Here is a 1,153,433-nt window from a genome sequence, read left to right as displayed (position 1 = left end):
TTCTTTTACCTTGTTTCTTTTTTTTTAATTTTCTGATGTAATTTTTCTAGCATTTTGAATGTCGTTTGTGTCAATTTTCACAATGTTATCATCTTCGCTGTCTTCGTACTGTTCAGTATTGCTGCCATCTTCGATTGCGTTCCTTAGGTCATCTGCATCCTGAATATCATTTATGATTTTTTGAGGCTATGAGGAAGTGGATAGTCCTACTCTAGGTTCGATTCCGAATAATGCTTCGTTAGGTGATTGTTTTATGCCAGAGTGGTAAGCTCGATTTTTCATGAATTGGACAATCCTTAATCCTTCTGACCGCTTCATCGAATTGTCCTTTAACGAAGAACTTATATTTTCAATGTCTTGGTTGGCACGTTCAACAGAACCCTGACTTTGCTGTGCCTTGGTTTTCCATGCACAATATTTAGTTCTGACCAAAGCTTTGCGAGTTCACTTATAACATTATTGACAAATTCTCAGCCATTATCAGATTGAAGAATGCACGGTGTCCCTACAGTTAAGAATATGTCAAGCAAATGATAAGCCGCTTCTTCAGCCCTCTTTGATGTTAACGCACGAAGGAGAACAAATTTTGTGAGATTGTTTTGGTTAATTAGAATGAATTTTAAATTTCCGTCTGGTTGTGTTTGGAAATCAATCGAATCGACTTGCCATCTGCTGCTCATTTGCGAATGGAGAATTGGCTTTTAAACTCGCCCTCTTTTCTTTTTTGTCTTCTTTTGTTGACAAAAATTACACAGTGTTACATAGAGGCGTATGATTTCCTTTGTGTATTGGCATATTTTTTTGATGTCTCGGCTCGCATCCTATCATGACCACCATGACCCACAGCTACATCATCTGCGTCAATCTCATCATAAAGTTCATCAGCTGGAACAAAGTATTTTATATTCCCTTCACATTGTGCAATGAGTTTTTTCACATCACCAATTTTCAGAACAGCAAATACTTTCAATCTTCTTTTTTGTAATGGTGTTATTTTGTACAACTTTTCTGCATCTTCTATTTGTTTAACCAAATCCGCATATTCGTCTACTGATAACACATTATAATGACAAGACTTTTTGTTTTCACTCTACAAAATTTCCTCCAGAAACTTTTCTCTCCACAGCTTTGTCTACTACAAGAAGGCTCATCAATGACGAAACACCTCAAAATAATTATACTAGGATTATAATAAAATCTTTTAAACGCAACCAGCAACTTAACACGTGCACTCGTCGATGCAAAATACCACTCAAAACAAAGAACAGTGCGAGCGAAGAGCGGTTGAGAGGCGCGAGGGGTGCGCCAGAGATGATTTGGGGATTCCCCGTTCATACAGGCAGCCACATGCGTCCTGACGAGGCAATATTAGTTCAGACTAGGACGTACCAGTTTATCTTAAAGCATGTAAATTCTGACTAGGATCAACCGATTCGACCTAGGCTAAACTGTTTTATCCTATCAGTAACATGGTGAACGGGTTTGACGAAGGCGAAACTAATCCCAATGTCAGGTTTGGCCGGTAACATATACACGGGGATTCCAGTGCTTTGCTAACTTAGAATCATCTTAGTTATGAAACTGAAGGCTCGATTTTATGCCCAAGATTCGACAGGGGAATGGAGTACATTGCATAAATCTTCGTTTGTTTAGAGGAATGTGTCGAAACGGGATGGTCATGTTTCATCACACGTAAGATGGAAGTCCTGTGATGACCGTGAGGCTTGCTGTTAACGATACCAAGTAGACACTGCTCTAAGACACACACAAATCACTCAGATGTATACGAGAATAATGGGGCAACAAGGACATTGTGTCTCTCTGCATGGTTGCCAAATTTATTCAGGATGGCGGATCCAAGATGGCGGCGATGGATGTGGCAATGTCGCATTGTTGTCATGGTTGGAAGCTCAAGTTTTGGCAGGAAAATAGGTCAATTGAGCTACCTCCACTAACCAAAGAAAATGGTGAGTAAGAAGGTCACTTGGGCTACCTGCACAAACCTAAGTCATCCAGCCACCACCTCTTCCATGCAATTGGTGGGGAAACGACTCATCCTCTAGTGGGCTGCTGGATAGTATGGATGTAAGTGTTAATATTGCGTACAGTGTTTATTTAAACAATTTGAGATGTCATAGGCAGTAACTCCAGCTGGTGTGTTCACCATGAAGTCCGGAGTCCAATTGACCTAGTACACAGTACCACCACCAGAGGGCACAGTCATCCCTCCCACGATGTAATCCATGTATTGATCTGTATATGCTAAGTGCACATTGAACAAAGAAACACTAACAGTTAAGTCAGCAAAGAAACAAATTTCAAAAGGGGGGCAGTAGCTATAAAAGCTGACAAAAGTAATACTGCAGTGTTAATGGATAAACACAAATACACAAATAAAACAAAAGAACTATTACAAAAAGATAACACTGAAGAATCAAAACCTGATCCAAAAAGATGTTGAAATCATACACACACAAAAAAAACAGAGTGAAAACTTAGTACAAACCATATAGCAGCACCAATGCACAGAAGCCAGTCCATAATACATAAAGACAATATTCTCGTGAGACTACTTACTAATTTCAGAAGTACTCCCACACTGTGAAATCTGCACACAAATACTTAACAGAACATTTCAAACTAGAGTACAATTCATTAGGGTTAATCCCTGTTATCCTCTGATGTGAAAGGGATATAGAGTTCAACCCCACTTGATGACACCAAGCAAAACTAATTTCATTGTAACTGTTCATTTTACTTACAAAAGGATGGTTTGACCAACAGGAAGTCCAGTCTCATACACAATAGCAAATATCCTAATGGATCACACTGAAACTAAATTTTTACGGAAATAAGAGAAACAAAAAATATAAAGTATTATACTGGTACAAGTATGCAGACGACATCATGTGCCTCATAGGTGAATTGCAAGAATATAGAAACAGTTTACATAAACAGATAAATAACTTACACAACAACATTCAGTTGATCATGGAAAGAGAAACAGAAGAGGCAATATGATACATCGACCTCAAAATCATAAAATCTATCAATATATACTGCTTCAACATTTTCAGGAAAGAAGCAGCTGCAATCATGATAGTACTCCAGAGGTCAAACCACCCACATTCTAAAAAATAGCAACCAAGAGACTGGTGATATAAAGAGTGTGCAGAATATGTCTATGCAAAGAGAACAGTCAGGAAGAACTAAACATCATCATCAACACAGCATGTAACAATGGAACAGCTCCAACGTAGTACACAAACTACATGATGTCATTAAAAAGAAAATATAAACAGAAGACAGCAAAATTAGAAACAGTTCAGATACAACAACACATAACAATAACACACAATGCATACTCTCATGAATCAATACAGAAAGACACACCATAATATACCACAACCAACACACGAGAGTAGTAACGTGTTAAGGAAAGGCTCAAAATCATGAAAAGTTCAAATTTTACTTTTTTGCGTTTTCTGAATCTGCAGACTATTACCTTTTAATAGATATATAATTTATTCAATTCCGAAGACTACAACTATTTTTAAATTTTTTTTAAATGTGTTCTACATGGGCGTGACCCACTGTGGCGCTATTAAACTGCTGTCAAATGGTGTTATTATGCAATATTATGCAATAATGGAGGTGATAAAACCTATTTTCGGAGACTTAGCAGCACTGAACTGTTGAAAAAGTGTATTCACGGAAAAACTCAAAACCCCAATGAAAGTGTGTTGTTGTTGTGGTCTTCAGTCCTGAGACTGGTTTGATGCAGCTCTCCATGCCACCCTATCCTGTGCAAGCTTCTTCATCTCCCAGTACTTACTGCAACCTACATCCTTCTGAATCTGTTTAGTGTATTCATCTCTTGGTCTCCCTCTACGATTTTTACCCTCCACGCTGCCCTCCAATGCTAAATTTGTGATCCCTTGATGCCTCAAAACATGTCCTACCAACCGATCCCTTCTTTTAGTCAAGTTGTGCCACAAACTTCTCTTCTCCCCAATCCTATTCAATACCTCCTCATTAGTTACGTGATCTACCCACCTTATCTTCAGCATTCTTCTGTAGCACCACATTTCGAAAGCTTCTATTCTCTTCTTGTCCAAACTGGTTATCGTCCATGTTTCACTTCCATACATGGCTACACTCCATACAAATACTTTCAGAAACGACTTCCTGACACTTAAATCTACACTTGATGTTAACAAATTTCTCTTCTTCAGAAATGATTTCCTTGCCATTGCCAGTCTACATTTTATATCCTCTCTACTTCGACCATCATCAGTTATTTTACTCCCTAAATAGCAAAACTCCTTTACTACTTTAAGTGTCTCATTTCCTAATCTAATTCCCTCAGCATCACCCGATTTAATTTGACTACATTCCATTATCCTCGTTTTGCTTTTGTTGATGTTCATCTTATATCCTCCTTTCAAGACACTGTCCATTCCGTTCAACTGCTCTTCCAAGTCCTTTGCTGTCTCTGACAGAATTACAATGTCATCGGCGAACCTCAAAGTTTTTATTTCTTCTCCATGGATTTTAATACCTACTCCGAATTTTTCTTTTGTGTAAATAGTGTTATATGGTCGAGAATCCCCAAGACTGTATTTGTTGGAATAGAAACACTTCACTTTGGTGTGTATGATGCTGTTGCGACTTTCAATGATGGCAACATTGTAAGGTGCAAGGTATTTAGAAATATGGGAATGAAGATAGGTTCTAACATGGTACGAGCGATGCTTGCTTTAGACAAGGAACGCCTTCAGGCTGCAGACAGGGCTGTAAAGAGTCTAGAAATACAAGCAAGAGTAAACAGGAGGAGGAACAAGAGGAAGCTGGAGGAGGAGTTTGCAGAGGATGAAGATAATCCATCCTATGGACCTGGAATGCACTAAAAAGTTAATCCAATCTTTGTCGCTCGATTCCCAAAACTTTTATTTTCTCATACTAATTACATGTTTTCTAAGGATCTTCCAAACATATTTGTTTCAAACTTTCAGTAAATGTTACACAGTACCTTCTGCATAATTTAACACAGCCTTTTTCCAAAAAACTGTATATTTTTGAATATATAAATAAAAAATTGCAAAAAAAGTTGTGTATTTTCATTACAATTGAAAAAAAATCGTCTTTAATAACTGAACTAAAATTTTGTAAAATCCCTGTGTTAAGTTGTAGCCCATATTCCAATAAATAATCTGTAAAAAGTTCAACTTCCCACCTCAAATACTTTGTGAGGAAAGATGTAATTTATAAGCGTTATTTTAACATTGCAAGTATAGGGCGTTCCGGAGCCCCTTAAAAGAACATAAAATTAATGTGTGCATCAAGACAAGTAGTCCACTACAAAAGTAATAAAAACAGTCACAGAAGAAAAAGATATTACAACAGTTCTGGAAAATATGAATTAACATGTAATAGCTGCAGTTCTAAATGTGTTGTCATGACCACTTGAAATTTTAACACTGGGGACAAAGAACATATAAGAAAACAGAAGAATGAATGTACGCACTCCACGTATGTAGAACACCTGAAAAAAGAAAACCTCATCACACTGAGATAAAAAGACATCGCAGTCTTATGCTATAAGAACAAAGGAAAGGATATGCTCACTCTACAAGAAGAGTATCTCATTCAGAAGGCCATAAATAAAAATGAAAATATTTTCAATGACGAAAAGAACAACAACTGAAGATCAGTATTCAATCTAATTCACAGTTTACCACAAAATAAACACACACGAATGTGCGCGCACGCACACACACACACTGCTCCGTGACCCACCCTTCCCCCACCTTAGCATCCCACTCCACTCTCGCCTTGTACAGCTCCCATGATCCCTCAGTCAGTTCTAAAGCGTGTGCTACAGTATAGGTTACGTGCAAAGAAATGTTTATTGGAGGAAACCTACGTCATGTGTATTTAGCGCATATAGAGCAACAAATGTATGTGTAAATAGGACAAAAATGAATGTAAGTAAAACACACAATCATATAGTCGTAAACAGAAATGGCTCGATTTAAATAAGCTGCCAAAAATCACTACAAATTTGATACTACAGGGTGCTTGAGAATAACGTTTCAAAATTTTGGGACAGGTTCCTTGCACCAAAACAAGAAAAAAGTCTAGTAAACATGGTCTCTAAAACGCATATCTTAGACGATATGACCATTTGTTCATCTCCTGTGCTTTGAAACACATCTCTTCAACTGAACAGAAGCTCACAGCTTTTAATATACGTACTTTGGAGACCATGTTTGCCGGACATTTGTTTCTTATTTTGGTGTAAGAAACCTGTCCCCAAAATTTTAAGACGTCATTCTGAAGCGTCTTGTAGACCACTGAAGATGCCTAACATATATAGACTAAATATATTTGGTACAAACGAATAAATGCAATGGCAAAATACGGAATTTTTATGATCTCTGTTATAGAACATAGTTACAGATCTACATCCTTTGTATTACCCACCAGATGATGGTGTTTTCTCATTTAGCACGGAATATGTTCCAAGAAAGTCACGTACAAAGCACGTACAAATTTAATTCTAGTTACTAGAACAGGTGGACCTAACCTTTCTTATAAAAGTGAAGGAAGACTTCGACTTGACGTCTCGTTGACCATGAGGACATTAGAGACGGAATGCAAACTCAGATTGGACTTGATGCGTAAAAAACACTGGTGTGTCCTTTTCAATGGAACCAATCATTAGAGTTAAGGAACCCAACTAAAATAAAAACCTGGATGGCTGGAGGGCGATTTGAATCCCGATCCCACAAAAGCGAGTACGGTGTCTGAACCACTGTGACATCTCGCTTGTGCGGTCACTTGATTAAGAAGTAAATGTGCTGCTGTAATAAGCGTAGGTCGTATGATTTACCTATTAGTTTGACGTACTGCTTGTATCGTTCTCCCTGAAACTAATATGAAGAGATTAAGAAATAAGAAATCATTTGCGGTAACACTTTACACGTAACACGATTTTTGGAGAAAAGTTCGGGAGCTTCTCATGATGGCCCAGTATTTGGAGTGCGAGTTTCCCCTTGGTTCAGAAAAACTTAAATATAGTGCTGAACATATTTCAACGGCAGTCCAGATGCTCTTACGAAAGTGTGAGATTTGTTATTGTTATTATTATTATTAACTCCAGTATTTATTAAATCTATTCCCTTGTTGTCTACAGTGAGCAGTCTTCCACACAATGTGTTAGAAAAATGTATAACATGAAAGATGTTTAATTATTTGAATGAATTTACAGTGAATAGTACCCAAGAATAGAGATATGACAAAACAAATATAGATGCTAAAAATTATAACTAGACTTTACAAAACAAATATATTAGTTTATGAATAGAAAACAGAATGAGAAGAAGCTAATCTGCTGATATCCACCACTAATCCGCTAGTTATATGACTTTCTTGGAAAAAACTTCAGATTTGCTCACACGCCACACGTCCAGTGTTAGTAGCAGTGAGTGTAAATATTGTTCGTACAAATTGAGTCTACCGTTAAATTCCACTATTACGTCTACGGGCACTGTTACAATCCACTATTACGTACTATTACGTCTACAGAAACCGTTAAATTACAACAAGGCGGTGAAATTAGCGATGATTTCTGAAGGAAACTGTAGTCACGATCCTCAATTCGAAGAGCGGACTGATGCAGCTCTCCACACAAGACTGTCACATCTACATGACTACTGCATCCTGCGTCCATTTAGACTTGCTTGCTGTTTTTTTTTCTTTTCTAAAATCAAGAAACCGCACAACAGTTGCAGAGTCTACAATATTTTATTGCATACACTATCGGTTTCGGAATACTTTCAGTTCCATCATCTGGTGTAATAACGAAAATATTGTCTTACAAGGCAAAGGGAGGGGACCTCAAGTATAATAACGTCAGATAAGGAACCATGTAGCTAAAATTTCTAAAAAGAAAATAAATAATATGAAAAGAGAATAGGACGTTAAAAATAAAATCACTTAAGCATCTGAGGTTAACATCACCCACATGGAACAGAAGTTTCGTGTCAAGAAAAACTTTTCTTACTTGCTGTAATAAGATCTTTCTCTTTGTACAGTTTTTAGTCCCCCCTAACCCCTCGCCTTCTCTCATTATCAGATTCGAGATTTTTTGGTGCCTCATGGTCTGTCCTAATATTCGAATCCTTCTTTCAGTCAAACTATCCCATAAAGATCTTTTCTCTCCCGATTTAATTCAATGCCTTAGTTATTTGCTATACCCATTTTATCTTCAAGATTATTCAGTAACGCCATAGTTTCAAGAGGTTTTGTGTCTTCTCAGCTGTGCTGTCTGTCCATGTTTCACGTCTGTACAAGGTGACATATGCTTCTTCAGTGCTGCATATTTGTGTCATATCTTCACACCGAACGTTATTCAGTATATTGAAGTGAGTTGTATCGAAAGGCATATTCACACAAGAAAATATGAAGTTTTTCTTAGATGGTTCTTCTAGTGAGTAGAGTATTAACTGACGAAAAGGTTTGTGAAAGTCGGATTATTCTCGAGAAACTAAATGAAGTTAAGTATCTGAACTTTTAAACGTTTTTATTCTTCAACATTTCACATATTATGACGTCACGATTCGAACGAACAAAACAAAGAATACATCTGCTTTCTGCAGCCTCACAAAATGGCTTGACTTCCATTTACCTTCACTTCTCGTCACATTTCTACACTGTGAAGAAGTACAGAGGTACTACACAAAGCAAATAGTTTACATCTCTGTAGACAGAATCTCTGGTAGATGTTTAGTAGAATTAATAGAAATGAATTTGCACTATTTTATGTTCTAACTTCAACATTAATTTAAATACTAGGAATATAAACATTTAGGCGTAAAATAATTGGTTTTAAAGGACACCGTGTTTTGGATGAATTTTACTTTAAGTGAACGAAGATATCGGTACCATACGGAAATTGTATCATTCCTAATGTATCATAGGCTTTATTACGTTACAAAGGTTACATTCCCTACTGTTTTCATTTTCAAATTAGCACCACCTGATTTAAATCGATTACATTCCATTACCTGTGTTTCACTTTAGTAGATATGCAACTTAAAATTCTTTTCAAGACACTATCCATTCTATTCGACTGATCGTCCACATCCTTTCTCGTTACTGTCAGAATTATAGTGCCATCGGCAAACCATATACTTTTATTTTTTCGCCATCAACTTCAATCCGTTTTTCAAAATTTCTGCTTGGTTTCCTTTATTGTTTGGTCTACGTATAAGCTGAATCATATAGGGGACAGGCAGCAATCCCTGCTTCGTTCCCTTCCCAACTACTGCTCCCTTTCATGTCCTGCGCCTCTTATAAATCCGATTTGGCTTCTGCACATATTGTAGATAACGTTACTCTCTTTCCAAGCATTTAACCCGACTGGTGGAGGTCTGCTGTCATGGTTAACCGGATTTGGCGAATTTTAAGTGGTCGCCGGATGCCCTTCCTGTCGCCAGTTGTAGATAACTTAAGAACAATAATTTTACATACTCTACAGAACTTACATTTTTCTAAAGTAAACAACACCGCTGTAACACATTAAAAATACTACATTGAGCACCAAGCATTTAGCTGAACGGTCAGAGTTCATCCCCTACGCTGCTTGCTGCTGTTGACACCTCGGCTGACCACGAACCTGGCCCTAAGAAACCCCCACGACTATGTGGGTGACGTAAGCGAAAGTGACGCTACTATCCACAACAGTGCGTTGAATCTTCCAGTGTTGCAGCAAATATCACGTCACTACTTCCACAGTAATATAATGGTAAGGCAGAGATTTAGGAACCAGGTTTTAAGTTGTAAGACATTTCCAGGGGCAGATGTGGACTCTGACCACAGTCTATTGGTTATGAACTGTAGATTAAAACTGAAGAAACTGCAAAAAGGTGGGAATTTAAGGAGATGGGACCTGGATAAACTGACTAAACCAGAGGTTGTACAGAGTTTCAGGGAGAGCATAAGGGAACAATTGACAGGAATGGGGGAAAGAAATACAGTAGAAGAAGAGTGGGTAGCTCTGAGGGATGAAGTAGTGAAGGCAGCAGAGGATCAAGTAGGTAAAAAGACGAGGGCTAGTAGAAATCCTTGGGTAACAGAAGAAGTATTGAATTTAATTGATGAAAGGAGAAAATATAAAAATGCAGTAAATGAAGCAGGCAAAAAGGAATATAACCGTCTCAAAAATGAGATCGACAGGAAGTGCAAAATGGCTAAGCAGGGATGGCTAGAGGACAAATGTAAGGATGTAGAGGCTTATCTCACTTGTATGAATATCAAGAGCTCAGATGGAAACCCAGTTCTTAGCAAAGAAGGGAAAGCAGAAAGGTGGAAGGAGTATGTAGAGGGTCTATACAAGGGCGATGTACTGGGGGACAATATTATGGAAATGGAAGAGGATGTAGATGAAGATGAAATGGGAGATACGATATTGCGTGAAGAGTTTGACAGAGCACTGACAGACCTGAGTCGAAATAAGGCCCCGGGAGTAGACAACATTCCATTGGAACTACAGACGGCCTTGGGAGAGCCAGTCCTGACAAAACTCTATCATCTGGTGAGCAAGATGTATGAGACAGGCGAAATACCCCCAGACTTCAAGAAGAATATAATAATTCCAATCCCAAAGAAATCAGGTGTTCACAGATGTTAAAATTACCGAACTATGAGTTTAATAAGTCACAGCTGCAAAATACTAACGTGAATTCTTTACAGACGATTGGAAAAACTGGTAGAAGCCGACCTCAGGGAAGATCAGTTTGGATTCCGTAGAATTGTTGGAACATGTGAGGCAATATTGACCCTACGGCTTATCTTAGAAAATAGATTAAGGAAAGGCAAACCTACGTTTCTAGCATTTGTAGACTTAGAGAAAGCTTTTCACAATGTTGACTGGAATACTCTCTTTCAAATTCTGAAGGTGGCAGGGTTAAAATACAAGGAGCGAAAGGCTATTTACAATTTGTACAGAAACCAGATGGCAGTTATAAGAGTCGAGGGGCATGAAAGGGAAGCAGCGGTTGGGAACGGAGTGAGACAGGGTTATAGCCTGTCCCCGATGTTATTCAATCTGTATATTGAGCAAGCAGTAAAGGAAACAAAAGAAAAATGTGGAGTAGGTATTAAAATCCACGGAGAAGAAATAAAAACTTTGAGGTTCGCCGATCGTGTTATAATTTCATGTATTGACTCGTTCCATGACCATGGAGACTTGTCCTTAATTTGGTCCAACGGAACAATAAATAAATAAATGACATTGTAATTCTGTCAGAGACAGCAAAGGACTTGGAAGAGCAGTTGAACGGAATGAACAGTGTCTTGAAAGGAGGATATAAGACGAACATCAACAAAAGCAAAACGAGGATAATGGAATGTCGTCAAATTAAGTCGGGTGATGCTGAGGGAATTAGATTAGGAAATGAGACACTTAAAGTAGTAAAGGAGTTTTGCTATTTGGGGAGAAAAATAACTGATGATGGTCGAAGTAGGGAGGATATAAAATGTAGACTGGCAATGGCAAGGAAAGCGTTTCTGAAGAAGAGAAATTTGTTAACATCGAGTATAGATTTAAGTGTCAGGAAGTCGTTTCTGAAAGTATTTGTATGGAGTGTAGCCATGTATGGAAGTGAAACATGGACGATAAATAGTTTAGGCAAGAAGAGAATAGAAGCTTTCGAAATGTGGTGCTGCAGAAGAATGCTGAAGATTAGATGGGTAGATCACATAACTAATGAGGAGGTATTTAATAGGATTGGTGAGAAGAGGAGTTTGTGGCACAACTTGACAAGAAGAAGGGACCGGTTGGTAGGACATGTTCTGAGGCATCAAGGGATCACAAATTTAGCATTGGAGGGCAGCGTGGAGGGTAAAAATTGTAGAGGGCGACCAAGAGATGAATACACTAAACAGATTCAGAAGGATGTAGGTTGCAGTAAGTACTGGGAGATGAAGAAGCTTGCACAGGATAGAGTAGCATGGAGATCTGCATCAAACCAGTCTCAGGACTGAAGACCACAATAACAACAACAAGTTCCACAGCTACTCGCACCACTCACACTTTCACTTTTACCGACACATTGGACGTGTTGGATGCTCAGTACCCGTTTCACCGACTTCCCCGATGTCTTCAGAAGTATTCATTGTACAGCATGACTGATGGGCGTCTGCCTTGTTATTCAGACATTGCCAGGAATAATGCCGTCAGCGCCTTACGCACAACTTATTGCAAATTTCATAAGTGGTAAAAAAATGGCGCTTGTCGATTTCGCTCCTTTTGAGCCAGTAATATGTAGCCGTATGCCTGGCTCTATTATATGTTGGGAATAAGCTAAAATCACAGGCAAATGCTACAGACCGCCTTATGAATACACTCATCTGTCCCTGCCCCGCAAGATATTCCTTAGATTAGATTAGATTAGATTTACTTTCATTCCAGTTACATCGAGTAAGGGACATGTGACGCATCCACATTGGCCCTGAAGCTGACGATGATGGTAACCATAGCATAGCGCAAACCAGCCAACTGCTGTTGAACTTTTAGTATTGACCAAAAGGAAGATAAGGCGGAATTCGAGGTCTTTCCTAAATCGAGGTTATTAGAGGTAGATCACTAACTCGACTGCCAAGGACGACGAAGAAAATAGTCAGCGATCTTTTTTTCAGAAACAGTCTAACATTCATTTGAATGGTTTTCTGGGAATTAAAAAAGCCTCGATGTGGATGGCACCTTCCGAATTCAATTCTACTCTCGCGACCCAGGTACCTGCTAGTCCTCCGAAATGGCTAACAAGCTTCAAAGAGATCTAGCACTGCCATTTATTTAATCTTAGCACGCTACCTTCTTATGAATCCATTCTCATAGCCGATCACGTCGATCACCATATTGATGATATGTCTTATGTTTCAGCAGTAGACACCTAAGGTGGGGGAACGTAGAAATCCATGACATCTCCTCATTGTGGACAATCGACAGCGAAATGTATTTAACAACGCTACCGCCTGCTGCATTATGACCTGTCAGTTTCCACTGATTTTGTTATTTACTTTCAATGAGCACAATTCTTCTTGCTGGTAGGTGCTTATATTCGTCTTTTCTTGCCTTTCTGTTGCTATGCCAAAGGTCCATGTGCACGACATTATGTAATGTCTGGCAGATTTGGAACTTGGCATGTTTAACGTTCTAGTCGCGTAGGAGTGCAGTATTTTTGTCTAGCCTTCCCTGCGGCCGGTTTCGAGTGAATCCACCCTTTGTGTGTAAGTAGCGGACTGAACGTCTGAATGTCTGCTGAACTAACTGAAATGAAAGAAAATAACACACGCACAACCAACCGCAGATTGGTAACAAGACGTGTGTGTTAGATTTTCTTTTTAGCAAGTCCTTGCATTACCAGGTATCTTACAACGTGAGCGAATCAGTTCAGAATGTTCCTTGACGTAATAAACGTACGTCCAAATAAAATACGTTAGCTTTTTACTGTAGATTTGTTTGTTCGCTGTCTATTGTAATATTGTGATGGACTAGTCCAGTTTAGTTTTGTGTAGGCATTTGGATAGCAGCGGCGTACGGAACAGATTAGCCTACGAATTTATGCAGCGCTATATCGGTTGTTCAAAAAATGTTCAAATGTGTGTGAAATCTTATGGGACTTAACTGCTAAGGTCATCAGTCCCTAAGCTTACACACTACGTACCCTAAATTATCCTAAGGACAAACACACACAGCCATGCCCGAGGGAGGATTCGAACCTCCGCCGGGACCAGCCGCACAGTCCATGATTGCAGCGCCTTAGACCGGTCGGTATCGGTTGTTCTTCAGTTCGCAAATAACATTTAAAAAATCGTAACAGGACGTAACAGCCTCTGAAATGAGTGCCACAAGAAATACCATGGACAGCCGATCAGACGCGTTGCCATTGAAAAGCTCGGAACTGCAAGGATAAGAGAGGAAAATAAAACTGTTAATGAACAAAGGATATAATAAAATGGCGCAATACCGCGGATAGTCTTATTTCTTTTGTAAGTGGTCATGTGCGTTTTTGCTTTTCTGAGATATGGATCTTCTGACTGGTTTGCGGTGGCGTGCCACGAATTTCTCTCCTGTGTCGACCTCTTCATCTCAGAGTAACACTTGCGCCGTTGCACTATAAGTTCTCAATTGGTTGTTGAATGCATTGCAATTCTGTATTCCTCTTCAGTTTTTACCCACTTCAACTCCCTCTGTGCGTTATTCCCTGATGTCTTAACGCTTGTTCTATCATCCTGTCACTTCTTCTTGTCTATGTTTTCCGTCTGTTCCTTTCTTTGCCGATTCCACGGAGGACCTCCTCATTCCTTACATTATCACTCTAAGTAATTTTCAAAATTTTGGAAATTTGTGGTAAGGTCCTTGGGATCAAACTGCTAAGGTCCTCTGTCCCTAAGCTTACGTACTACTTAATCTAAATTACCCCAACTTACGCTAAGGAGAACACACACACCCATGCCCGAGGGAGGACCCCAACCTCCGAAGGGGGTAGCCGCGCTAACCGTGACAGACGTCGCTTTTTTTTTTTTTACTTTATTTTGTGCGGTATTGATCATTGGGCTTAATCCGGGTGGACGTCACAAGACATCCGTTCAAGTTGATCGTTGATTCCTTTACTCAGTTCTTTTATTACAGAGGGCAACCAGCCCTCTGACCGATCACGCTGAGCTACCGTGCCGGCTATCAGACGGGGCGACTACCCCGCGCGGCCACCTAATTTTCAACATTAGCATCCCATCTCCAATACTTCTATTCTCATTTTTCCTGGTTTTCCCACAGCCGACGATTCGCTGCCATACAATGCTGTGCTTCAAACGTACATTCTCAGGCATTTCTTCCTCAAATTAAAGCATAGTTTGATATTAGTAGATTTCTTTTAGCAAGAAATGGCCTCTTCGCTTGTGCTAGTCTGTACTCATTAGACTGTTCGTTCCATTGTTGTAATTCTTCTTCGCATTCACTTTGGATAGCAATGTTATTAGCGAATCTTATTATTGATATCATTTCACCCTTAATTTTCATACCACTCTTGAACCTTTCTTTTATTTCCGTCATTGCTTCCTCGGTGTAGAGACTGAACAGACTGCATCTCTCTCTTAGATCTTTTTTAATCTGATCACATCGTTCTTGGTCTTCTAACCTTATTGTTCCCACTTGGTTCTTGTAAATTTTGTATATTACCTGTCTTTCCCTTTAGCTTATTCGTATTTTTCACAGAGCACGTGGCTAATGTACATGATAATTCATGCAGTTCGTAATAAAACACACAATTACGTTTGTCATTTTCTGTTCTTGTACTCATGCAGTAGAAAACGTAACGTCTTTCCATGCAAGTAATGTAAGCTCGATGCTGTCGGAAAAGCAATTCTCAGGAAAGGTGGTGTTGGCAGGTCAGTTGACTCTGTGGATATATCGAGTAATTGATGGACGTACGCACTTGCTCAGACAATTGTAGCATTAACTAGCAGCTTTGGCCACTCGTTCTGACTAGCAGAGTGTGAAAATTTGCCAGGTGAACACGACGGTGCTCTAATCTGATATCGCCTTAACGCATCAGGATCAGGACAATAGGAAAAAGTGAAGACAAGTCTAGTAAGATTGGTGAACGGAAGAAAGATTCCCTGCCACTAAACACGAAAAGGGGCCTCGAAAATGAGTGAATTCATTCCTGGGGATTTCATTCTCACTAAAGGCAAGCCACAGGATTGAGTAAGGAGGTCTGCTTCCTGGAGTCTGTTGAGTGACACAATTATGACCACGAAACACATTCTTGTAGCTTCACGGTTGGACAAGGAGACTTGGAAGGTCACGTTCCGTCAGTCAGCTCTCTCTCGTGTCCGTCGGCATGTAAGCAGCAAGCGATTGAAATAAACAGTGTGATTCCGCCTTCTGCAAGTTGCTAGGTATTGGTACGTTTTGCCATTCGTTGGCTGCAGGCAGAAGAGGCAATGTCACTGAGATTGATTCATTGTCGATTGTGTCGTGGGTGTAGGAAGCGGTTGTGAGTGATGTTCTGAGGGCCGGTGCAGGAAATTCAAAGCTGGTCGCTCAAACGTGCGTAATGGAAGTGGTCGAGGGGACATTCACGAGTGACTGATGAACTTGCGCAACATGTGGACGAAATAGTGCCTGCGAGACGACGGTTGAGAACTTCCAAACTCTCTGAAGATCTGCTTCAGATTTCAAGAACAACCCTCATAACAATGTCACGGAGAGCATAGGTTACCATCCGCTTTATGCACTGTGGGTACCAAAACGTTTAACCGATGGTCATAAAACTAAAATAATGGTTTCGATCTTGACATTTCTTTAGCGCTGCTATTAATATGGCGAGGAGTTTCTAAACAGAATTGTGACTGGGGACGAGACATGGGCACAATACGTGAACTCTGAAACCGGGGAACAGTCCAAACAGCGAATGCACACTGAATCTCCCATTAAGCCCACAAAATTCCAGAAAACGCTGTTAAACAGCAAAATGATGGCTACAGGTTTTTGGGAATCGCAAAGGAATTTTGACAACAGATTTTATGATAATAGCGTGTGAGAATTCTGTGCCATTACAGGTTTATTGTGAGACTCTTACGAGACTCCAAAGTTCAGTCCAAAACAAAAGGTGCGGGATGGATACTGTAGAAATTATTCTCCTTCACGCAATGCGTGGCCCCATACTGTGAATCGAACTAAGGAAAAACTCAGCCTTTTTGGATCTGAGATTTTTCAACCTACTCTAATACTATTCGCAGTGACTGTTTTATGCTGTACTACGCGGTGTCCTTCAAGCACATATGCTTGTCTGAAGGAAGGGACACTGCTACTATCTGTAGCTATATGAGATGGAAGAAATATATTCGGAATTGCAAATACGACCAAAATTTGTGCTGTCAAACGAAGGCCGGCCGCTGTGGCCGTGCGGTTCTAGGCGCTACAGTCTGGAACCGCGTGACCGCTACGGTCGCAGGTTCGAATCCTGCCTCGGGCATGGATGTGTGTGATGTCCTTAGGTTAGTTAGGTTTAAGTAGTTCTAAGTTCTAGGGGACTGATGACCACAGATGTTAAGTCCCATAGCGCTCAGAGCCATTTTGTCAAACGAAAATTTATTGCGGATCAAGACTCTAACCCGGACTTGCCGCTTTACGCTAGCGATCACCTTAACCACTTTTTTTATCTCTTTATTTCTGTTTTGTTCATGACTGTTCGTTGCACTTTGTCTGGGCGGACGTCACTTGACACCCGCACTGATTCAGCGTTGATTCTTTTACTTAGTTTATTTTCTTTATTTTTTTATTACAGAGGGTAGGCAGCCCTCTGACCGAGCTCGCTGAGCATCCGTGGCGACAGCACTGCGGCTGTCTGAACGCGTCTCCAGGACCGACCGAAACTTCCACATATCAGTGAGTGTTCACATTCTGCACTCGCGCGATTGCTGTGAATCCCGCACACGAAAAAACTTCATTATTATTATCGCGACCTGTCTAGTCACGTAATACTAGGCTGCAACAATAATGCATTCATGTCTGAAGCGCACTTTTCTTTTGTGTGTCATCAGTCTTCTGACTGGTTTGATGCGGCCCGCCACCAATTCCTCTCCAGTGCCAGCCTAGTCATCTCAGACTAGTACTTGCAATTTACGTCGTTAATTATTTGCTGAATGTATTCCAATCTCTGTCTTTCTCTACAGTTTTTATATTCTACAGGTTCCTCTAGCACCATGGAAATTCTTCCGTGATGCCTTAACGGATGTTCCACCATCCTGTCCCTTCTTCTTGTCAATGTTTTCCATGTATTCTTTTCTCCGTCGATTCTCTGGTGAACTTCCTCATTTCTAACCTTATTATTCCACCGAATTTTCAACATTTTTCTGTAGCATCACATCTCAAATGCTTCGATTCTCTTCCATTCCTGTTTTCCCATAGTCTGCGTCTCACTGCCATACAATTCTATGCTTCAAACGTTCACTCTCAGAAATTTATTCCTCAAATTAAGACCTATGTTTGACACTAGTAGACTTCTCTTGGCGAGGGACGCCCTTTCTGCCAGTGCTTCTCTGTTTTTTATGACTTGCTTGCGTCATAGGTTATTTCGCTGCCTAGGAAGTAGAATTGCTTGACTTCATCTACTTTGTGATCACAAATTATGATAGGTTTGTGGCTGTTCTTATTTCTGCTACAGCTCATTAGTTTAATCTCTCTTCGATTTCCTCTCAGTCCACATTCTTTACTCATTAGACTGTTCATACCTTTCTATACATCCTGTAATTCTTCACTTCCACCGTGGATAGCAATTTCATCAGAGGATCTTACCGTTGATATCCTTTCACCTGGAATTTTAGTCCCACCCTTGAACCTTTCTTTTATTTCCATCATTGCTTCTTCCGCGTATAGATTGAACAGCAGGAGCGAAAGATTTCATTCCTGACTTACAACCTTTTTAGTCTGAGCACTTTGCATTTGCTCTTGCACTCTTACTGTTCCCTCTTGAGTCTTATACTTATTGTACATTATCTGTCTTTGCCTGTAGCTTATCCCAATTATTCTCAGATTCCGAATATCTTGCACCGTTTGACGACTTGGAACGCTTTTCCAGGTCGACAGATCCTATGGACGTATCTCGATATTTCTTTAATCTTGCTTCCATTAGCAAGCCTCTCTGGCGCCTTTACCTTTCCTTAGCTAAACTGATGGTCACCTAGCACTGCGAAGCAGATTGTAAAACACACACTTCATAGCACACTGTAAATCACACACTGGAAATAACGTTACATGCTTAGACAGGCCGCGACAATAACAATGAAGTCTCTCCCTGTGCGGAAATAACAGCAACTGTGCGAGTGCTGTACGTGTACACTCAGCAACAAATTGAAGTCTGGGTCGGACCTGGAGACGTGGATTGCCGAATTGGTTAATTCGACCGCTCGCGTAGCGCGGAAAATTGGGTTCGAGCCCTGGTCCGGCACAAATTCTCAGCCGGCCGCGGTGGTCTCGCGGTTCTAGGCGCGCAGTCCGGAACCGTGCGACTGCTACGGTCGCAGGTTCGAATCCTGCCTCGGGCATGGATGTGTGTGATGTCCTTAGGTTAAGTTAGGTTTAAGTAGTTCTAAGTTCTAGGGGACTGATGACCACAGCAGTTGAGTCCCATAGTGCTCAGAGCCAGAGCCGGCACAAATTCTCATTTGTGACGAATAAATTGTACAGCTGAAGTGTCATCGTATTCGCAATTGCAAATACATTTCATCAATCTTCCCTATAGTCTGGACTTGGCACCAAGCGAATTTCATTTGTTCTCCAAGATGTTACTTAGAATCTCACGACCAATTATGAGCACAAGGATGCTGTCAATAACTGACTGAAGCACCAAGAGGCACCCATCTTTGATGAAGGGATAAAGAAGCTAGTGTCACGGCATTTGAAATGTTTGAATTTGGATGGAGAAGTAATTACAGTATGTAGGTACAGATAGTATGTATACTGTTATATACAAGTTTTTAACTGACAATCGGAGGTTAATTCATGAATAGCCCTCATACGTATTTAATTCCTGTAGTCTCTTCTCTTGATAATAATGAGGAATAGGAATGATGTCCGCAGTGCCTTGTAAAATTATTAAGTATAACCTCTCTATAGGTAATAGCTTATTTTGTGTCATCTCTTCTCTTGAGCCGGCCGGTGTGGCCGTGCGGTTCTAGGCGCATCAGTCTGGAACCGCGCCACCGCTACGGTCGCAGGTTCGAATCCTGCCTCGGGCATGGATGTGTGTGATGTCCTTAGGTTAGTTAGGTTTAATTAGTTCTAAATTCTAGGCGACTGATGACCTCAGGAGTTAAGTCGCATAGTGCTCAGAGCCATTTGAACCATTTATGAACCTTCTCTTGAGAAATTTGGAGTCTTACGCCTTACAGCCCAGTAAAATTATATTTTATAATGTATCTATGACGTAACTGATAGTTGTTTTAATTTTGGAAGAAAAAATATTGTTTGATGTCAGCACTAACGTAAAAATTGCTATTAACTGCATTCTACGTGTCCAGAACCTCCAGCATAGTTTGACTGGAGCTTGTTCGTTTGGTTTTGTACTGATCAGTGCTTTATATCCGCTAGCGTATATAATTTTCTCTTACACAACTTAGGTGACGTCGTTGTTGTCAGCGGTTCGTGCATCCATAACGCTGAAACTGCACAATTAAATCGAGTGGTCCAGAATGTGTTACGACACTGCACACTCTGATTTACATTTTCAGCTTAATTTATGTCGGGTGGCGCGCATCGCCGGACACGCGAATATAATTTTCGCTTGAGTGGGCGGAGCGGTCAGCGCTGTCGTATGGAGCGCTTTGGCTAATGCGGCGGCTGTGTGGTAACACGGGGAGCGCGTGCCTGGCCTAGGCTAAGTGCGCCGATCGCCGACCGCCCACACCGCAGCGCGGCACACAGCGGCACACGTGGCGGAAACTGTGCCAAGGGCGGCCCGCCGCGGGGGGACACGCGCTGACTCTCCCATGGGAATCGCCACGCGACAGGTCGGGCCGTAATCACTCCGTGCCACCTGCGAAAGACCGCCCTCTGTCACAGTAGCAGAGGAGCGTCGCTTCCTCGTAAACTGGTGTCGTAGGTTCGATTTTCGCCTGGGTGCAATTTTAAAAATTATCATTCGAATATGTGTCATCTTGATAAACGTGAATGTGACTCACATAATACGTTATATTTATATTGTAGTTATACAGTTAGTTAGACCTCCCGTTGGCCGCCAATTCTGTACTAGTGGAATTAGGTTCAAACTTTGTTTGTAAGTATAACTACTGTTGATTTGCTTTATTGTAAGATAATAACGCTTGAGTGCGACGTTTACAGTCATTTTAATAAATGAAAGTGTCAGGTTCGTTATCTACAGGAATGTGAATACAATAACTTACAAGCGTTTTACTCGTTTGAGAGCTCTGTTTAGAGTCAGAGCTAGTTAATGTCTGTTATCCATTTCAAAACCTATAATTTCTTGAGAACGAAGTTTCTCACAATGCCTTCTTGTATGAAACATTCCCATATTCCCTGTCGTGTCAAATTCAAATGGCTCTGAGCACTATGGGACTTAACTTCTGAGGTCATCAGTCCCCTAGAACTTAGAACTACTTAAACCTAACTAACCTAAGGACATCACACACATCCATAGCCGAGGCAGGATTCGAACCTGCGACCGTAGCGGTCGTGCGGTTCCAGACTGTAGCGCTTAGAATCGCTCGGCCACCCCGGCCGACCCTGTCGTGTCAAATCTGGGTAAAATCTCAAGCTTTAGATAATTGCCACCAAGGTTTCCTTAGGATTCATTTGCTCCTGATAATGACCATGGTGGTAAAGATGAAAGCTTGAGGTTTTACCCAGATTTGAGACGACAAGGAATACGAGAATGTTTTATTCATTTAATAACGAAGGCCAGCTGAATGCCTCCGAATTTTTATGTGAAAATTCTTGAAGCTTTTTAATAAAACAAACGTTATTAACATTCAATGTCTTTATTCTTCATATCTACATATTTGCAGTCCATTGCTAGTAGAGGGCAACGAATAACAGCGTGTAACCTGTCAGTATGCAACGTAACTATGTCAGACTGTGAGAAACAGCGCGCTGTAGTACAGTTTCGAAATCGAAGAGTTCGTTGACATTTGGATCACCCTCTCCTTCACGTCGACGTCTGCAACAGTCCGACGCCATACGGTCCCGACTTGACCTCATCCGATTTTCATCTGTTTCGAAAACTTAAAGTACACCTTCAAGGACCTCACATTGATAGTGACGAAGCAGTGCAAGTAGAGTTGAGATTGTGACTCCGCCAATAAATGAAAACATTCTACAGTGACAGTTTCAATAAACTAGTTTCTTGTTGGGAGGAATGTGTTCGTCACCATAGTGACTAAGTTGAGAAATAAATATGTAGACCAGGAGGGATTACTTTCCAGTACGTCCTCGACTATTACTATCACTACAATTACAGTAAGTAAACAACCATATTCACGTTATGAGCTTGCCAATCAATGTGTAAAGTATACTCAATTGAAAAGAAGACTTTCACTGTTGTGGGTGAATGTGTTAGCCAGGAGATTGAACGATGATATTCTCAGTTGCAGGAGAGGAGTTATTGGCTCCGCAGCAATTTCTTCGTCTCTGGAGAGTTGTGTCTGCAGTTATTTGCATGGTGGAATTCATCCGATTAGTACAAAGAGTGGGTATGCAATTTCTTCTCAAAGAAGGAGAGCACGATTAAAAAATTCATCGCACGATGAAAGAGTTTTATGGAGAGCAGTGTCTCTCATCGTGCACAGCATTTCAGTGGTGTCAGTGTCAACATCAAGGACATGCCACGCCCTGTTTAGGCGCACCGCCAGTGCTCTTATTTCGGCTGTAGAGGAGCTCACATAGACGAATCGTCGGAACACCACACGTGACACACCTGTTGAACTGCCCATAAGCAGAGGAACTGTGCATCACTTAATACTCGAGAAGTTTTATTATGACAAAGTTTGTGCGAGGTGGTTACCGAAGTATATTCAAAGAATCAGAAGACGGGGCAACTGATGTTTGACTGACCCATTTGTTAACATACGCAGGCTAAGGAATACACGAGGTATCACCACTCAGACCCTGCCTCAAACGGATGAGCACAGAGTGGCGAAATCCCGGCTCCGCTTGTCCAGTAATTGCTACCATGGAGTGCAACAGTTAACGCTGAGCAGTACTACTACTCGTTGCTCACGCTCAAACAGTCCATCTGGAACAAGTGGAGGGAAAGGTGTCGAACGGGATAGTGATTCTCCAGGACAACGCTACGCCAAATGTGGCCCAGAAGACGCTCGAACTCCTTCAAAAAATTTTATGTGAGGTGTTGGGACATCCTCCTTACAGCTCGTGTCTCCCATGTGAATCACATATCTTTGAATCCTCAAAATAACCTCTAAAATGTAGGAAGTGCAGCTGTGATAAGGAAGTACAGGACACTGTGGAAAACTGAACCTGTTAGCAACCCGGGAGTTTTTACACTGAAGACACCCTGTCCCATCTATTAGCTGAGATTGGCGTATCAGTGTCAAAGGCAATTGTACAGTTTCGCATGAACTGTAACTGTTTTATTGTCACCACTACACTGAATCCCTTCAACACACTAGCACACTGAAAAAAAAAAGACGCAGTACGAAGGAATTATCCACAAGAGACGAAAATCGGTAGATAATTGGTAGATGTAATGTACATGTACAGACAAACAAATGATTATAATTTCAGAAAAATTGGATTATTTATTTAAAAAAAGAGGTTCACAAACAACAATTCAATAATTCGTTGTTCCACCTCTGGCCCTGAGGAATATCGTTTCAAATTCTGGCCAACTGGTGCGTTAGATCGTCAAAATACTGAACTGGTTGGAAATTTGTTTGCATATAACTGTAATCTCCTTTTCATTTGGGCATTGGGCATTAGTCACCTTTTTAGATGGTGTAGAACTGGTACCAGACGGATATGTGACCCTCCCTTTCTGCCATAAGTCATGGCAGTGAAGTGGTGTGTACACTCAAGGAAAATAAATAAATAAATAAAATAAAATAAAATAAAAAAAGAGCGTGTGTTGGTTCACCTCTGGCCCTTACTCAAGCAGTTATTCGGCTTCGCATTCATTGACAGAGTTATTGGATATCTTCCTGAGGGATATCATTTCAGATTCAGTCCAACTGGCGTGTTAAATCGTGGAAATACCAAGCTGGTTGGAGGGCCGTGCTCGTAATGCTTCAAAGGTTCTTAATTGGGGAGAGATTCGGCGATCTTGCTGGCCAAGCCAGAGTTTGGAAAGCACGAAGACAAGCATTAGAAACTCTCGTCATGTGCGGGTGGTAGGCATTATCTTGCTGAAATGTAAGCCCAGGACGGCTTGCCATGAAGGTAACAAAACGGAATGTAGAATATCAAGAATATCATCGACATACCCCTGTACTGTAAGGATGTAACAGAATGACAAGCAATCGGGTCCTGCTATGAAAAGAAATGGCACTCCAAGCCACTACTCCTGGTCGTCGGCCTGTATGGCTGGCGACATTCAGGTTGGAATCCCACCAATGTGCGGTGCATGGTTCAAAATGGCTCTGAGCACTATGGGACTTAACATCTGAGGTCATCAGTCCCCTAGAGCTTAGAAATACTTACACCTAACTGACTTAAGGCCATCACACACATCCATGCCCGAGGCAGGATTCGAACCTGCGACCGTAGCGGTCGCGTAGTTCCAGACTGAAGTGCCTAGAACCTCTCGGCCACACTGGACGGCCAGTGCGGTGCATGTTCAGACGCGTCTTCGCTCTGGAATCTAATTGACTGGAATAGAACTGTCTTCGTTTATGAGTCCCGCTTCTGACTGAGCCCCGATGATGAGCGAAGACGTATCTGGAGACGCCCAAGACGGTGGTGGGATACCAACCCTACTGTCGGCCGCCATGCGGCCCGACAACATGAAGTGATTGTCTGGGGTGCCATTTGATTTCGTAGTAGGGACCCTTTACTTGCTATCCGCGGCACCCTTATGGCACAGCGGTACGTCGGTGATATTCTACGCTCTGTTTTGTTTCCCTTCATGGCAAGCCATGCTGGGCTTACGTTTCAGCAAGATAACGCCCGTCTGCACTCGGCAAGAGTTTCTACTATACTTTTTCCTGCTAATAAAACATTACCTTCACCAGCAAAGTCGCTGGATCTGTCCTCAACTGAGAACGTTTGGAGAATTGTGGGCAAGGCCTTCCAGCCACTTCAGAATTTTGACGATCTAATGCACCAATTGGGCAGAATTTGTAACGATATCCCTCAGGGCCAGAGGAGGACCAGCGAGTTATTGAATTGCTGTTTGTGAATCTCTTTTTTTTAAAAAAAATAAATAATCAAATTTTTCTGAAATTGTAATCATTTGTTTGTCTGTACATGTACATTACATCTACCGATTTCCGTCTCTTGTGGATAGTTCCTTCGTACTGCGTCTTTTTTTGTCTTACAGTGTGCTAGTATGTTGAAGGGATTCAGTGTAGTGTAGCCGATACAGAGTTGGGTAAAGGAGCTATGATATTTGGACGTGCTGATGATCACATCGTGAATAAAGCTACCCGATTTCTTGATTTTTCAACAGACTGTCAAACGTGTCTACTAGGTGTGGCGTACCACTAACAGCTACGAAACACGATGTAGGAACAGAGTTCATAAAACGATCCTGACTGACAGGGATCTAGGTTAGTGCAAATGCAAATGGCTCTGTCCACTATGGGACTTAACTTCTGCCGGCCGTGGTGGCCGTGCGGTTCTAGGCACTTCAGTCCGGAACCGCGTGACTCCTAAGGTCGCAGATTTGAATCCTGCCTCGGGCATGGATGTGTGTGATGTCCTTGGGTTAGTTAGGTTTAAGTGGTTCTAAGTTCTATGGGACTGATGACCTCAGATGTTAGAGTCCCATAATGCTCAGAGCCATTTGAATCAACTTCTGAGGTCATCAGTCCCCTAGAACTTAGAACTACTTAAACCTAACTAACCTAAGGACATCACACACATCCATGCCCGAGGCAGGATTTAAACCTGCGACCGTAGCGGTCGCGCGGTTCCAGACTGTAACGCCTAGAACCGCTCGGCCACTCCGACCGGCTGGGTTAGTGTTACGCCTTGTTAATGACAACCGGTTTCAAACCTGACGGGAGCTGATTCAGTACTTTCTCATCTTATCTTCGGCATTCTTCTGAAGCGCCACGTTTCAAAAGCTTGTATGCTCTTATTGTCTTAACTGCACGTTTCACTTTCGTGAAAGGCTACTCGCCAAATGCTTCGGGAAAGAGTTCCTAACAGTTAAAATTATTGGATGTTAACAAATTCCTCTTCTTTAGAAATTATTTTCGTCTTATTGTCAATCTGCATTTTAGAAAACGTTTTCAATGGGCCAGACAACACAGAAACTGGACAATAGTTGATTAGAGGCGTATAGTGCGCTCCGGCTAGCCGCGATTTTACCTCTTTTCAATTGATGCAAGGCGTGTAGTGCAACGACCGTCCAAGGAGCAATTTAAACCGCAGTGTGCGGAGGCTGAGATGTTTTAGGGGTGTTTCTGGTACCATGACTTGCACCCACTCATTCTTGGTACAGTGCGCATGAAACAGGATGTTTCCAAATGTTGTCCTTTCTTCTGTGTCTTCATGATGAATCTGCTGAGGACACTCGCCAACAGCCATGGGGCTGCGCGAATACATTCCTGGGCTGACGAACGCTGCGCAACTCTGAAATCTGTTGCATGTCGACTGACCCGCTAAATCATTCGAAATTAAATCCTCATAAAACGTCTAGATTCTTAGACTATTCGGAAGGCTGGGCTCTACAGGAGCTAATCCTTGATGAGAGGCTTCTGCTGGAAGTGGCATGTCTGAAGAAACTTGTGGATTTTCTTCCTCGCCGAATTCAGGCTGTTTGAATACGCGAGGTGGTGATGCATGGTACTGGCATGATTTCCCGTGAGTCTGAAAATGCTTTGTCCCGTATACTTATTAAAGAGAAGCTTACACGGTCGAATTTCTTAGATTTTAGTTGTTGTCATCGTCCCCCCCCCCCAAAAAAAAAACCGGAACATTGGCAGTCGGACTATGACAGGAGCGTCTGAGTGCGTATTGTTTCTAGGTGCTGAGCAGGTTGCCTGCTGTGACCGCTGACTGCTCGGAGGAGTCGGTCGACGTCTCCACGGGCGTCTCTGTCGAGGAGCGTGTCTCGTCTCCGGCCAGAACTGGCGTAGACAGGCGGCCACCAGCTGCGCATCGCTGACAATCACGGTGCTTGGAACCAGAGTACTAAGCGACCAGCGAGCTGTAGCTTACACAATGAGATTTTCACTCTGTAGCGGAGTGTGCGCTGATATGAAACTTCCTGGCAGATTAAAACTGTGTACCGGACCGAAACTCGAACTCGGGACCTTTGCCTTTACCGGGCAAGTGCTCTACCAACTGAGCTACCCAAGCACGGCTCACAACCCGTCCTCACAACTTTAATTGCGCCAGTATCTCGTCTCCTACCTTCCAAACTTCACAGAAACTCTCCTGCATACCTTGAAGTGCTTTAGCTTACTTCAGACTCGGCTACAAAGTGTATTTACGATGTCCTTGGCCGCGCCGAGTGGCCGCGCGGTTTGAGGCGCCATGTCACGGATTGCGCGGCCCCTTCCTCCGGAGGTTCGAGTCATCCTTCCGGCATGGATGTGTGCGTGTTTATCTTAGCATAAGTTAGTTTCAGTAGAGTGTAAGTCTAGGGACCGATGACCTCAGAGTTTGGTCCTCGGCTTCGCTGTTGAGTGCTGCTGTCGGTAAAGGTTCGCCCGACGAATGCTGGAAACTGAACAGGATGAACCAGTCACATGGTTGTTCGTCTCAACGATTTACCAAACGCGATTTTGTACACCTCTCTGTGGCAACGCCCAGTGTTGTCGCAGCTCTACAGACGAGCATTGTTCTCGCCTGCATCTGTTTGCGCTTCGTAGCTGAAAGCAGGCAACAGCGGTGTCGGTTGTCAGGAATCACCTGTCGTCGACTGTATTATTGTTGGTATTTGGTTCTACTCACGGCATTTTAAGCTGAACTATTAGGTCCTACCTTAACCACCATCACGCAAATCGCTATATACAATATCTGATCAAAAGTTTCCGGACACCCCTGTAAAATGCGGAATTGACCACTAGATGTCATTAGAGGCCGACGTGCCGATATAAAAGAAGGTGGGAAGTATCATGTTGTCAGAAGAGAAAGCAGAATGGAATGGTAATGAGAGCTCACTGACTTCGAACGTGGACTAGTTGCTGGATGTCACCTGAGTAACAAATTCATCAAGGACAATTCAGCCCTTCTAAAGCTGCACATATCGACTGTTGGTGATGTGAATGTCAAGCTGAAACGCGAAGGCACAGTCACGGTTAAACCCAGACGTGGTGAACCTCGAGTACTCACAGACAGCGACTGTCGGGCATTGTGGAGTGTGGTTACAGAAAAGGCTTAAAATCAGCGTAAGGTATGACTCGTGAATTGCAAAATGGTAGTAGGTGCCTATCTAGCACGATGTGGCGACTTAAAAAGAATGAGCTGCAATGGTGGACCAGTCCCTCGTAAGTCAAGCATTTTTGTAGCCGCGATAAGCGAAGCTTGAAGTGGTGTGAAGAGCGTGCCATTGGATAGTGGGGGAACAGAGTGATTTAGGATGATGAATCTCTCTATACATTTTTCCATGCCGGTTGAAGGGTTTAGGGTTGGCGACTGCCTGGAGAACGTTACCTGTTATTTTCTGTTGTGCCAACAGTGAAGTACAGAAGAGCTAGTGGTCTGGTATAGGGATGTTTTTCCTGGTTATTGCCTGGTCTTCTTATTGCGCTTAAGAAAACACTGTATGAGGAAGGCTACGAATACATTTTACAGCACTGCGTGCTGCCTACATTGGAAGAACAGTTCTGTGGCGATGATAGTATCTGTGGTGTCACCGCTAGACACCACACTTACTAGGTGGTAACTTAAATCGGCCGCGGTCCTGTAGTACATGTCGGACCCGCGTGTCGCCACTGTGGGATCGCAAACCTAGCGCCACCACAAGGCACGTCTCGAGAGACTGAGGAGACCTCGTCCCCAGTAGTACGGACAACATAGCTAGCGATTGGACGTGCTAAGCCTTGCTCTCAATTGCCGAGAGATAGACAGTAGAATAGCCCTCTGCTAAGTTAAATGGCGACCACCTAGCAAGGCGCCATTTGTATCAATGCCTATAGCTTACTAATATTCAAGAGAGATGTATTCCAAGGACTAATTAAAAGTTAACTAACAAGCATCTACGTACTTTTCTTCTTATTCATTTATAAGTCTCATGTTCCAGACTTCACGCCCGTCTGCGTTAGCATTGCGTGCCCTATCGGCTACAGCATTGTGTCTAGGCTGTATGGTCTAGACACAACATTATTGGCGACGAGAAAAAGAGTTTGTATTAATTCGTTTGTGTCATGGCTTCGCCACAATCTCCGGATGTACTGTCCGAATTTTTTCGCTTGCAGAATCAGCAGTCGCAGGCGTTATTGGATGCCCTGGGACAGCTCGTCCAGGGTCAACGTGTGCTGCAACACGATGCGGCAGCCGCCGCTTCATCGCTACCGCTGCCACAAAACGCTGTTGCACCGCAATTTAGACCATTCGTGGCGGCCGATGAAACATGGCAAGAATGGTCCCGCCAGTTCCAGTTTCATCTAACAGCCTACAGAATTCAAGGTAACGAGCGGCAGCCGTTTTTGCTTTCTTGTGTCGGTGTGTCTACCTACCGTGTGATAGTGAAATTGTTTCCCCGACGCGACGTAGCAACTCTGACCTACGAAGAAATTTTGTCTGCTTTAGATGCCTATTTCAAAGAAACAGTGAATGTCGTTGCAAAACGGTATACGTTCTTTCGTACAAAACGTACGGCCGGTCAGACTAATAGGGAGTGGGTTGCAACTTTGCAAGGACTTACTAGGGAGTGTGCATTTGAATGTGACTGTGGACTTCCTTATTCAGACACTATGGTGCGTGATGCAATAGCACAGAACGTTTCTGATGTTCGCATACGGGAACAGATTTTGAAACTCGTTAATCCCTCCCTCCAACAAGTGATAGACATATTGGATAGGCAAGCCACACTTGACTTTGCTCAGGACTCATTTGAAACTTCGCCAGCAGTGTGTCACATTAACCGGCCCGCCGGGCCCGCTGCACGGGACGCTACGCGGCCCTCGCGCCCGTCACAGCAGCGGCAGCCTACCTTGCAAACACGTGCGCCGCGTAAGCAAGCAAATGCAGTGAAATCATGCCCACGGTGTGCAACTAGACATTCGCGTGAAAATTGCCCGTCACGCCAAGCTATTTGCTTTTACTGTCAAAAGAAAGGACATGTTCAAAGTGTTTGCCAGAAAAAGCTTAGATCAGACAATCACAATAATTCCAGGCCCTTTGCTTCGCGCCGGAATCGAACCCAGGACAATCAGGCTCGTGGACCTTCGCCCATGGACATTCATGTAGTTCATTCCCACCCGTCCAGTGACACTTTAGCTAACGGTGACTGTGTTCGTCCCACAAACAGTGTGCGTCGACGTCGCCGAAAATCCCGTGAAGTCGCAAGTGCTTCTGTACCTGTATCAGTTCAAATTGCACGTGACAGTCGCTCTTGTCGTCAGCAGGACAATAAACTTTTTGTGGACTTAGACTTTGAAGGCAAAGTGATACCATTCCAGCTCGATACCGGAGCTACAGTTTCATTGCTCAATCACGACGCGTACAAACAACTGGGCAAACCGCCATTGCGTGCCGCAAATGTTAAGTTACATAGTTACTCAGGACAGCATATCCCTGTGTTAGGACAGTGCAGCCTTCTTGCCACATACATGGGACAGACAAAACTTGTATCATTTTACGTTCTTCGTTCTACTTCTGCAGTGAACTTGTTTGGTTTAGATTTGTTTCAATTGTTTAATATGTCTATAGTAAATCAGGTCCTATCAGTGAATCAGACTGTGCCTTCCGCCAGTGTTTCTAGTCTTTGTGAAGAATTTGCAGACATTTTTGCACCGGGCCTTGGTTGCGCTAAGAACTATGAAGCGCATTTGGAACTGCAAGAAAACGCGCAACCGAAATTTTTCAGAGCGCGCAATGTTCCCCACGCATTGCGTGATGAGGTCGCCAGAACATTAGCCGATTTAGAATCTCAAGGTGTAATTGAACGTGTGCAGGCTTCTCTCTGGGCCTCACCCTTAGTAATTTTGCCAAAACCTTCCGGTAAACTGAGACTTTGTGTGGACTTCAAGGCAACAGTGAATCCACAACTTGTGACTGCCACTTTTCCTTTGCCCCGCCCGGAAGATCTTTTTGACAAACTGTGCCCGGGAAAATATTTTTCCAAATTGGACCTAGCAGATGCGTACTTGCAAATACCTGTGGACGAAGAATCCCAGCGCGTCTTAGTGGTTAACACGCATCTTGGCTTGTATCGCTTCAAAAGACTACCGTTCGGGTGTGCATCCGCCCCTGCTTTGTTTCAGCAATATTTACAAACTGTTTGTGCGTCGGTCCCTACTGCTGCGAACTATCTGGACGATATTGTGATCTCAGGAAAGACAGAAGCCGAACATTTGCAAAATCTCCGAACATTATTTCAGGTCTTGCGTCAGAATGGTCTTCGCTTGAGGAAGGACAAATGTGTTTTTTGCTAGGGACTTACCCTACCTGGGGCATGTCATAAATGCCCAAGGTATACATCCGAGTCCAGAGCACCTCCGTGCCATACAGGAGTTGCCTTCGCCACGGGATGTTAAACAACTATGGGGTGTGCTGGGTAAAATTAATTATTATGCAAAGTTTGTGCGCAATGCTTCTTCCATTTCCGCTCCGCTTCATCGCTTACGCCGTAAAGGTGTTCCGTTCGTCTGGACGACGGAATGCGAACGCGCCTTTCGCCGGTTGAAATCGGCGTTACTTTCAAATACGTGCCTTACGCCATTCGATCCCCAGAAACCCCTTTTGTTGATGGTAGATGCATCGGATTTCGGGATCGGTGCTGTGCTTGCGCACAAGGATGGCTCGCATGATCGCCCTATTGCCTTTGCGTCCAAATTGCTCTCATCTGCGCAAAGAAATTATTCACAGATAGCGAAAGAAGCTTTAGCTCTCGTGTTTGGTGTTACAAAGTTTCACGATTTCTTGTATGGTCGTCACTTTACCATCATCACGGACCACAAACCTTTGACATCGCTTTTTCATCCGGCCAAGCCTGTACCTCCACGTACAGCGCAGAAATTCATTCGCTGGTCACTTTTTCTCTCGCAGTACCGCTACGATATCTTGTATCGGTCCACTGCTAAGCACGGAAACGCTGATGCGTTGTCCCGTTTGCCTGTTGCTGAGGATAAAGCATTCGATTCTTCCGAACTTGCTTGCATGTTCATTGATTCGGAAACCGATGACGTGGTCGAATCGTTTCCGATTGATTTTCGTCGTGTAGCTGCAGCCACAGCTGCTGACCCTGTCCTTGCTACTGTTTTGCGTTTTGTTGCTACGCAATGGCCCTTGTCAAAGTCACGGATCGAGGATCCTTTGGTTCGTCGTTTTTTTGCTCACAAGGAGAGACTTTTTGTCCGACGTGGTGTTTTGTTGTTGCGTTCCGATAATGATCAGTCCCGAGTCGTGGTCCCACGTTCGTTACAGTCCTCTGTCTTAAAGCTTCTTCACCAAGGACATTGGGGTATAGTGCGTACGAAACAACTTGCTCGTCAGCACTGTACTTGGTTCGGAATCGATGCTGCGATTACGAATATGTGCTCCTCTTGCGTGGCGTGTGCCGAACAGCAATCCGCACCGCCGCGGCAATTCTTTGCATGGCCGAAAGCCACTTCCCCTTGGCAACGCTTGCACATCGATTTTGCTGGTCCATTTTGGAATGCTCGATGGTTGGTTGTGGTCGATGCTTTCAGTAATTTTCCTTTTGTTGTCCGGATGTCTTCCACGACGTCTTCTGCCACATCCAAGCCTTGTCTGCTATCTTTTGCATTGAAGGTCTTCCGCAGACTATTGTTTCCGACAATGGCCCACAATTCATGTCCGCAGAATTTCAGTCCTTCTGCGAGGCCAATGGTATTCAACATCTGACATCCGCGCCGTTTTCGCCTCAGTCAAACGGTGCCGCTGAACGATTGGTCCGGACTTTCAAGTCACAGATGTTGAAATTGAAAGAGTCGCATTCTCGGGAGGACGCTTTGTTGCTCTTTTTGTCTTTGTATCGCTCTCAGCCCCGCGATGGTCGCTCGCCGGCTGAATTGCTCCATGGTCGTTCTCATCGCACCTTGATGTCTTTGCTGCATCCGCCACATCAGGTTCCTGTGCAGCGGCAGACTCCTACTTTTGCTCCTGGCGACGTTGTCTATTATCGCACCTATCGCGGTTCACGGCGTTGGCTCGCAGGGCGCATTCTTCGCTGCCTCGGCCGCGCGATGTATTTGGTTTTGGGGGCCTCTGGTGAGGTGCGTCGGCATCTCAATCAGCTGCGCCTCTGTCGTCGCCTGGGTTCTGCCGCTCCCCGTCTGCTTTCAGCGACGGAGCCGTCCGGTCAGCGCCTTGGGGACCCATCTACTGGCTCGTCTCATCCCCAGGTGTTACCGACGCTGCCTTCCCTTTTGCCTCATGGCGTCGCGCCGCCGCCGCAGCCGCCGCCGGCGCCGCCCGCAGTGGACGCTTCGCTGCAACCGCCCGGCGCCTCCCAGGGTCACGCGCCGCCGCTCGCTTCCCGTGACCAGCCGTCCTCCGCCATGGACCTCTTGCCCGCTCCGGACCAGATGTCGTCATCGCGCGTCGGATTCCCCGACGCAATGGAGGTCGACCCTTCGGCCCCTCCTGTCTCATTACGTGCGCATACACCGCATGTTGACGTGCACCCTGGACTAGGTTTTCAGGCGTTTCCTAGCTCCCCTCGGACCGAATGGCCGGGTGCGGGTGGCACAGCCTCGCCTGTTGTTAGGCTCCCCACCTCATCGCATACGTCAACATGCGGTCCTCCCCACGGCGGGCGGAAGCCTTATCTCACGACCGTTCGCCGATTTGCGGGGGAGGAATGTGGTGTCACCGCTAGACACCACACTTACTAGGTGGTAACTTAAATCGGCCGCGGTCCTGTAGTACATGTCGGACCCGCGTGTCGCCACTGTGGGATCGCAAACCTAGCGCCACCACAAGGCAGGTCTCGAGAGACTGAGGAGACCTCGTCCCCAGTAGTACGGACAACATAGCTAGCGATTGGACGTGCTAAGCCTTGCTCTCAATTGCCGAGAGATAGACAGTAGAATAGCCCTCTGCTAAGTTAAATGGCGACCACCTAGCAAGGCGCCATTTGTATCAGTGCCTATAGCTTACTAATATTCAAGAGAGATGTATTCCAAGGACTAACTAAAAGTTAACTAACAAGCATCTACGTACTTTTCTTCTTATTCATTTATAAGTCTCATGTTCCAGACTTCACGCCCGTCTGCGTTAGCATTGCGTGCCCTATCGGCTACAGCATTGTGTCTAGGCTGTATGGTCTAGACACAACAGTATCAGCATGACAATTGACCCTGTCATAAAGGAGCATGTGTGAGGCAACGATTTGTGAAAACTGGCAGAAATTTAAGCTGCGCTCTCTGGTCCCAACCTAACTACAATCTCGTAAATCACGAAGTATTAAAAATAAATAAATGAATAAATAAATGTGGTAATCAACATTATAAGATATAGCTATTCCCATTGGCTTCCATTTACTGCCACCCGATTTGCCAACGATCAGTGATAAATTGCCAACAGCAGGATACAACGCCAGAGCCACGGACACCGTAGATATATTTTAGCCAAATCTTGCAGAGAGATGACCAACCCTAGTACGATCTCACCACAAGTTTTAAATGGGTGTGTCCACAAATCTCATTTGCCAGATCTTGTTCTAAGCCCCTCCAATAACTATTTGTTTACGCCGGCCGCGGTGGTCTCGCGGTTCTAGGCGCGCAGTCCGGAACCGTGCGACTGCTACTGTCGCAGGTTCGAATCCTGCCTCGGGCATGGATGTGTGTGATGTCCTTAGGTTAGTTAGGTTTAAGTAGTTCTAAGTTCTAGGGGACTAATGACCACAGCAGTTGAGTCCCATAGTGCTCAGAGCCATTTGAACCATTTTTGAACTATTTGTTTACAATCGTTGTCGTTGTTCTCGTCCCGTAAAACCGTCTTTTCCCAAGATAGAAGACTCACATGCTTGCTATGAAAATTCCTCGCTGAAAGTGTTCCTTCACTGAGTAACATTTTTGGTTCTTTGATAACTACAAGCTCTGTGTCTGGTCATGTGCTTTGTATTGAAGACGACTTCGACTGCTGCTGTAACGTATCTTTCCTGTAAGATCGTCTTCTTACTGTGTACGCCAGTCGGTTTACGGCCACTGGGCTTTATCCATTCTGGATATGTTGGGCCGGACTTTCCGTAACCCGAGGTTTGTGGTCGAAGGCTGCTGACTTCTCTGTGAAGGCAGGTGTTTTCCAGCACATGTAGGAGATCAAGTTCTGAAAGTCCTGGTAGGAAGCAGCGTTTTGGAGAGGAGAGTATGAGTGGGAGCAAGACATGGCCAATGGAAGTGCCTGCATTCTGCAATGGAAGCTGACTGGTTGAAAGGGCTGAATGTTAAATCGATTCCTTGGAGCTGCTTGGAGCTTGTGAAATCGAAAAGTCAGCCCTGCTTGTAATCCAGTAATCTACATCACTATTCCGCAAACCACGTCAAGATAAGCGGCGGAGACTACTTCTGGTACCACTAACTCATCCTCCCTTCCCTGTTCCATTCATTAATGGCACGCGGGGCGAATGATTACCTGTGTTAGCTCTAATATCTCGATTTTCTCGTTGTAGTCATTTCGCCTGGCGTGTATTGGAGGATGCACAATGCAGTGTCTCCCAATGGAGTTTGTTGAGCATCTTCGTAACGCTCTCTCGTCTGACTGAACGATCCCGTGAGGGAACGTGCCACTCTTCTTTGGATCTTGTTCATCACTGCTGTTAATCCAACCTGGTTAGGGTCGCAGACTGATGAACAATACTCGAGAATAGGTCCTACAAATGTTTTGTAAGCCACTTCTTACGTGGATGTATTACGAATACATTTCCCTAAGATTCTTCCTATGAATCTCAACCTAGCATCTACTATACCTCGTATTTGTTTTGTGTGCTTACTCGACTTTAGGTCGCTCCGGATAGTTATTCCTAGGTATTTTACGGTAGTAACTATTTCTAGCAATTAGTCACCAACAGTGGAGTTGTACAGTTCTGAATTTCTCCACCGATGTATACGCATTACATTGCATCCATTTATGTTCAGAGTCAACTGCCAGAACCTTCATCATTCATCAATCCTCTGGGTAATTCTGCAAATCGATAGTCCTCTGGTGTTGTTACTTTCTTATAGAAAACCGTATAATCTGCGAACAGTGTTAAATAGCTTCCGACGCTTTCTACTAGACCATTTACATAATTTACATTGTAAACTGTAACGGTCCTATTATCTTTACGTCTTCGATTTTGATCCGTTAAGAGGGACGTGTTGAGTTCTATCTAAGGAAATCTTCTATCCAGTCGCACATCTGGTCTGATGCTTGGTAAGCTCTTATTTTTTTTTTCATTGAACGCCAGCTCGGGACGGTGTCAAATGTCTTTCTGAAGTGAAGGAACATGACATCAACCCGAGCACCATTGTCTCCGACGCACTGGATCTCATCGACAAACAGAACGAGTCGAGTTTCGCAAGATCTCTTCGTAATCCATACTCATTTTGACAGATAAGATTTTCATTCCTCAAAAATCGCATAATACGTGAGCACAAAACATGTTCAATAATTCTACAACCGATTGACGTCAGCAATATAGGTCTCTATGTGCATCTGTCTTACGACTGTTCTTGAACGCGAGAATGACTTGCGCTTTTTTCCAGTCACTAGGTACCCTTCGTTGCTCCAGTGACCTTCGATGAACTGATGTTAGAAGGGGGGCAATTTCTTTCGCATAATCTTTGTGTAATCTTATAGGTGCCTCATCTGATCCAGATACCTTTCCATCACTAATTGTTTTGGTTTTCTATTCGGTGACCACTTATCTTAAGACCTGTCATTTTTGCGTTCGTGCGATAGTAGAAATGAGGGCTCGCATTACTATCTTCCGCGGTGAAGCAGTTTCGTAACACCGAATTTCGTATTTATGCCTTCCCTCTGTCATCTTCCTTTTCGGTGACAGTATAGTCAATGGGTGACTGAATGTATGGTTCCAAGCCCATTTTTGCCTTTTTTGTGTTGAGTCTGGCCATGGGCATACGATTTTAGACCGTTTTTTTTAGTGTGTTTCTGGGTGGTTAGCTTTTCCTTTTTTGTCTCTATGGTCAGCCAACCACTGTCACAATCTGTGTGATTCTAATCCCTTTTGTCTGGTCTCTGTCTAGGTGTTTCTTGTCCTGTGTCGTCTGTTGTGTCTCCATTGATCGTTTTTATTCTGTGTGGGTGTTTGAAATTTTGGAAAAAGGGACCGATTACTGTAGCAGTCTGGTCCCTTCAATCCCACAAACCAACCTACCAAACAAGCCCATTACTGATTTTACGTAACAGTAAAACATATTAGGGCTTTTAGTCAAATCGGTTGACCACATTTTACTTACAATGTCATTGAACGCTTTCTCGTTGATCTCCTTACGCTCATTTGCTCATTTTCGCTTCTTTCACTTTTGTTTGTTAGCTAGGTTTTGACTTCTCTTGAATTGTTTACGTAGTTGTTTTATAACACGGATATTAAACCATGGTGGGTCTTTTCCGCTCCTTGCTCCGAACATACGTGTGTAAGGCATATTCGACAGTGCTTTTGAATTTTATATTTTTGAAAACAGAACATTCAGTATTTTCACATATATATAATTTTTAATAGAAAGCTTAAACTTTCAATAAGCAATACTAGTTCTGGAACCTTATCATTGAGGTTCCTACAGATTACTAAGAACATACTTACCTGTTCTGTTAACACTGTGCGAGGACGAGCATTTGCTGTAAATAATGTGGCTGATCTATCTTAGATTTCATCGGGCTGTTTATCACTGTTCACAAGGGGGAAGGGGGGGGGGGTGATTCCACTAATCTAGAAAGTTTCTGTGGAAATGTGGTTTTTGGTGTAGCTTTTAACTCTTTACATCGAGCTATTATTGTGTTTTCTGTTTTGTTGAAATTATCGGTAGGGTAGGATTTGCTAGGCGGCTTATGAACTGTTAACAGTTTCATATCTAGTCCAACGCTCAAATCTCGGAATCTTTAAGATTTCAGTTAGGCAGCTACAGGGCATGAATCATTGATTTTAAGAGAAGTAACAGGTTTAATACTATATTGAGAGTTGAAGTCAGGCTAGCGACCCATACTTCCGCTCGTATCAACAGAGTATCAGAGACAGCCTTCTCGACTAATAGTCGTTCAGAAATATTACGTTTTTGATATTGTATTATGTTCTGACGTTCACGTACTTCCGGGAGAGTTGGACTGTTGGACCACTGAGTGAGACGGACCAGTGGCATATTTCACAAATGCGCCGCTGGAGCGCAGCTCCCGTTAACTTGCGAGGAAGCTTTTTTGGTGAACAAACGTGGTGCAAAAGTGTTGCTGTCATTTTCGTGTTCGATCTGGAGAAAAATTAGCTTCTCTGTTCTAGTAAATCGAAAAGTTTTAATCTAGATATATAATTTTAATATTAAGGCTTAGTTTGCACAAGAGTGATGAAAATGTGTAAGCATGAAGCTAATCTAAAATGGGCACCGAGTTCGCTACCTACAGTCCATCTCTCCAGGACAGTTGGGAGAAATGGATCAGAGTTACTTGGGAAAGATAGACGACTTGTTTTAATCTGAAAGAGATGGAGCTCAATTAAATGTAGCTTCAAGGCATGTGAAATAATCCAAAAATGGCTCTGAGCACTATGGGACTCAACTGCTGTGGTCATAAGTCCCCTAGAACTTAGAACTACTTAAACCTAACTAACCTAAGGACAGCACACAACACCCAGCCATCACGAGGCAGAGAAAATCCCTGACCCCGCCGGGAATCGAACCCGGGAACCCGGGCGTGGGAAGCGAGAACGCTACCGCACGACCACGAGATGCGGGCGTGAAATAATCCCACTGAATATGGCCGCAGTCCAAGAGTATGCTTATTTGTTGGAAGATACATCTGTGCAAACATATGGAAGACAGAATCTTAGACAGACGCCAACCAACCACTTCAAAACTTCAAAAAACATCAAAGAATAAATTAAACTACAGCTTACGACGTAACATGATGTCATTTCCACCAAGTGGACTGACTTGTAACGACAGAAAAAAGGCCACTGCGAGCTATGTCAGCAATTGCTTTTGCTCAACATGTTCTACCAAAGCTTCACTTCAATAAAATATGATGTATTGCATTTACAGGGTATGTGCAAATTCGATAATGTTACCGCCCGCGACCATCAGATTTTGCCCATTATCAACGCGCATGCGCATCCACTGTTGAACACTGAACCAGTATCGACTCACCACGGATCGAGGTTGCGTGCAAGTGTATTAGTCCCTGTAATTTCCTGTTTGCTTAATTGCCCAAAAACGACCGAACCGCAAAATTCGTACACTTGCTCGTGTACAGTGTTGGCCAAACTCCCCTGGGTGACATCACTCTGCCAGCAAAAAAGCCTCGTGGCTCTCGTCTAAACCGTAACTGTCCGTTAGAACCTCTGCTCCATGTTATTCAGGTTCAAAAAATGGCTCTGAGCACTATGAGACTTAACATCTATCGTCATCAGTCCCCTAGAACTTAGAACTACTTAAACCTAACTAATTAAGGACATCACACAACACCCAATCATCACGAGGCAGAGAAAATCCCTGACCCCGCCGGGAATCGAACACGGGAACCCGGGCGCGGGAAGCGAGAACGCTACCACACGACCACGAGCTGCGGACATTCAGGACAAAACACGATAGCGTGCTTGGAAAACCGGTGAAATATGTGAAATAAATGGCTATCGCTCCCCGAACGTATCTCTCCATAGGCGTCAATTTTAAGGAGAGAAAACTAATGCCAACATGTGAATGAACTGGGCATAATATTTAAAGTCAAGTTAGGGATGAAGCTAATTTAAGTTTGGGAATATATACAGTGACGTCATCAAAGCGATCACGCGCATGGATGTTTTCTGGAAAACCAAGTGTGTTTAGATTTGAGATCTGGTCAATGCTTACTTAGATCACCCATCGCACAAAAAATGTAATACAAAAACTCTGCTTTGTTATTTGGTCACGTATTAGCAAATGGGAACTATTAATTTAAAAAAACTCTTCAAATTTCGTGGATAATAATAAAGTTAAACATTACCATGATACTATCACGTTTTGGAAATATCAGAAGGACTGAATTAAGCAGATCGTACAAGAAAATTAGTCACCTGCAGGAAAGGTCACTCTAGTACCGTGTAAAACCGCCCCCATCATTGATAATGGTCCCAATTCGGAGAGGAAGATAGCTCACAAGTTTCTTCAGATAGGCCATATCTACGTGAAACAATTCATTGATGATTAGATCTAGTACCGCTGCAGAATTGCAGCTCTATTGATTCCTTCGTTTCCCATCTGCCCTAAATATTTCTAGACATTGTCCTCGGATGTGAACATTTTAGGTTAGGCTTTATCATGACTGTTATTGACATCGAATGAAACAACAAGTTTACTGTCAGAAGTGACTGTTTAGTTATCTCCATGACACGTTTCAAAAGTTTAGACCTCAATCACCTGGTGAATTTGTTAGTATGTCATATTTAAGTGTTGTGTTACGATTTTTGGAGGAACTTGTGGCTCTGTTGTAGGAAAGCAGCCTACTCACGCCTTATAAAATTCACATCAGTCTTTCCATTGTGTGCCAGCCAGTCCGCTGTAACTAGCTCTGACGTCATAAATGTTGCGCAGTACTTTAAAAATCAAGTAAATAACCTGAAACGTTTCTAGCATGTCAGGAGTAATACTAAATCAATATGTGTTGAATATCAGTTCAATAACTTTAACCATTTTCGAAATTTGGACATTTTTCTGCAAAAATCACTGGCGCAACAGGAAAGAGGTAAAAACTTAAAAATTTATATTTAGATTCCTTTTGCATAATAATTTAGTAGAAACAGTATTCTGGATCTCACAAATTAAAATTTTAGTTGAAATTCATGATTTTCTGGTTTTTGTCTTAGAAATTAAGGAAGCAAGATAGATTAAGTAGGCGAATAAATAAAGCTAGGATGTTTAAATTTAAGTAGATGGGGGATCCGCTATAATCATAAAGATGTGAGAAGTTTCAACTGAATAACTATAAAACTATAGCGATAGCGTATCTCCAAAGGGCAAGTTCAGAGCTCGTCTACTGCGTGTAGTGTAATTAAATTAATTCTCTCGCCCAAAATATTTGACTTAGCCACGTCAGACTTTTATTATGATTACTTACCTGTGTGCTGATTGCACATTTAAATTGAGAGCTTCATTGGCCATCAGCAAAGGAAGCAATGATTTATTCGATAACTTAAAGTGGTGCATTACTAGCCCAGCAGCTAGTCGGGAGAGCAGATTTGATCAGGCGTTCCCTTAGGCGTCCGCACCGCGGCTTTATATGTAAGAATGCTGAGCGAGAAAAAGGAAGGCCCCAGTTCTCTCCAGACGCTGATTAGCGCACCACCTGTGCCGGGAGTCGCGTCGCGTGGGTATCGCTGATATAAACAGTCTCGGATGCAGTAATAAGTTACTCGGGATACGCGTAACCATGAAATCGTTTTCGAGTGAAGTGTTAATTTTGGGATGACGTTAATGATCTATCTTTAGTTTGCGTATGTCATATTTTCACGTGCCGCCGCAGGACAGACATTCTACCATTATTTAGCGTGGCGTTTGATGAACATTATCATCAAATTATGGCGAGCATTCACTTGAACATTTAATTTGAACAGTTATAGTTGCATCAGTGCATTAAACTCTGAACTGTTCTGGTAGTTGGATTGTGTGGATTCTTTTTGGTCTGTGACTTTCAGAATATAGTGAACATTTTAGAGAGAATGGTTTTTGATTATGAATCCCAGACAATCTCCTAATTCCTCAGAGCTATAACCTGTAGCTATAAATGTATTTCTCAGGTGAAGTGGGCACTAGGAATTCTAATTACACGTTTTGCTAATTCACGTTTTGCTAATCACTTTCTGGTTGCCAATATTATAGTTAGAGAGCCAGTGTTGAGAACGGCAAACAGCATAAATACAAGGCATCTATTCTATTATACCACCCGCCGCCCCACGCTGTCTCCAGTGGTCAAAGGTTCGTGTGATATGTTACGACAGTGAAAGGAATCTGTGACCACTGGATAAAGTGCCATAATTTCCTCTAAAAATCGTAACACAACACGTGTGTCTTACTAACAAATGTAAATCCACTTGATGATAGAGGTTTAAATCTCTGAAACACGTCTTGGAGATAAATAAACAGTGCTTACTGACAGTAAACTTGTTGTTTCATTCGATTGTGGTTGAAATTAGGATCGGATGATTTAACAGACTGGTTGAAGTAAAATAGAGTGACTTAGTGCTCCTCACACCAGGAATGTATGCGTGGAGATCTGTGAACACAACTGCTGTCACCTTGGAAGACAGTATAAAGACAGAGATGTAAAAGAAAGCGCACCTATTGGTCACCTAAAATGTTGATACAAACATCCTGGTTCCTGCTCACGGTAAGTTGAATAAGTGGTGCGATGTACACCCCTGTGCTACTCCATTTACACGCTGCAGATGAAACGTCTCACTGAGCCGTCTGAGTACTCGACGCCTCGCCACATTTAAGGAGGTGAGATCGCGACTTGTCGGGCAGCAGTAGACAGGTCTACTGCGTATTCTGTGTTATCTGTCAGGCTGAAGATGTGCAGCGTCGTGAGCTGCTGTGAGCAATGACCTCTGGCGATGTATCCGACTCAAAATCTCTAATGGATGCAGTTTTAGCAGTGTTCGCTCGGGAATAGGTTGAGATGGGCCAGTATTTACTCTTAGCAGCAAATCCTCCCGGGTTTGAAACTAGTTGTCAGTGAGAAGACATGACAATCGATTCCAGTCCCTGCAGCTAATTATTTTTTACGATCACTGTTCTTGTGGCAGGGAGTAGTTCATCATGCCTTGTAGACTGCGTTGGTCTGTCCACATTCATATACCAACAAATCGGGCGACTTTATTCACGGTGTGGTCATCAGCACGTCTAAACACAGTAGCTCCTTTCAGCTGTTATGTCACACCTCCGCTTCGATCCATCGGTAGAGGCTCGCAAGAGCGCCTAGTGCCACTTATGCATCATTTACAGCACTCCAAAGACACCGCTACTTTAAGGAGATGACTAATATCTTGTCCCGTGGAGTTATAAGGGGCGATCACAAAGTTTCCGTTCGAAGTCCCTACAGTCTGTATGCCAACGAGGCAAAATCGCGGGACCGAGCGAGGTGGCGCAGTGGTTAGCACACTGGACTCGCATTTGGGAGGACGACGGTTCAATCCCGTCTCCGGCCATCCTGATTTAGGTTTTCCGTGATTTCCCTAAATCGCTTCAGGCAAATGCCGGGATGGTTCCTTTGAAAGGGCACGGCCGATTTCCTTCCCCATCCTTCCCTCATCCGAGCTTGCGCTCCGTCTCTAATGACCTCGTTGTCGACGGGACCTTAAACACTAATATCCTCCATCCAAAATCGCGGTGAGGCAACCATCTCACCGACGTTCAAGGTTGAAGATACCCGATTTGTAAAACATCATGTCCTGCTGCGCGTAGAAGTCTGTAACTGTCTGGTGCACATCCTGGTCCAACAGGAATCGTCGATACTTAAAAGCCTTTTTTAATGGACCGAAGGCGTGATAATCGCAAGGGGAGAGATCAGGACAATAGGGCAAGTGTTCGAGTGCCTCTCACTTGAATTGGCGTAACTTCTGCTTTACGTCATTTTTGATATGGTGACGTGTGTTATGCCCCATACATATTCTTCATTCTCCGGTGGATAGCTACCGGTGTTTGTCCTTCGGAAGCCAAGAAAAGAATAAAAGTACGTTGGTCTTGTTTGGGTGCTTTTAGTTTACATTTCCACATTTAAAGCACACACGTTGAAAAGACACGAATGCTACACTAATACCTTGACTGCATGTCGGTGCTCATATACTCGCATCGGAGTCGCGTCACGTTGCATATACGCTCTAGCAGTTGCCTCGGACGAAAGCTTTTTGATCGCCCCTCATGCACATAGTGTTACTTTAGATTGTTACTTGGTTGCGAAGTTACCTTCAGTGCATGAAGATTTATGTTACTGTCCCATCGACATACTGTTATTAGGGACGAAGAAAGAACGAAGGGAGACTCCGTTGAGATCGAGACCATCAGGGGTGACGTTTTAGATCGGGTTGGACACGCCAGGGTGAGAAACGGACACTGTCAAACGGTACAAGCAAACACAGTGTGTCTGCACTCGTGTCTAGTGGGTAGCATTGCTACCTGTGGATCACAGGGTCCCAGGTTCGATTCCCGGCCGGGTTGGGGATTTTTCCCTGCCCAGGGACTGGGTATTGTCTTTATCATTCCATCATCATTCATGAAAGTGGCTAAACTGGACTGTGTACAGAATGTAAATGCGTACGGGCGCTAATCATCGCCCCACAAATGTAGTGTGTAGTAATCACGCTTTTTGACTTACTCGGTTAACTGAGTGCACCAGGTCACTAATATGGGCGAAGCCACAAAGCATAATACACATGACATCAAAGTATTCATGTTTTAATTCAACTGTGGAGCTTTTTCACAGTTGATGATTTGCTGAACCGTCTTGCAGTAGCGGAAATCCATCAAGTTAAGTATGTTGAAAATTCTATATTTTAATTCTGGTGGAAGCATCTTCCGAAATTATCAGTGACCGTAAAGACATACGAAGATCACTTTGCTTGCAGAGCCTGTACTTTTTACACTAACTAAGATTCATAATTAAACAAAGATTTTTTTTATACATTTGGTATAGTGGCATCTAGAACTAAGAGAGGAATGTTCTGTCCACGATGAGGTACAGGTAACTTCGCTTGGGATGTTAAAATTAGCTACCATTCCTTTACATTACATTTAAGGTCAAGATATTTCTTTGACAGAGATGGCGAATACAGGTCTCACTCATGCTCGTAAGATATCGTAGTTTATATGCCTATGTTATCACTTGTAGATCATTCGTGCAAAAATGCTAGGCAACGGAACGTAAGAGATGTCATTCAGATATGGGGAGAACAACAAGAGGATTAAGAATGAACGCTGCGAGACTCCAGAAAGAACAGTTACGCGTCTTTTAACTTTCACAGGAAACACGCTAATATAAGGTTAACAGTAAATTGTTTTGTGGATTGGAAGAAGTGTCTATCTCGTATCATTGAGGTACTTCAGTTCGTCAGTTACTTTATGTACAGCAGCATGGGGTGGGCAGGCAGACCTAATAATATTTATCTTTAATGTTAGTAGAAAGGAAAATTAAGTTTTAGCGTCTCCAGGTTCGGCTGGAGGAGGGATGAGGAAGGAAACTGGCTGGGCACTTAGAAGGAAACCATCCTGATAGGCACCCTCAGCAGTTTAGGAAAATTACGGAAAAGTTAAATCTGGATGTCCGGACGGGGATTTGAACTGTTATCCATCCGAACATGGGTCCAGTGTCTTCCTACTGCACCAGTTCGCTCGGTATTGATGTTAGAGGGAGGCACTCAAACAGTTAGTCGATCCTTTTCATCAATCATGTTATAATGAGGCGGAGACTGTTTAAAAAATTCGAGTGGAGTAAGTTATTACAAGGATGAGGCTCAACAGACCTTACTGTGTGTTAAATATACCAAGTGTTTAGTTGGCACTAGCGACCACTGAAGCTGCTAACATTAATCAACTGACTGACCGGAAAGTATGATGGTACATAGCACTGGTAATTGTATTGGTTCCTAATTACGGGCTACAGGCACTCAGCTGTTGTCATGCAGGGAAGCGGCCACTCACAGCAGCAGGGGCAACTGTTTAAAGGTACGTTGTCCGAGGTGTGACAGCGGCTTGCGGCAGCGACAGAACCCCATGGTGAAAGGGGCTGTTTGCTTGCTCAGTTATATGGCGACGCGACCGATTTCGTGCGCAGTCGTTGCTGTTTCCCAATGCGCCGCCGAAGCACGACAGAACTGGATTTGACTTTGAGCTACTAAGATAGGGCCTATTTTACTACAAGATGTGAGAGGATGATGGCACGATAATATCATTGTGGCTTCTCAGCAAGAGGAAAAAGACGGGGGCTAATAGTATTTTTGCGGTACATGATGGTGAAGGTTGTTATATCATTTTGATTAACAGCCACCTTTTAAATAGAGAGACCAAATTCAGACTTTATTTTATGTTAGTTCGCGCATTTGTAACATACAAAAAGAAAAACTTGTAAGCTGTTCTAGAAACTAATCAGTACCACTGAAAAACTCGCAGTGACGCTAATTTTCTTCTCTAATCCACAATATTTTGGCTAAAGTTATTAAAATATTTTTTTCTCTTTGGCACAGTTGGAATGGTTTAAATTTTAATGTTTTTACGCATCACGGAACATTAATTAATCTGCAACAAACTATTTCCTGTTTTAGTTCGTAAGTGTAACAGTACAGCGCTTGCAGAAAGTTTAGAGAGACATCTAAATTTCTTTGTCTCCCACGTGTTACTTAAGTAACAACATTTCAGTCGATATTTTACATGATGTTATTAGATACCTGAATTACGTGTTTATAGTTAAAATTACACTGCTATGGCTCTAACACTTTTGAGGATTTAATGTTCTTCCGTTTTGTCAACAAAGTAACATACATCCAGTTTTCCCGACTAAAATGTTTTGTTTTTCTAAACCTGCTATCTCTACTGCTATGAAATTTTTTAATGCCGCTTCATTACACCAAACCAGTCACAATGACACAACGTGGGAGAAAGTTCGTTCGCATACAAACTTTTTTTTAGCTGGTGAATTCGGTGGCAAAATTGATCTGACTCGTTCCGCGATAACTACCGACTGCCAATACGTATAGCGGAGTTGTTCTTTTCCGTGCCTTGTTTGTGATGCAACAGCAGTCAAAACAGGTCTAAATGTTCTAATCGGTAGTAATCGTGGGCAGAAACTGACAAATTCTCCCATCGAATTTATCGAGGAAATATTTTGTTTGAGAGGGGACTAAATAGGAGGAACATTTTATCCCACGTTATATTAGTATTTGTACGATTCGTATACTGTAATAAAACAGCAGTAAAAATTTCATAGCTCTAGGAGTAGCAGTTTTCGAGAACGTAAACATCTTAGTCACAAAAACAGGTATTTTAGCTCTGTTTACAAAAAGGTAAAACATTCCATCTCCCAAGGTATTAGAGGTACAGCAGTGAAATTTTAAGGAGACCAAACAGCTAAGCTTATCAGTCACCCATTCACTCCCCCTCCCCCCTCTCCTCCCTCCCCCTCACAATCCAGGACAGGAGCAGTGTATCCAACCTGTCTGCATACAGGGTAAATTCTGTGTGCAAGATAGAGAAAGAGTTCTGAATATTTGCGTAGCGCGTACCTGCGGCGGAACGTGGGAATGAGCCCGACATTCACTTAGTGGGACGTGGGAAACCACCTAAAACACACATCCAGGGTGGCTAGCACACTGATCCCTTGTGGTTAATCAACCGTGCAGATTCAATCCGTGGCCGGCGTATCTCTCCGCCCCAGAAGCTGCCGTGTTAACAAGCTCGGCTACATTGGCGGGTGCATAGCGTTCGCTTATTTTTGTTGCTCCCGAGTAAAGTCTCATTGTCCATTCACACAGAACATCGGAGAAAATTACGGCCGTAAAATTCATGAATGTTTTGACTACTATTTACTTGAGCGAATCATGGGAAGCTCTAGAGAGACTTCCAAGTTTTTCAGAGAAAACTGATGTTCGTAATCTGCATATAGCTTTCAATAAAGTAAACACATCTTTATAGGCTTAATGAAGAGCAACTTGCTTTAAATGTAGAAAAATATGAGTTAGTGAAGATTGTAAGGGGTCCGCAGGCCCTTACTACTAAGTTTGCATCAGTACAGGTCGACAGGGCAACTATCGATAGTGTGTTGGGTCGCGAGAGCGAGAGTCAGTTGAGTTCAGTGTGTGTTGTGGGTTCCCGCGAGGCAGAGAGCTGTGCAGAAGCCAGCAGTTGAAATAATGAAAATTACCGACAAAGGGAGTGGCCATCGCCGCGGTTTAACCCCTTTGTGTTAGTATTATACGGGAAAGTGAGAAAGTATAATTAACAGAGTGATTCAGTGATATTTATGTGCCGCTTTTGAGATTCCGCGTCTACCGCGCCGGCATTATTTGGATTACAGTGTTGGATTACAGTGATTGTATTTTGCGTGTGACGATTGTGACTAGCGAGGAAGCCTGTGCTGAGATTAGCCGTTATTAACAGTGTATTGACGAAGGCAGTGGCTGTCTCCTTATTTTGGTGTTTTTGATAAGAATATAGGTCTTGATTAGCGAAGCTGTGTTGTTGTTCTCTTGCCACTAGACATTTCATTATTACAGCATTTGAGAAGGACAGAATGGAATGTAACATTCTCCGTAGCAGTCCAACCCGATTGCCAGCCCCATTAGGTACACGGTCATATTAATTAATACTTATGTGGGCTGCTATTCAGATCCGCGAACGAGCGGAAACACCAAATAATAAGGGAGTGTTACAAGATAGGAAAAACAGTGCTATAATGTTCGAAGATGGTATTAGTGGTGTGCTACTTGACACAGTCACGTCGATTAAATATCTAGACGTCACGTTTGCAAAGACAATGTGAAATGGATCAAGCAAGTAAGATCGGTTGTGGGGAGGGCGAATGATGGACATCGATTTATTGGGAGAATTCTAGGACAGTGTAGCTTATCTATAAAGGAGACCGCTTACAGAACACTAATATGACCAGTTCTTGAGTACTGTTCGAGTGTTTGGGATCATACCCACCTCGGATTAAAGCAAGACGTCGAAGCAATACAGAGGCGTGCTGCTATATTTGCTACCGGTAAGTTCTGTCAACACGCGAATATTGCGGAAATGTGCCGGGAACTCAACCGACAATCCTGCAAGGAAGAAGACGTACTTTTCGTGAAACAATGTTAAGATAGTTTAGGGAACTGGCATTGCGACAGACTGCAGAAAGATCCTTCTGTCACCAACGTACATCACGCGTAAGGACCGTGGGCACAAGATAAATCAGGGTTGGTACGGAAGCATATAGACAGTCGTTTTTCCCCTTCTAGATTTGGAGTGTAACAGGACAGGGAACGAATAGTTATGGTACAAGGTACTCTCCGCTATGCACTGCATCGTGGCTTGCGGAGTATACAGGGTGAGTCACCTAACATTACCGCTGGATATATTTCGTAAACCACATCAAATATTGACGAATCGATTCCACAGACCGAACGTGAGGAGAGGGGCTAGTGTAATTGGTTAATACAAACCATAAAAAAATGCCCGGAAGTATGTTTTTTAACACAAACCTACGTTTTTTTAATGGAACCCCGTTAGTTTTGTTAGCACATCTGAACATATAAACAAATACGTAATCAGTGCCGTTTGTTGCATAGTAAAATGTTAATTACATCCGGAGATATTGTAACCTAAAGTTGACGCTTGAGTACCACTCCTCCGCTGTTCGATCGTGTGTATCGGAGAGCACCGAATTACGTAGGGATCCAAAGGGAACGGTGATGGACCTTAGGTACAGAAGAGACTGGAACAGCACATTACGTCCACATGCTAACACCTTTTTATTGGTCTTTTTCACTGACGCATATGTACATTACCATGAGGGGTGAGGTACACGTACACACGTGGTTTCCGTTTTCAATTACGGAGTGGAATGGAGTGTGTCCCGACATGTCAGGCCAATAGATGTTCAATGTGGTGGCCATCATTTGCTGCACACAATTGCAATCTTTGGCGTAATGAATGTCGTACACGCCGCAGTACATCTGGTGTAACGTCGCCGCAGGCTGCCACAATACATTGTTTCATATCCTCTGGGGTTGTAGGCACATCACGGTACACATTCTCCTTTAACGTACCCCACAGAAAGAAGTCCAGAGGTGTAAGATCAGGAGAACGGCTGGCCAATTTATGCGTCCTCCACGTCCTATGAAACGCCCGTCGAACATCCTGTCAAGGGTCAGCCTAGTGTTAATTGCGGAATGTGCAGGTGCACCATCATGCTGATACCACTTACGTCGACGCGTTTCCAGTGGGACATTTTCGAGCAACGTTGGCAGATCATTCTGTAGAAACGCGATGTATGTTGCAGCTGTTTGGGCCCCTGCAATGAAGTGAGGACCAATGAGGTGGTCGCCAATGATTCCGCACCATACATTTACAGTCCACGGTCGCTGTCGCTCTACCTGTCTGAGCCAGCGAGGATTGTCCACGGACCAGTAATGCATGTTTCATAGATTCACAGCCCCGTGGTTTGTGAAACCCGCTTCATCGGTAAACAGGTAGAACTGCAACGCATTCTGTGTTAATGCCCATTGACAGAATTGCACTCGATGATTAAAGTCATCACCACGTAATTGCTGATGTAGCGACACATGAAACGGGTGAAAGCGGTGACGATGCAGTATGCGCATGACACTACTTTGACTCAGTCCACCGGTTCTCGCAATGTCCCGTGTACTCATGTGTGGGTTCATGGCAACAGCAGCTAACACACCAACTGCACCCGCTTCTCCTGTGACGGGCCTGTTACGGACCCGTTTGCGTGCTACGACCATACCTGTTGCATACAGTTGGCGGTAGATGTTTTGCAATGTGCGGCACGTTGGATGCTCTCTGTCCGGGTAGCGTTCTGCATACACCCTGAAGGCTTCAGCTGCATTTCGTCGACACTCACCATAGATGAGTATCATCTCCGCCTTTTCAGAGTTCGAATACACCATGGTCACAGTTCCTACAACACTACACTATCACAGACGTCTGGTAACACGGTGTACTACAGTTGGTCTGCGTGCGGAGACGAATGCAGAATAACAATAGCAGCAAGCGCTACATGCGGACACTGCGACAGCTAGACCAAACCACAACAGTGCACTACAGCCACACTCGTAAACACGGTCGTCATCGTAAACATGTCCCTGCAGATGCTGCTCACCGACCGTGGCCCGTGTTTGTTACAACACGCAACTGAACGTCGGAGGTTTCAAGCGTCAACTTTAGGTTAAAATATCTCCGGATGTATTTAACATTTTACAATGCAACAAACGGCACTGATTACGTATTTGTTTATATGTTCAGATGTGCTAACAAAACTAACATGGTTCCATTTAAAAAAAAAACGTAGGTTTGTATTAAAAAACATACTTCCGTGCATTTTTGTATGGCTTGTATTAAACAATTACATTAGCCCCTCTCCTCACGTTCGGTCTGTGGAATCGGTTCGTCAGTATTTGATGTGGTTTACGAAATATATCCAGCGGTAACGTTAGGTGACTCACCCTGTATATATAGATCTAGATGTGCATACTTATTCAGTTTCTTTACAGATTTTAGTAACACCCGTGAACTTGTTTAGCACTGCTCGTTAATAATTTACCATAGGAATAGCATCCACATACCAAAATCCTTCGTAATTTGTGCAAACTTTTGCAGTTTCTCATAACGCTGCTTATTAAAGAAAGTTTTTATCAACGTCAGTTCATTCTGTGTAATGTGCGTTGTTAACACTGGATCACGTCATTCATTCTTATTTTATATTTCGTAAGTAAATAATTACGGTACATTTTAGTATATTTCACTCTGGCGTCTGACTACGAAACATTTTTAACCTATCTGCCAGAACTATACATGTCAAGGGTTTCGAGGTCAGGAGCCAGACTTTATTTCTTACTGGTTAACTTACAGTTGGTCTTGTGATCTGGGCAAATTGCTTGTTCGTACTGGGAGCTGTCAGAGTTACAATTATGGAACATTCAGTGCTTATTGTCGTTTTTGTATTAACCAGTGCTACCTATCGCTTTCTATGAGAATATACATTTATCATAACCTTTGTTTACAGCTAATTGCTTCAATATGCTTTGCTTCTGTTTGCAGGTAACTTATAACCACTAATCTCTACTTTGACGATGGACTGGTCCTTCTGGTTTGGTTTACACCCCATAGAGCCTTCTTTACTGATATGAGCGAGACGTTGACAGGTTACAATGGGAAGTTGGAATAATTATGTAACGTCATTTGTGAGATAGAAGAGAAGATCAAAACGAAGTCAGTATGAACGTGAGGCTGTCACTTGGACGATTGAAACGTACTGAAGTTAAGCATTTGGTTAGGAAAGGAAATGAAGAAATACCACCAGACTTCCGTCCAAAACCACTTTTATCAGCATCCTCGAAAATTTTCACAGTCGTCTTCTTAACCATCTGACAACGATAAGTCAGAGTTCGGATTTCTAAATGATTCCGATACTGAGAAAGTTATCTACAGATACAGCAAGAAAGTACTTAATTCGTTACTGATTAGACAGCAAATTATAGGCTACTGGTATATTGTGTGATGTGTCAAAGGCATTTGACTGTGTAAATCAGCATATCCTATTAAGAATATTACAGTATAACATGAAATACTGCTAAAATGATTCAGTTCTCTGACAGGAACGTCTGCATCGGGCTACCAAAGTGCAGACAAAGTAATGCTGTTAGTAATTCGCATGCGAAATTAGAGTGCAATAAATGAGTCTTGCATCTCTAGAGTATCAGTGTAGGTGGCAGACTCAAATTCATAAACTTAGTGAAACTGAGGCTGGGATGAATTGTTTTTCACTTTTGCCTGTGGCATCCTTAAGAACGAGAACGATCAAGTTTTATCTTTCTTTATCAGAAACCACCTACTCTCGATGAATGTATCGGATGATGCATTTCGCTAAGTCTGTCAGCTGTGTGTAGTGTGAAGAACAATGGGACAGCAAATTCTATCGCTCAACGTCGCAGCTATGGAGTTCAGGACACGTGCGACAGGTGAGTAACAGCGACCTTGTTTCCATCTGTACTAAGTTTGCGTGGGTGGAAGAAGCCTGACGTATCAATTACCTCAGGTACGATAGGAGACTGGCTTTTGTCCAAACAGCTTCGTGCGCCAGGCAACCGCCATCACAATAGGCATGTCTTCATCACTAGCGCTGCCGTGTCGTAACCTACTGATAAATGGTGGGATATAAATCTGTCACTGAAGACACCGAGAACTCGCGCCGGTGAGGACCATATTCGTGCCTTTGGCAGTTTTCCCGTATGACAATGTAAGCCTTTCATCTGGAGGACCATCGCCATTAGGCATGACTTCAAGTCCTGTCAGAACGATATTCATAATGTGGCTATTTCTAGATAACCACTACCTACAGTGGAGCACTTTGATCATTTTCCTTAGCAGATCAGAGAATTATACAGGGTGGCGCAGATGGATCGGGTGGTTTTAAAATACTTGTCAAACTGTCAATTGTAAAGGTATTGGATTGAAATAAAGTGCAAAACGTGTAGTTACAATGGAAGTTTATTAACAAAAAAATAGTAATGTTAGTTTTTAAAAATTACATCCATCAAATGCCCTCCTTCTCGAGCGACGCATTCTTGGAGTCGGTCCTTAACGTTCCGCATTGCCCGCTCAAGCACATCACCAGGAATTGATGTGATTTCGGTGTGAATTGCTGCCTTCAACTCCTGAATGGTCCGGGGTTTGTTCATGTAGACCCTTGCTTTTAAATAGCCCCATAAGAAAAAGTCACATACCGTGAGGTCCGGCGAGCGAGGGGGCCAATGGACATCTCCATTACGGGAAATCAAACGGCCAGGGAACAGAGCGCGTACAGCTTGCATTGATATCCTAGCGGTATGTGCAGTTGCCCCGTCTTGTTGGAACCACATATTGCCCATGTCGTAATTGTTCTCTTCAAGTTGTGGGAGAAGAAAATCTTCAATCATGTTCACATAACGCTGCGAATTAACAGTAACCGCCTGCTCCCTTTCATTTTCAAAAAAGTAAGGACCAATTATCCCTACCTTAGAAACCCCACACCAAACCGTCACTTTGTCACTATGGAGAGGCCGTTGGTGTAGATCTCTTGGGTTAGTGTCGGCCCAGTAACGGCAATTTTGCTTGTTTACGTATCCGTTAATGTGAAAGTGAGCCTCGTCAGACATCATGATAATCAGGTTTACATCTTCCAATAACTCCAACATCTGTTGGCTAAACTGAAGCCTTTGAAGATGGTCTGTTGGGAGAATCTTCTGTACCAACAGGATTTTATAGGGGTGGAATTTCAGTTCTTCGTTAAGAATCCTTTGAAGGCTCCGACGTGACATTCCAAGAGCTTGAGCACGACGTCTCGTTGATCGACGTGGGCTCGCAGTGACATCGCGTCTCACACGCTCCACGTTCTCAGGCGTTGTTATTGTTGGCGGTCTAGGCGTCCATTTTGGAGCACATGAACCAGTAGTGCGGAAATTATGCACCCAACTCAATATCGTATCTCGCTTAGGAACACTACCGCGAGGTGGGATGTTGAAACGCCGGCGAAAGGCACGCGTCACAGCAACAATTGTTATTGCGTATGAACTCTTCCACTGCGAAAACACGATGCTCAACGGACCACGTAGCCATCGCGACTGACTGCCAGCCTGCAACTGAAACTTCCCGTCCCCCCCCACCACAGGACGAAGTCGCCGAACACCTGGCTCCCCCCCTCCAGACGTACAGTCCACTTCAAAACCACCCGATCCATCTGCGCCACCCTGTACATAATGACAGTAGACTACTTCTATAAACTCTTGATGGGCCACCCCAACCTCGTCCTTCGGTGTTGCCTAGAAGCAGTCGTTTCATCATTACTGCTTAACTTCGTCGATGTATCTATGGAATGTGTACTCAAATGGTTGTTTTTCATAAAATCTGCTTCTATTTGTGCACATCGCAAATCAAACTTACAGTGCATAGCGGAGTGCACTTCTCGTACCACTATCTTTTCCCCCACTTTCCTGTTGGGGTCGCCAGTGGTGTGTGGGAAGAATGATTGTCGGTAGGCTAAACTTTCGTATGAGCACTAATATCTCTGATTTTCTGGTCGTGGTCATTTCGTGAGACATATGTGGGAGAAAGTAATATATTGCCCCACTGTTCTTGGAATGCACGTTCTCAGAATTCCAAGAGTAAGCCTTTTGGTGATCTTGTAGCATTTGCCTCAGATGACAGACTAAAGGCCGAAATACTAAATGTCTTTTTCCAAAGCTGTTTCACAGAGGAAGACTGCACTGTAGTTCCTTCTCTAGATTGTCGCACGGATGACAAAATGGTAGATATCGAAATAGACGACAGAGGGATAGAGAAACAATTAAAATCGCTCAAAAGAGGAAAGGCCGCTGGACCTGATGGGATACCAGTTCGATTTTAGAGAGAGTACGCGAAGGAACTTGCCCCCCTTCTTGCAGCGGTGTACCGTAGGTCTCTAGAAGAGCGTAGTGTTCCAAAGGATTGGAAAAGGGCACAGGTCATCCCCGTTTTCAAGAACGGACGTCGAACAGATGTGCAGAACTATAGACCTATATCTCTAACGTCGATCAGGTGTAGAATTTTGGAACACGTATTATGTTCGAGTATAATGACTTTTCTGGAGACTAGAAGTCTACTCTGTAGGAATCAGCATGGGTTTCGAAAAAGACGGTCCTGTGAAACCCAGCTTGCGCTATTCGTCCATGAGACTCAGAGGGCCATAGACACGGGTTCACAGATAGATGCCGTGTTTCTTGACTTCCACAAGGCGTTCGATACAGTTCCCCACAGTCGTTTAATGAACAAAGTAAGAGCATATGGACTGTCAGACCAATTGTGTGATTGGATTGAAGAGTTCCTAGATAACAGAACGCAGCATGTCATTCTCAATGGAGAGAAGTCTTCCGAAGTAAGAGTGATTTCAGGTGTGCCACAGGGGAGTGTCATGGGACCGTTGCTGTTCACAATATACATAAATGACCTGGTGGATGACATAGGAAATTCACTGAGGCTTTTTGCAGATGATGCTGTGGTGTATCGAGAGGTTGTAACAATGGAAAATTGTACTTAAATCGAGGAGGATCTGCAGCGAATTGACGCATGGTGCAGGGAATGGCAATTGAATCTCAATGTAGACAAGTGTAATGTGCTGCGAATACATAGAAAGATAGATCCCTTATCATTTAGCTACAAAATAGCAGGTCAGCAACTGGAAGCAGTTAATTCCATAAATTATCTGGGAGTACGCATTAGGAGTGATTTAAAATGGAATGATCATATAAAGTTGATCGTCGGTAAAGCAGATGCCAGACTGAGATTCATTGGAAGAATCCTAAGGAAATGCAATCCGAAAACAAAGGAAGTAGGTTACAGTACGCTTGTTCGCCCACTGCTTGAGTACTGCTCAGCAGTGTGGGATCCGTACCAGATAGGGTTGATAGAAAAGATAGAGAAGATCCAACGGGGAGCAGCGCGCTTCGTTACAGGATCATTTAGTAATCGCGAAAGCGTTACGGAGATGATAGATAAGCTCCAGTGGAAGGCTCTGCAGGAGAGACGCTCAGTAGCTCGGTACGGGCTTTTGTTAAAGTTTCGAGAACATACCTTCACCGAAGAGTCAAGCAGTATATTGCTCCCTCCTACGTATATCTCGCGAAGAGACCATGAGGATAAAATCAGAGAGATTAGAGCCCACACAGAAGCATACCGACAATCCTTCTTTCCACGAACAATACGAGACAGGAATAGAAGGGAGTACCGATAGAGGTACTGGAGGTACCCTCCGCCACACACCGTCAGGTGGCTTGCGGAGTATGGATGTAGATGTAGATGTATCTTTGCAACAGTCTCTCGCTAACTGAACGACCCAGTGGCGAACCGCACCACTATTCCTTAGAAATTATCTACCTCTTCTAGTAATTCGACATGGTAAGAGTCCTAGACTGATGATCAGTACTCAGAAACAGGACGAACAAATACTAAGTTAGCCACTTCTTTCATGGATAGACTATATTTCCTCAAGATTCTCTGCAAGAATTTCAGTCTGACATCTGCCTCTACGGCAATCTGTTGTATGCGCTGACTTACAGTCGCACCAGACGTTGGTCATGCTTCCGATTATTTGCGCGAGACGTGTAACCGATGAGTAACGGATCTCTTAATCTTTCTTTTTATGCGCCATATGCAACTGCCAGGTCCTACACCAATCGTCAATCCCCCGCCAGTCTTCTAGAATTTCCCTGCAGGCAACAGTAATGTCCGTGAATAGACTCACGAAAACGTGGACTAGATCATTCATATACATTCAGTCAAACGAAAACGTGACAAAAGGAAAAAATAAATAAACTGTTTATTATTTCTACAGTAATCGCCGTAACTGTTAGTACATTCATCCCACTGCCAGACAGGTCGGTCAGTGTCTTCTTGCAACTGTGTTTGCGGTTGCCTACGGATCCGTGATTGTCCCCAGGTGTGCAACTCTTCATCCGAAGCAAATCTACGGCCACGAACGTCTTTCTTGAGGGCTCCAAACGTATGGAAATCGCATGGGGAGAGGTCGGGACTGTGTGGACGACGCGTAAGGGCTTCCCAGCGAAACTTCTGCTGCGTCGTCGACACAATCCTGAGAACTTGTGGGCGGGTATTATCCTGAAACCGAATGATGCCGACCGTAAACAATACCGGGCGTGTCGACTTGATGGTACACTTCAGTTTCTGAAAAGTGCCCACGTACTGCTGTGCGTTAATGAGGGTATTATGTTTCAAAAAGTCAATGAGCAGAGGGTCCTTGGAGTCAAAGAAAAACGTCATCATAATTTTCCCGGAGCTGGCTTGCCTGTTGTTTGGATTGTCACTGGGAAGCCCTTACACATCCTCCATACAGCCCGATCCCTCTCCATGCGATTTACATACGTTTGGAGTCCTCAAGAAAGACGTTCGTCAGCACCGAATCGTTTCGGACGGAGAGGCGTAAGCTTGGGTACAATCATGATTTCGTAGGCAATCGCAAAGAAATTTCCGTGAAGGCATTGACCTCCTTGCCTCACAGTGGGATAAACGTATTAACAGCTATGTCGGTTAATTCTGAAGCAATGAACAGTTTATTTACTTCTAGAATGAGATTTTCACTCTGCAGCGGAGTGTGCACTGAAATGAAACTGGAAACATCCCCCGGGCTGTGGCTAAGACATGTCTTCGTAATATCCTTTCTTCCGGAAGTGCTAGTTCTGTAAGGTTCGCAGAAGAGTTTCTGTGAAGTTTGGAAGGCGAGGGACGAGGTACTGACAGAACTGAAGCTGTGAGAGGGGGTCGTGAGTCGTGCCTCCGTACTCAGATGGTAGAGCACTTGCCTGCGAAAGGCAAAGATCCCGAGTTCGGGTCTCAGTCTAGCACACAGTTTTAATCTGCCACGAAGTTTCAGTTTACTTACTTGTTTTTGATCTATCTCGTTTACATTTGACTGCCACATGCACATAACGCTAGTTCACTTCACCGAAGAAATTCGAAGAGTGAGGACCACAGTCTAATGAGGAATCAGAACCATGTGTCGTCCTAGGGCCGTTGTTGAGAGGTGAAGGCCGGTCTTAAGGTCGACTGAAAATTACCGTGGCCGGCGACTTCTTTCTTTCTACATACGCGCTTTATCACTAAATCACCTGGCTCGACTAGCCGATAATGAAGTCATTAGATACCTAATATAAGAGTGGAATTGAATGGGGTTTGGAAAAGAATCGCCCATACCTACGTGTATTTCATGGAGACCATCCTGAAATTCGCATCAGACGACTGGGTGAAATAACAGAAAATCTAAATCTAGACAACCAGACGGGAATTCGAACTCCTGTCGTCCCGGATGTGACTAGCGTACCTTATTACTGCGCCACTTCACTCGGAAGCTCAGGATCACCTTATCTTTGCAGTGAGTAGCCGACGTGGTAAGCGTGGGAATTACTCAAGTGGAAATGCTGATGTCGATAAAGGCAGAAGTGACTCACAACGGAATATACAACGTGTCTTAGATACTTTGACTGTTGTTTGCGTCAGCGATATAATGAAATGAAAATTTATCAATCGAAGAAATATGTTACATGGAAAGCACTGATTTGTTCTCAAGTGTTAAGCTATAAGAGCCATTGCGGCAACTTATGAATTACGGAGGTTATCATATCGTGGAAATAATGAGAAAACTTAACAAAAATTGTGAATGACTAAGACAGCAGAGTTATGAATATATACAGTAGCCTGCCTTTGATCTTTGTCGGCACAGAGTTATTGGTAAAAGACCATCATAAAGCTGTCTTTGAGGAATTGCGGCGCATTTAATCAGTGTAAAGTGGTGATCCACATATAGTTTCTAGGTGCTTTGTCGACGTGAAATTTTTGTTATATAATTTCCATAGCATCTGACACGTCATTTCCACAGTACTCCATACATATCGCCGAACTGGCGAGTGTATGGTGCACATGTCGTTTTGACGTAGGATTTGGACTAAGTGAAGTTCCGGCTGAAGGTTGAACAGGTGTGAGCTTAATTTTCCAAGAATTTATTAATCATAAAATATTGTTTTTGCTACTAGAGAAATTATAACAAAACAGAACTTAATCATCAGCCCAGTACAGTTCTTGAAGGTAGGTCTCAACAAGGGAATAACAACATAAAATACTTTTAGCATAACGAAAACAAACTTCAGAAGAACTCGTCCCAGCAGATTGAATCGGGGCAACAACAATAATTATTTTCAATATCTGGCCCGTTTCAATAACCATAAAAAGACAATGAAATTAACTTCTACAATTAACCACAGAAAAACAAACCAAACTTCCTGATTAGGGCTACTTACATTAGCACTCAACTAAATGTAAATGTACGACCACTCCCATCGTTAAGTCACTGAAGAAAAGCTACTATCATCCGTCTATATGACTACCTAATTCATCAATATAATTCACTGCACAGTATGACGTGCAAAAAATAAGACAATTTTCTGCAAATGGCATAAGTAAAATCAGTCCACTCACTCCCTGATAATAACACGATTACCTTCTGTGCATAGCGCTTACAAGATCAACCACGCTCATGGTGTTATACCAACAAAGTCAATATGGTTTTCGTTTTCAAAGAAAACATCCGCACGCCTAGTGTGGCAACACACAACAACCATAACATGCTACATCCTACCCACGGACCTTCCATGTGTAATATTGTTGATAATCCAGTACACTGAATGAGACGTTTTCACTCTTCACAGTTCACCATGTTGAATCACTCGATAGACCAAAACTGCTGTCAGTCACTGAAGAATCCAATTACTGCTCCTCTTGTAATCTGGATGCCGCTGCACGTGCCTCTAGTGGAATCGCCGTCCTCTCACCCAGGAAAAAGACACCCACCGCCCTCCAGGGCTGTTTTTCTCTATACAGCGGTCACACTCCGCCCGCACTGGCCAATATCCTCTTCAGACCCATAGGAATACGAGCACTGACCTGAAAACGAAACACTGTTTTTTATTGCCTTAGAGGTACAAGAAATGATATACGATGTTCAAAGTAAGTTTCATTGTCATCAGAAGGGACTAAAAGTAAGTTCGTACGAGACTGTGATACTTCGGGTCTTAAAATATACAATTATCTTACATATGCTCTACAATTACGCTTGTGTATGAAATCTGTTGTAGCAATTTCTGTGATTTTTAAAACAAAGTAACATTTTACATGACATCATCTCACAAATGTCAATGAGCTGCAGTCTTAGAGTCGGCATTTTGATGTTTTTCCGCTTTTTTGACATATATCTTCAGGCAACCGCTTTATACAATATTTTCTCGCAGCTGTACGTGGTATTGGAGTCACATTCCTCCGTTCTGGCGTTTCTGCGGCTTCCGTTTCAACAGCTCTTCACCTGAATCACTCTCAACTAGTAGCCAAGTTCTGTGTATAGGAGATGTTCTGCCACATTCTCTTTGAATTGGTAGTAGTCCAGAACATCTTTCTTCTGGAGCCGATTGCTGGCATGTAAGGCATGTGTCGTGTATTGTAGCTAGGAAGCAGACAGACAGAAATCAAAGAAATGAATTGTTCTTATAGTCCACTTCCTTGTTTTTGTTCTGATCGCATGTTTATTTATTACTCGGTCTAACATATCGACACCTCCCATGTTAATGTTATATTCAGATATAATGGATGGATGGCCTATTTCCTTATATTTCTTTTCTTTTTTGCACCATCTTGTACAGTTACTTTTAGGTTAGAATCAAAATTTAATTGAAGCTAGAAATATCCCTCTATTATCAAGCCACTTAATTATGGAAATTTTTCGATCCCGACGAACCAACTGATTGTGGCTGCCTCTTCTAGCCCTCTTCATAGCAGAATCTGTCGAAAACCATACCGATTTTGGAATCCGATTATACATAATAGTAAATGTTGCCGTAACATTTCTGGGTAGTAATTAATGAAGTAACGGGATCGAGGTAAAATATCTGTCAATGGAGATACGTGATCCTGCAGGCACTGTGTCATATAGTTACAACACAGCCTTCCCTCCTAATGTCTGCGTTTATCGTAACAGAATTAACTGAACTCTCAAAAGGTTTACCCTTCCCCTGATAACTCAATAATGTTCAATGGAACACCATTCGAAAGTGCCATAAAAAGAGCTTTACTCCAACAGGTCTTAGTTTTCCTATGATATATTGTCTCATAGCGAAATGCCTATGAAAGAGCCTCATTTGTTCCTCAATGTGAATGTTTGTAGGTAGTGCGGGCATTCAAAGATTGCTCTCTGTCTTCCGCAAAGTTTATTCTCACTTGAGCCAATCCTGTAATTTTTCACTATGAACAAACCTTCAAAAATTTGGTGGGAGACCCCCACCCATGAAAAAGCTGATAGCCGATGCTTCCTCCCCTGCTAAACGTGGTGCTAGTTCGCCCACTCTGGCTAATTTTTTAGACACTATCCATTCAAACATATGCTTCGTTTTCCACGTGAAAGATCGGGTCAATAACCCCCTAGTGTTGGCGACGGTGTGGCATGGCGGTGAAACAGAGAAGTGGACCTAATGAGCGCTAGTCTGTGCTCCCGCGTCCTCCGCAACACCTTATCTGTAGCCCAACTGACGCCTAAATTCTCCAGATGTGTCTCCTTCCCTCGGCAAATTGGCGCCAAGTGTGATACGGTGAAATTCCAAAGCAGGCCTAATGTGCAGTCTTCCGTAAGATCACACCTGCAGCCCATATAACTGCCCAGATTGTCCGGAAAACGTACTCTCAGCTCGTCCACGCGCCACGATACGCGATAGCCGGCGAGCGGTCATCGGCCGTCGTGGGTGGCCTACAGGGGGACAGGTGAGGCCGGACCAAACTTGAGCTGGCAGCACGCCTGTCTGAAGATCCCAGGTAAAAGCTCCCCTGGACCTCTCTGCACAACAGAAAAAAGTCGGTCCCGATGGCTTGGCAAAGACTCAGCAAACACACCAGCCAGATACCACATGCGAACTTACGAAGGGCCTTCAACAAGTAATATAACACATTTTTTTATCGGACAATTTCGGTTGACGAAATGCAGAATTTGTTGTGGAACATGGTGGAAAATTCCCGCTTCAACTAGTGTCATGAAGTTCCTATGGGTGGCGGCGTAGCCTTCAAAATGGCGTCTTTAACGGAGGTGCTTTCCAAGCAGAGATCTGCCGTCCATTTTCTTTTTGCCGGAAGTCAGAGCACTGCCGACTATCATAGGTGCTTGTAGAACGTCTATGGAGACCTGGCAGTGAACAAAAGCACGGTGAGTCGTTGGACGAGGCGTCTGCCATCCCATAAAGTCGCACGAACCTGTCTGATCTACCGCATACCGGCCGGTCTCACACTGTGACTCCTGCAACGCTAGAACGTGCCGGCACTCTCATTCGAAGTGATCGACGAATCACAATCAGACACCTTTCTGCTCGATTAGACGCCTCTATTGGTAGTGCCGACACGCTCGTCACCCGTTGGAGACTCAAAGGTGTGTGCCAGTTGTGTAACAAAAGACCATAAAGAGCAACGAAGAACAATCTGTACGAAAGTGCTTGTGCGTTGCGAGGCTGATTGTGTCAATTTTTTGTCGAACATCTTCGCAGACGATGCAACATGGCTTCATCACCTCGAATGGAAACAAAATGGTAATCCAGAAAGTGGCACCACCCACCTCTCCTCCAAAGAAAAGGTTCAAAGCCGCACACTCAGCCGGTACAGTCATGGCGACGGCCTTCTGGGACTCTGAAGGGATTATTCTGTTTCATGTCCTCCGCCACGGTGCAACGATCAACGCTGAAGTGTATATTGCTACTCTCAGGAAATTTAAGAAATGACTCTATATCCAAGACAAAACAAGGCCTCACACAAGTCAGCGCACACGAGATTAGCTCACAAAAATTCATTGGACTGTTCTTCCTCATCCACCCAACAGCCCGGATTTTGCACCCTCTGACTTCCATCTTTCTGGCAAAATGAAGGACGCACTCTGCGGGAAGCAGTACATGGATGATGGGGAGGTTGCTGATGCAGCAAGACGCTGGCTCCGACATCGACCAGTAGAGCGGCACCATGTGGGCATAGAAGCCCTCCCACTGAGGCGATGTAAAACTATCGCAGTAATCGGGGATTATGTTGAAAAATAAGGTTTTGTAGCTAAAACAGTGGGCAATAATATGGCGTAATGGAATCCTGAATAAAACCAACCTACTTTCAAAAAAACACTGTGTTGCATTACGTATTGAACTCCTCTCGTAGTATGTGAGTTACCGTGACAGAGCTTGTTAGAGCGGAGTTGTAACCTCTGCAATTGTCACGGATGCATCATTTGAAGATGAAAACCAGCATTATAGGAATACGAAGAAAGAAAAAAATCTCTCCACCACTTGATTAAGTAAATAGTACATGTAATTAAAAATGAAACCGATAGAGTAACTCCAGCCTGACGCGTTTGAAACTATGTCTGACGCACTCCGTTATAGCTGCCATCAGTGTTGCCACCATACCATTACTCAAAAACCAAAATACAGTACACAACTGTACCTGTCCATCACTCAGTTGACATTTTCCCATACTCTGCCCTATTCTGCTCGTAATTGTCAATCTTCTGCTGAGGCAGCATCTTTTATAATGGTGGCTTGTAACGTCGTCTTTTGCAATGTGGAGTTCCGGTGAATGTCAGTTTTATGAAAGATTCTTTAGTCAAAATAAAAATCAATGCCCTCACAAATTTCCGACTATGTTCGCATTCAAAACATATTTATATAACAAACTGCTTGATCCGGGTTAAAATGGGAATAAAAGGGCTAAAGACATACAAAAACAAAAATAATTATGAAACTGACAAAATAAAAGTTCAACAGTCTTGTTTTCTATGTCAAATTAGAGTAGAGTAGTACAAATATCAAATTAAATTTTGTCAAGGAAAGTACACATACCAAAAAAAGTGTTGCAGCACCTCGGTTCCGAGAGTTCCGGAACCTGTACTGAAAATTGGAATAGAGATCAACATAAACATCATTTCCCCCCTCTTTATTGCTCATGAAAACCACACAGTGCATGTTGTACCACCATACAGCGAGACCTTTAGAGGTGCTGGTCCAGATTGCTGTACACAACGGTACCTCTAATGCCCACTAGCACGTCCTCTTGCATTGATGAATGCCTGTATTCGTCGTGGCATACTATCCAGAAGTTCGTCAAGGTATTGTTGGTCCAGATTGTCCCACTCCTCAACGACGATTCGGCGTAGATCCCTCAGAGTGATTGGTGGGTCACCTCGTCCATAAACAGCCCTTTTCAATTTATCCCAGGCATGTTCGATAGGGTTGATGTCTGCAGAACATGCTGGCCACTCTAGTCGAGCGATGTCGTAGTCCTGAAGGAAGTCATTCACAAGATGTTCACGAAAGGGGCGCGAATTGTGGCCCATAAAGACGAATGGCTCGCCAATATGCTGCCGATACCGTTGCCCTATCGGTTGGAGGATGGCATTCACGTATCGTACAGCCGTTACGGCACCTTCCATGAACCCCAGTGGCGTTCGTCGGCCCCACATAATGCCACGCCAAAACATCAGGGAACCTCCATCTTGCTGCACTCGCTGCGTTCAGCCTGACCAGGCTGCCTCCAAACACGTCTCCGACGATTGTCTGGTTGAAGGCATATGCGACACTCATCGGTAAAGAGAACGTGATGCCAATCCTCAGCGATCCATTCGGCATGTTGTTGGGTCCATCTGTACCGCGCTGCAAGGTGTCGAGGCTGCGAAGCTGGACCTCGCCATGGACGTCGGGAGTGACGTTGCGCAACATGCAGCCTATTGCGCACAGTTTGAGTCGTAACACGACGTTCTGTGGCTGCACGAAAAGCATTATTCAACATGGTGGCGTTGCTGTCAGGGTTCCTCCGAGCCATAGTCGGTAGGTAGCGGCCATCCACTGCAGTAGTAGCCCATGGGCGGCCTCAGCGAGGCATGTCATCGACAGTTCTTGTCTCTGTGTATCTCCTCCATGTCCGAGCAACATCACTTGGGTTCACTCCGAGACGCCTGGACACTTCCCTTGTTGAGAGCCCTCCCTGGCACAAAGTGGCCGGCCGGAGTGGCTGTGCGGTTCTGGGCGCTACAGTCTGGAACCGAGCGGCCACTACGGTCGCAGGTTCGAATCCTGCCTCGGGCATGGATGTGTGTGGTGTCCTTAGGTTGGTCAGGTTTAATTAGTTCTAAGTTCTAGGCGACTGATGACCTCAGAAGTTAAGTCGCATAGCGCTCAGAGCCATTTGAACCATTTGGCACAAAGTAATGATGCGGACGCGATCGAACCGCGGTATTGACCGTCTGGGCCTGGTTGAACTACAGACAACACGAGCCTTGTACCTCCTTCCTGGTGGAATCAGTGGAACTGATCGGCTGTCGGAACCCCTCCGTCTAATAGGCGCTGCTCATGCATGGTTCTTTACATCTTTGGGAGGGTTTAGTGACATCTCTGAACAGTCAAAGAGACTGTGTCTGTGTTACAATATCCACAGTCAACGTCTATCTTCAGGAGTTCTGGGAACTGAGTTATCGATGCTTAAATTAATTAATATTACTTACAATATCGTCTTGTAGGTGACACTAGTGTACTGAATTGAAGTATTCTGACCTCATACTTCGTCTGAGACACGTCACTTGTACACAGTGTTGTCTTTTGAAGTGTCAAAAAATAAGCTGAACAGTGCTCTCGTATCACTGTCACTATGAACAAGATGTGGTTCTGACTTTCAATAAATGTTGCTATTGTTTTACATAATTTCTAAAAAGTTAAAATATGATTCATACTGAAGCTGATAGAGTAAATATAACAAGAATTAAATGAGACGAATAAGTCCATGTGATTTTATGCTTTAGCCGTTAGTGACTATTATTTCACATAAGAATCAACTTTTATTACGTGAAATTTTAAGTAAACAACTAAGTTTATCTCTGAAGCAATCGAGCCTAAATTGAGAAAAAGAGCGGAGAATTCAGAAGAATTGTATCACAGTACTACTTTACACAAAGACTCTTGGCGCGGACTGAGGCCAATACACCACAAAAAATTGGTTGATATGCCGTTTCATAGTTACGAGAAAATAACTGCTATTATATCAGGTGCAGCAACTTAAGAGTTTATAGAATATCTCCGTGTAGACAGTAACGTTCATTTTGAGGTCCGTTATTTCATAATATGATTAAAATTTGGCGCTCTTAATAAATTGTACCTTTTTTACCATTTTCATGTAAATAATATGCAATAAGGCGTTTTTATTTGTTAATAGTAATTTGTAGGATCTGTGACTTTTTTGTTTTAAATTATATTTCCATCCCATTTACAGCTGGCAACGCTTTGAAACTGAAAACTCAGTTAGAATTAAAGCGCACGTTTGTATTTGACTCTGTAGTGTTTTCGTTTGTGGATCCGTTAACACCAGTGAGTAATAAGCGTAGAAGATTCTGATGGGCGACGATCGCACCGGGGACTGTTAAATCGGCAGGCTAATTAATGTCGGCACCAATTAAGCTTTAAATTAGTTTCGGGAGCAGACAGAGGAAGGAGAGAGCAGCGGCTCGCTGGCAGCAGCCGACAGTTTGACGTGGTGTGTGACGTCACGGCTCTGACGTCGATCCGGGAAATAACCGACAGCTGGCCATAAATACCAGCGCGCCGGGCCTGATGAAAGTCTTTTTTCGAGACGGCCTGCCCGGCGCGGGTATCGGCGCTTTTATAAGCTGACCGCAATACGGCCAGTCCGTAATGACGCCCTGATGGCATGCGGGCCTGACAAGATACAGAATTGAGTCTCTACACTCGCTAGAACGAAATATGCCCGAGTACTACAGAAATAGTCCTCTCTGTCTCAATAATTTTAATTGTACGCCAAATATTTCTATTGCTCTTACCAACGTCAGTGCGTAAAACACATTTAGAATTACACTTTTTTTTTCTACGGAAGTGTTCTGAGCGACGACAACCACACTGTCGTTTGGTGGATTAAAATACTCTTTAATTTTGATACCAAGTGTAACATAGATAAAAAATATGTAAAACATCCCTTAATTGTGTAGTCGAAATAATGAAAAATAAAATTAGTAACATGTCAAACACACTATTTGAGTTACAATCTAAACATTCGTCTGATCGTATATAGCTAATCTTTAGTGCGTTGATCAATTATGTAAAGAAATTAAATACAAATAATGTTAAAAAGTGGTGTGTATACAATAATGGAGAACGTTATGTAATGAAATATTTTACTACCTTATAAGATTATAAAATTAACAAAACGAAAGCAAGTATTTCCTGAACAGCAGTGACATAACATACCACTTGCAAGTAACGAGGCTTCCTGGGGTAGGTACATGTCGCGACCAATTGGGCAGAGATAAACCAAAGCAGCAAGATCTGCTTTACGTGTCCCAGATATGGTATTATAGAAATCTTTGTTCACCTACGTAACCGACATTGCGTTATGTGTTAATAGCAGGAATGGAAATAGAATCAGAATTTTCCTTATTCTGCGTACAGGGCCCATAGGAAGATCATATCTGCTTTTCTCTTAATATGCAGATTATTCGTACTATCGTAATTAAAGCTGTTACAATAACAATGAAATGTGATGACATTTTTGGGATACTTCTGTTTTACATAGCATACTATAACATATATAAGATGAACCCATCGTGAGAGATTTCCCACCGACCTCTAGAGGAATGACAGCAATGAAGGAACATCTGAACGAAATGACCAACAAAAATAATTTTCTAGTCTATTATTGTTTTATGTAGTGGACTCTAATAGATACAAAACAAGTCTGCATAACTAAAGGAACTACGAAAGACCCATCGTATAACAAACTGAAAAGATAAAAAAGTGGAAGATGGACTAACTGAAGAGAGCTGCCACTCTTGCCCTGAGAGGCTTCGTGATGGTTTTGCTCCCAGTTGCTATTGGCTAAGCGGTAAAGAGAACTGCGACTAAGTTCCACACATGTCTCATACGAAAATAGTGGAAATAAGTAAATCAGTACAAAGCCAGAGTTCCTAAGAAAGCAATAGTGCAATGTCTGAAGCGTACATGTGTCCAATTTGTTACGAAAATAGTAGATACATATAAGACATAAAGAATCATGACGGTATTACATAATTTCTTTCATAATACGAGTAACAAAATAAGGCATTTGCATTTCCTGGACAGAAATGGATATAAAGGCAGTCACTATCCTGTGGTGTTATTGCATTGTTAGTACTTTGTCCAACCTCCGTTCTTCCTAATTGCCTCAAAAATTGTCTTCGACATTGATTTTGTTTGGCTCTGTAGTTCTTGCAGTGAAATTGTAGTCTTAAGGGCTATGAGCACCCTGCATATGTGGACTTAAGGCAATAATATCGTGCCGATAAGTAAATAATTTTAGATTTTCTTCATGCAGCAAGCGCATTCATTTAAATAACAAAATTTATTACAATCAAATACCTGTATAAAATGTTTCAGTGACTCAACCGATTTCGTCTTGTCAATAATTTTCGTTACCTTATGGAATGATTCTTGGCCTCTCTGAGTCACAAGATATGCCAGTCTGCTGGCAGAAACGGTTGAAAGATTCGCGTCGGCCATCCCGAACTAGGTTTCCCATGCTGTCCTTCATCCATTTATGGCGATTGATACAGTGATTTCTTGAACAAGCCGCGGCAGCTTTCTTCTGCAATTGAGCTAGTGGTCCGTTACTGGTTTCTTCATAGAGCAAGGCGGTAAAACAGTGGTCTCACACTCTTTAGGACTGGGTTTTAATTCTCCATCTTCCCATATACATTTAGTTTTCGGTCAATGCGATAAACTGCTTAAAGTAAGTGACGAGATAATTCTCTTTAAAAAGACACAAACGATTTATTTAACTGTTCTTTGCTATGCAAGCGTGATCTCCGACCTCACCACTGACATAAACCCTTGTCTTCCTTCCTTACATTAATCTACCTACCTTCAGTACATTGAACTGTGATAGTCATTCCTTGCGACTGAAGAGTTCGAGATGGTGCACGATCTGTACGACACATCTCTCGACCGTACTGCGCACGTATTTTACGTGTGTTATCATACTTACAGGGGGTCGCGATTAAACTTCAGAATTCTATTAAAAACAATAATCACTGGAATTTATAATTAATTCAGAAATCTGGATGATGCATAGGTATATAGATATTTCTCCATGACTTTTATGAGTCGATATCGAGTTGCGAAAATGGCGATTTCCGTTAAAACCAAGTGTTTGTTTCGCCTACAAGGTGAAGCTGGTCATTAAAAGACGCCAGTGCCTAGCAACTTAACGTTCCAGAGTGGTCTTTCGAGAACTGTTATTGAAGACACAGTTATGATGGCCGTTAAAAGAAGTGCCACTTTGTTCTGTTGATTGTTTTTTTCTGGAGCTGAGGTTTTAAACAGCACCAAGTGAACAACGGCCCTAATTTGTAAGACCACCTTGGAGCAGCCAACGCGTTTTTCTGTGATTCGTACTACCCGTCTACGGGCTACATGGACAAACAGTTTAGGCGCCAAGTTGTATCAGTGTTCCTGAGTGCTGAATCTTCAGAAGTTTAAGAAGGACTGCTGGGTTTCGAAAAGAAAATCTTTGAAGCATACTGTTGCTCGCTCGTCGTGACAATACGATTAATAGATCATGATACCTCGAAAGTACTACCGTAGCCGAACTACAAAGTCATCCACTAAGGTAACGTAAACCGTTCACCAGCCGTCGAACCGTCATTCAATAGAATCTTTATCCCGAACGTTTAGTTTTTCATGTATTACAATACTTGTGCGTGATTTTCTCCTATTGACCGAGCAATGATTGCTGGTCCAAAAACTTAAAAATATTAATAGTTTAAGTTCACCTTGCCATTAATTGCAGTGCTTTCACGTTAAATAGTTACCATCTTGTAATTGTAGGCTTTACTCAATACATTTGTTTATTTGAAGCTTTGTAACTTGTCCACCTGTTCTTCATTTCTGCAGTATGTTGATCATAATCACAGCGATGAAGCGAGAACCGAAGTTAATTGTCCCTGAAAGTAAGGGAAGGTGATGGTTGGGTCAAAAGTCGGACAAAAAGCTGTAAGGCCCGGCACATTCTGGATGTACAGAGTCTATGTCCATCGCAAAGCACAAGATAGAGTTAGATTTAAATTCTGTGTCTTCCTCGGGATCCAGCTATCTACTTTTGTGGTACAGTACATATAAAAGCAGTGAAAGATCTCTGTTAAATAGTAAGTAAATTCAAAAGTGAAGAGAATGTGGGGAATACATGTTTTTTTACGTAAATTCACGATCGATCATATCCCGATATAGATGACAGTTCTGTGAGATTCACAAATGGTTCAAATGCCTCTGAGCACTATGGGACTTAACGTCTGAGGTCATCAGTCCCCTAGAACTTAGAATTACTTAAACCTAACTAACCTAAGGACATCACACACATTCATGCCCGAGGCAGGATTCGAACCTACGACCGCAGCGGTAGTGCGGTTCCAGACTGAAGCGCCTAGTACCGCTCTCCCACACCGGCCGGCCGAGATTCACACATTGATAGAGAAACCAGTAACCAACAACATGCTCGAGCCCATATCTAATAAAGAAAAGTTAGCAAAATTTTTAAGATATACGATTAAAACAAAATTAGTCACATTCTCAATATTTATGGCAATTTAGTGAAAGCATTTTCAGTTGTAAATTTAAGAAATAAAAGAAATAGTTCATATATCATACAGGGTGCATTACAATTAACGCTGTAAATGCATGCAGTTGAAAGCGCGCGGCATTAGAAGCAAGAAAGTCCTGGTAACCATACGAACGAACCGTTTGCGATGTGATTGCGACATAGTGGTTGCCATCCACCACAGACATGATTCTATGTAAACGTCAAAAACATTAGGAAAAGGTAACAATATTGTACAAAATTAGGAAACGTTGGTAGTGATACTTCGGTAGAGGCGCAGGTGTTTTGAATGAATACGACAATAGTTACATGACTGTACTCTTAGTTGAAGGAGCTATTCAAAGTGTCGTCTTTGTATGAGTATGTAGGCTTGTACCTGTCGTTTGCAACGGAGTCTGTACCCTTTAAAACACACCTGGATCATTTCGAAATCCTTGACAAGCAGTACAAAGTCTCTGCTCCAGTTCTTCAACCGTGTTAAGTAGAGTGGCCTACACTACACCTTTAAGGTGGCAACGAACTTAGAAATCCATGGGATTCAGGTCATTTGAGGCAGCGGTACATACATCTTTGGTCATGTCGGCCCGTTAGATGTCATTCCACCATATCAGCAAAATGTGACGGTGCTCCGTCATGCATGCATCACATCCTCTGGCGTTCCTTTAAAGGAAAATGTCAAGCAATTCTGCAAGATGATGCCATAGACAGCGAAGGTAGTTCCACCTATTGAGGTTGTTCGATAACATTTACAGCCCAATAAGACTATCATCTGGTACATCTAACATCACGTTCAGTGAGCAACGTCGCTGATGTGGTGACGCATGCACAGACTGTCGTTTGGAGCCTAGTTGATCCTAAACACGGGAATTGTGATGATTAAACACATCACGACGAGTGAACCCTGTTTTAAATAAAATGCTGTTGTCAAACGTAGGACTGGCTACATTTTGTTGTTGCATCTACTGATAGAACGTTAGTCTAGGACCAAAATCCGCCTCACTAAGATACTGAAATCTCCAGAGATGGTACGGACACATTGTATTGCAATTCTTTATTACTGTGGATTATTCCAGGAATTTGTTTCGCAGGGCTCTTTGACGAGATTGTTGGAGAGTGTTTGATTGTTGCCAGTGCCACATCTTCAAGCACAGGTGTAATACGTGCAGGCCCATCCACTCACGCAGCATGTGCAAAACTCCCAGTTTCTCGGAGGCGTTGCTGCAGGCTTGTAAACGTTGTACTCTGAGGGTGCCTTCGGGCAGGCTATGCTTCTTGCTACAACCGTACACCCGCCCGTGCACTACCGTACATGAAATGCATATCCGCATACTGATCGTTAATGGAATGTTCCGTGTAACCACCAACACTCGTACCACACGACTGACGCAGAGCAAGCAACTGACATGAGTGACGCTCTGGTTGTATACTGTACTGTCGTATCCAGACTGTTTACAACTCGATATCTCAAAAATGTAAACAATGGCCACACCACAGACCGACGTGTTGTGTTTAACCAGAATCACGTCAGCAGTGGCTTGTAACCCAAAGTCGCAATAATCTCGCAAACGGTCCGTTTGCGATCCTATGTTTACTGAGGCTTTTTTTGCTTCTAGCATCGTGTACTTTCAAATGTACGCGTTTATGCCACTAATTATAATACATCTTGCATATTTAATCATGAATCTGATACAGATGGTTCAAAATGAATATTCCTTTGTTTTTATTATTCATCATAAAGGCCACATGACTGATCTTGTAAAGCGCCACGTTATCTTGAACTAAATGACTTAGGTATTGTATAATTTAGTGACTTTTTATTTACACGATCTAACTGCGGCCACCTAAGTTCGACGTCAACGTGTACTAAGCACTCACAGTCGGTATGTGGCAAATGTGGAGATGGGGCGCTTTATCTGACCTCCAAAAGGGCATGATTCAAAATGGTTCAAATGGCTCTGCGCACTATGGGACTTACCATCTGAGGTCATCAGTCCCCTAGAGCTTAGAACTATTTAAACCTGACTAACCTAAGGACATCACACACATCCATGCCCGAGGCAGGATTCGAACCTGGGACCGTAGTGGTCGCGCGATTCCAGACTGTAGCGCCTAGAACCGCTCGGCCACCCCGGCCGGTGAACGGCTTGTGCTTGTGACTTTCGAGTGATTCACTCCACAAACTAAAAACTGAACCTAGACAGCGTCACTTGGTATTAGTAAACGGTAATTTCATTACACGACTGAATTGTTCCGTGGCAATACGTAAGTGGTGACTGTCGCCAAATGAAAATTCCCGAGGAGTAACCGGCCAAAAGCTAGTGGATTTTAAATCACTTGAGGCGGCTGCAAGCTCGAGAGAATTTTGTAAGTAACTTCATTTCTCCTGTTTGGTAGAACTATTTGAAAGCTTTTATCGATGTATCATTGCGCCTGTGACATATTGCGTCATGGCCTGACTTCATTGAGTAATTTTTCCAGTCTAGTACTGAGCTCATCGCTGCGTCCTTGTGCGGTACCTCATTAGAATCCGTAATTGTCTCTGCTGGGTACAATATGGACAGGACTTGAAGCGGCACCGCGGGATTAGCCGAGCGGTCTGATGCGCTGCAGTCATGGACTGTGTGGGTGGTCCCGGCGGAGGTTCGAGTCCTCCCTCGGGCATGGGTGTGTGTGTTTGTCCTTAGGATAATTTAGGTAAAGTAGTGTGTAAGCTTTGGGACTGATGACCTTAGCAGTTAAGTCCCATAAAATTTCACACACATTTGAACATTTTTTAACTTGAAGCGGGCCCTAGGCGTTCAAAATACATGGACCTACCTTTATACTGAATATCTGTAGGTTAATTTAAGAGATTGTGCAATAATATTGCGCTACCTGAGAAATACTTTGGCGTCTGTGCTCAGTATGGATTAAAATGACATGAAGAGAAAAACTGCTCAGTAAATACAAAGAGCAGTATCCTACAGTTGCAACAGAAGATTTTTTTTTAAAAAAGCATTTCTTTTAGAACAAACTTCAGGAACTTTTGACGGTCAATTTTTCGTCTACAATTTTTTTCTCCTGCTTGCAAGAAAAAAGTGCAATTATCACAGCAGTAGAGCACTACATTTATATCCTGACAAAATACTGCATAGCATTGTTTCATTTTTTTGTCGAGCAGTGTAGGGAGAATGTCAGTAAAATTGCACAGTATTTTTGAACAGCAATATTGAGCGTCTACGAACCGAAAGGTTCACGAAGGGATTAAAATTCGGGGTGAAAGGATATCAGTAAGAAGTCTAGTTGGTGACACTGTTTTCTTCAGTGAAAGTGAGAAAGCAGGACTTTTTGAATGATTTGAACACTCTTGAGCTTCAGTTGACGGAAGGCAGAAGTCGTCAGGTGTAGCAGAAATGACATTAGCGATAAACCTATCAAAGTTAAGGGCCACGAATTACACGAACTGAAGATATTCACGTGTGATGTAAGCTTTCAAGGTCGGTGTGTACAGTAGTTGAAAACTTTCGGGCTGAAAGACCGAGCCAGAGCTCCACAGACAAACTCTCAGATGTTGTTCAGATATATCCTCTGAGAAGTTTGGACCAGGTCGGTTGTAACACAGTAATAATGTAATTATGGTCTATTAGGTTTCTTAGAATGATCATCGTTGTTTCTGTCAAAATACCTCCACAAAAGCGAAAAAGCCTTTTATATATAATAACCAAAACGTAAAACACACAACAGAGAGTAATACGATAATCCTCAGGTGCAAAGGTACAGCGACATGGGGTTGCTGTAGCTGAGGTTAACTGCACAGCATAGAGTCGTTGTACCGTTCTTCCATTGGAGTTAGCGACTCCAAACACGAGATTCAAACCGATCAACTCTTAACCAATAAAGCTATCCATGCTGCTGCATGTCGCTGTTAACATACAACTAACATTGCCGGAGAAACAAATCCGAGACATATCAGAACAGCAACGAATGTAAGCTTAAAGACGAGGAGTAAAGTGTGCATTACTATTGGCAACAGCAAGAACAGTGAGTAAATGGAACAAGTTTGCATTCAAATAAGACACAAAGCGCATATCGTAGGTGTCTGCACTGTTATGCTCTATTTTCAGTGTGGTACAGATATAAAGATAATTGGGACAAAAAAACGAACGAAATTTAATAATTCCATAAAGAGCCGCCAGAGACCGTGTGTCTCTTGTACCAAAATTGTCGGAAGGTAGAACCACTGAAAGTTTGTCGATGGAATTCTGGTTCAGGATGGAATATAAAACTATTCCCTGGTTTCTCGCGTCCGATTACGGGGGACATGTACGGAGATAAAGCGGGAGCATTTATCACTAAGGAATATTCCTGTATATCGACGATTGCTTTTAACTGAAGTGAAGGTATTCTCTTACCTTGGTTATAAAATAACACATGACGGACGGAGTAATAATGACAGAAAAAGGAGACCACCAGAGGAAAAGAGAGCCTGAGAACACAGAAATTTATGGCAGTGAATAATGGGTTGTGGGAAAATCGAAGTGTTTAAGATGTGGCGCTCTAAAAGGATGTTGAGAATTAGGTGGACTGTAACATAAGAAACTAGGAGGTTCTCCGCAGCTTCGGTGAGGAGTGGAACATGTCGAAAACATTAACAAAAAGAAGGGGCAGGATTATTGGACATGTGTTAAAGATATAAAGAAAAAAAATTCAATCGTACTAGAGGGAACAGTAGTAGGTAACAGTTTAGAGGAAGACAGAGACTGGAATACACTCTAAGAAGAAAAGAAAAAAAAAAAGCAAGCACACTACGAAGGAATTAACCCAATGGGACGAAAATCGATAGATGTGACGTACTTGTACAGACAAGCCGGCAGTGATGGCCGAGCGGTTCTAGGCGCTACAGTCTGGAAACGCGCGACCGCTACGGCCGCAGGTTCGAATCCTGCCTCGGGCATGGATGTGTCTGATGTCCTTAGGTTAGTTAGGTTTAAGTAGTTCCAAGTTCTAGGGGACTGATGACCTCAGAAGTTAAGTCCCATATTGCTCAGAGCCATTTGGACCATTTCGTTGTACAGACAAATAAATGGTTACAATTTTAAAAAATGGATACAATATTCAAAAGAAAGAGATCCATAAAAGTCAATAACATCTTGGTCCACCTCTGGCCCTTATGCAAGCAGTTATTCGGCTTCGTATTCATTGGCAGAGTTATTGAGAGTTCTCCTGAGGGATATCCTACCAAATTATCTCCAATTTGCGCATTAAATCTATCATCAAAATCCCGAGCCGGTTGTAGGGCCTTGCCCATAACGATCCAAGCGTTCTCAATTGTGGAAGAGATGCGGCGACCTCACTGGCCAAGGTAGAGTTTGGCAAGGACCAAGACAAGCAATAGAAACTCTCACCGTGTGCGGACGGGCATTATCTTGCTGAAACGTAAGCCCAGGATGGCTTGCCATCACGGGCAACAAAACGGGGCGTAGAATATCATCGACGTACCGCTATGCTGTAACGCTGCCTCAGATGACAACCAAAGGGTCCTATCCTGAAATGAAAGGGCACCCCAGACCATCACTCCTGGTTCTCGGGCCATATGGCGGGCAACAGTCAGGTTGGTATCCACTGCTGTCGTCGGTGTCTCCAAACTCGCCTTCGCTGGACATTGGGGATCAATTCGAAGCGGGAAGACAATTATACCCAGTCATTGATATTTCAGGCGCAATGTGCCTAATACCAGTACAATGTTGTACAATGGTAGTCAGCGCAAAAGGTACCGTGAGCTCAATCCCCTCTTTGTGAGCTGCCTTTTAATGGTCCTTGTGATCGCTGAAGCACCAGATGCACCTCGGATCTATGATAATGATGAATACGGGGCTCTAAGTGCATCTCTGACGATTGCTCGGTCCTCACATTCTGTAGTCTCTCTAGGACGACCGATTCCTTTTTGATTCCTGTATTCGGTCATGCCAACATCGTCGAATAGTGACATCGTTCCTATTCAAATGTAGAGCGATTCGCCGATTACTCCAACAGACTTCTTTGAGACGAACTACACGTCCTTTGTCAGATGCGCCCATCTACGTCTATCTGTGAGGCATATTTACCGTTCAGCTGAGTGCACGGAACGAAATACGCTAAGACTTTACGCCCTGGTACGGACTTGTCCGCTGTTCACTATCCTTGTCAGCTACGAGATGAAATTACGCTGCAGCGTCATACAGTAATCCATCGGCCGCCAAAGTATACAATTTTACATTTTCCGTCAATACCAACGAGGTTCACTCCAAAAGAAATGCACACTATTTTTGTAAAAATACAGTTTTCATTCTGCATTTGTGAAAGTTTTGCAGTGTGTATCCTTCCCACTTGTTTTCAAACTTAGCTCAACCTGTTCCCGTGAGTGGCGCCGTCACAGCATGTCTTCAAGACGGGTGCTACACTTGACGTTCGTCAGAAGCAACGTGCTGTCATAGAATTCCTGTGCTGTGAAAACGAGACAGTGGGAAACATCCACAAAAGGTTGAAAAAGGTGTATGGAGATGCTGCTGTCGATCGCAGTACAGTTAGTCGGTGGGCAAGCAGGTTACGTGATGACAGCGGGCACGGCAATAGTCAGGATTGTCCTAGCAGCGGCAGGCCTCGTACTGCACACACTCCAGACAATGGGCAGAGAGTTAACGAATTGGTGACTGCTGACAGACGCATTACAGTGAACGAATTGTCACGCTACCTTGGGATAGGGGAAGGAAGTGTTTGCAGAGTACTGGAAGTGTTGGCGTTAAAAAAGTTTGGTGCCAGGTGAGTTCCCAGGGTGTTGACAGTGGCTCACAAAGAAACAAGAAAAACGGTATGCAGCGAACTTTTGGAACAGTACGAGAATGGTGGAGATGAATTTCTTGGAAGAATTGTGACAGGTGATGAAACATGACTCCATCATTTTTCACCAGAGACGAAGAGGCAATCAATGGAGTGGCATCATGCAAATTCACCCAAGAAAAAGAAAATTCAAAACCACACCTTCTGCTGGAAAAGTTATGGCTACGGTGTTTTTCGGTTCCGAAGGACTCTTGCTTGTGGACGTCATGCCAAGTGGAACCACCATAAATTCTGATGCCTATATGACGACACTGAAGAAACTCCAAGCTCGACTGTGTCGTGTTCGACCACATGGGCAAAAGCAGGATGTTTTGCTGTTGCACGACAATGCACGGCCACATGTCAGTCAAAAAACCATGGGAGCGATCACAAAACTCGGACGGACAATACTGAAACACCCGCCTTACAATCCTGACCTGGCTCCGTGTGGCTATCATCTCTTTGGGAAACTGAAAGACTCTCTTCGTGGAACAAGGTTCGAAGATGATGGCTCCCTTGTGCACGCTGCCAAACAATGGCTCCAACAGGTTGGTCCAGAATTTTACCGTGCGGGTATACAGGCGCTGGTTCCAAGATGGCGTAAGGCAGTTGAGAGGGATGGAAATTATGTGGAGAAACGAAAATATTGTTCCTAATGGATGTATTTACACACTGTAAGACTTTGAGACATGTAGAATAAAAGATGGATTAAAAAAAAATAGTGTGCATTTATTGTGGAGTGGCTCTCGTATGTGAATAGAAATTTGTGACCAATTCGCGTAACTCCTTCGTGGTGCATTGTTTTTTATTGTTTGTTTTAGGGTGTATATTCCACAAATAATTGAGGATGTCGAGTACAAGTGTTGCTCTGAGATGCAAAGGTTGGCACTAGAGAGGTTGGCCGAATCAAATCACTCAGAAGACTGAGAAGAAGAAAAGAAAGTAAATATGACGACGAGCCGGTTGAGGATGGTGCTGATTTTACCAAGGGCAACCAGGGCCAGACGGAATCACAAGTCGTCGAATTTGCAAGCCACTCCGTTTGATGAGTGCCACCAGCTCCCTGCCAAGGAGGTTCTGTGGGGGTACTCTGTAACACCATAGCTCTAATGCTGTACGGATTTATTTTGCCTTTTGCTTTGGTTTAATGTTATAACATTGAGTATCTGTAAATGTGTTTGAATCGATAACATAAAATTGTATACTCCTTTCTTTGTTAAAACTTTGATGTCGTGGTTTGATTCTATGCAATGTAGTATATCTGTCATTTAAATTCTTTGTCCCATTTGGAGGGAACAAAACTTACTATATAATTGTAATTTCTGCGTGAATAATTTTTTGTAGAAATGTTAATATGTGCAAATGTTCTGTGTTATTTAATGCGTTTGGTTGCTGTTATGTAAATTGCTGACCTCCACTTAGGATTCTTAGTTAGTTTGTATGTAAAAGGTGTAGTGGTTCCCCTCGGGAACGGAACTGTGTAGCGCGCGCAAATTGTGGCTGGCCTAGGTAGAAAAGGTGGAACTGAGAGTCGGTCGGGGACGAGCTACCAGATTGTGAACTGCCATGTAAAAGTTGCATATTGTGCTGGTTCCGAGAGAGGCTTTTTCTGCCACTTTCCAATGCCTCGGATTGATGGATAAGTAGCTGGAACGATTCTGGAATTGGTATCCATCATCGCCACCAAGAAGGGACAGAGTCCAGCAATTCTGCCTGCAAATCCACCTACCAACATGCAGTTGCCACCACATTGCGCAATCACTGTAACGGAATACTATAATAATGTACAGTGAAGGATCAGCTTATTGGATGTGTTAGTGTGCTCAAATATAAGGTAACTTATAAATGAATTTATGTACCTACCTTGATTTTTTGCCTGTCACAACACCTCTCAGGTTCCTCCCCATTTGAACTATGATTACCGAGTGTCCTAGTTTGTGGAAAAAATGAAAGCCTCAGAACATTAAATAATGTTTTTTGATCTTTGGTAAGAAGGGAGTATTCAGATTTACTGTGGATTTTGTGAAGTTGTGGGAGGTAGTAAATGTAGTTTTGTGAAGTTTCAAAGTCACCTATTTAATTATTTACTTGAAAGTAGAAGACTGTGGTAATAAAGACAATTTGCTGTTTCTTTTATAAATTCAAGTTCTTAAAATTGAGTCTTATAAAGTTTTGCTTAGTTTACGATCATAGTGCTACCTGTAGTAAATTTTAAAAGGTGAGTCAGTTTCTTGCAAATTTGTCAACATTGTGTTTCACTGTAGTAAAAGTGGAAAACTGCAATAGTAGAAAATTATATGTTCGTGATTGCTAAGTGTTTGTCTCTCTTGTGTATTGGAAGTGCATATTAATAGTATAACAGGATCCACAATTTGTCTTGTAACGTTTTAGCTTTTATTTGGTATGATGAAATCGGTGCTAATAGCCAATGAAAGCGGGTTGAAAGCTGTGATCTGTCTGGGGAAGTTAACCGTGGATTACTGGGCAACTGTTTGATCAGGTATCTAGTCCAAGTTTACCAAATTCCCAAGCAGACTAACATTAATGATAATCTTTTAATAGTGATACAACAACCGGTAATATATATATAAAAAGGAGAATTTAAATAAAAAGAAAGAAATCAGTTTATATTTGGAAATTTATTTTTAAGATTGATCATGAAATTTCAGCATATTAAATTCTATTCGTAACTAAGCTGGTGCCTTGTTTAAGGATTGTGAAAATCTTACGGAACACATCAAATATAGAGCCAAGATTGGGAGTCTGCATACAACACTGCATTCATAAAACAACACACAAAGAACGTTGAAACGCATGCAAGAGAAAGTTAACCACTACAAACAGATTCAAATTTTTTTACCCAAAGAAATTACGTTCGAAGCACAATCCTGTCCGTCATGTAATTACCACACACTGGTATACTAAATTCATATTAACTCTTTGTGAAATCTTCGCGAAAAGAATAGCTGAGGGCTACTTTGATGATTACACCACATGCTTCACGTGGTCAACTTGGTTTACACAAAGCGTGTAACTCCACAATAATTTCGATAATTAAAGTAAATTAGATCACAAAGCAATTTACAAAAGGAAAACCTCGAACTGGTTACTAACGTCTTACTGTTAACCTGACAGGTCAAACAGTTATATAAGCACGTGGTACTGGTCTCGCAAAGTACACCCCACGTGGGTTGAACATAAAGAAAAGTTGCTATATTGCAAAATATTGTCAAGACGAGACGTTATAATCACACAAGCATTTGCATTTAAGATTGATCTTAGTTAGAGTTACTGATCAACACGTGGTTCCACTTTAATCACAAAGTAGTAACAAAGCAACTCCCGGAAAATAATATGAACTTCACACGAGAATTACACTACGCTGCAATTTAAGATAACCTTAGATATCTTAGAGCTAACCCGAAATAAAGGTGATTAAATTCTCAGTTAGGCTGAACTTAACAAATCCATTGTCCTACGGACTTAGCAGACACGCGCTTAGCCGGAGATCTTACCATTTCAGACGCTCGCCACCGCCAGACTGCAACTCCCTACTACCGAGCGTGCTTCCAGAGGGTGGCTCACAAAGACAAACGGAAGGGGCCAGAGGGGCAGCTTCCTATACCAACATGACAACGGACGGACAGGACCATACAAGGATAGAAACGTCTCTGCTTTAAGAAAGCGTAGCTACCTGTTCCGACGTTGGTCCTACTGTTCTCTAGCAGACAGCCTTGTCTGCTACCCTCAAGCATGCAACTACAAACACATTTGATCATTCATCCTCTCACACAGAAGGGAAGGGGGATGACAGTATCTTATCATATACAGTATATAACAGAAAGTGGATGTAGGTTCCGTATGAGACTGTGTGACATGAATTACATATAAACTGTGTTTTAAAGTGTAGTAGTGTGACAGATCGTTCTTGTTTATGTGTACAAGTAACACGTTCCACTACTCAGTCTCCTCCCAGATAGTCAGAAACGCCACAGTAAATTTAGGAGAGGAATTTATTCCATAAATGACAACAGATTTAAGAAATCAAACATGAAAGGAATCCAACAGAGACCTTTCATAACCCCAACGCTCCGGGAAAAGACTGTGCAGGGAATTCTCTGGCCATGCTAGGACATTCCCAAGCAGGCTTGTCACACCCTACTTAAACCAAAAGTGTAAAGAAAAAGGCAAAAGGTCACCAGCTACTTGCTAAAACACAATAATTTCAAACATCTTTACAATCTACCAATTTCAAAGAGAAAAAAAAAGCACACAATCTGTGACACCTATTTAAAAGATAGTGTAGACCTAATTCGGTCAGCAAGTAAAAACAATGGTTCCTGTGTCATTAATATGAAAACAATTTCTGGTTGTTACTCTTATGGAGTTCACCAGTATTTGCTCATTGCAAGAGCCAACTGATCACAGGCAAATTTATGACTGTTTATTAACAAGCAAAATTTATGAAAATAGCAAAGGTGCCACAGCAATTAAAAAAGAACATGAAATAATATCAGGATGATAAAGCAGAACATTACAATGCACAATCCGCAAAAGCAAAAAAAATGATAAGAGAGAAAACATGTTTTACAAAGTGGTTATCGCAAAAAAATTCTATATCTTATAAAACTAATAATTTGTAGAATTAAAATAACTATGTGGCACTAATTTAATCACTCTACTATGTTTCAATTAGTTAGCAAACAACGAGCACTGTGTCATTATACTGAAAATACAATTAATTATGTGATTGTTACCCTTAAGGGGTTCCTCACTATAAATATGCCCCATGCAAAAGCTAATCGATCACAGTCCAATGAGAATGAATAGCAATCTGACTGATAAACGAAGCAATGCCATATGAATGAATTTACGAAACAAAATAACACAAATCTATTACATCACACAAGAACAAACATTGATCAATAAAACAGTACAATAGTCAACATCTAAAAAAAAAACACCAATAAATAAAACACCTGCAAAAAACAAGAGTCAAAGTCTAAAAAAAAAAAAAAATAGAACACCTGCAAAATACAAGAGTCAGAGTTTAATAAACACCAATAAATCGAGTCCCTGCAAAACACACGAGTCAAAGTTTCTGTGACAGAAACACACGTATATGCATTGAACTAAGAACCGTATAATCACTGTTCACTGATACACTCACTAGTTCTATTGTTCCGAGGCACAAAATAAGGGGTGGGGGAGGGGGGTTCGTCGCCGCAGCTGCCTGTAGGGATTTTTGTCCATCTGTTGCGTGCAATCCCGCCGTCTCTGCCCTCTCATGAAGTTTCTCTTGGTGGTCTGTGTCACGTACATCTCGATTTGGTTCCATGTTTGTGTTGTCAAATTCGTGCGGTATCCTCGATTGACACACCAGGTTGATATTCTTAGGCAAGGATGACACTTAATGGCTCTTCTTTTGTGCCACCCTTAGCGACCAGAGAACATCGAACCATGATTTACTGTCGCTTGACAGTGGGCATCTGTCAGGAGACGTTGATAGGCGTCGTTGACGTCTGCAAGTTTCTCTGGACAGTACCTGTCAAAAGGCTCCACACCCCTTGTGTTGTTTCTCCGTGGCCGTCTCGTCACGGTCGCGAGCGTGTGGTGCGTTGCCAGCAGATGGATTTCCGCGCGGTGGACCGCTCGCCCATCTCAGGTCAACGCCTTGAGGAAAGGTCGCACGGGGCGGCCGCCCATTAGCTCCAGGTACAAGGGAAGGTGTTTGCCGCGTACCCTTCTTTTGTTGTCGGCCGCGCTCCCGAAGTGGCCCGGTTGACAGCGTCCCCCGCTGGGAAACCCGCCAGTTTACAACTAGTCCGGCTGCTCCCGCTGTCTCGTAAGAGTTTAGCCGGTTCGGTTTCACGTTCTCAACTGCATTCACAGAAATTTTTTTATGATAGTTATGTGATTACACAATGTCATACATAATACCATTTAGTATTGTCTTTCACAATTTTTAAGAACAAACGTGAGACTTAATATTTCTTTTTTTTTTAAATAAAAAAATTAGATGAATCGACAATATAAAATAAAATTTAAATGACTTGACAATGTCAAAAAAAATAAAAGTGAAATGACTTGATAATGTAAAAATAAAAATTAAATGAACTGACAATATAATATTTAAATCCACATCACTAACGTGGTTCACTTACGTTCTAATAAATCAAATGCTATTTATTAATTCACTAAAATGAATAGGATTATGCCTTGTGCAAGTATAGGTCAGGACAGCATAGGGTTTACATGTTATTTACACACACACACATGCACACCTGTTGTCTATTCTACAAACTAACTACCCATAAACATGCATTACTCAAAATTCTACTTCTATCCACTACTAATTAATCCAACAAGCTACTTCAATGCTACTTCAGCAAAGTGTATATACCACTACAACATTGTTCTAATTCGTCCTCTTCTTGACGCTCGCTGCCTACGTCTTGTCACATGATAAATATGGAGAAACTTTCCTTAAACATACACAGTAAAAAGAACAATGGTTATTTACACGCCAAAACATTTATACCAGTTTACACACCTGAAAAGAGATTCGCAATTATACATTTATCATACTCATATATTCACACATAAAACAGTAAGAAAATTTCATCTAAAATTACGTTATCACAAGAATTAATCACACAGATGGCTCTGAGAACGGTAAAAATGTCTGCACTATACAGGTTATACTACATTTTCTTACCCATTTTGCTGCGATTTCGTTCCTTCTTTAAGTTACCTTTCGCTTCCAAATCAGTTATTTCGTCTGTTGTGGTTATTCTGGATTCATTTCTCATGAATGGCAAAATTGTGGTCACCTCTATTCTGTAAAACAGTATCATCTTAACATATTGAACTTACAACAGACACAAAAGATTCGAATCCTCCTGTAGTTTAAATGACAAATGTTTTGCTTCATCCTTATTACCTTAAACCAAGCTTTCCTTCGTTCCCATAATCAAATTTATTTAATCGTCCTCTACCTTCAAGAGGGAAATTTCCTCAGTACAAATCATATAGGCTGCAGTGCATCCCGCACCAGCGAAAACAGTAGGCTGTAATGCTCACAGCATCAGCAAAACACATAAACGTCGCTTTTCTAGGACAAGTAGTAACGCAGAATAATTTTTCAGGCTCTGGCTCAACATCAGTGAAGACTACAAAAAAGGATCCACATTTCCGTTCCATTCTCCATTTGCTGGAAAACTGCTCGTATTTGAGTACCACAATAATATTTCAGGGCCACGTAAATTACACAAACCACAATTCTTCTTTCACCTTGAAGGGAACCAATCTACTTACGAAATCCACAGGCAGCACTTTACGTACTCAGCTATAAAGAACAAAAAAAAAGACATATATCATCAATATTAACATATCATCGCATATTGGGAAGCCAATGGTTAAACAATCGTATTATCGCATCCTGTTTTCAAGATTGTAAACTTCCTCATTCCTTTCTCAGAGTTCTCCTATCTTAAAATATTCATACCGCACGCATACTATAGTAAGAGATCCTCATTTATACTGACAGATATAGAATAGTAATAGGTAGATAGTAGCACTGAAAGCAGAAAATCGGAAACAAGACTTCTAACAGCTGGGGACCTGGGTTTGCCAGACCCATAATACCCACAGATCGGATATTCCCCTGAGTTTTTGCACTAATTCAGCAACGATCTTGCTTCTCTCAGGAGCGACTCTTTTCAATTGACACAAAAAAAACATAAACAGCATTTTACTCGTTCACAAAGAAACCTTTTATCTTCACGTTTGAATCAAACTAAATCCTAATTGCACAAGGAAAGAAAAAAATTAAAACATCACTTCAATCAATCACATAGAAACATCTTTATCATTAATTTTTACCAACATATTATTCAAAATGCATATGTCACAAATTTAAACTAATCAATTCTTTCTCCTCACCGTCCTCTCTACCTCTCACTGTCCTTTCTACTCAATGTATGGTTTTACGTTTGACACATGGTGTAGCCCTTTTGATTTCTTCGATCGAAGAGTTTCCACTTCTGTGGCGTTTTCATGGGGAATCTTCCTTATCCGATACGGGCCGTTAAAGAGATTAAAAAATTTCTTGCAGACACCTGACCGTTTGTTAGACAGCTTGTGTGATCTGATAAGAACTTTTTGTCCTACATGAAACACTGTTTTTCTCACGTGTTTCTTATACGCCTTGACTCTGGCTTCTGCTGCACGCTTGATGTTGCGTAAAGATAAGTCAACAATTGCGTTCCGGCGTAGTCTCGGCTCTAGTGGCCAAGGCACCACCTCTTTGATTTTGCTTGGGGGCTCCTTGTTTTTTAGCACAGTGATTGGCGGAAGCTTTGTTGACGTATTAGGCAACTCATTAATTATATTTTGAAATCCTTTTAGGTGTATGTCCCACGATCGGTGATCACGACTGCAGTATAACCTACATAATTTTCCTAATTCACGCATAATACGCTCACTGGGGTTCGAGCTGGGGTGAAAGAGATATATATATATATATAGGTTTAATTCTTCTTCTTCGAAGCATCCGCTGCCAGTATTGCGATCTAAATTGTGGTCCATTATCCGAGATAACCCTTTTCACACTCCCAACTTCATGCAGAAACTGCTTTGCAAATGTAGTTGCCACTGCCCTTCCTGTGGCTCGCTTCAACGGAGTCAGACACACAAACTTGGAGGTTAGTTCTACCGCTACGAAAACATATGCAAAACCTGCTTTAGATCGTATTAGTGGCCCAAATAGATCCACGGCCGCGAGGTCACAAAGTTTGCTTGGTATTATCGGGTGCAATGATGCAGCATAAGTCACTGTGGCCGCCTTTGCTCGCTGACAAGGTCCGCACACTCTAAATACACCACGAATACGCCGTAGCATGTTATTAAAATAGCATGTCTCTTTCAGTTTTTCACAACATTTCTGTGCTCCGAAGTGACCATAACTCAAGTGTATGTACCATATAATTTTGTTTACGAGTTCCTCCGGAATCACCAACACCCATCTGGAGTCGTCCGGGGCTCGTTTCTTGAATAATATTCTATTGCGCACTAAGTAGTACTGGCGTATTCCTACATTCTCCTTGTCCTCCCACTTCTTCTTTATATCTTTCAATACTGCGTCCTTATCCTGTTCGTCCGCTATACTCCCTAAAGAGGTGGTAACAAAGTTCTCGAACGCTACATTCTGTAAGTATAGGATGCTAAAATTATTTTCACCGAGTTCCCTTTCTTCTGTGTGAACCAAACCTATAGGAATGCGCGATAAGGCGTCAGCAATTACATTTTTCTGTCCAGGAATGTATTCTACAGTGAAGTTATATTCCTGTAGGTATAGTGCCCAGCGTCCTAGTCTCCTATGCGTGATTTTTGTGCTCATCAGAAATTGGAGTGCACGATGGTCAGTGTACACCTTGGTGGTCCTCCCAAATAAAAAATACCTAAATTTTGAGAATGTCCAAACTATCGCGAGTGCTTCGAGTTCCGTCACGGAATAATTTTTTTCACATCGAGAGAGCACCCTGCTCCCAAACGAGATGGTTTTCCAAGTTGTAATATCATCATTTCCTTCCGTTTGAAACAGTACCGCACCTAATCCTGACAAGGAACTGTCCGTCATTAAACAGAATTCTTGTGTTAGGTCGGGATGCACGAGGATGGGAGCCTCTACCAATGCCTTTTTCAATTTATAAAATTCATCCTGTGCCTCTTGATCCCAGACCCACAAAGCGTTCTTCCCTGTTAGACCACATAGACGGGGTGTACCAAGTACACTAAAATTTATAAATCGCTTATAAAAATTACACAGGCCTAAGAATGCTCGCAACTGTTTTTTATGTGTCGGCATTGCACACTCCGCTATCGCCGCAATTTTCTCCGGGTCAGGTTGTATTCCATTTGCTGAGACAATATGGCCTAAGAATTTTATGTTCTCTCGTCCGAACTGTGACTTATCTAAGTTGACTGTTACACCTGCCTTCTCAAAAACATCCAGTAGTCTGTTCAGAACGTCATTATGGTCCTCCCACGACTTTTCCGCAATTAATATGTCATCCACGTGAATTGTCACTCGCTGTTTCAAATCATCAGATAAAATGCTATTTAATCCCCTTATAAAAGCAGCTGATGAGACGTTTAGTCCGAACGGGAGACGCCGGAATTGGAAACAATTTCCGTAACACAGGAACGCTGTATATAATCTGCAAGATGGGTGTAGCACGATTTGCCAAAAACTCGAACGGAGGTCGACAGATGATAGTACCTTTACCCTGTGGAAACGTTGTAAGAGTTCCTCAAGGCTCTCGGGCCTGTCCGTTTCCGACATAATAATTGTGTTTATCTGTCTAGAGTCTAGCACCAAACGAACTGAGTTGTCGCGTTTTGGCACGACAAGCAAAGGTGAGTTGTACGAGCTTACTGCCCGCTCAATTATTCCTTGTTCTAACATCTTGTTTATTTCCTTCTCCACCTGGGCTTTATACGCCACGGGAATAGGGTATGGTCTAACAGAAAACTTCTGATGGTCACGTACTCTGAATTGGTACGTAAAACCCTTAATAGCCCCCGGAGTCTCAGAAAATACCCGTTCATGATTCCTAAGTAGGCAATACAATTTCTCCTTTTCCCTGTCCGTGGTTCTGACACCCGCGATGCTCTTTCTCAGTGCATCAGCAAAAGCAACATCTTTCCCCTGCTCACCAGACGTAGAGCACGACTCACTTACATAGTTCACGAGTAGCTCCAGTCTGGGTTGCGACTCGGTTTGAGCTTGAAATTTTAGGCAACTAATTTCTGACTCGGCACGTAATATGCATTCATCAAATACTAAATTAATTGGCTGATCCCCAACTTGAACTGTCATTACTCCTCCACCCATGTCAATTACTGCATGGTGGGCATTCATGAAGTCATTTCCTAAAATCATTGCCACATTCAGAATTGGGAGCACAAAGAAGTTGTACTCAAACTCTCTTCCCTGGCAGGTAAAATTAAGCCGAGTTTGCCTTCGGATTTCTATGCTCTTACCGTAGATTGCGCCCTTCACCTTTATTCCTCGCACTTGAAAAACGGGCCAAGTCCCAGTCCCTTCGCATTTTTGAAATGCTGCCTCGCTCACTATCGAGAAAGGGCTTCCAGTGTCAATGACACACTTAAAACATATTTCGTTTACTGCAACTGTCACGACTGGATTTATTCCCGAAATTTTAGCACTCGTAGTTTCTTGCAACAAATCCTCTCTAATATCTTCCCTCTCTATATACCGTATGCACTCCTTTGCCATGTCGTTCATTGGTTCCGATTGGGCGCCTTCTGCGCTGATCGTTTGTCATTGCCGATTTTGTTCATTTCCATTTGCTGGATTATGTCTAGGGTTAGCTGGCCGAATTTCAACATCATGAGGTGCTCCGCCTATAGTCCTATTCCCACCGTGTTCACCGTAGTATCGATTCTGGTTGCAGTAACTGTTCCGTTCACGATTCTGTCCACGTCCTCGATCATTTCCGCTGTTCCACCTGTGTTCGCGACTGTTACCCCAGTTTCTATACGGCCTGTCCCGATTATTGTTCCGTTCGCGTTGCGACGAACAGTCACGCCGTTGATTAGTACGACGGCCACGACTGCGATCGCGCTGCTGTGCCCCGTAATAACTTTGTGCCTGATTAGGCGGGCATTCTGCTGTATTATATTCCAACTCTTGGAGAAGTGTTTTAAACGTTTCCACATCCTCTTTGCATCGTCCCGCAAGAATGACGTGCCGCAAGTGCATCGGCAATTTGGTGATGCATATCCTAATTAGTTCCGCAGGCCCGTATGGGTCGTATAAAAATTGATTTGCCTGCAGCATGTGGTCGAATAGGCGTGCAGGGCTGCCGAAACCAGACTGGTTCAAATTTGGCAGCATAATTATGCCATGTTTGACCCTATCTTGTGCCGCTTCCGACCAATAGGCGGACAGAAAGGCTTGTCGAAACTCCCGAGTGGAGTTGCAGTGACGCGCTGCCGACCTCATGCGACTCGCCGGTTCGCCTTCCAAATAGCCACACATATATTCTATCTTATGTGAACTTGCCCAGTCGGGAGGAAGACAGAACTCAAATTGCTCGAGCCATGCTCGTAGATGTATTCCTTTTTGCGAATTTCGGAATATCTCAAACTTTCTCACCGTAAGGAAATGTTTGAAATCAAATCCCCGCATTTCCTCCTGGCGAGGCCCTTGTATGTTTCTATTCGTCTCATGTCTGCCCCTCAAAATACATTCTTCCCTGTCGTCAAAATCTCCCTCGTGGCCGGAGTCCCTCTCTGCACTGTTCGTACGGCTATTTTTAGTGCTATTGGCGAGTTCGGAATCACACGCCATGCGGTTTTCCAGATGCGCCACACGTTCTTGTAATTCGCCTGTTACCGCTTTGTTTTGCCTGTTCACTTCGAACTGTCCCTTCTGAAATCTCAGAAGCGAACACACTTCTTCGGTCTCTGCGGCCGCTACCGGTGTAGTATTGTTCTCGCTTTCCGTCAGCTTCATTGTGCCTACAATGTCCGCTAATGCCGCAATCTTATCCTGTATTTGTCTCTTGTCCTCCGCCCCAGTCTGTTTCAATTGTTCAACTTGCTGTTCCAACTCGTGGATCGCTAAACTGTTGTCTGCTATTGTGTTCCTAACGGCCGTGGGACAATGCGTTTCTGGGTCTTGGACCCTCGAGAGTACCTGCTGGTGCTCCCTTTGGCATTCTTCTCTCAGCGCTTGGAAATTCCTAAGTAGCTGTTCTTCGCTCTCTTTCGATTCTGCATCGCGACTCCGCTTGCTCTGTTCTAAGGCTTGCAGACGACCATCGATTTGTTCAAATGTACTGCCTAATTCTTTCATAATATCACTTTTTATTTCACTTGCCAGATTGTTTATTCTTTGTGAGATATCATCGGACACTCTCTGCATCGACTTGTCGACTTTATTTGTCTGCTGGATTAGTTTTTCGTCTATTTGTTCGCCTAGCTCACGGATCGATTTTTCCGATTTCTGCGTCATTTGTTCGCCTAGCTCTCGGATCGATTTTTCGGATGATTCTTTTTGTTCTCTGAACGATTTTTCTGATTTCTGCGTCATTTGTTCGCCTAGCTCGCGGATCGATTTTTCATATTTCTCTGCATTTTCTTTATTTTGTTGCAATAAGGCTTTCATGAATTCTGCCAAATCAATTTGGTTAGTAGGAGGCAAACTAATTTCTGGCTCTGCTGTGAGCCCGTTCATGCTGTTTTGCATTTCGTCTGAAGTATTCTCCATTGCATTTTCGGAACCGCCCGACGCGTTAATATTGGAAATCAAATTATCCCCTTGGTCCATGTTGCTTAAGTTGTCGGACTGCTTACTTTTAGCTTGGTTACGTGTCTGCATTAGTGCACTTTATACCCAGTACGCAACACACTAATCACAATAAATGTATCCCACAAAAATTACGACAGTCACACGAAAGATACCCAACCTAGTACGCACTTTTTCACACGCAAAACAAATTTTTATCTTTGTTCGAAACAGTGGAATTTACAAGCGAGAAAAAAAACACACATATAAAACACACACATATAGAACACACAAATATAGAAAACAAAACAAGACAAACAACACAACGCCGCTCAACAACGCCTTGAATCTTTTGAAAGTCTGCTCAGAAACAACGCAGAAGTTGTTTGAGCGCTGTAGGGAAAAAAAAATTAAGATTATAACACGCTCGCAATCTAACGTTTCAGAGATTCCAGAGTCTAGCGGAATCACAGAACAGGGTCGCCATGTGTAACGTTTTAGCTTTTATTTGGTATGATGAAATCGGTGCTAATAGCCAATGAAAGCGGGTTGAAAGCTGTGATCTGTCTGGGGAAGTTAACCGTGGATTACTGGGCAACTGTTTGATCAGGTATCTAGTCCAAGTTTACCAAATTCCCAAGCAGACTAACATTAATGATAATCTTTTAATAGTGATACAACAACCGGTAATATATATATAAAAAGGAGAATTTAAATAAAAAGAAAGAAATCAGTTTATATTTGGAAATTTATTTTTAAGATTGATCATGAAATTTCAGCATATTAAATTCTATTCGTAACTAAGCTGGTGCCTTGTTTAAGGATTGTGAAAATCTTACGGAACACATCAAATATAGAGCCAAGATTGGGAGTCTGCATACAACACTGCATTCATAAAACAACACACAAAGAACGTTGAAACGCATGCAAGAGAAAGTTAACCACTACAAACAGATTCAAATTTTTTTACCCAAAGAAATTACGTTCGAAGCACAATCCTGTCCGTCATGTAATTACCACACACTGGTATACTAAATTCATATTAACTCTTTGTGAAATCTTCGCGAAAAGAATAGCTGAGGGCTACTTTGATGATTACACCACATGCTTCACGTGGTCAACTTGGTTTACACAAAGCGTGTAACTCCACAATAATTTCGATAATTAAAGTAAATTAGATCACAAAGCAATTTACAAAAGGAAAACCTCGAACTGGTTACTAACGTCTTACTGTTAACCTGACAGGTCAAACAGTTATATAAGCACGTGGTACTGGTCTCGCAAAGTACACCCCACGTGGGTTGAACATAAAGAAAAGTTGCTATATTGCAAAATATTGTCAAGACGAGACGTTATAATCACACAAGCATTTGCATTTAAGATTGATCTTAGTTAGAGTTACTGATCAACACGTGGTTCCACTTTAATCACAAAGTAGTAACAAAGCAACTCCCGGAAAATAATATGAACTTCACACGAGAATTACACTACGCTGCAATTTAAGATAACCTTAGATATCTTAGAGCTAACCCGAAATAAAGGTGATTAAATTCTCAGTTAGGCTGAACTTAACAAATCCATTGTCCTACGGACTTAGCAGACACGCGCTTAGCCGGAGATCTTACCATTTCAGACGCTCGCCACCGCCAGACTGCAACTCCCTACTACCGAGCGTGCTTCCAGAGGGTGGCTCACAAAGACAAACGGAAGGGGCCAGAGGGGCAGCTTCCTATACCAACATGACAACGGACGGACAGGACCATACAAGGATAGAAACGTCTCTGCTTTAAGAAAGCGTAGCTACCTGTTCCGACGTTGGTCCTACTGTTCTCTAGCAGACAGCCTTGTCTGCTACCCTCAAGCATGCAACTACAAACACATTTGATCATTCATCCTCTCACACAGAAGGGAAGGGGGATGACAGTATCTTATCATATACAGTATATAACAGAAAGCGGATGTAGGTTCCGTATGAGACTGTGTGACATGAATTACATATAAACTGTGTTTTAAAGTGTAGTAGTGTGACAGATCGTTCTTGTTTATGTGTAAAAGTAACACGTTCCACTACTCAGTCTCCTCCCAGATAGTCAGAAACGCCACAGTAAATTTAGGAGAGGAATTTATTCCATAAATGACAACAGATTTAAGAAATCAAACATGAAAGGAATCCATCAGAGACCTTTCAGTCTATTGTGCTTATGCTAGGTAAAAAGTAACGGGAGACAACTATTTATGAAAACCATAATTTATTTGTTCAAAAGATAGTGAGAAACAACCTGTTAGTGGATTCCTATTAACTTTCATTTTAAATAGTAAAGTATTTAACTGAGGGAGACTTAACCTATATCCAATTTATGATCCTGCAGTGAATGTTAATAGTAATGTTCTAAAGACCATTCGGTTTGAACAAGCCCTTAAGGTAATAGTGTGTTTCGGTATCTGTTATATTTTTGCAAATAGTTTGTGCTGCTCTAGCTGTTAGCTTCAATCTTACCGTAAACATATGTATGTGTCAGAGTTCATTCCACTCGCGTGTGACAAAGTATAGGTTGTGTTTATCCGTTAAAGTTACTAACAACTATTTTCATGAACAAGAATGTTAATCATTCTCTTGCCTAATAAGGCTGGCGACCGTTTTCTTTATCCCTTAAACAGTGCAGATAGGCAAAAATTTTGTTTGTTACTGTTCAAATATTTACGTAATTCTGACTTTCATTTCCGATAAGCCACCTCCGTTAGATACAACTCGGTCAACACAACAAAATTCCTCTCAGAGGGTAACACTGCACTGTTGCTTTATACCATAATTGTTTTAACTACATAGTTATATTTCACGACCTGCCTGCTACTTTAAGGTTATGGTATAGCAGTAGCGGACAGGAGTGTAATAACTCGTCCTTGCCGTTGCCGTGTCACGTGGAGAAAGACAGCTTGGTCACGCTGTGGGGCCGGCGTTTCAGCGCCTCGCGTACGCTGCCCAATGTTCCGTGCCTCTTCGGCTTCGGAGGTACACGCGACAGCGGGAAGGCAGGTTCCGCGCCTTGCCGGCGTGGGTCATTAGCGGAGGCGAGTGGCCCGCCAACGCGTGCGGCTACGTGCTGGCGCCGGCCGCAGGTGCTGCTATTCCAGGCGGCACCAGCCCCGGCGTGCCGTGCCGTGCATTACGCAAGCCGAGCCGCGGTGAGCGGGCGGCCGCTCTTCCGGACACCCCGCACCGTCTACGGCGGGCGGCTCCAGCCCGCGCACGTGCAGGCTGACGCACGCCTCACACACAGCCCGCGCAGCGCAGCACCGCCACACCGCGCACCGGCTCGTCTCTCCTACATCTACATCGACATGACCACTCTACAGTTCACACCTAAGTACCCGGAAGAGGGTCCCCGGCACGAACCAGCCCGGCGGATTTGTGTCGAGGTCCGATCGGCCGGCCAGTCTGTGGATGGTTTTTAGGCGGTTTTCCATCTGACATAGCAAATGTGGGCTGGTTCCCCTTATTCCACCTCAGCTACACTATGTCGGCGATTGCTGCGCAAACAAGTTCTCCACGTACGCGCACACCACCACTACTCTACCACGCAAACATAGGGGTTACACTCGTCTGATATGAGACGTTCCCTGGAGGGTCCACCGGGGGCCGAACCGCCCAATAATCCTGGGTTTGGTGTGGGGTGGCAGAGGGGTGAACTGGACTGCGATATTCGTCGTGGGGTTGCGGACCACTGCGGCTGCGTCGGGGACGGAGCCCCTCCGTCGTTTCTAGGTCCCCGGTTAACGTAACATAACCTGGTAGACGATTATTCAAACCTCTTTCAGGATATTTCTCCACCGTTTCACTCTCTATCAGAGCTTGGGAAAACGGAACACTTAATTATTTCTGTACGAACTCTGATTTCTCTTATTTTATTACCGTGATCATTTCTCCCTATGTAGTTTGCTGACAATACAATATTTTCACATTCAAAGGAGAAAGTTGGTGGCCGAAATTTCGTTAAATGATCTCGCCGCGACGAAAAACGTCGTTGTTTTAATATTGCCACATCAACTCACTTATCATATCCGCGACACTCTCTCCCCTGTTTCGCGAAAATAAGAGAGCTTGCTGAAAAGTAATGCCCCCGAATTTTATATGAGAAAACTCTTAAAGCTTTTTAAATAAAACAAACTTTATTAACATTCTACATCTTTATTCTTCGTGTCTACATACTTATTTCTCTACATAGTCACCCTGGCGACGAACACATTTCTCCCAACGTGAGACAAGATTGTTGATACCGTCATTGTAGAATGTTTGACTTTCTGACGGAGCCAAACCTCACCTCCGCCTACAATGCTTCATCGCTGTCAAAGTGAACTCCTGAAGATGGCCGGCCGAAGTGGCTGAGCGGTTCTAGGCGCTACAGTCTGGAACCGCGCGACCGCTACGGTCGCAGGTTCGAATCCTGCCTCGGGCATGGATGTGTGTGATGTCCTTAGGTTAGTTAGGTTTAAGTAGTTCTAAGTTCTAGGGGACTGATGACCTCAGAAGTTAAGTCCCATAGTGCTCAAAGCCATTTGAACCATCCTGAAGATGCTTTATAAGTTTTAGAAATCGGGTGGGGCCAATTACGAACTGCTTAGAGGATGAACGGTCACAGTGAATCCATTGGAAATGGGGTCTGTCGTGCGTGGTCTGTCATTGTCATGCTCATGGTGAGGGTGCTCCTTGAAGAACTCTTCGAATTCGAAACTCGATTACAGCATGCTGTTTCTCACGCACTGACATAGTTACGTTACACACCGCCATGTTACAAAATGGTTCAAATGACTCTGAGCACTATGGGACTTGACATCTGTCATCAGTCCCCTAGAACTTAGAACTACTTAAAGCTAACTAGCCTAAGGACATCACACACAGCCATGCCCTAGGCAAGATGCGAACCTCCGACCGTAGCGGTCGCGCGGTTCCAGACTGAAGCGCCTAGAACCGCTCGGCCACAGCGGCCGGCGCCGTGTTACACTCTACAATTTGGAGCCCTCTAGCGGCAGAGGGCTGCAGATATGAAGACGTGAAGAATAAAGATTAGCTTTATTAAAAAAACTTTGCGGGCAGGCTATTCACTAGACTTGTTGCATCTTCTGAGTCTTCTGACTATAGAACGCCAACAAGCCTCCATCTGATGCGTCTTCCTATCGCCCTATATGTCTCACCTCGGTGTTCAGCAAGCTCTTGGAATCCATCCTTACCCGGCGTATCCATCACCACCTCCACTGACACCACCTCCTCCCCAACACCCAATGTGGCTTTCGACCTTCCTTCTCTGCCGATGACCAACTCCTACGCATCACTCATCTCCTCTCCCTCCCGCTCAATTCCCGTCGCTCAAGCCGGCCGAAGTGGCCGTGCGGTTAAAGGCGCTGCAGTCTGGAACCGCAAGACCGCTACGGTCGCAGGTTCGAATCCTGCCTCGGGCATGGATGTTTGTGATGTCCTTAGGTTAGTTAGGTTTAACTAGTTCTAAGTTCTAGGGGACTAATGACCTCAGCAGTTGAGTCCCATAGTGCTCAGAGCCAATTCCCGTCGCTCCGCCATTTTTGTCTCCCTAGACCTCAAAAAGTCCTACGACTGTGTCTGGCATCCCAGTCTCCTGTTTAAACTCCAGACCTACGCCCTTCCTGTCAACTACATCCGTCTGATTGCCTCCTTCCTCTCCTGCCGCCTCTCCTATGCTACCATCCATAATGCTGATTCCAGCACCTTCTACCCCTCTGCAGGTGTGCCCCAGGACTCTGTTCTCTCCCCTCTCCTCTACCTACTGTACATGGCAGATATGCCCCGACCCCCTCCCCCTCACCAGTACATCTCGTGCAGTATGCCGATTTCACCACCTTCCTTGTCCTCACTTCTACCCTTCAACAGTTCCAACGCCTTCTCCAGAATCACCTTGACCTTTTGGCCACATGGTGTAACCAGTGGCTCCTGAAAATCAATCCTTTCAAGACCCAGACAATTATCATAGGTCATACCACTCACTCCTTCCGGCTCCTTGATTTCTCCCTTACTATCTGCTCCCTTCCTGTCCGACTTTCCCCCACTCTCACCTACCTCGGCCTCACCATTGACCATCACTTCACCTGGATCCCTCATCTCCACTCTATCCAATCCAAAGCCCACAACCGCTTCTGACGCCTCAAACTCCTCTCTGGATGGACATGGGGGTTGAACCCCTCTACCATCCTACACACCTACAAATCTATAATCCATCCCATCCTCTGTTATGCCAGTCTGGCCTTGATATCCACCCTGCCCCCCCCACCCCCCCCCCCCAAATTCTATAAGTCCCTCCAGATCCTCGAGCTCCATGTGCTCCGCCTCACCTTCCGTATAAGCTTCCCATCCCCCACATGGATCCTCTACGACCTGATTTCTTTCCCCCATCTGCTCCTATTCCTCGTACATATCTGCATCCTCTACACCTCCCGCTGGCTTGATCCTCCTCATCCCCTGGTTGCTCCTCTCCTCTCCAACCCCGCCCTTTGCTGCACCTTCACCGTTGTGTCTCCCTACCCTCCACCTCTACATTCTTCATCTCCTTTCCCATGGTGGCTTCTGTCGACTTCCCCTCCCAGATGATGCCCTCTCTCCCTCCATTTATCCCTCCTACCAACTCAGATCCTCATCTGCCCCTCCCTTCCTCTGTCCTTTTCCCAGGCTCCCTCTCCCCCTCAATCCTGTTTTTCCCCACCTACCCTCCCTCTGCCTCCCTTCTTCCCCCAAGTCCTTTTGCTCTCCCCTCCGCTGCCTTTCCCACTTCTTCTCATGTCCGCCCAGACCCCCCTTTTTTCTATGTTCCCTCCCTCCATCGGCTCCCTCCTTTCCTCTCCTCCCCCTTTTTTCCCTTCATCGGTTTGGGTGTCCCCCCCCCCCCCCCCCCCATGTCGCCACTACAGTGCTGGTTTAAGTGAGTGTTCAGTGTTGCGCATCTCCTCCTGTCAGTGTCGGGAACAGCCACCGTACTGTCGCTAGTTGTGTTTTTATCTCATGTGAACAGAAACCAGACTGTCGCCGTGTTTTTTAATTGTGCATGTCTCCTTCCTGTGTTTCTTCATCCGCGTCGTCAGTGCCGTGTTTTTGTATTTTACGTTCCGCTACTTTCCGCCATTTTATTGTTTTTAACGAAGTCAACCGTTTTATCACCTTTTTATATATTGTTTGTTCTCTCACCATTGATTGTTTAACTTTTCTCTCGGCTGTAGAGCAGTGTATTAAGCTGCTGTCAGCCCGCCCCTCCCCAGGTGGGGGGGGGGGGGGAATCGAAAATCAATAAAGGAAAAGAAAAAACAAATTTCTCTGCTTTGTCTAATTTAATTGGACTAAATGTTATTGTTCTTGATTTCCATTTGTTGATGTTCAACTTATAATCTCTTTTCAAGACATATTAAGTTCGTTTACCTGCCATCTCAGACAAAATTAAAATATCGTCTGGAAAATTCGAAGTTTCTGATTCTTGCCTGTGAATATTATTTTCCTTTTCAAATTTCTCCTTGGTTTCGTTTCCTGCTTCCTTAAAGTACAGACTGAATAACATGGGAATTTAATACAAATCTCTCTCAGTTGCTTCTCAACTACTGCTTCCATTTGCCGGCCGCGGTGGCCAAGATGTTCTAGGCGCTTCAGTCCGGAACCGCGCGACTGCTACGGTCGCAGGTTCGAATCCTGCCTCGGGCATGGATGTGTGTGATGTCCTTAGGTTAGTTAGGTTTAAGTAGTTCTAAGTTCTAGGGGACTGATGACCTCAGAAGTTAAGTCCCATAGTGCTCAGAGCCATTTGAACCATTTTTTTTGCTTCCATTTCATGTCCTTCAGCTCTTTTAATTGCGACTGGTTTTTGTATAAGTTGTAGGCAACATTTCGCTCCCTGCAATTTATCCTTGCTTATCCATAATTTCGAAGAGTGTATTCCATTTCATACTGTCGAAAGCTTTTCCGAAATCTACAAATACTATGAACGTAGGTTTGCTTTTATTTGGCCTATCTTCTAGCATACGGTGTAACGTCGGTGTTGCCTCACCTGCACCCACATTTCTCCGGGACCAAAACTGATCTTCCCCGAGGTCAGCTGCTTTCCAGTCTTCTGTAAATAACTGGTGTCAGTATTTTGTAACCGTCAATTACTAAACTGATAATTCTGTAAATTTATATATATCAGATTCTTGTCCTCTTTGATATTTAAATGAGTAGGCCCCTACATTGTTCTTTACGTCTGGGGGTATATCGCTGTCTCTTATATCTTGCATATGGAATACAATCATCTTCTTATGTTCTCTCAGAGATCTCAGTAATTTTGAGGGAATGTCGTTTGCTCCAGGTATCTTCTTTCGACGTGTGCCTTTCAGTATTTTCAGTACTTAAGTTGTTACAACCTTGAAGCTTTTTATTCGTTGAAAGCGAAGGAAAACATGAATAATATGCTTTTAGTGGAGTTTGTCGTGACCGAAGAGATCTCGTATTGCGTCACACAACTCTGCAGATAAGATGTACGCCGGATCGTAATCGAAGATATAAGTAGTCATCATCTGTATTAGCAACTGCACGTCCAGCCACTACACTTCACCACTTCTCCCTGTTTTATGCTTTTCTCTAGAGTTCCGCTTAGTTATGTCTTTTCTCTCTTACACTGGCCTTCTTCCTCTCTGTTACTTGTTAGCATCCCTTGAATTCCTAGGTGTTCTGAAGATATGGTCTAGCCAGATATTCTTCCTTCTCCTTACCATCCCTAACTGGTTTTTGTTCTCTCCAAACTCTTGTCAATTCCTCTCCGTATCTCACCATCTTTTCGCTACTCACATTCTTTAATTTCCACCATGTACACATTTCCAGAGCCCCCCGCCTTCTGTCCTCGTCTATTCGTAACGTCCATGTCTCTGCATCATATAAAGCTAAGCGACACAAATAAAATTGAGCCGATTTTTTTGACATTTTTATTCATTGGCTTTATGCCCGCACACCAACCTTCGTCGCGACTGCACAGATATCGCTCCTCTCGCTCCATCCATGGTCTCTTCTATTGTATCTTCCAGGTAGACAGGATTCACATAGGTGAAAGGCAAAAATTCTGCCTGATGCCCCTTCCTGCTTCCTCCGTTAGTTGTCCAGTAAATCTGACTCTGACAATTTGCTCTTGATATTGCTTCTTATTCAGTTTTCTACCTCTCCATTAGATGACTTGTTTTCCTAGGATGAGCGAGAGGTAATCCTACCTCACCCTGCCAAAAGCTGTTTCCATATAAATAAGAACAGAGTAAACGTTTTCATTCTTTTCAGTGTACGTCTCTCCCAGTTCTCGTAGTAGGCCTACAGCATCTCTCGTGCCTACTCCTCTTTTGAAAGCACTCTGTTATTTGCCCACGATGTGGCTGAGTTTGCTATATGTCTTTTTTTCAGCACCTTAGTCGCACTTCGTATCATAATGTTGTGTCACCAGACAAGTTTGGCGCCCAAGGTAAAGGCAGCAGGAAGCGAACACCAAGCACAAAATGTAGTTGCTGTGTTAAGGATGGGTGCTTGCATGGTGAAACCGTCTGGTCTCAGGGCTGTGTATAATTATAACATAAATAAGGTCGGCAAAACTAAGAGAAAAAAATTAATAATTATTTACTAAATTAAGGTGCACATTGATACTCAACTTTAGTGAGATGATGTGGCGTCGCACTGATCTAATAGTTCTCAACACTGGTCGAAACTAATTCAAAGAACTATGACTAACTAATCTGTAGCTCAGTCTGGACTGTTGTTGTTAACAGTAAATTAGTTCAGGTTCAGTCAAGAGATAAACACGGTGACAGTCGGCGAGGACTGCGGCAACCTGATGATACTTGTTGATAACTGCTGGTGACGCACTGATAACTGCAACTGGATCCATGACTGTGACAGCTGTAATTCGAACTGGCTGAAAGCTGCCGAGGGTAGCTCGAATGTCAGAATTAAACTAACGGAATACGGAGTACTCTACAGTTTAATTGAAATCCCTTCCTGGAAAGTTATTCTAGTGGATGCTGCAAGTACAATACTTTTTTGGAAATTTATTTGGGGTCTAAAATTTCCCTCTGTCTTTTCTTTTTATGCCTTTTATGAAAATATTAATAAATACTATATACTGAACATTATTTAGGTTTATTTTCATTGTAAGCAATGTAGAAATTGAAAATAAAAAGAAAAAAGCAGTCGACCCTACAACCCTCAGACTACCGTTCTGTACCCTTTCCACTGAGCCAATCACTTCCTGGAAACTACGTTAATGAATATGGATTCGCGCCTCGCAAACCCATACTAAAACTGCTATTTTTTCGAAGCTCTTGGCCATCTGGAGCTCCCATTTTTGTCACTTATATTTCTGGCCAAGCCCTGCATATCTGCATATACTATAAATTTGGAGGAAATCGGTGATGACGAGGAGGTGCGCACCCCTTCCTGTACGAGGGAAGTCTTGTCACGTTTCTGGCTGTGAATCTCTCTCTCTCTCTCTCTCTCTCTCTCTCTCTCTCTCTCTCTGTGTGTGTGTGTGTGTGTGTGTGTGTGTATGTGTGTGTGTGTGTGCCGGCCGGTGTGGCCGTGCGGTTCTAGGCGCTTCAGTCTGGAACCGCGTGACCGCTACGGTCGTAGGTTCGAATCCTGCCTCGGGCATGGATGTGTGTCATGTCCTTTAGTTAGTTAGGTTTAAGTAGTTCTAAGTTCTAGGGGACTGATGACCACAGATGTTAAGTCCCATAGTGCTCAGAGCCATTTGAACCATTTTGTGTGTGTGTGTGTGTGTGTGTGTGTGTCTGTTCGTCCTATTGTATTGTGGACACTAGATCCGGCTTCCAGTACGTGGGAGGAGTTGGGGGTGGGGGCAGCAGAGACTTTCGTTCAGGCAGCGCATGATGTGCTGGTCTTCCTAAAACTCCTCAGCATAAGTTGTGTTCACGTTCTCAAATGGTTCAAATGGCTCTGAGCACTATGGGACTCAACTGCTGTGGTTATCAGTCCCCTAGAACTTAGAACTACTTAAACCTAACTAACCTAAGGACATCACACACATCCATGCCCGAGGCAGGATTCGAACCTGCGACCGTAGCAGTCCCACGGTTCCGGACTGCGCGCCTAGAACCGCGAGACCACCACGGCCGGCCGTTCACGTTCTCCGAGGCTGGTTTAAGCGCTTGTCACCCGTATCACGGCAGGCGCTTTCCAGTGTCTGTAGGAAAGATACTCGTGACAGTCCTGCGAGGAACAAATACTGTACAGAGTAGAGCAAGAAGTGCCTGCAGGAGACTGGCAGAAAGGTCTGAATGGAGCTTCCGAAGTCAGTGAGTCGACTGGATGCATCGCGGGGTGTAGGACGGAGTGTAGGACGGAATTCTTGTGCCCTCTGGGCCTGAAGTGGCGTTTAGAGATCAACCAAGTTGTTTTTCACATATGGCAAGCCCGCAAGAAAAGGGAAATATGCTTCTGTGCGCGGAAATGGACTTCTAGTTGGGGGATTTCCGGTTTTCTGGGTGATGGTTGCGATTTAATGAGCGAGTACATGCTCCGTAAGCTGAGGACTTACATCATATCGTGGAGCCAGCAGCTGGCTGGAAGGTATTGGATAAAAGTGCCGGAACTGGCAAGATTTAACAGAAACCAGAAAATTCCGTTTGTTTTCATGAAAATTTGATGTATACTATTTGACCAATTGACTTTGAACTGTATTCCTATTTCGGTACTATGGAGATGATAGGCGTAGTTTGCTAGGAGCCAGTTAGAGGTGGTATATGAACTGCTAATGGTCTACGTTCTCCAATCTAATGTTAGAAATCTATCTGAAAGTAGCTAGACCGTTACACGGAATTTGTCAGTGGCGCAGGAGTACTGAAAATTGTAATCCAGTTTCGCGGGTCACAGCGAAACTTGCTGTCCTAATGATAATTTGAAAAGAAAATGTAGCATAATAAATCGTAGACTTACCTGTCTCGTGCCCCGAAAATTGCTTAGAGAGTGTGGGTGGGCTGCCCGTGGCCGTGATCATTGCGATTTGGTGCGACGCCACGGAAGCTCGTGGTTGGAAAGTGTTACTTAGTAACACCAAGGGCTTTATTATCATTGTTATCCATGTAATTGATGGAAAAATTCTGTTAGTAGTAACATAATTATTCGATAAGTATCAGGGCTATTTTAGACTTTTCACTTGTTACACTGTTCATAATTGTATCCGTGTGGGGTTAAAATTCATAAAACAATGAAAACAATAGCAAATTTCTGCCTCATACAGGACGCAATCTATTTTACTAACCTATATATTTTTCTGCTCTCCATATACTATCTTCAGAGGTTTTAATTTATTATTCTGCCTGAATAATAAACACTCCTGAAGGTTTTATAAATTCCACTTCGCTTTCTCTCTGCAGGGTGGTCAGAAACAGTCCGAAAAGCTTGTAAGGGTGTTGAAGGTTAGGCTGTCGTGAGAAATCGTTGTTAAGAAAAGAATTCGATACATTTCTCCGTTGATTAGCATTGAAATTACACTATGTGATCAAAAGTACCCGGACGCCCCCAAAAACATACGTTTTTCATATTAGGTGCATTGTGCTGCCACCTACTGCCAGGTGCTCCGTATCTGCCACCTCATTAGTCATTAGACATCGTGAGAGAGCAGAATGGGGAACTCTGCGGAACTCACGGACTTCGAACATTGTCAGCTGATTGGGTGTCACTTGTGTCATACGTCTATACGCGAGATTTCCACACTCCTAAACATCCCTGGGTCCACTGTTTCCGATGAGAGAGTGAAGTGGAAATGTAAAGGGACACGTACAGCACAAAAGCGTACAGGCCGACCTCGTCTGTTGACTGACACAAACCACCGACAGTAGAAGAGAAGAGTAATGTGTAATAGGCAGACCATCTATCCAGACCATCACACAGGAATTCCAAACTGCATCAAGATCCACTGCAAGTACTATGACAGTTGGACGGGAGATGAGAAAACTTGGATTCCATGGTCGAGCGACTGCTCATAAGCCACACATCACGCCGGTAAATACCAAACGACACCTCGCTTGTTGTAAGAAGCGTAAACATTGGGCGGTTGAACAGTGGAAAAATGTGTTGAGTGATGAATCACAGTACACAATGTGGCGATCCGATGGCAGAGTGTGGGTATTCCGAATGCCAGGTGAACGTCTTCTGCCAGCGTATGTAGTGAAAATAATAAAATTCGGAGGCGGTGGTGTTATGGTGTGGTCGTGTTTTTCATGGAGGGGACTTGCACCCCTTGTTGCTTTGCGTGGCACTATCACAGCACAGGCCTACATTGATGTTTTAAGCACTTTCTTGCTTCCCACTTTGAAGAGCAATTCGGGGACTGCGATTGCATCTTTCAACACGATCGAGCACCTGTTCATAATGCACGGACTCTGTCGGAGTGGTTACACGACAAATAACATCCCTGTAATGGACTGGCATGCACAGAGTCCTGACCTAAATCCGATACAACACCTTTGGGATATTTTGGAACGCCGACTTCGTGCCAGGCGTCACGATCGACATCGATACCTCTCCTGAGTACAGCACTCCGTGAAGAATGGGCTGGCATTCACCAAGAAACCTTCCAGCACCTGATTGAACGTATGCCTGCGAGAGTGTAAGCTGTCATTATGGCTAAGGGTGGGCCAACAACATATTGAATTCCAGCATTACCGATGGAGGGCGCCACGAACTTGTAAGTCATTTTCAGCGACGTGTCCGGATACTTTTGATCACATAGTGTAGCTACTCAGGCCGCTGCGTGCGTGAATTCAAGCGTCCCACCAAGTACAGCATATTAGTGTCTCTTTGTCTCATAGCGTACATGGTAGAGCATGAGACTGCTCAGCCACTGACGCGGGTTCGTTCCTTACTAAGGTCCAGTGTCCAATTTTTGTATCGCTTTCTTGTTTGGTTTAGGAAACCAAACGAAGGAACACGTATGGAGACACCGTCTGTGGTAGGCCGCTTGAATTTGCAAGCGCAACGACCTGATTGGCTAAGTTCAATGCTGATTATGTTCAAATGTGTGTGAAATCTTATGGGACTTAACTACTAAGGTCATCAGTCCCTAAGCTTACACACTACTTAACCTAAATTACCCTAAGGACAAACACACACACCCATGCCCGAGGGAGGACTCGAACCTCCGCCGGGATCAGACGCACAGTCCATGACTGCAGCACCCAAGACCGCTCGGCTAATCCCGCGCGGCAATGTTGATTATCTTGGAAACGGTGCAAAGTATCTTATTTTTTCTTAACAATTATTTCTCAACACAAGTTACCCTGCAACACCTTTACAAGCTTTTCAGACTATTTCTGAATACCCTATCTAAATAAGAGTGAGAACTGGACGCTAATTCATGTGATGAAAGGCTGTGACACACATTACGTAGTTACGTTATGAACTATGATAAGTCTGTGCTTACGCTGTGTAGAAAATTAGGTCTACAAAACTATTCGCATAGTAACGTAATTATATTGTTTTAAGTACCTTACACAATTGTAGTTGTTGTTGTGTGCTTGTAAAAGTCACTTTTTACAGCTTTTCATCTGCAAACAATGAAAGTTTTCCAATTTTACTTTTTATTTCAGGTAAAAAAACTACTGTGTCTCTTTATTAGAGTGTTAATTACGTTTTCTGATGCTGTCGTCTTCTTTATCGTTCTACTAACGTGTTAAAGAGCTTATTCACTACCTCTGTTTTTATCAATCAGGACCAGATATGCAGAGCAACGTACTTAAAAATGTTAGGTCACCACTACAATTTGCTGACCACGTAAGAACGCAAAACACAACAAACGTAGAAAATAATTTAGAAATCCTCGAAACACCCAAGATCTTCCATCAGTCATTAACAACGCAAGAAAATTATCAAAAAATGGTTCAAATGGCTCTGAGCACTATGGGACTCAACTGCTGTGGTCATCAGTCCCCTAGAACTTAGAACTACTTAAACCTAACTAACCTAAGGACATCACACACATCCATGCCCGAGGCAGGATTCGAACCTGCGACCGTAGCAGTCGAACGGTTCCTGACTGCGCGCCTAGAACCGCGAGACCACCGCGGCCGGCCAAGAAAATTATCACACACAAAAATCGGTAGCTCAGGAAAGCAAAGTACTAAATGAATATACATCACTCTGCAACAAAGCTCTGTTTGACACACTAGAAATACTGTACAAATAAACTATCAAAACCACAAAAGTAACTCGTCATTCGTTTGCACCATTAAGTGTCCCCTATTCACAACTACCTTGTCTCGCCTCACAGTCATAGTGTGATTGTCCATATCAAAGTCCACATTCTGTTTCTCTTTCCCTCTCTCTGTCACTGTGTGTGTGTGTTTGTGTGTGTGTGTGTGAGAGAGAGAGAGAGAGAGAGAGAGATAGAGAGACGGATAATCGCGCTTACTCTCTCCCTCACACACACGGACACACACACACACACACACACACACACACACACAATACACACACACATACTGGCTAAACGTTCCAAATGTCAATAACGTTTGAAAACGCTTGCCACTCTCTAATAAAACCACAAGGACGCTACAGATCACCATTTACCAGCAATAATACACAATCTAACGGCAAAGCTTGATGCTAAATAAGAATCGTAGCATTACCATGTCTGTATAATAGTAAACTAGCGCCAGTGAGTAAAATCTGTTGTTTAACATGTTAGTACGGTGATAAAAAAGACAACAGCACCAGACACTTTAAATAACATGCTAAAAACACGGTATAACGCTACAGTTTTTCAGTCTGAAGTGAAAGGGATAGCTACAAAAAAAAAAAAGTTTTCAGATGACAAAGCGTAAAAAGTATGTTTCACGTAAAGCTATCAGCACAAAACAACTTCTAGCGTTGCTTCAGCCTGAGGCAACTATAACAGTATAATTAGGTTACGTTTCAAAATAAATTTCCATGTCTAATTTTCAATAGAAAATAAATAACGGACTTTAATATCTCATACTTAAACAATGTAAAGTTTGTCACATCTGTATTTATGACTACAGTTTGTCAAAGGCAAGTTACCACTTGAATTCATAGGAGCCACCACAGATTATTATCATGTAATAAACAAAATTTCGGACAGAATACACTGATGCTCATAAATTAAGGATAATTGCAGAATGTGATGCCAAACAACATGGCACTACACAAAACTGGCGCTAATAGCATAGGCGCATAGGGAACACACACGACACAGATCTATAAGTCCACGGTATTGGTGATAAGTTGAGAAAACCGTCCCGAAACATATGTGTTACAAAACGGCACTTTTTCCTGCGCAAGTACCCCGACATCAATATGGGATATAATCACCATGCACACGTACACAGGCCGCACAACGGGTTCGCATCCTCTGGATCAGGTGGTCGAACAGCTGCTGGGGTATAGCCTCCCATTCTTGCACCAGTGCCTGTCGGAGCTCCTGAAGTGCTGTAGGGGTTTGAAGACGTGTAGCGATTGGTCGACCAAGAGCATCCCAAACGTGCTCGATGGGGTTTAGGTCTGGAGAGCAGTCAGGCCACTCCATTCGCCTGATATCTTCTGTTTCAAGGTACTCCTCCACGATGGCAGTTCGGTGGGGCCGTGCGTTATCATCCATCAGGAGGAAGGGGGGACCCACTGCACCCCTGAAAAGGCGGACGTACTGGTGCAAAATGACGTCCCGATACACAAGACCTGTTACAGTTCCTCTGTCAAAGACATGCAGGCGTGTACGTGCACCGATCATAATCCCACACCACACCATTAAACCACGACCTCCATACAGGTCGCTTTCAAGGACATTAAGGGGTTGGTATCTGGTTCCTCGTTCACACCAGATGAAAACCCGGCGAGAATCACTGTTCAGACTATACCTGGACTCGTCTGTGAACATAACCTGGGACCACTGTTCCAATGACCATGTACTGTGTTTTTGACACCAGGTTTACCGGCTCTCCTGTGACCAGGGGTCAGTGGAATGCACCTTGCAGGTCTCCAGGCGAATAAACCATATCTGTTCAGTCGTCTGTAGACTGTGTGTCTGGAGACAACTGTTCCAGTGGCTGCGATAAGGTCCAGAACAAGGCTACCTGCAGTACTCCGTGGCCGTCTGCGGGCACTGATGGTGAGATATCGGTCTTCTTGTGGTTTGTACACTGTGGACGTACCGTACTGTAGCACCTGGACACGTTTCCTGTCTGCTGGAATCATTGCCATAATCGTGTGATCACATTTTGTGGCACACGGAGGGCCCGTTCTACGACCTGCTGTGTTTGAACAGCCTCCAGTCGCCATAGTATTCTATCCCTCATAACTTCATCAATATGTGTTCTTTGAGTCAATTTCAACACACAGTCACCATTAGAACGTCTGAAAACATCTGCCCACTTGCTCGCTGCACCGTACTCTGACATGAACCAACACACCTCTGCGTATGTGGACTGCTGCCAGCGCCACCGTGCGATGACCGCAGGTCAAATGCAGCACATGGTCATACCCCGAAGTGATTAAAACCCGCAAACGCCCACCAGAGCGTTGTTTTACCATGTATCAGCATTATCCTTAATTTATGAGCATGAGTGTAGTAAAAGCATATAGGAAGTGCTGAAGCGCGAGATAAGCCATTGCAAACGTGAAACGTTGGTACGCTAACAATCGGTGTAATCTTCAGAATGTTGAATGGAACATGCAACTGTGCACTTGTTCGGTCAATACACGAGCGGTTAATGCTGTTTGTGGACGATACTGGAGTTGTCCGATTATCTCCCACATGTTCTCGACTGAAGACGGATCTGACGATCGAGCAGACCGACGCAACACGTTAACTCCCTGTGGAGCATGTTGGGCTACAGAAGCGGTATATACAGTGGCTACATTCCTACTAAGTCTTTGTGCAATATCGCAGAAGAAACATTCATGTTCTCGTAGCCCTAATACACGACCTCGTTCAAAGGGAGTGAGGTGCTGATAATGGCATCTTTGCCGTCTTAAAGACATTCTTGGCGAACATCAATTCACACATTCAACGTCAAAGGTAAATAACACTCACAAATGTTATAGCGTGTATTTGAAGCAAACGTGATTTGCATTGTCATAGTGGCGCTACCGGCACCATTCTTGTGCGACTGCCACGAAATTCGTATACACATCATCTTTAAGATGATGTACACACGCCTACCAACTTTATGCCCACAACTCCTTCTTGGTGTTGCGATTTTTTTCCATCACTGTATTTGGCCCTCTTTCCTGTAAAGTCACGAACCACGCTAATTAGCTAAATGTGTTACACTCTCTCAAGAATAGTTGCTCTTGAGCTCATAGCTAGGAGATTCGATATCTTTGTCGAATGCTAGGAGTGACAGGCCGTCTAACAAGAACGGAAGATACTGGCAGGCTGTGACTGGTTAGCGAAGAACTAAAAGCGTCGATGCGATTGTTAGTCCACAAAGGAGGCGCGATGACGCACTGCTGCCGTTTATGACAGCCGCCGAAACAGACTTCCTAAGCGTAGCTTCTCATCGTTCACTGCGCCCCAGCGGGCCAGTCTTTGGGAAATAAACACACGCTACAGCCTCACGAAAGAGTGCCGCAACGACAGAGCCCGAGCAGGCTCGACGTACACTCCGTTCGCGATGCACTGGACGTCCGCTTTCATCGAAATGCTGATTACAAAAATACTTTCCAGCTCATCAGAATGTTAATTTTGTCCTGGCTGCTTTGTCTTTAAGAATGTCTTATCATGCCTGAAACACGTACTATGTCAGTTCATGAAGATTGCTGGCTAGAGCGTGGCATGAAAGTACTCGTCTACCCGTCACATCCCAGACATGTTCTATTATAGACAAATCAAGGGCAAGGCAGATCAGTCATACGTGTTTCATCGTGAGCTACAGTGTGATGTCCTGCGTTTCAGTGCTGGAATATGCCACTTAGTACGCTGGCCGTCGAGACTGAGACAACAGGTGTTACCCTTCTTGCTACATGCTGGGAAGCGTTCAGTCTCCCTTCAACATTTACCATATCAGTCCTGTCGTCATAGCCAGTAACAAAACTGTCCAATTTCACTCTACAGACCGCTTCTCTTTATTTTTAAATAACCGGTTTCGGTATGAGGCGTCTTGTCACGGTCCGCGCGGCTTCCCCCGTCCGAGGTTCGAATCCTCCCTCGGGCATGGGTGTGTGTGTCGTCCTTAGCGTAAGTTAGTTTAAGTTATATTAAATAGTGTCGGAGCTTATGGACCGATGACCTCAGCAATTTGGTCTCATAAGACCTTACCACAAATTTTTAACCGGATTCGGGCCAGCTGGCCATCTTCACACCTGCTGGACAGAAATTAAATTACAATTGCTTGAAGACTTACGTTTAAAAAGCTTCTAAATTTTTTAAGATATGAGTCACAATACATAGCATTTGTTACAGGGACAGGGTAGAGGGATTTATACCAAATACATTAATGACGGACAGAACTGACCGCCCCATGGTACATAAAACAGGTCAGAACACTGTTGCAGAGCAACAAGAAGGACATGCCAAATTTAAAATAACGCGAAATCCCCAATACTGTCGAAGTTTTACAGAAGCTCGAATTTTATGGCGAACTTCAATGCAAAATGCTTTTAATATTTTCAACTATGAAACTCTGTCTCTAAATCTGGCAGAAAATCCAAAGAGATTCTGGTCGTATGTGAAGTACACTAGCAGCGAGACATAATCAATACTTCCACTGCATGATAGCGTAGATACGGTTACCGACGACAGTGCCACTAAAGCAGAATTACTAAATACAGTTAGCCACAATTCCTTTAGAAAAGAAGACGAAGTAAGTATTCCAGAACTCAAATCACTTAATACAGGCAAGGCCACCGGTCCAAATAGTATGCAAGAATAGATTCTTTTCAGAAGATGCTGATGTACTAGCTCCGAACTTAACATAACAGACAATCGCTCGCTCGACGAATGCTGCACAGGTTTCATCAATACTCAAGGAAGGAAGTAGGAGTAATCAATAATCCCAAGAATTACAGACTCATATCACTGACGTCGATTTGCGTTAGAATTTGGAACATACGCTGTTTTCGAACGTTATGAATTACCTCGAGGAAAGCAAGCTGTTGTCTGGAACCGCAAGACCGCTACGGTCGCAGGTTCGAATCCTGCCTCGGGCATGGATGTTTGTGATGTCCTTAGGTTAGTTAGGTTTAACTAGTTCTAAGTTCTAGGGGACTAATGACCTCAGCAGTTGAGTCCCATAGTGCTCAGAGCCATTTGAACCATTTGAACCAAAGCAAGCTGTTGACAGTCAGCACGGGTTTAGAAAGTGTCGTTCTTATGAAACACAACTAGATCTTAATTCTCTCGAAGTAATTAGTGATATAGACATGGAGATCTCAGACTGATTCCACGTTTTTAGATTTGCAGAAGGCTTTTGACGTCATTCATCACAGAAGACTTCTAATCAATTGCGTGCCTACCGAGTATCGTCTCCATTGTGCGACTGGATTTGTGATCTCGTGTCAGAAAGACACGAAAAGTGATCGAGTAAAACAGAAGGGATATCCGGCATTCTCCAGGAAGTTTTATAGGCTCTCTGCTATTCCTAATCTATGTAAACGATCTAGGATGCAATCTCAGCAGCTATCTTAGATTATTTTCAGATGATGCTGTCATTTACTGTCTAATAAAGCCATCAGAAGATCAAAACCAATTGCAAAATGACTTAAACATGATACCTATATGGTTCAAAAAGTGGCAATTGACCCTAAATAATGAAAAGTGTGAGATCATCCAGAGAAGGAATCCGTTAAATTTAAGCCATGATAAACCACACAGATGTAAAGGCTGTCAATTCGACTACATTCCTAGGAATTAGAATTACGAATACCTGAAATTAGAAATATCTCATAGATAACGTTGCAGAGAAGGGAAACCAAAGACTGCGTTTCATTGGCAGATCACTTAGAAGATGCAACAGGTCTATTAAAGAGACTGCATACACTAGCTTTTTCGCCCTCTGCTAGAGTACTGCTGTGCAGTATGGGATCCTTACCAGGACACCAAAAAAGTTCAAAGCAGGGCAGCTCCTTCACATTATCGCGAAATAGGGGAGAGAGTGTCACAGATATGATAAGCGAATTGGGATGGCAATCATTAAATAAACGGTGTTTTTCGTTGCAATGAGATCTTTTCACGAAATTTCAATCTCCAATGTTCTCATCCGAATGTGAATATATTTCGTTGACACCCACCTACATAAGGAGAATTGATCATCGTGATTAAATAGGAGAAATGTATTGAAATAATTCAGAGCTATAACTGTTGTTAGGCGCAACATATGAAGCTTAGCTCGCGGTCTGGGCGCCTTGTCAAGGTTCAAAATGGTTTTAATGGCTCTGAGCACTATGCGACTTAATTTCTGAGGTCATCAGTCGCCTAGAACTTGTAACTAATTAAACGTAACTAACCTAAGGGCATCACACACATCCATGCCCGAGGCAGGATTCGAACCTGCGACGTAGCGGTCGCTCGGTTCCAGACTGTAGCGCCTAGAACTGCACGGCCACTCCGGCCGGCTGTCAAGGTTCGTGCGGCTCCCCACGTCGGAGGTTGGAGCCCTCCCTCGGGCGTGTGTGTTGTCCTTAGCGTTAAGATAGTTTAAGTTAGAATAAGTAGTGTGTAAGCCCAGGGACCGATGACCTTAGCAGTTTGGTTCCACAGAACTCATCACAAATTTCCAAATTTTTACAGAGCTTAAAGAGGAATGTAATACCATCAAAAGCTTTAAAAGGACGTTAAAAGACCGTAAAAAGTGTTTTGTTTCTGTTTGGTGGTAGCAGAGGGAACTTCCAATGCGTCATACCAAAAATGTTTGCTAGAGCGTCCTACCCTATTATAAAGTAAAGCTATAACATTTCTTTACAACCATCATAATAATTACCATGCTTAAAATCACGTTGCTCTTTAAGCATTTTATCTGGGGTTTTTATCCAGTCGGCGTCAATTTTCCTTTTTCCATCTCATTCAGATAAAAACTTCTGGAGTTCTGTGGAGTACCTCAAATTGTTCAATTATTGTGCTAGCCTAATTAACTAAAATAAATTATGGCATTATCCAGACAGGTTAAGGTGTCTATATAACATAATGTTGTTCCTGTTTATTTTTTTGAATTACAGGTCTTCTTCATTTTTAATATTGTGATGGTCCCGTCACCTTTATGATGCCACTTCCCGCTTTTCCAGTTTAAACATTTCACCAGTCTTATGTCTGTTTCACACTGAGCCTGCGCTTTGGGTCGTGTGCGCCTCAGTACTTACGGTTAGTATTTACTGTTATATAGTTTTCCTCTTTGTGTTCCAGGTCGCGGAGCAAGGGGGAAAACATTTTGGAATTTATGTAAGTAATTCCACGCAACATGTGGCTTCTCTCCTCCCTCCCCCATTTTTATTGTATTCTACATGTTTTAATATTCTGGTAACTTTTGGTGTCCTGTTGTGATTTTCGTTTTTTCGGATTCTTTTTAGGCCCCTTTTATCCTTTTGACACGAAACCTTTGGTTAGATGGCTACATTGGGCTGAGAATGACCTCAGCAGGTTAATCGATTTTTCATTTATTTTAACTTAGAAATTTTAGGCGCATAGGTCCTCGTCTGATATTTCAGACTTGAGGATCCCACCCCTTTCTCGTGCAACACAATATTTTCAATATTACTGTTTGCACAAAATGATGGAATTTTAGTTGTGTTCCGAAACCAGTCGGGTACACAATGAAAGATTGTGAATTAAGCAACTGTTGTGCGGTTTCTTCATTTTACAAGATTACTTTACAATATTAAAAGGCTCGGAAAATTTCAAAGTCGATTTTCTGGATAACTTTTGAGAGTTGCATCGAACAGCCCAGGCCTTTTCCTATCTGGGTTCCAAAATCTGTGTATCATGAATATAAAAAAATCACAAAAATCCGATAGCCATGTGCTCTCTTTTTCAGAGGCGATTTATTTCTTCTCATTACTTAGTGTGTAGACCTTAAGAATAAAATATTAGCCGATTTAGCACATACCTGGAACTCTTTTGTGAATGATTTGGTTCAAATGGTGAAACGTCCCCTTTGAAAAATTATACATGACTGTGCTTAAACTGACACACAATATTTTTAGCGCAACGCAATCTGACTTTCAAAAATCCCTACAAAAGAATGGCCCTGACTAACATTAACCGATACCTTTCACAAATCACTTACCTCACCAAAAATCTTCGTTACTCGAACTACTGCAATACCGCGAGCGCCACTACTGCCAGCTAAATAAAAGATTCAGACTACGGAAGGCACTAACTACTGATAGGGTTAGTTAGAAAATGAAAGATTTTAATAGAGAACAAACAATGTATTTACCTTAATAGTCATCAAAAGTCATAATATATATAGCAGTTCATGACATCCAGTCTTACAAATTTGAAAACACCACCATCTCTCTCCCCACATCCACCACTGCTGGCGGCTCACCTCCAACTGCGCAACGCTACGCGCTGTTAACATCCAGCTGCCCAACACTACAATGGCAGACAACAATGCAAACTAGCCACAGACTGCACACAGCACAGCCAGTGATTTTCATACAGAGCGCTACGTGGCGTAACCAATATAAAAACCTAAACAGCCTACTTACATAGCCCCCATGCTCCCCACAAAAAAATTTTACAAATTGTTTTGGGCAGTGGCCAATACAGATATGAAAAAATTTTTCCTAATTACAATAACAAAGAAATCAAATGCACACACTTATTGATACAATGTTGGTCAAAACCTAAAATTTTCTCAAAGACCATAAAGACAGTCCTGATCGTTCATCACAGTAAAATTGCAGTGTTTTTCTCAAAGTCTGAGCAGTAAAAGAGAACGCACACGGAAGTAGTGGATTTCCATGCAGTCTTGAAGAAGTAGTGTTGTCCTTCCAACGGAAAGACAGTGCTTACTCTTGAAATGCATACAGGTAATGGGCCAACAGAGCTAACCCACAGCAGAGTCAGTCGAAGTTTTGAAGAATATTGGTAGGTAGGTCGTCACAGAGCAGACCCACTGTATTCCTGGTAGAGGTTACGGTATTGGTGGGCCACCAGAGGTGCAGACCCACTGTAGTCCTTGTAGAAATAATGGTATTGGTAGGCCATCAAAGATGCAGAGCCACTGCAGTCCTTGTAGAAATTGGTGGGCCATCAAAGATGCAGACCCACTGTAGTCCTGGTAGAGACGGCCAGCAGCCATCTGTTGCGACTGTGCAGTTGCACAATCACCATCGAAGAGTCTTATGGACAATATAGCAAGTCCATAAACCACAACTTGTGCACTCACAAATTTTTTGGCATATCCTTAGAACCAGCAGTGCTGTTAACCAGTCCCTTGCTGAATTATCAACACACGTGCAAACACTAACAGTCCCCTTTTTTTCTCACATATTCTGCGTGTACTATGACCAACAAAAACGTGTGCAGTGAAATGGAACTTACAAGTTAATAATATGATGAACTGGTGTCAATTACAATTTTATAACAAAAGAATACAATTACAAAGGTACAAAATACATCATTAAAGAACATAACAATACAGATAACATTTGTAGTACAGGCTTTACAAAAGAATAGAAATGAAGATATACATCAGTGTTACAGGAATTATGACATGAGTACATACATAAAAGATCAGAATAACTTTCGAAACATCAACTTCACACATGAGCATTAGAGCAGAATAAATAATGTCTAAACATCTTTACAAAGTAAATAACATAGTATTAGAAAAATTCTACAACATAGCTCTCATCAGCTAAACACATAAAGACAGGAACAACACAAATACACAAGGGTACACAAACACATAGAGGGATGACACAAAAGGAAAGGACAGGGTTTGTTTTACTGCAGTATTTTGCATGGAGATCTCCCTTCGTTCATCATTATTCCCAAAAGTCCTATCTAAGCCTGCTTTCTGTATTCTGTTCACATCCTCTTTCAAAAATAGTTTTTCTCCACTGTACACTACTTTTTTTTGGCCAAACCATTTTCTTATAGCTTCTCAATGCATTTCTTCCAATTCATCAAAGTTAGTTTTTTATATAGTCTACCCCATCTTAAGCTAACTTAAATCTACTGAGCTCAGATATGTATACCAATGGACGAGGCAATGCAGCAGCACATAACAAATTAACGATGTTGTTGTTGTTGTGGTCTTCAGTCCTGAGACTGGTTTGATGCAGCTCTCCATGCTACTCTATCCTGTGCAAACTTCTTCATCTCCCAGTACCTACTGCAACCTACATCCTTCTGAATCTGCTTAGTGCATTCATCTCATGGTCTCCCCCTACGATTTTTACCCTCCACGATGCCCTCCAATACTAAATTGGTGATCCCTTGATGTCTCAGAACATGTCCTACCAAACGATCCCTTCTTCTGGTCAAGTTATGCCACAAACTCCTCTTCTCCCCAATCCTATTCAGTACCTCCTCATTAGTTATATGATCTACCCATCTAATCTTCAGCATTCTTCTGTAGCACCACATTTCGAAAGCTTCTATTCTCTTCTTGTCCAAACTATTTACCGTCCATGTTTCACTTCCATACATGGCTACACTCCATACAAATACTTTCAGAAACGACTTCCTGACACTTAAATCTATATATTAACGATAAAAAATACAAATGGCAAAGCAAGCAGCATAAATTAGCAAAGCAAATGCAATATTACAACTAATATAAGGCAATGCGCAGCAAACAAGAAAAATAAATTCGTAGTAAAACTGGCTTAACAGAGTAATGTAAAGTGAAATTTAGTAGCAATATGCCTGGCAAACAGCAGCAGCAAATGCAATAACTTATATCTAAACATGTCATAGCTCAAGCAGAAAAAATAGTACACTAAAGACAACAATACAGATAAGGGAAATGTATATTCACATCTTAATATCTATGTCACCACAAAAACTAATTCTACAAAAAATTACTAAGTACTAGAAAAGAAAAATATATTTGCAGTTACTGTTATTAGTCCCTTCTTATTGTTCTTTCCATTCCAAGAGCTCCTTTTTCGAAGAATGTGCATCATAAAATAATTATTTAATAGATCTGTTGACAGAAAGTGTTCACATTAGCAAATGCATTTAATTTTATTTTATAAAACCAATGCTGCAACACAGCTGGAAACCAGATATCAAATGAAATAAGCAATTACGCAAACCAAAGCATAAAAATATCATTCAATAGTCATGTGACATTTCATAAGTTAGTAGAAATTCTCTCAACTCTCGTAGAAAGACGCTTGTCATAATCAGGTGTGCAGATGTAAGATTCTTTCCAAGTAATGAGCGTGTCATATTTGCGATGCTTTCTACAAAGGAATGTCAATAGCGAGGATAATGGCCTTTTTTTCTCTCCACCTAATGGCTTTCTTTTGTCAGACGACTACCTCTCAGCTGGGTACCCAAAACCATTACGTCAAGGTCACTTACCTTTCTTACTGAAATATTTACGACAGCAGTTTCCGCTACGGTGGCAGTCTCATATAAAAAATTTCACAGGTCAAGAATTTGCGTTACAAATCTGTAGAAACAAAATCCTATTGACATAACAGTGTCCAAAAAATTTTCATCGGCATTGTAATACATTCACGCATTTACATAAATTTCATAACTCTTGAAGTACGATTCTTGGTTTCCAACAACCTTTTTCACAAACCAGAGTCCCTAACCACTAGTCATTATTCCTTACCTTATTACACATATACATATTCATCGACACTTCTTCAATATTTCATCATAACAAATACGTAGCATAATCAAATTCCTCATATAGCATCAGCTTATTGATCATAAACATACCTCAGCAGCATAATACACATTGTCGTCATAAAAATAACATCATAACACCTCAGTCAAATCTCAAAAACGTTGTAGCTTTCTGCAATAATTTCAAAACCTAAAAAAAATTCTCTGCTCATTTCAATAGTGTCATCTACCTCAAACGTACTATAAAAAATCATGATCCCATACCAAATACATCATTCAAAGCTCTCATAGTATCACAATGGTTCTGAAAAAATATGAAGAGTTCACAAAGTACAGACAAAATACAATTTCGTAAGTGTGAAGTTATCCAACGGTGTAATTACGTAAACATGTGTCACTGATGTAGAAAAAAAAAGTTTATCTCTCAGTTAAATGATCAGATAGCTGTGTAATTTATGTGTTAGAGAAATATGGTACCGATGTGTAAAGTTGTATAAGCAAATACCATATTAGCTAGGGCTCCTTGTGCTTGCCAAACACATGGTACACAAAGTAAGCGTGTACTCCCCTGAGGATTAACGTAATTATACCCTCAGGTGTTACAGATTACAGCAATGGAATGAAATGTATCATGGAAAACTTTCTTTGTAATTCAAAAAGCTTGAAAAATAAATGGTTTAAGTACAAAATTAAGCACTCAAATACGTGTACTGTAGCGCTAAATGTGAGTCTTGCTGTAAGATAATTATGTGGAACTGTCGTAGTTATCGTCCTCTGTAAGCAAAGTTCTGCTGAAGTCAATGTACTTACCTCATCATAAACGAAAGTGAAATGCTTTGCTTATAGATATCGTAGTTATTACATACCTTACCGTGATCAAGGAAGTACTATGATGTAACGAATTGTTGTGCTACAAAAAAGGCTGTCTCATTGTAGCTATTCCACAAAAGTTACTACTGAAACCAGTTTTACTTTCCAGAATAATTCAGAAAAACTGTGCAGATATAAAACAGATACACTGCAAAAGCAACATTGTAAATTGTCACTCATTAGCAGTGTCGTGATAAAATCGTGTAGCTGTCACATAAACTAACCACTGTGTCATCTGGTATCTCACAGAAAGTACTTTAAATCCAGAATGTATTTTCAAGTAAACCAAAATGTTGCATTAAAATCTCATTAGCAGTAATGGTAAATGTTCTCAGTATGTGAGCCTTATAGTCGTTACGTAATCGTGCAACAAACAAGCAAGAATGTACAAATACAACAGTGTGTCGCCTGTTCACAATAACAATACATTCGTAATTTCTGTTTAAATAAGTTCTCTTGGATCTGGACTGGATATTGAACTTCAAACATTGTTGCATGTTAACAGTTTCTTAAGTCTGACAAAGCATACTAGGAATGCGAAGTGAAAAATTTTATGGCAAAGACTAAGTTAAAAAGCAGATTATCTTTCAATAAACGGTTTTACATGTGAAATGTGGTGCAATCCTTTACACTTCCTAGTACGCAGTTTCAACTTCAACGCAATTATCATGTGGTATACGTCGGTAAGGAATGCTAAAATTTTTCTCAAGGTTAGTGTCTACATTATTTTTCTCGGAGCCAGCCGGCGCACGTGTCTGCCTGCGGTGTGAGTCGTCTCTTTGTTGCCGCGCGTCGTTACTGGGATTTGGAGGTCTAACTTCTACGAATTCACTTTGACGAGAAGTCCCTGCCCTGTTTGAAGCTCGCCAGTTCTGATGGAATTCAGGTCTGTCGTTTTGTCGGTAGTTTACATAGTTTCTTGTTTGTCGGTCATGTGGTGGAGAATTTCTCCCGGAATCGTAACTGCGTGATGGACCGTTGCGTCTGAAGTTATTCTGTCTCCCTTGATAATAATTATTTTGGTTCCCATATTGTCTGTTTCTATGGTTGTCTCTGTCACATTCATTACTACAAAAATGCGATCTTTCTCTGTACCTATTACTCTGCCAGTGATTGTCATATGGGTGGTGTCTGTTTTGGTCACGATTTACGTTGTAAGAATAGGCTTGTCGTGTATTATTTCTGTCATCGCGGAATTGTGACAGATGTGACCTGTAATTGTTGTGCTCCTGTTTTCGCGTTCCGTTATTGTCAGTGTCAATTTCCAGTTCTTGTAGCAGTCCCTGAAAAGCTTCAATGTCATCTTTGCAACGTCCTGTTAAAATAATATGTCGTAAATGTTCAGGTAGTTTGATTAAGCAAATGCGGATGAGTTCTGAGGGGCTGTAGGGGTTTGACAGGTACTGATTCTTGTGAAACATGTCTTCAAAATATTTAATAAGACTGGAAAATTCACATTGTTCGAAATGTTTCATCATTATGATGCTATGTTTTACTCGGTCTTGTGTAGCTTGAGACCAATATGCTGAGAGGAAGGCATGATAAAATTCTCCTTCACTGTGACAATCGTGAATGACCGATCGCATTCTTACAGCTGGTTCATTCTCCAAGTAGCCACACATAAATTCGAACCTGTGCTCCAATGACCAGTTGGGAGGAAAACAGTGAGAGAATTGGTGAAGCCATGCTTGTGGATGAAAGTCGTTGTCAGAATTCTTAAATGTTTTGAATTTACATGTAGTAATGAACAGCTTATAGTCAAAATCATCGTGTCGGCGAGTCGCACATCGCTCATTGTTACTTCGTTTCGGCGGTTCCATCTCAAAATCCAAAGCGCCTTGCCAATTTCTCTCATAATTTCTGAAGTGTCCTGTGTTATTATTTTGTGGTTGTTCCGTATTTCTATGTCCCTCTTCCCATACTGGAGCGCTACTGTCCTCTGAAATATGTAATTCTTGTATTACTTGTGCCAACTGATCTTGTACTTCCCGGATTTCTCTTTTGTGTTGCGTATTAATTTGATTGTGATTTTGTTTTAATTTCTTAATTTGTTCATACTCTTCAGTGTCCGTGAAGGCTACAGGTCTTGTGTCGTTCAGATCATCATCTACCTTTGTAGATAAGTTAGTGAACTGATCTGAAAGTTCGGCTACTTTATCTGTTAGTGAAATTATTTCCTCTGTGTGTTTTTCTGAACCAAGTTTCAGAGTGTCCATTTGTGTTGAAATCGTATCTTCTGTGTCCTTTAAGTTTTCCTGAGTTTTGCAAGTTGCATAACCGAATCGATAGATGCAACTGAGTCAATTTTAGCTTGCAAGGTGTCGTGATTTTCATGAACAATAGTTTGCAGTTCTTTTATGGCTGCTTCGTGATTCTGTAATGCATTTTCATGGCGCGAAAAAATAGGTTGGAAATGCTCACAAATTTGTGTTTTTACGTCGTTACAGACTTTTTGACATTTCGATTCGATTTTATGTAACTCAGTAGTTAAATCTTCACGGGTTTGTTCAAGTGTGGTGTGAAGATTTTTTTTATGAAACGTCCCCTTAGAAAAATTTATGAATTACTGTGCTGATAAACCTCTTACATTATTTGCTTTTCAAACAGTTGAGCAAAACTGAACGTACTCAAACATTCACTAAAGTGACACACAATACTTTTAGCGCAACGCAATCTGACTTTCAAAAATCCCTACAAAGGAATGGCCCTGACTAACATTAACCAATACGTTTCACAAATCACTTACCTCACACAAATCTTCGTTACTCGAACTACTGGAATACTGCGAGCGCCACTACTCCCAGCTAAATAAAAGATTCAAACTACTGAAGGCACTAACTACTGATAGGCGTAGTTAGCAAATGAAAGATTTTGATAGAGAACAAACAATGTATTTACCTTAATAGTGTTCAAAAGTCATAATATATATAGCAGTTCATGACATCCAGTCTTACAAATTTGAAAACTCCGCCATTTCTCTCCCCACATCCACCACTGCTGGCGGCTCACCTCCAACTGCGCAACGCTATGCGCTGTTAACAGCCAGCTACCCAACACTACAATGGCAGACAACAATGCAAACTAGCCACAGACTGCACACAGCACAGCCAGTGATTTTCATACAGAGCGCTACGTAACGTTGCCAATAAGAAAACATAAACAGCCTACTTACATAGCCCCCATGCTCCCCACAAAAAAATTTTACAAATTGTTTTGGGCAGTGGCCAATAATGATTTGATAAAATTTTTTATAATTACAATAACAAAGATAATAAAATACAATGTTGGTCAAAAGCTAAAATTTTCTGACAGTCCATAAAGACAGTCCTGATCATTCATCACAGTAAAACTGCCGTTTCTTTTCTCAAAGTCTGAGCAGTAAAAGACAATGCACATGGAAGTAGTGGATTTCCATGCAGTCTAGAAGAAGTAGTGTTGTCCTTCCAACGGAAAGACAGTGCTTACTCTTGACATGCTGACAGGTAATGGGCCACAACAGAGCAAACCCACTGCGGAGTCAGTCGAAGTTTGGAAGAATATTGGTAGGTAGATCATCAAAGAGCAGACCCACTGTAGTTCTGGTAGAGAGTATGGTATTGGTGAGTCATCAAAGGTGCAGACCCACTGTAGCCGTGGTAGAGATTGTGGTATTGGTGGGCCACCAGAGGTACAGACCCACTGCAGTCCTTGTACAAATAATGGTATTGATGGATCATCAAAGGTGTAGACCCACTGTAGTCCTTGAAGAGATGGCCAGCAGCCATCTGCTGCGACTGTGCAGGTGCACAATCACCATCAAAGAGTCTTTCGGAGAATATAGCAAGTCCATAAACCACCACTTGTGCACTCACAAAGTTTTTGGAATTGTCCTTAGAACTAGCAATGCTGTTATCCAGTCCCTTGCTGAATTATTAACACACGTGCAAACACTAACAGTCCCTACGTCTCACATATTGTCCATATAGTATGACCAACAGAAATGTGTGTAGTGAAATGGAACTTACAAGTTAATAATATGATGAACTGGTGTAAATTACAATTTTATAACATAAGAAGACAATTACAAAGGTACAAAATACATCATTAAAGAACATAACAATACAGATAACATTTGTAGTACAGGCTTTACAAAAGAATCGAAATAACATATACATCAGTGTTACAGTTATTATGACATGAATATATACATAAAAGATCAGAATAACTTTCGAAGCATCAACTTCACACATGTGCATTAAAACAGAACAGAATAAATAATGTCTAAGCATATTTACAAGGTAAATAACATATTATTAATGCCAATTATATTTGAGGTGTCAGGAAGTCGTTTCTGAAAGTATTTGTATGGAGTGTAGCCATGTATGGAAGTGAGACATGGACGATAACTAGTTTGGACAAGAAGAGAATAGAAGCTTTCGAAATGTGGTGCTACAGAAGAATGCTGAAGATAAGGTGGGTAGATCACGTAACTAATGAGGAGGTATTGAATAGGATTGGAGAGAAGAGAAGTTTGTGGCACAACTTGACTAGAAGAAGGGATCGGTTGGTAGGACATGTTTTGAGGCATCAAGGGATCACAAATTTAGCATTGGAGGGCAGCGTGGAGGGTAAAAATCGTAGAGGGAGACCAAGAGATCAATACACTAAGCAGATTCAGAAGGATGTAGGTTGCAGTAGGTACTGGGAGATGAAGAAGCTTGCACAGGATAGAGTAGCATGGAGAGCTGCATCAAACCAGTCTCAGGACTGAAGACCACAACAACATATTTGAGGATAACAGTATTCCTCATCATAGTGAATGTAGCTTAGTATTAGAAGAAGAAAAAATTCTATGAAACTACACAGAGACAGGAAGAAAACAAATACACAAGGGTACACAAACACATAGTGGGATAACACAAAAGGAAAGGACAGGGTTTGTTTTCAGTGTAACATTTGGTACTGCAGTCCAACCCAAAACTTCTTTCCATAGATCTTTCGTCTTATTTCAACATTTGTTTCCACCAAAAAAATCCTATTCAAGCATGCTTTCTGTATTTATATGTTCACATATTTCTTACCTCATTATTTATTTTCCACTATATTACTTCATCATTTATTTCCAAGAAAATCCTACCTAAACCTGTTGTCCCTAAACCTTACTTTTTTGGTTCATATCCTCTTTCAAAATACTGTTTTGGCCAAACCATTTTCTTATAGCTTCTCAATGTATTTCTTCCAATTCATCACAACTTGTTCTCTTATATGGCCTACCCCATCTTAAGCTAACTTAAATCTACTGAGCTCAGATGCTAAACTAAGGGACGAGGCAATGCAGCAGTACAAAACAATTAACACAAACAGCAATGACAAAATATTCAAATTGGCCAAGCAAGCAGCAATATTACAACTAATATTACGCAATGAGCAGCAAACAAGAAAAATAAATCAGTAGTAAAACTGGCTTAACAGAGTAATGTAAAGTGAAATTTAGTAGTACTATGCCTGGCAAACAGCAGAAGCAAATGCAATAAATTATATCTAAACATGATAAAGCTCAAGCAGAAAAATATTACAGTAAAGACAACAACGCAGATAAGGGAAATGTCTTTCACATCTTAATATCTATGTCATTAAAGTGGTGCACCACAACTTATTCTACAAAATAAATTACCAAGTACTTGAAAATTATGAATGCAGTTCCTGTGAAGGTAAATGTATTTTTGTGCTCCCTCATGTTTTTGAAAAAAATTATTATTTACTCGATCTGTAGGCAGAAAATATTTATATTAGTACATATATAAATTTTATTTTAACCAATGCTGCAGCGCAGCTAGAAACTAGATATTAAACAAACTGAGTAAATAAATACATAAAGCAAGCCATATGGCATTTCTCTCAACTAGCAAGACAATAGCCGTGAAATGTTTCTCATCGTGACATTAGGCATTTTAGTAAATATCATAAATTAAGAACTCTACAGTGTAATCATGTTTTCAAGTTTGAGGGTGTCGTATTTACGATGCTTTCTACAAAGGAATGTCAATAGCGAGGATAATGGCCTCTTTTTTTTGTTTTTCTCCACCCGTGCCTCTGAAAGGCACACACTAATGGCTTTTTTTTCCGGGCGTCTGTCGCACAGCTGGGTGCCCACGACGCATTACGTGAAGGGGGTCACTTAACTTTCTTACCGAAATATTTACGACAGCAGTTTCCGCTACAGTGACAGTCTCATATAAAAATATTTCACAGGTCAAGAATTTGCGTTGCAAATCTGTAGAAACAAAATCCTATGAATATAACAGTGTCCAAAAAATTTTCAGTGGCATTGTGATACATTCACACATGTACACACATTTCATAACTCTTAAAATACGATTCTTGGTTTCCAACAACCTTTTTCACAAACCAGAGTCCCTAACCACTACTCATTATTCCTTACCTTATTCGTCGACACTTCTTCAATATTTCAACATAACAGATACGTAGCATACTCAAATAACTCATATAGCATCAGCTTATTGATCATAAACATACCGCAACAGCATAATACACATAGTCATCGTAATAATAACATCATAACACCTCAGTCAACTCTCAAAATCGTCGTAGCTTCCTCCAATAATTTAAAAACCTAAAAAAAAATTCTCTGCTCATTTCAATAGTGTCATCTACCTCAAACGTACTTTAAAATCATGCTTTGTTACCAAATACATCATTCAAAGCTCTCATAGTATCACAATGGTTCTGAAAAAGTATGAACAGTTCACAAAGTACAGACAAAATACAATTTCGTAAGTGTGAAGTTATCCAACGGTGTAATTACGTAAACATCTGTCACTGCCGTAGTAAAAAAAGTTTGTCTCTCTCAGTTAAATGATCAGATAGCTGTGTAATTCTGTGTTAGAGAAATATGGTACCGATGTGTAAAGTTGTATAAGCAAATACCATATTAGCTAGGGCTCCTTGTGCTTGCCAAACACATGGTACACAAAGTAGGCGTGTAACCCCCTGAGGATTAATGTAATTATACCCTCAGGTGTTACAGATTACAGCAGTGGAATGAAATGTATCACGGAAAACCTTTGTATCATTGTACTTCAAATATCTTTAAAAATAAATGATTTAAGTGCAAAATTAATCACTCAAATACGTGTCCTGTAGCGCTAAATGTGCATCTTGTTGCAACATAATCTCTGTGGAAGTGTCATAGTTATCGTCCTCCGAAAGCTAAGTTCTGCAGAAGTCAATGTACTTACCTCATGATAAACAAAAGTGAAATGCTTTGCGTATAGATATCTTAGTTATTACGCTTATTGCCATGATGAAGAAAGTACTGTGCTGTAACGTATTGTTGTGCTACGGAAAAGGCTGTCTCATTGTAGCTATACCACAAAAGTTACTACTAAAACATGTTTTACTTTCCAGAATAATTCAGAAAAACTGTGCAGATATAAAACAGAAACACCGCAAAAGCAACATTGTAAATTGTCACTCATTAGTAGTGTCGTGATAAAATCGTGTAGTTGTCACATAAACTAACCACTGTGTCATCTGGTATCTCACAGAAAGTACTTTAAATCCAGAATGTATTTTCAAGTAAACCAAAGTGTTACCTTAAAATCTCATTAGCAGTGCCAGTATATGTTCTAAGTATGTAAGCCTGATAGTCGTTACGTAATCGTACAACTAACAAGCAAGAATGTACAAATAACAACACTGTGTCGTCTGTTCACTATAACAATGCATTCGTAATTTCTGTTTAAAAATGTTCCTTAGGTTCTAGACTGGATAGTTAACTTCAAAACATTGTTGCACGTTAACAGTTTCTCAGTGTGACAAACTGTAGTAATGCCTGAAGTGAAAGTTTTATGGCAAAGACTGAGCTAACAAACAGATTATCTTTCAATAAACGGTTTTACGTGAGAAATGTGGTGGAAACCTTTCCTCTTCCTAGTACGCAAAGTTTCAACTGCAACGCAATTATCGTGCGGTTACGTCGGTAAAGAATATTGGAATTTTTCTCAAGGTTAGCGTCTATGTTATTCTTCTCTGAGCCAGCAGGCGCACGCGGCTGCCTGCGGTGCGAGTCATTGTCTGTCTCTTTGTTGGCGCGCGTCGTTATTGGGATTAGGAGGTCTAACTTCTACGAATTCACCTTGACGAGAAGGCTCTGGCCTGTTTGAAGCTCGCCAGTTCTGATGGAATTCAGGTCTGTCGTTTTGTCGGTAGTTTACATAGTTTCTTGTTTGTCGGTCATGTGGTGGAGAATTTCTCCCGGAATCGTAACTGCGTGATGGACCGTTGCATCTGAAGTTATTGTGTCTCCCTTGATAATAATTATTTTGGTTCCCATATTGTCTGTTTCTATGGTTGTCTCTGTCACATTCATTACTACGAAAATGCGATCTTTCTCTGTAACTATTACTCTGCCAGTGATTGTCATATGGGTGGTGTCTGTTTTGGTCACGATTTACGTTGTAAGAATAGCCTTGTCGTGTATTATTTCTGTCATCGCGGAATTGTGACAGATGTGACCTGTAATTGCTGTGATCCTGTTTTCGCGTTCCGCGATTGTCAGTGTCAATTTCCAGTTCTTGTAACAGTCCCTGAAAAGCTTCAATGTCGTCTTTGCAACGTCCTGCTAAAATAATATGTCGTATATGTTCAGGCAATTTGATTAAGCAAATGCGGATGAGTTCTGAGGGGCTGTATGGATTTGAAAGATACTGATTCTTATGCAACATGTCTTCAAAATATTTAATAAGACTGGAAAATTCACATTGTTCGAAACGTTTCATCATTATGATGCTATGTTTTACTCGGTCTTGTGTAGCTTGAGACCAATACGCTGAGAGGAAGGCATGATAAAATTCTCCTTCACTGTGACAATCGTGAATGACCGATCGCATTCTTACAGCTGGTTCATTCTCCAAGTAGCCACACATAAATTCTAATGTGTGCTGCAATGACCAGTTGTGAGGAAAACAATGAGAGAATTGATGAAGCCATGCTCGTGGATGAATTTCGTTGCCAGAATTCTTAAATGTTTTGAATTTACGTGTAGTAATGAACAGCTTATTGTCAAAATCATCGTGTCGGCGGGTCGCACATCGCTTATTGTTACTTCGTTTCGGCGGTTCCATCTCAAAATTCAATGCGCCTTGCCAGTTTCTTTCATAATTTCCGTAGTGTCCTGTGTTATTATTTTGTGGTTGTTCCGTATTTCTATGTCCCCCTTCCCGTACTGGAGCGTGAGTGTCCTCTGAAATATGTAATTCTTGTATTACTTGTGCCAACTGATCTTGTACTTCCCAGATTTCTCTTTTGTACTGTGTAATGATTTGATTTTGATTTTGTTTGAATTTTCTAATTTGTTCATACTCTTCAGTGTCAGTGAAGGCTACAGGTCTTGTGTCATTCAGATCATCATCTACCTTTGTAGATAAGTTAGTGAACTGATCTGAAAGTTCGGCTACTTTATGCGATAGTGAAATTATTTCCTCTGTGTGTTTTTCTGAACCAAGTTTCAGAGTGTCCATTTGTGTTGAAATCGTATCTACTGTGTCCTTTAAGTTTTCCTGAGTTTTTGCAAGTAGCGTAATCGAATCGGTAGATGCAACTGAGTCAACTTTAGTCCACAAGGTCTCATGAATTTCATGAACAATGGTTTGCAGTTCTTTTATGGCTGCTTCGTGATTCTGTAATGCATTTTCATGACGCGAAAAAATAGGTTGAAAATGCTCACAAATTTGTGTTTTTATGTCATTACAGACTTTTTGACATTTCGATTCGATTTTATGTAACTCAGTAGTTAAATCTTCACGTGCTTGTTCAGGCGTGGTGTCTAACTTTTGAAGATTTTGTTCCATTGCGTCTAAGTGTTGCTGTGTTTGTCTCTGGTGTTGTTCCATTGTGTCTAACTTTTGAAGATTTTGTTCCATTGTGACTAACGTTTGAAGCTTTTGTCCCATTTGTTGCATTAATTGTAATTACAATGCACTGGTGTCTGAAACATGTTCCTCAGTGCTATTCGGCAATGCATTTGAACCGCCAATATTCGCATTTTGAAAAGCAGAAAATGTGTCTTGACTTATTTGAGAAAACGGCGAAGACGCAAAACCTGAATCTACAGTATTTGCAAGATTGTGTCCTGTCATTTCGGATTCCTGAGGTAAGCTGTTGCCGACCGATCGATCGATAATGCTTCCCTGTTCACTAATTGTTTCACTGCCTACACCATTATTTGCAGCCCGCTCCATTTCCCTATGTACAATTACCAAATTACTACTTTGAACATTAGTTAATTCATTACACGGTGGCGCTAACACACTGCTTTCGTCTTCACTGTCATTTTTCAGTTTACTTTGGAGGCTAGTGTTACGTTTTTCACACGCCATTATTGTCACAATATTTCACACGATAACACAGAAAAGCACAATTTGAAGAGCAAAAATAAGAGAAAATAATATCTAGTTAATTGCACGCGCAGCTGAGAAATACTTGGTGCAAATCTACATGCATGCCACAACTGTTTTACCGTACCACAATGAAAACTACAACTAGAAAGGAAATTCTCTCTATGATTACGCGCTAGCAATAAACAATAGCTACACTAATTACACAAACTAAAAGAACAAAATCAGAAGATTCTAGCAAGGTATCCTCGGCTAAGGGTCGACATATGAAACGTCCCCTTTGAAAAATTATACATGACTGTGGTTAAACTGACACACAATATTTTTAGCGCAACGCAATCTGACTTTCAAAAATCCCTACAAAAGAATGGCCCTGACTAACATTAACCTATACCTTTCACAAATCACTTACCTCACCAAAAATCTTCGTTACTCGAACTACTGCAATACCGCGAGCGCCACTACTGCCAGCTAAATAAAAGATTCAAACTACGGAAGGCACTAACTACTGATAGGGTTAGTTAGAAAATGAAAGATTTTAATAGAGAACAAACAATGTATTTACCTTAATAGTCATCAAAACTCATAATATATATAGCAGTTCATGACATCCAATCTTACAAATTTTAAAACTCCGCCATTTCTCTCCCCACATCCACCACTGCTGGCGGCTCACCTCCAACTGCGGAACGCTACGCGCTGTTAACATCCAGCTGCCCAACACTACAATGGCAGACAACAATGCAAACTAGCCACAGACTGCACACAGCACAGCCAGTGATTTTCATACAGAGCGCTACGTGGCGTTACCAATATAAAAACCTAAACAGCCTACTTACAATGGCTCTGAGCACTATGGGACTTAACTGCTGAGGTCATCAGTTCCCTAGAACTTAGAACTACTTAAGCCTAACTAACCTAAGGACATCACAAACATCCATGCCCGAGGCAGGATTAGAACCTGCGACCGTAGCGGTCGCGTGGTTCCAGATTGTAGCGCCTAGAACCGCTCGGCCACCCGGTCGGCTGTGAATGATTTCTGACTAGATTAGTTGGAAGATAGAGGTCGCCAGCTCCAGGCGAAAATATCAAAGTGAGTGTGAGCAGACACGAACTCAACAGGATTCAATCTTCCTGGCAGATTAAAACTGTGTGCCGGACCGAAACTCGAACTCGGGACCTCTGCCTTTCGCGGGCAAGTGATCTACCATCTGAGCTACCCAAGCACGACTCACGGCCCGTCATACGGTCGCAGGTTCGAATCCTGCCTCGGGCATGGATGTGTGTGATGTCCTTAGGTTAGTTAGGCTTAAGTAGTTCTAAGTTTTAGGGGACTGATGACTTCAGATGTTAAGTCCTATAGTGCTCAGAGCCATTCTCACGGCCCGTCCTCACAGCTTTACTTCTGCCAGTATCTCGTCTCTTACCTTCCAAACTTTACAGAAGGTTCGCAGGAGAGGAGGGAGTGCCATGAACAACATATTAGAAATCGTGAGCAGCGGAAGCTAATTGTGGAAATGGGGGTGAGTCTGAAGGTCACTTTTGCACGATTTTCGTGAATAACTCGGAAACCGTGGCCTCCAGCGAAAACGTACATCGCAACAAAATTTAACTACACTAAATTTCTTATAAAAAGGTAGTGCTCATTTTTTTCTGTAGGACAAATACTTTGCGCCTGGCGAGTGAGATAATATGAAATTTTCGCACGCGATTCATGAAAGCCAGGTGTAACATTGACGGCTGCATAAATGACGTGGGTATTGGTACATGAATCATCCTGTATAAGACAAGTGGTAAGTCACTATATACTTAGCTTGGAATACAGTTTATGAAATGAAGTGTTTTTATGTGTAAAGGAGACAAGTGTTCTGGCGGTAACAAGGAACTTCTGAATGTTTCCACTGACGTGAGCCTTGTTCTACAGGGCTCCAAAATGTCGAGCACGAAATAGTGCTATCTCGGTTTCGCACGGTTGCTTGTTTCTAGATCCCTGATGGCTATCAGTCCAGCTGGAAAAAAAAGTGTAAAAAACAATAGACTGCAATGACCATGTCCTCAAGTTCACGTTCTTTAGAAGAGTAGCGAACAATGGCGGCGAAAATTGCCGTCATAATAGCTACTTTGGTGACGAACAATGCTGCTAACTTCGCTTCTTTCTGCATTTCACAACTACAATGGGCGGTAAGTGCTATTCAGAATCTGTGCCGTTCTTCTTATTGTCGTTAACGTTAAGCGTACCACTGACATCAGGTTTTAGCTGGATAGGATACTTCTACTTTTACACATACAGATTACTACAAAGTGCACGACAGAATTACTTTTTATCGCACTATTTATTTGGTAGGTTCCCATACTATTTGTTAGTGCAAAGCCGATGAATGCTTATACGCCTCCTGTAGGTGCTATAATTTAATTTCCTTCTTCACGTCAGCGATACGTAGGTAGACGAAGGACATGTGTACATTTCGCCCTCAAAAACGTTTTTCCCTAGTTTTTAAATGATATTCTCACGATTAATGGTTTGCTTTCGGATGTGCAGTCTTGTTGTTGATTCCGCTGTTCTGCACGGTAATCGATGCCGTCTTCTTCAGGTGCTGTGAGCTGTGTCGTAACTCGTACTCGCTGTTTGGACTCCAGCCAGTCTGTATGTTAGCGACAAGACGTTCTAATCGACTGTCACGTGGACGACTGCTATAGATCGGGCGTTCTTTTACAGAATGTACACGTGTGTATATATTCCTGACGTCAAATCAAATCCGCCTCTGGCTGCAATGGATTATTCAATACAGTGATGTGTAGATCGACAACAAATTGTTTGTTACGCCGAGGTCTTGGCTACAGTGGTGGTCGCTATAGAGGTGAATGCCGTCTATAGGTCCAATACGTAGGTCCATGCCGAAGAAATCCTGGTCAGTAGGAACAAATTGTGACCCCAAATGCTCTGAATTGTTGATACTCGTATACGTGACCACTCCGATAGATCTGTATTCCAGCTGGACAATGCTTTTTCAGGTACGTCATTTTCGACACTTCTTCTCTTACCCTCTGGACAAACCATCCACTGAAATGTCTCTCACATACTGAAGTGGTTACTGGTCTTTTGCCGCAGAAGGCTTCTTTAGCGAAGTCATCACAACAACATTGATGTAGTGCCCAGTTTTCACGGTACTTTGTCGGACAGCCTCTGGCTCCCAGAGCTTAATAATGTCATTATCTGCCCACATGACCTGCTGTGCACAGCGGACATTTAGAACTTGATTCTATTGTTCATCATCCACCTTCGTCTCAACCGATACTGAGAATGTCTTTCATTCATTAGCAAATCTTATGCAATGGAACTTCATTTACAAAATAATGCTGTAGTGTTCTTTGAGACACTTGTTCCTTTACCACTATTGTACAACCGCACTGTCAACTGCATCCCACATTGTGGTCTGTTCTACCCTACAGACGCCGGCCGCGGCGGTCTAGCGGTTCTAGGTGCTCAGTCCGGAACCGCGCGACTGCTACGGTCGCAGGTTCGAATCCTGCCTCGGGCATGGATGTGTGTGATATCCTTAGGTTAGTTAGGTTTAAGTAGTTCTAAGTTCTAGGGGACTGATGACCACAGATGTTAAGTCCCATAGTGCTCAGAGCCATTTGAACCATTTGAACCCTGCAGACGTCGCACTCGTGACCTCGAATGACGCATTGACATCTAATACCATACCGCCTGTCAGCGAATTCCCCATATTTTGTACAATAGTTTCATATGTCGACCTTTGTACTTTCCGTGACGTTAGTCTGTGACGCTGATCCATTATAATTTGAGCTTTGTCGTTCAAATCGGCAGCGCTACCACGCATGGGAGGTCGATTCAGTAATTGGCTTATAACGCCGTTACGAGCCACATGCGCGTTTTTTTCGTGTCAGGTGCCCTCCGTGGGACTTCACAGGACTGGTTCCTATAGAGGCCTCGACAAGATGCTCTGACTCACCAGTCCCTGTCAACCATTTGTCACGTGTCAGTCTAGTGTGCAACTTAGTCTAATATGGCACAGACATATTGCCCAAACAGTGCCTACTGCAGCAGATGAGGGTTTCTTAAACAGACCATGGTAAATGTCGTGACGCTTCCTTTGAAAAGGACACAGCTGAGTTCCATCTAGATTCTTGTCCAGTCCGAGCTTGTGCTACTTCTCTAATGACTTTGTCGTTGACGGGAAGTTCAACCTTAATTACCGTATTGCGAAGTAATGCAACCCATTTTTTTCTAGCCAAATTTTGGTTTAAAAAGTTCAGAATTTGGTGTGAGATATGTTGTATTATTTCCGCTTCAGCCCCTGTAGTTTCATGAAGTTCCGATAGGTGGCGGCGATGAAACATGGATTCATCACTTCGAACCGGAAACAAAACGGTAATCCATGGAGTGGCACCATACTACCTCTTCTCCGAAGGAAAAGTTTAAAGACGCGCCCTCAGCCAGTAAAGTCACGCCAATGGTTTTCCGGCACTCTGAAGGGGTTATTCTGTTTGATGTCCTCCCTCATAGTGCAACGATGAAGAGTATTGTGCCACCCTCAGGAAACTGAAGAACGACATCAGCGATTTTGTCGCCACAAAAAATGCAAACGAGCTTCTGCTTCTCCACGACAACACAAAACTGCACAGAAGTCTGCGCACCAGAGAAGATTTCAGTAAACCTCACTAGAATGTAAGAATGCGTGGGGTGTGTTCTTTCGGATGTATTCAAAAGAACAGATACCACGAATTCATGTAATCGATTCGCCTCGGTGGGCAATGAATCTACAACCTTCAGTGCCGATGCGCATTTCCATTCGACCTCCAGCGGGAATCTAAAAACTGGCGAGCAGGGAAGATACGGTTGAGGACTACGGATAGGACGCACTAGGTGGGAATGTGAGTCGACCGGAGAGCTTGCCGAGATAGAATACGCATTTGCGGTAATCCCTCTGTCAGACTGGCGTAGTGGTTTACAAAACCGCCAAGTAAGAAGGAGATCCCTGGTTCGAGTCTCAGTCCAGCACATATTTTCACTCGTCGCCGCTGATTCTGCATAAAGTCCTAATGCAGCTGATATCATTACTCTATTGGACTGTTCTCCCTCACCGACCCTACAGCCTGAGCAGCCTGAACTACATACCTTCCGACTTTCATCTGTTTGTCCCAATGGTGGGTGCACACTGTAGAGAGCAGTACATAGATAGTGGGAAGGTTATTGATGCAGCAAGACCTTGGCTCCGACGTCAACCAGTAAAGTCAAAAGAGTGGGGAATAACACGGTGTATTGAAATCCGAATAAAACCAACCTGCTTCCAGAACATCCTTCATAATTTTAGATAATGTAGAAACATGGAGTTCATGAAATTCACTATACTACATACTGTTTGTTATCAAAATCGTTGAACGATGAAACGTCCCCTTAGAAAAATTAATGAATTACTCTGCTGATAAACCTCTTCCATTATTTGATTTTCAAACAGCTGAGCAGAACTGAACGTACTCAGACATTTCGATCTTTACCTATTCTGATCAACACTAAACTGACACACAATATTTTTAGCGCAACGCAATCTGACTTTCAATAATCCCTACAAAAGAATGGCCCTGACTAACATTAAACTATAACTTTCACAAATCACTTACCTCACAAAAATCTTCGTTACTCGACTACTGCAATACAGCGAGCGCCACTACTGCCAGCTAAATAAAAGATTCAAACTACTGAAGGCACTAACTACTGATAGGCATAGTTAGCAAATGAAAGATTTTGATAGAGAACAAGCAATGTGTTTACCTTAATAGTGTTCAAAAGTCATTATATATATATATCAGTCCATGATATCCAATATTGCAAATTTACTGTCTCTGATGGACACACGTCCAGATCGTCCGCTCTCAAAATTCCACCATCTCTCTCCCCACATCCGCCACTGCTGGCTCCTCTCTCTCCCCACATCCACCACTGCTGGAGGCTCACCTCCAACTGCGCAACGCTACACGCTGTTAACATCCAGCTGCCCAACACTACAATAGCCAACAACAATGCAAACTAGCCACAGACTGCACACAGCACAGCCAGTGATTTTCATACAGAGCGCTGCGTGGCGTTACCAATAAAAAAACCTAAACAGCCTACTTACATAGCCCCCATGCTCCCCACAAAAAATTTTACAAATTGTTTTGGGCACTGGCCAATACATATTCCTGAAAATTTTGTCACAATTACAATAACAAAGAAATCAAATGCACACACTTATTGATACAATGTTGGTCAAAAGCTAAAATTTTCTCACAGTCCATAAAGACAGTCCTGACGATGTGATCGAACAAATGAGTGAATGCACTGATGAATGGTAGGATTGCTCTGCATTTCACGTGGCCATTTCTTGATGATTAATTTTTTTGATAACACATGTGTTCTTGATAATGAAGGAAAGAATGAAGGACAAATAACAATGTTCCGTCAATATCATGGTCATTCAATATGGACAATAACCTCGACTGGATTAGCATGCGGATGCCATTAGTTAGGGCCGGGCAGCAACATCCTGAAAAAGGTTCGAAATGGTCTACAAAAGTTGGGAAGAATCTTGCTTAATAGGACCAGAAATGAATCTGCAATCGCCTCCATCACACTCTAGCGTCTTAACAAGTGTGCGACATGGCTATCGCAGATGACAAGCTCTATCTCTGTAGCTTGGGGCCTATCCATCTCCGGTGTGTCCCGAGGGCAGATAACGACTAACTGGAGGATCGGCGCTGCGGTCCTGAGCCTCAGCGCTCCTTGAGAGAGTCTGGTGGGAGAACGGCGCCAGCCTGAGTGACGTTTCCCGGCGGCGGTGCTGTTGTCGCTTATCTGCCGCCTGTCTGCAGGCGCCGCCGCCCGAAGACAAAGCCGATGCGCGAAAAATGCCGTCACAACTCCGCCACTCCACTGTGCTGTGAGGCGCGGCGCGTCGCCACGTGTACAGGCGGACCGCTGTCGGAACGTCGTTAGGCTGCGCCGCGTGCAGCCCGCGCCTAGACAGCCTGTGTATGCTGTGTAGAGGCCCTCTAGCCGCGTCGGCGAGCCAGCGGTCTAATGCCCTAAGGATGAAGGAAAATATCAAAGGGGAGGAGGAGCTATAACACAAATACATAGCTAGTCTATCTCGAAAAATACACTAGAGTGCAGAACTTAAAGGACGGAAGTAACTTTCGCACTATTTGTCACTGCCAGGTAACGTAGCTAGAGGAAACTTGGACAACACATAGAACGAACTGCTGCCATACACTGTGGAGGTAACTGAAAGAAATAGGCAATGAGTTAAGGAGGAATGACACTTTTATTCAAAGACAATAATTACGTTGAAGTCACCGTCTAAACCATCGTGTTCGGCAGTGTTCTTGGATGCACTGCCTGTTCCTACCTTTCACTATGTGAGGGTACGTCCAGCATTGTTGGAAATGATCGCTTTGGTGGTGTAGGTGTCACGGTGGGAGAAGGCGCAATGTTGCATGGGCCTACAGACCTCCACGACTATGAGAGCGGTATGGTCATCGGTCAACGTTACTCTGACACTCTACGTCTTCCCCATTTGCGCCTTTCCATGGTGCAATTGGCGCTCACTTAGATGGTTGACAACGAGCGACCTCACCGAAAAGCACAGTTGGAGGAGCTCTTGGAACGAGAGGGCTGGACTGCCATTTCCTCGAATCAAATCCCATCTAACACGTGCTGGATGATTTGGGAGGACGTACTCTACATCTACATCCACATACATACTCCGCAAGCTACCGTAGTCATTTCCCTTTCTGCCCCACTGGCAAGGAGAACGAGTAAAGAACGACTGTATGTATGCCTCCGTACGAGCCCAAATATCCCTTACCTTATGTTCGTGGTCCTTACACGAATGTACGTTGGCAGAAATCGGATAGTTCTACAGTCAGCTTCAGATGCCGCTTGTCTAAATTTTCTCGATAGCATTCCTCGAAAAGAACGTCGTCTTCCCTCCAGGGATTCTCATTTATGTTTCCAAAGCATCTGCCCAATACGGTAACAAATCTAGCAGCTCGCCTCTTAACTGCTTCGATGTATTCCTTTAATCCAACCTGGTGGCGATCCCAAACACTCTAGCAGTACTTAAGAATGGATCGTACGAGAGTTCTATATGCGGTCCCTCTAAGATGAGACACACGTTCCTTGCACTCTCCCAATACACGGAAGTCGACAATTCGCCTTTACCCCTACAGTCCCTACATGCTCGTTTAATTTCATATCTCTTTGGAACGTTACGCATGTTGTCAACCACACTGATGGAGCAATGGAACACTGTGCCATATGAAATCCTCACCAATCTTGTGGCGACCATGTGAGCACGTTGCACAGCATGCATTTCCCTGCGTGCTGGTCACGTACCCTACTAAGTATTTGTTCCTCCTTTTGCAATGTCCAGGGGACCATCGGTAATCGTGGTGACTTTGAATAAAAGTGTCATTTCTGTTCGTCTCATTGCGTATTTTTTCATTTATCTTCTGTACAACACAGCTGCATTCCCTCTACGTATAGTCCAATTTTCATCGAGCTATGATAGTTAGCAGTGACAAATCATTTGAAAGTTACTTTCATTCTTAACTTTTGCACACCAATGTATTATATTATGCGGCAGGTTACCAACTGCGCATGGCGAGCACAGCCAAATGTGCCACACATTTGTGTTCTAGTCGAATATAGCGCAACATCTTACGTTACCAGCATGTACTGAAGGCTGTATCTACGCTTGGCTGTCAGTAAAGCTTTTTAGTATGCTCGTCGTTTTTGAGAAAGTGCCTTTGAGCGCTTTATGTTAGGCTATTAGACATTTTTGAATCATGAAACAGGCACATTTCTACGACTTTGTGGGAACTGATTACGAAGACATAACATATAATTTTCTGGTCGCCATTATGTACTCGCCTTGTTCGATGTTGTAGTGGCGTCGGCTGGTTTTCAGTTGCAGTGTGTAAGGATACACATATAGATCCTATACTTGATAGACCGAATCTACCCTTAAGCTTCTTTGCTTCAGCGCAGCGGAATCGCTGATGGAGATTCCCCATAGCTCTAGAAGGGACAGGTCGGCGACAGGAGATCGTCTGGTTCGATTGAGTGAGTCAGTCGTGACAGAGCCATCACGCGAGTGTCCGCTTACGTATGCGAGAAAAGCAATACTGGTTAAAGTGATTATTTTGAAGAACATGATTAATTTAGTAATGAGGGAGTTGTTAGGTTTTTAAAAGTCCAACATATTCTAAGGAATGGACAGTGGTAAACTCGTGCAAGCTCATGATAAATGAGTGACTGTAATTGTTAGAGTGAGTGCGACCAGAACAAGTGGGGACGTGATACTTGAAATTCAGTAGAATAAATTAACTGTGTTGCGCAAAAGTGTTCACATAATGCTACCTCCTCATCATTATTATTAGAATATCTTGGAAGGTACTGAGTTGTGGCACAGTGTGGGACAATAGATAGGGCATGCGTCGTAGGGATACCTCATAACTTTGGTTACTGGTGCATACACCTTGGGACTAAGCTCGGCCTTCAAAAACTGGCTACTTCTGAATGTCCATCGTCTAAATTTCCAACTGCCAGACTATACCAAGAAATAATCGAGCCTAAATCAACAAATAATACGAAGAGGCGCCTTACAGTTGGTGCCATGTGGCAACACCGAACTGTTCACATCTTGGGTCGTAGGCGTGGAGAGAAAAATAAGACGCCAAAGTACGTCTGACTCATGACAACACGAACCGCATAAATCTTCAGAGGCGATCGTATGAAAGGTGAATGAGTGCAAGAATAATTTTCAAACATTTGGATACGATGGAACAACTGCTACAAGAAAGAAATGGAGCCGGGCAACGGAACGACACAAAGGATCAAGCAGACGCCACATAACAACGAATAGCAGCCAGTAGTATGTTACGAAGCAGCAGCAGAAAATATAGAAGTGTCGCAAGCTGCTGTAGGCCATTAAACGAAACTATTGCTCTAGAAATAGCGTAATTAAGACTTCTTCCGACGGAAAGTGATCTTTAAAAATTTTAAATATTGATAGAAATTGTGTAATATTCAGGAAACATAATAATAAGCGCAAAATTGCAAAAACGGAGCCAAAATTGCTGATAGATAAGCTCAGAAACGAGTGTATCAGATGGGGACGATTATCAGTAGAATTTAAAGAAAGAAGAACAATTGTTATCAGAAAGCGAAATTAAACAAGAAAAATAGTATGATGGGGGTCAACGAAGTAAAAAAGGATTTAGAAAAAAACGATATAAAAATAGAAGATATGAACAACAGCGAAACCTTTCGGGAAAAAGTATGAAAGTGGAAGGATTGCAAGGCAGAGTAGCTAAAAAGACTGTATTAAAATGGTCTGAAGACAGGAAGAAGAAACATAGTGAACAGATGAAGGCATACTAGAAGAAAAGAACAAAGAACGAACAATTGAAACTGGAACATGGTCTTCAGATGGCCTATTCGCAATAAAAAAAATAATGGGGAGGAATATCTGAGAGCTGACCAGACTGAATTCTTCTTTGAGAATAGCATAGCATAGGAAAGCAGGGGATACTTAGCCACAAACCAATGCGGAGAGAACACAAGAAGATATTAAAGCACCTAAGAAAGTAACAAAGTCATCAGTAGCAGAGAGCAATGATAAAAAAAAAATTGGAGAAACAAGAGGAGAACTTCAAGCAAATATTTAAAACATGAGAGGAAAGAGTGGGTGAGAAAATAAAGAAAAGAAGGGAAAAACAAATGAAAATAAACGAAGCAGTAAAATCATAACTAGGAAAACAGTAATTAAGAAAGTAAAGGAACATCAAAGACACCAGCATGAGACCATAACGAGAGAAGAAGATTCTACAGCAATTCTGGCAAATATGACTGTCAACGGCCAGAGGAGGCCAGTAAAGGAGTAAATGAGATTAAGCAGAAAGTAAAAGTTGCCAAATAAGAATTTTCAAGCATTATTGCCAGAAAATGGGGATGAGAAGACAAACGCGGAACACCACCAGTATACCCGATTCTACATGATGAAAACAAAAATTGCTTACGTCGTAAATCGAATGGACGATGAAGCATATAACTGGGGTAGGCGCTAAGAAAAGGAACGCCTAAAGTACGCAGAATTTGAACATAAGGTACCTAAACAAATATTGGTCCAAGAGCAAACTGAACGATAGTCTAATTAGTATATGTTTTAACTTCGCAGTTTTGATATTTACGAACTTCAAATTGCGAGTGTTTTTATTTAAAAATGACATCCTTTTGTAAACAGTGTGCTTTATAACCGATGTGCGACAGAACACATTGATGAGTAAATAATGTAAACATTAACTTTTTTTTCATAACGGACAGTCGCTGCTATCTGACTGCGAGAGAGAGCTATGAGCTCTGTGACGTACAGCGCTTCTGCCTGGATTTTGCTAATGAACTACTAACAAGCTATGTGGAAGGACTCTGGTGCGAGTAATTCGATCGAGTAGACGTGTTACTGAGTCTTTGTCTGAGGCTAATTTGTTTCATTGTTACAGTCAGCCATCTTGAATACAGAGATTTAAGGATCTGCTGGAGTCACAATACTATAGATACAAGTAAGATTTCTTATTGTACAAAAAGAACACAAGAAAACACAGCATTCATTGACTGTGAAAATGTAAATTTGATTCCCACTCCAAGTGCGACTGTATAGGAGACCGCCCCCCTCCCCCAGTGATGCTCATCTGAATACACCTTTGGACGGATGGAAATTGCTAACAATGCTCCAGGAAGAATTTCATTCACTCTGTAAGTGTTCTCTTCTTTTGTAAGTTTTTTTCTAGGATGAAAAGTGCTTACCAGACTCCAGTCTCGATTCTTGTCACTGCACGGACAAATTCCGAAAATTCTATGAATTGTAGCCCCATGAACCGACCAGCGAGATGCTGGGGAGCAGAAGACCATCGTCGCCGAACAGCAGGATTCTTGATAGCAACTTTCAACACCTGTCAAAAGTGCCACTTCATAATCGAACTACTTCAGACAATAAATGTTACGTAAATGCATTTCTGATTTCTCAACGAGTAGTTAAAATATAATCAGAATCATTCATGAGATGACTAATTTTTTAATAATTCAGAATATTATTACTATTCGTATTTCACATCTTTAAAGTGAAGACTACAATGCAGTTTCACTCATATATATTTACAATATACAGTTATTATCTTTGATATTTCGAGACCAGTGGGCCATTTACCTCAAAAATCATAATAATTCCTTTTTAGTTAGGCAATATGCTCTTTCATATAACATGAGGATGGATGAAATGGTGAGGTCTTGGAAAAGGAAATAGAGAGAAATTAATAACTTTAATAGGAGATATGTGGAGCAGTGGGTGGTTCAAAGATTACCACATAAAGTACGTAGCCATTTAATAGGAACAATTTTTGACTCAGTGGAGCAGGCTAGGATCATATTTGCGCAATTAGAACGCGAGGGTAGGCAGCCAGAAGTGCGAAGTAATGCAGCACCACACCGAGAGATGCACCTTGAACCAGAGTGGAGAAACATACACAGACACATAAAAGGCCAAGGACGCGGCGGTTATACTTTCAGATACCACAAAGAGAGGGGGACAGGCAGACGAGAGGAAGAAGGACGCGGATCGTGCGAAAACAGATACGGAGGATGGAGGGCGAGAAATGGTGCGGAACCGACCGGAAATGAGAGAGCGGGGAAACATATAGAGGTTTCAGGATTGGCTCGGCCTGTAACATATATGGAGGGGTCTCAAACAACTAGGGAAGATTTACACAATAAGATCAGAAAAATTAAGTGACAAACAAGGAGACCTACTAGGAGATGATTTTTTATTGAAAGGTAAGGCAATCTTCCCCCATGAACCATGGACCTTGCCGTTGGTGGGGAGGCTTGCGATACAGATAGCTGTACGGTAGGTGCAACCACAACGGAGGGGTATCTGTTGAGAGGCCAGACAAACGCGTGGTTCCTGAAGAGGGGCAGCAGCCTTTTCAGTAGTTGCAGGGGCAACAGTCTGGATGATTGACTCATCTGGCCTTGTAACACTAACCAAAACGGCCTTGCTGTGCTGGTACTGCGAACGGTTGAAAGCAAGGGGAAACTACAGCCGTAATTTTTCCCGAGGGCATGCGGCTTTACTGTATGGTTAATGATGATGGCGTCCTCTTGGGTAAAATATTCCGGAGGTAAAATAGTCCCCCATTCGGATCTCCGGGCGGGGACTACTCAAGAGGACGTCGTTATCAGGAGAAAGAAAACTGGCGTTCTACGGATCGGAGCGTGGAATGTCAGATCCCTTAATCGGGCAGGTAGGTTAGAAAATTTAAAAATGGAAATGGATAGCTTAAAGTTAGATATAGTGGAAATTAATGAAGTTCGGTGTCAGGAGGAACAAGACTTTTGGTCAGGTGAATACAGGGTTATAAATACGAAGTCAAATAGGGGTAATGTAGGAGTAGGTTTAATAATGAATAAAAAATAGCAATGCGCGTAAGCTACTACAAACAGCATAGTGAACGCATTATTGTGGCCAAGATAGACACGAAACCCATGCCTACTACAGTAGTACAAGTTTATATGCCAACTAGCTCTGAAGATGACGAAGAAATTGAAGAAATGTATGATGAAATGAAGGAAATTATTCAGATAGTGAAGGGAGACGAAAATTTAATAGTCATGGGTGACTGGAAGTCGGTAGTAGGAAAAGGGAGACAAGGAAACATAGTAGGTGAATATGGATTGGGGGTGAGAAATGAAAGAGGAAGCCGCCTGGTAGAATTTTTGTGCAGACCATGACTTAATCATAGCTAACACTTGGTTCAAGAATCATGAAAGAAGGTTTTATACATGGAAGAACCCTGGAGATACTAAAAGGTATCAGATAGAGTATATAATGGTAAGACAGAGATTTAGGAACCAGGTTTTAAATTGTAACACATTTCCAGGGGCAGATGTGGACTCTGACCACAATCTATTGGCTATGAACTGTAGATTAAAACTGAAGAAACTGCAAAAAGGTGGGAATTTAAGGAGATGGGACCTGGATAAACTGAAAGAACCAGAGGTTGTACAGAGTTTCAGGGAGAGCGTAAGGGAACAAATGGCAGGAATGGGGGAAAGAAATACAGTAGAAGAAGAATGGGTAGCCCTCAGGGATGAAGTAGTCAAGGCAGCAGAGGATCAAGTAGGTAAAAAGACGAGGGCTAGTGGAAATCTTTGGGTAACAGAAGAAATATTGAATTTAATTGATGATAGGAGAAAATATAAAAATTCAGTAATGAAGCAGGCAAAAAGGAATACAAACGTCTCAAAAATGAGATCGACAGGAAGTGCAAAATGGCTAAGCAGGGATGGCTAGAGGACAAATGTAAGGATGTAGAGGCTTATCTCACTAGGGGTAAGATACGTACTGCCTACAGGTAAATTAAAGAGACCTTTGGAGAAAAGAGAACCACTTGCATGAATGTCAAGAGCTCAGATGGAAGCCCAGTTCCAAGCAAAGAAGGGAAAGCAGAAAGGTGGAAGGAGTATTAGAGGGTCTATACAAGGGCGATGTACTTGAGGACAATATTATGGAAATGGAAGAGGATGTAGATGAAGATGAAATGGGAGATATGATATTGCGTGAAGAGTTCGACAGAGCACTGAAAGACCTGAGTCGAAACAAGGCCCCGGGAGTAGACAACATTCCATTGGAACTACAGACGGCCTTGGGAGAGCCAGTCCTGACAAAACTCTATCATCTGGTGAGCAAGATGTATGAGACAGGCGAAATACCTTCAGACTTCAAGAAGAATATAATAATTCCAATCCAAAAGAAAGCAGTTGTTGACAGATGTGAAAATTACTGAACTATCAATTTAATAAGCCATAGCTGCAAAATACTAACGCGAATTCTTTACAGACGAATGGAAAAACTAGTAGAAGCCGACCTCGGGGAAGATCAGTTTGGATTCTGTAGAAATATTGGAACACGTGAGGCAATACTGACCCTACGACTTATCTTAGAAGGAAGATTAAGTAAAGGCAAACCCACGTTTCTAGCATTTGTAGACTTAGAGAAAGCTTTTGACAATGTTGATTGGAATACTCTCTTTCAAATTCTGAAGGTGGCAGGGGTAAAATACAGGGAGCGAAAGGCTATTTACAATTTGTACAGAAACCAGATGGCAGTTATAAGAGTCGAGGGACATGAAAGGGAAGCAGTGGTTGGGAAGGGAGTGAGACAGGATTGTAGCCTCTCCCCGACGTTATTCAATCTGTATATTGAGCAGGCAGTGAAGGAAACAAAAGAAAAATTCGCAGTAGGTATTAAAATCCATGGAGAAGAAATAAAAACTTTGAGGTTCGCCGATGACATTGTAATTCTGTCAGAGACAGCAAAGGACTTGGAAGAGCAGTTGAACGGAATGGATGGTGTCTTGAAGGGAGGATATAAGATGAACATCAACAAAAGCAAAACGAGGATAATGGAATGTAGTCATATTCAGTCTGGTGATGCTGAGGGAATTAGATTAGGAAATGAGACACTTAAAGTAGTAAAGGAATTTTGCTATTTGGGGAGCAAAATAACCGATGATGGTCGAAGTAGAGAGGATATAAAATGTAAACTGGCAATGGCAAGGAAAGCGTTTCTGAAGAAGAGAAATTTGTTAACATCGAGTATAGATTTAAGTTTCAGGAAGTCGTTTCTGAAAATATTTGTATGGAGTGTAGCCATGTATGGAAGTGAAACATGGACGATAAATAGTTTAGGCAAGAAGAGAATAGAAGCTTTTGAAATGTGGTGCTACAGAAGAATGCTGAAGATTAGATGGGTAGTTCACATAACTAATGAGGAGGTGTTGAATAGGATTGGGGAGAAGAGAAGTTTGTGGCACAACTTGACTAGAAGAAGGGATCGGTTGGTAGGACATGTTCTGAGGCATCAAGGGCTCACCAATTTAGTATTGGAGGGCAGCGTGGAGGGTAAAAATCGTAGAGGGAGATCAAGAGATGAATACACTAAGCAGATTCAGATGGATGTAGGTTGCAGTAGTTACTGGGAGATGAAGAAGCTTGCACAGGATAGAGTAGATGGAGAGCTGCATCAAACCAGTCTCAGGACTGAAGACCAAGACAACAACAACAACAACAATGATCGACCCTATAATCGAAGCTAAAATATGTGTGTGTCACTAAATCATTAGTCGACTCGGGAATTAAGCTGTGTGGAATAGCGGACAAAGTGTGTAATTAACTACTGAAATAAGGAGATTAAATACCGAGCTTACCGGCCATTGGATTCAAAATAAAAGGAGATGTACGTTAATATGGGGTAACAATTAACGGTCAGGTAATGTTGCAGTTTGAAACTCAAGGAGAAGCATATTGAATGGACACTGTAGTAATTCCTAATTCGTAAGACGAAATCGTCAAAGGCTCCGATTGGTTGATGGAGCATAATACAAAGATAGATTATGAGGAAAATAAAACGAGGTTTTATAATGGAGAAAATTAGAAGGGGAGGTGATTAGTGTTTAACGTCCCGTCGACAACGAGGTCATTAGAGACGGAGCCCTAGATCGGATTAGGGAAGGAGGATGGGGAAGAAAATCGGCCGTGCCATTTAGAAGGAACCATCCCAGTATTTGCCTGAAGCGATTTAAGGAAATCACGGAAAAACTAAAACAGGATGGTCGGACGCGGGTTTGAATCGTCGTCCTCCCGAAAGCGATCCACTGCGATAACCACGGCATCGCCTCGCTCGGTGAGAACATTAGAAAAAAATAAAATTTACTGAGAACACGGCAGTAGCTAGAATAGGACGCTTCCCCCACAGGAACACATAAGACATGAATAGCAGAAATATGTGCTCTTGCAGGCACAAGACTTAATTTTTAAAATTCGGAATTTAGAAGACATTATTGGCCCAGAAGGGATAAAAGTGACTCAGAAAAGTTGGCAGCAATAAAAGATTTTGCGATACCAAGAAATAGAAAGCAGTTAAAAGCTTTTTCTGTCTCTTTGGATTCCATCGTCGGTTCACCGATGACCAAACTTTAAATAGTAAAGGGCTGCATAGACTATTGAAAAGAAACAACGTATGGTGTTCGATTGTATACTGTGCAAAAGATTTTGAGAAAGTAAAACAAAAACTCTGTAATGCTCCAATAAGGAAGAAGGAGATGGACAGGAAGTGACAAAAAAAATTGCCTTCAGCAGTCAGATATTAAACGCCCACAAGCAACGGTACTCCATAACTGAAAAAAGAAGCATTGGTAGTAGTGTTCAGATTCACAAAGTTTAGGGGTATTATCTGTCGGGCAGAAAAACAACCGTTGTAACAGTTCATAAGGTCTGTTATTTATGTTAACGTATTGATTTCGGCACAGCAGACTGATGAGATGGATGCCTGCTCTTTGAGGATTTGATTTTGAAATTCGTTAATAAATAAATAAAACAAATAGTACCGGGTGCATTATCACGCTTGCCATTAGGCCTAGAGAACGAGCCAACACTGTCTCAGCGAAGGAAAAATATTGTGTGTCTTACTGAAGGTGTTACACATGAAGGAGCAGTACGAGGAATGATAAGGAACATCAGGAGAGAGTAAAACGAAGATGAGAAGCAAGTACTGATCAAGTGAGAACCTTAGCTGCGGGCATTTCGCCCAAAAGAAATGTATGGGAAAGCTTTGACGAAACTATTGCTTTTTAATATGGCTAGGCAAATTATGAAATTATTTAAGAATTGAGAGATACGTCAAAAAACAAAAATTACTACGGTACAACATCAAAAATTTATGCATGCTTTGCTGCCAAAAGAACCAAAAGATGCTGTCCCTGTGATCCTTGTAGTCCCTTTCCTAAATATAGCAGGGGAATAATTCACATATTGATGGCAACTAATTTGTTCTCACGTTATATATGATTATACGCACTAAGGAAAGTCACTGCAGAAAGATAGCAGGGAAGATGGCCAAAGACTACTTTAACATGGTATACTTGCCTAAGCGTAGAGATCAATTCATTAGTAAGACGTGGAACGATACATTTAGATAATGCAATATGGAACCTGTACGGCAGAGGCTCATGAAACTAAATACTATGAGATATCCTAAACCGTGTGCAAATATTGGTTTAACACAAACTTATGCTTTTTAGATGGACACCCTATATTATTCCATACGCAATCAATAATACGAGAAATTACAATAATAATGGCGTTGGTCGCATCGCAATACGTCAATTACATACCAAGAAATTGGAACCCGAAGTTGACACGTGAAATGAACGAAACGCGCCGCTATTGGAATTCGCCGGCCGGTGTGGCCGTGCGGTTCTAGGCGCATCAGTCTGGAACCGCGTGACCGCTACGGTCGCATGTTCGAATCCTGCCTCGGGCATGGATGTGTGTGATGTCCTTAGGTTAGTTAGGTTTAAGTAGTTCTAAGTTCTAGGGGACCGATGACCACAGGTGTTAAGTCCCATAGTGCTCAGAGCCGAGCTATTGGAATTCCCACGATGCAAGCGCGACTGCAATTTGCTCGTAATCGCGATGTCATTGACGTTCTGCAATGCGGCAAATGCTGTACTTACATATTACTACGTACACCGTTAGCATGTGGCCTGCGAAACATACGGACGTCCCGTCACCCACAGTGAAAACAAGGACACGATTTACAAGTACGTGCTTTATTGAACTTTTCGACAGTACTACAATGAACTGGTGGTGCATGTTGCGTAAGGTGACGTTCCCATGGTTTGTAAACGTGGCCACATCGATAAAGAGTACCCTACGCATAAAGTCATGGCCTTGCTGCAGAACCCACTGATAGTATTCCAGGCGATAGAGAGGCCTTGAAGGCCTTGATGTAGCGCCACGTGATATTGGCGGTATCTATGTTTGTGCAGAATACGCATCACGCTTGTTCGCGGGATTCCCATCTGTCTCTCCATTTCACGAATACTTGCATGAAAATTTATTGCAGAGGCCGCCAAAACAGATACCTCTGCTGCTTCATGTGTTACGCCTCTATTCCGCATCCGTACTCGTGGAGACAACGGCCAAGTCTCGTGAAGCCTTGTAACAATATTCATGAAGGTATGGCGGGTCAGATAACGTCTGTTTTTTTTATCTCATTTTGTTCAATATTGTTCGTTGAATTTGTTCGTGGCGGACGTCCGATGACATCCGTTCAGGTTGTTCATTGATTCGCTCACTCAGTTTTTTTATTGCAGAGGGTAGCTAACCCCTCTGACCAAACACACTGAGTTACCATGCTGGAAAGGGTACCACTGGGCATACACTTGTGCCGCAGCGTGTGACATTTTGGTGACTTTCTCAGTACAGTAATATCTTGACAACCATTTCCTCATTTGTGAATACCACGTCGAATGCCTAGAACGGTTGGGTAGGTGATATCAACTACAGTGTAGAGTACACTTGTGCCATGTAGTTGTACCTACTTCCACATGGAACAACCTGCTTCCTAGTGAGCCATTCCCACACACAGCGCCGATTGCGGCCCGTTTCTGTACACCTGCAGAGGCGAAGGGTTGACCTGAGCGATGCAACGGGGCGACGTACACAGGCCAGTACTATTCCATAATCTGTACGTAGATAAATACAACACGCCCTAGGGACGCCGTTATGTATACATCAGTGTTTGTGCCAGGAATTCCTATTATTACTTTCGGCCCCCGTGATCACAGTGAAAGTAAGAATGCGTATGTCAATCACATCGCCATTACGAGCGAAGTGCATTGCAGGAAGTGCAATAGCGGCGCGTTTCGTTCATTTTATGCGTTAACTTCACGTTCCAATTTCCTGGGATGTAGCGACGCATTGCGATAAAACCAGTGCCATTATTATTGTGATTTCTTATGTTATTGACTGCGTATGGAATAATATGTGGTATCTATTTAAAAACTGATTTAGGTTTGCCGTGATTTCCCTACATCGCTTCAGGCAAATGCCGGGATGGTTCCTTCTAAAGGACTCGGCCGATTTTCTTCCCCATACTCCTTCCCTAATCCGAGCTAGGGCTCCGTCTCTAATGACCTCGTTGTCGACGGGACGTAGGGAGATATTTCGGATATCTTCAGCGAGCTCAGTCAATGACCCCACCAGTTGATAACAGCACATGCGGGCCAGCTATCTGCAGCTCGTCTAGTCGTTGAGTATGTTATGCAGCTCTAAACCATGGAGGCGTGTGAGGGAAGTGAGTTTGCAGCACATCACAGTAATTAAGTGTGTGGGTTGTGTATGTGTGTGTATTTGTGTGTGTGTGTTTGCGGATCGTGTTTGATATCCTAGTAGCATCCCCCTGTGCATTTATCTGGGCATTGTAAAGAGGTGCTCATGAATGCACGAAACCATTTTTCCTTATTTTTGGTTCTCTTTTCTTGCAAGCTGAAATTTTCAATTTATGTTTTATTAACTGTGTCATTCATATTTATTAGATTAAAAAAGCATTAAGATAAGCGATGGTGACTTTAGGGCACAGGAAAGCGGACTTTGGAAAAAAAGAACAACTTTTATGACCTACGTGAATAATGTGGTAAAGTTTATTGATTTCTAGTTTGTTGTCATACAGAACGCCTTTTTTATCTCTTAGGTACTGATCTGATGTTGACTATTTGGTTAAAGTGAATTACAAAACGCGTGTGACGTGTGAAGAATTTTGAGAAATGTGTTTCTATCTATTTTTCTTTCAGCATGGACTTTTATATTTCTTGAATTTTTAAATGGAATGAAACGAAATGTCAGTGTAATCTCCAATTCGATCTTTTCCTTTTCTGAATAATTCTATACAACGTGAAATTGAATATTTCTTTATAAATGTCAAAATAATAAGGATAGATGGATGTGGTAAGCGTGAACTATAGCGGTCACCCACTTTCGGGCTGGAGGCCCTAGTGTTTCGTCAGAATGGAGACCGAGGAATCTGTGAGGCATCGTCAGGCATAATAAAATAAGATTAAATACTACTTCTCTTATTCCTCAGAGTACATCTTGTCCCTGTACCTTCCGTGGCGTCTGTGGTTTTATAAGCCGGAGCGAAGTCTGAGACACAGATGCAGGGATGCCGAAGATCGCTGCACCAGCCCCGGGTGCAGGCTGGTCAGTTGGAGTGTGGCGGGTTGCCCACCCGTAGGTTCAGAATGTGCTTCTCGTCGGCTGATATGCTACAAATGGATCCGTGACTGCAGCGCATGTGTGTTTGGCTCACATGCCATCCTGAGTATTGTATTGCTTTCAAGTCACTGCCCATGTTGTTCCATCAGATGGACCGTAACGCTGGATGCCATGATGTCAAGCTGAATGCTCATTCTGGCCTGCCAATTCGGAACACTGTTTGACCCGAAAGATGTTAAAGTTTCAGAGCAGCTGGTGTACTGAGCTGAGACGGTATTACTACATTCATGAACTGTACATCAGTGGTGGCTTCAATACTGGAGGCTGGTTCATAGCAATCTGTGGCTACTGATCAGTAGTTATATCAGGCAGCAAGAGCATGACCAATACTGGAACAATCCCACGTTGAGTGCAAATGACACGAACACCATCGATCTTACTGATCGACTGAGTCCAGGCTAGTGGCATGGAGTATTTATGACATCAAGGAGTGGATTTGCTGTACCATGTCATCTATAATGACCGAATTGGTCTCGATCATTACGAGTCACCAGCGGTCTTGAGTTTTGATGTATTGGCTTAATCATGTTGTTTCAGTGTCATAATTGCTTTGTCAAACATCTGATAGGTGTTGTTACATCCTACCTACCTAGTCTAACAATACCACCACTTGCAAAGTAGGTTAGAAATCGGATTAATAATGTTGCTCACGCAGCACATGTTCGCTTTATCGGGCAACAAGAAAGTTATTGACTGTGGATGGTATCATCAGAATGGAAATAATAAAGTCACTGTAAAAAAGTCATTAATTTTGGCACTTATCTTGAATGTATTCCCACGTAGATTTCGTCGAAGTTGTTATGGCTCATCTTGTTGATTCTAGGGTGATTCCACTTTGACTGCTAGAAGGTCCAGATCTGTATTTTAGCAATATTTGAAGACCTAACAAATGCATTTTTCAGGAAATTCTTAATGATCAAACAATCCTAGATGAGAACAATGGTATGGTAGAAATAATTTTTGACTTGGTGTTCAAGATCCACAATTTTATTAAACTTCTTGTAAATTCACAAATACTTCTTCTTAATGGTCACATCATCAAGAAAACAGTTTTGTATCAATCTTCTTATATTTAATTTCCCCTTTAACCAAACACAAGACTTGACTGTTCTTTTACAAAGCGAAATAACCACTTAACTTCTGCAAAGTGAAATAAAGACTGCTCTGTGCGCATTCGCGCTAAAACGGTTACAAGTAAGTCAAAGATTATGACAGTCTCACAGAAATGAACACACACAAGAACCATATCACTGTAATATATCGATACATCGGAGTACCTATACATTAATAAAACCAAATGTGAATATTGTCACAAAAATATGTCTGTTACTTCGCAGAAAAGTAGTACGATATTACTGGTATCGAGAACTGGGGTTGGAATGCCGTAATGGTCACGTAAATAAAGAAACATTACACTAGTTACTTAGTTAGTTTCGTGTTCCATGGATCATTTTGCACGATAAGTCGTAATCATGTGGAAATAATCATTTTACATTCACATCACAAATTACCTTCAAATTAATATGTTTTACATAATGTTACTAGAGTAGAAGAGGAAGGTTGGTTAGCAATTATCTTACACACAGAAGTGCTAATGTCTCACTCTTGGTGACCAACTAACGGTGCCGACGTGTTTACGCCTAGCGGCTAGTTCCTGTTAATACTTCCATGTGCTTGGGCAATGGCAAGCTGCAGGAACTCAGAAATATTCTCTCTCTCCCGTTCCCTTATTATCTTGGTGCGTAACACTCCCTCCACTTTAATTCGTCCCGATCTACTCTTTCCTTGTCCGTTCGTTAATTATCTTACATATTTACATTTACTCTGACTCTTTGGTTCATTTAATCACGACAGAAATCTTACCCTACATTAATACTGTGTTCCTAGGTTCCTAATTTACACATCATGTCCTCTAGACTCCTTTAATTGCTAGCACTAATCCGTTCCATGGGAATCTCATTAACGGCTGCTTCTTTTGCATCAGTCGTTTTCCGTCTCAGACAAAAGTAAACTGCACAAACAAATCGTAATATCCCGGTAACACTAGTGGTTGATACACCGATTGTAATGATATTCTGTTTACGTTTCTCTTGATATTGCCATTTAATCTACCGAACTTTGCCCATTCTCTGAAATGATTAATTCCTCTGTCGTTTGTGGTAAACTGGGATCCCAGGTACTGGTCAGGAAGGCTAGGTTCTGTATAGGCAACACATTTAGAAGTCTCTCCAGTCAATACAAAATCACTCGAGTTCCTGTAATTATCACGGTACCTGTAATTGTAGCAAGAAGGTGAAATTGTATTCTGGCTATGTAACACTTGCTTCCATTAATCAATAATTCACTCTTTTGAACGACCTCAACCTGAAGCTCATTTAATTTCAGTGCCCATCTTTTTATTCGACCGAAAGGGTCTTTTATTCCCAATAACCACTCCAGTGACATACAGGGTGGTCCATGGATCGTGCCCGGGCCAAACATCTCACTTAATTAGCGTCAAACGAAAAAACTACAAAGAACGAAACTTGTCTAGCTTGAAGGGGGAAACCAGATGGCGCTATGGTTAGCCCGCTAGATGGCGCTGCCATAGGTCCAACGGATATCAACTGCGTTTTTTTCTTAAATAGGAACCCCCAATTTGTTATTACATACTCGTGTAGTACATAAAGAAATATGAATGTTTTAGTTTGACCACTTTTTTCGCTTTGTGATAGATGGCGCTGTAATAGTCAGAAATCCTGAAGATGGACGTTGACTGTGGATATTGTATCATAAACACAGTCCCTTTGACTGTTCAGAGATGTCACTAAACCCGCCCAAAGACGTAAAACACCAAATTAGACCGAGGGGGTCCGACAGTCGATCAGTTCCAGGCATTTCACCAGGAAGCAGGTACACGACTCCGGTTGTCTGTAGTTCAAACATGCCAAGACGGACGATACCGCGGTTCGATCGCGTCCGCATTGTTACTTTGTGTCAGGAAAGTCTCTCAACAAGACAAGTGTCCAGGAGTCTCGGAATGAACGAAAACGATGTTGTTCGGACATGGAGGAGATACAGACAGACACGAACTGTCGACGACATGCCTCGCCCAGGCCGCCCAAGAGCTACTACTGCAGTGGATGACCGCTACCTACGGCTTATGGCTCAGAGGAACCCTGCAGCAACGCCACCATGTTGAACAATGCTTTTCGTGCAGCCACAGGACGTTGTGTTACGACTCAAACTGTGAGCAATAGGCTGCATGATGCGCAACTTCACTCCCGACGTCCATGGCGAGGTCCATCTTTGCAACCACGACACACTGCAGCACCTTACAGTTGGTCCAACAACAAGCCGAATGGGCCACACAGGACACCGATGAGTGTCGCATATACCTTCAACCAGACTATCGTCGGAGACGTGTTTGGAGGCAGCCCGGTCAGGCCGAACGCCTTAGACACACAGTCCAGCGAGTGCAGTAGCGGCTCCCAGCTGATTCGGGGTGGTATTATGTGGGGCCGACGTACGCCGCTGCTGCTCATGGAAGGCGCAATAACGGCTGTGCGATACGTGAATGCCACCCTCCGACCGATAGTGCAACCATATGGTTAGCATATTGGAGAGGCATACGTCTTCATGGACGACAATTCGCGTCCCGATCGTGCACATCTTGTGAATGACTTCTGTCAGGATAACGACATCGCTCGTCTAGAGTGTTCTCCAGAGATGAACCCTAGCCGCACGGAGTGGCCGCACGGTTACAGGCGTCATGTCACGGACTGCGCGGCCCCTCCCCTCGGAGGTTCGAGTCCTCCCTCGGGCATGGGTGTGTGTGTGTTGTTCTTAGCATAAGTTAGTTTAAGTAGTGTGTAATTCTAGGCACCGATGACCTCAGTAGTTTGGTCCCTTAGGAATTCACACACATTTTAACATCTGAACATGAACCCTATCGAACCTGCCTGGAAAAGATTGAAAAGGGAAGTTTATGGACGACGTGACTCACCACCGACTCTGAGGGATCTACGCCGAATCACCGTTGAGAAGTGTGACAACTTTTGGATAGTATGCCACGACTAATACAGGCGTGCATCAATGCAGGAGGGATCTACGCCGAATCACCGTTGAGAAGTGTGACAACTTTTGGATAGTATGCCACGACTAATACAGGCGTGCATCAATGCAGGAGGGCGTGATACTGGGTATTAGGGGTACCGGTGTGTACAGCAAGTTGGACCACCACCTCTGAAGGTCTCGCTGTATAGTGGTACAACATGCAATGTGTGGTTTTCATGAGCAATGAAAAGGGCGGAAATGATGCTTATGTTGATCTCTGTTCCAAATTTCTGTACAGGTTCCGGAACTCTCGGAACCGATGTGATGCAAACCTTTTTTTGATGTGTGTATGAAAAGTAGCGTCTCTTGTTGAACTGTGGTTGAATAGCTACACTCAGCCTTATTGTCTTACAATACAAATGTGTCACTGGACTCGCCTTTCCATATATATTTTGACTTAAAATGGCACCAAAACTAGCACTGCCTAGTCCAATAGTATGAGCTCTTTGGTGAAATCAGGAAAAAACTAATGCAGGATCTGACATCAATAGCTCCTTTATATTCTGAAATGTTGTTTGACATTCTGATGTCCAGCGAGATGTAACCCCCTCTACCCCTTTTTTTAGTAATGTAGTCAGTGGTTATAAACTTTGCTCAAATTATTTGTCGAATTTTCGATAGTAGTTTGCTAACCCAAGAAATGATTACAACTGTTTTACTTTTTATGCAACTGCAAGATTACGTGTAGCTGAGGTGAGATGAGGATCTCCCATCTTTGCATCTTGGCTAATAATATGTCCAAGGTAATTAATTCATGGATATGCAATGTGATTCTTACGCGCTTCACGTGTCCATTAAAAGTTTTTGAATAGACTATTATGTCTTCCTAATAGACCATGCAGTTTTTAAGTTTCAAGCGCCAACGGATCCCATCTAACAAGCGCTGGAATGTTGCAGACATGTTCTTTAAACCAAAAGGCATTCTGCAATATTGGTAGTAACCAGACGATGCTGTAAATGCTATCTTAGGCCTGCCTTCTGAACATACTTCAATTTGGTGACAACAATCTGTAATAACAACAGAATCGATATTTTTTCGTTCTGTCAGATGACGTTTTCGGTACAATTACTATACTTGCTGACAGACCTATCACTATGTTCTAATATGTCTTCTGCAAGTTGCTGTTCTATGAACTGTTCTATCAGCAGCTGGAGATGCTTCAGTAACTTATATTGCTTACAGTATACTGGTGCATGGTTGGCCATTGGAGCCCGCATCTCGCGGTCGTGCGGTAGCGTTCTCGCTTCCCACGCCCGGGTTCCCGGGTTCGATTCCCGGCGGGGTCAGGGATTTTCTCTGCCTCGTGATGGCTGGGTGTTGTGTGCTGTCCTTAGGTTAGTTAGGTTTAAGTAGTTCTAAGTTCTAGGGGACTGATGACCATAGATGTTAAGTCCCATAGTGCTCAGAGCCATTTGAACCATTTTTTGCCCATTGGAGACCGATACAATGTGACACAACCCATGACGACCGGTTATTATCTTTTAAATGACTAACTTCTCCAAGCAACGCAAATGTGCTGACGATTTGCTTGACATTATGCTCTATCATTATCCTACCGATGTCTTCTTCATTGAATACTGCTAATGTAGCTGTTACTAACTCTTTCAGAAGACTCACTTCGTCCATTCCGAAACCGCCCAGTGTTACTGGCACCATAACATGGCCGCCTACGTTCCTTTCATGTTCTATACTTCTTCGTGTACAACGATGCTGTTCATCTAAAATGTCATACTCGTCAGTGGTTCCTTCAAATATAAAGCTTGCTGTGGTACATCGAGGTCTACTGTAACCCAAATTAGCATCACTGTACCTGCCGATACTCTGTCATGCGAAACAGCTTTTAATGGACATATACACAGTTTATTTGGTACTACCTTAGCAATGGGCGTACCGCGTTGCACAGAAACATTTGCAACTGTAGTATCCATCGGAAACGAATCCCCACTGAGTTCAACAGTTTAGTGCCAAAGGTCGATTTTAGCATGAAGCTTAACCAGAAAGTCTAATCCATATGTTTCAGAAAATTCCTGTCTCATAGTCGGCAACACCTCAATTTACAAAAAACACGTGTTTCCTGCCTTAGACTCGAGCTGTGTTGTCCCTACTGAATCTATACTATTATCCCCTGTTGCGCACAATCTGTATGTCGGAGTTTTCAGTCTCCTCTTGTCAACGAGGTCCAGATTCACAACCGATACTTATGCCCCAGTAGCCACCGTACGAATTCCCAACGGAATAAACATTTCCAATGGCGTTTAACGGTTTCCTTTTCCCGCTGTATTTGCCCTACTTTATGGATCCACAATCCCGAGCCCGAACTGTTGGCAATTGGAACGTTATGGCTGAAGACACTGTGCCTTCAAATGCCCTTACTGACCACAAAGCTTAGTTCCTTACCAGACATAAATATCTTTCGCTCATAGCGCATTTTAGTTGACTATCTTTTTCTTGCAAATGTGTGGCAATGCGAAGTGCTACAGCTAAATCTTCAGGATTTTCCATTCGCACGAACCGTGAAAAATTTAGGACAATCCCTGTCAGGAAAACGCCTAATGCCCTATTCTCTGCTTCTTTAACCATCTCGTTTTTACGTAAACTCATAAGTCTATACATTCACTTTGCGTATACAGTCAGAAAACGACCCAACCATTTCACTGGCTTTTTGCGTCACGCTACTGAGTACTTCCCCCTGCACACTGTTTTGCTTTCTGTACTTCTGTCGGAAACACTCGCCCGTGATATGTAATGTGGCAATCCACAAGCAAGTTTGATTTTCCTGCTTCGTCCGAACAAGACACAGCCAGGGCAAAACCACCACAGGCGAGCTGAAGCCAGGGCCATAGAGACTCGCCACTTGCGCGAGTTCCACCAGCGCCATGTATGGCGCTGAGGATGAAGGTATCGACTTCGTCTCTATCAACTGCCGGCCGAGGTACAATCCGCCAATGACGGGACGACAACGGACAGGGGCCTACTCGGAAGATACAAGAGCAGCTCTCGCCCACTTGGTTATAGATCGTCGTCCGGGGATGACTTAGGGAACGTCGTTTGGCGAACTCCTAGAAGTGAACAGACTGTTGTTGTAAGTTGCATTTGCTATGTACTGTGTAGTTTACCTAGGGTTATTTGGACTTAACCATTAAGGGCCTTTTTTGTGTTATATCACAAGCAGTGTTGCACACTTCAATATTCAACTAGTCACAAAGCTAGGTAAACCTTTTTAACTTATTTGGGTGATTTTGTTACTAATTTGTTGAAGTGTTGTAGAACCTTCGTTCTCCTATCCTGTTATCTGACCGTGGGGCATAGCTGTGTAATAGTAGCAGGAAGAAACCGTCTTAGCGGTGTGCTGCACCATACGCCGTTTCACGAATTCACAAACTCTGCCTGTAGCAGTAGCGACGAGGTCTTTACAAAACTGGCGACGTGAGTTTACAAAACATCTGACCATCTACTTAACTCATCTGAAGCTAATACATCGTTTACAAATACAATAAAGTCCTCTGATGTTTTCTAGGAGAAGGGGGTTGTCAGATTCACGGCTGCAGCGTCATCTGGTAAGGAAGAAACATTTACTATGTTGTTAATTTCAGCCATATCCGATTGTGGCTGCTGTCCTGTCAGTAAAGCTTGCAACTGCTGATTTAGCTGTTCATTATGTGCTTTTTTCCGTTTACTGTCCTCTAACAATTTAGAAACTTCGCAATGTTTGCGCAGTTTACTTCCCCTTTTTCAAGAACAAACCTGTACTACTTCCAAACATCTAATTTTTACTCCTAGTCATAGTCGAAAAACACTCTGAGCAATCATCTGTTATATGCCCTTATCTTCCTAATTAGCAAATATTGCAGGTACGAACACAAGGTGTACTATGACCAGTTGAATTATAAATTTTACAACATGTCGGAACAAGGTACTCTTGATGACTATTACCATTAAGCTGAAATAAATCGACTGGCTCACTTGGCCTACTAAAAGTAACTTTCCAGCCTGTCAGTCCTAATCTGGACATGGCAAAACGTGCAATTTTCCTGATAGTAAGTACAATGTTCCTTTGCGACTCACTCTACATGTCTGTTGCAGACGTTGGTGCGCTGGTGAGGCACTGTAACCACAGCCATCAACTGTGATTGTTCTGTGGGCAAAGACAGAACTAGAAATGAAGATAAAAATTCACTACTTCAGTGAGAGGTAACTTATTCGAATTAAAGTTAGACATTCTAAAACTGCCTGTACGAAAGGTGATCTCAGTGTAAGAAACGTGGGCCAGCGATGCAAGTCTCTCTTGGTTAGCCACTTGACAAAGACTATTGTTACACAGAACTCGAGCTTGTCCCTAAACCAAACAGCCAATTGGAGACCAGATACATGGAACCTCTTATACGTATAGCACCGACACCTTCTCTTTACCATCACATCAGACATTTCTACCTGTAGTACAGTTACGTATACAAGATTAGCAACTCCGTGAAGCTCTTAACCAACTCAGCCATACGAATTCTTGAATGAATCCAAAAATAGCAATCGTGTAGAAGGGAAGTGATCATTGTTGAAGTGGAATGTCATCTGGAGAAACTTCCACGTTCCAAATCTGCCTATATCCGAAATATCACAGCGGCTTCTCATAGTAAATGACAAATTCCAGATAGCGATAAAGTGAACAAAATTCACCCGTGCCGCACATCAGCAAGCGAAATTTGTTGGCTGGTGGATTCATCAGTTCACAATTGTACGTACGTAAACTTCGTCACAATACCTACAGATCTGCGTATCAGACTAGCAATTATAGACCTAACAAATCCAAATTAAGGAAATGAAGGAACTTATTTATTCTGAGAAGCTGTGATAGCTGCACACTGAGAAATAATGCCGGAAGATGGGTTATAGGACCCACATTGACTTCTGCAATAACGAACCTCTAGGCCAACTTCGACTCCAACATACTGCAATATACGACCCTCATAAAATAAGAAATGAGGAAAAGTGGCATCAAACGTACCATAAGATACCACAAATTAAGATTAACCGGTAACGGTGCTACTATATTTAAAAAAGTATTTACAGCATCGTACATATTATAGCCAACATGCACTGTCAGGGTCGCATTAATGGTTTCATTGTCTCCACTCACAGGAGATGTCGTCAGCTGAATGTACAATGAACTCGTTGGAAGGCAAAACTGCCTATCTCTACCTACAAACTGTTGGTTCTAAATAAATCCAGAATTCTAAATTAATCCACAATCTTCTTCACTCTATGATGTGTAGTACAGAAACAGCTGTTACTGCGAATCTGGACTCACTTTGTTAATGAATAAGTTTATGCACTGCTGATACTGAACTCAAATATTTTTTATTATTTGTAATATGTATAATAAATTTTGTACATATGTACTGCCTGACAAAAGAAGTGAATCATCGAGAAGACATGGTTCGATATCAACGTAACCTCGGACATGTAAACGTCATCGAAGGGTATGTAAATGATTAGAGCTGCAATTCCCTAAGACAAGTAGAACAGCCACTAGAGTACATTAATGTTGTTACCAAGCCTGGTAGCGTTAGTATATTAGGGGCGTGACCAGTGTCATATGTTGACTAATCACTGTGAAGGACGCGGGGATGCCGTGTATTTGTCTGAGATAGAGATATCAGCACGGACAGAGTTTGAAAGAGGCGTCACCGTTTGGTCGGCTGGTCGATTTGTACAATATCCACATTTGTGGGACGCTCGTAAGTGGCAGTGGTCCTCTGTTGCACTGCATAGGGACGTGAGAACTGGCATACTCCTCGTCAAGCTTCCGGTCGGTCATGTCTGGCCACCACAGGATAGGATCGTTGTACTGTGCACCTCTTCATATCTGCGTGAGCCACCCGACAACAAGCAATGAACTCCCTGCATCAGTGTGTCATCCTGCACTATTGATCGGAGACTACTAGCAGCTGGAACAAGGAACTACCGTCCCACGCACGGCTTGTCATTAAAAAAAATGGTTCAAATGGCTCTGAGCACTATGGGACTTAACATCTAAGGTCATCAGTCCCCTAGAACTTAAAACGACTTAAACCTAACTAACATAAGGACATCACCCACGTCCATGGCAGAGCCAGGATTCGAACCTGCGACCGTAGCGGTCGCGCGGTTCCAGACTGAAGCGCCTAGAACCGCTCGGCCACAACGGCCGGCGCTTGTCATTAACAACAATACAAAACACTGCGTCTGAAGTGGCGTTGTGAGCGAAAAGCATTCACTGCTGAAGAATGGGGACGAATTGTGTTCAGCGAAGAATCACGGTTCTGCATTATCCCGGAATCCGGATCTCCGTCATCAGCAAGTACGGCGGAGAGCTTGAAAGAGATCTCAAAGATAAGGAATGAAAAGTCTGTGTTTTACGCCGCATCGACGAAAAGATCTCTAGCGACGGTAGACAGGTCCCATTGTTCCAATGTTTTGGAGGCACAGCGGTGTTACTCCTCGCGCTATGGCGTGGGGAATGATCGACTATGACATCAGGTGAAGGCTGGTGCTGATTGAGGGAACTCTGCTAGCACAATGGTTTGTCACAGATATTGTGCGTCCTCATTTAGTACATCTCTTGCATCAGTATCGTGGTACCAGTTTTCAACATGACAATGCTCTTCCACACATGGCACATGTCTCTGAGAATGCCCACGTGATGTCGAGGTACATCTATGGCCAGTAGGATCCTCCATATCTGTTCCCAGCAGCAGACGTGGGGACCATCTCGGGCGTCAACTCCGTCCCAGTGATCCCATCCAGGATATCAAGAGCCTGTTACAGCAGCTGTAGGCCAGCTCGCCTCAGAAGAAGAGTCAACGCTTTTATGGCATCCCTCCCAATCCAGACCATTGTGGTTGCAACGTCACACTGGTAAGCGCGATCATACTGACAAGTTCTTCATAATTTTGACTCGATTTTGTAATCATTGAAATAACATCATATACCCTCTCAACGCGCGTAGTATCGTTTCCTCCTCCCCTTCTGGGTGCTTTACCTTCTTAGGATTCAGTACCGTAGTCGGTAAAAACGGAGCCCTTATAGGATCACCGTTGTTTATCTGTGACTTTTTGTTGTCTAACTGTTGGAACTCTTTTTCTCAGGAATGGGTAAACGTATCAAGTTGAAATTTATATCACATCATAACGTCTATGGTCCCTTGGCGCTGTAAAAAATTTTAGCTTCTATGTTATTGCAATGAAAACATAGGGCCGTTGAGGTCACATACTTTGATTCTCATCAAACCGTATAGGGTACTCCCCATTGACCTAGAACCATGAAATTTGCCAAGAAACAAGGCTTTGCAGTACAAGTGAAGGAAAAAAATCCGAGAATTGTTAATTTGTACTCTTATCACTCGAAAAACATTTTTTGAATATTTTATTTGTTTCAGTTTTTGTCACAGTTACATTCAAAAATTTTCAATGTGTGGTCACTAGTTTCGAACTGCATTGTTCATTAGTTGTCCTTCGTTGTAAATGTTAACTTATATTTCCACCAGTGCACACATGTCCCAATGGAGTGCACTCAGAAACTAGCCGCAAGAAATAAAATTTTCTGAGCACAACTGTGACGGAAACTAAGGAACAAAGAGAATTTAGTAACTCAAGTTGCTGGTGCTCGCTCCTGCGTTGTGTTGGAACTACATTTTTTTTTTTTTTGGTCACGTTGTTCGTCTGTCTGCCTCTGTGTCTGTCCGTCTGTTAACACCCCCTTTTATTAGCAACGGGTAGCCGTATAAAGGTGAAATTTATGTTTATGGTCCCTTGGCGGTGTAAAAAAATTTAAACTTCTACGTCAATGCAGTCAAGAGATACGGCCATTTATGTCACACATTGTGATATTTTGCCACTATCGATATCGACAACAGGCAAAAATCGTCGAAACTATCGATACCCGGTACGGATAAACTGTCTATATACGTATTTCAGTTTGTACAGAACCTATGGTCCTACTCGCGGTTACCGGAATTTTTTTGTCATGTAGTATACATGAAATGTTTGCCTTTCACTGCCAGATGCCATAATGACTGAGCTATACAGGCACGACACGACGCTGGCCCCCGTTACGCCGCCCTTTCCCCCGCTCTTACCCTAGACGCCCTCACATTTCCACTTCAGCCAGAACCATTCCCTCCTATTTTCGCTAATATACACTGAAGAGCCAAAGAAACGGGTAAACCTGACTAATATCGTATATAGCCCCACGAGCGGGCAGAAATGCCGCACCACGACGTGGCATGGGATCGACTAATATCTGAAGCAGTGCTAGAGGGTATTGAGATCATGGATCCTGCAGGGCTGTCCATAAATCCGTAAGAACGCGAGGGGGTGAACAGCATGTTGCAAAGCATCGCAGATATGCTCAATAATGTTCATGTCTGGAGAGTTTGGCGGCCAGCGGAAGCGTTTAAACTCAGAAGAGTGTTCCTGGAGCCACTCTGTAGCAATTCTGGACGGGTGGGGTGTCGCCTTGTCCTGCAGTAGTTGCCCAAGTCTGTCGGAATGCACAATGGGCATGAATGGATACAGGTGTTCTGTCACACTGAACGATTCTCTTCAGTCGTCGTTGGTCCCGTTCTTGCAGGATCTTTTCCGGCCGCAGCGATGTCGAAGATTTGATGTTTTACAGGATTCCTGCTATTCACGGTACAGGAAAGTAAATAATAATGTTACCATATTTAACCAAAATATTTGTGGATTAAAGAAAAAAGTAGATTCTCACAAAAGTAAAGTAAAAAATAATGTTACCATTTTTCACCAAAATATTCCGGGATTGAAGAATAAAGTAGATGAGCTCCTGGTTTGTTTAGAGGACATTGAATCTGATAATGTAATAGATATACTATGCCTGTCTGAGCATCACATTGTGTCTGATATGGAAAAGGTAAATATCAGTGGTTATAAACTAGCTGCACATATGAGTAGAGAGAATAAGGTGGGAGGAGAAGTTGCCATATATGTCAAAAGTTATCACTGTGTAGAAAGCTTAGATACAAAAAAGTTTTGTCTAGAGCAACATATAGAAGCATGTGCCTGGCATCTTAAACTGAAGGAGGGCTCTTTTATAATTGTATCATTATATAGGTCCCCTTTAGGAAACTTTCATTTATTCCTGGAAAACTCGAATAATTGCTGGAGCTCATCCAAGATCATCATGCAGACACTTATTTAAAGAACTAGAAATCTTCACTGTAGTCTGACAATATACAGGGTGATTCAAAAAGAATACCACAACTTTGGGAATTTAAAACTCTGCAACGACAAAAGGCAGAGCTAAGCACTATCTGTCGGCGAATTAAGGGAGCTATAAAGTTTCATTTAGTTGTACATTTGTTCGCTTGAGGTGCTGTTGACTAGGCGTCAGCGTCAGTTGATGCTAAGATGGCGACCGCTCAACAGAAAGCTTTTTGTGTTATTGAGTACGGCAGAAGTGAATCGACGACAGTTGTTCAGCGTGCATTTCGAACGCAGTATGGTGTTAAACCTCCTGATAGGTGGTGTATTAAACGTTGGTATAAACAGTTTACAGAGAATGGGTGTTTGTGCAAAGGGAAAAGTTCTGGACGGCCGAGAACGAGTGATGAAAATGTAGCACGCATCCAGCAAGCATTTGTTCGCAGCCCAGGAAAATCGACTCGCAGAGCTAGCAGAGAGCTGCAAATTCCACAATCAACTGTATGGAGAGTCCTACGAAAAAGGTTAGTTATGAAACCTTATCGTCTGAAATTGGTTCAAGCACTGTCTGCAGCTGATAAGATTAAAAGAATCGATTTCTGAGATTTTATCCTTGCTCAAATGGAAACAGATGAATCTTTCGTTTCAAGGATTGTGTTTAGTGATGAAGCAACTTTCCACACTAACGGGAAAGTCAACCGTCACAATGTCTGTATATGGGGCACTGAGAATCCGCGGGAAACAACTCAGTATGAACGTGACTCGCCTAAGGTGAACGTTTTCTGTGCCATTTCAGCCAATAAAGTTTTTGGTCCCTTTTTCTTTGAAGGTGCTACTGTAACTGGACTACAGTATCTGGAGATGTTAGAGAATTGGCTGTTCCCTCAGCTCGAACAAGAAGCACAACAATTCATATTTCAGCAGGATGGAGCGCCACCACATTGCCACTTATCTGTCCGTAACTACCTGAACGTCAACTACCCGAGGCGACGGATCGGCCGCCAGGCAGCCCGTGACAGAGCACTTCATCACTGGCCTCCAAGAAGCCCTGATCTTACCCCCTGCGATTTTTTCTTATGGGGGTATGTTAAGGATATGGTGTTTCGGCCACCTCTCCCAGCCACCATTGATGATTTGAAACGAGAAATAACAGCAGCTATCCAAACTGTTACGCCTGATATGCTACAGAGAGTATGGAACGAGTTGGAGTATCGGGTTGATATTGCTCGAGTGTCTGGAGGGGGCCATATTGAACATCTCTGAACTTGTTTTTGAGTGAAAAAAAACCTTTATGCTACAGAGAGTGTGGAACGAGTTGGAGTATCGGGTTGATATTGCTCGAGTGTCTGGAGGGGGCCATATTGAACATCTCTGAACTTTTTTTTGAGTGAAAAAAAACCTTTTTAAATACTCTTTGTAATGATGTATAACAGAAGATTATATTATGTTTCTTTCAATAAATACACATTTTTAAAGTTGTGGTATTCTTTTTGAATCACCCTGTACATATTCACTTATGAAATTTGTTATTAACAATCCGAACGAATTCAAAAGTAATAGCAGTATACATGGCTACAACATTAGGAGAAAGGATGATCTTCACTACTCAAGATTAAATCTAACTTTGGCTCAGAAGGGGGTAAATTATGCTGCCACAAAAGTCTTTGGTCACTTACCTAATAGCATCAAAAGTCTGACAGATAGCCATATAGCATTTAAAAGGAAATTAAAAGAATTTCTTAATGGCAGCTCCTTCTACTCATTAGGTGAATTTTTGGATATAGTAAGTGGGTAATTTCCCAACCCCTACAAAAAACAAAAAACAAAAAAATTAAAAATATTGAGTGTCATGTAATATTTTGTCTAATGCAATTTCTTGTATAGACACCTTTTATTAACCTGACACGTTCCACATCATTGCGAAGTGTCGTATTCACGATCTATGAAACAAGTACTAATCTCCAGAATGAGATTTTCATTCTGCAGCGGAGTGTGCGCTGATATGAAACTTACTGGCAGATTAAAACTGTGTTCCCGACCGAGACTCGAACTCGGGACCATTGCCTTTCGCGAGCAAGTGCTCTACCAATCTCATTCTGGAAAGATCCCCCAGGCTGTGGCTAAGCCATGTCTCCGCAGTATCCTTTCTTTCAGGAGTGCTAGTTATGCAAGGTTCGCAGGAGAGCTTCTGTAAAGTTTGGAAGGTAGGAGATGAGATACTGCCAGAAGTAAAGCTGTGAGTACCGGGCGTGAGTCGTACTTCGGTAGCTCAGATGGTAGAGCACTTGCCCGCGAAAGGCAAAGGTCCCGAGTTCGAGTCTAGGTCGGGCACACAGTTTTAATCTGCCAGTAAGTTTCATATCAGCGCACACTCCGCTGCAGAGTGAAAATCTCATTCTGGAAACATCCCCCAGGCTGTGGCTAAGCCATGTCTCCGCAGTATCCTTCCTTTCAGGAGTGCTAGTTCTGCAAGGTTCGCAGGAGAGCTTCTGTAAAGTTTGGAAGGTAGGAGACGAGATACTGTCAGAAGTAAAGCTGTGAGTACCGGGCGTGAGTCGTGCTTCGGTAGCTCAGATGGTAGAACACTTGCCCGCGAAAGGCAAAGGTCCCGAGTTCGAGTCTCGGTCGGGCACACAGTTTTAATCTGCCTGTAAGTTTCAAGTACTAATCTAATCTAATGTAATCTAATCTAAGTCGTGAATTGGTCGTACCGGAAAATCTCCACTTCATCGTTACCTCGGAGATGCTGTGTCCCATCGCTCGTGCGCCGACTGTAACACCGCGTTCAAACCCACATAAATCTTGATGACCTACCATTGTAGCAGCAGTAACCGAACTTACAATTGTGCCAGCCACTTATTGTTTCATACAGGCGTTGCCGACCGCTGTATTCTGCTTGTTTACGTATCTCTGTAGTTGAATACCAGTTGCTTTGGTGCCTCTGTGTAGGATGTACTACGGACATTGTCTACGGATAAGTGGCACGCAGTCTGTATGTTGGGGCGAGTGTGGTTTTGCCAGTGAGCACGTGGAGTATGGGGCTGCGCAGGTGTGGCGTGTCGCGATACGAGCGAGAGACGTGCAGCAGGTGGATCCTGGCGCGTACGGTCGAGTGCGCCAGCGTCAGCAGTGCGTTTCACGCGTGCGCGCTCTGGGCGGGGGCGCGGGAGCGGAACAGCGAGGCGCGGCCAGGCGCGGCGGCCGAGCTTTGTTTGAGGCCGCCCCGTGGTCAGGGACGGCGCGGCTTTAAAGGGGGCGTCCCCACACCACGCGCCGTGTTTAACCACCTGTTACAACAACACTGCTACTGAGACCTACCTATTAGACAAACATTACGTCCCACGCAAGAATTCATCAACACAAAAACGAGAATCATCACTAACTTTGTTTTGGATAGCCGTGAGAAAACTATTCAGCTTTTACACGAACGCGTGATGTCTGTTCTCTAGGACACGGCCGAAAAAGGGGGGGGGGGGGAGGGAGGGAGAAAGGAAAGGAATTAATGATATCAGCATGGGTTTCGAAAAAGACGATCGTGTGAAACCGAGCTCGCGCTATTCGTCCACGAGACTCAGAGGGCCATAGACCCGGGTTCCAAGGCAGATGCCGTGTTTCTTGACTTCCGCAAGGCGTTAGATACAGTTCCCCACAGTCGTTTAATGAACAAAGTAAGAGCATATGGACTATCAGACCAATTGTGTGATTGGATTGAAGAGTTCCTAGATAACAGAACGCAGCATGTCATTCTCAATGGAGAGAAGTCTTCCGAAGTAAGAGTGATTTTAGGTGTGCTGCAGGGGAGTGTCGTAGGACCGTTGCTATTCACAATATACATAAATGACCTTGTGGATGACATCGGAAGTTCACTGAGGCTTTTTGCGGATGATGCTGTAGTACATCGAGAGGTTGTAACAATGGAAACGTGTACTGAAATGCAGGAGGATCTGCAGCGAATTGACGCATGGTGCAGGGAATGGCAATTGAATCTCAATGTAGACAAGTGTAATGTGCTGCGAATACGTAGAAAGAAAGATCCCTTATCATTTAGCTACAATATAGCAGGTCAGCAACTGGAAGCAGTTAATTCCATAAATTATCTGGGAGTACGCATTAGGAGTGATTTAAAATGGAATGATCATATAAAGTGGATCGTCGGTAAAGCAGATGCCAGACTGAGATTCATTGGAAGAATCCTAAGGAAATGCAATCCGAAAACAAAGGAAGTAGGTTACAGTACGCTTGTTCGCCCACTGCTTGAATACTGCTCAGCAGTGTGGGATCCGTACCAGATAGGGTTGATAGAAGAGATGGAGAAGATCCAACGGAGAGCAGCGCGCTTCGTTACAGGATCATTTAGTAATCGCGAAAGCGTTACGGAGATGATAGATAAACTCCAGTGGAAGACTCTGCTAGACAGACGCTCAGTCGCTCGGTACGGGCTTTTGTTGAAGTTTCTAGAACATACCTTCACCGAGGAGTCAAGTAGTATATTTCTCGCTCCTACGTATATCTCGCGAAGAGACTATGAGGATAAAATCAGAGAGATTAGAGCCCACACAGAGGCATACCGACAATCCTTCTTTCCGCGAACAATACGAGACTGGAATAGAAGGGAGAACCGATAGAGGTACTCAAGGCACCCTCCGCCACACACCGTCGAACGTAATACGTATCTGCATTGAAGGTTGTGGATTCATTGTCCATCAAGGCGAATCAGTTATACGTATGCTGGGGGTCTAATCTTTCGGACTTTTTTTTTTCTTTATTGTCATTTTACACTTTACACAAGGTGGGCTGGCAGCGGCAACTTTACGCCGCTCTTCAGCCACAGGCAGTGCAAAGACAGAAAAACAATGAAGACACAGAAGTAACATAACATAACTGTGGACAAAAAGCAGTAGACACAGTAATGAAAAAACACGAAGCCGTTCACACGCGAAGAAAAACAAAGAAACAGTCAGCACTGTACACGAACACTGATGATTGAGATGACACACGTGAACGATGGAGCGTGGGCGGCGAAAAACACTGAAGCACAAACACGACGGCACACACACAAAACCGATGGTGATGATCTCCGGCGCGCTAATGTTCATGTGACGTGTGTGAGTCCGGGGACCTGCCAAAAGGGGAAAAGGTAGGGGAGGAGGGAGAGGGGAGAGTGGAGATCCCAGTGGCAGAGGAGATGGGGGGAGGAAAGAAGGTATGGGAGAGTAGGGGAAGCCCGTGGGGTGGAGAGGGGAGGAAGGGAGGAGGGAGAGAAGGGAGAGTGGATGCCCTAAGGAAAAAACACAGGAAGTGGAAGAGGAGGATCAAAGTTGATAGGAGGGGTAGATGGAGGGGATGAGGGCATCATCAGGGAGGGGGACTTGGTGGAAGCCATCTTGGGAGAGGGTATTCTTTCGGACATGTAAGGATGCGCATTACATTCGATCTCCATTGGGAAAAATTAGCGAGTGTGAAGGATATGGATGGGGACTGTGATACTGTGTGGGAATGCGAATCGGCCGAAAGGCGTTCTGAGATAATTCACGCATTTGTAACGAACACTATGTCAGTGTGGCGTAGTGGTTAACACAAGGGCCTATAAGCAGTAGATCGTGGATTCGAGTCCTGGTCTGGCACACATTTTCACTCGTCGCTCCTGATTCAGCATGAAGTCCCGATATAATTAGTTCCTTTCCATGCCATTCCTTTCTCCCCCTCCACCTTCCATTTACATAATATTCAGCTTTTATTACAATGCTTTTCTTCTTGCTATTAAAATTTCAGTAGTTTTAAACAAAATACAGTATTTGTGCCTGGTCACAATAATAAGCAGCCTAGGTGCACTCTCGGCCAATGTGTTATATTACATCGCAGCCGTTCTGCGCTGCTTCCATCACACAGTCACAGAGGCAACGCCTGCAACGTCTTCGTTCCCTTACGTGGCTTCCCCCCGGGCAGGGCATTTACTCGTGGCTGGAACGCAGTCGTCCTTTCGGTATCGGTTAACAGGGCGGGTTGTCGAGAACAGAGTCGTTCCACTGCACAAGGCAGCGCCTTCGTTCCAAAACAGAAGCCATGACAATTTTTGACTAAAAGTGTTTTGTGCCTTCTTGACCTCAGTCCTGTACAGTTCTGTACTGTCCAATCACATTAATGCGACCATCTGCCAGCAACTTGAATAATCAACTTTTGCAGCACGGACCACTGTGCGACATGTAAGAAGAGAGTCAATGAGGCTCTTGGACGGTACCAACAAGGATGCAGAGCCGTGCCGACTCCAGTATGTTGCCAGCTGAGCTAGGTTTCTCGGTTGAGGCTCCATGATGCGAACAGCTGGATCGAAGTGGTTCCACAGATTCTCGATTGGGTTTCAATTCGGAGAGTCACTGTTGGTAGCCCCTTGCTTAATCTGGAAGGTCAGTTATTCAACAGTTGCACGTCTATTCGCCTCTATACATTTCCGCAGCCGCCGTTCACTCCTTTCGTTTATGGCCCGTGGTACACCATGCAGGTCAGATAAATCGCTGCGTCTACGACGAATTCAGTGTTGTCTATACCCCACACTCGTCGACACTCTGTATATCTCCTCCATGCTACTGCTGCCACCTGCCGTCTGTGAGTGATTATTGCACGTTGACGCCGAACATAGGCGGTGGTCACATTAATGTGGCTAGACTGTGTATTATCCAAGTGTGATATACTTTATTGGAAAGTGAAGTGTAGAAATTATGTATTCAATTTTGACTGTAGCTATGTGGAGTTGTCAAAAAAGAATAGAAGATGGAAATCTCCGTATTTGTAAAAATATATATTTTTTTAAGTGACGAAAGTAAGAAAATTGCATACTATGATACTTTTGCTCAAACACTGTGCTTCGGAAAATCTGTGCATAACCAGAGTAAATACCTGGAGCTAATGTATGCAACAATAAGTTTATCAATCCGCAGAAAAAGTACTGCAATAATGCAAACTACTTCGCTGTTTTCAGTGTACTTCATAGACTACATGGAACCTGCTCAACAGTTAATAGGTTTTCTGGAATCTGTTACCTGATGAATTGAACGTCGTCACCTATTACACTTAAGTAATAGTTTGCCCCATCCCTACTAGTAATGGTAAATGATCAATGGCTCTCTCTCTGTCCGTAGTCAAGTGTAAATACTGAGGCATGTCACAGAGGTTAAGATGCTGCGCTCGGCAAGCATGCCAACGAAAGTAAAAGCATGTAAAACTGAAAGTGTAGACCAGCGCATTATTAAATGTTACCCAGCATTCTATTTTAACTTTACACGTAGACTGGCAGAATGTGTAAATCTTTGAATGAAGATTTTTTTATTAATGTTTTGTTTTTAATTCACAGTACAGGTTCTTTAACTGCATTAGACTTATTTTTTGAATCCATACTCCTCTACAATCTAGGCCCCATAAGTTCAGGTGTATAGGCGGTGCAGAATTTTGTTTGTTCAGTTTGACTCAGAGGACGAATCGCTATCATACAGTTGTCGCGAATGCGAAAGCATCACAATGTCTCAGCCTACGAGTAACTTCAGACTTGGCTCTAACTCATTTCCATGTAAGCACTCCACACATCTTATAAAAGGAAAGAAAGGTGCATGTCATGTTTTTTTACCAGAAGTGGCGTTGCATCTTCGACAGGACAGGAATGTACGCCAAACGGCAAGGCCAACGATATGGTAAGGCAGCTTACGTGGAGTAGTTTTCCCACATCAGTTTTGTTTATGTGCTGAGTTGGGTCCTCTGTTTCGCTTCATACACACACTATGCAATCAAGGTAAAAGACACACACACTCACACACACACATACACACACACACACACACACACACACACACACACACACACACACACACACACAAACACGCCCACGCACGTAAACACACAGTGTAGCGTCCTGAACGCTAAGAATGCTCGTGAGTAAACGGCACTAGTGGAAGCATTGGTAGTAGCAGTATTGGTGGTAACAGTAGCACAGTAATAGTAGTAGTAGTAGTAATAGTAGTATGTTTACTTCTCTATGGGTAGTTTACTACAAAACAGTAACACGTCATATTATACAGAAATGTATATCTTGGCTCACAGCATAGAAGCCTAAGTTGTTTAGTGCTGCCCACACGTCAGTCTCCACCTCTCGCTGTCCTTCCAAGCGTTATCTTTTACACCTCTTCTCAGCATGGTAACTTCTGTAATTTTTTCCTTGTAGTTTTTCACTTTTATTTCTTCGTGTTTGAACATACTGTTGACCAGTCATCTTCGGAATTTGACATCTGGTTTAAATGGCTCTGAGCACTATGGGACTTACAGGGTGTTTCAAAAATGACCGGTATATTTGAAACGGCAATAAAAACTAAACGAGCAGCGATAGAAATACACCGTTTGTTGCAATATGCTTGGGACAATAGTACATTTTCAGGCGGACAAACTTTCGAAATTACAGTAGTTACAATTTTCAACAACAGATGGCGCTGCAAGTGATGTGAAAGATATAGAAGACAACGCAGTCTGTGGGTGCGCTGTTCTGTACGTCGTCTTTCTGCTGTAAGCGTGTGCTGTTCACAACGTGCAAGTGTGCTGTAGACAACATGGTTTATTCCTTAGAACAGAGGATTTTTCTGGTGTTGGAATTCCACCGCCTAGAACACAGTGTTGTTGCAACAAGACGAAGTTTTCAACGGAGGTTTAATGTAACCAAAGGACCGAAAAGCGATACAATACAGGATCTGTTTGAAAAATTTCAACGGACCGGGAACGTGACGGATGAACGTGCTGGAAAGGTAGGGCGACCGCGTACGGCAACCACAGAGGGCAACGTGCAGCTAGTGCAGCAGGTGATCCAACAGCGGCCTCGGGTTTCCGTTCGCCGTGTTGCAGCTGCGGTCCAAATGACGCCAACGTCCACGTATCGTCTCATGCGCCAGAGTTTACACCTCTATCCATACAAAATTCAAACGCGGCAACCCCTCAGCGCCGCTACCATTGCTGCACGAGACATTCGCTAACGATATAGTGCACAGGATTGATGACGGCGATATGCATGTGGGCAGCATTTGGTTTACTGACGAAGCTTATTTTTACCTGGACGGCTTCGTCAATAAACAGAACTGGCGCATATGGGGAACCGAAAAGCCCCTTGTTGCAGTCCCATCGTCCCTGCATCCTCAAAAAGTACTGGTCTGGGCCGCCATTTCTTCCAAAGGAATCATTGGCCCATTTTTCAGATCCGAAACGATTACTGCATCACGCTATCTGGACATTCTTCGTGAATTTGTGGCGGTACAAACTGCCTTAGACGACACTGCGAACACCTCGTGGTTTATGCAAGATGGTGCCCGGCCACATCGCACGGCCGACGTCTTTAATTTCCTGAATGAATATTTCGATGATCGTGTGATTGCTTTGGGCTATCCGAAACATACAGGAGGCGGCGTGGATTGGCCTCCCTATTTTTTGAAAGACCAGGTGTACCGCCAGAATCCAGAAACAATTGAACAGCTGAAGCAGTACATCGCATCTGCATGTGAAGCCATTCCGCCAGACACGTTGTCAAAGGTTTCGGGTAATTTCATTCAGAGACTACGCCATATTATTGCTACGCATGGTGGATATGTGGAAAATATCGTACTATAGAGTTTCCCAGACCGCAGCGCCATCTGTTGTTGAAAATTGTAACTACTGTAATTTCGAAAGTTTGTCTGCCTGAAAATTTACTGTTGTCCCAAGCATATTGCAACAAACGGTGTATTTCTATCGCTGCTCGTTTAGTTTTTATTGCCGTTTCAAATATACCGGTCATTTTTGAAACACCCTGTAACTGCTGTGGTCATCAGTCCCCTAGAACTTAGAACTACTTAAACCTAACTAACCTAAGGACATTACTCACATCCATGCCCGAGGCAGGATTCGTACCTGCGACCGTATTGGTCGCGCGGTTCCAGACTGTAGCGCCTAGAACCGCTCGGCCACTCCGGCCGGCTCTGGTTTAAGGCAATCCATTTACAATGCTTCTAGTATTTCTTTTCGCTGGTGTTTAGTCACCAACACACTAATCCCTAAGTACAAATTGTCTCTACAATTGATCTATACGTGTTGATTTTGTATTTATTTTTATTTTTCAAGAACAAAGCAATGAATTGAGAATTTTCATAGGTTCTATTTTTAAGGTCTCCGAATCGTATCGGATCGTATCGATTTCTCTTCCGGGCTACTTCCTCTGCTTGGTTTCTCCGCTAGTAGTCCGGTGGCGCTGGCGCTGGTCCGAATTTTCACGGAGCGCGAGTCTCGTTTGGACAGCGCTGGGAGGAAGTTGGGGCTCCGAGCTGAAGCCGTTGGGACGACGGTTGGCCGATTATGCCGGAAGTGACCAAAGACTCCGTTCCGCGAGAGGCTGATTGCTGATGGTTTTCCATCGGAAGTGTGTTGCCGCCACCGACTATTGTGCTGCCGTCTGTCGAAGTGACCTCTCTGTAACAAGCTGTCAGTTGGCGATTAACTTGCGACCTTTCTCGTTATTTTATCGGGAACGACCTTTGGTTGGTCATCCGGTCGGTTCAGCGGACGGCGTGCATTGGATCATTTGGCCGCTTCTGAGTTCTGTAGGCGCCTCATTACTTGTAAGTCGTTCCTGTTGCTGCTCAGTGACTGGTTTAATTATCGTTTGAATTGCCTCTGATATTGTTTTTTCGGAAGATCTGTGAAGGAGTCCAACTAATAGAATTCCTTCTGGGATAGACAGGGCAATTATTACGCCTAGTTGTTAAACTCTCTTTGTTTAATTGTGTTTTAGAATTTCATTGGTCTTCCAATGGAGTGACCGTTAGCCCCAGCTGCACAGGGAGACGGCTGTCATCTAGCGGATACAGCGGCCAGTTGATGAATACCATATACTGGAAAGCTGCAGTATTTGTATCTAGCGAAATTTTTGAATGATTGTCAGTCTTAAAGCTGTCCGAGTACTGGATTTGAGGAGGCAACTTGGATTAATCTTGTGTTTAAATATTACCCTCTTGCTTAAATGTTTGTCAGCGTATATAGATATTTTCAGAGTTACGGGGTCAAATAACAGTTTTATTGCAGTTATCTTTGATTATTTCTTGGGTTGAAGTGCTGTCATCTTATTCACCTGTTTGTCATTGAAGAAAAGAAAGAAAAGGGAACAAAGTTGCAAAAGAGACAAGTGATGAATTATTCACGTGCTTTAAATGGTTATTGTCTAAGTTGATGTAACACGAATATCAGGTTGTCAGATTTGCAGGAGGTGCTAGTTAGCCACATTGTACGTCGACTGAGCTCATTGTAACCTGATCGGCCAATAAATTGTTTCGGTGTGCCTCACCAGCCGGCCGACTTGACGGGAGAGAAAACGGACGCGATTGTAGGCGGAGGTCGGTAATATGACCACACTGGGACCGCTCTTCCGTGCCGACATGCGGTTGCGGGTCGTCGATCACTTAAGTTCTTGTGCTTACTGCGACGCTGTGTCCCGGGGGTCTTCTCAATATTCTATTCCTGGTTAAATTTTCCCTTGCCCTCCCGGAATCAAGCCTCAATATTGTGCAGATAAGAAGGTTTCAAATCATTAGACAGTTACTAAATTTCACCATGTTAAACTCTATAAACTCTATATAAATGTTCTAATTATTGCCAATTTACAAAACGTTTAAGCCCATATAGGCCTGTTTGCTGTCACTGTTTATACATTTGTTGTATTCCTGGTAGCCCCACCGTGTCCTAGTTGTTTTCAAGCGGGGCATTTAAACTGTTTCGGAAGAACTGTAAAATATCTTGATCTGTTTCTGTTAAACTGTTCTTTTTAATTTTTTCAAAAGGAAATATTTCTAAGCCTTCTGGGCTCTGTATTGATCTTGACCTTGTTGTAATACTTAAAAATTTCAAGGCAATTTCTAAGACTTTTGGTGCTTAGTGATTATTCATTTTGGTTTTGTCGTAAATTTTTTAAGAGAGGATTCTAAAGTAAATTCTAAGCCTTCTGGGGCTCTGTGCTTATTGAAGTTGATCTTATTGTAACTTTTGTCTTTTTAAAAGAGGGGTAAATTTTTAAGCCTTTCTGGAGCTATGTGGTTATTGGTTGTTGTTAACTGGCTTTTCGCTTCATTCCATTGTAAAGTAAGATTTTAAACGTTTTCCCGAAATAAATCTAGATGTTGTCAACCACAAGTGATGTTGAACTTGGGGCGGCGCCCTTCCATGACTTCCTACCGCTACCAATGGAAGACCATTTCAGCCTTCCCTGCTTCTTTGTCTTCTGATACAAAGCTTGTGTCCTGCCGGCGCTTCACGTGTGACCTGGAATGAGACTGTGGTCTCGTGTCGTCGAAGTCTTTTTGGCTCTGCCTAAGGAGTGACCACAAATCATTGCATTATTTTCCAGTCTTGGGAAAAGTTCAGTAACAATTCTAGAAAAGTGGGCGGATAATGTCAATAATTGTGGTCGAAGCTGAAAAATTTTCTCTATTAACGATTAGTTCTGTTTATTCACTGTCAGACTATAGCAATCAATAGAACCGGTGGCATGGAACGCAATAATAATCAAAGTCTGAAAGCTTGTAAGTGTATCTAAGCGCAGCGTTCTAGCGGACCGAATGACGAAAGAGTCAAAGCCTGTCTTTTTTTTTTCTTTATTGTGATTTTTAACACCTTGTACAAAGGTGGGCTGTCAGCAGCATAATACGCTGCTCTTCAGCCGAGAGTAATACAATATAAAACATAATGGAGGTACAGATAATACAAGACAAATGACGGGTAAAAAACTGTAGACACTGAAAACCAATATACACGAAGCCGTTCACATTGGACAAGAAAAAACACTAAAACCTGTGGACACGGCGCACAAAACATGGACGACTGTGAGGGCATAGGTGAACAGTGGTGGCGTGATGGCGAAAGAACACTAAACATAAAACGAAGGCTCACACACTAGACACTGATGGCGACGATCTCCGGCGCGCAAATGTCCACTGAGCGTGTGCGAGTCCATGGACCTGCCAAAAGAGGAGGAGGGGGGGATGGGAGAGGGAGAGAGGAGGGCAGAGATGCCACGGGCAGGGGAGATAGGGGGAAGGGAGGAAGGGAGGAAGGGGGAGGGGAAGTCCAGGGGAAGAGGGGTGGAGGAAGGGGGTTTGGGGGGAAAAGGAGAGAGAAGGGATGGAGGGTGCCCGGAGGAAAAGACATAGGAAGTGGGAGGGGAGGATCAAAGTTTATAGGAGGGGTAGATGGAGGGGAGGAGGACATCATCAGGGAGGGGGAGCTGGCGGAAGCCACCTTGGGAGAGGGTAAGGAGGGTGGAGAGATGGAGACCGGGTGGGACGTGGGAATACAGGCGCAGCAGCGGGTGGGGGTGGGAGAGGATGGGTGAGACAAGCGGGTGAGGAGGATCGAGTTTACGGGAGGTGTACAGGATCCATATCCTTTCAAGGAAAGGGAGGAGGTGGGGGAACGGAATGAGGTCGTACAGGATCTGCGTGGGGGAGGGGAGACGGATGCAACAGGCGAGGCGGAGAACATGGCGTTCAAGGATCTGAAGGGATTTATAAAAGGTAGGGGGGGGGGTGCAGATCCAGGCCAGATGGGCGTAACAAAGGATAGGGCGGATGAGGGATTTATAGGTGTGGAGTATGGTGTAGGGGTCCAGACCCCACATACGGCCAGAAAGGAGCTTGAGGAGATGGAGTCGGGAGCGTGCCTTGGCTTGGATTGTCTGGAGATGGGGGGTCCAGGAGAGGCGACGGTTGAGGGTGACGCTAAGGTACTTAAGGGGTCAGGGCGATAGGACGGCCATAGATGGTTAGATAGAAATCGAGGAGGCGGAAGGAAGGGGTGGTTTTGCCTACAATGATCGCCTGGATTTTGGAGGGATTGACCTTGAGCAACCACTGGTTGCACCAAGCGTTGAACCGGTCAAGATGGGATTGGAGAAGGTATTGGGAGCGCTGCAGGGTGGGGGCAAGGGCAAGGAAGGCGGTGTAATCGGCAAACTGGAGAAGGTGGACGGGGGGTGACGGCGGCAGCATGTCCGCCGTATACAAAAGGTACAGAAGGGGGGAGAGGACGGAGCCTTGGGGCACACCGGCGGAGCTAAAAAAGGTGTAGGAATCCGTGTTATGGATGTTGACGTAGGAAGGACGATGGGAGAGAAAGGAGCCGATCAGATGGACGTAGTTAATGGGAAGGGCGAAGGTTTGGAGCTTGAAGAGGAGACCGGGATGCCATACGCGGTAATAGGCGCGTTCGCGGTCCAGGGAGAGGAAGATTGCAGAGTGACGGGAATTAAGTTGGTCGGAAAGGAGATGAGTGAGGTGAAGGAGGACGGCCGAAAGCCACACTGGGTAACGGGAAGGAGACGGTGCTGGTGGAGATGCTGGTGGATGCGTCGGGTGAGGATGGATTCCAGGACCTTGCTGAAGACCGAGGTAAGGCTGATGGGACGGTAGGAGGAGACGGCAGTCGGTGGTTTACCATGTTTAAGGAACATCAGGATACGGGAGGTTTTCCACAGGTCGGGGTAGTAGCCGGTGGACAGGACTACATTGTAGAGCCTGGCCAGGGTGGAGAGGAAAGAGACAGGAGCTTCACGAATGTGACGGTAGATGACACGATCGTGACCAGGAGCGGTGTTGCGTTTTGTGCGGAGTGTAGCAATGAGATCCTGTGTAGTGATAGGGGCATTGAGTTCCGTGTGTGCAATGTTGTCCAAGTACTGGAAACCAGGTGCGAGGAGAGGGACAGAGGTGTCAGTTTGATCACGGACATCCGGGAAGAGGGAGTAATTGAACTGGGTATCATCGGGGATGGAAAAGATATAGGAGAGGTAGGAGGCAAAGTGATTGGCCTTTAAGGGTGTCAGGGAAGGGGTGATCATCATGGAGAAGAGGATAGTAGGGGGAGATTTTAGTTCTGGTAAGGCGATGGAAGGCTTACCAGAACTTGGACGTGTTTATAGGTAGGGTAGCATTTAAACGGGTGCATGTCTGTGGCCAGTCCCGGCGTTTCTTAGCTGCAAGCAAATTTCGAATGTGTCGCTGGAGTTGCCGGTGGCGTCGTAGTGTGTCCGGGTCACGCGTGTGGAGGAAGGCACGGTAGAGACGGCGGAATTCACGGAGGAGGAGGTTGGCCTGTGGGGGTAAGGTAGGATGGTGGGGGTTGATGGCGACAGTAGGGACGTGGGCCTCCACGGCCTCAGACAAGGTCTACTGGAGAAAGGAGGCGGCATGGGTAACATCGTCAGGGTTGTGGTAGGTGAAGGGGTGGCTATCGACCTGGGTGGAGAGGGTATCCCGGTAGGTATTCCAGTTGGCATGGGGATAGTCATGGACGTACTTTGGGAGAGGGTCATTACGAAGCTCGGGGCGGGGGCGACGACCGTCTGAAACGATGAGGAGGACAGGGAGATGGTCGCTACCAATAGGCTCCAGGAAATCCACCGTTATGCGGCCAAGGGGGTTAGGGGAAGAAAGGATAACATCGGGAGTGGAGTTGGATTCGGGACGGGTGTGCTGGGGAATGGGGATGAGGTCGCCTTGAAGGGAGGAGAGGAACCGATGCCACCACCGTAACTGGGCGGCGGAACGACTATGGATGTTGAGGTCGGCGACGATCACGGCCTGTCATTGCGAAACCGATGCTTTTATATGTGCATCAACTGCAGAGGTCAAAACGAATCTTGAAACGGATTCAAAGTTCTTCACGAAAGATCGTCAGAGTCAAAGTTTTTCACTGCAACTCACTGAATTTAATATAAACTACTGGCTATTAAAATTGCTACACCACGAAGACGACGTGCTACAGACGCGAAATTTAACGGACAGGAAGAGGATGCTGTGACACACAAATGATTAGCTTTTCAGAGCATTCGCACAAGGTTGGCGCCGGTAGCGACACCTACAACGTGCTGACATGAGGACAGTTTCCAACCGATGTCTCATACACAAACAGCAGTTGACCGGCGTTGCCTGGTGAAACGTTGTTGTGATGCCTCGTGTAAGGAGGAGAAATGCGTACCATCACGTTTCCAACTTTGATAAAGATCGGATTGTAGCCTATCGCGATTGCGGTTTATCGTATCGCGACATTGCTGCTCGCGTTGGTCGAGATCCAATGATTGTTAGCAGAATATGGAATCGGCGGGTTCAGGAGGGTAATACGGAACGCCGTGCTGGATCCCAACGGCCTCGTATCACTAGCCGTCGAGATGACAGGCATCTTATCCGCATGACTGTAACGGATCGTGCAGCCACGTCTCGATCCCTGAGTCAACAGATGGGGACGTTTGCAATACAACAACCATCTGCACGAACAGTTTGACGACGTTTGCAGCAGCATGGACTATCAGCTCGGAGACCATGGCTGCGGTTACCCTTGACGCTGCATCACAGACCGGAGCGCCTGCGATGGTGTACTCAACGACGAACCTGGGTGCACGAGAGGCAAAACGTCATTTTTTCGGATGAATCCAGGTTCTGTTTACAGCATCATGACGGTCGCATCCGTGTTTGGCGACATCGCGGTGAACGCTACACCAAGAAGAAATGCAGATGATAAACGGGTATTCATTGGACAAATATATTATAATAGAACTGACATGTGATTACATTTTCACGCAATTTGGCTGCATAGATCCTGAGAAATCAGTACCCAGAACAACCACCTCATGCCGTAATATGGCCTTGATACGCCTGGGCATTGACTCAAACAGAGCTTGGATGGCGTGTACAGGTACAGTTGCCCATGTAGCTTCAACATGATTACCACAGTTCATCAAGAGCAGTGACCGGCGTATTGTGACGAACCAGTTGCTCGGCCACCATTAACCAGACGTTTTCAATTGGTGAGAGAATGTGCTGGCCGGGGCAGCAGTCGAACATTTTCTGTATCGAGAGAGGCCCATACAGGACCTACAACATGCGGTCGTGCATTATCCTGCTGAAACGTAGGGTTTCACAGGGATCGAATGAAGGGTAGAGCTATGGGTCGTAACACATCTGAAATGTAATGTACACTGTTAAAGTGCCGTCAATGCGAACAAGAGGTGACCGAGACGTGTAACCAATGGAACCCCATACCATCACGCCGGGTGATACGGCATAATGGCGCTGACGAATACAAGCATCTGTATTTCTTCTTGGTGTAGCAATTTTAATGGCCAGTAGTGTATATATGCGTGAGGCAACATGCCTGCCAGACTATTACATAAACTAGAGTCAGACATAACCGACGAAACGAGCCTCTCTGTGCAGTGTCAGTACAAGAGTCTCTCTGCACTACCGAAACAAGTGTCGCAGGCTCCCACGCTTGGGGATTATATTATCACCATCCCCCGTCAAGACAGTAAAGGGTGTTTCGAGCACAAAATGCTTAACTTAAAATAATAGTTAAGATGTAACACACACACCAAAACTAAAACTACGACATGTTTATGACTGATCATTATTGATCCGTCTACTCTAACTCCACATTTTTTACTTGATTAGTTTTTCACTAATCGCGATATAAATATTCAAGAGCTTTCAGTCAGTGTCTACTTTGTATCTTCTCAACCACTGCACTTGTCATTACATGTTTGGTACCTTTTTAATGGGAATCGCTTGCTCTACGTGCTGATACCTATCAGAATATTCGTCGTCTCAATATGATTTGTTTACGAAAAAATGATTCTCTGATTTTAAGTGCATGTAACACAACGGGAAATGCAGATATCTACACAAAATAAACGCTATAATATGACTACATAGTATAAGTATCCTAAGCTGACTATTTTGCGTATGTGGGAAATGTGTAATTAGCTCTGATTACGTTTTGTTGACCACGGCTGGAAGCATAAATAAAAAAAAAATAATGCTCAGCTAGTCGCATCCAACGATATATCTCCGGGTGTTGTGCATTAATTATTTTAGGAGCTATTAATTTTGATAATTTTAGTTTGGATAAGAATAAATCCGTCTTTTACAACGTAATGTTTATTGTGGATTTAACAAAACATGTCGGCTATTCATACTAGGCATTATCATTAGTTTTTATTTTTCTTCTAGTTTCTTGTGTCCTTTAGTTCTTCTGTAGGCACTAAATGCAAACAGTACACGTTTCCAACTGATGATATGTCACATTTACACATTTCATACCTTTGTTAAGTTTACACCGTTTTGTGTGGTTACTGCCAATCTTCACGCAGCTTTATGTTATGTTATATAGGTTTATACTGGCGTGAGATTTGCTTTGTTTAAGATTTCGAATAATTCAGTGGCACAGTTTCACAGGCCTTTACTAGCTTTACAAAAAACGGATGTATTTCAACATTTTCTGCATATCGTTTCTCGGTAAGCTGTCTTGGAATTCAGGAGTGACCTTCTTCCCCGGAAACCTCTTTGTTTTCCAGTATCCTGTATATAGCTTCTGTTCCTTTTTTAATATGGAACATGTAGACTTCTTCTAGACCTAGATACCAACTCCTCCATAATTGGAACATTCCTTCTTCTTTTGCTTTTCGTGGATATAATTCATTTATGATAATTCCAGTGTTATAGAATTTAGTTTCATGAAAAAAAGTTGTTACAAAGTTCTGCCTTGCTCTCGTGTAAATGATTAAATGTTATTTGCTATGTATGATTAGCAAAAAGAGAGAAGACGGAATCTGTAATTGCCGGTTCGTTAGTAATATATTAATGAATGACTACTGAGAGAAATTTAAGTGTTTCAAAGCTAGTTTTAGCACAGTTGAGCAGCGTTCCTTAAAATCGGAATTCGAAAACCGATTTCTGCAAAAAACCGCAGGTTCTTTTACTGATCGTGCAGTATGCATTTATGGCTGCAGCAATCGTTGCCGATCAGTAGCATCACCGTATTAGTGACACCAACGTCGTTTCACCCCAAATCAGAGTCCTGTAAGATAGATTTAAAAACGTGCGAAGGGACAAGTGATGCAAGAAGGACGAGAGTACCAGATGTTTTAAGACAAAAACATAACGGAAAAATCACAGAGAAGGTAATCTCTATGGTATCTGAGATTTTGGAGACTGTGGATTCATTCTTCTTTATTTTTAATGCCTTGTTGCAGTAAGAACTAAAAACACTTGCTCTGTTCTTTACTAACTTTTGTGTAGTGGTTCTAATTCCAGCAACTTTCCTGTTTCCTGTTGTATGTCATATTTCTGGATGCCACGTCAGTCGCACATGTGGGGAGAAAACGGAAAGAAATTAAACTGTTTACTTACACGTTACGATCTTCACCAGAGTGATGACGGTAGATGTGTGGAATTCTGTGATAGTTATTCGTCGCTTGCTTCATTCGTTTTCTTTGACTGAAAATACTTGATTGCGAAATTGAACGTATACACTATTGCAGCTGGTCCACGTCTCGTGTGATATTCTTCCTCGTCTACGGTCACGCTCGCTGTTTCAAAGATTTGTTCCTCTAGTGTTACCTTGCTCCGTAACTTCATTGCATAGGCGTCGGTACTCGTACTCGCTTTGTAACAAGCTGGTAAAGAGATGGTGTAATAGTTGAGAAGTAATTCTGCAATTATCGGCGATGGAGTCCGTCGTGAACCACTCTGCCTATGAAGCTGTCTACATCAGACAGATTAATTCGTTCTCACAATTTTGAGCTATATTGCAGTCCCTTATATATTAATAATAATTCTAGATCGTTGGCTTGCACATCCTTACCAGAGAGCAACGGAATATGCAGAAGGCATCGAGACACTATTTACAATACGTCGAAGCTCCAGTTTGACATTTGGCACGTCAGTGAATACTTGTCCATTGTGGGATTTGGTAGGTCAGTGAATAGTTTTCCAACTGCACAGTGGGGCAGCTTTTTGTCGCTGGCGATAATTAGCGGTCACTTAGAGCGCGGTTCCAGAGAGACGGACCGCCAGCGAGCACAGGAAACAAGTCATTGTCCGCCACAGCTGACCCTGGACACGCAGCGCCGTAGCCCTCTCCTCGACGAACAATGTTTTCTATAACTGCAGAATGAAATATGTTAACCAAACGACACTTTGAACTTGATTATAAAGATTTCCTTTCCCATACTTCTTCGACATAAGGAAACCCAAGATACCAGGCTATGACGTAGACAGAAATATTTTTTTATTCGCTAGTGTCTTAATCGGATAGGATGGACGTGCAACAGTTCATTGGTTTCGACTGTTATGAGTACTCATTGGAACCAAAAAAATACAGGAAAGAGAACATGAAAAGTAAAAAAAAGTTCAAGGTAAAGAGAAAAATCAAAGCACATCAAATATCTTGTTACAAAAGCAACAGGTCGAACATTTACCTTAACCTTATCACTTAACATCAGCTGCCTTGCTTGCTTATGCAGAAATGGAACAATTATGTTCGAAGAGAGCGCATCAGATTTCTGAGTTTGTAAGTGCAGAACCTATAATTTAAATTTACATATTTAAAACTATATAACGTAATCATTTTCCATTTTTTGAAATACAATCAACTACAATTTTGAGTATGTGAAATAATCTCACGGGTGTCTGGGAAAATCTGTCACAGGGAAGAACACACCGTGACCGACGAGTTTTCTACCGCAGAAGATGAAGGGAACAAATAAGGTAGATCCCAGTGCCGAATTCAGATGTTTACGACGTTGCAAGATGTCTTCAAGGAGAAACAAAAGTACAATCTCAGAGAGTGAAATATCAGAGATGACCACAGAAATGGAAGAATGCTGGCGGAAGAGCAATGAACTTGGCGGCATGTGTAATCGTATCCCGCACACGACTGAAATAATAAAAACAAGGACTTAAACAAGACAATTAGAAAAAAATGAATCCATTAGTTGGGGGAAAAATCTTCGTAGCGATGTTAGCGATGCTACAATAATACAATACTTCACGAATTTCAGGTGAGTTCTGCGTGATCACATGAAATTAAGATACAATTTGTGTTTAGCAAGTTACAGTGTTTACTGGATGTTTCCACGATGTAGAAAGGCGAGAACTAGTCAGAGTATTTCATTTCTTATAAATAAATGAAGTTGTATTTGAGACATTGAAATAGAAAATTCGTCATCGGCAAGAGTGTGAGAAACCTCACAGACGGGCCTCGATATGGAATACTCTCATTCAACGGTGAAGAAAGCGGATGCTAGCACTCGATGACTATACGTATTACACTGAGTTGTTTAAGGGTGAGGACGTTTGTGAAAAATTTCACATGGCTCGTTTATTAAAAATATGGGGAAGGGGGAGAAAGGGGAGGAAGAGAGGCATCGATTACATTTTATTGAAGATGAAGGGAACAAATTAGGTAGATCCCAGTGCCGAATTCAGAAGTTTACGATGTACAGCTCTTGAGACCCATGATGGTCTCATCTTGATACATCGCTTTCTGGGGAGAAGACATTAATAGACTGTAGGCAGCGTGCTGAGGCAGCGTCCTATTAAACTATACTTGAATGCGTAGCGAGTCACTCAGGCTTATTGACTGGTAAGTGACAATATTGAATTGAGGACTCTGTCGGCGCGTGGTCAGCATGAAGATAGGTCGTACTGACCCAGGCTCTGACATTTATGAGGACTCGGGCTTGGATTGAGACTGCTGTAAAGATAGCTCTGTGGAGGTTTAGCGCTGTTCACATATCTTGCCACACTCTTCAGAGCCTAACAGACCAGTATTCCAATGATAGGGCAGCGGCAGGCGTTCGCTCCGTACGTAAAAAAAAAAGACCATTACATTGTGAAATAAAGATCCAAACAGTATTTCAGCCTAGCTCTTTACAACCGACCGTCCGACTACTATGCATCCGTCCATAAATGTCAGCGAACTGAATATTAAGGTATGGAATAACAAAGAATTTTACTCAACTAAAAGAAATAAAAATAGGTGAGCCATCGGGAATTACGAGAATGTTTAATCAACAGCCGGCGGCAGTGATAACATGGAGAAAGCATTTTGGCGTAAAAACAATATATTAATTTGAAAACTAACTTTGGTAACATGTCATGAACTGCAATTGAGAAAGATGGAATACGATGAAGAAGGGTCGAAGACAGACAAAGCGGTTCATGAACAAGTATATAAACTTTTTACTGAGAAGAAAGACTTTAATTTTCATAATTTACCAAAATAATATACAGAAAACTGTACAAGAGAATGTGTACTTCGCGTGCTGAGAGTTTTGGATCCGTATCCCAGCCCCTAGTAGCAGTAGTAGTAGTAGTAGTGTCAAAATGTACCATATTCTAACTTTTGTGCATTGCTTCACTTAAAGCACAGTTTCGATTTGTTGTATGAATATGTAAAACCGCCACGTGCGAGTTCATGGGTTATCTGTACTTAGATTCCAGGTAGAACAACATTGGTGAAAGTCAGGAAGCAGCTTTAGGCTATAAGACACTTCTACCTGCTTCTACGCCCTCACTTTCCTATCTTTGATAAACAATGACTTGGATCTTAGAAATGTAATTCTGTCTGCTACTTATCTAGGGACAATAAATAAAGTTCAGAATTTGAGTATATGTTAATGAAGCTAAGAATTAACATCAAATGGATATAGTATGGACATCAGAAGTTCGACCAGGAAATAAAAACCACAAGAAATAAAAATGTCGGCACAACACTGAAACTCGGCAGACAAGCTGGTACACACTCATAAACCGAAACAAACTGGCACACAGAATTGAGAACATCCTTCAGAAGCAAATAACAAAAATAACCTCCCAAAGCAATTATTGAATACAGAAATGTCTAAAAAAGGAGGATGACACTGACATATATCAAAACTCTGCCATTTGACAATTCAAGAGTAATAGTTGTGATGCTTTGTACTTAGGACAGGCCAACAGAACGTTTGAAATAAGACATAAAAAAACATAAAAGAGCGTGGAAATGTAGCACTAGCAATTCAACAATTGCAGAACATCTGCGACAAGAAAACCACCACCGCACGACAACAGAAACAGTCTTAAAGATAGTCAGATTCAGCAACAAGAAATATCTCCCAACACTGCAAGAGAACTTTCCGATCTAAAACGTAATATTGGAAAAAAATGTAATAAATGACCAGCCGTTCATCAGCAACCAAACTTTAGTTAAACTAATAAAACTTATAGTAAATAAAGAACAACTCACATAGATACCACAAAAATCACATAAACTACGCAATGTACACATTGCAATGTGCAGATTGTTCCATAGAGATGTTAGGACATTAACTCCCCTTACAAACCTGTACACACATACAAACGAGGACATATCATCCCACATACAACAAAAGACGATCCCACTACCAGCAAAACAAAACAAAAAACGAGCGCTTACTGCAATACAAAAAAAGAAAAAAAATGCTATGTGCAGAAGTCTAGCACATATGTGACGAAGAATGTTAAGAATGACGTAATAAACAAAAATAAAGAAAAAGAAACCGTTAATGATCACTGTAACTTAAACTGTTTATAGCAGTAAGTTAAATCATGTGAACTGTTCATAATCCTAGCAACCAAAATTGTAAGTGAAACCTTAATGTTCCTGTCTTAATAGCATTTCTGGTCTTAATAGCATTTCTATTGCAGCCGCAAAAGAGAGCATTCAGCCTATGTCACTATTATTAGTGATATAGAAGAAATGTCAAAAAGAATAGCTAGACTCGTTTGAAAAGTGAACTTAAGGTAATGTTTGTAAATCATTCAAGACTATTCAACAAGGAAATCATAGTCTGATAAACAGGTACAGAATTACAATAACTGACAAATGGCAGAAATCACACTAGCACTTATAACTGAAGATCTTAATGGAAAAGTAGGGCAAACACTATAGAACAGTTCTTCAGTGGGGAAGTTTGAACATGATAGTGGAACTGACTGACATTACATATTTGCAGAATTTGTTGAGAACAAGACACGGTCGTTCATCACATTTTATTTCTGAAGGAAGCAAGTAGGAAATGGTCTTGACAAGTGCCAAATGAAATTAAAAATGAAACTATGTTTCATCAAACAATAAGATGTTGCATACTATGTGATGACTTAAGAATTTCTAATGATCATAGATTAATAAGATCTAGTGTGTAAATAGGCCCAAAACCAGGAAGAAACAAGGCTAGCAAGAAGAAAAAGAAAATCTCAAATAGAACAAGGCAGTTATTAAAATGATGGTAAATGTTTCAAGGAAAGGATAACACTAATATGATAATATACGCTGCTATAAATAATTTTCAGAAATGTCTTACAGAGGCTGTGAGAAGGCTCGTTGAAAGTGTGGTAACACATGGAACTGAAAATAACAAGCACACGAATAAGATAGAACATAAAGTTATATTGGACAGACATCACAGTTCATCAGATGAGGTGGAAGATAGCATAGTAACTAACTACAATGACAAAATTGTACTAGCATTCAGGCTTTCTTCAGTTGTTCGTGTAATTCACGATATGACTTAGAAATTCAGGTAGTTAATATTGAAACTGACAACATTTCGGAACAATGACATATTATCTGAACAAAGCCATTCGAGACATTTAGAATGGGAAGGAGCCAGGAGACGACGGTGTTTCGATAGATTAGATGAAAGATGAAGGGAACTTTCACAACCGTTTACAGAACTTCTGCAAAGTACTGGAACGACGCTGTAATTGGCGAGTCATCAACAAATTATCAACCGTGAACTCATCAGCTGTATCCCCGAGACCCACAAGACTTTACGAAAACCATTAAAATTAATGTAGACCAAATATTGTATTTTAATAGAGTATAGGTTAACAGCAGCCCTTCGAAGAGTGCGTAGTGTATTAGATCCCTTCCAAGTCGAGAATGAAATTACAGAACGAAGTAATCAGTCTGAGTTACCACTTTACCTAGGATTCTTATATTTTGGGGAAAAATCAAAAAAGAAACCTCTTCCTAATTTTCTTCAGCTATTATTTATTTCATAAGAAATCGGATTTGGGTAAACGTTTAATAACCATTCAATAAAATATGTGCTCCAGAAATAAGACATTGATTCAAGTTTTTCACTATGCTGTAGAATATATACATACTTACTACAGATTCGTTTGACTTATTCAGGGTGATGGGAATTTCAAAACTGAAAGGTGGATGATGCAAGTAGATACCATTATCAATAAAGCTATCTCTGTGGGCTTAGAGGAAGTTTTCAGTTCCGTAAATTGGGAAAGCGAAGCAAGAATAAGTGTTTTAAAGGAAGGATGACCACTGCAAAATATGGGGAAAACAAAGCATTGGGCTAAAGACAGAGAAATGCTGAATGAAACGAGTTTGGCTGTAAGATGGGCGGCGTTTGAAACCTTTAGTGAACGCTTCAGCAGAATATTTTCAAAAGATCTTTCATAAAACTCAATGAAATTCTGGTCATAAGCAAGAACTGCCTGTGACACCAAACTTAGTGCTCAGACATTAATCGACGGCACAGAAACTGAAACTGGGGATAACGCAGGAAAAGCAGAAATGCTGCAATCCGTTTTCCAATGTTCCTTTACCAAGTGAGAGCTAGGAATCCTGTCCAAACTTAATTCTTGCAACATTGTTAAGATTAGTTTTACAGATATTAGTTTCATCGTTCAAATGGAACAGGCCCCAGGGTCCAATAGAGACATTGGCATATTGTATTCAGACGTGACAACTGAGCTTCTTTTTTAACTATAATATCCTGCAGACACATCCCCCCCCCCCCCCCAGAACCAAAAATTGTAGTTGAAAGGAAGCAAAGGTTACAAATGTGTATTAAAAGCTTAACCAAAGTGATCCAAAAAAACACTGTCCATATCATTGACATCAGTACGTTGTAGAAAGAACAGCTTCTGAATTCGATAATATTGAGGCATCTGGAACAGAATTATCTCCACCATGCTGCCCAGCATGGTCATGCGAAACTGAGCTTACACTTTTCTCACATGACAACCTGAAGCCACAGATCAAAGCATTAACGTGGATTCATTATTTCTTGACTTCCGAAAACATTTGACGTAGCTCAGCATCAACGGTTACTAAGAGAAAGCACGGTCATATAGAGTTTAAAACGAAGTCTGTGAGTGGCTAGAGAATTTTACGGTTGAGAAGACGCAGAATGTTATCTTCGGTGGGAAGTCTTCGACAGCTGTAGAAGTAATTTATGGCGTGCCCCCGAGAAGAGTGTAGGAACATTTTCTGTTCATGTTATATAATAATTGCCTGGCATATAATATTAATAACAACTGACTTTCTGCAAATGATGCAATTATCTTGAATAAGTGGACCACTGAGTTCTTGCTGGGTCAGATTTTTATTCAGTGTGAAGCTTTGGATGACTTCCTGTGTCGTTGTCGTCAGCAGCTTTTTGTAGGCCCGTTGATACTTCATTCAGTTGGCCGAATAATGTCATGAACACGTCTGGAAGTCAAGGAACCTAAGTATGCAACCAGAGTTTATGTCGATTTCTTTGGTGAAATAACATGGGTAGGGACATTTATTTCGTTAAAATGGTGGATGACGCAGCTTATTTCTCTGTTACCTTTCAGTATCAAGCGTCCGTTTCCACACACCCCTAAGGAAGAGCGTAGCCACTTCCCCGGTTAAAGTTGTCATTGCACATTCTGATCTCATCGACTTTTCTGAGGATAGAATCCCATGTTTGGGACAATGTCTAGGTTTCGTCGAACATAACCGTAAGTTTGGGGCTTTATACAGCATGAGCATAAACTGTATTCTGTCGAAATCGCAATATTCCAGCGCAGCGTTCTCAAATCGTTCTCATTAAGTGGCCAAAGTAAATGCTATCACATTTACAAAGAATTATATGAATTCCAGGAACATCGAGGACAAGGCTATTTTTTAGAAATATGCATTCAGATTTTGATAAAGTTACAAAGTGGGAAAAATTATATGAATTCCAGAAACATCGAGGGCAAGGCTATTTTTTAGAAATATGCATTCAGATTTGCTTGCGTGTTTCGAAATATAAAATAATGCATTAAAAAAACATGAAAATTAGTGTCCTATGATTAATATACAATGAATAATAACCGAAATTAGGCAACTCTTAAACATACCTGGCGGTAAAAATTTTGGGGGGGGGGGGTTATGAAATTGAATGATTACATAGGTTCAGTCGTAGATAACGCAGGGGGACTTCGGTTCATTGAAAAGATACTGTGTGCAAAGGAGACAGGTTACAAAACGTTCGTGTGAGCCATTCTAGAATATGTGTAAATTGCGTGGGACCCACTCCAAATACGAATATATTCAGAGAAGAGCAGGACGAATGGTCACAGGTTTGTGTGTCGCACGAGACAACGTCACGAAAATGCTGAAAAAGCTTAACTGCCATATGATCGATGGTAGTAGCAAATGTCCTTTGGAAGACTAGTTACAGCGTTTCAAAAAAAATGGTTCAAATGGCTCTGAGCACTATGGGACTCAACATATTAGGTCATAAGTCCCCTAGAACTTAGAACTACTTAAACCTAACTAACCTAAGGACATCACACACACCCATGCCCGAGGCAGGATTCGAACCTGCGACCGTAGCAGTCCCGCGGTTCCGCAGCGTTTCAAGAAACTGCATTAAAGTGCGGAATCGAGGAACATGCTACAGTCCCTTAAATGTCTTTACCGTTGGGATCCGAAGACAAAAGCCGGCCGCGGTGGTCGTGCGGTTCTAGGCGCTCCAGTCCGGAGCCGCGTTGCTGCTACGGTCGCAGGTTCGAATCCTGCCTCGGGCATGGATGTGTGTGATGTCCTTAGGTTAGTTAGGTTTAATTAGTTCTAAGTTCTAGGGGACTGATGACCACAGCAGTTGAGTCCCATAGTGCTCAGAGCCATTTTGAACCGAAGACAAAATGAGAGTAATTGCAGCGTACACAGAGGTATTTAAGTAGTCTCAGCGCTCCATACGCGAACGGAACGGAATGAAATTATAATACATGGTGTTATGAAAAGTAAGCTCTGTCGTACACTCCAGGGTGCTTTACAGAATGTGGTTGTATTTGTAGTCATGCAGAAATTAATCAATAATATGTTATTTTCTCCATGTTAAGGTTGTTCTCGATTTTACAATTGATGATATCTGCTAGTTTTGACTTGAAGTACTCCTAGAGCCAGGTTCAACAAAAATCTTCATTATCAAAGAATTTATTTCAAAGACTATTAGCCAGAGAATGGAAGATGTGGAAAACCGATGTGTCAAGTTTGGGAGAATATGGAAGCTGAAGCATCATCACCATACTCCTGAATTACTGCTCTCGCTACGTTGGCAGCAGGCGATCGTGCATTAACGTACTGCAACAGCGCTTCATTCAGTCTTCTGAATCGCTTTTCTTTAACAGCAGTCATAAGACGATAAATATCACCAAATATGGTAACAAATCTGGGAAACAAGGCCTCCTCTCTTTGGGAGGTGGTGACCGGACACGTAACACCCGTGTTGTCGCTGTTGTGGTCCTTAGTCCGAAGACTGGTTTGAAGCAGCTCTCCATGCTACTCTATCGTGTGCTAGCCTCTTCATCTCGAAACAGCTACTGCAACCTACGTTCTTCTGAATCTCTTTACAGTATTTATCTCTTGGTCTTTCTCTACGATTTTTACCCCCCTAACTTCCCTCCAACACTAAATTGATGATCCCTTCATATCTTAGAATGTGTCCTATCAACCGATCCTTCTTCTAGTTAAGTTGTGCAAAAATTTCTTCTTCCCCAGTACTATTCAGTATTTCCTCATGAGTTACGAGACGACCCATCTAATCTTCAGCATTCTTCACTAACACCACATTTCGAAAACTTCTGTTCTCTTTTATCTAAACTGTTTGTCATCCATGTTTCACTCCAGGCAAGTAACCTCAGAAAAAACTCGGTTACTACTTTAAGTGTCTCGTTACGTAATGTAATTCCCTTAGCCGTACCTAATTTAAATAATCTACATTCCATTACATTTGTTATCCTTCTATTGTCTCTTTCAAGACACTGTCAATTCCGTTCAACAGCTCTTCCAAGTCCTTTGCTGTCTCTGAGGGAATTACAATGTCGTCGGCAAACCTGAATTTATTTCTTCTTCCTGAACTTTCATTACTGCTCCTAATTATTCTTTTGTTTCCATTAATGCTTGTTCAATGTACAGATTGAACAACGTAGGGGACGGGCTACAACCCTGTCTCACTACCTTCTCAATCACTGCTCGTTTTATAACTGCCGTCTGGTTTCTGTACAACTTGTAAACAGCCTTTCACTATCTGTATTTTATCCCTACCCTCAGAATTTTAGAGAGAGTATTTTAGTCAACAATATCAAAAGATTTCTCTAAGTCTACAATGCTGCAAACGTAAGTTTGCCTTTCCAACCATTCTTCTGAGATAAGTCGCAGGGTCACTATTGCTTCGCATATTCCTACGTTTCTCCGGAATCCAAACTGATCTTCTCCTAGGTCGGCTTCTACCAGTTTTTTCACTCTTCTGTAAAGAATTCGTGTCAGTATTTTGTAACCGTGATTTATTAAACTAATAGATCGGTATTTTTGACACCTGTCAGCAACTGCTTTCTTTGGAATTGGAATTATTACATTCTTCTTGAGAGAATTTCGCCTGTCTCATACATCTTGCACACAAGATGGTAGAGTTTTGTCATGGCTGGCTCTCCCAAGGCTGTCAGTAGTTCTGACGGAATGTCGTCAACCTCCGGGGTCTCGTTCCCACTTATATCTTTCAGAGATCTGTCAAACTCTTCCCGCAGTATCATATTCCCATCTCATCTTTGTCTACGTCTACGTTTCTTGCTATAATACTTCAATTTCATCTCCCTTATGTAGACACTCTATGTACTCCTTCCACCATTCTGCTTTCCCTTCTTTACTTAGGACTGGTTTACCATCTGAACGCTTGATATTCATACAGCTGCTTCTCTTTCCCCAAAGACCTCTTGAATTTTCCTGTAGGCGTTATTTATCTATCCCCTAATGAAATATGCTTCTAAATCCTACATTTGTACTCTAACAATTCCTGCTCAGCAATTTTGCACTTTCTGTCAATCTCATTTTTTAAACGATTGTATTCCCCTTCGCCTGCTTTATTTCTACGTTTTTGTTTTCTCCTTTCGTCAGTTAAATTCAGTATCCCTTGTGTTATCCAAGGATTTCTGCTAGGCCTTGTCTTTTTATCTATTTGGTCCTCGGCTGCCTTCACTATCTCATCTCTTAAAGCTACCCATTCGTCTTCTACTGTTTTACTTTCCCCTGCTCGAGTCCACCGTTGCCTAATACTCCCTCTGAAAATCTCAACAACCACCGGTTCTTTCAACTTGTTCACGTCCCATCTCCTTAATTTTCTATCTTTTTGCAATTTCTTCAGTTTTAATCTATAATCCACAACCAATAAAATGTGGTCAGTGTCCACGCCCCAAGAAGTATTACAATTTAAAATCTGGTTACTAAAACTCTGTCTAACCTATATATAATCAGTCTTGAACGTTCTGGGGTCTCCAGGTCTCTTCCACAACTTCGTTTCGTGGTTTTAAACCAAATGTTACAGACGATTGAATTATGCTGCGTGCAAAATTCTACCAGGCGTGTATAGACATAATGTTTAACACTAGTATTATGTATACGTTAGAGCACAATCAGAACTTTCGTTTTGTTTATAAGTTACTATGAAAGAGTAACACCATGACACCAGTAAAATTCTTGGATACTAGCAGTCCATCGTGTTCACAACGCAATGCTTAACGAGGACACGGACATCCACAAAAATATCCATCAACTGATCTTTGTGTTTCTCCATAAAAGCGCGACGTACGCATATATCAGAATCTTTAACTTTGATTCGCAGGTAAGCCTGTTAGAATCCTGATGGTGGCGGAGGAAATCTTCACTGCCTTAATTTACCCGGAAAAAGGTCAAAAGGCGGTAGTGTACAGTTCCTGATTACCGTTCTACTCGCTAATATATTGGATTAGATTTCAAACCTCTCATGAAGTGGATACATGTGACACTATTGATTGCAATCCATCTGTCAGATGGTGACGTCAAACTCTCCGCCCCCCCCCCCCCCCCGCGCGGTGATATTCGAGAGGAGTAGGTTATGTTTCAACACTGGGTTGTATCCTCTCCCTTTTTGACATCACCATCATAGTACAATGGAAACATAACACTACATTATATGCGCATCTATTGGGCTCGTCTACATTTCACAAATGCACTTAACGACAAAGCCCTCACATATCCACAAGGAAAGGGGCGAATGTGCGCGAAAGAAAACATCCTTTTCACTAGGTAGTTGAACACGTACTGCACACTTCCCCCACCGCCACGCCACGCTGTCTGAGTGTGAGGAGGGAGAGACTGTGAATATGCCACATTTAAATAGCAATGCAGTCACACCACATATGACTGGGTTTTATTTTCCACATGTCTTAACAACACAGAAAACAAATAGAACAAATTTTCACTATCATTCAACTATTTTTGGCGTACTGGAGACACAATGTAGCTTTCATTTGGTATAAGCTATCAACATACGGACAGACGTGGACAGTTTCACAGATTTTTGAACTTAGGGTGCCACATAAGTGTGATTTATTTAGTTTCATGATAGAAAAAATCATTTCACACACAAACAAACATATGTTGATTGAAATGTTGTAGCACTTTTGTAATCACATTTTGGTGATACTGAAACTCAACTCAGGAAAACAGTGCATACATCCTGCCCAATTTTATACTAAAAGGATTTGTCTTTAAAACGGGTATTACATTGCAGGTTATTTACCACTGCACATGCACAGGAGTGCTTCCCACTGAAATGGCAGATGGTCTCAAAAACATCTCGAAAACAGATGTAAGACTGGGAGTGCCCTCGAAAGATCTAGAAAACTACGCTTGTAATTCTTTCGAAACCTCAATGAATTGTACAAACTTCGCGTTTTCTTAAACGCCAGTGAGCTGGAGGAAACTGACGGCATTTTTTGTCAGAATTTGTCCTTCCCACAAAGCGACTTCCTCTTTAAATGCATCCCTATCCGAAATTAGTTGTTTCTCTCTTTGCTATGTCTTACTTTGGAGTGGGCAAGCAACTCCCCTTAAAATGCGAGGTCTGCAATCCATTCTGGATGCTCTAATTTTCTAATTATCATTCCTGCACTTCTGCATAAACTCAGCAATGGCTATTTTCAGTCAAAATCGTTCTAGGCATGATCCTTGTCTTAAACAATGTTCTTTGCAGCTGTTGGCGGATATATATATATATATATATATATATATATATATATATATATATATATATATAGGGTGAGTCACCTAACATTACCGCTGGATATATTTCGTGAACCACATCAAATACTGACGAATCGATTCCACAGACCGAACGTGAGGAGAGGGGCTAGTGTAACTGGTTAATACAAACCATAAAAAAATGCACGGAAGTATGTTTTTTAATACAAACCTACGTTTTTTGAAATGGAACCCCGTTAGTTTTGTTAGCACATCTGAACATATAAACAAATACGTAATCAGTGCCGTTTATTGCATTGTAAAATGTTATTTACATCCGGAGATATTGTAACCTAAAGTTGACGCTTGAGTACCACTCCTCCGCTGTTCGATCGTGTGTATCGGAGAGCACCGAATTACGTAGGGATCCAAAAGGGCCAGTGATGGACCTTAGGTACAGAAGAGACTGGAACAGCACATTACGTCCACATGCTAACACCTTTTTATTGGTCTTTTTCACTGACGCACATGTACATTACCATGAGGGGTGAGGTACACGTACACACGTGGTTTTCGTTTTCAATTACGGAGTGGAATAGAGTGTGTCCCGACATGTCAGGCCAATAGATGTTCAATGTGGTGGCCATCATTTACTGCACACAATTTCAGTCTCTGGCGTAATGAATGTCGTACACGCCGCAGTACATCTGGTGTAACGTCGCCGCACGCTGCCACAATACGTTGTTTCATATCCTCTGGGGTTGTAGGCACATCACGGTACACATTCTCCTTTAACGTACCCCACAGAAAGAAGTCCAGAGGTGTAAGATCAGGAGAACGGGCTGGCAAATTTATGCGTCCTCCACGTCCTATGAAACACCCGTCGAACATCCTGTCAAGGGTCAGCCTAGTGTTAATTGCGGAATGTGTAGGTGCACCATCATGCTGATACCACATACGTCGACGCGTTTCCAGTGGGACATTTTCGAGCAACGTTGGCAGATCATTCTGTAGAAACGCGATGTATGTTGCAGCTGTTTGGGCCCCTGCAATGAAGTGAGGACCAATGAGGTGGTCGCCAATGATTCCGCACCATACATTTGCAGTCCACGGTCGCTGTCGCTCTACCTGTCTGAGCCAGCGAGGATTGTCCACGAACCAGTAATGCATGTTCCGTAGATTCACTGCCCCGGGGTTTGTGAAACCCGCTTCATCGGTAAACAGGTAGAACTGCAACGCATACTCTGTTAATGCCCATTGACTGAATTGCACTCGATGATTACAGTCATCACCATGTAAATGCTGATGTAGCGACACATGAAACGGGTGAAAGCGGTGACGATGCAGTATGCGCATGACACTACTTTGACTCAGTCCACCGGTTCTCGCAATGTCCCGTGTACTCATGTATGGGTTCATGGCAACAGCAGCTAACACACCAACTGCACCCGCTTCTCCTGTGACGGGCCTGTTACGGACCCGTTTGCGTGCTACGACCATACCTGTTGCATACAGTTGGCGGTAGATGTTTTGCAATGTGCGGCACGTTGGATGCTCTCTGTCCGGGTACCGTTCTGCATACACCCTGCAGGCTTCAGCTGCATTTCGTCGACACTCGCCATAGATGAGTATCATCTCCGCCTTTTCAGAGTTCGAATACACCATGGTCACGGTTCCTACAACACTACACTATCACAGACGTCTGGTAACACGGTGTACTACAGTTGGTCTGCGTGCGGAGACGAATGCAGAATAACAATAGCAGCAAGCGCTACCTGCGGACACTGCGACAGCTAGACCAAACCACAACAGTGCACTACAGCCACACTCGTAAACACGGTCGTCATCGTAAACATGTCCCTGCAGACGCTGCTCGCCGACCGTGGCCCGTGTTTGTTACAACACGCAACTGAACGTCGGAGGTTTCAAGCGTCAACTTTAGGTTACAATATCTCCGGATGTAATTAACATTTTACAATGCAACAAACGGCATGATTACGTATTTTTTTATATGTTCAGATGTGCTAACAAAACTAACGTGGTTCCATTTAAAAAAACGTAGGTTTGTGTTAAAAAAACATACTTCCGTGCATTTTTGTATGGTTTGTATTAAACAAATACACTACCCCTCTCCTCACGTTCGGTCTGCGGAATCGGTTCGTCAGTATTTGATATGGTTTACGAAATATATCCAGCGGTAACGTTAGGTGACTCACCCTGTATATAGGTCTGCAAATGCTTCGTTAGGGAGGTATGAGTATTGAAGGGAACTTAAATTCTGCAAAACTGATGTGTACAACGTGAACGTATGCGCAGTACAACTGGACCGTAACGTCAAAGAATGCACGGGTACATGCCATGTTTACGCTGTGCAATCTACCACGTATTATGGTCATGTGACGTACGTAGTACAGTCACCTGTTGTTTGAGCAGTAAGCCACATTGTGTAGTGTACCGGCGACGGATCGGTTAGCTGTGTAGTGTATGGTGTTAACTGTGTTCGTACAAGCGCTGCTAACAATGCCACACGTCTACAGTAATGAGGAATACGCAGACATGGTGTATGTTTATGGCTTCTGAGAGAGAGAATACCACAGGCGCTTTCCGACTCGACGATTACCTGATCTCAGGGTGTTTATCAGTGTTTGTCACTTTTCTTGCAACAGGCTCTCTTCCAGGTAGACATTTTTCGTCCGAGCGTGCACGTCAACAAATTTTGCAAGAACAGGAAGAAATTATCCCAAGTGCTGAGCGAAGTCCCGGTACGAGCATACGAAGTATATCCCTGCGTATGAAGGTCTCACAGACGCATGTATGGGAAACATTACATACGGAAAACCTGTATTCATTTCACATACAGCGTGTCCAAAATCTCCAAGTTGGCGACAATGCCCAACGACTTCAATTCTGTCACTGGGTAATTGAGAATAGTCGTTTTCTTCAATACATACTTCTCACTGACGAAGCCCAGTTTTCACAACATGGAATAAACAACACACACAATAATCATGGATGATCACGGGAGAATACACACGCTTCAGTGGATAGCAATGTCCAAGTTCGTTTTGTCGTAAATGTTTGTTGCGGCATGATCTATAACCTTTTGATGGGTCCATTTATTATCAATCAGCGATTGACGGGAGAGAGGTACCTGCATTTTTTGGAAAATTCATTTATGGAACTATTGGAAGACGTTCCTTTAGCCAAGCGAACTAGAATGTACTTTCAACATTACGGTGCCCCTCCACATGTTACCTTACAGGTGAGGGATCATGTCAACCGCACATACCCTAATCGCTGGATTGGCCGTGAAGGTGCTATTAACTAGCCTCCAAGATCAGCTGACCTTACAGCTTTAGATTTCTGTTTATGGGGTTCGATGAAATCAGAGTGCACAAGGTGAAGGTAAAAACACGAGATGAACTGCTTTGTCACATCATGGAAGCTTCTGAATTGATTAGGAACCAACCACAGGCAATTGAACAAGCAACACAACATGTTGTCGCTAGAGCGCTAAAGTGCATTGACGTTCATAATGGGATATTCAAACCCGTTCTGTGAAGTGTACAACATCTGTACGATAAGTGTTAAAGCCGTTTGTGAAAGACGTGGTACGTCTTTTTCAACGGAATACATGTAAGATGCATGTACTAAATGCATAGTAAATAAACATTATGTAAAAATGAGGAACATAACTGTACTTCTGTGTAACATTGTTTTCAAGAAAATCACGTTACGGTACAGTTGTACTGCGCATACGTTCACGTTGTGCACATCAGTTTTGCAGAATTTAAGTTCCTTTCAATACCCATACCTCCCTAACGAAGCATTTGCGGACCTATTTTCATATAACATTTTATACTATCACTGTGTAAAATATTGACCTTTCCTCCCCAGACACCCTGTATATATATTCAATTAAAAATTGTAGCAACTGACAGTGGAAAATGTATACAACTTCAGAAATTTTACTGTTCATGCCATCAATTTCGTTATGTGCTCCCTACCTGCGAATCTAGTACAAAGAGCTTCTTGATCTACAGAACAATGAATCCCTTCTAGTGCTCGGTGTAATTTTTTGCTCTTTCATTGTCAACTAAATCTTTAAATTCTTTCTGCATGGTGTTGTGACGTTGTTTCATAGCAAATTAGCAGAATCAGCTGATTATGCAGCTGCGAGATAGATAATAAGAATTCTCATCTTCTGTCATTCCCATTCAATTTTAGAGGATTTTGACGATAGACTGCTAGACTGCCACTTTTATGCAAACAGCCATTGGACCTGTGAACGTCCTTCATACCACGAACAAATAATGAAGGGTACATAGTGCCGATGTCACGATTCTGCTGAACTGAAAAGAGTTGTGCCGCCCTAAAAATACTTCCCTGCAGTACTACCTGAAATGCCGCACTGTACTGAGTACTTTCGAGAGGTATCGAGCAAATCCGAGAGAGGCCAAGCCTCGACCAACACCCGACCTGCACACTCGGCTCGCCAGCCTGTTGCACGCTCACGACGCATTTTTCTGCGCAACTGGCTCACTCAACAAAATTCAACATCTCTTCACTACCTCGCAACGGCTCAATTAATTTCCAATACTTCTGGCACAGCCCTACCTCACGACTGGCACAATTATTAGGGCGTCCTGAAAAGTACTGCTTTCGAGTGTTTTAGGCAAAACTCTTAGTAAAACAAATGTTCACATCTATAACTTTATTTCTATGTCTACATATTTTTTTCTCAACACAGTCGCCCTAGCCTTGAGGATATTTCTCCTAAGAAGCGACCAGTTTGTTGATACCAGCGCTGTAGAATATTTGACTTCGTTGATGGGGCCACGACCTCACCTCCGCTTGAATTCCTTCATCACTATCAAAGTGAAATTCTCGAAGGTGTTCTCCGAGTTTTGGAAACAAATGAAAATTGGGGGCGGCAGGTTGGGGGGTGGGGTGAGGGAATCGGACCTGTGTGGAGGATGATCAAAAATGGTTGAAATGGCTCTGAGCACTATGGGACTTAACTTCTGAGGTCATCAGTCCCCTAGAACTTAGAACTACTTAAACCTAACTAACCTAAGTACATCACACACATCAATGCCCGAGGCAGGATTCGAACCGGCGACAGTAGCGTTCGCGCGGTTCCGGACTGTAGCGCCTAGAACCGCTCGGCCACCCCGGCCGGCTGGAGGATGATCAGTGGCATTGAGCCAAAGACGTCGATTTGTTGCGGATATTGCAGCACTCGTGTGTGATCTGGAATTGCCATTCTACAGGAGCAGCTGCTTCACATGAGGACATCGTTACGTTTCACAGCCATCTTACACACAACAATTTGGAGCCTCTAGTGACAGAGGGCTGCAAATATATAGACACGAAGAATGAAGATGTGGAATGTTAAAAACGTTGGTTTTATGTACAGTATTTAAGAGTTTTCCCATAAAAAATTCAGAGGCATTACTTTTCAACATGCCCTCGCAATTCCCAATAGCTGTGGCAAGGCGCTACCTCGCAAATGAATTACTAAAAACATCCAATGATTTGTCAGATGCTTCTTCATTGCATCTCCCACAGAGTCTCCATGAATCCATCTGATAACAATTGGCATTATCCGATACTCAAAAATATTAAATATTATTCCGCGTTTCCACTTTGCATCGATCAAACTACCCCCTCTCCTGTTCAAAAATCTGCTCTTTCTTCTAATGGACACGAGACTGGCTGTACTGTTTCTGTATCTTATTACGAATTTTTTTACTCCTTAAATGAAATGTGAAAAATATGCTGTCTTTCTCTCAAACATTTCTAGTTTCTTAACATTGTCATGTACACTGAAGAGCCAAAGAAGTTGGTACACCGCGAGCACGCAGAACCGCCGCAACGCGACGTAGAATGGACTCGGATAATTTCTGAAATAGTGCTAGAGGGAAATGACACAATGAATCCTGCAGGGCTGTCCATAAATCCGTAAGAGTGCGAGGGGGTGGAGATCTCTTCTGAACGGCATGATGCAAGTCATCCCAGAAATGCTCAATAATGTTCATGTCTGGGGAGTTTGGTGGCCAGCGGAAGTGTTTAAACTCGGAAGTGTGTTCTTGGAGCCACTCTGTAGAAATTCTGGACGTGTTGGGTGTCACATTGCTCTACCGTAATTGCCCAAGTCCGTCAGAATGCACAATGGACATGAATGGAAGCAGATGACCAGACAGCAACAACATGCTTATGTACGTGTCACCTGTCAGCGTCGTATCTAGACGTATCAGGGTCCCATATCACTCCAACTGCAAGCGCCCCACACCATTACAGAGCCTCCACCAGCATGAACAGTTCCATGCTGGCGTACAGGGTCAACGGATTCATGAGGTTGTCTCCATACTTGTACACGTCCATCCCCTCGATACAATCCGTCCATCTCCTCGATAAAATTTGAAAAGAGACTTGTCCGACCAGGCCACATTTCCAGTCATCAACAGTTCAATGTCGGTGTTGACAGGCCCAGGCAAGGCGTAAAGCTTAGTCTCGTGCAGTCATCAATGATACACGAGTAGGCCTTCGGCTACGAAAGCCCATATCGATGATGTTTCGCTGAATGGTTCGCACGCTGACACTTGTTGATGGGCCAGCACTGAAATCTGCTGCAGTTTGCGGAAGGGTTGCACTTCTGTCACGTTGAACCATTCTCTTCAGTCGTCGTTGGTCCCGTTCTTTCAGGATGTTTTTTCCAACCTCAGCGATGTCGGATATTTGATGTTTTACCGGATTTCTGATATTCACGGTTCACTCGTGAAATGGTCGTACGCGAAAATCCCCATTTCATCGCCAACTTCTGTGTCCCATCGCTCAATGCGCCGACTGTAACACCACCCTCAAACTCACATAAATCTTGATAACCTGCCATTGTAGCAGTAGTGACCGATGTAACAACTGCGCCAGACACTCGTTGTGTCATTTAGGCGTTGCCGACTGCAGCGCCGCATTCTGCCTGTATTTGAATACGCGTGCCTGTACCAGTGCCTTTGGTGCTTCAGTGTATAATTCTTTGCACGAAGTTTGGTCTACAAAATGTATAAAAGATCTTTCTACAGATTTGATCTCCTTCCTGATTTCAACAATATTTCATCTGTTACAGCGAGATTAGTTTTTTGTATTGACGTCTTCTGATTTTCAAAACTCTACATACAATTCACATGCACGTTTTCCATCTCTTTGTCTTCAGACTCCCTGGTCCACATGTTTTCACATCGTTCCTCATTCTCACGTTGCTCATCACTATATGTCTCACTTCTTCCTATGATTGAATTTGGAACTGTGTCTTTTCCACTATCTGTCTCACTTCTTTCTATGATTGAATTTGGAATGTGTCTGTTCCACAGTTCTCCTCTTTCTGACTGGCCTCCTCACCACCCATGTCTCTCATTTGTCCCGTCTCGCTTCATAATGATATCTCTTCATTGTCCATGACAAGAAGGCTTAGTGCATCAAAAATTCATTCTTCTGGCTGTTCTGCATTATCCATGACCTTTAATTTAACCTTTTCATTATTCAGACACGCCATAGAAAACATTTCCTTCAAGTTCACAATATAGCAGTAATATTTTAAAAAGTCAAGTCTTAATATTACTTTCACTGTTAGGTTATGTATCACTAGAAAGTTCGCACTGAGTACTTCTGACTGGCACCCAAGTCAACTCTTACTTGTTCTTTCATATGTATGTACTTGCCGTTCACTGCGTCACGTACTTCCATGCCGTTTATTTTGAACATTGGCCATTTCTTCTCTGTCACCCATTTCATACACTTCTTGATCCATCACCAACATCTGACTTCCTGAGTCGAGCACAAATGGTACTACGTTGCTGCCCATATTTATGTCCATAATCGGGTACACAACATTCTCCGTCCAATTGTCAAATTTCTTTACTCCTCATGTGAAGGTTTTCTTTAGTTCATAACAGTTTACAAACCAGTTAGACTGATATCGTCTAATTGTGAAGTCAGAGCCTCACCCGCTAGTGAAATTCTCTGACATTTCCTTTCTTCGTATTTTGATTTCTCGTAGGGTTTGGATTGGAAATCTCTACTGTTTCGGTACTGGTCAACTCTTTCCCCAATTATTTGTGTGTGTGTGAAATCTTATGGGACTTAACTGCTAAGGTCATCGTCCCCCCATTATTTCTTCCTACATCTGGCCTATACCGCGTCTCACATTGTCCACGCTTATTCTTACTGATTTCTATTTCTTTGAGGTGGATGCCTTGCTCTGTAATTCTGATTGTCTTGTTCACGTCTTTCCGGTCTGAAGTGAGTCTGTACAATGTATACCAGACCTTTCGCTCCTGCACCATGGTCATATCTAAGCTCCTGTAAGAAATGCTGGTATGCTCTCAGGTCTTGCATATTTCAGTGTGTTATCATAATCTCTCTTTGTAGGTTATAGGGCATCTTCGTCAAAAAAATCCTAATCAGCTTCGTCGGTTCACATGGTGTGTCTAGAAATTAATTGTGGCTATGTCTTTAAAACAGTGATTTGTATCTGGCCATCTGGAATCTGCATATGGCTCCATCATGAGAATTCCTAACTTTACTTCATCTTGCTTAGCCTACAACCAGTACGCGTTCAAGAATGTGTACTTAAAATTTCTGTTTGTCTTACTATCTCCCGCGATTACTCACATTAGTGTGGCTGCCTCTTCACGAAAATGCACACGAAAAAAATTTATTTTATAGTGTGTGAGTGCCTCTTGAAATTGTTCTATCCAAATTTTGGGATGTAAACTATGTGAAGGATTCGGAAACTAAGAGTATTTTTGGATTTCATCCTCGTCAACATCTTGACATGCTGCACCTACGTTTCAGCTGAATTTATGGGGGGGGGGGGGGGAATGAATATGTAGGCACATATCTAGTATGAAAAATACTGTTTTTTAGCCATGATTCTTCTTCTTTTCGCCTTTATCCTGTTTCAATTATGATCGCATCACTATCTTTTCCATTGATTTCTGAGTTACTGGTCCTCTCTTTTTCTTTATGTAATGTAGCAAACACTTCCCTGTTCCACCGACTGATGTGACCCTGTGTTTCCTTAAACTACAATAAATCCTTGATATATCCACTATCGCGCAAGCGGTCAGAACGGCCCTATCAGACGACAGATTATAAATTACAAACAACTGTTCTACGGCTGTGGACAAAATTCCTACTCGCTCATCTGCCTTCTTTATTTCATCACTTTACCTCTTCTGTAACTTCTCCTTTCCATGTAGTAATGGTTTTGATAGTCTTCGTATTAATATCAACATCTTTTCGTAATTGATCAGTAGCTTCCTCAGTGTTTTGTGCCAGAGTTTCTAATGTGCTTTCAAAACCACAAGCATTTCGTTAACCTCCTGCATTAGCTGATCCTGCTACTGTTTTACTTGATCAATTTTCTTGTTTTATTTTTTAATTTGGTCGATACTCTCTTTTAGTTATTCTTCACTCCCCTTGCCTATGTTATCGATCGTCCTGTCTAGTTTCCCGAAATGCTGCACTAAAAATGTTTGCAAATCAAATGCTGCTGGAACTCGAGGGTTCGGTTCACGATTTACACCACTCTGCGCCGCTGTTTCGTGACTGGTGGCTTTGGATGCATGCTTCTCTCGCCTGTGAAATCGTCATATTGTCCTCGCCCATGGCTCCGTTTCCAACGTTTCCCGCTATTCTGGATGCTAATTTGTTCCTCTTCTATATTTTCTACACTGTGAGCTTTCTCTCTACTGTGTGGTAAAATCAACTTGCTGAATACTTTTCTATTGTATCTCTATGTCCAATCCACTATCTACTGTTTCTGAATTACCAGACCATTCTCTCCCAATTTCGCTTACCTTTGTTAGACTTCACGCTCGCGCATATATTACTTTCAGCATACTCTAATGAAACTAACCTTGCATATTCCTAACAGTTTGATACAACTTAGAAGATCTCGACCAAATTCGATTAACCTATGTACACAACACCATAAAACTCTGCAAAAATACATAATATACATAGATAGGCCCCTCAAAGAGTTTAACTATTATCTTCAAACTAGACAACGACTGACTGTTACAACCTATGTCTTCCTTCTGAAAAAAGTATATGGGTAAGTTACGCGTCAGAAAGTTAATAATACTCTCTCTAACTTCGTTAGTTCAATGATTATTAAGGTTGCAACAATGATTCTTGCTGTACAGCGCTGATTGTTACGGAAGAGGCAAAATTTGAACTGAAAGGAAAAGTTCTGACTACCAAATCATGGCAGGCGTTGTCAGTTTTCTACGTGAAGTTGCTGCTGAGCCATTGACAAATCCCTGTGGATATCAGAAATGGCTGTACCGGATGGCCTTACCGATAATCAGGTCACTCGCCATTGAATCACATGAATTTAACTACAGCTGTTGCACAATGGACAACTTAATGAATTTAATTTATTAAATAGAGAAGTCCCTAGCATACGTGAAACATTGCTGCAGTAACTCACAAGATGATAATATAGGTAGTTTTATCAAAGTACTGAATGAAACAATGGTCACCATAAGACCCTATTTTTACAATTTGCTGTGAACTTCAGGTTAGACACAAGTGCATAAGGATACGAACTCGTTACAGTCATTAAACATTAGTACAAGCTACAATGGAATTAAAATACCTGCGCCTCGACAAATGTTGGGCATTGAGGTCGAGGGGAACACATTAAAGTCAACAAAACATTTGGGGGGGCAAGGATTAAGTTCTCAGAGGTCGCACAATGATTGCGGAATGTTAATCAGATATGGGAAGAGAGAACTACAAAAAGAATCATACATGCATTTTGCTCCCTTTACTGGACAGTGAGTGAAAGGCTATTTACAATTTGTACAGAAACCAGATGGCAGTTTTAAGTCGTGATGACTGGGTGTTGTGTGCTGTCCTTAGGTTAGTTGGGTTTAAGTAGTTCTAAGTTCTAGGGGACTGATGACCATAGATGTTAAGTCCCATAGTGCTCAGAGCCAGCCAGCCAGCCGAGCAGTTTTAAGAGCTGAGGGACATGGAAGGGAAGCAGTGGTTGGGAAGGGAGTGAGACAGGGTTGTAGCCTCTCCCCGATGATATTCAATCTGTATATTGAGCAAGCAGTAAAGGAAACAAAAGAAAAGTTCGGAGTAGGTATTAAAAAGTTTACTTTCATATACATAGTCATTATTATTATTATTATTACTATTATTATTATTCTTGATTGTTATAATTAATTTTTGATTGTTATAATTATCATTGTACTACGTTTATAATCTCTATTTTTTTTCTTAACATTAATACTGTATAACATGTAATATGTCCTTAATGCTCTGTAGAAACTGAAATTTGTTGAATCTGAGTATGCCTGGTTAGGTGTAAGAGAGGGCCTGAAGGCCCTAATCTTGCCAGGTAAAATAAATGCATAAATAAATAAATAAATAAATAAATAAAATCCAGGGAGAAGATATAAAAACTTTGAGGTTCGCCGATGACATTGTAATTCTGTCAGAGACAGAAAAGGACTTGTAAGAGCAGTTGAACGGAATGGACAGTGTCTTGAAAGGAGGATATAAGATGAACACCAACAAAAACAAAACGAGGATAATGGAATGTAGTCCAATTAAGTCGGGTGATGCTGAGGGAGTTAGATTGGGAAATGAGACACTTAAAGTAGTAAAGGAGTTTTGCTATTTGGGGAGCAAAATAACTGATGATGGTCGAAGTAGAGAGGATATAAAATGTAGACTGGCAATGGGAAGGAAAGCGTTTCTGAAGAAGAGAAATTTGTTAACATCGAGTATAGATTTGAGTGTCAGGAAGTCGTTTCTGAAAGTATCTGTAAGGAGTGTAGCCATGTATGGAAGTGAAACATTGACGATAAATAGTTTGGACAAGAAGAGAATAGAAGCTTTCGAAATGTGGTGCTACAGAAGAATGTTGAAGATTAGCTGAGTAGATCACGTAACTAATGAGGAGGTATTGAATAGGATTGGGGAGAAGAGAAGTTTGTGGCACAACTTGACTAGAAGAAGGGATCGGTTGGTAGGGCATGTTCTGAGGCATCAAGGGATCACAAATTTAGCATTGGATGGCAGCGTGGAGGGTAAAAATCGTAGAGGGAGACCAAGAGATGAATACACTAAGCAGATTCAGAAGGATGTAGGTTGCAGTAGGTACTGGAAGATGAAGGAGCTTGCACAGGATAGAGTAGCATGGAGAGCTGCATCAAACCAGTATCAGGACTGAAGACCACAACAACAACTACAACTGGCCGCAAATTGAGTTCGAGATTGCTACTAAAAGCACTTGAATTGGAAACATAAAAGTCCCTCTGTCAATTTGAAAACTCTGTTTATGTCCTATCATCTGGTTTGCGAATGTTGCGGTGGCTCACCATATTTAGCGTTACCACTGCCTGCAAGTGATGGCTGTGACAGCTAAAAATTCAAAGTCATCATGCTTGCATCAGAGGCTGCTCGCCTTCAGAGCCCGGAAATGGATTTCCTCCCATGGCTGAAACCTCTCCTTGTGAGTTTCGAACAGAAGTAAGAGCCACAGAGCGCTCCCATCAGCAAGCAGAATTTTTACTTATGCCTGATTTTGGCATCAATGACAGTGATTCCTCCAAATGCCAACCAGCCCAGTTCATTCTATTAATGCAACAGTCTCCCTTCTATAATCTGTTTAAAGATAATTAACTAGTCATTTCGTTTTTTAGCGCTGGAGTTCAGAAACAAGCTGATCCGGACTCTCACCATATGTCCTATCCACGTACTGGCCCCGTCTTCTTAAAAATGACAGCGGATCGCGACGTGTTTCTTTGGCAGCAGTAGAGCACCCACACTAGAAACACGAAACAATTGCTTTCCGTCATTTAGGGACCAAAGCAGATGATGCCGCCTTTGTAGCGTTTAGCCTAAGCGTCATACACTGTTACGAACTTCTAGTTGCGCTCCTACTGCCCGTGCTGGTGTTTGTTCTTTGAAAAGGCCTATGGTCTCTCTTAATGGCCAAACGCTGGCTACTTCTCTGCGCGACTGACCTCTGTTCAGAATTTACTCCCAACTACATTTAGCCAGACCTCCAGAAGAAGAATTTACACGCTCCTGTCACATTAATTTGTTTACTGCCTATGTTCGACGTCACCGTGCGGTAACCGCTCACAGGCGGCAATATTAGTGGAGGAGGACGGGGAAAACATTGCCCTCATTGTTGTACTGTGAAAATGGAGCAATTTAGCTTATGCCCAAAGTGGAATGATCACTGGCTTTTGGGCCACGAGCGGAAGCGTTTCCGAAATTTTGTAAATATTTCGCGTGTCGCCATTTTTAAAGCATACCGTGCGTGGCAAAATGGCACTTTCCAAAACTGACGTCGAGGCAGCTGTGGTCCACTACGGCCCGTAGATGGCAGGGTTGAATGACGGAGATGTGTGTGGGCGAATAGACGTGCAACTGTTGAGCAATTTATCACCCAGTTGAACCAAGAGGCTACTAACAGTGTCTCCCCAACGACAGTTCAGCCAACGTTACTACGTATGGACTGGTGCATGTAGCCATACTGACTACTATTCATCGGGGACGATGGGTGGAATTTGCACTCCAATACCGCAAGTAGATGGCCTTTTCAGATGTATCAGGTTTTATGCTCCATTGGACTGAAAGCAACAATTGGAATGGTCCAGGGCGGAGGAGGGAGCATTATGGACCGAGGAATGATTTCGTGGCATTCCCTAGGTCATTCTGGAAGCCACAATGAATCGACACAAGTATGCATCTAACCTTGTAGAGTAGGTCCGACCCTAAACACACTTTGTTTCTCCTTAGCACATGGCATCTACCAGCACGACAATCCAACGTGTCACACAGATCGCATTGTACCTGCGTGGTTCGAAGGGCACCGTACTCTCCTGGCTACCAAACTCCCCGGATTCAAACCCAATCGAGAATCTGTGGGACAACTTTGATCGGGCTATTCGTGCCATGGATCCTCAACAGAGAAATCTAGAGCAGCGGGCCACCTCACTTCATTTCGCATGGCTGCATATCCCTTTTGGTATCTTCCAGACTCCCATTGCCTCTCTTATCGCATGTCTCTCAGCGGTCTGCGCCTCAAAATGTGGTTATTTGGGCTTTTAAAAGGTGGGAACATTAATGTGACTGGACGAAGTAGCACGCAAATATAGTAATTGTATATGGTAATCACTGAAATTACCTGAACTCTCGTTTCTAGCTTGCGGTTAACTTAGATTGGCTAGATTTATTAATTCAAATGGCTCAAATGGCTCTGAGCACTATGGGACTCAACTGCTGAGGTCATTAGTCCCCTAGAACTTAGAACTAGTTAAACCTAACTAACCTAAGGACATCACAAACATCCATGCCCGAGGCAGGATTCGAACCTGCGACCGTAGCGGTCTTGCGGTTCCAGACTGCAGCGCATTTAACCGCACGGCCACTTCGGCCGGCCATTTATTAATTTATTGGAGTTTATGATACATGAATGTTTTAACAAAAACATTAAGGTTGTAACCTCCCATCAGAAAAAATAAGTATAACATTTTTTTTAGTGTAACCTCCCAACAGATAAAATTCCGTAACCTCACAATAATAACGTGACTGACCTCCAAATAAAAAATGTGACTCATATATAACCTTTCATTAATTAACTGACTGTGAATCTAAACTGGTAAATTTGGACATCAGCAGTGCTGTGTCATGGCCCTGAAAGATCATTCTGAATAAATTGAAAATTCTTACCTCAATGAAGTCGCCGGATAACGCGTATATATCTGCTCCTATAAGAAATTTTTCTGGCACAGCCCAGTGCAATGGTTCAAATGGCTCTGAGCACTATGGGACTTAACTTCTGAGGTCATCAGTCCCCTAGAACTTAGAACTACTTAAACCTAACTAACCTAAGGACATCACACACATCCAAGCCCGAGGCAGGATTCGAACCTGCGACCGTAGTGGTCGCGCGGTTCCACACTGTAGCGCCTAGAACCGCTCGGCCTTTCCGGCCGGCCCCAGTGCAATGGTGGCCGCTAGATTTACCATGTATAAAAAGAAACAACTGATTTTTATTTACGCTAATCAGGATGACCATAGATTGCAGAAATTAGTAAATTCTTTAAATTCATATGAATGATTGTAAAAAATTTAGCTTTATAAAATAGATTATTATTAAAAGATTTTTTGAAACATTTACATGGGACTTGATATAACAATAGTACAAATTTTGTTGTAACAAACTACATATGCGCGTGGCTGCTTTTACATTATATTACATCGCTCCCCACGACCGGTCCAGCCAACTCCATACACCAGACTGCTAGCTACTACTTACTCCTACTGACACTGCTCTTAGTGCAGCCAAAACTGCTCTCTGGTATGAGATTCTCTTACAGCTTACATATCGCAGGCAGCGCGTGAGCAATCCATCGAAATTACATCTGCTCGAGTGCGCTAGCAATAAATTCCTTAGTCATGGACGTCTTACAAGGTAACAATCTCATTGTTCTTGTGATGAGTTGCACCATAAAGAATAAAAATCATCGGAAGTTATTCACTAGATGTGGAGTGCAGCAATTTGCTTGGGACGAAATTGTTCCCTTTCAAACGGCAGAAGTATTTTCTTCATTACTTTCCCCAATGGTTTTTTTCTGTTGACATCACAAAGGTTTGTTGCTGTTTTCGCTCCATTTGCTTCATTGTTGAACTCACCTACAGCTTTATACTATTTCTTTAGCTCGTAAGTACGAGGGCGCTCAGCAAGTAGAGCAACGCATTTTTCTGGACCAATTACAGTTGAAAATAAGCAGAATTTGTTGTGGGATGTCGTGGAATATTCCCCCTTCGGCCTCTATAGTTTAATTAAGTTCTGATTGATGGCGCCGCTATTCGTATCCTTCAAAACGGCGACAATGACGGAAGTACGTCCCAAGCAGAGAGCTGTCATTGAATTTCTTTTGGCGGAAAATCAGAGCATCACAGATATTCACAGGCGCTTGTAGAATGTCTACGGAGACCTGGCACTGAAGACAAGCACAGTGAGTTATTGGGCGAGGCGTCTGTCATCATCTCAACAAGGCTGCGCAAACTTGTCCGATCTCCCACGTGCCAACTGGCTGCACACAGCCGTAAAGAGCAACGAAGGGCCATCTGTGTGGAACTGCTTCCACGTGAAGAGGCTGATCGCGACAATTTTTTTGTCGAACATTGTCACGGGCAATGAAACATGCGTTCATCGTCTCGAACCGAAAACAAGACTCCAATCCGTGGAGTGGCGCCATACCACCTCTCCATCGAAGAATAAGTTCAAAGCCGCGCCCTCAGCCAGTCAGCCAGTAAAGTCATGTCGACGGTCTTCTGGGGCTGTGTAGGGGTTGTCCTGTTTGTTGTACTTCCTGATGGTGTAACGATGGTATTGTGATACATTCAGGAAATTTAAGAAAATACACTCCTGGAAATTGAAATAAGAACACCGTGAATTCATTGTCCCAGGAAGGGGAAACTTTATTGACACATTCCTGGGGTCAGATACATCACATGATCACACTGACAGAACCACAGGCTCATAGACACAGGCAACAGAGCATGCGCAATGTCGGCACTAGTACAGTGTATATCCACCTTTCGCAGCAATGCAGGCTGCTATTCTCCCATGGAGACGATCGTAGAGATGCTGGATGTAGTCCTGTGGAACGGCTTGCCATGCCATTTCCACCTGGCGCCTCAGTTGGACCAGCGTTCGTGCTGGACGTGCAGACCGCGTGAGACGACGCTTCATCCAGTCCCAAACATGCTCAATGGGGGACAGATCCGGAGATCTTGCTGGCCAGGGTAGTTGACTTACACCTTCTAGAGCACGTTGGGTGGCACGGGATACATGCGGACGTGCATTGTCCTGTTGGAACAGCAAGTTCCCATGCCGGTCTAGGAATGGTAGAACGATGGGTTCGATGACGGTTTGGATGTACCGTGCACTATTCAGTGTCCCCTCGACGATCACCAGTGGTGTACCGCCAGTGTAGGAGATCGCTCCCCACACCATGATGCCGGGTGTTGGCCCTGTGTGCCTTGGTCGTATGCAGTCCTGATTGTGGCGCTCACCTGCACGGCGCCAAACACGCATACGACCATCATTGGCACCAAGGCAGAAGCGACTCTCATCGCTGAAGACGACACGTCTCCAATCGTCCCTCCATTCACGCCTGTCGCGACACCACTGGAGGCGGGCTGCACGATGTTGGGGCGTGAGCGGAAGACGGCCTAACGGTGTGCGGGACCGTAGCCCAGCTTCATGGAGACGGTTGCGAATGGTCCTCGCCGATACCCCAGGAGCAACAGTGTCCCTAATTTGCTGGGAAGTGGCGGTGCGGTCCCCTACGGCACTGCGTAGGATCCTACGGTCTTGGCGTGCATCCGTGCGTCGCTGCGGTCCGGTCCCAGGTCGACGGGCACGTGCACCTTCCGCCGACCACTGGCGACAACATCGATGTACTGTGGAGACCTCACGCCCCACGTGTTGAGCAATTCGGCGGTACGTCCACCCGGCCTCCCGCATGCCCACTATACGCCCTCGCTCAAAGTCCGTCAACTGCACATACGGTTCACGTCCACGCTGTCGCGGCATGCTACCAGTGTTAAAGACTGCGATGGAGCTCCGTATGCCACGGCAAACTGGCTGACACTGACGGCGGCGGTGCACAAATGCTGCGCAGCTAGCGCCATTCGACGGCCAACACCGCGGTTCCTGGTGTGTCCGCTGTGCCGTGCGTGTGATCATTGCTTGTACAGCCCTCTCGCAGTGTCCGGAGCAAGTATGGTGGGTCTGACACACCGGTGTCAATGTGTTCTTTTTTCCATTTCCATGAGTGTACTTTAGCTTGTTTGTCACTATAAAAATACAAACCAACTTCTCCTTCTCCATGACAACGCCAGGCTTCAGACAAGTCTGCACGCTCGAGAGGAAATCGCAAAACTTCATTGGACTGTTCTTCCTCATCTACCTTACAGCCTGGATCTCGCACCTTCCGAGTTCCTCCTATTTGTCCCAATGAGGGACGCACTCCGAGGGAAGCAGTACGTGGATGCTAAGGAGGTTATTGATGCAACACGAAGTTGGCTCCAACTTCGATCACTACAGTGGTACCATGTAGGCATGCAGGCCCTCCCACTAAGTTGGCGTAAGGCCGTCGCACTGAACGCACATTGTGTTCAAAAATGCGATTTCATAGTCAAAAGACTGGAGAATAATATGGTGTATTGGAATCCCGAATAAAACCAACGTGCTTTTAGGAAACAATGTGTTGCATTTCTTGCTGAATTCCCCTCGTAACACCCACTTGTTCACTCTGTTCCGTTCTAAATGAATTTCCGAGCACAAAGCGTCGAAATATAAACAACGTTCAAGCAATGTAAAGTAGTCGTTAAGCATATTCTTTCACTAGTAGCCACATTCACTGTACTGCGTAGTTTTTCGAATCCTGGTAGTAGTATAAACTTGTAAAGCCAAAAATATGAGGTGGAAGATTGGCTGCAGAAGAAACTTTCATTACCGAAGTTTTGCCAGCAAGTGAAGGGCAGGAGACAGTGTGGAGCTCCCGATACACAGACTGTGTTTAATTATTCTACTTATTGATTTATTTATCCTGGCAAGTTTACTGCCACCACGTCCTCTATTACATCTAACCAGGCATTGTACATTTTTTTGCATAATATTCGTTACCATAAGCATGTTGTAAGTTCCATCTAGTACACAACATAAAACAAATGGAATTTAGTACTTACTACAGTGCAGAAAGAGAAAAGATAAACAGAGTTTGTTGTGACTTGGCAAGACAGCCAAGTCACAATGAGAGGAAGCCGAAAGGCACGCGTTAAGCTCACGCAGATTGACGTGAGGTCTGGAACAGTTAAAGGAATTAATAGTAGCAAATAAAGTACGTAGTTGATGTAATACTTAACTTTAATCCATAATTGTAGAACATCTCTCTTGACGGTACATGTTATAACCACAATATAAAATAATATCAAATGCTATGGCGCCTTGCTAGGTCGTAGCAAATGACGTAGCTGAAGGCTATGCTAACTATCGTCTCGGCAAATGAGAGCGTATTTGTCAGTGTGGCTTCGCTAGCAAAGTCAGCTGTACAACTGGGGCGAGTGCCAGGACGTCTCTCGAGACCTGCCGTGTGGTGGCGCTCGGTCTGCAATTACTGACAGTGGCGACACGCGGGTCCGACGTATACTAATGGACCGCGGCCGATTTAAAAGGCTACCACCTAGCAAGTGTGGTGTCTGGCGGTGACACCACAGAGTTTACATTCGTCCATGGGTAGAACAATAGAGAAAAGTTACAAGAGGCTAGTTTCAAACTGTGATGACTAGTAAAGAAAGCGGTGGAAGAGGCAGAGAAAAAAGAACATGGTAAAGCGCAATTAATGAAAAGAGGGGAAAAGAAAGTGACGGGACTGACTGAGAAATGAAAAGTGTAAGAAATGTAAATGGGAGAAGATGAGAGCATTTGCTTTACTGTTAGAGATAGGAAAACCTACCTATGTATATCAGTTTCTGGGGAAGCGTTATGGGGCAGAGAGAATGGATTACTTCAGCTCCATACTAAAAGCATCAGAGTATTTAACTGCAGGAATAGTGCAGGTTAGCTTGTTCCAGAGGCAGACGGTACAGACATAGAGTTTGAGAATGTTCTTGTTTTATGGGTGGGCACAGCTAGGATACTACACGCCGGCCGAAGTGGCCGTGCGGTTAAAGGCGCTGCAGTCTGGAACCGCAAGACCGCTACGGTCGCAGGTTCGAATCCTGCCTCGGGCATGGATGTTTGTGATGTCCTTAGGTTAGTTAGGTTTAACTAGTTCTAAGTTCTAGGGGACTAATGACCTCAGAAGTTGAGTCCCATAGTGCTCAGAGCCATTTTTTTAGGATACTACACAAGTGAGGCCATATGTTTGGATAATGATGGGATGGCGGGTACTTTATGTCGGCTGCAAGCTACTGGGGTAATCATACACTGAGGAGCCAATGAAGTAAACGTATCCTGGGGTAATCAGGTAACTTGTCTGGTTGCAGCCAACCTAACTGAGCATATGAACGTACGAGGTAAGCAGCTGTTTGCCGACGCCGCTGTGGCGTTTGGGAACGTGTCGCCGTTGAGTGATTGTAGTTGGGTACAAGCTGACTCAGATAGAGTTTCTAGTTGGTGTGATGAATGGCAACTTGCTCTAGATGTAGAAAATGTAACTTAATGCGAATGAGTAGGTAAAACAATCCTGTAACGTTTGAATTCAGCATTAGTAGTGTCCTGCTTGAAACAGTTACACCGATTAAATATCTAGGCGTAACGTCGCAAAGCGATATGAAATGGAGCGAGCACTTCAGACTGGTAGTACGGAGGACGGATGCTTCATTCCATTGGGAGGATTTTCGGAAAATGTAGCTCATCTTGTAACGCATATGCAACAAATATGTAACGTAGCTACAGCCAATATTGCCTATGTTCGTGCCGGCCGGAGTGGCCGAGCGGTTCTAGGCGCTACAGTCTTTGAAATGGAAATAATTTGTTAACCTGGCACTCAGTCATTATTTACACATTTGTCATTGACATTATTAATACTTGTTCATGATGATTCAGAAGTTTTAAATAGACTTAATTAATGAAATCCGTTCTCAAAAGTTATTTAGTAGTTAACAGGACCCAAGTAAACTCCTTTTTATGAAATTCATTCTTAGTAACAGTAAGATTTAGCTGCTATTGCTGCATGCTGCTGCGAATTGCTGTAAACCACATGGAAAAAGGCAGTTATCTAAAGAGGTGAGTGTAAAACTTACGGCCAAAACAGTAAATTCCGTTACACAAGTCAGATTCTGTATCACTTGGAAATTCTAGTTCAAAAGCAGTCAGATAGCTTATCCAAATGTTAGTTTTAAATTTTTCATGTAACGATCTGTTGAGGGCTTAAATGACAGTGAAACTGACGCTCATTCAATACGCACACAATGTTATGCAGGTTAAATTCCGTTCACTGATAGCTCAGGTTGCTTACTAAATCCAGTTTCACAGACGAACATAGGTTGCTTCAAATGGCTCTGAGCACTGTGGGACTTAATTTCTGAGATCATCAGTCCCCTAGAACTTAGAACTACTTAAACCTAACTAACCTAAGGACATCACACACACTCATGCCCGAGGCAGGATTCGAACCTGCGACCGTAGCGGTCGCGTGGTTCCAGACTGGAGCGCCTAGAACCGCTTGGCCACCCCGGCCGGCGACAAGCAAAACATGGGATTATTGGAAACTCGGACTAACAATCACGAGCCTAACACTGCAATTTGTTTTTACGCTATGCTTGCGAATTTTACCTTGAATCCCATCTTCAAGCGTAGTTAAGCCATCTAAATCTCTCCTGGCATTATGAATGAAATCAGGCCTTGAGTGTGGTAAGATCTGCCATCACAGACGTGAGGGTAGCGTGACACGTCTTCTGTCTCCGAGCTCTCGACCGAAACTACTCTTCCACACTCGCAGACAGCCCTCGTCTCACAACAATGCTTAGAATCGCGGCTCCATGTTTCTCCTTCATATTGTTAGTATCGATATGTGAGTGCTTACGCAATGCAAAGAATAGCGTTAAGCTGGATATATTGTTTTATGTAATGGGGAGTTCTGACACACTCCTCACAATCTATTAAGGAAACGGCGAGTAGGAAGCTAGTGCGATCCATTCTTCAGTACTTCTCGAGTGTTTGGGATCCCCACCAGATCAGATTAAAGGATGACTTCGAAGAAGTTTACAGGCGTAGTGGAAGATTCAATCAGCATGCAAGTGTTATGGAGATTCTTCGTGAACTCATCTGGGAATCCCTGGAGGGAAAACGTCGCGAGGCACTATTGCGGACTTTTAGAGGACCGGCATCTTGTTTCGACTGCGGTACAATTCTACTGCCGCCATCGTATATTTTCGCGGAAGGACCAGAAAGATAAGACGCAAGAAATTAGGACTCGTACGGAGTCTTATAGATGGCCGTTTTTCTCTCACTCTATTTGCGAGTGGAAAAAAATAAAATGGTCGTATGGCATTGTTGGCCGGAAGGTCTCATTCGGGGGAGTTCGGCCGCCCTATTGCAAGTACCTTTTAGGTGACGCCATAGAAAATGAAATGGCTAGTAGTGGTACAAGTTACCCGTCGCCATGAACCGTATGGTGACTTGCGAAGTACTTGTCTGTAAATGAAAGACTGACATGATCGAATGGACGGATGTTGCAGATGTAACGCACACAAGCACTCATGGTCAGTCCCAATCGTCTAATATTCTCAGCACTCTCGCCGTGTTGGATTGCATCGCAATAGTGAGGGTTCTGCAGAATGAGTGATGGCATATGTTTACGTTTCACATCCCGTGGAAATATGTTCCAAAACTTGGTGACGACATAGGGACAAGCGGAAATTTTCCTGCACGTGGTGATATCATTTTCTGCACAGCTGAGATGATCATGCAAGGTTCTTCAGCATTTTTCCATAACGTATAATACGACAGTGAAGAACAGGAGCAGTTGCTCGCGGAATTCATAACTTACTAATTTCTGATGGGGTTCTAAAATTACTGGGTACTCTCATTGAATTTAGAGTAAATCCCAGGTTTTGTACCCATCTTTCCAATGAAAACATATCACTAACTAAACAAATGCTATTTTTTGCCTAGCTTCAGAAATTTTATCATGGTTACTGCACGGCCTAGGTTTCGGATTATAAAAAGCCCATTTTAAAGTTCATAACTGTTTCCAAAGATGATAAAGCAAGGATAAACATGATAAGGCAATGATAAACATCTCAACTTCTTAATGTATCGATCCTTGGCTTAACATAAAATTACTACAATTGCCATTTTTTGGCAAATTACATAAGGAATTACACCTTTCAGCAATTACACTAATATGACTAAACATACCTAGGAATAAAGTTATGCATCTGCCTAGAACTTTTTATCTGCTCGTGAACTGAGGCCGAAAGTTTTACTTCTATCTAGGAGATGCGATATCATCTAAAAGAGGTGAATAATTGAACTGAGTTTGCTCATTTAATGCTACATGTAGCGACATACACATCTGTTTTTTAATTTCTAGAATTTCTAACTGGCTGAGTTTTGCCTATTTTCTTCTGTGTGTTCTACATCTATTACGTATTCGTGATTTTCGTTAAGACAATGTTCCTTGAAGGTTGAATCAGACTTCTTGAATCTCCAACTTCTATGATGTTCTGTATACCTTGTGCAGACTGACCTCACAGTCTGTCCAATGTAGCAAGATTGACACTCTCGGAGTAGGATCGTATAGACCCCAGTTTTTGAGGTGGCTGGTTGTTTGTCTTTTGCATTCAACAAGCAATTGCTTATTGTCTGAGGGACATAGAAAAGCAGAGAGAAATCCTTTGTCTTCTAAATGTTACTTATCCTGTTTGACGTAGTAAGCATAGTAAAATTTGTGAAATACGGCGAAAAATAGTGTTTCTTCAGTTAATTTAGAATGTTTCACCAAGAGCCCACAGTTGATTCAATTAAAACAGATCATCAGTGAATGACCGCGATTTTGACGTCTTCGCGTTTGACACTTAGGTAAAGGTGGTGGTCGTCGTCACAGGAATGATATTTGTAGGAGGAGATCATTGACATACAAGGAAAACAACAGAGGTCACAGTACTGACTCTGTGGCACTCCTGAGATAGAAAGGACACCACTTCATTCCCACAGACAACACGTAGTTGTCTGTTTTCAAGTGTCTTCCAAATAACTTCATCAACTATCCAAAAATTTTAGCAGCAGCATTTTTCTGAGCAGTGTCGGCCTCTGTGGCCGGGAGGTTCTAGGTGCTTCAGTGTGGCACCGCGCGACCGTTACGGTCGCAGGTTCGAATCCTGCCTCGGGCATGGATGTGTGTAATGTCCTTAGGTTAGTTAGATTTAAGTAGTTTTAAGTCTATGGGACTGATGACCTCAGATGTTAAGTCCCATTGTGCTCAGAGCCATTTGAACCGTTTTTCTGAGCAGTCTCTCGAAAGTTGCCGGTAGAAGTGTCAATATCGTGTTATATTCTAAACCTTTTCACTAATATGACATTGTTGAGCATGATCCACGTGTCGGATGACAGTGTGGACTAGGCGAAACTCTTGGTCCTGTTCCACAGGGATAGTTTCCCAGCTGTAAAAGCGCTCATTTCAGTCCTCCATAACGAAAACCTACACTTAAAAAACGATTTTCCCAACTGTACAAGAGTTCATTTCAATCTTCCATAACGGAAAGTTACAATTAAGAAACGATACTCTCGTGGGGCTAAGGAACTGACTTTTATGTAATGGCATCATACAGTGATCAGTTTCTGTAAAGAGAAGCGCAAGCATTGGTGGAGTTGAAATTCCCGCAGTGTAGGTGCGCTCGGCCTGTGAAGTGGTCGACATCTGCGCGCGAGTCCTGTGGTAGTTTTTGGCAACAGCTCTGGCGGTCTGCCAGCTCTGTGAATTTTCGTGTGTTGTTTCTTGGAAAACCGTCTCTTGTACAGACAGCAGAAGGTTAAGTGCTTGAAGATAGCGAACAATAACTGTTCTCTGTGCACTAAAAACACCAAGCGGTGCTTGACTAATATCTCATTTCATGACAAAGTGCAAGTTATGCGATATGATGTTTTTCCCGCGTATTTCTAATTTACAGAATTCTCGGATGTCCGACGGGGTCACGTCCTACCCTCCACAATATCACCAGGGACAACCTGAAGAGGGTAACGTGTCTGTTTGCCGAAATCTCGTGGAAGAATTACTACGTGAGCCGGTCGGACAGCCGAGAATTTTATAAAGTGCGCCTTATTCCAGTTACGTCAAATTGTTGTTCAAAGTACGATGTGGTCACAGTACTTCATTCATTACAAAATTTTTAACTTTTTTTTCCTGCTTCACACATTGTATCGAAACGACAACTTTAATTTACAAAATCTTCATACATGTTAGGTGATTTCCACAACAAAGAGAAAGAAGTACGCAGTATCCTATTACAGAACGAGCGGCAAATTTTCGGAGTTTGTTTCATCGTTTAAATATTTAGTGGTACCATTAAGAAGCGAGTTTAAATGAGGCCCACTTGTAAAACCAGAACGGATAAGATGAATGGAATACAGATTTGTTGGAAAAGTTCAGTACATCTTTAAGGAAAATAACATGCTAGATGCTAATGCGTGTAAGTCTTGAATACTGCTCCTAGGATTGTATAATGGGCTACAAAAACGTTTTTCGTTTGAGGACGTTGAGGCAGCGCATATACAACGTAGCGCGAACCCGGTGCGGATATATAAGCACTGACATATAGGCAGGGGATTAGTGTGGCAAACTGTGTCTTTCCGATGTGGGTGTGGTAAATGCGTAACGTGAACGATGGTTACGTTATTACCAAATGCATATCAAAAAAGACTAACGAGCTGTTTTCTTGGCTGCTGAGGTGTAAATGCTGGTAGACATAAAAAATGGTTCAAATGGCTCTGAGCACTATGGGACTTAACATCTGAGGTCATCAGTCCCCTAGAACTTAGAACCACTTAAACCTAACTAACCTAAGGACATCACACACATTCATGCCCGAGGCAGGATTCGAACCTGCGACCGTAACGGTCGCGCGGTTCCAGACTGAAGCGCCTAGAACAGCTCGGACACACGGGCCGGCTGGTAGACATCCACCAGAGAATGAAGAATGTGTATGGGACTGCAGACCTAATCTCCTAGATTTCGTTATGGGGACACTTGCAGGAATTGGTCTACGCCACGCCAGTCAATGACATGCGGTCACTACAGGGCTCGCAGTGAGGCGTGGCGCCTTATATCGCTCCTGTCTAGAGCCTGTGTATCGGCAGAATGATCCATGCGTGCGCAGTGACAGACGGTCTGAAGCGGTTTCAGTCGAGTACGTAGTTCTAATTTTCATCTGCTGGAGGACAGTAGCGGACAGAACTAAACAGAAAGGACTATAATGTAGATAAGAAATTTGACCACCAGATTCCAGTAGTGCACAGAGACATTCAAGAAACAGGTCAAGAGAATGTTTTTGCAAATTAGTCTGTTTATTTCTTGAAGGCTTTTTTGTTTATTTATGTTAGTACAGTTGTAACGTTCCCTTAGAAAAATTTAAAAATGACTGTGCTGGAAAACCTCTTACGTTATTTGTTTTTCAAACAGCTGAGCAAAACTCAACGTACTCAAACAGTTTTCTCTTTACTTATTCTGATCGTCATTAAACTCACACACAATATTTTTTAGCGCAAAACGCAATCTGACTTTCAAAAATCCCTACAAAAGAATGGCCCTGAATAACAATAACCTATACCTTTCATGAATCACTTACCTCACAAAAATCTTCGTTACTCGAACTACTGCAATACAGCGAGCCCCAATACTGCCAGCTAAATAAAAGATTCTGACTACTCAAAGCAAATGAAAGATTTTGATAGAGAACAAACAATGTATTTACCTTAATTCATGACATCCATCTTTACAAATTTCGTTTTTCTAGCGGACACACCTCTAGATCGTCCGCTTATAGCAGCCTCTCAAAACTCTGGCATCTCTCTCTCCACATCCACCACTGCTGGCGGCTCACCTCCAACTGAACAACGCTACGCGCTGTTCTCATCCAACCGCCCAACACTACACAAGCGAATATTCCAACAATACCAACCAGCCACAGACTGCGCACAGCACAGTCAGTGATTTTCATACAGATCGCTACGTGGCGTTACCAACATAAAAACCTAAATAGCCTACTTACAAGTTTTGTAAACGCTTTTAGTGGTGTGAATGATGCGTGAATGTGGTCTTGATTAATGTGTAGAGCATTGTTCTGGTATATACTCAAAACCATTTCTTGGATCCATTAGGATTTAGGAAAGCGCATATATTACACGCGCCAAGTTGACACTTTGCGCGGTGGCTAATGGGAGCGACCGTAAAGGCATTTCCCATTTACAGTCGCTCTCATCAGCCACCGCGCCTAGTGTCAACGTTGTTTACGCGAGTTATAAGTAAGGAAAAAAAAATGTTTCAAATGGCTTTGAGCCCTATGGGACTTAACTTCTGAGGTCATCAGTCCCCTAGAACTTATGACTACTTAAACCTAATTAACGTAAGGACATCACACACATCCATGCCCGAGGCAGGATTCGAAACTGCGACCGTAGCGGTCGCGCGGTTCCAGACTGTAGAGTCTAGAACCGCTCGGCCACTCCGGCCGGCAGTTATAAGTCCATCAGACATTTTCGACAGAAGTTCACATAGACAAATAATTAGCAATGTGGAATTATAAGACACTATTTTTCAAATTAAAACTATGACTTAAGATGACGAAAGTACCGCGGTCAGTTATATCTGAGATCGCAGCATGTCTCATGTAAGTAGCTATATGGAGAAAGCAGCCGCTTTACACGAAGTTACGGATGGCTGCGTCATGTACCATCACTATGAAAGTAACGTTACTGATGATATAAAGTAAAGCAAAAATAATCGCTATGATTATGTCGCCAATATGATATCACTGAAGTACTTTCATTTGCCAGTATTTTTCTAGGGACCTTATCTTACTGTCACTTGCCCCTTCCTTTTATCCTCTACAGGTGTTATTTAACACTCATAATAAAACAATACCCCTCTATACGGGATGAGTTGTACTGAATTTATTGCAAGTATTGCGATTTCCCCAAGACATAAAATCGAAGACACCTAGTTAACGTTCGAATTACGAAACACCGAGAAAATTAGAAGAGCAAGCCGTGTCGTGTATGAGAGCGGAAATTCCTCGCGCGCGTGCCGACGTTGGAGGGAGGCGAGATCTACTGGCACACACGCTGGAGTCACGTAGATAAACGTTATTTTTGATCGTTTGACACGTCTGCGCTCCGCCCATGTTTTCGACTGTGTTGCGTGGTTTATATGTTTACAGTTCAGTGATCGCTTGATGGGGCGACATCAGAAACAAAATATTGTGTCGACATCCAGGCTACGAAACGGCATCTCGGGGACAGTGAGCATGCAACAGTCCCGTTCGGCAGCTCTGAATGTAGAATTTGTCGATAAATTCTAAACATTGCAAAGTCTCTACCGATCGTCAGGTCTGCATTTGAAAAGAATTCTATGACAGCATTTGTAACAATTCTTTGGATTTACAAAGAACAAGTCCATAACGAATCTAGTAGCCGATTTTATTTACGTGTAATTAAAATATTTAATCTTCTAGAATGGGCAAATCGAAGTGATAGTGTTTTCAGACTGGGAAGTCGTCTATTATTGTACCAGTATTGTTAAGAATAAGCTGTTTTATCTTTATGTACTTTCTGGATTTCCACTTGAAACGATATTCTACAGTTCACACACGCGTAATCGCCCCTAGTTAGATAAAATTTACGTTTCACTTTCTTGAGTAGCGTATTTTTATTGACTGTCTACATCTAATGATGTCGATAATAAAATTTATAGTATTCCTTTACCGCATCAATTTGGAGTTCATCAAAGTAGTGAAATTGCTTTAATAACCTTGTTTTAGTATATTTATTTATGCTGTGTTACACTATTTATAGTGTGAAAGTTGGCCGGTCCATTACGTTTATCATAATACAGTTTCCTATTTTCTACGTTTCAATTATTTCGCTTATTAGTCTTTACAGTCTCACTGAAGAGGTGCTATTCTGTACCTACTATTAATTGCGAGTAGCTTGATTATTTGTAGGGTAAAAAAGTTATAGGTAGTATGCTTAGGGTTACCGTTGAACGGACCAATCAGATCAATACCTGCAACACTAGGAACGCTGGGCTTGAGTTTTGAGTGGTTAATGGTTGACGCCGCTGATTGCTGGACGCTGGTCAGCGGGCCAGTGAGATGTGGCTAGGCGGCTTGCAGGAAATGCGCACTTGCTACATGATCTTGCTAATCACTGACGACGGACGTGTAGTTCGTATTTAACTATTTTCGTGATTCACATCGCGAAGTTGGTGTAACTGTCGTGTGATGGACACGCGTCCCACATAGGGATATCGGTTCTTTGTGTCTTTATGAGACGAGTTCATTGCCAGGCTCGGTACAGGATCTGTTTGTTACCAATTTATCCGAACTGTAGGACAATCGGTTTAGTCATATTCCTTATCAACGAATCTTTGTTTGTTTGATGTTCTTATATACTGGATTTTTGTATGCCCAGTGTTAGTTATACAACGGTAGTACATGACATATTGCGGCTTACTTGCTTTTCTGAAGTTAATTATATGAGTTTACATTCAAATACTGTCTCAATTCAATTACCCTGGCCACTCGTTTTTCTGTTCAGACGAATTAGGGTGACTACTCTGCAGTCAGTATACGATCACACAATGCGAAACGCATCATTTGCCTCCAAAAATTAGTAACATTCTACAGGTATTTTCCTGAAATTAACATTACAGCTAGCTGTAAGGCTATTTTCTAATGTAACTCCACTGCGGCCTGTAACCCAGTTGTTACTAACATCCTTCTGATGAAGACGTTTTTATAAAGACTGAATGCTTGGTCAAGAGGTTTAAATAAACTTTTGATTGCCGGCCGGAGTGGCCGAGCGGTTAAAGGCGCTACAGTCTGGAACCGCACGACCGCTACGGTCGCAGGTTCGAATCCTGCCTCGGGCATGGATGTGTGTGATGTCCTTAGGTTAGTTAGGTTTAAGTAGTTCTAAGTTCTAGGGGACTTATGACCACAGCAGTTGAGTCCCATAGTGCTCAGAGCCGTTTGAACCATTTTTTGAACAGGAAATCCCAATATAAAAGACAACAGTTCGTGTGCCATTCTTTGCTATATTAAATTATTTATGTCAAGTTTATGTTAATGGTGTGGTCATAAGTCTGAAGAATGGTTTAATGCAACCCTCCATGCAAGTCTGTTCTATGGAAGACTCGAAGAACTCTGCGTAACTACTGCAACTTGCAATTTGAACATGGTTACTATGCTCAAGACTACAATCTTTACCTCCCCCACCCCCACCCCCACATTTCCATCCATTACCGAAGTGATTAGCCCTTTATACCTCAGGAAATGTCTTCTGAACCGGTCCCCTCTTCTACGCAAGCAGTGCCATAAATTTATCTTCACCCCGCTTCTATTGCTTCCTCGTTACTTATTCTATCTACCCACCTAAGCTTCAGAATTATTTTGCAGCACCACATCTCAAATGCTCGTCTCCTCTTCTTGCGTGTATTGTTTATCGTCCACTTTCCACTTCCGTACAGGAGTACACATTATGCAAATACCTTCTGAAACAGCTTCCTAACGTTTAAATTTATATGCGATGTTAGAAATTTCTCCTTCCAGAATACCTTTTCTTGCTATTGCTAATCTACACTTTATATCCTCTCTGCTTCTCATTGTTTCTAATGATAACAGCAGTGTTCTGTGTAGATCTATCCCGGATATCTTAATGGAGGGCCATTTTACCTCATAAATATGTTACCCAATAAGCCATACAGTAGAGATGCATGTCCTGGAAAAATATAACGGCTGTACTTCCGCCACGTTTTGAGCCGTTCGCAGCACCAAGCTAGTACGGTCGCGTTGCTTAGTATTATAAGATCAGATCAGTCACTTATGCCCACATCCTCTTGAGTAGTCCCCACCTGGAAATCCGAATGGAGGACTATTTTGCCTTCAGAATATTTTACCCAAGAAAATGCCATCGTTATGTAACCATACAATACAGTTGCATGCCATCGGGAAAAGTAATGGTTATAAAACTACCTGGCAGATTAAAACTGTGTGCCGGATCGAGACTCGAACTCGGGACCCTTGCCTTTCGCGGGCAAGTGCTCTGCCAACTGAGCTACCCAAGCACGACTCACGCCCCGTCCCCACAGCTTTAATTCCGGCAGTACCTCGTCTCCTACTTTCCAGACTCCTCAGAAGCTCTCCTGCGAACCTTGCAAAGGTCCCGAGTTCGAGTCTCGGTCCGGCACACATTTTTAATCTGCCAGGAAGTTTCATATCAGCGCACACTCCGCTGTAGAGTGAAAATTTCATTCTAATGGTTATAGTGCGCCATTACTTTCAGCCGTTCGCAGTACCATCACTGCAAGGTCATACTGGTTGATGTTACGAGGTCAGATCAGTGAATCATCCAGACTGTTTAGATAGATGTTTGTTTCGTCTCTCCACAGATACCCCACCAATGTGGTTACACTTATGTTATGGCTATCTGTATCACAGAGGTACGAAAGTCACCCCACCTCGCTATGGTTCATGGTTCGATTGCATTTATATGTGCCATTTACTTATATTATATCCTAAAATAGTTATATTTCAAATGTCAACCTACCAAATGTCTTTACGTGTAAAACATGGTTCTGAGCACTATGGGACTTAACTTCTGAGGTCATTAGTCCCCTAGAACTTAGAACTACTTAAACCTAACTAACCTAAGGACATCACACATACCCATGCCCGAGGCAGGATTCGAACCTGCGACCGTAGCGGTCTCGCGGTTCCAGACTGTGGCGCCTAGAACCGCTCGGCCACCTCGGCCGGCTTACGTGTAAAACATTCTAGATATTTCACCATCGTTTGTTCACTGAGAGCAATGTTGCTGAGCTAAATACCGGAACTGCCACCTGACGATAAAGCGAAGCATACAAAAGACATCTAAATAAAATCTTTAAGTTTAGCGAATGGTTATGTTCCAGTTTTATTTATATTTTTACAATATACTGCAAATTCAAAAGTGAATAAACACCTTACTTTCTCTTGTTATTACTTGTAACCATTCTCTATCACCTTACTCTTCGTACATGTTTCTGAAAGCAGTTTAAGTGGTTTTACATTTGGAGTTTGTGTGGCTGCCTTGACATAAAAGCTTTTATTTGCTATATATAAACATGTTTTAGCTATATTTTACCATTTTTGGTGAGATTTTCACTCTAAAGGAAGAAAATAACATAAAAAACAATAAGATATGCACTGCAATTGCCGCCACTTTTTCGATGTTGTTGGTTAGTAACTGGTCACTCTAGTCTTTCAGTGCATTGTTTTCCTTTTTCGGGGAAATATCTTTCTCACCTCAAAGCAGTGATTGAACAACAAAGTAGTTTATTAGGCTTGGTTCTATTGTAGTTGGCGTGCCTTTTGATTTGATTTACCCATCCAGTTATAATACGACCAACAGTTTAACGTGGGCGTCGTACTACTTGGCACTTTTGACATTACCGTATCATTGTAAAGAGGAGAAAGAAGAGAAAATTCGCAGTAAAGACCTCAGTATCGACAGGAGACCAAATCAGGGAACTACTGAGAATGAAATTTACTTTTGACGTTAACTTTAAAATACATTTTGTACATACCCGTATGACTGTAACGGGATGTTTAGATTATATGTACTATTCACATAGTTTGTCTCGAAACCAGTAAGCAGCTATACTACTATATCACAAAGATGGCCTCAAGCACTAGTGCTATTTTAGTCGTTCTCTTTCTGTTCTCATCGCTTGCATCTTTGTGGTCTTCTGTGTCACTTGTCTCTCGTTCTCACTTCGTGCCCATTGCTACCACAGCGCACAACTGCAACAAACTTTTTTCTGATTTAATTTTTACAATTACTACTATTTATTTTCTTAACAGTAGTATTAGAAGTCTTCTAAATACATTTGCCTCATAGTAACTCATTTGTTTAACCGATTACCAATCTCATGATAACAGTCAGGAAGTTGCCTGGTTAGGAAATACGAAAGGCCGCTACAGTTTTTATACTGTATGATAGTATAAACGCGTTGATTAAAATAAGTTCTTATTTAGTAATAACAAATAATAACTAATTTTAAGTACTTCAAGATTTCAGTTAATTATGTTCTATTGAGTTGTAGCAGATTTGTACGTTATCAGAATAGTAATTATGTAAAAATTCGTATATCATGCGTACATTGTTTCAAAATTTTTTTTCTAATTCAGTCTTTATTCGTCATTTATCGAAGCGGCTTACTTTCGCATCGTTTTAACTCACAATTCCTAGTCAGCCTGCAAATACTTGATGACCTTACAAAATGTTAATGTTCTCATAGTAGTAACGTCTTTTGAGGTTTCTATTATGGATAATTTAGTCAGCCTTCTTCTTTGTGAAATTAGACTTTTGAGTTGCTTAAAGCAGTGCGTAAGAATAAAATTAGATAACTTTAAATATCAGCATTTAAGGGAGTTACTTTCTGTATTACCGACCTTTACCCCAGCCACGATAAAAGCTAACAATTTTATTTGAATCCCCTAGGGGAAGAAACAGACCAACGAAGAGGACATCTTCTTCCGAGAATCTTATGGCACAAAGACCCCAAGGATGTGGCAGTATGAAATAGGAAGGGTTAAAGGCAAGATTATAGATCCATGAAGTTCATCGAACATTTGAGGACCGCATAGAAAGCCCATTCCCATTTCGTTTTGCTTTTAAAAATAGAAGGTAAGAACAAGTTTCGTGGTAATACAAGCAGGAAATAACAGTTACAAAAATTAGTGTAATGAAAATGAGGTTATGAATAAATTTACATTCATTATCTCATTTTCATAACACAGGATTTATGAAGGATTGGAATTCAGGAAGTAAAATATATGTTAACACACGTGAGACGGTTCACTAGTATGAACACTGGAGAAGTCAACGTAATATAGCCGGAACCTGGTGAAGACCAGAAAGGTCAACGTAATGTGCACTTTCTGTCAACAACAAAATGTACTTCATTCTGTCAGGGGGCAACTTTAAGTGATTCTGTTTCCTGTGAGGCCTGGACATACACAAATCTTACAGTTTCAGCTCCTAAATTGGCGAGTTCAATAAATAATGCACAACCGCAAGCTACGTGGTAGCAATTGTACGATCGCAAATTTTCTGCTTGAATTCAGTCGAATTGATCAACTCCAGTTACATACACTGCTTTCATCTGCTTAATAGCTTGTTTGTCAGTCTTTGACACGGAATACGTCACTGATTCTGCGTATCAGGGATCCGACAGTTTGTTGATAGGTTTGTGGAGGTATGTGATATTAAATGTCTACGCGCAAGTCACATAATTCGCGTAAATAACGGGCCGCTGATTTGCGCATGCGGTGATGGCGCCAGATAGCGACTCAGGTGGATTCCGTAGCATTTAAATCAGGCGAATTTGGTCGCCGAGGTATCAACGTGAGTTCACTATAATGCTCCTCAAACCGCATCACCACGGTTATGGCTCCGAGACACGGACAATTATGTTCCTGAGAGATATCGGGGACGACATCAAGCATGAAGGGATGCTCATGATTCCCAGGTGTCGGCGTGTCTTCGCTTACTACCACACGTCTTATCAAGTGCAGAAGAATGTCTACCTAATGTAGTAGAAATGTGATTCACCCGAAAAAACGACACGTTTCCATTGGTCGACGGTCGAATCCCTATGATCCCGCGCCCAAAGCAATCGTAATTGACGGCGTCGTTGGGTCAACATGTGAACACGTAGGGGTGGTCTGCTGCGGAGCTCCATGGTCAACAGGGTACAATGAACGGTGTGCTCCGAAACAGTCGTGCGTGCACCAGCATTGTGATCTGATAGGTCGCGCGGCTGGCGCCAGTACCTCTTTCTTGTAGTGTCATTTTTGCCATCGATTTCGCTTTGGCCTGTCGCCAGTCTGTTGTTCATCGCGGGTTCGGCTATCGAAGTCTGCGGCGTCGAGGCAGCAGATCTCACTGTGTGGTCTGTCGGTTGCGGTTGCAACACGGTCGGGAGGTTGGCCCTTATTTGGTGCACATGCGCATTGCGCGTGGTATTACTGGAGTGCTGCGGCCGGAGACGGCGGCAAGGTTTTGGGTTCCGGCACGAGGCATGGTGTTCGATACGTGAATGCTATCCTCCGACCAATAGTGCAACCATATCGGCAGCATATTGGCGAGGCATTCGTCTTTATGGACGACAATTCGCGCCCCCATCGTCACATCTTGTGAATGAATTGCCGGCTGCGGTGGTCTCGCGGTTCTAGGCGCGCAGTCCGGAACCGTGCGACTGCTACGGTCGCAGGTTCGAATCCTGCCTCGGGCATGGATGTGTGTGATGTCCTTAGGTTAGTTAGGTTTAAGTAGTTCTAAGCTCTAGGGGACTAATGACCACAGCAGTTGAGTCCCATAGTGCTCAGAGCCATTTGAACCATTTTTTTTTTTTTGAATGAATTCCTTCAGGATAACGACATCGCTCGACTATAGTGGCCAGCATATTCTGCAGACATCAACCCTATCGAACATGCCTGGAAAAGATTGAAAATGGCTGTTTATGAACGACGTGACCCACCAACCCCTCTGAGGGATCTACGTCGAATAGCCGTTGAGGAGTGGGACAATCAGGACCAACAGTGTTTTGATGAATTTTTGGATAGCATGCCACGACGAATACAGGCATGCGTCAACGCAAGAGGACGTGCTACTGGGTATTAGAGGTACCGGTGTGTACAGCAATCTGGACCACCACCTCTGAAGGTCTCGCTGCATGGTGGTACAACATGCTATGTGTGGTTTTCGTGAGCAATAAAAACGGCGGAAATGATGTTTATGTTGATCTCTATTCCAATTTTCTGTACAGTTTCCGGAACGATCGGAACCGAGGGGATGCAAAACTTTTTTTCATGTGTGTATAAATTTATGGTGGTTATACCAATGTCCAGGAAGTGCAAGTGAAATGCAGAATTCCGGCGGAAATCAAAATGGCTCTGAGCACTATGGGACTCAACTGCTGAGGTCATTAGTCCCCTAGAACTTAGAACTAGTTAAACCTAACTAACCTAAGGACATCACAAACATCCATGCCCGAGGCAGGATTCGAACCTGCGACCGTAGCGGTCTTGCGGTTCCAGACTGCAGCGCCTTTAACCGCACGGCCACTTCGGCCGGCCCGGCGGAAATCACATGTACGTTGACGTGCTAAGCCTAGTGAAAGTTGAAGTCCAAGTTGCAGTATAGCATTCGGATTCTAAGTCCAGAGCGCAGCCAAATCATTTCCGAGTTGTGGTGTAGACCATAGCAAATGGAATTGGCCTGTAGACGTCAGTAGCGGTGTTAAAAAGGCTCCATAGTTAACGGAGCCGCCGGCTGGGATCGCTGTATGTACTGAGCGGCCAATCACTGAGTGTTATGGAATGCCAATCGCTGTGGTTTGAAGCGCGAGCACACGAAGGCGATCTGCGGTGTTAGCAGTGGGTCGCACACGGAGAAGTGCGGCCAACGATGCGATTCTCGGCCGCGCGTTATGGAGCACGCCGCTGCTCGTTGCGGAGCTTTAATAGTGGTGGATACCACATGGAACATATGTACCTCTGCAACTAACTTTGAAACGTCCCCTTAGAAAAATTTTAAAATGACTGTGCTGGAAAACCTCTTACGTTATTTGATTTTCAAACAGCTGAGCAAAACTCAACGTACTCAAACAATTTTCTCTTTACTTATTCTGATCATCACTAAACTGGCACACAATATTTTAAGCGCAACGCAATCTGACTTTCAATAATCCCTACAAAAGAATGGCCCTGACTAACAACAACCTATACCTTTCATGGATCACTTACCTCACAAAAATCTTCGTTACTCGAACTACTGCAATACAGCGAGCCCCAATACTGCCAGCTAAATAAAAGATTCTAACTACTGAAGGCACTAACTTCTGATAGGCATAGTCAGCAAATGAAAGATTTTGATAGAGAATATATATCAATTCATGACATTCATCTTTACAAATTTCCTTTTTCTAGCGGACACACGTCCAGCTCGTCCGCTCTCAAAACTCTGCCATCTCTCTCCCCATATCCACCACTGCTGGCGGCTCACCTCCAAATGCACAACGCTACGTGCTGCTCACATCCCACTGCCCAACACTACAATAGCGAATATTCCAACAATGCCAACCAGCCACAGACTACACACAGCACAGTCAGTGATTTTCATACAGAGCGGTACGTGGCGTTACCAACATAAAAACCTAAACAGCCTACTTACGACTTGTACATAGAGTGTAACTAAATTCCCTTTATAGACGTTGAGGACATATAATGGGGCCAAGACGGTTACGTTTAGCATACTCTTGACCAGAAACGTACCGTTTTTCCTCTAAACACCAAATACCACAACACACTTTCAAATATCCGCATATTCGGCACATCATTCACTTATTACTTGATGTCCCGTACCCACTACAGACTTGTTTAAATGCCATTCAGCCCAGTTTGTGATCTACCCAGAAAGTTCTGTATTTGCAGTTGTGCTTGTGATGTTTCTTCATACTGTACTATTGTACAGTAGTAAACATTGACTACAATACAGAACGCAAGCTGTACGTATATTTTATTTTTAGTGTGTTGCTGTTGGCCACGCTGAACCACACATTTGCGGAATACTCTGGCGCGATGTCGTTGTGCGGCGAAGCTCGGTGGAATGGGAAGGCTGCTCGTCAGTTGTATGCGGTGCGTTTTCCCCACCGTCTAACACCTTCGCACTCCCTAACGTGTAGCAGCTGTCGTTGGAGACAGGTACATTCACCACTAGCAGGGCAGGTTGTGGTGTACCACGGTAGCGCCGCACACCCAAGTCTGAGGGGGTGTACTCCTTGCAGTGGAAGAGTATGCGGCGACGAGTAGCAGAAACATAGCAGGTAGACTGAATGTGGATCACCAAACTGTCTAGCGTGTTCTGCACGAGCAGCAGCTACACCCATACCATCCCAGAAGGATCAGTCGATGCAGCCACAGGATTTTGCGTTACGAGCCCATTTCTGTAAGTGGTTCTTACACCGTTGTGTGGACGAGACCAACTTCTTGTGGCGGATCCTTTTCGCGGATGAAACGAAGTTCACCACGGAAGGCATTCTCAGTTCCCACAAAAGTCATGTGTGGCCTGATGAAATCTTCATGCTAAGCGCCACACTGGATTTCACGAACGATACTGTCTGAACATTTGGGCATGGATCGCGGATGGACGTGTGACTGGGCCATACCTTCTTCCAACGCATCTCACGGGAACCGCGTGCTTCCGACTCCTTGACGGTGTGCTGCGTGGAGCCTTGGAACATGTGTCACTGCATATGCGTCAAAACGCTTGGTTGCAGCATGATGGCATACCACCTCATTTTTCACGTGCAGTCCGAGAACATCTGGACCAACGATTTGGACAACAGTGGATAATTCTTGGTGGCCCGATTGCTTGGGCTGTACGTTCCCTCGACATGAATTCTTGATTTACGAGACACCTGTGGCGTCCGAGGAAGAGCTACTGGAGCGTGTTTTAGCTGCGGCAGATGTTGGAGGACCGGGGGTTAGAGACCGCGTGTTCTCGAACATGGTACGGAAGTGCCGGAGCCTCGTAACGTCTACGGTCGTGATATCGAGCCCTATTTGTAAGTGCACCCAGATGACAAACGGCAGGAGTCAGGGAACAACTTACATTGTGTTAATTTTGAGTATAGAGGGAAAAGACACGTCTCTGGGTGTGAGTTCCTATGCTAAACTTAACCATCTTGGTTCTCACTACAAGTACTCAGGATCTGTGAAGGTTATTTACTTACACAACGTAATTCAATGTTCCTTACAACCAACGAGCTGTCTCATGTTGAAGAGCAAAATAGTGAAGAAATGAGCCCATATTGTCACCAGTGAGCCATTGCAAACAAGTCGCTGTAATGCCTATAAATGATTTTTCCGAGGCATTATTTCTATTTAGTTGGTTCAGTCATTCCAGTCTGTTAAGATATGTGTATATTCTGTAAGCTGTATGCTTTGACGCTGAATTTACCAAACCACTGGTCGTGAAATTTACTGATTTGACTTCTGGAAAATGCTCAAAAGAATTGAAAATTGTAGATTCCACAAAAAAATTTCTCTGATCATTTTTTTATGCAACATATCAGTAAAGTTTGACACTCCGTAATTTCTGTGTCCATGATACGACATATTGTTAAAGTCTTTGGAGAGGAAAACTGCTAATGGGTGATTCTGCTACCGTATTTCTGATTCTGTTCTCAGTGGGCCACTCGAGCGCTAGGAAACTCGCGGAATGTGTCGACTCAGTACGAAGAAGACGGAAGCCACAGAAGGCCTTTGTCTGGATTAATGTTTACGGGAAGGTGAACGGCGGCAAATATTTACGCGTGCCCTACAGGGCGCGGCAGATGTTCAAAGCAGTAGCCCGAGCCAGAGAATCGTTGCCTGCCAAGCAGCCAAACACAGCGGCCGGCGGATCACGGTTTCGCCTGTCACCCCAGCTGCTTTCCTTCCGGCACAGGCCGCGCCAGTCAAACGAACTTCCTTCGCTACGGTGGCCGCGTAAATAGATGTTCACTGTCACTCTTGTGATTACACAGCCTACAGCTTTACCAAACGCTGCTAACGGCAAATCTCTATTAGCAAGTGAGAAAGATTAGCAAGCGGAGGTGGAAGCGGTACACGGAAGAATGTACGTAACAATCTCAGTACAGATTTCAGCACTACATTCAAAAAAATGTTCATATATGTGTGAATTCCTAAGGGACCAAACTGTTTATGTCATCGGTCTCTAGACTTACACACTACTTAAACTAACTTATGCTAAGAACAACACACCCACCCATGTCCGAGGGAGGACTCTAACCTCCGGCGGGAGGGACCAGCGCTACATTAATTACAGCCAATGTTAACGAGAAGTAACTGTGCTTAAGCGAAATACTTTTAAGGAAATGGTGAACTACTCGTTAAAGCTCTAAGCCTACAAATGCCAACATTATCTTCAACTGATGTTGTTTCTTCGACAGACAAGAGGCTGATCAGTTATCAGTCATGGAGACGTTGCGATAAAATGCCGCACTCATAGTTCGAAGATAAAACAATTGTAGCGAACTGGGATAAGACACATCCGCAATATTCCTAAGGTGTCTTGATAAGAGCGAAAAAAGTCTTTGAAATCCGAATGTGCATTGAGAGAACGTATAAAATTGTCTCAGCCTAAAGTTAGGCTTCACTGGATGAAGGACAAGTGATGCTGCTAGGGCCAATAGAATTATTAACCAATCTAGATGACACACTTTGTAATTCTAAGTCAGAGAGAAGCTTTTTAAACGATTACCAAATGAAATTTCTGAAACACAATAATCATAGCTACATGGGCTGTCGTCATTTGGACTACAGTATCCTTTCATTATGTATTTTTCACTACTCACAGTTTCCTCTGTGTAGCCATTTTAAAGTGTCTAAAATACTGACCAGATGTAGCACTATTAAAGGGAATTATGAAACAACTATTGGTTGTTATATAACGAAATAAAAATGAAAAATTAAAATGAGTTGAAAAATAGACCTTACGTGATATAACCTGCAAACGAACATCTTTGGCTTACAGGAAAACTTACGTTGTTCTTTGTTAAATGCAGTAGAGTGGCCTAGTATGCAATAAAATACAAACAGAATTAAAAAGTGGTCGGTAACCGATAAGGGATAACATCAGTCAACGAAACATTCTATTATACCAGCCTTTCAAACAGATGACACCAAGACAATGCTGAGTATTATAGAGTAATACCATTAACATCGATCTGTAACAGGATTTTGGAACATAGCGTCTGTCCGAACACTGTGAAGTAGTTGGCAGAAAACTATCTATTGACACATAGCAAGCATGGATTCAGAAAATATCGCTCTTGTGGAACACAACTGGCTCTTTATCTGCATCAAGCAAAGAGCGTTACAGGCACAGGATCCCAAGTTGATTCCATATTTCTAGATGTCCAGAAAGCTTTTCATACAGGTCCTCACAAGCGAATATAATCAAATTTCGTGTCTACGTAGTATCCGTAGTACCGCCTCAGTTGTCAGACTGGATTTTATATTTCGTCTCAGAAAGATCACAGTTCGTAGTAATGAGGGGAAATCATCTAGTCAATGAAATATTATGAGTCCTCTGCTGTTCTTCATCTACATAAACGATTTATGTGTCGATCTGAGTAGCCCTTTTCGGTTATTTATAGATGATGCTGTCGTTCACAGCCTTGTAAAGTCAACAGAAGATCAAAACGCATTTCAAAACGGTTTAAACAAGATATGAGTGTGGTGCGAAAAGGCAATTGAATCGAATAGCGGCAAGTATCAGGTTAATCACTTGAGTAATAAAAGGAATCCGTTTAATTTTGGTTACACGATAAATCACAGAAACCTAAAGACTATTAATTCAACTAAATAAGTAGGAACTAGATTTTTATTCTACATATCAACATATTTGCAGCCCTCGGCCGCTAGAGGTCTCCGAATTATAGCGTTTAACATGGCGGTGTTTAAAGTAACGACGATAATACAGTGCCTGTGTTATTCCGAATTACGATGCAATGTTTCTTCGGACATGCATGTCGGAAGGAACATTGCATTGTAAATCGGAATAACACAGCTAATGCAAATCATATTTATCTTATTTATCTGCGGACACCGGGCAAGCGACTTTCATATAAAACGTCTCGCCTGTACGGAAATATACATAATGGATGTACGACTACAGGTTGTAGACAAATGGTTGACGACATATGGAAGTTTGGATATGGCCGTGAGGGTATGGCCGTGAGTCGTACAAGGGTAGCCTAAAGGCTAGCCGGCACGGTAGCTCAGCGTTTTAGGTCTGAGTGTTAGCTACCATCTGTGATTAAAAAAAAAAAACTGAGTAAACGGATCAACGAAGAACCTGAACGGGTGTCATCGGATGTCCGCCCCGAACAAATTCAACGAACAATATAGGACAAAATGAGATTAAAAAAAAGAAAGACAGCAATGGTTCGCGACAAGCGCGAAATCCGGGTTGGAGTGCAGGGCCAGCTAAAAATTTTATTGTCGTCATTCCATTATACAGCTGATGGTTGTTCATATTAGCAATTGCGAATACATTTTACGTAACATAACTATGTCGGTGCTTGAGAAACAGAGTGCTGTAATCGAGTTTCCAATTTGCAAAGTTTGTCCGCACATGAAGCTCCTCTCCTTTAGGATGACAGCTCTGGACCCCACACGGGCGCTGCGACTTCTGCAACAAGCAAAAGCCTTAGGTTCAGTGTTATCAATGTTCCTCCATGTAGTCCCGACTTGGCCCCATACGATTTTCATCTGCTTCTTTTAAAGAACACGTTCGAGAGCTTCACTTTTATGATGATGTTCAAAAATGTGTGTGAAATGTTATGGGATTTAACTGCGAAGGTCATCAGTCCCTAAGCTTTCACACTACTTAACCTAAATTATCCTAAAGACAAACACACACACACCCATGCCCGAGGGAGGACTCGAACCTCCGCCGGAACCAGCCACACAGTCCATGACTGCAGCGCAGCAGACCGCTCGGCTAATCCCGCGCTGCTTATAATGATGAAGCGGTACAAGCAGTGATGAGCTTGTGGTCCCGTCTAGAAAGTCAAACATTCTTCAGTGACGGTATCAACAAACTGGTCTCTCGTTGAGAAATAAATATGTAGAGATGAATAATAAAGATGTAGAATGTTAGTAACATTTAGTTCGTTTGAAAAGCTTTAAGAATTTTGACATAAAAAGTTAGGAGTCGTAACTTTTGACCACGCCCTCGCACTAGCACTGACCGAAGTTGCACTTGGCCCCACTCACTACACTGACTGCTTTCTTGATGTGTTACTACTAACTAAAGTGAGTTTAGTAATAAATAACTCTGTTTCCTAACAACAATGATTAGGCCTGTCCATTCACTCTTAAAAAAAAAAGTTACCGTGAAGGATATACGAGGGTAAGTCAATTACACTCCTGGAAATGGAAAAAAGAACACATTGACACCGGTGTGTCAGACCCACCATACTTGCTCCGGACACTGCGAGAGGGCTGTACAAGCAATGATCACACGCACGGCACAGCGGACACACCAGGAACCGCGGTGTTGGCCGTCGAATGGCGCTAGCTGCGCAGCATTTGTGCACCGCCGCCGTCAGTGTCAGCCAGTTTGCCGTCGCATACGGAGCTCCATTGCAGTCTTTAACACTGGTAGCATGCCGCGACAGCGTGGACGTGAACCGTATGTGCAGTTGACGGACTTTGAGCGAGGGCGTATAGTGGGCATGCGGGAGGCCGGGTGGACGTACCGCCGAATTGCTCAACACGTGGGGCGTGAGGTCTCCACAGTACATCGATGTTGTCGCCAGTGGTCGGCGGAAGGTGCACGTGCCCGTCGACCTGGGACCGGACCGCAGCGACGCACGGATGCACGCCAAGACCGTAGGATCCTACGCAGTGCCGTAGGGGACCGCACCGCCACTTCCCAGCAAATTAGGGACACTGTTGCTCCTGGGGTATCGGCGAGGACCATTCGCAACCGTCTCCATGAAGCTGGGCTACGGTCCCGCACACCGTTAGGCCGTCTTCCGCTCACGCCCCAACATCGTGCAGCCCGCCTCCAGTGGTGTCGCGACAGGCGTGAATGGAGGGACGAATGGAGACGTGTCGTCTTCAGCGATGAGAGTCGCTTCTGCCTTGGTGCCAATGATGGTCGTATGCGTGTTTGGCGCCGTGCAGGTGAGCGCCACAATCAGGACTGCATACGACCGAGGCACACAGGGCCAACACCCGGCATCATGGTGTGGGGAGCGATCTCCTACACTGGCCGTACACCACTGGTGATCGTCGAGGGGACACTGAATAGTGCACGGTACATCCAAACCGTCATCGAACCCATCGTTCTACCATTCCTAGACCGGCAAGGGAACTTGCTGTTCCAACAGGACAATGCACGTCCGCATGTATCCCGTGCCACCCAACGTGCTCTAGAAGGTGTAAGTCAACTACCCTGGCCAGCAAGATCTCCGGATCTGTCCCCCATTGAGCATGTTTGGGACTGGATGAAGCGTCGTCTCACGCGGTCTGCACGTCCAGCACGAACGCTGGTCCAACTGAGGCGCCAGGTGGAAATGGCATGGCAAGCCGTTCCACAGGACTACATCTAGCATCTCTACGATCGTCTCCATGGGAGAATAGCAGCCTGCATTGCTGCGAAAGGTGGATATACACTGTACTAGTGCCGACATTGTGCATGCTCTGTTGCCTGTGTCTATGTGCCTGTGGTTCTGTCAGTGTGATCATGTGATGTATCTGACCCCAGGAATGTGTCAATTAAAGTTTCCCCTTCCTGGGACAATGAATTCACGGTGTTCTTATTTCAATTTCCAGGAGTGTATTATCCGCAATTTAGTTATATTTTTGTTTATTTTGGTAGTGCCGTGTTTTACGTTGATGACGCATGATTTGTTTATTTGTTGTTATATCTTTGCAATTTTCAAGATGATAGGTTAGTTTCGTTATCGCTGCTGTGCTGTTAATCATAGCTGCTCCACTGTCTATTTGCACCAAAGAAGAGCAACGTTTAGTGATCCGTTTTTTGTGGTCGGAAGGCGTATCAGGGGCCGAAATTCATCGAAGGCTTTCGGTACAGTACGGGAACAGTGTTTTGTCACAACGGAGTGTCTGCGAATGGACTGAAAAATTCCGAAATGGTCGCACAAGTGTTACGCACGATGAAGGAGCCGGACGACCGTTTGCCGCCACAAATGAAGAAACCATTGAGCGTTCACGTGAATTGATTCTCTTAGACAGACTGTTAACTATTAATGAAGTGGCACATCGTCTGCAAATTAGTCACGGTTCTGCCTACAAAATCATACACAACAGACTTGGGTTTCATAAAGTTTGTGCAAAATGGGTCCCAAAACAACTCACACAGTTGCATAAACAAACGCTCTTGGACATCTGCAAAAAACATTTGGATCACTATGGTAACGAACGACAACTTCGTAAACAGGATCATTACTGGTGACGAAACAAGGATCCATCTTTACGAGCCGGAGAGTAAACGGTAGAGTATGGAATGAAAACAACTAAATTTGCCGTACAAGAAAAAGTTCAACACCCAACCGTCCGCAGGAAAACTGATTCTTACGGCTTTTTGGGACGCAGAAGGTCCAGTACTGGAACATTATGGAGAAAGGGGCACAACAATAAACAGTGAGATGCTTACTGCCAGGCTAAAGCAAATACCGAAGATTGCTGCCAAAAGGTGTTGTGTTGTTGCACGACAATGCCCGCCACATACTGCTGTCCACACAGCTGAAACGATCCAGAAACTCAAATTTGAAGTTCTGGATCATCCTCCATATAGCCCCCATCTTGCCCCTCCTGACTATCACTTGTTTGATCCACTCAAACGGGCATTAAGGGGTCGTCGATTTGCCTCGGACGAAGCAGTGAAAGAAGCTGTGCATTCTTGGCTCGCAGCTGAGCCGAGAACCTTCTTTTATGAGGGCATCAGGAATCTTGTACAACGATGAACCAAGTGCATTGAAAAGCAAGGATACTATGTCGAAAAATGATGTTCTTGTAAGCTTCCTATTTGATTACAATACAATTTTATAACTACTTTTCGGATACTAATTGACCTACTGTCGTAAATATCGTTAATCATAATTACTGACATTATTAAAGACACATACACATTGCAGTTAATATATAAATACAATTCGTCTACGCAGTATACTGTCATCTACATTTGCTGCTTTATGGTTAGCGCTTACTCTGCAATTTGCGCTTAAGTATGTGGCAGAGGATTCTCAGAGCCTCTGTCAGACTATTACTTCACGGTTTCACTCTCGAACAGCGAGTGGGAAAAATCAAAACTTAAATTTATATATAGGAGCTATGATTTCTATTGTTTATTATGAGAGTTTTTTCTCCCCATGCAAGTAGGAATTAAGAAATTCTTTCGCGTTCGGAGAAAGTAGGTGTAGACTGCAATTTCGTGAAAAAACCTAACTGCAAGGAAAAACGCCTTAGCTTTACTGCTTACCACCCAAACTCACTTATCATATCTGTGATACGTATGACGTTACTCTTCATTAATAGGGGTGTGGCTGGAAAGAGTGCCTGGCTAGTGGCTGCACCGTCCTCCAGTTCCTGAGCGCTTAGATTGGCTAATAGTTTAATTCTGGCTCTGCATCAACAATGATTTAAGTACATAAAATCCCCGAAATGGCTAACACACTAACACTAAACTGTCTAATTGTGATCTAAATATGCATCCGACTGTTTACTTAATAAAGCTCTTCATTATGTAAAAGTTGATAGTCGAAAGAATCTCTAGCTTTTGCAAGGAATAAGTGTCCTCTATTTTCACCCACTCTTCTTTACTTCAATAAAAATCCTGCACTTAATTTAATAAACTGAAAATCCACGCAGTCCCTCACACTCTATTAAAATATCAACGAAGACAAGGAAATACTGGTTTAACAAAATTCAACTTATATTATTGAAAATAAATGTTACAAGCTAACTCTTAGTTATAATTAAACTTTCCCTATTTAACACGTTACAAAACGGAAGTTAATTACTGTACGAGTACCAAACTTGGTATAATTAACGTCCAGAGTATGGGGTTCATGATTTCCATGCGTCACAGTGCCACCGTCCCATTTCAACTATGGCCACCAGATTCCGTGACCGAAGTGGCCGTGCGGTTCTAGGCGCTGCAGTCTGGAACCGCGAGACCGCTACGATCGCAGGTTCGAATCCTGCCTCGGGCATGGATGTGTGTGATGTCCTTAGGTTAGTTAGGTTTAACTAGTTCTAAGTTCTAGGGGACTAATGACCTGAGAAGTTGAGTGCCATAGTGCTCAGAGCCATTTGAACCATTCCGTGACCAATCTTCGTGATTCATTCTCTTACACACCTGACCAGTCGCAATGATCTTGTTGACGTGTCAACATGAGCTTGGATAAAAGGAGCAGAGCATTATTAGTGAAGCTCTATTATCAAAACACCGGTAATGCTGCAACTGCACTTCGAGAATATCGCCAGCTGAGAGGATTACGGAGGGATCCTTTCTCTCCACCTTCTGTGCGGAGCATGATGAAGTGGTTCGAATTAACTGGAGAACTGAGCATCGCTCCGTGAAGAGGCCGACGACTGGTTGCACCACATGTGGTCGGTGAATTTGCTGTTGCTACGGCAGACAACGCTGCGCGCAATTCACGACCGCCAGGCAGTGTGCGTGATGTGTCACGACAGTTGAACATCACCTGGTCCACTGTACGGAAGATGGTTCGAATCATTCTCAAATGGTCTCCATACAAGGTCCATCTTGCACAGCAGCTTGCACCACAGGATGCACAATGACGTGTTGAGTTCGCTCTCCACTTTCTCGCAAGGATTGAAGTTGACGAGGGCCGGCCCTGAACCATCCTATGGACGGTCGAAGCTCATTTTCCTCTGACTGGTGAGGTGAACACACAGAATTCCCGAGTGTGGTGATCTTCACCTCCAGTCACTGTGCATGAAGTTCCTGTGTATGGTGAACGTGTCACCGTATTGTTTGGCTTCTCGGCTACGTTCATCATTGGCCCATTCTTTTTTGAACAGGCTGGCGCTCAAGGATCAAAGACGAGCAGTGTGACTGGCCAGCGTACTGCGATATGCTTCGCCAGCATGTCATACAGGAGAGAGACGCATTGAACTCAAATAGTTTCCATGCAAGATGGCGCCCCACCGCTCATCTCTCGTGAAGTTCAACCGCTTCACGATCGAATTGTCCATGTTATACCAGCTTGCCGCCATGCTGTTCAGAAAGTTGTGAACCTCTTCTTTCACCTCGTCGTCGGAGCTGAATCGCTTCCCGGTCTTTAACCTACGGAACAGGTGATAGTCACTGGACGTCAAGTCAGGACTATAGGGTGGGTGGGTGATTGTGTTCCACTGAAACTGTTGCAGGAGAGCAACGGTTTGCCGAGCGATGCGTGGGCGAACGTTGTCATGGAGAATGTGTACACTCTTGCTCAACATTCCTCTTCTTCGTTTCTGAATTGCCCGTTTGAGTTTTTTCAGTCTCACAGTACCTGTCAGCGTTAATTGTGGTCCCAGCGATTCAGCTCCGACGACGAGGTGAAAGAAGAGGTTCATAACTTTCTGAACAGCATGGCGGCAAACTGGCATGACATGGGCGTACAAAAACTGCCACAGCGTCTACAAAAATGCATCGATAGAAATGGTGATTATGTCGCAAAAAAGCTAAATATTCAAACTGTAAACTGATGTAAACCATTGTAGAAATAAACAGATGTATGTACTTATAAAAAAATAGGAGACCTTACTTTTGGGATTACCCTCGTATTTTCCGTGTTATAACGTGTTAAATAGGGAAAGGTTAGTTATAACCACCCGGTATTTCAGTCAATATTAACAATAATTCTGTTGAAATAGATTGGCCTGACGCAGTCAGTATCATCACGTCAGTCCATACTTTATGCAATGACTGAACCATATATAGTTTAAATCAAATCTTCATAAAATTACGCTGGCTTCAGTGTGTTCTTTACCCGTAGATCGTTTATCACACTGCCGTTACCGCGCACACTTCTACGGCCAGGTGCTATCTTCCCCAGCGACTACAACTAGTGCGTGGCAGCGCGTTACTTCACGGATACTAAAAAAGTTTCCACACAAATTAATTCATGATTTATCCCCCATTTGCAGCTTAATTCTGTTGCTCAGCAACATTTTTCTCATATCTCCCTAGCCTTATTACTTAGTAGGAGGGAATAAAAATGGCTCATGAGTGGCCGATGTATTTTCCATATTTCGCTATAATACACAACGAACTGCCCTTTTCCGACGTCCTCCTTCAATCCCGTATGATAAGGATCCGTACCGTGAAACGTGATGATTCAAGGCCTGCAGAGCGATAGGCGGTATCGTTATAGAGGGTGTCATAAAATTCTCTACTCAAGCTACAAAGCAACGTTGTAAATTTCTAGTGGGAACATCGTTTATCTATTTGGGAAAAGAATATCGAGTTATCTGCAGGAATCACAGTTGTAACGTCCGTCACGGCGCACAAAAAACGCGAATGGCGCCGCTCTTCATTCGTTGTTCTCTTCATGACGTCCCATTCTAAGTCAATATCCAACACTTTTTTATTTGGAAATTTTATGTCATCAATGTACCCAGTTTAATGTTCTGTAGATTCTGTTTCAACACTTCGCTTGTGTTCTTCGCCCAGTGTACATACAAATCGATGCAATGCTGCGCCAATTAATTAATAATATGGAATATATATTTCAGCGGAACTAGATTAATTTTGTCCAGAAAATGAACACCAGCAGAATACAAATAAACAAAAGACTCGACCAACATTGCAGAAGTTGTCGGCCTTTTATATTTTCAGCTAGATGAGCTGGACTTTTAAATCTTTGATTTTATGAAACAAACAAACGAAAAGGTGACGACTAATACATTTCAAAATTATAGTTAAATTTAGAATACAGAATTATCGTTGGTGTCTCATACCTAAGTGTTGACGAAATATTTACACGACACACATGCGTATAATAGAACTTTTTGCTTGTTTACAATTGAACTACTAGAATATCTCGCACATCACCTGGCTGCGACATAATATAGTCAGTTTAATTTCATGGTTGTAGCGTTTGATTTTTTTTTTTTTTTTGTTCAGGCTGTTTTTGCTACTGATTACTCTCTCTCTGACCAGATATATCTGCAATGCCGATTTATTTTCATTTGTCAGTGACGGAAGAGGAAGAAATGTTATTCCATCTTCCGTTTCTGGTAGCGTTCAAAACAAATGGGCACAAGTCATGACAATGATTGAACTTCGTATATGATTTTGCTCAATATGGTGGTGAACTGCTAAAACCTTCGGTCTTTCCCACATTATTTCAAATATAAACCAAAACTGATGCTCTTATATATTCAAAACGACTGACAGCAACCAGAAAACAGAAAACTAAGAATTGGAAAGATTAAAACTTTGAGACTTCGCCAGAGTTCAGGTAGATGAGAAGTGGTCGCAATAGACAAGGTGATTATAATTAAAGTTAAACTTTCAAAACGCTGTAGAAATAATACTACTGGTCAGAATGACGACAAATTGCAACGGAATATTTCGGAGAAGGGGGAAAACATATGGCAGCAGAAAAAAATAGTGTGAAAATTGATCAATAGATGGCGCTATATGTGTTAGAATACGTAAATCAAATCACCCGTCATGCGCACGACCCATTGAAGTTGGTATAAACACGCCGGGTGCACGGCTTTCCGTCCTTTCGTGTCTGCGACGTTCGCCATGACTGTATCAATACAGGATCGCGCTCTGCTTGTAAAGCTGTATTACAAAAATGATGACTGCACACGTCGCTCTGTGGAAGTGCCGGACACTGAAGGGTTTGAAAAAATGCGTTGGTCCGATGACTGCCGTGGGTCCGGAGAATATGATTCGGAAATTCGAAAAGACATCTTCTTTTGGTGTGCAACCTAGTAGAGGGAGGAAACGAATTAATTCGCCGTCAGTGGCCACAGCAATGCAGGAGGAGACGAGTAGTGGCGTGCGAACGTGTAGTGCATGGAAAATTGCCCGAACATTTGACATACCCGTGCGTAAATCCTACGAAACATCCTTCTTTGCTATCCATTCAAAACTGCTCACGTGGACGAGTTGCTTCTTGTTGACCTGCCCTCAAGAGAGACCTTTGCTTTAGAATTTCTTGCTCACATGGAAGTGGACAATGATTGGCGGTGGACAGACGAAGCCCACTTCCATCTGACAGAATATGTCAATACACAGAAATGTCGAACATGGGCAACGGAAAATCCACACGCAAATCGACCAGTACTACTTCATGCTGAAAAGGTCACTGTGTGGTGCATATTTATGGCATAATTTACTATGGGGCCATATTTTTTCGAAGAGACAGCTGCTTCCGGTCCTGTTACCTGTACCGTCACTGGTAAGCGCTATGAGTGTCTTTTGCGCATCCACGTCATTCCAGCTCTCCAACAGCGTGGATGTGTGGATGGGGTCATTTTATGCAAGATGGCACACCTCCGCAGATTTCAAATCCACTTAAGCAGCTGCTGAAGCGCCATTTCGGAAATGCTAAAATTATCAGCCGCCATTCCCCTACAGACTGACCGTCCCGGTCACCTGATCATAATCCGTGTGACTTCTGGCTGTGGGGATACCTGAAAGATGTTGTGTTCAGTGTTCCGACTGGAAGCTTAGCTGCATTGAAGGCACGCATTGCGCAACACATTCTGAACGACTTCCTGACATTTAAATCTATACTCGATGTTAACAAATTTCTCCTCAGAACAAATTTCTCTTCAGAAACGCTTTCCTTGCCATTGCCAGTCTACATTTTATATCCTCTCTACTTCGACCATCATCTGTTATTTTGCTCCCCAAATAGCAAAAATCCTTTACTACATTAAGTGTCTCATTTCCTAATCTAATACCCTCAGCATCACCAGACTTAATTCGACTACATTCCATTATCCTCGTTTTGCTTTTGTTGATGTTCATCTTATATCCTCCTTTCAAGACACTGTCCATTCCGTTCAACTGCTCTTCCAAGTCCTTTGCTGTCTCTGACAGAATTACAATGTCATCGGCGTACCTCAAAGTTTTTATTTCTTCTCCATGGATTTTAATACCTACTCCGAACTTTTCTTTTGTTTCCTTTTGCTCAATATACAGATTGAATAACATCGGGGAGAGGCTACAACCCTGTCTCACTCCCTTCCCAACCACTGCTTCCCTTTCATGTCCCTCGACTCTTATAACTGCCATCTGGTTTCTGTACAAATTGTAAATAGCCTTTCGCTCCCTGTATTTTACCCCTGCCACCTTCAGAATTTGAAAGAGAGTATTCCAATCAACATTGTCAAAAGCTTTCTCTAAGTCTACAAATGCTAGAAACGTAGGTTTGCCTTTACTTAATCTTCCTTCTAAGATAAGTCGTAGGGTCAGTATTGCCTCACGTGTTCCAACATTTCTACGGAATCCAAACTGATCTTCCCCGAGGTCGGCTTCTATCAGTTTTTCCATTCGTCTGTAAAGAATTCGCGTTAGTATTTTGCAGCTCTGACTTATTAAACTGATAGTTCGGTAATTTTCACATCTGTCAACACCTGCTTTCTTTGGAATTGGAATTATTATATTCTTCTTATATATATATATATATATATATATATATATATATATATATATATATATATATATATATGGTGGTACTAAGTTTTATTCGGAGGGTGCAGAGGGCGCTGTAGTTCTAGCGCAAAGAGTTTCGGCACAAGTTCGAAATGACAGAACTATTCGCTAACACGGCTCAATTGGTATCGCAAGCTGTTCTCGCCCACAGCGCTGAAACGAGACCCTTGAGCGGGCTACGTGTGGGCGTCCAGCAATAACCATTACCGACGGTAGCCCCGCACACAGCGCAGCGCTTCGTTAGCAGCCGCGGCACGTCCCGCTAACGAGAAACCGCCCAGCGCGGGCAGATTACTGCGGGCTTAACAGCGCTCGCCGGCACTGATGGCTCTCTTCCCATCTGCTGACTCTAGGGTTCGACAGTAGCTGGCGAAGTGACGGACAAAACACACCCAGAAAGCTAGCAAAGACTCTTCAACAAATTAGCTATGCCGATTACAGAATTCCCTGTGTGATTTGACACTAAGATGGCAACAAAAACCCACCAAGCTGTTTCTTCAAATCAACGATTTATTTTACCATTATGTTTCGAAACTTAACTGATAGTCAGACCGTGATGCGCATTTATTGCACAAATTTCATCTCTTCAAAGCTTTTAAAATTTAGATTGTGAGATGCCAAGAACTATGCCCCTTACATGAAGTCATTAAAGATCACCTAACTCACGTTGAGCGAACAGTAAGGCTGAACAAAAATGACTGACAAGGCACAATGCATCTTGTAGAGGGTATAGTATGGACGTATTGGAATAATTAATGTCGGGTGATGGTTTTAAAGTAATTCACACGACATGAAAACTTTGTGGAAACGCGTCGATTTACTGGAGGCTAGTTTATCCCAGTGAAGTATTCAGAATTGACCAGGGCGCGCGGCCGGGGAGCGGCGAAGGGAAGCGACAGTAGGCAGCTTAGGGTGGCTCAGGCTCCGAGAAAGCGGTAACGGGGCGCGGCCTCCAGCTGCCTTAAGATCAGTGACAGTGAGTGGGTGGTTGACCCCATGCTGGTGTACCGGGAAGCAGACGGAGAACTTGTACGCCTGTTGATAAATGTCCGTCGTCCCGTTTTCAGTTAAACATGCGATTAAGCCACGCAAAGCTACAGTGGAGCAGTCAACAGAGGCCAAAATATGCGTATTCGTGACTATAGCAACTTCACGCTGAATTGACGGTCCGCAGAGTCTGAAGTAAATCAGGTGAAGAGCGACAGAATGAAATACGCCGGCCTCCGATGGGAACGTAGGACCGAGGAATTTGAAGTACTCTCCTGGGAGTCAGAATTCCGGAAAAATTGGAGTTTTGTGCAGACGCTAACCTTGATGGGCGGCCTGGGAGGAGCCAAATAGCAGAAGTTGAGAGGAAGGGAAATTCTGTGGGAATTTGTTCACTTCCCAGAGCAGGCATTGGTCAGCGCTGGGAAGTGGCGCATAATTAACGCGACTTGCGCTGCAATTGGCGTAAGTGATTTTGCTGGAGGGGAAACCGAGGCGAAGAGCGGACTGGGAGAAGTCCCCGTAGGGGTCTTCCGTCCTCAGCGTGCCTAGAGTGCGGACGTGGCGTTCATTACTCAGCATGCCTGAGAGAGAGTGAGCATCTCTGCAGTTTAGGACTTAGCAAACGGAACGATTGAGCTTGGAAATAGATAGTTTTCGTTCAACTATGTACTGAGCAAGATAGCTAGAAGTGAATAGACGAGCGCAGCCTTGCAGCACCACGAGACCAGCCGACGTCCGCACAACGATGCCGCCCCGCCATGCTGAATTCGGTGATAATGCGCCCACTCTGGCTTGAGTTAGGCCACGGATTAATTTGTTGGATCACGTCGGCAAGGATTAATTTGTTGGATCACGTCGGCAAAGTTTCCACTAGGGTTTCATGGGCCGTGTATTGTAGAATTCTTTTCGCACTTCGCATTACGCCTGGGTCAGTCGATAGGAATTACTTTTGATTTATCGCGCTTTACTCCACGCAAACGCAATTTATTACCACTGCCTGTTAGGAGACTCATCTAATGTGATGACTGAAGGTCGCGAGTTAAAATAAATCTGTGCTAATCGACTGCATCTGTTTTCAATCAAGTAGTTGAAATCCCAAGTCACTTCATTAATTAATTTTATGTTCAACATTTGCATCTGGTGTTCAATAGCTGAATATAACATCAATGAGCACCCCTTTTTAATTAAAAGGGATCAATTCTGAATCAATTAATGTCAACACTGCCACCGCAGTTCAATCAGGAGTCACAGAGCCTTATTACTTTCTTTGCATTATCCGGCATTGTGGCAGTTTTGCACTCTCTGTTGATCTGTTAGTCAATTACCTGGGGTGAACACACACCAAAACCAGATAAGTGACGGGTGGGGTGTCACAAGATCTTCAACTTTTCAAGTAGTTTAGGATAATTTCCACCTCTTCCAATGGTGTGCTCTTCGCTTTGTCTCTATTGTACTCCATCAAGTGTGGTGGTGCAGTGGTAAGATGCTGGACGGCGGTCTGATCATCGAGATTAACATTTTCCGCTGGTTAGAGAAACCACTCAGGACAAGCGTGGTGGTGGGCCCTTTGAGACGACACGCCTTACTATCTTCACCAATCCAAAGCTGTGATCCATCTTTAATGACCCTGTTGTAGATCGAACGTGGAACCCTCATCTTCCAATCTGTTGTAATCAACGTTCCTGATATTCTGTTTCAAGTATTTCACTTTTCTTCTGCCCTACAGTTTCCCCTTCTATACTCCCTATTACATTGACAGTTACGAGGGCTATTCCGAAAGTAACGTCCGATCGGTCACGAAATGGAAACGACTATGAAAATCCGATAAAGCTTTGCACAGATGTGTTGGGTAGTGTCTCTAGTATAACCCCAGTTAGCATCACGTCGCTCTCCTCATTTCTGAGCTCGCAGTGAGTGCGTAAAGATGTCTAGAAAATAGTGTCTGCCGCCATGTACGGGGGCCTGGTGAGAAATTTCCCCTGAAGCTATGCAGCTAACATTACATAACTGTCGTGCTGTTTCGTCTTCAAGACAATTCTCAGCCGCATTCTGCAGGGGCAATGAAGATGCTCCTGCATCGTTTTCAAATGGACATGTGAGATTACCCACACTACAGCCCGTAATTGTCTCCCTCTGAGTTTCAGCTCAGGTCACATGAACCGCTGGTTATGAAGACAACATTTCGGCACAAGACAACGAGCCGTAGGCCAGCGTAGAGAATTGGCGGAGAGCACTGGCGGCTGCCTTCTATAGCGAGGGTATGGGAAAGTTGGTACAACGCTACGATACACGTCTAAGTCGGGTCGGCGACTATGGAGATAAGTAGCTGCAAGGTGTATCTAACTGTTGCAAATAAAACATTTTTGATTTTTACCGTGGTTTCCATTTCGCGACCTATCGGACCTTACTTTCGGAATAGCCCTCGTATTTATTCTTCGATGAATTGTCACACAGCCTAGTAAACTGCCCCATCCTTTCGTAAAGATTTTCCACACACTTCTGTTTTCGCCTGCTCAGTCTAGTACTATTAATTTCTTACTTTATATGTCTACTTTTTTTTATTTTCGTATTGACCAAATAAGACCACGTAACAACCAATTACTGTTGTTTCCATGTTGTTTTCTACTTTTCCAGTACTCCATCTGCTCCCAATGTTTTCTTTTTCTTTTTTCTGTTCATGTTGTTCCAGATTTTTTTTTCTTCCGCTTGGAAAGCCTTTCAAATTTAATATTTTACTCTTAAAAAGATTTCTGTCCGGTATTTCAGATTCTTTGATATTGTTTCTTTCTAGATCTTTTCTTATTTCTGAAATCCATTCTATTATCGATTTATTCTTCCGGATATACAGGAATATTTGTTTCGTGAGCCTGTTCTTATTCATTCGACAGAGGTGCCCAAAAAGATTAATCATCTTTTAGCCATTACTTCTGATATTTTCTCTACATTTTTGTTGATCTCTTCATTACTTTTCATTTTCCAGCCACCTACTTTATATTTTACACATTTGTTTGCGTCGTTAGCAATGATATTGCTTTCTACTTAATTAATTTTTCTCGTGAATCATTGTTACATGCAATAGAAAGCAGTGCTGCATACTTTTACTTTACATACTTCTTCATTAATATATCTTCTATGGTAACGTTTTTTTGTATTTGTAAACAAACATAAATTCCCTTAGAATGTAGGACATTAGCACACCGAGCATTAGTGCGCATCCTGAAGTAATATGAAGTACGAGGCGCATTCAGGTTATAACACCTCCGATATTTTTACCCAGGGCTCGAAGCATGTAGTTTGTTTTAAAATGCGGATGCACTCGTTGTGAACGCATGATAGAGATGATAGCTATGTACGAAACGCGGAACTCTAGCGGCAGCGGCGATAGTGAAGACAGTTTTGATATTTAAAATAGCGACGCTTTACGTTACAAGAATAGCGTGTAATCATTCTTTTTCTCCATTTGCGTGGTGTGACTCGGTTGAAATACATCGCCAGTTGTGTGGGATATGTGATGTCATGGGCGTGTGTAATGTGCGTGCGTGGATGCGGCGTTTCAAATAATGCAGAATGTCGTGTGATAACAAACCAAGACATTCTCGGTCTCGCAGCAGCCGCTCTGATGACATGATTCAGAGAGTGGGAAAGTTACTTTGGATGATCGACGAAAGAGTGTGGAATACATTGCCTCCAACGATGGCATTCCCAGGGGATCTGTGGACGCAGTCCTCCATGAAGACCCGAAAGTGCGAAAAGCGTCCTACAGGTGGGTGCCACGTGCGCTGACAGCGGCAGCAAGGCTCAGCGCGTGGCTTATTGCCAGGCAATCTTGACGCGTGATTATGGCGTGAATGGGACTTTCTTTTCATCGATTGTGAGAATGGATGAGATATGGACGCCGTTTTTCAATCCTGGAACGAACCGCCAGTCAGCTCAACCAGTGCTGAAAAAATGATGGTGGTCATATTCTGGAACAGCGATAGCGTAATCCTTTCTGATTGTGTACCTAAGGGCACTACTGCGACAACCGTACCCTGCTAAGATGTTCTGAAGAACAGACTCCTTCCAGCATCGCGTAAAAACGTCCTGAAAAGGATACAATTGAGCTCTTTCACTAAGACAACACATCGCCACATCGGGCGATCACGACGTTGCAGTTTCTTCATGACATCTTTAAAGAGATTTCTCATGCTTCTTACTCCCCTGACCTGGTACTAGCGACTTTCGGCTGTTTCGTGATGCAAGACACTCTCTGGGTTGCACATTCATCAACTGTGCTGTTATTACATCAGCGGTTTCCCAATGGTCACATCAGATTCCTAAAGAAGCTTTGGCGTCGACGTCGTGAAAAATGTGTATGGCTGCAGGGCGATTACGTTGAGGAGTGACACAAGTTTCATAGTTTTCATGTGATTAGCTTGTGAGAAAAAAATCGGGGGTTTCATAATTTGAATACACCTCGTACAGTGCACATTAGCCGACAAATAGAAACTCGCGAAACAAACTGAGAAAATATGACAGGTACATTTCCATTAAAAAGTAAAGTTAGCTGTTTCGCTCATAAAGTGCTACTAAGAAGGCTACAATATTATATTTTGTTGGCCTCTATGCTAAACAGTGGGTCCTCCTATAACTGTGTGGAGAAGCCAGTTCAAAGATTGGATGCAGGCAACAGCAGACCACCTCCAATTGGACCATGCCTGGAGTTCAAACCAGCCTTCGAACTGATGACAGTTTCGTAGTGAGAATCAGCTGGAATACGGTGGGGAAGGCCTCTGTGAAGAAACTGTCATGGAATTTGTGCGAAGGATTTCGAAACAACAGATTATCTTATTTAATGATTGTTGCCAGTGAATTTGATCCGTACTTGTCTTTTTCCTCCTCCTTCGACGCGTTACTGGCAGTGTCCTGTCGACGTAATCTTGCCTCTGTTTTTGTGATCTGAAAGTTACCCAAGCAACAACCATGCTATTGGCTCTTATTGAATCCGGTAGTGAGAAAATAAATCTTTTGAGGCAAAAACAATAAATAAATCGAATTTAAAAAATGGTCTCTGTGTAACAATTCAAAGCTTTCTTTTTGATCATGGTTCAGAAATAGGACATACATTGTTTCATTTTTACTGTTTCGTCTTCCACTGCAGCACTGCCGTCTCGTGACATAAAAGTTTGATACCTTGTGGGAGCTATTCAACTAACTTGCAGAAAGGTGTCAGGGACTGTGGTACATTTCTAGCAAAGAGATAAGATTTTACATATTCGTATGGAGCGACAGAAGACCAGTGAGTATCAGCCTGTGGATTAAAGAGCTGTCGCCCGAGGCTTTCATCATCGGAACTCGTCGCAGGAAATGATTTGGTCTGCTCCAGGCTGCCGCACACGCCCCAATGCCATTAGCCCGGCAGACAGTCGAGTAACTAACCAGCAACCTCGCTTTGAATATGGCATTGTTGTTGCACGGCCATCATAGTCACTCGCTGATTTGGCTTTTCAAAGGTTTGTACCAAATGAATCCCAAGAAATTGCAGTAGCGGCCTTGAAAACGAAGTAAGGTCGTCTACAAAGTTTGTGATCTATTTCAGAACTGTGTCAGGCAATGGAACATGAATTAATGGCTTCGTACATATGCACTTGATTCAAATAATTGAACAATATTCTTTGAATAAAAGAGATTCTTTCGTTCACAAGTTCAGAAGACTGAAAATTCTGTTAGACGTAATTTCTTGTGGAAAGAAAAAATGTAAAAAATGTTTCAAATGGCTCTGAGCACTATGGGACTTAACAGCAATGGACATCAGTCCCCTAGAACTTAGAACAACTTGAACCTAACTAACCTAAGGACATCACACAACACCCAGCCATCACGAGGCAGAGAAAATCCCTGACCCCGCCGGGAATCGAACCCGGGAACCCGGGCGTGGGAAGCGAGAACGCTACCGCACGACCACGAGATGCGGGCGAAAAAATGTATTCAAGAAGTCTATTGCGTCACAATACTGTATTTTATTGGCACGTCATCTGTTTACGCATTATGCTCCTGATTTCAGAAAGCCTAGTCTTATAAAGCAGGCGTCGTTTTCTGAGCAGCGGTTTTCAATTTGCAGCCCACACAGCACTGCAGTCATTAACACTACTATCTCTTAGCCAGACTCTGACGTGGCCAGGAACAAACGCTTGGATATGATTGCAGCCTGCAACTGTTCCATGCACTGTGTTCGTTTCGGTAATTACTCCTGGAGATTTTCTCTGTCTAGGATACAGCGTACGCATCTGGGCATTGAAGTCAGTTCTTAGTCATCTTTTTGATTATTCTATGATCTCCAGCAGGATATCCGATTATTCTACCTCTACAATAGCCCTCACAACGGAACACTATAATTTAACACAAGCTGTTAAATATAATTGAGAAGTCAATCATAATTATAATATCAGAGAAAGCGTTAACGACGCATCTTCATTAGTGGCAAACTCGCGGTGGTACAGCTGGAGGCAGTCGATTCCAATTTAGCTGGAGGAGAGTACGTGCCTTGTTGGCAAGGCAGACTGTGTCCACTAACATTTCGTTTTATCTCTATCCCATATACGCACCATCACGTTCATTTTCCTCAGCTTCTCTCCCTTTCTACACAACTCTCTGTTCTCATAAATCTCTGTAATAGTTAAGTACTGCTACAGGATTTTGGACTTGTGTAGTAAACGATTTACGAAACAACAAAGAAGTCCTTAACGTCATAATAATAATAATAATAATAATAATGACAATAGTAGTGGTAGTAGTAGTAGTAGTAGTAGTAGTAGTTGTTGTTGTTGTTCAGACTGTCTTTCTAAGGCAATTAATGGTAGCTAGGAACAACGGTGGACTCCACATAGTAAACCTTGTGGTACAATAAATTTTATATGCTTCCAGTCAAAAGTTCTGTTTTAACATTATATTCGTGCTTGAGGGATGCCTTTAATGTAATTCCATTTTAGTTTGCAAAGATAAACTTCACGGTCTTCAGAGTTACAGGTCTTGACAAGATCACAAAATATAGTTAAAAGGATAGTTTTTCTTATTTGGCTCTACCCTATCACGCTTGTGGAGTCGTATGTTGTTCTTGCTGTGTGGAATTCTTAACAGAAACCAAACTCAAATACAGCAAACCGTTTTGGTCTGACAAGTAGGTAAATTTCGAAAATGCTTTTGATGCCGTTCTTCACAAGGCACTACTAATTAAATTGCGTGTCCATAGAGTAGAGTCTCAGTTTGCGACGAGATTCGCAAATTCCTGTCAGAAAGGTCACAGTTCATAGTAACTGATGGAAAGTCATCGAATCAAACATATCTGGCGTTCCCCAATGAAGTGTTGTAGGCCGTCTGTTGTTCCTCCTCTATATAACGATACAGGAGACAATCTGAGCAGCCCTCTTAGAATGTTTGCAGATGATACTGTCATTTACCGTCTTGTAAAGTCATCAGACGATAAAAGCCAATCGCAAAATGATTTCGACAAAAATCTATATATTGGGAAAAGTGGTAGTTGACTCTAAATAATAAAAAGTGTGAGGTCATCCAAATGAGTACTAAAAGGAATCCGTTAAATTTCGGTTGCACGATAAATCATACAAATCTAAAGATTGTCATTTCAACTACCTAGGAATTACTGTTATGAACAACTTAAATTGGAACGATCACATAGCTAATGTTGTGTGGAAAGTAAACCCAAGACTGAATTTTATTGGCTCAACACGTTGAAGATGCAACGGGTCTACGAAGAGACGGCTTACACTACGCTTGTCCGCCCTCTTCTGGAGTACCGCTGTGCAGCATTGGGTCCATACCAGATAGGGTTGGCGGAGGAATCGAAAGAGTCTAAAGAAGGGCAGCTATTTTGTATTGTGGTGATATAGGGCAGAGGGCGTCGCGGATATGATACGCGAGTTGGGGTGGCAATTATTAAAGCAAAGGCTTGTTTCGTTACTGTGAGAGGTTTTCAAGAAATTTCAATCTCCAAAGTTCTCCTCTGACTGCGAAAATATTTTGTCGATACCCACTTATACAGGGTGGTCCATTGAAAGTGACCGGGCCAAATATCTCACGAAATATGCATCAAACGAAAAAACTACAAATAACGAAACTTGTCTAGCTTGAAGGGGGAAACCAGATGGCGCAATGGTTGGCCCGCTAGATGGCGCTGCCATAGGTCAAACGGATATCAACTGCGGTTTTTTAAGTAGGAACCTCCATTTTTTATTACATATTTGTGTAGTACGTAAAGAAATCTGAATGTTTTAGTTGGACCACATTTTTCGCTTTGTCATAGATGGCGCTGGAATAGTCACAAACATATGGCTCACAATTTTAGACGAACAGTTGGTAACAGATAGGTTTCTTAAATTAAAATACAGAACGTAGATACGTTTGAACATTTTATTTCGGTTGTTCCAATGTGATACATGTACCTTTGTGAACTTATCATTACTGAGAACGCATGCTGTTACAGCGTGATTACCTGTAAATACCACATTAATGCAATAAGTGCTCAAAATGATGTCCGTCGTTTGGGCAATACGTGTAACGACATTCCTCTCAACAGCGAGTAGTTCGCCTTCCGTAATGTTCGCACATGCATTGACAATGCGCTGACGCATCTTGTCAGGCGTTGTCGGTGGATCACGATAGCAAATATCCTTCAACTTTCCCCACAGAAAGAAATCCGGGGACGTCAGATCCGGTGAACGTGCGGGCCATGGTATGGTGCTTCGACGACCACTCCACCTGTCATGAAAAATGCTATTCAATACGGCTTCAACGGCACTCGAGCTATGTGCCGGACATCCATCGTGTCGGAAGTACATCGCCATTCTGTGATGCAGTGAAACATCTTACAGTAACATCGGTAGAACATTACGTAGGAAATTAGCATACATTGCACCATTTAGATTGCCATCGATAAAATGGGGGCCAATTATCCTTCCTCCTATAATGCCGCACCATACATTAACCCGCCAAGGTCGCTGATGTTCCACTTGTCGCAGCCATCGTGGATTTTACGTTGCCCAACAGTGCATATTATGCCGGTTTACGGTACTGCTGTTGGTGAATGACGCTGCGTCGCTAAATGGAACGCGTGCAAAAAATTTGTCATTTTCCCGCCAAGTGTGCAGAACTGTACACGACGTTCAAAGTCGTCGCCATGCAATTCCTGGTGCATAGAAATATGGTACGGGTGCAATCGATGTTGATGTAGCGTTCTCAACACCGACGTTTTTGAGATTCCCGATTCTCGCGCAATTTGTCTGCTACTAATGTGCGGATTAGTCGCAACAGCAGCTAAAACACCTACTTGGGCATCATCATTTGTTGTAGGTCGTGGTTGACGTTTCACATGTGGCTGAACACTTCATGTTTCCTTAAATAACGTAACTATGCTGCGAACGGTCCTGACACTTGGTTGATGCCGTCCAGGATACCGAGCAGCATACATAGCACACGCCCGTTGGGCAAAGGGATCACAATAGCCATACATCAACAGGATATCGACCGTTTCCGCAATTGGTAAAAGGTCCATTTTAACACGGGTAACGTATCACGAAGCAAATACCGTACGCACTGGCGGAACGTTACGTGATACCACGTACTTATACGTTTGTGACTATTACAGCGCCATCTATCACAAAGCGAAAAAAGTGGTCCAAATAAAACATTCATATTTCTTTACGTACTACACGGATATGTAATAGAAATGAGGGTTCCTATTTTAAAAAACGCAGTTGATATCCGTTTGACCTAAGGCAGCGCCATCTAGCGGGCCAACCATAGCGCCCCCTTCAAGCTAGACGAGTTTTGTTCTTTGTAGTTTTCTCGTTTGATGCTTATTTCGTGAGATATTTGCCCTGGTCACTATCAATGGATCAACCTGTATAGTGAGAAAGGATCATTGTAATGAAATAAGAGAAATTAGAGCTCGCACTAGAGTGGACTGAATGAATGAGTCTTTAAATGGATGTGTTTTCTTATCTTTATTTTCATAGATAAATGTTACGACTGCATATATAACCATATAGGCTTCTCATTATCAGGAGAAAGAAAACTGGCATTCTACGGATCGGAGCGTGGAATGTCAGATCCCTTAATCGGGCAGGTAGGTTAGAAAATTTAAAAAGAGAAATGGATAGGTTAAAGTTCGATATGGTGGGAATTAGTGAATTTCGGTGGCAGGAGGAACAAGACTTCTGGTCAGGTGACTACAGGGTTATAAACACAAAATCAAATAGGGGTAATGCAGGAGTAGGTTTAATAATGAATAGGAAAATAGGAATGCGGGTAAGCTACTACAAACAGCATAGTGAACGCATTATTGTGGCCAACATAGATACGAAGCCCACGCCTACGACAGTAGTACAAGTTTATATGCCGACTAGCTCTGCAGATGACGAAGAAACTGAAGAAATGTATGATGAAATAAAAGAAATTATTCAGATAGTGAAGGGAGACGAAAATTTAATAGTCATGGGTGACTGGAATTCGTCAGTAGGAAAAGGGAGAGAAGGAAACGTAGTAGGTGAATATGGATTTTGGTGCTAAGAAATGAAAGAGGAAGCCGCCTGGTAGAATTTTGCACAGAGCATAACTTAATCATAGCTAACACTTGGTTCAAGAATAATGAAAAGAGGCTGTATACATGGACGAAGCCTGGAGATACTGACAGGCTTCAGATAGATTATATAATGGTAAGACAGAGATTTAGGAACCACGTTTTAAATTGTAAGACATTTCCAGGGGTAGATGTGGACTCTGACCACAATCTGTTGGTTATGAACTGTAGATTAAAACTGAAGAAACTACAAAAAGGTTGTAATTTAAGGAGATGGGACCTGGATAAACTGACTAAACCAGAGGTTGTACAGAGTTTCAGGGAGAGCACAAGGAGACAATTGACAAGAATGGGGGAAAGAAATACAGTAGAAGAAGATTGGGTGGCTTTGAGGGATGAAGTAGTGAAGGCAGCAGAGGATCAAGTAGGTAAAAAGACGAGGGCTAATAGAAATCCTTGGGTAACAGAAGAAATATTGAATTTAATTGATGAAAGGAGAAAATATAAAAACACAGTAAATGAAGCAGGCAAAAAGGAATACAAAAGTCCCAAAAATGAGATCGACAGGAAGTGCAAAATGACTAAACAGGGATGGCTAGAGGACAAATGTAAGGATGTTGAGGCTTATCTCACTAGGGGTAAGATAGATACTGCCTACAGGAAAATTAAAGAGACCTTTGGAGAAAAGAGAACCACTCGTTTGAATATCAAGAGCTCAGATGGAAACCCAGTTCTAAGCAAAGAAGGGAAAGCAGAAAGGTGGAAGGAGTGTATAGAGGGTCTATACAAGGGCGATGTACTTGAAGACAATATTATGGAAATGGAAGAGGATGTAGATGAAGATGAAATGGGAAAGAAGATACTGCGTGAAGAGTTTGACAGAGCACTGAAAGACCTGAGTCGAAACAAGGCCCCGGGAGTAGACAACATTCCATTAGAACTACTGACAGCCTTGAGAGAGCCAGTCCTGACAAAACTCTACCATCTAGTGAGTAAGATGTATGAGACAGGCGAAATACCCCCAGACTTCAAGAAGAATATAATAATTCCAATCCCAAAGAAAGCAGGTGTTGACAGATGTGAAAATTACCGAACTATCAGTTTAATAAGTCACGGCTGCAAAATACTAACGCGAATTCTTTACAGACGAATGGAAAAACTAGTAGAAGCCGACCTCGGGGAAGATCAGTTTGGATTCCGTAGAAATGTTGGAACACGTGAGGCAATACTGACCCTACGACTTATCTTAGAAGCTAGATTAAGGAAAGGCAAACCTACGTTTCTAGCATTTGTAGACTTAGAGATAGCTTTTGACAATGTTGACTGAAATACTCTCTTTCAAATTCTGAAGGTGGCAGGGGTAAAATACAGGGAGCGAAAGGCTATTTACAATTTGTAAAGAAACCAGATGGCAGTTATGAGAGTCGAGGGGCATGAAAGGGAAACAGTGGTTGGGAAGGGAGTGAGACAGGGTTGTAGCCTCTCCCCGATGTTATTCAATCTGTATATTGAGCAAGCAGTGATGGAATCAAAAGAAAAATTCGGAGTAGGTATTAAAATCCATGGAGAAGAAATGAAAACTTTGAGGTTCGTCGATGACATTGTAATTCTGTCAGAGACAGCAAAGGACTTGGAAGAGCAGCTGAACGGAATGGAGAGTGTCTTGAAAGGAGGGTATAAGATGAACATCAACAAAAGCAAAACGAGGATAATGGAATGTAGTCGAATTAAGTCTGGTGATGCTGAGGGAATTAGATTAGGAAATGAGACACTTAAAGTAGTAAAGGAGTTTTGCTATTTGGGGAGCAAAATAACTGATGATGGTCGAAGTAGAGAGGATATAAAATATAGACTGGCAATGGCAAGGAAAGCATTTCTGAAGAAGAGAAATTTGTTAACATCGAGTATAGATTTGAGTGTCAGGAAGTCGTTTCTGAAAGTAGTTGTATGGAGTGTAGCCATGTATGGAAGTGAAACATGGACGGTAAATAGTTTAGACAAGAAGAGAATAGAAGCTTTTGAAATGTTGTGCTACAGAAGAATCCTGAAGATTAGATTGGTAGATCACATAACTAATGAGGAAGTACTGAATATGATTGGGGAGAAGAGAAGTTTGTGGCACAACTTGACTAGAAGAAGGGATCGGTTGGTAGGACATGTTCTGAGGCGTCAAGGGATCACCAATTTGGTATTGCAGGGCAGCGTGCAGGGCAAAAATCGTAGAGGGAGACCAAGAGATGAATACACCAAACAGATTCAGGAGGATGTAGATTGCAGTAGGTACTGGGAGATGAAGAAGCTTGCACAGGATAGAGTAGCATGGAGAGCTGCATCAAACCAGTCGCAGGACTGAGGACCACAACACAACACAAACAAAAGGCTAAAGGTCTTGACTTCTTACAAATATAACTCGAGGACGCACTATGCAGCGTAGATACAGAGTTTTAATCAAGCAAGTAACAATTTTTTAGCGTTCTAATGATTTATGTATTCTTCATTCACAGCCTACCAAGTCCTCTTCATTCCTATAATCATTGAGTGACACATTTGTTGGACAAGACACTATTTTTCTCGATTGCTGTCGAAGTATGTGTTGCCTCAGTAATATAATCTTCACTTTGCTCAAAGCATTGAGTGTTTCTGCAATACTATGAACACTCTTGTAGTTCTTTTTGGACCGTTCTATAATTCCTCTGCAAAAACATCTGATAGGTGGCTACACTGAGCCACAGCGCCAGAGATCGCGCTAGAGAGTATTGTTCCGCCGCCTCCACTGGCAGTGATTATTGAGATGTCGTAGTGGGCAGTGGTTGTTGAGAACTCGTAGTAGTCAGTGCTTGTTAAGAACTCGTAGCAGAGGAGTGTTTGTTGAGATGAGCTAGTAGGCAGTGCTTGCTGAGATGTGATACTGAAAAGTTCTTGTTGAGATGTGATAGTAGCGAGTCGGTGTGGAGAGATTGTAATGTCTAGAGTGCTTTTCATCAATATAAATTAAGGTAACAAACTACTTTTCTTTTCTTTCTCATTATTTCAATGTCCTGAATAATGCGTCATTACAGGTTCAGTCAACAAAGCATCTGGCTTGTGTTCTGGGATTAGAGTGTAATTCTGGTTTTCTTGAGTAATTATGGTATTGAAATTTTAAATATCATTTATACTGAATTAATTAAAGAAAATAAAAATACCATAATTACTCAAGAAAACCAGAATTACACTCTAATCCCAGAACACAAGCCAGATGCTTTGTTGACTGAACCTGTAATGACGTATTATTCAGGACATTGAAATAATGAGAAAGAAAAGAAAAGTAGTTTGTTACCTTAATTTATATTGATGAAAAGCACTCTAGACATTACAATCTCTCCACACCGACTCGCTACTATCACATCTCAACAAGAATTTTTCAGTACCACATCTCAGCAAGCACTGCCTACTAGCTCATCTCAACAAACACTCCTCTGCTACGAGTTCTTAACAAGCACTGACTACTACGAGTTCTCAACAACCACTGCCCACTACGACATCTCAATAATCACTGCCAGTGGAGGCGGCGGAACAATACTCTCTAGCGCGATCTCTGGCGCTGTGGCTCAGTGTAGCCACCTTTCACATCTTGCTAATGATATCAGGAGAAGAAGAGTTGAAAGGTTTGTAAACGACTTCTTTCGAAGTCGACTTACATCTTCTAAATATGCTTCCCGTGAATCTAAGTCAGACATATGCTTTCCCAACAACTAAATTTATGTGGTCGCTTCATCATTAAGTCGTTCCGGCCCTAAATATCACGGCTGTGACTGAGTCTAATGACTTATCGCCAACGGTGTAAACAAACTTTACAGGAAACTTTGATGTTGGCTCGATCCCTATAACTTACACTGCCACTCCAAGTCTTGCCAGCCTTAATAACAAGTGCTGATTATCCACAATGCTTCCCGTATTTTGCAACAATTTTCAACTCTATGTAGAGTAACAGTGTCTACATCGTAACGCCGTGGCAGTTACCTCAGAAACTAACACTTCAGCAATAGCATTGGAAGGCAGCTGACGGGCGCTGACGTGCAGGCACGCCGATTGCAGCATCGGGGCTGTTTGTACAGCACGAGGTGGACCAGGTATCTGCAGCCACAGCGGCAAAACGGAACTCTTGCAGGGCGAGGCAAGCTGTTACCACACAACGAGGTCGGGGATTTGTCGTACCGAGAGCGGCTGGAAACAGAACATCGGCACAACAAGTGGGCCGGATATGTACAAATAATCATTAATTTGATAGCAGAGGCGAACCGTCTAGAAGCACCTAAAGGGACGAAAGAGCCACTCTAGACGCCAGAAGAACGACCAACGTTGAAGAGCTCTCAGCCGCTACGAGTCCGTGTATCGCAGCACCTTCTGGTAACGAATGCCAGGTCATCATTGGACCCCGGACTATTCTGCAGGCGAACTGCCTCCTAGCCCGCTCTGGCCGTTGCACATCATGTCTGTGCTGCAGAAGGACCTGTGGTTTTTGCCTTTATGCTTTCTGTCTCTGTTAGGTAGAGTTTACTGAAGCGTGGGAGTTTTTATTTGCCTATATATTTTTTGTGTTTTTTATGTGTTAGTGTGAATTAATAAGTGCAGTGTGTGGTTAGTGTATTTTTAGGATGCTTATACTTAACATGAAAAGGGTCAGATCCTAAGGAATAAATGAGATTGTATGCAAAATTTTCTGCATTTGAGTAGAATGACAGTTCGTTGTTTTATGATTGTGGTGACGGTTGGCATGTTTGAGTCTCTATGTATTAATGTGTTAGCGATGAACCAAGGAAAAAATGTGATTGTTCTAATGGCTTTTTTTGAATTGTTTGCACTTTTCTGAGATGAGTGTCTGCGGCTTCGGCTCTCAGCACTATGGGACTTAACTTCTGAGGTCATCAGTCCCCTAGAAATTAGAAGTACTTAAACCTAACCAACCTAAGGACGTCACACATATCCATGCCCGAGGCAGAATTCGAACCTGCGACCGTAGCGGTCTCGCGGTTCCAGACTGTAGTGCCTAGAACCGCTCGGCCACTCCAGCCTGCAGCAATGCCCCATATCCCACAACTGTACTGGGTGTTTCCGTAAGAGCGTGCAAAAATTTAACAGGACATAGAAGATGCTCCACTGAACAATCTGAGGCAGGGAACCTGGGGTTGGAGAAGTCAGCTTAAGGAGATAATAGGCATAAAATAGCATTCTCTGTATTTTTGTATTTAAATTATTTACAGTTAAATGCAGGTAGCATAACTGACACAACGAACGTACTGTATCTTACAAAATGTGCTTAAACTGACGGCCATTATCCTCAATGCAAGCATGACATAGGCGAATAAGATTCTGAAGCACCGTGACAAATATCGCTGGTGTGTTTCGTATCTCATCAACAGGTAGCAACAATTCTAGCAGTTCTTTGTTTCATTGCAGAAAACAAAGGATGTGCAGGTAAATAAACAGCGCAGTACGTGTAAACTGTACGCATGTTAGTTGTAAATCAGCTGGAAAACGGTAACGGTAGACAAAGCGGTAGACAAGTTTACTTCCATATCTCCTTAAGCTGTCTTCTCCGACCCAACGTTTCCTACCTGAAATTGTTCGTTGTGACCGAGCGGTTCTAGGCGCTTCAGACCGGAACCGCGCGACCGCTACGGTCGCAGGTTCGAATCCTGCCTCGGGCATGGCTGTGTGTGATGTCCTTGGGTTAGTTAGGTTTAAGTAGTTCTAAGTTCTAGGTGACTGATGACTTCAGATGTTAAGTCCCATACTGCTCAGAGCCATTTGAACCATTTTTGAAATTGTTCAGTGGAGCATTCTGTATGTCTTGTTCCATTTTCGCAAGCTCTTGCGGAAATGCCCTGTATAATATTGCAGGAAGGACCACCACCTTCCAGATACGTAATTTAGTTTCTATGGCCAGTCCACTGCCCTTGAGCTATACTTGAGCAGTGGTTATAATTGGTAGAGTCTAACTGAACCCTGAATATACGCATCGACTATGTATGACTTTCGTAGCAGTTTGCTATCGGTCTTGAGTACTAGATACCTTACCGTATCGAAGCATGGTCCCTTCCGTCTACAGATAGTTAGCTATTTGGGGGTCTCCTCCTGTGGTGAACACGATGGAATTGCATTGCTTCAGGTTTATTTTAATTTTCGAAATATTACACCAATGTGCAATTTGATTAAGGTGTCTTTGTGTGTCGAGCACAATGTAAGTGGGGTCTGGGTGACTAGCATAAATGGCAGTATTACCTGCAAATAGTGATAGAAGTCCCGCTTTGGCATGTCATTTGTGTACCTGATGATGGCAATGTCCGAAACGCGTAATATTGGAATAATAAAGTCAGCTTTCATCCAGTCAATGACTATTTTGCAGACTGCACATATTTTTCAACATGATCGCATACCTCGTTCATGACTTCATGTCGTCGTTTTATCCAGTGACCGACTGTGGTACTACACAGTCTTCAGCGACCTTTACGTGGTGAGCAGCTAGAACTTTCACTTTTCAGTTTGAGAATCATCGTATTCTGTGTCTTAGAGACCCCAACCACTCAGTTGGGTCAGATATATCTATTCCAGTATAGTTAAAACACTATATAAATGTTTAGTAATGCTTGCTACGTGTTCTGTACTAGGTGCAGGCAGTAAAAAAGGAAGGAATATTGGTTTTAACGTCACGTCGGCATCGAGGTCATTACAGACGGAGCACAAGCTCGGATCGTGTCATGGATGAGGAAGAAAATCGGCCATGACCTCTGAAAGGAACCATCTCGGCATTTGCCTGGAATGATTTAGGGAAATCACGAAAAATCTTAATCTGGATGACAGGACACGGGTTTGAAGGGTCTTTTAGAAGTAATAGGTGAGGGCCAGGCTTCGATTCCGGAAGTGGGAGGAGGAGGAGAGTCGTCCCGTTTGTTACTAAATCCGTCTCCCTCACCCTTCCCAAATATAAGTCGACATGCAGAATTTTGATAATAAGCATATATTATTACTATTACACATGTTTTCCTCCAGTACAGTGGTTAACTTGAATGCTACATGGTTATTTGGTTATTCATTTTTCTTGTTTCCTTCTTCTTTTTCTCTTCTCAAAACCTCTTCATTCTTTGTCTGTGTTGCTGTTTCCTTTGCTCTGCCGATAGTCTGCCTGTTTCCTTCCTTCCTTTTACTTCAAATTTCGCGTTCATCATTTTATTCTGAATTTGTGTCTTTCATGTATCATTTGAGTACTGTTCCCTGCTTGTTTGAGGTCTTCTTCTGTTTCTTGAAACTAACTGTTTTTTTTTTTTTGGTTGAACTGTTTACTACATCAAAAATCCTCTTTGTGAGTCTGTTGTTGTTCAGTCTATGTATGTTAGTCGGCGTTTCCTGATCATGTATGTGAGCCTGTCTGTGCGTTGATATAACTCTTTGGTTGGACTCTTCATCCATATACCATCTCTGTATACTGCTCCACATGTGTGTGAACGGGTTAAACCTCTGACCTAAATTGCAGATCTGAAGATGGTTCTAGAAGAACCGAAACCGGTCATGTGAATAAACATTTTTGCAATCAAGACGGATTATAAGTAACATTGTTTAACAAATGATTGCGGTATCCCATCAGACATTATGTCTGTCTTTGCAAAATTTGATTAATTTCTTCAATAATTTTGTCTTTGTTTATCTTCAAGTGTTATGGGTCTGGTCTTATAATGTTTTTCTATGTTTTCTTTCTGTTTCTTGGGACTGGCGTAATTTTTACATGTAGCAGGTGATGGTCGGAGGTGAAGACTCCCTTGCGTGTTCTCACAGTCAGAATTTTGCGTGTATGTCTGCTTGTTATGGCTACGTGACCTGCAAGAAATTCTTCCCATATGTTTTTGGGCGTATTCCATGTTGCGAGTTTTCGTTTTGGCTTTTGAAATTGATGAATGTTATACGAGGGCTATTCCGAAAGTAAGGTCCGATAGGTCGCGAAATGGAAACCACGGTAAAAATCAAAAATGTTTTATTTGCAACAGTTAGATACACCTTGCAGCTACTTATCTCCATAGTCGCCGACCCGACTTAGACGTGTATCGTAGCGTTGTACCAACTTTCCCATACCCTCGCTATAGAAGGCAGCCGCCAGTGCTCTCCGCCAATTCTCTACGCTGGCCTACGGCTCGTTGTCTTGTGCCGAAATGTTGTCTTCATAACCAGCGGTTCATGTGACCAGAGCTGAAACTCAGAGGGAGACAATTACGGGCTGTATTGTGGGTAATCTCACATTTCCATTTGAAAACGATGCAGGAGCATCTTCATTGCCCCTGCAGAATGCGGCTGAGAATTGTCTTGAAGACGAAACAGCACGACAGTTATGTAATGTTAGCTGCATAGCTTCAGGGGAAATTTCTCACCAGGCCCCCGTACTTGGCGGCAGACACTATTTTCTAGACATCTTTACGCACTCACTGCGAGCTCAGAAATGAGAAGAGCGACGTGATGCTAACTAGGGTTATACTAGAGACACTACCCAACACATCTGTGCAAAGCTTTATCGGATTTTCATAGTTGTTTCCATTTCGTGACCGATCGGACCTTACTTTCGGAATAGCCCTCGTATATGTCTGTTATAGCTAGTCGAGAAACCTGGCGTTTTTTGACTCATAAAGCCTCTTTATATACAACGTTTGAAGTAGTATGACTGGAGGCATGAACGAAGAGTTAGTCTGCATTGATAACACGGGAGAGAGCCATGAAGAGCTGGCCGTGCGAAAAGCAACTGACACTACTGTCCACGACCGCAGTGCATAGCGTCCGGCCTTGTGCCTTGTTTATGGTCGTGGCATAACATAAGCAAACCGGCAACTGCGCACCTATAGAGCGAAATGGTGAACTGTTAGGAATAAACAGTATTTGGGGATAAAACCTCACTCTCCTGCGCTACTTCTCATTAAAATGTCCGATTCCATTATGTTACATCGGAGAGAACTAACTTTAAGCCTGTTTGAAGGGTTCTGAGGAGAGAGGTATGGCACCATGTGCCAGAGTCACGCCGCACCTCGGTTTCGGAAGGAGTTTCCAAAGAGAGAATACAAGACTGATGTTCTCCAGCTGCAGCAAGTCTCACCTCACGATCTTTATTAGATTCTTGAGACTATATAGTCCTCAGTCTTTTAGCCGCTTGGTGTATTCAGAAAGACTCAATCGTTTTTTCGTCGTTTTTATTCATAAAGAAAGAAAATCAATGAGTGGACATCAATATCACAAAGCAAACTTGATACATTCGTACTTCGTAGCAAAGAATATAAATAAAAATTATCGAATGAAGCAAAGCAATGTCATTCAGTTTTTAATGGGCAAAGTGAAATCAGTAAATCCGTATGTTATAGCCAAGTAAATTCAATGTTAGTTTCTATTCGTAAAGATAAGACTGTGGCGCTTGATTCTTTTCAGTAATTTAAACTTCTGAAAAACTAACAGCGTGACTACTGGTTCTTTGAGAGAGCCATCTTCTTTTCGTTCTTTCGTATACTACGCCATGGTGATAAAACACCAGAACAACTAAGCTGAGCAGTCTATTTCAGATAAAATTTTAAATTATGATATCTTTTTCCTCTGCGATCCGATTTTGATGAAATAATGCGTATCGTTTCTCTAAGCTACGCTCAAGTTACCAGTGAAAATCCCATGAAAAGTTGCCCAGTAGTTCTGTTTCATTATTAGTATAGATAATAATTTTTTAAAATTACCATGAATTTACAACAGTGGATAAAGCATTACTCTAACATTCAAGAACTTTTAATTCAGAAATAAATGTACCTTTTGAAAAGCGTGCGTCCGACAGTTTGAGAAGTACTGTCATGCAATTAATTCAAGAAGTTTAACAGCAACAAGCAGTAACCTATCAAAAATTTGATGACGTCGTAATTTACACAATATAAAACTCAAGTATGCACTCAAATCTATGAGTATTTCACTAACCTGTACGATTCTGAACAATGATCTGTAATCTACGGCTATACAAGCGTGTAAGTGAGGGAACTGCAGTTTTCCAGTCGCACCCCCCTATATTTGGGAAAGGATCTTTCCCCTTTGTCTTAAATCACTTAACTTCTGTGTTCTGCCCGTTCTACCAGTAGATTCACGAAACGCGTAGGGTTTGTTGTTGACAGCCGGTACGGTCAGACTGTGACTGTGCACCTTCTGCTGTCTTCAGTGTTACTGGTCAGACGGCAAGCTCATCTACGTGAACACGCTCTCACGACAACGCGTGTAAAGTATCCTGTTTTAAACGTAACTGAGTTCCAGAGTTCCCAGCCGTTTACGAGACTCGAAGTTGTTACAATGAGATGACAAAAGTCATGGGATAGCAATATGCGCATTTACAGATGACGATAGTACCCGTACACAACGCATAAAAGGGCAGTGCATTGGTGGATCTGTCCTTTTTACTCCGGTGATTCATGTGAAAAGGTTTCCGACGTGATTATGGCCCCACGACGGGGATTAACAGGCTTTGAACGTGGAATAGTAGTTGGAAGTAGAAGCATGGGACATTCCACTTCGGGAATCGTTGTGAATTCAATATTACAAGACCCGTACTGTAAAGAGTGTGCCGAGAGTACCATATATGAGGCATTATATCTCACGATGGACAACGCAGTGGCTGACGGCCTTCACTTAACGACCGCGAGCAGTGGCGCTTCCGTAGAACTGTCCGTGCTAACAGACAAGGAACACTGCGTGAAATGATCGCCGCCATCAATGTGGAACGTACAACGACCGTATCCGCTAGTGCGGCGAAATTTGGCGTTAATGCGCTATGGCAGAAAATGATCGACGGGAGTGCCTTTGCTAACAGCAGGACATAAGAAAAAAGGTTCAAATGGCTGTAAGCACTAAGGGACTTAACATCTGAGATCATCAGTCCCCTAGACTTAGAACTACTTAAACTTAACCAACCTAAGGACATCACACACATCCATGCCCTATGCAGGATTGGAACCTGCGACCGTAGCAGCAGCGCGTTTCCGAACTGTAGCGCCGAGAACCGCTCGGCAGCAGGACATCGCTTGCAGCGCTTTTCTTGGTATCTTGATCTTATTGGTTGGACCCTAGACTACTGAAAAACAGATGAGTCCCGATTTCAGTTGATAAAAGCTGGTGGTAGGGTTCGAGTGTGGCGCAGACCCCAGGAAGCTAAGTTGGTGGTGGCTGCATAATACTGTAGGCTTGTTCACATGGAATGGACTGGGTCATCTGGTACAACTGAATAGACCATTGACTAGAACCGGTTATGTTCGGCTACTTGGAGACTACCTGCAGCCGTTCATGAACTTCATGTCCCCAACCATCGATGGAGTTTCTACGGTTGATGATGCGCCAGGTCAACGGGCCACAATTGTTCGCCATTCGTTTGAAGAACATTCTGGACAGTTCGAGCGAATGATTTGGCCACCTAGATCGCCAGACGTGAATCCCATCGAACATTTATGGGATGTAGTCAGAGGTCAGTTCGTGCAAAAAAATCCTGCATAGGCCACACTTCCGCAGTTATGCGCTGCTATAAAGGCAGCATGCCTCAGTATTTCTGCAGGGGGCTTCCAGCGACTTGTTGAGTCCATGCCATGTCGAGTAGCTGCACTACGCCGGGAGAAAGGAGGCCCGGCACTACATTAGGAGGTATCCCATGACTCGTCACCTCAGTGTGTGTTTGAGTATACTCTGAAAATCAGTTGTCACATTTGATAATTGATGTATGTGTAAAATCACTTCTACAACTTTTTTTTTAAACCCCATGCTTTACTCCCTCTGCTGCCACCTGTCTTCCCCTTCCCACCCCCCTCGATCCGCGCCTGAGGGGTAACGGTTCCTCCTGTTGTGTTGTAGTTTGTGGTGCCAGGCTCACGAGAACACTCGATACCGGTGTTATTTTATGCGTCTGATTAATTTCATGACGGAAACCGACCCGTTGTGTGGCGACTGTCAGAAGGAGACCCTCAGAGCACCTGGACAGGGACGCGAATAAAGGCAGCCTCCGAGGAAAATAAAAGAGAAATGTCTGTAAATTTAGCGTGTCGCGCAAGCCAAATTCTCGAGCGTTTGGGTCCATTAGTCGATGTCGACAGAGACAGGGACAATGGCGTCGCGTCGCGGCTGGGAATAGCGACAAGGGCGATCATAGAGCGGCACAGGGCGGCGCCTGTGGGCCCGCGGCCGCAGCTCGGCTGGAGGGCCGCCGCTATTTCAGGGCCCGCGGGCGGCGGGCAGTTAGTCATAGCGGCAGGCGAGCCGCCAGCAGCCGCCGCCACCGCGTATTGCTGGCCGCTGACTTCACCCCCCGACCTGTCTGCGTGGCTCGGCCAGCATTCCCCCTGCAACCTGCAGAGAAGATCCAGCAGAAACATTTTAGCAGCCCTTCGTAGCTGAGCGCTCAGTGCGGCTGCCTGCCAATCAGGCGCTCCAGGCCAATAATTCCGACGATTCCTCCTCGGTTGTAAGACTGAACATAAAATGTATTTTCAGTTGCTGGATATTGGAATGACGACATTGAAAATTCGTGTTGGGCCAACATTCGAACCCAGAATTTCCGCTTTACGCTAGCGGTCGCCTTAACCACTTCAGCTATGCAGGCACGAATCACGGCCAGACCTAGATGTCCATAATTATGTCACAATCGTAACTCGTACGTTACGTAATTTTCGTGCAGGGAGGACATGTTGATTAAAATTTGGGGGCCTGCTATTGGTGGATGCACACGAAGTACTATTTCGTATCTATCCGCCAATGCCAGGCCTCCGAATCTCAATAATTACGTCATTCTGGCACGAGAACATACGTAACGTACGAGTGCAGGTTGTGACATATGGAAATCGGGGTGTGGTCGTGATTCGTGCACGGATAGTCGAAACGGTTAAGGTGACCGCTCGCGTAAACCGGAAAATCCGGGTTCGAGTAATGACCCAGCACGAATTTTCAGTGTCGTCATTCCAAGATACAGCCGATGGTAGTTAATATTCGCAACTGCGAACACATGTCCTGTATTTCTTGACGACTGTAGTCGCTACAGTGCCTGTTCCTTTTGAAAAGCATGAATGTGTTAAGGAACATTCCACCGCAACTCATAATAACCCAGGCAAACTGACTGGAACTGAGTCCACTCTCTGCCTTACGTGGATGTCTGACAACACGTTCACTTTCGCTTAGAAACGCTACCTCACTTCTGCAGTCCAAAAAAAAAAAATGGTTCAAATGGCTCTGAGCACTATGGGACTCAACTTCTGAGGTCATCAGTCCCCTAGAACTTAGAACTACTTAAACCTAACTAACCTAAGGACATCACACACATCCATGCCCGAAGCAGGATTCGAACCTGCGACCGTAGCGGTCTCGCGGTTCCAGACTGTAGCGCCTAGAACCGCACGGCCACTCCGGCCGGCTCTGCAGTCCACCTTGATGACTGAGGCGCCACCGACGCCCGTTGATGTGTGTATACACTGGTGTGCAAAAAGCAAGGACGGTAGTAAGTTTCGTATTATGTCTCTTTGCCAGGTAACATAGCTCGATGAAATTTGGACCGAACATATAATGAACTGGTTCGGAATAGTACAGAAGGTAGAATTACGCAATGAGAAGAACTGAAATGATACTTTCATTCAAAGCCAATAATTACACTGAAGTCGTCGCCGTTCATGACGGTCCCCTGGACGCTACAGTAGGTGTGACACGGTTCTTAATAGAGAGTGCTATCACTAAGGACGGCGTTGCATGCTGTGCCACGTGGTCCCACGCTGGCTACGACGCTGGTGAGGAGTGCTTCTGGTAGGGCGTTTTATTCCTATACCAAAGCAGTTGACGACTGCTCAGCAGTCGTTGGGGCATTCCAATGGTTCAAATGGCTCTGAGCACTATGGGACTTAACTTCTGAGGTCACCAGTCCCCTAGAACTTAGAACTACTTAAACCTAACTAACCTAATCACATCACACACATCCATGCCCGAGGCAGGATTCGAACCTGCGACCGTAGCTGTCGCATGGTTCCAGACTGTAACGCGTAGAACTGCTCGGCCACACAACCCGGCGTTGGGGCATTCGACGCGCTGTAATACGAGTATGTCTCCCCAATGCATCCCACACGTGCTCGGTGGGAATTAAGTTGGGCAAATAGACAGGGGCAAGCCATTCATCGAATCTCCTCTGGCCGGCCACGGTGGACAAGCGGTTCTAGGCGCTTCAGCCCTGAACCGCACTGCTGCTGTGGTCGCAGGTTCGAATCCTGCCTAGGGCATGGATGTGTGTGATGTCCTTAGGTTAGTTAGGTTTAAGTAGTTCTAAGTTCTAGAGGACTGATGACCTCAGCTGTTAAGTCCCATAGTGCTCAGAGCCATTTGAACCATTTGAATATCCTCTCCGCTGTTCGATGCGGTCGCGCACTGTCATCCATAAAAGTGAAGTCAGGCCCGAATGCATCCCTGAATAGACGCAGACGGAGAAGGAGCAGTGTCACAATATGGTTGACTGGTGAGTGTACCGTATTCAAAATTTTTCAAATAACTATGCCTATGCGACATTATGCCTTCACATTCATAATACATGGCCCATCGTAACGATCACGTTCTACAGTGTTGGATTTATACTCATATGGCGAGAGGTGGGAACACGTGATGCACCCAGGAACGTTGTCGAACATCATCACTTTGGTGGCCAAGTTGTTGTGGCGTGGGGAGGCATAATATTGCGTGGGCGTACTGGCCTCCAAATCTTTGAACACGGTACACTCATCGCTCAGCTTTGTTGTGACACTGAGAACCTGCGTCTTTTCAGAGGTGTCTTCGGCCCTGCCTTTATTTTTACGAATGACAATGCGCGACCGCATCCAACAGTGGAAGCGGAGGAGCTCTAGGAACGAGAGGATATTCGGTGAATCGACTCGCCTGTCCGTTCCCCCCCAACCTAAATCTCAGCGAGCACCAGTGGCATGTACTGGCGGGACGTATTGGATAACCTCCACATACTCTGGCAACCATCGTGCAGTTGTCAACTGCACTGCTGGAGAAATGGAACGTCCTACCACAAGAACTCGTTACCAGCCTTGTGGCCAGCATGGGAGAACATTGCAGAGCACGCATTGCCGTCCATGGTGATCACGTACTCTATTAATAACCATGTTCCGCCTTTTGCAATGTCCAGGCGACCATCGTGAATCGCGATGACTTGAGTGTAATTATTGTCTTTGAATAAGAGTGACATCTCTATTCGCGTCGTTGCATATTTGTTTCAGTTATCTTATGTACTATACTAACTGTTGGTTCAAATGGCTCTGAGCACAATGGGTCATGGCATCTGAGGTCATAATTCCCCTAGACTTTGAACTACTTCTACGGTCGCAGGTTCGAATCCTGCCTCGGGCATGGATGTGTTTGATGTCCTTAGGTTAGTTAGGTTTAATTAGTGCTAAGTTCTAGGCGACTGATGACCTAAGAAGTTAAGTCGCATAGTGCTAAGAGCCATTTAAACCATTTTTTTGGAACTACTTAAACCTAACTAACCTAAGGACATCACACACATCCATGCCCGAGGCAGGCAGGATTCGAACCTGCGACCGTAGTAGCAGCGCGGTTCCAGACTGAAGCGCCTAGAACCGCTCGGCCACAACGGCCGGCTTTTTATTATACTGTATCAGTCATTTCTATGTATGTTACAAGTTTAATCGAGCTATGTTATAATACATTATACGAAATTTACTTTCGTCCTTAAGTTATGCAAATATTTATACAGGGTGTTACAAAAAGGTACGGCCAAACTTTCAGGAAACATTCCTTACACACAAATAAAGAAAAGATGTTATGTGGACATGTGTCCGGAAACGCTTAATTTCCATGTTAGAGCTCATTTTAGTTTCGTCAGTATGTACTTTACTTCCTCGATTCACCGCCAGTTGGCCCAATTGAAGGAAGGTAATGTTGACTTCGGTGCTTGTGTTGACATGCGACTCATTGCTCTACAGTACTAGCATCAAGCACATAAGTACGTAGCATCAGCGTGGTTTTGAAGTCAGTGCAATGTTTACAAATGCGGGGTTGGCAGAGGCCCATTTGATGTATGGATTAGCACGGGGCAATAGCCGTGGCGCGGTACGTTTGTATCGAGACAGATTTCCAGAACGAAGGTGTCCCGACAGGAAGACGTTCGAAGCAATTGATCGGCGTCTTAGGGAGCACGAAACATTCCAGCCTATGACTCGCGACTGGGGATGACCTAGAACGACGAGGACACCTGCAATGGACGAGGCAATTCTTCGTGCAGTTGACGATAACCCTAATGTCAGCGTCAGAGAAGTTGCTGCTGTACAAGGTAATATTGACCACGCCACTGTATGGAGAGTGCTACGGGAGAACCAGTTGTTTCCGTACCATGTACAGCGTGTGCAGGCACTATCAGCAGCTGATTGGCCTCCACGGGTACACTTCTGCGAATGGTTCATCCAACAATGTGTCAATCCTCATTTCAGTGTAAGTGTTCTCTTTACGGATGAGGCTTCATTCCAATGTGATCAAATTGTAAATTTTCACAATCATCATGTGTGGGCTGACGAGAATCCGCACGCAGTTGTGCAATCACGTCATCAACACAGATTTTTTGTGAACGTTTGGGCAGGCATTTTGTTGGTGATGTCTTGACTGGGCCCCATGTTCTTCCACCTACGCTCAATGGAGCACGTTATCATGATTTCGTACGGGACACTCTACCTGTGCTTGCTGCTAGAACATGTGCCTTTACAAGTACGACACAACATGTGGTTCATTCACGATGGAGCTCCTGCACATTTCAATCGAAGTGTTCGTACGCTTCTCAACAACAGATTCGGTGACCGATGGATTGGTAGAGACGGACCAATTCCATGGCCTCCACGCTCTCCTGACCTCAACCCTCTTGACTTTCATTTATGGGGGCATTTGAAAGCTCTTGTCTACGCAACCCCGGTACCAAATGTAGAGACTCTTCGTGCTCGTATTTTGGACGGCTGTGATACAATACGCCATTCTCCAGGGCTGCATCAGCGCATCAGGAATTCCGTGCGACGGAGGGTGGATGCATGTATCCTCGCTAACGGAGGACATTTTGAACATTTCCTGTAACAAAGTGTTTGAAGTCACGCTGGTACGTTCTGTTGCTGTGTGTTTCCATTCCATAATTAATGTGATTTGAAGAGAAGCAATAAAATGGGCTCTAACATGGAAAGTAAGCGTTTCCGGACACATGTGCACGTAACATATTTTCTTTCTTTGTGTGTGAGGAATGTTTCCTGAAAGTTTGGCAGTACCTTTTTGTAACACCCTGTATGAACTGTAATTAAATGACGCACACAATAATAAATTGTTCTTATTATTGGTTCTTTATTCCTTTTCGGGCATTTCGCTAAACAACCGTCTCCAATGTACACATTTGTGTGAAATACACTACGAATATCAATATTAATTAACGCGCTGCATAGATCATATAACAGCAATCAGTGTGTGGATTCAAGTTTACGACAGTAACAAAATAATTACTTCTATTATATCATAAATACTAGAATAATAATTTTTATTCATTAATGGTACATTTTTTCTTTGAATGTAGAGGTACGTTTGTTATTGTGAATAGGCATTACATTATAAATGATTTTTGTTTAGGTAGTCGTAGGTGGTAACTAATCCTCACCTCAAGAGTATAAAGTACACTACTGGCCATTAAAATTGATACACCACGAAGATGACGTGCTACAGACGTGAAATTTAACCGACAGGAAGAAGATGCTGTGATATTCAAATGATTAGCTTTTCAGAGGATTCACACATGGTTGGCGCCGGTGGCGACACCTACAACGTGCTGACATGAGGAAAGTTTCCAACCGATTCTCATACACAAACAGCAGTTGGCCGGCGTTGCCTGGTGAAACGTTGTTGTGATGCCTCGTGTAATGAGGAGAAATGCGTACCACCACGTTTCCGACTTTTATAAAGGTCGGATTGTAGCCTATCGCGATTGCGGTTTATCGTGTCGCGACATTGCTCCTCGCGTTGGTCGAGGTCCAATGACTGTTAGCAAAATATGGAATAGGTGGGTTCAGGAGGGTAATACGGAACGCCGTGTTGGATCCCAAGGGCCTCGTATCACTAGCAGTCGAGATGACAGGCATCTTATCTGCATGGCTGTAACGGATCGTGCAGCCACGTCTCGATCCCTGAGTCAACAGATGGGCACTTTTGCAAGACAACAACCATCTGCACGAACAGTTAGACGACGTTTGCAGCAGCATGGACTATCAACTCGGAGACCATGGCTGCTGTTACCCTTGACGCTGCATCACAGACAGGAGCGCCTGCGATGGCGAACTCAACGACGAACCTGGGTGCACGAATAGCAAAAGGTCGTTTTTTTTGGATGAATCCAGGTTCTGTTTACAGCATCATGATGGTCGCATCCGTGTTTGGCGACATCGCGGTGAACGCAATTGGAAGCGTGTATTCGTCATCGCCATACTGGTGTATCACCCGGCGTGATGGTATGGGGTGCCATTGGTTACACGTCACGGCCACCTCTTGTTCGTATTGACGGCACTTTGAACAGTGGACGTTACATTTCAGATGTGTTACGACCCGTGGCTCTACCCTACATTTGAGCAGGAGAATGCACGATCGCATGTTGCAGGTCCTGTAAGGGCCTTTCTGGATACAGAAAATGTTCGACTGCTGCCCTGGCCAGCACATTCTCCAGATCTCTCACCAATTGAAAACGTCTGGTCAATGGTGGCCGAGCAACTGGCTCGTCACAATACAACAGTCACTACTCTTGATGAACTGTGGTATCGTGTTGAAGCTACGTGGGCAGCAGTACCTATACACGCCATCCAAGCTCTGTTTGACTCAATGCCTAGGCCTATCAAGGCCGTTATTACGGTCAGAGGTGGCTGTTCTGGGTACTGATTTCTCAGGATCTATGAACCCAAATTGCGTGAAAATGTAATCACATATCAGTTCTAGTATAATATAACTGTCCAATGAATAACCGTTTATCATCTGCATTTCTTCTTGGTGTAGCAATAATAATGGCCAGTAGTGTACATTTTTCTACTCTAGATTCTTCATTATTTCTTCTTGCCATATCCATAGCAGGTTGTTAGCATCAGCAGCTGCTTCATTTCCGCACTGACAATGGGGTGTCGTACGATGAAGAAGGCGGTACAAATGGGTTCAATAGTTCCTGTGATTTAGTCTCATTCTTACTGAATTCGTTTTATGTAACCAAGTTTTCAACGAGAACTTATCTTCAACTGTTGCACAGTGCCCCCTTTAGTTGCCTTGCTGAAACTTAGTCTTTTTGCCAAAGGAAATTAGTGTTGAAGTTGATAATGTTTTAAAATTATGCATTTGCGCCAGAACTAGAGCATTTAATTTACAAAGTGGATTTATTCAAGCACCTAGAAAATACATTTAGCGAGTGATCATGCGGTGCTATACAGCAGGTTGTTCATACAGGAAAACTTGTAAATAGAAACTGAATTTATGCCAAAAATGTTAATACACCTTTCTTTTACAGTCAAAGACCATTATGATACGTCTAAGCATGGAAATGGCTCAAGAAGTCGTGAAATGGCGGTAAATACCGAGCTTTTCAGCTTTCGCTCTGTTCAAATCCCACAAAAAGCAATGACGGCTCGTAAAGTTCGTTTAGAGATGTTCCAGTTTTCAATTATAATGGTTTCATAGTTTTTTTCTTTGTTTTACCAGTTACGACAGAGTGAGCGCCCTTATTATAATCTGGTTCCAACTATAAATTTTTCCACATATCTTTTGTAAGCAATTTCTTGCTTTCCTCGACGATGATGTTTCTTTGCAAATACAGGTTCCTGATTCGTGCAGATGAAAGAATTTTCAGTGGCGTTGTTTCCCTCTGCGATATGCTGCCATGGTTGGCACATTCCTCGCACATGAAACTTAAAACTTGAACAGTTTCCTCCAAATGAGTGTTGACTCCAGTAAGATGGTGCTACGTCTCATTGTGCTCGAATTTCAGTGGCAGCAGTGCCCAGAGCGTTTGGTAACAGCATCGTTTCAAGGAATGGGACATTTTGGACCCTCCCAGATCTCCCGCCTTATCCATCTGTGATCACTTCCTTCGCGTGTTACTGAAACACAGGATTTATGCTAGATGTTTACACACAACTGGGGAAATGAAAGACTACAGATTGGTGCAGATATCAGAAACATTACTGTACATATGTCTGAACGTACTGTGAATGATTTACATCGCAGACTGTCTGACCGTCGTCTTAATAATGGTTTCCACCTACTAGACATCATTTTCAAAACATAATCAGTGCGTGAAACGGCAGTATCCAAGGGTTTCGTTGTTGTGATTGAAAGTGTTTTACAATATAATCCCCGATCTGTTTCGTCAATCCAAATAGGCGCGTTTTTTTTCTGCCACATACTGAATGTACAAAGAAGTGTTAATTAGACGCTAAATTTTAAGTTTATTTGCATAATTAAGTATAGACACATATTGCACAGTTGAATGATAAAATGTTATACATTCATGATGATCTGAAAATTTCAGAAACTAAAATGGCAGTACAGTTGCTTACATAATTCATATAGAGTTATCGACTGTTTTGTTTTGATAGTTTTACAGGATATTAAAAAAAGTGTTCTATATTTCAAGAGGTGATAGTATTAAAGCACTCCGTCATCAGGCCACAAGTGGCCCATCGGGACCATCCGACCGCCGTTGTCATCCTCAGATGAGGATGCGGATAGGAGGGGCGTGTGGTCAGCACACCGCTCTCCCGGTCGTTACAATGGTTTTCTTTGACTGGAGCCGCTACTATTCGGTCGAGTAGCTCCTCAATTAGCATCACGAGGCTGAGTGCACCCCGAAAAATGGCAACAGCACATGGCGGCCCGGATGGTGACCCATCCAAGTGCCGGCCACGCCCGACAGCGCTAAACTTCGGTGGTGATAGTATTAACCAACACAAAAAAACATGTCGAGTAAATATGGACTCTTAAATGCGTACCTTACGAGCAATGAGTACTTATTCATCTTCGCTACCGTGGAACGTCTTTTCTATTGTAATCTCTTTACGCACGATATCCAAAATGCAGTAAGTAAATAAGGACACATTCCTGTGTTATTGTCTACGGATACAGCATGCAATAAATATCCCTTAGTGTTGCTACTGTAAACCGTATTCACAGTTCTGTGAAAGTGCTGCGCATACATTAGTTTTAATGGATTCCGCTTGTGTTTTGATAAGTATGTGAAAGGCTGGTGAGTACAAAGACAAAACCACAATTTAAAAGCATTATTTGTTTTAAACCTGAGGTAGAATGATCATCATCGAAAGCATGTTGGATTATTGGATTATACACGCAAATGCTGGGGTGATGTTTCATTGCCTGATGACACAGTAGATGAAAACTGGCAGCACAGTAAAGACATTCATTCAACAGTTGTCCACCTCTTTTCCAATATGACTTACGAAAAATTTGAACAATCGTTTGTTTTAAATGCCACTTTTTATTCTTGGTATAAGGCCAGTACGAAATACAAGACACAGCTCCACTTGCTGCTGCTGTACTCCCCAAGCCCGCCTCGCCACTTCCGCAGTCCTCTCTAGCTATGTAGGAATTTTTCATTTCCGCTTGCCGCATCACACTTTACAAGTAGTCTAGGTGAACTCGCAGATAGTTGTTAACAGTAAGACGAGTACGTCCTAATTTTTGCTGGAAAGACCTTACTTCGAAATCGAAACCACTCACCCAAATTACAGCTCGTGAGATATCTTACTGTCTCCTTTTTATTTCAAAACGCATTCTTTGAGATTCCCCCCCCCCCCTCCCCCATCTGCGGCACATCATGCAAATTCAAGGAATGGTGTAATGTGCAACGGCACGTGCTGAAGTGCTCACAGACAAAAGGCACTGTTCCAGGCCGTCCCGTGTTCTATTACTACGTTCGGATCCAGCTCTTTACAAGAGGATGCACCAGTACGTCTTTACGTTGATCTCCCACTTTTATGAGCAATCAGCTAAAATCATAAAACGATGGCACAGGCTGCGGCAGTGACATATATTGACATCTGTTATCTTATTTTTTATTATGATCGTGAAGATGCTTAAAAGACGATGAACACTCGATCACCAGTTCCTTTGTCCGTCACAGACTACGGATGTTCTACAAAAAATGTGAATTATCTATAAGAAATAAGAAATTCCTGCCATACTTGTTACGCAAAGACACAAGGTTTTTCGAGATTTCTTTACACCTTTTTCGCAACGCGATATATACCCTGATATACATTCCACATATTTGAACAATAATCCGACATAGAGTATTCATTTATTTCCAGGCAAATTTCTTTACTTGATAAACTGAAGCTTCTCGCTACCCATCAAAAAATCGCAACCTAGAATTTACCTTAACTAAAACTAAGTCAATATGGCTTTTATACTTCATATTCTCATGCATTGTTACTATGCAATGATTGCTATGAGTTGCTAGTTCATTTTCACTCATTACTCATATCCTAAAAGTGTCAAATACTTTTATCTTTTGTGGAGTGCACAGTTTTTTTCCGAAACGAGAGGTAATTTCCAGTCTTTTCACATGGCTTTAAGTTTGTCGAATCTAACTGACTATAACTAGGTTTTTTAATCGACAATCCTTCCTCATACCTAACCCCATCATGACTAATCACCTGAGACTGTAACCGTCATTTCGTGATTAACATGGAACGTAAATAATAATGGTACTCTCGGACATCCTGGGTTAAAACTCGAAATTACTGATAACTCTCCGTCAATGATAAGTTGTTGCGTTATGCCTGGAAACGATTTTCGGATTAATGACGTCGCATTAATTCGGCCGGTATCCACACTAATTTGTCTTTGATCGTAGCCTTGCATCTGAGCCTGTAAAATTTTTGAAGTCGCGATACTTCCCACATAACTTTGACTAAGGGGACTGTGTTCGTCCACAGTTCTTATGATAACAAAGCTGTTGGTGATCAACGAAGCCTCGACCTGACATCGGGTAGTTGCAACGGTTACAGTTTTTTACTCGTAAGTTAAGACAGAAATTTCATTTGAAGGAAGGTGTTAGGGAAAGAACAAGAGAGATAAGAGTTAAATCAGATGACAGCAATAGCCATTTGCGAACCAAACAACTCAAATTCTTTATTTGCAATGCCGATGTTGTCAGACATAAGTGATATAAGAATAAAGAACTGACATCTTCACTTGCTCCCTTTTCATAACGTCATAAGGGGTAATTTTGGGTTATTTCATCAACCAAGATAAATTTTTCTGAGCCCAGAAGCGGTAAAGGTTTAACCACTAATAAAGTTGTATTTAAGGGGATCCTATTCCTGGTTCGTGGCCTATTCCTTCTAATCCATTGTCGATTTTCTTAGTAGAACCTCATGGACTGTGCGGCTGGTCCCGGCAGAGGTTCGAGTCCTCCCTCGGGCATGGGTGTGTGTGTTTGTCCTTAGGATAATTTAGGTTAAGTAGTGCGTAAGCTTAGGGACTGATGACCTTAGCAGATAAGTCCCATAAGATTTCACACACATTTGAACATTTTCTTAGTGGAACCAACTGATGTATACATATTATTAATAATATAAAGTAAAGTGAGCACTATGTAAAATCTGACTTCTGCACATCTACAGTATAGTAATGTCACCAATGTAAACTGATTTCCTGGTCTGATGACGCGTGGCTTGAATAGCCTAAGAACCGTCATATCCGTCTTAGTGTACTGTACATTTACGTGTTTTGTGAGAAGGTTCCTTTTAACTCTTAAATGAAAATATGTTTAAAGTTATTTGCTCGCTCTGCTTCCACGAGGACTTAGCATATGTGGAAGGGCAATAAGCATATGTCTTTTTCTTTATATGTTACTTGTTCTGTTTCATGGCATGTACTATGTATACCCGTGAAGACCTCCTCATTATGGATACATGGAACAAAGCCTATATCTAAAATAATCTTATCTATCATCAGCTATCTATGTCCGCAGCTCGTGGTCTCGCGGTAGCGTTCTCGCTTCCCGAGCTCGGGGTCGCGCTTTCGATTCCCGCTCGGAGGAAGGCAGCGGCAAACCACCTTCATTAGGCCCTTGTCTAGTACGGCGGTGCGGCTCTCCCGAATCGTTTCCCTATGCTCTGTCAAGAAGCATGGGACTTCATTTCCATCGTTGATTTACGTAACTTTATTAGTTTTAGATAGCTCGAGATAGGTAATTTCGATCTGTGTTCAGGCACAGAGAAGAACATAATAACTTTCGACCACTTTTTCATGCTTAAATGCCCATGTAACTGTCTGCAAATTGAAGAGCGAATAGCGCTTGTGGTAGAAGAATTGGCCTTTCCCGGAATAACACTGCAACGGACGTAGATCATGATTAAGAAGCCATTTCCCGGCGAACAATGTAGTGCAGCGTGCTGTGACTTGTGTAGATCCTGTTCAAGTACGTTTCTTGCGTTAGGTATATTAGTTACTAATTTCTGTGTTCCATACAGTGTCAAGGCACTTAGTGGAACATAAATATTGCCTGGGCAGGTCTGCGCACCTCGTCGCTACTGATTCAAAAGGAATCCTGCGGAAGTGTCGACATATGCTTGTGGACAGCCAGTAGGTGCCCTTCGTGAGGGATATGCGTAGAGAGTGTACTTGTACAGACGACTAATACAAGTGCTCCACAGCTTGTGTGAGAATAACGCTATGCAAACGAACACAAGGGTACAGTCGATCGACGGAGAATCGAAATACAATTCTCTCTACCAAAGTGACTGTGGCTGCTCGCCCAAGTCCATCCTCAAAAGCGAAAGGGCCGATTATGCCCATTGAACAGACAGTTCACCTCACTGTGACCTTCAGTCTGTGTAAGGGACGTTGTTAGTGTTCGTGAGGATTATCCTTGCAACAGTAACGGCAGTTTGTTTGTTGACATAAAAAACAGTGAGATGAAAATATGCCTCATCAGTTACTCATACCAAATTTAAGAAGCCTTCATTTTCGCTAATTTTAGTCTACAGTTCAACAGAGTCATCCATTTTCGTAATCACTTTCATTTAACTGTTGCACAACCTGTATCTTGTACGGTTGCAGCTTTCAGTCGTTCCGTATAATTCTGTGCACACTACGACTGGACATTCCCACTACTGGCGCAGTTTGGCTCAACGTTTTGCACTGTTGGTTATAACACTTTGCACCTCCTCTATCCGTTCCTGTGAGCGACAACTTCTGGTCCTTCTTGGCGATTTCAGTTTAAGTGCACTTTCTGTTGCTTCGTAGTTCTTCAAGCAGCAACAATACAGTCACCGTTTTTGTATAAGGCCTTCAAGGCCACGACACGTTCACGCTCTCTCCAGCGCTCTGGCTCAGCAATTGGCGTGCCTTCCTGAAACATATTACAAATATTCAGTGTTACCAACAATACCATTCCAATTTTAGAGACTAATTGAAACAGCCCGTTTGTCTGCAACAGCTTGTAGAAATAGCATCAGAACAAGATTCGCTTAATGTTCACAAACAGGATATTATGATGTCATATTAGTTTTAAGATAGAGTAATAAACAAAAATCGATTGAAGATAGTACAGAAAGTGTTGAAACATGTTTGGGTAAAGTAAAACAGTAAACTAACGATAAGGCAGGATTTCCCTCGAGGAGAGCGGTAAGCAAGTAGGGCTGCAACATCGGAAAGGCAATTATTCCTCTGAAATGCTCCCTCTCGTCCTTGAACTACGTCCTCCCTGACCCACCAGATTGCATGTTAAGTCTGTACTTTGTTGGGCCAGCTGGCTGCATTGTCCAAACCTAGTATGCGCAGACGCCGCTGACGGCAGCACTGTTGCGTGGGCACGTCTCGCTACGCATGCCGTGGCGTCACACTTCAGCGACTTGGTTAGTTGCCGGTTGCGGCAACATCACTATATTACGGCTGCGTCTCGTGTCGTAAAGTAATGACGAGACACTTCTTTTAGAAGTGAGAGGTATTTGCTAAAAATGTGAGCAGCAACAGGCTAAACAGAAGTACAGCTACTCATCATGGGACGAGTTGCTACACAATAGGGCAAATGACAACAAAAATCAAAACACACACACACATACAACATTCAAAAAAGGGATTTATGATAAATAAATAACAGCTTACAGTGTAAGGCTGTAAACTACTCTGACGAAACTCTATAGAGTCTTAAAACAGTAGCCGGCCACTATGACCGAGCGGTTCTAAGCGCTTCAGTCCGGTACCGCGCTGCCGCTACGGTTGCAGGTTCGAATCCTGCCTCGCGTATGGATGTGTGTGATGTCCTTAGGTTAGTTAGGTTTAATTAGTGTAGGGGACTGATGACCTCAGATGTTAAGTCTCATAGTGCTTAGAGCCATTTGAACCTAAAACACTATGCCACGAGGAAGCCTTCCAACTTAGATTTCAAGATCTAAGTTTTATCCTAGTAATGTCTGTTGAAATGATTTTGTAAAACAGGACTTGTGGATCTTCCTGTGTACTGTTCACTGGCTGAATCCCTTAGTTCCTTAAAGTGAGCTCATATTGTCAAGCATAAATACCACGAGGGGATGGAGAATAGTGGATTAAAAATTCACGTGCTTCTGTTGGTAAGTAATTGGAAGTGCCAGGATGGTAAAAAAATTTATCCTTTTTATGGGGGTTGCTGTTACGTCTGTATCTTCCATTGGAATAATAAAGAAATGGGTGTAAATAATGTAGCTCGTTGTGGCTCAGTTGGTAGATGCAATCATATAGCTTGTATATCTCATTTACTATGATATGTATTTTATCGTCTGGAACCGCGTGACCGCTACGGTCGTAGGTTCGAATCCTGCCTCGGGCATGAATGTGTGTGAAATCCTTAGGTTAGTTAGGTTTAAGTAGTTCTAAGTTCTAGGGGACTGATGACCACAGCAGTTAAGTCCCATAGTGCTCAGAGCCATTTGAACCATTTTTTTGTATTCTATCCCTCGTATTCGTGGATATAAATGTAATGACATTAAACGAAGGTGGCAAAACCGGCGTAACTAATAGTGGTTGTTAGACCTTGAGCTCGGCCCAGTTTGTGAATACTGCAATGAGTCAGGTTTAGTTTTGCTAGACTGTGGGTTCTTAAGCACTAACTACTTCCACAAGATCCTGAACAAGTAAAAAAGGCACGTCCTGGTAGGTGGAACCAAACATAACACTCACAGACATTATTGCCATGTTTTTTAGTAATGGCACCATTTTGTGTAAATGTTATAGAAGATGCATAATAGTCTGTTCTCACATTAATCCATAACTTTAAATGTTTTAAATTAATACTCACAATGACATAGAAATTAGATTACTAACTTATCAAGGAATAGACAGTCAGAGATAAATTATGACAAAATTGACTATTGCAGTAACAAATAGCGTATTTAAAATAACAAGTAACTGAAGAACATAATTTCATTTCAATTGACATTGAACCAAATGTTCTCTTTAGGTCATTTTAAGGAAGACCAGAAATAAATTAAACTTCAGTGTATGTTAGAGAATGATCATTGTCGGATGCAGCTAGAATTAGGGCTGTTCGACCTTTGATAAACGTGAATTTATTGAGCCGAATGGTAGTGCCCAAAACATAGCTCTCGTGATCCGTGAAATGTAAAAACTTTATCAGAATAAACACGCTCAAATACATAACAGCTCCTCGCAATGAACAGGTTAGGAAACATTATACGTGAAAGTAGAATCATCCCTGAATATTAAGCATCAGCTCGTAACGGGGAGACTTTGCAACTACGAACACGTTACAGTGCAAGAAGTACGTAACGCAAAAAGTCAAAGAATAAACTGTAACTGCTGCTGCTGCTGCTGCAGCATGCGGCGTCGCTGGATGGAGCGTAATTAGATCTGACAGCCGCGACAGTGACACACAACAAACGTAGCAGACGACAGCGATCTGACGCTACACCATAGAGAGTTACAGAGACAAAAAATTGCCAGGTGATTGAACTGTGGGTCTGTTTTCGCAATTAATAAAATTGCCAACAGCGATACACAGCCTTCAGGTATTCCTCGGAATTAACGCAGACTTCGGTAATTGCGACATCAATATACTCGCGTTTGTGGTCGAGATATACTATCTTACATTCTGAAAATGTCAGATTCATTATGAAGCTGACGGACTTTCTCACAAGCTCTTCAGTACTTTTTTAGATATTTCAGTACCTTAGAACCGACTCCCAGAAAAGCTACCAAGTCAACAACATCACATGCCGGGATGACAGACAAAAAAAAAAAATTAATCTCAGAACAGAGAGTATTACGTTCCTACAGGCCATAGCTGACGGACCTATTTCCGCATTTACGTTTTGATATTTCACTTTTCAAATCAACAAAATTTTGATAAATTATCGGCGGCATGCATCGTTCAAAAATATCATGCCAGGTTGCTGGACGTAATAGCCTGTGACACGTTTACTTGTACATCAGCTTCACAAGATTATTTAACCTTTACTCTCGGGTTTCTCACAAACAACGACATGTAGATGTCTAAGCTTTCGGCCGTTACCGATGTCACGGATCACTGTCAGCTGTTAAGATGAAATCTTCTTTTGGTGTTGTGCCTTCGGCTTCCACCCACAGCTTTGATTGTGTGTGTGTTTTTTTTGTTTCTGACCTGAAGTGGGGGTCATATTGTAGCTCAGTAACAAATTGACATGAAAATTTTGTGAGGTTCTTTTCAAAACCGTTCGAACATACCTGAGTTTTTCATTTTAGTTTTTGTTTCGGGTAGCATTTAGAAATGTCACACCCGTTCCATACAGTGCTTTTGGAAATTTGATCCTTCATACACAGTACGTCGCTGTCTTGCCCATGATTCGTATTCCTTCATTCGTTCAATAGCGAATCATCGAGATATATTGCGTGTCAATCTTCCCAGTATTTTATATGGTGGCTGCAGTTTTGGACGTCCTTCATGTGGATAGTACTTGAGAACCACAGCCGTGTAAGAATTCACGGGTGAATTTGAAAATGGAGCAGACTTTTTCATCAAATTTGAAAGAATTTTTATTTGCGATAAACCTTTAAAAATTGTGGTGCATGGTATTCAGCTTTATCCATTTGAATTAAACACACACAATACTAGTATAGTAATTTTAAATACCGTTACAAATGAAACTTTCAAAATGGCTCTGAGCACTATGGGACTTAACTTCTAAGGTCATCAGTCCCCTAGAACTTAGAACTACTTAAACCTAACTAACCTAAGGACATCACAAACATCCATGCTAGAGGCAGGATTCGAACCTGCGACCGTAGCGGTCGCGCGGTTCCAGACTGTAGCGCCATTAACCGCTTGGCCACCACGGCCGGCAAAAATGAAACTTTTCCTCAGCTAAAGTTTACACCTGACTTGCTTTATTACACATCGTCTATCAACGCTAGAAAACATGGAAATAAATGCCGTTTTTATTTCGCGCCAATATCTTTTCCATTTGTCCCGCACTTTTTGTATTTACTTCGATATACACTCCTGGAAATGGAAAAAAGAACACATTGACACCGGTGTGTCAGACCCACCATACTTGCTCCGGACACTGCGAGAGGGCTGTACAAGCAATGATCACACGCACGGCACAGCGGACACACCAGGAACCGCGGTGTTGGCCGTCGAATGGCGCTAGCTGCGCAGCATTTGTGCACCGCCGCCGTCAGTGTCAGCCAGTTTGCCGTGGCATACGGAGCTCCATCGCAGTCTTTAACACTGGTAGCATGCCGCGACAGCGTGAACGTGAACCGTATGTGCAATTGACGGACTTTGAGCGAGGGCGTATAGTGGGCATGCGGGAGGCCGGGTGGACGTACCGCCGAATTGCTCAACACGTGGGACGTGAGGTCTCCACAGTACATCGATGTTGTCGCCAGTGGTCGGCGGAAGGTGCACGTGCCCGTCGACCTGGGACCGGACCGCAGCGACGCACGGATGCACGCCAAGACCGTAGGATCCTACGCAGTGCCGTAGGGGACCGCACCGCCACTTCCCAGCAAATTAGGGACACTGTTGCTCCTGGGGTATCGGCGAGGACCATTCGCAACCGTCTCCATGAAGCTGGGCTACGGTCCCGCACACCGTTAGGCCGTCTTCCGCTCACGCCCCAACATCGTGCAGCCCGCCTCCAGTGGTGTCGCGACAGGCGTGAATGGACGGACGAATGGAGACGTGTCGTCTTCAGCGATGAGAGTCGCTTCTGCCTTGGTGCCAATGATGGTCGTATGCGTGTTTGGCGCCGTGCAGGTGAGCGCCACAATCAGGACTGCATACGACCGAGGCACACAGGGCCAACACCCGGCATCATGGTGTGGGGAGCGATCTCCTACACTGGCCGTACACCACTGGTGATCGAGGGGACACTGAATAGTGCACGGTACATCCAAACCGTCATCGAACCCATCGTTCTACCATTCCTAGACCGGCAAGGGAACTTGCTGTTCCAACAGGACAATGCACGTCCGCATGTATCCCGTACCACCCAACGTGCTTTAGAAGGTGTAAGTCATCTACCCTGGCCAGCAAGATCTCCGGATCTGTCCCCCATTGAGCATGTTTGGGACTGGATGAAGCGTCGTCTCACGCGGTCTGCACGTCCAGCACGAACGCTGGTCCAACTGAGGCGCCAGGTGGAAATGGCATGGCAAGCCGTTCCACAGGACTACATCCAGCATCTCTACGATCGTCTCCATGGGAGAATAGCAGCCTGCATTGCTGCGAAAGGTGGATATACACTGTACTAGTGCCGACATTGTGCATGCTCTGTTGCCTGTGTCTATGTGCCTGTGGTTCTGTCAGTGTGATCATGTGATGTATCTGACCCCAGGAATGTGTCAATAAAGTTTCCCCTTCCTGGGACAATGAATTCACGGTGTTCTTATTTCAATTTCCAGGAGTGTATATTGGGAACTGTTTCATGTACGTATTATTCTCCTAATGCGAGAAGAATATTTAAACAATCGTTGTTTGGCAAGTAAATAAATTATTCAGAAGTCAAATGAATACTTACTAAGATGCATTCTGTTGTTTCACCATTTAGTTTCAGTCATTATTCATTGTTTCCTGTAGTGCAAACAACCTGCTTCCCAAGTATATATTTTGCCTCAGGAACGTTACAAATGAGTAATACGATTCGTAAAAATTCTTCATAGCTGTTAGTATACGGCACAAGGAGACAGTGAAGGTCTATGATAAATGAGAACAGAATGAGAATATCATTACGGAAGCAAACTGGAAAAACTAATATGGTGGTTGTTGTTCCTTTGATTTGAGATTTTCGTAGCAGAGATTTTTTATTCAGTGTGTATCTGTTAGCTGCTTATATAATCTTATTCACATAGTGTTTCATACTCTACTTCATCTGCTACTCAATAAGTTGCTTTCCGCTCGTTCGTTCTTGCTTCCATTCTTAATACAAAGATAGGACTTTCGTTACATTTAATTCTCTACGTAAAAAATCTGTACGAGACGTTGAGAAATTAAGTTTTGTTACCGATAAATTACCAGCGAGCTGGCAGTGAATCAAAGAGGCTCCTTATTGGGCATTACTTTGGGGGATATGCTTTTGGAGGACAGCAAAAATATGCGTGCGTAGTGTGTAAATGTATTTCTGTTACTACGCATAAGAGGGTACACTTAAAAGTTCGTGGCGCCCTCTATCGGAAATGCTGGAATTCAATATAGTGTTGTCCCGCCCTAGGCCTTGATGACAGCTTCCGCTCTCGTAGTCATACGTTCAATCAGTTGCTGGAAGGTTTCTTGGGGAATTAGAGCCCATTCTTCACGGAGTAGATGCACGGAGGAGAGGTATCAATGTCGGCCGGTGAGGCCTGGCACAAAGTCGGCGTTCCAAACATCCCAAAGGTGTTCTGTAGGATTCAGGTCAGGACTCTATGCAGGTCAGTCCATTAGAGGGATGTTATTGTCGTGTAACCACTCTACCACAGGCCATGCATTATGGACAGGTGCTCGACTGTGTTGAAAGATGCAATCGCCATCCCCGAATTGCTCTTTAAGTGTGGGAAGCAAGAAATTGCTTAGAACATCAATATAGGCCTGTTCTGTGATAGTTCCACGCAAAACAACAAGGGGTGCAAGCCCCCTCCTAGAAAAACACGAGCACACCATAACACCACCGCCTCCGAATTTTACTGTTGGCACTACACACGCTAGCAGATGACGTTCACCGGGCATTCGCCATCCCACACCCTGCCATCGGATCGCCACATTGTGTACCGTGATTCGTCACTCCACACAACGTTTTTCCACTTTTCAGTCGTCCAGTGGTTACGCTCCTTACACCAAGCGAGACGTCGTTCGGCATTTACTGGCGTGATGTGTGGCTTATGAGCTGCCGCTCGACCATTAAATCCACGTTTTCTCACCTCCCGCCTAACTGCCGTAGTACTTACAGTGGATCCTCATGCAGTTTGGAATTCCTGTGCGATGGTATGGATAGATGATGCCTGTTACGCATTCTGACACTCTTCAACTGTCAGCCGTCTCTGTCAGTTTACAGACGAGGTAGGCCTGTACACTTTTGTGCTGTACGTTTCCTTCACGTTTCCACTTCCTTATCACATCGGAAACAGTGGACCTAGGGATATTTAGGAGTGTGTAAATCCTTCATACAGACATATGACACAAGTGACACCCAATCATCTGACCACGTTCGAAGTCCGTGAGTTCTGCGGAGCGCCCCATTCTGCTCTCTCACGATGTCTAATGACTACTGAGGTCGTTGATATGGAGCACCTGGCAGTAGATGGCAGTACAATGCACCTAATATGAAAAACGTATGTCTTTGGGGGTATCCGTATACTTTTGATCACATAGTGTAAGTCGATGACTTGCTCGACGTATGCAGTACGTGTTCAAAAAAATGGTTCAAATGGCTCTGAGCACTATGGGACTTAACATCTGAGGTCATCAGTGCCCTAGAACTTAGAACTACTTAAACCTAACTAACCTAAGGACATCACACACATCCATGCCCGAGGCAGGATTCGAAACTGCGACCGTAGGAATCGCGCGGTTCCAAACTGAAGCGCCAGGAAACGCTCGGCCACACCGGCCGGCAGTACGTGTTCGTAACTGACATTGTCTGAATATAACTGTCAACAATCGCGCTCCTCGACGAGCAGCTACTGTGATTTCCATGTAGATGACAATAGTCAGCCATGTGACTATGCTATTGGTTCAAATGGCTCTGAGCACTATGAGACTTAACTTCTAAGGTCATCAGGCCCCTAGAACTTAGAACTACTTAAACCTAACTAACCTAAGGACATCACACACATCCATGCCCGAGGCAGGATTCGAACCTGCGACCGTAGCGGTCGCGCGGTTCCAGACTGTAGCGCCTAGAACCGCTCGGCCACCATGGCCGGCGACTATGCTATTCTCGAATGCGTTTCACACGTAATGAATTAATTCCTTCTAATACTCCCAAATCCAAATAATTTGCGATGGACAATCTTTCAATCTCCGTCCCTGTGTTAAACGTATTAAAGCTAAGACATCCTCTAAAAAAATAAAAATAAAAGAAAATGGGCGCTATTGGTGACCGCACTTCCTTGCGTACTTCGATATATATTTGCATCTCTCTACATTAATTGCAACACGGTGTTGCGCACTACTGTTACCGTTAGTTGATTGCAACGTCTTTGTAGCACTGCTGTTTGCTTCACGTTCACGCTGTGGAATACGAAGTCTGTCATTCTTTAAGGCTGGGAGAATTGAGAGACACCTACAATCGCTGGACGCCGACTGTTACTCATCCCTTCTAGACAGAGCCACCTAAGTTTCTGCGGTCGCTTTGAAGTATCATTATTACGTTGGATAACGCTTGATAAACAGACAGTTCGTACGTGAAGAGATCTCACTATCTCCAGTGCCTTATCTGTTTGGTATTTCCTTGTAAGTTGTAGCGACAATGTCTTCCATGTAGCTACTCGTAAAACCGCTGCGGAAATGACTGAAACGAATGTTATACAGGCAACTCATAGCTAACTGTTGAACATAGTCTTGCAACAGACGGGAATAGCCCATTGCAGATTATAATCGAAACAAAAATATATCGAACATGCCATAACAGACTGTCGGAGATCGACATTGGCGCGAAACGTTAATGACTATCTGCTCCCTGTGAGTGGCGTTGAAGTATGACAAACCGGAATATTCAGAAGAAGGCCATCGATACCATATTTTATATCAAAAGCGGTTGCGGAAAAGGAACGAACTGTCTTAGCAGGAAGACCTGCAAAGGATCGACGCTTGATGCAGGGAGCGGCAACATAAACAAATGTAACCTATTGCTAGAACACAGACAGGAAGATCCTTTATTGTATGATTACACGATTGCTCAACAATCTCTGGAAGCAACTACTTCCGTAAAGTTTCTAGGAATGGCGTACGCAGCGAAGGACCACATACTACTATAATTATTAATTGCAAGTTAGACAGTTAAGGGATTCTGCTACCTCGGCAGCAAAGTAACCTATGATGGACAGAACAAGGAGGACATAAAAAGCAGACTGACCCTGGCAAAGAGGCATTCCTGGCAAAGAGAAGTCTACTAGTATCAAACATAGGCCTTAACTTGAGGAAGAAATTTTGGTAAATGTACGTTTGAAGTACAGCATTATATGATAGTGAAACATGAACTGTGGGAAAACCGGGACAGAAGAGAATCGAAGCATATGAGATGTGGTGCTGCAGACAAATGGGACTGATAAAGTAAGGCATGAGGAGGTTCTTCGCAAAATCGGCGAGGAAAGGAATATATGGAATCCTCTAACAACAAGAAGGGACAGAATGACAGGGTATCTGTTAAGATATCAGGGAATAATGTCCATGGTGCTCGAGTGGCCGAGTGGTTCTAGGCGCTACAGTCTGGAACCGCGCGACCGCTACGGTCGCAGGTTCGAATTTTGCCTCGGGCATGGATGTGTGTGATGTCCTTAGGTTAGTTAGGTTTAAGTAGTTCTAAGTTCTAGGGGACTGATGACCTTAGAAGTTAAGTCCCATAGTGCTCAGAGCCATTTGAACCAACCTTCATCTGAAAAACCCAATGCAGATTTATTTCCCTCCATTACTGCACACGTGAGTTAGTTTTCCGCCTGTGGTGACTTCGATGTGGACGGGACGCTCCCCAACGAGGTGGCACAGTAAGAAGGCTCTGGACTCTCATTCGGGAAGATGATGGTACAAATCCCCGTCTGGGCCGGCCGCTGAGGCCTGCCTCGGGCATGAATGTGTGTGATGTCCTTAGGTTTGTTAGGTTTAAGTAGTTCTAAGTTTTAGGGAACTGATGACCTCAGATGTTTAAGTCCTATAGTGCTCAGAGCCATTTGAACCATTCTCGTCTGGCATCTTATCTTTTCCGAGGTTTTCCTGATTCGTTCAGGTAAATGCTGAGATAGTTCCTTTGAAAAGGATACGGCCAATGTCCTTCCCTATCCTTCCTCAATCTGAAACTGTGCTCCATCTCTGATTCTCTAAGCGTTGATGGGTTAAAAAGTCGTCATCTTGAAATGGACAGGATGGTAAACTCTAACTTCCATGTCTTACATGAAAAACGACCTTAAACAACTACTGAAAGTTTGTTAATAAATTTTACACCCCATGAGTGTTTTCAGAAATGTACAACGCACAATTCTTCTAATCTTTCCGTAAAAGTGACGATATAAATTGAAACAGAACATATTCCGTACTATCGAGCAATCTACCCGTTACAAAATATTTGTTAATCGTTACTAATGATGTCTATACACCGACACGCTGTTACCGGCGTAATGTGATTGAGTGAAGGGTAAAAGATGGAGTACGCCACATTTGATTTCATAGTCCTTAAGGTAAACTCTCGCATTTGGTGGTTTTTGTATTAAAGATAGCGCGCAGCGAAAATTCGGTTTGCAACAACTGACGCATGAAAGACTGGCCGAAAACGCTTGGTTTTTATAAGATTTATTAAAATAAAATGAAAATAGTTTATAAAACATTAGTATTTGCCAGATTGCACCAAGGATGCACTTGAATTTCATGGTATAGGAAATATTCTATGCTGCGTAGCTGGGATTCGTTCAACAGTTATATCGAAGATTATTTTCTGTTTGTTTGTTTTTTTTTGTTTTTGGTTTTAGGGCGCAAAACTGCTATGGTCATTAGCGTTATTTTCTGTAATTACTGCTATCAACTCTTTCAATGCTTAGAGGATAGATTTAACCTTTTTAGGTAGTAATTCTCAGAAATTAATACAGACTAAATAAGAAATAGGAAAAGACGGACCGCTAAAGAATTAAGGAATTATGGGGTGTGATGCACATGCAGGAAAAGCCAACTATTGCAATGTCAGTAGAAAGAGCTTCACAAATTGAGCAAGTCAATAGTCCAGCTCTTGCCCTTATGCAGCGGTTTTTCGACTTTACGTTGATTGACAGATTTATTGGATGTTCTTCTGAAAGATATCAAGCGAAATTCTGTCCAGTTGCTTCATTAGATCGTCAAAATACCGAACTGGTTGGAGAATCCTGCCCATAACGCTCCAATAGTTTCCAATTGGGGAGAGATCCGTTGGTCATTGGGGCTGAATTCGAAGCGTGACTCATGACTGAAGACAGTTCTATTTCAGCCCATAAGACTATGGGACAAAGATGTGTCTGGAAGCATCCTGGCGAGAGGTGGGATACCAAACTGATTGGCGCCCGCTTGCTGCCCGACCGTCAGGAGTGATGGTTTAGGGTGACATTTCTTCTCATAGCAGGACTCCTGTAATTGTCACCCGCGGACCTTTACAGCACAGCTGTACGTCGACGATATTCTACGCCCCGTTTTGTTGCCTTTCATGGGAAGCCATCCTGGGATTACATTTCAGCAATATAATGGCCACCTGCATATGGCGAGAGTTTCTACTGCTTGTCTTCGTGCTTGCCAAACCCTTTCTTGGACATCAAGGTCGTGGAATCTCTCTCAAAGGGAGAACGTTTGGAGCATTATAGGCAGGGCCTTCCAACCATCTCGTGATTTTGACGATCTAACGCATCAGTTGGACATAATCTGGCCAAATCAATCACGAGGACATCCACTAAATATGTCAATCGGTGCCAAGGATAAATGTTTGCATAAGGATCAGAGATGCACCAACGCGTAATTGGGTTAGATTGAAGGTCCTGCAAGAGATTGCCGAGTGAAGTCTTAGTAAAACACTGTCGCATTCAAAGCATCATTCGTGTTGACGATTGCTTAGCTTAAGCGATCCCACATGGGACACAGTGCCTCAGTAATAATGTCATGAAGCACTTAGGTATTGAATTGCAGTGATGTGGATACATTCAGCAGCGATCATAGCTTGCAAATAGTGAGCGGGAAACGGCGGAGGCGATGTAACGCCGCGAACAATTAATGTACCGCCGCGGAGCAGCGTCTATTTCGGCTGTGCCGGTGCTGGTGCCGCTTCTGCTTCTGGCTGGGACGGGCAGGTGCCGGGCGACACAAAGGCCTGCACCACGCTTCGTCTGCTCTAATTTTACAGCGCGCCAAGGCCGATATATTTTAGGGGGAATAAGAAATAAAAATGCGTGACCGCAAGTAAATATAGGTCAGTGTGTGTTGGCAGCGGTCGTCTGGCCGGCCCAGTCGTGCGCCCTCGCCGGGGACTCCGGCGAACTAAAGAGCTGGCCAGCTGAACGCTCACATATTCCTCTGCATTCACTTTGCAAGAGGCTGTGAAGCACTGGTAAAGGTTGTCGGGTTCTATCTACTTTCTGCGCTTCGAAAGCCAGTACGCTATGACGGCTAATGTCTGTGGGTTTGCTTCTATGAGCAGAAGTATGAGGCACGTACAAAAATAACGGAAATATTCGTTATTTCGATAGAATTTTATTCATTCGTCCACAACCATATTATCTCCTTAAAAAACCGGAATTTTTGTTTCATGGATAGAATTATGACGTTGTAGGAGAACAAAAATCCCCTCTATATAAATGAACATGGATTCCGCAAACAGAAGTCTTGTGGAACTCAGCTCGCTCTGTTCCTCCCTGAGATCCGTAGCCCTGTAGATAGTGGCGCTCGGGTTGGTGCCGGGTTGCTTGACGTCAGGAAGGCATCTGGCACCGTGCCGCGCCGACGATTAGTGATTAAAAAAATTGCTTATGCGGCATCGGACCAGACTTGCAACTAGATTCAAGACTTTCCTGTAGATATAATTCAACACGTCGTTCTTAACGCAAAGATGTAAAGATGTAAAGGTAATTTCCGGAGTACCCCAAGGAAGTGTGATAGGACCGTTACTATTTGCAATGTGTGTCAATAATCTAGTACAAAGAATCGGAAGCTCTTTAAGACTCTTCGGAGATGATGCGATTGTCCATAAGAATGTAGTCCATAAGAATGTAGCAACACCAGAAGCCATTATCGATATGAAGAGTGACCTTAAGAGGTTTGATGAACTGTGCAGGCCCAGGCATTTGAAATGGCTCTGAGCACTATGCGACTTAACTTCTGAGGTCATCAGTCGCTTAGAACTTAGAACTAATTAAACCTAACTAACCTAAGGACATCACACACATCCACGCCCGAGGCAGGATTCGAACCTGCGACCGTAGCGGTCGCTCGGCTCCAGACTGTAGCGCCCAGGCAGTTGACACTGAACGTAAAGAACTGTAATATATTGCATATACATAATAAAATAAGTCTACTACTGCACAACTGCACCATTAGTGAAAAACTGCTGGAAATAGGATCTACCGTAAAATATCTAGGAGTAACTATCCAGAATGATCGTAAGTGGAATGACCACATAAAAGAAATGTAGTAAAAGCACGGGCTAGATTGAGAGTCATAAGAAGAATCGTAAGGAAATGTAATTCATACACGAAGGAAGTGGGTTGTAAGGCACTTCTTCGACCGTTTCTTCAGTATTGTTCATCAACATGGGATCCTTACCTGGTAGGACTGATATAAGACATAGAAAAGATTCAACCAAGAGCCGCGCGTTTCGTCACGGCATCGTTCACTCGGTGCACGACAGTTGGAGAAATGTTCAACAAACTTCAGTATCAGACGTTACAAGAGAGGCGTAGTGCATCACGGAGAGGTTTACTGTAGAAATTTCAAGTCATGCTTTCTGGGAAGAATCGAAGAACATAATCTTTCTGGGAAGAATCGAACAACATAATATTTCCTCCCACAAACTTCTCACGAAATGACCACGACGAGAAAATTCGGGAAATTAGAGCTAATGCACAGGCTTACCGACAACCACTCTTCCCACGCGCCATTCGCGAGGGAAACCGGGTGGATACCAGTTAGTGGTACCAAAAATACCCTCCGCCACTCATCGTTGCTCTGGGCGCGAGGGAAACCGGGTGGACACCAGTTAGTGGTACCAAAAATACCCTCCGCCACTCATCTTTGCTCTGCTTGCGGAGTATTTTGTAGGTAGAGATTATTTTTTTAAATCCTCTACATAAATGTTATTGTCCGCCTACTTAGCTGGGTGGTAACGTGCTCGACTCACATGCAAGCGGGTGCGGGTTCCATTCCCGGCCGGGTTGGAGAATTTTTCCGCGCGAGTACTGGGTGTTGTTTTGTCCTCATCATCATTTCATCCTCGTCACCGGCGCGCAAGCCGCCCAATGTAGCGCCGACTGAAATAAGACTTGCACTTGGCGGCCGAACTTCCCCGGATGAGGCCTCCCGGCCAACCATGCCATACGCTCAATTCCATTTTTTCCGATTTTATCTCCTTCCAAAACGAGAATTTTTGTTTTATTGGACAGAATTCTATCAATTCGTCTACATCAGTGGTTCCCAACCTTTCTTAGAACATTATCCATGAGTGCAATTAGACAGTAGCTAATATACCCTCCCTCCCCTCTCCCTGCCGTCTGTTAGCCCCCCCTCCCCCTTCCCTTGCCCAACACTACCGCCAACTCTAGCACCTAACTAAACTGTAGACTATTCTTGGAACACTTTTTAAATGATGAAAGGTGAATGATATTTAGTTTGTGTGTGTGTGTGTGTGTGTGTGTGTGTGTGTTTGTGTGTTTGTTTATATGAGGAATGAATTCGTAGTGTATCGCAAGTGCTACCCACAACTAGCTCTCCTCATTGATTGTAGACACTTGTCACAAAACATACTTCCCCTGCATTACTCCTCTCCATTGTGGCACTTGCTTAATCTGCACACTGCAACCCCATTTAAAATCAACCAAGTTAATATGTGTGCACTATACTTAATGTTCGTAAATCACCTGATTGCTGCACTCCTTACTTCTGAACTGCAGAAATTGGAAGACTTCGGGCTGTCAATGTTTTGGGTTTGACCACAGTCACTAATAGTGTAAGTAGGCTGTATAGGTTTTTTTTATTGGTAACGCCACGTAGTGCTCCGTATGAAAATCACTGGCTGTACTGCGTGCAGTCTGTGGCTGGTTTGCATTGTTGTTGGCTATTGTAGTGTTGGGCAGTTGGCTGTTAACAGCGCGTAGCGTTGCGCAGTTGGAGGTGAGCCGCCAGCAGTGGTGAATGTGGGGAGAGAGATGGCGGAGTTTTGAGAGCGGATGATCTGTACGTGTGTCCATCAGAGACAGTAAATTTGTAAGACTGGATGTCATGAACTGATATATATTATGACTTTTGAACACTGTTAAGGTAAAAACATTGTTTGTTCTTTATCAAAATCTTTCATTTGGTAACTATACCTATCAGTAGTTAGTGCCTTCAGTAGTTAGAATCTTTTATTTAGGTGGCAGCATTGGCGATCGCTGTATTGCAGTAGTTTGAGTAACGAAGATTTTTGTGAGGTAAGTGATTCATGAAAGGTATAGGTTGTTGTTAGTCAGGGCCATTCTTTTGCAGGGATTATTAAGAGTCAGATTGCGTTGCACTAAAAATATTGTGTGTCAGTTTAAGCACAGTCATTTATAATTTTTCTAAGGGGACGTTTCAATAGTAATAATAATAATACTGTGTACGGCGCGATAATAGCCCTTATGTAGTTACTGCTGTTTCGTCCTGTCAAATAATTCAATTATCTATTTAGAAGCGAGTAATGAAGCAATTTCTGGCCACTACGGGTACTATCTACGACTTGGAGAAAACGTTTCTTGAGATATTTAGCATTTGTTACGTATATGTCTCACTGTTATATCGGCGATGAACACGATAAATCACAACACATGTGTGTAGTGTGTGGACTATGTTAGAAACCTGTAGCCTCTACTGCATTAATGCTACTAACTGAGGGAAAGTAATTACTGATGACTTAAATAATGAATATTAGAGTCTTACTAAATTATGATAATAGTAATGATCTTTTGGAAATAATTTAGTTTCATGACTAAAATAGAGTCAAATCGTTCAACCTCAGGGCTGGAAGCCACTGCTCTAGATCAATGTTGTCCTCTTCCAAACAAATCCCATTAGATATTATATATGCTTATGGCAGCGCTTTCTCCAACCCCAGAAAAGCTTATGGAACTAGATCTTTGAGACAGTTTTTAGCGCTCTCACAGACGTGATTTTAATCTCGTCTACACTTGAAAAACGATGGTTCTTCAACGTTTTCTTGATTTTTGGAAAGACAAAAATATTGCATAAGGTTGTGTCTAACTTTGACGAAAAAGTCACCAACCAGCAGCGGAATATGAACAGCTGCTTTATCGTTGGGCAAAAGCCACGGTTTATTTCACTATAAATCTGGGCGTTTTTTCGGATTACTATCCGCTAACGGCGTTGAACCTGTACGTGGTACTCCTTGTTGATTGTTCACACTTGTAGCTTGAACTCATTATGCTGTTAAAATCGAAGAACACAATGAGCATAACCTTCATATTTTACCGCATTTATAGAGGTTTTTTCACTCTTGTCGCCCCATAATACTCTTCTAAGACGATTGAGCACTATCTTCGAGGTCACATCCATAATGCTCACGTTTAGTCACCTGTTATGCCACGTTTCAGGTGTTCTACATCGTTGTTAAATACATCTAGCAGCTGCTGAACAACTTGCATTCACTTCTTATTTTGTCCTGATTTCAACACTTTGGGAACACATTTTGGTGTCACACGGTCCGACCCAAAACTTTCGAAAACATTTCATGGTACAACTCAATTAGTATGCCAAAACCATCAGCGACTTCTCTGATTGTGATTCGGCAATCGTTAATAATCATTCCTTTCACATTTCCCACAACTCCATCGTTGATAATGTGCTAGAACGTGTAGGGGGTTTGTCATTTTCAACATCGTCACTGCCCTCATCGAGACACTTACATCACTTGTAAATCCTGGTTTCTCTCACAGCTGCCTCACCAAAAGCAATATTTAACGTTTTTACAACTTTGTTGCACTTTATTCCATTCGTACAGCCAAATATAATACAAAATCTGCGATAAATTTTATACAAAAATTTATATAAAATATAATATATAAATAATAAATAATAATAAATAATAATAATAATAAATAATAAATAAATAAATAATAAATAAATAAATAATAATAAATAATATATAAAATATAAAATAGCCGATATTAGCCAAATGTATGTGACATTTCGACAGCTGACAACAGACTAAATATCCGATATGACTGATAAATTTCCCATTTCTTTTTGAACACATTTCGTCAGCATGTAGCAAAACACAGCTACTTTGTGAATTAACAGACATAAGGTAAGGGACCTCTGTGTTCCATATTACTTATTTTGTGTTCTGGATTTCTTGGTAAGCGCAGTAGGCAGTGCGGGCCACATATTTACAGGCGTGCACGGATTAGAATATAGCTGGCTCACAACAATATTATTACTCAGAAAGTTAAACTAGCGATCTAGAACTTCACTTTTACGTCACGCAAGCTCGTTGCTCTAAACCCACCAGAATCTGTAAATAAAGCATATGACAGAATTATGAAGAAGTTAACATTTGTATTACGAACAGTAAAACTAATTTTGCTATTAGAGCTTTTTAACTTGAGAGATACCTGGTTGGGAACTTTTTAAATTGCAGTTCCTCTAATTACAAACTGAGCATTTAATTAGAGCTTTTAGTTCTTTTCTCTCGCATTTTTAAAATGTTAATTCGTCCGCATTTTTTAAATACAATAGCGACACATTTTCTTTCAGACAAAATGCATAATTTACTGTAAATTTACCTAGACTTATGCCGTAGTGTTCTGGATCCTAAAGTTGAAATAAAATTTCGTTTCACATTACCTGCAGCCTTTAGCTCGACGATTCCCTACAAATGGCTCAAATGTCTCCAAGCACTATGGGACTTAACATCTGAGGTCATCAGTCCCCTAGAACTTAGAACTACTTAAACCTAACTAACCTAAGGACATCACACTCATCCATGCCCGATACAGGATTCGAACCTGTGACCGCAGCAGCCGCGTGGTTCCGGACCAAAGCGCCTAGAACTGCTCGACCACCCTACAAATGAATACAAAAAAATGTTTTCTATTCGAAAGCTCTACTTTCGTTACATCAACAAAAATCACATCTAATTGTCAATATCAATCAAATTCTCCAACAGTCCTGTAACTGAGATGTTATTTTATTTCATTTTAACTACTACCAGTTTCGGCATTCCACTACGCTATTTTCAGGCCCTATATGCATCTCTCCAAATAACCGGTGTCATATAGTGCCATACACCCCTGAATGTCGTGAAACCAAGACGTTTCACAAGTGATTCATTCGAATACTTGATAGAAACTATCCTATCAAGTTTTCGCAAGAAGCACTTGTGAAACGGTTTGAATTCACGACATCCAGGGATATATGGTATTGAATGACATTATCGTTTATTTGGAGAGCTGCATATCGGGCCTGAAGATTGCATAGTGGGGTGCTGAAACTGCTAGTCGTGAAAATAAAATAAAATAACCTCTCAGTTACAATGCTGTTGGAGAATTTAATTGATATTGACAATTACTTAACCACTTGATGTCCCCTGTCCATGATGAATCAACAGAGACTGAAATCACATCTGATCTGTTTCAGAGACGATCGGGCTACTGCATTCTAATACCAAAGGTACACAACTCTTCTGACTTCACCTTGACTTTTAATAACATACATTAATGTGCCGTAATGCCAGTAAAAGGCAGCTTGTCTCTGAACATTCATCCAGTCTGGACGATGGGTAAACGTGACTCCTAGTTTCGTTAAAAAAGAAGAGAACAACGCTATTTTTTCCCTTTAAAACTATATCTGACATTGTTGCATTTGCACTTACAGTTATGGTATTACCACGGTTCTCTGGAGCTCGCAGTAACTGTGACGCATCGTTCCGGGGGTCGCGCCCGTGATATCCATTGCTGTACGTGGGTCCAGAGACGCCACAGCACTCGCAGCTCTGTTCACGAGTTATTCAACCCAATGTAATTAAAGAATTACATATGTGTATCCGGTCAACATCACCCAAACTGCGGCCGGAGTGGCCGAGCGGTTCTAGGCGCTACAGTCTGGAACCGCGCGTCCGCTACGGTCTCAGGTTCGAATCCTGCCTCAGGCATGGATGTGTGATGTCCTTAGGTTAGTTAGGTTTAAGTAGTTTTAAGTTATAGGGGACTGATGACCTCAGAAGTTAAGTCCCATAGTGCTCAGAGCCATTTGAACCATCACCCAAATTTTATGCATTGTCTTTTCGAAGCTGACTTTCGCAGGAGTAAACAAAATATTGAAAGTGGCATATCAAAACCTACAAAATGAAAATGGGCAGTTGCTAGGTAGATAAAGTGGATACCGGCTAGTACATCGTTTTCTGTTTCACTCTGAGTGGAGGCCGAGTAATCATCCAGAAACGTTCGCACGCGTCCTCGTCTTCCCATTTTGTCCACTGAGTGGAAGGAGGAAAAGTTCGGATAGAACCTCTCGGTGACGTCGAAGTCGAACTCATCTGGGATGGAGCACTGGTTGAAACGAATAAGGAAAGTCCACTAGTCAAGGGCGGCTGTCCTAATGGCCCTTATGTCAAATGCATGATGGATTTGATAGAATAGTTTCACGATATGTACGTCAAATATTGCATCCCTAAATTTAGCCAATCAAATTTGTAACTGAGATCACTATTTTATCCCGTTTATGACGTCCAATGTACTATTTACATTAGCCCTTGGTAGCAACACCTACACTCAATGATAGAGAAAGCAGAGTGTACTAGAGATGTTGTGATTTATCAGTACTTCATCATTCTCCCTGCCGCAGATACCACACACCACTAAAGTAATACTCTTACTGAAAACCATCAAACTTAGCTGGTTTAATAAAAATGTAGCTGTTCGTAGATTGGTATTGGGATGTTACATTAGGCGTCTTTTGCTCAAAAAAAAAAAAAAAAAAAAACAACTAATCCTCTTACGCCTAATTAGGTCAAGTGCCGCACAATACTGTGGTTCTCACGATCCATAATTATCATCATCTTCCTTTCAAGGATTAGGATGTTGCCTATTCCGAACACACAGTCAAAATCATTCTCATCTTTTCCGAGATCTTCCAGTATCTCTTTTCCCATTCGGCTCTTAGTTCAGGATCATCCACAACATGATCACTGTAAGTAAGAGTGATAAACATATGGTTCAAATGGCTCTGAGCACTATGCGATTTAACATCTAAGGTCATCAGTCCCCTAGAACTTAGAACTACTTAAACCTAACTAACCTAAGGACATCACACACATCCATGCCCGAGGTAGGATTCGAACCTGGGACCGTAGCAGTCGCGCGGCTCCGGACTGAAGAGCCTAGAACCGCGTTGTTACAGTAGGCTATGAATTATGCACTTCATTGTACTATACATGTGCATGTTTTATGACAAGTTTTTTGTTACTTCTTAAATGAAAGTGTGGTTAGTTTTCTTGATGTATTCCCATGAGAAGCGCCGGCCGCCGTGGCCGAGCGGTTGTTCTAGGCGCTTCAGTCTGGAACCACTCGACTGCTACAGTTGCAGGTTCGAATCCTGCCTCGGGCATGGATGTGTGTGATGTCCTTAGGTTAGTTAGGTTTAAATAGTTCTAAGTTCTAGGGGACTGATGACCTCCGGTGTTAAGTCCCATAGTGCTCAGAGTCATTTGAACCATTTTGAACCCATGAGGATCAGTACTCTGATCATCGGTGGAATGAATGCGTCAGTATATCTCCTTTTATGTAAATGTCTACCATGCGGTTTTGTCTTTCATGACATGTTTCGCAAGCTTGGAGGTCTCCTCACTGCAAGCCTATGGAACAATAAGTATACGTAATTTAAAATCTAATCCAGTATTACGTAAACAAAGTTCACACTCTGAAACGGTTCTACGTGAACCTGTTCGGGTAAAACGTAATATTCAGTAATATGCGATTAAAAATACTACAGAGTCATCGTATTTCTTCATTTTATTTTAAGTTGTACTATGTGACTGGAAGAGAAGTCAATATCTAGATTCACTGAGCTAGTCTCGTCCAACTTAAATACTGGAACATAAATACACTGGGGTGACAAAAGTAATGGAAACCTCCTAATATCGTGGTGGACACCCTTTTGCCCGACGTCGTCGAGCAACTTGACGTGGCATGGACTCAACAAGTCGTTGGAAGTGTCCTGCAGGAACGTTGGGTCATGCTGGCTCTACATCTACACATAATTGCGAATGTGTCACTGATGAAAGATTTAGTGCACGGACTGTCCTCTGGATTATGTCCCATAAATGTTTAATTGGATTTATGTCGGACGGTCTGGGTGGCTAATCATTCCCTCGAATATTCTTCAAACCAATCGCGAACAACTACGGCCCGATGACATGGCGCATTGTCATTCGTAAAAATTCCGTCGTCGTTTGGGAACATGATGTCCATGAATGGCTGAAGATGGTCACTTCCATTCAATGACCGAGTCGGTTGGACAAGTGGACTAAGTCCACTCCCTATGACCACAGTCCAAACCATTATGGTGCCACCACCAGCTTGCACAGTGCGTTGTTGACAAGTTGAGTCCATCGTTTCGTAGGATTTGCGCCACACTCGAATCCTAGGATCATTTCATACCAGCTGAGATCAGGAGTCATCTGGCCAGGCCACGGTGTTACAGTCGTCTAGGGTCCAACCGATATTGTCGCGAGCCCAGTAGAGGCACTACAGGCGATGTCGAGCAAAGCCACTCGCGAGGTTCGTCTGCTGCCGTATCCCGTTAAACCAAATTTCGCCGCACTGTCCAAACGCATACGTTCGTTGTACGTCCGGCATGTATTTCTGCGGTTATTTTACGCAGTGTTGCTTGTCTGTTAGCACTGTCAACTATATGCAAACACTTCTTCTCTAAGTCGTTAAGTGAAGGCCGTCGGCCACTGTGTTGTCCGTGTTTAGGAATAACGCCGGAAATTTGGCTTTTTCGGCACACTCTTGACGCTGTGGATCTTGTAATATTGAATTCCCTAACGATTTACGAAATGGACTGTCCTATGAGTCTAGCTCTCGCGTCGTGTGGCCATAACCATGTCGGAAATCTTTTCACATGAATCTCCTGAGTACAGATGACAGATCCGCCATGCACTAGCCTTTTGTACCTTGTGCACATGATTCTACCTCCAACTGTATATACCGAGCGAGGTGGCGCAGTGGTTAGCACACTGGACTCGCATTCGGGAGGACGACGGTTCAATCCCGTCTCCGGCCATCCTGATTTAGGTTTTCCGTGATTTCCCTAAATCGTTTCAGGCAAATGCCGGGATGGTTCCTTTGAAAGGGCACGGCCGATTTCCTTCCCAATCCTTCCCTAACCCGAGCTTGCGCTCCGTCTCTAATGACCTCGTTGTCGACGGGACGTTAGACACTAACCACCACCACCTCCAACTGTATAGTTGCATATCGCAGTCCATTGACTTTTGTCACCTCAGCGTATGTCCACATAACTTCTGCAGTACAGTAATTACCAAAGACTACTACGTTTCTGAACGGATTTCATAGTTCCGTTGAGAAATCAAGACTCTCCATTCGCAACACACAAAATGAGTAAGAGAGGCTTTGGAAGCGCAGACCGTCCCGCAATTCTTCTTCCTCGGAATTTTAACCGTAAATCTCCCCGTGGCTCTGTGCGTCGCTATTGTAGCGTCTGCCACTGGAGGTGGATCATTGTTTCCATTGTAACCTCCCCACAAAAATATTTAAATGAACCAGATGTAACCTCTGCACACAAATATTTAAATTAAAATATGAACCATGTGTAAACTCCCCACGAAAATAATAATTAAATGAATTGTTTAATATTGTTACTTCTGAACAAAATTGGTTCCCATTTATAGTCTCCGTGCAGAAATGCATTCACATTTAATGTAACCACAAAATTCTTTTCTCATTTAATGTTAAGTTCGAAACAGAAAAATTCCGAAACCCAAAATAATAAAACAAATTCAGTAACCTGGTAAATTTTATGACGACAGCAGCGCTGCGCCACGGCCCTGTATTCTGAATAAAAAAAGCAAAAATTCTTACCTCAATAAAAACTGCAAATATATCTGCTCTTACATAAAAAATTTTCGGCACAGCTCCATGCAATGCTGGCCTATGCTTTGTGATTCATGAAAGGAAAGATAATCCATTGAATAAAATCTTTAAATTGAAATGAATGCTTTTTTTTAAAAAAAAAATTACTTTATATTATAAAAATTACTATTGGGGCATTTCTTAAAAGAAATTGAATGACAGTTGACATACGTTATTAGATATGTGCAAGGCTGCTTGTTTACCTTCTATAATAATACTCATCCTCCAGAGTCCCGACGAGAGCAGACTGCAGACAAGCGCAGACACGCGCCGACTCCTGCCGACTACTCAAGACTACTCCAGACTAGCACAGAAGACTAATGCCGACTAGCGACAAGCAACAACTAACTACATATTGCTCTCTGGTCAGAGACTCTCCTAAGTCTTGCCTGTTGCAGGCAGCGCATACATCGCATACCTCTTACATAACCCTCCACTGTGGGGGGGGGGGGGGGGGGGGGCAAAAATTTGGCAGCGATGGTGAGTCAATTGGACTTGCCATGAGCAACAAATTTTTCCTAATTAACTAAGTTTACAATCACAGAATATATACATATATATATATATATAAGTGCAGAACATGAAATAAAATATAGTGCACATGCACTGAGTACAGAACATATCAAGCAATGACAAAATGTATACACATTGAGTATAAAACATATTAACAAATGGCAAAAGTGCACACGCACTGTAGTACAGAACATATCAGGAAATCACAAAATGTATAGGCAATGAGTACAAATCATATTAACAAATGACATAAAGTGCACACGCACTGTAGTTCAGAATATATCAGCAAATCACAAAATGTATACGCAATGAGTACAAATCATATTAACAAATGACAAAAGTGCACATGCACTGTAGTACAGAACATATCAGCAAATCACAAAATGTATATGCAATGGATACAAATCATATTAACAAATGACATAAGTGCACACGCACTGTAGTTCAGAATATATCAGCAAATCACAAAATTTTTTTTTTACAAGAACTAGGATAGGAAAGGGAAGGATTGCATCATGGTTGTAGCACATTAGGTTGCACGCAGCTGCACTGAAACTCCATATCTCTCTACAGAAGCACAACACCAAGTGAGACAATCTGAAGTTCTTTTCCCTGAAGTATTAATCAGTGTAGCCAAGACACTGAAATGTCGTAGTAATATTCCATGTTATCATTTTGGTAGTACATTAGGTACACCAAACAGTGGGACCATAATAACATCTCCATCGCTCAAGGTGGTGGACAGCATGTCGTGTCAACACCACGTTCTTTTAAGGTACACCAACGTAGAATTAGTGCAAAAACCAAATATAGTGCTCCATGATCATGAGGATAGACAGGACAAACGGATATTGCAGTAATTTCTGGTAATTAGGTCAGAAGGTGAAGGACATTAAGTCTTATGCCAGCCATCATTGAGAATTACACCAGTCTAACAACTGATTTGAGGAATTCGTGGCACTCATTGCCAGTTACTGAACATTTCTGTACCATGGATGAACTATTACAGAATAATGTTCATAAGTAATCTGTTTACAGAGAACATTGGCACTCATTGACCAGTTACAAACCATCAGAAGTCATCATTCAAAACAGGAGCTAATGAGTGTAGCATCAAGCTACTGGTATTCATATATATAGCATGAAAGTGACGTAATATAAATTTAAAGTATAAGAAACAGTGGCATTCATTGGTCACCAAGTACTGAATATTACAAAACATTTTTCATCATTCAAGTGATATGTGACATATTTAAAAATAATTATTGGCACTCATTGGCCAGTTACAAACCATCAGAAGTCATCATTCAAAACAGGAGCTAATGAGTGTAGCATCAAGCTACTAGTATTCATATATATAGCATAAAAGTGACATAATACAAATTTAAAATATAAGAAACAGTGGCATTCGTTGGCCAGCAAGTATTGAGTATTACAAAACATTTTTCATCATTCAAGTGACATATGACATATTTAAAAATAATTATTGGCACTCATTGGCCAGTTACAAAACATCAGACGTCATCATTCAAAACAGGAGCTAATGAGTGTAAAGCATGCATGCATTATTACAAAATATCATTCATTATTACTCAGAACTCATCATTCAAGTGACATAAGACATAATTAAAATGTAACATACCGTAACTATTACTCAAAGTCTGTGATTAGAAAACATCATTCAGTATTACTCATAACTCACTTAAATTGGTATTATTATTTGGGACTGGTAATACATATTTTTTTGTGCTAGCAATGCATTGCGTTGGGATCGATAATTGATTGCTGGGGCATAACAATATTTGCTTTTGACGTATTGCTGCAAATGAAGATGGGTAACGTCATTCGTCATGAGTCAGCTGTAGCAAGGTTATGAAACAAATAGAGTATATGTGATCACATTCATGAATGACACAGGTTTAATGACCAACTGCTTATAGTACATTAATTTCATGAATAATTTCCCTTGCAAAAAATACAAAATTGATTATTAAGCTGAATGAAGAAACGCATATTGTGCTGAAAAGTAATAAACCTCGAATTAACAGGTAATGAAATGTGTATTAAATATATATGTTCTGTAGCTGTCCTTTCCAAAACCTTCAGTCATCATACCATGCGACATAAGACATACTGTCAAAACGAACTGCAACAAATACTTAAATAACTACATAGCAAAAATACATAAACTTCAACATTATCCTCATCTGTAAAGAAAAACTTCATTATCATCATTATCATCACCTACAAAGAAAAACATATCAACATAATTCCATTATTATCATCAACTGTAAAGAAAAACTTCATTATCCATATTAGCATATTCTGCATCACTATTCATCATCATTATCATCTGCAAAAAAGTCACTTCATTATTCATTATACAACTATTCATAGTATAGAGTTCCTTATTTCTAGCATATTTCATCACTAAAACTAGGATGATTAGTTCTGTCTGACAGTCTGCATCAATCGCCTCGTATTCTGAAAGAAAAAATTAGTTAAGAGTGCTATCATACGATGTGTATAGTATGTTCTTGTTAATGCTTGTTAATTCTGATCCATTTACTCTTCGTGACGAGGTATTGCATCTTCTTTCGTTCATTGCGAAAGTGAAATTCCCGTAATTTATTTCTTTTACACATTGTTTCTTTCTGAAAATGAAGAACAATGATTAATGTCTTGCATTTAAATCATATACCCCTTAAATAAAAACTGGTTTCTAGTGATATAATTAAGCATACAGCACAGCATGACAGAAAACGTAATATGTCAAAAATATAGACAGTGGTCAGATGCAAAAATGTACACAGAGTATCACAATGTAGCAGCAAAAAAAAAAAAAAAAAAAAAAAAAAAAAAAAAAAAATTGTAAAAATAGTCACGATGTTGAGATATCATAAGGCAAAATGTCAAAGTCAACTGGTGTTTGTTATATCTTAAATATTTCATAGTGCATACAAACAAAACAGGAAAACAACCATATATACATGAAGAATGGAAAAGGTGCACGGTCTGATGTGTAACGACAAGAAAAGCGACCTGCTAACCTTACCTTGCCGGGAATTTGCCAAGAAAAAAATACGATAATCATAAGTAACTAGTCACATAAATATAATTGCATAAGTGGTCATAAAATGTGTAAGTTCATCTGGAAAAATGTGCACGGTCTGTTGTGTAACGACAAGAAGAGCGACCTGCTAACCTTACCTTGCCGGGCACTTGCCAAGAAAAAATACGATAATCATCAGTAAGTGTTCATGTGAATATAATTGCATAAGTGGTCATAAAAAAAAATCAGGAAATGGCATTACAGTGTGATAAATCATAAAGTATGTTCATTCAATAAAGGGTTTGATGTTGGAAACATGGTGATTCCCTTTGGTTTTTCTGGTTCTCAAAGTTTCGACGTGTACTACATTGGGGTGAGGAATGCTGCGAATTCGATATGGACCTGCATATAGAAGCTCAAATTTACTACATCTACTTTTTCCTCTATTAGATAAATAATGTGTGCGTACTAATATCTTCTGTCCAATGTGAAAGTCACGGCGTGTACAAACCTGTTTTTGCTGTCTTCTACGGCGCTCTGCGGCACGTTTGATGTTGTTCAGCGCAATGTCAATTATTTCATGGTGTCGTAGTCGACGAGATGTAGGAAAGGTTACTAATTCTTTAATTTTGTTAGGTGGTTCAACATTTTTCAGTATAACAGACGGAGATAGCATAGTAGATTCATTTGGTATGGAATTAATTACATCCTGGAATGAGATATGTGTGTGTCCCAATCAATATGTTTTTTATGTCATTATATTCTACACAGTTTACTAAATTCTTTCATTAATCGTTCACAAGGGTTTGAAGAAGCATGGTACCTGGATATATAGATCGGAGAAATGTTTCTAGCTCGTAACATACGTGTCCATATAGCAGATCGAAACTGTGATCCATTGTCGGAAATTACTTTCAATACATGCCCTACATGAAATAGAAAATGTCTTACAAATGCTTTCGAAACAGTTTTAGCAGTAGCTTTGCGTAACGGAGTGAAGGTAACAAATTTCGAAGTGAGTTCAACAGCGACAAAGATGTAGCAAAAACCTCTATTAGTTCTGGGAATCTGACCAAAAATGTCTACAGCGGCCATGTGTCTCAATTTAACAGGTACAATGGGATGTAATGGAGGAATATGTGAAATCGTATCCGACTTAGCTTTCTGGCAGATTTTACATGACGCTAAAACGAATACGTTTCTCCATGTTGGTAAAATAACAGTTCTGTCTCAGTATAAGAAAACATTTTCTGGCTTCGTAATGTGCGAAACGTAAATGAGTATACCAGATTAATTTGTTAACAAGCTCGTCAGGAATGCATAATAACCAATTGTTGCTGTCAGGGTGAGAGCGGCGAAACAGAATGTTATTGCGTACAATGGAATGGTTTCTAATCGTAACACTATTCCTATCTTGCCAAAGGTGTTTAATTTCTTTCCATACGTTGTCTTTACTCTGCTCTTGTGCTATGTCTTGTAATGACGACGAAATGAAATTCTCAAATGCAACTTGTGTAATGTACATGACGCTGAAATTTGCTTTGCAGAAGTTGGTTGCGATGTCTTGCTGATTGTTGCTGAGAGAACGGGATAGTCCGTCTGCTACAATATTTTGTGTACCGGGAATGTGAACAATTGTAAAATTAAATTCCTGCAAATAAAGTTTCCATCTGCTTAATCTGTCGTGTGTAAATTTAGCGGAAAGTAAAAACTGTATCGCTCTATGGTCTGTGTAAACGGTCGTATGTCTTCCATAAAGAAAATGCCGAAATCTCGTATACGCCCATACAACACATAATGTTTCAAGTTCTGTAACAGAATAATTGCGTTCAGCAGGTGACAGAATGCGACTCGCAAAGGCTATGTTTTTAATTACTGTAGTGCCATCTTCTTCAATTTCCTGAAAAATGTGTACGCCTAAAGTGGTGTTAGAACTGTCGGTGGCAATTGAAAAATTTCTAGTAAGATCTGGGTGCGATAAAAGTGGTGCATTCAACAAAGCATGTTTCAGGTTCATAAATTCAGAATGTGCTTGCTTATACCAGGACCAAATAGTGTTTTTACCTGTCAATTGACATAATCTAGGGGTGTCTAAAGCAGAGTAATGAATAAATTTACGAAGAAAGTTAATTAAACCCAAAAAGGCATGTAGTTGTTTCTTCGTCGTAGGAACAGTAACGTCACGTAAAGCTTGAAGTTTTTCCGGGTCAGGCGCAATGCCTTCTGCTGAAATTACATGTCCAAGAAATTTTATAGAAGTTTTGCCAAAGTGCGATTTACTGAGATTAACTGTGAGTCCTTGTGCACGAAAAGTTCGTAACAGTTGTTCAAGAATTTGATTGAGTTCTGTCGTAAGTATTGTATTCAAACCGCGAATAAATGCTGCTGAAGAAATAGTTAAACCGAACGGTAATTTACAAAATTGATAACAGTCACCAAAACAAAGAAAAGCCGTGTACTTTCTGCAGTCCGGATGGAGTTGAATTTGCCAAAATCCCGATTTCAAATCTAATGTGGAATAAATAGCAGTACCATGAAATTTCTGTAGAAGTTCTTCTAGTGTCTGTGGGCGATCCGTTTCATTAATAATAATGTCGTTGATGTGACGCGAATCAAGTACGAGGCGAAGTGAACCATCCTTTTTCTTAACAATATGGAGCGGGTTTATGTACGGACTAACTGCCGGTTCAATAATTCCTTGGTCAAGCATAGCTTGCAATTCTTTCTTAACTTGTTCTCTGTGAATATACGGAATGGGGTAATGTTTGGCTTTAAATGTGACGTGCTGTTTAACTTGAAATTCATACATAAAACCGGACATAGTACCAGGAACGTTGTCAAAAACTGGAGCTTGCTGTAAAAGAATTTTGCGTAGTTGTATGCGTTCGTCGTCTGTATTTACACTGCTCTGTTTAACTTTATCAGAAATCATCTGTATAACGTCATAGTCGGCTTCGTCTGGAGTATTATAGTTGTGTACGTACGTATATGTTAACAATGTGGAATGACAGTCTATGTTACGTGATGCGGAAATGACCTCTGTACGATTAATTGTTTGTTCTTCTGCAGATAAAGAGTGCTGAAATTCTAAAGCCAGTTGTACATTTTCATCCTTTAACATTAAATAGGAGTTTTCAAAGTCAATAATTGCGTCGTGTTGTACCAGAAAATTCGTACCTAAAATAACGTCTGTCGTCAATAAGGGAACAATCCAAAAATTTGAGTGAAATGTATGACCTGCAATACAAAATGATAAATGTGTCTGTAATTTAACATCTACTCCTTTACCAGATACTGCTCCTTTTACTTTCGTTTTGCCTAATGGTAACGTAGGATAGGTATTCTCTTTGTTACATTCGTTGAAAGTTTCTTCACTTATGACTGACATAGGAGATCCAGAATCGATTACTGCTGAAAATTTTGATGATCCAATTTTAACTTCGATGACAGGGTGTGAAATGGTTTTTTGAATAACTGGTCTTTCCTGCAAAAGAGTGTCTCTGATGTCGTCAAAAGTAATAACATTTTCGTGAACAAGATTCTGCGTGTCAAAAGTATCGCTTACGTTGCTGGAAGATGCAACCTGTACAGTATCTAGTCAAATTCTATCTGACGTGCTATTATTTGCGGGAGGATGCTGTGGCATTTCAACTATTTGTACTGTTCTGTTATTTCTTCCTGACGTATTACGTTCGGGATGATATCTACTGTCTGGTTCATTCATGATAATTTGTTGTTGCGGATGATTTTGCTGTTGGTAAGACCGACTGTTATTAAACGTACGCTGAAAATTGTGCTCATTACTTTTACTTCTGTCATGATAGTCATTTCTATACGGTGCATTGCGATAGGAATTGAAATGGTGTGTTTTCTGTACGTAGTTATTTCTTTGTTGCTGTGCGCTACTATTTGTTGGAGCTGACGCTACACGTGTAGGCGGCGAAACATTAAAGCTTGGTTGACCTTGTACATTACATTGTTAGTTGGGTATGCTAACCGGCTGGTTTTGTTGCTGTTGCGGAGAAAAATCTCTATTGTTACCAAAATGTGGTTCCTGTTGTTGATAATTTTGACGATACTGATAATTAAAATTTTGTCTGTTATTAAAGTTCTGGTGGTTGTCGTTCCTGAAGCGTGTATTACCTTTGCTATTGAAATTGCGTGGCTGATCGTAATTGCTATATGTTTGTTGACCTTGGTTATTATATGAAAAATTTTTGTTTATAAAAGAATAATCCGATTGTTGCACTTCCAAAAGCTGTAACAGATCTCTGAATACCGAAATATTTTCTTTCTGCTGACCCGTTAAAAGTGACACTCTTAATGATCGTGGTAATTTAGAAATGCATAATTGAATAAGTGCAGATTCACTGTATTGTTCACTTAAGTACTGGTTTCGTTGGACCATGTGTTCAAAAAATTGCGTGACAGTGGAAAAATTTGAGTTCTCATAATTTGGTAAACTAATTAATTGATCCTTGATTCCGCGCTGTGTCGTCTTCGACCAATACGCTGACAGAAAAGCATTCTGAAATTCTTCTACCGAGTAGCATTGTCTCGCGATCGGTCTCATACGAGTTGCCGGTTCACCTTCCAAAAAACTGCAAATAAATTCAAGTTTATGTGTTACGGGCCAAGTCGGTGGAAAAGCAAAGCTAAATTGTTGTATCCAATCCAATGGGTGAATCTGTGTTCTGTCATTTTTAAATACTTTAAATTTTCTCACAGATAGAAAATGCTTGTAATCCAAATTATCGTCTCTGTACGTCTGAACAGGTTCAGGATTGTATGAGAATCTATTTGTCTGTGATTGTTCGGAATCTAAGTCACGTACTCTCTGTAAATTACCTAAATTATACAGGCTGTGTGAGTGTGACAAATGTTCGGAATGTGCCGTATGCTGTGACGTGTTATTGACTGATATATTTTTTATCTCTGTCACTTCTTGCTGTAAAGTTGACAATTTTCTACGTAATGTATTATTGGACGAATCTATCTCACTGATCCTCTGCTGTAAATTTTGGAATTCAGGTGTTTGATTAAACGAAATCGGTAAAATATCGTCTGATTTGCTGTCATTATTACTTTCAATAACGTCAATACGACTGGCCAATTCATCATATTTTTCAGTCAGTATTTTTACCTGATCATCGTTTTTAGTGTCACAAGCATTAATTTATTTTTGTATTTTACGTGTGGTTTCGTTCAATTTTTTAACGTCTGCTTTGATGACATCGGGATCCTGTATTAATTCTAATTGTTCAAGTCTGTCGGTCGCTGTCTGAAAGTCTACTGTGTGTGTATCTGTTTTTGATTTAAGATCGGAAATTTCATTACGCAATTCGGTGTTCAACTGTTTGATAGTATTAATTTCGTCTGATACTGTAGCAATATTACGTTTATCTTCCTGTCTCTGTGCGGTAATTGTTTCCATGACTTGTCGCTTTACTTTATTCTGTTCCTGTATGAATTTACGGTAACGCGTTTCACTGTTTTGTAGGTGGTGATTAAAACGTTCGTCAATTTGACTGTTCTGTTGGTCAAATTTCGCGTCTACTTTCGCATGCAGTGTGCGCGAAAGTTCTGCTGACATTAATTTCAACTCGTCGCGGAACTATTGCGTTTTCAGAACATTGTTTAGCGACTGCACTAATTTCGTCTCTAAGTGATTCTGCTGCAGCTGTTTGTGTATTCCTTAATTATTGAGCAACAGATCTAATTTCTTCCCTACTTTTCCTAGCACAAGCCTTAATTTCCTCACGTAATTGTTCTTTAGTATCATGACATTGCGCGGCAATGGCTGTAATCTGTTCACTAAGCTGTTTGGAATTGTTATCTAATTGGAAATACAGAAGCGTCCGATCTTACCCGTCGGCTTTGACCCATGACGTCACAAATACCGCGGAAACGACCATAAACAACAATTCCAATATGGCGGATATAAAAACATCGAATACGTATTGTAAACACTGAAATACACAAGTTTCACAAAAAGCCTAATGACTGTAACGGGACAAGCGTGGGAAATTGGGGGTTTTTGGGTGGGGAGAAACTAAATATGTCGTTATGCGGTGGGGGGAGTCTGCAGTGCCCCCCCATCCCCCCACAGGCTTCATTAGTGTCAAATCAATATTTTCGAATCATAGGCGGCCGCTGCCGCGGCCGCATTCCAAAAAAAAAAAACTCCCAACCTAACCTCAAGTGGGCTACGCTACAGATCAATATGTTCATCAAATCGCTTCATGTTACGTATACATGTTCTTTAAACAAGAGTACATCAAACCATGTATTAGGTTTTCCGCGCCGTAATGACGTCACACACCACAACATGCTTACGTCACGGGTCAAAGCCGACGAGTAAGATCGGACGCTTCTGTTGACCCATCTAATTTTTCATTAAGTTGTTTGTTCTGTTCACTAAGTTGTTTGAAATTTTCATTAAGGTTGTCTTGTTTTTCATTACGTTTTTTGTAATTGCTATCTTGCTTATCATTCGACTGTTTGGAATTGCTGTCTATTTTTTCATTCATTTGTCGTAATAATGCCATAACTTGATCCCAGCCAAAATTATCGGCTCTATTCTCTGTGCTATTTGATGGCGTACCTGCAATTGTCACGTTTTGTGTAACCATTTGGTCATTCTGTGATTCTCGAAAAGGTTTGCCAATCGAATGTGCACTGTTGGTCACTAAATCGGAATCAAATAAATCTGTCGTACTTTGAGTACACTGTTCATTTTCATTAGAAAAATTTATCTGTTCATTACGTAAATTTAGCAAACCGGGTGTGTTAAACTGGGCAGCGTTCATTGTAACAGAACGTGCCGCGTCATCAATTGTCGTTAAATTAACAGAGGACACAATTGAATTTGTTTGTCCATCACTAGGATCAAAATCAATATTAGTGGTCGGTACGCACTGATTGTCTGTAAATGGAGGAATATCATCATTACACTGAGTGTCGCAAATATTAGCGGTTAAGCTATTCGAGTCGGCTATTTCACTCATTGTACATCGCGATGTACTGTTAACAGTTTTTCGCGGCATTTTCACTAATCAAAATTAAGCACAAATGAAACAAGGACAATGCAAAAAATGCAACAAACACTATTACAACAAAGAGCAAAAATTGCCGACGATCTGTGAAAGAAATAGTGACAAATTAGTAAATTCGTTGCGCCAGATACAAACTACATTTAAGTAAATAAGAGCAGATATATGACTACTTCTCAGAAGATTCACAAAGAAATACGATCCTGGCCGGATGTCGCCAAGTGTAACCTCCCCACAAAAATATTTAAATTAAAATATGAACCATGTGTAAACTCCCCACGAAAATAATAATTAAATGAATTGTTTAATATTGTTACTTCTGAACAAAATTGGTTCCCATTTATAGTCTCCGTGCAGAAATGCATTCACATTTAATGTAACCACAAAATTCTTTTCTCATTTAATGTTAAGTTCGAAACAGAAAAATTCCGAAACCCAAAATAATAAAACAAATTCAGTAACCTGGTAAATTTTATGACGACAGCAGCGCTGCGCCACGGCCCTGTATTCTGAATAAAAAAAAGCAAAAATTCTTACCTCAATAAAAACTGCAAATATATCTGCTCTTACATAAAAAATTTTCGGCACAGCTCCGTGCAGTGCTGGCCTATGCTTTGTGCTTCATGAAAGGAAAGATAATCCATTGAATAAAATCTTTAAATTGAATGCTCTTTTTTAAAAAAAATTACTTTATATTATAAAAATTATTATTGGGGCATTTCTTAAAAGAAATTGAATGACAGTTGACACGTTATTAGATATGCGCAAGGCTGCTTGTTTACCTTCTATAATACACTCCTGGAAATTGAAATAAGAACACCGTGAATTCATTGTCCCAGGAAGGGGAAACTTTATTGACACATTCCTGGGGTCAGATACATCACATGATCACACTGACAGAACCACAGGCACATAGACACAGGCAACAGAGCATGCACAATGTTGGCACTAGTACAGTGCATATCCACCTTTCGCAGCAATGCAGGCTGCTATTCTCCCATGGAGACGATCGTAGAGATGCTGGATGTAGTCCTGTGGAACGGCTTGCCATGCCATTTCCACCTGGCGCCTCAGTTGGACCAGCGTTCGTGCTGGACGTGCAGACCGCGTGAGACGACGCTTCATCCAGTCCCAAACATGCTCAATGGGGGACAGATCCGGAGATCTTGCTGGCCAGGGTAGTTGACTTACACCTTCTAGAGCACGTTGGGTGGCACGGGATACATGCGGACGTGCATTGTCCTGTTGGAACAGCAAGTTCCCTTGCCGGTCTAGGAATGGTAGAACGATGGGTTCGATGACGGTTTGGATGTACCGTGCACTATTCAGTGTCCCCTCGACGATCACCATTGGTGTACGGCCAGTGTAGGAGATCGCTCCCCACACCATGATGCCGGGTGTTGGCCCTGTGTGCCTCGGTCGTATGCAGTCCTGATTGTGGCGCTCACCTGCACGGCGCCAAACACGCATACGACCATCATTGGCACCAAGGCAGAAGCGACTCTCATCGCTGAAGACGACACGTCTCCATTCGTCCGTCCATTCACGCCTGTCGCGACACCACTGGAGGCGGGCTGCACGATGTTGGGGCGTGAGCGGAAGACGGCCTAACGGTGTGCGGGACCGTAGCCCAGCTTCATGGAGACGGTTGCGAATGGTCCTCGCCGATACCCCAGGAGCAACAGTGTCCCTAATTTGCTGGGAAGTGGCGGTGCGGTCCCCTACGGCACTGCATAGGATCCTACGGTCTTGGCGTGCATCCGTGCGTCGCTGCGGTCCGGTCCCAGGTCGACGGGCACGTGCACCTTCCGCCGACCACTGGCGACAACATCGATGTACTATGGAGACCTCACGCCCCACGTGTTGAGCAATTCGGCGGTACGTCCACCCGGCCTCCCGCATGCCCACTATACGCCCTCGCTCAAAGTCCGTCAACTGCACATACGGTTCACGTCCACGCTGTCGCGGCATGCTACCAGTGTTAAAGACTGCGATGGAGCTCCGTATGCCACGGCAAACTGGCTGACACTGACGGCAGCGGTGCACAAATGCTGCGCAGCTAGCGCCATTCGATGGCCAACACCGCGGTTCCTGGTGTGTCCGCTGTGCCGTGCGTGTGATCATTGCTTGTACAGCCCTCTCGCAGTGTCCGGAGCAAGTATGGTGGGTCTGACACACCGGTGTCAATGTGTTCTTTTTTCCATTTCCAGGAGTGTAATACTCATCCTCCAGAGTCCCGACGAGAGCAGACTGCAGACAAGCGCAGACACGCGCCGACTCCTGCCGACTACTCAAGACTACTCCAGACTAGCACAGAAGACTAATGCCGACTAGCGACAAGTAACAACTAAATACATACTGCTCTCTGGTCATAGACTCTCCTAAGTCTTGCCTGTTGCAGGCAGCGCATACATAGCATACCTCTTATACCATGACGCCATCGCTCTTACAAAACGAACTCCTGACGAAGCCTGTTGTTCCTCTTCGGATCTTCTCAATCATTGCTACACCTGATGAGGGTCCCACACGGACGACCAGTGGCCAAGAAGTCACAGCCACGTTTAATGTACATTTTAGACCAGAGGTCATTTTGGAGACGTTTCACAATAACGTGAAGCATTCTTAAAAATACTGCACTACAAATTAAACAATAAAATTAAACACGAAACAGAAATACGAGAAAGTACAATTAGATTTCATTGATCAGTACTTCAAGAAAAACTATAGCATAAAATATTATTCATTATTAAAGTAGAAATTAAGGAAATTTTAGCCACACAGTATTTGTTTTATGAATTAAGAAATTAACCTTGGAGTGAACAGAAGGGACAACTGCAAGGTTTTTACCAAATATTTTGATTAATTACTAAAATGTGAAGAGTCACAAGAAAAATTAAAACTAGGCGCACCTAAAGTAATTCAAGAAACAACCTCCAAAATTTAATGGGCTTAAGAAGACACATGCGAATCCAGGAGAAATACGCGAATCCCCGCCGTAACGTAGTAAGCCGCTAGACCATCAAATCAGAATGGTGCACCCATTGACAGAGTGGAGTATCAAGCGGTAATTGGTTTTCGGTAGCAACGAAAATGCTGCAGCTGTGTGAGACCAAAGCAGTTACTCTGATAGTTGACATTTTATTAGTAACTTTCGTAATCGTAAGTCTCACAAAAACTCATGGTACATTTCACACTGTCTCATAAAAAGCGTGTAGCACGCAAAAAATCCCATAGAACGTAGAACTACTTAAACCTAACTAACCTAAGGACATCACTGAAAGCTCACTTATCAGCATGCTGTCGCACCCGCTCTGGCCCGGATGTATGCACTGATTCGGTTGAGAAGAGTTTCATAAGGCCGTTGTATCCTCTTCTGACGCTATCTGTCCCACAACTGTTGTAACTAAGATACTGCAGTGCCTATATTGTCCAGAAGCACGATGCAATGTCTTCCCTGTAATGGAATATACCAAGGTTGGAACTTTAGTAGTGGCAACTATTTATTTACAGCTCGTACAAAATAGATACGTGTTTCAAAGTTTTACTGGCATTCAAAGTAGTCACCAGTGTGGTGTATAACCCGTTGCCAGTGATGTGGAAGTCGTAGGATACTCTTAGCAGTGCAAGTTGTGTTGACAGTTCGAGCGGCGCCTTCTATTGCCCGACGAATTTGTAGCAGTTCTGAAGCAAATGCCGTGAAGTGTTTCCTTCAGTTTAGAAATCGAGTTCAACTCACGAGGGCTTCAGTCAGGGGAGTGCAGTAGGTGGTATAGCACTTAGCTGGCAACGCGTTGTACACAATGCTGGTGACTGCTTTGAAGGTCAGTAAAACTTTGAAACACGTATCTGTTTTGTACGAGCTGTAAATAAATAGTTGCCCTTATTAAAGTTCCAACCCTCGTACATAATGAATGTAACAGCGCAGATTGCAGGCTCATGGTTGACGACATCTGTAAGTATGGGTATGGCCGTGAGTCGCGCTCATATAGGCTAATAGTAAGGCAAACACTCGCAGAAAGGGAGAATACGGGTTGATCCAGCACAAAATTTCACTCTCGTCAATCCATTATGCACCTGATGGTTGCCCATATTCGCAAATGCGAATACATATCATGCATCAATGTAACTGGTTGTTCAGATCCTGGACACTGGCAATGATGTCCGAGCTGATCGTACAGAAGTTCCATCGGGGATTGATCTTGCAGACATTTAACAGAGATACAAGCCTGTTTGATGAGTCGTGTTGAATAATGACATCACTATACTATCACAAGATAGGTAACACACGAGAACACAGTCTAACCGTGACGTATCAGAGTCCCCTGTATCACTACCAGCTGTGACCCGAAGTCGCATCCGACGGCTTGCCACAGCAAGACACCGCTGTACCTCTCCGAATGGAAGACGTCATATTCGCCGAAGATGGTTACACAGGTTACACAGAACCACCGTTGATCATTGAACACAATGCGACATCATTCAATAGGATTCCGTGCTTGCCGTTCACTGGATCACTCCAAACGCAGCCGTTTGTGTTGTGGCGAAAACGGCAACTTAGGCATGCGTCAGTAATTCCCTAGTCTAGCCGCAGCTAGTCTTTGACCAATGGTGCGAGATGACACAGAATGTTGCTCGAGTGGGGTGAACGATGTGTCTGGTGCACAATATTGTGATCCTTTCTTGTGGTGGTCAGACGTGATAGACCGATATCTTTACAACAAGTATGCCTGCTCTTACGTTGAATGCAACCAACATCGGGCCACATCATATCAGAATGCCCAACAAATCTGGATATTGAAGGATTCGACCAGCCAGCCAAATGGTGACCTAGAATGAGGCATCTTTCAAAATCTGTCAGGTGCTAATAATGCTGTCACAAATGTTTCGAAATTGTGAGTTTTTACATAAGAAAAAAAGTATTTCTCTGCATAAACTAAAAGTTCTCTACAGACCCTGAGGTGAATCCATAAAAATGAAATCTATATCAATGTACGATCTAAATTTTTACATTCAGTGTGAATGCAAAACACCCCTTGTTTTGGAATTATTAGCCAGACTCAGAAATTAATTAGGAGGCAGACACAGGTTTAAGATCGAAGCTGAATTACTGTGCGCAGATGGTTTAACGAGTGCAATGAAATGTCAAAGTCCTAGGTGTGGATGCTAAAGTGGAAATTTGCATAATATTGAAAACGTGATTAATTGAAGGTTTCAACAGAAACGAGTTTTAAACGAACACCCTAATTTATTCAGTTAAAACACAAACATGAAACGTATCTGAATATCTGACAATAGGAAGTTAATAATACAAAACTGGACTATATGGTTTATGCCAAGTGAACCCTATGGTTACCAGAGTTACTTAAAGGTTGAGAACATGCCTGCCGGCCGGTGTGGCCGTGCGGTTCTAGGCGCTTCAGTCTGGAACCGCGTGACCGTTACGGTCGCAGGTTCGAATCCTGCCACGGGCATGGATGTGTGTGATGTCCTTAGGTTGGTTAGGTTTAAGTAGTTCTAAGTTCTAGGGGACTGATTACCACAGATGTTAAGTCCCATAGTGCTCAGAGCCATTTGAACCAGAACATGCCCTATAGACGCAACTGGCGTTGAAATGAAACTACTAAACGAACACAGTTACTGTTTGCCCGCCTCTTACACTCAAGAAACGTGTGCATCTACCAATGCGCTAGTGAACTTGGGGCAGATACCTGCAATGATCTAAGTTCTGACCAAGGACTGTCATAAGGTGCCGGAGCTGCTTATACTGCTCACCATAAATTATCAATATGAGATGTACAAATCATTACCGCAATTGGACGTCCGCTGAGTGGCACAGGTGGCCTTCTCGGATGTATGACGGTCTGTGCTCCATCGGACAGATGGTCATTGGCGTGTACGGCATGAAACGTCTGAAACAATCGTCAGAAGAGTCCAGGTCAGAGGACATTCCCTGGATGATATCGTCATTCTGGAAGGCACAAGGGATCAGCACAAGTATGCATCTATCTTGACGGACCACTTCCACCCCTACGTGCAGCTTGTTTTTTTTTCCGGCGATGGCATCTACCAGCAGGATAATGCAACATGTAACACAGCTCGCAATATACGTGTGTGGTTGGAAGAGCACCAGAATGAGATGTGTTTACCTATCTCCTTGGCCACCAAACTCTTCAGACTTAAATCCAATCGAAAATCTGTGGGAAGACATCGACAGTGCTGTACGCACCATGAATCCTCAGCCGAGGAACCAAGCGCAGCTGGCCACAGCACTGGAGTCACAATGGCGCCGTGTCCCTGTTGGTAATTTCCAGAACCTCATTGGGTCCCTTTCTGCACGTCTCGCAGCGGTGCGCGCCGCAAAAGGAGGTTATTCAGTCTGTTGCCTCGTGGTCACATTAACATCATTGGACGGTGTATATTTGACTGAATACTAACGAAAAGTTGTATTGTTTGAAGTATGCGATTTGTGATTTTAGATATATTGTAATTAATATGAAACTTTTATTACAATGTTGTGGAAATTTAGGGGGGGGGGAGGAGAGGGGGGAGGGGAAAGTTTCTTCTGGCTTCTCAGAACTGTAGAATGGTAGCAGAGAAGCATTGGGTGCATATTAATATGTTAATAAGTTTTTGGGGAAGGGGGGGAGCAGTTACTCCTTGCTTGTAGAATGGTATTAGAGAAGCACTGGGTACGTTTTGATATGAAGGGCTTATTTCAATAGTGGTACAAGTCTATTTTTGTTTTTTTTTTTCAGATACAGAGTCCTAAAGTTAAATGAGCGATGAAAAATTTGCAGTTGAGATACTACAAATATTCAAGCATATGGCTTCTTGCTAGAGATGAACCTTTCTTTCTGTTTGTTTGGATCATTAATTTCAGAAGCATCACAGGCAGAAAAGTGGAGGTAATGGACTTGTACCGCTATTGAAATAAGCCCTTCATACATTCATAACTTCAGTTCCAATTAATGTAGTTTCGTTGGGTAAAAGAATACTGTGCTGGGGAAATATAGTGGTCATTAGCTTATCGTGAAGTAAGCTGCGTCTCAAAGGAACTTGAGATATGTAGCTCTTCAGGCTTGAGAAACGTTTAAGGGAAAGCTGTTTGGTCGGTAATTGTACCGATCGTTATCAGGAATTAGTAGGCGTAGCTATCCATAGGCAACATTACCGCTGAAGGTCAGCAGGTCAGATTTTACTTAAAGTTCCGTTATTTGATGTTATTAATAATATGTACATCAAATGGAACTACCAAGAAATGAATCAGAAGTAGCTAGTCAGCAAAATCCTTTCGGCACTTCTTAAACTGAATTTTATTAGTAGTTAAACTTTTTGTAGCTGTATGTAAGTTATTGAATACGAGTGTTCCTGAATAATGGATGCGTTTCTGTGACAAAGTAAGTGACTGGACTTGACCTTAAAACTTCGTGAAGATTATAACTATTTCTAGTAGTGATTCTATTAATTGAGCTGTTGGTCTGAAAAAGATATATTTTATTTACGAGTGATACATTTCATTAAGGAATCAGTACGTTGGCAAGTTAGTTGCTTGAATGAATTTCTTTTATTTGTGGCAATGATAACAAAACTTTTGGTCCTTAGACAACCAGAAACGACCATATTCAGATCGTCAGCAAAACATTGGAAAGTAAATATAACTGGTGAACAGATTACGTCTTAGAACAATAAAATATGCCATAACAAAAAATTATTACTTTCATGGACGTGGAAACATACACTTTATGGAGTGCATCACATATTTGCTCCATATTCTTACGTTTTTCGTTTGCGTTTGATTCTCCCTTTTCTGTTTATGTGATACATTTCATTAACAAGATAATCTTATTAAGTGATTGCTACAATATTTTATTATACTTTCCGTGGAGAAGCGTGTTCTTGTGTATGTTATTGTTTTGTTTGTAAAATGACCATAAGACCGTCTCAGAATAATATATTATTACTTAACCATTTCCTTCTAACAATTTAAATTTATTCGTGATTTTAATCATTACACTTTATCACTGTAATAACTTATGCATTTGGTAAGCCCACTACAGATTTACCTATTGCACTCTTCATTTATTGCGTGCTGTACAGTTTTATATTCGACGAATAAGTGTAGCATCTAACGACTGACATCTAACGAGCTTATGACACAAACATGTGTTGTAGCTACTGTACTGCAGTTCGTTATGAACAGTAACGCTGTTAGCAGTATGACACTGCCAGAACTATGGCCTAGTTTACACCATATTTTAAAGACGTACGACGAGCTAAGCTGATTTTGTGTATATTTTGAGACGATGCCACTATGGTTTTGTTATATTAGGACATGATATAAAACAGGTATGGCTCAAATGGTTCAAATGCCTCTGAGCACTATGGGACTTAACATCTTAGGTCATCAGTCCCCTAGAACTTAGAACTACTTAAACCTAACTGACGTAAGGACATCACACACATCCATGCCCGAGGCAGGTTTCGAACCTGCTACCGTAGCAGTCCCGCGGTTCCGGACTGAAGCGCCTAGAACCGCTTGGCCACAACGGCCGGCTATAAAACAGGTATGCCTCGTCATATATCAAGTGCATGTTTTCACATCCTTAAAAGTAATAATTTTTCGTTGCGGCATATTTTATTGTTCTAAGACGTAATCTGTTCATTAGTTGTATTTAATTTCCCATGTTCTGCAGATCTGAAGATGGTCATTGCTGACAGAAACTGGTAGTCTAAGGACCAAAAGTTCTGTGATCATTCGTGGAAATAAAAGAATTTTATTCTAAACTTGCTGAATCACTGTTTTAATCCGCGACAATAGCAACTTGTGAAATTAGTTGTTTGAACATATCTTTGAAGGACATTCTTCTGTTGTACCAGATATAATTCGTATGACACAGTTTTGGCCTGGGAAAACACTAGCTTGAGGAGTCATTCCATGGCGCGTAGGACGAAAGGAAGCAAAGTATGTATTTGGCGATGTTTCATCTCATTTCTGGTCTTCGTCAGCGCAGTTGCTATCAGATCAATAATTCCCCACACTAAAATTGCACAATAAAATTGAAATTATTGCACCACACTGTTAAAATCCAATTAATAAAGCTGTTCATATACCGTGACTGCTCATCTAGCACTATGTTCCCAATAGCGAGTAAGTAAAAGCAACTTATGTGGAAAGGATGACATGGATTCTGCTTTCATAGGTTTGCCTGTTCTTAGGAATTTAGCCAAAATTTTGATATGTTGAGACAACAAGACTAGGGGTTAGCGTCCCGTCAATGATGACGTCATTAGAGATGGAGCACGAACTTGGATTGGACAAAATGGAGCAGGAAAGTCGCCATGTACTTTTAAAAGTAATATTTCTGGCATTTAGCTATGCGGAAATTACAGAAATCGTAAAACTAGAACTACTCTTCTCCTGTCGCGTATCCATTTGATAAGATTCAAACGATTAGGACATGTTCCATTTATGAATCATTTAGCCGTAATTTCGAATTATGTAGGCAATAAGCGTTGAAAAATTATCCTCAGAGTTTGCCTTGGAAACTACGTACTAGATAGATCAAAATGAATGTCATAAACCTGGACATATTACAGCTGTTTACGGCTTTTTTGAGTTGTAATAGTACATATTTCAGTTTGAGCTAGTATGTATAATTTAACCATGAAGTCAATTTTTAGTAGCCATTTGTTTAAGACGGCGTTTATGTTTGCAGGGGTATCCCCGCAAAGGAATACGAAGACGTTCTACGTAGATTATGATAAGAGCCAGTGCATTAAAACATATGTCTTAGTATCTAACAATGTAAATTAAAGCGTCTAAAATTATCTGAATACAAACTGTATCAATATTATTTACGGGTTCATTTTTTGGACAATGTTCTATTGAAATATAATGTTCATGTAGCCGTATTCACTACCCACTGAAAACAATACGTACGATTGCCTTTGGTTTCTGCTTTATACATACCACCGTCTACGTGAATCTCTATTGTGTAATGTAAAATAAAGTGTATTCAGATAATGTGTCGGAAGACTTCAGTAAAAGTACTATTTGTATGTAAATACAAGCCACAAATTTGATTATGGAGTAAAAATGTTGACTATATGTGGGTTCTTACGACGCATCGGTCTATTTTGAGAGCAGACGAGTTGCAATGTATGCGCATCGGCTTAGGAAACGATGTTTGGGTCAGGACATGGAAGCAACAGAAATAAACTGGATGCCCTCAGGGCTGTGGAAACTAAATAATGGCCTTAAAGCAGGCCACAGCTGTGTTTTGATGTCTTCTTCTACGCAGGGGATGACAAACTAGCGAGAGCGGAATTGAAAACAAGGTCTCCGCCACTATAAATCAAGGATGGTATGTCAAACAGCGTTTTAAAAAGTTTCTACAGTATCGCCAAAAATTAATAATATCAGAAGGTAAAACGCTTTCTGCGTCAGTCTCTGCCACAGGCATCAGTTTATTCCTGAGGCTTTTCATTAAACACAGACAACACAAGGAGCCACTGGATGAGGTTAAATGTACTTTAGAATTTTCTAAACACGCCGCCATATCGGTTTGAGATCAACAGAGAAAATTATTGCTAATACGAACATGGCTCGCCACTCAACATTTCATTTCTAAAATAGTATACCTTTGTCAAATTTTTAGTTTTGTTTTGGATTCAGTAATGTTCCAGATTGTTTTTTGTTTAATCATTTTGTCCTCCTGCACTTGTGTTTTTAATTTTGCCAGCAGACTGCATTGTTTCGTATTATTTGCGACAGGGAAGGTCAACTCATAGCTACAGCTAGTTCCTCCAATCATCATCATCGTCATCATCATTGTTATTAGCGGCAGGAGCAGCAGCAGCAGCAGCAGCAGCCAGTCTGACCAAAGCAATATCCATCCCATACCAGCAATTTCCTACGTTTTCACTTGTTCTTCTGCGAGGTTTTCGAATATACAAATATTATAATCCAAAGTCGACCATTTGCCTTAACTACCGCAATCCTCGTATGCTCCTTCCGTTTCGTATTGCTTTGTGACATTATGCCCAGAATTATAGTGGTGGGGCAAAGATCATACTGCACATTTCGTATGTGTAGGTTGTACATGTTCAGGGGTAAGGAGACATTCAGGGGCAAACACATTATTGTGCTAAGAGGTTTTCATTCAACCCTCAACCCTCCTCGACCCAGGGGTCCTGCTAAGTGGTTTATGACCATGGATATTCCATCCTTGTGAGAAACCCCCACCATATCTCCCTCACCATCCTCCTCTCCCAACCCTTAGGAAATCTCCAATCCAGTCCCCTCCTCTGAGATGATACAAACACACTTGTGATATTAAATTAATTGATTAATTCGTTAAATTGATCAATGAATTAACCCCTCCCCTCCTGGGAAACCCACCACCCCTCTTCTGCCACACTCCCCCCTCCCCACCCCATCTGGAAACTAGTGGGAGAAAGACTCAGTCAGTGCTGGAGAGGGAGAATGTCATGACACGAAGCTCAGATCAATGTCAGTAATAATAATATACTGATGCATATTCTTTATTTAATCAATTTGCACGAGATAGTGCTCCTCAACTTGGGCAGAGCTCATATCTATCCACACTTCCCAACACATGATAACTATAAGCGCCCAGGAATGGGATGAAGCGCTACTACAGAGGTAAAAATGCCCCCCAGTGTCATAATTAGAGATCAAGACACCACATGACACCAACCACATAGCGAATTCTAGCCTCTTTTGAACTCTTGGCTCCAGACGAGGAATTGTGTTGATGAGGAAATTCCAGACTCACTCCCTGCCCCTGACTCTCTCAAGTGGGTACTTCCTGTTTGTGTGTGAACCAATCTATTCAAACATGCAGATGGAAGGTTTCATCCCTCCAAAGAATACTATGTTACTATTGGCTAACGGCTGAGGACAAAGGCAGAACAGGTCGAACTGCTACATAAAAATGACAGAAAATTGTCCATTTGCAGTAGCCTATCAAATTAATTGTTTAACAATTTACAGGAGTTAAATAGATCGCTTAAAACACTCACAACCTCGTTACGATGATTTCTCCTCATATATTTTTAACGATTGAGAATCACATGCAGATATTTTGCAAATCAAGTCATTAAATTTCAGCCACAAATAAATTGTTGCACTAAATATATCCGAGATCTAGTATGCATTAATGTGTGAGAACATATTCACCCTCCTCCACAACCACAACCCACATCCAGCGAAAAACACCTTCTGATCACGTTTCTTCATCTACTGCATGGCAGAACTGATGGGAACTGCAGCCACGCCGCCTGCCTTGGTTATATTCCTGCACAAGCAGGTCAGGAGAGAGACTACACACAGGGCCAGTTCGTGTGGCACGCAGCTCGGAAACCGCGCTAATTCCCATACAAACCATCAGGTAATGACAAGCTTTTGTGTGACTGTGCTGAGAGGTAAGAGATGGAGGGAGGCACTAGTTTTTGTCTGCCACAAAGCCCAGATGTGCTGCTCTGAGTACAGTGCTACAGATTGATGGTGGGAATGGAATATCACAAAAATCATCGCTGATACGGACCTGAGCATTCCACAAGTATTGCGAAAAACCTTACCTATCACATACACTGGAAATAGACTATGAAACACACAGCCGCTAACAGCTCTGCTCAGATGCACACTGCTAGAAAAATAACTCTCTTACTGCATATTGTTGGGACAGTCACGACGACACTTCTGTTTCCCACAGTGTCTGGAAGCCTTGTGCCGAAGCCTGTGCACAACTAACGAGCGATGCCAGCACCCCAAGGGAATCGGTGGTAACTGACTGGTGATGGCATCACAAAGAGGGCTGTGTTCGAACCCCTTGTGTATAGACAGATGAAAACAAGCAATTAAATATCAAAAACACTCATCATATATCAAGGCCCTTGAATGCAGATACATTTGAGAACGCAAGCACCTTCATCCACGCGTTGCCCATAACCCACACAATCACAAAATTCACCAAACACATACTGAGCAGTAGTTCGCTACTCATCCACCTAGAGGGCGACTTGAGCGTCGCCACCTACACAGTCCTGCGACCGTGGAGCAGAAGTCGGCGTCCTTTGATATTTGATACCTGGGAAAATAACTCTGCTCTCTCTCAAGTGGTTACTAATTCGCGGCTTCCAGTCGGCGGCTGGCTGCAGACAATACGAGACAAGCGGGTGTGGCTTGGACGTTTAGTTTTAACTGCAGTTCCACCCCTAACGTACACTCTCCCAATTTTAAAAAATCCATATTACCCAATATGAGACAGGGCTGTCGTTGTCCATACACCTGGATTTTCTCACACAAAGTGTGGATTCCTTCCTTTTACAAGAGTAATTTCCGAAGTGGGAGCATACATGCATTTTCACATCGCTAAAGTATCGTTACTTGTGAAAATCCTGTACAACAGTATGGCATAGGGTATATTTCCTCTTTCCCTCATCAGGTGAAAAAATATCTTTCTTATCAGCTTAATATCTGCTATGTCATGCATCACAGGACTACAATATTAAACTCATTTTTGTACAATAATGAAGGTGCTAAGAGCATGCTCTACCTCTGTCACAGGATGCCTGCTCACTATCGAACTCTCTTAATGTATCCAAACGCTTAGTCACCTACGAAACCTGTTAAGGTAGCAGCACGGAGGAACTGTAGTCCATCAAGGAAGGTGGGACTGCACCCAGACACGAAGTACTTGAATAAAGATAATAAAACCAGCGACTGTATTTGAATCTACGTCTTTTATTGTTTCCAGTACATGCTACCAGATTCGACAGCAAATGGTGTCATCTTAAGGTCCCAAGCGTAACCTGCCATCCACAGCCGTTTTCATGTGCAATGAACAGGGGGCTTGACGCTGGGCTTGTTATTGCCGTGGAAGGTATGGAATCCCGTTAGTTCTGGTCTGTTGCACCTGATTTCGTTCACTGCATATGAAAACGGTTGTGGCCTGAAGATGACACCATTTGGTGTCGAAACTGGTAACATGTGCCAAAAAGAATAAACGATATAGATTCAAATACAGCCACTGGCTTTGTTATCATATTCAATTACTTCGTAAATATCAGGTTTATACTACGTATCACTGTATAAATTTGGTAACATATCTGATTGTATTACGATGGTCATCTCTCCTTGTGTAGGTTGAAGGTTGAAATGTCGTGAAAAGATCTCGCAGCAACGACAAAACGCCTGATTACAGCTCCAACTCGCGAATCATATCCGTGGTGCTCTAGCCATCGCTTCCCCCCTCCCCTCCCCACAACCCGGCGGCACGTCATTTGTATGAAATAATTTGAATAATTATTTAAATTTATCATGAGAGTCACTTTGCATGGAGAGTAATTTTTTGCCTGGAGTCGGATTGGACTCGCCAGATAGCTCAAATTTGAATCACTGAAGGAAAGACGATGTTCTTTTTGAGGAATACTGAAAACCCACATTTGAAGCTGATTATAGAAGGTTTGTATTGCCACTAATATACAGTTCACATACGGTCTTCGAAGATAAGATACGAAAGATTAGCGCTTTTAGTGAGGCATATAGACAGTCTTTTTCCCACCGTGGGTGAAACAGGATAGTAGTGGTACAGTGTACACTCCGTCACACACAGTACGATGGTTGATGAAGTACGCACTGAGATGTAAATGTAAATGTAGTCTATCTATTAAGTTGTCATTCCCTCTATTTATAGGCACATGAAACCTACGGAAGGTTGTTGTCTCTTATTTATAGAGAAAACAAAAGACGGAACTTCCGCGGCCAATTGTATCTCGGTAAACATCTTCGTATTAGCCCCTAATTTTCTCACTGCGGTCGCTTCGCGAGATGTATGTGAGTGTTTGCAGTACGTTTGCCCACACCACTTAGCAAAGGCAGTATAGAACTCATCTCTCAACTAGTGTTTCGTCAGAATATCGCTTACTTGCCGTATCCTCACGAATTTTCCAGTTTTCGATACACAGCATTCGAATCCAGCTGATTTCGACGAGTAAGAAATGTTACCTACCAAGCCTCACACCCCTGCTAATTCTCTCGAGTAAGACTGTTGTTATTTTTTTAAAATATGGGGAATCCGTTATACCAGTACTTTAAAAATATCGATATTGACTCTCGTTACACGAGTTTCGATATACAGATAAAATATCGAAGTGCCTGCCTATTAAAATATCGGCTGACGTCGCACATATACTGTCAATTTTAGAGCTGTATATTTAAGTATTGATTTATTATTCTAAATTCTGTACATCAACAAGTTAATTGCTTACCTACCTACCTCCCATAGAACAACAATTGAATGGAAAACGATCCACGTTCACGTTTGGCGACAATAACTTTGCTAACAATGGTAACTGTATGTAAGCTGTACAATGAAAGGCGTCCGATGGGTCTGTCGTTCGATTTCGTCACATACAGAATTTGTATAGAACACTTCATATCGACTTCCCTGTTTTTCCATTTCCGCCAATGCCAGCGACCCGTCAGCTGTAGCGTCAAAATTGCGTCGTGAAACCAAACGTTGCAGTTTCTGTTGACAGCGCCAAGCGCCGATTACGTTAGCATTTCCCGTCGCACGTCTCCACCCACAGCAAAGACCAGTCTTATCATTTAGATTTTTGTTCATTATTGTCAGCAACAGCAAACCGCCACCCGCCAGTGCCATGAGACTTCCTCTTCTGTGCCACCTATACTCGCTTCTCACAGTCAAAGAGGACTGGACGTGCTGAAAGCTGAAAAAGTGGCAAGACTCCGTCACGCAGTGAAACTAAAAATATACTACAATTTGAAAAGAACAACTTCAAATATTTACCGTAAATCGTGAAAAAAATACAATATAAAATAAAAATATCAGCGCTTGAAATTGTCATTTTGATATCGATATATCGGGTGTGGAATTGTGTCGACGTACATGGATAATATTTGTAAAGAATATCAATACATCGATATTTCATCAACATACCTACTCTCGAGATTTCACCACGTTCCGACTACACTTTTCCATTATTTACTTGGCCGTCTAGTCATCCACTCGTCACTGACTAGAGAGAGAGCTATCACAACGAGAAAAATAGCACATTAGTGTACAGGAGAAAATTCACAACCATATAGAGTATACACGGACTGTACAAAGAAATTCAGAAGAAAAACACCTACAATTCATCGATACTGAATGTATATAAATAACCCCTGTACAAGCCCTAATCTCCTTCAACATATTCCTCCTATGATTACTACGCTAGAAATACGACAGTGTAATGGCGTCAGAGCTTCGTTTGTCAGCACAGCTCTCTCTCTCTCTCTCTCTCTCTCTCGTCGTTATTTTTGAAACAACTAAGGGAGAAAAACTATAAATTATAAAAGCTTCGCTAACGGCACCTGGCAGAGAACTCGATAAGATTTTACCGCATCTCACTCTTTCGATGCATTCAAAACAAATACCGTGAGCGAGTTGACATCGAGCAAATGCCGTGATCCCATTAAATAAACACGTATTTGTCCACTGCAACAGGCGACTAGCGCTGCTCCCACAACACTCAGAATGGGTGAAAAAAGAAAAAAAAAAAAACAGAGGCGGTGTTTCATATTGAAAAAAATGTGGAAGACATTGCAACGTATGGAAACACGTGTTATGCTCTTTCCGAAAGCAAAATATCGAAATTTATGGATCAAGTGGAACACAGCTTGCATTTTCTTTCATTACAAGTCAATTGTAGCGTGCACAGTGCCCTCCTACTTCTGGTCAGTTTCAAAATAAATCGGAGAAAATGTTGCAGGTTTACTTGGAGAACGAGAAAGAGTTAGAAGATGCATAGAGATATCGTCAAGAGTTTTACTCAGGATCCACGAATGCGAGAATACTTTGTGAGAGATGAATAATTGTAATGAAATCACACCGATTTTATAAAGTGTTTCGTCTAAGTAACGTAGTATTTGCACCTCCTCTCTGCTAATGGCGATTTTCCTGCATTAAGAAATGGTATTTGTGTTGTGTGATGCAGACATTGTAAAAGGGTTTGCGATACATCCACATGTATACAGCACTTGCAGAGTCATGGACGGAGTGGTTTAGCTATGATACATCAACTGAGAATCATGCTGCAATGTCATTCGCTAATACCATCACGCATCGAACTGCTTATTGTAGGACAATACAGGAATCCTCTCTGGTGACATAGTCTTTGCGATATGGTCTTTCTGTTGAGTACAGGCGAGTAAACTTTACACAGGCTTATGGAAGCGGCCTCAGTCACTTGCCACCTGCCCCAATGGACCAATACGTGTATATTTAATGGGATCATCGCATATGCTCTATGTCAGCTCGCAGACGATATGTGTCATTGATACATTGAAGCAGAGTTGCAGTAAAATCTTATGGCTTTCTCTACCAGAAGGCGTTATCGAAACTTTTATGGTTCGTAGCTTTACTCCGATGGATATTATGAAAATAATGATGAGAGACAGACAGAGAGGAACTGAAAGAGAGAGAGAGAGAGAAAGAGAGAGAGAGAGAGAGAGACTGTGCTGAGTAATCATTGGAATATGATAAAGGAGATTAGGACCTGTATAGGGGGATCTTTATAGACAAACATTCGTTGTTGGTGAATTGTAGGTGTTATGCCTCTGAATTAGACTATGCTGAGTAATCATTGGAATATGATAAAGGAGATTAAGACCTGTACAGGGGGATCTTTATAGACAAACATTCGTTGTTGGTGAATTGTAGGTGTTATGCCTCTGAATTTCTTTCTGCAGTCCACGTATACTCTGCATGCTTGTGAATTTCCTCCTTTACATTAGTGCGGTATTTTTCTCATCATGATAGCTCTCTAACTAGTCAGTGAGAATACTGTAGGTAAGTGATACTCTGACAGAAAGGTAGTTAAGAGATTAGCTCTATTATACTACTTCCTCTGCCCGCATCTCGTGGTCGTGCGGTAGCGTTCTCGCTTCCCACGCCCGGGTTCCCGGGTTCGATTCCCGGCGGGGTCAGGGATTTTCTCTGCCTCGTGATGGCTGGGTGTTGTGTGCTGTCCTTAGGTTAGTTAGGTTTAAGTAGTTCTAAGTTCTAGGGGACTGATGACCATAGATGTTAAGTCCCATAGTGCTCAGAGCCATTTGAACCATACTACTTCCTCTAACAAGGGAAACTCCCCGTTGCAACACCCCCCCCCTCCCCCTTCTCAGATTTAGTGGTAAAGATGTCCCAGTGGATAGCCCATCAAAAACTGAACACAGATCGAGTAGCATGAAAATAGGAAGAACGTGTACTGTACCGATAAAAATAAAGCTAAGTAATAAGAGTGAACGGTACAAGCTCAAAAAGTTCAATGTTAAGAGAAAATAAAGATCCGGAGCGTCGTAGTTAAGTGGTCACGCTGCTAGACTGTCAAGAAAACGAAGCATATTCAGAACTCCTTCGTGCTACTTACTTTAACTTTTTTTCACAACTTTATGAACTGTAGACCCGATCATTGAAATGTTTGTTCCCTTCTGTGGTCATGGCAGTTGTACTATACATTGGTTATATAATATGAATCGTGTGGTTAGAATACGTTACCGTCGCAAGAAACGTGATGTATAGTGAGAGCAGACGAGATATCAGATCTATCTGACAGAAATGGGAACAACAAATAAGGGGGTGAGGACTATGTTACAGCAAAGGAAGTCAAGAGTCAACACTTCCAAAACGGAACGCAACTTCAGAAACGTCAAACACATATGTTTTAGCAGAGCACGTAGCGTTCGTTTGTTGCAGCTTATGTGACAAACGATTATGTTTTCATCATTTCCTTGGAAGTGATCTCACTAACATTCATACGAAAACCTAAATTGGGCAAGGAGGCATATCTCACTCACACACCAGGCTACAAATTAAGTGCGTCGGTAAGAGATTCCATCATAAGACACACGTACTGTCACTAATGCCGTGTATGACACACCAGACGTGTTTTCCGGTGGAGGATTCGGTTGACTTTGCGCCTTGTATCAAACGTTTGTGGTTCCCATTCAAAAGGCACTTCCTTTCCGCTGCTAATACAGTAGTTGTGCAGAATTAACTGTAATTATACAGGGTGATTCAAAAAGAATACCACAACTTTAGGAATTTAAAACTCTGCAACGACAAAAGGCAGAGCTAAGCACTATCTGTCGGCGAATTAAGGGAGCTATAAAGTTTCATTTAGTTGTACATTTGTTCGCTTGAGGCGCTGTTGACTAGGCGTCAGCGTCAGTTGATGCTAAGATGGCTACCGCTCAACAGAAAGCTTTTTGTGTTATTGAGTACGGCAGAAGTGAATCGACGACAGTTGTTCAACATGCATTTCGAACGAAGTATGGTGTTAAACTTCCTGATAGGTGGTGTATTAAACGTTGGTATAAACAGTTTACAGAGGATGGGTGTTTGTGCAAAGGGAAAAGTTCTGGACGGCCGAGAACGAGTGATGAAAATGTAGCACGCATCCAGCAAGCATTTGTTCGCAGCCCAGGAAAATCGACTCGCAGAGCTAGCAGAGAGCTGCAAATTACACAATCAACTGTATGGAGAGTCCTACGAAAAAGGTTAGTTATGAAACCTTATCGTCTGAAATTGGTTCAAGCACTGTCTGCAGCTGATAAGATTAAAAGAATCGTCAACTACCCGAGGCGATGGATCGGCCACCAGGCAGCCCGTGAGAGAACACTTCATCACTGGCCTCCAAGAAGCCCTGATCTTACCCCCTGCGATTTTATCTTATGGGGGTATGTTAAAGATATTGTGTTTCGGCCACCTCTCCCAGCCACCATTGATGATTTGAAACGAGAAATAACAGCAGCTATCCAAACTGTTACGCCTGATATGCTACAGAGAGTGTGGAACGAGTTGGAGTATCGGGTTGATATTGCTCGAGTGTCTGGAGGGGGCCATATTGAACATCTCTGAACTTGTTTTGAGTGAAAAAAACCTTTTTAAATACTCTTTGTAATGATGTATAACAGAAGGTTATATTATGTTTCTTTCATGTGGAACGAGTTGGAGTATCGGGTTGATATTGCTCGAGTGTCTGGAGGGGGCCATATTGAACATCTCTGAACTTGTTTTGAGTGAAAAAAACCTTTTTAAATACTCTTTGTAATGATGTATAACAGAAGGTTATATTATGTTTCTTTCATTAAATACACATTTTTAAAGTTGTGGTATTCTTTTTGAATCACCCTGTATATCCCTTCCTTATACCTCGCTGTTGCAATCGGACGTTACACCAAGAGACAGACACAGATTTGAACGCAGCGAAAGGAAAAAAAAAAGTTAGGACGAGAGAGGTTCGAAAACAGCTCGCCCACGTATTAGACCAAAACCGTAACCACCTACCCACAATGCTTTTGCTCGCTTAGTGCGCTCTGTATTGCGCTTCCTGTCGTTGGACCGTTCACAATTTCTATTTTGCTTTTTTTCACAGTTCAGTACACCTTCTTCCCGGTTTCATGCTTGTTCTGTGTTCAGTATTTGACGGCCTGTCTCCTGGGCCCTCTTACCACTAAATCTGATGGGGATACGATGGGGAGATTCCCTTGTAAGTGTTGTGGGCAAACGTAATACAACTACTCACATACGTCTCGCGAAGCGACTGCAGTGAGAAAAGTATGGGCTGATACGAAGAAGTTTACTCAGAGACAATCGGCAACAGAAGTTCCGTCTTTTGTCTTCTCTATAAAAAAAAGAGGCCATAACCTTCCGTGAGTTTTTTGTGCCTATAAATGGATGGTGTGGTGTCACCGCCAGACACCACACTTGATAGGTGGTAGCTTTAAATCGGCCGCGGTCCATTTGTACATGTCGGACCCGCGTGTCGCCACTGGCAGTGATCGCAGACCGAGCGCCACCACACGGCAGGTCTCGAGAGACGGACTAGCACTCGCCTCAGTTGTACGGACGACTTTGCTAGCGACTACACTGACGAAGCCGCGCTCCTTTGCAGAGCCGATAGTTAGAATAGCCTTCAGCTAAGTCAATGGCTACGACCTAGCAAGGCGCCATTAGCATTACATAGCTTGTATCTAAAGAGTCTCACTTGTATCATCAAGAGCGATGTACCACAAAGAAGGATTAAAGTTAAGTATCCCAGGAGCTACGTACTTTTCTTTATAGCATTCATTACGTATCCTGTTTCAGACCTATCTACTAGCCTGTGTGAGTAAACGCGTGCCTTTCGGCTACTTCCAAGTGGCGTGGTTGTCTTACTACGCCACAACAGATGGAGTGACATCTTAATAGATAGATTAAATTTACATCTGTATTCATAATTAAGCAACCATTGTACTGTATGTGGCGGTGGGCACCCTGTACCACTACTAGTCATTTCCTATCGAATTCCACTCACGGGGGCAAAAGGTTGCTTTATGCCTCCATATGAGCGCTTGTATTTTATCGTTGTGGTCTTTATGCGAAACGATTGTTCGCAGCAATAGGTACCTTCTGCATTCAGCTTCAAATGTTAGTTCTAAACAGTGTTCCTCAAAAAGAACATCATCGTCCCTCCAGAGATTCGGATTTGAGCTACCTGACTGGTGTACACTGACTGCAGGAAAAAAAATTACCATTCAAAGTGACTCTCATGATAAGTTTAATTAATTAGTGAAACAAGTTGATACGAATGACGTGCCGCTGGGCGGGTGGATGCGAAGGCGAGAGTACCACTGATGGGATTTGCGAGTTGGAGCTGTAATCAGGGTTTTTTTGTTACTAACAGATCTTTTGAAGAAATGTCAACATCCCACCTACACAGGGAGAGATAACCATCTAATATGATTAGCTATATTACCGAATTTATAAAGTGAGCATAGTATAAACCTGATATTTAAACAGTACCTGAATAATGATAACAAAGCCAGCGGCTGTATTTGAATCTACATTGTTTATTCTTTTTAGCAGGTGCTACTAGTTTAGATACCATATGGTGTCATCTTCATGTCCCCAGTGTAACCTTCCATCCACAACCGTTATCATGTGCAATGAACAGAATCGTATGCAGTAGGCCAGAACTAACTGTATACCATACCTTCCATGGCAATAATAAGACCAGCAAGAAGCCACGGAAGGTACGGAAACCATTTAGTTTTGGCCTGCTGTTCATTGCACATGAAAAGGTTATGGATGTCAGGTTACGCTTGGGGTCTTAAGATGCTGTGGAAACTGGTAGCACGTCCCAAAATGAATAAAGGACATAGTTTCAAATACAGCTGCTGATTTCAATATTGTCATTCAAGTACATCGTGTCTAGCTGCAGTCTCACATTCCTTGATGGACTACCAGAGACTAATACTTACAGCTCCTTTGTGCTGCTACCTTAACATGTTTCGTAGGCGACTAAGCATTTGGTTACTTTAGGGCTGGAATTACTGTTAGAACTATACGTCCAAGCGGTACCTGCCTGTCTCATAGTGCCTGCAGCCAGTTGGTAGATTACTCTAGAGAGAGCAGAGCTGGTTTCCAAGGCCTCTACTCCGCAGTCTCGGGAGTGTGCAGGTGTAGACATTCAAGGCGCCCTCTAGGCGAATGACTAGTGAACTGTTGCTAAGTATGTATTTGGTTGACTTTGTGATTAAGCAGGTTATGGGCAATGTGTGGATGGGGGTACTTGTGTTCTCAAATGTATCTGTTTTCAAGTGCATTGATATATGATGAATGTTTCTGAAATTTTATTACTTGCTTTTGTCTGTCTATACATATGGGGGTTTCTCAGAAAGAGGGGTTATGTCCAGAGAGTCATAAATCAATCAGCACAACAGTTCTCATATTGCCGAGAGTGTGGTGGGGTTGCGGACTTGCCAAAGAGGTGGGGGAGGAAAAAGGGATTGGGATGGTGTGGAGTGTATCTCAGAAGGACAGATTATCTGTAGGAGGTCATAAACTACTTGTTGTTGTTGTTGTGGTCTTCAATGCAGCTCGCCATGATACTCTATCCTGTGGAAGCTTCTTCATCTCCCAGTACCTACTGCAACCTACATCCTTCTGAACCTGTTTAATGAATTCATCTCTTTGACTCCCTCTACGATTTTTACCCTCCACGCTGCCCTCCAATACTAAACTGGTAATCCCTTGATGCCTCAGAATATGTCATACCAACTGATCCCTTCTTCTAGTCAAGTTGTGCCACAAATTTCACTTCTCCCCAGTTCTATTCAATACCTCCTCATTAGTTATGTGACCTACCCATCTAATCTTCAGCATTCTTCTGTAGCACCACATTTCGAAAGCTTCTATTCTGCTTTTGTCTAAACTTTTTATCGTCCACATTTCACTTCCATACGTGGCTACACTCCATACAAATACTTTCAGAAAAGACTTCCTGACACTTAAATCTATAATCGATGTTAACAAATTTCTTCAGAAACATTTTCCTTGCCATTGCCAGTCCACATTTTATATCCTCTCTACTTCGACCATCATCAGTTATTTTGCTCCCCAAATAGCAAAACTCATTTACTACTTTAAGTGTCTCATTTCCTAATCTAATACCCTCAGCATCTTCCAGTTTAATTAGACTACATTTCTTTATCCTCGTTTTGCTTTTGTTGATGTTCATCTTATATCCTCCTTTCAAGACACTGTCCATTCCCTTCAGCTGCTCTTCCAGGTCCTTTGCTGTCACTGACAGAATTACAATGTCACCGGCGAACCTCAAAGTTTTTATTTCTTCTCCATAGAGTTTAGTTCCTACTCCGAATTTGTCTTTTGTTTCCTTTACTGCTTGCTCAAAATACAAATTGAATAACACTGGGGATATGCTACAACCCTGTCTCACTCCCTTCCCAACCACTGCTTCCCTTTCATGCCCCTCGATTCTTATAACTGTATAATTGTAAATAGCCTTTCGCTCCTTGTATTTTGCCTCTGCCACCTTCAGAATTTGAAAGAGAGTATTCCAGTCAACATTTTCAAAAGCTTTCTCTAAGTCTACAAATGCTAGAAACGTAGGTTTGACTTTCCTTAATCTATTTTCTAAGATAAGTTGTAGGGTCAGTATTGCCTCACATGTTTCAACATTTCTACAGAATCCAAGCTGATCTTCCACAAGGTCAGCTTCTACCAGTTTTTCCATTCGTCTGTAAACCACTTAGCAGAACAATAGTTTAGTGATCCTTGGGTCAAGGAAGGGTGGGGATTACATGAAAAACCACTTAGCAGAACAAGAGGTTTACCATTGATTGTATGCTTACCCCTGAATGTATGCAACCTGTCTAAACAAAATGTGCCAGAAAGAACTTTACCCTACTACTAACGATGTGACTGTGTCAAGACTGTGTGGATATTGTATCACAGACAGTCCCTTTGACTGTTCAGAGATGTCACTAAACCCACCCAAACATGTAAACAACCATGCATGCGCAGCACCTATTAGATGGAGGTGTCTGACAGCCGATCAGTTCCAGTCATTCCACCAGGAAGAAGGTACATGGCTCGTGTTGTCTGTAGTTCAAAAATGGCTCTGAGCACTACGGGACTTAACAGCTGTGGTCATCAGTCCCCTAGAACTTAGAACTACTTAAACCTAACTAACCTAAGGACATCACACACATCCATGCCCGAGGCAGGATACGAACCTGCGACCGTAGCAGTCGGGTGGTTCCAGACTGAGCGCCTGTCTGTAGTTCAACCATGCTTAGACGGTGAATAACGCGGTTCGATCGTGCCTGCATTGTTACTTTGTGCCAGGAAGGGCTCTCAACAAGGGAAGTGTCCAGGCGTCTCGGAGTGAACCACAGCGATGTTGCTCAGGCATGGAGGACATACAGAGAGACAGGGACTGTCGATGACATGCCTCGCTCAGGCCGCCTAAGGGCTACAACTGCAGTGGATGACTGCTACCTACGGATTATTACTCGGAGGAACCCTGACAGCAACGCCACCATGTTGAATAATGATTTTCGAGCAGCCACAGGACGTCGTGTTACAACTTAAACTATGCGCAATAGGCTGCATGATGTATAACTTCACTCCCAACGTCCATGGCGAGGTACATCTTTGCAAACAAAGACGCCATGCAGCGCTGTACAGATGGCCCAACAACATGCCGGATGGATCGCTCGGGAATGGCGTCACGTTCTCTTCACCGATGAGTATCGCATATGCCTTCAACCAGACAATCGTCAGAGACGTGTTTGGAAGTAACCCAGTCAGGTTTAAGGCCTTAGACACACTGTCCAGCGAATGCAACAAGGTGGAGGTTCCCTGCTGTATTGGGGTGGCATTATGTGGGGCCGACGTACGCCGCTGGTGGTCATAGAAGGCGCTATAATAGTGCACGATACGCGAATGTCATCCTTCGACTAATAGTGCAACCATATCGGCAGCATACTGACGAGGCATTCGTCTTCATGGACGACAATTCGCGCCTTTATCGTGCACATCTTGTGAATGACTTCCTTCAGGAAAACGACATCGCCTTGCTAGATTGGCTAGCATGTTCTCCAGAGATGAACCCTATCGAAGGTGCCTGGGATAGATTGAAAAGGGTTGTTTACGGACGACGTGACCCACCAACCACTCTGAGGGATCTACGCTGAATCGCCGTTGAGGAGTGGGACAATGTGGACCAATAGTGCCTTGATGAACTTGTGGATAGTATGCCACTACGAATACAGATATACATGAATGCAAGAGGACGTGCTACTGGGTATCAGAGGTACCGGTGTGTGCAGCAATCTGGACCACCACCTCCGAAGGTCTCGCTGTATGGTGGTACAACATGCAATGAATGGTTTTCATGAGCAACAAAAAGGGTGGAAATGATGTTTATGTTGATCTCTATTCCAATTTTCTGTACAGGTTCCGGAGCTATCGGAACCGAGGTGATGCAAAACTTTTTTTTGGTATGTGTATACAGAGAATAACAGCGCTCCTATAACCATACTCTTGTCTCTGATGGCCACTTGTCATCGAGGGCAACGTGCTAGTTTCATCCTTAGTTTGCAGTATATCATGTAAGAAAAGGGCTAGTTGAGTTTCGCAGGAGCGATGCTTTCTAAAACAGTGCCGTTTCATGGTCTTTGTGCCATTGCGGCTCTCTGGTTATCAATTCTTCGCCTAAGTACGTGGTTTATCAACAAGGGTGTGGTAGACGGCTGTTGGCACGCTCTGGAGGCGATTGGGAGGAAGTTAAAAGTTAGGCCCTATCGAGATGAGGACAAGAGTTGGCAGTCGGCACTAAGATGAAGCGAATCGCTCTGTGGTTGAAAAGGAGAGAGAGAAAGGGGAGCTGCTTGTTTGCCCTGAGTCCAGAAGGGTAGCTTGTGTGGTTGGCACCATACGTCACTCAAGGACTGCTGCTGATTTCAATAAGACTGCCACTTATGAAACCGAAGACTGCTGATTGCTTGTTCTCGCCCCCGTACTTACCACTGCAGTAGACTTGTCTCCAATATAATCGCAACATTCTGAATAGGCCGTTAGTTGTGCGCTGTGACGGGAAAAGGAAGTGATTGGTCAGTTAACCTGTTCCCGAGACCGAGAAGTGGCGTCAAGTGATTTGTCAAGCTATTAAATTTCTAGTAGTCATACGCTGCCATTTATATGTTATGTTTTACGAATTTCTTTGTTAAAGTGTTTTTTCTAATGTCTTGATTTAGTCTGTTGGAGGCTGTTTTGTGTACCAGGAAGCAGGTGATATATTTGTAAATCTGTTTGTCATGTTCAGAAGCTTAAAATATTTAACTATGGTCTCTCCCTTTGTGGACACTTATCGTGCGTAAGATTTAATACAACATGTTAAGTGCTGTATCATTCAATTACTTCAAGTTCATCAATATTGCAATTCCTGTGACTCTGATAATAATCAAATCTGGTTATTTAAGTATTTTTAAAGATTGTTTTTAAATTTATATATGTATTTTTAAATGACAGCTAATTTGTAGTATACTAGGTCAAGTACCCTCACCTGAGGTTATGTATAATATTTTATTTCGCTCGTCTTAGAGCGGAAATGATCTTGCTATTAATGATAATATGGTTCTTCTGTGTTCATGTGCAACCACATTTAGCTTCTCAGGTTTCGTTTTGAATTTGTGATCGGTTATATGTCAGGGTGGCCGAAATAGCTGAATCCTATGATAAATTGTATACCGCGTTCTTGTTTGCTACGTCTGATCCTAGTTTGCTGTCTTTAACCTTGTAATTTCAATGTACTGATCTGCAGTTTGTGTGCCAGGAAGCCGTCTCCCAATTGCATTAACCCTAGCCCGGATCCGTGGTTGCGCATCCCGTGACAAACTTTCGCTACGCATTTCCTTTTCTGTTTGGTCTTTCGTGATCGGCTGAACGGAATTTGACTACGACGCGGACGAATTGTGCCCGCGCTATAAGATCCGTGGTCCTGTGTTCGGTCGCGGAATTTGGGATTACGGCACTCTATGTCACCCGGCAGATGCGGTATAGAAGTTACGTTACTCACCGGATCTTTTTCAGATGTTTTGGCGTCAGCCGCTAGAGTCTAGCCCAAGCACCTCAAGAGTCCACTAATCCTCATGTATCAAGAGATCAATTAATAGCTTGGCCATTAGTTTGTGTACATTCATTGGGGCCACTACTTACCTTGTTCCCCCTGTATGTTAAAATTCCCTTTGTGGAAGCTGTATTGCCGATTTCATTATTCTATTCATTAATGCAATGTAATATTCACGTACTGCTGAATGTTTGTGTACTGCAAATTGTTCCGCGTTGCTGCTTATGCTATAGTAAGTTTAGAACTGTCAAAGGCTTGAAGCCTTAAGGTTTGTTTTTTATGATATAATTCTGTTCCAGATTCTTACCGAAAATTAAATTAATATTATAATTATAGTTAACTAATTGGTTTTGTTTTCATTGGGATTTAAGTGTTTCCATGTTAATTGATTGTTTCTTAACTACGGCAAGCAAATTCTCAGTTCGTATTTGTTAATATTGTAAAATTGTTTGGTGACAGGTTTTCCAAATATATTTCATCACTGAGTAAATTGTTAAATTTAATGGTCAATAGAATTTGTATTAAAAGGTGAATGAAGGTTTGTAAACGTCTAGTCCAGCTCTTCCCGAAATTCACCGTAGTCACCGTTCAAGCATAAGCTTCTTAGTCTCAAGAAAATTTATTGTATTCAAATTGAGAATATGTTCAAGGATTCTGCATCAAACCGATGTCAGGGATATTGGCTTTACTTATCGCTTATTACTGGAGATATTGCGGATAAACCCATCCGCACTATGTAGTAAATAACCACTGTTACTTAAAAATCCATCAACTTATATTATTACTGTTACTGTGGTTTTACTTTAGCTATATTATTGAAGTTACTGTGGTTTCACTTTCCTGTAATACGAGGGTTGATTGAAAAGTAACTCTTCAACAGTTGGCAGCATTGGTATGGGGCAAGTACTGGCTTATTCCGTAGCCTCTTCTCTACAGCTCCAGTTGGCGGGAAGCCTTAGCATTTAACGGTTGTGTTGTTACAGTGTAAAGTATGGTACCCTGCGCAGGTGGTCGGTCAATGAGATTTAAGCAACGCGCAGTCATTGAATTCTTGACAGTAGAAGGTGTCACCCCAAAGAAGATTCATCAGAGAATGAAAGCAGCTTATGGTGATTGTGTTGATGTGAGTACTGTGCGTCGTTGGGAGAGAAAGTTTAAAGATGTTGAGGCGGGAACATCTGACCTGCGTGACAAACAAAAACTTGGACGTCCTGTGACAGCAACCACCGAGTTTCAGAAGCAAAATGTTGACATATTGATTCAGGACGGTCGTCGTGTCACTCAGAGGGAAATTGCAAGCACAATCGGCATTTCACAAAAACATGTGGGTCACATTATTGCTTTGCTTGGCTATCGGAAGATCTGCGCACGATGGGTACCGCTGATGCTGACTCCTGAAATGAAAGCTCACAGACTTGAAATTTGCCAGGAACTCCTCTGGCGTTACGAGAATGAAGGTGACGCCTTTCTCCATTCAACTGTGACAGGAGACGAAATTTCGGTACACCATTACGACCCGGAGACGAAACGTCTGTCAATGGAATAGCGATTCAAAGACTCGCCCCAGAAAAAGGAATTCAAGAAGCAGCCCTCAGCTGGAAAAATCATGGTCGCAGTGTTCTGGGACGCAGAGGGTGTTATCCATGTTAATTTTCTTGATCGTGGAACAACAATAAATTCAGATCGTTACATCACAATGCTTTGAACTCTGAAACGATGGCTAACAAAAGTCCGAAAGGAAAAGGGAAATGTTTTCCTGTAGCATGACATGCCAAACCACACACTTCACGTGCCACCACAACAGAACTTCAGAGACTGAATCTCACCACAGTACGGCATCCTCCATACATGAAAGTCGATCTGCGGGGACATCATTATGCTTCTGATGAAGACGTTGAGAGAACTGCGAGACTGTGGTTGCGGAAACAGAGTGTCGACTTCTTCCGAGACTGCTTCGTCGTTGGCAGAAATGTATCCAATTGGCTGGTGATTATGTGGAAAAGTGAATATTTGTAGTTAAAGATCACATTCTAAGGATTATTTCCGCGTTTGATTTATTAAAGTATTCCCATCCAAACCCAATTAACGAAGGTGAAGGCATTACTGTTCATTCAACCCTCGTATTATTTTGTAAAATTACAATTTTTTCACTTACCACTTTGTCCTACATGTGTTTTACTTCTAATATTATTCTTGTTTAAGACAATACTATCTTGTTAGTCATAGACTAAAAATATGTCACCAGAGTTTACTATATTTTTCTTCAATTCATTTTTCTTCTTTGGACAGGTAATTTGTCATGTAATTCAGTGTGTTATATATTTTATCTAGGATGAATGTTTTTATGAAAATAGTTGTTCTCACTTTTTCTTATATCGAACATTAATTATTCTCATTATTGACAGACACTTTAAATGCTCACTTATGCTCCTAGTTTAAAGTCCATGATATCACAAAATTAATAGCCACTCATATTTATCTTTATAGCTGATGACGACCTAACAGCCAAAAACTGATTAATTAAATAATAAATATCGCAGAATTTACAGTAATTAATGGCTTTAATTCGCAGTGTGTAAAATAATCTTGTATGAACCAACGAAACAGCCAATTAAGGCAATTAGTAATTCATTAACACAGCTGACACAGCACAATCCGTTCACGAAGCCTGTGCTGTCCCTCCTGTTTAAATGCAATTAAAAGTGTACTTCACTTGGAGCAACATAAAGGAAGTGCAGCCTTTGCCGCTCTCCGAATTGCTGACCTCGATACCCCACCTCCACCCCAACCACTGCATGAGAGAGAGACGTACCTGGGCTTGCGGTTACATGCGCCCATATTGCGCCGTGGGCAGCTGGCTTCACCAGACCGCTGGCTGCATAGGCCTGGCGTGGCTGCAGCTTTGTGCTATGCAGAATTAAAACTCGGTCACTTTTGCAGCAACAGAGAAACGATTTTGAAAATTCCCGTTCAAACTGATCCACTATCCTAAATAGAGCGTGTTAACTACAGCTGTCTGGAAATAACGCAACTGCGAGAAGGCTTTGTTGTTTCTATATGTGGTGCCTCAAAAAATGAATGTTTCGGAAGAACCAAACCAATGTAAAGTTACTAAGAAGAATATGCAGTCATTAAGGCACCAGATTTTTATTTTCAACGAACGAGTTTCTCATGCTTATAGATTGCCTGAATAAGATTCTTTGAGTATACGATGCTATCGTATCGAAACTGAAAATAACAGAAAAGATTTATTTAATGGATGAGTAAATTTAGGAAACTACGTTGTAAGAATCGTAAAAGAACTACAGGTACCATGATAATTACATTTTGTTACCTTGTATTTCATGAAGCTTTTATAACGAAAGTGCATTGTAAAGTCGTATGAAGTTAGAAAGAAACAGTTCATCAAGCAATAAGTCAGAAATGGAAATTTGAGATTTCACTGTAGGTGCAACCACATCAGCGGGGTGCTGTGGAGACGCCAGATTAATCCGTGGTTTCTGAATAGAGCAATAGCCTTTTTAGTAGTTGCAGGTGCAATAGTCTCGATGATTGACTGAGCTGGTCTTGTAATATTAGCCAACATGATTTAGCTGTGCTAGTACAACGAACGGCTGAAAGCAAGGGAAAACTACAACCTTTACTTTTCCCGTGGGCATCCAGCTCTACTGTGTGGTTAAATGACGATGGTATCCTCTTGGGCAAAATATTCTGCAGTTAAAATACTCCCCATTCGGATCTACCGTTGGGCAACACAAGAGGATGTTGTTGTCAGGAATAATAAACTGGTCCTATACTTGTCGGAGCGTGGAATGTTAGATTCCTTAACCAGGTGGGTAGCTTATGGGATTTAAAAAGAATGACGCATTGGTTGAATTAGATATCATGGTGACTGGTGAAGCGTGGTCCCAGGAAGAACAGAAGTTCTGGACAGGCTAGTACAGGGTTATCAACACGAAATGAAGTAGCAGTAATGCAGGAGTGGATATAATCATGATTTAAAAACTAGGAATATTGGTGAGTTACTATGAACAGCGCAGTGAATGCATTGTTGCGCCCAATGTAGGTACAAAACCAACACCCAACGCGGTATTACTAGTCTATATGGTCATTGGCTATGTAGATAATGCTAATATTGAAACAATGTGCGACGAGATAAAGGAAATCATTCGGACAGATAACGGAGACAAAAATTAAACTGTAATGGGGGGCAGGAATGCACTAGTTGGAAAAGGACGAGAAGGAAATGTACTAGAGAATGGAATGGATGGAATGAGGGAAATGAATAATACAGGAAGGTGCTGGACAGAATTTCCTACACAGCCTAATTTAATCATTGCTGAAACTTAATTTAAGATCTATGAACGAAGACTGTATACGTGGAAGAGACTTGGGGGTCACTAGAAGGTCTTAGAATGTTTCTGTAATGATAATATAGCGATTTTGGAGCAGACTTTAAATTGTAAGACGGCTCCAAGGGCAGATGTGGAGTCTGACCACAATTTATTGGTTATGAACGCTTGATTAAAACTGAAGGACTGAAGAAACTGCGAAAAGAGAGGAAATTAATGGGATGGGACCTTGATAAACTAAACTAACCAAAAGTTATTGAAAGTCTCAAAGGTAGTATTAGACAACGATTGACTTGAACAGGGGAAAGGTATACGTCAGAAAAATGAGTAGGTAGTTTTGAGAGATGAAATGATGAAGGCAGCAGAGGATAAAATTGGTAAAAAGGTCCAGTAGAAATCTTTGGACAAAAAAAGACATACTGACTCTGATTGACAAAAAAGGAATAAAAACAACAAATAGACCAAATGAACCAAGCAAAGGAAAATATACACGTCTAAAAATTAAAGTGATGGAGAGTGCAAAATGACAGAGCAAAAATAGATAAACGAGAAATGCAAGGCTGTAAAAGCGTGCATACATAGGGAAAAGATAGAAGCCTAAAGGAAGATTGGAGGCAGTTTTGAAAAAAAAAGACGCACCTGTGTAAATATTAGTATAAATGTTAAGAGCTCAGACGGCAAGCCCGTGCTAAACAAATGGAAGGTTGAAAGGTGGAGGGAATGTGCAAGTGAATCAGAAATCTACTGAAAAACTTTCAGAAATGATAGTATGAGAAAAATGTTCAACGAGCATAGGCTCTAAAATTCATACCTTAAGAATTATAAACACTTGTTAGCTACTGTGAAACACATCTCTTCCTCTGAACAATTGCTCATAGCTTTTAAGGTACTCAATTTAGTCCATTTATACCAGACATCCTTTCCTTGCTTTAGTCCACACTACCAACGTATAAAGCTTGTCGATGGAATTATAGTTCACGTTGTTTCTCTACAAAGGAAAGGCTGGCTGCGGTGGTCTAGCGGTTCTAGGCGCTCAGTCCGGAACCGCGCGACTGCTACGGTCGCAGGTTCGAATCCTGCCTCGGGCATGGATGTGTGTGATGTCCTTAGGTTAGTTAGGTTTAAGTAGTTCTAAGTTCTAGGGGACTGATGACCACAGATGTTAAGTCCCATAGTGCTCAGAGCCATTTGAACCATCTACAAAGGAAAGAAACTTGTAGACAATATTATAGAAAGATGAGAAGAAGTAGGTCAAAATGAATTACGTGTAGCGGAGCGACGTACTGAGTTAATATTTGGGTGATCCATCACAACGAGTGTTAGAAAAAAATCAGTTTTCGACAGTAATTATCAGGCACCATGACGCAATTAAGTAGGAGAGTAATGTACTCTTTGGACCATGGGAGGAGAGCAATGTACTCCTTGAATAAAACTTGGCCTCTAACCGTCAGGTTGCCTACATGCAACGCCAAACACATGATATCCTGCCCCTTTTCTCTTACGAGACACGCTCCTTTCCTTAGCCACTCCTCTTCCCCCTGATTTTTCCCTCCAATTCCCCTTCTTATAAATAAGCTAATTAGAGAGCCAAGTCAGTTGCACAACAGTAAACACACATATCTGGCCCAGTCATAGCTCAATATTTTAATGCTGTAACAGATCATCCAATCACATTTTTCAACTCATTAAGCCATGCTCCTTCCATCTTCCTATGTTATTTCTTCGAGGGAGGGCAATAAGAGAGCGTCCTGTGGCAAAAATGGGCGAAGAACGTTATCATAATCCACTGGTGTTGGGAGTTGCATAATGTGTGCATAGCGTCTGATTATTCGCATCACCACCAACATTATCATACCCTAGACCCTAAAAAGATAAAACACTACACGAAGAACAGTCTGAGAGAATATTACCGGCTTTTTTCTGTATTTTCTATTTTCGATATATAAGTGAGCAATATGTTTCTAAGCGTATGTGTGTTGACCATGTTGACAGCTAGAAAAATAAGCCAATAATATCCTATTGTAAGTGATTACAACATAATCACACCTTTGTAGGCCTCAAATTCGAAATCACAAGTGGGGAATTACAACTCATATTTCCCAAAAACAACTCAATTACAGTTTTCTATTGCAGAACTTGATGTATTATCATATTCTCCCCTAAAATGGTGGTTGGTGAAGTGAATCATCACTGAAAAACTTTCAGGAAACAGATGATGAAATTTCGTTTTTGTGTCACCAGTGGAACACAACTAGGCATAAGTCGAAAGTAATAAAAAGCTATATTCACGAGTCAACAACGTCAGTTATATTTCTCTACTGTAGAACATTATGAATTACCATCTTCTCTCCTAAAACAGTGATTGCTGTAGTAATTGAGAACTAAAAAGTTAGGTGATTAAAGTTCAGTTTTCATATGCACCGTTCCTTCAACATTATTTGCAATAACAGATGTTATCTTACATCGCAAGCAACACTGTCATCAAATTTAGAGTGTTTCACTTGGGATATTGCTCAAAACAGTAGTAAATAGTAATAAATAAACCGTTTTGCATTTTACAAATACACAACTTTAAGACTAATTTAAAATACAGCAAAATAAATATAGGTTATCGATTTCACTCTGGAAATGGCAGTAACTTCAAATTTTTTCTCAAGAACCTTCAAAATATGATATAAGGCCCAATATTGTAATTGGCTTTATTTCATATTAGCGCATTACAGGTATGTTAGCAATTGTTTGTGACGCCTACAACGTCAACTCATGTGTTTAGTTACATATGGATCGCAATAGCTACATAAAAAACAGAAAATCTAGCAAAATAAGCTCCTAATATCCTCTGCAGTTGCTCATAGTATAAATGTTTCACCGTTTTAGGCTCCCAGGGTAAGGAAAATGAACTAACGTTGACCAAGGCGCGAATATGTTCTACGTCATATAGACGTTATGCAATTGCGGAGACAACCGGACGAGAATGATTTTGTGCCCCACCTATCCCTGTCGTAGTGAGCTCTCGGGTTGGCCATTTCCAGTAAATTAAATAAAAAAGAAGGTGGGGAGGATAGAGAAAGGGGAGGGGAGGAGACAGGAGGAAGTTCATGGCTAAGGTACGGGGCGTGCATAGGAGAGGCGAGGAGAGTGATGAAGTCTTGTGTTTGCTCCTGCATGTAGGAAACCCGATGGTTAAAGGTCAAATGTGATCCAAGGAGTGTATGGCTATGCTCTGCAGGCCCATAGAGTACATCAGTCTCCTAGTGAATTAAATACTCAATAAAATCGGCTGTCACGGCCAACCAATTCGTTCAGATATTTCTTCCAGTCACAAACGACGGATATTATAATGCTTGTCCAACTCACAAGCTGCCTTCAGCCTCTCCAGCCTGGTTAGAGAACTGCCCCAAAAACTCGTCACAAGCTACATTTCCAAACTGTGGTGTCACAGGAACTGCACGTGTCCTGCTGCTTTCGGACGCACCTGTTACATGGCTCGACCAAGTGACTCTACGCAGCTGCCGGGACACTCAAATTACATGCGGACGCTAAGGGAATGACGTTCTGTCCACCAGGCCGCATCCCTCCTCCGCTCCTTGAACGTCACAATGGGGGAAATTTCAGGGGTTTGGGAAGAGGGGGGGGGTGGAATCGCCGAGTTGGCCCTCATTTCTTATCTTCCTTTTCATACCGATTTCAAGTCAATATAAGAAGGATGAAGAAACCTTTAAAATAGAAAATCCAGTATAAGAAGAGGCTGTGAAGAGCTACTTTCTTCAGTATAAAAATTCTCTAACGAGTATCAGAAACTATCATACATTTCTTAAAAGAAAAAATTACTTATGTGAATAACACAAGGTGCAACGTACACCATATTTAGTGTAAACTATAATTTAAACCGGGAAAGCGCCAAAGATCCAGGTAAACAGTCCAGAACATTGTTACCATTAAGTAGAATCTACATCAGCCAGTAATTCAGTGTACAAGAGCAGGGTATCCGCACCATTATGAAGACAAAGGGCCCATTTTTCTCCGATCTCATGGAACTCCATCCCGCATCGCCCCACCCCCCCCCCCCTTCCCCAGGATGCGGCAAAGTCACGCACTTCAAACAACTGTGCCTGTTAAAAAAGATGGGAAAGTGATGGTCACCAGGTATACGAGGGCAGTTAACGTTTTAGGACGAGATCAAGGAGCCCAATAGGAATAAGGTTCCCCCTTCCCTCTCTTATTATAAAAACAATACTCATTCGAGTTCTCTACCCAACAGTGAGGGGATAGTGTTTGTTTGTGACTAGGGTGTAGGTATTGTTTTTATAAATAATAATAACAAACTAATATGAAAGGTTTTTTATTAAAATTAATTTTTTTCGCAATCCCTCCCGTCCTCCTTTAACTCTCTCTCAAGAGCAGTTGCATGAGGCTTATTGTCATTCATGCTCTGTTCTGTGTAATGAAAGGATCAGCGTCTTTGTATGTAAAAAGTAACTGGCATATGACAAATATCCGTTTTATTAAAAATAAAATTTAACAATACTTTTTTCAATGTTGTGGTTTACAATACTTTTTTTTTTGTTTTAATATAAGATTTGTATGCAAATATACAAACAGAAATACATTTAATGTACGAAGAGAGATATCATTAGCAAAGAAGAAAAATCTAAATACTACTACGTTTTCCATTTATTTTTCTGATTGGTCATTTACATAGATCCTGGTACAATCCAAGTTTCTTTTTACAACACTCAATCTTTTATACAGTAGATACAATACGAGACTATGTGGTAAGACTGCGTACCACGCAAGTAAATAGTATGAGAACAGCAGGGTGGAGGTTGGAGGTTTGCGTTTTAATCAATTGTCTTTCATATGTTCCATTTATTTCCACATGCGTTACTGGCACGCACTTTTGTTTTTGTATCGATAACACAATGATCGATTTCTGCATTTTCCCTGTTATGTCGCCTACACTTAAGTACTGTCGCCTTTGGACCGAGTTTTGGATCAGCCAAAGATCAGAGAGACCGTGGTCTCTTTACTTGAGCAGAATAGTTTCAAACGAGGAAGCGGCATTTGGAGAACAGTAGTTCGTTGGAGTGTAGCAATCAGTTGAAGTGTCTTTGGTGTTGTGGCTGCGGGCAGACAGAGAGTGTTGGCCAGGAACTGGCCGCTAGAAGATGTATGTGATGGTCAGACAGTTGTCTGATGTGTTCCGTTTTTGCACTGCTGTGAATAGAACGCCTGCCATTAGTATAAAGTGTAATGAGTGACGCTACAATACGGTGCACTGAAAAGGAGAGAGTTACGTTTAGTGCACCAATAAGTTCGTATAGAGAATGTGAGAACAACTATTTATCTGCTGAGCAGCACAAGTGGTACACACTGCTGGCATAAGGTTGCCTGAGTTTGGAAGGACTGGGCAAAATGAGGATTAACATCAGTCATATCAAGATTTAACACTTCTCAAGAAGAGTACCCTTAACAATTAAGTCAACAAGACTTTGACATTTTGAGACAAGACCATCCAATTAGATAAAACAATTTAAGAACAATACTGATAAACGATAAAACAATCTCTTCAAAGGTTCTTTTCCTTTGTTATAAGGATAAACAATTAAGTACAAAACTTAAGAATGCCCCAGATAACAATGTTTTATAACAAATATAACATGATACGAAGACAGTCTTCAAAACAGGCAGGTAATAAACATCTTTAGAGTATCTTTTACTAAAAGACAACAAATAATTCAGGTTTACCTAAAGGGATTTCATTAAAAGGGAACCACACAATTAAAGCTGCTTGATGTGAAACCACAACGCATCGCGCAACTTGGTCCGGACGAACGGCCCCGAAATTACTTAGGGCAGGCCCAATATTCTGCTCACCACACACCTTCTTTTCTAAGCAACCAGTGGGTACGAGCCCCAAGCCACGACAGACAATCACAGCCTGATAAACAGGGAAGTAACTTTTAAGTAAAACGAGTAACAACTTACGTCATCAGATTACATGCTGGCAGTGCAGACAAAACACTTGTGATAAATCGCTAAAAGATAATGACGTAACGTGCCAAGGCAACCAGCTCCACTTACACCCGATAGTAAAGAAGTTCAGTGGCCACCCCGAGATCCAGTTTAAAATCACACCATGAGGCGGAAATGGTAAATACTAAACCGCAGCGCGGGACAGAAAATGTAGGTGGAAGGAAGACGCAAATGGTTGGCTTGTGAACCTCACCTACGTTAAACCCTAAGATTTGACCCAGTAAGACGCGTAAGCTTGCGGACTCCAAATAACTAAAGTGACTTGGCAATTTCACGAACAACGTACCAGACAAAAAAATATTTTGTACGTCACGAATAATGACAAAAAAATGGCTCTAAGCACTAGGGGACTTAACATCTGAGGTCATCAGTTCCCTAGACTTAGAACTACGTAAACCTAACTAACCTAAGGACATCACACACATCCATGCCCGGGGCAGGATTCGTAACAGCGCGTGGTTCCGGACTGAAGCGCCTAGAACCGCTCGACCACAGCGGCCAGCGAATAATGACACACGGTACGTAAAAACAAATTACCTAGCCCCAAGCCGTCCAAAACTCCAGTAATTTAAAACAATCAAATCACAACTCTATGATAATTAACAAATTGAAGCTATTGTTTTTTCATACGAGAGACACACTCCTCAAATCGCCTGACCAGACACAGGAACAAGGAACAACAACAGGAGGCTGAACCAACTCTGATATAGAGGTCTGTATGAATGCCACGTGGTCTCGGCACCCAAGCAACGGGCTGAAAGTAGCTCACCGAGCATCCAAAGCCGCCGTGCAGTGAGAAGCAGCGGAAAAAGTCGGAGCCGGCAGGAGATACGTGGATGACGAAGACCCACCTTCAAATCCAGTCTGCCAAAGGAATAATGTGTCTGCTCCAGTTTCCGGTGGACATCCCTCACGTCCGGAAGATGCTTAGCCAGACAAACATGGAAGTCACGCAGGTGGCAGAACAAACGACCAGCCCGTTGCCACGCACGACTGCACTGTCCGTGCTGATTCACTCACTGCGCCTCAGCCGGCCGGTGTGGCCGAGCGGTTCTAGGCGCTACAGTCTGGAACCGCGCGGCTGCTACGGTCGCAGGTTCGAATCCTGCCTCGGGCATGGATGTGTGTGATGTCCTTAGGTTAGTTAGGTTTAAGTAGTTCTAAGTTCTAGGGGACTGATGACCTCAGAAGTTTAGTCCCATAGTGCTCAGAGCCTTTGCTGCGCGTCAACATCATTCGCGGCAAACGCACAAGGCCGGCTCCCTTCACGCCAAAGATCGTGTTCCAGGAGACGTGGAGCGAACTGTTATCGCTCAACTGTTCAACAAGGTACTGCGTACTTTTTCTTTACGACTTGTTATATTGCGATTGCTTGGGTATATAGCAGACTGGCACTGAGGGCTACGATCAATGTGTGGTCGATCTTGCTCTGTTTAAGAATTGAACTGTTGATCGGATCTAGTAAGTCACTCACGTGTATTAAGGAACGGGTCATGGTGTGACTATGCTGAGAACAGCAGATGTTTGAACGTAAATCAGTTGAATTGTGTAAGGCTTGTAACGTTCTTTACAAATATTTTTTTGAGATACTTAAGTGAGGGCCTGTGTAGATAAAAAATAAATTAAATTGTCTTACTTGATCTGTTTTGTGGTATATACAATGAATGCGTGTCTGAGAAATGGATACAAAACTCGAGTTATCGTGTATCGTGTTGTAACTGCAAGTGATGTACTTACTCTGTGTTATTGTTAGCAAAAACTTTATACGAACTGATTGGGAAATGCAATTCCCAAAATCAATAAAAAAATACAGTCACTGCAAAATACATTCAGCCCCTTAGGCACTGAATCCTCTGTCCCCGTTCAAAACTGATAACTTTGGTCCCTGAGCACATAGCAAATAAATTAAATTGTCTTACTTCTAAAGCATCAACGATGGAATGGGATATATTCCGGCCTCTCATGAAAAGAAATAAAATGTGCTAGCTACAGGCTCAGCGGTGTACAATGCTGGCCGCAATACTTTGTAATGTACATGAAATTGTTTTGACAGATAAACTGAAACCATTTCAGAAAAGCCCAACGTCTTTGAAAAACATATGACCTGGACAGAGAGGCGGTACAGATTGTAATTAATTACTAACACTGAGTTCTTAGTGAAATTGTATTCCAAGTTAAGTTTGGCCTTTCAAAACACCTGACAATTGAAATTACATTATTCAGAAAAATTACATCCTTTTTACTAATCGATTCACGAAGAATGAGATTTATCCAGCAAGTATTATCTCACCTCATTAAAAAAGCACAAATACAAATCATCAAATTACTTGTACTTGTTTTAACAAATCTTAGAACCATTACAAAAGGGAAATATCTGACGATCCTCTACATCAAATCAGTTTACATGCATTCTGGGGTTACTCTACAATTGACAATTATCATCCAACTCATCTATGCTAGCGCACTGGCAAAACGAGAGTTATAAATATTTAACATCTTTACCTTGCTTGCGTGAAAACTTCTGCTTCCACATTCATACCTCCAACAATACATGCATTCGTAATTCGTACATTATAATCCAACACTTAGTGTTTTCACAGGGCACACCACAAAAACTGCCCTCTCCATCCTCTTTCGGTCACAGACAGCTACCCACTACTGTGTTCCAAGCGCTCTCTTACTCCAACACCACAATCTCAGATCAGAAGCAGTATCTTTGGCTCTGCGGTTGGGCACAGTCAGCGATCCGCTTTGTAAAGCCTGTCAGAGACATACATCGTTTATAATATAATAGTTTCATTATAGTTTAGATTACTAATATTATCATATTTGGGTGCCACATACAAGTATACCCCAGAAGATTCCTTTCAGGCTTTTATAAAATCTGAAGCACAATAATAATTTCAAATCCTCACTTTTCGTAAGTTTAATTAACTGAAGCAGCAGTTTCATGAGACAGTAGAAGAGCATAAGCATGATGCATACCTCAGTGCCTACTTGGAAATACTTCAACTAAATTTCTCGCACTTATCCTAGGTCAATTTTTCCAATAAAAAATTTCTGCTCATAGTAAGTGCTCACAAAGAACAACGTTTTGGTTTAGAGAATTACTTTCAAATCATACGAGATAAGTCACTTTGAGACCTCCGAGAGTGCGAATACTCGACATCTCATTCGCTTTTTTTTTTTTTTTTTTTTTTTTTTTTTGAGGTGTTGTAGCATTTCGAAATCATTTTTATGAAATACGACAACCTTATGCTTGAAGGCATAAATTCGAGGTTCTGTCTTTCTAATCTAGGAGATATTAAATGAAACAAAATGTTGGGTTGCGGTATATAAGTGTGGAGACTGTAGAACCGCAGTGGAGAATGGATTACGTTTTGATAATTTGGGCTTTATTCATTTTTGAAGGTGTATGTATAAAAACAGACGCCATACAAGGGTGCCAGTACTTCCCTCACATATGAACCGTTTTTCATCGTTAAGTGACAGATGGCTTTTAGCTGCGACACGTTATGTACCACATGGTCTCACAATATAAATACTTGGAGCACCAAGTATGGACGTTGAGTCAGGGCGCCCCAAGCGCCATCGAACAGAGATTCCTTATGAGCTTCGATTGTCAGCACTATTGAGGTAGCACGATGTACTCTCTCATCTCGTCTTTAAGTGACATCTGTATCTATATGGTATGTATACATGTTCGATCTGAGCTCCAAAAACTCCACTATCTCCGACTCATTCGTTTCATCTTTCATCAACCTTTTTATTTTGAGATGTAATGCTGTAAGTATTATCAGCCGCATATTCAGACTTGTCGAATGCATCGGGATGGTACCTATTTCTTCATGTGGATTCCAGCCATTCACCTAATAGATGAAACTATCTGTATCCAAAAATCTAACTTTAGATCAGGGCCGGCCGGAGTGGCCGAGCGGTTCTGGCGCTACAGTCTGGAACCGCCCGACAACTACGGTCGCCGGTTCGAATCCTGCCTCGGGCATGGATGTGTGTGATGTCCTTAGGTTAGTTGGCTTTAAGTAGTTCTAAGTTCTAGGGGACTGATGACCTCAGAAGTTAAGTCCCATAGTGCTCAGAGCCATCTGAACCATTTTAGATCAGGGAGGTCTGGCTTTGCAAAATCACTGTGGAAGTGATACATGTGGAGTTAGGGAAGGTCTAATATGTATGTACTGTCATGGACAGGTTTCATGAACTCCACTGAAACCTTTGCCATCTCTAGAGTGCCTAGCCCTTGATTGAAAATAGCGACTCGCTTTAAATTGATGTAAATTCTTGTGACATAACGCCCATTCCAATGGTTGACAAAATGAATTTAGAGCGCTTTCTCCAATCTTCTGCATGGCATGCGCGTTTGTTTACATCCAAATATAGAATGTGACCGAAATTGTCAGATGGTTTGTACTACTACTCACTATTCGTGCATTATTCACCTTGACACCTTGATACACGTACGCATACACAGGCCAAGCCCCCTTGCGTACCACTTTCGAAAAAGACGAACATCTCAATATCGGTCAATAGTTTTGATCAGGGGTATACCAGTGTGCATTTATAGTTGAGCGTATTCCACTAAATTAGGAATTCCAAACTCTTACCAAATATTTCCAGCTTGACCGCATTCTGCATCCGTTATGGCAATGCTGTAAATGTTCAGGTGAATGGGGCTATGCTGGGCAATGTGGTTTCGTTGAGTCTCTCCTTTGAATCCAGGTATTTCTGAGTAAGACCCCTTCTTTGTCACATGTTAAAGCTTTGCGTCATGAAGACATGCAGCTGTAGTGATGTGCCTGTCCTGACAAATTATTTCAGCAAGTTTCTGAAGAGAGTCATGCGTAAGATGATGTGAATCTAGGACGCACAGTGTAATGTTTTTGGTTACTTGCTTGGAGAATTAGATGTATTTTTCAACGTTCAGGTAGGACACTACCTTTGTCACTTCTCAAACCGATTCATCCAGGTGTTTAACAAGGAATGGAACATCATACCCGCTCAAATTGTAAACATAATGGTTATCTGTCATGGCAGTTACTATGCAGCAAAGAGGTTGTGAGAAGATCAGTAGAGGTCAAAGACAGACACACAAGAAACGGGCCGCCAATGCGATCTCGGCCGCCTGGTGTTCAAGGAATTGAGCATCATACCCGCTCAAATTGTAAACATAATGGTTATCTGTCATGGCAGTTAGTATTTTAAGCTGCATGCATTGTGTGCTGTGCTATGAAACTTACCAACTAAATGACAGTGGAGTTCCTGCTTTTCTATCCAATGGCAGCCCACAGATATGATGATCACCTGCCTGCCTGTATAGGGCATCATTCTCCTGCAATTCAGTTATTGGAAATTTTTTGTGGTAAACCTGATCAACATGACATGAGAATTTTTCGAGTTTAGCGAACAACCATCTCAAAGGATTGCTCCCAACATATGATCTGAATTGGTTAAGACTTGAATCACACTGGCATACAACTTGATGCACAGTCACATATGGCCACGTGGGATTTGCTGAGAGGTATAAGGCGCTGCAGTCATGGACTGTGCAGCTGGTCCCGACGGAGGTTCGAGTCCTCCCCCGGGCATGGATGTGTGTGTTTGTTCTTAGGATAATTTAGGTTAAGTAGTGTGTAAGCATAGGGACTGATGATGTTAGCAATTAAGTCCCATAAGATTTCACACACATTTGAACATTTTGAACAGTCACGTATGGTATGTGTTTTTCTCAGAAGGTGTGCTGGCACAAGCTGTCGGTAGAACAACATGCAGTAAAGAGGTTGTGAGAAGGTCAGTAGAGGTCAAAGGCTCACAAGAAACGGGCTGCCAACGCCATCTCGGCCGCCAGTTTTTAGATCGCATCTGCAGACTGGAGGGCCCAGTCAGTGTCAGTCTGCCATCCAGTTAGTCATCAATCGCAGCCCAGTGGCAGTCACAGTGACAGTTAGCTCAGAATCAGTCTGTGCCCAGCGACCAGAGTAGTGTACATAGCGGACTTGTACCTCATCAGCAGTGAGGCTAATGTGGACTATTATGGAGAACTTGTACCACAACTGGACTTTCTTGAGTTATGTAATTTTCTGTTCTGATAAATAAAGAACCCAGTTAATACATGCATGCAGCTGTGTTACAGGAAGAGGATAATGGCCGCCAAACAAAATCTCTCCTTGCTTCCCATGGTGCAAGCCTACAGTGACAATGAGACGACACAAAAAACTGGCGACTAGTATAATTCAGTCCAGATTTTGCTTGCTTCTCTTGTATTTTAGCTTTCAGGGGTGATCGTTTTCAAGTGTGTGTTTGTTGTTGTGTTCTTGCATGTACTCGAGGAGGTGAGCCGCAGAACTAATCACATTTCTCTTTTCAGAGACTTTGCTTCCATTTTTGCTATCACATAATTGTGTAAACCATGGCTTCTCCACCCCATCCACTCCCCGCCCCCGCGCCTCAGCCGCAGATGGTCAATATGATGGATTTAACACAAGCTTTTCAGTTTCAGAACCAACAAATTGCTGCTTTGCTGACAACGGTACAAAAACTTTGGCTGCACAAGTCGCATCGGTCACACAACAACAACTGACCAACCGACTAGCCCAACAAGTGCCGCCGACCAACATACCAACGTTACGGCAATTTAACGATGCCAAAGAGGAATGGCTCCAATACCTGACACAGTTCCAAGTACGTTATGAACTTCATCGAGTTCAAGGTTCTGTAAAGCTACAATACTTTTTTAGATTGTGAGGTCCCCGGTGTTCAGGTTAATACAAAAACTATTCCCAAATACGTTTCCCGCCTAACTCACTGCATTAACCAAGTACTATGACCAGCAAGTCCAAGTAGTTGCAGCCAGATATCAGCTTTTCCGCTTACAGAAAAAAAAACACAACAGACGTACCGTCAGAGGTATACAGAATTAATGGGCGTGAGGGGTGGGAAGTGTAAATTTAAGTGTAGTTGTGGCAACGTTTATAGTGATTTAATGGTAAGCGATGCCATAAAATTCAATATCCCAGATAGTAGAATACGGGAACAGATCTTAAAGTACTCTGATCCATCATTTTCCCAAGTATTGCAAATCATAGAGCAATATGATTAGGGTGCCATAGCGGCCGATAAGTTTGACCAGGCCCCAATTTGTCGGATCGCGACTGCCCCAAGCAGCCACAACAATGAGCACGTACACAGCTGTGTGGACAGCCACATACGAGGTGTGACAATAAAGTAATGAGACTGAGATGTGGCAACCCTGCAGGCTTGCGTAGGCACAATATCTTTGACCTTGGTCTATAAGCTGCTTCTAGTCCAAGCAGCCCATCGATGCAACTGCTCAGTCGTGAGTTGTGCTGTAATTAGTTAACACGTGTTTGTGACTCTCGTCACGGAAATGAAACCGCATAATATTCCGCAACGGTATGCCATATCTTTTTGCGTTAAATTGGGTGAAAACCCGACGAAAACTTACGGTAAGCTTCAGAAGGCTTTTGGAGAGGAGGTTATATCAAGAGCTCAAGTTTTTCGTTGGCATAAAATGTTTAGTGAAGGTAGAACGAATGTTGAAGATGAAGACCGCAGTGGACGACCATCAACCTTACGGACGGATGTCAACATGGCCAGGTGCGTGAACTCGTATGATATGATCCAAGATTATACGTGAAAATGACTGCAGAAGAACTGAACATCAATAGAGAAACGGTTCGTCTAATAATAACTGAAGATCTTGGTATAAAAAAGATATGTGCAAAAATGGTCCCCAAAAATCTCACACCGCAACAGCGAGAAACACGGAAAAATGTGGCAGCCGATCAGTTAGAGCAAACGGAAATCAATCCAGAATTGTTGAGCCGTGTTATCGCTTGTGATGAAAGTTGGTTTATTTCTGTACGATCCAGACACAAAACGCCAAAGATCACGATGGTGCTCAGAGGGATCACCCAGACCAAAAAGCTCGCATGTCGAAGTCAAGAGTGAAATTCATGCTTGTGTGCTTCTTTGATTGCAAGGGAATTGTTCGTAAAGAGTGGGTGCCTCCTGAACAAACAGTTAACCAATATTACTACAAATAAATTTTAGAAAGACTTCGTAAAAGAGTTCTTCGTGTCCGTGCAAACATGGCTGGTAATTGGATTCTGCATCACGATAATGCGCCATCCCATACTGCTCTGTCGGTGCAGCAATTTTTAACCTCAAAATTTCAGTACTATCACAGCCACCTTATTCACCAGATATCGCTCCATACCACTTTTTTCTATTTCCAAGATTCAAAACGGCTGTCCAGGGACACCATTTTCAAACAATACAAGATGTCCAAAAAACTGTGACGAGGGTCTTGGAGGTTATTACAGAAGATGAATTCCAGAAATGTTACCTTCAATGGCAGAAGCGCTGGAAAAGTGTGTTCAATCAGAATGGAACTACTTTGAAGGAGACAACACTAAACTTGACTAAAACGGTTTTTCACATCAGTCTCATTACTTTATTGTCGCACCTCGTAGACAGTTAAACACCTGTGAATTTAGTGAAGTCTTGCCCTAAATGTTTTGCTCGCCATAAAAGGCAGGATTGCTCATCACGTAACGCAAGGTGTTGCGCATGTGGAAAAAAAGGCCATGTCCAAGCAGTTTGTTGCAAAGGCACAAATACACCAATTTTGCCTGCATACAGAAGAAACAGTCTCGTGCACATGAAGTGAACGTTGTGTCTTCCAAACCTACAACAGGTTTTGACGAAAGTGAGATTAAGGTTGTGCCTCATTCTCGCCCTAGTATTGTGCAACGACGTTCTAACAAACTATTTGTCTCATTAAGAATTGCTGGCCGTCGTGTGAACTTTCAGTTAGACTCAGGTGCCTCAGTAATCTTGTTTAATCGTGCCAAGAACGAACAGTTAGGCTCACCACGCCTTTCTAGATCTAGCAAGCACCTCACTGCTTACAACAGACAGGAAATTACAGTGCTTGGACAATGTACTTGCCTGCTACTTACAAATCTCACACTAGGACAATGAATTTTACTTTTCTGAAATCTAGAGGCAGTGAGAACATTTTCGGTTCAGATGCCTTGATTTGTTTGGCCTTAGTATCCACGACAACGTACTTTCCATATCGGCATATAATCCAGAAGTCAGTGCCGCCTGCTTGCTTAAAGAATTTCCTGAACTATTTTCAGAAGGAATCGGAAAAGCAAGTAACTTCGTAGCGCATGTTACTTTGAAAGACACTGCGCCGCCTAAGTTTTTTCAGGCCCGTCCCGTTACAATTGCTTTGAGAGACAAAGAAACTAGTGAATTGAAAGAATTGCAAGATAACGGTGTAATTGCTCCCATTCAAGCTAGTCAGTGGGCAAGTTCTCTCGTTTTGTTTCCAAAGCCTGCTGGTCGCATTCGCGTTTGTGTTAACTTCAAGTCTACAGTCAACCCACAGACAGTAGTTGACACTTATCCGTTACCTCGCCCTGAGTCCTCATGGACACGCTTGGTGCAGGATGTTACTTTCGTAAAATAGATTTGAGTGAAGCCTACTTGCAAATTCCATTGGATGAAGAATCAAAGAAAGAATTCGTTCTAAATGCACACTCAGGAGTGTTCAAATATTTGCGTTTACCCTTCAACAGTGCTTCCGCATCCGCCATTTTTCAAAGTTACTTGGAACAGCTGCCGGCAAAAATGAATTTTTTTCAAACTATCATTACGATATAGACATCTCATGTCGTACACCAGAGGAACACATCGCCAATTTGGGTGCTCTTTCTCGAGTGTTGTTTGAAGCAGGACTCAAGTGTCGTCTCGAAAAGTGGGACTTTTACAAACTGAATTACAGTAATTACGTCATGTGATAAACAGTCAGCGTCATTGCATCGTTTGCGTCGCAAAAATGAATCTTTTGTGTGACTGAAGACTGTCAAGAAGCATTTCAGAAACTCAAAAATGCTTTGCTTTGTGACGGATGTTTAGTGCATTTTGACACAGCCAAGCCTGTTGTTTTGCAAGTCGACGCTTCTTCCTACGCAATCGGTGCTGTGCTTTCGCACAGAATTGGTGCACAAGGCAGACCTATTGTCTTTGCCTCAGCGTTGTTAACTCTGTCATGTGTTTGTTGATTTCCATTATTTCCAGTGGGTCATCCTTCTGCTTTTCTAAACAGAATGTAAAATTTCGCATTCTACATCTTTCTTTGCTAAAAGATGATAAGAAAAGTTCGAATTTTTCTTCTTTAATCGCCAGCTTCTCTCATGTTCACGTATCTCTGCCTGACTGAGCAATATACACTTTTTTACAATGCTTGCAAGTGACAAGGGTTGTATTTTGTCTTTACTGCTGAATAAAAAATTTGATGTGTTATTCGTATTATAAAACGCAGGTCTGTAGTTATGAGACTAACTTTTTTTGCAAGATTGTTTGAACTGTTGCCAAAATATGGAATTTAGCACGAAGCCTTGAAACTATCGAGTGATTGCAGTTGGCCAGCGTATAGAAGTGGTGCAATTTTACTCATTTTCTTTTTTCGTAGAATATTGTCAATCAGAGCAGAGCTACACTCATTGCTGGAAGCAATTTGTTTGATGGTTTGTAGTTCTGTTTGAATGGCTGATTTGGACGATGGAACAGATAAGAGGCGATGCGTCACTAAATGGAAGTCTGCATGTTTGTGGCTGTGTGGATCCTGGGAGCTTGCAGGGATTACTGTATCAATAATTACATTTCTTCTGTAAATGTACGTGTTTTCTTGTATTAATATCTATTTTAAGGTCCACGAAATTTATAGAAAGTTTTAGTAATGTATCTAACTGGCTAGTGGTACAGATTCACAAAGACATCATTGACATATCTGAACCATTACTTAATTTTACAGTTCAGTGGCTCTTTCTGTAAGAAATTTTGTTGGAAATTGTCCACGAAAATTTCGGATATTATAGTACCGAGAGGTGCATTTACATTGGCACACAAGGGATTTTATAGAGAATTAAGAGCAGACATGTAGAACTTACTAGTTTTTATTTATTTACACTTCCATACAGCAGGGTAATATATGAACATAGTTAAACCAGAATGAAAGATGCATATATCATAGCACAACAAAGATGAATATGTGCTGGCAGAGTTAGGGACGTGAAAGAAGGGAACTGGCTTTTTGACTTACCTACTCAAAGACGTTTAGGTCAAAAGATCTTGTCATTTTCATACTTTTTTACTTCTTACTATTAGTAACTATGTAATGCAATGTAACGTATTGTGTTAAGTAAAGTTACGTAATACAAGATATCGTGTCGTATAACACGACGTATGCCTTCAGGTCATCCAAAACGGTATTTGTCATGACATGCAATATGACACGATATGTCATGAAGTTTATAATGCATGCATCCCCACTCAGTGATATTCCCCATTATGATGCATCCCCACCTCCCATACTGCTTATTATAGATACATCCCAGTCTCTGGAAGCACATAAGTTTGTATCTATTTATCCTTCCATCCCTCACCATAAATGTAACACGGGTCTGGAGGGGAAATGGTCCCCTCTGGGAAAAAGTCAGACACCCTGCCCAGTAACCAAAAAATTGTTTAGCATCCCCCCACGAACAAAATCACCTTCAGAAATTTTATCCTTACAGAAAAACTTTTTGATCTATCACATGTATGCTCTTCAGTCATGTGATACTACGAGAGGTGGAACTTTAATAGTGGCAACTATTTATTTACAGCTCGTACAAAACAAATACGTGTTTTAAAGTTTTACTGACCTTCAAAGTAGTCACCAGCATTGTACATAACCCGTTGCCAGCGATGTGGAAGTAGTAGGATACTCTTAGCAGTGTCAGTTGTATTGAGAGTTCGAGCGGCGCGGTCTATCGCCCAACGAATTTGCAGCAGTTCTGAAACGAATGCCATGAAGTTCTTCCTTCAGTTTAGAAATCGAGTTGAACCCACGACCTCTTAAGTCAGGGGAGTGCAGTAGGTGGTATAGCTCTTAGCAGCCCCATCAGTCAAACAAATCAGTAATAGCTCGCACTGTACGTGCTTGAGCATTGTCCTGCAAAATGATGGTCAAGTCCTGCAGAAAGTATCATCACTTCTGTCTGTATGCTGTTCATTTTTGGACCACAACCTAAGACCAGCTTAGAGACAGAAGTGATGACATTTTCTGCAGGAACTGACCACCATTCTGCAGGACAATGCTCAAGCGCGTACAGTGCAATCTGTTACTAATTTGTTTGACTGATGGGGCTGCTAAGTGCTATACCACCTACTACTCTCCCCTGACTTAAACCCTAGAAAGTTCAATTCGATTTCTAAACTGAAGGAAACACTTCACGACATTCGCTTCAGAACTGCTACAAATTCGACCGCGCCGCTCGAATTGGCACCGCTAAAAAATGGTTCAAATGGCTCTGAGCACTATGGGACTCAACATCTGTGGTCATCAGTCCCCTAGAACTTAGAACTACTTATACCTAACCAACCTAAGGACATCACACACATCCATGCCCGAGGCAGGATTCGAACCTGCGACCGTAGCAGTCGCGCGGTTCAGGACTGAGCGTCTACAACCGGTAGACCACCGCGGCCGGCGCACTGCTAAAAGTACGCCTTCCACATCACTGGCAACGGGTTATACACAATGCTGGTGACTACTTTGAGGGTCAGTAAAACTTTGAAACACGTATCTATTTTGTACGAGCTGTAAATAAATAGTTGCCACTACTAATGCTCCAACCCTCGTATATATTGTTTACTATGGCTGGAAGATCTTGTGGATTTTGAGCACAGAATCATAGACTTTAACCTATAAATTGCAAGCTGCAGGTGTGCCAACACATTGCAGCTGTTGTGGCACAAAATAGTAAGGAGTACAAATTAGAATAAAAAAATTATTAAAACTCATTCACGTTGCCACAGGAAAAGTCACGCTAGAGACAGAGGGAGAAGCAGGAAGCGAGTCAGCAAGTCGCAAGTGGACCAGGTCATTGACACATTACAACTCTGTCTATCGAGTGAGGATACGCATTCAGCAGAAATGAGACTGCAACAGAAAACCAAAGGAAGCGAGACAAGCAGATCTGTTCTCCCGTAAGACATTAAGCAAGGAATTCTATCTCTTTCGAAAGAGCACATAGCGAGGAAGTAACACAGCGTTCAACAGCCTGTTAAGTGAATATATCAGAATAAGGAGGATACACGTGGTCATTACATACAGAACCTTGTGTCAAAGTCTCACACTAGCTTCCTTAAAATACTAAAGCTCTCGTCATGAACTGGTCACTGGGATCGACGGCATTCATAGCGACAGCACTCGATTGCGTGATTACTGTACTGTATTGAACCTGTATCCTAGATGCTCCAGCACAATCTACGAACTAGCCAAAGACGTACTTGGGGTGAGAGTCTCCGTCTGACCTACTTGATGCTGCTCGCCGGCTACCACCTACTGATGGAGGAACTGACTGTCGTCAGACAACACTACACCACAGAGTGCTGCCAGCACTGAACTTCAAGAGGGCATCTTGGGGTCGACATTCCTGTTAAACTCTCAGGTGCCTCCGGATGTTGAAACCTACCGCGGGTATGGCAGAGATCAACAGACGACACGACAACCGATACCACGTACATTGTGGATGGATCATAAAGGGTCATTGTAGAATCCGGAGTGGGACCGAAGCAACTCCAGCAGGCAGTCTGGGATCACTACTTACTGGACAATCGCCGCTCCTGCACGTCAGTAATCTACCTTGGCGCCAAGGTTGCCGAAATCTTCCCCTGGGCGTGCAACTGCTTTCTGTGTTCACTCGAGAGATAGTATTGTTGACGCTTCACAGGTTCCCAACAGCCCGACTTCAGGCAGAGTTTCTCAGCTCATCCGTCTGTCTTCTCAGAGGTCACTGCACTGGGAAAGCAGAGTATAACTCGTAAATAAACTCGAATATGTCAAGATATTTTGATTTAATTGTCCTTGAAACTGCCAGATAAGTCGAGAAGCTATCCTCTTTGACATCCCTAACCCTACCCAGGACATGTTTGCCTTTTTTGTGCTATGATAGGAGCATTTTTCATTCTAATTCCCAACTTTTACTTTACATATTTTTGACATTAGACTGCCATAGCTTGGCAACCGATACACATTAATGTTGACTTGGGCCACAACTAATACGGTAGGTTTTTTTATTGTCTTTTGAAATATGTTGCTTGATTTTAGCATCGTTAGTCAGGCTCGTCTACAGTTGGCTGTCTGGTATTGTTAAAACTGTCCGTTATAGCCCACTGTGTCCTCAGATCGCACAAGGCTCACCACCACAGATGGATCACATGTCCGTGGGAGGTTTTTGTTCTAGTTTTTATTTGTTCATGTTTTTAATTTTAGTATTTCGTTTCACACTTCTTTATTTTTTAAAATTTTCTTCGCATTTTATTGTCTTCTTAATTCTTTTGTTTTATAGTATTATTCGTATATGCATGCGACTGTATACGCAAACTTACGAAAAATAACCATGAATACTTAATACAGTGGGCAAAATAACAGCAAACATAAATGAGGTACCGAATAAAACACTAAATACTGCGCGAAGTTTATGAGTATAATATATGTAAATGGTTTATATTACGTAGAGAAACTTACGATATGATGTGAATAAAAATGTAGAATGGTTCTACAAAAGCCGGCCGCGGTGTTCTAGCGGTTCTAGGTGCGCAGTCCGGAACCGCGCGACTGCTACGGTCGCAGGTTCGAATCATGCCTCGGGCATGGATGTGTGTGATGTCCTTAGGTTAGTTAGGTTTAAGAAGTTCTAAGTTCTAGGGGACTGATGACCACAGATGTTAAGTCCCATAGTGCCCAGAACTATTTGAACCATTTTTTGGTTCTACAAAAACAGACGTGGTCTTATAGTTCATGTGAAGTATTAGCTTAGAAAATTAAGAAGTTGTGTGTATCTTCCCGTGTCCACATACTGATGTTAAAAAAGGTTACTTGTCACATGGCGTCTGGACGGTAAAAGTTTTTCGGCTAATGTAACAGCAGCATGAGACTGCACATCATTGTGTCTCTTCAAAGTAGTTGTAAAGTGACCCACAAGAACCACATGAGCAACTACACAATTAAATAGTACCAAAAATACACTGAAGCAGTTACCATCGGCAATTATAAAATGTGTAGGTAACAATGTGCTAAGATAGCCCGACTCGTCGACGTCCAGTGATTTGACGACCAGTTGGAAGATGCAAAGAAAAGAAGCGGCTGACAATTTAATTAATTTGACTAAATGAGAGTTCAATAAAATTTTTGAAAACATTATCAGCAATCTTATATTAATATGATAATCCGTCAGAAAACTTGCGATCAAGACCGTTTCATTTAATTGTCAAATGACAGTTTATTTGGCAATTGAACTAACGGAGGATTTAATTAATTGACCAATTAACTGATGGACCGAAATGTACACAACGTATTGAGAACACTACCATCTGTGGCTAACTCTAACTTACATACCAGCCGAACGGCCATATCGGTTCGAAATATTTGCAAATTTTCCGAATGGCGTTGTAAATGAAATGTGGCAACTGAAACAAAACAATAAAATGGTGGGTGTGTAATGAATCATGCACTACATGGACGCTGAACGACGTGGAACAAATAATAAACTAATTAAAAGCATATATCCTGTTCTATCTCTTATCTTAAAATTCTCGTCAGTGTTTATTTAAAGTTTTTATTGGGCCATCAGTCTTGTGACTGGTTTGATGCGGGCCGCCACGAATTGTCTCCTGTGCCCGCTTCTTCATCTCAGAGTAGCACTTGTAGTCTACATCCTCAGTTATTTCAAAAAATGGCTCTGAGCACTATGGGACTTAACTTCTGAGGTCATCAGTCCCCTAGAACTTAGAACTACTTAAACCTAACCAACCTAAGGACATCACACACATCCATGCCCGAGGCAGGATTCGAATCTGCGACCGTAACGGTCGCACGGTTCCAGACTGGAGCGCCTAGAACCGCTCGGCCACCCCGGCCGGCCCTCAGTTATTTGCTGGCTGTATTCCAATCTCCGTCTTCCTCTACAGCTCCCTCTAGTACCATGGTAGTCATTCCCTAATGTCTTAACAGATGTCCTATCGTCGTGTCCCTTCTCCTTGTCAGTATATCTTATCAGTCCACGTAATTTTCAACATTAGTCTCTAGCGCCACATCTCAAATTATTCGATTCTGTTCTGTTCCGGTCTTCCCACAGTCTATGTTTCACTACCATACAATGCTGTACTCCAGACGTACATTCACAAAAATATCTTCCTCAAATTAAGGCCTATGTTTGATACTAGTATACTTCTCTTGGCCACGAATGCCCTTTTCTATCAGTGCTAGTCTGCTTTTGATGTCCTTCTTGCTCCGTCCGTCATTGTTTATTTTGCTGCCTAGATAGCAGAATTCCTTAACTTCATCTACTTCTTGACCATCAATCCTGGTGTTAGGTTTCTCGGTGTTCTCATTTCTGCTACTTCTCTTTACTTTCGTCTTTCTTTGCTTTCTTCTCAATCCGCATTCTGTTCTCATTAGACTGCTCATTCTATTCAGTAGCTCATGTAATTCTTCTCCACTTCAACTCAGCAATGTCATCAGCAAATCGTATACTTCATATCTTTTCACTTGATTCTAATTCCACTCCTGTACCTTCTTTTTATATCCATCATTGCTTCTTCGATGTACAGATTGAACAGTAAGGGCGAAAGACTACATCCCTGTCTTACACCCTTTTTAATCCGAGCACTTCGTTCTTGATCGTCCACTCTTATTATTCCCTCTTGGCTCTTGTACGTATTGTATATGACCCGTCTCTCCCTATAGCTTACCCCTACTTTTTTTCAGAATTTCGAACATCTTGCACCATTTTACATTGTCGAACGCTTTTTCCAGGTCGACACATTCTACGAACGTGTCTTAATTTTCTTTAGTCTTGCTTCCATTATCAACCGCAACGTCAGAATTGCCTCTCTGGTGCCTTTACCTTTCCTAAAGCCAAACTGATCCTTATCTAACGCATCCTCAATTTTCTTTTCCATTCTTCTGTATATTATTCTTGTCAGCGACTTGGATGCATGAACTGTTAAGCTGATTGTGCGGTAATTCTCGCAGTTGTCAACTCTTGCAGTCTTCGGAATTTTGTGGATGATATTCATCCGAAAGTCAGATGGTATGTCGCCAGACTCATACATTATACACACCAACGTGAATAGTCATTTTGTTGCCGCTTCCCCCAAAGATTTTAGAAATACTGATGGAATGTTATCTATCCCTTCTGCCTCATTTGATCTTAAGTCCTCCAAAGCTCTCTGAAATTCTGATTCTGATACTGGATCCCCTATCTCTTCTAAATCGACTCCTGTTTATTCTTCTGTGACATCAGACAAAATCTTACCCCCTCTCTCCTCTGCATTGAAAAGTGGAATTCCCGTTGCGCTCTTAATGTTACCACCCTTGCTTTTAATGTCACCGAAGGTTGTTTTGACTTTCCTGTGTAATGAGTCAGTCCTTCCGACAGTCATTTCTATTCCCATTCCTTCACATTTTTTATGCGGCCATCTTCTCGTAGCTTCCGTGTACTTCCTATTTACTTCATTCCTCAGTGACTTGTATTTCTGTATTCCTGAGTTCTCCGGAACATTTTTGTACTGCCTTCTTTCATCGATCAATTGAAGTATTTCTTCTGTTACGTATGGTTTTCTTGCAGTTACCTTCTTTATACATACGTTTTTCTTTCCAACTTCTGTGATGGCTCTTTTTAGAGATGTTAGAGATGTCCATTCCTCCTCAACTGTACTGCCTACTGAGTTATTGCTTATTGCTGTATCCACAGCCATAGAGAACTTCAAGCGTACCTCGTCATTCTTTAGTAATTCCGCATCCCACTTCTTTGCGTATTGATTCTTCCTAACTAATGTCAGCCTACTCTTCATCACTAATATATTGCGATATGAGTCTATGCCTGGTCCTGGGTACGCCTTTCAATCCAGTCTGACCATGATGTAATCTAACTGAAATTTTCCCGTGTCACGCGGCCTTTTCCAAATACACCTTCTCCTCTTGTGATTCTTGAACAAAGTATTGGCAAATACTAGCTGAAATTTATTACAGAACTCAATTAGCGTTTCTTCTCTCTCATTCCTTGTCCCAAGCCCATGCTGTCCAGTAATCTTTTCTTCTACTCCCTCCCTACAACTGCATTCCAGTCCCCCATGACTATTTGATTTTCATCTCCTTTTAGCTACTGTGTCACCCTTTCAATATCCTCAAATACTTTCTCTGTTTCTTCCTCTTCAGCTTGCAGCGTCGGCATGTATACCTGAACTATCATTGTCGGTGTCGATTGGCTGTCGATTCTGATAAGAAGAACCCTATCACTGAACTGTTCGCAGGAGCACTCTCTCTGCCCTATTTTCCTATTCATGACGAATTCTACTTCCGTTAATCCATTTTCTGCTGCTGTTGACATCACCCTATACTCATCTGACCAGAAATCCTTATCTTCTTTCCATATCACTTGACTGACCCTTACTATATCTAGTTGAGCCTATTGGTTTCTCTTTTCAGATTTTCTAGCTTGCCTACCGCATTCAAGCTTTGACATTCCACGCCCCGACTCGAAGAACGCTATCCTCTCGTTGGTTATTCAGTCTTTTTCTCATGGCCGCCTCCCCCTTGGTAGTCCTCTCCCGGAGATACGAATTGGGGGCTATTCTAGAATCTTTTGTCAATGGAGAACATGATGACACTTTTTCATTTACAGTCCACATGCCCTGAGGATACATGTTGCGTGTCTTTAATGCAGTGGTTTCCTTTGCCTTCTGTATCCTCATGCCGTTGATCATTGCTGATCCTTCCGCCTTTAGGGGCAGTTTTCTACCCCTGAGATAAGAGAGTGCCCTGAACCTCTGTCCGCTCCTCCGCCCTCTTTAACAATGCCGTTGGCAGGATGAGGGTGACTTCTTATGCATTAAGTCTTCGGCTGCCAGTGTTGATTATTAATCAAAATTTAAGCAGTGGCGGGTTTCGAATCCGGAACGTTTTGATTACTAATCAAAGACGCTACCCTATTTTAAGGATCCTGCCGTAGCCGAGCCTCCGAGTCGTCTTCTCGTCTGTTGGTAGGGGTTCCCCATATTCCGTACGTAGAGGATCAATATGCTCCTGGATTCTACTTCAGTGTCAGCGTCTCATACCTGGAATGCCCAAATGAGCAGTTGGGTCCGAAAATAGTGAACCTAAATAATTAGCGAAGTGGGTCCCGTACTTCGGGTGGCGGCTGAAAGGTGCATGTGTCGTCATCAGTAGGGACCAAAAGTCGAGGGGTATTGACAGGTTGCTACTATTGATAGAGGCGACAACAGTCTTTCGTGCTGGGCATCCGCGTCGTCGGAAGGTCTGATCGTAAGTAGCTGAGGTCAAAAAATGGATCTGAACACTATGGGACTTAACATCTGAGGTCATCAGTCCCCTAGAACTTAGAACCACTAAACCTAACTAACCTGAGGACATCACACGCATCCATTCCCGAGGCAGGATTCGAACCCGCGACCGTAGCAGTCGCACAGTTCGTGACTGAAGCGCCTAGAACCGCTCGGCCACCGCGGTCTGCTAGCTGAGATCAATCAAGAACTCTCTGGTGTGGGGCGAGTGCTGGTGAAATGTGTCCTACAGAAACCGGGGGATGCACAGAGTGTGGTGGCAGTTCAGCTATCAGAGTGCCCGTCAGATTGCGTCAACGTCCGACGCATAGTGTTGAGATAAAACGAGCCCCTAAGACCACGGGTGCAATCCGTATAAATTTCATAATAATAAAAATTGAAAATTAAGAAACCGCCAATAATAAAACTCTCAGGTGTAATTTTGACACCAAATGTTGCAACAATGAATCCGAATTAAGTGGGAGTATGATACGCTAAATAAGCAGAAGAACTGCGAAACACTGTATGTATGCCAAAATACTGTAAATTTTTCAATCCTGAGCGAAAAATGATGAACTTAGCCCTAAGCTTGTTTTGTACGAAAATGAATTTTGTGCAAGCTAGGAAAGTAGTTTATGGAGAAAACGCAGTGAAATATTTCCTGTTGGTTAGAAATTATGTGGCCATTTTTTGACAATTACTTTTATTGGTGGTCATCGATACAGCTGTAGATACTCGATCTAGCAGTATATCATTTTGTACAATGCTGAGACTAATCCTGGTTTGATACATGCATTGTATTGCACTTTTGACGATTTTTCCACGCTTTTAAGCCACTGGTGAATAAAAGTTTTAAGGTATAAACACCTAAATGATAACTGTAATAATTAATTTTTTAATTACAATATATCCAAACATAGCGCTTAAAATGCAACTAATTTCCACGAAACTTTGTTTCCGGTGTAAATGGGTGACTTTTCGCACGTAAAACCCGAATGATAAAGATTTTAGCTAACGCTTCTTATAATACAGTAAGATTATATTTTTTATTATCGTCACTCTAAATCTCTCAGCACGTGCGATTCACGTAAAACCGGATTTTACATGCATTTTATGTGCAATTTTAGACCTTTATACCGTGGTAACGGACAAAACTTTGAGAAAACAGCAGGATCTACTTTCTTACAAAATTTGAACTGACTCACACAAGTTTGAAACTTATAAGTTACGCGTTTAAATAACCTCACATAAAACGCGTCTTTTTCACGTAAATCTGAATGAAGTTATATTTTTGAAAGCAAATTTTCAATTTTATCGTAAGACTGCATTTTTTATTTATTTGATTCACTTTAAACTGTTTCTGCGCAGTCGATTCACCTAAGAATGAATTTTATGTGTTACATTCAGTTCGACTTTAAACAATGGTATCTCGACAACAGAAAAAAATTATGGGTTTGAAAAAATTCTTTATTCATCCATTTAGCTACCTTTGCGCAAAGTTCAAAATGGTTCGTACAAGAACACCGTGGCACGCTTTATAAAGCTCCCAGAGAAACGTGTTTTACCACATAAAATCCAAACGAAACAAGATTTCTTCAAACGGCTAAAACTTATCTTAGACCAAGGACCGAAACACCTGTGGACCAAACTTTAACCAACGGTCTCGTCCAGTTCGGTGTTATTTAAGGGTCACTGTTTTTGCACGTAAAATCTGAACGAGGGCAACAGCTTTTGCACGTGTAATCCGAACAGAGCACATGAAAATGGTGCCATTAGCTGAGCGTTAATTTCAGCCCAATTAAAATCTTTTGCAAAATGAGTTAGTCGATTCAAACAATTTGCTTGGGCGCCAGCTCCGATGCGTTTTTCAAACCTTGCTTAATTTACTGTAATATAGCTACAGTAAGACAGATCTTCGAATGGCTATACAAATGGCCACTAGTCGTGGAATAGGAACCGAACACCAAGATCCTCCTCGCACCCCCCCCGTTCCCCCCCCCCCCCCCCCGTCCCACAACCAAGAAAAAAAATCCCTATTCTCCATGCGGGTTTTACATACGTGTTATGTAAATTGAAGGTAGAAGAGGAAGAAAGAAAAGGAAAGGGAAGGAACTGATGATATCAGTTCGGCAGCGACGAGAGAAAGTTTGTGCTGCACCGCGAGTCGAAACTGGGGTCTCCTGCTTACTGGGCAGTTGCGTCAACCACGGCGCCATCCGAACCAAGTGTTTATCGCACATGCACGGACTATCTCGGCACGCTCGCTGGCCGACCCACATACCCACCTACCTAGCTATCCTAATTAGCGTACATGTCCTCCATGCGCGCTAATTTCAGAGTCTCGCCGGAGATCGAACAATGTTATGCATCCGCACTGAAAGTTGTAGATTCATTGCCCATCGAGATGAACAAATTATATGAATGTGTGGTGTCTGGTCAGTCGTGTCCAGATGGAGCAGTGATTAAAGTAACTGCCTCGTGAGCAGGAGATCTGGGGTTCGAGTCCCGGTTCAGAGCACATTTTCACTCATCGTCAACTATTCTGCATAAAGTTCAAATGCAGCTGACATCATCAGTTCCTTGCCTTCCCATTAGTTTCTCCCCTGTCCACCGTCAATTTACAGCTGCGGATTCCGAGACAGTCTAACATAAAAAGCCGCCCAGTCCATTTCACACAGCCGTGTAGCCACCTCCTGCGTGTTGTGGAGCCCTGACGTTTTAAGCGGCACCTGAAACCCCATCACCTTATAGGGCAAGTCGTGATGTCTGCAATCTGCACGGTCGCAGAACCGTCTGAGCCTCTTATTCAGACCCTCCACTTGTCTCTGTGTCAAGGGTTCATAGCCAGTCCTATCGACGATGCTGCAAATGGTGACCTCGGCTTTCATCTCGCAAGTAAGACTGCCAGTCTTTAGCACTTCAGCTAGCCGCCGGAAACTAGAGAGAATCTCTTCTGATCCAAAGCGACACGACCCACAGCCAGCAGCTGGGTGCACACTGAGCTCTTAACGGCATCCAGAAGCAGCCTTTCCACATCTGGAATGACTCTTCCCGGTATGCACGTAGAATACTCACTAGACTCTTTTTCCCATCTTCGCAACCATATTCCTAAGGACCAATAACGCACCTAACGTTGGAGCTACTAGCTACCAGTAATCTCCCCTCTATTGCCCAAGCGTTGCGAGCCGAGAGGCTCTCTCTGGAACAGGGCAATTGACTGCATTTGGCTCAGGGATTGTTAGACAAAGTAAGTGTCAGATCGACTAGCTAACATGAACTTTGTTTTTGGACCATGTTATATGACGATAATTGGATAAAGTAATCGCCGGCCGTTGTGGCCGAGCGGTTGTAGGTGCTTCGTTCTGGAACCGCGCTGCTGCTACGGTCGCAGATTCGAATCCTGCCTCGGGCATGGATGTGTGCGATGTCCTTAGGTTTGTTAGGTTTAAGTAGTTCTAAGTCTAGGGGACTCATGACCTCAGATGTTAATGATGATAATGTTGAGTTTGTGGGGCGCTCAACTGCGCGGTTATCAGCGCCCGTACAAATTCCCAACATTGACTCAATCCAATCTCCCCACTTTCATGAATGATGATGAAATGATGAGGACAGCACTAACATCCAGTCACCTCGAGGCAGATGAAAATCCCTGACACCGCCGGGAATCAGGGAGTTTCACCTCAGATGTTAAGCCCCAAAGTGCTTGGAGCCATTTTTTGATAAAGTAATCAGTATGGAACATCCTTTTATTGCACTTGTTAAGCGCTGAGAGTGACTTGGATTGCTTAATAGGTGAATTCATACTTTAAAATCAGTCTTGAACAGTGCAATCTGTCGATAATTTTGAAGTTTGATTTTTTTTTTTTTTTTTGTATTAGCACCAACAGTCCTTCAGTAAAATGAAAAGGAGGTTATCATCGGACATTATCTCCACGTAGATTCTGGTGAGTTGTAAGTGAAAATTTGATAGGTATTTCACACAAAGATTCTTTAACTATCGTTTGCAATTATAATGGCAATGTCCCTTCTAATACGAGTAGTACACTTAGGATGCGGCTACACATGTATCAGGTGCTGTGTGGAGTGAACTGGGGGGTTTTTAGGTTAGAGGGTCTCGGGAAATTATAGAAAGGGCTTCAGTCTCAAAGGGTGCAGGGCAAACACAGGATGATGGTAGAGCTAGCAATACACGATATTGTAATTTTAAATTGTTGTACTTGTGTTGGGAAAGGACCAGAGCTCCAAGTGCTAATAGAAAGCACTGAAGCTCAAATCGTTATAGCTACTGAAAAGCCGAAGACAAGTTCAACCGAAATTTTTACAAAGGACCTAACAGTGTTCAGAAAGGATTGATTAAATGCAGTTGGTGGATGAGTATTGCTGCTAGAAGTCGTCCCTTATAGTGAAATTGAACTAGATAGTACCTGTGAGTTAATGAGTATAGAGGTTATACCCGACAATAAGCCGAAGACAAGTTCAACCGAAATTTTTACAAAGGACCTAACAGTGTTCAGAAAGGATTGATTAAATGCAGTTGGTGGATGAGTATTGCTGCTAGAAGTCGTCCCTTATAGTGAAATTGAAATAGATAGTACCTGTGAGTTAGTGAGTATAGAGGTTATACTCGACAATCGTAATAAATTAATAATTAGTTACTTTGACTGATCCCCCAACTCAGACGGTACAGGTGTTGAACATTTGAAAAACTTGAGCGTCATTTGAAATAGGTATCCCACTCACACAATTATAGTTGATGGCGACTACAGTGCACTCTCGATATCGTTGCAAAGATATATTTTAAAGTGGACAGCAGACATAGCGTCGTCCGAAATCTTATTGAATGCTTTTTCCGAAAATTGTTTTGAACAGTTAGTTCAGGAACCCACTCGATGTGTAAGTGGTTCAAATAAATACTTGACTCTGTAGCAACAAATAATCCTGAGGAAATAGGGAGCAGCCGGCCGCGGTGGTCTCGCGGTTCTAGGCGCGCAGTCCGGAACCGTGCGACTGCTGCGGTCGCAGGTTCGAATCCTGCCTCGGGCATGGATGTGTGTGATGTCCTTAGGTTAGTTAGGTTTAAGTAGTTCTAAGTTCTAGGGGACTTATGACCACAGCAGTTGAGTCCCATAGTGCTCAGAGCCATTTGAAAAATTTTTTTGAAATAGGGAGCAACATTTCGGATACAGCGATTAGTGACCGCAAGATCGTTGTAGCGAGATTGAATACCGTAACATCCAAATCCACTAGATAAAAATTCACTTGACGCCTTCCTAAGAGACAGTCTCCACCCTTTACAAACTAACTATGTAAATGTAGATCGGATGTGGCGTAGATTCAAAGAAATAGTATAGACGTCTATTGGTAGACATATCTTTAAGAAATTAACAAGAGACGGTACTGGTTCCCGATGGTACACAAACCGGCTCAGAAGACTGTTGCAGAAGCTACGAAAAAAGCATTCCACATTTTAAAAAAACGCTACATCTGCAAGACTGAAGATGTTTTATTAAAGCTCCAAATTTAGTACAAACTTCACTGCGAGATGAGTTTAAGAGTTTTTGCAACGACACTATGTATCGAAATCTGGCAGAGAATTGGAAGACATTCTGGTCTTATGTAAAGTACACCAGTAGCATGGCACACTCGACTTTCTCATTGCGCATAGCAATGCTAATGTTACCGATGACAGTGCCACTAAAGCAGTGTTACTAAATGCGGTTTTCACCAAGAAGGCGAAGTAAATATCCTAAAATTTGAATCAAAAACATTACCAACATGAGTAACTTCCTCGGTGTAGCGAAGCAACTCGATCATTCAATAAAGGCAAGTCCTCCGGTCCAGACTGTATACCAGTTAGGCTCGTTTCAGACTATGCCGATACAATAGTTCCATACTTAGCAAGCCGGCCGAGGTGGCCGTGCTGTTCTAGGCACTTCAGTCCGGAACCGCGTGACCGCTACGGTCGCAGGTGTGTGATGTCCTTAGGTTGGTTAGGTTTAAGTAGTTCTAAGTTCTAGGGGACTGATGATCTCAGATGTTGAGTCCCATAGTGCTCAGAGCCATTTGGACCATACTTAGCAGTTATCTACATCTGCTCACTCGACGAAAGATTCATACCCAAAGACGAGACAGTTGCACAAGCCATACCAATACTCGAGAATGGAAACAGGAGAATCTGCTGAATTACAGACCCATATCACCGACATCTATTTGCTGTAGGATTTTAGAACATATAATGTGTTAGAACATTATGAATTAACTCGATGAAAGCTTTCTATTGACAAATAGCATGGATTCAGAAAATGTCATTCTTATGAAACTCCACGAACTCTTTACTCACATGAAGCAACGAGTGCTATCGAGGGTTTATCTGAAATTGATTCCATACGTCTAGATTTCCAGAAGGCTTTTAACTCCGTTCTTAACAAGCGACTTCTAATCAGACTGCATGCCTATGGGGCGTGTCTCAGTTGTGCGACTGGATTCCTGTCAGAAAGGTCACAGTTTGTAGTAACTGACGATCAGTCATCGAGTAGAACAAAAGTCACACCCGACGCCCCAAGGAAGGCTCTCTGTTTCTCCTTATCCATATAAATGATTTAGGAAACAATATGAGCAGCCCTTTTAGAATTTTGCAGGTGATGGCGTTATTTACGGTGTACTAAAGTCATCAGAAGATCAAACCCATTTGGAAAATGATTTAGAAAAGATATTTGTATGGTGCGAAAAGTGGAAATTGACCCTAAATAATGTAAAGTGTGAAGTCATCCATTTGAGTACGAAAAGGAATTCGCTAAATTTCGGTTACACGATAGCCCATACGAATCTAAAACTTCTTAATTCAACTCAATACCTTGGAATTCCAGCGTGTCATCAGTTGGGTGTATTTACTGGATAAGAATTTCGCATTATGTAAGACAACGTTTTGTAGGTTTGTTTTCACCCAGACAAGTTTCAGCACTTTTTGTACTTGTTCGGTGAGTTTATTTATTTTCTTTCTGTAAAACTGTAGATACAAATTAACATCTCGTGTGTTTTATACAATGAAGCGTCAAAGAAACTGGTATAGGCATCCGTATTCAGATACAGAGATATGTAAACAGGCAGAATACGGCAGTGCGGTCGACAACGCCTATATAAGACAAGTATCTGGCGCAGCTGTTAGATATGTTACTGCTGCTGCAATGGCAGGTTAACAAGATCTTAGTGAGTTTGAACGTGGTTTTATACTCGGCGCACGAGCCATGGGACACAGCATCTCCGAAGTAGGGATGAAGTGGTGATTTTTCCGTACCCATTTCACGAGTGTGCCGTGGATATCAGTAATCCAGTAAAACATCAAATTTCCAACGTCACTGCGTCCGGAAAAAGATCCTGCAAGAACGGGACCGACGACGACTCAAGAAAATCACGACAGAATTGCAAACCTTTCGCATACTGCTGCAGATTTCAATGCTGGGCCGTCAGCAAATTTCAGCGTGTGAACCATTCAACGAAACATCAACGATACGGGCTTTCAGAGCCGAAGGGCCACTCGTGTACCCCTGATGACTGCACGACACAAAGCTTTACGCCTCGCCTGGGCCCGTCAACACCGACATTAGACTGTTGATGACTGGAAATATGTCACCTGGTCGGACGTGTTATTTATTATTAAATTGTATATTATTAGTATATTTATTAAATTATGTATTATTAAATTATATCGAGCAGGTGGGCGTGTACGGGTATGGAGACACCCTCTTGAATCCATGGACCCTGCATGTCAGCAGGGGACTGTTCCAGCTGGCGGAGGCTCTCCAATGGTGTGGAGCATGTGCAGTTGGAGTGATATGAGACCCCTGATACGTCTAGATACAACTGTGACAGGTGACACGTACGTAAGCATCCTGTTTGATCACCTGTATCCATTCATGACCATTGTGTATTCCGACGGACTTGGGCAATTCGAGAAGGACAATGCAACACCCCACACGTCCAGAATTGCTACAGAGTGGCTTCAGTAACACTCTCCTGAGTTAAAACACTTCCGCTGGCCACCATACTACCGAGACATGAACATTATTGAGCATATCTGGGATGCCTCGCAACGTGCTGTTCAGATGAGATCTCTACCCTCTCGTACTCTTACAGATTTGTAGACAACCCTGTAGAATTCATAGTGTCAATTCGCTCCAGCCCTACTTCAAACATAAGTCGAGTTCATGCCACGTGTTGTTGCGGCACTTTTGTGTGCTCTCGGGGACCCTACACGATATTAGGCAGGTGTACCAGTTTCTTTGGCTCTTCAGTGTATGAATTTTTTGCATAAAACATTTAATTTGTAAAAGAAGCGATTACTAAATATTTTACATTAGTTTGCATACCGTACAGAGCTGATACATGTATCACTGAGTAGAGGTGTCCTATGTTGTTCATTTACGATATGTCTAAAAGTTTTAATTTTGTACCGTAGTAAATTTGGTTCGAATGGCTCTGACCACTATGGGACTTAACATCTCAGGTCATCAGTCCCCTAGAACTTAGAACTACTTAAACGTAACTAACCTAAGGACATCAGACACATCCATGCCCGAGGCAGGATTCGAACCTGCGACCGTAGTAAATTTGGAAATAGAGTGGATGTACATGCTTCTTTATATGCATAACACGAAGTTTCTGGTTGTTTACTCTGGTAGCTTTAAACCTACTATTGTTCGTCACATGTAAACAACAAAACCTTTGTTTTTCTGTTTGTTGTTAATTTTCGACTGAGAATCGCTGTACCGCACGCCGCGTTATTTTGCGTGCTAATTGCCGTTTTCGAAGTCGTTGTGTTTCTTCCCTTGTCTGTGGCGAAGTACCACGTTTATTTTTTTTTCGCTGTTGTTACAAATGCTTCTATAAGACAAAATGTGTTGAAACATGTCAGGGTGAGAAATCGAATAAGGCGGAGTTCCTCTCCAATTTTTCTTAGCAAGAATGGAAATAAAAAGAACTAAAACATTCACAAGATATGTGTATTACCAGAGGGTTAGTAGCTCTTTGTCGTTTGCCATATTTCTCTCCCTAGAAAAATTATCTGTTGTGTGCAGTATGCTGAGAGATCAGAGGAACTGATAGTAATATTCATCTGACTCACCGCCTCCCAAAGGCATTGGTAACATAGGTGAAAGTAGTGGTATTCGATAATTTAAATGCGTCCGCTAAATTGTGTAGTTTTAACAAAAAATAAAATTTGCGCTTTGATCGTAATGCTGTAAAGTACAATTGAAGTCCCTTCCTATTAAAAATTGTTTGTGATCTACGGGGCATACCAGCATTTTGGATTCTGTCTGTTAATCTTTCGAATAGTATACTGAAAATCTCGGCTCTAATCCGGCAAAAATAAGCGTCATATTATTTAATTCCCTAATCGAATATACAATATTTGCAGATCTCTCTGCTTGTTTCATTTCTGCTAGAAACCTTCCCTTTTCACACGGTTTCGCTATCTTCCAAGAAGTCATAATGAATTCCTCTAATATCAGTTTGTCTTAAACTGGTTTTCTCACATAACCAAATATCTGTTCCTGTATTCTCGGAACACGCGTAACGTATTCGAATGCCAATTTCACAGCAGACTTCCCTAGTGAGGATTCCATGTCTTGAATCTTATTTCGGCTCCGGCAGAATGTTTACGTTGTTTGCTACCTCGCAGGCGCCGCAGGAGACAGCGTAAACAGCCGTCCGCAGTCGGCCGCTGCCGCTGCCGCGACTGAACATAATAGAGCTGTCCCGACTCCGCTCACGGTCTGTCTTCACGGTTTCAAAACAGCGCACACTCAGCAGCAGAATGAAAAACGCATTCTGAAAAGGAGCCATCAAGCCGCGACTACAGCATTTCACCGCAGTATCCTTTCTGCCAGCAGTGCCTGTCCCGCAAGGTGCAATGTAGGAGACGAGGTACTGCCGGAAGAAGAGCTGTGAACCAGGGTCGTCGTCGTGCCTGGATACCTCATCTGGTAGGCAAAGGTTCCAAGTTCGAGTCTCGGTGTGGAATACAACTTCAGCCTCCCAGAAAGTTTCAGAACGACGCACATAATGCTCCAGAGTGAGATTAATTCATACTTGTTTGTTATTTAATTTAACTATGGGCTAGCTTAATTTGTTGTAGGCTGGTGGATCGCTACTGTTTTGAAGAGGTTACGTTGTATAATTTCTACCATTTATCCATTTCTGCTTTTATTGTACACACTAAGACAAGACAGAGAGAGAGATAGGGATAGTAACAGGACTCTAACCCACAATATGGCCCTACAACCAGGAGCGACTGTCTGGGGTGCCATTCCGTTTTATAGAAGGACCACTTTCATCGTCATCCTTTTCATCATTCCTGGGCTGATATTTCAGCGGGACAATGCCCGATTGCCCACGTCTTCTCTTCCTGCTTGCCGAACCCTACCTTGTCCAGCAAGTTCGCCGGATCTGCCCAACGATACCTTGTAACGGAACATATTAAAGGCTTAACTTTAATGAAGTATGCGATACCCTCCAAATTCAACCAGTTTAATGAGTATTTATGATTATAGAAAAGTTATTGTGTATGTTAACAATGATTGCACAACATGTCTCCATAAACAGTCAACCCATTAAATTATACTGAATAACTGACCCACACAAAAGTTAGTATCACTTGATCTCTGATACAGCAAATGTCATCATGTAAAAACGCTAAGTTCATCTTAAATAATTAATATGAAGTGCGAAAAATAGTGGCCAACTTAGATATTTTGGATCTCCTTAAATAAAAATCACCCAGTGAATCCTATTTGTTCACTAGGAGCGTTTTCACTCAGTATTCACGTAATCAATCCTATTTTAGACGAAAACCAATGTAATTCTTAATAATTCATGTTACTTACTTGTTTATGCAAATTAGAGAAGTCAATTGACAAACTTCTAAAAAACGGCCTTTTTGTAACAAAGAATTATTCTGTCAAGTCAACAAATCTGTCTGTCATTTTAATAACATGTTAAATTATGTCAATCGATGCAAATTAATAACTTATCTGCACAAATTATGATAACAGATGTACATGTGACTTATAAACTATATCTCTTTTTAGTAGTTCTTTGACAATGTTATAAATACAAGCAGCAATAAGGGTCGGGAGGCAGTCGGAATGTCACTTTGGTAAAGTGTGTTTCTGTGTTATTGTTTGAGGTGGATAAACAATGCAAAGAACATGTAAAGGAAGTACTACTTTGTGTTGTGTCATGGTCTTTGGTGGACGGTGGAATTAAGATGGCCACCAGAGTAATAAATATTTGGAGTTTACATATTTGTTGGTTTCGCTCGTTCTTTATCATCAAAAGCACATAAAAACACGGGACCTCATGTTTTTAACCCTAGACAACCAGATTTAGAGCCAGCATCAGCATCGAGACACAGCAACGATCCAGCAAGCAGCAGCGATTACTACAATGCATTTTAATGGTGCCAACCTAACATCAAGTGCTAACAAGCTCCGTAAATTGGAGTGAAATAGTGCGATTATAGCAATTAGCAATATCTACGACTAGGCGACCATTACAACCTCTATCGATCAATAACTGAATAACTGCTTGGGGCCCAAAGGTGGACCAATGCGTCAGTGACTTGCTCAAGTTGTGAAGCCCTTTCTCTTAAATAAATCATCCAATGTGTCTGGAATTCAAATCGTTCAAATGGCTCTGAGCACTATGGGACTCAACTTCTGAGGTCATCAGTCCCCTAGAACTTAGAACTACTTAAACCTAACTAACCTACGGACATCACACACATCCATGCCCGAGGCAGGATTCGAACCTGCGACCGTAGCGGTCTCGCGGCTCCAGACTGTAGCGCCTAGAACCGCACGGCCGGCCGGCTTTCTGGGATTGTGATCATTTATTGGTCTATACATCTAAATTGCATCTACCGATCTACCGACTTCCGTCCCATTCTGATAATTTCTTTGTAGCGAACTCTTTTTTTTGTTTTGTTTAGAATCTATAGACACGTATTATTACCGTTTTCTCCCATATAATGCTCCACTGGTTTTCATTTAAACTTTCTTCAATATATGTGTTTAATCCAGTAGCTACTGCGTAAGAGTTTTTTTCCCTCGTAACCTGTTTCTATAGTTGATCATGAGCCTAATCTTCATAATTACTACAATATAAAGCAAAAGAATATCCATCTGCAGAGATATTTTTCTTCGTCCGGAACTCTCGTCTCACAATGATGTATCTAGTTAACATCTTCCCATATCTCACGATCTTGTCGAAGAATGATTTGTTCTTGTACGATTTGATAAATGTGTTTCCTGTAACATAAATCTGTCGCAGATCCCCAAACTTTTTTTTCCTGTCTCATTCGTTTCAGATACTACGGCTGTTCCTTCTGGACCCTGACGCACAAAAATCCTACGTCATAAATTTTTATCCCCTTTCAGATACTTTCCCGCATCATTTTCATTACGTATTTCGCACATGTAAACAGTGAATCGCAACGAGCGCATATAGACCTACACAACGGCAGTTTATATTACGTCCGCTTCAATCATTTCTTACTCATCGGTCACTGTCTTCTACTGTTGTAAGTAACTAGGAATTATTTCGTAATTTTGAAGAGAACCTGGACAGGTATGTGGCCAGCGATATCAGGAACAAATGGTATTGGCATTTGAAAGAAATTGGAAGAAATGAAGGCTGGAGTTTTTAGCTGAAGTTGCGTCCTACTCCTGGAGCGGACAAAGTTTGTGCCCTGGCGAGGAAGACGCGAGGGAGGGCCGAGCGGGTTCGGAAGAGTCTAAAGGAAGTTCTGAGATCATCTGCCAAAAGCACATATTGGTGACACGGTGTCTTGCACTGTAACAGCGTTACCACTTTTCAGTGCACCCACAGGCAGGAACAGCAGCTGTTATTCATACACACAATTTAAATTAGTGATTCGGTGAAAAATGAATAATATCTGTGTCCACATTATTTAATTAATGTTTTGAAGTTTTTACGTATTTTTCCAGCATTAGTGTTACGTTGAGTTGCCTGTAGCGTAGTAATAACCAGATACAGTGTTACAGCAATACTCAGACGCATGTAGCGACAGCTTATGATGCTGTTATATGCTTTGTTCTGTAGATGAACGTACATTAAGGATGGCCCGGTGAGTATGGAAGCAGGTGAAATTAGCCACTGTCTAGAACCAGATACAAGCCATGTTGGCCACGGCCGATGAGCTCTAGGTTGAGGCACTTGAGGTGAAAGGTGTGACATCTCTGGTGCCTATAGCATTGCCTGGGATCGCTGATAACTGAGCGCCCTCTGATATGCTCGAGTTGGACGGTGCACATTCACCAGACTGTGAATAATGGACAGTGGCGAATCTCCAGATAGCACTTGAGAATGGGTGAGACTGTTCCCTTACACCATAAAAGTCTGAGTCATTGCCTACTGCGAAAACTACACCTGAACCAGCACGGGACGCCTCGCCTGTTGGACTGGAGCCGATCTTCGGTGAAGGTAAGCACAGAAAGTGGGTTCGCTTGTCACGGGATCTACATCGTTAGGCGAGTGATGGAGTCTTTTTGGGAAATATTAGTAAGTTCAGGAAGGAACCCAGTGTCCGTCTGCTCCCCAGGAGATTTTATGTAAAAAGTCTTCAAGTTTCTGAAAGAGAACGAACGTCTTTAACTTTCTACATTGTTATTCTTGATGCCTACATATTTATTTCTCAACATAGTCACCTTGGTGACGAACACATTTCTCTCAAAGAGAGACGTGTTTGTTGATACCGTCACTGTAGAATGTTTGATTTTGTTGATGGAGCCACAATCTTACCTCTGCTTGCACCGCTTCATCGCTATCAAAGTGAAGTCTACTAAGGTCTTCTAAGTTTTGGGTACAGTGTGGATGAAAATCGGATGAGGCCAAGTCAGGACGGTATTGAGGACGATCGATGACAGTGAATCAAATGCCTCGGATTGTTATAGATGTCGCAGCGCTCGTGTGTGGTCTAACATTGTCACGCTGAAGGAGAGAGTGCTCCGAGTGTGGACAAAGTCTTCGAATTTGAAATTTAATTACAACACTCTTTTTCTCGCGCACTGACATATTTACGTTACATAGCGCCATGTTAAATGCTACAATTCGGAGCCCCCTAGATGCAGAGGGTTGCAAATATGTAGACGTGGAGAATAAAGTTGTAGATTGTTAATAATATTTGTTTTACTTAAAAAGCTTTAAGAGTTTTCACATAGAAAATTCGGAGGCATTAATTTTCAACACGCCCTCGTACATCTGTCTATAACTCTCCACCCAAGACAAAATGCTTCGTTCGCCCCCACCAAAAAAATACAAATTTCGTCCGATACCCATACTCTCGTACTTTTCATAATAGAGCCCTGTATCGATTTCTGTCAAACTTGGCAAGATATTATCTGGAAAGAAATACTGTGGCGTTGAGATCCAGTAACTTCCTATTAGGGTGGGGATGAAAACGTGGCGAGAGAAGTAGGGAGGAATAGATTGACAGAGAGAGGAGAGTAAGAATGATTTCAGGTGTGCCGCAGGGGAGTGTCGTAGGACCGTTGCTATTCACAATATACATAAATGACCTTGTGGATGACATCGGAATTTCACTGAGGCTTTTTGCGGATGATGCTGTGGTATATCGAGAGGTTGTAACATTGGAAAATTGTACTGAAATGCAGGAGGATCTGCAGCGAATTGACGCATGGCGCAGGGAATGGCAATTGAATCTCAATGTAGACAAGTGTAATGTGCTGCGAATACATAGAAAGAAAGATCCCTTATCACTTAGCTACAATATAGCAGGTCAGCAACTGGAAGCAGTTAATTCCATAAATTATCTGGGAGTACGCATTAGGAGTGATTTAAAATGGAATGATCATATAAAGTTGATCGTTGGTAAAGCAGATGCCAGACTGAGATTCATTGGAAGAATCCTAAGGCAATGCAATCCGAAAACAAAGGAAGTAGGTTACAGTACGCTTGTTCGCCCACTGCTTGAATACTGCTCAGCAGTGTGGGGTCCGTACCAGATAGGGTTGATAGAAGAGATAGAGAAGATCCAACGGAGAGCAGCGCGCTTCGTTACAGGATCACTTAGTAATCGCGAAAGCGTTACGGAGATGACAGATAAACTCCAATGGAAGACTCTGCAGGAGAGACGCTCAGTAGCTCTGTACGGGCTTTTGTTGAAGTTTCGAGAACATACCTTCACCGAAGAGTCAAGCAGCATATTGCTCCCTCCTACGTATATCTCGCGAAGAGACCATGAGGATAAAATCAGAGAGATTAAAGCCCACACAGAAGCATACCGACAATCCTTCTTTCCACGAACAATACGAGACTGGAATAGAAGGGAGAACCGATAGAGGTACTCGAGGTACCCTCCGCCACACACCGTCATGTGGCTTGTGGAGTATGGATATAGATGTAGATGTAGATGACTTGGGCACAGATATGGGAAAGGCGGAGATGGACAGAGAGAGGAGGAGAACTAGATGAACAGAGAGAATGTCAGGAGGAGATGACCAGAGAGTTGAGGGAGAAGGAAGCTGACAGCACGAGGTGGGAGAACGGGATGGACAGAGAGGAGAGCGGAGAAGTTGGACAGTGAGGCGGGGACTAATAGAATTGAAGTAAATACATACCTGCCCAACACCGGTTATTCAGCTAGTTTGTTACAAATGCATTATTCGGAAATTACTTTGAGAAGTTAATCAGAGAAGCGACACTTGAAGTAAACCATTCTGGTAGGGATGGCGATTATCGCTGAAACAACCGGTTGTCGATTAAGACTGTTTTCACATCTTCAGTATAACTTGTCTGTTAAGACTGGCTAAAATAACTATTTCTGAAATAAACTTCTTTCGGCTTGTTATTGCTGTTGTTTCCACTAATACACGTAGAAGTCGACTTTCTCACAGTTTTGCATTATACATTTCAAGATCCCTAGAATCAAAATAGCAAATAAAATGGGTAAATGAAAAACACTTAGTCCACATACTTTTCGCTGCTTTGTTCGAGTGCTCGTTCCATAACGTGTTGATCTATAAGTCGACTCCTTTCATCAGAAGCAATATCATTCAAAGACTACACCTATCCTTCAGAAGCCACAGAATTTCCTGCCACCGACAAATGTTTTTGAGCCACAAATGATAATCCTGGCATACACCTTCTGCTGTGCCGCCACCCCGGCCCCCCGCCCCCACTCAAAAAAGAAATCGCTGCTTCTGAGTAGTGAAGGACAGCTGGTACATTATTGTCTCAGCACTGCTGTACCGATTCTTATATCCTGCGTTTGTTGCACGTTTCTTACTGTCGCTGTTGTTGTTAAAACATCCTAATAGCGTTTCCCATTTTTTCTAATAACCCAGAATTTCAAAGCAGTGGAAATATTACGAATAAACTTTACTCGTTTTTAAAACTGTTTTATTTAACCCTCAAAAATTTTAGCACCACTGCTAAGACAAATTAATACAGCAACTTTTTTACGCGGTTATTAGTAAAAAATAAAAAAAATCCTGTTATAATCGAGACCAAACCAATTACTGAAAAATACTGGTTATTCAGCAGTAAAATAGCGGTATCTGTTTTAACTGGTCGGTTTCTCTCATCCATCTCTCGTGGTAACTAACTGACCCGAACTTTCCGTGTCAGTTAACTGAGAACATGACTCAGTGATCATAAGGCCGGTTATAACATCATTGACTGCAGGTGTAAATAGAAATCTAAAGAGAGACAGGCCGATATTACCGCTTAGAAGAAATGGCAAGAAACAGCTTTCAGATTATGCGGGCCGTCACCATGAAACATTTATCTCTGTGACAGAAAATGTTGAATACAGAAGGATATAGTGCAAGAGAATTGTACAGTGCGCCGTAGACAGGTAAGTAGCGAACAAACTTGTGATGGATGGACAAGATGCTTCGTGGTTGGACAGCCTTTTTAGAAAGCTGCGCCCGAAAGCAAAGAGAACTTCACCGCGAATTTAAACGTAAACAAAAGTGAATGGAGCCAAAGTTAGCGTAAGAAGAGCCATTCACGAAATATTCAACAAACTGTAAAATAAAATTATATCAACCGATATGACAAAAAAATCCTAAGAAATTGTGGTCTAATGTTAAATTATTAAGAGGTTCAAAGTCATTTGTTCAGACACTCTGTGACTATAATAGCATCGAAATAACGGATGACCTAGGTAAGGGGAAAATGCTAAACGCCTTTTTCCAAATATATCTTATTGAGAAAGACCCTGCAGTGATTAATTTTAATTGTCACACGAATGTCAGAATGTCAGGGCAAAAGAGAAATGGTGAATGGACATGATGAGACACAAATACGAGTCTACATAGAGCATGCCAAAGTTGCTCCTCTTCTAGTGGCACTGTTTGCTAGAGGAACGAAGCGTTACCGGTGATTGGAAAAATATACAGGTCATTCTCGTTTCCTAAGAAGGGTTTCCTGAACCATTCTGAATAGTTAGAATGCACTTTATCATAAAAAATGGTTAAAATGGCTCTAAGCGCTATGGGACTTAACATCTGAGGTCATCAGTCCCCTAGACTTACAACTAGTTAAACCTAACTAACCTAAGGACATCACATACATCCATGCCCGAGGCAGGATTCAATCCTGCGACAGCAGCAGCAGCGCGTTTCCGGACTGAAGGGCCTAGAACCGCTCGGTCACAGCATTTATGATCTCTCGCTCTGCTGGTAACGCATAGATAGATGGAACAATGACATACTTCCGGGGTTCGAAGACGGCGGTGTTCACGAGGTGGACGCATAGCCACAAATAAGTTCATAGAATAGAGAAACTCTCTTAAGCGTATACGGACAGTCCAGGGATGAATCCGAATGAAAAATGTAATACGAGGGAGGTCTAAACCCTACTGATCAGTGGCGGGTACTTAAGGCTTCAGTGTACTACACAGGTGATGAAGAAAAAAGTGACACACTTGGCAGTCGGCATACGATTCTTTATCCCAGTTCAAGACAAAAGTGTATCTAGCAAACCCTAGTCCCGACAGTAGGTTTAGTGGAAATGAGATTTTAGAAAACGAGGCTCTGGGAAAGCTGTAACTGCATGCAGCGTGGCCAAAAACAGGCGGGATGAACCCTGCCCTCTCCTCGAGCTGTCCCATTAACTCAGTGAGACGAGGCAGTGCCATGGGGAGTGGATGTACAGACTCGCCGATGTAGGGGTAGCGTTCAAGCCAACACATTTTTTTTTCAATTAAAGCATCAAATTGTATCCAATTCGAACCTCCACAATGCTGTATCTTGTGTATTTATTTCTGTTACTGTTATCTTTCGACATTGAGACATAACATGAAATTATTACAGAGCTTAACGACCCAAATAAAGCCAATAAAAATAATAGTGAATAAATTAACATCGTCTGTATCCAACAAGGTACAAGAAACACAATAGGTAGGTACCGCAGATCGCACATTATGCTAAGCATAATAATTCCATTCTGTACGTTTTACGTCCAGGCTTATCTTCACGGAATCGATACGTTCACGTACGAGCAACGTTAGCTTTAGAGAAGATTTTCAAAGCGACCACCTTAGATTTGCAAACACTTCGCTAGTCTCTGGTTCATACTTTGCTGGACCGTACTTCCGCATTCACCATTGACGAAGCGGCAAGCAGGCGAGGTATTAGGTCAAGTACATCCATGGGTGCAGTACTATAAGCTTGTTCCTTTAAGTGCCTCCACAAAAAAATCTAATGGATTAAGGTCTGGGGAACGTGGAGGCCAGAACATTGGACCTCCACGACCAATCCATTATCCTGGAAACGATTCATGTAAATAGTTACGCACATTCGTTCTGAACGGTGGTAGTGCACCACCATGCTGAAACCACGGGTGTAGCCGAAAACCAAGTGGAACTTTTTCTGATGTGTGAAGCAAAGTATTGCAAGGAAACGTACGAAACAGGGGCGCAATCAACTTATTCTGCAATAGGTAAGGGTCCGAAATACTCCACCCACTGTTCCAGCCCACAGGTTAATGACTGAGACCTACGTTCACAGGTGACATGATTTGTGTTCTGACCAGTAATGGCTGTTGTGGAGGTTGAAAATACCTTCATGAGTAAAGCTAGTTTCGTCAGTCTGTACCACGTTATTTACAAATTGTTCGTTATATTCCACTTGGTGCGAAAGCCATTCACAAACTGTACTCGTCGAGTGCAACCTTCTTGCCGCTGGTGTTGAGTTAACGTGTAAGGATATGGATGCAGGTCTTCATCGCGAACACTTCAACAACCAGTCTTTGAGATATCTAGAACGGCCTTGCAATTTCACAGGTGTTTGGCCGGGGTGACAGGTGAGCTGTTTCAAGGATCACGTCCTCTGTGGTTTTCTCTCTCATCTATCGTCCGCATTGATATTCAGATTCGGCAGGGAACCCGAATCACTGTCAGATACCAAAAAGGGTCTTCGAATAGACGCAGCAGAACACAAAACCAAAGGCCTATATTAGTGGCACCAACGTGCTGAGCAAATTTTTGAATATGTTTTATACACACCTATTATAAAACTTCCAGAGCCTGAAAATCTCTTCGGTAGAGATCAACAAGGTTTCCACAAACAACAGTCATGGAAAACCCAGCTCGTTCTGCTTTTATACCTTGATACCATATTCCCTGGTTTCTGTAAAGTGTTCGATAAAGTGCTGCACTGTCGCCTTATGAACAAAATACGGGCGTAAGAAATATCAGAACAGCTTCGGAACTGGACTGAATACCTTTTAGCTCAACAGAACACGGCATGTTATTCGTCTTCAGACGTAAAATAGCTTCAGGCATACCCAAGATGAGTGTTATAGGACCACCACTTATTACAATCTGCTGTACTTTAGTCGGTTGGGAACGAGTGGGAAAGGCGTTCTCAAAAATATTTATTCCTAACCATATCTATATACACATTGTTGCAGTCAACTATCAGGGAATTCGTTGAGTCCAAGAAAACGTCTTTCCCACGTCTATTGTCTACAGCTACGCTAGAGCGACACTAGCGGCACAAGTGTTAACTCCATTTTCGTTGGAGGACGGAAACGTGATCACTACAGGGTTGGTTAATGCTTTTTGTGGATGTTGCTGGAGTTGCTAGCCGATGATGTACCAATATGTGTGATTTTAGTCAGATATGATGGTCGAGCAGGCCAAGGCAACATGTTGAAACTCTATAGGGAATGTTGGATTACAACAGCGATATGTGAGCGAGCGTTATCCTGTTAGATAACAAAGTCTGGAAAGTGGCTTACGAATGGCAGCACAAAAGATCAAATCAACAGACTGACGTACAGTTTTGTAGTCAAGAAGCATGAGATAACCAAGAGAGTGTTCCTGCTGTCATACGAAATCACACCTCGAACCAAAACAACAGGTGTAGGTGCAGTGTCTCTAGTACGAGATAGATTAGTTTTAGGTCCTCAACTGGCCTCGTTCTAGTCAACACACAACCATCACTAGCACCAAGGCAGAAGGAGATTTCATCAGGAAACATAACAGACTCCAGCCTACTCTCCGATGAGCTGTCGCTTGGCGGTACTGAAGTCCAAATGGCGGTGGTATGGGGTCAGTGGGATTCACGCTACAGCGCGGCTGGCTCGGAGATGTCCTTAAAGCAATCGATTTGTAACAGTTCACCGTGTCGCTGTGGTGCCAACAGCTGCTCAAATTGTTGTTATAGATGCGATACGATGCTCGAGAGCCATAGGCCGAATATGATGGTCTTCCCTCTCAGTAATGCCACGTTACCCTCCTGAACCCGGTCTTTTTGCTATTGTACATTCTCGTGACACCGCTGCCAGCAATCATGTACAGAGACAACATTCCTGCCAAGTCTTTCTGCAATATCGCGTGAGGAATATCCTGCTTCTGGTAGTCCTATTTCACGATCTCGTTCAACCTCAGTGAGGTGTTGATAACGATGTCTTTGTCGCCTTAAAGGCATTCTTGACTAACATTAACTCACCACGTCCAATCTCAAAGGTAAATAATAGCCACGACCGTTACAAAGTGGATTTAAAGGTGACTTGAATCCTCATACTAATAGCACCACTATTACAAAGACTGGCGCTAAATTTTAATATACATCGTCCTTCAGTTGTAGAAACAGACCTATCAACTTTCGTTCATGTAGCACAACTCCTCCTTGGTTTTGTGAGTTTTTTCCATCACACTATGAAAAGGACTACGGTAAATATGAATTTTGATAAATATTTTACTCCAATTAAAGCACTGACAATCTACAGGGTGTCCCAGAAATATTGCATCAAACTTCTAGGGGAAGTGGGGCACATGGTAAGGATTGAAAACTGCATATCAACCCATGGACGCAAACGCCATTCTACGCCGCTAGGTGGTGCTGTTCTCGAGAGTACTGGGGGGGGGGGGGGGGGACGTGAAGATTTCCTCATTCGAGAGCTATCCAGCAGAGGAAGCGCATGGAAAGATATACGAACGGTGAGCTTGCAGACATGCACTTAAAGTATGCACTTAAATCTCAGAGCAATGGTCGAGGCGCTGGGCGCATTAATCGAGAACGCTTCCCGTACAGACATCAACAGCACTACAGTTCTTTAGCAAGTTTGCATCGAAATTTATGCGAGTGCGATTCATGAAGAAGTGAGGGGGCTAGTGAGGGCAAGCCACGATCGGTGTACTCAGTCGTTAGGGAAGAAAGTGTGGTGGATAGCCTCGGACATAAAAATGTATCATAGCAGTGCCCAACGTGTTTTGAGCGCCGAGTCCTTACACGCCTTTCATCTCCAAATAGTGCAGTTATTGCACACCGATGTCCATTCCGCACAGTGGTTTCTGCAACGAAGTGTCCGAGAAATGCATTTCCCAGCTTATGTTTTGTTCACTGATGAGGTCACATTAACTAGAGATGGCATATTCAATCACCATATGCCGGCCGTTGTGGCCGTGCGGTTCTAGGCGCTGCAGTCCGGAACCGCGTGACCGCTACGGTCGCAGGTTCGAATCCTGCCTCGGGCATGGATGTGTGTGATGTCCTTAGGTTAGTTAGGTTTAAGTAGTTCTAAGGCTAGGGGACTGATGACCACAGCTGTTAAGTCCCATAGTGCTCAGAGCCATTTGAACCATTTTGAAATTAGGGGATACAAGGGCTTTATATTACCTGTAAAATTGCAACCGTATTTCACAATAAGTGTAATTCTCATATCAATTATTGTGGTTATAATTAAACTTTCTCTATTTAACACGTTGTAACACTGGAGCTATTTACTGCACGGGTACCAAACTTGGTAGCATTAATGTCCAGATTATAGAGTGCATGATTTCCATGCGTCACAGCGCCACCGTTCGGTTCTAACAATGGTCACCAGGTGCCGTGATCAGTCATCGTGATTGATAGTCTCACACACTTGACCAGTCGCAGTGCACTTATTGACGTGTCAACATGAGCTTGAACAAAAGGAGCAGGGCATTATTGGTGAAGCTTTATTATCACAAAAATAGGTAATGCTGCAGCTGCACTTCGAAAAAAAAAAATGGTTCTGAGCACTATGGGACTTAACACCTGAGGTCATCAGTCCCCTAGACTTAGAACTACTTAAACCTAACTAACCTAAGGACATCACACACATCCATGCCCGAGGCAGGATTCGAACCTGCGACCGTAGCAGTCGCGCGGTTCCGGACTGCAGCGCCTAGAACCGCTCGGCCACCGCAGCCGCCAGCTGCACTTCGAGAATATCGCCGGCTGAAAGAATTTCTCCACATGCTGTGGGGAGCATGATGAAGCAGTTCGAATCCACTGGAGAGCTGGGTGTCGCTCCGGGAAGAGGCCGACGTCCCGTTGCACAACAGATGGTTGATGAAATTGTTGTTGCTGTGGGAGATAAGGCTACACGCAATTCTCGATCGTCAGGCAGCACGCGTGCTGCGTCACGACAGTTGAACATCCCGTGGTCCTCTTTACGGAAAGTGCTTCGAACTATCCTCAAATGGTATCCGTACAAGATCCATATTGTACAGCAGCTTGCACCACAGGACGCCCAACGACGCGTTAACTTCGCTCTCCACTTTCTCGCAAGGATTGAAGTTTACTAGGGCTAGCGCTTGACCATCCTATGAACAGACGAAGCTCATATTTCTCTGATTGGTGAGGTGAACACACAGAATTACCGAGTGTGTGGATCTTCACCTCCAGTCACTCTGCATGAATTTCCTCTGTATGGTGACCCTGTCACCGTATAGTGTGGCTTCACGGCTACAATCATCATTGGCGCATTCCTTTTTGAACAGATTGGTGCTCAAGGACCAAAGACGTGCAGTGTGTCTGGCCAGCACTCCGATATGCTTCGCTAGCATGTCATATCGCCCTACTGGAGAGAGTCATATTGAACCCAACAGTTTTCAATATAGATGGAGCCCCACCGCACATCGCTCGTGAAGTTCATCTGCTTCTCCGAAACACATTTGGAAACGATCGAATTATCTGCTGATCGTTTCCAAATGCTTGGCCGTCACGATCACCTGATCTCACTTCCTGTGATTTCTGGTTGTGGGCGTACCTGAAGGACAGGGTTTATCAGGGGAACATTCACTCACGTGCTGATCTGAAGTGCAGGATTCCTAAGGACATGATTTGTTCTGTTGTGCAGAATGCAATCCTGCGCTTCCAGACTCTTCTGGACACTGATGGGCGCCACACTGAGACCCTTTTGCAGCAGTAATGGTATCGGTATGTAATGGTATGATGTACCGTAGCAGAACATTAAAATTCTTTCGATTGAATTGATTCTGCATTATTTCTCTTCCCCATGTCCTTGACATTAATGCTACCAAGTTTGGTACTCGTTCGGTAATTAGTTTCCGTGTTATAAGGTATTAAATAGCGAAAGTTTAATTATAACCAACCGGTATTTGATTCATAAGCTTATTCGTCAGGAAGATTTTGTGCATTCCCTTGGATGATATCGATCGCAGAAAACTTAAAACACAGATGTTGCGAACACCACAAGCATCACGAGAAGGCAGGTTTGCAACAGCGACGATTCTTTGTATGAATCTACTCGGGGCCGGCCGGAGTGGGCGAGCGGTTCTAGGTGCTTCAGTCCGGAACCGCGCGACCGCTACGGTCGCAGGTTCCAATCCTGCCTCGGGCATGGATGTGTGAGATGTCCTTAGGTTAGTTAGGTTTACGTAGTTCTAAGTTCTAGGGGACTGATGACCTCAGAAGTTAAGTCCCATAGTGCTCAGAGCCATTTTGAAAGAAACGTCGTTAACACTGCTGAATATTTCAAGTTTTGGCAATAATTTCGCGGCAAACCATATATAACGGTACACTTTTCCGAAAACTGGCAGTTGTTTATGAATCAAGATACACTACAGGAATGTTACGGAAAACAATTTTAAATAATTTTATCGTACTTTTAATTCGTTCATTTTACACACAATTAGTAGACAGATAAGGACAACGTTATATGAATATACGTTTGAAAATATTCGGGTAGAAATCTTCTGCAGCCATGGGTATATAAATGCAAAACAAAAATGAAAGTAATAATCGGGTTTCGAACACGGGGCGCAAAACTAGAAACCCGCGACGCTAATCACTGCGCCACCATTTCGTCTGAAAATATCGTCCCGTAGAATACGTAGTAAGTGCCTGGAAAGTATCTCGACAACTTTAACCGTCGTTTTCTCAGAAATTGTCGAGTATCTACGTTTTAGCCGAGACACGTGTTCGCTTATTTTAACCCCTCTTCCGCTGAGCGAACTTTCTGGGAAATCGGGCTATGACATTTTCTGTGTTCTCCTCTTGATTTCTTTCTGGGTGTAGCCGAGAAATCTCTTATGTCTCGCGATCCTGAGGAGTCAGAAATGGATCTCGTCGCAAGAATCGTCAGCTCAGCAGCTACAATTAGAGAAACGCGCGGTGTCTTCTAGCGTGTTCGGCAGTCACTGCTCCTTCTGAGACAGGGATGCGTGGCGTCTGCTGGTGCGAACTTCGAGCATCTATTGTGACATTAGAACTGTGATCATGTCGTACACCAAGTGAACTCATTATGGTCAGTAAATGTTTCAAACGAATCGCTCTCTTGTTTCCTTTCCAGACTTACACGTCTACTACCACTTACCGCTGACGTTTGCGACCATGGGTTGCTACGCAATTCTCAATCCTTATGATGTGCTCCATCTCCCCTAAAAGTTTGTTGCGACATTTATGAGACACCTGGTATATGTAAATGACGTAGTGGGTAACGTCAGCAGCTCCAAGAGGCAGTTTGCAGATGATGCTGTTGTATACAGAGAAGCTCCAAAGCTAGGAAATTGTAGCGAAATGCAGGAAGACCTGTAGCGGATCGGTGCTTGTTGCAGGTACCGACATAGACATATACGAGGGGCGTTCAGAAAGTAAGCTCCGATCGGTCGCGAAATGGAAAGGACTATGAAAATCCGATAAAGCTTTGCACAGATGTGTTGGGTAGTGTCTCTAGTATAACTCCAGTTAGCATCACGTCGCTCTTCTCATTTCTGAGCTCGCAGTGAGTGCGTAAAGATGTCTAGAAAATAGTGTCTGCCGCCAAGTACGAGGGCCTGGTGAGAAATTTCGCCTGAAGCTATGCAGCTAACATTACATAACTGTCGTGCTGTTTCTTCTTCAAGACAATTCTCAGCCGCATTCTGCAGGGGCAATGAAGATGCTCCTGCATCGTTTTCAAATGGAAATGTGAGATTACCCACAATACAGTCCGCAATTGTCTCCCCCTGAGTTTCATCTCTGGTCACATGAACCGCTGTCTTTGAAGACAACATTTTGACACAGACAACGAGGTGTAGGCCAGCGTGGAGAATTGGCGGAAAGCACTGGCGGCTGCCTTCTATGATGAGGCTATTGAAAAGTTGGTACAACGCTATGACAAAAGTCTAAGTCAAAACGGCGACTACGTAGAGAAGTAGCTGAAAGGTGTAGCTAATTGTTACAAGTAAAACATTTCTGATGTTCACTGTGGTTTCAATTTGGCAATCAATCGGAGCTTACTTTCTGAACAGGCCTCGTATGATGTACTGCACATGCAGAGGTGGAATGGTTTGTTATTGTATGAACACACGATTGAGGAACAGTCTCTGAAAGCAGGCATATCTATATTTGGGAATACTCGAAGAGAGGGATTTAAAGTGGCACTACCACATAAAAATAATCCTCTCAGTTGTGCGACAGGATTCGTAATTTCCTGTCAGGTAGGTCACACTTCATAGCAACTGACGAAAAGTCATCGAGTAAAACAGAAGTAATCTCTGACGTTCCCCAAGCTAACATTATAGGCTCTTAGCTGTTCCTGATCTATCTGTACGATTTAGGTGACAATCTGAGCAGCTCTCTTAGGTTGTTTGCAGATAATGCTGTCATTCACAGTCTTGCAAAGTCATCAGACGAAAAAAAATTGCAAAATGAGTTAGACAAGATATCAGTATAATGCGAAAAGAGGCAGTTGATTCTAAATAAAGAAAAGTGTGAATTCATCGCCATGAGTACTAAAAGGAATCTGTAAAATTTTGGTTACACGATATCACACAAATCTAAAGGCTGTGAATTCAACTAAGGGATTACAATTATGAGTAACATAAATTAGAACGAACACGTAGATAATGTTGTGGGAAAGCAGACCAAAGACTGTGATTTATTGGCACAACACTTAGAAAATGCAACAAGTCTGCCAAAGAGACTGCTTACACTACACTTTTCCACCCTGTTCTGGTGTATTGCTGTGTGGTGTGGAGTCCATGTCAGACGGGAATGACGGAGCACATCGAAGAAGTTCAAACAAGGGCAGCTCGTTTTGTATTAACGCGAAGAAGAGGAGAGACTGACACGGATACCATACAGGAATTGATGTGGCAATAGTTAAAACAAAGGTGTTTTTTACTGCAGCAGAATCTTCTCATGTAATTTGAATGACCAACTTTCTCCTAAGAGAGTGAAAATATTTTATTGGCGCCCATCTCCCTAGGGAGGAATGACGATCATAATAACAGAAATCAGAGATTGAAGTGTTCGTTTTTTCCGCGCGCTGCTCGAGAGTGTAACGATAGAGAAATAGCTTGAAGGTGGTTCGATGAACCCGTTGTCACGCACTTAACTGTGAATCATGCAGATGTAGATGTAGATATACGTTGCTCGTCATTGAAATTGCAACACCATGAAGGTGTCAGGCAAAAAAGAAAAAAAAAAAAAAAAAAACGCCAAACTAGCCGGCCGGAGTGGCCGAGCGGTTCTAGTCGCTACAGTCTGGAACCGTGCGACCTGCCTCGGGCATGAATGTGTGTGATGTCCTTAGGTTAGTTAGGTTTAAGTAGTTCTAAGTTCTAGGGGACTGATGACCTCAGAAGTTAAGTCCCATAGTGCTCAGAGCCATTTGAGCCATTTTTGAACCAACGCCAAACTGACATAAAGTGTACTATATGCTTGGCTACGAAATGGAGCAGAAGTGGAAATACGGAAACATTTATTTGCAAAATGTAGAAAACACATAATATACAGTTGTAAGTGAATTTCAAATAAAGCGCGTAAGGTTATACCACAAGGTGATTTTTTTATACCTTTAAAAATGTGTCCTGTTCGTTTATTTTACAAAAAAATGTTAAGCATTATGTATCTCGTTACGCCCCGAGTTCCCCTACTTAGGACGCGATATTTCTGAGGAATAGTCGGCGCGCAACGAATTATTATTTTAGTTGAATTCTCAGTATCCTACATGTTTTCAGAGGAAGCTACAACTAGTGGAGACATGACTCGGAGTCTAACGTGTCGAAACGTAACTACCGATTTGTACAGCACGGCACATGACGGCCATAAGGTTTCAGTGGCCTTCATTTTGTACCTAAAAGCAGTCTCCACGGCAGCCTCTTGGTTACACGGACTTTGAAAACGCATATAAAGCCACTAATCCGCGTGCTGTGTGCCTCGCCGGCCGGTCGTAGTAGCGCTCACAAAGCGCTGCGCGTCAATAACGAAGCCCAGTGTGAAAGGCTAAGCGAGGCAATGACAAAAAGGGCTCCGCCAGTGAGCGGCAGATAGCCTGCGGGAAAAAGCGCCGCACACACACACACACACACACACACACACACACACACATACCAACGGCGCAGATGCCTCATTACACGCAGAGATTGCCACGTAATCAAAAACTCGCGTCGCATGGGAGCTGACTCAGCCATTGCGCAAAACTAAACAAGTGTTTCGCGCGTGCAGTTGGCGTTTCGAAGTCAGCAGTTCCACCGAGAGACGGACAGTTGAGCCTAGTAGTGAATGCATAACTGCCCCATCAGATCGGATACGCCCAGCAGCATAGCTGTGCCTTGCAGTGTTTATCCAGCTCCTTTCCATTCCAGCCATACGTTTGTTGAACAAAAGCCCTGTATTTCAAGCGGATGTTATCCGGTGTTACCGCAATCCACTTAGCGGAACACAGGTTACTTAACGCTTAAAGTATGATGTGCTTAACATATTTGCTTTTCCTTGCACTTGCGCAATGGTTTCTTTAACTGGTTTACTGCTGCGCTGCATTCTAACATTCACCACTTTCGAGCAGAGCCGAGTTTTCGCTGTAACAAGGTAAGTCACGAAAGTTTGTTAGGGTCAGTTTAACATCACTGTTAAGGCACAGTAAGATTATTTACAGTCAATCATTGCATTCAAATTATCATCAAGGTCAGTTCAGACAGAATTTAGTGTAGACCTCATTTCTCTTGTCAGACATTCTTACTCTTACAATGCTGTGTTACATGTTCGAGTGTGTTTGTCATTCAGTGTTTTGAATTTTGGCGGCCGGAGTGACCGAGCGTGGCGCTACAGTCTGGAACCGCGCGACCGCTACTGTCGCAGGTTCGAATCCTGCCTCGGGCATGGACGTGTGTGATGTCCTTAGGTTACTTAGGTTTAAGTAGTTCTAAGTTCTAGGGGACTGATGACCTCAGCAGTTAAGTCCCATAGTGCTCAGAGCCATTTGAGCCATTTTTTTTTTAATTTTACTTAATCAGTTTGGGTACGTAAATTTGCAAAGCATTTTAACAGAAGCATTTTTGTCAATCATTCTTTCAAAGGTCAGTTTGTAATTGTATGCATGATTTTTACCCTGTTTTTGTGTGTTAGAATCGCAAGATAAGTATTGTGATGTCACGCATTGTACCGCTGTTCACTGCACTGCATAATACAGAGTTTCACACGATCGCCTCTTTATTACACAGTTTTAGGTTTTTAATTATTTTTAGTAAAAGTTGGAACACAGTTACACAATTTCAGATGAATTTGGCGAGTCCTCTTACCAGACAGCGCTTACTTAAGCACACCACTTGCATTGTTCTGTTGAAAGAACGTTCACATTACAATACATACACACACGAAAATTAAGAATAGGAGACCTCTACACAGAACAAAGCAAATAAAACAGTTACAATGTTCTCCTTGGCCCGTTCGTCATACATTATTTTGCTTCCAACGTTGCAGAACTGCTTCACTTCCTGTGCTATGTGGACTCCCAATTTTAATGTTAAGTTTGTCAGTAGTCTAATTGCAAGGTTTAGCTACAATCAAATACATCGCACCACTTTCTCATTCTGAGTTCCACTTTCTGGCCGTCGGCCAGTACTAGCACACCGTCTGAGTACATTATAATTACGCGTCCGGCCATCCTGATTTAGGTTTTCCGTGATTTCAGTAAATCGCTCCAGGCAAATGCTGGGATGGTTCCTTTCAAAGGGCACGGCCGACTTCCTTCCCCATCCTTCCCTAATCCGATGAGACCGATGACCTCGCTTTTTGGTCTCTTCCCCCAAAACAACCCATTATAATTATATGACATACCGAACTAGTCCGGATACCACGGCGGTGCTAGCGTCCGCTCTGCAAAACAGCAGTTATCTCTTATTGCTCAGCTGTTCATGTGTGAGTGTACCCTCCGCCACAGAGTAAAAGCCTTATTCTATGAACTGTATTCTTAACACTTCAGCTTCCGTGGCTTTACTTAAAACTTCCGGGCTAACAGGCCGTGGTCGATGTGTAAGACTTTCTCCTAACGTTTCCTCTTCGACTGTGGAAGACATCTTCAAAGGTTAAGTGTCTTGTTTTCAAGGCACCTACAGGTTCACTTCATTCTGGTGGTATCTGAATTTTCCAGGCGTTGGAGGGGCAAGGCTCTGAGGTTGGCAGTTCTGATATGAATGAGTTGGTCAGTTTCGAGATATGTCATCCCAGAGAACTGATGGTTATCCAGTCGCCGGCCGTTGTGGCCGAGCGGTTCTAGGCGCTTCAGTCCGGAACCACACGGCTGCTACGGTCGCAGGTTAGAATCCTGCCTCGAGAATGGATGTGTATGATGTCCTTAGGTTTGTTAGGTTTAAGTAGTTCTAAGTCTAGGGGACTGATAACCTCAGATGTTAAGTCCCATAGTGCTTAGAGCCATTTGAACCATTTGTTATCCAGTCAGTGTATGAATAAATACCCTGTACTACAGATTCCAGAGGGGAAGATGGGGCAAGAACCCTCTTGCGTACTCCATGACTCCGAACAGCGCGTAATACAATATACACTGACGGGAAAAAATCTCAACAAGAAATAATTAATGTAGAGTAATGACTTTCCTAAAATACATTTGTTTAGGTAACACATTTAAGTGATTAACATTGAAATATCATAAGCGCGTGATAAGCCATTGCAAATGTGAAATGCCGATACGTTAATAACGGGTGTAGCCGCCAGAATGTTGAATGCATGCACGCAGACGTGCATGCATTGTGTTGACGGTTTGTGGGATGAAGTTCCGTGCCTGTTGCATCTAGTCGGTCAATTCAGGGACGGTTAATGATGTCTGAGGATGTTGCTGGAGTTGTTGTTCGATGATGTCCTATATGTGCTCGATTGGAGACAGATCTGGTGATCGAGCAGACATTCTACAAAGCAAATGGGTTCAAATAGCGGTATGTGGGAGAGCATTATCCTGTGGAAAACTCCCTCTGGAATGCTGTTTATAAATGGCAGCACAACAGGACGAATCAGCAGACTGACGTACAAATTTGCAGTCAGGGTGCGTGGGATAATCACGAGAGTGCTACTGCTGCCATACGAAACCTCACCCAGACGGTAGCTCCAGGCGTAGGTCCAGTGTGTCTAGACCGCTGACAGGCTCTCGTCTGGTCTCCTTCTAATCAACACACGGCCATCACTGGCACAGAGGCAGAACCAGCTTTCATCAGAAAATACAACAGACCTCCAGCCTGCTCTCGCTTGACACAACTGAAGTCGCAAGTGGCGTTGATTTGGGGTCAGTGGATATGCGCTACAGGGCGTCTGGCTCGGAGATGTCCTTAAAATAAGCGATTTGCAACAGTTCGTTGTGTCACTGTGGTGTTAGCAGCTGCTCAAATTGCTGCTGTAGATGCAATAAGATGCGCCAGAGCCATAGTTCGAAAACGGTCGTTTTCGCTCTCAGTAGTGCCACATGACCTTCCAGCACCCGGTCTTCTTGCTACCGTACACTATCGTGACCACCGCTGCTTGCAGTCATTTTCATTGGCCACGTTGCTAAAGTATTTCTGCAACATGGAGCTTCTCGTAGCCCTGGTGCACGACCTCGTTCAAACTGAGTGAGGTGCTGATAGTGGCGTCATTGGCGCCTTAAAGATATTCTTGACTAACATCAGCTTACCATATCCAATCTCAAAGGTAACTGACGATCACGATCGTTACAGCATGTATTTAAAGCAAACCTAATTTGCATCCCCGTAATGGCGCTACCACCTCCACTCTTATGCGACTGGCGTGATATTTAAATAGACATCATCTTTTAGATGTAGAAACACGCCTGCCAAGTTTCGTTTATGTAACACAACTCCTCTGTGTTGCGATTTCTTTCCGTCGGTGTTCATGGGTAATCATCAGCACTTTACATTGTAATGATGCTGCAATCCCAGCAGTGGCCACATCTCAGACCAACTCCTGATATTATGTCAGAGCAGAAGTTTCATTGACCATTGTCATTTTCAGCGCAACGTTTTAGGTTGTGGTCATTTTTTTCTTAGACCAACATTTCGGCTTCTGTTGTGTTGCTGTGGTAAATTTACACACGTCTAAACAACATGCTGACGTGGTCACATAGCTGTAAAAGCTTTACTGAAAGTTTCATTAGCCGTTCCGAGTCATATGCATCTTCTTCAGTGCGTACCGTTTTGCGTTAGTGACTTCTGACTTGAATAGAATTTTAGTCTCCGGAAGCTCTAAAAATTTTGCTGGACACAAATTAACGATGAATTGCATCCTCGTGTACATAGAGTTGGAAGTGCTACTGTGCTCCACCTGCTGGTATATTCGGCCGTGATTTACATTGTAATGATGCTACAATCCGGGCAGTGGCCCTATCTCAGATCAACTCTTACAGTATCTGGCGAAGATGCTGCATTGTCAGTATACATTGTTAGCTGTCCCAAGCAGAAAATGCACTTTGTTGTGCTTCACAATTTACTTGTTTTTGTGAGACATACTAACTCTAGAGCATTCATCGGTGGCGGGGTCATGTAAAAGGTGTCGCAAAACCAAGCGTGCAGAATCAGTGCAATTAACGGGGGGTGAAGCTGATTACTGCACGTGGTGCCCCTGCATAAGTACTTGGAATCGATTTCCAATACTGAACTGAGCATCAGCATTCCAGAAACAAACATATAAACATACTCGTTTATTCTCTTATATTTACGCATGTAAGGTGATTTCCGTTATTTTCTTTCTTTCGAGTAAGATTACGTGTCAGATAATTTCAGCTTGGCAGCTTAGGTCTAAAAACTTCACATTAAAATTAAACGTACTTTTCGTGTTGATTGTACAAAAACTGTTGCATGTGTCGTGATATATTATGCGTTTCGTACGCCGAGTGCCATGAAAGACGTATTATGTGCTATACATCAGTTGTAAACAACGTTTGTGATTCATAGAATTTTAGTAGTAGTATCCTCGTTCAAAGAATTGTTCACCTCCAATTTCAGTATATGCCAACGTGAATACACGAATATTGTTGAGAGTTTTCGGAAGTTACGAGTGCTATGGATAATATACTTCTTGGTAAATCGGCGTTTGTGATCTACAGCTACTGTAGTATACTAATGCATCGAGTTACTCTTAGTTTTCCCATCCAACAGGAGTTAATATTTCTGTATTTACGGAAAACTGATCCCATATTCGACTTCGTTAGCGACTATAACCTAAAAAAATGTTCAGAAAATTAGTGACGTTTATCCGTGGTCGTTCTATTGCCTTAACAGAAATTTCGTTTTGCGCACTAACTGCTTCCGTTGTTAAAGGGCATTAGTAATAATTTTAGTTTAAAATATTCAGAAATTAGAAGAGAATTAGAATCACCAGCCATAATGCAGGCTAACTATGAATGCTATTCGCAAACACGGGGAGATTCAGTTTTTGTAAGCAGCTAGAAATCGCCCTGACAACTGCCAAACGATTGGAAGCAGCTGCGAATATGTGTGTTCGGATGGCTTATATAACTCGTGTACCAGGGTTATCAAATGTACCTCAAGTCATATGCTCTCCTATGCATCCTATCTCCTCTACAGGGAGTGTAGGATCTATCACTATTCATCCAGTTTACCGTGAGGGTTAGTTGCCATGTACTGGGGAGAAATGAACTAGGTAGAACTCATGTTATACTCATCTCCCTGACCGACGAGCTGTAGTTGCAGTCTTCCCATGAAACCTTAAATAAGTCAGCGAGCCTCACTTCATCTGTTGGGAAACCTATTATGTCAAGAAGAGGTAAACGAAAGAGGGTGAGGATCTCTGGCAGTTCAAACGCACGGCAAATAATGATATCCCTTAGGGAAATGTCAACAAAAGGAAGGAAGGAACATGAGGTGCACTTAATGTATATGACTGAGGGCCTCATTTAAACACTGAACAGGGTGCAACCAATGGCAGACTGTGGCGTCTGCTGGAACAAACGATGCCCGCCATCTGGGCTCTGAGATCATACTTCGATAACTCCAGCGAATGGCTGAGACGGTTGAGAAGGCCAGCTTTTTACACGCAGTTTCAGCAAAGCTGTTAATTCGCATCATTGATCATGGCCACGTTGTTCAGAGTAATACGGAAAGACTAGACCACAGATGTCGAAGATTCTGTGATAAGCTAGGATGGACTAGCGCCGTGGGGCTGAGAAGTATAGGATCCCTCTAAATGAGTCAGTTATGCACTACTGATCAGAGGCTGCTACACAGGTAATTGATTATGTACGGGGTGCACACAAGGTTTTCTTTTTAGATTAGGTAACTTTTCATCCGGTTCAGGTAACGAAATGTACAGGAGACCCTAAAGCGTCATTATAAGAACCAACAAAATGCCCTACAGAGACGAGAGTATTAAAATTTTAGGAATTAACTGCCGAAGAACTCGCAACAAAGTGCCAGAGTTTGAATCGCTTCTAAAAAGCTGTAGAGCTCACAGAATACTAAGTACTGAACGCCGTTTAAATGCGAAATTTATCACAGGGAGATTTTGGGGAAAAATCTAAACGTATATGGAAAGGATGGGCAAACAGTAAGTACAGATGGTGTACTTTTCGAAATAGAAAAGGAACTTAAATCCGTCGAGACAGGTATGATCAAAAACTTAAGAGAAAACCTAGCTCCCCAGACATACTGACATCATCAGGGGAGACTTTAGTCATTCAGCCATCAAATGGGAAAATTACAGTTTTGCAAAACAAAAGCACAAATGTCGAACTCAGTTTTCCGACGATTCTTAACAAAGGAAAATTCAGAAGGTATTGTCTCAATTTATTTCTCACACCACTGCAAGGAAGAGTGATATAGATATTAGTGTCATGATTTAAAAAACAGCTGAAATACCTAAAACTGAACAAAGCTCCATCTCCCGACAGAAGCAGATTTCTATATGAAATTTACGGCTGAGAGCACCTCTTTTAACCACAATATACGGTAAATCCCTCGAACAAAACACCGTGACCAATGATTGGAAGAAAGCATGGATCACATACGTCTACAAGAAGGACAGCAGAAGCTAAACACAAAATTGTCCACCAGTGTTCTTCGCGTCTATCAGCTGCAGGACACTAGAACGTATTCTGAGCTCAAACGTAATGTGGTATCTCAAACAAAATGACCTCTTCCATTTCAGTTAGCTAGGAATCCGAAAACATCTCTCATTTTCTCGTATGACAACCGGAAGTCCTGGGACATTGCAGGCAAATGCAGTATTTCTTTAACACAGTATCGCATCTACGATTACTATCGAAAGTACGGTGGTATGGGGTACCGACCAAAGTTTTTAACTGCACTGAGAGGACTCAGGATTTCAATTTTAATGGAAAATCATCGACAGATGTAGAAGTAACTTCAGGTGTGACCCAGGGAAGTGTGCCGTGACCCTTACTGTTGATGTTTTACATTAATGAGTTCGCAGAGAATGTTAAAAGTGACCTCAGAATTTTCGCAAGTGATGCGGTTATCTTCAACGAAGTACAGTCTCGAAATAGCTGCACAGATATTTAGTGGAGTACTGACAGGATTTCAAAGAAGTACAGAGAATGTGAACTTGGTATAAATGTTCAAAAACGTAAAATTGTGCACTTGACAACACGAAAACATAGTACCTAATGACTACAGTATCAACGACTTACAATTTGAATCAGTCAACTCATACAGATACCTACGTGTAACACTTTGTAGGGTGTAAGATGGAACGATCACATAGACTCAATATTAGGTGTAGTAGGTGATAGCTTTCACTTAATTGGTAGAATAACAGGGAAATAAAATCAGTCTACAATGCAAATTGCTCAAGTGGAACCCGTACCAGATAAGACTAAATGGGTTATTGAAAATTTGCAGAGAAAGGTAGCACAAACGGTCACAGCTTTGTTTGGACAGTGAGGAAAATGTCTCTTGCTCTGGTATTTTGTTAAAATACCTATTTTTGCTGCTATCGGACCCGAATCTGGTCGGTTTACTCAGAGAACACTCTTCGTTACTATACAACATGGCCTCGCGCCTAATGTGAACGTGTGTCTCTTATACTTTGCAAATCATAATTTCTTAATTATGAAATGGAAAATGTCACTTTAAAAAAACTAACAGTACAAATTAATATTACTTCTTTTTGTTATCCTTTGGTACGTAACACGCTCCCTTAAAATGAATAAACTCATCCACTCTTGTATGAACAATTAAGCTCATTGCACATTCATGTTGAAGTAATCATTGTGACGTCGCGTTTGCACGTTAATTTAAAAGGCAATCGCTGATCAAGAGCCCTCTTAGTATATGTTTGAATAAATAGCGGCATATTCCTATAACGGAGGTACTAATCAACAACCAGTATGCTGTTTCATCCACAACTTTCACTGAATAATGCCGCGCTACTTTCCGTGAATAAACCGAATCAATCAAATAATTTTACCCTACCAGCCTTGTGGCAAATGTTTCCGACTATTCATGTGTGTCTCCGCTGTGTGGCATTACTCCGCACGCAACCCCAACCACTATTCGATTGGACACTTATTCGTTGCGTGACCAATGACGGTGGCGCAACCCACATCAGTAATCTAGCTTCCTTCTTTTACTGTGTCTTTTAATGTGTCATGCACCTTTATCCCATTATCATTTTTCTTTTTGTTTTGTTTACATTTAAAACAAATTCTGGCCAAGCAGTTTCATCAATAATTTATGAGTCACTGATTTACATGGTTCTTGTGTCAAATCTCGATGAGAAGCAGTTTTTTGACGTTCTGTATCACAGCATCAGCTCTGGTAAACATCAACTTGTTTACCTGTAGCTGCGCATTGTTGATGAGACTTTACGCAATTCTCCTTGTTCACAAACCAAGTAAATATCTTGGTTACGTCATCCCCTAGACAGGCACAATGGACTGAAGTCCGCGATAAACAGTGCAGCGCACCGGCGGCCTTCATGTGGGAGCTCCCGGAGTTCAAGCAAAATATCGTAAACAAAGAAGCAGCTTGATGATCTTTCAAGCTTTGCTCACGTCATTTCTATTAGTCAGGTTCTGTGAGCATTAGCAAATGAGACATTAGCTTTCCTCTAAATACCTTACCGATTAAATCTTTTGAGACATTTCTGAATATTTTGCTTCTGTTCAAAAATGGTTCAAATGGCTCTGAGCACTACGGGACTCAACTGCTGAGGTCATTAGTCCCCTAGAACGTAGAATTAGTTAAACCTAACTAACCTAAGGACAAATGGTTCAAATGGCTCTGAGCACTATGGGACTTAACATCTTAGGTCATCAGTCCCCTAGAACTTAGAACTACTTAAACCTAACTAACCTAAGGACATCACACACATCCATGCCCGAGGCAGGATTCGAACCTGCGACCGTAGCAGTCCCACGGTTCCAGACTGCAGCGCCTTTAACCGCACGGCCACTTCGGCCGGCTTGCTTCTGTACGAAGTGATGCTCTCTACATATTGATACTGATGAGGCACAGAAGTAATTAGTCAATTTACGCATTAATTTTTATAGAGTAATATTTATATGCTCATAGTTATGACTGAGAATCTTTAGAAAGTTGTTTTTGCTCTTACAAGGGGACGCCGGCAATTGTGAAATTCAGATTCGATTCATACTGCGCATAATAAAAGCTCATGGCCAGAGGTGTAATGTGGCAAAGCACCAAGATGCACTTCTCAGCCGTTGTCGAGAAAATCGACAGTTAAAAGAAACCGTTGCGATGAAATACTCTCTACGACTAATAATTTTCCACAGCGTCGTGGCGCAGCGGCAAGCGCTCGGGATCGTAATCCGAAGGTCGCCGGATCGAATCTCGCGCCATGCAATTTTTTTATTATTACTTTTTTGTATTAATGAATTGCTTATGCATGTTGGTGAAGGCGGATCGCTCTCCAATTGTACCGCCTCCATTTTTCCGTTTTTTTAACAGGGTGTACCCAAGCTCTCCCGTCCGCACTGATTTTCGTCGATGTTGTAAGTTGCGCTGGGGACCGCATCTACCTTCTTTCAAAGTTAGCAGGCTACTACGCTGTTATGCGGCGGCTCGTTTCGGCCCATTCAACATCTGTCCTTCAAGTGTGACGAGTTTATATTTCATACCTGCCACAGCGAAATTGTGTTCATGGTGTCTCTACTCTAATTCGAACGTTTGACTTACGCTATACGTATTCGTTTCGGAATATCGTTTCTACGTCTTCCGTTAACTATGCGTGGTTAACATTATGAAGACAATTAATAACATTTGTGAAATACAACTTTGCGGAAAACAAAATGATGTTCGAAGTCGCCAGTTTTTCCACGACAAACGACTTTCAACAACTTATTATATGCATAATTGTTGCAACTGATTGCCGGGATATATATATATATATATATATATATATATATATATATATATATATATGTGTGTGTGTGTGTGTGTGTGTGTGTGTGTGTGTGTGTGTGTGTATGTGTGTGTGTATATGTACACATTTGAATTACAAAAAACAAATACTAAAAAAAAAGTTGCTTGGTGCGAGATTCGATCCGGCGACCTTCGGATTACAAACCCGAGCGCTTACCGCTGCTTCACGACGCTCAAGAAAGTTATTGGTCGTAGAGAGTATTTCACCGCAACGGTTTCTTTTAACTGTTGATTTTCTCGACAACGGCTGAGAAGTGCATCTTGGTGCTTTGCCACATTACACCTCTGGCCATGAGCTTTTATTATGCGCAGTATGAATCGAATCTGAATGTCACAATTGGCGGCCTCCCCTTGTTAGTGAGTCTGTATTGACTCATGTGGTAGCGACAATTCAGTGTCGTAACTTTTTTAATCAGTCATCTCCATAGTTTAAAGAATAGAATACAGTTCTTAAAACACACGATTAATTGTTATTATAATTATTCGCTTACACCGTCTATGAACCACGGATCTTGCCGTTGGTGGGTGGCTTGCGTGCATCAGCGATGCGGATAACTGCACCGCAGATACGACCACAACGGATGGGTAGCTGCTGAGAAACCAGACAAACGCGTGGCTCATGAAAAGGTGTAGCGAACTTTCCAGTAGTTTCAGGGGCAACACTCAGGATTATTGATTATTCTGGCCTTGTAACATCAACCATAACGGCCTTGCTGTGCTGGTACTTCGAACGGCTGAAAACAAGGGGAAGCTACTGCCATAATTATTCCCGAGGGCATGCATCTCTACTATATCGTTCAATGATGACAGAAGCCTCTTGGGTAAAATATTCCGGAGGTAAACTAGTCCCCCATGTGGATCTCCGGGCTGGGACTACTCAGGAGGATGTCGCCATCAGGAGAGACAAAACTGGCGTTCTACGGATCGCAGCTTGGAACGTTAGGTGCCTCAATCGCGCAGGTAGATTAGAAAATTTAAAAAGGCGAATATATAGGATGAAGTTAGATTTAGTCAGGAATAGTGAAGTCCTGTGGCAGGAGGAACAGGATTTCTGGTCAGATGAATACAGAGTTATAAATACAGTATCATGTAGGGGCAAATCCGGAATATATGTAGTAATTAATAAGAAAATAGGAATGTGGATAAGCTACTACGAACAGCGTAGTTAACACATTATCGTAGCCAATGTACACACAAAGCCAACACCCACTACAATAGTACGAATTATATGCCAACTAGCTCCGCAGATGATAAAAGCTCGAAGAAATGTGTGATGAGGTAAAATAAATTATTCAAGTAGTTAATGGGGAGGAGATTTTAATGATCATGGGGACTGTAATCAATAGTAGCAAAAGGAAAAGAAGGAAAAATTGTATGTGGATGTGGACTGGGAGAAAGGAATGAACGAGGAAGCCACCTGGTAGAATTTTGCACAGAGCGTAATTTAACCATCGCTAACACTTTGTTTAAGAAACCTGAAAGAAGGTTGCGTCCGTGGAAGAGAGCTGGATGTCCGGGAGGTGTCAGATTGATTACATAATGCTAAGACAAAGATTTAAGAACCACATTTTAAATTCTAAGACATTTCCAGGGGCAGATGTGGAGTCTGACCACAATTTACTGGTTCTGATCTGTAGATTAAAGGTAAAGCTATTGCGAAAAGGTAGAAAATTAAGGAGATGGGACCTGTATAGGTTGAAAGAACCAAAGGTTGAGGGGAGTTTCAGAGGGAACGTTATGCGACGACGACTGTAGCAGGGGAAAGGAATGCAGCAGCATACGAATGGGTAACTTTGAGAGATGATATAGTGAAGGAACCAGAGGATGGAACACACAAAAAGATAATACCCAATAAAATCCTTGGTTAATACACCAAATATTGAAATTAATCGGCGAAGCATATTTCACTAGGGGGAGGATAGATGGCGCCTACAGGAAAAGTAAAGAGGCCTTTGAGGAAAAGAGAAGCAATAGTATCAACTTCAAGAGCTCAGATGGAAAATCAGTCATAAGAACATGGATGAAGATGGTAAATATGACACTGCGGAAACAATCTGACAGGGCACTGAAAGACCTAAGTCGAAATAAGGCCCAAGAGTACATGGCATTCCGTCAGAACTACTGATAGCCTTGGGAAAACCAGCTATGACAAAAATCTTTCATCTGGTGTGCAAGATGTTTCAGACAGGCGAAGTAGCCTGAGACTTCAAGAAGAATGTAATAATTCCAATTACAAAGAAAGCAGTGCGGACAGGTGTGAATATTAGCAGATTGTCAGTTTAATAAGTCATTGTTTCAAAACACTAACACTAATTTTTCACAGCCGAATGAAAAAAGAAAAAAAAACTGTAGACTCCTACCTCAAGGAAGATCAGATTGAATTTCGGAGAGATGTAGGAACAAGCGAGGCAGTACTGACCCTACAAATTATTTACGATAGGTTAAGGAGAGGCAAAACTATGTTTATAGCATTTGTAGACTAGAAGAAAGCTTTTGACAATGTTGACTCGAATACTCTCTTTGAAATTATGAAGGTAGCAGGGTAAAATACAGGGTGCGAAAGGCTATTTGCAACTTGTACAGAAACCAAACGGCAGTTATAAAGAGTCAGGGACATGAAAGGGAAGCAGTGATTTAGAAGGCATTGAGACAGGGTTGTAGCCCATCAACGCTGTTATTCAATCTATATATTGAGCAAGCAGTAAAGGAAACAAAAGAAGAACTTTGAATAGGAATTATAATTCAGGGAGAAGTAATAAAAACTTTGAGGTTTGCCAATGACATTGTAATTCTGTCAGAGACAGTGAAGGACTTGGGAGAGCAGTTGAAAGGAATGTACAGTGTCTTGAAAGGATGGTATGTGATGAACATCGACAAAAGTAAAACATAGATCATGGAATTTAGTCGCATGAAATCAGGTGATGCTGAGGGAATTAGATTATGAAACGACGCCCTTAAAGTACTAGAGGGGTTTTGTTGTTTGGACAGTAAAATAACTGACGATGGCTGAAGTAGAGAAGATATTTTCTGAAAAAGAGAAATTTGTTAACATCTAACGTAGATTTAAGTGTTAGGAAGCCTTTTCTGAAAGCATTTGTATGGAGTGTAGTTGTGTATAGAAGTGAAACATGTGTGATAAACAGTTTAGACAATATCGGAATAGAAGCTTTAGAAATGTGCTGCTACAGAAAAATTCTGAAGATCAGGTGGGTAGATTACATAATCATTAATGAGGTACTGAATAGACCTGGGAAAAAAAGAAATTTGTGTCACAACCTGACTAGAAGAAGGGATCTGTTGATAGGACACATTCCGAAACATCAAGAGGTCACCAATTTAGTACTGGAGGGAAGTGTGGGCGAAGGGGGGGGGGGGGATAAAAATCCTAGAGGAAGATCAGGCAGACCAAGCAGATTAAGAAGGATGTCAGTTGCAGTAGTTACTCGGAGATGAAGAGGCTTGCACAGGATAGAGTAGCATGAAGAGCTGCATCCAACCGATCTTCGGACTGAAGGTCACAACACAACCCAATTAATTGCATAAAACATCTCTCTGTTTTCAGAGGATCCCATATAAAATTTTGTTATTGGAACAGACAGAGAATAAAAAGTGTGTCAGTGAAACTCGAAAATATAATTAGACCTTAACATGCAGAAGTTGCTGCTGAGTTTCTACGCTAGTACTTACAGAAATCTCTATGAAAAAGAAATACACTCCTGGAAATGGAAAAAAGAACACATTGACACCGGTGTGTCAGACCCACCATACTTGCTCCGGACACTGCGAGAGGGCTGTACAAGCAATGATCACACGCACGGCACAGCGGACACACCAGGACCCGCGGTGTTGGCCGTCGAATGGCGCTAGCTGCGCAGCATTTGTGCACCGCCGCCGTCAGTGTCAGCCAGTTTGCCGTGGCATACGGAGCTCCATCGCAGTCTTTAACACTGGTAGCATGCCGCGACAGCGTGGACGTGAACCGTATGTGCAGCTGACGGACTTTGAGCGAGGGCGTATAGTGGGCATGCGGGAGGCCGGGTGGACGTACCGCCGAATTGCTCAACACGTGGGGCGTGAGGTCTCCACAGTACATCGATGTTGTCGCCAGTGGTCGGCGGAAGGTGCACGTGCCCGTCGACCTGGGACCGGACCGCAGCGACGCACGGATGCACGCCAAGACCGTAGGATCCTACGCAGTGCCGTAGGGGACCGCACCGCCACTTCCCAGCAAATTAGGGACACTGTTGCTCCTGGGGTATCGGCGAGGACCATTCGCAACCGTCTCCATGAAGCTGGGCTACGGTCCCGCACACCGTTAGGCCGTCTTCCGCTCACGCCCCAACATCGTGCAGCCCGCCTCCAGTGGTGTCGCGACAGGCGTGAATGGAGGGACGAATGGAGACGTGTCGTCTTCAGCGATGAGAGTCGCTTATGCCTTGGTGCCAATGATGGTCGTATGCGTGTTTGGCGCCGTGCAGGTGAGCGCCACAATCAGGACTGCATACGACCGAGGCACACAGGGCCAACACCCGGCATCATGGTGTGGGGAGCGATCCCCTACACTGGCCGTACACCACTGGTGATCGTCGAGGGGACACTGAATAGTGCACGGTACATCCAAACCGTCATCGAACCCATCGTTCTACCATTCCTAGACCGGCAAGGGAACTTGCTGTTCCAACAGGACAATGCACGTCCGCATGTATCCCGTGCCACCCAACGTGCTCTAGAAGGTGTAAGTCAACTACCCTGGCCAGCAAGATCTCCGGATCTGTCCCCCATTGAGCATGTTTGGGACTGGATGAAGCGTCGTCTCACGCGGTCTGCACGTCCAGCACGAACGCTGGTCCAACTGAGGCGCCAGGTGGAAATGGCATGGCAAGCCGTTCCACAGGACTACATCCAGCATCTCTACGATCGTCTCCATGGGAGAATAGCAGCCTGCATTGCTGCGAAAGGTGGATATACACTGTACTAGTGCCGACATTGTGCATGCTCTGTTGCCTGTGTCTATGTGCCTGTGGTTCTGTCAGTGTGGTCATGTGATGTATCTGACCCCAGGAATGTGTCAATAAAGTTTCCCCTTCCTGGGACAATGAATTCACGGTGTTCTTATTTCAATTTCCAGGAGTGTATTATTGGGTGACTCACCAGAACTGTACTGAGACACAAAGACAGTAGGAAACACTTAAGTTTCTCTTTGTCGCAGGCTTGTGTAGGTACTATATTACATTGAAACAAAGCAGGTCAACAGTCATGGGAATCGGCGGTTTGGGGTTGTCTTATGTGGGGACATAGATCAGAGGCTCTACTAGAGTAAAGTTCACTTTTGGTTTAAGTAATAAATTGACTGTTACCAATAAAATAACACGAACCTACGCCCTGACATACGAAAAATTAAAAAAAAATGTTTCTAATTCTTTGTGATAATGTTCATACTGTAATATTACTGTATTTTGTACAATTTTCATATTTTACGGTTTCACATGTGTTACAACAGGAACAGTAGAAGTGGAGTAGAGCCGGTGCTACCTCAATGGGCCCGTTGGTCTCCTTATGTAAACAAACTGGCCACTTGGCGACATCTCCTTATGTAAACGAACTACTCATTTGCCTAATACCCTTATGTAAGCACTATGGGACTTAAAATCTGAGGTCATCAGTCCCCTAGACTTAGAAATACTTAAACCTAACTAACCTAAGGACATCACACACATCCATGTCCGAGGCAGGATTCGAACCTGCGACCGTAGCAGCCTTGTGGTTCCGGACTAAGCGTCTAGAACCGCTCGGTCATAGCGGGCGGCGTCTTCTTTCCATTCCACTTCACTGGCCACTACTACATCTAGATTTAGCCTTTGCACTTCCCTGTTCAAATTTTCTAGCTTCCCTACCACGCCAAGCTTCTGACATTCAATGCTCCGAATCGCAGAACGTTATCCTTTCGTTGGTTATTGAATCTTTTTCTCATTATCACCTCCCCCTTGGCAGTCCCCTCCCGGAGATCCGAATGGGGAACTATTCCGGAATCTTTTGCCAATGGAGAGATCACCATGACACTTTTTGAGTTACAGGCCACATGTTCTGTGGATACACGTTATATGTATTTAATGCAGTGGTTTCCATTTCCTTCTACACCCTCAGTCAGTCATTGCTGATTATTCCGCCTTTGGGAGCAGTTTCCCACCCAAAGGATAAGAGAGCGCCCTGAACCTCTGTCCGCTCCTGCGCCCCCTTTGAGAAGGCCGTTGGCAGAATGAGGGTGACTTCTTATGCTGGAAGCCTTCGGTCGCCAATGCTGATTATTAATCAAAATTTAAGCGGTGGCGGGTTTCGAACCCATTACCGATGGCGGTTTGACTGCTAATCAAAGACGCTACCCCCTTTCTTTTGTTATTTTTTGTGGGAACCTTCCTGGCGCCGAAAGCGGTGGGTCGTGGCAAAATGGGAACGGGTCGCAACCCAAGGCCTGGCCACCATGTCCTGTTCCCCCCTCTAGGAACCAAGGAAAGCGTAGGGAACAGGGAGAAGAGGTACAATGAACATCGTTTATTTATTTATCTGTTTAGTTAATTAATTATTTTTTATTTATTTATTTGTTTCAACATTAATTCTATCTATCGCTTGAGCCTTGTCCCGCAGTTACGCAGGGTCAGCCATCGTTAATCTGATTTGGCATGTTAATGTTTTAAGGAGTGGCCGGATGCCCTTCCTGCCGCCACCCCATACCCCCTGGGACAGAAGTAGTGTACCCCAACTGTCTGCGTCGAGTGTAATCCATGGAATAGTGCGAATGTGTTCAGATGTCTGCGAGCCGTATAACTGAGGCGGAACATGGAGACCAGCCCGGTATTCACCTATCGGGATGTGGAAAACCGCCTAAAAACCACATCCAGGCTGGCCTCTTTGAGAAGGCCGTTGGCAGAATGAGGGTGACTTCTTATGCTGGAAACCTTCGGTCGCCAATGCTGATTATTAATCAAAATTTAAGCGGTGGCGGGTTTCGAACCCAGGACCGATGGCCAGCACACCGAACCTCGTCGTTAATCCGCCGGGCGGATTCGATCCGTGGCCGGCGCGCCTACCCGAGTCCAGGAAGCAACGCGTTAGCGTCCTCGGCTACCCTGGCGAATTGTTTCAACATTAATACCACCGAGAATAGAAGGAAACCGGCGTCGCGAGGAGGAGTGCTCAGGAAGACGTCACACTCTTTGAGCCTATCGACGTACAGCTTTTCGGAGAAGAACATTCCGATGACCGGAGAATATATCTGTTCTGAGTGTTGAAGAGATAGGGATCAACTCTTCGTGACAGGAAGACCCCAGCTCGGGAGCGAGTTAAGGAAGGCACTGCAGAGGAAGTTGGAGAAAAATTGTCTGTACATTGGATTGCGAACAACTGCACAGTGGCGTTCATTAAGGAACTGCAAAAAGTCAAGGATACATTTTTCGCTATCAGCAAGCAAGTAGCGTGCAGCGTGTCCACAAATCCACCTCACAGAGTTCGTTTTTGCTTGCGGAAAGTAACCTGCGTCCGGAAAGAGGAGCAGTTAAGTAGGTATCTGATGAGGAGTCGTAGGTGTAATTAGCGACAACAACATCTGTCGCACCAAGAAGCAGATACCTCTTGCCGATCTTCACAACAGGCGGTGTTCGTCTGTGTCCAAAGCATCACAGGCGCCACACAAAGAGGTGTCTGAGAGACGAATCCTGTGAAGGCGCGACCAGCATATTTGCTTCCCATTGACAGTAAGGTACCATGCAGACTGGACGCCATTGGCAAGATAAACAGAGCCCACCGATCGCCAAACGGCACTCCAGTTGACTGGTGGATGCTACCACTCAACCACATTCGGTGAGCTGTGCTGCTGAAAGAAACCATAGATCGCCTTCGTGAATGTCAAGTTCGCCTGCAGTATCACGATACGAACGTAACTCAGTTCGAGGAAAAAGTGGCGGAAGTAAAGAAGGGCAGCGAGACTTCCGAAAGCTGGGTCGGTGCTGATAGAGAGTGTGATGCCGACAACCCGCCTGGACAGCATCATGGACTTCGTCCTCTGTTACCTTAGCAAGCAGATCCATCGTCGCAGACACGGGAACTGAGCCAAAGGAGAGTCTGGAGATAGCTGTAATGTTGGCAGGGTGGTGGTGATGTTCGGAGTACAGCATAACATAATGTGCAGGGAGAGCAGACCCGATATCCCGTTGGGTACAAAACGCTGCCAATCATCAGTTGTAAGAACACTCATCAATGTCCTCCGTCTGTGGCCTCATTCAGCTATGACATGATACATAGATGGAGGCTCTTGCACTAACCCGTCGTGTTTGCGCCCTGACCATAGCTCCTTCAAGGGTGGCGAGAGAGGGATGTCAGCTATGCCTTGGCGCGGTTGACCATCGCCAGGCGCTCTGGAGAATGCGGCATCACAGTACATTCCCGGAGAATGGTGAAATAAAATTCCTGAGCCCGTCGCCGCCACGCCGCAACATCCCTTCCGTAACGAATCAAGGTCTTGTGGAAGGCAGACTTTGCACAGAGCACCCACCAAGACAGGGCAGATTGATAGGAATCACGGCGTCGTCGACAAACTGTCCACATGGTCTCAATGACCTGCCGGCAGTCGGGTGAAGTAAGATGGACCGTGTTCAGATTCCATGGTCCACGGCCGCGCCACATCCTTGACGGCAGAGATATTCGTCGTGGTCAGGGAATGTAATGGGCCAGACTTCAGCAGCCCGCACCCCACTGACACAATATCGCGGGAGATGTAAACACGATCGGGTCGGCTGGAAGAATGGCTAGTGAAATGCATATACCTCACACGATCGCCATGAACACGCTCCCAAGAATCCACTAGGCTGAGGCGCTGGAGAATTTTCGCTAAAGCCACGCACGGAGAGTGGCGTGGTAGTTGGTATTTGGGTGCCTTGGTGGAGTTGAAATCGCTTCCCATTAGCACTTCATTCTGCCGGCCCAGGAAGAGAGGCTGACAGTCTCTGAGAAGAAGGTGGAAAGTTCACGGCACTGACCGGAACCAAGTGGCGCATAGACATTGACGATCCTGATGCCACTAAACTCCCTTTGCATCGGGGTGATAGGCAACTGCATCAACCGTCACATAAGAGGATCGCCACCCCACTACCAGTGGGGGAAGCATGAGAAACATGTGCTGTAAAACCATGGGGACCATAAAAAGTTGCAACGTGCACCTCCTGAAGAAGAGCAACGTCAACGTACATGGCATACAGCATGTAATGGAGTAAAGCCATTTTGTGGCGTACGCTAATTGTGTCGACATTGATTGTGGCTATGTAGTAGCTCTGGACAACGCCATCACCTGGAGGTCAGGCGATTCAAACATGCAGGAAGCACAGAAAACTCCCTGTTAGGCCCCTGTGTAATGGCACATCACTCTGATGGGGAGGGAGCCGATTCCACCAAGGGGGGATTCACCGCTCGCAACAGCTCCAGGGGACAGATTTTTCACCGTGTCAGTGCAATTGAACATTATCAGAAGTGCGCCCACAGTCAGCGTGAGAGACAGAAAGGGAGGCAACTGCATCAGACGCCGGCGAGGGAAGGTCGCTGTCCGGAGGTGGACGCTGACTGGACATGGAGGCGGGGAAGGACGTCGTATCGTCAGGTATCAAGTCGTCAGAGGACAGTGCACCATCAGTAGCAGGGTCGTCATCCTGTACAGATATCCGATGGAGGTAGTCATCAGAAGGGGTTCGGCGTTGTCTCTTTCGTTTCCTCGGCGACCGTTGCTTCCTAACATGCTGTTCCGTGACGGATGGCGGGCGGCTGTCGTCCGACAGTGACCATATGCCAGAAAAGCGGAGGTGTGACAGCTCCATGATCAACAACCATGGGATTGGGACAGACAGCTTGTGCCTGCCAACGGTCATCGTTCACTTGTATCGGTTCCAGTAGGAGTGTAGGAGAGACAGGCGAAAGTTCCATCGTGTCGTCGAGAGGAGCCAACACCGGTACCGACTGGTTCAGAGGGGCGTAGCTGGCAGCACCAACGCAGACGCGTAAGATAGAGGTAACACAGTAGGCACCGCAGGAAGAGCGACTTTTCCGTTGGGCGTCTAAACCAGTCTACATTTGAGACATTCTGAACGCACATGGCCTTCCCGGCCACAACCTGAACAGTTGCACGGCTGGCCATCAAATGGTTCAAATGGCTCTAAGCACAGTGGGACTTAACATCTGAGGTCATCAGTCCCCTAGACTTAGAACTACTTAAACCTAATTAACCTAAGGACATCACACACATCCATGCCCAAGGCAGGATTCGAACCTGTGACCGTAGCAGTCGTGTGGCTCCGGACTGAAGCGCCTAGAACCGCTCGGCCACAGCGGCTGGCGCTGGCATCGTACATGACGACAGCCCTGCAGCTGACGATAACCAAGTAAGAAGGCACGTGTTTCCGTAATACAATTTTTACCTGACGGACACCAATGTGGACATGGTATGTTTCGAACGTCACCCACGTTTCAGCCACGTGACTGACAACGTTGCCGTAAGGTTTAAAGGCGGCCACCACAACGTCCGACGGTACTTCAACCCGCAACGTTCGGAGGCCAAAACCAGCGTGTTCAACCACAACAGTCGCTATATGTCCGTGAGAGTATTGGAACTCGAGATCGTTAGAGTCGCACGACGTCGGCGCACAGCTCGTCATTCGCCAGCTGTATGTACACTGTAGTACTGAGGATCGAAAAATGTACTCCAAGAACATCTTGTGGCGCGAGACGCATTTCATCTCGCATAAAACGTTCTACTTCATACGCCTTCGGTCGTTCTTGATCCAAAGGAAATTGTGGCTTGGCTGTAAGGGAACGCCATGATGATCGATGAAGTCGGACTCTTTAGACAAGACGCTATGCGGATGTAAACAAACGCGCTCTCACTCGCAAGGAGCACAACAGGCAAGACGCAAACAAGGCGTGCGCGTCAACGGCCGACTGCCTCCGGACCACGGGGGAAGAATTAGAGATCTATAAATATCTTGAGCGCAAAAAATGTGAATTTACCAAACGACCAGGTGCAGCTCGCCTGCAGACAATTTTTAGATGGTTTCGAACCCACAGTTTTCGTAAAAAAATCTTCATACGACTGCCACTCTGCAAGTGGTTTATTTCCTAAAAATCCTATTATACAATTTTTGTGCTTAAAGTTTCTTTTTTCAGTTTATTTTGCAACACTTTTGTTATGTTTACCACTACTGAGAAACCTATGAATTTTTTCTCTTTATTGTCATTATGTTTAATTGCGTGCTGATGCACTGGCATTTTTATTTCTTGTACGATGCTGTACTGGAGGTGATATTAATTTTTTCTGTCATTATGCTTGTAATAACGTATTTATGCACAGACATCGCTATTTCCTCCGTACGATAATGTACTCATAATCCTGTAACAGTCTTAATTTATGCCAGTATATTTTATGTATTTCAAAATTGTTAAGGCTTTCGTGGCCACTTGTTGACAAACTGCCTATTGGCGTCTGTCTCGGGTTCTTCGGCCGACGTTCATCTAATGATTTTTCTGACGTTTCGGCAGCACGAGTGGCTGGCATTGTCAAAGCTTCACCCTCCATTGCCAGGGGTGAACTGGAGGCGAGCTCGCGGCCGCAGACTATATGTACCTGGCGCGCCAACGTCCGAGGGCTTCTCCGCGGTCATTTCCGGTGCGGTTCTCCACTTGCTACCTGCGACGGTCGTTCGCTGCAGTACGGGCAGCCAGGATTTGTCAAAAATGGTTCAAATGGCTCTGAGCACTATGGGACTCAACTGCTGAGGTCATTAGTCCCCTAGAACATAGAACTAGTTAAACCTAACTAACCTAAGGACATCACAAACATCCATGCCCGAGGCAGGATTCGAACCTGCGACCGTAGCGGTCTTGCGGTTCCAGACTGCAGCGCCTTTAACCGCACGGCCACTTCGGCCGGCGTATGTATTTGTCATTTTCAACATCACTTTCCATACTTGTTGATTCGCATGGTGTATTTCTGCTAGTAATTCCAATGTGCTTATGCTTATTGGCTGTTTGGACCGCCAAGCGTAAATGTTTATCGGCGCATGCGCCTCAGGAGTGGTTTTCCTGATATTTACGCTCTCCACTCTCCCCCAGTCGGCGGGACCTACTAACATGGTGTGTCATTTTGAGAGATTGGTTTTACAGACGTGACAAGTCCTTGAGTCTACGGGCCTTAATTTTTGCATATGGACATACAGATTGTTGCCGATACATGTCATGTACAGACAGCCTTACTGACTGATTACTAATGTGAAGTTTGTAAGTGCTACTTGTCCTATGTTGGTATATACCATGTTGTTTGTGGTATTCCTACACTTGCTGTAGAGAGTAGTTTCTGTTTCACATGTAATATTGGCCATGGCGTTTTCATTGTAAGTTATGTTATTGGCCGGCCCGGGTGGGTGAGCGGTTCTAGGCGCTACAGTCTGGAACCGCACGACCGCAACGGTCGCAGGTTCGAATCCTGCTGTCGGGCATGGATGTGTGTGACGTCCTTAGGTTAGTTAGGTTTAAGTAGTTCTAAGTTCTAGGGGACTGATGACCTCAGAAGTTAAGTCCCATAGTGCTCAGAGCCATTTGAACCATTTATGTTGTTCCATTGTATGCAGACTTGTCGTTCTGAGGAAACCTTGGTGAAGGTTATTTGAAAACCACTATTTATTGCAACTGGTTGTCTGTCATTATACCTGCTGTATACGTTTGTTGTATGTACCACATTTCTTTCTGAGGTTATTTATGCATTATTGCTTGTCTGTTAGCACTGACAACTCTACGTAAACGCCGTTGTTCTCTGTCGTTAAGTGAATGGCGTCGGTACTGCGTCGTCCGTGGTGAGACGTAATGCCTGAAATTTGGTATTTGAGGCACACTTTTGCCACTGTAGATCTGGTAATATTGAATTCCCTACCAGTTTCCGAAATGGAAGATCCCTTGTGCCTACCTCCAACCACTACTCCGTGTTCAAAGTCTTGTAATTTCCTTCGTGCGGTCATAATCACGTCCAGAATCTTCTCACGTTAATCACTTGAGTACAAATGACATCTCCGTCAATGCATCGGTTTTTTAAACCTTGTGTACGCGATACTATCGCCATCTTTATATGTCTATATCGCTATCCCGTCACTTTTACCTCCTCAGTGTGTAATTATACCGCATATTTTTCTAACTCTACTATATGATTTGCAACAGTGTGTTTCTAAACCAATGTAAACTGTGTAGAATATCCAAACGTCTACTTATCTTCTATCAATCGCACATTCGAAGTATCATGTAAACTAATGTAAAAGCAGTAAATCCAACTTTTTTCTGCAAGTACACGAACGAGTGAGTAATCTCAATTAGTATAATGCATGCAGACATATAACCGCCCGTATCGAGATTTTCTTCGTATACTGTGTAAAATAATTTGTAAGCCCTATATGCACACTGATAAAGGTCTTTTTTCGAGTAACAGTCTATAGCTGTTTTTTGTAGCAGCTCCTTTCATCAACTACAGGAATTGTTTTCGTTTTTCTGACCTAAGTCCACTCAGTTTTCGGTTTTTCCACAGTCTCTGCACCTAAAGGAGTAATTTCTTTAATAGGGATCAGACTCAGTCTGTTTGATACACTCCCTCTTTTTCTTACAACCTGTTGAACAACAGTACTTGTGGGAACAGTAACAGTTTGTGGTGCTTTTCTCTTATGAGCTATGGAATGGAAGTTCGTAAACAAATTTTTCATACATAGCTAATGTAGTAAGCACTCTCACTTCCATTATTTTTCTGCAAATATGCCAACATTTGACCATATAGATATACCATAACACACAGTAAATGAAGATATACCATATTCCTCATACGTATCTGTATTCTTTCAATTTTGTGTAAATGTATATACAATGATTAGTAACGATTTTTTTACAAGAAAGTATCTATTCTTACTGACCACGCCACCAGGCATGGATTGGTTTCGCTATTATGCAACAGTGATTCTTATTCCCAGCCAGAACATCTTCAAAGTGTTTGCAGGTGCATTTACTCTTCTTCCTCCAAATGTCTACGCTAAAGAACTTCTGTAGGCACACAATGCCAACTGCGAGAGCCTGCCTCTACGTATACAAAGACACATGAGCCATGGTGGAAGATAAGTGCAGTACAGTATTAATGAGCTACCTCAAATGCGCTATTGCGATATTTTGTGTGTATGCTGGTTTGTCAAGGGAAACATTCAAGGTCCAGGGTAATTCCAGCACAGCGTTTGGAGGTAGATGCACCACATTACACTGTTACGTCCAGAATAGTATCAAGAGATGAAAACACTGGCACTTGGTCCTGGGTTTGGTCCGGGGGACCTCGCAACAAACCGACACATACACAAAACAGCCCGCGCGGGATTAGCCGAGCGGTCTAGGGCGCTGTAGTAATGGACTGTGCGGCTGGTCCCAGCGGAGGTTCGAGTCCTCCCTCAGGCATGGGTGTGTGTGCTTGTCCTTAGCATAATTTAGGTTAAGTAGTGTGTAAGCTTAGGGACTGATGATCTTAGCAGTAAAGTCCCATAAGATTTCACACACATTTGAACATTTTTTTTGAACACAAAACAGCGTAATTGGGATAGGTTTTTACAACTGGATAAAGTCAACTCCTCGAACCTTAATTCCATCTGTAATATTCATCTTGAATCTTTAGAGTATATAGTAAACTTTGGAAGCAGCACTTGATCGGTATTCTATGTTATTAACAGAAGATATAGTGAGAACGGTTGTCGCTTCTGTTACGTGGTCATGGAACGAGACTTTGTATGAATCCGTATGAAAAAATCCATATTCAAAGGTACACTACATCCTAAAACTACATTTTTTTCAATTAAATTGTTATGGCTATTTAAAATCTTTGGAGTGTTTACTCTTAGATCACAAAAGGATTTGGCTGTATTTGAATTACAATTATATCGAAGAAATATTTGTAATTCGGTCTGCACAAGGGGCCGTGGTTCACTGACAGCTGCCGAAGTGATCAAGACAGAATCTATCAGATTGCGTCTGATGCAGGGCTGGCAAGAGGTGCTGACGGCAAGACACGAAATGCAAATGAAAGCTTGCACAGTGTCATTTGATAAAAGAGCCCCAAGAAAAAAAAAGGTATTTCTCTGTTCAGTCTGGGATGTTGGAAGACTGAAGAAAGCAGGAGACTCAGCACGCCATCACCCATCACGAAGAAGATCTGCTTATCTGATAGTCAACGACGGATCAAACAGTCCTCGAGATGCTGCACGAAGAACGAAAAAATAAACTAAAAGCCGACACTGGTCTTGAAATTACAAGAACAAGAAGCCGTACAGGAGCAGAAAGGGAAAACATATGGTGCTGGTGAATTTTAATGGATTCGTATCTTGTTTGTACTTGCATTCATCCTCTTATAAAATTTTAAAATCCATTTTCCCATAAGTTTGTTTTTCTATGTTCAATGCTAACTTTTTTATCCTAAATATTAAACAGTCTCAATAAAATTTATGCATGAAGTAGTCTTGAGGTATTTGCATACTTTTATACACTGATCCTTATGCACTGTAAATGTACAGTACATTAAACATTTTTTACGTCTTCTGAAATACCATTTTCGTCTTTGTTATAGTGTTTGAAAATGGGTCTCGGCCGGAAACTACTCATCGAATGAAAAATGAAATATTTGCAACTTGGACTGTCGTTCTATTTATTAACAGAAGTTGCTGACCCAAGCTACTCCATCATTCTGAAAGTTCGCATATACAAGCATCAGTCTGCATTACAGTTGCAGACAATCAATATGAGTCTGGACAAGCTTTACTAGTAAAGCTGTTCCATCAAAACAACATCAGTAGTGATGCTGGTCTTCGAGAATATCAACGCATTAAGGTAACACAGAGAGGCTTCTTCCGCACCGGGGTTGTAGAAAATGATTCGGAAGTTCGAAGTAACCGGCAATTTTCGAACTGCTCGTGGGACAGGTCGATGAACAATTGCACCACAAATTGTTTAAGAAGTTACTGTTGCCATGGCTGAGATTGGTGGACGCAATGTGCGATCTTCAAGCAGTTCACGAACAACTTCACGACAGCTGCCGATTCCATGGTCCAACTTTCGAAAAGTGCTGTGAACAATTATTGAATAGTAGGGCCTATATCTAATGCGGTTCCAGGGTGTAGTGGACACAATGAGCAATGTTTGTAGTCTAGAACTTAAACATAGTACGCAAGAACAAATATTACCCCTTCATGTGAAAAACAAGATGTGTCTCTTTCGATGGTTTACTCGTAATCTCTCTTCCGGATGTCATTACAAATGTTTCCACAAAGTTTCATTGTCATGCGATCTCTGTTCTTCATGAGGGCCCTCTTAGGTAGCGAAAGTTTAATTATAACCACCCTGTATACATTACTGCAATTACTACACACAAAGTACAAACAAGAAAGATAAACGTAGCTCTATAACCTTCGCTCCAAAACCTCTTCACGTGACACTAATGATCGCTGAACAAGCTAACTCTTGGAACAAAATTAGTAACACTATTAAAAAGATCCAAATAAACAGTTGCTGTTCACTATTTCTTTGACGGATGTAAGAAAACCAAACTATGTACACAAACTTGCTACTGCTGCTGCTTCTGTTTCTCCGTGTTTTATGACTAAAGCACTTTCATGCAATGTGATACCCATATTCGTGAAAAGTTCACGTACGTACATCAGAGCTTCAGAGCTAGCTCTCCGAATGTTGTCTCAACTACCTCGCGGCGTTCGTCTTTGTTGGCGACACGACTAGTACTGTAAACAAGAGACGATAGAAGAAAGAAGTTTCACAGTGCGATAATGCACATCATAGCTCCAGATTTTCCACGAAATGTAATTTGTATACACCGCATTAACACGAATGTAGTAATTGCCAAATTTATACAAGGTGATCAGAAACAATCTGAAAAGCTTGTAGGAGTGTTGAAGGGTAGGCTGGGCTGAGAAATAATTGTTAAGAAAACATTCGATACGTTGTGCCGTTTCCGAGTTAATTAGCACTGAAGTTAGCAAATCAGCCCGTTGCGTACGCAGATTCAAGCTGCTCGCCAGATACAATTAGTGTCAGTTGTTCTCATAGTGCAGATCAAAGCGAACGAGACTGCTCAGCCTTTGGCTCAGATTCGATCCTTAGTACCGTCCGCCGGCCGTTGTGGCCGAGGGGTTCTAGGTGCTTCAGTCTAGTACCGCGTGACCACTACGGTCGCGGGTTCGAATCCTGCCTCGGGCACGGATGTTTGTGATGTCCTAAGGTTAGTTAGGTTTAAGTAGTTCTAAGTTCTAGGGGGCTGATGACCACAGATGTTAAGTCCCATAGTGCTCGGAGCCATTTGAACCATTTACTTAGTATCGTCCCATGTACAATTTTTGTTCGGTTTTAGGAAACCAAACGCCTGGCGACACAGTTTCTGACAGACAGCTTGAATTTGCTAGCACAACGGCCCGCTTCGCTAACTTCAGTGCTAATTAACTCAGAAACGGCGCGACTTATCGAATTCTTTTCTTAACAGTTACTTCTCAGTATTACCTACCCGGCAGCACCCTTAAAAGCTTTCCAGACAGTTTCTGACCATCGTGCATATTGCTTGGGACCTAAACTAAAAATTAACATTTATTAAATTATGTCTCTAGGTGCAGTTTTATGAACCACGAACGAAAGTAAAAACAGAAGTGAGCTGTACAACATCAATAAAAACCACGAAGTTGTGATAGTTCTGCACTGAAAATGAGGTCTTTGTCTTTTATGTTATAAACGGCATCGTGCTTTAAGTGAGATAAGCAATGTAAACAGTAAACAGAAAAAAGGAGTAGGTTATGTGAAAGAGCCAAGATACGTTTCTGCTGTTGACAACACTTCGGAAGGCTCTTCTTCTATTCAGAACATCTCCATTCGGCCATGCGTGCTAGCTGACTTCCAGCACGGACTTTTTTTTTTTGCACTGTGAAAGATCTGGAACACCCCTCGGATGCCTTTGGAAGGCTGCTAGAGTTCCTCGCGCTATAAACATTGCAGCTGCGTCAAACAAGGGAAGCTATTAATGCGGACCGTGTCAGTTCTTCAGTTTCATTGAAATCTTAAAGAGTGAGGGCAGTTCTTCACCAAGGAATGTCCTTGCTCGCTAGCTGTACATGACCGGCAGTTACTAGCAGCTGATGAATTATATCGCCAAATAAAGAAATGTCTTCTGCCTCTGTATGATTATTGTCTTCAGGCCTATTTCCTTGTAACGACTTACGACGAATAGTGATTAAGAAGGAAAATCGGTGCAGTAGTTTTTCGAAGGCGTTGATGGAGCTTAGCACATGAGTCATTTCATAGTTATGGTGAGGACTGAATAGGAGTTGTCAGGGAGCTCCCAATTGGGCGGTGAAAAACTATTACTGAATTCCACTTTCACTGCGAAGAGCATCAGAAATGATTGACGATGGAGTGAATGGTGGCAGCAGACGTCATCCCACGCATTGTCGCTTCGTAACGTCGAGCAGAGCGCGCCGTAGTCCCGTGGGCCCGCACCGCAGCTCGCACACCTGTTCTCGTTTCCACGTCATGCGTCGATAACCACAAGCGTAGATAACAGTATAAGCTGTAATGATGCCCCTATGCTCCGTAAATGACATTAACATTCGCTATAGCATCATGCTGACGCGTATCGAACGCCCAACATTAGGTCCATTAGGTAATACTGTGAACGCCAACTAAACAGATTCCAAGTAAGAAGTCAACTTCTTCGCTACAACTAATTCCCAACTCAGCAAGATAACAGCTTCTTCTTCACATTATGCCCACAGATTTCTGACGCATTTAAAGGAAATACCACACCGCAGCAGATATTAAGTGGATTTGACTTCTGCATAACTGAACCTCACTGAAGTTCACTTTTAAAGCCAGCATAGAGCAACTTTGTAAACAATTACTACAAACAATTAAAACAAAGTTGTTTATGACAGACAATGTTTTAGAAAATCAATTGTTTTCCTTTGAAATAAACAGAAAGATTTTCATTCTAATCTATCCGAGTACAAAGTTTTCGCAATATTAGTTCAAATTTAATATTCGCTTCTATAATATTATTTCAAAGGAAAACAATTGATTTTCTAAAACATTGTCTGTCATAAACAACATGAAACAGGTCATGGCGACAAAATCATATGGCAGAACTGACAGCGACGTATATCGGAAGGCAGTAAGATCTCTTGCCATTTGGTTTGGCAGTACTCGATAGCCATTTCTAGGCGCAAGTAAATGACGAAATGCAGCGCGTTTTCGTTATCAAGTAACGTCTTCATCAATTACTTTAGTTTTAATGTAATCTACGAGTAATTGCTGATGTTTGATATTAACATGAAAAGGATTCCGTAGACAGGGAAAGAACCTGTTCTTGGGAAACTACTTCTATATTCACCAAAAGGCATTAAATGATCTTCAAGCACATGTGTTCCAGCAGCGGTATGAATAAAATGATAGTAGTAATGACGGTAATAATCGAATTATCCGGTAACTTCACACTTCACACTGGATTTTCTCGAACTAAGAAATTTGCTCAATTTGTGAAAATTCAAAATGGCTTTACTTCGAGCCTATGATGCCTAGAATAGTCTTTACATCCTGCTGACATGAGAATAGCATAATCTCCGCGTCAGAAGCTTGCTTCTACTTAACCATTTAATAAAAATGGCTCTGAGCACTATGGGACTCAACTGCTGTGGTCATCAGTCCCCTAGAACTTAGAACTACTTAAACCTAAGTAACCTAAGGACATCACACACATCCATGCCCGAGGCAGGATTCGAACCTGCGACCGTAGCAGTCGCACGGTTCCGGACTGCGCGCGGCCGGCTAACCATTTAATAGACTCGCATTTTTTTCCACCGTGACTAATTTTGTAAGCTAAGCACATCATCCGTTTCAGCACACTCTTGAGGCTGGGAAATGTGGCCATAATGGTCTGGTGGAACGAATTATCACAGGTGCACTGCGTGGGTTCAGGAATTTACTTTTAAGAGGCAGAAACGGATTTATTTTACCTCTGGTAACCTCAAGAGAAAGACGTTATAATCCATAATCCGCATTAAACATCACGTTCCTTCATTACTAATTGGCCAGAGCCGGGTTACGTTGGGAAATGACATAGCGGAAGTCATGGCAAACAGAAATACAGTCACCAGTAAACTTACTTACATTAGAAAATTTTATTTTATTTGATGAACCGATAGCCATTTGAAGGAACCGGTCTCTTATTTTACTTGTAGTTGATTGAACTAGAGACGTTGAAAAATTTGGTGCTGGACTGTGATTCGAGTTCGTATCTCCTCTTTCGAGGATCTGAATCTCTCAGAACAGTATAGTTCAATCATTTCGTTCCTTTTCCCAAGACTGCAATCATCTCTAGGTCTCCTCCAAAGGATCCAGTACAAAAATATTCATAATTTCATTTCAAGCCCTATCAAGTGCACACCCAGCTGCTAGTGAAAATTAAGGTGAATTTTTAATGTCTGTTCATGTGTTGCCAACAGTCGCAATAGGTGTCGTTATTTCTGGTCAAAGACGCACACATATTACTGTTGGTGAATAAGCAACTGATACTTAAGCTATATTCGTGGATGCACGGTAGGTGTGCAGCTCGATTCTAGCTTAGGCACAAAAGTTTGTATCCTTACTTTAGATTCAAACACCTAGCAGCTCGTAAGAAAAACCGATACGTAACATTTGATTTTTCTTAGTTAACAATCCGATTACGTGTTGGGTTCGTTTCCCCATCACAGAACTTCACATCTTGCACTTCATCTTTAAATGCATGCACACTTTGTTACTTCAGAATGGAGGTATATCAGACATCTTTCGTGATTAGCTAACAGGGACGAAAGGGTCTTGTTACGAGTCCCGGTTTATTACAAAAATTGTCGTCTTTTATTTTCAAGTTTAGATTTGGTTACTGGTATTTGCAATAATTTCGGTAATTCATGACTCTTCATGGCTAGTCATCAATATGATGTGGTTAGATTAGATTAGATTAATTCTTGTTCCATAGATCATGAATACGATATTTCGTAATGATGTGACGTGTCATTTTAAATGAAAGATTTCTTTACATACCATGATTCAATTTCTTTGCAACAATTTTATACACACACACTCTCTCTCCCTCATTCTTTTTTATTTCTCTCTCTCTGTCTCTCTCTCTCTCTCTGTCACATACACACCCCACACACACACACACACACAAACACACACACACACACACACACACACACACACACACATTCTTTTTTTATTTTTATTTATTTGTTGTTCTCGACCATCGGTTAGGCACGAAAACGCCTGTGAATGAGTTTTTTTATTTTTGAGTACACTTACGAAAGAAATATAAAAACAACTATGACAGTTACTGATTTATTATGCTTAGTTTGCAGTCAATTCTGAGTATTATTAGTAACTACGCTCCAGTCCCTAAACCTAGTTACGGAAATGCGAATCAGTCTCATTACGTATTCCAGGACGTAGCAGCTGCGACTTGGAGACACAAGCTATGGTCACTTCCCAGCCCGCTGTATGATCACATCGGTTCGTCTTCTTCCTGCTGGTACTGTAACTGAGATTTGGCAACAAGGCAACATATGTTTGGCAACTCTGTGATCGACGAGTTACTTCCTTGTGTGCACGGAATTAAGCCTCAAAGTTCACTTGATTTTACCTGTCATTTCCATTGAGTAATCTCAGTTATTATCGCTTGAGGTGTAACAAAAGATTGTAAACTTAAGGTTTTCAGCCCAGGAAAGTCGTTTCAGGAGGAAATCGCAACTATTATCGTCCTTTAAATAGCGGTTTATGAGTTCTAGCCACTATTGGCCTCGTAAGAGGAAGCTATGACACATACCTGTTCGCCAGCTCTGTGGTAGAGTGCTGACCTGTGAAAAGGCGTCTGCTGCGGTTCGCAGTTCCAGTCTCACTGCCGTCAACGTCTTTACCCCTTCTGTGAAAGAGCTACAAGCAGTCAGATCAAACATCAATAAGGGAATCGCAAGAAAATATTTTCAGCTCATACTGCAATGGTGAAAAACTTACAATGCTGCACAACAGGTAACGCCTCTTTCCGCAGCTGACAACCAAATTTTGGGTTTATAGAAATACATAACTATATTTATGATATGCCACATTTGCATACCTCTTGAGTATGACACAGCATACCAATTAAACACAGACCCAATCAAAATCTAAGTGAGTAGTATTTTACTAATTCGTGTCGATAGAGGCATGTTTGTGTACAAATGGTTCAAATGGCTCGGAGCACTATGGGACTCAACTGCTGAGGTCATTAGTCCCCTAGAACTTAGAACTAGTTAAACCTAACTAACCTAAGGACATCACAAACATCCATGCCCGAGGCAGGATTCGAACCTGCGACCGTAGCGGTCTTGCGGTTCCAGACTGCAGCGCCTTTAACCGCACGGCCACTTCGGCCGGCCCTTGTGTACAGATACTCAGTTTTATTAAAACATACTTTCGTCATAAGGTTATCGTCGGTAATTTTATTTCATTTCTTATAATACAGTGCACAATTTTCGTAAGGTTTTCTTTAGTGTTGTTGAAACAATAGTAAACATGAGAGCGAAATTAATCATCAACGATATATGCAAATTCTCTGATGTTATCTATAACAGTCTGACGATGCACATGCAGTTTATTGATTACATGCACGTAGAAAACTTGTTCTGAGTTAAAGCTGTCAAACAATGTTTGAAGAAGAATAAAATGCCTTTACCACACGACAGCTAATGCAGAAAATACTTTTCTGACGTATTTGGGCACGATGCGATCTCCCCATACATAATACAAAAGCTTCGAGATGCATCTGCTGCCTGGCTGTCTATTAAACCTGAAAAGAACAAAATGTCTCAAAAGGTAGCCCTTTTTCCACTTGCGACTATTTTGGGTTGAGAAGTGAAGGGAATTATGTTCAAAGTTTCATTAGATTGGTAACTTCAGCAGACAGCAGAATTGCGTTTTAAAAAAAATTAGCAGTAAATTTATTCGAACCCGCGACATCTTACCTATGGTGCACGACACTTAAAATTACGCTACTAGCTGACACATTGCTGCAACACCTTCACAGCTGAACAACAATTTCTCCAGAACTTCTGCATACCACAGCGCTGCGAGATAATGCAACTGGCCGGGTCTAGACGTCTGAGAGAAACAGTTAAAGCTTTTCTTTTGCGCTGCACGACGTTTTTTACAAACAGATAGCGCAATAGAATAGCTCAAGTGGAAAGGAACACTTCGTATTTAAATTTCTGCATCCTACACTGTTGGCAATTCTGTGTAGGTGACAGTTACGTGATTTTATTTCGGCGATTACAAAATAGAGCTGAATGTATACACTAGGTAGCCGAGGCAGTTAGTTCATGGTGATTCGGTCAACCAAGTAAATGAACATGCTGCAATTTACTACAGGGAGCCTGTGTGTCAAAATTCTCATCCAGTGTGGCGCAACGGCGTTACGATAGAAAAATAAATTACTGAAAAAGAGGGGTGGGTGGTCTGTTGGACTGATGGTAGGGTCTTATACCTATGGTCTGTCAATGATTTTATATAGGGAGAGAAAGATTCCATTCTCTTCTGACTACACCAAGTGAAGAAGATATAATGTCAGTGTGGTCTGAAATTCACTTTAAAGATGATATTCCTTCTCTGCCAAGTAGACGTTAGGTTGAACCACAATAAAGTCTGGAGTGGCGACATGTAGAAACTCTATCACCAGTAACCTTTCTTATACTAGTTATTTATTTCTAGTTACGAAACAAACGCTATGTAGGGTCACAGAACACTTATTCCATCGTTTATCTGAGCTTCTGTATGTCGATAAAATTGGTTCTGAACTTAGAATGCAACTCAGACCGCCCTTAACGCGGAATTTGGTCCCTTCGTGACAATACAGCCCGGCTACAATTTATTGTTTGTTCAAAACTGCAGATCCCTCAACATCTCCACATGTTACGCGTGAATGGGTTCGAATCCTGGCCTGGCACTAAAGTTTTCATTATGTCTTATCAAGCTCTAGCATGAGAACACCTATCTGCTGGTGGATAATAATTTTGATTTTTAATGTTTTTTCATTCGTTGTCAACACTAACGATATCTGACGTTTTTGACTCTCTGTGGGACACATAACTATCTGCGAGATCACTGTAAGTTCAAGATGTTATTCCGAGCTGCTGGTGGAGAAAAATTCGGTAGCTGACGTTCTTTGCGTGTAGTCAACAATGATATGTGTGCGGCTCTATTCCCAGTGAGCACTGAACTCTTCGTCATATTATTTCTAGTTCAAACATGCTCACATGTCGCTGCTGGTGCAACAAACCCATATTTAACGTTCGTTTTCTGTAGAATATAACAGCGAAAGGTGCCGGGTTGGAGACCGGGGAAGGAAAAAATTAATTTTTCGTCTCGTCATTTCGGTTAAAACATCTAGCTACTGCCAAGGAAATCCGATATGTCACGGTTGGGTTTCGATACCAATCCGATTAGGTTCTGGGTTCGAATCACTGTCCAACACAAAGCTTTACCTCACGGCATTTCAAGTAAGTTATTTGTGAAGAAGCAATATTTGACATCTCTCGTAGTTCGTTAACAGGGACAAGAGATGCTGGGGAGGAATTATCGTCCGTTAAAAATGTTTGCGTTATGTAATTTAAAGTTGATATTTGCTAACTGATACTGTTTAAAATCGAGGCATATCACTCTCTCTATGCCTAATCAGGAGTGACTGTTAGTTTGCGTCAGTCACTAAATCTTTGCTTAGTCTACCTGACCTGGGTTTGAATCCATATGCAGAACGAGACGGTTCGTCGTGTCATTTGAAGTTCATACATATTCTCAACTAGCTGCTCGTCAATAACTTAAATTTTAATGTCATTTTGTGTTAGATAATAAGTACTGTATGTTACTTTGAAGAGGAAATCATGAATACGACGAACTTACTACGTGCATTACCTATCTGACGTAATAATGAGAGTGGTAACATTTCAGGTATGTCATTTATTGTAATGAATGTGAGCTTACAAGCCTTAAGGATATTCTTATCTGTGATAAGGTGTTCCCTGATATTTGTAGCATCGTGGTATTACTTTACATCTTGAGTTACTGCGATACAGAGCAGTGTTTTCTAGTGGTGACTTGTTGGAGCCATTTTCAATAGTCAAACGACTGTACCAAGGAGCGATTAGAGGACCTGCTAGACAGCTGCGTTATGCCGGCTGCATGTGAACCAGGCGAAATGCAATTCAGGTCGTTCTGATACTTTTGAGTATGACTGTACATCAGGTGGTGTTGCTGTCACGCTACTGTATAAGTTTTCTCTATTGATTTTGGTGAGCTATAGTAGTTATTAAACTTTTTGCAGTTATTTTTTAAGCAGTCGAATTATGAAATATTACTACATTATGACGTTACTTGTCAGCTGTACTGGCAGTTGAGTCAGCGATGTGTTGTTACAGGCTGTGTGCTTCAGTGTTATTCTGTAAACCATATCTTTGTTCTTACAAGTTGTAGTGTATTGCTCATATGATTGTGATACACTGAAGCACGAAAGGAACTGCTATAGGCATGCGTATTGAAATACAGAGAAATGTAAACAGGCAGAATACAGCGCTGCGTTCGGCAACCCCTATACAAGACAACAAGCGTCTGGCGCGTTTGTTAGATCGGTTACTGCTGCTACAATGGCAGGTCATCAAGATTAAAATTAGTATGAGCGTGGTGTTATGGTCGGCGCACGAGCAATGGGACACAACATCTCCGAGGTAGTGATGAAGCGTACGACCATTTCACGTGTGTACCGTGAATATCAGAAATTAGGTAAAACATCAAATCTCCGACATCGCTGCCACCGGAAAAAGATTCTGTAAGAACGGGACCAACGACGACTGAAGAGAATCGTTCTGCGTGAAAGAAGTGCAACCATTCCGTAAACTGCTGCAGATTTCAATGCTGGGCCATCAAGTGTTAGCATGCGAACCATTCAACGAAATAACATCGATATAGACTTTCGGAACCGAAGGCCCACTCGTGTATCTTTGATGATTGCGCGACACAAAGCTTCACGCCTCGCCTGGGCCCGTCAACACCTACATTCGACTGTTGATGACTGGAAACATGTTGCCTGGTCGGACGAGTCTCATTTCCGATTGTATCGAGCGGATGGGCGTGTACGGGTATGGAGACAACATCATGAATCCATGTACCCTGCATGTCAGCAGGGGACTGTTCAAGCTAGTGGATTCTCTGTAATGGTGTGGGGCCTCTGCCATTGGAGTGATATGGGACCCCTGACACGTGTAGAAACGTCTCTGACAGATGACACGCACGTAAGCATCCTGTCTGATCACTTGCATCCTTTTATGTCCATTGTGCATTCCGAAGGACTTGGGAAATTCTAGCAGGACAATGCGACACCTCACAAGTCAGGAATTGCTACAGAGTGGCTCCAGAAACATTCTGAGTTTAATCACTTCCGCTGGCCACCAAACCCCCCAGACATGATCATTATTGAGTATATCTGGGATGCCTTGCAACGTGCTGTTCAGAAGTGATCTCCCCGGATTTACGGACAGCCGTGCAGGATTCACGGTGTCAATTCCCTCCAGCACTACTTTAGACATTAGTCGACTCCATGCCACATCGTATTGCGGCACTTCAGCGTGCTCGCGGGGACCCTACACGATATTAGGCAGGTGTTCCAGTTGCTTTGGCTCTTCAGTGTAAATTCTGTATAGGTCAGACTGGAAGGAATTTCAATATTCGATGCCGAGAACACATTAGAGATAGCGAAGGTACCCAATTAACTTTCTTCCATCACTTGAAGGTAAAACGACGTACAGCGGACGGTTCGGAACCGACTGTCGAGGTTTTAGGTATTGCACAAAAAGGAATAATAATGAATATTCTTGAAGAGATCTAAATACAGTAACAGACTCAAGAAATTTTAAGTGACCAGATCGATTTGAAACACAAATATTACATAGAAAATTTTATTGAAATTGTTCTTCCAAACACGAGATGAGTAGAAAAACAAAATCTACTAATCTACAAATGTATCAGATATCAACATGTTATAACGAAATTAAAAATAATCGCTCTAAAGCATACGGTTAAGAATAAAACATCAGGAAATCTCGCGCACCATGACACTACCTGGAATAACCAATTTTAAGAAAAGAACAAAAAAGGACTAAATTACATATGCGTCTAGAACCACATAAACACGCATCATATAGGCAATATAATATAGCTGGTAAGAGCAAAGATATGACTTACCGAATACCACTGAAGCAAACTGGGTGTAACCATATAACATCGCTGACTCAGCTATCAGTTCATCTGTCAAGTATTATTATGAAATAAACTTTCGTAATTCGACAACTTCACAGATAACGGCTCCGAGAAAATGTTTTAATACCTATTATAGATACACCAACATCAAAGGAGCAAACTTATATAGTAGTGTCACAGCAACTGAGAGAGCGATGTCATATGGATTTCAACACCATCTGATGTAAGTGGGAAACCATAATTCTATAGTACATTAAATTATATACTTCAAAATTTGAAATATTGTACCAAACTATGTACTTTCCACAGATTGGCTGAAGATGTCAATCACGTCGAAGTGGGCCTATAGTAATAACCAATGTAAACAAACACAGCAGCGTCTTGGCCTTATAGAAAATATATAATCACGTGAAACTTCCTGGCAGATTAAAACTGTGTGCCCGATCGAGACTCGAACTCGGGACCTTTGCCTTTCGCGGGCAAGTGCTCTACCATCTGAGTTACCGAAGCACGACTCACGCCCGGACCTCACAGCTTTACTTCTGCCAGTATCTCGTCTCCTACCTTCCAAACTTTACAGAAGCTCTCCTGCGAACCATGCAGAACTAGCACTCCTGAAAGAAAGGATATTGCGGAGACATGGCTTAGCCACAGCCTGGGGGATGTTTCCAGAATGAGATTTTCACTCTGATGGTAGAGCACTTGCCCGCGAAAGGCAAAGGTCCCGAGTTCGAGTCTCGGTCGGGCACACAGTTTTAATCTGCCAGGAAGTTTCATATCAGCGCACACTCCGCTGCAGAGTGAAAATCTCATTCTGGAAACATCCCCCAGGCTGTGGCTAAGCCATGTCTCCGCAATATCCTTTCTTTCAGGAGTGCTAGTTCTGCATGGTTCGCAGGAGCGCTTCTGTAAAGTTTGGAAGGTAGGAGACGAGATACTGGCAGAAGTAAAGCTGTGAGGTCCGGGCGTGAGTCGTGCTTCGGTAGCTCAGATGGTAGAGCACTTGCCCGCGAAAGGCAAAGGTCCCGAGTTCGAGTCTCGGTCGGGCACACAATTTTAATCTGCCAGGAAGTTTCATATCAGCGCACACTCCGCTGCAGAGTGAAAATCTCATTATATAATCACGTGTTTATTTCTGCGCTAGTACTTCGCGCCTACCTAATTTATTAATAAGTGCGTCGCCGTCCCGTTTACTGATATCACTGGCTCTCTTCTGTTAAGAATGGAAGCTCATGTGGGTTTTTCTCTTAGATAAAAAGGCGCGACTTGTCTGTCACCTTTTTTTTCTGTTACGAAACACTTCAAACCAACACCTACTGGGCTTGCTTCTAAATCAACAGACACCAACTGGAGGACATATAATATATTTTTAAAATTTTAGATTTGCTTTACTCTTTCCCTTACACGATTTGAAAGACGAATTGAGTCTGCGCCCGTAGCTGAGTCCCGCGTGAGAGTTAGATTCCCGGTACTGCCAGGAATTTTTACTTCTTGGGAAGAGTGGAACCAGGTCCGCTCAGCGTCGTGAAGCTAACTGAGAGGCTTCTTGATTGAGTAAGACTGGTACCATGTTTTCTGGCCCGACAACGGCCGTGACAGCGGTGTGCTGAACCCACGACCCTCTGTACTGCATCACAGGTAACTTAACAGGCCGAGGATAACCCTGCCCGATTGCCCAGTCTGTGGTCAGAACTGCCGGCCGCGGTGGTCTCGCGGTTCTAGGCGCGCAGTCCAGAACCGCGCGACTGCTACGGTCGCAGGTTCGAATCCTGCCTCGGGCATGGATGTGTGTGATGTCCTTAGGTTAGTTAGGTTTAAGTATTTCTAAGTTCTAGGGGACTGATGACCACAGATGTTAAGTCCCATAGTGCTCAGAGCCATTTTTTGTGGTCAGAACTGAGGTGTTGCTAAACAATTAGAAATGTGATTTTGTAGCGAAAACGTACTTGTACTCACTGGCAACGGTATCTTGAGAGTAACAATGGGTCTTCAGAAACGCACCGCTCTTGTATCCGCTGTAATAGTGCCGTACAGAAGCTGATCACCATAGGCTCTTCCCTTGCCAAAAGGTTTGTTGCTTATCTCATTGAAAGACTTCAGAATTGGCGCAAATGTTGCAAAAATAGGGGGAAAGTGTCGCAGCGGAACTACAAATATTTCATGAAACGGCTCCACATCCACAGTTAAATTTTTAAATGTAAATTATGTAATTTGTCAGTTCTTTCTGCATGACATGTGGAAGTATGACGACATAATTGTCCATGTGATAATGGTATTGTTGCTGTTTACGTATGTGCTTGAGTCTCTGTGAATGAAGTGGTAAAATAAATGATTCGTTTGGCACGGTATTCATTTGGGAGAGCAAATAGATTCAAATATGCCGACTGACAGCATGAGATGGTTTTTTAAAATTCCTTTAGGAAAGAAATAGGATTGAGTGGTATCACGAAATCTTAATTTCTTGATCGGTGTGCAAATGAGCCAATGCACGTTTAATATGAACTAGCTACCAGTCTCGGTTTCGCACGGGTAACACTATCTGCGTCCGGACGACTTGTCTGGAGCAGCGGTAATAGATTATACAGGTTGAACATTAATAAAACCGACAAGCTGCATGGACTGATTCGTAACCGTAAATGGAGGAAAAAAGCTCCTATAAACAAGTGTTCAGAAACGCATCATTGTCATCATTGCCACGACAGATGGCGCTGACGAATGACAGTTCCTCTCAGCAAGTGACGTGTGTTCCTTCTATGTTGCAGGGTGTGTCATTGCCGCAACATACTGTAAGCAGCAGAATGGTCCGGTATTCATGTCGGGAACAAGCCGAGATGGTGTTTGTATACGGCCAAGTAGATGGAAACGGTCGAGAGGCAGCACGGCTAAACCAAAACAAGTACCCTCACAGACACCAACCACATGACAAATTTCAAGCCCTTTTTGGGAGTTTGTGTAATCATGAGTCCTTTTACAAAGACGAACGTGCATAGAGGCGGCGGATTGTGCGTACACCAGATTTGGTGTACCGGATTCTACGGGATATTGAGACAAACCGTAGTACAACGTCCAGGCAAGTGGCCCGTGAACATGGCATAAGCCAAAGTACGTTTATGTGTAGCCTGCACGACAACCGGTACTGTCCCTACCACCTGCAATGCCATGGAGGCCACTATGAACATCTGCTGTGCGTGGAAGCGATGCAGCCCTGTACTGTGTTCCAGGACGATTTGTTGTCATTGCACGCACATCGTCCATTTCCGGACCCATGTTCATGGAACCTTTTTTCCTCCATTTCCAGTGAGGAGTCCATCCCTGCAGCTTGTCGGCTTTATTAATGTTCACACTGTATAAACAAAACTTAATCGTGAATTAGCTTATCACAGGAGACCATGTCAAAATACTTACAGGAGTTCCTAAGATTAGCATTCACATAAACACAGAAAAATGCGGAGTGGGACTCCAGTTTAGTAATATGTATAGACTTCCTGGCGACCCGGCCCGGCTCTGCGCGGGTAGCAGCAGGACACCAACCTACAGCCGGATGACTTGATTGGCGTAGTGGATTTTGTCCACGGGCCATTTGCAAAATTCAGAGAACTACGTTACGTAAGTGAATGCCATCACTTACGCGATGTAAGCTGCGCACGCCAGGAAAATTGTCTGGAGGCATGAATATTATGTGTTCCATACAAAATTGGCGTTTGGAGTGAATCTCATGGCAATGATCGTATCGCATAGTTATGTAAGTAATATGTGCGCAAGAAGTGTAAATATTAAACTTCCTGGCAGATTAAAACTGTGTGCCCGACCGAGACTCGAACTCGGGACCTTTGCCTTTCGCGGGCAAGTGCTCTACCAACTGAGCTACCGAAGCACGACTCAGGCCCGGTACTCACAGTTTTACTTCTGCCAGTACCTCGTCTCCTTCCTTCCAAACTTTACAGAAGATCTCCTGCGAACCATGCAGAACTAGCACTCCTGAAAGAAAGGATATTGCGGAGACATGGCTTAGCGACAGCCTGAGGGATGTTTCCAGAATGAGATTTTCACTCTGCAGCGGAGTGTGCGCTGATATGAAACTTCCTGGCAGATTAAAACTGAGAGCTTCTGTAAAGTTTGGAAGGTAGGAGACGAGGTACTGGCAGAAGTAAAGCTGTGAGTACCGGGCGTGAGTCGTGCTTCGGTAGCTCAGTTGGTAGAGCACTTGCCCGCGAAAGGCAAAGGTCCCGAGTTCGAGTCTCGGTCGGGCACACAGTTTTAATCTGCCAGGAAGTTTCATATCAGCGCACACTCCGCTGCAGAGTGAAAATCTCATTCAGTGTAAATATTGTATGCGAATCATGGGTGTATATGTATTTGAGTGATTAAATTGTATCGGAGGATGCCCAAGGTGGTACAAATAAAATAAAAAATAAGAAAAACCACAGGTGATGTGCATGATAAGATCGTGTTACAGCACACCTCTTGTGAAGAGTAAGCACTGTTATGCGTTGGTGAGGTCCATTGACGCAATTCTTTGTTGCGGACTCTGTGAGAGACTACTTCGCCGCGCCAAGCAAAGAATCGTGTCCACGTCTAGGTTTGATTCAAGGAAAGCAGAAATCTGAAAGTTCATTCATCTGCTGCGCTGCTGAAAGAACGTGCTGTATGTAAACGAAGAAAAGTTTCCGGAGTACTTTTTCGGAAAATGTTTTACTTCGAGCATAACAAGTAGAACACCAAATTTTTTGGACTCATGTCTTTTCGCTACGCAGTTGTTGTCAAACGATGGCGGCGAACTATTGGTTAAAATATTTGACAATTTAAAATTGTTTCACATCACAGCCTGATAATGTGATGGTCATCTTTTTGTTATTGATCATGTGTATTACGATACTTCAGATGTGAGTAACTCATTGTCCGTTGTTCGAAGAATCTGCAGTGAATAGAGTGCGAATCGCGACTGGTAATGTGAGGGAAGCAGAAATTGGCAGTCTGAAGGTGTCGTCATATTGCTAAATGCGATCTCAATCACATGTAGAAATGTCTCGAAATATCGTGTATTCGTCAGCAAGAAATTTCTGAATCCTTTTCAAGAAGATAGTGCCCTTATCTTTAAACGTTTGGAACTAAAATACTTAAAAATGCTGCACATAACATAGCCACATGTCTCACAACAACAAAATCATAGAAAATAATGGAAAATGTTTATGGAAGTCTCTAGTGCGCATTTTTTCTTGTGGTACTAACATTGGTCACTAGACTGAAATACAATCCAGCAAATATTGTGTGTTTTTAGGTACACTGACCTCAAGGTTCAACAATTTCTCCTATATAAAATCCTTTTGTATATATGCTCAAGTGTACAAAGGACCTAGGAAAGGAAGCATTAACACGCGACTTAAGAGATGCAAGACCATTTGTCATCTGTGATACCCGGATGAATCGGGAGTAGCAGATCATGCACTGGGGTCAGGGAACAACCAAATCCGTTTCTCCGATACCATGATCATATCAAGATCAAGTCATTATTATTCTAGGATATACAGAGAGACAGGAGAATTCAAATGTACAATATACTTTAACAGAAAATAGTAAGGACTGAAATTACACAGGTTGTCAGCCTTAATGCTAAATGAAGCAAACAGCGCCAACCCTTCAACCACTACATGCTTGTTAACACACGTTGGCGCGACTCCGCTACCTTAGGCAGCCGTCTGACGACGTCACGAACCGACCGTTGCATGGATACGTATAAACAGGTGAGTTTAACATGGTTGATACTGTCTTCTTAGTCTTTAAATTGTTTGATGGTGTCTGTAGTACCTAGAGACGAAGAATTGGGCAGAGGGATATGCCTCGTATCACGGTCTAAAGTGCATAAAAGAAGTATCGACAATAAAGTAACACAAACTGAAAGCCTGTGTTGCATGAATTCTTGGTACATGTTCCCCGCGCTGAGAGCGGATTTCTGACTTGCTACATAGCTCATATCATCAGTAACAGAATCACAAGTGTACCGTAGGAAACACACGGCGTCGTTTCCGTAAACAATTTCAGTGGTGACTAAGGAAAACGCGTCACATCATAAATGATTTCAGTACAGTTGTGTAAAGCGGCCCAGCGTGTCCTCGTGAAATATCACGACAGGAGATCACGATAAGCCGAATGCAGCATCCTCATTCCTAGGTGCGGTTATTGTGGTCGACTAATCATACCAAATACTGGTGCTACAATATCACTGTGACTTATCCAAATGTACACTTCAAAACATGCTCTTAGTTCTGAGATACATTCTTTGTCTATAAATATGCTTTCATGAAATGCACTCCCCATGTCCTATACGTATCACCACTTCCAAAAAGAACTTTCTGTTTTAACTTCGTTTTACTGTCTCTTTTTTTCTTCTCCCTGAGGAAACCAACGTACGCATATATACTTTTGTGAAAATTAGAACTACTACAAAGTGTAATTGCGTAGGCTTTCGCGGCCAGAGTCAGTCGTCATAAAAGTTTTCTGAGTATGGTACCGCCGGCCGGGGTGGCCGAGCGGTTCTAGGCGCTACAGTCTGGAACCGCACGACCGCTACGGTCGCAGGTTCGAATCCTGCCTCGGGCATGGATGTGTGTGATGTCCTTAGGTTAGTTAGGTTTAAGTAGTTCTAAGTTCTAGGGGGACTGATGACCTCAGAAGTTAAGTCCCATAGCGCTCAGAGCCATTTGAACCATTTTTTGAGTATGGTACCGCGTCATAATGTATGAAACTACTGCTGCTGGAGACCCAGAAGAAGGCCGCTGCAACCGTGGCCGAATCGTTGGTTTTTCTACAGCAGCAGTAATTTTATACATTATGACGCGATACCATACCCAGAAACCTTTCATCTCGTACTACAAAGTATATCGCTAATCATTCCAGCTCGAAGGCTCTCCAGAATATAGTTTAAACGATTAGTAGTTAACCCTGCAGAGATATTAAATTCACATAGACTCTTTCGCGGCATCTGTTCTGTTCTCTGAATAGAATGGTTAGCGTTATCTTAAGCTCACTCGATGGACACCTTCCAATTAAGTGGACATGTGGTCGCTAGTGTCGGCAAGGTCACATAAGGATAAATCGGCAGAACACCCTGACACGTCTTGTAATTTCATTCCTTCTAAGAAATGGCGCCACTGTGAACAGAGTATTAGTTGGCCCGAGTGGTACCACGCCGCGTGGAAAGTCATTGTTCATAGTTTGTGGAATATCGAAGACAAGCTGGTTTAGAGAGTAAACTGAGGCGGAAACAACTTCAAAACTGTATGAGGCTTGAATCAAATTTAATAGGTGGAACTGTAAAATGTCGATAGTAATGTATCATATTTAAGATCCGTATGCTCATTATTACCGGTCCAACATGTGTTCTGAGAATTATTTGGAGGTTAGAAATGACGGGAACTATTATAGAAACCGGAGCATGATTGTTGCCTGCTGGAAGAGCCACCTATTATGAACTGTTTTAAGTCAGGTAGGTTTTCTGGAGACTCCAACACTTGTCGAGGTCTTACACATCGTATCACGAATGGGTTGGGTTCGAACGACTGTGCGGTATTAGAGTTCTGTAAATGTTACACAAAATAAATCAGTCCAGGTACAAGAACACTTATTTATTTTATATCACAAATACCTTAACGTCCAGTTCTGCTTACACATTTAATCTGTACAGACTGAGAACTAAGTTCCGTAACTGATAGTCACGTTCAGTAGTGAACACACGTCCCTAGACTAAGTCCATAGCTACGTCGCTGCGCTATGGGCTGTTTACGGTACGGTGTGTTCCACATGGTTGTTTTTAACTCCAGATAAACTCTATCGAAGGACTACGTCGAAGACAACTGACTGTTCGTCTGAAGACTGCTCACCGAAGACTGACTTGCAGACTGCTGCACAGACTGCTACACCGAAACCACACGGTTGACTGCCACTGCTGGAGATCACGAACTCCTCGGCAGGTGGCTCTCCAAGCCGAATGTTGTCATTATTGTCTGGTTGGCGTCCTTGGTGGATGCGGCAAAGTAGTCCACCCACTGCGGGCGACCTCTGAACTATCACTGAAGCTCACACTGCTGCCTCCTCGCCTTGATGTATGCTACGCATATTGCTGATACGGTGGAGGGGAAGCCTACTCGGCAGGGGTAGTAGCGTGGGACGCAACAAGCAACGGTATTGTTCCTCAGAGGATTTTAATGTGACTATGACATAGTCAAATTTGTCAGTAATGAGCAATCTGTCATACTATTACCTATTTCGTTTCATTGGCGATAAGTGGAACGGTCACGTCATTATCTAGAATGTATACAGGGTGAATCACCTACAATTGCACTGCAAATATCGCGGAAATGGAAAGTGCTATTTATGTGCTGTTTTCAAACAATGGGTTGGTATTCAGGGGCTCGTATTGTTAGCCAGTCTACAGATTGTTGTAATACTTAGAAACTATTTCTTGGCCAAACATACACTTTTTTTGAAAAGTAACAATATCTGCTGACATTAAACTAAAAGTAGAGTAAATTAAAAACTCGGAAAATTTGGAAATTTGTGGTAAGGTCTCATGGGTCCAAACAGCTGAGGTCATCGGTCCCTAAGCTTACACACTACTAAATGTAACTTAAACTGACTTACACTATGGACAACACACACATCCATGCCCGAGGGAGGACTCGAATCTCCGACGGGAGGAGCCGAACGCACTGTGACAAGGCGCCCTCGACCGAGCGGCTACCCCGCGTGGCTAAATTAGAACTTCAGTGATGTTTGTTGCAGGACACTAGCGCGAGTCGTTTACGAGATATCGTAATTTGAGAAGCTTCCACAATCACACTTGTACAGCGCCTGTGGTAGCACACACCAAAGAACAACACAAATACATATACCAATTATATGAATTCTGACCACTAAGGAGACAGGTTGTGTTCAAAATGTCCACCAGCAGCGGTAATACACGCTTCCAGTCCAGTATGGAATGACTGCTGCACACGTGCTAGCATTTTAGCGGAGATGTCCGAGCAGGCTACAGTAATAGATCCTTGCATAACATCGGTGTAGTTGGTGTGTCCTTTTAGACACTGTCTTTCAGCTTTCCCCACAGGAGAAGTCTACAGGCGAGGTACAAGTCCTCTGCGTCCAGTTCAACGATTTGGAAACAATTCATGAAGACACGCTGTGTTACTTCGTGCAATATGGACTGGACAGTCATCGTGTCGGTGCCATAGGTTCCTTCTAGTCTGCAGAGGAACGTCTTGTAGCATCCGTGTAAGATGGTCTGTTAGAAAGCTGCGATATTTGTGCTCGTTCAGTGTTCCGTCTATGAAAAACGGGCCTATGAACTGATGGTTCTCTACCCCATACCACACGTTTACACTCCATGGATGCTGCCGTCCCACCTGACGAGGTTAACGGGGATTGCCAAAATATCGACAGTGCATGTTTCGGCGGTTCCTGGCCATATTCGGCAAATGTGGCTTCATCACTAAACAAGTTTCATGATACATCTGAAGTATCCCGTCTTAATGTCCACATACAGAAGTTAACACGATTCTCATAATCGTTTCCATCCAGCTCTTGATGGAGAGAAATGTGGCAGGGATGGAACCTATGTCGATGGAGAATGCGGTTCTCATAACCGTTCCCATGCAGCTGCTGATGGACAGAGATGTGGAAGGGATGGAACATATGTCGATGTAGAATGCATAGGAAATTTGTCTGACTCGTGCCTCTTCCTCGTGCAACTGCGCGGAAGTTAACGTGCGGATCAACTGCAACAGCAGCTAGAACATTAATTTCTCCTACTTCTGTCTTTACTTGTTTCCTTCTGTTACGCTGTCTAGGTGTTACACTATCACTTTCACGTAACTGGTTGAAGAGTCTGATAAATATTTGCTGAGATGGTTGAAGTCTGTTGGGATATCTTGCCGCATACACAGTACAAGAACGAACTGCGTTCTTCCTACATTCTGCACACACCGTGAGCCTGCCGGCTGTTTTTGCACTGGTCAATCTCGTCGTCCAGTCATGACCTACTGCTTGAACTGTCTACAAGTTACGTTAGACATCGTACGCTGGGTCCCGGACTAGACCAGTGCTCGAAGGCAGTTTAGTGTAAGAGTATTTTAAGCTACTGCCACGAATCATATTCATACTAAAGTAGTGTAATATTTATTTTAATAAATTATTTTAAAAAGTTCCTAATGCTGTGTTGCCCTACGTTATGCTTAGCTGTTGCCCAGCCCTGTGTGGAGGCTGTGCAGTGGCTGCGTGCAGGCAAGCCACCTCATAACAGCAACTACTTCCGGTGGAAGAGGTTCTTTTCCTGCCTATACATGAATGACACCAAGAGTATTTGGTGAATACAACAAATATATAGACAGCTGTAAAAGATCACATGAGGCGACGTGTGTTTAGAGCTGACACTGTGCGTTTGTTTCACAATAACCAGGTGAAATCACGATCTTCTCCGTTCTAAGAATGCCTGAAAAGATTAATTGTGTACTCTTACATTGCTTTGAAATATTGCTACACTCCTCATTAAAGCTGCTGGTTTGTACATAATTTCCATTTACTAGGATATATATGACCCAGCGAATTTCATAGAATATATCTCAAAGCTATCTTGAAATTTTATGTTGAATTTTTATGCGTAACGTTTCGTATTCTTAACTGCCACGCCAATAAACGTGTTTTGGTACTGATACCTTCTCCCATCTTTGCCGTTCTGAGAAAATTACTCTACAAACAAAATTTTAACTTTAAAAACTTTAGTTTCACATGAATACATGGGCCTAGGTAGGTTCGTGGAAGACGTCTGTCCCACATACCTGGTTTTCAAAATCGGTCAACTTAAAAAAAGTTTTAGGTAATGAAATGAATGAAACTGCTCTGTTTAACGTGTATTATACAATTAGATATCACCATATGTTATGGCGTAGTAAATTTTCACACCAGTGGATTAGGAGGTTGAAATTGTATATGGCAGTTCCACTGATAAATATTCTCATCATTAATCTATTTTACGACTTTTTTACAGTAACTGCATGACACAAGTCTGTGATCAGTGACTAACACAATTACATAAATAATTACAGTATATAAAAAAAGCTATTAAGTCATATGTCTCATAGTCCATGTTAGTTCTTTACATATACACACTGCTCTACAGAACAAACTTCACAGTTTTCGCATAGTACATTGTTCGGTTTTTGCTTTTCTACGGTGTTGCAGTAACCAAATCTGCGACATGCCGCTAAAATAGTTCTTTTTTCTATTCCTCCGTTGCTAGATGATCCACTTTTTTCGCAGAAAAGGCCCATTAGCTGGTTTACAGGTTCACTTTGAAAATTCAAGTGGGTAATGGGTTTCGGTTAACTATGTTTTACTGTGTGTGAGTGCAAAATATAACCGTTGACAACTGAAAATATCGTTCACATATCCACCATGACTTTGGACACATTGACGCAGACGATGGCTCCAGTTTTTAATCATTCTGTCCAACATTAGTGGCGTAATGTCTGCGATAGCCTGACGATTATTCGCCTCCAAAGATTCCAAAGTTTGTGGTTTATCAGTATAGCCGTGGGTTTTGGTGTAAACCTAAAAAAAAAAGTTCTTGGCTGTTAAATCACACGACCGTGGCGGCCACTTTATAGGCCCACTTCTTGGGATAAACCGGGCGCCAAACTTCTTCCTCAGAAAATCAATTGTGTGGCATGTGGCGCTAACCTGCTGGAACCATATGTTTTCAATATATATGGTTTCAATTTCTGGCACAGAAATTTGTGTAACATGGATCTATAGGGGCTGCCATCGATGGCAACGGTTCTACTCTCACCATTTCTAAGGAAATAAGCTCCAGTGACGCCGCCACACCATAAACGCCACAAACTGCACCGCACAGTGCGTTTTCTCAATGCAATGGCACCTCATGGTGTACAGTGAGTTTTTCTGAATGCAGTGGCACCTCATGGTCCACTTCGAGTTCTTATCGCTTCAATTACGACAATTCTGCGTATTGTCGAAGCCACTAAGGCAAAAATGACAAGATGATTTTTCCACTGAAATCCGGATCAGCTTCCCACTGCTGTACGGCCCAATCAGCGAACTCACGACCAAATCTGTGATCGTTGGACTTCAACTGTTGAGTCACTACAACTTTTTACGGATGCAGGCCAAAATTATTTTGCAATATTCGCCAAGGTGATGTCTCAGATAGCCGAAACCGTTGAGATCGTCTTGAAACGGACACACTGGTCTCTTTCTCAATACTGGCCGCTTCTGCTACGACATTGTTCTCATTCCGCGCTTTACGTTGTCTTCTTAGTGGCGTCTGGTCACGTAGAGTGAAATATCGTTAAAACCTTACCACAGTGCAGCTTAAATAGAGGCTCAATTATCTGGTGAACAGACGATGAGCACCAACAACTGAGCTGCCGCTTTGGGAACTTGAGCCGCTGCATGATGAAACTGCAAACTGTAGTGGATATTTTCAAATCTGGAAATATACAAGAAATGTATTAGAAACTGGAAATTACAAATTTGAAAAGTAGCTCTCTTAATGGTAGACCCTTTATCATAAGAGTTAACGCACAACTGATAAACGGTGATTGAATAGAAAGCAAGATGCAACGAGAAGATTCTCAAATATCCTTAGAGAAACTGTGTTACTTTTGCATAAAAGTTCAGAAACAAAGCGCCAGTCAATGGAATGGCACCCTGACAACATCCAACAAAACCGAAATAAAGCCAAAGAAATTCAAGCAGCGAAAACGTTCTCACCACAGTGTTTCGCAATCGAAAGGGAACCCTACTGATCGACGTTAGAGGAGAGACAGAAACTGCAACAGGCAACTTCAGATCCTTCACCGATTACGAAGCGCTGTCCGAAAGAAACCGGGTGGATGATTGTGCAGCGGTAGTGTGCTTCTTCACGATAAGTTTCGTCTCCATCTGCTACGTTAAAGTATTTGCATCCGCCTTATAACACGGAGTTGACCCCGAATGATTACCATATTTTTCCCAAATTCGGGGACTTGCTTGGCGGAAATCTCTACGAAACAGCCAGAGGTTGAAACTACCGCTACAGTTGTATGGCTCTTTTACTTAGAAGACGATCGGTTTCGGTCTCTTATACGCTCATCACCAGGTGTTATACTGAAAATAGCAAGAGACAGGATGTATTTCCAGTATAACATCTGATGATGGGCGTGTAAGAGACCGAAACCGGTAGTGTTCTAAATAAAAGAACCTTACAACTGTAGCGGCATTTTCATCCTCTGGTACAATGCTCAGTTGCGGATGTTCTTCTGAGAGGATTGTTTGTACTATGAAAAAGATAACGAACCAAAAACAGATGCTAGCAAATGGTTCAACAAATTGGCGGTACTTGAGTATGCGCCGGCCGAGGTGGTCTAGCGGTTCTAGGCGCTCAGTCCGGAACCGCGCAACTGCTACGGTCGCAGGTTCGAATCCTGCCTCGGGCATGGATGTGTGTGATGTCCTTAGGTTAGTTAGGTTTAAGTAGTTCTAAGTTCTAGGGCACTGATGATCAAGATGTTAAGTCCCATAGTGCTCAGAGCCATTTGAACCATTTTTTGAACTTGAGTATGCAAAAGATACAAGAAAACATGCGGAGCGCTGTGACAAATGTTTAAACTTCAATAGTGACTATGTAGAAAAATAGCTATCTAAAGACATTATAAAATAATTCTTTCACTATCTTGGATAAAAATATGTGGGGCGGTACGCTCAGCGTACACATACACAACAGCGCTGAAGCGGTGAGCGCAGTGCAGCAGACCGTTTCTCGCCCGGTGCAGGTAGCTGGCTGGGCAGGCGGCAGCTGAGTACACGGGCGATGCTATCTGGCGCTGCAGCGCTTGTTAGCCGCGCCGGCACTCGAACACGCGGCTCTCCATTACTGAGGCCACTCTGCGGGCGCCCTCTCGCCCCCCACCTCCCCCACCCTCCCTCCACCTCTTGCACGGCTCTGCTTCCACGCGGCTCTCTCGCCGTGCCGAGCCACTGCTGTGGCCTACCGCAACTTCAACCTCACGTGGTCTGCACATCATACGTGTAGATTTTATCGTCGTTTGGCTCAACAGTTACGTTATATTTAGACACACTACGTATATTGTTATTTCAGTCAGAAGAGAGGGGTTTGAATATGATAAATATTATTTAACTATCCGAGAATAAGTTTTACTCGACCTACATATGAGCTAATCTGTGCGGGCTTATATTCAAGAGGAGCAGGCGATGAAAGAACAAGATTTGTGACATGCATACATAGCCGCTAGCCACAAAACGGTGCATGGTGGATTGTACGCTGCCAGTCACTTTCCTCTTCCAATCGCAAATGAGTCGAGGAAAGAACGACTGTTTGTTTCTACATGAGCCCTGATTACTCTTATCTTCACAGTCCTCATGTTCGTGGCAGTAGAACCATTCTGCAGTCTGTCAGAAAAGTCGATTCTCTGAAAGTTCTCATAGTGTTTAGCGAAAAGAACTTTTTCTTCCCTCTGGGGATTCCCATTTAACTACACATAACACTTCCGTAATATTCACATGTTGATCGTACCTATAATAAATCTAGCAGCAGACCTGTGAATTCCTGCTATGTCCTCCCCCTGCTAGGGATCCCAAACACTCGATCAATATTCAACAATGGGTTGCACAAGTGGACGGTAACTGGTCTCCTTTATATGAGGGCAATTCGGAAAGTAAGGAAATGTAAACCACAATGAAAATCACAACTGTTTTATTTGCAACAGCTAGCCACACTTGCTGCTGGTTTTCTACATAGTGGCCGCTCCGACTTAGACATCTGTCGTAGCGTTGTACCAACTTTCCAACACCCTCCTTACAGAAGGCAGGCTCCTGTGCTTTCCAACAGGTTTCTACGCTGAACGGCTGCAAGTAGCCGAACATAATCTTTTCCAGTCAATGACCTGTTCAATTGGGCCAGAGGACCCAGTCCACTGCATGTAAACACAGCCCAGACCGTTACGGAGCCATCTCCAGCTTTCACAGTGCCTTGTTGACAAGTTGGGACCATGGCTTCGTGGGGCCTGCGCCACATTCGAACCCTACCATCAGCTCTTTCCAACTGAAATCGGGACTCATCTGACCAGACCGTGGTTTTCTAATCGTCTGGTGTTCAAGAGCCCACGAGAGGCGTTGCGGGCAATGTGCTGTTAGCTATGGCACTCGCGTCGGTCGTCTCCTGCCGTAGCACATTGACATCAAAATTCGCTTCGCTTTTCGAACAGATATGCTCGTCGTGCGTCCCTCATCGATTTCTGCGGTTTTTCAAGCAGGCTGTTTGTCTGTTAACACTGACAACTCCACGCAAACGCCACTGCACTTGTTCGTTAAGTGACAGCCGTCGGCCACTGCGTTGTTCGTGGTGAGAGCTAATGCCTGAAATTTGGTATTCTCGCACACTCTTGACGCTGTGCATCTTGGAGTATTGAATTTCCTAACGATTTCCGAAATGGAATGTCCCACGCATCTAGCTCCAACTACCATTCCGCGTTTAGAGTGTGTTAATTATTAATCACGACGGAAATCTTTTCGCATGAATCACGTGAGAACGAATGGCAGCTCGACCAATGCACTGCCCTTTTTAGCCTTGTGTACGCGATACTGTATACCTGCGTATCGCTATCCCATGAGTTTAGTCATTTCTGTGTACTATCGACGACGGCTTTGGCTTTATGTCTTGGCTATAATAATACGGTCACTGTTCTGTTCGAGGTAGCTTACCAGCATTCGTGTTTCTATTCTTCCTACCACTGAACTTTTTTAATTCTCGCTCTATCCAAGTCCAACCCAACCATTTCTAATTCTCTAGCCCAGCTGCCGAATTAAAGAATCTATCATTCCAAGCTCGATCCCGAAGACGCTACATTTTTTTCTGACGGTAATATTCTCCTAGGAACTTCTGGGGACCATTTTACTTCCAGAATGTATTTTTCAACAGGTTTCTAGCTACGTTAAGGCATACGGTGTTGGTGCATCACCTTAGTTTCAGAGGAGGAGGAGATTAGTGTTTAACGTCCGGTCGACAACGAGGTCATTAGAAGCGGAGCACAAACTCGGATGGAGTCGGAAACGGCATCGCCCTTTCGAAAGAACCAGCCCGGCATTTTCCTTAAGCTAGGGAAATCACGGAGGACCTAAATCAGGATGGCCGGAAGCGGGTTGAACAATTTTCCTCCCGAATGCGAGTCCACTGAGCTAACCACTATGCGGCCCCACTGGATGGGCTGTAGTTTCCCTTGCTTTCAGCTGCCTACAGTACCAATAGCAAATCTACACCCGCCCGTCACATTAATGCGACCTCCGCCTATATTCGACGTCAGCCTGTAATAACCACTCACAGACGACATGTGGCAGCACTGGCAATGAAGGTATATAAAGCGTGTTGGGGGGACGCGAAGAAAAGTGCATTCGTTATCATAATGCGGAAACGGAGCGATTTATCTGTCACTCAAAAGGGATAATCATTGTCTCTGACCTTCGGGCCAAGGGAAGTAACGGCTAAGTCTAAGTTGTCCACGTGTTGCCGTGGTTAAAGTACGCCATGCATGGCAATATTGTTTATCCATAACCGGAGCCAAGGCAACTGCAGTGCACCACGAGCCACAGATGACAGTCTTGAACTACGGATGCGGTGTTGTGTAGGGAAAATAGACGTGCAGCTGCTGAGTAACTGACTGGCCACGTGAACCAAGGGACTAGCAGCAGTATCTCCTCAATAACGTTGGTGAGTGTGGGCCTCCGCAGAAGGCGCCTGGTTCATGCCCCCATCGTTGTTCATCGATAATGAAGGCAGGAATTTCTATTCCAGTACCGCAACTCGATGTCCACTGAGTGGTGGCAGGTGGCCTTTACAGATGAATCACGTTTCATGTTCGGAACCGTCTGAAAGCAAACGACCTGAAACAATCGTCGGAAGGGTACAGGTCGCGGGAGGGAGCGTTATGTTCCCTGGGTTATTTTGTCGTTTTTGAAGGCACAGTGGACCATCACAAGTACGCATCTATCCTTAGGTATTACTTCCACCACTAAACTCAGATTGTTTTACGCCAGCGCGATGCCGTATACCCGGAGGACATTGCAATGTGACGCAGAGCTCGCAGTGTACGTGCGTTGTTCGAAGAGCACCACGACGGGTTTACCGTACCCCCGTGGCCACCAGACTCCTCAGATCTAAACCCAGTCGAGAATCTTAGGGATCTCCACCATCAGGTTGTTTGTACTATGAATGTTCATCTCTTCACCATCGTGATAACGCAGATGGTTATTTGTCACACAACTTTACTAAACGAAGAAATCGGTTGAAAGAACACATCTTAACGCAAGTAATCGTCAATCTGGTAATAGAGGGACGTGTAGGGGATAAAAATTGTATAGGGAAACCAAAAATAATTTCCATATTGATACTCTTCAGCCACGTGATGTTAAAAAGATATACACATTGATATCCATAGTTAAAGCGATTAAAATAAAGTATTACATATTTTTCCTTTTACTGTTGTGCACTGATTTTACTAGGTTGTTATTGACATTTGAAGATTCTAGTTCTGACAGTTTTCTACTTTCAAATTACCTTGCAATATACAGTAAATACACAGTTCTTTTTCATATAAAATTATAATATGAGTTTGATGGCTTACGTCTATTTTCGTAGATATTTATGTTTTATGGGTCACCATATAGTGTCCTGGAGTCTGTTTGGATTGTTTTATCAGTTTCTGTGCTGTTGAAGTTCATCAGAACTTTAAGTATTATGTGTACTTATTTGCTCTTATGTTAGTTTGAGAGTGCAATCCACTCCAGTGACACATACGTGTTTATAAAGAATTTACAATTCATATTCGAGGAATTTCAGTGATAATTGCTATGTGCAAAGATCGTGTTATTCTTTGCTTTCATTTACTGACAGAGATATAATGTTTGTTGAGTGTTCTACTGCTTTGAATTATTTCTTGGCGTCGTATGTTGCTGAAAATTATCCTTTCTCTTTGAGGAAATCAGTGATGTTTTCTTAATATTGCTAGTGCTTTTGTTGCGTGTCTTCTTTAAGAATTGTGTGAAGATGCATCTGTGTGGATGTAAATTTCGAGTTCTTTCAGATATTAATTATTTTTCCTTTGGGTACACGTTGTAGAATTTTCATTGAATTTTCTCTTTGTTCTGCTTTGTGTTTATGGTCTTATTATTGTATATACACTCCTGGAAATTGAAATAAGAACACCGTGAATTCATTGTCCCAGGAAGGGGAAACTTTATTGACACATTCCTGGGGTCAGATACATCACATGATCACACTGACAGAACCACAGGCACATAGACACAGGCAACAGAGCATGCACAATGTCGGCACTAGTACAGTGTATATCCACCTTTCGCAGCAATGCAGGCTGCTATTCTCCCATGGAGACGATCGTAGAGATGCTGGATGTAGTCCTGTGGAACGGCTTGCCATGCCATTTCCACCTGGCGCCTCAGTTGGACCAGCGTTCGTGCTGGACGTGCAGACCGCGTGAGACGACGCTTCATCCAGTCCCAAACATGCTCAATGGGGGACAGATCCGGAGATCTTGCTGGCCAGGTTAGTTGACTTACACCTTCTAGAGCACGTTGGTTGGCACGGGATACATGCGGACGTGCATTGTCCTGTTGGAACAGCAAGTTCCCTTGCCGGTCTAGGAATGGTAGAACGATGGGTTCGATGACGGTTTGGATGTACCGTGCACTATTCAGTGTCCCCTCGACGATCACCAGTGGTGTACGGCCAGTGTAGGAGATCGCTCCCCACACCATGATGCCGGGTGTTGGCCCTGTGTGCCTCGGTCGTATGCAGTCCTGATTGTGGCGCTCACCTGCACGGCGCCAAACACGCATACGACCATCATTGGCACCAAGGCAGAAGCGACTCTCATCGCTGAAGACGACACGTCTCCATTCGTCCCTCCATTCACGCCTGTCGCGACACCCCTGGAGGCGGGCTGCACGATGTTGGGGCGTGAGCGGAAGACGGCCTAACGGTGTGCGGGACCGTAGCCCAGCTCCATGGAGACGGAAGCGAATGGTCCTCGCCGATACCCCAGGAGCAACAGTGTCCCTAATTTGCAGGGAAGTGGCGGTGCGGTCCCCTACGGCACTGCGTAGGATCCTACGGTCTTGGCGTGCATCCGTGCGTCGCTGCGGTCCGGTCCCAGGTCGACGGGCACGTGCACCTTCCGCCGACCACTGGCGACAACATCGATGTACTGTGGAGACCTCACGCCCCACGTGTTGAGCAATTCGGCGGTACGTCCACCCGGCCTCCCGCATGCCAACTATACGCCCTCGCTCGAAGTCCGTCAACTGCACATACGGTTCACGTCCACGCTGTCGCGGCATGCTACCAGTGTTAAAGAGTGCGATGGAGCTCCGTATGCCACGGCAAACTGGCTGACACTGACGGCGGCGGTGCACAAATGCTGCGCAGCTAGCGCCATTCGACGGCCAACACCGCGGTTCCTGGTGTGTCCGCTGTGCCGTGCGTGTGATCATTGCTTGTACATCCCTCTCGCAGTGTCCGGAGCAAGTATGGTGGGTCTGACACACCGGTGTCAATGTGTTCTTTTTTCCATTTCCAGGAGTGTAGAATGTGGTTGTGAAGAGGATTGTGCTGTCAAAGCGCAAATAAAAAAAGGCACACAATACATAAAGTTCTGACAAACTACAACACAAAAAGTGAGAAACAATCCAAACAGACACGCCAAGACACTATATTGTGACACACAAAAAATAGCAACGAAAATAGATGTAAACCTTCAGTTTAGATTCTTATGCTTTTATACACAAAAAACTGTATTTTGTATGTTGTAGGATTACATTAAAATGGCAAATTGTTGAAACGGGACTCATTGTCAGTAAATAACGAACTAATAAAATGAGTGTGCAGCAGAAAAAGGGAAAATAATATTTCAGTAGTTGACCTAATGCCTACTGTGTACCCATCTGAAAAGAACCTTTGGGATTAAGCTAACAAAATGAATGTACAAAACAAATATTTAGGAATTATTTAAGGGTTAGGAAGAGGGAACCTGTTGAAGTTTTCTTGGGGCAGGATATGGCACGTTACGAAACGGACAAAGGGAAGAGGATGTTCGTATAGACGTGGCTTAGAGTTCATGGGATCTATAGGATTTACGAAGTCGTTAAAAGAAATCGAGGGTAGTGGGCGTTTTTATGAACGTAAAGGATGCTTGTAGGGAAGGGAATCAGGAAACAGAAGACGAGATGAAGTGTTTTGAGTTTTAGGACTTTCTAGAAGAGGGTATATTGTGCGGGTACGGAAAGCCAAGCTACTTTCGACTATGTAAGAGTTATATACGATAAGATATTGCAGTCCCGTGTTGATCAGAAGAACGATGCAACGTTCCCTCCGACAAGCATTCATGTACGAAGGAACAGACATTGCGGTAAATAAAGCCGTAAATGAAACACATGAAGTGTATTCGAATATTGTCGACCATCAGCTGTATAATGGATTGACGACAGTGAAAATTTGTGCCGGACCGGGACTCGAACCTGAATTTCCTGCTTATCGCGATCGGTCGCCTTACCATTCGACTATCCGAGCACACACCACGGCCAGATCCAAACTTCCACATTTGGTCAACCATGTGTCTACAACCTGCACTCATATATCAATTCCCCATACAGGGAGCAGTTTCATTGAAAGCCCCTTGTCCAGTTTCGGAGGCGTGTGGCTTGCATGGATAGGCCAATGGTGAGACGATCGCTGGTGATAAGGGGGAAATACGGTTTCAAGTCCCAGTCCGTCCCAAATTTTCATTGTCGTCATACAGCTGATGGTTGTCAATATTCTCACCTCCGAATACACTTCTCGTGTATTACGGCTATAGTTTTCCCAGTGCTTGTTCCTTCGGGCATTCTTGCATGTCCAGAGGAACTCTGCATCGTACTTCTGAACATCACAGGGACAACAGTATCGCATTTATCGGCCGAAACGGGCAAGCGACTTTCAACTAAAATGTCTCCCTTGTACAGGAATGTACGTAAACGATGTACGAGTGCAGGATGTAGGCACATAGTTGTTGACATTTGGTTGTTTATATCTGACCGTGGAGCGTGCCCGGATAGTCTAATGCTAAGGCGATCGCTCGCGATAAGCGGGAAATCCGGGCTGGAGTCCCGGTGCTGCACAAATTTTCCTTGTCGTCATTCCATTCTACAGATGATTGTTGTCAACATTCGCAACTGCGAATACATTTAAAGTGAATATAAGGGTTACTTCGATAGGGATTTTGTAGGTGAAGAGGGTGGCGCAATGATGTAATCTTCGTGTAGTTTTAGTTCTTTTAGTCTATTGTGGATTAATTCTTTTTGTCTGTTGTGGACTTTTTGTAGAACGATAAGTAGATAGGGAGGCAAAGTTAATTTGTGGTCGAAGATTATACTAAAATTTGTTACAGGAGAAGTTACTGATTTGGATCTGGAGGGTCAGCTAAAAATCTGGGAGGGGAAGGGGGTAGACAACGAAAGAAATACCGTTGACATACTGGACTAAATGTATGGAGGCAGTGGCTGGGAGAAGAGGTACAGAATCTTGAAACTTCGTGGCACATTAAAACTGTGTGCTGGACCGAGGCTCGAACTCGGGACCTTTGCCTTTCGCGGGCAAGTGCTCTACCAACTAAGCTACCCAAGCACGACTCACGCACCGTCCTCACAGCTTTACTTCTGCCAGTACCTCGTCTCCTACCTTCCAAACTTTACAGAAGCTCTCCTGCGAACCCTGCAGAACTAGCACTCCTGAAAGAAAGGATATTGCGGAGACGAAGGTAGGAGACGAGGTACTGGCAGAAGTAAAGCTGTGAGGACGGGGCGTGAGTTGTGCTTGGGTAGCTCAGTTGGTAGAGCACTTGCCCGCGAAAGGCAAAGGTCCCCAGTTCGAGTCTCGGTCCGGCACACAGTTTTAATCTGCCAGAAAGTTTCATATCAGCCCACACTCCGCTGCAGAGTGAAAATCTCATTCTGATACAGAATCTTCTTTTCGTTGATTTGGCGGACTCTGTAAAGCTACAAAGTAATTATGTTCAGCCAGAAAGCTACCTTTTACCTGAACTGATGCAACCAGCGCACCTCCTCTATGCTTCCGTGGCATGCAGGCGTCTCCTCTAGTTAATGGCCGTAGTAACTGCACACCTTGTCCCGTTCGAGTTCGGGCATGATGCCCTGAATACCGTCAGGAATACAGCTGAGAAAACGCTTGTTGAACTGCGTGCACCAGTATGACTGACCAAGGGCGAGGTCAGTGTTCACGATGGGCGACATTTATTCCGGAGATGAGAGCTCTAACAGCTTAGGACTTTCGCTTTTATTGCTAATGGCGGCCGGAGCGGCGCTGTGAGAGACAGCTTTACGGCGCGCTAACGACCAGACGGCGGCCACGGATGCTGTCTCCAGCCGGTATATCGGCCCATCCGCTTTAGGTGGCGCTAGATTAACGATTCCCGTAGATTATCCGCCGCGTCATTCGGCAGCGGCCAGCAGTGTGGCTGAGCCGAGGCCGGAATGGGAAATGTCACGGCGGCCGGCTCTGGCCGGCTAAGAGCCTGCTGCAGAGGACGAGTGCTTCCACTAGGCTGTGCCCCCATAGCTTGCTGACTGCCAGCCACAGCTTGTAATGGTTCTTTATTTACGTGACCATTACCCCAGTTCTCGATACCAGTACCATCGTACTACTTTTTTGCGAAGTAACAGACATATTTTTGTGACAATATTCACATTTGGTTTTATTAATGTATAGGTACTCCGATGTATCGATATATTACAGTGATATGGTTCTTGTGTGTATTCATTTCTATGAGACTGTCATAATCTCTAACTTACTTGTAACAGTTTTGGCGCGAATGCGCACAGAGCAGTCTTTGTTTCACTTTGCAGAATTTAAGTTGTTATTTCGCTTTGTAAAAGAACAGTCAAATCTTGTGTTTGGTTAAAGTGGAAATTAAACATATGAAGATTGATACAAAACTGTTTTCTTGATGATGTGACAATTAAGAAGAAGTATATGTGAATTTATAAGCAGTTTAATAAAAATGTGGATCGTGAACACCAAGTCAAAAATTATTTCTACCATACCATTGTTCTGATCTGGGATTGTTTGATAATTAAGAATTTCCTGAAAAACGCATTTGTTAGGTCTTCAAATATTGCTAAAATACAGATCTTGACCTTCTAGCAATCAAAGTGGAATCACCCTAGAATCAAACAAGATGAGCCATAACAACTTCGACGAAATCTACGTGGGAATCCATTCAAGATAAGTGCCAAAATTAATGACTTTTTTACAGTGTCTTCATTATTTCCATTCTGACGATACCATCCACTGTCAATAGCTTTGTTGTTGCCCGATAAAGCGAACATATGCCGTGTGAGCAACATTATTAATTTGATTTCTAACCTACTTTGCAAGTGGTGGTATTGTTAGAAGCTGCTATGAAAAACCTATATTATTCCTAACAACTTTGTCTGTCACAAGTTCTCAAACAGATCTTCGAGTATACTACATAGTATTCAGCCGTAAGTTTCTTCTTCTTCTACTTCTTCGTATTCTTCTACCGTGATTTACGTACACTGAGGTGACAAAAGTCAAGAATTGCACAGGATATCATGACGAACATCCTTTTTCCCGGCTTAGTGCAGCAACTTCACTTGGCATGGACTCAAGTCGGAAGTTCCCTGCAGAAATACTGAGCCATGCTGACCCTATAGCCGTCCATAATTGTGAAAGTGTTGCCAGTGCAAGATTTTGTCCACAACTGATATCTCGATTATCACCCATAAATGTTAAATGGCATTCGTGTCGGGCGATCTGGGACGCCAGATCATTCGCTCGAATTGTTCACAATGTTGGTCAAACCAGTCGTGAGTAACAGTGGTCCAGTGAGATGGCAATTCTCGTCCATAAAAATTGCGTCATTAGTTGGGAACTTGAAGTCCATGAAGGCTGCAAATGGTCTCGAGGTAGCTGAACATAAACATTTCCAGTCAAAGGTTGATTTAGTTGGACGAGACAACCCAGTTCGTTCCACGTAAACACAGCCCACACCATTACGGAGCCAACACCAGTTTTCACAGTGCGTTGTTGGATCCATCGCTTCGTGGGGTCGATGCCACACTCAAACCCTACCATCAGCTCTTCCCAACAGAAATGTGGATTCGTCTGACCAATACACGGTTTTCCAGTCGTCTGAGGTACAACAGATATAGTTATGCACCCAGGAGAGCCGCTGCAGGCGATGTGCTGTCAGCAACAACACTCGCGTCGTTCGTCTTCAGCCATAGCCCATTTAAGCGCTGTCCGTGCGAACACGTTCGTCATACATCCCACATTGATTTCTGCGGTTATTTCACACAGTGTTGCTTATCTGCTAACACTGACGACTCTCCGCAAACGCCGCTGCTGTCGGTCGTTACGTGGAGGCTGTCGGCCACTGCGTTGTGTGTGGTGAGAGGTAATGCCTGACGTTTGGCATTCTCGGCACAATCTTGACACAGTGGCTCTTATTTTCGGCACACTCTTCACACTGTGGTCCTCTAAATATTGAATTCCCAAACGGTTTCCAAACTGTAATGTCCCACCCGTCTAGCTCCAGCTACCATTCCGCGTTCAAAGTCTGCTAATTCACGTCGTGCGGCCATAATCATGCCGATAACCTTTTCACATGAATCACCTGAGTACAACTGACAGCTCCTCCAATGCACTGATGCCTCTATAGCTATCCATAACTGCGAAAGTGTTGCCGGTGCAGGATTTTGTGCACGAACTGATATCTCGATTATCTCCCATAAACGACCAGGCCATAAAGGTTTATAGCTTGTATATCCAATACTAATCACCATCTGTATAAGTGGGTATTACTACCCCATGACTTTAACCATCGGAATGTATTTCCCATGTCTCTTGTGATCGATTTTGTTATTCTTGTTGCGTCATACTAAACGTATCTGCTCGTTCCAGTGTGCAGTCCCATCTTTTTCAGGTAGACTTTCAGGATCCTAATCATAGTGCAAGGCCCCGGGAGTAGACAACATTCCATTAGAACTACTGACAGCCTTGGGAGAGCCAGTACTGACAAAACTCTACCATCTGGTCAGCAAGATGTATGAGACAGGCGAAATTCCCTCAGACTTCAAGAAGAATATAATAATTCCAATCCCAAAGAAAGCAGGTGTTGACAGATGTGAAAATTACCGAACTATCAGTTTAATAAGTCACAGCTGCAAAATACTAACGCGAATTATTTACAGACGAATGGAAAAACTGGTAAAAGGCGACCTCGGGGAAGATGAGTTTAGATTCCGTAGAAATGTTGGAACAGGTGAGGCAATACTGACCCTACGACTTATCTTAGAAAATAGATTAAGGAAAGGCAAACCTACGTTTCTAGCATTTGTAGACTTAGAGAAAGATTTTGACAATGTTGACTGGAATACTCTCTTTCAAATTCTGAAGGTGGCAGGGGTAAAATACAGGGAGCGAAAGGCTATTTACAATTTGTACAGAAACCAGATGGCAGTTATAAGAGTCGAGGGACATGAAAGGGAAGCAGTGGTTGGGAAGGGAGTGAGACAGGGTTGTAGCCTCTCCCCGATGTTATTCAATCTGTATATCGAGCAAGCAGTAAAGGAAACAGAAGAAAAGTTCGGAGTAAGTATATACATGGAGAAGAAATAAAAACTTTGAGGTTCGCCGATGACATTGTAATTCTGTCAGAGACAGCAAAGGACTTGGAAGAGCAGTTGAATGGAATGGACAGTGATTTGAAAGGAGGGTATAAGATGAACATCAACAAAAGCAAAACGAGGATAATGGAATGTAGTCGAATTAAGTAGGGTGATTCTGAGGGGATTAGATTAGGAAATGAGACACTTAAAGTAGTAAAGGAGTTTTGCCATTTGGGGAGCAAAATAACTGATGATGGTCGAAGTAGAGACGATATAAAATGTAGCCTGGCAATGGCAAGGAAAGCGTTTCTGAGGAAGAAAAATTTATTATCATCAAGTATATATTTAAATGTCAGGAAGTCGTTTCTGAAAGTATTTGTATGGAGTGTAGCCATGTATGGAAGTGAAACATGGACGATAAATAGTTTGGACAAGAAGAGAATAGAAGCTTTTGAAATGTGGTGCTACAGAAGAATGCTGAAGTTTAGATGGGTAGATCACATAACTAATGAGGAGGTATTGAAGAGAATTGGGGGGAAGAGGAGTTTGTGGCACAACTTGACTAGAAGAAGGGATCGGTTGGTAGGACATCTTCTGAGGCATCAAGGGATCACCAATTTAGTATTGGAGGGCAGCATGGAGGGTAAAAATCGTAGAGGGAGACCAAGAGATGAATACACTAAGCAGATTCAGAAGGAGGTCGGGTGCAGTAGGTGCCGGGAGACGAAGAAGCTTGCACAGGATAGAGTAGCATGGAGAGCTGCATCAAACCAGTCTCAGGACTGAAGACCACAACAACAACAAATCCTTGTGCAGCGTATGTTGTTGGGTGAATAGCTGTTCCTGTGACTGGAGTCTCTGTCATCTCCACCCCCCCCCCCTCAAGAATCTGAATTGACGCAGACTATAGAAAGATATAAGAAATAACTTTCGGAGATGTATCATCTACCGTTGTTGCCTAGCAGATCGCTCACCTGCTGATACTGTGTCCCAGGCGTCAGACTGTTTCTTACAGCTATTAAAGACTCGATTAAGAAAAAGGGAGAGCAGCTAATTTGCAAACCAATGGAAGTCAGGATAGTGTGGCAATGGATCTATCTGCAAGTGGACATGTAAACGAGAGGTAGCGCGAGCTATCACTCACAATAAAGCAGCCACTGGGCTAATAATGAACTTGCTGTAGGACAAGGCAAAAGAACAAAAATTCGCACAAACAATAACGCATTCAGAATAAAGACCAGTCCCTAGAGAGAGAGAGAGAGAGAGAGAGAGAGATAAAATGAATTATGATTCACTATAGTGAAAGAAGCTAGCCACGGGTCAAGAATGCGGTCACAGTTACAGGGTTGGACAACAGAGCTTATCACGATGCTTGTCGGTTTACAGCGCCGATATTTCGAGTGCGAACTTAGCGACAGCACAGTCGCAACCGTAATAGATGCAGCGCGCCTTGTAATTCTAAACATCAAAAGCAACTCGCGGATGGCTAGCACAAGGCTGCTCTCAACGTAATGGGAAACAACACTTGCAATAAAATGGCGATAACTGCTGCACATGTCGACACCTTTAGTAACTACCACATAAATGCTGAAGAACTGCTCTCCGGGCTACTTAAAGGCTCGGTCGATGAACTGCAGTGCACCTCCGCGGCATACGTAAAGGTCTTTGTAGCCACTAACAGGGGTTGACGGTGTAACCGTTTCTATTAATCTGGTCGAATGGAGCGACCAAGTTTCTGTCTCCAAGCTGGGTGTTCCAAACTGGAGTGGATCCCGAAAACGCGGGAGACTTTTTATGTCTCCGCAACTGCATGGATTCAACGAAGATTAAAAATAGCGAAAAAAAAAAATCAAGTTAGATGTCATTATCTTGGGCGTTTTGTATTCAAATAAAGGGGGAATGTCAAAATTTTCCTATCTTCTGCAGTCGACGGTCCTCTATGTAGACTATACGTCGATAGTGTCTGCACACCTGCGAAAATTAGTTTAATTGTATTAAATGTGTAATTAATATTCACGACTTGTCAATTAATTAACTGGAGAGTGTGGTATCAGTTTACTCGGAATTTTATAGGGAGTTCAGATCTGTGATCGTTATTTAAGCATTAATTTTATTACTCTCTCTTCCTTTGTGGTGGGGACTGCGCTGGACACATGCTGTATCCTCGACACGTGTATTACGTGATTGACAAAATCACTGCTTTACAAATGTATTCGGTTCTGTTACGTCAAGTACTGCTCTAGTGATACGGTTAGATTCACAGCGCAGGAGATGACCTCACTGTATCAGCGGAAAGTGATTCTCTTTAAGTTTTTCCGCTATGTTAGGTACTTTCAACTGCCCGGGATGTGGTCGACGTACTCTGTCTCTTAACGTCACTCCTCCAGACTAGCGTAGCATCCTAGTCTCTGCAAACCGAAGCTTCTTTTCGTCTGATGTGCGCGTGGTACATTCTGAACTGTACATTAGAGCTGGCCTTATCACTCGTTTGCATATATTTCCTTTCACTTCGTTTGATATTTTCGCAACACTGATCCTCCTCTTAGTTACGCCCACTTCAACCACGTACTTCTTACACAATTTTCAGTGTCCTTATCCTTGTGGACATTGGATGCTATTATCGAACCGAGGTGCTTGAATTGATCGGTCGGTGTTATACAGACAACTTTAGAAGTCGTGGATACGCATACTGCCTTATGGTGCTACTGAGAGTTATACGTTCTAGCGTAGTGCACAAAGCATTAAGGTCGTCCTGAATTTATGATAGAGATTCTGCTATTGGAACTATGTAGTCAGCGTATAAAAATGTCCATGGAGTTGGTTTCTGTATATGTTCTATGACAAAGTTCTTGACAAGGATGAATGGCAGTGGATTCAAAGCAGTTTCTTGTGTAAATAATTACAGGACGTTTACTACACATAATATAATGTCAAAAACGCAAACAAACCACCAGAAACTGCTACAAAAAACCTTAACATTCTCCACAGTTACATTTTACGTGTATTCGGGTTCTGACCACCTATTTGCGTGTTTATTACTGTGTTAAGCGTGGTAGACATCACGTATGTATTCGCAAAAATACTGTGATTTAACTTCCTCTGCCTGATAATTTGTGACAGTCGAAACAGCAAGCAGTAATATAGGTTTTCATGGCTGCTGGTAATGGTACAATATGATTATCGATAATGGAGAAATATAGTATTCAACTCCTCAAAATTTTGTACAATTGTAATACTTCTGATCTTCTCTTCACTACCACTCTATTTACGCTTGTTGTTAGTATGTTTGCTTCTAAAAGTTCTGTTTCGTATAGTGGAATTAATGACATGCTCTACACATGAGACGTGGCCATTATTTAAGTAACGACAGATGTGATGTTGTAGCTTAAACTGCTTTAACCCTAATCCGTGAAGATGGTCTGTGACCGAAACCAATAGATATTTTGGTCTAGAATAAAAGTAACTGATGGTCTGCATTTAATACAGAAATATTTTCACTACTTATAAATCTTGCTTAGATGTAAAGTAGAAATCGGCGGCAGATAAGGAATTTTAATTTGAGACTGAACGTCTTTTACTCTTCTTGATGCAATAATTTACCAAGAGCCGTTTGTATTGTAGAAATTTATTTTATTTTATGAACTTCTAATTGCTACCAGTTTCGGCATTACATTGATACCATCTTCAGGCCCCACTCGACATAGTCGTAAAATCGATATACACGGAAGGAGCCATATAACTGGATCCGTGAATCAATCGTCCTGCAACAGCTCTTGGTGGCCAGGCGACAGACTACAATACTTACGGCTGTTGGTAAATTATTGCATCAAGAAGTTCATGCCAGCTGTCGTCCCACGATCCATAATGGATTAACAAAGTTCTTTTACTCTTGGCTGGCTGTAGGCAGTGTTGACATCGAAAAATTGGAGCTGTGTACCAGGTCCGGCCTTGACGCCAAACGCGTGCTACCCGTGGGCGACGCTCTTCACACATTTGAGTTGTTACATATAATAATAGAGCGTTTACCTCTTCGAGAGAAAACAAGTATACTAAAAAAAAGAGTGGCTGTGAGCAGGACTCGTGCACTGACTGTTCGGTACAAACTTTAAAATGAAAACAGAACACCTTGAACAACAGGTAAGACGTTAATATTCACAGGGCATGTACATTGGTGTGTTCCGCAGAAGGGATTAGCATTTCAGTCACCTCGGTTCAGCTACCTGTTGCATTGTAGGCACAGGATTCGCCATGGGTCCTGATAACTTGTTCCATGCGTGATGGCATCGACGTGTATAAGGCGCGAAAGGCATCCTATGGTATAGCCAACCATGCTGCATTCATCTGGTTACAAAGTTCATCTGTGGTGGTTGGCACTGGGCCACAGCACTGCACCCATTGTTTTATCATATCCCACACATTTTCGATTGGCGACAAGTCTGCTGCTCACCTGACGTCCTGTGGCACCAAGAAGGCCTGTCGTCACGCAGCAACGTGTGTCCGTGCATTGTCTTGCTAAAAATGGTTACGGGTCACAGGATGTCATTCACATAGGTCGCACTGATCCCAGTGCCCTGGACACGCACAAACTGTGATTTGTGGTGGTACCGAATAGCACATCGCATCATAAGGCCTTCAATTGGCGCTGTCTCTCCTGTGCGAATGCAGTCGCCTATCTGCGGCGAACCAAAATGAGACCATCATTTTCAAACAGAAGCCGGATTCGTCTGAAAACGCTATCTGATGCCATTAACATCCCCAGTGACGTCGTTCCATACATCATTGCCGTCTAAAATGTTCCTGCACATTTGTCGAAGGTAGGCGGAGAAGTGGACGACGAGCACGTAACACATGCCGTAATAAACGTGGACGAACTGTCATCCTGATAGTGCACGATGTGTTACACTGGTCCACTGTTGCGCCAGAGCCGAGATCGACGCAGATCTGTAGTGCAATGCCACCCGGATGAAGTGTCGATCTTCTCGGAGGGTGATCTGGCTGGTGCGATCTGTCCCATCTCGTGTTCTACGGCCTTCCGTGAGCCATTCTGCGCACACTCGTTGCACTGCAGAAACACTTAGTTCCACAGGAGCAGCAGTTTTCCGGATGGATGCATGCGCCCTCTTTCAAATTCACTGATCTGACGGTATGGTTCGCGATGTCGATTTTGACCTCGAACCCGCTGGCCGATTTGGTTCAAATGTTAATAATTTCTGCAGAACACACTAATGTACGTGTCATGTGAATATGAACGACCTGCATCTAGTCGTTCAAGGTGTTCTGTTTCATCTCTCCTGGAAATCGAATATCTCACCGAATTCTGCCTGTTATCGATATCGATACTGACAAAATGTCAGACCTGGGAATTCCAAGAGCGTATCAAAATCTGTACAGTAATTCCCGAGGCCATCCCAGGAATGAAAAAAAAAACGAGCAGGAGAGATCAGTTTACGTATATAAAGAGAGCAAATTTAATAAAATATTTTATTTACTTCTTGAAACATGACTACAACTCATTTTATTTTTTCACGCTTTAACATTTTTCTGATATGCTTTTGATGGATGATGAATGCTATATAAGTTTTAATGGAAAAATTATTATTGTAAGTCATACAACTACAAGCTGACATATTTCGGAATTTTTTCCTTATTTATACTGTGAAATCCTGATTCTTAAATATCATGATTCTAGGTCCACGGAAGTACGCTATAGGTGTTGATGGGTGAGTTTGATAGTATCAAAATGCTTGACAAATGGCCGTAACTTTTAATTACATTGACTTCGAAGCTTACATTTTTTACATCGGCAACGGACAATAGATATTCGTACGTGACGAATTTGAACTTGATACGCCCACCCGTTCCTGAGCAAAAGGGTTCTTAACAGTCTGATAAAAAGTCGGACAGCTACAGTCAGACAAACAGACAGACAGATTGACAACAAGAAAACGATCCGACAAGGGTTCAGCTTTACCGATTGAAGTATGGAAACCTAAAAAGACCCTCATCGTTCTAGCGCTCCTTCTTTATTACAGATCTTTATTCGTAAAGTAATTTCCTTTGAGATGTTTCAAGAAACCTACCCTGTAGAGTTAAACCAATAGACGACAGCGTATTGGAAATGCGAAGGCGTACTGGAAAGTAAAGCGCTCCAATTTTTTATTATGTTCTCGATATTGATCGAGGTATTACACGTGATGCTTATTACTCGGTCGAATTTCCCGCTTCGCTGACGCACGTTTGAACCCTCTTCCATTAGAGGCCTTAGAAGTCCGACCAGGCAACATGTTTCCAGTCTTAACAGTCCAATGTGGGTGTTGACGGGCCCAGGCGAGGCGTAAAGCTTTGTGCCGTGCAATCATCAAGGGTACGCGAGTGGCCCTTCAGCTCTGAAAGCCCATATCGATGTTTCGTTGAATGGTTTACACGCTGGCATTTGCTGACGGCCCAGCATTGAAATATGCAGCAACTTACGGAATGTTTGCACTTCTGTCACGTTGAATGATTTTCTTCAGTCATCGTCGGTCCTGTTCTTGAAGGATCTTTTTCTGGCCGCAGTGATGTCGGAGATTTGATGTTTTACCGGATTACTGATATACACGGTACACTCGTGAAATGGGTACGGAAAAATCCCCACTTCATCCCTACTTCGGAGATGCTGTATTCCATGGCTCATGCGCCGACTATAACGCCACGTTCAAGCTCACTAAGATCTTGTTAACCTGCACTTGCAGCAGCGGTAACATATCTAACATCAGCGCCAGACACTTGTCTTATATAGGCATTGCCGACTGCAGCGCCGTATTCTGCCTTTTTATATATCTCTGTACTCGAATACGCATGCCTATATCAGTTTCTTTAGCGCTTCAGTGTGTAACGCTGCCCTTCATTCATAGTGAGTATTCCGTGGTCCTAGATTAAACATCAGCAACTCCTTACGAAAGACTCACCGAGACTTTCGCTACATCATTCACGTAAATCATACAGATTTGATGGAAGATGTCTCCTGCTGTCATGTCTCGCGTATTCAAATAACAAAACATTTCCTAAATCTTCGAGGTAGTGGCCGATTCGATTCTACACATCTTTATGCATATTCTTACCATCTATGTCAGTAGTTACCAGTGCGCCCTGCTCCTGCAGCCCGCGGTTCGAAGTTGTGTTTTATAATCATGTACTCCTAGCAACTAACAGACGATTACAGAAACGTCAACTAACGTTAAGAGCTTCTTAAGCGCGTAGTTTTCCCGCTGAGTAAGAAACAGAAATACGTGAAAACATAGCAGAGACAGCCAAAAATGAACAGCATGATTCACATTAATTAACATTTTTATTTTGGTATTTATGTTTGCCTTACGATAACAGTGAACAACACCGATATTCTAGAACAAACCGTAGCTATTTACACAGCCTTTAGTATGAAAAGAATATGGGAAATAAAGGGATTCTTGTCATTTTGAAAGTCTGACATCAATGGCCTATAGTTTATGTGCCAATTTCAATGACAACTTAAATGACAATGATACAACTGTAATGCGTTGCATTACAGTACTTTGAAATCAATTTCAAGGACAACAGACACTGATCCCAATCTCGTTTTTGATAAAGATTCAAAATGATCAAATTACTAATGAGTCCCGCGCCCGGGTTCCCGGGTTCGATTCCCGGCGGGGTCAGGGATTTTCTCTGCCTCGTGATGACTGGGTGTTGTGTGATGTCCTTAGGTTAGTTAGGTTTAAGTAGTTCTAAGTTCTAGGGGACTGATGACCATGGATGTTAAGTCCCATAGCGCTCAGAGCCATTTGAACCATTTGAACTAATGAGTCTCCCTTCCTTTCCGTCACCCTTCATACACTGAGGTGACGGAAGTCATCGGATAGCGATATCCACATATAAAGATCGTGGTAGTAATGCGTACATAAGGAACAAAATAGCAGTATATGGCGGAGCTGTCATTTGCACCCAGGTGATTCATGTGAAAAGGTTTCCAGCGTGATTATGGCCGCACAACGAGAATAAACAGACTTTTAAGATATCGCAGTGAATGTGTTATTCAAAAATACGATGCAAGCAATGATACTGCAATATAATATTTGCCGTTGATACAGGGCGAGCGCCTTAAGTAAAATTTCTCCCCTGTATGGGAATATACATAATGGATCTACGAGTACAGGATGTAGACACATGGTTGACGACACATGGAAGTTTGGGTCTGGCAATGGGTCGTGTTCCGGTAGCCAAATGGCAAGACGATCCCTCGCGATAAGCACGACATCCGCGTTCGAATCCCGGTCCGTCACAAATATTCATTGTCATTCCATACCACAGCTGATGGTTGTCCATACTCGTAACTGTGAATATATTTAACAGACTTTGAACACGGAAAGACAGTTGGAGCTAGACGAGTGGCACATTCCGTTTCGGAAATAATTAGGGAATTCGTTATTCAGAGATCCACAGTGTCAAGAATGTGCCGAGAATTTCAAATTTCAGGCATTACCTCTCACCACTGACAACGCATTGGTCAACGGCCTTCACTTAACGACTGACAGCAGCGGCATTTACGTAGTGTTATCAGTGCTAACAGACAAACAACACTGCGTGAAGGAATCGCAGGGATCGAAGTGGAACGTACGACGAACGTATCCGTTAGGACAGTGCGGCGACATTTGGCGTTAATGAGCGATGGCGGCAGATCACCGACGCCGCCCCTGGCCTCGTGACAATATCGGTTGGATCCTAGACGACTGGAAAACCGTGACCTGGTCGGATGAGTAGCGTTCGAGTGTGGTGCAGACCCCACGAAGCCATGGATCCAAGTTGTCAACTCCACAGCTCGTGGTCTAGTGACTGGCGTTGCTGCCTATGGATCACGGGGTCCCGGGTTCGATTCCCGGCCTGGTCGGGGATTTTCTCTGCCCTGGGACTGGGTGTTTCCGTTATCATTATTCCATCATCATCCGTGAAACTGGCGAGACTGGACAGTGAAAAGATTGGGAATCTGTACCCGCACTGATAGCCATGCCGTTGAGGGCTCCACACGCTAGATATAATAATAATAATCATGATCATAATCATCCAAGTTGTCAACAAGGCACTGTGCGAGCCGATGGTGGCTCCATAATGGAGTGGGCTATGTTTACATGGAATGGACTGGGTCCTCTGATCCAACTGAACCGATTATTGACTGGAAATGGTTATGTTGGCTACTTAGAGACTGTTTGCAGCCATTCATGGACTTCATGTTCCGAAAGAGAGATGGAATTTTTATGGATGGCAGTGCGCCATATCACGGCGTCCCAAATGTTCACGATTGGTTTGAAGTCAATTCTGGTTAATTCGAGCGAATAATCGCCTGACATGAGTTGCATCGAAAATTTATTGGACATAATGAAGAGGTCAATTCGTGCTGAAGATCCTGCACTGGCAACACTTTCGCATTTATGGATGGCTATAGACGCAGCAGGGTTCAGTATTTCTTTAGGGGGCTTCCAACGACAGGTTGAGCCCATGCTACGTCGAGCTGCTAGACTACGCCTGGCAAAATGAGGACCGACACGATATTAGGAGATATCTCATGACTCTTGTCACCTCAATGTATGCACCAGTCAGGTGACATGAACCAAGTTAGGTGATCTGGACTCAATTAGGCAGGTGCACTGCATTTTTCCTTTTAGTTTTTTGAAAACTGCTCAGCAGCACTTTGCCATTTTACGCACTCGAAAATTTGGTGGCAGTCTTTCTGTGAAATTCTATCAGTAGCGGCTCCCGTAATTGACTCATGCCACTATGATTATTCCAGTTAGCGCCAACTCTCGACTGCCGTGAATACAGACCTTGTTATCTACCAAACAGATGCACGACAATTTGAAATTCGTATTTCCTGCATTCGATTATTTTAATGTATCAGCAACTGCACAATAATTTTGTACGACGAAGCTACAGCTGACAGTTGCAAATGATAAGTATTTCTTCTATACCAGTTCAAATATGCATTTCCAATTGTAACAGGAGTTAACGTTTAAAAGCATCTGGAGAACGTATATATCTGAAGCAGGTAAAGAGTAAATACTTACATTAGCAACTGTTGGTTGTGCCTGACTCCTCCGTCGAATAAAAAATATGCAGTAGGAATTACAATAGGCAAGCGAAAAGTTGGCTGGTTACCTCAGAGGAGAAACTGGGTGCATGAGCAGCTAAATTTGTGTTCTGGGGCGACGCGGAATGTTCTCTTGTTTCTCTTCCAGTGCCGATAACTCGTGGGCGTTATGCCTCGTATCGATCAGCTACTACGTTATAAATTTCAAACGGAAGTGACGTGGAGTCGTAAATGCACATTATAGAGACGGTCATCTTCAAATGTGGTACATATATGTAGCGAAGATACGCGATTACATTAAGGTTTTTGTAATAAATGCAAAGACTAGAAGAGAAATGCGGTCTCGGAAACTGACATACTGCCGGGAGAGGGTTGTGCTGAACACATGCCCCTCCATATCCTCATCCAGCGACGCCAATGGACTGAAGTTGACACGGCGGCCGGTCGGTACCGTTGGGCCTCCATGGCCTGTTCGAGAATTAAGTTTTTTTAGAAGAGAAATAACATTTAGAGCATTTATATTTTTGACTAGTATTGTGTGATGCATTTAAATATAAGTACAACAATTCTATTAATAAGTTAATCGTCTCCTCACACAGACAGCAGAACAAAACTTTGTCAGGCAATTGCAGTGTCACAACTTTGGTGTCGCTGTGGGTGGCTGAAACCTGAAACATAACAGTCGACATGAAGACAAGTACTTAGGGACCGGCGGCCAACTTACCACCCCCTTTCTATAGATAGTCTGCAGGGGACTCGTAACTTACTAACTTACGTAGATTACCAATAATAAGATCGTAAATCTATTAAAAAAATATGGAGTGACGAACAGCGGACAGTCGAACTTTTGTCAAAAGTGCCACAATATATTCTAAAATGCATCAGAAAATGTAATGTTCACATTGCAACAGTATCTAAAAGTATAAATTTATTATGGCGGACGGACCAGAGAGATGATAATTATGAAACATATGGGAATAGTGTTCGCCAGCTACATCAGTGTGAAGAGATTCGCCTCTGTATTTCCAAGAAAGCATGTGTGCTCTCACACAAACACCAATTCAGCAAGTTCTTAGAGGAGACACTTTGCATTAAATTTTATGTTATGGGAAATTAATCTTAGTGAACCAGATAAAAACATTTACGCCAAAACATACACATTTACGTGCGGTGACACCAAGAATGGATGATGTGCTACTAATGTATGTGTGAAATAATGTTGCCCACCCTGTCATTCGTGATGCTTTGCTCAGAGCCTCTGTATGTAAAGGACAGTGTGAGCTTTGCCAGACGCTTGCACATCGAACAAGTAACAGTGTTAGCGCAGATCATAATTAATTGCCTCATACTATTGATTACACAGCATCAAGATAAATCTTACTTTGCGTCACATAGTTGTTTATTTAATTATGGAATGTATGGGTGGCCATCTCGGTTTCATCAGCACTAAAGCGGTCTTCATCAGAATAAAAACTACCTAGAAAATATAATGACAGTGCTCAAAAGTACAATATACTTAAGAGGATTATTCCATAAAATATACAAACAGTGCACTTACATGTAATCACACCTTGGGTGAAAAACATCTGAGCAAAAATGTTCTCATCAAATAGAAATTGTCACAAGAATAAAAATTAAACTGTAAAAATGTAACATGTTTGTCAACTGGAATAAAATGTTCCATCCCAATACAATGGCAGTCGCGAGTTCGCTTAGGGCCAAGAACTGCATCAAACAGCCGCTACCGTCACACTGGACGTCTAACAGGCCAAGGCAGCCACGAGTTGGACACGAAAACAGATTCGCGCCATCTAGCAAGAAGTTATCGAATTACAGACAAGAGCAAATGACGCGCTGCGTAGACAAATTTAAACATTACAGTGAACAACAGGAACCACTGCATGAAAGTTACAACAGCAATATAGTTCAAATAATGTACATAGTTGTTTATTAACAATTTTATACACATAGGGTGATAGCCATCATTGATCATTGAGCATTATTGATCGATGACCAGCAGTGATCACTGACCACCACTGATCACTGTCCATCACTGATCACTGACTGTCACTGGTCACTGACTATTGCTGATCACTGACTGTCGCTGATCACTGACCATCATTAACCACTGAGCATTTTCATCAGTGAGCACCATTCATCACGAGTACCATTCATCAGTGAGCACCATTCATCACGAGTACCATTCATCACTGAGTACCATTCATCACTGAACACCATTCAGCACTGAGCGCCATTCATCACGACAACCATTCATCACTGAACACCATTCAGCCGCGCGGGATTAGCCGATCGGTGTTAGGCGCTGCAGTCAGGGACTGTGCGACTGGTCCCGGTGGAGGTTCGAGTCCTCCCTCGGGCACGGGTGTGTGTGTTTGTCCTTAGGATAATTTAGGTTACGTAGTGTGTAAGCTTAGGGACTGATGACCTTAGCAGTTAAGTCCCATAAGATTTCACACACACACATTTTTTGAACACCATTCATGACTGGACGCCACTTGTTACTGAGCGCCATTCGTCACTGAACGCCATTTGCCATTGAGCACCATTGATAACTGAGCGTCATTGATCAGTGAGCATTATTGATTACTGATCATCATTGTCCATTGCCCATTGTCGACTCCATGGAATCAGTTTGTATGTTTAAGATGGGTTCCTAATGGACGGATGAGACTTTAAAATGCAAAACAAACTGTTGTGGAAGATTCATAGATTAGAGAGGTAGTTGAAAATTTTAAAATATCTTTTAGGGCACTACAAATCAGATTAAGGGATGGAAATGAATCAGAGCAGAAGGCAAGCACCCACTCTCTATCACACAGTCGTCGAATAATCCCGTAAACTTCTCTGTTTTTTAAGTTTCAGTTGGGTTCGAAACGAACTGAAGGTTTAATACGGCAAAACGAGCTGTTGTTTGTGGTTAATTGAATAGAAATACTGCTGAAAATTTTTAAATACCTTTTAGCAAGCTGCGAATCAGATTAAGAAGAGGAAATGAATCAGATCCCAACGTAGGTAGGACATGTGCACACCACATTAAAACACCTGGAGCTACAGTGTGTTTAAGGGATTAACTTCCCATTATATTAAACTAACAACATTCATGTATTTGCTTAGCATTACTGAACTGAGATATTAATGGGGTATTATTCTCAATTTCAGACCATAATCCAGCAGTGCCTTATAAGGTGACACACAGAAAATATCACCTATTACTCGTTGCTACTTGTAGAGACAAACTCCACAGAGTTTATTCTTCGCTGACAGGCAGAAAATTAAATATAATAACGGTTGTTGGATACTTATCGGGAGCTCGGTTGTCCTTGGAACTCGATCGTCCTCCTTCGAACGTGTACAAAATTCGCGGCGAATTATCACAGCAGCATCGAAGTTTCACTTTAGAGTGTCTTCGAGGCTCGACACTGGTACAGCTCCTAGCCGCATCCTGCACTGACCGTTTATATAGGATGTTCCAGGAGAAATGATCAATATTCAGGGATATGACAGGAATGAATAATCAAAATAAAAAAGTCTAGTAAACATAGGCTCTAAAATGCATACCTGAAGAGCTATCCAGACTACTTCATCTTCGAGAATGTGAAACAAATCTGTTCTACTTCAGGCTCCATATTTTGGAAGGAGATAACATTAATCAAAACAAGGAGAAAAATCAGTTAAATATGTGCTCTAAAGAGCTTATCTTAACCTACATCTTCGCTACAGTGAAACACAAATGGCTCTGAGCATATGGGACTTAACAGCTGTGGTCATCAGTCCCCTAGACGTAGAACTACTTAAACCTAACTAACCTAAGGACATCACACACATCCATGCCCGAGGCAGGATTCGAACCTGCGACCGTAGCAGTCGCGCGGTTCCGGACTGAGCGCCTAGAACCGCTAGACCACCGCGGCCGGCCACAGTGAAACACATCTCTTCTGCTGATCAAGTGCTTATAACTGTTACGTTAAGCATTTTTACAGGCCATATTTACTTGACAATCTTTTCTTGCTTTTGTCCATACTGAAGATGATGATGATGAGTCCCATACTTCTTTACAGAGCGTAGGGGAGCGACGCGGGAGACCTGCGCCGCCTTACTAGGCAGGGTCCTAGTGGAGGTGGTTTGCCATTGCCTTCCTCCGACCGCAATGTGGATGAATGATGATGATGAAGACGACACAACAACACCCAGTCATCTTGAGGCAGGAAAAATCCCTGACTCCGCCGGGAATCGAACCCGGGTCCCCGTGCTCGGGGAGCGAGAACGCTACCGCGAGACCACGAGCTGCGTACTCTAAAGGAAGACTGTTCGACGCAGAGAAAAACAACACACTTATGTGTGTACATATTGAGGTACTACATATAAAAATATCGGGACTTACACCCGTTACACCCTATAGAAGAAAGGCGAGAGAAATCATACATATAACTACAGGTGTGTAAATATTCTGATTAATGTTTGCAAAATCTACAGCAAAATATGGAAGGTAAAGAGCTTGCAGTAAAAGATATTTTTTTCACAGTATTGAAGATGAAGAAGTGCTCTCAGCACTTGAGGTACGCATTTTAGAGCACATGATTGCTACACTTCTTTGCTTCAAATGATCACTCCTGTCATATCCCTGAATACGAGTATTTCTATACCTCCTAGTATACTCTGTATTCTGTTTTTCCACAGGATTTCGTGCGGGTTTTCCACATAGAAATGTTTCCCTCTGACTCTTCTGACCGTCTTCGTAAAGGTCCTTGTAGAACTTTCTATAAGGTTCTCGAACATTCTGACTGTAACCCAGCGTCTGCTAGTCACCTTGGTGCCCGAGATGTTGTCCTCGCCTAGCCATTACAGCACCTCCCTTTCCTCAGCTGGCTGTCAGCAAGTCTGACTTCATATGGAGCGCTGGCCCAATTTCTGATATCTGCCCGATACCACGCCTTGTCCATTGTCTTCATACTAGTCTTAGTAAAGTTTCTCTCCTTTCCTCATGGCCATGTCGCTTCTTATACTAATAAAATTCGATAGCTATGACAGCTTGACCTTCTTGTTCACATTTCATTTTTGGACAATACTATACTCCAGACAAAAAAGCTTCCTAACAATTAAATTTATATTCGATGTTAACAAAGTTCTCCTCTTCAGAAACGGTTTTCTTGCCGGTTTACATTTTACGTCCTCTCTACTTTGAGCATCATCAGTTAATTTACTGACCAAATACTAGTATGATACTTATATTGTCTCATTTCCTCGTATCATTCCCTTAGTATCGACTGATTTATTTCTACTACATTTCCATTACCCTTGCTTTTCTTTTACAGAGTTTTGTCTTATATTCTTCTCTCAAGAGACTGTCAATTCCGTTTAACAGCGCTTCCAAGTTCTTTGCTCTCTCTGACACAATTACTACGTCATCGGCAAACAGCAAGGTTTCCATTTCTTCTCCCTGAACTCCTGGGACCATCTGATAATGGCTTCATGTTGGCTCTCCTCAGGTTGGCTCTCCTCATGTTGGCTCTTTGTTCCCTCGACTTGCCCTGCCATGTTCAAATATGAAAAGTGGTCTACAAGTAAATGCCTGAAGGTCTCAACTTTCAAACTTAAATGGCCGTGTCCATGAGGATAAGAATTTAAAATTTCAGTAGGGTATGTTATTTGAATCAAACTACTTGGTAACTAGCAGTTTAAAAGTTTCATTAAAAATAATAATTATTATGTTCTATGGTAATTAGATGTTTCGGGCAGAACCTATAGGAGGCTTCCCAGCCATAATATCATAAAACAATTAATTTTGTCGTTGAATATGTGGCACACAATTTTATCGCTCTAACTGGGACTCAGAATGACTCCAATAATGGTGAAATGTTTCCTTTAGCTACGTTGTTTCTCAACTGAGAACAGATGACTACCTAAGAAACTGGCCAACTAATGTTTGTAAAGGCGGCCTATTTGTGAATTCATATTCACCAGTTACGTTGTGCAGGATACATAAAAAAGGCGAAACGCATGATATATGTCCTTTCCAGCTTCGTGATAAGATTTGCAGGTAATATCCTCACGGACATTTCAACATGTTTGCTCCAGGCGTCCTGACGCATAAAATCTGTGTTTCCATTTACGAAGGACTGCCGATCAGATGTTTGTATTTTCCCAGCACTTAGGTTTCGAGTTTCTGAGAATACAACAGTAGCTTGAAACAAAATAAACGGAAGCACCTTTAAACGCTGGCGGGCTTTGAGCCCAGGCGTGGCTTATACAAACAACTGGAATGCGTCTCTCCTAGACGCTGGCTGCTCCGTCTGAGTTTCCTCTTTCGTGCTTTACGGCCCTTGCTCTGCTGCATGAAAGATAAGAGGAATATGCAGGCACCGGAAACACTTTTTTATAGGAACGCTTGTGGATAGTTGGCTTCCACCTGGAGATAAAGATTCTGAAGTAACGAGCCCCAGGATACGTTGTTGCTACAAGTAGACAGATAGCTATTAGCCTCACATGTAAGGTTCATATGGCTCTGAGCACTGTGGGACTTAACATCTGAGGTCATCAGTCCCCTAGAACTTAGAGCTACTTAAACCTAACTAACCTAAGGACATCACACACATCCACGCCCGGGGCAGGATTCGAACCTGCGACCGTAGCAGTCGCACGGTTCCTTACTGAAGCGCCTAGAAACGGTCGGCCACCGCGGCCGGCTGTAAGGTTCGATGTGCCTCGTGCAGAAATTCTCTGCTCTTAGAAACGCCATGCATGAATGCAAGAATGTGTTCATATTCTGGGGAGAAAACTGCTAACTGAAATTTCATGAGAAAATCGTGCCTCAGTGAAAAACGTTTATGTTTTAATAATTGTCACGCCAATTCACGTATCACATCCGTAGCAGTCTTTCCACTATTACACGAAAACACAAAACGACCTGCCCTTCTTTGAACTTTTCGATGTCGTCTGTCAATCCTATCAGATACGGATCTACACCGCACAGAAACATTCCAGGTGAGGGCAGATCAGCGTAGTGTAAGCAGTCTCTTTAGTAGTATTAAGCAAATAACTTACAGTCTTTGATTTATTTTCCACACAGCATTATCTATGAGATCGTTCTAATATAAGTTATTCGTAATTGCAATCCCTAAGTGTTAGTTGAATTTACAGTCTTTAGATTCTCTTGATTTATCGTGTAACAGAAATTTATCATATTCCTTTTCGTACTCATGTGGATGACTTCATACTTTTCATCATTTAAGATCAATTGCCACTTTTCGCACCATGCAGATATCTTGTCTAAATCATTTTCCAACTGGGTCTGATCATCTGATGTCTTTACAAGATGATAAATTACGACAATATCTGTAAACAATCTAAAAGGGCTGCTCGGTATGTCTCCTAAATCGTTTATGTAGCTCAGGAACAGCAGAAGGCTTGTAACACTTCCTTGGAGAAGTCAGATATTACTTCTATTTTACTCGACGACTTTCCGTCAGTTACTATGAGCTATGACCTTTCTGACAGGAAACCGCGGATCGAATAGCACAATTGAGACGATACCCCACTGGCACGCAATTTGATAAGTCACATGTCAGGAAAGGCGTCAAAAGTCTTCTGGAAATCTAAAATATGAAATCTATTTGAGATCATCTGTCGACAGCACTGATTACTTCATGCGAATAAATAACTAGTTGTGTTTCACAAGAACGATATTTTCTGAATCCGTGTTGGCTGTTTGTCAATAAATCGTTTTCTCCGTGGTAATTCACAATGCTCGCACTCAGTACATGTTGCAAAATCGTACTCTGCAAATCGATGAGCCATGTGCGGCTCGCGTTGGTGCCGTTGGTAGGTTAGCATTTTGTAATAGGGATAGTCGCATCGCGTTTTCTTCTTCTGTGCCGGCCGCCGTGGCCCAGCGGTTCTAGGCGCTTCAGTCTGGAACCACGCTGCTGCTACGGTCGCAGATTCGAATCCTGCCTCGGGCATGGATGTGTGTGATGTCCTTAGATTAGTTAGGTTTACGTAGTTCTAAGTCTAGGGGACTGATGACCTCAGATGTCAAGTCCCATAGTGCTTAGAGCCATTTGAACCATATTGATCTTCTGTTTACTGGCGCCACTACGTTTGCTAGCGTTGTACGTCCGCGAGTGGCAGCAGCAGCGTTTATCGATATCTAGTACTCGTACTATGTTTGGAAGAACGTGATGTGTTTTCCGGGTCGGGTGTGTCGGTAGTTCGGTTGGGACAAAGCAGCAGAGAGGTCCAGCAGCATGCGGACATGCGGGGATCACTGGCGGCACGCAGGTACTGCCGGATCGAGGGGCTGTAGCTGCGAGGCCCACAACCTCGTTGTCCACCGGACCCAGTAAATTGAGGTGAGTGAACATTAATCTAGTAGTGAAACCTCCATTTTGTGATCACGCCGTTCGTTCGTGCGTTACTGTTCGAGGATCGCTGTGAGACGAACAGTAGCAAGTGGAGCATGTCGAGTTGGTGGGATCAATTAGCCGTCTTCTACTGCCTGTTATTAGTTTTTGAATTTTGTCTTATTATTTGGTGAAGTCAACCAGCGGTTTTTTACTGCCTAGTGGCCGCTAACGCGCCAGTTATCTGCCCTGGAGGTTATCGTATTTTCCTCGTCTTGCCCATGCTGTCCGGCATGACGTGTAGTTCGAGAGCCTCCTTGATTGCGGTGTGGGTTGTGGTTTCTTTTGTCTTCCTTGGTTGTAGTGGTTCCTTCTGCCTTTCGATGTTTTAAACATCGGATTCTGGATGCAGTGCTGTCTGTCACTTCGCCCTCACTTGAATTATTCCATCGTTGTACTGGTTATCACACGTTAGGTGGATTTGGTAAGAGGATTGATCGGCTTTTAAACTGTCCCTAGTTTGAGTTGCCATTCTGTTCCGTGAGCACAACTCTCGGCTGCCTGTCTCACCGCTTATGCAACTGTAGGGACATTTCTCAGGTCGATACTTGGAGCACTGTCTGTGGATCACACTTTTTTTTATTTGGTCTGATTGTGTCAATTGTTTAAAAATAATATTTTGTTTAAATTATTCCTATTGCTTGTGGCCTTCAGCCGACAAATAATTTGAATTCTTCTTAATAAGGCCTTCAGCCGTCAGTGTAGCTTGTGTTACAGTCAATTTTTTGAAAAAAGATTGTTTAAAAAATTATTTTGATATTTTTAACGTGTAATTGTCTTAATCATTTTTGATTCAGGCCTTCAGCCGTTAATTGTTCTGAAGTATTGCTTGTGGCCTTCAGCCGACAAATAATTTTGAATTCTCTCTTAATAAGGCCTTCAGCCGTCAGTGTAGCTTGTGTTGTAGTCAATTTTTTTTAAATGATTGTTTTAAAAAAATATTTTCTTAAATAAAGTGTATGTGTTTACTGTGCAACCAACGGTAACTGATTAGGCCCCGTCCACACCTTTTCCTGCTTTCCCCAAGTCCCACGTTTCAATCGACATTAGCGATATGGATCTGTAATTCAGCGGATTACTCCTATTTCCTTTCTTGGGCATTGGTGTGACTTGTGCAACTTTCCAGTCTTTAGGTACGGAAGTTCCGACGAGCGAGGGTTTGTATATGACTGCTAAGTATGGAGCTATTGTATTAGCAGATTCTGAACCAAAACTACTATACGATCTGGAGCGGAGCCCTTGCTTTTGTTAAGTGATTTCAGCTTCTTCGCTGCACTGAGGATACCTACTTGTAAGTTACTCAAGTTGACAGTTGTTATTGATTAGAAGTCCCGAATATTTACACTATGTGATCAAAAGTATCCGGACACCCCCAAAAGCATACGTTTTTCATACTAGATGCATTCTGCTGCCACCTACTGCCAGGTACTCCATATCAGCGACCTCAGTGGTCATTAGACGTCGTGAGAGAGCAGAATGGGGCACTCCACGGAACTCACGGACTTCGAATGTGGTCAGGTGATTGGGTGTCACTTGTGTCATACGTCTGTACGCGAGATTTCTACACTCCAGTACATCCCTAGGTCCACTGTTACCGATGTGATTGTGAAGTGGAAACGTGAAGGGACACCTACAGCATAAAAGTGTACAAGTCGACCTCGACTGTTGACTGACAGAGACCGCCGACAGTTGAAGAGGATCGTAATGTGTAATAGGCAGACATCTATCCAGGCAATCCCACAGAAATTCCAAACTGCTTCAGGATCCACCCCAAGTACTATGACAGTTAGGCGGGAGGTGAGAAAAATTGAATTTCATGGTCAAGCGGCTCATAAGCCACACATTACGCCGGTAAATGTCAAACGACGCCTCGCTTGGTGTAAAGAGCGTAAACATTCGACGATTGAACAGTGGAAAAACGTTGTGTGGAGTGACTAATCACGGTACACAATGTGGCGATCCGATGGCAAGGCGTGGGTATGGTGAATGCCCAGTAAACATCATCTGCCAGCGTGTGTAGTGCCAACAGTAAAATTCGGAGGTGGTGGTGTTATGGTGTGGTCGTGTTTTTCATGGAGGGGGCTTGCAACACTTGTTTGGTGTGGTACTACCACAGCACAGGCCTACACTGATGTTTTAAGCACCTTCTTGCTTCCGACTGTTGAAGAGCAATTCAGGGATGGCGATTGCATCTTTCAACATGATCGAGCACCTTTTCGTATAGCACAGTCTGTGGCGGAGTGGCTACACGACAATAGCATCCCTGTAATGGATTGACCTGCAGAGAGGCCTTACCTGAATCCTATAGAATACCTTTGGGATGGTGTTGGAACGCCGACTTTGTGCCAGGCCTCACCGACCGACATCGATACCTCTCCTCAGTGGAGCATTCCGTGAAGAATGGACTGCCATTCCCCAGTAACATTCCAGCACCTGATTGAACGTATGCCTGCGAGCTTTCATCAAGGCTAAGGGGGGCCAACACCATATTGAATTCTAGCATTACCGATGGAGGGCACCACAAACTTGTAAGTCATTTGCAGCCAAGTGTCCGGATACTTTTAGTCACATAGTGTACATCGCCTTCTTTGTGAAGGAATTTCGGAGAACTGTCTTTAGTAAGTCTGCTTCAGTGGTATTGTCTTCAGTAACGTCACTGTTGGTATCGCGCAATGAAGAGATTGATTGCGTCTTGCTGCTGGTATGCCAGACCAGAATTTCTTTTGGTTTTCTGCCAGATTTCGAGACAGAGATACGCTGTGAAGACTACTGAAAGCATCTCACAGTCAATTTTGCACTGAATTTCGAGCGTTTGTAAAACTTCGTCAATCTTTGAGGTTTTGCGGTCTTTTAAATTTGGCATGCTTTTTTTTGTTGCTCCTGCAACAGCATTCTTACCTGTTTTGTGTGCCACGGGTGATCAGTACGATCTATTATTAATTTATTTGGCGTATATCTCTCAATTGCCGTTCTTTGAATTTGATACACATCTGGTCTCGTCGGAAAGCGTCACAATAATTTTGGTCGGCTTTTATAAACGTATTTTGTGCGTGTTTTTGGTGGCGTTGGATGTTACGGCGTTGCCTCGCTACAATAACCTTGTGGTCACTAATCACTGTATGTCATGACGTTCCTTACTCGCTCAAGATTATTTGTTGCTAGGTCACTGACACTCATACTGGGCTTCTGAATTAAGTGTTAAATAATTTCCGGAGAAAGCATTCAGTACAGTTTAGAACAACGTTTCTGCCTACCAACGAATTTAAACATGTATTTGGGCCAACATTCCGAGCACTGGTTGTACCCACCACCCATAACTGTCTGAAGGTGGTACTTGTTTGAAATGAGACTCGATTTCTTTGAATTGTTTAGTTACTGTATCATCTGAGTCGGGGGGAGGGGGGCGGGGTCTGTGAAACGAACGAATTATTAATTTATTACGGTTGTCGAGTACAACCTCTGCCCATATTAACTCACAGGAAGTATCAACTTAAATTTCACTACACTTTAAACCACGTCTGACAGCAATAAACACTCCAACAGCAACTGTATTTAATCTATTCGTCTTGAACACGGCTAGGTCCTTTGTAAAACTTGTAGCTGGTCTTATTACCAACTTCAGCCAGCTTACAGTACCTATAGCAATATGAGATTCAGTTGTTTGTTAGCGCTTGGAGCTCTGGATTTTTCCCAACGTAGCTACGACAATTTACGGCTACAGTAACAATATTTAATAGGTCTTGCTTCGTCCTGTGTTTGCCCTGCACCCTTTTGGACTGACGACCTTTCTGTAGTTTTCAGAGGTCTCTAACTTAAAATACCTTCCAGTACCCTGCCCTTGCTACCCGCATAGCCGCTTCCTGTATCTAATGGGCTCCCGATCTATTGAGTGGTACCATGGTACACACCACCCAAACATCTGAGCCTCCAATTACCTCCCTTCACTCGGTTCTCTACCGAAGAACGACAGTCAGTTCAGTTGCCGATGCTACTGATGGTGAGCCCCACAATCAACTCGCAAGGAAGACAAAGATCGCTAGTAACCGACACGAGCCACCACCACCTACAGCTGACTGCAACCTGTGGTCCAAATGGCATCCGGAAACAGCCTTTCCACATTTGGAATGACTCCTGATATGCAGAGAGTGCACACTAGGTTCCTTCCGCTCCTGGGCTGCTATAACTCTAAGAGACTCCATTACGCACCTAATGTTGGAGCTTCCACCTACTAGTAACCCCAACCTTTGTGGAAGCCCAGACATTGCAGGCCGAGGGGCCTCTTATGGAACAGAGCGAGCGACTCCATCTGCAACAGAGACTTCGTCAGCCACAAACGATCTCAACTCTACCATGGGTGAGATCATCCTCAGCGGGGGCAGAACCCGGGTCGGCCATAGTGGTGGACCAGTCAGGGGACACGTGGGACGTACCGGGTGTCCAGCAGATCCTCATGTTCGGTCACCCGCACTGACGCCCAATCGCAGCAGCCTCAAGCTATGTGAAGGAAGACAAGACCGCCTGGAGCTGTAAGCGAAGGGTCACCAACTCAGCTCTTATCAGGACATAGCAGTCACAGTCCCTATCCATATCAGAGATGGCAAAACTCTATAATACACAGTTACTAGAACGATAGATTCTGCAAGATACTAAAAAAAAGACCTAAACCAGTAACCACACAGATAACTTCAAATAAGTTGCTCCTGTTTGAAGCTTGTAAAACTGTGTAACAGACGAATGGTGTACTTGTCTTATCTGCTGCATGAATGTAAGATGCTGCCCCACTGACGGTATAACTGAGACATGTATCTGTATCTATGTCATTGTCCTTCATTAAAGCTTCTGTGTAAAGTCTCTGGTTTATCATGCGAAATTAATTGCTTGTTTTCTGGCGTCATGGCAATTTTGTTGTCAGTTTCTGCATACGTCAGTCAGTACTATAGCGTCGCGGAATAGTAAAGAATTGGAAATGTTGAATATTGTCAAAGTTTCGTTGCCTATGCCGAGAGCCAGAGGCAGTAGGTTAGCCAAGAGCTAAGAGGATTGCGCATGTATCGGAATGTGTCGTTACGCAGGGGCAATGGCCTGGTTACACGCAACAGGTGAGAGAGAATTGCTTAGCACGCGGGTTTGTGTTAGACGGAGACTTTCGTAGAGTGCATGACAGAGGTATAGCGTCAGCTGTACTGCATTTCACAACTTCGCGTAAGTCTGCCGTAACAACACGTAACTCTGTCACTAGAACACCTAAGGGACGAGTACGACAGATGAATCAGCGGTATAAGTGGAACGAATGTGTTCATTTCAAACGAGCATGACGTCAGGACGTCGCTCGTGCTTCCTTTAAATACGCCAGCTTTGATAGCAACAAGACACTCGCAGTTAGACTTGCAGTTAGATGTGTACTGGGTCGCTGCGTAGCGCTCAGCTCGGGGATCGACATGTTAATCTCTATTAAGGAGATGTTGCAGTAAGGGCGACCCATTCAGCAGCAGACGTGAGGGGACAGTAACAGCTCTGGTCATCTCTGCTGCCACTGTCAATCAGGACCTAGGATTAGCAGACATCGTGGTAGACTCGCTCGCCGCCAATGCTGACCACATCAGTAAGCCATCATCGAGGTCGTGCGGGGCCTAGGCCATGCATCCGCAGTCCCAACCAGGTGAGCTGGGAGGCTTCAGCCCGCTCCGCCCGTCCACCGCGAGCGAGCCACCAGGAGGAGCAGGGAAGAAGACGGGGTGGGACAGAGTACACCCCGCACTGCGAGAACGACTCTCGTGCCGACAGCGCCGGGACTCCGACCTGGAGCGTCCACGTGCAGGAGCTTGCTGTCCGCAGCCGAACCGGCCGCCCAGCAGGGCGCCGCCAGCCACGCGCGGCCGAAGTAAGGGCATTCCTCCGCTACGTCACAGCACGCGGCGCTGCGCTAGCAGGACTGGTGCGGCCCGGATCTGGTGTCATCGCTACGAGTCAGCGAGGACTCGGGGAAGGTCGTTGATACCACCAAGGCACATTGTACTCGGCAGGAATAAAGGTGTTATGAATTATGAATTCTGACGCGTCCACAGTCATTTCCTGGCATCCTGACAACTGGAGAGGTCACCGCTCGGCCATCCAGTCCACCGTAGGCGACCGGGACCACCGGGGCGCCTACAGTACTATCTAATCTGTCGCACTCGCACTTAAAACAGAGAGAAAGGAAACAGGGGATTTAAGCAAGGGCAAACAAAGACAAACACCAGTAGTCATAAGAAGTGCACATACAGGTTCTAATCACGGCTAATAAGCCACAAAGACCTCAAATCGAATGAGAAAGAAACTCAGTTATTACAAAATGGTACAAAACACGAAGAATGTTGGTATGACAGGATAATTAGTATGCAAAGAAATAAATAACATAATTTCTGCAATGAACAACTACAACTATAAAAAAATGACACCTAGAGAAATTAAATTTCAGGAAATGCTCGAAGAAAAACTGCAAGGAGAAAATATAATGGTGCCGCACAGGGTAGCTGTGCGGTCTGGGGCACCTTGCCACGGTTCACGCGGCTGCCCACGTCGGAGTTTCGAGTCCTCCCTTGGGCAATGGTGTGTGTGTGTGTGTTGCCCTTAGCGTAAGTTAAGTTAGATTAGGTAGTGTGTAAGCCTGGGGATCGATGCCCTCAGTAGTTTAGTAATAAAACCGGATTAAGGTAAGTCAGAATTGCTGACCAGATAAACAATGCATAGACAAAATTCAAGAAGTAATGACCCCGAGTAGAATGATCAAGCTGAAATAGTTAAACAAACTGTTTGCACACAAAGTGAAAAACTTTTGGGGAACATATCACGCTTGCTGGATGAGACAAAATTTCGTATTCATGTATAAAACCTAACACACCGTACCTCTGGAGTCAAAGCAAACGTCGTTAGTGTTCATGTTCATGAGTGGTAATGTTCCACGTTCTGGCCATAGACGGGCCAATCGAATCCGACGTACGGGCGTGTCATCCTCTACCAGTGGTGTCATCGGATACAATGTGGAGGGACGTGTGGTCAGCATGCTGCTGCGCCAGGCAGCTACTAATCGGTCGAATAGCTGCTTAGTTGGCCTTGCCCCCTCCCCCCCCCCCCCCCACCTCATACCAGTCCTTCCAATAAGGAAAAATCCATTATTGCCAGTCGGTTGTGCTGACCACTTAGCTATAGAGGTGGTCCCACCTATGAAAGAAAAAGGTACTAACACGCAGCCTTGCAAGACAATATTAAACTCGCTTACATATCATTGCAAAATACAAAGAACAGAACAGTCTAAAAACATTGCTCATACATTACTTGTGTGCCCTGTATACGGCTACGGTGTCGTCGTTTGAGTCAAGAAACAGTTGTTACACAATCAAGCTGATAGAATAAATTTCGACTCTTACAGCCAACTCATACGGGAATACCCTTAAGAAACTGATTCAAATTCACAAGAGAGTCTCAAGGACGGACACATTATATGGAATCAAGTTACAGCAGGGTCGTCAACAAGAACTGACACTTCATACTGAATGCACGTTCATTAAGCACACCCGAAAGTATGCACGGAACTAAACTGCTTCCATCAGAAGAAAGTGCCCCTATCTATACAAAGAATTTTCCAGTAACTTAGAATAATACGTAAATAAGTAAATCTCAGAACTTTCCGAAAATTAAAAACCGTAAATAACTGCAGAATGAGGGAATCGAGCCTGTGGCCCACTCAACGCCAAACAGCGACTGTAATTGCTACACCACTGTGCGCAACATGCAATACGGGCATTGCTGCAACTCCTCGCAAAATGGCCACCCACTGTTTCGGATTGGGCTATAATTTCCTGGAACTGGAGCTAGTCAGTGGTCCTTCGTATGGCGGCGCTGGGGGAACCTCGCATTCTGGTCATGTTATTATGTTCTCATGCTCACTGCGAAATTCACATGGTGTTCCTTCTTCGAAGCATCACGACCTTCGAGAATATCTTCACGTTCCTTGTAACAAAACCCTTTAGATGAAAGCACACTGTGGAGAAAGATGAAACGAAACAGTGGATGAACCTGCGAAGGAAGCAATATTAACAGAGATACATTTAAATATAGAAGTTGTCTCGCATACAGTTCCATAAAATCCCACAAATTCCTTTGCCAAGAAGACTGGAACTGATCAAGAGAACTAAAGGATGGACAATGTATAGCAGCCCAAGACAAGATACCATAGAAACAAAACCAACTACAGCAGACAAAGCTTCCCCGGCTTAACAAGGACGAGGCTAAGCTATGGGATTCTTCCTAGCCATTTGTATCACCCGAGACTTCGTGAGACACCCTGCTGTGAGTGCGGAAATGAAACATTTACCGACGTTAACCACATTATATTTACATGCCCGCTATTAAGGATTCAGTAACAAGGGCAAATGAGGAATCTAATAATGGAAACAATCTCTTGGCATCGAGAGTAGTTACTGTCTGTGTTCCAGCAATAAAATACCTTAAACAAGTAAATCATATATTTAGTGTGTGTTTACAATAAGTATAGCAACTGTATAAATAAGTACAAATTAATGTTAAATCTATGAATGAAAAATTGATTAACTGTTCATGATGTGATGTATGTCGTGTTGGAAATAATTATTCTTTTAATAAAATAATACAATAATAATACTGATAATAATAAAAACTGCATGAATTTCTCGTACATGAAATTTTAAGGTGTCATACGATACCCGCACAGAACAACTGACAAAAGAATTGAAGAATGGAAGAAAGAAGATTAAAATAGTTTGTGTAGCTACCTTTAGTGCGGGGTCGGTTTCCGGAACCTCCTCAGATTTGTTTCTAAGTTAGGGAGCCCGGTCAGCTTCATGAAAACAAATAAGTCTGTCTGATAAACATGCAGCGGCACCATCAGGATTCATCTGCTGGCAATAATAGTTGGAGGGGTTGGCAACGTGCTGATCACATGCCCCACGATAACAAATCGCTCCTCGTACTATCTTGAAGTCGTCAGTTGGCCAGTCGAAACATGCCGACGGCCTAATCCATGAGTGGTGTTTATGTTCTTTTTACTACTCCAAAACTTAAATTTAAGTAGTTATTTCTGATATATGAACTCTAGTTGTTGTCAAGGTGCATTTTCTGTTATGGTGTACATAGAATTGTTAAGAGATCGAAAAACAGCATGGAACCATTCAATCAATAAATTAGTCGTAAGGTAATTTGTCTTGGAAAGTGTAGTGGTGGTGTAAGAACTCACTCCTCCAGAGCCTTACTGGGTTTACATTTGAACTATACCTATTCAAAAGCGGTTGACAGCAGTGTATAGTTTCGTCTTAATATTCCCATCAGAAAGTGGTGAGACTGGGAGGAGATCACTGCCTCCATGAGGATACAGAAGGATTTATCTTGCTACTGAACCAGTGTAATGGCTGCTCTGCTGACAGTCTGCGCTGCTCAGAATGGTTCAAATGGCTCTAAACACCATGGGACTTAACATCTAAGGTCATCAGCCCCCTAGACTTAGAACTACCTAAACATAACTTAACCTAAGGACATCACACACATCCATGCCCGAGGCAGGGTTCGAACCTGCGACCGTAGCAGTCACGCGGTTCCGGACTGAAGTGCCTAAAACCGCTTGGAAACCGCGGTCGGCTTTTGTTGCTCCTGCAACAACGTTCTTACCTGTTTTGTGTGCCATGGGGGATCAGTACGTTGCCGAACGATCCTGCACAACCGAGGGAATAATGTGTCTGTCCCTCGGGTGCTACTCGAGCGGGACCGTTGACATCCTTCATGGCGTTGAGTGTGGCTCTCCTGAACCTGTCAACTCCATATTCGTATGGCAGTCATTGTGTCCCAAAACAATTGAGCAACAATATTGCAGACCAATTAACTGCAGCCTCAGTAGGCCACAAGTCTGTCTCTGTCGAATTGTGACAACAGCTGGTAGATGTTTCTCCTCCTTACATGAAGCATAATAATGTCTTCCCAAAAAACTACCAATATTTCAGATGCAATTTCTGAATGACAAACCAACAATCTAATCTTATATACAGAATGTAGATGGTGTTACTCCTCCCGATTTTTTGCGATTATGCTGAAATACTAATAATTCACTTTTATTGCGAATTGACACACATGCCTTGCCACCTTCACGGTACTGCAGTTTTATTGGCTAGCAATGTAAAGTTATGTTGTGGGAAGTCAGTAAATGGTAGCTTAGCTCGATTTTTCATCGATGGCACTGAGATGACCATCTTAGATTGGATCTACTGCCCCTACGGACATGTTCACAGGCATGAGTTATGGCTGTGCACCTCTATGGGGGATCGAGAACTCTTGTTGAACAGTTGTATAATGTGATAAGCCAAAAATTATGACCACCCGCTTAACAGTATGTTGTCCAATCTCTGGAACACAACACAGCTGCGATTCTGCGTAACATGAATCCGACAAGACCTTGGCAGGTTTCCACGGCAATGGGACGCCAGATGACTAGGCAACGGCCACGAATTTCCTGAAAATTGCGGGTAGGTGGTTAGCGAGCACGGAGCTTGGGGGGCCGATAGCCTCCCAGATAAGTTCTATGGTGTTCAGATCAGGCGAATTTGGTACCGAAGACATCAACCAGAGTTCACTATCATGTTCCCGAAATCAGTATAGTTTGATTCTATCCTTGCAATGCGGACATTTATCCTGCTGAAGTGCCATCAGTGTCGAAGAAGACGTGAAGAGGTGAAGGTCTCCCATAGTATAATAATGCCCACCTCAGTCTGCGTCCGTGGCGCGGTGCATATGTCAAGATGTCAAGCAGCCGTTTGCCTGGATGATCGCGTATCCACGCACGATCTTCGACTTGGCGTAGCAAAAAACTTCATTCATCCCACCTCATGATACGTCCCCATTGCTCCACAGTCATATATTGTTAATCTTGTGCCTACTGCACTCATAATTGAAGATATAATTGGGCCAACATGAGAATAAAAGAATTCATCTGCTACGGAGCCAGATGTTCAATATGTGCGCTGAACAATGTGCTCTGAAACACTTACACCTGTATCAGGACTGTACTCTGCCGTCAGATCTGTAACAGACCGGTTTCCATCCTATTTTACAGAGCGTACAAACCTCTGACCCCAATGTTGCGGTGAGGCGTGATGTTAACATATTGTAGTCTATTGGTGATTTCACCGTTCTTCAACTACTCTGCAGAGATGCTCATGACACTAGCATGCAAACAACCGAGATGTTCATTCTCAGGCGCTGGGCCATAACAATACTTGTATACCCTCTGTCAAAGTCGCTTTTGTCGGTGGTTTCCCTTCTGTGATCTCTATAGCCGTTAGAATGATTCCCTTTTGGTATCTAATCCGCTCATGTACTTTCCTTTCACGTTACATGTCCCCAACCTCACCAGGTGACGTTGAGTCTCGCGGTGGCTCATCAGGGTAGGCGATGGATGAGGAGGTTGAAAGAAAGCTCTGCCCTTAGTCTTGGCCTTCACGTTGAGGACATTTACCGCTGTTTCCGTAGAATGAATGAGTGCAAACATTGAAACATATCACATCAGTGCGGGAAGGAAACTCGAGTTAACGTTCAGTCGACTATGTGGTCACTGCAAATGGAGTTCAAGCTCCGATTGGAAAAGGGAAACTAAGAGCTATTGATATATCTGCCTCGAGCGAAATCACGGAAAAGCTAAACTTGGATGGCCAGATGAGGAATGACAATAAAATGCCCAATTTACTTCACAAAAGTCAATTTCAACAATGTGGCGTTCACAACTTCGAATCACGCCCCAAGCATCGCTGTAAAACTGGAATGCCCTTCAGTGTAGCTGTGGGATGTGGGTGCATGTGTGAAAATTGTAAGCTAAAGGGACTCAAACCTGGACTTCGTACAGCTATGTATCGTGAACAATGTGTTCCTTCAGACATGTGTGCAAATTTACAAGCCTGGATGAGTACACGACCACAACAACATTGATCTCGATTCCTCGTTGCTTTATTATCCCTGTTGCGGGAATCCAAGTAATGTTGCGAGCATTAGATGATAAATTTGGTGGACTGCGATATAAGGATGTAGACAGTATGACATATGGAAGTCTGGCTCTGTCTAGAGAGCATGTGCGTATATCCAAAGTGGTCAAGGCGACCGCTAACAATAAACGGTAAATGCGAGTTCGAGGTCCGTTTCTGCACGAAATTCCATTTGCCACTATTGGGCACATCTATGCATGATATAGCTGATGTCAATGAATCCGCATTCAGTGAATTAATTTCGAAAAATGCATAATATTTATGTGTGGTGCGTAAATACAAAAATTGTTGAGGCCACTGAGCGCACTACATAGTTAAGTATTAAAATACTAATGTACGTTAAAAATGAAAGGCGGGGAGAGAATAACGGTAGTTATTTTAACATACCGGTAAACTAGGCGATTAGAATTATCTGTGGTGTCAATTAAACAGCTCGCTGCAGGCCGTTATTCAATTGTCGTACATATTCCACATTCTTAATCATGGTTGTGGTTAATGGCATGCTTTCGTTCCAAAAGAACCACAGCATTCACTCAGTGAAGAGTGTAAAGAAAAATGATTCACTCGTTGATTACATTCTTTTAGCCGCTGTATATGAAAGTATACACAATGGTGCAGGTTCCGTTTTCAAGAGGTTTCCAATGCAACAGAACAGCGTAGCACACACGCTCTAGGCATATCCCTAATACGATCATTGTGGCAGTCTTGTAACGAAGTTCTTTTCTTGTGCCCTCCAGTCTCGGATCGCACAAATACTATCACAGTTGGTTTCGACTTCTTAGCAAAATATCAACAGATGATGTCTTCAAAAAGAAAGAAAGAGGGGAATAGCAAAATAGTGGGACACTCAATTACAAAATCAAATAACTGTAATTACGGCTTAAAAACTAATAGTTACGTGTATACAAGCAGTAAATAACATTCTTTATCTTTAACAGATGAAAAATAATAGCCCACTGAAGATGCCGCAACTGCAGTGAAACATGTTTGTGTTAAGAAACAAAATTGTGTTTTGCTAAAGGCGAACCATATCCAAAAATATACGTATCACTAAATTATGGTTATCGTTATTTGTTCTGTATCTGAGCACGATGATAACGTCTTCTTAAATGGTTCAACGGAAACTCAGAAAAAAGAATGCAGGTAATAATGAATACAGCCTGAGAAGGAAGTTCCTGAGTAAGTGGAGCAGTACTGGTACGCGTATGATCAAACAGCAGCTCCAGTTGAGTAAAGATTTGTTTATTGCGCTAATATTGTTATCAATTTGATAAAACAACAGCTGTAATTGTATTATAAATGCTTTCTTCCAAGCGCTGTAATGCAACTACAATTGTTATTTAATCAAACTGATAACAACGACTGATAAAAGAATTACTTTTTTACGAAGATGAAATGTGCAAGGGCTTGCTGATAAGTAATGCCTCCGAATATTTTATATGAAAACTTTTGAAGCTTTTTAAACAAAATAAATCCTATTAACATTTCTACATCTTTACTCTTCATGTCTACATATTTATTTCTCAGCATAGTCACCCTGGCTACGAACGCATTTCTCCCAATGAGTATACAGGTTGTTGATAGCGCGTCACTGTAGAATATTTGACTTTGTTGACGAAGCCGCAATATCGCCGCAGCTTGTGGAACCTCATCACTATCACAGCGAAGTCCTCGAAGGTGTTCTTTACGTTTTGAAAACGGATGAAAATCGGATAGCGACAAGTCGGGACTGTATGGAGGATAATCGATGACAGCGAACCCAGGGCTTCCCGTTGTTGTAGATGACGCAGTGCGCGTGTAGGGTCTTATATTTCTATGCTGAAGGAAACGGTGCTCAATGTGAGGATGAACCTTACGAATTCGGAACTCGATTACAGCTCGCTGTTTCTCATGCATCGACCGAGGCCCACGAGAGAGACCGACCGCGGCGAGTACCTCACGAGGGTAGGCCAGAGCTCATCTCGGCTGGGGAACTGCATTTCTAAACCTGATCACTCGTATTTGGGTATTTATGTACAAACGTGAGTTTCATTTTATACTGGAATGTGCTATTATGGAGTCTTAGTGATTAATACAGGTTTGCTACTAGTTTGTTACGACTGTAATGCGTACAAGAAAACTAAAATCATGCCAAAACGATTATCGGTTGCATGAGGCGCTACATTTTGTATGAAATGTGCAGTGTTTAGCAGGGGAGGCTGAATGATATGAGCAAGCCGTTATACCATTTATGTTGAGCGTAGATTTTAAATTACAGCATACTGCAACGCTGTGTGTTTCATTGTAGTACTACTAATCAGTAATACTCCCTAATAGCGGATTCTAGTAGAATATGCAATTGTCGTTTGTACGTAGATACTCAATAACGAGTTAACAGAACAGGCCTAGAAACACAGTTTGTCTGCTGAGCTGAGCGAACTAGCGAGCTCAGGCCTACCAAAGTGACGTACGCGCCGCAGTCTGTCTTTCTCGCTGGCATCGCGGGTCGGCATAGTATGTTATACGTCACAATGTTGCACTCTACAGTTCGGAGCCCTCTTGCAGCAGAGGGCTATAAATATTTAGACATGAAGAATAAAGAAGTAGAATATTAATAACGTTTGTTTTATTTAAAAAGCTTTGAGATTTTTCATAGGAAAATTTTGGAGGCCCTCGTTCATGAAATGATGGTATGGCTTTATTTTCGGGGAGACCCGGTCTAGTATAGTCCGGCCGCCTGCTGCAGTTCGTTCTATTTCATACGACGTGGACGACACGCGCATCGATTTGTGCAACTGCATCTGCTGTTACAGTCGCGCAAGAGAAGCTTATTGCGCAAGATGACGAAGTGGGCAGCTAGTTGCAGGGAGGCAACCCCCCTCCGGCTGCTGGCGGCGGCAGCTTCCGGGTGCAGCGGAGTGGGCCAGCCTCCAGCCTCCATCCAGCAGCCACCTGGCGTCCCGGTCCCGGGCGCAAGGCGAGGCCAGGCCCGGGTCAGCCGGGGGACGGAGCGGCAAGGCCGGCGGTGCTATCGTGAGCAGCGCGGGGGGCGAGGGGCGGAGGGCGCCGGTCGATAGCTGCGGTGGCGGAGGCGGGGAGCAAGAGTCCGGCTGGAGCGCCCACGGTTCGAGCCCCGCCGCCGCCCTCAGCGCGCCGCGCTCCGCCGAGACTCAAGACACTCGTCCATGCCATTCCGAAAGAAAAGCGTACCAGACACACAGCAAAAGAGCAAGGAACCACCTAAACACCTGTTGTTGTTGGTGGTCTTCAGTCCAGAGACTGGTTTGATGCAGCTCTCCATGCTACACTATCCTGTGCAAGCTTCTTCATCTCCTAGTACCTACTGCAACCTACATCCTTCTGAATCTGCTTAGTGTATTCATCTCTTGGTCTCCCTCTACGATTTTTACCCTCCACGCTGCCTCCAATACTAAATTGGTGATCCCTTGACGCCTCAGTCCATGTCCTACCAGCCGATCCCTTCTTAAAGTCAAGTTGTGCCACAAACTTCTCTTCTCCCCAATTCTATTCAATACTCCCCATCTAATCTCCAGCATTTTTCCGTAGCACCACATTTCGAAAGCTTCTGTTCTCTTCTTGTCCAAAGTATTTATCGTCCATGTTTCACTTCCATACATGGCCAAACTCCATACAAATACTTTCAGAAACGACTTCCTGACAGTTAAATCTATACTCGATGTTAACAAATTTCTCTTCTTCAGAAACGCTTTCCTTGCCATTGCCAGTCTACATTTTATATCCACTCTACTTCGACCATTCATCAGTTATTTTGGTCCCCAAATAGCAAAACTTATTTACTACGTGAAGCGTCTTATTTCCTAATCTAATATCCTCAGCATCACCCGATTTAATTCGACTACATTCCATTATCCTCGTTTTGCTTTTGTGATGTCCATCTTATATCCTCCTTTGAAGACACTGTCCATTCCGTTCAGGTGCTCTTCCAGGTCCTTTGATGTCTCTGACAGAATTACAATGTCACCGGCGAACCTCAAATTTTTATTTCTTCTCCATGGTTTTTATTCCTACTCCGAATTTTTCTTTTGTTTCGTTTACTGCTTGCTCAATATACAGATTGAATAACATCGGGAATACGCTACAACGCTGTCTCCCTCCCTTCCCAACCACTGCTTCCCTTTCATGCCCCTCCACTCTTACAACTGCCATCTGGTTTCCGTACAAGTTGTAAATACCCTTTCGCTCCCTGTATTTTACTCCAACAACCTTAAGAATTTGAAAAAGTGTATTCCAGTTAACATTGTTAAAAACTTTCTCTAAGTCTACAAATGCTAGAAACGTAGGTTTGTCTTTTCTTGCGCGTGGGATTAGCCGAGCGGTTTAAGGCACTGCAGTCATGGAATGTGCGGCTGGTCTTGGCGGAGGTTCGAATCCTCCCTCGGGCATGGGAGTGTGTGTTTGTCCTTAGGATAATTTAGGTTAAGTGGTGTGTAAGTTACGGACTGATGACCTTAGCAATTAAGTCCCATAAGATTTCACGCACATTTTTTGCCTTTCCTTAATCTATTTTCTAAGATAAGTCGTAGGGTCGGTATTGCCTCACCTGTTCCAACATTTCTACGGAATCCAAACTGATCTTCCCCGAGGTCCGCTTCTACCAGTTTTTCCATTCGTCTGTAAAGAATTCGTGTTAGTATTTTGCTGCCGTGGCTTATTGAACTGATAGTTCGGTAATTTTCACTTCTGTCAACACCTGCTTTCTTTGGGATTGGAACTATTATATTCTTCTTGAAGTCTGAGGGTATTTCCCTTCTCTCATACATCGTGCTCACCTAAACACCTACGAATTCTAAAACTACATATACAGGTTGAAACAGAACTCTAACGACAGAATTTCTGAGGTTGTTCAGAGCTTTTTTCTGAGTATTTAGGTATAATGATTCCGTTATCTCCGGTTGCTGGAATGTTCTATATCTGTACTAATAATAAAACAGTAAAACATCCGTGGCTCTCTGTTTGTCTGTGTGAACATTCTAGTCTCAAAAACTGCTAGACGAATTCTTATGGGGTTTTCACATGTAACTCCAGCGTAGCTTGAGGCAACATATAGAATTTACTTCATCAAAATCGGAAAAAGGAAAAAAAATACCGTAAATTATAATCTAAAATCGTCTGCTAACAACAGGACCCTACGAACTTTCCGATTTGATTCATATTGACGGAATGTGTAGGACACAACTAGAGTTTCAGCATACATAAACAAGAAGACGCAATCTCAATCGTTTTCAAGAAAATCGAGTTTGAAAATTTTAAGCATGCTTACACGCAATACTATGTATCGTCGCTATTAATCAAGCTCGCAAGCGAGCGAGTGAGCGCTTAGGTTCAGAAGCGCCGGATCTCTCGATCGATCCTCACTGCCAATAAATCTTTTCTTTTTTTCATTCCCACGTAATTCTAACAACAGACTTATTATGACACAGTAATTATTAATATTTAATGATTCATTTCTTGTCTTTGTCTTTATAATCTTGATCTTGAAAAAAAGAGATTCATTTTTTTTCGCAAGGAGACTGGGTATAAAAATCGGATACAGAAGAACTTTCAGTCAAATCAGTGTAACAGTTTTACTTATATTACTTTGTCTACATTTTTGGAATGTGTAATGTGTAACCTATGAAGTACTGTACTAAACAGGGTTATACTGATCATAGAAACATGGAAAACAATAATTTTTGCGACACATAGCACACATAATTGAAGCCGAATTTTGTTACGTGCATCGTTTACTAATATGTCTGTTGCGAAACGAACTTGGTTTACATTCATAAACGGTTCCCCGTCATCACATAATTTCGTCGCGTACCATACACATCTGTTCTTAGACTTATACGGAAAAAAGCAGCATATCGGAAGCGAAACTCAAGCCAGGGACCTGTCGATGGCGATTATGAAACGAGGAGCTTATTCGGCCGCCGACTCCTTGAATACTTCCGACCATCATACGAAATGTATAACCATGCCCAAATTGTTCAAACGTGATTTTCTCGGAAACAGTTGAGAATTGCGTCTCCCTGTTTACATGTCATGAAGTACTAGTCGTGGTCTATACACCTCATCGATATGAATCAAATTGTTGAGGGGAAGTTTGTATAATTCCCCTGTAATGTCAGTAGTTCGGATGTTTACCTCAGTGACACGATTATCACGGTGGAGAACACCAAAGAACCAATAGATGGCGCTGTTTTTTAGTTTCATAGTACACCAAAGCACCAATAGATGGCGCTGACATTTTATCTTACTTCAATTACGTAGACATTTTCGGAACTTTACGTCAGTAACAGGCTTATGCGTCCCAGTCTTCTGTAAGCTAAATTACTCACCTTGCGTCGTGATTTGGGTGCCTATACATTACCTTTAGGTTCCGCTTTGCTTACAAATAAAAATGCACGGAAAACAGTCGAGTCTTTGTGGATACAGCAAATACAGCAGAACGGCTAACAGATCGTGAGACGAGACTTGCTGTGGCTGGAGAACATCAGCCTTCAACTCGCTCTCTGAAAACTCATTCTGAAAACGAGGCGTAAAATAACTCTAATCAACAGCATCATGCGCTTTTTCGCTCCTCGATACATGTTATAAATAAGTTGTCTGGCCATACTTAATGGTACCCATACAAAGCCGGGACTGATTTCTAGTTACAGAACAAATTACATTTAGTTTGATTTCGTTTTCCTATTTCTCACAGTGAAACGAAATTATCATTTGACACTATGGACCAAGAGACCTTTGGTAGGGTAGTTCGGCCGTCTATTGCAAGTGTTTCTATATGATGCCGCTTTTTCAAATTACTCGTTGACAATGATGAGATGAAAAAATGAAAACACAAACACATAGTCACCGAGCAGAAATTGTTTCGGAGCTGGCTGGTAATTGTCCCCAGGGTCTAGAGGCAACAGTGCTAACCAACGGAACAAGAACACTTATTACGATATCTGACAGTGTCTGCACATGCCTTGTTTGGAAACTAACTTGTTCCATTTACTCAAGGTATTTGTTGTTGACAATTTTAATGCGCACGCAGCCTTTCAGTCAATACTACTGTCTGCAGCTCAGAACAATGCGCTCTGCGGGAATGTGACTGTGATGTAGTCTAGACAGGGTGGTACGCAATGTTCTGGAAACGTTGTAACTGTGACTTTAAGAGGTTTGTGAGATGTAAGTAAAGGAAGAAGTAATACTGTAGGTATGAATGTAATATGAACATCTGACTGGATAACACGTTATAAAGGACTATGGTACAATCACGAAATCAAAGAAGCAGATGATAAAGAACAACGACAAGGAAAGACTATAGATCTGTTGAAACTGCAGTCAGTTCTACAAAAAATGAAACAACCGAAAATCACCAGAACTAGAAAGAATAAATACCTAATTGATTAAACATGAAGAAATTTTCTTAGAATTAAGAATGCTAGGCCCATACCTCTTTAACGTGTGCTGGATAATATATGAAACACTGGAAGTATGGAAAGCAGCATAGATCATTTTAACACTTGGGGTTTAAGGGCATATGTGCAGATATTTCTATTAGTGACAGAGGACGCTATACTGAACAAAATTACATCATTATTTACGTCATTTGCAAATTACTAATTATAGTTATATCAGATGGTACGTCTTTAGGTTGGGTACTACCTTCAAGTACATGTGGCAAGAGAAAACCATTAACGCTTATACTCTCCTAAGCTGCAGTCAGCTACTGAAGTGGGTATGCATGGATGCAAAACGTTGAATCTATACTAACAGGCACAGTCCACTGACTGGTGTAATTACGACTGTGCCGAAAACATCAGGCGTAAAGTTTTTGGTGTTTCTAAAGGAAGACTGTTCGACGCAGAGAAAAAACAACGCACTTATGTGTGTACATATTGAGGTACCACATATAAAAATACCGGGACTTACACCCGTTACACTCTATAAAAGAAAGGCGAAAGAAATCATACATCTAACTACAGGGGTATAAATATTCTGATTAATGTTTGCAAAATCTACAGCAAAATAATTAATGTAAAGCTTCGCAATACCTCAGACGTAATTTTAATGGAGGAGTAAGTAAGTTGCCCGAAGGGAAGATCGTGCATAAACGATGTTTTCGCACTGAAACAAACTGTACAAAAGAGACGAGAATTTAATCTCGAAACTCGCCTACCGTTTGTAGATTATGTAAAAGCATTTCAAAGATTCACTGAGATATGTTATGCACAATAATAGACAAAATAGGAATCCCTAAACATCTGATCCAAGTCGATAAAGGCCTGTATATAAACCCAGAACTAATTCTACCTCTTTACCAGCTACACTGGTAAAGAGGTAACACTGGAAGCATACATACACTCCCGGAAATGGAAAAAAGAACACATTGACACCGGTGTGTCAGACCCACCATACTTGCTCCGGACACTGCGAGAGGGCTGTACAAGCAATGATCACACGCACGGCACAGCGGACACACCAGGAACCGCGGTGTTGGCCGTCGAATGGCGCTAGCTGCGCAGCATTTGTGCACCGCCGCCGTCAGTGTCAGCCAGTTTGCCGTGGCGTACGGAGCTCCATCGCAGTCTTTAACACTGGTAGCATGCCGCGACAGCGTGGACGTGAACCGTATGTGCAGTTGACGGACTTTGAGCGAGGGCGTATAGTGGGCATGCGGGAGGCCGGGTGGACGTACCGCCGAATTGCTCAACACGTGGGGCGTAAGGTCTCCACAGTACATCGATGTTGTCGCCAGTGGTCGGCGGAAGGTGCACGTGCCCGTCGACCTGGGACCGGACCGCAGCGACGCACGGATGCACGCCAAGACCGTAGGATCCTACGCAGTGCCGTAGGGGACCGCAACGCCACTTCCCAGCAAATTAGGGACACTGTTGCTCCTGGGGTATCGGCGAGGACCATTCGCAACCGTCTCCATGAAGCTGGGCTACGGTCCCGCACACCGTTAGGCCGTCTTCCGCTCACGCCCCAACATCGTGCAGCCCGCCTCCAGTGGTGTCGCGACAGGCGTGAATGGAGGGACGAATGGAGACGTGTCGTCTTCAGCGATGAGAGTCGCTTCTGCCTTGGTGCCAATGATGGTCGTATGCGTGTTTGGCGCCGTGCAGGTGAGCGCCACAGTCAGGACTGCATACGACCGAGGCACACAGGGCCAACACCCGGCATCATGGCGTGGGGAGCGATCTCCTACACTGGCCGTACACCACTGGTGATCGTCGAGGGGACACTGAATAGTGCACGGTACATCCAAACCGTCATCGAACCCATCGTTCTACCATTCCTAGACCGGCAAGGGAACTTGCTGTTCCAACAGGACAATGCACGTCCGCATGTATCCCGTGCCACCAAACGTGCTCTAGAAGGTGTAAGTCAACTACCCTGGCCAGCATGATCTCCGGATCTGTCCCCCATTGAGCATGTTTGGGACTGGATGAAGCGTCGTCTCACGCGGTCTGCACGTCCAGCACGAACGCTGGTCCAACTGAGGCGCCAGGTGGAAATGGCATGGCAAGCCGTTCCACAGGACTACATCCAGCATCTCTACGATCGTCTCCATGGGAGAATAGCAGCCTGCATTGCTGCGAAAGGTGGATATACACTGTACTAGTGCCGACATTGTGCATGCTCTGTTGCCTGTGTCTATGTGCCTGTGGTTCTGTCAGTGTGATCATGTGATGTATCTGACCCCAGGAATGTGTCAATATAGTTTCCCCTTCCTGGGACAATGAATTCACGGTGTTCTTATTTCAATTTCCAGGAGTGTATATAACAGTGAAGATAAATTACAAATGGCATTACAAAACTAAATGAAATAAGCAAAAGCTACGAACTGACTAGGTCAACAAACGAAACCAAATCCATGACCTTTTTAGATATTACCCAGTTTCACCCAGTACGAACAAAAATAATCCTTAATAATAAACGAATAGAACTGATAGCCCATAACCAACATTTAGGATGTGACACATCACTTAAGCCAGGTATGGACACGCAGAAGAAACCAATAATTAGCAGCGTATATGCAGCATAACAAGGAGAACACGTAGGGATAAAACAAGAAAACAGACACAAGTGAATTTTTATAAAGTCATGACAGTCCCCTCTATATTATATGGGTTGGAAAGATGGACGCTGATAAATGAAGATTCACGACATCTAGAACATCAATAATAAAATTTTATAGCTCAGCGAGAGGTTGCACAAGGGAAGATAAATAAGAAATGAAGTAATAAGGGAAGAATTAAGAATGCAACCAATAACCCAAAAGGCAATCCAATACAAAGGAAAATGGAGAGAGCAAATACTTCATATAACGTCAAAAAGATTTCCTAAGTCAGTAATTGAATATAAAGTGTAGAGCAAGAGAACTTTGGGTTAGCCGCCACATGCGGAAGACTTGCGTTTTTGTGCTCCACATACTCCGCTATTTTTGTGAGATATGCTGACACTGCAGTGTTCATCTTTGGCAACGCTGTGTAAAAGGAGGCACCAGCGTACCTAAGGTCAAAATTCGTATGATTCGCACGTTTATTTACTGAAATTTAGGTATACAAGCCGACATCCGGCATTTACATTGTGTCCGAGTAAAATCGTGTGTACAGATAAAATCGGCTCGAAAACTCAAGTTCAAAGCTTGCCGTAAAATGTAAACATGTTATTCGTGTTGACTGTATCAGCACTCGTACGTGTTGTTTGACTGTATCAAATCTCGTGTTTTTGTGTTGCGATACATTGTGTAGTACTAGCTCGTCAATTGCAAAATAAACTACGCGTCTTATAAACTTATAGCCACAATATCCTCGTTCAAAACCAATAGCTCCCTAATTTCATTATATATTTACGTGAAAAAAGGCATATTTCTGGAACGTTTGCAAAAGTATATTTTCGAAAATTACGAACCCTGGACGCAACCATTTCATATGAAATCGACGTTTGTACTGTACAATTACTGTAAATAACTAACGTATCATGTCACGTTAGTCTTCTCTTTTAACAGGAATGGATGTAGCCTGCATTTCTCCTAAATTAACGTCATTGTCGAATTTGTTAGTAACTATACGAGTAATCTAGGAAACGTTTCAGAGCAACCCCAATTTTATACCATGTTTTTGTGTTGTCCTAATAGATATCTTGTCTTGGCTGTAAATCGCTTCAGTTCAACGGCTACCGGTAAAATAATCGTAGCGTACCAAACCCTCTTATTAAAAAGTTCGTTTAAAGTTATTTAATCACGGTTGTGCCAAATGTTGTAGCATATAAAACCCACAGATTGAAAGAGAATCAACCATCTTAGTTTAAAGTTATTTATTTACTGTTCTGTGAAATATTGCACCAGCCACAACGGAGCTCAACTGCATTTGCTGTTGACGGGCACGAGATGAATTTGTTGCTGTTCATAAGCAGCTGGAAATATCCCTGACTACTGTCAAGACTTGAAGCTGCTACGAATGAATGTGCCGGAAGGGCTACCGAGAATCATGTCCCAAAGGAAAAGAAGATTAGGGTTCAACGTCCCGTCGACATCGAGGTCATTAAAGACGGGCGCAGGCTCGGACTGAGTCAGGAATGAGGAACGAAATATGTCGTGCCCTTTCAAAGGAACCTTCATGGTATTTGGTTTGACGGGAGTGACTTAGGGAAATCACGGAGGACCTGAACCTGGATGGCGGATTTGAACCATCGTCCCCCCGGATGCGAGTCCAGCGTGCTGACCACTACGGCATGTCGCTCGCTGTCGTGTGCCAGAGGTACCAAAGGCCATCGTCTTCTATCCTCTCATGAGAACACTGTCTCTTCTGCAGGAAATACAGGACCTATTACTACTCTTTCACTTGACTGTGGGTGGCGCTTTAGTGGTAGGTCTGGACGTCAGGGATCAGGGAGAGCTCAGGGTGTTATATCTATCCCCCTAACCAACAAGTTCGAAATGCTGTCTTCCATTGAAATTGAAACTAAGCCAGTGAAACTCACGTCACTTGTTGGTAAACGTGCTTTTTCCTGTGTCAAGGGGAGGCATACATAAAAGTGGTCAATTAATTGTTAGCAGTTCAATAATGCTACCCCTTGGAAAATGGCAGCAAGGGATGCGAAGGAGCAGAATGTGCACTCAGTGTGTATTCCTGGGGGTCTCATTTAATATGGTGAAGGGGCTATTCCGGCGGCCATTGAGGGAACTGGGCGCAGTCAACTTTAGCGTGTGCCGCTCTTTTGAGCAAATGATACCTGTCGTCTGGGTTCCGAAGTCCAAGTGCGTCATTCCAACGACTGGCAGAGAAGGTAGAAAAAATAAGCCTTGCTCATGGAGTTTCAATGAAGTTCACAATCTGCAGCATCGTTTCCAGAAAAGATCGTGGCGCCCTGGTTTTGAGTTGAATGAAAGTCTTGAACCTGAGACTGCGAACGTTCTGTGACAAGGTAGGCTCTGATTTTCTAGACCTGAACGGTATGATTGAGAACGGAAAGGTCCTCCTAAATGGGTCAAGTGTGCACTACACATAAGAGGCTGCTACACAGGTGTGGTGAGATGGACACAAGGGTTTTTTAGATTAGGTGACTCCCCAACCAATCCAGTTATAGGAGACCCAGAAATATCAGCGTATGATCCAAAGCAATAGCCCCCCCTCCGTTCCAAAGGTGAGAGTATTAAAATCTCAGCGGTTAACTGCCGAAGCATTTTGAAGAAAGTGTCAAAGTTTGAAGCGCTCCTAAGAAGCAGTGATGCTATCTTAATATTAGATACAGAAAGTTGGTTAAAGTCTAAAGTAGACAGCAGTGAGATCTTTGGGGAAAATTTAAGGTAATATGGAAAGCATAGGCTACTGCGAAACGGAGGTGATTCATCAGTAGCAGTACAAAAAAATTTCTAATCAAACAAGACATAAATTGAAACTGCATGCGATACTGTTTTGGTAAGACTCAGTATCGGGGTGATAATTAGATTCCTCTATCGACCATCAGACTCACTTTCTGATATAACTGAAAAGTTCAGAGAAACCCTCTGTGCACTTGTATGTAAGTTCTCCAATCATGCTGTAATCATCGGAGGTGAGTATAATTCTCCAACAATCAGCTGGGACAACTACAATTTTGTCAATGATGGGTGTGACAAGACACCCTGTGAAACATTATTAAATGTATCCTCTGGGAGCTACGCAGCATAAAGAGTTCGGCACCTCACTCACGGTGGAAATGTACGTATTAGACCCAATGGCAACAAATAGACGTAACATCTTTGAGGATGTCTCCATCGAAACTGATATCAATGAACAGGGGGCAGTTATAGCAATAATAATTATCAGTGTACGTACGGCAACTAAAACAAATAGAAACATTTATATGAAACTTCCTGGCAGATTAAAACTGTGTGCCCGACCGAGACTCGAACTCGGGACCTTTGCCTTTCGCGGGCAAGTGCTCTACCATCTTTTTTTTTTTTTTGCGGGCAAGTGCTCTACCAACTTTTTTTAACCGTTTTTTTAGCTTCTCCTTTTTTTCTGCTTTGTTTTAAACCTTTTAATAAAATGGAACTAAAAAAACAAGTGCCACCGCCACTTTTAATCCTATAACAAAAAAATCTGGGCCACTTCAGGCGTTGGCTCCTGACTAAACCTACCCCAGAGAGCTGCCTATATACCAGGGGAAATATGGGAAATCAAGGTTAGGGCTATCCTTACAAACAAAACAAAATCTTCCTTTTCCTGAATTTTATTTTAATTTTTCTTTGTGTTTTATATTTATTTATTTAATTTCTTTTTGTATTTTTTTTCTTTTTTTTGTGTGTAATTGATCAGAGGCCTTCTGCGCCCCGCTGGTAATATGTTGAGTCACGTCTTCTCGAAATTGATGTGTTCCGTTCAATTGTTCAGAAATGTTCATTGGTTCAAACAGGAAAGCTTCTTCTCTCTTGGCTTAACACATTCCAGCTGCGAGGCGGCTCGTGGAAAGCACTCCCAAGGAAGGTCGAGAAAAATTGTCTGTATTTTGGGTGACGGACAACGACATAATGACGGTCATTGAGGTATGTCCAAAAATCGAGTACAGAGTCTACAGTTTGTCCAAATAAGTAGTGAATGGCATGTCCGCGAATCCAATTCACAGCATTCGTCTTTGTCTGAGGAAAATATTCATGTTCCGGAAATAATAATGAAGGGGGAGTAATCCTATCCGGAATGTCCCGCGTTAGAAAAGCCACAATACGTCGAACCAAGTGCCAAACCTCCGCCGCCGGTCCGCAAACAAACCGATGTTCATCATTGTCTGGCACTCCACACGTGGAGCATAGAGGTGATTGGGCGAGGTGGATACGATGAAGGCGAAATTGGTTGATTTGCTTACCATTGACAGTTAGGTACCAGACAGATTGAACATTCGTGTCAAGGTAACAGGCGAACACCGCGCGCCATACATGACGCCAGTCAACCTGGGGGAACTTTTGTTCAATCGGGTTAGGTGGACGACCTAATTGGAGGACATTGTATACTGCCTTTGTCTTGAGTAAAAGCTATCTTGGTAAGGTGAGGCGTAGATAACTGAGTTCCAGAAAGAAGTACCGGATATAATGGAACTGGGCCGGAACATCCGAGATCATCACTGGGGCTGACAGTGAGACCGGCGAGTATGCCGACAGGAGGAGACCAGTGAGGCTCGTTGGGCAACGTGTCCATACCGTCATCTGGGAGCTGACAAATAGGGCGCGAGCTCTATCCGGCACGTGAAACAGACCTATCCCACCTCATTCACGGGGAAGAGTAAGGGTTGTATAGTTAACTTTGAACAACATCCCAGAGCTGACGAAAGATGCCATCGCTGCCAACATGCGACGTGCCACAGTAAGCGGGAAAGGTAGAACTTGCGCTACATGGGGAACTCGGGATGCGATATATGTATTGACATATCGAGCTCGTTGGAGAATATCGAGGGATCGAAGGCGATGGTCCATAAGACCTGCTCTGATCATTAAAAGGAGGCGTCGGCAGTTGATGGTGGCTGAACGCCGGAGATCAGATGAAAAATCTATTCCCAAACAACGAATGGTATCAACGATGGTGAGAGGTGTAACGCACTCCACGGGAAGTTCCGTGCCAATGAACATAACTTGTGACTTACGTACGTTTAAAGAGCTACCCGACGCCTCACCATAAGTCGCTACCCACGTCAAAACAGCTCGAACCTCGTCAGCATTACGTAAACAGATCTTCAGCATAGGCCGTGCAACAGAATCGGTAGCGATCTATGGACAACCCTACCAAACGTTGTCTTAGTCCATATAGCAAGGATTCCAAGGAAAAGGCGTACAAAATTGCTGATAGAGGGCAACCCTGACGTACAGATCGACCTATTATTATCGGTGGAGTGAGTCTGCCATTGTACATAATCCTGGATGAGGCACCCCGCAGAAGGCGCATCACTACCGTGATAACGGCGACTGGGAAACCCATATGGTGGAGAACGGCCGTAAGGAACGAATGGTCAACCCTATCAAAAGCTTGACTAAAGTCCAAAGACGCAAGTGCCCCAGAGAGGCGTTGTGCCTGGGTAACGGCGATCATATCCCTGTAGCGGCATAAAGCCGTGCGAATATTATTATCTCCTCCCAAAGATGCTTGGTCTGGCGACACAACATATCGGGCAACGTTTTTAAGTCGTGTTGCCAAAAGGCGAGTGAAGATTTTCATATCACTGTTAAGGAGGGTGAGGGGCCGATAATCACTGATATTGTTGCCACCGTGCGGTTTATGTACAGGAATAATAATTCCTTCCATGAAAGCGTCCGGCACGGGTACTTCCGGAGACATCAGTTCCCGACAGATGGAGGTGAAGGAGGACTCTAACAAATCACGGAAGGTGCGATAAAATTCGAGGGGAAGACCGTCGGGTCCTGGGGAGCGATTGATGGTTCCTGCCCGGATCGCATAGCGGACTTCCTCATCAGTCACCTCCGACATCAAGTCAATCGCCGCATCTCCTGGGATACCACCGAAGTTCAGCTGTGAGACTTCCTCGATCAACTCTGGGGAATGTGGAATTGCGGCGTATAGCTGCCGGTAGTGGGCGTGAAGCACATTCCCTATTGCAGATTGGGTTACGTAGCGACGCCCTTCTTGATCCGTTAGGACGTGAATCAATTTTCGGCGTCGATTTTGGCGTTCTTGGATGATATGGTACATCGACGGATGTTCATGAGGCATGCGATCAGCAGTACGAGATCGTACTATCGCTCCTTCCAAATGCCGTCGCATGAGATTGGAGATTTGGGCCTTAGCTTGGTTCATCCTTGTATGGCGCTCAGGGGAGGCTGGCATCGTGGAGCATTCTCGTAGGATCCTGTAGTAAAAGTCCATAGTGCTCTTCCTCCAGGCGACAACATCTTTTCCATACCGGATTAAAGTTTTTCGAAGAGCAGGTTTTGCACACTGGATCCACCAGGATATGGTAGACGGATACGTGGGTCGGCGTCTATTACATGTAATCCAAGTGTCTTCTATTAGAAGTCGACAGTCAGGTGAATTAAGAAGTGCCGTGTTCAGTTTCCATAAACCACGTCCGTGCCATACTGCCTGTCTTGTGAGAACAACATCACAGAAGTAAGCCTCATGGTCTGAGAAAGCAACAGGCCAGATTTCAGCCTGTCGAGTGTGTTGAATTAGGGATCGCGAGATGTAGATGCGATCCAGTCGGCTAGAGGAGTGCGCAGTGTAGTACGTAAAGCCCAAAAGATCACCGTGAACATGTCTCCACGTGTCGACAAATTGTAGCCGCGTGACGACTGTTTCCAGAGCTGCGCATGGTGAGTGACGCGGCAATTGATCCTGAGGTCGCTGGGTGCAGTTGAAGTCTCCACCCATGACCCAGTCATCGTGTGGTCCCATAAAAAGGGGTGTGACTTCATTCGCGAAGAAGGCATTGCGTTCACGACGGTAGCTGGAGCCCGACGGCGCATAAATGTTGACGATGCGTACACCAAAGAGAGTAAGGGCCATACCTCTGCCGCTGGGGAGGTATAGGACATCTTCGGCAGGAAGACCTTCGCGTAAGATGATGGCAACACCACTACCGGTGTCCGAAGCGGGAGAAATATGCACCGTGAAGCCATGTGGTGGTGAAAAATCGGCGACATGCACTTCCTGAAAAAGCGCAATATCTATGTCCGCATCATAAATCATATCGCGGAGCAGCGCTAGTTTGTGGGGCGCACGAATGGTCGCGAGGTTAATCGTTGCGACACGATAATGCTGGTGTTGGAGTCCCACAGGCACAGGTGGGGCTTCTTCTTCAGGAGCGAGAGGTCGTCGATCTTGCCGGTCCGCTGAAGAGGCTGCTATTGTGGAGAGTTTGCGGGCGCGGGCGCAACCGATGGGGGTGCCCCATCATCAGCAGCGTCCACCCCAGCCCCTTCGATCTCCACGTCGTCTGCCCAGGAGACTGATACTGCGGTAGGGCATCGGCTGTGCACGTCATCCACGTGGAGAGGAGACGTAGTTGTCGTCTCATCGGATAGGCTCTCTTCAACGTCGACCTGTGGGGGCGACGGCGTCAGTAAGGAGGGGTGTTCGTTGCCAGTGGTCGCCTGTGGCGGGTCTTTCGCATCAGACTTTTGGTCATCAAAGAGCGGTTTGTCGTCCATCTTCGGGTCTGCATCCCTGGTATCCATCCGTAGAATGGATTCATCAGGGGGTGTACGGCTACGTTTCTTTCTCTTTCGTGTCGACCCTTGTTTTCTAACAAGTCGTTCAGAGTCCGATGGCGGGTGGCTTTCATCTGACTCTGGACCAGTCTGAAGGAAAGCAGAAGTAGGTACCACTCCCGGATCAACGTCCATCTCAGTAGCATTTTCAGTCACAGTGCTGCGATGATTCGACAGGTTAGGATCTGGCGTCTGGGGCACCTCAGAAGGAATCTCAGGAGCGGTTGCAATTACCTGATCAGACGACGTCAACGGAGCAGGAAGACTCTGTGTAGACGTGCAACCTTCCTGGGCAACCTTAGCGTATGTGACAGGAATCTGAGTCATCACCGCTGGGGACACTTCCTCGCCGACCGGCGTCTGGATCAGGCGGCGTCGCATGCAGGCGGATCGGACGTGGCCTTCTTGTCCACAACCCGCACATGTTCGGGGTTGGCCGTCGTACATGACAATGGCTCGCACCCCGCCAATGGTCAGGTATGATGGAATATTTTTTTTCAGTTCAATTTTGACCTGACGCACACCATTAAGGACATGGTAGGTCGTGAAGGTTTGCCATTTTTCCTCTACGTAACCGATGACGTTACCGTATGGTTGTAACGCAGAGACAGCTTCGTCCTTCGGCACTTCAAAAGGTAGTTCAAACACCCTAATCGTGCGTTGACCGTACTCTGCGAGTTCAAGTGTTACAGCTCCGACGTGACCATCAGAGTATTTGAACTTAAGTCCATTGGCATGGCGGCGAATAACATCTTCACACACCTCGGTGTTTGTCATTTTAATATGAACGACACTACTCGTGATCGAAAAATGGATTCCGATAACGTGGTTAGGATCTAAACGAACTTCTTCACGTATGAACGTTTCAACTTCATGTGCACGAGGTCGCGCATGTTCAGCTGGGAAGGAAACTTTAAGGGTCGCACGGCGGTAAGCGCTCGACATGTTGTTCACGGTGGACGGACACAAGCCTGTAAGCTACGACGCGGAAGTAAACAACGCCTGCAGCGGAGCACTGGCCGGCGCGCGGGGCCGTCCGCACGCTGCCACGGCTGAGAGCCGACTGCCATCTGAGCCACCGAAGCACGACTCACGCCCGGTACTCACAGCTTTACTTCTGCCAGTATCTCGTCTCCTACCTTCCAAACTTTACAGAAGCTCTCCTGCGAACCTTGCAGAACTAGCACTCCTGAAAGAAAGGATATAGCGGAGACATGGCTTAGCCACGAGATACTGGCAGAAGTAAAGCTGTGAGTACCGGGCGAGAGTCGTGCTTCGGTAGCTCAGATGGTAGAGCACTTGCCCGCGAAAGGCAAAGGTCCCGAGTTCGAGTCTCGGTCGGGCACACAGTTTTAATCTGCCAGGAAGTTTCATATCAGCGCACACTCCGCTGCAGAGTGAAAATCTCATTCTAGAAACATTTATATGTTTGACAGTAGTGTCATATCTCAATGAGGAACTTGAAACGTTTAGCTCAGGAGAGGAACGCGTAGAGGAACTATGGCTAAAGTTTAAAAGAACAGTTGATCATTCTGCGCATAGATATGTACTATAGATAGATACCTATAAGAATAGTTCATGATCGGAGGGACCGTCCATGGTATACAGACATCGCAAAGAAACTTATAGAAACAGACTACTGCATAATAGGTGTTAACAAAGATAGAGAGATGCTGAATGCAACACATTTGGCTGTCAAGAGAGCTTGCGTGAAGCCTTCAATGATTATCGAAGCAGAATACTGTCGAAAGGCCTCTCGTAAAACCCAAAGAACTCTGGACGTATGTAAAGGCACGAAAGTTGGTTTCCAGTCACTCACGGTCGAGACAGGAACTGTAACGGAGAGTAGCATAGCAAAAGCAGAAATTCTTAACTCTGTTTTCAAATGTCCCTTTGCAAAGAAAACCCTGGAGTATTGCCCTAATTTAGTTCCAGTTCTACTGGAAAGATGAGTGAAATAAATATGTCAATGCCGTTGAGAAACAACTAAAACAGTTCAAATTGAGTAAGTTCCGAGACCCCAATGATATACCTATCACTTATATCGAATTTGCGGCCGAGTAAAGCCCCTCTTCTAACTGCAGCCTGTCGCAGATATCTTGAACAAAACACCGTGCGCAGTAGCTAGTAGAGCGTACAGGTCACAGGATTACAAGGAAGGGCAACAGAAGGGATCCAAAAAACTACCCTCCAACATCCTTGAGATCCATTTTTGCAATATCTTAGTACATATTTCGATTTAATGCGTAATGAGGTTCCTCGAATATAATGACCTCCTCCATGCCAACCAGCATGGATTCCGAGTACATCCATCACGTTAAACCGAATTCACACTTTTCTCACATGAAATGCTGAAAGCCATAGATCCTGACAGTCGGGTAGATGCAGTATTTCTCTAACTCCGGAAGGCATTTGTTTCTGCGACATATCTACGCTTCTTGTCAATAGTACGATCGTATTGGGTAGAAAGAGAAACTTGAGACTGGACTGAGGATTTTTTGACAGAGAGAAGCAATGTATATTGGAGAGTCATCGTCAGATGTAGAAGTAACTTCGGGAGTGCCCCAGGAAGAGTGTTTGGACCCTTGCTGATTATGTTGTATATTGATGACATTATGAATGAAAACACAACACTGATGTAATATTGTACAATATTTATCATTTATTTAACAGAATATTAAACCAGTGCTGTGTGTGTTTGATTCATAATATGTAAAATATTCTACTAAGAACCGACGGAACGGTCAATCAATGCTATATTAATAACCTTGCGGATAATAGTAACTTCTGGCTTTTCGAGAGGGTATTGCCTGAAAGAAGCTGCACAAATACTCAGATCTTCGTAAGGTTTCAAAATGGTGCAAAGACTGGCATGTTCAGAAATTAAAAATCGTGCACTTTACAAAACTAAAGAATTGTATTCTGTGATTGTAATGTCAACGAATCACAGTTGGAATCGGTCAATTCATACAAATACCTGTGTGTAACACTTTGTTGGAATGTGAAATAGAACGATCAAAATAGGCTCTATCGTAGGTAATGTTGGTGGGAAACTTAGGTTTACTGGTAGAATACTTGGAGATCGCTTTCATATCACTCCTTGGAACCATCCTGGAATATTGCTCAAGTGTGTGGAACCCGTACCAAATAGAACTGGTACAGACATTGAGCGTATATACAGAAGGCTAGCATGATTGCCACAGGTTTCTTTGATCCATGGGAGAGTGTCATGGAGATGTTGAAAGAACTGAACTGACAGTCTTGACGATGGACGTAAACTATCACGATAAAACCTACTTACAAACTTTCAAGACCCAGTTTTAAATGACGAGTGCTATAGGGATCGTGAAGATAAGATTAAATTAATTACATCGCGTGTAGGGATATTCAAACAATAATTCTTTCCGCGTTCTACTCGTAAATGGAACGGGAAAGAGCCCTAATAACTGAGACGTATCCCCACCGTGCACTTCACAGCTGTTTTCGAAGTGTCGATATGGCAGATGTAGATGGTGAGACTGGAAAACGCCCAAACGTAATACTGGAGTGGCAGAAGAAGAAGAAGAGCAAGCGAAAGAAATGTATTAAATCGTCGCAGATATCAGTGGACTGCTGTTTGAGAAATGCGGGTCGCACATATTACCCATTACTGTACTGCTCTGTACTGCTGTACTGATGTAGTAATAATAATTTATTAATACTGTTACTATGTTTACAGTTATTGGAATGCATTTTTTCGTTACGATACACGGTTCATACAATTCATTTAAAACGTCATCAGCGGTAGAATTTTATCGGCCGTTTCTTTCATTTAATGAGGATGTAATTACCTCATTTGTTGCTTTAGGTGTAAAATGTAATATTTCTCGTCCTTAAGAGAAGACGCAAAGATTATAAACTGGCCAAGATAAATAACTTTCTTCTTCCTCGTGGGTCACTCCGGCGCAGCTGACTGTATGCTTGCACAACGCTTTCCCTCCAAGCTTTCTGGTCAGTAGTTCTGTTTACTCATTTCTCTCATTGTCACATCTCCATTGTCTGCCAGCATCTTCTGTCCATCTTATTCGGGACAGCCCTCATCTCCAAAAAATGTGTGGTATGGTCTTATGGGACAAAACTTCTGAGGTCATCGGTCCCTAAGCTTACACACTATTTAATCTAACTTAAACTAACTTACGCTAAGGACGACACACACACCCATGCCCGAGGGAAGACTCGAACCTCCGACGGGGACAGCCGCGCGGATCGTCATAAGACGCCCTAGACAGCGCGGCTATCCCGCGCGGCGCCTCATCTCCCAGTTACATTTATTGCTCTCCTGGATATGATAGTGGCATTCCGTTATCTAACACCGTCGTTACATTTCCTCCGATATAAATTTTCTCTATTTGCTTTCATTTATACTGCTGGCCTATACAGATAAAGTGGACTGCAATGTGCAGATCACCTACCAAGTCTAGGGTGTATCGTGAATTTTTATTGTTATTTATCAGTTTTTTACCACAAATTTTAATTTTCGATGTTCGGGCACAATTAATTGCGGCCTGCGTGCCGAGCTGCTTAGCAGAGGCTAGAAATTTTGTGAGGTGACTGTTTACAGCTGTCAAATATTTAAAGAAAAGTATCTCTGAACCATTACCTGTACAAATTCACCTTTATTATCTACTGGTTTCAGTCAAATAAACGTCTTCACAGCTAACAACATAACACAGTGCATAACAGATTACAAATAAAAATGACTAAAGCAAAACTCTAAGAGAATGATAGCGGATAAGGGAAACTCATCTGTTATTATATATTCTAAAGACTATATCCAAAAAACAATTAATTTCTGCAATGAAAATAACATTATTTCATTAGTTAAGAATCCTATACCTAAATTTCAGGAAAATATCCGCTTGTTTGTGAAAAACTGTTCCTTTTTGTTCGATGAGTAGGAGAAAAAATGTTTGATTGTACTGAACCCAGTGGCCCCTAAATTAAGAGCTCAGCCTAAAATCCAAAGAAACAGACATTCCAGTTTGGCCAATTGTGAATTATGCAGATAGTCCTGCTGATCAGCTCAGTCATAAATTAGATTCCATTTTTAAAATGAAATGCTTTTTATTACTGATCATATGCTCAAAAATACATATGAATACATTGATAGTGGCCGGCCGCGGTGGCTTAGCTGTTCTAGACACTTCAGTCCGGAGCCGCACGACTGCTACGGTCGCAGGTTCGAATCCTGCCTCAGGCATGGATGTGTGTGTGTGATGTCCTTAGAGTAGTTAGGTTTAAGTAGTTCTAAGTTCTAAGGGACTGATGACCTCAGATGTTAAGTCCAATAGTGCTCAGAGCCAGCCACATTGATAGTCTAAAACACATGCTTGTTCCAGATAGTGCTAGACTCATTTCTGTTGATGTGACTAACCTTTACACTAATGTACCAGTCAGTGAATCTATAGAATTGGTTTGAAGGAATCTACTTTCTCATGAGATTTTGCTGTTCCTAGGATATATGAACTTATTGAAGGTCTTTAAATTATCCTATCAGAATCTTACTTATTTAATAAATCTTACTACAAGCAATTTGACGGACTAGTCATGGGTTGTTGTCTGGCTAGAACACTAGCTAATATTCTTACGGGTTCCACAGTTAGTAAATAATGGAAAGGGAATCAGAAGTCATTAAAAACAATGTGTTACAGAAGATATGTAGAAGATACAGTTATTTTCGTTAACGCTAATGAAGAGGAGATACATGAATTGTTTACTTTATTTAAAGATTGCACCCAAAATTAACATTCACTATGGAAATAGATAAAGATAGTAAGATTAATTTCTTGGACATGACATTGTACAAAGTAAATAACAATCATGTCCTCAGTATTTTCAGAAAGCCTAGAAACAGTGATTTGAGCAATCATGAGACATCTTGTTATCCCATCCAGTACAAATTATTTTCATGCAGTGATTGGAGTGACAGATATCCAGTTTAATACAGAGTTAAACATACTGAGGTACATAGGTATTGCTAATGGATATGATGTCAGACTTGTAGATAGGTTAATTAGGAAAAAAATTAAGATGAAACAGATTAAGAATGAGAGAGAGACCACTCTCTCAAGTATTAATGTGAAGAAGAATAATAAGTTTGTAATTTTTCCTTACATTGGAGAAATCTCTGACCACATATAACAGAGTTTCAGAAAGAGTAATACTCCAGTTATTTTTAAAACTGAGAATAATGTCAGAACTCTTCTGACAAACAAGTTTGATACGAAATCAATATCAGATTATGCAGGAGTTTATAAGGTACAGCGTGAACAATGTAACAAGTTTTATATTGGTCAGAGAGGTAGATAGATTAAGACTAGGTTCAAATGGCTCTGAGCACTATGGGACTCAACTGCTGAGGTCATTAGTCCCCTAGAACTTAGAACTAGTTAAACCTAACTAACCTAAGGACATCACAAACATCCATGCCCGAGGCAGGATTCGAACCTGCGACCGTAGCGGTCTTGCGGTTCCAGACTGCAGCGCCTTTAACCGCACGGCCACTTCGGCTGGCATTTAAGACTAGGTTCCAGGAACATTTTCATCAATCTGTTACCTCAACTTCATACGTGAATCTGAAGACTTGCAAACATGCAATATGCAACAATGATAAGAACTTTTAAGTACTACATAAATTAAATATAGGCTCCTACATGAACTTGTTAGAGAAAATAGAGATATTTGGCCATTTCAAAATATATTCAGATGACATTTTAAATGAACAGAAAGATATGCAACTAAAAATTTTTTTTGATGATCGTAATGAAATTTTACGACCTGGATATTAATGTTCCTCACTAAATAGATTTCACTGATAGTATTGTAGGCAGTTCGGTTACATAGACCTATAGCGATCATCACTAATTTTCAGTACAATTTGTTAAAATGACCGATTACTTTACTATTCATTTTAGTTAGTTTTTCTGAGTGAATCATATATACTGTTGTCATTGTCATGTATTTAGGATGATGGGGTATATGTGTACCCATTGTGTGAGTTGTATTTTAATTTTCTGGATAGATAACTTGTATTCTTGGCTAATTAGTTTGTGATATGCGTTCACTGACTGTTATAACTTGGTTTTCATCATACATTTCTTATTACTAGAGGTTGAAATTACTTATGGACTATTATATAACCTTTTAAACATAAAGGCTGTAGTACTTAGAATACTGAATCTGTGTTCTTATTTTGTATCATATTTATATACAGTGACAATAGGTTACATTATTAGCCTGTTTTTGGTGTATTTATATAGCATGTTTTATGGTTGTAGATTCTGATCTGAAAATTGCCACTAATTTAATTATTTTACTTTATACTTACAGTCATTTCACTGGTGGTTTATACATTATGTGCCTTAACCTCAGGTTTTCGACAGTTATTACCCAAGGTATAAGAGCTGTACTTTACAATATGGAATAACAAGGCTGACATTAACCCATGGTGAAGATGTTTGGTATATGTAATATATGATTAGGTCTCATTACCGTACTTTTAGACAGATTTGACAGTTAATATTTATTCTTATTGAAGTTCTTCTATCCACATATTGTCGTTAATGTTCTGTTGCCTGAAGTGTAGGTTTAGTGTGCCAGTCCAGTGTGTTGAACATTGTTTATTTGGCTCTTCTGACCACTGCTATGTCTTATTAATATTGCACCATATTTCACACTGTTCTATGTTGGCACGACCTATTTGTTTGAATATTCTTTTTCCTATTATAGTTTGTAATAAAGCTTCAGTTGTACAATACTGTAATTTATCATTTAATCATTGTCATCAAGGCTTTGCATTACAGTGTGGCATTATAACTGTTTACTTAATAAACATTCTGGTTTAATTTTACACACTGTTCTTCTATCCACACTGATAATGGCATTTACAACTGGGTGATGTAATTAATTGTGGTCTGTTATGTAGCTGTTTTGATATACAGAGGCTCTCATATAAATGTAATTACACCTTCAATACATTTATGAATCTTAGCTTCTTATTAAATGTCATGAATCTTCGACAATGCGAAGTACTCTACAGGTTTTGATGAGTGAGTGTACAAGTATCAAAATACATGACATAAATGGTCGCAACTACGTTGATCAGATATTTAGACTGACTTACGCAGACTATATCGCACAAAATGAATATTTCACACCATTTTTCAGAGCTATGAGCATGTTTTATCTCGGGTTGTTGTAAATGTTTGTTGCGTTTTCTCCATACGTTTAAAAAACACAACAGATACACAAAACAGAGACTTTAGTTATCAACAATATATTCTCCATCGCTAGTTACAACAGTCTTCCCGCGCTGGGGTAACTTATCGATTCCGCTACTGTAAAAATCACCTGCTTTTGAAGCGAACTCGTCGAGCTATATTCTGAACGTATTTTCATCCGGAGAAGAAGTTCTTTGAAGGTTGATCGATAGACAGCGGGAAAGATGAAAATCAGGGCGCTAAATCAGGTGAAAAAGGTGGGTGCGCAATGACTTCCCAACGCAACTCCTGTTTTTTGTCAGACTAGCAGAACGTGGGCGGGCGTTAGCGTGGAGTAACATCACTTCACGTAGTTTTCCTGGTCGTTGTTCTTGGATTACTTCTGCCAGACGTCTCAGTTGTTGACAATAAATGTCAGCGGAGATGGTTACGCCTCGGGGGAGCAATTCCTCGTACACCACACCGTCACTGTTCCACCAGATGCATAACATTATCTTCTGTGCACGCGCGCAGCTTTTTGTACGGGGAGTTACTGCTGGATTCAGTCATTCCTTTTGTTTCCTTATGTTAGCGTAATGACACCATTTCTTGTCACCAGTAATGATATATGAAAGGAATGATCTGTGTTTTTGACGAGCCAATTGATAACGAGCAAGCACGCACATATGGTCACCCGAAGGTTTTTGTGGTTTTGGCTTAGAGCATACGGTACCCGTACATCCAACTTTTGAACCTTCGCCATTTCATGCAAATGTCGCTCGATGGTGTAACGATCACAGTTAATCACATTTGCTACAATGAGTGGGTCATTGTGGATCAATGCATTTTAAGGCTTATCATCAAACCCCGAAAGTCTTCCTGAACGAGGAGAGTCACTAATGTTAAAAAGGATCCTCCTTTAAACGAGAAAACCATATTCTTGCCATGCTCTGTTTAATGGCATTATCCCCATACACGGCACGAATGTTTCTGCCTGTCTCTGCTGTTGTCATACATCTACTGAACTCAAACAGAAAAATATGTCGGAAATGTTCCGATTTCTCCACTTGGTGCTCAGTTTTCTGGCATCCACAGCTCCACTCACTATCTCTAAATGACAAACTTACAACATGTAAACTCAAATAGCAACAGTGAACTACAAGCAAAAAATGACAATTGGTAAATAAACCCATAGCAGCTGAATATCAAAATGCAACACAAAAACGCACCGAACTTATGCACCAACCTAATATTTTTAGGCCTAGTACAATCGAGAATCAAGCGACTAAGATCATAAAGACAGACGGCTGAGTTACGTGTCTTTCATGAGGAGAGTAACTAAAACGTTTTCGCGTATAAAATGTATCTTCCCGTGCTCGTGAGCACTTACCTGTGGGACGTGGAGTACGAGGTTGACGTTAGGACACTTACCCAGTGTTCCAGATTTTTTATTCGCACCTTACAATAATAACAGCAGAAGCAGGAGGCCAAATCCGGTACACTACTAGAAACGTTTGCACCTGGTTCATAATGGTTCAAATGACTCTGAGCACTATGCGACTTAACATCGGAGGTCATCAGTCCCCTAGAACGTAGAACCTAACTAACCTAAGGACATCACGTACATCCACGCCCGAAGCAGGATTCGAACCTGCGACCGTAGCAGTCACGCGGTTCAGGACTGCAGCGCCTAGAACTACTCGGCCACCGGGAACGGCAAACGTTTTCTCCTTTTAAAAAGATTCAACTATACATGTCAAATAATCAATACATTTTTTCCTTTAATTTCTTTAATTTTTTTTGTCATTTGCTATCTTATACTGACACCAAGCATACTACATGTAAAGCATTACTCAGTCTTGATATTGTTAAGCCAAGAAAGAGATTGCGCTTACGTTTACAAAAGCAACCTGACATTTGCCTGGGACGCTTCATACGAGCAGAGGAAATGTTTCTTCATTTGTACACCTTTATATTGTTTATGACCAAGCCTGGTCTGTTTTGTCCATCATCTGCTAAGCAAGTTTATGAGTGCCTAAAGCGTGACTGTGTCGTCGTCACGGCTGTTGCTGCTATTGTGGTCTTCAAACGGAGGAGTGATTGAGTGCAGCCCCCACGCTACCCAATTCTGTACAAGCCTTTTCACCTACGAATAACTACTGCAACCTACGATCATTTGAACTTGCCTACTGCATTCGTCTCTCGGTGTTCTCCAATTGTTAGTCCCCACAATTGCTCCAACGCTACACTGATGATTCCAGCCTCCAATACTAAATTGATTTGTCTTTGATGATTCAGAATGCGTTGTATCACCCAACCCTTCTTTTAGTCAAGTTTTGGTACAAATGTCTTTTCAACCAAGTTCTTCCTCTTTACTTACGCGAACTACCAACTCTAACTCCGCATTCTTCTGCAGCACGATGTTTGAAGGGCTTATTTTCTCTTCTTGTCTGAACTGTTATCGTTCACGTTGCAATCCGTACAAAGCTGCATTCCAAACACCTATAGAAAAGATTCCCGAATACTTAAAATTTATGTTCGATGTTAACAAATTTCTGTTCTTCAGAAACGCTTTTCTCACCATTGCCAATCTACACTTGTGTCCTCTACTTCAGCCATCATCAGTTATTTTGCTGCCCAAATAGCAGAGCTCATCTACTACTTTTAGTTTTTCATTTCCTTGTCTAACTCCCCCAGCACCACTTAATTCCACTAAATTCCATCAACTTTGTTTTGATTTTGATTATGTTCATCTTATTTCCTACATTCGCGACACAGCTCATTCCTTTCAATTGCTCTTCCAGGTTTTTCGTTAACTCTGTCAGAACTACCATGTCATCGGTAATCGTCAAGTTTCATTTCTCCTCCCTGAACTTAATTCCCTCTCCAGTTTTTGACTGCTTTTTCAATGTAAAGATTGAATAACATCGGGGGTAGATTGCAACCATGTCCCACTCCACTCTCAACCACTACTTAACATTTGTGACATGCGACTCATGTAACCGTCACCTGGTGTCTGTACAAATTGTGTATAACTTTTCACTCCCTGTGTTTCACCCCTGCCATCTTCAGAATTTCAAAGAGTGTATTGAAGCCAACATTGTCAAAAGATTTCTACAAGTTCATAATGCTATAAATGTACGTTTACATTTCTTTAACGTATCGACTAAGATAGGTCGAAGAATCAGTATCGCCTCGCCTGTTCCTACATTTCTCTGAAACCCAAACTGATCTTCCCTAAGGTCGGCTTTCATCAATTTTTCTATTCTTTTGTAAATAATTTGTGTCAGTACTTCTATTCTTCTGTAAATAATTTGTGTCAGTATTCTGCCCGGTTTACTAAACGGATAATATTCACACCTGTCAGCAACATTCGGTTTCTTTGTAATTGGCGTTATTACATTCTCCTTGAAGTCTGAGGATATTTACCTGTCACCTTATAATCCAGGTGAAATACAGTAGTTTTGTCGTGACAGGCTCTCCCAATGTTATCAGGGAATGTTGTCTACTCCAAGGTCCTTGTTTGTCGTGGGTCTTCCAGTGATCTGTCAAATTCTTTCCTCAGTATCATATCTCCCTTCTCATCTTCATGTATTTCCTCTTTCCTTCCCATAATACAGACCCTCTGTATACTCCTCCCACCTTTCAGCTTCCCTTCCTTTGCTTAGTACTGGTTTCCCATCTGAGTTTTTTGTACCCATATAAGCGCTTTTCTTTTCTCCAAGGGCCTATTTAATTTTTCTATTGAAGGTTACCACCTTTTCCTTAACTATACATGCTTCTACAGCCTTGCATATGTGCTCTAGCCATTCCTGCTTAGCCATTTTGCAGTTTCTATCAGTTTCATTTTTTAGGTGTCTATATTCCCTTTCACCCTTCATTTATTCAATTTTTGTTTTCTCCTTTCATCAATTAAGTCAATACATACTTTGATATCGAATGGTTTCTAATTGGTTTTGTCTGTTTACCTTTTTGATCCTCTGCAACTTCCACGAGTTCATCTCTCAAAGCTACCCATTCATCTATTGTATTCCTTTCCCCTGCTTCCGTCACTTGTTTACAAAGCCTCCTTTTGAAACTCACAACACCCTCTGACTCTCTCAACGTATTCAAGTCCCATTTCCTTACTGTCCTAGCTATTGCAACTCATAACCAGTAAATCATGGACAGAGTCCACCTCTGCTACTGGAAAAGTCTTACAGTTTAAAATCTGATTTAGAAATCTCTGTCATACATAATCAGTCCGAGACCTTCCCAGTCTCCTGATCTCTTCCACGACACACTTCTTTCATGATCATTAAACCAAGCCCCACGCTCTGGAAATGGCCGTCGTATTTATTGTTCTCGTGAGAAGTTCCTTGGTTTCATGACCTGTGACAGTCACGGCATATTGTTGTCTCCCTGCAATGATGTACTTGGTGTTTCAGCCTCATAGACTGACGTAAACCGTGTATTAATGTTCTGTCTACCGACTATTCCATGAAACACGACCCATAAAAACATTAGTTCGTTCCCTAGAAATAACTGAGATTTTAGAAAAAATTGTGAAGTGGAAAAGTAAGCAGACCATCAAAATGTTAATGTTTCTGAAAGGCAGATCAGTGACCAGGCTCTTGTTTATCTTTCGTAAAAACAAATCCTATATTAACTGTGAATACACAAAGAATTAATAGGGAGCTGCAACCCAGCACAGTCGTGAGCAACATCGCTACGATAAATGTACTTTGTTGCGCTTTATGAAACGAACAATATGTGGCATTAGGATCTCGTAAAAGATCTAGAAAGACAGAATATAGAATGAAAGATGATTAGGCTTCATTTTCCCGCCGACTACTAGGCCATTAGAGACAGAGCGTAAGTTCGGACTGGGAGAAGGATATGGGCCGCGTATTTGTCATACGAAAATCCTCACCTTAAAAGATTTATTGAAACCATGAAAAATTTAAACTAAAGACAGTAAGTCTGTCCACATGTCTCGAAGGTTCATTTCAAGCTTAGACAGCGTGCGCAGTGTCACTTTGCGGCAGTAAGTGTTGTCACTGTGGAAATTGTAATACGGTGTTTGAACGCAAAGAACGTTAAACCAGCTGAAATTCATTGTCTACTTGTAGAGATTTATTGTGAAAACCTAACGATTGATGGAATGTTGAGATAGTGAGCTGTTGTCAATTATGGTTTGGTTGAGATAGTGACGGTTGATAGCAAGATTCATTGAGATGAGTGATTACAAATTTTAAAAACTATTTTAAATTTTTACTCGCAAAATTACGAATCGGCTAGTGGACTTCCTGTGCACTGGAGACAAGTCGCGTCCTCTGGGACAGAGGTGATTATTTAGTGTTTCAACACATCTGTGATGTCTGAAGTTAGTGATTCACTGTGATAAATAAAATTACTTTTTGTTGAGTACAGAAAGCAAGATTTCGAAAATGCGTTCTCATATGTGGGTGTGAATGTCTTCTAAATCATTGTCTGGGAAGTAAAAACTTTGAGGTTCGCCGATGACATTGTAATTCTGTCAGAGACAGCAAAGGACTTGGAAGAGCAGTTGAACGGAATGGACAGTGTCTTGAAAGGAGGATATAAGATGAACATCAACAAAAGCAAAACGAGGATAATGGAATGTAGTCAAATTAAATCGGGTGATGCTGAGGGGATTAGATTAGGAAATGAGACACTTAAAGTAGTAAAGGAGTTTTGCTATTTAGGGAGTAAAATAACTGATGATGGTCGAAGTAGAGAGGATATAAAATGTAGACTGACAATGGCAAGGAAATCGTTTCTGAAGAAGAGAAATTTGTTAACATCGAGTATTGATTTAAGTGTCAGGAAGTCGTTTCTGAAAGTATTTGTATGGAGTGTAGCCATGTATGGAAGTGAAACATGGACGATAAATAGTTTGGACAAGAAGAGAATAGAAGCTTTCGAAATGAGGTGCTACAGAAGAATGCTGAAGATAAGGTGGGTAGATCACGTAACCAATGAGGAGGTATTGAATAGGATTGGGGAGAAGAGAAGTTTGTGGCACAACTTGACCAGAAGAAGGGATCGGTTGGTAGGACATGTTTTGAAGCATCAAGGGATCACAAATTTAGCATTGGAGGGCAGCGTGGAGGGTAAAAATCGTAGAGGGAGACCAAGAGATCAATACACTGAGCAGATTCAGAAGGATGTAGGTTGCAGTAGGTACTGGGAGATGAAGAGGCTTGCACAGGATAGAGTAGAATGGAGAGCTGCATCTAACCAGTCTCAGGACTGAAGACCACAACAACAACAACATGATTAAGTGAGCATGCACTACAGGGTGGTCCATTGATCGTGACCGGGCCAAATATCTCATGAAATAAGCGTCAAACTAAAAAACTACAAATAACGAAACTTGACTAGCTTGAAGGGGGAAACCAGATGGCGCTATGGTTGGCCCGCTAGATGGCGCTGCCATAGGTCAAACGGATATCAACTGCGTTTTTTAAAATAGGAACCCCCATTTTTTATTACATATTCGTGTAATACGTAAAGAAATATGAATGTTTTAGTTGGACCTATTATTTCTCTTTGTGATAGATGGCGCTGAATAGTCACAAACATATGGCTCACAATTTTAGACGAACAGTTGGTAACAGGTAGGTTTTTTAAACTAAAATACAGAACGTAGGTACGTTTGAACATTTTATTTCGGTTGTTCCAATGTGATACATGTACTTTTGTGAACTTATCATTTCTGAGAACGCATGCTGTTACAGCGTGATTACCTGTAAATACCACACTAATGCAATAAATGCTCAAAATGAGTCCGTCAACCTCAATGCATTTGGCAACACGTGTAATGAGATTCCTCTCAACAGCGAGTAGTTCATCTTCCGTAATGTTCGCTCATGCACTGACAATGCGCTGACACATGTTGTCAGGCGTTGTTGGTGGCTCACGATAGCAAATACCCTTCAACTTTCCCCTCGAAAGAAATAAAGGGACGTCAGATCCGGTGAACTTGCGACCATTGGTATGGTGCTCCGACGACCATTCCACCTGTCAAGAAACATGCTATTCAATACCGCTTCAACCGCACGCGAGCGCCGCGCGGGATTAGCCGAGCGGTCTTAGCGCTGCAGTCATCGACTGTGCGGCTGATCCTGGCGGAGGTTCGAGTCCTCCCTCGGGCATGGGTGTGTGTGTTTGTCCTTAGGATAATTTAGGTTAAATGGTGTGTAAGCTTAGGGATTGATGACCTTAGCAGTTAAGTCCCACAAGATTTCACACACATTTGAACATTTTCGCACGCGAGCTATGTGCCGGATATCCATCATGTTGGAAGTAAATCGCCATTCTGTCATGCAGTGAAACATCTTGTAGTAACACCGGTAGAACATTACGTAGGAAATCAGCATACATTGCACCATTTAGATTGCCATCTATAAAATGGGGGCCAATTGTCCTTACTCCCATAATGCCGCACCATACATTAACCCGCCAAGGTCGCTGATCTTCCACTTGTCGCAGCCATCGTGGATTTTCCGTTGCCCAATAGTGCATATTATGCCGGTTTACGTTACCGCTGTTGGTGAATGACGCTTCGTCGCTAAATAGAACGCGTGCAAAAAATCGTCTCGTAATTTCTCTTGTGCCCAGTAGCAGAACTGTACACGACGTTCAGAGTCGTCGCCATGCAATTCCTTCTGCATAGAAATATGGTACGGGTGCAATCGATGTTGATGTAGCATTCTCAGCACCGACGTTTTTGAGATTCCCGATTCTCGCGCAATTTGTCTGCTACTGATGTGAGGATTAGCAGCGATAGTAACTAAACACGTACTTGGGCATCATCATTTGTTGCAGGTCGTGGCTGACGTTTCACATGTGGCTGAACACTTCCTGTTTCCTTAAATAACATAACTATCGGGCAAACGGTCCGGCCACTTGGATGATGTCGTCCAGGATACCGAGCGGCATACATAGCACACGCCCGTTGGGCATTTTGATCACAACAGCCATACATCAACACAATATCGACCTTTTCCGCAATTGGTAAACGGTCCATTTTAACAAGGGTAATGTATCACGAAGCAAATACCATCCGCACTGGCGGAATGTTACGTGATACCACGTACTTATACGTTTGTGACTATTACAGCGCCATCTATCACAAAGCGAAAAAAGTGGTCCAACTAAAACATTCATATTTCTTTACGTACTACACGAATATGTAATAAAAATGGGGTTTCCTATTTAAAAAAACGCAGTTGATATCCGTTTGACCTATGGCAGCGCCATCTAGCGGGCCAATCATAGCGCCATCTGGTTTCCCCCTTCAAGTTAGACGAGTTTCGTTCATTGTAGTTTTTTCGTTTGATGCTTATTTCGTGAGATATTTGGCCCAGTCACTGTCAATGGGCCACTCTGTATACTAAGTAGGAAGATTCTTCGTGTCAGAGTGGGGACATTATCTAACTGTATGCTGTGGTTGATGAAAGAAACGTACTTCGTTAGGTCTAACTGAATCCAATAAATTACATTTTTATCCATGGAAATTCAAAAGCAGGTGTTATTGTGAGCATCCGACCTATTTACTATGTTTTGTTGTGTGTTTGGGAAGAATGTTGTCAGACATTCCTGGCCGCGAGCTGGAGGTGGTGTATAATGACTAATAACAGTAGATGTTCTGTAGTCCAACGAATGGCAGAATCTTGTTGCTAGATTTTAGACATTACAGCGCATTAATTATAGGTGTTGTAGTAGTGACAAGTTTTAGTCCAGTCTCGCTGGTCAAAGCGAGACTGACGACCCTTCTTTAAGTTGGTTTAAATATTTTCGGCCTGCCGAAAATTTATCTGGATCCGCCAGCAAATCTTCAGAGCAATAGATCGTGTAGTTCACCTCGTACGCTGTACTGCGCTTTTTTTAACGCCTTAACCACTTTTTTTGTTGTTTTTTTTACTTGTAAATATGGACATCCATCAGCTGTATAATGGAATCACGACTATGAACATTTTTGCCGGTCTGGGATGCGAACCCGGATTCCCGCTTATACCGAGTGGTCGCCTTACCATTGTTTTTTAATTTTTTTATTTTTTTCAGACAGCTTTTTTTTATTTTACCCGGGATCTCCTGCTTATAGGGCAGACGCTCTATCCGACTTTTTTTCTTTTGTATTTTTTGTATTTTTTTATTTTGTTAATTTTTTTATTTCTTTTTTCTGAAAATAAAAACGCGGTTCCTCCGCTTTATGGTCCAACAACGCGACCACTTTTTTTTTTTTTTTTTTGAACAGGCAGGATTAACAAACAATCTTTATTCGTACAATTGTGCTGTCCTAGGGATAAGAAAAGTATCGAGACAGCAAAAACAATTTGGAAACCATAAAATCAACGCAAAGGCTGCCCTCTTTTCTTTCTTTTTTTTTTTTTGTAACAGGAATAAAGTAAATGACAATCCTAGTCACGGGCGGGAGTGAAAATAAAATTATCATCTGCATCACAATCCCTGCAGCACGCGGTGTCGCATCATAAACCTGGCAGAAAGCCATATAACCTTGACCATTTCTGCCAGTGTGGGCGGTATGTATTTCCCCTGCGTCGACCATTCGAAGGACCATTATCTGAGGTGGTTTCGGTGTTTACCATCGTTGTGTGTGTGTGTATGTGTTTTTTTTTTTTCGTGTTAACATGATCCAGTCATAACTGGCGCCAACAGGTAGGGGCCAGTTTTCTTCTCAGTGTGCTATATGCCAATATAATTGAACAGCGCAGTACTGTCTCTAGTCGTTCTGCTGCAGGAGTCTTCTTAGTTCTGGGACACCCCAGCTGTCTGGCGGATTGTGAAAAACACTTCCTAAAAAATTGGAAAAGTAAGTCCTGTATTTCGTATGACTCCGTATGAGCTCATGTTGTTCTTGTAAACACATCCAATAATCCATCACGGACTTAATATCGTACGAATACAAATATTTCGTCGCATGTCCAGCGATCCAATTGACCGCGCTAAGAGTGAGTCGGTGTGACGATGGCCACACATGGGACTTCGAGCGAAACTACACAAGTAGATAGTGTCGGAAGTTCCATGCGGCTTTTCACGGATGATGCTATAATATACAGAGAAGTTGCAGCATTAGAAAATTGCAGCGAAATGCAGTAAGATCTGCAGCGGATAGGCACTTGGTGCAGGGAATGGCAACTGACCCTTAACATAGACAAATGTAATGTATTGCGAATACATAGAAAGAAGGATCCTTTGTTGTATGATTATATGATAGCGGAACAAACACTGGTAACAAAATGAATCTGAGCACTATGCGACTTAACTTCTGAGGTCATCAGTCGCCTAGAACTTAGAATTAATTAAACTTAACTAACCTAAGGACATCACACACATCCATTCCCGAGGCAGGATTTGAACCTGCGACTTTCGCGGTCGCTCGGCGCCTAGAACCGCACGGTCACTCCGGCCGACCACTGGTAGCAGTTACTTCTGTAAAATATCTGGGAGTACGCTTGCGGAATAATTTGAAGTGGAATGATTATATAAAATTAATTGTTGGTAAGGCGGGTGCCAGGTTGAGATTCATTGGGAGAGTACTTAGAAAATGTAGTTCATCAACAAAGGAGGTGGCTTACAAGACTCTCGTTCGACCTATACTTGAGTATTGCTCATCAGTGTGGGATCCGTACCAGGTCGGGTTGACAGAGGAGATAGAGAAGATCCAAAGAAGAGCGGCGCGTTTCGTCACAGGATTATTTGGTAATCGTGATAGCGTTACGGAGATGTTTAGCAAACTCAAGTGGCAGACTCTGCAAGAGAGGCGCTCTGCATCCCGGTGTAGCTTGCTGTCCAGTTTTCGAGAGGGTGCGTTTCTGGAAGAGGTATCGAATATATTGCTTCCCCCTACTTATACCTCCCGAGGAGACCACGAATGTAAAATTAGAGAGATTCGAGCGCGCACGGAGGCTTTCCGGCAGTCGTTCTTCCCGCGAACCATACGCGAGTGGAACAGGAAAGGGAGGTAATGACAGTGGCACGTAAAGTGCCCTCCACCACACACCGTTGGGTGTCTTGCGGAGTGAAATGTAGATGTAGAAGCCCTGAGGACTACACACAGGATCGATTGATATTGAGATCTAGACGATTTTATTTTACCGGAAATGTCTAAAAACTTCTCGCGGGATTTTCTAGCACACGTAGCGTGATTGTTTAGAACCTTCTAAATCATTCTGCGCTAACGGTAACATTAAGATGTTGCTTCCTTTCTGACATTTCCAAAAACACCATTAGAAACGTAAGGCAAGTACCTCAATAGGCACAGTATGCTAAAGACAAGATGTGGCGAGAGGTGTGTGAAGTTCCTATTTGATCTCGGCGACTGCGGCGTCGATAGGAATCTGAGCAGGAGCGGAGTGGGGCGGCGTGGCGGCGGCACGTGTTGGCGCGCTGCCGGGTGCGCCATTAGGAAGTTGCGTGGCGAGTTGCAGGCCGGCTGCAAGTTTCCGGAAGGCGGCGAGATAAGCGGCCAGCCCCAGCCCGGACTGCATCCTCGCCGCGGCCAGCTGTTCCCCTCTGACCCAGGTCAGACCGTCTGAACAGAGCGGTTCGCGAGCAGAGGTCAACCGTGCCGGAAATATCGGTGCAAGTACGCCATTTGGTATTCATGACTGGACGAGCCGGCCTGTGTGGCTGTGCGGTTCTAGGCGCTTCAGTCTGAAACCGCGTGACCGCTACGGTCGCGGGTTCGAATCCTGCCTCGGGCATGGATGTGTGTGATGTCCTTAGGTTAGTTAGGTTTAAGTAGTTCTAAGTTCTAGGGGACTGATGACCACAGATGTTAAGTCCCATAGTGCTCAGAGCCATTTGAACCTTTTTTTTTTGACTGCACGCACGTAGGATATTATATGGCTGTAGCTGTTACGGCGCCTCTACGACAGAACTCCGTTCACATCATTTACATCTACATCTAGATCCATACTCCGCAAGCCACCTGACAGTGTGTGGCGGAGGGTACTTTGAGTACCTCTATCGGTTCTCCCTTCTATTCCAGTCTCGTATTGTTCGTGGAAAGAAAGATTGTCGGTATGCCACTCTGTGGGCTCTAATCTCTCTGATTTTATCCTCATTGTCTCTTCGCGAGATATACGTAAGAGGGAGAAATATACTGCTTGACTCCTCCGTGAAGGTATGTTCTCGAAACTTCAACAAAAGCCCGTACCGAGCTACTGTATAGGCTCCTTGGAAAAAAAAAAAAAAATAATAATTTGTTTACTACTACTACTAGGCTAATTACTGTTTAGCTCTACAGGACCTTTATACTGAAATGTTTCCCACACCACCTTGTATTGTCTTTCTATGTGTGTGAGTAACCGTATGTTCACTAGAACTGAACGCTCCCGTCGGAACTGTTCTCTAGCTGGTATTTATTATTAAATCACAATAGAAGTATACGCTGGTTGTAGAATAACACGTAACTTCTTGAAATGAACAATATTTTATTGTTCTATTAACTGATTTCCTTCCATATACACATATATTTTACAATGTGAATCAAAATCTCGCAATGGCGTCAATTTTTACATCGCAAGAATGGCTCTCTTCTTGTAAAATTACTCTTAACAAGAACAAATGCTCTATATCCTAAGAATAATTATGTGAGCGCTGACCGCCACAGAGTAATAAACAATATCTTTCTTTCTCTCTCTCTCTCTCTCTCTCTCCACTGTCACAGCAAGTTACGCTGCATGATACATCATATACGCCCCTCTTGTGGACGAACATTTTTGGACAAAAACAAACACGAGCGTTCACACAACACTATATCAGCGATTGTTTATGACGCTGTATTAATGTCCATTAGAGTATTAATTTCCACTATATTTCTTATGATTTCTTGGTATTAGTGAATAACTATCAAAATGGAAATTATAGATTTGGATGCATATTTTGCTGACAAAGCCTGTGCTGCTTGAAAATTACTGATGCAGCTTATATGCTTAGTTGCTTGCTTTTATTCATTTGTCGAGGATGGCATGAGATGTGATCAGAAAACTTTTTCATCATCACTCAAAGCTTCTGTCACACGCCTTGGGATGTCTCAAACGGGTAATCTAGCCATTCGGCCAAGCCCCACATAGGAAAACCTCGGGGTAGATTTACCATTCTCGTGTTTTTCATTTGCAAAGAAAATTTACAATATGGATATTTTTTAATGAATTTAAACACTGTTCACAAAAGAAACACAACACTGTTTGTTCACAAAAGAAACACAACACTGTTAATCTTCTGTGTCTTGAGGTGAACCGTCGACGCGTTTGTTTACGTCCATCTACGTCTCTCTTGCAGAGTCTTCCACTGGAGTTTATCTATCATCTCCGTAACGCTTACGCGATTACTAAACGATACTGTAACGAAGGGCGCTGCTCTCCGTTGGATCTTCTCTATACCTTCTATCAAGCCTATCTGGTACGGATCCCACACCGGTGAGCAATATACAAGCAGTGGGAGAACAAGGGTACTGTAACCTACTTCCTTTGTTTTCGGATCGCATTTCCTTAGGATTCTTCCAATGAATCTCAGTCTGGCATCTGCTATATATGGTCATTCCATTTTAAATCACTCCTAATGCCTACTCCCAGATAATTTATGGAATTAACTGCTTCCAGTTGCTGACCTGCTATATTGTAGCTAAATGATAAAGGATCTTTCTTTCTATGTAATCGTAGCACATTACACTTGTCTACAATGAGATTCAATTGCCATTCCCTACACAATGCGTCAACTCGTTGCAGATCCTCGCCCGCATCTCGTGGTCGTGCGGTAGCGTTCTCGCTTCCCACGCCCGGGTTCCCGGGTTCGATTCCCGGCGGGGTCAGGGATTTTCTCTGCCTCGTGATGGCTGGGTGTTGTGTGCTGTCCTTAGGTTAGTTAGGTTTAAGTAGTTCTAAGTTCTAGGGGACTTATGACCACAGCAGTTGAGTCCCATAGTGCTCAGAGCCATTTGAACCATTTGAGCCATTTGCAGATCCTCCTGCATTTCAGTACAATTTTCCATTGTTACAACCTCACGATATACTACAGCATCATCCGCAAAAAGCCTCAGTGAAGTTCCGATGTTATCCACAAGGTCATTTATATATATTGTGAATAGCAACGGTCCTACGACACTCCTCTGCGGCACACCTGAAGTCACTCTTATTTCGGAAGACTTCTCTCCATTGAGAACGACATGCTGCGTTCTGTTACCTAGGAACTCTTCAATCCAATCACACAGTTGGTCTGATAGTCCATATGCTGTTACTTTGTTGATTAAACGACTGTGGGGAACTGTATCGAACGCCTTGCGGAAGTCAAGAAACACGGAATCTACCTGGGAACCCGTGTCTATGGCCCTCTGAGCCTCGTGGACGAATAGCGCGAGTTGAGTTTCACACGATCGTCTTCCTGGAAACCCATGCTGATTCCTACAGAGTAGATTTCTAATTTCCAGAAAAGTTATTATACTCGAACGTAACACGTGTTCCAAAATTCAACTGATCGACGTTAGAAATACAGGTCTATAGTTCTGCACATCTGTTCGACGTCCCTTGTTGAAAACGGGGATGACCTGTGCCCCTTTCCAATCTTTTGGAACGCTTCGCTCTTCTAGAGACCTACGGTATACCGCTGCAAGAAGGGGGGCAAGTTCCTCCGCGTACTCTGTGTAAAATCGAACTGGTATCCCATCAGGTTACTGTTCAAATTCTTCACGTCACGTTATGGATGTCCTGCTTCTCCTCCAACATAGTTCTGTACGTCTCCGTAAACGTATCAAGAGGTCTGGGCTGACTCTCAGTCGGTACCCTTGGTGGAACCTGTGCATGCTCAATGACAGTAAAATCTCGCCGCTAGACTTGCTATTTTCCCAAATACAGTATCCGCATAACCCTGCATTTAAGTGATAAACTATCAGCTGACTCTTTAGAATCAATTAATTGTGAAATGTAAATTCAGGACTTATGCTAAAATAATTGGTTTTCAGTATGTCTGTCAAATAAAATACAGAGAGTCTAGTTAAGAAACTCATTGAAAATATGTAATCAGTCAACATCTTCCGAGTGGAGAAAAGTCACTAATGTTTCGTTCATATCTATGTTCCATCGTTGATATTTGTGAATGATCTTCCGACACACGTTGAATAATCTGTCCTACGGTATAATATTCTATTATGGGTCTTCTTTGACTGAGGAAGCATTCTCAGCTCAGATATGTGTAACAAGCATTAAGTATGATGAATCGCCGTCCCCGCCGCAGATAACTTGACTTACTGACAGTAATCTGGTACAATGTTTATTTTCTAATGAAGTCTGTGGTCAATAGTCACAGATCAGAAACAGCAGTCATGCTCATAATAATTACAAGACAAAGAGAAATGATCCAGATTATACGCTCCTGGAAATGGAAAAAAGAACACATTGACACCGGTGTGTCAGACCCACCATACTTGCTCCGGACACTGCGAGAGGGCTGTACAAGCAATGATCACACGCACGGCACAGCGGACACACCAGGAACCGCGGTGTTGGCCGTCGAATGGCGCTAGCTGCGCAGCATTTGTGCACCGCCGCCGTCAGTGTCAGCCAGTTTGCCGTGGCATACGGAGCTCCATCGCAGTCTTTAACACTGGTAGCATGCCGCGACAGCGTGGACGTGAACCGTATGTGCAGTTGACGGACTTTGAGCGAGGGCGTATAGTGGGCATGCGGGAGGCCGGGTGGACGTACCGCCGAATTGCTCAACACGTGGGGCGTGAGGTCTCCACAGTACATCGATGTTGTCGCCAGTGGTCGGCGGAAGGTGCACGTGCCCGTCGACCTGGGACCGGACCGCAGCGACGCACGGATGCACGCCAAGACCGTAGGATCCTACGCAGTGCCGTAGGGGACCGCACCGCCACTTCCCAGCAAATTAGGGACACTGTTGCTCCTGGGGTATCGGCGAGGACCATTCGCAACCGTCTCCATGAAGCTGGGCTACGGTCCCGCACACCGTTAGGCCGTCTTCCGCTCACGCCCCAACATCGTGCAGCCCGCCTCCAGTGGTGTCGCGACAGGCGTGAATGGAGGGACGAATGGAGACGTGTCGTCTTCAGCGATGAGAGTCGCTTCTGCCTTGGTGCCAATGATGGTCGTATGCGTGTTTGGCGCCGTGCAGGTGAGCGCCACAATCAGGACTGCATACGACCGAGGCACACAGGGCCAACACCCGGCATCATGGCGTGGGGAGCGATCTCCTACACTGGCCGTACACCACTGGTGATCGTCGAGGGGACACTGAATAGTGCACGGTACATCCAAACCGTCATCGAACCCATCGTTCTACCATTCCTAGACCGGCAAGGGAACTTGCTGTTCCAACAGGACAATGCACGTCCGCATATATCCCGTGCCACCCAACGTGCTCTAGAAGGTGTAAGTCAACTACCCTGGCCAGCAAGATCTCCGGATCTGTCCCCCACTGAGCATGTTTGGGACTGGATGAAGCGTCGTCTCACGCGGTCTGCACGTCCAGCACGAACGCTGGTCCAACTGAGGCGCCAGGTGGAAATGGCATGGCAAGCTGTTCCACAGGACTACATCCAGCATCTCTACGATCGTCTCCATGGGAGAATAGCAGCCTGCATTGCTGCGAAAGGTGGATATACACTGTACTAGTGCCGACATTGTGCATGCTCTGTTGCCTGTGTCTATGTGCCTGTGGTTCTGTCAGTGTGATCATGTGATGTATCTGACCCCAGGAATGTGTCAATAAAGTTTCCCCTTCCTGGGACAATGAATTCACGGTGTTCTTATTTCAATTTCCAGGAGTGTATATTTCTCACTCGTAGTATATGCAGAAAGAAACAGCATAGCCAAAAAAGTACCTGACAAATCTATTACTTACCTGAAGGCTGTAACGTATTATAAAAATGTTTTTGAAAGCGATTCCTAATGCTGAAGGGAAGAATTTATTAACGATTGAGATTAAATGTAGGTGTGGATGTTTGCTTTTTCTGCACTGAGCCTAGAACTAATCTCAATAATTTATGTAAATGTAAAGGGAAATGTGATACACACTTCATAAAGTATTAAAAAATTCCAAAACTAAAAACAATGTTAACAGTAATTTGTTAACATTGGGATCCGCAGCAGCACGGATATGAGGCATCAGAATCAACGTAAAGGCCGGCAGATGTGATTCAAATATTCCCTCGTTTCCGATTAAGCGTTTATTTTTCAACTGTGTGCTGAAATCTTACCACTTGTGAAACTTTTCCTAATCGTTCACAGAGGTTGAAGCGAAGCGAAGATGAAGGCACCGCCCAGCACACAAATGGTTCAAATGGCTCTGAGCACCATGGGACTTAACATTTGAGGTCATCAGTCACCTAGAACTTAGAACTACTTAAACCTAACTAACCTAAGGACATCACACATATCCATGTCCGAGGCAGGATTCGAACCTGCGACTGTAGAGGTCGCGCGGTTCCAAACTGAAGAGCCTAGAACCGCTCGGCCGCAGCGGCCGGCGCCAAGCACACAGAATAGCGTGTAGTGACGAGACAAAACTTCGCGTACATTCTGCAGTTCTGCTTCTAACAAGTGCAATATGGCTCATACCGAACATCTATAAGAAACTGGAAGTAACACATGGCACCAACGAAAGATATAATGATCTGTGAAAAATTTTATCGGTTCGCTCCCCTTCTGTGACAGGTGCATCACGAAATCCGTTATTTACTCTATTGTCTACTGCAATGCTACATCAAATTTTGACAGTACATAAAACAGTGTACTAACGTTATGAGGTATACGTCAGGACAGGTTCGTCAGCGTTACGTTTTTTGTAAATCCTGTAAGTGGATCATCTCAGGATCGTTTCTACAAACAACGAGCAAAGTTTATCTCCCATCAATGCACCAACGTTACGTTACTTTGCGTTTTCAGGTACACTTGAATTTCTTATGACCCACTTTCTTTGTCAGCGTAGCTTATTAGTGCTCAACTCCGAGGTCATCAGTGTATTTTATTTGTCATGGACCGAAGGAAGAGTTCTGTACTGGACTGGTCACATAATCAGCAGATTTTGTTGTCCTCATAATTCTTGAGTGTCAACAGGTTTTAAGGGTACAAGATGTTTGTTGGAATGTGTCGAACGTTCCGCCGACTTGTCCGCCACGGGGGGCGCCAAGGACGCCCGTGGACGAAACCCACGTGCTCCTAGCGAAGAGCGGCGCACGAGACGCGCTATGTGGCGTATTGCACGACTGACTAGCGAGAAATCTCTTATCGGTAGACTCGAAAGAATTATCGGCTCTGCCTGCACTTTCGAGACGTCTTCGCAAGAGTGACCGGCTTGACTTTGATCAAGAGGCTGAGATAAAATTATCTCTATACCAATACAAATTATGAATATACTATAGCAGTCCAATTGCACTGACTAATATTACGAGATTCTGATACTGAACTGGGAAATGCCTACCTTAACTGTCAATTTATCACTTTCACTTGTCCCTTAAAAACTTTGACAAATGTCCCCACAAAAGCAAACGAGAGTAAAAGATAAGAACTATACCCTAAATAAAACGACTGAAGTTTCCACGAAAAACAAATGTAGTTTATTAGAGGTAATTAAACAACAGGCTGTCACTTCTATCAAACACCACCTCCAGTTACCTAAAAGCTCAACGATATAGTATGACGCAGTTACCTGTCCATCACCTTTTGCTCATTAAGCCGCATCACCGTCTACAAAGACCGGAAAAACTGATCGTAATGTCACGCCCACACTTGTTAACAAACCACGCAAATTCGTATAAGTTCACTGTTCTGTAACTGTAGGTTTGTCCACAACTGTAGATCCTTATTTCCCGACACCGGAAACCAGTAACGCTATTAAAGAACACCTACCGCCCCAGTGTGCCAGCCTTACCTCCAATCCATAGGAAAGCTTCCTTCCTACTCCAAGCTATTCCGACATTTTTTAAACATTCAGCCTTTTACTAATCATCCTCAGATGCAGTATGCAGGAAGTATCATCGATCACCCTTTTTCCCACTTTCAGCTCTTCCTCCTGCCAGGATTATCGCAATTTTGCTAGGGGAGAGCTTTAACTTTGCACACGACTTTTTGCCTCCAAAGAAATATATACGCTTGTATCTACGTCTACGTCTGTGCTCTGGGAATCATGCTAGCGTACTTGGTGGAGAATATTTTTTGCTGTGTCACTTATACCTTTCCGCTCATAGAAAAGAGCAATATTTTGTGTCCTCGCTCGCTATGGAAACGATATGTAGGAGTATAAAAGATCCCACCTAAAAACCATAAGATGCCTCTTTGTTTCTTGTCTCTCATTGAAACAGATTTCTCTTCAGTTTGTGAACCAACATGTTGAGGTGCAATTCAGCCCTGAATAACCTCCTTTTGAATTGTGGTTGGCTTCCTTCTCTCTCACATTTCTTGGTATCTGAGGTGAGTCCCCTGACAGTTGTGTGTTTCTAAACGCACTGGAATTGGCAGTCTTTCCCCTCTGGAGAAAATCTTGAAACTTGTACAGTTCATTCAAATGGAAAAACGTAATCTAGAAGATGACGAATACCTGTATTCTTTATTGGTTGGTTTGTTTGGGGGAAGAGACCAAACAGCGAGGTCATCGGTCTCATCGGATTAGGGAAGGAAGTCGGCCGTGCCCTTTCAAAGGAACCATCCCAGCATTTGCCTGGAGCGATTTAGGGAAATCACGGAAAACCTAAATCAGGATGGCCGGACGCGGGATTGAACCGTCGTCCTCCCGAATGCGAGTCCAGTGTGCTACCACTGCGCCACCTCGTTCGGTGTATTCTTTATTGTTGCATCTTTTCCAGTAGCTTTAGAGGCAGGTCCTAACGAAACTCTTTTCACTGTCTCGACTTCGCTCTCTTTTTTACTTACCGTTGTAACATATCAACTACAGTTTAATGTCAGTAAATAGTGCACTCTGGTCATGCTTTTTCTACCTGAGATTTATTTCTAGAGTAAATACAACTTTTTTGTTGTGCTATGATTGCGGATTAAAATATATGCGGTTAATCACAACTGCATTGAAGGAAAAGTGGTGGAAATTTCACTATTGTACGTGACGATTCTGCCTACAGAGTCCCCTCTCCCTTTCCTTGGAAAATCTAATTCTTGGGACTTGCCTCATTTCGTGAATCCCATGTTACTTCCTCGATAAGGTCTTAGTGAAAGTGATTTCTATTGCCTTCCTCTCCTTGAGATGCTTATGATGGGTGTCAGTGTGTAAGATATTGTAAATGAGTTCTTGTACAGCGTAGTTCTGGACAGCTATGGGTGTAAAAGCAATGTAAAGCATGAAACCCAGTGCTGGTCGCCATTCTGCTTCTTTTGAATAACGCTAACAAGGGAACCTCCCCATCGCATCCCCCTCACATTTAGTTATAAGTTGGCACAGTGGATAGGCCTTGAAAAACTGAACACACATCAATCGAGAAAACAGGAAGAAGTTGTGTGGAACTATGAAAAAAAGCAAAATATACAAACTGAGTAGTCCATGGGCAAGATAGGCAACATCAAGAATAGTGTGACCTCACGAGCGCTGTGGTCCCGTGGTTAGCGTGAGCAGCTGCGGAACGAGAGGTCCTTGGTTCAAGTCTTCCCTCAAGCGAACAATTTAATTTTTATTTTCAGACAATTATGAAAGTTCAGGCACTCACACATAATCAACTTCGCTCTCCAAAATTCCAGGACATGTTCAGATTTGCTTGGACATATGGAGGATTTGACGGTCTACACCGGAAAAATTTGAAAACGTTAAAAACATATGTTTTGACAGAGCACAGGGAAAATTGTGCGACTGTGAAACTATTGCATTCATTTGTTGCAGTTTATGTGACAAACTCTTATGCTTTCATCACTTTTTTGGGAGTGATTATCACATCCACAACAAAACCTAAATCGGGCAAGGTAGAATAATCTTTTTACCCATTCGCCAAGTGTACAAGATAGGTGGGTCTATAACATATTCCTGTCATGTGACGCACATGCCGTCACCAGTGTCGTATAGAATATATCAGACGTGTTTTCCTGTGGACGAATCGGTTGACCTACGACCATGCGACCAAATGTTTTCGGTTCCCATTGGAGAGGCACGTCCTTTCGTCTATTAATCGCACGGTTTTGCGGTGCGGTTGCAAAACACAGGCACTAAACTTATTACAGTGAACAGAGACGTCAATGAAGAACGGACAGATCATAACTTTGCGAAAATAAAGACAATAAATTTATCACGCGCGGGAAGATTTGAACCAAGGACCTCTCGCCCAGCATTTGCTCACGCTAACCACGGGACCACGGCGTTCCTAAGCTCGCAGTCTCCTTGATGTTGCCTATGTTGCGCATGGACTACTCAGTTTGTATATTTTGCTTATTTTTTTCATAGTTCCACACAACTTCTTCCTGTTTTCTCGATTGATCTGTGTTCAGTTTTTCAAGGCCTATCCACTGTGCCAAATTATAACTAAATCTGAGAGGGGCGCGATGGGGAGGTTCCCTTGTAAGGAACCATAAAGATTGCCGGCCGCTGTGGTCTAGCGGTTCTAGGCGCTCAGTCCGGAGCCGCGCGACCGCTACGGTTGCAGGTTCGAATCCTGCCTCGGGCACGGATGTGTGTGATGTCCTTAGGTTAGTTAGGTTTAAGTAGTTCTAAGTTCTAGGGGACTAATGACCACAGATGTTAAGTCCCATAGTGCTCAGAACCATTTGAACCATAAAGCTTAACATCTCCAACTGACAAACTGAGTATCAGAAATAGCGTCTGACTTTCTTGCTGTCGAAAAGCATGCAATTTAAACCAGAAAACTGTCCTTCAGACGGATGATTAGGAACTATAAGGTATTACCTCCTTTCAAATTCTGAAGATGATAATTGCTTCCATCACCAGGATTCAGTAAGTCCACCTCACGGACTGAATCGTCTCATGTTTTAGAGATTTTGCAACATCTTGCAAGAAACGCTTAAAAAAGAATTTAAAATCTCAAATCCTGCAAGGCTGAATGAAGTTGAGAACATCTCCACTGGAAAACAGCGTTCCGTGTAAACAGAGTGGTTACAATCTCGTTGCATAAGCAGTAGTTGGCATTCTCTTCTCTCTTCGTCTCCGCATTTGATCAGTGACGCGCGTAGCCAAAGGTTGTTGCCGTCTGACAATTTCCAGGCACTCTCACATCTCCCTCTGTTCTACCGGTGACTGTGTTCCACCTCTGAGCACAAATGAGAGATCGCAGCTTTAGCAGCAACAGTTGTTAGTGGAATTTTTTGATTTAGACGAAGCAATTTGCATGCCGTAATAGCATTGTTGCTTCGATGCAGGAAAAAAGGAAGGAAAACACTTTTCTATTTTCTTAGTATTCTTTTCAGTTAACTTTCTTTTGATTTAAATGATGCACAACCGGCGTCAATCATGATCAGCACAGAATCAAAGAACAAAACAGGAACAGGAACATAATATACTGAATACGTTTCTTTCAAAATTGTTTTACTGCGGAAGATCGTAACAAGGTTCCTCCTTTCAATCATCATGTTGAGATAATAGGTCGCAGATTAGAAAAGCAACTACAATCGTTTGGTAGTGGAAAGGCATCGGGACGAGATGAGATACCTGCTGCTTCCATTCTAGCAGCAGTTTGCCGTAGTCCGCTGGAGCAACAAAAAGTACCTAGCGACAGAAAAAAAGCCCAGGTCATTCCAGTTTTCAAGAAGATTCGTAGGTCATATGCACTTAATTAAGGGCCTATATCGTTGACGTCAGTCTGTTGTAGAATTATGGAACATGTTTCATGCTCAAGAATTATGAAGTTTTTGGAGAACGAAAATCTGCTCTATAAAAATCAGGGCGGATTTCGCAAACAGAGATTTTGCGAAACTCAGCTAGCTCTTCCTCCATGACAACCGTAGCGCTGTAGACGACGGTGCTCAGGTTTAAGCCGTGTTTCTTCACGAAGGCGTTTGACGTCATCCCGCACTGCCGCGAGATGGAAAAAAGTACGATGTTACCTAGTATCATACCAGAATTGTGACTGGATTCAAGACTTCTTTGCAGATAGAACTCAAAGCTGAGAGCTTCGGAAGCTCTTGAACGTTGTTCACAGATAATGAGACTGTTCGTAAGAAAGTAGCATCGGCAGAAGAGAGTATCGATTTGCAAAATGACCGAGAGAGGATTGATGAATGATGCAGGCACTGGCAATTGACACTGAAAGTAAATAAACGTATAAAAATGTAATTTACTCCTATTGCTACTAGGCTGTTGATGACAAATCGCTACTGTGCTACTAGACTGTTGATGACAAACTGTTCTAAACGGTATCTACTGTAAAATGTCTAGGAATAACTATCCACCTTAAGTGGAATGACCACATAAATTGTACGAAAATTAGGGGCCATATTGAGATTCAAAGGAAGAATCTTAAGGAAGTGTAACACGTCCATGAAGGACTTGGCTTAGAAGGCGCTTGTTCAATCGATTCTTGGGTATTGTTAATTAGTCTGGGATCCCTTTCCAGATAGAAGTGATTGAAGAGATATAGAAGATCCAGCGAAGAGCGACGTGTTTCCTCAGTGGATAATTCGCTCGACGCGAGAGCGTTACAGAAATGCCCAACAAACTCCTGCGACAGGCGCTACAAAGTAGGCGTCGTTTATGACTGAAAGCTTTACTACTGAAATTTCGAGGGGGCACTTTTCGGGAAAAGTCGGACAACATATTCTTTCCTTCCACATACATCTTGTGAAATGACCATTGTGAGAAAATTCGAGAAATTAGAGGTAATACAGAGGCCATTCGAGTATCTGAGTCTAAATGTTCCTGTCGCAGTAGAGTATATGAAAACAAACGAGCAAATGATAAAATTTTAAAAAGAACTGAACTGTTGTTTCTTTAGGAATTATTGTTTTGAGCTTAGATAAGTGCTAGACCTCTTTTTTCTCTTCCTATATGTTTTAAATGTGTGGCTTGATGACTGCGCCAGTTACAGACAAGAACTCAAGAAACATAGATTTCGATCACCTGATGCCAATAGACTAATAAATTTATATTCCAGTACTTTCCCCCCTGTGGGGTATGTTGATTAACATTGCATCCTACTTTTCAAACATTTTCAATACAGAAAAGCCATTCCTGAAGATGAAGCAGGGTGTGATTACATGACGGCCATTGGCTGTGCGTCACGTCGCTTTAACTTCTCAGGTCGATACTAACAACACAACAAAGAAAGATCGTATCATTGACTTGAGTACTATATGCTGACTGGACAAAAAATTGGTCACCCCTAGAGAAATCACTACAAGTATCATTCAGTACCTTGCAGATCCCCTCCTGGACTGTAACCCCTTGCATTCGGGTAGGGATTGAATCCACAAGGTGACGCAGATGCTTCGCATCCAGGTCAGGCTTCTCACTGAGGATTTGATCGCTCAATTCCACCAAACTGCAGGGAAGCCGATGTCGGCGCTTCATCCGCTGCCCCAATGTGTCTCAGAGATTTTCTGTGGGGTTCAAGTCAGGTGATCCCACAAGCTAATCGAGATGTAATGGAGTTGGGGAATGTTCAGAAAAACTATGCAGTAGTCGTCTTTATGTGCCTGTCTGAACAATGGCTTCTTGTCAGGTGACAGACTCCAAATGTTCATTGCATGCAGTTCCCGTCGTAATGTTCTGTCGCTAACAGGTGGGGATGAACCTTCATTCTGCCTATAGCAATTTCTGTCGGGTTTCGAAGCGATTATGATTCAGTAGCTGTGAAAAGCGTCCACAGTCCCACTCAGTCAGGGTCTTTTCTGACCACATTTCGGATATGTTTCATGGCCATGTGTAACACACGTGCCCACGAAACACATCAGAATTACTTGCAGGCACGTTGATCAGTCCGCCACAGAACATTGTCAAATCAAGCAACTTCACATACCTCATGGCCATAGGCCAAGGGTCTACCAATAGATTAAGTTTCACTGGGCCTGCACCTCAGTGGGTATGGGAAGGGGAGGCTGGCAAAGCTTATAGGTGACAGTGTAGCAGGTGGTGGTGGGATCACTCATTGGAAAATTCCTGTAGTAGCCGGTGTTGGAGTTGCTTCTTTTTTAGATTCAAGTCAGCTGATTGATATCCCTGCCTAAAGGAAGTCTCTATAACAAAGGAAGCACCTTTTAAGAAGGTCAGGTACCCGAGTAGTGAAGGTATTAGCATATTTCATAAAAATATAAGGGGCACTAGAGATAAAGTTGATGAATTGCTTATAGGTGACTGTGATTTTTGTGTGCGATTGCGAGCAGAGTTGGCGACACTTCGCTATCAGCTCCAGACTGTGATGTCTTCGATTACACAGTTTGAGGCTGCAGTAGATGGGCATCACTGTTCTGGGCCAGCCGTGGGGATCCAATGGACGTCCAGCACGCCAGAGTCCTCCATCGGTCCTTACAGGTGGCCAGCCCAGTTGACTCCGCACCTGTGGTCGAGTGAGAGGTCGCCCTGGTGCAACGCAGGAGGCGAAACACTCCCAGGGGCCACACGTATCTGCTACCTGGTACGTCGGACAAACAGGTTCCAGGTGCTGTCTGTGGCTGACATTGTCGCTGAGCCATATGCCAACGCCTGTTTCAGAGGCAACGTCTCAGCCTGCAAGACCGGGCAATCACAGAGGGTGGGATTATTGATAGTTGTGAGCTCCCACGTTAGGCGCATTATTAGGCCCCCTTCGCCACATGGCTGCTAAGAAGGGGAAGAAAGCCAATGTACAATCTGTGTGCATACCATTCAAGATGTGGAACAGGTCCTTCCAGATGCCATGAAGAGCACAGGGTGCAGCCAGCTGCAGGTGGTGGCTCTGTCAGTACCAATGATGTGTGTCACTTTATCAGAAGAGATTCTCTCTGGTTTCGAGCGGCTAGCAGAAGTGGTAAAGGCTGCCAGTCTTGCTTGCGACATGGAAGCAGAGCTGACCATTTGCAGCATAGTCGACAGGCCCGATTGCGGACCTCTGGTACGGAGCCGAGTGGAGGGTCTAAATCAGAGGCTCAGACGGTTCTGCGACCGTGTAGCCTGCAGATTCCCGGACTTGCGCCATAGGGTCATTGGGTTTCGGGTTCTGCTGAATAGGTCAGGAGTCCACTACACGCAGGAGGCGGCTACATGGATAGCAGGGGTTGTGTGGCGTGGACTGGGCGGTTCTTTAGGTTAGAGGGTCTTGGGAAAACACAAAAAGGGCTTCTGTCACAAAGGGTACCGGCCAAACACAGGAAGAACACAAATACAGGAACCATCCGTATAACAGTTGTAAATTATCGTAGCTCTATTGGGAAAGTACCAGAGTTCGAAACACTTAAAGAAAGCACTGATGCTCAAGTCGTTATAGGCACTGAAAGCTGGATAAAGCCTGAGATAAGCTCAACCGAAGTTTCTGCGAAGAACCTAACGGTGTTCGAAGCAATGGGCTGAACAAGGTTGGCGGGGGCGTGTTTGTTGCTGTTAGAAGCAGTTTATCTTGTCGCGAAATTTAATTACACATTTCCTCTGAGTTAGCAGGAGCAGAGGTCATTGTTGGCAACAGGAATAAAATAATAACTGGATCCTTTTACCGACGTTGCTAATTTAGTTGGTACAATTACTGAAAGGTTCAAAGAAAACTTGAGTTCAGTTTCAAACTCGAACCCGACTCACACAATTATAGGTGGTGGTGACTATAGTTTGCCCTCAATATGTTGGCGAAAATACATATTTAATTCCTGAGGTACGCATAAAACATCATCCGAAATTGTGCTAAATGCATTCTCTGAATATTATTTTGAGCAGTTAGTTCATGAGCCCACACGAATAGTAAACGGTTGTGAAAACACACTTGACCTCTTAGCAACCAATAATACTGAGTTAATAACGAGCGTCAAAACGGATACAGGGTTTAGTGAACACAGGGTTTTCGTAGCGAGACTGGATATTGTAACCCTCAAGTCCTCAAAAAATCGGAGTAGTGAAGCAACTTAAATCACTTAATAAAAGCAAGTCTTCTGCTCTAGACTGTATACCAGTTAGGTTCCTTTCAGACTGTGCTGATGCGAGAGCTTCATACTTACCAATCATATACAACTATTCGTTCGACAAAAGATCCGTACCCAAAGACTGGAAAGTTGCACAGGTCGCACCAATATTCAAGAAAGATAGTGGAAGTAATCCACTAAATTACGGGTCCATATCATTGACGTCGATATTCAACGGATTTTGGAACATACATTGTGTTCGAACATTATGAATTACCTCGAAGAAAACTCTCTATTCACACACAGTCAACACATATTTAGAAAACATCGTTCTTGAGAAACACTTCCAGCTCATTACTCGAATGAACTGTTGAGTGCTATTGATAAGGGATTTCAAATTGATTCCGTATTTTTGGATTTTGAGGCTTTTGACATTGTACCATACAAGCGGCTTGTAGTGAAACTGCGTGCTTATGGAATACCGTCTCAGTTATGTGACTGAATTCGTGATTTCCTGTCGTAGTAATTGACGGAAAGTCTTCGAGTAAGACAGAAGTGATTTCTTGCGTTCCCCAACGTGGTGTTATAGGCCCTTTGCTGTTTCTTATCTGTATAAACGATTTGGGAGACAATTTGAGCAGCCGTCTTAGGTTGTTTGCAGATGACGCTGTCGTTTATCGAGTAGTTAAGTTATCAGAAGAATGAAAGAATTGCAAAACTATTTAGGAAAGATATCTGTATGGTCCGAAAGTTGGCAATTGACCCTAAATAACGAAAAGTGTGAGGTCATCCACATGAGCCCTAAAAGGAATCCTTTAAACTTCTGTTACAAGATAAATTGTCAAATCTAAACGCCGTAAATTCAACTACATACCTAGGAACTGCAATTATGAACAACTTAAATTGGAAGGAACACATAGAAAATATTGAGGGGAAGGCTAGCCAAAGATTGCGTTTTATTGGCAGGACACTTAGAAAAGAAAATGTAACAGATATACTAAGGACACTGCCTACACTACGCTTGTCCGTTCTCTTTTAGAATACTGCTGCGCGGTGTGTTGCTCTTTCCAGATAGGACTGACGGAGTACATCGAAAAATTTCAAAGAAGGGCAGCAAGTTTTGTATTATCGCGAAATAGGGGAGAGAGTGTCACTGAAATGATATAGGATTTGGGATGGACATCAATAAAAGAAAGGCGTTTTTCGTTGCAGAGCAATCTTCTCATGAATTTCCAATTACCAACTTTCTCAAAAATGGTTCAAATGGCTCTGAGCACTATGGGACTTAACATCTGTGGTCATCAGTCCCCTAGAACTTAGAACTACTTAAACCTAACTAACCTAAGGACATCACACACATCCATGCCCGAGGCAGGATTCGAACCTGCGACCGTAGCAGTCGCGCGGTTCCGGACTGAGCGCCTAGAACCACTAGACCACCGCGGCCGGCCCAACTTTCTCCTCCGAATGCGAAAATATATTGTTAACACCGACCTACATAGGGAGAAACGATCACCATGATAAAATAAGGAAAATTAGAGCCCGTACGGGAAGATATAGGCGTTCGTTCTTTTCCGCGTGCTTCACGAGATTGGAATAATAGAGAATTGTGAAGGTAGTTCGATGAACCCTCTGCTAGTCACTCAAATGTGTCTTGCAGAGTACCCATGTAGATGTAGATGTAGATTTTTACTCTGATATTATATGTTTATCAGAGCATTACTTAAATAATGTGACAGTTCAGAGGCTTCCTTTACCAGAATACAGATTAGCTGGCTGTGTTTCAAGTAGTTCTTTGCGGTGTGGGTGAGTGGCCATATATGTGAAAAACAGTATTCCATTTGAGTCCGTAGATATATCAAAGCACTGCACTGAACAGGTATTCGAATGTTGTGCAGGGACAGTTGAATTTAGCGAAACTAAGCTTTTAGTTGTTGTTATTTATGGGTCCTCTGACTCTGACTTCAGAGCATTTCTGCTTAAGCTAGAGAGGGTTTGGTTCACATTATAGGAAGTACCAAAAATTGGTTGTATGTGGTGACTTCAGTATTAATTTTGTATGTGATGGTGCGAGAAAAGGGATGTTCAAAGATATAAATTCATACGATCTGATGCAGACTACATTTTTTTCAACTAGGATTCAGGTGGACAGAAGCATAACCATAGACAATGTTTTTATTAATTCTTCATTACCAGTTGGGCAGTCTTTTAGTAAAAGGTTGAATGACGTTTCAGACCATGATGCACAAATTTTAACACTAAAATGTTTTTGTACTCAAACGAATGTCATGTATAATTACAAACTATTTAGCAACGCTGATCCAATGGAAATAGAGAGTTTTTTAAATCTTGTTAAGGAGCAAGAGTGGCAGGAGGTTTGGTGTGCTGACAACATAGATGACAAATATAATATTATCCTTGACACATTTCTTTCCATTAGGATGTTCGAAACAGGATACAGGCAGCCTGAGTGGCTGACTAGTGAGATATCACGTGGAAAAAGTGGGAATTATAGCAAAATGTTAAAGTAGTCAAAATCGAGCTACAGTAGCCCATTACAAACTTTACTGTAAGGTGCTTATAATGTTATTAGGAAGGCAAAGAGTATGTGTTGCGCTATAGCTAATTCACAGGATACAATTAAAATCATATGGTCAGTCATCATGGAAGTGTCTGGTCAGTGGCGTGAGGTCGAGAATATAAAATCAGTACGCAGTAAAACTGTTTCTATTACTGATGAGTCAGCTATATGTACAGTACTTAACAGTCGCTTTTTGAAAATAGCTGGCGAATTAAATAAAAACTTAATTTGTACTGGGAATCACATAACTCTCTTGGAAAATAGCTTTCCAAGACTGATGTCTGAAATACTCTTCCATGATACTGGCAAGGGGGGGATTCAGTCAGTAATTAAATCACAGAGGCTAATGACTCGCACTGATATGATGGAGTATCTGGCGGGATATAAAGTACTGTGATGCACATGTTAGGCCTGTTCTTAGCCGTATTTAAATTTTTATTTAGGAATGGCCAGTCTCCTGTACGACTAAAGAACTCAGTGGGAAAGCCGCTTTATAAAAAGGGAGAAAGCTAAAATTCTCTACGTTATTCCTTTCTCCCTAGTTCTAGGCCACCAGTCTCCGCTAAAGTTATTGAAAATTCTGTGTATGTAAGGATAATTGATAATTTTATTTCACATAGTTTGCTGTCAAATACACAGTTTGGTTTTGGAACTGGTTTGACAACTGAAAATGCTATATTCTCTTTTGTATGTGAGGCACTGGATGGACAAAACAAACGGTTTCTAACACTAGTCATCTTATTTTTTAGTTAAGTAAGGCGTCTGATTGTGTTGATCACAAAATATTACTCTAGAAGTTGGACCATTTTGGAATGTGGGGAGTAACTCACAACTGGTTCACCTCTTACTTTAAGAACAGAGAGCAGAAGGTCATTCTCCACAGTAATGAGAATGGCATTGATGTGGGATCCGATTGGGGCACTGTTAAAAGTGGTGGGTTGTCCCAGGGATCAGTGCTGGGGCCACTCCTGTTCCTCATTTATGTGAATGATATGCCTTCTAGTATTTCAGGTGATTCTAAAGTATTTCTATTTGCTGATGATACTAGTTCGGTAGAAAATGATGTTGTGTACAGCACTGGCACTGTTTCAACTAGTGTAGTTGAAGACTGAAGTTCAAGGCTTGCAGAAAATAAGCTATCGATAAATCATACGAATAGTCTGTTTTTGCAGTTTCCAACACAGAATACAACAAAAACCGACGATGTAATTACACAGAATGGGTATATGACTAGTGAGACTGGACAGTTCAGATTTATAGGTGTTCAGATAGTAAACTGAAACGGAAAGTTCATATTCAGGATCTTGCTCAAAGACTTAATACTGCCGTTTTTACTATTGGACCAGTATCTGAAGTACGTGATAGTTCTACACGAAAAGTAGTCTGCTTTGCTTATTTTCATTCACTTATGACGTACGGTATTAAATTTTTGGGTAACTCTTCCCATTCTCAAAGGGTATTTTTGGCTAAGAAACTGTCGGCTCGGCCAACAAATTCACGAATCTCATGTCAACACTGTGGTGTCACAGCCAGACACCACACTTGCTAGGTGGTAGCTTAAATCGGCCGCGGTCCTGTAGTACAAGTCGGACCCGCGTGTCGCCACTGTTATCGCAGACCGAGCGCCACCACATGGCAGGTCTCGAGAGACTGACGTGAACTCAGCCCCAGTTGTACGGACGACCTAGCAAGGCGCAGTTATCCATATCTGGATAGAGTCTCAATTGTATTCACCATAGCGATGTACAAGAACAAATTAAAGTTAAGTATATGAGAAGCTCAGTTCTTTTCTTTATAGCTTTTACCACATATCCTGTTTCAGATTTAACGCAAGGCGGCGTGAGTTACGCGTGCCCTATCGGCTACCTTATTGTGGACTGGCTGCTCTTGACAGTTCACAACAAACACCTGTTCATTAATCTGGATATTCTGACATTGGCCTCTCAGTACATATATTCATTAATGTCTTTTCTTGTTAACAATATGAGGTTATTGTCAAGAAATAGCAGCTTTAACTCAGTTAATGCTAGACAGAAATCCAGTCTGCATTAGGATCGCACTTTCTTAGCTCTTATGCAGAAATGCGTGCAGTATTCTGCTGCATCCATTTTCAATAAGCTACCACAAGAACTGAAAAATCTTAGCAGGAATCCGAGCGCTTTCAAATCCAAACTGAAGAATTTCCTCATGGGTCACTCGAGGAATTCCTTGAAAAATTAAGTTAATTGCTATGCTACACTGTTGATTGCGTTTACATAAACTTATATGTTGTTGTCTTTTTAAGATTCATAAACATTTTAATTTATCTATTATTACTTTTCTGCTGTAATTTCATGTACTGGTACATACCTTGACCATGGAGATTTGGTCCTCAGTTTAGTCCTACGTAACTAGACAAATAAAACAAAAAAATAAATCACGAATGCCCCTGTTTTGCACTGTGTCATGTCCTTACATATACCGCTTGAAACGTAAATTTCTCACTGATCGCTACTGCCTTATGCTCACGTAGAGACATTGCGCATATCGGTTGAGCACGTGACTGGATCGCTGAGCCACCTGCAAAGGCTTAAAGATTCATCTGTGCACGCACACTGGGGTGACTAATTTATTTTGTGGCGAACTTAGAACCATACCAGCAGGTCGCGCAGGCTGTTGGCTGTAATACAAAAGGACTACACGACAAGGGTATTGTAGAATTGTTTGATTAATTCGGACGAATTGATTGATAACAGCTGAAATTCGGGCAGAGGGTACAGGCAGAGTGTCGCTACGATTCGGCAGAAGCAGACTACTGGAAGCTGGATTAAGGTGTCGGGTTGCCACATGACGTCTACCGCTGACTACAGGCCACTGTCATGCTACAGGTCACAGAGTGTTGTATAGTTCAGAGCTATAGTCAACGGGGACAATATGTGACATTTTGTGTGTTCATCGAAGCCTCGTTTCTGTTGGCAACGGTCAGAACTCCACGATCGTGTTCGTAAGCATATTTGTTGTCATGGTATGGTGAGATATTTGGTGTCAGAACAGTACTGGTTTGACAGTTCTTGAAGTGAATGCTCTCCAGTATGTAGCAAGAATGGTAAGTCATTTTATCATGGCCACGGCACGAAATGTCATATTTAAGCAGATTACCACAAGACTCCACATTGTAGTTCACACTGCAAATGCCACGGCGAGCGTACTGGTCGTCCACTGGCTTCCTCAGTCCCCTGATTTATCACTGATGATGCACGTCTGGGATGCCATGGGAAGACACGTACTTTCACATTAGGCTTCAGTCAGAAACCTACATGCACTGATACTGCATGTACACAGCTCTGCAGAACTTAAGGATTAGATAGATAAAGTAACATAACATATTAACTGCTTGGTGGGTATGAATGAAAGTGCGCAGCATGTTGCCTGAAATCTCCCAGTCTGAGGTCAAGCGTGAATATCGGGCAGTGTTGGGCACTTGAAAGAACGGTAAAGGCAGTATGTGTCAGTCAGCGAGCAGTTAAAGTGCACTGCGCATTGTTCTTCATTACAATATGACCCAGAGACAACATCTGGTTAACTTCACACAGCGAAGGATCATCCGGAAACAGGAGCAAGGGCGAAGTGTGACGAGTGTAAAACAGGAGTTCAGTGTGGCTCATAGCAGTGTTTCACGTACATGGGGAGGGTTCCGAACCACAGGCACTGCAGGGAAAAGAAGAGGAGATGGTCGACAACGCTCAACTACAACAGCAGATGATCGGTATATAGCTGGAAGAGAGCCACGTTAAATAACGTGTACAATTGCAACCACATGTAATCTTACGGCCCACAGTGGCACGGCCACTGCATCACGGTGGTCTCTGTGTCTGCAGACCAGTACGTTGTGTTCCATTGAAAGAGGTTCAAATACCCGTCAGACTATCCACATTTATCTTTTCCGTAGATTTTGTAAAACGCTTTCATGAAATATCGGATTGGTTACTTTGACAAAACGTACCTAACGTCTTTCCGCGTTCTTGTCCTACCTAAATTCCGCTGCGTCTCTGATTACATCCTTAACATCGGCGGCATCGTTTGCCATGGTGCCAGACTAGGACTGGATCAACGAGGAGTGGGATCGTGTACTCTTCTCGGAAGATAGGAGATTCAATGTGAATAGTGACACTAGACGTATCCTCACGTGGTGAGACGATGCAACGCGTAATGCACCCAGGAAAATTGTCGAAAATGACAGTTTTATGGTGCAGGTGTTACGGTGTGTGGAGGTATAAAAATTTGCTTGGGGGCGCTGACCCCAAAATCTTTAAACACGCTACACTCGCCGGTCACCATTATTGTGACACTATGCGAAGGCTCTAAAACAACAAGAAATCACACCAGACACATAAACTGTTGAAATAGCGGCCATACTCTAGACCATAACAGTACAAATAACTTTGTGTTAAACAAAGAATTTTATTCTCAACGTAAAGGACCGACAACGCGATCATCGATTAGGGTCGTCTTAGGAAAGATTCATAAACAACCTAGAAAAAGAGATCTGCAGACACGTAACAAAAACGAAAAAATACGAAGTTACATATTGGTTCTGTTATTTTGGCGACATGGTATGTCCGATCGACGAACCACATACACATATAAAACAGCTACACAATGAAATGCACCATTTATACCAAGAAATTAACTACACGTTTAAAACAGAAACAGACAAAACACTAAATTCTCACCACACAAAGAATAAACAAAGCTCATCATTTAACAGCATTCAGACCGAATAAGGTGGAGCGATGGTTAGCACATTTGACTCACATGCGGAAGGACTATGCTTCAAATCGGCGTCCAAAGATCCGGTTTTAGTTCTCGGTGATTTCCCTAAATCGCTTCAGGCAAATTCCACGATGGTTCCTTTGAAAGGGTAAAGCCGATTTCCTTCCCCATACTTGGAACATTCAGAACTTGTGCCCCGTCTCTAATTACGTTAAACACAAATCTTTCTTCCTTCCTTTTCACAATGTTCACTGTCAATCACAGTCTGTCAAAGCACCCACTGGCATACAAGCGACACACTTCGGAGTCATGATCCACAGATTTAACAGAACATCTTTAAGCAAAAGGGAGCACACATGGGAGCTAAACACAATAAAACAAACAGCAGTGGTAAATGGTTATCACACACTTCTGATAAAGAAAGTAAACCAACAAATACGTAAATTGAAAAGGAATGAACGGGCCACATACACAAATGCCACAACTCACCTACAATATTAAAATGGTTCTCAGGATAGGCAACATATTAAAGAAACAGGGACTTCAAATAAGAAAAAGGACAGACAACACAACTCAGTAAAAACTCAGAACACAGGAACACCCACAGATAAGTTCAACACGTCTGGCATATATAAAATCACATGACAAGCAAGCATGAACTGTAAAACAAGATATTCACAACACTACATAGCTCTAAAAAGTAACCGTCCCCATAGCAACGTTTGCTGACCATCTAATAGCCAACCAACCACCACCCAACTCAAATACAAACAGATTTAAAAATGCTAAAATCCGGCCGCAGTCTATACCATAAACTAATTGAAGAAATCTTCTACATACAGAAGGCGTTAGCGGAAGGAGAACAGATTATAAATGAATACACTACACTATGCAAAGGCACACTATTTAAAACATTAGAGAAATTTTGCAGAAAAGTCGCCACGAACAACTAAAACACGCACACACACACACACACACACACACACACACACACACATTTGAGAACAAGTGAATACCAACTGGGACTAGACATGCAATAACAACGTTTACACAGTGTTTTGGCAAAGTGGAAAGTTTTATTTAGAACCCTAATTGTACAAAATATGTGTAGTATTTGTGTGTGGTATCTAATAACTCATAAGAACGCCAACGAAAGAGGATTTGCCAAAGCAAAACGTAACTAACAGGCGTGAGAAAAAGCATTCGCTGAAATGTATAATGTGAGTGAAACATGAAATAGCTTGCCCTCCTTGATGGGTTCTCTAAAACATCTGATACCAACGCAACATGCCATGTATATCGCTTCTCCTCAGCCGCTTCTTGTGGCTCAAATTAACACAGTTTAGCCTTATTCACATTGCTCTCGAGCCCGTCAAGATCTCTTAGGATACTACAACCGATGGCGAGTGCTGAAGAAGCTTTGCTGATCCTAACACGATATCACTGTGTTGATGATTTACGGTCATGGTAGAGCGTTGATATTTTGTGATAATGACAGGATAGCTTTAAAATAAATCGGATTCTTACACAAGTGTCAAATCCCTTTTCTATGGTTGTTCAGTGTGACGGAATGGCGTCGGAGTGGCAGACAACAAAAATGAAAAGAAGTTCCCAGTGGAAGATTCCTTCGTTAGGGCAGAGTAGGAAGAAGACAAGTGCACTTTTCAGGCTGAATGAGGAAGTGCCGGAAGGGGAGGAAGTAAAGAACCGAGAGAGACAGCGAGAAAGGAAGGACACTTCTCTGACTCGCCTGACGCGTCGTTAAGCCATTTGTTTACAAGGAAGGAAGAGAAACCCGAAGATGGTGACGATGGATTTAAATTACAACCTTTCGTTATCTCATAAACACATGAAACTTCTATGTAATTTTATGCCGTACATAAAGCCTGTCTTATTGCAGCCCAAAGTAAAATATAAGTAAGTTTTCGGCAATAATGTAGTTCATCGGAATTAAGAATTATTCATTCCCTATATCAAAAATCATTTATTACGTAAATGTTATGCTTTCCTCATATTCTTTGCCATATTTCAGATTTTACTTCGCATTTTGCGTTAGTTCCTCCATAGCCAGAAAAAACAAATTTGGTATCTGAGAACAAATTAAAGACCTAAATTAATAATAATTTCTTTTTATTTTTCAGCTTACCAGAAATTTCAGTCATACAGGTACGTTAGTACGCATAAAAATTTTAGTGCTTTGAACAACAATGTAAGGCCCAAATGACTTAAGTCTCTAACAAGTAAGAGACACGCCGTTTCGTGGTGGCGCCTTCTCGATTTTATTTATTTGAAGTTTAAGAACTTTTCTCAACTCAAATGAGAACATGTACGTAAAATGTGTCTAGACTGCTATAATTATTGTGGAGATGCAGACATATAAAAATTTTTATGCACTCTACAGAGATCACATGCTCTTCAATTTCACCATGTTAAATTTCATGAGAACGTCGCTGGCCGGTGTGGCCGTGCGGTTCTAGGCTATTCAGTCTGGACCCGCGTGACCGCTACGGTCGTAGGTTCGAATCCTGCCTCGGGCATGGATGTGTGTGATGTCCTTAGGTTAGTTAGGTTTAAGTAGTTCTAAGTTCTAGGGGACTGATGACCACAGATGTCAAGTCCCATAGTGCTCAGAGCCATTTGAACCATGAGAACGTCATATCATCAGTTACTATTGTAAGAATTGAATTACACATTTATTATGATATCGCAACAAGTCTCGCATCTGAATCAAATATTCTTTGAATTATGACGACTGTGATCCGAATCGACGACTGTATTGATGAAGTGTGATAGCATCAGAGACTTTTGATCGACCTATATGACATCACTCTCGAAATAGTTGGATGATAAAATAAATAAATACAAAATGTGGGCAAAATTAGTAATTGGTTGGAGGCGGTCACGTCTCCACTTTTTCAAACTGCCCACATTCCGACCATGACGGTATTTCCACTTTGGTGGAGTTGCTCCTCGATATACTTGGATATGTTTTAGGGTCTGGTGTGCTTCTTAAGGGTAGATAGTCACTCTGACAAAGAACTGAGAGACAGTACGATACTAATATAAATTTGTGAGTGAAAACAACTGTAAATCCGTAGTGTGGACTCATAACAGTGTCGACATGTCACAGCGTCGACATATCACAACGTCGACGTATCACATCACCACCACCAGCAACCTGACATCCATTCCTAGATAAAAGGATCCTTTAACCTTTTCTATGCATTACGGTGTTCAGCGAAATGTAACAGAGGTCTATCCGAAAAAGAACTTCCTTGGTCCATCTTGTTCATCTACCATCCGCTTGGCTTTATGTCGCATTCACATACCTTTCATTGTCATCACAATCATAATTATGTTTTATTCGCCAATTGATTCCTTCAACCATTTGTTTGTTTTTACGTTTCTTCTAGGAACTCAATTGCAACCGAGTAACGCTGAGTTTTTAAATGATTTTCGCTTTTCAATTTCCTCTGTTAGTACTACAATGGAAAATTGGTGATACATGCCACTTACAAATAATCCTCTTCAGACACATGAGAAGCTTAGTCTTGAAGATTCTATTTAGATCACTGAAAGCACTTCGAGCCATTTTCTTCTTTTGTTATGGATCCAGCCATTGTTTTCAACAGCACTAAATACAAAACATCGTCTTATGACTGTATGTCTTCATTGTTAATTTGTACAGTTTTCTTCTCGATGCCTTGATTACGCACTATTTTAGACTCATTCCAATTGATTTTCGACTCTACTGTCAACATTTCTCTATTGAATGGTTGAAGTCGGACAAGGAGCAACTGAGTAGTGGCAATTCTCTTATCATTTCTTCAATTTAAGGATCTGTGTATTGCCTTTGTGACTGGAGAGAATAGTTTCGATGTTGTGGAATCTGCTTTTCTGGAATCTCTTTCCATCCTCAATTTCTCGCTAATGGGAAATATAACATAGATACGTCTATTCTTTAGAATACTAACAGGCCTTGAGTCAATGACTCATTTGTCAAGAGCTTGTAGTAGAGATTTTTCTGAGGCTGCAGGAAAAGACTTCTCAAAATTTGTGAATAAATACAAGTATGTAATACATACTCATTGCTCCGTTCTACAATTTAGTTAACAATTTGCAAATAATTAATAATATTATACCCAGTTATATGTTTTTTAATATCTGACCTTTGTCTATGCAGCTGGTGACAATTTAGTGAGTATCTAGCACAATAACGAAAGAAGGCTAGTAGGTCCGCTGTTTCTTGGGTATTGTGTGCTCCCTGTCTAATGACGGAAATTAATTACAGCGCTGTTCCAGTTTTGGAGTACTGTATTCTATCACAGGCACTCTGTAGGTAGTATTGCACGTTCCTTTTGCATTGCGTTCCCTTCAGCTTTATTCATTTCCAATGAAATATTTTGATAAACCATTCCTTCTGCGCAGGATGTCTGGAGGCGTCGTGAGTAGCGAAGGATATGGCAAAAATGATAATTCGAAACAAAGAATTCTGATAAACATTCCCATCTAAAATGAATACCTTAAGAGCTATGAGAACTACTCCATCTTCGATACTGTGAAACACATCTCGCCGAGTGCAAGGACTTCGCTTACCATATTTTGAGAGATGGTAGTATGGACCAAAATTAGAAACCAGTCTAGTAAAAGTAGGCTCCAAAGTGCATACATAAAAAGTTGCACTTGCTTGTCATCGCTACTGTGAAACACATCTCTTATAAGGAACAAATGTTCATACCTCTTACGATGTAAATTTTAGAGCTCATGTTTACCATTTTGGTAAGATCAATGTATATTTCTTTGTTTTTTTTTCAGTTTCACGGGAAATAAGGAAAGGTACTTTACTTCAATTGTCATAATAAAATGTAACATAACCAGATTCTTTAATATCTTTACAAACACCATCACCTTTAAACGTACAGCAACGGACTCCAACTCATTTATTTTACGATGCATTATAGATGAAAATACGACTGACCCACGTCGGCCCAATTTCGCTATCATAAAAAACGAGCTGCATTTCCTTGAACTTCTTCGATGTCCTCCATCAATCACATCTGGTAAGAAATCATACCGCACAGGAATACTCTGTCACCCCCTTCCTCAATCTGTTTTCCTTTGTAGCACATCAAAGTGCGTTTCAAACATTCGTGACACCCACCATGTGATTTTTTTCCTACATGCAAAGAAGCCAACACATAAAGTACACACAATATGTTTTTTACTGTGGGACGAATATGAGATACAAATTTTACAAATGTATTGCTCCAAGAAACGATATGTGATAATTTTTTTGTGGTCTGAATATTTTGTCTGCATAGGATTAGAAGGCATAAAAAAACTCGCGACGCATCAGTGAGTCAAGACATGGCTGTTGAGAAAAACTGCTCGAGCAGGGGACGGACAAGTGTAGTGTTGGCACGGTCTCTTTACTAGATTTGTTCTTAGTGGTCTCTGAATAAAACGAAGTTTCTGGTTTGCCTTCCCCACAACATTATCTATGTGATCTTTCCATTTTCTGACACACCACTCCTTTTCACTTTTGTCAGACATCAGCATAAACACCGTGTGAGTGCGTTAGCATCTGTAGAATAAATGACTGGCGTTAGGAGTGGACCTTTATTCTATGACAGAGCACAGCAGTGTTTAGCTGTATACAATTGTTTAATTTCAGACTTTTTGTTAAAGAAGTACACGAATTTACATATGTTGTGACATGACAACATTAGGACAGTTGGCAAGATAACGCATTATGTCCTGCTTAGCCGAAATTACATTATCAAATTTAAATAGAAGGTTCTCTATAAGTTGAAGTTGGCCAATACTGCGAAAAATCATCCGATTCCGGTTCTTAGTTTCTACATCTACATCGACGTGATTACTCTGCTATTCACAATAAAGTGCCTGGAAGAGGGTTCAATGAACGACCTTCAAGCTGTCTCTCTACCGTTCCACTCTCGAACGGCACGCGGGAAAAACGAGTACTCATATTTTTCTGTGCGAGACCTGATCTCTCTTATTTTATCGTGATGATCATTTCTCCCTATGTAGGTGGGTGCCAACAGGATGTTTTCGCAATCGGAGGAGAAAACTGATGACTGAAATTTCATGAGAAGATCCCGTCGCAACGAAAACCGCCTTTTTTAAAATGACTGCCACTCCAATTCACGTATCATGTCTGTGACACTATCTCCCCTATTTCACGATAATACAAAACGAGCTGCCCTTCTTTGCACTTTTTCGATGTCATCCGTCAGTCCCATCTGATGCGGATTCCACACCGCACAGCAATACTCCAGAATAGAGCGGACAAGCGTGGTTAAGCAGTCTCTTTAGTAGACCTGTTGCACCTTCTAAGTGTTCTGCCAATGAATCGCAGTCTTTGGTTTGCTCTACCCACAATATTATCTATGTGGTCGTTCCAGTTTAGCTTATTTGTAATTGTAATCCCTAAGTATTTAGTTGAATTTACAGCCTTCAGATTTGTGTGACTTATCGCGTAATCGAAATTTAGCTGATTTCTTTTAGTACTCATGTGAATAACTTCACACTTTTCCTTATTCAGGGTCAATTGCCACTTTTCGCAGCATACAGATATCTTATCTAAGTCATTTTGCGTGTAGTTTTGATCATCTGATGACTTTACAAGACGGTAAATGACAGCATCATCTGCAAACAATCTAAGACGGCTACTCAGATTGTCTCCTATGTCGTTAATATAGATCAGGAACAATAGAGGGCCTATAACACTTCCTTGGGGAACGCCGGATATTACTTCTGTTTTACTCGATGACCTTCCGTCTATTACTACGAACTGTGACCTTTCTGAAAGGAAACCACGAATCCAGTGGCACAACTGAGGCGACACTCCGTAGGCACGCAGTTTGGTTAGAAGACGCTTGTGAGGAACGGTGTCGAAAGCCTTCTGCAAATCTAAAAATATGGAATCAATTTGAGATCCCCTGTCAATAGCACTTATTACTTCATGAGTAGAAAGAGCTAGTTGTGTTTCACAAGAACGATATTTTCTGAAACCGTTCTAAATATGTAATAATAAATCGTTTTCTTCGAGGTACTTCATAATGTTCGAATACAGTATGTGTTCCAAAACCATACTGCAAATCGACGTTAGTGATATAGGCCAGTAATTCATCGGATTACGCCTACTTCCCTTTTTGGGTATTAGTGTGACTTGAGCAATTTTCCAGTCATTAGGTACGGATCTTTCTGTGAGCGAGTGGTTGTATATAATTGCTAAATATGGAGCTATTTTATCAGTATACTCTGAGAAGAACCTGACTGGTATACAATCTGGACCGGAGGCCTTGCCTTTATTAAGTGATTTAAGCTGCTTCGTTACACAGAGGATATCTACTTCTATGTTTCTCATCTTGGTAATTGCTCTTGATTGGAATTCAGGAACATTTACTTCGTCTTCTTTGGTGAAGGAGTTTCGGAAAACCGTGTCTAAAAACTCTGCTTTAGTGGCAGTGTCATCAGTGACTTCACCGTTGTTGTCGCGCAGTGAAAGTATTGATTGCGTCCTGCCACTGGTGTGCTTTATGTATGACCAGAATCTGTTTGGATTTTCTGCCAGATTTCGAGACAGAATTTCGTCGTGGAAATTGTTAAAAGCATCTCGCATTGAAGTACGCGCCAAATTTCGAACTTCTGTAAAACTTTGCCAATCTTGGGAATTTTGCGTTCTTTTAAATTTGGCATGCTTTTTTTCGTTGCTTCTGCAACAATGATCTGACCCGTTTTGTGTACCATGGGGGATCGGTACCATCACTTTTTAATTTATGTGGTATATATCTCTCAATTTCTGTCGATACTATCTCTTTGAAAACATTCCACAACTTTTCTACACTTACATGATCAGATCGGAAGGAGTGAAGACTGTCTCTTAAAAAGGCGTTAATAGCATTTTTATCAGCTTTTTTAAATAGATTGCGTTTCTTTTTGATGGTTGTAGGTGTTACGCAGCAACTGCCTTGTGGTCGCTAATCCCTGTATTCGTCACAAGACTCACTATTTGTCCAGGATTATTTGTTGCTAAAAGGTCAAGTATGCTTTCGCAAACATTTACGCTTCGAGTGGGCTCATGAACTAATTGTTCAAAATAATTTTCTGAGAAAGCATTCAGTACAATTTCGGATGACGTTTTATGCCTGTTGCCGGCTTTAAACGTATAATTGTTCCAGCATATCGAGGGTAGATTGAAGTCACCACCGACTATAATTGTATGAGCGGCGTACTTATTTGAAATGAAACTCAAGTTTTCTTTGAACCGTTCAGCAAGTATATCTTCTGAGTCGGGAGGCTGGTAAAACTATCCAATTAATAGTTTAGTCCGATTGTCAGGTATGACCTCTACCCACAGTATTTCATACGAACTATCTACTTCAATTTCGCTACAAGACAAACTACCTCTGACAGCAATAAATACTCCACCACCAACTGTATTTAATCTTCTTTTCTGAGCACCGTTAGATCGTTTGAAAAAAAATTTCGGCTGAACTTATTTCCGGCTTTAGCCAGCTCTCTGTACCTACAACTATTTGAGCTTCAGTGCTTTGTATTAGGGCTTGGAGCTCTGGTTCTTCCCCAACACAGCTACGACAATTTACAACTACAATACCAATCGTTTCTACAACTACTTTACTGTGTTTTACCTGCCCACTTTTAGGCGGACGCTCCTTCTGTGGTTCCCTGAGACCCTGTAACCTAAAAAACCGTCCAGTCCCTTCCACACAGCCCCCGCTACCCGTGTAGCCGCCTCCTGTGTGTAGTGGACTCCTGATATATTAAGCGGAACCCAGAAACCCACCACCCGATGGCGCAAGTCAAGGAATCTGCAGCCTACACGGTCACAGAACCGCCTGAGCCTATGATTCAGACCCTCCACTCGGCTCTGCACCAAAGGACCACAGTCGGTTCTGTCGACGATGCTTCAGATGTTGAGCTCCGCCTTAATCTCGGAAGCAAGACTGGCAGTCTTTACCATTTCCGCTAGCCGCCCGAAACCAGACAGAATCTGCTCCGATCCAAAGTGACACACGTCACTGGTACCGACATGAGCCACCACCTGCAGTTGGCTGCACCCTGAACTCTTCATGGCATCCGGAAGCACCCTTTCCATATCCGGAATGACTCCCCCCCCCCCCCCCCCGGAATGCACATGGAGTGCACATTGGCTTCCTTCCCCTCCTTGGCAGCCATGTTCCTAAGGGGCCCCATTACGCGCCTAACGTTGGAGCTCCCAACTACCAGCTAACCCACCATCTGTGAATGCCCAGACCTTGCGGGCCGAGAAGCTTCCTCTGGAACTGGGTTGACGACTGTATCCGGCTCAGAGACATCGTCAGCCACAGATAACGCTCGAAACCTGTTCGTCAAATGAACCGAGAAGGCCCTACGAGCGGCCCCTCAGAAAGTTTTTCACTGCCTGCCAAACTTTGGAATGATCTCCCACTCGACCACAGGTGAGGGGTCAACCTCAGTGCAGGCAGTACTTGGGGCGGCCACAGCAGTGGACCGATTGGAGAACACGTGGGACGTGCTCGACGTCCCTCGCATCCCCGTGTTTGATCCCCCACAGTGACGCCCCTTGGCAGCAGCCTCAAGCTATGTGACGGAAGCCAAAGCAGCTTGGAGCTGTGAATGAAGGGTCGCCAACTCAGCTCGCATCTGTACACAACAATCACAGTTCCTATCCATTACCGCAATTGCTGCTGCTTGAAGCTCGTAAAGATATGCAACAAACGAACGGTGTACTCGCTTTATTAGCAGCGGGAATTCGAAGTGCTCTCTCACTGGCAGTCTAACCGACACTGAGCTGTTCTAAAGAAACAAACAAAAGCCTGCACGATACGAGGGTCCATAGCAACGGCGGTACTTACACTACACTGTTATTCAAATAAAATGTTGTGCCTAGCAAGCACTCAAACACGCTAGAAATTCCAAAAATAAATTAGTAACTACCCAGATAACTGAAAATAAGTCGCTCCTGTTTGAAGCTCGTAAAAATATGTAACAAGCAAACGATGTACTCACCTTATTAGTAGCAGGAACTAGCAGTGCACACTCACTGACTGTCTAACCGACACTATTTGGTACTATTTAGGATGACAATGAAGTGTATGGAGGACGGTTGGCTTTTGTGACAAGATGAGCAAAAATAACTCAAGGATGCTCGAGTACACAGTGCACGCAAGCAGGTGAACCAACAAGTTTATGCCCCTGTTAGTGGCATTTACCTTAGCTGCGATGAGCTGTCGGCTGCAGGCCTGCTCTCGCCCTCTGAAAATCCTATAAAAAGCTAATCAAAATCTTTACCGATTTTATCAGCAGAAACTGTCCTATGTTTCTCGTAAGGCTAGAAAAAATGCACTCAGCCCTACTCTGGAAATATGGCGATTTACACGTGCATAGATGGAGCAGCATGTATACTACAATACCTTCTCAGTTCTCGCAAGAACAATTAACTGCATGGCTGTTTAGTTTCTCCGCTGTTGGAACTCAACAAAAAAAAAAAAAAAAAAAAAATGGTTCAAATGGCTCTGAGCACTATGGGACTTAACAGCTATGGTCATCAGTCCCATAGAACTTAGAACTACTTAAACCTAACTAACCTAAGGACATCACACAACACCCAGCCATCATGAGGCAGAGAAAATACCTGACCCCGCCGGGAATCGAACCCGGGAACCCGGGCGTGGGAAGCGAGAACGCTACCGCACGACCACGAGATGCGGGCTGGAACTCAACAACTCTTCAGATAATTTCCAGCTGAATGTCAGCCAAAGTGAATGCAGTGTTCACACAAAGTTCCTCTTTTGGTGTCAAACAGAACATGAAGCGCCCTGTTCTACACTTGACGCTGGTTCAGAGGAGAGTCCTCAAAGTTTTCGGTCTTGCGTCTCTTGTAGCAAACTGTTCCCCACCTGTGTCCTTTCGTGTTTCACATCACGGCTTCTGCCAATCACAAAGGGCCTACCTTCAAATGCGTCGAAATTTCGCCCCTTTCTACTCCTTCCAAGTTTATTCCAGCCAATCGGACATTTTGTGTCTGCTCCTGACGCCTAAAAGTTACACGCATACGTCACAAGCGCAACATGGGCATTTCATGTGATCAACTGCATTGCTGGTGTGTTTGTATCCATCTGGAAATTCCCCAATGCAGTTTTCTAAAGAATTTCTCCGTAACAAGCAGCGCTGGCCCACTAAGGTTCTCCAACCCCTTTTTAAAAGCATTCTGTTGTACTCGGGCCGTGATGGTGCAACTCGTGTCTGTCCCCAAACCAAAACATTTCCTCCAGCAGCTTTTTTCACCTTTTGCTCATTGACATGCAGGATTTGGGTACAGTGTGTTAATACTGTTGAATCGAATGTCATCCATTTGGATTACATACTGTACATTTTAATAGGCTAATCTGCTCATTGTTACTGAAGTATGTCAGGTGACATACTCATCTAGTTGTTATGACATATAAAATCTCTCATGTAAGGTGTGAAATTGACATTCATTCAATCTGCCATCTTACACGCTTAAGTTGTTCATAACTGTAATCCCTGGGAACTTAGTTGAACTGGCAGTATTGATTCATTATGCAACCGAAATTTAACGGATTCCTTTTGGTACTCATGAGGATGATCTTACTCTTTTCATTACTTAGAGTGAATTGCCTTTCTTGCACCATACAGATAATTTATCTAAATCATTTTGCAGTTGGTTTTGGTCTTGTGACGAATTTAGTAGAAGGTAAAAGACAACATCTAGAAACATTCTAAATTGGCTGTTCAGATTGTCTATTAATTTTTTTTAGGTTAATAATGGCAGAGGGCCATTAACACTTCCTTGGGGAACGCCAGATATCACTTCTGTTTTACTTTATAACTTTCCACCAATTACTACAAACTGTGACCTTTCTGAGAGGAAATCACGAAACCAGTCACACAACTGAGACTACAATGAATAGGGATGTAATTTCATTAGAAGGAATGGATTAAAAGCCGTCTGTAAATCTAGAGACATGGAATCAATTTCAGGTCCCTTGATGACAGCATTATCACTTTAGGATAGTAAAGAATTAGTTCTGTGCAAAAGGACAATATTTTATGATTATGTGCTGATTATGTGTCAAAAGGACGATTTCGTCGAGAGATTTCATAATGACACAGTATATGTTCCAAAATCCTACTGAAAATCGACGTGGGGATATAGGTTTGTAATTCTGCGGATTACTCCTATTTCTTTCCTTGTGTATATCTGCAAACTGTGAAACTTTCCATACCTCAGCTATGGATCTTTCGCCTATCGAACAGTTGTATATGATAGTTAATTTGGAGGTATTACATCAGTATATTGCGAGATGAACATAATTAGTACACCATCTGGTCTGGTAGGCTTTCATTAATTAACTGATCTAAGTTGCTTGCAACACCGAGAGCACTTACTTCTTGACAGCTGTTCTTGATTTTAATACTGGAATATCCGCCTCGTCATCTTACGTGAAGGAGATCAGGAAAATCGTGTTTAATAACTGTGGTTTAGTGGCACTATCATCGGTAACATTACCGCTGATATCGTGCAGTCTAGGTATTGACTGTGCCTTTCCAATGGACTATTTTACAAGCAACCAGAACTTCTTTGGACTTTCTGCCAGATTCTCAGACAGAGTTTAGTTATGGAAACTTTGAAAAGCATCTTGCATTTAAATCAGCGCTATATTTCACGCTTCTGTAAAACTTGGCCAAACTTGCAGATTTTGCGTTCTGTTAAATTTGGCTTGCCTTTTTCGTTGCTTCTGAAACAGTGTTCTGACCTGTTTTGGGGGATAAGTTTCGTCTGTTATTAATTTATTTGGTACAAGTTTCTCAAGTGCCGTCAATACTATTTCTTTCAATTGAAGCCATATCAGTTCTAGGCTTACACAGTTACAGAGTTTGGAAAAAAAAAATGGAAACACCCCGAGAAATGGATGCTTGGACATAAATTCAAATGGCAGCCATACCCGCAGGTTGCGTGTTGTATTTGATCGTGATCGGAACCTGTGAGTTGTCCTCAGTACGTTGCGAGTGTCAGTCGTGATCAGAACGATGTTACGTATAGTTTTAGTGCTTTATGTCGGAGCTAAGTAAATAAAAAAGTAGGCAAATAGTTGGTCCTCGGATGATGAATGCTTCCGAAACCAAGATAGCCGATGCGTTTGGCGTTTAAAGAAGCACGATGTCAAATATTTCTACCGCATACAGGGAAAGCGGAAAAACATAATCCGCTAAGTCACAATGCGGACAGAAGCGTCTGATCGTGACAGACGGTTATTGAAGAAAATGAACGAAAAAAGGAAGATTAGAGTTTAATGTCTCGTCAGCATAGATGTCATAATAGATGAAGCACATACTAAGAATGTTTTAGGAATGGAGAAGGAAATCCGACGTGCCCTTTCAACCAACCAGCGTTTACCAGGAGCGCGTTAGGGAAATCACGAGAAACCTGAATTTCCACGAACGTTCTCCGGAATGCGAGTCCACTGTGCTAACCTGTACGCCACTTCTCTCGGACTCATTGAAGAGGATTGCGACGAAAAATAGGACAACGACAGCTGCAAAAGCTACTGAAGAACTGCATGTCGTACTCGCGAACCCTACCACCATCAAAACAACACAAAGTGAACTCCACGAGCAGGGAATTGAAGGGCAGTCTTCAATTCTAAAACCACTCATCAGTAATGCAAATTCTTGTAACAGAAAAACGTAGGGCCGAAACCATAAAATTTGAACTGTGATGTAATAGAAAAAATCATTTGGTCGCATGAGTTCTGTTGCACACTATTTCCAAATTCTGGCTGATTTACGTCCCAAGAGTGAAACACTGCGGGCATTCGGTGATAATTTGGGCAGCCAGATCGTGGTATTCCGCAGGCGCCGTTGTTATTTTGCTAGGCCGCATTATTGCCAAGGATTTTGTGACCATTTTGGCTGATCAAGTCTTTCCCACGGCACAATGTTTGGAACCCAATAGTAATTCTGTTCTGGTAATGCTCGCATAATCCAGGACTGGTTTTGTGAGCACGAGGATGAATTGTCACATCTTGCCTGGCCACCACTGTCACCACATCTCCATGTTATTGAGCTTTTGTGGTCTACTTTGGAGCGAAGGGTGTGTGATCGCTATTCACTTCCATCATCGTTACCTGAATTTGTCACAAGTTTACAGGGAAATGGTACACGATTCCCTTGAAAACCATACAGGATCTGTATTTATCCAAGCGATAACTGGAAGCTGTTTTGAATCCCAACGGTTGTCCTACATTGTATTACGCATGCTAATGTGTTGTGTTTGTGATGTTTCAATATTTTTGTCCACCTCCTGTTGTTTGGAAGGAAAGGAGATTGTCTCTTAGGAAGGCTCTTTGAAGAAGTTATGGGTTTGGATAATACGGTATTCAGTCTCACTACAGAAACTTTGCGGTCACTAATCGCTGGATCTGTCTCATATTTGCTCGCTATTATTTGTTGCTAAGAGGTCAAGAACGATTTCAAACCATTTACACTTCGAGTGGCCTCCTGAACTGACTGTTCAAAGTATTAAGTACAATTTCGGATCATCTTTTATGTCCACCACAAGACTTGAACATGTATTTTCGTCAACATATCGAGGGCAGACTGAAGTCACCACCAACTATAACTTTATAACTGAGGTACACATTTGAGATGATACTCTTTTCTTTGAACATTTCAGAACTATATCATGTGAGTAAGGAGGCCAGTAAAAGTAACCAATTATTAGTTTACTCCGATTTTCAAGGATAGCCTCTACCACATTAAGTCACAGGAACTATCTGCTTAAATTTCAATGCAAGATAAACTATTTCTAACAGTGACAAGCACGCCAACCCCACCACTTGCGTTCTTTCTGAACAATTAAGACATCAGTAAAAAATATTGACTGAAGTTGTCTTTGGCCTTAGTCAGCTTTCAGTTTCTATAATGATTTGAGCTTCAGTGCTTTCTCTCAGAGTTTGCACTCTGTTGCTTTCTCAACACAGCTACGGCAATTAACGACAATAGTATCTAGCCTTGTCGTGTGTTTGACCTGCACACTTTGATAAATTAAACCATTTTTATTCTTACCCATCCAAAATTCATTTTGTTTCTTCACACTTTCTTCACTTTGAATTGTTTCTCTTACCAAATTCCCATTCTACTTCCTCACACTATCTCAAAGACATTTACTGATACTTCTGCTTCATTTATTATAGTGTTTTGAAGCAGCATAATTTATTATACTTGTTTGAATTAAAAAAAACATTTTCTATCAGGCGATGTCGGAAAAGAGCAGGCCTTCGCTGAACTAATGTGCCATTCGGTATATCAACAAGGGATACCGCCAATGGAACAGACGGCAGAATAGGACAAACACAATGTGTTGCCGTGCTACATTACAAGACCCGTGAGGTAACTTCACCACTCAAGCGCCACTAGAAAATCAAACGTACGTAGAACTGTGCTCGGTAACCAAGAATAGTGCTGACAGGTCTGATAAACGAGGGCAAATGCACTCATTTAGTGTATCTAGGATTGTAAAACAGTTAAGATCCTTAGACGCCAGAAAGTCATCTGTCCCAGACGGTATCCCCGTAAGATTTTATGTTGACTATGCTACAGATATAGCACCATTCTTATCCGTCATCTATCAGAGATCATTGGAACGGCGGAAAGTTCCACGGGACTGGAAGAAGGCCCAGGTCATAGCAATCTATAAAAAAGGGTAGAAAATCGGATGCACATAATTACCGGCCAATTTCACTGACATCGATTTGTTGTAGAATCATGGAACATATTTTGTGTTCAGACATAATGACCTTTCTAGGCTCTGAGAAGCTCATCTGCAGAAACCAGCACGGTTTTAGGAAACAGCGGTCATGCGAGACACAGCTGGCCCTCTTTGTGCAGGTTCTAGATACCGGCTCCCTGGTTGATGCCATATTTCTCGACTTTCGAAAGGCGTTCGACTCAATTCCGCACTGTCGCTTGCTACAAAAAGTGCGCGCTTACGGTCTATCCGATGACATGTGCGGTTGGATAGAAAGTTTTCTAACAGACAGGGAGCAGTATGTCGTCCTGAACGGAGTAACTTCAACAGAAACAAGAGTAACTTCAGGTGTGCCCCAGGGCAGCGTAATAGGTCCTCTGCTTTTTACGATTTACATAAACGATCCGGTTGATGGTATTGACAGAGGCTTTAGACTGTTAGCCGATGATGCTGTAGTCTACAGGAAAGGAGTATCACACGAAAGTTGTGAACAAACCAATGAGGATTTGCAGAAAATAAATGCGTGGTGTAATGACTGGCACTTATCTCTCAATATTAGTAAGCGTAATCTACGGCGTATAACAAGGCGAAAATACCCATTAATGTATGAGTACAAAATAAATGATCAGTCTTTGGAAGCGGTAACATCAGTCAAGTATCTGGGTGTGACTATTCGAAATGATCTCAAATGGAATGATCAGATTACGCAAGTAACGGATAAGGCGAACTCTAGATTGCGGTTTTCTGGTAGAATCCTGAAGCGATGCAGTCCTTCAACAAAGGAAATAGCTTACGTTAGTTCGTCCAGTCTTAGAGTATTGTTCATCTGTATGGGACCCTTACCAGTTGGGTATCATTCAAGAGATTGAGAAGGTCCAAAGAAGAGCGACAAGATTCGTGACTGGTACATTTAGCCATCGCGAGAGCGTTACAAATCTCATGGAAAGTTTTAAGAGGGACACACTTGCAGATAGACGACTCGCTAAACAGAAGGGGCTTCTCTCTAGATTCTGAAATCCAACCTTCACCGAGGATGTAGGGCATATATTATTACCACCAACTTTCAAATCGCATAATGATCGTCATTCAAAAATAAGGGAAATAAGAGCTCGTACTGAGGCGTTCAGACAGTCGTTTTTCCCTCGCGCAATCCGCCAGTCGAAAAGAGGGGAGGGGGGGGGGATGTAGATGTAGATGTAGAAACGCAGAGCTACCGCGTCACGGGCACAGGCTCGGTTCTTTAAATAACGAAGCTTTCGGAACTCAAAGAAACATTTTGTCTTGCTGTCATTCTGTCCGTGTCATTAGAACCAGAGAGAATGGCAGTCCGTTGAGTTTCAGTGAAACTACAACAAACTGGTCGGTGATGGCCAGCCTGGTAACTGCTTGCTGACTTCAACACTCAGATGCAGCCAACCTGATATACACTATAGCCTGGCCATTTCTGCCTACTGGGTTGCTGCAGATGAGAAGACTACTGTGCGGCCTGCCCATCTCCAATATCGGGTCATCGTGGACGATCTGCAAGCTGCCATCTCCATATCGAAGAGATGAGGCACGTGTGCGCAGTCTTCAAGAAGACTCGTGAGCATCTGGTACTGTCTTCGGCGATATGTGGCCGATGGCTAGGCCCTAGTCTTCACGACAACCATCCTGGATAACAGTCGGTTGTCCTCACATGAGTACACGATCGGCTGTCTTCGAGAGCACTGAGGTGAAAGCCGTACTACGAGGGTAATCCCAATAGTAAGGTCTCCAATTTTTTTATAAGTACAGAACTATGTTTGTGTGGCAGTTGGTCACACTGTTATGAAGAGTACTTCACGCGCTGTGTGTAAACATGCGCAAGCCGCGCTGAGGCGCTCAGTCTTGGCTTGGCAGCCGTTGAGAATGGAGCTCCCGTTGGATGTTACCACCAAGTGCGAATTGCGCGCAGTTATTCTGTTTTTGAACGCAAAGGGCACTGCGCCGATTGAAATCCATCGCCAATTGACGGAAGTGTATGGTGAGTCGAGCATGGATGTCAAAAATGTTCGTAAGTGGTGTAGAGAGTTTGCACCTGGTCAGAGAGGAATTCACGACGAACAAAGGAGCAGGAGACCGTCAATTTCTGAGGAGACACTGTTGAAGGTTGAGCAAAGCATACGTGAAGATCGTCGGATCACCCTGGATGATCTCTTCACGTTGGTTCCTGATGTTTCCCGAAGTACCACTCACAGAATTTTAACGGAAACATTGAACTACCGGAAGGTGTGCACAAGATGGATGCCGTGCATGCGGCAACGAGTTGATGATGCCCGCGCATTTCTTCACCGCCTTGCAGCCGAACAGGACAACTTTCTGGACTCAGTTGTCACGGGTGACCTGGTATGACCAAGTAACAATCACGCCAGTGGCGGCATCCTTCCTTGCCAAAGCCGTGGAAATTCAAACACAGTCTGCCGGTAAAGTCATGACAACCGGTTTTTCGGATCGGAAAGGGGTATTGTTGGTTGACTTTATGCCCACTAGGACCACAATTAACGCTGACAGGCACTGTGAGACCCTGAAAAAACTCAAAACGGGCAATTCAGGACCGGAGAAGAGGAATGTTGAGCAAGGGCGTACACATTCTCCATGATAACGCTCGCCCACACATTGCTCTCCTGCAACAGTTTCAGTGGAACATAATCATCCACCCACCCTATAGTCCTGACTTGGCGCCCAGTTACTATCACCTGTTCCGTAGGTTAAAAGAACATTTGGCCGGAAAGCGATTCAGCTCCGACGACGAGGTGAAAGAAGTGGTTCATAACTTTCCGAACAGCATGGCGGCGAGCTGGTATGACATGGGCATACAAAAAGTGCCACAGCGTCTACAAAAATGCGTCGACAGAAATGGTGATTATGTCGAAAAATAGCCAAATGTTCAATCTGTAAACTGATGTAAACCATTGTAGAAATAAACAGGTCTATGTACTTATAAAAAATAGGAGACTTACTTTTGGGATTACCCTCGTAACTCATCCCGCAACTCCCACCATCACAGCACACGGCAGTGGCACTGCCCCCTGGCACCAAGTCAAGCCTTCTTGAGAAGGCATCACCACTTCTTCGTGGCAGGTTGGTTTATGCCTGGCCGTCGACTGCCACTCTGGAGAAACTTATAACTCTGTACACTTCATACGACAAATAATGTTATTGTCAGAGGCGCCTCTGGGCATGAACTGGACTACTCACCCACGTTCCATGCTTGGCTTCGTATTGACAACGGTACACCAGCCTCGTGAGTGGCAATAATATTCTTATTCTTACTGCCTTTTGCCTGAAACTGTCACCTTCTCCGCTTTATCTTCAATACTTGCCTTCATCCATCGGAGATTTTCGTTTACATAATCAAGAACTTAGCACAACAGAACATTTAGTATCCTCCCTCAGAAACTCCTTGTCATTTTCCACTCTTTTAAAGACCTGTATAGAACTTTAATCTCCTTTAATATTGCAATGTGACAATGCTCACATCAATCGCCACGTTGCAGTTTTGAATAATTAATTAGGGCAGTAATGATAAATAGCAGCGTGGATGTGAACAAATTTGTGGTTCATTGCGCTATGCTAACAGAGATGGCTAATGGATTAGCAGTGATAATGTACTGCATTGCGTTAAGCGCAAATAATTTTTGCAGACATAATTTCAAGCGGGATCGTACTCAGAGTGCTGGTGGCGGGAAGCCAGCAGCGCGATAGTCCAGAGGTCGAATGTTACAACTTCCAGCACCACCAGGGCGGTCTCCAGCGGCAGGGCTTTGATGCCACCAGACAGGCAGGTGGCATTTATGGCAGAGCACTGCGAGGCAAGCAGAATGTTTCTCAAAATGAATAACGCAGGGAGGTGGTGTCTACCCCTCGACCATGTCGCCTCACAAAAGTGTCGTAGGGGACATAGCCAGCAAGGATATACCTCTGTGAATCCCCAAATCTATATTTTTTGAGCATGGGACAGAGGAGCGGAATGCGTCCGTTTAGCAGTTGCTTCCAAGGAATCGTCTAGAAAGATTTTAGGGCAAGCTGCGACTCCCACAGGTGACCACGATTGGCCAGATCGATGTGACGTAAGCAGTGTTTCCCGCACACTCACAGTCGCGCGGGAGTAGTGCTCATTGGTGAAAATTGGACAGCCACAGGAGCAGAACAACACACTGCACTTTATTTTTGGTATAAATGAGACACTTGGATTTTAGCATCCACCCGATAAGGATGCAGTACTCTGGAGTGGATGATGCAGAGTAATTGCGGAATAGCTCTGTTCCTTACCCAGAACTGCGGATAATTTCCGGGAATTGAGTCGTTACGCGCGCCACTGTGGTTGCACCGACATCACACCTGATCGTCATAACAGCGCTGCGAGAACAGACAGCTGGGGACCCTGTCATGGAGCAGAAGAGCAGAATAGGTAATACACGCAGTTCCGCACGTAGCAAGATCAGCCTTGTATTTTATAGAAGTTAAACGGATGGCCATTGACCCATTGAGCATCGCAGCACATTCTTGCATTATTTCAGTGATTAGATACTGATGGAAAGAACGTGACCTAGGATCTTGTGCTGTCATTCAGTTAGGGGGCAGTGCCAATCCGCATTGCTAGGTTTTATAGTTAAAGACTAGCGCTACTCTCCTTTCTCTTTATTAAGATATTAATCTGCCCACTCTCAAGAGGCATCACCTCATTAATTCAGTTTGTTAGTATAAGTATCTGTAAATTGGAATAAATCTGATTGGAAATTGGAAATTAGTGGTAAGGTCTTACGAGACCAAACTGCTGAGGTCATCGGTCCCCACCTAAGCTTACACACTACTTAATCTAACTTAAACTACCTTACGCTAAGGACGACACACACAGCCATGCCCGAGGGAGGACTCGAACCTCCGACGGGAGAAGCCGCGCGGACCGTGACAAGACGCTGTAGACCGCTCGGCTACCACGCGTGGCTAACTCTGATTATCTTTCCCGATATTTCAGACTACACAAATACTGAAACAACAACCCTTTCCTAAAAACATGTCATAAATTTAGGTGGGGTTACCTTGGTGTTAATAATTTACGTACATAACTACTTTCTATGAGGCAAGCGACCTCATCCAATCCGATCCTTCAACAGAGGTTGGGATTGCATAGTCAGATGTCATTATCAATAAGAATCGCATTGGGGGAATTTATAATAGAGTTCCGAGTTCAGCAAATATTCCATTTGCATATCACGTCACGTTAGCAAAGGAAACTCGGAGGTCGCTTCCCAGTATGAACATATGTCGTCGTTAGATGTCAGGATGCAACGAACCTGCTGTTAGTTTATGCTGCGGCTTTCGATAATGGCAACATGGCAGCATGCTGCATTGCCTTTTCTGAGTTCACTGGTGATGCAGAACCTGATTGGAAGGTAATTGTAACAGTATTTGTTGATAATTAAGATGCCAATGGATGTACATCATGTGGAAATCTTTATGACAAAGTTATGTCATTAGGTGCGTAACTTCGATTTCAATTACATATATTGCGATGTTCCCTGTGCTAATGCCGTAACCTAATACAGCTCTGACGAATAATGAGAAGCTCTCGTGTTGTGATAATTTGACATTAGGTAAGGCATCAAATGCTTCCAGGTAATACAGCTGCTCGAAAATGATGATTACTTTTTAATGTCCTGTCCACGAAGAGGTGATTCATGATACTGCGTTGGGGAAAATTTTACTTATCATTTTCAGAGGAACCATCTGGTACTCGCACTAAAAGATTGAATGAAATCACAAAAGAATCTAAAACAGGAGGACCGGACGTGAAATTCCCTTGATTATCAAGAATGCGAGTCCAGCGAGTTAGTAACAGCGCCATCTCGTTCGTCATAGTTTCTCGAGAGCCATCTACCAAAAGAACCTTCAACACTATGTTATGGTGCTGTGACTCACACATAAAGATAACGTAGTGTACCGCCCCATGGACAGAAAACACCAATTAACAAACTTTGTGGAAACTGAAAGTAGGGAAGTGAGTCATCTTGACAGTGACGGCAAGTATTGACGATAAAATCTTCACTGGTAATATTTTGATTAACACCTATATTATTCAAATACTGAGAATAGCATAGAAAAAGGGGAGATAAAAGGAAAGGATTATCATATATTCTTTATCAAACATCTATAGAATAAATTCAAAATCATATGAACGAAGGTTAAATCCGAGAAAGTAATTCAGTCAAAGGTAACATTTACCATGGAAGAGAGTTATCGCCGCATCGAAAAGGAAATTCAATGCGACTACAATGTAACTCGGAATGGAAATATTCAGTTAGTTAGTTGCTCTTGAGTCGCTCTAGAGTACTTCTGCGATAGTTGTCTGGACGCAAACGCTATTAGATTGTTTCAGTTTTGGAATGTAGTCGAATTAAGTCGGCTGATGCTGAGGGTATTAGATTAGGAAATGAGACACTTAAAGTAGTAAAGGAGTTTTGCTATTTGGGAAGCAAAATAACTGATGATGGTCGAAGTAGAGAGGATATAAAATGTAGACTGGCAATGGGAAAGAAAGCGTTTCTGAAGAAGAGAAATTTTTTAACATCGAGTATAGATTTAAGTGTCAGGAAGTCGTTTCTGAAAGTATTTGTATGGAGTGTAGCCATGTATGGAAGTGAAACATAGACGATAAATAGTTTAGACAAGAAGAGAATAGAAGCTTTCGAAATGTGGTGCTACAGAAGAATGCTGAAGATTAGATGGGTAGATCTCATAACTAATGAGGAGATGTTGAATAGGATTGGGGAGAAGAGAAGTTTGTGGCACAACTTGACTAGAAGACGGAATCGGTTGGTAGGACATGTTCTGAGGCATCAAGGGATCACCAATTTAGTATTGGAGGGCAGCGTAGAGGGTAAAAATCGTAGAGGGAGACCAAGAGATGAATACACCAAGCAGATTCAGAAGGATGTAGGTTGCAGTAGGTACTGGGAGATGAAGAAGCTTGCACAGGATAGAGTAGCATGGAGAGCTGCATCAAACCAGTCTCAGGACTGAAGACCACAACAACAACAACAAATTTTATTTCATATACTGAGCGGCCAGTACTGACTGTTGGCCGGTGGCTGAAAGGTTCACACGTGGAGTAACGGATTCCGGGACGTACCTTGTCTACTCTAGAGTTACAGCAAGGAGGCTTTGCTTAAGATGGGCAGTAATTCGGGGATGGTTTTCAGGGCCTGCTTGGCACATAATGAAGTTGCGGTTTCTGGGAGTTAATCCCTGATGCGCAGGCGCAACGGTGCCTTAGCCCTTAAGTTACCACTCGAGATGCAGCAGGTGTATGTCCACCATGGCTGTCACAAGAATCATACTTTTCCGATCCCATGAAACGTTAGAAATGTTGCTCCATCTCAGCAGTATTCCTGTTTGGCCACTACAGTTTATAGACACTGTGTATGCTAAAGCCTCCAACAGTAGAAGACTGTTCAAATTCGATACCAACCTAGTACTTCGTTTATGCGCATTTGTACGCCATATTACGAAAATTTTTGCTGCATTCCTCTCTAGTCTCATGCTTCGAGGCATATTTACGTTCATCACATTGGCCACAAGCATTGCTGTCGCCCTTCCAATGGAGTTTGGTTTGAGAACAGAGAAATTCTTACTCTTACCTTTTGTTTCCTGATAGTCGTCCCGCTCTTCAAAAATGGCTCTGAGCACTATGCAACTTAACTTCTGAAGTCATCAGTCCCCTAGAACGTAGAACCACTTAAACCTAACTAACATAAGGACATCACACATCCATGCCCGAGGCAGGATTCGAATCTGCGACTGTAGCGGTCGCGCGGTTCCAGACTGTAGCGCCTAGAACCGCTCGGCCTATACGGCCGGCCGTCCTACTCTGACTGTGCATTTTGAAGATATGTGTAGCTTTTTGCTATGGCGTAACGTGTCAGTTTCATACGTAAGATTCAATATTCTCAGCAGCCCCAATTTATCTGGTAGATTGTCCATTCTGGATGCAGTGTTCATTAGGCTCTTTCTGTTGTTACGAGGCCTGTTCAGAAAGTAATCTCCGATTGATTGCCAAATAGAAACCACAGTGAACATCAGAAATGTTTTACTTGTAACAATTAGCTACACCTTTCAGCTACTTCTCTACGTAGTCTCCGTTCTGACTTAGACTTTTGTCATAGCGTTGTACCATCTTTTCAATAGCCTCATCATAGAAGGCAGCCGCCAGTGCTTTCCGCCAATTCTCCACGCTGGCCTACACCTCGTTGTCTGTGTCAAAATGTTGTCTTCAAAGACAGCGGTTCATGTGACCAGAGATGAAACTCAGGGGGAGACAATTGTGGACTGTATTGTGTGTAATCTCACATTTCCCTTTGAAAACGATGCAGGATCATCTTCATTGCCCCTGCAGAATGCGGCTGAGAATTGTCTTGAAGAAGAAGCAGCACGACAGTTATGTAATGTTAGCTGCATAGCTTCAGGCGAAATTTCTCACCAGGCCCTCTTACTTGGCGGCAGACACTATTTTCTTGACATCTTTACGCACTCACTGCGAGCTCAGAAATGAGAAGAGCGACGTGATGCTAGCTGGGGTTATACTAGAGACACTACCCAACACATCTGTGCAAAGCTTTATCGGATTTTCATAGTCGTTTCCATTTCGCGACCGAACGGAGCTTACTTTCTGAACGCCCCTCGTAATTTGAAAACGTGTGTTACGTAGACAAGGAACTCTGATATCGTTCTTATTTCAATCTTGCTAATGATGTCAATTAAAGTGCGACATAATTAACTTAATCAACATCTGTATTTCATATTAATTTTCTGTGTTTTTTATGCCAATAGTCACTTTGCAATAAGATTCCATGAGAGTTTTGATTCTGAATCTTCTTTTTATCTTCTTTTTCTTGTGCCTCTGTCCTGCATTTCTCGCAGGTTTGGCATGGTTATTAACAGAATTGGCAGGATGACGTTCCTGTCACCACGCTGCTACCATCTGGGAAGTAATGTATACACCACAACTGCCTGCGTGTAGAGTGGTCCATTTGAAAGTGAGCGAAAGTTTTCTAAATGTTTATGAATCGTGTAACTGAAGCAGGACTTGGGTACCATCTAGTTAGATGTGGGGAAATATTGGTTTCGATTTTGATAACATGGTTAAAATTGTGGTATCGACTTCCATTTAGTAAAGATACTTCCTACAACTCCTCCCACGGTTAGGCTACCCTTTTTTTCACGAATACAATCAAGAATACAATAAGGTGTTGTTTCAATGTGATGGTGTCACCGCTATGAGCAGTAGCAAATTATTAATGGAATGTTGCATAATATTCAAAATTGGTTATTGTGGGGCTGATGGGTTTCACTCGCAGGTTTAATTCGGAGCTCAGTTACTAATCCAGATTGGTTTCAAAACACATTCTTTACAGATTCGATCTTGTAAGAAACGCTCCGGGCGCAGACCTGAAGGATGGTATTAGCTTCAAATTTTGGTCATATGGGAAGCTGAGTTGCAGTTCAATAATAACAGCTAGAACACTGGCTTCTGTAGCAGGGGACTACATTTGTTATTTTGATGTGCTGTAGTTTTTGATGATTAGTGTTATCCTGTCGTGATATACTATTGATGATTAGTGTTATGTTGTAGTAATAAACTTGATTTTCAATTATTTGTGTTACACTGTCTCGAAATTTTCCATCAACACAGTCGTTATGAGGGGGATAAAACTGAAAGATTTTGCTGTGCCAGGAAGAGTGATTGACGCCTCGATTGCAAAGAAAATTGTATACAACTTCTTGAACCATTACCAATTTGTGAGTGACTGAAGCATGTTGGCTGGAACTGTTACACACAGGTAGCTATTAGGCTGACTTACCTTTGAAAATGAAATCTAAACCATAGTATAATTTTTTTTCGCCAGTGTTGAGTTCTGACAAAAGTAAATGACATATTATGAGGAAAAGCAATGCTTTAATATGACGTGGGAATCAAACCATGAATCTTTCACTTTCTTTTCTTACCTGTCCACAGATTGCCATCAAACCACATACAGTAAAACGATTTCAGCGCGAGACGTTTGGAGTGTACGTGGACTGAAGATCGTATATTCTGGGCTCACATATCATTATTTTTGTTTATTGGAACATACGCTGCTGTCTTTCCTTCTAGAGCCACAAGTGATATCTTTTAGCAGAGTCAATGAATCCAAATTATCTGTAAACCGACAATTATGCATTTTGAAGACAACCTGGAAATGAAAAAAAAGAAAATACACGGAACTACACCAGACGCCTGGTTGTTGCGGTTGGTAGTGCCAAATTATTGTCGCCAGTAATACCTATACTTCATTCAGAAATAAAATGGATTAAACAGTGGGTGGAACAAGTGTGATTCTGTATTTTGGTGGTACCTCGGAGTAGCAGAAATGGAGACAGCCGCGTGCCAGAGTAGCGACCATGGTGCTGCTTTCAGGTAAGCTGTTGCAAGTCGTGCAGTTCGGAAAAGACCTAGTGTAGGGGTCCAAGGCCCGGAACGTCCTACTGTGACGTCCCTTCCTTCTTCCTTCACTCATTGGGAAGAGACGCGACTCGTAACGATGTTCGTCCCCGTCGGTGTAACGTGGAACAGCACCTGTAACTCTCGTAAGAACACAACTCCTCGCGTGGTTTAGAAATATTCTGTTATCTGTCCGCAACAGTCTTCTCACCTTGTGCGAACTGATAAACTGCAATCGTTTATTTTTATGTCCGGTTAGCTCTGTGATGAAATAAAATCTTGATTCTTGATTTCATCATTACGGTCGTATTTCACATCATACATACCGAGGATGAAATATTTCTGTCTACTACTCCGTTTCTAGGTCGTTGCTACGTCCAGGTATTAACAACGGTCCGACGTAACTCCAGAGATAACTTACGTTGGAGTAAATGTTTTTTTCTTTTTAATACGCCGTAATACTGGTTTAAACTACTCACTCTTCACTGTCCATTATTCATGTACTCACTTAGTCACTTAAAATGTTTAAAGAGTTAGGAGACACTTAAGATTTAAATTTTGATTCAGATTTTATTATTCTTTCGGTAATTAATTGTTTGTCCCTACAACACACGTACACCGGTATGTCATTCAAGATTAACTTCTGTTCAGTTCAGTAATCGTGACGCTGACAACTTCTGACGAATCGGCATACTTGCCTTTCATCGTGTCTTCGTTTTATTGTGTCCTACTCAAGACTACGAATTGTTTTTCTGTCGTTGATCCGTTGCTCTCAAAGTTTGTAACTGTTCATCAGTACGAAGGCTAAGTCCGATAAACCAATACCACTCGATCGAAGTCTAACACTAGTCTTACTATACCGTCGCGTTGAGAACGGTAAAGATTAATTTTCATCAGTCGAATGACTGAGCAATGCTTCTGTCTCTCCCAAGGCAGTCAGTAGTTCTAATGGAATGTTGTCTACTGCCAGGGCCTTGTTTCGACTCAGGTCTTTCAGTGCTCTGTCAAACTCTTCACGCAGTATCATATCTCCCATTTCATCTTCATCTACATCCTCTTCCATTTCCATAATATTGTCCTCAAGTACATCGCCCTTGTATAGACCCTCAATATACTCCGCCCACCATTCTGCTTTCCCTTCTTTGCTTAGAACTGGGTTTCCATCAGAGCTCTTAATATTCATACAAGTGGTTCTCTTTTCTCCAAAGGTCTCTTTAATTTTCCTGTACGCAGTATCTATCTTACCCCTAGTGAGATAAGCCTCTACATCCTTACATTTATCCTCTAGCCATCCATGCTTAGCCATTTTGCACTTCCTGTCGATCTCATTTTTGAGACGTTTGTATTCCTTTTTGCCTGCTTTATTTATTGCATTTTTATATTTTCTCCTTTCATCAATTAAATTCAATATTTCTTCTGTTACCCAAGGATTTCTACTAGCCCTCGTCTTTTTACCTACTTTGATCCTCTGCTGCCTTCACTATTTCATCCCTCAAAGCTACCCATTCTTCTTCTACTGTATTTCTTTCCACCATTCCTGCCATTTGTTCCCTTACGCTCTCCCTGAAACTCTGTGCAACCTCTGGTTTATTCAGTTTATCCAGGTCCCATCTCCTTAAATTCCCACCTATTTGCAATTTCTTCAGTTTTAATCTACAGTTCATAACCAATAGATTGTGGTCAGAGTCCACATCTGCCCCTGGAAATGTCTTACAATTTAAAACCTCGTTCCTAAATCTCTGTCTTACCATTATATAATCTATCTGATACCTTTTAGTATCTCCAGGGTTCTTCCATCTATACAACCTTATTGCATGATTCTTGAACCAAGTGTTAGCTATGATTAAGTTGTGCTCTGCGCAAAATTCTACCAGGCGGCTTCCTCTTTCATTTCTTACCCCAAATCCATATTCACCTCCTACGTTTCCTTCTCTCCCTTTCCCTACTACCGAATTCCAGTCACCCATGACTATTAAATGTTCGGCTCCCTTCACTATCTGAATATTTTTTTTTATTTCGTCATACATTTCTTCAATTTCTTCGTCATCTACAGATCTAGTTGGCATATAAACTTGTACTACTGTAGTACGCGTGGGCTTCGTGTCTATCTTGGCCACAATAATGCGTTCACTGTGCTGTTTGTAGTAGCTTACCCTACTCCTATTTTTTTTATTCATTATTAAACCTACTCCTGCATTACCCCTATTTGACTTTGTATTTATATCCCTGTATTCGCCTGACCAAAAGTCTTGTTCCTCCTGCCACCGAACTTCACTAATTCCCACTATACCTAACTTTAACCTATCCATTTCCCTTTTTAAATTTTCTAACCTACCTGCCCGATTAAGGGATCTGACATTCCACGCTCCGATCCGTAGAACGCCAGTTTTCTTTCTCCTGATAACGACGTCCTCCTGAGTAGTCCCCGCCCGGAGATCCTAATGGGGGACTATTTTACCTCCTGAATATTTTACCCAAGAGGACGCTATCATCATTAACCACACAGTAAAGTTGCATGCCCTCGGGATAAATTACGGCGTTAGTTTCCCCTTGCTTTCAACCGTTCGCAGTACCAGCACAGCGAGGCTGTTTTGGTTAGTGTTCCAAGGCCAGATCAGTCCATCATCCAGACTGTTGCCCCTGCAACTACTGAAAAGGCTGCTGCCCCTCTTCAGGAACCAAGCGTTTGTGTGGTCTCTCAACAGATACCCCTCCGTTGTGGTTGCACCTACGGTACGGCTATCTGTATCGCTGAGGCACGCAAGCCTCCCCATCAACGGCAAGGTCCATGATTCATTGGGGGGGGGGGGGGGGGGGGAAATAAAATTTAACTTAACTGATACGGGATCGAGGTGCGATCTTTACGAGGCGTGCTACAGTATTCACTTCCAGCAGCGGTTAAGGTAATTAGCAGAGGGACGCTAACTCAATTCACCAACGAAGGGTGCAGGTTTCGAGCGTAGTCTCTTTCGGCGAACTATACGAGCATTCACGTGAAGTGGGTTGGGACAACCAAGGAAAACAGAAATCAGGATTTCTAGACGAGAACATTAAAAATTACTTCCTTACGAATTTCCTGTGAAAGAATGACGATTTCCCTGTCTCTGCACCCCATCACTGGCAGTGATACATCTGCAGTCTCGTAACGGGTCCCCACACAGTTAAAACGCCTGTGTTTGATCCCCCTGTCCTTTTTGTAGGAGAGTCCAAAGTGCACTGTTACTCGTTAATGATACGTGAGGCCCATGAGACGATAGCATGGAATCTCCCCCTTGGGCCCCATTTATAGTGGATGCAGGTGGAGGGATTTCGCGCTTTACAGGATTTGCTGCAGGCACAGGTTAATTTTTTCTGCAGTCTTTTGTGTGTGTCTGCGTGAGGGCGGCCGAAGTGGCCGTGCGGTTAAAGGCGCTGCAGTCTGGAACCGCAAGACCGCTACGGTCGCAGGTTCGAATCCTGCCTCGGGCATGGATGTTTGTGATGTCCTTAGGTTAGTTAGGTTTAACTAGTTCTAAGTTCTAGGGGACTAATGACCTCAGAAGTTGAGTCCCATAGTGCTCAGAGCCATTTTTGAGCCTGCGTGAGGGTGTGTATGTTTGTGTGACAGAATGGAGTGGGTGAGACCAGCGGGAGGGGGGTAGGGCATAGGGGAGTGAACAATGGGGGCTAGGGGTGGGAGTGCGTGCAGGACGTGTCAGATCTTGGACAGTAGAAAAGAGGTGCGGGAGTGGGGTATCAGTACTTAAGGCACAAAACTATGAACAATTTTTCAAAAACTGAGTAAAAAATGAAACGTCTTTGTGTGTGTGTGTGTATTCGAATGACAAATTTTCTGAGGCTGTTCTGGGGTATCGGTTGAATGTTCTAGAAGAACTTTGCAATTTTGTGCCTATGTATCAAGTCTTGTGAAAAGCGATGTAAGTTCTAATATACTGTAAAGAATGATATACCAGCTACTGAACATAAAAGAACTAATATGTCCTGTAAAGAAATACAAATGTAGTTGAACTTACAATACGGAAAACAATTACCGTTGATTAGTGAATCTCCAGAGATAATAGTTTAGGTTTATCAAAGTCACACTCTGAAAATTAATGGATATAGTCCGCTTCCTACCTGGACATTTTCAACGCAAACAGCTGAAGTAATTTTTTTGAAGTGCAATACAGATTGATGATAATACAAAATTTTAAGAAAATTTTGTCATTGTTAGTATAATACAATGAAATTACTTTACAATAAGAATAAGTAGAACAAAAATGTGTTATTTTCTCTCAGGTTCATAGGGACCAGGTATCCAAAGTTGTTTGCTCCTAGAGCGAGTTACAACATAATTCACAAATGATAATAACTGAAATTTAAAAAAAAATTAAGCAATAACAGGTCACGAAAGCAAGATACCTGCAGTAGTTTATAAGGCCACATTACAGCGAAACGCCCTAAACTACTGCAAGAAAATCTTCTTTGGATAAAAAAACTGTTCCACAAAAGAAGCTTTTAGACTTAGATTAAAAATTTCGAGTTTACCACTCACATTTTTCTTTTCCTCAGGTAGCCTATCGAAAATCAACTGCGATGTAGTGCACACTTTTCCGAACAGTGGTTAACGATGTATTATCCAAATACAAAGATATATCTATCTAGTGTTCACGAAATGAGTAATACACTTCCTTTTGAATGAGTCCGTATCATTAACCATGAATTCCATGATGTGCTGTATGTCCAGGGATGAGAGAGTTAGTCTTTCAGAGATGCATTGACTGGTAACGAACGTAACGACAGACAATATCGACGAAGTAAGCTACCACGAAATCAGCTGTTGTCTCTTACATAGATACCGGATGAATTAGACTTTGGATATTACATTCGTGAATAATTGAGGTGAGATGAAAATCTGTTCTAGATTTATTCCACAAAAATTTCTGAGTCAGAAGACAAGATTGGATGGTATATACTGGAAATTTGATTGATACCTGCGCTTCACACCCATCGTTCCAGCAAATCATTATCGCAGGGGATGAGAATTCTTACTACCTGTTCGATCGCCGCTCCGGGACGTGAAGGGCTTCAGACACGAGCGGCACATTGCTGGTAATTTTGGCAATTTGCAGTATCTCCCGCAGTCGGTCGCTGTCTGCGACCCCGACACAAGAGAATAATTTACCAAGCTATTTCAAACAATATTACGAATGCTACTGTTTCGAAAAGTTCTGTAATGAGAAAAGAACTGCCTTATTTTACAATGGTGGTAGTTGTTCTGTGTAAGGGTAGTTGTCCTGCGTAAGTCGACTAACTCTCGCAAAAAGAAAAAAAAATCCAGGAGAAAAATTTATCAAACTTCTTTTGGAAAATTTTTCTTTGGAACTGTAGGGTAATCATCAAGGAAGTGTTCACCTTAATTACCCACCCACTACTCAAAAAAAATCGTGTGATGACTTTGTTTAATTTTATAATTCAGTTTATAATGTGACTCAACCCTGTCTTACCCAGCGAGGTGGCGCAGCGGTTAGCAGCCTGGACTCGCATTCGGGAGGAGGACGGTTCAAACCCGCACCCGGATATCCTCATTTGGGTTTTCCGTGATTTCCCTAAATCGCTTCAGGGAAACGCCGGGATGGTTCCTTTCAAAGGGCACTGCCGATTTCCTGCCCCATCCTTCCCTAAACCGTTGGGACCGATGACCTCGCTGTTTGGTCCCTTTCCCCAAATCAACCAAACAACCAACCCTCTCTTCTGTGTAACTTAAGGCTACACTTGGTTTGCAGGACATTCTGGTTATATTTGTAATTCAGGGCTTAGAACCGTTAATTATAGACACACATTCTAAACTTTTAGGACATCAGTTTTCAAAGTAGACTATCACTGCTACAGAAGAAATAACATTTTTCATATATACTATGGATACTCATCTTTTCGGCCTTTATTTCACAAATACGTCTTACAGTCTTCACTTCTTTCCTTCGTTTATTAATCATTTACTAATCCTTTTCCATTTCTTTTAGTTTATCTACAATAATTTCCGCTGCGGCTTGGAAATCGCAGGGCGCCTATAAATAAGTCAACAGCTGTGCTCTTAGTTTCCAGAACACTTGTGTCAAATTGTATGACAGGAAGTTGCTTATATGAAACGCCAATAGACTTAAGTATACCTTCAGAACCGGTATTCTTTAAAAATCGAATAATAATATTCACTTTGTTTTACGTCAGACTGGTTGGAAGTTAAATTTAAAAACATGTTGAGTTGTTTCATTAGTAACTCAAAATCACCTGGTGCAGACCTGCATAGTATGACTTGGTGTTAAAATACTCTCACTTCGAAATTCAAGAGTGTGCCTTGCACGCACGTTTTCTGACAAGGCGTCGGCAATCAATCGAACGGGTGCCGTTTCCTGATTTTGGACTGGGGCTTGTCGAGTTGAAAAGGCCGTGAGCTGCCGAAAATTCGGATATAGAGGTTCTCGTAGTGTGAGCACAGTTGAGTTACGTTAACGTCTGGAGACAATATGGAGGCCCATTTTAGTGTGTTGGGCATGGAGCGGTGCTGCTGATATAGGCCTAACAAAGTGGTGAGGAGACGGCAGATACGGGAATAAGTAGTTGTGCCGTGGCAGTCACCTTGGACAGCAGCTTGAAACTGCACAGACGGCGGCTAAGCGTTGATGTGCCGATCACGTTACGGACTGGACCTTATGACCTGCTTCCCAGCGTCTGGTGATTAAGGAGGTTTCCACAACTTTCTCTTCTCCCCAACTCTATTCAATACCTCCTCATTACTAATGTGATCTACACATCTAATCTTCAACATTCAGTAGCAGGTTAAAGAGTTGTTAAGTTCCTGCCCTGAAACAAAGCCTTAGGTATTAGATAACTTGGTGTTAAATTGTTCCTTTTGATTTTACAAATCGATCGATTTAAACCAGTTTGCGCTTCTACTTCTGTTTACGAAGAAGGCAGCCAGCCGGCTGAACTACTGTCAGCCTGTACTTTGAGCTACTGTAGAGACCCAGCGATCAAAATCAAGTTTTGACAAGTCGAGATTACAGCATGGAATCCGTGTGATTGTGGACAAGCAAAAGTTTGTTTTGTATTGTGCCTTGTCATTACTCACAATTAGAGCTCAGAAGTCAGTCGAGCTGAATAGTCTGCTGCACGCTCTCCTTTATATTGTTTTTGTGCAGGAAGTTAGGTTTTTGTATCGCTGCGTCACAGTCGAGTGAACACATATATTCCAGTGCTCCGTCAGGTAATCGTAAAAGAACGCATAAGGCTGAAAAAGATAATTATGTGAAAAAGTGGGAGACGTTGTTTCCGTTTGTGCCACTCGTTGAATCAGTAGTTTGGAGGGAGTCCGAAGGACATGGAGGTGGCGCTGGGGCTCCCTTAATTGAGCATGATCAGGATTGTCACAGACAGCTGGACAGTTTCACTTCCAACTGATTATGGTTCTTGGCGTTTAGATTCTTATTAATGACTCTGTCGTGCAAAAATTACTGTCATTTTTCAAAATTTTAAAACTTTATTTCGTTTCTGTTTAATTTTACATGAAGGGGACTCGGGCTGGAGGTAGTTCTGAAATTCTTGCCGCTCTCTACCTCCCGTCCACGCCACCCTCCTAACGCGGGCCCTCTTTGTGGGGCAATGGCTTGTGGACAATAACTTTCCTTAAACGACCTGAACCCAAGGGACCACCACTGGAATGAGAACATCGACCTCACTGCAGCTTTCAGCGTCTGATATCGCTATTTTCTCTGCTTTCGGCTGTCATTCTTCCTAAGTGCTCGCAGCAGAGTTCAAGCGGGCAGGAAGGCGAAGGGAAGACAATTGCTATATTAATGTCCAATAATACAGGGTTATTACAAATGATTGAAGCGATTTCACAGCTCTACAATAACTTTATTATTTGAGATATTTTCACAATGCTTTGCACACACAGACAAAAACTCAAAAAGTTTTTTTAGGCATTCACAAATGTTCGATATGTGCCCCTTTAGTGATTCGGCAGACATCAAGCCGATAATCAAGTTCCTCCCACACTCGGCGAAGCATGTCCCCATCAATGAGTTCGAAACGGTAAGGCTTCTGCTTTAGCCTTTTCCGTAAGATTTTCCAAACCGTCGGCTGTGGTACGTTTAGCTCCCTGCTTGCTTTATTCGTCGACTTCCGCGGGCTACGTGTGAAACTCGCCCGCACGCGTTCAACCGTTTCTTCGCTCACTGCAGGCCGACCCGTTGATTTCCCCTTACAAAGGCATCCAGAAACTTTAAACTGCGCATACCATCGCCGAATTGAGTTAGCAGTTGGTGGATCTTTGTTGAACTTCGTCCTGAAATGTCGTTGCACTGTTATGACTGACTGTTGTGAGTGCATTGCAAGCACGACATACGCTTTCTCGGCTCCTGTCGCCATTTTTGCCTCACTGCGCTCTCGAGCGCTCTGGCGGCAGAAACCTGAAGTGCGGCTTCAGCCGAACAAAACTTTATGAGTTTTTCTACGTATCTGTAGTGTGTCGTGACCATATGTCAATGAATGGAGCTACAGTGAATTTATGAAATCGCTTCAATCATTTGTAATAGCCCTGTACGTATCCGCGATCCTGAGATATATCTCAATCGGTAAGGGCATTGCCTGAGAAGGGCAAGGTGCCGAGTTCGAGACTTCGTCCGGGACACAGTTTTCATCTGCTAGGATGTTTCACAACAGCACTTAATAACTAGACAAAGTAATCGCATTATTGCCGTGAACGAGCGATTCATCGCCTGTGAGTGGTAGGATTACGTGGGAAGGCGACCCATGATTTGCGCTCACACGTGCGACCTGAGGGCTGTTCGCGCCGTCTTGTTTCGGTCTGTCTCTAGTGTGTGCAGCCCTTAAAGGACTGGAAACTGAAATCTGCCACAGGACGATGGCGGCTCGGACGCTGTGATCTTCGTGCGCCAAAAACTGTGTACAGATACTCTAGACTCCTAGATCTGGTGCCTGCAGATTCCCATTTTTTTCTTCGGCTGAAGGAGAGCCTGAATGCAGCACGATGCATCCACGAGTAGTTTACATCCGATTCATGAAATGTGAACAATACAGATATCGTTGAAGGCGAACGAAAGTGTTTTTCTTACATCTTATATTTTCTTTGTTTTATCACAGCATTCACCGAACATTAGCGACGTGCTTTGTACCTTCCGCTATACAATGGATAACGGTCCTAGAATGTAAAGAATTGTTGGGACAGTACGAGATGCGTATACGCCAAGTTCCTCAGACTCGGATACCTTTCTTTCGTCGGCTCCGCTCTGCCGATTGAGTCACAGAAGCACGCGTCAAATTTTTAATTCACACTTTTTCCATTACTACCGGACGTATTAGTTTCACAGCTTCCATGGTATTAGCCGTGGTATTAGGAAGGAATGTTAAGCTGTAGCATCGAATAGATCCACGTGATGTGCTCGTCTAGCTTAACTGTCACTGCACTACCCGCGAAACTTAATTCGGCTACCTGATAAGGCATACATTTTTAATTTTTCTTAAGTAATGAGCCCACCTGTTGTTATCAGATGCTAACATTGGGGCCTTCTCTGCGTACTCTTCACTGTGGACACGAAACTATCAGGATAACGATCTAAACTCAAATCCATTGCTTTGTTGCTGCAGTTATTAAAAACAGCGAATGTTAACAGTGTTACTCTTTCTGTGACAGAACACGGTGCATCTTCCGACAACATGAACCAGAAGTCCCACGTCACATCCTCCGCTCAACATTACTCTAAAATTTCCAGTACTGTCACACAACAGTCACCACTGACATGGCGATAGCGGCTGTTGTGAGTTCCTATGACAGCTGCCAGGATTAATTTCCTTCGCGCTACATTCCGCCAACATCGTGCTCGGCTAACAGTTATTTAAATTTTACAGCTCCCAAAATGAAAGCACTCTGTATTTCCGCGGTTAAACGCCACTGCGTAAAAATGTAACAAAATAAAAGTCTCACAAAAGACGCAGTAAGAATAGCATCCAGTGAAGTGCAGGAGGTATAACATCAAAAACGTACCACTTGCTTGCAACAACGTCTGACTGCTAATTCCCTAATGAGAATGTAACATTTTAACAACAAGATCCTAGCTCGCAGGACGGTTTTTCTGCGTGTGAAATGCAAGCGTCAAGAGAAGTAAAATGATGGAGTTATACGCAGAAACTCGTAACAGCATTAACAGAGCTCTAATTATAACGCGCAATGTACCTTAGTTTTAATGGAGGAACAGCATTGTGACTGTCGGCAGCCAGTGTAAATGTTCCAGAGAAATATGAAACACAACACAAAAATTTGTAACGCTTTCAGATTCACTGTTCAACTACTACACGTCAGTAGGCCGATGGTGGAACGATGCTATTGAAATGCTTATTTCGCCTGTGACCAATATTAAATGGAATTTCGGACGACTCGAATGGTGACGAAAGTTTATGCTCGGTTTATGTACTCGTAATATTCAGACGTCAAAGAAGCATGTAATTTATCTTTGTGCAATTAGGCAACTTAAGTCTCTAGTTTTCGTTAGTATGTTGTGGTGTGAAATGACAACTGCATGTGACTGAAGAAAAAAAAATAATTCGGCAGAACATGAGCAGATTTAAATCAGCGTTGTGGCATTTCGTAGGTCAACCACCGAAAAAAACGGATTATTATAATCAAAGTGCAGCTACTCGCTGGGGTCTAGGCTGGCCTGTAATTATCGTTAGGCGGCGAAACTTGGTATACATGCTAATATGCTAATACGAAACCGGTTTATGCTGGAAATTAGTTCCAGTTGTGGCCACCAAGTGAAAATCCGGCGCTGTACAGTGTTCGTACGACAGTATGACATCCATGCTGCCATTTGGGAAGACATAGCGTGAGCTCACGTTAGGACTGTTGAGAAGAAAGACCGTACGCTCTTAGTGAAGCTGTTTACTGTGAACAGCAGCAATGACAGTGCTTCACTGAGACCGTATCGCCGGCTGAAAGGTCTGAAGAGAGGCCCTATGTCATTAAATATTTAATTTTAATTTTAATGAATTTCGGAAACATGGGAATGCTTGGAGTGGCACCCCCCTTTAAAGTCTTGGCGAGGTTGCTGTTGTTATAACTGACCCCGCCTAGTATTAGTGCTCGTGCAGTATCACGAGAATCGTCCGTGCAATGGTCATCAGCACAGAAAGTTTTGCGGACTATTTTATACTACATCTACATCTACATGACTACTCTGCAATTCACATTTAAGTGCTTGGCAGAGGGTTCATCGAACCACAATCATACTATCTGTCTACCATTCCACTCCCGAACAGCGCGCGGGAAAAACGAACACCTAAACCTTTGTGTTCGAGCTCTGATTTCTCTTATTTTATTTTGATGATCATTCCTACCTATGTAGGTTGGGCTCAACAAAATATTTTCGCATTCGGAAGAGAAAGTTGGTGACTGAAATTTCGTAAATACACTCCTGTAAATTGAAATAAGAACACCGTGAATTCATTGTCCCAGGAAGGGGAAACTTTATTGACACATTCCTGGGGTCAGATACATCACAGGATCACACTGACAGAACCACAGGCACATAGACACAGGCAACAGAGCATGCACAATGTCGGCACTAGTACAGTGTATATCCACCTTTCGCAGCAATGCAGGCTGCTATTCTTCCATGGAGACGATCGTAGAGATGCTGGATGTAGTCCTGTGGAACGGCCTGCCATGCCATTTCCACCTGGCGCCTCAGTTGGACCAGCGTTCGTGCTGGACGTGCAGACCGCGTGATACGACGCTTCATCCAGTCCCAAACATGCTCAATGGGGGACATATCCGGAGATCTTGCTGGCCAGGGTAGTTGACTTACACCTTCTAGAGCACGTTGGGTGGCACGGGATACATGCGGACGTGCATTGTCCTGTTGGAACAGCAAGTTCCCTTGCCGGTCTAGGAATGGTAGAACGATGGGTTCGATGACGATTTGGATGTACCGTGCACTATTCAGTGTCCCCTCGACGATCACCAGTGGTGTACGGCCAGTGTAGGAGATCGCTCCCCACACCATGATGCCGGGTGTTGGCCCTGTGTGCCTCGGTCGTATGCAGTCCTGATTGTGGCGCTCACCTGCACGGCGCCAAACACGCATACGACCATCATTGGCACCAAGGCAGAAGCGACTCTCATCGCTGAAGACGACACGTCTCCATTCGTCCCTCCATTCACGCCTGTCGCGACACCACTGGAGGCGGGCTGCACGATGTTGGGGCGTGAGCGGAAGACGGCCTAACGGTGTGCGGGACCGTAGCCCAGCTTCATGGAGACGGTTGCGAATGGTCCTCGCCGATTCCCCAGGAGCAACAGTGTCCCTAATTTGCTGGGAAGTGGCGGTGCGGTCCCCTACGGCACTGCGTAGGATCCTACGGTCTTGGCGTGCATCCGTGCGTCGCTGCGGTCCGGTCCCAGGTCGACGGGCACGTGCACCTTCCGCCGACCACTGGCGACAACATCGATGTACTGTGGAGACCTCACGCCCCACGTGTTGAGCAATTCGGCGGTACGTCCACCCGGCCTCCCGCATGCCCACTATACGCCCTCGCTCAAAGTCCGTCAACTGCACATACGGTTCACGTCCACGCTGTCGCGGCATGCTACCAGTGTTAAAGACTGCGATGGAGCTCCGTATGCCACGGCAAACTGGCTGACACTGACGGCGGCGGTGCACAAATGCTGCGTAGCTAGCGCCATTCGACGGCCAACACCGCGGTTCCTGGTGTGTCCGCTGTGCCGTGCGTGTGATCATTGCTTGTACAGCCATCTCGCAGTGTCCGGAGCAAGTATGGTGGGTCTGACACACCGGTGTCAATGTGTTCTTTTTTCCATTTCCAGGAGTGTAGATCTCGCCGCGACGAAAAACGTCTTTGCTTTAATGACTTCCATCCCAACTCGCGTATCATATCTGTCACACTCTCTCCCCTATTACGTGATGATACAAAACGAGCTGCCCTTTTCTGCACCCTTTCCATGTCCTCCGTCAATCCCACCTGGTAAGGATCCCACACCGTGCAGCGATATTCTAACAGAGGACGAACGAGTGTAGTGTAAGCTGTCTCTTTAGTGGACTTGTTGCATCTTCTAAGTGTCCTTCCAATGAAACGCATTCTTTGGCTCGCCTTCCCCACAATATTATCTATGTGGTCTTTCCAACTGACGTTGTTCGTAATTTTAACACCCAGGTACTTAATTGAATTGACAGTCTTTAGAATTGTACTATTTATCGAGTAATCGAATTCCAACGGATTTCTTTTGGAATTCATGTGGATCACCTGACACTTTTCGTTATTTAGCGTCAACTGCCACCTGCCACACCATACAGCAATCTTTTCTAAATCGCTTTGCAACTGATACTGGTCTTCGGATGACCTTACTAGACGGTAAATTACAGCATTATCTGCGAACAACCTAAGAGAACTGCTCAGATTGTCACCCAGGTCATTTATATAGATCAGGAACAGCAGAGGTCCCAGGATGCTTCCCTGGGGAACACCTGATATCACTTCAGTTTTACTCGATGATTTGCCACCTATTACTACGAACTGCGGCCTTCCTGACAGGAAATCACGAATCCACAACTGAGACGATACCCCATAGGCCCGCAGCTTGATTAGAAGTCGCTTGTGAGGAACGTTGTCAAAAGCTTTCCGGAAATCTAGAAATACGGAATCAACTTGACATCCCCTGTCGATAGCGGCCATTACTTCGCGCGAATAAAGAGCTAGCTGCGTTGCACAAGAACGATGTTTTCTGAAACCATGCTGATTACGTATCATTAGATCGTTCCCTTCGAGGTGATTCATAATGTTTGAATACAGTATATGCTCCAAAACCCTACTGCAAACCGACGTCAATGATATAGGTCTGTAGTTCGATGGATTACTCCTACTACCCTTCTTAAACACTGGTGCGACCTGCGCAATTTTCCAATCTGTAGGTACAGATCTATCGGTGAGCAAGCGGTTGTATATGATTGCTAAGTAGGGAGCTATTGTATTAGCGTAATCTGAAAGGAACCTAATCGGTATACAATCTGGACCTGAAGACTTGCCGGTATCAAGCGATTTGAGTTGCTTCGCAACCCCTAAGGTATCTACTTCTAAGAAACTCATGCTAGCAGCTGTTCGTGTTTCAAATTCTGGAATATTCCATTCGTCTTCCCTGGTGAAGGAATTTCGGAAAACTGCGTTCAATAATTCCGCTTTAGCGGCATAGTCGTCGGTAACAGTACCATCGGCACTGCGCAGCGAAGGTATTGACTGCGTCTTGCCACTTGTGTACTTTACATACGACCAGAATTTCTTCGGATTTTCTACCAAATTTCGAGACAATGTTTCGTTGTGGAACCTATTAAAGGCATCTCGCATTGAAGTCCGTGCCAAATTTCGCGCGTCTGTAAATTTTAGCCAATCTTCGGGATTTCGCGATCTTCTGAACTTCGCATGCTTTTTCCGTTGCCTCTGCAACAGCGTTCTGACCTGTTTTGTGTACCATGGGGGATCAGTTCCATCTCTTATCAATTTATGAGGTATGAATCTCTCAATTGCTGTTGTTACTATATCTTTGAATTTGAGCCACATCTCGTCTACATGTGCATAGTCAGTTCGGAAGGAATGGAGACTGTCTCTTAGGAAGGCTTCTAGTGACACTTTATCCACCTTTTTTAAATAAAATTATTTTGCGTTTCTGGTGGATTTGGAAGAAACGGTATTGAGCCTAGCTACAACGACCTTGTGATCGCTAATCCCTGCATCAGTCATGATGCTCTCTATCAGCTCTGGATTGTTTGTGGCTAAGAGGTCAAGTGTATTTTCGCAACCATTTACAATTCGCGTGGGTTCGTGGACTAACTGCTCGAAATAATTTTCGGAGAAAGCATTTAGGACAATCTCGGAAGATGTTTTCTGCCTACCACCGGTTCTGAACAAGTATTTTTGCCAACATATCGAGGGAAGGTTGAACTCCCCACCAACTATAACCATATGAGTGGGTTATTTATTAGTTACGAGACTCGAATTTTCTCTGAACTGTTCAGCAACTATATCATCAGAGTCTGGGGGTCGGTAGAAGGAGCCAATTATTAACTTAGTTCGGCTGTTAAGTATAACCTCCACCCGTACCAATTCGCACAGAGTATCTACTTCGACTTCACTACAAGATAAACCACTACTGACAGACACAAACACTCCACCACCAATTCTGCCTAATCTATCTTTCCTGAACACCGTCTGAGACTTCGTAAAAATTTCTGCAGAACTTATTTCAGGCTTTAGCCAGCTTTCTGTATCTATAACGATTTCAGCATCTGTGCTTTCTATTAGCGCTTGAAGCTCAGGGACTTTCCCAGCACAACTACAACAATTTACAACTACAATTCCGACTGTTCCTTGATCCAAGCACGTCCTGTGTTTGCCATGCACCCTTTGAGATTGTAGCCCACCCCGTACTTTCCCGAGGCCTTCTAACCTAAAAAACCGCCCAGTCCATGCCACACAGCCTCCGCTACCCGTGTAGCCGCCAGCTGAGTGTAGTGAACTCCTGACCTATTGAGCGGAACCCGAAACCCCACCACCCTATGGCGCAAGTCAAGGAATCTGCAGCCTACATGGTCGCAACTAGTATCCGTATAAGATCCAGACGATGCAGCAACTGAAACCTCATGAACCGCAGTAGCATTCCGATTTTGTTCTTAGATTTCTGGCACGGATCGAAGTCGATGACATGTGGCCAGACAGTTTTCTGTGGAGTGACGAGGCACATTTTACAGTACAGCTTGTAGTGAATTTGGAGTACTGTTAAAACGAGTATTGTGCACAAAGAACCATTGCCCTCACCATATGTGACTGTGTGGTGTGGATTCACAAGTACATTTATTTTCGGCCCGTTCTTGTTTGAAGAGAAGTTACCCAGAAGATCTATCACATGTACCGTGAAGTCTGCACGATATCGAGACCTTCTGTACAACAAATGATTCCTGCTTTTGAAGAGCGCAACTGTGTGGAAACCACTGCTTTCATGGAAGTAGGGCAACACCTCATGTCGTTCGTCCGGTGAAAGATTTGCTTAATGCCACTTTTCCTGAACGTGTAAACTCCAGAGATTTTCCAGATGCATGGCCTGCAAGTTCACCTGATCTGAATCCATATGACTTTTGACTCTAAAAGAATATGTCTACCAGGGACGTGTTCGATCTCTACCTGATCTGAAGGCCAGTATAAAGGAACTCGTTGCTGGGTTGTACAGATTCCACCGGAACTGTTGGAGAAACTGTTGATCACGCCGTTTTACGGATGCAGCATCTCGTCGCCGGTGCTCATATTGAACAAAATGTGTAAGAGGCAGTTTATGATAAAGTCAACACTAAACCTTTCTGGCTTATTTGTCCGTTTCTGCCCGCGTATCGTTCCTAATCCACTTCATTGGGAAACATTTCTATTCATCCTCCTAACATTCGCAGCGCCAGGTTTGCTCCTCCAGGCATTAGAATATATTAGAATATCTGCCAAATATCGCTGCCATACGATAATTACAGCCCATACTGGAACTCTGTGAGTAGCTGCACTTTCATTATAACAAACAGGTATGTGAGAGACGAAAGTCTGTTAAGTTATAAAAGCATATTGCAAAACTAAATGGCTAATGGAAACTTAGGAAAATGCTGGATCATGGGGGTGGGTTGGGACGGGGGCAATGCAATCAATTAGTTTCTCGCAAGTTATTGAACAATCAGATTTAATAAATGATCATGTTAAATAGCAATAATACTCTGACACATAATTTATACTGTCTTCCACAAGTGTTCGGAGTCCATAAGAAATCTCGGAGAGTGTGAAGGAGTGGTCTCATCGTCCGAAGGTAGCGACTAAATCCGGTCCTCACAAGATCATCGTACAAGTAACAGCCTTTAACATCTCACAGCTTTACGGCAACTAACGTAATTTTTCTGGACGTACGAACCCTGAATCCCCCGTCCGCCACTTGACAGTGAAGTATAAAGAGTTTCATCTTTTTGTCACGACTGAAACGACGTAATGCAAAGTCATTTACGCCAGCTATAGCGATTACGTGCCAGTCTTACATTCTTGACCTGGACAAGTTACTGGTACATGTCGTTTGTGCTTTTAATAGTTTCCACAACGCAACTCTGTCTCAAAATCTGGCAATAAACTCGAAGAGATTCTGGTCATATCTAAAGTACACCAGCGGCAAGACACAATCTATACCTTCACTGTGCGATAACTATGGTGATTTTATTGATATCAACACCACTAAAGCGAAGGTATTAAACACGGTTCTCCGAAACTCCTTCAGCGAAGAAGACGAAGTAAATATTCCAGAATCCGAATTAAGAACACGAGTAACTTAGAAATAAATATCCTTGATGTAGCGAAGCAGCTTCAAACACTTAAGAAAAGCAAGGCTTCCGGTCCAGGTTGTATACCAGTTTGGATACTTTCAGAGTGTACTGATACAATATCTCCGCACATATGAATCATATACACTGCTGGCCACCGTAAATGCAACACCCTGAAGGAAGCATCCGAATCAAGTGAAATTTGCACCATGGGTTTGCAGCTGTGAGATATGCAACTGATTAGAATTTCAGCGCAGACGCATATCAAGCGCGCCTGTGGCGCCACCTCATAGCGCCATTTAAGGCTTGGCGATTTCGACGAGTGTACGTTCGGCACGTGTGTTTACCTTGTGATTGTTTCACAAGACGATCAGTTATGCCTCGTAGACAACAGCGAACATCGTTTGATCAAGTATCCGAGTTCGACAAAGGAAGGATAGTGGCTTACCGAGATTGTGGATTATCATACAGAGAAATCGCTAGTCGTGTTGGACGAAACCAAACAACTGTAATGCGGATATGTGACCGTTGGTTGCAGGAGGGTACGACGGACCGACGTGGTCGATCGCATTCACCTCGGTGCACCACTGCACGTGCTGATAGGCAAATTGTGCGCATGGCAGTGACGGATCGCTCAGTGACATCCCGAACCATAGCACAGCACATTGCGTCTGTAACGCATCATCCAGTGTCTGCGCGTACCATTCGACGCCTTTTACAGCAGAGTGGTCTGTCCGCAAGACGTCCATTGCTTCGTCTACCATTGACGCAGAACTACAGACGTCTCCGTCGCCAATGTTGTGATGACAGACGGATGTGGACGGCAGAATGGAATGACGTTGTCTTTACTGACGAGGCACGCTTCTGTCTGCAGCACCACGATGGTCGGATTCGAGTGTGGAGACACCGTGGAGAGAGGATGCTGGACAGCTGCATTATGCACCGCCACACTGGTCTTGTACCGGGTATTATGGTATGGGGCGGTATTGGATATTACTCTCGCACGCCTCTAGTACGCATTGCCGGTACTTTAAATAGCCGGCGCTACATATCCGAGGTGCTGGAGCCAGTTGTCCTTCCTTACCTTCAGGGCTCGGCCACAGCCAAATTTCAACAGGATAATGCGCGACCACACGTGGCACGCATTGTCCAAAGGTTCTTCGTCAATAACCAGATTGAAGTGCTTCCCTGGCCGACTCGCTCTCCGGATCTTTCGCCGATAGAAAACATGTGGTCCATGGTTGCTCAACGAGTGACTCAGATTACATCCCCAGCTGCCACACCAGATGATCTTTGGCAACGTGTGGAAGCTGCTTGGGCTGCTGTACCCCAGGAACACATCCAACGTCTCTTTGACTCAATGCCGAGACGTGTGGCAGGGGTGATCTCCAACAATGGCGGCTACTCTGGCTACTAATTCTGGCAGGAACCACATGTCACAGACGTCTGTAAACGTATTCATTTGATACTTGGTCAACATGTTATCTACAAAATAAATTTTGTTGTGCTACCTCTTGTCTTTCTTGGTGTTGCATTTACGGTGGCCAGCAGAGTATAACGGCTCGCCAATCGAAAGATTCGTACCTAAAGACAGGAAAGTTGTAGAAGTCACACTAATATCCAAGAGAGGAAATAGAAACAATAGCCTGAATTATGGACACGTATCACTAACGTAGATTCGCACTAGGATTTTGGAACGTACACTGTGTCCGAACATTATGAATCACCTCGAAGAAAACGATTTACTGACAACTAGTCAGCACGGATTTAGAAAATGTCGTTATTCTGGAACATAACTAGCTCTTTATTCTTACTAAGTATTGAGTGTTATCGACAGGGGATGCCAAATTGATTCTATATTTCTATATTTCCAGAAGACTACTGATACCGTTCTTCACAAGTATGCCTATGGCATATTTTCTCAGTTGTGCGAATGGATTCGTGATTTCCTGTCAGAAAGCGCAAATTTCATAGTATTTGACAGAGGGTCAACTAGTAAAACAGATGTGATATCTGGCGTTCCGCAAGAAAGTGTTATAGATCTCTGTTGTTCCTGATCCACATAAACGATGTAGGAGACAATCTGAGGAGCCCACTTAGATTGTTTGCAGATGATGTTGTCATTTACAATCAGGTAAGGTCATGAGATGATCAAAACGAATTTCAAAATGATTTAGACAAGACATTTGTTTGGTACAAGAAGTTGCAATTGATTCTAAATCATGAAACGTGTGAAGTCATCCACATGAGCACTAAAAGGAATCAGCTAAATTTAAGTTACACTATAAATCACACAAATCTAAAGACTGAAAACTCAACTAAACACTTAAGGGTTAGAACTACGAATAACTTAAATTGGAACGATCTCGTAGATAATGTTGTGGGGAAACCAAACCGAATACTGCGATTTTTTGGCAGAACGGTTAGAAAATTTAACAGTTCCAATAAGGAGACAGCCTACACTATGATTGTCCGCCTTGTTCTGGAGTATTTCCATGCGAAGGTGGATCCACATCAGATTGGATTGACGAAGAACATCGAAAAAATTCAAAGAATGGCAGCTCGTTTTGTATTATTGCGAAATAAGGAGAGAATGCCTGATATACGGATTGGGGTGGCAGTCATTAAAACAAAGGCCTTTTTTGCTGCGGTACGAATTTCTCATGAAATTCCAGTCACCAATTTTCTCGTCAGAGTGTGAAAAATTTTTGTTTGAGATCACCTACATATGGAGAAACTATCATCATAATAAAATAAGAGAAATCATAGCTCGCACGGAAAGATTTGAGTGTTCGTTTTTCCCGTGCGCTGATCGAGAGTGGAAAGGTAGAGAAGCATCTTGAAGTGGTTTGATGAACCCTCTGCCAGGAACTTAAATGTGAATTGCAGACTAATCATGTAGATATAGATGTTGATGTACCTGTTGCCTGCCTATTGTGACATATCGTTTGATTCAGTTTATGTGTAATACTGCGTTGTCGTGGTCGAGAATGGAAGTAAAAAAAAAGGAGGTCATCGATTATCTTAAGGAGAACTCGTTTGGCCAGCGTCCTCGGCGTGGCCGTGTCCGGCCAGGGCGTTCCCTGGCTTAGTGGTCGTCGCAGTCTGCCGACAGCATCTCAGCGTTTGTGACCCATAAGCTGGGCAGCCGTTATCTGGCCCTTCCGCCCGGCCGCCGCGAGCAGAGGCTCTGGAGACCACGCCTGGCTTCCTCCACGACGTCAGCAGTCTACCGGCTGCCCTCCCTGGAACACAAACAGCCGGTGCTCGCAAGACGCTCCTTCAAGTTACTTTTGAATGGGTGGCCCCATGTAAGCGACACTTTCAACTTTATGCTGCGAGGAGTAATAGAAAAAAGGGGCAAACCTAAATGAATTTGGGGGAAGCAATCTATATTAACAGACGCTTAAACCGGACACCCAATCTTAGTTGCAGGTTGTCTGTCTAACGGCTTCCAGTGGCGACAAAAATTTGATTTTCAGTATGTATATAAATAAAAATTAATTGCCACCTATATGAAAGATCATCACTTGAGAACGGCTTCTCCGGTTTGGTTGATTTTTTGTGTGTGTGTGGGTTCGTTATTGTTTGGAGAAGATTTGTATGAAAGAAATTTTTGGAAAATTGAACAGAAAAGTCGGGAATTAACATCAATTGCAGTGTTTATGAAAAATAGTAAATTAAGAACGGCTCGACCAATTTGGTTGTTTTTTTTTAAAAACAACTGACATTGGCGGCTGGATAGCGATCAATTAATTCAATGTAAAGAAACTTCTGGTGTGAAGCTTTTTATTACCTTGATCGAGTGTATGTACACTGGGTTACTAGTTTCGACAGGACTAAGCTGCCATGGTCAGATCCAAGCAGTACGGGCTATGACATCATGCTACATACACAGCCGGCACCTAACCTAGGCACATGGGGCACTTCTTGATGTGCCGTACGTCTATGACCCTGTCTTAACATGAAGACACAGCTATATCTTTAATTTTCTACTGTCTTTTTATTATGAGTCCGTTTCGATGGTACGAAAACAAACGTGTGGTGTATTTATTGCATTGCATGCAGCTTAGTCTTGCCGAAACTAATAACCCTGTTTACATACACACGATCAAGGCAATAAAAAATTTCATACCCGAAGTTTCCTTCACTTTTTTTGGTGTGTTCGTATTTGTGGATGGTTAGTGGTATTTTTGATAGGAAAAATAAAAAAAATAATTCTTTCAGTCTGGCTGTTCTGCTGACACACATTTCCATATGAAAAAATTCTTGGAGAGTTATGTAAATCAATATATAATATAGAAAGGAGAAACGTTGTTGCCAAAAACCCGAGAAGTTCTTGACCGATTTACTATCAATGTTTACACGAAACTCCAATGAACATCAGGTTGGACATAGGCTATATTTTCTAATATATTAGATGTATAAACGTATATGTTCTATATAAAGGGGAAACTTGCTTACTAAAAATCTCGAAAATATTTTGACGGATTTACTTCAAGTTTTCACACGTTGCTCTTCTGAACATTCAGACGGAAATTGATACAAAGAGTTAGGGAGGAGGATATGGACAGACAGAGAAGAGGGGAAGTTACAGAAAGATGGGGGGGGGGGGGGAGATGTGCGGCGAGAGAGGAGGGATGAAAGGATGGGCAGAGAGCGGGAGGCAAGGAATTTAGGACGTTTATGCATTTCCCATACATATTTAGTAATTGCGAAGCATTGCCAGGTTCGCTAGTTTCATACAATTACTAACTAATTTAAAAATTCAAAATGCTCTCATAAACTACTCATTAAGAGGAGCAATCTTGTGTTAAAGGATTAAGACAATATGTCAATTATTAAAGTGAGAAACTCTGTACGTGCCTTGAGGTAGTGCAACACACGGTATGTAATTTCTCAGAATATATTCATCTAGTATTTGAGAACGAGGGCACTTAGCGACTTTTAACAAACGTAACACATGATTCCAAGCGTTTCCGAAATTTTTTCTCTCTTACATGTCCACAATATAATGAAAGAAAATAGGTTGCAGCTTACTGCATTCACGCTGTTCATACAGTAAAACTTCAGCACAAGGCATAACGTTTTATTACTTCTTTACCACCAACATTATTCGCAACACATAAAGCAGATCATATGCCACTGAATGTATGTACTGCAAATTTATATCATTGTACGACACGTAGTTCAGGAGATATGACGTCATAAACATCAAGATGCGTGAGAAACGGAGCGCGAATTACCAGAAAATTTTTAGTTTTCAAACGTCCACTTTGTTCTTTTTCAGCATTTGTTAGTTTAGTTACATTACTCGTATAGCGCAGTTAAATCTATTTGTATTTTGTGACATACCCATCATGTAAATTACGCCGCGCGGGATTAGCCGAGCGGTCAGTCGGCTCTCAGCCGTGGCAGCGTGCGGACGGCCCCCCGCGCCGGCCAGTGCTCCGCTGCAGGCGTTGTTTACTTCCGCGTCGTAGTTTTAAGGCTTGTGTCCGTCCACCGTGAACAACAAAATGGTTCAAATGGCTCTGAGTACTATGGGACTCAACTGCTGTGGTCATCAGTCCCCTAGAACTTAGAACTACTTAAATCTAACCAACCTAAGGACATCACACACATCCATGCCCGAGGCAGGATTCGAACCTGCGACCGTAGCAGTCGCATGGTTCCGGACTGCGCGCCTAGAACCGCGAGACCACCGCGGCCGGCCGTGAACAACATGTCGAGCGCTTACCGCCGTGCGACCCTTAAAGTTTCCTTCCCAGCTGAACATGCGCGGCCTCGTGCACATGAAGTTGAAACGTTCGTACGTGAAGAAGTTCGTTTAGATCCTAACCACGTTACTCGATCACGAGTAGTGTCGTTCATATTAAAATGACAAACACCGAGGTGTGTGAAGATGTTATTCGCCGCCATGCCAATGGACTTAAGTTCAAATACTCTGATGGTCACGTCGGAACTGTAACACTTGAACTCGCAGAGTACGGTCAACGCACGATTTGGGTGTTTGAACTACCTTTTGAAGTGCCGAAGGACGAAGTTGTCTCTGCGTTACAACCACACGATAACGTCATCGGTTACGTAGAGGAAAAATGGCAAACCTTCACGACCTACCACGTCCTTAATTGTGTGCGTCAGGTCAAAATTGAACTGAAAAAACATATACCATCATACCTGACAATTGGCGGGTTGTGGACAAGGCCACGTCAGATCCGCCTGCATGCGACGCCGCCTGATCCAGACGCCGGTCGGCGAGGAAGCGTCCCCAGCGGTGATCACTCAGATTCCTGTCACATATGCCAAGGTTGCCCAGGAAGGTTGCACCTCTACACAGGGTATTCCTGCTCCGTTGACGTCGTCTAATCAGGTAGATGCAACCGCTCTTGAGATTCCTTCTGAGGTGACACAGACGCCAGATCCTGACCTGCCGAATCATCGCAGCACTGTGACTGAAAATGCTACTGAGATGGACGTTGATCCGGGAGTGGTACCTACTCCTGCTTTCCTTCAGACTGGTCCGGAGTCAGACGAAAGCCACCCGCAATCGGACTTTGAACGACCTGTTCGAAAACAAGGGTCGACACGAAAGAGAAAGAAACGTAGCCGTACACCCCCTGATGAATCCATTCTATGGATGGATACCAGGGATGCAGACCCGAAGATGGACGACAAACCGTTCTTTGACGACCAAAAGTCTGATGCGAAAGACCCGCCACAGGCGACCACTGGCAACGAACACCCCTCCTTACTGGCGCCGTCGCCCCCACAGGTCGACGTTGAAGAGAGCCTATCCGATGAGACGAAAACTACGTCTCCTCTCCACGTGGATGATGTGCACAGCCGATGCCCTGGGCAGACGACGTGGAGATCGAAGGGACGGGGTGGACGGTGCTGATGATGGGACACCCCCATCGGTTGCGCCCGCGCCCGCGCCCGCAAACTCTCCACAATAGCAGCCTCTCGCTCCTGAAGAAGAAGCCCCACCTGTGCCTGTGAGACTCCAACACCAGCATTATCGTGTCGCAACGATTAACCTCGCGACCATTCGTGCGCCCCACAAACTAGCGCTGCTCCGCGATATGATTTATGATGCGGACATAAATATTGCGCTTTTTCAGGAAGTGCATGTCGCCGATTTTTCACCACCACATGGCTTCACGGTGCATCTTTCTCCCGCTTCGGACACCGGTAGTGGTGTTGCCATCATCTTACGCGAAGGTCTTCCTGCCGAAGATGTCCTATACCTCCCCAACGGCAGAGGTATAGCCCTTACTCTCTTGGGTGTACGCATCGTCAACATTTATGCGCCGTCGGGCTCCAGCTACCGTCGTGAACGCAATGCCTTCTTCGCGAATGAAGTTACACCCCTTTTTATGGGACCACACGATGACTGGGTCATGGGTGGAGACTTCAACTGCACCCAGCGACCTCAGGATCAATTGCCGCGTCACTCATCATGCGCAGCTCTGGAAACAGTAGTCACGCGGCTACAATTTGTCGACACGTGGAGACATGTTCACGGTGATCTTTTGGGCTTTACGTACTACACTGCGCACTCCTCTAGGCGACTGGATCGCATCTGCATCTCGCCATCCCTAATTCAACACACTCGACAAGCTGAAATCTGGCCTGTTGCTTTCTCAGATCATGAGGCTTACTTCTGTGATGTTGCTCTCACAAGACAGGCAGTATGGCACGGACGTGGTTTATGGAAACTGAACGCGGAACTTCTTAATTCACCTGACTGTCGACTTCTAATAGAAGACACTTGGATCACGTGTAATAGACGCCGACCCACGTATCCGTCTACCATATCCTGGTGGATCCAGTGTGCAAAACATGCTCTTCGAAAACCTTTAATCCGGTATGGCAAAGATGTTGTCGCCTGGAGGAAGAGCATTATGGAATTTTACTACAGGGTCCTACGAGAATGCTCCACGATGCCAGCCTCCCCTGAGTGCCATACAAGGATGAACCATGCTAAGGCCCAAATCTCCAATCTCATTCGAAGGCCTTTGGAAGGAGCGATAGTACGATCTCGTACTGCTGATCGCATGCCTCATGAACATCCGTCGATGTACCATATCATCCAAGAACGCCAAAATCGACGTCGAAAATTGATTCACGTCCTAACAGATCAAGAAGGGCGTCGCTACGTAACCCAATCTGCAATAGGGAATGTGCTTCACGCCCACTACCAGCAGCTATACGCCGCAATTCCACATTCCCCAGAGTTGATCGAGGAAGTCACACAGCTCAACTTCGGTGTTATCCCAGGAGATGCGGCGATTGACTTGAAGTCAGAGGTGACTGATGAGGAAGTCCGCGATGCGATCCGGGCAGGAACCATCAATCGCTCCCCAGGACCCGACGGTCCTCTCCTCGAATTTTATCGCACCTTCCGTGATTTGTTAGAGTCCACCTTCACCTCCATCTGTCGGGAACTGATATCTCCGGAAGTATCTGTGCCGGACGCTTTCATGGAAGGAATTATCATTCCTGTACATAAACCGCATGGTGGCAACAATATCAGTGATTATCGGCCCATCACCCTACTTAACAGTGATATGAAAATCTTAACTCGCCTTTTGGCAGCACGACTTAAAAACGTTGCCCGATATGTTGTGTCGCCAGACCAAGCATCTTTGGGAGGAGATAATAATATCCACACAGGGATATGATCGCCGTTACCCAGGCACAACGCCTCTCTGGGGCACTTGCGTCTTTGGACTTTAGTCAAGCTTTTGATAGGATTGACCATTTGTTCCTTACGGCCGTTCTCCACCATATGGGTTTCCCAGCCGCCGTTATCACGGTAGTGATGAGCCTTCTGCGGGGTGCCTCATCCAGGATTATGTACAATGGCAGACTCACTCCACCGATAATAATAGGTCGATCCGTACGTCAAGGTTGCCCTCTATCAGCAATTTTGTACGCCTTTTCCTTGGAATCCTTGCTATGTGGACTAAGACAACGTTTGGTAGGGTTATCCATAGATCGCTACCGATTCTGTTGCACGGCCTATGCTGACGATATCGTCATCTATTTACGTAATGCCGACGAGGTTCGAGCTGTTTTGACGTGGGTAGCGACTTACGGTGAGGCGTCGGGTAGCTCTTTAAACGTACGTAAGTCACAAGTTATGTTCATTGGCATGGGACTTCCCGTGGAGTGCGTTACACCTCTCACCACCGTTGATACTATTCGTTGTTTGGGAATAGATTTTTCATCTCATCTCCGGCCACCATCAACTGCCGACGCCTCCTTTTAATGATCAGAGCAGGTCTTATGGACCATCGCCTTCGGTCCCTAGATATTCTCCAACGAGCTCGATATGTCAATATATATATCGTATCCCGAGTTCCCCGTGTAGCACAAGTTCTACTTTCCCGCTTACTGTGGCACGTCGCATGTTGGCAGCGATGGCATCTTTCGTCAGCTCTGGGCTGTTGTTCAAAGTTAACTATGCAACCCTTACTCTTCCCCGTGAACGAGGTGCGATAGGTCTGTTTCACGTGCCGGATAGCGCTCGCGCCCTATTTGTCAGCTCCCAGATGACGGTATGGACACGTTGCCCAACGAGCCTCACTGGTCTCCTCCTGTCGGCATATACGCCGGTCTCACTGTCAGCCCCAGTGATGATCTCGGATGTTCCGGCCCAGTTCCGTATATACGGTACTTATTCCTGGAACTCAGTTATCTACGCCTCACCCTACCAAGACAGCTTTTACTCAAGACAAAGGCAGTATACAATGTCCTACAATTAGGTCGTCCACCTAACCCGATTGAACAAAAGTTCCCCCAGGTTGACTGGCATCATGTATGGCGCGCGGTGTTCGCCTGTTACCTTGACACGAATCTTCAATCTGTCTGGTACCTAACTGTCAATGGTAAACAAATCAACCAATTTCGCCTTCATCGTATCCACCTCGCCCAATCACCTCTATGCTCCACGTGTGGAGTGCCAGACAATGATGAGCATCGGTTTGTTTGCGGACCGGCGGCGGAGGTTTGGCACTTGGTTCGATGTATTGTGGCTTTTCTAACGCGGGACATTCCGGATCGGATTACTCCCCTTTCATTATTATTTCCGGAACGTGACTATTTTCCTCGGACAAAGACCAATGCTGTGAATTGGATTCGCGGACATGCCATTCACTACTTATTTGGACAAACTGTAAACTCTGTACTCGATTTTTGGACATACCTCAATGACCGTCATTATGTCGTTGTCCGTCACCCAAAATACAGACAATTTTTCTCGAACTTCCTTGGGAGTGCTTTCCACGAGCCGCCTCGCAGCTGGAATGTGTTAAGCCAAGAGAGAAGTAGGTTTCCTGTTTGAACCAATGAACATTTCTGAACAATTGAACGGAACACATCAATTTCGAGAATACGTGACTCAACATATTATCAGCGGGGCGCAGAAGGCCTCTGATCAGTTACACAACAAAACTAAACAAAAGTAAATAAATAAATAAATAAAATAACATAAAAACAATAAAAATAAAATTCAGAAAAAGGAAGATTTTGTTTTGTTTGTAAGGATAGCCCTAACCTTGATTTCTCATATTTCCCCTGGTATATAGGGTAGGTTTAGTCAGGAGTCAACGCCTGAAGGGGACCAGATTTTTTTGTTATAGGACGAAAAGTGGCGGTGGCACTTGGTGTTTTTTTGTAGTTCCATTTTATTAAAGGGTTAAAAATATTTAAAAAAATATGGAAAAAATAAAAAACAAAAACAAAAAAAGCTGTCTGGGCGCTGCAGTCATGGATTGTCCGGCTGGTCCCGACGGAGGTTCGAGTCCTCCCTCGGGCATGGGTGTGTGTGTTTGTCCTTAGGATAATTTAGGTTAAGTAGTGTGTAAGCTTAGGGACTGATGACCTCAGCAGTTAAGTCCCATAAGATTTCACACACATTTGAACATTTTTTTTTGTAAATTACAAAATTAATACGGTAATATTTGCACGAAATTATATTTTTAAATTGCGATTTAATGACTTCGCTTTTATAAATTACTTTTGTTATAATGAAGCGTAAAACAAGCGGTTTGACACTATGCACTGTTTCCCAAAATCCTCTTACATGAATATGTTAGGGAGCTATGACTTTTTTGGCTTACCAATTTTGGTATGGAGTTTTTCATTAGGCTATTGGTGAATGATCGATAATTAATAAAATAAACATAAAACACACATTTTTTTAACATGCTTAACGCCACATTAACTCATTTGTAAAGTAATCAGACGTTTGAAATCCTTTTGTACATGGAAGGTCGAGTCTTTAAAGAATAAGTTTCGTGTGGGGGGGGGGGGCGGGGGCAAAATTACCCGAAGATATCTAGAAGATGACAGAATATACTGAAGAAAGACTACTCAAATAAAAATACCTGAACTTTAGTTTTCTTCCCCAAATCAAATTCACTCTTCTGGCACTATGTTTTGCAGCATTCTGCTTCATATTAGAGTTATACGTTTTGTATTTGTCTTGCATATAAGTTTAAGAAACTTGTTTTTGTTTCAAATTTCGTCCATTCATAGAATTCTTGTGTTTTCTCTTATTCAGTGCCAATTTCACTTCACCATATGTTTTAAATTGTCCTTCTACTATGGGTGCTACCTTCTTTTTTTCACAGACTGCTCTGACAGACCCTTCACTTACCAAAAAACTCTGCGAAAGTGAATTTTAGTCCACGGTTTGCAGAGAAAATCCTGAAAAATAAAACACACACACACACTGAAAACACTAGCGTCATCATAAACCACGGATGACCGACGTCAGGAGTTATCGATAGTGAAATTAATAATCAGTAGGTGAGGTACTGTCAAATCTATAGTAGCATCTATAGTAGCATCTACAGTAGCGGTTCTCGGCGCTACAGTCTGAAACCACGCGACCGCTACGGTCGCAGATTCGAATCCTGCCTCGGGCATGGATGTGTATGATGTCCTTAGGTTAGTTAGGTTTAAGTAGTTCTACGTTCTAGGGGACTGATGACCTCAGAAGTTAAGTCCCATAGTGCTCAGAGCCATTTTTTGTAGTAGCATTACTCTGTCCCTCTGTTTTTTGACTAGGGGGAGAGCAAGATTCCACCCAGATTTTAAACAAATGCCCCATCTATAATTATAAGTTACTCTTCAATTTAATTTCAACTGCTTCCTTGGTAACGCTATTCCAGTGACTGGAAGTGCATTTCATAGCGTCATAGGATGACATGTGCCAAGACATTGATGTGTCGTAGCGCAATGTCACTTATAACGGACGAAGAGGACTAGCTTCCCTGTGGACTTTAGAAAGGCAATATAACCTAGGTAGAACGGCATAATAAGAATTTAGTTTCTTGACAGTCCTGCGACAGTAAATATATTGAAGGGTATTATTCTTTGTCTCAACACTTTGGGGTCAGTACTGATCTTGCTATACGCTGGGTCAGACAGTAAACACTGCATCTTTTGGACATAATCCTGCTTGTCCAAAACAACGGTAGCATTGCCCTTGCCCGCAGGTAAAATAACATTCCGGATCAACTCTAAATGAACATAAAACAGCCCTCTCACCTGCTGTTATATCAATCTTGGGTGGACTAGCCCCACTCAACACGCGACACACCTGTTTCCTAGCCACCTCTTCAACATCAGGAGGTAATTTAAAAATGCGGAGCTAATAAACTGTACTGAGCAAAAGCGTCACACACTCCTACAACTACCGAGCAAATCCGCCAATGCAGAACACTGTCTTGGTACAGCTCATCCTACGGAATATACCAACACGAAGAATCTGGCATGCACTTGTTTGCGTTCACTTCAGATTTTCATTCTTCGTTGAAGAATGCTTTAAACATCCAATATCTTTTCCTCCTCTCTATTACTGTAGCCTACGTCTTGCTCATTTTTCTGCTGGGAATGGTAATGTCATTTACTGTTCTTTTAGTAGTTTTGTGGTCTAGTTTTGAAGTCCTTATGAATATATTCATATAGTTAAATGTTTTATTAGACAACGGTGAAAATTGTACTGCGGGAAATAAATTATTTTCATGCGTTGATGAAACAATATTGATCTTCAGAAACTGTATTTAAATTACATTTTATATTTACCATCTACACTGATCAGCCAGAACAGTATGACAACCTATCTAATAGCCTTCGTACATCCATAGTTGAAGACAGTGGGACGTCAGCTGCTATAAATTTATGTTAAAAATGAAGAAATTCCTGTAAATTCCAAGGAGGAGGGCAATGAGCTCTGACGCCACATTCTATCACATCCGAAATGTGTTCGACAGGGTTCAGATCTGGCATGCTGGGGATCCAGAACGTCAATCGGAACTCACCACTGTGTTTGTCGAACCACTCCATCACGCTCCTGGCCTTGTGACATTGCGCATTACCTTTCTGAAAAATGTCACTGCCGTCGGGGAAACATGATCGTCTTGAAGTGGTATACTTGGTCTGCAACCAGTGCACGGTACTCCTTGGCGGCCATGGTGCCTTGCACGAGCTCTACTGGATCCATGGATGTCCACTGAATGTTCCCCAGAGCATAATGGAGCCGCCACCATCTTTTCTCCGTCCCACAGTATAGGTGTCGAGACAGATTCGCGCCCTCCAATCAGCATGATGATGAAGGTATCGGGATTCATCAGACTATGCAAGACTCTGTCACTGCGCCAACGTCCGGTACCGGTGGTCACGTGCCCATTTCAGTCACAGCTGCCGATGTCGTGTGTTAATATAGGCACATGCATGGGTCGTCGGTTGCGAAGGCCCGTCTTTACGAGTGTTCGGTGCATTTTGTGTTCAGACACACTTGTACTCTGCTCAGCATTAGTTCCGCCGCAGTTCACCTCCTGTCTGTTTTACCAGTCTGCCCAGCCTACGACGTCAGACATCTGTAATGAGGGGTGGCCGCCCAATCCCACGACGTCTGAATGTGGTTTCACATTTGTTCCGCCACGTGTTGAAGACGCTCATCACAGCACTCCTCGAACACCTGATAAGTTTTGCAGTTTCCGAACTGTTCGTGCCGAGCCTCCGGGCCATCACAATCTGCCCTCGGTGAAACGCAGGCAGATCGCGCGCCTTCCCCATCCTACACACGCACAGCAGGCTCACTGATACTACATGCACCGTGCGTGTGTCTGGCTAGCAATCATTCCTCGCCAAGTGACGCTACTCTCACCTGTACGGGTTTATATCGATAGTCGGTTAGAGGTCATAATGTTCTGTTTGAGCAGTGATTGTTTTTGATTCTGGCATGGGACAAATTTCGATGTATGTTAAGTGCAAATGAAGTTGAATCGTTAGTGAAATTTGTAGGAGTCCTGATAAATAGAAAGTCAATATTTTAACATTTCAATTTACATTGTTTTTTGCTCAATGGCAAGCATTCGCTTCGGTGCACACACGAGACGTTTCCATCTCCCTGTAATTTGTAATTGTTTCTGTTTGAAGAAGAACGTGTAGGGTTTCGTAAAATGTGATAAACAGTTTAGTACCAACTTTAAGTCTTAACGTGAAAGCTTTTGCTCCTGGAAAGGAAGGAAGTTAAGGTTCAACGTCTCGACTTCAGGCCACTAGTTACCGAGTACAACTTGGGACTGGATCAGGATGAGGATTAAAATTGACCGTGTCCTTTTGACACTCACAATAACCTTAAGCTATTTAGGAAATTATGGAAAATTTAAATGTGAATGGCCCGAACGGGACGTGCATGTTGCTTCATCTGAAAGCAAGTCCACTACCTGTGACCGTTGCTTCACACGAAAGCAAGTACACTGCCTTGAAAGCTCTAGTATTCAGGTTGAATTTTGTTCGCGGAAATAAAATTGAAAAAATGTTGCTACCTAAGCGCATTCCGAATTGTTCTTGAGGGCTATAGCACAATGCAATTAGTTTAGTGTATAGACTGAATGAAGATATAAGATTAAGGGGAAGGAAGAGTTTCGAAATAAGCGAGACTATATTTATCGGCTTCGTTAATCATGTAGAAGATAAAATTTAGAGAATTTATTTCACGAGGAAAACCATGATACGAAAAGTCCTCATTTGCCTGTGTGTATTAATGTTTCATGCAGCAGTCTAAATACAAATTCACAGCAGAGAGAAACCACTAAAATCGTCAACACGTTAACATGGCAACTAACGCATAATATAATTACATTTTCAAAATCTGCGAATGATGAAACCAAAAATATAACAATGAAATCAATTAAAATTAACAACTGCAACAGGTCCAGAGATCCTCACCAGCGGTGAGTATCTGGGCAACTAAAGACGATCGTGAAAACAGTTGATGTTGCAGTGACGTCCGTTTAATGCACTGAAACACAGAATATACATTGCTGAAGGAATAGTTTTTCCTTTGCAAGTTGCTCAGCGAAGTGGCATTATACTGTCTGCATAGTAATCACAACGTAAGTACCAACTAATATGATTTCTATGAATCTAGCATAGAACTGTACAAAAGTTAATTTTTACTGCCGAATTGAAAGAGACTTTCTTTGCAAAGTCACTGACTCTTGGGCTAATTATAACAGTTACAGTTATGTTGCGCTGGCATAATTAGGACCTGATATTCAAGATAGAGTTACTTCAGTTAATTCGTATTGGTTTCTCGTTTTGTTAGAAATACATGACTTTTAACTAACGAATGTATCTAAATTACTGAAATTTCTTCGCAACCCAGTTGTACGTTGGTCGCTTGTATCCGATTGACAGTCTAAACACGAAAAGTGCTATTGAGAGCCTACCCATTGCGCGTATTATAAATTTGTTTTAAAAGAACAAAAAGTTCTAAACTATTGCCCAAAACGAAGTTCTAGTTATACAGTTACTCTGAACTTTCAATAATCGTTTCTGTATTAAGTATAGTAATGTACATTAGGATTGTGAGGGTTCCACCGTCTTGAAGAATGCTTTTAATTAATACCAAACGAAAACTTCACTTCTTCCAGCTGTTCCGCCCGTAAAGCTTCTTTTACTATGAAGAAGACCAGGCTATACTCTCTGGACACAATCTGGTGTATTCGCCAGATTACAACTCAAACTCAATTTACAGATTACAACTTAGTCGTTTCGGAAGAACATCTCATCTGACATATATTCGTCAGATTCTTCTCTTTCCTTCGTTCTACATATTTAGATCTGTGCTGACAAAAAACAATGGAACTTCGCCGGGCACGAGTTCCATGGCGCGATGCACAGCGCCGCAGACTCTTTGCGACTGCTTGCGAAGATTGAAACTCGTCAAAACGGTGTCTTTCACTCAGCACGATGCCCCATGAACACCTCAAGCATAAGTATCCAATCCTAACAAAAAAAATATGGTTCAAACGGCTCTGAGCACTATGGAACTTAACATCTGAGGTCATCAGTCCCCTAGAACTTAGAACTACTTAAACCTAACTAACCTAAGGACATCACACACATCCATGCCCGAGGCAGGATTCGAACCTGCGACCGCAGCAGTTGCGCGGTTCCGGACTGAAGCGCCTAGAACCGCTCGGCCACCGTGGCCGGCCCAATCCTAACAAACCCATAAACGTCTCAGTACCTTAACTAAATAACGATAATAATGCTGCTTGCTTGAAGGCCAGTTAAGAACGATTAGTCAATTACGCTAACTGTTAAAAGTACAGCTGTTTCACAAAATCCTTAAAATATTAACCAACGTATCTGCACCCTTGCAGCACATTGGTTTTGTAGCAGGTATGGACAATTTAAGCCTGTGGCTATGTTGCAGGAAAGACGAAACTGCCGGACAAGTGCTTTAATCGGATCTATATGTGTTAGCATACGGAGAAAGCGCATGCTTAGACAACTTGTGGAGTTTTTCTGGGATAATATTCCCGCCGAATTCCAGGAACTCTTCATATTGACTGTAACAAAAGAAAAAGATGTACAGCTAAGAAACAGGAGTCAATCATCACAGCAAGTCTGCTCCCATTCATTGGATGTTTCCTCATGAATATAGCGACTGGGACAAAAACTGTGCATCAGTTCATAATCCAACAAATGACGTGGAAGATATTTAAAGCTGTTAAATGTCCTCGTAATAGTTCATGCTCACTACGGACAATAAGATGGTACACTGTCGCCAAGAGAGATTATGGCTTGTAGTTGTCTAGCTGCAGGTCTTAACTACACTCATTGCTGGTCTGTTGAAATAAGTTCCAAACTGATTGTTTAAAATGTGAATCAACAAACCAAACAGAAGACGTCCCATTTTAGAAAGAGGTTTTGTAACCCGAAGTACCTGAGAACTATTTTGGTACTTGAGTATTCACAATATTAATTAAGTTCCCGATTTTTGTCCAGTGAAGTAAACAATTGTAATTATTTTTACGAAATTTGTAGCCAACATACAATATAGCTTTTGATTTAAATAATAAAAGCCTGCACCAGTTAAGTTCTTGTCCTCGCGTAGCACGACACGGTTCGAGAATATGATCGCGTTATCAAATGCGAATATCTACATTAATATTTTATGTGATATTTGCGTGTGTGTTGTTCTGCTTCTCGTGCCCTGCGGTTAACACACAAAATGAGGACTGAATGGCAAGAAAATCAGAATAATATACGAGCGAACATCACTTAAAATACCAACGTAAATGTTTGCACTTGGTAATGAAGTTAAACTCTCTAAACACGTAACGACATGCACGAAACAAAAACGTAATTGGTGCAGCGTTTTATTATTTAAATCATAAATGACACAGGTGCAGACTTTCCAAAAACAATTAAGACTTACGAAATTAAGCAATACCATTTGGCTAGTGCGATTTCGGATTCTCCACGATCTCTATTTCATGCACCATTTCCATTTAGATTCCTTTTACGGTTTACTTTTTTTTTTTTTAAATTAGAAGCAAGATAAATCGAAAAAGATGCAAACGTAAACTATAACATTGACATAGGTTCGAACGAGCGACCTATTATATGCAACAGAGCGATCAGGATTATACTTTTCACAGCGAGCATTTTGTAATAAAATGAAATATTGTTCGAGGGGGTAAAAGAAAAGTTTTTCATATATTCACTTGGCGCCATTCCTTACTTAGTTATTAAGACTTCTGATGCACTGGAAGTTTTCAAATGAGTGGAATTAAATAGAAGCGTGCACATAGTTCAGTTTTCATAGTTCACTGGGAGTTGATATTAAGATCCCAGTAATACAGGTTTCTACAGTCAATTTACTGCTTCTAGTGTTATGGGTTATTTTTTGTGGCTTATAGTTTATGATATGTGTATTTTCCTTGTGGATTCGTATACTCTGACTTACGTGTTATGTGACATGAAAATAACGTGAACAGTTTACTTTTGCTTCCCAGAGGCACATTTCGTCTTTAATAACCACAGAAACACAGTTTTATCTCATCAGCAGTAATTTTTGGTACATGATTTAATTTCGAAATATTGTATGTCTCACTTCCTGGGCTTTTTGTCCTGGCTTCGTAGCATTCGGTAGGACGTTTCCCGCTCTCCGTCTGCGGTTTCGTGTATCCACTACAGCTAAGAGCCATTCACGGAAGCCGTAGTCCTCTGGCGAGACCCTCTTCTGCCGACAGGACGCGAGTCCATCGACCGGCGTCCTCACCCCACGGCACTAGTGCTCTGGATGGAGGCAGCCTATGTGTGGAGGTCGGTGGGCCGCATTCCCTGCAGACACGCCGGACCAGTTTCCCAGTAGCTCCTCTCCTTCATTTGCTTTCATTCCCACTGTGCTTAGTGATGAAAGTCATTTGGCAGAATAAGCTGGTTCTGGCAATGCCAACTTTTTTAGTAATATTACGAACAAGGAGCTACTGATATACGGAGCATCCTACTCCATGCTGAACCAGTGCCTACTGTAAATCTGTGGGACAATATTCACTTTACAGCAGTCACTATCAGTCAATTCTGCCCTCTTCAGGAAATTCTCCATTTTATTCATTCTTCATTCATTTACTATAGATATTTCTGTCAGAATATGTAAATAATTCTACCTAGTATCACTAGTAACCCGTGCAATAGATGTCATTATTATTACTTTGAAATTTGATTGGGTCATTATTCCGAGCCCATCGCTTCACCTACATTTACATCTACATTGTTTTACTTCCACTGTAAATGGCAGTACGTGCATACTCCCAGATATGTAATGGATATTACTTGTTCCATTGCTTGTTAGACAAATGTGCAATCATACAATAAGGAGGCCAGAATGAGATTTTCACTCTGCAGCGGAGTGTGCGCTGATATGAAACTTCCTGGCAGATTAAAACTGTATGCCGGACCGAGACTAGAACTCGGGACCTTTGCCTTTCGTAGGCAGGTGCTCCACCATCTGGGCTATCCAAACACGACTCACTCCCCCTCCTCACAGCTTTACTTCCGCCAGTACCTCGTCTCCTACTTTCCAAACTTGCCCGCGAAAGGCAAAGGTCCCGAGTTTGAGTCTCGGTCCGGCACACAGTTTTAATCTTCCAGGAAGTTTCATATCAGCGCACATTCCGCTGTAGAGTGAAAATCTCATTCTGAAAACATCCCCCAGGCTGTGGCTAAGCCATGTCTCCACAAAATCTTTTCTTCCAGGAGTGCTAGTTCTGCAAAGTTCGCAGGAGAGCTTTTGTGAAGTTTGGAAAGTGGGAGACGAGGTACTGGCGGAAGTAAAGCTGCGAGGACGGGGCCTGAATCGTGCTTGGGTAGCTCAGATGGTAGAGCTGTTGCCCGCGAAAGGCAAAGGTCCCGAGTGCGAGTCTCGTTCCGGCACACAGTATTAATCTGCCAGGAAGTTTCATAAAATAAGGAATCTCCTTGGCTATTTACGCGCAACGCGCTACATTTGTTCATGTTGAGGACCAACTGCCTAGCCCTGCACCGATCGTCGATCCTCTGTAACCTTCTTGCATTCCCTTCGTTGTTCTAATGTTGCTTCTTCTCTGTATACTACGGCATGATCTGCAAACGGTCTCATGCACCTATCGATAATATCCCCTAAGTCATTTATATATATAGTGAACTAGGTCGCATTAACCAGTTACACATAAAGAAATCTTAATGCCGAAACTTCCTGTCCACGCTTATACGCGATCACGAAAGTTACCTCTATGAGGTAAAGAGGCGCGAACCACTTGCGGCCCAGCAAATGCCGCGACATAGGAAACGAAGAAACAAACATTACTAACATTCTACATCTTTGTTCTTTATATCTAAATATATCTAGACGTATCTACATATATGTAGACTGTAACTCGGCGTGTGTATCGTAACTGTCTGTGCGTGAGAGAGAGCGTGGTGAACTTCCACACATGGTGTACCCTGTCCTTCAGCGTGATAGTGCCATCCACGCACGAGTGCTGCAATATCTGCTACAATACGACGCCTTGGGTTTATTGTCATCGATCGTTCTCCATACAGTCCCGACCAACATCATTTTCAACTGTTTCCTAAACTTACAGAACGACTTCGACGACTTCAGTTTGATAGTGACGAAACGATTCAGCCAGAAGTGTGGTTGCGCCTCCGTCAACGATGTCATACATTTTACAGTGACGTTATCAATAAAATAGTCTCTCTTTGGGAAAAATTTGTTGGTCGCCAGGGTGACTATGTTGAGAAATAAATATTTAGAGATGAAGAATAACGATGTAAATTGTTGATAACGTCTGTTTTATTTACAAAGTTGTAAGAGTTTTCACATAAATTTAGAGTCATTACTTTTACGCACGCCCTCGTATATTCTTCCTCTTTGCAACTGACTCGACATTTCCATTGAGTTCTTCTGCTCATCCAACATCAGCATCACGTTCTAGAGTGTGCCTCAATTGTTCATTGTGTCATACACTTGTAACCTCCGCGGCACAGTACTCGTTAAAGCCTGTGCTATAGTAAGTGAGCGGGATTCACCTTATGAGAAAGGATTTTCGAATAGATATCGACCGCGTGTACCTGAATGGTGGCAAATCAGACTTACATCCACTCTGTAATGACAATGATCCGTCAAATAAGTTCGAAATGCAATTACACGTCAGGATGGACCAAACGCAACCCAGAAGATGCTACCAATTTGATAATAGCCGGCCGCGGTTGTCTCGCGGTTCTATTCGCGCAGTCCGGAACCGTGCGACTGCTACGGTCGCAGGTTCGAATCCTGCCTCGGGCATGGATGTGTGTGATGTCCTTAGGTTAGTTAGGTTTTTAAGTAGTTCTAAGTTCTAGGGGACTTATGACCTCAGCAGTTGAGTCCCATAGTGCTCAGAACCATTTGAACCATTTTAGCCGATTTGATAATAATACGGTCGCCAGCCTAATTAGGCATTAACTGAGTTTCTTCCCTGTAAAAATTGGTATATATTCATGCAAAACAACAAGTTGTAACACTGCATAATATAGTAGAATTTTGGAACCAGTAAATCTATTGAACTGATAGTTTCAAATTCTGTACTGATATGGAAAATCATGAATACATAATATTACACTATAATGTTTACTACAAAACTTTATACTGTCTATTAATCTAATTAACATCGGGCATAGGTTACGCTAGAAATTGTACTTTCGTGCCACACACAAAGTGTCAATTTTAGCCGGCCGAAGTGGCCGTGCGGTTAAAGGCGCTGCAGTCTGGAGCCGCAAGACCGCTACGGTCGCAGGTTCGAATCCTGCCTCGGGCATGGATGTTTGTGATGTCCTTAGGTTTCACTAGTTCTAAGTTCTAGGGGACTAATGACCTCAGCAGTTGAGTCCCATAGTGCTCAGAGCCTATTGAACCTATTGTCAATTTTAATAAAGATAAAACACTGATAAATTTTGACTTTTATATTGACTTTAACTTTTGCTAGTCAAACCAATTTAGAAAACTTCAGAATTCAAATGAATGTGGGGGGAGGGGGGCTGAAACTGTTATGATCAATGTATTTAAAAAAAAAATTGATTACTGAATTTATTATTCATTCAAGATTTCCAGCATATAAGTTACTACTCTTTTCATCTTATTTACTGCTCATTTAAATGCCTTTAAATGTGTCTCGAAATAATAAACTTCATTACTATGTCAATACTTAAGTTATCTTTCGACTTCGTTAGACCTTCGTTATTCATTTACTGGTTCATTAACAAAACATTTCTTTAAACATCATTCTAACATAGCTAGTTCTGCAAATAATTATTATTAACACAAATTTTAATTTTCATTTCGGGACACTCGGATTACACAACATCTGGAAAGGACCCTGTCTAGGTTAGTTGTGAGGATAATTAAATGATGGGAAAGTTCTCGTAAAAATTAGGTTATTATTGCACCAAACAAACACAGTTCACTCTCTGATCCACACGAATACAGTACTAAAAGTTTCAACCTGCTAGTACCGATGCGGCGGTTGGCAGGCGGCGAGATGGCTTGGCACAGAGCACACATACAAACACAGCTATGGCTCTTGACGTTTCGGCACTTTAATTCTTCTTAGCGTCGCAATACTTTTCCATTTAGTGCCTATGGAATTTTTCCATGCTGTGTGGGCGTTGGAACAGCATACCCGAGGCTCAGTGAAGCTATGTCTTCCAGGAGAGCCTCCTCGCTCCAGCAGGTGTTGCTCAAACCAATGCCAAACTCCGACGACTACTGTGCCCGTTGTGCCGTGCAGTGCCCGTGCACATTTTCCCGCGCTCGCCTGCCATCCAACTTTTACCGCTCCATTACAGACAGGGCATTCACCCGAGGTTTTGCATTCTACATATCCTAACACATTGCCTTTGTATGGACCAGACACACAGTTACAATTTTAAACCTCTTACAACAGTCTCAACATTTGTTACATTTCAATTCTATTACAATATTACTTGACATTTGACATCAACATTACTATTCACATTGAAACTTATTTACAGTTTTCTTAACACGATGGCGTGAAACAAAAAATTGAAATCAGAACATCAATTACACAAGTTTATCGAAAAATTAGATGGAAAAAATTACTTCTATGTACAATAGTACAGCGTCGTTGTTGTTACACACTGTACAGTGTATCTAAAGTTAAGCAACAGCACTGCGCTAGCCGTTCTCCTTCGAGCCAACTTTTTACGCGACCTAGTAGCGCTTTACGAAACGTGCCACGGAAGGGAGTAAATAGCTACAAGACTGTTTGCGATATGCCTAACAGGGAAATGATCATAATTTACTTCGTGTTTATGGAGAGCCAGAAGTCTACTGTAATACGTTCACTATCCCACGGGAACAGTGATTTTTTTATCGAAAAAGAAATGTAGCCAACGTTTTAATTCTGGGTGTACCCTATCTCAATCCTACATTAGTGTGAAGGAGTAGCAAACATACTAACTCGACAAAGAAAGAAAATAAGCACTTTCTAGCTCGATGCACCACAAAACTTATGAAACTTATGACATTTGTGCGTGCAACAACATCGTCTGCTCTCACGTGTGTGCTTGTCAACAGCGGATACGATCGCTTATCAGCTCAAATCCAGCCTCACTAAATGCCTACCTCGTTCTATATGTAAAGCCACGACATTTATCTGTCGTACAACACTTAAATTCCATTGTCGTTGTGGGTCTTCTGCCATCTCAGATGCTGTAGGCCTAAGATAAGCCTGACACTAGGCGGCTAAAATGCTACGGGCTTATATGGATATATGGATTAAATACTTTGAGGATTATATAAGCATTGTATTCCTTACGTTCAACTTTATTATGTAGGATATATTAAATAATAATGCTGGCCGCTGTGGACGAGCGGTTCTAGGCGCTTCAGTCCGGAACCGCGCTGCTGCTACCGTCGCAGGTTCGAATCCTGCCTCGGGCATGGATGTGTGTGATATCCTTAGGTTAGTTAGGTTTAAGTAGTTCTAAGTCTAGGGGTTGGTTCAAATGGCTCTGAGCACTATGGGACTTAACTTCTAAGGTCATCAGTCCCCTAGAACTTAGAACTACTTAAACCTAACTAACCTAAGGACATCACACACATCCATGCCCGAGGCAGGATTCGAACCTGCGACCGTAGCGGTCGCGCGGTTCCAGACTGTAGCGCCTTTAACCGCTTGGCCACCCCGGCCGGCTAGGTCTAGGGGATTGATGGCCTCAGATGTTGTCCCATAGTGCTTAGAGCCAATAAAAGCATTTTTACAAATACGATACAGTTCAAAACTTGAAAGAGTAAATAGCTTTCCCTAAGCGTTATTATTGTTACACATTTCGCGTCACGTTCTTCAAATCAATAAATAACTTGTACTACACGCTTTTACAAGTAGCCTGTGTGTTAATTCAGTGTATAAGCTAATTCCATTCCAAATTTCTCCCAAATCCGTGCAGCCATTTCAGCATGAAGGAATAACAAACACACAAACAAATTTTCGCTCTTATGATATACTACCTGGTTACCCGCAACTGCGCTCGCACATCAGTGAAATGAAATGTGCGTATGGTTTTATTGTCCAGGAGATCCCGTTCGGGATCTTCGGCCGCTGGATGCTGATATTGATTTGTCGGCAGTTCGGCAACTTGTGCGTCGATGATGATAAACACAACACACGCCCCCGGTCCCAAGCGGAGTACATCCGACGCGCTTTGGACTCCGTGATTGAGGTTCAGCAATACTATTCAAAAGACGCGTATCAGTAGTTTTGTTATTATGAGTCACGGTGACAGTACTAAAATAAAATGTAGACTCCCTAAAATTACGAAATAGCGTAAAACTGATCAACAAAGAAAATAAATAATTTGTAATTGTGTGCAGCACAAGTTTTACAACATTCGTACGGGAATAACGTCAGCAGCCGTCATGTTTCTGCCTGTTACCCGCGGCTGCCCTTGCGCGTCATAGTCAAATGCAGCCTCAATAAAAGTCTGCCGCGTCCTACAAGTAAAGGCACGACGTCTCTCTGTTTGTCGTACAGTATTTAAATGACACCGTTGTCGGGAGCCTACAAGCGTCTCAGAAGCTTTAAGTGCCGCTGGACGCTCAGCGGTTAAAATGCGACGTGCTTTTGACTGATATAAGTATGGATTAAACACGTTGAGGATGTTGTAACACTGTTCAAAAATGTTCAAATGTGTGTGAGATCTTATGGGACATAACTGCTAAGGTCATCAGTCCCTAAGCTTACACACTACTTAACCTAAATTATCCTAAGGACAAACACACACACCCATGCCCGAAGGAGGACTCGAACCTCCGCCGGGATCAGCCGTACTGTAACTACTGTATTCATTACATTGAATCATACTACATAGAACATTTCCAACAATAAAAGCATGTTCAGATGAGTGATAAAGTTCAAAAGTCAAAGAGTAAAATAGATTTTTCAAGGAGTAACTACTGTTCCATATTTGGCGTTATTTTCATCAGATCAATAATATCTTGTACTACACACTTTCTAAAGTAGCTTATGTTGTTCCTCAGCGTTCAAGCTATTTCACACCAAATCTGCAAAAAATCGGTGCAGCGGTTTAGTCGTGAAAGCGTAACAGACATACTTACTTTAATATTTGTAATATTAGTATGGATATGGGATATAATACACGCACGAAATTAATTTTAACTCTAAAGCTGGATCGAAGGAGAACGGTCAGCGCAACGCTGTTGCGTAACTTTTGACACTCACGTAATACAACGCGCAGTAGAATGAACAACTGAAGCATACTGTTGAATTCTCCACGCAAATAGACACAATGTGGAAGAAATTGCCGACCGCGGCTCGCAGCCAACCGCGCATCGGAAACCGGTATGTCCACATTCCTGCTCGGACTTGTATTGACGAACGCAAACCAGACATATTGTCGGATGAGGAGTGTGAGCTCAATAGAAATGCTGAGTCAGTCAGAATAAAGAAGAATATGCGAGGGCTTGCATAATAGTAAAGACTCCGAATTTGTGTGAAAACTCTTAAAGCTTTTTACATAAAATAGAAGTTATTCCCAATCTACAACGTTAGTCTATATCTCTACATATTTATTTCTCACCATAGTCACCCTGGCGACCAACACATTTCTCCTAACCAGAGGCGACTTTGTTGATACCGTCATTGTGGAATGTTTGACTTTGTTGAAGGAGCCACAACCAGACCTCTGGTTGAACCACTTCATCAATATCAAAGTGAAATCCTCGAAGATGTTCTGTAAATTTAGGAAACAGACGAAAATCAAATGGATCAGGACTGTATGGAGGAAGATCGATGACAGCGAACCCAAGGCGTCGGACTGTTGCAGACGTCGCAGCACTTGTGGGCAGTCTGGGAGTCTGGCATTATCACGCTGAAGGGTGCACCATGTGTGGACGTAAAAAAGAAGAAAAAAAAAAAAAAAAAAAAAAACGAGGTTCAAATGGCTCTAAGCACTATGGTACTTAACATCTGAGGTCATGTCCCCTAGAACTTAGAACTACCTAAACCTAGCTAACCTAAGGACATGACACACATCTATGCCAACAGCGCAGTTCCGGACTGAAGCGCCTAGAACCGCTCGGTCACAAGGCCGGCTGGACGTACAGCACGCTGTCTCTCACGCACAGACAGTTACATTATACACCGCCTTGTTACAATGTACGCTTCGGAGCCCTCTAGCGGCAGCGCGCTCCAAATATGTAGACGTGAAGAGTAAAGATGTATAATATTAATAACGTTTGTTTTATTTAAAAAAAACCGTACGAGTTGTCCGATAAAATTCGGAGGCCTTACTTTACGCCAGGCCGTCGTGTGCTCGTACTAGGCTCAACAATTCCTCCTCCTTGATTCCGTTCTCATACACGACAGAATAAAAGAGAGAATATAAATTCAAAACTGGTTTCAGAATTTCACTTAAGGCTGAAGAGCAGCGTACTATGCTGCTGCCAGCCCGCCTGTATAGGTGATTAAAATTACAATAAAGGAAAAAAAAATCAGAATTTCCCGACGTATCGTCCACGGTTCAATGGAAAGTAACTCCAAATCATACCACAGTAATCTCCGACGTTTCAAGTAAGTGAAAATGGTAAAATTTGTACTATTACTGTCTCGAGAAAACCGGGGTAAGACAAATCTACCATTGTAAAATAACATCCATTACTGTACGCTTGAGGTGAAAGATGTTCTTTGAGTCAGTCGTATTTGGCAGCCAGATCCTTTAAAATAAATATAAATTGAGTACTCCTTAATATTTTTAAAGTTCTTTCAAAGAAGTAGCAATGAAAAAGGTAGTGCTGGTAATGTCCACAGAAGGTATATACAACAAGGAGAGGAAAGAGAATGATCTGCATGACGTTTAGGTCTCGTCCCGAAATATCCTAGCTACCAGTTAACGAGGCGCCCTGAGAATTTCTACTTTGTCCCGCGCAGAGGAGTATATAAAGATCTTGGCACCAGCCATAAGGCGGCATCCATCGCGGTACCCCGTGTAGAATTCTCCACGCAAATAGACACAATGTGGAAGAAATTGCCGACCGCGGCTCGCAGCCAACCGCGCATCGGAAACCGGTATGTCCACACTCCTGCTCGGATTTGTATTGACGAACGCAAACCAGACATATTGCCTTTAAAGAGTACCGACTGCTGACACCAATGAGCTGAGTTGCAAACAAACGGGAGGGGAAGCTAGATGTAATGCTATGAACATCATCATCATCATCATTTAAGACTGATTATGCCTTTCAGCGTTCAGTCTGGAGCATAGCCCCCTTATAATATTCCTCCATGATCCCCTATTCAGTGCTAACATGGTACCTCTTCTGATGTTAAACATATTACTTCAAAATCATTCTTAACAGAATCCAGGTAGCTTCTCCTTGGTCTGCCCCGACTCCTCCTACCCTCTACTGCTGAACCCATGAGTCTCTTGGGTAACCTTGCTTCTCCCATGCGTGTAACATGACCCCACCATCTAAGCCTGTTCGCCCTGACTGCTACATCTATAGAGTTCATTCCCAGTTTTTCTTTGATTTCCTCATTGTGGACACCTTCCTGCCATTGTTCCCATCTACTAGTACTTGCAATCATCCTAGCTACTTTCATATCCGTAACCTCAATCTTGTTGATAAGGTAACCTGAATCCACCCGGCTTTCGCTCCCATACAACAAAGTTGGTCGAAAGATTGAACGGTGCACAGATAACTTGGTCTTGGTACTGACTTCCTTCTTGCAGAAGAGAGTAGATCGTAGCTGAGCGCTCACTGCATTAGCTTTGCTACACCTCGCTTCCAGTTCTTTCACTATGTTGCCATCCTGTGAGAATATGCATCCTAAGTACTTGAAACCGTCCACCTGTTCTAACTTTGTTCCTCCTATTTGGCACTCAATCCGTTTATATTTCTTTCCCACTGACATTACTTTCGTTTTGGAGATGCTAATCTTCATACCATAGTCCTTACATTTCTGATCTAGCTCTGAAATATTACTTTGCAAACTTTCAATCGAATCTGCCATCACAATTAAGTCATCCGCATATGCAAGACTGCTTATTTTGTGTCCACATATCTTAATCTCACCCAACCAGTCTATTGTTTTCAACATATGATCCACAAATAATATGAACAACAGTGGAGACAGGTTGCAGCCTTGTCTTACCCCTGAAACTACTCTGAACCATGAACTCAATTTACCGTCAACTCTAACTGCTGCCTGACTATCCATGTAAAGACCTTTAATTGCTTGCAAAAGTTTGCCTCCTATTCCATAATCTTGTAGAATAGACAATAACTTCCTCCTAGGAACCCGGTCATATGCCTTTTCTAGATCTATAAAGCATAGATACAATTCCCTGTTCCACTCATAACACTTCTCCATTATTTGCCGTAAGCTAAAGATCTGGTCCTGACAACATCTAAGAGGCCTAAACCCACACTGATTTTCATCCAATTGGTCCTCAACTAATACTCGCACTTTCCTTTCAACAATACCTGAGAAGATTTTACCCACAACGCTGATTAAAGAGATACCTCTGTAGTTGTTACAATCTTTTCTGTTTCCATGTTCAAAGATTGGTGTGATTACTGCTTTTGTCCAGTCTGATGGAACCTGTCCCGACTCCCAGGCCATTTTAATTATCCTCTGTAGCCATTTAAGACCTGACACTCCACTGTATTTGATGAGTTCCGACTTAATTTCATCCACCCCAGCTGCTTTATTGCACTGCAATCTAATGACCATTTTCTCCACTTCCTCAAATGTGATCCTATTTCCATCGTCATTCCTATCCCATTGTACCTCGAAATCTGAAACATTACTGATCGTATTTTCACCTACATTGAGCAACTCTCCAAAATATTCCCTCCATCTGCCCAAGGAATCCACAGGATTCACCAGCAGTTTTCCTGACCTGTTTAAAATACTTGTCATTTCCTTCTTACTTCCCTTTCGAAGACTGCTAATTACACTCCAGAATGGTTTTCCAGCAGCTTGACCCATAGTCTCCAACCTGTTTCCAAAGTCTTCCCAAGATTTCTTCTTGGATACTGCAATTATCTGTTTGGCTTTGTTTCTTTCTTCAACATAATTTTCTCTGTCTACCTGAGTTCTAGTATGTAGCCATTTTTGATACGCCTTCTTTTTCCTTTTACAGGCTGCCTTGACTGTGTCATTCCACCAAGCTGTTTGCTTCATCCTACTTTTACACACTACTGTTCCAAGACATTCTTTAGCCACTTCTAGTACTGTGTCCCTGTACCTTGTCCATTCCTTTTCCAATGACTGTAATTGACTACATTCAACTAACTGGTACCTTTCTGAGATCACTATTATGTACTTGTGCCTGATTTCCTTATCCTGAAGTTTCTCCACTCTTATCCTCCTACATATGGACCTGACCTCCTGCACTTTCGGCCTCACAATCCCAATTTCACTGCAGATCAAATAATGATCAGTGTCATCAAAGAATCCCCTGAATACACGTGTGTCCCTCACAGCCTTCCTGAATTCCTGATCTGTTATTATATAGTCAATGACAGATCTGGTTCCCCTGCCTTCCCAAGTATACCGGTGAATGTACTTATGTTTAAAAAAGGATTTTGTGATTACTAAGCCCATACTGGCACAGAAATCCAAGAGTTGTTTCCCGTTCCTGTTGGCCTCCATATCCTCTCCAAATTTACCCATAACCTTTTCATACCCTTCTATCCGATTTCCAATCCTGGCATTAAAATGACCCATGAGCAGAACACTGTCCTTGTCCTTTACTCTAACAACTACGTCACTGAGTGCCTCATAAAAACTATCCATCTTATCTTGATCTGTCCCTTCACAATGCGAATATACTGACACAATCCTAATTTTCTTTCCAGACACTGTCAAATCTATCCACATCATTCGTTCGTTTACATACCTTATTGCAACTACGCTGGGTTCCATTTCTTTCCTGATGTAAAGCCCTACACCCCATTGTGCTAGTCCTGCTTTGACTCCTGACAGGTAGACCTTGTATTCTCCCACTTCCTCTTCTTTCTCACCCCTTACCCGAATGTCACTAACAGCTAAAATGTCCAGCCCCAACTTACTTGCAGCCTCTGCCAGCTCTACCTTCTTCCCAGAGTAGCCGCCATTGATATTAATAGCTCCCCATCTCATTACCATTTGTATGCCAAGTCGTATCTTAGGAGTCCCTGGTTTGTCAATTAGAGGTGGGACTCCGTCACCTCCAAAGGTCCGAGGCATTTTGCTCTGATTGTTGCCAGCATCACATTTAAAGTACCAGGGAAGCAGGTTGCTAGCCTTACTTGCCCCGAGTCCCATTGAGTTTTACCCCTAACGGTTGAGGGACTAACCGGTGGATTTGGTAGTCTTTGCCGTATGAGCACAAAGGTTGTAAGTAGGCTGTTTAGGTTTTCTTCATTGGTAACGCCATGTAGCGCTCTGTATGAAAATCACTGGCTGTGCTGTGTGCAGTCTGTGGCTGGTTTGCATTGTTGTCTGCCATTGTAGTGTTGGGCAGTTGGCTGTTAACAGCGCGTAGCGTTGCGCAGTTGGAGGTGAGCCGCCAGCAGTGGTGGATGTGGGGAGAGAGATGGCGGAGTTTTGAAATTTGTAAGACTGGATGTCATGAACTGCTATATATATTATGACTATTAAGGTAAATACATTGTTTGTTCTCTATTAAAATCTTTCATTTGCTAACTATGCCTATCAGTAGTTAGTGCCTTCCGTAGTTTGAATCTTTTATTTAGCTGGCATTAGTGGCGCTCGCTGTATTGCAGTAGTTCGACTAACGAAGATTTTTGTGAGGTAAGTGATTTGTGAAAGAGTCCGCAGCTCGTGGTCGTGCGGTAGCGTTCTCGCTTCCCACGCCCGGGTTTCCGGGTTCGATTCCCGGCGGGGTCAGGGATTTTCTCTGCCTCGTGATGACTGGGTGTTGTGTGCTGTCCTTAGGTTAGTTAGGTTTAAGTAGTTCTAAGTTATAGGGGACTGATGACCATAGCTGTTAAGTCCCATAGTGCTCAGAACCATTTGAACCATTTTTTGATTTGTGAAAGGTATTGGTTAATGTTAGTCAGGGCCATTCTTTTGTAGGGATTATTGAAAGTCAGATTGCGTTGCGCTAAAAATATTGTGTGTCAGTTTAAGCACAGTCATGTATAAAGTTTTCTAAGGGGACGTTTCATATGTCGACCCTTAGCCGAGGATACTTCACTGGAATCTTCTGATTTTTTCTTGTAGTTTGTGTAATTAGTGTAGCTTTTGTTTATTGCTAGCGCGTAATTGTAGAGAGAATCTCCTTTGTAGTTGCAGTCTTTCATTGTTGTACAGTAAAACAGTTGTGGCATGCATGTAGATTTGCACCAAGTATTTCGCAGCTGCGCTTGCAATTAACTAGATATTATTTTCAGTGCTATGTTAATGTGTTCTCTTATTTTTGCTCTTCAAATTGTGTTTTTATGTGTTGTATGAAATATTGTGACAATAATGGCGTGTGAAAAACGTAATACTAGGCTCCAAAGTAAACTGAGAAATGACAGTGAAGACGAAAGCAGTGTGTTAGCGCCACCATGTAATGAATTAACTAATGTTCAAAGTAGTAATTTGGTAATTGTGCATAGGGAAATGAAGCGAGCTGCAAATAATGGTGTAGGCAGTGAAACAATTAGTGAACAACGAAGCATTATCGATCGATCGGTCGGCAACAGCTCGCCTCAGGATTCCGAAATGACAGGACACAATCTTGCAAAAACTGTAGATTCAGGTTTTGCGTCCTCACCGCTTTCTCAAATAAATCAAGACACATTTTCTGCTTTTCAAAATGCGAATATTGCCGGTTCAAATGCACTGCCGAATAGCACTGAGGAACATGTTTTAGACACCGGTGCACTGTTATTACAGTTAATGCAACAAATGGGACAAAGGCTGCAAAAGTTAGACACAACGCTTGAACAAAATCAGAAACAAATGGGACAAAATCTTCAAAAGTTAGACACAATGGAACAACACCAGAGACAAACACAGCAACAGTTAGACACAATGGAACAAAATCTTCAAAAGTTAGACACAATCGAACAAAATCTTCGGAAGTTAGACACCACACTTGAACAAACACGTGAAGATTTAACTACTGAGTTACATAACATTGAATCGAAATGTCAAAAAGTTTGTAATGACGTAAAAACACAAATTTGTGAGCATTTTCAACCTATTTTTTCGCGTCATGAAAATGCATCACAGAATCACGAAGCAGCCATAAAAGAACTGCAAACTGTTGTTCATGAAAATCACGACACCTTGAAAGCTAAAATTGACTCAGTTGCATCTACCGATTCGGTTACGCAACTTGCAAAAACTCAGGAAAACTTAAAGGACACAGTAGATACTCTGAAAATTGGTTCAGAAAGACACATGGAGGAAATTAGTTCATTATCAGGGAAAGTAGTTGAACTTTCGGATCAGCTAAATAATTTATCTACGAAGGTAGATGATAATCTGAATGACACAAAACCGGTAGTCTTTAATGACACAGAAGAGTGCGAACAAAATAGGAAATTCGAACAAAATCTGAATCAAATTAATACGCAACACCAAAGAGAAATCCGGGAAGTACAAGATCAGCTGACACAGGTAATACAAGAATTACGTATTTCAGAGGACACTCGCGCTCCAGTACGGGAAGAGGGACGTAGAAATACGGAACAGCCACAAAATAATAACACAGCGCATTTCGGAAATTATGAAAGAAATTGGCAAGGTGCACCGAATTTTGAAATGGAACCGCCGAAACGACGTAACAACGACCGATATGCGACTCGCCGACATGATGATTTTGACTATAAGCTGTTCATTACTACACATAAATTTAAAACATTTAAGAATTCTAGCAACGACATTCATCCACAAGCGTGGCTCCATCAATTCTCTCATTGTTTTCCTCCCAACTGGTCGTTAGAGCACAGATTAGAATTTATGAGTGGCTACTTAGAGAATGAACCAGCTGAAAGAATGTGATCGGTCATTCACGATTGTCACAGTGAAGGAGAATTTTACCATGCCTTCCTCTCAGCATATTGGTCTCAAGCTACACAAGACCGAGTAATACATAGCATCATGATGATGAAACACTTTGAACAATCTGAATTTTCCAGTCTTGTCAAATATTTTGAAGACATGTTGCATAAGAATCAATATCTTTCAAACCCATACAGCCCTTCAGACCTCATCCGCATTTGCTTAATGAAATTGCCTGAACATTTAAGAAATATTATTTTGGCAGGACGTTGGAAAGACGACATTGAAGCTTTTCAGGGACTCTTACAAGAATTAGAAATTGACACAGACAGTCGCGGGATGCGAAAACAGGAAAACAATCACTACAGGTCACATCCGTCACAATTCCGTGACGACAGAGACAATAACTGGACACGACAAGTCTATTCTTACAACGCAAATCGTGACCAAAACAGACACCACCCATATGACAACCACTGGCAGAGTAATAATAGTTACAGAGAAAGATCGCATTTCTGTAGTAATGAATATGACAGAGATTACCATAGAAACAGATAATATGGGAACCAAAATAATTATTATCAAGGGAGACAGAATAACTTCAGACGCAACGGTCCACCACGCAGTTACGATTCCGGGAGAAATTCTCCACCACATGACTGACAAACAAGAAACTATGTAAACTACCGACAAAACGACAGACCTGAATTCCATCAGAACTGGAGAGCTTCAAACAGGGCAGGGCCTTCTCGTCAAGGTGAATTTGTAGAAGTTAGGTCTCCTAATCCCAATAACGGCGCGCCCCAACAAAGAGACAGACAATGACTTGCCCCGCAGGCAGCCACGTGCGCCGGCTGGCTTAGAGAAAAAAAACATAGACGCTAACCTTGAGAAAAATTCCAGTATTCTTTATCGACGTATACCGCATGATAATTGCGTTCAGGTTGAAACTCTGTGTACTAGGAACAGTAAAGGTTTACACCACATTTCACATGTAAAACCGTTTATTGAAAGATAATCTGCTTTTTAAGTTTGTCTTTGCCATAAAACTTTTCACTTCACATTTCTAGTATGCATTGTCAGACTTAGAAACTGTTACCATGCAACAATGTTTGAAGTTAAATATCCAATCAAGAACCAAGAGAACTTATTTAAACAGAAATTACGAATGCATTGTTATAGTGAACAGACGTCACAGTGTTATTGTGTGTGTACATTCTTGCTTGTTAGTTGCACGATTACGTAATGACTATAAGGCTGACATACTTAGAACATATACTGGTACTGCTAATGAGATTTTAATGCAACATTTTGGTTTACTTGAAAATAAATTCTGGATTTAAAATACTTTCAGTGAGATACCAGATGACACAGTGGTTAGTTTGTGACAGCTACACGATTTTCACGACGCTACTAATGAGTGACAGTTTGCGATGTTGCTTTTGCAGTGTTTCTGTTTCATATCTGCACAGTTTTTCTGTATTATTCTGGAAAGTAAAACATGTTTTAGTAGTAACTTTTGTGGTATAGCCACAATGAGACTGCCTTTTCCGTAGCACAACAATACGTTAGAGCACACTACTTTCTTGATCACAGCAATAAGCGTAATAACTAAGATATCTTTACGCAAAGCATTCCACTTTTGTTTATCATAAGGTAAGTACATTGGCTTCTGCAGAACTTAGATTTCGGAGGACAATAACTACGACACTTATACAGAGATTGTCTTACAGCAAGACGCACATTTAGCGCTACAGGACACGTATTTGAGTGATTAATTTTGTACTTAAATCATTTATTTTTAAAGATATTTGAAGTACAATGATACAAAGGTTTTCCGTGATACATTTCATTCCATTGCTGTAATCTGTAACACCTGAGGGTACAATTACATTAATCCTCAGGGGGGTACACGCTTACTCTGTGTACCATGTGTGTGGCAAGCACAAGGAGCCCTAGCTAGTATGGTATTTGCTTATACAACTTTACACATCGGTACCATATTTCTCCAACACAGAATTACACAGCTATCTGATTATTTAACAGAGAAACAATTTTTTTATGTCAGTGACACATGTTTACGCAATTACACAGTTGGATAATTTCATACTTATGAAATTGGATTTTGTGTGTACCTTGTGAACTGTTCATATTTTTTCGGAACCATTGTGATGCTATGAGAGCTTTGAATGATGTATTTGGTATGGGATCATGATTTTTAAAGTACGTTTGAGGTAGATGACACTATTGAAATGAGCAGAGAATTTTTTTTAAGTTTTGAAATTATTGCAGAAAGCTTTAACGTTTTTGAGATTTGACTGAGGTGTTATGACATTATTACGACGACGATGTGTATTATGCTGTTGAGGTATGTTTATGATAAATAAGCTGATGCTATATGAGGAATTTGATTATGCTATGTATTTATTATGATGAAATATTGAAGTGTCGCCGCAAGATTGACGTGTCGACGAATATGTACATGTGTAATAAGGTAAGGAAAAGGAGTAGTGGTTAAGGACTCTGATTTATGAAAAGGATGTTGGAAACCAAGAATCGTACTTTAGAATTATGAAATGTGTGTACATGTGTGAAAGCATCACAATGCCACTGACAATATTTTGGACACTGTTATATTTATAGGATTTTATTTTCTACACATTTGTAACGCAAATTCTCAACCTGTGAAAATATTTTTATATGAGACTGTCACTGTAGCGGAAACTGCTGTCATAAATATTTCAGTAAGAAAGGTAAGTGACCTTGACGTAATGCGTTTTGGGCGCCCAACTGAGAGATAGTCGTCTGACAAAAGAAAGCCATTAGGTGAAGGAAAAAAAAAGGAGACCATTATCCTCGCTATTGACATTTCTTTGTCGAACGCATCGCAAATACGACACGCTCAAACTTGAAAACATATGATTACACTGTGGACCTCTTAATTTATGATATTTACTAAAATGACTAATGAAATGATGAGAAACATTTTACATCTATTGTCTTTGCAGTTGAGAGATTGCTCATTTTGTTTAATATCTAGTTTCTAGCTGCACTGCAGCATTGGTTAAAATAAAATTTTATAGATGTACTAATATAAATATTTTATGCCTACAGATCCAGTAAATAATAACTTCATAATCTACTTCAAAAAAACGAGGGAGCACAAAAAGACATTTCCCTTCACAGGAATTGTATACATAATTTTTGCCAATGACTGGGTAACTTATTTAGTAGTGTAAGTTAAGGTGATGCATCACTCTAGTGTTAAGATGTGACATAGGAATTAGACATGGCCATCTTTACTGTAATATTTTTTTGTGCTTGAGCTTTGTCATAATTAGATATAAGTTATTGCATTTGCTTCTGCTGCTTGCTTTGCCAATTTGCATTTCTTTGTCATTGCTGTTTATGAAACTTCCTGGCAGATTAAAACTGTGTGCCCGACCGAGACTCGAACTCGGGACCTTTGCCTTTCGCGGGCAAGTGCTCTACCAACTGAGCTACCGAAGCACGACTCACGCCCGGTACTCACAGCTTTACTTCTGCCAGTACCTCGTCTCCTACCTTCCAAACTTTATAGAAGCTCTCCTGCGAACCTAGCAGAACTAGCACTCCTGAAAGAAAGGATATTGCAGAGACATGGCTTAGCCACAGCCTGGGGGATGTTTCCAGAATGATTGCTGTTTATGTTAATTGTCTTGTGCTGCTGCATTGCCTCGTCCCTTAGTTTAGCATCTGAGCTCAGTAGATTTAAGTTAGCTTAAGAGGGGGTAGACTATATAAGAGAATGAGTTGTGATGAATTGGAAGAAATACATTGAGAAGCTATAAGAATATGGTTTGGCCAAAAAAGTATTTTGAAAGAGGATATGAACAAAAAAGTAGGGTTTAGAGACAACAGGTTTAGGTAGGATCTTCCTGGAAATAAATAATGAGGTAAGAAATATGTGAACAAATAAATACAGAAAGCATGCTTGGGTAGGATTTTTTTGGTGGAAACAAATGTTGAAATAAGACGAAAGATCTATGGAATGAAGTTTTGGGTTGGACTGCAGTAACAAATGTTACACTGAAAACAAAGCCTGTCCTGTATTTTTGTGTTATTACACTATGTGAATTTGTGTTTTTCCTGTCTGTATGTGTCTAGCTAATAAGATTTATGTTGTAGAATTTTTCTGATAATGTGTTATTTACCTTGTAAATATGCTTAGACAATATTTATTCTGTTCAGTTTTAATGCTCATGTGTGAAGTTGATGTTTCAAATGTTATTCTGATCTTTTATGTATGTACTCATGTCATAATTCCTGTAACACTGATGTATATGTTATTTCGATTCTTTTGTAAAGCCTGTATTACTACAAATGTTATCTGTATTATTATGTTTTTAATAATGTTTTGTGTATCCTTGTAATTGTATTCTCATGTTATAAAATTGTAATGGACACCAGTTCAGCAAATTAAGTAACTTGTAAGCATTCATTTCGGTGCACATGTTTCTGTTGGTCATAGTATATGCACAATATATGACTGGTTAACAGCACTGCTGGTTCTAAGGACAATTTCAAAAACTTTGTGAGTGCACAAGTGGTGGTTTATGGACTTGCTATATTGTCTGCAAGACTTCTAAGGACGATTCCAAAAACTTTGTCCATTCACAAGTGGTGGTTTATGGACTTGCTATATTCCCCGCAAGACTCTTTGATGGTGATTGTGCACCTGCACAGTCGCAACAGATGGCTGCTGGCCGTCTCTACAAGGACTACAGTGAGTCTGCTCTGTGATGACCTACCTCCCAATATTCCTCAAAACTTCGACTGACTCTGCTGTGGGTTTGCTCTGTTGTGGCCCATTACCTGTCTACATGTCAAGAGTCAGCACTATCTTTCCGTTGGAAGGACAACACTACTCCTTCAAGACTGCATGGAAATCCACTACTTCCGTGTGCATTTTCTTTTACTGCTCAGACTTTGAGGAAAAAAACTGCAATTTTACTATGATGGATGATCAGGACTGTCTTTATGGACTACGAGAAAATTTTAGCTTTTGACCAACATTGTATCAATAAGTGTGTGCATTTGATATCTTTGTTATTGTAATTATGAAAAATTTTATCAAATCATTATTGGCCACTGCCCAAAACAATTTGTAAAATTTTTTGTGGGGAGCATGGGGGCTATGTAAGTAGGCTGTGTAGGTTTTCTTCATTGGTAACGCCATGTAGCACTCTGTATGAAAATCACTGGCTGTGCTGTGTGCAGTCTGTGGCTGGTTTGCATTGTTGTCTGCCATTGTAGTGTTGGGCAGTTGGCTGTTAACAGCGCGTAGCGTTGCGCAGTTGGAGGTGAGCCGCCAACAGTGGTGGATGTGGGGAGAGAGATGGCGGAGTTTTGAAATTTGTAAGACTGGATGTCATGAACTGCTATATATATTATGACTATTAAGGTAAATACATTGTTTGTTCCCTATTAAAATCTTTCATTTGCTAACTATGCCTATCAGTAGTTAGTGCCTTCCGTAGTTTGAATCTTTTATTTAGCTGGCATTAGTGGCGCTCGCTGTATTGCAGTAGTTCGAGTAACGAAGATTTTTGTGAGGTAAGTGATTTGTGAAAGGTATAGGTTAATGTTAGTCAGGGCCATTCTTTTGTAGGGATTATTGAAAGTCAGATTGCGTTGCGCTAAAAATATTGTGTGTCAGTTTAAGGACAGTCATGTACAATTTTTCTAAGGGGACGTTTCAAGGTGACCACGACTCAGAATATGTCCGAGATGCCCAGCCTTATTCCAAAGTAACTGGTATCCCGACTGTAGGGACCACTTACTTGACCACTCATACGTTGCCCGTGGTTCGTGAACTAGGACATGACTACAGGAACTCACACCATGAACCACAATGCTATGAACAGTTTTATAAAATGCTTGTCCTTTTCTAGGCTGATATCCACGGCGTCGATTCATATAAAAACAGAAAAACACTGGAGCCATACCGCAAGGACGGCGGTCCTAATCTCCGCCCGGACAAACAAATTTAGGATTTCCAAGATTTCACTAATTCGCTTAAGGCAAATACCGGAAGGATTCCTTTGCAAGAGCAAGACCGATTTCCTTATCCATCCTTCCCAATCCGGTATTATGCTGCGTATGTACTGACATTGTCGCCAATGGGACGTTAAACGCTAGACTTCAATCTTCCTTCAAATAAAAATACTATTTTCCAAATCAGGATAAATTTGGACATATGCAACGTTTCGCTGATTCTCAATGTAACTTCTCTAAAACTTAAGCAGAGCGTGAAATCTTGTATAACGATTTGTCTCGTTATTTATTATAGCTCTTTATGATCACTCTAGGATCTGATAAAAATGTGTGTATTATTGGATCTAAAAAACGGCACCTTGGTTTTGTTCGATAAATAAAAAAGAAATATAGTTTAAGCCTTTTGACATGACGCTGCCTCGGATGCGTGAATATAATCTTTTTCTGATTGTATTTCCCGACGCGGTTTCTGAGAGTGAGTTGACGTTAATGCTTTATGAATACCAAAACTGAGATATTTTAGCAGATTATGGAAGCCGATACCTCCACGTCAGTGGCCAGCGACACTAACCATCATCACGTCGAGGCATATCCTTTATTTGTTTGTAACGAGAAGATAAATAACTGCTTGTCGCAAACCGCTAATATAAATCCTTTTAGGCGTGCGGTAGTTATAGACTATACTGATCTCGCTGCAACAGTCCCTCAAAATATCGTTCCATACATGTGATTTTGGTCCAACATCCGCAGCTTTAAGTGAAGAGAAATGTAATCATTCTTTGGTCCTAGGGAGTAGGTTGGCGGTACCCAGCCCACATTTTGTCCCCTGAAATAACTCTTGCATCGAAGCTATTACTTTTTCAATCAAAGCTGTAGAAATTATGAACTTTTTCTCCTTTTCCTCTTCAAAAATTACGTTTCTGGTAGTTCTACTGCTTAAACTTTCACTCACCGATATTAACCATGGGTACAATGCAGACTGGAACCACGAATAATATTTAAATTGTCTTGAATGGAAGGGAGGAGTATTTGAGTTTAATATCCAACCGATGTAAATTAACTTCAGTTTCAATGAATGACGTTCGGCACTTTATTCCTCATTGTGGAATTCAGCTACCACGTTCTCTGTTGTCACAAATCGATACGCCTGACACGAACTGTTTGTTGCCTCTGCTGCTGAAGTCATGTTATTTTCGAATTACAAGTTGTCAGTGAAGCTTGGTGCAGCTATGCATTGCAGTAGGTTATACATCTTCTTTGCACTCATGGATAACACAAATGGATAACAAATTTTGTCTTCCAGAATGAGATTTTCACTCTGCAGCGGAGTGTGCACTGATATGAAACTTCCTGGCAGATTGAAACTGTGTAGCGGACCGAGACTCGAACACGGCACCTCTGCCTTTCGTGGGCAAGTGCTCTACCAACTGAGCTACACAAGCACGACTCACGCCCAGTACTCACAGCTTTACTTCTGCCAGTACCTCGTCTCCTACCTTCCAAACTTAACAGAAGCTCTCCTGCAGACCTTGCAGAAGTAGTACTCCTGAAAGAAAGGATATTGCGTGGCCGAGCGGTTCTAGGCGCTTCAGTCTGGAACCGCACCACCGTTACGGTCGCAGGTTCGAATCCTGTCTCGGGCATGGATGTGTGTGATGTCCTTAGGTTGGTTAGGTTTAAGTAGTTCTAAGTTCTAGGGGACTGATGACCTGAGATGTTAAGTCCCATAGTGCTCAGAGCCATTTGAACCATTTTTGAAAGGATATTGCGGAGACATGGCTTAGCCACAGCCTGGGGGATGTTTCCAGAATGAGATTTTCACTCTGCAGCGGAGTGTGCACTGATATGAAATTTCCTGGCCGATTAAAACTGTGTGTCCTGAGTTCGAGTCTCGGTACAGCACACGGTTTTAATCTTCCAGGAAGTTTCACATTTTTTCTTATTTTTGTGCTACTCTCAAATAGAGGAGTCAGTGTTTATATTTACTGTCACTAGCAAATAAATACTTACGTAAAAAAGAACGTACTGAGACTTCTCATACACTCTGTCAAGCCACATTATCGCGGTCACCTGTCAAAAAGCTGAAAAACCACCTTTTGCAGCGCGGAACGCCGTGAAACATGCAGGAAGGGAGTCAGTGAGATTCTGGAAGGTACTGACGGGGATTTGGAGCCATGATGACGCCAGTGCCGTGGACAGCTGTGCCATATTTCTCCATTGAGAAAATGGTCTGGTGGCTAGCGTTGCTGCCTCTGGATCATGGGGTCCTGGGTTCGATTCCCGGCCGGGTTGAGGTCTTTCTGTGCACTGGGACTGGGTGTCTGTGTCGTCCTGATCATTTCATCATCATCATCTTCATCATTTGTGACAGCGTCTAGACCGGATTGTGAAAAAATTGGACTGTGTAAGAATCGGAACTTTGTATGGGCGCTGATGACAGCGCAGTTGAGCGCCCCACATACCAAACATCATCATCATCATCAATTGACAACCTATGGCGCAAACAGCCCGAGTGACGTGATTCATAGATTATCGTCTGGATATAAATCGACGGGATATGGTGGCGAGGGGAATACAGTAAGCTCATCTTGGAGCTTTTCCAACGGCGCAGGTACACTGTGGGTAGAGTGACACGTTGGACTGCCCTGTTGGTAGATGCCATCGTGCCGAGAAGAAACGAAGTGTATGTAGCGATGGACATGGTCCCCAAGGATACATGCATACTTCTGGTGATAACACTGTGCCTTCCAGAATCACGTGATCAACCAGTGAAGACCACGAAAACATTACCCAGATCAAAACACACCATCGCCGGCCGGTGTGGCCGAGCGGTTCTAGGCGCTTCAGTCTGGAACCGCGCTACCGCTACGGTCGCAGATTCGAATCCTGCCTCGGGCATGGATGTGTGTGATGTCCTTAGGTTAGTTAGGTTTAAGCAGTTCGAAGTGCTAGGGGACTGATGACCTCAGATGTTATGTCCCATAGTTCTCAGAGCCATTTGAACCTTTTATTTATTTATTTTTTTTAACACACCATCTCCCAACCTGGACCATTCCGACTATTACTGCATGGGCGTACACCTCAACGTCCATCAGTCCGACGGAGCATATAACGTGATTCATGTGAAAACCCCACCTGAAGCTAATCAGTGGCCGTCCACTTGCGGCACTGGCGTCCTGATTCCAGCCATGGTGCAAAGCTTTTAAAAAGTTTTATGCAGTAACTCTTCCCCCATGAACCATGGACCTTGCCGTTGGTGGGGAGGCTTGCGTGCCTCAGCGATACAGATGGCCGTACCGTAGGTGCAACCACAACGGAGGGGTATCTGTTGAGAGGCCAGACAAACATGTGGTTCCTGAAGAGGGGCAGCAGCCTTTTCAGTAGTTGCAGGGGCAACAGTCTGGATGATTGACTGATCTGGCCTTGTAACATTAACCAAAACGGCCTTGCTGTGCTGGTACTGCGAACGGCTGAAAGCAAGGGGAAACTACAGCCGTAATTTTTCCCGAGGACATGCAGCTTTACTGTATGATTAAATGATGATGGCGTCCTCTTGGGTAAAATATTCCGGAGGTAAAATTGTCCCCCATTCGGATCTCCGGGCGGGGACTAGACAAGAGGATGTCGTTATCAGGAGAAAGAAAACTGGCATTCTACGGATCGGAGCGTGGAATGTCAGATCCCTTAATCGGGCAGGTAGGTTAGAAAATTTAAAAAGGGAAATGGATAGGTTAAAGTTAGATATAGTGGGAATTAGTGAAGTTCGGTGGCAGGAGGAACAAGACTTTTGGTCAGGTGATTACAGGGTTATAAATACAAAATCAAATAGGGGTAATGCAGGAGTAGGTTTAATAATGAATAAAAAAATAGGAGTGCGGGTTAGCTACTACAAACAGCATAGTGAACGCATTATTGTGGCCAAGATAGACACAAAGCCCATGCCTACTACAGTAGTACAAGTTTATATGCCAACTAGCTCTGCAGATGATGAAGAAATTGATGAAATGTATGACGAGATAAAAGAAATTATTCAGGTAGTGAAGGGAGATGAAAATTTAATAGTCATGGGTGACTGGAATTCGTCAGTAGGAAAAGGGAGAGAAGGAAATATAGTAGGTGAATATGGATTGGGGGGAAGAAATGAAAGAGGAAGCCGCCTTGTAGAATTTTGCACAGAGCATAACTTAATCATAGCTAACACTTGGTTCAAGAATCATAAAAGAAGGTTGTATACCTGGAAGAATCCTGGAAATACTAATAGGTATCAGATAGATTATATAATGGTAAGACAGAGATTTAGGAACCAGGTTTTAAATTGTAAGACATTTCCAGGGGCAGATGTGGATTATGACCACAATCTATTGGTTATGAACTGCAAATTGAAACTGAAGAAACTGCAAAAAGGTGGGAATTTAAGGAGATGGGACCTGGATAAACTGAAAGAACCAGAGGTTGTACAGAGTTTCAGGGAGAGCATAAGGGAACAATTGACAGGAATGGGGGAAAGAAATACAGTAGAAGAAGAATGGGTAGCTCTGAGGGATGAAGTAGTGAAGGCAGCAGAGGATCAAGTAGGTAAAAAGACGAGGGCTAATAGAAATCCTTGGGTAACAGAAGAAATATTGAATTTAATTGATGAAAGGAGAAAATATAAAAATGCAGTAAATGAAGCAGGCCAAAGGGAATACAAACGTCTCAAAAATGAGATCGACAGAAAGTGCAAAATGGCTAAGCAGGGATGGCTAGAGGACAAATGTAAGGATGTAGAGGCTTGTCTCACTAGGGGTAAGATAGATACTGCCTACAGGAAAATTAAAGAGACCTTTGGAGAGAAGAGAACCACTTGTATGAATATCAAGAGCTCAGATGGCAACCCAGTTCTAAGCAAAGAAGGGAAGGTGGAAGGAGTATATAGGGGGTTTATACAAGGGCGATGTACTTGAGGACAGTATTATGGAAGTGGAAGAGGATGTAGATGAAGATGAAATGGGAGATAAGATACTGCGTGAAGAGTTTGACAGAGCACTGAAAGACCTGAGTCGAAACAAGGCCCCGGGAGTAGACAACATTCCATTAGAACTACTGATGGCCTTGGGAGAGCCAGTCATGACAAAACTCTACCGTCTGGTGAGCAAGATGTATGAGACAGGCGAAATACCCACAGACTTAAAGAAGAATATAATAATTCCAATACCAAAGAAAGCAGGTGTTGACAGATGTGAAAATTACCGAACTATCAGTTTAATAAGTCACAGCTGCAAAATACTAACGCGAATTCTTTACAGACGAATGGAAAAACTGGTAGAAGCGGACCTCGGGGAAGATCAGTTTGGATTCCGTAGAAATGTTGGAACACGTGAGGCAATACTGACCTTACGACTTATCTTAGAAGAAAGATTAAGAAAAGGCAAACCTACGTTTCTAGCATTTGTAGACTTAGAGAAAGCTTTTGACAACGTTAACTGGAATACTCTCTTTCAAATTCTGAAGGTAGCAGGGGTAAAATACAGGGAGCGAAAGGCTATTTACAATTTGTACAGAAACCAGATGGCAGTTATAAGAGTCGAGGGGCATGAAAGGGAAGCAGTGGTTGGGAAAGGAGTGAGACAGGGTTGTAGCGTCTCCCCGATGTTATTCAATCTGTATATTGAGCAAGCAGTAAAGGAAACAAAAGAAAAATTCGGAGTAGGTATTAAAATTCATGGAGAAGAAGTAAAAACTTTGAGGTTCGCCGATGACATTGTAATTCTGTCAGAGACAGCAAAGGACTTGGAAGAGCAGTTGAACGGAATGGACAGTGTCTTGAAAGGAGGATATAAGATGAACATCAACAAAAGCAAAACGAGGATAATGGAATGTAGTCAAATTAAATCGGGTGATGCTGAGGGCATTAGATTAGGAAATGAGACACTTAAAGTAGTAAAGGAGTTTTGCTATTTAGGGAGTAAAATAACTGATGATGGTCGAAGTAGAGAGGATATAAAATGTAGACTGGCAATGGCAAGGAAATCGTTTCTGAAGAAGAGAAATTTGTTAACATCGAGTATAGATTTAAGTGTCAGGAAGTCGTTTCTGAAAGTATTTGTATGGAGTGTAGCCATGGATGGAAGTGAAACATGGACGATAACCAGTTTGGACAAGAAGAGAATAGAAGCTTTCGAAATGTGGTGCTACAGAAGAATGCTGAAGATAAGGTGGGTAGATCACGTAACTAATGAGGAGGTATTGAATAGGATTGGGGAGAAGAGAAGTTTGTGGCACAACTTGACTAGAAGAAGGGATCGGTTGGTAGGACATGTTTTGAGGCATCAAGGGATCACAAATTTAGCATTGGAGGGCAGCGTGGAGGGTAAAAATCGTAGAGGGAGACCAAGAGATCAATACACTAAGCAGATTCAGAAGGATGTAGGTTGCAGTAGGTACCGGGAGATGAAGAAGCTTGCACAGGATAGAGTAGCATGGAGAGCTGCATCAAACCAGTCTCAGGACTGAAGACCACAACAACAACAACATGCAGTAACTGGTACGGTACGAAAACAGGAGGTCGAGGATAACTATTAAACACACTACAGCATATCAAGAATGAAATGCGAGTTTCCAGCGATACATATACCCTGTCAGTCCAAAAAGATCCGGGATTGGATTAATGAAAAATAGAGAAAGGTTAAAATAGTGGTTTTTGTGTTTTATGCTTGCCCCCACTTGCGTATAACGCGCAGAACGTTCACACAATCATGTGAAACTGTCAGAAAGGTCTTTCTTTTAGAATTAGTTCAACTCATGCTTACATTGGCTTAAAGATCGGTTATGTCGTCAAAACATTGGCCCTTCATGTGAATTTCTGCACTTTATCGTTTTGTAGTTGGTTGGTACAGATAACACCGAGTATAGCCTCCCGTGTTGAGCTTTTCCAGAATTGTCTGTGTTTTTCATTTCAATCGAGTCGCAGCAGGCGTCGACGCTTTGTTATTTTTGCGCGGTAGTCAAATGGTGCGGGACAAATATAGCACACACTTTTCTCTTCTTCAAAATTCTTTTCTCTTCTTTAAAATACTTGAACATTTAGTGTAGAGGTGTTGGTCCACTGGGATTTGTGGCACAACGATGTCGACAGGCTAGGGTCGCACGTACACTGTTTAACACAGCCTGCCCACAACTGACTTTTGGGATGCACTTTGCAATGTTTGTTTACAGTTGTCAGTTCAAGATGCCATCGTAGTTGATCGGCTGATGTCGCATATACGCCAGGAATAAAATTAGTTCGGTAATTTTTGAACGGACGGTGTGAATCTGACAACTGTAATAAATTTATCTTTTTCTCAATTCATGAATTACTGGATTTTTATAACTAAAGTAACTCTAAATACATCTAACGACAATTAATAGAACCATCAGATTCACTTCGGTCTTCGAATTGCGCGATAGTATAACCTATTGGTGTTACTTAGCAGTTGGGGTTACTATCCCCCCTTTTTTACTTCTATGTCGCTTTTGCAAGTGATTGTTCTCTTCAGTTCAGTCTTAACTTGGTGATGTTTTTTATCCATGCAATTTTAACCGATTCCTATGGGAACAAATTTAAGTCGGTCAAGGACAGGATTAGACACGGATTCAATTTATAATATTTCCTTCACATTAATTGGAAGAATTATTTGAACATCTGCCGTGTTTTTTGAAAACTGGCAATCTCTTATTTCGTGGACCTTTGTCTGATCTCATATCCTTATCACGATCGCCAAACAACGTGGAAAATAAAACGTAAGCACGGAAGACCGGATTCAGCAGCGTTCTCATATCAACAGACAGCGGCCAAAACAAAACTGATCCGGAATCGCGTCCAAATTTAACATAATGCAAAAGCTGTCCAACGGACTTTTGAGCATTGCGTGATGAATGATGACATGTATTCTGTGAGTTCGCATACCCATACGGGCTGGACCATGCCAACTGTCTCGACACTACTTCATTCAGAAACCATCGACAGAACTGAATAAGAGCTAGTTGGTCCGGTGACTTTAACCGGTACCTAATAGAAAATTTGTAAGTGTAACCTTGTATGTTGTGTTTGATAATATTGCGACACGTCTTTTTATAATTCCACCTTGCACCAATCCTCAGTACTGAGTTTTTATGGGAATTTTCTGCAGACTATAAGTGACGCAAAGTTTTCATGTGCTAGGATATTTTTTATAATGATCTCTTTTCTGTCTAGATTACGTTATTACGAAATGCCAAAAAAGATGGTCATTTAGTCTGGATCCTAGAAATACGTGAACGAAGGTTCGATTAAATTGGTAGCAAGATGCCAAGCTTCCGGTAATAATTGAAGTGGTGCTTGGTTTGTGAATACCGTTTTATAGACATTATATCCCCACACAATCCCAACATCTTTGCTAAAGAATTGGAAAGTGCTGATAACCTCATTGTCTGATATGATTGAACCTTTCATGTATCTATGGACTTACAGCGTTAAGTAATGGTTTCACAAGTAGCTTAATATAGGTAACTTCATTTCTAATGTAATTGTGCCATGCATAAAAATTAATTTATCTCAGGCCTTGAATTTTAGCTGCTTCTCGATTTTTCTTCTAATTTGCTCCAAGAATAGATGTTTCTCATACCTAAACAAACGTCTATTTCGTACATTTTACTGTCTTTTTACGTCGTGTGAAAGCTCTCAACTGGTTGATCGACTCTAAGGAACAACATCTGTTCCCTGCAATATGATCGGGTCGTCATCTACTAAAAGTTTTGAAAATATCGAAACTGTTTGTATATATTACCTTATAACGATTTAATTTACAAAGATGTGTAAATTCATCAAAACATTGATCTTCAATAAGTGTTTCGCAATATACTTTTGTTATCGCCTACAAAATAGACGAAAGGTAGTGGCTGTGATAATTCAATGAAAACAACTTCACATAGAACAGCAAAACAATTTTTTTATAAATTTAATTGATGTCTTTTTATCAGAGCCGATGACTTCGAAGAACTATTTCCATCAAAAACACCTTCGAAAGCTAACTTAAAGAAAGACAGGTTGAATGACTAGTTATAAAACGAAACATCAATGTTAATGTAATTGGAGACCTTTGAAATGGAAGAAGGAATGCATATTTAAAATTGAAACGACACCGTTCCGCGTTGGGCTGCTTCTGGGGTACAATGGACGGGAGGGAATTCTTCCTACCATATGTCGGGTTTTATTACTGGAAAGCTATTTGCACAAAAGCCTCGCTCTCAGCCTTTGAAAATGCGTGTGGCCTAAGAGTCAGAAAGAAAGAAATTTGAAAGAAAATTATGGGCAGCAATAAACCTGACAAACGCTTGTCTGAAAATAGATCAGCAGTCGTGTCTTTAGCTCAGGGTAACAGCTGCCGGGAGCGAACTCATCAGTTCAGTTTACGCTGAAGTGCGAGTTTACGCGCTCTTTGATGATTCAGTGGATTGTTTCATGGTGAATTGCCCTCTACTTCTCCCTGTCAACGACTTGAGTAAAGGAGGGGAAACACGTGGTTGTACCAAAGCAAGAGTCTAAAAGCGCCATTATGGTATATCGCCCAAATGTCTGCTGTTTGTATTCGCTTCAACTGTTCCTCATTAAAACTGCCCTAAACGTGCAGCAGTAACGCCATCAGGAACGGACTCGTGTACTATATGCAGGAATTCGACTCATCATTCCAGCCATTTGATGCTGTACTTCTTAAACACACAGTTTGCAGGATTAACAGCACGTTGCTACATAGTATAGTCAGTATACGGGTATTATATGTTGTCGACAACAGATAGAAGAATGGAGCTTAGATTTAGCTTCACGTCAACGTTGATATCGTGAGATACGTAGTACAAGTGAGGGTTGACGAGAATACGTATGGAAGTCGTACCTCGTTAAGAATTGTCATTACACTCGCATTCGGAGTAGTGGCGACACAGCTCATTTGTTCAGCCACCCACATTTAAGTATCCGTAGATTCCCTAAAAATGATGCGATGGTTCCTTTCAGTACTCGTCCGATTTCCTTTCTCATCCTTCTCCGTTCCGTACTTATTCTCTGTCTGTCTGTCTGTCGTTGACACTGCTCTAATCCTTAATCTCCCTTTCCTTTATTAAGGAAAAGTATCTGGCGTACATCCAAGAAATTTATGGAAAAATTTAAATGAGGTGGTCGGAGAGAGCTTTTAACTCCGGTTCTCTCGAATACGCTACGTCGTCTCGGTCGGCACTCACGCGTTCTGCAGATATTAAAACAGTAAAATAATCTACATTCGAAAATAACATACAGGGGAGAGTGTTGTACCGGGAGGATAGTATACCTAGGAATCCATGATGGTTCCTGATCGGTGTTTTAATCTAGTGACTGATTTTAAATCCACGTGAACGCAAGTGCACTAGAAACCGCTGTAAACAGTTCTCGGAATTTTCTACTGCTTTTATTGTTGTGAGACATGAGGTTGTGTTTTGTGCAGCTTTTGTAAATATTACGAGTTATACATATTTAAGTACTATATAATATATGAAAGGTATTTGGAGGATATTTTTAATTATTCAGTTGGAGAGTTTTGTGCTGAGTGAAATTCTATACATTTTTATAACTAGTTACGTAACGTGTGGACCTATAGCCATTCTTCGTCGGTCGCGCACCATCTTGTAAATGAAGTGGAAGAAGGTCTTCTACCTTGGAACAGGTGATATTTGCTAATGCATTTCTTAAAAAATGGTTCAAATGGCTCTGAGCAGTATGGGACTTAACATCTTAGGTCATCAGTCCCCTAGAACTTAGAACTACTTAAACCTAAGTAACCTAAGGACATCACACACATCCATGCCCGAGGCAGGATTCGAACCTGCGACCGTAGCAGTCTCACGGTTCCGGACTGCAGCGCCTAGAACCGCAAGACCACCGCGGCCGGCGATGCATTTCTTAATCTCTTAATAATTTTCCCTCTCCTGAAATGGAAATTTGTCTTGGTTGTCAATAGCTTCTACTTCAAAACGTTTTTAACTGTCAGCTTTCTCGATAATGCCTCTTAATTTAAATTCACTTACTGATTATTGAAGTTTTGTAGAGTTATAAGGTCATGTATAGACTACTGAATACAATACTGACAAGATTTTCTCTATTGAAACACTTTTAAATTTTGCTAGAATATTTGTGTGTAGTAAATGATCAGGTAACACATTGTAACAGTTTCTATCATTTGGAAAGACTTACTTTACCGGATTAGATTTGTAAGTTTTAGAAAAAGAGTGCAGTACTCACAAAGTGAATGACATAATCTCAAAATGGATTAAGAAATCATATGAAGCCTCTAAGACAAGCTAAAGCCAAATGTCACGGTACAGCAATCTTCCATACATACATACGTCGTCGAAAATGGAAAATATTTCGCCATGAAACGTCAGTCAGGTTTTATCAAATTTATCAGAGATGTTTATCAGATAATTGGTATTAAGTGATCAAAACTTCATTCCGTTCGGAACTGATACCCATCATCGACATGAATATGAACTGTAACCTCCACGAGCATGAATACACTCTTCTTCTCATTGTGGAATTGAGAGAAGCCACTCTCAGCACTGAATCCCACAGAATGTACACACAACATACTTCATCTTTACGAATGGCTTTCTCTGCACTGGAACCATGGTAGCATAATTATGGCATCCCACAAGTATGAAAACTCTGGAGTATCAGTTTGTTGCAGTTGGTCAGTGTTTGCGTGGTGTAAACACTTCCCATTTCAATCAGTGTACTTGTCAAGGATTTCACAAACCGACAAATAGACGACAGAATAACTGTAGGCGCATCTATTGTGTCATTTTTTATTTCAACTTTTTTTACAAACATCTTTTATGACAAAAAAATAGTGCAATACCTTGCAACTTCCTTTCTTTCAGGGGTGCTAGTTCTGCAAGATTCGCAGGAGAGCTACTGTAAAGTTTGGAAGGTAGGAGACGAGGTACTGGCAGAAGTAAAACTGTGAGGACGGGGCCTGACTCGTGCTTGGGTAGCTCAGTTGGTAGAGCACTTGCCCGTGAAAGGCAAAGGTCTCGAGTTGGAGTCTCGGTCCCGCACACAGTTTTAATCTGCCAGGAAGTTCCATATCAGCGCACACTCCGCTGCAGAGTGAAAATCTCATTCTAATGCAGTACCTTTTATGCAAGAAATTTCTCAATATAATGCATTTCAAAAATTTCAAAATGTAGAAAAAATGTGCAACTTCTTCAGAAAGTAACGCCTAACACAGATTAGCGCAAGATAATCATCTTTTTTATAACTTCAAAACTTGTAAAATATTTATTTCATACAACATTCAAACACATACACTCCTGGAAATGGAAAAAAGAACACATTGACACCGGTGTGTCAGACCCACCATACTTGCTCCGGACACTGCGAGAGGGCTGTACAAGCAATGATCACACGCACGGCACAGCGGACACACCAGGAACCGCGGTGTTGGCCGTCGAATGGCGCTAGCTGTGCAGCATTTGTGCACCGCCGCCGTCAGTGTCAGCCAGTTTGCCGTGGCATACGGAGCTCCATCGCAGTCTTTAACACTGGTAGCATGCCGCGACAGCGTGGACGTGAACCGTATGTGCAGTTGACGGACTTTGAGCGAGGGCGTATAGTGGGCATGCGGGAGGCCGGGTGGACGTACCGCCGAATTGCTGGACGTACCGCCGAATTGCTCAACACGTGGGGCGTGAGGTCTCCACAGTACATCGATGTTGTCGCCAGTGGTCGGCGGAAGGTGCACGTGCCCGTCGACCTGGGACCGGACCGCAGCGACGCACGGATGCACGCCAAGACCGTAGGATCCTACGCAGTGCCGTAGGGGACCGCACCGCCACTTCCCAGCAAATTAGGGACACTGTTGCTCCTGGGGTATCGGCGAGGACCATTCGCAACCGTCTCCATGAAGCTGGGCTACGGTCCCGCACACCGTTACGCCGTCTTCCGCTCACGCCCCAACATCGTGCAGCCCGCCTCCAGTGGTGTCGCGACAGGCGTGAATGGAGGGACGAATGGAGACGTGTCGTCTTCAGCGATGAGAGTCGCTTCTGCCTTGGTGCCAATGATGGTCGTATGCGTGTTTGGCGCCGTGCAGGTGAGCGCCACAATCAGGACTGCATACGACCGAGGCACACAGGGCCAACACCCGGCATCATGGTGTGGGGAGCGATCTCCTACACTGGCCGTACACCACTGGTGATCGTCGAGGGGACACTGAATAGTGCACGGTACATCCAAACCGTCATTGAACCGATCGTTCTACCATTCCTAGACCGGCAAGGGAACTTGCTGTTCCAACAGGACAATGCACGTCCGCATGTATCCCGTGCCACCCAACGTGCTCTAGAAGGTGTAAGTCAACTACCCTGGCCAGCAAGATCTCCGGATCTGTCCCCCATTGAGCATGTTTGGGACTGGATGAAGCGTCGTCTCACGCGGTCTGCACGTCCAGCACGAACGCTGGTCCAACTGAGGCGCCAGGTGGAAATGGCATGGCAAGCCGTTCCACAGGACTACATCCAGCATCTCTACGATCGTCTCCATGGGAGAATAGCAGCCTGCATTGCTGCGAAAGGTGGATATACACTGTACTAGTGCCGACATTGTGCATGCTCTGTTGCCTGTGTCTATGTGCCTGTGGTTCTGTCAGTGTGATCATGTGATGTATCTGACCCCAGGAATGTGTCAATAAAGTTTCCCCTTCCTGGGACAATGAATTCACGGTGTTCTTATTTCAATTTCCAGGAGTGTAGTTTGTATACCGTAATTCGTTCTTTCCAAGGAACTGAATGTGCCGCTAGGGTTCAGTGTAATGGAAAAGAAATAACAGCCAGAGTTCGCGTAAGGTAGGACATAGCTATAGCATGAGACACAGAGGGCATAGAAACAGAATAATCGATGTTAATGGTGCTCTAGTGAAACTATATATTAATTAAAAATAGAGACTTTTCATTTTCTTTTAATATCCGTCACACTTGCGATAGTAGTTATTGCTTTGTGATGACTAGTTTCGGACCATGCGGTCCTTTCTCAGACCACGGTCTTAGACATAAGTGTACAAACAGTCGCACCAAAGTACATGCAACCAAATATTCATTATTCCTCACTAGCATTCAGTACATAAACACAAAATGAAAAACTTTGCGTGAGTATAAAATGCCATTCTTTCCAATCAAAAGCAGCAAACTCTTTTTGGAAAGAAATAGCATTGTACACTCACGCTATTTCTTTCCAGTCGAACGCAGCAAACTGGCTTGGAAAGAAATAGCATTGTATACTCATGCGAAGTTTGTCATTTGGTTTTTATTTACTGATTACTAGTGAGGAATAACGAATGTTTGGTTACATGCACATCGGTGAGACTGTACGATTACACTTACGTCTGAGGTCATGTTTTGAAAATCGACCTGATGGCTAGAAATTAGTCACCGCAAAGAAATGACTATTATCGCAACTGTGACGGTGATTGGAACAAAATAAAAAAATTAATAACTGAGTTGCTGGTCGTGTCCTCCACCAGTATGTTCGAACTTCACAAATACGTAAGTTTCGTTGTAGAACTCAGAAGATCTCATGTATCGTGCAACTTGGATTACCTGTGAAGTTCCATTATTGTTGACGGTGGACGATATGTTTTTCTTTTCTGTCTTCTATTGCCACACCAGATTGGTTTACCCGTGATTCAACACAAGGATTCGACCCGTTTATTAATTTTCCGTAGGAATAGAATTTTCTAAGGTTCTCAGCAAGATCTTTCGCTAATGTATGACGGTAGAAGCTGTTGCATGCTTCACGCACCGATCTTTATAGGCGCACGAATTTTATTAACTTTTGCCTCCTGAAGTTTCTAATTTCTTATTGAACCGACAACACGACAATCTTTGTTTCCTCAATATTTTTTGAATTTTGTTCTTGCATCATGGTGGGTCGTTTCCGTCTTTAATCCACTTACTCGGCGTGTACCTCTCCAGAGAGCGATCTACAGTCAGTTTAAATGTCGTCCACTATACTGGAGCTCACATCCTTTCATTGTCTGATTTTCAGCAGGATGCTAACAACTGCTCATCTCCTCTTTCCAGTATAAAATCTCTTCTAGCCTTCCTGGTGCCTTTACTTATTTTAGTAAATTCCGTGTCTGTGGCGACGTCGAGATCGCTAGCTAATCCATGTCTGTACACCGACAGTTTAAATTAGGTTAGGTCTCTTCCTTGCTAAGAGGCCTGAAGAACCCAGTACGTGGTCCTCGACTGCGAGTGTTCATCATAGACAAGGGTATCGTAAGGAGTGCCCCGGGAAAGCGTGATAGGACCGATTTTATTCTCTACAGACGTAAAAGACCTAACGGACAGAATGCGCAGCAATTTGTAGCTTTTGGCTGATGACGCTGTGATGTACGGGGAAGTGTTGCAGTTGAGTGACTGTAGGAATATACAAGAGGACTTAGACAAAATTAATAGTTGGTGTGCTGAAATATAGAAAAATACAAGTCAATGTAGACGAGTAGGAAAAACAGCCTCATTATGTTCGAATACAGTTTAGTTGGGTGCAGAAATAGTCAATTCGTTTAAATATCTAAGCATAACATTGCAAAGCGGTATGAAATGATGTGAGCACGTCAGGCTGATAGCAAAGAAGGTGAATGCTTGACTTCGTTTTGTTGGGCGAATTTTGAGAAAGCGTAGCTCATGCGTAAAGGGGACGGCGTATAGAACACTAGAGAGACCCATTCTTGAGAATTGGTCGAGTGTTTGGGATCCCAACCGGGTCGGGTTGAAGGAAGACATTGAAGTAATTCAGCGTCGTGCTGCTAGATTTGTTGCCGGTACGTTCGATCAGCACGTAAGTATTACGAAGTGCTTCGTGAACTCAAATAAGAGTCCCTGGAAGGAATGATGCTCTTTCCTTAACGCACAGTTGCGATAATTTAGAGAACCGGCGTTTCTGGCCGCCTGCAGAATGGTTCTACTGCCGCCAAAGTATATTTCTCCTAAGGACCACGAAGATAAGATACGAGAAATTAGGTCTTGTACGGTGGCTTTTAGACACTCGTTTTCCCCTCGCTCCATCTGCGAGTGGAACAGGAAAACAGGAAAAGCAATGACTAGTAGTACTACAAGGTACCCTCCACCATGTACCGTACGATGGTTTGTGGAGCACTTAAGTTGATGTAAAGAAGTGTTATTGCGCGTGGGTTGTCGCACTGGTTGCTCAAAAGAGAGAGAGCGTTCAGAAATTCTTCGCAAGAATGCCTGCCCGTTGCATCTGCAACGAATTCATAAATATCACAGCCTGTACTTCGCAGGTTACAGTCGCCTCTAACTAATCTTGTATTATGAGGGTAATTCAGCATTACTAAGTGAAGACTGTCTTTGAATGATTCTACAACTGCTACATCGGAGTCGGGTAGACGGTAAAAATATCCGAAGGTTATTTTGTGCTCACTTAGGGCGGTTACTCACGACCACATAATTTATGTCAGACTCAATTTCGACTTCGGGAGATCCAATATTTTTGTCATTTGCAATGAGCACTCCCCCCCCCCCCCTTTGATATCTAAGCTATCTATTCGAAATGTTCAACACCTTACTAAAAATTTCGGAGCTTTCTACAACGGGTTTAATTAAACTCTCGGTCTCGAGTATAATAAGCTTTCCAGGACTGCAGCAAATCGAATCACTTTGTTATTAATGTTTCGGAAATTTTATGTTACAATCTTGACATCTAACGTGTCTCTACTTAACAAGCGATCATGTTTCGCTCTCTGCGTGTTCACAGGTGCGCATTCATCAGAAGACCTCACTATCGCTTCGCCAAAAGAACCACCATGTGCATCCCACATTGTACTCTCTAGGCAAGTAGCTGCTTCCTCTGAGTAATGCATCCCTGACCCGTTTAAGAGCATCCTGCAATCCCCCATCCAAAGACCAAGATCCAGAAATCTGCAGCTAAGACCGTCACAGAACTGCCTGAGTGTCTGGCTGAGACTTCACTCGTCTACAAACCAAAGGACATTCCAATATGCAGCCGCATTTCGTAGTCCTACACCTGAACTATGAACAGGTGCCAGTGTAAGCTTAAAACGCACTTTGAAAATATTTATTTTCCATTTTTGCCGTGCCGTCATTGAAGTCAAAGTGAAAGTAGGTAAAGAGTGCGCACTCCCAAGGAGAGCGCAGCTTGTGTTCGTGATAGTTAACTTAACTGATCAGCTCGCCACTGACGCAGTTTTGTTTAGAGTGGTATTAGAAACACCTCGTAGAAGTTGTGTGAAGAAATCCTGTGTTTCTGAAGTGCAACAGATAAGAATCACTTTTCAGCTCTCTTGATCTAGGTCTGGTAACCTGTTGCACATGTTGAACACAGAGTACATGAGCAATAGCCTTTAATTCTTGATTGCATTTCGAAAGACTGACTTGCAGCCTACCATACTGGACCCAGATGTTTTGCAAATTTGATGTGTGCTGTCATCTGTTGACTTCGCTTGGAATCATTGTTTCTGTACGTGTACGGAAGAGCGCTCATATAACGTCCCCAAAGAGTGCTTGCTTTCTCTTTAGAACACAACCACAAATCTGTACCTCTTGAGTGTGTTGTGGAATGTGTTCAACGCCCAATATACAAATCAAAGGCTACGTTCAATTAGCAAACTATGTCAGAGATCTTGATGCAGGATTCTACGGTGTGTACACTTTGAGCATGTTTCGCATGTTCTTAAGCGCAGGTGAGTGAAAGAGTACGCATGATACGTTTTTAGTATTTCTGAAAAGTTCTATAACAGTATTACCTCTCTGCTGCTGTAGTTTTCTGAACATGTAGATTTTGTGTTAGTAAACATGAACCTAAAATGATTTGTTTTCCTACTGATAATATACCAGATATTTAAGGTTATTCCTTAACTGGGCACTCTTAGGTACGATTCCCCTACCTATAACTGTAGCTCATCGACAAGTATCTAAATTAAATAGGTACATGACTCTTTATGTATGGACATTTTAACTGAATGTATAGTCTACCAATCATCCAGGATGAGAAGAATTTTCTTTGTTTCTAATCAAATGTTTGTAAGTAGTTAAAACTTCGTTTACATAGAGCTACCATCCTCTCACATTTATCATAATTTTTTTCATTCTGTTTTCTTAAGACAGATTTAGTGTGACGGATTGCCGTCCTACGGACCCGGATTCGATTCCCGGCTGGGTGGGAGATTTTCTCCGCTCAGGGACTGGGTGTTGTGTTGTTTTCAACATCATTTCATCCCCATCCGGCGCTCAGGGCGCCCAATGTGGCGGCGATTGTAATAAGACCTGCACCAAAGCGGCCAGACCTGCCCCGCAGAGGGGCCTCCCGGCCAATGACGTCAAACGCTCATTTTATTTCCAAGACAGAATTTATCTCCTGATAATTATCATCGGTAATCAGTTGTAATTATTGTGGAGATTATTTTTTGTATTACTTGGAAGTTGTGGAACATAAAGGCAATCTTTGAGGAAATGGCTATTTTAAGTAAATACTTCTCATTCTGATTATTTCCCACAGAAGATTTTACTTGACGGAAGCCTTTGTCCTCACAATTATGATCATTACGTTGACTAATGAAAGTCTTTTTCTGCATCAACGCTGCGTTAGCACATGCTGGTTGAAAAGTCAGTTGAATAAGGCGTTGGTGTTTATTGTAAAATGTGTTCCGTGCATATTCGCATTTACGTGTTACGACGGAGAATTGGATGTTGAACCAAACGATCATTATCTGAAGACTACTGAAGCTCAATGAAAACGGGTTAAACAATTTCGTTATACTTGAATGCAATCTACTAATGAACAGAAACTAATTGAACACGTATAATCAAGCATATATTTCTTGCATTTAGTTTGATGGTTGCTCTGTAACAGTGCTTCATTTGGATATTACCTTATCTTGGGCATGTTTTGACCTTTCTTATTCCAATAGGATATATTTGCAGATAATACAAATATTCACGGTAGAAAGTGACGTACAGTTTCAGAAAGCCCGTTAATGAAATTAACGTGCACGTTAATAAGTGATTCCTAGTCAGTTAATTATCATCAAACTTCAAAGATACAGAGTACGTTCATTTCAGAGTTTCTATGCTGTTTGAATTCAAGCTTCGTATAAAATAAGAAGACATGACGACAGCAAAGACTGACAGCGTTAAATGTTTGACATCACAGCTTTATTATAAATTTAACTGAGAAGCGTATAGCATAGAATCGCTGAAACGTCTAAACAAATCCTTATTCACAACATAAATGTTGTTAGATATAGAAAACGCAAAAACTAGAAGCTAGCATACTTTGCTTAGTTTCGCGGCACGTATAGCATCTAGCGCTTTTCAGTACATGATTTCCATAATAAATTCATTGTAAATAACGGATGCCTCAGAGCAATCAAAAGATCGTATTTTATCAGTTTAAACGAAAATTCTCTAAGGAGATCTGCAAGCATGATAAAACATTTGTCTCGTTCGTTAAAATGTATATGTACTACAGGCCTCTGAAGGCCCAAGGGCACCGACCGACCGCCGTATCATCCTCAGCCGATAGACGTCACTGGATGCGGATATGCAGGGGCATGTGGTCAGCACACCGCTCTTCCAGCCGTTATCAGCTTTCGTGACCAGAGCCGCTAGTTGTCGAACAAGTAACTACTCAACTGGCCTCACAAGGGCTGAGTGCACCCCGCTTGCCCAACAGCGTTCGACAGACCCGGGCGGTCACCCTTCCAAGTGCTAACCACGCCCGACGGTGCTTAACTTGGATAATGTGACGGGAAACACTACAGCAAAGCCGTCGGTTGTAACACTGAAGGACTACGTGACCTCGGAGGACTATTTATTTGGAGTCTGGGGAACTAAACCTCCTCACTCAACGAATTTCTTAGCAGATGTGTGCGTTACCAATAATTTCACGGGTAAGCTATATAATGTTCAACTGCTGTATATCTTCATCGCAGCAGTAAAATCAGTGAAAATAAAAATTGTAAATTCCTTTTATTTGTCGATTTTTGCTTACAACAGACTAGGAGTTACCCTATGCACTTTAGCATATCTATATTTACATTTCTATTACAAGTATTATTCCTATTTGTACAGAATTTTTAATGGTTGTTACGCACCTTTGAGGATGAGTTTATTTCTTATCTGTGGAATGAACATTAAAGCAATGCGTATTAATTATTGTGAATATTATATATTCTGCACTATAGTTTTCTGACATGTTTGAAATCCACGAGAACCTACTCAATATCGGTCATTGTATATATTTATGTCACTGTATGTGCTTAAAATAGAGTAACCTAATTTGTGCATTAGAAACCTGTGCATTGTAGAAAGTATATGCTACAAAGTGAAACGTTTTTAAAGTGATTCCGTAGCTTCATGCTGATTCCTCTCGTGCCTAACTATGTTACGATTACAATACATGAACTCAGAACTAGGCTTCACAGTACTGAAGGAGAAACACCCATACTTAAGCGCATTGCAACCTGGTGATAAATTTAGTCTCAAATATTACAGTAAATGGAAACGAAATTCTGCGCTCAGACATGTAGAGACGTCCATGAAGTGAGCTTTATCGTTTAAGGAACATTACTGACTTTGTGTGTAGTTACTGGTCGCCGCTACACGTACAGATACGTCTGCGTATGAGATATTTCATTACGAGTGGGAGTCCAGACGTTTATTTTGATACGGGCATTTTGTACCATCGGCTACTAAAAGATATTTTTCAATTCCATGTTCTCACTCAAATTTCTGAAAGAAATCACTACTTAGTTCACTTTCACGTGGGATGTCTATCTTCGGGTCTTTCACTATATTGTCCCAGAGGTTTTTAAAGTTGTGTAGCAATGATTCTTATCTCAAGAGTTAGAGATCAACAGTTATACCTAGCTTACCATTCCACGTCCAGTATATATACGTTAAAATCCTACAGAATAAAACGACAGAGCGCATAGGAGCAGGTATTCAGCCCTTGACTGAAAACGTATCATATCTGTCGTCTGACCTACTTCCACCGTACTAAGCCTATATTAAAGGCACTCCGCTCAAAGCATTTCCGAAACAAGATGGACATATCACCAGCATATTAAAACGAAATGCTTGCAAGCTATCAGCTGGCGTCCTCGTGCCTCATTTATTTCGGGGACACGGCGTCTGCCCCTGTTTTGTGTGTTTCAAGTTGGTCCGCTGCCAAATTACACTTCATTAATCCGGCTCCTCACAGCAGCTGTTTGTTAAACTTGTCACACAAGCTTTCAGTCTTAGAACACGATATCCTGCATGAATGTACAATAAGCTTTGATCATATTACCCCGGTTCGAAAGGTCGTAGACAATATAATGACGCAGTGGAACAACATTTGCAGTGCGTTGTGAGCTATCTTCGTCATCTTTGAATTAGTTGCTCGTGCCTGCCAAAAGAAGAGACATTAGATTCTTTATTTCTCCGTCCGTGATATGAATTTATTAAAATGAATGTTTAGGTAATCCTTGTAGAAAGGAACGGAAAAAAATAATTAGCCATCAGGAAGTTCAGTCACGAGCTGGAATTGGTGAGTGGCGGACACCGACTGCAAATGTCCTCGTAGCAGATCCACATTAAATCCCCTTACTGCTAAGTGTGTAGCTCTGCACCTGTAATCACACCAACATTCAAGACCGAAACTAAAGGACACAACAATACTACTATTAATGTTGCAACAGGGTCGCCACTAAAAAAAAAAAAAAAAAAAAAAAAAAGAAAAAAAAAAAAAAAGAAATTGGTCCGAAATGATAATATGTCACGCAGTTACATTTATCATTAACTTGCTTGCAGCAACACGATATACATTCTGTAGACAAAATTAACAGCTTCTTATCAACATTTGCTCGAACCTTCCATTATTACTAATACTGCCTTAGCTAGCCTTCACAAATTTAGTAGTTCCCGTAACGAATCGTTTCGTCACAGGGTTATTTGATAACCGTGATAGCGTTACGGAGATGTTTAGCAAACTCAAATGGCAGACTCTGCAAGAGAGGCGCTCTGCATCGCGGTGTAGCTTGCTCGCCAGGTTTCACGAGGGTGCGTTTCTGGATGAGGTATCGAATATATTGCTTCCCCCTACTTATACCTCCAGAGGAGATCACGAATGTAAAATTAGAGAGATTCAAGAGCGCACGGAGGCTTTCAGACAGTCGTTCTTCCCGCGAACCATACACGACTGGAACAGAAAAGGGAGGTATTGACAGTGGCACGTAAAGTTCCCTCCGCCACACACCGTTGGGTGGCTTGCGGAGTATAAATGTAGATGTAGATGCAGACGTAGACATGTGACGGTAGCGGTAAGCAGTGGCTCAGTGGGCCAGCACGACGCTCCGTTCCACACTGCAGTTCATTCTCTGTTATAGCATGTTGAAATCACTTAATAATAATTTATGTTAATTTCACTGTCGACATTTGGCGAAACAATTTTACAAGCACAATTTTCTGCCACTTGTTTCACTAAATAATTGTTTGTGTGACATAGGTTTAGGGTTAGTTAGATTTGGCAGGATCAAAACAACAGCTGAGACAATCATTACTATTTGATTCATATTGACAATATTCGCATGTAAAATACAAAGAAACAAGTTAAAATGCTAGAATATCCCAACAACAGTGCCCCACTGCATTACCATAAAACTATGTATATTACCATTTGTTGGTAGATTGTCTAACAGGATAGGCAATATTCTGAAGGAAACGAAATACACTAGTGGCCATTAAAATTGCTACACCACGAAGATGACGTGCTACAGACGCGACATTCAAACGACAGGAAGAAGATGCTGTGATATGCAAATGATTAGCTTTTCAGACCATTCGCACAAGGTTGGCGCCGGTGGCGACACCTACAACGTGCTGACATGAGGAAAGTTTCCAACCGATTTCTCATACACAAACCGCAGTTGACCGGCGTTGCCTGGTGAAACGTTGTTTTGATGCCTCGTGTAAGGAGGCGAAATGCGTACCATCACGTTTCCGACTTTGATAAAGGTCGGATTGTAGCCTACCGCGATTGCGATTTATCGTATCGCGGCATTGCTGCTCGCGTTGGTCGAGATCCAATGACTGTTAGCAGAATATGGAATCGGTGGGTTCGGGAGGGTAATATGGAACGCCGTGCTTGATCTCAACGGCCTCGTATCACTAGCAGTCGAGATGACAGGCATCTTATCCGCATGGCTGTAACGGATCGTGCAGCCACATCTCGATCCCTGAGTCAACAGATGGGGATGTTTGCAAGACAACAACCACCTGCACGAATAGTTCGACGATGTTTGCAGCAGCATGAACTATCAGCTCGGAGACCATGGCTGCGGTTACCCTTGACGCTGCATCACAGACAGGAGCACCTGTGATGGTGTACTCAACGACGAACCTGGGTGCACGAATGGCAAAACGTCATTTTTTCGGATGAATCCAGGTTCTGTTTACAGCATCATGATGGTCGCATCTGTGTTTGGCAACATCGCTGTGAACGCACATTGGAAGCGTGTATTCGTCATCATACTGGCGTATCACCCGGCGTGATGGTATAGGATGCCGTAGGGTACACGTCTCGGTCACCTCTTGTTCGCATTGACGGCACTTTGAACAGTGGACGTAACGTTTCAGATGTATTACAACCCGTGGCTCTACTCTTCATTCGATCCCTGCGAAACCCTACATTTCCGTAGGTTCATGCATGACCACATGTTTCAGGTCCTGTAGGGGCCTTTCTGGATACACAAAATGTTCGACTGCTGCCCTGGCCAGCACATTCTCCAGATCTCTCACCAATTGAAAACGTCTGGTCAATGGTGGCCGAGCAACTGGCACGTTACAATACGCCAGTCACTACTGTGGATGAACTGTGCTGAAACTGCATGGGCAGCTGTACCTGTACACGCCATCCAAGCTTTGTTTCACTCAATGCCCAGGCGTGTCAAGGCCGTTATTACAGCCAGAGGTGGTTGTTCTGGGTACTGATTTCTCAGGATCTATGCACCCAAATTGCATGAAAATGTAATCACGTGTCAGTTCTAGTGTAATATATTCGTCCAATGAATACCCGTTTATTATCTGCGTTTCTTCTTGGTGTAGCAATTTTAATGGTCAATAGTGTATTCAGTGACCTACTACACCACAGAGGTGGTAGACAAAAATGTCTAACCACGACGACAAGCAGCTCCCAATGAACAAAACTGGAGTGTATTAGATCAGGTGCAAGGAATGTGATCCATACTACGAGGCGTAATAGGTAGACAATATGCAGCAGAATTAAAGGAAACCACAGAAGAAGTGGCAGAATATCCTTGTACAGAACTGCCTTGAAGCCACACACAATTGTGTAGTAAATGTAGAAATACTGTACTTTGGTCACAATGGATAGCAACCGTCTCTGTCTAGAGTGTTGTAGATTAAGAGGCACTACAAGAACTACCCAGAATATCGCCGTATTGTGCACTAACAACATCGTAACCCCTTCGCATTTCAGGCCGCCATCCATGAATTAGTAGTGGACTCCCTACAACATTGTATTATTCCACACCACTGGTCGTCCACAAGCAGCAGCTGGACTGCGGAATTAGCGTCCCATATGTAGACAGCCGTTAGCAACACCATACTTAACGGCTACCTTCGGACGACAATATTTTGACTTACACCATCACGGATTAATATTATCTGAAATGAACTAAATTTAACCTTACGTAACGAATTTAAAACATTATTAGGACCAAAATCATTCAGTGTTTTCCCATTTACTTGTGATGTGATCGAAAAGCATGAGCCGCTGATGAATGGCGTCTTATTGTGTTCAGTGATATACGGAGGGCTCCAGGAAAATTTAGAAGCTCTTTGATGGTTAATATCTTTGGAACAAATTGACATATCGTTGCAATTTTGCGCGATAGCATGGGCCGTTGTTTTCTCAACAGATCTTGGCGCGCATTTTCCAGCAGACGACAGTGCAGCAATGATTGAAATAAGATTGTCCTTCGAGCAACGCAAACCGTATTGAAGTGGTACTGGAAGTGCGAAAACATGATGGAGGTACAACGGCAATGGCGTAATGCGTACGGAATTCAGCCGCCGACTCGTACAACAATTTATCGTATTCGGGATAAATTTGAAGCCGACGGTACTGTTCAGGATACGCATAAGGAAAGGTCTGGTTAGTCAAGAACATCAACAAGTCCAGCTCCCAGCGCTGCTATGTTGCAACATTTTACTAGATCACCTCAAAAGTCAGTGGAGCAGGGTGGCCATGAAAGCGGAGTAAGCCGATCAATATGAACGACGACGACCCATATCGAAGGATGGTGAGTGGTTCGAAGGCACGCTTCGTGAGGATGAACGGTTTCATGAATGGTTATCTAGTCTGAGGCGAATAGAAAGCCTTGACTTTATCAAGGTGTAGGGAGAGTTTAATTGGCGAAGGTCAATCCAGATAGAACGAGAATTATCTTATTTGTCAGCAGCGAGCGGCGCAGACAGCAGTCATCGCAGCTTACTGTATTGTGCGCTACAGCTGTTGCGAGCTCCATATTTCCTCCACAACAGTACACTTCACTGCATTTCACACGCGACAGCCTCGACCGTAGAAGCTCTTTGATGGTTAATATCTTTGGAACAAATTGACATATCGTTGCAATTTTGCGCGATAGCATGGGCCGTTGTTTTCTCAACAGATCTTGGCGCGCATTTTCCAGCAGACGACAGTGCAGCAATGATTGAAATAAGATTGTCATACCCAACAGCTCCCTACATCGTGACGCCAGGAATAACACCACTGTGCCTGCCCTACACACCTACACACCTACCGGGTGTTAATGTGTGGTGTGGACTGTCATAGCGCAGCTTGATTGTCCAGTCTTCTTCGAAGGTACCGTAGCTGGTGAAGTGTGTCATCATATGCTGCAAACATCGATTTTACCTGCTATTCAAGAGGTGTATGGAAATGAAAGATTTTACCGACAACAAGATGCCGCTCCACCTCACTACAACAGAAATGTTAGAGCCTACTTGGAAAAAATATACCTGGACAATGGATACGTCGGAATTGAGCTGTAGGGTATCCACCACGGTCTCCAGACCTTACACCTCTTGATTTCTATGAGGGATCTTGAAAGATGAAGCTTATCAACAGAAGCCAGCTGCGCTGAACTAGCTACGACAGACCAACGAGGAGTCTTGTGCGGCAACACTGACAGCCGTAGTTCGGTCAACAATTCAGCGGCATCGACGTTGTTTCGATGCTAATGGTGGTCACTCTGAACACATAAAGTAACCTTCCCCCCTGTGCAAGAATTGTAACGGTATATCATTTTGTTCCATTAATATTGACTATCAAAGTGTGCCTACACTTTTCTGGACCGCTCTGTATAGCGTTTCTGTATTGCACTGGATGAACTCGTATGGCGAGTGCGGGAGTGACCTGGAGAGAGGTCCCATTCTTCTAATTCTTTGGGCAGGGACTGTGGTGTTATTCCTGGCGTCACGATGTAGGGAGCTGTTGGGTATGACTTCAGATCACGGCTGCTAGTTTTAAAGGGTGTGGGCGTGGGGTTGATCTGCTATTCTGTTATTCTCTGCAACGGATTAATCTGAGATGTACCCTTTACCCTGTGGCTCCTGCAAGATGCAATTTCCACCCCCAAACTACTACAGGAGTCAGACAGACGCTACTAACGTTCTAAAGAGAAATGCCTGAAAAACTTTCAGCAATAAATATCTTCTGGAGTCGTCCGCTGTAAGGAAATGACACAAAAATTCACAAAATTTCTTACGTAACTAGTGGGATACTTGGGTACTGGAGTAGTGCTAGTTAGTGTAAGAAAAACATGAAACTAACGAAAATTATTATTTATTTTGCAAAAATTCTGAGAAATCACAATGGCACTTTTAGTTATGAATTGAACAAGTTATATCCTGGTTATTTTTGGAATGTGAAGTTACCTCTCAAGGATAGGATTCGCTAATGAAATTTCTATACAAAGTTTAAGATTGTTATTGACTTGGCAGAATGGCTGAGAGCAGTGCCTACTCAACTTGAATAATTATCCGTTAGAATGTTGCTAGGTACGGTCGAGGCTGTCGCGTGTGAAATGCAGTGAAGTGTACTGTTGTGGAGGAAATATGGAGCTCGCAACAGCTGTAGCGCACAATACAGTAAGCTGCGATGACTGCTGTCTGCGCCGCTCGCTGCTGACAAATAAGATAATTCTCGTTCTATCTGGATTGACCTTCGCCAATTAAACTCTCCCTACACCTTGATAAAGTCAAGGATTTCTATTCGCCCCTAGTTTAACTATTGGCGTGGTACACCAGTCAGAACCGAGCGAGGTGGCGCAGTGGTTAGCACACTGGACTCGCATTCGGGAGGACGACGGTTCAATCCCGTCTCCGGCCATCCTGATTTAGGTTTTCCGTGATTTCCCTAAATCGTTTCAGGCAAATGCCGGGATGGTTCCTTTGAAAGGGCACGGCCGATTTCCTTCCCAATCCTTCCCTAACCCGAGCTTGCGCTCCGTCTCTAATGACCTCGTTGTCGACGGGACGTTAAACACTAACCACCACCACTACCTACACCGGTCAGATAACCAGTCCACCGCGATGCCACTCAAAAATTCGCTGACAGGCCTTTAACTATAACTGTGTTCATTCACACCACACAATAAGTGTGTCGGCCAACACAGTGGACAACGCTTAATCACAAGGACTCAATATAGAGTCGCACTTCGATTCGCTCTCGACAGAGGTGCTGTCCCAGTGAAGACTGAGGAGAGACTTGTTCCTCGCTCCAAGAGCGACAACGGAACGGTGCCTCTCCACGCCAGACGTGAAGGGGTATATCTTTCGGTCTCTTCCATTACTCCTTCAGCTCGAGGCGTCAGAAATATCGTCTGCCAATCAGCATTGCTCTTCTAAAACGGGAGAATGACGTTTCATTTAAGGCGACCAATCCGGAAATCTGTAGTATCAGCGTTTGGCGTTTGCTGTCTCCCTGTGAAAATCTCTGAAACTGCGTGCTATGTGTAAAGATTGCGTAGGTTGGACGCTCCCACACAATGTAGCGGAATTTGCTTTTAAGCCGAACACGGGGTCGTTCCCCCTTTCACTCGGGCACACGCTGTCTGCTCCACGGGCGGCCGAGGTTGACTCGTCCTCTGAAGGGACCGGCCTCCCAGTGTGTGGTCTGCCTCTCTCGAACTAAAAGCTCCTGTGACCGTCGTGTCTGGAATGTATGTGTGTACGCCAGCCTCGAGTATTTCAACCCCGGAGTGCACTTGTTATTTGCATATCGTTTACATGAATTCATACAACATTGGCTTTATCTTATCGAGTTCGGGTTCGAATGAAGCGTCTTGATGTGCGGTGTATAATTGTGAGGGCGGAATATGTAAGCAATAAAGGTCAGGAGACCACAACGTCTAAGATTTATTCCTGGCGTCACGATGTAGGGAGCTGTTGGGTATGACTTCAGATCACGGCTGCTAGTGTTAGAGGGACTTCTGATGACACACCCCTACGTTAAGGACAAGCTACATCCTCATGTGACAGTGTCGTGGTACCACTTTTCAACAGGACAGTGCTTGTCCACTCATGCCATGTGTTTCTATGAACTGTCTATATGATGCTGAGATACTCTCACGGCCAACAAGATTCCCAGATCTGTCCCCGGTACAACTTGTGGGACCAGCTCGAATGTCAACTCTCCCCGGCGCCAGTATCATTAGTACCAGGAATCAGTGACTACAGTGTGTGTCAACTAGCATCAGGAGAAGATACAAGGGATTTTTGATTTATGACAATCTTCCAAACCGAATCAGTGCATGCATCCGGAACAGAGAGGGTGCAACTTCATACTGGGAAGTAGGTTCATACTTCCAAGTTCTTTGTAAATTTGACGCTATTTTGTAATCACTGAGATAACATCACATACCCTCTCAACCTAAGAGATTTCATTTCGTTTCCTCCTCTCCTCCTGGGTGCCTCACTTCGTTTTTCAATCAGTGTAATATTGGCTTAGTGATAATCAGACAGCGACATATTATGTATTAACTAATTATCTTTGGTCTAACATGCAATCGTAGCTCATCAACTGAACGAAGTTTCAACTCTACCATATAAGTATAAACACTCTATATATGTGCAATTTATTCATATTTATCTCGTTTCCAGTATCGAAATTTAAAATTATATCAAACGGCGAATTCCCATAGTTCTAAATTTCATGATTCGTCTGTATTGTTTCAGCTGGTTGGTATTATCTCTTCTTGGCTGATTTTATAAGGGTTGGGGTGGGGGGCGGTGTTGGGTTGTTTGGGGGAGGAGACCAGACAGCGAGGTCATCGGATTAGGGAAAGAAGTCGGCTGTGCCCTTTCAAAGGAACCATCCCGTTATTTGCCTGGAGCGATTTAGGGAAATCACGGAAAACCTAAATCAGGATGGCCGTACGCTGGATTGAACCATTGTCCTCCCGAATGCGAGTCCAGTGTGCTAGGCTGATTTCTACATCTACATTTACATTTATACTCCGCAAGCCACCCAACGGTGTGGCGGAGGGCATTTTACGTGCCACTGTCATTACCTCCCTTTCCTGTTCCAGTCGCGTATGGTTTGCGGGAAGAACGACTGCCGGAAAGCCTCCATGCGCGCTTAAATCTCTCTAATTTTACATTCGTGATCTCCTCGGGAGGTATAATTAGGGGGAAGCAATATATTCGATACCTCACCCAGAAACACACCCTCTCGAAACCTGGACAGCAAGCTACACCGCGATGCAGAGCGCCTCTCTTGCAGAGTCTACCACTTGAGTTTGCTAAACATCTCCGTAACGCTATCACGCTTACCAAATAACCCTGTGACGAAACGCGCCGTTCTTCGTAGGATCTTCTCTATCTCCTCTGACAACCTGACCTGGTACGGATCCCACACTGATGAGCAATACTCAAGTATAGGTCGAACGAGTGTTTTGTAAGCCACCTCCTTTGTTGATGGACTACATTTTCTAAGGACTCTCCCAATGAATCTCAACCTGGCACCCGCCTTACCAACAATTAATTATGCAATTAATTTTATGCTGCAGCCTTTACTATAGATTTTAGCATATATTATTTTTTAGAGAATTTTCAGATACTCATTTTAATTAACAATGCATGTAATTTTCAATATCTCACAGTCAGTTACATGCACTGGAAAATATATGGACAATGCATTCACTCTCTGATATTTTGAGTATTTGAAACTAAGGTATTTTTATGGTATCGATGTTGGTTATGCTGAGGGAAATGAGCATTATAAGGAAACGAAGGTATTTTTATGGTATGGATGTTGGTTATGCTGAGTGTAATGAGCATTATAAAGACTCGGCGACGGAGACAGGTGTAATCCATTAGGTATTGTAAATGAAACGAAGGAATGTAAGTATGCTGATCTATCTCAGCGTTTCTTATACTGTGTTACATGGAACCCTAGCGTTCCGTCGAGATTACTCAAACATCTCTTTAAACTTAGGAGCCTTTCTTTATAACTTTTCAGAAAACAACTTTAAAGGTAAAAATTATCACCTAAATTGAAGTAAATGGATAAAAAGTAACCCTAGCTTCCAGTTACCTATTTGAAAACTCGATAAGAATTCGACACCGCGGCGAATAAGACGTTATTTATCAGATACCAGGCGGCAAGCTTGTAGATGGAAATCTCAGCCTAGGGGAGCTCTTAAAGTTAAAAACGTTTGTGGTTAAATCAAGAAAAATGGTGAATTAGAAAGCAAGTGAAGCTTCTTATTTGGACAGATATCAACTAGCTTAAAGCGGTGAAGCTAATTCAAGAGCGGAAATTCTTACTAAACCTTCCTCTGTGAAGATAGTAAAATATATTTTAGGTGAAAAATCAGCAAAAGAAACAACTAAGATCTCACTTTCGAATAACTCAGTGCACGAGAGAATTAGTAGCCAATATAAAGAATGAACCTACTTTTCATCTCAAATCATGCAAATTTTCTTTGGGAATGGACGACTCCAACGATATAGCAGGATTCGCAGTATTAACTGTGGCCGTTATGAACCAGGAAACGTATTATTCAAGAATATTACTTATGCTTATAGAGATAAAACATTTGCTTTCCTAAAGTCTTTACTTGAAGACAGTAAAATATAATGGGGCAACTGTATTGATTTCTGCTATGAGTGACATAATTACGATCTGGCTGTAGTGCTTGTTAAAAATATCACCAAAACCTGTTCGAGTAACGATGATCCATAGGTAAGCACATGCAAAAAAGTTGCAAGACTGATCTTGATGAGTCCACCAAATTCATTATCTATGATGCCCATTAAACAATCGACTATTGAAAACACTGTGTGAGTACGTGGGAGGTGTGCGTACACCTCTTGTTTTGCTTGCTGTTGTCATATGATTATCACGAAGGAAACATACTGAACCAGATTTTGAGGTAAGGAACGACTTGTGCATTTTCTTCTTAAAACACAATTTAGAAATAAAAACGGGTTAATTTGACAGAATTTAGTTGCTCTGAATTGCGTATTTAAACGAAGTTTTTAGGAAGGTCAAGGTACTTTATTTTCCCTTCAAGGGAAGCAAGTAAATCATTTTACAGCTTTTGGAAACAATCTTGCTTTCAAGGAAAAGGCAGAGATTAGGACAAGTTTCATGACCTCCAGTCTGATTGCTTCTCAACAATATTACACTTTTTCGAAGAGAAAAGAAGACGTTTGTCAAAGGAGTTATGAATTTGTTGAATGAGCTGTGTAGTGCCTGAAAAGTTTCAATGAAGCTGGGAAAATACGTGACGGAAGTCGGTGGTGAGCGTAAAACATCGTCCGAAGTCGAATCAAATGCTTTCCCCGACAATTATTTTGAACAGTTAGTTCAGGAGCCAACTCGAAGTGTGAATGGTTGCGAAAACATATTTGGTATATTAGCAACAAATAATCCTGAGCGAATAGACAGCATCGTCACGGATAGAGGGATTAGTGACCACACGGTCGTTGTAGCAAGTCTATATCATCCAAATCCACAAAAAATAAACGCGTAATATATCTATTCAAAAAAAGACTAATAAAAATTCGCACCGCACTCCTACGAGATGATCTCCATTCCTTCCAAACTAAGTAAGCGTAGACCAGATGTGGTTAAAATTCAAAGAGATAGTGTCTGCGGCGATTGACATATTTGTACCAAATATATTAAAGATTGCACTGATCCCCAGGGTACACAAAACAGACCAGACTACAGTTGCAGATGCAACGAAGAAAACATGCCAAATTTAAAAGAACGCAAAATATGCAAGACTAGCAACGTTTAACATAAGCTCGAAATTTAGATACTTGTAACTGTTTCCACAACAAAATTTGGTCTCAAAACCTGGTAGAAAATCCAAAGAGATTCTGGTCATACGTAAAGTATACGCAATTTACACCTTCGCTACACGATACCAAAGCTAATATCACCGACGACAGTGCCACTAAAGCGGAATTACTACACACAGTTTTCTGAAATACCTTCACCAAATTTGACGAAGTAAATAATCCAAAATTCGATTCAGGAACTACTGCCAACATAAGTAACTTAGAAGTAGATATCCTCAGTGTAGCGAAATAGCTTAAATCACTTAATGAATCCTAGGCTTCCGTTCTAGATTGTATGTCAATTAGGCCTCTTTCAGAGTATGGTGACACAATAGCTCCATACTTAGCAATCACATACAGCCGCTCGCTCGACTAAATATTCGTACCAAACGAATGGCAAGTTACACAGATCACACCAATACCCAAGAAATGAATTATGAACAACCCGATGAATTACACACCCATATCGCTAACGTAGATTTGCAGTAGAATTTTGGAACGCATGCTGTGTTCGGAAGTTGTGAATTGCCTCGATGAAAATGGTCTAATCACACGCAGATTATGCTGTCATTTCCTCTCTGCTAAACTCATTGGAAGATCAATTCAACATGACTCAGACACGATACATGTATGGTGTAATAAGTGGCAATACTAAAAGAAATACGCTAAATTTCGGTTACACGATAAATCATACAAATCTAATAGTTGTCAGTTCAACAATACCTAGCAATTACAATTATGAAAAACTGATAAAAGAACGACTCCATAGATAATGTTGAGGGGAAGGCAAAACAAAGATTGCGTTATATTGCCAGAACACTTGGAAGATGCAACAAGTCTACTAAAGAGACTGTCTGTACTAGGCTTACGCATCCTCTGCTAGAGTATTGCTGCATAGTATGGGATCCTTACCAGAAACGATTGACGGACGATATCGGAAAAGTTCAAAGAATGGAAGCTCGTTTTTTATTATCGCTGAATGGGGGAGAGAGTATCATGGATACAATAAGGCAGATGGGGTGGCAATCATTAACACAAAGGCGTTTTTCGTTGCGGTGAGACCTTTCCGCGACATTTCAAGCACGAGCCTTCTCCTCTGAATGCAAAATTATTTTTCGAAAAAATTGGAAATTTGTGGTAACTTCTTATGGGACCAAATTACTGAGGTCATCGTTCCCTAAGCCTAAAAACTGCTTAATCTATCTTAAACAAACTTACTCTATGGACAACACACACATCCATGTCCGAAGGAGGACTCGAACCTCCGACGGGGGGGGTGCCACACGGACCGTGACAAGTCGCTGAGACAGCGCGGCTACCCCGCGCGGAGCAAAAATATTTTATTGACGCCACCTTACATGGACAGAAATGATCATTTTAATCAGTTAAGAGAAATCAAAGGTCGTATGGACGTATGGAAAGATATAAATGTTCGTTTTTCCCACGGGCTGTTCGAGAGTTGAACGGTAGGGAAATAGTCTGAAGGTTTTTCGAAGAATCCTCTGCCGGCCAGCTGTGGCAGCTATGTGTAAATTGCAGTGTAGTGATGTGGATGTAAGTATAATCACTATTTCCAAATGAACAGTACATCAGAATTGTGGATAAGAAACCCATTTATTGTCAATGCACAACCTTCAACTTTATCAGCCGACTAATAAGAAATTAGTATAAGATTCATCAATGGTATGCTTTTAATTCTGCAGCCGAAATGCTAATTCTGATTTTTGCACAGTATTTCGACGGCTGAAAGAGCATATTGGTTGAAATGGCTCTGAGCACTATGGTACTTAACTTCTAAGGTCATCTGTCCCCTATAACTTAGAACTACTTAAACCGAACTCACCTAAGGACATCACACACATCCATGCCCAAGGCAGGATACGAACCTGCGACCGTAGCGGTCGCGCGGCTCCAGACTGTAGCGCCTACAACCGTTTGGCCACCCCGGCCAGCTGAAAGAGCATATTAATCAATCACGTGGAGAAAACGAAAGAAATGACATCTGATTCATCGTCAGAAGAAAAATGTGTATTATTACCTCTATCGGAACTCTGACAGTCTTCAAAAGACGAATATTTTCAACTGTCACAAAAGGAGATGTTAATACTTTTACTATTTGCATATACATATATTTGGCAAAAAGGGTTCTCAGTTTTGTGTTAAAAAAAGACAGCAGCAGATTCGTTGCCAGACCTGTCATGGAAGTACAGCTTTCATAAAAAATACTAACTCAAGTATTTCAGTGAAAAAGGTGGCTGGTATCACTCAGGTCGCCAAAGTTAAAATGTCCTTTTAGATCATGTTATTTTAAATTTAAGTTACTTTAAAAACTTCTGGGTTATGTCGAGTCTACTTTTGTAGAAAATAAATATTATTTCAAATAATTGTCATTTTTATTACGAATAACTCCCACATGTTTCCAATGTTGTTTAGACTACGTCGCAGAATTTTTTTCTGGGCTCCTCTTACACTTTCTCCATGCATCTCCGATATAACCCCATGTGATTTCCATATTTATGGAGCACTCCATGCGATTTCCATATTTATGGAGCCCTGAAGAAAGACGTTCTTGGCCGTCGATTTGCTTCGGACGACAACCGTGAAAGCACTATCTTGTCTCACACTGCCATAAAAGTATTAAGTGTTCTGGAAATTACTGTGGAAATAAAAAACAGTTTACTTACTTATTTCCATCTGTCTCGTTTTCATTTGATCCCGTAGTTGGTCATATCAGCGCCAGAAACTTTTCACTCGCATCATAATAGTTTTCTCGTTGTACTTATGGAGTATCATACTGACCCAAAGTATGTGGTACCTTTTAAACTTCCTAGAGATTAATGTTCGTGTTAAAAGAGATTAATTGGAGTAGGAAACAAGGTTAACACAAATATTTTACATTTACGATAGTCCACGTGTTACACCGACGTTTTCACAAAAAAATCTGTAATTTTTAATAACTTATCTGACGAAGCAAACATGTAAAGGAGGCATAATATATTTACTTCACTCATTCATGTGGATAATCCGACTCAAAAGCTAACTGGCTAATATACTTATTTTGCTCATTTGAGAGTCATGCAACAATAATGAAAAATTGAACTGTGAGACTCTTCGCGAAGGGCGACATTTATCACGTGAAAGCTTGTTAATGCAAACATTTATTTTAATGTTAACTTTAAAAATTTCACTGATAGCTTTGGGCGTGTGCAACAAACATTCAAGGACCACTGTCACGTGACATAAAGATGAAGCTTTAAAGATTATTTACGCCACTGAAACGTTTCACCTTTCGCACCAACTTTGCATGGCTCTGGAGAGGTTTTGAGGCCTAACGCAGATTTGTAATAGTGCTCGTTTATGATCTCAACAGTTATCTGGACAGTACAAATGCCGAAAAGCTTATTTCGCATTTATATTAGCACTACACTACTCTTAATCTCTGGAAAGTTTATGGGGAGGTCAGCGTTTACGATCAGAATCTAGCATTGTTCTTTCTCTAAACATATTGTTCTATTTTCAAATTAATGTTGGTGGGGAGTGAATTTCAGTATATCAATGTATAGCACAGTCTGAACGTAACTGAAAATTTTCCACCAAGCAGAAAACTCGTTCCTATGTGATGATATTTTAGAATCGTGCATTTTAACTGTTCTCTGTATCAGTCATGTAGCAAATTAAGAATTACGTTCAATTTATGCTTTAATTTAGCAACGCAGTGCCAACCCTTACGTTTCCTTCCTCGTACAAAGATAAAAATGGAAGCTGTCTCACGATGAATCCCTTGACCAGATGTTACATCACGTACTCTCGCTTTCTAATGGCTGTCGGATAGATCGATTAAAAGTTCATGCTTCTGCGAATTTACACTACTGGCCATTAAAAATGCTACACCAAGAAGAAATGCAGATGACAAACGGGTATTCATTGGACAAATATATTATACTAGAAGTGGCATGTGTTTACATTTTCACGCAATTCAGGTGGATAGATCCTCAGAAATCAATACCCAGAACAAACCCCTCTGGCCGTAATAACGGCCTTGATACGCCTGGGCATTGAGTCAAACAGAGCTTGGATGGCGTGTACAGGTACAGCTGCCCATGCAGCTTCAACACGATACCACAGTTCATCAAGAGTAGTGACTGGCGTATTGTGACGAGCCAGAAGCTCGGCCAGCATTGATCAGACGTTTTCAATTGGTGAGAGATCTGGAGAATGTGCTGGCCAGGGCAGCAGTCGAACATTTTGTGTATCCAGAAAGGCCCGTACAGGACCTGCAACATGCGGTCGTCCATTATCCTGGTGAAATGTAGGGTTTCGCAGGGATCGAATGAAGGGTAGAGCCACGGGCCGTAACACATCTGAAATGTAACGTCCTCTGTTCAAAGTGCCATCGATGCGAACAAGAGGTGACCGAGACGTGTAACCAATGGCACCCCATACCATCTCGCCGGGTGATATGCCAGTATGGCGATCACGAATATACGCTTCCAATGTGCGTTCACCGCGATGTCACCAAACACGGATGCGACCATCATGATGCTGTAAACAGAACCTGTATTCATCCGAAAAAATGACGTTTTGCCATTCGTGCACCCAGGTTCGTCGTTGAGTACACCATCGCAGGCGCTCCTCTCTGTGATGCAGCGTCAAGGGTAACCGCAGCCATGGTCTCCGAGCTGATAGTCCATGCTGCTGCAAACGTCGTCGAACTGTACGTGCAGATGAACCCACCGATTCCATATTCTGCTAACAGTCATTGGATCTCGAGCAACGCGAGCAGCAATGTCGCGATACGATAAACTGTAATCGCGATAGGCTACAATCCGACCTTTATCAAAGTCGGAAACGTGATGGTACGCATTTCTCCTCCTTACACGAAGCATCACAACAACGTTTTCCCAGGCAGCGCCGGTCAACTGCTGTTTGTGTATGAGAAATCGGTTGGAAACTTTCCTCATGCCAGTACGTTGTAGGTGTCGCCACCGGCGCCAACCTCGTGTATTGCTCTGAAAAGCTAGTCATTTGCATATCACAGCATCTTCTTCCTGTCGGTTAAATTTCGCGTCTGTAGCACGTCATCTTCGTGGTGTATCAGTTTTAATGGCCAGTAGTGTACTTTCACTGCAGGAAAAATCCCATTCTCCCCAATGAAGAATGGCCTGAGTACGTGATGGCCTGTGGATGTGTCTAACGTTACTGGAAATTTTCAGGTGGAGGCCGCAACGCGACCTGTTTTGAGCATGTGCATGTGCAGTTTATCGTAGTCTTTCCTACTTTTAGAAACGTACAATGGGAGCATCATACGACAAATAACGTTGACGGTAGGCTGTAGTGCAATGACATCAGCACGTGTGGTGACGAGACGAAGTCAGGACAAGTGTGTGAACAGTAGTTGCGGGTCCTCCCAGAAGAACTACACGAGAAAATCATAGGCCTGTTCGACTGGCTCTGACGAATAGACAGATGACAACTACTGAAATCTGGGCTGAGATTACAACCCAGAACATTAGCCCAAAAAAACTACGGGAACTTCGAAGTTCCCATGCGTCATTTACCGCTTACAGCGTACCGCAGACAACATATACCCGCATGATGCAGAGCTAGAGCACACTGGGACACTGTGTGGTGTTTTCAGCGATGACTCTCGCCTTAGTTTGTGGCCATTAGATAGACTTCAACGTGCCCGTAGACGACTTGATGAAAGTTCGCAAGAAACAACGTTTCTCGAGGCTTACACCTCTCCAGCTTTTAGAATCATGCTGTGGAAAACTATTGGATAAGGGAACATGACCGTCTTGGTAACTGTTGAAATTCATAAGGCTATTTGCTTTCATGCCACAACGTGTAGTCGTGCCTTTGGCGGTCATACCTACACCGATGGACATCATTTCGGACGGGAATGAGTGTGGAATGACTCAATACCTGTAGGTGATGAACTTCTCTAAGTTTGATGAATGCAATACTTTCCATTTCCGTCAGTGTATTAAAAGCGGTTCACCGTTTAACTATAAGATGTGCTGTGTTCTCTTTTATTGCTTAGTTTGGTTGGGATGTCTATACAATAAAAATCTGCCTTCATTACAACAAGTAGATATCAAACAAAACAAACAAACAACGTCCAAATAGGACTTGACGGCCCAACGGTACCGACCGACCGCCGCGTCATCCTCAGCCCTTGGGCATCACCGGGCATGGATGCTGAGGGGTATGTGGTCAGGACGCTGCTCTTCCGGCCGTCGTCAGATTTCGTGTCTGGTGTAGTTACTTCTCAGTCAAGTAGCTCCTCAACTGGCCTCACAAGGGACAGCCAGCAACACTCGGCAGACCCGGAAGGCTACCCATACAATGACTAGCCCAGCTCGACAGCGCTTGACTTCGGTGATCTGACAGGAAAGGAATAAATTGTTTCTTGAAATATTTCATTCGATTTCCTCTGTTACGGTACAAGATTTGAGGAAGAAAGAATAATAACGATGTCTAACGTTTTTTTAATGGAATGAACTTACGTAATACTTCTGATGCAAGTAAACGTCCTTATAGAAGAGAGTAAACTTTTTGAGCACATGTAGTGGGCAACTGAAAGCTGCAGTGTGCGAGTGCCTTTGTATTCCGCCTCCAGAATATACAAGGGGACGCCTTTTAACCTTGCAGGAATAGTAACCCAGGAATAAAGGGCCACTCATAATGGTATCCCTCACGCTGAAACGCAATGTCAGATCTTCTAAGACAGATTTCTTGCCACGAGCACGGGAAAAACTTACATTCTTCGTACATCATATTTTATGACGTGGATGCATGTAACGAGACGGATCCCGTGCCTGAGTTCCGAAAATATTTTATTTCAGTACTACGCCATTACCATTTCGCAATTTGAGGAAACTGAAAACGGCAAACGAATGGAAACAGTAGGAGAAAAACATCATAATAGTAGTCGTTTGGAGAACGTACGGGAATTATATGCTGAAGTGCATAACAAATTTTCAATCTGATGCCGAAAGCCTATAATCACTTTGCACTATTATGATAATACTGACACAGATATTACATGAGAAAACCACGCAAAGCAAGTAAATTCTTCGTTGGATTCCTGAAACAGAGAAATACAAATGACACATAACTGATTGTGGATAGAAAATGACAGGAAATACTTCGGCGAGAATCTGTAGATAGTGAGTGAAGGCTAGGTAAGGTCTGTATTTTGCCGTGATGGAAAATATAAGGCGAGATTAAAAAGTTTTCCTTTCACGGCTTTACTGCAGCGTACATGCAACGTAGTGCCACTCCGACGGGATTATACAAGGGTCACTCCAAAAGAAGTGCACGCTATTTTTTCAAAAATCCATCTTTTATTCTACATGTTTGAAAGTTGTACAGTGAGTAGATACATCCTTTAGGAACAATATTTTCGTTTCTCCACATAATTTTCATCCCTCTTAACTGTTTTAAGCCATCTTGGAACCAGCGCCTGTATACCCGCACGGTAAAATTCTGGACCAACCTGTGGGAGCCACTGTTTGGCAGGGTGCACAAGGGAGTCATCATCTTCAAACCTTGTTCCACGAAGAGAGTCTTTCAGTTTCCCAAAGAGATGATAGTCACATGGAGCCAGGTCAGGACTGTAAGGCGGGTGTTTCAGTGTTGTCCTTCCGAGTTTTCTGATCGCTTCCATGGTTTTTTGACTGACATGTGGCTGTGCATTGTCGTGCAATAGCAAAGCATCCTGCTTTTGCCGATGTGGTCAAACACGACTCAGTCGAACTTGAAGTTTCTTCAGTGTCGTCACATATGCATCATAATTTATGCTGGTTCCACTTGGCATGATGTCCACAAGCAAGAGTCCTTCGGAATCGAAAAACACCGTAGCCATAACTTTTCCAGCAGAAGGTGTGGTTTTGAATTTTTTTTTTCCTTGGGTGAATTTGCATGATGCCACTCCATTGATTGCCTCTTCGTCTCTGGTGAAAAATGATGGAGCCATGTTTCATCACCTGTCACAATTCTTCCAAGACATTCATCTCCACCATTCTCGTACTGTTCCAAAAGTTCGCTGCATACAGTTTTTCTTGTTTCTTTGTGAGGCGCTTTCAACATCCTGGGAACCCACCTGGCACAAACCTTTTTTAACGCCAACACTTTCAGTATTCTGCAAACATTTCCTTCACCTATCCCAACGTAGCGTAACAATTCGTTCACTGTGATGCGTCTGTCAGCAGTCACCAATTCGTTAACTCTCTGCACGTTGTCTGGAGTGTGTACAGTACGAGGCCTGCCGCTGCGAGGACAATCCTCAATATCATCACGTAACCTGCTTGCCCACCAACTAACTGTACTGCTATCGACAGCAGCATCTCCATACACCTTTTTCAACCTCTTGTGGATATTTCCGACTGTTTCGTTTTCACAGCACAGGAATTCTATGACAGCACGTTGCTTCTGACGAACATCTAGTGTAGCAGCCATCTTGAAGACATGCTATGACGGCGCCAGTCACGGGAAGAGGTTGAACTAAGTTTGAAAACAAGCAGGAAGGATGTATCTACACACTGTAAAACTTTCACACATGCAGAATGAAAACTATATTTTTACAATAATAGTGTGCATTTCTTTTGGAGTGACCCTCGTATAAGCAGCGAAATGTAGGCAAGAGATTAATGTGGCATTCGTGTCTTTGCAATGTGTATACGGTAAATACGAAATTATGAACTGTGGCGACGTTATTAGCAAATGGTCCAAACAGGATCAAAATGGTTTAAATGGCTCTGAGCACTATGGGATTTAACTTCTGAAGTCATCAGTCCCCTAGAACTACTTAAACCTAACTAACCTAAGGACATCACTCACGTCCATGCCCGAGGCAGGATTCGAACCTGCGACCGTAGCGGTCGCGCGGTTCCATAGCGCCTAGAACCGCTCGGCCACCCCGGCCGGCCAAACAGGATCAAAGCGCTGTTATTCTTTTCTTGGCAGCACAAGGACAAACACCTTCAAACATTCATCGGAGAATGAAGAATGTGTATGGATCTGTCGAAGACCACACACGTCCGGGAAAAATACGACAGTTGGTGCTGCTGCTCCATGATAACGCACGTCTCCATATGGCAAACGTCGTAACGCAGAAGTTACGCCAACTCAAGTGGGGGACACTCTAGCAGTCACCCTGTAATCTTGATCTCTCCCCATGCGATCATCACGCCTTCGGTTCCTTAAAGGCCTTGAAAGGTCGAAGTTTCCTGTAGGACGAGGATGTGCAGGCAATTACGGACTTAACGCTGCAGGACACATTTAGCAAACGGGTGCTCGCTGCGATAATTGCCTCAATGTTCAAAGCAATTTTGCCTGATTGGAATAACGGCTCTGGACTCTACGACCTTCGAACGGGAACTTTTGATTGGTCCTTATATCTAATCACGGATATATGATGCACGAGAATGGAGCAAAGATACAGCTATGCGTACTGGCCATGATAGAACAGTCCAGTACTGACCGGCCGCCGTGTCATCCTCTGCTATACAACCTCATTCGGATGCAGACCGCTCTACCGCTCGTTGTCAGCTTTCCTGACCTTCGAGCTGCTACTTCTCACTCATGTAACAACCGGCATCACGAGGTACCCCGTTCCGTCTACTCATCGACGAAGAAAAACCAATAGTAACTGAAATTCAACCCGGGTAACCTACATAGAAGTCACATACGCTGACAATTCAGCAACAGAGACGGACTACGAGAGTAGATGAGAATTAATGATTGTTATTTTGTTACTGTAGCATACTAATGCGTCTCACTGCTCTTTAACTTCTTTAGTTGTCCTATATCGCTGAAGATTCTCTTTAATGGCTGGACATAAGAAGATTTGTTATTGAACGGATTGTCTGCCTGGCATTTGGCTCAATAAGGGGCCTTCATCTATAACTACGTGATTACTCTGCAGTTCATCATTAAGAGCCTGCAGAGAGTTCATCGAACCATCTTCAAGCTAGTTTTCCTAATTTCTCTTATTTTATTATGATGATCATATTTCTCTCTATGTAGGTGAGTGCCAACAAGATATTTTCTCATTCGGAGGAGAAAGTTGGTGATTGAAATTTCATGAGAAGATCCTCTACAACGAAAAACGCCTTTGTTTTAATGACTGGTCTCAGTTCGCGTTTCATATCCGTTCCATGTCCGGCTTTTTACGGTCGTGTCCGGCTAAACATATACAAGTCCAGACTGTCTGTAGAGAACGCACAACTAAGACCCGTTTCAAGCTAATGGTGCAAGCACAGGGAGTAGATGAAAGAGGAACGAAGAGGTGTACCATAACAATATGTAGAATACCAACCAATGCTGTTGTTTTACCTGTGCCCTATGTTTGTAGGCTGAACGAGCCTAATATACTATATCGCAACCACACTAACCACAGAGCGAGAGAAGCAAAGTAGAATGTGTCTATCATGCCGACGCCAAAGCAGGCAGACGATTTCAGAGCAAACATGAATAAGATGTACATAACAGCCATAGACTACTTAAAATCCTGGGCGTGTGAATTTATCACCCAATTAACTAAGCTAATGTCATCCCCTAAAGTTACGGGATGACATTAGCTTAGTGTATGTTCCAAACTGGAGAAAATAAAGATTTTTGTCTAGAAAAAATGTAAATTTCGGTAACAGTAAATAATTCGATCAGTAAAAAATTTCACGACATTCAGAAAACAACAAAAAAGACGACTCTGCTTTGAAGAATCTTTCGGCACACGGTCTTGTTTCAAATCAGAGCATAATAAATTTTATTCGAATTATTGAAATTTTTAGAATATTACTTTGCAATTCCAGCCCATAATGGTATTGTCTTTTACAAACGGTCAACGAAAAAAAGAACACAATAAATTGGAAACTGGCACAATCTCTAACACGATGATGATCTGTAATTTAAAATTATCCTATCAATATTTCTACGAAATGATTTCCAAGAAAAATAACTCTCTTGATAAAGCGAGCTTAAATGAGGAAGATTAATACTTAAGTAGAAATTTTTGTTATTTATGCAGAAGTCTAATTGAAATGACAAAAGTTATTCAATACCTTTTCGTTTTCCGTCTGAAAAGAATAATCATTATTTATTTTATTTAATGAATATTTACTTCGTTTTAACACCAGATTATCTCACGAAGAAGATTGGGCACAATTTTTATTAATTTTTTTTGAGCACGTTTAAGGTTGATATCACAGAAACTGATTATTAATAGCGTGTGACTAATTCTGCTCAAAATACGCGTAGGTAGTCCAGCCCTCTGGGCCAAATGTCCGCTAAATAATAACGCCGAGTCTAGCTTTTCTAGTCTTGTACCTGGGAACGCTGTATCCGAGCCACTCTCCTCTGTTTCGGTGTTATACAAAACGAGCAGCCCTTTGCAATGTTTCTTTTTAAACATAAGCTAAAATTTGACAAATAATTAGTTTTTTATGCGCTGTCCAAAGATGCAAAATCTCTGAATACTAATGTAAATTTTTCAACTTAGAAAGCTGAGAGGTTAGATATACACACGTTGTCTTGTTTTGTGAAACATTCACTATCATGAGTCTCTAAACAATGACGGCACACAACCGAAACATGTTGGCCTGAAAACAAGAACTTTCTTTTTTACATATGGTGATGAGAAAATTCTTTATGACGTCTCATTTTTTACAGATTTAGACAGGTGAAAGACATTAACGCCATGTTCAAACTGGAATTCAAATTCCATTGCTTTTGCAATGTGGATTTCTGACGCCACAGAATTAATCGCGCGAAACCGTGAATTTTGTGTTTTTCTTGAAGTCTCTGTCGAGAGGGCGCATTTCACCTTTTTTGTACTTTTCTGATGTCCTCTGTCAATCCTATCTGATACGGATACCACACCGAGCAGCGCTACTACAGAAGATCGCGTGTAAGCCTAGTGTGGACAGTCTCTTTAGTAGTCCTTAGTAGGCCTGTTACGTCTTCTAAGTTTTCTTCTAATAAATCGAAGGGTTAGTTCGCTTTCTCCACGATATTATCTATGTGATCGTAGCAATTTAAGTCAATTGCTAAGTATTCAGTTGAATTCACAGCCTTAACATTTGTGTGATTTATGGCGCAACTGAAATTTAGCGGATTCCTTTCAGTCTCACGGGAATTACTTCCCACTTCTGCGGGAACAGACTGCCGTGGGCAGCGTCGCAGCGGCCAAATATCAAAGCGCGGCCGACAGCGGCGAGGCGACAAACGACGCCGGCCGCCCATTATTGGCGCAAGGTGACTCGTAGGATGCGCAAGCTTTTAGAATTGGCCGGCTGCCAGCTGCCATGGTTAATAAAAGCTGCCCGCGGGCCTTTTCTCTCACCCGCCCGGAGGGACGGCTCTCGATTTCTGCGCCCCATCGTTATGCATCTCCGTTCGGTTCTACAGGTGTCCGCTGTGAAAGCTCAACATTGCCACTCATTTGTAAACCACTGTCGTGCTGATAAAGAACCTTGTGTTCTACAGAGCAGAACCTGTCTTTCGTCCTACAGTTCAACGTTCCGTCAACAGCTACACTAGCTGATCAAAATTATCCGGAGACACTTGCGTAGTAGGGAACTGATCCTTAGACTGAACTGCAGTGCTTGTATTGTGAAGAAGTACGATTCAACGCTCCTCCAGACATGCAAGGCTATACGAATGAACAGGCACTGCGGCGACATCAGCCGTCATGACAGACATGTAATATTTTCGCAATTGCTAATACACTACTGGCCATTAAAATTGCTACACCACAAAGATGGTGCTACAAACGCGAAATTTAGCCGACAGGAAGAAGATGCTGTGATATGCAAATGATTAGCTTTTCAGACCATTCACACAAGGTTGGCGCCGGTGGCGACACCTACAACGTGCTGACATGAGGAAAGTTTCCAACCGATTACTCATACACAAACAGCAGTTGACCGGCGTTGCCTGGTGAAACGTTGTTGTGATGCCTCGTGTAAGGAGGAGAAATGCGTGACATCACGTTCCCGACTTTGATAAAGGTCGGATTGTAGCCTATCGCGATCGCGGTTTATCGTATCGCGACATTGCTGCTCACGTTGGCCGAGATCCAATGACAGTTAGCAGAATATGGAATTGGTGGGTTCAGCAGGATAATACGAAACGCCGTGCTGGATCCCAGCGGCCTCGTATCACTAGCAGTCGAGATGACAGGCATCTTATCCGCATGGCTGTAACGAATCGTGCAGCCACGTCTCGATCCCTGAGTCAACAGATGGGGACGTTTGCAAGACAACAACCAACTGCACGAACAGTTCGACGACGTTTGGAGCAGCATGTACTATCGGCTCGGAGACCATGGCTGCGGTTACCCTTGACGCTGCATCACAGGCAGGAGCGCCTGCGATGGTGTACTCAACGACGAACCTGGGTGCACGAATGGCAAAACGTCATTTTTTCGGCTGAATACAGGTTATGTTTACAGCATCATGATGGTCGCATCCGTATTTGGCGACATCGTGGTGAACGCACATTGGAAGCGTGTATTCGTCTTCGCCATACTGGCGTATCACCCGGCGTGATGGTACGGTGTGCCTTTTGGTTACACGTCTCGGTCACCTCTTGTTCGCATTGACGGCACTTTGAACAGTGGACGTTACATTTAAGATGTGTTACGACCCGTAGCTCTACCCTTCATTCAATCCCTGCGAAACCCTACATTTCAGCAGGATAATGCACGACCGCATGTTACAGGTCCTGTACGGGCCTTACTGGATACAGAAAATGTTCGACTGCTCCCTGGCCAGCACATTCTCCAGATCTCTCACCAACTGAAAACGTCTGGTCAATGGTGGCTGAGCAACTGGCTCGTCACAATACGCCAGTCACTACCCTTGATGAACTGCGGTATCGTGTTGAAGCTGCATGGGCAGCTGTACCTGTACACGCCATCCAAGCTTGTTTGGCTCAATGCCCAGGCGTATCAAGGCCGTTATTACGGCCAGAGTTGGTTGTTCTGGGTACTGATTTCTCGGGATCTATGTACCCAAATTTCGTGAAAATGTAATCACATGTCAGTTCTAGTATAAAATATTTATCCAGTGAATACCCGTTTACCATTTGCATTTCTTCTTGCTGTAGCAATTTTAAGGGCCAGTAGTGTGTGAACAACCTCCAACCGTATAATGGAATGACGACAATGAATATCTGTGCCCGACGGGGACTCGAACCTGGATCTGAGCAAGACTCCCAAACTTCCATATGATATCAAATATGGCTCTGAGCACTATGGGACTTAACTTCTGAGGTCATCAGTCCCCTATAACTTAGAACTACTTAAATCTAACTAACCTAAGGACATCACACACATCCATGCCCGAGGCAGGATTCGAACCTGCGACTGTAGCGGTCGTGCGGTTCCAGACTGTAGTGCCTAGAACCGCTCGACCACTTCGGCCGGCCATATGATATCGTCCATATGTCATACCTGTGTTCATTCATCCCATTGGTGTAAGTCTCATACAGGCGAGACATTTTATTTGTAAGTCGCAGGCCCGGTATCGGCCGTTAAATACGAAATTGCAGTGCTTGTGTCGTGAAAAAGTTCGAGTACTGGTCCGGCATAAATTTTGATTGTCGGCATTCCATAATACAGCTGGAGAAGTTTCATATTCGCAACTGCGAATACATTTCACGCTTGGCCATTAGCTATCGCGAGAGACGGACCTACCAGTATAAAAGGAGGTAAAGAACATTGTGTTGCCAGTAGAGAAGCAGTAATAGCAGAATGGGTAGGTCAGAAAAGGTGAGTGACTTCGAACGTGGACAAGTCATTGGATGTCACCTGAGTAAGAGACCCACCAGGGGACGTTTCAACCGTTCTAAAAAAGTCGACTGATGGTGAAGTGATTGAAACGGAAACTTGAAGGAACAACCACAACTACACGAAGACCAGGCAAATGTCATCTACTGACCAGCAGGTACCGTCGAGCATTACAGAGGGTGGCCCTAAAAAATCACATGTAAACAGCTGAAGGGATCGCTCTAGAGTTTCAAAGTGCTATCAGCAGTCCAGCTACTAAAATGATTGCACATAGGGAGTTAAAAAGAACAGGGTACAATGATCGAGCAGCTCCTCATAAGCCACACATTTCTCTTGTCAATGTTATGCGACGCTTGACATGGTAAAGAGTGGTACCACTTGACAGAGGATGACAGGAAACGAGTAATTTGGAATGCTGAATCAGTCTATACCCTGTGGCGATCCGATGGAAGGGTTTGGGTTTGGCGAACGCCTGGAGAACGTTACCTGCCATGTGTGGAACGCAAAGTGAGGCACGGAAGATGTCGTGTTACGATACAGATGTGTTTATCGTGGTTAGGCAGTTGTTCCCTTATTGCGCTTAGGGATATGAACACAGCATTGGGCACTGCCTGCCGTGGAACAGCTCTGAGACGATGGTTATTTGCATCAGCATGACGGATCACCGTTCTATAAGGCAGCGTCATTAAGGCAATATTTTGTGGACAATGACATTCCTGAAATGGACTAGCGTGTCTAGAGTCCCGACCTGAATCCAATGGAACTCGTTTGGGATGTCGGAACTCCTTTTGCTCGGCATAGTGCAGCAACTCAAATGGTTCAAATGGCTCTGAGCACTATGGGACTCAACTGCTGTGGTCATAAGTCCCCTAGAACTTAGAACTACTTAAACCTAACTAACCTAAGGACAGCACACAACACCCAGCCATCACGAGGCAGAGAAAATCCCTGACCCCGCCGGGAATCGAACCCGGGAACCCGGGCGTGGGAAGCGAGAACGCTACCGCACGACCACGAGATGCGGGCTGCAGCAACTCGACGTGGCATGGAGTCAACAAGACGTTGGAAGCGCCCTGCAGAAATATTGAGCTATGCTGCCTCTATAGCTGTCCATAATTCAGAAAGTGGTGCTGGTGCAGGATTTGTGCACGAACTGACCTCTAGGTTATCTCCCATGAATGTTCGATAGGATTCGTGTCTGGAAATCTGGGTATGCAAATCATTCGAATTCTCCAGAATGTTCTTCAAACCAATTGTGAATGATTGTAGCTCAGTGACATGGCTCATTGTCATCCATAAAAATTCCATCGAATTTTGGGAACATGGCTGCAAATGGTCTCCAAGTACGCGAATATAACCATTTCCCCTCAATGATCGGTCCAATTGGATCAGAGGACCCAATCTATTCCACACAAACACAGCCCACACAGTTATGTAACCACCAGCCCCGGCTTGCAGAGTACCTTGTTGACAACTTGGCTTCGTGGGGTCTGCGCCAAACTCGAACCCTACCTTAAGCTCTTACTAACTCAAATCGGAACTCATCTGACCAGGTCACGTTTTTGCCGGCCGGAGTGGCCGTGCGGTTCTAGGCGCTACAGTCTGGAGCCCAGCGACCGCTACGGTCGCAGGTTCGAATCCTGCCACGGGCATGGATGTGTGTGATGTCCTTAGGTTAGTTAGGTTTAATTAGTTCTAAGTTCTAGGCGACTGATGACCTCAGAAGTCAAGTTGCATAGTGCTCAGAGCCATTTGAACCATTTTTTAGGTCACGTTTTTCCAGTCGTCTAGGGTCCAACCGACATGGTCACGAGCCCAGAAGAGCGCTGCTGGCGATGTCGTGCTGTTAGTAACGGCATTCGCTTCGGTCACCTGCTGACATAGCCCGTTAACGCCGAATTTCGCAGCACTGTTCTACCAATACGTTCGTCGTACGTTCCACATTTATTTCTCTGGTTATTTCAGGCAGTGTTGCTAGCCTGTTAGCACTGTCAATTCTACGCAAACGCCGCTGCTCTCGGTCACTGAATGAAGGCTGTCTGTGGCTCTCTGAATGTTGAATTCCCTGACGATTTCCGAAATGAAATGTCCCACGCGTCTAGCTTCAACTACCAATTCGCGTTCAGAGTCTTTTAATTCCCGTCGTGTGGCCATCACCCCGTCGCAGACATTTTGACATGAATCACCTGAGTACAAATGACTGCTCCGTCAATGCATTGCCCTTTTATATCTTGTGTGCGCGATACTACTTCTGTTGTGCGTGTGCACATCACTGTCTCTCTTGACGTTTGTCACCTCAGTGTCTATCGTCGAGCTTTTAGCTAATTGGAGGTAGTGTTTGATAGAAGCTACAACATTGGCGATAATAATAAACTACGAGGCCTGTTCAGAAAGTAAGCTCCGATTGATTTCCAAATTGAAACCACAGTGAACATCGGAAATGTTTTACTTGTAACAATTAGCTACACCTTTCAGCTACTTCTCTACGTAGTCGCCGTTCTGACGTAGACTTTTGTCATAGCGTTGTACCAACTTTTCAATAGCCTCATCATAGAAGGCAGCCGCCAGAGCTTTCCGCCAATTCTCCACGCTGGCCTACACCTCGTTGTCTGTGTCAAAATGTTGTCTTCAAAGACAGCGGTTCATGTGACCAGAGATGAAACTCAGGGGGAGACAATTGCGGACTGTATTGTGGGTAATCTAACATTTCCATTTGAAAACGATACAGGAGCATCTTCATTGCCCCTGCAGAATGCGGGTGAGAATTGTCTTGAAGAAGAAACAGCACGACAGTTATGTAATGTTAGCTGCATAGCTTCAGGCGAAATTTCTCACCAGGCCCTCGTACTTGGCGGCAGACACTATTTTCTAGACATCTTTACGCACTCACTGCGAGCTCAGAAATGAGAAGAGCGACGTGATGCTAACTGGGGTTATACTAGAGACACTACCCAACACATCTGTGCAAAGCTTTATCGGATTTTCATAGTCATTTCCATTTCGCGACCGATCGGAGCTTACTTTCTGAACGCCCCTCGTACATTTGTTTTCGTGGAAACTTAAAAGGTTTTATTTCGGCTATTGTTTTGATCTTTCACCCTGTTTTGCCTTTGTGGAGATGTTTGTGAAAGTTCTTAGGGACCAGTTGGAATTGTAAATTGACAGTCAACGTGGGCATTTTCCGGTTCATTACTAGAATCACGTAATCTTACTGAATGCAGTTGGATTGCTGCAGGGTGATTATAATTTGTGTTGGTTTAATAATAATTTTACCTCAGCCTCGTGATCAAGGTCAAGCTGGTGACTTTTATGATCACTGTTTTAAAAGCGTAGCACAGCCGATAGTTCTTCCGAGTGCATTGATAAGAGATTTCTCGCTAATCAGTTGTGCAATACGTCGCATAACTAGTCTCAAATGCCGCTCTCCTCTAGGGGTTTAATGTGACAACCACCTGCATCCATGACAGCCTGGAATCCCTCTAATGATACCTATGTTCAGCTGTCGCGACAAAGCTCGTACGCTGCTTGAAGATCGTACAGTGCGATCAGCATTCTCAGACATGGCAACAGTAATTTCAACAATTTGTGGCGCAATTGGCAGTGGTCCCTTCCAGGAACAATTCCCACATCACCAATTAATTCGAACTTCCAAATTTTGTTCTTCAACTCCAGTACGGAAAGTGGACCTCTCCGTATTTCTTTAACGCAGGGGTTCCCAATACGTTCCTCTGATCTTTCTGACAATCACGCTACTCTGATGGAACACCTCGTTTATTTAGAAGTTTAATAAAATTTTAAAATATGGGAGAAACTTATTTCATTCAGTGATTAATTCAATTACAAATCATAACGGGTACCGCGGAAATCATAATAAAAGTTTAAAAATATGATTAGTCTTGACAAAACGTCGGAAAAAGTGCGCCATTTTATAATACTTTCTCGTGGAGCACTTGCTCCCTTCCCGCGAAACACAACCGCTGCACAGAACCCATTTGGGGAATGCTGCTTTAATGCGTCGATACTCGTGAAGAGCAATAGCACTATTGCTATTGTTTTGAAGAAACAGCTTCACGAGTAAAGCCCTGCTCACCTTCTCTAGATCGATGTATAGCGTAACAGTTCCGCTATATGAAGACTTGTCGCGTCAGCTAAGGATGTTCGCAATGTTTAAGTAAAGTAGGATGGTCAAATACGGACAGACCTATTGTGCGTACCGTGTCTGTCCCTACAGAGAAGGCGTACGAGGAAAGACGTAGTCGCAGTGTGCCGAAGGCACAAGAATGCTGACTACTTGCTGGGCGTCTGGCATCCAGTCCATGCATCCAGAAGACGCGCACAGAGTAAACGGGATTATGACATTATTATGAAGTGTCTTAGTAGAAAAACAATTGATGGTTTTCAATGTGATGTAAGAAAGGCTTTGCTTTACTGTGAGCTCGGCTGCTCTCTTGTTTGAGTTCTCATAGAGAGAGGGTATAGTAGCGTCATGTTAGTGGACTGAACTGTAAATGCAGTTACGTAATAAACGTCTGGTAAAGGATGACTGAAAGTCAGAATAAGTGTTCAGTCGTCATTTGATAATTTGGTATAAGTCGTTAGTCGGAAAGCTTTAGCAACTTCCTGCAGCAGAGAAGACGCTTCGGAGAAGTCCGCAAAGGAGTGGCATAGCATAGCTGGTCCACAGAAGTCTACATGGCTATTGGAATTATATGCAAGCCAGATTCATCAAAAAAAGGTAATCCTTCAACAGAACATTGTGACGCACGGTACAGAACGCAAGTGAAATAGTACCGTGCGATACCAAACTAAACTAAACCAACCAACACAACCAAAACACAAATGTATATTTGTTCACTGTAACTGTCTACAACTGTGATGTGCATTGATGCTTGTGTTTCAGCCATACGTCGCCTACAATTATCGGCACCTAACGGCAAGTCATGACACTAACACTACTAACAACACAGATCCTGCAGCGCAGTCTGAACATCATTCCTATTAACTGAGTACTCACGCGGCAAATAGTTTTTCAACACTGCATCAAACAGCGAAAGTTTAATTATAACCTCTCTGTACTTTTAAAACAATTTATTGCTTGTTGCAGTTATCTATTTCGATGATTTTGTTCGTCTTCAGTTGCCTGCATTGCGTATAATAATGAGCTGTTGAATATTTGTAGTCCTATGATGTCCCACAGAGAAAAGAAATTGATTTCAGACATAATCGAAATTAAAATGAAAATCTACTTAAACTCCACGTTTTTCAGTATAATTACAAGTGTTTCAAGAGACAGGGTCTCGGTAAGCACTTTGACACTAGACAGCCTGATCTTAGGTTAACCGTGGATGTTTCAACAAGCACTGCTGGCATACGTAGAGTAAGAATATCTATGGTCTGATTATTCAGATGCGCAAAACAGTATTTTTGTCGTCAGTATACGCGGACTTCCAGGTCACTTGACTTCCGTACAGTGTAATATTTCTTTGTAGATTCAGAGTCTCTTTGCAACGCTAGTATAGAAAGATTTCATTCAAAATGGCCGTGATTTTTGTTCACGTACTTCATATACATCCTAACAAGCTGCATCGGATACCTACTATTTTGTGGAAATGTCTCTGGGAGGTTTTGCTGTTCCTGACAAGTTAGAAAATGAAGTAAATTGTCTTTTAGGTTCTATTTGACTGGTAATTTCAGCAGACAAACGAACTGTGGTTTTAAAAACAGTTAGGAATGAACTCGAATTCGGGACATTGCACAGGGCGCGACGTTTACCTCTACACCAGGACCAGACACATTACTACAACAGCTTGAGTGGAAGATAAAAATTCTTCCAGAAACTTCTGCAGCCTATAACTTTGCCGGATCACCTAGATGCCCAGAATTAAGTGTATGTGTATGATTCGGACTTAGTATCTGTACTGGCCAGCCGGCGGCCATGTTTTATGTGAAAAGATTTACATATTCAAATGCAGTAGTAGGACTCGTAATTTTTCTGTAAGTAGTTGCGTAGCTATGTTGTTGTTGTTGTGGTCTTCAGTCCTGAGACTGGTTTGATGCAGCTCTCCATGCTACTCTATCCTGTGCAAGCTTCTTCATCTCCCAGTACCTACTGCAACCTACATCCTTCTGAATCTGCTTAGTGTATTGATCTCTTGGTCTCCCTCTACGATTTTTACCCTCCACGCTGCCCTCCAATGCTAAATTTGTGATCCCTTGATGCCTCAAAACATGTCCTACCAACCGATCCCTTCTTCTAGTCAAGTTGTGCCACAAACTTCTCTTCTCTCCAATCCTATTCAATACCTCCTCATTAGTTACGTGATCTACCCACCTTATCTTCAGCATTCTTCTGTAGCACCACATTTCGAAAGCTTCTATTCTCTTCTTGTCCAAACTAGTTATCGTCCATGTCTCACTCCCATACATGGCCACACTCCATACAAATACTTTCAGAAACGACTTCCTGACACCTAAATCTATACTCGATGTTAACAAATTTCTCTTCTTGAGAAACGCTTTCCTTGCCATTGCCAGTCTACATTTTATATCCTCTCTACTTCGACCATCATCGGTTATTTTACTCCCTAAATAGCAAAACTCCTTTACTACTTTAAGTGTCTCATTTCCTAATCTAATTCCCTCAGCATCACCCGACTTAATTTGACTACATTCCATTATCCTCGTTTTGCTTTTGTTGATGTTCATCTTATATCCTCCTTTCAAGACACTGTCCATTCCGTTCAACTGCTCTTCCAAGTCCTTTGCTGTCCCTGACAGAATTACAATGTCATCGGCGAACCTCAAAGTTTTTACTTCTTCTCCATGAATTTTAATACCTACTCCGAATTTTTCTTTTGTTTCCTTTACTGCTTGCTCAATATACAGATTGAATAACATCGGGGAGAGGCTACAACCCTGTCTCACTCCTTTCCCAACCACTGCTTCCCTTTCATGCCCCTCGACTCTTATAACTGCCATCTGGTTTCTGTACAAATTGTAAATAGCCTTTCGCTCCCTGTATTTTACCCCTGCCACCTTCAGAATTTGAAAGAGAGTATTCCAGTCTATATGGCTTTTAATTATGGTTTTTGGGGAAATGAAAAGTGACAGTTATTTAGACTGATTTGACAAGTATAGCAGTGCGGTGAATTTATCCATGTCCCCATTAAACGTTTCGGATTAAATCTGTGGAGCAGTACATCATGCAATTTGCCTCCCTCGCCGCTCAGTGCTGAGAGTGTGTGTATTCCTGTCGAGGCCGTGAGTGTGACTTCGCAGGGCGACACAGAGTCTGCAAGAACGGACGAGAGACATCTCAGCACAGCACGTAAGATAGATTTGAACTGTGGCTGCAACAGAGTGTGGAATAATTTTGCTCCCATACTGATCATTTGAGTTCACGTTCCAAGACTAGGCATGGAAAAGCTGCTCGTTTGAATACAAAGAAATCGCTGGCGTAATATACGCGGACAAACTTGTCATTGGCGTATTGTAGAAAACATGTTTGATTGGTATTGGCGGTTATTGGTATTGGCGGTTATTGTAGACGATAGGGACCATACTATTGGACGTGGATAGTCTTCAGTGTGAATTATCGGGTTGACGTTCCCGTTAAAATTAATAAATCTCCTATCCCACTTGCGGAAAAGAAGCTCGAAATGTTCTCAAATTTCTGGTCTCTTTGCTAAACCGACTTATACCGACTTATATGCTATAGCGAGTCATTAACTGTCGACTGAAACTGCGTGTCTTCGATTCTGAATCCGATCATTTTAATTATTGAGCCTTGAGATTTTCCTTAATCACTCCAGTGTTCCCTTACAAAAGTTTTGTTTTATCACGATTTAAAAAAATGCTTAACTTGTGGTAGCATCTACGCTAAAGGTGTTATGAATATTAGCAATAAAGTGGTAAGGGATTAAAGGGGCCGGCCGAAGTGGCCGTGCGGTTAAAGGCGCTGCAGTCTGGAACCGCAAGACTGCTACGGTCGCAGGTTCGAATCCTGCCTCAGGCATGGATGTTTGTGATGTCCTTAGGTTAGTTAGGTTTAACTAGTTCTAAGTTCTAGGGGACTAATGACCTCAGCAGTTGAGTCCCATAGTGCTCAGAGCCATTTTTTTGGATTAAAGGGAGTTGGACGTCAAACGTGCCGACTTAGAGCAGGAGAGGCACCACAGGACATTTTAATTTCCACTGTCTACACTTTTACAAATAAATTCATAAAACGTTGTCAACATGAACAGGAAGATCACGATTCACACTCGTAGCAATAGAAGTTCAAAAACATATCAAAATAATCTTTTTTTACATGTGAAATTCCATCATTTTTTCACTTACTACTGGCTGCATTTGGTGCTATAGGTACGCTTTTCTTCATAAGTAAGAGAGATTCTTCTATGAATTTTGGACAGCAGGTGCATGAAACATTAAAATTTACTTAATTTAAGAAAAAATGAATGAGGTGTTACATTTTAAGCTAAATGTTTAGAAAAGACTCAAATTTTATAGTTAATTATCTCAATTTTTACCACAGTTTTTTATAGATTTGAAGAATTCTACAGTTTTGCATTGAGGAGTTTGTGTTTACTAAGCAATGCAAAATTCATCGAAGACTCTCTTTTACTTATGAAGAAAAGTGTACCAATGACAACAAATGCAGCCAATAGTAAGTGAAAAAGACGAAATATCACATGTAAAAAAATGATTTTGTTATGTTTTTGAACTTCCACTGTTGTGAGTGTGAATTCTAAATACTTCCTGGTCATGCTGACAAAGTTCTATCAATTTATTTGTAAAAGTATAGACAGTGGAAATTAAAATGTCCTCTGGTTCCTCTCCCGCTCCAAGTTAGCCCATTTGACGTCCCACCACCCTTAACTTATCAAATTGACGAAGTTATATTATCAGTGATGAATAATACGCATGTAGGCTAAAGTTTCGCTTTTACTATTATGTGTTAAAAGGGATACAGTGTACGCAGAGCACTGGAATGCTTACCTTTGGACTGAAGAGACACACCGTTGGACACCAGACGAATGTGTAGTAATATTCACCAAAATGCATCTATTCGACTACCATACTCTGCTTTTATTCTAAAGAACAGCATTCCTATTATGAGTCAATTGCCCTAGCCACTGCCCTACGTTGCTCTTTTATAGTTAGTAACAGTAAGTTTAGCAACTTGAAAGCATCATCTGTAGCCTTCCAACAACCACTTTACAGATACCGAAGAGGATGTCAGATTTGTTTCTTTTTTATTGGAGTAAAGTACATCGGTAGTCTGTTCAATTTCCGCCGTCCTGCCCTTCAACAAAAAGTAAGTACGAGCGAAAATCACTGCGTGTAAAGCTTTCCATTGCAATGTAAGACTAGGAGGAGATGTGTGCAATACATACACTATGTGATCATAAGTATACGGAAACCTGACTGAAAACGACTTACAAGTTCTTGGCGCCCTCCATCGGTAATGCTGGAATTCAATACAGTGTAGGCCCACCCTTAGCTTTGATGACAGCTTCCACTCTCGCAGGCATACGTTCAATCAGGTGCAGGAAGGTTTCTAGGGGAATGGCAACCGATTCTTCACGGAGTGCTGCACTGAGGAGAGGTATCGATGTCGGTCGGTAAGGCCTGGCACGAAGTCGGCATTCCAAAACATCCCAAAGGTGTTCTATATGATTCAGGTCAGGGCCCTGTGCAGGCAAGCCCATTACAGGCATGTAGGCCTGTGTTTTGATAGTGCCACGCAAAACAACAAGGGCTGCAAGCCCTCTCCATGAAAAACACGACCACACCAGAACACCACCGTCTCCGCATTTTACTGTTGGCACTACACATGCTGGCACATGACGTTCACCGGACGTTCGCCATACCCACACCCTGCAATCGGGTCGCCACATTGTGTACCGTGATTCGTCACTCCACACAATGTTTTTCCACTGTTCAATCGTCCAACGTTTACGCTCCTTACACCAAGTGAGGCGTCGTTTGGAGTTTACAGGCGTGATGCGTGCCTTGTGAGGAGCCGCTCGACCATGAAATCCAAGTTTTCTCACCGCGCCTAACTGTCATAGTGCTTGCAGTGTATCCTGATACAGTTTGGAATTCCTGTGTGATGGTCTGGATAGGTGTCTGCCTATTACACATTACGACCCCCTTCTACTGCCGGCGGTCTCTTATCAGTCAACAGACGAGGTCGGCCTGTACGCTTTTGTGCTGTACGTGTCCCTTCGCGTTCCCACTTCACAATCACATCGGAAACAGTGGACCTAGGGATGTTTAGGAGTGTGGAAATCTCGCGTACAGACGTATGACACAAGTGACACCCAATGACCTGACCACGTTCGAAGACCGTGAGTTCCGCGGAGAGCCCCATTCTGCTCTCTCACGATGTCTAACAAGTAAGACTAACGAGGTCGCTGATATGGAGTACCTGGCAGTAGGTGTCAGCTCAATGCACCTAATATGAAAAACGTATGTTTTTGGCGATGTTCGGATACTTGTGGGTGAGAAGTCACGTGTACAAGATTAAATAACGGTAAATAATTTAAATAAATATACACTTTAATATAACACGTTTTTAAAACACACAAATGGTTTCTTCAAGCTCTATACCGGTTCCTAACCCCATACAGGTTGCCCTGAAAATTTGTGCTTCCGAATTTTTAAGATTTATGACGGAAAACGTGGGGCGCATGCAATAGGTAATATATAGGTGAACTACTCATGCATCAATTCTGTATTGCATACGCCCCACGTGTTTCTTTATAATCTTACAGTTATTGTCATAGCTGTTAAAAATTCACAGGCAGAGACTTTCAGGACGATCTGTATGTTATTAGGAATCTGCTTGGGGCTAGGATGAATTATTTTACACTTCTGGTCCGACTTAAAAATACGTGGTATAAAAAATTTATTTTTGTTTAAGTAATTCTTTCCGGTAAATTTGTTTTGCCTTCATAATTTCTCTCGCGAGATCCTTGGACAGCCGACTATCTGACTGTGACCTAACTGAGCGAGCTGCACGGGGAGGGACGGAAGGTCGCCTGTGCTGGAGAAGGGCTGCAGCTGGGTCCTTGCCCGCGGCGGCGCCGTGCATTCATTCTCCCCTAGGGAGCCGTGAGCACTTGCAATCAAAACGAGCACATTTATCCGGCGTCTGGAGTCCGCAAATATGGGGAGTACTTGCAGAAATTGCGTTCCTTCTTCATCTATGCCTTACGTATTTTCTGACAAGTAGTATGAGGGCAGTTCAGTAAGTAATGCAACACATTTTTTTCTCGGCCAATTTTGGTTGAAAAAACCGGAAATTTCTTGTGGAATATTTTCAAACATTCCCGCTTCGTCTCGTATAGTTTCATTGACTTCCGACAGGTGGCAGCGCTGTACGGAGCTGTTAAAATGGCGTCTGTAACGGATGTGCGTTGCAAACAACGGGCAGTGATCGAGTTTCTTTTGGCGGAAAACCGGGGCATCTCAGATATTCATAGGCGCTTGCAGAATGTCTACGGTGATCTGGCAGTGGACAAAAGCACGGTGAGTCGTTCGGCAAAGCGTGTGTCATCATCGCCGCAAGGTCAAGCGAGACTGTCTGATCCCCCGCGTACGGGCTGGCCGTGCACAGCTGTGACTCCTGCAATGGCGGAGCGTGCGAACACACTCGTTCGAGATGATCGACGGATCACCATCAAACAACTCAGTGCTCAACTTGACATCTCTGTTGGTAGTGCTGTCACAATTGTTCACCAGTTGGGATATTCAAAGGTTTGTTCCCGCTGGGTCCCTCGTTGTCTAACCGAACACCATAAAGAGCAAAGCAGAACCATCTGTGCGGAATTGCTTGCTCGTCATGTGGCTGAGGATGACAATTTCTTGCCAAAGATTGTTACAGGCGATGAAACATGGGTTCATCACTTCGAACCTGAAACAAAACGGCAATCAATGGAGTGGCGCCACACCCACTCCCCTACCAAGAAAAAGTTTAAAGCCATACCCTCAGCCGGTAAAGTCATGGTTACAGTCTTCTGAGACGCTGAAGGGGTTATTCTGTTCGATGTCCTTCCCCATGGTCAAACGATCAACTCTGAAGTGTATTGTGCTACTCTTCAGAAATTGAATAAACGACTTCAGCGTGTTCGTAGGCACAAAAATCTGAACGAACTTCTCCTTCTTCATGACAACGCAAGACCTCACACAAGTCTTTGCACCCGAGAGGATCTCACAAAACTTCAGTGGACTGTTCTTCCTCATGCACCCTACAGCCCCGATCTCGCACCGTCGGATTTCCATATGTTTGGCCCAATGAAGGACGCAATCCGTGGGAGGCACTACGCGGATGATGAAGGAGTTATTGATGCAGTACGACGTTGGCTCCGACATCGACCAGTGGAATGGTACCGTGCAGGCATACAGGCCCTCATTTCAAGGTGGCGTAAGGCCGTAGCATTGAATGGAGATTACGTTGAAAAATAGTGTTGTGTAGCTAAAAGATTGGGGAATAATCTGGTGTATTTCAATGCTGAATAAAACAACTCCTGTTTCAGAAAAAAATGTGTTGCATTACTTATTGAACTGCCCTCGTATTTCTACATCTACATACATACTCCGCAGTCCACCACACGGTGCGTGGCGGAGGGTACCTCCTACCACAACTAGCATCTTCTCTCCCTGTTCCAATCCCAAACAGAACGAGGGAAAAATGACTGCCTATATGCCTCTGTACGAGCCCTAATCTCTCTTATCTTATCTTTGTGGTCTTTCCGCGAAATATAAGTTGGCGGCAGGAAAATTCAGTCAGCCTCAAATGCTGGTTCTCTAAATTTCCTCAGTAGCTATTCACGAAAAGAACGCCTCCTTTCCTCCAGAGATTCCCACCCGAGTTCCTGAAGCATTTCCGTAACACTCGCGTGATGATCAAACCTACCAGTAACAAATCTAGCAGCCCGCCTCTGAATTGCTTCTATGTCCTCCGTCAATCCGACCTGATAAGGATCCCAAACGGTCAAGCAGTACTCAAGAATAGGTCGTATTAGTGTTTTATAAGCGGTCTCCTTTACAGATGAACCACATCTTCCCAAAATTCTACCAATGAACCGAAGACGACTATCCGCCTTCCCCACAACTGCCATTACATGCTTGTCCCACTTCATATCGCTCTGCAATGTTACGCCCAAATATTTAATCGACGTGACTGTGTCAAGCGCTACACTACTAATGGAGTATTCAGACATTACGGGATTCTTTTTCCTATTCATCTGCATAAATTTACATTTATCTATATTTATAGTTAGCTGCTATTCTTTACACCAATCACAAATCCTGTCCAAGTCATCTTGTATCCTCCTACAGTCACTCAACGACGACACCTTCCCGTACACCACAGCATCATCAGCAAACAGCCGCACATTGCTATCCACCCTATTCAAAAGATCATTTATGTAGATAGAAAACAACAGCGGACCTACCACACTTCCCTGGGGCACTCCAGATGATACCCTCACCTCCGATGAACAGTCACCATCGAGGACAACGTACTGGGTTCTATTACTTAAGAAATTTCTTAAGTTTATTGCTTAAGAAGTTTATTACAGAAATACAGTTGTAACATGTATCAATGGAGAAAAGCCAAAAAGAGAAATTGTGGGTCGTCGATTGATTTTATTACTACAAACCTTAGTTGGTCAGCGTGAAACATTGGTGTGATGAAAAATTTCAGTTAAATACGTGGGAGTACTAATGTGGACACGAGGATTAGAATAAAAACTGATGATGCTGGTAGCACTGCATAAATTTCTGTAAATGGGATAGCTATGTGACTATTTGTGAGACTAACGAGATTAACGAAAGCTGCGAGACAATCTCAAAGGTAGAGTACAAGCGTTTGATAGTCTGGGGCCGTGCTGGAGTGGAGGGTGCAGCAGGGAGCAACGAAGCTGTGTCGATCGTGAATTACTAATGAAACATGAAGCCTGGACATTAAGAAGATAAAGTCAAATACATCAAAATATAGAAAAAAAAATTGGGTATGTAAAAGGAAACTGATTTTTTTACACATAAGAGGGAAGAATGGTAGCAGCCTGACAAAGCAGATCTTGAAGTGTCTCTGAGAAAAGAAATTAACGAAAAGCTGGACCCACAAAGTTAAAAAAAATATTTAGAATACTCAACATAAAAGAACGAGAAGGAGCACGAAGTGATATTTTTAGAAAAGAAGTGCTGAATTTAGAACGATTCGAAGGCAGAAACAATAAGAGAGCAGATGTCAGGCGATTTGAGGGCATAAAGAGATATGGTACAAAGCTGAAAGAACAAGAAGAGCTAGTGAAGAGAAACTGTCACGTGGTCCCTAGACTCCCAAAACAGAAATGAAAAAAACTGAGTGTTATTTGTATCTTCAGGGGTAATTAAGGGACAGGGGTCATGTAAAACTGAGAGTTTTGAACACTTGGAATAAAGCTGAGATTATGTGTTTCGCATAAGGAAGAAAGTGAGATAGTTCTCTCAAGAAAACATAACCAACTCGACCTCGTGTAATAAGGATAGAAAAGCGCACATACAAGATATCAGCCGCACAAATCGAACCAGCGGGAAAACTTGGGCCATAATTCTGACAATATGTAGTTATGACCTTCTGAATGTACACTTTTAAACTTTCGCGCGCATCATTTGTTTGTCACTCGCTTCGCCCCAAATGGTTCAAATGGCTCTGAGCACTATGGGACTTAACATCTGAGGTCATCAGTCCACTAGACTTACAACCACTTAAACCCGAATAACCTAAGGACTCACACACACCATTCCCGAGGCTGGATTCGAACATGCGACCGCAACAGCAGCGCTGTTCCGGACTGAAGCGCTTCGCCTCAATGCAGCCGCTTAACGCCCGAGCGTGAAGTACGGTACAGTGGATTAAGAGGTTTAGGGAATACTATTTTGATACTATTTCGTTCATTGCGTCAGACTGCGTGTTTGTGATCTGAGCTGGTACCAGAGATTTCTTTGTTTTGAACATTATGTTGTGATTCACAAATGCAGTGCAAATGGACGAAACGAATGGGTATGTCATTAAAGTACTAGCGTCGTTCTGATTAATTAATAACATCGCTTGTGTGTGTTATCTTATTTGGATTTTAAAACTGGCACATTTAATGTTATGTACATTTATAGGAGATGCGCTATTCTTCAATGTGACTGGCACGATTAAATTGAAATTGAAGATTATTAATTTCATTTCATAAAAATCCCTCAGTTGGTTACATTTCTTCCTTTTTAATTTTGAGGCATATATACACTGATCAGCCAGAAAATTATGATTGACCTACCTAATAACCGGTATGTCCACCTCTGGCATGGATAACAGCTGCTACGCATCGTGGCATGGAAGCAGCGAGACCTCGGTAGGTTGCTGGAGGGTGTTGACACCACATCTGCACACACAAGTACCCTAATTCCCGTAAATTCCAGAGAGGGGGCGTTGAGCTCTGATGCCATGTTCAATCACATACCGGATGCGTTCGATCGGTTTCAGATTTGGTGAGTTAGGGACTCAGCATATCAACTGAAACTCGCCACTGTGTTCGTCGAACCAATCCACCACTCCTAGCCTTGTGATATGGCGCATTATCTCGTTGAAACATGCCGTTGCCGTCGGGAAACATGATCGTCATGAAGGGCTGTACGTGGTCGGCAACCAGTGTACGATCCTCCTTTGCCGCCATGGTGCCTTGCACGGGTTCCACCGGACACATGGACGGCCATGTGAGTATTCCGCAGAGCATAATGGAGCCACCGCCAACTTGTCTCCGGCCCACAGTACAGGTCTCAAGGAGCTGTTCACCTGGAAGACGACGGATTTGCGCCATCCCATGAGACCATGTAACTCTTTGGCACTGCGCTAAAGTCCAGTGACAATGGTTACGTGTCCACTTAAGTCGTTATTGCCGATGTAATGGTGTTGACATTGGCACATGCACGGGTCGTCGGTTGCGGGGGCCCATCGTTAGGAGTGTTCGGTGCACTTTGTGTTCAGACACTGAAAAGTGGCTACACTGAGTCACAGCGCCAGAGATTGCGCCAAAGATTATTATTCCGCCGCCTCCACTAGTGCAGTAGTAGTTCAGAGGATGTCGAGGGCAGTTGTTGTTCTGTTGGGCGAAAGACTAGATGCTGTTCGGTTGGTGTAATGTATAGATGGAAGAAGTTGCAATTGTTAGAGTGTATTTGAGGAGATGGGCTTTTGATTTATAATGCTGGTATAATGGAAAATTTTCGTCAATATATAATGAGGTAAAAAGGTATTACAGTTTTCTTTAATGACAATTTTCTTGCTCACAGGTACAGTCAACAAGGCATCTGGCTCGTGTTCATTTATTAGACTTGTAATTCTGGTTTCTATGTGCAATTATAGTATTTCTGGTTTTTCAATTAGTTCATCGTAAATGGTATTTAAAATATTTTGTCGTATTGAGAAAGAACCGAGCCAGATACATGTACGTTGAGTCACACTACCACACACAGAACAGTTACACTTGTACTTTGTTGTTTCATAGCTTTTATAGTTGCAGGGGACTTAATTAATCAATTGTGTTAATGGAAGTTCCTTGTCATTCTTTATTTTTATTTTATGCAGTCAGATTGCGTGCTAATACTAGTCAGGGCCAACCGGTTACGAGACTTCGTAACTAGTCACACAGCTACTAAAATTATTGCATTTATTCATTGTTCTATTTAATTAAGCCCCATGCAACACACTTGTACGCTACCCAGTATTAATTTCTTATGTTAGTTCCTCCACTGTTCGCCGCCTGTCCTGTTTTACTAGTCTGCTCAACTACAATGTCCGACATTTGTAATGAGGGTTGGCCGCCCAACCTCACGACGTCTAGACGTGGTTTCACCTTGGTTTCGTCACATGTTGAAGAACCCTACCACGACACTACTCGAACACCCGACAAGTCGCGCAGTTGCCGAAATGCTCGTGCCAGTCCTCCGGACCATAGGAATCTGCCCTCAGTCAAACTCAGATTGATTGCGCGCCTTCCCCATTCTACGAAAGGACAGCACGGTTACTGATACTACATGCACGGTGGGTGTGTCTGACTAGCAGTCATTCCTCGCCAGATGGCGCTGCTATCGCCTGTTGGTATTTATATCAATAGTAGATCTGTGGTCATATTGTTCTGGCTGATCAGTGTATAGTTGCGCACTGTCAGTACGAGAATATTGCTAAAATAATATTTATTTTTCGATTTTTCGCGTAAAATAACATGTATTCTCGAAAAATATTTCAAAACATGTTGAGCAGATGTGTGCAATAGCCCCTCTGCCTTCCTATCCTACGAGATCCCGCGAATAGAAGAGACCTGGTTATCACTCTGCGGGACAGTACTTCTCGGTCGGACATTGGCGGCTGAAGTGGGGCGGAGCGACAGACAAACAAACGTTGCGCGCGAAAGTTTAAAATTGTGTTTTCAAAAGCTCATAACTGCGTATTGTCAGAATTATGGCCCGGATTTTCATGTAGGATCGACTACTGGAGCAGATATCTTTCAGGTGGCTTTTCTCTCCTTAAAATACGACGTCGAGTTGGTGATGTTTCCTTGTTAGACATGGCTGAAGAGTCAATGAGTTACATGTGCGAAGTTTTCATAATTGCAACTATAATACTACAGCCGATTTTTTGGCCTGTTTCTTACGTGACATGCCGTACTGACACCTCTTATACCTTCTTTCTACCTATCGCCCTGCTCTCCCCCTGAAAAAAATGATGCAGAGGATGGGTGGGAAATATACTTGTCTCTCCAGGATCTGATTCAACTACGTTCCACACTATACACTTTTCTGTGTGGAATCGCTAAAATGACAGCTTTGCCCAAGCATTTATGAGCGGTTAAAAATGTTTTAACAATAAACATAAACTGATACTGTGCTACCTTATAAAATAATTATTAATAGAGAAGATTATATTATTTCTTACGTTAGTGTCGAGTCCGCTGACTGTTACACTGGTGAATTTTCCATCATGCTGAAGTGCTGAAAGCCTGTCACTACTTAAGATTGTAACATGTGAGTTCATAGGACGCTATGACTCTCGGTTTTAATGCCCCAAAGCATTCCCCTTTATATGAAATCCGACTCATAAGTGAACAAAATGCAATCTGACTAATCTTATCGAATATTTCTTAGTGACATGGACTTTCTCACAGGTTAACGAAATAATTAAAGGCAAGTTTAACATCAGCAAAAATCGAGAAAAACAAACTATTATGCTTACAAAAGATCTCACGTAGCTATTTGCTGTTGTGCCACACAAATGTATATGCAATCTGTGTCCTAGAACAACTGACAAATTGAAAAGATCTGAGCTAGTGTGATACCGAAACGTCTCTGCAACTGCAGGTCTGGGCCTTATACTGCAACTCTAACTTACCTGGTTAGCTGTAAGTTTAGTATAAAAACAAAAAGATAGCGCAGTCATTGCTTAATGATGTTTATTCTCGTTTTCTTTCTGCTTTAAATACAAGGGAAGTGAAACGAAATTCGTTGAAGTACACATGTTAGAATTTGAATAACGATCAGAAGACTGTACAATAACTTCGTGAGAATCCCAAATTATATTAAAACTGAATGTACACTGACGGAAAATGTGGCAACACAAAAAATAATTTATGCAGAGTAATGAAACTTCGGAAATATATTTGTCTAGGTAAAATGTTTAGGTGATTAACATTGCAAGATCACAGGTTAATGCAAGCGCGAGATAAGCCTTTGCACACGTGAAATCATGGTACATTAATAACCTGTTGAACAACCAGAATGTTGAATGCAAGCATGCTTTGTGTTGTACAGGTGCCGGGTGTCAGTTTGTCGGATGGAGTTCCATACCTTTTCCACTTGGTCAGTCAATACAAGGACGGATAACGTCTCATCTGTGTTCGATTGAAGACAGAATTGGAGATCGAGCAAGCCAAGGCACGATGTCGATATTATGTAGAGCATGTTGGGCTACGACAGTGATATGTGGGCGAGCGTTATTCTGTTGGAAAACACTCCAAGGAATACTGTCCATGAATAGCAGCACAATAGGTCGAACCACCTGACTGACCTACAAACTGGGACTCAGGATGCGTGGGACAGCCATGAGAGTGCTCCTGCTGTCATACCAAATCGCACCCCAGATATAACTTGCAGGTGTAGGCCCAGTGTGTCTAGCGGGCAGACGGGTTGGTTGCAGGCGCTCAACTGGCCTCTTTCTAACCAACACATGGCCATCAATGATACCGAGGTAGAAACAGCTTTCGCCAGAAAGAAACAACAGATCTCCACTCTGGCCTCTAGTGAACTCTCGCTTGACACTGCAGAAGTCGCTAATGGTGGTGATTTGGTGTCAGTGGAATGCGAGCTACATGGCGTCTGGCTGGGAACAGTCCTTGAAGACACCGATTTGTAACAGTTCGTTGTGTTACTTTGGTGATAACTACTGCTCATATTGCTGGTACAGATGCAGTACGTTGCGACAGAGCCATACGCCGAACACGATGGTCTTACCTCTCGTTAGCGCCATGTGGCCATCCAGAGCCCTGTCTTCTTGCGACCGTTCATTCTCGCGATCACCGCTGCCAGCAGCCGTGTAAAGTGGCTAATTCCTGCCAAGTCTTTCCATAATTATCTCAGAAGGAACATTCAGTTTCTCATAGCCCTATTACACGACCACGTTCAAACTCAGTGAGACGTTGATTACGGCGTCTTCTAGCCTTAAAGGCATTCTTGATTAATATCAACTCACCACGTCCGATCTCAAAGGCAACCAACGCCCACGACCGTTATAGTGTGTATTTAAAACGAATCCGATTTGCATCCTCATAGTGGCGCTACTAGCGTCACTCTCATGCGACTGGCGTGAAATTTGAAATTTGAACAAACATCATCTTGGGATGTGGAAACATTTCTACAAACTTTTGATTATGTCGCACAATTCTTTCTTGGTGACGCCACTTTTTTCCGTCAATGTATGTATGTACATTGTACAGAAAATGAATGAAAAATATATTTTAGACAGAAGTGCGCTTTAACGGATCACCTGACTCTACTTGACCACGTATTTACAAAAGATAACAAAAGTAATGCCATGTTCACGTTAACGCCCAATGTTTTATTTGATGAGTAGAAAAAATGAGATAAACAACTTGCAGGATCGGACGACTGAACAGAAATTGAGTATTGACTCCCACGTCTTCTAACGAAAATGCAAACTCGAACATAGACCTACCTTACCCGACATGAAATGCAGTTAAAAAATACCTCGCATATGGAAATCTGGAGAAACCTAGTAATATACAGCTACCCAAAGGTAGCAGAAGCAAGCAACCGCCTCACCATAAGCGTGGGCGACGTAGCTTCCTCGTGCCAGTTTTTTCATCAGAAGGCAAAGCGCCCATACTAAATAGGCTGGTACGCCCATACAGCAGCAAATGGAAGAACAGAGTGTGTCGTTCTACCCACTGGCCATGCAGCACTTGCTTACGCAGTCTCCCCGCCAAGCAATACCATTAGCGGCTAACCTCAAAAGTTTAATCGACTTTCTTAAGACATGCCTTGCAATTCCGACCAAAGATACGTTAATGTAGCAGACTGCTATTAGTTAACGTTCTTTGAGATATAAAAGTGATTATTGGCGTATATGTGATTGTATAACACGAAAGCTATCAACAGCAAATGACTTTCAAAATATGTCTATCATCGTAAAAAACCAGTGTGTACACTGAATGCAGTGGGCCAAACCAGGTTTTAGAAAACAGCTTATGAATGCACAATTACACAAAACGCGAAGGTTATATTTTAATGTCCTTCTGAAGTGAAAGTCATTATATACGGAATTCCAGTTGAACAGTGGAAAGGATTCGGCCAGCATCGGTCGATTCTTTGTGGAAATAACCACACTCGCATTCATCAGGAGTGATTTATATAAAACGTGGTTAACTTGAATTAGTATTATTTTGCATATCGTTGAACACTTCTTTTTTCGCTTTGAAAGAAGAAAAATGAAGATTTCTGTTTAACGCCTGGTCGACGACGGAGCACGTGGTCGGATTATAAAGAAACGGAAAAGTGTCGGGTAGGAAACATTCTATTTTCAATACAGCGAAATCGTGAGCAACAGAAACCTGGATAGGGTGTCCTCCTAAACGTGATCCATTGTCTTACCACTTGGCCACCTTATTCAGAACATTATTTAAGGGTTTTGTGGTGGTATACTTTGAAGATCACAGAATTTTTCGACCGTCATCATATATTCTGCCTTTCCTAGCTAAATATCTGTTTCGAATAACTATTCAGTGTATGTGCCAACAGTTAAACTGAACAAGGATGTTATTCTCGTCAAGCTATTCATTCCAGCCACTAATTAAGAGATTAATTATTATGCCACCTTTGTACGGTCAAAATACCGCGGCTCTTTAAAAATCCGCCCAGGGGTGACTAACGAAAATTCCTCGTATAGAGCAAATTTGTTGATTTCTTTATTTTTTATTTCAGTATTCCCGTACGTACAAATTCAAGTCAACAAAATCGTAAAACAATTTGTTTGGAAATTAAAAAGGCAGTCGCATAGATTGCCACACAATTACCTTATGTAGATTAATACAGTATGCTGCTATCCTGGCGGCGAAGTTGAGGCGCTGCTGAGGTTGTATAAGTTATCGATTTACACAGCGAAGTCTGTAATAATTAAAACTTTGCAAAGTGCCACATAATAGCACTTGTGGTTGAAAGGATCAAGTCGCGTACAATGAGCCGCTACTCACCGCACCTGGTCGTTGTTAAGTTCTCTCTGCACTTCACTATTTTCGCTTCCTTCTCTTTGCAAAACAGCGGCAAAACTTAAACCTTCATTATGAAACTGCTGTCAAGTACAGGCTTATAAGGAAAACAAGACACCTCGTTAGAGTTTTCTTTCAGAGAAACAACAGAATTAGTAATTGATGTTTTATCAGCCTAAATCCAACAGCACCAATAATTTCGTAATGGTTCGATTCCGAATTAAAGTCGTTTAAAGAGCACAGAAAATACTATTAGTCCAAGGAAAGGAAGGGGAACCGTCTATTATTTTGAGTAGGAACTAATTTCTGGAAACGTTGAGACATAACAGCATCGACAAGGGATTTTATGCGACATCTTACATTAACACGTTGCAGGCACGTATTTAAACAGTTTCAAATGCTATAGGCATATTTGTAACACATCCACTACTCATTGACATCCACCATAGATTTATCACTACTAAGAACATAAACTGTAACTGTTAATACAGAAATCTGACAGGCGATGTCTTTATTGATCCTCAGAAATGTTTTCAGTTCATGAGGTGCTGTCGCAGAATACTGACAACTTACCAGCGACAAAAAAGTCCAATGAATGAACAAACAGCTCACTAAATAAAATGAAATATGTTGTTCTTGAGAACTCCTTTCACAGCTTAAACATTTTTAAGCGGTAATTATAATCACTCCAAGACCAAAAGAGTATCCTTACCCGAAAAACTGAAATCGGGATGAAGCGTTGGGAAAAAAAATAGATTAGATTCTGACATCCCGTTGACGCTGAGAGCATTAGATACGAATAATCAGTTCAAAGTATGCAGAGGAGATAACATATGTCACCAGCCTAAATCCAACAGCACCAGTTATTTCGTAATGGTTCTATTCCGAATTAAAGTCGTTAAAAAAGCACAGAAAATACTATTAGACCAAGGTAAGGAAGAGGAACCGACTGGCGAAGTAAGAGACTGCCGGGTACAATCGCTTATGACCACGCTGTCAGACATTGTCATGCACTTAGCACTTAGCACGCGTTAATTCAAAACCATTCCGTAGTCTTTTACGGACTTATGGGGGAGGGGATAAGAAATTCATGATTTCATGAGCGTCGACTGACTTATTAATTCTTTTTGAGCGGAGTAGGTTATGGGGCGCCAACTAGTTCCATCCGCCCCATTTCTTTCACTCCATTCATGTTAGTGTCAATTTGGGCTGGATAAGGTTTCAGACAGTCATTCAAATACTGCAGTTACACTACTGACAGATCATCTTCACCTCATAGGAAAGCGGTGGTGAACCAGATTCTCTGAAGATTTTACAAATAAGGCAACCTGAACACTATCAACACAAACATAAGTTCCCATATGTTTCTCCAGTGCAGATGGTTTATTCATGTTTTAAGGTCATGGGCTGAGAATAATTTCGATTTCATGGAATCTAATTGCTGAATCCTCTTTAAATACGAAATTTCGCGCTGTCCTATCCAATAAAATGGAGTTGTGTGGATAAATATATTCTTCAATGTACAAAAGTAGGTTGAATCAAATCTTTCTTTTTCTCTCAGGGGCATATGGAACTAAAAATGAAATTGATGATACACGAGTGGCGTTCAGTAAGTAAGGCAATATACTTCTTTTCTGAATGCAGGTTGGTTTTATTCAGGATTCCAGTACACTATGTTATTCACCACTATTTTGGTTACTGAATCCTATTTTTCAACATAATCTCCACTCAATGCTACGGTCTTACTCCACGTTACTGAGAAGGTCTGTATGGCCGCATGGTATCACTCTACTGGTCGACATCGGAACCAACGTGTTACTTCATCAATAACATTACCATCATCCATGTAACACATCCCACGGAGTGTATCCTTCATTGAGCCAAACAGATGGAAGATGGAAAGTGTGAGACCTGGGCTGTAGGATGGATGACGATGAACAGTTCAATGAAGTTTTGTCATTTCCTCTCGATTGCACAGACTTGTGTGAGGCCTTACGTTGTCGTGGAGAAGAAAAGAAGTTCCCATTTTTGTTGCGACGAACACACTTAAATCGTTTCTTCAATTTCCTGAGGGTAGTGCAGTTTACTTCAGAGTTGATCATTGCACCATTAGGGATGATGATGATCTTTTCAGTTCCAATCTCGCCACTTCCCGCATGATGATGAGACGATGAGATGATGAGAACAACACAAACACCCAGTCCCTGGGCAGAGAAAATCCCCGACGCGGCCGGGAATCGAACCCAGGACTCCGTGATCCAGAGGACATCAGACAGACTAACCCCTTCAGAGATCCAGAAGACAGTCGTCATGACTTTACTGGATGAAAGTGCGGCTTTGAACTTTTTCTTTGGATGAAAGGTGGTGTGGCGCCACAAGATAGATTGCCGGTTTGTTCCCGGTTCGAAATGGTGAACTCACATTTCATCGCCGTGACGATGTAGGACAAAACATTGCCACGATGAGCCTTATAACTCGCAAGCAATTTCGCGCAGATATTCCTTCGTTGCTCTTTATGGTTTTCTGTTGGGCGGCAAGGAAACCACTGGGTAAACATCTTTCAGTACCCCAACCGGTGGACAAGTGTGTCAGTGTCAGCACGTTTCAATTTTGCAGGAGTCACAGCTGTTTGTGGTCAGCCGAAGCGCTGGAGATCGGACAGGTTTGCGCAGACAGACGCCTCGCCCAATGGGCCATCGTTCTTTGTCTCCGTAGACATTCTGCAAGCGCCTATGAAAATTTGCGACGCGCTGTTTTCCGTCAAAAGAAACTCAATGACAGCTTTCTGTTTGGAAAGCACCTCCATTACAGACGCTGCTTTGAAGGCTACGTACAGCGCACCACTTATCGGAACTTCACGTAACTATAGGGGTTGAAGGGGGAATATTCCATGATGTGCCACAACAAATTACACATTTTTCAATCGAAACTGGCCTAGAAAAAAATGTGTTGCATTACTTATTGAACGTCCCTCGTTTTATCAAACAACAGAAGAATTTGGCAGAGTGTAATGGCTGTAAACCATTTTAGGATTTGAAGCAATCACAGAGATATAAGCCAAAAGTAAAAATTGATAAGTTGTTAGAAGAAATGATTTCATCAGGCACGAAATCAGAAACGACAATCCTAATAATTTATTTAAAAATAAGGAGTTACGCCAGACTTAATTAAGCAAAAGGGAAGCTTCTTAAACAAATGAAGATGATACTGACATAGACGAATGAAGCAACTCTCTGAAAGGCATATTCACACAAACAGGAATTTAAATTGGAAGTACGAAGAAGGTATATGAAGCAAAACATTCATTTTGAACAACTATCAAAAAGGAGAAAATAGTAACAGATACAGGACAGAATAATCTGAATGGAACAAAACAGTTCGAAATTAATAAATACCATATAGTAGTATTAGTGGTTATATTCGTTCTTAGAACACTTGTACAAGGATTCTGGACGTGTCGTTGTATCAGTTTAACAACAAAAATACCGCACTTCTTATATTCAGGCGATTACATACTTGCAGGTCTAGTTTGACAAGGATGGAACAGGCAGTTGACTATGGCCTTTTAAGTATGAGCCATCAGGCATTTGTCTAAATTAATTAACGGAAAACATGAAAAACCTAAATCAGAAAGGTCAGATGAAGATTAGAGCCTTCACCCTGCCAAATACAAGGACAGTCTGTTGATAACAGTGTTAGTTCATTTGGTTTATCCCTACTGTAAAATAACATTTTGCAAAGAAGTTATCTAATAATGTAAAAGGCTAGTGCACACTGTTCGTTTATTTCTCAGTCCTAGTCACTACACTCACTATACACACATTATTTTATAATGTAACACTATCAGCTGGCATCAGGACCATAGTGTCGATGTTTGATTTCTATTTTGTACACAAAATAGCTTCCCGTTTACTGAACTAAGTCAGCCTTCCTCTATAATGATTGAGACGATGAGCTCGGGAAGTTTTAGTAACATACAATGTATAGATTTGGGAGCTTGGCCTTTTTTTTTTTTAGAAAAAAAAGGAGAATCAAGAAAAAGGAACACAGTGTGAAGATGTTAGATATTTCATCATCATTATTATCTAATGTTGAATAACAAAGGAACTGTTTTTGTTCTACTGACTTTTGTTTATTTCTCACTAGTTTTCGGCTTTTTGGGGCATCTTCAAAAAACAACTAACTAGTGTCCGCAAGGAGCATTATTTCTTAGGTAACCAAACCTTTTAAGCAAAGATGCAATACACCTGCACAGAATTTTGTGCACCAAACGTGTTTTTTAACGTTGTAAGTTACACTTTCTGCATTGGACAATATTAAACACAATAAATAATTAAAATACACATTATTACAGTATTACAGGTTATGTGGTTATGATGCTATAGACTATTGAGAACTTTCTAGCTGAGCTCTTTTCGCTTATGTTGTGCAAAAAGCATTTGAATTTACAGTGTAAAACATGTTTGTTACACAACATAAGTGACTCACTGATACTTAAGTAGAATTATAATACGAGATGAATATTGTTGTTTCTGTGGTCTTCAGTCCGAAGACTGGTTTGATGTAGCTCTCCATGTTACTCTACCCTGTGCAAGCCTCTTTCTCTCTAAATAACTACTTAACTTACACCCTTTCGGACATACTTACTGTATTCATCTCTTGGTCTCCCACTACAACTTTTACACCTCACTTTTTCTTCCTGAACTAAATTGATGATCCCTTGATGTCTCAGAATGTATCCTATCAACCCATCGCTCCTTTGCAGACAATTTGTGTCACAAATTTCTTTTCTCTTCAGTTATATTTAGTATCTCATCAATAGTTATTTGATCTACCTATCTAATCTTCAACTTTATACTATAGCACTACATTTCAAAAGTTTCAGTTATCCTCTTGTCTGAACTGTTTATTCTCCATCTTTCACTTTCACACAAGGCTACACTCCAGACAAACATCTTCAGAAAAGATTTCCATACACTTAAATCTATATGCGATTTTAACAAAATGGTATTCTTCAGAAATGCTTTTCTTCCCATTGCCAGTCTACATTTTACATCCTTTCTACTTCACCCATCATCAGTTATTTTACTGCCCAAACCTTTACTTCCTTTAGTGTATGGTTTCCTAACCTAACTCCCTCAGCATGATCTGGTTAAATTCGACCACAGTCCATTTCCCTTGCTTTTCTTTCGTTGATATTCATCTTAAATTCTCTTTTCAAGACATTGTCCATTACGTTCAACTACTCTTCCAAGTTTTTTGTTGTCTTTGACACAATTACAATATCATCGGTAAACGAAGTTTTTATTTTTCCTCCCGGAACTTTAATCCCTTTTCCAAATTTTTGTTTGGTTTTCATTGCTGCTTGATTGGTTTATAGTTTAATATCCTTCGGGATAGGCTTCAACCGTGTCACACTTCCAACTCAATCATTGCTTCTCTTTCACGTTCTGGGTTCTGTACAAGTTGTATATAATCTTTCGCTCCCTCTATTTGGTATCTGCTACCTTCATGATTTCAAAGAGTACACTCCCATATTAGTTGCCAAAACGTTCTCTAACGCTAAAAATACTATAAACGTAGGTCTGTCTTTCCTTAACCTGTCTTCTAAAACAAGTAGTAGTGTCAGTGTTGCCTCACGTGTTGCAACATTTCACCAGAAACCAAACTGATCCTCCCCGAGTTCGGCTTCTACCAGTTTTTCCGTTCGTCTGTAAATTATTCGAGTTGGTATTTTGCAACCGTGACATTTTAAACTTGCAGTTCGGTTATTTTCGCACCTATCAGCACCTGCTTTCTTCGGGATTGAAATTGTTATATTCTTCTTGAAGTCTGAGGGTATTTCGCCTGTCTCATACATCTTGCTCACCAGATGGAATAGTTTTGTCATGGCTGGCGCTCCCAAGAATATTGGTAATTCTGACGGAATGTCGTCTGCTTCAGGTGCATTGTTTCGATATGGTTCTTTCAGTACTTTGTCAAATTCTTCTCTCAGTACAATACCTCCTCTCTCATGCTCTTATTTATAAAAAGTCTTGTCTTTGCATGTGCTCAATGCTTGTATTTATTATGAAAACGTTTGCCATGCACATTGATTCTTCTATCCGAGTAGATTGCTATTCCAGTGACTGTGTGTTCGATAACTTTAATGGCTGTCGACAGTTGCAACTTTTCAGGTTCTGCACTGAACAGACAGGCAATTCCCCGCAAAGGGCGGTATAGCCCCGCTGTTCCTGCCAGATGACCCACTTCTTGCGTCTCCTTGAAACTCGCCTGCCTCTGAAACAGTCGTAAATTCAATGAGTGAAGTTTGACGACTTTATGCAACGTTAGCAGAGTACATTATACCACAGTTACTATTATTTTCAAGATTAATAAAATGCAACTGTGACAAATTTAATGAAATACTTTATCTCTGGTTATTCCAGTAGAGTTTAATGTAAATTAATTCACGGTGATTGCACCAAAAGTTAACTATCAACCATTACAGAAAAATATCCCACACGTAAAAAAAAATACCATTGTCCCCAAAAGTTTTAAGCTAAACAGGTTATTATTGGTGCTCAACTGTAGGTCTGTCCATATAGTGATGAAAGTGATATGTGAGTTAACCACTACGTACAGAAGTGGTGGTGTAAATTGAAATTAACAACATTTACATCTCTTTTTAGACGTTTTTATTACCTTTTGCCTGCTTCATATGCAGTATTTTACATTTTATCCTTCCATCAGTAACTCCTGTAATATCGAATGATATTTATTAGCCTTGTTTTTTTAACTATTTGATCTTATGCTGCCTTCACTATTTCATCTCTCTAAGCAACCCATTTGTCTTCCACTGTATTTCTTTCCCCTGTTTCAGTCAACCGTTGCCTAATAGTCCTCTGAAACTGTCAACAACGTTTGCTGTTGCGGTTTTGTTTGTGCGCTGTTGACGATTCTTGGCTTTGACGTTTTGGATTACTCTCGGTTTAGGCTTTTAAATTTAAATTTTCCGTCGACACTTGTTCCTTTCGACACTTGCTTTTTTTAATGAAATTCTGACAGTTTAAAGTAATAACTGTATGCTTAAGACTTATCGCTCTTTGCTATTATTAAAAAGCAATTGTAAATGGCTGTATTGTGTCTAGAAAAAGTAAATAAACTTGCATAAAAAAGTTCGTTGGCCGTCTTGTGGTCTTATCATGTTTACCTGCCGTACGCGATTAGTAATCAAAGATGGAGACAAATTAAAGAAAAATAAAAGAAAATGTAAGGATGTGTTTTGTGTATTCAGACTCGAAATGCATTGAGGTACCCGAAATATTGTTGATCAGAGAAAAATAAACAGATATAGAACCAAATGAATGCATGTCTGTGTTAAAACATTAACATATATGGCTAGTAGAACCCAGGGAAAGTAACAGATGGTTGGTTTATAACCATGTTTAAATGAAACAAAACCAACGAACAAAATCAACGAATGAATAAACTTTTTTTCCACATTTGGAGATGTTGAATTGAAATGTAAAATGCAGATGTGGAGTTCTAAATACATGTTTGTCAAAGTGGACTCAAAGAGGGAATTAATTTCTTAGTCAAAGTTCTACATTAAACCTATCGTGGAGTCACCAATGCTATGTACTATAAATGCTGTGTGTTTGTGTGTGTGTTTTCCTGTGATTTGAAATATTAACTACAAGACAGTAAGCAAACAGATCAGATGTAATAATGAATTTTCAAAGATGATATATTAGCGACTTGTTTCTAACGTGATGATGCAGTACTTGAGATTACAATCGACGCGAATATTTGTGCATGATTTTATCGAATTTTGTGAGCAGTAAAATACATCGACTAGTAGTTTACTTTCTTAGGCCTTTCTATATTTTTCGAAAGATATCTCTAAAGTAGACCACTGTTCAGCAACTAAGTGAAACCATTCGGTATTACCTGGAGGACCACGTCGGCACTGTCTCACATATTGTTTGACGGTGGTCTGCTGACAGATAGCGCTTAAATAAGCACGATCGAGACCGTTTTTTTTTAATAATAAAGACTTAGCAATTAAAAAATAAGGACTTAGCAATTACTTTGCTTCCGAAGAAATTATTGTCTAAAATTATTAAACAGAGAATTCGTCAGTTAGTGTACCCTTGAATGCAGCAGAAGAGTTCCTGCACTACCTTTTTCCCAAGCTCATTGGTATAATATTCAGTCTCTCGAGAAGAAGCATTTATTGCTTTACCTCTGAACATGTCAGGACTCTTGATTATCGTTACTTCTTTTTATTTATAAAGCAGCTGTATAACAATTGGAAATGTTGCAAATATAATGGGCGTGTACACAAGGATCGTAGCTGAAGTTCGGTGTTCACAGACGCCGCACAAATAAAATTCTCACCAGTCTATTTGCTCGCTGGTATCATAAATCAGAATAGTGGGGGTTAGGACAAGACGTCTGTGAACCGGATTGCTGAGAGTTCCTGCGAAGGAGGTATTTCACATAACTTGCCATTGCATCGGGACCCCGAGACTTTTCATAGCTCCCGAAAGAACTGATAAGCCGCAACAATAACTAGACAAATACGTATCACAAATAGTCGAATTCTGTTGTTAATGCTATAAACTCGCTACAACCTCGGCCATATCCAAAGCGCTGAACTTCGATCCTGTTCCAATGACAATACCGCAACAGGACATTACTGGCAGTGTTCAAGAAGCAATCTGTGCCTTGATAGCATAAAAAGAGGAGGAAATTAGATGAGAAACGTTCAGATCATCAATAAAACCCGACTTCCGAAAGGTAATACTATGACAATTATAGAACGTAGAGCGCCAAGATTGCTAAGTTCTTGATCCTATAGCCACTATGAATCAAGTCACAAAGGAATTAAACGCATTAACTGCCAGTGGGCATTGATTTATATCAATGAGCAAAGTTGGAAATTTGTGCCAGACCTGGGTATGAACACTGGTCTCCCGCTTGCTGGGTAGATGCGCTGGTCACTACGCTTTCCGGACACAGTAATCACCACAGCTGCACGGACTACCCTAGCACGCCTCTCTTCAGCCCAAATTCTTAACTTACACTTCACACTACAGATGTAGTGCCTCTGCTTAGTAGCCTCATTATTCATGGCATCTTGCTGATTCACATAAGGGTTCGAGCTTGGTGTGCATCTGCACTGAAGGGATCATTGGCCGTCATCGCCTTAACTGTGGTGACCACTATGTCCGGATGGCGTACTGCTCAGGACATCCACCTAGTGAACAGGGGACCCAGGTTCGAATCCCGATCCGGTACAAATTATCAACTTGCCCCACTGATATAAATCAATGCCCACTAACACCTAATGGCTTAGTGTATTACTAAGAGAAGTTGAAGACACAATAGCTTTACATGCTGACAAAGTCTACTGTGTGCTGATGACCACCACCAGAAAATAAGCACTGAGCCACGGGTGAGCTTCGACGTAACACGTCTTTTCACACGAGTACCACGTATTGGTACGCTTAGCAGATAAATCTGAGCCACAAACAGCTTGAACATGTAATCGTCACAATCCACTTCAGATATGGTGGGGAGTTTAAAAAGAAAATGAACTGTACCAGTTATTATTTATCCTAGAACAGGGTTAGGGTGAACTTAACCTACCCTCTTATCTTTCTTGTACTTTCTAAGACCAGCTTTTAACACAGCAGTGACGAAATCAGTGAAATAATCTTAAATAGTAAGTCATAGCCTCAGATCAAAATATTCTCATATTTAGTATTTAACCATAAGGGTTGTTACCTGTTTTGCAATTTGACACCATCACACTAATGCAAACAGACTAGGAATGCAGAAGTTATATTTGTTTTTAGAGGATCTCCTAACCAGATCAGTTACAGGACAATAATTCTGTTCTGAGGTCCAAATCAAAGTTTATGTTTAATATATTATTTATTTACTTTAAAAACTCAACAAGTACGACAGTAAAACTACAGAGAATAAATTACCTACGAAATGAACCTTAAGTATTGCAAATGATTAATAAGAAATGGCGCCAACGAAACAATCACATAGCTCTCTAGAAACTCAATTTAAGAGTAAATGTCCCGCTATCATTATGGGGAGGTACCTCATCTTATTTTAAGACAATACAAGCCTTCCTAGTCTGTGCAGCTCGAAAATGTGAATCAAAAAACTCCAAGACGATATAACACAATTAATCAGGCAACACATGATAGCAAATTCCACACATTTTTACTCAGAAAATGGATAGCGCTAATGTGAAATGCACCACTTACTCAAAACCTGGCAAACGTGCATCTCAATTGGTGCCAGGACCAGTAGCATCTTTCCCTCTGCGGCAACACCGCATAACTCTCTCCCTCTGCGGTAGGATGGAAAGAGCCCAAATTCTCCTCTATCAGACCCCAACTCCGGACTTTTCCAAAAACTCTACATGAAGGGGAGGACATCACTCCATTGCTACAGTGACCGGCGATAATTAAGCTTTATTTACGTGAAATACAAGGGAACCCTGCAGAAACTCCCAATTCGTTGCTTACTGAACCTATCTTACCATACGAGAGGTTGGCGTCAACTGCTAGCCGTGTTCCACAAGTTGGTCGAGCTCTTCGTGCCTAAGTGCGGTAGCGGGCAAGACTCAGTTGATTGGCTAACAAGTTTTGGAGGAAAAGGCAAGAACTTTCTCTCGGTGGTCGAGTAATGCTGCAGTGGCCCATTCTTAGATCTGCACACAGGTAGTATATGCACTTGCAATGGTTTTGTGCAGAGAAGGGACAGCATTCGCCGCCAAAGCTTGTGGCATGGGCCCATCGCAATCGCTTCTACAAACTGTGGTGCTCTGATGACCCACTTCCCTTCCCTAGAGGCTCTGTGATTGACCTTCTGTGGTCGAGCCAGACAATAGGACGAACACCTGGGCCTGCGTGATTCTTAACAAGATAATTAGAAGCCTTCTTTCTGAGTTAGTAAGCCTTACATCCTCCTCAAAAATATCCAGGGAATTAGCAGAAAAATATCATATATCAGCGATATGTGACGGTCGCGGCACTTATTTTGAAAAGAATTAAACGCCCAATGTTGCAAAACTTGATAGTCACTTAGTATTGACATTTTGAGAAAATCACCTACTTCATACCAGCAAAGGAATTCAAAATATTAAAAGTATATGAATCTTCTAATAGTCTTCCAACAGATAAGAATAAAATAGCAAAGCATCATTACCTGTTTGATTAACATTGCCTGATTGAGGTAACATACACAAAAATAAAATCTCTAACACCAATATCGTGAGTTCGCTCCATGCCCAAATTGCTAAAGCTGGCGACTGTTAAATCATTACATCACATCCGCAAGTGCCCTGCTGTGATATTCGCAGCCGGCGGCAGGCCCAATCTCTAAAAAATATCTGAAGTGTGTGCTAGCACGAAGCAGAACATAAAAAGCAAGAATCCTCCTCACATCATTGACATTAAATCAACTCCCACGTCACAGACGCATAATACTACACGCTACTTAACTCTCACACAAGTGGTAGAGACAAAAGATTTCGCCCTAAAAACAACGAACCCGACATGTCACAACATAAAACACATGACTCATCATATATGGGCCAGACGACAATGAAAATATGAGGCATGGTAAGCACTAAAAAAACTCTGCATTCTATGAAGAACGACACGTTACGTTTTGGGTTACCTTATGTGGCCTTGTTGTCCCTACTGAAACAGAACTACAAAAACACGTCTCAACAGGATTCCTGTACACTTCTGGGTGGTTGCAGCTGAACAACTCTATCTAGAACATTCGTAAAACAGGTATTACTCATGCAATTAAAATTCGTGCCCCCATATGATTGTGAGCTGAAATATTGTATGCTCTTAGACCCACACACATCTCCAAATTATTGCGAGGAACATGATGTCAACAGCCAAAAGAGTCACTCATGTACAAAACATTAATGGCCGCAGTGCATTAAACACGCACCAAAAAATCATATAAAACTTATAGCTAAACACACATCAAAAATAAAGAAAAGCTCCCTATACAAAACCTCTCATTTTTGTCAGGCTTTTTGATTCCCGTACTTCTCAGTTCCGTTACCTCCATAGCTCCGTTTTCTTACCCTCATGGCTTCTCTGGTTCTCTGTTCCCCTACTGTGCTTCTTCCCCTATATGTCTGGCCCTTTGATTACGCTAGATTGTTCTCTGTTTCACAGACCAAATGCCATTACCACTTTCTCTTACATTTCCATTCGCGTGCTGATGTTCCCGTAATTTCGGCACCGTCTTCTTTCCCTGGAAACAGCTGCAGTTTCTTCTTCTTACACAAGCTCATCAGGATCAATAAAAATTAATTTGAATGCCTCCAGATCATACGCAAATGAGGGATGTCTTTTGCTTCGTCGGCATTGTGTTTATACACTGAAGAGCCAACTGAACTGGTACGCCTGCCTAATATCGTGTAGGGCCCCCGAGCGCGTAGAAGTGCCGCAGTACGACGTGGCATGGACTCGACAAATGTCGGAAGTAGTGCTGGAGGGATGCATGGCTGTCCATAAATCTCTAAGAGTACCGGGGGGTGGGGATCCCTTTTAACCAGCACGTTGCAAGGCAACCCAGATATGCTAAATAATTTCATGTCTGGGGAGTTTGGCGGCCAGCGGAAGAGTTTAAACTCAGAAGAGTGTTCCTGGAGCCACTCTGTAGCAGTATTGGACGTGTAGGGTGTCCCATTGTCCTACTGGAATTTCCCGTCGGAATGCACAATGGACATGAATGGATGCAGGTGATCAGACAGGATGCTTACGTACGTGTCACCTGTCGGAGTCGTATTTATATGTATTAGGGGTCCTATATCACTTCTACTAAACACGCCTCACACCATTACAGAGCGTCTACCAGCTTGAACAGTCCCTTGCTGACTTGCAGGGTCCATGGTTTGATGAGGTTGGCTCCATAGCCGTACACGTCCATCCGCTCGATACAATGTGAAACGAGAATCGTTCGACCAGGCAACATGTTTCTAGTCATCAACAGTGCGATGCGGGCCCGGGCTAGGTATAAAGCTTTGTGTCGTGCAGTCATCAAGGGTGTACGCGTGGGCATTCGGCTCCGAAAGCTCATATCGATGATGTTTCGTTGAATGGTTCGCACGCTGACTCTTGTTGGTGGCCCAGCATTGAAATCTGCAGCAATTTGCGGAAGGGCTGCATTTCTGTCACGTTGAACGATACTCTTCAGTCGTCGTTGGTCCCATTCTTGCAGGATCTTTTTCAGGCCGGAGCGATGTTGGAGTTTTGATGTTTTACCGGAGTCCTGATATCCACGGTACACTCGTGAAATGGTCGTACGGGAAAATCCCCGCTTCATCGTACCTCGGAGATGCTGTGTCCCATCGCTCGTGCGCCGTCTATAACACCACGTTCAGACTGTCATTGTAGCAGCAGTAACCGATCTAACACATGCACCAGACACGTGTTGTCTTATATAGGCGTTGCCGACTGCAGCCTTCGTATTCTGCCTGTTTACATATCTCTGTGTTTGAGCACGCATGCCTATATCAGTTTCTTTGGCGCTTCAGTGTAAGTAAGTGGATCAGCTCTCCTGTGTAGCCAACGTGCTGACTTCGTTTTAAAATCCTGTCGAAGTAAGTTGCATATGATTCAAAATCGCGTTGCTGCGAGTGTTGGAACCTTTACGGTACTCATGCAGACGATATTTTGCTCTAGAGGAGACTAATACAATTTCATGAATTCTGGCTCAAATTCTTTGAACACTGGACGTTTTCTTATCAGCGGAAACACCTTCGCAGTTACTTTACCACTCATGTGGCTACAAATGAATTGTTATTTCCTCTGGAATGACTAGGAGCTCAGTAAATTGTCGTTAAATTGCACCATCTCCACCTGCAGCACAGTAAGAAGTTTTCTCAACGATAGGAAGTGTCTGAATCAATGTTTTGTCTGTTACTAGACACAGATCCCATAGCCACACTTAAGTCTCTCGTAAGGACCCTACAAGGTATCGACAAAGGTATGCTATTTGATTGTGAACCCTCACAAATTGACGTCCATCATTCTACTCCCTGCTACTGATATTGGTGACACAATAGCTCGTGGTCGCTCAGTCTCCTTTCTTAAGGGTTCCACGTCGCATCTGAACGAGACAAACTCTTTGGTGTTTGCCAAATATACCGGTTCTGTCACCTCCGATACCATTCGCTAGTCCAGAGTTTGCATCTTTTGACATAACGACGTATTAGTATTTTCTACCATCTTCACCCTTTGTAAAAGTGAATTGTTAGTCCTCAGTCATTTCCAATCTAGATTCTGCCTGTAGCACAATGTTCACGCTGCTTTCCACATTTTTTGAAACTCTGACGATTCTTCCATTCATTAATTTAAATTGAGAATAAAATTTTTTGTCTAGCCCTGACATTTTTCCCATAATTGCGTTCTGTCCTCCTTTCCTTCTTTTCTGTCTGCTTTGGCTGTATTTCTAATAGCTTTGGTTCTATTTATATCTACTTCAGCTTTCCTATCTCTCTGCTTTGCTTCTTTCCTATCTGATTGGGCCCTTTCTAACATTTATTTATGCCAGAGTGGAATGTCCTCCTTAATTCCTGAACCTGAGCTACTCTGCGCGACGTTTGACTACGTTTCACAAGCAATACCGCTACGACTCTGCTCAGTTGTTGGTGCACTTTAGTGTAGCTAACGCAGACGGTGTTTCGGGTTTGCAGCTGCTCCTGATGCCTCTCCCTCAACAAGTTTCGAAATGAGCTCTAGCGGATCTGTTAAATCCGTATAGAAAATCCACTGTCCCTAGCCATTTCAAACAGTAGAATTATTAAGTCTACAACTTAACCAACAATTGCTAATACTGAAACGTCCCCTTTGAACAATTATACACGAGACTGTGCTTAAACTGATACACAATATTTTTTTAGCGCAACGCAATCTGACTTTCAAAAATCCCTACAAAAAAAAATGGCCCTGACTAACATTAACCTATGCGTTTCACAAATCGCTTACCTCACGAAAATCTTGGTTACTCGAACTACTGCAAATACAGCAAGCGCCACTACTGCCAGCTAAATAAAAGATTCAAACTATGGAAGGCACTAACTACTGATAGGGATAGTTAGCAAATGAAAGATATTAATAGAGAACAAACAATGTATTTACCTTAATATATATATATATATATATATATATATATATATATATATATATATATATATATATATATATATATATATCAGTTCATGACAAATTTCAAAACTCCGCCATTTCTCTCCCCACATCCACCACTGCTGGCGGCTCACCTCCAACTGCGCAACGCTACGCGCTGTTCACATCCAGCTGCCGCTGCCCAACACTACAATGGCAGACAACAATGCAAACTAGCCACAGACTGCACACAGCACAGCCAGTGATTTTCATACAGAGCGCTACGTAACGTTGCCAATAAGAAAACATAAACAGCCTACTTACATAGCCCCCATGCTCCCCACAAAAAATTTTACAAATTGTTTTGGGCACTGGCCAATAATGATTTGAAAAATTTTTTCATGATTACAATAACAAAGATATCAAATGCACACACTTATTGATACACTGTTGGTCAAAAGGTAAAATTTTCTCACAGTCCATAAAGACAGTCCTGATCATTCATCATAGTAAAATTGCAGTTTTTTTTTCAAAGTCTGAGCAGTAAAAGAAAATGCATACGGAAGTAGTGGATTTCCATGCTGTCTTGAAGAAGTAGTGTTGTCCTTCCAACGAAAAGACAGTGCTGACTCTTGACATGCAGACAGGTAATGGGCCACAACAGAGCAAACCCACCACAGAGTCAGTCGAAGTTTTGAAGAATATTGGTAGGTAGGTCATCACAGAGTAGACCCACTGTAGTCCTGGTAGAGATTACGGTATTGGTGGGCCACCAGAGGTGCAGACCCACTGTAGTCCTGGTAGAGATTGTGGTATTGGTGGGCCACCAGAGGTGCAGACCCACTGCAGTCCTAGTAGAAATAATGGTACTGGTGAGTCAGCAATGGTGTAGACCCACTGTAGTCCTTGTAGAGATAATGGTATTGGTGGGTCATCAAAGATGCAGACCCACTGTAGCCCTTGTAGAGACAGCCAACAGCCATGTTGCGACTGTGCAGGTGCCCAATCACCATCGAAGAGTCTTGCGGAGAATATAGCAAGTCCATGAACCACCACTTGTGCACTCACAAAAAATTTTTTTGAAATCTCCTTAAAACCAGCAATTCTCTTATCCAGTCCCTTGCTGAATTATTAACACACGTGCAAACACTATCAGTCCCTACTTCTCACATATTGTCCATATACTATGACCAACAAAAACGTGTGCAGTGAAATGTAACTTACAAGTTACTTAATTTGATGAACTGGTGTCAATTACAATTTTATAACATAAGAATACAATAACAATGGTACAAAATACATCATTAAAGAACATAACAATACAGATAACATTTGTAGTAAAACAGGCTTTACAAAAGAATCGAAATAAACATATACATCAGTGTTACAGGAATTATGACATGAGTACATACATAAAGATCAGAATAACTTTTGAAACATCACCTTCACATATGAGCAACAAAACAGAATAAATAATGTCTAAACATCTTTACAAAGTAAATAACATAGTATTAGAAAAATTCTACAACATAGCTCTCATCAGCTAAACACATAAAGCTGTACTTTTTTCGTTTAACTTCTCAATGCATTTCTTCCAATTCATCGCAACTCATTCTCTTATATAGTCTACCCCCTCTTAAGCTAACTTAAATCTACTGAGCTCATATGCTAAACTAAGGGACGAGGCAATGCAGCAGCACAAAACAAATAACACAAACAGCAATGACAAAAAAATGGACATTGGCAAATCAATTGCAATATTACGACTAATATAAGGCAATGAGCAGCAAACAAGAAAAATAAATCAGTAGTAAACTGTCTTAGCAGCGTAACACAAAGTCAAATTCGGTAACACTATGCCTGGCAAACAGCAGCAGCAATGCAAAAACTTATATCTAAACATGACATAGCTCAAGCAGAAAAAATATTACACTAAAAATGGCCATGTCTAATACCTATGTCACATCTTAACACTAGAGTGATGCATCACAAGAACTTACACTAGCAGATAAGTTACTAAATCGTAAAGAAATTATTTATGCAATTCCTGTGAAGGGAAATGTGTACTTATGCGCCCTCGTTTTCTTGGAAGTAGATCATAAATTTCTTATTGACTGAATCTGTAGGTAAAAAATAACTATATTAGTACATATATTAAATTTTATTTTAACCAATGCTGCAGTGCAGCAAGAAACTAGATATTAAAGAAAATGAGCAAATATGTACAAAGGACGGCATGAAACATCATTCATTAGCCATATGGCATTTCATAAGGCAGTAAAAATTCTCTCAGTTCTCGAGAAAGACGCTTGTCATAATCAGGTGTGCAGATGTAAGTATCTTTCCAAGTAATGAGCGTGTCGTATTTGCGGTGCTTTCTACAAAGGAATGTCAATAGTGAGGATAATGGCCTCCCTTTTTTTTCTCTCCACCTAATGGCTTTCTTTTGTCAGACGACTACCTCTCAGCTGGGCGCCCAAAACGCATTACGTCAAGGTCACTTACCTTTCTAACTGAAATATTTACAACAGCAGTTTCCGCTACAGTGACAGTCTCATATAAAAATATTTTCACAGGTTGAGAATTTGCGTTACAAATGTGTAGAAAATAAAATCCTTTAAATATAACAGTGTCCAAAAAATTTTCGCCGGCATTGTGATACATTCACGCATTTACACACATTTCATAACTCTTAAAGTACGATTCTTGGTTTCCAACATCCTTTTCATGAATCAGAGTCCCTAACCACTACTCATTATTCCTTACCTTGTTACACATATAAATATTCGTCGACACTTCTTCAGTATTTCATCATAATAAATACATATCATAATAAACATTCCTCATATAGCATCAGCTTATTGATCATACACATACCTCAACAGCATAATACACATCGTCGTCGTAAAAATAACACCATAACACGTCAGTCAAATCTCAAAATCGTCGTAGCTTCCTCCAATAATTTCAAAACCTAAAAAAAATTCTCTGCTCATGTCAAAAGTGTCATCTGCCTCAAACGTACTTTAAAAATCGTGATCCCATACAAAATATATCATTCAAAGCGCTCATAATATCACAATGGGTCTGAAAAAATATGAACAGTTCACAAAGTACAGACAAAAATGCAATTTCATTAGTGTGAAGTTACCCAACTGTGAAATTGCGTAAACATGTGTCACTGATGTGGTAAAAAAAAGTTTATCTCTTAGTTAAATGATCAGATAGCTGTGTAATTAGTGTGTTACAGAAATATGGTACCAATGTGTAAAGTTGTATAAGCAAATACCATATTAGCTAGGGCTCCTTGTGCTTGCCAAACACATGGTACACAAAGTAGGCGTGTACCCCCCTGAGGATTAATGTAATTATACCCTCAGGTGTTACAGATTACAGCAATTGAATGAAATATATCACGGAAAACCCTTGTATCATTGTACTTCAAATATCTTAAAAAAATAAATGTTTTAAGTGGGAATTAATCACTCAAATACGTGTACTGTAGCGCTAAACTGTGCGTCATGTTGTAAGATAATCTCTGTGGAAGTCTCGTAGTTATCGTCCTCCGAAAGCTACGTTCTGCAGAAGTCAATGTACTTACCTCGTAATAAACAACAGTGAAATGCTTTATGTATAGATATCGTAGTTATTACGCTTATTGTTGTGATGAAGAAAGTACTGTAGTGTAACATATTGTTGTGCTAGGGAAAAGGCTGTCTCATTGTAGCTATACCACAAAAGGTACTACTAAAACATGTTTTACTTTCCAGAATAATACAGAAAATCTGTGCAGATATAAAACAGAAACACTGAAAAAGCAAGATTGTAAATTGTCACTCATTAGTAGTGTCGTGATAAAATCGTGTAGCTGTCACATAAACTAACCACTGTGTCATCTGGTATTTCACAGAAAGTACTTTAAATCCAAAATGTATTTTCAAGTAAACCAAAATGTTGCATGTTAACAGTTTCTAAGTCTGACAAAGCATACTAGAAATGTGAAGTGAAAAGTTTTATGGCAAAGACTAAGTTAAAAAGCAGATAATCTCTCAATAAGCGGTTTTACATGTGTAGTGTGGTGAAATCCTTTACTCTTCATAGTACTCAGAGTTTCAACTTGAACGCAATTATCATGAGGTATACGTCGGTAAGGAATACTGGAATTTTTCTCAAGGTTAGCGTCTATGCTATTTTTCGCTGAGCCAGCCGGCGCACGCGGCTGCCTGCTGTGCGAGTCATTGTCTGTCTCTTTGTTGGCGCGCGCCGTTATTGGGATTAGGAGACCGAACTTCTACAAATTCGCCTTGCCGAGAGGGCCCAGCTCTGTTAGAATCCCGCCAGTTCTGATGAAATTCACGTCTGTCGTTACGAATATATCGTCTGTCGTCATGTCGGTAGTTCCTGTAGTTTCTTTCTTGTCGGTCATGTGGTGGAGAATTTCTCCCTGAATCGTAACTGCGCGCTGGACCGTTGCGTCTAAAGTTATTCTGTCTCCCTTGATAATAATTATTTTGTTTCCCATATTGCCTGTTTCTCTGATTGTCTCTGTGATAGTCATTACCGCGGAGAGGTGATCTTTCCCTGTAATTATTACTACTCTGCCAACGGTTGTCATACGGGTGGTGTCTGTTTCGGTCACGATTTACGTTGAAAGAATAGCCTTGTCGTATATTATTTCTGTCATCGCGGAATTGTGACGGATGTGATCTGTAATTGTTGTGCTCCTGTTTTCGCGTTCCCCGATTGTCAGTGTTAATTTCCAGTTCTTGTAACAGTCCCTGAAAAGCCTCAATGTCTTCTTTGCAACGTCCTGCTAAAATAATATGTCGTAAATGTTCAGGTAATTTGATTAAGCAAATGCGGATGAGTTCTGAGGGGCTGTATGGGTTTGACAGGTACTGATTCTTGTGCAACATGTCTTCAAAATATTTCACAAGACTGGAGAATTCAGATTGTTCGAAATGTTTCATCATTATGATGCCATGTTTTACTCGGTCTTGTGTGGCTTGAGACCAATATGCTGAGAGGAAGGCATGATAAAAATCTCCATCATTGTGACAATCGTGAATGACCGATCGCATTCTTACAGCTGGTTCATTCTCCAAGTAGCCACACATAAATTCTAACCTGTGCTCCAATGACCAGTTGGGAGGAAAACAATGAGAGAATTGATGGAGCCACGCTTGTGGATGAATGTCGTTGGCAGAATTCTTAAACGTTTTGAATTTACGTGTAGTAATGAACAGCTTGTAGTCAAAATCAACGTGTCGGCGAGTAGCATATCGGTCATTGTTACGTCGTGTCGGCAGTTCCATCTCAAAATTCGGTGCACCTTGCCAATTTCTTTCATAATTTCCGAAATGCCCTGTGTTATTATTTTGTGGCTTTTCCGTATTTCTAAGTTCCTCTTCCCGTGTTGGAGGGCGAGCGTCCTCTGAAATATGAAATTTTTGTATTACTTGTGCCAACTGATGTTGTACTTCCCGGATTTCTCTTTTGTATTGCGTATTAATTTGATTCTGATTTTGTTTGAATTTCTTAATTTGTTCATACTCTTCTGTGTCAGTGATGGCTACAGGTTTTGTGTCATTCAGATCATCATCTACCTTTGCAGATAAGTTAGTGAACTGATCAGAAAGTTCGGCTACTTTTCCGATTGTGTACTTATTTCCTCAGTGTGTTTTTCTGAACCAAGTTTCAGAGTATCTACTGTGTCCTTTAAGTTTTCTTGAGTTTTTGCAAGTTGCATAACCGAATCGGTAGATGCAACTGAGTCAATTTTAGCTTGCAGGGTCTCATGATTTTGATGAACAATAGTTTGCAGTTCTTTTATGGCTGCTTCGTGATTCTGTAATGCATTTTCATGCCGCGAAAAAATAGGTTGAAAATGCTCACAAATTTGTGTTTTTACGTCATTACAGACTTTTTGACATTTCGATTCAATGTTATGTAACTCTGTAGTTAAATCTTCACGTGTTTGTTCAAGTGTGGTGTCTAACTTTTGAAGATTTTGTTCCATTGTGTCTAACTTTATGAGATTTTGTTCCACTGTGTCTAACTGTTGCTGTGTTTGTCTCTGGTGTTGTTCCATTGTGTCTAACTTTTCAAGCTTTTGTCCCATTTGTTGCATTAATTGTAATAACAATGCACTGGTGTCTGAAACATGTTCCTCAGTGCTTTTCGGCAGTGAATTTGCACCGGCGAGATTCACATTTTGACAAGCGGAAAATGTGTCTTGACTCATTTGAAAAAACGGTGAGGACGCAAAACCTGAATCTACAGTATTTGCAAAATTGTGTCCTGTCATTTCGGATTCCTGAGGCGAGCTGTTGCCGAGCGATCGATCGATAATGCTTCCCTGTTCACTACCTGTTTCACTGTCTACGCCATTGTTTGCAGCCCGCTCAATTTCCCTATGCACAGTTACCAAATTACTACTTTGAACGTCTGTTAATTCATTACACAATGGTGCTGGCAAGCTACGCTCGTCGTCACTATTATTTTTCAGTTTACTTTGGAGCCTAGTGTTACGTTTATCACACGCCATTATTGTCACAATATTTCACACGATAACACAGAAAAGCACAATTTGAAGAGCAAAAATAAGAGAACACATTAACATAGCACTGAAAATAATATCTAGTTAATTGCAAGCGCAGCTGCGAAATACTTGGTGCAAATCTACATGCATGCCACAACTGTTTTACTGTACAACAATGAAAGGCTGCAACTATAAAGGAGATTCTCTCTACAATTACGCGCTAGCAATAAACAATAGCTACACTAATTACACAAACTACAAGAAAAAAATCAGAAGATTCCAGTGAGGTATCCTCGGCTAAGGGTCGACATATGAAACGTCCCCTTTGAACAATTATACACGAGACTGTGCTTAAACTGATACACAATATTTTTTTAGCGCAACGCAATCTGACTTTCAAAAATCCCTAGAAAAAAAATGGCCCTGACTAACATTAACCTATGCGTTTCACAAATCGCTTACCTCACAAAAATCTTGGTTACTCGAACTACTGCAATACAGCAAGCGCCACTACTGCCAGCTAAATAAAAGATTCAAACTATGGAAGGCACTAACTACTGATAGGGATAGTTAGCAAATGAAAGATATTAATAGAGAACAAACAATGTATTTACCTTAATATCATCATATATATATATATATATAGTAGTTCATGACAAATTTCAAAACTCCGCCATCTCTCTCCCCACATCCACCACTGCTGGCAGCTCACCTCCAACTGCGCAATGCTACGCGCTGTTCACATCCAGCTGCCGCTGCCCAACACTACAATGGCAGACAACAATGCAAACTAGCCACAGACTGCACACAGCACAGCCAGTGATTTTCATACAGAGCCCTACGTAACGTTGCCAATAAGAAAACATAAGCAGCCTACTTACAATACAAATAAACAAGGCCAAACACACGAAAAAAAAAATCTTCACGCGCGAGAAATACAAAACTTCGCCCGGAACATATCACCATCAAATCCCCCAAAATACGACCACATACAAGCAAATAAAATACGCTTCGCGCTACTAGCGCTGCAGCAGCTGAACAAGAGGGACACAACTGGTGCCACGAATGATCGCTCCAACTGATTTTGCATTCTAAGATAAGCCTCAACGTGCAATTCTGACCGAAAAATCAAACGGTCAAGAAGAAAAATCCTGACCAGTTGGCTATGAACCGTATCAGCTATAATTTGTTCTGGATAAAAGTCGGCGTGAACTAAACCTGCCCTCCTGTCTTTCTTAGTCTCTCTAAGACCATCCTAAATGCAGCAGTGATGAATTCAGTGCAATGCTCGTAAATCGCAAGTCATAATCACATATCGAAATACTCTCATCCGTAATACTTAAATAAAAGGATCGGCACCTGCTTTGCAATGGAACACTATCAAAGTGAGACAAACAAATCAGGAACGCAGGGGTTATCTTTGTTTTTACAGGTCGTCTAGACAAGATCATCTGCAGGACAGTAGTTTGGTTCTGTGATTCAAAATGAAATATCAGTTTATTAAATTATTTATTTACTCTAAAATCTCAACACATATCAACTAGAATGACAGAGAATAAGTTTCCTTCGAAATCAGCATAAAGTCTTGTAATGTTGAGTGAGGAATTTCTCCAACGTAACAAGCACAAAGTCACCTAAAATTCTGAAACACAAAGCTCTCTAGAAACTCAATTTAATTACGAATGCCTCGCTATCACTGTCGAGGGGTAACTTATCATCGTGGAAGACTATTTGGGAAATATTCGAAAATGCGAATCATACGACCCCAAGTCCCACAAACCAATACAATTAATCAGGCAACACAAGTTGTATAGCAGATCGGCAAACTGTGTGTTGCTCAAAAAGTGGATAGCGCTAATGTGAAATTCAACATTTACTCAAAACTCGGCAAACGTGCACTCACTTTGTGCCAGGACCCTTCCTTCTTCAGCAAGACCCCAAAACTTTCTCCCTCCGCGGCAGGATGGCAGAAAAACAAAATTTCCTCGAACAATCCCTACCCCATTGTACCCTAGTGGCAGTGGCTTATCGACAGCGGCCTTCAAGGGAGAAAACCACGTTCACCGCCAAACCGTGCATCAGGACTCAGAGCAACTGCTTTCACGCACTGCCCCGCCCTTGCCTACAGCCTCTGTGACTGACTTCCCAGGGCCAACACCTGGCCCCACTTCTTTCTTAACAAGGTAATGTGAAGCCTTTTTCACGAGTGAGCATGACTTAGCAAGGCTAGTACCCTCTTCTAAAATAGCCAAGAAATTAGTAGAATAATAATCAAATATCGCTCAGCGATATGTGACGACCACGTCTCATTAATTTGATACTATAGCCATGAGCTCACCACCTGACCCTGGCATTGTCAATCTCTGTATGGAGCACTTTGAGGAGACGGCACTGAAAATTGCACGGCTCAAACCTAAACTCTTCTTCCGTTACGTGGATAACACATTCTTTGTGTGGGAAAGTGGCAGGTATGCCCTGTGCGAGTTCCTGGACTACCTGAACACCGTCCATCAAAACTATGGTGCTAGAACAGAATGGATATATTCCATTTCTGGGCAGTCTAGTAATAAGAAAAGCGGATGCTACCATAAAATAAGGAGTCTATAGAAAGAAGACCTACAGATACCTCTACCTTCATGCAACGAGCTGTCTTCATCCAATGCAGCAGTACACTGTTCCAACGATTCTTAGCACACAGCGTACGCGAGAGAGATCACATACCAACTGCAGTGTATTAAAGCTTTGTTTCGCAAAATGTGTTTCTAAGAAAACTAATAATACAGTCATCGGCAAAGAAGAAGTAGAAAGAGAGAAGCTCGTCTTTATCCCTTGTATTCGACCTTCCTCAGCTAAAAGGGCGAAGGTACTCGGAAGAACCCACATCAAGGTCATATTTCCACCACTACGAAAAACGGAAGATATGTTTGGCTCGCTACAGAACAAACTGCAACTGCAAATACCACCAATACGTTCCTTGCAAAGTGGTCGCCAGTACATCAGGCAAACACGTTAGATGCGTATGTCTGATGTATAGATAAATCATCAGAGGCAGAACAAAGCCTCAACGAGAGGCACATACGTTAGAATTGAGAAAAAAATGTTGTGCCGAGCTAGTGCCTTTTGGGAAAGCATCATCAAAGAATCAATTGAGATAAGGCTCCACGAAAATCTTGCAATAACGACGAGGGCTACCAGCTAAGTTCGGAATGGAACTTGCACTACGCCAGGAAGACACCCAGCAGCTGATGCTTCTCGAGTCTGGGCAAGAATAAATGCAGCAAGAGTCGAACAGCGGTTCGCGTCCCCCACTGCAGGTCGCCGAATATCGTGCCTAGAGCAAGAGGTGGAGAGAGACGGCCCTTGCTCGGGTGTACATAGCTTGTCACGGGTATAAGTGCAGACATTTTTATACGTGTTACCTTAATATGTACAAACATCAGTGTGTCAGTTGCTTTTTTTCTCTGGTTTGAACAATCTTTCCACAAATATGTCACAAACTTTATGACCTGATGTTTTCTGCATCGCCATATCTAACTGCACCACTAAGTGGACTATGCCTGTCAGAAGGACTACCTATGTCAGTATAGACTAACCTTTTTGCGTCCACGCGACTACACTTCAACACCTGACCTGCTACTCGTGGGAAAATAAGCATTAGTGTCTTGTTCTTGCCACGTGTACTTGGAGGTACTGACCAACCTAAAAACATAAGACTTCTAATAGCTGTAATTATTAGTCTGCAAATGACGTAAATATTGATGTAGTATTGTTACGTAAACCGTCCTCAGCGACCAATAGAAATATCTGTCCTGATACCCGTTATATCCTGTGTATGGGACTCGAGCACTACCTCCACACGTCGCCAGAAGATGATGAGAGTGACACTCATCGAAATATTTCGGTATTTCAGCGTGCCATCCGGATAGAAGCCTGAGAAGATTTCATCAGCTGTATACGCCGGGAAAGTCTACATCCAGATATTAATGGTCTTATATTTTTCTTAGATCTTTCATCTGGCAAGACGTAATATGACCTACTAAATATTTTTAATTTATTTATGGATCAATTTTCCTTAGGTAATATCATTCGAAAACGCTTGAAACGTGTACTGAATTGACTCAGGTTTGTCAGTATTTGGAGCGAAACTTTTCACTTAAATTGTGGAGAGTTGGAAAAAATTTGAAGGCCTTTCACCGTCACTGGACAATATTACGAGCATTGCCCGTAGACTTCTCGTGACGTATTTTCAGATTCGATGCGTATTTAGATATCAGAAACATCCTGTTAATAATTAATGCGGCTGTAATCAAGATTCCGAGCGAAAAAGTACATGTTGGCCACCAAATTACTCCTCTGCAAACGAAGCTGCATGTGTGGGCGCTCTTTGATGGAGAAATGTGTAGCGCGCGTTCTCAGTGCATTCTCCCACATTAGATGAGAGGCCAGTAGCCAGAAAGGACTTGTCCCATTATGCCATGTCATTATCATATAGAAGAATAAATATCTGAAGCACTCTCCACCGAATGCTACTGACGGATCGGTAGCAATTACCTAAACTCTTCCGCTCCCATGGGAGCTCCAAATGGATGAGTGTGATTTATCCCTCAGTGTCGTTCAGTATACGGATAGGTCTGAATTTGCCGATGTGATGTGTGGATTTGAGTAACTGCTTTCATATTGTGAGTGAGGTATCATTGTGATAAAGAAACTACGATATATTGAGGTTGAGTGACAACCATTCAGCCAGCCTGAATTTTTTTTTCCGTAACTACTTCAAATCACATCGAGCTATTACTGGAATTGTGCTTCAGTACAGATAGATTTTCTTCCTTGTCCAAGTGAATTTACTAATCTGTTTTTTATTTTTATTTTTTGGAAGTGTTCGGTGATACTAACGATGAACAGACACTACTGACCTACAGGCCTACTTCTCAGTCTACTGGTAAAGCCCCAGGGTTTAAGGTCGTGGTCCACCAAACTCTTCTGTTCCTAACGTTTCGTCCAGAACTGCGCTGGTCATCTTTAATGGCGTTTATCTTCCGTTGAGTCCTGCCGACTGACGGGTCTGACTTCTGAGACCGACATATGTATTGCAGAAAAAGGGGACTTGCTGGAGTTACACCTGATAAGCAGAAATGATGCTTGTCAAAGATAAAACATAACTATCTATTGTCGTCTCGTAAAAGATAAAAGACTGTTTAGCGATTCTGCAGAGCTACTATCCATATGTCGCTAAGATCCATGGCTCTTCTTTCCTATTACAGTTATCCCTGTGTTTGTATATTTCAATGGCTTCTCTACACAGCCATGGATAACATTTCGTCATCGTAGATAAAATGTTTGTTTCAGAGTACATCATTTCGTGACTTCCTGACTGCTACGGCCGATTTGTCTATTTTCCCTAATCGACAGAGACATTTATGTTCCTTTAACCGTATATTCACGCTTCTCTTAGTTACCGCAACATAAACTTTACTACACATACACGGTACTTTACGTCTCCACATGCTGACAGAGGAGGGTGTTTATCCTCTACAGATCGGAGTCCTTGACCTATTTTATTTGTTGGTCTAAAGAACGGAAATTGGAAATTTGTGGTAAGTTCCTATGGGACCAAACTGCTGAGGTCATTGGTCCCTAGGCTTACACACTACTTAATCTAACTTAAACTAGCTTACGCTAAGAACAACACACAAACCCATGCCCGAGGGAGGACTCGAACCTCCTACGGGGGAAGCCGCGCGAATCATGGGAACGCGCCTGAGACCACGCGGCTATCCTGCGCGGCTACAGACAGGTCTAAGGGGTGTTTCTGTAAAATATTTCCTATCTGATCTGCACTCTTCCACCATTGTTTTTCACGATTGTCCTTCGACCTTCCGTTATTTGGTCGTAGAATTCTGTTTACTTCTTTCCCCTGTAGCTATTTTTCTCAAAAGTCTGCTGTAGATGTTTAAATTCGGCGTCCAGGTATTCTGGCGTGTAAATCCTTTTGGCTCTATCGAAACGACTTTTAATGGCACCTTTCTTTTGTTTTGGACGGTAATTAGATTTCTTAAGAAAATATCTGGTCGTGTAAGTTACTTTTTGAAAAACCTTATGTTCCAAACTTTCATCGGTCTGTCTCATAACTAAAATATACAAGAAAGATAATTTGTTGTCATTTTCTATTTCCATGGTGAACTGGAATTTTGGATTTATTTTATTTAGAAAACCAAAGAAGTCGTGCAAACTTTTTCACCATATGGCCAGACCACAAATGTGTCATCCACAAACCAATACCAGTGAGATGATTTCTTATTTTTCTAAAGATGACTGTTCGAATTTTTTCATACGGAAATTAGTTATTCCAGCACCTAATGGGTTACCCATTGCTATACTATCAAGTTGCTAATAAAATTCATCAGCCCACTGGAACTGACTGTGAATCATTTCCAGTGGGAAAATTGATAGCACTGATAATGGGTCTCAGAAGAAGATAAATTTTATGAATTTTATTTGGGCCATAAGGTCTAGGACAAAAAACTTCAGTCTTTAACAAAGCTCTTTTTTCTTATTTTTGAACAGAAGTAGATAACTTTAGTAGATTATTTGTTTTCCTCATTGTGCTGGCTGTAGGATTTCTTAAGTATGAAATAGCAAGACATCTGGCAACTCATGTAGACCCATATAGTGGGGAACTGACTCATATATAAAAGACTCCTGCCATTTTATAGAGAAGACTGAAGGTCAAGCCCTTCGATCTGTAAAGAATAAACACTTTTATGTCAGCATGTGGCATATATAAAATTCCGTGTCTGTGTGGTAAAGTTTATATTGGAGCAAGTAAGAGAAGAGTGAAAGCACGGCTAAAGGAACACAAAACTCTCTGTCGACTACGGAAAATAGACAAGCCAGCCGTAGCTCTCAAATCGGCCGTAGTAGAGCATGCTCATCAGTCAGGAAGTCACGAAATGAAGTTTTCTGTAACAATAATTTTATCTACGGTGACGAAATATTATCCATGTCTATGTGGAGAAGCCATTGAAATATATAAACATAGGGATCATTATAACAGGGAAGAAGGCACCACTAACCTTAGCGACATATGGACAGTAGCTCTGCAGAATCGCTAAACAGTCTTTTATCTTTGACGAGACGGCAATCGATAGTTAAGTTTTATCTCTGACAAGCATAATCTCTGCTGGTCGCGTGTAACTCGGGCCACGCCCCTTTATCTGCAATATATATGTCGGTCTCAGAAGTCCGACCCGTCACTCGGCAAGACTCATCGGGAGAGCAATGCCTCTGAAGATATCCAGCGCTGTTCTGGACGAAACATTAGGAACAGAAGAGTTTCGTGAATCATGACCTTATATCCCGAAAGGTTTACCTGCAACGATGCTATCCGGTCGTGAAAGCCATCGTTCTGTCTACTTGTAAATCGCTCGGCTAGATATTCTTCATGGGCCGAATGTTTGTTGTACACTGCTGGCCATTAAAACTGAAACAGTCAGGGAAGGTAGAAAATTACGGAATTTTACCATACACGCAAACGAGACATATCGTGTGCGACACCCATGTCATCAAGACAGGTGCTTGACCCAAATGACAACGTCGAATGCAATATGGCAGTATCCATTTTCCTCGGACTGTCCATACTGGAGTACGTCCGTGATGAGACTGTATGGACTACGAGGACCCTTGAAAATGACGGTGTCAGTGCGCCATTTCTCCACTGCTACTTCAAGGTCCTCTTGGGCGCTAACCACGTAGGATTTGTTGAGATCTTGCATGGCATAATCTATGGCTTCCTGAACTCAATCATTCAACTTTCGTATAACAGTCGTCGCGTTCCGACCATCGTGAGAAGTAACACTGCAAAACGATCAGCTTTAATCTCGATACAGCACGACCTTGCCATTATCGAATTCCGACTCTTAACTAGTAGATGCCTCTCCATCTTACACGAAGCATAACACGAGTTTTTTAAAAAAAACTATACTCAAATGCTTTCATTAAGCAAGAAAAGAAGATTTTCCTGGTGCAATTTGGAGGAGGAATTATGGAAAACCTAAATGAGGATGGTCGGACGCGTATTTGGACCGTCGTTCTCCCAAATGAGTGTGTGTGTGTGTGTGGGGGGGGGGGGGGGGTCGAGAGGGGAGGACAACTACCTCGTTCGGTGCGATTATGAAAGACTAACCTAGTATGCTATCTTTTCAAAGATTCAGAATGAGGATCGTGTTGTTGAGCCTACTGTGTGTGGTTGTCTTGAAAGTTTAATCATTTGAATATCCAAGTCTGTAGTACATTTCATACTAATTTTACCTTTGTTTCATGACACTGTTATGGTGCTGCAATTTTAATTGTTCACATAGTTCACTTGTTTGTGCATTTCACCATTGGGAGCTGGTAGGTTCCACACATCGGCCAATTCTGCTTTTTTGCCCTGTCTTGTAGTGTCTGCGGTCAGTCAGTAATAAAGGGACCTTGTCGTTCACGTTGATTCCGAGTGACGGAGCAATTTCGCATTTTCTCACTAACAACATAGTGTCACAGACGAAGAGGTATAAGTTCTAGGAAAATCGTAGAACCACCTGGAGATCGAACCACAGACCCGTGAATTTGTAGTCTATTACGTAGTCTGTTACACACTGAGCCACTGAGCCATTTGGAAAGAGTTCCATCTGCTGACCGCTGTTCCTCTTTTATATGCTCAGTAGTCTGTGCATCCCATGGAAGCTACGTGTGATAATGACGACACAAGCAAGCTACTTTCTAATCGTTTGTAAGGAGTAAGGAGAAACTGGGTAGGTTTTTGAATCTGTTGCTTGCTTCCGACGAAGACAATGGAGACAACAATCAAAGGCTGTTGGGTTTATTTACGCAGGAAACAGAAAGAGTACAGACAGCGTTTAAGTGTCAAAACTTGAAGCGGTAAGAGTAGAGAAGCAGAATAACGACGGGGACGTAAATGTGACGTTTTTAGTCAGCACGACAATCCTAAATTATGTTTCCTGCACTTCGTCTAAATTACGTGAGGCAAACGCGACGAGTGGGAACGAGCTAAGTATTTCTGGAACTGTCTGTTCCAAGCTAGTGTTCCGTTCGCAAAGTTGACGAGAAGCCAGACTCTAGTACAAGCCAAGTGAATGTAGGGCTGAGATCACCTATAGGCGGGTCTTTTGTAACAAGGGAGACATGAAATACTATTTGCACAACAGCAAATAATTCTTCCACAAGATAAAACTGACTTTAAAGAAGAAGATTTTTAAATACTGTATGTCTATTTATAGACACTGCAACACGTGGAAGTAGAGACGTTTGAAGTGATGGCGAGCAGAGGTCTCGGAATTCAGTGACACCTGCGTCCGTGGCGATAAAAGACCAGTATACGCTCGCAATCCTCAAATACTTTCAGAAATAAAGCTTTTTATTTGTTTTAATGTGGAATTTATACATGTAAATCATCAGTTTTTTTAGAGTATGTAATCTTGAAAAATAGATCCGATGCCAAAGAGTGACGAGCATGATTACTGTCTCTTGGTTGCGCTTAAGTGTCTGCGGCACCGCGTTGACATGGCCAAGGAGATGGACTATTAAAAGCGAGGACAAGTTGAAAAAGTTGCTAAGACGTATGAATACATATTGAAGTAAGTTACTGATGGCGGAAACACAATACGATGAGATACCTGGCGAAGTGTCCAAGTTGAATTAATCCTATAGATTTGCAGAAAAAAGGACTTTGAATAACAATGAATTTAGGACTTTGAATAACAATGAACTTAGACTATGAAACTTTTGCAGTTTAGATTGTGGTGAGGTGAAAGTATTGAAGTAGAAGAGGATAAAAAAAATCTTGCTCCCTTGTCAGGTTTTACGGTCCTGCTGACAGTGACGTCATTAGAGACAAAGTAGAAGAGTATTAATGCAATGTGATTCATCCCCGCAAGACGTGAATTACTAAACACTTGTGAGACCAATTTTTGAGAATTGCTAGTTATTTGTAACCCTTACCAAGTCGAGTTAATAGATGAAATAGATAAGATCTGATTAAGAGCGGAGCGTTTCGTCATGGGAACGTTACTGAGCGCGAGACATGGAGTTGCGCATAAAATTGCACAGGCAGGCGCTGCAGGAGAAGCGTTGCGTATCTCATAGAGGTTTGCTGCTGAAATTCTGAGAGTGCATGCCGCAAGAAGAGTTGTGCACTATATTGTAATAAAGCAAAGAGGGTAACGTCTGCCGCTCCGGCATTGTCAGGGCGTGCTGATCTCAATCACCACTTGCTCTCAGCTGTATCTATGTAGTGAAAATACAGTAGATTTGATCAATATAAGTCTGCTCAGCGTCAGATCAATTCAGATTGCGCTATCCACTTTTTTAGGGCCAGAGTACTTGACTCACTTTTGCCACACAGGATCATTGTCCATTGTAGTCTTAAACCAACTGTTAGTTGTTTACGGTATTCAATCAATAACTTGTTTAGCATAATTTATGTCTAGTTTAATAAAATAAATGTTGTTAGTAAATTTTACTTCATTCTCAATCATTTATATAGTCCCTACAGGATTACCTTTCAATATTCATTCCTCTCATATACGTCTCGCGAAATGACCACGACGAAAAGTTAGAGGTGATATCGAGGCTTATAGACAGTCGTTCTTCATAATAGAAAGACACCCGTAGTATGCACCATTCGCGAATGGAACAGGGAAGGCGTACTGATAGTGGTACCGTAACCACTGTCCATTACACACCGTAACGTACCTTATGGAGAATAAACATGTGTGTTCCAGGTCGTAATAATTAAAATGCAGCTACTCACGGAGGTTTAATGTGGGCCGTAACTATCGCATGGCGAAGAAACTTGGCAGATATCCTTATGCATTAAAGTGACACCGATCTACGCTGGAAAAAAAAAGTTTCATTTTCAGCCTCTACGTGCAAATCTGGCGCTATGCAGCGTCTCCTCAACTTCTCAAGTGCTCGTATTGAAAATTTGTCAGTGGCGGTTAATAATAAGATATACGTCGTTATGGCTTTCTCACTTGACTGATCTTTTCTCCCTACGTCCGGTTCCTAATCCATTACATAGGGAAATATTTCTATACGTCTTTCTTGAATTCACAGCTTCAGATTTGCATCTGGTGGCCGAAATTGGAACAATTTTTTTCCAACGGAAATCTGTTTCGAATCAGCACATTAGACAGTTTTGATACCATACAATAATTACAGCCCGCACTTGACCTCAGTGAGTCGCCGCGCTTTAATTATAACCACACGGTAGATATAGGTGTAGATAATTGGAGAATATCAAATCATCAAAATAATATTCACCGAATAGAAAGACTTCTGAGCATATTTGTCACCGGCAAATTACGTAACAAAAGCATCTTAGCTCTACGTTCCTCAGATTCGAATTCTGCTAGTAACGCAAATGTCTTTCTTAAAATAGCCCTATGTGGCTCATAGATATCTCCAGACTCTTGCAACAGCTTGCATTGCAGCTGAGTGAACCCAGTGAACGTTTGTTTAACTAAGATAGCCGACAGTGTAGTTTTTTCTGCATCATATGTAACATCGAATTCGCAGTGTTTCGTTAGTAAGTTCTGGGAAGTACAATAAGTTTATATCGTAAATGAAACATCCATAAAATACTTCACAAACACAAGAAAAAATCAGAAATCGTAAGAAACACACCAGTTACGGAAAAGACACCTAAACAATACTGTGATGACATAATATAGTGCCACGAAATTTGACATGCTTAAATTATGGAGCTCGCGACCCCAGTGATGGATAAAAGTTTTTATTATAATGACCAGATTGTTCCGCTTTCTTTATAATTATAAGGCGACCGACTTCAAGCGCTGTTCTCGCTGATCTTCAAGCCATGTAATCATTACAGCAGTAATTCGTCAGTTCACTTGAGAATAGCAGGTTGTGATTTACTGAGGTAACTACTGCATGGCCTGAAGAGGAATGAGAAGTGCGCTTGAAATATGTCGCGTTGTATTCTTGGTGGATATCCTCCCGTGAACCAAAAATCACTGTCAGTGTAGTTGTATAGATCCTGACAAAAGTCAGAAAGAATTAACGTACATCTTCAGGGAAAGTAATTACTAGTTTTGTGATTCGCACAGAGATCATCTACGGGTCGAGGCTCGTTATGAATATATGCAGCAGTCGAGCTTCCAGTGAATGTTGCTCCAAACAGTTCATCACCGCCCTTGTGTTTGGTGACACAAAGCCCAGTGCCTCCAAGTCCGGTGAGCGTCAACATCATCACTGTCTGGCAATACCTGAAAAAAGAAAATAAAGTCAATATAAAGTCTACGTCTTCACGTCTTCAGCCAGAACTTCTTGACTGTAGCATTTTTGCAATTAGCAACTCAAATTATTTCCAACAAAGTTGCTGATAATATAGCATGAGCGAAAAAGAGAGTAATTTTACAGATAATGTAGGAAGTTCCCAAAAGTACCCTCTTGAGAGAGGATTTCTGCGTGCCCAAATGATGTACTTTCTTTTCTCGCAATACACCACGCGAAGGAATTAGTACGTCTGGAAAGACGGCGTCGATTTTGACCCGATGATGGCTTATGCCACATGAGGGATAGTAGATGTGCTGATAATGATTTCAACGTAGTTCACCAACAGATGGAGCAGTGGCATCGCTATCAGAGAGCCATCAGCGTCTGTCCATTAATAGAGAATGCTCACAGGCAGAAAACTCAGTATGGTGCAAACGTATGAAACAAACAGGCAACCATGCCACGGAGACGAGCTCGTGCTTCTTACAACCAACTGAATGAGTTTGAAAGCCTCGAGAGTGGCGGGATGGTCCTCTCGGAGAATTGCCACTCGAGTTGGACGCGCTGCGTCAGTTGGGGACGATGCTGGTATCAGTGATCACGTGAACGTTCTCACACCCGTAGACGAGGTTCTGGACGCCCACGCAACGCAGAGTCCCGCCGGGATCGTCGTATTGTAAGGACAGCAATGTTAGATCGTACCGGTACTGCAGCGTAGATAAGAGGGCTTGTGAGCCCAACAGGTGTCGACACAGACTGTTGCCAACCGGTTATTAGCAGTGGGACTGTGGCCACGCACACCTCCAGCCCCTTTTCCACACACGCCACAGCATTGATGTGCGCTGATCGACCGGTGCCCTCAGAGGATCACTTCAGAGATGGAATGGCGCACCGTGGTCTTCACAGATGAAAACAGATTCTGCCTGCACGCAGGTTACGGTCGTTTGCGCGTACGACGTAGACCTGGTGAGCGATGGCTCGTAGACCACATTTGTCCAAGACACACTGGCACAACCCCAAGTCTTATGGTCTAGGGTGCGATAAGCTACGAGTGTCGATCAACTTTGATGTTTCCGGAGGGGACGCTAACTAGCGCTCGGTACGTGCAGAATGTTCTCAGACCCGTCCTTTTGCCGTTCTTGCAACGTGAAGGTGATGTTCCATGTGCATAATGTTCTCCCATACACTGTCCGTGAAACTCAACATGCTCTGCAAGATATGCAGCAACATCCCTGGCCATTACGACCTCCAGTCGAGCCCATGTGAGACGTGATGGGACGAGAAGTAACTTGAGCAACTCGTTGACCAACAACTCTTACAGAACTACGTGCACAGGTCGAGCGGACGTGGCGTAACGTATCCCAGGGCAGTATTCGCCATCTGCGCGATCGATTGTATTCCAGAGTCAACGCCTGTATTATCGCCCTCGGAGGCTACATCACGTACTAATATGGGTGTTTCAACATGGGTCATTTCTGGTTTCTCAGAAACGCTTGTGATACTCATCTGTAATCTGATTTGGCCCCCTGTGACTTTTTTCTTTTCCCTAAAGTCAAGTCAGCTTTGAAAGGAACTAGATTTGAGACTGTTGAAGCAGTAAAAGAAAAAGCGACGGAAGTAATGTATGGACTTACCGAAAATGATCTGCAGCATTGCTATGAACAGTGGAAAATTCGTATGGAGCGGTGTAGAGACCGAGGAGGAGAGTACATTGAAGGAGATAACATGAAATTGTAAATAATTGTAAATAAATTTTTTTTCCAGCATCAGTCCGGTTTTTTTCTAGCCGCACCTCGTATACACTGTTGCAGGAAGTTTAATAAATATTGAGTGAATTGGAAGGGTGTACTAATTTTTTTTCTTGCGCTGTATTTTGGTAACCCACTCCTTACTTTTACTATCATATGCATGATTGTCCCGTCTGATAGGCTCGCGCAATAATGGTTTGATACGAAAATGGCGACTGTGAAAGCCACGATCTGAAAGCTGGTTAACACTCCAAACCTCTATTCCTCCATTTTCTGCTGGGCGTAACGGTAGAGGGCTGCGTATCTCAGGATTCGGGGATGTTAGCTTGAACGGCTGGGTTACGAGGATAGAACAGACCCTCTCATCCTCAAGCTAAGCTAGGCGCTAATGGCGTGTATGCTATGGAATCGATAGCGGCCAGCCTCTGAGGCACCTGCTCCACGCCGCTTATATCAGGTTTATACAGGCAAAGAGATCTCTGCCTGAGCAGAGGCACGTCAGTCAAGATCCCAAAAATTGAAAGCAGTTTCTGTTGCAGATGTATTATTAATAAAACATTTCCAACAGAAACAGTTTTCTATTTTTTAAGCATTGAACTCCTGTTACTGCATCTGGCCAAAATGCAGTAGAGTAATGGTTACCGCCAAGAGCTGCTAATAAAATTTCTTTATTGAACAACCAGTTACAGTCCATAGACCATAATCAGGTTCGTATATACCAACGGAAAGAAATAAACAGCATTACATAGCTAAACTGTCACTATCTTTCTAACTGATGTACATTTTTACGAAAAAACTTACCTAATGAAACCTTACATATTCAAGTAAAAACAATTACAACATTGTACTAAACGATAAAATCAATTGCATAAAATAATAAAATCCATGAATTCGTCACTGGAAAGGAAATTATGACCAAGAGACTAACACGACAGATACTGTCAAAACAAAATTATCTCTATGAACGTAGGTACATCACATTTATACAGAGTTACATGTTGTCAAATAGCAAAAAATGACATCGTCAGTCAAAAAAATGTGACCATCAACGGATTCTTTCATATAATATTAACAGTCAAAATTAACATTACGAACGGAGGTACTCTACGTTCTGCTACAACGAAAGACGATCTAGAGGTCAACATACGTCGATGGTTCCCGTTTGATTCCAGTATTCCAAGTATGTTGTGTGTCATATGTTACTATGACTCAGTTTCATAACGTGACGATATTCTGTGGACAGAAACTGGTTGTTCAATAAAGAAATTTTGTCAGCAGCTCTTGGGGCTAAATCAGGACGTTTTTCAAATTTTTACGAGATATGGGACACCATCTTCTTAAAATATATTGTAGTGTCTTACCATAATTACTCGTGTAATCACTTATGAATCCAAAAATAAGAACAACAAATCTCAGTTTCTTGGGATGGTTGTCATAATAGGGGAGAGTCTTGCAGAGTGCTACATTTATCAAAAGATTATATAAAAATGAACGTATGTAATTAATTATTAATTTGCGTATTTTTATATACCTATATACCTGTTTTTTATGACCATGTACTCTGATTAATTTTGTAAATAGTATTCCATTTCTTGATACTGTTAGGAATTTTGGTTTTTTGGATAGCTAAACCATTTTCTATGTTTTCTATGAATTTTAATATGTTGTCAACCTGTTTTCTTTTGTGTAAGACGACAGAGTGGAATAAGATTAGGAATGTCTCCACTCAATTATTATGGTCTAAAAATTGGTTCATGGTTAATTAGCCTAATGCTAAATTTTCTTGATGTTTTGAGCATATGCATTTCCGCTGTATTTTTTTTCCTTTTTGGGACATTTTCTGAATTTGTTTAGGTTACACGAACATCCTCAGACAATGTGGGGCCAGAAATGCATATCCTCCTATTTCCATCTATTGAACTGCAAATTTTTTTCCTTATTTTGTTACCTGAAGATATAACATTACTGTGTCTTTGTATATTGTAATTGTTTTACTATTTGTATATATATACATTTATGTCGATGTATAATTGGTTTGTTTTGTGAATATTATCTGTGCTTATACGCTGGGTCTGGCCTAGGGAAAACTATGCTATCGAACGAATACATCGATAGGTCGTGTGGTGAACCAAAGTGTTTAGGATCTTTAGTAGTGTTACCTCTGTCGCGTGGAGTGCAGGCAGAGGGGAGACTGGCTGGAGTAGTGCAGTGGAGCAGGTGTGTTGTGTGACGCTCCCGCGAGTTGCCGCGCTTTCGGGGTTGGGCAGCATGTAATTTCGCTCGACTTGCTATGATAGTTTCTGACACGGTGTCGCGGACGGGAAGCATTAGCTGGCGCACATCAAGAGCCCGTTTCGCCTGGTGACCGTGTCGAGAAGAAGGCGCGCCAACATCCAGCTTCTGCAACAGCGACGGCCGACAATGAATGAGTGTCGTCACCTGCTCGACCGACGACTGCAAACATTCAATCAATCAACAAGGAAGACTGGAAGCACGTAAGGTTTTCGAACTGTATGGCAGACCTCAGCTTTTAAAATTGTTGCATCCCAAAATTACAGCAACTTAGCATGAACCTTTGTTGCTCATTGTCCCAATTGCATTACCAAGCAGGGCCCCTTCCTTTTCCGGAATGAACCCGAGTGTCGTTGAAATTCAAACGCCAGCATTAAAGTAATATTATTCCATTGCACTGCTTTAATTTCAAAGTTCAGTTAAAGTATTCATAGCTGGCTACAGTATTTAGATTACACAAGCACAAATTAAGAGTGCGAGTTTTAGCTTACCTGTGACTACAGCTCAGCTTGGTACGTACTAAATTTTACTATTGTTAATTGTTCAGAATCATTTAATTAAAGTTCAAAGTTAAATGTCTTATCTCTAAATTGCATAGATTCAAGTAGCTTTTGAAATGATTGTTGAGGTAGCCCAAGACTAACCGTATTTTACTGAATTTCGATGTGCTTCAGAAACAAAGCTCACTATTAATTTCAGTCACTAAATTAACTTTCAATTTTCCGGTTTTATTAATTCTTTTGCTAAATTAAGTCAGAGTGTAGCGAAATTTATTACTTCTGACAAACTTTCAGTTTTCACACTACACGTGTCAACCTTCAGTTGCCACGCTTCTGGTGCTAATTATATGTGTAATAACCTTTCTTTTTCAGTTACTATAGTAATTGTCCATAGGACTGGCGACCCTAATTTCCCCCAAATCTCAAATATCTAATTACCGCTAGTTAATTGTTAACGTAACGGCCGCACATTTACTTTCTTTATTAATTTTTCCGTTTTCTCAAAATTAATTTCCACCAATTCCATTTGCATTTTTCCTTTCATTTAGATGTAACCCTTTCCTCCCTCTTTACCGACAGATTAACTTCGGTGACGATTGCTTTTTCCCAAATTTCCATTAGGTACACGCGGTTTAATTTTTCACTGTCATTAAGGTCAATAAGTGAGGGGGAGATTACACGTGACGACCTGGTGACAGGACAATCTTCGAATTTGAGGTTGTACTGGACACGAATTTTGCATTGTGCAAATCTCGTAACAAAGTAGTGGTTACGAATAGGCCGTTACGTCAGCGAGAATAAGTAGTGGGAGTAATCCTAATTATATTTGAGATTTGGCATTTATATTGAAAATTATTAAAATGAGCGAAGGCAACAATTACCAAAATTTGTCAGACTTGGATACGGAACAATCGGTCGAACAGTGAGAAACGCGCGCCGCGGTCCCCTTTGTTAGGGGCAGGCGGCTAGCATGAAAGACGCGACCGCCGAAACGCAACAAAGAGCAGAAATGGAATTCCAAACTTTAGAAAATGTTTCGGAATCGGAAGTGAAAATCAAATCTGAACCCCTTGATGACGAATACGGGGGGACAATAAAAGAGGAAGCCGCTACGGTAGTAAAACCGGTAGTTTGCGGGAATTTAACTGATTTATTGAATGTTTTGATTAACGAAATCAAGAGTCAATCGGCATAAATTAAAGCTCAGGCTGCCAAGCAAGAAGCTCAGTCTGCCAAGCAAGAAGCTCAGTCTGAAAAAATTGAACGGATGCTAGACAATCAGAACAAAGCTATTAATGTTCTTAACAACAATGTTGGAGTTGTTAACACAAAAGTTGATAAAATCAAAGAAGATATTGTTGTGATTAATACCGAAATCGGTAATCTAAAACAGGGAATGATAGGCGTTCAGGCGGAAATTGCGAGCATAAATACTCGTTTTAATTCCGAAATTAGCAGAATGGAGAAAAGTGTAGGAGAAGCAGTTGCTCCGATCATCGTGAATAAGGTGACGGAACAAATTCAATTAATGAAAAAAGAGGATCAAAAGAAGGTGGAAACTTCAAAGGCTTTAGTATCCGAAGTCGATACCAAAGTGAGGAAGCAGGCTAATACCTGCGAAGAGAAAAAGAGGGAAGTGGAAACGCTTGCGACAACCACTTGCTAAGTAATTACGAGAGTTTCGGAATTAGAAAAGAAACTTGACGAAAAACAGAGCTGTGTGCCAATCTGTGCACACAGTTCGGAATTGTTGACGAAAGAGGAGCGATTCGACCCCTTGAAAAAAGGCGGTATACACGCGACAGATTTCATTAAAAATTGTGAAAGAGTTTTACCCAGATCATGGACTAATGAGAGAAAAATTAATGCGGTTATTGACGTGTTGACTGGCGATGCCAAGCGTTGGGGCTTAAACCTCAACATTACGAACCTGACTTTTGACGAGTTTAAAAATTTGTTTCTGGCTGAATACTGGTCAGAGAAAATACAACAAAGTGTCTGGCGCAAATTTGTGGTATCGAGGCCTTTCGATGCGAATTTTCGCGGCTCGATGAAGGAGTTTTGTGAGGGCTGGATCCGCAAGTTGGAATATTTGCGTGATCGCCGCACGTAATCCGAAATTGTCTGGGAACTCTACAGGAAGCTTCCAGATGATACAAAACGCTACGTAGGAATCAATTACAGGACAATCAATGATTTCCTGGAAAGAGTTGAGGACGAGGGCAATTGGCGCAATCATCGCGACAGTGGTAGAGGCCGTGGTAACAACAACGGGTACCACAGCAACCACAACAATGATAACTATGGGAATAATGCATACCGCAATCTTGGCAGCAATAACAATAGTGGTTCGGGCCGTAATGACAATCGGTACAATGCAAATAATAACAGGAATGACGGAAACCAGTATCATACTAGCGTGATACCGGCTTCGCAGAATATTAATAACGCCAGAGGGTGTGATCAGCCGCCTCAGCAGCATCCGGGGAGCGTATCTGCTGGGACGAGACAGGGAAACCATTAGCCGCGCCGGTGAGGGGCCGACCGGGCGTGGAGAAATTTTGGCGGCCCAATAACAGTAGAAAACCGAGGTGTCGTCGTTATGAAAATTCCGTATGGAATAATCAACGGCGGGAGAGTGTGCCAGTGTTAAGAGAAAGGAGTGCGCCCACAAGTAGTAGATCAGCTGTAGACACGGCAGTAGAAAATACATTCACTGTCAGTGAGAACAATGTAAGTAGTGTTCCGGAAATAGATTATAAAGTGGCAGCTGTAACATCCACAGCGGAACTGGAGATTGAGTTTAAGAATGATTCGCAATCGTTGAGAGAAGACCAGATGTCGGATAACACGTCCGTCATCGAGTGAAGGGATGCAGAGAGGGATGAGGTCTGGTTAAGGCAGTTCGGTCGCTTATACGATGAACTAAGAGATTATAGGGGCCTGTACGGGAGAAGTGTTTATGGGGAGCGCGGGCAGGATTTGCCGCGTCTCGTCCCGCAGGAAGATAGTGTTTGTGAAGTGATAGAAAGTTCTGGCCCTAACCGGCAGACTTTACCAGAAATAGTTGATGTTAATGGGGAGCACGAGCAAGATTCGTCGTGTTTCGTCCCTCAGGAGTTGGATGTTGAAGTAGTAACGGAAAGTTCTGGCTCTGACTGGCAGACTTTACCGAACGTTATAGTGTTAGAAGTGCCCGACCCATCCGACGCAAAACTCCAGTTTAAACATTGCGAAAGTATTGAGGGGAAAGATTACGAGAATTTTAGTGATAGACGGACACGACTGGTAGAAAAGCACGTAGATTGCAGTGTGTATGAGGTTAGAGCTGACGTTATACGGTCAGACGGTAGCAGTGTGGGTTGCGCAGATCCAGAGGAAGTAATTGCAGATACTACTGGGCACATTCCTCAAGGTAGATTGGCAGATGAGATCAATCTGACCAAAGAGGAATCAACGAAGGTGACAATTAGTGAATTGATAGCAAAGCAACACTCACTAGTTGACGAGTTACAGGAAAAGGTTTCGGTATTGGAGGCGGAGCTACAGACTATGCCTCAGGACAAACGTGTTGAAATTAAAACTGTATGTGAACAGAGGCTGAAAAAACTGCCAGATAAGCCGGATTTAGAATCAAAGCCGGATGTTTGTTTCTGGAATGACCTGGGTATAGACGAGGATTTAATGTGGGAAAATAAAGAAACAGTCGAGGACAAGTTTAGACAGATAGTAGTGTCTGTTAATATACACGACCTACAACTAAACGTGTTGATTGACACCGGTGCAGAATTGAGTGCTGTATCTGGGAAAATATTTGAGTTACTGAAAGACAGACCTGGCATCGTAGTTATGCCAGTAACAGGAGTGAAAATTATCGGTGCTACTGGGAAGGCCAGTAAACCGGTCACGAAACAGATTTTTGTCAACTTCGAGATGTGTGGGGCACGATTTGAACAAGAGTTTGTCGTCGTGCCAGACCTAACTACGGAAGTAATTATCGGGTTATATTGGCTGTTAAAGTACCGTGCAGTGATTAATTGCGAAAGCAAAACTTTGACATGTATGTCACAAGATAAAACAATAGGAGTTAGAGGCAGGAGACAGTGTGCATAGGCAATACCAGCCTATACACATTGTTAACTGGCTGGATGCCATTGACGTAGGCATTAATTTGAACTACTGTAATGTGAGGAATCTCGGCATTGACAATAGTGTAGAAAGTGAATTGGAAAGTATTGCAGACGGTGTGTCAAACGTAACACACGAACAAAGACGAGGCCGTCTTTCCCGTACCTATTGCCATCACAACCATAGGGCGTGGAGCAAATGTGTACCAGAATTTGAGAGAGTTATGAATACCTTGAGACATGAGTCTATGGGATTTTCTCCAGAGGAAATCCTGTTAGACGACAGAAGTAAAAGTTTAGTGGAAGAGATAATCAAATTCCCTCCACGGATTGACATTAGTATTGGTGTGAAAAAAGATCGTTTGCGAGAAATAATGAAGCTGAAAGCCGATGCTCGCATACGTTGTAATGACGCTAAACCGCGTTTTGCTAAGTTTGCAATCGGAGACTTAGTACTTGTAAAAGCTCATGAGAAATCAAGCGAGATAGACAATGAAATCTCTAAATTTAAGTTTGTTGATAATGGACCATATAAAGTCATTGGTATACCTCACACAAATGCTTATTGCTTAGAGTATCCAAGCTCTGGAAAGCTATTAGGTATACGGAACATTGTAGACCTGAAATTGTACCAACCAAGGATTGATTAATACCACAGAAAGGGTAATTTGTACAGTACGTAAATATAGAGTGTAAGATTTAAGGATGTGCCATGTTACGATGCTTTTGCCTGACCCAGAGGTCGTTAAACAAGTTGTCATTAATAAGTAATTAATTTTGATTAAATGATTTTAGAGTAACTGATTAGTAACCAATTGAAAAATCCAAGCTGGTAGTTTAAGTTTTCAGCTTAGTCACAGTAGATTAAGGAATGTAAATATGATTTTGTAACTAGCTGTAAGATTTCATAAACATGTGATTTACTAGTCATTGCTGATGTACTTAGACGCTGTTTTAAGTTTCAGGCTAGTACATGCGTGTGATGATGGATGATGAGTTAACCACTGTGATAGTGTTAATGGACTCCTTGAGATTACTCGGGAGTGAGTTTTTCCGAAAGAATTCAGTGAAACAAACGTTCTGGAAATGCCGTTACACACGCGAGTGAGATCAAGCGTGCCGCACAGGCGGGCGCAACAATACTGGCGAGGCGGAGCCGCTGTCGGCTCTTGTGCCGCTCTCGGCATTCTTTGTACTTACGAGTACGGAAGGCGGAGTTGTTTTTCTATCCGGACAGCTGATGTGAAAGAATTCTGCTGTCAATATTTATGTTTTTTTTCGATCTGCTGTATATTATTTTCTTGTTTAGCATTAAGTGGTCTCTCATGACAAGAATATTAATTATCAAAAGATTATATAAAAATGTGCATTCTATGTAATTAATTATTAATTTGCGTATTTTTATATACCTGTTTTTTAAGACCATGTACTCTGATTAATTTTGTAAATAGTATTCCATTTCTTGATACTGTTAGGAATTTTGATTTTTTGGATAGCTAAACCATTTTCTATGTTTTCTATGAATTTTAATATGTTGTCAACCTGTTTTCTTTTGTGTAAGACGACAGATTGGAATAAGATTAGGAGTGTCTCCACTCAATTATTATGGTCTAAAAATTGGTTTATGGTTAATTAGCCTAATGCTAAATTTTCTTGATGTTTTGAGCATATGCATTTCCGCTGTATTTTTTTTCCTTTTTGGGACAGTTTCTGAGTCTGTTTAGGTTACACGAACATCCTCATACAATGCGGGGCACGCGTAACGCCGGAAATGCATATCCTACTATTTCCATCTAATGCACTGCAAATTTTTTTCCTTATTTTGTTACCTGAAGATATAACATTTCTGTGTCTTTGTATATTGTAATTGTTTTACTATTTGTATATATATACATTTATGTCGATGTATAATTGGTTTGTTTTGTGAATATTATTTGTATTTATACGCTGGGTCTGGCCTAGGGAAAACTATGCTATCGAACGAATACATCGATAGGATGTGTGGAGAACCAAAGTGTTTAGAATCTTTAGTAGTGTTAACTCTGTCGCGTGGAACGCGGGCAGAGGGGAGTCTGGCTGGAGTAGTGCAGTGGAGCAGGTGTGTTGTGTGACGCTCCCGCGAGTTGCCGCGCTTTCGGGGTTGGGCAGCATGTAATTTCGCTCGACTTGCTATGATAGTTTCTGACAAGGTGTCGCGGACGGGAAGCATTAGCTGGCGCACATCAAAAGCCCGTTTCGCCTGGTGACCGTGTCGAGAAGAAGGCGCGCCAACATCCAGCTTCTGCAACAGCGACGGCCGACAATGAGTGATTGTCGTCACCTGCTCGACCGACGACTGCAAACCTTCAATCAACCAACAAGGAAGACTGGAAGCACGTAAGGTTTTCGAACTGTATGGTAGACCTCAGCTTTTAAAATTGTTGCATCCCAAAATTACAGCAACTTAGCATGAACCTTTGTTGCTCATTGTCCCAATTGCATTACCAAGCAGGGCCCCTTCCTTTTCCGGAATGAACCCGAGTGTCGTTGAAATTCAAACGCCAGCATTAAAGTAATATTATTCCATTGCACTGCTTTAATTTCAAAGTTCAGTTAAAGTATTCATAGCTGGCTACAGTATTTAGATTACACAAGCACAAATTAAGAGTGCGAGTTTTAGCTTACCTGTGACTACAGCTCAGCTTGGTACGTGCTAAATTTTACTATTGTTAATTGTTCAGAATCATTTAATTGAAGTTCAAAGTTAAATGTCTTATCTCAAAATTGCATAGATTCAAGTAGCTTTTGAAATGATTGTTGAGGTAGCCCAAGACTAACCGTATTTTACTGAATTTCGATGTGCTTCAGAAACAAAGCTCACTATTAACTTCAGTCACTAAATTAACTTTCAATTTTCCGGTTTTATTAATTCTTTTGCTAAATTAAGTCAGAGTGTAGCGAAATTTATTACTTCTGACAAACTTTCATTTTTCACACTACACGTGTCAACCTTCAGTTGCCACGCTGCTAGTGCTAATTATATGTGTAATAACCTTTCTTTTTCAGTTACTATAGTAATTGTCCATAGGATTGGCGACCGTAATTTCCCCCAAATCTCAAATATCTAATTACCGCTAGTTAATTGTTAACGTAACGGCCGCACATTTACTTTCTTTATTAATTTTACCCTTTTCTCAAAATTAAATTCCACCAATTTCATTTGCATTTTTCCTTTCATTTAGATGTAACCCCTTCCTCCCTCTTTACCGACAGATTAACTTCGGTGACGATTGCTTTTTCCCAAATTTCCATTAGGTACACGCGGTTTAATTTTTCACTGCCTTTAAGGACGGTAAGTGAGGGGAGGTTACAATGTATCTAGAATCAAATATTCTGCTGAAATTTAAAATCCTGTGGATGCTATATTTAATCGCCTATATGTTACATATACCGCAAAATAATTATCATAAAATTCTGTAACTGAAGAATTAACACTATTTTCCAAATAGCTATAAAATATTTTAAAGCAACTAAATGAGTAGAATAATTACAAATGTTGCAAAAAACACGAGCTCATGTCTAACAACCACAAAAACTGTTGAAAAAGTCAGAAAGTGCTTATGGCAGTCTCCAGAGCGCATTCCTTCGTGTGATTCTAAAATCAGTCACAGGACTGCAATACCGCTCCAAAAACATTCTGGTGTTCTTAGGTACACTATCGCGTAGCTACCACACTCTCGCATACCAACACCTATACAACAACGAGTACTTAACAGACCAATTCTTCTGTGTATGTGCAATGTAAATCATATGTTAAGCCGCAAAACAGTGCCACAAAGTCTTCGATAAAGAGAGGAGACTTTTATATACACTACTGGCCATTAAAATTGCTACACCAAGAAGAAATGCAGATGATAAACGGGAATTCATTGGACAAATATATTACACTAGAACTGACATGTGATTACATTTTCACGCAATTTGGGTGCATAGATCCTGAGAAATCAATACCCAGAACAATCACCTCTGGCCATAATAACGGCCTTGATACACCTGGGCATTGAGTCAAACAGAGCTTGGATGGCGTGTACAGGTACAGCTGCCCATGCAGCTTCAACATGATACCACAGTTCATCAAGAGTAGTGACTGGCGTATTCTGACGAGCCAGTTGCTCGACCACCATTGACCAGACGTTTTGAATTGGTGAGAGATCTGGAGAATGTGCTGGCCAGGGCAGCAGTCGAACATTTTCTGTATCCAGAAAGGCCCGTACAGGACCTGCAACATGAGGTCGGGCATTATCATGCTGAAATGTAGGGTTTCGCAGGGATCGAATGAAGTGTAGAGCCACGTGTCGTAACACATCTGAAATGTAACGTCCACTGTTCAAAGTGCCGTCAATGCGAACAAGAGGTGACCAAGACGTGTAACCAATGGCACCCCATGCCATCACGCCAGGTGATACGCCAGAATGGCGATGACGAATACACGCTTCCAATGTGCGTTCGCCGCGATGTCGCCAAACAAACACGGATGCGGCCATCATGATGCTGTAAACAGAACCTGGATTCATCCGAAATAATGACGTTTTTCCATTCGTGCACCCAGGTTCGTCGTTGAGTACGCCATCGCAGTCGCTCCTGTCGGTGATGCAGCACCAAGGGTAACCGCAGCCATGGTCTCCGAGCTGATAGTCCATGCTCCTGCAAACGTCGTCGAACTGTTCGTGCAGATGGTTGTTGTCTTGAAAAAAATGGTTCAAATGGCTCTTAACATCTATGGTCATCAGTCCCCTAGAACTTAGAACTACTTAAACCTAACTAACCTAAGGACAGCACACAACACCCAGCTGTTGTCTTGAAAACGTCCCCATTTGTTGACTCAGGGATCGAAACGTGGCTGCACGATCCGCTACAGCCATGCGGATAAGATGCCTGTCATCTCGACTGCTAGTGATACGAGGCTGTTGGGATCCAGCACGGCGTTCAGTATTACTCTCCTGAACCCACCGATTCCATAACCTGCTACCAGTAGTCGGATCTCAACCAACGCGAGCAGCAATGTCGCGATACGATAAACCGCAATCGCGATAGGCTACAATCCGACCTTTATCAAAGCCGTAAATGTGATGGTACGCATTTCTCCTCCTTACACGAGGCATCAAAACAACGAATCACCAGGGAACGCCGGTTAACTGTTGCTTTTGTATGAGAAATCGGTTGAAAATTTTTCTCATGTCAGCGCGTTGTCGATGTCGCCATCGGCGCTAACCTTGTGTGAATGCTCTGAAAAGCTAATCATTTGCATATCAGAGCATCTTCTTCCTGTCGGTTAAATTTCGCTTCTGTAGCACGTCAGCTTCGTGGTGTAGCAATTTTAATGACCAGTTGTGTATGTTTCGTCTACAAAATTAACAAAATTCTGGAAAATATCATTGGAAATTGAAATGTAGCAGAAGGGGCAGGGCAAAACTAATCTATTGATGCCTCTTTCAATCGGAGATTACGACAATCATACCGCGTATTTTATTTACTCAAAGGATATTACTTTTAGTTCATTGCACATACATATACTTAACAACAGAACTCATTTTACTCATACGAACTTGCATTAAAGTATTAAATAATGAAAATGATAAAATATTCACGGAAGTATCCAATTACAAAACTTTTTGTCATTGTCAGAATACACACAAACTACAGAATTAAGATATAACGACCTTTAGAAGTAAAAACGTTTGCTTCAGTAGAACGTACTTGATGTACAATAACAGAGAATACGTTAGCAATGTTTTATATACAGCAACATTACAGTAATTCGTATTTTTATAACTGTCATTGTTATTGTGATTAGCTTTATGTAACTGAGTATCGCGGCATCGATGGAACCCTACATTATTAAGCTGTTAAGAACTTTGCATATTGTCAACCATATTTTCTTCTCGAAATTCATTAATTAACTAAACTGTAATCGTAATTCCATGAAAAGTATAGAATCCAAAATTTAAACAAGAGCTCTGCATTATTTTAATACTATTTAAAAGGCGTGGATGAGACAACGGCAGCGGAAGTATTGATTCAGTTTTCAGAGGCGAAGTGTGTATTGTTTGACTCTGTAAACTGACTCGGGAAATGTAACTACTTTAAAAACTCTAAGACTTGTGTCAATTCTATTTTTTCTTAAGTTGTCACTGGTCTTGCAGCTAAATAAAGGATCCCAGGAAATCAAGATTTCTGCAGGGAAGTAAAGGAGTTACACTCACACAAGACGAGACCCAGTCACATGTCCTAACTGCGGTCGTGTTTTAAAATATACGTACTATTATCCAAAATAAGGTGATGTTGTTGGGAACTGCTAAATCCCACTAAGGCACAATAGTTTTGCACACTAACAATTTATATAAGTAAAACAGAAAACATACTAAAATTCAATAAGTGCATCGTATGCAGTATAGACGTAATGTACATGAACGCCAGTGAATGGGGAAATGAAGCTTATAACAAGAGTAAAAAAACAAAATAGGAGGTTTATGGTGAGCTGCAGAAAACTTCCACTTGCATTTTAACGCTCAGTCAGCCTCTTCTTCCTGAAGTCATGAAGTTGGATTCATTCGATTCAAGGTGATCGATAGCAGAGAACATATGTTTATGTAATTGCACGTCTAAAAGCGTCCATGGAATTAAGCTTTTACTTACTTTTCAAATAGTGGCAGCAGAAGTCACTAATAACCATGAGACAAGCCCTAGTCACAAAGCCTGAGGTACAATTTAGTACAAACATCCGAAAGTGTCTGAGTGTGACCGATAAAGGCAAAATCAACGATTCTAAAGAGGCAGATACGAAACAATCAGATACGAGAATGACAGTGTTATGTGACTAATATGACTTTGAAATGGAGCTGAGAAATTTGATTGGCGACTTGATAAGCAGTTCTATACCCAGCCAAATACGACGAAAAAATTCTTTAATCCTATTAAACAAATACCACTTGAATTGCAATGTAACGTGAACTTTTAAGAACACGTATGGGGAATCTTAACCTTCTGACACGGATAACTACAGGCTTGTGCATACAACAGACATATTTCAACTATCAGAAGATTCTGTATTTATAGATTACACCGTGTAGAGGAAGGTGATGTACTATCACGCTCAAAAATATCCGAACGACCTGAACTGCATCCGTCGGATTTGTATGCAGCCCACATAATGTAACTTTCTTGCAGATCCTGTAATCCCTTTTGGGTGTAGTCGTTTGACAACACAAACTCGCTACCAGAAGTGACCACAAGAGGACGTTGCTCTTTTGCCAATCAGTCCATGCGTAAATTACTGAAATACAACGATGCCGCAAACATCACGAAACACGTTATTATAGATGAAACAGTCCTTAACATTTCTAATTTCTAATTTATTACAATAAGTGACAATTCAATAATATTACAAGCCACAATGGCATCTTAAACACCTAATACCCATAACTCTCTCAAATAAATCGTACAGAAATCCTTAAACTAATTTTTTGTAATAAAAGATTTTGATAGAGTATCTGAACTCCCTTCTACAATAATTCGAAGTAGTCTTGCTTTCTCAGTCTGTGGCCATTATATCCAAAGGTTAAAGGCAGCAATTCTCAGTATCGTAGCTCGGTAGACCATCCAGTTTACTGTTGCTGTTGACATAATTTATAGCTTTTTTTGTGAAATTATGGGACTGAACAGTGTGTTAACTAGGTTTCTTTGTTTGCATACTACAATGTCTCGTGGTTGATAGTTCCGTAATTCTAGTTGAGTATGACGTAGGACTGCAGGAAGCTATTTCGAGGTCAATGGTTCGTGGTATCTTGCTAATTCGTGGCGATTTGGATATGCTCGTGCTATCCACACTTTATATTTGACCAGAATACACTTTCGTCATAACGTTATCACGATAAGTTGCAATTAATTTGTAGAGTGCATATTTTATAATTTCTGTTAGTTTATTCAAAAAAGATAAAAATAAGAGAGGAATAAATCATGAACAGTATATATCACATTACCGAAAAATAGTGTGACAATGCTCAAGAAATTTTTCGGTTCTACGCCTGTAGAAATCTACTTGTTCAGAATTAACGGTATCGTAGATCTAAACTTAAAATGCAATATCACGTTGCAGTCGAACAAGGAAATGAATGTCTTGAAAAGGCTGTAATTCTCTTCCAGAGAGTCAGCGTTCTCATCCAGTGCAGTACATCCTGCGTTATGATAAAATCATGAGCAATCGAAGTGTGGATTTTAGTGGTACTTTTATTTCTAAGGTCTGGATTCGGTTCACACTTCATGTGACAATTTTTAGCAGGCACAAAAAAATCTCTTCACATCTTGTAATACGATGTAAATAAATAAGTCTAGAAATCCACGTTCAACAAGATGTCTATTTGCTGCCAACTGTAACATAGTCGGTGTAGGATGAGTCACGATGGGGATGTACTGCGTCACCAGTAATCTTTCCTACACCATAAATTTTATTTTATTTATTGGATCAATCGTCATTACGGTCACAGGCTACTCATTACGTATTCTGTTTGGAACTGAGGTGTTAAAAATATTTTTGCTGGACTTGGGTTCGAGCTCGGATCTCCCCTTGCGCGCGATATGACGCCTTCGGGACGTTACAGCTCTGTCAGTTCGCTGTTTCCCCAATTCTCCAAACTCCTGAACGTCTCCACGAAAGGCACGGGTCTGAGTTCAAATCCTAGTGAGGCAAAACAGTTTTAGTCACGTCATTTCACATTCTAACATGTGTGCACCTAATTGTTGCTGAAAAATAATTTTTATTTTTAATCTCTCTTCATGTGTGTCAACAGTAACAATAGGTGCCGGCCTGGACACAGAATTTTACATCACATCGAGTAAACTTCGAGAATACGTCTCCCAGTTGTCAGTGAAAAAGAATTCGATATTTAACGTCTGTTTGTGTGTAGTGACTGGTGACGGTATAGGTGGGTTTCAATTCATAAAAAAAAACTGCGGTAGTTGGTAAGTTCATATCTTGGTAAGAAAATAACTCGCTACTGGGGAAAGAATTCGTTTTCCTAACAGTTGATTTTGCTTAGTTAACGATACGATTAGGTGCTCTGTTCGAATCCTCGTCCAACACTAAAATTTATGTGACATCACTTCAAGTTTAAAGACGTGACCATTTTGTTCTTTGTAAATGAAACTATCTTTAACATATTTCATGCATAGTTAACAGGGACAGTAGTTGTTGCATAGTATTCCCAGTCCAGTAGCAAAATTTCCGTCATGTAACTTCAAATTCGGACTAGCTGATACTGACCAAAAATTAGATGTGTGCAAATCTCTGTGTCCCTTGCCAACAATGACGATGGCTCAGACATGACAGGTATCTTTACTTAACATTGGGTATAGGTGTTGTGTTTGAATCCATATCCACAATAACAGAATCCATCAAGTCATTTAAAGTTCAGACATGTGCACCGCCAGCTGATTTTAGATAAAAAGGGCGTTAGGTGACTTCCGAATGGCACATAGATCCAAGTACCACGAAATTACCAAGTGCTATGAAATTACCATTGATACGTTGTTGATGTAGAGCGCTTGGCGTTGTTAAAAGCGATTTTATAATGGTTAGCTCATTAGCCAGTTTATTGAAAACCACTCGTTACTAGAACAATGGTTATTACAGTGTTGTAAAAGCTTTTACCAGTTAGTAGTTCTGCAGTATCGTAAGTTTTCATCCTATAGATCCACTGGTTATTAAACGAGAGAGCAAGAATACTTCGAATTAACATAGAAGGGTTTCAGATATTCTATCATATCTCTCATAAGAAAAAAAGACCAAAAGAAAGACAGTTTTGACCAAGGATATAAGTGTTATTTATGTGATAGAGGTATGGGTTTTAGTTGCTTCAGATATAAATGGGAGGGTAAAATTTTTGAAACGTCACATATAGTAAATAAATTTGATTTACAGGCATTAAGAGCTTGCTCATTTCTAACAACGTGTTTTCTAATGTTTAAACTATTGCGCCGTTCTCTAATGGCCACTTGTAGTGACTGTGTGTAGTAAAGGACTGCGTGGTAGAGAGATTAAAGGGCCTCCAAATAAATTACGTTATATGGTAACTACACTGTCAGTCGGATTGATATTCATATCTTGGGTCATGATCTCAGTGTCCCACAGTACTACATTTGGGATGTGTGGTTTTTGACCTTTTATATGAGGACGTTTTGGGTAGAATGTTCTTATAACTGGATGTGTATCCTGTAAAGGACTTGTGCCCGAGCGGCTGTAGAGGAGGTAGTGGAGTATAGGGACAGAGAGAGAGATGGATTGGGGGTCATAAATTCTGTGAGCAGCAACCAGACCGTGTGAGTGATTCTGGGAAGTGGAAATCAGTGGACCGTACATACAGAGGGACTTCTGGCTATAATACTCCCCTGTTTCTGCTTAGTGGCAGAGCAGGAGGGTGCCAGTTCGAAAAAAATTTTCATCGGCCAAGTGTCAGTCCATTGAAAAGGCAGCCAGTGGGCGGAAAGTGGATGGAAAAATGTTCAAATGTGTGAGAAAACTTATGGGACTTAACTGCTAAGGTCATCAGTCCCTAAGATTACACACTACTTAACTTAAATTATCATAAGGACAAACACACACACCCATGCCCGAGGGAGGACTCGAACCTCCGCCGGGACCAGCCGCACAGTCCATGACTGCAGCGCCCTAGACCCCTCGGCTAATCCCGCGCGGCGGAAGTGGGTGGAGGAAGCCGTTTAAGAGAGACTGCTGTAAACAGTCTTTCTACAAATGGTGGGAAGGTCATAAATCTCTGTGCTTTCTTATGTTATAAGCTGGAATGATACGGACAGAACGGTTGATACACATGACTAGTGGAGGCAAGACTGTAGCTCCACTGATGCCAGGAAGTCGCCAGGGTCTTTTAGCGAGCGGCAGACACGTATATATATATTTCATGGGCACGACTGTTTGGGAAGTTTAACAGCATTCTTTCAGAAATTGGAAATAGTCGGCGTGGAAAGACTACATCTCTTTATAAATGAGGGACTGTGGTCCCGTCTAGGTAGATACTTTCTTTTTCGACAATAACATGGGCATGCTTACCATGAGAGCTACGCCTTCCTAATCTAAAATCTCCTTTTTTCAGACAAAAGAGATTTGGAATCGCTGATTCGCTCTTCTCGTGATATGCAAAGCGGAGGCTTACTCCCCCACCTTGGGAACCCCGGCGCTGTTGCTGGATTCGCTACCAGGCCAACAGAACATTCAAGAGGGGAGATTCAATGGTAAGGATATATTGATTGGTTTGTAAAATGTGGGGGCAGTTTCGTTTTTGCTACTGTGGCTCACATACCGAGGCTTGATGGAAAGTGGTGGTGATTCTTTGCCACCTTCGTCTTTTCGTCCTCTGCTGATGGAGAACTTCAAGTCTTTCCCTAGTGGGTGAGACCTATGATTGTATCATACCGTATGTCACGATAGTGAACATATTCGCCCTGACTCTGTGAGGTTGTTAAATGAGATTCACAGATCCCTGTTCTCCAGTGAATCATACTTTGTGGTATACTTGGTCGTAGTTGATTCCATTTGAATAGAGTTGGGCCACACAATAGATTCATGTAAACAAAGTAAGACTGCATTGTAAAAGGCATTAATTCATGGGAGAATTTGTATAGTTTCCACCCCAATGAAAGCTTTGCCAATCAAGCACCATCCCTTTTCTGGTTTGTGTTTGTCATTTTTTTGTGTAAGATTTATCAGTTCGCTGTAGCTATAAAAGAAGTAATAAAACTTGTCATGATTTTTGTAAACTTAAATATGCCAAAGATCTCATTCATACTCCCTCAACTACTCACTGATTCTATTTTATTATGGTGGTACACGGGTACACCAGCAATTGAAGCTTCAATATTATTAAATTAATTAATTTGACTATTAATTTGAGTTCTGAAAGTGACAGCAGGCATAAGCTACAAAAGTGGCATGAGTAAATTCACTAATTTCATATATAAAGATTAAGGATGTATCTGACAATTTCACGGTTATTGAGAAGATAGTACTTTTTTACGTAAAGATAATAACAACATTTAGCATCACTCAGACATACGAGGGCTATTCCGAAAGTAAGGTCCGATAGGTCGCGAAATGGAAACCACGGTAAAAATCAAAAATGTTTTATTTGCAACAGTTAGATACACCTTGCAGCTACTTATCTCCATAGTCGCCGACCCGACTTAGACGTGTATCGTAGCGTTGTACCAACTTTCCCATACCCTCGCTATAGAAGGCAGCCGCCAGTGCTCTCCGCCAATTCTCTACGCTGGCCTACGGCTCGTTGTCTTGTGCCGAAATGTTGTCTTCATAACCAGCGGTTCATGTGACCTGAGCTGAAACTCAGAGGGAGACAATTACGGGCTGTAATGTGGGTAATCTCACATTTCCATTTGAAAACGATGCAGGAGGATCTTCATTGCCCCTGCAGAATGCGGCTGAGAATTGTCTTGAAGACGAAACAGCACGACAGTTATGTAATGTTAGCTGCATAGCTTCAGGGGAAATTTCTCACCAGGCCCCCGTACTTGGCGGCAGACACTATTTTCTAGACATCTTTACGCACTCACTGCGAGCTCAGAAATGAGAAGAGCGACGTGATGCTAACTGGGGTTATACTAGAGACACTACCCAACACATCTGTGCAAAGCTTTATCGGATTTTCATAGTCGTTTCCATTTCGTGACCGATCGGACCTTACTTTCGGAATAGCCCTCGTATATTTATGATTAAAAGCAAGCGAAGGCTTGCATGGTGTACATGCAATTCGGTTGGAACGCAATTAAGGTCGTTTGGATACTTTTGAGCATGATGATACTAAGTGAGAGAACTATTGATGAAATGACAATTTCGTCTTTGGTACATGCCATTCCCTTCAGTCTCCTAGACCAGTATCTATTCAAGTCTACACAACCATTACAAGCAATTGTGTGCTCCCTACGTCGGTCATCTTATGATCCTATACACACTGACTTTCTCAAGGGCCTCATGCACTGAAACCACATTGCCTTCCTTTCCTTGAAGATTTTACTTTAATTCAAATGTAATAGGGCTGTACACACATTATCCCAGAAGTCTAATAGTTAGGAGACCTCTCTTCTTGCATGATATCTTACTCCCAAACACAGGGGAAGCGTCACATTTCACCACTGCAACTGAATAAATCTTCAATACAGATCTCTCGGTTTCTTTTTCCCTAAAACTGGAAATGCATAACAGCAACAAAGAAAATGTTCGCGATTGCTTTGCTGCTCACTATAACAATTATTTTTCATAATCTGCTGAACAGAGCAATTCAGAGAATGTCTCTACATACTACATATGTCAACGATTCATCATCATATGACACAGTGGTTAGGTGGCGCAGACACTTATAGTCTAAATGTGAATGTATGCTTTCCCGGCGTATACAGCTGGCGAAGAGTTCTCGGGCTTCCAGCCGGGTGGCGGTGTCTTCAAACTGCGACGTTTCGACGAGTGACATACTGATCATCTTCTGGCGATGATGATGAGTATGTCACTCGTCGAAACGTCGCAGTTTGAAGACACCGCCACCCGGCTGGAAGCCCCAGAACTCTTCTCCACTTGTAGTCTAGTCAAACGAGTCTGAATAACGAAATGGCAGGTCATCCCTCTGTGGACAATCGGAAATCACATAACAAGTAGAGGGCCGGGTGTTCCCAGACTGACGAATCGAAATCGAGGCGATGGTGAAAAAAGTGAAAATTAGTCACATATGAGTCTAGCACAGCGGCGGCGAAGAATTCGGCTCGTAAGCTGTGCCCTGGCACGAATGCCATAGCGCTCAGCCTCGCTGCACATTTCCCCCCCCCCCCCCCCCCCCCCCCTGCCATGGCACGCTGTCTGAGCGTGAGGAGGACGAAACTGCGAACGCTCCACATCTAAATGGTAAGGCAGTCCCATTGCTTACGACTTGGTTTTATATTTCACATTTCTCAACATCACAGAGCGCACACAAATCAAATGTTCACCTTATTTAATTATTTTGGTGATCCGAAGACATAAAATAATTTTTGCCTGGTACAAACTACTGGCATACGGACAGACTTGCACAATTTCACAGATTTTCGCATTCAGTTTGCCACGTAATTCTGACTTATTTATTTTCATAGTCGAGAAAAGACCTTTCATACTCATACGTCAATCGAAATATTGTAGCACCTTCGTAACCCCATAATAGAGACGTGAAAGCTGTATCTGGACACGTCCCGGACAGTTTCAACGTAAATGAATTTTTCTTAAGAGACATCATAGTCGCCGTTGACTGTATGAAATATTTTTTTATTACGACTGCAATTTCGGCCTTAGGGCCATTTTCAAGTAACACTGCAAAATTTACATTCTGTCAGAATATAAGACTATCTGACATGAGTACATGTGGTCGTCAAAATGCAGCCTTTTCATTACCAGAATCCCACAAGATCCGATGAATACGACACTTATTACATCGTAAAATGTTGTTAAATATGTGCTTTATTGTCAATGTTACCATCGTTCTAATAATCTATCACAAATAAAAGCTTAAGTGCACTGACAGCATGTATGACTGTGAATCTCAACCATGAGAAGTTAAGTAAACGAATTTGTCTTTAAGACGGGAATTGCACTGTATATCGTTCAGTTAAATCTCCACCTCCAAAGGGGCATTTTCAGCTGAAACGGCAGACATTCTGGAAAACAGCTTGAAAACAGATGTAAGACTGGCAGTGTCCTCGGGACGTTTAGAAAACTATCCTTGCAATTCTTCAAGGGGCACAATCAATTCGTCAAACCTCGCGTTTTCTTTAACGCAACTAAGCTTTGGGAAATGGACTTTTTTTGTCAGCATTTGTTCCATAATGCGATTTCCTTTTTAGATGCATCGCATAAAATCAGAAATCAGTTCTCACTTTGCAATGTCTTATGGTGGGCAGTGGGCTGTCATGTCTACTTAAATCGTGAGGTCTAAGATCTATTCTGGATGTTCTAATTTTCGTTCCTGCACTCATTTTTCCTTCACAAATCCAACAATAGCAGGTTTTAAGTCGAAAACTCGTTCCAGTCATGCTGCCTTGTCTTAACCAACAGACTCTGTACTAATGTATAAAGTCTTCATGCTCTTCATTAAATTTCATAGAAAACTGTTGCAACTGACAGTCGAATAATACTTGCCACTTCAGAAATTTTACTATTCTTACCACTAAATTCTTCACGAGTTTCGTGCCTGCAAATTTAGCGCAAAGTACTTCTTGATGCTCAGAACAATGGGTCCCGTCTGTTGACTATTTCTGTGTGGTACTGTAATATCATTGCATAGAAAATTTGCAGTAGGCGTCAATTATGCGATTTCACAATAGATATTGAGAATATGACCACTCTTTTCTGTCATTCACATTCAGTTTTAAAGGCTTGTGACGGTGAATTGCAAGATAGCCTCCTTTTGTGCAAAGAGCCACTGGACCTTTTAAAGCCCTGCATACCACAAACAAACTGCGAAAGGCAAGCAGTGCTGACATACGATTCTGCCGAACTGAAGAGAGTTGTGCCTGCCGAAAAATGCCGCTGGGTTCGACGATTGCTCACACACATTCAAAAAGTGCGCAGAACCAATTTAATAGCGAAAATGTTGCAGCTTTGTCAGGCTAACTCATATATTACTATAATATGTGTGGCGTCTGTTTTTTCGGACATGTCCAAAAGAACAGACACCACACATGTAATAGCAGCAGGTACACCATGACGCCATTTCATGACGTCTTCAGTGTGGATGCACACTAGGTCCGAACTCTTGCGGGAATCATGCGAGATTATGCAATCAATGAGGGAAATGGACGGAGGGACATTACATCTACATCTAAATGGATACTCTGCAAATCACATTCAAGTGCTTGGCAGACGGTTCATCGAACCACCTTCACAATTCTCTATTATTCCAATCTCGTATAGCGCGCGGAAAGAGTGAACACCTATATCTTTCCGTACGAGCTCTGATTTTCCTTATTTTATCGTTCCTCCGTATGTAGGTTGGTGTCAATAAAATATTTTCGCATTCGGAGGAGAAAGTTGGTGATTGGAATTTCGCGAGAAGATTCCGTCGCAACGAAAAACGCCTTTCCTTTAATGATTTCCAGCCCGAATCCTGTATCATTTCTAAGACACTCTCTCCCATATTTCGCGATAATACAAAATGTGCTGCCTTTCTTTGAACTTTTTCGACGTACTCCGTCAGTCCTATCTGGTAAGGATCCCACACCGCGCAGCCGTATTCTAAAAAAGGACGGACAAGGGTAGTGTAGGCAGTCTCTTTAGTAGGTCTGTTACATTTTCTAAGTGTCCTGCCAATAAAACGCATTGGTTAGCCTTCCCCACCACATTTTCTATGTGTTCCTTCCAATTTAAGTTGTTCGTAATTGTAATATCTAGGTATTTAGTTGAATTTACGGCTTTTAGATTAGACTGATTTATCGTGTAACCGAAGTTTAACGAGTTCCTTTTAGCACTCATTTGGATTACCTCACACTTTTCGTTATTTAGGGTCAACTACCACTTTTCGCACCATTCAGATATCTTTTCTAAATCGTTTTGCAGTTTGTTTTGATCTTCTGATGACTTTATTAGTAGATAAACGACAGCGTCATCTGCAAACAACCGAAGAAGGATGCTCAGATTGTCTCCAAAATCGTTTATATAGATAAGGAACAGAGACAAGCTGGGAATTTGGATTGGGTGGGAAGCGTGCTCAGATAGCCGAAGCTGTTAAGTCGACCGCTCGCGTGAAGTGGAAACTGCGGGTTCGCGTACCAGCCCGTCACAAATTTTCACTTGTCACCATTAAGTTATTTCAGTGTCCTCATGCAGTATACGCCAGCATTTCTCTCTCATCATGTAATACGTATATGTTCTTTAGCTGCCTAAGCATCGTGAACGAGTGCTGGGCATATCACTGTGCTTCCCAAAGAAAACAGTGGAAACATGTGCATTCGCTACCGCCTAGAAATGCTAAAACCCATTTCTCATCCGTCAGATTTTCACCTGAGGGTTTTTTTTTTGGGACTGTAAAGATGCTAAAAGGTAATGTCCATAAGGGGAAAACCGTCGTACAAACATACTACTGAAATTCCCTGGCGAGCTTACTGGGGGCTGTCCAGATGACAGTTGCAGTAAGGAGTGGGAGGGATTGCTTTTGCTCTACATCAACGCTCGAAGTCTTTCTACAAGGACACAGCCACATATGCTGGTCTGTGGGCTATCAAATTTTTCCCAAGCCCTTTATTCTCCTGACATCGTGAACAGTGAATTCTTCCTCTTTTATCGAATGAAAAAATTATTGTGTGGCAGGCGTTTCCAGAATGACTTCGAGGTAAAACGTTTCCTGATCAGGTGAAAAGAAGACTTCCACAACTAAGATCTTCGTCAAGTCATCCATCGTCGGAAAAATGTGTCGCATCGAACGTATACATGAAGAGAAGGATTGGTACCGTTCACAAGTTTTATGGTCGCAGCTTGGTTTTTCAGTTACACAGTTATGGCTACACTCTTATTATGACACTGTAATGGGGGATACACCGTATAAAGGTCCGAGCCTGATTTTGTTCCTGCCATACAAACGATGTCGCTTGAACTAGAGACTGTAAACATCAGATGGGCATTCGACCAGTCAGTCGTGAGCGGGCAGTTGAAGAGTGTGGTTGCACTCGGTAGGGTGAGCGCTGGTGTCAACAGACCGGGAAGCTCAGAGGATACGCTGCTCGTCAAAAGAAGTGCTTTTATTCGACTTCATTTACACATTGCGTCGTTGTCTCTGCGGGCCAGACACGCCTCAGTTGACAATGGCTGGCACTGACTCCCCTCCCATCTGCGATACTCACATAGGAGCCCTGTGATGATGATGACAGGCCACAGGACGGCCAGCAGCCTCATTAGGACATGGCCGTGACGTCAGTGGCACTGCGTGTTGTCTTGCGATGGCGTTGCTCTGCTGCACAGCCTCTCCTTGCTACTCAGTCCCGCACACTTCTACCGTGACTGCTGTGCATGGGATGCGACCCGCTGCCCTCCAGCAGGAGTCGTATAGCAGGTCGTCAGCGCTGAGTCACCTAGTCTGGCAAGGAGCTCAGTTCTGCCCAAACCGGGCTGAACTAATGACTGCTGCTGGCGGCGATCAGTCGTCTCGTCTTCCGGCACGGCCCTGGCTCGCGATGCTGTTGCTGGACTCTGAAGTACCATGCCTCAAAATTCAGGACTACTTACACGGTCCTGGTGCACATTTGTTACATCAAAACTTGGCTCCCAGTCACGTTGCCTATAAGAAGAGTCTTGCCCTGGCGTGGTGATATCGGCCCGCCCACTGCAGCTATTACAGGTGTATGGTGTAGTTTCCCGCTGAGTGCGGTTAGCCCGTCTGGCAGTCCTTTTGCGTACATGTTATTCTGACCCATATATTGCCACACTATGGGTACCAGCCCAAGGCTGCTTTTGCAATACTTCACTGTGGCATTACTTCACTCTGGCTTTCTCAACACTACACAGTGTTAAGTAGTGTCTCAACGGTGTTGGTCACAAATCGCAAAGGAAAAAGGTCCCAAAATTAAGTGCTCAGTTCATTCTCCAGAATATTTTGAAGAAGAGAAAATCCTGTGTAAAGTTTTCCCGCTCACCTCGACTCCCAAACAAAAGCAAAAACGCATGGATACTTGCCCCGATTTGATTGAAATGCAACATGCGGAGAATTATTTTCTGTAAAAATCATCACAGGCAACGAGACTTGTTTAAAGAATGAAAACAGTCTTGATCGCAACTTCTTATTTTTATTTGAGTGGCCGGTTTCGATTCTATTTAAGAACCATCTTCAGGCTCCAGAACGGTGGGTGGACTCCGTAGAGCAAGTTTCGCCGACCGTCGACGCTGGAATAGCTGCTCAGCAGTCAGCGTCGACGTTGGAATAACTGCTCAGCAGTCAGCAGTCAGCGTCGACGCTGGAATAACTGCTCAGCAGTCAGCAGTCAGCGTCGAGGGTCGGTGCAACTTGCTCTACGGAGTCCACCCACCGTTCTGGAGTCTGAAGATGGTTCTTAAATAGAAGCGAAACCGGCCACTCCAATAAAAATAAAAAGTTGAGATCAAGACTGATTTTATTCTTTAAATTTTAATTTTAAAAGGTCGCTGATAATGTTTTCAAAAATTTAACGAGACTTGTTGTTATGAATACCAACCCATCACAAAACTACGAAGCGGAAAAATTCACATGAAGGCTCAAAATTTTGACGACGTAACCGACATACAAGCGAATAAGACACACGAGTTGATTTAGCATCCCAAAGAAGGACTTTTCCGACAATTTCAGATATTTATATGAACGTTATGTGCGTTGCACTGAAGTGGTGAGTGGGGGGAAAGACTGTGTACAAGGGGCGATGAGAAAGATTCCGTTCATAGGCCGCACAGTCCAGATCGATATGGCAACCAGGCAAAATCTCCGTGAGCATTGAGGCAACCATCACACCGATGCACTAGGCTGAAGATAGCCGTTTGGTAAAACACCGTGTCCTGCTGCGTGAAGATGTCCATATCTGCCTGCTGCACATCCTCGTTAGCCGACGATCGTCGGCCCTTTGTGGGCTACTTTAAGGGATCGAATGCGTGATAATCGCACGGGCAGAGATCAGGATTACATGGCGGGCTCTCGAGTGCCTCTCACTTGAGTTGGCGCAATTTCAGAGTTGCGACACTTGGGATACGGGGACGTGCGTTATCACGAAGCAACAGCATCCCTTGTAGCATATGGTTTTTGATAGACGTGTTGCCCCATACACATTCTTCCTTCTCTGATCGATATCTACCCGTGTTGGTCCTACGGGAGCCAAGACGCATTTGGTAATAACGTCGCCATTCTTCACGTTCCCACAAAAAAAAAAAAAAAAAATGGTTCAAATGGCTCTGAGCACTATGGGACTCAACATCTTAGGTTATAAGTCCCCTAGAACTTGGAACTAGTTAAACCTAACTAACCTAAGGACATCACACACACCCATGCCCGAGGCAGGATTCGAACCTGCGACCGTAGCAGTCCCGCGGTTCCGGACTGCAGCGCCAGAACCGCACGGCCACCGCGGCCGGCTCACGTTCCCACATTTACCGCTCAAATGTAAAAAAGGACACGAATGCCACACCGGTCCATTTCGTGCATGTCACTGATTATACAGGGTGCTCTAAAATTCCTCTTACAAACTACTAGTACTTGCAGAGTGAACGTACCGTTTCCATGTCACAATCCTTTGAAAACATGTTTTCAAGGTACGTAAGCAACAGGGTAGTCATAGTGAGAGGCGCTTACGTTGTGTCGGCTAATGTCATTTGACGTCTGTCCTACCTCTCTTATCTGGTTCGAGCCTCATTCATGTATGTGTGAGTGTTGGAGCAACATGGTTGAGTACACATTTGCAGAATATACCAACAAGATCCTTCTGTATGGCGAAGCTCACGATAATGGAAGAGATGCTCGTCGCTTTTATCTAGATCGTTTTCCATAACGTTCGTCGCGTCCCCTTTTTGCCACAACTACGCAACGGCTTCGAGAAAGGGGCACCTTTACCGTCAGCAGGCGTGACTGTGGTTCAAATGGTTCAAATGGCTCTGAGCACTATGGGACTTAACTTCTGAGGTCATCAATCCCCTAGAACTTAGAACTAGTTAAACCTAACTAACCTAAGGACATCACACACATCCATGCCCGAGGCAGGATTCGAACCTGCGACCGTAGCTGTCGCTTGGTTACAGACTGAAGCGTCTAGAACCTCTCGGCCACCCCGGCCGCCTGTAAAATAAGTGATGTACTGGGACATCCCTAGTAAATTACGTGTAAAAGTTATCGCGTTACCGACATGTTTCCAAATGATTGTAGCACGGAAAAGTGACAAGGGTTCCAGTTCAAAATATTATGTACTCAGTCACCTCGACAAGCTCTAGAAGTTGTTGAGGGAAATTTTTGAGCACCCAGTATACCCACATCGGAGTCGCTCTATGTTGCCTAGCCTATACGCTACGGGAAAGCCCTCTAACAGAAACTTTTTATTCGCTCCTTACAGAACGCCTGAAGCATTGAAACCACCACATGAACGCTTTGGAAATGTGATTTTTTTCCGTCGACGGAGGCTCATTGTCACCTCGACATATCTTCACAGCCCCAAACCAGTAGTTATAAATACTTGGGCATCCAAGCCTTTGAATTCAATCTTTACGTCGTAGTACACCGGCTATGAGGTGGAGCTTGTGATGTGCTGCTGCTGTTCGCCAAGATGACGTCCACCTTCGAGTATGCTACTTATCTGCCCTACCAGACTCAAATGCTGTAAACTGCCGACCACGCAACCACTGATGAGTAGGCTGGAAGACATCTACCTACTGCTTGCTGAGCCGAACTCACTGCACACCTGTCGCATTATTCAGGATGCATGCTAATTGTTGTCCAGTCTCGAAGTTCTTAGGACTGACGGGGTATATTGCAACATTATTGCTGTGTCCGGGAGTTTACGGCAGAGGCTCGCAGCCCGCCGGCACGGCAGCCCTCGCCAGCCGCAAGGTGAAGGCCGCGCGGCGCCGCTCTGCTATGCTCATTACGGCGCGCAGCGGCCGCGACGTGACGCGCGGAGCAACGAACCCGCCACGCCCACGCCCGCAGCTCAATGGGTCCCGGCCGCAGTGACGGCCAGCTAGCTCTTTCTTTTTCTGGCCGCCACCACACTGCGAGCGACGAGAAAAGCACTCCCGGCTAATGCTCTTGCTTCAAACACGAGCTCTAAATAGAACATGACCCGCGATACAGCTTTTCTTAAATTCCACTTTTATCTGAACCTCGTGTGGAACTCACAATTTCTTTAGTATTTATCCTGTCTCCGGACTAATTGCAGCTCGTGAGACTTCTTGTTATCGCTCGGCGTGTTCTGTTGTTAATTAGGTCCCTCACTTCTTCGTAGGCGTTTCACCTGTGTCGCTCTACTTCTATAAGGGACGATCAAAAAATTTCCGTTCGTATGCCATTAAGTTCAGAATCGGTATAGGACTCAGGCAACACCGCCCTGAGCATTGAGGCAACCATCCCAACGACCAGATTGAAGACATACGTGTCCTGCTGCGTGAAGAACTCCGTAAATGCATGATGCACATCTTCGTCCGACAGGAAACGTCATGCCTTCAAGGCCTTTCTTAAGGGACCGAAGGCGCGATAATCATGTGGGAAGAGATGATGACTGTGGGGCGGGTGATCGTGTGTCTCACCCAAAGTTGACCGTAATGGATGCGGCTGGTCTCTAAAATGGAAGGTGAAGGCCGAATCGTGACCAGCATGGAACTTGGCGCACCATTCCAAATGTCGGTTTTCTAAAGACATTTAATAATTTTTTTTCATAATGTGGGGCCACAGTCACAATATATTTCTTTAAAGTCAGTACTCCCTATAGACTTTTTTTCATTTGCAGTGTTACATTTACACGATCATGATTTCGGCTTTAAAGTGCCATTATCAATGTTTTAGTGTTATACAGTGCCTAAGATGGAATACTGCCGTATTTAAAATACACTATTAGACACATTGTCTAAGGGTCAATATTTCTGGTAAAAGCCTACTGCTTTGTTTTATCACTGAGTATGCCATCTTAGGCGCTGTATAACATTAAAAGACTCGATAATGGCACTTTAAAGCCGAAATCATGATCGTGAAAATATAACACTGCAAATAAAAAACAGTCGAATGGCGGTACTGACTTTAAAGAACTCTAAAGACATGTTGCTCCATGCACTTTCTTCATTCTTCGGTGGATACCTACTGATGTTTGTCCTTCGGCAGTCAACAAAAGAATAACAGCACGTTGGTCCTGTCTGAACGCGTTTGGTGACAACGTCGTCATAGTTCACGTTTCCGCATTTACTGCACGAAAGTACGTACGAATCCAATACTAGTAGCTTGCCACAATGTCTATGTTTATATACACGCTTCGGAGACGTGCTACGTTGCATACAGGATGTCCCAGAGAACACCAACAAGCTTTAGGGACAGATTCCTTACACCAAAACAAGAAAAAACAATGTCTAGGAAACATAGGCTCTAAAATGCATACCTTAACACCTACGAGCACTTGTTCATCTCCGATACTATGAAATACCGGGTGATCAAAAAGTGAGTATAAATTTGAAAACTGAATAAATCACGAAATAATGTAGATAGAGAGGTACAAATTGACACACATGCTTGGAATGACATGGGGTTTTACGGGAACCAAAAAAATACAAAAGTTCAAAAAATGTCCGACAGATGGCGCTTCACCTGATCAGAATAGCAATAATTAGCATAACAAAGTAAGACAAAGCAAAGATAATGTTCTTTACAGGAAATGCTCAATACGTCCACCATCATTCCTCAACAATAGCTGTAGTCGAGGAATAATGTTGTAAACAGCACTGTAAAGCATGTCCGGAGTTATGGTGAGGCATTGGCATCGGATGTTGTCTTTCGGCATCCCTAGAGATGTCGGTCAATCACGATACACTTGCGACATCAAGTAACCCCAAAGCCAATAATCGCACGGACTGAGGTCTGGGAATCTGGGAGGCCAAGAATGACGAAAGTGGCGGCTGAGCACACGGTCATCACCAAACGACGCGCTCAAGAGATCTTTCACTCGTCTAGCAATATGGGGTGGAGCGCCACCCTGCATAAACATCGTACGTTCCAGCAGGTATTTATCAGCCAGGCTGGGGATGATGCGATTCTGTAACATATCGGCGTACCTCTGACCCGTCACGGTAGCAGTTACAAAACCAGAATCACGCAATCCAACCCATACCGTGACGTTCTCGTCATGCAATGGAGTTTCCACGACAGTTCTAGGATTTTCGGTAGCCCAAATTCTGCAGTTGTGTGCGTCGGTCCACAACACGTTACTCAACCAATCGTCATCTTCCACCATCTTTTGAAACGCCCACACCGCTAATGCCCTCCGCTTCACTAAATCGCCAGGTAACAGTTCATGATACCGATGGATTTTGTACGGATAGCATCGAAGGGTACGCCTAAGTGCCAACCAAACAGTAGTGTATGGAATTCCGGTGCGACGGCCACTACGGGGTATATCGTCTAAACAACCCGTGGCTTCGAACTTCGAAATCATTCTCGCCACAGCTGCATTTGTTAACGGACCTTCACCCGTTCGAATCCCCTTCATATGGCGATAGGATCGTAACGCTGAACTAGCACATTCCCCATTCTGATAATACAGCTTCACTAAAAGCGCCTTTGCAGGTAACGTCAACATGCTGCGACTGCTGGCGCATCTGATTCTCTCTCTCATTACAGCTCCTTTTATACACGATTGTCATGCGCAGTCACTGACGTTTTCCTGTCCAGCGCCATCTGTCGGACATTTTGTGAACTTTGTTTTTTTTTGTTCTAATAAAACGCCATGTCATTCCAAGCATGTGTGTCAATTTTTACCCGTCTATTTACATTATTCCGTGGTTTATTAAGTTTTCAAATTTATACTGACTTTTTGATCACCCGATACATCTCTTCTAGTTCAGGCTCTTTGCTTTCCGTATTTTGAAAGGAATTAGTATGGACTAAACAAGAAAGTAAGCATAGGGTCTAAAATACATACTTTAAGACGTATGAATACTTGTTCGGTAGAAGAGAGATGTGTTCCACACTAGCGAAGATGAACAAGTGCTCAGAGCTCTGAAGGTGTACGTTTTAGAGCCCATGTTCGCTAGTCATTTTTCCCAGTTTTTATGTAAGAAACCAGTCCCTAAAGCTTGTATGTGTTTTTGCGGTACTATGCATACGCTGCAGCAACGTCCTCAAAGGGAAGCTTTTTCATGACCCCTTATAATAATCTATGCAATGCTGGCCACTGAAAAATGTAACATCACAAAAGCAGCAAGCAACAACGTCGAACTGGCGTGAAGTGCTTCGGCATGCCACTTTTAACACTCCAGTACAACCGCAAACAGTAGGTAGCACGATCACCATCTATATTCTTTACACAAGAAAAGATTACGCAGCGGTCTTCTCATTCAGCAGTCGTTTTTAAATGTTGTTTGGTGGTGGAAAGGTAATGATACGCTCGTGAAAAAAGGAAAAATGTCTACCAGCAAGTGTCGGAATTCGGCAGCAGCAGAATCGTAGCCTATTGACACTGCTATTTATTTGTTCCGCGATATTGCTGCTCGGATTGGTTAGGATCCCACGACCGTCATGCTAATGCGGAATAGATGCATTCACGATGGCCACACTCAATGCCATCCAAGATTTCAGCCGTCCAGCGCGACTAGCGGAGACAGACGTATGGTTCGCTTGTTAGAGCAGTATCGTACAACCAAGTCACGTACCACGAGTCAGGAAATGGGCTTGTTTGCAGCAAGACGAGTATCTTTACGGAAAGTGGTCCGCCGTCTGAAGCACATCGCACTGTCAGCTGGGAGACGATTCTTGCGGGTTCCCTTGACGCGGCTACAGAGGAGACGCAGTGACAATGCTCAGTCGAAAGACAACAATGGACGCACGAGTGGCCATACGTCGTCTTCTTAGACGAGTCCCCACCCTCGCCGGTCGGTGTGGCCGAGCGGTTCTAGGCGCTTCAGTCTGGAACCGCGCGACCGCTACGGTCGCAGGTTCGAATCCTGCGTCGGGCGTGGATGTGTGTGATGTCCTTAGGTTAGTTAGGTTTAAGTAGTTCTAAGTTCTAGGGGACTGATGACCTCAGATGTTAAGTCCCATAGTGCTCAGAGCCATTTGAACCATTTTGAATCCCCACCCTCCTGCAGCCTAACGATGAGCGCAACCATGCTTGGCGGCTCCATGTATAGCGAACATACCGTACTTGATTCGTCATAGGCTTTCACCTGATACGATGGTACGGACTGTCACTGGGCACATAACACATATAGCCATTAATTTGAGCAGTAGGCATTTTCAAAATGGTTCAAATGGCTCTGAGCACTAAGGGACTTATCATCTGAGGTCATCAGTCCCCTAGAACTTAGAACTACTTAAACCTATCTAACCTAAAGACATCACACACATCCATGCCCGAGGCAGGATTCGAACCTGCGACCGTAGCGGTCGCGCGTTTCCAGACTGAAGCGCCTAGAACCGCTCGGCCACACCGGCCGGCGGTAGGCATTTTATTTGTGATGTGTTATGCTCGGTGGCTGTGCCGTATCTACGAAGTCTTCGTAATATTATCTTTTAACAAGACAATTCATTGAAAACATCTGGTCATGGGGTGACAGACTGGTATTCCAACACTGTCCTACCGCTACTACTGATAAACTCTGGAGTAGAATCCAGGCAGTATGGAATGACGTAACCATATCTGTCATCTGAGCTCAGTTGCATTCGATGCCCATCCGGGTTAGAGTCATTGTTTCTGGCAGTGCTGTCAGCTCTGTGCACGAATTTCACACACTATGTAGTCCCAGATCACCTACAAATGAAATCCTGTATTCTTACTACTATAAGTAATATGCACAGTAAGCAAAATTTCGTTATTTACCATGCCTCGTTTTGCATCTTTAATGACCAGCGAGCTGGCGAAGTGGTTAACACACTGGACATTCTCTGTGGAGGATCTGGCTGCAAATCACTAAATTTGGGTTTCATTTGTTTAAAAGAATTTGAAGCCATTATGAATATAATTATTTAGCAACTTGTTTCGAGGATTATACCTCATCTTCAGGCTAAATGGCATTACGAAAACAACTCTACAATAAGGTCATGCTGATGTTACATAGTCTTTTCGTAAATGCTGTGGTCAACCTGTGGAAGAAAACTTTGTAAGAGGCGATGTCACTTTGGAAGCTGGACTAATGTTTGCACGAAAATGTTTTGTAACGGTCACTCACTTTGTTCTTATGGCATGGCAGTCTCGTTGTGATGCGTTGCGGTGTTTCCATTTCCGTGATTCTCTTGGTCACTGTTCGCAAATTGTCACTAACATAGCAGTAAACACGATCACAAACACTTCTGTAGTACAGTGGACAAGATGGCGGCCGAAGTACAGCTGGTTTCGATTTGACTATCGATTTGTCGATCCGTGTGGTGTCAGATGTTTACATGTCTTCTGCACGTCTTGTTATCGTATAACAGATGTAGGTTGACGAAATACATTACAAATTGAGCACCTGTTACAATATTATTGAACACATCATGATATAAACTATTTATTTTACATATTTCTATGCAATTTCTGGGGCTACAGTCATACGACTGTCATGTTGTATATCTTTTATTCTAGGTACTGTAGGAAATTGGATAAGAAATGTGAATTTTTGAAGTCTTTCATTTCGTTCAGGATCTCGTTATTCCCCATGTGGCCATGTATGAATATTTCCATTTCTTCCAAGATGTCCATTTTCCATCTCTTTTTTAAATTACGTAGAATAAGTCAGCTATAGAGAAACATAAATGAACCAGAACACAGCGTTACCGTAGACAACGATCTCAAAGTACTAAATAATGTAGAAAAGAGCTGTAAAATGGAACAAGTTCACAGCACCAGAGCTGTAAAACTTCTTTAGGATTTGGAAATCTTCATACTTTAGCCTGTAAACTATAAACGGAGTTATTCGCGGTAGGTTACAGCGATACAGCGAACAGAACATAACTGCAAAGCTATTTTGCGCTAGACGAGTGAGGATTTCTGAAGTTTAACATACTATTACACTGAAGAGCCAGAGAACCTTGTACACCTGCCTAACATCGTGTAGGGCCCCCGCGAGCACGCAGCAGAGCCGCAGCACGACGTGCCGTGGACTCCACTAATGTCTGAAGTAGTGCTGGAGTGAATTGACTTCCTGAATCCTGCAGGGCTCTCCATAAATCCGTAAGAGTACGATGGGGTGGCGATCTCTTCTGAACAGCACGTTGCAAGGCATCCCAGATTTACTCAATAATTTTCATGTCTGGAGAGTTTGGTGGCCAAAGGAAAGATTTAAACTCAGCAGAATGTTCCTGGAACCACTCTGTAGCAATTATGGACGGGTGGGGTGTCGCAATGTCCTTCTGGAATTGCAGGTGATGCAGGTGATCAGACAGTGCTTACGTACGTGTCAGGGGTCCCATATCGATCCAATTGCACACGCCCACACCATTAAAGAGCGTCCATCAGCTTGAACAGCCCCTGTTACCATGCAGGGTCCATGGATTCAAGAGGTTGTCTCCATACCCGTACACGTCATCTGTTCGGTACAACTTGAAACGAGGATCGTCCGACCAGGCAACATGTTTCTAGTCATCATCAGTCCAATGTCGGTGCTGACGGGCCCAGGCGAAGCGTAAAGCTTTGTGTCGTGCAGTCATCAAGGATACACGAATGAGCCTTCGCCTCCGAAAGCCCGTATCGATGAAGTTTCGGTGATTAGATCGCACGCTGACTCTTGTTGATGACCCAGCACTGAAATCTGCAGCAATCTGAGGAAGGGTTGCACTTTTGTCACGTTGAACGATTTTCCTCAGTCGTCATTGGTCCCATTCTTGCAGGATCTTTTTCCGGCAACAGCGATGTCGGAGTTTTGATGTTTTACCGGATTCTTGATATTCATGGTACACTCTTGAAATGGTCATACTGGAAATTCCACACTTCATCGCTACCTCGTTGATGCTGTGTTTCATCGCTCGTGCACCGACTATAACACCATGTTCAAACTCACTTAAATCTTGATAACCTGCCATTGTATCTAACAACTGTGCCAGACAGGCGTTGCCTACCCCACTGCCGTATTCTGTCTATTTACACATCTTTGTATTTGAATACGCATGCCTATACCAGTTTCTTTGGCGCTTCAGTGTATGAACAGGTAAGGACAGTTAAAACAACCCATCCACTGGTTGACATCGTCGTGATGTCCTTATGATGCCATTCCTCCATGATAAATCGTTTGCTGTTTCAGGATACGGCAGTAGCTGTATCCAGATGACATTATCTTAATAGGTTGTATTTTTCAAGGGTATTCTCCAGCGTACTTCGGGTTCAGCAGTGTTTTCCATTCTAACACAATTTCTTGATTATTACTACCCACAGGGAAAGGGGACGCCTTATAGCTGGATGCTTCGATCATTTCCTTGAAACGTTCAGGTGTTTTCATCGGTATCTTTGTGTTGCATAATCCAACATTTTTATCGACTTACGTGGTTCTTTCGTCTTACAACAAAACTTTGAATGCTAATGTCTCTATACTCGCTTATATTAGCTTTTTCCAATTTTAACCTCTCAAAATATGTATATCATCAGCCTCGATCGAGCTGTGGCAATGACTCAATTTTGATAAACCAAGTGATTTAACTGTTTTTCTCCCCCTGACGCTTCATTCACGCATCCTCACTAAGAATCCTTAAGACATATAAATGTAACTTAGTAAAGCTCTAAATCATCAGTCTAAATGTTGATGCCTCGAGGAGGAGATTAGTGTTTAACGTCCCATCGACAACGAGGTCATTAGAGACGGAGCACAAGCTCAGGTTAGGGAAGGATGGGGAAGGAAATCGGCCGTGCCCTTTCAAAGGAACCATCCCGGCATTTGCCTGAAGTGATATAGGGAAATCACGGAAAACCTAAATCAGGATGGCCGGAAGCGGGATTGAACCGTCGTCCTTCCGAATGCTTGATGCCTCGGTAACTGTTCATTCTGTATTGCAAACAGACGTTTAATCAATTTGCAATTTCGAGTATTAACTTCAAACACTTAAAGTAACGTAAAATTTCACTGGCAAAACTAATAACTAAAGATACAGTACAAATTAAGAGCGCGCAATTTCAAGTATCCTGTATTTAACTTAGCGAGTGACCTGCTGGTTTGTATATATTTTATTGTTGTTATATTAAAAGTAAAATCAGTTGCTCATTTGCTTAAGTAAATTCACTTCAATCTTTCAGTAATCAAAAGTAAATTGCTTGCGTTTTTCTAAATTTTGCATTACGTTACGCTGAGGTTACTAAAAATCATTTTTTTGCGAAACAAAGTTTCAGTTACAGTCAGTCATTTATTTAACCAGCAACTTCATTTACCTTTTCTTTCAAACCTTCTGTTGTCACGCATGTGATTATTTGCTTAATGTCTTGCCATTACCTTCCTTAAAATTCTGGATATTCATTGCCTCAGTGGGTTGTAGACCATGTAATTATCCCTCTTCTGATAATGAGTATTTTTTGTATTATCCGTACTTTTTGTATTACAATATTATGTGGTACCCTTTACCCTACGTGTGGTTCGTGAGCGATTGTAGTATATCCCACCCGTTTCAAAATTATTATCAGTATTTCGATTAGGTTTGGGACAGATTCTTCCTTCTGAAGGGTCTGTTGTACAATATCCTCCTGCTAACCGGTATTATTTTCCTTCGGTAACGATAAACTCACTGTAAATTTTCAAAAGGCATATGCGATCACGGTCAGTTATATCGGAATACAGTAGGCCGATAGGAAGGAGGAGGTTACAAGTCAACACAGATTTCGCAACAAAGGATGTTTTCTCTGTAAACCATCCCTTACCCACGTCCGATCGCACAAACTAAGCTGAAATGGAGCGTGAGCAAAATATATAGGGACTGTGTTGTTGCAATACTCAAGGCCGGCACCAGTCACCCAGATTTCAGGTTTCGTAAATGGAAAATACTAAAAACCATATTGTTCTCCGACTGGAAACACACGCAAACACACACACACACACACACACACACACACACACACACACACATATGTTGTTAGTAACACTATATCCAAGGTTGTTCCACATGACGTATTGTGTGGACGTTAGTGTACATTGTATTTTGAGAGGATAACGTTGGAACTGAATACAAATTGCAGGACTTCTAACATTCTGCGTGGTGTCTGTTTGTTCTAAGTCGTGTATCCCTACCACTTTCGCGCAACGACGCTATGAGCGTGTTTTTTAGGGAATTGACTAGTTTAAACCTGGGACCTGTTGCTGGTAAGGAGACGCCAGACCAAACATGAAATGTGGAGTTCAGAAGAGTTCAGTGAGACTAGCGATATAACCAAATACTTAATGATTTCAGCGTCAGCTCCACTGCACTCCCTGTAAAACAATCTTAATACTAACTAAATTTAGTGGAAGGGGTTCAAGGCTTTCCTATTTTTAGTTAGCTGGTAAAATAAAGTCGAAAAAGCAGTTAAGTTTACCATTGGAAATTTTATTCTACTCACAAAACATTGCTTATAAGTTGCACTATTGATAAAAGGAAATGTTTTAATACAGGATAATAAAAACCAACTGCGTTCAACAAAAATGTGAACGAATATTCCCTGAATGGGTTTCCAAGCTCTACAATGGATCGAAGGGTGACCTTTGCCATATCACATCTATAATCTAGGTTTAAATTAAGTTTCACAAAAGAGAAAACTACCAAAATGGTCTACAGTGACCCTCAATTATCTTTAATTACTTATCTAACTTGTCGTAAATTACAGTGGCTGATGTGACTTCTCAATAATTATATAACAGAAAAATCATCGCGTTTCAGATTTTTACTTCAAGTAGCAAATGTGAACACCATGAGATTTAATTGACGATCGACACTAGTATTACGTAAAAAGGGGGTGTAACAGATGAGACTTCTGCAGTTCTGAGTGAAGCTTTATGCACTGTTATGCGGCATCGCGTGCTTTCATTATCTTGTCGTTGGTTAGGCAGCATCAGGGGGCGGCGGGCGGCACAGCTCCATACAGCTCGCCATCTCGGAAGCAACTCTCTCCTAACTTCTCCTTACTACAATTTACCGAAGTTGGTTTTCGAAAACCTATCTGGCTGTCTTTTCAACTGACCAATCAGGGTCTCAATGTTAACCTTAAGCTCCGCCTACAAAATTCTGTCTATCCAATGAGAAACGTTATACTTTTCGTGGCGGGGCAATGTTTTTAACGTTTGCAACGTAACAGAGACGCATATAGTCTCACGCTAAAACTTGCAGCTGGTGTGGCCCTTTTAGTGTTATCGTAAGATCTATACTGTTCTTCTGGAGGGCTCTATCTTTTAACATGGGCTGGGGGTGGTCCTGGTGGTCGGCAGGCAACGTGGGTGTCCGTCCCTTATCGTAGGGCCTTCTAGTTTAACACGGTTCTGCTATCGGCTTCTGTTCTCGTTTCTTCCCTCGGAACTGCATCTGTTTCACGGTGGGAAGGTATGACATGCTTTTAGGCGTTCTTGTGTTAGTCTGTGGTATTCCATTTGCTCACTTGTTGATCGTATTACTTTGGTTAATTTAATGTCAGGATTTATTCGGAGCTATGTGATATACTGCTGGATTTGCTTATCATGTCAGGGTTTTCATGGAAGGTGTTGGATTTGCCTGACACCTTACAGACTGTAGTAAAAGCGGTGTGTTTATGCTGTTAGCGATGGCGTAGAAAGGGAGAATGTGGAAGCCACTATTGGATCATTGACTAGTACTTCCCTGTAGTGAAGCTATTCTGCACTGTGTTATCCTTAAAGCTTTCGTCACTAGTGTCACGTGCCTAACATCTTGACGCTAATGAGGTGTGGTGGGAGACTTGTACACAAGTTGTATGTCTCCAACTCTCCATCACTCTCCAGTCTGATGACTGAGTTCTCCCTTTACAAAATTCGTACTGCCCCTCTCTGTATCAAGGCCATTGCATTAGCATGCGCAAGAGACCTCGGGGAGGTAACAAATGTGTTGATTGACAACCGTGTTTGGCAGGCGAGCAGCGTCACCAGGCGTGGAGAGTGTCTATGCAACCCGGCGCACAGACGGAATATGGCCGGGGCCACTTTGCAGCGCTACTCACTGGTTCGCTGAGTTGAGTGTGAGTGGCACCCCAAACGCGCGTTAGTAGCGCAGAAAACGCACGTTAGTGGAGCTGCAATAAGTGGAGGATATTTCATTAAATGTTCAGCAAGATTTGGCAGGAATTATACTAGAAAATTGCTGTCTTCTGCATAACTTCGTCAGGAAAAGAGATGGTTGTAAATTTGAGGGCACATTTTGTGTTACTCGATTAGAGGATGAGATGCTGGCACACAACTCTCTACCTGGAAACACTATTAAATGCATCCGAACATTATCTGCTGATTACTTCTTGAATGAAGGGGCACTTTGACCAATGGTAATGATTTTGGAGCACAGAGTTGTACAGTTACTTCTTGAATGAAGGGGCACTTTGACCAATGGTAATGATTTTGGAGCACAGAGTTGTACAGTAGTGAAACATTAACTGTGGGAAAACCGGAACAGAAGAGAATCGAGGTATTCGAGACGTCGGTGCTACAGACGAATGCTTTAAAAATTAGGTGAACTGATGAGGTGAGTAATGAGGATGTTCTGCGCAGAATTGAAGAGGGAAGGACTATATGGAAAACACTGGCAAGAAGAAGGTACAGGACGATCGGACATCTGTTACGACATCAGGGTATAACTTCCATGGTACTAAGGAGAGGAATTCGTGGCGGACCGCATCAAAGCAGTCAGAAGACGGACGACAAAAAAAAGTACTGAATTTGTGAAGTATTTTAGCTACTACAGTATTTCCGGTATGACTGGTATTTTGCATAAATAAACACTACCTTACATACCGATTAAGTTGGATATGACGCACCTGTTGCATTCCGTTCAGTTAGTTCTCAATCAGAGAGGCCTGTAGCAGACTTGTCTCCAAAAATGGATTAAATCTTGCACAAAGTGACTGACAAAAACTACGGACCTTGCAAATCATCTGTCTGATTTTTGTACCTATCAGAATTAGGGAATTACAGTTTAATTTCGTCCAGATTTTTTCTCAAAAATGTACAGTATCAGTTTTTACGAAACATGAATGGCTATGTTGAATCGCGTTGAATATTATTTAACAGTCAGATATGCATCGGTTGAGAGTTCATGATTCTATTCTGAACTCTTCGTCACCAAATTTCGAAAAATCTAAGATTACAGTGACAGACATTCGCTGAAAATAACTGTTCACAGTAAGTCAAGTGAATTGTATTCTAAGATACTAGTAAAAGCTAACTGAAATGGCCGTAGTGCTGCTTGAAGAGCTAGTCTACGAATGTACCGAGCAGTGAAGATCCTCAGTATACTAAAGTAGCTATGAATATTGATTTTAATTGCTAAATCGTATGCGGTGAAGCAGTCTAGTAAGTTTAACTCTCGGCTTAGATTGTATGATGCAATCTGGAGAAGCTCTCAGTAAGCGAAAATGCTGTAATTAAACATCAGAAATGGGAAACGTCATAGATAGACATCATTCCAAAAAATCTGGTTTAATCATGAACTTAAAAAAATGTTGTTATTGACATCCACAGACAGTATTATCATCAAGAAAAATTGGACTAAAGTTGTGTCATCGTACATACTTCCGATTGGCGTGTACAGATCTTGTGCTTGAATTCAACGATTACTTACAATTTTTCTGCAATTGCTTCTTGTCCGAGATGCCTTAAAATTGCCAATCTGCTTTTTCTGCGTATTGTGTGTTTCTGCCGTGGCCAAGTTCAGCACAATTAGCTTGTTTTGAAGACACGTATTTCTGTTATCCATGTAAGCCTCTTCTTCGAGACAACCTAATGATTTCAACGATTCAATACTGGTACTTCCATATGAAGTCATATGAGGAAAATACTGCAGCGAAAACAATTGTTTACAAGATTACAAAAAGTAGTCTTGCCTCTGAGCACCGCCACCGGCATTTGTGTTGACCTACAGCCTTGCAACGCGAAGTGATGTCGTTTAACAAAACCTGTGCGCGGAGCACCTCAGATCTTAAAAAAGTAACTTCATACGGGAAAGCTAATGGAAACAGGCATAATGTGGCTACATAACTCGATCTATAACCGATGACCTCAGTGTATGTTTCTTCACAGAGTACTGCTAATGCACATAAACTTTCCCAAAAACGTGTGTTAATAGTGATAGCGAAGTTCACTAGCCATTGGACTCTGTTGTACAATCGGCATCAAATAAAATTCTTCTTATATTAGGAGGGTAATTAAAATACCTAATTCATGATCATATTTCAATCTAATGTGATGACGGAAGTAAATCATAGTAAGATTTTAAATACAATTATCGATATAGGCAGCAAAGTGATTACGATAGTGGAGCTTTATTTGACAGGAGCTAGCTTGAAATCTTAGGCAATCATGATGCAAGTTATTCATCATTTTTTTAAATAATTTTAAATCAATGCTGGGTTCCACTTTTATAGAAACTTGTCACTGACGATGCATTACACATTTTTCAACTGATATACCGTTTCGCCTCTGCTGATACATCGCAGAGACGTTAAATTATAACTTCCACCATATCTTCACACTGAGAACGCGGAACAGCGATTCTCTTATTTAATTTTCATTAAAGAAAATAAAATCATCATAAGTATTAATTTAATAAAGGCTCTGTGTAGCGTTTTAATGAACGATATAAGCAGCTGACTTCAACGATATGGGAATCGTTTTAGTATTTAACTAGTAGATATTTGCTACATTACACGCCTCCTACAATGTAATTTCTTTATCCGAGATAATTCCTGTCTCAGTGTCTTCCTGTTTCAATCAGCTCTCTGTGGAGTCGCGTGCCTCAGACACTGTTTCCACCAAATTTCTTTGTCTGACTTATGTACGAAACACCCATATTATCTGACCTCTGTCTACAGGTATTGAACTTACCGAGGTTGACACTTTTCAGAGGCCACTTCAAAACCTGGCTGAACTGTGCAGTTCAGGGAGGAAGTCTTCATGACAAATGGAGTGCGAGTTTTGTGAAACCGAATGAAGCCAAGTCAGCCATCTCCGGGTTGTTTCCAGATGGTCGTTTCAGCGCTGCTACTGAGCCGTCTCCAAATCTCTCCTAGCAAGCGCTGTTGGTGAAGGTTTATAATGTCATTTACATCGGAATGAGGCTTCCAAGTTCAGATGACAACGAGCACATCGCTGTTTCAAATCAAGTTACTCCCAGCTAGATAATTCAGTTTATGGAAGTTCTATTTACATGTCATGAGAAATTGAATTTAGGTGTCAACAAAGGCTTATAAATGATAGCATGAAAAACGTTCTGTCATTAATAGTGAAAATGAAGTGATAATCAAAGCTCTTTGAGCTGACTAATACTCCTTACCTCACTGCTGTTTCAATTCACAATTTTTTGCTTCCTTGTGGAAGTCTAACGCTGTCGTAGAATTGGCGTCTATATTCTTCAGTATACTAACAGAGGTCGCATCAATATCTTGTTTCTCAAAGACACAGTACGGAGTTTATTGAATGTGGCAGAAGAAACTGCAAAAAACTAGTGTAAAAATTTGTTCCGAAGTAACAAGGAAAATTCTGCAGAAGTTCGGGGTCTACTTTAATAGTCTGTTACACCACAAGTATCAGTCACTACGTGTACTATACGTGCTTAAACACTTTAAATGGTATCCTGAGTGTTGCCTTTTTCTATTATTATGCCTTACGAAACGTAAGAGTTAATTTCTGCAAGTAAAACATACACAGCTTTTTGCAGTTTCTGGATCTAGCGTCGAGGCTGTGCAGCGGAAAGGAACTGGAGTTGAAATTGGGAGGGCGGAAGTTGAAGCCAGAACACCCTGTTTTAGTGAAAGTTGACCCTCATATGGCTGTTCAAAATGTTTATTGCAGTTTCAGTTTCGAAATTTTGTCATTTTCGACCATTGTGAAGTGTTAAATTCCACACCAAAACTTTAAGCTGTTACTTGCTAGAACACTGTTCCCAACAGTCGGAATCCGAATACGTATGGTGGTATAAGTATACCAGTTTTTCCAAAAACCAAGTAACCACGAGCCATGTGGCAAGGAAAATAATAGCAAGCAGCTTGTACAAAAATAAAACTACGTCCACAGTATACAGTGCAGCCAACGTGGTGATTATATTACAACTGGATTGTTGGCTACATAAGCGATTCTATTTCGGTGTTATTGTACTTGCTGTGTGACTCGTGCTCACATGATGTATGGCCGAGCGGCAATATTTACACAACCATACTTATTTCTATCCAGAAAAAAAAATGGATTCTGATTTCTAGCCTCCCTTGTAACCCTTTGCACCACTATCCTCTCCGAAGGTTACTGTCCTCAATTATGGAAAATTTCCAAAACGCCTCTTCCCCTCAAACCACACAAACCTCTTACTGACATCTCCTCCTAGCGCCCCATCTGCCTCACCTCAGTATTCAGCAAGGTCTTCGAATACCGTCGTCTCCCGCTTCATCCACCAACAACTGAAACAACACAATCTTCTTACCAGCAATCAACATGGGTTCCGTACTAACTTCTGCTCTAATGACGAGCTCCTGCAGCTCTTATCCCACCAACGCAACTCCCGTAAATCCGCTATTTTTGTCTCCCTCGACCTAGAGGAAACATGCGAACGCATATGGCATTCAGGGCTCCTTTTCAAACTTCAGGCATTCCGCTTTATTGCATCTTTCCTATCTAATCGCCCATACTTTGTCATTATTAACAACACCAATACTCATACCTTCCATCCCACTGCAAAATTGCCCCAAGACTCCGTTCTCTCTCCTCTCCTTTATCTCCTCTGATATGCCCAAACGACCGCCGGCCGGAGTGGGCGAGCTGTTCTAGGCGCTTCAGTCTGGAGCCGCGCGACCGCTACGGGCATGGATGAGTGTGATGTCCGTAGGTTAGTTAGGTTTAAGTAGTTCTAAGTTCTAGGGGACTGATGACCTCAGAAGTTAAGTCCCATAGTGCTCAGAGCCATTTGAACCCAAACGACCCCCACCAGTCCATCTCCTTCAGTTTGTTGATCACATGCTTTCCTCGCCCTCTACTCTACACTGCTACACTGCAGAAATCCCAACTAATCCTCCAAATCCACCTCAATCGGTTTACCTTCTGGTGTAATCAGTGGCTCCTCAAAATCAACTCCGCCAAATCCAGACAACAGCTATAGGAAGAACCACCTGCAACTGCCATTTCCATGACTTCTACCTTACCATTTACGACCATCCTATACAGTTACTAAAACACTAATATATCTTGGACAAACCATCGACCGGCAACTAACGGGGAAATACATCCAGTTGTTTTGGTAGAAATGCAGATCTTTAAGCATCTGCAACATGTTAAAGACAATATCCTCAATGAGCAGCTCCTACTAAGAAATAGAAAATGTTTTGAAGGTTTCGCGCCTTTACTTTGTTCTTCATACTTGTAAATCTGATGATCTGGCGATTATCACATGCTCGCGCTGATTGGCGAGCGCGGTTGTTCAAGCTGTTCATCTTTTTTTTTTTTTTATCCACATTTTCCTTTTACGATGAAGGTTATTTTAGCCCGTTGAACACGTCACGTTCTATCCCTATACCTTTATTACCACGACGTCTTTAGATTACGTATCCTCAGCCCCCCCCCTCCCCCCTCCCAAGGCAAACTACTGGCTTTAGGTATAGTTTTTAAGAGTTCCTCCTGTTGTCATAGGTAGCTTCATATAAGTTTCTTTACTAGCATAAGCAACCGTGTGCGGTTATTTTTAGGTTTCATCTCCTATTTAACTCGTATCTTGTTCTATCCATATCATTTTTTGATATACGTTGATCCACGGTAGGGCTATTTAGCCCTGATCCATGTATAAACTTTCTCGTATTCGTATGCGCATGCGCATACAAGTAACTTCCCTTGTCTTGCGCTTGTGCATAGATAGCGTGTGAGGCATGTAAGTGAGCGACCGTTTGTAGCTGCAGTTTATGGCGGGTCATGGCCCATCGAACATAGGCCGGTGTGACGTGGAGCGTACACCATTAAGTTAAGTAGTGGTTTTGACTTTGTACATATGTACTGTTTGTGTTTCCCTTTTCTATTTCGTTTATAAACGTATAGCTATGGTGTTCTTTTAATCATTGACAAAGTTCTTCTTAGGCACTTGTGAGTTTTATTGTTGTTCTGAAGAAGGTGTAGTTATCTACGCCGAAACCCGGGTTAATACTTAACACTAGGTGCTTTTTTTCGCAATCGAGGCGGGTTTTTAGTTTTTTAATAAAGTAAGAGCATATGGACTATCAGACCAATTGTGTGATTGGATTGAAGAGTTCCTAGATAACAGAACGCAGCATGTCATTCTCAATGGAAAGAAGTCTTCCGAAGTAAGAGTGATTTCAGGTGTGCCGCAGGGGAGTGTTGTAGGACCGTTGCTATTCACAATATATGTAAATGACCTTGTGGATAACATCGGAAGTTCACTGAGGCTTTTTGCGGATGATGCTGTAGTATATCGAGAGGTTGTAACAATGCAAAATTGTACTAAAGTGTAGGAGGATTTGCATCGAATTGACGCATGGTGCAGGGAATGGCATTTGAATCTCAATGCAGACAAGTGTAATGTGCTGTGAATACATAGAAAGAAAGATCCTTTATCATTTAGCTACAATATAGCAGGTCAGCAACTGGAAGCAATTAATTCCATAAATTGTCTGGGAGTAGGCATTAGGAGTGATTTAAAATGGAATGATCATATAAACTTGATCGTCGGTAAAGCAGATGCCAGACTGAGATTCATTGGAAGAATCCTAAGGAAATTCAATCCGAAAACAAAGGAAGTAGGTTACAGTACACTTTTTCGCCCACTGCTTGAATATTGCTCACCAGTGTGGGACCGTACGAGATAGGGTTGATAGAAGAGATAGAGAAGATCCAACGGAGAGCAGCGCGCTTCGTTATGGGATCATTTAGTAATCGCGAAAGCGTTACAGAGATGCTACATAACCTACAGTGGAAGACTCTGCAAGAGAGACGCTCAGTAACCCGGTACGGGTTTTTGTTGAAGTTCCGAGAACAAACCTTCACCGAGGAGTCAAGCAGGATATTACTCCCTCCAACGTATATCTCGCGAAGCGACCGTGAGGATAAAATCAGAGAGATTAGAGCCCACGAACAATACAAGACCGATAGAAGTACTCAAGGTACCGTCCGCCACACACCGTCAGGTGGCTTCCGGAGTATGGATGTAGATGTAGATGTAGAAACACTTCCATCAATACTACACCTACACACACGCCATATCCTGTCCCAACGCAATTTCAACTGAATCTCTCTCCCAGACGCCGACCGTGGTGGCCGAGCGCTTCTAGGCGCTTCAGTCCGGAACCACGCGGCTGCTACGGTCGCAGGTTCGAATCCTGCCTCGGACATGGATGTGTGTGATGTCCTTAGGTTAGATAGGTTTAAGTAGTTCTATGTCTAGGGGACTGATGATCTCAGAAGTTAATTCCCATAGTGCTTAGAGCCATTTTGAACGATCTCTCCCAGACAATGAAATCCGATCAGATATTTATCGTTCCTACCAGCTATAGCTTTTCCCATCTATTTCTACTCCATATCAGAGCTCCCCATCTCTGCTCTCTCTCCATTTCACTACCTCCCTTCCTCTTCTGATACCACGGCCCTGCTCACCCACCGGACTCATCTTTCCTTTCAGTCTTTGCCAATACCCACGTTACTGACTACCGTCCTTCTACAGATACCACCCAATGGCTAATAAATTTTACACCCACCATCGTCCAAACGTTTCCCATAGCTCTATAGTGAAAGTACAGTGCTTCATTTTAACAGAAGTTGCCGTTTGATTTTCATTTTTATCTTTACCTGTCAGGTTTCTTATTTTTATTTTTACGCTTTAAATGAAGAAAATCACTCCGTATTTTTGTAGTTACCTCTACATTGTATTTTTAAATATTTTTAAAATTTTTGCATCGGTAAATGTTTTGCCATTCCTTCATTAATCTTTGTAAATGCTCCAAGCTGAAGAGCGGGATATTGTACGGCTGACAGCCCCACCCCCCTTTCCCCCACTCGCCCAGATGGAGCGAGTGGGATGAAATAACACTAAAGAAAAAAATTGGATTCAGATTACCAGGAACTACGTTCTAGCACGTCACAACTTGAAGTTGTACAGTGGGCTTTAACATACTACAATGCCTGTCAATGACGAAATGTCGAAATTGCAATCGCAATAACTATTTTTAACAGCCATCAGCGGATTGACTACTTTTAATGACCACATTAAGTTCCAATATACTGATGGAGAATAGGACCAGCAACTTGGTATTATATTTTTTAAAATTTTCTTCCAAAATCCGTCACCGTTGCGATAATAGTCATGTCTATATGCTAACCAATTTTGGTGCATGATAGTTTGCTGTGTTCTATTGGAAAGAAATAGCATTTATACTCATGTGAAGCTTTTCGTTCTGTATTTATGTAATGATTACTGGAGGGAAACAATGAATATTTGGTTATACGTACATTGGAGAGACGGTATGACTACACTTACGTCTAAGGCCATTGTTTCAAAATGGACGTGATGGTCAGAAACTAGTCACCACAAAGAAACGACTATTATCGTAGCTGAGACGGATATTGGAAGAAAATAATAAAGATACAAATAAAAAAATCACATTAAGACTTTGGACCCAGCCCTCATCAAAACCCTGTTTCAGGTTTCTCGTGACTTCCGTAAATCGTTTATGGCAAATTCCAGAATAATTCCTTGCAAAGGAGGGGATGACCAGTCAGAAGAACTGTGGCACGCTACTATAAGAGCTAGAACACAGCAGCATAGTCTACCGATAAAGCAGATTCTGCGGTGGCGTACATCTTTTCATAAGGAACGATCAAAAAGTTTCCGTTTGAGGGCATTGCTGCGGCGTATATGCAACGTACTGCAACTCCAATGAGGGTAAACAATATATGGAACGTCATGTAGGCAAGGTACTACTGTGGCATTCGTGTCCTTCCGACGCATTTGTGGTAAATACGGCAATGTGAATAAACTGTGGCGACGTTGTTGGTCCAAACAGGACCAACGTGCTGTTATTCTTTTCTCGGCTGCCGAAGGACAAACACCGGTAGACATCCATCGGAGAATGAAGACAGTTTATGGGTCAGCAAGTTTGTCGAAAAACACCGTTGTGGAATAGTGCCCTAAAGTCTGTGCTTGTCGCGATTCGACAGAAGAGGCTCCCATATCGCAAATATCTTAACGCAGAGGTTACTCCAACTCAAAGTGGGAGGCACTGGAGCACCTGACCTTTAGTCCTGATCTCTCCCCACGATAGTATCACGGCTTTAGTCCCTTAGAAAAGGCCTTGAAGGGTCGACGTTTCCTCTCGGACGAGGATATGCACAGGCACAGGCAGTTGCGGACTTCCTCACGCAGCGGGACCCGGTGTTCTACAAAGGGCTATCTTGAACCTGGTGTGTCGGAAGGGATGATCGCCTCAATGCTCATGGCGATTTTGTCTGAGTGGCATATCCATTCTAGAGTGTATGACCTTCGAATGGAAACTTTTTGATCGCCCTTACATGTCTTGTCTGTATAAATTCTTTTCAAGTAGAACGATTACAGAATTTTTCCATATTAGGGCACTTGTTATCCTTCACAGAACATGTAAAAATAATTATTTTTACGATTTTTTTGTAACTTTAAGTTTTTATTAAAATGCTGTAAACTCCGGCAACATTTCCTTGCTTCATGCCCCAAATGACTTTGTATACAAAGGCTGCCTATGACTAGAATATTGAAATTGGGTTCACCAATGCATAACTAGTGTTAAACCACGTAAATGACACGTTTCAAGAAGCAAGTTCTCAGCATTAGGTTACGAATCTTGATAATTAATAGTCAACAAGTGGTACACATTAAAAAGGTCTGACTAATGTGTCTCCTATACGTTAAAGTCAGTTCCGTTACATACCTTGAGTAAGAAAACTGACTTATTTGCAGCAAGGCGACTACCGGCACGACCAGTCGCGCGCGACATCTGGAGGTGTCTGTTGCAGGCCTTTGTTGCAGCGTATGTTGCTGCAGCCGCTGAATAAAGTGCGCCGACAGTGGTGCAGCCAATTTCAACATGGGCCAGTTGAGTGGCACGCCGCCGTCTTTTCAGACGGATCCCAGCTCACCGTAAAGCATGGCGATGTCGAGATTCTGAGAAAAACGAACGTTGCCAGATTACATTCGCCACCACCGTACGGGTCGAGCAGCTGTCTTGATGGTATAGGGTACCGTTGGGTATTTGTTAAGACCAGTATCTGTGCCCATCTTCGAGGTCTCAACAAGATAACGCCAGACTGGATATTACCCATGTCGTTCTGACACCTTGATAAAGAGGATATCCAACATTGTCCTGAGGAGCCCATTCGCCAAATCTCTCACCTGTTCCGAACACTGGTCATGCACTCCCTACAGACTGGCACACCACCACTCGCAAACTACTACAACTGATGAACCCTGGTTAGATTTGAATGGGGTGATGTACCCGTATCTAACATCCAAACTCTGTTCGACTCGATGCCCAGCTGTGTTAGACCAATTGTTGCAGCTTAAGGTGGCAGTGTTTTGTAATAAACTTCGCACCAACTCACGTACAGTTTCAATCATGTATTCTTTCTGCTGCATTGTATACACACAGTAAGTAAAGTATCGGTAAACGCTGTGCTTCCTGTTGCTGAAATTTTAATTGCCAGCAGTGCACTATCTGCTTCACGTCAACTCTTCACTACTATGCACAGTCGTCTGAGGTCCACATTCATGTTTGTCCCTTGATGGGCACCCATTGACAGTCAAGCACCACACTGTGTCTGCCTAATATCTTTGCGACGGCAGACTCCATCCAACGAGGTGGACAATGGAGGCCATCTGCACATCAGACAACGTGCTCAGATCGCTGCCGATCCAGAGTGACCGGAACGGTACGCTAGGTTTTTTTTCCTCTTTTTTTTCTCTCCACAAGGGCTGTCCGTTCCAAGCTCATGGGACATTTGTAAAGAATTAACACTGTTGCATTCAGGAACTCAGGTGGAGTAAACATTATTCTACAATAAATCGCCTACCTAATCCGAGTGCCTCTGGGATGAACTGGGCTATTACATAACTTAATAGGTTCATTCAAAATCCGAATTAACAATGCGTTTGCTTGTTCTAAGGTACGTGTTTCCCTCGTAGCTCTCTACCTTCACGGAATCTGTTCCCAACATAACACAACTATCAGCAAGCAGTCTTAGTCACTTGAACGGGTGAGAATGGGAGGGTAAGAACACCATTTCTTTTTCAGTGTGGGCTTCAGCAGACAGAAAAAAAAGGTGATCCTGCACTATCACTGAATACCGTAATGCGTGCAGTAACGTAGAAAAGATCTTTTTTTGGCGGCGGACTTACAGTGGCTGACGGTAACGCTGTTGGTATTGGTGACCAAGTACACTACAATCAAGGACTCATCAGCAGTGTCTGAGGGCCGAAAAAAGGATAACACAAGAAAAATAAAAAAACAAATCTGGAACATTATTATATAATAAAGAGTACTGATGACTGATGGGTAGACACAGTAATACAGACGTAGAACTGCTACATGATTGAGAAAATATAAGTTTCAGAAATTTTTGACCTTAGCTCCCTCATTTTCGGCTTGGTTCCGAAGTATTTTTAAAGTACAAGACCACTGATTCGGGCTGCTCGATAAGCTTCAGGTAGTCGGTATAGGAGCTCATAAATTGGTTCTAGTAAATATCATGAGCACTGTAAACAACTTCAACACAGCAAAAGAAAATCCTGTAAAGTTTTCCACGTAACCACTTCTAAGGAACAATTTGACTTCCTTTTTACTGTTCCTTGTCGCAGTAGATGGAGTAAACGCTGCGACCCATCCCATTTGCTGTCATGGAAAACTTGACTTGAAATAACACTCAAGATGGACCATATGTTGGTACATGGTGAGAATTTGAAAGGAGAAAGAGGAAGAACACTTGAACAGGACTGCATGATCTAGGATGCGACGTTTGCCCATCTATTCCAATTTGTTTAAACACGTAGTTGAGAATTGTAGGCCACTGAGAAAACTTGTTGCCGAATGCTCCCACCTAAGTAAACCAGCTGCGATATGCGAACTCGTAGACCTACTAGCACGATGCCCAAATGGCCAATGACAGACACGTTTGCTAAAATCGGAGCCTTAAATCCGTTTGCGCTTAACCTAAGAGACAAATATTGGCAGTACCTCAAAGTTTTAGTCCGTTAGGAAGGTTAATTTCAGTACACATCAGTCCCGGAGAATCAGTCTAGCAGTCCAGCCAGTGTATAGCGCGTCCCCGTCGGCAGTAAACACCAACACCTACCCTGCCGGCCGCTGTTACTCTCGCCCCCGCAGTCGTCGCGTTCTTTACGAGGTGACGCCTCGCCGACGGCGGGAGGCTGTATAAACGTTATTGCGCGGGGCATTAACCGCAGCAGTCACGCCTGTTTGCAACAGCGGTCCGGTTTAGAGCAGCTCTCAAGTCCCGCTCCGTCGCCAGGCCTTCGTTTTAACAGACGAAATTTCCGGTCTTGATGCATCTTTTATGAAGCGGAAAGCCGGAAACAGCAGACTGCTTTGCGCCGTTCCGTCATCAAGTCTTGAAAATATCCGTGCTCTTTATGCTGCTTCTATATTCAGCCGCATTTCAGTGAAGCAGCCTCATCTTCACGTGGCACATAAAGCTAACTTTAATCATTTCGAACTAGCGCGGTATAGAACAGCACACGTAAAGTAATTCCAATTTGTTACCTGAAGCAGGGATCACTGATCGAAACTTGCCAGGCAACCATATTACCATCCTGTACAGGAATATTATTACTGTGATCTGTAATACATTACTTTTATTACAATGTGATTAAGTATTAAAGTAATATCTGTAGTCTGAATGCTTGTAAAGTTTTCCTGCTAGGTATCGTTTTTTCATTTAACTAAAAATTTATTTCCACTACCTCATGTTGCTGCCATTAAAGAGAGTTATTAAATATATGAAAACAGCCATGTGAAGACAGAACGATCTTGTTTGCTACTTACCTCACAAACTTCCTACAACTGGATTAAAAACTAATTCTAACAATACTTACTGTCTCACTTCTATTTGGTGGAAATGTTTTGCCGGTAAGAATAAAGTTACTGCTACGAAAACGGTAAATATTGCTTGTAAACGCTATATCTCAACAGCCTTTCTACGGGGGGACGACTATGACTTAAATAATTGAGTCGGCATTGTAAATATCGACTATATCGTAACTTTTCGTGTCATCTGTTGCTCAGTACATTCATGCAAAGTTGTTTCATGTTCTTGCCAGTACTCATCCGAGCTAAGATCTCCAATTACACAGCTATGCAAGTCATGATACTAAAAAAGGAATGGTCCAGTCCGATATGTTACAAAGAATTACAAAGAAATGTACTGTCAATATTTTAGTTGTAGAAGTGCGTTGCAAGTATTTAGAAAAATTTAAAAATTACTCAGTTTTGCCGCGCGAAGAATCTGTACATCCCGTCCGACGAATAAGCGTCACAGTCGTGAAAGAGAACCTAGTGCCGCGTAGCGCGAAGTCAAAAGTTACATTCGCGAATGTTAAACGCTTAAACCATATCAAAAATGCCTCAAAGCGTTAAATTTTTGAATAATCTGCTGCTCATAATGACAGATAAACTATTACAGATGTAATTGTTACACAAGCGACTGACGGAGGGTACAAAATCAAGGCTGTGTATTAAGTTACATTACATACGACTTAAATAAATTGGGACCTTATTTCGTAGACATGAAATATTTCATAAAATCCCTAAAGCATAGTTCTTATGATAATTTTTGAGTAATGTACATTTCATTAACAGTGAAGCAGTTCCTTGTTCGGCCGGCCGGGGTGGCCGAGAGGTTCTAGGCGCTACAGTCTGGAACCGCGCGACCGCTACGGTCGCAGGTTCGAATCCTGCCTCGGGCATGGATGTGTGTGTGATGTCCTTAGGTTAGTTCTAGGGGACTGATGACCTCAGAAGTTAAGTCCCATAGTGCTCAGAGCCATTTTTGTTTGCCCGCTACAGTCCTCACAAAAATGCAAAGTCTGTATTGGACGACGAAAACAAACATTTTCCTTACACAAGGCACACCTGATAAAAGAAATATTAATGTATTTGCGCCCTTCGCGGTAATTACTAGTTTTATTTAGACAGAATTGGGATGCAGTAATAAATGGTCGTGGCCGTTGTTCTGCTTATTGTGCTGCGTACGAGGCATACGAGTATCAAATTCGTAAAACGCGATGATACAAACTGACAACGCTCAAGTGACTGAAGATTAAAGATACTGTTACGGTGCTAAAAATGAAACGCCAGAGTGCTATTTTATCCAAAAATTTTCTAAAAAGTGCTTTACACTGTCGGAACATTTCTTTATTGAAGGGCTAAATCACACTATTAATTCTGGGTGAGTCCTTCCTCCTCCTAAAGACAGAGGTGTTATGATCAGGCCAAGAGGGATAACAAGGAAGTATTTTCTGCAGCAGGTCAGAAGACGATTCGGATGTAGTATTGAAAATTATTCTCTCTCATTTTTCTAGATTTTGCTACATAGATTAGAAGAGTTTTGTAACTAAATTTAGTCCTTTCTTTATTTTTGGCCCTAATTTGCCTTGAGATTCCTTAGACAGATATGTATACTCCTAGCTGCAAAACAGTAATTCCACTGCTACTTATCACTGACGTTGTATACGAATTTATCACAGCATTCATCGAGTACAGAAGCGATTTCATCTTATTTCGCTCAAAACGATACAGTGTGGTTTGCGCACAGTTCTCGCGCCAAACCTGAACGTCTGGCTTTATACACAGCAATTTAGCCGCTAGCAAGAAGCTAAAAATTTATCTGTAATGCTACCTATCAATGACATCTCCTCTATAAGTTTACTTGAAAGAAACTTCATAATTTTGAGATTTCCATTTCCCCTTATAATTATTTGACTCTGTTTAACCACGTCGAAGAAGCCTGGAAATTAGCAATGTTCATCTCACCCGCGATTCAGAGGGTCTAGTCGCGTAGGTTTCTCTCGGTAATGGCGCACTGACTCTCACGAGCAGTTCTGAATCTTTCGGATAGTTTTTCTTTTACACTTTTGCGATTTATTTTGACGCATGGTTCGTACTGTGTTTAAATTTTCTTCCCTTTTGCACAATTCACGTTCAGACTTTACAAAACGAAACTAGCTTCGCAGCAGCTTAACGTTAAGTATTTTCTCCCTCCTTCATTTAACAAAAAAAAATTTTCAGCCTTTCTTTGTGACTGAAAGCTATTATTCTCCACGTTGTCTTTGGATAGAATGGCAGAGTGTTTTTCCTCCGGACTTTAACTATCACAGCAATTATCGATCAAACGAAATCGCCAGAGCTACTTCCCCTTTCTCCTAAAGTTTCCACAATTCCGAATGAAATGTCGACATCATTCGAATGAATGTCCAATAAACTAACTAATAAACAACACATACGTAGGTCTTCAGGAGGTGTAAGTGATTTCGATTGCATACCATATTCTTCTTACTGTATCTTCGCGAAGTTGAAAACTTTTTTTGGATACCGCATTGCTGTGATACTCTGGAATCTGCACAGGGACAGATGCTATTAGCAAGCACAGACGAAGAAAATACAAAGAAAATTAATTCAGTTGTACCTCCAATTTTAACATTTGGCTTTATTGCAGAGGGACATGCTAATTATTACAGATACTAAGTAAGTTGCAAATTGGAGCGAATAGTAACTGTAAACAATTGCGTCATTGAAGCTGTCGATGGAAACTAAAATTCGCTTTACAAATTACGATCGCGTTGTGACGTGTTATCTTTTAACGATATTCCTTGAATCAATGGTATGTGCCTGCCCTGTTGCACAGTAGCTGAAATTCTGACATTGTTTTTATTTCAGTGTATTCTTCCTGTATAAAAAAAATCGGGTTATGTTTCGACGTGTCAGTTTGGACCATTTTCTTGTAAGAATGCCGTAATCGGCATTTCCATTGTTACAACTGAGTCCTTTTGAAGGTGTGAAAATTTATTTCCGTGAAATCAGTAAGCTTATTCTCTTGTGCCAACACTGAAAAAATATCTATTTAGAAGTGCTTTCGACCCTACATTTGTTTGCTACTGGTAAATATCTCCCAAACGTCGGTAAGGCTTAAACCTAAATATAAGATCTCCTGCTACCTCTGTTGTGTGAAATGTGAGAAAGCTTTCTCCTCCTCTTTGTTCCACTTACTCACTCTGCCACTTTGCTCATCTCTCTCTCTCTCTCTCTCTCTCTCTCTCTCTCTCACACACACACACCTGCTCACACACGCACACACACACACACACACACACACACACAGACACACACACGTACGCAATTTCTCTCCCCTCCCTCCACCTTCCTTCCTACATACACCCAAGCAAATCATCTGTCTCTGTTTGAAGGAATCATCTACGCATTCGTCTTAAGCGATTTAGAAAACCATCTAAAACCTACATGTCTTTTCTTCTTCTTCTTCTTCTTCTTCTTCTTCTTCTGATACTGACTACGGTTGACCCTGTTTGTCTGCCTAATTCCTCTGATGTACCATACCAAGTGCTGTATCATCTCTCGACTGATCGTCCGGGTTTCCCTTGTGGTCGTCCATGTTTACAAGTTTTATCTAGCCTAATGGGACCCACCCATTCCACATGATTCTTCCAATTTCTTTTTCTTGTCTTTATTCATAAAATGGTTCAAATGGCTCTGAGCACTATGGGACTCAACTGCTGTGGTCATCAGTCCCCTAGAACTTAGAACTACTTAAACCTAACTAACCTAAGGACATCACACACATCCATGCCCGAGGCAGGATTCGAACCTGCGACCGTAGCAGCAGCGCGGCTCCGGACTGGAGCGCCTAGAACCGCACGACTACCGCGGCCAGCTTTATTCATACATTTGTAGTTTGTATACCACACTGTTTCCTTATCGACAAATTTGATCTTCTGTCCCACATGGTTACTCCTTGGATCTATCTAGTAGCTTCATTTCCTCTACAGTTAACTTTCGTGTTATCTATTTCGTTTCTACTTTAGTTGCTGCTGCAATGTCAAAGCAGGACGCACACTTGTTTCACACATATTTCCCGTCAACTGTTATAACTTTGTTTCTACACACAGTATTTTGCAGGCATCCAGCTACCCTTACTCCCTCGGTCACTTGATTTTTCACTCCCGTACTTAAGTCTTTATAGATAGTGATAACAGTCCCTAGATAATTAAAGCTCATCACGTCTTCAATTGACACGCCATATACTTCTAATAACGATTAAAATGTCCTGGAGCGCTCTTGGTGAACTCAACAGGATATTTGAAATTAAGCTAATCACTTGTACAATTAGCAAGCCGTCTACTTCTAATTTACATTGCAGAGGGGCTTTTAATATTACCGTACTCTTATATCCTTTATATGAGATTTCGGTCTTATATTGCTTAGCTGTCTTATTAAATTGATGATGCAACCTTTGTAAATTGTCCTCATTATTTGCTATTAGTACAGCATTATCAGCATAACATATAATATTTACCACTTTGGTTTTAATTTTATAGCCCTGTTCCTTTCTTACGCTATGATGTAGTCCATTATTAAGTTAAAGGGGAGTGGGCTTAATGATCTCTTTGTTTAATTCCTTTAACTAGTACAATTTCATCTGTGAACCATTCGTGTATTTTTCACTAGAGCCATTGGTACGCTCCTGTCGATTAAGATGCTTTTAACAAGTCAACGAAGTTCAGGTAGTTATTAAACTCTACGAATTTCTCCACGATCTGTCTTAAAGTGAAAATAGCATCTACTGAGCTCTTGCCTGTCAATGGCCGTATTGGTAGTTGAACTGCTTGTCTGGCTAAATGTTCCGCCTAACTTTGTCTTATTTTCGTTACAGTCATGCTTATGTCTTCCACTCCACTTTGGTCACGGATCAATTTGTTTATTTTTCCGTCTTCTCTATTAATTTCTAACATGCACCTCCACTCAATGTTTGAACTGTTTTCGCATTAAAAGTGCGTGTGTCGCTGACACAGTACAAAACCTATCAAACATTACAATTGTAAATTTCCTTTCATATACATAGGAAGCTTGGTTTCAAATATCCTGTCTAGTTTACTAAGAGCACTCCAGGACATTTTCATCGTTTTGCTTTTTCTCTTTGTCTTTCTGTTCAGCATTGTCTATAACTGCCCTAAATACAAAACCTTTTCCATTTTTGTGACTTCTTTGTTTGTACTTACGAAGTGATGGCTATATGTCATTTTCGTACAAGGCACTAGGCAGTGCTGCGTGTCACAGCATAAGAATGGCTTATGCATAGATTAGCTTCTTAATGGGAATTGGTCATTGGAGTAATATTGGTTACTGGCTCAAGAATAGGTAACGAGAAAAGAAATGTGTGTTAGTATATTACATCTGTGGTATTAAAGTATATTAACAATTAATACCTTGGTTTTTCAAAGGCTGTTCCACTAATTATTTTATCAATACTATGATACATAGAAGCTGTTGTTAACTATTACAACAGAAATACGTGTTGTTAGTAGAAACAGCTTATATTTTTTTACCATAACATCAACAGACATTTTTCTAGATTTCAGTAAGCTGAAACGTTTACCCCAAAACAGTGTGGAAGCCTGTAGGGATAATATACGCTCTGTATACAAGGTGAACCAAAATTCACGCACTGCGAACGCCTCACGGTTCCTCGAGTACTAATAGGCTTGTAAGAAAATTCAGTCACTTGCAATTCGACAACGCTGTAATCTTTTCTACCACAATATTCTATAAACGTGCTGCTCAGTTAGTGCAGAGGGTAGCCTTCCGTTCTAGAACCCGCGAGATCGAGAGTTCGATTCACGACCAACGTGTGATTTTCTTTTTTATTTTAGGCTCTTTTTATTGTATGTGGCAGCAACTAGAACTGGGCTTATGGAAAACCTGCTTAATTATTTAATACCAATACAGAAATCAGTGTAAAATAGCTTTCATTATTCCAGTTTTGAAGACGTATTTTGCCTCTAAACGTTTACTACACTCCTGGAAATTGAAATAAGAACACCGTGAATTCATTGTCCCAGGAAGGGGAAACTTTATTGACACATTCCTGGGGTCAGACACATCACATGATCACACTGACAGAACCACAGGCACATAGACACAGGCAACAGAGCATGCACAATGTCGGCACTAGTACAGTGTATATCCACCTTTCGCAGCAATGCAGGCTGCTATTCTCCCATGGAGACGATCGTAGAGATGCTGGATGTAGTCCTGTGGAACGGCTTGCCATGCCATTTCCACCTGGCGCCTCAGTTGGACCAGCGTTCGTGCTGGACGTGCAGACCGCGTGAGACGACGCTTCATCCAGTCCCAAACATGCTCAATGCGGGACAGATCCGGAGATCTTGCTGGCCAGGGTAGTTGACTTACACCTTCTAGAGCACGTTGGGTGGCACGGGATACATGCGGACGTGCATTGTCCTGTTGGAACAGCAAGTTCCCTTGCCGGTCTAGGAATGGTAGAACGATGGGTTCGATGACGGTTTGGATGTACCGTGCACTATTCAGTGTCCCCTCGACGATCACCAGTGGTGTACGACCAGTGTAGGAGATCGCTCCCCACACCATGATGCCGGGTGTTGGCCCTGTGTGCCTCGGTCGTATGCAGTCCTGATTGTGGCGCTCACCTGCACGGCGCCAAACACGCATACGACCATCATTGGCACCAAGGCAGAAGCGACTCTCATCGCTGAAGACGACACGTCTCCATTCGTCCCTCCATTCACGCCTGTCGCGACACCACTGGAGGCGGGCTGCACGATGTTGGGGCGTGAGCGGAAGACGGCCTAACGGTGTGCGGGACCGTAGCCCAGCTTCATGGAGACAGTTGCGAATGGTCCTCGCCGATACCCCAGGAGCAACAGTGTCCCTAATTTGCTGGGAAGTGGCGGTGCGGTCCCCTACGGCACTGCGTAGGATCCTACGGTCTTGGCGTGCATCCGTGCGTCGCTGCGGTCCGGTCCCAGGTCGACGGGCACGTGCACCTTCCGCCGACCACTGGCGACAACATCGATGTACTGTGGAGACCTCACGCCCCACGTGTTGAGCAATTCGGCGGTACGTCCACCCGGCCTCCCGCATGCCCACTATACGCCCTCGCTCAAAGTCCGTCAACTGCACATACGGTTCACGTCCACGCTGTCGCGGCATGCTACCAGTGTTAAAGACTGCGATGGAGCTCCGTATGCCACGGCAAACTGGCTGACACTGACGGTGGCGGTGCACAAATGGTGCGCAGCTAGCGCCATTCGACGGCCAACACCGCGGTTCCTGGTGTGTCCGCTGTGCCGTGCGTGTGATCATTGCTTGTACAGCCCTCTCGCAGTGTCCGGAGCAAGTATGGTGGGTCTGACACACCGGTGTCAATGTGTTCTTTTTTCCATTTCCAGGAGTGTATGTTCTCTTTCACACAGTACACCACTCCATGCTTTCCCGTAAATTGTGAGCACTACTTTTCTTCAGTTATACCCCTTCCCACAAAGTAAAACAAAATCAAATCTACCCCTCCTTTCTTGGCATATCGTCGTTTCTTTATCCGAGGTACTTAGTCACATGGTCTAAAGCGCACTGCTTCGCTTTACTTTATCAAGTACATTCGAGTCCCGCCATTTTTTCTGTCTGTTAGTATCATTTTAATGCTTACCACTTTGAGGGCCAATAAATTTCCTTGGGACATTATGTCACAAGTAGGTCTAGCAACATTCTTGACAGGTAATTACCAAACTCTTATGTTTATTCTACTCTGCAGACGAATGTGGAAGAACTGGTAGCGGGCTTCCATGGCGCCCTTGTGTGAATGAAGCTAAGCTACGAATAGTTCAGAGAAGTACACACATCAAAAAATGTTAAAATGTTTTGCATCGTCCCGGTTCCCAGAACTCCTGAAGATAGACGTTGACTATGGATATTGTATCACAGACACAGTCCCTTTGACTGTTCAGAGATGTCACTAAACCCACCCAAAGTCGTAAACAACCATGCATGATCAGCGTCTATTACGTGAAGGGCGTCCGACAGCCGACCAGTTTCAGTCTTTCTACCCGGAAGGAGGTACACGGCTCATGTTGTCTGTAGTTCAACCATACCTAGACGGTCAATATCGCGGTTCGAACGCGTCCGCAATGTTACTTTGTGCCAGAAGGAGCTCTCAACAAGGGAAATGTATAGGCGTCACGAAGTGAACCAGAGCAATGTTGTTAAGACATGGAGGAGATATAGACACACTGGAACAGTCGATGACATGCCTCGCTCAGGCCGCCCAAGGGCTACTACATCAGTGGATGACCGCTACCTACGGATTATGGCTCGGATGAACTCTGACAGCAACGCCACCATGTTGAATAATGCTTTTCCTGCAGCCATAGGACGTCGTGTTACGACTCAAACTGTGCGCAATAGGCTGCATCATGCGTAACTTCACTCCCGACGTCCATGGCAAGGTCCATCTTTACAACCACGACACCATGCAGTGCGGTGCAGATGGGCCCAACAACATGCCGAATGGACCGCTCAGGATTAGCATCACGTTCACCGATGAGTGTCGCATATGCCTTCAACCAGAGAATCGTCGGAGACGTGTTTGGAGGCAACCCGGTCAGGTTGAACGCCTTAGACAGACTGTCCAGCGAGTGCAGCAAGATAGAGGTTCCCTGCTGTTTTGGGGGTGGTATTATGTGGGGCCGATGTACGCCACTGGTGGTCATTGAAGGCACCGTAACGGCTGTACGATATGTGAATGCCATCATCCGACCGATAGTGCAATCATATCGGCAGCATGTTGGCAAGGCATTCGTCCTCATGGACGACAGTTCGCACCCCCATCGTGCACATCTTGTGAATGACGTCCTTCAGGATAACGACATCGCTAGACTAGAGTTGCCAGCATGTTATCGAGACATGAACCTTACCGAACATGCCTGCGATAGACTGAAAAGGGCTGTTTATGGACGACGTGACCCACCAACCATTCTGAGGGATCTACGCCGAATCGCCGTTGAGGAGTGGGACAATCTGGACCAACAGTGCCTTGTGAACTTGTGGATAATATGCCACGACGAATACAGGCATGCATCAATGCAAGAGGACATGCTACTGGGTATTAGTGGTACCGGTGTGTACAGCAATCCGGACCACCACCTCTGAAGGTCTCGCTGTATGGTGGTTCAACATGCAATGTATAGTTTTCATGAGCAATAAAAAGGGCGGAAATGATGTCTATGTTGATCTCTGTTCCAATTTTCTGTATATATTCCGAAATTCTCGGAATTGAGGTAATAAAAACCTTTTTTTGATGTGTTTAGTACCCAGCGAGTCGCAGGGAAGTCTGTTTGAGCGCGTACTATTAAGATTGCATACGTCCCTGAAGAATAAGCTGTCACTAATAATGCACTTGAAATATTACAAATGCCCACGCTTAGTGAATGTAGTTCATATCTATAACAGCTCCAAATTGATATTATCTTTAACTGATTATTGCTCTTTATGAATATTTCTGACATGTCTAATCAATAATTATTCAATTAAACGCTATAAAGGCTGTAGTTGTAGCATGTGTACCGTTGAAGAAACAGATTACCGGAAAGACCAAAATTAGAAAAATTAAAAAAGTTTCACCTATATCCGGAATAGACTTCTTGAACTCGAGCACCCTAACGCAAAATTCGGCTCACTGCACTAAATGGGCAACAGAGCTAGACAGTATTGAATCAAGATAGTCGTCGTAGATGTGACTTCAGTGTTATATATTGCGTTCGTTTCATGTCCGTATTATGGCGAATACATGCACGGGAAGGAATTTCGTTAGAGACCCTTTTGTACCTTTAGTATGCAAGGAATCGCGCTCTGGCGTCAGAGTGCTTGAATTTTTGTTCACCCTGTATACGCCACGCATTCCGTCAGGCTGTGAGAAGTACTCTGTGTATGAGTGGTGAACAGCTTTGATGTTATCGCAACACAGTTAAAAGCACGCACTCAATTGCGTGTAAACGAAGCGGTCCCTTCCTAAGACGCGAAGCAGTTTCTTCCCAAGACCAGGTGTCACGAATACGTCGCCACAACGGGCACCTCATTTGCACGTGTATTGTATAAAGTTAAAATGCAGCTTATCCTCGATAAGGAAGTGTTTCATCTATCATTGAAAGTGTACAGAATTTGGTCATAAGTGAGTTTGGGAAATTTCCCGTGTGCATTAAATATGGAAAAATTTCTGTATCAGAGTCGTCTTTGCATGGGCAAATCTGTGTTGAAGAAACTGTACTGTCAAATTTATTAATAGATGACAGGACGAAAATGAGCAAGTAGTCAGTGAATGCAAGATTTGTACGTGTAACATTCTTTAAATATATTCGATACTTTTCAATACTTCTTGGACGATGTACCGTGGACATAGACTGTTACCAAATATCGCGACATGTCAGCTGGTGTTGCTTGCCAAGGAGCTGCCTACACCATACGAAGTGCCAAGGTAGACACCAGAGTAGTCAACTTAGATGCACCTGCACGGCCATTCGGGGCAGAATACAAATAGGAAAAAATGTGTAAAATGAATGCTGAAAGTACACCGGCCAGAAATGAATACGAACAGTGCTTCACAAATTGTCAGTGTGACTTCTTGTTATATTACGGAACAGCTGAAAACGACTGAAAGGTTAACAGCTGTGGGTGAGCAGTGTAAAGGAAACAAACTGGCATTTGCCTTTTGAAGTTTACGGATATCATGGAAAAATTAAATCTGGTTGATCGGACTGAAATTTGGATTGCCACTCTGACTTAACCATTGGGCCACTTTGCTCGGGCAGAGCTGCTGCAGTCGGAAAAATATGGCGAGAAGATTCAACTTGACATGTAAACACGTGTTCTGTTGCACAAAGACTCCCAAAGAGAATTCGAATTGTAGTAATTCCGCACCTTAACGGCTTTCACCGACTGAAATAATGTGAGGTTCGTTCGCACACACTTTGTCTTCAGAAGATTAAATCAGACTAAACTACTGATTGCTACGTATGATTTGCTACAGTGTTTTGTTTTGGAAACGGACGCTTCACGGCTCCAGTTTTTATATTTATTTGTCCATCTCATCAAATAAAACAGAAGCAATGTAGGTGAAGAACTTCTGCTTCCAAAACAAATTATCGCCTACGCACCGTCCAATGTCTAACTGTCAGTCCAACAAAATTGAACAGTTGAACAGTTTAAGCACGCGTTGGCACTCACTTCGGGGCAGTCACATTAACTGAGGAAGTGAGCTGCCTGTATCTTTAGACTTTATCCAATGTATCTGTTTATTTAGGTCTGTCTAAGACTCTTGTATACGTGGTTTTCTAATGCCACCACCTCCCCTTAACTTCTGTTGGCAACTTGATCATAATCACAGTGATTGATGATGATGATGTCTGGTTTGTGGGGAGCTCAACTGCGCGGTTACCAGCGCCCGTACAAAGTCCCAACCTTTGGTCAGCCCAATCTCGCCACTTTCATGAATGATGATGAAATGATGTGGACAACACAAACACCCAGTCATCTTGAGGCAGGTGAAAATCCCTGACCCCGCCGGGAATCGAACCCGGGACCCCGTGCTCGGGAAGCGAGAACGCGACCGCGAGACCACGAGCTGCGGGCACACAGCGATTGAGACGTGTTGTTGTTGTTGTCTTCAGTCCAGAGACTGGTTTGATGCAGCTCTCCATGCTACTCTATCCTGTGCAAGCTTCTTCATCTCCCAGTACCTACTGCAACCTACATCCTTATGAACCTGCTTAGTTTATTCATCTCTTGGTCTCCCTCTACGATTTTTACCCTCCACACTGCCCTCCGATACTAAATTGGTGATCCCTTGATGCCTCAGAACATGTCCCTTCTTCTAGTCAAGTTGTGCCACAAGCTTCTCTTCTCCCCAATTCTGTTCAATACCTCCTCATTAGTTATGTGATCTACCCATCTAATCTACAGCATTCCTCTGTAGCACCACATTTCGAAAGCTTCTATTTTCTTCTTGTCCAAACTATTTATCGTCCATGTTTCACTTCCATACATGGCTACACTCCATACAAATACTTTCAGAAACGACTTCCTGTCATTTAAATATATACTCGATGTTAACAAATTTCTCTTCTTCAGAAACGCTTTCCTTGCCATTGCCAGTCTACATTTTATATCCTCTCTACTTGGACCATCATCAGTTATTTTGCTCCCCAAACAGCAAAACTCATTTACTACTTTAAGTGTCTCATTTCCTGATCTAATTCCCTCAGCATCACACGACTTAATTCGACTACATTCCATTGAGATGTACAGGGCAGAAAGGAGATGTCTGGATCCCTGTCAGGTCAGGTAAAAACAGAGAACACCAGCAGGAAATCATTTCTCATCAATGGCGTGGCACACAAAATGGAGCAACTGTGACATTTCGAAAAAAAGTGTCATTCGGAGTGATGACATAAACAATAAAAAGTCAACGTATTAGTGCGAGTGAAAGGAACATTTTCCAGCAAAGTATTTGACTCTCGTCAATAGTGAGCCCCGTATCTGAAAAAAAAACCTGCTGATAGAAACTGCTTGCTAGGGACACACTGATAAAAACAGTCATTAGTAATGCTACTCTCATTGAGAAGAAGACCAGTATCATCCGTAACACAGGTTTTAGGAAAACAAAGTCTGTTGTCGCAGTTCGGTTGCGTACCGTAGATTTTTCGTGAAACCGACGGAATAAAACCGTAACAAATGTTTCTTATTTATATGTAATTTAATTATCAGTGTTTATAATACAATGGTTGCACAGATATTATGATGGTTACAGAATAGATGAGTCACAAGTTTGGACTGTCGTTGGTCACTGTGCGCCCAATGGGCCAGCTACGTAATCGCTTTGCTCCGGTTTTTCATTTCTTTTCGACACTGCCATAGATCTCGCATTCACTCGTCACTGATCGTTTTGAGCTTTTTAGATTTCATTCGACGCAAGCTTTCCTATGACTTGTGACCATAATTACGAGTCATATGAGACGATATCTTTCATTATTCTGTAATTTTCAGTTTAATACCTTTTGCACTTATGTTATAGCGAATATTTTTTTATTATTTTTCTTTGGGGTCTAGAAGTGCTGTACAAACTCTTCACGATGACACTCCAATCAATGACCTAGCTAAACCCATTTCCACGCTACACCAATTTAAATCACGACACAAAGTTAATTCGTAACCATCACGTACACGCGCCACGTCACAGGCAAAGCAAATACTGCACGACAAACACATACAGACATTGTATACTTTCTTGCATTATTAGTTCAGTAATTATCAGCAATTAAGATCTGACGATGTTTTATCACAGAAACAAGTTCAAACAACGAGCGAATAAACGTTTTCACATAAAAAATTCTGTATAAATGTGGGAAACACGCTGCCATTAAGTGAACAGCAAAAAACAATACTATCTGAAGCAGGTACAATCTAGAATATGTTCCACAATGAATGAGAGGGAGGAAAACAACTTCGGCAGCTTGTTATAGATTAAGCTGCAGCAGCCGGCCGGGACAGAAGCGGCAACGGGGAAGTAATCGGATTTGTGACTTCTACGAATTCCTAACCAGGAACAAATTGTATAATTTCATTGTGTGCTTTGATAGTTTAGTTTGTTGAGTTTCTTAGAGTTAATTTTCTATCAAAGAGACACAGTTATCGCGTTTTCGTTTGCGTCGGAAAGTAAACCGATTTTGTTACGTATTACAAGTTCCTAATAAGGGGCGAATTATTTAGTCTCAACTGAGTGCTTCGGTAGTTTGTATTTTGAACCGCTACGTATTAATCTAATTTATTACACACAGTTCTTGCGTTTTCGTCAGTATCTACATTAGAGTTTCGCAGCACGTGTAGATAGTCCGTTTGCCTGGGTAGTGTAGTTTTCTACGGTTTTTAGTATGGATAGGGACTGTGATTGTAGTGTGCGGATTGAAACCTGATTGGTACGTAATCAGAGAGCGCACAGGATGAGTTTAAGGTTGTGGATGGGGCCGTAAGCAGTTACTGTGGGTTGCACAATAAAACACACAACTTTTTTTTAAGAACCATATATTTACACATTGGCTTAAAAAAGCACAACTAAACAATCCGGCTGAAGGCCTAGTTAAAGAAACATGAGATGCTTTCTGGGCTGAAGGCCCAAAACCACACCAAACACAAGAAAGGCTGAAGGTCTGGCTTAAAAATCAAAAGCAATTAATAATAGAAGGTAAATTTTAAAAAATGCAATACACAGAAATGGCGGCTGAAGGCCTACTCAACACGTCTGAAGGACAACTATAATTAAGGCACATTACTTAACAATTTTTCTAAGCAAGAAATTTCTTTTTAAACTTGCAACAGAAAGTCTGAAGCCTGATTAATTTATTGCACGGCTGAAAGCCACAAAAAATTTGAAACAACGGCTGAAGGCCGGAAGAACGAGTCAGATAAATAATTTAGAATAAACCCCTTGCTTCAAGGTAGAATTTTTTCTTTAGAGAATATACGCGGCTGAAGGCCTTATTAAGGGGTTCAGACTAATCCTTGGCTGAAGGCCGCACTTAACACATCGAACAACTAACGGCTTAGGGCCTGGATTACAAACAATTTGAGATAGAACAATTTTTAAGAATAAAATTTTTTTAAATCAATCAATGCTCAAAATTTTAATTTAACATGACTGAAGGCCTTTATGTAAAATTTAACAAGTGTTGAAGTTAGGTAATCGGATGGCAACCCAAACTAGGGATGGCCAAAGGACCGACCAACAGTTTAACCAATACCCTTATGTCCAACCAACGGCACAACGATAGAAAATATCGGCCGAGGACGAGAATACGAACAGCACTACACCTCCAGAAATTGGAGTCTAAAAACAGCCAGGGGAACAATAAACCACACTAAGCAAATACGAACCAAACAACTTAAAAGGCTGTCGAACTACACCCCATGCTGGACAGCAACAACACGAAAAGGAAAAGGCACCCTGCCTACAAACTACGCTAACGGCCAGGGCTGGTAACTGGAGCGTTAACGGCCGCAGGGCAGAAAATATTCCTGGTGGACTTCATTGATAAGTAACAGTGAATTTAATAATTAATCCCAACATAGGAAGACGGCTGCAAGATTTCGCCGACTCCAACACATCATACGATGCTGGTAGCCCGAACGACCAAGGGGGCAACAACCCACAAATGAACGAAGAGGTGTGACAATAGTTGAGGTTACATAACGGATTAACTGATCACTCAACTTCAGCGTCAAGGTTCGGTGGGTAACGAACTTGTCGCTCTCGCAGCTAGTGCCTCACTATCCAACGCCGGCCGGTGTGGCCGTGCGGTTAAAGGCGCTTCAGTCCGGAACCGCGCTGCTGCTACGGTCGCAGGTTCGAATCCTGCCTCGGGCATGGATGTGTGTGATGTCCTTAGTTAGGTTTAAGTAGTTCTAAGTTCTAGGGGGACTGATGACCACAGAAGTTAAGTCCCATAGTGCTCAGAGCCATTTGAACCATTTGAACCATCACTGTCCAACAGTGCGTGCACACCTCCAGTGGCACCGGCCTGGCCATGTGCCACGGAGACTTGCTCGCTGCTCGGTCCCAGCCGACTCGCTGCATCCAACACGCAGGCAGCGTTATAATAACTGGTCAGTCAAAACCACAAGCTACACGCAATTCCACGGAAACACTTCCAGAAACAATTCGAACGATACTACAACCAGTGACTGAGGAACAACAAGGTCGAATTACACAAACAGAGAACGCAGATGCCGTGGCGACCAAATGCACGTCGTCCGAAGAGAGGACCGACTGAACGACCAACCAACTTTCGTCGCCGCTCAAGTCTCCTTCCGTCGGACAGTGCACGTGTTGTGTCCCCAGCGGTCGGGCGAGTACTGTCCAGACCTCCCTGGAGCTCCATCGCGACTCACTCCCGACACACGACAACCTGGAAATCCTAGCGGTCGCTCCAAAGATAATACGACAGTGCTCTTATCGATAAGTGCTGCTGTTGCAACTCACGGCAGGCAAGCCAGCAACTTATTGAAGCCAGTAAACATAATAAGAAACGAGATGGCAGTACTGTAAAGACAAGATGATAAGGAATAAGCGGCATGAACACGAGCCGCGCACGGCTCACGGATGCGAGCCGCGTTGGTGTCACTTCACTCTAAGCTCACGTCTGTGATGACTTGAAGCTGCAGTGGATGGGCATCACTGTAATGGGCCGGCCGTTAGGATCCAACGGACATCCATCACGTCAGAGTCGTCTGATCGGTCCCCGCTGGTGACAGTCCAGTTACTGAAGTTGACCCCACACCCGTGGTCGAGTGGGAGGTCGCTTCGGGACGTGGCAGGCGGTGAAAGACTTCCCAGGGGGCCGCTCACAAGGCCTCCACGGTTACTCTGACAAACAGGTTCCTGGCTGACACTGACGCTTTAACCAAATGCAGTCGCCGATCTTGTTTCAGAGAAAACCTCTCAGCCTGAAAGATCCGAACAATCACGGAGGATAGGATTATTGATAGTTGGGAGCTCCAATGTTAGGCCCGTTATGGGGAAGAAGGGGAAGAAAGCCAATGTGGAGTCATTCCAGACGTGGAACAGGTCCTTCCGGATGCCAAGAACAGCACATGATGCAGCCAGCTGAAGGTGGTGGCTCACGTTGGTACCAGTGATGTGTGTCACTTCGGATCGGAGGGGATTCTCTTTGGCTTTGAGCGGCTAACAAAAGTGGTAAGGGCTACCATTCTTGCTCGCGAGATGAAAGCAGAGCTGATCATTTGCAGCGTAGTCGACAAGGCCGACTGCGGATCTTTGGTGCAGAGCCGAGTGGAGGGTCTGAATCAGAGGCTCAGATGGTTCTGCGACTGTGTAAGCTGCAGATTCCACGACTACAGTTATAGTCGGTGGTGACTTTAATTTACCTTCGGTATGTTGGCTAAAATACAAATTTAATTCCGGAGGTGCGCATAAAACATCATCCGAAAGTGTGCTAAATGCATTCTCTGAAAATTATTTCGAGCAGTTAGTCCGCGAGCCCACGCGAACACTCTTGACCTCTTAGCAACAAATGGTCCTGAGCTAATAACGAGCACCAAAACCTATTCAGGGATTAGTGAACACCGGGCTGTCGTAACGAGATTGATATTGTAACCCCCAAATCCTCCAAAAATAAACGAAAAATATACCTATTCAAAGAATCAGATAAAAATTCACTTGACGCCTTCCTGAAAGACAATCTCCATTCCTTTCAAATTTACAGTGTAATTGTAGACCGGATGTGGCTTGAACTCAAAGCAATGGTATCGGCAGCAATTTATACCGAATAAATTAACAAATTACGGAGCTTCTGCTCCTTGGTTCACAATAAGGGACAGAAAACTGTAGCGGAAACAACAAAAAAAGCGTGCCAAAGTTAAACGAACGTAAAATCTTCGAGATTGGCGACCTGTTACAGAAGCTCTAAATTTAGTGCGGACTTCAATGCGAGATGCTTAAAATAGTTTCCACAACGAAACTTTTTCTCGAAACCTGGCAGAAAATTCAAAGAGATTCTCGTCGTATGTGAAGTGTGCTAGCGGCAAGATAAATCAATGCCTTCTCTGCGTGATAGCAATGGAAATAGTGCCGACGAGAGTGCTGCCAACGCAGAGTTACTAAACACAGCCTTCCGAAATTCCTTCACCAAAGAAGGCGAAGTAAATATTCCAGAATTCGACTCGACAACAGCTGCCAACGTAAGTAACGTAGAAGTAGATATCTCGGAGTAGTGAAGCAGCTTAAATCACTTAACAAAAGCAAGTCTTCCGGCCCAGATTATATACCAGTTAGGTTGCTTTCAGAGTATGCTGATACAATATCTCCATACTTAACAATCATATACAACCGTTCGCTCGACAAAAGATCCGTACCTAAAGACTGGTCACACCAATATTCAATAAAGGCAGTAGGAGTAAACCACTAAATTACAGGCCCACATCATTAATGTCGATATGCAGCAGTATTTGGGAACATATATTGTGTTTGAACATTATGAATTACCTCGAATAAAACGGTCAATTGACACACAGTCAACAAATATTTAGAAAACACCGTTCTTGCGAAACACAACTAGCTCTTTACTCTCACGAAGTGTTGAGTACTACTGACAAGGGATTACAAATTGATTCCGTATTTTTAGATTTCCAGTAGGCTTTTGACCCTGTGTCTCACTAGTGAATTGTAGTGAAAGTGCTTGCTTATGGAATATAGTCTCAGTTATGTGACTGTACTCATGATTTTTTGTCAGAGGGGTCACAGTTCGTAGTAACTGATGGAAAGTCGTCGAGTAAAACATAAAAGATTTCAGGAGTTCCCCAAGGTAGTGTTATAGGCCCCTTGCTGTTCCTCATCTATGTAAACGATTTGGGAGACAATCTGAGCAGCCGTCCTAGGTCGTTTTCAGATGACGCTGTCGTTTACCGAGTAGTAAAGTCATCAGAAGATCAAAGCAAATTGCAAAACGATTTAGGAAAGATATCTGTATGGTGCAAAAATTGGCAAAGACCCAAAATAACAAAAGGTATTAGTCATCCATACGAGTGCTGAAAGAAATCCGTTAAACTTCGCTTACACGATAAATGAGTCAAACCTAAAGGTCGTTAATATAACTAAATACCTAGGAATTACAATTACGGACAACTTAAATTGGAAGGAACACAAAGAAAATGTTGTGGAAAAGGCTAACCAAAGACTGAGTTTTGTTGGGCAGGACACTTAGAAAATCTAACAAATCTACTGAAGAGACTGCCTACACTACGCTTGTCCGACCACTTTTTGAGTACTGCTGCGCTGTGTGGGATCGGTATCAGATAAGATTGACGGAGTACATCGAGAAAATGCAAAGAAGGGCAGCACGTTTTGTATTGTCGTGAAGTAGGGGAGACAGTGTCACTGAAATGATACAGCATTTGAAGTGGACGTCATTAAAACAAAGCCGTTTTTCGTTGCGGCGGGATCTTCTCACGAAATTTCCATCACCAACTTTCTCCTTCGAATGCGAAAATATTTTGTTGTCGCTGACCTGCACAGGGAGAAACTACCGCCATAATATAGGGTGCTAATTTTTTCCGCGCGCAGTACGAGATTGGAGTAATAGAGAATTATTGTGAAAGTGGTTCGATGTATCCTCTGCCATTCAGTTAAATGTTATTTGCAGAGTATCCATGTAGATGTAGATGAAGAAGCAAAGACCGGAGCTTTTAGATGTCACAGCAGGTGAACTCAGTGATGTCAGCTGTGGACTGTAACAGAGGTATCAGACAGTGGGAAATAGAGGAATTTTGGTTGAATAATTCAAGACACTGGGACTGAATAACCCTATTACTGACCAATTACCGGTTGTGCTGTTTATTTACTTTTAGTAGAGGTTTCTGAATCGGCATCTTATAGCAGTAGTGACCAGCCGGAGTGTGGTTCTCTTTATCGTCACACTGCCACATTCTCACGAATAACTGCTCATTCTTGCCCTTAAGTTCTTTGGTTCCATACAGTGAGTGGTTCCAACGCCCAGCGGACTCCCTCGGACTCAGCAACCCCACGACGGATTGTTCTCGACGTGGACCTCCTTCTACTTTCGGAACAGTCAATTGTCACAAGCCGCCAATGAACATCCCCAGGTTTATGACTCGAAAAGAACACCGAAGTGACAACTGCCTGTCGCCAGTGGGCTTGTGGATGCTTTCGGGTGAGTAAAGTGGGCAAAGAGCAGACCAGCTCTTTCCTGCGTACATTGTTTCGCACAGCACATACGCATCAACCGAAGGAAAACAGCTTCGTAGTTCAGAAATAGAATACGGTCTGTACAGAGAGGCCATATAGGCAGTTCAGTAAATAATTTTGCATGTTCTCATATTTCAAGAAGTTAGGTGAAGACACAGTGAACATGTTTTAGCAGTTCTTCCATACGATGCGACACTTGTTTCTGTGAGCTGCACCGGATTTTCCGCTCAACTTGGACGCTTTGGTACTTCATAAATAGGGTTTTTGGCTAGAGATTTTGAAGTGGGGGGGGGGGGGGGAGGTGACGTGATTTAGTTATTTTTTAAATTTTTATAAATAATTGTAAATCTTTGAAGATATGTGGGAATGGCGACAGACCGAACTGGTGTTATTGTTACATTCAACTGTAACACTACTAATTCTCATTAATGTCTTGTAAAGTAGTGTCTGTGGAAGTAATCGTTCTGCCTCTGTCTTTTTAGTAGTAGCAGCTCTTGAATCTTCTTCTGAGGCCTTCCTCTTGCTAGATAAATAAATTTCTGCCGACCATGTTGCGTCGATAAGGCGTCATCTTCGTGATATAAACTTTTCGTAATAGAAATCGTAACAGACGTAGCTTTTTCCTTCTAATAAATAAAAGCCCACTCCAGACATATAATAAACACTGTACTGAATACTTTTTGAGACAAATTTACACTATTTTCTTCACACAGAAGACGGTGCTTCTCCATAAACCATCCTACCATGGGCTCCGAAACAAGAGAAGCGATTAATAAAAAGAAACTGTTAACAAATGAACATTAAAAAATTGGAAGTACTGAGATAATATTGATTCTGTACCAATATAGCATAACCAAATGGTTCAAATGGCTCTGAGCACTATGGGACTTAACTTCTGAGGTCATCAGTCCCCTAGAACTTAGAACTACTTAAACCCAACCAACCTAAGGACATCACACACATCCATGCCCGAGGAAGGACTCGAACCAGCGACGGCAGCTGTCGCGTGGTTCCAGACTGCAGCGCCTAGAACCGCTCGGCCACTCCGGCCGGCGTAATATAATCTTGTTAGGTTTATCTTCCTAAAAGTCAAGAGAACGACAGAGACAAACAGTTAAAAAAAAGGTACAGCTTTCAGGTATCCCAATTTAGGTACGCCACAATTTTCGCTGTAGTGAACAACCTCATTTCAAAAATAAACGGAACTATGTATCCTTAATTATTGCAGGATAGCCATACAGTATAAATTTACTCAAAAGTATCCGGGAACTATGCTTGACGTCCATAGTAAAATAAATATCTTTCTCAGGCTATTGCCTGTCACAACATAAATTTGCCAGAGACGACAAATTAGGCATTATCACTAGTTTTTATCTGTATTTTTTTCCATACGACACAGAGTGTTCCTGCTATCATCAATTGGTCAAAGTAAGGGCATGCAAACGAAATTTAGAAACGTTATATTCTAACTCGAACTATTTCTTGTGACAGAAACACGACTTAATGGAATGTAATATGCAAATAGGGAAACGACAAGTTTAACGTCAGATACGGTGGTTACTCTCTAAAGCGGTGTGAACACTGGCTCAGAAGGGGAATGTAACGTTCAGGTATACACATGCAACTCAAACTCAAACACTCAAACCATCGAGGAGCCAGAATCAGTCTTTGTATGCGGCCCACGCTTTGCACAAAAAAGGTCTCAGTGCAAAAATGCTCTGAACCCACAAAGCATAGCCCTGCGTTTAGCTTGTGTATGTCCTATTTATTAAAACGTGTTCCCTTAAATCAGTAATGAAACATATTTGTTCAAGAGCCAATACTAAAATTACGCGTCGACACCTCGTGCCGCCTATGTAGCGATCTTACTCGTATTATCAACTGTTAACCCACATAAAATAGTATACACTAGCTATAGTAATGGCGTCGTAAATTCGCCCCCGGCTCCAAGTCAGTATCAAAAGTAGCAATAAATGCTCAAATATTCTTGTGCAGTGGCGCAGACAATATGCTGTTAACCAAAACATCCATGTAACGAAAAATGTTAGCCATCTGAAGGTGGGCTTGGTAGCCCGAAACCGGGTATGGCAGTAAAATAAAGCAATCTAAAAGTATTTATGGCTGATCGTGTCATTCACCAACTAATAAAAAGTTCCCCCTCACGCATCCTCTGACCCCACAGCGGCCACGTTGCTAAGCCCTCCGTCCCTGAGGTAAGCAGCTAGTTTTACTTGTTGCACAGCCGAACTCACCAACTTTTTTTTTAATAATTAGGAAAACTAACTCCTAAAAAGCTTTTAACGTTAGATGACGTCTTTGGATTCGGCTGCAGGTTTCCAGATACATATTATTATAAATACGGCTGAGAACCCCCGGCCGCACGAATGCTAGATCCAGATCACATGCGGCCCGCGGGCCTTAGTTTGACGACCGCTGTCTTAAATTAACACAAACAAGAAAAGCAAAGGCTGTCTCCGAGCAAGTCATCCTGAAAGGTTAATTGTCATTCTCAGAGCTGCAGTACATTACAAATTTCGTTGAAGGCAAAAATAACTGGGAAGGCTGACGACCATTTGTTACGCAAGTTGTCGGTAAATGGCCTTTGCTTCAACCGCCATCAAGTGGGCGAGAACTCGCGAGTACGGGGCATCAGGCGAACCGGCAAATGGTCCTGCCGCGCGCCTAAGGGAACGTGAACTAGCTTCGTCGCAACGTAGTGGTACTAATGGGCCCAGCAAGGGTTGCAATATATTTAGAATTGGAATTTCTGGAGACGAGAATGCTCTCACAAAATGTTCACGATAACTCGCAGCCGTCAGACATGTACAGGTTTGACTCTGATATTGCAGAAGATGTTGTGTACCGGTTACTTCGCTCAAGCTACATAAGCTTGCCCCATTCATGAACAGTTCGTGGTGTATTGACGAAATGTAAGAATGATACAGATAAATTTAATAAAAACAGTTTCAACTGACTCAACAGCGCTTATGCGGGGTTGAGAGAGCCGTGACGACCTAGGCAATTTATTAGTCTGTGCTGATATTTCAGATGCTTTATAGAGGTGGTGTCACTGCAACTGCATTTACGTAGCTTATACAATCAAATACCAAATTTGGTTTATTACGTACCATGCTCCAACAGAACAAATTGTCCTGTCACGGAAAAAAATGGTTCAAATGTCTCTGAGCACTATGGGACTTAACAAAAAATGGTTCAAATGGCTCTGAGCACTATGGGACTCAACATCTTAGGTCATAAGTCCCCTAGAACTTAGAACTACTTAAACCTAACTAACCTAAGGACATCACACACACCCATACCCGAGGCAGGATTCGAACCTGCGACCGTAGCAGTCCCGCGGTTCTGGACGGCAGCGCCAGAACCGCTAGACCACTGCGGCCGGCGGGACTTAACATCTAAGGTCATCAGTCCCCTAGAACTTAGAACTACTTAAACCTAACGAACCTAAGGACATCACACACATCCATACCCGAAGCAGGATTCGAACCTGCGACCGTAGTGGTCGCGCAGTTCCAGACTGTAGCGCCTAGAAAGGCTCGGCCACTCCTGCCGGCTGTCACGGAAAAGCCACGTATAACACTTCTGTCCGTTACTGCTATACCATAACCTTAACCGGAGGTGGCTTATCGGAAGTGAAAGTCAGAATTACGTAAATATTTAAACAGTAACAAACAATATTTTACCTATCTACACTGTTCAAAGAATAAGGAAAACGGCCGCCAGCGTAATAGGGCAAGAGAATGATTAATATTCTTGTTCAAGAAAATAGATATCAGTAACTTTAACGGACAAACACAACCTATACTTTGCCACACGCGAGTGCAGTGAACCCTGGCATCTGAATACAGTGTGTTCACGTTAAGGTTGGAGTTAACAGATCAGAACAAACTATTTGCATAAATATAACAGATAACAAAAAACACTATTACTTGGAGGACTTAGTCACACTGAATGGTCTCAATAATGCTACTAGCAATATCCACTGTAGAAACGTAAATTGGACATAGGTTTAGTATTACTTTTCACACATTTTCCTAGCTGACATAAAATTGTAAATGTAGTTCACTGCATCATTATGAACTGATCACAGGTTAAGTCTCTCCCAACTAAATACGAGGGCTATCCACAAAGTGCATTACGTTTTCGTTTGTGTCCGTTAGGGGCGGGGCTAGCGCGGCCATCTTGGTGTCATGGCATTCCGCCGCTCAGTCGGCATCCTGCCGTGCTAGTGAGAGGTTCGTGCTGTACTCCGTTGAGTTACGGTGACAGTTTGAAATGTCAGCGATAATTGAAAATGCCGCGAAGTGTGAAGTGCGTGCTGTAATAAGGTTTCTGACTGCAAAAAACTGTACACCGATAGAAATCTATCGGCAGCTTTGTGAAGTGTATAGGGACAACATAATCACTGAAGGTGGAGTGCATCAATGGGTCATAAAATTTAAAAATGGCCGAACTAACGTTCACGACGAAGAGCGAAGTGGAAGCCGAACTTGTCGAAAAAGTCGATGCCGCGGTCCGTGAAAACCGTAATTTCACAATAACGGAACTCTCTATGAGTTTTCCACAAATTTCACGAAGTTTGTTGCACGAAATCATTACCGAAAAGCTTGGTTACCACAAGTTTTGTACAAGATGCATACCAAAAATCTTGACAGAGATTCACAAAAATCAGCGAATGGCTGCAGCGTTAACGTTTTTGGACGCTTACGAGAAAGATGGCGACTCATTACTCGATCGCATCGTTACTGGTGACGAAACATGGATTAAGCATGTGAACTGCGAGACAAAATTGCAGTCAATGCAGTGGGGGCACACAAATTCCCCCCAAAAACCCAAGAAATGCATGCAGACAATGTCGGCAAGGAAGGTGATGGCGACTGTCTTTTGGGACAGAAAAGGTGTGATTTTTGTGGATTTCCTGGAAAGAGGCATTACAATAAACTCTAAAAGGTATTGCCAAACTCTGCAAAACCTCAGAAGAGCAATACAAAACAAGCGCAGGGGAAAGTTGGGCTCAAAGATCTTGCTGATTCACGACTACGCCCCGGCCCACACGGCAAATGCCACTCGTGAAGTTCTCGAATCTTTTAAGTAGGAGTTGTTTCCTCATCCGCCGTGCAGTCCCGACCTGGCACCGAGCGACTTCCGCTTATTCCCAGCAATGAAGAAGTGGTTGGCTATGTAGCGTTTTGATGACGACGCACAGCTTCAAGAAGAGGTAACCACGTGGTTGAAGGCGCAGGCGGCCGAATTTTACGACGAAGGAATTTCCAAGCTCGTCCATCGCTACGATAAGTGCCTTAATTTAAATGGCAATTATGTATAAAAGTAGTATTTAAGTGTGGCTTTCATCTGTATATAATAAAAAAATTCCAATACTTTATTTATTTTTAATTCCAAAACGTAATGTACTCTGTGGATAGCCCTCGTACTGTTCTATTTAGGAGGAACGTTAAATGGAATTCACTAACAGGTTACTTATCACTGTTTTTTGAATAAAGAAATTATTGCTTTCATAAATAGTGGTCTTTCTATTAATTGTTATTTATCACGAGCATAAAGGATAACCTGGTGGATCCTATTACACTATTAATATACACTTTCAATACCCAAAAGAAACAAGTGCTTAGCAAGCATGAGTATATAAAACTGCAGTTTTCCACTTTTACTACAGTCAGACACAAAATTAACGTATTTGTAAGATACTGACTCACCTTCTGCGATTTACAACAGGCGGCAATGTGATCATTTACTAAGCAAAACTTTATAAGCCTCAGTCTTAAGAACTTTTAATTTTGAAGTCGGCAACAACATATTAATAAGCAGTTTTAATAGAAAAATTATTTTCTGCAAGCAACTTTAGTTCACTCTCTTGCCACATAAACTTTGAAAGGTGGCTACCCTGAGTCACAGCGCCAGAGATTGCGCCAAAGAGTATTATTCAGCCGCCTCCACTGGCAGTGCTTGTTGAGATGTGGTAGTGGAGAGTGCTTGTCGAGAAGTCGTGGTGGAGAGTGCTTATTGAGAAGTGGGCAGTAGGAGTTCCGATGTAGCCCTGACTAGTTGTGAGCAAGTTGTATGCAGTTGTTCTGATGGGCTAGACAGCCGATGCTGTTCGATTGCGGATGTTGTAATGATCAGAGTGTATGTTTCGTCAATATATATGAAGGTAATAATTTTTTTTTATTTTTATTTCAAATGTCTTAAACAATAATGCCTCTTGGTCACAGGTTCAGTCAACAAAGCGTCTGGCTTGTGTTCATGTATTAGAGTGTAATTCTGGTTTCAATTTGCTAGTATTTCAGTTTTATTTAATTAATTCAGTGTAAATGGTTTTTAAAATATCTTGTCTTTTTGAGGAAGAACCGTGCCAGATGTGTACGTTGAATCACACTTCCACACACAGAACAGTTACACTTGTGTTTTGTTGTTTCGTAGGTTTTATAGTTGCTGGGGACTTAATTAATTAGTTGTGTTAACGGAAGTTTTCTTTCACTCTTTGTTGTTATTCTATGCAGTCAGATTGCGTACTAATACTAGTCAGGGCCAACCGGTTACGAGACTTCGTAATCGTACATTCAGCTACTAAAATCAAAATTATTTGCATTATATTTAATTAAGCCCCCATGCACGTGGCGACCGCTGCTTCGGATCGTCCCTTGGAATTCTTTTGATAGTAAAAATAGCAGACAGTAGTATTGTTGTAGTAATTTGTAGTTTAGTAATTGTAGTCTATATTGCATGTGTAGATTTGGTAATGAACATTTGTAGCTGTCTTGTCTTTCTTCTAATGGTATTTTTGCAGAATTTAATTTTTGATGTCTTGTATACGGGTTTGACAATTTTGTGCAATTATGAAGGTTTCAATTGTTCGTTAATCGTGTTTGTTGGGAAGCATTTCGTGTGAATGGTATTGTTGGAGATAAAGTGTCATTGTGTGTAATTTTCGTGTAGTGACGAGTTTTGTATGTTTTGTAAATGATTATGCGATTGATGAAAAAGGCAAAAATGATGAATAGTGAGAATGACGAAATTGTTAACATGGCGAACTCGCCAATACAGGAGAATAGTATGATGAGTAATGAAGCAGAAAGCAATTTAGTGAGTCGGGAAAATAGTCCGGAACCAGTTCAAAATTTTTCACAAACAAAAAATTTTCAGAATATGAGATTAACGACAGAAGATTCTGGAATAGTATCGAACACAGATAGCTTTACAGCTATATCGAAGGAAGTTAGTTTTACGGGAAATGTTAGGGGCAAAAAGAATTTCGAACAAGTTAACATGGAGCAGTTGATGAGTGCAATATTAAATGTGGGATCTCGGTTAGACTCACAAATAGGAACAATTAAAACTGATATGGGAACTTTGGCAACACGGTTAGACTCACAAATAGGAACAATTAAAACGGAGATGGAAACAATGGAAACACGGTTAGACTCACTGGGATCACAGTTAGGATCTGAATTAAAAACAGAGATGGGAACTTTGGCAACACGGTTAGAAACTGATATGGGAACAATGGAAACACGGTTAGACTCACGAATAGGGACATGTTTCAAAAACATGAAAGATGAATTAAAGAAAGAAATTAGAGAAGAAGTACAACCGATTTTGAACGCTCACAATAATAGATTAATTTCAACAGAAATCAGACAAAAGGAACAGGTTAGAGAACAGGAAGAAAGAGATCACGTGATAGTACAAAAATTTTCAGAGTTAAATTTACAACGTGCACACGATAAGGAAGAAATATTTGAGGGAATCGAGGAATCCGTACCAAATGACAGAATAAATAACCTAACACAACAATACGAACAGTTAACTACTAAATGTGTCAATACTGAAACCCGAGTCACGACACTTACGGAAGATGTAAATAAACAGAAAGAAAAAATAGGTGACTTATCGGAAAGAGTTGAGGAGATTTCAGATAAATTGACAAGTCTTAGTTTAAATGGGGACAGAGATTCAGATGATACAGCACCATTGCCATTTGTAGAAACCGAAGAGTACCAGAACATAAATAAGCATGTTGAAAATCAGGGAAAATTTAATGAACGCATCAAAAGGGAATTTGAGGCATTACGAAAGCAAGTCAAACAAATTGAAGGCGAAATCGTAGGAAAAGACAACAGAAGAAATTTAGAATCACAGATAGCAGAGGGGTTTGAAGAAAATAATTTGTTTCATTTACGAGATGCAACAAGAGAGCGCCAGGTGCGCGAACTTGACAATAATCGACATTCGGACTGGGACAGACGCGGTAGGTCTTTGTCGCCACGAGGAGAAAACTTTGACTATAAACACTTCTTAACTGTTCGGAAATTTAAGATCTTTCGCAATTCTAAGAACGACATACATCCATGTTCATGGTTAGATCAATTTATGTATGCACTTCCACCAAATTGGCCACTAAGTCACAAACTGGAATTTATGTGTGGATATTTAGAAAATGAACCGGCGACGCGGATGCGCGCACTTATTAGGGATTGTAATAATTTAAATGATTTTTATCATGCATTTCTATCGGCATATTGGTCCGAAAACACGCAAGACAGAGTCAAACATAGTCTTATTATGCAGCGTAATTTTAAACAGTCTGAGTTCCGCACGCCAGCAGAATACTTTGAAGACATGATTCGAAAGAATCAGTTCCTTTCCAATCCTTATAGCCCGACTGAATTAATTCGCATTTGTTTAACTAAGCTGCCACAATCCATAAGACAAATTGCTTTAGCCGGAAGATGTAAAGACGACATTGAGACTTTTAAGACTTTGCTACAAGAACTTGAGTATGACAACGACGACGGGACTTCTTGCAATTTTTTCAGTAACAGTAATTACAATAGATTTTCAGAGAAAAAGGATAATGATTGGAACGGACGTTATATGGGTAATTTTGAGAATGACAGGCGAAACAGACAGGACAATAGATACCAGCCTTATGACAATAACAGACAGTCTAACAGAAATTACATAGACAGTTATAATAACGGAATATACCGGAATGATCAATCATACGGAAACAGTAATCGGTATCATCAAGACAGAAATTATTCATACAATAATAGAAATTCTTACTACAGAAATAACCAGGGTAGTAGATATAACAATAGTTTCAGAAGTGACAGTCGAAATTACACAAGAAGTAGTCATGCAGATAGCCAGGAAAATAGAAATTTTAATAACAGATGCAACCAAGAATTTACATGTAACAGACAGGAGGGACCTAATTGGCATCCTCTGCGTGACAGAAATTCCGAGAGACAAGTGCAAATCGTAGAAATTGATCCGCGAAATGACGCGAATAATCAGAGTCCTCAGGGGATTCGCTACACTAAGTGAGTATGTGCCGTAGCGTGCACAGGGCCCCGAGCTGTAAAGGTGCTATTTCCCTTTTAGTTTTCTGCACCACTGCCTACTCTTTTACTATTCTTTGTATCTATCAAAACAACTCTTCAACTATCAATCTATTTAGAGAGTCGGTGAAGAATAACCGGATATGACTATTTTACCCAAAAGTGATTTCGGAAATTACCGTTTGGACTTACTATATTTTCAGCATCATTCATTCGTAGCTTAAACAAAATTTTACCTTTTTATCTTCGTAACAACATTACTTCATATGTTGACGATATTCTTATTGCTAAAAGTTCTTGGAGTGAGCATAACAAAATTTTGGATTCATTTTTACGTATTTTTGCAAGAGTTGGCAGTGAACTTGGAAAAATCTGAATTTGGTCGTTCTCAGGTGAAATTTCTTGGTCATATTATTTCTACAGAAGGTATTCTTCCTGATCCAGAGAAACTAGACGCTGTTGGTAATTATGCTGTTCCTACTACAAAACGTGATGTTCGTAGTTTGCTTGGTGTCTGTAATTTTCTTAGACGCTTTGTTAGATTGGACAATTTTGCCACACCTCGTTTATGTGAACTATCTGGAAAGAATTCTAATTGGTGTTGGGATGAGGTAGCTCAGTCATAATTTGAACAACTTCGCGAGGAGAAAGGAAAGCGTAGCGATTAGACAGTATTATTTAGTTCGCAATGATATTCTTTTTAAACGAAAATCGGTCGACAACTCTGTTTGGTTAGTTTGCATTCCTGATGAGTGGGTTAATAAATTGATTTGGTATATACATTTCAGTTATGCACACTTTGGTCCCAGAAAATGCTTTCATAAATTGCGAGAAAATTGCTACCTCAGTAATATGGAAAAACGTATTCGATCTGTTCTTGCCAAATGCAAATTATGTCAAAAGGTTAAGCCGCCAACTATTTCTCACAGAGCACCGTTGTTTCCTGTCATTCCAGCGAAATTAAAGGACATGGCTGCAGTCGATTTGTTCGGTCCAGTGGTTCGTTCTACTAATGGTTTTGCGTACATTTTGGTAGCAGTGGAATTGACATCAAAATATGTGTGTTTTACACCTTTACGCAAAGCAACAGCTCGGTCAGTATCTAACGCTTTCATCAAACATTTTCTTAAAGAAGTGGGTCATGTTGATAAGGTTATATCAGATAATGGATCACAGTTTCGCTCTAAAATTTGGCTTCGTACTCTACGGCGTCGTAAGATTAAACCAATTTTCATTTCACTTTTTCACCCTCAATCTAACGCTTCAGAGAGATGGATGAAGGAAATCAATAAATTGTGTCGACTTTATTGTCATCAGAATCACAGAACGTGGGATCAGTATCTTCATATTTTTCAAAACGTTCTGAATGAACTCCCTAATGATTCAACTTCTTTACCGCCTATATTGATATTAAAAAGTAAAGCACCGACAAATCGCATTTCTGAAATCGTTCCTTTTCCGCCTACACGGAAACTGCGGCATTCTGAAGTTGTGAACCTGGCTCTGCAAAATATTGCATCTGCGGCTACTAGAAGAGAGAAATCAGCTAAACGTCCTGGTCGTTTAAAAACCTTGTCAGTTGGTCAAAAGGTGTTAATTAAGTCTCACCGTTTGTCTCACAAAGGAAAGGGCTTGTGTCGCAAATTTTTTCTGCTTTATAACGGTCCATATAGAGTTCGCAAAATTATTCATGATAACACTGTCGAAGTAGAAACTCTTAAATCTCGGCGCTCTAAGGGAAATATCATATATCGAACGTTAAATTTTTTGTGGAATGACATACTTTAGAGAAACTAACAGTTATACGTAAACACACGGAGAGTATAAGGATACCGCGCCGTGTTCCGGCGGCGGTACATACTCAAAGCAACAGTCAAGTCTGCGCGGCGCACAAGGCAGTCGTTGACCGCAAACAATTACTTCCTACGTCACGCGTACCAACAGCTGATCGAGAGCTCAGTGCGAATGCACTGACAGCCGTAAACAAATACACAGTCTAATTTCTCTGATTAAATTCAGTATAAAGCTATAGTGACTTGATAAATTATGTTATTAACGTTCAGTATTTTTCAGGATACGGCTGTATAAAATATTTAAGAACTTCAGGTAAATTCTGTGTGTGTCCGACGTTAAGAGGACTTGCTATCGAGAAAATTTCAGGAAGAATGTAATTTCGAAGAAGAAACTAATAAACTAAAAAGGTAACTATTAATTGAGTTTATTTTTCAGGTAACATATTTCCACTTAGGTACGTACTTTAGACGTAATTTGCTGCTCGCGATTACGTGATTTATACTTTGTGTTATGTGATTTTGACAATGATTGATTAATGAACAGGGTTGTTACTTATGTATATTATGTATCTCTTGGCTGCTATGCTTTTTCACTGATGTCACATTTTTTATGTGCCTGCTGTGCTTATTTATTTGAATTGTAATTGTCACCTGATTAATTGTGCTGATATGGTTATGTATGTAAGTTATACTTTGTGATTTATCTGCTTGCGTCTTCATGTTTACTTATTAAGATTACGTATGAACATTTATTTGCTTATGCTGATATGATGCTAATGACCTGTTTATTGTGTAAGATATATATTTGCTGCTTTGCGTATGGATTGCATATTTACACATTTCTGTTTTGTTGTCATAACTACTCTTTAATTTGGTATATAGAAATGCTGATATACTGTGTACGAACATAGAGTTTAGGTTACACTATGGTATTACGAGGGCCGTTCAGAAAGTAACCTCCGGTTGATTAAAAAAAATACACCAAGTTAAATAAAAATATTTTAATATATACATCTTACAACTACATCTTTGCACTATTTTTCTACATAGTCTCCATAGCGATTGAGGCACTTATCGTATCTCTTCACAAGCTTTGAAATTCCTTCTGCATAAAAATCACCCGCTTGTGCCTGGAGCCAGCCTGTGACCGCATCTTTGAGCTCTTCGTCGTCATCAAACCGCTGTGACCCGAGCCATTTCTTCAAATGCATGAAGAGGTGATAATCACTTGGTGCCAGGTCTGGGCTGTAAGGTGGATGGTTGATAACGACCCACTTGAAGGACTCAAGAAGGGCCGTTGTTCTGCGAGCAGAGTGAGGACGGGCGTTATCGTGCAAAAAAACGATACCGGAAGTCAGCATACCACAGCGTTTGTTCTGTATAGCCCGTCGTAACTTTTTTATTGTTTCACAGTACACGTCTTGATTAATGGTCGTACCACGTTCCATGAATTCAACCAACAACACCCCTTTGGCATCCCAAAACACCGTTGCCATCAGTTTTCTGGCAGGAAAATCTTGCGAGGCTTTTCTTGGTTTGGTAGGCGAATTTGAATGTGCCCACATCTTTGATTGTTCTTTTGTCTCAGGGTTCACGTACTTAATCCAGGTTTCGTCACCGGTCACGATTCTGTTTAACAATGGTTCTCCTTCGTCCTCATAACGTGACAGAAAGTCTAATGCAGAGGCCATTCTTTGAGTTTTGTGGTGGTCGGTAAGAATTCTGGGCACCCATCGTGCACAGAACTTACGGTAACCCAATCTTGCTGTCACTATCTCGTACAAGAGAGTCTTAGAAATCTGTGGAAAACCAGTAGACAACTCTGACATTGAGAAACGTCGATTTTCACGAACTTTTGCATCAACTGTCTGAACGAGTTCGTCAGTCACCAATGATGGTCTACCACTCCTCTCTTCATCATGAACGTTTTCTCGTCCACTTTTAAATAAACGTACCCATTCACGGACAACTCCTTCACTCATAACTCTTGGTCCGTACACGGCACAAAGCTCACGATGAATAGCTGCTGCAGAATATCCTTTGGCTGTAAAAAACCTTATGACAGCACGCACTTCACATTTGGCGGGGTTTTCTATTGCAGCACACATTTCAAACTGCCACAAAAACTAAACTAGCGCAGGTACGACGTTCACTCGACCACGGCTTGATGCCGACTGACCTGTTGAGTGCGTGAACGCACAGATGGCGTCGCTACTCCCCCCACAACCCGCACTGTGACCAATCGGAGGTTACTTTCTGAACCGCCCTCGTAATTATAGATTGTTTGCTTGGCAGAGCCTTGTTGTAGGGATTGTGCTGCATCCACTTGTTAACATTCTGTTCTCTACTGGTATGTTTACTCGCTATTGCATGTTTTGCTTACGCTCAGTGCCTTATATTTTTGAGATAAGAAAATGAACTGCTATAATTCTACGAACGACATTAGTACAAGAAACTTAATTGAAGTCACATTAGCTGGAGGTTTTATGGAAGCTGTATAAATTTATGCTAATAGGAAGGAAGCTAACGACATGACATCCCAACACTAGGTTTAGGCCATTGAAAGTTATTACACTGCATTCTTTGTGAGCAATTAAAATAGCAAGTGACACTTGACACAAGAAATGCTCCACATGTTTGCTTCTGTTTTGCTATGATTCTTGAAGTGGTGTACACACGGTGAAATATTATGATAATTCACACTCCATACTCGTACTTACTTACTGAAAGTTATTCAAACTAAAGGCTGTTAGAGGTCATGTATGCATTTCTTTTATTTAATGATGGACAAGGTAACCAAAATGTATTTTAGAATTCATAATGAGTAGAAGATTTGGGTCAGATGGATTACACAGAGGTTGTGTGTGGACATTGTGTCTTCGGATTGTATGGGATGATGAATTGAAGTTTGCACTAGAATTTTATCTGTACTTGTTCGAGGAGACTGACTAGAGGAAAGAGTTGTTATGGAAGTGAAATGATATTGGTGATAAGGTTTATATGTATCGACGTATTGAAGAGGTATTATCGAGGTATTGAGATTGTGTGAAGTTGATGATTATTGGAGTGTTGGTGGACAAGAGGTAAGGTAAATGATATTGATGATAAGGTTTATATGTATAGATGTAAGAGGTATTATTGAAGTATTAAGATTATGTGATGCTGATGATTATTGGAGTTTTGGTGGATAAGAGGTAAAGTAAGTGAGGAGCATATCCTTTTTGTTGGTTTATATGGAACAAGGAGGATAAAGATGGCAGACTAGAACACTCAAGTAGAAGGAAGATTGTCTACACACACACTTTGTCAAATCACTAAGCAGTATATACTTTTTTTTGAGAGAGGAAGCATGTGCATATCTTGGCTCACTGACAGTTGTTCAGCAACCGTACATTTTGATCTGGCTTGGCAAACATTGGTCTAGACATGATGACTATGACGTTGACTTAACTATTATTGACTGTTATACATTGCTGCCACTACTACTTGATACACATGTCGAACATCAAATCTTTGCCAGAATTGCATTTACACAGTTGATACTATTCAATTACACAGTAGTACTTAATGTGGATGAAAGGTGAGTGAGTGTATTTTGTGTGTTTTCCTTTCCTAATCCCAAATAATTGGTACCGACCTACCTTCTAAATATTATTTTACTTGTTTGTTGTGGCTTGCACTGACACCCATAAATATTATAGGTTTACTGATATTTGTGTATTTGTAATATTTAATATGACAATTATCTGATATCATTTGTGTGTTTATTATAATTGGTATGTTTAGTGTAAGAGCATTGATAATAATTTTGTAAAATCAATTGTGTGTGCATTCAAACTATTGTTCGTGCTTGCACCTATTCAACATTGCTGGGTGCCACTTGGAAATGTTTAATTTCTGCTGATAAACTCTGATGAACTGTCTAATTAGTGACAGTGAATATTATGGACTGTTACCTGCACTTGTTCAACATGATGGGTGCCACTAGGAGATGTTTAATTTCTGCTGGTAACCTCTGATGAACTGTCTAATTAGTGATAGTGAATATTATGGACTGTTACGTGCACTTGTTCAACATGATGGGTGCCACTAGGAGATGTTTAATTTGTGCTAATGAACTCTGATGAACTGGCTAATTAGTGATAGTGAATATTATGGACTGTTACCTGCACCTGTTCAACATTACTGGGTGCCACTGATGGACTGTTTCTACTGACATAATGTCACTTGTTGGTGTCTGCACCTGCTCAACATTGCTGGGTGCCACTGGTGGAACTGCTTCTACTGAAATGATGTCACTTGTTGGTGTCTGCACCTGTTCCACAATGCTGCGTGCCACTGATGGACTGCTTCTACTGAAATGATGTCACTTGTTGGTGTCTGCACCTGCTCAACATTGCTGGGTGCCACTGATGGAACTGCTTCTACTGACATAATGTCACTTGTTGGTGTCTGCACCTGCTCAACATTGCTGGGTGCCACTGATGGAACTGCTACTATTGAAATGATGTCACTTGTTGGTGTCTGCACCATCTCGCCATTTCTGGGTGCCACTGTTGGAGCTGTTTAAATACTGCTGATGAAATGTTATGAGACTGCTATTTGCACCTGTTGACCATTGCTGGGTGCTACTGTTGGAACTGTGAACTACTCTGAGGAGTCCTACTTGTTTATTGAACTATTGAAAGGATTTTATGTGAATATTTGTATAAACTGATTTTTTGTGTATTTACTGTTTATGAAATGTTATGAGACTCTTACCTACACCTATTCGTCATTGCTGGTGCCATTGATTGAATTATACTTTTGTAAACTATTATGTAAAATCACATGTATGAAAGCATTTGTATTCCTTACTGTATTTTATATATTAGGATATTGAAGGGTCAGTGCAAAGCCAAAATTTATTTAGTTATGTGATATTTACTTATTAATATTACTTTTTATTTTTTGTCTGTATTTTTTGGACGAATTTGGTGGTATTTTCACCACCAATGCTGGCAAAAAAAACCATCAAATTCTAGCCCGTGGAGGAGGGGCATATGAAAGGTGGCTGCACTGAGTCACAGCGCCAGAGATTGCGCCAAAGAGTATTATTCAGCCGCCTCCACTGGCAGTGCTTGTTGAGATGTGGTAGTGGAGAGTGCTTGTCGAGAAGTCGTGGTGGAGAGTGCTTATTGAGAAGTGGGCAGTAGGAGTTCCGATGTAGCCGTGACTAGTTGTGAGCATGTTGTATGCAGTTGTTCTGATGGGCTAGACAGCCGATGCTGATCGATTGCAGATATTGTAATGATCAGAGTGTATGTTTCGTCAATATATATGAAGGTAATAAATTTTTTTATTTTTATTTCAAATGTCTTAAACAATAATGCCTCTTGGTCACAGATTCAGTCAACAAAGCGTCTGGCTTGTGTTCGTGTATTAGAGTGTAATTCTGGTTTCAATCTGCAAGTATAGTATTTCAGTTTTATTTAATTAATTCAGTGTAAATGGTATTTAAAATATCTTGTCTTTTTGAGGAAGAACCGTGCCAGATGTGTACGTTGAATCACACTTCCACACACAGAACAGTTACACTTGTGTTTTGTTGTTTCGTAGGTTTTATAGTTGCTGGGGACTTAATTAATTAGTTGTGTTAACGGAAGTTTTCTATCACTCTTTGTTGTTATTCTATGCAGTCAGATTGCGTACTAATACTAGTCAGGGCCAACCGGTTACGAGACTTCGTAATCGTACATTCAGCTACTAAAATCAAAATTATTTGCATTATATTTAATTAAGCCCCCATGCAACTTTAACTTTCTTTTTACTATGTTCAAGAGGCATTAATTAGTTAAAACACTAGGCTTTAATGTTTTTCAATAAGGGCACTCGGTAATCAATTTAGTTCAAATGGAGAGGAGCTTGAGAGGTGTTATGATAAGAAAAAAAAATGGTACGTACATAAATTCAGTTATAAATTACCTTATATTTGAGCACACTAACACATCCAATAAGCTGATCCTTCACTGTACATTACTATAATGTTCCATTACAGTGATTGCGCAATGTGGTGGCGATTGCATATTGGTAGGTGGATTTGCAGGTAGAATTGCCGGACTCGTTCATTTCTTGGTGGCGATGATTGACATCAATTCCAGAATAGCTCCAATTCTTTATCCATCCATCCTAGGCATTGGAAAGTGGCACGGAAAGACTCTCTCGGCACCAGCACAATATGTAGCTTTTACATGAGCAATTGACTGTTTGGTAGCTCGTCCCTGACTTACTCTTGGTTCCACCTTTCCTACCTAGGCCAACCACAATTTGCGCGCGCTACACAGTTCCATTCCCGAGGGGTACCACAGCACCTTTTACATACAAAATAACTAAGAACCCTAAGTGAAGGTCAGCAGTTTACATAACATCAAACAAACATTTTAAATAAAACAGAACATTTGCATATATTGGTAGTTCTACACAAAATTATGTAAATAAAATTATTAATCCTCAAAGATAACCAAAGACATTAAGTGAGAAAGACAAACATATCATTTGCTCAGAGATTACACTTCCTACACTCGAAAAGACATCAAAGTTTTTACAAAGAAAGGAGTATACAATTTTGTGTTATCGATTCAAACACATTTACAGAAGCTCAACGATGTAACATTAAATAAAACAAAAGGTAAAAAAAAATCAGTAGAGTATTAGAGCTATGGTGTTACACATTCTACGGTAGGACACAGATGAGGTATGTGTGGATATCAATAATGGTGTTGGAACAGTACAAAGAAGATCACGGTCCGCTGTTTTCCGCAAGTCACGGATTCCCCCTGAGCAAGCACAGTACGGTATTACGTACTTTACTATTGCACCACCCATTACCATCAAGTCTTCGTTTAACCCTTAACGAAAATAATTCATAGTATTGTGGAAAACGATACAGCAGATGCTGTTTCCTACTTAAACTAGCGCGACTAAAATAATTTATGGTATTTTGGAAAACGTTACAGCAAATACTGTTTCCTGTATAAACCAGCTACAAGATGCTACACTAGGTAAGCGAAATGTTAACGTAACATATTTGCGCGAGGAGTAGGATAGCACGTGGGAGGTGTGTGACAAAGTGTGAGAACAGGAGGTTGGGTCTAGGAGGTCGGAGGCCGGGAATGACGCACGCTTCTACTGCCGCGCGGCGTATCATTGTTTTGCGCGCGCAGATTTTTATTGCAGTCCTCAGCTGTTGGGTTTAGCTACCACACAGTGCTTGGCATCCGTCTCAAGGTCGCCTCCCGCGCGGTGGCGCTGCGCTGTGTGTTTACCGTAGCGAGCACCAGCGGCAGGCTGGGTGATTTAGTGCTGCGACGCGCCGGCGGGTAGTCGAAGCGCTGCAGTGGTTCAAATGGCTCTGAGCACTATGGGACTTAACATCTGAGTTCATCAGTCCCCTAGACTTAGAACTACTTAAACCTAACTAACCTAAGGACATCACACACATCCATGCCCGAGGCAGGATTCGAACCTGTGACGGTACAGTCGCACGGTTCTGAACTGAAGTGCCTAGAACCGCTCTCCTTAATTGCCTGTTTTCCACGTTTTTCTCTGCTGCATACTTTCTTCCCGGTTTTAAAATCGCTAGATTGCAGTATCATCAGGCAGCACTTGAGCAATAAGTAGTGTTTCTAACAGATCCATGATTTCGCTAGACTATACCTTTTACATGAATGAAGGCGGAAACATGGGGCTGGTTTTAACTTAACCATAGGGTTACGATACTTTTTAGTTACTTATTTTCATTTATTTATTTTTTAATTCGAAAGAACAATCAGATTTTATAGGGGTATAACTCTGAAGAGCATTCAAATACAGTCTTGGGGTATTTTTTTACAGTTACTTTTAAGTCCAAAATTTTTTCATTAATGTTCAGTACAAAATCCACTGCACGCACGACTGACATCAAGACGATATTCCCAATCGAACGTTTGCTTGCATGTCTGGAATTACTGCACTCACTGTTGTTGCTACGCTACATCACAGTTCGAACAAAGTTATTAGAAGACACCACATAAAAAGTTACACATCACGAGGCGTGGCGACACTGTAAGCGAATGGTGCTGAGCCGTGGGGAGCTGGCGCCAGTGTTATTTTGTTCATGTATCATTGAGATCGATTGTGGTTGAGTTATATCTTTGCTTATCACATGTCTTATCTTCCGGGTTGGCGGGCGAAGCGATTTGGTTGTGAGCCTTCTACGGGTAACCCTCGAGACCTCGTGACATTCCCGGGGAGACGAGTGTCAACGGCTGCCGAACGAGCGTGATCACCGTTACATGTTGTTGTGTGAAATTTGTTGGGCGTTTTGCCGACATGGGCAGCTTGGAGATACATGTTCTGTGACTTCGCTGGGAAAACAATTTGAAGGGAAGCGATGAAGCTGTGGAACCCGCTCCCTCGTATTGTGTTCCTGATATGAAGTAAGTCGTCGTAATGGCGTTTGTTCACCGACGCACTCAGAACCACTTAAACTTTATTATATGGTGAGACTTTCATAGTCGAACCTTAAGACGGTTGGAAGAGTTCAGTTGGCCTAGTTAAATGGTGGCCGTTATGTGAAAGTTTTCTCAGAAGTTTTGCAAGTGTTTTGTGTCTCTTGCAATCAAATGGGTTTGTGATGCCGTTTTTAAAGGTTACACTCTATTAATACAGTTGTCCATGCGTGAGTCAAAGGTTCTGCCGAGGGTTTCTATGTTTCAGAGTTACTGGAATGTATTTGTGATTCGGGCAGAAACTTTTGATTGTGCCAGCGCCTTGGTGGGGAGTGAAATGTCACCCGAGGTCTAGGCCTGGCAGTGTTTAGGAACCTGGCCACAACCGGGAGTTGTTCACATATCGCCTTCCAAAGTTTAGTATTTACCTACCTTCCACCTAGGCGGTTTAAGCCGGTGGATATATAAATAAATGTTGTACGTAACTTTTTCGTATATGAACTTGTTTCCTTAAATATTAGGGACTGGCAATTGGCTAAACTTTAAACTGCATAGCATCTGCTGAGTTCCTTGTGCATCCTTTTCTAGTAATTTGTTTTATTAACACGTCTGAGCACGTGAACGTTTATTTTTAAAGATCTATGTTTCTGCTGTAGTTTTTTTATTTAAGTTCAAATGGTTCAAATGGTTCTGAGCACTATGGGACTTAACATCTGTGGTCATCAGTCTCCTAGAACTCAGAACTACTTAAACCTAACTAACCTAAGGACATCACACACGTCCATGCCCGTGGCAGGATTCGAACCTGCGACCGTAGCAATCGCGCGGTTCCGGACTGCGCACCTAGAACCGCTAGACCACCGCGGCCGGCTTTTATTTAAGTGGTTCTATCATGTTATGTAATTGGATCTTAGCTTGGCACTAGTATTCAAGTATCATTGAGTCACCCTTTACTTGTAATTGTTTTATTATATGTATTTTCAGGGAATTCCTATATGGGAGTTTGAATTTCTGAAGTTTGTCAGTAATCCTGTTTTCTTACTAAGAGACTGTTGAGTACTGAGTACGTTGGGTTTCTAACTGTATTCTCGTCCACAATTTGTAATTCTCAAATTTTTTAAGGTGTAATGTCGACAAATTGTTTTAATTATAAAGTGTGACTACCAAGCATGATTCCATCCCGCTTCCTCTTTTATGGTATTTAAGATATGGTGTGTAAGTGTGGTACGATTAAGGAATCACGTATCAGGTGCAACACTGGTGCTGTCAGCACATGCCTTTGGCAGTAGGAACTGCAGTGTCGCACTTCGGCGAAAACCACTTCCTACTGTTGTAACTGAATTGCACCTTCTGAAATAGACAATACAACACACCTTTCGTTCCTATGTTATTACCATCTGTCTTCGACACACTGTGGATAATGAAAGAGTGAGCGAGCGGGCTAGTTGCACCACTGAGACCCCAACCGGCAACCACACGAAACGGCAGCTTAGGCCCTAGGCAAACTTTTAGTTTCCGTGTGTCAGTTAAAATTTACATTTTTATAATATGTGACCTTGTACAATTGGAAGAATATTTTTTTGAAACATCGTATGCACAGGGCAGGACAAAAATATGAAAATACAGGGAGAAATGCACGCTTGAAAATAAATGCTCGGTCGTTCTGTAGCATTTCGCTACGGACAGCATCTGTGCAGTGTCCACAATACGTTGTATCGGTCGTGGTCAGAGCAGCGTTCTGTGTAGTTGTGAGTGCGTTATGTCGGAGCTAAGTGAACTCCAATGTGGGCAAATTGTTGGCGCTCCTATATTCTCTTCTTCCGTAACCCTGGTAGCCGATGTGCTTGGTGTTTCGAGAGGCACGTGTCGGAGATATATACCGCATACACGAAAAGCGGAAAAACACCATACGATAAGTCACAACGCGGGCGAAAATGTACGTTGAGTGATCGCCATGGACGTTCATTGAAGAGATTTGTGATGAAAAACAAGATGACTACGCCTACAGAAGTCACTGCAGAACTGGATGTCGCACTCGCGAACAGTACCAGTGGAGCCCCATAAGCAGTGAAGTAGTGAAGTGCAGGGCGAGCTGGAATTACGAAACAATGTGTCCGTGATGTAGATGCTCGTAACAGGAATACGTGGTGCCGAATCCATAAGACCTGGACTATGGAGCAATGAAAGGATGAATTTTGTCTCACACTGTTTCAGGCTTCTGGCGGAGTTTACGTCCAAAGAGTAAAACACGATGGGATTACGTGATGATTAGGGCAGCCATTTGGTGATAATACATGGGACCCATGGTTACTCTGCAGGATGCATAATGAAAGGTGGCTACACTGAGCCACAGCGCCAGAGATCGCTAGAGAGCATTGTTCCGCCGCCTCCACTGGCAGTGATTATTGAGAACTCGTAGTGGGCAGTGCTTGTCCAGGACTCGTAGTAGTCAGTTCGTGTTCAGATGTGCTAGTAGGGAGTGCTTGCTGAGATGTGATACTGAAAAGTTCTTGTTGAGATGTGGTAATAGCGAGTCGGTGTGGAGATATATTGTAATGATTAGAGTGATTTTGGTCAATATATGAAGGTAACGAAACTTGATTTATTTTTCATTATTTCCATGTTTTAAATAATGCGTCATTACAGGTTCAGTCAACAAAGCATCTGGCTTGTGTTCTTGTATTAGAGTGTAATTCTGGTTTTCTTGAGTAATTATGGTATTTTTATTTTCTTTAATTAATTCAGTATAAATGATATTTAAAATTTCTTGTGTTATTGAAGAAGAACCGTGCCAGATGCGTACGTTGAGTCATACTTCCACACACAGAACAGTTACACTTGTGCTTTGGTTTCGTAGGTTTTTATAGTTGCTGGGGACTTAATTAATTAATTGTGTTAATGAAAATTTCCATTTCATTCTTTGTTATTGTTCTAAGCAGTCAGATTGCGTAATAATACTAGTCAGGGCCAACCGTTTACGAGACTTCGTAATCGGACAAACAGCTACTAAAGCAGAAATTAAAATTATTTTCATTTCATTTAATTAAGCCCCCATGCAATAACTGCCATGCATTTTGTGAGCATTTTGGCTGATCAGGTCCATCCCATGATACTATGCTTTCTCGACAATGGTGATGCTGTGTTCCCAGACGATATGGCCCCTGTTCAGACAGCTCGCATCGTCCAGGACTAGTGTTCTGAACACGAGGATGAACGGCCGCATTTCCGCTGGCCACCAGTCGTCAGATGTCAATATTATTGATCCTTCGTAGTCGCTATCCACCTCCATCATCCTTACCTGAAATTGCCAGTATTTTACAGGAACATTGGTTAAAGGGTGCCTCAAAATTATAGAGGGCCTGTATTTATCCATTCCGAATCGACTGGAAGCTGTTTTGAATGACACCGGTTTTCCCACACCATATCAGGCATGATTACGTTTGGTGTTTTGGTGATTCTGTATAAAAAAGACGCATCACGAAAGATTATACTAATGGTCAGATATTGGTAGCATATTGATATTCATACAAGTATCGACGGATGATGCAAAATTGTTAACTTTGACAGCTGATGGGTGAATATTTGACACTGCAATGCAATTTAACGGCGCAGATACCAAGGATAGTAAAAAGGGGAACAGGGGACATGTCGATACCAGTGCAACAAAACATAGCGAATTTTATTCCGTGTACTCAGTTGGACAGAAGCTATGCCTCACACACAGATACGTGAACAATATATGCAGATGTAAACATTTGAGAGAGGACGTGTAGCTCGACTCGAGGAAGCAGGTTGGAGTAACTGGCGAATTTATGGACATTTGAATAGGAGCGATGCCACTATTTGACGCTGTTGGAAGGAATAAGTGAACCATGGCCGTACACAGTGAAACGTCCCCTTAAATCTGTGAATTACTAAGCTGATAAACATCTTACATTATTTGATTTTCAAACAGCTGAGCAGAACTGAACGTACTCAGACATTTCGCTCTTTACCTATTTTGATCAACACTAAACTGACACACAATAATTTTAGCGCAACGCAATCTGACTTTCAATAATCCCTACAAAAGAATGGCCCTGACTAACATTAACGTATACCTTTCACAAATCACTTACCTCACAAAAATCTTCGTTACTCGAACTACTGCAATACAGCGAGCTCCACTACTGGCAGCTAAATAAAAGATTCAAACTACTTAAGGCACTAACTACTGATACGCATAGTTAGCAAATGAAAGATTTTGATAGAGAACAAACAATGTATTTACCTTAATAGTGTTCAAAAGTCATAATATATATAGCAGTTCATGACATCCAGTCTTACAAATTTACTGTCTCTGATGGTCAAACGTCCAGATCATCCGCTCTCAAAACTCCGCCATTTCTCTCCCCACATCCACCACTGCTGGCGGCGCACCTCCAACTACGCAATGCTACGCGCTGTTAACAGCCAACTGCCCAACACTACAATAGCAAATTACAACAATGCAAACCAGCCACAGACTGCACACAGCACAGCCAGTGATTTTCATACAGAGCGCTACGTGGCGTTACCAACATAAAAACCTAAACAGCCTACTTACAACAGGAGTCAAGAAGGAAGCGATCTAGAGAGAGACAGCAGAATGTGAGGACCAGGCAGTCGTCAGAAAGGCACTCAGATCCCAGGATTCATCATTATTATCCACCCGGTGTGCAACTGGTGCTTCAGTGACCACAAGGACCATTAAAAGGCGGCTCATACTAAGGGAGCTGAGTTCACGGCGGACCTTGAGCCGACTACCATTGACCTCTGTACATTAATAAGCCAGTTTGCAGTGGTGTCGCTCACATTCAGCATGGAATGTCATCGACTGGAGTAGAATTGTCTTCAGTGATGAGTCCCGCTTCGAACTGAGCTCCGATGACAAGCGGAGACGTGTCTGTAGACGCCCTCGATAGCGGTAGTTGAAGCATCCCCAACTCTCTTGTGGTTCCGTTTTTAGGTACTCCACGTCGACGTCTGCTCGTAGATACGTATCGTCGGTAGGTTTTCCGGCTTTACTTCCTGACGTGACAGCGACGACTCTCCGATGAGGTGCGGGCATTGTGTTTTGCTATTACTGCGAGTCTTGTAAATATCGCTTTTATTTAGTAATTTGCCCCGCTAAAACTCTCCCCTTTTATGATTAAGACAGTCTGCGCCACCTTTCGGAGGGAGTGGGGACGTCAAAGACTCACAAAAGTTCATATTAAGCAGTCCGCAAAACACGTAAACATTCACTTCAGTTAGCGTGTTAGTTAATGCCTACGCTTTCCGCTAGATGGTGCTGACTTACTGCTGAATAGCTTTGGTTCCATAAAACCTTCACTGATTAGTACTAGGTAAACGAAATAAGTACAACACTCTTGTATTTCACTTTCACTTTATATTCAAGGATTAAGATGGTGATGGATGACGGTCTATTTAAAAGGTTCCTAGCCTGGAGGATTCTAAACAGTCCGCAAATGCCGATATGCACGCGCTTTACGTCCAGATTCGCAACTAACGGCATACGACACTTTCAAAAGTCCACACGTTAATATCTGAATACCGGTGCCTCTGAATTCACTCGTATCAGCAGATAATTTGAGTTTCTGTCGTCTAGATGTCCGTAAAGTTCAAATCTAGCACTAAAGTCCTAAAATCCCCTTAATACTCCTTTGCTACCAACAGTCAGAGATCGTACACTACATCACTTTTAATCTCCGTAATATTCTAACAGTTTATCGTGAATCTTAACACGATAAAGTCCAATCTAATTATTGTCTCACTGACTGACACGGGTTCCCCGCCCTTTAACGAAACAATCAAGGAAACAAGGCGACAATAATTACGATCAGGCCTTTTTATAGGTTTTTCATTACAAGAGTTTAACGTCACTGCCTTCTCCATGACGGAGCTTCCGTGGCTGCAGTACTTAGACGTTAAACTACTTGCTGATATACTATAATTTTACCGAACTCTGATTCTACACTATTTTCCCCTCTAAAAATTCTATTCTTAATTTTAAATTATTCTTTCTACAGCTTTTATCACTGTAAACTGAACCCAGGTGTTACATAGTCTACCAACCACACTGTCGCCCGACATACGGCCCGACAACCAGCAGAGATGGGCTGGGGTCTCATTTCATTTCGTAGCAGGACCCCTTTAGTTGCATCAGCGACACACTTACAGCACAGCGTACGTCGACGATACTCTACGCCCCGTATTGCTGTCCTTCATGCCAGCCCATCTTGGGCTTTCATTTCAGCAAGATAACGCCCGCCAGCACACAGCGAGAGTTTCTACTGCTTGTGCTCGTGCTTGACAAACCCTACCTTGGCCAGTAAGGTCGCAGGATCTCTCCCCAATTGAGAATGTATGGAGTATTTGAGCATGGCCATCCAACAAGCTCGGAATTTTGACGATCTAACTTGCCAATTGGATAGAATTTGGCACAACATCCCTCAGGAGAACATCCAACAACTCTGTCAACCAAAGTCCCGCATAACTGCTCGCATAAAGGCAAGAGGTGGACCAAGGCATTATTGACTTGCTCAATTTTTGATGCTCTTTCTTTTGAATAAATCATCCAATTTTTCTAAAATTGTAATCATTTGTTTGTCTGTACTACATCACATGTACCAATGTTCATCCCATTTGGATACATTCCCCCGTGGTGCAGCTTCCTTTTTTCTTAGAGTGTATATGAACTAAACAAATTTCCCGGATCTTCACGGAAGTACAGTCAGGTTGAGCTCACGCAGAGCGAGAGGTGTAGCGTGTTGTGGTGTTTACGTTGGTGGCCGCGTTACACAACGCGCCGAGGGAGCGTGGCGCGGCAACGGTGGCCACGTGCCGCGTGTTTGCTGCCGGCTAATTTACGGCTCCCCTAAGTCTCATCGCGAGACACATTACGTGCGGCTGTAGCACAGACTGTACAAATACTGCGCGCTGCCTCACTGCTATCACTTCTCCGAAAAACTATGTCGCCCAGCAGTACTGCAACTTCCCATACCGACTCACCAACGCTGGAAGCCATAGAAGCTGGCTGTACCTCCGCGAAGTTTATAGGGCACCCGTCGGATTTTAGTATGTAAACACATTTTCTAGTAAGGAATATTTGCCATAGGTTAATCGGACAGACAAGGTCGCGTTACCACAAAATAATTTCAAGCACACGTAGTATAAGCACTGTACCTTCAAGTTTTCTAGATAAAAAAATGGCCAACTCAGAGCAGGGCTCGCGCACTGGGGATTACGTGCAAATATATATATACTTCATCCATCCTGGGAATCGAGAATCTCAACGATTTTTGCCTGTGTTTGGTATAGATATTGGCAAGATATCGGTCCCGGGCGTTCCAATACCGTACCGAAATCTCTGCACCAGTTCCTCAGATAAGCTCAGACATACAGAAAGAAATAAGCAGGGACTTCACTTTAAATAAAATATTTTTTATTTACTTACTACAACATAATTACAGCTTACATTTTACTTTTGCATGCAGTAGTGTTCGTCTATTATGCTTTTGGCCCACGATGAAAGCAATGTATGTTCTAATGGCAAAAGACATTTTATGCCATATAATTATTATTTAACAACTTTCAATTTTTTTTAGTTTACTTGTATTGCGAAACCTTGCTCCTTGCCAAATTTCATGACTACATCAACTACTATAATTTTTAATGGGTGAGTTTGCGAGTATCAAAATATGAGACATAAATGGCCGAATTTTATGACTGCATTGACTTAAAAGCTTAAATTTTTGTACGTCGTCAAGGGAACACAGACCTTAATGGTTCAAATGGCTCTGAGCACTATGGGACTTAACATCTATGGTCATCAGTCCCCTAGAACTTAGAACTACTTAAACCTAACTAACCTAAGGACATCACACAACACCCAGTCATCACGAGGCAGAGAAAATCCCTGACCCCGCCGGGAATCGAACCCGGGCACCCGGGCGTGGGAAGCGAGAACGCTACCGCACGACCACGAGCTGCGGACACAGACCTTAATATGTGACACAAATCTTACCTTGATACGTCTACATGTTCCTGAGTCAAAGGGTTCGTAATAGTCGAACAGACAAACAACAAAAAAATCACCGAAATCATATACTATAAAAGATTGACGAAGATGAGGTAAATTATTTATATTAAGATCTATCAGCACTACATTTTCGTAAGAAATAGCCCATCACAGCCACAGAAATGCACTGACATACACACTCATTCACGCTATGTTATTATTGAACATACACAAAACTCCTACCGCAAATTTTGAATTCAAGATGCTTTCGAAAATGCTGAGCAACTAGTAAAATACTGTGAAATGACTATGATGTTTATTCAGTAAGAGATGCTACAAAATTATTTCATGAACCGAAAATACTGAACTTTAAAACGAATTTTAATGACAAATAACATTATTTAACCTAAACTACGATAATCAAAATTTTAATTTCACGTCAGTACAATAGTTAATTATTTCAGTCACTCTATTAATATTTCACTGCGGGTTTAATTTTGCCTTGTTGGGTAAAATAATAACTAAATCTCAGCAGAGTTTATTTTGACAATTAAAATTCTACAAATGTCGAGAGCTGTACTTTAAAAAGTTTTATGCATTTATATGTGCAATTGGATGCAAGAAATGTCGAATTAGGTCTCTCTCTCGCAGTGCCTCCAATGTAATTTTGTAGCTTATATTCTATGGCATTACAATTTATTTTTGTTGATACACATTTCGTAATTAGAGAACTGACATCCAGAGACACTGCCTGCTGCTTATTCGCTATCTTTTACAGCTCTGTACCCAGTTTTAGCAAAATATTTACAAATAAGTACTATCTTTTATGCTATATATTCTAACTGTATATTACTTAAGTCTTTAACAAAACTGTTAATTACAATTTTGGGCCTACTGTACAAGAAAAAATTAAATATTCCCATGCGTCACTTGCAGGTGGCATTGTTTGTTACTTTTATAATACATTTACGCTTATACTGGGATGTTTTAAAATAAATGATATAATAAATTGAAAAATTTGTGATAGGAGAATTGTTTGCCAGTGCCTCGAATTTACAGCGTCGTTGTAAGTTTTAGCAAGCGATATGTAGTGCATATCAAAGGGCAAAGCTTGTAACGTTAATAAGTCTCTAACCGTTCGTGCCTACTCAGGTTTTAGACTGCTTCAGCTAGTCGATTTTCTGAGATAGTCTATTACCATGGGTTCCCTAAGGTAGATGAATGCAGAAATAGGACATTTTCTGCGGTGATGCAAACTTTCCATCTAACCAGAGTCAATCGATCAAGTTGCAGATGCAATACTTTTGTTTTACATCTGCCCATTATTTCTAATTTCAGTATTATAAATTCTAATTTACATATTATAACAGATATTTATTTTATACAGAAACCTTCTTGGTGGTACAGAATATTCTCTTGCATCCTATGATCAAATTCGGGAATTCTCTCATCCTCAAATGAAATTTAAAGAAGATGATATATGCTATTAAAAACAACGTACACATCATAGAAAAGAATATCACTGAAATACTTGATCAAAGGTTGTTAAGCGCATGAGTGAAAACTCCATATGATAAACGAGAGTAACAAACAAAGTACATAACGTACGATACTCCAAAATCGACCTCAACTGTATGCTTGTGTGTACAATAAAAAGTGCTGCCTCTATAAAGCAGGAGCGACATCCCTTGCAAGAGCACTTGATAAGCAACAGTTTTATTACCACGGCGATTAATGAATTACAACTTGGTTATGTAAACTACGAAAACCTATGCAAGATCTCTGGGGATACAGAAAGTGAGAGCTAGCATGATTTTATACAACGAACGGAATAACTAGACGATATATCGATAACGTGCTATATCCTAAACACAAAAAGGACAAAATGCAATTTAGAGGCTCATGTTGTCTCCATCAGTTTTGAAATCTCTTTGGACCGGATACATACGAAGAACTTCTTAAGCAATGTAATGCATATACAAAGCATCAGAAACTTCCACAAAACCGGAAAAATTTGAATAAATGTGGACGCACGCTACGGAACCTATTCTTCTGTACCGTAAATAAATATTCTCTCCCCTATGTACTCCGTTGTTGTATTTTAATAAAGTAGTACTGATAAGGACGGCAATTCTCAAGTGCGGGCGAAACTGGTGCAGCACTAACAATTAAAATGTTGAAAAGGTTGCAATTAATACTCAGAACAGGGTAATTGTTTTTCAAGGCTTAATTCTTTATTACTCTGGTAATGAAACAATTACAATAAATTAACGATTGCCGCAGTTCTTCTTTCTCTACCGACGATCAGACAAAAAGTGAGTGAAGTGTTCTGTCAGTTGTTTGTGCCTCCTCTTCCGTAACAACTGAATGGGCTGTCACAGAAAAGATAAGCTCACCGGATAAAAAATTAGACATCCCATTGCACATGCACAGGTGAACCGTTAAGCCTTTTTTAACCAGCAGCAATCGAGTCATGTGCTCAACTGCGCGCGCACTGCATCTACGTGGGCATAGGGCAGCAGTGCGATCAGTGATACAGTTATGTTTCAAGTGGACATTGTATATAAACATGGGTAAATGTAAGGACGCGATAGAGTGGCAAAAAGGAGCAAGCGTGTTTGGCTAATTCCATGACCGTACAGCGTGTAGAGTTGCTAAACTTGTCAGTATTTGGCGGCGGACTGCTCAAGCGGTGGTATAACACAAGTGGCCGCGAAACACTACGCCAGAACTGTTGTCGGAAAAAGATCATGGCAGAGAGACGGAAGGCGCTTTTTATAGCTCATGAATCAAAATCGCTTCCAAACCCGACAGGAATTGCTGCTGGCTGAATGATGGTCCATCCCAACCTGTGAGAGAGACAACATTACGACTGGAACTGCGTGCAATGAAGAGGCACATGCAAACGACAGCAGCATAGTCCATCGGGTTGGAAGAACATGTAACTAGTTTTCTGAACCTGCCTTGAAACCCATACAAGATTTATGGGGCATGGAACAGCAGGTGAAATGCCGACATCGGCATCCCCTCAATTTGGTGGAACCGGACGATCAAATCCTCAGCGAGTTGCTGAATATAGATCCGACGTATCTGCGTACCCTAGCCGAATCCAGGCGGTTATCAAGTCCTGGGGCGGAATTATATCGTATTAAACGATGCGTGTAATGATTTCTCTACTGGTGACTAATATTTAGTTCGGTGAGCTTATGAGACTCAAACAGACTCTCTGATTTAGTTCTGAATAAAACAAAAAACATAAAAACAAAAAATATATTTCAACCGAATGATCGCTGTCGATGTCGCGTGTGCAGCTGGTCACAATCAGGCACCGTAATTATGTCTTAAGTAACGGTTACAGCTATCGTCGACGTTATTTAACGTCTGCATTGACAGTTCTTACAAAGCAAATATTTCGAAGATACAAGGATTCGAAATAATTGATGAGTATAAACCCATCTCCACATTGAACATTTTTTCCGAAAACAAAGCACTGTGTTTGAAGGTTATTGTGTTATTAATTTCCGACTGCTGAAGATATGCAAAATCTGGATTCCATATGGTAAGATATGTTATGATAAAATGTCGACAAAAGGGATGACATGATTAAACTGTTACCATATCTTTTGCTACTAAGGTACGTAGCCCAAAAGAAGGAAGAAATTCTAAGCTACGTGCTAGTCATCTATCACTAAGGAGATCTTCGGTTACTTGTTCTGCTTCGTTAATAATCAGTTAAACTGTGCGTTTTTAATGTGTTTTACTTAATCATTTTCATCCATAAGAACTGTTTGAGACGGAGTTAACATTATTCTTTGTTTACTTAGTGACGCATATGAAAAAACTCCTACAGACAAATATCGTACTTTATACTTTTGGGAGGTTCGAAATTTGGGTGGGGGGGGGGGGATGGGGCACAAATTATAAGTCCGTAAACGTCAGTCTGAGTGATGGTTGAAACTTCCGTATCGGAAATATTGTGACGTGTCACAGACAGCAAAGGACTTAGAAGAGCAGTTGAACGGAATGGACAGTGTCTTGAAAGGAGGATATAAGATGAACATCAACAAAAGCAAAACGAGGATAATGGAATGTAGTCGAATTAAGTCGGTTGATGCTGAGGGAATTAGATTAGGAAATGAGACACTTAAAGTAGTAAAGGAGTTTTACTATTTGGGGAGCAAAATAACTGATGATAGTCGAAGTAGAGAGGATATAAAATGTAGACTGGCAATGGCAAGGAAATCGTTTCTGAAGAAGAGAAATTTGTTAACATCGAGTATAGATTTAAGTGTCAGGACGTCGTTTCTGAAAGTATTTGTATGGAGTGTAGCCATGTATGGAAGTGAAACATGGACGATAAATAGGTTGGACAAGAAGAAAATAGAAGCTTTCGAAATGTGGTGCTACAGAAGAATGCTGTAGATTAGAAGGGTAGATCACATAACTAATGAGGAGGTATAGAATAGATTTGGGGGAGAAGAGGAATTTGTGGCACAGCTTGACTAGAAGAAGGGATCGGTCGGTAGGACATGTTCTGAGGCATCAAGGGATCACCAATTTAGTACTGGAGGGCAGCGTGGAGGGTAAAAATCGTAGAGGGAGACCAAGAGATGAATACACTAAGCAGATTCAGAAAGATGTAGGCTGCAGTAGGTACTGGGAGATGAAGAGGCTTGCACAGGATAAAGTAGCATGGAGAGCTGCATCAAACCAGTCTCAGGACTGAAGACCACAACAACAACAACACGCAAGTCGCACAATGTCAACTACAGCGGTAATAAGTGTGTTAGTTCAGACCTGTCGGCAACTGCGGGTAGAGGAGGTCTATCGGGGCGCAGTTCGGCCATGTCTGGGGAGCAGGTAGTTACGGCGCTCCGGGAGCAGGTAAGCCGTGACACAGCGGGAACAGATATTGGGCGCAGATTTTACAGATTTCTGGTTGGGCGCAAATTTCACTGGGCGCAGTTTTCATGGGTTCGGCAGAAAATAGACTTGAAATAATGAGAAGGAGAAGAGGGAGACGATGCAGCTGGTGGCGGCGACTACTCGGTGCCGAGTACTATGAAGTTGGCAGGGCAGGGCCGCGGCGAGAGCTCTTGGCGAGCGCGCGCACTCGAAATAGCGGCTCGGCTGCACGGGCGGAGCCAGCGGCACCAGCCGTGGAACTTGCCGCCTGCCGCGAAGATTAATCGCGCCACGACTGCGGACAAGCATTGTTTCCCTCCTGCCTGCTGCCTACTGCTGGCTCTGAATATATCACTCCTGGCGCCCCGGAGGGGCGCGCCGCGTCCCCAGGTCCCAGCGACCGTCCAGCTCAGCTGCACTCGTAAACGCTCGCGTCACCGTCGTGACGTCGAAAGGTTAAAGCGGTCGCCACGGAGGCTATTTGGGCTGCAATTTCGGAGAGTCCGCCTAACAAAACTCGAGCAATATTACATATACTGTGCGCACAGCGGTCTGTTGTGATGGTGTCTCATTCCGAAACTAAATGGAATAAATTGATAGTGGTCCCCATAGCACCATAGAATTATTGCTATTATTACTTGGTTTGGCAACATTCTTACGATCGAATAGATTGAGCTGAAGGAGAATGTAATGAAGATCATTTGATTTCAATAGCTAGTAATGTAGACAACAGATAAAAGAAGGCGTCGATCCATCTAGCACTAACGAGGCTCACCAAACAAAGTGACGCACCCAGAAGCCGTGGTAGGATGTTAATGAAACTTCGTATATGTACACACCATCGGCGAGTAAGTAAATGATTACACTTGTAATTTTTTGTGACAGGTAGAACGGACACCAGAGTGTATTAGTGTTGGCCGTGTTTAGTGTTGTTACCAGGTTAGTTATGGCATAAGAGAGGTGTGATCATCATCAGGTGATCACTGGTAAAGACACGAAGATCCACGTAGTCGTATGAGACAGCGTTATAAGCATCCGACAGAGTTTGAAACGGGCCACATTGTGGGTCACTGACCAGTTGTCGAATAGTGCGGTAATTAGATGGTTCAAATGGTTCAAATGGCTCTAGGCACTACGGGACTTAACATCTGAGGTCATCAGCCCCTAGACTTAAAACTAATTAAACCTAACTAACCTATCACACGCATCCATGCCCGAGGCAGGATTCAAACCTACGACCGTAGCAGTAGCGCGGTTCCGGACTGAAGAGCCTAGAACCGCTCGGTCAGAGCGGCCGGCGGTAATTAGATTCGTGGGGCACTAACAAGTGACAGTGGCCCAATGTTGGACTGCTTGGGAACGTATACTCGTCTGGTCGACCCATTCTGACCACCACAACGGAAGATCGCCGCATTCTGCACCAAGCACATCGTAATCACTTCACATCTGCTCCTGCCATCTGAGAACAAGTAATTGGCTCCCAGCAACATTATGTGTCATCCTGTCCCATTGATTGGAGAGTAGCAGCAGCCAGACAAAGGATTTACCGCCACATCGACGCTGTCGTTAACACCATAACACAAACGGCCGAATTTGGAGTAGTGCCACGACCGCGAAGGATGGACTGCTGGTGTACGGCATCGTATTGTGTTCAGCAATGAATAACGGTTCTGCACACCCGGGTGAGTATAGAAGCGACCTGGGGAAAAGTCTGTCTTCCAATGTTTTAGAGTGTCACAGCGACGCCACTCCTTCGGCAGTGTATGGGGAACCATGGGGTATGGCTTCAAGTCACGGCTGGTAGTGACAGAGAACTCGACGGCATGACTGTACGTCACTTACGTATTCTCTCTCATGTGAAAATATGGTAGTACAATTTTCAACAGGGGTAATGCTCGTCCACTTATGGCAGGTGTCTCTATGAACAGATCTTCGACTTATCGTTTCAGATGTCTGTATCTTGTTATTTGATTCGGGTTCAGGTCTTCCTGCTGTGGAGAAGACCTGACTTCTGAAGAATGACAACACGAGGAGGAAAATGCACGTCAGCTTGTTAAATAGGACCATCGGATAAGAGCACATATTTGGAATGCAGGAACATGGGCTGCGTCTGTATGCAGTCTATTTGGCGCCTCTACACCGTCGAGCCACCCACTGGGTGACGACTACCAGTGTCGCGTCGTCTCTCTCTCTCCCCCCTGTGGGTTAATCCCGTGTGCCCCAGTGCGTTTCCTGCCGAGTTACCAAAGCAGGCTAACAGGCATAGACAAGGTTGCTACCTGCTACTCAGCTCCAGTAGCCACTACTGTTTTGCTTCAGCACTCTGGTGCTGTGATGTCGCAGCACGGTGCCATCAGCTGCCATCCGCCACGCACTGCCCACCTTCTGGCGGACAATTTCTGATGCCTGCCGTGACCGCCTACGTCACGGAACCAAATGACCGCGTCTCCAGTTCCGATTCCATCGCTGTAATTATTATGAATAAAAGACTTTCTCAACAAGGAAACAGTATCTTAAGGGTCGGCGCTCAACATCTGCCACCAACACCAACCACCACCACTGCAGAAATACCGCGACAGGGAAATGCACTACATCCTGACATAGCACCAGCCGAATTCACCCGCTATTGTTGGGGTCACGCTTCTCACCACTACGTAAAGAAATTCGCATAGTTTAATAAAATTTAATTTTAATTTCTTTCTTCACCTTTTCCTTTTTAAATTTCTGTTTACAGTGCCACACATCTATGTTGAAATTTTGCAAGCTGATTATCTATATATTGATTTTATGGAAAACTTAATTTCTTACATGGTTAAAAGTTTTGTTTATTCCTTTATTTTTTCCATAAATGATAATATTTTATCCTTTCTGTTTGACTCCTCTAAATGTCATTACTGTTTTCTTATCAATAGAGGCCTTCAAGTCAGATTTTTCGCACAGTAAGATCAGCTTGTCGGTATTGCAGCTTATCTACGTCGTAATATATATTTAACTGGTCATCAGCGATCAAAGAAATGTTTATTTATTTTGTGCGATATTTGTAAACTAGGGAGAAATAAAAATTTTCGCTTTCTCAATAGGTTAAACAGTGTGAACGAGGGACTATAAATTTTGTAGAACCCTCTGATTTACTTGGCTTCTATCGAATGTTTTTGAATCAGTTGTGACCTTTATTGTGCTATTTCCATGTATCATTCAGTGCCAAAAATTATATGCCTGTGACACACTCATTTCTCCATTATGCTCCAGATACGTTCGGTCAAACACATCCATATAATCCATAAATGTTATGTGCTTTTCGGTATCGTACTCCTTTCTTTTCTGTATCGTATGTTTTATGACGGACACCTCACCGGTGCAACAACTACCCATTCTACGACCAAACCGGTCCTCTGAAAAAAGAATTCTACCACGGAGATAAATATCGCATCCACAATGAGCGAGTATTATCCAATAGCTGTCGCGGGAAGATGCAACACGCCGCTATCAGACCTTCGCTCGGGTCCATTCTCGGGAGAGCGGTTGAAGATGAAACCACACAGGAGAAAGGCGACGTGTGAGAACGGCGCCCACTAGGTCGGAGCGTGCAGAGCGTATCAGTTTGGCGGCACGCGGCCAAGAGGAAGGCCGTACAAAGGCGATAGTCTCGCCAATAGGTTTATCTTTGTCGCGAGCGGCCGGCGGACTCGCGCACTATGAAGGCGAAACCTCAGCCCAGGCTGACACCATGTAATTCGACCTCGGGCAAGACACGACTCGTTTAGACGCCTCCCTCCGTGTGCCAAGAAAGCTGTCACAGCGCGGGGACGCTTCGGAGCGTTTCACTGGTACAAGCGTTCCGTTTTAAAAACACAGCGCCGACTTAAAGAAAGTCTGGATTCTCAGGATCCGCCAGCTGAACTCGTTTCCTACTGAAACTAAACTGATTTCCCTTACATAGCTGTGTGAGAAGTGTAGACGGATACATACTATCCAAGACGTCTAGTCATTTTACAACTTTCTTCTCTTAAAATTTGAATAATTAATTATTGTAATTATTAGTTGCGAGTAAGTCCATTTTTAATATCGAAAATGATCTATTCTAACACAGTATTGTAATGTCACAATTTAACGTGAACAGTTTTACTTTTGAAATGGCTGTTTGCACTGTGCGATATATTTAGTAATCAAAGATGATATAATCTTGCAGAGAGATATGAACAATAATATCAGCTCTGATTTATATATATATATATATATATATATATATATATATATATATATATATATATATATATATATATATATATATATATATATTATTTTCAGAAATGATAATTAATATTCCGACTGTTGTTATTTCATGTTAAGATTATCTTGAAACTACTACAGCTGTATAGATACACTGCATTGTATCAGAAGAAATAAAAGAGCTCATCTCAACTGATTAATAGGTGAGACTCGAAATTAATTCTTCTTCTACAATTACATTCTAATAAATATCTAGAGAGTTCCAGATATCAACGTTGATGTGCATGTGGAGAGATGCTGGAGACGTGGTGAACGAACCTGCACTCACACGGCTATTCTTTACAGACCCAAGTACCCGCAATTAAATAGCATTAACAGCGCTTTACCAAGGTTTAGTCACTCAACGTATCATGCAGACGACGAGTTTAGATAACAGTACATCTCTTGAAAGCCAACAGTACAAACCAAAATTTCGTCCAAATAATATTTCAAGAGAACATAAAACAACATGAAACACCACAACAAATAAAATAATAGTATACTGATATGTGTCTAACTTATTTTACGGAGTATAATAAGCTACGGTCTATAAGACGCACCTTAATCTTTAAGGATTTTTTTAAATGACATTGCTACCATTTTTATTATTAGATTGTAAAGCCAGAATAAAAAATTCTTGGTTTATAAAACCGAACTGGCCTTTAAAAACTCTGAAAATCGTCATCTGAACTTTCTTCTTCTTCTTCTTCTTCTTCTTCTTCTTAGTCATCATCGTTGTCCTCCTCATATAAGAGATGGTCTTCACTGCTGTCGAGAGCGTTACTTACGACGCACTTCTTGAAAGATTTAACAATAATGTCTTCTCTTACTCTAGACCATGAGAGTTTCATCCACTAAAACACTTGTTTGGTCATTTAAAAGCCCCCTTCGGCGTGAATTCTTAGTGGGTTTCACCCTTCATCCATTTGTTCCATTCCTATCTCATACACACTTTAAATGGTTTATTTAACGAGACATCAAGAGCTCGCATTTGTGAAGCAAGCCCTCCACGAATGACAGCTACCTGATAACTTCCCGCTCTCGATTTCTCTTGATCAGAATTTTTCAAACGGCCGCTAAGCTGATCTAGCACAAGAAGAAACCTCTTCTTCAATACACCATCTTTCCTTCTCTCCCACACTCTGTTGTTGTGGTCTTCAGTCCTGAGACTGGTTTGATGCAGCTCTCCATGCTACTATATCCTGTGCAAACTTCTTCACCTCCCAGTACCTACTGAAACCTACATCTTTCTGAATCTGCTTAGTGTATTCATCTCTTGGTCTCCCTCTACGATTTTTACTCTCCACGCTGCCCTCCAATACTAAATTGGTGATCCCTTGATGCCTCAGAACATGTCCTACCGACCGATCCCTACTTCTAGTCACACTGTGCCACAAACTCCTCTTCTCCCCAGTTCAATACCTTCTCATTAGTTACGTGATCTACTCATCTTCAGCATTCTTCTGTAGCACCACATTTCTAAACCTTCTATTCTCTTCTTGTCCAAACTATTTATCGTCCATGTTACACTTCCACACATGGCTACACTCTATACAAATACTTTCAGAAACGACTTCGTTACACTTAAATCTATACTCGATGTTAACAAATTTCTCTTCTTCAGAAACGATTTCCTTGCCATTGGAAGTCTACATTTTATATCCTCTATACTTCGACCATCATCAGTTACTTTGCTCCCCAAATAGCAAAGCTCCTTTACTACTCTAAGCGTCTCATTTCCTAATCTAATTCCCTCAGTATCACCCGACTTAATTCGACTACATTCCATTATCCTCGTTTTACTTTTGTTGACATTCATCTTATATCCTCCTTTCAAGACACTGTCCATTCCGTTCAACTGCTGTTCCAAGTCCTTTGCTGTCTCTGACAGAATTACAATGTCATCGGCAAACCTCAAAGTTTTTATTTCTTCTCCATGGATTTTAATACCTACTCCAAATTTTTCTTTTTTTTTCCTGTTCCGCTTGCTCCATATACAGATGAAATAACATCAGGGAGAGGCTACAATCCTGTCTCACTCCCTTCCCAACCACTGCTTCCCTTTCATGCCCCTCGACTCTTATAACTGCAATTGGTTTCTGTACAAACTGTAAATAGCCTCTCGCTCCCTGTATTTTACCCCTGCCAGAATTTGAACGAGAGTATTCCAGTCAACATTGTCAAATGCTTTCTCTAAGTCTACAAATGCTAGAAACGTAGGTTTGCCTTTCCTTAATCTTTCTTCTAAGATACGTCGTAGGGTCAGTATTGCCTCACGTGTTCCAATATTTCTACGGAATCCAAACTGATCTTCCCCGAGAGCGGCTTCTACCAGTTTTTCCATTCGCCTATAAATAATTCGCGTTAGTATTTTGCAGCCATGGCTTATTAGACTGATAGTTCGGTAATTTTCACATGTCAACACCTGCTTTCTTTGGGATTGGAATTATTATATTTTTCTTGAAGTCTGAGGGTATTTCGCCTGTCTCATACATCTTGCTCACCAGATGGTAGAGTTTTGTCAGGACTGGCTCTCCCAAGGCTGTCAGTAGTTCTAATGGAATGTTGTCTACTCACGGGGCCTTGTTTCGATTTAGGTCCTTCAGTGCTCTGTCAAACTCTTCACGCGGTATCACATCTCTCATTTCATCTTCATCTACATCCTCTTCCATTTCCATAATATTGTGCTCAAGAACATCGCCCTTATATAGACCCTCTATGTACTCCTTCCACCTTTCTGCTTTCCCTTCTTTGCTTAGAACTGGGTTTCCATCTGAGCTCTTGATATTCATACAAGTGGTTCTCTTTTCTCCAAAGGTCTCTTTAATTTTCCTATAGGCAGTATGTATCTTACCCCTAGTGAGATAAACCTCTAAATCCTTACATTTGTCCTCTAGCCTGCTTAGCCATTTTGCACTTCCTGTCGATCTCATTTTAGAGACGTTTGTATTCCTTTTTGCCTGCTTCATTTACTGCATTATTATATTTTCTCCTTTCATCAATTAAATTCAATATTTCTTGTGTTACCCAAGGATTTCTACTAGCCCTCGTCTTTTTACCTGCTTGATCCCCCGCTGCCTTCACTATTTCATCCCTCAAAGCTACCCATTCTTCTTTTAATGTATTTGTTTCCCCCATTCCTGTCAATTGTTCCCTTATGCTCTCCCTGAAACTCTGTACAACCTCTGGTTTAGTCAGTTTATCCAGATCCCATTTCTTTAAATTCCCACTTTTTTGCATTTTCTTCAGTTTTAATCTACAGTTCATAACCAATAGATTGTGGTCAGAGTCCACATCTGCTCCTGGAAATGTGTTACAATTTAAAACCTGGTTCCTAAATCTCTGTCTTACCATTGTATAATCTATCTGATACCTTCTAGTATCTCCAGGATTTTTCCATGTATACAACCTTCTCTCATGATTCTTGAACCAAGTGTTAGCTATGATTATGTTATACTCTGTGCAAAATTCTTCCAGGCGGCTTCCTCTTACCTCCAATCCATATTCACCTACTACGTTTCCTTCTCTTCCTTTCCCTACTATCGAATTCCAGTCACCCATGACTATGAAATTTTCGTCTCCTTTCACTATTTGAATAATTTCTTTTATCTCATCATACATTTCATCAATCACTTCGTCATCTGTAGAGCTAGTTGGCACATAAACTTGCACTACTGTAGTAGGCGTAGGTTTCGTGTCTATCTTGGCCACAATAATGCGTTCGCTATGCTGTTTGTATTAGCTTACCCGCACTCCTATTATTTTCTTCATTATTAAACCTACTCCTACATTACCCTATTTGATTTTGTATTTATAGCCCTGGATTCACCTGACCAAAAGTCTTGTTCCTCCTGCCACCGAACTTCACTAATTCCCACTATGTCTAAATTTAACCTATCCATTTCCCTTTTTAAATTTTCTAACCTACCTGCCCGAATAAGGGATCTGAAATTCCACGCTCCGATCCGTAGAACGCCAGTTTTCTTTCTCCTGATAACGACGTCCTCTTGCGTAGTCCCCGCCCGGAGATCCGAATGGGGGACTATTTCACCTCAGCAATATTTTACCCAAGGGGACGCCATAATCATTAAACCATACAGTAAAGCTGCATGCCATCGGGAAAAATTACGGCTGTAGTTTCCCCTTGCTTTCTTGCTTTCAGCCGTTCGCAGTACCAGCACAGCAAGGCCGTTTTGGTTGGTGTTACAAGGCCAGATCAGTCAATCATCCAGACTGTTGCCCCTGCAACTACTAAAAAGGCTGCTGCCCCTCACACGTTTGTCTGGCCTCTCAACAGATACCCCTCCGTTGTGGTTGCACCTACGGTACGGCTATCTGTATCGCTGAGGCACGCAAGTCTCCCCACCAACGACAGGGTCCATGGTTCATGGGAGGGGGGCTCCCACACTCTAGTAATCCATAATTTCATACCAACCACGTCCATCCAATCCTTGCCATGCACGTGAACAACACGTGGCGGTATATCAGAAGATTTTGGCATTGTTTTGCGCTTGAAAATGATCATTGGATTTAGTTCAGTACCGTCAGCACAACACGAAAGGACAAAAGTGTAGTGCATTTTTTCATGTCCCCTTCTTTTTATAGTTGCAGTTTTAGCATCTTTCGTGGCAACAGTTCTGTTACTCGGTGCATCAAATGTCAGAGGAATTTCGTCCATATTCGCTATTTGGCTTCGTTGACACTGGCTTTCTTTCAATGTTGAATAATAAAGGGAAGGAAAGATAACATTTCCTCTTCATGATCTTGTGGCGTTTTCTGAGATATTTTGGTTTTGGTTCGCATGCTAAGTCCATGACGCTTCGTAAATCTACAGCGCCAATCAACTCCACCTTTAAAGTCTGGTAAGTTCCACTTTAGCGCTAGCTTACGAGCGTGTATTTGAATCATTTTTTTATTAATTCCAATGCATTTTGACAGTCTCTTTCAACCCATTTCAATATGTCATTTTCTAGCTTTGGCCATTTTGCATTCAGTCCCCAAATTGCACTTTTAGCCTTCCTAATTTTTTTCACTTCTTCTTTACTAGCCTGCCAATCGCGAATGGCTTTTTCTGTTGGTGGAAGGCCGAAATGCCGCTCAGCTGCTCTGTTTCCGTGTTATTCTGCGTATGCTTTTATTTTCAGTTTATAGCCGGCATCATATGAATAGTTTTTATTTTTGTCCATTACGAAACCAGCTACTAACAAAAATATTGTAGTGTTACCGATAACACAAATCACTTTCATTTCAAGTTCGCTGGCGCCGTAGACTGCAATGACACATCATAGGCTAGACATTGTTCGGTTGTTGTAATGGCGTGGCGGAAGGGAGACAGTGCTAGCAAGTCTGTGAATTCCCACAATTCACGTTTGTCGCTTCGGTGCACTGCTGCTGCCAGTAGACTCCAATGTTGCCAGATAGAGATAAGTTTCCCGAGGCATAGAATATATGGTCATTTTGAAGACTGGTGTGAATTTTAAATTAAACACTGTAATTTTTTATATTAATTTCGAGCATAAGACGCACCTGAATTTTGCACGCAGTTTTTCTAAGAAAAAAGTGCGTCTTATAGTCCGTAAAATACCGTACTTGTTTTGGACGGATAGAATTATATCTACCCATGCTTTCACAATATCAGACACTGGACATCCATTGCGGGATAAAGATCTAATGGATGTGTGTTACCCCGTACAGCACTGAAAGGCAAAAAATGGTTCAAATGGCTCTGAGCACTATGGGACTTAACGTCTTAGGTCATCAGTCCCCTAGAACTTAGAACTACTTAAACCTAACTAACCTAAGGACACCACACACATCCATGCCCGAGGCAGGATTCGAACCTGCGACCGTAGCAGTCCCGCGGTTCCGGACTGAAGCGCCTAGAACCGCACGGCCACTGCGGCCGGCACTGAAAGGCATGGAGCAATTTCAGCCAAACCTGATACACTCATGGCTTACCATCTGGGAAAAAGGGCTGCGGGCAAAGATGTTAACGTCAGATATCCAGTTTTTGGGGTCGTTGCAACGATCGGTGACAGCCCCGATGACAATTAAGTCCCAGCTAAGTCAACTTTTCGGAAATTTTTAGAAAGCGGCAGAACTCTGTAGAATCCTGTAGACGTTACCAAATGTGCATGATTCGGTTCAATTTTCTTCACTTCGGTGTTTCAAGCGAGACGTTCTAGCAATTTCCTTCCTTTACAAAGACGCAAGGCTATGTGAAAACAAGATGCTCTGTAATCTCAACAAGAAAGACACAGGGTGGTTTGGTTCACCATCGGGATTGTGTTCATACTGAAGGATCACCCTTTCAGCTGTAAAAAATGTCAATTTCCAGTGAGACTTGCTTCATCGAAGGGGGTGTTTAATGTATAATACGAGCTGGACTTTCGGCGACTGTGTTTTTTCCACCCTTTACTTTGTACTGACTACTTTGTTATCTAATAGAAGATTCGTATAACTAAATAACTAAACAATTCGTATGATCTACTAGTAATAAATAATTAGAAGAAGTTTCCTTTTTTATTCATATGCAGATATGTTGCGGTACATTTCTCCCATTTGCGACACTGTTTACCTTTACTTCTGAAACACGTGTTTACACCTGATGCATAATGACACAAAACTATTGGGAGGAAAGCAACTTCGTGCCTAATTTTTTTAATTAGCAGACTATGAAAAGGAACACGGAACTAAATTCCATTGTATGAATTCTAATGCTTTCGTGATATTTCTTTATGAAAAACTGAGAAAACTAGAATGATCATTCAAATTTATTAGTATGAGCACAAATAATCTTGTGTGTGTGTGTGTGTGTGTGTGTGTGTGTTTAAGTTAAAGGATGTAGTGGGAGTGGGGGTCAACAGTAGCGAAACTGAACAGCGAGTGGGCAGAAAACGGTTTTACTATTACACGGCAGTAAAATCACTTTGCCCGTACTAATATTGCATCAGCGTCATTTCCTTGCACCTTATTTACAACTGTGTTCTCCGTCGCACTCTACTACTGTGGCACTTAAATCGAATATACCGGTTCACAGATGAAAAAGTGATAAAAATTTTATCAACAGTGTTTGGATGGTGGAGTGTGATGGTTTTGATGGATTGGGAGGTTAGGCTCGGCGTTTCTCTTAGGAGTAAGTCCCGGATTTGACTCATTCCATACTTTTAATTTCAAATTCAATCATAACATCACAGTTCACAAACACTCGCTAATCAGCCAAACAATACAGATGCAGACTTGCAAGGGAAACTCCCCATTGCATCCCCCTCAGATTTAGTCATAAGATGTCCCAGTAGAAAAAAAAAAGAAAACAGATTAAGCAAGAAAACAGGAAGGTGTACTAAACAATGAAAAAAGAAGCAAAATAGAAATGATTGGTCCAAGCTCAGGATGCGTAGCATTGAGCAAACTTCTGTACAAATGGCGTCATGGTTATGTGGCTACACTGTTAGACGGCAACGAGGGAGAGCCGTGTGCAAATCTCGCTCATGTCCTCATTTTTCTTTTTTTTTTCACAAAATTAGCGTGTCTGTTCGCTGTATTGAGATTTATGTGTCGTGGTGTAATGTCCGTTTGCAACATCGAGGTGTAAGAAAGGGACCTCCAGACGTACATACATCCTATTTGTTCTACACAAGTGCCATATGTTATGACTCTTGCGTTCCGTTTTGGAAGTTTTGACTTTTGAATTCCTTTATTGTAACATTGTTCACACCCGCTTATTTTTTGTTTTCATTTCCGTGAAAGGTCGATGCGGAATCTTGCCTGCTCTCACTCTTCACCACATTATAGGTCTCCTCGATGCTGCACAAGTTGAACTTGGAGAGTTCAGTGTTCCTATTTTGCTTCTTTTTTCACAGTTCAGAACACCTTCTTCCTGTGTCAATGTGCAGTTTTTGACGGGCCGTCCACTGAATCATCTTACAACTAAATCCGAGGGGGGGATGGGGTGTTTCCCTTGTTCGTAATATGTTAGGGGAAGGCATCGGCAAATTATCTCCACAAGTTCACAGCACAGGGATGCACAAGACCAACTTAATTTCACATCATCATTGTTTGATTTTGATACTGGCTTTGATTTACGATACCCCTTTGAAAACTATAAGTTTTGTTTCTCTGCAAAGACTGACTGCAGTGAACAATTGGAAGATAATGAAGAGGGATTATTTCGGTCGAAAAAACTACAATGTTCATTTCAGCAGACTGAGTCATTCGATAAGTGAAAAGTGAATTTAATTTTAACATACCAACATCTCGTAATGGCTTTATCTTTTCACAATCCATTTATATTGCGTCAATAATACAGAGTTATCATTTACTGATTTAGACGTATTTTAAATTTCGTAAGATTACTATTTGTCATGACAAAATTCACTTAACTAAAAAATGTCCTAAATCAGTAGTTAGGGAGAGTAAGCGCTCTGCAGAAATGCGGAATCCCCAAACTGTGAAGGACTGCTGCCACGCTAACAAAAAGCGCTCTTGGAGAAGTTTGTCGTATTCAACGTGTGGGCCCCATGTAAACGTACATTATGAACTCTTAGTATTTCCTTGAGTTGTAGTTATGTGGGGCTTGTTAACACTCATACTTATGAAACCATATTGCCTGAGGTAATCGTCCCAAGCACTGAGCTAAGTTTCTGGATTAATATAGCTCTTAAGCATACAAAATTTCGTAGCTACTTATCTCATTTCAGATTTCACTGCTATAATCATAGTAATAGGTAAGCAGAATTTTTCGATTGTAATAATGGTGATGGGATGTAAATGTTAAATGCAGTTACTCTTAATAAAAGAGCTGAAGACTCTATTCCATTACTGGGATTATCAGGATTTCAGCTCTTTTTACCATTTTCTGTAACTGGATTATGATAATATGTTCATTTAATACAACAGACAAGTAGAACAAAAATCCAAAAGGAGAATGCAGTTTGTCAAAAATATATTGATCGTTTACGAAAAAAATAACTGTTAGATAGGTGTACTCCCATTCTAATGAGTCATACATTTTAATAGAACGATGGCGATATCCCATTCCGCACAGAAAACTAGACTCACTTTGAGCTCATAATATGTGACAGCACTTGGACCACTGTTGCCTTGATAAGACATGGCTTAGTACACTGAATGACCAGAGACATTTAAAGGGTAATGTGAAACTGTTGCCACATATGTCTACCAGAGTTCTGTATGAACGATTGGTACCAAAGTACTATTATACGTCTAGAGCTATCATGCTATAAAATATAACTTTTAAAGTATAGAATGAGGAACAAAGAGGCGTTTCAAGTGTCTTAGATACTTTCTACAACTCTTGCATGCAGGTAACTTTGAAGCACACATGGCAAAGGAGATGAGTTTAATGGCAATCTCCTGTCGACCCCGAGGTTGCCGAACACTAGCTGATTTGGATACAGGTACTGAAAGTAATCAACACTTTGGTGTTATTAAAGACATTGTCTGATCATACAGCTGAATAATGTAAGAAATTGTGGACAAACTTGCTCCAGGACAGACACGGAGGTGCATGTGCTCTGACGGCAACAGGTATGACAGAGGTGCAGCCGAAAGAAGTAATATTTTCTAGACGTAGCGCCAAGAGTGATTTAACCTTGGTGTCTGTAACTTCTTTGAGGTAATGGCCACTGTTTGGAGCGCTGTCAATTCGTAACAGTCGTTTTGTCTGCTACGTCCCAAAACGAATGATGGAAGATGACTATTGTCTCTGATACCTCCGGTTGCAAATAGTAGATTTATAAATCAAATCAGTTCCTAGCTACGGGACATCGTATTTCCACATTGACTTCATTTACTTTGGATTAAACTGATCAATGCTAGGATAAATTAACTGATATCTTAATCCAATTATTGTTAAATATGAAGCTGCACAAATCGCAGGAATAATGGCCCAGAAGAAAGAAAGGAAGATTCGGGGTTAATGTCTCATCGATGACGAAGTCATTAAAACTGCAGCTCTAGCACAAGCTAGACTACTCTAGGAAAGTAAATCGACAAAGTCTTCTTCGAAGACACCGTTCCCGGAATTTGCGATGCATTTAGAGAAAACAGCATAAAATCCATACTTTGATGCGCGGGCAGCGTTTTGAACTTTGTTGTCCTGAGTGTGCCTGACATTCTTCCGCAATCCGAGCTTTTCCTCCATCTCTAACGACCTCCTCGTCGACGTCACATTAAATCCTAATCTTCCATCCGAATGCGAGACCAACGTGCCCCGTGCCTTGGGGAGATTTTCCTAACAAAACTTTGGTGATGTAATTTACCACTAGTCACACCCTGTATGTATTTCTCTGTGAAAGGTTGTCTTCTTCACAGCACAACATACGTCCCTTCTTGCATTGCCATCTGTTTGATTCAGACGGTGTTGATTAGAAATAAGCGGGACCAGCAAACTTTGGAACAAGATCGAGCAACCTAGAGTAATCAAACTCGAAGCATTGTACGCTTGAATCGGGACAACCTTAGCTACATTAAATGTCTCTCCATTTGACGCCCTGTCGTAAGGAACTCCTTATTGTTGGTGAGGGTAAGAGAAAAACGCTACTTCATGATACAAACTAGCCTACGTACAACTAAAACTGAAACTAAACTCCATCCGAACAGACCTTAGAAGGCCCAACGATACCGACCGGCCGCCGTGTCATCCTCAGCCCACAGGCATCATTGGATGCGGATACGAAGGGGCATGTGGTCAGCACACAGCTCTCCCGGCAGTATGTTTTACGAGACCGGAACCGCTACTTCACAATACAAAAATGAATTTTTAATTTGTATCGCCTTTAGTCACGTGTGGTGCACAGTTGAATATTTGTTGATTTCTCATTGGTCTTTCTCTTTATATCGAGTAGTGTTGTTTCTGTGTCCATGGAGAAAACTAAATAGGACTGAAACTTTTCCTACGTTAAAGAACAAAAAAAAACGGCTTATTCATTTTATTTCTAACCAGTTTTTACCCGCAGGTGCGCCTATGTATATCCCTCTATTTTCTACACCTGTTTCCAACATCTCCCCCTCCCTACCCTCTCTCTGTCCATCTCCTCTTCCCCCTCTCTAGGTCCTCTCCTTCAACTTCCTCCTGCACCTCTCTCTTTCCATCTCGTCCTACCCCTATCTGTCTGTCCATGTCGTCCTCCCTCTCTCTCTGTCCGTCTACTTTTGCTCCGTCTCTCCGTCCACCTCCTACGCTGCACCCCACTCCAATCGGAATTAGATTTTTCTTATCCCCAAAGTGCTTCTTTGAGACAAGTAGTTTTATGTGCATCAAGTTTGGTTAAAGTCGATCCAGTAGTTTAGGAGGAGATGTGGCACCTACACATGTACATCTATTTTTTATATTTTTATATACGTGTATAAGAATGCAGCCTACGTATGTTTGTCCTCGTGAAACTCGAAAAGTGGTTGGTCGCTCGACTTGAAATTTTGACGCAAGGTTACATTCAAATAAATGCGTTTATATATATATATATATATATATATATATATATATATAGAAGTAAATATTTCTTATATAAATGGGAAACGTTATGGGCAAAAAATTCAAAAACCTCTTGACCGATTGATATCAGATTTTTACACGAGTCTCTAACGAACATTCGGGTGTACATAGGCTACATTTTTAATGCAGATAACATGTTAATTTCAAACAGTGGAAAATCGAGGATGGAATAATGGTGATACTATGAATAGGATAAAATAATATTTCACCAGCTGTGACATAGTCGCGTATACGAACAGTGATCCAATACTGTCAAATGTATTTTATTCCAGTCTTTGATCACAATATCAATTCTTTTGACTATGACCGGTTTCAGTCCTTAATGACCATCCTCAGATCTTTTCTACATCATGTCCTAAAGTGATAAGGCCATAATGGCATCGTCAAAACATATATGTTTCATATATTTTGACGATGCCATTATGACCTTATCACTTTAGGACATGGTGTAGAAAAGATCTGAGGAGGATCATCACGGACTGAAACCGGTCATGCTCAAAGGAATTGATGTAGTCACCAAAGACTGGAATAAAAAACATTTAAAATAAAATTGGTAATACATTAACATGAATGTAATATATAAAGCGGAAACATTGTTACAATAAAGCTCGCAACGTTCTTGACAGATTTAAATAAAATTTTACATATACATACACGGAGGAAACATTATTGCCAAGAATCTCAAAAAGTAGCCGACCGATTTACTTAGAGTTTTTACACCTTAGTGTAATGAACGTTTGGACTCATAATATAGGCTATATATTTTTAATATTTACAGTATATAAATGTATATAAAAATATAACAATAAAACCTTGTTAGCACGCAGAAAAGTCAGCTAATGATAAGCATACTATTACAGAACTTGAATTTGCAATAAGAGAAACAAGGCTGCGTCAGAGAGAGGTTGGAAGAGGAGATGAATAAACGTACAGAATGGAAAGAGGGAGATGGACAAAGAGGAGGCAGGAGGGTACTAAGAGACTGAGGCGAAGAAGAGATGGGCAGAGAAAAGGGGGGCGGGGGAGGAGATGCTCAGAGACAGGGGGGACAAGGAGATTAGACGTATATCCACTACCCATATATATTTCGCAATTTTCCATTTAACTAAAGTGAGTCACAACAACGCGTGGCTGGGTACAACTAGTGTGTAATACACGATTGCCATTGTAAGATGCTAGCCAAGGTGAGAGGAAGTAAATTTCTTGTTTTAATTGAGGAGGTTAGGAGCGGGTGGCGACCGCGATCTGGGCCTAAGTCAACAAGAAGCAGGGACGCGTGGCCAGTGGTGTGCGGGGTGAAGGCGGGGGCAGGTGTGGGCGGGACCGGACGCGTCGCTCCAGCGCGGCGGCGGAAGCGGCGTCGGGTTGCGGCGGCGGCTGCGGCGGCGGCGTCCGGTGGGGTAGCGCAGAAGGGAAAGGTGCCGGCCACAGGCGTCCGCAGCTCCGTATAAATAGCGGCGCGGGCTGCCGCCAAATATAGCGGCTGTCCGCCAGCTGGTGGCCACTCGTATTTATAACGGCGCGACAGCCGCTGCCGCTGCCCAGGTGCCCAACGGGTCACCGCCGGGTCACCCGCTGACCACCAGTGTCACCTTCCAGCCCTCATTCCGCTCTGCCCGCCTCCAGGACCGCGGAGCGACAGCTGATTCGAATTCGAGTTGTGCGAGAAACGACCATCAGTGCGAAAGAGGGAAGGAAACCTATAGGTTAATGTTTTACGATACTCGACCTGTTCGGCATCATCCAATTTACAATACAAACTTCTCCGCAGCACATTATAGGGTGATGATATTATCCACTGGCGCAGTTGGTTCAGTACTACAACACAGTTTACTAACAAAATTAATGACAGAACTGAGGATTTCTTGGTACGCAGGATGTTGTGTCTTATCTTGGACTAGGGTCTCATAGAAAGATACAGAGACGGGATAAAGAGTACCCCACGGAAGTTTGTTGGTATACTTGAAGTTCATGTTGTGTGAATGAGCTATGTGAAAATGTTAGTAATAACCTCAGACTTTTCACAGACGAATCAGTTACATACACTGAAGTACTGCGTTAAAGAAGAATATTCAGTACGATTTTGTTGAGATTTCAAGGTTTTGCAAATATTGGCAGCTTGATTTAAATGTAAAACTATGCATTTCATAAAGCCAAAAAGAAAAGTTAGCATTCAATGACTACATTATTGATGCCTCGCAATTGGAATCAGTCAACTCATTTAAACACCTGAGTGAAACAATTTGAATGGTTATGAAATATAATGATCACATAGACTCAGTTATAGGTAAAGAAAGTGACATACTTCTGTTTATCGGTAGGCTAATGGGAACAGCAAGTGCAGAAAGCAGATGCCTTACAAAACATTCGTTTAATCCATCCTAGCATATTCCTCGAGTTTGAGGGATTCATAACAAATTGGCTTAACACGGGAATTTGAACGTATACAGAGAAGGACAGCGCGAATGGTTAAAAAATGGTTCTGTTTATCGGTAGGCTAATGGGAACAGCAAGTGCAGAAAGCAGATGCCTTACAAAACATTCGTTTAATCCATCCTAGCATATTCCTCGAGTTTGAGGGATTCATAACAAATTGGCTTAACACGGGATTTTGAACGTATACAGAGAAGGACAGCGCGAATGGTTCAAAAATGGTTCAAATGGATGTGAGCACTATGGGACTGGAACTTAGAACTACTTAAACCTAACTAACCTAAGGACATCACAAACGTCCACGCCCGAGGCAGGATTCGAACCTGCGACCGTAGCGGTCGCGCGGTTCCAGACTATAGCGCCTACAACCGCTCGGCCACTCCGGCCGGCAGCGCGAATGGTGACAGGTTCGTTTACTCCTCGGGACAGTGGCACGTATATACTTAAAAACCATGAATGGCTTGTGCTTGAAGGTATAGACCCACTGTCCCACGAAAGCCGATTTACAAAGTATAAAGAATCAGCTTCAAGCGAGGAATCTAGGAATATTCTACGACACCCTACCTATCGTTCCCCTCCCGACCTCGAAAACAAGATAAGATTAATTACAGAGCGAACACACGTTTATATCCAATGGTTCTTGCCGTGTTCCATACATCTACATCTACAGACCTATACTCTGCAAACCTCTGCATGGTGTACTGTTCAGGCGGGTAAACCAGAGTCCTATTTATATTTTAAGATGTTACAACAGAGTGAGTCACTATACAAGACCTCACATTTTGTTTAGCTAGCTTCCTGTTGCGCTACTACTCCGGTACACCTACCGTGCAGCACACCAGAAATATGCACAGCGATTATAATAGAAGAGTTCGTAAGTCGTTTCATCTGACTTTTCACATTAGGTTGCAGGTATGTTGAGAGTGCTAACAGTTTCTCAATGAAAGCTGAAAAGTGAGTAAAATCCTTCTACACAAACTCATTCTCTTTTAATGACTATAAATATTCTTTCTTGTAAGTCTTGTAAGGAAAAGAAACTTAGTTAGGCCAAAAAAAAAAAAATTAAACATGCTGTACTTTACAATACGCAACGCAGGCTTACAAAACTTCCGTCAGCAATTCAATTACCGGCCGGAGTGGCCGAGCGGTTCTAGGCGCTTCGCAGGTTCGAATCCTGCCTCGGGTATGGATGTGTGTGATGTCCTTAGGTTAGTTAGGTTTAAGTAGTTCTAAGTTCTAGGGGATTGATGACCTCAGAAGTTAAGTCCCATAGTGCTCAGAGCCATTTGAACAATTTTGAGCCAACATTTCAATTATCAATGGTCCTACGCATACTAATGAACAATTAATGAATCGGCTCAGCGCAGTATCAAGAGGCAACACTTTTATGGGCTAACATTTACTTACGAGCCAAAACTTTGAAAAAACTCTTCCTAAAGAAAAACGTGAAAATTGCTCTCTTTTGTTTATAGCGATAAATCCGGATAATGCCCTTTTCACAACAATTCCCGCAGAAGTGGCATCATTTTGACGTCACGTGCAATATCGACGACCGTATGATCGGCTGTCGACTTTGTGTCAAGGAAGAATATGAACATTATCGCTCGTCGATTCACATGCAGTAATCTAAGGTGTCTTCTTAGGTTCCTGCCTAACCACACGTTCGTAAGTCGCTACATATTCGGAAATAAACAAATATTTATGGCAAAAAAATACAAATTTTGTTGCACTTCGTTTTAGTCGCAGCATTTAAAGCTGTACTCTTAGGTTCCAGCCTAACCACACTCTCGGAAGTCGCTATATACTCGGAAATGAAGAGCCAAATATTTGTGAGAAGGCAGAATATCAATTTTATTCCTACTCATTTCAGTCCCAGCAATTAAAGCTGTACTCTTAGGTTCCTGCCTAACCACGCCCTCGGAAAACGCCACACATTCGTAAATAAATATCGAAATAGCCGTGACAAGGGAAAATATGAATGTTAATGCTCTTCGTTGCACGTGCAGCAATTTAAACTGTCCTCATAGGATCATGCCTAACCACATCTCGATAGGCGGCATTTATTCGGAAATAAAGAGCCAAATATTTGTGAGAAAGAAGAAAATTAATTTTATTATTGCTCGTTTCAGTCGCAGTAATTTAAGCTGTGTTCTTAGGTTCCTGTCTAACCACACACTCGTAAATCGCTAAATATCGAATGCACCCTTTGCTCCCATATCAGACTGAATGTTAATAACATCCAGTATTGCAGAACATGCTTGTATTATGGTTCAAATGGCTCTGAGCACTATGGGACTTAACTTCTGAGGTCATCAGTCCCCTAGAACTTAGAACTACTTAAACCTAACTAACCTAAGGACATCACATACATCTATGCCCGAGGCAGGATTCGAACCGGCGGCCGTAGCGGTTGCGCGGTTCCGGACTGTAGCGCCTAGACGCGCTCGGCCACACCGGCCGGCTGCTTGTATGACATTCACAAGAAATGGACAGAACGTGTTAACAACGCTAACATGAAAAAATGTATGTAATGGAATGGGTACCAACAGCTTTCGACTCTACAAACGACGACGTTATTTATTTTTTCTTTTCTTTTCTTTTTACTAGGAATGGACCGGTGAGGGCTCTGGAGGCGGAGAGGCCAGGGGTCGAAACCCAAGGCCTGGCCACGGTGTGCCCCTCCAGCGCCACCGAACTTGTGGAGCACGGGAAAGCGGGAGACACAGGAATCAACAGAAGAGGAAGGCTTGATGGTCATTTATTTTCATTTTTTGGTGTAATTTTCACTATTATTATTATTATTATTATTATTATTATTATGAAATTATGTGGAACATAGGTCGTCCATATAGAAAAAATAAAGACATGGTAAACGAAAAGAAAGAGGAAAAAAATGAACAAAATCCGCGCATTTACTGCTCGCTCTACCATCCGCGGAGGTCGGAAGTTAGTTCCATTATAGGCGGATTAGACTCAGACACCGCCGGCGGAATGGTAGGTGCCCTCAGCTCCCGGCACCCCCCCCCCCCAACTTAGTGGAAGTCTAAAAAAGACCCTACGAAGGTACTGGGCAAATAATGTTCGGTAAGGTGGCGTGTGTTCGAGCACTGCAAGGGCTATTCGTAAACAGGTCCATAAGTCGAGGCGGGATTTGGGTCCCTCACGGAATAGGCAACCGAACTCCCACCCCTTGTCCCACGTAATCGCATGATATTTGGTGGCGGGAAAATGTTTGTCCTCCGGGTATAGAAACATTCGCGATTGGATCGTGTTTGGTGGCACTTGAAGATAGCAGACAAGCTATCTCGTCATTTGCCCACTCCTATGACGTCATTCATTAGGCAGCACTTAACCACACGATGTTTGACTCCAGTCTTTGTTATCATATCCCACCTTGAATACTTGTACCGTTAGTGCATTATTTAGTTCAAATGGCTCTGAGCACTATGGGACTTAAGTTCTGAGGTCATCAGTCCCCTAGAACTTAGAACTACTTAAACCTAACCAACCTAAGGAAATCACACACATCCATGCCCGAGGCAGTATTCGAACTTGCGACCGTAGCGGTCGCGCGGTTCCAGACTGTAGCGCCTATAACCGCTCGGCCACTTTGGCCGGCCGTTATTAAGTGACATTGAATGATAATGGTGATGTGTTTGTGATAAATTTTCAATGCTTCTTAACACTGAAACGGAATGGTGCAGATTATAAAACAAGTGTGTTTCGTTCTTAGCCGGCCGGTGTGGCCTTGCGGTTCTAGGCGCTTGAGTCTGGAACCGCGTGACCGCTGCGGTCGCAGGTTCGAATCCTGCCTCGGGCATGGATGTGTGTGATGTCCTTAGGTTAGTTAGGTTTAAGTAGTTCTAAGTTCTAGGGGACTGATGACCACAGATGTTAAGTCCCATAGTGCTCAGAGACATTTTTTTGTTTCGTTCTTAATTTGTAAATTGTTGACGATAATAACTCACTCATGCGCGCGTGAAATATTACGATAGGCCCGTATCGAATGCTAACGAATATCGATAGCAGATGATGCGGTCGTCGATATTGCGTGTAACGTCAAAATTGTATCACGTTTGCGGGAACTGTTCTGAAACGAGCGTTACCGGAAATAAATTATATTTTTGAGCGTTTAGTCTGTAGTAATCCTTAACTATTAGAGTATTGGCGATTTAATTTGATGGGGATTAATTTTCTATTTATCTTAGTATGTAAAAACTATCTCTTTGTTTGTAAAACGATGTAACTAAAATCGTACAGAAATATTTTCTTCCATTACAAAAATTTCTCTCCTTAATTTGGAATATCTGTGAATTTTCAGTAACTACGGAAAAGGAATCACAGAAACAAATGTTTGCTTTCCAGACAAAAGTCAAATTCCAATTAAGAATGATTCAATTATTTCCGTTTAACTGCTTGGCTTTCTTAGGTAGTCGTTAATTACGTACTTATCTTTTCTTCCCTGCTTTAATTATCATAAAAGCAAACCTACGACCAACTGACTTTTCACCGACCAAAGCTACGAATACTCTTTACTTAGCATTAACCAGGTTTTCTCAACTGTTAAGGAAATTAACTCGTCAGTAATGGTGACCTTAGTTTTCTTTTTCGCTTAGCAAAATTAAGTTTACTTATTACGTAGTATCAAAATATTTCGATCAGAGACCAGAAGTATTACTGTAATCTGAAATGAACACTTAGCATAAATTCTTTATTTTAGTTATTCTTCTGCGACGCACCTAGCTTTCTTTACTTGAACTTCAGATGTTTCAATACAGTTAAATGTAGCTTGTGTGCAAATGCCAGCAACAAAACTAGTAATTCCCCCCGCGAAAGGTAATGAAACACACACACACACAAAAAAAAATCCTAGGTACCATCGCGTCTTTAGTCCCTGAAAATTATACAATTCAAAAGAGCTCTACCTCTTCATGAATTGGTGACTGCCGACCCACTACAGTTCCTAAAATTAAATTTGGCCCCTCGTCTTCAATAGTCAGTCAGCTCTCAGTTTTGCTATGTGTTGTTCGTCCGATGGTTCGTCTTTACTGAGTTTCAGTTGAAACAAAGTTCATGAGCACGATGAACTCACATTATTGTGGACAAAGTCAATATTAACAAGCCACGCAATGCCGGTCGTAATTTACTGGCGCCTACACATCCAATAATACGCACTGGAGTCAGTACCTCGCTCGAGGCATCACAAAACCACAGAATTCTCCACAAAATAAGAGAAATAACTCAGTTACCTCTGCGAGCGCTTTCCGCCAACTAGCAGGACGACACGGACCAAATTCGGATAACTTCAGATACTATCAGTTGCAACAATAACTACCTCCAAACGACGACATGGCTACTACAGTTCCCTCCACGTTAAACGTAAGCGATTAGACATTACTACCTCCCACAAAATACTATTAATCCACAATGGTCTCCATTGCCAGTACTAAACAATTCGTAGTAGTAAACACTACTAATCTAAGAAAGTCGGTCATAAATCGATCTTGGGAGAAAAAAATATCACAGGTACGTCAGTTCACGGTAATCTCTTCACGCCATTCAACTTATCGAACCGGTAAGTCTGCTTATCAAAAAGCCTAGCCCACAAGACCACAAATCAGAACTCACCCAAGACGGACTATGACCTGTTGTCCTTTGGCGAATTAACTCCTACGAAGCTCATACGTGGACTACCTATCCTTCTCAAGTAAAAGTCATTTGGAACCATCATTGCGAAGAAACACGTAACGCTAGTTCGACTTCTGAGAATGATTTCATTATTATCGTCGGCTTTCGGCGAGCTCGACCGGTGGCCAGCGACTCCGCATCGTCGTTACATCTTTGGTTTCTGTACCGATCAGTGGCTGCCTCGCTTGTACTTCGTGCGTGTCTCCTTTTGGCCCCAAATGAACCATGTATCCAGAATACTGCCACACCATACGTGCGCAGTACATAATTCACACATTTTTACGTTCACAGACCTTGTCTCGTATGCCGAACAAGAGTAAAGGCGAACTTACCTCGTGCCCATGACCAGCACAATAGCAGAGGGTGCTCCCACTGTACCAGTGTTTCCCCGTTGCTTTCACATATGGAACGCTTTTAAGATTTATTGTTTAAATGCCTCCGCGCGTGCTGTAATTAATCTTACGTGAATGAAACGGTAATAAGTACCAATAAAAGCACCATCCACACTGCACTCCGCAGTCATCAGCAGAATGAATAAGTAGATGTAGATGTAGAAGACGACGTGAGTCTCAGCGGCTCTGTTGTACCATTCACGAGCGGTGTGTTATGTGCTCGCTTCTGCTGCTAGAGCCACCATCCTTCAAAAATCAGCCATATAGTGGAAACATTAGTGTCCTCTTCACCAACCCTCCTCCGCACCAGTCTACCTAACACCAAAGTAAGCAGTCCTGAACGTATAAGCACCCAACCAAACACTCATCTTATTTTCTTCATCTGTTCTTTCGAATGTCACTTAATTTCGTACTTCAGCGTTAAAATTTTTCTTCTTTACAGTTTTCTCACTGATCATGTTTCAGTAGTGTACTATGCTCCAAACATGGATAAATTATGCTACACATTGGCTGCACATAAGTATACCGATCTCAAATAAGTTTTCGCAGTTTTTTCCAGCATTATTAGATTTTTCTGAGGCAGGAACATTTCTTTCCTTCTTAGTCTGCTATATTTACCTAATGGTCCAAATCAATCCATATTCTTGTGACGATGGTAGTATTCATAGTGCTTCATACTATCTGTAGATTAACCATTCCTTCCCAAATATTTTATATTACAAAGAGTCCACATGCAATTCGAAGGAAACGGAAAAAATAGATGTTTTATATTAATATAAAATGTGTCCTGATTGGCCTGGATTGGTTCAGGGTAAACAATGAAGAAAACATCAGGCTTAAAACAGAAAACATCTTTAACGCTATGGTACTCTTGGGCTTTAATCTCCCAATGAACTGGTTCTGCTCTGCTAATTCCTTTACCTATGACATTCATTAGAAAGATTTGTTTTTCTTGAAGGTGGGATAGAGCTGCTGGAGGGATGATGGATGTGTGGTCATCGTTAAATCTTTCTGGACAGTTTTGTAGCTTTTCCTTCTTCATTTAGCTTCACTTCCTTAAGAAATTGCGAAGATTCCTACTCGGCTTTTCCCCAAAGAGAATCTGTAATGTGTAGAGACAATAGAATCTGGGTTATTCATTCACAGTCTTAAACGTTGGTGCCCGGGTGGAGACAGTTGATGACAGAGAACATTAACACTAAAATAAGTGTCGATATACTATTCTAAACGCAGAATGTCACCATCTTAGCGGCTAAAACCTAATTGCTGCAGTCTGAAATAGAAACAATTCTGAATTATGCATTTTGGGGCCTGAAGTGTAATATAAGGTAAAGTTAAATAAAAAAATCCAGAAAAAATATGATTAGGAGGAATGAAAGTTGAACTGTTACATAAATAATTCTCAGTTTGCAACGAGCGCTTCCAATTTAAAAAAAAAATGGCTCTGAGCACTATGGGACTAAACATCTATGGTCATCAGTCCCCTAGAACTTAGAACTACTTAAACCTAACTAACCTAAGGACATCACACAACACCCAGCCATCACGAGGCAGAGAAAATCCCTGACCCCGCCGGGAATCGAACCCGGGAACCTGAGCGTGGGAAGGCTTCCAATTCATTCAAATAAATATTAAGAATCGAGTAAATCTAAGGGGCGAGGGAGAGATGACGGGACAGTGGAGTGTCCTGATTAGGAGTAAGAACAGCCTTCTCTGTAGCAGTAAGGAGACTGCTCAGTTTGGTCCACAGGGTGTTTCACACGTAAGAGTCACTACGAAAAGTTTTTAAAAAATGTCAATAGAAGTGGATATGACATCAAATATCTACATCACATATCTTATGAAGATACGTTACACTATGTGCTGGAAGTGACCTCTTCCCCATCTGTACACACAGTTCAACACAGCACTCCACGTTCATGGATGGCGCTGCCAAATGTTTTCCTCGACGGGGCAGCATCTGTGAAATGTGGCAACAGTGAGATTCCACAAGCTGTGTGGGTCTCGTGTTTCAGTGTAGAGTGGCTTACTTTTCGTGGTGTTGCGTGTAACTTGCTTCTTCCGGTGTTGTTTGATTCCAACAATGCATCGATATTCTGTGCAAGAGAACGTGTTCTTGTGAAACAGTATTAGATAAAGGTTACTTCAAGATACGTCAGCGACTGTTTTTAGAATATTTCGGTGGTCGACGTAAACCATCTAAACACTTCATTCAAGGCCTGGTAAACAAGCTGCAGACAAGGGGAACATTGTTTGCGCGGCGGGAGCACCTGCAGTTATCGGCAGAGAGCGTGGTCGACGCAAAGACACGATTGATGGTGCCGCCCACAAAGTCACTTCGCCGTTTATCGCAAGGATCTGGACCACCGCGCAGTATACGTCATAGAGCTGCTAAGAGGGCAGGCCTCTGTCCCTGCAAGTTTACAGTTGTTCGTGAACTGATCCAAACTGACCATGATAAAAGCCTAGCATAACACCAAATGTTTCAGCGATTTGTCGCAGAAAGGCCAGGAGTATTATAGTGCACCTGGTACAATGATGAAGCGTGGGTCTACTTGTCAGGATACTTCAACTCACAAAAAACAATAGTTGCAACAAGCATTCGGTCGTTGAGGAACCTCACAATTCACAGAAAGTAGGCGTGCTCTGTGCTTTATCACAATGGTGCATCATCAGGCCAATTTTTTTATATTTAATTTAATTTATTTCTTTTTCTATTTTTTGACACTACTGTGATCAGTGAAGTGCACCGGCTATTGTTTCATGAATTTGTGAACCACTTGGATGACAAGGAACTGGCACTTGGCTGGTACTAGCAAGATGGGGCAATATCCCATACGTCTAAAGCATGGGTGTGGTGGAATCATTTTTCCCTGACAGAGTGATTATGGTCCCCAGAGTCACCAGGCTTGACCATCTCCTTGATTTTTTTCTATGGGGTCACCTTAAAGGTAATGTGTACAAAAACAAATGAAGCACCATTGACGATTTACACGATCCAGTCACATTAATGTGACCACCGCCGATGTTCGACGTCAACGTGCAGCAACCAATCACAGACGGCCGATGACATCACAAACAGTGTAGGCTATATTAAGCGTGTTGGGGGACTCGGAAAGCAGCGCGGTCGTCGTCGCAATGCGGGAACGAAGCGATTTACATGACGTCCAGAAGGGCATGATCATTCGCTTTCAGGCCAAGGGTGGAAGCATTTCCGAAACGGCTAAGTTTGTAAACAGTTCGCGGGCCGCCGTGATTAAAGTATACCGTACATGACAAACCTTACTGTACATGACAAAACGGCGCTATCCCAAACAGGCGACGAGGCAACTGTGGCGCACCACAGGCAATAGATGACAGGGCTGAACGATGGCTATGGAGAAGTGTACCGGCGAATAGACGAGTTGAACAGCTGATAGTACAGATGAACCAAGGGACCACCAACAGTGTCGCGTGAACGACCGTTTAGTGAACGTTGCTGCGTATGAGTCTCCGCAGCAGGAGACTGGGTCATCCACCCATGCTCACCACTGTTCATCGGTGACGAAGACTTGAATTTGTACGCTAGTACCGCGACAGGCGGCATTCTCACCACATCAATCGGCCTGTTTGCGTCGTGCAGATGATGTTCAGATGTGCGTGCATTCCTAAGGGATCAGACTGCTGGGGGTCATCGGCCCCTAGAGTTACATACTTCTTAAACTTACGCTAAAGACAACACACACACACACCCATGCCCGAGTGAGGACTCGAACCTCTGGTGCGTCGTGCACCCTCATCCGAGAAACCCAACGCAACTGGCCGCGATACAGGATTCGACATCGCTCCACAACCTTGTCGGTACCTTCCAAAACTAGCAGACTGTCTTCCTGCACGTCTCGCAACGGTCCGCTCCGCAAAAGGTGGTCATTGGGACCTTTGACAATTGGTCACATTAATATGACTGGACAGCGGACTTGAGAACTGAGCCGTGCGTGGCTCGTGTACCCGCCATCATTTATGTTACACCCTGTTTTTAACGTACTTCCACCTCATTACGCTAATCTAAATTATTACTGTCACTGAGCGCTGCTTTGCCTGACCGTGAGCGGGGTTAGCAGCGCGTGTCGATATATCCCCTCTCGTAGTATCTTTGCTTGACTGCTATTACTTCCCGGTCGTTGTCTCTAGTAAGGGAGTTCTGATAGCGAGTTCGGGCTGACAGTCAGTTGGAACGTGTCTGGAGCGCAGTCCGGAGCTGCCAGTCGTGGAGCTGCAGTGCGGCACTAGTACAGTCGGGTTGGAGCAGTGAGCTCTGCGTCGACATGGCTCGCCCGACCATTGCCGCCACGCATCACTTGAGCCGGGCCACGGTCTCGGTGGATGGTCAGACAGTCGTCCTACCGGACGACGCGTTTTGGCTCGCCGATCGTTCATGAGTCGGCTGTCTGTTTGTGCATCGACTCCCGACTTGTCTTCGTGTGTGCTTAGTTACTGTTGGGTATCGTTCAGGTCTTCGTGCAAGTGTTTGTCAGGTTGTGTGTGGTTGGCGTTATTTCCACTGACGACTATTTTAAATGTCGGCATTCTGAGGCCAGTCGGTCAGTTGCTGCTGACCAGCGAAGTTATCTCCGCGCGGTGCAGTCGGCTGGGTCCGCTGGCGGTCCCTGCTTCGTGTCGGAGCGTGTGTGGAGCTGTCGGATCGCTACGAGCTTCGTGGTTCACCGACCCAGGACGTCAAAGTTGAGTAGTGGTTTCAACTACCCAAGCTACGTCCATTCTGTTGTGTGCTTCGTTTCGGTGGTTCACTGTTGGGAAGGTTTTCCTGTGAGCAACACCAAGTGTTTCTATTGTTGAAATTTAGCCGCCATGCGGTGTAGTTAACTACACTGGTTGACTACGAATCGAGTGCACCAGCGGAATTTTCTGCCTTGTGGCCGTTAGTGTTCTGGTTACCTGCCCTGGCCACTAACGTAATTTCTGGCAGCGTCCTTTCCTCACCTCTTGTCACTGTCCAACATGGTGTGTAGTTTTGACAGCTAATACATATTTCATTGTGGATAATCACGTTCGTAACCTTTTGTGTTTGAGTTCTCATGTACTGATTGGTGGCAAGCAAGTCGTTGTGTCAGTCGGTCTGTGGCTATCCCCTGGTTGGGTTCCGACGGATCAAGTGTAGGTGGGCTCACCACCTGTCTCACCTAAGTGAACGAGGGCAGACCGACCTCCATGGAGGCTTCTGAGTGCCGTTTCCTTTATTGTCCTTCTCAACGGTGTTTAACTGTCTGTTTATAATCTATTATGGCCAATGATTTAAAATTCTTATTTTTACTGGATTTTATGTATTTTTGAACTGTGGAAAATCAATTGTGGGCCTTAAGCTGCGTAAAACCTTATTCTTGAAATTACCCTTTAAGCCAAAACAATGCGGCCTTTTGCGTTAAAAGATTTTGGTAATATATATTTTTAAATTTTCAAATTTAATTCTGGCCCTCAGCCGCTTGTATTGCACCTTGCATATGTTTGTTCTATCTACTTTTGCCTTGAGGCTTTCCAGCCCAGCTGTGATATCATGTATATTTTAATTGTTTTATTTGCTATTTTAACTGCATTTTTATTTTGTTGACTTTTACGATTTTTTGTTTGGAGGCTCTCAGCCGTGAAATAATTGCCTTTTTGAAACTCGTAGTTCTAAATGTTCGGCTATGTACCGTTTTGGTTTAAAGGTATTATTAAATTACAATAAATTACAATTTTGAGTGCACCTGACCGACACCTTATCTGGCTCTTTCCACAACCCTAATCACGTGTTCTGTTTAGCGCGCGTCTCAAGAACATACGCTGTGAAATTCAGTAAGTTACGTTCAATTCTCAGGCTGCCATATTCACGAACATACAGCGCCGTATTGAACTGTGTGTACAGGTGGACGAGGCTACTTCCAGTACCTAGTGTAGCGTACGTAAGTTTATCTACCATAAAGGTGTATCATGTACAAAATTAGTTTCATATCCTCTTTCCCCGGGGCCACTTACGAGAAGGACACCCGACATCCACATCTACAGATAAGTACACACTCCGAAAGCCACCACACGGTGCATGGAAAGTGGTACTTTGTACCACTGCTATTCATTTATTTTTCTGCACTACTCACAAATGGAATGAGGGAGAAACGACTGTCCATATGTCGCCGTACGAGCCCTTACTTCTTTTATCTTGTCTTCGCGGTCCTTACACGAGACGTTCGTTGGGGGCTGTAGAATCATTCTGTAGGCAATCGCAAAATCCGGTTCTCTAAACTTTCTCGTGTTTCGCGGAAAGAACATCATCTTCCCTTGACGGATTCCCATTTGCGTTCACGGAGATTTTCGTAATACTGACATGTTGAACGAACCTATCGATAACAAACCTGGCAGCGTACCTCTGAATTTCTTCGATTTCTTCCTTCAGTCTAACCTGGTGGGATCTCAAACGCTCGGGCAGTACTCAAGAACAGGTCGCACTAGTGCCCTGTACATTTTCTCCTTTCTAGATGAGCTACACATTGCTACAGTCCTCCCAAAAAATACCTCGTAGTTGACCATTCGTCATTCCTTCAAACAATCTTATGTCCATGTGGCTGAGTCAAGCAACACACCACCAATACTGTATTCTAACATTACAGGATTCGCCTCCCTAATCTTCTCCATTAACGTTTTTCAATATTTAGAGCAAGCTGCCGTTCATCGCTCGAGAATAAATTCTAAGTCACCCTTTATCCTCCGACAGTCACTTCACTCGACGACGACACTTTCCCACATACTACAGCGTCATAAGTAAGCAGTTGCATATTGCTGATCACCCTATTTGTCACATCGTTTATGTATACGGAGAACAAGACCGGCCGTGTCACATTTCCCTGCGGGACACATTTCGACTCTTGTCTCTGATGAACACTCGACGTGTAGGACAACGTACTGGAGTCTATTACTTAAAAACTTTTGAGCCACTCACATATGTGATAAGTTATTCCGTAGTCTGCGGTGGGACACTGTGTGAAAAGCTTTCAGAAAATCTAGGAATAGTGAATCTGCCTGTTGTCCTTCATCCATGTTTCACTGTATATCGTGCACGAAAAGTGCAAACTGAGTTTCGCGCTACTGATACTTTCTAAATCCGTCCTGGTTTGTGGACAGAATGCTTTCTGTCTCAAGGAAATTTATTATTTTCGAACTCAGAATGTGTTCAAAGATATTGGTCTGTAATTTTTCGCCTCCGTTCTTTTATCCTTGTTACGTACATGAGTCACCTGTTATTTCTTCGCTGGGCTAGAGATTCGCGTTAAATGCAAGCTAAGTAAGGGTCGACTTGTTTGTTGCCAGCTCTTCCTGTTGCTCCCCGTCGCCAAAGATACCTACTTATATGTCCTCGAAATAGGAGACTCTGCGATGGTCAACTAGAAGTATGTCTGCACGGTTCTCCTGCGTTAATCATTTTTTAAACGCGGAATTTAAAATCAGACTTTCTTTTAGTATCTTCTAATAGACACACCAGACTGCTCGATAACCGACTGTAGAAGTATTCGACCCTCTATTGAATTTTTCTCGAGTTCTCGGTAAAATCCTTCGCTAACGTATGATTTGGCAACTTTTGGGTGGAGAAGAGTATATGACTGAACACGGTAGAGTATTGCTAACCTCTGGACTATAGAGTATGTACTGTGTGTATTAATCCTGCAATAAAGTAGGGCGTCAAAAATTTGAACCCAGTTTGTAATCCACTACATGACGTTGACTCTTGCTGATCTAGTTTAAAAAATTTGAATACACGTCAGTCATCATATTGGAATTGCCATTTTCGACATCACGCGGCAATCAACCAATGAATGTCTTGAAACTTCCTTGCGGATTAAAATCGTGAGCCGGACTGAGACTCCAACACGGGATCTTTGCCTTTCGCTAGCAACTGCTCAACCGACTGAGCTATCAAAGCACGACTCACAACCTCTCTTCATAGCTTCGCTTTCGGCAGTGACTCATCTCATGAATCGTGCTTGCTTAGCTCTGCCGGTTGAGCACTTTGCCCGAAAGGTAAAGATCCCGCGTTGGTGTCCCGGTCTGGTACACGATTTGAATCCCCAAGGCAGTTTCATATCAGACCACGCTTCGCTGGAGAGCGAAAAATTCACTTTGGAATAAATTTCTTAATAAGGTTTCCATCTTGAAAACATGTATTGTACTCGCTAAAACTCAATGTCCTTTAGGTTGTTCTGATGCATTCTGTGTGTCATATCAAAGCTCCTGAGTAGATCCTTGCGTAGGTCAGAATGTTTGCTATATACAGGGTCCGGCAAAAATACATCCCGCATTTGGTAAAGCTGCTGTGAAGTTGTGGTGGGGATACTGATGTGGGATATTGATCGATAGGATTGTACGTGTCATTTTCACAATGGCCTAGCTAGGTGAACATCGTACGTTTGTTGTGTAAGAGTATACACGTAATGCTGATTCTGCAATTACTTGGCCGACATGTTTCTGTTGCTGATAGGAAAACAATTTGAATTTCGCTATCAAACTTTATAGCATCGGATTCTGTGCTGAAAAGAAAATCTACTGGCCGACATCGGACTGCAACAATGTCAGCGTTTGAGAGCGTCCGTCCAGCAATGTCTAAAGCGTTCAGCACTTAAACACACAGATGCCCTGGGATTGTCTGATAGGAGCGTAAAAAGCATTCTTCACAGAGACCTTCCCATGCACCAATACAAAATGATGGTTAAGCAAGAATTAAGTGAAAGGGATTTGAAAATTCTCAGAGCTATGTGTGAGGAAAATCTTCAGAACATTCCTCCTGTGCTGTTTTGATTTCCTCTCGTGAGACCCACTTCTACTTGTCAGGTACTCTAAAAAAATAAAATTCCCGGTACTGGGCAGCAGAAAACCCTCAGAAACTTCACCAACTATTGCTAAATGCGGTATGTGGTGTGCTTTTTTTCTTTCGAAGAATGGCTTGAAGTTAATAGTTAATTCAAATTGCTGCTGCCACGTGATATTCCTCCCATCTAAGGTAACAGGTTTGTTGGGGACTATGTAAAGGGAGAAGACTTCCCAAGAAGACAGAGCTACAGTTCACACTTCTCGGATTTCTCAAGAAATTTTTAGAATATTGTTTCCTGCACATGTCTCTTCGAGAGAAGACATTGCCTTTACACCAAAGCCGCCCAATTCATTATTTTGCGATTTGTTTTTCTTTGGGGCACTTACAGGCTCAAGAGTACAAACATGGTTCCACAACCCTGAAAGCTTAAGGAGACAATCACCTAGGAAGTCGCTGCCATTCCACGAAGGAAATGACGAAGAACTATGCACAACTTCCTGTAAGGGCTTAGTGAATGTGTCAACAATGGAGAACGCCATTTACCAGGTATAATTTTTAAAACCAACTAGAGAGGACTTAAAATGTAAACTGGCAGTGACAAGAAAAGTTTTCTGTAGAAGAGAAATTTGTTAACATACAATATAGGCTTATGTTCAAAAGTGTGTGAAATCTTATGGGACTTAGCTGCTAAGGTCATCAGTCCTTAAGCTTACACGATACTTAACCTAAATTATCCTAAGGACAAACAGACACACCCATGCCCGAGGGAGGACTCGAACCTCCGCCGGGACCAGCCGCACAGTCCATGACTGCAGCGCCTTAGACCGCTCGGCTAATCCCGCGCGGTTAGGCTTAAGTATTAGGAAGAATATTCCGAAAGTATTTCTATCGAGTGTAGCCTTGTATGGAAGTGAAACATCGACGATAATCAGTGTGGACAAGAAGAGAATAGAAGCTTTTGGAATTTGGTGCTACAGGAGAATGCTGAAGATTAGATGGGCAGATCATATAACTAATTAAGAAGTACTGTACAGAATTGGGAAGACAAGAAATATATGGCTCGACTTGACTAGAAAATGGGATAGGTTGCAGGAGACATTCTGAGGCATCAAGGGATCGCCAATTTAGTAATGGAGGGAAGTGCGAGGGGTAAAAATCGTAGAGGGAGACCAAGAGATGAATGCAGTAAGCAGAGTAGGCAGATTCAGAAGAATGTAAGTTGCAGCAATTATTCGGAGATGAAGAGGCTTGCATAGGATAGAGTAGCATAGAGAGCTGCGTCAAACCAGTCTTCGGACTGAACACTGCATTGTCTCAAAATTATCTCTTAAGAATTAATGTTTTATATGAATGTGTGGTATCTGCTCTTTCGGACATGTCGCTTCGATGGGCAATAAATCTACATTCTACAGTGTGGATGCACATTTACGTTCGACTTCCTGCTGGAATCTGAAAGTAGCGAGCATGGAGGACATGGCTGGGACTGCAGATAGGTGGAGCTAGGTGGGAATATGGGTCGGCTGAGAGGCGGGCACTCGCGACCGCTTTGGTCGCAGGTTCGAATCCTGCCTCGGGCATGGATGTGTGTGATGTCCTTAGGTTAGTTAGGTTTAAGTAGTTCTAAGTTCTAGGGGACTGATGACCTCAGATGTTAAGTCCCATAGTGCTCAGAGCCATTTGAGCCATTTGAGAGGCGGGCCGAGATAGTCCGTGCAAGTGCGATAAACGCTGAGCCTAGGTACCGCAGAGGTTAACGAAACTGCCTAGTAAGCAGCACATCCCAGGGTCAACTCCTGGTCCAGCGCACATTTTCATTTGTCGCCGCTGATTCCGCATAAACTCACGTTGCAGCTGATATCAACAGTTCCTTCCCTTTCCTTTCCTTTCTCCCCCCTCCACCTCAAATTTACATAATAATTAGTGAAATCTCAAAAAGAAATTGGAAAAAGATTTAGGGAAGTGTTTGGGACTGGAAACTGTGACGTCTTAGAACAGGTAATTAATATTGAGCTTACAGTGTAGCTACGTCATAAGGTGCTGCTACTCAGTGTACGGTGCACGCCACAGCACTGTGAGGTATTAGGGGCCGGCAAGTTCATTGCCTTCATTAGATCGTGCCACTGACTCACCTCTTGCCCACCGGTTGCTTGCGCTTGGCCTCAAATGAGTTGCTATCGGGCAGAGAACGCCAAAGTAAGCATTACTCTAAAGTAAGCACGCTGCGTGGCGCAACCGCTTCCCCTTGACTCGGCGTGGCGCCGCGCCAGCCGGGCTGCCACTCAAAACCCACAAAGTCAGCCGCCTGCCACAGTGGCGCCACCCATAGGCCCATTCACAGCTCTGAGCCGAGGGTGCTGTGTCAAGAATAAAGTTTCTCTAAAGTCTTCCACTGGTTTAGATTTTCGCCGAGAAGTAAAACAATATCGTTAAAAATCCAGCTACTAAACCTAAATGCAATGAACTCTGCAGACGGCTAAAAACACATAGGAATGAAATCTTGTGGGGCAGCAAAATCCACGGGGCTATCTATAAATAATTCAGAATAATATGAAGGGGCTGCACACCGACTCTTCTTCACTGGTAAGAAATGGTCTTCGATCAACGACTTTACTTATAAGCGAACGTTTTTATGAAGTAATACATACTGCAACAGTCACTTGCTACTAATATTTTATTTGCATGACGCTTTTCGGCAACATGCTGGCATAATCAGGTGCATTGACAATTACTTTTACACTGTAATTAATATGAAGTGAGGTTAGTTTCCTTTGCTTAGTGTGGCAGTGAGATTATGTGTCGAAAAAGACGCATGTTCAGGAAGATAAATCCATTATAGTGTTTACTTTATGTGATGAGCGTGATTGGTCGTCTTGTAAGTGCATTTAATTACATTTTTATTGGTAATTTCGTTGTCTGGCACACAGAGCACAGTAACAAGTACAACAAGGCTTAACACATTCACAATCATTTATTTACGTCAATCCAACGAGCCTTAAAAGCCGAGGTAAACGAGTTTCTATTGCTAAAACTGTAGTGTACCGCGAAGATCAAACATTTATGTCTAGATTTATTTATGTCATGGTAAATATTAGGTGAGTAGTTACTGAAAACATTTTTTTCAACACATAGCCTCACCGGCCCACACAGCAAAGGAAACTAATCTCAGCTCATATTAATTACAATGTAAAAGTAACTGTAAATGCATCTGATGCTGCCAAAACGCGTCGTGCTAATAAAATATTAGTAACAAGTGACTGTTGCAGTATATGATATTTCATAAAAATCTTAAATCTTACAATCCAGTCGCAGCCCTCAAATAATATCCATATAACACGATAAATTTAAGTGTAGGGAACAGTCGTTTCCGGCATATCGAAACCGGTCCTGATTATATATATATATATATATATATATATATATATATATATATATATATATATATATATATATACGAAAGAAACACTACGTCACAATTTTAGCTGTCGAGACACATTTCAAGTTTTTTTTTTTTTTAATGTTGAAAATTGCCAAATTCGTTACCCAGCTGGAGAAATAAACAGCCCTACCATAGTTGTAGCACACAGCGCATGTGCAACCTGGTAGGTGCTTAGCCTTGATTGAATGCGCATGGGTGAACAGATAACACAGTACAACGTTAAAGCGAATTTCGTTTTCCGTTGATAGTTTCACTGACATAGTTGTTTACAGTTACTATTCCCTCGAATTTGCAACTCGTTTAATATCCGTAATAATTAGCAGTCGCCTTTGCGATATCGCTAAGTGTTAAGAATGGAGATAAAACTGGATTCATTTTCTTTGTGTTCTCCTCGTATATGCTTGCTAATAGCATCTGTCCTTGTGCCCGTTCCAGAGTTCAACAGTAATGTGGAATCCAATCAATGTTTCCAACCTTGTAAAAATGAAATATGAAGAACGTGGGCCGGCCAGGGTGGCCGAACGGTTCTAAGCGCTACAGTCTGGAACCGCGCGACTGCTACGGTCGCAGGTTCAAATCCTGCCTCGGGCATGGATGAGTGTGATGTCCTTAGGTTAGTTAGGTTTAAGTAGTTCTAAGTTCTAGGGGACTGATGACCTAAGAAGTTAAGTCCCATAGTGCTCAGAGCCATTTTTGAAGAACGTGATAAGCAATAAAAATCACCTATTTCTCCTGAAAACTTACCTGTGTGCAATTTCTTAGTTCTTATCTTGGACATTCCGCTAGAAACTAACATTAGAAGATACAAGAAATAACTCTAACGATTCCGTGAAATGTGGTTCGAACTATGATTGGTATGCTAATGAAGACAGAACGAAAATACAGTATCCTCCTAGCCCAAAGAAAACATTATATTACTAGCTTTCAGTAACAAAGAAAGACTGTAAATTTTTTGGTTAAATGAAGGAGGGAGAAAATACTTGAAGATAAGAACTGTATAAAGCCATTTTAGTTTCGTAAATGATGAACTTGAAATGTATAAATGGAAGAAAGATTTACAAAAACTAAGAAAAATACGCCAAAATGAAACTCGCAAAAATGTGAAAGAAAAACTATTCTAAATTTTTATTACCGCTTGTAACAGTCAGTGCACCGTTATCGAGGTACATCTACAAGACAACGCGCTCTGAATTGCAAATGAGATAAACATTACTGATTTACAGGCTTCTTCGACCTAATCAAACAGATTTAGAAAATTGCCTGGATAAGAAAGTCGCAAAATCACGATGTTTACTTCAAGTAAACATGTAGAGAACATGTTATTAATAGGTAAGACTGCAGAGAAACTCGTATCTGACGTGAAGAGGAAAATTCGTAACTGACGTGAAGACAAAGTTTCTCGTTATCTTGAAAATTGCTGTGCGTAAAGCCAATCAGGCCGGTTTCGTGCAACAACTGCGTGCAAACCGAACTTTTTCATGCCGAGTGCAAAAAGACAGAGTGGTTTTGCAGTCGATGAATGCTATGACATAGTACTATTTAGTAACATGGCCACAGATAGGCATCAATGGATATATGTTTCCGCAGCTTTATATCTGTCTTCAGGAACCTCAAGGTAGTTAGGACCAAATATTTATTAAAAAAGAAAACATTGTTTATTTGCCAAAATGTTGCAAGCTGGAAAAAATGGGAGAAAATAAGTTGCAGTATTACATTCGAAACGTCTTTTTACCAGTCGTAAAAAATAATTCCTTGCTTTTTTAGGTCTCTTGGCATAGACATAACAACACCTGTATCTTTAGGAGGACAAGAAGAATACTGTTTGTATAATTCGGATTCCACCCAGAAATAATAGTGTGATTGACCCTCTCGAGAAAGAAATTTTTCAGCAGTATAAAGAATTTTTCAATAAATTGTTGGCCAATATAATTTCCGATAGTTCTTTGCATTTCAGGTTCATCAGCAGTACAGGATTGTTAAACTTCAGTTATTTGTACATTGTCAGTTTGCATTAGCGCGTTTTACGAATGTGATGAAATATTTCTGGTGGGACAATAAGACAGAACAACAGCCATGAATATTTCTTACTCCATACCAACTAATGAGGAGGAACTGAATAAAATTGGGGAGAAGAGGAATTTGTGGCACAACTTGACTAGAAGATGGGGTGGGTTGGGAGGACATGTTGTGAGGCATCAAGGGATGACCAAGTTAGTATTGCAGGGCAGTGTGGAGAGTAAAAATCGTAGAGGGAGACCAAGCGATGACTACACTGAGCAGATTCAGAAGGATGTTGGGTGCAGCAGTTACTTGGAGATGAAGAAGCTTCCACAGGATAGAGTAGCATCGAGAGCTGCATCAAACCAGTCTCTGAACTGAAGACCGCAACAACAACAACCAATTTTGTCTAAATGAAACTAGTAACTACTTGGAAATGTCTGAATGCCTTAATTTTTCTTTTATCAGGTGCGCCTGGTGCAAGGAAAATTTTTGTTTTCCTCATCCCATGGATACTTTGCATTTCGTGACAGTTACAAGGAATAAAACAAGGAAGAGTTTCATTGTTAGAAAATATGCGTTATTGAAAAATAATGATGAGATCTGTGCTAGAGGAATGGCTGCAAAATATTTCCTGGCAACAAATTAAAGTCCCACACACTACCTTATTTTTGTTTTCTGTACTAGCCACTTGTGTAACCATTACATCTGAAACAGTTTTTCTGTCGATATGAGCAGCAATTTAATCCAAAACTAATGATTTGAGATATTTTTGTATGGTTTAAGTGCTTAAAATTCGCGTGTGTGCAGTTTGGATCTCGCGTTGCTCGGTTCTACGTTCTTTTGGTCCCATAGGAACTTCCTACCACCACCGCTACGTCCTCTTATCACGGCTGCATCTGCTTATTCGTCGCTTTGCGTACTAGACAGAAAGGGCTGTAAAAACTATTGTTGTAAGCGGCTTCTCGCGCAGTAAAAATGAGTATCTTTAGCATTTCTTATAAAATACTTCCAATGTGCCATAGCAGTTATAGTTTTGGCAGTGCATTTCTTTCAGTGTATTCTTCCTATGTGAAAAATTTCAGAGTAGGTTTCGACATGTCGGACTGGACCATTCCCTTGTTAGATCTATGTGATTTACCAGTTGTACATATAAACATGTCTAACATCAAGATATGCTTATAACAGTATTTGTGAATGCGAAGTTTGGCAAGGATTCGGAGCAGTACTCGTCTGCAGATTGTATGATTCAACCTGATGTTTGACTTCCTGCACGTGGCTTCACCTTTGTAGACTCTCAGAACCCAGAAATGTGTTGATGTACTTTCACTGTTGAGAGAACATTACTACCCGCTTATGTTTAAGAGTGACAAATGCTAGTGGTTCATTTGTAGGAAAAGCAGATGCCAGGCTTAGAATTATACGAAGAATCTTAAGGAAATGTAATTCATCCACGAAAGAAGTGTCTTACAATAGACTTAACTGACTAGTTTTTGAGTATTATTCGTTAGTCTGGGATTCTTTCCAGGTCTGATTAATAGAAGAGATAAAGACTAACGAAGAGCAGCACATTTCCCTAAGCGACAATTTAGTCGCTGAGGGAACATTACGGAAATGCTCAACGAACTCCAGTGGCAGACGCTACAAGAGAGGCGTTGTGCACCGCGGAGATTTACTGCTGAAATTCCGGGAAGCGTCGGCCGACGTATTACTTTCTCCCAGCTACGTCTCATACGAAGTGATTACAATGAGAAAAATCCAAATACGGAGATTTACCGACAACCGTTCTTCCCATGCTCCATTCGCGAATGGAAGGGGGCAACATGTGTTGTTACCAGAACTACGCTCCGCCACAAACCATAAGGTGGCTTTCGGAGTATAGATGTTGATGTAGATACTTGAGAAGATTACAACTAGTCTGTTAACAAACCCTATGCCAGAGTAGAACTTCATTCAGCGCAGCTGCAACAGCCTCCTTCCTTCCAAAACGGGAGAATTAAACGAAGCACTGTATTTTGAACAGTACTTGTTTCATCAGGCATAAAAACAAAAAGTAATGTAACCATTGGGTAATCTTTGAAATGACTTGGAGACGTATCTCGGTAGACAAACTGCATGTTCCACTGAAAATATGTGGTATTGAATACACAGTACATTAGTCGGCGATAGTGAAGACATCTCCAAATTATTGGCTCTCTGCGCAGTAATGTGTTATGACTTAAAACAGAAAATATAGTATTTGCCTACTAGAATATTTTTACAACTGCATGTTGAAAGCGATTCTGATAAAATGTCAGGCAGCCTCTTTTACTTACCCCTTCCTACTTCACTTGAATGTACGGAGCCAGTAGTTTCTGAAGATAACGAGACCACGTAGCCAACTACGTTTACGGCACTGAGCATTCCAGCACTATTGGTCTAAAAAATTTCTGCTCTAGTATTTGGTAGACAAATGGAGATATGGTTGCCACTTGCAGTTCTTAATCATCGAGTTTCCCGGGAGAGTTCAGTACTAAATGCGTAAACAATAGTTGAACCCTCAAAGGATAGATCACGTCTGCACATGGTTGCCACGCAGCATTTGTTCTGCCTCTACCGTCATCGTGGTAGAGTAGGTGCTTGCGCGGGATTGTTACCAATCAGCTTCGTGTAAAGTTAAAAGAACTGACGTAGCGTGGCAACCGTTTAACCTTGACATTGAGTCAGCTGTAATTGTGAAGAGCTCGCGGAGCACTACTAGGCCCCAAAATGAAACAACAAAAATATTCGCCGGAATAAGAGTGAAAATTAGTAATAAATTGAAAACTACAAGTCATGTGACTCGCAAATATGCTCGGAATTAAACAAGCTTCGCCGCAATGTTACACAGTGCGGGGCCGTGAGTGTGTGTTTATGATAACCCGCTCGTCGGATGGCTACGTTGAATTCTGTGTTGTTATTTCATTTCCGCAATCAGCCTTACTGACAGTGTACTCCACAAGCATTCTTCAGCATCAGCCACGCGGCACCGTTATTCACCTGAGACAATACATTGGAGAAAGAAGAGGGAACTTGCCCAACGAGCATACACAAATTCACAACTTCAGCTAATGAGAAGGCAGGCAAACAGGCTTTTTGTGTAATCACACATCACCAAATACACAAAAATCACAAGCAATTTTACACGGACGAGCTACTGAATTAGAAACAATATTCCACTTTAGTGTGTAATTCTCCTCTGCAAAGACTATTGCAACGTCCCATCGCGACACGGATTTCAGAAAGCACCGACAGCATGGCAGAGCTGTTGTGATCCATGATCGCTCGAAAGTCACTGAACGCACACTTTGATTTACTGGAGCAACATCTTTAGCACTCACACGACTCTTTATAGCAGCCCAGATAAAGGACGTACCAGCAGGAACTGTCAAATTTCGGGGATCTGATAGGAGTGATCATTTGAAGCAGAATACTTCATGTGGACGCATACCCTACTCTGAATGGTGCCGAGTTAGAACACATTTAATGCACTTTACATTGCTATTTATTTTCTCAATGACTGTCAAGTTTACAGATTTACACAATTAGTGAATATTGCAACATGCGCTTTACAAAATATAAATTGGAATACACATATTTTTGTCATATTCACCTCTAAGCATTATCGTACACGTCACGTCACAGCTTTTTCGTACAGCTCACGATAAATGTTCGAATACTCCACCATCAACTTCAGTGCATCTGTGCACTCTTGGGTGAACATGTTGCACTGTTGTCTGAGAGCCTCTGCACGTTCCGTAACGGGCACAGCTGTGTCCACGATACAATCAAGTAGCCCACCTCGCATATTTGTCTTTCATTTGTACACCTCATATTTAATTCGAACCCATTAACAAATATTTATTTGCGTAAGCTCTGGCGATCTTGGTGACCAGTTAACTGCTTGATTGTATCGTGGACCATTCCAGCAATTAGAATAAGCACGGCTGAGATGTTCCGTCACACGTCCGGCAAAATGTGGAGGAGCTCCGTCACGCGTAGGCACAGGAACATCCTCAGGGTGTTCAATAAACGAATTTTCCAGAAAATGCAAGTAATTTTGCCCAACATTCGTCCTTCCAAATTGCCTAGAGCAATTGTCGTGTTACTGAACATGCCGCATGAAACGTTGATCGAAAAACGAGCTTCGAAATTGGTGGCCTGTGGGTTTACCCCTAACCATCGATCATTACTATGTGTAGTGTTGATTCTATTCCATATAAACGTGGTTTCATCATAGATAGTATTGATAGAAGTAAATAACGATTGTCAATTAACCAGTGACAAAATTCATGTCGTTTGGAATTGTCACCAACGTGAAGATTTTGGACACGTTCTCTCTGAAATGGGGTACAAGTATTTTAGGTGGAATGTTCGCCATACGTGTGATCGTTGCATACTGATACATGCAGGAAGTCGCCGTGTGCTGGTATCGGGACTACACTGCACCATTCCAACAATGTGTTGGCGTTCCTGCACTGTTTCTTGAACTTCAAGTACAGAAAAAAATAGGCACTTGGTAGAATTTCACGCAATGTGCTGAAAACTCTGGTAGATACTCTACCACCAGGAGTTCGACACATCGAAAAGCTCCGACGACATTATTCGATAGCAGGAGCAAACATACACATCTGCAAATTCTTCATTGTTGTTGAGGTATATCTTAGCCACCGGTATGCAAACACAGTTAACCGATGTTTCACCTTGTAACACTCTCAATCCCTAACGCTACTTCACGCGTAACATACCACGCACATAGGTGCGTTCAACGTGCTAGTTTGATGGTGGAAAGACCTCTCGAGGGAAGAGGTTGAAAGGAACGAAATAGGTTGAGCTACGATAAAACGTCAAAGAGGTTGTGTAGGTAAGACATACACGTGTGCGTCACTAGCGCCAAAATAAATGTACGTAAAATGTATTCAGTCACGAAAACCATTCGGCATAGTTCATATGTCCATATGAAGTTTTCTGCTTAAAGTGATTGTTCCTGTCATATCCCTCAGTATTGACCCTTTACGCTCGGTACAAAATGAAGTCAGGCAACCAACGGAAGCGCTCAAAGACCTTGATGTTATCGGAACGTAATTCAGTTAGATCCATTTCGCGGACGAGGGGGAGATCCATTGTCTTCATGACCGTACATTCTCCGTCAGCCTACGGTAGGTGGAGGAACGGGGCCACATAATCCACCAGTAACTGACACCTATGAGATTTAGTGACGGCCTTGTGTGGCTTAAATTTTTTAAAAATATTACGTGTGCGCGAGAGTAGCAGTATAGAAGTGAACTATACTGTGCTGTTAAATGAGATACAAATCTATCAGAAACGCTCGTACAAATATCGGTGCAGAATAATCAGTCCAAGTGCTTTCCTTCTCTCCATAAGGCAGAAGCTCTGGTATGTGACGGCGGGTTCTGCACTGCCCGGCATGCGTTTTTATCAGCGTGCTTATCATGTAACAATGAACTGGTGAATGATCTGCTGTTGTGATTCGTCCATCCGTTGTTGCAGTCACAGCCGACAGTGATCAGTTGTGAGGAGACGCTAACAATCGCCGGCCGTTGTGGCCGAGCGGTTCTAGGCGCTTCAGTCTGGAACCGCGCGACCGCTACGGTCGCAGGTTCGAATCCTGCCTCGGGCATGGATGTGTGTGATGTCCTTAGTTTAACTAGGTTTAAGTAGTTCTAAGTTCTAGGGGACTGATGCTCCGAGCCATTTGAACCATTTTTGAACACAAACAATCTCCTTGGATAAAACAGCGTAGCGATAGTTTAAATTAAAATGGAAATTATTTGTTAGACCAGGTATGAAAAAAAAGCTGTGTGCGCATGTGGTCGGGATGAAATGATAACAATTGTTTCGTATTAATATTTAACTAGTAGTTTCTGGTTTCTTTAGACTTGAGAGGGATCGAAACAAAGGAAAGAAATGAGTTCTGCCTGTCACCGTCTTTCCTAACATCAGATTGGAAGAACCTCACCTGCTCTCCGTACTTCTCATGCTGTAGGGACTTCTATTACTGATTGAAATTTATTGGACAATGAAGAGAAATGGGGAGAGTACAGACCAGAAACAGACAACTAAAAGAAAAGCAGATGTACTCTAGTATACACACTGAAATGAGAGGCAGTCTCGATACAAGTAGTGGTAACTAGCCAGTCCACAATTTCGGACTACACAGGCGATCCTCAGGCTTCCTGTCGGCCAAACCAAAACTACATGGAAGGACACAAAATATCATCAAAGATAATGACAATCATCCCAGTCGACAGAAGTTATGCTGAAAGACCAACATGTTGCGAGCAGACTGACAGGACCAGCACGACAAAGACTACCGAATGAACTATAGCGATAGCAATGGAGATACTATCGAAGACGTGGCTACCAAAGCAGAGGTACTAAACACAGCCTTCCGAAATGCCTTCACAAAAGAAGACGAAGTAAATATCCCAGAATTCGAATCGTTAACAGCTGCCAACATGAGTAACGTAGAAGTAAATATCTTCGGAGTAGTGAAGCAACTTAAATCACTTAATAAAAGCAATTCTTCTGGTCCAGACTGTACACCAATTAGGCTCATTTCGGAGTATGCTAATCCATTAGCTCCATACTTAACAATCATATACAACTGTTCACTCGACGAAATATCCGTACCCAAAGACTGGAAAGTTGCACAGGTCACAGCAATATTCAAGGAAGGTAGTAGGGGTAATCCACTAAATTACAGGCCCATATCGTTAACGTCGATATCCAGCAGGATTTTGGAACATATATTGTGTTCGAACATTATGAATTACCTCGAAGGAAACGGTCCATTGACACACAGACAACATGCGTTTAGAAATCATCGTTCCTGTGAAACACAACTAACTCTTTATTCACATGAAGCGTTGAGTGCTATTGACTAGGGATTTGAGATCGATTCCGTATTTCTGGATTTACGGAAGGCTTTTGATACTGTACCACACAAGCGGTTCGTAGTGAAATTGTCTACTTATAGAATATCATCTCAGTTATGTGACTGGATTTGTGATTTCCTGTCAGAGAGGTCATAGTTCGCAGTAAGTGATAGAAAGTCATGCAGTAAAACAGAAGTGATTTCTGGCGATCGCCAAGGTAGTGTCATAGGCCTTTTGCTGCTCCTTATCTATATAAACGATTTGGGACACAATCTGAGCAGCCGTCTTCGGTTGGTTGCAGATGACGCTGTCGTTTGTCGACCAATAAAGTCATCAGAAGATCAAAACAAACTGCAAAAAGACTTTGAAAAGATATCTGAATGGTGCGAAAAGTGGCAGTTGACCCTAAATAACGAAAAGTTTGAGGCCATCCACATGAGTGCTGAAAGGAACTCGTTAATCTTCGGTTATACGATAAATCAGTCTAATCTAAAAGCCGTAAATTCAACTAAATACCTAGGTATTACAATTACGAAAAACTTAAATTGGAAGGAACACATAGAAAATGTTGTGGGGAAGGGTAACCAAAGACTGCGTTTTACTAGCAGGACACTTAGAAAATGTAACAGACCTACTAAGGAGACTGCCTACACGTTTTGTACTATCGCGAAATATGGGAGAGAGAGTCACAGAAATGAAACAGCATTTGGGCTGGACAACATTAAAAGAAAGTCGTTTCTCGTTGCGACGGAATCTTCTCACGAAATTCCAATCGCCAACTTTATCCTCCGAATGCGAAAATATTTTGTTGACACCGACCTCCATAGGGAGGAACGATCACCACGATAAAATAAAGGAAATCAGAGCTCGTACGGAAAGATATAGGTTGTTCATTCCTTCCGCGCGTTATACGAGATTGGAATAATAGAGAATTATGAAGGTGGTTCGATGAACCCTCTGGCAGGCACTTAAATGTGATTTGCAGAGTATCCATGTAGATGTAGATGTAGATGCAAAACATTGATAAAATACTGAGGCTGATCTCTGGCGTTGCGAACCGAACATTTGCAGCTTAAACACGGGCAACTTTGCTATTAGCGTTATATGGCGGTGGACTTGACAAATCTGAGCGTGACAGCGTCTGGGTGCTTTCACCATGGCTGTGGAAAAGAACACATTAACCGCAAACTGGCGGATACTACCGTGCGACTGTTAGTCACGAAATAAAGCCTACAAAGTGCTGCCACGAAATGACCCGACCAAGCACTGTCACGACCTGAGCCGAGAGCATGACTCTCAGCAGTTTTGTAACCTCGAGTCCTCGCTTCCTTCGGTAGTAAAAGATCCCTTCTGCCGACATGAGCGGAGGCCGGAATGCTGACGGTCGCCTAGACACTCAGCCGAGGGCTAGTTCGACCCGCCGACGCACAGGTTGGCGCTACTGGGGTGGCGTCAGGCGTCTGGCCATCGGGGAGGCCGGTGTGCCCCCGCGCAGCCGTCACCTTGCCGCGGATTTTTTAAACCAACCGTCACTGGATCTTCTGCAGTACCAAGCCACTTCGATGAATTTATGAATTTAATGTTAGGTGAACGCCGGCCGCGGTGGCCGTGCGGTTCTGGCGCTGCAGTCCGGAACCGCGGGGCTGCTACGGTCGCAGATTCGAATCCTGCCTCGGGCATGGGTGTGTGTGATGTCCTTAGGTTAGTTAGGTTTAAGTAGTTCTAAGTTCTAGGGGACTTATGACCTAAGATGTTGAGTCCCATAGTGCTCAGAGCCATTTGAACCATTTTGTTAGGTGAACGCAGAAATTTCTCCGTCCTCAACATGTGGTAGTCCTGTCTGTACCCATGTAACCTATCAGTGATTACAGATGCCTCTTCATGCGTAATTGGGTGAAAATAAATTGATCGTCTTTTTAATAAAGGGTGTACCGCACCGTGCCTACTACCACTGCACCCGATATTGTATTAGCAGCCTCAATCTGTGATCGGAACAGCAGCTTCATGCTATCTTTCCTCTTCTCTGGACCGCTATAGAGACTTCCACACGTGATCTAAACGCCTTTAGAACGTCTCTGTACTACCAATTTAATTATTAGTGTCTTTAATACTATTGTTACACAGAGTAGCATACTGGTTACAGAATAGATAAATCCTAAATTTTGACTGTCACTGGCCTTTATATAGCCGACGGGCCAGCTACGTCATCACTTTCGCTATTTTTTTCATTTTCTTTTCGACGCTGCCATGTCATCACTTTGTAATTTTCGATTTGTTACCCATCTTCACTCTTACTCCGGCGAATGTTTTTGGCCGGCCGGAGTAGCCGAGCGGTTCTAGACGCTTCAGTCTGGAACCGCGCGATCGCTACGGTCGCAGGTTCGAATCCTGCCTCGGGCATGGATGTGTGTGATGTCCTTAGGTTAGTTACGTTTAAGTAATTCTAAGTGCTAGGGGACTGATGACCTCAGATGTTAAGTCCTATAGAGCTCAGAGCCATTTGAACCATTTGAATATTTTTGTTGCCTCACTTCGTGTCCTAGTAGTACTCCGCGAGCACGTCTCAATGATACCCAAAGCAAAGTCATAGCTAAAGGCGTTCCACGCTACACCAATTTTTTAACTTTAAACGAAGCTACACTAGCACGATGATGTCACAGGCAAAACAAATACTGCGTGACAAATATGTGCAGACATGATCTATCTGTTCTGGACTTAACCGTTGTTTCGGCCTTATTAGTCTCGTAGTTGCTAGCGATTCAAATCTGACGGTATTTTGTCACAGACGGGAGAATAGATATTTTCATCTCAAAAGTGCAAATATTTAACGACTGAGTTTTGTGAATGAGTGTGACGAGCTCTTTGCCATTGACCACTGACTAAGACAGACGTTTGCCGTCCGCGTCTCGTATTTTCCTCTCATAAAAATGTTAATTATATTTATCTGCTTTGTAGCGCTTTAATAATAGATGTGGCTCTGATACTGAAAATGAACACTGAACGTCAGTTGATGGTTCAAATGGTTCTGAGCACTATGGGACTTAACTACTGAGGTCATCAGTCCCGTAGAACTTAGAACTACTTAAACCTAATTAACCTAAGGACATCACACACATCCATGCCCGAGGCAGGATTCGAACCTGCGACCGTAGCGGTCACGCGGTTCCAGACTGTAGCGCCTAGAACCGCTCGACCACACCGGCCGGCCGTCAATTGACGAGTAGCAACTCCAGTTCCTAAAAAGTTCTTTATTTCACTCCAGACAGGTTCCACCTTTTATATTCAAGCCATTTACAAGTAGAATCTGAAATTAACATTGTAAATGTAACCTAACGTAGTACATAATGGAAGTAAAAGTCTAGCAGACCTACACGTGATGTGCCTATATCAGGGAAAGCGGGCGTGTCATGAGTGTAAAAGCTGTGCATTTTGATAAATTAAAAGTATTGGGATGATTTAATATTTACCAATGAAGAGATGAAGATAGTTATTAAGATTTAATGAAATTCGAAAAAAAAGCTGAAGTGGGCGGCAAGCGTAAAGATATGTCCTCTACCGTGAGCGGGTGAACGGGCAAAACTTCAAACGCATGTAACTGTTGATGTCACTGCTATGTCATGGAAGCATCGTGGACTGTTTACAAATTAAGGACATGTTTACTAATACCTAAATGCAGCTACGGGATTCCGGAGTGCCTTTTAAGGAAGCTATCAATAACGTTGCGGAATATATCCAAGAAAACTGTGTTTCTTAGTGTGATCTGCTTGTTGAATGTATTTTTTCCTGGGGTTTTGCAGATTAACAGACCAATTATTCTAATTAATGAAAAGTCCTCAAATTTCCGGCAAGGAAATACTGTAAAGAATATGAAATTCAAATTTAATGTATACATTTAGATTTTTTTTTCGGAAGAACATAGTCACCAAAAAATACGCATCGAGGACACTACACATGATTTAAACGATTTTTTTATTTTAGCGAAAAGAAGTTTTTTTCGAATGTGTTTCTAAATATCTGAAAAAATTATGAAAAGGGTAAGGTATTAACTGTTAAATTATTCATTCGCTGATTTTATCTGAGAAAACAAACAAACGTCCATATTCTAGAATGAGATTTTGACTCTGCAGCGGAGTGTGCGCTGATATGAAACGTCCTGGCAGATTAAAACTGTGTGCCGGACCGAGACTCGAACTCGGGACCTTTGCCTTTCGCGGGCAAGTGGTCTCCCATCTGAGCTATCCAAGCACGACTCACGACCCTTCGCCACAGTGTTGGGAGGTAGGAGACGAGGTGCTGGGAGAACTGAAGCTTCGGCGACGAGTCGTGAGTCGCGCTTGGGTAGCTCAGATGATAGAGCACTTGCCCGCGAAAGGCAAAGGTACCGAATTCGAGTCTTGGTTGGCAAACAGTTTTAATCTGCCAGGAAGTTTCATATCAGCGCACACTCCGCCGCAGAGTGGAAATCTCAATCTGGTAATATCCCCCAGGCTGTGGCTAAGCCATGTCTCCGCAATAACCTTTCTTCCAGGAGTGCTAGTTCTGCAAGGTTCGCAAAAGAGCTCCTGTGAAATTTGGAAGGTAGGAGACGAAGAACTGGCAGAATTGAAGCTGTGGCAGGGGGTTGTGATTCGTGCTTAGGAAGCTCAGATGTAGAGCACTTGCCCGTGAAAGGCAAAGGCCCCGAGTTCGAGCTTCGGTCCGGCACACAGTTTTAATCTGCCAGAAAGTTTCAAACGTCCATATTCATTGGAATTTACTTTCATCGTTTTTAAAGTTCGTGGAACACAATTTTTTTTCACGTGTACAGTTTGCAACAGAGAATTTCGTTGAATGGAAAATAATTGTGATTAATATCAACTTCAAGTTTCGTAAATTTGAAAATAATTCAGTTATAATTCAGCATAGGATTTTGTAATCAGCATAAGCAATATGTTTCTTACTGCTGTATGTAAACTGGATGTGTCAATGGACGCAAACTGTGATCTTCCTGAGATATTTACTTTCTTTGTTAACTCTGCTAAGGTGACGTTTTAATTGGAAATTAGTTTTTTTAATGTTTAGTTTGGCTTTTTGGATAGCGTAGCTATTAATATGGCTGTAGGAACATTAGATTCTGCCGTCTTGTGTCAAAGCAAGCATTATCAAGCTACCTTTTTGGTGTGGATGTTCTATCTCACTCCAGAAAAGAAATTGATTTTTTTTGTTTTTGTTGAAAATAACAATGTATGGTTTGCTGGAAACACGAATTTCTTCCTTTGACACTCGAATCCTTTTATTTACAGCAAATCTATTATTTCATTCTCCAGCTCTGTTCTTCATGCTGAACAATTTAGTTCTGTGTACATGTGAGTGTGTGCGTGTGTGTGTGTGTGTGTGTGTGAGTGTGTGTGTGTGTGTGTGTGTGTGTGTGTGTGTATGTGTGTGTGTGTGTGTGTGTGTGTATTGTCAAGAAGACTGTTTTCTTATTATCATCGAAGCAAAATGTTCAATTGTTCTGTCCTGCGGTATGTAGAATGCTATACATTACTTACAGTGTTTGGTTTGTGATGCACTGAAGTAATCGTGTGTGTAAAAAAATGATACAGGTAGAGTACACGGTAATACGTTTTTTTTCCAAATTTTATACTTCACCGCGCTTACAATGGTCATTCCACGGTGGATTAATATGTTTTCACGTCGTAGAATTCACTTGTGATTTGCAGATATGTCGTCTTACACAATAACGTGGGACTCGAAAAGCATTGTATTATAGTGAAAACCACGTGCAGCGCTCTATGGCGTCACAGAGAAAATGTGCAAACTGGCTAAACTACTAGTAACCTTCTTGGTTGCAACATCGTTGTTTGCTAAGTAAACGACACATGCGCAAGGCACAAGTAAATTAAGCGGTATCAAAACATTTTGATCAACTTGAACAATTAGTTATTGTTTCCTTTTAGAACATCATCATATCTTAATAAGGTAGATACTTAATAAAAGTTAGAAGTCACTGATGGTGGCATAGTAGAGCAGTATCATGTTTCGGTATAGAATTACAAAACACTGTGTGCTTCGTAAAAACAGATGTACTCCATTGTTGTCATTATAGTGTGTCATTTAAATACCTATATGTTTATTAATGAACTGTTCTGGGAAGTGAAAGAGACACTTACATTACATGATACTACTGGTATTACCACATGTCTCAGGATTGTCAGGAGATCGAGAGCAGCTTTGTTACTGTCATATAGCTTTGTTACTGTCATATAGACAGACACGGTCATATAGAAGGAATAAGTAGACCAAACTAAGGCTAGGAAATATCTTGATAACAAGTAATTCTTAACAGTTGTACGTTAGGGTAGATATTTCTGTCAGTTCGCAATGAATGACTGAAGAAAGGAAAGGAAGGAAGGAAATTAGAGCTTAACGCCCAGCCGACAAAGGAATTTTCTGAGAGAGAGAGAGAGAGAAAGAACACAGAATTGGACAGGACAAAGTGTTGAATGAAACCGACATTCATGTTCATCAGTTTAAGAAAACACAGAAAACCTTGATCTGAAAACCCAATTGTCGTCACAGTGCTATGTCTTCCTTTCTCACGAACTGCCATCGTCGTCAGAATCGTACGCAAAATTGACTGGAATCTTACTTCATTCAAACTCGCAAACATCACTCACATATTAAAGCACTTCAATGCTATGTTTAGCATCACACATGCACACAGCTACGTCTCGTGAGTAAGTATTGCCGCAATCTGAACGTCTGGTGTGTATAGTGTAGCAGACGAATTGCTCGATATCTCTAACAAAAGGTGAGCACCTAGTGTGTATAGTGTGCATAATAGAGCAATATCGAAGACATGCTCGAAGTGTGTAAGACTAAACCTGTTGGCGACCCTGTTCACCAGAGGCAAGGCAGATTGTAAGGTCGTATGAAGGTGTCTTCATCGTCGTTGTGCTGTTTCGGGAAGTATTTCCACAGGTTGTGAAATTTATACTTGTTCAATCGCTTGGTCTACTGAACCTGCACTACTGCGATGTAATCCAGACGGCAAGTATACTGCAAACCCTACGTGGGTAAAGTTAGCCGTGAGTACAGTTAAGATGGTTCAGCCAAACAAAAAATGGTTCAAATGGCTCTGAGTACTATTGGACTTAACATCTATGGTCATCAGTCCCCTAGAACTTAGAACTACTTAAACCTAACTAACCTAAGGACATCACACAACACCCAGCCATCACGAGGCAGAGAAAATCCCTGACCCCGCCGGGAATCGAACCCGGGAACCCGGGCGTGGGAAGCGAGAACGCTACCGCACGACCACGAGATGCGGGCCTCAGCTAAACAAGTTTCGCAACTGCCATACGCCGTATCTGCTCAATCGGCTCCTCAGTGCGCATGTACCCCAGTAGATCGCATTAGAGATTAAGTACCTGGCACCTCGTCACAATTTCAAGACAAGGTCTCACTTATCTAGCGTCTTTACTGTGCATTATCGCAAAACAAAAACTTTCGCAAAGCCCTCTGCTCCTGCTGTCCACATCTGGAATAAGCTACGCTGCACTCAGCGCACATGCCAATGCCCCGTTGCCGTAAAGAAATATCTGAAGCACTTCTTTTTGTCAACGTCATGGCTTTTTACTAAAAAAATAAACATGTGTGACCATTTTCATCTGCCACGCAGTTAAACGAGCGCTCCTATCACCTCCCGTTTACGCTTCTTTCTGCTGTCCCCTCTCAGTCAGTGAATCCTCTTTCTTCCCCTCTCTCTTCTCTTATTGTGTCGTATCACGTTCGTCTTTGTCTCACCTCCTCCCGAATGCGAGTATTGTGTCTCAGTAACTGCGCCATACCATGAAAAAAGCTAACAAACGGAAGTATCCACAAAATTTCACCCTTGGACGACTGAAAACTGTTTATAATGCCTGCCAGTAATTGGTAAAGTCAGCCATAATGTCAGGATCACATACAGTACAATTGTGTGTTGAGGTCTCTTTTGTTCTCTTTTTGTACAATTAAGCTGCAGCGCTGAAGAGGTAAATGAGAGGAAAACACAGTGCGCTCAGTGAAAGGCACATTATTTAGCTCGGAGCATGTAGTTACTGTCCTGCTGTTTTACTCAAAGGGTTAATTGTAGAGTTAACTGGTATAATCTTCACTTGCTTGGATGACAGGTTAATTTTCTTGTTTCGCTGTGCTGAAAATTCATTAGTGGGTTCAAATATGACGTTTTCCTGTAGAGCAGCCTTTACAAAACTAACGTGAGTGGTCGTCTGAAGTACAGTACATACCGTAGCCTCTGTTATTTGGAAACAAGACTTGTAGGAGTGAGATGGGCGAGCTTCTCCAGATTATTGACTTTTCTACAGTTTTAGAAATCGGAGTCTCTCCTACAAGTTTCACAAACTTTTGAAAATGACAAGCTCTGTAGCGCAAGACCTTGTTGCAGCTTGTCGACAAAAATGAGTCATTTGAAATATTTATGTATTATCGCTATCCAGCATAATTAATTCAGATTTCTTTCTTACTTACTTTCAAAAATTGTGTATCATTAAATCTCAATAAATATGCTTTGAAGAATTAACATACATAGTTAACAATACGATAAGTACACAAAGAATTCTTGCTATTAAAATGCTGTTAACTGTAAACAGTCTGACTTCAGCTGATTACGTGTTTGTTGTTTGTTATCTCTGTAAATAAGGAACATCAGATGGCATAGAAAACAATTTTGTGGCTGCTTATGGCATTTGATACCATTAGCTGATGTAAGCTCCACATCACTCTTTAGTCATTAGTCTTCTGACTATTTTGATGCAGTCCGCCAAGAATTTCTCTCCTGTGTCAGCATCTCAACGTAGCAATTGCAAGCTATGTCCTCATTTATTTGCTGGAGGTATTCCTTTCTCCTCGCCTCAGTTTTTACTCTTCCTCTACTGTTCTTACGCACTACAGTTTCCTCTACTACCACGTAAGCTGTTCCCTTATATCTTAACAAATGACATATCAAATTGTCCCTTCTTGTCAGTATTTTTTATATTTTCCTTTTCTCACCGATCCCGCGGAAATCCTCCTCATTCCTTACTTTATCAGTCACTAATTATCAGCATCCGTCTGTAACACAACATCTCAAATGCTTTGATTGTCTTCTGTTCCGATTTTTCCACAGCTCGTCTCTCGCTACCATACAATGCTGTGTTCCAAACTTTCATTCATAGGAATTTCTACTTCAGATGAAGGCCTGTGTTTGATACTAGCAGACTTCTCTTTGTCAGGAATCCTTTTTTTCCAGTGCTAGACTGTTTTTATGTCCTGCTTGCTCCGCTCATCATGGGATTAATTTCGTCTACTTTGTGGCCCCCAAATCTGACGTTAAGTCTCCCGCTTTCCTCGTCTCTGCTACTTCTCATTACTTTCGTTCTTCTTCAATTTACTCTTAGTCCATATTGTAGCAGCACCATCGTTTAGGATAGAGAAAGTTAGTTTTGTGCAATATTCAGAGCACAAGTTACAGCCAGGTGCGGGCCAGATTGCAGGTGAGTTATGCATGTTATGCATACCAACAGCTGCGAAGTAGAATAGAGGCCACAGGGCCGTCAAATTGTTGAAAGAGTATACGTAGCGGTTTTGCACGTCGCAAATCACAGACAAAAGGGACCCACTGGCCAACCTAGCGTGTTATGAGTACATGACGCGAAGCGACGCATAGGGCAAAACAGAGGCGCACAGCCGCGTATAAATAGACGTTGGTATCTAACGGAAGTGTGGCAGCTCTCCTGGATGGGTGGGTGTGTCACACCACCAGCTACATGCAGCAGCAGATGAGGCACCAGCATTCCAGTCCTTGGTGGGTCGCTGGTTCAACCCTCTGAGACTGATGTGGGGTCTGGAGCCAGCCAGTGGCGGGCCACTCCACGGCTTGCTACTGCGGGCAGTCGTCCTGGTTTCCAACACACACCGGAGGCATCCCAAGGCGAGGGCCATAGATTCGGACTCCAGATCGCAGACGCTTGTTGTCGCCGTGACCTTAGCCACGCTGGTGAGAAGCGTGCTGCTGGCCACCTGACGAGTCTTAATATGATGCCTTCTACCTCTTCCCGCTACCTTTGGTGTTGCTGTTACATTCGGTGGCAGAAGTTGCACTACAATAGGTACAAAAAGTTTAAGATTTTCTTGGACACAAGGGCACAAATGTCACTGCCTACTAGGAATATAATGGTGTAACGCCGGAAATGCATATCCTCCTATTTCCATCTATTGCACTGCAAATTTTTTTCCTTATTTTGTTACCTGAATATATGACGTTTCTGTGTCTTTGTATATTGTAATTGTTTTACTGTTTGTATATATATATATATATATATATATATATATATATATATATATATATATATATATATATATGCATTTATGTCGATGTATAATTGGTTTGTTTTGTGAATATTATTTGTATTTATACGCTGGGTCTGCCCTAGGGAAAACTATACTATCGAACGAATACATCGATAGGTCGTGTGGAGAACGAAAGTGTTTAGGATCTTTGGGAGTGTTGACTCTGTCGCGTGGAGCGCGGGCAGAGGGGAGTCTGGCTGGAGTAGTGCGGTGGAGCAGGTGTGTTGTGTGACGCTCCCGCGAGCTGCCGCGCTTTCGGGGTTGGGCAGCATGTAATTGCGCTCGACTTGCTATGATAGTTTCTGACACGGTGTCGCGGACGGGAAGCATTAGCTGGCACACATCAAGAGCCCGTTTCGCCTGGTGACCGTGTCGAGAAGAAGGCGCGCCAACATCCAGCTTCTGCAACAGCGGCGGCCGACAATGAGTGACTGTCGCCACCTCCTCGATCGACGGCTTCAAACCTTCAATCAACCAACAAGGAAGACTGGAAGCACGTAAAGTTTTAGAACTGTATGGCAGGCCTCAGCTTTTCAAACTGTTCCATTTTCATAACTAAATTACAGCAACGTAGCATGAACCTTTGTTGCTCATTGTCCCAATTTCATTACCAAGCAGGGTCCCTTCCTTTTCCGGAATGAACCCGAGTGTCGTTGAAATTCAAACGCCAGCATCATTCGATCTCACTGCTTTAATTTCGAAGTTCAGTTAAGGTATTCATAGCTGGCTACAATATTTAGATTACACAAGCACAAATTAAGAGTGCGAGTTTTGTTACCGTATTTTAGCTTACCTGTGACTGCAGCTCAGCTTGGTACATACTAAATTTTACTATTGTTAATTGTTCAGAATCATTTAATTTAAGTTCAAAGTTAAATGTCTTGTTTCTAAATTGCGTAGATTCAAGTAGCTTTTGAAATGATTGTTGAGGTAGTCCAAGACTAACCGTATTTTACTGAATTTCGATGTGCTTCAGAAACAAAGCTCACTATTAACTTCAGTCACTAAATTAACTTTCGATTTTCCGGTTTTATTAATTCTTTTGCTAAATTAAATCAGAGTGTAGCGAAATTTATTACTTCTGACAAACTTTCAGTTTACACACTACACGTGTCAACCTTCAGTTGCCACGCTTCTAGTGCTAATTATATGTATAATAACCTTTCTTTTTCAGTTGTTATAGTAGTTATCCTTAGGACTGGCGACCGTAATTTTCCCAAATCTCAAATATCAAATTAACGCCAATTAATTGTTAACGTGGCGACCGCACATTTACTTTCTTTATTAACTTTTCAAAATTAATTTCCACCAATTTCATTTGCATTTTTCCTTTCATTTATATGTAACCCTTTCCTCCCTCTTTACCGACAGATTAACTTCAGTGACGATTGCTTTTCCCAAATTCCCATTAGGTACACGCGGTTTAATTTTTCACTGTCATTAAGGTCGATAAGTGAGGGGGAGGTTACAATGGGACAAAGGAAGCTAGACCCTCCACGTTATAGGTTACGGGGAATGTGGGATAAGGAGATCACACCTTTGGGGTCGGTGACAGTTGACTTCCGAATAGAGAAAGTCCGATTTAATGCATGCATGGAGGTAGTACCATGGGTAAGCGGAAGCTACGACATGATCCTAGACTAGGTTTCTTGCATCAACATCATACCGAAATTGACCTTTGACAACGAACTGTGAAACTTGGTGGAATGTTATTTGAGCCAGGGGAAATTGTTGTCAATGTAGAACTGCCACGAGGGGCATTCAACATAATGAACAAACCATCTGAGCTGCGTACATTAGCATTAAGGCTTAATTCGCATGAATTTGTGTCTAGTTGCACCGGGAAGTCGCTTTGGGTAAATGTGGAGTCAAATCTGCCTATAGGTACAGTAAGTGTTATTGGACGGTTGGAGGATAATGAAGTTTTGGGTCCATTGGGTTGTTTTGCGAAACATAGTGTTGTACGCGTAAAGGAGGGGAATGATGGGCGAGTAGTCCCCGTGAACGTGGATAATTTTAGTGCTGTAGACACGAATTTGAGGAAAGGGGTTTTAGTAGCAAACCTGGATTTGCCATATGACAAACACTGGTGTTTGAGGTAGGTGAAGCGATCAACCACTAACTGCCGATAGAACTGCATTGCATTTGAACGGAGGAGAAAGAGACCATATGGAAGAATCATTGTGGGGATTTAAGGATTCGTTTTTTCCTCAAGAGCTGTTACCAGCAATTCCATTAGTTCAACATAGGATACCAACAGGGAATGAAGCTCCTGTTTACCATAAACCATACAGAATACCGAGGTATTTGAAATTGATTGTGGAGGATTTCATTGATCAGCAGCTTGTGGACACTATTACAGAGCATAGTAATGGTTGCTGGGGAGCGGGCATTGTCGTTGTGCCTAAAACATCTATTGATGTAACTAAGAAATACAGGTTCTGTTGTGACTACCGATACCTCAATAATAAGACAGTAATGGACGCACACCTCATTCCAAACATATCAGGGGCTTTGGATCACTTAGGACAGTACTTTTCTACGATGGATTTGACAAGTGGTTATCATCAGTTAGAGGCGGCTCCAGAGGATCGGCCAAAAACTCCTTTCTCTACTCCTAGAGGCCATTACCAGTACATTAGAATGCCATTCAGTTTGAAAAACGCTCTGGCGACGTTTCAGAGGTTGCTAGACAGTGACTTGAGGGATTTGAAATCACAGCAGTGTCAGGTCTATTTGGATGACATTATAGTGTTTTCAAGTAGTATGGAGCAACATAGACAGCGGTTAAGGGAAGTCCTTATGCGGTTAAGAGCAGCTCGTTTGACGTTGAGCCTGGAGAAGTGTCATTTTGCATAAGAAGAAGTAAAATATTTGGGTCATATTATCAGTAAGGATGGAGTGCGAACAGATCCAAGGTTGGTACAGGCTGTAAGGGATTTTTGGGAACCGAAAACAGTTAAGGATGTGCAGTCATTCATCGGAATTTGCAATTTATACCGAAATTTCGTGAAGGGTTTTACAGATTTAGCACAGCCGTTGACGCGATTGTTACAGAAGGGTGTAACATTTGAGTGGACAGAAGAGTGTCAGAAAGTGTTTGACAAACTGAAAGAAGTGTTAACATCAAGTCCGGATCTTGTGTTCCCAGATTTTGAAAAGGAGTTTATATTAGCAAATGATGCATCGAATCAACGATTATGGCTGTGTTCTTAGTCAGGAAATTGATGGGAAAGATCGTCATGTAGCCTATGCGTCTAGGCAGTAGAATGCAGCAGAGAGGAATTACTCAACAACTGAGAGGGAGATGCTTAGCATAATCTGTGGAATCACATATTTTAAATGTTATTTATATGGGAGAAGATTTCGTGTAGTGACAGATCATGCTACATTGAAGTGGTTGTTGGGGTTGAATGATCCGTCCACTAGACTCGCTAGATGGGCTATGAGGCTCAGTGTATTCGACTATGAGGCGGTGCACAAGCCTGGGAAGAAGCACGGTAATACGGATGCACTAAGTATAGCAAGAATTACAGAAAGCGGACAACGATTGTAAATTGTATTGGACACAGCCACAGTTTAATATGTACGACAGTCTTCTGTGCAGGGAAACGAAGTTAGGACCAAGGGTAGTAGTGGCAGCGAAGTTGAGGGATGAGTTTTCAAAGGAAGCGCATGATCACATGTTATCTGGTGATGGAGGGTGTAGAGTGACGAATAGGAGAGTGGCGGAGAGGTATTGGTCGGTAGGTAGGAAAGTAGATGTGGATCAGTTTGTCAAGAATTGTATACCATGTGCGCAGAGAGCAGATATGAGCCGGAAACAGATACAGCTACAACAACTGCTGGAAGTGACATGTCCATTTTCTATGTTGGTGATTAATGTCTTAGGACATTTCAGGCGAACACCATCGGGGAACAGATTCGTCCTGACAATAATAGACCATTTTTCGAGGTATGTGGAGATGGTGGGTATGCCAAATCAACAGGCAGCAATGGTCACACAAGTGTTAGTAAACAACTGGATTTTGAAGTTTGGTGTACCGGCGGCAATAATTACTGACCAAAGGACCAACTTAATATCAGATTTAATGAAGGAACTGTGTAAACTGTTGAACACAAAGGAGTTGAGTACGAGCACGTTGCATCCACAGGCCAACAGAAGGACAGAACGGGTGCACAGAACAATCAGGAAGATGCTGAGTTTTGATGTGGATGTAGGTATTTGAAGCATATTGTATGCATATACAATGCAAAAGTCCATACAAATACCGGTTTGTCTCCATATGAGGTAGTGTATGGGCGAAGATGCCGTCACCGTTTGATTTGATTAGGCTACAAAAAAGAGGGACCAGTGAATTTGTATGTCAATTCGCAAGGACAATTCGGAATGTTTGGAAACGGGTACAAAAGGCGAATACAAAGGCTTTGGAAAAGCAGGAAGACCCAGTAAAGTGGAAAGGACGTTTGCCGCAGTATAGGGAGGGGCCATGGGTAATGCTGTCCAGCCCCTATACGCAAAAAAGGAAACGAAGAAGTTCCTCACGAGGTATCAAGGGCCATACCAAGTTGTTGAAACCACATCCCCCGTTAATGTTAAGCTTCAGCTGCCAACTAGAACAACGATAGTACACATTGGGCGGTAACGACCATTTAAGGGTTGCCTGGATGTGATTCCAGGCGTATCACAGGAAGGAAAGAGGAAGAAAGAGAGAGTGAAGAGAGGTGCTAAGCACAGAGAAAACCAGGAAGATAGAGTACAGCATGAAGTACCATATGGTTTGTGATCCAGAAAGTAGTAGAGTATTTGCAGAAGCGAAACGTATAGAGCTCGAAGGGAGCAGAATTGTAATCTAAGTGTAACATAATAGGACCAACCTTCCACCTGCCAGCATCAATTTCAGGAGTCACGCAATTGAATGTTACACAGCCACAGCTGTACTGGCCAGAAGCAACTTTAGAGTTTTGGCCAAGGCAGAACCTGACTCTGTTAAATCAAACTCTGGAGCCAGGTCTGTTGAAATCCGTTAACCAGTTCATTTTAGAGCAAGAGGGGCGCATATCAGCTGAACAACTTGTGCAACATGTCACTCAGTATAGGGGAAGGCAACGGCAAATAACGATAATTTTGTGCACCTCTGTGCCAAGTGCAAACGCAACCTTAACTTTGTTATGTGTTGTTTTCTTTCTGATCAGGCGCAGAGCTAATTCCAAGAGGGAACCAAGGGTAGTCCATGTTCCAGTGGATTGGTTACCGAGGGCATGAGACGAGTAGGTAAGGGGTTGATTGAGCAGTGGTCGTCCAGTAAGGAATTTTTACGTTTTGTTTCATGCCATGGTTTTAAGGGGCACTAGACCACATTTAAGTTGTCTAATAGTAAGAAAATATGCCATAGGTGCCGACCAAAACAAGTTAAGAGCTAGTTAGGGGTCTACCCGGGGACCAGGTCTTTCCAAAGAAGGGAGTAATGCAGCGGCACCACCGTTTAGGATAGGGAAAGTTAGTTTTGTGCAATATTCTGAGCACAAGGTTACAACCAGGTGCGAGCCAGACTGCAGTGAGTTACGCATACCAACAGTTGCGAAGTAGAATACAGGCCACAGGGCCGTCAAATTGCTGAAAGAGTATACGTAGCAGTTTTGCATGTCGCAAATCACAGGCAGAAGGGGCCTACTGGCCAACCTAGCTTGTTATGAGTACGTGACACGAAGCAGTGCGTAGGGCAAAATAGAGGCACACAGCCGCATATAAATAGGTGTGGGTTTCTAACGAGATTCATCCAAGTGTGGCAGCTCTCCTGGATGATGGGGCATGTCACACCACCTGCTACATGCAGCAGCAGATGGGGTGCCATCATTCCAGTCCACGGTGGGTCGCTGGTTCGACCCTCTGAGGCCGACGTGGGGTCTGGAGCAAGCGAGTGGCAGGCCACACCACGGCTTGCTACTGCGAGCAGTCGTCCTGGCTTCCAACACACATCGGAGGCATCCTGAGGTGAGGGCCACAGATTCAGACTGTGGATTTCAGGCGCTCGTTGTCATCACAACCTGAGCCACACTGGTGAGAAGCGTGCAGTTACTGCTGAGTCAACTGCTGGCATCCTGACGATGCCGCAACTCGCTGCTGTACAAGGCCAACACACAGCAGTGTGTGTACAGGTTGCTGAGGCAACCATGCCGCACGAAGCCATTTCGCAGGCAATGAAGTGGTGTCCTCAGCATTGCGGGACCCAGTGACGCAGAATGAGAGAAATGGGGGCACTGTAGTTGGAAACAATAAATCTCTTGGAAAGCTCACAGGAGTCTTAATGCAGTGCCTTCTACCTCTTCCCACTACATTTGATGCTGCTGTTACATTCGGTGGCAGGAGACACTACAATATTCATTACTCGTTGGACTGTTCATTCCATTTAACAGATACTCTAATTTGTCCTCACTTTCACTGATGGTAGCAAAATCATCAGCGAATTTTATCATTGATATTCGTTCATCTTGAATTTTAATCCAACTTTTGAACCTTTATTTCATTTCTGTCATTGCTTGTTCCATGTGGACGGTGAACAGTATGGACGAAAGACTAAATCCCTGACTAAAATCCTTTTTGATCCAAGAACTTCGTTCTTGAGCTTCCAGTTTTACAGCACCCTCTTGGTTCATGTATGGATTGTACATTACCTATTTTTACCTCCATTTTTCTCAGAATTTAGAACATCTTGAACCATTTCACACTGTCGAACGCTGTTTCCAGGTCGACATATCCTATGAACGTGTCGTGATCGTTATTGGGTCTTGTCTCCATTATCAATCGCAACATCACAACTGCCCCTCTGATGCCTTTGCCTTTCCTGTAGCCAAACTGATTGTCATCTACCAGATACTCAATTTTCCTTCCCTTTCTTCTGTATAACATCTTTATCAGTAACTTGAATCCATGAATTGTTATGGTGACTGTGCGATGATTCTTGCACTTGTTGACTCTTCCCCTTTTCTGAGTTGTGTGGATGAGATATTTCCGAAAATTTGATGGTATGTCGCCAGTCTCATACATTCTACACAGCACTGTGAAAAATCGTTTTGTGACACTTTTCCTAATGATTTTAGAAATTATGAGGGAATGTTACATACCTCATTTTCCTTATTTGGTGGTAAGTCGTCCAAAGATTTTTGAATTGTGGTTCTAACACTCGATCCCCTACCTGTTTCCTGTCGACTCCTGTTTCTTCTTCTATCACATCATCAGGTACGTCTTCCCACACATAGAGGCCTACAATGTACTCTTTCCACCTATCTGCTCGCTCTATTGAATTTAACAGTGGAATTCCCACTGAACTCTTAATGCTACAGCCCTTCCTTTTTATTTAACAGAGGCTGTTTTACTTTTCTGCATTCTGAGTCGTCAATAATAATTTGTTTTCCATTTCTTCACATCTTTCATGCAGTCACTCCACCTTACCTCCCTGCACTACCAATTTATCTAATTCCTAAGTAATTTGTATTTCTGTATTCCTTAATTTCCCTGCACCGTTTTGTATTTTCTTATTTCGTCGATGAATTGAAGAATTTCTTCTGTTACCCATGGTTTCTTCCATGTTTCCTCCCTAATATGCATGTTCTTCGTTCCGATTTCTGTGATTCTCCTTTTTAGAGCTGTCCATTCATCTTCAACTAAACTACCTGGTGAGCTATACGTTATCGCAGTATTTATAGCCTCGGAGGACTTCAAGCGTAACTGGACTATTCTTTATTACTGTATCTACAGCGTTAGAGTACCTCAACCGTATCTCATCATTCCTTAGTATTTTCGTATCTCACTTCTTTGCACATTGATGCTTCCTGATTAGTCTCTTAAACTTCAGCCCTCTTTTCTCGATGACTAAATTATAATCTGAATTTATATTTACTCTTGGATGTGTCTTACAATCCATTATCTGATTTCGGGATTTCTGCCCGACCATGCTGTAATGTAACTGAAATCGTCCTGTATTTCCCAGCCTTTCCCTAGTATACCTCCTTCTCTTTTGGTTCTTGAACAGAGATTCGCTATATATAGCTCAAATATCCTGCAGAACTCAATCAGCCCTTCCGTTCTCTCATTCCTACGACCAAGCCCATATTCTCCAGTAACCGTTCATTACACTCTTTCCCCTACAACGGCATTACAGTACCCAATGAGTATTCGATTCTCACCTCTATTTATGTACTGTATTACCCATTCAATATTCTCATATACTTTCGCTATATCTCCATCTTTGTGACTAATTAGCAATGAAATATGCATTTGGGGAGAAACTGGGAAACCAAAAGATTTCACACTGCAATACAACACGCTAGCACATGAGGCATATGCACAATGACAATGACATCGCCAGAGTAATACGAAGTGCCAATGTCTGGAACACAATAAATGGCATAGCCAATATTGTAATGAGCACACTACAAAAAGAATACAAACGCCAAAACCTGTATGGAAGCAACAAACCACATGGGAAGACACATGCACAACCACAAATTTGGAAACCAAAGAGAGAACCATCATACTAAGTGAACATGACTCTGAAGGGATGAACAAATAAGGGGCCCCAACCAACAACACATGACACTGCATTCATAACACAGCCACAAACAACACAATAGGTAGTAACAAGACTATACCACAACCACCATAATTAGACAAAAAACAACTACTGAATATCATGTAGTGATTCGACACATAATGCTCTAAGTAAAATATCAATAAATGCAATCACAATAGACGTACATAAACACATATTATTTCAGATGAGAGTAGCTCGAGATCCTGCCAAGACTTTTTCATCTGATGTAGGTAGAAATAGGTTATTCTGAACCAACAAGCTAGTTAGACTATAATACACATTTAAATGTAGCATATCACTTTCCTCTTTGTATCGCAAATTATTTTTACCACACTTATTATACTGAATTTTTTTGATATTTGCATTATATAAATTGTACTCTCCTCAACCATCCAGAAATAAACAATAAAGAACCACTTTAACAGTTGTAAGGTGTTAAATTCTCTGTAACCTTATAGAAATTTTTATGTATTATGTTCTTTATATTATTTGAAATAACATTAATAACTGGATACCATGAAATAGATACATATAATGAAAATTTTAAATTTTGACATATTATCCAAGACGATAAGCAATGTATCAATTACAAAGATGTACATGTGAAAGAAAGCTGTGAGGCAGCTATCTCAGAGGAAGAGTATGTGTAACAAACAGCTTATGTTAGGTCACACAGTAGTAGACAGTTGTTGATCAGCAGTAGCATAGGTTGTGCACCAAGGGCTGACAGTGTCCGTTGCAATGCTCTGGAATGCGCAGTTGCTTAGTAACAAACATTGTAATAGTATGAAACATTGCAGTAGTGTCACTCTTGTTTGTTAATGATTTATGGAAGAAATAAGATTTGAAGTAAGGTTGATTAAAAATGATACAAACATTATTAAGAAATTTTGATGAAGAATCTTTCTACATATTTTAACATTGATCTACAATAAGCTAATCAATATTCATGTATTTATGCACTTTTGCTGCAGAATAAATTTGAATGAGACCAGCTTTGTATGCAATCCCAAGTTTATTATTGTAATTTTTTGTAAACATCATTTTTGCATAAATGTAATTTTATATGCCTTACCAATTGCAAGTCAGTTTCACAATATAGTAAGATTTTAAAGTAAGATATTACAGTTATTTTCCTCAGTCATGTTCCACCTCCCAATTCCAAATCTTTTTATTTAAACAAACTCTAAGTGTGTCTCTGTCAGATACCTTGCATTTTGGTTTTTGCAACTGTAGTTAGTTTATTTCTGCGTAGATGTTACCCAGGGTGATACCAATTAATGGATTGTAGCACAGGGACCACTTTTGTGCTTATTCAGATTTACAGTGCTGTAGTGAGATGGGATAGATCTGAATGTACTTATTTCTAATTTGTCATTATTGTGAGCACTCCGACTGCAGGCCACAAGTGGCCCATTGGGACCATCTGACTGCTGTGTAATCCTCAGCTGAGGAAGCGGATAGGAGGGGTGTGTGCTCAGCACACCACTCTCCCAGGCGTTATGATGGTTTTCTCTTACTGGAGACACTACTAGTCAGTCAAGTAGCTCTTCAATTGGCATCACACGACTGAGTGCACCCCGAAAAATGGCACAGTGCATGGTGGCCCAGATTGTCACCCATCCAAGTGTTGGCCACGCCAGACACCACTTAGCTTCAGGGATCTGACGGGAAACGGTGTATCCACTAAAGCAAGCCCGTTGCCTGACATTATTGTGCACACGTTTTAATTAGTTTGGGTTTGCTAGTATTGATTTCTTGCTAGTAGACAGATTTTTTAAAACAGAGTCAGGTAAATATACAGATACATGTAATCAGATATGCAGTCAGCACACTACTTGATATAATTATTCTTTGCTAGACATAGACATCACACCTTACTTTAGACAAAAACGTTACACTTGGTGACCCTGCCAGGACTGTAACTGTTTGGAACCTTTCAGTTATAATACAATCAGCCTTAGGTTCTGCTCTTGCTTGCATAGTAATAAGTCTAGTTAGGAATTTTGGCACTACACATACACTAATTTTTACTAATTTCTTTTCAACAGGTCTACAGCAAATTATTACTCTGTCGTAATGTCATTTATTGTCTTTGTCTTGGTGATTGTTCGTCCATTGAATTTTTTAACTGGGTATACCACACAAAACAGTGAACAGTTAGTCACATACTAATGTAAAACTAATAATATATTGAATGCACAGAATAACTTTACTCAATGGAAACAGATATTGATAATACTGCATTGCCCATCGTGCAGCGTACAGCAGACAATGAATGCACATCATTAGTGCCTAATGAACAAATTTTCGCAAATGTGATATTGTCCAGCAATGCGAACGATCAGACCACACATTCCACTAGACCAGAAGCCACTGAAAGACGCCATTAAGTGTGCAAAACCTAGATTCTGGACAAACACACAGACAGTGTCAGTTGTAATACGAATGAAACTGCAACATAGGTGTCCATAGACTACACAGTTGTGCACACAACACAAGATACAAGTTTAAACACATTAGATTTAGGACACATTACATCCGATTCTAATTCAAAGTTAAGTAATGATGTTTCCATGACTATGAATGAATCATCTCTTGTGCAACAAAATATTCGAAGTACATCACTCTGTGAAGTTCAGACAGGAAAAACTCCTTCATGATGATTGTTAAACAGCTGAATAATAGTATGAATGAACGTTTTAATCAAATATCTGAGAAACAAGAAATCGCAGCAAAACAGTTAAGTGACAGCAAAAAAGTTAAGTGACGAGATTAATCAGTCGCTCAGCAATGCAGTGACACTACAAACAATTACGTGACGATATTGAATCAATCTCACAACAACTGAATGCACGTTTCACAGATCAAGAAAATAAACTTAATGAGCGCTTCACGCAACACATTAAAGCATGTAACACTCGTTACCAACAGTTTACACAAAAACAGGACGAAACTGTCAAACAACTTCGTCAGACATTAAATACAGAACGACAGGAAGATTGTATGAGACTTTTTGGTCAGGTTAAAACGTATGTAGATAACAACATAAACACAGTTTCCGGTGAACTTAAAACTGTGCAAGGTACGAATATACATATCCAAGCCAATCTAAGTGAACCCAAAACAAAAACCAATACTCGTCTTAGAAGCACGGGAGACAAACACACAAAAAATTTAGAGACTATTCACTACATACCTTTTCCTTTTCTTACTAACCACTTCTTTCAAGAGCCTGCAGGAACTAAGCAATTTGCCATAAAACTTAGGTTAAGGTCATAAACGATGATGTAGATTTAAGGATGCTTATGATGTTTATTGTGTTTATGAAATGAAGCTAATATGCTGATACTATAAAGATTTTATGAAATAAATGATTAGTGTTGTATGAGCTGTATAATGATGATACTATTTTATGATGTTATTTTACAATGTGTATGGATGTACAATATTTCAAAGTTCGTTTGTTGAATTCATTGTGGACACTGATTAGGATTGATTTTGAGGAAAGTGTTAATTTTTTTTCTGATGATGTGTAGATGATAATATTTTTTTTGTTCTTATTTATGCCTTTCACGAATTGCACTTTACAGGTACAACAATCTGTATTAGTCATGCTCATCATTGTATGCTTTACTTTAATGCACTAATATAATATGCTTATAGTAAATAAGGATTTTTGCATGTCTATGTTATTTTGCCACTACTTTCGCTTAGAAATGTGATCACAAATTTTCATCTGTATTATTTTGTCTTGACTAATGACACATGAGTATGGACGCTTACAATTTCTATTTTGCAACTACAAAGTGCTCTTTTCGCTCCCCTAATACTATTCATATCTCAGTAGACATGTGTACTACTCAATACTTGATAATTTATGTGGCAAATATTTACCCATGGCAGAGCAACTATGCATTGTAGGCTTTAGCTTCTCACTCATGTATCTTATCATTATGGTCTGCTATGCATGATACGCCTCATGTTGCCATTTATTATCTGCAAGTTCAAACATCTTATTCAATCTCCTTCAGGAATTCACTGTATACATTTTTATAATTACATACTAGATACTATATGATGTAATGATTAAATACTAGAGTACAGACTTTGATCACAGACTCCCTCATAGACTACTAGCTTAGCTATAAATATTTTCTTTGGTTTCTATGGTAAATTATTCAGCCTTTACCTAACTAGGAGTTTTCCAGCATTTTGTACCAAGTACCATTACTTATAAATGTAATATTATCCATTAATTATTTATAACACAGGAGTTGTCTGTTTTCATAATGGTACAGCTATGACTTCGACATAGGATACACCAGACTGTCAGTTGCACCTTTTGGATCCTAATTCCAAATGTTAACCATTCCATTATAATCCTGTCCATCCACATGGTCATGGAATAATCAGATTATGCACACACCTGCACAGTGTGTGACAATACCAATAACATGTTATCGACGAGATTCTTCAGTAAACCATGAGCTGCAATGATACATGCCACTGCATCCAGAATTGGACCTAAGTGACTTAAGTGTGTCATGTGGTCAAGCTATAATGGGAACAATGGTTTGCCACAGACATTGTTGCAGATGCTGTAGACAACAATACACAACCTGAGTCGACCTTGTGTAATTAACTTCGAGTAAAATGAGCTATTATAGTTACACTTCTGATGATGTGGTACAGCTAATGTTGATCGACACTTTTTTTAAAATTATTTATTGTTCCGTGGGACCAAATTAAGGAGAAGTCTCCATGGTCATGGAACGAGTCAATACATGAAATTATAACACGATAGTAGAAACAGATAAAATGAAATACAAAAAACATATTCAGGCGACAAGTCGTAAGTTTAAATAAAGAAAATCAACAATGCAACACTGGAATTTGCTTAATTCTTTAGCTCTTCCAGGAGCTCCTCGACAGAATAGAAGTAGTGAGCCATGAGGAAACTCTTCAGATTAGACTTCAAAGAGTTTGGGCTACTGCTAAGATTTTTGAGTTCTTGTGGTAGCTTATTGAAAATGGATGCAGCAGAATACTGCACTCCTTTCTGCACAAGAGTCAAGGAAGTGCATTCCACATGCAGATTTGATTTCTGCCTAGTATTGACTGAGTGAAAGCTGCTAACTCTTGGGAATAGGCTAAAATTGCTAACAACGAACGACATTAAAGAAAATATATACTGAGAGGGCAATGTCAGAATTCCCAGACTATTGAATAGGGGTTCTCGAACTTACACCACATATAGCTCGAACAGCCCGTTTTTGAGCAAAAAATACCCTTTTTGAATCAGAAGAATTACCCCAAAAAATAATACCATACGACATAAGCATATGAAAATATGCGAAGTAGACTACTTTTCGTGTTGAACTGTCACTTATTTCAGATACTGTTCTAATGGTAAATAAAGCAGCATTTAGTTTCTGAACAAGATCCTGGACATGGGCTTTCCACAACAGCTTACTATCTATCCGAACGTCTAGGAACTTGAACTGTTCTGTCTCGCTTATAATATGCCCATTCTGTCTGATCAAAATATCGGTTCTTGTTGAATTGTGAGTTAGAAACTGTAAAAACTGAGTCTTACTGTGATTTAGCATCAAATTATTTTCCACAAGCCATGAAGTTATTTCATGAACTACATTATTTGATACTGTTTCAATATTACACACAAGATCCTTCACTACTAAGCTGGTCTCATCAGCAAACAGAAATATTTTTGAATCACCTGTAACACTAGAAGGCATATCATTTATATAAATAAGAAACAGCAGTGGCCCCAGCACCGACCCTTGGGGAGCGCCCCACTTAACAGTGCCCCATTGGGACTGAACATCACTAACACTCCCAATATTGCGGAGAATTACCTTCTGCTTCCTGTAAGAGGCGAACCAATTGTAAGCTACTCCCGTTACTCCATAATGGTCCAACTTCTGCAGTAATATTTTGTGGTCAACACAGTCAAAAGCCTTCGTTAAATCAAAGAAAACTCCTAGCGTTCGCAACCCTTTATTTAATCCGTCCAAAACCTCACAGAGAAAAGAGAATATAGCATTTTCAGTTGTTAAACCATTTCTAAAACCAAACTGTACATTGGACAGCAAATTATGTGAATTTAAATGCTCCAGTAACCTTGTATATACAACTTTCTCGATAACTTTAGCAAACACCGATGGCATAGAAATAGGTCTAAAATTGTCAACATTATCCCTGTCTCCCTTTTTATAAAGTGGCTTCACTACCGAGTACTTTAATTGGTCAGGAAACCGACCACTCTGAAAGGAAAAGTTACAGATAGGGCTAAGTACTGGGCTAACATACATAGAACAATACTTCAGTATTCTGCTAGATACCCCGTCATATCCATGAGAACTGCCTGTTTGTGCTAGTACCCTGTTTTGAACGTTCTAACGGAAAGCAACTTTCAAAGAGCACGAGAAAAGTCTTGAGAAAAGCATTATATTTATCATCTACTGTATCAGCGCTATAAACATCTTGCCACTTAATGTGCAGAGTGCATGAAATCAGACTCATCTTGAACCATGAATGACTTCTATCCTGATTTAGTAATTCTTCTATTCTCTTTACCTTATATCCTTTTTGTGATATATTTTGCACTGACAGTTCAAAATAGGGTCATAGCCTTGTGTTGTTTATGAGCTATATGCCAGGCAATATGTTTCAAGAATTATCGTGCACATGAGCACAGTTTGTAATGAATAACGTATATATTACCTTATTTTTTCAACCCTATGCACATGATATAATGCCACTATTTTCATCTTCTAGGTATAATTTTTCAATAACAAAATATTTTGTAAATTTTTGATGGTATTTTGACAGTTTTAGTGCAATTGAGCACGATAGTCAGTTACTCTCTGTAAATTTTGATAATCACTCTTATGATTAGAACAACTGCATACATAGACAAATAATTTTATATACTATTTTACTTCAATAACACTTTTTCTACTGTATATTAAGAATTTGTAGGTTTGTCATGGCTGCAAACCATAGCAAACCGGCCAAATTCTTGTCAGGGTGGCCATACAGTTGTGAAATAGGTATATATAAGGAAATCTGTAAATACTAACGCATTATCCAAGAGCATAAGCGATATATTGAATACAAAAATGTACATGTGAATGAACGTCGTGAGGCCGATATCGCTGAGGCAGAGAATGTGTAACAAAGAGCTTATGTTAGGTCGAGCAGTGGTAGGCAGTAGTAGGCAATTGAGAATTCCTTGAAACCTCAGGAATGGTCCTCTCACCCAGTCATTTCTTTTAGTCTAATTTCGTCATAAATTTCTTTTCTTCCCAATTCTAGTCAGTACCTTCTCATTAATTACGCGATCTACCCAATTAATCTTCAGTATTGTTCTGTAGTACCACATTTCAAAGAATACTATTCTCTTCTTGTGCGAACTGCTTACCGTCCATGTTTCACTTCTGTACAAGGCTACACGTCAAACAAATATCTCCAGAAAAGACTTCCTAACATTTAAAGTGATATTATATGTCAACAAACTTTGCTTTTTGCGAACAAATTTTCTTCCTATACTAGACTACATTTTATATTCTCTCGACTTCGCCCATCAGTTATTTTACTGCACAAGTAGCAAAATTTATCTAATACTTTTCGTATATTTTTCCGTACTCCGGTTCCATCAGCATCACCTGATTTAATTCGTCTACATTTGATTATCAATGTTTTGCTTTTGTTGGCGTTCATTTATGTCCTCCTTTAAAGTTGCTGTCCATTGTGTTTAGCTGCACTTAGATGTCCTTTGCTGTCTCTGGCAGAATAATAATGTCATCAGCAAACCTCAAACTTTTTATTTCGTTCTTCTAAACTACGAGGGCAGTTCAATAAGTAATGCAACACATTTTTTTTCTGAAACAGGGGTTGTTTTATTCAGCATTGAAGTATACCAGGTTATTCCCCAATCTTTTAGCTACACAACACTATTTTTCAACGTAATCTCCATTCAATGCTACGGCCTTACGCCACCTTGAAATGAGGGCCTGTATGCCTGCACGGTACCATTCCACTGGTCGATGTCGGAGCCAACGTCGTTCTGCATCAATAACTTCTTCATCATCCGCGTAGTGCGTCCCACGGATTGCGTCCTTCATTGGGCCAAACATATGGAAATCCGACGGTGCGAGATCGAGGCTGTAGGGTGCATGAGGAAGAACAGTCCACTGAAGTTTTGTGAGCTCCTCTCGGGTGCGAAGACTTGTGTGAGGTCTTGCGTTGTCATGAAGAAGGAGAAGTTCGTTCTGATTTTTGTGCCTATGAACACGCTGAAGTCGTTTCTTCAATTTCTGAAGAGTAGCACAATACACTTCAGAGTTGATCGTTTGACCATGGGGAAGGACATCGAACAGAATAACCCCTTCAGCGTCCCAGAAGACTGTAACCATGACTTTACCGGCTGAGGGTATGGCTTTAAACTTTTTCTTGGTAGGGGAGTGGGTGTGGCGCCACTCCATTGATTGCCCTTTTGTTTCAGGTTCGAAGTGATGAACCCATGTTTCATCGCCTGTAACAATCTTTGACAAGAAATTGTCACCCTCAGCCACATGACGAGCAAGCAATTCCGCACAGATGGTTCTCCTTTGCTCTTTATGGTGTTCGGTTAGACAACGAGGGACCCAGCGGGAACAAACCTTTGAATATCCCAACTGGTGAACAATTGTGACAGCACTACCAACAGAGATGTCAAGTTGAGCACTGAATTGTTTGATGGTGATCCGTCGATCATCTCGAACGAGTGTGTTCGCACGCTCCGCCATTCTAGGAGTCACAGCTGTGCACGGCCAGCCCGCACGCGGGAGATCAGACAGTCTTGCTTGACCTTGCGGCGATGATAACACACGCTTTGCCCAACGACTCACTGTGCTTTTGTCCACTGCCAGATCACCGTAGACATTCTGCAAGCGCCTATGAATATCTGAGATGCCCGTTTTCCGCCAAAAGAAACTCGATCACTGCCCGTTGTTTGCAACGCACATCCGTTACAGACGCCATTTTAACAGCTCCGAACAGCGCTGCCACCTGTCGGAAGTCTATGAAACTATACGAGACGAAGCGGGAATGTTTGAAAATATTCCACAAGACATTTCCGGTTTTTTCAACCAAAATTGGCCTAGAAAAAAAATGTGTTGCATTACTTATTGAACTGCCCTCGTATAATTCCTACTCCAATTTTTTCTTTCGTTTTCTCTGCTGCTTGTTCGATATACAGATTGAATATCAGTGTGGATAGGCTACAAGGCTGTCTCACCCCCTTCTAAATTGTATCTACATCATACTCCGCAAGTAACCTCTTGGTGTGTAGCGGAGGGTACATTCGGTACCTCCATCTGATCCCTCCAACCCTGTTCTACTCGCGAATAGTTCGTGGGGAGAATGATTGTCGGTAAGCCTCTGTATTGGCTCTAATTTCTCGAATTTTCTCCTCGTGGTCAATATGCGAGATGTATGCGGGGGGAAGTAATATGTTGTGCAACTCCTCCTGAAAAATGCTGTCCCGAAATTTCAATAGTAAATCTCTCCGTGATGCACAACACATCTCTTGTAACGTCTACCAGAGAGGTTTGTTTAGCATCTCCGTAACGCTCTCTCGCCAGCTAAATGATCCCTTAACGAATTGCGCCGCTGTTCGTCGGATCTTCTCTATCTCCTCAATCAGTCCTACATGACAGGGATCTCAGATAGATGAACAATACTCACGAATTGGGTGAAAAAACGGCTTATAAGCCACTTCTTTCGTGGATGAGTTAGATTTCCTTAAGATTATTTCGATGTATCTGAGTCTGTTGTCTGCTTTCCTCACTATCTGTTTTATATGGTCATTCCACTTAAGATCGCTCTGGATAGTTTCGCCTTGACATTTTACGGCAGACGCTGTTTCCAGCTGATTGTTATCAATAGTGTAGCTGTACAGTAGTGGATTTCTTTTCCTATGAATGCGCAATATGTTACATTTATTTACGTTCAGGATCAACTGCCAGAGCCTGCACCATTCATCAATTCTCTGCAGGTCGTTCTACAAATTCTTATTATCTTCTTGCGTTGGTACTTGGTATAAACTGCATCATCTGCGAATAGCCTTAAAGAGCATATGACGCTTCCTACTACATCATTTATGTGCATTGTAAATAGCAACGGTCCTATCACACTTCCCTGTGGTACTCCTGACATTACCTTTACATCTATCGACTTAGTTTCGTTAAGAGCGACGTGTTGAGTTCTATCTGCAAGAAAGTCTTGAATCCAATCGTATGTCTGCTCCGATGCTCCGAAAGCTCGTATATTTTTTCATTAAATGGCAATGTGGGACGGTGTCAACTGCCTTACTGAAATCAAGGAACAGAGCGAGCTGAGATTCGCAGGATCTCTGTTTGCGGTATCCATGCTGATTTTTATAGAGGAGATATTCATTTTCAAAAAACGTCATAATTCTTGAGCATAAAACATTACAATTCCCTTTCATGCCCTTCGGCGCTTACAGTTGCCTACTGGTTTCTGTCTAAGTTGTAGATAATCTTTTGCTCCCTGTATTTTAATCCTGCAACCCTCAAAATTTCGAAGAGTATATGCCAGTCAACATTATCAAAAACTTTTTTGTGAATCTACAGATGCTATTAACATACTTTCTAGGGTGGGTGGTAGTGTCAGCATTGCAACGCGCGTTCCTAAATTTTTTCTTAACCCATACTGATCTACCCCAAGTGTTGGCTTCTACCAGTTTCTCCAATATTTTGTAAATAATTCGTGTCATTATTTTGCAACCGCGACTTATTACACTGAGGGTCCGATAGCATTCATAGCTGTTAGGATCTGACTTTGTTGGAAATGCAATTATTACATTCTTTTTCAAGTCTGAGGATATGTCGCCTATCTCACATCTCTTGCACATCAGGTGGAATAACTTAGTCATAGTTGGCTCTCCGTAGACTCTCAATAATTCTGAGGGAACATAATCTATTCCAGAGGCTTTGTTACTATTTCGGTCTTTCTGCGATCTGTCAAATTCTTCTCGCTGTATCATATTTCCCATCTCATCTTCACATACTTTCTCTTCTCTTTCTAACATTGTCCTCAAGTTTTTTTTCCTATATAGACCCTCTACATATTTCTTCCAACATTCTACTTACCCTTCTCTACTTAATATTGGCTTGCCATTTGAGCTCTTCGTAATTATGCAGTTGCTACTTTTTTCTTCAAAGGTTTCTCTGACTTTTATATAGGCATACCTACCTCTGCTATAGTTTCTCATGCTCCAACAGCTTTCCATTTGTCATCTAACAATTCCAGCTCAGCTATTCTACACTTCCTATTAGTTTCATTTTTTAGATGTCTGCATTCCCTTTCGCATGCTTTATTTGATGCATTTTTATAATCTGTCCTGTCGTCAGTTAAATTCTATATCTCATCTGTTATACAGAGATTTCTACTAGGCCTTGCCTTTTTACCTATGCGATGCTCTACTGCCTCCATTATTTCATCTCCCAAAGATACCCATTCGTCTCTGACTAAGCTACATCTCCACAGTATACTTTCTTATAGGAGTTCTAGTATCACTCCCCACCATGCCTTCTACCAAGAAGGCGGCTTTCCAAACGCTCTCAAATATGTGTGCTCCTCATTACCACTTGCTCATTGAGTTAAACAAACACTCTCAAAAATGGGTGCTTCTCACTACCACTTTTTCACTGGGTTAAACAGCACGGGGAGATTTCTGATGGCAAATATTTTCCCTCACCTTAATAAAATCCAAACATTTATCCATCTCTCCTCTATGAAGCAATTTCATTTTTCAGGTCGGATCCAGAACATTGAGTCTGCTGTCAGTCAGGCTTGGAGTGACTATCCAGCACACGATTGTCAACAAACTGTGTGCTTCAAAACATATAACTCTGAGATATGTTCGAACACATTTCAACAAAAGTGGTAAAGGAAAAGTGTTAAACTGTAGACAGAAATGTGAAATCATTATAATTACGAGCGAGGTTATTGCTACATGAAGATTAGAAATATAACATGAATAAGAAAATTAATAATAATTCCCATCATTTTAATTTCCTTCCATTGGCCCAGGAGGTTCCCACCAATTCTATATCACATGTGACTGGTGTTGGGTTACATCACAACCTCGGCTCAAACTCACACAATGGCGTTAGGTGGGCGCGGGGTTCGCCTGGATGAACGTGATCAATTGCTGGTGATTCTACAGGGGTAGAGGAGTGAGGAGTGATCTCGAATATAACTAGCCCAAGTGTGTAACCTGACACCAGAAGCTCTTACCAGTTACCCTGAGGTAAGATCGTTATCTGCACTCGTTGTCTCCATATTTTTCTACTACTTATCAGTTACAGCATTATTTTATCACTGGACGTGTGGGTCGGCTACCCCCCTTGCCTCAGGGCTCGTTCTCTCCCTGCTGTCCTACTGTCCCCCTCTGCCCGCACCCTCCACCGTCGGATGAACCATCCACCTCGCTGTGGTGGGGAATCTTATGTGCCTCAACGTATACGTAGCCGACTGTAGGAGCAACCACGAAAGAGAATCAATGGAGACGCCAGACCAATCAATGGATTCTGAAGTGTAGCAATAGCCTTTTAAGTAGTTGCAGGGGCAACAGTCTGGGTGATTGATCTGACCTTTATAAATGGCCTGGTTGTGCTGGCACTGCAAATTTCTGAAAGCAAGGGGAGACTACAGCCATTATTCCATTTAGTTCTCTGGGTGGGGCCTACTCAGGCGGATGTTGGCATCAGGAAAAACAAAACTGGTATGAAACTTTCTGACAGATTAAGACTGTGTGCCGTTCGCGAGCAAGTGCTCTACCGACTAAGCTGCTCAAGCACGACTCACGACCCGTCCTCGCGGCTTTACTTCGGCCACACAGAAGCTCTCCTGCGAAACTTGCAGGACTAGAACTCCTAGAAGGAAGGTTACTAGTGGAGATCTAGCTTAGCCACAGAAGAATGGGTAGCTTTGAGAGATGAAATAATGGAGGCAGCAGAGCATCACATAGGTAAAAATGCAAGGCTTAGTAGAAATCTCTGGATAATAGATGAGATATAGAATTTAATTGATGACAGGATAGATTATAAAAACGCAGCAAATAAAGCGGACGAAAGGGACTGCAGACATATAAAACACGAAACTGTCAGAAAGCGTAGAATGGGTGAACAGGAATGGATAGGTGATACTGAAAAAAAATTAAGCAGAAGGTAAAATCAGCATTTGCTTCAGCGCTACTCAAAGGGAAATGGTCACTGCTCAAATTTTAGGAGATAAATTTAAAGCAGTAGAAAATGAATTTATTCAGCCTTTTCCTGAATGCAACAATGATTTAATGTTGTATATACTGAAGGTTAGCTTCTTGTAAGGGCAGACAACAACAACAGAGAAGTAATTTGATTTTTTCACGGATACGTGCAGCCAGGCTGTGACGAGTCTGTTGCGAGTATGAGGAGAAGATAGGTACTCAGGTAATCGACACTGAGAAGCCGATGAAGTAGATACAGTGCGATAGTCACGCAATTTGTCTAATCGCATTCAAGGCATTCAAGGCACTACTAAGGACAAGCAAACGTGTGTTGCGAACGTAATACGCACACGAGATTACATTGAGCTTTAGAGTGTGCACTCGTCTTTCCCCGTTTGATTGTACCGTAACAGTTTGTTAGAAGCAGTGACTAAACTATTTTCCGTTTCACTTTGTTTGGAAATCATAGAAACAAGTATCGATTACAGGCAGAACATTTGTGTTAACACAAGCCAAATAATTCTTAGATTAAGTAACTGATACTTCGGGCTTAAATTCCTTACACTATTTCTATCTCATGTGTTACGTCGCAATTTCATGATAAAAATTTTTCCTTTCCACTATACTTCAGTGGAGGATACTGTTCAAATTGAAATGGCTCTGAGCACTATGGGACTTAAAACCTGAGGTCATCAGTCCCCTATACTTAGAACTACTTGCACCTAACTAACCTGAGGATATAACACATATCCACGCCCGAGGCAGGATTCGAACCTGCCACCGTAGCGGTCGCGCGGTTCCAGACTGAAGAGCCTAGAACCGCTCCGCCACACCGGTCTGCTGTAGGATTCTGTACTATTGAAATCAACTGACGTTTCACAGACTGGTTTCAGTTTCATACACATACGATTAAAAGGTGGGAACGTTTTAAATGTAAATGTGAATGCAAATTTCGTCACATGAATAATGCAGATGGTGCAGAATTATAAGCGCGTGAACTGTAAGTTAGACGTTGTCAACTTCGGACCCAGAGGTGATCCCTGTACGATGAAAAATATCGCATTGTTCAATATTTCTAATTCATAATTTGTATGTTATTGTGAGAATTAAAAACGTCCCATTGTTACCAGGATAAAACACGAAATCTGATAAGCTTCCTTTAAACGGAACTGCATTTCAGGAAAACCAACAGCTAATGTCGCCAGTGGTTATCGATATGGAATGGCATAGTAGAAATTGTGATTCATATTTGACTATCGATGATTAGAGCAGCTCTAATAAACGAACCAACACTGCTTTACGTGACTGATAACCCCTCAGTGCAAGTAACGTTCTTAAAGCTGACATTTTTAAAGAGTGAACCATGTAATGAACCATACCTGAAAACGGAAATTAGGAGCACCGTTGACAAAGTTGACAAAAGTGTTTGAAAGGAAAAGATTCTAGCAATGTTAATAACTTTTGCCATTTTATTTCACTACACACATCAAAACAGTTTAGCATCACCTCGGTTCCAAGAGTTCCGGAATCTGTACAGCAAATTGGAATAGAGATTAACATAAGCATCATTTCCGCCCTTTTTATTGCTCATGAAACCCACACATTGCATGTTGTACCACCATACAGCGAGACCTTCAGAGGTGGTGGTCCAGATTGCTGTACACACCGGTACCTCTCATACCCAGCAGCATGCCCTCTTGCATTGATGCATGCCTGTATTCGTCGTGGCATGCTATCCACAAGCTCATCAAGGCACTGTTGGTCAAGATTGTCTCACTCCTCAACAGCGATTCGGCGTAGATCCCTCAGAGTCGTCGGTGGGTTACGTCGTCCACAAACAGCCCTTTTCTATCTATCCCAGGCATGTTCGATAGGGTGCATGTCTGAAGAACATGCTGGCCACTCTAGTTGAGCGATGTCGTTATCCTGAAGGAACTCATCCACAAGATGTGCACAATGGAGGGGGGGGGGGGGCGAATTGTTGTCCATGAAGACGAATTCCTCGCCAATATGCTGCCGATATGGTTGCACTATCGGTCGGAGGATGGCATTCACGTATCGTACAACCGTTAGGGCGGCTTCCATGACCACCAGCGGCGTACTTCGGCCCCACATAATGCACCCTAAAAAAGCAGGGAACCTCCACCTTGCTGCACTCGCTGGACAATGTGTCTAAGGCGTCCATCCGGACCGGGTTGCCTCCCAACACGTCTCGGACGATTGTCTGGTTGAAGGCATATGCAACACTCATCGGTGAAGAGAAACGTGATGCCAATCCTGAGCGGTCCATTCGGCATGTTGTTGGGTCCATCTGTACCGCGCTGCATGGTGTCATGGTTGCAAAGACGGACCTCGCCGTGGACGTTGGCGGTGAATTTGCGCTTCATGCAGCCTATTGCACACAGTTTGACACGTAACACGATGTCCTGTGGCTGCACGAAACGAATTATTCAACATGGGGGCGCTGCTGTCAGGGTTCCTCCAAGCCGTTAATCCATAGGTAATGATCATCCACTGCAGTAGTATCCCTTGGGCGGCCTGAGTGAGGCACGTCACCGACAGTTCTCCTGTCTCTCTGTATCTCCTCCATGTCCGAACAACATCGCTTTGGTTCACTCCGAGATGCCTGGACATTTCCCTTACTGAGAGCCCTTCCTGGCACAAAGTAAAAATGCGGACGCGATCGAACCGCGGTATTGACCGTCTAGGCATGGTTGAACTACAGGCAATACGAGCCGTTTACCTCCTTCCTGGTGGAATGACTGGAACTGTTCGGCTGTCGGAACCCTCCGTCTAATAGGCGCTGCTCATTCATTGTTGTTTACATCTTTGGGCGGGTTTTGTGATATCTCTGAACAGTCAAAGGGAGTGCGCCTGCGATACAATAACCACAGTCAAAGTCTTTCTTCAGAAGTTCTGCAAACCGGGGTGATGCAAAATTGTTTTTGATGTGTGTATATATGACATCTGCTTCTAAAGGATTATTTGTTACGTGAACTTCATTATTAATATTAGCAATTATCTCGTGCCCAAAGAAATTAAACAGGAATCAATAACTGTAACCTGTGGGTGCTTTGTTTTTTGACCTAGCGTAACGTACCTCGCTAAATAGACAAGGACCGTAGTAAGAGAAGGCAGGTTACATTATACATCACAACTGTGTCGTACAGGAAAATCGTGTTATTTCAACACTGCCTGAATCTTATTTTAGGATTTGCTTCAATCTATCACAACTGCACTAATTATAAAATTAATACAAAATAAATAGTCAGTATGATTCTATTTAAAAAACTCATGTTTTGTTTTCATAAGATACTTCGTTTATTGTGTCTTACGTACGAAATAAACGCTCCCGGTCATGCCGTTTATTGCTGGTCATCTTGTTGTATTATCTTTGAAGCGATCGCTCGTATTTCCGGCTCGTCGTGTGTCAAGAGTTCAGTCGGGCACGGAGCGCCAGTCAGGTGCTGACCGCTGGCGACACACATGATCTGTCCGACGGAAGGAGATTGTAGCGGGACGACGTTCGGTGGGTCGTCTCATTGGACGACGTTTATTTGGTCTTTTGACCGGTTCTGGGCCTTGTCAGTTGGTCATCTTGCCGGACGTGGGTCGGTTCCTTCCTTGTTCAGAGATGACGTGGCCAATGGGCAAGAGTTACCTCTGCATGGATGGGTCAAAGCCAGTGTGCCCGGGTCGCCGTGTCTCCGAGTTCCGAACGGACATGGAGGTGAGTCGGGTTGGAGCTGCAGTCAGCTTCGGACGGCCAAGACTCGCCCGACCGTTGCCGACACACGTAAGTTGAGTGGGAAAATGGCCTGGGTTGGTAGTTCGGTCGGTCGTCTCATCGAACGACGTGTATTTGGTCGCAGACCGCTTGTGAAAACTCTCTTTGTGTCGAACTGATTCGTCCTTGTTGTTCCACAGTGATTGCTTTTACGATTGTTCGAGTTCTTGTGCAAGTGCGTTTACGTGGAACTGTGTGTAGCTTCTGTGATTTCCACTGAGCAGGTGAATGCTGTCTGCGTACTGGAGTAGGCAGTTGGTCGGTTGCGACAGAGGGAATTGATTAGGTTGTTGGTTGGTTCTCCAGCCGTCTCTACGTCGTGTTGCCACCAGATTATTTAGTGTTACTCTTAGCTGACTGTCTCACCTAAGCTGTTGTTAGTGTTTCCTCCCTAGGCCGTCCCGTGGGACACTTCTGAGCACCACTGTTTGTTTCTTGTGATTGTCATTTTATTTGGCCGCAGGTACTGTGCCAGGCCTTCAGTCGTGCATTAATTTTGTCTGTTCTATGTTTAGTATATGGCCTTCAGCCGAATCTCATGTGAAGTATTTTAAGATTAGGCCTTCAGCCGTGTTTTATTTAAAAGTCTTGTTTGCTCTGTATCTAGGCCTTCAACCACGTTGGTTTTAAAATGTCTGGCGTTCATCCATAATATGTAAATCCCTGTCTGTAAGGTTTCTCTTTAACTATTCTCGAGTAATTGTTTGGACCTTCAGCCGACACGATACTTCAAGTTTTCTTAAGATGTTTTTCTGTTGTGCTGTGTAAAAGCTTATCTTCAAAGTCTGTCTTTTATTATGCAAAGAATTTTTTTTAAATTGGGCTTTCAGCCGAAGAATTAACTTGAATTTTTCTTAATATGGCCTTTAGCTAAAATTTGTAAATGCTTGGCTTTTAAAGAATTTCCTTAGCTGATCTGAAATATTTGGGCCTGTAGCCGAGAAGATATTTTCCTTTTACTTAAGTAAGGCCTTCAGACCTTTGTCTAAATTCTGGTGCCTTGAAAGGAATTATATAACGATATTTTAATTTTACTTAAGTAAGGCCTTCAGCCGTTTCTATAAATCCTTGTGTTTTAAAAGTAATTATTTAAACTTTGTTATTGAGAAGTTACTTGGGCCCTCAGACGTGAATTGATCCTTGTTGTTTTAAAGAGAAAACTGTGCACTGGTTTTCGAGGAATAAAGTTGTGTGTTCTTGTGTAACTAACAGCAACTGACCTTTCCACAACCTGATCTTCTCTGTCCTGCGAAACCAGATTTCAATAATCATCTGCTCAGTTTGCCATCACACTGTATGCCAGCATTGGACGTCACTAATTTTCTCTGCTGATTCATTCCGTTCTTAGACTTGCAAAAGCAAACATGGTACACTGTAGACGCCACCGGTTAAGCACTTCTGGATGACGTCCGGAGACGGGCAAGGATATTGCTGCTCAAATTCGTGCCGCCAGTAATTATTGGTCCGTTCTAAGGTATCACATTTTTGTTTTTTTGTTTATTTTTTTTTTTTTTGTTTTGTTTAGGGGATGTGGCTATGGTCACGCTAATGGAACGGAAGCTGCCACCCTTGAGTGGCTTAACTGCGATGATGGTTTACAATTTTTTAACGAGTAAATTTTCGCTGTAAATGCTACAGCAGAGAAGTAGGAAGAGAGTAAAGTTGCTGCTGCCTGATTGTGTAACAAGTCTCACGGACCTGACGTGTCTTTGTGCAGTAACGATGATTTATGGCCAAGAACTGAGTAAGGCCGTTGCTGACGTCTGAGAAGCGCTGGGCCTTAGGTAGGCTGTGCGCCCTGCACAGTTTACACGCAACAGCGCATACAGAACGAAATCGACGACTTTGCGGTATGGCACTGAAAGGAAGAGTAGGCTCTAAAGGAAGATTAAGCTCTATCGTCTGGTCGGTGACGAAGTAATAAGAGGTCACAGTCCGAACTAGGCAAAGGCTGGACAGGAAATAGGTCGCATCCGTTTTAAAGGGCCCATTTGGTTTAATGGTACTAGGAAAAGAGTGGATAACCTTAACCTGGATGATCGGACGAGGACTGGATCTCCACTTGAATGCGAATCCAGTCCCTCTGGTTGTCACCACGACACCTCGCTCGTTGATGAGCCTGGAGTGGACTGAATAGACCTGCGAGGGACGCAAGTGAGCTGCTAAAGGAAAACTACTCGTCAAGGAATGAGCGCAGTGTTCATGAACAGTGCCGGCGTCATCGGAGGGCACAACAAACTACATTAAATACTGCTGTATTGTCACTTAGATTATGTTTGAGAGAGGTGATACGCTTTGGAACGATAATACAAGAAAGTATAACGCGGGATCACTAAATTGGGAAGGTGATAAGACATATTTATACCAGAATGTCTACACCTGCGGAGCCATGGTTTACTTCGACTCCTACTTGCAGTCAGTGACGTCACATGCCTTATCTTCCGTTTCATTTTGTGAGTCTTTTTTTTCGCTACGTCCCCAGAAATCTTCATTGAATGTTTAATTTTTCCGTTCCTGGCAATTTTTCTCCCTCTGCAAATTCCGCGTTTACCATTTCAGCCAATTTTGGTTGCCTACCACGGTTTCCAACTATTTGACCATAGTTTCACCTTTCGTTTGATGTTTTCCGAGTTAAGATCGGTTCTCATAGTCCTTTGCTCTCCTACATTTCACATTCTTTCAGGTTGATCTTTTCCGGTTTCACAGATATCCATATTACCTTTGACGACAGCATTTGACTCTAGTAAATCAATTTTACTGCCGGACACTTTCGTAGACAGTGCCACGATGTTCCTCATGTCTTCCTCGTGGTTTCGTTCTATGTAACTTTATTTCCCGACAAACAGAATTTTTATCGCTTGTTCAAGACACCCAATTCCAATGTAAAGCTTCAGTACGAGGCTTTTACCATGTGGCGCGTGCTGCTGTGACACTTTCTGGCAGAATAAAACTGTGCGGCGAACCGGGACTCGAGTTCTGTCACATCCTTTCTTGGCTCTGTAAAGTATACAGGAGATGTTCTCTTGAATTTTGAAGGTAAGAGACAGTTACGGAGTCCTGAGTCGTACCTAGTTAGTACACTTGGGTAGAGAACTGAACGCAAATTTCAAAGGAAAAAATTTCTGTTAAATCATTCAAAATCGTTAATTTTGTATTTGAATTGTTTACTATTTACCCTAATTCTGTGAGAAGATTATTGAATTCACTGAATACTTGCTGTTTACATGGTTCAAATGGCTCTGAGCACTATGGGACTTAACTTCTGAGGTCATCAGTCCCCTAGAACTTAGAACTACTTAAACCTAAGTAACCTAAGGACATCACACACATCCAGGCCCAAGGCAGGATTCGAACCTGCGACCGTAGCGGTCGCGCGGAATAGGTTACGACCATAATAAGGTCCTGACACAGATGTCTAACTTCTGCGACTGTGTCATTAAAGATCTATCGAGATTCTAGTTATTGGGCAGCTGGTCAGTCGTGATAGTGGCTACATTCTTAGTAAGGCCTGGGAGCAGGCATTTACGTTGATTAAGAAGAGAAGGAAGATATCCCAAAACGAAATGGCATCGGGGACAAGCAGAGCATCAGGAGGGATGCCGCCAAAGAGTGTTCCTGTGCGAGACCGCGGGTGGAGCGATGAGTTGGGTGGAGTGGGAGGTGGGACAAAGGACAATCGACGCAGACCACGCACGTAGCGGCAGGTCAGAGGGAGGAGGTAAAAGCACCGCACTAACTCCTAAGCCTTCGTTCGTCAGCGCACCTGATGATGATGGCATCGTGGTCGTCTACCGAAGTACTCTCCGCGCTGAATACTCACATATGCTCGTTCACTTGTGAGCTATTTCGTCATGAACTGTGCCAGGAAAAGTTGAAGAATCACGATATAATCATGTTGTTCCCTACCGCAGAGTATGAATTCAGTTCAAAATTAAAAAATAAAAAAATTAGTCAGCAGGAGCAGATGAATGGTTCAAATGGCTCTGAGCACTATGGGACTTAACATGTGACGTCATCAGTCCCCTATAACTTAGAACTACTTAAACCTAACTAACGTAAGGACATCACACACATCCATGCCCGAGGCGGGATTCGAACCTGCGACCTAGCGGTCGCGCGGTTCCAGACTGAAGCGTCTAGAACCGCTCGGCCACCAACGGCCGGCAGAGCAGATGAAGTGTCAGAATCTGTACCCCAAGAATGCGTAAGCAGTATAGACACTCTATTAGCTGCCGTAATAAATTGAATTTTTCGTTTTAGATAACTTTCCATAGCACAGGTAACAGCTGTGCCTCTACTGCAGAAGCAGAAGTTATGGAAACATACAGGCCATTATCATGCTGTCATCAGTCTCAAAAATAACAGAATCCATTATGAAAGACAGCCTTATGGATTAGTTGAATAAATATAACCTCCTGAGTGCAACTCGGTGTGCTTAATGTAGTAATAGAAGTACAGAATTAGCCATAGTAGGGTTTCAAAAGTGGCACTTGATATCCTAGAAAAGGTTGAATGTGTCAAAGGTATATTTTTAGATCTGTCAAAGGACTTCATAACATTCTAGTAAAAATTACTAGAATAATTTATAATAAGAGGAGCTGCCAATGGTTCCAGTCATATCTGAAAAGCGGGGTACAAAAGGCGGATGTAACACAGTCTTCAAATAAATCAATAATTTCAGTGAAACGTTTATCATATCCCAAGTATTTTAACACCAGTGGAAAAATGCTCCTAGCGGAACACAAAAATAGTCGAGTAAGTTCGTCTTTAAAAGACTAAGTGTGGAACCAGCTGTCTCAGTCCTGGCACTGCCATTGTCTGCACTTGACTTATAGTATAACCCACTGCCACCTTTCGTCTTTCTTCCCCTCTGCTACTGTCTCCACCATATCTCGCAGCTCAAAATTCTTGGAGGGGAGGGGGCTCCAACTTATTTTTTCCCATATACTCATGAGTTAATATTTCGGTCCAAAATTCCCCCTCCCTTACACCTAAATGTTAAAGTTCGCTGGTCTGGGATGATCCAGATCCCCAAAGCCTAATACGCTCACCCCCCAACTGCATTTTTCATTTCTGATGTCTCCTCTCCTTTTGTTCCCACTGCTACTATCTCCACCCGTCTCTCATTCCCTTTTACTGCCACGATCTCTCACAAACCATCAACATCTCCTCTGTCTATGGCTCCCACTGTCATTGCCTTCATGCATCTCTCTTTCTCTTTCACTGTCACTTTCTGTCTCCCACCACCACTGTCTCATCTCTCTTTCTGTCCCACTGGCACTGTCTTCGCACTCTTCCACTGTCACTGTCTCTCTGCTACTCTCTTTCAGCACAAAAAGCGCGAATATGTTCGAATGCCAAAATTTTTGGTGAGAAAGGTGGAATAAGGATTGAGACAACTGGTTCCCAGACCTATTAAAACATTCTTCTTAAATAATTCGTACTACAAAGACAAGGAAGTAAAAATTAACATTATTTAACAATAAATTTCCTTTATTTATAATAGAGTTGCTACACATTTTAAAGCTATCGAAGATGTGATCACAATTAGTGCACTTTTTACGCAAACTAAGTTGACATTCGGTTTGGTGGCTGATTGGAGCGACCATAAAAGCATTTCCCATTTACTGTCGCACCCAACAGCCACCTTGCCGAGTCTCAACTGAGTTTGCGTGTATAGTAGATAAACAATCTGAAGTAGCAGCCATTGAACTAACAGAGCTAGACATCTACAAGAAGTTAATCGTTCTGGCTGTGTGCTGCTCACCTAGTGGTAATGTAGACACTTTCTTTACTGAATAAACTGAAGTCCTGAAAGAGTCTCAGCCCCAAAAACTAGCATAATAATATGTGGAGACATGGTTATTGACACAGGTGTTTAGTGTGAAATTAGCAATAGCTTCATAAACGTTTTGAGTACTTTTGACGTGGCGCAATTGGTAAACACTGCCACTAGCGAATCAAAGTTTAACATCGGTCTTAGACCATACAGTTTCAGATATTGATAGGAAAAATTGTACAGTGTTTGTAAGATATCTTTGCGTTTCTGATCATTTCTGCCCAAAAATAAAGTTAATGACAGGTTCTGAACAACCTGTAAAACTACAATTGGATCTTTTCGGAACGTAAAATACATATGGTCATTTTTTCCGTTTCCTTCGTTCCTTAGCTGCTTGACAGTTGGTTGAGGTTTATTCCTCCTTTACAACTAAAGGAAAGGCAGTTCGTTTCTTGCCGTACACATTTCACTTCTGTTATTTGTGAAGCATCTCCAGAGAAAAGTTACTAATATGTTGGTGTATTGTGTTTTCTCTTGTTATGTTCGTGTTGTCAGGTTAGAAACTACGTTCGCAGCAAATGTTTCGTGATATTAAATTAAAGTGATACCAAACACACTTATAACTACTACGTAACGTATTTATTCTACACATAAAATAAACACTTATTACAACCACTGAAGGTGCTTCACAAATAATAGAAGCTAAACGCTTATGACAAAAATTAAACTGCCTTTCATTTAGTTCCAAAGACGGAATATACCCCCATGTAAAATACACTCTTGGAAATCGAAATAAGAACACCGTGAATTCATTGTCCCAGGAAGGGGAAACTTTATTGACACATTCCTGGGGTCAGATACATCACATGATCACACTGACAGAACCACAGGCACATAGACACAGGCAACAGAGCATGCACAATGTCGGCACTAGTACAGTGCATATCCACCTTTCGCAGCAATGCAGGCTGCTATTCTCCCATGGAGACGATCGTAGAGATGCTGGATGTAGTCCTGTGGAACGGCTTGCCATGCCATTTCCACCTGGCGCCTCAGTTGGACCAGCGTTCGTGCTGGACGTGCAGACCGCGTGAGACGACGCTTCATCCAGTCCCAAACATGCTCAATGGGGGACAGATCCGGAGATCTTGCTGGCCAGGGTAGTTGACTTACACCTTCTAGAGCACGTTGGGTGGCACGGGATACATGCGGACGTGCATTGTCCTGTTGGAACAGCAAGTTCCCTTGCCGGTCTAGGAATGGTAGAACGATGGGTTCGATGACGGTTTGGATGTACCGTGCACTATTCAGTGTCCCCTCGACGATCACCAGTGGTGTACGGCCAGTGTAGGAGATCGCTCCCCACACCATGATGCCGGGTGTTGGCCCTGTGTGCCTCGGTCGTATGCAGTTCTGATTGTGGCGCTCACCTGCACGGCGCCAAACACGCATACGACCATCATTGGCACCAAGGCAGAAGCGACTCTCATCGCTGAAGACGACACGTCTCCATTCGTCCCTCCATTCACGCCTGTCGCGACACCACTGGAGGCGGGCTGCACGATGTTGGGGCGTGAGCGGAAGACGGCCTAACGGTGTGCGGGACCGTAGCCCAGCTTCATGGAGACGGTTGCGAATGGTCCTCGCCGATACCCCAGGAGCAACAGTGTCCCTAATTTAATGGGAAGTGGCGGTGCGGTCCCCTACGGCACTGCGTAGGATCCTACGGTCTTGGCGTGCATCCGTGCGTCGCTGCGGTCCGGTCCCAGGTCGACGGGCACGTGCACCTTCCGCCGACCACTGGCGACAACATCGATGTACTGTGGAGACCTCACGCCCCACGTGTTGAGCAATTCGGCGGTACGTCCACCCGGCCTCCCGCATGCCCACTATACGCCCTCGCTCAAAGTCCGTCAACTGCACATACGGTTCACGTCCACGCTGTCGCGGCATGCTACCAGTGTTAAAGACTGCGATGGAGCTCCGTATGCCACGGCAAACTGGCTGACACTGACGGCGGCGGTGCACAAATGCTGCGCAGCTAGCGCCATTCGACGGCCAACACCGCGGTTCCTGGTGTGTCCGCTGTGCCGTGCGTGTGATCATTGCTTGTACAGCCCTCTCGCAGTGTCCGGAGCAAGTATGGTGGGTCTGACACACCGGTGTCAATGTGTTCTTTTTTCCATTTCCAGGAGTGTACATACTTTTTGAAGGGCATTGGCACTTCAGACCCGGCATGAAGTGTGTACAGAAAGCAATGCAGATGTTAATTCTCTAAATTCTGTACATTCATTCAATTAATTTTTGAGGAGGCATTTCCAATAGTACCCAATTCCAGAGTAGCAGCTAAGGAAAATAAATGGGTAACTGCGAATATTATCCCCAATCACTTAAATTTCTCTGTCTTTTACAAAGGTACCACACAAGCCATTGTCACCAGATGACTATCACAAGTACAAAAAATGTACAGGATGGGACTGCTTCTTACAAAAACTTCATTCAGTATCAAAATACAAGAAAATGAAAGAAAAGTATTGTGAGATGTCATAAAACAGGAACATGGGAAACAGAAACGCCTTTGTAACAACAGATGGAGCTCGAATAACAGAGTCCTCAGTAATTGGCAGATTTTGTAAACAACTATTGCTCTGGTATTTCGGACAAGTAGCAACAAAATTTTTCTAAAGCACTTGCAGCACTCAGTGACACACGGCGAGCACAATTATGTAGTGTCCGAGAACAGAGCTTGAAGTCAGGAAGACAATATAGAAATTAAAAAACATGTCAGCAGGCACAGATGAGATTCCGGTCTCTTTTGTAAAGACGTGCATAGACAATATACAAGCCCCATTAGGAAACATAATAAATACGTCTTTTAATTCAGGTATTTTTTCAGAGTATCTACAGCACACATGAGTTGTGCACTTACTACAGAAAAGTACGGTAATGTGGCGAGTAATGAAAGCTACAGGCCAGTTTCACTGCTGTCTGCATTCTCAAAAATAATTGAATCAATCATGAAAGACAGAGTAACGAGTTACATGAATAAGTAGAACATATTTAACGTAGCATAGTTTCGTTACTGAATGGGAGAAGTGTAATATCGGTCGTCAAAGAGTTCGCAGAAGGGGTGCTTAAAGCTCTTGACAATGGTGACTGTGCTACAGGCATATTCATGGACTTGTCTATGACTTTTGACACTACTGGCCATAGAAAACTAAACAAGACAGAAGCACTGAGTGTAAGAGGAATAGAAAACCACTTCTTTAAATCTTACTTGGAGAAAAGGGTGCAAAAGGTGGAGATAGTTCGCACATCTGCTGATAATAAATTTTTGTGAAACTATTATCAGACAAGAAATTACAAATATTAACGTTCCGCAGGGTAGTGGGGGTTCAGTTCTGTTCGTAATATATATTAATGACGTTCAGGAGAAGCATAATACCAACACTTGAAGAAAACTTCTCTTTGCTGATGACAGCAACTTCACTATTAATGATAAAACATCAGAACTCCTATTAGTGTGTTGTGTGCGTACTGTAAGACCTTCGGTACATACACCATCAGATTAGTTGACTTGTCGCTCTAACGAAGTAGGCGAGTGTCAGCAATATGTCTCGGGGTCTTATCTTGGCGTGTTTATCTTCTGCCGTTAGGTCAGAGGATAGAAATGCCACTTGGACGCTTAGAGTAGCAGATTGACGGTGACCAACTTTAAACAGAACTTGATCAATTTTCACACACATTTATTAAAATAATAAAAAGCATAGACATTACGTAACTTGATTCTGGAAGCTGTTTACAATTGACAATCTGAAGTTCCTTTGGTCTTGGTACGTTAATCTTATTCTCACATATCTCTGATAATTGACAGAGTGTCTATACATTTCTCTTCATGGCTATGTACAGGAATATGATAATCTTATTAGGCGCAGACTGAAACTTGACTACAGACAATGCAGACTAATGCAGACTGGTACAGACAGGTGCAGAATAATGCAGACTGACTAATCGGAGGTCTGTACACTCGTTATAATACCTCGAGCGTTCAGGTATCACTGCGCGAGTGTGATCCGCGAGGAGAAAAGGTTCTACGTTAGCAGCAATCTCATTGTTTGCGTTACATGTTAATAAGCGGATCAGCGGAAGCAGAATTTGGTCCGTCTCTAAGACAGCGCCATCTCATAGTGCGGAGACAGACGAGCGCTGCGCCTGCGCTGTTGTGCTTAGCGGGCCGCGCTCTAGTGGGAAAGTTGTGTACGCGCTGACTATGCGGAACTATGTAGACAACATAGAGAAAGCAAATAAAACTCTCAAGAATGTTTAAATTGACTAGTCTGATATAGATGATAATTTCATAGATTGTGTAACAGACACAAAATACTTGGGGATAAACATTTGCTGTCAATTAACGGAAAGATGCTAGTATAAAGAATGTCAACAGCATGTTTTGCTCTTATGCTGGGATCTTCAGTTTGTAACAGCCAGTGTCTTATAGTGTCTTGTGAGTTCTACATACAGTTAACTCTTAGATATATGATTCTTTTCTGGGGATCGAAGGCACAAAACAGGGACACAAATTTTAAACTCCAGAAAAGGGCAGTAAGAATAATAATTAGAAGTAGTAGTTGGACTCATTGTAAATAATTGTTTAAAAAATTGGATACACTTACAGCATCAAAGGAGTACATTTACCATTCTGCTGTTCTTGTCAGGGAAACACAACTACTTGACTAATAGTTCCATACATGGAGCAAGAGCCAATTTTGACTTGCATTTACCAAATGAAAATAAAAAAAGAATTCGAACGGAGCGTACTCACCCTCGTGATGCCAGCTGAGGAGCTACGTGAGCGAGAAGTAGCGACATCAGTCTGCTAACCAGGCAACGGCCGGAAGTGCAGTGTGCTGACCCCAGCCTCCCATACCGCATTCACATGACGCTATTAGCCGGTGCATGACACTGCTGTCGACGGGCCTGACTGATCCGTCAGTGGACGGAACGACGGAGCTTATGCTTAATGCATGCTACACAATCGAATGTTACTTAAGAGCATTCAGTGTAGTAGTTAATAATGGGAAGGTGAAAACTACAACACTTTATTACATTACAAAACTGTAATTATTTACAACAAAATCATATGCCAAGATCTATAGTGCTTGATAATAATGTCTTCCTCCTAAGTTCGACATTTCCCTCATCGGGAGGAGGGGGGGGGGGAGGAGGGAAGGGAGATGCTGACAGCTCTTCAGATGGATTGAGGGGAATACATGCATGGGGAATCAGTGGCGGTGTCGCAGGCTTGCAGTCAGCTTTCCGTCTAGATTGGAGATAATGCCATGGGTGTAGCAGCTAGTTCGTGGCTCCGGTGTCACCAGTGGATGTAGCTGACATGTGCAGCTATGAAGAGAAATATTATGTTCGTATGAAACTACCTTGTACACATTGTGCAGTATGGACCAGTCGAATGGGCTGTGCAGTGCTTAAGACGCTGATCTCATATTCGTTCCAGTCGTCATGAATGAGTTTTTATGTGGTTTTCTTAAATAATTTCAAGCACGTGTCGGGAAGGTTCCTTAATCAAGGCCACGTGCGACCACGTCTCCGACCACCTGTCCGACTATCTTCATAAAGGATATTTATACATTGTGTATGTATATATGTTTTTGAGCTATTTATTTGTGTTGTATTATGATGACACGCCTAATACCACTGTAAGGTGATCCCTGGATGAATAAAGCATAAAATGTCATTTTTATAGTAAACTGTAGTAATTTAATGAATATTATTGTAAAACTCCAAGCGCGCTTTTGTGACGGGTAATTCTAACCTCTGTCTGTTTATTTGAGCTGAAGATATCATTAAGTGAGTAAGTATGCTGTTTAGGTTTTTATGTTGGTAACGCCACGTAGCGCTCTGTATGAAAATCACTGACTGTGCTGTGTGCAGTCTGTGGCTGGTTGGCGTTGTACTCGCTATTCGCTATTGTAGTGTTGGGCAGTAGGATGTGAACCGAACGTAGCGTTGTGCAGTTGGAGGCAGGGTTGTGATATGTACGAGAATTCTCGTACGCATACGAGAATTTCGTCATTTGTACGATTTACGAGGCAAAAGTGAATATCATACACGAACATACGAGAATTTGCCTAAAACTTTTTTTTTAAGCGTTCAATCCGATCGATAACTGGATTCGTTACAGACGACTTACTCTACCCTATCCTATCCTAACTTAGTCTACAGACATCACAGAAACATACATGCCCACAGGGGGACTCGAACCTTAGTAGTTGCGGGCTCGTGGCTCGTGACACCACACCAAATCGTCTGGCTATGGAGGCGCGTCCAAATTTTTTACCAAATATACATTATACACATTTGTTTGGAAAATAATCAATTCATTTGTTATATTTAAAAAATGATTAGAAACTGTTACGAATCCACGCAGTTTCTGTCAATCAACAAATTTCAGGCAGGAGACAGAGCGCCGAACTACCGACATGACAAAACGATTAAAGTCGAGAATGAGGCTTAGTTCAAAGCCTGGCCTTGGAAAATACATTAAATAAGCTAACAATAACGAATCACTTTGCTTTGCATGACATATTTCACTCAGTTCGAATTGTTAAGTTTCAGAAATAGAGCGGCCAACGAATCTCAAAGCTCTAAATGGAGCTTTAATCGAATATTATTGGAAAGCAATTAATAGTAGACCTGATTACCCTACAATACTGTGGAATTGTTAAGTACAAACGAAAGACATTTCATCAGACGGTATTGTTTCGTCTTCAACAAACGATACTCCTAACAATGCGTATTTCGCTTATAGTCTTTACGAGTACGTTTAGCTGAATTCATTTACTGTGTAGTTTCTTTTTGTAAGTATTTCGGGTTACTGTGTGTTACTGTGAGTGGAGAAATGGGAAGTGACAGTGAATATGAAAACACAAGCACGAAACTTTCGTGCGCGCCGGAGAAAAAACGTCTAAAAAGAGGTGAAATCTCGAAGACAGAACTGCCTGTCCATCGACAACAAAAATTTCGTGATGAGTGGCTACATATGCCAGGTTTACGTAATTGGCTGGTGCGCGATAGTGATCCGCTCAGGGCGCGATGGAGATATTGCAATACCAGCATGGTTTCCGAAATCCAGAATATTAAAAACCATTCCAGAAGTAAGAAGCACCTAAACATGGTGCAGTCTGCTGCCGCGCGACAGCCTTCAGTTGCTCAATTTGTCACCAACGCACAACCAATTAAGAGTAAGGTTGCTAAAGCTGAAATCAAATTATCAGCATTCTTAGCAGAACATAATGTGGCATTTTTAGCTGCTGACCATTTATTCGGTTTGTTAAAAGATATTTTTCCAGACTCGGATATTGCAAGGGCAATGACTCTTAAACGGCACAAAGCACGTGCCATTGTTTCTAATGTTATTGGGACGTCACACAAAGAAGTGTTGGCGAAAAAACTACAACACGCCAAATTTAGCGAGTCCACCGATATCGGAACTGTGAAAAATTCCTGCGTGGCCATCCGCTTTTATGACAAAGATTCAGGTGAGTAATAATAAGAGCTAGTTTTGAAATAATAACCAAATTAATTCTAAAATAAATTTTCCTGTTAAGTTACCACTTTGTATCACTTCTCCTTTTACTGGTTGTATTGAAAGTAAGTTTTGGGAGCTATATAAAGTTTGTGAAGATGGAGACTTAAATGTTGAGAAAGCTTCTACTGCAGAAAATCTCTACAATTGTGTAGTAAAAACGTTTCAACAGCATAACATTCCATTTGCCAATGTTATTGGCTTTGGAGCAGGTGGTTGCAATACTATGATGGGAGTTCGTAATTATGTAGCAAGCAGATTCCGAGATAGCTGCGCGGGAATTTTTGTAATGAAGTGTGTTTGTCATCCGGTGCATATATGCGCAAGCGAGGCGTGCAAGAACCTTCCAAGAGCTTGTGAGGACCTCGCGAGGAATTTTTATGGTTTTTTCAAACTCAGTGCGAAGAGGCTGGCATAGTTCAAGGAATTTCAGGTATTGTAGCATTTTATATCTCGTAGACTTTATCTTACGTCCGATCGTGTGGAAATAGGCTAAATATTATGTTTTATTCCAGGTATTTTTAAACTTGGAACCACACAAATTACTACATCCTTCACAGACACGTTGGCTGTCAATGATCGCAGTTGTTAGGACAGTGCTGGAAAACTCGGATGCTCTAATGCTGTTTTTTTATCCAAAAATGGCTTTCTGAGCGAGTTCTAAGTGCTGAACAAGTTTTTAATTGTTTACATGACTCCTTCACAAAAATGTATTATATGTTCTTAGAGTGGATTCTACCAAAATTTACTGCTTTCAACGAGTATTTCCAGTCTAGAGCAGTAGTAATTGTTGACCTTCATGACAATATTAGTGCTCTCTATACGGAAATACTTCTGTATTTCATGAAACGCACTTATGTCATGGGAAAAAATCTCAGTGATGTTGACCCAAAAAATGCAGCTCATCATCTGGAAGATTCGTATTTGGGTGTGAAAATTCTGAAGAACGTTGGCACACCAGAGATAAAGAATCACCCACATCTTATCAAGGATTTTTATCATCGTTGCAAGAACTTTCTTGTGGTGAGTACTTGCCTGAAATCATATATAATTTGTGTTTTATTGTTTTCTATACATTTGTGTGTTTATGTGTGGCATACCTAATGAGAGCTATTAGTTCTCAAATATTACAGACAGCTTCGTGCCAGATCAAATTACGGTATGATATGGAAGATAAAGTGCTGTCCAAACTAGCGGCACTCAAACCTACAAATGCCCTGTCACAAAGTTTCCGAGATACAACACCTTCACTCATGCCTTTAATGGAACTGTTGCCACGTATAATTCCTCCCTCAGATATCGATTTAGCACAAACTGCAGATGACCAGTGGAGGCGCCTCCTTCTGGTTTTGGCTTGTCTCCCAGACTCACTACAAAAGGAACAATCACCGGATAAAATGTGGAATATATTAAATAACGAATCTGAAGAATTTAAGGAATTGAGCGTTTTCGCTCTCTCAATTTTGAGTTTACCTCATTCAAATGCAGACTGCGAAAGAGTTTTTTTTTTCTAAGGTATGTAAATCATGAAGCTAATAACTAGTTAATAATATGATTTCATACTTGTCAGGTTATTGAAGTTTCATGTTCAACTTCAGGTAAACCTCATGAAAGCCGGCCGCGGTGGTCTAGCGGTTCTAAGCGCTCAGTCCGGAGCCGCGCGACTGCTACGGTCGCAGGTTCGAATCCTGCCTCGGGCATGGATGTGTGTGATCTCCTTAGGTTAGTTAGGTTTAAGTAGTTCTAAGTTCTAGGGGACTGATGACCATAGATGTTAAGTCCCATAGTGCTCAGAGCCATTTTAAACCTCATGAAAACCAAAATTAAGAACAGACTCCAAACCAGTACACTGAATGGAGCACTTCTTGCCTCTGAATGCATTAAAGAACGACCAGGAAACAACGGAACGTTTGTAACTTTTGAGCCAACACACGAAATGTACGAGAAAATTACGTCGGACACTCTTTATAAAACGAAACAGGAAGAAGAAGATGTAAACATCGAATTTGTTTCATAACTACAAATTCTTGTTCATAGTTTTATTCATTTGTAACTAAGGTATTGTGAATATACAGGGTGAGTCAATTAACGTTACCGCTGGATATATTTCGTAAACCACATCAAATACTGACGAACCGATTCCACAGACCGAACGTGAGGAGAGGGGCTAGTGTAATTGTTTAATACAAACCATACAAAAATGCACGGAAGTATGCTTTTTAACACAAACCTACGTTTTTTTAAATGGAACCACGTTAGTTTTGTTAGCACATCTGAACATATAAACAAACACGTAATCAGTGCCGTTTGTTGCATTGTAAAATGTTAATTACATCCGGAGATATTGTAACCTAAAGTTGACGCTTGAAACCTCCGACGTTCAGTTGCGTGTTGTAACAAACACAGGCCACGGTCGGCGAGTAGCATCTGCGGGGACATGTTTACGATGACGACCGTGTTTACGAGTGTGGCTGTAGTGCACTGTTGTTGTTTGGTCTAGCTGACGCAGTGTCCGCATGTAGCGCTTGCTGCTATTGTTATTCTGCATTCGTCTCCGCACGCAGACCAACTGTAGTACACCGTGTTACAAGACGTCTGTGATAGTGTAGTGTTGTAGGAACTGTGACTGTGGTGTCACTGCCAGACACCACACTTGCTAGGTGGTAGCTTAAATCGGCCGCGGTCCATTAGTACATGTCGGACCCGCGTGTCGCCACTGTGTGATCGCAGACCGAGCGCCACCACACGGCAGGTCTCGAGAGACGTACGAGAACTCGCCCCAGTTGTACGGCGACGTTGCTAGCGACTATACTGACGAAGCCTTTGCTCTCATTTGCCGAGAGACAGTTAGAATAGCCTTCAGCTAAGTTAATGGCTACGACTTAGCAAGGCGCCAATTGTCACAGTGCATGTATCTTACGAGTCTCATTTGTATAGTCAAGAGAGATGTATCACAAGGATTGATTAAAAGTTAAGTATATTCCAAAGATACGTATTTTCTTTATAGTATTCAATACGTATCCTGTTCCAGACTTGACGCCAGTCGGCGTGTGTGTACGCGTGCCTTTAGGCTTCCTCCTCAGTGTGGCGTGACTAGCTTGTTACGCCACAACAGTGACCATGGTGTATTCGAACTCTGAAAAGGCGGAGATGATACTCATCTATGGCGAGTGTCGACGAAATGCAGCTGAAGCCTGCAGGGTGTATGCAGAACCGCACCCGGACAGAGAGCATCCAACGTGCCGCACGTTGCAAAACATGTACCGCCAACTGTATGCAACAGGTATGGTCGTAGCACGCAAACGGGTCCGTAACAGGCCCGTCACAGGAGAAGCGGGTGCAGTTGGTGTGTTAGCTGCTGTTGCCATGAACCCACACATGAGTACACGGGACATTACGAGAGCCGGTGGACTGAGTGAAAGTAGTGTCATGCGCATACTGCATCGTCACCGCTTTCACCCGTTTCATGTGTCGCTACATCAGCAATTACATGGTGATGACTTTAATCATCGAGTGCAATTCTGTCAATGGGCATTAACAGAGAATGCGTTGCAGTTCTACCTGTTTACCGATGAAGCGGGTTTCACAAACCACGGGGCAGTGAATCTACGGAACATGAATTACTGGTCCGTGGACAATCCTCGCTGGCTCAGACAGTTAGAGCGACAGCGACCGTGGACTGTAAATGTATGGTGCGGAATCATTGTGGACCACCTCATTGGTCCTCACTTCATTTCAGGGCCCCAAACAGCTGCAACATACATCGCGTTTCTACAGAATGATCTGCCAACGTTGCTCGAAAATGTCCCACTGGAAACTCGTCGACGTATGTAGTATTAGCATGACGGTGCACCTGCACATTCCGCAATTAACACTAGGCTGACCCTTGACAGGATGTTCGACGGGCGTTTCATAGGACGTGGAGGACGCATAAATTGGCCAGCCCGTTCTCCTGATCTTACACCTCTGGACTTCTTTCTGTGGGGTACGTTAAAGGAGAATGTGTACCGTGATGTGCCTACAATCACAGAGGATATGAAACAACGTATTGTGGCAGCCTGCGGCGACATTACACCAGATGTACTGCGGCGTGTACGACATTCATTACGCCAGAGATTGAAATTGTGTGCAGTAAATGATGGCCACCACATTGAATAACTATTGGCCTGACATGTCGGGACACACTTTATTCCACTCCGTAATTGAAAACGGAAACCACGTGTGTACGTGTACCTCACCCCTCATGGTAATGTACATGTGCGTCAGTGAAAAAGATCAATAAAAAGGTGTTAGCATGTGGACGTATTGTGCTGTTCCAGTCTCTTCTGTACCTAAGGTCCATCACCGTTCCATTTGGATCCCCTCTCCGATACACACGATCGAACAGCGGAGGAGTGGTACTCAAGCGTCAAATGTAGGTTACAATATCTCCGGATGTAATTAACATTTTACAATGCAACAAACGGCACTGATTACGTATTTGTTTATATGTTCAGATGTGCTAACAAAACTGACGGGGTTCCATTTTAAAAAACGTAGGTTTGTGTTAAAAAACATACTTCCGTGCATTTTTTTGTGGTTTGTATTAAACAATTACACTAGCCCCTCTCCTCACGTTCGGTCTGTGGAATCGATTCTTCAGTATTTGATATGGTTTACGAAATATATCCAGCGGTAATGTTAGGTGGTTAAAAACGTGCGAGAATTTTTACTAAAATACGGGAATTTCATGAGGTTGGTACGAGAATCGCGCTGTCTGGATATCACAACCCTGGTTGGAGGTGAGCCGCCAGCAGTGGTGGATGTGGGGAGAGAGATGCCAGAGTTCTGAGCGGACGATTTGGTCGTGTGTCTGCCAGAAAAAGGAAATTTGTTTAATTGGATGTCACAAAATTATATATGTATTATGACTTTTGAACGCTATTAAGGTAAATACATTGTTTTACCTCTATCAAAATCTTTCATTTGCTAACTATGCCTATCAGTAGTTGGCGTCTTCAGTAGGTAGAATCTTTTATTTCGCTGGTAGTATTGGCGCTCACTGTGTTGCAGTAGTCGAGTAACGAAGATTGTTATGAGGTAAGTGATTCATGAAAGGTATAGGTAATTGTTAGTCAGGGCCATTCTTTTGTAGGGATTATTGAAAGTCAGATTGCGTTGCGCTAAAAATATTGTGTGACAGTTTAATGATGATCAGAATAAGTAAAGAGAGAAATGCCTGAGTACGTTCAGTTTTGCTCAGCTGTTTGAAAATCAAATAGCGTAGAAGTTTACCAGCACAGTCATTCTTAATTTTTCTAAGGGGACGTTTCAAGTGTTTATGTTTGTATATAGTGTGGGCAGTAACCAGTGGCGCGATACGAATGAACATAGTATTATTGTATGCATGAAAAAATCTGTCCAGTTTAAGTGACATCTCCAATATTTATAAATGAAGGAAAAAACTAACTAACTTATTAACCAGCATCAACGTCTGCGCCAGCTTGTGGACAGAACGTCAAGGAGGGTCCGAGCACGCTACGGCGCACATGGTGGAACAACACGATATTCAGTCTTGCTTATCAACAGATTTTAGTATCACAGATGAGCAAAGATGTGAATTTTGAACAGACTGCCTTTATTTTGGTTAAGTGAGTTGTTTTTATTTCTTTATAAATTTACTTTTCAGTTTCAAAAGCTTAGTCTCTCATTTCCTGTTCTCATTCACTCTACGCCCACCTAGGTTCCGAGATACAATACAGGTCTTACAAACATTTGTCGAGCAGTTAATACTGTGAACTTTAAGGATCTTACAGAACTCTCTTTGAGAATGCCCAAAGGTATTTTCACATCTGATGAGTTCTATCCTCTTACAGCGACGTCCGAGCGCCAATTTGAATGAAGTCTTTAGTCACAAAGCAGGTCCCATACTCTGTTCACTAGATGACAGCGCCGACTGCACTGAAAACTTTCCGAATATCAAAGAGCGTAACATCAACTTGGGCACCGCTATCTACTTTTTTCTGGCTCTCACTTACGAAGGGAACGAGCTTAGTTTCAGAAGACCGCCACCTGGTGGATTCCACGTCGATATTTACCTTTATAACCTAGTTTGAGGATGATATCGGCCTTCGTAAAGGTCATATTTCGTGAGCACGGCACTTGTTCCACAATACTGCAACACACTGACGTCTGCGTCATTCGCTTCATTTATTTATTTTTTATTCGTCAGTCTTCTGACTTGTCTGATGCGACCCGCCACTAATTCCTGACGTGTGGTAATTTTTTCATCCCACAGTAGCAATTGCAACCTACATCCTCAGTTATTTGCTGGCTGTATTCCTATCTCTGCCTTCCTTTACAATGTCGAACGCGTTTTCCAGGTCGACAAGTCCTATGAACGTGTATGAAATTTTCTTCAGTCTTCCTTCATTATCAGAATTGCCTCTCTGGTCTCCTCTTCTTTACCTTCCCTAAAGTAAAACTGATCGTCACCTAACAGATTCTCTATTTTCGTTTCCATTTTCGTGTATTCTGTTCTTGTCAGCAATTAGGATGCATGACATGTTAAGATGAATATGCGATAGTTCTTCTGAATTGTATGTATAATCTTTTTCCGAAAGTCTGATGGTATGTCACCAGTGTCATATATTTTACAAGATAATTTGAATAGCCGTTTTGTTGCTACTTCCCCTAACGATTTTAGAAATTTCGATGAAATTTTGTCTATCCATTCTGCCTTATTTGATCTTATGTATTCGAAAGCTCTCTAACACCCCAGGATAGTATCCTCGACGGACACTGAAAATTCGTCCAAGTTCTACCTTGGCATCTCTCAGAAAACGAACCGTCTGTGTCAATGATCAGTAGACCACCAGAGAGAGAGAAACACTGAGCGGCAAACACGGAAGCTATCGCAGCACTGGGGAACGACGATAGCCAAGACTTCAAGTGAAGCATAATGGCGTGATTGAAGTCGGGGAATACCTTGATACTAGTGACAAAGTGGAGCTTCGTGAGAAAGATTAGGTACAACGCAACTTTAAGTACTCAGGCGTCGAGCCTGCAGAAAAGAGCCGCTGTAATGTGAAGTTATGATGTAAGATGGCAAGAACCATGCCCTTACATGAAGTCATTAAAAATCACCTAACTCACGTTGAGCGAACAGTAGGGCTGAACAAAATGACTGACAAGGCACAATGCATCTTGTAGATGGTATAGTATGGACATATTGGAATAATCATTGTCGGGTGATGGTTTTAAAGTAATTCACACGACATGAAAACTTTGTGGAAACGAGTCGATTTACTGGACGCTAGTTTACCCCAGGAAAGTGTTTAGAGTTGACCGTGGCCGGCTGGGGAACGGCGAAGGGAAGTGACAATAGGCAGCTTAAGGCGGCTCAAGCTCTGAGAAAGCGGTAACGCGGCGCGACCTCCAGACGCCTTAAGATGAGTGACAGCATCGGTGGTTGACCCCGAACCCATGCTGGTGTACAGGGAAGCAGACGGAGAACTTGTACGCCTGTTGATAACTGCGAGAAAGCCACGCAAAGCTACGCTGGAGCGGTCAACAGAGGTCAAAATATGCATGTTCGTGACTATAGCAACTTCACGCTGAATTCACGGTCTGCAGAGTCTGAAGTAAATCAGGTGAAGAGCGACAGAATGAAATACGCCGGCCTCCGATGGGAATGTGGGACCGAGGAATTTGAAGTACTATCCTGGGAGTCAGAATTCCGGTAAAATTGGTGTTTGTGCAGACGCTAATCTTGATGGGTGGCCTGGGAGGAGCTAAATAACAGGAGAGGAAGTGAAATTTTGTGGGAATTTGTTCACTTCCCAGAGCAGGCATTGGTCAGCGCTGGGAAGCGATGCATAATTAACGCGACTTGCGCTGCAATTGGCATAAGTGATTTTGCTGGAGGGGAAACTGAGGCGAAGAGGGGACTGGCAGAAGTCTCAGTAGAGGTCTTTCATTCCCAGCTTGTATAGAGTGCGGACGTGGCGTTCTTTACTCAGCTTGCCTGAGAAAGAGTGAGCATCTCTGCAGTTTAGGACTTAGCAAATGGAACGATTGACCTTGGAGATAGAAAGTTTTGGTTCAGCTATGTACTGAGCAAGATAGCTAGGAGTGAATAGACGAGCGCAGCCTTGCAGCACCACGAGGTCGGCGACGTCCACACAACGACGCCGCTCCGCCACGCTGTATTCGGTGATATTGCGCCCGCTCCGGCCACTGATTAATTTGTTGGATCATGTCGGCAAAGTTTCCAAGAGGGTTTCATGGGCCATGTATTGTAGAATTCTTCTCGCACTTCGCATTACGCCTGGGTCAATCGGTAGGAATTACTTTTGATTTATCGCGCTTTACTCCACGCAAACGCAATTTATTACCACTGCCTGTTAGGAGAGTCATGTAATGTGATGATTGAAGGTCGTGAGTTAAAATAAATCTGTGTTAATCGACTGCATCTGTTTTCAATCAAGTAGTTGAATTCCCAAGTCACTTTCTCAATTAATTTAATTTTCAACATTTGCATCTGGTGTTCAATAGCTGAATATAACATCAATGTGCACACCTTTTCAATTAAAAGGGATCAATTCTGAATCAATTAATGTCAACACTGCCACCGCAGTTCAATCAGGAGTCACAGGGCCTTATTACTTTCTTTGTGTTATCTGACATTGCGGCAGTTTTGCGCTCTCTGTTGATCTGTTAGTCAGTTACCTGGGGTGAACACACACCAAAACCAGATAAGTGACAGGTGGGGTGTTACACTGAAGTCTGATGTTACTAGGAGAGCTGACAGCGAGGAAAACTGGTAATCATGATGTCATAGGTATCCCTACCGCCGCAGAGCACTCGGGATGCGACCACATAAATATCTCACACTTTTTAACAAATGTCTGATTGATGATTGCTGACTGCCGACTGCCCAGCGCGTAGTCTCAGCTCTTGTGTCGGTTGCAGGTGTCCATTGAGAGGGGAGGCTATGGAGATCGACCTTCGGCACTCTTAACTGTCTCTGATCCTCTATAAAACCACGAGTCCGGACTAGAACGCCGCTGCTGCCAGCTGCAGTGCCAACTTTCGAGGCCACACTGTTGGGGAGCGGAGGCCGTCATTGCCATGCAGGTCTGTTGGAGACTTGATCTGCGTGACGTGGGCGCTGTCCCATCATCCGTCTTCGAATGGGTGGCCAGCACTGCAGCTCATTCCCATTCCTGTGGCAGACACCAATGCTGGTCGCTCCTATTTCCTAAACAGGTCATGAGAACCGATCCCTGCAAACCAGCGAGTATTTGAGGTGGACCTGGGCCAGACTGCTGAGTGCAAGTCTTCGAGGCCCATGAGAGAACTTTGGGGATCGATACTCAGAGCCGGAGGCCGCCGGATTCCGCGGTCGACAACTGCCACCTAGCACTTCACTGTGCTGGCGACATTGCAAGACGAGCGCAAGCGACCTTCCTCCACTGACGGAGGTGGTACTCCGCCGGCCCGGCTGTGGCACAGCGCTTTGGAAGACGATCCTGCATTACTGCCTAATGAACGTGTTGTTGTCAGTGACGTTTTCTTTGCGCTTTCGAACATAACTAGCTTGTGGCCCAACCCCTATAGCTCTTTAAATTCTGTTTCTAATACTGGATATCCTATCTCTTCCCTATCGACTCCTGCTACTTCTTCTATCACGTCACCAGTCCTCTCCCTCATAAAGGCCTACAGTGTACTATTCCCACCTATCCGCTCTCTTCTCTTCCTTTAACAGCGGAATTCCTGTTACACTATTAACGTTACCATCCTTGATTTTAATTTCACCGAAGGTTGCTTCGACTTTTGTATATGCTGAGTCATTCCCACAATCATTTCTTTTTCGATAGATTCACATTTTCATGCAGCCATTTCACCTTAGCTTCCTTACACTTCCTTCTTATTTCATCCCTAAGTGCCTGTATTCCTGAATGGTTTTGTACTTCCTTTTTTAGTTGATCAACTGAGGTATTTCTTCTGTTAACCAAGGTTTCTTCGCAGGTACTTTCCTTGTACCCATGTTTTTCTTTCCGACATCGTTGATTGCCCTTTTTAGAGATGGCCATCCTCTTCAACTGAACTGCCTACTGAGCTATTCATTATCGCAGTATCAGAGAACTCGTTCCATAGTGTTTCCATACCCCACTTTTTTGCGCATTGAGTCCTCCTGACTAGTCTCTTAAACTTCAGTTTACTCTTCATCACTTCTTAATTTTGATCTGAGTCTGTATCTGCTCCTAGGTACACCTTTCAATGCAGTATCTGATTTCAGAATCCTCGCCTGACAATGATGTAATCTAACTGAAATCTCCCCGTATCACCCGGCCTTTTCCAAGTATACCTCCTCCTCTTGTGATACATGAACAGAATACTCGCCATTACTAGTTGAAACTTCTTACAGAAGTCAATTAGCCTTTCTCCTATCTCATTCCTTGCCCAAAGCCCATATTCTCCTGCAACGTTTTTTTCTACTCCTTCCCCTACAACCGCATTCCAGTCCCCCATGACTATTAGATTTTCATCTCCATTTACGTACTGAATTACCCGTTCAATATCGTCAAATACTTTTTCCTTCTCTTCATCTTCCGCTTGAGACGTCGCCATGTGTAATTGAACTGTCATCGTCGGTGTTGGTTTGCTTCCGATTCTGATGAGAACAATCCTATCATTGAACTGTTCACAGTAACTCAATCTCTGCCCTATCTTCCTATTCATAAAGAATTCTACTCCCGTCACACAGTTTTCTACAGCTGTTGATATTATCCTATACTCATCCGACCAGAAATCCTTGTCTTCCTTCTATTTCACTTCACTGGCCGCCACTATATCTAGATTGAGCCTTAGCATTTCTCTTTTGAGATATTCTAGCTTCCCTACAACGTTAAAATTCTGACATTCCACGCCCCTTTCGTTGGTTATTCAATATTTTACTCTTGGCAGTCCCCCCCCCCCCCCCCACCCGCTCCCGGAGATCCGAATGTGTACTACTTCGGAGTTGTTATCCAGAGGAGAGATCATCATGATAATTCTTCAATTACAGGCCACATGTTCTGTGGATACACAGATCATTGCTGTTGATCACTGATGATTCTTGCATATATTATGCGGCAGTTTTTCACGCATCTCAGCACTTGGCGCCATATTCCTGAACTCAATATAGAACAATGTCTTATTGTTCTATACACATCAAAAAAAGTTTCGCATCACCTCGGTTCCGAGAGTTCCGGAACCTGTACTGAAATTGGAATAAAGATCTGGTTGAAAACATGATGCCTATCCTGAGCGGTCCATTCGACATGTTTTTGGGCCCATCAGTTCCACGCTGCATGGTGTCGTGGTTGCAAAGATGAACCTCGCCATGGACGTCAGGAGTGAAGTTGCGCGTCATGCAGCCTATTGCACAGAGTTTGAGTCGTAACACGATGTCCTGTGGCTGCACGAAAAGCATTATTCAACATTGTGGCGTTTCTTCAGGGTTCCTCCAAGCCATAATCCGTAGGTAGCGGTCATCCACTACAGTAGTAGACCTTGGGCTCCTGAGCGAGGCATGTCATCGACAGTTCCTGTCTCTCCGTATCTCCTCCTTGTGCGAACAACATCGTTTTGGTTCACCCAGAGACGCCTGGACACTTCCCTTGTTGAGAGCCCTTCCTGGCACAAAGTAACAATGCGGACGCGATCGAACCGCGGTATTGACCGTCTAGGCCTGGTTGAACTACATACAACACGAGCCGCGTGCCTCCTTCCTGGTAGAATGACGAACTGATCGGCTGTCGGCGCTGCTCATGCATGGTTGTTTACATCTTTGGGCGGGTTTAGTGACATTTCTGAACAGTCAGAGAGGCAGGTCTGTGATACAATTTCCACAGTGAACGTCTATCTTCAGGTGTACTGGGCACCGGGTTGATGCAAAACTTTTTTTGATGTGTGTAGATATATGCAGCGGCATATGTGGAACTATCAGCGAAATGTGTTGAAAATAGAGTTATTAGCGACGAAGTAATTAATTTAAAAGTGCTACATGATGCGTTAGTTTTTCACGTATCTCACTGTTTATGTCGGCATATCTCCTGAACTAAGTGTCGTGCAATGATGTAATTTTTTCTGGTACGTTCAGCGGTATATGTGAATACTGTCTGCAAAGTGTGTCACGAACAAATTAGTATTAAGGAAGTAATAGATTAAAAAGTCATGTTTCATGTGCCAGTTTCTACGCACAGCGAATGTGCAGTAAGGGTTAAAACTTTTTTCCTTTCATCATTTTGTTAGTGTCATCAGCGAGACGAAATTTCGTAAAGGTTTTAAATTATACGTAAAGTTTGTTGCAAGTCTCTAAATGCTCTCATTCTCAAACACTGGATGACTAAGCTATGGGTATTCTCGCGTTGTAGGCTACGTTGCTTTCACCTGTAACCATTTGTTTAATACATCTTTTGCTTTATTTTGATGGTTACTTCATTTAGAGTCCGGCTGTTCACATAGCATCACTGGCGCTTCTATATGTCAACTTCTATTTCTTTGCGATTAAATACCTCTTTAGCCTAGGAAATCAGTTCCCTGGTTTGAAAACAGCAGTGTAAACTACGTTTTCGTGTTTTGGCTTGGCCGCGCGGGATTAGCCGAGCGGTCTGAGGCGCTGCAGTCGTGGACTGTGCCGCTGGTCCCGCCGGAGGTTCGGGTCCTCACTCGGGCATGGGTGTGTGTGTTTGTCCTTAGGACAATTTAGGTTAAGTAGTGTGTAAGCTTAGGGACTGATGACCTTAGCAGGTAAGTCCCATAAGATTTCACACACATTTGACTTTTGTTTTGGCTCGCTGTCATGCATCTGTCAGGATGAAGCGGGGCTGTAAGTGAATCGCTTACTGCGGAAACCTTTTTGCAAGGTAACACGTATCTGACACCGCCCACAATTTTCCATTTACTGTAGATAGGGAACTACTCCGGAACATGTTGTTGGTTGGTTCAAAATGGCTCTGAGCTCTATGGGACTCAACATCTTAGGTCATAAGTCCCCTAGACCTTAGAACTATTAAACCTAACTAACCTAAGGACATCACACACACCCATGCCCGAGGCAGGATTCGAACCTGCGACCGTAGCAGTCCCGCGGTTCCGGTCTGCAGCGCCAGAACCGCTAGACCACCGCGGCCGGCTGTTGGTGGTTGTGCAGGATAATTAGGAGCAAGCTGAAGGGGGAGAAAAGATACTCTGCAGTGGATATCTTCATCGAACTGATAAAATGAGAACAACTTTTCTAATGCTCAAATGAATGTGGAGTCTTTTATCGACTGCAGTTCCTGGTTACGTACATTCTATTAAAGAACCTGCCTGACTGATGATTCGTTTGATAAAGTCGCTCCTAGACACCTGAAAAGTGTCTCACTATTTCAAGATGCCATGAGAGGAATTTCTCAGCTCAAAATCCAGATATTTTTACGTGTAAGATGAATATTACTAGCTTGGCGATGGACACTTCTAGCTGAGAAAAGCTGTACAATCTTTGGAACTTCCTTCAAAGGAAGTCTACATATCTGTACTACCTATAAATAACAGCAAAATGGATGATACCAGGAAATCTTTGGTCTATATTCCTCAAAATGAGGTGCAGTATTGGAATTCTGTCACATCATGGTTGACAACAACGGCATCTCGTGATGTAGGTGAAGATAACTGAGTAACGCAAGCATACGAAACGTCAAATATTATTCAAAAATATATTTAAAAATGTTTATTACAATAATAGACGTCATTATATACAATTCTATTTTAAAACATGTAACGTAATCCTAAAATTAATTTGAAAATCTAGTGTACTGCAGAAAGGGAACATGTTTAACAGCAACAAAGTCAAACCCTCTCTTTCCCCTTACATCATGCTTGACTTCCACACCAAAATATGAGGGCTATTCGAGAAGTAAGGTCCGACCAGTCGCGAAACGGAAACAACAGTGAAAATCAAAACTGATTTATTTTGCGACAGTTAGCTATACTTCCCAGCAACCTCTCTACATAGCTGCCGCCCCGAATGAGACACCTGTCTAGCTTGTACCAAGTTTCCAATACCTTCATCATAGAAGGCAGCCGCCTGTGCTTTCTGTGCCGGCCGGTGTGGCCGTGCGGTTCTAGGCGCTTCAGTCTGGAACCGCGTGACCGCTACGGTCGCAGGTTCGAATCCTGCCTCGGGCATGGATGTGTGTGATGCCCTTAGGTTAGTTAGATTTAAGTAGTTCTAAATTCTAGGGGACCGATGAGCGTAGATGTTAAGTCCCATAGTGCTCAGAGCCATTTGAACCGTTTTTGTGCTTTCTGCCCATTCCCTACACTGATCTGCAGCTTGTCTGTGCCAAAATATTGCTTTCACAGCCAGCGGTTCACATGAGGAGAGATGAAAATCAGAGGAAGCCAAGTCTAGGCTGTATGGCGGGTGATCAAACACTTCCCACTGAAAACGCTGCAGGAGAGTTCTCATTGCCACTGCAGTGTGTGGCCGAGAATTGTCATGAAGAAGGAAGTGCATGACAGTTACGTTGTGTGGGCTGCATGAAATCAGGCGAAATTTTTCACAGGCATTCGTGCTTGGCGAGAGACACTATTTTTGAGGTATGTTTACGTGCTGCCTGTGGCTCAGAACTGAAAAGAGCTTGATCGACAGGCGTACTAGACACTGTTCAACACATCTATACAAATCTTCATCGAATTTTCACGGTGGTTTCCATTTCGCGATCGAACCTTACTTTCCGAACAGCACTCGTAATAATCGAGTATACCTACAACGAGAAACTGTAAATACACGTCGGGAGATAAATAGTATTAAACCGATTTGGTTCAGTTTGTTGTCCCTACTGTGGAAATAGAAACGTGGACATGTTGCCTTTCTGCAGTAAGCGGTGCTGCATGGGCAAGCGATCAGACCGCACCTGGGCCCACGGAGCCACCGCGTGGGACAGACGCAGTCCCAGCAGCCACCAGCTCCCACATGCGCCCGCTCGCTCTGTTTGTTTCTCCTCGGCCCGCAGTCTCCTGGTCTCTAAAGCCCCCGTACCACGTTTCTGCTGCCGAGCCCGCAGTTTGTTGATTTAGTTGCTCCACGTCGGGAATTGCCTCACACTGCTTTGTTTGTCTTATGCGATATTTCTGTTACGCTTTAATTACCTTATGTTACTCTGAACACCTAGAGAATAAGGAAATTTTATATGAATCGTATGCGTTATTCTCTGTTGTGTATCGTGGCAGGCACGAGGGCTTATAACACATCAGGATCCACTGTACAGGAGATTGTGCACATTCTGAAGAGGATATTCAAACAGACTTTTTTAATCTCACCAGCCCGCATCTCGTGGTCGTGCGGTAGCGTTCTCGCTTCCCACGCCCGGGTTCCCGGGTTCGATTCCCGGCGGGGTCAGGGATTTTCTCTGCCTCGTGATGGCTGGGTGTTGTGTGCTGTCCTTAGGTTAGTTAGGTTTAAGTAGTTCTAAGTTCTAGGGGACTTATGACCACAGCAGTTGAGTCCCATAGTGCTCAGAGCCATTTGAACCATTTTTTAATCTCACCAGAATCCATTGTCATCCTTTTGGTCTTCGTTACTTATTTCGTAGAATTTATTTTCTGGTCACTTTTGCGTTCTCATTTAGTTATAGTTTTACATTCTCCTCTAGTTTTATATAATCTTGCACAAGTATACAATGTACTTCTCGCCTGATCTAATTTCCCTTACGAGAACATTTATTAAACATGAAACCTTTTCATGTTTACTTTGCATTATGCTGGTTTTACTGGAAAACTGCTCGTCTGACTTAACGTGTAGCTTATGCAACAATTGAGTAAACCTAGCTCAAGAGAACGTCACATGCCAGATTAACGACCGCAAGACAGGTACCCGTTCCTAGTAGTGTGTGGTTCTTTGGCGGTTTTCCATGCACGTCTGGAATACACTTCTATTCTGTAGAAACACAAAACATAGATATCTAAAATAGTGGTACACACAGAAGAAAGTTTACTCTGTTCACAAACTGATGCCGCACAGGACGGTGCTGGATTTTGTTACTGACTATTCCAAAAGAGAAGGAATATCGTAGCGCATTATACACTCAACGACCAGGTCATTAGAGACAGAACACAACGTAGAATTGTACTGTAGTCTTCTCATGAAAACTTTTATTTGTTTCCCAAGATTGATACGTCAACACATTAGTGGATTACTGATTTCGACAGCAAACACTGAGGTGACAAAGTTCGTGGAATACCTGATAATATTGTATCGGGCCTCCTTTTGCCCGGAATGGTGCAGCAGCTTGAAGTGGTATGAATTCAACAAGTCTTTGGAAAACCCGTGCAGGAAGCTTGAGCCGTACTGCCTCTACAAGCGTCCATAACTGCAAAAGTGTTGCCACTGCAGGAGTTTGTGCACTAACTGACCTGTCGATTGTTTCCGATAAATGTTCTGTGGGATTCATATCGGTCTACCTGAGTGGTCAATTCACTGTCAATCTTCAAACCTATCGCGAACAGTTGTGGCGCGGTGACATGACGCATTGACATCCATAAAAATTCCATGTTTGTTTAGTAACATGAAGTCTATGGTCTACAAGTAGCCGAAAATAACCATTTCCAGTCAATGATCGGCTCAGTTGGACAAGAGGATCCAGTTCATTCCATGTAAGTGCAGCACGCACCATTATGGAGCAACCAGCAGCTTTCACAATGCCTTGTTGACAAGCTGGGTCCATGGTTTTCATGCACCACACTCGAATCCTATCATCAGCTCATACAAACTGAAATTGGGGGTTATCTGACCAGGTCACGGTTTTCCAGTCGTCTAGGGTACAACCGATATGGACATGAGCCCAGCAGAGGTGCTGCACACGATGTCGTGCTTTTAGCAAAGGCACTCACGTCTATCACCTGCTGCCATTAACGTCAAATTTTGCCGCAGTGCTCTAATGTCTGCCTTCATTTTAGGTCCCACATTGATTTCTGTGGTTATTCCACGCAGTGTTACTTGTCTGTTAGCACTGACAACTATACACTGCTCTCGATAGTTAAGTGATGGCCATTGTCCACTGCGTTGTCCCTGGTGAGAGGTAATGCCTTAAATTTAGTACTCTCAGCACACTCTTGACATTTTGAATCTCGGGATATTGGTTTCCCTAACGATTCCAGAGATGGAATGTCCCATGCGTCTAGCACCAACTACCATTTTGCGTTCAAAGTCTGTTAATGCGCGTCGTACGGCCACAATCATCTCGGAAATCTTTTCACGTGAATCACCTGAGTACAAATGACTGCTCCGCCATCATATTGTCCTTTTAACCTTGCTTACGCGATACTACCACCATCTGTATATGTGCACATCAGCATCCCATAACTTTTGTCACCTCAGTGGAAACTGCCGTCTTCAGTTCTATAAGTAGGCAGTGTTAGTTACATCTACAGTGATTTAAACTAGTGTGTCACAAGAACATACAGTGTGCACAAGAAAGTCGATGCATTACAATAACACGAGAGACGTGCAACCAAGATGTATGTAACGTACCGACTTTATTGTGCTCATTATATAATCTTCTTGTTTCATAGTAGTTTAAATCGTTGTATGATGTAACTATCACTGCTAGGTTTCATGGATCTGAAGACGGCAGGTCTGTTAACATATTGATCTTGATAAAGTCTACAGTATTGATTTATAGATCGCCTCTTGTATCGACTGATCATGTTAGGCAGCCACAACAACGTAGAATGCTACAAGAGCAGTGCGGTAAGTCAGCCATGGGCCTTGCTGGCATTTGCCTTAAGAGGTTTCGGAAATTCTAGAGAGTACAAAGCTATTTCTTACCAATAGCGACCCCTTTTATGACGAGACAAGTGCTGAAGAAAAGTTATTTACTCTTTAATTAGTAATTATTAAGAATTACAGAACTATTTAATCCAAAATTTGGACTAAGCATGTATGTAGATATACCTCTAGCTCGCACTGAATTTGCATCGGATGTTGACATCCGAAGTCATGGCTTTCTTGGTTATTGTAATTTTTTAAAGAGACATTAAGTAAAAAAATCGAGGTTGCCGCTTGAGTAATTTAATGTTGTACATCTCGCGATGGATTCATTTTGGCTAGATTACCATCCTGAGACCATATGCGAAAGCTACATATTTTTTTTTATTTTTTTATAATGTTGGTTAATCATACTTTCGGATACGCAAATTTCGTACTTACACTCATAAACCATCAGTGGTCGCTGTCACTCTGTTTTGTATTACAAAATGGTGTAGGTTTAGTACTTTTACGCTTTAAGCTGTTTTGCAATTTGCACCTGTTGTTAATGATCCTTTCGTGTCACTCTTATAGTTTCTTGTCGTATCGTCAGGTTTGATAGACTGGCAGTTGTGACAGTTTATCAAGGATGATATAAGAATCAGTTGCCGTGTTGTGTAGACGTTATCATTGCGAGCTGTATCTAAGATCTTTGTAATCAAAGCATCTGTGGGTAGGAACTTCATAAAAATTTTGAATGAAATTTTTATGTTCTAAATCCGTTTGTTCATTAAAAATTTTATTGAATTCCTAACCAAAGATAACGGAGAGATACAACTACTCACAAACACTTTGATTACAAAGATCGTACACAAGGCCCGAAGTGATGACATCAACAAACCATAGCAACTGTAACTATATTGCATGTGTGGACATCAGCCACTACTGCCAGTGTGCCAGAACTGACGATGAAGTTAGATTATTAAATTTACATGAGAGTATCATTAACAACGGGAGCAAAACATAAAACAGCTTATAGCATAAGAGATTTAAACCTACACCATGTTGTAACGCAATACAGAGCGACAGTGACCACTGAAAATACCGGGTGATCAAAAAGTCATTATAAATTTGAAAACGTAATAAACCACGGAATAATGTAGATAGAGAGGTAAAAATTGACACACATGCTTAGAATGACATGGGGTTTTATTAGAACCAAAAAAAAAAAAAAAAAAACGGTCACAAAATGTCCGACAGATGGCGCTGGACAGCAAAACTGCTACCGTGACGGGTGAGAGGTACGCCGATACGTTACAGAATCGCATCATCCCCAGCCTGGCCGATAAATACCTGCTGGAACGTACGATGTTTATGCAGGATGGCACTCCAGTGCATATTGCTAGACGCGTGAAAGATCTCTTACGCGCGTCGTTTGGTGATGATCGTGTGCTCAGCTGCCACTTTCGTCATGCTTGGCCTCCCAGGTCCCCAGACCTCAGTCCGTGCGATTATTGGCTTTAGGTTTACCTGAAGTCGCAAGTGTATCGTGATCGACCGACATCTCTAGCAATGCTGAAAGACAACATCCGACTCCAATGCCTCACCATAACTCCGGACATGCTTTACAGTGCTATTCACAACATTATTCCTCGACTACAGCTATTGTTGTGGAATGATGGACATATTTAGCATTTCCTGTAAAGAACATCATCTTTTCTTTGTCTTACATTGTTATGCTAGTTATTACTATTCTGATCAGGTGAAGCGCCATCTGTAGGACATTTTTGAACTTTTGTATTTTTTTTGTTCTAATAAAACCCAATGTCATTCCAATCATGTGTGTCAATTTGTACCTCTCTATCTACATTATTCCGTGATTTATTCAGTTTTCAAATTTATACTGACTTTTTGATAACCCGGTATATGGACAAATGTAGCAAATTTGAATATCCGAAAATATGATTAACCAACATTATAATAAAATAAAAGATGCTGTGTAACTTTCGCAGGTGGTCTGAAGATGGCAATCTAATCGAAACGGATCCATTACAAGAAATACATCATTAAAACACTACAGCAGCAATCTGGATTTTATTACATAATATCCCTAAGAGATACGTTCTACGTTGCGGACCCATTGGATCGTAAATAATATTGAAAGAGGCATTTTACGGTGATGACACTGTGGTGAGACTGCATTCATAGTGAAATATTTTAGGTCTCGTGATTTTTTTAATTATCTGATTATAGAAAATGAACGCCCCACTTGACTAACCATATTTTGTCGTTGTATAGCAAATGAGGTACTTTGAAAACAAGTAGACTAACTGGTATGAAAAGCTTTCGGCATTATTGAAATTCTTATCGGCTTATCGCAGGGCATCAGTTCTCACTTGCTGGTAGCTTTGCATTTAACGTGTATCGCAGCAGTGGCTTACGCGCTACCTTAAACGAGAACTCCGGGAAATAGGGCAGGGAAGTGGAAGTGTGCTTATGAGCTGGTACGCTGTGGAAGCGAGCAATAAATTAGTGTCGCTGTAGGTGGCGGGAAGGGCAGGGAAGCGGCGAGTGGCGCGGCGCCTGCAGCAGACAGCAGGCAGCAGGCAGCTGGAGCAGCGAGGAGGACAGGAACAGAGTGACGCGACGCGCTCCACGCCGATATTAAAGCGGAGCGGCCGCTCCGGACAGCCGCCTCTGTACCGCCGCCCGTCACTTCGACTGGTGCTCCCAATACGTCAGACGGTGGGGCGCTGCATTCCGACCCAGAGAGCACGCTGGAACATCTCTCACTTCTGTCTGCTGGATCTTAGAAGGCACTTACTAGATGACCGCTGCTGAACGCTATTGTATCAACATTTTCTCAATTATTGCAGTTTCCACAATAACTCGTTGCCAGATACTTCGTAAACTTGCAATTTAATTTTTTAAGTATGGTTTTAAGAGGGAAAAATTTTGGGCAGGTGCGAGCAGGAGTCGCACACTGGGAGCTCCGTACAAACTCAGTGTGTGTACAGATAGTTCAGTCCGCAGCTCGTGGTCGTGCGGCAGCGTTCTCGCTTCCCACGCCCGGGTTCCCGGGTTCGATTCCCGGCGGGGTCAGGGATTTTCTCTGCCTCGTGATGACTGGGTGTTGTGTGCTGTCCTTAGGTTAGTTAGGCTTAAGTGGTTCTAAGTTCTAGGGGACTGATGACCATAGATGTTAAGTCCCATGGTACTCAGAGACATTTTGAACAGACAGTTCAGCCATCCCGGGAATCGAGGACCTCGACGACTTTTACCTGTTATCGACATTGATACTGGCAAGATATCTGTTCCTGCGATTCCAAAACTTTCCAGAGTGTTTTAATTTCAAGTCTGAAGTTGGATAACAAATGACAAAACAAATATTTTTTTCTTGTGATAAAATTACAGATTAACAATTTTCTCTTTTCCTTTTCTTGGACTGTGAAACGTTTCTTCCTGACGAATTTCATGATTCTACCTCAACGGGAAGTTCCGCATAGTTTTTAATGAGTGAGTCTGCGAGTATCGAAATATGTGAAATAAACGGCCGTAGCTTTTGATTGCACTGACTTGGAAGCTAACCTTCATTGTACCACCAAGGGATCAAAGATCTTAGTATGTGACATAAATTTCAACTTGGTACGCCTATCCTTCCTGAGAGAAAGAGGTCGTGACAGACGAAGGAACTGTCAGACAGTATGATAACAAACGACAAGAAATTTTTTTCGTGTGACATAATTACAGATTTACAATTTGCGGATTTTTCCTTTGGTTGTACTGTGAAACCTTGCTTCTTGCCATATTTCATGATTCTAGGCCAACGGGAAGTATTTTATAATTTTTGATGACTGAGTTTGTATCAAAATTTGTGACCTAAATGGCCGTAGGTTTTGGCTGAATTGACTTAGAAGCTTACATTTATTACAACGCAAAGTGAGTATCACCTTAGTATATGACACAAATTTTAATTTCATACTCTGTTCATTCCTGAGAAAAAGAGTTTCTGACAGACAGACAAATAAATGCACAACAAAGAGATCTTGTAAGTTTAAGGCTGATGGATGTATACGAACTGTGTCCTGAGCAAAAATACTGCTTAGTTTGCAGCAGTGGACTCCACTTCTTTCCGAATGGGTGGAGAAGACCATATTGCATAAAAAGTGAGAAGAAAAGTACGGCCTGATAAAGTCACGAATCATAATTGGAGCAATAGAAGGGAGGTGTTTTAATACACTGAACATTAACAGTTCTTAAATGTGTAAGTGAGGTGTATTGTCTCAACAGTCAGGTCTGCAGGACGCGTAAGTGTTGTGCGAGGCGGCTCCACAATTGCGGCAAAATACACTTAGTCTTTGCTCATATTCCATGAATAATGTACAGGGTGACCCAAAAGCCTGTTAATATTTGGAAATGCACTAATTCAAGGAATAATGTAGATAGAGAGGTAAACTTGGCACCAGGAGCGAATTGTATAGTTTCATTTATGTGCTTTCATAATTTAGTTTCTTGAGTTTCTGCGTGTTAATTTAATATTTAATACACACCATTCTCGCATTTTCGTTTGCGTCGGAAAGTAAACTGATTTTCTGAGATATTACAAGCTCCTAAAAAGGAAGCCGGCCGGAGTGGCGGAGCGGTTCTACGCGCTTTAGTCTGGAACCGCGCGACCGCTACGGTCGCAGGTTCGAATCCTGCGTCGGGCATGGATGTGTGTGATGTCCTTAGGTTAGTTAGGTTTAAGTAGTTCTACGTTCTAGGGGACTGATGACCTCAGCAGTTAAATCCCATAGTGCTCAGAGCCATTTGAACCTAAACAGGAGCGAATTATTTAGTCTCCCCTGAGTGCTTAAATAGTTCAGTTTTTGAAGCTTTGGGTATTAATCTAAATTACTAGACACAGTTCTTGCGTTCTCGTCAGTGTCTACAGTAGAGTTCCGCAGGTTGTAACGATAGTCCGTCTGTCTGCGTAGTGTAGTTTTCCACGGTCTTAGTATGGATTGGGACTGTGACTGCTGTATGCGCGTGCGAGCAGAATTGGTGACACTTCGCGTGCTGAGTGTGATGTTATAAACATAGGAAACTATGAGTAAGAATTACAAACAGTCCGACTCATAGCCACAAACAATGGTTACAACGCCCGTATACTACAAAACTCGACCAAAAAATTAAAACACAACTAAAGAAAAATCAAAACAAGCAGAGAACACAAACACCAAAGAGCCCCATAGACAATGCAACACACGCGGAAACACTAAACAATGACGGTCATGACATGAATAACGGACGCAGTGGTTAGCCCACTGGACTCGCATTCGGGAGGACGACGGTTCAATCCCGTCTCCATCCATCCTGATTTAGGTTTTCCGTGATTTCCCTAAATCGTTTCAGGCAAATGCCGGGATGGTTCCTTTGAAAGGGCACGGCCGATTTCCTTCCCAATCCTTCCCTAACCCGAGCTTGCGCTCCGTCTCTAATGACCTCGTTGTCGACGGGTCGTTAAACACTAACCACCACCACCACCATGAATAACGGAAAAAGATGGTATACTCTTATATACAAACGCAAAGCAACACATAAGATAGCAAATATACTAAAGAAACAGGGGATTACACATAGCTTACAGAACAAGAAAAACACTCCCATCACATTTGCGAACAACTGACAAACCACATAAATACCAAGGAACGGGTATATACCAGCTAGAGTGCCAAGAATGTAAATCAATACAACTGGGAATGACAAGCAGGAACTTCAAAACCAGAATTAAAGAAGTTGGAAATATAAAAATAGCCCTTCTACCTTCACCGAACACCTGATAAAACATGGACACGAACTATCCAACATGAAATTTTACATGACAGTTATCAGAGTGAATAATCACAACAAAAAGTTCCTAACGCTACAATAAAACTTTCACACACAAAGAACCGTTGCAATGGAAAAGAAGGTACACAATGACCAAATCCATATAAGCAATAACTCTCTGATCATGCAAGATACCAAAACAACAACAAACCGAAATGTAACGAGAATAAATAATTAATGAATTTCTTTCCACCCTTCTCTCCCCCCCTCCCCCAACCAAACACACACACAGAAACACATTTTTATAAAAACATTTACACACACACACACACACACACACACACACACACACACACACAAGCGCACAAAAATGAGAAAAAAATACATCAAACCACAACACAAATAAATAAAGACAATTGCACAATAACAGTTGGCAACGCTACACATCGAAAACAAATATGTTGATCGCAAAACGGAAAATGCAAGTGATATGTGCGATGTGATAAATGTGGGTAAAAGAACGCCAGAAATCGGCCAGCTGGAGTATGGAAAATAACGAATACATCTCCAGGACCACACACATGAGTTAACAGCCCTGGAAATCGTAACACCGAACGATAAGTTCACATTACAAATTTAGTGCTACAGAAGTTGATTTTAATCCTAAAAACAAGAGAAAAACACGACAAAATGTAATGTAGCAGCATATTATATCCACACCATAAAACATTTTTTGTATGTAAAAGAAGGAAACATGTATTACAGGCCACTGACGATGCTTCCCAAATAAATGATGCGAAACTCGCGTGGCAACAGAAAACCCTCTGCTAGACACTTAAATGATATTTTCAGAGTATCCACGTAGATGTACATGTAAATAAAGCCTGAAATGACTTTTATTGAAAACAACGAGTTTTATTGAAGGCAACAGTTGACACTGGACAGCAACACGCCAGTGATGTCCCATCAGAATTGTATATAAAACGAGATGTAGTGAGAGAGGAAGTCAGGTCCCCAGATCCGTGTGATTATTTTTTGTGGGGTTACCTCAAGTCTAAGCGATCGTCCGATCTCATTATGGATGATAAAAGACAATATCCGACGGACGTTTCCCACCATACCTACTGATATGGTGTACAGTGCTGTTCAAAAGAGGTATTGTTGATTAATGACTGCCGACGTGTTGCGCATTTGTTACAAAGAAGATCGTCTTTATAAATTTTTCCAATCCATATGTGGCATACAGCAAACCAGTGCTTAACAGTATCAGTTAAAAACAGTTTGGTTGCAACTTTAGTTTTTTCTTTTTCTTTTTTGTTTTTCAACGACGCGTTTCGCCTTATTTACCCACCTTTAGGTTTTCTTTCCTAGATGGACGCGAGAGGTACCAAGATCAGCATAACGCGTTCCCGTTCACAGGAGCGAGTAACAGAGTAAGATGGGGGTTCAGGTTGTTGTTGTTGTTGTGGTCTTCAATCCGGAGACTGGTTTGATGCAGCTATCCATGCTACTCTATCCTGTGCAAGCTTCTTCATCTCCCAGTACCTACTGCAGCCTACATCCTTCTGAATCTGCTTAGTGTATTCATCTCTTGCTTTCTTTCTACGATTTTTACCCACCACGCTGCCCTCCAATACTAAATTGGTGATCCCTTGATGCCTCAGAACATGTCCTACCAACCGATCCCTTCTTCTAGTCAAGTTGTGCCACAAACTCCTCTTCTCCCCAATCCTATTCAATACCTCCTCGTTAGTTATGTGCTCTACCAATCTAATCTTCAGCATTCTTCTGTAGCACCACATTTCGAAAGCTCCTATTCTCTTCTTGTCTAAACTATTTATCGTCCATGTTTCACTTCCATACATGGCTTCACTCCATACAAATACTTTCAGAAACGACTTCCTGACACTTAAATCTATACTTGATGTTAACAAATTTCTCTTCTTCAGAAACGCTTTCCTTGCCATTGCCAGTCTACATTTTATATCCTCTCTACTTACCATCATCAGTTATTTTGCTCCCCAAACAGCAAAATTCCTTTACTACTTTAAGTGTTTCATTTCCCAATCTAATTCCCTCAGCATCACCCGACTTCATTCGACTACATTCCATTATCCTCGTTTTGCTTTTGTTGATGTTCATCTTATACCCTCCTTTCAAGACACTGTCCATTTCGTTCAACTGCTCTTCCAAGTCCTTTGCTGTCTCTGACAGAATTACAATGTCATCGGCGAACCTCAAAGTTTTTATTTCTTCTCCATGGATTTTAATACCTACTCCGAACTTTTCTTTTGTTTCCTTTACTGCTTGCTCAATATACAGATTAAATAACATCGGGGAGAGGCTACAACCCTGTCTCACTCCCTTCCCAACCACTGCTTCCCTTTCATGTCCCTCGACTCTTATAACTGCCATCTGGTTTCTGTACAAATTGTAAATAGCCTTTCACTGCCTGTATTTTACCCCTGCCACCTTCAGAATTTGAAAGAGAGTATTCTAGTCAAAATGCACCACAGCGTCGTGTGCTAGTACTGAAGCCTAGTACTAGCACACGACGCTGTGGTGCGTTATGCTTACTACCTGAGCCCCCATCTTACTCTGTTACTCGCTCCTGTGAACGGGAACGCGACATGCAGATCTTGGTGCCTCTCGCGTCCATCTAGGAAAGATAACCTGAAGATGCCTAAATAAGGCGAAACGTGTCGTTGAAAAATAAAAAAATAAAATTGTAACCCTGACTGTTTTTAACTAATACTAATATGATCGTCTTTGCTAAAAAAAAATCAATTGTTATGTTAATATTGCTTTTAAATCATACGAAGCGCCATCCGTTCGTAATTTAGTGCCCTTTTATTAGTTTCAGTAAAACCTCATATCATTTCAAGCGTGCGTGTCAATTTTTATCTCTCTACCTACATTATTTCGCAAAGTATTTGAATTTTCAAATGTTAACGGACATACGGGGCAACCTGTATTTGCATGTCAAAGCCAGTGGAGTGGCCGAGCGGTTCTAGGCGCTAGAGTCTGGAACCGCGCGACCGCTACGTTCGCAGGTGCGAATCCTGCCTCGGGCATGGATGTGTGTGATGTCCTTAGGTTAGTTAGGTTTAAGTAGTTCTAAGTTCTAGGGGACTGACGACCTCAGCAGTTAAGTCCCATAGTGCTCAGAGCCATTTGAACCATTTTTGCAAATCAAATTTTCTGGGAAAGGACTTTGTTTGATGATTGTAAGTTATTTTGAGTGGTATAAATTCGTTGACTTAGAAGCTGCCGTACAACTGCAAAGATTATGTCAGTCATCACACTATTACTGCAATGCTTGTAGGTAAGTTCGACGTCTTCACTATTCCAATGTGTACTGCCTCACCGTTGTGATCATCTGGTTGCGACGAGAGAGAAATTAGTTATTTTGTTATCAGTTACATTGTTTGTTGGGAAAATATCAGCATTTCCTGAACTATCCTGGTGATGTGATAGGAAACGTATCCAGCTAAATTCACGTAAAATACGGGAGGGAAGACCAAATAGGTTACAAAGTGATGGCAAAAATTTCTGAAATGTCTCCTACGGTTAGGCCACGTCCGACTACCCATCCCATCCTCTTCAAATTAGACTTTTAAGAATACGAGGATATGGAGTAACGGCTATAAGTGCATTACCTTAATAAACTACTGGCCATTAAAATTGCTACACCACGAAGATGACGTGCTACAGATGCGAAGTTTAACCGACAGGGAGAGGATGCTGCTATATGCAAATGATTAGCTTTTCAGAGCATTCACACAAGGTTGGCGCCGGTGGCGACACCTACAACGTGCTGACATGAGGAAAGTTTCCAACCGATTTCTCATACACAAACAGCAGTTGACCGGCGGTGCCTGATGAAACGTTGTTGTGATGCCTCGTGTAAGGAGGAGAAATGCGTACCATCACGCTTCCGAATTTGATAAAGCGCCTATCACGATTGCGATTTATCGTATCACGACATTGCTGATCGCGTTGGTCGAGATCCAATGACTGTTAGCAGAATATGGAATCGGTGGGTTCAGGAGGGTAATACGGAACGCCGTGCTGGATCCCAACGGCCTCGTATCACTAGCAGTCGAGATGACAGGCATCTTATCCGCATGGCTGTAGTGGATGGTGCAGCCACGTCTCGATCCCTGAGTCAACAGATGGGGACGTTTGCAAGACAACAACCATCTGCACGAACAGTTCGACGACGTTTGCAGCAGCATGGACTATCAGCTCGGAGACCATGGCTGCTGTTACCCTTGACGCTGCATCACAGACAGGAGCGCCTGCGATGGTGTACTCAACGACGAACCTGGGTGCACGAATGGCAAAACGTAATTTTTTCGGATCAATCCAGGTTCGTGTACAGCATCATGATGGTCGCATCCGTGTTTGGCGACATTGCGATGAACGCACATTGGAAGCGTGTATTCGTCATCGCCATACTGGCGTATCACCCGGCGTGATGGTATGGGGTGCCATTGGTTGCACTTCTCGGTCACCTCTTGTTCGCATTGCCGTCACTTTGAACAGTGGACGTTACATTTCAGATGTATTACGACCCGTGGCTCTACCCTTCATTCGATCCCTGAGAAACCCTACATTTCAGCAGGATAATGCACGACCGCATGTTACAGGTCCTATATGGGCCTTTCTGCATACAGAAAATGTTCGACTGCTGCCCTGGCCAGTACATTCTCCAGATCTCTCACCAATTGAAAACGTCTGGTCAATGGTGGCCGAGCAACTGGCTCGTCACAATACGCCAGTCACTACTCTTGATGAACTGTGGTATCGTGTTGAAGCTGCATGGGCAGCTGTACCTGTACACGCCATCCAAGCTCTGTTTGACTCAATGCCCAGGCGTATCAAGGCAGTTATTACGGCCAGAGGTGGTTGTTCTGGATACTGATTTCTCAGGATCTATGCACCCAAACTGCGTGAAAATGTAATCACATGCCAGTTGTAGTATAACATATTTGTCCAATGTATTTCTTTTTGGTGTAGCAAGTATGTAAGCATATCAGTGTGTTGGTTGTATTTTCTCTGCGTCTTCCCATAAAGATGTCACAAATCTATAGGCTGATGTTTTCTGCACAGCCATACAGCACCACTAAGTGGACTATGCCTGTTAGTACATACTAACCGTTCTGTGTCCACGCGTCCACACTTAAGCTCCTGACGTGTTGCCAATGGGAAAATAAGCATTAATGGATTGCTCTTGCTACATGAGCCTGGAGCTACTAACAAACCTAAAAACATACGACCTGTGACGGCTATAATTATTATTCTACAAATTACGGAAATACTGATGTGATGTTATCAGTACACCGTCATGAGTCATTCACACATATATCTGCACTTACACCATCCCAGAAATGTTGCTACTAACTTCGAAGGGTCGTAGATGGTGTCTTGAGGAACAATTCAAAGTAGTAACAAATGTCCGGAAACTTCATCGAGCGAAGCAACAAGCGTCAAAGCGCGTGCCACGAAGCTATCCCTTCGACAGCAAACATTACTATACACTAACGGACTGTAGGTAGAATATTTCGGAATGTTGTTTGTCATTCAGTAAACGGGTCTGATTGCAATAATCGGCAGTGGAATAGATGACGCTAGCTATTGCGTAGACAGGTCTTGTCTCCTATGAATGTGTTGCTCCATTGCCTTAGTGGATGACATTTTCTGACATGGGTTTCCATCCGCAGTTTATTTTTTTTTTCCTGTGGGCCGAAAAACACTGGATAGTTTAGAGAGTTTCAGGAGAAAAATAACTGTTGATGGAAACCCTTGTCCGAAACTGTAATCCACGAAGACAACAGAGCATCGCATTCATAGGAGACAAGGACTATCAACGCAGTAGCTAGCTCCATCTTCTCCACTGGCGATCGTGGCAGTCAGTCGCGATCACTGAATAAACAAAAATACATTGCAAGCCGTTACGCCTACTGTTCGTCAGCGTAAAAAGTCACGTTTGCTACCGAAGGTGTGGTTTAATAATAATTATAATGTTAATAATAATAATATTTATTCAACATGGAATAATCAAATACAATCCCTCAGATTATTCCTCTGAATACGTCAGTTTAGTAATTACAAACTAAAGATTTGTTTGTATTAATAAATTTTACATTTTGATGGATTTTACATTTGGTAGTATACAATCACAATACTGCAAATATTGTTTTTATCAACATTATATTAGTTGTAGGTTACTTAAAACTATGAGCTTGACATACTTATGAAGCACTTTTCATACAGATATAATACTGGTATAGGGAACGAAAAGGGTTTTCAATTAGAATTCTTTTTAGCTGATCTTTTAATTTGTTAGTAGGAAGGGTTGTGAGACGTTTTGGTAGGGCATTGGCTAGCTTCAACCCAGCATGAAGTGCATTTTTTTCGGTCACAGCTGAAATTTGGATTTATTGTTTTCACAAGCAATATAACTTTCAATATGTATACACCTATACTGGTAAGCACACCTGATTTTGGGAACAGATTCCGACATGATTCTCGAGGTTTGGCACCACAAATAATTCTGATAACTTTTTTCTGTAGTATTAATAATGTACTTAGGTTGGCTTGAGTTGTTGCACCCCATATTTCTACAGCATAGTTTAAGTTTGATAAGAATACGGTATGATAAGCAGTTTTTAGTACACACATGTCCTTACAATATTTGCTAATCATATTTGTAGCAAACACATTCTTCTACAGCTTACATTCTAAGGAATCAATATGCATGTCCCATTTGAGGCTGTCCTGGATTGTAATTCGCAAGAACTTGTCCATTGTTTCTTTTTTACAATGTCATTCCCTATGGATAGTTTCATGTCAAATTCTATTTGTTTCCTTGTGTTAAATTCCATCATTGGAGTATTCGAAGCACTTACATTTAGATGGCTTTCATTAAAATACTTGACTATCTCATAGTTACACTGTTGCGCAGTACCTCCAGACTCTCATAGTCTTTGTGTTTACACACTATTGATGTGTCATCTGCATACAATATTTTTGTACAGTTAGGAGAACAATACTGTATATCATTAACATAAATCAAGAAAAGAAGGGATCCCAAGACAGAGTCTTGACGCACTCCATATTTGATATCAGTAATTTGAGATTTGTAAGATCCACTGGTTCTTTTAAGCAAGACAAATTGTTTTCTATTGCTCATATACGATTTTATTAGCTCATAGCCATTTCCTCTGATACCCAGATTCCACAGCTTGTCAAGTAATATGGTGATGTTGACACAATCAAAAGCTTTTTCTAGATCAAGGAACACTCCAGTTACCCACTCCTTGTTCTCTATGGCCGTTATTATTTTGTCTATTAATTGTGCTGCTGCTACTGATGTTGACTTGTTTTACATAAAGCCATTCTGATTTTAAAATATTACATTGTGTTGACTTAGGAATGTCGTTAGTCTAGTATAAATAACTTTCTCAACTACCTTAGAAAATGCAGGTAAGATTGAGATAGGGCGGTAGTTTTCAATTTTAGATTTATCACCTTTCTTGTAAATCGGGGTTACTTGTGCTGTCTTTAGACTATCTGGGAAACAACCTGATGCAATTACATCATTTACTGCTGTGACCATGGCATCAGATATGTTGTCTATGCATCTTTACAGTGTACTGATAGACAATCCATCATAGCCTGCTGATTTTGTATTTTTAATGACATTACTATATTTTTGACTTCCTTGTTATTGGTTGGGGCCAAGTAAATGCTTTGTTTGATCGGAATGCCCCTATATCTATGCTGAAAATTCTTAAAATGGTCATTGACAGATTTTCCAACAGAAGAAAAGTACTCATTAAAACCATTTGCAATCTGACATTGACATTTCATGATATGCCCTTTATGGTTTATAGTAAAATCACTTGTTGATCTGTCCTTACAATCCCTAAAGCTATTTATTACTTTCCAAACAGGTAAACCTGTGTCAGTAGAGTTTCTTAACATTGTGGCTACATATTTACTTTTAGTTTCTAGCAGAAGATCTTTGTAGTAATCCTGATAGTTCTTAAATTCTACCTTTAGTCTATTATTATTGTTATTATTTATCATTGCATATTGGAAAAGTCGAAGTTTCTCTCTTGCTGTTTTTACTTCACGATTTATCCAGTTATTTTTTTGTATCTTTTTGCAGTCATTTACGGTAAAGGTCACTTCTGGACATGAGACATTGAAGCAATAATAAAAATCTGATGAAAAATCACTGAAAATAATGCTGTTTTTTCACCCCATTGTAAGCTTTTCAACAAACTGTTGAAATCTTTAACATTGTCATCATTGGTGATTCTTTTTGTCACATATTGTTTCTCTTTCCTATTGACATAAAGATTTTCAGCTTCTATCAATACCTGTACTGCATGGTGCTCAGAAATGGCAAGCTTCAGAACTGATGCACTGCATGTAAAGTGGGACTTGTTTGTTATAATGTTGTCAATGCATGATTTTACACTATTGACCTCTCTAGTGGGCTCGTTTATCAGAAATGTTAAGTTGAGCTAGTATTAGCTTTAGTTTTTAGATACAGAGTCATTGGACAGCAATTCAATGTTTATATCTCCAGTTAGTATTATGTTAACCCAGCCATTTTTATTGCTGTGTTTACTGTCAATGTCAACAAGCAGGTCATTAAGAACATCAAAGAAACTATCTAGGCTACCAGATGGAGGTCTGTATAGGCCTATAATAATTAAGTTCTCTTTCCCCCACTTATAATTAATTGCTGCTAGTTCTATTACACCCTGAATGCTGAAAGCACTTACATCTATTACACTATAATTACTACCACTGGCTGCAAAGATAGCTAACCCACCACCACGTTTCTCTTTTCTACTGAAGGCATAGCAAAAGATCATGGAAAGTGGCTTACATACACTAATTAGCTCATCTGTGTACCAGTGTCCACTTATAACTAAAACATCAGGGTTATCAATTGCTGCAATGGTATCCAACTCGTTGTGCTTATTGCCAAGACTTTGAAAGTTCTGCTGAATTAATTTGAAAGTGAGTTTGGATTGTTGAACGCTTGATGGGCGTGTCACCCTACCAGAACCACTTATACATCTATCCCTAAAAAAGAAATATCAGTTGACAGAGTGGGTTTGGTATTTTTCACTATCCATTTATTCAGGTTGGTCTGTTTCCATGTACTGGGAGCCAAGGAAGAATCAGCTTTACCTGGTGTTTTCAGCAGCTATTTGTCCAATGTCGTCTGTCTATAGCCATTCCTGCAGTCTTCTTGTGTTGTGGAGCACTCATTCATCGAATGTGTGTGTTTTAAGTATACGTTGTTCCTAGCATCTACGACAATTTCACAAATAATGGACGCTAAGTGACCTATAACTTTCGACACTCTGCAGCATCGTTAGACGATGTTTCTGTACACGGTTTCGTATCCTCGATTTGTTCCTCTACAGCCCCTCGAAGTTTGTCGCAACATTTCTGGGACAGCTTGTGTTCATAGTGAAACTACCTCTTTAATTATTTCTTTTTTACTAAACACTGACCTACAGAATTGTCCCTGACAAAGACAACTCAAACTTAACCTATTCATTTATTACCCACAATATACAAGCCCAACGCAATCTGACTGCTATACGTTGACAACATGACTTTCAATAATTAACACAAAAGAATAGCCCTGAATTGCAAGAAATCGTAATAATAACACAAAACCAAGAAACATGAAATTAAAGAAATATAAAACGTCCTACAACTCTGTTAATTGTCTAAACTCATTTCAATCACAAATCCCAAGAGTACAAACCCCATTCTTTTTCATAAGTCACTTACTTCACAGAAAATCTTCATAACACTACTATAGGCTCTAACTACTAGGAGGCATATGGTTAGCGAAAGGAAGATTTAGTTGAAGAGCAAACAATCTATTTAGAAAATTTTACCTTATTCATGTGACAACCAGTTCCAAAAATTATATAGTTGTCAATAATTCCACTGCCCAAACATTGTCAACCAAACATCCATCACCGTACATTTCCTTGCGTGTTTTCTTAGAAACACATCATTTCATCTCACTTTACAATGCATGTCCTACCAATACAGAGCCTCCACTAAGAATATCATGTCCATACCCTTACCTACCCACTCGCTGACCGCTAGTCCGTCCAACCACAGAATCTCTTGCCGAAGGCGCAGAGCGCTGTCAGCGATATTAACACAGTCTGTAGCACTGACAACATACAAACAGGCTACTTACAATAGAAATACATTCTTGTATTTATTTTTCAGCACCGCTACACGCAAATAATTAGTACGATTACCTGAACATTTATTTAATGCATTACTAACACAAATTTACATCCAATTCGTATTAAAAGCATGTAAATTTGTCCAGGACGAAAACTAAGTCCCGTATGTGAATAGCCACTTCAGCAGTTAACACTTGTCCAGAATCAAGGTCAGATACCATATCGCTGTAAGGCTTTGGTGATCCCTAACCTCATGGGCTGTTTATTCGATGGCAGCAGATTTCAGACTTGTAGCAGTTATCTTGCGACTCTTTCTTAGACCATGCCCTCTGACCGAGAACTGGTGCAGACGGACTCCTGGATGCCGATAATAAACTGCAGGGTACCGAGGAATTTTGAACTTTGGCTCCACCGATGATCTGCTGAATCCCCAGCGAAGTCGCTTTTGAGTCGCTGAGCCGCGATTTGTAAAGCGGCGCGGATTATTTCACTTAATCCGCGCTATTGGCTGACGCTGCAGACAATAACGGGTGCCCCGCTTCTTTCACTCTGTAAGCATGAAGCTGACATCGTTGTGCACGATTGGAGCACATTACGAGGCGTGGCAAAATACGGCGGTCGCCGTTGGTGGCATCTGGGGTCCACCATTGAAGTTATCGCTGCTCTCGGCCTCGCCTAAAAGTAGGCATATTGACACACCACTACGACAGAAGGCTGGGCTATCCAGCAGGGATTGTAACGTGGGATAATACACTGACAGAAAAAAATCGCACCACCAAAAAATAATTAATGCAGAATAATGAAATTTCGCCAATAAATTTGTCTAGGTGACATTTAAATTATTAACATTGCAAGATCAGAGGTTAATATAAGCGCAAAATAAGCCATTGAAAATTGCTGTTACGTTAATAACCGGTGTAATAGCAAACGTACCTGAATTACGTTTTACAGGTGCCGCATGTTAGTTTGTGGGATTGAGTTCCATGCTTGTGCACTTGTTCGGTCACTAGAGGGACGGTTAATGTAGGTCGTGGATGACGCTGGAGTTGTCGTCTGATGATGTCCTATATCTGCCCCACTGGAGACAGATCTGGTGATCGAGCAGGTCGAGGCAACATGTCGACGCTCTATAGAGTATGATGGATTACAACAGCGGCATGTGGGCTAACGTTATGCTGTTGGAAAACAGCACCTGGATTGCTGTTCATGAATGTCAGCACAACACGTCGAATCACGGGATTGAAGCACAGATTTGCAGATAGGATGCGTGGGATAACAACGAGAATGCTCCTGCTATCATACCGAATCGCTCCCCTGACCATAACTGTAGGTGTAGGTCGAGTGTGTCTAGGACGCGTACAGGTCATTACTGGCGCCGAGGCAGAAACAGCTTTTATCAGTAAACGCGTCAGACCTCAGCCCTGCCCTCCAATGAGCTCTCGCTTGACACCACTGAAGTCGCCCTACAAGGCGTTTGAGTCGGAGCTGTCCTTCAAGTAACCGATTTGTAATCGATTGTTGTCCCCCTGTGATGCCAACTGCTGGTCAAATTTATGCAGCAGATGCGTTACGATGCTCCAGAGCCACACGCTGATCACGATGGTCTTCTTTCTCGCTAGTGTCAAATGGCCGTTCAGAGCCCAGTCTTCTTGCGACCGTACACTTCCGTGACCACCGCTGCCAGATAATGTATCGTCGCTAAATTCCTGCCAAGACTTTCTGCAATATAACAGAAGAAACATCCAGCTTCTGATAGCCTTATTACACGACCTTGTCCAACCTCAGTGAGATGTTGGTAATGGTGTCTTTCTCGCCTTAAAGGCATTTTTGATTAACATTAAGCTCACAGCGTCCAATCTCAAAGGTAACTAACGGTCACGATCATTACAGCGCGTAGTTAAAGAAAACCTGAACTGCATCCTTGTAGTGATGCTACTATTGCCACTTTTATGACACGAAATTTAAACAGAATTCATCTTTAAGATGTAGGAACACGTCTATCATCTTTCCTTTAGTCGCGCAACTCCTTCTTGGTGTTGCAACTTTTTTCCCGTCAGTGTATATAAGAACAGCGTTATGGTCTCAGACGTGCCAATCGGGTCCGAGCGATCGCTGTGTGAACCTCTGCCAATGACGTCATTCCATGCGGAATGGAGAGGAATGTGGTTAGCATTTTGTTCTCTCGATCGTTGTCGGTTTTCTTGACCTTTGAACAGCTGTTAACCAGTCGAGCAGCTCCTCAATCGGTCTCACGAGGCTGAGTGCACCCTGCACCAGTCGTCTCGACAAGGAAAGGTCCCTGCCAGTGCCAGAAACCGAACACAGGTCCCACGAATGTCAGTCAGCTACACTGACCACTCAGCTACATACGTAAGAAAGGAACTTTCGTATGATGTGTCTCTGCAAAAGTACCAAGGAACATACATGAATTTATATTACATTAATACTCCTTCCATAGATCATGAATACGACATTTCATAAAGATGTGGAATGCATCAGTTCAATGTAAAGTTTTTTTTTATAGCCAAAGAAACTGGTACACCTGCCTAATATCGTGTAGGGCCCACGCGAGCACGCAGATGTACCGCAACACGACGTGGAATGGACTCGACAAACGTAGCAAGTAGTGCTGGAGGGAACTGTCACTACGAATCCTGCAGGGCTGTCCATAAATCAGTAAGAGTACGAGGGGGTGGAGATCTCTTCTGAACAGCACATTACAAGGCATCCCAGATACGCTCAATAATGTTCATGTCTGGGGAGTTTTGTGATCAGCGGAGGTGTTTAAACGCAGAAGAGTGTTGCTGGAGCCACTCTGTAGCAATTCTGGACGTGTGGGGTGTCGCAATGCCCTGCTGGAATTGCCCAAGTCCATCGGAAAGCACAATGGACGAAAATGGATGCAGGTGATCAGAGCGTACGAGTCACCTGTCACAGCTTCATCTAGACATATCATGGGTCTCATATCACACCAACTTCACACGCCCCACACCTTAACAGAGCCTCCACCAGCTTGAACAGTCCCCTGATGACATGCGGGGTGTATGGATTCGTGAGCTTGTCTCCATACTAGTACACGCTCACCCACTCGACACAATTTGAAACAAGACTCGACCGCCCAGGCAACATGTTTCCAGTCATCAACAGTCCAAAGTCGGTGTTGACGGGCCCAGGAGAGGGATAAAGCTTTGCGTTGTGCACTCATAAAGAGTACATGAGAGGGCCATCGGCTTCGAAAGCCTATATCAATAATATTCCGTTGCATGGTTCCCTCGCTGAGACTTGTTGATGTCCCAGCATTGAAATCTGCAGCAATTTGCGGAAGGTTTGCACTCTTGTAACTTTGAATGATTCTCTTTAGTCATTGTTGGTCCCGTTCTTGCAGGATATTTTTCCAACCGCAGCGATGTCGGAGATTTGATGTTTTACCGAATTCCTGATGTTCACGGTACACACGTGAAATGGTCGTACGGGAAAAACCCCACTTCATCGATACCTCGGAGAGGCTGTGTCTCATCGCTCGTGCACCACGTTCAAACTCACTTAAGTCTTGATAACCTGCAGTAACCGATCTAACAACTGCGCCAGACACTTGTTGTCTCATATAGGCGTCGCCGACCACAGCGCCGTATTTTGCCTGTTTACGTATCTCTGTTTCTAAATACTGTCTGTCTGTCTGCCAGGTTTTAAATGCTATTTGGTAAATCACCAAGGCTTTTGTGGCACCATAATTCACACCCTTCTATCCAAAACTCAGATTTAACCCAGAGTAGTGAAGATCATCCTTTCTTCTAATGTTGCAGCGATGCACTTTGCTGTTATTTTTGTACTGGAATGGAATAACAAATTTCATGTGCTCTGCAAGGTGATCTTGGTTGGTCTCCAGCTATTATTCTGACTACACGGTTTTGTGCAATGAATACTACTTCTCTTAATGATGAATTACCAGAAAATATGATGCTAAATGAAAGCAGTGAGTAAAAACACGCATAGTAGGATAATTTACTGATACGTTTACCACCAATATTTGTAATAACCCTAGAAGCATAAGTAGCTGAACTCAAATATTTCAAAAACTCATCAACATGTTTCTTCCAATTCAATGTTTCTTCAGTGCACACACCCAGAAATTTTGAATATTTTGCCTTAACAACAGACTTCTGTTCAAAGTCCATATTTATCAATGGTGTTATGCCGTTTGCTGTGCAGAACTATATATAATGTCTTTTCTCAAAATTTTGTGAAGGTCCATTTGCACAGTACCACTCAATATTTTTCTGAAGTACATCATTTACAATTTCCTGGCTAATTCTTGTTCATTGGGTGTGATTACTATACCGGTACACGTATTATCAGGAAAAAGACGTAGCCATGTGTCTTGATGGATATAGAGAACAAAGTCATTAATTTATATTAAGAACAATAAGGGACCCATGACTGAACCCTGCGGGATACCATTCTTGATAAGTCTCCAATTGGACGACTCTGCTAAATTTTGCAGACCATCTGCACTGTTAAATTCAAGCTGTTGCATTTTTCCAGTTAAATATAAATGAAACCTTTTGTGAATTGTCCCATTCATACCACAACATTTAAGCTTATCTAGAAGAATTTCATAATTCACACAGTCAAAAACCTTTGAGAGATCACAAGAAAATCCCTCTGGGTGAAGTTCGGTTATACAGGGCATTTAACATTTGATCATGGAAAACATGTGTAGCATTTACTGTTGATAAACCTTTCTGAAAACCAAATTGGCATGTTGTTTGTACTTTATTTTTACAAATACGTGAAGTTACTACTGAAGAAATTACTTTTTCAAGAATTTTGGATAAAGCTGTCAGAAATGAGAATGGGTGGTAGTTGTTAGCATCAGACCTGCCCCCCCCCCCTTTATTTACAATGGTTTAACAGTAGCTTATTTCAGTCTATCGATAAAAATGCCCTGTTTCAATATGCCACTACATATGTGGCTGAGAATCCTACTTATCTATTGGAAACAAGCTTTTAGTACTCTGTTGGAAATGCCACCAATTCCATGCGAGTTTCTATTTTAAGGTGAGTTAATTATTTTCCTAATTTCAATAGGAGAGATGGGTTGAATTTCAATGTCATCAAGCTTGAATAGGTATTGCTTCTTCCATACAAAGCCTTGCATTTTCCAATGAACAGCTGGATCCAATTTTGTATACTATACTTAAAAATGGTTAATAAAAAGGATTTTCTACTTCTGCCTTTTGTTAACAATCTTTTCATTATCATAGAAATACAGTCGTACTCTGCTATTGGTTGCCCTGTTTTCCTTTTAATAATATTCCAAATTGTATTAATTTTATTATCAGAAGTGCAAACCTCAGACATAATGCGCTTACTTCTAGACTTCTTAATAAATTTTGTTAATACAGTGCAGTAGTTCTATAATGTTTTACTGCTTCTGGATCATTAGTCCTTCTAGCTGTAGGATATATATACCTTTTATGTTTACAAGATATTTTTATCATCATAGCACGATGAAACTAGGAAAATACGTAAAAAGAACTACTGCAGTGTAGTAAAGAAGGTAGCAAAGAAATACACAATGCAACGAACACAAATGAGACCTTTATTCAAAGTCAATAATTACACTGAAGACTCTGCGAATCGCCGGCCAGAGTAGCCGAGTGGTTCTAGGCGCTACAGTCTGGATCCGCGTGACCGCTAAGGTCGCAGGTTTAACCCTGCCTTGGGCATGGAAGTGTGTGATGTCCTTAGGTTAGTTAGGTTTAAGTAGTTCTAAGTTCTAGGCTACTGATGACCTCAGCAGTTAAGTCCCATAGTGCTCAGAGCCATTTGAACCATTTTTTCTCTGCGAATCCTGATGGTCCCCTGTATATTTCAATGGGTGGAATATTTTTCTTAACAGGATGTGTGATCACCAAGTACAGCAATACTTTCTCTGTAACACGCTGTACACAAGGCTGATAAGGAGTTCCTATGGTGGTGCATTCCATTACTCCAAAAGCGTAGCCGGCCGAAGTGGCCGTGCGGTTAAAGGCGCTGCAGTCTGGAACCGCAAGACCGCTACGGTCGCAGGTTCGAATCCTGCCTCGGGCATGGATGTTTGTGATGTCCTTAGGTTAGTTAGGTTTAATTAGTTCTAAGTTGTAGGGGACTAATGACCTCAGCAGTTGAGTCCCATAGTGCTCAGAGCCATTTGAACCATTTTCCAAAAGCGTGGCTGACAACTGCTGGATGTTCGCTGGTGCATGTGAACGGGCTGTAAAACGTATCCGCATTGCAGTACACACTTGCTCGATGGGATTTAAGTTGGGGAATAGGCAGGCCAGTCCATCCCCCCAATATTCTCTCGTTCAAAGACTTTCTCCATCTCCCCTGTTCAGTGCAGTTGCGCATTCTTGTCCACAAAAATGAAGTCACGCCACCTCTGAAAAGAAGCACGTGGTGAAGGACTATGGTTTGACAGCAACGTTGACTGATGAGTGAATAGTGTCGAAAGATTTGAAGGTCAATATAGACACGCAATATTAGGACTCCCCACATCACAACCATGACCACCAATACCATCATCTATGACAACGTTCCTGGGTGCATACTGCGTTCCTACCTGTCGCCATCCGAGGGTACTTTGTCGAACATGTACGTTCTAGTGGTCCAGGTGTTATGTTGTAGGGAGGCATAATGTTGTATGGGCGTACTGATCTCTAAATCTCTGAACACGGTACTCATAAGTCAACACTGTAGTCACGCTGTACTCCTTTACCTAAATTCATAGTGTCAGGGGTGCATTCGGCCATGACCTTATTTTAATGAGTGACAATGTGCCAGTTACACCGCTTGTATATTACAAATGACTAGCGAGTAAGTCAAGTAACTGGGGCGTTGTGGAAGGAGTTATAGACACCTTCTGTCACTGAGACAACGGAGAACTCACCGATAAATGACTGGTAAGTAGCTCGCACTCCTGTCGACTTTGATGTTGTCAGTCGCTTGTCTTGTGCTGTTTTGCTTGGTAGCAAGTACAGCGTGTTTTAATGGGATTCATTTGATTCTTCATGACTGTATCTTCTAGATCAGTGGTTCGCAATGTAGATGTTGTTAAACCACAAGTTGTATTTCCAAGAAGCTACTCCAGGCAGGTGTTAAAATGAATGTGCACAATGAGAAATACTGAATGCGAAAATAAAGCTATTGCCCTGTTTGACTATTCCCTAAGCAGATCTTAGGAGCTCGTATTACTCTTTAAGAAATAAATAACTTGATGAAACATAAATGAATGATTAATGGAACTAGTAACTACAAAATGATAAACGTTGTTTTTGCTTATACATTTGTTGTAGATTAAAACCCCTTTATACATCACTAATGTTTATATATCAATGTCCAATGAACACAAAGAGACACATATGAATTTCCTAACTAACATTACCGATCAATTGCCAAAATCTGCCCTTTTTATGTCTACGTGATCTGATATAAATAACGCGAGCTGACTGACATCATCTACATACCAAATAGTGGAGACTACTTCCAAAGGTCTACAGTGGTGTGCATCCACAGTGGAAATAAAGTTACGTAATCACGGCTATTTAGCTTTAAAGCCCTAACAAGCTGAAGCGATTAGCAATATCACCGCATGTACTGCATTCGGAGCGTCGGAGTGGTGGTTCTCGTACACGTCTGCGACGACAGAAGAACTTCAGCCACCAAATATATTTAAAAAATCATTCAAACATTAGGACGGCAGAAGGCAGTCCTCTGACTACTATAATCTAATACTGTCTTCTCCTTTCTGTGTTTTGTAGATGAGAAACGTGAACTCCCAGCCACATGGACAGAGTTCAGATAATGTCTCAACGTGAGTATAGACAGAAGGAGTGCTTTCAATCACTGAACGCTGTGTACTTAACAATGACTCCCAACCTGAAGACTAAGTCCAGACTCGTATAAATTCGGAGCAGTACAGTGGCTAACCTCCTGACAACGAAGACAGCAAGTCAGTCTGTACCAACAAAAGCTGATACTTAGCGACCATCAAACATGGGCGCTCAAAACGGAAGACCTCTTTCTCCCCACCGCTGACTTCCCAGCAAAGATCGGCTCCCCTCCCTCGTAATTTCAGAAGGCGAATCATATTCTCGAAACCACAGAATATTCTCCCTCTCTATAGGTTCTTCCGAACGCCGACCAACCATATTTTAGTCTTTTGTCGTGCGGCGTGGATAGTTTGCGAGGAAATATCTGTTCCCATTAATTGGGAATTCATATAATGGTACGCTTCTCAGAGTAAAAATCCTCGAAAATAACCTAGCCTGCGTGATTTCCAACGTAACACTTCCTTGTTCCTCTCTGCCGCATCCAAGATTATCAGAGTTTCCAAAGTATTATCTGGTTATCCTTCCGGTCTCGCTACAACACTGGCCGGCCGCCACTCAGGTGCCCCCAACGTCCGTCGTGGGCTACCTCCTGTGTTAAGCAGGACCGACAAACCTGAGCGGGCATTTCCTCCCAGGGCCTGAGTTACGGCTGCCGTTTCGTTTCCACTGGCGTTCCAACCGCTGTTACTATAGGCAATCATTCATAACACCGTTTTGATAATAAATCAATCACCTTTTATCCAATAAGCATTAACAACTATTTACAAGGTGTACGTGACAATGTCAGTATTCTTTAAATGTTCATATACAGGGTGAGTCACCTAACATTACCGATGGATGTATTTCGTAAACCACATCAAATACTGACGAATCGATTCCACAGACCGAACGTGAGGAAAGGGGCTAGTGTAACGGGTGAATACAAACCATAAAAAAATGCACGGAAGTATGTTTTTTAACACAAACCTACGTTTTTTTTAATGGAAACTCGTTAGTTTTGTTAGCACATCTGAACATATAAACAAATACGTAATCAGTGCCGTTTGTTGCATTGTAAAATGTTAATTACATCCGGAGATATTGTAACCTAAAGTTGACGCTTGAGTACCACTCCTGCGCTGTTCGATCGTGTGTATCGGAGAGCACCGAATTACGTAGGGATCCAAAGGGAACGGTGATGGAACTTAGGTACAGAAGAGACTAGAACAGCACATTACGTCCACATGGTAACACCTTTCTATTGATCTTTTTCACTGACGCACATGTACATTACCATGAGGGGTGAGGTACACGTACACACGTGGTTTCCGTTTTCAATTACGGAGTGGAATAGAGTGTGTCCCGACATGTCAGGCCAATAGATGTTCAATATGGTGGCCATCATTTGCTGCACACAATTGCAATCTCTGGCGTAATGAATGTCGTACACGCCGCAGTACATCTGGTGTAATGTCGCCGCAGGCTGCCACAATACGTTGTTTCATATACTCTGGGGTTGTAGGCACATCACGGTACACATTCTCCTTTAACGTACCCCACAGAAAGAAGTCCAGAGGTGTAAGATCAGGAGAACGGGCTGGCCAATTTATGCGTCCTCCACGTCTTATGAAACGCCCGTCGAACATCCTGTCAAGGGTCAGCCTAGTGTTAATTGCGGAATGTGCAGGTGCACCATCATGCTGATACCACATAGCCGGCCGCGGTGGTCTCGCGGTTCTCGGCGCGCAGTCCGGAGCCGTGTGACTGCTACGGTCGCCGGTTCGAATCCTGCCTCGGGCATGGATGTATGTGATGTCCTTAGGTTAGTTAGGTTTAAGTAGTTCTAAGTTCTAGGGGACTGATTACCACAGCAGTTGAGTCCCATAGTGCTCAGAGCCATTTGAACCATTTGATACCACATACGTCGACGCGTTTCCAGTGGGAGATTTTCGAGCAACGTTGGCAGATCATTCTGTAGAAACGCGATGTATGTTGCAGCTGTTTGGGCCCCTGCAATGAAGTGAGGACCAACGAGGTGGTCGCCAATGATTCCGCACCATACATTTACAGTCCACGGTCGCTGTCGCTCTACCTGTCTGAGCCAGCGAGGATTGTCCACGGACCAGTAATGCATGTTCCGTAGATTCACTGCCCCGTGGTTTGTGAAACCCGCTTCATCGGTAAACAGGTAGAACTGCAACGCATTCTCTGTTAATGCCCATTGACAGAATTGCACTCGATTATTAAAGTCATCACCATGTAATTGCTGATGTAGCGACACATGAAACGGGTGAAAGCGGTGACGAAGCAGTATGCGCATGACACTACTTTGACTCATTCCACCGGCTCTCGCAATGCCCCGTGTACTCATGTGTGGGTTCATGGCAACAGCAGCTAACACACCAACTGTACCCGCTTCTCCTGTGACGGGCCTGTTGCGGACCCGTTTGCGTGCTACGACCATACCTGTTGCATACAGTTGGCGGTAGATGTTTTGCAACATGCGGCACGTTGGATGCTCTCTGTCCGGGTACGGTTCTGCATACACCCTGCAGGCTTCAGCTGCATTTCGTCGACACTCGCCATAGATGAGTATCATTTCCGCCTTTTCAGAGTTCGAAGACACCATGGTCACAGTTCCTACAACACTACACTATCACAGACGTGTAACACGGTGTACTACAGTTGGTCTGCGTGCGGAGACGAATGCAGAATAACAATAGCAGCAAGCGCTACATGCGGACACTGCGACAGCTAGACCAAATCACAACAGTGCACTACAGCCACACTCGTAAACACTGTCGTCATCGTAAACATGTCCCTGCAGATGCTGCTCGCCGACCGTGGCCCGTGTTTGTTACAACACGCAACTGAACGTCGGAGGTTTCAAGCGTCAACTTTAGGTTACAATATCTCCGGATGTAATTAACATTTTACAATGCAACAAACGGCACTGATTACGTATCAGATGTGCTAACAAAACAAACGTGGTTCCATTTAAAAAAACGTTGGTTTGTGTAAAAAAACATACTTCCGTGCATATTTGTATGGTTTGCATTAAACAATTACACTAGCCCCTCTCCTCACGTTCGGTCTGTGGAATCGGTTCGTCAGTATTTGATGTGGTTTACGAAATATATCCAGCGCTAACGTTAGGTGACTCACCCTGTATACGATGTACAACCTATCGGATGATACCTAATTCCGATTGTAAATCATGGTACAGTATGTAGATGAGTCCTTGTAATGTGCGAAATTATAGCCACTTTACATACTCACCTTCCCGAGAGCTAAAATAACATTTTATGAGGGGTTAAAAGAGTTCGATTACAAAAGTTAGATTTTGTTTGTCACTAAAGTAATTTTTTAAAAAAAATAACATTACTATTACAGTATTACTGTTTTGTAACACTATAATAATGTTTAAATATATTAACAGTAATTAAATTTTCTTACAGCTATTAGTATTAACACGTGACTCAAAACTGTGGAGATTGAACCTTGGGAAACGAATGCATGAAAAACATATTCGTCACATAGTCTACTCATTAAACGCATATTTTTTAATTGTATCATGCATCTGTGATAGTAAAATTAAGACATATACATCACATACGCTTAAATATGTCAAGCAAATACTTTCTCCAAGTTGTAGGTACTTGCCGCAGCGAACCGGAAAATGCTTCACAATACAGTTCGCACACGAACTGCTTGACAGTACAACACAACACTAAGTATGTAATGGCCACTACTGTGCTATAGGAGCTACACGGCTCTGTTATTATTATTGGCAGTGGTCATATACAAACCATTGGCGGTGCGAAGTCTTCCTGCTTATGATGGTTCAGCAGTAAAGAGACCAGTACTCAAATGATTTATAAACAATATTCGTATACCTACCTCCATTCGAACAGGCCTCAGAAGGCCTAACGATATCGACGGACCACCTTGTCGTCCTCACCGATGGGTGTCACTGGATGCGGATATGGAGGGGCATGCAGTCAGCAAACTGCTCTGCAGACCATTGTCAGTGTTCGTGACCGCAGCCTCTACTTCTCAATCAAGTAGCTCCTCAATTGGCCTCACTTTTCGACGACTGTTGCAGCGTGTTTACTTTCAGACGTTTCCCGCCGTACACGGCAACGGCCATCTGTCCGATGGAGCATAAAGCGTGAGTCATCTGAAGAGACCACCTGCTGCCACTCAATGGACGTCCAGTTGCAGCACAAATTCGAGCCTCCGTCGCTGATAAACATCCGTTATCATGCGTACATGAATAAGCTGCCTGTTGCAGAGGCCCATAAGCAGCAACTTTCACTGAAGGACTTTGAGGAGTCAATGTTGGTAATTTCTTACTTCATTTGGTAAGTTTGGGCAATCAGTTGGTCAACAGTTGCACGTCTATTCGCCCGTACACATCTCCACAGCCGTCGTTTACCCTGTCATCTGTGACACAGTTGCCTCTACGCTGGTTTTGAACAGCGCCATTTTCCCATGCACGGTATACTTTATCTATGGCGGCTTGCGAACAGTTCACAAAATTTGCCGTTTCCGACATGCTTCCTCCTTTTGCCCGAATGCTGATGATCCTGGCCTTTTGGGCGTGAGATAAATCACTTTGTTTTCGCATCTTCCATCTTGTGAAAAGCGTTACTTTTGAAACACCCTGTAGCGAAGGGGCGCAAGTACGGAACACTTCGCACGTAAAAAAAATGCCGCTACGAAGACAAAGCAGTACTGCACTGTCGAAAGCAGTTGTCCCACGTTGCTGGTGGTAGATAGTTTCTACGTCGTTATCGAAGTATTACCCTTATACTCGCTCGCTGCCATAGCTTCAAATGCGTCGCCGTTTCCTCTTTGAAGGTGCAAAACCGCTCAGAAATTATAGGCTGCGAGAAGAATGAAGAGGTAATGTGCACTGTGCGTGTGGTGAGAACTCTATAGGACGGGTAGAGGAGCGGGTCGCTTTGATGTGCAGCCGCAGGGCCGCGGGCACAGCAGTGGAGGACCTCGCGGCCCCAGCCACAGCCGCAGCGCCCCGGGCGCGGGGCTGGCTGGCGCTGCCGTAGCGCGTCACGCGGTGCGCACTTCGCAAGGCCGCGCTCGTAACACACCAGCCGGCTTCCCCCTGAAATGAAATGAAAGGTGCGCGTGGCGGATTTCGGCTGTAACTGAATCTCTGTAGACGTAAGACACAGGGAATCCCTTTGTACACAGTTTTGTGTGTATTAGCAAACACATTAGCGTTTAGTATACACAGTAATCGTAATGCGTACTGTATTTACTACCTTACCACAGTATTATTGCACTTGGTAAACACGCGGTGACGTTACAATAAAAAAGTACAGTGACGACCTAGGAAAATACATCGCACTATGAATGATTTCAAGGCAGTTATGCATATACTATCAAGTGGTTCAGCGTCTCCTTTGTGAAATCTCACGATAAGAACTCGCCGTATGCCAACCGTACCACGCTCACTCCCGGGTACAATAATATTTTGGTGGACTAACACATAGTTCAAGTTACAACAGAAACGTTAGCAGATTAATACAATTAAAGCTCCCCTTACTTTTAAGGAAAATAACAATCTTATGTTTGTCGTTGCCTGGAAACTATTGTCACCAGGATTCTACAGATATTCTGGAATAACTCACAAGGGGGTACCTCCAGGCACAGCTAACCCGGTCGGTTCAAACTCCGCTGGTCGGTTGTATAGACCCTAAAAAGTAAGACTAAGACATTTTGGCTCAACGCCCTTCCGTTTTTGAGAAAAACCACCTGTAAAGTTCATGAAGCGCAATCGACTCATAACTGAAAGGATCTATAGATAGCCGACCGAAGCGGCCGTGCGATTCTAGGCGTTACAGTCTGTAGCCGCGGGACCGCTACGGTCGCAGGTTCGAATCCTGCTTCGGGCATGGACGTGTGTGATGTCCTTAGGTTAGTTAAGTTTAAGTAGTTCTAAGTTCTAGGGGACTGATGACCACAGCAGTTAAGTCCCATAGTGCTCACACCCACTTGAACCATTTGAACCATCTATAGATAATTGAAAATTGAGTACTTTTCATCATCACATACTGCAGCTGCAAACGCATATTTTTCTAGAAATCGAAGAAAGAAACTTTATTGACTGCCTTTTATATATCCAAGACGTAAATGCCATGGAAAGAAAGCGCCGCTGGTGCAGCGACCGACCGAGGCGTTTGGCTCGGAAACAGAGAATATTTGCCAAGTACACTCATTTTTATTTCATTTTTTTCCGTTTCGAAATTGGTAGGAACAGAAGGGGTAATAAAGTAAGTGAATGAGGAATAATAACAAGATAGGAAAATAAATTCTTCCAGCGACTTGTATTAGTAAACATTTAAAAATTTAATGCTGGTCGCTTAAACAACAGCTTCATCGTCTCCATTTCTTTCGAACAACTAAATGCATGGTACTTGTCATAAAAGCATTCGAAGCAAACACTGTATACCAAGTACACCTATTGAAGCCAATCTGCGAGCAAATACGTTATTCATTTCGAAGATTCGGTAGAAACCAGTCTCGGTTTAGATTTAAAAATTTTTAACTTTCGGGAATTAATTTTGATGCAATCACGCATACGATAACACTGCCTAAAAAATCGGTGTTGAAAGTTGATCATGAAACATGCTGTGAATCGTTATTGAATCTGCGCTGTTGGGGAAATGCCACTGATTTTCCAGAAGCAGATTACAATTTCGAAGCCTCAAAACAAAGTTCAGTCGATAAAAATAAACATCATGTTGCTGGCACATACGTGCGCAGTTTCGCGGTATTACTCCTACTGTGCAAGTCGGTTGACCCTCGCATCTATAAACATGCTGTTATACATGACGGTATTACTCTTCCCATCCCAGCAGTCCAATACCCGTACCACACAAAACTTGTTATCAGTAACGTATTATTATAAAATATTATCAGTATACTAGTACATTTTCGAAATTTAATTTGCCAGTTTACCTAATTTACAATAAGTGACGTAAACATTTGAAGAGCACAGGAAAGGAACGTGCTTTGTTCACATTATCAAATTGTTCAGGAGAGTAATTTTGAAGTTTGAAACCGAATTTCATGGACGGTAACGGACAACATTAATGAATACAAAAGTCAGTTGGAAGGATATGTTATGTACACTATATTTAATATAAACTGATTTCTTTAAATATTTAAATTGCATTTTTACTGTCATAATATATAAGTCACACCTTACAATGGAAAAATGTGCTGCTTGTATAAAGCAGAATAGAATAGAATGCAAGTAAAACCATAATTTTGTTAAACATTGTGTCAGAATATTTTGTAATGAAAAACAATATCTGAAATAATAAAGATACTTCTTGGTAAGGAGCTTCTCTTTGCTGTTTTAACGTTAATGTAATAAAGTGGTAATAAGAATGTGATATAATATCACTTTGTCCCAACATGATCTTCTTAGCCTAGTCTAAAAGGTTTGTGTAAAACACCCTATCTTCTTTCCTGCACTACTACTTCAAAACATGGAGGTACCGATACTTATAGTTTGTTAGAGGACCTGCAAAGACAAATTATTATTATTATTATTATTACTATTATTATCAGAATTATATAACATTATTCTAAAATAATATTGTATGATGTGTTTGTGTTTTATTCCTGTAAGCAGAGCATGGGTATTCTCCAGACTGCTATTTTTAAAGTCGTTGTGAAGCTCTCACCACCATTGATCAAATCCAAGCTCCATTATAAGTTTCCCCATGTTGATTGATGTTATATCCTAGCCAGTAATGCCAACCGAGCCCGCTGCCAAAAAGGTTGGCAGCATCAAAGTCCGGACGCCGTCCGCATAAGCAGCGCCAGCGATACAGGAAATCGCCGCAAGTCTGCGCGCGCCACCGCTGGCTTCTGGCTTCTTAAGCGCTGGAGTCGCGAGCGCTAGGACAGTTCTGTATTCGCCGCTCAGTTGTATACTCGCCACCGAATTGTGTACCTGCTAGTCAGTTGTGTGTTCATCGCAGCAGAGTAGTTGTTTGTCGTCAGCCGACGCTGACCTAGCCACACTGACTGGAACTAGACAGATTTCTGTAGACCATGTTCACCACTGTGTTCTGTATCGTCGTTAATAAAGATAAGTACCGACTTTCATTTAATCCGAGTGTTTGGGTTTTCATCTTTCTGTTCACTGTTCCAGCGGACCGGTCGGCCCGCTATTAAAAGTGTGGCGGTGACTTCGTAGGCCGTTTCTACAGCGAAGTGTTGTCGCTACGAAGGCCGTCACAAAACTGGCGACGAGGACTTCCGAACTCGTGTGCAGGGCTGGTTCAACTTGTTTCTTGAGATAGAATTTTGGGGGCTGGTTTAATTTGTGTTCACTATGTCTGCCGAATTACAGCAGTTGATCTTGTTACAGAGTCAGCAAATACAAAGTCTGGTGGACGCAATCGCCAAACAAGCGGCTAATCCACCACCACACAAGGAACAAGCACAGGCAGCACCGCCTTTTCGTGCTTTTGAGGCATCACGAGAAGAATGGCAAGAATATTTCGCGCAGTTGCAGGCGCACATGTCAGTCTACAAAATCACAGGTAATGAGCGGCAGCTTTATTTAATTTCCACTGCAGGCGTGGAAGTCTATAGACTACTTTGTAAGTTGTTCCCGGAATCCAAGCCAGAAGCTTTAGACTATGACGTTGTTGTTACCAAGCTTGCTGAGTATTTCGAGTCGCGAGTTCATGTGGCAGCGGCCAGATTCAAGTTCTTCAGATTAAAGAAACTGCCACATCAATCTAATAAACAGTGGTTAACAGATTTACGGGGCCTCACCCGTCAGTGCCGATTTAATTGTGTGTGTGGAGCTTCCTACAGTGATGTCATGTTACGAGACGCTATTACTCAAAACATTGCAGATTCTCGTATTCGTGCTGCTATCTTAAAGTTGCCTGACCCGTCATTAGAGACTGTGATGAACATTATTGAAGCCCAAGATACTTTTGACTATGCTGAGTGTGAGTTAGATCAGCCATGTATTTCTCAAATTGCCTGTGCTAAGCAAGTTATGTCACGCCCGCGGCCCCACCGGCAGAGTCAGACTGTAAACACTAGCCGGCCGCGTCATGTTAAACACATTCGTCAGCCGCGTGTGCAAAATGATAGAGTTAAGTCTTGCCCTAAGTGTGTTCTTGCTCATCCTCGTGAACGTTGCCCGTTAAGAAACGCGGTTTGTCACTTTTGTCAAAGGAAAGGACACATCCAGTCTGTTTGTTTGCGTAAACGCAAGAACAATTCTAGTGCTGCCCAGCCCATGGATATTCATGTTCTTCAAAGCCAGCCCGCCCAGAAGGTCGCGTTTAAAGACTCTTCCACGGTTCGTGTGGGTAATAAACTTGTTCGCAATAAGCCACCCACCCAGCCCTCTGCTATGCGACCCAAGCGTAATTCAAACGCTGTCAAAAGTAATGTACAGACTGCAAGTGAAGCGGGAGTTGTTGTTCCACCCGCCCAACCCACGAATTGTCGTAAGCAGCGAACACGCGCTAAACGCGCTGCTTTTGTGTCTTCCGCCTCCACTGCTCCGATCCAGAGGCAGTGTAATAAACTATTTGTGAAGCTACGCATCCAGGATAAGACCTTCAATTTTCAATTAGACACTGGTGCGTCTGTGACTCTCATAAATAGTGCTACGTATGCGGCTATCGGCCGCCCTAAACTTTCAGCGGCAAAACATTCTTTGGCTACTTATAGTGGCGAACACATTCCTGTGTTAGGTGTATGTAGCGTGCCAGCCACATTCCGGGGCAACACAAAAACAGTTTCATTCACAGTGCTCCGCGCTACAGACAGTGTAAACATTTTCGGATTAGACTGTTTTGACTTGTTTGGCCTGTCTATCCAAGACAATGTGTTGCAACTTAATTCTGTTGTTGTTCCTCACGACAGCATAACCGACTTGTGTAAACGATACAGTGACATATTTAAAGACGAACTCGGTTGTGCTGCGAACTTTGCCGCTCATATTACGTTAAAAGATAATGCTCAGCCTCGATTTTTTCGTGCTCGTCCAGTGCCTCACGCCCTCCGGGCACCGGTAGAAGATGAACTTCGCCGTTGGCAAAACAACGGTGTTATTCAACCCGTTTCAGCGAGCCAGTGGGCTTCTCCCTTAGTTATTATAAAGAAACCGTCCGGCAAGTTACGTTTGTGTGCTGATTTTAAGTCGACAGTTAATCCTCAGACTGTCATTGATTCTTTTCCTTTACCTAGACCGGACGAGCTGATGGATAAGTTAGGGGAAGCTCGTTTCTTTTCCAAAATTGATCTCCGTGAAGCATATTTGCAATTGCCCCTCGACGAGCAATCACAACAGTATTTTGTCATAAACACGTCGTTGGGGTTGTTCCGTTTTCTGCGTTTGCCTTTTGGTTGTGCGTCAGCTCCAGCTGTTTTTCAGCGTTTTTTGTCCCAACTTTTGGCTAATGTGCCATCGTGTTGCAACTATTTAGACGATATTGTTGTGTCCGGTCGGACGCCTGCTGAACATATCCGTAATTTGGAGTGTTTGTTTACAGTGTTGTCTCAGGCAGGCCTACGTTGCAACATCGATAAATGTTCATTTTTCCTTACGGAGTTGGAGTATCTGGGACATGTTATTAATGCTCAAGGCATTCATCCCTCCCAGTCACATTTAGCAGCTATTCGTGATTTGCCCGCCCCTCGCAATCTGCATGAATTGCAAGCAGTTCTTGGCAAATTGACATATTATATTAGGTTTATACCTAATGCATCACAGATTGCTACACCGTTGCATCGTCTCCGCCGTAAGAATGTTCCGTTTGTGTGGTCAGCTGATTGCCAATCAGCCTTTCAGCAGCTAAAAGAGGCCTTGTTGAATGATCGTTGTCTGGTCCATTACGACCCTAACAAGCCTCTGGTGTTAGCTTGTGATGCTTCTTCTTTCGGTCTCGGTGCTGTGTTGTCTCACCGAGTCGGTAACACCGAACTTCCTATTGCGTTCGCATCTAAATTGTTAAACAAAGCTCAGTGTAATTATAGCCAATTGGACAAGGAAGCGTTGGCTATTGTGTTCGGTGTCACAAAATTCCATCACTACCTCTATGGTAGACCATTCTATTTAGTCACAGATCACAAGCCCCTGACGTCGCTGTTTCATCCGTCTAAACCAGTTCCTCAGCGGACAGCTCAGAGACTACAACGTTGGGCTCTTTTGTTATCACAATACCAGTATGAGATACTGTATCGCCCTACAGCTCAGCATGCAAACGCTGACGCGCTTTCTAGATTGCCGATTGCTGCGGATGATGTCTTCGATTCCTCTGACGACTCTTGCCATCAGATTGACGCCGATGAGCATCAATCCCTCCGGGATTTTCCGATTGATTATCGTCAGGTGGCACGTGAGACAGCTACGGATCCTCATCTGAGTTTACTATTACGTTTTGTTCAACGTGGTTGGCCGTCCAAGGCAAAGGACATATCGGATCCTGTGGTTCGTCGCTATTATCCGCAACGTCATCTGTTGTCTGTTTTGCACGGAGTTTTGCTGTTACGCACCGAGAATGACCAGCTTCGTGTAGTGGTTCCCCAAGTGCTCCAATCCAAGGTCCTCGACTTGTTGCATCACGGTCATTGGGGAGTGGTCCGCACCAAGCAGCTTGCCCGCCGTCATTGTACATGGATCGGCATTGATAAGCAGATTACGCAGATGTCTACAGATTGTTCGACGTGTGCCGAACACCAAGCTGCTCCGCCTCAACGCTATTTTGAGTGGGCACGCCCTGCCGGCCCTGGCAGCGAGTACATATTGATTTCGCTGGTCCATATTGGAATTCTCGTTGGCTCATCGTGATAGATGCATTTAGTAATTTTCCGTTTGTTGTGCCCATGCAGTCTACAACGTCTGCACAAACTATACAGGCGTTGACTTCAATTTTTTGTATTGAGGGTGTTCCAGAAGTTTTAGTGTCTGACAATGGTCCACAATTTACCTCTGCTGAATTTGAAGGTTTTTGTTCTGCCAATGGCATTCGCCATGTTCTTACTCCGCCGTTCCACCCTCAATCGAATGGTGCAGCGGAACGTTTTGTACGCACATTCAAGGAACATATGGACCGCCTTCGTGCTACGCACTCTCGTCAGCAGGCCCTCATCACGTTCCTGTCGTCGTACCGGACCACGCCACGCGACGGCCCTTCGCCTGCGGAGCTTCTCCACGGCCGTCGTCATCGCACCCTACTACGGTTGTTGCACCCCCCGGATCGACCCGCGGCTTCTGAGCATCGCACGCGTTTTCAGCGCAACGACGCCGTTCTTTTCAGAGTTTATCACGGTCGCCGTCGTTGGGAACGTGGTACCGTGATAAGTGTCCAGGTTCGCGGTTTTTATACTGTTCAAGGTGCTACTGGGGTGCACAGGAGGCATCAGAACCAGTTGCGCCGCGCTGGCCGCCCGGATTCTGCCGCTCGTTCTTTGTCCACAGATTTGGTCCGCGGCGGGTTCCAGCCGCGCCTTCCGACTTCGCTGCCGCCCCCAGGGCAGCAGCAGCAGCCGTCGCCGCTACCACGCCGACAGCCCGTCCCGTTGATGCCTCCCGCGCAGCTTCATGCGGGAGCACCCCGGGTGGTCGCTCCGGCGCCTGCGGTCCCTCTTCAGTCGCCACCGCCTTCGGAGCTGATGGACGTCGACCCCTCAGCCGGGCCGCCTTCCCAAGCGGTGGCTGTGCAGCCTGTACTGCAGCCGCTTTCCTTGGGCACCCCCAAGGAGTCTGACACCGCAGCGCCTTGTCCGGCGCCCACTCCGCAGCCGTCGACGCAGCGTCAGCAGACGCTGCCTCTCTACGTGGGTCCCGACGCCCCGTCGCGTCCAGTACCAGAAGCTGCGCCCGTGGTCACAGGCGTGCACCCTGACCTCGGTTTTCAGTCGGTGTTTCCCGAGGCCCCGCGCAGCCAATGCTGGGGTGCGGACCGGGGACTGCCACCGACAACAGTCTCCGCCCCGGTCTCTTCTGCTACGTCTGCGGCCAGGCCCCTCCCCCGCCGTCGACGCTCGCCACGTCATTATTCAACGACGGTGCGGCGATTTGGGGGGGAGGAGTGTTATATCCTAGCCAGTAATGCCAACCGAGCCCGCTGCCAAAAAGGTTGGCAGCATCAAAGTCCGGACGCCGTCCGCATAAGCAGCGCCAGCGATACAGGAAATCGCCGCAAGTCTGCGCGCGCCACCGCTGGCTTCTGGCTTCTTAAGCGCTGGAGTCGCGAGCGCTAGGACAGTTCTGTATTCGCCGCTCAGTTGTATACTCGCCACCGAATTGTGTACCTGCTAGTCAGTTGTGTGTTCATCGCAGCAGAGTAGTTGTTTGTCGTCAGCCGACGCTGACCTAGCCACACTGACTGGAACTAGACAGATTTCTGTAGACCATGGTCACCACTTTGTTCTGTATCGTCGTTAATAAAGATAAGTACCGACTTTCATTTAATCCGAGTGTTTGGGTTTTCATCTTTCTGTTCACTGTTCCAGCGGACCGGTCGGCCCGCTATTAAAAGTGTGGCGGTGACTTCGTAGGCCGTTTCTACAGCGAAGTGTTGTCGCTACTAAGGCCGTCACAAAAATTGAGGCAGGGATGTTTTCTGTGATGACTGCCTCTCTCATGGGTCTTGTTAGGAAAGGACATTTCCTCTGATTTTCCTTCGTCGGAAAAGACCCCCAATTTTGTATCATATCTTGATTGACCACCACAACATCAAAAGGCTTAGATTTACATCAAGCTTCACCGTGATCTGCACACAATCCATTGGAACTTCTGCTAATGCTTATATGTTAATCAGTCCCATAATCTTATCACACTGCATAAAGGATTATCTTGCAATAGGGGAAGTTATTTCAGTTGTCTCCAAAAGTTTCACTTCACACACATGGTAATTAAGATTACTTGGTACACTGTAAGTATTGTTCTGGCCTGGACACAAATCACAATAACTTCAAGATTTTTGACTTTCTTACGCAGTAATTCTGTGAGAAAGCGATTTAAAAACGAAAAAACTTCATTGCCCCATTTTGTTCCAGTATTTCCAATGTAAGTGTTGAACGCTAAAGTTGCATTTGAAAGCTGATGAATACTGAAAGAGTAAACAGACAGCTGCCTTTTGTAATAGACGTCATTACCACTTATGTTTGGTAAGCACGCATTTTTTCTGGTAGTCCATGCAGATTGCATGTTTCATTAGACTTTTGATTTCTTAAACGAACTTTTTTTTCCTGGTGTAAAATGCTTTATCCTTGACTTTGTGTATTTCCTGGGCAATGGTGGTATTATACATTTCTTTCAAGACTTGTTTTTTCATGTCATCATCTAAATTTTCACATAACTTTGCATTCACCACTTTCATCTCAGCAGTGTACCTATCGCAAGCTGAGCATGTGTCATTCCATGGATACCAAAAAGCAATATTTCATTTGGTATTAGATACTGTTCTATGCATTTTATTTGAAACGTCAAAATCTGTGTACTTTTCCTGGAACATTTCATGCAATTTTTTTCGCCATTAGTTTCTTTGTGAGTTACAACCTCTGGGAATTGTTATTGTTGTAATGATTTCGTCTACACTTAAGTGAATGAATGTGACCATAAACTGCCATTCCTACTTCTTCCTTAATTTTCCATTTCCTACTTCCATGCTTACCCTTACAGCACGAGCAGACTGTCATTAATCATCACCTTGTTACTCCATGCACTGCTAAGGAGCCTTTTCCCGTAAAACGTCGTCACCTTCACCTTTTTCTGTTAAGATGAAATTGCATCATCATAGCTGTCCTTCATCTTCATTCTTCCTTGATCGCTTTCTGTGAAGTAGAAGTACTGTAATGAGGCCTGCCAGATACAATGACTGCTCATTCCACTATACCATATCACTGAATTTTCGTACAATATTTCGTCTTTCTCCAGCGCTTACTACCTCAAAACACTTTCAACATCAGCTGCAGTCTTTTTTCCCTTGTTCGTGCCACTGAGCCCTTAATTTCTTCATGGCTGTACCCAGTCGCCCCCGTACTCCCCTTTCCTGACACTGTGAGAAACTGTAGGACTCTGTCTTCCGTCCTTAGATGAAGTACTCATCATTCAACATAAATAATAAACTATTAAAACTGGAATGCATCACTTACAGCACCTGCATTAATAAACAGACTGTTTCGAACTAAAGCAATGGTTTTCACCAGTAAAAACAATGCACAGTAACGGAAAATTCTCTGTTTCTTCCTTCAACATTGTTTGCCTACCCACAAGGAGTCTGAAACTTAAAGAAACATTAGACGAGACAGAGACGAGAGAGATTAGCATGTTCTTTCACTGTATGCCTAATCTAACATGGGTTATAGAATGTAGACTATTCCTATTCTCACACAGGTCGATTAACAGCATAAGAAAACATTGAGTCCTACATCTCATGTCATACATAACTCACTTTTCAAAAAAAGTGGACAACGTACGTTTAACGAGTCGGTTAAACATTGGCCTCTTCTTACACCCCAAACATCAAAGTAATAGCTTGTTCCTTACAGGAACAGGCGGATTTTATGCTACATTTTTCCAGACGCTGTGAAAGAATATTGCTCCGTGTCCGAATGCCTTACTTTATGTATACTACCAACTACAGCACGGGTTCGTTTTTCTCCCTTATGCGATAACGTGCGTCGAGTCGTCGTCTTCGCAGCACTCTTGCTCAGAATCGTTTCCCTTCAGCGAGACTCAAAATCTTCATTGTTTACGGATCAAGTCTTTGAGAAATTCCTTAGTGATTTACTGACCTTATTAATCCTCCTCTTCATACCAGTTTCGAAACAGAAAAAAATATAAATGAAAGGCACTTGGGAATCGGACACAGATTCTCTGCTCCCGAGCTAAATGCCTTGGTCACTATGCTAGTGGCGCTTTCATGGCACAGTGTTTACCCTACGGGTATATAAGCGGCAGTCAGAACATGTTATTTCGCCGATTTCCAGGAAAATATGCGATTGCGGTCCCCATATATGATAATGGAAAGTTCTCATCTTTCAGTTGTCTACCTATCTTGTCAACTTTGAGTCGATTACACATCATGAGCTTTAAGGATGTTTTTCTCAAAAATGGGTCTTGAGCCAACAAATTTTAGCGTCTTTAATTGTAGTTTGTAGACAAACGACCTGCTAAATATGACGAGCATCCTCTGTCAGAGGAATTCGCTGAGGTTGGGCCTACCAACCGTCAACCAACGGCGGATCGCCGATTGAGGACAGAAAATAACGAAACAAGAAGTGAAAGGATTAGTGGAGACGGCACTTCACGCCAAGTCCAAAGACTAGCAAGGAGAGAAAAAAGTCGTAGCGAAGCGGAAATTAAGAAACATCGGTGCGTTATGACAATCACGACGAGAGCGAGGCTAATACACCACTTAGTATGGCGCCGCTGAGCGATGGAGGTTATACAGGTGGGGAAAGTAAAATTGGACCGGGGAACAGATTTCCAGCGTACAAAGAAACGGAGCAGAGGAAAGGAGATACAGTACTAACTTGACTACAGCAGATATTGAAAGCTACCACCATTTATCTCTTGGGACTTTTGGGCCCTGTTCAGCAATTTGCTGGAGATGGATCGAAGTTGCTGGAATTGCTGCAGTCTCAACCGAAATGTTCTGCTGCAGTTCTTGGGACTGTAAGGGTTGTTGCGTACACCTTAGACTTGAGGGCTCCCCACACAGAGTAACCGCATACTGACAGATCAATTGACCTGTGTTGCCAGCTAGGGCCGCCACCAGACTGACCACTGCTAACAATTCCGTCAGGTGTGAACATTCTATAAATGCTCTCCAAGCTTCGGGCCGCTGCATGGCCCGTTATTACATCCTGTTGGAAACAGCTGCAGGTCTTTTCCTCCTCCATCAATGCTGCCACAGATGATTTCAAAAAGTTGAAAATGAAGTCAGCGTCTGATGAAAGAGGGTGAGACCAATAATGTGGGGTGCAGACACTGAAGACAAAATCCCAACCTTCTGATCATACAACGGTGTTCCGTGAAAGTCATGCGAATTCTCTGCTGCGCAGAACCTCATATCCGGTGAATTGATATATCCTTTCAGGTGAAACCGCGCTTCATCAGACATAAGAAACAGACTACGTCCAAACCATTCATTGTTATCTCAGTGAACAGACACTCACAAAACTGTAAGCTCTGAGGAGAATCTGGTGATTTTAATGCATGAAGGGCAGACACTCGTTAGGGATGCTTGTGCAGGTCCAGGTGGATTGTTCGTCCGCAAGATCGAAGTAATGTACCGGCATCTTGCGACATGCGTCAGGTTAATTTAGTAGGAGTTTGAAGCATTTTCTGGTGAACTACAGCCACATTTTCCGGCGTGCGGGCACATTTTGTTCAAAACACATCCTGTCTGATGCCATTTTCGGACTAAGGGTTGCATGGCGCTATTTGCTGGCACTTTGATAACATTAAATTTTTCAGCATCAACTCACCACACCGTTCCCAAACCTTTGTTGTCACTTAACTTGCTGCAACGAGCACACGCTGCTCCGCTGTGAGTACCATCGTCCCCTTTTCATTGCTGCACTCCCACTGGCACAGCCAGCACTATGCTCTGAACCGTATGGATCACGTGGAGAGCGTTCACGTGGTGTGCGCGTCACAGGGTGTGGTTATATGCATACATTCACCTCCAGTCGTCCCGGCCACTTCTGTTTTCCCCACTCTGTAGAATGACCCCAAGCTCTGATCGGCCTGCAGAATGGTGTGTGGCACCACCAGCTGGCTGCGAGAGCACCGCGAAGAGACACACCTGGTGGCTGAAGTGCAGTTCTACATTCTCCAGTGGGCTTTCAAAGTTGTCAGGCCAGGAAAGCAATTCTCCCGCCCCTCAGATATGGAAGCATAATACGTGAGCTGACCTGTAAGATGTTTCACTAACGTGGGCGTTGTTTGGCTGTGGTTGCAGAGGTTGTATGGAGATCTCCATCTCCGTGTCAAAAGAAATTGACGCTAGTTTTGTGAGGCAGAAGTTGTGTCTGTCTGGTTGTGGGACTGGCAATGGCGCCCTTTCTAGGTGAGAGTGAAAAATTGGCAGTGAACTAGTTGCTAGGCATGGAGAGAGGCTGTTGGTACGACAGCACTCGAAATCTTTCTGTTTTACCACTGATGTAACGCACCATCTGTGCTACTGTTGCCGGCCGAAGTGGCCGTGCGGTTAAAGGCGCTGCAGTCTGGAACCGCAAGACCGCTACGGTCGCAGGTTCGAATCCTGCCTCGGGCATGGATGTTTGTGATGTCCTTAGATTAGTTAGGTTTAACTAGTTCTAAGTTCTAGGGGACTAATGACCTCAGCAGTTGAGTCCCATAGTGCTCAGAGCCATTTTTGTGCTACTGTTTCTGGCGTCCACACGCCTATTGTACCACACAAGTGTACTCTCACTGCTGCACTCAGTGAGCATTGCCCATAGTGCGGCACTGGGGTTCATGGGACTGAGGGTCCAGGAGATAGAGGGTGGTCACGGTTATCTCCTAAGGAGGAGTTCTGGCGTTGTATTGTTTTGGATGAGAGTGATCCTGAACATGCAAAGAAACATTGTGAGTGCTGTTTTGGCTGAGATTCTTACCACTTTCAACATTCGCTGCTTGAAATTCTGCACCATACACATCACTTTCCCATTGGCAGATGGGTCAAATGGCAGACTAGAAAGGTGTGTTATGTCGTTAGACGTGCAGAACTGTTCTAAAGCCATCGCCATGAATTACTGCCCATTGTTCAACATATGGTTCAGAGAAGCTCTTCATTAAGTGGGGCGTCCATTGCGGTGGTCGCCATGCTGACCCCGTATGGGTATCTAGAGTATCTACACAGAGACGAGAATGTGCCTGCAAATTCCAAATGTATGCATTATGCATTCTTAAGGGCAATGGGACGGGGGGGGGGGGTCATGGGGTGAAAGATTGACGTGGTACAGCCTGACGCCAGGTGCAAACTGAAAAGCTGTGCTCCATGGCTCTCACGTCCTTGTTTAAATTTGTCCAGTAAGTGTGTCGCATCGCTAGAGATTTCTCCTGTGACATTCCCCAGTATCCGTGATGGAGTAGATGTAAAACTTGAGGTCACAGGGAGAACAGGATTATGACGTGGTAATTATTTGCCTCAGCATCTATCAGGAGGACATTGTTGATGACTGTGGCCTGGACCTTGAGGTTGATGTTCCTTCAAATGCACATCGGCTTCCAAAGGAGCACATAGTGCATACTTGGTATAAGATTGGGTCGCGGCGCGTGTCTGCAGCGACTCGTCAGCCTTTATGGGAAACCCTTCCAAGGTTCGTTCCGCGTCTATGCGAAAACATGAGATTTCATGCTGCTCAAAGGCCGGGGTTGGTACCGTAGGAAGATGAGCGAGCGCTTCCACATTTGGATATTGCGCTGTTGGCCTGCAATTTTAGGAACTAAGGAAAAGTGCCTAGTGTTGGAGGCATTTCGTTGTTCGTTCTGGAAGGCACTGAAGCACGAGTCGAATAGCGTTACCAGCAGTTTGTGGTCCGTAATTAAAGTGAATTTAATCCCAAATAGGTAAACATTCAACTTCTTCATTCCAAGTACAATCGCTAACGCTTCTTTTTTCATCTGCAAGAATCTACAACTAGCTTCTGAGTTTGTATCAGCGTCTTGACACATAGGTGATACGTTGCTTGGTACCGTCATAGCTGCTATGTGCCATCATTGTGTCATTGCCATAGGGAGATGCATCCGCAGCCACAATCAGCGGATAGAGTGGTAACAAGGGTGTAAGATAGGGTGCCCAGTGCAGCATACGCTTCAGCTGTGTGGAGGTGCGCTCAAGGGCAGCGGTCCACCTGTACTGAGCGCCTTTCTTCCACAACTGATTTAGTGGATGCATGATGTGGACCGCTTGTGAGAGGAACTTAGAATAATAATTTAAATATCCGAAAAAAATCTTGCAGCTCCTGTAAGTTTTCGGTGTGAGGCAGAGAGTCAACAGTTGTGGTGTTGCGACCATTGGACTGGATCACTTATTTATTTAACAAGTGCCCGTGGCATGCCACTTTCTCTTGAAAAAACTGGCATTTGTCTAAGCAGCACTTTAGCCCTGAATCACGTAAGGTAGTAAATAGTGTGTAAAAGTTTCGCAGGTGGTCCTGATGAATAGTAACCGTCGACATAGTGCAATTGCGTATAGACATGGTTAAGTGTTTCGGGTATCTCTGTACGATTGCTGGAGCGGAAGAAACCTAAAATGGCAAGCGCTTGTGTTTGTATACGTCAAAGGGAGTGCTGATAACCACGATTCCTTGCGATTCCAAATTTAGGGCTATTTGCATATAAACGTCGGCAAGATTGATCTTAGAGAAAGCAAGTTTTGTGAGAAAGTGTTCTACACGTGATACAGGGTAGGCTTTTACTTGAGTCGGCACAGATTGTTGGTTTAAAGTCTCCGTATAACCTGAGGGGGCCACTGGATTTCTTTACTACTACTACTAGGGGTATGACCCAAGGCTCGTATTAAATGTTTCAATCACCCCAGCCTCATGGAGACAGTCGGGTCTGTTTATAGGATCTGTATAGAGCCCAGAACGGACCGTGCTCAATAGAAATGGAGCACTGCATATGATTGCATATGAGACCGAAAATCTGTGGACCTCCCAATTGAGATTGGAATACAGATGTGAAACAACACAATAGTCTTCTGGCTTCCTGGAGTTGGACCGTATCAGAGCCGACCTGCGCCTCCTTAGTGACGGAAAATCGAAGACAGTGGCTATCGAAAATAAACAGCCTACTCAGCCATGTGACTTTTTCGTAGGCAACAGCGAATGTAAAATAAACCCCAATTTAACTGTCACTATACGCTATCACCGTAATGGAAATTGGAGCTAATTCCCCGCAACCAAGACGAACTTGTTTGGAGGTTTACCAGATAAATGCAAGCTCCTGCGTCTACTTGGAAACGAACGGCGTCGTTCACAATTATAAGATTTACGAATAACTTGTTAGCGAAATGAATTCCCAGGAAAAGATTGCCTGAAGTTCACCCATCATTCCTGGGTACATCCGGGGAATGAGGTCTTATCGTCCTCAAAGTTTATTGCAGATTGATCGGAGATGTTCATCTCTTGCACCCAGTGGTCCAGACACTCTGAACACAAATGTTCTGTGAAGCAGTCTAGACATGACCTCAGCCAACGTCGATGGAAGATGAATGACTGTTCAGAGGTCACTGATAAATATTACATTGATGAATCACAAAGACGCCGTCTCCTAAATGATTTACAAGTATTTCACGTCCCTGGGACACAACGTAGCATCTCTACTGCTGTCATTTTCAAGCACTCATTTGTTGCCTGCGCGATTTCGAAAGAGTGTGCGATTACCAAAATATATTTCAGTTATAAATTATCTAGCTTTAGAGTTGACTTGCGTACTTCCGGATTGGAAGCCAGTTCAACCACAAAGTCCCGAATAGTTTGCAAGTCTGTATATGACGTTTTGCATGTTAGGTTCACGTAAGAGAAATTGCATCAGCGACTTAACCCCTGTAAATGTCACCCGGGAGCCATACGCTGACCAGGCTGCTTGTGGCATTTATGAAATTCGAGCCGCAATGCGACCACGTGGAATCATTGAGAATAGTAACTAGAAAGTAACTTGCGCATCTTATCGAATGTGAGGGCGACAGGACGAGAGAGGAGCCATCTGCTTAAGAAAAACGTCTAGGAGGAAGCCCAAGACAAGAAGAGCGAACGTTTGAGATTGTCAGTAGTGACCCGAAAGGTGCTGAAGCGCTCTTTCAGCTATTGTAAATACGTGTCCCAAGCCTCTTGAGCATCGTTAAACTGCGAAAAGGCGATTGGCAGGCTCTCCACCTGGGAAGTGAGTGCTGCCTTTGGCTGGGGTAGTGCCCTCTATCTACAGTTGATCCTTCAGAAGCTGAATTTTTGGTGGCGTGATTCATTTACTGCTGCTGTTGCTACTGCTGAAACTGCTGTTGAAACTTCTGTTGTAATTGCTACTTCAGTAGCAGCAGCAGCTGTATACTTTCCAGGAGTTTCAGTAGCGCTGCGTCCATGGTATTCAGCCAGTCCTATACCTAGTCACCAATTATTCTAACCGGGATTATGCACAAGGTTGGGAACGACTCAAAGGATCCCGCTGAGACGGAGCCTATTGGCATTCTACCGTCAAAGGCGGATGGTCGAGTGCGAACACAAAGAGTAATCTGGAGAGAGAAAACCTACGACGTAACAAAACGGAAACCAAGAAACAACGTTGCGTTATGACAAACGAGACGAGAGCGAGGCGAATGCAACACTGAGTCCTGTTTCGCCGTCTAGCGAAACTTTGTTATGTTCTATGACAACAGCATCAAATGTTAACGTAGGAGAAACCAAGAGGCGAAACCAGAAGCGCTAACAGACCCAGTGGACGTACAGTCTAAATGTTAATGCTACTCCTCTAGACCCCACGAGGTACCTTTCCTGCCCTAGAAATGACTGTGTCAATCGCTCTACCGGTCCAATGAAGGCAGCAGTTGTTTTAACCGATGGACCTCTGACGTTCACTTCGAATTTCCCGGTGACACATTTGTATTAGGCCGCTGTAAGTGCGCGATTGCTAACTCGCACTCCTCCAAATTCGTAGCTCAGTTGTCTCCTAGGCTTGCGAACGGAGCGCGATGCCCTTCGAGCAGCCCCTCCCCCCACCCCCCCAACCCCCCTCCAGCAAACCGCACTTCAGCAAGGACGAAGTACCGGCACTCAGCCACATCCACGACAATTGCCGTACTGGCGACAGTTCTTAATATTCCCAGAATGAGATTTTCTCTCTGCAGCGGAGTGTGCGCTGATATGAAAGTTCTTGGCAGATTAAAACTGTGTGCTGGACCGAGACTCGAACTCGGGACCTTTGCCTTTCGCGGGCAAGTGCTCTACTATCTGAGCTACCCAAGCACGACTCACGCCCCATCCTCGTAGCTTTACTTCCGCCAGTACCTCGTCTCCTACCTTCCAACTTTAAAGAAGCTCTCCTGCGAAACTTGCGAGACTAGCACTCCTTAAAGAAAGGATATTGCGGAGACATGGCATAGTCACAGCCTGGTAGAGCACTTGTCCGCGAAAGGCAAAGGTCCCGAGTTTGAGTCTCGGTCCGGCCCACAGTTTTAATCTGTCAGGAATTTTCAATTCTTAATGTTGTTTACAGCAATGAAGACAGTCTCCCTCGCAGCACAAAGCGAGATGAGCGCACTTCCCATGGTGTCGCAATGCCTTCGTAAATCTGTAACACGGAATTGACCTACTGTCCCCACCACATAGGAAGATGAGAACAGAGTTCCTAACCTTTAAAAGTGTTTCTTGAACAGGGAATTCACTCAGCGTCAGTCACATGTACTCTGAACCTGTGACGGTCCATCATTGTTGTAGAACTTTGCATTTTCGTGTCTCGCTTCTCAGCAGTTAGCAATTGTAGCATTATACCTGTCGTAGAACTTGAATCTTATGTGTGGTCCCTCTGCATCACCTATGTGCTTCTTGTATAGTTGCTCAAGCAAAGAAAACAAACAACTATTGAATTTCAGTTTTGATTACTTAGGATTTTCTTTCGCTAAAAGTTCTCTTAACATATTAATCCAACACAGGCATCCCTGGCATGGAACACTTAGCCATTTCAATTGTCAGCGTTAATTTTACGGCACTAAAATTTCCTGATGATTCAAAACTTTCATTTCTTCCCTTTATATTTCATTGTTAGTATATCACAGCCTTTATCTTTGCATTACTTCAAGCGTACCCATTATGATCAGTTTCGATTAACAGATATAAACACTGTGAGTAACCTCTTTGCCTGTGTACTATAGTGCGTTCACATCTGTGAGGCTCAGCTTATTTTTCGACCATTGGGAATGTTTGGAGATGGGAAACATCGAAAATGGCCTGAATTGAAAGAGTATTCGCCATTCTGCTCTGGCGACCTATGCTGTTGTGGAGATTCTCAGCGAATAAGGCATTGGATGAGACCATTTCTGTTATTTTCCGTGGTTGAGTTCAGTTAACGTGGTGAGGTTATTTGGCATAGCTTGGTCGCTATTATTTCGCGAGTAGGAATGGGACAATGTGCTTGCACGTGGTAAAATGGAAACACGTAGGTGCTTGTATTTGATTGAATGAGAGCAGATTATAGCGCATTACATTATCGTTTTATTTTGTCATGCTCTAAATTCAAACTTGTCATACTTTCCTGAATTATGTAATAGTTTTTGCTTTGCTCAAAATCGTTAAATGGGGATGTAATGTTACCATTACTTAACGTGGGTTTCAATCCTATACCTGTTGCTTTCAGCAGCCATCATTTATCTGTGTTAAGTAATAATATATAGATGGTTAGTTTACTTGTTAGGAACTTATTTGGATCTAAGGCCAGTCATTCTAGTTATAAATGAGTAATATCGTGCCAAGTTGCAAGCTCGCCATCCTGTTGAATAACATAGACTCGCTTCACGGTTCATGAATGTTCTGGCGTATCGGAAACCAAACACAGGGTTTTGATCACACAAGATATCTCTAATAAGTAGGTTTCGATTGATTTTGATTAGATGTTTTCAGGGAAGAAAATACAACAACGCTCAAGCCCGCTGCTGCCCGCAAAGAAACAGAGTTTAATGTGCGGTTCAAATGGTTCAAATGGCTCTGAGCACTATGGGACTCAACTGCTGTGGTCATCAGTCCCCTAGAACTTAGAACTACTTAAACCTAACTAACCTAAGCACATCACACACATCCATGTCAGAGGCAGGATTCGAACTTGCGACCGTAGCAGTCGCACGGTTCCGGACTGCGCGCCTAGAACCGCGAGACCATCGCGGCCGGCTTAATGTGCGGTATTGTCCCTGTGTCTCTAGTAAAGCCAACCAGTGCAGCACAAGGAGATCCTTTACCAGTGCTTTGCTAGACACAATTTCTTCAGGTCTGGTTGATTCGAATATTCTGTGTCTTCTAATCTCCAATGCCTCGCATTCGAAGATCACATATGATGCGGTCTCCTCACCCACACCAAACATCCTACATTTGGGGTAAGTAGATTTTCTTTGTATTCTCCAAGATTCCAGGCCAGAACAACGCAGGTCGACGGATGTTGTCTTGATAATTGCTGTTTATTACATATCCTGCGGATTGGCATCCCAAATTCAAATGGCTCTGAGCACTATGGGACTCAACTGCTGAGGTCATTAGTCCCCTAGAACTTAGAACTAGTTAAACCTAACTAACCTAAGGACATCACAAACATCCTCGCCCGAGGCAGGATTCGAACCTGCGACCGTAGCGGTCTTGCGGTTCCAGACTGCAGCGCCTTTAACCGCACGGCCACTTCGGCCGGCTCATCCCAAATTACTGTGGTGTTTTACAAATATGCTATACAGGATTTATGTGTTCTTTCAGATGGTTTACAGGTTCTTTATATTCAAGGTCAATCCTTGCAAAACTGTTCAGTTTGGTTCACCCATTTAAATATAAGCTGTGCATCGCCTTTGCTTAGCTGCACAGATTTATGAAAGTTCGTCTCTGTGTGTGACTGCTTCCATCTAACTTTACGAGTGTGATAGCACATCCAGATTATTTTCTGGTGCGTAAGAATCACAATTTTCGCATATCTTGGCGCTTTCAGGTCTTAATTGTCACTACTTATAGGAGCAGTCGTTACTCTTGTAACAACACAGATCTAGCAAGCAGATAGACTATGTGATCGAAAGTATTCTGACACCCACAAAAACATACGTTTTTCATATTAGGTTCATTGTGCTGCCACCTACTGCCGGATACTCCATATCAGCGACCTCAGTAGTCATTAGACATCGTGAGAGATCAGAATGGGGCGCTCCGTGGAACTCACGGACTTCGAACGGGGCCAGGTGATTGGGTGTCACTTGTCTCATACTTCTGTACGCGAGATTTCCACACTCCTAAACATGCTAGGTCCACTGTTTCTGATGTGATAGTGAAGAGGAAACGTGAAGGGGCACATTCAGCACAAAAGGGTACAGACCGACCTTGTCTGTTGACTGACAGAGACTACCGACAGTTGAAGAGGATCGTAATGTGTAATAGGCAGACATGTATCCAGACCATCACACAGGAATTCCAGACTGCATCAGGATCCACTGCAAGTACTATGACAGTTAGGAGGGAGGCGAGAAAACTTGGATTTCATGGTCGAGCTGCTGCTCATAAGCCACACATCACGCCGGTAAATGCCACACGACGCCTCGCTTGGTGTAAGGAGCGTAAACAGTGGACAATTAGGCAGAGGAAAAATGTTGTGTGGATCGACGAAACACGGAACACAATGTGGCGATCCGTTGGCAGGGTGTGGGTATGGCGAATGCCCGGTGAACGTCATCTGCCAGCGTGTGTAGTGCTAACAGTAAAATTCGGATGCGTTGATGTTATGGTGTGGTCGTGTTTTTCATGGAGGGGGCATGCATCCCTTGGAGTTTTGCGTGGCACTATCACAGGCCTACACTGATGTTTTAAGCACATTCTTGCTTCCCACTGTTGAAGAGCAATTCCGGGATGGCGATTGCATCTTTCAACACGATCGAACACCTGTTCACAATACACGGCCTGTGGTGGAGTGGTTACACAACAATAGCATCCCTGTAAACGGCAAACCACCTCCATTAGGACCTTGCCTAGTAAGGCGGTGCGGGTCTCCCGCATCGTTCCCCTACGCTCTGTAAAGAAGCATGGGACTTCATTTCCATTTTCCAATGGACTGAACTACACAGAGTCCTGACCTGAATCCAATAGAACACCTGTGGGATGTTTTGGAACGCCGACTTTGTGCCAGGCCTCACCGACCGACATCGATACCTCTCCTCGGTGCAGCACTCCGTGAAGAATGGACTGCCATTCCCCAAGAAATCTTCCAGCACATGACTGAACGTATGCCTGCGATAGTGGAAGTTGTCATCAAGGCTAAGGGTGGGCCAACACCATACTGAATTCCAGCATTACCGATGGAGGGCGCCACGAACTTGTATGTCATTTTCAGCTAGGTGTCCGGATACTTTTGATCACATAGTGCAGATGTAGACTACTGGCAAAGCTGTAAGGTTACACACACAGACAAGTCAGTCACCACAAAATAATGCACAGTAATAACTGATGTCAAGTGTGGAGTAGATCTGTGAGGGGCCAGTGGCTCTTTGTTTTCTTTCAGAAGCGATCAGACCGAAGTTAGGCTACGACTGATGGTTAGAGATTCTAGTCCGCGGCTCGTGGTCGTGCGGTAGCGTTCTCGCTTCCCACGCCCGGGTTCCCGGGTTCGATTCCCGGCGGGGTCAGGGATTTTCTCTGCCTCGTGATGACTGGGTGTTGTGTGATGTCCTTAGGTTAGTTAGGTTTAAGTAGTTCTAGGGGACTGATGACCATAGCTGGTAAGTCCCATAGTGCTGAGAGCCATATATGTTAGAGAATCTATTTCCCTTGAACAGCACTTCTCTTACCGGTAGGTGGAGTGAAGGAGTGAAGGAAACGTGAGGACCAGAGAAGGCAGAAGCGAATGACCTGGACCAAGATAATGGAGCCGGAGAGGAGCCGCTGCTTGGAGCTACCCCACACCAGTACTACACGACAAGCAGCGCTCCTGTTGAAAGTATCATTGATAAGATTGTTCTAAATTAATTATTCAGCAAACCTGCATCTGACTGCGTCTGTGAACTTGTTTCTTGCACTCCTCCATTTTGCCAGAAATGCAACATGTATTTGACTCAGCAATAAAATTTAAGAGAATAATGCCGTTTGTGCAATGGCATTAAGATGGTACTGGAAAATTAACTTTTGGCCCTGATGTTTACTCGGTTCTTTTATTGGTGGGTAACTTTACTCTACTACTCATTTTCATATTCAATTTAAGCAAAAGCTTTGGATTATGATTCAGGCTGTTAGAAACACATCGTTGATCTCAATATTGTTAAAATTTTAAGACATACACAAAACCTACCGTAGCACGGAACATTCTTACAAAAATTTTACCAAACGCTTACTGTGTCAAACCTTGGGCATACAAAGCCTAACTCTGAATATTATCTAACAAAACCAATTTTAACTCATTATATATCTTCTCTCATTTACGTGCTAAGGTTTGGTCCGGGGCAGCGAGCGCGACCTACCTTACAGCTGTCACCACACGTCCGCTTCCTCCGGGCACCTACCTGCCACTCCTCGGTTTTTTACTGCACGCCCCCGGCTCTCTTAACCATCAAACAACCTCCTACTCGAAGATATTATACTCGTTCAACCTTGCGGTTGGCAACTACCGACTATTTTCTGGAGCTACCCTGATCAGACCTTAGCACATACCTTTCACTGTCTCACGCCTTTATCAACATCACTGACACCCGCTGTCACAGCCCCTCATCGCCGCCGCCGTAGGACTCCAGGTCTCCACGGAAGATCGCCACTAGTAAAACAAAATGTCACCCACGAATGAAATAGATACAGATCCTTAGGGCAGCCGAGGCAGTCCGTACCTGCTACAGATTTCCTAAGCTAATTCCCCAGTCTTTTGATGGCAGTAAAGTGGCATTAAATGAATTCCTGGATAACTGTGATACATCATTCGAATTAGTTTCAGAATCTGAGCCCGATGTATTCCAAAAGTTTGTTAAAACTAGATTGGCTCAGCTCAAAGTAGGTCACATTTGGGAAGGACGACGGTTCAATCCCGCGTCCGACCATCCTGATTTAGGTTTTCCGTGATTTACCTAAATCGCTCCAGGCAAATGCCGGGATGGTTCCTTTGAAAGGGCACGGCCGACTTCCTTCCCCATCCTTCCCTAACCCTATGAGACCGATAACCTCGCTGTTCGGTCTCTTCCCCCAAACAACCACCCAACCAACCAACTAGGTCACATTTTGTGACTTAATAACAACTTGGCGTGATGTCGGAAGGATATTACTGGAAAACTGTGCTGGGAAGACAACTTCGGACTGTTATTTGTATAAGTGTTTTCAAAAAGGCACAAGAAAAATGAAACTGTGGCCCACTGAGGTTCAAATGGTTCAAATGGCTCTGAGCACTATGGGACTTAACTTCTAAGGTCATCAGTCCCCTAGAACTTAGAACTACTTAAACCTAACTAACCTAAGGACATCACACACATCCATGCCTGAGGCAGGATTCGAACCTGCGACCGTAGCGGTCGCGCGGTTCCAGACTGTAGCCCCTTAACCGCTTGGCCACCCCGGCCGGCGCCCACTGAGGCCCTCGTACAGATGCTTTGCATCGGCAATACGGAAAGCAATTCGCGGGCTAATGCAACTGTTAGAGCAGGAGGGAAACTTAGCGCTTGTCTGCAATTTAAGTCGCACTGTTTCCATTCGAGAGATATTCAATAAGATAATCAAGACGATAGCGCCCAAGAGGGAGGAAATTTTTCGAGAAGGTAAGCAATAGAGATTGCAGCGTCGAGGAATCGACAATCACCTTGATTAGGGAAAATAACTCCGGCTTTAAAGCGAATTACGAGAAGTCCGAGGTAACAAGAGAGTCAAATACTGCGCCTGCGAGAAACCAGGGAAGACTGCAAGTCAATGTCAAAGCACCAACAGATGCGCCAAGAGCGGCAGAAGTAACCACAGCACACGAGAGCGTAGATATGAGAAGCAGATGTGCACAGTCGATTCATTACCATTGTACAAAAAAGTCCCAAAGGAAATATGAAGACGCGCAAGAACCTGGCGGTACGTGAACTGAGAGAGAGAGGCCGGCCGGAGTGGCCGTGCGGTTCTGGGCGCTCCAGTCTGGAACCGAGCGACCGCTACGGTCGCAGGTTCGAATCCTGCCTCGGGCATAGATGTGTGTGATGTCCTTAGGTTAGTTAGGTTTAATTAGTTCTAAGTTCTAGGCGACTGATGACCTCAGAAGTTAAGTCGCATAGTGCTCAGAGCCATTTTGAGAGAGGAAGGTGGAAGAAGTCGAAGTATACGCATGCAGGATTTTCGTGGGAACTAGAGAGACAAATGAGCTACGAGTCACTTCTACATTGGTTTCTGCACGAAAGCATTTCCAGTGGTATATTACAAATGTAAGAGATGAGACTAGCTAGTTAGTCATTGCGTGGACTGGGTAAAGACAGAAGCCAGCAAAACGAGAAATAGGTGTAAGTGAACAGTCGGCTTACCCCTACCCAGGCAGTTCAACAGTTCAAAACAGCTGTTCAGTTCAAAAGGTTTAGTTATTCTGACGACCAAATTTTCATCCGGACAGTTTTGTACCTATGCGGTTAATATAGAATTTAATTTGACAGCTTTATGTAACCTGATGTTGCTTAACCTCGGCGAAATGCGTATTTTTTAAATAAAAATAACTTTGCTACCGTGACTGTTTTATTTTCAATATAATCCTGAAATCTGGTTGCTGTGTCAATCAGCCAACAATGGAGTGGAGTGAAAACCGGATTCTTCGTAGGTCTTGCGATTTATCTGTATACAACAATTATACCCACGACAAGCCACATGGAAATTCGAATGTTATCCAGTAGATCATTTATATATAGGCCTATGGTGTTCAGTTTCTGATTTGAAGAAATCTAGGTGAAGTTACCACGCTGTCTTGTTCAAAGCCTTGATCCTAAATCGTATAGACATCAAAGCCGGGCAGTGCAGTGTTTAGGCATTTCTCTTGTATTCTGGAGGAGTGAGATTCCCATCAGGTTCAAATGGTTCAAATGGCTCTGAGCACTATGGGACTCAACTGCTGAGGTCATTAGTCCCCTAGAACTTAGAACTAGTTAAACCTAACTAACCTAAGGACATCACATACATCCATGCTCGAGGCAGGATTCGAACCTGCGACCGTAGCGGTCTTGCGGTTCTAGACTGCAGCGCCTTTAACCGCACGGCCACTTCGGCCGGCATTTCCCATCAGGCTATGCAGGTTTAGTACTTCCGTTATTTTCTTGAATATATTTAGGTGAATGCCGGGATGGTTTCCTTGGAATAAATAAGGCTGAAACTTCCTGACAGATTAAAACTGTGTGCCGGACCGAGACTCGAACTTTGGATCTTAGCCTTTAATGTGCAAGTGCTCTACCATTTGAGCTACCCAAGCACGACTCAGGACTGTTCTACCAGCTTTGATTTCGCCAGTACCTCGTCTCCTACCTTAGAAACTTCACAGAAGCTGTCCTACAGAGTGAAACATCCCCCAGGCTGTGGCTAAGCCATGGCTCCGGAATATCCTTTCTTCCAGGAGTGCTAATTATTCAAGGTCTGCAGGAGATCTTCTGTGAAGTTTGGAAGGCAGGAGACGAGGTACTGGAGGAATTAAAGCTGGGAGGACGGGTCGTGAGTCGTGCTTGGGTAGTTCAAATGGTAGAGCACTTGCCCGCGAAAGGCAAAGGTCCCGAGTTCGAGTCTCGGTCCGGCACACGGTTTTAATCTGCCAGGAAGTTTCATATCAGGGCACACTATATTGCAGAGTGAAAATTTCATTGTGATAAATAAGGCTTATTTGTTATCCATCGCCGGCCGGGGTGGCCGAGCGGTTCTAGGCGCTACAGTCTGGAACCGTGCGACCACTACGGTCGCAGGTTCGAATCCTCCCTCGGGCATGGATGTGTTTGATGTCCTTAGGTTAGTTAGGTTTAAGTAGTTCTAACTTCTAGGGGACTAATGACGTTAGAAGTTAAGTCCCATAGTGCTCAGAGCCATTTGTTATCCATCCTTATGGATTCGCACTTCTGTTCCGACTCTAAGACTTCATTGTCGACAGAACGTTTAAGCGTCCGCCGAAAAATCGCTGTAACTGCAGTAAAAGCTCTCAGTTATATGTTTTGTATCTTTGAAGTTCAATAAGTAATGCAACCTTTTTTTTTTTTTTTACTGAAAGCAGGTCGGTTTTATTCAGGATTCCAATACACCATATTATTTCCGACTGTTTTGGCTACAAAACCCTTTTTTGCAACATAATCTACATTAAATGCGACGTCTTTATATTACATTACTGGGAGCCCCTGTGTGTTCACATGGTACCACTCTGCTGGTCGACGTCGGAGCCAACGTCTTGCTGCATCAATAAGCTCCCAGTCATCGTCGTGTAGCATTCCGCCAAGTGCATCTTTCATTGGGCCAAACAGATGGAAGTCGGAAGGTGTGAGATCCGGAATGTAGATGACTGACGAAGAACAGTGGAAGTGATGAACCCATGTTTTATCACCTGTGACGATGTTCGACAAAGAATTGTCACAATCAGCCTCGTAACGGACAAGTTGGTCCTTCGTTGCTCTTAATGTTTTTCTGTTAGGCGTCGAGGAACCCAGTGGGCATGCACTTTTGAGTGCTCCAACCGGTGGACGAGTGTGTCAGCACTATCAACAGAGACGTCCAGTTGTGCAACGAGGTGTTTGATTGTGATCCACCAACCACCTCGAACGAGAGTGTCCACACGCTCTAACATGGCAGGAATCGCAGCTGTGTGAGGCCGGTTGGCACGGAGAAGATCGGACAGGTTTGTGCGACCTTGTTGCTATGATGAGAGACGCCTCTCCCAACGACTCACCGTGCTTTTGCTCACTGCTATACCTCCGTAGGCATGCTGTAAGAGCCTATGAATATCTGCGATGCTCCGATTTTCTTACAAAAGAAACTCAATGACAGCTCTCTGCTTGTAATGCACCTTCGTTACAGGCGGCATTTTGAAAGCTACGTATGGCGCTGCCACCAATCTGAACTTCATGACACTATAGGGGGTTAAGCGGGAAAATTCTAAGATGTCCCAGAACAAATTCCGCACTTTTTCAATCGAAACTGTCCAGACAAGAATGTTTCGCATTACTTAGTGAACGCCCCTCGTAGTAATTGGCAACAATATATTTTTAATTTATGTGGTGAACTTACTACTGCAGCTAACACAGAATCATTATACTGCTGGTCGTTAAAATTACAACGACAGGAGGAATGTAAAATAACGAATTTTAGTAGGCAGACCACATGATTTAATTTTTAAATGATTTGTGGGTTTACATGTTGTGAAATTTAGTACGCAGAACTGTCACCTGCGGTTTCTGTCAAAATTACCGACTACGAGAACCGCCGGAGACCGTGTTGTAAGCCCAATGGCACCAGGCACCATCGCTCCCGGTGCTGGCCCGTCTGTCCATTACTAATGACATCTGGAAACGTCCGTCGCTAACGGATACATTCCTCGTAGTGCTGTATGTAGAAGAGAGCCTCGTTTGAAAAGACGACGTAGTGCCATTCCGGACCATTCCTTATATATAAGAGGCGTTCAAAAAGAAACCAGCCGGAGTCTGGAATGTGCAAACCGGTGACAGGAGGGCATTATCGTGGCGTGTGTAACGAGGTGTGGTTCCGACCAGAGGGTTGAAGTTCACAGCCCGTCGCTTTAGGGCACGCTTGCACGTCATGTAACTATACAGAGCTAGCAGCAGCATGCATGAATCGTCCAACGCTGCCAGTCACTTTGCACACAGTGACCCATGTCAAAAGACGAGCAAAGAGGTGTTCGTTTTCTGACAGCGGAAGGAGTAGGAGGAACGGACATTTATCGATGAATGTCACAAGTGTACGGCGAACTCTGCATGTCCCTTGCAAGGGTCAAGGCGTGGCACAAGCGCTTCAGGTAAGGACGGGTATCGTTAGCCGATGATGCACGGTCTGGAGCACCACACTGGATTACCGGTGACATCGTCCAGCGGGTGGATGCACTCGTTACCCAGGACCGCTGGGTGACAGTGAAAGCCATAGCCGCAGTGGTCGGATTGAGCGTCGGAAGTGTTCATACCATCATGAAGGAACGGCTGCACATGCGCAAAGGGTTTCCCTATGGGTGCCCCACAGCCTTCAACCATACCAAGAAGCATGTCGAATGGCCCACTGTCTTGCTCATCTGCAGCGCTATGCTCACGAAGGGAATGCGTTCACTTCGAACCAGAATCAAAACGACGAAGTCTCCAGTGGAGGCATCCAGAGTCACCACCACCCAAAAAATCCAAGTCCATCCACACGAGTGCAGGAAAGGTTATGCTGACGTTCTTCTTTGACCAAGGTGGCCCCTTCGGATTCACTTACTGCAGCACGGGACAACAGTGATTGCCCAGTGTTACTCGCAAACTTTGACCACCCTTCGCCAAGCGATCATATCAAAATGACCTGGAAGTCTCACCCGTGGGGTCTGTTCCACGACAATGCAAAGCCCTCATACGACCAACACAGTGGCGGCACTCCTGCAGAAATTCAAATGGGAGGTTCTCGGCCACCCTCCATACAGTCCGGACCTCTCTCCCTGTGAGTACGCCATTTTTGGTCCCCTTAAAAAGGCTCTGAGGGCAAAAGAGTCACCTCGGATGACGACGTCCGGCTGTACTTGTGGAACTGGTTAACATCGCAGCCCAGAGAATTTTATGAAACAGCCATTCATTGCCTTGTGCCATAGTGGGACAGGTGTCTCAACAGCCAGGGTCAATACTTCTAACATACAGGTACTGGTAATCATGCCTCCGGCTCGCTTCTTTTTGAACGCCCCTTATGCAAGATGGAGATGTCGTTACTCGTATCTATTGAATTACTAATTGTGTGCACATCCAAGTACGTAGTAGCCTTCATGAAAATTTGACGTATGAGCAGCAGGGTAACTAAAACCAATTCATACATTCTCAACACCGACCTAATAAATTCTCACACACGAAAAGCAGGCTGGTGTCGAAATAACTTGAGTGGAAACTCCCTCTTGTTCTGCACAAGCGGTGTTTTGGTTAAATGGGCTAACGAGATGTAAGTGAAAGAGCACAAACAGGACGATAAATGACAGAAACAACGGGAAAGTGGAAGATTATTCAGCGGCAGGAAAACATTATACATTTCCAACGTCGGTAATTTATTTTAAAAACAGTGAGAAATTGTGCTAGATGAAACTGACCAAGTAGGTGCAAACGCAGGACAGTCTGATAAATTTATATTCCATAGAGCGCAGATATGTGGTAACCTTGTTAAACAGTATCCGAATACTACGTCTTGGAAACTGCTGTACAAGTGAGGAGTGCAAAAAAGATACGTAGTACAGCATTATCAAAAAGAGGACTCAAACACGGAAATAAATATCATATATTTGTAAGCTGAACATGATTGGAAAACAAACGTTTGCTAGGAAACACTGTCGTAGAAATAAAGTTTCCCAGTAGAGGAGTCTATTAATAAATGATCGTAAATTTCATACTGACGACAGAGTTTCTAGGTGTAGAAAACCCCATTGTTGCTACAACAAGAATAACGTACGCGGTTCAGTGAAGCACAGAATACATATTGAGAGTGTTTTCGGGTGTGTGTAGCTGTTCATAGATGGAAATAATTTATAGTTATGGATATGGTGCAATTAGCAAGTCTAAATCGAAGGAAGTACTTCTTCACGTATGGAGGTATAATGGCTGGGATGTTTAATAAACTCTTTTTCGATGTTTACTAAAGAGATTGAACTTGCCAGGTACGAAAAATATTAACTGTTAGAGAGGCTGCAGAGCAGTTGTACGAATCATTATATCTTGTAGAGAAAAACTATCTCTGTTTCTTATTTGTTTATTTCAGAGCTAATTTGTTTATTGTGAGACATATTTCTCACAAATTTTATTTTTTTGAGTTTAAAACACCGTGTGTAAGAGCTTGCATAGTTTTGAGAAATTTAGAGAAATTCAAATCTCATGTTTGGTACGGTGCATTCAACAAAATATGACCAACATGGGGAAACGGTGCATAATTGATCTAAGAAGCACTCTCCTCCCGCTCTCACACTCTGTCAACATTGTCAGTCTGTGAACATTTGCAGAAATCAATCAGCAGTGTAAAACTATATCAGAAAGACGTTGGCCATTTTTATATACCAAGACCAACTCTGAATAGTTTCCTGAAGCTAAACAACAGCTTCACGTGAGTAATGGGAAATTTGACGTACTATGGGACACACTACAATGATTCATTATTAGAGGGCTTTAGATAAGTAATTAATTATGATCTTCCAGACTACCAAGTTCACATGCAATATACAGAAAAATAATTGTAAAACTATTCAGCACAACGTTCAAAGATGTATGAAAACTTTAAATAGGGTGAGGTTAGAAAAAAGGAGGACCAAATCTAAATCTACATTTATATTAAATTCAAAAATATGACAGAAGAGACATTAACTGTGCTATACACTGTTCAGAAAAGAGCGTAATTGAAGTAACAAGAATTCAGTTACTGAATAGAGGAAAACTGTCAATATCTAATATGTAAAAATGAAATAATGTCCGATAGCCTAGAATTAAATCCACACTTAGTCTTTGTTACGGATTTTGAAATATCTTACTCACAAAAAATAATCATTTTCAGAGCTAGTAATACTCGTATTAGTTTTATCATCCTTAGATTGTTTCTACAAGGATATTGGAGGCATTGTGGCATTAAACAACAACATAAATAACGCAATTCGTTTATACAGGGATTACCGACTTACCGATCTACTTTGGCGAGGCAGTTAGCCGTGGCGTTACCGTAGGACCCATCCCGGTATTTACCTGAAGTGATTTAGGGAAACCACGAAAGACCTAAATGAGGATGGCCAGATGAAGATTGGAGCCTCCACTCTCCCGATTACAAAGCCAGTCTATTTTAAACAGTACTGCCGCATTCGGTTTATTCGTAGTGTATAATATTGTTTAGCAGAGGCCTAATAAAATGTCGGTTACGTACCAGAAAAAAAAAAACAGAATGAAGGGAAATTAAACCTCAACGACTCGTGGATGTTTACGTCGTCACTAACGTAGCACACGCTTCGTATGAAGAAGGAAACCTGCTGTGGCTTCGTTTTCGGCGTGTAACGACCTTCTCGTGCAGTGAGTGGACAGCTTAACCTGTCGGCCACATGATTTAAAGCCCGCTCCGTCCGAGTACCAGTCTACAGTCTAGGGTGGTAAATACTGAACGGATTTAATTAATTAATTTATTCATTTAATTCAATCATATTGAAAGCGTTTGGCCGTCTCTCACACCGGTACAGGTTTTCACATTTATAGTACGTTTTAAATGATATAATTATAACTCTGACAATAATTTTAACACCATTAGTTGTAATAAAGGGCAGAAAGGAATTATAAGTGATTGAAATAAGGTCTGAATGTAGCAAATAACAGTGTGAATAGCAGTACTGACTAAGGACTACGAGCGCTAATATCAGCCCTGATTTTGTTACTCTAACCGGTCAGCGTAGTACGTGTTAAGCTCGCCAAACCCACAAGAAAAGAAAAAAAAAATCCCGTCAATCGCAGTGAATATTTTGAGTGTCAACCCATTATCAATTCTTCGGCGAAAAATAAAAAGAAAAAACCACGCAGCTTTAAGTGTCCTCTCTTTCAAGACACAGGTTATGGACAAGATATTCGCAGGACAGTTTTTCAGTTCATGGTAGGATGACACAGCAACCGGTAATAAACGTTTTGAAGAGAAACAATCTTGGCTGCAAAACAGGCCTTAGATAATGTTGGTGGAATCGTTTCCGTTTGTTACATTTGACGTTCCTGTAATAGTTCCTGGATTTTTACTAAATGGTATTGCATTTCATCACTTGTTTTATATTCATTGCTCCGATTCTTCGGCATTTTTCTTCTCCCCTTACCTGGAGTGTTCTTTCACTACTCTTTTTGTGAACAAAGAGTATTTCGGGAAGTCTTATAATTCTTTTTTGGCACGAATGGGCTGTAATCTGAAGTCAGTGTCACTTTCCATAACCACAGCGAGCAATTGAAGCGGACGTCTCTTTGAGAACGCTAGTGGCTCGCGGGCGGGCGCTGGCAGAATCCTGCCAGAGCGTATTGAGATAAAACAAGCGAAATGCGGACAGGTGCGGAGCTACGCCTCCAGCACTAGAAAAAAATAATCCGATGAACCTCAGTTTCTTGAAACATTAACAACTGCGTCAGCGTTTCATAAGAAAGAACATCGTCTCGTTTCTTATCATGAAATATAAATGACGCTCTTTAAAGCTGCAATTCAACGTTTTTATGTTAGAGTCTCTTACGATAAAACGCTACAGATGATAAAAAATGTGGGAATCGCTGTCATAAGAAAATAAAAGAAATCTTAGCGAAATTTCGATTCTAACATCAGGTAATCTGGGCATGAAGGGCTGTATTTGATGTCCAATGAACAATCAGCATTTGACATAGGCAATGACATTCGAATCAGCTTATTTTTTTGTTATGATCCTTTCTAAGTGTTAGTTTGCAGCCTCAACTGATTACAGTTCCTCATATTTTGGTAGCCTCCGTACGCAATACATCGTTGTTAATTATTCCTGACAACTACCGTCGTTCAGAATGAAGGAATATTAGGGTTCAAGTTCACTCGATGAAAAGGTCATAACGGACGGAGTACAATCTCGCGCTAGATGATGGAGGTCAAGGAAAGCGACCGTGCCTTTTCAAAGGCTCATTCCCGTCATCTTGGGAAATCACAGAACACCAGTTTCTGACTGGCTGGCCGAGATTCAAACCGCTATACTCCAGAATACGAGTTCAGTGTCCTATCACTGCTCCAACGAGCTTGGTTGTGTTTCCCGAAGTACGAGTAGCTACTCACACGGACCTTTTAATGATCTAGACGGTTCAGAGGTCGCGCAGTACTTTTATGAAAACGCAAAAATATTTCAAATGTTGTACATGTTGCGCTTTACGTGTGTTGCCATTGTGTTTTGGGGTCCGCTCAATTAAGACAGAACAGCCAAATTTAATGTGGCAATCATAAAGAGTGCTGGGAATATCGCAGTAAATGAGATACAATATCAAAATGCATGGGGCTCAGTGGGGTAATTGCCTACTCAGGAGAAACGTTGGTGGCATGTTTCCGATATCGTTGACTTTAGTATTCAGCATCAGCTTGGCTCCATTAAGTTACATTAAGATTAATGTTATCACAACTGTCTGAGATGGCTTTTAATCTGTTTTAAACTCTTATTTCGACGAATTTTGTATTACTTTAAAATTTAAATAACCACAGGCATACATTATTCATCATCATTAATTCTAAACGGAAATTGTCAGCTCAATTCCTTGAACGTACACTCAGTGATGCATCTTAAAAACAGTAACGAATGAGGATTCTTCACAGCCTTAGAATAACAGAAACAAATACATCGCGAATACTACCTACAATCAAACGACTGAAAACATCAGCTGAACAGAGGTGCGACCTCGTTGCAACCTCGGCAGTGGACCGAGTTCCACGTGTTTGCAGGAAAACACACGTCGATGTGAAGAGACACTATGTATCACAGCAGTCTAAAGCATAAAAAATGATAAACTAGGGGAAAAATAAAAAAGAACGCCGTGATTGAGCATTCGTTCACACTTACTGCGATCATTTTGCCAGACGCATCCTACACTACTTAATTCAACAAAGATGCTGGACACCGAAAACATGTCTTACTTTAACTGAAATTCCTAATATTTAAGGGTACTTCTACATAGAATCTCTGCTGACCCGAATCTATAGGCGAACTCTCCACCCACGCAGAAATACAATTTTCGTCAGTAAAGCAAGATACATTGAAAGGAAAGTAACGACGTCGGTAGTTCGCCGTTTTTCCGTATGTTAGCCACTGGTTCCAGAGAAGTATTATCGGATCTGATTCACTACAATCGATCTAAATCCTGATATATTTCTTTGTGCCTAACGGATTCTAAGAGGGCTGACTGATGACTTCGGCGAAGAATATTGTAAGTAATATGATCTTGAAAAAATTATCATTATTTTTTCGTTTACGTAATTTCCATTGAGATCAGTGCATTTGCTCAATAATATTCCATTTGAGGAAAGAAATGGATTTCGTGTTGTGCATAATACTTACTTACAGCAAAGATTATATTTTCATTTCATGAAAAGTTCCTTCTGCAAGTCATTTTCCTTAAATTAAGAAACCGGGAAACATAACACGGGGCAAAATCTGGAAACTATGATGGGTGTGGAACTATAGCTCGTGCATCGTCACCGTCGTAGTGACTGTTGTCCTGAATCACGACTAGTGAGACTGTGGGAGAATGGATATGCTGGTCTGTGTGGTTTTGTGTGTGAATGCGTGTAAGTTTTACTAGAGGAAGAGCGACAGCTCGAAAGTTAGTGTGAATACTGTTTCCTGTTGAGCCGGCCGAAGTGGCCGTGCGGTTAAAGGCGCTGCAGTCTGGAACCGCAAGACCGCTACGGTCGCAGGTTCGAATCCTGCCTCGGGCATGGATGTTTGTGATGTCCTTAGGTTAGTTAGGTTTAACTAGTTCTAAGTTCTAGGGGACTAATGACCTCAGCAGTTGAGTCCCATAGTGCTCAGAGCCATTTTTGTTTCCTGTTAGGTGTATCCGTGCGCAACGCATCGGTCTTCTATTACTGAATGGTTTCCTTTCCCTTACTTTAAACATTCCATTACATAATTTGAGACATTTTTACGAGGTTACTTTCCTCTCACCTGATCGTTGTTCAAGTTAACCTTCCAAGTGTTCCACGCCTCCACATGTATTCATTCAAAACTACGTCCAGGAAACTTTCTCTTTTCATTTTAGTTGCACTTAAAACAGTGAAGCTATCATCTACCTTAAGCAGAGATTAAGTTGTCAGCTATACAGGTAAGTTTGTGACACTGAAAGCCGGTGAAGAGTGAGACATCGCGACAATCGCTGTTGCCACATTAGCTTTTTTCAAATTATTAAGTGTTGTAGGATTCAGAGAGCGATAACATTTGCATAACACGAATTGTATTTGCTGCATATCGCGCAGTTCTTTCACATGTGTAGTTAGTAGTAGCAAGAGGCCTACAGTTACAGTTTTATCTTAGTTGATTCTTGTTTACATCCCTTTGATTATCCCATTGCACTTCGTGCAAATTCTTCACATTACCAAACTTAGAATGTAGTTAGTCAATTAGTCTTTACTCACATACGGGTCAGATTTTGTATAAAGAGGTAACGTTTGAGGGTATAAAAACAGGGGTCATAGTCACAGACTGTAGTAAAAAAGCAGCAGAAAATCTCTCTTCGAATACACGTGACGGTTACCGTCGTCTGCAGCCCGAGCAAAGCTGCCTCCACGCTTCTGCCGTCCGGGAACTGTCAAAAGCGTCCCGAGCGGTGGCACGCTAGCTCAGCGTTTTCGGTCAGAGGGTTAGCTGCCCTTTGTAACAAAAAAAAAATATTGAGTGAATGGATTGACGATGAACTTAAACGGGTGTCATAGGACGTCCACCCCGAACAAATTCAACGAACAGTGACGAATAAAATGAAACCTTTTTCTTAAAAAAAAAAAAAAAGAAAAGAAAAAGGTGGCCACGTCCCCGCCTCTGAGACTGGTGAGAGCACTCACGTAAGCGATTTTGCTCGGTGTTCGGAGGGCTGTACTGTCATAACCTTCGAGTATATAGGAGTTTTCGCTCAGGTCTAACATAAGATGGAACGACCATATGCTAGCCGTTACTGAACTCATCTGCCAGACTCTTATTTTTTGGTTCAATACAAAGAATGTGCAATTCCCTAAAGAAAGAGGTTGCTCCGCTTACAAAACACGCATTGGACTAATTTTTGAGTATCGTTCTCGGTCGGGAACATTTACCATTTTGTCTTAACGGAAGAAGTAGGAGGTAGATAATATTCAAAGAAGAGCTGCACGATTCGTTACGCGCTTGTTTAGTCAGCGTGAGAGTGTGGAATTCTCGACGAAGAGGATGATGTTACAAGAACAATGATCTGCACAACGGAGACCTTTCTTATATTATTTCAAGAGCCGACATTCCACAATGAATCAAGGAACGAAGTACTTTTCCTAAATACATCTGGCATGGCGACCACCAAGTTACGTTAGAGAATTTCAGGCTCTTACAGAAGGATCCCAACACTATTTCTTTCCGTGCATCATTCGTGAATGTAACAGGAAGAGGGGCAGGGAGAGAGGGGCCCACTACTCTGGTACAGTATATGCCCTCTGCCATAGACGGCATGACTTGCCAACAGCAAAACAGACGTAATTGTCTCTCCTCTATTCTATCCTCTATATCCATTTGACGCGCCTTCTGTATGGCCCAGGGTAAATTGATCACGTCCTCTCGATTATCGGCATTAATTTCAACTTATTGATTGTATTATCCTCCTCACCATTTCCACTGGTGGCAAAATAATCTTCTAATTTGCAATCTTTCTCGCTGCCATCCTCCATTCCTTTTCCATCTTGTTTCGGCTCAGAACCATCTTTATTACCTTAGTTTCTTCTTCTCCGTTACCCTCTTCATTTCCCACTATCCATCATTTAAACCTCTTCTCTCTTTCAGCTGCCTTTCGTTAATCGTACTCATTCAGACTATCAATTAACATTTTCTTTTCTCCCACCCATTTGTCACATACCTTACAAAGAGAGTATATCGTCTGACAAACTTCTTTGCATCACTTCATTTTTGGTAACAGTCAATAACAATTTAGTTTTTGTTTCAAAGGTCATCACAATCTTATTCTAATTCTTCCAAATAAGAAACAATTCTGTGTACTGCCAAAATAACAGGTGTATGTAGGGGTAAATATAGGAGTGAACTGACATAATACGCAGGTGAATGTACACTGAAACTCCAAACAGACTGGTATAGGCATTCATGTTCAAATACAGAGATATGTAAACAAGCAAAATACGGCGCTGCGGTCGGCAGCGCCTATGTAAGACAACAAGCGTCTGGCGCAGTTGTTAGATCGGTTACTGCTGCTATAATGGCAGGTTGACAAGATTTAAGTGAGTTTGAACGTGGTGTCATAGTTGGCGCAGGAGCAATGGGACAGAGCATCTCAGAGGTAGCGATGCAGTGGGGATTTTCCCGCACGACCATTTCCCGATAGTAATGACTATGATAGGGGTTGCAACAATGATCTATAGGTGCATGCCCAAATATGCTTGGAAATATGAACATGGTTGAAGTAACAGTAACATGGCAAAACTTTGAGGAGTTTGCAGAACGAGAAAATTAACATTACAGATTAACAGAGGAGATTAAAAGAAATACATTGTATTCTATCACAGTTTTGTTTTATCAGGAGGAGAGGAAAGAGGTAAGAATGGCACGTACCATAAGGTGGCCTGCCGATTGTCAATGTAGGCAGTTGTGGAAATCAATCTGCAAAATTCCCAAGGAATTGATGAAAATGAATTTGCATTTCATTTTACAACGATACGTGATGAATTGTTCGGCCCTCTCCGACTTTCGTCGTGTTTATGAAACTTGAAATTCAGTGTTTGAACATTTGTTTATAAATTACATTGCTTATTTTTTAACGAATGGAGCTGTTGGTTAAGAAATATTGAATCATAATTTTATTTTAATTACTGCTGGTTATGAAAATGCGCGTGTCCACAATGAATTAAAATTTGAGACAAAAATGCGAAACATCAAACAAAAACTGAAATACTTCTATATTTCCAGACATCGACCTTATTGTTGATGTATACAATTTTTTCATTTAAGATAAAGGCCTGTCGCATTTATGTATCAGTTATTAATTTATTTTACTGCATCCAGTAATGAAAGATAAAGAATGTGTTATTTTATTAAAAAGATAATTAACATTTCCATTTGCTAATAAATATGATATTAAAGGAAAAGTAAAATAATTTCGCTAGTAATCAAAAGCGCACACGATTGCATACCTATCACTCTCCGCACTCTTTTTGCCTTCATAAAAAATTTTATTCTATATTAACTACACTCTTCATAGTACAATGAACATAAGAAATTTTAACGCGATAAATGAAAGAGAAACACATTATAAATTTTATTCTTTTCTTCTGACTCCTTATGTGCAAAACATTATTCCCCTCATAAATTCAATATCGTACTTGTTTTTTAAATGACTGCGAATTTCATGACATCAGCTTTATTACGTATAGAGCCACTATTCAATAGTGACATATGAAAATTTGAGCCGGACCGGGACTCGAACCCAGAGTGGCTGCTTATCACCAAGAGTCGCGTAAACGAATTATCAAGGCTGGAAAGCACTTCCAATTGATATCAGCTACAGAAGAAAACGTTAATAAACTTGAGTTATTTTGGACTTAACAGTGTTCGGAAATCTAAACCAGAAAATTGATTTTTTCCAGTTTTTCAGAACTGCCTTGTACTGCTTTAGGAAACTGATTTCTGGAGACTGACTTTCAAATCCCATGAAGTATACCAAGAAAAAAATGGAAGAGGGTAGAGCAATTCGTGAGGTCCCATCACAGCAGGAAATGGGACTCTTCTGCAGTGTTTTGTGACAACTTGGGCAGGAGAGTGGTTGTATGTAAATTAGAGTGTTGCACATTTCGCTGTTAACGGAGATTTACACACCCGTGCACAGTGCCCCAGCCTGCGCGAACTGTGCGACCCGTCTGCCTACCTCGCAGGCGCAGCGAGGCGCGGCGCTGAAAGCCCCTGGGCTGGCTGCTGGCTGGGCCCGTGAATTGGCCGCCAGATTAGGTTATCGGCGACAGCACTGCGCGGCACGGGGAGGCACTCCAGCGAGCCTGTGGGCCGCCATTGTACGCTCGCAGCTCCAGAACGGTTGACATCCGCCATGGCGCCCCTGGCCCCCTTCAAAATCTCCACAGCGAGGACGTGGCGCCAATTTCACCTGTCCCCATTTTAATACACCAGTACAAAGCCCCACTACAAAGTGACATCCTTTTAAAGGTCACAGAACCAACGTTCGCGGTTCCTCGTTCCGTAACACGTGAAGACTCTGACTTTATTTCGCACCGTATGCTTTAGTCCTTCGTAGCTGGGTATTCGAATCATTGGTACAAACAACAATAAGAACAAGAAAGTACAAATGTTATCTCAAATACACTTTAATAATGTGATCGTACTTGTGCCAAACCACAATTAGAATTTAGGTAAACGTTTTTTATTACTTTATTATAACCAAACTTTCAAAATGTTTACTTCAAAATGCACTACTGGCCATTAAAACTGCTACACCACGAAGATGACGTGCTACAGACGCGAAATTGAACCGACAGGAAGAAGATGCTGTGATATGCAAATGATTAGCTTTTCAGACCATTCACACAAGGTTGGCGCCGGTGGCGACACCTACAACGTGCTGACATGAGGAAAGTTTCCAACCGATTTCTCTTACACAAACAGCAGTTGACCGGCGTTGCCTGGTGAAACGTTGTTGTGATGCCGCGTGTAAGGAGGAGGAATGCGTACCATCACGTTTGCGACTTTTATAAAGATTGGATTGTAGCCTGTCACGATTGCCGTTTATCGTATCGCGACTTTGCTGCTCGCGTTGGTCGAGATCCAATGACTTTTAGCAGAATATAGAATCTGTGGGTTCAGGAAGGTAATACTGAACGCCGTGCTGGATCCCAACGGCCTCGTATCACTAGCAGTAGAGATGACAGGCATCTTATCCGCATGGCTGTAACGGATCGTGCAGCCACGTCTCGATGCCTGAGTCAACAGATGGGGACGTTTCCAAGACAACAACCATCTGCACGAACAGTTCGACGACGTTTGCAGCTGCATGGACTATCAGCTCGGAGACCATGGCTGCGGTTACCCTTGACGCTGCATCACAGGCAGGAGCGCCTGCGATGGTGTACTCAACGACGAACCTGGGTGCACGAATGGCAAAACGTAATTTTTTCGGATGAATCCAGGTTCTGTTTACAGCATCACGATGGTCGCAGCCGTGTTTGGCGACATCGCGGTGAACGCACATTGCAAGCGTGTATTCGTCATTGCCATACTGGCGTATCACCCGGCGTGATGGTATGGGGTGCCATTGGTTACACTGTAACCTCCCCACAAAATTATTATATTAAATGAACCAAGTGTAACCTCCCCTCGGAAATAATAATTAAATCAATTTTAAATATTGTAACCTCTGAACAAAATTGGCTCCCATTTATAATCTCTGTGCAGAAATGCATTCACATTTAATGTTCCCACAAAATTCTTAATGTTAAGTTCGAAACAGAAAAATTCGTAAACACCAAAATAATAATAAAAATTCAGTAAACTGGTAAATTTTATGACGACAGCAGCGCTGCGCCTCGACCCTGTATTCTGAATAGAAAAAACAAAAATTCTTACCTTAATAAAAACTGCGAATATATCTGCTCTTACATAAAAAGTTTCGGCACAGCTCCGTGCAATGCAGGTGTATGCTTTGTGATTCGTGAAAGGAATAATTATTCATTGGATAAAATCTTAAAAATTAAAATGAATGCTTTTTTTAAATAAATTTACTTTATATTATAAAAATTATTATTGGGGCATTTTTTGAAAGAAATTGGATGACAGTTAACATACATTACTAGATATGCGCAAGGCTGCTTCTTTACCTTCTACAATAATACTCATCCTCCAGAGTCCCGACCAGGGCAGACTGCACACAAGCGCAGACACGCGCCGACTACCGCCGACTACCGCCGACTACTGCCGACTCAACGCAGACTACTGTCGACTACTGCAGACTGATGCCGACTAGCGACAAGCAACAACTAACTACATACTGCTCTCTGGTCAGAGACTCTCCTAAGTCTAGCCTGTTGCAGGCAGCGCATACATCGCATACCTCTTACATAACCCTCCACTGGGGGGGCAAAAATTTGACAGCGATGGTGAGTCAATTGGACTTGCCATGAGCAACAAATTTTTCGTGATTAACTAAGTTTACAATCACAGAATATATACATATATGTAAGTGCAGAACATGAAATAAAATATAGTGCACATGCACTGAGTACAGAACATATCAAGCAATGACAAAATGTATACACAATGAGTACAAAACATATTAACAAATGGCAAAAGTACACACGCACTGCAGTACAGAACATATCAGGAAATCACAAAATGTATAGGCAATGAGTACAAATCATGTTAACAAATGACAAAGTGCACACGCACTGTAGTTCAGAATATATCAGCAAATCACAAAATGTATACGCAATGAATACAAATCAAAAGTGCACACGCACTGTAGTTTTTTTTACTATTTTACAACAACTAGGATAGGAAAGGAGAGGATTGCATCATGGTTGTACGCAGCTGCACTGAAAGTCCATATCTTTCTACAGAAGCACAACACCAAGTGAGACAATCTGAAGTTCTTTTCCCTGAAGTATTAATCAGTGTAGCCAAGACACTGAAATGTCGTAGTAATATTCCATGTTATCATTTTGGTAGCACATTAGGTACACCAAACAGTGGGACCATAACAACATCTCCATCGCTCAAGGTGGTGGACAGCATGTCGTGTCAACACCACGTTCTTGTAAGGTACACCAACGTAGAATTAGTGCAAAAACCAAATATAGTGCTCCATGAGCATGAGGATAGACAGGACAAACGGATATTGCAGTAATTTCTGGTAATTAGGTCAGAAGGTGAAGGACATTAAGTCTTATGCCAGTCATTATTGAGAATCACACTAGTCTAACAACTGATTTGAGGTATTCGTGGCACTCATTGCCAGTTACTGAACATTTCTGTACCATGGATGAAGTATTACAGAATAATGTTCATAAGTAATTGGCACTCATTGACCAGTTACAAACCATCAAAAGTCATCATTCAAAACAGGAGTTAAAGAGTGTAGCATCAAGCTACTGTTATTCATATATATATATATATATATATATATATATATATATAGCATGAAAGTGACATAATACAAATTTAAAATATAAGAAACAGTGGCATTCATTGGTCAGCAAGTATTGAGTATTACAAAACATTTTTCATCATTCAAGTGACATATGACATATTTAAAAATAATTATTGGCACTCATTGGCCAGTTACAAAACATCAGAAGTCATCATTCAAAACAAGAGTTAAAGAGTGTAGAGCATGCATGCATTATTACAAAATATCATTCACTATTACTCAGAACTCATCATTTAAGTGACGTAAGACACAATTAAAATGTAACACTCTGTAACTATTACTCAAAGTCTGTGATTAGAAAACATCATTCAGTATTACTCATAACTCTTTTAAATTGGTAGCATTATTTGGGATTGGTAATACATTTTTTTTTTGTGCTAGCAATGCATTGCGTTGGGATCGATAATTAATTGCTGGGGGCATAACAATATTTGCATTTGACTTATTGCTGCAAATGAATATGTGTAACGTCATTCGTCATGAGTCAGCTGTAGCAAGGTTATGAAACAAATAGAGCATATGTGGTCACATTCATGAATGACATAGGTTTAATGACCAACTGCTTATAGCACATTAATTTCATGAATAATTTCTCCTGCAAAATATACAAAATGTATTATTAAACTGAAAGAAGAAACGCATATTATGCTGAAAAGTAATGAACTTCGAATTAACAGGTAATGAAATGTGTATTAAATATATATGTTCTCTAGCTGTCCTTTCCAAAACCTTCAGTCATCATACCATGCGACATAAGACATATTGTCAAAACGACTGCAACAAATACTTAAATAACTACATAGCATTAATACATAAACTTCAACATTATCCTTATCTGCAAAGAAAAACTTCATTATCATTACTATCATCACCTGCAAAGAAAACCTTCATTATCCATAGCAACATAATTCCATTATTATCATCACCTGTAAAGAAAAATTTCATTATCCATATTAGCATATTCTGCATCACTATTCATCATCAAAAAAGTCACTTCAATATACAACTATTCATAGTATAGAGTTCCTTATTTCTAGCATATTTCATCACTAAAACTAAGATGTGTAGTTCTGTCTGACAGCCTGCATCAATCGCCTCGTATTCTGAAAGAAAAAATTAGTTAAGACTGCTATCATACGATGTGTATAGTATGTTCTTGTTAATGCTTGTTAATTCTGATCCATTTACTCTTCGTGACGAGGTATTGCATCTTCTTTCGTTCATTGCGAAGGTGAAATTCCCATAATTTATTTCTTTTACACGTTATTTCTTTCTGAAAATGAAGAACAATGATTAATGTCTTGCATTTAAATCATATACCCCTTAAATAAAAACTGGTTCCTAGTGATATAATTAAGCATACAGCATAGCATGACAGAAAACGTAATATGTCAAAAACATAGACAGTGGTCAGATGCAAAAATGTACACAGAGTATCACAATGCAGCAGCAAAAAAAAAAAAATGTAAAAATAGTCACGATGTTGAGATATCATAAGGCAAAATGTCAAAGTCAACTAGTGTTTGTTACATCTTAAATGTTTCATAGTGCATACAAACAAAACAGGAAAACAATCATATATACATGAAGAATGGAAAAGGTGCACGGTCTGATGTGTAACGACAAGAAAAGCGACCTGCTAACCTTACCTTGCCGGGCACTTGCCAAGAAAAAATACGATAATCATCAGTAAGTGTTCATGTGAATATAATTGCAGAAGTGGTCATAAAAAAATCAGGAAATGGCATTACAGTGTGATAAATCATAAAGTATGTTCATTCAATAAAAGATTTGATGTTGGAGACGTGGTGATTCCCTTTGGTTTTTCTGGTTCTCAAAGTTTCGACGTGTACGACATTGGGGTGAGGAATGCTGCGAATTCGATATGGATCTGCATATAGAAGCTCAAATTTACTACATCTACTTTTTCCTCTATTAGATCAATAACGTGTGCGTACTAATATCTTCTGTCCAATGTGGAAGTCACGGCGTGTACAAACCTGTTTTTGCTGTCTTCTCCGGCGCTCTGCGGCACGTTTGATGTTGTTCAGCGCAATGTCAATTATTTCATGGTGTCGTAGTCGACGAGATGTAGGAAAGTTTACTAATTCTTTAATTTTGCTAGGTGGTTCAACATTTTTCAGTATAACAGACGGAGATAGCATAGTAGATTCATTTGGTATGCAATTAATTACAACCTGGAATGAGAGTATGTGTGTGTCCCAATCAATATGTTTTTTATGGCAGTATATTCTACACAGTTTACCAATTTCTTTCATTAATCGTTCACAAGGGTTCGAAGAAGCATGGTACCTGGATATATAGATCGGAGAAATGTTTCTAGCTCGTAACATACGTGTCCATATAACAGATCGAAACTGTGATCCATTGTCGGAAATTACTTTCAATACATGCCCTACATGAAATAGAAAATGTTTTACAAATGCTTTCGAAACAGATTTAGCAGTAGCTTTGCGTAACGGTGTGAAGGTAATAAATTTTGAAGTGAATTCAACAGCAACAAAGATGTAGCAAAAACCTCTATTAGTTCTGGGAATCGGACCAAAAATGTCTACAGCGGCCAAGTGTCTCAATTTAACAGGTACAATGGGATCTAATGGAGGAATATGTGAAGTCGTATCTGACTTAGCTTTCTGGCAGATTTTACATGACGCTAAAACTCGTCGAATACGTTTCTCCATGTTGGTAAAGTAACAGTTCTGTCTCAGTATAAGAAAACATTTTCTGGCTCCGTAATGTGCGTAACTTAAATGAGTATACCACATTAATTTGTTAACAAGTTCGTCAGGAATGCATAATAACCAATTTTTGCTGTCAGGGTGAGAGCGGCGAAACAGAATGTCATTGCGTACAGTGTAATGGTTTCTAATGGTAACATTATTCCTATCTTGCCAAAGGTGTTTAATTTCTTTCCATACGTTGTCTTTACTCTGCTCTTGTGCTATGTCTTGTAATGACGACGAAATGAAATTCTCAAATGCAACTTGTTGAATGTACATGACGCTGAAATTTGCTTTGCAGAAGTTGGTTGCGATGTCTTGCTGATTGTTGCTGAGAGAAGGGGATAGTGCGTCTGCTACAATATTTTGTGTACCGGGAATGTGAACAATTGTAAAATTAAATTCCTGCAAATAAAGTTTCCATCTACTTAATCTGTCGTGTGTAAATTTAGCGGGAAGTAAAAACTGTATAGCTCTATGATCTGTGTAAAAGGTGGTATGTCTTCCACAAAGAAAATGCCGAAATCTCGTAAATGCCCAAACAACACATAATGTTTCAAGTTCTGTAACAGAATAATTGCGTTCAGCAGGTGACAGAATGCGACTCGTAAAGGTTATGTTCTTAATTACTGTAGTGCCATCTTCTTCAATTTCCTGAAAAATGTGTACGCCTAAAGCGATGTTAGAACTGTCGGTGGCAATGGAGAAATTTCTAGTAAGATCTGGGTGTGATAAAAGTGGTGCATTCAACAAAGCTTCTTTCAGGTTCACAAATTCAGAATGTGCTTGGCTATCCCAGGACCAAATAGTGTTTTTACCTGTCAATTGACATAATCTAGGGGTGTCTAAAGCAGAGTAATGAATAAATTTACGAAAATTTAATTAAACCCAAAAAGCTGCGTAGTTGTTTCTTCGTCGTAGGAACAGTAATGTCACATAAAGCTTGAAGTTTTTCCGGGTGAGGCGCAATGCCTTCTGCTGAAATTACATGTTCAAGAAATTTTATAGAAGTTTTGCCAAAGTGCGATTTACTGAGATTAACTGTGAGTCCTTGTGCACGAAAAGTTCGTAACAGTTGTTCAAGAATCAGATTGTGTTCAGACCAGTTAGCTTCTACAACAAGAATGTCGTCGACATACGTTGTGATTCTGTCTTTAAGTTCTGTCGGAAGTATTGTATTCAAACCGCGAATAAATGCTGCTGAAGAAATAGTTAAACCGAACGGTAATTTACAAAATTGATAACAGTCACCAAAACAGAGAAAAGCCGTGTACTTTCTGCAGTCCGGATGGAGTTGAATTTGCCAAAATCCCGATTTCAAATCTAATGTGGAATAAATATCAGTACCATGAAATTTCTGCAGAAGTTCTTCTAGTGTCTGTGGGCGATCTGTTTCATTAATAATAATGTAATTGATGTGCCACGAATCAAGTACGAGGCGAAGTGAACCATCCTTTTTCTTAACAACATGGAGTGGATTTATGTACGAACTAACTGCCGGTTCAATAATTCCTTGGTCAAGCATAGCTTGCAATTCTTTCTTAACTTGCTCTCTGTGAATATACGGAATGGGATAATGTTTGGCTTTAAATGTGTCGTGTTGTTTAACTTGAAATTCATACATAAAACCGGACATAGTACCAGGAACGTTGTCAAAAACTGGAGCTTGCTGTAAAAGAATTTTGCGTAGTTGCGTGCGTTCGTCGTCTGTATTTGCACTGCTCTGTTTAACTTTATCAGAAATCATCTGTATAACGTCATAGTCGGCTTAGTCTGGAGTATTATAGTTGTGTACGTACGTATCTGTGAACAATGTGGAATGACAGTCTATGTTATGTGATGCGGAAATGACCTCTGTACGATTAATTGTTTGTTCTTCTGCGGATAAAGAGTGCTGAAATTCTAAAGCCAGTTGTACATTTTCATCCTTTAACATTAAATAGGAGTTTTGAAAGTCAATAATTGCGTCGTGTTGTACAGAAAATTCGTACCTAAAATAACGTCTGTCGTCAATAAGGGAACAATCCAAAAATTTTAGTGAAATGTATGACCTGCAACACAAAATGATAAATGTGTCTGTAATTTTACATCTACTCCTTTACCAGATACTGCTCCTTTTACTTTCGTTTTGCCTAATGGTAACGTAGGATAAGTATTCTCTTTGTTACATTCGTTGAAAGTTTCCTCATTTATGACTGACATAGGAGATCCAGAATCGATTACTGCTGAAAATTTCGATGATGCAATTTTTACTTCGATGACAGGGTGTGAAATGGTTTTTTGAATAACTGGTCTTTCCTGCAAAAGAGTGTCTCGGATGTCGTCAAAAGTAATAACATTTTCGCGAACAAGATTCTGCGTGTCAAAAGTATTGCTTGTGTTGCTGCAAGACGCAACCTGTACTGTATCTAGTCAAATTCTATCTGATGTGCTATTATTTTCGGGAGGATGCTGTGGCATTTCAACTATTTGTACTGTTCTGTTATTTCTTCCTGACGTATTACGTTCGGGATGATATCTACTTTCTGGTTCATTCATGATAATATGTTGTTGCGGATGATTTTGCTGTTGGTAAGACCGACTGTTATTAAACGTACGCTGACAATTGTGCTCATTACTTGTACGTCTGTCATGATAGTCATTTCTATACGATGCATTGCGATAGGAATTGAAATAGTGTGTTTTCTGTACGTACTGGTTTCCTTGCTGTGCATTACTATTTGTTGGGGCCGACGCTATACGCGTACGCGGCGAAACATTAAAGCTTGGTTGACCTTGTACATTACATTGTCGGTTAGGTATGCTAACCGGTTGGTTTTGTTGCTGTTGCGGAGAAAAACCTCTATTGTTACCAAAATGTGTTCGCTGTTGCTGATAATCTTGTCGATACTGATAATTAAAATTTTGTCTGTTATTAAAGTTCTGGTGGTTGTCGTTCCTGAAGCGTCTATTAGCTTTGCTATTGAAATTGCGTGGCTGATCGTAATTGCTGTATGTTTGTTGACCTTGGTTGTTATATGAAAAATTTTTGTTTATAAAGGAATAATCCGATTGCTGCACTTCCGAAAGGTGTAACAGATCTCTGAATGCCGAAATATTTTCTTTCTGATGACCCGTTAAAAGTGACACTCTTAATGATCGTGGTAATTTAGAAATGCATAATTGAATAAGTGCAGATTCACGGTATGGTTCACTTCAGTACTGATTTTGTTGGACCATGTGTTCAAAAAATTGCGTGACAGTGGGAAAATTTGAGTTCTCATAATTCGGTAAACTAATTAATTGATCCTTGATTCCACGCTGTGTGGTCTTGGACCAATACGCTGACAGAAAAGCATTCTGAAATTCTTCTACAGAATAGCATTGCCTCGCAATCGGTCTCATACGAGTTGCTGGTTCGCCTTCCAAAAAACTGCAAATAAATTCAAGTTTATGTGTTACGGGCCAAGTCGGTGGAAAAGCAAAGCTAAATTGTTGTATCCAATCCAAGGGGTGAATCTGTGTTCTGTCATTTTTAAATACTTTAAATTTTCTCACGGATAGAAAATGCTTGTAATCAAAATTATCGTCTCGGAATGTTTGAATAGGTTCAGGATTTTATGGGAATCTATTTGTCTGTGACTGTTCGGAATCTAACTCACGTACTCTCTGTAAATTACCTAAAGTATACAGGCTGTGTGAGTGTGAGAAATGTTCGGAATGTGGCGTATGTTGTGACGTGTTAGTGACTGAAACATTTTTTAACTCTGTCACACCTTGCTGTAGAGTTGACAATTTTCTACGTAATGTATTATTGGACGAATCTATCTCACTGATCGTCTGCTGTAAATTTTGGAATTCGGGTGTTTGATTAAACGAAACTGGTGACGTATCGTCTGATTTGGTGTCATTATTACTTTCGATAACGTCAATACGACTGGCCAATTCATCATATTTTTCAGTCAGTATTTTTACCTGATCATCGTTTTTATTATCACAAGTATTAATTTGTTTTTGTATTTTACGCGTGGTTTCGTTCAATTTCTTAACGTCTGCTTTGATGACATCGGGATCCTGTATTAGTTCTAATTGTTCAAGTCTGTCGGTCACTGTCTGAAAGTCTACTGTGTGTGTCTCTGTTTTTGCTTTAAGATCGGAGATTTCATCATGCAATTCGATGTTCAACTGTTTGATAGCATTAATTTCGTCTGATACTGTAGCAATATTGTTGTCTACGTATGTTTTCGCTTTCGTAAACAATTTACGCTTATCTTCCTGTCTCTGTGTAGTAATTGTTTCCATCACTTGTCGCTTTACTTTATTCTGTTCCTGTATAAATTTACGGTAACGCGTTTCACTGTTTTGTAGGTGGTGATTGAAGCGTTCGTCAATTTGGCTGTTCTGTTGGTCAAATTTCGCGTCTACTTTCGCATGCAGTGTGCGTGAAAGTTCTGCTGACATTAATTTAAATTCCTCGCGTAACTGTGTTGTGTTTTCAGAGCATTGTTTAGCGACTGCACTAATTTCGTGTCTAAGTGATTCTGTTGTGGCTGCTTGTGTATTACGTAATTCTTGTGCAACAGATCTAATTTCTTCACTACTTTTACTAGCACAAGCCTTAATTTCTTCACGTAATTGTTCTTTAGTATCATGACATTGCGCGGCAACGGCTGCAATCTGTTCACTAAGTTGTTTGTTCTGTTCATTTAGGTGGTCGTCTTTTTCATTCAACTGTTTGGAATTGTTGTCTAGTTTTTCATTAATTTCATTAATTTGTTGTTTGAGATTTTCACTAAGTTGTTTGTGATTGTAGTCTTGTTCTTTTTTTGATTGTTTAAGACTTTCATTAATTTGTTTGACATTTTCATTATTTTGTAGTAATAATGCCATAACTTGATCCCAGCCAAAATTGGCGGCTCTATTCTCTGTACTGTGTGATGGTGTACCTGCTTTTGTCGCGTTTTGTGTAACCATTTGGTCATTCTGTATTTCACAAAAAGGTTTGCCAATCGGATGTGCACTGTTAGTCACTACCTCGGAATCACAATTCAAATTTTGCATATCGGGTGTGTTAAACTGGACAGCGTTCATTGTAACAGAACGTCCCGCGTCATCAATTGTCGTTAAATTAACAGAGGACACAATTGAATTTGTTTGCTCATCATTAGCATTAAAATCATTACTAGTGGTCGGTACGCACTGGCTCTGAGCACTATGGGACGTAACATCTATGGTCATCAGTCCCCTAGAACTTAGAACTGTTTGAACCTAACTAACCTAAGGACAGCACACAACACCCAGTCATCACGAGGCAGAGAAAATCTCTGACCCCGTCGGGAATCGAACCCGGGCGTGGGAAGCGAGAACGCTACCGCACGACCACTAGCTGCGGACCGGTACGCACTGATTGTCTGTAAATGGAGGACTATCATTAAGACATTGAGTGTCGCTAGTATTATCAGTCAAAATATTCGAATCGGCTATTTCATTCATTGCACATCGCGATGTACTGTTAACAGTTTTTCGCGGCATTTTTTACAAATCAGAATTAAGCACAAATGAAACAAGGACAATGCAAAATGCAACAAACACAATTACAACAAAGAGCAACAAATTGCCGATGATCTGTGAAAGAAAGAGTGACAAATTAGTAAATGCGTTGCGCCAGACGCAAACTACATTTAAGTAAATAAGAGCAGATATATGACTACTTATCAGAAGATTCACAAAGAAATACGATCCTGGCCGGGTGTCCCCAAGCGTAACCTCCCCACAAAATTATTATAATTAAATGAACCAAGTGTAACCTCCCCTCGGAAATAATAATTAAATGAATTTTAAATATTGTAACCTCTGAACAAAATTGGCTCCCATTTATAATCTCTGTGCAGAAATGCATTCACATTTAATGTTGCCCGCATCTCGTGGTCGTGCGGCAGCGTTCTCGCTTCCCACGCCCGGGTTCCCGGGTTCGATTCCCGGCGGGGTCAGGGATTTTCTCTGCCTCGTGATGGCTGGGTGTTGTGTGCTGTCCTTAGGTTAGTTAGGTTTAAGTAGTTCTAAGTTCTAGGGGACTTATGACCACAGCAGTTGAGTCCCATAGTGCTCAGAGCCATTTTTTTTTAATGTTCCCACAAAATTCTTAATGTTAAGTTCGAAACAGAAAAATTCGTAAACACCAAAATAATAATAAAAATTCAGTAACCTGGTAAATTTTATGACGACAGCAGCGCTGCGCCTCGACCCTGTATTCTGAATAAAAAAAACAAAAATTCTTACCTTAATAAAAACTGCGAATATATCTGCTCTTACATAAAAAGTTTCGGCACAGCTCCGTGCAATGCAGGTGTATGCTTTGTGATTCGTGAAAGGAATAATTATTCATTGGATAAAATCTTAAAAATTAAAATGAATGCTTTTTTTTAAATAAATTTACTTTATATTATAAAAATTATTATTGGGGCATTTTTTGAAAGAAATTGGATGACAGTTAACATACATTACTAGATATGCGCAAGGCTGCTTCTTTACCTTCTACAATAATACTCATCCTCCAGAGTCCCGACCAGGGCAGACTGCACACAAGCGCAGACACGCGCCGACTACCGCCGACTACTGCCGACTCAACGCAGACTACTGTCGACTACTGCAGACTGATGCCGACTAGCGACAAGCAACAACTAACTACACACTGCTCTCTGGTCAGAGACTCTCCTAAGTCTAGCCTGTTGCAGGCAGCGCATACATCGCATACCTCTTACAACACGTCTCGGTCACCTCTTGTTCGCATTGACGGCACTTTTCACAGTGGACGTTACATTTCAGATGTGTTACGACCCGTGACTCTACCCTTCATTCGATCCCTGCGGAACCCTACATTTCAGCAGGATAATGCACGCCAGCATGTTGCAGGTCCTGTACGGGCCTTTCCGGATACAGAAAATGTTCGACTGCTGCCCTGGCCAGCACATTCTCCAGATCTCTCACCAATTGAAAACGTCTGGTCAATGGTGGCCGAGCAACTGGCCCGTCACAATATGCCAGTCACTACTCTTGATGAACTGTGGTATCGTGTTGAAGCTAAATGGGCAGCTGTATCTGTACACGGCATCTAAGCTCTGTTTGACTCAATGCTCAGGCGTATCAAGGCCGTTATTACGGCCAGAGGTGGTTGTTCTGGGTACAGATTTCTCAGGATCTATGCACCCAAATTGTGTGAAAATGTAATCACATGTCAGTTCTAGCATAATATATTTGTCCAATGAATACCCGTTTATCATCTGCATTTCTTCTCGGTGTAGCAATTTTAATGGCCAGTAGTGTTGTTCTAGGTCCAGGGGACTGATGACCTCAGATGTTAAGTCCCATAGTGCTCAGAGCCATTTGAACCATTTTGTGCGGACCGCTGCGAGACGTGTAGGAACAGAGTCAGTGATCGTCTGGAAAAAACTGGTAGGGATGTGGAACCATGCCGACTACAGTGCCGCGGCCAGCTGCGCCAGGTTCCTCAGTTAAGGATCCAGTTTGGGTACAGCTCGATCGAGGTGGTCCCACAGATCATCGACTGGGATTAAATCTGAATAGCTTGGTGGCGAGAGAAGTGCGGTAAATTCATCCTTGTGCTCTTCGCGCCAAGAACGTACATTGCACTGATACATTACGCTGTCCTGCTGGTAGATGCCACCGTGACGAGGAGAAACAAATTGCATCCCCAAGGATGCATGCATGCATACTTGATCCATTATGCCTTTCGGAATGTCGAGATCACCCAGGAAATGCCACGAAAACACTTCCCAGACCATAACGCTCCTTCCTCCTCACTGGATCCTACCGACGATTTTTCTACGGTGTTCGTTTTCAGACGTTTCGCGCGCTACACACTAACAGCCATTCGTGTGATGACGCATTAAACGAGATTCATCTGAAAAGGCCACCTGTCGCCGCTCAGTGTTGGAGTGCAAATTTCAACGTTCGTCCCTGACGAACAGCATTCAGAAGGGGTGTATGAACCAGCGGTCTGCTGTGATGCGCAAACAGAGCGACGTTCGCTGAACGGTAGTTGAGGAGACACTTCAGTAGCCCCTTGTTTCATCTGGGTAGACAGCTATTCAACGGTCGCACGTTTATAAGCCCACACACATCACAGCAGCCATCGTTCACCCCCGTCGTCTATGGCCTTTGCACACCACAGTAGCCGGCTGAAGTGGCCGTGCGGTTAAAGGCGCTGCAGTCTGGAACCGCAAGACCGCTACGGTCGGGGGTTCGAGTCCTGCCTCGGGCATGGATGTTTGTGGTGTCCTTGGGTTAGTTGGGTTTAACTAGTTCTAAGTTCTAGGGGACTAATGACCTCAGCAGTTGAGTCCCATAGTGCTCAGAGCCATTTGAACCACACCACAGTAAGCTGCCTCAACTCCATGGTATACTTTAACCACGGTAGCACGTGAACAGTTCGCAGACTTGACGTTTCAGAAATGCTTCCAATCTCGGCCCAAGAGCCAATGATCAGGAGTTTCGGACGTCAGGTAATCCGCTCCTTTTCTGCATTACCACAACGACTGCATTTATATCCGCGACCTCCAACATGTTTTAATACCCTCCACTGCTAGTGCTGCCACAAGCTGTCTGTGAGTAATTATTCCTCGTTGACGTCGAGCAAAGCGGTCGTCACATTAATGTGACTGGACCATGTATTTTGCTGTTCATATAGCAAAATTGGTATACCACTTTTTGCGTCTCATATCCTGATCTAATTCTGTCATCATCACCTGATTTAATTCTTACCTATATCTTTTTTTGTCTTTATTCATCTAATAACATTTTTTCGAAGATTTTTAATAATGGATCGAAACTTTGTTCATTTTCTTATACGCTATCTGACATGTATGACTACATTTCGCGATTTCCCGAACACTTCTCCACGGTGAGGAGCTTTTTCTATTTTTTTTAATTTATGAGACCTAGAGGACCCTCTCGCGACCCTGTTAGTGTGGTGGCTCTCAGCGGCCTCCCTGGGCCATTACGTTGCCCTAACTGCCGGCGGCACCACGCGTGACTGACTGCTGCTTCTTGCAACACCAGCCGCCAGCCTAAATACCTCCCGCAGCTCGGCGCGGCTGCCCGCTGTCACTCTGTGTGTAACCCCACACCACCACACAAGTTTAGCGGGAACGTCGTTTTCTCAACGACGTCAGGCAGTCGCTATCCTACTGATCTAAAGGCACTAGGAGACTCTACTGACGAAGCTGCTACTAAAATAGTCTGTTGGCTATTAAAACTGAAACACCGTGAAGATGGCTTGCAACAAACTTCAAACTGGTATTAGAGGTACTACATGCTTGCATACGCAAATGATTAGCATTTCAGCGCAACCACGGTAAGTAAACAGGGGTCACTCACCTCCATTCTGTAAATGATGACTGTTTACAATGTACGAGTATCACAGTGATGTAGGTGAAGTTGAGAAAAAAAGTGAATATTTCCTAAAGATATAAATGTCTGATAAGTGTGACAACAATCTCACAATCAACCTCACAGCACATGCATCCAAGCTGCTGATGAAAATAATATACAGAAGAATGGAAATGAAAATTGAGGATGTGTTGGATGACGATCAGTTTCGCTTTGGGAAAGGAAAGGCACCGGAGAGGCGATTCTGATATTGCGTTCAAAATAGAAGCAAGACTGAAGAAAATTCAAAACACAGTCATAGGAAATCGTTGACCTAGAAAAAGCATTCGACAGTGCAAAATTCCGCAATATGTTAGAAATTCTGAAGGAAACAGAAGTAAGCTACAGAGAAAGACGGATAATATACAGTATGTACAAGAACCAAGAAAGAACCATAAGACTGCGTGACTAAGAAAGAAGTGTTCGTATTAAACAGGGTGTAGTACAGGGATGTCGTCTTTCGCCCTTAATGTTCAATCTATATACCGAAGAAGCAATGACGGAAATAAAAGAAAGGGTCAACGGTCAGATCAGATGAAAATTCAAGGTGACAGGATATCAATGAAAACATTTGCTAATGACATTGCTATCCTCAGTGAAAATTAAGAAGAATTACAGTATATTTTCAAAGGAATTAACAAAGTAATGGGTACAGAATATGGATTAAGAGTAAATCAAACAATGACGAAAATAATGAGGAGTAGCAGAAATGACAATAGCGAGAAACATAACATCAAAATTGGTAATCACGAAGCAGACGAAGTTAAGGAATTTTGCTACTTGGAAGAAAAATTACCGATGGTGGACGGAGGAAGAAGATTGTCAAAAGCAGAGTAGCACTGGCAAGGAGGGCATCCCTAGACAAGAGAAGTCTACTAGTATCAAACATAGGCCTTAATTTGAGGAACACATTTTTGAGAATGTACGCTTTGAGCACAGTGAATCGTGGACAACAGGAAAACTGGATCAGAAGCTAATCGAAGCTTTTGAGATGTGCTGTCACAAAAGAATGCTGGAAATTTGGTGGACTAATAAGGTAAAGAATGAGGAGCTTCTCCGCAGAATCAGTGAAGAAAGGAACATTTAGAAAAAACTGAAAATAAGAAGGGACAGGATGATAGGACATGTGTTAACAAATCAGGGAATAATCTCCATTGTACTGGAGGGAGCTGTAGGGGGCATAAACTATAGAGCGAGACAGAGGCTCGAATACAGGAAGCAAATAATCAAGGACGTGCGGTGCAGGTCCTACTTTGAAATAACGAGGTAGGCGCTGGAGAGGAGTTGGTGATAGGCCTTACCAAACCAGTCCAGAAGACTGGAGACTCAAATAGAATGAAAAAGAAGAAAAATGGCCTATCAACGAAAGAAACGAGCGAGTTTAGCTGAAATGGTCCTTCAATATTAAAAACCCATTGTTTCTGCGCTTAAAAAATGCAGTGTTGGCCAAACAGGCAGAAACTTTGCAGTTAGATTCAGAGAACACACATATGATCAGAAGAAGAGTGCTCTCGGGAGTAACTATAAACATAAAATAACCCATACGCAAGATAATTTACAAATTTTACAAATGGAACCCAAAAGCTTCACCCTCTACGTATTCGAAGAAACGCAAACTTTTGATCCCAGCAAAAGAGAACTCTAGCTCTTGCTTAACGACCGAAATGACTTCAGATGAAATTGGTGTTCTGACAACTTCCAGGACTTATCCTTCCAGCTGTGCGGAGACTGGCGCGGGCTGGGCCGAGCAGAGTTTCGCCTGCCGTCCATCTTGAGAGTGTCGGACGCGGCTCGCGTCATATATGCCACGTTTGAATCGTCAGCTCCACAAGTAAGCTTAATAGGTGCCAGCACCACTGTCGTCAGCTGTCTACGCTAACATGTTAACGCCCTTACAATAGAATTTAATAATAAAGGCATTTTGTTTCTTAACCTCTACTTACTAAAAGAAGAAGCGGTTGTAGTGCGTGTACGTTAAGCTCTGCCTTACAACTCTCAATTTTATTTCCATAGATTTCTTTTTGTGAAACGACTGTACGCTATTTTTTATGAAATGAAGGTATCTCAATTTGTATACGTTACTTCGAATTTTAGCGTGATTGTTCCAGTTCGTTACTTCCACGATTATTTTTTAAATGACTGTATACTTAATTTTTACATGTTAATTATATTTTCAGTTCACAAATCCAATCGTATTCAACACCACCTAACGGCCACAGATTGTTATTTAAGATAGGCTGTCCCACTAAAAAGTACTACTCATGGTATTAGTGCACACGTGGATATTGACGGGATAGTACGTATCGAGATTTTAAATGTATTATGTCTTGGTTTTGTTTTATATAATCTGCTTTTGTATTTTGATAAAATTATTACTTCTCACTTCTTCTGCTTATCTGACAGATTCTGATGATGGCTGTGGTCGAAACTCATTAAGGGGTATAGTTAACAATATGAAATATAAATAGCGATAAATACGGAAAATTATATTGAAAATACAAAATTCACGTTTGCATAAATTTTACCAAAAGCTATTATGATTAAAACTGCCAATTAAGTCGTTTTGTTTCTCTGGACTTCCTACTACGAAACTACTGGACTTGTAAGGGTAAGTTTAGATCGAATTGTAAACGTAATTAGGTTTTGAACAATCTTTGCAAGTCTTTTTTTCTATCATTAGCCTCAAGACAAAAGTTTAAACTGTCAACTAAATAGTAGACCATGCTGGTGGCTTAAGAAGGCGAATGGATATTCAACACGTCGCGCACCGCGCATGCACTGCAGCTTAGATGACTTTCGTAGGCCAATTTGTGGTGACCTATCGGTGTGATAGACTGCAAGCGTCCTGTATCTAATTGTCCGTCCCGACTTCCCGTGCACCACTGTAGCGCGCTGTAAACATTTATCGTCTACACCCTGTATAAGAAAAGATTAAAAAGTGAGTTTCATCACCTCAAATAGCCTTGTGTCTTGTGTATGAAGGAAAAACGTTTGACAGCACGTGTCCAGATTCGACAGCGGCAAGATGTGGCGATACTCTTACTGACTTATGTCTGGATCCCCTGACTGCCATGCAGCTGTGGAATGGATGGGTTCAGGATGGCCATACTCACGCAACGCAGGCACTCAACGGCCCCACGTGAACAGCTTCCGAGAGGATGGGCACACTGTTCTCTCTGGCATACAGGAACACACAGCACATCACGTGCTTTTAGTCAGGAAATGGGCATGCTTGCAACAAGTTTCCACATGGGCTGTACGACCACTTGTGGAGTACCACGAATTATCAGAACGGCACCACGGAGAGCAGAGGCTATTTTTTGACTTGTTGAGGTTGCTTGCTGTGCCCTATTTTCGAGGTCTCCATAGCTCCAACATTTAATAAGATTTTTCGCTCTCTACCACTTTCTCCGTATCCATCATTCATTGAAAACATCTGATCGTGGATTCCTGAGAGACTGACACACGTCACCACTCGTCAGCCACTGCAAATAATGAACTCTGCATAGAGCTGAAGCAGCAGGGAATAAAATTCCTCTGCTTCTTATCCAAGTTCAGATTGATTCGATTCCCGGCCGTCTCAGAGCCATTGTTGCTGTACAGATGGCAACCTTGCGCCTAAAAATTTAATCATGTGTTATTCGAATACATGGTGACGCATAAATTTCCCTGTAAACATCGAGGGGTGGTACTGGGTGTCTCAAGAAACAAATCGAGGATAGGAAGCCTTTTGCAATGACGTCATCCAACGACGCCACAGAACGTCGAAGTTATAGGTGCCAGTTCCTGCTGTTATGCCTTGCCTTCGACAGCAAATGTGACTTTGTACACTGACCGACCACAGACGAAACGTCTCTCAGTGTTTGTTGTTCAGTGATCGCGAGTGATTGCCACGATGGCCAGTGGAGAAGATGGGGTTAGCAGCTGTATAGAAGGGCCTGGTCTCCTATGAATGCGAAGCTTTGTTGCCTCAGTGGATCATGGTTTTGGACACATACGCACTCTGAAATCTGTTGTGTTTTTTTGGGTACACCCTCTAAAACCTCCACTCTTTTTCGGCCCCCAGGAGAAAAATAAACTGCAGATGGAAACCCATGTCCCATACTGTCATTCACCATGGCAACAGAGCACCGCAGTCATAGGAAACAAGGCCTGTCTAGCAGCAGCTGGCTCAATCTTTTCCACTGGCGATCAGTCGCGATCTCTGCTGCGCGGGGTAACTGCGCGGTCTGAAACGCCTTGTCACGGTCCGTGCGGCTTCCCTCCTCTCCGTCGGAGGTCGGAGGTTCGAGTCCTCCCTCGGACATGGGTTTGTGTGCTGTCCATAGAGTAAGTTAGTTGTAGGCTTACGGACCGATGACCTCAGCAGTTTGGTCCCATAAGACTACCACAAATTTCCAAATTTTTCCGCGATCTCTGAATAACAAACAACACTGTTAGACTCTGCGCCTATGGTCCGTCAGAGTACAAAATCACGTTTGCTGCCGTGGAGGTGGCCTAGTGGCAGGTGCCGGCGCCTGTAACTTCGACGCACTGTAGTGTCGTTGGATGACGTTTCCGTACACAGATTCCTGTCCTCCATTTGTTCCTCAAGACACTCGCTACAACACCTTACAGTTTGTCGCAACATTTCTGGGACACCCTGTATAATGTGCATGGACAAACTGATTTCCTATCTTCCTGCCATTAAAGTTTCAATTTATTTATTTATTGTTCCGTGGGACGAAATTAAGGAGAAGTCTCCATGGTCATGGAACGAGTCAATACATGAAATTATAACAGATAGTAGAAACAGATAAAATGAAATATAAGAAACATATTCAGGCGACAATTCGTAAGTTTCAATAAAGAAAATCAACAATGTAACATTGGAATTTGCTTAATTTTTCAGCTCTTCCAGGAGCTCCTCGACAGAATAGAAGGAGTGACCCATTAGGAAACTCTTCAGTTTGGACTTAAAAGTGTTTGGGCTACTGCTAAGATTTTTGAGTTCTTGTGGTAGCTTATTGAAAATGGATACAGCAGAATACTGCACTCCTTTCTGCACAAGATTCAAGGAAGTGCATTCCACATGCAGATTTGATTTCTGCCTACTATTAACTGAGTGAAAGCTGCAAACTCTTGGAAATAAGCTAATATTGCTAACAACAAACGACATTAAAGAAAATATATACTGTGAGGGCAATGCCAGAATTCCCAGACTATTGCATAGGGGTCGACAAGAGGTTCTCGAACTTACACCACACATAGCTCGAACAGCTCGTTTATGAGCCAAAAATACCCTTTTCGAATCAGAAGAATTACCCCAAAAAATAATACCAAATGACATAAGCGTATGGAAATATGCGAAGTAGACTACTTTTCGTGTTGAACTGTCACTTATTTCAGATACTGTTCTAATGGTAAATAAAGCAGCATTTAGTTTCTGAACAAGATCCTGGACATGGGCTTTCCACAACAGCTTACTATCTATCCGAACGCCTAGGAACTTGAACTGTTCCGTCTCGCTTATAATATGCCCATTCTGTCTGATCAATATATCGGTTCTTGTTGAATTGTGACTTGTTGTTGTTGTTGTTGTGGTCTTCAGTCCTGAGACTGGTTTGATGCAGCTCTCCATGCTACTCTATCCTGTGCAAGCTTCTTCATCTCCCAGTACCTACTGCAACCTACATCCTTCTGAATCTGCTTAGTGTATTCATCTCTTGGTCTCCCTCTACGATTTTTACCCTCCACGCTGCCCTCCAATGCTAAATTTGTGATCCCTTGATGCCTCAAAACATGTCCTACCAACCGATCCCTTCTTCTAGTCAAGTTGTGCCATAAACTTCTCTTCTCCCCAATCCTATTCAATACCTCCTCATTAGTTACGTGATCTGCCCACCTTATCTTCAGCATTCTTCTGTAGCACCACATTTCGAAAGCTTCTATTCTCTTCTTGTCCAAACTGGTTATCGTTCATGTTTCACTTCAATACATGGCTATACTCCATACAAATACTTTCAGAAACGATTTCCTGACACTTAAATCTATACTCGATGTTAACAAATTTCTCTTCTCCAGAAACGATTTCCTTGCCATTGCCAGTCTACATTTTGTATCCTCTCTACTTCGACCATCATCAGTTATTTTACTCCCTAAATACCAAAACTCCTTTACTACTTTAAGTGTCTCATTTCCTAATCTAATCCCCTCAGCATCACCCGATTTAATTTGACTACATTCCATTATCCCCGTTTTGCTTTTGTTGATGTTCATCTTATATCCTCCTTTCAAGACACTGTCCATTCCGTTCAACTGCTCTTCCAAGTCCTTTGCTGTCTCTGACAGAATTACAATGTCATCGGCGAACCTCAAAGTTTTTACTTCTTCTCCATGAATTTTAATACCTACTCCGAATTTTTCTTTTGTTTCCTTTACTGCTTGCTCAATATACAGATTGAATAACATCGGGGAGAGGCTACAACCCTGTCTCACTCCTTTCCCAACCACTGCTTCCCTTTCATGCCCCTCGACTCTTATAACTGCCATCTGGTTTCTGTACAAATTGTAAATAGCCTTTCGCTCCCTGTATTTTACCCCTGCCACCTTCAGAATTTGAAAGAGAGTATTCCAGTTAACGTTGTCAAAAGCTTTCTCTAAGTCTACAAATGCTAGAAACGTAGGTTTGCCTCTTACTTTAAGAACAGAAAGCAGAAGGTAATTCTCCGCAATATTGAGAGTGGTAGTGATGTTCAGTCCCAATGGGGCACTATTAAGTGGGGCGTTCCCCAAGGGGGGTGAGTTAGAAACAGTAAAAATTGAGTCTTACTGTGATTTATCATCAAATTATTTTCCACAAGCCACGAACTTATTTCATGAACTACATTATTTGATACTGTTTCAATATTACACACAAGATCCTTCACTACCAAGCTGGTGTCATCAGCAAACAGAAATATTTTTGAATCACCTGTAATACTAGAAGGCACGTCATTTATATAAATAAGAAACAGCAGTGGACCCAGCACCGCCCCTGGGGAACGCCCCACTTAATAGTGCCCCATTGGGACTGAACATTACTACCACTCTCAATATTGCGGAGAATTACCTTCTGCTTTCTGTTCTTAAAGTAAGAGGCGAACCAATTGTAAGCTACTCCCCTTACTCCATAATGGTCCAACTTCTGGAGTAATATTTTGTGGTCAACACAGTCAAAAGCCTTCGTTAGATCAAAGAAAACACCTAGCGTTCGCAACCTTTTATTTAATCCGTCCAAAACCTCACAGAAAAAAGAGAATACAGCATTTTCAGATGTTAAACCATTTCTAAAACCAATCTGTACATTTGACAGCAAATTATGTGAATTTAAATGCTCCAGTAACCTTGTATATACAACCTTCTCGATAACTTTAGCAAACACCGATGGCATAGAAATAGGTCTAAAATTGTCAACATTATCCCTGTCTCCCTTTTTATCAAGTGGCTTCACTACCGAGTACTTTAATTGGTCAGGAAACCGACAACTCCTAAAGGAAAAGTTACAGATATGACTAAGTACTGAGCTAACATACATAGAATTATACTTCAGTAGTCTGCTAGATACCCCGTCATATCCATGAGAGTTCTTGGTCTTTAGTGATTTAATTATTAACTCAATCTCCCTCTTGTCAGTATCATGCAGGGGCATTTGAGGTAACAGTCTCGGAACACTTTTTTCTAAGAGCGCTATATGATTCCCTGTTGGGACTAAGTTTCTATTTAGTTCACCTGCTATATTCAGAGAGTGATTATTGAATGCTGTACTTACATGCGACTTCAGTAACACGGACATTCCCACTACGCACTGATTCTATATCTTCCACCTGTCTCTGCAGACCAGCCACTTCCTTTACGACTGACCATATGGTTTTAATTTTATCCTGAGACTTAGCTATTCTATCTGCATACCACATACTTTTTGCCTTCCTAATAACATTTTAAGCACCTTACAATACTGTTTGTAATGGGCTACTACATTTAGAGTATGACTGTTTCTAACGTTTTGATATAATTGCCACTTTGTTCTACAAGATATTCTTATCCCTCTAGTCAGCCACCCAGGCTGCCTGTTTGTGCTAGTACCCTGTTTTGAACGTTCTAACGGAAAGCAACTTTCAAAGAGCACGAGAAAAGTCTTGAGGAAAGCATTATATTTATCGTCTACTGTATCAGCACTATGAACATCTTGCCACTCTTGTTCCTTGATAAGGTTTACAAAGGTCTCTACAGCAACAGGATCAGCTTTCCTAAGAAGTTGATAACTATATTTAACATGTGTTGCAGCACAAAAATCTTTTAGAGTTAAAATTTGTGCATCATGATCTGAAAGGCCATTCACCTTTTTGCTAATAGAATGCCCTTCTAGTAATGAGGAATGAACAAAAATGTTGTCTATGGTTGTTCTACTGTTCCTTTGCACTCTCGTTGGAAAGAATACGGTTTGCATGAGATTATATGAATTAAGGAGGTCTACCAGCATCCTTTTCCTTGCACAATCACTTATACAATTAATATTGAAGTCGCCACATATAACTAACTTTTTGTATTTCCTATAAAGTGAACCAAGAACCACCTCTAGCTTTAGCAAAAATGTTGTGAAATCGGAGTCTGGGGATCTATAAATAACAACAGTTAGAAGTTTAGCTCCACTAAATTTAACCACACCTGCACAACATTCAAACACATTTTCAGTGCAGTACTTTGAAACATCAATTGACTCAAATGGGATACCGTTTTTTACATACATACGTACATATATACAATGGTCAACAGTGTAAATGAAAATCAGTGCGGTTAAAAATGATTAAAAACAATATGCTCTAAAGTCAAACAGGAACAACACACAAATACAATGAACGGACTTTAAACCACACCACTAACCTAAAGACCGTCATAAAAGCAACGCAGAATAATTGTATAAAAATTAATTATAAAGTACTAGGACTAAAACATTCAAAATTAGCATACAGTACTATGGCAGGATTGCCACGTATTAATGTTAGATGACCCACCTGCGTACTAAACTCTGCCTTGTACTATTTTGGGCCAGCAAACACAGTAAAACTCGTAGCATACTCATGTCATTGACGTCTTAAATAGTTCGGTAGATTCTGTGGAAGACACAGACTCTCAGGTCGGATAGTAAAACTCACTCCATTAAGATAAGGCGTATCGACAATCATTCCACACAAGTTCGTTTTGGATGCGCAAAAGCGTCACGCACATGTTCAGCCAACCCTAGCGGCCGGCACAGCGAGGGAGGCGTTGTGCATCACAGTGCGATTCACTGTACATTTTTGGAGAACATCCTTTCCTAGAAGAATCAACCAGCATGTTCCTTCCTGCTACGTAGATCTCTCGAAAAGATTATGAAGTTAAAATCAAAGAGACTGAAGCCCACACGCACGTCTGTCAACATTTGTTCTAAACGCCCACCGTTCGTGACTGGAACAAAAAGAAAGGAAGCGATATACCTTCTGCAACATACCATCAGGTGAGTTTCGGAGCAGGTCGCTGTGGCCGAGCGGGTCTAGGCGCTTCATTCTGGAACCGCAGGTTCGAATCCTGCTTCGGTTATGGATGTGCATAATGTCCTTAGGTTAGTTAGATTTAAGTAGTTCTACGTTCTAGGGGACTGATGACCTCAGATGCTCAGAGCCATTTGAACCATTTTGCCTTTCGGAGTATAGACGCAGAAGTTTCACTCGCTGTAGAAGAAAGCTATGTATCGAGATATAATGACCCACATAGAACCGTGCAAGAGCGGCTTCTTTTGTTAATCGTAGCAGGGACAGGAAAGAGGTGAGCCACGATCGCCCTGCAAACTTTTTTTTGTGGTATTCGGTACGAGCCCGTACAGCCATCTCAACTGTGTAACGTCAATTATGACGACATGAAAGTAAACACAACACAACACTCCGTCCCCGAGCGGAGAAAATGTCCGACCCTGGCGAGAATCAAACCCGCGCAATCCACCGAACTGGCCGCTCACCGCTCAGCTACCGGGGCGGACGTACTGAACACTTAACTGGCCATAGCTTCTTGTTCCTCACTTCCAGACTCTTAGCCCCCCAACAACACATCGTCCTCCCGGTCACGTAAGTGGTGACCACAAGGCGACTGCACAAGGAGTTCCAACCGCTCATTAAAGTAAAACAAAATAGTCAATAGTTTCTACATTTAAAGTTCAACCTCAGAGGACAGTATGCATTTAACATAACTTACGTAACACATTGTTACACCTTTCCATCTTACTCGCCTTCTGTAAATTACTTCTTTAGTTACTCTGTTTATCGCTAGATGAATTATTGCAGGCTGTCTAATCACATATTGCACTAACCCTTTTTTTAACAGTAAATATTTCCCATGCACATACTTTTTCTATTTGTTTGAACTTTGTAGCATTTTTATTCTTCGTCTCTTCTCAACATCTTATCGTTCGTTCACTGTGTTTTTTTTTTTTATGTTCTCCTATTTGTCTTGAATTTCGTTGAGTAATCTATTCGGGAAATTTGTGTTTGTGAATTAGGGATCTAAATTTCATTCTATCTTGAATGATTTCTTCATAGCCCGCATCTCGTGGTCGTGCGGTAGCGTTCTCGCTTCCCACGCCCGGGTTCCCGGGTTCGATTCCCGGCGGGGTCAGGGATTTTCTCTGCCTCGTGATGGCTGGGTGTTGTGTGCTGTCCTTAGGTTAGTTAGGTTTAAGTAGTTCTAAGTTCTAGGGGACTGATGACCATCGATGTTAAGTCCCATAGTGCTCAGAGCCATTTGATTTCTTCATGACTGCCATTTTCTTGTAGGTCTTCATGAACGCTTGCTAGGTAATTATTGTGGTTTTTTCGTCGACATGGGAGCATTTTGCTGTCCATGCTACATAGGTGACTGCAAAACTGTAATCGCCGTTTCCTGGTGGTGTCCTTGATTTTTTCCTCTGACTTGACAGCTCTCCTGCGATTTCTTCTTCATCCATATTCTATTTTCGTCTTTTCTGAGAATTTTCTTTCTTGTTTCTCAATCATTTTTCTTTGAGATCTGCCACTAATTACTATGAATTCAGATGCATACAGAGCTTGTGGTTTAAAACTGTTTATAATGTAATTTTCGTTTCTATGAAACATATATTTTTTGTATATTTTCCTTGTAGTTTTGCAATGAATTCTTCGTTAGCTCACCAGTACGTAAACAGTGGGTGTACGGTGCAAAGTATGTCACCAATGACATCATCCATGATGCCATCCGTGAGTTGTAGGATTCCCCCTCCCCTCCACACTCCATGCCTCTGACAAAGGCCAATTACCTTATGTATAACATGGCAGGAATTTAAAAAAATGGCGGAAAACGTAAGAATAGTGGGGTATTTCATTCGCTCTTATGTTGTCACTGTGGTAGTAGCTGAGCAGCTAAGTATAAATTGGCACAAAATTCAAAAATCCAAGATGACGAATTGTTATGCTGGTGGAAGTAGGTCACTTAAGTACAGAATCCAAAACGGCACATCTCTATGACGTCATAGGTGACCTGTTTTGGGGAAGAAGGAAGTAACTTGCCTGCAAGAAAGGATCCAATCCTGTAGAGACCTGTGGGCAGTCAGATCACTAGGTCTAAGTGTGGAATTTCATACTGCCTGTCCTAAGTTAAGCACTGCCCCTCCGACGTCACCATTTAAAAAGCTGTTTAAGATTGACTAACACATACGTCATACAGCATCATATGCCTATTTATTCCCCTAACTTGAATTCCAAACTACTAAAAAAGAAAAAAAAGGTTGTCACTTTTGCAAAACCCTGTAATCGTCACCCATTGCGAAGTATATATTTGAAATTTGACTCAAAGGTGCTTCGAATTTTCCACTGCTATGATGCAAAAGGCAAAAGCGTGGAGCCCTGCGATGTCACTCTCAGGCTCGGAGACACTACAAACAACAAGGTGTCAAAACATGCGAAATAAAGAGCGCGCTCAGAAGTTCATGTGAGATGTAAGGTGGGTGAATGACGCCACACTGGCACTAAATTTCTCCACAGTTCTCTCCAATGCTACCGTGGACGTGTCACACCATTGGAAGGTCGTCACACCTCCTCTTACTTTTAGTTCACCACTTCTTCTGGCTCCTCTGTTATGAAGGAGAGAACCGCGACATCCAGTTTCGGAATCACGCGATTTTGTATTGGTGGCAGAGGAAAACGTTTCAGACTCATCGCTGCCTAGAATTGACACGAAAAGCCCTCACGATGTGGCATAAAGTGCGCCAGTGAAAGCACCCCTTCCCTTGGGACGTTGGTTCCCACAAGAGTTCGCAGTGCGGTGAACAACAGTACGATGGTCTTGATAAAGCTAAACATTGCTGACACGCTCCAGACGATTCAACTCTACTCTAAGGATACAGTGAAGTTACAACCTCACTGGAGATTGAACTGACGTCTATAGTGTGTGGCAACCTCAGTTTTTTGCTCTAATATACTAGGAGGAACCACTAGAGGCCATTCAAAAGTATTCGACAAAGTTTGAGCCCTCTGACACCTCTTAGGTAAGGCTGCCTGTCCTCAGACGCTAGAGCAGCTGCGTGGAGGGGGGGGGGGGACCCTTTGCCATTTTATTCACGCACATGTCAGTATTGCACCCCTCCAGGATTACTCCACAGGACGAAGTGAATCAGGAGGGATGAAGAAGCATAAACAACCTTTGTTTCTTCAGATCAGGTCTAATTTTGTCGAAAGCTTTTCAGTGGTCCCTAGTGGTTCCTCCCTGTATAACAGAGCAAGAAACTGAGGTCGCGCAGAAAACCCAAGGCGTCAAATCACATTTCAATGGGGTTGCATCTCCACGATGTCCTTAGAGTAGGGTGTACTGTCCTGGGGGTGTCAGCAGAGTCTAATGTTGTCAGAATCCTCGTCCAGTTGCCCATCAAACTGTAAATGTCATATTGGACCGAGATATGTGTGGGAATAAACGCCCCAAAGGAAAGGGTAGTTCCGTGGTCGCCCTGTATGCCACCTCCTAAGGGTCCTGTTCAACAATTCTGCTCAACGTAGGGAGAGAAAACTGTGACTTGGAGGACGGCTTAGTTGTGTATACGGGGTACGTAGTAGATAATATGTTGCTCACTGCAGGACGGCTAGAAGTACTGAAGCCCTCAAAACCAGAAATAATATACGTCGTTGGGCGAGACCAACTCGATACACAAATTCTGGTGTATTATGTGTTAAAGTTGATAAATTTACGAGAGAAATGGGGAGCAGTAAGCGATGTTAACTGGAGGTACTAATGCGGTGATAAACCCGACTTCAGGTTGTATAAGGCTTCGCTCATTGTATTCCGCTTTAAGATTTATGTTGCATATGTAGCAGCTGATGCTTTAAAGCCGGACTGAAGACGTTTGTTGGTCCTATACTTTGACTGTGCTATTACTGTGGGTTAACTGTCGATAGCGCCCAATCAGTCATGTGTGTGAAAGTTGTGGGTCTTCCTTCCAACTGAACTGAACCAGTGACAACGACAAATCACGAGTACCTTAAAATAATATGGCTTAGTTCGAGCGCTCTCTAATGGGGTATCTTGTACCAATACTCATGGTTAATGTTATAAGAAATAATTTTGTAATGACAGCTTTCCAGTTGTGTTTAGTCTTATACTGAATACAAGGTAATTAAAAAGTAAATGTAAACCTGCAGAAAAGAAAGAACTTTCTTCGTGATGTCACTGACCCCCAACATTCCAGTGAAGTGACGTTGTGTGATCCTACATGTAACTTATGTAGTGGCAACAAAAGCTTATGAAAGTCCCTCCTCTTTTTATTCAAAACATGGCACAAATGAAAGAAAAGACGTTCTCTAGTTTGTTTCACAGCTCAGATCGCACAGACGGTTTCGCTCTTGACATACCGTTTTATAAATAACTTTCGGTATCCATGATCCGCTCGCCGACGCGTGAAGGAAATTGAGTTCAGCTGTGACGCCATCCACTTCTACCAGCTCATTAATCCCTCCCACCGTCCGCCCCCGTACCATCCATCACACTCCCAGTCCGGGTGAAGAGTGCCGCGTTATCTGCGCGTCCGCCTACTCCGGCTCCATACACTATCATCAACTACTATGAACTCCGGTAAGCTCTAGAAATTGCCCATTCATAATGGACGACTCGGACTATCTTCTGTATACACTAATAGAATAACATTTCCGTGACTCACACAAACAGACCGCCTACTCGTTGTATAGCTGTAGCAGCATCGGCCTGCACCAGTCCTGATAATCTACGTCGAGCTGCACCGCTCTTTCAGCCACAAGTTAATAACAGACCTATACCCGCGTGAAGCTGTATCTTTTGAGTCCCTCTTCCGTGTACTATAGAAGTGTGACTAGGACCTCCCGTCGGGTAGACCGTTCGCCGGGTGCAAGTCTTTCGATCTGACGCCACTTCGGCGACTTGCGCGTCGCTGGGGATGAAATAATGATGAGTAGGACAACACAACACCCAGTCCCTGAGCGGAGAACATCTCCGACCCAGCTGGGAATCGAACCAGGGCCCTTAGGATTGACATTCTGTCGCGCTGACCACTCAGTTACCGGGGTGGACACTATAGAAGTAAAAAGCACATAAGAACACAAGCTAAAATGCATGGCATTGGTTGTGTGACTGCATACATGTTTTCGTCCTATGTTCTTCGTCAATCAAGGATGTAACCAACGGAAAAGCTCCAACCGGAGCTCAAAAAGGCTAATATGCTCCTGTTTTAAAATGTTGGCTGAAAAGTGGGGTACCATCTACCTCATTCTACCTTACTCGGGACGTTTAAAAATTTTCCCAAAAAAATTGCCACGCGGACATATTTGCGCTCTTTATAAAATGAACTCACTTCCAACTCCCACAAGCTCCCCTAACTGTAATTCTCTTACAGCCACTAGTTCATCGCTGTAACTAGCTCAGACTCATCCACTCTCACTTGTCCATTTTCACTCACTCACTCAGCCCAAGTCATTGTCATTATCTCTTTATTTTCCTCATTGTCCTGTATCATAACCATAGTCTTCGTTCCGTCCTACTACTGTGCGTCTTCTCACAGTCACTGTCTGCCTCTTTCTCTCCCTTACTGTCACTATCTCATTCATTCCTTCCCACTGCTCCTGTCTCTTTTCACTGTCACTATCCCGTTGCCATTGTCGTAGACTTCGTCTCCCATTATCACTGTCTCTCATCCACTGTCTCCTTCTCTATTTCTCTCCCACTGTCACTGTCTCTTTCACTCTTTTCTAGCACTTTTGTGTCACTATAAACTATGTTTCACTGCCACTGTGTCCCTCTCGTTCTCACCCACTGCTATTGCCTCTTCACTCTGTAAGTAGGCTGTTTAGGTTTTTATGTTGGTAATGCCACGTAAGCGCTCTGTATGAAAATCACTATGCTGTGTGCAGTCTGTGGCTGGTTGGACTGATTGTTGGAATATTCGCTTGTGTAGTATTGGGCAGTTGGATGGGAGTGGTGGATGTGGAGAGAGAGATGCCAGAGTTTTGAGAGCGGACGATCTGGACGTGTGTCCGTCAGAAAAAGGAAATTTGTAAGACTGGATGTCATGAACTGATATATATATTATGCCTTCTGAACACTATTGAGGTAAATACATTGTTTGTTCTTTATCAAAATCTTTCATTTGCTAACTATGCCTATCAGTAGTTAGTGCCCTCAGTAGTTAGAATATTTTATTTAGCTGGCAGTATTTGGCGCTCGCTGTATTGCTGTAGTTCGAGTAACGAAGATTTTTGTGAGGTAAGTGATTCATGAAAGGTAAAGGTTATTGTTAGTCAGGGCCATTCTTTTGTAGGGATTATTGAAAGTCAAATTGCGTTGCGCTAGAATAAGTAAAGTGAGAAATGTCTGAGCACGTTCAGTTTATCTCAGCTGTTTGAAAATCAAATAACGTAAGAGATTTACCAGCACAGTAATTCAAAATTTTTTCTAAGGGGACGTTCCAACTCTTTCTGTACTGCAACCACTGTCTTCTACCTTCCAGTATTTATTACCTTTCCGTCTCTTTCCCACTGTCACTGTCTCCTTCTGGCACAACACAAAAAATCACGACTATGTTCGCATACCAAAATTTGTGGGACAACTGTTAATGGCGCCGAGGATGGTAGAATGAAGCAGATGGTTCCCTACTTCTAAGTACGTCTTTTAAACCACCAACATATTAGACTTTTTTGTGCTCTGATAGGAGCATTTTTACGCTTGTTCCTTACTTTTCCCTGCAATAACAGACCATGTCACTCATATGAAAAGAACTTTCTGGATCAGTAAAATTTTGGTAGTACACTTATGTGAAACTGAACTAACGAAAAACTGATTTTACGCCTCTATCCGATTTTACATGCACAACAGTTTTCCATGTGCTTGAGTACTACAACATGGTGTACCCAGTACCCTTCTAATGATAACGGAGATACTTTTCAACATATTTCTCCCTGATGCCTCACTTTATAATTTACGTTTTCGCCTCTCACCAGATTTTACGCGCGTATTTTACGTGTAGAAGTAGGGTAACTTTGAACCTCTGTATCTCGGAAACGGGTAGAGACATAAAGAAAATTTTCAAGGCTGTTCGAAATCAGGCTCTTAGTGATACGTCGAAAAATTACAGCCATTTACTGTGCGGAGCCGTCTTGGAATCTGCGGCTCGATTTTGATATCCTGCGACCATTTTTTTGGGGTGTTTCTCGATAACGGATGTATATTTTTGAAAACAGGAGGATGATACTTCTAGGAAAATGCCTAGACAATATACTATTGAAATTGGAGCGATTTTTTGTGGTTATTTATTATTTACATTTCGCCTCACACCGGATTTTACTGGCACATTTTACTGATATAAGTAGGGTAACTTTGAACCTCTGTTTCTTGGAAACGGATAAAGATATTAAGAAAATTTTCAAGGCGCACCACAGACCACGTATAATGCAAAGAACACCAACAGATTTTCTCCATTTGCCTAAGCGGGAAGAAGTATGCACAAACTTGGACCCTATACTGTAGGATAGATACAGTAAGACGATTCTTCTCTTGGGTATACAAATGGTCCCTGGCTCAGGGGCTATCGAAAACACTTGACCTTACCTTTCTCCAACCAACATAACCCTAGAAATGGGCTTAGAAAAATCTAGTTTTTATGCATGGCGTTTTGGTACATGTTAGGTACGGGGTGGTGTCGCATGCTTACTGATGTTGGAGCATAAAGGAATAATGAGGCACCTGCAAGCCGTGCACGCGCTCTGAAAGAAGTAGGTCAAATCTTGTAGAACGATTACGGAAAACAATTTCTACGCTTTCGCTAAATTACCGTAAGACAATTCATCTTTGTCTTTTGCTTTGATCTAGGCGCTAGAGACAGAAGACTGTGTAGACAGAGAGATGTACATCGCCCAATAGTTCTTCTGTGTCTTCAGAGATTTGAACGTTGATTTAAGGAAAAAAAATATTCGCACATGAAATGAAACTTCAACCCTTTACAGCCAAATTTTTCCACAAACTGTTTTATTCTGTTCTATTGGAGTTTATGGAATTATATTTTAATTCTTATTTGGGAACGTCATGATCGAGTATGCTGGTATGTAAGCTTAATTCAGATCAGCTCTTGTGAGTTCTGAATTGCTACGTTAATACATTGCGTGTCATAAAATATAAAGCACTTACAAGGGGAGACGGAAACAAAATAAAACTTCCCGAGTTGAGCAGATATATGACATTATTTCAGTGATTAAAAGATCGAGTCAGATTTACAAAGAACTTGGCGGTATGAGCCCCCTTATCAGTATCTACATCAGTACTCTGTAAAAAAAAAAAAATGAGAGAGAGAGATTGCTCTGAGCACTACGGGACAACTTCTGAGCTCATCAGTCACCTAGAACTTAGAACTACTTAAACCTAACTAACCTAAGGACACCACACACATCCATGCCCGAGGCAGGATTCGAACCCGCGACCGTAGCAGTCGCGCGGTTCCGGACTGAAGCGCCTAGAACCGGCCGGACTCTGCAAGTCACCTAACGATCTGTGGCGGAGGGTACTAACTGTTTCCTCCTTCCCTGCTACTAGATCACTTATATACTTTGTAAAAAATAATGGTCTATCACACTTTCTGGGGTTTATCGGGAAATTACCTTTACAGCTGTCGATTTTGTTCCATTAAGAGTGACGTGTTGAGTTCTATATGCGTGGAAGTCTTGAATCCAGTCGCAAATGTTGTCCGATAATCGGCAATCTTGTATTTTTTTCGCTAAATGGCCGATGTCAAATGCCTTTCTGAAGTCAAGGAACACGGCATCAATCTGAGCGCCTTTGTCCACAGCGCTATGGGTCTCATGGAGGAAGAGAGAAAGTTGACCTCTGTTTACGGAATACATGTTGATTATTCGATCTTCAAAAACGTAGTAATTCTTGAGCACAAAAAAGGTTCAATAATTGTGCAACAAATTGATGACAACGCTACTCTCAATACTCTCCTTACGGTCATTGTCGCTGCGTTCAGATTAAGCTTTTGCTTGTCAGCTAAGTTCTGAGTTAGCTTGAATCTGTGATGAAGCGGTCTTTGTTTACGTAGCAACTTTCTAACACTACTATCAAACCATGGCGGGTCTTTCCCATCCCTTGCAATAATGTGCAGCTGTCCTACGTCCCTTCTTGAAAACGGGACGTGCTTTTTTTATTTATTATTATTATTATTTTTTTTTTTTTTTTTTACAGTCGGTAGGTACCCTTCATTGCTCCAGCGAACTTCAATAAACTGCTGCTACAAGGGGAGTTGGTTCTTTCGCATAATTTTTGCAGAATCTTACAGACATCTCACCTGGTCCTGTTGCCTTTCCACTATTATGCGATTGAAGTTGCTTTTTACTCCGCGATCGGTTATCTCCATATCTGCTACTGCGACGTTTGCAGGATGATTGAAAGGAGGGACCATATTACCATCTCCCGCGGTGAAACAGTTTCGGAAGACCCAATTCAGTATTTCGGCCTTATCTGCGTTATTTTCTGTTTCGTTGTCAGTGCGGTCACTGCGTGACCGCAAACATGATTTCGAACTGCTTGTTGATTTTACGTGAGACGTACACCTCTTAGGGTTTTTAGTCAGATCGGTTGACATCCTTTTACTTTCAAAGTCATCGAACGCTGCTCTAGTTGCTCTCCTTACGCTCACTGTCGCTGGGTTCGGCTTTTGTTTGTCAGCTGAGTTCTGAGATGTCTTGAATCTGTTCTGAAGCGCTCTTTGTTTACGTAGCAGCTTTCTAACACTGCTATTAAACCACGGTGGGTCTTTCCCATCCTTAAGTCATTTCTCGGAATACACTTATCAAAGGCATATTGAATGATCTTTTGAATTTTTTCCACTTGTACCCCACATCTTCTTCCTCAGTACTGAATATTTGATGTTGACTACTCAGATAGTCTGCATTTTGTGTACTATTACTCTTTTTTAGCAGAAGTTTGATGTTGCATATCCTCTGGTCTAGAGTAATGCGTTGGTAAGGTTGTCAAAATGTCGTTGTATCCTTACCACAACTGTTGTAAATGGTCCTTGATATTCCAGATACTGGAATTGTGACGGAGCTGACGTCCAATATGGCCCAACAAATGCTCTATCGGGGACAGATCTAGGGATATTTCTGATCGTGGGAGTACCTTATCACCACACGAACAGTTCGTAGAGACACATTACATGTGTGGACGGGCGCTATCCTGTTAAAAATTGGCACCATGATAGTAGTGCATGAGGGGTGACACTTCAGGATGCAGGATGTCCGCGACGTATCGTTGTGCTGTCATAGTTCCTTAATCACTAACAGCCGTGACACGAAGTCACGCTCGATGGTTTCCCACACCATGACGCCAAGAGCAACACCACTTGCTTCTCCAGAACAGTGGAAGAAGGGGGCCTCTCCCCAACCCGTCGCCGTGCTCACCGAGAACACAATGCAATGTCATTCATCCACAGTCCGTACTTCCTGGGAACAGCATCGCTTCTATCTAGCCGTTTGTGTTGTGATATTAACGGCAGCCTAGGTGTGGAAAGGTAATTTCCTTGACCGGTTGCTGCTAGTCTCTGACCAATGGTGCGGAATTGCACAGAATGTTTTAGGGCGTCCATGACAACAAGAATGAACTTTCACTCTTCAACGGATTGTCCGTTGATTTGAGACTTCATGGCAGATTTAAACTGGTTCGACTACCGGCACGGCACACAGTTTCAAACTTCCGTTCCACTCAACATGTGACACTGTTTGCTCTCTTATATACCGTACCAGGGCTGGCAACAACACTGAACGCGGAGAACACTAATGCACTCCGGTGGCAGTTCTATCTGTCTCAGAGAATTGCAACTCTAATCCTTCACATACCGGCCGATGGTGAGTCCTTGCACAAAGTTACATTGACATCTGACCTTGTTATTTCTTGTACGCGGTTCACTTTTTTATCCGACAGTGCATCTCAGGTGTTTGATATTGTATCTCTTCAGCTAAAGAAAAAAAAAAAGAAATTGGCAACGAAATTCATTCCTATAATTTATTTCTTGTTGTCCCAGACAAGTTTCTGCGCAGCAAAACTGCCCACAAAAATTATAAAACCCATCGAAAGATCACATAACATTTGAAACATGAATGAGATACAACTTAACAATGTTTCGGACAAGGTGGAACTTCAATATCATGTTTCTAATACATCAGGGTTAACGTGATGTGCTGCTAAGTTACCTCAATAAATAGTGACCTACTTGAACGCAACTGCAGTTTGAAAAAAGTTAGCAAGTTTTACACTCCTGGAAATGGAAAAAAGAACACATTGACACCGGTGTGTCAGACCCACCATACTTGCTCCGGACACTGCGAGAGGGCTGTACAAGCAATGATCACACGCACGGCACAGCGGACACACCAGGAACCGCGGTGTTGGCCGTCGAATGGCGCTAGCTGCGCAGCATTTGTGCACCGCCGCCGTCAGTGTCAGCCAGTTTGCCGTGGCATACGGAGCTCCATCGCAGTCTTTAACACTGGTAGCATGCCGCGACAGCGTGGACGTGAACCGTATGTGCAGTTGACGGACTTTGAGCGACGGCGTATAGTGGGCATGCGGGAGGCCGGGTGGACGTACCGCCGAATTGCTCAACACGTGGGGCGTGAGGTCTCCACAGTACATCGATGTTGTCGCCAGTGGTCGGCGGAAGGTGCACGTGCCCGTCGACCTGGGACCGGACCGCAGCGACGCACGGATGCACGCCAAGACCGTAGGATCCTACGCAGTGCCGTAGGGGACCGCACCGCCACTTCCCAGCAAATTAGGGACACTGTTGCTCCTGGGGTATCGGCGAGGACCATTCGCAACCGTCTCCATGAAGCTGGGCTACGGTCCCGCACACCGTTAGGCCGTCTTCCGCTCACGCCCCAACATCGTGCAGCCCGCCTCCAGTGGTGTCGCGACACGCGTGAATGGAGGGACGAATGGAGACGTGTCGTCTTCAGCGATGAGAGTCGCTTCTGCCTTGGTGCCAATGATGGTCGTATGCGTGTTTGGCGCCGTGCAGGTGAGCGCCACAATCAGGACTGCATACGACCGAGGCACACAGGGCTAACACCCGGCATCATGGTGTGGGGAGCGATCTCCTACACTGGCCGTACACCACTGGTGATCGTCGAGGGGACACTGAATAGTGCACGGTACATCCAAACCGTCATCGAACCCATCGTTCTACCATTCCTAGACCGGCAAGGGAACTTGCTGTTCCAACAGGACAATGCACGTCCGCATGTATCCCGTGCCACCCAACGTGCTCTAGAAGGTGTAAGTCAACTACCCTGGCCAGCAAGATCTCCGGATCTGTCCCCCATTGAGCATGTTTGGGACTGGATGAAGCGTCGTCTCACGCGGTCTGCACGTCCAGCACGAACGCTGGTCCAACTGAGGCGCCAGGTGGAAATGGCATGGCAAGCCGTTCCACAGGACTACATCCAGCATCTCTACGATCGTCTCCATGGGAGAATAGCAGCCTGCATTGCTGCGAAAGGTGGATATACACTGTACTAGTGCCGACATTGTGCATGCTCTGTTGCCTGTGTCTATGTGCCTGTGGTTCTGTCAGTGTGATCATGTGATGTATCTGACCCCAGGAATGTGTCAATAAAGTTTCCCCTTCCTGGGACAATGAATTCACGGTGTTCTTATTTCAATTTCCAGGAGTGTATATGTATTATAATCAATAAACGAGTGAAGTACAACGAAAATAACGGAATTAATATCGTGGAAAGTCTACTAGGTCGACATAGTTTGTATTTCCATAAGCTTAGTTCACGTACCATACCTTTCTTGGTTCACAGCACCAAAATCGTCACTAACCTTTTTCTGTTTCGATTCAAATTTGGTAATACAGTACGTTGTTCTTATACCAATCTCCCCTCTCTTCCTACTGCATGATCTCTGGTGACGTTAACATTACTTATGATACTCTCCATATTCGTGTTAATCACTAAGGCAGCAACTGGCTGATAGTTCTCTATCGTCAACGTTTTAAACTGCAATTTTCCATGTTGTCTGTACAATAATTCAAAGGGTAAAGTGACAGATTAACGCATATTATCACCCACAGTCCTCACTAAGCCACTTTATTCAATAACTATAGACAGACTTGGCTGATTAACGAATCGAGGTTCTCTTTTGCCCCGCTTCATCTTTGATAGGCATACGTTTTCATTTAAAATGGCAAGGTAGCCATAGTCTCTGTTAGCGTGTTCATACCTTCCATGACTGTGTACATATGTATCCTTTAGCCGGTATCCATTTATAGCATAAATAAGATTTCTGAAAGAGTGAGAAATGTGGAGCTCAGATTTACCTTGAAAACTAGGAAAATATTTGCGTGACGGATTTTGTATCAAGGTCTGACTCAGCTCCAAAAATTTTTTGTACTTGCATCTGGGCTTCCTTAGGCTGCAGTAAAGATTTATTCATTTTAATGAATAACTGACTGAATTGTTGCTGTCCAATTGTTTGTTCTATTTAAAAAAAATTACCTTCAAATACCTGTAATTCATTTCACACTACGTACCTGAACGAGTTCTCGCGCGGATGAGCTCTTAGCTTTGCAGTATAATTTTCAACTTTTGTTGTAGTGTGGGGACCTCTTACCTCGAAACAGAACCTGGAAAACAATAACTATAAACTATCTTTGCTACAGAAATTCAAACGTATCTCCTACAGGCCGAGCAAAATTACGTCGTAACGATTTAACTCTCATGGACGATGAATCAATTTATAGAGAACTTACAGACAGGAACCTTCAGAATGTTCATAATGTATCTATATCTGTCAAATGTCGTTAGCTGCTGACATCTTGGGTGATCATTTTACAGATTCAGGTTTTCTGTGTCAATTCGTCTATAACAGGCGACAATTTTTTTTAATCTGTCAGTCTCCTGACTGGTACTATGTAGCCTTATACCAGTCTCTTCATCTCAGATTAGTATTTTCACCCAACATCTTGTTTCATTATATATACAATGTTCAGGCGGATTGTGCGTGCAACCTCCTCTTTCCTTATCTCATCAGTTAGCTTAATTTTCAGCATCTTTTCTTCTTTTGTCCATCAAGTGAGGTATCTCATCTGTTATCTGCAATTTCTTTGCAGTTACATTTTATAAACCTATTTCGTCTGTCCAACTTTCGTGATTACATCTTTTACGTCTATCTATTCCGCTTCCACAGATGCCCCTTGAAGCGCTGAAAAGTGAGGTCTGGACGTCGACCAAATAGATTGCTAGTTGTGGATCCCATAAAGCATGCTTAGGACGTAAAGGGTGCTACCGCCACCACCACTTCCGAATCTGCAATCTGCATTGTTGATGAAATGGGACAAGGAGCAAGAAGATTGGTTTAACAGCCTCGCTGTGCACAGTGTTCCCTCTCTTAAATCATACTTTCTAATGAAGACGACGAATTTCTGTTGCATCGTGTAAATGAAGCCAGGAAATTTTATACGTGATCATATTGTCTTTGGTTTGCTACTACTGATATCACAACAAAGTATACAAAGTGCAGTGATTGATGTGACCACTGTCTATTGTCGATGTCAGCGTGCAATAACCACTCTCAGACTGCAGGTGGCAGCACTAGCAGTGGAAGGTGTATAGAGCACGTCAGAGGCACAGAAAACAGTGTATTCGTTATTGTAATGCTGAAACGAAGCGCTTTATCTGACGTCCAAAAGGGCATGATCATTGGCTTTCGCACCAACAGTGGAAGCCCTTCCAGAACGGCAAAGTTTGTAAACTGTCTTCTGGCACCGTGGTTAAAGCACATCGTGGATGGCAAATAGTGCTATCCAAAATCGGCGCAGTGGCAACTGTGGTGCACCACCGGCCATAGACGATAGGGGCGAACAATGGCTGCAGAGATGTGAACGGGCGAGTAGATGTGCAACTGTTGAGCGACTGATTGCCCAAACTGCCCAGCCATAGATGAGGGAGGTGAACGACGGCTGCGGAGGTGTGTGTGTGTGTGTGTGTGTGCGAGTAGATGTGCAACTGTTGAGTAACTGATTGCCCAAACTGCCCAGCCGTAGACGACGAGGGTGAACAATGGCTGCAGAGAATTGCACAGGCGAGCAGAAGTGCAACTGATCAGCAACTGATCGCCCAAACTGCCTGGCCATAGATAAGGGGGGCGAACGAAGGCTACAAAGATGTACACGGACGAGTAGACGTGCAACTGTTCAGCAACTAACTGCCCAGACTGCCCAAATGAAGTAAAGGACTACTAACATTGTCTCCTCAACGACCGTCCAGCGAAAGTTGGTGCTTATGGGCCTCTGCAGCAGGCGGCTTATTCATGCACACATGCTAACTGATGTTCAGAGGCGACGAACTCTGGAATTTGCACGCCAGTGCCACAAGTGGAAGTCCACTGAGTGACAACAGGTGGTCTCTTCAGATGAATCACGCTTTATGCTCCAACGGACAGATCGCCCTTAGCGTGTATCGCGGGAAACGTCTGAAAGCAAACACGCTGCAACAATCGTCGGAAGGATCCAGGCCAGAAGAGGGAGCGTTATGGTCTGGGCAGTGCTTTCGTGACATTCCCTGTGTCGTCTCGTCATTCTGGAAGGCATAACGCATCAGAACAACTATGCATTTATCCTTGAGGACCGTATCCACCTCAACATGCAGTCTGTTCTTCCTCAGTACAGTGGCATCTGTCACCAGGACAACCCAACGTGTCACACAGCTTGCAGTGTACGCACGTGATTCGAAGAGCGCTAGGATGACATATTTTACTACCCTGGTCACCGAACTCGCAGGATTTACGCCCAGTCGAGAAACTGTGGGACCACGAGATCTGGACGTTCGCGCCATGGATCCTCAGTTGAAGTCGGCATGCCTTCACGTCCCTATCGGTACCTCACAGAACCTCACTGACTCTGTTTCTGCACATCTCGCAGCGATCCGCGCTGCAAAAGGTGGTTATTGGAAGCTATTTATATTTTTAAGAAAACATCCTATTTTGTAAGGGTAATATCTCTTGCATGTATGCACATACAAGCTTCTAATACTCTTTACCATTACGCTCCAGATCGAAGTTCAATGTGCCGTCTAAGTACGGACACCAAACATGCAGACCATTCTCGCACTCATCCTATACTTTTACTCGCTGCATTCATTTCTGCTGCTACGGGACGATACGGTTCACTCATAGCTGTTGGAAGAGGATGCGCACAGACGGAGACTTTCACGAACGAAAGAAAAAAAGTGTCTTGCCTGGATATCAGGCTGATCTAGGAAGCCAACTAATACAACGCGAAATACAGAAGCACCTTTCCGACTTCCGGTCGATCCGCCGTTGAGGCAGCCTACACTCTTAATGCGGATGCTAGCCAGTACGTAAAACGTCTTTTCCTGCTGTGTTATCGCCGTCTCAAATAGATGCATACTGGCTTATGGGTGGGCGGAGTAGCTGCACAAACGAGGCTGATACCGCCAACCACATGGCCCGCCAGCTTAAAACAAGCGTCAAGGGAGACTGAGGTCGTTAAATTTTCAACTTTCTACCTTTATTCAACTAGAACAGTTATTCGTAACCTTTCTAGGCCATTAGCAATGACTGCATCAACATTAGTGTCTAACTATATTATTTTTAAAACGACGAAAGATACATTATATTTCGGTTTCTTAGGCGTTTCATTAAACCATGTACTAATGAGCCAATGAGACAAATGATTCAGCGTATTAATTTATAGAAAGGTAAATCAGTTCTCAGTGCATCGCAAATGCTAACTACAGCTCCTTCTCATAACAGGAATTTGGCTGACTTAACTACCTACATTGAGGACAGAAGGACAGACGCTTTTTACAAACGCGTGCTTCCTTTGCAGTACTCCTCTACAGAGCGATATGTAATGTATCCCTCGAAATGAAGTACTTATTGTGAAATAAAATGATTGAAATTCAGTTCTCCGAAAGCTAATTGTTCGGAGTCGGGCTATATCACAGTTACCACAGAAGGAGTAGAATAAAGAAATGTGTGTCATTAAAATATTAATGTTCATTAACATCAAACCTCCTGCTTGAGCATACCTGCCAATATTTTTTTTTCTTGGGGTCAGCTGAAGTTTAGTCATTGGGGAGAGGAAAATTTTGGTGACGTGAACCGTGATAGTGTGATGTACAATGTAACAGAATGTTATGCATTACACAAAAGTAGTGATCGGTTTTTGTGAAAAGAAATTTAGATTTCAAGGTTCGACATATAAAGGACGCAAATGCGCATATAATGGTGTGCAGATGGCAGGTAAGCAACAAATCACCAAACCAAACGCTTCGCAACGTTGTTCAAAGCTGAAAAATAGACGAAGTCCTTCCATATTATTAGTATGGATATTGGTACCTTTTATTGGATATAAAACATACTTCAGCTTAGTTGATCTTTTTATAATACCAAAGTCACAGAGAGCAAAGAAGAATGGCAAGCTTAAATGTGCAAGACGAATGAAAAAGTGTGAAGTAACCAGACTTTTTCTTCCTCAGTTATTTAAAAGTAAGAAAAACGAAATTACTTAAACGATGATCTACATTAGTAATAGTGCAGCGTACAATTTGACCTCTGATTCAGGAGAGAGAGGTTAATTTGTCGTAGATACTTGCTTCACCCACACTCTGCGCCGCGCGGAGTGGCCGCGCGGTTAGAGACGCCATGTGACGGATTGCGTGGCCACTCCCGCCGGAGGTTCGAGTCCTCCCTTGGGCATGGGTGTGTGTGTTGTTCTTAACGTAAGTTACTTTCAATTAGTTTAAGCAGTGTGTAAGTCTAGGGACCGATGGACCTCAACAGTTTGGTCCCTTAGGAATTCACACACATTCGAACATTTGAACACACTCTGCACCCCATCGAAAATGAACCAAGTTAAAAATGGTGCACTAAGTGGCTGTTGACAACTGTCTTCCACAGTGGCAACACCAGTTCCCGTCAGATCACCGAAGATAAGCGCTGTCGGGATTGACTAGTACTTGCATGGGTCACCGTCTGGGTCTGCCAAGCGCTGTTGGAAAGGGGGCCTTGTGAGGCCAAATGAGGAGCTAGTTGATTGAGAAGTGGCGGCTGCGGTCACGAAAACTGGCGATGGCCTGGATAGCGGTTCCTGACTACATGCCCCTCCATATCCGCATCCAGTGACGCCCATCGGTTAGGACGACAAGGTGGTCCGTCGATATCGTTAGGCCTTCTGAGACCTGTTGGAATGGAGGTAGGTATACGACTATTGTTTATAAATCATTTGAATGCTGGGATCTTTACTGCTGAACCAGCAGAAGCTGGAAGACTTCGCACCACCAATGACTTCTGTATGACCATTGCCAATAATAATAATAGTGCTGTGTAGCTCCTATAGCACAGTAGTGGCCATTACATACTTGGTGTTGTGTTGTGCTGTCAAATAGTTCGTTTGCGAACTGTATTATGGAACAATTTCTCGTTCATTGCGGGAACTACGTACAACTGAAAAAAGCATTTGCTTGAAATATTTAAGCAGATGTGATGTATATGTCTCAATTTTACTATCACGGATGCATGGTACAAATACAAAATATGCGTTTAATGAGTGGACTATGTGAGGAATATGTTGTTCATATGTTCGTATCCCAAGATTCAATCTCCACAACATTGTGTCACGTGTTAATGCTGATAGGTGGAAGAAAATTTAATTACTGTTAATATATTTAAACATTATTACAGTGTTACAAAATAGTAATACTGTAATATTAACGGTATTACAAAACAATTTACTTTAGTGAAAAACAAAATCGAAATCTTTTGTAATAGAACTCGTTTGTTTTAGCCCTCATAAAATATCATTTTACCCCTCGGGGAGTAAGTACAACTCGTGGGTTAACAAACTGTAGGTTGGGAACCACTGATCTAGAAGATACAGCCATGAAGAATCAGAAGAATCTCTTTGAAACACGCCGTACTTGCTGCCAACTAACACGGCACAAGATTAAGCGACTGACAGCATCAAAGTCGACATGACTGCGAGCTACTTATCTGCCATTTGTCGGTGGGCTTCGTTGTCACAGTGTCAAGAGATGTCTATTGTTCCTGCCACAACGCCACAGTTGTTTGGCTTACTCGCTAGTCATTTGTAATATGTAAATGGTGTAACTGGTGCTTCCCCACAGCATAATACATGGACCAGTGGAACGTACATATTCGACAATGCACCCTCATACGGCGGCAGGTAGGAACACGGGATGCATCCAGTAACGTTGTCGTACATGATGGTTTTGGTGGTCCTCGTTGTGGTGTGGGAAGTCCTAATATTGCAATAGGGATACTGACCTTCATATCTTTGAACACGATAGACTCATCAGTTAAGTTCATTGTCACACAATAGTCCTTCACCACGTGAATCTTTTCAGAGGTGCCGTGGCTTTATTTTTGTGGAAAAAAATGCGCGACTGCATCGAACAGGGGAGATGGAGAAGGTCTTTGAACGAGAGGATATAGGGGGAGATGGACTGGCCTGCCCTTCCCCCGACTTAAATCCCGTCGAGTAAGTGCACACTCTGAAGCGAATATGTATTGCAGCCTGTTCACATACACCAGCACCAGCAACCATTCGGCATTTGCCACCCACGCTGGTGGAGGAATGAACACCCCACCATAAGACTCCTTGCCAACCTTGTGGCCAGCATGGCAGCATGTTACAGAGCACGCATTGCTGTCCTTGGTGATCCCAAATCGTATAAAAAAAAAAAAAATCCCTCCCATTGAAATATCCAGAAGACCATCAGGATTCGTGGAGACTTCAATGTAATTACTGACCTTGAATAAAAGTCTCATTGTGTATTGTGCATTGTGTATTTCACTGTTACCTTCCGTACTATTCTGTAGCAGTTCCTTTTATGTATGGTCCTAGTTTCATCGAGCTATGAGCATAAGAATATCTTGTAAACCGAAAACGGATGTATATCTTATAGCTAGAAGGACTAATGATCCAGAAGCAGTCAAACTTTATAGGAAATAGTGCACTGTCTTATGAAAAGTTATTAAGAAGACCATAAGTATGTGCATTATCTCTGGCGTTAGCACTCTGATAATACTATTAAAACAATTTGGAATATTGTTAAAAGGGAAACAGGCAACCGAGAGCACAGGAAAACTGTATTTCTATGATACTCAATGCAAAGGTTGCTAACGAGAGGCAGAAGAAGAAAATATTTTTAATAATTCTTTTTAAGTGTAGTAGAGAAAAAAGGATCTAGCTGTTCACTGGGAAATGTAATGCTGTGTATGGAAGAAGCAATACATATGCAGTTTGATGAAATTGAAATTCAACCCACGTGTCCTACTGAAATTAGGCAAATAATAAATGCACCCAAAAGTAAAAGCTTGCTTGGAATTGATGGCATTTCCAACAGAGCACTAAAAACTTATTTGCAGCAAAGAAGTAGGATATTTCAGCCACATATGTAGTACATTATTGAAACAGGGCATTTTTCTGGGCAGACTGAAATAAGCTACTGTTAAACCATTGAATATAAAGGGGGGTAGGTCTGATGCTAACAACTACCACCCACTCTCCACAGCAGGCACATGGTTCATGCACTGATACTGACTGCGGTTCATTGGTGACTAAGGTTGGAATTTGCATGCCGTTACACCTTTTCAGATGGATCACGCTTTATGTTCCATCCAACAGATGGCTGTTGGTGTGTACAGTGTGAAACGTCTGAGAGCAAACATCCTGTGACAATGTCAGAAGCGTCCAGACCGAAGAAGGGAGCATTATGGTCTGGAGAATGTATTAGTGGCATTCCATACGTGATCTCGTCTTTCTATAAGGTGGTATGGATTAGCACACATATACATCCATTCTAGACACCACGTCCACCCTTACATGTAGTTTGTTTTTCCTTGGCACAATGACATCTATCAGCGGGACAAGGCACCATGTCACATGTCTGACGTCATACATGGGTGGCTTGAAGAGGGCAAGTATGTGTTTACTTTACTCTCCTGATCACTAAATTCTCTGGATTGAAATCCAGTCGATAATCTGTAGGCACATGTCACAGTGGTTCATGCTGCAAAAGGCTTTTGACAGGTGGTGTGACTGGATGGTGTAATATCATTACCATGTACTTGCCAAAAAATGGAGGTTTCTGCCTTGTATACTGGAAATTATTCCATAACAAAATGAGCTTAACGGAAAACCACAGGAAGCAATTTTCGCTGCAATTAGAGACCTGTTTGTGTGCTAGAGTTCCACATGGCTACAGAATCCTCTTCCTGGGAAGAAGTGAAGACTTCACTCAATCCACCGGATTCTTATGCTGGCCTTGACTTTCCAGAAAGGCAGTGGCAACAGTAGCAACGGCGGCGACTTATGAAGCAGAGCGCGTGATTCACGGGCTGGCGGTGCTCCTGGCAGGGTCGCCAGCGTCGCCGGCGGCGCAGCTTGGCATGGCCGCCGCTGTCGCCACTGCCGCTGCTGCTTGGCACTGGCCACCCCCAGCGGGCAGCGCGCCCCGGCCCGCCGCACTACACTCCCGCCAGCCGATATAAATACTCCACCTCTAAAAATTCTGCAAAATCTCTCGCACCGCTGCTTGCAGCACCCGCCGACCATAAATACTTTGGAGGCAGTCACTGCCAGCTCGGGCTCCTGCCTCCCCTCTACTGTACCTGCAGCCCCTCCTAGTCGCTGGCTCGCCAGTTACCAGCAGAGACCAGTACAAGAGCACAGCAGCAGCAGAAGGGACCGCACCTGCAAACCGGTTTCCTTCCATCAATAACGTTTGCAGCTGGCGACATGTGCTTCCTCAATGGAGTTCCTTGTAGCGTGTAACATGTTGCAAAAGTAGAGCTGCAGTCAAGGACTGCGACGAAGATAATGTAGTGGATTGTGTTAGTTCTCAAGTTGGTTGATTACCTGCATTCTTATTTTCTTTGACATTCTCATTTGACCGCATTACTGCGCTTGAGAGATAGTTCATCACTAGAAAATTATAATATGTGAGTGCCCACCTCTTAAATCGAGATCGTTAACGCACATTAAAGCGATGAGTTCGATCCATATATTGCGGATTCTAATGTCCGCTGTGGATGAAATTAGGCCGACGAAGAAGAGAAAGATAAGCAGACCACGCTCCAGTATGCTGCTTCAGCTCCCAAACAATTCCACAGAAGCAGATCGACTGAGGACTAGTGACTTAATTGATAGCCTGTCTATCCAATTTGGACGTTAATCTCGACTATCTCCTTAGTGCTACTCTAGAGGACTAGATCATGTGCCGACTCTCACCTTCTCTTCCGTCTATCTCATCGTCATCAACCACACGAAAAGACGTTACACTCTGAAATCATTCAGCACTGTTTGCTGCTCGAAACATTTATGCTTAGAACACAACATTCACTTCAGTAAGCAAAGATACTCAATAAATATAAACCAACAGACTCCAATGAAGGTGACGAAACACTTACAAACCCAGTTAAATGCCAATCACACTTATTTATCGCATGCTATGCGAGCAAATGATACGTGCAACAGTGATACAGTGAGAACACTTTCTTAAACTTCTCTGTTTATTTTATCTGTATTTGACTATAACTTTTGTCTGTTTTGTTCTGCGATTTTCATACAGCACTTGAGATTGTAGTTGTGATTACGTTTATAATATTTTGGATCGTTGTGTTCAGAGTGAGGCACATAACTGGATATTTATTAACAATTTAGAGGTCTGATTTGACACTAAAATCATATTAGCACACTGAGAAACACACACAAGTTCAAAACATTAGAAACAGACACTCAAGTTGTGATGATCATTAAAAAAAGAAGCGCCTGTCATAAACACAATTTCCAGTTCACATTGTGAAGGGATAATAGGCATATAAGATACCTATTGCAGGATGCGGTGGTTTAGAAAAGTGAGACTTATCCCACAGATACGTAAACGAGATAACTTGCAAACTTGCAAATCTTTCAACGGAGCAAGGCGATGTGGGTAAAACACTGGACTTTATTTTTTTTTTTGGTTTTTTTTTTTTTTTTTTTTTTTTAGTCCACATCACTGTCATCAGTACGCAACAAGCACTGGACCTGTGTAACAGATAATAAGAGAAGTCGAAAGAGCATCTTATTTACTCCAATATCCAAGAGAAAAATCCATCAACAAATTCGGGAAAATATCGTTGTCCATGAGCAGCTGTCGTGGTGAAATCGTACTGCAACAGCTTGAACGATAACGAGAATTAAAGAAAGGTGGAAACTTGTTTAAGACGCAGACATGACCCAGTTCACACCGATCTTTCTGTGAGGAAAATGTCCTCTTACCGCTACGACATCACTAACTTATAAATTAATTATGTGAAGAAATACCGCTGAAAAGCTTCCCTATTCAAAGAGAGTAAGTTCGCCACATTGCCTCGTGAACTCATGCTGAAGAGCCAAAACATTATGACCACTGCCCACCGCGAGACCAAACGCCGTCTGGTGGTTTTATAATCACGTGACACGAGAAAGTGAGCACATAGGCGGAGTGGAGGCGAATAGTGAATCGTTCTAGTGACGATACGGGCAGAAAATTGGAAAATCCATTGACATAAGCGACTTTGTCAAAGAGGATATTGTTATGGTGCGGCGCCTGGAAATAAACATCTCGGAAAAGACGAAGCTGGTCAGCTGTTCGCGTCCTACTTTCGTGAGAATCTATGGGAAGTGAATGAAGGACGTGTAAAGCAACACAGGCGGCGACCACTGGCAAGGGTTACTAGAGGGAACAATCCTGGTGCAGACGCGAGTGTTTCGGAGTACACTGTTGAGCGACGCATGTTGAAGACGAGGCTTAACAGCTGACGACCCCATGCTCACTCAGCGAATTCGGCAATAATGAATGGGATCATCAGGTTTCAACCATGGGTCAATGTGAACGTGTCGTTTGGTCTGATGAATCTGGTTTCTTATTACACCAGATCGATGGTTGTGTCCGGATTTACCGTCATCCAGGCTAAAAACTGTTCGAAACATGCACCGCATCACGAACGCAGCCTCGTGAGGGCAGTATTGCCGTGTGGGAGACATTCAAATGGCATTCCATGTGACCTGTGGTAGTTATCGAGAACACCATGACAGCTGTGTACTTCGCGAACATCATAATACACTCCTGGAAATGGAAAAAAGAACACATTGACACCGGTGTGTCAGACCCACCATACTTGCTCCGGACACTTCGAGAGGGCTGTACAAGCAATGATCACACGCACGGCACAGCGGACACACCAGGAACCGTGGTGTTGGCCGTCGAATGGCGCTAGCTGCGCAGCATTTGTGCACCGCCGCCGTCAGTGGGCGTGAGGTCTCCACAGTACATCGATGTTGTCGCCAATGGTCGGCGGAAGGTGCACGTGCACGTCGACCTGGGACCGGACCGCAGCGACGCACGGATGCACGCCAAGACCGTAGGATCCTCCGCAGTGCCGTAGGGGACCGCACCGCCACTTCCCAGCAAATTAGGGACACTGTTGCTCCTGGGGTATCGGCGAGGACCATTCGCAACCGTCTCCATGAAGCTGGGCTACGGTCCCGCACACCGTTAGGCCGTCTTCCGCTCACGCCCCAACATCGTGCAGCCCGCCTCCAGTGGTGTCGCGACACGCGTGAATGGAGGGACGAATGGAGACGTGTCGTCTTCAGCGATGAGAGTCGCTTCTGCCTTGGTGCCAATGATGGTCGTATGCGTGTTTGGCGCCGTGCAGGTGAGCGCCACAATCAGGACTGCATACGACCGAGGCACACAGGGCCAACACCCGGCATCATGGTGTGGGGAGCGATCTCCTACACTGGCCGTACACCACTGGTGTACCCATCGTTCTACCATTCCTAGACCGGCAAGGGAACTTGCTGTTCCAACAGGACAATGCACGTCCGCATGTATCCCGTGCCACCCAACGTGCTCTAGAAGGTGTAAGTCAACTACCCTGGCCAGCAAGATCTCCGGATCTGTCCCCCATTGAGCATGTTTGGGACTGGATGAAGCGTCGTCTCAAGTGGTCTGCACGTCCAGCACGAACGCTGGTCCAATTGAGGCGCCAGGTGGAAATGGCATGGCAAGCCGTTCCACAGGACTACATCCAGCATCTCTACGATCGTCTCCATGGGAGAATAGCAGCCTGCATTGCTGCGAAAGGTGGATATACACTGTACTAGTGCCGACATTGTGCATGCTCTGTTGCCTGTGTCTATGTGCCTGTGGTTCTGTCAGTGTGATCATGTGATGTATATGACCCCAGGAATGTGTCAATAAAGTTTCCCCTTCCTGGGACAATGAATTCACGGTGTTCTTATTTCAATTTCCAGGAGTGTATTATTCATTTTAAACACTGGATGTGGCGATTATGCAGCTGATCGCTATAGCCTCGTTGTTTAACGTACAACACACAAAAATAAGAATGTTATCCAAAGCTACAAGTTTTGGGAATGAAGTTACCATCATCCGGCTGTCTGCGTTCACCCCTTCATACACATGCACATTAAAAAGATAAAAATAGTTGGAAAATAAAACGAAAATATTCGGACATTGGGTCCTTGTCTTACTTTAAAATTAGTAGCATCTCATCCTCTGTTTTGCTCCATCGTATTAACTGCCATTCATCAACGTGCTCCTTTTCGGTAGCAGCAACACCGATCGTATTTGCTTGACGTCACACCAGGTGCCTTTCCGTGCAATGGTTTGTTCTGCCCAATCCAGAATGCGGCGCCCACTAAACGCACTGAGCCACCAACCGTTAGACTCTGTTCCAGAGAGCGCATGGAGCCACCAGCTGTTCCATTGTGTTCCAGAGATGTTTCAGGGGACACGAAGAAACAACGTTGTCAATAGTTATGAAAAATGCTTACACATATCATATTGCCACTAAAGTCAAAAAACAGCCATGAATCCGTTGAAGAATCGATTATTGCTCTCTCTAGTTTGTACATTGAGCACCTTATCAAATCCATCTCGCAGATTTAGTATTTCTAGTTATTCAAGTAAGTCAAGCTTCCTTCCTTTCTTCGTTACGTGCAATACCTCTAAATCTTTTTCAGTGCCTTTTCAAAATGGTTCAAATGGCTCTGAGCACTATGGTACTTAACTGCTGAGGTCATCAGTCCCGTAGACCTTAGAACTACTTAAACCTAACTAACCTGCCCGAGGCAGGATTCGAACCTGCGACCGTAGCAGTCGCGTGGTTCCCGACTGAATCGCCTAGAACCGCTCAGCCACCGCGGACGGCGCCTTTTCACGTGGGACCTCTGTCATATACGTGTTTCCTACTATAGGTTTTCCATAATTTCCCAGTCTTAAATCGTCTGTGTACTGTTTATACCTTGTCAAGTCCTTCCTGTCTTATATACATCACATCATATAATGCACGCTATATTTTTCATAGTCCCGCTTGTTTTATAAGGGGCAGTTCAGTGATAACGAGACAGATGGAAAAGAGGTAAGCTGTTCATTACGTCAGAAATAAAAACCATAAATGTCAATACATTTATCCCACTATGAGACAAGACTGTCAATGCCTTCAAGAAAAATGTTTTCCGTTGCCTACGAAACCGTGATTCTACCAAGCTGTGCGTCATGATGACCTTTTGCTTTGACTGCAAGAACCCACTGCTCATTGACTTTCTGGAACATGGCGCCACAATTAACGCACAGCAGTACGTGTAGACGAAAAATTGACGTGTGTCATCATGTCTAAATACTGAGGTATCATTCTGTTGCAGTACAATATATTTCCATACGTTGACAAGGCTGTTTCGATTACACTGCGGAAGTTTCGGTGCGAAGCCTTTGCAAATCTTCCATGCGAGTTCCATATTTTGGGGCTCTAAAGAAAGACATTTGCGGCCGTCGTTTTGATACGGATGAAGAGGTGCACGCCAGGTTAGAATCACGGTTCCGTAGTTTAACGGGTCTACACCTGTGTGATTTTTGAGTATACTAGATGACGATACGACTACAACTAATTGTACAACACTATGCACCTTTCGAAATTACAATATTTTCTAACACTGGTAAAGCATGTTTTGATGTTTGGAGATCCACATTTCTATGTCATGTTTATTTATCATCTTTCAGTCTGAAGAACTATGTCTATATTTTCGAGTTTCTTCCGTGAACAATGATCATATGTAACTAATTGTATTTCCACTTACCAGTTACCAGCAGAGAATTTTGATCTTAACAACATACAAAACTGTTAGAGACCCATTATAATTTATTGTTTCTAAAATTAATTGATTACTCAAACTTAACAAAATGCAGTTACTATATGTTGTAAAGTATTCTACTCAAATGTCATCTGTAAAAAAAAAATTGATATGATTCATATTCTGTGAGCTATCGATGTAAAGTTTTTGTATCTTTGGTTTATATTATTCTTTTCTCTGCCTTGTTGATTCTGTGTGGCGGAGAAGAGGAGTCGTAATGTAAATAGTCTCCGCTATGCCAGGGTGAGCGATACTGTCGATGTATCAAGAAATATGAAAAAATTGTTTTGTATTTATATAAAAGTGAACAAGGTACTATATTGACCTCCACTTGTGTTTCAGTTTAAAGGAATTACAATCATACCTAATTACATAATTCTGAGAACACGACTGATCTGCATTATTGACGGTTTGGATGAAGGAATTACGCCACAATGTGGTAAGCAAGAGGTAGATTAACGTTTTGTTCTAAAACACTTTAAAGTCCAGGCACCCTCTGGGCGAAATCACATTCCGCTTATTTTCAGGACAATGAGCAATAATAACAACTATAGCGAGAATCAAAAGATGAGTATTATTTTCAACCTTTGACTTTTTCAAAACGTTCAGTGTGAACAAAATAGTTTTTCCATCCAGTCACTGCAATTTATCTTACTGAATTTTGTATCTGTTGAACGCGAACAGAATTGTGACTGTTTTTATTACGTCAGTTATTCAACAACACTTCAATAAAAGCGGGATAGGATAGCATAAGAGTAGCAACCGCAAACGTTTTTCGATGATGGCATCGACCGTCTTGTCTCACAGTGCGATAAACGTATTAACGATTATGGCGATTACTTTTGAAATAATAAGACGGTTTATTTACTTCTTTTCCATCTGTCTCGTTTTAATTTGGCTGTCCTTTCTTCATTCCTGACCTAATAGCTGAAATTTAAGTATTTTTCCTTTGGAATGCCAACTGTACATTCAGCAATTACTCTGAAATTTTCTCTGTATCATAAGGAAGTACGACATACAGGACATAAGCTGTCAAGGCCATAGAAATTAAATTAAATTAATATTAGAATGTTAGAAAAAATGAGGAACCTAATAAGGATGGTATGATGATAAAATCCTATGATAAGGACGGATGGTAAAGCTGAAAGACTTAAGGGGAACAGTGATCGTTAAGGAAGAAGAGCATATCAGGAAAACATCAGAATTTTTTCATGAAATCTGCATTACCCAAGTACCCAAAGACTGATGAGTTTCAAAAATAACTTAGTAAGGACCGTAAACACATTTGTTTTCTATTTATGAATGCTAAGAAGAGACTCATTGCACCTAAATTAAGATTGCAAAATCACCCCATCACACCGATAGTTAATATAAAATTATAAAAGTCAATTGGTTATGAGATCAAACATTTGGGGCCCAATGGCAGATTTTGTTAGCAGCTGGAAGAAACGTTTAAAAAGCTGACGATTTTTAACGAAAACTGACAACTTATAAACGCAAGAAACTGAGGATGACATCCATGTAGTAGTTTATTTAATGGTTTCCTTGAGAAAGCTGACTTTACTATACAGCTCCAAAGTAATAATCGTATTCAGTTTTTGGAGCTACAGATAAGACTAAGCATGGCAAGTTGCATGCCTTTAAGATAATTAGAAAGCAAAGGACAAGAGATTTCGAGATATCTAACAAATCATGCCAAACTCGAGTTTATAAAGAAGCTGTGTTTAAGTTTTTAGTGCACAGTGCCCTGAGCTTGCCACTGGGTGCGGGATATGAACTGAATGAGTTGAAATTACTAAGTAAGTAGAAGCAAACAACGGCTATAGTTATTGTGAATCGCCTTATTTATAAGAAGAAGAAAAACAAAATAAAAGTAAGTAGCTAAGAATAAAAATATTATCACCCTGTCATTTCTCAAAGAAATTGGTGAATATATTTAAATCATACAATTTCTAGTAAGCAGTCCATACGATAAACTTGGATATGGTTTAAGTCATGAGGTTCGAAATGGGAAAAGGCAACTACAATAAGCAAGAGTGTGAAAAATACAGTGTGTATCAAGTGACAAAAACTGCATAGGACAGACAGAAAGAACAATCTCGAAAAGTTATAAAAAGTAAGATTGGGCGATTACGAGAGATCTGCAACACTCAAATGCTTATATGTGACGAGTCACACACTAAAAGGCATTGAAGATGATTTATAGGTAGTGCACGTAGCGACCAAGGGAAGAAAGCTTAACCTACTTGAAAAAATAGAAATATCAGTTCACCGAGGAGGCTGGCTAACCGTGAGAGCTACCGCAGCCAAGCCGGATCCTGGCTGGGTTACAGTCATATAGTTCGGCGACCGCGTAGCCGTTGGCAGTTTCGCTCCAAAGTGAAGCTGTGAAATGATGTCATTGGTCGGAGGTTTGAGCATGCATTTGCTTGAATCTTTCGAGAAACACATCGAAGGTTCTGGAAGCGCTGTGTAGAGGGGCGGTTTCACATCCTACAAGGGGGGGGGGGGGGGAACTGGAGTAACGGAGACTTGGTAGCGAGCATGCAGCCCGGTCCAGCGAGAGGAGGCGGGCGGAACTGTCATAGAGCAAGTCTGCTCTAAAACGTTGCTGGCAATGTGTCAGGAGACTAGTCTCTACCTTACTTAGTACCGTGCTGATTGCACTACTTGAAGTAGGAGCAGTTTGTTTTTCTGTAGAGTGAGGAACAGGTTGGTACTTCATTTTGGTGCTGTTAGTATTGTTCATTTACACTCGTGCACTAAAGACACACTTCTGTTCCTGGCCAGTGTATGCAAGCAAACAGCAGGGTCCGTAAACGGCTGCGATAACTGAGTATCTTCAATCACAGAAGTTTTCAGACGCAGTAATACGTCCACTGAGTAACCGTATTTATTTTCTGGACGCCACGCTGCATCTCCACGACGCCGCCAGTGTTCTATCGCGTGGAAGATCCACACTTTGGAAATCACTTGTGTGATATTTGCCCATCGGTCTAATATAGGGAACAGTAAGGTTAAAGACATACAGTTCTACCAGTTCGTCTCTCTGAGTTTTTCGCTATCCACTCCAGCTTAGGTAGTGGTTAGAAATAACAAAAGGGTTAACAGTATCAATATGCAGTGTTCTTAACGAACATAACAGGGGACGCGTTTAGACAGCTAGATATTGTGCCAGTCTTGGATAGGGTAAACAGTAGGATTAATAATTGTATATTTGTTATAATTCCATGTTGTGTTTTTTGCTCTTTCTTTTTTATTTTATAATCAAACATTTATTAATTGAATTTCCCCTTTCTTATTTAACTAGGATTAGCCCCTATACTCATCCTGAATACATTAGATAAGGAACAGATATATAGGGAAGGATCAATTAAATAAATTTGTCATGCCAAGAATACCTGTGTCGTCGCAAAAAACAGATCCACTACTAATATCACTGATTGCATCTTGCAGGCTTACCTCCTGTCGTTTGACTTCTGGTGGAATACTTTGATTGGAATATTTAATCAAATATATTTATTTGCCTGTGTATATCTGACATAAGTAACTTATCACCGATCAAAATAGTGATACAGGAAATCATCTGACTATGGAAGACAAAGTGCTCGATGCACCCAGTTTGTTACACACATCCATAATTAAATTCACAATTAACAAATGGAACAAACATTAAAGTGAGTTGACTAATACCTTGGAAATTTGAATAGGGGATCAGGAATGTGATTCCAGTAAACGCGTATCTGAAAAAAATATTCGTGGCTGTCGTAACGAAACTACCAAAGGTTAGTGCGTAGAGACAGAAATTGCTACAAAAGGATACTCATGTGCACCTATTGCTGGAGTTGAAAGCATGTTGAACCTCTGACTGTAAACAAGTCTTCAGAATGAAGATTGAAATTACTGAACATCGTTACAAAATGATGCGGCTATCGCTTCGGTTTGCCTCACTGTTGCGGCTCGATCTGAATCTCACCATACTTTTTATCTGCAAATGGCGTCTCAAGTGGCTGCAAAATCAGCCATTGGCTCTGTAGCAACATCTTTTCGGTGCCTGTGTCTAAGTTCAACTCACCCGGATAAGAGCCTGTCCCCCCAGAAGAGCCTGGAAGCGTCGTGTAGAAGTGAAGCCTGTCCGTGGAAAAGCTCGCCAAAGAAGATGCTGAAGTAAGAAGAAGTCTGCCCCCCCTTCCCCCTAAGTCTCCACCCAAAGGAGTAACTCTCGGTAGAGTAGTTTCCGAAAAGGAAATCTATGTGAACTTTTTCGGCGACGCGTAATTTTGATTGGCTGAATAATAACTGTGGGTGCCGAGTAGTAAGACATCGTCTTGCAAAGCACTGGTTTCCCTCCCTTACTCATATTTCAGGTGATTAACCAGTTGAAAAACTTTTTAGTCATGTTGCTTGAAAACGTGTCCTAGTTGCTCCCTCTCTCTGTCTATTCTCGTAGGCTGGCGAGCATGGAAAGGCCTCTGTAACCACAGATGCTCTCCTTACTCCCACCTTTAAATTATATACGTAAACTAGTGGTAGCTGTGTTTATATTTCCTTAACTAATTTGTTTAGCGGCACGATCTTCACTGTAGCTCCAAACTTTACGATCGTACTCCACTTTGTAAGATGTTATCTTTACAGTCCACTCTTTTTGTCGATTTTTGAATGTCCTTTCTTTCTCTCTATATCAGTTCTTCCGGAGTGCTGCCATTTAGTGTCACGCATCCCGCCATCACGCAGCTCGCGAAAAACAGACTCTGTCATCCGGCACATCCTGGAAACGTAGTACATTAGTTCATAGCGTTTTTCTATGAGTTTACATGTGCACATAACAGACACTTTAGTCGCCATTGATATAATCTACGTCACTATCTACAACAGTGGGGTAACTTTTAGATTCTGTGTCAGCAGGAATCACGTGGTTTTGACGCGAAGAACTCTTCGAGCGATGTTCGGAGCGTATTTTCAAACGGAAAGGAAGTTTCTTGAAGACTGTTCGATAGAGAGCGGAAAAGGTGAAAATCAGAGGGCGCAGACTCCCAAACCAACTCCTGTATAGTGTTTTTTGTCAGTCTAGCAGAAAGTGAGCGGACGTTATCGTGGACTGGCATCACTTCACACAGTCTTCCTCGTCGTTGTTCTTGGACTGCGCCTGCGAAACGTCTCAACTGTTGACAATAAATGTCAGCAGTGACGGCGGTTACATCTCGTGGAAGCAATTCGTAGTATACACACCGTCTCTGTTTCACTAGATGCATAAAATTATCCTTCATGGAAGCGTGCAGGTCTTTGTACGGGGAGTTGCTCTTTTTTTGGGGCTCAATCATTCCTTTCTTTTCTTTATTTTAACATAAAGACACCATTTATTGTTACTAGTAACGATACAGAATAGACATGGACGGTGTTATTCACGAACCAACTGATGACGAGCACGCAGAAATGCACGTATGGCCACCAGCAAATTTTTTTGATTTTTGTGTTAGAGCATGTGGTGCCCATACATCCGAATTTTGAACCTTCCTCACAGCATGCAATGTCGCACGATCTTGGAATGATCACTGTTCACCACACTTACTAGTTATAGACTACACTGACGTGGATCATTGTGGATTAATGCGTTTAAACGATCTTCCTCAAACCCTGAAGGTCTTCCTGACAGTGGAGAATCACCATCGCCAAAATGATCCACCTTAAAACGCGAAAACCGTTTTCTTGCCGTGCTCTGTCCAATATCATTATCCTCATATATGGTGCAAGTGTTTCTGGTTGCCTACGCTGCTGGCTACTCCATTTTCTAGCGTCCACAGCTTTACTCCCATTCTCCAAATGACAAAATGACAACATGTAATCTCAAATATCAATAGTGGACTACAAATAAAAAGTGACAATCGATAAATAAACTCATAGAAGCCGAAATACAAACAGGCAAAACAAAAACGCTACGAACTTATGCACCGACCAAATACACACGTGTTGGCAATCATTGGTACGGATTCATATTTCATCATCCGGTAGGGATCAATTTATTCCGATTAGATTTGACTCGTTCTTACAGGTTTTACATAAGTTAAAAGACAGTTTGTTAAAAGTAGTTACGTAACACTACCAAGGACTTCTTGAATCCATGCCACGGAGAATCGCTGCTGTATTGTGTTCCAGCGGTTAAGCTGCTATTAACCAGGTTGGCGTAATGTTTTGGTTCATCAGTGTAATTAGATTGAGATTAATTCGATCTCATCTAGCTACGACTCCTTGGAGTGTCTGTATAGAAGCTCTCTGGCAGATATCAACATTGACACCAATGTTCTTATTATCGTAGATTCTTGGTGGAAAAGATGTCCACGGTGCACACGGTAACATTATGTTTACTCTGCCATTGAATAATAGTGAGCAAAAGAACTTCAAATTTTCTGTTATCATGAGAGAGTCTGGGAGAAACGATAGGTTTCTCAGCAAGAATGCTAAACTTTTAAGTACTGACTCCGGATAGCGTGGCTAGATGTCTGGAACAAAATTGTTGTTCCTAGTGCAGAGGCGGTTTTTCCGTGGATTCAAGATGTTGGGGCACATAGGATGTTCGGCATTACGAGCAGTTATAGTATCAAAATAGTTTATTATACAGATATCGCATTTTAATCAGCACTCGCTACATATTATATTTGAAATTTATTTTGTCCTGTTTAACAAATCATAAGAATCATGTGAATTCGGGATATCTTGAAAGCTCTATATAGACTGTACAGCGACTTCGCCACAAGTAACTTTTTTTTCGTTAACTGGTATTTCCAAAGAGCCTTCTAACACTTAAAATTAGCATTAAATGGTGAATGTTAGTGCTAGCCAGGAAAAAGGAAGAAATGAGCAAAGTGTTACACTGTAACAGATGTAGCTTCGTTGAGTGGTAAAAGACAAGCAAAAATTTAATTATCGCTGTCTATTAACCTACCATATATTTCTCGATCTTCGTTTTGGGAATATATCCAATACAAACTAAGAAACACATCTGATACACCGGTAACTACCTTAACAGTATATTTACCGAATATCGTAAAACAACACGGACACGCCATCTGCGAAAAATCTTGGGTTGCGGAGAAATTTGATATTAAATAAAAGTAAATATGAAACCTTTATTTTTAGAAGATGATCGAGCTAAATCTACTAAAAAATTTATCAGTAGTTTTCAATTATCACTGATTTTTCCATGTCTCAGGAGTATCTGCAAGTACACAGTGGTAGTTTGAGAGTTCTTCCATAAGCTTGTAGCTGATTGGTATTTAGGATGTGCTGAAAAAATATGTATATACACACATCAAAAAAAGTTTTGCATCACCCCGGTTCCCAGAACTCCTGAAGATAGACGTTGACTATGGATATTGTACCACAGACAAAGAACCTTTGATTGTTCAGAGATGTCACTGAACCCGCCCAAAGATATACACAACCATGCATGAGCAGCGCCTATTAGACGGAGAGGTTCCCACAGCCGATCAGTTGCAGTCATCCCACCAGGAAGGAGATACACGGCTCGTGTTGTCTATATTTCAACAATGTCTAGACGGCCAATAACACGATTCGATCGCGTCCGCATTGTTACTTTATGCCAGGAAGGGCTCTCAACAAGGGAAGTGTTCAGGCATCTCTGAGTGAACCAAAGCGATGTTGTTCGGACATGGAGGAGATACGGAGAGACAGGAACTGTCGATGACGCTCAGGCCGCCCAAGGGCTACTACTGCAGTGGATGACTGCTACCTACGGATTATGGCTCGGAGCAACGCCACCATGTTGAATAATGCTTTTCGTGCAGCCACAGGACGTCGTGTTACGACTCAAACAGTGCGCAATAGGCTTCATGATGCGGAACTTCACTCTCGACGTCCATAGCGAGGTCCATCTTTGCATCCACGACACCATGCAGCGCGGTACAGATGGGCTCAACAACATGCCGAATGGACCGCTCAGTATTGGCACCACGTTCTCTTCACCAGTAAGTGTCGCATATGCCTTCAACCAGACAGTCGTCGTGGAAACGGGTTTGTAGATAACATGGTCAAGCTGAACGCCTTAGACACACTGTCCAGCGTGTGCAGCAAGGTGGAGGTTCCCTGCTGTTTTGGGGTGGCATCATGTGGGGTCGACGTACACCGTTGGTGGTCATGGAAGGCACCGTAACGGCTGTGCGGTACATGAATGCCATCCTCCAACCGATAGTGCAACCATATCGGCATCATATTGGCTAGGCATTCGTCTTCAAGGACGACAATTCGCGTCACCATCGTGCACATCTTGTGAATGCCTACCTTCAGGACAACGATATTGCTCGACTCAAGTGGCCAGCATGTTCTCCAGGCATGAACCCTAACGAACATCTCTGGGATAGATTGAAAAGGGCTGTTTATGGATGACGTGACCCACCAACCACTCTGAGGGATCTACGCCGAAACCCGTTGAGGAGTGGGACAATCCGGACCAACAGCGCCTTGATAAACTTGTGGATAGTATGCCACGACGAATACAGGCATGCATCAGTGCAAGAGGACGTGCTACTGGGTATTAGAGGTACCGGTGTGTATAGCAGTCTAGACCACCACCTTTGAAGGTCTCGCCGTATGGTGGTGCAACATGCAATGTGTGGTTTTCATAAGCAATAAAAGGGCGTAAATGATGTTTATGTTGATCTCTATTCCTATTTTCTGTACAGGTTCCGGAACTCTCGGAACCGAGGTGATGCAAAACCTTTTTTGGTGTGTGTGTGTGTGTGTGTTTATTTTATTTTAATTTTATTTTTATTTTATTTTTTTGTGTGTGCGAAGACAGAACAGCAACAGGAGTAAGGCATCTCTTTAGAGGAAGCTCCTTAGTACCATGCCTGATCGCAATTTTCCTTAATGATGAAGATTCATCGTTGCTTGGACTCCGTAGACATACTGAAGACAACAACCCACGACAGCCGATCAGAGCCGCGTCACTGACACATGTCCGTCACGTGCTCAATACGGCCTTTTGACTGCTGGCTCCGACGGTAAGGTAAACACACCCAAGTCTGTGGAATTTTGACCGCGTCATTGTCGACACAATCTCAGACTGGTTCGCTTATGCTTAATCTTACCATACTCAAAGTCCCCACCTGTTGTCAAAAGCGACAAATAAAAGTGAACAATTTTCCTGCGTGTGTCTCCAGTCTTTGTTTGGATGAGTCGATGTAAATGTCTTATATTTCTCTTTTCGTCATCAGCTGCGTGGTTTCGAGCGCGCTCACAACAATAAAAGCGGCTCAGCATTTGTGGAGATCTTAGAGTCTCGTAATGTGATGTTTCTAAACCAATTCTATCTCTTTTTCCCTGTCACTGTCGATAGCTCAGGTAACCACATAAAAGTGTTGCTTCTATACCTTATGGAGGTAAGATGATAGTCGATGTTAGGACAACTATTTTGTTGTTGTAATTACCAAATACTATACCAATGAAGCCCTCTTATTCCAAATCTGTGAATCCGCTGTTACAGTGCAGGTTAATTGACATTGCTCCTCTGATTTTAAACATAGCTGACAGTGGAAGGTCAACATACTGCGGCTGTTTTCTCCGAACCGATATAATCACGGAATACCTTGAGATTGTGATCCGTAAAAGTCCCATTGTCTTCACGAATTCGAGGGCGCAGTGCTCCAGGCACCTGTAGTCGGTTATTTCTATATAACAAATCCATTTTATAACACATGTATGTGTTATCGATTGAAACGACAAGTTTACTGCTACCAGTCACTGTCTCCACTAGTCTACACCATGCTTTACCCCAAAGTCGTAACACTACACACACGTCATATTACTATACATAAATTGCCCTGATGACGGAGGTTTAAACCTTTGAAACACTTGCTAAACTGTGACTGACAGTAGTAAACTTGTTTCATTCGATATCAGTAACAGTCACGGAAAGCCTAACCTAAAATGTTCGCATTTAAGACATGTCTACATCTACATCTACGTGATTACTCTGTTATTCACAATAAAGTGCTTGGCATAAGGTTCAGTGAACCACCTTCAAGCTGTCCCTCTACCGTACCACTCTCGAACGGCACGTGGGAAAAACGAGCACATAAATTTTTCTATGCGAGCCCTGATTTCTCTTATTTTATCGTGATGATCATTTCTCCTTATGTAGGTGGGTACCAACAGAATGTTTTCGCAATCGGAGGAGAAAACTGGTGATTGAAATTCATGAGAAGATCCCGTCGCAACGAAAAACGCCTTTGTTTTAATGATTATGTGGTGCTACAGAAGAATGCTGAAGATTAGATGGGTAGATCACATAACTAATGTGGAGGTATTGAATAGAATTGGGAGAAGAGGAGTTTGTGGCACAACTTGACTAGAAGAAGGGATCGGATGGTAGGACATGTTCTGAGGCATCAAGGGATCACAAATTTAGTAATGGAGGGCACCGTGGAGGGTAAAAATCGTAGAGGGAGACCAAGAGATGAATACACTAAACAGATTCAGAAGGATGTAGGCTGCAGTAGGTACTGGGAGACGAAGAGGCTTGCACAGAATAGAGTAGCATGGAGAGCTGCATCAAACCAATCTCAGGACTGAAGACCACAACAACAACAACTACTCCAATTCACGTATCATGTCTGTGACACTATCTCTCCTATTTCGCGATAATACAAAACGAGCTGCCCTTCTTTGTACTTTTCGGATGTCATCCGTCTGTCCCACTTGATACGGATCCCACACCGCACAGCAGTACTCCAGAATAGGACGGACAAGCTTGGTGTAAGCAGTCTCTTTGCTAGACCTGTTACACCTTCTAAGTGTTCTGCCAATGTATCACAATATTTGGTTTGCTCTACCCACAATATTATCTATGTGATCGTTCCAATTTAGGTTATTTGTAATTGTAATCCCTAAGCATTTAGTTGAATTTACAGCCTTCATACGTGTGTGACTTATCGCGTAATAGAAATTTAGCTGATTTCTTTTAGTTCTCATGTGAATAACGTCTCACTTTTCATTATTCAGGGTCAACTGCCACTTTTCGCACCATACAGATATCTTATCTGAACCATTTTGCAAGTCGTTTTAATCATCTGATGACTTTACAAGACGGTAAATGACAGCATCATCTGCAAATAATCTAAGATGGCTGCTCAGATTGTCCCCTATGTCGTTAATATAGATCAGGAACAATAGAGGGCCTAAAACACTTCCTTGGGGAACGCCGGATACTACTTCTATTTTACTCGATGGCTTTCCGTCTATTACTACGAACTGTGACCTTTCTGACAGGAAATCAGGAATCCAGTCGCACAACTGAAGCGATACTCCGTAGTTTGGTTAGAAGACGCTTGTATGTTGCTATAAATGAAAAGCTGAAAACAATTACTTTGCCCAGACTCGAAACCAGACACCCGCTTTCAGCGCTCATCAGCTGACCCCCACGAGTGCGCTTTATGGACTGTTCAAAGCTTTAATGAGCCACTACGCCTCGCTTCTCATCCCATACCTCACTCCTCCACCCATATTATTACTAAAATCCCTAATGGCTCTCACGCGCCTAGAGGCTCTCTTATTCCCAAGGGAGTGGTTACTGTGAAGAGCTTCAGTTCATTCAGAACTTCTAACTTACTCTTGGCGGAGTCGGGTGTAGCCAGCCGTTTATTTACCCCGCCAAGAGAAAACGAAATCCCCTCTATCTCTCACGTGCTATGTTTTTTATGTACGATTGCCACGAAGGCTACCATTTCTGGCAACCTCACCTTCACCTGGCATACAAAACTTCTGCATTCGACGAAAACACAGCAATTCCTTGTATGCAAACCACACAAATGTATACCGATCAGCCAGAACACTGTGACCACCTACCTAATAGCCTTTGGCACGATTAACAGTGGTGACACGTAGTGGCATGGAAGCAATGAGGCCTTGGTAGGTCGCTGGAGGGAATTGGCGCCACATCTGCGCACCCAAGTCACATAATTCCCTTAAATTCCGTGGAGTGGGGCGATGAGCTCTGACGTCACGTTCAATCAAATCTCAGATGTGTTCCATCGGCTTCAGATCAAGTGAGTTAGAGGGTAAGCACATCAATTGGAACTCGCCACTGTGTTCCTCGAACCACTCCATCTCACTCCTTGCCTTGTTACGTGGCGCATTATCTTGTCGACAAATGCCATTGCCGTCAGGAAACATGATCGTCAAGAAAGCCAGATCCCCAGTCTGTACGTGGTCGGAAATCAGCTTACAATATTCCTTGGCCGTCCTGGTGATTTGCACGAGCTGCGTTGGACCCATGGATACTCACATGAATGTTCCGCACAGCGTTAATGAGCCGCCACCAGCTTGTCTTCGTCCCGCAGTACAGGTGTCAAGAAGTTGTTCCCCTGCAAGTTGACGGAATCGCGCCTCCCATCGGCATGATGAAGAAAGTGTCGGAATTCATCAGACCATGCAACGCTCTGACACTGCACCAACGTCCAGTGCCGATGGTCACGTGCCAATTTCAGTCGTAGTTGCTGATGTCATGTTGACACTGGCACAATCATGAATCGTCTGCTGCGGTGGCCCATCGTTAGGAGTGTTCGGTGCAATGTATTTTCAAACACACTTTTACTCTGCCCAGCATTAAAGTCTGATGTTAGTTCCACCACAGTTCGACGCCTGTCCTGTTATACCAGTCTTTCCGGCCTACTGCGACAGACATCTGTAATGAGGGGTGGCTGCGCAACGCCATGACGTCTGGACGTGGTTTCCTCTTGGTTTCCCCACGTGTTGAAGACACTCACCACAGTACTCCTTCAACACCCGACAGTTTCCCAATTACTCGTACCGAGCCTCCAGTCCATCACACTGTGCCCTCGGTCAATGTCAGATAGATCGCGCGCTTTCCCAATTCTTGCCCGCATCTCGTGGTCGTGCGGTAGCGTTCTCGCTTCCCACGCATGGGTTCCCGGGTTCGATTCCCGGCGGGGTCAGGGATTTTCTCTGCCTCGTGATGGCTGGGTGTTGTGTGCTGTCCTTAGGTTAGTTAGGTTTAAGTAGTTCTAAGTTCTAGGGGACTTATGACCACAGCAGTTGAGTCCCATAGTGCTCAGAGCCATTTGAACCATTTTTTCCCAATTCTTCTCACGGGCAGCACGCTCACTGAAAAAAAAAGTGTGTGAAATCTTATGGGACTTAACTGCTAAGGTCATCAGTCCCTAAGCTTACACACTACTTAACCTAAATTATCCTGAGGACAAACACACACACCCATGCCCGAGGGAGGACTCGAACCTCCACCGGGACCAGCCGCACAGTCCATGACTGCAGCGCTCGGCTAATCCCGCGCACACTCACTGATACTACATGCACCACACGTGTGACTGACTAGCATTCATTCCTCACCAGGTGACGCTGCTATTGCCTGCGCGGGTTTATATCAATAGTAGTGCGGTCGTCGTAATCTTCTGAATGATCAGTGTATACGACATTTCAGGACAGAGAAGTTTAATATGTTTACATTTTGATTCATAGGTATTTTGTAACCTACTGATAGAATACTGCTTCCACTTAATGAACTTCCAACAATCTACTTCACAAAGCACCATTTGCGTTTCGACTGAGAGATCTACCTTGATTTAATATTGACAATAAAAAAAGAATTAACCAATACAATCACACCATTATTGCACAGTACGATCTTTTTCACTTATCACAGTATCATTTTTCATATCATGTTACTGATTTGCCGATATGCCAAGAAATTATTACTAGTTCAAATTCATATGGAACCTAAACTGATGCAACTATTTCCTCGACACATAAACGAAACATATCACATCGCTAAGGAACTAGTTGTCCTGGCTTATTACTGAGCGACCAGTTATCGACCTCCAGCAGCGTCCCAGTCATGTGATACATTTCATCAAAATCCATCCACTTTTTGCCACTGAGTTGGTCAATTTTGAAACTTGCCACAGCATAAGAACACATTTCAAGGTCGATAAATGTCGTTATTAATACGAGCAGTCTCATATCTTTCTTGTTAGTACATGGCTGTCTGGAAGTCCGTTAACGTTTGACATTGCACTAATTCACGGAATAATTGACATAGAGACGTAAAAATTGATACACCTTCCTGGAGGAATGGTCAGTATTCATGGATGTGACAGGAACGATCATTCGAAGCAAAAAAGTCTAGTAAACATGGCCTTAAAAATGTATTCATTATGAGATACGAGTCCTTCTTCCTCTTCCATATTGTGAAACAAACGTCTTCTACTGCAAGCACTTTGGTTTCCATACTTTGAGAGGTGGTAATACGGGCCTCAGCAAGCAAAAAATTGCCAGTAAATATAGGCCTTAAAGTGCATCCCGTAAGCGCTGTGAGCACTTGTTCATATGAGCACTTGTTCATTTTCGCTACTGAGAAATACATCTCTTCTACAGAATAAGTGCTCATAGCTCTTAAGGTGTGCATTTTAGAGCCCACGTTTACTATCGTCTTTCTTCGAATGATCGTCCCTGTCATACCCCTGAATATTGACCATTCCTCCTTGGATACCCTGTATATGAACAACATTCGGATTGATGTTAAAACAGAAACTTTCAATTATAAATAATATAGTTTCTACTTATCGGATTTCGGAGGGATGAACTCGGTTAAATTAATCTGTTTGAAATCTATTAAACTGCCAGCAGAAACTACTATAGCTCCATTTGATGAAGCAAAATTGATACTGGTATGCATCATTAATGTAGCTATGACAAGATATTGTACATCGTTCAATGAAGACATTCATACAGTTCATCTGAATGAAAATTATAAATATTTTGAGGTAGGTGGTATGGCTGACTCACGTCATGCATGGGCTGTGACGTGTTTGAAATTTAATAAGTTATCTACGTGTACTTTAATGAAGAACTGAAAAATTTGTTTAATATATAGTTCATAAGCATACTTGTGCCTTTTTGGATGTTAGTCTGTTGTTAAGCATTGATGTCCTAATTTCGTAATCAGCCTAAAACTGGCCTGTCGTAATTTGTGTGATATTCATCTACACAAATGTTAGCTGACTAGTAACAAGTTAACCCAGCCAAAGCCACGGTCCATTCATTTCATTTAAGTCCTATTGGAAACACCAAATTTCAGACTATCTTCATTTTAACAATATTTATTTTCTTCTCTTATCTAATCAGATTAAAATAAAAGGATTTAACCATTCATACATTCTTAGACGACATCCTACAGCATGAATATGCACTGTAGAAAGACACAAACTGGTATGTGTTGTTGTGGTCTTCAGTCCTGAGACTGGTTTGATGCAGCTCTCCATGCTACTCTATCCTGTGCAAGCTTCTTCATCTCCCAGTACCTACTGCAACCTACATCCTTCTGAATCTGTTTAGTGTATTGATCTCTTGGTCTCCCTCTACGATTTTTACCATCCACGCTGCCCTCCAATGCTAAATTTGTGATCCCTTGATGCCTCAAAACATGTCCTACCAACCGATCCCTTCTTCTAGTCAAGTTGTGCCACAAACTTCTCTTCTCCCCAATCCTATTCAATACCTCCTCATTAGTTACGTGATCTGCCCATCTATTCTTAAGCATTCTCCTGTAGCACCACATTTCGAAAGCTTCTATTCTCTTCTTGTCCAAACTATTTATCGTCCATGTTTCACTTCCATACATGGCTACACTCCATACAAATACTTTCAGAAACGACTTCCTGACACTTAAATCTATACTCAATGTTAACAAATTTCTCTTCTTCAGAAACGATTTCCTTGCCATTGCCAGTCTACATTTTATATCCTCTCTACTTCGACCATCATCAGTTATTTTACTCCCTAAATAGCAAAACTCCTTTACTACTTTAAGTGTCTCATTTCCTAATCTAATCGCCTCAGCATCACCCGATTTAATTTGACTACATTCCATTATCCTCGTTTTGCTTTTGTTGATGTTCATCTTATATCCTCCTTTCAAGACACTGTCCATTCCGTTCAACTGCTCTTCCAAGTCCTTTGCTGTCTCTGACAGAATTACAATGTCATCGGCGAACCTCAAAGTTTTTACTTATTCTCCATGAATTTTAATACCTACTCCGAATTTTTCTTTTGTTTCCTTCACTGCTTGCTCAATATACAGATTGAATAACATGGGGGAGAGGCTACAACCCTGTCTCACTCCCTTCCCAACCACTGCTTCCCTTTCATGCCCCTCGACTCTTATAACTGCCATCTGGTTTCTGTACAAATTGTAAATAGCCTTTCGCTCCTTGTATTTTACCCCTGTCACCTTCAGAATTTGAAAGAGAGTATTCCAGTTAACGTTGTCAAAAGCTTTCTCTAAGTCTACAAATGCTAGAAACGTAGGTTTGCCTTTTCTTAATCTTTCTTCTAAGATAAGTCGTAAGGTTAGTATTGCCTCACGTGTTCCAACATTTCTACGGAATCCAAACTGATCTTCCCCGAGGTCCGCTTCTACCAGTTTTTCCATTCGTCTGTAAAGAATTCGCGTTAGTATTTTGCAGCTGTGACTTATTAAACTGATAGTTCGGTAATTTTCACATCTGTCAACACCTGCTTTCTTTGAGATTGGAATTATTTTATTCTTCTTGAAGTCTGTGGGTATTTCGCCTGTCTCATACATCTTGCTCACCAGATGGTAGAGTTTTGTCATGACTGGCTCTCCCAAGGCCATCAGTAGTTCTAATGGAATGTTGTCTACTCCCGGGGCCTTGTTTCGACTCAGGTCTTTCAGTGCTCTGTCAAACTCTTCACGCAGTATCTTATCTCCCATTTCATCTTCATCTACATCCTCTTCCATTTCCATAATACTGTCCTCAAGTACATCGCCCTTGAATAAACCCTCTATATACTCCTTCCACCTTTCTGCCTTCCCTTCTTTGCTTAGAACTGGGTTGCCATCTGAGCTCTTGATATTCATACAAGTGGTTCTCTTCTCTCCAAAGGTCTCTTTAATTTTCCTGTAGGCAGTATCTATCTTACCCCTAGTGAGACAAGCCTCTACAGCCTTACATTTGTCCTGTAGCCATCCCTGCTTAGCCATTTTGCACTTCCTGTCGATCTCATTTTTGAGACGTTTGTATTCCTTTTGGCCTGCTTCATTTACTGCATTTTTATATTTTCTCCTTTCATCAATTAAGTTCAATATTTCTTCTGTTACCCAAGGATTTCTATTAGCCCTCGTCTTTTTACCTACTTGATCCTCTGCTGCCTTCACTACTTCATCCCTCAGAGCTACCCATTCTTCTTCTACTGTATTTCTTTCCCCCATTCCTGTCAATTGTTCCCTTATGCTCTCCCTGAAACTCTGTACAACCTCTGGTTCTTTCAGTTTATCCAGGTCCCATCTCCTTAAATTCCCACCTTTTTGCAGTTTCTTCAGTTTCAATCTGCAGTTCATAACCAATAGATTGTGGTCAGAATCCACATCTGCCCCTGAAAATGTCTTACAATTTAAAACCTGGTTCCTAAATCTCTGTCTTACCATTATATAATCTATCTGATACCTTTTAGTATCTCCAGGGTTCTTCCATGTATACAACCTTCTATCATGATTCTTGAACCAAGTGTTAGCTATGATTAAGTTATGCTCTGTGCAAAATTCTACAAGGCGGCTTCCTCTTTCATTTCTTCCCCCCAATCCATATTCACCTACTATGTTTCCTTCTCTCCCTTTTCCTACTGACGAATTCCAGTCACCCATGACTATTAAATTTTCATCTCCCTTCACTACCTGAATAATTTCTTTTATCTCGTCATACATTTCATCAATTTCTTCATCATCTGCAGAGCTAGTTGGCATATAAACTTGTACTACTGTAGTAGGCATGGGCTTTGTGTCTATCTTGACCACAATAATGCGTTCACTATGCTGTTTGTAGTAGCTAACCCGCACTCCTATTTTTTTATTCATTATTAAACCTACTCCTGCATTACCCCTATTTGATTTTGTATTTATAAATCTGTAATCACCTGACCAAAAGTCTTGTTCCTCCTGCCAGCGAACTTCACTAATTCCCACTATAACTTTAAGCTATCCATTTCCCTTTTTAAATTTTCTAACCTACCTGCCCGATTAAGGGATCTGACATTCCACGCTCCGATCCGTAGAACGCCAGTTTTCTTTCTCCTGATAACGACGTCCTCTTGAGTAGTCTCCGCCCGGAGATCCGAATGGGGGACTATTTTACCTCCGGAATATTTTACCCAAGAGGACGCCATCATCATTTAATCATACCGTAAAGCTGCATGTCCTCGGGAAAAATTACGGCCGTAGTTTCCCCTTGCTTTCAGCCGTTCGCAGTACCAGCACAGCAAGGCCGTTTTGGTTAATGTTACAAGGCCAGATCAGTCAATCATCCAGACTGTTGCCCCGGCAACTACTAAAAAGGCTGCTGCCCCTCTTCAGGAACCACATGTTTGTCTGGCCTCTCAACAGATACCCCTCCGTTGTGGTTGCACCTACGGTACGGCCATCTGTATCGCTGAGGCACGCAAGCCTCCCCACCAACGGCAAGGTCCATGGTTCATGGGGGAAGACAAACTGGTACACCTGCCTAATATCGTATAGGAGTCGCGCGAACTCGCAGAAGCGCCGTAACACGACGTGGCAGGGACTCGACTAATGTCTGAAGTAGGGCTGAAGGGAACTGACATCATGAATCCTGCAGGGCTGTCCATAAAGCTGCAATAGTACGAACGGGTGGAGATCTTTTCTGAATAGCACTTTGCAAGGCATCCCAGATATGCTCAATAATGTTCATGTATAGGGATTTTGGTGGCCAGAGAAGTGTTTATACTCAGAAGAGTGTTCATGGAGCGACTCTATAGCAATTCTCGACGGGTGGGGTGTTGCATTGTCCTGTTGAAATTTCCCAAGTCCATCGACCTGCACACTGGACACGAATGGATGCAGGTGATCATACAGGACGCTTATGTACGTGTCACCTGTCAGAGTCGTATTTAGACGTATCAGGGGTCCTATATCACTTCATCTGCACACGCTCAACATCACTGCAGAGTCTCCACCAGCTTGAACAGTCCCCTGAGGAAATGCAGCGTCCATGGACTCATGAGGTTGTCTCCATACACGTCCATCCACTGGATACAATCTGAAACGAGTCTCGTCCGACCACGCAACATGTTTTGGGTCATCAGCTGTCCAATGTCGGTATTGACGGGCACAGGCGAGGCGTAAAGCTTTGTGTCGAGCAGTCATTAAGGATACAGGAGTGAGCCTTCGGCTCCGTGAGCTCATATCTTATGTTTTGCTAAATGGTTCTCACCCTGATACTTGTTGATGGCCCATATTGAAATATGGGGCAGTTTGCGCTTCTGTTACGTTGAACGATTCCCTTCAGTAGTCGTTGGTCGCGTTATTGCAGGATCTTTTTCCGGCCGGCGCGATGTCGGAGGTTTGATGTTTTACCGGATTCCTGATATTCAGGGTACACTCATGAAATGGTCGTAAGGGAAAATCCCCCTTCATCGCTACATTGGAGATGCTGTGTCCCATCGCTTGAGCGCCGACTATAACACCACATTCAAACTCACTGAAGTCTTGATAATCTGCCATTGTAAGAGCAGTAACCGATCTAACAACTGCGCCAGACACTTGATTTATGTACGCTTTGCCGACCGCAGTGCCGTCTTCTGCCTGTTTTCCTATTTCTGTATTTGAATACGCATGCCTATACCAGTTTCTTTGGCGCTTCAGTGTACTTTTAAGAAATGCAGGTTAACTTTTCTGTATTGAATTTTACATATTTACGTCGATCGGTTTTGGTTTTCAATCATCATTCAGGGAAAAGAAGAAAACAATACGGCTCTTATATTTCATATATCATGCTACAGACGAATGCCATACTGCAGGGCATATTATGGCAAACGTCAACAACTACTAGTGAAGTATTGTGACTCATTCATCTGAGATACAGAGAATGAGCGTCACCATCTATGTATCTCAGCTGAATCAGTCACAGTATTTCATTGTTAGCTGTTGATGTGTGTCACAAAATACCCTGCAGTATGGCATTCATGTGTAGGGTGATATATGAAATGCAAAAGACGTATTGTTCTTTGCTTTTCCCTAGATGACGTTTGAAAACCGAAACCGGTCGTAATAGATGTGTAAAATTCGATTCAGCAAAATTAACTTATAACAGTTGCTAGTTTCAATTGCAAGCTTCAAATCTGAGAGGTTTTGCATGAGTGGGATAGGCCAAATATCCGTAAAGCTATTTCTCTTGTCTTATTTTTATTTTTAGTTATCAGGACACAAAGAGATTAAATTACGAACGTTCACAGTAAACGTGCTATAGTTTGTTCAGGATGTAAACTCATTGAAGGCACAAAATGTGAATTGGTTTCACTGCAAGCATTGCACCTATTCTCTTCTCGACATAGTGCGGTCACATGCTGTGTCATTACAAAAAATTCCACGACTGGCGTACAGAAACAAAATTAGAACTGACAGCATAAAAACCTTCGGCTCTATAATTCAAGTGTGCTTCTCCAGGTAAAAAATTCTCTCTCTGTGGTCACGATGAACTCGTGGAAAAAACGAAAAGAAACTGTTGGCAAGTATTCAGTTTTTTCTTCGTATACCCGGCCCAGTTATCCACGATGCTATCGGAGCCAACAGAAATATCCCGCGCGTAGAGCGCCCCGTTCTGAGTGGGGATTTATTGAAGGCGCAGCTGCGCTGGACACATGTCAAGGACGCGCGGCCCGGCCTCGAGTGGCCAGGTAGCCGCTGGCTGGGCTGTTGTGGGGCTCACCGAGCTGCCGAGGGCGCTTCCACGGAGCTCTCAGTCCTCTCGCTCCCCCTGCCTTCAACGTGGGCGCTCTGCGTGTAGCAATAAAGTACAGTCCGTGCCAGCTTATCATTACGTACGTGCCGCCTGTTGCTTTATCGAGTAACTAGCTGTCCCCGGCTGTGGCTCAGCCTGCTTAAACAGAAAAGAAAGAAAAGAGAAAGCACACATTTCTAATACGTTTGGGGACTGGATATTCGTCCTAATCTACTCTCCCCTCTCTCTGGCCATCTCCCCTTTCCCCTTTATTCGTCCATCTCCTCCTACTTCACACTCTCTGTGTCCATCACGTCCTCCCTCTTTCTTTGTCCATCTTTTCCTCCCCCGTCCCTCTCTCCACCTCCTCCAGTCCCCTCTTTCTGTCCTTCTGTCAATGAATCGCCTTGTCCCTCCTTTCTCTGTCTATCTCCTCATGTCCCCTCTTTATATCCATCTCCTCCCTCAGGTTTTTTATGCCCATTTCCTCCCACCCTTCTGTCCGTCTCCCTCTTCCTCCCTCTCTCTGACCTTGAGCCTCGTTTGTAGCTATTGCAAATTCTATTCTGTAGTAACAGTCTAATCATAAATCAATAATCCATGAATTCAACTTTCCTGTTTGATAATAACGTTTAACTATTGTATATTTTATACATACCTATTTATATATTACAAATTATACATTCTATATGGGTCTAAACGTTTATTACTGTAAAATGCAAAACTTTAAAGTAAATATGACAGGTGCCATTTTGAGATTTTTGGTAACAATGTTATCTATTTAAGCATATGTTTTTATTTACCTGCTTTTTAAATATATTTAGTAAATATATTTATACAAGTTTAATAATAGGGTTACATATACTTGTACTATAAATCACACATTAAGTAATTAGGTACCGAAAAAAAAGACAGTGCTGGAATTCATCGATGTGTCAAAATTTCAAAACAATCGGTCAAAAAATTTTGGACATTAACTATTTTGAACCAAGCAACATTTACATTTTTATAGCGCTTCCCCTTTTACTACACATATATCATATATATACCAGATGGCTTTCCAGTAGGTATATAAAAATACTTGAATATTCGAATGCAACGTTGTGTCAATCCATGAAGAACTTCCGGAGATTTGAGATTTTGAAAAAACGGTCATCTACGTTTGTACTTTCGTAGAAACGGTATTAATGTTTCTAATCACAAATCTCCCAATGTCTTTGATTGTATGTTTTGAAATTTTGACACAACACTGCATTTGAATACGCGTGTTTTCTTGTACACCTATTTATTTAATATATGTAATATATATTTTTTTATAAATTTATTAACATAGAAACGTTGTTAAAAAATCTCTAAAAGAAATCGGTGTCTAAAAACACGGCCGTATTAGAATTCATCGTTTTGTCAGCGTTTCAAAGGACTTGTTTAGTAATTTTCTGAGATGCACGGTTTTGAACAAACATATATTTACATTTACATTTATATAGACATTTTCTGTTATCCGTAGACAATGTCCTAAAATGGCTCATTACTGAACCGTGGAAACGAGGCGAGAGCTGAGACTACTGACTTCATCCGCCCTAGGAGTGATGTGCCACATATGAAACCTTAAAGTGAGGATAATTCTAGTTTAAGCTTGGTCAAACAACTTTTGGACATGCATCCGGATAGCGTCTTCGACAGACGCCGATATTTTGAAAACCATTCTGGTGGAATGTGACTCCGAATTCGCATTTCACCTGAATGGTTACTGTAAAATACAGAACAGACAGGCATTGCGCTATCGACCAACTGTGAATCGAGCGAGTGATGAAAATAACGATACTGCAGCTGAGTCTACGGCCTTCTTCCATTACGCGGGTAGCATTTCCAACAGAATGGGATGTATTAAGCGGAAAGACTGTGTGAAATGTATCCTTCGACCATCATCTGAGATTGGAACCCTTTAAGGGTCTGTTAAGGATTACCTCAATTTACATAAGACGAGTGTCTACGTATCCCATGCAGTTATGGCTCGTCATATATTTATCAGACCTTCAGGACTGTGTAGTTTCGCTGTATATGGCATAAGTGTCATTGATTACAACAGCCAAGCAAATCTGCTACTACAGAAAGCTGCCTTGGTACCGGTCATCCTATGGAGTATAACAACACATAGGTTCTGGTGTGCACTTCCAGCTGTTGGGATAGTGTTATTAAGTAAGCAGTTGAGATTAAATTAACTAGTGGCCTCATAAACAGAGACGGAGATTTTCACTTAAATTGTACTTGGAATTTTCCTTTCTCCATGGCCAAACAACATGGGGACAGACTTAGAGCTACTTCCTTACCTGTTGGTAATTAATATTCACTATCGATAACTTCTGACATCAGTCACCTTCAGCTGTTTGATAGTGCTGTCATCTGTCTGCATACGTCGTACATCGGTCGTTGGTGGGCATATCCCCGCCTACAAAGGGTTTTTAAATTTCACAGCGCTCTTGTGCCTTGATCATACGGGATGTTCTGCTGTCGAAAGATCGGCGGTTATCAGAGATGTCGCCCGACTGTATTTCTATAAGCTGTTTGAACATTTTATTCGCTGAAAGAAACTCAAGTTTCACCGAGCTTATGGAGGTCGATGCTACGCCTGTTCTGCAGTGACAGACTGTGGAACTAGACTGTGAAACCTCGAACGGCACGCAACCTGATGCTGTAGAAAAGCTCCAGGAGCTCCATTCAGATCAACGTCCCCAGCCAAGAAGGGCCTACTAGCAGCACTTTCAAATGCTTTCACTCCATAAAACACTGTGGAAATTCGAAAATAACGAAAAAACAGATGTTGTAGATCTCATATTAAAATTAATTTTTAATTCCAAGCCGGCCTGTGTGACCGAGCGGTTCTAGGTGCTTCAGTCAGGAACTGCGCGACCTCTACGGTCGCAGGTTCGAATCCTGCCTCGGGCATGGATGTGTGTGATGTCCTTAGGTTAGTTAGGTTTAAGTAGTTATAAGTTCTAGGGGACTGATGACCTCAGATGTTAAGCCCCATTAGTGCTCAGAGCCATTTGAACCATTTTTTCAATTCCAAGCAACAAGTTAAGATTTGTGAAAAGGAATATTTTTGCTACAAAATTTTAGCGTTGACGGGTGTTTATGGCATCCAAAATTATCATAATGTCATGACTGATCAGTCAGTCCGCGGTGTGAAGTAAATTTTCCAAATACTTGCAAATAAATACTTGCTAAATAAAGGAATAAATTAAAAAAGGGAAAAACAAGTAATCTAACGGCAAAACGCATGCAAACTGAGAAGTTGCGGAATCGAACCCTAGTCGAATCACAGATTTTTAGAGATCTGCCAGAAATGGCACGCGGTTCGCATTCCACGTTAAACGGTAGGTCCTCTTTCTCTGGTTGGGTAACTGAGGTAGGATTGGAACACACAACTGGTGTCCAATTGAAGGACTTCCACGGAGACACTGAGCTACACGAAAATATTATTATCGGATTCTACACAAATCTCCTGCTTCTATACATATTATAAGTTAGTCCCCCATGGCCCTTTCTGTCTGTACTTTAAGGCTAACCTCTGCAACTACCGTAGGGACTTTGAAACGGTTTCCACTAAAAGAGAGACTGGTTCATCAGTAAGGTTTCTGCTTATAATTTATTTCCGCTAAGTCAGACAAGTCTTTCGCCAGTAGATACCTGGTGCTTAAAATTAAAGTGAAGTTACTCCAGAGTGGGCTGTAATCATGAAACGACAAAGAAACTTAGTAGACATCCTAATTCATTAATGCGGGGCCGATTTACGCTGGAAAAAAATTAGTACCAATTTTGGCCACCAGGTGGAAATCTGCGCTACGAATGCAAGAAGCCGGCCGCAGTGGCCGTGCGGTTAAAGGCGCTGCAGTCTGGAACCGCAAGACCGCTACGGTCGCAGGTTCGAATCCTGCCTCGGGCATGGATGTTTGTGATGTCCTTAGGTTAGTTAGGTTTAACTAGTTCTAAGTTCTAGGGGACTAATGACCTCAGCAGTTGAGTCCCATAGTGCTCAGAGCCATTTGAACCATTTTTGAATGCAAGAAAGATGTATAGAAATGTTTCCATATGTAATGGATTAGCAACGGGAACGCGGATAGAAAAGGCGAAACAAGTGTGAAAGGCTTAATGTTGATTTTATTATTAACCGCCGCTTTCGCAATTTCTCCAGTATGAGCACCGGAGACACCGACGAAATGATGTATAGTGCCAGATTTTTACCTAGTGGTCAAAACTGGAACTACTTTAATTTCCAGCGCAAATATATTTCGCATTAAAGCATTAGAATATTTACCAATTTTTCACTGTCATACGACAGTTACAGCCCACAATGGACCGCTGCGCTTTAATTATACTGATCAGGCAAAACATTATGACCACTGCCACGGCGCCGTTGGATGCCGTCTGGTGGCTTTGCGGGCACGTGACGCGGTAACAAAAGTATCTAAGCGGAGCAGACAAGGTCGCGGGATCGCCCTAGCGAAGATACCGGCTGCAAACGCCGAAATCCATTGAGTTGAGCGACTTTGACAAAGAGTAGATTATTATTACGCAGAAGCTGTGAACGAGAATTTCGAAAACGGCGAAACTGGTCGAATATTCACAGGTCACTGTCGTGAGCATCTACGCAAGGAAGTCAAGGGACAGTGAAACTACCACTAGGCGCAAAATAGTCGGACGTCCACTACTCTTCACAGAACGTGGGGTTCGGAGGCTTGCCTGCTCTGTAAAGTAGGACAGATTTTGATCTGTTGCATCTCTGCCGAAAGAGCACAATGCTGCTGTATCCCGTTCATCGTACACGGTTGAACATGGAGCTCTGCAACAGACCACCCCTACGTGTTCACATGTTGAGCCAACAAAATAGTCAGTTACGATTGCAGCGGGCATGGGACCATCGAGATTCGACCGTCGATCAATGGAAACGTGACTCTGGTGAATCATATTTTTGTTACGCTAGGTCAATAGTAACCTCCACAAACGCCGTCATCGAAGCGAAAGGCGGCTCGAAAAGTGCAGCGCGCCACGGACGCAGGCTGGTGGTTACAGCATTATACTATGCGACATAATCTCCTGCTCTTGCATGGGACCTATGCTAGTAATCGAAGACACGCTGACAGCTGCGAATCACCTGCATCCCTTCATGGTTGAAGTCTTCTCCGACGACGATGTCGTCGTTCAGTAGTACAACTGTCCGCGTCTCGGAGTCAGAACCGTGGTACAGTGGTTTGATGCGCGTTATGGTGCACTCACGTTGATGTCTCGGCGACCAAATTCGCCTGACGTAAATCATATAGAACCCATCTGGGTAGCTATCGGACCGCCTTCGTCGCGTACGGAACTCAGCGGCCCATTATTTACGCGAATTATGTGATTTGTGCGTAGACATCTAATGCCACATACAACCACAACCCTACCAACAAATAGTCGGGTCCATTATACGCAGAATGAGTGATGTATTTCGTTCCAAAGACGGAGAAACAAGCTGTTAAGTAGGTGGTTCAGATGGCTCTGAGCACTATGGGACTTAACTGCTGAGGTCATCAGTCACCTAGAACTTAGAGCTACTTAAACCGAACTAACCTAAGGACATCACACACATCCATGCCTGAGGCAGGATTCGAACCTGCGACCGTAGCGGTCGCGCGGTTCCAGTCTGTAGCGCCTAGAACCGCTCGGCCACACCGGCCGGGTAAGAAGGTGGTCATAATCTTTTGGCTCATCAGTATATAACCACATGGTACTTACAAGGGAACCTCCCCATCGCACCCCCCTCAAATTTAGTTATAAGTTGGCGCAGTGGATAGGCCTTGAAAAACTGAACACAGGTCAATCGAGAAAACAGGAAGAAGTTGTGTGGAACTATGAAAAAAAAGCAAAATATACAAATTGAGTAGTCCATGCGCAAGATAGGCAACATCAAGGACAATTGCAGCTCAGGAGCGCCGTGGTCCCGTGAGCACCTCCGGAACGAGAGGTCCTTGGTTCAAATATTCCCGCGAGTGATAAATTTATTGTATTTATTTTCGCAAAGTTATGATCTGTCCGTTCGTTCATTGACGTCTCTGTTCACTGTAATAAGTTTAGTGTCTGTGTTTTGCGACCGCACCGCAAAACCGTGCGATTAGTAGACGAAAGGACGTGCCTCTCCAATGGGAACTGAAAACGTTTGATCGCAAGGTCATAGGTCAACCGATTCCTCCACAGGAAAACACGTCTGATATATTCTATACGACACTGGTGAGGGCATGTGCGTCACATGACAGGAATATGTTGTCGACCCACCTAACTTGTACACTTGGCGAATGGGTAAAAAGATACTTCTACCTTGCCCGATTTAAGTTTTCTTGTGGATGTGATAATCACTCCCAAAAAAGTGATGAAAACATAAGAGTTTGTCACATAAACTGCAACAAATGAATGCAACAGTTTCACAGTCGCACAGTTTTCCCTGTGCTCTGTCAAAACATATGTTTTTAACGTTTTCAAATTTTTCCGTGTGTAGACCGTCAAATCCTGCATATGTCCAAGCAAATCTGAACATGTCCTGGAATTTTGGAGAGCGAAGTTAATTATGTGTGAGTGCCTGAACTTTGATAATTGTCTGAAAACAAAAAATTAAACTTTCCACTCGAGGGTAGACGTGAACCAAGGACCTCTCGCTCCGCACGTGCTCACGCTAACCACGGGACCACGGCGCTCCTGAGTTCACATTCTCCTTTATGTTGCATATCCTGCGCATGGACTAGTCTCAGTGTATATTTTGCTTATTTTTTTCATAGTTCCACACAACTTCTTCCTGTTTTCTCGATTGATCTGTGTTCAGTTTTTCAAGGCCTAACCACTGTGCCAACTTATAACTAAATCTGAGCGGGGTGCGATGGGGAGGTTCCCTTGTTAGTTCCACTCGTGCGGAGCTGTTGCAGGTAATAACATGTATTTTAGAAACGACATCATGTAACATCATAAGTTGCTGATCAAAGCATTCTTATAAAATGACTGCTTTCGATGAATTACTGTTTTACAACACCTTTATTACAAACGTCATGAATACAGAGATTGGAGGTGAAAAAAGTATATTTGAGAATTGTAGCAAAACACAACTAGTATTTCAAGCTATTTTTAAAATCAGGAGTTAAACTATTGGTATATACATGATCATTGACATTTCACATTTCAGAAGACGGCTGTGCTAAAATTACAAGAGATAAAGAAAATGACACATATCAGTGGGCAGAACATCTGTTAAAAATCTGAAATGTCTTGGTGGCAATAAAATATTCTGATTATCGGTTTCGGTTGTTTAGCAGCCACCTTAACATCACGCTTTGTAAACAATCAGTACCTAAGAACGCTGTTGATCGTAACAGCATCGTTATTAAGAGTGAATGAGCTCATGCTTACGAAGAAATATGTAGTTAAGTAGAATGTTGGCCACATCGCTAAGTGTCACGTCAAAAATAAAAAAGTGATCAAAGCATGGCTGTTAACCTTTAGAAACGGCATACGACTTGCGACATCGTGTGAGCTGGTTGTTAAGGGAGCCGGAGGTGGTCAAATCCAAAAAATTACGATTTTTTCTACCGAAAATTAATTGGAACATTCCTCTTTAATGTAAACTTTGAATTATTCTTCTACTCGCCCTAGATGTGGAGTTATTACCATTTTCCCCCACGCCTGAAGAGGAAATGGGCGGCCGCTGAATGCATCTAACACCCACTCGTGACTTCCTGGCGAACTGCTTGGGATTTTCTCGGCCTGTTACGCATACAGCGCCTTATGTTACGCATACAGCGAGTGTGCAAGGGTTGGCTACATTGTTTTCTGTGACAAATATTACCCGTATTTCCTTACAGCTTACTCCTATTTTCCTCAGAATTTCGAACATCTTGCTCCATTTAATATTGTCGTACACTTTTGTTCTGGTTACGATGCCACGTTTTAGTAACCGTGTATATAAGAAGAGGAAGAACTTAGGGAAAAGAAAATTAACACTAATACCAAGTTGCGATACTACAATGAATAAGAGCGCGGAACATCGTCTCTTTGCTGTTTACCGTTTCGAATTAGTTCAGTGTTGCGCCTGTTGTTGGTAGTATTATACTTCTTGTGTAAAGCGGGTAATATGCAGTATATACAAGAATCAGGAGGGACCAATAAAAACCAATTTTTCACGACTTAGCACAGCCAGAATTGTTACACAAATGTCTACACGGAAAGACGCAGAATCCTAATGAGAGCGTAAACAATTTGATTTTGAAAGTGATTCCTTAAAGGGTATTTGTAAGCATAAAAACACTGCACTTTGGTATTTATGATGCAATAGCAACCTACAACCAAGGGAACAGTGTGAAGTGTCAAGTTCTGAAGGCATTAGGATTTACAGCTGTTGTGAACACTGTACGAGCACTAAGAAATATTGACAGAGAAAGGATAAGAGGAGCAGAAAGAAGAGAAAGGCATATGAAGTATGATGGAACAACAGGCCAGAAAAAAAGACAGAAGAGGAAGCTTTTGGAGGATGAAGAAGAAGACCCTGATTATCCATCCTATAGTGCAGGAATGTATTGAGAAACTTTGATAGCCATTTCCCGTAAATTAGAATTTTTCGAATATAAGGAACATTTTCTCAAAATCCACTCAAGCTAGAGAGATGAAATTTTTATACAGCACTCCTAGTGGTCAAACTTACATTGTAAAACAGCCATTTGGCAATATGTTCAGTAGTTTCATTTCAGTTTAATTATAAAGCAATTATTTGTAAAAAAAATTGGGTCATTAATAAAAAAAATAATTGGAAGGAAACTAGAAAAGATACTCCAAAATCCCTCTGTCATAACTGCAATACTAAACCATTCTATATGTAAAAAAAAATTCAAATTTTTCTATTTGGTAGTTTATTCATAAATGTTCCTCAAACTTTGTGATTTTAACATGGGCAGCATAGGCACCTCCGGCTCCCCTTAAAAGTGCTTTGACACAAATGTCGAAATTTTCAGGGTACCGTCTACAGGGACTTATGTGTTCCGAAATTGTTGTTGAAATAATGTGTGACTGTGAGACGTGAAACCGGGTAGTCCAACACTCCTTGGTCAAAACACATCACTGCACACTGTTCTGCGGTATCGCAGACTATGTTTCAGTTACTGAGCGTACGTTACACGTCCGCGCTAGATTTGGTCACAGTAATAATACACATACGATATGTCGTTAATGACCAGATGCAAATACGCTGATCGGATTATTCATCAATGTTTGTTTCCAGTCAGCTCAAGTAACCTCTCACGACCCTTTTGTATCAATTACGTCGTCGAGGGATGAAAGTAAAACGTTTTCATAGGTATTCATTTCCAAGAATTATTACCTATCGCACGCGTGGGCCTCTAACGATATATATTGAATGTGCGACTCTTGTGTCCACCACTCCACTCTAGTGGTGCGAATTATGGATACTGTTTACAGTGTTCATTACAGCAACGAGAAAAGACGAACTTTTACTTAGTCACAATGAATTACAAATGAAAGCAGTAACTTTCCTTACTTTGCTCGTCAGCCAAGTCTCCTTCATGCACTGTTCCTAGTGTTGTATAAGTTGCCGGCAGTGATGCTTTCTCCCCATAATGCGGGTACACTCTTCCCATGTCAGTCGGAAATATCCGGAGAATATCAGGGAGGTCAATTTTTCCACGCAAACTCAAGTTGTGTAAATACAGGTATTGGACACTATTTCCTGGACGCCCCGCTTTTTTTTATCGACGATTTCACAGATTTCCACAAGCGTTCGATTATCCGTGTGCTGACAGATGGGTGTCCGTTGATACAAATTCGTGTTGAAATGCTTCTTTTTTAAGGTGTTGTATGACGTAAAGGTGTCTATTATCACTTTCGTGCCTGACTATATAATGTACTTTATCGGAGAAACTAATGTTTTCTTCCCCCTTAAATAAACTCGAAACTATAAAAAACTTGCGGAATTCTCTTTCAAAGTCGCCAAATTTTCAAATATGTTCTACTTCATTTTTCAAAGTCCGTCATCTATGGTATGTCCTAGAAGCTCTTCCGTCTCGTCTATTCCGACAACCTTGTTTTGTCCACTGATTGGAACACCCCCGTTAGTATGACGTAACAAACTTATTAGCAGAAACAGTAGTATCCTTTGCGTCTTTCTCCCATCTTCCATGAATGTACAGAATCGTCACACTAATTGGAAAGAAGTGGCCAATCACAGTTTATCTTCCAAATAGGTGACAGCAAGACGTCCACTGTCAGTTTCCACGTTAGCAGCAACGGTCAGAGAAAAGTAGTCTCTTGGTAGCTGGATAGTTACAGAAATAAAATTTATAAGAGTTGGATGAAACATCATAACGAATGGAACTGGAATTTCACGTCCTCATCACGAGAGAACCAGTTGTGTAAGGGATGGAGCTGCTACCAGGTACAGTTTTTAAATATTACTTCGCTTGGAAATAAAATAACCTGTAAAATCCATTCAGACAGTCCAGCAGCTAAATACTCAAATAGTTGAAGTTAATTGATGGCTTTGACGCTACTGTTTCTCCTTCTTTGGCAAGGTCGCAGACATACCTTGAAAATTTCTGTTGTTTTAATCACGTAAAGGAAGAAAGTAAGATTGGGGTTTAACCACTACTCGACAACAAGGTAATTAGAAAGGAAGAACAATCTCGGATTATTTTGTTAAATATAGGCAAGGAAATCGACAGTTCCCTTTCAAAGGAACCATCCAGGCATTTCCGTGGAGAGCTGTGTGGTAAACTTGCACAAAAGATTTTGAAGTGATAGACGAATTTTGCTACGTCTTAAGCAGAACAGATAAGGAAGCGATTTCTATAAAAAGATAGAGCTGCTATAATCCAAAACAAAAACCTCGAGACAAGAAAAGTTTAATGGAGTGCAGCACTGTGTGGATCCAAAACATGTGGTGGGGGGAAGACAGAAGTGAAAGGATTAGAAGTCTTTGAGACGCGACGTTATAGGAGACTGTTGAAGATCGCGTGGACTGATCGAGTGTGAAATGAAGATACCCTGCGCTGAGTCACTGAGAAAAATAAATGTCATCAAGAAACTAATGGAACGAAGAATGGTCCAACAGTAGTTAATCCAAACAGTAGCTGAAGGGATGGCAGAGGGAAAAATCGCTGGTGCAGGTCTAGATATGAATAGTTGAGGCAAATCATCGATCATCGAAAGCAGCTGTAAAGATGGGTAGCTGGCATGTGTATAACGGACATCTGCATAAAAACCAAGCTTTGGGTCGACGAGTGAAATTACAACAGTTGCTGCGTAGTGTCTGCTCTTTGCATTTATTGTTCAGAGGGCACTTTTGGCAGGTTGGAAGAAAAATAGTAGGAAAGGTGTTGAAACATAATATCATCCGCTACGGTCGCAGGTTCGAATCCTGCCTCGGGCATGGATGTTTGTGATGTCCTTAGGTTAGTTAGGTTTAACTAGTTCTAAGTTCTAGGGGACTAATGACCTCAGCAGTTGAGTCCCATAGTGCTCAGAGCCATTTGAACCATAATATCATCTGGAAGACTGCAGAAATAAATAAGATGTGAGGGACCAATCTATTTGTATATAAGGAATGACAAATTTTCTTAAGCTTTATAGAAACGATTTTCAGTTAATTTTGAATGTGTTGGATGTATATCATTGGTCAGAGTAGGGTTCGATTGCTATATTCTTGTTCTGGTCTTCATTCTGAAGCCTCTTCGCCTCCAAGTAACTACTGCAACCTACACCAATTTGAAACTGCTTGTGTTGATTCGTTGATGCATCACGGTGTGTCCTATCAACCAACCCTCTTTTTTAGTCAAGTTGTGTCATGAATTTTTTTTCCTAGTCGATTCAATTCCTGTTTAATAGTCAAAATGGTTCAAATGGCTCTAAAGCACTATGGGACTTAACATCTGAGGTCATCAGTCCCCTAGACGTAGAACTACTTAAATCTAACCTAAGGACATCACACACATCCATGTCCGAGGCAGGATTCGAAACTGCGACCGTAGCAGGTGCGCGATTCCGGACGTAAGCTCCTAGAACTGCTCGGCCACAGCGGCCGGCTTCAATTTCACTCTATGTGCTCACCTAATCTTCAGTATTCTTATGCAAATACTAGTTTCAAAAGTTTCTTTTGTGTTTTGTCTCAACTGCTTAACGTCCACATTTCATGTCCGTACAAGGCTACTCTCGACACAAATAGCTTCAGAAATGACTTCTTAACATTAAAACTTACATTACACGTTCACAAACTGATCTTTTTCAGAAATGCTTCTATTGGTATTGACAATCTCCTTTTTGTGTCCTGTCTATTTCTGCTATCATCAATTATTCTGCTGCCCAAACAGCAAAACGTATGTACTCAATTCCCTCGGCATCGTATTTGATGGCTCTGACAGAATTACAGTGTCATCGTCAAACATCAAAGTTCGATTTCATCTCCATGAACTTTAATCCCATTTCCAAATTTGTCTTTGGTTTCCTTTACTGTTTCGTCCAATGTACAAATTGAATAACGTTGCGTTTAGGCTACTACCCTGTCTCATTCTCGTCCCAAACACTATTTCCCTTTCTCGTGCTACAACTCTTATGCCTGCAATCTGGTTTCAGTATAACATGCAATTAATCTTTCACTCCCTGTGTTTTATCCCTGCTACCTTCAGGATTTTAAAGGCCGTATAAAAGTCGATATTGCTAGAAGCTTCATCTAATTCTACTGGTGCCATAAACGTCAGTTTACCTTTCACGTTTTATCTTGTAAAATAAATCATGATGATTGATGATGATATGGTGATGTGGGTGCACGACAGGAAGGTCTTTAGAGCCCATACTAAAAATTTTATGATACGAGTGTGGATAAATGTTGCAAAATTATTAACAGCGAAGAGAACATAAATAAGAGAACAGCGAAAATACCGTTGTCAGATCAAAAGTATGGAGTATAAAAGGAGAAAGCAATGTAAAGAATAAAAAAATACAGCAGTTAGTTGCTGAACGTTGGACTAAAAGGGGATAGCCCACCATTCTGTAGCACAATAAAAGCTTGGGCAGGAGTCCAGACACTTCATCATATTTTAAAAGGTATACCACATTCATCTCATCGTCAGCTAAAATAGAGGGCTAATTTCCATCTAAATTTGCTTCCCACGATATAAAATGCGCACAATTACAATGCGGTGTACAGTGATTTATACGTCAGTATAGGAAGCCATGCGTTAAGGGACAGTGCCCAGTTCGGAGCGGCTCTAGGTCATTTCATCCCACTGGAATAACTGGCATGAGGAACGCCAGGGTCAGTTAGTTGGCTTTTCCAACCACAGCCTGGCTAGCCATTCCCCTCCCCCCCCCCCTCCCCCCCAGAACTGCATGGATCTCTGACCGACCAAAAAAATGACAGCTTTCAGGGGAATGGCACATTGTGTCAGGTCATATTCCCTGCAAGCCTCTTTGGCGGTTTGGTCTGCTTATTGATTTTCCCAAATTCCCACATGCCCTGGTACCTCGCGGTTGTGGGACATACAGCTAGTCATGTACTAAATGGATCATTTTCCCTACGGAATACATGAGCTGCGGTGATTGTACAGCAGGGAATTGGATCAAGGTAAGTCGTAGGGTCAGTACTGCCTCGCGCATTCCTATACTTTACTGGAAGCCAGATTGATCTTCCCCGAGGTTGGCGTCAACCAGATTTTCCTGTCTTCTGTAAATACTTCTTGTCAGTATTTTTCAAGCATGACTTATTAAAACTATGGTTTAGTAATATTCACACCTTACAATACCCGCCTTCTTTTTAACTGGAAATTTTACATTCTTCTTTAAGTGTGAGTGTGTTTCCACGTCTCGTATATCTTGAACACCAAGTGGAATAGTTTTGCCATTTTTGCCCCTAGGATCAGAATGAGTTTGCAGGCATGTCGGCCCGTCCAAGGTGGAATTAAATAATATCATGAAGAAATATTATTGTAATATATTGCAGTGTTCCTTCCGAAGAGTAGCTTTATACTGCTCCTCATGCTAGTCTATCGTGTGCCAGCCTTTTGATCTCAGTGTAACTACCGCAACCTACATCGATTTTTAAGTATGGATTGTATTTCCAAATATTGTATGGCTTTTCATGTTTCACGGCCAGCCGTTCATTTTGCTGTTTGCAGGCCGAAGTGGCCGAGCGGTTCTAGGCGCTACAGTCGGGAACCGTGCGACCGCTACGGTCGCAGGTTCGAATCCTGCCTTGGGCATGGATGTGTGTGATGTCCTTAGGTTAGTTAGGTTTAAGTAGTTCTAAGTTGTAGGGGACTGATGACCACAGCAGTTAAGTCCCATAGTGCTCAGAGCCATTTGAAACATTTTTTTTTTTTTTTTTTTTTTTTTTTTTGCTGTTTGAAGTAATTTTCATTAATGACTATGCACGTTGCATTTAACTATTGAATTTACAGTGTTGGTTACTTCCGTACCCTGGTATTAGTGCCCTGTACTGACCTGACGCACCCAGGCCTGTTAAAAATTTAGCTTGAGTGAACTTAGTTTGTCACACCACTCGTTTTGTAACTGAAGATAGTAGTGGCGGAAAGCGGAAACTATGAATTCTACAATTTGTACGCTCCACATTTCCGCTTATACCCAGTATTATCTTATTATTAGGGAAAGGTTCCTGTAATTGGGCACGTTATTCATAAAGCCCTCTTTTCTTTGATTTGGTCCGTTTGGCTCCATCAGGTTTCATCGGAGAATTTCCATGGATTCGTGTTATGAATCGTGAATCAGAATGAATGAGCTAAGTCTCTACTTCTTGACGCTCACTGAGTCAGGTCGCAGAAAAATACACTCACACAAATACACGCATGTCCCTGAGTTACAAAAAGCAACAGTGTGAAAGAAATGTTGAGTACAAAGAAAAGCATCAGCATCATTCTCAGATGAGGGGACCAAGAGCAGGTGAATTAACGAGACAAACTCGAGCTGCCTGAATTCCTTTTCATTCTGCGCATCCAGAAGCGGAGTAGGTCCTTCGCTTCTGGCAACAAAAATTAAGCTCTTCTACACTTGTTCGTCCTTGCTACGAGTTATTTTGTTTCTTTGTGCCGTCTCCGTCGCACGGACCCCGCTTTATTTCGCTTTCAGCGCCCTGATTAAGCTTCCCAAGTGCTCGAGATTAATGGCACACAAAAAGGGGAGGAGGCAGCAGCAGCAGCAGCAGCTGCTGCTGGCGACACAAAAGCGGCGGGTAGAGCGCGCAGCAGGCGCGGAGAGCGGAGCTAACGGCGGCCGTGTCCGCGGCGGGCATTGGCGACCTGCGGCCGATAAGTCAGCGGGGTTCGGCTAGGCTGCGGCGCCGGCGGCTCCAGGCGGCGTTGCCAGCCTTGAGGGTAAAAATATTGGCCCAGGCCGGCGGTGGCGGCAGCGGCAGCGTTTATATATAGGCCGTGTCGCGGGCCCGGCACGCGCGCAGCCCGCCGCCGCACATGTGTGTCCAGGTCGCGGCGTGCCGAGAGCGCGTCTGGACCGACGGACCGCGTCCGCCCGTCATCCAGCGGGACGGCTCGCCTGGCGCAGTTCCCCTCGTTCACATTCCGTGACCGGAAGGCAAAAGATCCGTCTCGCCTTGTTAGCGTTTGGGAAGCCTTCTATTAGCGGAATGTAAAGCCCCTTTCAGACGATGGACTTTCTTGCCTCGATTGACTATTCGAAGCATCGTCCGCCCACGGTAGCTGAATGGTCAGCGTCAATCCTCTGGGCCCGGGTTCGATCCCCGGCTGGGTCGGGGTATTTTCTTCGCCCAGGGACTGGGTGTTGTGCTGTCCTCATTATCATCCTCATCGACTGCAGGTCGCCGAAGTGGCGTCAAATTGAAAGACCGGCAGCCGGCGAACGGCCTGCCCGAGGGGGGGGGGGGGGGGGGGGGCTAGCCATACAATTAAATAAATAAACTATTCGAAGCAAGTGAATCTACTGCAGCGCCCCTAGCGTTTAATTCCCGAACTGAGTCTTGTCTGTGGTCATTTTTCTTTCCACCTCAGCGCTAAAATGAGTGTGTTGTAAAAGCTGTCTGCTGTGCAGTTTGACAACTGAGCGGTGAAAGTGAAGGTGTGAGAGATCCCAAGAAAAAAGAGAAAAATGTAAAATAGTCAGCTGTTATTCTTTCAAGGAAATGATTTAAAACTCGGTATTACGCAGGCTTTAGTTAGGATTGGAACTGGTACCTTTTATGGCTGCTTACAAGTCGCCATTCGCCTTCCAAAACACGAAAAATGTTTCCTGTCCCCGGGTCTAGACCCCCTCCGCCGCCCCCTTCCCCCCAAAATATCTACGAAAACATCGAAATATAGAAACAAAATGCAGGAACAAGCTATAATAGTAGATTTTATTAATGACAAAAGCAGGATTCATAATGGAAGTCCTTGTCGAAGGTTGTCGGGTAAATTCTTTAAACTCCTAAGAACAGAAAAAATGGGAAGAATGTCATCCAAGCAGTTCAAAACATATTCGTTTATTTTCTCGAGAATATTATACTTGCAAACACATGAAGGCACTAAGTAGCGTCGTTTTCTTCACCCTTTATGGTTTGTTTCCTTGGTACGTGTCAAGCGTCACTGAAAATTATTTTCCTGTCAAATAACACTGATATTTTCACTCTTGACACAGTTTTCATTAAAACATGTTTATTAATTTACGTTTTTATTTATGCATAATTTAGGCTTTTTTCTGTAAAACATAAATACGATTTTGTTTTCAGATATTTCGTCCCTCTTATAGAAGAACACTTGTAGGGAAGAAATACCATAACCTTTTGTAACTTTTCAATACCACGACTTTGTATGACTTTTCATTTTTTCACGAGAACAAAGCAAACAACACAATAAAGACTAAGAAGACACGGCAGCATCAGATCCATTTCTATAACAGGAATAGGTTAACTTCCGATGTTAGCAGACGCCGCTATATTCCCCTGTTTCTGCGCGCGTGCAGTGTGCAGCATACTCGGAAATTTAGAACTCCACACTCGGCACAGTCTACGGATAGTTGACGTCACAGACACACTCGCGTCCACCGAGCGAGGTGGCGCAGTGACTAGTACACTGGACTCGCATTCGGGAGGACGACGATTCAATCCCGTGTCCCTAAATCGCTCTAGGCAAATGCCGAGATGGTTCCTTTGAAAGTGCACGGCCGACTTCCTTCCCCGTCCTTCCCTAATCCGATGAGACCGATGACCTCGCTGTCTGGTCTTCTCCCCAAATCAACCCAACCCAATCGCGTCCTAGTTGGTTGCTAATTTACACTCAGCCACAAAAGGCGCACGTACTTCGACTAGTCGATTTTGAGAGAAAGTCTCTCGTGTAAAATGGGCTTAAAGCAATGTCACCACCTTGATGCACACAGATTTCTAACGAAAATCGTACGGATTTTCCAGTAGTGAGGGAATTCAGAGAGATGACTTGCATCTACAGTCCAATTTATACCAACTGACATTTGGACAACCACAGTCCGATTAAAATTACTTGATAGTTGACGTCTGTCACTTGCCGCTAAGGTGTTACCACATCAGCTGCCGGCTACCGCTCGGTTATGGGTGACACACAAACACGGCGTGTCTCTTCGCAAATGCTGTCAATGTGCAACGCGAAGCGATGTTAGAATTAATCGCTGCGAGGCATATCAGAAACGCGATTGCTCTGTCCGTGGCTGATTTTAAGTGACCAGACGACGCATTTTGTAGCCCTGAATTTAAACTCATGTCCTAACCTAACCGCACCCTCGTTCTGTGCAATGTATGCGAGAAAACAGCGGTCAGCAAAATGCGGCAGAACTAAAATCACGACAGCTTTGCTTACGCCGATTAAAACTAATCACAAAGAGAAAACTCAAGACAGAAAAAATTCAGTTTCTGTGCTAAAAACAAAATGTAATTTCTCGGTATTATTGGTTACCTAAAACCATCTCCACACTGGCTACACGAGCTGCCACGTTACCAACCGATGAGCAGTCCTCGTTGGCACTTGGTTGCAGATTATAGGCTACACATTCATATTCCAAACATGAAAATAATGATAAGGAAAATAAGAGCAAATAAAAATTTCAATACAATTATGAAAATGACATGCAAAGTGTTAGAAATAAAAAATTACGTTTAAACCAATTAACTGAATAAAAATAATAAACTCTTCCCATTAGGCTTAGAAGTAATGAAAAATTTCTGCTTTTGACGAGATTCCAGATTACGACCTTTTGCACCTCAGTTTCACGTATACGCTACCCATTATGCCATATCTCAAATCTGAGTTATATTTATAGCTGTGATGAACCGGTCGCAATCATAAATTGCAGCCTTCAAACATTCATCTTCACGCAATGTCGCACGAAACGTATTTAATGTACGCTAGCCTCTGTGACTATGATAACTATATAATGTGACGCTGAATCGCGTCTTCTGCGGAAGTACCCAGTATATTTTGGTTAGTGCTGCGTATGAAACGTATGTATGTCATTACCATCGTTGTTCGTGCGTGTGCGCGCGCGTGCGTGTGCGCGCGTGCGTGCGCGCGCGTGCGTGTATTGCTTTTGATGTGGTTATCATGTACCATGAAATATGAAATAGAAGTGCCACACCCATGATTCGGGATGCATACAAACCAAGAAAGAAAGCCGCACAAGCAACTGCAAGTGCCCTGGCCAATTGTGGTGGCAGTCTGGCAATGGTGATCTGTTTGGGTGTGACGGTGAGCGTTGTGACTGGCGGAAACCAGCTCCAATACGTGAAGTGACAACTAACAATTAATTTTAATCAGACTATAGGGAATGGAATGCTCGCGCCTGCAATACACCGACGCGAGACTGGTTTATCGGATGCAACAGAGTTGCCACTTCCGCTGCGCAAAGCATTGCGCTTCCCAGTGGTCGACGTGGGAAACTGTTTCTGACTTGAAAATTTCACATATTTCAAAAAAATAACGGAACTCCAGCTGTAATTAACATAAAGAACAGATTTTTGCTAGTGTTTGAGAGGCTGTAGAAATCCGTACAATATGTCAATTTCTGACTTTTTACCTGTTTTTTTGTAGTAGGTTAACACTTAAAACTTCAGATTTGTCCCAATTTGTCCCACGGAAAATGGAAGGTAAACTTAATCTGCCTTCAGTTGTGCCAGCCCATACATTAATGCTAAACTGTTGTTGGTGTCTTGTTACCAAAACTGGAAAATAAATGTCATCCGCCCGTTCATTGACGTTGTGAAAACACTCGTGGTAGACTTTGCTTTATCGGTGAACAGTATGGTAGACAGAAAGTGTTGGTCCTGAGCAAGCATCTTAGTCAAGAAGTGCAACAAGCTTTCCTGGTCTGAAAATCTATTTCTATAAGTCCTTGTAGTCTGTCAAGATGGTATAGCTAAAGTACAGGGGCTAGGCAAAATAATGTGAACAGTGGTAGTAATGGAATGGTTGTGTTTAGGTCAACAACAGAGGTAAGGCACGTGTCGCGCTGGACTGTGCATGTTCAGTACGGACTGGGCATCATTGCAGTTTTAGCTGGAGCATCAGTAACCAAGACAGCAACTTATTGAACGTTTCAAGAGCAAGAGCATCAACAGTCATGACAGCCTACACAAAAAATGGAAAGACATCATCGTGTAAATGTAATAGTGGCCTCAAATCAAAACTAGATTCCAGAGTTCGTTTTACGCTAACACGAATTGTGTCAAAACAACACAAAACTAAGGCGGCTAAAGTGACTGCAGAGCTCAATAGCCATCTTCGAGACCCTGTATCTCTTGACACTGTCCGCCGAGAACTCCGTAAAGTGAATATTCATGGACAAGCTATTATACCGAATCCATTAGTGACGCCAACCAACGCAAAGAAGCGTAAAACATAGTGTCAGGAGTATAAATCCTGTACGGTTGATCAGTGAAAACATGTCATATGGTCTGACGAGTCAACGTTTTGTTTCCAACATCGGGCCGGGTTTACGTCTGGAGAACGCCAAAAGAAGCCTACAATCCTGATTGCTTGATTCAAACGGTTAAGCACGGAGGTGGACGTGTGATGGCGTGGGCAGCTATATCACGGTGTTCTGCTGGTCCTGTCATTACTCTCAGAGGCCGCGTTACAGCCAACGATTATTTGAAAATTTTAGGCTATCAGGTGCACCCCATGATTCAAATGTTGTTCCCCAACAATGATAGCATATCTCAGGACGATAAAGCACCCATTCACACAGCCAGGACAGTACAACCATGGTAAGCGGGGCATTCAAGTGAACTGCAGCGTCTTCCCTCAGCACAGACCCGGACTTGAACATTATCAAACTCCTGTGGGCTGTACTGAGGCGCAGATTCCGAAGCAGATTTCCGCCTCCCTCATCACTACAGGAGTTAGAAGAGGTTCTGTACAAGACTGTACAGTCATTACATGGTAGTAGCCCTAGAAGAGTCGCAGCTGTATTATGGGCAAATATAATAAACCATTCCCAAGTAGGTACAGGAGTTCTCATTATTTTGCCTGTCCCCTGTAGTTGTTCTCATAACACTCTCCATGCTGTTACATGACTCACATTCTTAGCTTTTGCTGTTTCCCGGTACTGCTGCCATTGTCTTCACTATGATGAAGTACTCTATTCTCTAGGTCAGATGGTGTAACATACTTTTGTCTTCCAGGATGAAAGTACGTTTTCTCAAAAGAGCCTGTCATATACTCGTAATGTTTGAAAGGTCTTATTGTTCAGTAAATGTCTATTAGAAAATCTTTCAGTGTACAAACGTTTGGTTTCAGATTCACTGCAATTTGCAAGTCAATACATCAGGTGCATGAGCACCAAGTGCTGATTAGAATACATTTTAGCCAGAAATGAACAGTATACACTTGTTCAATAAGAACACGGCCGAGCAGGAGTCACGCCCATTATTGGATATCGGGTACAATACGCCGCTCTCCAATTAAGGTCGCTCAGACTTGCTTGTTCAGTGGCGCCATTCTTGGAAATAGTCGATTCGTTCATAGTAAAGGAAGAACGTCCAGTACACAAGAAACACTAATCCAGTAAGAACTGTAGAGTACGCTTTCATTATTGATTATATTCTCAATACTAAAAGGACTTGTTTATTTACTGGCCCCATGCCAGTTAAAATGAAAATAAGAAGACTTTGACCTAAAATTCCCAAAACAAGTTACATTTGAAAAGAAAAATATCTGTAGAACAAAGTCGGAAAACGGAAAACAAAAACGCAGAAACGCAGGAAGCATGTAACAAAAGGAAGTGTCTACAGGTAAGAAAATAAAAGAGAGTTGACTATATGTACATCTGAATTTTCTTGCTTCTTTTCAAGTCTTCTGCACGTTCACCAGACTTTTCCCACATATCACTTAACACCTCATGTATTTCATGTGGTTCGCCCAATTCTGAAGGCTTTAAGTAACTGGCATTGAAATCGCAGTAAGTTTTGTACAGTTTACGAGAAGTAAAAGTTAATGTTGCTGCTGAGGACTGCAGGTGGGGAGTGTCGCTTGCTACTGGTTGTGATCAAAGCTGTTGAGGTGTGTGGCTGTAGAGCGACCACAGCCAAAGATAGGCGACGGAGTTGGACGTTCCACTGCAGCCTACGTTGACCGCGGCAGGAGACGTCTGCTGCCACTAAAGTTCTTGTTCCCTACTCACCTGTCAACTGGACTCTGGTGCCGATCAACATCTCACTTTTTTTTCAGTCAGGAATCGTGCCATCTGTACTGCAGTGAGACTTTTGTCATGAAAAGTAGTCATCTGGATGCACCGAAGATAACACCTATACTAGTCTAAGTACGCGTGATCGCCATCGCAGAACAGTGTGCTAGAAATCACACGAGAAGTACTTAGTTCATATACCGGACGTGGAAGAAATCAGAGGTATGGTTAAAAAAGGGAAGGAGAAATCGTAGTGTCATGGGTAAAATCACAGTCCTCTTCCCCACGTCTCAAGGCGCGATAGCTTGCAATTTTGTTTAAGAGAATTTGGCCGTCCACATTAAACTTGGCAGACTCCTTTTTTATTTTCCCTAACTTCTCATGCAAGAAATACAATTCTAATCACTTTCGGCCAGAAAACAGTGAAGCTGATCACTGTTTCCAGCTCTTTATTAAGGTTTAATTTCGCAAGAGCAGTTCCTCTACAGGAGGCCTGACCAAGATTTGCGCTCCCAGATCGCGCTCGCGCTGCGCGAGTGCAGCCGAATGTGCCCATCGCTCCGGTTTCGCCCTCCACTGCGCTATTCCGAGCAGGTGGGTGAGCGAGATGGCTACATGTCAAAGGATGGCACGTGAGAAACTTAGGAGAGAGTGCAACACAGTGCAACTACTTCAAAGAAGCGACTATTGCAGCATACTTATATAAGCAAGCGTTTATCAAGCGTGTACATTTTCAGCTTTTCAATTTTCTGTCAAATAATTTTTTTATTTCATTAAATAAGTATATTTGTTAGTACTAATACAGTGAGCAGAAATACAAAAATCTTTTCATAGATTGTGATGCTTATATACTTATGCACTTTGCGATTTTAGAATATGTAATATCGTGTGGCTATAATTAAACTTTTTCTATTTAACACATTATAACACGGAAACTAATACCGTACGAGTACCATACTTCGTAGTATTAATGTCAAGAACGTGAGGAAGAGAAATAATGCAGAATCAACTCAAGTGAAACACTTTAAATTTGCTGCTACGATGCACCAAACTATCACATACCGGTACCATTATTCGTACAAAAGGGGTTCAATATGGTGCACATTAGTGCCCAGAAGAGTCTGAAAGCGCAGGAATGCATTCTGCACATCAGAACGAGGCGTGTCCGTAGGTATACTGGGTACCTCTCTTGATATGCTGCGCTTCAGATCAGCACATGTGTGAATGTGCTCCTGGTAAACCCTGTCCCTCAGGTAGCCTCACAATCAGAAATCACAGAAAGTAAGATTAGGTAATCCTGCCGGCTAAGCATTTAGAAACGATCGGCTAATAATCAATAGTTTCCAAATGTGTTTCGGAGAAGCAGGTAAACATCACGAGCGATGTGCAGTGGGACCCCATCTTGTATGTAAACTGTTGATTTCAATGCGTCTCTCTCCTGTAGGGCGGGTAAGACATGCTGTCGAAGCATATCGCAGTTATGCTGGCCAGTCACACTACATGTCCTTGAGCGCCAACCAGTGCAAAAAAGAATGGACCAATGATGAACGCAGCCGTGAAGCCACACCAACGGTGACAAGTTCACCATACACTGGAACTTCGTGCACATTGATTGAGGTGAAGATCCCCACACTCAGCAATTATGTGTGTTCACCTCACCCCTCAGAGAAAAATGAGATCCGTTTGTCCGTAGACTGGTCCAGGGACAGTTCTCGTCAACTTCAATCCTCTGCGAGCACGTGGAGAGCGAAGTCAACACGTCGTTGGGCGTCCTGTATTGCAAGCTGCTGTACGATATGGATCTTGTACGGATACAATTTGAGAATGGTTCAAAGCACCTTCCGTAAAGTCAACTACGGGATGTTCAACTGTCGTGACACAGCACGCGTACTGCCTGACGATCGGGAATTGCGCGCAGCGTTATCTGCCATAGCAACAGCGATTTCATCGACCACCTGTGGTGCAGTCGGCCGTCTCTTCCCAGGGCAACGTTCAGTTCTCCAATTGATTCGAACTTCATCATGCTGCACACAGCAGATAGAGAAAGAGCACTCTTCCGTAATCCTTTCAGCCGGCGATATTCTCGAAGTGCAGCTGCAGCATTACTGTTATGACAATAGAGCTTCCCCAGTAATGCTCTGCTCCCTTCGTCCAAGCTCATGTTGACACATTAACAAGTGCACTGCGACATGGCAAGTGTATGAAACTATGAATCACGATGACTGATCACGGACCTGGTGGCCACAGCTGGAACTGGACGGTGGCGCTTTGACGGATGGAAATGCCCCCTATAGTCTGGACATGGTACCAAGTTTGGTACTCGTACGGTAATTAGTTTCCGTGTTATAACGCGTTAAATAGGGACATTTTAACTATAACCACCCGGTATATCTGGAATTATAGTTCGCGATACAGTTACACACACGCAGTTACACAGATTAAAATCTGTTAAACGTGAACGTTGGTGGAACTTTATCAATTTCATAACAGAGAAAAAAGTTTGCATAAACGTGTTGAAACAAACACTGAAATAACTTTAGCGCCTTGTTTGTGTAGTTGAGGATATTGCTCTTTGGGTAGCAGTCTGTAAAAGTCTTGGATTGGAGAAATAGGTAGTTGAGCTAGGTTCTACACCCTATGTCTCTCAGTTCAAGCTGGAAGTTATGATCAACATTAGCAGCCAAAAGCGAGAATGGTCTGACAAATAAATCGAAATCTGTCTTCAACGGTGCAATGTCTTCTAATCTCTTTGAATACTCAAGATTAAACGTTTGAATTACTGAAATACAGGCAGTCATATCTGGTCCAAAAACGACTGTCCTATGTTATGAGAAATGTTCTATGTCATTAACTTGAAGCTGATTTCTCACTGGATTACGTTTTGTTGGATAACATGAATCTCGTCCCCCATATCTGTTACCAAACGATTCTCCCCTTGCATTAACATGCTTAATAAATTCAAATAATTGGTAATATGGACCCCAAAAGATATTGTCACCTACTTACCTTTCACTCAGTTTATTTACTAATGGCCGCCTTCACTGCACCCAGTATTCACTGACGTTCGGTAGAAAACAAGCGCATCACGTCGTCTTTGTTGCTGCTGTGATAATGACTTTTCAGTGAGTGCCTTTCAGTTCATAACAATACGATGGCATATTAAGCACTTTGAAAGGTATTTAAGCGATTCTAAAAGTAAGGTAATTCCCAATCGGCATTGTGTGATTTGGTTTCTCCACTTTACATATTTGGGACAAGAATGTAGACGCCATTGTTTCCCTAACGCAGAACGTAAATCTAATTCAAGGCAATTAGTATTGTTAGCAAACTTCTTGGCGTCTGACAAGGCGAGTGCCTCGCTCTAGGAACGTCCGCTTGCAGCCTACCTGATCCTTTGCCTCCTTGCTCCTCAGCAATCAACCCAGCTCGCCGCTGCTAGGCAGCGTCGCAGCCAGAACGCTAGCACTCGCAGAGCGCTGTTTGGCCAGTGCTGCGCTACATTAATGAAATTATAAACTTGGGATGAGTATTAACTTTCGCATAGAAACTAAAAGTGGACTTTGACTCAGTTGTCGATGGTAGTTTGCTTGTGTGTGACGACAGCAGTCTTCCCTGTGCAGGTAGCTCACTCGCTCATTCGTTCATTAACCAGTGTGTGTAGAGACGAGATAACAATAACACAGCAACAAAAGGCGTTCCTCGTCCTCTGCTCCAACAGTCGCAATTCAGTTACAACGGATTTTCGTCGAGAGTACAGCACTGCGCTTACTACACCTCAAGAAATCCGGCTGTGGCACAAGCAGCTGCAAGCCACAAGTTATCCATTAAGGAGAAATACACAGGTCACCTCCTCGTGCCTATTCAAAACAGAACACTTCCACAAAAAGATTTACAACTTTTTTTCAGAAATATAAGAGTATTTCTTTAGAATGAGATAGTTAGCTGCTAACTGGCCATAAGAGGTCTACCGATCTCACCTGATCTCAAGGACATTTTGAGATAGTCTTTAATCTAGTCTTCACCTCTCAATGCTTTGAGGAGTCACTTGGAACAACATTTGGTTCAGATTCCACATCAAACACTAGGTCCATAACAGAGGTGGATTACAGATATCGAAGCCAATGGCGTGGCACATAGCTGTAAGACTTGTTCGTTGCCACTGAGGCAAATGCAATTGTAGCGGAAACACCTCTGGAGAATGACAGTGACCTGCGATGATCCATCAGAATTTACTGCAATGCCAGAAGCAGTGCAGTTGGCTGATACTGGCCCACCAAACACAATCATGTCGAGATGTATTAGTATTGGAAGAGCCTCAGTCTCCCCATTAGTGATGCAGTAGGCAGTGACCAATGAAAGTTGCATTAATGGCAAGTTGTGGTTAATTGCATCTTGTCATTGGATATGGGTTCAAATGGCTCTGAGCACTATGAGACTTAACATCTGAGGTCATCAGTCCCCTAGAACTTAGAACTACTTAAACCTAACTAACCTAAGGACATCACACACATCCATGCCGGAGGCAGGATTCGAACCTGCGACCGTAGCAGTCGCACGGCTCCAGACTGAAGCACCTAGAACCTATCGGCCACCACGGCCGGCATTAGACTGGTCATTACATTCAGTAGCTCCTGTAATTCTTCTTCACTTTCACTCAGTATAGCAATGTCATCAGCAAATCGTATCATTATATGCTTTCACCTGGAATTTTAACCCCACTCGTGCCCCTCTTTTTTACTTCCGTCATTGCTTCTTTGATGTGTAGATGGAACAGTAGGGGCAAAAGACTATATACCTGTTTTACACCCATTTTAATGTGTTTACTTTGTTCTTGGTCTTCCACTCATTGTTTCATCTTCATTTTTGTACGTAGTGCATTCTGCCCCTAGCTTATCCCTATTTTTCTAAGAATTTCGAACATTTTGCAGCATTTTATATTATCTAACGCTTTTTCTAGGTCAACAAATCCTATGAACGTGTCTGGATTTTTCTTCAATCTTTCTTCCATTATTAACTGCAATGTCAAAACTGTCTCTCTGTTGCCTTTAGCTTCCCTAAAGTCAAACCGATAGCCATCTGATAGATCTTCAATTTTCCTTTCCAGTCTTTGGCATGATATTCTTCTCAGCAACTTAGATGCATGAGCTGTTATGTTTATTGTTTGGTAATTATCGCACTTTTCGGCTCTCGTAAATTTCATAATTGTGTAGATGACGTTATTCCGAAAGTCTGATGGTACACTTGACAGCAAAAAAAGTGGGTCACTGCTGAATACAACCAACATAACGTAGCTGTGTTGCAGGTCCTCTAAACACCAAAACCCCCGTGTGGTACAGTCGTTTGACTACACACACTGGGTACTGCAAGAGACTACTAGAGACCAAAGGTCTTTATGGCAGTCAGTCTAACGTCAACTAATATCGTCATACAAAACATATTAGAAAACACGTTCTTAGCGATGGGACACCCCATAACACACTTAAACTAACCTTAATTACAACAAGTGACATTTTAAAAGTTCTGAGAAAACGGATTATTTTAGATATATCGTACAGTAATCCTTAGTCAAAATTAAATACTTGAGACAATGTATGGAGTTACAAAGCTGTATGGCAATTGTCATGGGCAACATGGGTGGCGAAATCATTCACTCCAGTTGTCCAGAACGTTCTTCAATCCAATAGCGAACAACTGTGTCCCAGTGAAATGGCGCATTGTTATCCACAAAAATTCCACCGTTGTTTGGGAACATGAAGTCAATGAATGGCTGCAGATGGTCTCCAAGTAGCCGAACATTTCCAGTCAATAATCGTTTCAGTTGAACCAGAGAACCCAGTCCATTCAGTGAAAACACCGCCCACACTATTATGGCGCCACCATAAGCTTGAACACTACCTTGTTGACAACTTGGATTCATGGCTTCGTGGGATCTGGACCACACTCGAAACCTACCAACAGCTCTTACCAAATGGAATCGCGACTCATCTCACATGGCCACAGTTTTTCAGTCGTCTAGGGTCCAATCGATATCGTCACGAGCGCAGGAGAGGCGCTTTAGGCGATGTCGTCTGCTGCCATAGCCCATTAACGCCTAATTTCGCCGCACTGTCCTAACGCGAAGATTCATCGTACGTTCCGCATTGATTTTCTGGCCGTTATTTCACGCAGTGTTGCTTGTCTGTTAACACTCCCAACTCCAAGCAAAACGCCGCTGCTATTGGTAGTTAAGTAAAGGCAGTCAGCCACAGCATTGTCCGTGGTGAGAGGTTGGTTCAAATGGCTCTGAGCACTATGGGACTTAACATCTGAGGTCATCAGTCCCCTAGAACTTAGAACTACTTAAACCTAACTAACCTAAGGACATCACACACATCCATTCCCGAGGCAGGATTCGAACCTGCGACCGTAGCAGCAGCGTGGTTCCGGACTGCAGCGCCTAGAACCGCACGGCCACCACGGCCGGCGTGGCGAGAGGTAATGCCTAAAATTTGGTATTCTCAGCACATTCTTGAATTTCCTCAATTTCTGAAATGGAATGTCCCATGTGTCTAGTTATAACTACAGTTCCACGTTGAGAGTCTGTTAATTCCCGTCGTGTGGCTATAATCACGTCGGACAGATTTTCACATGAATCATCTCAGTACAAATGACAGCTCCGCCGATGCAGTGCCCTTTCATACATTGTGTGCGCGATACTACCGCCACCTGTATATAGCATATCGCTATCCCATGACTTATCACCTCAGAGTAGTATCATGGACATCTGCCCTCTGTGTTGGATATACAGACTGCATCGCACAGAACACCAAAATATCAGAAGTGAAGGGATCATGTTACGATATGAAAACAGAACTACAGCAGCGCTCCTAGTGGCCTTGCAGAGCACTTTGAATACGAGTAAACATGCTCCCTGAAGCCGTATTTTTTAATTAGAAACTCCACGTTAGCAGCTTTTGATAGAACTGATATTCAACTATATTACATATTGTCACGGAATGAGCAGAGTCTATATATTTCTTCTTTCAAAGGTGTTGCTTCTTGTCGCTGAGTATGCCTGGTGTTATAGTGACTAAGGCAATCTTCTTTGCAAATGCTAAAACTGCAACAGTAGTTGACAAAATGTGTTCACACGTTATTAACAAGTACTAGAAACAATACAAACCAGTGTACTAAAGTCAAACTTCCAATCCAATGAAAATTTAAAAGCAAATAATACACATCGTCACCTTTTCATCGTTTGATCTACATTGTTGAGGCAAAACATTATGACCATCTGCTTAATTGCTCGTTTGTCCGTCTTTGGAACGAAACACACCACTCATTCTGCATGTCAAGGATCCGACAGTTTGTTGGCAGTTTTGTGGAGATATGAAGCATTAGATGTCTACACACAGGTGATGTAATTCGCGTAAATAACGAGCTGCTGATTTGCGTAAGCAGTGATGGCGCCTGATAGCGACCCAGATGGGTTGCATAGGATTTACATCAGGCGAATTTGGTTGCCGAGACATCAATGTGAGTTCCCTATAATGCTCCTCAAACCATTACAGCACTGTTCCGGCTCCGAGGCACGAACAGCTATACTGCTGAAATATGACATCGCTATCGGGGAAGACATCAACCGCGAAGGTATGTAGGTGTTTCGCAGCTGTCAGCGTGTCTTCGATTACTACCACAAGTCCAATGCAAGCGCAGGTCAATGTCTCCCGTAATACAGTACTGCTCCCATCAGCCTGCGCCCGTGGCGCGCTGCAAGTTTCGAGCCGCTGTTCACGTTGATGACGGCGTTTGTGGAGGCGACCATTGACCAGGTAACATAGTGTTCTTCATTAAATGCGAGAAATTACGAAAAACGGTTGGGAACAAAAATAAAATAGAATACGAACAATGTACTTACAATGCCTTTAAATCTAGCAGTTCACACACGGATTCGTAGCTTAGAGTAAATGCCCACAGAACATACCCGACGAAACTAGTTTCTGTATTATGAAACAAAACTATGAAATCATCTCCTCCATCCAGTATTATGGATGTGAGCAAAAATGAAGCAAAATAAAAGCAACATATTCACGATGCAGTTAAAAATGTAAAATATACACAATAAGTCATAATCAGGGACACATTGCAATGGATCAGTTGTCTCTACTGCGAAACGAAAACAGGTATGAACGACTTTAAGTCACCCAGTAGAAACGGAGATTATGGACTGCTAAATGTGTAGCTCTCCAAGTTGCCTGGCAGTGAACCAAGGTCGTATCACCAGAAGTTTCTGTACGAGTTTCTTCCCCGTGCTGTATCGTAATTAATATTGAAAACTGTCACGGGTAAAAATAGTCGACAACACAAGCAGAACGTTCCAGTAAACATGGGACCACAGGCGAGGAGTTTGAGAGATAACTGCGAAAGTGTTGTTAGGAACCACAACTGACTCGAATGTGAAATATCATCTTAATTAACATAAAACATATTTGAAACATAAACGTATAGATTAAGTAACCATCTAATTGATCTCAGATCTCACACATGGCGTACCTTACAAGAAATACGTCACTGCTTTTTACACGTTACCATTTACTGTACATTCGTAACCGTTGAAACAGGTGTTTCACGCCTCGTATTCGTATTTGGATGCAATCCTACACTCATCTCTACAGTAGTTTACGAATTCTTCCAAGCACCCCCGGACCGCCTCATAAAGCTTCACAAGACAATGCAGTTTACTACCCCAATTCTTCAACCACATCGACGATAGGGCTGTGTGCTTCACTTTTGAGATGACCTCGACAGAAAGCTCCACGGGATTGAGGTGAGGTTATCCTGAAGCCCCCTGCTCAACCCACCAATCTTGCAATCTTAGACGATATTGCCACGTTAGATGTTTTCTTAAATCAGCAACAAAATGTACTTGACCCCTATCATGCATGTACCACTCTCACGAATCCCATGTACCACGGGTGATATCTGAGCCCAATTACGTGGACTTAAGAGGATAGTCCTTTTTTCTCAATATGTTCTCTGAGGATGTATTCATCCCTGGTTAGTCAGAAACTCCCTTACCGGGTAACAAAGTGATTTGTGAGAAAGTTTCTCCGAAAATGACTCAACGGAAAAATATAGTGAACGTGTACTTTTCAACTACGGTCAAAGAAGCATTATAAAAATTAAGATAGTGGTCAAACTTCCGCATGAAATCGGTCGAAAAGCGTATCGAGCGAGCAGTGTAGCCGGTGAAGGAAGCTGCCAAAGAAGCCTGCAGGACAACCGCTGCCACGAAGCTGATGGAGAAGTACATCTCTTTGGATCTAGAAGGGTTGGTTGCTGTGTGGTCCATGGATCCCTAACTAGAGCTGCGTTTAATTAAACCAGAAAAGGTGCAAACCCAAAAATTTAAGCTCGTTTTTCTCGAAACCACGTTTTATATTGCCGGAAAATATAACTTGAGAACGGTATATGATCGGAATTTTATACTCACATTGTAAACTGAATTCTCTGTCAGCGTTTAGTGACATTTTCGGATATCTTCTAAAGTTTTGTTTTCGGTGCAAACTTTTGTATCGATTTTCTGGGCGAGGAAAATGAAATTTGTTTCAACACGTTGCATTTTCTTCCAATTATCCTATGTATGCTGATAGAGCATATATTGAAAATGACCTAGACAAAAGCATTTTGCTACACGTCCTATAGGAGGGCCTTAGGAATTCCCGCCGACGTCCAATTTTCGGCTGCAAGTGTTGCTTCCAGTTGGTGCAGCGAATAGAGGGAGCTTCTGATGTGGAGAAAAAACTGATTTCTTAAACACAAAAGTGTAAGGAATCAAGGGACCATATCGTCAGATTTAGCATTATTTTTTATTTCACTTGGAAAAACATCACGAAAGTCACATATTTTCCATACGTTCAAAAAGCACAACCCCCAAAGTAAAGAATTTTTATTTCAAACACATTTGTGCTAACTAGTACACTCCTTCATACAGAATTCTGTGGGGGATCGCTACCACATATTCGCAGCTATCTTGCAAACGGTTGAAGATGTTACGTATGTGGACTCATATTTACTGGAATGATTTTTCTTCTCTTATCGTATACTATAGGCAGTGTCAGGTTTTGCTAATTATGATGCTTCCAATACGAACATCTGCAGTGGCCAGTCTACGCGTTTCTCCTAATGTCAAATGGTTCAAATGGCTCTGAGCACTATAGGACTTAACTGCTAAGGTCATGAGTCCCCTAGAACTTACAACTACTTAAACCTAACTAACCTAAGGACGTCACACACATCCATGCCCGAGGCAGGATTCGAACCTGCGACCGTAGCGGTCGCGCGGTTCCAGAATATAGCGCCTAGAACCGCTAGGCCACCCCGTCCGGCCCTGATGTTGTCAAGCATCGCTAATTTCCTCCTAGTCTTCCAATGATCAGTTGAAATTGTTCACTATGACTGTCTGTACTTTCTTCAGATGACAAAAACTTGCTTCGGCACCGATCTTGTTGATCTCTTGTGTAGGAGTATCTGCCATGGTGCTACATTCAGTTTTTGTAGAAACAAAAGGTTTGTGTAAAATCTTCAGAGGTGATGAGGTAAGGAAAAACTACACACAATGTATCTGAAGAGTAGGCAGTTGTGGCAACAACATATGCTACTCACAATACAACAATAGCAACAAAATTAGTCTGCTGCCATGCCTTGTGACAGGGCAACGCAACAAGCATCTCAGCTACATATGACCACAACTCACCAACACATCATCCATCTTTCCGCACATGACATGAAAATAATGCTTTCTGGCAATCAGTTTCAACCAGGGCAGCAGCGCAATTTCCTTAGCTATGGGCTCAGTCCGAACTGCTCCATTTGTTCCATTAACTGCCTCCAATAGACGAAACACTAACATTAACTTTTATAGAACTTCACAAGTATTCGTTGAATATCATTATAAAATGTGCCATACGATCCCTGGTACACTCAAATCTGATCGCTGTCATATGAAAAGTGATCAATCAAAGAAAAAAAATTAAAAAATGCATGCAAGTTTACCACTCAGAGCTCATAGTTGTCGTCATTCAGTATACACCAGCCGAGCAAATCGTCAAATGAGTATTTAAACTGCGAAACCTTTGGCTATAACAAGAAGCTAAAATTGCCCAAGTGTTAAAAATTTCACAAGCACCAAACAGTACGCAGCAGGAACTATTATAAATAACGCTAGTGTATCTTTCGGCAAGAGAAGATAAAGCGAACAAACACCCGCAGCACGTCATAGTCCGAACGAGGCGCTAGTATCGCACCAGAAAGAACTGTAGACCGCCTAGCGCAGCATAACTTGTGCAACACAAACACCCGCAGCAGTGAAAATAGCTTGAGGGGTGCACCTGACGCAGACAGCAGAAACCGCAGTTCCCGATCTGCCCTCAGTGTTTCTAAACGCACACTACAGGCGAGTGTTCGCACACACAGGTGTAAAGTACAACGGGCGACCGAACCGGTAATATTAATAGCGTATGCGCACGAGCACATTCACACAGGAGTACACAGACGTACAGGGACGGCATCAAGCGCGTAAGAATCAAGACTTCGTCACGCCAGTTTTCATCATACAGCGTATAACAACCAAAAAATGTGAATTATGGTAGCCTTACATCCGTACACAAGAGCATCCGCGGCGCTAACAGACTTGTGGATCTATAATTATTTAAGCTCACACCCGGCTAACGAGAAGGCTACGACGCGTTGTCGGTTGCCAGTGCAATCAGATACGCGTATAAAGAATGTTCTCGGTTTAACCATTACTTAATCAAGCCGTGAGACCAATTCACGTTCTAGAGTGGATCAAGTAGTCGCACCCATTGTACACTGTGTGATCAAAGGTATCCGGACATCCCCAAAAACATACGTTTTTCATATTAGGTGCATTGTGCTGCCATCTACTGCCAGGTACTCCACATCATCGACATCAGTAGTCATTAGACATCGTGAGAGAGCAGAATGGGGAGCGCCGCAAACTCGCGGACTTCGAATGTGGTCAGGTGACTGGGTGTCACTTGTGTCAAACGCCTGTACGCGAGATTTCGAAACTCCTAAACATCCCTTGGTCCACTGTTTCCGATGTGACAGTGAAGTGAAAACGTGTAGGGACACGTACAGCACAAAAGCGTACAGGCCGACTGACAGAGACCGCAGACAGCTGAAGAAAAAAAAAAGTTTCAAATGGCTCTGAGGACTATGGGACTTCACATCTGTGGTCATCAGTCCCCTAGAACTTAGAACTACTTAAACCTAACTAACCTAAGGACATCACACACATCCATGCCCAAGGCAGGATTCGAACCTGCGACCGTAGCGTTCACGCGGTTCCAGCCTGAAGCGCCACACCGGCCGGCTACAGTTGAAGAGGATCGTAATGTGTAATGTGCAGACATCTATCCAGACCATCACCCAGGAATTCCAAACTGCATCAGGATCCACTGCAAGTACTATAACAGTTACGCGGGAGGTGAGAAAACTTAGATTTCATGGTGCCCATAAGCCTCACATCATGCCGGTAAATGCCCAACGACGCCTCGCTTGGTGTAAGGAGCGTAAACATAGGACGATTGAAGAGTGGAAAAACGTTTTGTGGAGTAAAGAAACCCGGTACACAATGTGGCGATCCGACAGCAGGGTGTGGGTGTGGTGAATGCCCGGCGAACGTCATCTGCCAGCGTGTGTAGTGCCAACAGCAAAATTCGGAGGCGGTGGTGTTACGATGTGTCAGTGTTTTTCATGGAGGGTGCTTGCACCCCTTATTGTTTTGCGTGGCAATATCACAGCACAGGCCTATATTGATGTTTTAAGCACCTTCTTGCTTCCCACTGTTGCAGAGCAATTCGGGGATGGCGATTGCATCTTTCAATACGATCGAGCACCTGTTGATAATGAACGGCCTGTGGCGGAAGGGTTCCACTACACTGGCCTGCACAGAGTCCTGACCTGAATCCTATATGTTTGGGATGTTTCGGAACGCCGACTTCGTGCCAGGCCTCACCGACCGACATCGATACCTCTCCTCGATGCAGCACTCCGTGAAGAATGGGCTGCCATTCCCCAAGAAACATTCCTGCACACGATTGAACGTATGCCTGCGAGAGTGGAGGCTGTCATCAATGCTAAGGGTGGGCTGATAACATATCGAATTCCACCATTACCGATGGAGGGAGCCTCGAACTTTTAAGTCACCTTGAGCAAGGTGTACGGATTGTTTTGATCACATAGTGTATTTTTCATGGACGTATTCGACAGAATATGGTTCACAATTCCAGATTTGATTAATTTTATTTAAGAAATAACTGTAGCTTATCCATAGTTAGGAAATAGTTGTATAGAAATTGTTCAAACATGAGCTGATCTAAGCTCGGTTTTCACGGCTTCCGTTTGCGCTGAAATAACAGGTAAGGCAAGAAACGAACCGAATCAATGAACAAGGTTTCTTGCAAGCAGGAGCTTCCATATAATTGTGTATCAAACGAACAACTATACAGCAGCGCTTATTATCCTGTCTGCTTTAAACTAGGATCTTGTTCACCTTTTCATTGTGTTATCACACTTCCAAATTACACACCTTTGGGAGTAAGACACCTTTTGGGAGTAGTGAACCCATTTCATTCTTGTATTCTTCCCTCTCCTTCACGTTAATGGAGGCACGTCTCCACTGGCTGACCCATAAGAAATCAAGAAAGCACCACCCCTCGCTGTTGATTCTGCCTCCTTCGAGGACTGGACCTCTTTCCTAAAGCAAAGTTGTTGACATGAGCTCCGCCATCTCGCATCGCAAGGAATGCATCGGATAAAGTGATGGCTCGCACTCACAGAGTGTGCCGCTTCTGTATGCAAACAGACGCCACAGTGTGAGCAGGAGCCAGCCGCGTTCTTGGTGGCAGCTTTTAGCGACGCGTCCATAACGTGACTTTTATCGATATCGTTTCAGCATAAAATCCAAACCACTATATCAGCAGGGTTTCTCACAAAAATTTCCGTTCTAACTGCATAAGCATGCAATACTTCATTTCTCTGAGTGAAATAACAGATTAATTAATAAATAAATAGGTTCCAAACTAGTACATATCACTACCAAAGAGCTAGTAGTAATAAGAAGCTCTATTTCTGAAAACGATTTTCTCGTTGGTGATCGAAGACTCTTACATACAGAAAGCGAAACTGAAGTGTAACATGGCTCTGAATGATTGAAGAACGGATTTCTTTTATCTGCGTCAATGATCATAAAACTTATTGTCCTTTAACTACTGGTTTCGTTCAGCAATGACCATCGTCAGATCTGGAGCAAAACTTGGAAAATAAAATACAACTAGGAGACAGTTTACATCTTAGAACAATAAAATATGCCATAATGAAAAATATCATTTTCATAGATGTTCCAAGAAAAGTACAGTAAGGTATTCTGTCAGTCACATAATAAGTTTATCTATTAACGAAATATATTAAACAGGAAAGGGACAATCAAACACGGCATTAGTTCGATCAGTGTTAAAAAATGGAGCAAACATATGGTCCACTCCATACTAGATAACGACAGAACAAGATACACATAAGAGAGGCGCTCGCAAATCAGTGGTCGTATCCGCTGACAGCTCACCCCCTGTCCATATGGGGCGGTGCGGGGTGTGACGAGGAGAGGGGAATGAAATAACAATAAAGAAGAAAAAGTTATCAGTGCCACAATAAACCTCCTTAAAGAGGGCGCCCTCATATACCACCACCGCCTTAAGTTCGAAACATCGAAATCCCATCCTCCGTCCTACTGCCGTCAACAGTGTCTTCGCTACAATTATGACCTAACCGCAGTTTGTAAGCCCTACCCACTTGTCCACACTGCAAAGACTCCCATTTACTAGAAAACGGTATTCTAACCTTGCTTCCACTCTATCTGCAACACCTTCATGACTCCCACCCCATCTGTTCCGCGAAATTCCAAGCTAAACCTCAACCAAAATAACAAATTTACTGTCCCAATCCGTCCTATTGATACCCCCATTCATCACAACAACTCCCAACGCTCACCCACTGCTGTTCCTCCAACCTCGCACCACTGAATCTGTCCCTGTACAGATAATCCCCTTCCCCTGGCCAAAGGCAAAATTTCACTTTGACACCACAAGAAATCCCTGTTCAGCCATAAACATTATATAACGCTCCAACCAGACACCTTATTCTTAGCTTTATCCTTCGACACTACCCATTACCTGAGCCACTATCTATATCTGCCCTAATAACGTCATCCCTTATGACTCCCTCAGCCTCACCTTTTCCACCTATATTATTGTCAATGGCCTCAAGATTGAATGGAGATCCGTTGCAGAACTTCATCAGTAATGCCAGTTTGCAGAGTCCTTGCAAGGTGACATGGTCCTCATCCCATACCGCACCTGTCCAGAAAAAATATCATCCTAGATGTCTTCCATCTACTCCCAACCACCTTGGACACCTCACAGCAGAAGCCCTGAGTCCAAATGCAACTGACCATCTACCTGTTCTCCTCACTATCTCCTACATTACCACATCAAAATGTGCCCCATCCGAATATCTGCCAAGGAGTTCTGCAACACTACTGCCGCACCAACTGGAATACCCACTGCGAATTCATAGAAACCGAGATTTAAAGCTACCACATGACATTCCAGCAATTTGACGATATCTCGCATGACATGTTCTTCCTGTGGCATACCTTGTCAGACTCTATATCCTCCCACATTTCTACCAAGACCATATATCCCCACCATCCCCCAACCAGCTCTATTCTCTCTCTCTCTCTCTCTCTCTCTCTCTCTCTGAGAATCCCATCACTTGTACTGGTTCTGCTTGCAGACTTGAGACTGAGATACACTCTCACGCCACTGGCAAACACATTAGGAATTTATTAAATGCAAGAAAACGTCGGTATTGGCATCATACATGCATCAAGCACAACGCTACACTCCACATTAACTCTTCCAAGTACTGGAAAACATTCCATCGTCTCACTGGAAATAAGATAAACCTCATTAACCAGTCAAAAATGGTTCAAATGGCTCTGAGCACTATGGGACTTAACATCTATGGTCATCAGTCCCCTAGAACTTAGAACTACTTAAACCTAACTAACCTAAGGACATCACACAACACCCAGCCATCACGAGGCAGAGAAAATCCCTGATCCCGCCGGGAATCGAACCCGGGAACCCGGGCGTGTGAAGCGAGAACGCTACCGCACGACCACGAGATGCGGGCTCATTAACCAGTCCTCAACAACAACCACCCCTTTCCTGAGCAAAGCTGAGCACTTTGAATCCTGTATCTCTGACATTTTCTCTATCCCTGATGACCCCCATTTCGATTACTCTCTGTTCCCTATCATTCATTAATGCACAATACCGCTGTCTCAACCTGGCTCACAACTTCCAGTACTTGGGCAACACACCACAAACAGAACTGAAGACACCAATCACAACTTGTGATATAAAACAAATATTTCGCGAAAAACGCAACACTTCCCCAGTTGTGATTGCATGGCCTATTGACACCTCAGATAACATCCCCTCTCCTTACTAGTCACCCTTGCAACTCTCTACACCACTATCATCTCCACAGATGACTGTTCTCAACTACAGGAAACCTCCAAAACCCTACTTTTCCTCAAACTGTATGAACCTTCTACTGATATCTCCTCCCACCGCCCTATCAGCCTCGCCTAGTGTTTAGCTAGGTCTTCAAATCCATCCTCTTCCGATGAACAAATACCTGTGTGGTTATTGTCCCTATTTATCCCCTGATGACCAGCTCCTACACCTCGCCCATCGTCTTTCTCACCAGATCTACTGCTGTAAATCCGCTACTTTTTTCCCTTGATCTAGAGAAAAGCCTATGACTGTGTATGGCATTCCAGTCTCCTTTCGAAACTCCAGACATGTGCACTTCGAATTAGCTATGTCTGCCTTATTGCATCCTTTCTGTCTAATCACACATCCTTTGCCACAATTAATAATACCAATTCCCATACCTTCCATCCCACTGCAGGTGTGCTCCAAGTCTTTGTTCTCTCTCTTGGCCTTTATCTCCTCTACAACCACCACCAGTCCAGCTCCTTCAGTATGCTGATGACACAGCTTTCCTTGCCCTCTAAAGCTTTCCTCTCCTTCCACCCATGACTCGAGAAATAATAATGAGCCCCCCAAATCCACTTCAACTCCAGATGTTACTAATGACTCCTCAAGATCAACCACTCCAAAACCTAGGCAATGATTATAGGACGAACCGTGTGCACTTTCTGTCTGTGAGACTTTTATCTTACCATTTACAACCATACTATCCATTTAACTAACACATTATATCTTGGACTGAGCCTGATGGTAACTAATGTGGAAACCTCACCTACTAACCACCTGACAAAAAGTCCACAGCAGGCTAAAGCTACTAACGGGTAGAACTTCGGGATTATACCCCTCCACTATTCTGCACATCTAAAATACCCTAATCTGACCCATCGTCTGCTTTGCAAATATTGCATGGAGCTTTATCCCATCATAATCCTGTAAGTTCCTACAAACATCATGCACTATGTCTCGCTTTCTACGTCCATTACCTTCCCCCACATTTGAGCAACACGATATTATTATTGTTATTACTATTATTACATCATTCCTCTACCATCTCATCACATTCTCACACCTCCTCACCCATCTCAGAAACCTCATCTCCTATACTATCCACAAAATAGTTTCCAATAATCCCCTTGTCTCTCCTCTGATCACCAACCCAGGTTTGATGCTACACATTTACAAACCTATGCCTCCTCACACTCCCTACCCTCTCTCAAAGCAAATTCAACCAACTCCTTCTCCCAGGCAATGAGTACTGCGCAGATATCTCTCCATCCTACCAACTTTAACTCTTCTCTACATATCACCCTCCACATTAGGTCACACTCTCTCTCTTTCACTCTCCATCTGTCCCCATTCCTTTTCTTTTGTTACCACCACCCTACCAAAACAACAGATTCTCCCTCAACCTATGTCTTTCCAACCATCTGTATTTTCACTATCCATTAAACACCTACCTTCATCCCCATAGTATTCCTGCCTAACATACCCCTGTTTCTTCTATCCACACTCCTCAACGCTACAGAACATACTCTCCTCCCGAAGTGAAAGCACAGTGATTCTGTGCTTTTCATTCAAAGAATTTCACCATTCTGCGATGCCTTTTAAAAATGTATGTATCTTCGTTTTTTAGCTATCCATCCTTGATTTTTAATTTAAAAAAGAACGACAGTCCTAACGTTCTTTTTTTCATCTTTGCTATATTTTTAAAAATGCTCTTGGAATATTGTGCCACTGACAGCCCCACTTCCCACCAATATGGAGCTAGACACATGAGATAAAAATAAAGGAAAAAAATTATGTAAAACATTATCGAATAAAGTGAAGTAGGTATTGGGCACGAAATGGCGTTGCCAATTGAGCACTTTTGCTCGGTCTTATTTTTTTGCTCTGTAAATTTCAAGATCTTTCAAAAAATCCAGAGCATGAAGCTAAGCAGAGAGTGAAACTAAGCAGAGAGTGAAACTAAGCAGAGAGTGAAACTAAGCAGAGAGTGAAACTAAGCAGAGAGTGAAACTAAGCAGAGAATGAAACTAATAATATTATGCTTCAGTTTTCATGCGAACAAAATTTCTGTTTTCATTTGCAATTTTTCTGATTTTACGATCGATAATTCAATCCACAATTGTTCAAAGACAAGAGGCTGATAGTTTTTATATTGTCATAACTTGCAATCTTCATTATTAATTATTAACTGTATAAATCTATGTATGAATAATTATTTCCAGAAAACGTTATGTAAACAGTACCTGAAAAGTAATTTCAATTAAGACCCTCATAATAAAATTCATTTGAACCACATCCTGCTGTAGAAGGATCTGGAAGCTATGTCCACTATGTGATCAAAAGTATCCAGACCCTCCCAAAAACATACGTTTTTCATATTAGGTACTCTGTGCTGCCACCTATTGCCAGGTACTCCATATCAACGACCTCAGTAGTCATTAGACTTCATGAAACAGCAGAACGGGGCGCTCCGTCGAACTCACGGCCTTCGAACTTGGTCAGGTGACTGGGTGTCACTTGTGTCATACGTCTGTACGCAAGGTTTTCACACTCCTAAACATCCCTTGGTCCACTGTTTCCGATGTGACAGTGAAATGAAAACGTGAAGGGACACGTCCAGCACAAAAGCGTACAGGCCAACCTCGTCAGTTGACTGACAGAGACCGCCGACAGATGAAAAGGGTCGTAATGTGTAATGGGCAGACATCTATAAAGACAATCACACGGGAATTCCAAACTGCATCAGGATCCACTGCAAGTACTATGACAGTTAGGCGGGAGGTGAGAAAACTTAGATTTCATGGTGCCCATAAGCCTCACATCACGCCGGAAAATGCCAAACGACGCCTCGCTTGGTGTATGGAGCGTAAACATAGGACGATTGAAGAGTGGGAAAACGTTTTGTGGAGTAACGAATCCCGGTACACAATGTGGCGATCCGACAGCAGGGTGTAGGTATCGTGAATGCCCGGTGAACGTCATCTGACAGTGTGTGTAATGCCAACAGTAAAATTCGGAGGCGGTGGTGTTATGATGTGGCAGTGTTTTTCATGGAGGGGGCTTGCACCCCTTGTTGTTTTGCGTGGCAATATCACAGCACAGGCCTATATTGATGTTTTAAGCACCTTCTTGCTTCCCTCTGTTGAAGAGCAATTCGGGCATGGTGACTGCATCTTTCATCACGATCGAGCACCTGTTGATAATGAACGGCCTGTGGCGGAAGGGTTCCACGACAATAACATCCCTGTAATGGACTGGCCTGCGCAGAGTCCTGGTCTGAATCCTATACAACACCTTTGGGATGTTTTGGAACGCCGACTTCATGACATGCCTCACCGACCGACATCGATACCTCTCCTTAGTGCAGCACTCCGTGAAGAATGGGCTGCCGTTCCCCAAGAAACCTTTCAGCAGATGATTGAACTTATGCCTGTGAGAGTGGAAGTAATCATCAAGGCTAAGGGTGGGCCAACACCATATTAAATTCCACCATTACCGATGGAGGGTGCCACGAACTTGTAAATCAGTTTCAGGCAGATGTACGGATTGTTTCGATCACATAGTGTATATAATACTTGTAGAAATTTTGGTCGTCAAATGCGCCATAGTAGTATCTGTTGTCGTCGATAATGGTCACTGTAACTGTCACGTTCTTTGTGTTGTGCTAAAATGTTGCACATGCATTTAGTTAACAAGTGATGTTGCAGAACCTGCCAAGAATTTACGAATAAATTCTGATGATGTCGAAAAGCAATAATATTCCGGATACTTTTACTGAAATGAAAGACTTGAACCTGTTAACTGGAAAGCAAAAGCAGGAACCGATACCCTAGACAACAAGAAAGCCATAGCAAGGTAAGTAACATTTATCTGCTAATCTAATATTTCTGCCCTTACGAAATTATATAAATGTTGACAACACTAGAATAGTTAGTGCAGTGTAGAATATTTACTTGCTATACATCTACGAACATTTTGATAGTAAGGGATGTATAATATTGTAATGGACAATACGCATACTTTTCTCGTTGCTCCATATAGTATTTCCTGTTCCTGCTAAATGCAACCCAAAGACGGTTTTGTTTGTTGTCTGTAAATGGTCCTTAAACCTCATATAAAAAGATTTGCCGGTTTGGTTGATGTGATATTTATCAGATTTATTACCTTCGATCCTGTATACACCATAGGCATCAAATTTGTCGCGTGCACTTCTCAGTTTATGTTGTTGTTAACTTGACAATTACATCTAATTTTAGATTTTATGACCCATTTCTCTGTTTACTGGGACATTATTGCCTTGAAACTACGTTCGAACGGTTTTCGTTCTTTCTTTATTAGTAATGTTTCCTGGCTGACTGTGCGTTTGCTTCTTATTTGCTTTTTCTTTCTTTAGGCTACAGTATGGCCGCAAAACATTATTTACAGAAATATCATTAGCTATTGCAATCTGCTTTAAAATGCTGAATTCCTTAAGTATTAAATTGTTGGTCAAAGGTAACTGAATAATTGCTGAAGCATTGAGGTGAAGAAGACTTTTTTATCGTGGAGTGTAGTATGAATGGGCATTGATGATTATATCTGTGCATGTAGAGTTTCTGAAACTGGATAATTTATGTTTGTTGTCAACTTTGTTAATAGTAAGTTCTGGGCAACTTATGGAGTCATTTAAAACATATGGAGTCCTTCAAAATACTGATTTCCACCGTATTTCATTGTCGGTCAAATGATGATATTACCTCTGCATGTCGGTTTTCTAAAAGTGGAAAATTTATGTTTGTTGTCAACTTTGTTAATATTGGTGGTGGTTAGTGTTTAACGTCCCGTCGACAACGAGGTCATTAGAGACGGAGCGCAAGCTCGGGTTAGGGAAGGATTGGGAAGGAAATCGGCCGTGCCCATTCAAAGGAACCATCCCGGCATTTGCCTGAAACGATGTAGGGAAATCACGGAAAACCTAAATCAGGATGGCTGGAGACGGGATTGAACAGTCGTCCTCCCGAATGCGAGTCCAGTGTGCTAACCAACTTTGTTAATAGTAAAGCCTAGGTAATTTATAGTGTTCTGTTCTTCTAAATACGTAGTAAAAGTTATTTTTAGGTGCATAGTGCCTATTGCTTGGGCAAATGTGTTAACATCAGTAGCAGATATTTTTGTGAATGATGAATTCATCAGCGTCACCCTCTATTAGTAGTAAAATATCGTCGATATAACATTTACTTTAAATAGCTTTCTTCTTGTCTGCAGAAACTAGACAAAAAATTTACATTCTAAATCAAACTGTTTCATAGTTGCATTTCATTTCCCATCTTTTGCTGTGAATCACATTGCTGACCGAAACCGGTAGTCTAAGGACCAAACATTTTTTGATCATTGACGGAAATAAAAGATTTATCCTCCACTCCCTCGATCAGTTTTTTAATCCGCTACCATGTCGCATCTTGTAAAATGATTTTAGTGCGATGGTGGAGCATTTGGTGACGATTTAAAAGTGACGGCCGTGCGAGAACGGCGCCGTTAGTTGAATTTCTACTGTATAATAATCTACGTTTTATGAGAAAAGTTTAAATAGTAGCCTATAATGTGTGGTTTCGCAGATCTGCTTTGACAGATATCTCTAAGAGATATAACTGAATTTTAACCACGTATTTTCGTATAAAGCTTCTCAAATTAAGATGAAGTGGACTTTTGAATTTAATACGTATTCACGTCTTTCATAACTATTATATCCAATCTCCTGTAATAATTTATGATATTTGGTTACAGACGAAGACTTTTTGAACAGCTCCTGTGCCTTTAACATGTTTTCATCTCCACTGCGTTGTTTACATTGTGATTAATTGTGAGAAATTCCATCGGATTTTTAACAACACAGATTATTTTTTTCTGAAATAACCTAATAGTGCTTGAACTAGCACGTCACCACTTGACCGTAAACCTGAAACGACAGTTGGCTTATTATTCTGGGTAGGGATTTCAGAATTAGAAACAAACACCGCAAGTGGTAGAGAAATCCAGGAATCAGATTAGTGTTCTGGAGAGCTTAATGTGTCTTCCATTTCAACCACACCCGTTTAAAAGAGAAAAGGAAGCTAAAGAGGAGTAATATGGAGCTAGTAGAAAATTAATACCGATTTCCTTCAGTGGGGCAGTCTAATAGTTACAGCAAGTGAACATGCTACTACTCAGGTTTGCATCAGCATTGTAATGCTTGGTAGTGGAGAGCAGGCTAAGACTTGGAAATACTGTGTGGCTGAACCCAGCAGGAGTTACAACAATTTATGCATGGAAAGCACAGATCTAGTATGGAATCAGATCCCTCGTAAAGCATACTTAGAATGTCAAAAAATAAGAATTATCTACATTCAGTAGCTTAGAGCAGTATTCCAAATGGGAATTAATTTCTCGAAGAGGATAAAAGTCCACATCAAATCTTCATTTTCAGCGATCCGCTGTTTCTTAGATTTCAGGTAGCATCACGTACCAGAGACGTTCCCTCCCGTTACAGTTACAACTGCAAAGCTGCAAGATGAAAAATGGTATCGGTACTCCATAGTTCTTGGATTGCCCGTCCAGATAAAGCGCATTAACCCGCCAGTTGCCAAACTTTTCGACCCCTTTCTTTTACCAATGCAGTGTTGTGATTTAGTATAATATTTATTTTTAGTCTTATTTTCAATTAATAGCTTTATTTAGTATTGAGATACAGTTTTGCAATTTATTATTAGTCTTTAAACTGAAAATAGATAAAATTATTGTAAAATGAACCACCTCCAACTTCAAAGTCCATTAGTTTGACCAACAACTTCTGGCTCCAATGGACATATTAAAGTACCTCGAACTAATTCTTGGTTGTAAATTGTCATGGGAACGCTATTCACTAATGATCTAATGGAAACCCAATAACAACAACTAACCATAAAATTCTTCTCGGGTATGCAGCCGGATCATGACGTCTTGAAGACACAATATTTCTGCGGTCCAACTGGCCGCCATCATCAGGTGAGAGCGCTGGTGCACAATCTCGCCGGAACTGACTTCCCAGCGCAAGCGGCAGCCCATATATAGGCCGCAGAAGGCCCACAACGCGTGCGCGAAAAGGTGCCGTAGCTGCCCTCTAGTGCAGTAAACATGCCGCGCCGCCGGTGGTGGAAAGAGGCGAAATCGAGATATCGCTGTCAAAAATAAAAGAAAATTAAAAAATTCTATTCCGACGATTGAGACGCAGACCGTTGTTTTTTAATGTCGGATAACACCGGGTCCCAAGTCTTACTTAAAAGATAGCCCTTGTCTCTATTAATAAGATTGTCAGATAAACGAATCTTCTGTCACGTGATGACTATCTGGGAAAGATGGATCTCTTACTTGAGGACTCAGCATACAGAACATTGCAGGACGACCCAACTGAACGGATAAAACGGAAGACGCTTTCACTGTTGAAGAAGAGTTCTTTACCTGACGACGTTCTCAAAAAACTTCGTCCTGGTGCTGCCGTGCCACCGAGACTATACGGCCTACCCAAGATTCATAAGAAAGGGGTCCCGCTTCGTCCGATCGTGAGTAACTTGGGTGCTCCTACCTACAATCTAGCCAAGTATTTAGCATCTGTTCTTGGCCCTCACGTCGGTAAATGCGAACATCACATTCCCAATTCTATGGTGTTTATTCAGAGATTGAAGTCCTTGTCTCTTAGTCCCTGCGATTTGCTTGTGAGCTTTGATGTCGTGTCGCTTTTTACCCGGGTTCCTCTGGAAGAATCCTTGCAATTAATTGGTGAGAAACTGGATGAGGACACAACCAGGCTTTGTCGCCACGTGCTGACGTCAACGTACTTTTTATTCAATGACAAATATTTTGAACAGACTGACGGAGTGGCTATGGGGAGCCCACTGTCCCCAATAGTCGCCAACCTTTTTATGGAAGATTTGGAGGACATGGCGCTGAAGACGGCGTCCTTAAAACCAACTTGTTTTTGGAGGTACGTTGACGACACGTTTATGGTGTGGCCTCATGGGAGAGAGGCTCTGGACCGCCTCCTAGATCATTTTAATTCCCTGCATCCTAGCATCAAGTTTACCATGGAGGTGGAAAGTGATAGAAAGCTTCCGTTTCTGGATGTTCTGGTGTACAGAAAGGATGATGGGACACTGGGACACAGTGTTTATCGAAAGCCTACGCACACGGACCGTTACCTGCATGCTTCTAGCTGTCATCCATCGTTCCAGCGTACAGGGGTCCTGCGAACGTTGGCGAGAAGAGCTTATGCCATTTCAGATGGAGAAAGCTTGACACAAGAATTGGACCACCTTAAGGTTGTGTTCAAGCAGAATGGCTATACAGATAAACAGATCCGTCGTGCTTTCCAGTTTGGACCATCGCCTGAACCACCAGAAGATACCTGCAAATCGGTGGCTTTTCTGCCTTTTGCTGGGAGCATTTCCTCGAAGATAGGAAGAATTCTAAAAAGATATCACATCAAAAGTATTTTTCGTCCGCCGGCCAAGCTTAGAGCGTTTCTTGGCTCTGTTAAGGATGACTTGGGTTTGAGGAAGCCCGGTGTATACAAGATCCCTTGCCACTGTGGGAAGGCTTACATTGGTCAGACGATCCGGACCATTCAGGACCGATGTGTTGAGCATCAGCGGCACACACGGCTACTTCAACCCGAGAAATCCGCAGTGGCGGAGCACTGTCTCACCCAGGGACACAGAATGCAATATGATGCGACACAAATGGTTGCCCCTGCATCTCGATATTGGGACTGTATTTTAAAAGAATCGATAGAGATTCGTTTATCTGACAATCTTATTAATAGAGACAAGGGCTATCTTTTAAGTAAGACTTGGGACCCGGTGTTATCCGACATTAAAAAACAACGGTCTGCGTCTCAATCGTCGGAATAGAGTTTTTTAATTTTCTTTTATTTTTGACAGCGATATCTCGATTTCGCCTCTTTCCACCACCGGCGGCGCGGCATGTTTACTGCACTAGAGGGCAGCTACGGCACCTTTTCGCGCACGCGTTGTGGGCCTTCTGCGGCCTATATATGGGCTGCCGCTTGCGCTGGGAAGTCAGTTCCGGCGAGATTGTGCACCAGCGCTCTCACCTGATGATGGCGGCCAGTTGGACCGCAGAAATATTGTGTCTTGAAGACGTCATGATCCGGCTGCATACCCGAGAAGAATTTTATAAATTATTACGCCGGGAAAGCCTTCGTAGTCACAACAACTAACCAGCTG

General features: G+C 42.5%; 1 non-coding gene across 1 annotated transcript; it reads left to right on the top strand.

The window, feature by feature from the left end:
* The first annotated feature begins 332,252 nt into the window (after positions 1-332,252).
* On the top strand, positions 332,253-332,438 carry LOC126204990 (U2 spliceosomal RNA). Its single transcript, XR_007540542.1, has one exon. It is a non-coding gene; the product is annotated as a U2 spliceosomal RNA (small nuclear RNA).
* The last annotated feature ends 820,995 nt before the right edge of the window (positions 332,439-1,153,433 follow it).

This window comes from Schistocerca nitens, chromosome 1 (assembly GCF_023898315.1).
Source record: "Schistocerca nitens isolate TAMUIC-IGC-003100 chromosome 1, iqSchNite1.1, whole genome shotgun sequence".
Taxonomy (NCBI): Eukaryota; Metazoa; Arthropoda; class Insecta; order Orthoptera; family Acrididae; genus Schistocerca; species Schistocerca nitens.
Note: the sequence above shows the minus strand (reverse complement) of the source record. Positions and strands in the feature narration are given on the sequence as shown.